Below are 1,026,968 nucleotides of genomic sequence, written 5' to 3' on the forward strand. Positions count from 1 at the left end.
GCCATTGTACTTCGTGGACCTCTGTTACTGGTTGCAGCCAATAAATTTGATCTTTGACGTCACCAAGAAGTTACCGCGTTTCTGTAGTTTTGGGACAGGTGAATCTGGAGACTTCGGGTGTGTCCCCTGGCACCGCTGGGTCTTAAATAACCCGGTTCTTCAGGACGGAATCTACAATGCTATCACCTTCTGCTCCTTCCCCTTTACAAGGTAGTCTAGACAAGCAATCAGCTACCAATTTTTTTGTGCCAGATACATATTTCACCTTAAGGTTTTAGCCCTATAAGCCAATGAGCCATCTGCCTATCCGGAGAGTGGTGTTTTTCCTGCCTTTAGTTGAAAATATATATACACAAGTGGTTTGTGAGCAGTACGAACAGTGAAAGGTAATCCCGTATACCCATGAGAAAAATCTGAAATGGGTAATGGCCCAAGAACAAGCTAGGGCTTCTCGCTCCACCATGAAATAATTACATTCAGCATCCTTTAATGCCCTGGAGGCGAAGGCCACAATAATTTCTTTGCCAATCTACTACTTGAGTAAGAGATGTCCCAATCACTTTACTGCTTGCATCAGTGGTTAACACTGTCTGGCGCTTTGAGTCAAAATTCCCTAATGATGGTACATCTATGATGGCTTTTTTAGTCAGCTTGAAAGATTTTTGGCATTCCAAATCCTATTCAAACTACGTACATTTCTTTAATATGTTTCTCAATGGGGCAGTGATATCAGCAAAGTTCCTCACAAACTTAGTCATGTATTCGAACAATCCAAGAAATGATTTGACTTCCCTTACAGTTTTTACTATATCTAACTTTGGTTTGACACAGTTTTTTTAAATTGTGTGCCCCAAATAATCCACAGAGTCTACATCAGTTTTGCACTTCTCTCTTCTGATAGTTAGACCAGCTTTCTTGAGTGCCTGTAACATCTGTCTAATAGTATCGTTGTGATGAATGCTTGATGCCCCATAAATTAGTATATCATCCTGAAAGCAGAGTACATTTTTTATCCCATGGAGAATTTGTTGCATGACTCTTTAGGATACTGCTGCTGGTGATGTGAGGCCAAATATCATTCTGCAGTGCCTAAAAGCACCAAAAGGAGTTAAGAGTATTGTAAGTAACTTAGAGTCAGGATGGCGCTCTCGTTGGTGCTACGCAGATGAAAGATCTATCACAGTAATGTGTTTAGCTTCCCCAATCAGACTAATCATTTAGCTAATTCTGGGGAGAGGGAATAAGTCTACCCAGATAGTTGCACTGAGGCCCCTTAAATCAACACAAAGACGTAAACCCCTCCCCCCTGATTTTTGAGTAACCACCAACGGGGCTAGCCATAAAGAACTCTAAATGGGTTCAATAATACCTTGATTCACCAATTTGTCGAGTGAGAGGCTCATGCATTAAAACGGGTATAGGTCTAACTTTATGTATTACTGGTACAGCCAGGGCTTTAAGTGGAATGAAAAAACTGGGGGGTCTCTCAAAGAGGTATGGCCAATGTAATTAAGGGCGTGGCTTAAAAACATGTAATTGTTTCATAAGAACAAGGGAAACCCAATTTGGCAATTGGCCTTGGGACCTTGGGTACTTATATTATTTCTAAAGACAGTGGTCCCTAGACAATCTAAAGGAAGACTATTTTCACCAAGCACAGACTTTGAGTGACAAACTCTGTACCAGAGGATACCCACGTAAATTGATTCGGAGCTCTTTAAAAAGGGCACGGTACTGCCCTAGGGATGTGCTTCTGGAACCAAAAGAAAAAAAGACAAAGAAGCGGCTGGTGTGTATCACGACTTTCTCACCTGCATCAAATGCAGTCAAGAAAAGCATTAAAAAACATTGGGATACCATTAACGCAGGCACCCTGAATTTAGAGCGCCCATTATTTGCCTTCAAAAAGTCCAAAAACATAAAAGACCATCTGGTAGGACTGCGTTGCCCACCCCAGAAACCAAGGGCACTCTGAACGAACTTTGGGGGCTCCCGCGGTTAACTGGACATGCTAAGTGTGGCGCATGCATTATTTGTGACTCCACCTTAGAAGGGAAAGACTTTACCTATGAGCAAATAACGTTTGAGAGAAAACAATTCACAAATTGTAACACTTTAAATTTCATTTATACAATTTTTTGTCCTTGCAATAAAATATATTTAGGACAGACGGCACAGAAAGCACGCATCCATATCTGCCAATATCGGAGCAGGATTCGATGTAAAACCCCAAATGCGCCTCTGGTGGATCATTTCAACGAAACTGGCCATACTGAACTTGATTTGAAATGGACAATAATCGATGCCATAAAAATTCCCCCAAGAGGCAGAAATGTTCATCAACTCCTCAAAAAAGAGGAACTTAAATGGATACTAAAGACCAGAAGTATTCATAATGGCTTGAACCGCCTTGAGGACTGGACTTCCTTACTGTGAACTATGTAATTTCTTCTGTAAATGGAAACTTCAGGATGATATTATAACATCAGTCCACTCGCTATTTTTGGAACCTGCTAAATGTGTTTAAACTGTTTTTCACTGTTTGTAGCAAATTGTCACTTGTATTCCATTGATGCCCCAAGCACTTGTATTACCAAGAACCAAACCCCTATGTTTTCTATCCTCCTTCACACCTGTACAAAATGGCCGCCTTATTAGCTCACCCTTGTTGCACTAGCATTAAGCCTATTCACTGTCACATGATCTGCACCACATGACTCGTAGAGACATAATGATGGCTCACTACCCCCGAGAGCACAGTTATTCTGAGCATCGCCTCAACTGTCCTCAAGGAACCCATGCACGTCTCCTAGACCTTCAAGTACACGGTAAGAACCTGTGATTATCAGCAGTTTCGCATCGAGAGCGATTTGTTATGAGCGCACCACAAGCTCATTCCTATGCTCTTTACCCCGTAGGCTGGGATTTGCCGCCGCTCTACCCTTAAGCAGCACTTTCTTCGTAAATTCTAGGTAAGCGCTTTACTGGTTATTCCTCTCGCTAATTTATTTATTTATTTAATTAAATTTATGTGGCAGCGCAACAGCTACCCAAAAAGGGTTTCCCGGCGCCGTGAGGGAACAGCAGAGAGAAGAGAGAGACCTACTGGCTAAAAAGCCAAGTCTTAAGAGACTTACGGAACAAGAGGAGATTGGATTGCGTGCGTAGAGGGAAAGGCAGAGCATTCCATAAGACTGGACCCAAAAAGGAGAAAGAGCGCCCTCCCATACGGGAAAGTCTGAACTTTAGGACTAGGAATTTAGCTTGTGAGGAAGACCGGAGGGTGCCAGAGGGAATTTAAGGACAGGCTAAGTGTTGCAAGAAGCGGGGAGACTGTGCATGCTTAATACGAAATATGTGGGTGAGGGCCTTAAACATGACCCGTTTCTCCACCGAGAGCCAGTGAAGGTTCCCCAACAGCCTGGAGGTCGATGCGGTTGTGGGGGCTCGGCACAGTAATCTGGCAGCAGAGTTTTGCACTTGCTACAGCTTACGCGTTACCTCTTTGTTAACTCCCAGATAAAGGACGTTCCCATAATCCAGCCTAGATGTAACAAGGGCCTGGACTATGGTACGCTGGGTATGGCCAGGTAACATCCACACAATCTTCCTCAACCACTTCAAAATGGTGAAACAGGTAGCTGCAACCTTGGTGACTTGTTGACGCAATGATAGGGAGTCGTCAATGATAAAGCCAAGGTTGCACGCCTCGAGATTCGGAACCCCAGTGCGTTATCAACATGGTAAGAATAATGTATGCACTCAAGCTCACCCGGCGGTCATGACATAGCACTTCTTATGACTTCAATAATTTATTTCACAGGAAAATAGTCACCGACTATTTTTTAGTCGTCCGTGACGCCTCATTCGCCGACAACGGCCCTTTCCTAATCCCCTTCAGCCGTAGGTAAGAAGGTTCGGTCACCGGCCAGGCATTGCTATTTAGCCCAATGCAAGACAGCTCACTCTTGTGAACTTGTCTGCACGGAACCACACCCGCCAGCCAAAATATCTTAGGCACAGACAAAAGCCTATTACCATGATTCTGTCTGCACAGTACCGCACTCGCTTGACACGCATGCCACTCCGCCGCTACCCTCCGCCACTCCTTTCCCATGATTGAGTCACTCCTCTTATTTAAACTCAAGTAATTATCACTTACTCCTCTAGTATTATTACTACCATTGCGTTTTGAAATATGTTTTAAAATATGTTCCTCTTTGTAAGAACTTTAGAAAAACCAGGGTTTCAAAATGAACATACAATGTGAGCCATAAATGATACTACTCGGACCAAACTTAGGCTGACACTGATCTTAATGCCTGATAACCTTTATATTCGACACATACAAAACTGGTGGTCTAATGAAGGATAAAAACTACAGAGGCTTAAGAAAAAGGAGAATCAAACCAGATCACTCGTCAAAGCTAAGGACCATGATCGCTATAGTTACTGACACATGTGCAACTCTATGACAGAAGAAAACCCTGAGGAGGGGAGAAAACAATAAGCATTTCCATCAACTGCCCTTAGTGGCCAGTGTCATCATTTGGAACTCCCAGAGTGCCCCTGTCACCTCAGCTCTTCTGGCAACAAGCCAAAAAATAATAGACTGGGCATAAGGAGGGACCAATGTAACAGGCCACTGACCAAATCAATCCATTAATGCAGTGCAAAAGTAAACAGTGAGTGAAAGTGATGTTAAAAAAGTTTCAGCAGCAATCCAGACAACTTTATTAATGATTGCCGATGAGCTTATTAAAAAACAGTATGTCGGCAATAAACAAATCTGCCGGGTGTAGTGGTCTACTAGTTTCAGCCGTAATGGGTCACAGGACCCCGGCTTTCTTCAGGACCTATAAGATAGAAGCTACTGCATTCAGTGCAATTTGACCAACACAAGACAAAAGTGCATAAAAAATGAAAAGACATAAAATTATCACAATACCGCTGGTTGTGAGCTTTTACAGTAGCTCTACACAGGTCGGATGGTTATTCAAACCTGTAGGGATAAAGACAGCATGCCCAAAGTCAATGCTCTAAATATAGCCGAACAGACAGTATCTGACTGCATGATCTGTAGTTACAATAGGTTTGATAAAAGTGATGATCAACTCACCTATCCCGTGTGAGGTATCAACCTCACCTCACCTGGCTCAGACTCAGGTATAGGGAGGCACCGCCCTAGAATAAAACGAACAACCCACAGAAACAACCATCTAATTCTATATGCACATAGAACATTGTAGATGTTATTCATATAACTGGCTGAGCTGAAGGCGATAACCTGCCTTGAAAAGACTCCAATTTGATGTTTTGTTCTATTAAAAAAGATACTGTGAATACCGAGGGCTAGAAGACCCTCTGAAAGCATTCGCTATGTGCTGATCACGAAAGAGCTCGACTCTTATCAAAAAAGATCCACACGAAACACTGCACCTTTTCAGATAACTTTTAGCAAGTGGAAGTATGGAATATGATGATGTCATTCTAATACAGCTATCATTCTGGTGCAACTGGAAGCAAAGACCTAAACCAAGCCTGTGCAAGATGTCAAATGTACTCTCGTGATGCCCCGATAGTATAAAATAAAATAATGGCCGCATTTGCTTCATGATGAGTGGTCCCCGTGTACCTAAATCGAATTAGGATGTCTACAGGGATAAAGCAAGCGATAAAAATCCATGTTTCGCCAGACCCCCACTACAAAGAACAGGAAGGAAAGAAGGGGTACCCCGCTTACCTCTCCGTCGGTACCTCAGATAAGACTACTGAGGCTGGGGGAGGTAGCGTGTACCCGCCTAACGGCGCCATTAGAGTCCTGCCGGCCGGAAACACGTGGTCCATGACGTCAACCACTGTGTCCAATCGCCGGCAAGGACTACAATATGACGCAAAGCATATGGTGTGAGTAGTTCGTTAACGCGATGTTGAACGCAATGAACTTTATTGACGAAAGCCTATCTGTCTCTTACCCTACGGTGTGTGGGGTCCAGAGTAGACACATACATAATAAATGTGTCCTGTGGATGGCATATCATAACGGTAAGAGTCAATCAGTAAAACATGATATAGGTGATAATACTGCCAAAACAAGCCTTGAGTATTGTAACCGAGGTATATAAGTACCTCACGTTTACAAACCTCCCTGAAAAACAGTGAGCTTGTACCCATGTATACTGCGGTTATAAAAGAATGAGAAATTCACCTTTGTAAACAAAGAGCTAATCAGTAAAGAGTGCAAAAGTCAACTCATACTAAGTTCCAAGAGTGATTTCGGAAAATATATTATCAACATCAAATAGAGTCAAACCCACATAAGGTCTACAGGAACAGAAGCAAAGAGGGGCCCTAAAGTCCTCTAAATTTGTTATAAATGTACTGGATGTACACAGCGTAGAAGTCAAAAAACATTTAGAGCATGGTCCAGGGAATATCATCGTTTAAACCCTGTGTATCACTTTTAAGTTTAAACACCCACCTTTGCTCTTTGAGAAAAAGGAACTTGGTCTTATCTCTCACGTGAGGTGGTATAGGAGGTTTATCCAGAACAGTCCAGAAAAAATCTTCTGGCTTATGATTCATTTCTGCAAAGTGTCTGGTGAGCTTGGTGTTAGTTTTTCCACACCGGAAGGTGCTCTTATGCTCCAGCATCCGCTGGGGTACCTTCCTAGTTGTCATACCATTGTAGCGTTCACCACAGAGACATCCAATTAGATACACTAAATGATCGCTATTGCAGTTGGAGAAGGGTGTCTGAATCCATGGTTTTTGTGTGCCAATGTCCACCGTTTTGGAGTGCTTTGTTTGTGGACACACGGAGCAATTTCCGCAGGGGAAATGCCCTTGAACAGGAGGCAAATCCCAAAGGGTATTGATCGCACTGCGTTTAGTGATCGGTCTAGTATGTATCAAGGCATCGCGTAAATTGCGCCTCTCTTAAAGGCGAATAGAGGCATAGGAATTTGTTCTTTCTTAGTATTAAGAAACCGCCAGTTCTTTCTAATACATTTCTGTAAGCCATTACTCAGGGTGCTGAAGGTAATCAAACAAGTCATACGCCCCAGAGGAGGTTTCTCTATTTTAGGCTCGAGCAAAGCTTCCCCGTGATTGTTTGAAGCCCTCTTGCAGGCTCTTTTCACCAGTCGTCGAGGATACATTTTATCACTCAGTTGTTTTGACAAATTGTCAGAGTGACGTTTGTAAGAGTCTAGGGTAGAGCAATTGCGCCTCAGTCGCAAATACTGGCCAAAAGGAAGATTTTCCCTAAGGGCTCTTGGGTGCTGGCTGTCAAACCTCAGTAGGGAATTGCACGCCATTGGTTTGCGGTATAGTTCACTAGCTAGGCCCATCGGGGTCACAAAGATTGAAAGATCCAGGAAAGACAATCGGGACCTGCTCATTTCTAGAGTGAATCTAAGATAATTATTCTGTGTGTTAAGCCAAGTGTGGAAGGATCTAACTGAATCTTCATCCTCTCGCCACACTACAAAAATGTCGTCTGTATACCGCTTCCAAAGTCTAATTGACTTATGGAAGGGATTGGTGGCGGTCAGAACAACGGTTTCTTCAAATTTATGTACATACAAATTTGCTAGGCTCAGCGCATAAACACTGCCCATGCTCGTGCCGGACACCTGCAGGTAGTAAGTCTCCTCAAACTGAAAAAAGTTTTCCTTCATGGCCAAATAGGCCAGGGTCATGATGAAATTCACAGGGGTGATAGAGTCCAGTTCAGTATGCTGCAGAATGTCAGAGATGGTCTCCAATGTCTCATCCTGAGGGATCGAAGTGTACAAAGATTCGACATCTAGGGATACTAGGATGTCAAGATCGGGGTTGAAATCCACTGTAGGGAGGAGTCTTAATACATCTTTAGTATCTTGTAGATAGGTCGGCATTCTTTGTACAATTGGTCGTAGAAAAAAGTCTACAAAGGTGGATAATGGTTCAAGACATGAACCAATCCCCGATATTATCGGTCTCCCTGGTGGAGGCCTCTGGACTTTATGTATCTTCGGGAGCAAATAGAAATAGGGCATGACAGGGTGGGTAGTCTGCAGGTAGACCGATTCCTGACTTGTAATCCATCCCTCTGTCAATGCTTCCTCCACTGCATCTTTTATGATAGCACTCGCTCTGGATGTAGGATCCTCCTTCAACGGGCGGTAGCATTTCCTGTCACTCAGCTGGCGGGCACACTCAGCCCGGTACATCTCGGTGTCCATCAGGACTGTGGCACCGCCTTTGTCAGCCGGCTTTATAGTGATGGACTGATCATTAGAAAGTGCTGTAAGAGCCTTCAATTCCTTCGTGGGGATGTTACCGTATGAATGTGTTTTGTTTTCAATACATAAAACCTTCACTTCCTCAAGCACAGCTCTTTCAAAGGCGAGTACCTGTGGGGGTACTGAGTGCAGTGGTGGGTTGAAAGTAGACCTATTTTTGAGGCCTGTATTAGTGTTGTCAGTTTGGTTATCAGGTGGTGTCTTATCCTTAAAGAAATGGTGCAGCCGCACCTTCCGAAAGAATTGGGCTAACTCCCGGTGTACAGAAAAATCATCACCCTTGTTGGTGGTGACAAACCCTAGGCCTCTCTTGAAGGAGGATCCTACATCCAGAGTGAGTGCTATCATAAAAGATGCAGTGGAGGAAGCATTGACAGAGGGGTGGATTACAAGTCAGGAATCGGTCTACCTACAGACTACCCACCCTGTCATGCCCTATTTCTATATCCTCCCGAAGATACATAAAGTCCAGAGGCCTCCACCAGGGAGACCGATAATATCGGGGATTGGTTCATGTCTTGAACCATTATCCACATTTGTAGACTTTTTTCTACGACCAATTGTACAAAGAATGCCGACCTATCTACAAGATACTAAAGATGTATTAAGACTCCTCCCTACAGAGGATTTCAACCCCGATCTTGACATCCTAGTATCCCTAGATGTCGAATCTTTATACACTTCGATCCCTCAGGATGAGACATTGGAGACCATCTCTGACATTCTGCAGCATACTGAACTGGACTCTATCACCCCTGTGAATTTCATCATGACCCTGGCCTATTTGGCCATGAAGGAAAACTTTTTTCAGTTTGAGGAGACTTACTACCTGCAGGTGTCCGGCACGAGCATGGGCAGTGTTTATGCGCCGAGCCTAGCAAATTTGCATGTACATAAGTTTGAAGAAACTGTTGTTCTGACCACCACCAATCCCTTCCATAAGTCAATTAGACTTTGGAAGCGGTATATAGACGACATTTTTGTAGTGGGGCGAGGGGATGAAGATTCAGTTAGATCCTTCCACACTTGGCTTAACACACAGAATAATTATCTCAGATTCACTCTAGAAATGAGCAGGTCCCGATTGTCTTTCCTGGATCTTTCAATCTTTGTGACCCCGATGGGCCTAGCTAGTGAACTATACCGCAAACCAATGGCGTGCAATTCCCTACTGAGGTTTGACAGCCAGCACACAAGAGCCCTTAGGGAAAATCTTCCTTTTGGCCAGTTTTTGCGACTGAGGCGCAATTGCTCTACCCTAGACTCTTACAAACGTCACTCTGACAATTTGTCAAAACAACTGAGTGATAAAATGTATCCTCGACGACTGATGAAAAGAGCCTGCAAGAGGGCTTCAAACAATCACAGGGAAGCTTTGCTCGAGCCTAAAATAGAGAAACCTCCTCTGGGGCGTATGACTTGTGTGAATACCTTCAGCACCCTGAGTAATGGCGTACAGAAATGTATTCGGAAGAACTGGCGGTTTCTTAATACTAAGAAAGAACAAATTCCTATGCCTCTGTTCGCCTTTAAGAGAGGGCGCAATTTACGCAATGCCTTGATACATACTAGACCGATCACCAAACGCAGTGCGATCAATACCCTTTGGGATTTGCCTCCTGTTCAAGGGCATTTCCCCTGCGGAAATTGCTCCGTGTGTCCACAAACAAAGTATTCCAAAACGGTGGACATTGGCACACAAAAACCATGGATTCAGACACACTTCTCCAACTGCAATAGCGATCATTTAGTGTATCTAATTGGATGTCCCTGTGGTGAACGCTACGTTGGTATGACAACTAGGAAGGTACGCCAGCGGATGCTGGAGCATAAGAGCACCTTCCGGTGTGGAAATACTAACACCAAGCTCACCAGACACTTTGCAGAAATGAATCATAAGCCAGAAGATTTTTTCTGGACTGTTCTGGATAAACCTCCTATACCACCTCATGTGAGAGATAAGACCAAGTTTCTTTTTCTCAAAGAGCAAAGGTGGGTGTTTAAACTTAAAAGTGATTCACAGGGTTTAAACGATGATATTCCCTGGACCATGCTCTAAATGTTTTTTTACTTCTACGCTGTGTACATCCAGTACATTTATAACAAATTTAGAGGACTTTAGGGCCCCTATTTGCTTCTGTTCCTGTAGACCTTATGTGGGTTTCACTCTATTTGATGTTGATAATATGTTTTCCGAAATCACTCTTGGAACTGAGTATGAGTTGACTTTTGCACTCTTTACTGATTAGCTCTTTGTTTACAACGGTGAATTTCTCGTTCTTTTCTAACCGCAGTATACATGGGTACAAGCTCACTTTTTTTCAGCGAGGTTTGTAAACGTGAGGTACTTATATACCTCGGTTACAATACTCAAGCCTTGTTTTGGCAGTATTATCACCTATACCATGTTTTACTGATTGACTCTTACCATTATGATATGCCATCCACAGGACACATTTATTATGTATGTGTCTACTCTGGACCCCACACACCGTAGGGTAAGAGGCAGATAGGCTTTCGTCAATAAAGTTCATCGCGTTCAACATCGCGTTAACGAACTACTCACACCATATGCTTTGCGTCATATTGTAGTCCTTGCCGGCGATTGGACACAGTGGTTGACGTCATGGACCACGTGTTTCCGGCCGGCAGGACTCTAATGGCGCCGCTCGGCGGGTACACGCTACCTCTCCCAGCCTCAGTAGTCTTATCTGAGGTACCGACGGAGAGGTAAGCGGGGTACCTCTTCTTTCCTTCCTGTTCTTTGTAGTGGGGGTCTGGCGTAACATGGATTTTTATCGTTAGCTTTATCTCTGTAGACATCCTAATTCGATTTAGGTACACAGGGACCTCTCATCATGAAGCAAATGCGGCCAGTGTTGTATACTAGCTTTAGCTCTGTAAACACCCTAATTCGATTTAGGTACACGGGGACCTCTCATCATGAAGCTAATGCAGCCAATATTTTATTTTATACTATCAGGGTATCACGAGAGTACATTTGACAACTTGCACAGGCTTGGTTTAGGTCTTTGCTTCCAGTTGCACCAGAATGATAGCTGCATTATAGGAATGACATCATCATATTCCATACTTCCACTTGCTAAAAGTTATCTGAAAAGGTGCAGTGTTTCAAGTGGATCTTTTTTTATATGACTCGTGCTCTTTCGTGATCAGCAAGTAGCGAATGCTTTCAGAGGGTCTTCTAGCCCTCGTTATTCACAGTATCTTTTTTACTAGAACAAAACATCAAATTGGAGTCTTTTCAAGGCAGGGTATTTCCTACAGCTCAGCCAGTTATATGAATAACATCTACAATGTTCTATGTGTATATAGAATTAAATGGTTGTTTCTGAGGGTTGTTCGTTTCATTCAAGGGCGGTGCCTCCCTTATACCTGAGTCTGAGCCAGGTGAAGTGAGGTTGATACCTCACACGGGATAGGTGAGTTGATCATCACTTTTATCAAACCTATTGTAACTACAGAGCATGCAGTCAGATACTGTCTGTTCGGCTATATTTAGAGCATTGACTTTTGGCATGCTGTCTTTATCCCTACAGGTTTGAATAATCATCCGACCTGTGTAGTGGTACTGTCAAAGCTCACAACCAGCGGTATTGTGATAATTTTATGTCTTTCATTTTTTATGCACTTTTGTCTCGTGTTGGTCAAATTGCACTGAATGCAGTAGCTTCTATCTTATAGGTCCTGAAGAAAGCCGGGGTCCTGTGACCCATTACGGCTGAAACTAGTAGACCACTACACCCGGCAGATTTGTTTATTGCCGACATACTGTTTTTTAATAAGCTCATCGGCACTTATTAATAAAGTTGTCTGGATTGCTGCTGAAACTTTTTTAACATCACTTTCACTCACTGTTTACTTTTGCACTGCATTAATGGATTGATTTGGTCAATGGCCTGTTACATTGGTCCCTCCTTATGCCCAGTCTATTATTTTTTGGCTTGTTGCCAGAAGAGCTAAGGTGACAGGGGCACTCTGGGAGTTCCAAATGATGACACTGGCCACTAAGGGCAGTTGATGGAAATCCTTATTGTTTTTTCCCCTCCTCAGGGTTTTCTTCTGTCATAGAGTTGCACATGTGTCAGTAACTATAGCGATCATGGTCTTTAGCTTTGACGAGTGATCTGGTTTGATTTTCCTTTTTCTTAAGGCTCTGTATTTTTTATCCTTCATTAGACCACCAGTTTTGTATGTGTTGAATAAATTAGGATTTGGGGATTGAATCTGGTTAGGTCTCTAAACATTTCCCTGTGACCCTTGCTCCCCTTCGGGGGTGTTGTGTTGAAATGATAACCTTTATACCCATGCCTCCTTAACCCTGTTATTTTATTTTATTACTCCCTCCTTCTCCCCATTGTGTTTGTTCCTTTAATCTACACTGTATGCGTTTAATTTGTTCCGTGGCTTAAAGCGACTATCTTAATAATGCAATGTTAAACAGGCATGAATTAAGGGCCAGATGTAGGAAGCCTAATACCGGTCAGTAACGGGCGAAATTACCGAATTTCGGCCGTCACCGACCGGTATTAGGCTTTTCAGATTTAGGAGGCCACATTTCAGGATTCGGTAATTTACCGAATCTGTAATTTAAGAAATCGGTAAATTACCGAATTCTTAAAATACCGATTCAGTAAATTACCGAATCTGTAATGTAGGGAGCACTCAAGTGAGTGCTTCTTACATTTGAGGATTCGTTATTTACCACCAACTATTAGTTGGTGGTAAATAACGAATTTCTTTTAAAAAGCAATTTTTTGCTTTTTATTCAGTGCCATGTGGCAGACATACATGCCCTTAGGGTATGTATGTGTGCCACATGTGCACCCATGCACTATTGAGGGGTGCAACAGGGTGTCTATGTGACACCCTGCCACCCTTGAAAGGGTTCCCCCTATTACCGATTCGGTATTTACCGAATCGGTATTTACCGAATCAGTAATTCCCATTGATTCCTATGAGCCTCCAGGCCTATAGGAATGAATGGGAATTACTGAATCGGCAAATACCGATTCTTAATTACCGAATCTTACAGATTCAGTAATTTTTACCGAAAAATTATCTACATCCCATTGCCTATTCTTAAATACCGAATCAGTAAAATTCGGTATTTAAGAATAGGTAAATTGAGATTACCTACATCTGGCCCTAAATGTCCTGAGGATGATCCCTTTATCCCCACACAGGGATCGAAACGCCATCGACACTGTATACACTATATGCCTATGACAGTATTGTATAACATGTCGCAATAGTGTATTTTTGTTTTATCAGTCTGCAATATTATATTGTACGCAGACCTTTTTCCTTGCCTGAACGCCCCTTCTGTATGTCAAACTGTTCTAATGTGGTAGTAGGACGCAGGTTGTGTCCCACTTGAATTTGTACGGATATTGACTACTAATCTATATATTATATATTAAAATTCTGTCCAGTTGGACAAAGAATATAGAAACGATTTAGTCTATATTTACTTCCACGCTTATATCTCATTGTCTAGGGACCACTGTCTTTAGAAATATTAAAAACACGTAAGCTAAAAATCTGTGCTTAGCATAGTGTGCCGCATGACTTGTATTTTGCTGTTTCTCTCATTGCATCCTACTATATGATACAACAAGTAATATCATACCTACAACAAGTTAGGACTACCGGCTTTGTCAATTGTCGTTAGTTGCAGAAGATAAATAAGCAGCAACTATGGCTTGTATATAATATTGAATAGCTTCCACTTAAAGCCCTGGTGACACCACAACGATGTTGCTGCTCCTGCGTTTCAAAAAGAAAAGGGAAATCCAGAGATAAAATGACTCTCTTTAAGGGATTTCTCTTCCCCTACAATGCTCACCTGGCATGACATCACGCCATAACTTCTCCACTGGTGAGAAGTGAGCAGTGTGAGCACATGAATATTGATGTTCCTGCTGTCACTGCAGGCTGGAAAAAACGGACCTCCTGTGCCAGGGCAAAAAACAGCCCAATAGAGACCTGTGTCGAGGCCCCTTTTAAAAAATTGCCGGTGCTCAGCACTGGTGAGACCCGGCCCACTTAAAGGCCTGGGTACTGCATTATCTTTTACCTTAACCCCTTCGCTGCTAGGCCTTTTCCCCTCCTATGCTAAGCCTTTTTTGGCGATTTGGGGTAGTGCGCGCTTAGGCCCCTGTAACGTTTTGACCACATAAGTTATTCATGCCAAATTTGCGTCCTTTTCTTCCAACATCGTGGATTCTAAAGGTGCCCAGGGTTTGTGGATTCCCTTGGAGGGGTCCCAGAAATTAAGCAAAATACAGTAAAAATTTTGTTTTTTTCAGAAAAATGGGAAAAACGGGTTGCAAATGAAAGCCTATGGGTTTTTCCCTGCTAATGGTATCAAAAAAGGGTTTGTGGGGCTGAAATCAGCATTTTCCCAGCTTTTAGGGAATGGCAGTCTTTTGTCAGAGAACCAACATTTTTCACACAGTTTTGGCATTTTTTTGGGACATAGCCTATTTTTGCTTTTTTTAGTGCTTTCAACCTCCTTTCAGTTAATGGTAGAAATGAGTTTGAAAGCAATAATGGATCCTGGAAAGCTATACATTTCCTGAAAGTAGACACAATTCTGAATTCAGATAGGGGTCATTTGTCTAAATCCATGAAGGTTTCTTTATAGAAACTAACAGTGAAATATTGAAAAAATTGTTACAGGACAGGCTGAGGTCCTGCGTACATTCAGGGACTTCTATTCTGACTTATACACCACAACGCAGCAGACTATCCCGGAACATCTGCAGGACTTTTTGGATTCCATTTCCCTAGTTTGGTTCAATGACAACCACCGTAAATACATGGACCTACTGTCTCAGATATCACCCAGGTGATAAATGGGTTGCCTTTGAATAAGGCCCCTGGACCGGATGGTCTAACGACAGCATTCTATAAGGCGTACACAGAGGAACTGGCCCCACGACTACACGCTGTGTATGCGGAGGCGCTGGAGACGGGTATTTTGCCACCTTCGATGCGCGAGGCACTGATAATAACTCTTCTAAAACCAGATAAAATAGATACAGCGCTGGATTCATACAGGCCCCTTTCCCTAATAAATGTGGACGTGAAAATTTATGGCAAACTCATAGCAAACCGCCTCCAACCCCTCCTAACAATGGTGGCCCACCCTGACCAATCGGGGTTTATTCCCGGTAGAGCCACGTCGCATAACCTGAGAACGCTGTTCTCGGTCCTATACTACCTCCACCCTACGGTGCACGCCGCTGCCATTTTTCTGGACGCAACTAAAGCGTTTGACTCCCTAGAGTGGCCGTATCTGTTTCGGATATTGACCCGTATGGGTTTCAGTCCTTTATTCATAACACAAATCAAGCTGTTATACACGGCACCACTGGCTAGGGTCAGAGTGAATGTTATGATTTCAGAACCGATCGATGTGACCCGCGGCACCAGACAGGGCTGTCCGCTATCGCCTCTCCTTTTTGCTATAGCTATGGAGCCCCTCGCGGCCAGGATACGTCAACACCATACGGCCAGAGGAATTGGCTTCAGCACCAGAAGTCTTCTGATCTCTATGTACGTGGACAACGTGACTCTATATGTCCTAAATCCAACAGAGTTCATTAAATTTGGCGGCCTCTCAGGCGTAACAATAAATTGGCAGAAATCTGTGATTTTCCTGCTCAGGGACGGCATGCCTGAAGTTCATTCAGAATTCCCTTTACGATGGGAAGCTGACGAGGTTAAATATCTAGGGATATGGATCAGCCGCAATATGCAAGAGATTTGGAACCTGAATTTTGGCCGTGCTGTGGACTGGCTGGAGGGTAAGGTGGCGATCTGGTCAGCCCTTCCGCTGTCCATTGCAGGTAGGGTGGCACTGTCAAAGATGGTGGTGCTACCCAAATTCTTATATTTATTTACGAATGTGCCAATCCCCCTAACGAAGCACTTTTTCCAGCGGCTTCGCTCACTGCTACTGTCCCTTGTATGGGCAGGAGGCCAGGCCAGGGTGTCATGGGACCACCTGACGCTGCCATTGAGACAGGGAGGCCTTGGTGCCCCGGATATGCAGCTGTACGCCTTGTGTGCACAAGCCCAGTTTTTGCACTTTTGGATCTACCAGACCCCGTACCAGCCACATGTTGCGGTGGAGCTGGATTTTGTGAAGCCCACGCCACTGGCAGTGGCGGTTTACAAAAATTCCCCTCGGCCTACACTAGACGTGAACACTGCCGATACTTTGCGTTGGGCGTGGCGGGAGTTGCAGCGACGTGCGCGGCTTCCGCTGCTCTACGCACCAGCTGTCATTTTGCGGGGGAACCCTATGCTACCATGTTTGGAAGAGAGTAGCGGGGGGTGATGATGGGAGAGACGCAGCTACACACATTCGCAGATTTGTACCCAGATGGCGCATTTAGAACCCAGCCGATGGGAGAAGAGGGACGTGAAGTCTCCTTCCGAGAGAACTTCACTTATAATAATAATAATAATAATAATCCACATTTGTAAAGCGCACAATCACCCGTTAGGGTCTCTAGGCGCTGGGGGCCGTTGGGAAGATTAAACTTATCATAAACTAAAGACTGCATGTCGCTCGATGTGGGAAGGATTCCCCGACGCACCCCCCACTTTACAAGCATTGCAGAATGTACTTGCTAGGGCGTCACCGCGCAGACTGGTAACTCGCCTCTATACAGCTATGCAAGACCAGGCTCCAATTGTAAAGCCGAAATCGATGTTGATCTGGAATACAGAACTTGATCCCCAGCTTACGGACGAGCAATGGTCCTTCTGCTGCAAACGACTGTTGGAATTATCCCCAACTACAGACTAAGACTTATACACTTTAAATTCCTCCACAGGTTTTACTGGACTCCGATCAGCCTACACCGGATGCATCTGAGAGATGATGCGAGGTGCTGGAGATGTGGGTTTGAGACGGCTTCGTTCCTACAGATGGCATGGGGCTGTCCGAGGTTGTCGGAGTTCTGGGGGAAGATCTTCGAAGCTGTAAACCAAATAACTGGGCGACATGACCCCCCCATCCCCGCACTTAGGCTTATTAGGACTAGTGTGTGAAACTGTGCCCCAGAGCAGGAAACTACATGCCCTTTTGCTGCTATATGCACGTAGACAAATTGCGGTCTGTTGGGGTAGATCAAGGGTACCTACCTTTGATGCGTGGCTCACAGACATCACATATTGACATACCCAACTAAGGGTATACTGGAAATTTATGCCGTCGGCATCCAGACCACGAGATATCTGGGAACCATTTTTGCAATGGGAAAGGGCCAGGGCGAGCTCCCCTACACTTACTGTCACAGAGGATACTCAATTAGATGATTAGAGAACATGCTGGATATATGTGGTTAATGGTCGATTGTGGCTGATTGTAGCAGCTCTGTGTTTGCTTAATAGCTGACATCTATTGTATGATACGAACGACGCTGACAATCCCGGACCTCTAAACAACCAAGCCCTCGTGAGCTACCCACACGACCCACGAGATTATGTATAATTTACTAACCCTCACTCATTCCCCAACGATGTAGAAAATGTTCGGATGAAACTATGTATAAAAAAAAGCGCTTAAGCAAAACTGTGCAAATGGACAGATGTCATGTAGACAGATAACTGGTAAATGTTATGTTTAGTTAGTAATTGATTTCATTTTTGTTCTTTTTCTTTTTTCATCTGATTTATGTACGCTTTGATAACTCCGACAAAGAAGATGTAACACTTTATTGACATTGGTTGTCTTTGTTTTGGTGAAAATCTTAATTTAAAAAAAATATATATATATTGGAAAAATTGAAAATGAGTTGAAAAAAACAGCCTTTTGTCTCAACGTTTTCACCTGTAACTTCTTGCACTTTTGACAGCTCTTTGAAAGCAATATACCGTTACATCCATTAGACCTGCCTGGTTGTGGGGATATACAGGACTTGTAGTTTCGCCAAGAACCCGACGAACCCAGAGCCAAAAACTGAGCAGCAACTTGCAATGGTATTTTATTATGTACCGGGTATAGAGCAATTATTCTGGGAAAATGTATACATGGAAAAATCGGTATGAAAGACACCTATGTATTTTTGGATTGGGTACAAATTATAGAGTTTAGAAACAGTATATATTTCCACATTTTCAAAATTGGGAATACTCATACTAGCATTAGAATTATTGGTCATTTTTCAAAATGATTTTTTTTTTACACAATGTCTTTTATTTTGAAGGGAGAAATGCGTGAAAACTCAATAGGTAATAACAGTTCATTTACAAATCTGAATTACCCTAAGTCTCCCAATATAAACGGTACCTCACTTGTGTGGGTCGGCCTTGTGCCTGCGACAGGAAACGGGGCAAAATGCAACATGGTCATACCTCAATTTCGCAGTTAAAAATGTACCCTTTTTTGGCAAAGTGCCTAGCTGTAGTTTTTGCACCCTAGCTCTGCCGGCACCTAGGGAAACCTAGCAAACCTATACATGTTTGAAAAGTAGACACCCTGGGGAATCCATGATGGGGTGACTTGACTGCCTCCCACCAGGTTCTGTTACCCAGAATCCCTTGTAAACCTAAACAATTAACAAAAAAACTGCATTTTCCTCACATTTCTGTGGTGGAAAGTTCTGGAATCTGCGTGGATTAACAAATTTCCTCCCACCCCGCGTTCCCCAAAGTCTTCTGAGAAAAATGGTACCTCACTTGCGTGGGTCTGCCTAGTGCCTCCGTCAGGAAACAGAGCAAAACGCAACATGGTCGCACCTCAATTTCGCAGTGAAAAATGGGCCTTTTTTGGCAAAGTGCCTACCTGTCGTTTTTGAACCCTAGCTCTGCCGGCACCTAGGGAAACCTAGCAAACCTATACATGTTTGAAAAGTAGACACCCAGGGGAATTCAGGATGGGATGACTCGACTGCCTCCCACCAGGTTCTGTTACCCAGAATCCCTTGCAAAGCAAAAGAATTGTCCAAAAAAACGCATTTTCCTCACATTTCTGTGGTGGAAAGTTCTGGAATCTGCGTGGATCAACAAATATCTACCCACTCCGCGTTCCCCAAAGTCTTCTGAGAAAAATGGTACCTCACTTGCGTGGGTCTGCCTAGTGTCTGCGTCAGGAAACAGCGCAAAACGCAACATGGTCGCACCTCAATTTCGCAGTGAAAAATGGGCCTTTTTTGGCAAAGTGCCTACCTGTCGTTTTTTTAACCCTAGCTCTGCCTACACCTAGGGAAGCCTAGCAAACCTATACATTTTTGAAAACTAGACACCCTGGGGAATTCAGGATGGGGTGACTCGACTGCCTCCCACCAGGTTCTGTTACCCAGAATCCCTTGCAAAGCTAAAAAATTGGGGAAAAAACGCATTTTCCTCACATTTCTGTGGTGGAAAGTTCTGGAATCTGCGTGGATCAACAAATTTCCACCCACCCAGCGTTCCCCCAGGTCTCCCGATAAAAATGGTACCTCACATTCGTGGGTGGCTTAAGGACCCGCAACAGGCAAGGGCCCAAAACCTAATGAGGCGACATCAAAATTAACTATCACAAACCAACCTGGTTTTGCAAGGGGGTTCCCATGAGTTTTTGGCCCGGGGCTCGGCGGCCATGTAGAGAAACCTACCTAACCCATACATTTGTGGAAACTAGCCACCCTCATCATTCTCCTACCCAGAATCTACTGCAAAGCTCAAATTTCGCAAAAGAAATCGCTTTTTTCTCACATATCTGTGTGGTAAAGTTTTCGAATCTGCGTGGATCCTCAAATTTCCTTCCACCCAGCGTTCCCCCAAGTCTCCCGATAAAATGGTACCTCACTTGCGTGGGTAGGCATAGTGGCTGCAACTGGAAAAGGCCGAAATCATACGGTGGAGACTTAAAAATTACCTATAGCAAAACTACCTTATTTTGGGGGGGGGCCTGTGTTTTTTGCCCCGTGCTCAGCGGCCATCTTGGGAAACTACCAAACCCAAACAGTTCTGAAAACTAGTCACCCGGGGGAGTCCAGCAAGGTATGGCATGCGTGGGCCACCCAACGTTTTCCTACCCAGAATTCCCTGCAAACCTTAAAATTAGGTTAAAAAAACACTTTTCCCTACATTTTTGCGTGGGACTCCGTGCCGGCACAAATGTCCTACCAACCAGCGTTCCCCTTGTTCTCCCGAGTAAAATGAAAAACCCATGTGACCCCCCTAGGTAAACCAATTAGTTTTGTCAAAATTAGTTGTTTACTTGTGCAGCGTGACAATTTGGGCACAATATTGCAAGAAAAATATGACGGACATTGTGAGTTTTGCAGGATATTGTGGATAAAATTAATTGTTAGATTTCACCAGAGAGACATCACCATGTACTCCCATGGGTTTTCAACAATATCTACAATTGGTAGGTTATTCTTAGGTGGAATGTACACCTTGGAAGAGAGACTAAAAAGACCAAGATCCCTGCACAGCCATCTATTCCTCAAACACACACACATACTGGTTGGATTTGGCACGAGGGTGAGTGATGGTTCAGTATATATAATTTTATTAACAAGACTCGCAGCTCGTGAGCTGTAAAGCCACTTCAAGGCACCAACCGCTTTACAGGCCATTCACACACCTTTCATACCTGACACACAGAAGACCATTCACACCACCAGGCACAAAAGCAACTCATCACAACATTTACAAAAAAGTGACAAGGTGCGCCCTGCTTAAAAAAAAACCAAAAAAACAATTACTACACAAACATCAAGTCCTCAAACACACACACATACTGGTTGGATTTGGCACCAGGGTGAGTGATGGTTCAGTATATACAATTGTATTAGCAAGTGATTTCACAAAAAATGAAATGCACTGTTAATAATGGAAAGGACGAGAAACTGAACCATTGACTCACAGCTCGTGAGCGGTAAAGCCACGACAAGGCACCAACCTCTTTACGGGCCATTCATACACCTTTCATACGTGTGACACATACAAAACATTCACACCGCCAGCCGCCGACCCATCACATTACTACACTTCCACCAGCAGACAACGCCATTCAAGGGCCCATCACTTTCACACGTCCACATTCCTGACACAGCAACTACACAAACTCATGGATTGCATGGAGTGGCGCTCAGCTAGCACTGTGTGTAGTAACCAGCATTAAGTCACTTCCCACACACCGCCAGCCGAGCACCAGTCCACACACACCACCAGCCAAGCACCAGACCACACACACCGCCAGTCAAGCACCAGACCACGCACACCGCCAGCCAAGCACCAGTCCACACACACCACCGGGCAAGCGCCACTCCACACACACCACCAGCCAAGCACCAGTCCAGGCACACCACCAGCCAAGCACCAATCCAAACACACCACCAGGCAAGCGCAAGACCACGCACACCGCCAACCAAACACCAGACCACGCACACTGCCAGCCAAGCACCAGTCCACACACACCACCAGCCAAGCACCAGTCCACAGACACCGCCAGCCAAGCACCAGTCCAGGCACACCACCAGTCAAGCACCAATCCAAACACACCACCAGGCAAGCGCAAGACCACGCACACCGCCAACCAAGCACCAGACCACGCACACCGCCAGCCAAGCACCAGTCCACACACACTGCCAGCCAAGCACCAGTCCAGGCACACCACCAGCCAAGCACCAATCCAAACACACCACCAGGCAAGCGCAAGACCACGCACACCGCCAACCAAGCACCAGACCACGCACACCGCCAGCCAAGCACCAGTCCACACACACTGCCAGCCAAGCACCAGTCCACAGATAGCGCCAGCCAAGCTCCAGTCCACAGACACCGCCAGCCAAGCGCCAGACCATGCACACCGTCAGACAATCGACACTACACGCAAACCAACATCATACTTTAGTTTTTTTCAATATAAATTAAAAAAAATTGCAAATTGATACAAATCTACTAACACAACAACTAAAACTAAATACACTACACAAATGCCAACTTTGAAACTGAACAATAAGTTTTAAAGAATAGAGACCAGGCAGTTCACTTTACCACTCATGGATGCTCCCAAAAATTATTTTGCGTGTGGTACATTCTAAAACAAGCAGGTACGCACAGCCCAGGGTTAGAAGGACAGTAGGGGCAGTACATACAAATCTCCTTCCGCAAACCTCTTTGCCAACAGACTCTACATCTCCGACTGGGAAAGTCTTTTGAGGATGTAGGAGGAATTTGATCGGGAAAGTGGCGATCTTTCAATCTGGCAACATCCTCCACCACTCCAACTCTAGGAACACTTGCCTGTTCCACTAAAACAAGGCTGCCTATTACAGACTCCTGAAACTTTACAAAAGTCATCTTTGGCTGAGGACAAGATTGATGGAACACAACAAAAGCATTAAAGGTTGCCAAGTGGAAAAGATGGGTAGCCAACTTCTTGTACCAAATGTAAGCCTTACGAAGAGCAGCATACGGTTCCAACCTCTGATCTACTCTGTCAACACCACCCATGTGCCTATTATAGTCTAAAATGCACACAGGTTTGCGCGCTTCTGCAACCTGACCCCAAACAGTCACCGGTTCAGTGCTTTCATCATGTATGGAAGTCAACATGTAGACATCTCGCCTGTCTGAAAACTTCACAGCTAGAAGCTCCTCACAACGCAATGCACTGCACTGTCCCAGAGCAAGCTTTTGACAAACAAGTTCTTTTGGGAAACCTTTACGGTTAGAGCGGATTGTGCCACAAGCAACAGTGTCCACTTTGGCCAATTCCCTGAACAACCGCACACCAGTATAGAAGTTATCTACATATAAATGATGGCCTTTGTTAAAAAATCCTCTACCAAGTTCCCACACAATTTTCTCAGTCACTCTAAAAGTGGACGGACAACCAGGGGGGTTAATCCTGGATTCCTTACCGGTGTACACCCTGAAATTAGAGACATATCCAGTCCGACTGTCACACTGCATATAAAGCTTAATTCCATAGCGTGCCCTCTTACTAGGAATGTATTGCCTAAATACCAAGCGGCCCTTGAACAACACCTAAGACTCATCCACTGCAATTTCTTTCCCAGGAGCAAAGATCTCAGGAAATCGATCAACAAAGTGATCAATGACAGGCCGAATCTTGAAAAGACGGTCACAATCAGGGTGATCTCGTGGCAAAGCTAAACCATTATCAACAAAATGCATCATCCGAAGCAGAAGCAAATACCTATCACGACTCATGACTGCCAGAAAAATAGCAGTTGCCATCAAGGGACTAGTAGACCAATATGAAGCCATTGATGGTTTCCTAAGCAAGCCCATCGAAAAAGTTAAACCCAAAAACTTTTTCATCTCTTCCAAATTTGTGGGAGTCCACCGGGTAGCTCTAGCGTGGGGCTTAAGGCTGGCACTATTCTCCCTCAAAAACTGTTCTGCATACAAATTAGTCTGCTCAACAATCTCTGCCAAACACATCATCCATAAACAACTGAAAAAAATCAATCGGCAAAAAGTTTTCAGTGTTCACCCTACACCCTGGAACACCATTAAAGTCTGGCAATGCCAGCTGCACCATGCCTGGGGCAACCCAGAGGTCAGAACTTTCAACTGGAAGACTTGCAACCCCCTGCTGCCCCCCAGCTGCCTCTTGCCTCACTATACCAACGTGAAGTCTAGCAGCCCCAGGCTGCACCCCAGATGCCCCTTGCCGCACTATCGGCACAGCAATGTCCTCCTCTAACACAGGCACTTCATCCACACCAAAAGTAGCTTCATCAGCACTCAGAGTATCTTCATCATCTGACGATGCCATGTGGAGAGAAAACTCACTACCAGAATCTTCACCACCCACCTCTGCCTCAGAATCAGAGTCAGTCTCTGCACCATGGTCAGAGGAAGAATCAAAAAGCATTCCAACAACTTGCTGAGCAGTACTCCGGCGACTAGCCATTATCCGTATATAAGGAGACTGCACAAACAACTCAACAACCAACACTGTGCAAAGTAGGTAAAAAATGTAAGCCTTTATCACAAAGATCTATATACTGAAAAACTATAAAATTCACTTACAAAATACAGCCACACTCACCATCACCTACTCTGCAAAGACACAGCAAATAGTCAACGATATCCCACTAGAAAGAAGAAAAAAAACTTACATCTACAGAAAGCAAAATACACATCAAGCACAAATGCAAAACATGTTTCACAATCACAAAAAACAGAAACCAAACATACTCGTATTATTACACACTTTGCAAAAAAAAGTACATAAAAATTGTACAAAAAAGTCTCTTACCAAACACATGCAACTACACAAACAGCAGAGACACCAGTAACGAAACCGCACACTGCAACAGTCTAAAAAGAAAATAAAACATTACACTTTACAAGAAAAAAACAATACACATTACAACAGGCTATGCCACAGGGTATGTCACAAATGGGGTGTCTGTCCCCATGGGGGCAGAATATAATTCTTTTTAAATTTGGGCCCCCTGGAAGCAACCCTTGCCCAAGCGGTCGCTTCCATTTAAAAAAAAAAAAAGATTTCCCTGGTGTCTAGTGGTGTTTTTTGCTCCCTCCTGAGGGCAGAAAGGCCAAATTAAGACACTGATCTGCCCCCAGCAGAATATATTCAATAAAAATTATGGGCCCAAGGAAGCGACCCTTGGCCAAGGGGTCACTTCCATTTTGAAGAGCAACAAAATCCCTGGTGTCTAGTGGGCTTTTCTACCCCCCCTGGGTCCAGAATCGGAAAAAAAACAGCCGATTTGCCCCAAGGCAGAAAAGTCTAAAATATTTACATTGCCCCCTGGAAGCGACCCTTCTCCAAGGGGTCACTTCCTTTACCAAAAATAAACAATCCCTGGTGTCTAGTGGGCTTTTCTGCCCCCCCTGAGTCCAGAATCGTGAAAAATCGCCCGATCTGCCCCCATGGGAGGCAGAAAAGTCTAAATTAATGTATGCCCAAGAGAAAGCGACCGCTACCCAAGGGGTCGCTTCCTTTTTATAAAAAAAGACATCCCTGGTGTCTAGTGGGGGCATTCCTGGTGCAGGATCGCGACGCTGTGCGCGATCCTACACCAGGAATGCCCTGCATTGGGACATCAGGGGAGTGGAAACAGTGTTTCCTTCCCCCCGCAAATAACCTGCAATAACCTAAATCTCTTTTAGACAAAAATTCAATAACATCACAATGATTCATTCACATATTCATATTTCGCAGATAACAACATCATAATCATGTCATGCTTCTGATAATCCTCAGTGAGCTTAGAACTGCATAAGAATTGAATTCAAAAGATACCACATAATTGGAACCCATGTTGCCAAACAATAATAAAATAGAACATTTTAACTACATTCATACATGAACATACATAGAGACAAAATAACAGTACACGGGTTCATTTTTAGCTCAAGAGCCCAGCTTCCTCCACCAGTTCTCAAAAGTGGATCAAAACACGAGTGTTTCCATTCGAACCTTAGTGAAAAAACTGTACTTAGTCAAAGCCTCGAGGGGACAGGGCCATCATTTCAAATTTAGTAAAATACCCACCTCAGCTTATGCACACCATCGGAGGCATAAATTCAAGCAGATTTCTAAGATAAGAATCTGTAAAGTAGGTCAGAATCAGATGGCATAGGGGGATGTTCTATATTTCAACAAATACTTACCACACAAAGTGGATCGGTAGATCTAAAAAAGATAACTGTATATAAGGTACAATGACACAATATGTGGCGAGAGATCAAACATCCGACATAAGGTGATAGAGCACTCCCATCCAAAAAGAAAATAAGTTCAAATGGATCCAATTCTGTGGGGGGTACAAGCACAGAAAGAGGAAACCATAATTCAAACAACGCTGTTAGGAAACATACCAGTACGATCAACACAATTTGCACACAACAGATAGTCCAATTATGTGCACAGAATCCTACATATGTCAAAAGAGTCAGTGGAGAGGACCGCGTCTGTCTATAGCTCCAGATTTACAATAAATGAATTCTGTGGCAAGACAAATTTTAGATGATAGAAATCGGCACATTTGTGTTTGGGATACTCTCAGGACCCAACTCATCGTTTAAGATCTGGCAACTGTAGTCTGATATGTATTTGGTGAATGAAGGATTTATGAGTGTGTTTGAATCTTTCTGATGTATTGAATGACTGTGGAGTATATGGGGATATCTGAGTTTTTTTGAAAGTGTGAAGGGATGAATGGGTGTTTGATTTAATGATACAACCGTTTTTGTACTGCCATGTGTATGTTGTGCTATTCATGCTACTATTATTATTTTTTGTAAAAGAATATATATTTATATAAAAGAAATAAAATAAAGAATGAATTCTGTTTCATAATCTGGTGTTGGACAGTCTGATTTGCTTCTGGTCTTAGTGAGCTCACTACTGCAAATTGAATGTAAGGACCCTAGTCGGGCCTTTTATATCAGAGAGGGCATTCTGTTTTGTTTTTCTTTATAGAAATTATTTTTTAGGCATATGTAAATCATTTTCAGCAGCATTTTGTTATGTTCATGTAATTTGATGTCACGTTGAGATAAATAGTATTTGACACCTCCCAAACCTTGTTCATGATCAATGCTGGTATATAACGTACATATGTCCATAACAATAAAACAGAAGTTTTCACACCAAGTCATTTTGTTTAATTGTTTAAGGAAATGGCCCGTATCTTTAATGTATGAGTCAAGAGACTCTGATAAAAAAAATCTACATATTTAGATATGGGTTCCATTAAGCCTCCCTGTGCTGATATAATGGGGCGTCCTGGTAGTGGATGAATTTGCTTATGGACTTTGGATATAAAATATAGTGTAGGAGTAATCGGGTATTCTGTTTTAAAAAAATTGTATTCCTCCTTATTAATTAAACCCACCCTTTTCCATTGAGCCAACTCTTTAAATACCAGTTCCTTGACTATTTTTAACTCCTTAAAGGAAACTTTTTTATAACACAAAACATCATTCAAGTGTCTATTTGCTTCTTCTATATAAGTTGCTCGAGGCCACAGGACAATATTGCCTCCCTTATCCGCATTTTTCACAATGATGTTGTCACTTTCCTTAATCTTTTTCATGAGATTGGTGTATTGCTGTTCATTATAGCTTCTGTTTGGTTTCTTGTTAATAATGTCTCTATTCAGTTGTTTTAAATCATCAATGACGACCTCACTGAAAACATCTATAGCATCATGTGGCATGACAGGAATGAATGAGGATGCAGGTTTGAATGGGCTTATAACAGTACTAGTACTTGTAATGCCCATTCCTCCAAGTTCTTGTTAGGTATTGGCAAATTCATTATCATCTGTTAGATCTGCCAGCGAGTGAGCTGCTCTTAAGGTAGGAATGTCTGACACCTGAAATTGCATTCTGGGTGCACTCTCCCTAGAGATAGTAGTGACCAATTTGTTAGCTTTATTAAGTTTATGGAATTTCATCAACTTGAGTTTGCGTATGAATTTAAAAACATCAATTCTAGACTGTGTATATTTGAAGCCTGATTTTGGACAAAAAGAGAGACCTAAAGACAACAACTTGGTTTCTGCAGCGTCCAGGTCAAGGTCACTCAGGTTGATGACAGTGTTATTCTTGGCATCCTTGTCTTCATTTATTGATTTGGCAGAATTTTCCCTTTCCCTCCTTTCCCTCTCCAATTGCCTCTTGCGTTTCCGCCTCTGGTTGCGGCGCCTGTTCCGTTTGGATCGTGTTTTTTCAGCGGTACCCTCGGTCTTAGAGTTTGTCTCCGATCTTCCACAATAAACCCCAACACTTCTGATGGGGTGAAATTGGCAGAATATGCACCTCCTACATTTATACTTGAAAAAAAATATATATATATATCTTCTATACAGTACAAGAAAAATAAGCGCTCCCTCAGGGGATATCCCTTTAAGCAGTTGCTTACTCCAGTTACGTGTTTCGGCTGCTCTGCAGTCTTGATCACATACCGGATTCGTTACAAACCGCACAATACATACAGGAAATAAGAAATAGAGAAGGGGCCACAAGGTGTGTTGTACCTTCCCCTCTATCAGTACAAATGGCATCCATTTTGAAATGGCTAAATATGCATTGCAATGCTTACTGTCTTACCTATGTGCTCTCACAGCAAGTTCTCATTTCAATACATGTGTACATAGAAATAAATCTTCTTTTATATATCTATACAGTTGTACATCTCTGCCAATTGGCACAATTATGAACAATCCCTTGAACACAGTATTCATGGCAGCCATTGCTTAAGTATTGCTTAAGTATGTAAGAAACAATTGTAACCAAAGCTTATCAATGATGCATCTCTGTATTTCCACGATATTTCTGTAGTGGGTACAAGATTGATTATACTAGTAAGGCTTACAGAACCATCAGTGACATAGTGTCAAAAGGCATGTGTCATGTTGCATCTTCGGTAAATACCCATGGCTCCCAATAATCTCTTAACGGCCTGTGAAAGTGGCCAAATATACCAGGACGAATCGAAGGAATGAACATAGGAGTAACCTTTACGACCTCAGCCACAACAAACCTCGACGGAGGCAGCTTCGCTCTGACCCCCGGGCGCTCGCCTTGGAACGCTGGTCGCGGTGACATTCGAAATGATGTCACCGCGAGCAGCACCATTACATGCGGAGGCGCCGGGGGGCGTGAAGATGGGAGATACCACACATCCCCCTCCCCTGCGGAATAAAACATATGAATGTAACAGAGGAACACTAGTATTGCAAATAATCACATCATCACATATTGTTCAAAATGTCTGGGGGGTCTGGTCACTCTCCGGATAGGCCTACCACCCGGGTGGGGGACCGGCAACGGCTTCTTGGCGTCTGGATCTTTTTTCCCCACCACGTTGCCCTCGCCCACCTTTCCACTACAGGGATCCTGCCCGGGTGGGTGAAATCTCACTACTCTTCCCAGATTCCAGATCTTCCCCTCCTGAGTCTTCACATCATTTCTGAACAATTTAGTGATCTTGGTGGGACTACTATATCCTGACCAACTTGCTCTACAAGTAGGGGTCCTGATCTTAATGTCGTCCCCTACTTTGAACCCGGCCTCCCGTGTAGAGTTGAGCCTGTCGTATCTTTCTTTTCTCCCCACCATGGCTCCCTCTTGTTTCACCAAACTTTTTGCTTCTTTGGAGTGGTCCGACCATCCCTTGTGCCACCCCATCCACCCTGGGGATAGCTTGGTGTTAGGTATCCTTGCACGGAGCAACTCGAACGGGGTGACTCCCGTCGTTTGGTGCGGTGTGAACCTGTATGCTTCTATCCGCTTCCATGCTTCTTCTTTCCAGCTTATGCCACTGGCCTTGGCTAATTGGATACTCTCCTTGAGGGTTTTGTTAAAACGCTCGACCATGCCATTGGTTTCGGGGTGATACAAAGCGCAACGTTTGTGTGTGATGCCTCTCTCCCCAAGGAAGTCTTCCATTTCTTTTGAACATAATTGCACTCCATTGTCCGTGAGTATGCTGCTGGGTAACCCTTCCCTGACGAACACCTCTTCCAGGAACCCAATGACTGCCTTAGTTGTGACTTCACTTACTAACTTCATTTCGGGCCACCTAGAGTACAAATCCATTAGCACCAGGATATACGGCGTGCGCACTTCTCCAGACAATGGACCCACAATGTCCAGCGCCAACTCCTCCCAGGGTCCTGACGGTGGCGGCCTGCACACCATTGGAGGCGTCAGTTGCTTCAAGACTTTGTCGCTGTTGCTGCATGGAATGCAGTCTCTTATTTTCCTTTCAGTGGCAAGGTCCATGCTTGGCCACCAATAGTTCTCTCTGAGTCTTTGTTTTGTCTTGGTCATACCCATGTGGCCTTCGTGGGCTATCTCAACAAGGTTATTTCTCACCGACGCGGGTGGCACTAGTCTCGTCCCACTGAACAGGCATTGATCGACTATGGACAGCTCGTCTTTGACAACCCAGTATGGCCGCAGATTTTCCTCCCGTTTATCTTCGTGTTTCCACCTGTCTTTTATTCTTTTGCACACCTCCTCCAAGATTTCGTCTCCCTTCAATGCATTTTTCCATGTTTCCTCTCCTAATGCTCTCTGTATTGCGCAGACATTTTCCATCTGATGTTCATCCGCTTCGTCTTCCACCTTTCCATGCGTCTCCTTCGCCTCTTTTTCATTTACAAGTCTTGATAAGCAGTCTGCTGCAAAATTACGCGTTCCCGGGACGTACTCGACACAGAAGGTGTATTCTTGGAGGCCGACCACCCAACGCCTGATCCTGCTGGAGATGGCATCCAGGCCCTTCTTGCTGAAGACTTCCACCAACGGCTTGTGGTCAGTACGAAGAGTGAACTGTGTGCCCCAAAGGAAGTCTCTGAATTTTCCCAATGCCCAGGATACTGCCAGGGCCTCTTTTTCGATCACCGAGTAGTTGTTTTCAGACTTCTGGAGTGACCTTGAGGCGAAAGCTATAGTTTCTTCTCTGTCTTTGCCTACTTGAGTGAGGACTGCTCCCAGCCCTTTAGCGCTTGCGTCGGTGGTGACCACCGTTGCCCGGTTGGGTATGTAAGACTTTAGGCTGGGGGCTTCTGCAAGTGCCCTCCTTACATCTTCAAACTCCCTCTGACACTCCTGACTCCAGTTGAACTCCGTCTCGTTCTTTAGCAGCAGCCTGATGGCGTATGTCCTTCCTGCAAGGTTCCTTATGAATTTTCCGTAGAATTCCAGCATTCCCATAAATGACTTGATTTCGTCCTTGCTAGTGGGGGGGCACCAAATTTACGATTGTGTTCTGTAGCTCGGCTTTGGGACATATTCCTTCAGCTGTCACCTTGTGTCCCAAAAAATCCAGTTCTGCGCAGCCAAACACACACTTTTCTTTTTTCACCGTTAGTCCTTGCGACCTGAACCTTCCCAGCACGCGTCTCAGCCTCTCATCATGCTCTTCATGGTTTTTAGCAAATATGAGCACGTGGTCCTGGTAACACACGACACCTGGGATGTCTTTCAAGATGTTCCCCATGAGTCTCTGAAACACGGCGGCCTCCGAGACTAACCCGAAGGGCATCCTTTTGAACTTGTACGCGCCCATGGGTGTCACAAACGCTGTGAGTTCTTGCGACTCTTCGTGTAGTTTGATCTGAAAGTAAGCCGAGGTGAGATCAAGTGTGGAAAACACCTTTGCCCCCTCTAGCATGCTCATCATCTGGGTGATGTTCGGTAGAGGAAATTGATCGACCACGACCTCTTTGTTCAACGCTCTCAGATCGATGCAGAGCCGAACCGACCCATCCTTTTTCTTGGCGGCCACGATGGGTGCCAACCACTCCGTCGCTTCCACCGGTTCGATGACTCCAGCATTGCACCGTTTCTCTAGTTCAGACTTCACCTCTTCTTGGATGGCGATGGGAAGCTTCCTGACCTTGGCCACGACCGGCTTTGTGTTCTCTTTCAATTTTATCTTGTGACTTTAGTTCTTTAAGCATCCTACCTCTTCTCTGAATACTTCTTTGAACTCAGTCACTACGTCTTCCTTTTGTTCCTGTATCTCCTGTATCAGGATCTGGGGATTACTATTAGGATTGAGATAGACCCCCAACTCCTTCTGTGCTTGCCACCCCAAAATGTTATCCCCGACTGTAGACACGTACACCTTGGACACTGTTGTCCTGTTCCTGTATGCAATTTTGTCCAAAAAGTAACCTTTCATTGATATAGGGCGACCAGCATACCCTCCAGGCCTCACATCCATTTTCCTCAAAATTATCCTCCCCTTGGACACACGAGAGAATTCTTTTGCACTAATAATTGTTATCCTAGAACAGGAATCAAACAATGCTTCTAACTCAGTGCTCCCCACTTTTATGGTGTCTTTAGGGCTGCTGACCTGTCCCTCATCAACCTGCACTACAATTTCTTCACACGTGGTGTCATTAAGGCTTTGGACTTGACTTTCATTAACTTGCACTACAATTTCGTCACAAACTACATTCGTCCTCTCTCTACTCTGTCTACTGAACCCTTGCCCACTCTTGCAATACTGCTTGAAGTGTCCTTTCTTTCCGCACTTGTTACATGTAAACCTGAGGGCGGGACACTCTTTGTCATTGGCTAGATGCCCCAGCTTGCCACATCTATAGCAGGTGCCCTTGAATGATCCTCCCAATTTGCTCTCCTTCTGCTCTCTACTCGCTACCTTCTGGCCTTTGATCACCGACACAGCCTCGCACTCGGTCACCACTTCACTGACATTGGGTTTATCTTCGCTTCTTTTCTCCCCAGTGTCTTGCTTTATTTCCTTGACGCACTGTAACATGTGCTCAACCTGTTTTGCTATAATTAAAACCTCCCTCAAAGGTGGATCATCCTTAAGCCATAACTCTTCACGTACACGCTCCATTCTGCAAGCTAATACAAACTGATCCCTGATCCTTTCCTCACTTGCCCCACCGAACTTGCACGTCGCTGCTAGTTTCCTTAAATCAGAGACAAAATCTTCAATAGATCCCCCTTCCTTCTGTGCTCTTTTCCCAAAGTGATACCTCTCCATTATGGTGCTCGTCTTAGGGAGGTAGTGTAAATCCAATTTCTTCAGACTTACTTCTAGCTCTTTAAGACCCCTCGCTTCCTGCGTCCCTAAATCTGGGAGGTGATCTAAAACTTCTTCTCTTCTGCACCTAGGTAATACGCTAATAATGCTACCTTCCTTTCTAGTCTAAGGTTTGGCCCACACACAGTAGCATAATTCAAAAACACTTTCTTCCATTTTTTCCATTGGATACTAGGATCACCGGGGTTAGTCAGGAAAAAGGGTGGGGGTGTCACACTCTGCATGGTAAAATATCACTGAGCGATATGGCAAAACTTAAATCAAGAGAACAATGTGTACATTCAGCTAGTCTGCAGTGTACACGTAGGGCACAGTACTATTTTCAGTCACCAAATATAACAAAAATGCATTGAATACATTAGCACTCGACCTCTATTTTTGCATTTAAATCATTTGTAAGGACAGTAGTGAGTGCGCCAGTTCAAGTGGATACCAAATTTGTACACAAGAGGACAGCTTTTCCTTTGAAATTGCACAGTACGCTCTCAAACCACAGTTATTATTCTTAGTCTCGCCAACAGTGTAAAACTCAGCCAGCACCCCTTAGGACAGAATGCCACAGGCTAGTTTAAAAAATGTACACAACTTGAAATTCAAGATGCCATGCCCCAAAACGAAATTCAAAACGGGGTGGGCGCAACCGTTTTCCTTTTAAGTCGAGCAAGAGCACCAGGGGGTGGAGCGCTGCTAGTCTGCCAGTCACATCAATGTGTAATTACCGAATAAGGTGATGACCATGAAGAGATCGTCCTGGCGCTCTGACAGCTTGCTGGTGAGAGCAACGACCGCTGATGATGGATCGGAGGTAGTTAGGCAACCATCGCGCCGCTACTGTCACTCATTCAAGTAATGTACCCACTCTGCAGAAATCTCAGGCCATCCTGTGCATCTCCTGCTTTATGACGTTGGCGCTACACTGCATGTAAGTTGGACATGGGTGAAAAATACGCTCACCACGCTTCCGTGACTGACTGTCACGAGCTCACACCAGTCTTCCCTTGTGGGTATTGTCACAGCGCGCCTGGCTCTACGTGCCCACTGACAGTTACACGCTGGTTGGAGGACCTATCAAGCCGGCGCTTCACAGAAATGTCAGTCAGACTCAGACACCCACTGCAGCAGCCGCCTCGCTCGCGCATGTAATCCCTGTCACAAGTTCACCTCAGACAGTTCGCTACTCGCGTGTTCTCCACAGCGCGATAAAGGACAGCTGGCAGGCGTTCCTTTCCTTCTTCTTTTGACTGGGACAGATGCCTTTAACCCCTCAGACTCGCTGCCGCTCCTCCTCACGATCCTTACTCGCGCTTCCCAGTTAAGTTCATCAGCCACCCGCTAGAATAGTCACTGCAAACGTTTCTTTTCCCCAGTGGCAGTTCACCAAAGTCAGCCAGTCGCTAGTGTGTAAACACAACGCGCCCAAGGACAGCTGGCGGGCGCTACCTTACTTCCATTAGGCGGGGACTGGTACCTTTCAACTGTCAGAAACGCAGTTGCTCCTTTCACAATTCTCCCTCTGCACTTCTGTCTGTAATGAGAGCGTGGAGATGCTCTATACTTCCAACTGCACCTTCCGTTCTTCTTTGCGTGTTGAGGTCGTAGATCTCAAAAGACCCTCGTCGCCAGTGTGAACGTGGCCAAATATACCAGGACGAATCGAAGGAATGAACATAGGAGTAACCTTTACGACCTCAGCCACAACAAACCTCGACGGAGGCAGCTTCGCTCTGACCCCCGGGCGCTCGCCTTGGAACGCTGGTCGCGGTGACATTCGAAATGATGTCACCGCGAGCAGCACCATTACATGCGGAGGCGCCGGGGGGCGTGAAGATGGGAGATACCACACGGCCATTTCACAGAAATTAGCATTCTTCCATGACATGGTGTCATATGGTAATAATGTAAAAGTGTGACTAGCCTCAAGGTACTGCTCTGTGAATATCAACATAATACTGAGCATATTAATAGCATAGTGCTCAATAATAAGCATATTAACATCAAAGTGCTCAATATTAGGCATATTAACAGCATATTGCTCAATTACAACACATGATATCATCGTTATTAGGTGTATCCTGTTTCCCTGTATATGTTCTGTATTTGCGGTCTGAACTTTCGCCAGCTGAGAGTTCTATATTAATATCCAACATGTGATTCACAATAAGAACCAAAAGAATGTGATTTTAACAAAGAAGCTAGTGATGAAAAATAATCAAGAATATATTCTCTTATCTGTACAGTTCCCTCCACCACGATGATGTGATATTGAAGAAAAGGGTAAGGGACTATGTTGACAGCTCCATTCCTAGATTATGCCACTTCCTTTTCTCCTGTGATATAACCAAAATACAAATTAATGACAAATGTCAGGTTAAAACCATCAATTTACAGCATACTGTATGAACATACTTTCCTGATTTCTATACTTAAAAACATATATAGGAGCATGGTAGTATTCTAGAGGGATGACAGCCCTTATCTTAGAACTAATCCGCATGTAGGTGAATTCCTAGCTCCTCATCTATATATGCCCCCCAGGGTTTCTGGTTTGTGCCAGGATTCCCTTTTCCTCAAGTGGAGAACTCTATTGCCAACCGCCCCCCCAGAAATTCTGTTGTGCTTGTTCTATCGCAAAGTATCTGGTGGAAATTGCCCTTTTTGCATGGTTATCCCCAAACTTTTTGCTTCTTCCTCCTATTTTTTACTGACCTGTTTATGTGGGTTTTAGGACTCTGGGCCCTTTACCACTGCTAATCAGTGCTAAAGTGCATATGCTCTCTGTGTAAATTGTGTTATGGATTGGTGTTTCCATGATTGGATATTTGATTTACTTGTTAGTCCCTAGTAAAGTGCACTGAGTGTGCCAGGGCCTGTAAATTAAATGCTAATAATGGGCCTGCAGCACTGATTGTGCCACCCAGGTGAGTAGCCCTGAAAAAGTAACTCAGACCTGGCATTGCAGAGTCTGCGCGTAGGTTGTAACTGCCATGTCAACTCGGTCAGTGCACACACTTGCCAGTCCCTAACCTTCCCTTTTCTTACATGTCAGGCACCTCTAGGGGAGGCCCAAGGTACCCCTGTGGGCAGGGTGCAGTGTATGTGAAAGGTAGGACATGCCCTGGTGTGTGTGGCATGTCCTGATAGTGAATTACGGCCAATTCCGTTTTTCACTATTGCAAGGTTACCTGTTCCCCATAGGACAAAATGGGTAGTTTGTTTATAACATCTTATAAACATAACTGGCTCAGGGAATTAGGTAGGGAAATAAAGTTTAGTATGCCTGAACTCAGAATCTAAGGATGCATCTTTTAGTAAAGATGATTTTTACATTCTGTGTTTGAAAATACCACTTTTAGAAAGTAGATATTTTCTTGCTCAGCCATCCTGTGTGCCTCTGTTGGAACGTGGATTGCCTGTCTGGGTTTTGGATGAAATGAAATGAAATGATTACGCACTTATATAGCGCACGACTACCCGTAGGCATCTCGGCGCTTGTACGAATACCGCCGAGGAACCCTTCCTGGCCTTTCCCTGTGAGGAGTCCACTCCTGGGCACCCCCAAGGTGAAGTCAGGCATCCTCAGCGGTGTTGTGGCCGTTGTAGAGATTAAGCAAGCTATTGCCCAGAGGTGCAGAGTGGGACTCATGATTAGAATAGGCACCGAAGCGAGAATTATCAGGTCCGAGGAAATTGAGCCCGAGACCCGCCGAGGCGGTAATTGAACCCCGTCCCGGGCCAGACTACTGCATCAGGGTCTGCCGCTCTAACCATTGAGCCACACTTCTCTACAGCCACACTTCTCTACAGAAGGCTGGGGAGCAGGAGTGGCTCCAGATAGTCTAGGGGGGGCAGGAAAGGGCTGAATAGACCTGGGCTGCAATTGGGGAGATTCCCTTGCACCTCAAGGGCCTGGTCTGCCTCTGACAATGCCGTCTCCACCTCCTGCCAGAAAGTCACACCAGAGAAGGCAGAACTGGTTCTGGCTGGGCACAGACACTCTCTGCCTAAGAGATCAAAGGAGTTTGGGATATAAATATTGGGGCCCAGACCCCTGAATGTTAGAACTCTTTTGGGCCAAGAGGACTGCCAAGAAGAAGAGCCAGAGAAGCTGTGAGTAGGAACTACCACTTTACTGTGTGCTTTGCCGTGTTGGACTGCAGTGGCTGCTTCTGTCTTGGGCAGTGAAAGGACTGGACTGAACTTTCTGCAATCTACTTTGTGAGTTTCTCCAAGGGCTTGAGGTAGAGCTTGCCCCCTGTTCAAGAAGACTCAGGAACAGCAAATACTTCAAGCTCTTCTGCCCTCAGCACTGGGGACTTTGTGTTTTGTGCTGCAACAGAAGAAAAGCAACCCGATGCCGTCTAATACACCGCTGACGACTCCATGTCCTGCAGGCACCGCAGAGGGCACTGCTGCAACACAATCCTGGTCTCACCAACGACACCTGCTGACGCCGCCACCGAGCCGCTGCTCACACCGCGACCTGTGGGCGGCGCACTCTGCACTGCCTCGCTTCACGACAACCCCTTGGTATCCCCAATGACGCCGCTCCACGATGAAATCTACGCCGCTGCTTGCACCGTGGTTCGAGGGCACCACTCGTTAAGTTACATGACGCACCGCTCTCATCCTGCACCATAGCCTTGGCCTACCGACGCCGGCGCCATCGACTCCAGTTCTTCAGCCAACAACAGCGCTTGAGCAACGACGACGCCTCTGCTTGCACCGCGACCTGCCAGCACCGCGACGAGCACCGCATACACTTCGCACACCGTGATCCAGGCCTCACCGACGACACCATCTGACGCCGCCACCGAGCCACTGCTCGCACCGCAACCTGAGGGCACCGCACGCAGGGCCTGACTGGTAACAGCCCTGGCAAATGTTTCCGGACCAGCCCTCATCCAGCGTATAGCGAGCGAGCATAGCGAGTGAGCCAGAGGACTACTAGGGGAGTTTGAGGGGGGGGGGTTCTCCCCCAAGAAAATTTTGGGAAAAGACATACCAAAATGGTGCAATTTACAGCACATTTTTCATTACATATTTAATTATTTATTTGTTTTTACTTTCAAAGCACAGTAAATAGTAGATGATGACCTTAAAGAGCACCAGGTTGCCCAGTCATTCTTACAGAGAGCACAAAAATAGACACAAATGTAGTGAATAAGAGAGCACAAATTATAAGTGAAACCAGCCCCATTCGTTGTGTAGTGAGCAAGCGCAGTGAGTAACCACTACTATGGGGAGTTTTGGGAGGTTCTCCCACCAAGACGTTTTTGGGGCCAGAAATGCCAAAACAATGCATTTTTCAACACAGACATTTTTCATTACAAATTTAATTGTATTAACTTTTAAAGCATAGTAAATGATGACCTTATTGTGCCCAGGATACCCAGTCAAAACAGTCATTAATTTATTTATTTTATGCGATTTATTTATTTATTTATTTTATTTTTGTGATTTTTATTGCGCAAACAAATACCCTGGGGTGTCTCGGCGCATGTGTGAGCTAACAGGACCATAATAATAGAATTCACTGGTCAAATAACCATGTCTTTACGAGCCTCCGGAAGCTCATCAGGTTGGGGGCATTTTTAATATTTAATGGAAGAAGGTTCCAGAGTTTTGGTGTGGCCACTAAAAAGCGACGGTCTCCCCAAGTTGCCGTTCTGGTGCGAGGTACAGGAAGAAGGCAAGTGTTGGCAGATCTCAACAGTCTTTTGGGGGTGTACAGCTGGAGTGCCTCAGTCAGGAATTTGGGTCCTGTTCCATGCACTGCCTTGTAGGCAATGCAGAGGGCCTTAAACTTAATACGGCTCTCTACTCTGAGCCAGTGAAGCTGGCGGATGGCAAGAGTAGTAGGCTGGCGGCGAGGGATGTTTAAAAGAGTTCTAGCAGCCGCATTCTGTACCGACTGTAACTTTGACAGCACAGATTTCTGGGTATTAAGGAAGAGGGCGTTTCCATAATCCATTTTGGAAAATACCAGAGTGGTAACTAAGGTCTTCCCGGCGGAGGAGGGGAGATAAGGCAGCAGTTTCTTTATTTTCTTTAGCATGAAGAAGGCAGAGGAGACAACCTTGTTAACATGAAGGTTGAAGGTTAGTTTGCTATCGAAGATGACTCCCAAGTTCCTCGCTTTTGCCACTGGGACAGGTGGGGAGCCCAATTGTTTGGGCCACCAGATGGAGGACCATTCTGGGGCGAGGTTGCCAAAGGTCATAACCTCGGTTTTATCCGAGTTGAGCCGTAGGCAATTGGAGGACATCCACGTACTGACAGCAAGCATTGCTTCCTGAAAATTGGCTGCCACTGCTGTGCCATTCTTGTGGATCGCCAGCACCAGTTGGGTATCATCTGCGTAGGAGGTTAATCGCACCCCATAGGCCTTTATTACCCTCGCTAAGTCCGCTACGTAGATGTTAAATAACGTGGGACTTAGCGAGGAGCCCTGTGGTACTCCACATGGTAGTGCAGAGACGGGAGAGTAGAAATTACCCAACTTAACTGTCTGAGTGCGGTCGGCCAGAAAAGATGAGATAAGGTCTCTAGCCGAACCGTCAATCCCCAGGGCTGTGACACGGTCGACCAAAATAGCATGGTCGACCGTGTCAAATGCAGCGGATAGATCCAGAAGAATTAAAATGGCCGTTCCTCCCTGGTCCATGATGGTTCTGATTTCATCAGAGGCTTTTATTAAAGCAGTCTCCGTCCCGTGTCCCTTCCTAAAGCCAAACTGCGTTTCGTCTAAGAGTTGGTACGTGTCGACGAACTCTGAGAGCTGTATATTCATCAGAGCTTCGCAAATTTTGGCCGGGAAGGGAAGACAGGCAATTGGTCTATAGCTGACCGGGGCGGAGGGGTCCAGGGAGGGCTTCTTCAGAAGAGGCTTAATCACTGCCTTCTTCCACGGAGCTGGATAACATCCGGTTTGAAAGGCAGTGTTACAGATTTCCATGAGTGGGTGGGAAATCACCTGACTTAAATTAGCCATCACTGAGGGAGGGCATGGGTCCAGAGGAGATCCAGACTTGGTGGTGGAAATAAGTCGGCTAATTTGATCTTCAGAGGTGTCAGCAAAAGAGGAGAGATGGTCATGGTTATTATGGGGAAGTTCCTTATTGCTAGCAGTGGATCTAGCCCCTGTATCACCACCAAAGGATGCATAGATATCTGCCACTTTAGTAGTAAAAAAGGTGGACAGTGCGTTGCAGAACAGTTGGGAGGGTTCTACTCCGAGACCCGATGGAGGTGTAGATAAGGAGTTGACCACTGAGAACAGTTCTCTGGCGGAATTCCTGGCATTGTTTATTTGACTCGAGAAAAAAATCATTTTCCGAGTAGTGATGGCCTTTTTATATATAGTTAAGGCATCTTTGTAAGATTGCTTAGCAGTGGGGCAATAGGATTTCCTCCAGTGTCTTTCTAAATTCCGACAATGTTGTCGGTGAAGTCTAAGCTCTTCTGTATACCATGCCGCCGAAGGCGACCTTCTATTAGGTTGGATGGACTTTTCTGGAGCAACCTGATCAGCAGCATTCCTGATCCAATCTTGGAAATCAGAAGCTGAGGGGACAGGATTGGACCCTATAATAGGGGAGGATTGTGTCAAGATATTTGCCATTTGAGGGATGTCAGCATTCTTCCAGGCACGAATTGCTGCCCTGGTAGGAGGTCTAGAAGCGGGGGGGATGACTAGGCGAGTATCAATACCAAATATAATGGCCCTGTGGTCAGTCCAGGTAAGAGGTAAGGTATCTAATATTGTAATAAGAGAGTTGTTCGTAAACACGCCATCTAGAGTATGTCCCGCCTGGTGAGTAGGACCGTTTACCAATTGTTGGAGTCCTAGAGTAAGGAAATCAGCAGTCAGTTGGGCAGTGTCGTGATTTCCCTGTTCTTCCAAAGGGAAATTAAAATCTCCCAATACTGTGTAATCAGCAGAGCTTATTGTGTAGTCATTTAGCTCAGAAAGGGACCCAAGAAAGGAGTTCCGAGGTCCAGGAGGTCGGTAGAGCAAAATGCCTTTAAAAGTTTGTTTGCAGTTAATGTTAATTGCAAAAGTTGCAGCTTCACAGTAGGTGGATGTAATGGGGTCGAGCGTGGTATAATACTGATTCTTATAGATTATAGCAAGTCCTCCACCTCTTCCTATTTGTCTGTCATGTCTCACCACGCTATAACCATCCGGGGTGGCCTGACAAAAGTCAGGTCCTGAGCCCGCATCTCCCCAAGTTTCGGTAGCAAAGAGAAAGTCGAGGTCGTGATTAATTATAAACTCACTAATATCTAGACTGTGACAAGGTAGAGAGCGTGTGTTAATTAACGCCGCTCGACATCCCTGGAATGGGGCGAAGGGCGAACAGGAGAGGGCATCAGGAACTAATGAATGGGGTAACAGTGGGGGTGGTAGTTGAAAATTACAGCCAGGACACGGGGCGGGATTAATATTCACATCCGTTGGGGGAGGTAAGGGAATACAGTGGTGGCTAAGGAGGCACGGCTTGAGCAGTCTAAGTTGGTTCGAGGAATAGCGCACAAAAAGGCCAGGGGTCATGGCCCTGGGCCGTGTCCGGCCGCTGACGGGCGCAGACGGGCTTGGCTTTGGCGCGGCTTCGGCGCGCGCCCGCTGCGCCAGCCCGCTGCGCCGTCTATAATTGGTGCTCATTTATAGGCCGTGAGGAGGGTGGGAGGCCAGCGCGACTAGAGCGCAGCCCCAGCCCAACCCAAGATGGCGCCCGCCGCCGCCTGCAAACAATGAAAGCGGTAAGGCGAAAGAAAGGAGATGTAGCGTGGGAAGGGGTGTTAGAGTGCCTCTAAACTAATTCCCAGTTAATGTAAGCTAGTAAAAAGCCCCCAGAAGATTTTCAGCACGATTTTAAAACAATGTAAAAACGAAGTGCAATGACAGTTTAAAAACACAGTAAATACAAATAATGGTCTCAGGTAGCTCGCAGCCCTAGTGCCCACACAGGGAGAGCATAGAAAGGCAGCGAGCGACTGAAAACAGGAAGCTAAATAGTCTGGGAGGGCGGGAGGCCAGCGCGACTAGAGCGCAGCCCCAGCCCAACCCAAGATGGCGCCCGCCGCCGCCTGCAAACAATGAAAGCGGTAAGGCGAAAGAAAGGAGATGTAGCGTGGGAAGGGGTGTTAGAGTGCCTCTAAACTAATTCCCAGTTAATGTAAGCTAGTAAAAAGCCCCCAGAAGATTTTCAGCACGATTTTAAAACAATGTAAAAACGAAGTGCAATGACAGTTTAAAAACACAGTAAATACAAATAATGGTCTCAGGTAGCTCGCAGCCCTAGTGCCCACACAGGGAGAGCATAGAAAGGCAGCGAGCGACTGAAAACAGGAAGCTAAATAGTCTGGGAGGGCGGGAGGCCAGCGCGACTAGAGCGCAGCCCCAGCCCAACCCAAGATGGCGCCCGCCGCCGCCTGCAAACAATGAAAGCGGTAAGGCGAAAGAAAGGAGATGTAGCGTGGGAAGGGGTGTTAGAGTGCCTCTAAACTAATTCCCAGTTAATGTAAGCTAGTAAAAAGCCCCCAGAAGATTTTCAGCACGATTTTAAAACAATGTAAAAACGAAGTGCAATGACAGTTTAAAAACACAGTAAATACAAATAATGGTCTCAGGTAGCTCGCAGCCCTAGTGCCCACACAGGGAGAGCATAGAAAGGCAGCGAGCGACTGAAAACAGGAAGCTAAATAGTCTGGGAGGGCGGGAGGCCAGCGCGACTAGAGCGCAGCCCCAGCCCAACCCAAGATGGCGCCCGCCGCCGCCTGCAAACAATGAAAGCGGTAAGGCGAAAGAAAGGAGATGTAGCGTGGGAAGGGGTGTTAGAGTGCCTCTAAACTAATTCCCAGTTAATGTAAGCTAGTAAAAAGCCCCCAGAAGATTTTCAGCACGATTTTAAAACAATGTAAAAACGAAGTGCAATGACAGTTTAGAAACACAGTAAATACAAATAATGGTCTCAGGTAGCTCGCAGCCCTAGTGCCCACACAGGGAGAGCATAGAAAGGCAGCGAGCGACTGAAAACAGGAAGCTAAATAGTCTGGGAGGGCGGGAGGCCAGCGCGACTAGAGCGCAGCCCCAGCCCAACCCAAGATGGCGCCCGCCGCCGCCTGCAAACAATGAAAGCGGTAAGGCGAAAGAAAGGAGATGTAGCGTGGGAAGGGGTGTTAGAGTGCCTCTAAACTAATTCCCAGTTAATGTAAGCTAGTAAAAAGCCCCCAGAAGATTTTCAGCACGATTTTAAAACAATGTAAAAACGAAGTGCAATGACAGTTTAAAAACACAGTAAATACAAATAATGGTCTCAGGTAGCTCGCAGCCCTAGTGCCCACACAGGGAGAGCATAGAAAGGCAGCGAGCGACTGAAAACAGGAAGCTAAATAGTCTGGGAGGGCGGGAGGCCAGCGCGACTAGAGCGCAGCCCCAGCCCAACCCAAGATGGCGCCCGCCGCCGCCTGCAAACAATGAAAGCGGTAAGGCGAAAGAAAGGAGATGTAGCGTGGGAAGGGGTGTTAGAGTGCCTCTAAACTAATTCCCAGTTAATGTAAGCTAGTAAAAAGCCCCCAGAAGATTTTCAGCACGATTTTAAAACAATGTAAAAACGAAGTGCAATGACAGTTTAAAAACACAGTAAATACAAATAATGGTCTCAGGTAGCTCGCAGCCCTAGTGCCCACACAGGGAGAGCATAGAAAGGCCTCCCTTTATAGAGCGCGCAAATACCCAAGGGTGTCTCGGCGCTATCATAGCAGAACTCTCATAGTGGAGGAAAGTGATTTATGCTGAGAACAACCAGGTTTTGAGTTTTTTTCTGAAATTGAGGAGTGTAGGAGCAGTTTTGATGTGGAGGGGCAGCGTGTTCCAGAGTTTGGCTGTCGAGATGGAGAAACACCTGTCACCCCAGTTTGTTCTTCTTGTACGTAGAACCTTCAATAAATGTGCTGATGATGAGCGTAGAGTTCTTGAATGCTCAAGCGGACAGAAGGCTTGTTTTAAGAATAGAGGGCCTTGGTTGTGGATGGCTTTGTAAGCTATGCATAGAGCCTTGAATTTGATTCGACTCCTCACTGGGAGCCAGTGCAAGTGACGGATGTAAAGAGAGATAGATGAGAACTTGGGGATGGTTAGCAGAGTCCTGGCCGCCACATTTTGCACCGTCTGCAGTTTGTTGAGGACCTTTTCTTGAGCATTTAATAAAAGGGCATTGCAGTAATCTGTTTATTAATTATATAATTATATAATTAATATTATTAATCACAGACATTCCTACAGAAAACACCAAAAAATGAAATGTCGAGCACGAAACACTAATTTAAATATAGCTGATTTATTCTTAATATAAAATAGTATAAAGACATTTAAAAATGCACTTAAACTCAAACAATTGTGCAAAGGTTTAGAGGAAAAATATACAAGACAATGTGCAAACGTAAAATGAGTTTTGTAAACAGTGCTAAAATAAAGCATCCTATGTAAAGTGCAACAGTGCACAACATTATGATTGTGGGCATTTTGACATTTTAAACAGTTAACATGGCCTGCAGCAATTTCCCTAATATGAAATACTGTAAAAACATCTAATCTCAAACAAGTGTTATATTCAATCGCACTTCACACTACTTTGCATTAATTTGTGTCAAGAGTGTGTTTCAAGGGTGACATGTTGGATTTCCCAAGCAACCACCAGTGGGTTTTGATACCTAACAATGGTACACCTATATTTTAGCCCAAAACTGACGCCTTCTTGAGGCCAGAAAGCACGGAAACGTCACACATGGCACCAAGGCCAGAAAAGCATGAAAAGTTCACACAAAGGCACCTAGGCCAGTGGCACGGGAACACTTTTCAGAGTATGGGTGCTGCCCTCAATGTTACATCACTGAAGTCATGGGATTGTGAAAAATTCTAATAATCACACAAAGAACAAGGATAGCAAATGAGCCTTGCCTTTTATAAGACATATAAAACTTAAAGTATATGCCAAACCATTTAAATACACGGCACCCAGCATACTGCACCCTGCCTTATGGAAGGTTTAGGAAGGGCTTGCCCTAGTGGTGACATTTGCATTAAAAGGTAATATTTAAAGGCCTAGCAAAAGATTCATTTTGCCAGGTCAAAATGGCAGTTTTACAACTGCACACACAGACTGCAATGGCAGGCCTTGATACATGTTTAATTAGGCTACTTAAGTGGGTGGCACAATAAGTGTTTCAGGCCCACTAGCAGCATTTAATTTACAGGCCCTGGGTACATGTAGAACCAAATTTCGAGGGACTTACAAGTCAATTAAAGCCTTCCAATAGAGCATAAGCCAATTTGATCATGTTTAAAGGCAAGAATGCAAACACTTTAGCACTGGTTAGCGGTGGGTACGTGCACAGCTCCCTAAGAGCCAACAAAAATGGCTTCAGAAAACAGGAGTGGGGGGGCGTGGCCAGGCACCAGCGAAGATGGTCGCCTACACCGAGAGCTCCGCCTGAGCCGAGCCTTTAACCCCTATTATCCGCCCAAAATCCGGCATAGTATACGTTCCCTAGAGTTGGGAACTCTGGTCTGACCCGGCGACATCCAGCGACGCTGCGTGTGGGGCCCTGCATTCGACCCCGGAGCTGTGCGGCGACGAAGACCTCCCTGGCCGGCTGCTGCTGTCTGGAGAAGAGGTGCCGCTCACGCAAGTGCCCGGCTTTGCGGCCTGTGCGGAGGACTTGAGAGTGGGCGCCGCGGTCGGAGCCGGGGCCCCCTGGACTCCCGCGAAGCCTGGAGGAAGGGAAAAACGCCTGCCACCAATGGATCCACGGAGGGGGTGAGCCAGGGATCCGGCCTGGTATCTGCACGGGGGCTTGGCCTGTGTAAGAGGATTGGAGCGGGCGCCGCGGTCGGCGGTAGGCCCCGCCTGACATCGCCCAAACTGGTGAGGAGGCGCGCGGCGGCTCACAAGTACCACCAGGGCATTGAATTGTCTACGGGCCTGCTGCGGAGGTAGAAATACGGAGGCCGGCCCTAGCTGGGGCCCATATCTTGCCATTCTGAGAGCCTGCGCCACGAGAACTCTGAAGGTGAGCACGCCTGACTGCAGCTTTTGGACTTGGGCGGGAGACTTACGTGAGGGGCCTGCTGCAGTACTATTGATTGAAGGAGGCACTGAGACCGCGATTGCAGACGCAAATATTAGGAGCGCTCTCACATAGGGTAGGGCGCATATGCGGCTGGAGCCCCCGACCTGGAGGCCAGCCCTGGGGGCCTGAGGGTGACAACGTGGGAAGCATACGAAAGGGAACAGGGAGCCATTTGTTACTGCATGCTCTCCACCGGGAGGGCTCTGGAGGAATCGCTGTAGTGGAACCCAAGGCTACTTCCGGCCAGTGCTGTCAGGACCTGACTTTGCGCCTACCTGACTTTGAGCTATCCAAACTACATCCCCCATGATGCTTAGTCCCAAAACTACATTTCCCATGATTCCTTGCGGCGCAGTGTTATAGCGCGCCTTGGACATGGCGCGGGTGTACTTGATTCTTTCTGCCTTTCCCGCGGAAGCGCTGGCGGGTCTCTTGCTGTGTCCTGCCAAGATCGGGAAGAACCCTGACTGCGATACCAACGTTCTGGTATAGTACCGCGCCAATTCCTTGTGGCGCTCGTTGCATTATTAGCGTGTGAGCCCCTGCTCGCAGGAGTCAGACTTAGCGTATTGACTGGGGCGTTTTTGGATGCAGAACTTTGGAAAAAGTGAGTGGCTACTCACGTTTCATTTGTTTTCTGAGTGTGCTTTGATCTCGTCTAGTGGCAGAATGTAGAGGGAGGCTTTCCTTCACATTGCCGACATGAAATCATTGACTTTTGGATTGTACTAACGTTTGTGGAATACAGGTACCAAAGCGGAGGGCGGTAGTGCGGAAACTACGCCTTGCCGTGTTTGGGGTTACTGACTATTTTTGTGTTAAAGGTTTATAGGTACCAAAGCGGAGGGTGGTGGTGCAGGAACTACGCCCTGCCGTGTTTGGGGTTAATGGATTACAACCACTGCTATCAGGAACTGGCCAGGGTCTGTGGATGATGGAATCCGCTTTGCTGGTCTGCTGTGAAATAGGATATTGATTGGAGCGGGTGGTTATTCCCCCTGGGGTAGGTTTCATCCCTTACCGAAGTATACACTATTTAGCGCTGTTTTATGCACACATACTAATGCTGGCATTTCCTGTTGTACAGGGAAGGAGAGAAGAAGGAGTAGAGGTTGGCTGGACGTTCAAAGGGCAGCAACAGGCAGGTGGCTTTTAGACTATTGTTTCAGCGAGAATTGAAAGAGAGTAGGGTTTTGTTATCTGTATTAACCTGTGCACCTTTCTTTTCACAGCTTCCCTTTCCCAGCTGCTCCCTTCCTTTCCTTTCCCGGGGTTTTCCCCCTTTTAGGGGTTTTTTCCCTCGCCGTATCACTTGAACACCCTGTGATTATATATTCAGGGTGTTTGGGAGGTCCGGAGGTGGAGCTTTATTACGTCACAACGATCCTGCGGAGTGCAAACCTTGACAAGTGCTGCAATAACGCGACGAGGTGACCCGCCACGTCATGGATGCTCCTGTGACGAGAAAGATGTCATCCGTAGAGCTCACCTGGTAGACGGCCAACTGGGGAGACCCTGATCGGAGCTGTAGAAGAGGTGCAAGGTAAGGTGCGCTGTGAGTTGCGGTCATTGGTGGGGGCAGGAGGCCCAAGCACTATCCACTGTGTGGCTCCTAATAGGGCCTAACGATCCAAGCGGGGCCTGCTCTTGGAAGTGCAGGCCGACGCCCGAAGCCGAAGGTCGGGACGGCAGAACAGACTAACAAACTTGATAAATATGCGGTCCCAATGGGTGCCCCCCAGACGGGGGGCACACCGGGAGACCAGACTGCGTCCAAGGAACCGTCTCTGGCCTCGATTATGTCGGCAGTACAAACGCTGGGTACCACCCTAGAGACTAAGATCGACAAAATGTCCATCGAGATTAAACTTCATCACGCGGATCTTGGTAAAACATCTGAGAAGGCCAATGCCAATGAGACTGATATAAGGGAACTCCAAGCTTCCACTAAGAGCTTAGAAAAGCGGATAAGCAAACTAGTGCACCAGCACCGCCAGGTGGCCCTCAAGCTGGAGGATCAGGAAGGGAGGGCCCGGAGGAACAAAATTAGGGAGGTGGGAGTTCTGGAGGATTCAGAGGGGCCTAGTATGGAACTCTTCCTAGAGCACTTGATCCTTAACCACTTAAAACCTAAGCGCCTCTCTAAAATCTTTACAGTTGAGCGTGCACATCGAGCGCCTATCCCCAAGCCCAAGCCGGGCGCTCCACCCAGAACGATTATCGCGAAAATCTTGAATTATAGAGATAGAGACGCTATTCTTCAGGCGGCCAGACAATCGGGAGATCTGCACTATGAGAACGCCACTATCAGATTCTTTCCGGACTTCACCCTACAGGTGCAACGGGAAAGGAGATCCTTTGATGGAGTGAAGGCGGCACTACGGGCTAAGGGAATCAAGTACATGATGTTCTTTCCCGCCTAACTCAAAGTGATCACAGGGGGTAAGTCAATGTTCTTCATGGCACCATCAGAGGTGCAGGACTCGCTGGACAGAGACTCGACAAGATCGTCAGGCCGAGTAGAGGGCGAATGGCGGGAGGTGCGGATTGCCTCGCCGGGGTCCCCGGAGGATAGATCGGAGGGGGACAGAACGAGTCAGCGATCCTGGCGGTCAAGATCGGCTAGCCCCAAATGGGGTACTCCCAGAGTTGCTCCGGGTCATTAAAGGAGGAGACATTTCCTGATTCGGACCTCTCCGCGTTGTAATGTAATGTATGCTTTGCTCTTTGATGTTGGAGTCCATTTATCCGAATGTAACCTTGAGATGTGTGGTACGGTGGCCTTGCTCTGTGTTATGGGTGGCTGGGATGGGCCGGGAAGAGACTACGAACGCTTTCCCTATATTCCCCCTCCTACAGACTGGTGGCCAGCGATGATCCGAAAAGAGCCGTAGTAACAATCTCCATGGGTGAAATCGTATTGTTTGGGACATTGCATTGATTTTGAAGGAACGTATGCATGTTTGAAAAAGTACCATGGAATGTGGGGTGGGGCGCTGTGAGGAAACTACCTTGAGGAGAGAGCCACTTACCGGTCTAACGCCAAGGGGGGACCCACAATCACGGGTGCTGACTCCGCAACAAACGGCAGAACTACGCCATCCAGACTCATCTACTCTATTTCCACAGGAACACAGTCACAGTCATACCCCGGAAGTACCGCCCACGCAAACCGGAAGGAGAATCCATGGGCCAATGAAAGGCGAGCAGGTTCAAACAGAAGGCGCGGAAGACGGAGAGGAAGGACGCCGAAGTGGAGAGTTCGTGAGAGAAGACGCGGGACCCGAGAGAGAAGACGCGGGACCCGAGAGAGAAGACGCGGGACCCGAGAGAGAAGACGCTGGACCCGAGAGATGCAGAGAAGCTGCGGGAACCAAGGAAGAAGACGCGGGACCCGACTTGCAGGACTCCAGGATACCAGGGAACCCCGAGGACGGCGAGGAAAGCTGGTACGAGGACTGGTGGTGTCCGGACGAGGCTGGGGAGCGGCCGTAACTCAGGAGAGTTACGGCGGAGCCGTGAGTGTTGACGGCTTGGGGCTTTCAGGGAGAGGGGAGGGAGAAGAAGCGGGTGGGAGTACAGGGGAGGAAGTTTGAACTGGAGGGTACTACGGGCTATTTGCAACCCCCCCCCCCTTCTGTGGAGTTAAACGCCATTCCATAATCCAGGATACTGAATGACTGCTATAGGGTTGTGCACCTTTCTTATTTTCATTTTCCTAGGCACTTAATATTCGTACAAAGTTCTTTCCGTTACCCCCCTCTTATTTCCCTCATCCTAAGAATTGCTTCTCCTTGGCTTTTGCTCGCAATCTATTACCAGACTGGGCTCCAACTAAGTATACAGAGCACAAAGGTGTGGTGAAGGGAGCTTACACCCCATCATATAAAAACATCATTCTGACGGCTCCTTTATTTTCTTTATCCTCCTATGAGCCTCCGGGGAGACCACCTCGGTCAAGGGGAACCCGGAAGCAGGACAACCCCTCCAGCTCACTGGACACATCAGGGGAAGAAGAAGAAGAAGACCGCCAAGGACACCCATCCCAACAGTCTACAGCCCCACCTATTATCAATAAACCACTTTTGTTAAACCCATACTTCAGCCTCCAAGCCTGTTTATCAAACCCGCCCTCCCACAGGCGCGTAGCGGCTGGAGGTGGTGTTGGCGCATCTCCCTTTAAAGTAGGTTTTTCGGGAGGGGGGAGGTCTCCTCACTCCTGGGTTGGGTTGGGCAAAAGGCGCCCTGCTAATTGGGGATGTGGGTAGTTCGGAGCCTATGGAGCAGGGTAGCAGGGAGGGGAGGGGGGGGAGGTCACCAGGTTCAGGGTGGTGGTTGGGAAGGGGCAGGGATCTGGCGTTGGGGGGGGTGTTTGCAGTGGTCACACCAGAGGTATGTAGAGGTCTTGGGACGGCATGACGGTCTTCTCAGGAGCAATATGTCAGTTTACTATACACATGGCTATGAAGTGGGATAAAAGTCTTAAGGTACTTAGTTGGAATGTCAATGGGCTGGGGGACAAACTCAGGAGGAGTGTGGTGCTACAGTATGTTAAGCGGCATTTTCCGGATGTGGTCCTCCTACAGGAGACCCATCAGATGGGTAATACATGTCACGCACTGAACAGATGGGGTTACTCGCTAGTGCTTCATGCTGGCTTTAGGTCCGGCTCTCGGGGGTGGGGATCCTAACGCGCCGTAGCTTTCCATTTGTTATTGATCACACGGACACGGATCCAATGGGGCGTTTTGCCGCCATCTCATGCAAGTGGGAGGGATATCGGCTTAACTTAGTAACGGTCTACATTTCACCGGGCCTCCAAACACAGTCCTATCACGATCTGGGGAAGCTGCTCCTCTCCCTCCCAGAGGGCCGGCTTCTGCTGGGAGGAGATTTTAATGCCGTGGTGTCGGGCGCATTAGATAGGCCCCCGGCGAGAGACATAGCAAGGGGGCATATGTGGCATCCTAATCTTCTTGAGGCGTTTGGACTTCTTGATCTATGGCGCCTACGTCACCCGACGCACAAGCAATATACCTTCTTTTCAGGACCGCACCACACGTTCTCACGTATAGATTACCTCCTAGCACGAATGTACCACGACACTACCATCCGCAAGATCACACACATGGCAAGAGGCATATAGGATCATTCCCCACTGTGGGCTCACAATACCATGGGGGACCGTAGGGTGGGGTGTATAGCTCCGATTAATGCCTGGTACCTCCGCAATGAGGAGACGAGTAAGAAACTAACTTCCTCAATTGATCACTACTTTGGGGAAAACGAAGTCAGTGGTACTGTGGGAGGCTTTCAAGACGGTGTTCAGGGGGGAAGCCCCCTATCGGCAATAGCTGGACGCCGTAAGGAACAGGAGGCACAGATTGTGACTCTAGAGGGCGACCTTCTCGCCTTAGAGAGTGAGGCAAACAGAGACAACGACCCAGACACTATCCACCGCATGCAGATTAAAGGGACTGAATACAAAGATTTGGCCATAAATGCGGCTAAGACCCTGGCGAGAGACAGGGATGGTAGACTATACGACCAGGGGGACAAAGCTGGCAAATTGATCGCCTGGTTACACAAGAAGCAGCAGGCAAGAGGGTGGTGGCTGAGTTGAGGGTGGAATCGGGGGAGATTCTCGCGGAACCCCTGGCAATCGTACAAGAGTTTGCGGAGCACTTTAAAAAGGTGTACACCAAGGGGTCTGACCGGACAGAGGAGGACTCTGCTGCCCTGCTGGTCAACATTACGCTACCTACCCTCTCAGAGGAAGAGCGTGAAGCTCTGGAGGCGCCGCTCGGCGCGGAAGAACTGGTCAAAGCCATCCGTGACCTTCGGCCGGGCAAGGCCATGGGGCTGAATGGCCTTCCAATTGAGCTCTACAAGCTCAAGCCTGATAGCCTCAGCCCACATTTGAAACACATGTTTGAGGAGAGTAGGGAGCAAGGCATGCTACCGAGAGATCAGCGTATAGCCACAATTGTGGCCATCCCAAAGGAGGGCAAACCAAAAGAGAGGAGCGCCTCTTATAGGCCAATCTCACTGTTAAATGCCGAGCCGAAGATCCTTGCTAAAGTGCTTGCCAACAGACTCAAGCCGGTCCTAGCCACACTAATTCAACCGGACCAATCAGGCTTTATGCCACACCGTAATACGGCACTTAACTTGCGCCGCCTCCACGGGGTATTGGGACGCTGGCATACGATCAAGGAAGATACAGTGGTGGTATCATTAGACGCAGCAATGGCGTTTGACACGCTGGAATGGCCCTACATGATGGCAGTTCTTCGGAAACTGGAATTTGGCCCGAATTTTATTAGCTGGGTACGCCTCCAATATACCGACCCCTTAGCCCAGGTGGTAGTTAACAACAAAATCTCGGAAGTCTTCACGTTAGGAAGAGGAACACGGCAGGGATGCCCCCTCTCCCCTCTGCTTTTTGCTCTCTCTCTAGAGCCGCTGGCGGCTTGGATCAGACAAGATAGCTCCCTGAAGGGACTCCGATGGGCTGATGGTTGGGAGGATAGGATCTCATTGTATGCAGATGACATTCTTCTGTATCTTACAAATCCCAGTAGGTCCCTCGCAGTGGCGATGGACATCTTCACCAGCTTCGGTGAAAGCTCTGGATACAGCATTAATTGGAGGAAGTCACTCATTTATGTCCTGCACGGAGCCCCCCGGTAATCCCGAACACATGCCCAATTAAGATAGTTCAGGATGGGTTCACGTACCTGGGAATATTCATCTCCAAAAACAGTGCTATTCGATATGAGAAGAACCTCCTGCCACCTTTGCAGAAGTTGAAAAGAGACACAGCCACCTGGAAAAATCTCCCGCTGTCCCTACTGGGCCGGGCTGCACTGTTCAAAATGATGGCGCTGCAGAGATTTCTGTATGGAGAAGTGTGGCTCAATGGTTAGAGCGGCAGACCCTGATGGAGAGGTCTAGCCCGGGACCAGGGTTCAATTCCCCGCCTCGGCGGGTCTTGGGCTCAAAATTCCACGGACCTGATAATTCTCGCCTCGGTACCTATTCCAATCATGGAGTCCCACTCTGCAACTGTGGGCAATAGCTTGCTTAATCTCCACAACGGCTCCCACAACGCTAAGGATGCCTGGCCTCCACCTTGGGGGTGCCCAGGAGTGGACGCCTCACAGGGAAAGCCAGGATGGGTTCCACAGCGGTATTCGTACAAGCGCCTTGAGACCCTTGCGGGTGAGTAGGCGCTATACAAGTATCAATTTACAATTTTATAATTTTTATGCCCAGCAAAACTATCCGGACCTAGTTCCACAGCGATATTTTGCTGCTGTAGAGGCCACACAGAGAGACCTTCTATGGAAGGGAATGCCACGTATATCCCTACAAAAACTCACATTAGGATGGTTTGATGGGGGGATAGCACTCCCGGACATTCGGAAATACTATTGGGCGGCACATTACATAGCCATTAACCATGGTACATATAGTGCTGAGAACGACCCGGGATACGGGATGGACAGATGGATCCTCCCGGGCGGTAACTTTGAGGCCGCACTCTATTCTAGACCAGGCAGGTACCGCCTCACGGGGCCTACAAAACACTCGGTGCAGTTGTGGCATGTCGTCCAACGTAAATTGGGGTGGGCTGACAAACTCACAATAGCTACCCCGCTATGGGCCTCGGAAAAGCTAGGCACACTAAGTCCTACGAAAGTATTCCATAACTGGGATCTGATTGTCATTTCTCAGATCAAAGATTTGTGGGGACCTGATGGGGTTATTTCATTCGCATCGCTCAAACGTACATATGACCTGGCTCAGACAGAACACTTCCGCTACCTGCAGGTCAGACACTCCCTTCAGGCCAACATTCCCCCTGGGACCCAACTCCCGGAGTCCTCCCCTTTGGAGGACAGACTGCTGGACGGCCACCTTTAGGAGCGAGCTATCTCTCTTACTTACAAAAAACTCATCAACCATACCCCTGACCCACTGCTAGCACTTAGGGGGAAATGGGCGGCAGATGGACTTGAAATTGACGATGAGGAGTGGAGAGAGGCACTTGCCTCCCCCAAGGAAATTGCGATCTCAGCCAAACTTCGATTGATTCAACTGAAAATTCTGCACCGGGTGTATGTGTCTGGGACGAGGCTGGTTCTTATGGGGCGGAGTGAAGACGGACACTGTCGGCGGGAGTGTGGGGATGTGGGCACTTTCTTCCATATTTTGTGGGAATGTCCGGTGCTACAGAACTACTGGAGACGAGTGCTTGCCTGTATGCGGGAGGTGTGGGAGGTGGAGCTAGGCATGGAGGTCAAACGATGCCTTCTGAACATCTGGGAATCCACAGATTTACCATCAAAGGGCAGGATATGGGCAACGTTGGGATTGGCTATTGGGAAGAGGAATATAGCAAGATTATGGGGGGCAACAACACCCCCAACGCTCAGATCATGGAAAAAGGACATGGACTGGTGTATAGTCCAAGAGAAAACGGTCTATGTTGCCCGAGGCTGCCCCCGGAAGTGGGTGGCGGTGTGGTCCAATTGGAATGAATATCGTGGTAATATATGTAAGCCCCCCAGAATAACCCCATTGATAAACCAATAACAGTGTGATCTGTTGTACAACAATGCCTTTTGACTCATAATATGTAAGATAGACCTGGGTTTGACACGTCCCTCTGAAAAGACTTCTGTAATAATTGTACTGTGATATGTGACGACCACTGATTTGTTATCTTTGTAATAAAAAGAATTTAAAAAAAAGGGAACAGGAGTGAAGGCAAAGATGTTTTAGTGGTGACCCCGCTAAGAGCCCCAGGTCCACTGTTACTGATGTGGGTTCCTATTTTTTTTTTTTTTTAGTTTAAGGGCATCACTATGGTGGAGGGGAGGTGCAGCTGAAGACGATGTCACCCCCCTCTCCCACTCCTGAGGATCGTATACAACTTTCCTCCAAGGCTACATAAAAAGAGCCATTCAGACATTGTGGCCTGATTATGTGCCAGAAAACCCTTTACTCGTGGCCGAGTAACCAGCAAAGTCACCGATGTTACATCTCGTTATTTAATTTGCTGTATCTACAGCCAGGAAACACATGCACTAACTAGGGCCCCACCCGGGCTGTGGCACAGAGTTCAGTTTGAAGATTCAGAAGAACCCGTGCGGCTGCCGCAGGAGTGATGGTGTGTAATCAGCAGCCTGGCCCGCAAATGTAGGCGATAGGATGTGGAATTGTTACATGTGTGTAGTGGCCCTTCCATAGCTGACACTTTTAATCTCTTTTGGGCAATCCTGGAAATTTAAGAACACCTGTGGCATGCTTTGCCCTCTGAATATATGTGTCAACCTAGGCAGGATGGTAGTCATACACTGACAGACTGTCATTTGTATTGGAAATGTTGCTCATAATTACTCTAAATAAAAATGCCACACATGGCAACCTGAAACCTTGGCAGCTATGCTGTTGGTGAAAATCTGATATGGCTACCTGCAGGTACAATTGTCATGTGAGAAACAAACAAACTAACTTTCTTCTCCCCCAGCCAGGGTCGTACTGGGACAGAAAATAGGTCCTGCGACAAAATAAATGTTGCCTCCCTCTGTGGAATCAGGCAGCTAAAAGTATGCCACATTTGCAAATCCGGGCGGTTTTGAACTTGTAGAGAATACTGTAGAGGGGTTTGGCAAGTTTTTGTGACGCATGCATTTAGCACTGGTGGCGCCCCGTGGAACAATGTTTGTTGGCGCCCCCAAGGACACATCTACCACGGATTCCCTTACTACCCCCATTTAACAGTGCTCCTCAAGTCTCTATAACCTCTCTCTCTGATTACGTTTTATAGCGCCACTGCGCCACTCATGCTAGTGTAGGGAGTCAGAGCACTTTAAATCACACACATTGGCACAGAGACAATCATACACGTGTAAATCAGTGTACAGGAATATTACATAAGACAGGGGTAGGAGTCACCTGTCATCTTTACTGGTATAATGAAAGACAGGGCAAAAAGACATTTAGCTCTAATATATATCTTGGAGATTGCATGCCGCTCTCTGATGACAGTTAATAGCTCACTATGCTATATTAGGATGTTAACGTATAGACTGCAAGTAACTAAAGGATCCCTGGGACACAAGTAGTAACCCACTAGCCTATTTACATTATATGCACTTTGTGATCCGCTTGGGACACATTATTTGCAACAGGCATATTGACTATCTTAACTACCTTACAATGAGTTAAACCTTCCACTAGACAAACCTCTGATCTCTCTCCAGCAGGAACATTAATCACTAGAGTGAACTTGACGTTTTTATTGATAGCTGAAAATTGCTGGTGCTTTTAAAATGAAAATATACCTGCAAAAAGGGCTCCAGGCACCGATCGCACTGCCCTAGATCCGACCCTTTATGCTTGCTACAGTCAATGCTTGTGATAATATCAGTGAAATCGGTAGTAAAAAGCGGCCTACCAGATCATACAAGAGGCCCACTATCAGACAAAAAGCTGACTAACACACTGAGCTGTCGGTCCAGCCCTTCTTGCACTGTCAGATTGCCTTTCTGATAATCCCGACCCTGTTGCCAGTGGATTCCGTTGGTAGTGCCAGCAGTCGGTAACTACAGCGGTAAGGGCATGTCCTAGCTTAGGCATAGGTTCAATTGGTACAGCAGGTGCGAATGCACAGGGTCTAGAGGTCCACTGAACTCTGATATGTGCCGAATTTCCATTTCAAACAGCTGCCAGTGGGGGGCGGGGGGGGGGGGCACTTCTTTCATTTCACTAAGGCCCGTGAACTGGTACACACACACACATATGTCACTGCCTAGTATATCTTTTTTGCACATGATTAAGCACAGTTTTACTTTGGCGGTTTCAACCATCACTTTACCTTTAAATCAGTCAAGAAATGCCTCCAATCTTAAACGGGAACCACAAAAGCAAGCACCCAAATTTCTGACGCATGTCAGTGTAAAGTTCAAACTCAGCCAGGTCTGTGTCAAGGCTACCCTCTTACAAGTGCTTTGAGCGACAACCCTGAACTGACTCGTGTGAAAAACCTTACCTACACTGATAGTGTATGTAACTTTTTTAACACTAATGTCCAAAGATGTACTGCTTTTTACTTACCTTATGTTGCCAGTTGCGTTGTGAAGTGCAGTCGGAGGCCCAGGGATCTCACTTCTCTGCAGTGAAGGCGGTCAAACTTGGGGATGAGGCACAGATCATTGGTCAGACTCGCGTTGCACCAATGAATGAACTGTGTCCCCTCCTATGTCACTGCCTACATTATGTCAGGTTAGGTACCTCAGTGCACCTGGTCACGAGTGGTGGTGGCCACGTGGTGCCGAAAGTGTACGCCGGCATGGCCTACGCGCACTTTGTCCCTGCGCAGTGTGCTCGCAGTTGCCATCATTTGAGAGGCTTGAAAAAGAAACCTGTTTTATATGGCCAATCCTAAATTATTATTTCTTTAAAACTAATATATTCTGGCTAAAATGTGTGTATTCTAAATGAATCTGAACCAAAAGTTGTATTAGGTTGTATGGATTAAAATGCTAATTAATTCATATTGGTTAAGTCAAAGAATGCTTACTGATGTTTCTACTTCAGTGCAGGGATGACAGCAGCTGTATAACATTTTTAATAACTATAGCGCTGCACTACTTTCTTCCCCTTGCACAATTCAGCACATGAATTTAGTAGGTCATGTGTGACGCACACGTACTCCTAAATTCAACCCAACTACTGCACCTCTGCCTGTGCGGGTAAAAAGCACTCCTGTCATTCCTGAGATGAGATCACCTCACGAACGGAAGTTGTGCTTTCTCTCCGGCAGAGCAGAGGTCAGAGATCAGAGCATAGAGACAGGGTCTCTTTCTCTCAGGTACTTCGGACCCAGGCCTGGTCCTCGCAGGACGGCCTTCTGATGTTGTTGCTGGCAGGGTGCTGATTTAAAAAATAATCTACACCAGTAACAAAACCGCCCCCCTGTGAAGAAACCGGCCCCCACCCCTTCTGGCCTACCGGGGGATTGCCCGGTGCCTGTCATCACCAGTCCGGCCCTGACTGCTCGCCGCACCGCTGCCCTTTGCACCACAGCACCCAACGCCTGCCGACACCAGCGCTCCTGACTTTAACAGAGAGGAGATCGACCTGCAACGCATGTGACTACGAGGGCTTCGACGACTCCTGCACCGACCTCCGGAACTAATGCTTGCAGGCGCCGTGCTTTTGGAAGCTCAATGAGAGGTCGCCGACGCCCTGCATTTCTAAAAGGTACTGTTTGTGGGTCTTCCCGACACCGTAGCTGGCCCGCGACGCTGCGGTCAGCCAAAACTGTGTGGATTTGTTTGCTCACCATGCCGTGACAGCCCCGGATGGAGCTATCGACATCAAGGAACTATTTTTCAAGCCTGTTTTGATAACCTAAGATTCTTACGTACTGGTTTGTGGATTTTTTTATCGTTTTTGGTCTTGTTTTAAGTATATAAAAATATTGGGTATTTTCTAAACTGGTGTGGTGTCCTTTTGTAGTGCGTACACTGTATTACTCTTGGTTATGTGCAAATGCTTTACACACTGCCTCTAAGCCTGACTGCTTGTGCCAAGCTACCAAGGGAGTGAGCAGGGTTTATTTTAGTAGTGTAGCTCCCTTATCCTGACTAGAGTGGTGGTTTCTGTCCGACTTTGGCACATGCCCTAGCAGACCAAAAATCCCATTTCTAACATTGGTTGTCAGCGGTGAGGAAAGGACTTGCGTTTGCACTTGACTTACAGTGATTGGTGTGCACTACTACCATATTGCAGACCATTACGTGCCACATACTGGTTGTTTTTCTGTTTGGCCTATTTTTGATCTTGCCAGTTTGAGCTTGCTACTTCACAGGCCTGAATCAAGAGCATCATCTGTTGCATCCCTGGAAATTACCTTTGAGGAGGATAGGTTGGAATCCTACAATGTTAGGGAATTGAAATCAGTTTGCAAAAACCTAAAAATCCAAGTCATAGCACTTACAAGGAAGGAGGAGCTACAAAAGGCGCTGAGGGCCTGGGTAGCAGCCAGACATGCCAGCAAGCAGTCTGGTGATCTCAGTGGAGAGGCGGAGGAGCCTATTCCTAGGGTGGATGGGCTTTATGGAGGGGGGAACCCTCCAGGCCAGGCAGCAGTAGCTGTTCCCCAGAGGAGCTGGAGGACAGGCGGGAAGCAAGGAAGTTCGAATTGGAGAAACTCAGGATAGAAAGTGAGAGGGAAGACAAAAGAATAGCCATGGCGGAAAGGAAGATGATGTTAGACCATGACATTAAAACGAGAGAGCTGGACTGGGAAGCTAGTAGGGCTAAGCCCACTCAGATGGTGGCATTGAAAATGTAGAGTCCAGTACTGAGGGTGGGGTACACTCTCACACAGATTTGGGGCCCTGCTTCAAGGAGGGGGGTGACATACACAAGGGGGTTCAGGATTGTGAAGTTACTCCAGTGGGGTACAGTGTCCTTGAGGTGGATTGGGGAACTGGCCCAGGGGATCATATTCCTGGTAGTGGGAGGGGCACTCTACTGACTCTAGATGAGAGGTGCAGGAAGAAGGGTTTCCCCATGATAGAAGCCCTAGTAAGAGGGTATGGAGACCACCCAGAAGAGTATGGGTTCAGAGACAGCAACAGTCAGACACTGTCTCGCCAGTCCTGTAAGAATGATGTGGGGTACTTTTCTGAGGTACTGGATGGTTGGGTGAAGGGTAGTTTGGTTAACATCTGTGTGGGGCTGTGTGATTCAATTGTTGGAGAGCATATTTTAAGTCCGTGTTTTCCAGAGCTATGCCAATACCTGGTGGATTGTGAGTTCTCTGACCCCAGGGAGCTTGCACTGGAAGCATACCTTTTGGTGGATTCCAGAGGGTCTGGAGAAGCATCTGGGGGTGACCCGGAAGGTAGTGGCTTAGGTATTTCCCAACCAAGGGTGGTGGAAAAGGTTTGTCGTAGCCCAGATAGGTCCCAGTGTCGTGGGAAGGGTGTAGGGACTCACCTCCTGTCTCCAGGAGAAGGCCTGGGAATGGGCTGCGGCCCAAGGTGCCCAAAACCTGGTAACAGCAACAAAAGAACTTGAAGGTCTGTCAGGGTGAAGGAGAAATAACCACGAGAAGATGACACACACCACTGTCACGACTAACGGTGAGGGACCATCAGTTATGAAGAAGTCCTATCAGCCCACCCATCTGGCGGAACATCGTCATCTAGGACCTTATCAACAGGTTCTCTTGTGGCCAAGCTCACAAGTACTTGCTTGGTATTGGTACCAATTGATCCTGTACTGAAGGAAGATGAGTCCTCACTGAGAGTGGTACTGATAGGGTGCAGTGCTCAAGAAAAAAGTGCCTGATTAAAATGGCGGTCAGGGTAGAAAAAATTGTTTATTGGTATCTCCCTGGACGTCAGGTTAAGAGAAATGTGATGACAGTGTAACAATATCACTGTACAGTAAGCATCTACGATCTAGGCCTAGATGTTATATGGTTCATTGGGGGTGTGAACTTGATAGGTCGGTAAAGATTGTCCCCTAGACCCTTCTATAAGAGTTGTTTTCTCCGCCCAAAACCTGGTCCCAGAGCCAGGGTGGTTCCAGGAGGGAACACCAGGTGGGAACCCTAGGCTGTACTGGTAGGCCGTCCGTTGAGGGGGATCTCCTACTTTAAAGAGAACGTGAAGTATCTTTAAAGAGAGCTCCCGCGGTTCTGGTGTCTGGTGGTGCCGCTCGTAAGTGAAGGGTGCAGAAGTTAAGGTGGAGAAGTGAGAGGGTGATGCGTTCTCCAGTGGGAGAACCAGTGGGTCAAGGGCCAGCAGAAGGGCTGAGCCTCCTAGGAGTGAGCATGGTGACACCACTTCTGTCCTGGGGATCTACGCACACTGTCAGATGTCCTGGGACCGGGAGATCTGCGCCAGGCAGACTGTCACACAACACATGAGTCATGTGTTACCCTCTGGCGGGGCATGCATGCTCCCAAGGAAGTCCTGGTGCGCCGGGCAGGTGCTCAGCCACAGGGTTTAGTCCCTGGGTTGGGAGGTCAGGTTCAGGTCCTGCCTGACCTGGAGGGAAGGACGACTGTAAGCAGTGTCCAGACCGGTTTATCTTTTAGGGGTACCACTACAGGTGGGATGGGTGCAGAACTCGGGAAGGGGGTGGAGAGGGAGGGAGTCCTCGCCTCTGACCCCGGTGCAACACGGGGGTTTAGATCCTAGGGTGGTGGATCAGTTGCAGGGTCAAGGCCCTGAACTGGTGGAAGAATTGTGTAGGAGGACCGGTTCCAGCGTACTGACAGTTTTTGGTTCTGGGGCTGCTTCTCCTGGGAGGAGATAGCAGGACACCAGAAGGAGAGGTGAGGGGGGGAGCACCTCGCCCAAGTACTCTGGTCAGCCGGAGGGTACAGACCCTGGGCTGGAAGACCAGGTTCAGGGTGTCCCCCCTGACCTGGGGAAGGGGCGACTGCTAACAGTGCCCCCACAAGTTTGTCTTCTGGGGTGCCGCTCCAGGTGGGAGGGTAGAGAGGCACAGGGAGCAGCACTGGGTGTGGGAGAGACCACCCAAGTCCCTTGTCCAGCCTCAGGGTACAAACCCTGGACTGGGGTACCAGTTGCAGGACAACACCCCTGAATTGGTGGGCGAATTGTGCCGGACACTTACCACAGGTGCCCTGACAAATTTGGAAGGGGGTGCCGCTCCAGGTGGGAAGGCACAGAGCCCCAGGGAGAAGGAGAGGGTGTGGGAGAGTCCAACCCAGTCTCCTATCCAGCCGCAGGGTACAGACCCTGGGCTGGTGGGCCAGTGTCAGGCTGCCATACCTGACTTGGCAGGGGGAGAGTGGAGAAAGGGTGCCAGGCACCTGGGGCTACTACCCCCACTCTCTGACGCTGCAACGGTTGGAGTGGCCTGAAAGGCATAAGGCCTGGATCTCATTACTGACAGTTGTCAGTGGCCACTGTGGCTAGCTATCCAGATGGACAGAGTTGCCTCTGGGAGGGCAAAAAGAATCACACCCCGGGGGTGGACTGGGCCACAGCTTTGTGTTGGCCATGTGGGTACTGCCTGCCTGTTGGGACACATCTGTGAGCAAAGTTAGTTTAGGTGCTGCACAGATGTGGTCCACAGGTGAGGAGAAGGGTTCCCCATGGGTCAGCTTAGTGGGCCCTGAGAGTATGGTTAGAGAGATCCAACTAGGTTCAGGAAGGCATAGAACGGGAAGAAAACCCTGCTGCTATGGGCCAGGTCCCAGGTCCCATGTTCTATCGCCCCAAGCTGTCAGGATTTGCGATGCGCAACCACCTGCCTAGCTCTTTAACTACATATCCCAGAAGGCTAAGGGAGGAGGAGCCAGCGTCTACAAGATAAAGCGATGCACGATCTTCAAGCGTGCATAATTCTGTTTGGTAATTCGGAAGCTCTGGTTCCCGCGACTGGAGGATTTCCGCAGAAGTTCTTGGTGCTCGGCTGAGCACGTCCTGATTCGAGTGTACTCTTCCTGGTGGCCGGACTTCGTTTGCAGAGGGTGAGTTGTGCCAAAATCTGAGAAGGCGGAAGGCGGTGAGGTAACCGCGCACGCCTTACAAGTGGAGTACATTGATCTAGAGTGGGCGGCGGTGAATTGAACTGCGCTCGCTTGTTACTTTCATTTCTCATAAAGCATGTCAGGGCGGCGGTATGACATCGCGGAATGCCCACTGGATATATACATTCGACTATAGAAACCTTTCGGGTGGTGCTGAGGAAACTGCGGAAGCCCGTATTTACACATTTGGAGTTTTTCAAAGGAAACTTTGTGGACGTTGGTGAGGAAACAACGTCCGCTTGTACTAAGAGCAGCTGGGTTCTTTATTTTTCCATGGTAAAGGAAGTCGAAGAGGGTGTCTTCATTAACCCTCCATTTAAGACCACCGATTATTTATTTCCCTTGGGACTGAGCTCAACTTGTTCAGGGATTATTGCCCGATAGAGAACCGGTGAGCATTAGAGAGTTTACTATGGGGAGTGCTAGGCACAAAGTCATTGTGTGGGCAATATATTGGATATGCATGAGTGTGTACATAACGTATATCATTGTTATTATAGGTTTATCCAGCAAAGAGGAACTGGTTGTTTTTCTGTTAATACTGGCTTGATGTATCCATTGATGGATAAGGTACATATATCCCATTAGTGAGACAGTATGAGAGTAGAGTTAATTTAGTATGTATGTTTAATTCCTGTTTTGTCTTATAGTTTCTCATCCCTCCTGTTCCAAACCTTACCTTTCCCTCACTTGATCGCCCTTATACTCCGTACCTTTTCAGTTGGAGTCTGGGGATGTCAAGGGGTGGACCCATTATTACATCATCCGGATCCTGAGAAGTACATAAATCTGACACCAGCAGGGAAGTCCATCGAGGTATGGATTGGTCTACCCTGGCTTTAGGTTGGAAGGGGGTTGTGTTGGAGATGGCCCTTTTTGCAGGGTTATCCCTGTAAAGAAATCCATAGGACACAATAAATATAATTAATTAATATATCTTTAATGGAGCATGTAAATCAGCTTCCATGTCTGTTCTGGTATATCTCATGAATGTCCCTTCAACATTCTTTATCCTTGACATTCTTTTACATCTCACATTATGATGTCATTTATACATCATTACATTCTCCCCCCTCCCCCCTAAAATAAGTGAAATAATTTAAATAAATAAATAGATTAACATTGTTCAAAATTAACATTGTTCAATTAGTCTCCCGGGTCTTTTTGAAATTCTTTCTGGTCTCCTTTGTATCCATTTGGTTGTATGTTTCTCTGTACATTGCCTGTTGCAACTTTCCTAAAGAAAGACTTGTTTCTTGTAATTGTTCTGCTATCATTTTCTGCAGTCATTGCTGTGCCATGTATTTTTGTAACTTCCAAAGGCATTTGGGTGAAATCTAGTTTGTGATTTCTTAACTTGCTGTTGTTTAACTAAAACTAAATCACCAATTTGATAATCTTTGCCTTGATAAGTTTTTCCTTTTTCTGCATAGTACTTCATGTTCTCTTTGGCCTCTTTGTCTTGTTTTAAGACTTCATCATGTACTTTTGGTGGACTTGCAGGTAATTGTAGTAATCGAGTTCTCCTTGATTGCCCAAACATTAATTCTGAAGGGCACTTCCCAGTTGATGGATGAGGGGTATTTCTATAGTCTCTTAAAATTTGACACAAAGCTTGATTTACTGAAATCTGTGAAAGTTTTGCTCTTTGTACTCCTTTTTTAATTGTTGCCATCAATCTTTCTACCATTCCATTTGCTCTAGGCCACATTGGAGTTATCTTCCTATGTACTATTCCCAAATAGTTCATACATTTTCCAAAATCCTCTCCACTAAATGGTGGTCCATTGTCTGTTTTTAATATACTAGGTATTCCCCATGTTGAGAATATTTCATCTAATATTGGAAGTACTGTTGACGTAGACGTAGATGATATCAATTTTACAATTGGAAAACGAGAATATTCATCTACCACTGCTAGTAGGTAATGCCCAGAATCCAAAGGCCCATAAAAATCTGCTGCCACGTTTGACCAAACAGCATTTGGAAGATCTGACATGTGCAACTCTTCAATTCCTTTCTCCTTTATGGTGCATTGGCAGATATAACAAGACTGAACAATTTCTTCCACTCGTTTGTCCAGCCTTGGAAACCATAGTTTCTCTCTTAGAAAATGCTTTGTTGCTGATACACCGCGATGACTTTCATGAGCCAAATCAATTACACGACGTTGAAGACTGTCTTTTATTATTATTTTTGTTCCTCTGAGTAGTATTACTGAGGAGGTTATAGATAATTCCGAATTTATATTTTTAAACGCCAACATATCATTTTTTCTAATATTTCTTTGAAATTGACTTCCTTTATTTATCAATCTCCACTTATTTTCTTGTATGATTTTCTTCACCTCTTGAAGAGTATAATCTTTCTTCGTTTCTTCAATTAATTCATTTTCTTTCACAACTCTTGGCATTGCTGATTTCACTATAAAGTGTATGTATTCTTCTGCCTCTAATTGTTGTACATCGGTTGTTGAAGATGGGTGTCTAGACAGATTATCTGCTGGATTATGTTCTTTACCTGGTTTATGAATTATTTTGAAATCATAATCCATGAGCCTCATACCCCATCTTTCAATTCTCGGTGGCATCTTTGTCTTTGGATTCCCAAAAATGGAAACTAATGCTTGATGGTCAGTAATAATTACAAAGGGTTTACCATAAATGAAATCATGAAAATGCTCACATGCCCAAACAACAGCTAAACTTTCTTTTTAGGCTGTGAATATCTTTGCTCTATTTCAGATAGACTTTTACTGGCATGTGAGATTACATATCTTTGACTTTCTCTTCCCGGCTTATGTTGTACCAGCATTGCCCCTAGACCTACAGGGCTAGCATCCACTATTAATTCTGTGCATAGATGTGGGTCAAAATATTTTAGGTTTGCTGCATTCGTAATTTCCATTTTTATATTTTTTAATGCTTGTTCACAGTCAATATTCCATTGAAATTTCCTTCCTTTTTTTGTTAACTCTCTTAGAGGTGAGCTTGTAGTTGCAAAGCGTTTTATGTATCTTGAACAACAACTTGCCATCCCAAGGAAGGAACATACTTCTGCTATGTCTTTTGGTCTCTGCATTGCATTCATTCTACTATTTTGACAGGATCTGGTCTCATTCCTCTTTCTGAAAATATATGTCCAAAAAATGTTAACTCATTTTTATTAACTTCACATTTTAGTGCATTTAACCCCTTCGATGCTCATGACGAGCTGGGCTCGTCATGAGGTAGCCTCCTGCTACGCTCATGACGAGCCCAGCTCGTCATGAATAATGGGTTTTTGTAAAGAAGAGCACAGGAGGGGAATTTCGCTAGCGCTCATGTGGTTAAAGTTAACCCAGCTTCTTCCAGCTGTTGACACACTTTTTCCCATGTTTGATTATGTTCTTCCTGCGTTTTTCCAAAAACTAAGATGTCATCATTGTAATTCATACAATTTTGTATTGCTCTTATTATGCTTTTTATAATTTCTTGAAACATTTCTGCTGCTGAACAAATTCCAAAGTTTAATCTTTTATATCTAAATAACCCCAGGTGTGTTGAAAACGTTGTAATATATCTTGATTGGTTATCAATGACCAGTTGGTGATATCCTTTGCATAAATCAAGTTTTGAGAACACTGTTGCTCCACTTATAGTACTAATCATGTAATTTAAGTGAGGACCTGGATAACGTTCCCTTTCAATAGCAGTGTTAGGAATTCTCATATCTACACATATCCTGATATCATCAGTATCTTTTTTGGGAACTATGACAATTGGACTTACCCAGGGCGTTGGGCCTGTTACTTCCTCTATTATGTCTTGTTCAAGTAAGGATTTAATTTCCTTTTCAACTTTTCCTTGCATATGAATTGGTACTCTTCTGTGTGTTTGTGCTGATGGCTTTATTCCTTCATTTATATGTAATGTAATTTCCTTTCCTTTAAATTTTCCTAGTCCTTCAAATAATTTAGGATATTTTTTAAAAACTGGGTGATCAGTTGAAATATTGCAGATCTTTGCCAACAAACCCATCCCATCCTCGTCGCCAATGTAAAGAAATCCATAGGACACAATAAATATAATTAATTAATATATCTTTAATGGAGCATGTAAATCAGCTTTCATATCTGTTCTGATATATCTCATGAATGTCCCTTCAACATTCTTTATCCTTGACATTCTTTTACATCTCACATTATGATGTCATTTATACATCATTACAATCCCCAAACTGTTTGCTTCTTCCTCCTGTTTTTTCCTGACCTGTTTGTGTTGGTTTTAGGACTCTGGGCACTTTACCACGGCTAATCAGTGCTAAAGTGCATATGCTCTTTGTGTAAATTGTGTATGGATTGGTGTTTCCATTTGATTTACTTGTTAGTCCCTAGTAAAGTGCACTGAGTATGCCAAGGCCTGTAAATCAAATGCTACTAGTGGGCCTGTAGCCCTTTTTGTGCCACCCACTTGAGTAGCCCTGAAAAGGTAACTCAGACCTGCCATTGCAGAGTCTGTGCGCAATTTGTAACTGCCATGTCGACTTGGCCAGTGCACACACTTGCCAGTCCCTAACCTTCCCTTTTCTTACATGTCAGGCACCCCTAAGGTAGGCCCAAGGTACCCCTGTGCGCAGGGTGCAGTGTATGTGAAAGTTAGGACATGCCCTGGTGTGTGTGGTTTGTCCTGATAGTGAATTACGGACAATTTCGTTTTTCACTATTGCAAGGCTACCCATTCCCCATAGGACCAAATGGGGAGTTTGTTTATAACATCTTATGAACATAACTGGCCCGGGGAATTAGGTAGGGAAATAAAGTTTAGTATGCCTGAACTCATAATCTAAGGATGCACCTTTTAGTGAAGGTGATTTTTACATTCTGTGTTTGAAAATACCACTTTTAGAAAGTAGGTATTTTCTTGCTCAATCATCCCGTGTGCCTCTGCTGGAATGTTGATTGCCTGTCTGGGTTTTGGATGACAGAAGGCTGGGGAGCAGGAGTGGCTCCAGATAGTCTTGAGGAGTCAGGAAAGGGTTGAATGGACCTGGGCTGCAATTGGGAAGTGGGAGAGATTTCCTTGCACCTCAAAGGGCCTGGTCTGCCTCTGACAATGCCGTCTCCACCCCCTGTCAGGAAGTCACACCAGAGAAGGCAGAACTGGTTCTGGCTGGGCACAGACACTCTCTACCTAAGAGATCAAAGGATTTTGGGATATAACTATTGGGGCCCGGATCCCTGAACGTTAGAACTCTTTTGGACCAAGAAGACTGCCAAGAAGAAGAGCCGGAGAAGCTGTGAGGAGGAACTACCACTTTGCTGTGTGCTTTGCTGTGTTGGCCTGCAGTGGCTGCTTCTGTCTTGGGCAGTGAAAGGACTGGACTAAACTCCTGCAATCAACTTTGTGAGTTTCTCCAAGGGCTTGAGGTAGAGCTTGCCCCCTGTTCAATAATTCTCAGGAACAGCAAAGACTTCACGCTCTTCTGCCCTCAGCACTGGGGACTGTGTGTTTTGAGCTGCAACAGAAGAAGAGCAACCGGACGACGTCTACAACACCACTGCCTCTGTCCTGAAAGCACCGCAGAGGGCACTGCCGCACCGCGAACCTAATCTCACCGACGACGCCTGCTGACGCCGCCACCGAGCCGCTGCTTGCACCGCATTCCGTACCGCTTCATGGTTGACACCTTGGTATCCCAGATGATGACGCTCCACGCCAGAATCTACTACGCTGCTTGCACCATGGTTCGAGGGCACCGCTCGTAAAATTACACAATGCACCGCCCTCATCCCGCACCGCAGCCTTGGTCTACCGACACCGGCGCCATTGACTCCAGCCGACGACAGTGCTTCAGCAACCACGACGCCGCTGCCTGCACCGCGACCTGCCAGCACCGCAACGAGCACTGCATTCACTTCGCACCGTGACCCTGGTCTCACCGATGACACCATCTGACACCGCCATCGAGCCGCTGCTCGCACCGCGACCTGAGGACACCGCACGCCGCTGCATTTCTCACCGCAGCACCTGACGCCTGCCGACGCCAGTATTCCGACTTCAACAGAGAGAAGATCAATCTGAAAGGCATGTGCCTTCGAGGACCTCGACAACTCCTGCACCGACCTCCGGAACCGACGCCTGCGGATGCCGCGTTTTCGGAAGCTCAACGAAAGGTCGCTGAATCCCTGCATTTCTAAAAGGTACTGTTTGCTGGTCTTCCCAACACTGTAGCTGGCCCGCGACACCGCGGTCAGCCAGAACTGTTTGGATTTGTTTGCTCACCATGCCGTGATAGCCCCGGATGGAGCTATTGCCATCAAGGAACTATTTTTCAAGCCTATTTTGATAACCGAAGATTTTTAAGTACTGATTTGTGGATTTTTATTGTTTTTGGTCTTGCCTTAAGTATATTAAAATATTGGATATTTTTCTAAACTGATGTGGTGTCCTTTTGTAGTGCTTACACTGTTTTACTGTTGGTTATGTGCAAATGCTTTAAAAACTGCCTCTAAGATAAGCCTGACTGCTCATGCCAAGCTACCAAGGGGGTGAGCAGGAGTTATTTTAGGAGTGTAACTCCCTTATTCTGACTAGAGTGGTGGTTTATGCCCGACTTTGGCACATGCCCTAGCCGACCAAAAATCCCATTTCTAACATTACCCATTTCTAACAGTATCTGAGGAGCGAGCTTTTGGATACATGCTATCTGCAAAGTGTCTTGCTACAGGGTAGTGTGTATCTCTATTATTGAGTGCCCTCATCTATTCCAACACTCTTTTCTTTACTGTAAGTGTTGTGCTTCCTACATACCGCAAATTACACGGACATTCTAATACGTAGATTACAAAAGTGGAGCTGCACGTCAAAAATTGACTAATGGTTTTCTCATTGGTAGGTGTATTGTATGTCTTTTTCATAGAGCTGCTTCGACATGCCTTGTAGTGGCCACAAGGGGAAAACCCATGCAGACAGTGTTGGGTACTCAAATGTTTACTAGTGATGTTTCCTTTAACTAAGATGTTTTTGAGGCTCCTCCCTTTTCTGTATGTGATCATAAGACATTCAGATAGATTGCCTTCTAAGATAGGGGTAAGATGTTCCAATTCTGTATGAGAAGTTTGGAGATTTTTTTGAATCAGTGGTAAATGTAAGTATCACTCTTATGTTGTTTTCTTCCAATATTTCTTGTTTCTCCTTAAGTGTATGTTCCCTGCTCATCCTACTTGCTTTTTCCTTAGCTCTCTCAAAAACCCTCATAGGGTAGCCTTGTTCTCTGAATCTGTTAATCATGTTACATGGTTCAATGAGAAAGTCTTTCTGATTGCTGCAGTTTCTCCTTGCTCTCAACAGTCCCCCATACGGGATAATCCACTTAAGGGTATCCGGGTGACTGCTGAGGGCATGGAGTAAGCTGTTGCCTGCTGTTGTCTTGTGGTGTAGTTTGGTGCGGAGCCTGTTGTCCTCTATCTCGACTAGGACATCTAGGAATTCACTAGATTCCCTGTTCATCCAGTAAGAGAGTTCCAAGTTATTTAGATTTTTGATGACTTTCTTGGCACTGTCCTCAACCGCCCCTCCATATGACAAATACATCTTCTATGTAGTGGATCCACTTAATTTCTTTTCCTCCCTCACAGTGCAATTCATGCTCTTTTTGGATTTTCTCCTCACACACTCCTAGGAACAAATCTGCAAAACTAGGAGCAAAACACGTTCCCATGGCTGTCCCAAGGATTTGTTTGTACAGTGTTCCATTGAACATGAACATGTTGTTGTACAGGCAACATTTCATCATTTCTAACAGCATGTTGGTATGTTCAAGGAAACAAATTTCCCTGTTCTTTAGGAAATGTTGACAAGATTATTGCCCACATGCATCAAACTGAATTGCATTCGCAAACGGTGCGAATCGCAAAATTCGGCCGTTTGTGAATGCAATTCATAGATTTGGGATGCATTAACCTTATTTGCATTTTTCGTAATTTAAGAAATCGCAATTTATTTGCGATTTCTTAAATTGCGATTGCATTTAAGAAATCGCAATTTTGCGATTTCTTAAATGCAATGCCTGATTTTTTTAAAGGTAAAAAATCGCAATTTGGAAGTGGTAAATTAACATGAAGTTAAACTTCATGCTAATTTGGGAAAACTTTCAAAAATGCACAAAAGTGCATTTTTGAAAGTTTCATTTTAAACACACACATACCCTTAGGGCATGTGTGTGTGAAAAATGTACTTAAAGTTTAATTTCAGGGGTGCAGGGGGGGGTCCTTTGGACCCCCCCCTGCACCCATGAAATTGCATTCTCATTTTGCGATTCCTTAATTGCGAATCGCAAATGAGAATGCCTTCCAATTGATTCCTATGGACCTCTAGGCCCATAGGAATCAATGTAAAGGGATTCCTTATTTGCGATTCTCAAAATTGGGAATCGCAAATAAGGAAAAATAAGGAATCGCAAAATAAATTATGAATTTTTGATGCATTGCCGTTTGCGATTCCTTAATTGCGATTCCTTATTTTTCGCAATTAAGGAATCGCAAACGGCAACAATGATGCATGTGGCCCTTTATGTCCAAAGTGTGATCAAAAATCAAGTATAATGAATTCACATCCATTGTAATCAGAAAAAAGTCTTCCTCCCACTTTACATTTTCCAATTTTATCAAAAAATCTTTGGTGTCTTTTATGTAAGATGGTAAGGCCATGACATATTGTCGAAGGAAATGATCCACATATTTAGAGATATGTTCTGATACACTTCCTATTGGGGAGACAATTGGTCTCCCTGGCGGTCTAGTGTTTTTTTTTTGTGGATTTAGGAGAGGAGATAAAAGATAGACAGTTTTGGATAATCACGTTTGAGATAACAATACTCCTCGCACTGTAAAACACCACTGTCTTTCCAACCTTTCAACATATTCCATATGCAAATGATACTTTCATTATATTGTTGCATGTTGATTTTTACATAGAACTTGGTGTCCGCCAATTGTCTTAGAGCTCCCTGAATATACACCTTTTTGTCTCACAACACAATGTTACTCCCCTTATCTGCTGGGCGTAATATAATATTCTCTCGTCTTCAAATAGGGATTTGACAACTCTTCTTTGTGCAGCTGAAAATTTCTGTTGTGCGTTTATCATCCTTTTCTGTTTGCAGAATTTCATGAGGTCACTGATAACAGTGTTATGAAATGTGTCACTATTGTCATGGGACATACTGGGGAAGAAAGTGGAGTTAGGTTTGAAATTTGTTGCAGCTGGTTGATCAGTGATTACACTTAAGGAGTCTCCTACAGGGTCAAAGCCAGGGTCTGTGTAAAGTTCATGTATGGCCAGAAGGGGGTCTATATCACCTACATTCCTATATGGACTCTTATTCCTACCAGTGTCATTTTTAATCGAACTTGGGGCTCTAGTGCTGACTAAATCAGGAGGTCTTGTGGTTCTGAGAAGATGCAATTCTCTATGTTTAAGTTTCCTTTAATATGCTCAGTATTATGTTGATATTCACAGAGCAGTACCTTGAGGCTAGCAACACTTTTACATAATTCCAATATGACACCATGTCGTAGAAGAATGCTAATGTCTGTGAAATGGCCATTGAGCAATTATTGGGAGCCATGGGTATTACCGAAGATGCAACATGACACATGCCACATGACACTATGTCACTGATGGGACTGTAAACCTTACTAGTATAATCACACTCATACCCACTACAAAAATATTGTGGAAATACAGAGATGCATGATTGATAAGCTTTGGTTGCAATAGTTTCTTACCTACTTAAGCAATGGCTGCCATGATTACTGTGTTCAAGGGTATTTTCAGAATTGTGCCAATTGGCAGAGATGTACAACTGTATAGATACATAAAATAATATTTATTTCTATATGCACATGTATTAAAATGAGAAATTGCTGTGAGACTACATCGGTAAAACAGTAAGCATTGCAATGCATATTTAGCCATTTCAAAATGGATGCCCTTCTTAGTGACAGAGGGGAAGGAACAACACACCTATGTGTCCTTCTCTATTTCTTATTTCCTGTATGTATTTTACGCTTTGTAACAAATCCGGTGTGTGATCAAGGCTGCGGGGCAGTCGAAATGCGTAACTGGAATAAACAACTTCTTGAAGGCTATTTCTCCTGAGTGAGCGTTTATTTTCCTGAAACTGTATAGAATAATATGTATATATGATCATTTCAGTTTTGGCCATTCTTTCAACCTTTGTCCAAACCCCCTCTCTGATAGATCTCAAACCTTTCTGACTACTATGAACCCCCAAACATTCTTCTCAAACTTTCACCTCCTTACTATTTTCCCATTCAAATCCATTCCTATTATCTTATCCCAGCTCTAAACTCTACTAAACACAAAAGAATTTCAAGAGTACAAACCTAACAAATAATGCAAACAAAACATCTTTTTACTAATCTACTAACTATTAACCTCTTATCTTGGCTTCCGGAGTAGTGTGTGACTCGCTGCATGTCCTTAAACTTTGTAAGCACTCGATAAATACCAATTGCAATTACAATTAATTTTCTAGGTGTCTGAGTAAGAAACAAGTTAGTGTAGCTTTAGTAATTCAGACCATTAGATCATGACAAGCTATGTAGAGGTAGCTATCCAAAACTCTGTAGGTGTTACCCTCATACAGGTCTAGGCCTCTGTTAGACCTGGCACCATTAGCGTGGGTCTCCCTTCCATTTTTTGCTATTGCCTCCTGTGTTTTTGCTTTGGCACTTGGCTACTGCTGTTCAATGCAAAAGTGCAAGTTCTCCCTATTGTAAATTGTTGTAATGGATTAGTGACTCCATTATTGGCTTATTTGATTTACTTGCTAGACCCTAGTACAGTGCACTATGTGTGCCCAGGGCCTGTAAATCAAATGCTGCTGGTGGATTTGCAGCACTCATTGTGCCACCCACAGAAGTCACTTGTAAAATGTGGCTCATGCCTGCCATTGCAGAGCCTGTCTGTAGTCTGGGACTGCCATGTTGACTTGGCAAGTGCATACACTTGCCAGTCCCTAAATCTTCCCTTTTCTACATGTTAGTCACCCCTAAGGTAGGCCCAAGGTACCCCATTGGGCAGGATGCATTGCATGTAAAAGGTAGGACATACCCTGATGTGTGTGGCATGTCCTGATAGTGAATTACAGCCAATTTAGTTTTTCTCTATTGCAAGGCTACCTGTTCCCGTAGGCCAGAATGGCCAGTTTGATTATAACATCTTATAATCCTAACTGACTCAGGGAACTAGGTAGAAATTTGAGTTTAGTATGCCTGAACTCAGAATGTTAAAATACATATTTTAGTGAAGGTGAGAGGAGTTGGCCTAACGGCTAGGGCGGTCGACCTCGAATCTGGGGAACTGGGTTCGAGTCTCGGCAATGACGCTGAACATCCTGTGATTCTGGGCAAATCACTTAATCTCCCCGTGCCTAACAAAAATGAATGTGTCCTCATGTAATGCAACTGGTGCTATGTAAAGCGCTCTGATACCCGATTCGGGTCAAGTTCGCGCTATATAAAACTGCAACAAAAATTAAAACGAACCTTTGCCAAGGAGAAGAACCAAGGAAGCTGAAGGAAGAGACTGCCCCTGTGCTGTTTGTTATTTCTGGGGTTGGCCTGCAGTGGTTACTTTATGTGCCAAGGAAAGGGGAAAAATACTTTTGTGAGCTTTTCATAATCAAAGAAGAATCTCCAAGGTCTTGAAGTGTGCTTGCCTCCTGCCTGAAGTCTCAGGGATACAAGACTTCACCACCAGCTCCCCTGAATTCCCTTGCTGGGAATTCTACCTGCAGGGACGTGCCTACTGTTTTTTGGGCCCTCTGAGAAGACTGCGTATCGCTGGGAGCTGAAAGCGCTACTCAATAAGGAGAAGCGTGTCGCCGCCGCGGCTGTTTGCCGTCGCATCACCGACGAATCGTGTCGCATCACTGGAGAAGCGTGTCACCACAGCAGAAGTCGCCATCGCATCACCAGAGAAGCGTGTGACAGGGCCTGTCGCAGCTCAGAAGTTACAGAGTTCGCTACGCGGCCATCGGGCGTGCACACATCGTATCCAACACTGTTGCATTGCATCAAGGACACCATTTTGTCAAATCGCTCCGGATCGTCGCATTGCATCGAGGCGCCATCTTGTCGCATCATCACAGGGCCGCAGTAAGAAACGATGCATCAACTCCCCACACTGTAAGGAAGCAGCACTTCGCCTCCACTGCCCAGCAGTAAGGAACCGACGTATCCACTCCCCTGAGTGTAAGGAATGGCACATCAACTTCCCTGCGACTCTTTTGTTTGCATTGCGTGGCGCATCTAAGGTACTTTGAGAGAAAAGTGTAGCATTTACCATCTACATTGAACTAAGCCATTTTCTTCCATTTTAAAGACTTATTTTTGATTACAGTATTGGAAATTTTTGTCGTTTGGTCTTGTGTTAAGTCTAGCAAAGATTACTTATTTTTCTAAACTAGTGTGGTATCCATTTGTAGTGTTTTCAATATAGTACTGTATGTGTTCACAAATGCTTTACACACTGCCTCTGAGATAAGCCTGCCTGCTTGTGCCAAGCTACCAAGGGGGTGAGCAGGGCTTATTTAGGAGTGTAGCCCCCTTACCATGACTAGAAACAAGGGTCCCTATTTGGACAAAGGTACCTACCTCTGCCAACTAGAGACTCCCAATTCTAACATTGGTGGGCAGCGGTGAGGATTTGGACTTGCATTTGTGACTCATATACAGTGACTGGTGTACACTACTAGTGAGTGCAGACCATAACGCAACCACATACTTTTTGGTCGAATTTTCCTAGGTACTTCTTTTTGCTTTTTAGGTCTCGGCCTGCGTAGGCTGCGCTTGCGCAGTCTCGCTGGCGGGATTTTATGTTTTAGAGTATGGGGCTTAAACCCGCCCCTCTTCTCCATTGGCAGGCTTCCTAAATGGAGGCCAGCCATTGGAGAAGAGGGGCGTCTGTCCATTTAAGCTCAGCCTTTTTGGGATTCGGGGGTGTGTTTTTTTGTTTTTTTCCCTCCTCTTCCCATTGGCTGGAATTTTACATTCCAGCCAATGGGAAGAGGGGAGAAAGAAAAACACGCCCCCCTAGTCAGAAAATGACTGGGCGTTTCTTCGAGGCATTTCTGCTTGACCTAGGAGAAACATGGTGGTGTGCATGGTGTAGTCCGCTTTCCAGCCGGAGCTCGCTTGTTTTCTTATGAAAACAATCCAGCTCGAACCTCACTGACTCGACCGAGCTCAAATTACTTGTGGGCAAGATGGGTCACGTCAAATGTAATTGGCTGCGCTGGCAACTCCGGGGTTCACGATGTGAGCCGCAGCTCTCTTTAGTATTACTTCGTCTGTGTGCTGTGCCTTCAAAGCGCTCGCGCTCGTGTCTGTTAGCCCCCTTGGAGTGGCTGTGTGACGAAAGAAGAGACCCGCCCCTTCGGAAGTTTGTTCTGTCGCCCAGATAGATGCACTGAAGGATGGTGTGTGCAGATGTGTTTTGATGCCCTGCCCCTGCAGCTGCTTGCGGCCATGCCCCGGATCTGCCCGCTACCCCTGGGGCCATCCTTCTAGGCTTCCTCGTACCCAGTTAGTCCCGCCCGACAAACAGGTTTGCTTCGGTTCCTCGGCCCCTCCCAGGTCTGGTTAGGTTCCACCCAGGAGCCGGTCCCATACGCTCCTGCCGCGGTTAGACCCGTCCCGTAGGAGGGCCCAGGTAAGTTTCGGACACCCGACCTTTCCTAGTGCCGCCTTTGGGGAGGGCTTTCGCCTTCCTATCTGTGAAGAGGGCCGTCCCGCCGAATAATACTCGGGAAGTAACAGAGGGAGCTGCCCTAAGAGAGAAGGAAGCCAGCAGTCATGGCGGGGGCCGGAGGTACCCCGGAAAACAGCACCCAGGTAAGATGTAAGCTTGTGCGGGCACTGTGCAGCCGCGGGTGGGCGGCAGGGTGCACCCTGGGGTCGTCCAGTGTGTGGCGGGGGAGGGGCAGCCTTCCGTGGCCATGGTGGCGGTTGTTTGTGGTGAATAGGGCAGTTTCCACTCTGTCAAGATTTAGAGGCTGTGCAGTTTGACTGGGCTGTTTACAGCCTTTATGCAGCTTTGGGAGCAGTTTGTACTCCTTGTCAGACAAGGTGGCTGTCTACAGTCTGTCGGAACAGAGGCAGCTTGTTCCCTGACGAAAGGAGGGGCAGTTTGCAGTCTGCTTGCGGAGTGACTTCAGAGTGCTGCGAGGGGGCAGTGCACAGCCTACTTGGGACTTTGTGCATCTCTATGGAAGGACCGCTGGGGAGGGGTGCTGTGCGGCCTGTGCAGTAGATGTGAGACTGGCTATGTGCAGGTAGATAATCCGCACTGTGTGGGGGGGGGGGATTTGCACTGGATAATGGGCAAGGTTGCATTGTACGGAGGCAAGCTGGAGTCAGAGGACAAGACGAGCTTGCAGTCTGTTTAGGAAGTCGTATTCAACCTGTGTTACTATAATTTGCTTTGTTACCGAGGGGCGCTTGGCAGCTTTGTTATGCAACACAGTTCAGCTTGCCATCGGAAAACGGGCTGGTTTGTGGCTAGGATTTGGGACACGAGGGCAGCCTGTTACAGAGGCATTGTTTAAAGACTAATCTTGGATGCAGGGTAGTTTTGAAGTCTGTTGTTGGGAGGGGAGCAGTTTGCACCATGGTCTTGGGAGCAATTGGAATCACTGTTGTTGGATAATAGAAATGTTTACAGCCTGTGTGCGGTGGATAGTTTATCTGGGTGTGTGGTGTGCTGGAGTTGGCAGCCTTCGTATGGTAAGGATGCATTTTGCAATCTATACCGTGTTTGCATCATTATTGGAGATGGGGCAGTTCTAGTATCTATGTGAAAATCCCACACAAGATCAGCACAGTAAACAGTCACAAACAGGAAAGAGAGAAACTTCTGCAAAGGCCCAGGAATGTGTTATGTTTTGTAACACAGATTTGTATAGCGTTTTACTGGTGGTTGAAAGCTTTTATTCGATATGCAAGATATCTTGAAAGCATACATACACATGAGACATATTTATAAAACAATGCTATGTACGTTAGACATTTAAATGTTAAGACAGATAAAAGTGGGAATGATCCATAATAAATTAGCTAAAACATGAATTAAATTGAAACTGAGAGTCTCTTGCAACGAATCAACCATGAATGTTTTAAAAACTTGGAAACACCGCAAACTATTAGAGGGGCGGAATCGGTCATTAAAATCCGTAGTGCAACCAAATGCCTACGTGTTCCCAGGCGTTTAAAAAGGGGTTTGAGCTAATGTCTCCTGGGTTTAATATAGTCTGGGCACTCAAAAAGTATATGTGCTACAGTTTCTGGCCTAGATGGGCAGAGAGCACAGAAGGACGTTCGGTGTGCCCCCTTCCATTTTGATACAAAGGTCCCAATCGGAAGGGTGCCTACCCTAAATTTGTAGTACAGGGACCTGTCAACTGGCAGGGAGATTAGGTCCAGAAAGGGTTCAAAAACAGCCACGTCCTTTAGTTCCAAAAAAGATGTAGTCAATTTGCAGTGATGATGGTTCCTGATGAGGTTGCCAGAAACCCACTCCCAATATAACTTTTTGAGGTCAGCCTTTGGTGGAGCAGATTTTGAGATCCAACAGTCCCCCAAGCCCAACTCCCCCAAAAGACTTTTTATATCCCTCAGCCACTTGATCTTGGCCCAACCTCCCATGTTCATTATCTCTGCCAGGCCGTCAGCATAGGACTTCAGCTCCGGGACCCTCCAAATGCGGGACCAAAGAAGCAGTGGACGGAGGCGAGCCTGATCTTTAATACTCTTGCAGCCAACGTCCAGAAGCACCGGGACTGTCGGTGTGCTTAAAGGGAGGGCTAGGAGATCCTTCAGAAGTTTGTTCTCGGCCTTAGTGAGAGAGTCCATATTGCAATGACCCCATAACTCTGCCCCGTACAATGCTGATGTTACGCCTCTTGCCTTATAGATCTCAATTGCAGGGCTCACCGCTTGTCTCGGAGATGCTCGAAATTCTCTGAGCAAAGCACCTCCTACCTTTTTATGGTTAAGAACCATCTTATCAATGTGGGCGGACCAGTTCATATTGTCAGTAATACGTAGCCCTAGGTAGTCGAATTCTGAGACTTTCTCCAGGGGGGCGGAGTTCAAGACAGGCGGCTTGCCTAATTTCCTAACTTCCCCTTTCCATGAATCCGGTACAGGACCACCCTTTAAGATGTCATTTAAAAGGGCAGCGATTACAATGCCCCAGTCAGATGGGTAAGCACGTAGGAGGTCGCCCGGAAGACCATCCGGTCCTGGAGCTTTCCGTGGTGCCACCCATTTTATGACATCCTCGACCTCCCTACCTGTAAACAGATCTAAAGTGACGTCTCCTAGCGAGGCTGGGGCAGGGGCAGGATCATTTAGGGGGCGTAGGCTGCGCTTGCGCAGTCTCGCTGGCGGGATTTTATGTTTTAGAGTATGGGGCTTAAACCCGCCCCTCTTCTCCATTGGCAGGCTTCCTAAATGGAGGCCAGCCATTGGAGAAGAGGGGCGTCTGTCCATTTAAGCTCAGCCTTTTTGGGATTCGGGGGGGTGTTTTTTAGTTTTTTTCCCTCCTCTTACCATTGGCTGGAATTTTACATTCCAGCCAATGGGAAGAGGGGAGAAAGAAAAACACGCCCCCCCCAGTCAGAAAATTACTGGGCGTTTCTTCGAGGCATTTCTGCTTGACCTAGGAGAAACATGGTGGTGTGCATGGCGTAGTCCGCTTTCCAGCCGGAGCTCGCTTGTTTTCTTATGAAAACAATCCAGCTCGAACCTCACTGACTCGACCGAGCTCAAATTACTTGTGGGCAAGATGGGTCACGTCAAATGTAATTGGCTGCGCTGGCAGCTCCGGGGTTCACGCTGTGAGCCGCAGCTCTCTTTAGTATTACTTCGTCTGTGTGCTGTGCCTTCGAAGCGCTCGCGCTCGTGTCTGTTAGCCCCTTTGGAGTGGCTGTGTGACGAAAGAAGAGACCCGCCCCTTCGGAAGTTTGTTCTGTCGCCCAGATAGATGCACTGAAGGATGGTGTGTGCAGATGTGTTTTGATGCCCTGCCCCCGCAGCTGCTTGCGGCCATGCCCTGGATCTGCCCCCTACCCCTTGGGCCATCCTTCTAGGCTTCCTCGTACCCAGTTAGTCCCGCCCGACAAACAGGTTTGCTTCGGTTCCTCGGCCCCTCCCAGGTCTGGTTAGGTTCCTCCCAGGAGCCGGTCCCATACGCTCCTGCCGCGGTTAGACCCGTCCCGTAGGAGGGCCTAGGTAAGTTTCGGACACCCAACCTTTCCTAGTGCCGCCTTTGGGGAGGGCTTTCGCCTTCCTATCTGTGAAGAGGGCCGTCCCGCCGAATAATACTCGGGAAGTAACAGAGGGAGCTGCCCTAAGAGAGAAGGAAGCCAGCAGTCATGGCGGGGGCCGGAGGTACCGCGGAAAACAGCACCCAGGTAAGATGTAAGCTTGTGCGGGCACTGTGCAGCCGCGGGTGGGCGGCAGGGTGCACCCTGGGGTCGTCCAGTGTGTGGCGGGGGAGGGGCAGCCTTCCGTGGCCATGGTGGCGGTTGTTTGTGGTGAATAGGGCAGTTTCCACTCTGTCAAGATTTAGAGGCTGTGCAGTTTGACTGGGCTGTTTACAGCCTTTATGCAGCTTTGGGAGCAGTTTGTACTCCTTGTCAGACAAGGTGGCTGTCTACAGTCTGTCGGAACAGAGGCAGCTTGTTCCCTGACGAAAGGAGGGGCAGTTTGCAGTATGCTTGCGGAGTGGCTTCAGAGTGCTGCGAGGGGGCAGTGCACAGCCTACTTGGGACTTTGTGCATCTCTATGGAAGGACCGCAGGGGAGGGGTGCTGTGCGGCCTGTGCAGTAGATGTGAGACTGGCTATGTGCAGGTAGATAATCCGCACTGTGTGGGGGGGGGGGGGGGATTTGCACTGGATAATGGGCAAGGTTGCATTGTACGGAGGCAAGCTGGAGTCAGAGGACAAGACGAGCTTGCAGCCTGTTTAGGAAGTCGTATTCAACCTGTGTTACTATAATTTGCTTTGTTACCGAGGGGCGCTTGGCAGCTTTGTTATGCAACACAGTTCAGCTTGCCATCGGAAAACGGGCTGGTTTGTGGCTAGGATTTGGGACACGAGGGCAGCCTGTTACAGAGGCATTGTTTAAAGACTAATCTTGGATGCAGGGTAGTTTTGAAGTCTGTTGTTGGGAGGGGAGCAGTTTGCACCATGGTCTTGGGAGCAATTGGAATCACTGTTGTTGGATAATAGAAATGTTTACAGCCTGTGTGCGGTGGATAGTTTATCTGGGTGTGTGGTGTGCTGGAGTTGGCAGCCTTCGTATGGTACGGATGCATTTTGCAATCTATACCGTGTTTGCATCATTATTGGAGATGGGGGCAGTTCTAGTATCTATGTGAAAATCCCACACAAGATCAGCACAGTAAACAGTCACAAACAGGAAAGAGAGAAACTTCTGCAAAGGCCCAGGAATGTGTTATGTTTTGTAACACAGATTTGTATAGCGTTTTACTGGTGGTTGAAAGCTTTTATTCGATATGCAAGATATCTTGAAAGCATACATACACATGAGACATATTTATAAAACAATGCTATGCACGTTAGACATTTAAATGTTAAGACAGATAAAAGTGGGACTAATCCATAATAAATTAGCTAAAACATGAATTAAATTGAAACTGAGAGTCTCTTGCAACGAATCAACCATGAATGTTTTAAAAACTTGGAAACACCGCAAACTATTAGAGGGGCGGAATCGGTCATTAAAATCCGTAGTGCAACCAAATGCCTATGTGTTCCCAGGCGTTTAAAAAGGGGTTTGAGCCAATGTCTCCTGGGTTTAATATAGTCTGGGCACTCAAAAAGTATATGTGCTACAGTTTCTGGCCTAGATGGGCAGAGAGCACAGAAGGACGTTCGGTGTGCTCCCTTCCATTTTGATACAAAGGTCCCAATCGGAAGGGTGCCTACCCTAAATTTGTAGTACAGGGACCTGTCAACTGGCAGGGAGATTAGGTCCAGAAAGGGTTCAAAAACAGCCACATCCTTTAGTTCCAAAAAAGATGTAGTCAATTTGCAGTGATGATGGTTCCTGATGAGGTTGCCAGAAACCCACTCCCAATATAACTTTTTGAGGTCAGCCTTTGGTGGAGCAGATTTTGAGATCCAACAGTCCCCCAAGCCCAACTCCCCCAAAAGACTTTTTATGTCCCTCAGCCACTTGATCTTGGCCCAACCTCCCATGTTCATTATCTCTGCCAGGCCGTCAGCATAGGACTTCAGCTCCGGGACCCTCCAAATGCGGGACCAAAGAAGCAGTGGACGGAGGCGAGCCTGATCTTTAATACTCTTGCAGCCAACGTCCAGAAGCACCGGGACTGTCGGGGTGCTTAAAGGGAGGGCTAGGAGATCCTTCAGAAGTTTGTTCTCGGCCTTAGTGAGAGAGTCCATATTGCAATGACCCCATAATTCTGCCCCGTACAATGCTGTTGTTACGCCTCTTGCCTTATAGATCTCAATTGCAGGGCTCACCGCTTGTCTCGGAGATGCTTGAAATTCTCAGAGCAAAGCACCTCCTACCTTTTTATGGTTAAGAACCATCTTATCAATGTGGGCGGACCAGTTCATATTGTCAGTAATACGTAGCCCTAGGTAGTCGAATTCTGAGACTTTCTCCAGGGGGGCGGAGTTCAAGACAGGCGGCTTGCCTAATTTCCTTGGGGGGTGCAAAATCAGATATTTGGTTTTTGCCACGTTTATAACCAAACTCCTAGATACACAGAAGTCCTGGGAGCGGGTCGATAGCTTCTGTAGGCCCTGGGGAGTTTTTGAAATAAGCAGAGTATCGTCTGCGAAGAGCAGAGTGGGGATCCTTACTCCCCCCAGACAGGGTGCGTCCGCTGGTTCTTGCTGGAGATGCTCAACCACACCGTTTACGTATAGCGAAAAGAGTGTGGGAGCTAACACGCAACCCTGTCTGACTCCCCGACAGACCGGTATCCTGTCCGTTGTTTCCCCATTTTGCCCCCATCGGACCTGGGCATAATTACTGGTGTGGAGTTTGATGAGTAGGGATAGAATGTAGGGGGGCAGTCCCAGTCCCTGAAGCACCCTCCAGAGTTCCTCCCTAGGAACCAGGTCAAAAGCAGTCTTCAGGTCAATGAAGGCCAAGTAAAGACTGCCCTTGCCTAGTTCCACAATTTTCCAATTTAAGAGTGCTAATCTGAAGACCTGCTCGATGGTCCCCGTTCCTGAGCGGAACCCAGCCTGAAAGTCAGATAGCACTCTATTTACTTCCACCCAGTTAAGAATCCTGCCCAGAATTACCTTTCCTGCCACCTTTTGAGTAGAATCGATCAGGCTTATTGGCATATAGTTCCCAGGGCTGTTCCTACAGCCCTTTTTATAGATGGGGACGACCACCGCCCCTTTCCATGAATCCGGTACAGGACCACCCTTTAAGATGTCATTTAAAAGGGCAGCGATTACAATGCCCCAGTCAGATGGGTAAGCACGTAGGAGGTCGCCCGGAAGACCATCCGGTCCTGGAGCTTTCCGTGGTGCCACCCATTTTATGACATCCTCGACCTCCCTACCTGTAAACAGATCTAAAGTGACATCTCCTAGCGAGGCTGGGGCAGGGGCAGGGGCAGGATCATTTAGGGGGCCATCTACAGGGGCATATAGGGATCCAAAGTGTTTCGACCAACTCTGAGGAGGGATATTACAGGTCCTCAAAGTATCGTCGGGTCTGTTGCGGGCACCCACCAGTTTCCAGTATAGCGTTTTACTGTCATTAGTATGCCTTTCAGCACTGAGGGGGTGGAGGCTGTGGCGCTCTTTTCTTGACAATTCTAACACAGACCGCAGCCTCGTCTCTGTTTTGAGTGGGATTATCCATAGTGTGGTGGTGGTTAATGAAAGAGCGGAGAAGTGGAACTCTAAACAGGGCAGGCTTGTTTTGTTGATCAAATTCTTTTGATCTAAGATTTTTTTTACCATTCTGGGTTACTTCCCGGGAATTCTCTTCCTCTAGACCCCAGTCAGACTTGAAAAATACTTTCATTAATCTGTTGTCTCGATAGTCCAGTTCTGAGGACATTGATTTAATTAACGTAGGCTTTTACACACCTTGATGTTAGAAAAAGTAGCAGGAGACACAATCCCTTCACTGGCTGTTGAGTTCCTTTACCCTCAGAACCTGAACCTCCAGCATTCTTAGTTGAAGCGTGCAGAGAATACAGCATACTGACAAACTTCCTGTAACAAAAGTCCCAGATAAAAGAAACCTACTCATCCTCCCCAGGCTTTGAAATATCTTAAAAATCACACCAGACCTACAGGTAAATATCTACTTCACAAGGGAACTGATCTCAACAATATGTTTTAACATGTGATATTTCCATTTATTGAGCTGTATGTTCCAAATTGGGTCAATAAATAGTTGAACACTAAGCATTTTTCATTTCATGCTAAAATAGCAGAGAAGGACATATTAATCCACTGGAGAAATAGCACTATTTATAACCAGAAAAACTAGCTTCAAAGCAAAACTCCCCAACTTGACCAAATCTTTTGATCCAATGCACAGACTTTATCTCACTGTGTCTCATTTCAATCGAGAATCAAGGTGAGGCGGGCAGGCAGACAGTGGAAGGCGGCAGGCCTAAAGCTGCCCTAAACTGAGCAGCAGCCTAACTGGCAGTGCAGTGAGTGAGAGCGTTTGGACTATCTGCACTGCAGTCAGTGTGTGTGTACCGGCCCAGCACAAACGCAAAGTCGCAAACCACTAAGTTTACTTTAAGTTAATAACTGCAGTAGTGTTAAGCAGGGAACTCAGTTAAGTAACTTAAATAGTAATCATGATTCATGATGTGTGTGTGTGGGGGGGGACTGTGTGTGTGTGTGTGTGTGTGTGTGTGTCTGTGTGTCGCATTTGCGAGAGATTAAATGACAATGCCATTTATTTATCTGTTTTAAAAACCAATACATAAATAAAAATGTTGTCATTTACAATGCCAATAGCTCTAACTTTTGCAAAGGCGAGACCGTTGCATTGTAAATGCTTGTTGAGAATTGCCAACTGTTTTTCAACATGAGCAAATTGCATCCATTGCATCTGTTGACATTTGATTTTGAAGAAGATAGGATTGACACTTACTCTGTGTCTTACCTCAAAGCTGCTTGCAGGAAATTTAAAATCTCTATGAAAGGCCTCACCAGGAAAGAGGAATACCAAAAGGCGCTGAAGACCTGGGTAGAATTTAGGAATGCGAGTGAGCATCCTGAAGAGTCTAGGGAGGAGGCAGAGAATTTAGATGGGCAGCTAGAGGGGTGAGTGGGCCTGGGGGGGGGGGGGAGTGCCTTTCAGAGCAGGCAACAGTGTTTCTTCAAAGGATCTGTCCCCAAGAGAGTTGGAGGACAGGGATAGAGATAGAGTGCATAAGAAGGAGCTGGCCAAGCTCCAACTAGGTGGTCATATGGAGTTAGAGAATAAGAAGTTGGCCTTGGAGGAAAAAAGAATATATTTGGAGCATGAGAGGATGTTGAGGGAATTGGAATTGAAAGCTAAAAGTTGAGAAATGTCTCCCTCTGGTGACAGCGCACTATCCATGCCTGTAGAAACAAGAGTGTTTATTCCCAAGGATGTCATTAAGGAGTTTCATAAGAATGAAGATATTGGGCAATGGTTTAAGGCCTTTTAGGTAGCTATGACCGCCCACCGGGTCCCTGAGAAGGATTGGGGAGCGGGGTTGTGGGTGCGGTTCCTCAGCGATGGGCGGGATATCCTATTGGATTTGCCTTCTGAGGATCAGTATACTTATGTGCACATGAAGGAAGCCTTAATGACCAGGTATGGGTTGACCCCTGAGCTTTATAGACAAAGATTTTGGAATTGCAAGAAACTGGAGTCTAGCACTTGGGTAGAATATGTGACTTTTTTTTGCAGCGCATTGGATAGCTGGGTGAAGGGTCGCAAAGTAAATGATTATCAAGGGCTCTATGATTTGTTTGCGTGGGAGCACTTGTTTAGTCATTGTTTTCCAGAGCTATGCCAGCACCTTATTGATAGCAAGCTGACTAACCCTAGGAAGCTTGCTGAGGAGGCGGACCTCTGAGTGAGTACCAGGGTCCACAAGGGTCATGTGGGAGACTTTGCCAAAGGTGGGCAGGGTCCCCAGCAGAAGAGTACGGGGGACACGGGTAAACAGGGATTTCTAGAAAGGGCGCCAAAGTAATCCCCAAGGGAACCAAGGGAAGGGTACCCAGCCTCCCCCTGAGAAGAAGCCAGGGGCCCCAACAGGTAAACCTGTTCATAAGGGACCCCCAAAATGTTTTAAGTGTGGTGAGGTGGGCCACTGTTTCTATGATCCCAAGTGCCCCCTGAGAGAAAAACAGTACCCATTTTTTTTTTTTTTTTAAACAATTTTTATTGTAAGCATACCTGTACAGGCCTTTACATATAGAAACAGCGTCAGAAAAGCGAGCAGGTATACAGTGCGACACGTCAACCAATACACAGCCGTTATGCCCACAACCCGGGGGTTGGGCGGCGATGATGTCTCTGCTCTTTCATGCCTGACGTTCTAGATAGAGGAGGGGCTGTCAAACGGATCACGGGCATGCTTACGTTTATAGTCCTACCCAACTGTGCGCTAATACCCCCAACTCCCACCCCCTGCGCCATTCCTACAACTCCCCCCCCCCCATGCCCCCCCCCCCCCCACCACCTCCCAACTAAGGCTTCTCTAACGGACATGTCTGGGGTACTGGTAAGAGCCCCCCTGCATAACTGCTGCTACTGGGCGCTCAACTGGCCTCTGCCACCCTGTCTACGTCGGGGGCCTCCTCCTCTTCGTTAGCCTCATTATCCCTGAGTGCTTGAACCATCACTTCCCATGAGGTCGCAGTGTCTGCTGCAGTTTGGGTAGGGGTCCTGCGCGCCAGCTGGTACCTATGTGTGCTGTCAGCCGCAGCCCATTTTAGAAATTCCTGCCGCCACCTCCTTGGAGTTGGCCCCACCCTCGCCTTCCAGTTCCTAGTGATCTCCCTCTTAGCCACCATCAACCCCATATCGATGAATTTGCTCGTGAGTTTGGTCTTGGGGGTATGGGGGAACCAATGCAAGAGACATTCCGCCGGTCCATAGTCTATGGTCCTATCTGTCACCACATTCAATCCTTCCCCTATTTCCTGCCAGTAATCCCGAAGGGCCGGGCACGCCCATAGCATATGCACTAATTCCGCCCCTTCCTCCGGGCACCGGGGACAAGTTGCTGTCACCGCCCCGAAATACCGCCTGATCCTCCCCGGGGTCATGTACGCCCTGTGTAATGTGTAATAGTGGATTAATTGGAAGCGAGCGTTTCTCGTGCTGTTGCGAGCCCTACGGATCAGCTGTGCCCACGTCGCGTCGGGTATGTCCCTACCCAGGTCCGCCTCCCACTTGGCTTTTAGGGCTGGAAGGGGGGGAGCAGCCTCTCTAACCATTCGGTTGTATAGGCACGTTACCGCCTTGATCGTGCCCGCCGCCATCATAGTGTACTGGCATGCTGCCGCCGTCCCAGGTTCCTCAAGGCCTGCCCCCCAGTGGGCCTGTATTGCTCTGGTCACCGCCGCATGAAGCAAGAATCCCCCTCTCGGGACACCAAAGCGGTCCATGAACTCCTGGAACGGGAGCAGCGCGCCATTTTCGTAGAGGTCCCCGACCACCTGTACTCCCGCCTCTTCCCACCCCTGAAGCTGCGACCAGTCGCCCCCATGTGGCAAAGCCGTGAGCATGCCCAGAGGGATCTCCGGTGCGTATGGGCGCCGAACCCCTGCCCTCCTCTGCACTCTGTTCCAGCATTGTCGGTACGTGCGCTGTTCCAGCGATAAATCCCGACTGTCCAGCCTCTGCTGGAGGGTAATATACGCTAGGATGTGTCTGGGTGTTCCCCGCAAGCTGTCGTCCTCCGGGCCCCGATATACTCTCGCCACCTCTTGCGTGAAGATCTGTAGTTGGGCTGCAAGATAATAAAGTTCAAAGTCTGGCACCGCCAGTCCCCCCTCATCCTTTGGGCGAGAAAGCGTGGCGAGCGCCACTCTGCAGCGCCCCGCTCCCCAAATAAACGTTGTTACCAGAGATTTAAGCAGCCGAAAGAAGGAGCCGGGTAGCCAAATCGGGAGCGTCCGGAAGTAATATAACAGTCTCGGCAGGGCAACCATCTTTAGCAAAGAGATTCGGCCCGCCACCGATAGTGGCAGCGTGGCCCAAAAGGCCATACAGCCCCGCAGTCCTCGCACGCATCTTCCCAGGTTGCCCTCAAACAGGGCCTCCGCCGTGTGGTAAATGTGGACCCCCAGGTACTTGATGCAGGCGGGTTCCCAGGCCGCCTCCGACCGGTGTCGTGGCCGGGCCGCGCCCTCCTGCAGCGGGAAAAGACACGTCTTGGGCCAGTTGACCCTCAGGCCCGACAGTTCTCCAAAGCCTTCTAGCAACGCTTCCGCTCCCTGCAGGTCCTCATCGCCGTCGCGGAGGAATAGCAGTAAATCGTCGGCATACAGCGAAATAAAATGCTGTCCGTCTCTAGCTCGCACTCCACGGAAATGCCGCCCCGTCCGGGCCTCAGCCGCCAATGGCTCTATGGCCAACGCAAACAAAAGCGGCGATAGGGAACAGCCCTGCCGAGTACCGCGTTCCACCGGGTAGCGGAGGGACACCGTCGCCCCTACTCTCACCCTCGCTAATGCCTCCGCATACAGGACTTTCGTCCAATGAATATAGCCCGGACCCAGCCCAAACCGCTCCATCACAGCATAGAGGTAGTCCCACTCCAGGCTGTCGAAGGCTTTCTCAATGTCGACCGAGAGGACCAGCTCCGTCCCAGCCCCGCCGACCAGCCCGTCCATGAGGCGGACAAGCCTCCTGATGTTTATGGTGGTGTTGCGCGTCGGTATAAAACCGTTCTGGTCTTCATGTACCAGGCTCGTCATGTGAGGTAGGAGCCTCGCCGCTAGTATGGAGCTCAGGATCTTATAATCTGCGGTGAGCATGGAAAGTGGGCGATAGGACGCGGGGTCGCCACCCTCTCTGCCAGGCTTCAGCAGTGGGACCACTAACGCCTCCCGCATTGACTGAGGCAGCCGGCCCGCGTCCTTGGCCTCTTTATACACGGTCAGTAGTCGTGGTGCCAGAACGTCTAGGTACTTACTATAGAACTCTATGGGGAGCCCGTCGATACCCGGCGATTTATTCCGTGCCATGCGCCGCACCGCCGCCTTGATCTCTGCCAGCGCGACGTCCGAGCCCAGATCCTTTGCCTGTTCCGCCTCCAGCCGTGGGAGGGGCAATCCAGACAAGAAGGGTCCCGCCAGCTCCATCCTGTCGCCTGGGGAGCTCTTGTAGAGGCCCTCGTAATACGTCTGGAAGCCATCGACTATGCCCAGCTGAGTATGTTGCACCGCGCCCGCCGCATTCCTCAGTTGGAGTATGGGGGAGCATCTTCGAGTGGGGTTCGAGAGCCATGCTAGGAGGGTGCCCGCCTTATCGCCCTCCACGTGGGAGCGCAGTACATAGCGCTTATGGTCGAAGGCTCGGAGCCGCTCCACTTCAACGGCTACTGCCTCCCTGGCCGTGCAGAGCGTCTCCTGGAGCTCAGGGCGCCCTGGCCGCTCCTTCTCCACCTCCCTCAGCCTGGTATCCGCCTTGGCCAAATCGCCCAACAACACCTTCCTCACGCCCACATAATCCCTAATGCAGATGCCCCTGACTACTACTTTAAAGGCGTCCCACTCCGTCGCCCTAGTGGATGCCGTTCCTTCATTCTCCGCGAAGTATTGAGCCACCCCCTCCGCTAGGGCCGCTCCGAAGAGGGGGTCCTCTAGGGTCTCAGGCCGCAGTTTCCAGGTAGGGACCCTGGGTGGTTCTGCCACCCACGCTAGCCGGATCAATAGCGGATTATGGTCTGAAATCGTTCTCGTCAGGTACTCAGACCCCGTAACGTGCGGCAACACCCCTCTGGAGCAGAGTATCGTGTCCAGCCGGACATGTAAGTCGTGGAGCCCGGAGAAAAAGGAATAGTCCCGGTCAGTCGGGTGCTGTCCGCGCCAGACATCCACAAGTTCCCAACTTTCCTGCCACTCCCTTCTGCCCTTAGATAGCCTGTGGACCGGGGAATCGTGCAAGGGGGGGTGGGACCTATCCAAAGAGGGGTCCGCAATGGAGTTAAAGTCGCCCCCCAGAAGGATCGGGCCCACCAGGGAGTGAGCCAGTCGCCCCGAAAGCGATGTGAGGAAGGCCAGCTGGTCCACATTTGGGGCATATATACTAGCCAGGGTAACCTCCCTACCTTCCAGCTTCCCTTCCACCACCACATACCTCCCTTCCTGGTCTATCCACTGGCGCGTGAGTTGGAAAGGTGTGCCTGCTCTAATCCATATTAGTACCCCCCTAGCATAGGCCGAATAGCTGGTGTGGTAAACCTGCCCCCGCCATCTCTTCTGTAGCGCCGCCCCCTCCTGCCGTGTAAGATGTGTCTCCTGACGCATCGCGATGTGCACTCCCCTTCGTACTAAATAGGCATGTATCTTGTGTCTGCGCTGCATAGTATGTAGGCCCCGCACATTCCAGGTAATACAGTTCAACTTTTGTACATTAGCCATTGTCCCAGTGATCTGGTCGAAATCCTCCCTCCAGTTCTCGCCCGTCGGTGGTGGTGGTGCCCCCCCTGAACAAAACAAAACATCCCAACAGTCCTACCCACGGTGTACCCAGGGTCAACACCTGCAAGAAGAACAAACAATCCCCAACGGTGGAACCCCCCCCCACCCCCAGAATAGGCCCCAATATCATGATACTAGTTCCCATCCAAACTCCCACACCTGAGTGACCCAGGTCTCGACTACACAGCCGCAGCCGTGGGTGCCTTAAGGGCCTACGGAGCGCGGACTCGGCCCGAGGGGTGCTGCGCCACCCAACTCCCTGCCCCCTCCCCAATTCCACATGTCCTCCCCGCTTTGAGCCCTCTGGTGTGCCCCGGTCCCCGCTATACTCGTGGGCACGGGTCCACTTCCCAGCATCCAAACTTTACCCATCGTGTCCTGCCAGTGTTTCAGACATTCAGGATCTCGTCCGCCGTCTGCGGTGTCACCAGCGGCCCTCCAGTCCGAAGAATCCCAGAAAGGTCCGATTCTGAGCCCGAGGCCGATGCATGAGTGTCCGAGTCCGTGGCCCCTCTGGAGTCGGGGCCCTCTGCCCGAGCCTGCTTCTCCACTTCCTGTAACGCGGCCCGCCGTTCCGTTGCAGTCTGGGAGGCCGTCGGTCCTAGCTTCCCCCTCCCTTGCCTCCTCAGCCTCTGTGATTTCCGCAGCCGTGCCGGTGAGCGTTCTCGCTCCTTCTCCCGTTCCTCTCGCGCCTTGGCTCCGTCGGTGCCAGCTTTGTATGTCTCCCACCAGTCCCAGGCCTCCGCCGACGTGCTAAAGAAGACCGCCTTGTCGTCCACCACGACTCGCAGCCTGGCAGGGAAAAGTAAGGAGTAGGCAATCCCTTCAGTCCGCAGCTCTTTTTTGATTGTGAGGAAGGAGGCCCGCTGTTTCTGTGTCTCAAAAGTGAAATCCGGAAAAAGTGTAACTCTGCTGTTCGCAATCTGAAAGGGGCCATCCTCCCGAGCCCTCCGCAGGAGAAGATCTCTGTCCCTGTGGTGGAGCACCTTGGCTATTATCGGTCTAGGCGGAAGCCCGGGCTTGGGAGGACCCGAGGGGACCCTGTGGGCCCGCTCCAGAGTGAAAAATGGCGAAAGTCCTTCCGGTGCCACCACTGTTTTTAGCCATTCCTCCATGTAGGCAACCATGTCCATTGCTCCCTCCGTCTCCGGCACACCTACGACTCGCACATTGCCGCGCCGGCTCCTATTTTCAGCGCCTTCCGCCCGCCGTTCCAGGGTGCGTATGCGATCCAGGGCCTCCATTAGCTGTCTCTCGGTCACCTTATGGGCCGGCGCTAGCTCCTTGATCACCGTCTCGGCCTCCTTGACCCTGTCTTTTAGCTTGTCGTGGTCCGCCCGGAGCAAGCCCAGCCCCGATGCCACCTGCGCTATATCATTGTGGAGTGCTTCTCGGGTGGCCGTTATGGCCTCCAGTATTCGATCTTGCAACCGCTGCAGGTCTGTCTGCTCGGTGGGGCCCCCCTCCGCCGCCCCAGAAGTTGCCGCCTCCTCCGCCTTGGTTTTTGGCTTCCCCATCGCAGTAGGCCTCGCCGCTACCGACCTCCCCTGCAGTCCGCGGTGCTCCGGGCCCCTGCCACGTGGCCCTCTCCTGTGCGCTATGGGGTGGCTCTGCGCTGAGGTCGTGCACCAGAGGATCGTCCGCTTCGTGGCTCGTCCCCCGGGGCCTGTGGCCTGTGGCTGCCCGCTCCCACCCCCCTGGGCTAGTGCGCTTGGTGCATATCGCCACAGGGGACCGGCGCCGCCGAGGATCCTCCACTAGGTTTTGGGCTCCCCCGCTATGCCCCTGCACACCTCCACAGCATCCGCAGCAAGGCGAGGGGGGGGGGGAGGGGGCCCCCAGTAATACGTTCTGTGCACCGTTTCTCGTGGTGCGCTGCTCAATGTAGCCTCCCCTCACCTGCTGACGTGTCCTGGGCCCAGAGCCGGGGCGCCGGTCTACTGCTCGTCTTTGCCGCGGTGGGGGCCGTCTGCTCGCACCACCCGCTCCGGCTTCCTCGGGCGGATCTCCGCCTCCCGCGGTCGCGGTCTCCGCGCTCAGCTGCCGAGGGTGAAGGATCGGCCGCCACAGCAGGGGGATCGCCGCCCGGGGCCCCGAGCCGGCGATCGCGCTCAGCGCTCCAGCTCCGGCAGCGCGGATCCCCGCTTGTCCCCCGGAGTCCTAGATCTGCACCGCGGCCGCCATCTTTTGCGACGCTCTCGGTCACTCCGCTCAGGTGGTCGCCGCAATCGGCGGTCGTTCTGCCCACCGTGTAGCCGTTAGTCGGTCAGATGCCGCCCAGCCAGTCTCCGTGAAGGGTCAGTGCGGCGCCGGGGCACACCTTGGCTCTGCGGCCCCTCTTACAGGATGAATGTAGGGAATAGGCACGGAGCTCCGGGCTCACGCCGCCATTTCCCTCGGCGCTCAAGCCACGCCCCCGAGAGAAAAACAGTACCCATTGGTGCACAGGCCCCCGCAGATGACTAGTGTAGCCCTGGGTGAGCAGATGGGTGCCCAAGCTGGGTGGGGTCCCACACCGATGTCCCTAGTCTCTTTAGGAGACTGTTAGGTGGTCCCCAGGACCCAGCTGCCTGATAACACTAAAAAGTACAGGCAGTGGGTGACCATCAATGGCAATAGAGTGAAGGCTCTTAGAGACACCAGGGCCAGTGTGACAGTTGTCAGTTGTCGGCTGGTGTCTGAAGAGCAGGTGATCTCCAGTGCATTTTTCCCAGTTGTTGTCGCTGACAACACAGAGAGCCACTGCAAGGAGGCTCAGGTTCCCTTTGAGTGGGGGGTCGCAGGTACTCTTCAAGTAGCTGTGAGTCCAGCCATGCCTGTTGACTGTCTGTTGGGTAACGATTTGGAGAGCTCCTTTTGGGCTAAGGTGGAGCAAAGTGCTCCTTTGGAGATGTTGGGTCTGCCTGAGTGGGCGCGTGTGACCACTCGGTCCATGGTAGCCAGTAACGGTGTTCAAGATGACTTGGAGCCTGAAAGAGTGGCCCAGGTGCCTGCCTTAAAGAGAAGAGGCCGGGGGTGCTGGAAATCCAACCCCACCATTCCCACGCTCCAGGAGGAGGCAGACCTTGAGGGAGATGCCCTGGAACCTACAGGGGAGCAGGTAGCTGAACTGGGGGACCTGCCTGAGCTGACCCATTCGCAGCAGGAAGGAGGACCCTCCAGTGAAGAGTTCTGTGAGGAGCAGAAGAAGTGCCTTTCTCTTGTGGGTTTGCGGCAATAGGCTGCAAACCAGGCAGCAGGTGATCAGTCTGGATCACATTGGATCTACTGGGGGAATGGTCTGCTGAATAGCGAGTATAAGGTTGTTGAGCCTGGTTCAACCCGTGTGCTGGTCTTACCCCAGCGCTTCAGAGCCTTCCTACTGGGATTGGCTCATGATGTACCTCTAGCAGGACATTTGGGGCAAGACAAGACCTTTGAAAGGCTTGTCACCCACTTTTATTGGCCCCGAATGTGCAAAAGTTTAGATACTCATTGTAGGACCTGTCAGACTTGCCAGGCAAGTATTAAGAGTGGGAGGAAGCACAAGGCTCCTCTCCAGCCTTTCCCTGTGGTGAGCACCCCCTTTGAAAGGGTGGGCATTGACATTGTGGGGCCTTTGGATCCCTAGACAGCCATGGGCAACAGGTTCATCCTGGTCTTGGTGGACCATGCCACCCTGTACCTGGAAGCCATCCCTCTCTGGTCGGTGATGGCCCCCGTGGTGGGTGTGCGTAGATGGGGATTTTCTCCCGTGTGCAATTCCCCAGAGAGGTGGTGTCAGACCGTGATACCAACTTCATATCCAAGTATATGAAGTCCCTGTGGCAGGAGTGTGGTGTCATTTATAAGTTCACCACTCCTTACCACCCCCAATGTAATGGGCTGGTTGAGAGATTCAACCTGACCCTCAAAGGCATGATTATGCGGCATAAGTGGGACGTTCTCTTGCCATGCCTTCTCTTTGCTTACATAGAGGTGCTACAGAAGTCCTTAGGGTTAAGCCCCTTTGAACTGCTGTATAGTCACCCTGTAAGAGGACCTCTGAGTTTGGTAAAGGAAGGCTGGGAGAAAGCTCCCAGGATGTATACAGCTGCATGCTGGCCTTCAGAAACCTAACCAGGCATTTCAGGCAACTCGCTCAGGCGAATCTGGAAGCCAGCCAGGAGGAGCTGAAGTGGTGGTATGATCAGAATGCCACTCTGATTGAGCTTCAGCCTGGTCAGAAAGTTTGGTTCATGGACCCCGTGGAGCCCTGTGCACTCCAGGATAAGTGGAACGGACCATTTGAGGTAGTGGAGCGCAAGAGTGATGTCACCTACTTGGTGGACTTGCGGTCTCCCAGGAACCCTTTGCGGGTCCTGCATGTCAACCGCCTGAAGCCCCACTTAGAGTGGTCCGAAGTGGGCATGCTGGAATGGAGGAGGAGACTGAGCCTTTTCCTGACCTCCTATCTGCAACAGAGCAAGATGGGTCAGGGAATGGTGTAAACCTCTCTTCCACCCTGACCCCTGAGCAGCAGAATGACTGTCGCCAGTTGTTACAATTTTCTGATCTGGTCTCCCTGACTCCCAGTGTCACTGATTGCTGTGTCCATGATATAGACACTGGGGACAGTGCTCCTGTTAAGCACAACACTTACAGAGTGACTGACAGGGTGAGAGCTTGCATCAAGGAGGAGGTATCCAATATGCTTGCATTAGGGGTGATTGAGTCCTCTAACAGTCCTTGGGCCAGCCCAGTGGGCTTGATCCCAAAGGCTGCCGCACCGGGTGCCACACCAGAACTCCGGTTCTGTGTGGCCTATAGAGGGCTCAATTCAGTCACCAGGACTGACGCGCACCCCATCCCCAGAGCTGATGAGCTCATTGATCGGTTAGGGGCTGCCTTGTACGTCAGCACGTTTGATCTAACGTCTTGGTACTGGCAGATCGCCTTAACTGATGGGGCAAAAAAGAGGTCAGCGTTCTCCACACCAGCTTGGCACTACCAATTCCGGGTTATGCCCTTTGGGATGAAGAATGACCCTGCCACCTTTCAGAGGTTGGTCAACCAGGTGTTGGCTGGACTGGAAGATTTCAGTGCCGCCTACCTGGATGACATTGCAGTGTTCAGCGCCAGTTCGGAGGAACATTTGCGCCACCTCTCGGAAGTGTTGATGGCGCTGCAGAGAGTAGGCCTCACGATCAAGGCGAGTAAATGCCAGATCGGGCAGGCTTCTGTGGTGTACTTGGGACCCCAGGTTGGTAGCGGCCAGATGGTGCCCCTACAGCCCAAGAATGATACCATCCTGGCTTGGGAACCCCCCAAGACTCAGACAGAAGTGAGAGCCTTTTTAGGACTCACCGGGTAGGCATCATTGTTGCACCCTTGACAGAACTGACTTCCAGGAAGCAGCCAAAGAAAGTGAACTGGACTGACACCTGTCAGAAAGCTTTTGATACCCTGAAGACTGCCATGTGCACAGCGCCCGTGCTTCTGGCACCCAACTTCTCTAAAGAGTTTATTGTACAGACAGACTCTTCAGAGCATGGTGTGGGGGCTGTTCTTTTACAGATTAGGAGGGTCTAGACCAACCTGTAGCCTTCATCAGCAAGAGGTTACTTTCCCAAGAACAGAGGAGGAGTGCAATTGAGCGTGAGGTATTTGATGTGGTTTGGGCACTGAAGAAGTTGAGATCATACTTGTTTGGGACTCACTTCCGGGTTCAGACAGACTACAGGCCCCTCAGATGATTGATGCAGATGAGGGGTGAGAATCCAAAGCTATTGAGGTGGTCCATTTCCCTACAGGGGATGGACTTCACGGTGGAACATCGCCCTGGTACAGAACACGCCAATGCTGATGGTCTGTCCAGATTTTTCCACCTTAGTGAAGAGAGCTCCCAAGACGTGGGTAGTTCTCCCCACATTTCAGCTGGAGGGGACACGTGTTAGACCTGGCACCATGGCATGGGTCTCCCTTCCATTTTTTGCTGTTGCCTCCTGTGTTTTTGCTATGTTTTTGCTGGTCTGGATGCTTTGGGCACTTTGCCACTGCTGTTCAGTGCCAAGTGCAAGTGCTCCCTATTGTAAATTGTTGTCATGGATTAGTGACTCCATGATTGGCTTATTTGATTAACTTGTCAGACCCTAGTACAGTGCACCATGTGTGCTCAGGGCCTGTAAATCAAATGTTGCTGATGGGCTTGCAGCACTGATTGTGCCACCCACAGAAGCAGCTTGTAAAATGTGTCTCAGGCCTGCCATTTCAGAACCTGTGTGCAGTCTGGGACTGCCATGTAGACTTGGCAAGTACACACACTTGCCAGTCCCTAAATATTCCCTTTTCTACATGTTAGTCACCCCTAAGGTAGGCCCATGGTACCCCCATGGGCAGGGTGCATTGTATGTAAAAGGTAGGACATGCCCTGATGTGTGTGGCATGCCCTGATAGTGAATTACAGCCAATGTTGTTTTTCACTATTTCAAGACTACCTTTTTCCATAGGCCAGAATGGGCAGCTTGATTATAACATCTTATCATCCTAACTGACTCAGGGAACTAGGTAGAAATTTGAGTTTAGTATGCCTGAACAGAATGTTATAATACATCTTTTAGTGAAGGTGGTTTTTACATTCTGTGTTTGAAAATACCACTTTTAGAAAGTAGGTATTTTCTTGCCTAACCATACAGCATACCTCTAGGTCTGTGTATTCCATGTCTGGTTTGTGAGTGACAGGGGGCTGGAGAGGGCTTTGGCTCCAGCACTGATGGGTCAGGGCTGGGCTGAATAGGACCTGCATTGAATAGAGAGTGGGGGGCAGAGATTTCCTTTCACTGACCTGAGCCCTCATAGAATAGAGAGTAGGGGGAAGAGATTTCCTGTCAGCTCCCTCGGGCAGGTCTGCTTTCAACAATGCTGTCTCCACCTCCAGCCAGGAAGCTGCACCGAACTGGTTTCGGCTGGGCACAGGCACCCTCTGCCTTCAGAAAATAAAGGATTTACTGGTATAAATATTAGGGCCCAGACCCCAGAATTTTAGATCACTTCTGGGAATCAAGACGAACCTTTGCCAAGGAGAAAAACCAAGGAGGCTGAAGGAGGAGATTGCCCCTGTGCTGTTTGCTATTTCTGGGGTTGGCCTGCAGTGGTTACTTTATTTGCCAAGGAAAGGGAAAAAGGACTTTTGTGAACTTTTCATAATCTTGAAGAAGAATCTCCAAGGGCTTGAAGTGTGCTTGCCTCCTGCCTGAAGTCTCAGGAATACAAGACTTCACCACCAGCTCCCCTGAATTCTCTTGCTGGGATTTCTACCTGCAGAGAGGTGCCTACTGCTGTTTGGGCCCTCTGAGAAGACTGGGTGTCGCTGAAAGCTGGAAGCGCGACGCAATGAGGAGAAGCGTGTCCCCGCCACAGCAGTTGCCGTCACATCGCCAAAGAAGCGTGCTGCCTCCGCAGCTGTTCGCCATCGCATCACCGACGAAGCGTGTTGCATCACCGGAGAAGCGTGACGCCACCGCAGAAGTTGCCTTCGCATCAGCGGAAAAGCATGTTGCAGGGCCTGTCGCGGCTCAGAAGTTAGAGTTCGCCGCATGGCCGTCGGGCATGCACACATCGCATCCAACGTTGTCGCATTGCATCAAGGACGCCATTTTGTCGCACCGATCTTCGCATCGCATCGAGGCGCCATCTTGTCGCATCATCACAGGGCAGCAGTACGAAATGACGCATCAACTCTCCACACAGTAAGTAAGCGGCGCCTCGCCTCCCCTGCACAGCAGTAAGGAAGCGACGCATCCACTCCCCTGAGTGTAAGGAACAGCGCATCAACTTCCCTGCGAACCTTTTGTTTGCATTGAGTGGCGCATCTAAGGTACTTTGAGAGTAAAGTGTCGCATTTACCATCTACATTGAACTAAGCCATTTTCTACCTTTTTAAAGACTTATTTTTTATTACAGTATTGGAGAATTTTGTCGTTTGGTCTTGTGTTAAGTCTAGTAAAGATTACTTCTTTTTCTAAACTAGTGTGGTATCCATTTGTAGTGTTTTCACTGTATTACTGTATGTGTTCGCAAATGCTTTACACACTGCCTCTGAGATAAGCCTGCCTGCTTGTGCCAAGCTAACAAGGAGGTGAGCAGGGGTTATTTAGGATTGTAGCCCCCTTACCCTGCCTAGAAGCAAGGGACCCTATTTGGACAAAGGTACCTACCTCTGCCAACTAGAGACCCCCAAATCTTACAGTCTCCAAATCTTTTGAGAAGTTGCTTACGTGTATCAAAACTTTGCCAGATTGCTGGAGAGCTTACTGGCCTATGGCAATATTCTGCCCGACTGCTGTAGGCATGCCTAATGTAATCATATTTCGAAAGGCTGTTAGAGAGGTTGTATACCAGTACTAGAGTTCTTTACTTAATTCTAGTAATAGTACTCTAGGCTGCTGAAGAAGTTACTTACATAGCGTAATCGTTTTCCAGACTTTTGGAGACGTTCTTTACCTGTATAAATATTCAGACTTTAGGAAAAGCTACATACTTAGACCAATAGCTCCCCTGACTGATAGGACGAATTAGCTCATGTGTTTGTAGCAATAGTTTAAGGATTACTTGACCTTTCTAAATGTTGTCTACTCTGCTTGAGCAGTTACTGGCAGAGGCAACTATACTCAGGTCAAGCCCCCAACACTTTCCCAAAGCTCTACACATAGCTGGAACTGACTCAGTCAAGGCAATAGAGCTGAGATGAAACGAGAGAAAGCTGGAAGATAAACCACAGCACGCTGGGTGCTATCTTTCAATAGATATATGTCTCCCTGTCTCCACCTCTTGAATTCGGTGTCCCACCAATCGAGTCCCTCGAGTATCGTGTGATAACCAGCACTGGGAAGTACAACGAAAACAAAACAGGACCCAGAGGGGATCAGATAAAAAACAAGACTTCAAAAGGTTACTAGGATATTGTTCACTGGGAGGCATACTGAAGACTGAACACCGTGGAGACCAAAAGGTTGAAAACGAGGTGTGGGAACAGAAAGACAGTGTGCAAAGTAACTAGCACCGACCTATCAACCTGCAAAGTTGTAAGGCAATGTGTAACTGTCAGTCAGTCAGTCAGTCAATCCACTTTATTCGATTACTTAAAATCATAAAAGTACAAAAAAACAATACATAAACATAGACACTACTACAAATCTTTAAACATAACATTAAAAATACATAGGCTATATTAAAATTCATAATGGAACCTAACACAATGTGTAACTGGCTGAAATGTCCTTTCATACCGTCTCCTGCACATGACGTGAACTTGCTAGTGAAAGAAAGATGATGTAAGAGGTCAGGAGATGATCATAGTGGCCTGCATCCTTCAGATATCCTTCCTTTCCTCGTGGTAATCCAGAAGAGCCTGGGTTGCCCTAGTCGCCTCCTGGAGCCGGGAGACCTCTTTGGAATGGTCCATCACTGAGAAGGTGGCTCCTGGGAACTGCGACACCCCTTCACTTCTAAGTATCTTGTGAATACCCCAGAGAGTCCTGGAAGTTACTTGCTTGCAGCAGTAGTTATTAAGACTACTGGAGAGAACTGTTGACAAAGTTCTCTACTTTTCTCCAGAAGCTAATTGTGAGACTGCTCTCCAGAGTAGTTACTGATTTATAGCAGGAGCTTCCTCGACTGCTGGAGTAGTAACTTACTACTTTTCTAATATTTTTCTTGGCATTTTCAACAATCAAGGATTTGCAAATTGGCATACAGATACATGCTTATTGGGTGTGTTCCATTCTGCATTTCAACGCATTGGATTTGCATATTTAGTGCTGTCATTCCCCTTTGGCTTCGTGGTAAAAGAGAATAACCGGTTTGTTGAATTAATACATGTAAAGGGAGGGAAAGTTATGTAGTAATTAGTTACGCCATGAGCCAAGCATCTGTTTTTCTAATTATCACTGTCAGGCAAGGGAGAGGAGTTGCAGTTACACCTGCGCCTTGTATCTGGCTTTGCTAGGGACAATGTGGTTCACTAAGAGGGCGGGATACCTGTCCAGGTAGGTAATCATAATTGGGGCTGGATCATAAATATATGAATACTAAATAAGATGGTAAGAGTCATCTAGGAGCTTTATCAATGTCTTCACTGCATATTGTTTGAGTGTGCTTGAAAAGATCAGAGGAGAGGGAGTCGTCTTTGACCTGAAGAATTAACTTGTATCAATGAAACTTTAGACCGTGGGAGGGGGTAACAACACCGTCTAGATACCGGAGATGTTAGATCTAAAGTGTTAGTTAAAGAACATGTACATTTCCTGTAGAGATAGTTAGCCAGACTGCTGGAGCTGTCTGCATCTTTTCCAGCCTACTGGAGCATCCTGAGTTGTAACAAACATCCTGAAGACAGTTGGAGAATGTGAAGTTAATAACCTTTGGAAATAGTTTTCTAGAATGCTAGAAAATGTATTCGCCTGTAGTGATAGTTCTCTAGAGAATTTTCTCACCTTTACTGGCAGTCTGTCTCTGAATATATAGTCACATCTACATGTTAAGGCTTGATTTAACATGGCTTGTATTGGAGCAATAGCCTATACCTGCCAGCACTGGTAAATTGATTGCCCAGTTACAACTAGTTGCAAGTGTTGCTGCGAGAGCAATATGAGGTGTTCTCCAGTATTATCACATTATGCGTAGGTCTTGATTATAAACTATGGGTTAAATTCAAATCCATATGGAAAAAGGAGTTTGGGCAAGGATCAGAATTGTGAGCTGTGTGAATATTATCTCACCCTGCTGTTTTCCGTAGGCAGATTTTGGCATGACAAACCTGCTGAACAGTATGGGAGAAGTGCTTAAAAAAACAAAAAAATCCATAATTTGGTGCTTTAAATATCACTTTCACCTGCTATGACCCTGATTCTGAGTTTGCCGGAATCAAAGTTTCATTTAGCGTACTTGATAACTAACGATAGGCTGGGGTACATTATTTATTGGGTGCGATAGTGTCTATTCCGAGTTTTTGGGCAATAACATGCAACTTGTGCTGCTTAACACACCATAATCCAAATGTGCACTCTTCCCTGTTAAATTCTATCAGGCTTGATCTGTCAAAATTTCACAAAGGATGAGATATTTAATGCACCCCGTAATGCAATTTGCCAGGTGTGGTAAATAACTTTCCCCTCTCTGGCCCTTTTATAATTGGGGTCTTACTATCATACTACTAGACAATATATGTTGACTGATTGTTCGATAGAAACACAAAATCAGGATATAAAACGTAACATAGTGATTGCATTGTCTGTATTAACAAGACTTTTGTTTTAATTCCCAGAGGTACCCACTTTTTAAATTTTTTAAATAAAAACAGATTGAGAAAAAAAAATTAAGGATCTAAACCCATGACTTACAGTCTGCCAGCAGCTCCTTGATTCTGATAAATAGGTACCTATGCTATATTAGAATGATTGCAACTTATGACCTGAAAGTAACACAATCATCTCAGTAAATCCTACTTACCTAGCTAGATAAAACAGAAGTGTGTGATGTTCAGGTTATGCGCTTTGCAGCATGTACATTAACCTTCTATGCTACTTTTTGAGCCAAAACTGTGATTGGACAAAACACAGAACTCTCCTAGAATGGCATTTGCCACCTGAGTTATCTTATCAATTTTAAAATGTAAGATATTTTTAAATTGCAGCCTCTTAGTAGCCAATTAAGTAAATTAGAATAGATTACCTGTCACGTTTGACCTTGTTGCCAATTTCTTTGCAACCGATTTTTTAAATATAAATAAACGTACACGTTGACTGTCAGACTCTGCTTGACTTCCTGACTCCACCCCCTTTCCACTGCCTCGCCTTGACACCCCATTTATGGGTTCCAGGAGTAAATCTTTTCCAGTTCCAGCACGGCGTATATATTTCGTACGACCTTGCCCGTGAAAAGCAAAAAGCCAACCGCAAAGTAGAAAATTGCAGTTGCTAACGTTTAATAAGTATGATCAACAATTCATTTAATGTAAGAATAGTAATTAGTGACTTAGTGTTGTGCGATGATTATACGGTCTGTGTTGCAGAATCTGTGCCTTCTTAACAAATAATGCGTGCATATAACCACTAGATGGCGCCCCAATCTAAGAGACCCTGTACTTCCCCTGCCGCTGAAATGTCAAAATAAAGGCGAAGAGTAGGAGGTAAAGGCAATAAAAAAAGAGCTGAGAGATAGAGGGCCTGAAAACAACTAGTCCATTTAGGTAGGGTTTGCAATTATTTGCTGAGCCATGTTTATATTTGATGTTCCTCGACTCCTCTGCCTATATGTTGTTATAATGGGTCAAGCCCTGAAGCACTGTTCCTTAATTATTTGACTCACCAAGCATAGTTAAGAGGACTAACTCAGGGGCGGCTCCTCCGCTATGGCTGAGGGTCATCTCCCCACTGCTTTAGAGTTACTGTCATTTTATGTTTCCTTTCCTGCTGCTTTGCGGTAGGCGGGGCTGGTAGGGGGAGGCTGTGGGGGTAGCGGGGCTACTCTGCTCTCCGAGCAAGGCAGGGGAAGGGGAACATCCGGAACAATGAGGCCCGAAGCCACGACTTCCGGAACACCGCTAGCGGAAAAACGACTTGCCTGAATAACGACTTTGCGCATGTGCGTGGTTAAGGCAAGTCGATCTACTGTTTAAGATGGGCGGGGAGAGAGGAGCGTCGGGAAGAATATGACAGGTAAGATGGGGTTGGGGGTTCGGGGTAGTTTTAGGGGATGGGGAATCAGGCTAGGTTTTAGGGAGTGGAGGGGATCGGGCTAGTTTTTTTTAGGGGGTGGGGGTTTGGGGTAGGTTTTAGGGGGTGGGGGTTTAGAAGCAGTTTTTAGGGGAAGTGGGGGTAGTTTTTAGGGCGTAGGAAGGGATCTGATCGTTTTTAAGGGGTGGGGGTTCGGGATAGTTTTTAGGGGGTGGGGTGTTCGGGGTAGTTTTTAGGGGGTGGGAAGGTTCGGCTTAGTTTTTAGGGGTGGGGTTTCGGGGTAGTTTTTTGGGGTGAGGGTTAGGAGTAGTTTTTAGGGAGTGTGGGAGGTTAGGGGTAGCATGGGGGTGTATTTAGGGCTCAGGTGGAGAGGGAGGAGTGGTAAGCTTAGCCACGGATAGCTGTTTACCATGCATGCCTTTACCAGAAAATGTGTGGTAAAGGAATGCGTGGTAAAGCAATTCATGGTTAAAATGCGGTAGTTGTAGAGACTACATTGTTAAGCAAGTCATTGTATAGGAACTCGTTGTTCCAACACACAACCCAGAGGAGGAGTGGTGTGCCCACTCCAAAGTGCTCAATCACTGCTTGGTCAGCCACAACCAGTCATGCGTACTTTCCTGTTCTCCATGCAGGCTGCACTACAGCCTGCATATCACGGCACTCGGACCAATCACAAAGCTGCAATTTCTGCGTTGGAATTGGCTTTGTGGAGGGAGCCTGGCTGTCTGCTTCCTGTTGCTGTCGGAGGCAGGAGAGCAGGTGAGCGGGAGGGGAGAAGACGCGGGACCCGGGCTCGAGGTGAGTTTTTTAAAAATGATTTGATTAATTCCGATCTCCCCTCCCCCAAGCGTCACCCGTGGCCCCCCACACCCGCATAACTCTGAAGGCACTAATAGCGTTTTCATACTTAGGGGCCGATTATGATTGCGGATAATCCGCATCCTCCGGGCCGGCGGAATCCACCGCCGGCCCGGAGGATGCGGATTATCCTCTGCGGACTGGAAAAAGTCCCCCCACCAGATTAGGATGGCTGGGGGATCTATTTTCCGTCCGCCGCTTTTCCACCACGGTCGCCTTCCGACCGCGGTGGAAAAGCACTAACATGGCTGGCGGTGTCTATCAGACACCGCCAGCCATATTAGGATGGCTGCGGTCATATGCCTTTCCACGGCGGTATTTACGCCGTGGAAAGGCATACGGTGTTGTCTTCGGGGGCCCGTTGCGGGCCCCCAGGGGTGAAGGGGGGGTGGGGGGTGCACATGGGGGGTACCTCTGATACCCCCCTGCCTTTGCGTGCACGAAGTGGCAGGCACCACGCAGTGCCTGCAGCTTCGTGTATGCAAAGGTAAACATGCATTTTTTTAACATTGTGGCGTGTGCTGCTTCAAGCAGCACCCGCCGCAATGTTAAGAATACAGGATGTGACCGCCAGGGTGGCGGGCACATCCTAATTGGCACGGAGGGACCGCCGCTGCCCCTGCGGACGGTCCCTCCTCCTCTGGAGTGGCGGACGGACGCAGGTCCGTCCGCCATCCTAATAGGCCCCATAATCTGGTAAAATACGCTTTTAGTTCCAACTGCTTCATAATGCAGCCTGTGGAGCTGTGAAGCACGTGTTGGCTGACTTTACTTCAAATCTGCATTTTATTACGTATGTAGTGACGTGTTAGATTTTAATTTTATGTCTCTAAAATATAGAGTGATTAATATATTGAATAAACATACATACATACTCCAATTAACAGTGGTGTTTTAATTCAGTGCAGTGGTTAAATTGTAAAAAAAACAGTGCCGGGGCTTTCGTAAGGCGGCAGCTTGCACCAGCCCATTTCTCCTGTTAGCGCCAGCTAATACAGGACCAAATACTTACCATGAAAGTGGGGAGAGGATGTGGTGTAATGACTAGAGCTGCTGATTTCGGAGCTAGGGAGCCAGGTTTGAGTCTGGTGTCAGGTCAATATCCTGTTATTCTGGGCAAATCACTTAATTTCCCTGTAAATGAATGTGTCCTTAACTGGTTCTCATGAAATACGCCAGTGTTGATGAGTAAGTGTCTGTTCTGAGCACCAGAAATCACCTGGTCGAATCAAGCACTGATTCAGTGACTCTTAAATATGTTAAATCCGTTCATTATCACATTCTGTGTCAGATTATATTGGTGTGATTTAGAGGAAACCATATTTATTTGTAGGGGTGTATTATAATCACAAGTGTAGAGCGCCCCCGCATTCATGTTTCCGTGTAATAACATGAAGTGTTAGAATTTTGAACAGTATTAACATGAAACGTGATATGCCTAGGCTTTGAAAAGTAGCATGAAGAAGTAACGTAGAAAGTGAATGTAATTAGTTGCAAACATTAACATCTCGTGTTGTGAAATTAACATCTATTCATGGACTACATTTTTTTATTAATCATGTCATTTTACATGTAGGGAAATGTATTCATTGAATGTGCCTTATTTTCCTCTGCAAATTCGTAAAGTTCATATGCTGGTTTCTTACGTTAGCTGAATCTTGTAGGCCTGAAATACATTTCCCTGAAAACCCTTGCTTTAGAATTAATAGCTGCATTTCATGTGTGTTGTGGAATTTGTTCTTTCTCATGTTTTGTGTTGCAGGTGAATGAAGCGCTTTTGTTACCAAGAATAATGTCTTAGTTTTATTGGCAAGGAGAGAAGTTACATCGTCAACTCAAGTCGATAAGGGAAGGCTGATGTGCTTCACATGGGAGAAGACCTGGGAACCAAGGCCAACTTGTTGCAAATCAAGAACACTGTTATCCCATGGCAAGCTACCTTTAAGATCGTACTCGGAGCAGATGGCGTGACCCGCAAAGACTCTTGGGAAGGATACCTGAAATAATGTACTGTTGGGAGCAGGGAAAGTGCCCACTACTTCTTCTATTGCCTATGTAGAGGGAGCATCTTAGAGCAAGCTCTGTTTCAGTAGCTTTATGCTACATGATCCATCAACTGTGGAGAGACGTCTTAGGGAGACTCCACAGATTGACACCTTTTAACTTTCCTGTCTGAAGATGCTGAAGTAGGGATGTCACTTAGCGTTAGAGTAGGGATATATTAATGCTTTTTACTCACCAACCCTCAATGCAGGGAAATCCGGACTTATGCTTTCTGACCCTCTGCATCCTGTTTCTTGAACTAATTGTCTTGTTTATGCTACAACTCCTCAATTGGATACACAGATTTGGCTTCCGATGTATTTCAATATGCTCATCTTGAGGTGTCTCTATATTCAGTTGTTTCTGGCACTGTAATAAATTAACTAACCTTACGTAGGTGTCTGTGGTTACTATGTGTCCAGAGAATTTCTTGTTGATTTGATTGGCAATAATAGCAAATTTTCTCCCTTCTACGCGTTCATGCCGCTAAAAAGAAGCATAGCATTGTAATTCTAGGACAGGTCTAGAAACATATGGGCCCGGCCCTTTCTGGTGCAATCATTTTTGCATCTGACTTGAGCGTCTCCTAATCATGTCCTGTTGTTTGAAGTATCCCTATATCCTCTGACCTCATCTGAGTCCTTACTTGCGGAGCAAACCCTGCCTCATGTTAAGAAAATGTACTGGAAATATGATGGAAGCTGTAAGAAACTGGATTAGTCTTTCGGCTGGGTGACTGCTCAGCTCGAGGAACAATCACAAAAAAGCACAAAGCATTAATGATAGTTAATGGTTGCGGTAGAACACGATCTAGGTGCAATTTAAAGCCTGCTGTGAAAGAGTGCTGATCAGATACATCAACCAAGTTCACCCTTGTCAAAGACTTTGCCTTTTGTCTTAGTCTTTTAAATCCCAACCAACCACATATGTACACTTATTTGGGCCCCTCAGGACCTCTAGTTAAGCGCTTGAAAGCTTGCAGGATGTCAGGCAGAGGCCAACAGCAGAGTCCAGTGTCCAGGTCGAGTTGCCACTGGTCAGATGATTACTTTCAGGAAAAACCTCCTGCAGTTTGGTGTCTCCCTGTAGCCACACAAGGTCACCCAACTGACCATCGGAATCCACTTCTTTGTCCTGGGTACAAACAGTAGCAGGTCCAGCCCCTTTCATGCCACAGACAGCAAGTCCAGTCCATTTCTGATCTTCCGTTGGTCACAAAAGTGTTCTAAAGAGGGTGTCTGGGGCTGTCACAATTATGCCCTGTGCAAGCTAGTGGGTGGTGTGATTGTACCATCCTGAAATATAAGAAACACTACAAAATCAAACATGCTTAATTGAAAGAAGAACTATATATGGGAAATTAAGGTAGCATGGGAAGACTAAGGGGAGGAAAGAAGGCAGGCTCAACAGATATAAACATGGAGAAAGGACCAATGGATTTCTAACAGAAGGAGACATGGAGGAGCGGGAAAATAGTAGTGGGAATGACACCAACACAGAAAAGCACAACTTTCTTCACCTCACTCAGTACAGATGATTACTGGGAACACTGAAGGAGTAAATAGCAAGCTGCTGCCATAATCCCAGTATGACTCGCAGATGCATGGATGTGGAGTGAGGACGAGAAAGAGGAAGACAAGCGAGAAGAGATTTGGTCAGAGGATTTGTGGTACCTGCCTGTCCATAGGTGTAACTAATTGTACCAGCCACAGTTACAACGTTTCTGTGGCTGTTCTTGATGGTGTTAGTTGTGCAAAAAGTTAAAATCATCAGAACAACAGAGGGAAAGTAGAAAGAGGGATGGGAAAAACAAAGCAGGATAGAAAGCAAGACACCAGAAACATTTCGAAAATAGTATAGCTTATCTTGTTCCTATGGCCACATTCCTACAGGTTAAGCTGGGAACCATGAACAAAGGAAAGTGACTGTCCTTCTGTATGTTGTTTTTCTTTATTAGAATAGAAATACCAAAAGGAAGATATCTAGAGAAAGGAAACAATATAAAGTCCGACAGTTGAAGGTACAAAAATAGTACTTGGCAAAGACTAAGAAGATAAGAGCTTTACAAGAGAGAGAGAGAGAGATGGAGGGAGAAAAGAGGAAGAAAACAAGGAAGCTAAAATAAGGAACGGAGGTGATACTAGGACAACAGAAAGAATGAGAAAAAGACTTGGATTTCCTTTTTATATATTTTTTGTTGTTGCATTTTTTACATTGTATATCTAAGTTTAGACATTGTAATACTTACCTCATTGCTTTTCCGAGGCAGGCCTACCAGTGGATAGCTAAGCGGGGCGAATATTCCGCTTACAGAAAGACAGAGGAAGAAAGTGACCTATGAGGTATTTATAGTTGCTCTGGGACAAGTAAAAAGTGTTCATTTTATATGTGACTGGCGATCACATTGTCTTTGTTTAGAGCAACTATAAATACTTCACAGGTCACTTTCTTTGTCTGTCTTTCTTGGTTTGCTGGAAAATGTGTAATACATAGTACAAAATTGAAGGGTTAATGAAAGTGACGTTCATCCACCCACTAAAGAGTAAGCCTATTCCTATTCACAAACTTAGCTTCTAAAGTTACTACAGCCAAAAAGGACCCAAACAGTTGTAAATGTACTCCAGCTCAGAGCTGGAGTAAGCCCAGCACCAAACATGGCCAAACACCGGCACTGCCTCCATTATTTTCTATAGGAAGGTTTTCCAGTATCAGTGGTTGGCCAAATATGGTACAGGACTTACTACTGCTCATTTTTAGCTGTAGTAAATTTACACCCACGAGTTTGGCTCCATCCTGGTGTATACATAAATTAAATTTTACAAAATAAATATTTGTTTTAAATAAATATAATTTAATGAGAAGATATTTTCATAACCTTTTAATTTAAAAATAATTTAAAATCACTTCTATATACAACATTTTGTAATTTTTAATACATGGTAAGTCAACACAAACTACTGTGGGTGGGAGTTTTATTAATTCCTCTTTATCAAATAAATTTTTATGTAATGTAAATAATTATTTAAAACATATATACTAATAGTTTAAAGTTACAACTAGTAACTTTCACATCTGAGTGGAGCCCTCTGCTCCCAGGACAGAGATCTAGGTACAGTAAAGCATAGGTAAAAATGTAAAAGTTCATCAGCCTAAGCATTAAATAATTTTTTTCTCTAAAGTTTAAATTATAAAATAAAATTCCGACTAAAGTAAAAACATATAAATGTTATATGCATAAACCTTATTAAAAGTAATGTATAAAACTAATTAAATATAATTTAAATATATTTCTAATAAAAAATGATGGTACATTAATTTTAAAGTTTAAAAAAGGTTGTTAAGCTATGTTAAATTTAATTAAATATACATTTTATATTCAGATATTAATTTAAGTTAAATGCTAAACTGCTAACAAATTTGGGGTTTATTGATAAAAAGCAAAAAATTCAAAATAGATTTTCCTAAAGTTACTCCTTTTATGTAAATGTAAATGTAAATGTAGTTGAGCTTATATAGCGCACAGCTACCCGCAGTGGGTTTCCCGGCGCTTGCTTAGGGAACCAGTCCTGGTATTCCCCTGTGAGATAGCAGGGTATCCACAAGGTGAAAGTCAGGCATCCCGCCGCGAGGGGCCGTTGTGGAGATTAAGCAAGCTATTGCCCAGAGTCGCACAGTGTGAACCCGTGAGTCGAGGAGGCACCGGGGCGAGAATTATCGAGTCTGTGGAATTTTTAGCCCAAGACCCGCCGAGGCGGGGAATTGAACCCTGGTCCAGGACCGATCTCAGCTTCCGGGTCTGCTGCCTCTAACCCCTGAGCCACACTTCTCCACAAATATGGATTCCCAAACCCAAGGGCATACATACTCCTAAGTTTACAGAAAAAACTATATTTTTCCTTGAATGCCTAAACTAAATTAATGGGTTTTCTGCTTGCATAAAATCCACAGGTTTATCTTTAGGACCAAGTAGCTAATACAGATTAACCTTTTTTCTACACCTAGAAAATATATCCCTTAGTTTCAAAATCTTTTTGTTCACACCAGAGGAAATATGGGGGTATTTTTCACACCTATGGTGCACAATATTTCCATCCTGTGGCTTTGATGACAAATACCCACAGCATTACAAATGTGTAGATTTTACAAACACTCTCAATTGGCCTCTTGTTTTTCCCCTTCCATGGGAAGATCCTTAGCCTTGCCCTTCAACTGTAGATATGCCTTACTGTAAGGTTTTAAAAGGTTATAGCTTCCATCTGTCAGTGTAAAGGTCTGAAAATCCTGATTCTGTGAAGAAGGACCTGACATTTCCACCCCACATTACACTTTTTTTGGCTATTTTAATGACCTAACGTGGCCAACATGTTTTATGAATTGGGCTCCTAGCCACTAGCTTTTATCCTCTCCAATGCGCAGAAGTAGGGGGAGGGTACTCAACATATTCTAACCAAACAAAAGATGAGGGTAGTTTGAAAAATGGTGGAAGGAGACCTGCCTTGAAGAAGAGCTCTGCAAATGAGGAAAGAAACTTACAAAACAGGGTCCTAAGAAAAGGAACACAGGTGGTTAGCAAGCACAAAAAATGGGATGTACATAGCAAAAACTTGCATGATGCTACAAAGACACAGGCCTCCAGTCGGCCCCTTCAACCTATGCAGTATTAGAAGTGTGATTTAGGAGAGCTCCTCTTGGCCATTGAATACCTGTAATGCGATCTCAAAGAGAGTTGGTGCTGAGTAATGGGCAATTGCACCACAAGGTAGGGAACTCTTCGGGTACTTCACCACGTTTTGCATATTAGGGTATAACTTTGTGTTACGGCAAAGAGGCAAGGCAAAATACGATGGTTGCTTGGATGGTAATCTCCGTTCATGGAACCCACTCCATACTATCCTACATGATCCTAGCTTTGACTGCTTGTCTTTAATAACTCTTGCCCAAAGGTCAGCACTCAGACTTCAGCCACTTCATTTTGTCCCTTAAATTTGACATGCAGGCTTGGAACCATTGAGTCATCATATATATACAAGCTGTGTGGAGGATTTACACTTTACACAGTTTCAATACTTATCGTATTGTCCACTGTGGGAGCAAAACCGTTTCCAAAATTTGGATACCCCAAAATGTACCTCAGTTCAGTTGGTACTCCCACAGTTTACTGGATCAGAGATGGTGTTAAATCTCAAACTGATTAGGCAGTCCCTTTGTTAAGGTACCTCCCCAAGCATCAATTAGCAGAGTAAAACAGTTAATTAAATAATGGGGTCCACTCAATAATTAAATTCCAGATCAATGAAAAGTTAAAGTTTTCTTACAAAAATTCATAAGCAGTATAGAGTTTATGGGCCTGATTAAAATGTTGGCTAACTGATTACCCTCTCACAACGGTGATGGATATCCCATACACCAAAATATAAATCTGATAGGATATAATGGGATTTATATTTTGGCAGATGGAATATCCGTCACCATTGTGAAGGAGTAACCTGTCCACCAAGATCTAAATCAGGCCTTGGAGCATGAAGGCTCTCAGATGTAAAGATATACAGAGTATATCAAAATTAGAAAATCTTCTAACTATCAGTGAGCAGCAAAGTCAGAATGAATTTGGGCAGCATCCCAATTAGAATAGGAAAGTCTTCCTCTGGCTCATCCCTAAACACGGAGGTTCTTATTTACATTCCTGCATAGTAAATTAGAAAAGCTGCAGAATCATAGTACTGTGAGCAAGTGTATCACTTATTTAGCAAATTGGAACACAAGATTAACGCACATCATTACCTTAACATATAAGCATTAATATATAAGCATTTTTTTAAAACCCATTCAACGCTCCCTATGCTGATGTTACAGAGAGAAGTTCAAACAAATATGAAACATTTAGACAGTAATATTTTCTTTCAATGAATTGAAGAAACAAACAAGATAGAGACTAGTTGCAATCTTACATTCGCATCATACCAAGTTTAATACTAGCAAAGCAACTACTGCAATGGAAATAAACCATTATGTCATCAACTTACTGTTTTCTGTGATGCATGTAGGTTGAGGACGTGTGCAGGATGAGAAACAGGAGAGAGTGACAAAGATGGCATCCATCTTGTTTAAAATGGAGATTTATACAGATGTGGCCTAACTAAAACACATTAATAAATTCACCTCCTTATATCATGTGAACATTGTTTCAATTGCTTCTATACTAATCCAGTCTGTTTAAGCAGACTCATGTGCAAAATTGCATATCACACATTATTATTAGTGCTAGAAATATAAAGTTAAAACAATTCCACATCTCCCAGGGCAAAATGATTGCATTATTGATTTTTCTGATGGCTACAAAAATGGGAGGCTTCCACAACCCCGCCACCTCTCTGACTATGGCCACCACCTTTCATACTACTTGAGGCTATCATTACAAAAAAAAGACTGTCTTCTAGTGATCTCCGGGAGTGTAACCATTTAGGTCACACCGAGAATGCCAGGAAGGGGTTAGCTTCTCCTGCCTACGGGAGGACCTTCTTTGAGAGTGCCAGTGGCAACCCCCTGTGAAGGTGTCAGGAGCAGATGTTTCTCTTTATCGGAGTATCCCGGATAGGCATCTCTAAGTTAGGGATGCTTGGGTTTGGCATCAGTAGGGCTCTCTTGGAGGGTGAGGGTGATCTTCTCTAGAATGTATGAGGCATCACCCTCTGACCAGCACTTTGTGAGGGTGCTCTGGCCAGAACTTTCGGACAATGACAGTGATAGGGGTGAGCTTTCTTAGGAGGCCCCTTTATTGGTGTCTAGGACATGGCTCTCTGTCTATGGAAGAGACAGGGCCATCACTCTCCGAAAGAGTCAGGGCAGAAATCTCAGAGAGTCCCTGAGAGTACCAGGTGTACTAGGCAAATAAACATACCCTGACTCTTGACATCATGCAAACAATCCTTAACTTTATTAACTATTTATTGGCTTCTGTTAGGGTTGTGGTCAAAGCATGCTTCATCTCCACTGGTGCTAAGTTGCATTATGTCTTCTATGTGTACCCCACCAATCTGCTGCTGTCTGTCTTCGTCCATGCCCTCACATCTGACGTATGCGTCTATGAGCATGGGTACCAGATGTGGAAGCAAGGAAACCGGATGCAGGTGTAGAGGTGGGATTTTTACCTCACCTACACACTTAACCTACGGAGTCTCCCCTCCTTACTCTCCTTTGGGGCAAGTAGGTCCAATCTGTTAGGGCGTTTAATTGTATCGCATATGCGGAGGCAAGCAATATTTCCTCACCACCAAGTGGAACCCTCACCTGTATACCACGGTAATGGCGGAGCCCATTTAAATAGTATAGGCCCTGACGAATGCCACGGACCCCTATTGGTGCCAACAGGCAGAAACATGATGACCATGTATAGTACGGTGGAGGGACAGTAACAATCCCCATTACACCGACCTTTGTTTTTAAACACCATACAGATGCTAGTTACATTAAAACAAGTATGACATCTGTAATGGCTTTTTAACTTCAACTCACTTTCTTGCAAGGGCCCCCACTTAGTTTTAGAAGTGCATCCCTGTCTCCAGATGTATGCCCGCCCTCTATCAAACCAAGTTTTTAGAGGGCGAGGACTGGTCAATGATGAAGCATGACACCAGGTGGTGTGTGAGACCAGTCTTTCACTTTTTGTGAGATGCCTACACTCACAAATTAACACTATTTCACTCTAGCATTTAGGTCATTTTACTAGGAGCGGCTCATTTGTGGTAAAGATATTTGCCTGGAGGCTGCCTCTCCTAACACCCCTTGGCTCTAGTTCCCCCCCTCGGACAACTTCTGAGGTCTTGTGATTAGAAACCAGATGTGCATTGCCAGGCTTCACAGGCTTTGAGCACATTGCCATGGCATTCTTACTTCCTCGCCTGGCTTCACTGACAAATCAGGATAATCAGTCCATGGCTATGATGACACTCTAAGAAGTCTGACTTGATACTATGATAGATTTGACCCCAATTCTGAAACAGAGACAGGCACAGTGGATAATACAGTGTAAGAAGAGTAAGTTCCTGTAGTGGAAAATGGTCTCCTAGTGAGAGAGGACATTTCTCTTGACGAAAGTTCAATTTGGATATTTTCTATGGGCAGATGATCCTCAGGCATCTTCCAGAGTAGTTTCCACTTCATCTTCTTCTGATCATGCAATTCAAGCATCACCATTAAGAGCATGGAAATATGAAATGATCTCTTTATAGTGTGACCACCTCTCCACACTGTGATCATAACTCTCTTGACAGGAGTTATGATAGAGGGTCATCCTTGAGAAAGCTTTTTGATTTGTCTAGCACAGTGTCTCCTTGACAGATATAATAAGGTCGTGTTGGCCTCCTCCTACTGTCACCATACTCAGTCATGTGTCTATTTTTCTTTTGTCTGGGTTTCTTTCTGGCTGAATGGACTGGCAGACTTTTCTTATGAAAGCAGGTAAGTAATTTTCTCCCATACAGCAGTTCCGTAGCAGACCTTCTAGTGGTGTCATAGGTTGCATCTTGACAGAATAGGACAGGCATTATCCATAACTGATCATATTACGGACAACGTTTCTCCTTAATTTTAAAGCCACTGAGCTGAGAGCAGCTTGCTAATGGCCAGTCAGTGCAGGACAACTTAGGGATTCAGTACTGCTTCTGAAATATGCTGAATAGACTCAGCAGCACCCAAATGTTGTCTGCTGTCCGTTTGGTGTAGCAACCTACCGGAGGTGAGGGAAGGTTTTATTTTCACTCTCATCTGGGCCCGGTAAAAACGACTCCTACTGAACTGGTTCAATCTTTTCTTTCTATTGGATCTGGACCTTTTTGCAGGGTTATCCCTAAACATTTTGCTTTCTTCCTACTATTTTTTTCTGACCTGTTTCTGATGGCTCCAGGACTCTGGGCACTTTACCCCTACTAATCAGTGCCAAAGTGCATATGCTCTCTGTGTAAATTGTATTGGTGATTGGTTCATCCATGATTGGCATATTCGTTTTACTAGTAAGTCCCTAGTAAAGTGCACCAGGTGTGCCCAGGGCCTGTAAACAAATGCTACTAGTGGGTGGGCTCTGCAGCAATGTTTCTGCCGCCCACATGAGTAGCCCTGCAAACATATCTCAGATCTGCCACTGCAGTGTCTGTGTATGCAGTTTTGAACTGACATTTCGACTGCCAGGCCCGAACCTTCCCTTTTAATACATGAAAGGCACCCCTAAGGTAGGCCCAAGGCAGCCTCATGGGCAGGGTGCAGTGTATTTAAAAGGTAGTACATGTACTGTTGTATTTTACATGTCCTAACAGGAAAATACTGCTAATTTTGTTTTTCACTATTACAAGGACTATCTCTTCCATAGAGTAACATGGGGAGTGCCTTGAATTATCTTTTAAGTGTAATTTACGAATAGAAGCTGATAGAGATTTGAGTTTGGGGTGCCTGACCTCAACATTTAAAAGTAAATCTTTCGGTGAGGTTAGTTTTTAAATTGCATGTTTGAAATTGCCACTTTTAGAAAGTGAAACTCAAACAACACCATACATGCCAGTACTGACACATTTACAAACTCACTTTTATTCATGAGAACACAACTGAATCACTGTGATCACCATTTATCCAATTTTATTTGAAGTCAGTGTATACAATCAAAAAACAATTTCACATGTTTTTACATATACAGCACAAACATAGATGAAAAACAATTATACAAGTGCATAGTCATTACAATCCATGTAAAGCAAAAACACAATCAGATATGCACAAAAAGACACAATATTATAAAACACTTCAAGGTTTAAGGTGCCCATGTATTTCATGTTTTTATTGTGGCCCTTTAGGAGCTTAGCATACGTTTATCTTGTTACATCATTCGTGGCTCCTAACTAAGGGGCTCATTAGGATGAACGGAGAACGGGACCGCCCGCCATAAGGGCGGGGGTGCCGTAGGGGAAACTAGGATGTGCCCGCCACTGTGGCGGGCACGTCCTCCATGTTTTGCATTGTGGTGGGCGGTACACTCTGCACCGCCCGCCACAATGCAAAACAATCGTGCACGCATTTGCATGTGCAAACCGGCAGGCACCGCGCGGTGCCTGCCGCTTTGCATATGCAAATGTGGGAGGGGTAGCATAGGTACCCCCCCTTCCTCCCCCTACACCAGCATCACTTGGGGGCCCCGCAGGGGGCCCCCGCAGCACACACCGACTGCCTTTCCGTGGCAGCATTGTCGCCGTGGAAAGGCACCTCTCAGTGGCCATTGTAATATGGCTGGCGGTGTCCATTGGACACCGCCACCATATTATTCCATTACCGCCGCGGTCGCCTAGCGACCGCGGCGGCAAAGCGGCGGACGGCCTTTCCGTCCGCCGCGCTCCCCCCCACCATCCTAATACGGCGGGGGGGAATCCGGGCATAGGTGTTGGGCGGATTGCCTCCACCAGGCCGGCGGTGGCTACCGCCAGCCTGGCGGAGGCAATCCGCCCGACATCATAATGGGCCCCAAAATGGGTTGAAACTAAACAGTGCCTGTAACTCAGAGAGAATTTACTGCTCTTGTAGCATTAAACCCACTAGCATCACTGAGCTCCAGTATTAATGATTTATAATGCATTTAGTTGGTGAAACAACTGTTGACGCGTTTTGAACCCTTTTTCTTTCAGGTTCTCCTCAGGACTCAGACCTTATGAGCACTTCAAAATAAAAGTAAATTGGGAAAAGAAAACCATGTAAACACCTCATAGACATTTTATGGACATACCATTACATGATGCACCACCAACTGAAATCCCACACACCTCTTGTGATTTACTTCATTCGCATGCCGTAATCATGTCTTCAACACAGACGCTTTGTCCGATACAGATTTTGTAGTAAGTAAAAATATATATCTAGTTTAAACATAACCAGTTGACATTTTAAATTACTCTTCATTCTGGTTCTTTTGATAGGTTACGGACCCAAAACTTACTTTTCTTAAAAAATCTTTCTAAACTATATTTTTTAAAATTTAATTGTGTCACTCCTGAGTTTAACCGTCTCTCACCCCTATTTTTAACCTGGTTATTCTTCCTTGATTCCTTTCTTGTCACTCTCTGACCAAAAAACAACTAATGTAGGAAAAAATCAGTGTCCTAGATGTGAGAAGTTGGCCTGATATGCAGTGCTCACTATTCTAGTGATCACTATGTATCAGTCCAGACAACCCTTATTGATGATTGGTTGTAAGTCAACCTTACAGACCAGCTATCCTAGTAGCATGGATACGAGCAGTCTAAGGCTAAGACTCTAGAGGGCGTGTTAAGCCAGCTGTTTTACCATCACATTACCCCTTGAACACCAAGTGAAAGGACACCACACAAGTTGTTATGAAAAATAAACGTGTATTTATTTCTAACAAGACTACCCTGAACTCTTTATGAGTCAGGGAGCTAAGCACACAACAAAACTCTTATAAAAATACTTTAAGTCGCACAATTTACACAGATGCCCGAGGGGCACGAAAAACCATATACACAAGAAGTGGAATGCGAACTTGCTAGCAGGTAAGTAATACTTTTCTAGACTGTAGAAACGCTAGGCCTACAATGCTGAACCCTTGGATTAGAAGCAGGAGGCCTAGGGACGCCGTGTGCAGAGTGGGAACTCTCACGCGTAATGCGGGAACAAGTCTATGGATGCTTAGCAGTTGCAAAGTTACTGTTCTCGGGCGAACCCGACTAGGTGGGTCGAAAACGGGAGTGGATCCGAACACTTAGGGTGTTGGACTATGCTGGAGCACCGGGGTACTCAGTTTACCTAGCCCAGGGGCTGCGGCTGCATAGGGTTGAAGTTGCGTCGGAAACCCTCGTTGAAGAACCAGGAGCCTGAAGAAAGAAGTTGCTGGCAGGCGACCAGTGAAGAAAGTTCGTGGAGATCCAAGCCTGGATCAGGGAAGAAGAAGACCTGAAAGCAGAGGGGACCAAGTTCTGAATCACTAGCCAGTGATTTAGGTGGGCACCAGGGTGGCACCGGACGAAGTCACCTCGACCAGGTGAGTGGGCGCTGCTGGGCTCTGCAGTCTCTCGGACCAGGAGGCGTTGTCGGCGACCAGGATGGAGGTGCGAGCTGTCCCACGAAGATATCTGCTTCTGACGTCGCTGGACCCAGGATTGGGCAACAAGTCTTGGCAAATGCAAGGCCCACGCGGTGGACCTAAAATGGCGTCTTGAGTGGACCAGGAGGGTCCAGGGTGCTCCTCTTTTGGAGGGGAGCAAGGGCTAGTCTGGAGCAACCAGACCAGCAGTGTTTGTCGTCGTGGAGCGTCGTGAGGGGGCCACTAGCCAACGGGCAAGCGACCTGGACAACGCGGTGAGCAGCAAAGAGCAGAAGGGCCCCAGGCAGATCTCGTGGATGCAGGGGGGCTGAACTTCGGTGCTGGAGCTGCTCAGGGTCGGGGCTTCTCTTACCCCAAAGCACTCAGTCGAGGGTCACTCGGTGGTCGTGCTGGACAAGCGTCGTGCAGTTCTGAAGATGGCCGGTCCCTCGAGGTCTCGTCGCACCCACGGATCACAGCTGGGCTGATGATGTAGGTTGGGTCAGAGGTGCCAGGGAAGCCGGTTCTCGTCGTGCTGGAGCAGTCTTGATCCGAAGGAGAGACTGGCAACAAACCGCGATGCTTGGTTGGTGCCTGCTGCTGCAGGGTGACTACTCCTTAGTCACAAGGGAGAAATCTTGAGAAGAGTCTTGAGTTCTTCGTGTAGAAGGTCGGTTCAGGCTTCAAAGATTGATCTAATTTGGAAGGGGGCCTGCTCCTACCTTTATCCTGCAAAAGGGGGCTGGCACGCGACTAAGTCCTGCCCTATGGGTGGGACTAGGAGGGGGGTGGTTACACCCCTCTCCTTTGGCGGGCTTTTCCCCAGCTCAGGGTCTGGAGTGCCCCTGGAACTGGTTCAAGCCGGCCCATGCATAGTGAGCACCGGGGTGCCACTTGCAGTCACCTTCCTCCAAAGCCCTGCCTACCTAGGATACACAAAATCCTGTCTGGGACGGTGCTGGCACCGCCCCTGACAGGAAACCCTTTGTCCTTGCCTCCTGCGCTGGGAGGACTCCCAGCAACAGGAGGGCAGACTTGTGTCTCGGTGGCAGCATCCATTTTGTGGAGCTAAGGCTATGTCTGACTTTAACCGGGGTTACAGGTTACCAACATGTCGTGTCCCTCTAGAAGGGTGGAATGCTAACCCCGTCGCCAGAATTGGAGAGGGGTTAGTATTCCAATTCGTATGACACCTTACTCGACATGTTTTGATAAAGCGATACCAGAGTTGGCATATAACCGCGAGGATTATAATGCACTTAAGAGTATATGGTATGCGTTATCATGGAAACGGCTAAGGGATAGATCCCGAAAGCCGCAGACAGGCTCAGCTCATGCCAGAGCACCATCTCACACGATTCCAAGCACTCTGCCTTCAGGATTGTTAAGGCCTGCCATAGGAGTGACTGATAGGAGATCTGTGTGTCCATTTTAGGGTTAGATATAGGTATACTATATCTAAAGCAAAGGGTGATTACACCACCTTGCCCCAGCTGTCAAGCAGCCAGTTGTGTCAGATTTGGATGGCCAGCCAGGGGTTGCATAATACATGCTGCAGCCCCTGGTAGGCCCTGGGTACACCTATGCCCTGGGTACCTAAGGTACACTGTACAGGGACTGATACGGTGACTCAGTATCCAATTGGATATGTACCTAGGGTACATGGAATCCATTTTAACAGAGAGAGCAGTGGGCCTGAGGTCCTGAATAGCAGGGCCTCAGGTCAACTAAGTCAGAAAACCAGCACAACACCAGGCAAAAAGTTGGGGGCAACCATAGTCAGGGATCTACCTTCCTACATAACCCCCCCAAACGAAAGGAGATAAGGCTATCCTTGCCAGGTAAGCCTATATTGCCTGAGTGGCCATATAAGGAAGTACCAGCACTGGCATGGTTACCCCCTATCTCATGGTCCACTAAGCAATCCCTCACCCTAAGGGTATCTGAGGGTCTCCACCATAGGGAATCTCTACCTGTGGTGTGTTTTGGCAAAGGAAAAGGCTGGTGCTGAAATGGAGTACTGAAGTGAGGCTCCACTAATTTTGGGCTCAGCTTCCTCCAATCATTTTTCACCATAGAGGCCTTTCTTTCCAAGACTGAGTTGTTTTGGGCTCTCAGGGTCAACCTCTGGCTACCTACAGCTGGAGGTTGGGTCCCTCTGTTTGGCTTACTGGAGGGACAGGTCAGGTTTGGGGCCCTTAGGTCCCAGGTCTGGCTGTGCCCAACAGTGTCCATCTGTGGGAGGTCCCTAACTAAATTTAAGGGGGCTCCCTCAGGAGTTTGTTTTATTTTCACTTGGCTAGGACTGCTAGCTTCAGTGCCCTTAATCTGCTGATTGGGGGATTCTTTTGGACAGGGGGCCCTTTGGGGTCCAACACTGGCCTCCCAGACCTCTACAGCCCTGGGCTGCCTGAGGCAGGGTAGAGAGGGGCAGGTTACCTGCTCCAGACTGGGTCCCACCTTGGAAGGGTCCACTGACATCAGGGGTTCTGCCAGGCTAGGCCTGACTACCTCTGTGGCAGTTTCTTCACAAGGGGTCATATCAGTTCCCTGAGGAGGCTGACCCTTTCCTAAAGTCTGGTGGGAGGGAGATTTCTCTTCCTCCTCAATGCTCTCTGTCTGAGTGGAGTGATCCATAGTTTCAGGATTCACAACACTATCATCTGTCTGAGTTTGAGCTGTGGCCATCACAACTCTCCCAACCTTTTCAGGAGGGGGCTCAGTTTGGGTGTGGGCTGTGACCATCACAGCCTTGACAACCTGTTCTGGGAAGGAAGTTGTCTGAGATTGGGCTGTGACTGGCACAGCCCTCCTGACCTGTTCAGGGAGGACATCTTGGACTGGGTCTGTGGCTATCACTGCCCCACTAACCTTACCATGGATGTTTACCATTTTAGAATGGGTTTCTTGTTCTACTTCAGCCCAGGCTGAGAACTCTAAATCATTCCCCAGTAAGCAATCTACAGGCAAGATTGGTGACACTGCCACTCTCTTGTGGCCAGTGACACCTCCCCAGCTGAGATTGACCACTGCCATGGGATGATCTCTCTGTACTCCATCAATATTGGTCACCTGGTATGTGGCACCAGGTAAAAGTTGCCTTGAGGGGACTAGACTCTCAGTCACCATAGTGATGCTAGCCCCTGTATCTCTATAGGCCTCAACTTTTATACCATTGATGAGGGGCTCCTGTCTGTACTTGCCCAAAGTGTTGGGACAAGTTGTGAAGTTGGCAAACCCCATGCCAGTCTCACAGACAAGAGGATCTAAGTTTGGGGACCTGGTTAGGCCAGAGTCTCCAGGAACTCCCAAAGTAAATGCACCCAAATTCTTGGGGGCACTCCCACCACCTGGGGGATTACTACTAGTAGTAACAGGAGGTTTGGGAATGTTACTTGGGGGTATGTTCTCCTTATTGTTATTCTTGGGGCAACTGCTGTCAGTTTTCAAATGACCCACCTGTTTACAGGGATAACAATAAGGTTTCTTCTGGTTATTAGAAGGATTCTGGGACCCACCCCCCTCAGAGGATTTTTGGGGCCCTGATGTGGTTTGATCTGGAGATTTATTCCCACCCTTCTCTTGAGGCTTGGTTGATTCCTTTTTCTGGTCACCACCTTGGTTCTTGGGCCTAATCCTGGTTCTGACCCATTTGTCTGCCCTCTTACCCAATTCTTGTGGAGAGGTCAGATCAGAGTCTACCAGGTGCTGGTGTAATAACTGGTTCTGACAATTATTTAAGACTTGCTCTCTCATAATAAGATTATACAATCCTGTGAAGTCAGTAACCTTGCTACCCAGTAGCCAGCCTTCCAAAGCCTTAGTGGCACAATCAACAAAGTCAGACCAGTCCTGAGACTGAGTTTTCTGGGTGTCTCTGAACAGCAACCTGTACTGCTCAGTGGTTAAGCCAAACCCATCAACCAGTGCATTTTTCAAGACCTGGTAATTGTTAGCATCCTCAACTCTAGTAGTGAGGAGCTTATCTCTACCTTTGCCATCAAAGGAGAGCCACAGTATAGCTGCCCACTGACTTTGGGGGATGCACTGGACAGTGCAGGCCCTCTCCAAAGCAGCCATCCATTTCTGGATGTCATCCCCTTGTCTAAAGGGGGGCACTATCGTTGTCAGGTGTTTAGTATCTAAACCCTTCTTTTTATCTCTTGGGAGATTGCTGCCACCAGTGGGAACTAACCCACTCATCTGCTGCTCTCTAGCAAAGGCAAGCTTCTCTTTGGCGAGGGCAAGTTCTTCCCTTTCAATCCTCAGTTTAGCTTGTCTCATCCTTGCTTCATGCTCTCTTCTCTGAGGGGAAGTCAATCTCCTCTGGGGAGAGTTCCTTCTCCTCTGAGAAGAGGCATTAGAGTGCAGAGATCTAATGGAGTCCCTAGAAAGAGATCTATCTCTTCTAACTCCAATGTTAGGCCTAATTAGGGTCAGTACTGGGGGTCCCCCAGATCCTTGCCCAAGTAGGTCTAAGTTGGCCCTAGTGAGTCTGCTGACTAACTCAGGACCCTTGTTTGCCTCACCCTCAGAGAGTTCCTCTTGATCCTCCTCCCCAACTGCATTGTCAGTGTCAAGGAGGTCTGGATCCCCAGAGGTACCCTCTAAGGCTGGCATATTCCCATCTAGCTGAGAAATCTTTCTCGCATCATATGTCTCTAAGAGACCTATCAGAAAGGGAATGGTGGGGTTAGACCCCTGTTTCAGTTTCCTGGAGGTACACACTTGTCTCATCTCCTGGAAACTGAGAGCTGCATATCTTGATTTGACCTGTGGAGGGTCAATAACCACAAGGGGGGTCTCAGTAGACTCTCCCTGGGTAGACATGCTTTTCTAGTGAGGTGTAAGTGGTGCACTTACCTACACTATATGTTTACCTACTGATCCCTTGCTAGAGTTGTAGTTTAGGGTGTGCTAGGCCCTAGGAGCTACAACAGCTGGTTCAGTAGAACTCAGAGTATTCTAAGCTAAGTTATATGTACCTCAGTACTTATGTGATCTTTCAACTGATATTCTTAGGATATGCGTGGTAAAACAACAGCAAGCTCAAATCCCAACCGCTGCTCACCAATGTGAGAAGTTGGCCTGATATGCAGTGGTCACTATTCTAGTGATCACTATGTATCAGTCCAGACAACCCTTATTGATGATTGGTTGTAAGTCAACCTTATAGACCAGCTATCCTAGTAGCATGGATACGAGCAGTCTAAGGCTAAGACTCTAGAGGGCGTGTTAAGCCAGCTGTTTTACCATCACATTACCCCTTGAACACCAAGTGAAAGGACACCACACAAGTTGTTATGAAAAATAAACGTGTATTTATTTCTAACAAGACTACCCTGAACTCTTTATGAGTCAGGGAGCTAAGCACACAACAAAACTCTTATAAAAATACTTTAAGTCGCACAATTTACACAGATGCCCGAGGGGCACGAAAAACCATATACACAAGAAGTGGAATGCGAACTTGCTAGCAAGTAAGTAATACTTTTCTAGACTGTAGAAACGCTAGGCCTACAATGCTGAACCCTTGGATTAGAAGCAGGAGGCCTAGGGACGCCGTGTGCAGAGTGGGAACTCTCACGCGTAATGCGGGAACAAGTCTATGGATGCTTAGCAGTTGCAAAGTTACTGTTCTCGGGCGAACCCGACTAGGTGGGTCGAAAACGGGAGTGGATCCGAACACTTAGGGTGTTGGACTATGCTGGAGCACCGGGGTACTCAGTTTACCTAGCCCAGGGGCTGCGGCTGCATAGGGTTGAAGTTGCGTCGGAAACCCTCGTTGAAGAACCAGGAGCCTGAAGAAAGAAGTTGCTGGCAGGCGACCAGTGAAGAAAGTTCGTGGAGATCCAAGCCTGGATCAGGGAAGAAGAAGACCTGAAAGCAGAGGGGACCAAGTTCTGAATCACTAGCCAGTGATTTAGGTGGGCACCAGGGTGGCACCGGACGAAGTCACCTCGACCAGGTGAGTGGGCGCTGCTGGGCTCTGCAGTCTCTCGGACCAGGAGGCGTTGTCGGCGACCAGGATGGAGGTGCGAGCTGTCCCACGAAGATATCTGCTTCTGACGTCGCTGGACCCAGGATTGGGCAACAAGTCTTGGCAAATGCAAGGCCCACGCGGTGGACCTAAAATGGCGTCTTGAGTGGACCAGGAGGGTCCAGGGTGCTCCTCTTTTGGAGGGGAGCAAGGGCTAGTCTGGAGCAACCAGACCAGCAGTGTTTGTCGTCGTGGAGCGTAGTGAGGGGGCCACTAGCCAACGGGCAAGCGACCTGGACACCGCGGTGAGCAGCAAAGAGCAGAAGGGCCCCACGCAGATCTCGTGGATGCAGGGGGGCTGAACTTTGGTGCTGGAGCTGCTCAGGGTCGGGGCTTCTCTTATCCCAAAGCACTCAGTCGAGGGTCACTCGGTGGTCGTGCTGGACAAGCGTCGTGCAGTTCTGAAGATGGCCGGTCCCTCGAGGTCTCGTCGCACCCACGGATCACAGCTGGGCTGATGATGTAGGTTGAGGTCAGAGGTGCCAGGGAAGCCGGTTCTCGTCGTGCTGGAGCAGTCTTGATCCGAAGGAGAGACTGGCAACAAACCGCGATGCTTGGTTGGTGCCTGCTGCTGCAGGGTGACTACTCCTTAGTCACAAGGGAGAAATCTTGAAAAGAGTCTTGAGTTCTTCGTGTAGAAGGTCGGTTCAGGCTTCAAAGATTGATCTAATTTGGAAGGGGGCCTGCTCCTACCTTTATCCTGCAAAAGGGGGCTGGCACGCGACTAAGTCCTGCCCTATGGGTGGGACTAGGAGGGGGGTGGTTACACCCCTCTCCTTTGGCGGGCTTTTCCCCAGCTCAGGGTCTGGAGTGCCCCTGGAACTGGTTCAAGCCGGCCCATGCATAGTGAGCACCGGGGTGCCACTTGCAGTCACCTTCCTCCAAAGCCCTGCCTACCTAGGATACACAAAATCCTGTCTGGGACGGTGCTGGCACCGCCCCTGACAGGAAACCCTTTGTCCTTGCCTCCTGCGCTGGGAGGACTCCCAGCAACAGGAGGGCAGACTTGTGTCTCGGTGGCAGCATCCATTTTGTGGAGCTAAGGCTATGTCTGACTTTAACCGGGGTTACAGGTTACAGGTTACCAACATGTCGCGTCCCTCTAGAAGGGTGGAATGCTAACCCCGTCGCCAGAATTGGAGAGAGGTTAGTATTCCAATATGACACCTTACTCGACATGTTTTGATAAAGCGATACCAGAGTTGGCATATAACCGCGAGGATTGTAATGCACTTAAGAGTATATGGTATGCGTTATCATGGAAACGGCTAAGGGATAGATCCCGAAAGCCGCAGACAGGCTCAGCTCATGCCAGAGTACCATCTCACACGATTCCAAGCACTCTGCCTTCAGGATTGTTAAGGCCTGCCATAGGAGTGACTGATAGGAGATCTGTGTGTCCATTTTAGGGTTAGATATAGGTATACTATATCTAAAGCAAAGGGTGATTACACCACCTTGCCCCAGCTGTCAAGCAGCCAGTTGTGTCAGATTTGGATGGCCAGCCAGGGGTGGCATAATACATGCTGCAGCCCCTGGTAGGCCCTGGGTACACCTATGCCCTGGGTACCTAAGGTACACTGTACAGGGACTGATAAGGTGACTCAGTATCCAATTGGATATGTACCTAGGGTACATGGAATCCATTTTAACAGAGAGAGCAGTGGGCCTGAGGTCCTGAATAGCAGGGCCTCAGGTCAACTAAGTCAGAAAACCAGCAAAACACCAGGCAAAAAGTTGGGGGCAACCATAGTCAGGGATCTACCTTCCTACACTAGATATCGAGTTAAGTTTGATATTGACATGTTTCCGCGTCTGAAGATGTCCATGTATTTTCAGATATATAGCCATGTGTAATCTATATAGATGATTCTCTGTTTTTTAGATTAAAAGATACACAATGAACATGAAAATATGTCCATTTAAAATATAGGATTTTTGATAACTATCACCCATTAACTATAGATTAGATAAATATTTAGCTGCCTGATAATGAAGAAAAAACTGTATCTATTGGTATGTTTTTAATAGAAGTGACCACGGAGGAGCTACGACACCAACCAAGATGGCCGCATAGTCTCCCGGCTCCGCTGACTTCCGTCCAACGCTCGCTTATCCTGTCGAATATCCTGATCTCCTGCTCCGGATTCGTGTGGGTGAACTAGTCGGCACCCCGATGGTGTGACCACGGAATTTTTCTGATGTTATGGGGTGAAGTAACATCGAAACTGTTTTGAGGCCTAACCCAGACTGGAAGCCGGGGACTCGATTGCTGGTCTACCCGGGTCCAAAGTGAACAACAACGGACTGAGGAGAGTGGTTGGGTCCGGTCCTTGGAACTTTTGAAAATTTCTCTGGACTACTTTGCAACCATCTACTGCCTGGTGCTGTACCTGAGGTGAGGTGGCGGGTGGCGCGCGGTGCTGCGTCGCGGGGGGCCCCGGCCCGGAGGCCCGGCACTAGCACCGCTGGTGCCCCGGGGTGGGGGTCCCGCCGCGCGTTGCTGCATGCTGCTGGCCCGTCCCTCACGGCTTGTTTCTGCTCCGGCGTATCCTGCCCCGGAGAAGGCGCCTCTCTGTGGGGATCGTTATGTCTGCGGACGTATGGAACTTGGCGGAACGGACCCAATGTGGCCCTTCCTTGCGGATGGTAATGGCGGAACTTGCGGCGCTTCACGCGACGGTGAGGGCCCAGGTCAATCATTTACTGTCAGCAGCAGATGGGATCATAGGACCGAGAGCAAGCCCTGACTTGATTTTTGAGACCTGGCAGCCGACCTGCCTCCTGTTGGGCGCCCTAGTGGCGCGTTTGGACCCGGTGCTGGAAGCTGTACCTGCCCCCAAAGAAATGGAACTCATCGTGTGTGCTGAGATTGGTGACTCTCTTACGTTCTCGGAAACATCGGTCCTACAGTTATCGGAACATTTCACTGCTTCCCTCATCCTGGACACTATTGGCCCACACTATAATCTGTATCGGAACGAGTCGCACCCTCTCCCCAATCGGTCTCCCAACATGGCGGATGTAGCGATGCTTGGCTTCGGAGACTGGGAGGGACATCGTTTGTGCAAGCCGTGTGCGTTGGGATCTGCTATTCCTCTCCCATTTGCTGGCCCAAGCTCCGGCTGCTTCTGTGTGACTTTTGACTTCCCGGGGATGGGGCTTTACTTATCCAAGGGACTCGGCAACTTTGATAGACGGGGCCAAGGCTGAGATTGTGGGTTGAATTGTTTACGATGGATCTATTGGTAACGGGACTGCTTCATTAACAGACGGATTCCGAGGCGGGGGGTTTGTGGTTTGCCCCGGGGCATTTTTGTATGGTGGACAACTTTATTCGTGCTGGCTTAGGGGGGCCCCCTTTGTTAGGGCGGGGGGGAGAGACCGGGAGCGCATAGACTATTGCCCTCCTCCACTTCCCCATTGGGTGGGGTTTCCTTTCTTTCTCCTTTTTCTCTGTTTCTTCTATATTTCGGGTTTGGTTCTCAGGCGACAGGCACACTGCTGGGGGGGGGGGGGCCGTAGTCATCTGCAGGGGTGCAGGGTGGGGGGTTAGGGGAGGGGATTTTTCGTTTTTATTTTTGTTTCTATGGCCTTTTTCCTCTTCTCTTATCTTTCTTTGTCTTTTTCTTTTTCTGGGTCAGTGCAGTGGGTTTCCTTTGGTATCAATCACTGCTTTTTCATCTGTGCCTCAATTTTCGTGATGTTCTCTGGGTCTTAGGGCAGGTGACTAGCAGGCGCGAGTTGACGTAATATTCCCTCACATCCCGAACCGCCTGTTCCAGCGCAATTGATTTGACCGATTACTGTTTACTGTTGACACGTTTACTATTCTGCCTGCCGTTTTTCGCTGCTGGGAAATTGTTCGGCACCTGATCCTTCCATCCTATATTATAAAATGAAAACCTTTTACATCCTGTTTTTCTAATTGTGCTGTCCAGTGACCAAGAGTACTGCATGTGATTAAAAATTGCTCTCTGTTAATCTAACTGCTTAGCGGCCAGCCCCGGAGGTTGTAGGCCCATACTTGTATTTGGTTGAAATGTCAATAAAGGTTTTCAAAAAAAAAAAAAAAAAGAAGTGACCGTGCCTAAGGGTATAATATAATTTTGTATAGCAGTACAATTTATATGTGTTTCTGATACCAAATTTTGTACTTTTTTCAGTGTCTATATTATTTTGTTGCAAATGACGGTCTCCTGATGAAGGCAATGGCCGAAACGCGCGTGGTGTTCCAACCCACCGCATTGCCAACTTCAATGATCTTTTGAACATCTAGTCATTTGAAGTGTTTTTGTTTATAGTTTTGTTGTTTCTCAATATTATCCAATACATGTCAAATTGATTTAAAATTATATAAATGTTTTTTATGAATTGAGTGTTTATAAAAAAAAAAAAACTATGAAAAAAGAAATCAAAGAAAAAAATATAAATAAATTAATATCATTTTTATAAAAATTGGTTATTTATTGATTCTTTATCACTTTGCCACATTTACTGCTTTATTATAAAGATTTACCCTATAGGAAATGGCACTAAAACTATAAAGTGTTTGCTACAATTTCTCTCCTTTTTCTAATGAGTAATCCTTGGCAGGACCAACCAACACTCTGGACCTCCTACAGCCAAACGTGACTCTTGGTTATTCCTACAATGACATGAATGCAGCTCGATTAATCAAAAACCTGATTTTCACTTGACCATTTAAAACTAACCTTGAATAGTAAATCTGAAAAAACTCACTTGGTTCAATAGAGACTATAACTTACTTTTTCAAGACGTTTCTTTTGGGACCCTCGTGGGGGTCCACCCTTCCGTGCAGCTGTCCTGCTTGCAGAGTCAAAGACCAGCACTTTTCAATGTTGTTGGATCTCATTGGCTGATAGGTAGAGAGAAGGGCATGGGGTCTCCTCAACTGAATGGATTGTTCCAAGGAATGTATTACCAACTAAACGTTATGTCGGCCTGAAAGGCACTACAAACCCGACGTTGATGTTCACCCAATGCACGCTGTCATTTAGTTGAAGCAGCCACCTAGTTTTTAGGGCTCGGCTGAACGCGCGGAAGCGCGTCTCCGCCGAGAACTTATTGTGGCCGTGTCTCTTTTCCAGGAGACATTCCTGGCCGCGCGCATCGCCTTGGAGGCGATTCGAAACGATCACGCGCACGCGAACGCACTCGCAGCACTCCTGTGTGTGATAAACAAGCGCCAGCTGTGTTTTCCCTCCCAGCTCGCTCGGTCCTCCTAAATATGACTCGGTGCAAGGCTGGGTCTTTTAGGCAGGGTGCGTGTAGCTGCTGAAGGAAGTGGGCGGGTTTTTTTTGCAGCTAGTGCTGTTTTTTAAACACTTGCTGTGTATGTTTGTGCCACTTGGGTTTTAATTGTTCTACGTTTTGTAAGGTTTTGAATACCCAGGCAGACTTTCGAGCACTCGACCCGCCATAAACGTAGAATCTGCTGTCAATTAAGTGGAGTAATGTGGAAGGAAAAAGCTGTAGTTGCGATATTTTGGTGCACACGTTGTAACAAGTAGATCTTTAGCCTTTTTTTCAGAACAGTTGATATACAGAGTATTTTCTTTTCTTTCTTTAATTCAGGACTGAGCAATTCAGTAAAACGGGGGTTAAGCAAATTAGACCGCTGTGACTGAATAAAGATTCCCCAATCAGCTAACACTAGAGCGGGCTTATCCGGATAAGGGTTTATCTTTGGCAGCGTAGTCTTTCCAGGCCGTCCACAGACAATGACGGTTGCACGAATGGAACTACGTCCGATATTGTTGTTCTGGTGTTTTTATGAGTTGCTCTTTTTTTCGCTTCTTTTTTTCGTGCCCAGAGAGAAATTTACCTAATATGATGGACCCCGTTAGGAGGAAACCGCATAAGGGACAAGATATGGTAATGGAAAATAAGCTCTTTCAAAGAACCCTTAATTGTCATTGAAAATTGTTCTTAATGAAATGCAGAAACAGTCACAGAACATATGGTGGTGTGGCTGGTTCTTATAAAGCACATGTACGTCGCAATATACTCTCTTCAGAGGGGTAATCTCTTTTCAAATGTTTCATCAAACTCTCCTCATTACATAAAAGATTTCTGTATTTTGACCTTGCTAAGGAGAAAAGGTTAATTGTTTCTGCTGGCAACTTGTTGCATTCAGATTGTCAATTCCGTGCCAGACACAATAACCTCTGCTAACCATTCTTTGGAAAACTCAACCAAAGTCCTTTTTTAGGCCTCGCCTGGCAATAGTAGCGCATGCGGTGCGCTCGCCATGCGAGTGCCTTTTGCAATCTATTCAGTGAAACCTTACATGCAGCGTAGGGATGGAGAAAGATGGCTGTTATCGCCATTTGTCCAAACCTACCAGCATGGGCGTGTACGGATAGTGGGCAGTCCACCATCTTGTGGCAATAGCTTTCTATTGTCATGGCAACCAAGCTTCTTATCAGAAGCTTTATCACGCTGCCTTGTTTTTATAGCGCAAACTTCACCCGAAGGTATCGCCTATCAGAGCGCTTCTATTTCTTCTTGCCTCACCGAATATTTCTCTTTGTCATCTCTTCTCTGCGTTTCTCTTTCTTTCTATTATCTTTCATTTGGTCTGTGTTTACCTCTTTGCTCCCCCTTCTCCCTACCTCTATCTGCTGGCTTACTCCCTGGCTTCCTCTCTATTAATTATTTTTTCACTTTGTGTTCGCCCAGCTTTCTTCTTCATCTCTCTCTCTCTCTCGAGTGTTTTTTGCTCCACACCTTCATGCCTACTTTCGGGGACCCTCTTCCTTTCTCCTCAACAGAACCAACCGCAGCTGCGAACAAGGTGCATGCGAACAACACCAACTGCACATGCAGTTCCCGTGAGCACTAAAAGATGCACCTGGGGTATATGTGCACCAACTGCCCCTGCAGTGCATGTAAACATCCATAACTGCAACCGTGAGCCCCTAAGACACCAGTGTCCCATCTTAGGACCGGTTTCTGGCTATCAGCCGTCTTCAGCCAGGATAGCTTGACTCCAGTGGCTTAGTGAGCATGGGACCCACATCTGGGCATACTTTTCCCACATAGGGTGAACAGCAAAACACACAAGATGATGGACGGAATGTTGCACAATGGCAAAACATTCACCCCCAGTCACTTATCTGGGTTTAATCCATCATTATTTTCCTCACCAAGCCACCCAAGTTCAGACATGGCCATATGCAAATCAGTCTTGACCCTGTGCCTCATGGGAACCGTCCAGCCCGAACTGCCAAGCCATGTCTTCCCTGGACCGGAATCAAGCATCCTAGGACCGGTTTCTGGCTATCAGCCTTCTTCAGCCAGGATAGCTTGACTCCAGTAGCTTAGTGAGCAGCAGACACAGCACACAAAGGTAATCTGCCGGTAATAAAGTCCTTGATTATCTAGCGCACGCAGTAATGAGGACGATACGGGTGCCTGGCCGGTTATCTCACCACCGGCACAAGCACACTCTGTAAAACCAGCCTCTTCATTTTATGCCTTTAAGGCCCATTGTGAAATAATGCCATCCAGAGGAGGCCATGCTGATTTATTGGCGATTAAAGCTGCAGGCTCACTGCCCTCCCTTCAAAGCGAGCGTCCCTGGGACTCGGCCCAGAAGATTGCACCGTGGCCTATCTCAAAGAGGGCGACACCCAGCCTTCAAGCGGGAAACGATTGACTTGCGACCAGTGGGGAAGGGACTGCTGTTTGCTGTTCGGTTGATCGTTTGCCGACCGTCTGAACCCAGGCGGTGTTACCTCACGTCAGTTTTTACAGAATGCCTATTTTTCTCAGGCTGTGAGGAATGATGAGTCTGAAAGTAAGTGATCCCTTATCTCTCAGTTTGCAGATCTGTCGGATCAATATGTGACTCAGGAAGTCGTAGTAAAGGACCGTCTGTTGTGTTTGCAGGACTTCCGTTTACGTTTCTGTGTTCATCTTCGCTTTAGGCAGCCGTTAATGCCCGACTAGGCCTGTTTGTAAGCGCTCCCGCGATAGGAAGATGTTCGGAGAGAAAAACAAACACTTAAACGGAGGTGCCCAGGATCCCACAATTTGCAGATATGGGGTTGGACGGATTACAACTCTGGTTACTGAGCTGATAGACGATGTCTACACTTCACTTGTCCTTGTGGTTAGTCTGTGGTGCACCAGTGTTACCTGCATGCACCAATGAGTCAGAGTGCAGGCAGTACACGGTAAAACGTACGTAAAAAGAACGGATATTGTTAAGAGTGCACCAGTCACTAACTCGATAAGCCCATCATACCAAGTTTCAGTCAAACCCACAAAGTCAAGTATTTTTAGACCTCTGCCTGATTTTGAGTCTGCTTGACTAGGGGCGGCCGGGGAACTTACTGCAAATGCATGCATTTATCCCCCTGTCTTGCCATGCGATTAATTGGGCTAGCAGGATCTCACAGTGGACAGCCATATAACATCGACCCCCCCCCCCCCACAGCTGACACTGACCTGCTCATTGCCTAGATAGACTGTAAGTAATAAAATGATCATTGCCGCTACCTTGGAAACAGAAGGTTGCTACAATTCTTGGCTTTGTTACGGGAGAGGAGTTGGCCTAACGGCCAGGTCGCTTAACCTCGGACCTGGGGAACCTGGTTGGAGTCGCGGTAATGTCGCTAAACCTCCTGTGATTCTGGGCAAATCACTTAATCTTCCCGTGCCTAACAAAAATGCCTTCGTAGTACATCCTTCCTTCTGCGCTTGCGTAGCTGAAGCCCGCACACATTTTGAAAATGGTAGACAGGAAGAAAAGAGAGCGAGATGCAAGCTCGGAGTCTCATACAGGTACGGGGCCGGGAGTGGGAAAGAACCACTAAGATTAAGGGGAGGATTTTGCAGATACCGGTGCGAAGGCTGGGGATGTTCTGGGCAGAGACCTTAGAGTGGGGGCACCACGGGACCGAAATTAACACAAACACTTTACATAGTATTACATTGGTAAAATATATTTTAAAATTTTCTTTTATAGTGCAAAAGATAAAAACACATACAGACGCCTAAATAGTCTTCTAACGTTCTGTGTGTGTGTGTGGCTCTGTGTGTGGGTGCAAATGTAATAGGTCTCGCATTTGCAAGAGATTAAGCTATTGGCATTGTAAATTTATGTATCTGTTTTCAATACCAACACACAAATAAAAAATTTGTCATTTACAATGCCAATAGCTCTAACTTTTGCAAAGGCGAGCCCGTTGCATTGTAAATGCTTGTTCTGTTTTGTATTTAGGCCTGTTCAGGCCATTCGGAGAAAGGTAGTTTTTTTTTTTAGCTATCTAGGTTGCTGAAGAAAGCTTATCAATATCATAATGCTGTCAACTAATTGTATGGAAGACATAATTTCTTCCCAAATAGAGAATTCCAGTGCTGGGCACTGTGAACCTAAATAATGTGCCTATGAATGAGACTCTTCTCATGCAGGCGGTCTTTATAGCTGGTGCAACAGCAACAGTTGTTAAAGCAATTCCATAGCCATCTAGGAGTGATAGTAATCCATTTCTCAGTTTCAACTGATGTTCTACCTGTCTGAATGCCATTGTGCATGATTATAAATTTTGCAACTCAGCCATTTCATTTAACCCATCTATTGCTGTATTGAAGCAGATAATTAAATTAGCTTATCTTTAAGTAACCGTCTTTCCAAATCTCCACCATGAGGGTCAGGACAAATTACTGAAAGAACAGTTCAACATAATTCATTCTATTGGCGTTGTTGAGTGATCCAATGAGTAACCAATGGAGCTGTGGTCATGTATTTGCTTATCATAGATTTATGTTGGATTATCCTTTGGCTCACTTCTTGATTCTTTTTTCCAATGTACAATTTGTTGCAAGGACAAAGCACACCATACACTACATGTTTTGTTTTACAATTAGTGATGGCCTTATGTTTCCAAACTACATTTGTATGCATGAACTCAGATTCCTCAATTGTCTGATTACAACGACTGAAGAAAGGTTTCAAACTTGTCTCAAAGTATTTTTTACTGAAGGTGGCTGAGTGTATTTATTTTATTTATTTGTCAGATTTGTAACAGCAACGGGGCGTCCCAGCGCAACCACAGAATCCAAGACGGGAACCAGAAAGAAGATAAAGGTTACACAGGGAAAAGCCAGGTCTTTATGGCTTTTTGGAAAGCAAGGGGGTTCTGGCTCTGATGGAAACAGGGAGCGAATTCCAGAGTTGTGCAGCCAAACTGAGAAAGGAACGACCACCCGCTCTGGCTTTCAAAACACGAGGAGTACAGACCAGCGCTAGATCGGCTGATCTCAGAGGACGCCGCGGCACATAGAACTCTAACAGATTGGCCATCCCCAAGGGTGCCTGTAGCGTCAGGATCCTATGCGACACACAAAGCGACTTGAATTGAATGCACTTCTCAACAGGCAACCAATGAAGTTTGCGAAGCACATGAGAAACTGAGCAGGATTTCAGGAGAGCCACCAGAATGCGTGCTGCTGCATTCTGTACTCTCTGTAAACACTTAACACTGGCCTTGTTGGCACCCAAATAGAGGCAATTACCATAATCCAGTCTGGATAGAATTGCAGCCTGGACAATGGTTTGACGCACTTTTGGAGGAAAGAAACCCAACAATGGCTTCAGGCTTCACAGAAGCCCAAAACACGCCCCAGCCACTATCTTCGATTGGGAGTCAAATGTCAGGCCATTGTCAAACCACAAGCTTAGGTTTTTCACAGTCTCCTTGGGCAGGGGGCAGGTTTGAGGCGATCCGGCCAACATTGCTCGGACCACAACCCCGATCCTTCCCGAACAGTAAGATCTCTGACTTACTGGCGTTCAACTGCAGGCAGTTTAGCGCCATCTAGTCCGCAATCGCTGAAAGATCCTCTTTAAACGTGTCCAGATTGGTACAACATTTTTGGGAGAAAGCGATCACCAATTGGGTGTCGTCAGCATACGACACCAGTGACAAGCCCCTTCCTTTGGCTAGCGCAGCCAAGGGCCGGACATAGATGTTAAACAGTAAGGGGCTCAACACTGAGCCCTGTGACACCCCCTGATGCAAAGCGAACTCCTGGGAATGAAAAGGAGGCACGGGGACTTGGAAAGACCTCCCCTCCAAAAAAGATCGGAACCAGTTCAGAGCCACATCCCTGATAATAATTTCCTGTAGGCGTCTTAGAAGTATCGCATGGGAGATGGTATCAAAAGCGGCACTTAAGTCCAAAAGGACCAAGGGCGCTGAATCACCGACATCCAGATTCGCCCGGATGGCCTCCGTAACTACCAACAGAGCAGACTCAGCGCTATGGCGAGTTCGGAAGCCATGCTGTGATGGATCAAGGATGGAATTCTGCTCAATAAACTTAGAGAGAATGGAATTCAGGTGGAATTCAGCCAGCTTCGCCAAGAAAGGCATTTGGGAGATAGGGCGGTAATTGCCAGACTCCACAAGGTCCAGGGAGGGTTTTTTGAGCAATGGGATGACCTTAGCGTGTTTCCATGCCCCCGGTACCGAGGTTGACGCCAAAGAAAGATTGACCAAGTCAATATTCAGCGGGGAGAGGAGAGTATGAAACTGACGGAAGTGAGCATGTGTCAAAGGGTCGGCCGGCGAGCCCGATTTAATCTTCAAACAGAGGGCCTCGAACTCCATATGTGTCAGCGGAGGAAAGGATGACAAGGTATTTTCCCCGATGGAACAAGTAGCCCCCGAAACCGCCACCTCACCGGACGAGGCCAGGGTAGGTAGCCCAAGATAGATCTTTTTGACTTTGTTCACTAAGTACCGAACCAACTCATTGCGCTGCTGATTTGAGGAGATCGATGAGGCCCCCGTAACACCACCAATCTTCATGTCCTTCAGCAAGGAAAAGATCTTCTTGGCGGGATTGTTACTAGCCAGGATTTTATCGGCCACGTACTCCGCTCGACCTCTCCGAATGAGCTTATGGTACTGTTTAATGGCTGCTCGATATTCACTTTTGTTACCTCATCATCAGAGTGTCTCCAAGCACGTTCTAGCTGCTTGCAGCCCTTTTTGGCTGTGATTAGCGAATCATTAAACCAGGGGTTGGATGGCCTGCGAGTCTTCCCCCCCAGTTTAGCCGGGATGCAACTATCCAAGCCTAACGTTACCCATTCATCAAAGCAAGAGTTTGCCGCCTCCACGTCCGGTGGCAACTGGGGCCTATGACTAGACAACCAAGCTGAAAAAAGACCCATGTCTAACTTATGGGAGGGGCATTTTAAGACTGGAGCAGGACGGATCAGGTCGACTTTCCCCAGCAGCCGCAGCGAGAATGGGACCAAAAAGTGGTCAGTCCAAGCCTGCGTTAGGGAACTTAAGTTAGAGAATATGGGGTCTAGCAAGTGGCCAGCCACATGCGTACATACCCTGACCTGCTGGGCCAACTGATAGGCCTCTAGGTCAGCCAGGAAGCTGGTGATCTCAGCCTTCCCGCTATTCTCAAGATGGAGGTTAAGGTTCCCTAGAATTGTAAAATTTGCTGCCCTGCTCGTATATAGCGCGACTTTATTCAATAAGTCTTCCCTGAAAGGACTAGAAGGGCCCGGAGGGCGGTAGATGAGAAAGCCGGTCACAGTTAAATAAAAATTCAGTGTGATTTTAAACAATGCACTTTCGCAGCCTACAATATTCTTCTTGCTAAAGCTGCAGTTCTAAACATCCTTAGCAATGATTGCAATACTGTCCCCTCTGATTATGCTTTTTAACATGTAGCCTTGGGGAAGAGCCAGCCAGGGCTCTGCCACCGAATCCGTCGTGAGCCAGGTCTCTGTCAAGAATAAAACATCCAGAGCCTCCTCCGTTAGAAGATCAAAGACCTCGGCATGATGTTTCACAAGTGACCTGCAATTGAGACTAAGAAACTTGGGAGTTGGAAAGCACAGCACTTACATTTAAAAGAGACATCCTGAGGGGCCCAAGCTAGGGATGAACAATTAATTTCCAAGGTCAGGAGCTCATCACGCAAGTACGTGATGGGATCTGCAATAAAATGGGCAGGGGTCTTGGCCTTTGGCGCGCCCGTTGCACGCATCCGCTGTACAGTCGCAGCGGTGCCGTCATTTAAAGCGTCGGGGGAAAAAACAGCTGCCCCGCTAACCTGTACACCCCCTCCAGACGGCGGTCTCACTCTGACCGTCCTGGGAGAGAAACAACCTATCCCCCCGTCAAGCCGCCTCACAGCCCCTCTGAGCCCTCCCTGCAGCAACCAAGGACACAGTAGCAAGTAGGTGCTTACAATGGAGGTAAATACGGCGCTTGATTAAAATGTTTTAAAACAAAATAAAGCAGCATAAACGTTAGAAGCAAAACAAACAAAATCTAGCTCCTGGCTCACGCCTCAGGAGTCTGGGGAGTCTGCACAAGCAACTTGACTTCTTATGCTATGCTCCTTCTTTTTGAGTGCAAATAGTAGTTTTGTGAAAGACTGATCCAATTTAGAAATCAAATGCCAATTCTGGGTGATAATATTTTTGAGATGGTTGGTTTTAGTGCAAAAAGTTGACACAAACAAAAGTCGTTACGGATTTTGGCCGATCTTTTTTGGTCAAAAGTTCTTCCCGTGGAGTCCACCACACTCTCCTCATTGAATGGTTAACACTTTTTTAGGGTATCCACAACCTTTTAACTTCTGTACCAGATTATTGTCCGGCAAAAAAAAATTAGATTTATTAGAACAGTTGCACATTATCCTTAAAACTTGACCAAATTGCAAATTATCAAGGGGGCTTCGAGGGTGATGACTTGAATAATGTAAAGCTTTTTTTCTGTCAGTTGGCTTACAGTATGATGTGGTCCTCAACTGTTAATTTATTGCAATAATTTCAACATCCAAGAATGTAATCTTAGAGGAGTCATGATGCTAACTGCACTTGATATCTGGTGTCCTTTCATTCAGCCAGAAGAAAAATTGATTTAGTAATTCTGCTTGTCCTGTCTAAATGCAAACTATGTTGTCGATAAATCATACCCATTTAGAAATATGCTGTTTAAGGGTATTATTTTGAAAAATAAAACGTTCTTCAAATTTAGCCATGTACAGTATGGCTAGCTAATGTGCAAATTAACAGCCCATTGCGTCCCTTTTACCTGGAAGGCATCGCCAAATTCAAAATTATTTTTTTTAAGCAAATCTGGCAAAATCTATGATGAACTTAGTTCTTAGACTGTGGTCTGGGTCTAGTATCCAAAAAGGATTGTATTGCCTCCAGTCCATCCTCTTAAGGTATCTGAGTACACAATGAAACCACGTCAATTGTGACAAGTCTCTGCTTTTGGGAACAAAGTCTAGGCCCTCAGCCTTGTTGATGAAGTCCATATTATCTTTCAAATAAGAAGGGACTTGTTCTAGAAAAGGTTTTAGAGAAACATCTGCACACTTTGCTGTAGGTTCAAGCACGGAATCACATTCAGAAACTATGGGGCGTCCAGAAAATTGGCATTTTCCTGTTTAACCATTCTGTACTCCTGCCTGTCTGTAGAATCCACATCTGGATTAGGATGACAGCTGGGCTCTTGTGCATTCACTCTAGACTGTCACACAAAGGGTGCTGAGGTGTGCCTTTCATATCCAGATGGACCATCACCAGGCTGATATGCCTTCCTGAGCTGGAGTGGTGGGAGGGGTTGTCACTTGACACCTGAATAAGGCTGTGCCTGTCCTCACACAAAGCTGTTTCCTCCCCCTGTAGTGTGTCTGGAGCCAGGTCAGGGAAAGGCAGGGTTGTGTGCACTACAAAGACTTTCCTTTGACCTTTGTGTACTTTAAAAGCAGAAAGGGGTATAAGCATTGGCCCTCTGACACTTTCAAATCAGAAAGAATCTGGACTAAAGGACATTCTGCAAGGAAGTAGAGCTGGACGGTGTAGGAGAAACTGCCACTCTGCTTGTTGGTTTGTTGTGCTGGTCTGCTGCTTGCAGCTTTTGTCATGGGAGTGAAAGGACTGGACTTTACTTTCTGTATCTGCGTCCAAGGTTCTCTAAGTGTGCTGACCTCCTGTTAAGAAGGCTCAGGGTCATCAAAGACTTCTCCTAGCAGTGCCTGGGCTCTTCTGTTGAGAGTACTGACTTGCCAAGTGGTGCCAAATCCAGTTCCTGGGCCCTTGGAAGTAGAATCTGGTTAACTTAAGGAGAAAATCCATGCAACAACTCCCAGCGTCTGTTTTTATCGAGACATCACTACAAACTTTGGCGCATTGCTGCTGCCAGGACCGGAGCGTGGTTCCCGATCGGTGCATTGACCATGGCTTTCACCGAAGGCCCCAGCTTTCCTTTGCAGCACATCAGAAGAACTGCTACAGTGTGAGTTTTGAGCACCGCATCACCAAAGTCTGTGACGCATTGCTCCAAGTTCGCCGCAGCACCTGCTTTGCAGCAGTGGAATCGATGCAGCACATTCGGGGGCATTACGCTGCCTTGTAAATAAGGCACCCTTTAATGCTGCACTTAGCGTAAAAGAGGGGGCAATGGGTGTTGCGGTACACATTACACCGCAACACCCTTTGGATTTTGACGCTGCCCCCTATTTACAAGGGTGGCGTAAATATGAGGCAGTGTCACATTAAGGCCAGGGAAAACCTGGTCTTAAACAAGCGAAATGAGGAGAAATGCTTTATTTCTCCTAGTTTTTGCTGATTCCATGTGTGCTGCGTTGTGCCTCACACATAGAAACAGCAAATTGCCATTGATTGTTTATGTGCAGGAAAGTGACTCTTCCTACACATAAACAATTTACAAAAAGATGTTTTGCAACTTCTGTGTGTGCTGCATTAAGCAGCACACATAAAAGTTACAAAACATAATTTAAAGATTGTTTATGTGCAGGAAGGAAGACCTTCCTGCACATAAACAATCTTCCCCTCAACACAGACACCCTTACACTATGGTGCAAGGGTGCCTGCTTTGGGCTAGGCTGCTAAGTTTTGTGTCAGAGCAAGGGAAAAAGCAGGGCTGCACCATATTGTTCTAAATATGGTGCAGCCCTGCATTTCTTAAGTGGCGGTGTGCGGCATTAAGCCAGGAAGGCTAACACCGCACTCCATCACTTCATTGAAAATATGCCCCTTGGATTTTTGCTGCATCTTGCCTAAGCATCGATTTCTTCATCGACGTTGATGAAAAGTGATATCTATACTTGTATATGTTGGATTTTTGTTTTTTTGTTCTTGTTTTATTCAGATAAATATTGGCTATTTTTCTAAAGTGGTGTGGACTCATTTTATAATGTTTTCACTGTGTTACTGTGTGTGTATGTACAAATGCTTTAAACAGTGCCTCTGAGATAAACCTGACTGCTCGTACCAAGCTACCAAGGGGATGAGCAGGGGTTATCTTAGCCATGTGGCTCCCTTACCCTGACTAGAGTGAGGCTCCTACTTGGACAGGGTGCAAACCAATGCTAACTAGAGAGCCAATTTCTGACAGTTTACATACTACAGGAGGCTTTGCGGACTAACATTTGATTTAGGCGAGGAGTCCCAAAGACACGCAGATATTTCAAGCTTACTGAATGGTTTAACTTTATATCTCTATTTCCCTCACACCCCAATTACTTCAGTGTATACTGCCATCTGCAATTGTCTTGTACAATATATTAATAAAATAAAGAATCCACCCCATCTGACTTCATGAGGTCTTCATGCTCCTTGTTTAATATTAAGTTGAGCTAATCAATCTTTTCATTTGGTCTTGCACTTTGGAATTCAAGCTTTTCCTCTAAATTCTCTTCTCTTGTTTGTCTTTCACTGGAGTGGTGGTGAAGTCTGATAACAGGGAGCGTGGGTGAAATAGCTCTTGTACAGTGGAAGTGATCTAGAGGGTGACTAGGCAATAGCTAAATGATTGAAACACTGGCATGGCATGGCTGTGTGCACTGCATCTCTTCACTATGTTCCTGGAGCTGTGATGGGAAAGATGGCTCAGAAAACACATTTAGGCATTTTGTCCAAGGATGAGATTCTTTACTTTGGTGAGAGGTTGTGAACATTGCTGCAAGGTGGTCATGTTTGCTGCATGGTGATTGTCTTTGTTGTGTGGTGCATGCCATTGTTGTGAGATAGCTGGTCTTGTACTGAGGTCATTTGCCTTGTTGCATGGTGATCAGCTTTGTCGTGAGGTTTTCAGCATTGTAGAGGGGGTGGGGAATTACTTGATTACAAGGTGATTGGCTTGGTTACATGGGGGTTGACCTTACTGAAGAATGGATGTAATTGTTGCAGGGTGGGTAGCTTTGCAATGAGGTTGTTGACATTATGGAATATGTTAATTTAGAGTGTATTTCTGCTGTGGGTTCATGGGGCCTGGAGAAGACTTGTCAAAGAAGTGTATGGCGAATCCAGGGTTGTTAAATCATAGGGGACACTGTTCCGAATTGAGGGTGGAAAGTGTCACCCAATCAACAAAGAGAAAGAGAGAGAATAGAGTAGATGGTGAGAGGAGGAGGAAAGAGAGAGAGAGGCAAAGGTTAATCCCCAGTATCAAGGATCCAATCCGGAAGGGGAGGGCTGAGTTTTGCCTCTTAGTTGCCCTCACACACCCCGAGGGATGGTATGCTTCATCATTGGGCTGTTGCTCCTCCTCGGGCCGGCGCTGCAAGGCCCGACATGTCCCCGAAGGGTCACTTTCACGGAGATCTTTTAAGAGAAAAGCCGATAGGTGAGTGCGGGTGTGTGGGGTGTATCCAGTAGTAAAAGTGGTGAAGTGCGTGCAGTGAAAGATGTTCAAAAATATATAGATAAAACTACCTAGAAGTATCACGCCTGGTTTGTCTAGATGATCAATGGCGTTTCTTCGGGACCTAACTGATGTGATAGTAGTGCACGCAAGAATGGGGTTCCGGAGTGAAAATGGTAACCCACATAAGTGAGAGGTGGCTTGGGGGTAACCACAGGGCTATGTTTCTTATTTTGTGGTGTAAATCTCGACTCATAGATATACCCAAGCAAAAGAGGTACCCTCACGTAAACAGGAGGAGCCTCCCAAGGCTAGTGTCCGCTGGATGCCTGCACCCTATTAGGTTTGCATCGGGTGCCGGCTCATTAGCACCTACCCTCTACAGCGACTGCCTGCATCCAGGGTTGTAGCACTGTAATATGTTGTTGGGCTATTTTTTAGATGGATTAGGGATTAAGTAGGGAGCTAGAGCAAAAATGTCAGCCTCGGTGAGATGGCGTCTTAGTGCTGTTTTTCTGTGACTACTCCTGTAGCAGTGTTCTGGATCCAGTGGTGCTGGAACAATTTTCACAGTGGGGGTGGTTGGGGGGATACTGTTATATCACTCAAGTCATGTGGATTGTGAAAAATCCAAGTGCCACAGAAACAAGTGTAGCAAATAAAACACACCCATTCAGCAGGAGAGTCGTATGAGCATAGTATGTAGCCGGGGTGCATTTTGGAGTGCACTGTTACAAATATATAAGCAAAGCAAGGTCTGGCAGCACACTCATTTAAAGGCAATGCATTGAGAGGTGGTTGATTGCCTGTCCAAAGTTGAGTGCAGTGATTTGAGCTGGTTGGAGAGTGGTGGTGTGCTTGGTTTCAAGCAGCAGAAGTTCCAGTATGCTTTCAGTGGCTTTCAAGAAACTACTTGCCAAGCAGGGGTCAGTGCCAATCAGGCAGGTTTCCCTATCATGTGATTGGATTTGCTTGCTTGTGACCATCTAGAATTGGACACTATCAGCGCTATTGTGGATGAGTGAATCTGTGGATAAACAAGAGGGGCCTGTTACAATGAGCTCCACTGCAAAGGTTATATCTAGAGATCGCAAGAAGGCCTTAACCCTCCTCCCTCAAAGGTATCAAGGAAGTAGAGGGGAGTAAACTGGAGGGAACCTTTACTTGAATGAAACGAACAGCCAGTCAAAGAAGTCTTCATCACAACATCTGTTCTGTATGTCCCTCCTCTGAGAAAACAAGTCATGATGCTCTGATTCTAAGCAGCACAGTTATGAATTACATTTTGATGTATTTGAGCTTCACTCTGATGAGTTCACCAGGGTATGTTTCCACATTGGTGGTTTGCAGGACGTGGTTCCACATTAGTAGGTGACCTGGAGTGCATTTTCTCATTTGACTATACCTGTACATGTGTCCTTGTTGTTTTCCTTTGGGATTTGCAGGACATGGTTCTACATTTGTGGGTGACTTGGAGCACCTTTTCTTATGGCATTTTACCTGGTGCATGTTTACCTGTTGTTCAGCTTTTGGTGGAATTTTCTGCTTACATTTTAACATCGGCTGAGAAGTCAACCCCACCTCCAAGATACAAGTGATTACTGGAATCGAGAGACATCAACCCTCCAAAAATTGGCAGACCTCCAACCTACCTCATCAAGGTCCCCCTGGCATCACACCCTCAGAAGTCCAAAATCAGCAGTAAAATCAACAGCATGCTCATAAACTGCAGATAGGCAACTAAACATGCAACCAACCTAGCTGAAACATCATGAACCATGACATTAAAATCGCATTCATCACATCCTTGACCTACTAGTCCCTCGCTGCGTCTTAATCACCAAGACACACAGGGAGAATCGCACTGGGGTGGCATAGCCATTATCCACAGGAACAACATCCACATAGCATAAACAGACATCTATACGTATCCCACATTTGAACATATCAGCAACGAAGAACAATAAAACAATTAAATTCCACCTCCTTTACCACCCACCAGGCAACACGCTTGACTTCAGAGTACACCTATTGGAAATAATAATGCATTGCTTACTCTCCAACTAAATAACTTATTCCTCAGAGATTTCATTCTGCGCTGGAATGATGAGAAAGACTCTCTTATTCAATCCCTAAATGATCTTCTCAGCAAAGACCTTATCCAGCACTACAAAGGTTAAACTCAATTAAAGATGCAACCCTACACACCATCATAGCCCGCAGTGAAATGGTATGCATTGACAACATCCTTCCAGTCGACAGGTCGGGCCACCACACCATTCTGTTCCCCTTCAACCAAACTAAAATACTTCCTATTTGCACCCATAAAACCGTACAATGGGCCTGAAGCATAAACCAGATTCTCTTGGACAGTCTAGAAGACAGAATGATGATGACCCCCCCCCGACTGATAACCTCTCAACAGACGATCTTACATCCCACTATAACTCTACAATGTCATCCATCCTAGGCCATCTAGCTCTGTGGTAACTTAAAACAAACTTGAGCTACTCCCTGCAGAGTCTGGTTCAACAAAGACCTCAACGCAGAATGAAGACAACTGAGAGCAGCAGAAAGACTCTGGAGAACAAAACACTCCTCGGCCCACCTTGAAAAACTCAGAGTATTATGCAGAAAGTATAAAAATCATATTGTTAAAGAAAAAGCCACATTCTTCCACAAAGCATTCGGCAAAGCAAAACTCCCAAAGAACTGTTCAACATCATTAAGCAACAAACTTCAAATCCACTAAAACAAAATCCCTATGATTCCGAAGAGCACTGTGACAATTTACCAAAATTCTTCAATGAAACAATCAGGAAGATCGAACTTTCCCTGGACCACCAAACTCTGACATCCACCGGAAACCGTCCGATCAGTATGGATGAAACCAACACACCTGCATCCTCGCCAAACTCACAAGAGGCGTACCCCCACCCAGAGCCTGATGGAGATAATACCAGCCCAGGATTTCCCCTAACTCACAGGAGCTGGAAGACATTCAACTTGCTCTCGAAGGAAGACATCTCAAGGATGATCGCAAATTCCAAGCCCTCCTCTCATCTAGCAGACCCTCTTCTTGCCTCTGGCTAAGAGCTTCAGCCACGCGCTATCCCCAGTCTGGTCCAAGATAATAAACAGCTCCCTGAGCAATGGGTCGAAGTCCGATTGCCTCAAACTAGGAGAAGTCACTCCCTTGCTTAAGAAACCAGGTGCTGACCCAAACGAACTTGATGAAGCAAGGTGGCAAAACAAAATTTTGTGTACCCCTTGTGAAGTCAATGTTCCATTACATTAACATTTTATTAATGGTGTGTTGTGTTGAATTAATCCACAATAGTATAAGATGCACATACATGAACACGTGGGAATACTAATTTTGCCTGCATGAAGCAATATAATTAATTAATTTGTACTTGTTATTGTATTGTGAACTAATGCACAGCTTAAATATAAATAAACGCAATATAAATGTGCTTATTGTACATGTTATTGTGCTAAAAAGTCGTCGGATATGTAAGTATGAAACGCATTTATGTGGCTTACCCGCTAGGTAATAACTAATAGGGAAACATTAGTATGGTGGGAGGTAAAAAGAAGGGTTTTAGTTCCATATTTAACATGAATTTGTGTTTGTTTCTATGATAGTTCCAAAAGTGGCTTCTGAGGCCTACAAAATCTGGTTACTATTGTTACTCTGGATAACTGCGAGCAAGTGCTGGACTGCGCATGCGTGCCCAAAGCCTGCCAGCAAGAGTGAACTCGGATGGGAGGTTCAAGGCTGCTTTGCCCTGGAAGTCAGGATGATTGCCAAAACATGGACTGTCAAGTGTTTTGAACGTGGGAATATAGTGCAACGTTACGAGTCAAGGAAGTGACCAGGCCAAAGACTGTCCTAAACTATACCCCTTTATAATTTTGCTGATTCGCCGTGAATATGATGTTGTAATGGTGAGGAGACGGTCACCCATCCCAAATTGTCCAATCAGAACCCGAATTGGTGATGTTAGATACTTTTTAGATAGATTAAGTTAGGAAATTAGTGTATAAAAACCCCTGATTTTGCTTAGAGGGAGTCGCTTTTTCGATTTCCTCTCGAAATGCTGTCGGATTGCAGATGCTTTGATTTATTTTCTTGTTTGCTTTGCAGTATTGAAGGATAAAATGAGGGCGTTAGTTAGGGATGTTAGGAGAGAATGAATTTGGAACTATCTATTCTTTGCTAAACTTTAAACTGACTTCTAAATAAACGACTGTTTTCTGAGCTCTAAATAAAAAATGATCTTTTTGAAATAAAGTTTAAGATTTTTACTGAATAAAGAATTAATCAATGTCTAAATGTCAGACATATTAAAGTTTGCTTTTAATACAATTGGGAAAATGGGATAATAAAGCTGGTCTTGTGATTTTCCTACGCCTAATTTTCTTTCTAGCAGATCCATTGCCACTATGGTGGTGTGTCTGAATAAAATTCATGTTTGATTAAAACGTATAAAATTGTAGGTGTAAATAGTAACTGACTAAATACGTTTAGACACTCCGCCAAATGTTACAGCATTACTCCTTTGTAGTTTCCCCAAAGCCAAATTAAGTGAACAGAGTAAATGTGCAGTGTTATGGGCCCCACTGACAAATGAGTTAATGTTCAGAGGTTTCGGGGAAATGGTAAGTGCTGAGTAGAAAATGATTTTTGGAGTTCCGTTGTAGCAAACTCACCAACTTCGAACCCACTTCCAACCTTCCCTTCCTGGCCAAAATACTTGAAAAATGTGTTCTTTCTAAACTCAACCATCATTTTGACTCCAAACAATCTTCTTGACTCACTACAGTCAGGCTTCAGAAAAGGAGGTAGCACAGAATCAGCTCTTCTGAACATAACCAATGACATTCAGCAGACACAGGAAACGAACAAATACTGCTTACTCATCCTTCTAGAACTATCACTGGCCTTTGACACAGTCAATCATAAGCTACTTCCAGTATTGCTCCAAAAAAGGATCAGAGCTGACGGCCTGGTCCTGAAATGGTTCACCTCCTACCTTCACAATCGATCCCAACAAATAAAAATTATCAACTTGGCCTCAGACACATTCACCCTAACCAGAGGTGTTCCCCCAAGGCTCCAACCTCTCTCCTACACTCTTCAATATATACATGGAACCCCTCACATCCATTCTCAAACAGTCAAACATCCTCTACCACCTCTATGCAGACGACACCCAGATTTACCTAGAAACATCCTCTCTTGAAGACATACGAAGACTAAACTCCACTCTCATAATAATCCAAATCTGGCTCTGGTGCAACCAGCTGAACCTCAACCAAGAGAAGACGGAAATGCTACTCTCATCCAAGAATGGTCAAGCCACCCAGGTCCAAGAATGGCTAAACACTATTGACGCTCTGAACTGCAAGCTGGCGTTATCTAAGTCTTCTTAATTTCTTTATTGATTTTAGATACAAGATGGCATTAAAATTCACTTATTTGTCACGTTCATCCTCCCCTCCACCCCTACCCCCAAAACATGAAGAGAGAATTGAGCCACACCATATATAAATAAATATAAGTCCATGCATTACATTTGGATTATTTAGGCAGCACAATTAGTATCATCACTTCATAGTACAACAAATCAGCACATTATCTAAATCCATCAAATCCTTGGGGATCTCCCTTGACTCAAGCTCGAGCATGAGTCGACACATAAAGAACTCAGCCAAGAGTGCATCTACACCCTAAAACTCCTGCACAAAATCAAGCCCTTCCTCCCCCCCCGAACGACCTAAAAACCGCCACCCAAATGAGGGTACTGTCTAGACTGGACTAAGGGAATTCCACCCTCACTGGCACTGCAAAATCACACCTAGCCCCTTTAAGAGCTGCACCAAATACAGCAGAAATGATGGTTACTGGAGTAAAATGACATGACCACATCTTGCCCTCCCTGAAAAATCTCAAATGGCTCCAGATCGAAGCCTGTTGTTGCTTCAAATGGCATGCCTCACTCACAAAGTCCTACACACTGGTAAACCAACGTACCGTATGTCCAAATTAGTAGTGGCTGGCCAGGCAATAACTCTAAAGAGCACCAACACTCTGCTTCTCATCCACCAAAAAACACAAACTTAAAGCCCTTTCGCGCTCCTTTTCAGCAATGCCCCTGAAATCTGGAATACCCTCCCAGTTCATAGGAGAACAAACCCCTCCTTCGTGAGCTTCAAAAGACATTTAAAGAATCTTCTCCTTAACCAACACTTTAACCATTCAACACCTAGCTCTCAACGTGACTCCTTTCCACATATTATTTACTATATGTATTCACCCTCCCATGTACTACTGTGACCCGACCCTCAACTAATCTGTACTTTACAATCTATGCTCTCCAACTTATATATTTATGTAAATAATTTCATACTACTGTAACTCGTCCCATCATCAAGCATGTACTTCATAATCTATGGCATCCAACGCGACCTTGTTTATATCTATGTCTGTAAAGCGGTCTGATACCCACTGGTCTTGCCAGAGCTATAGTAAACTCTTTAAATAAAAATAACATAAATAACATTCCTATTGGCTATGACCAGGACCACTGGTATTAAGCAGCAGAGGGAGACTAAATTATGAGGCAGGGTTTACTAAATTACACTGCAAGAAAAGGCAAATTATGCTGTATAATGCAGCAAATATTTTACATTATGACCTTATTCTTTTGGCAATTTTAGGTCTTGCCTAGACACCACATGCGCTGGCTCTTCGAGATCTTTTGTTTTCTAACAGTGAGCTTAGAGGCTGCCTGTTGTTTAACATTCCTTGACTTCATTATCACTCATTTGCTTGCTTCTTATTGGTCAGCTGATATAGGCTTCCTTCCTCTGTGTGTGTTCGTCCCTCACCTGGAGAAGGGATACCTTACTTATGTCCTTCCATTGCACAGCTGTCTGGTTGCAAAGACATGTTGGGGACATGCTGAAAGCTTACCTAGGTATGCTTCTGCCCAATGCTTACAATTGGCTTTGTGTTTTGTAACTCACATATGCTGTCTTTCTATTTGCTGGCTTTATTTATTTTAGGATGTTCAGCATGTCTTTGCCCCCTTATGGAGCATAACCTGTTTACCACCTCTTTGACTGGCTCCTTGTATTCTTCCACGTCTGCCCACTTTCTGGAAACTCTTTTTTTTCTTTTTCATGAGGCACTCAATGAGAGTATATTTGTTTTCAGTTGTCTCTCTTGTATGCTGGTTCAAGAAACAGTGAATGTGCTGTGGTACTATGAAAAGGTCTCCTTCCTCCTATCTTTCTGCTTGACTGATTCTCCTATCTCTACCACTACTAGTTTTATAATGTTGCATGCCTGTGAAGAACAATGTTCTGTCTATGAGCTTGCTGAAGCACCCCGAAAATACCCATTCTGGAGTTCAGAAGTGAATGAGCAACAAAAAGGCCTTTAAATATTGTTTTTACCTTGGGGCATGGCCTGACTGCCTAACAGGGCGAATGCGAGATAGTGGAGGTCCCAGACTCCATGGCCATTCAGCTGAATCCTCCTGTTTTCCTCGAACCATTTAGGCTCTCATACTACGGGTCTGCTCCCTATGGCTCTGGCCTGTCTAGCTAGGACAAATAGACTGAGTAGCACTGTGACACCCTTTGCTGATGCCATTCCCCTGTTGGGTCCACCAACCAAAGCAGGAGGTCTGAGGGTGGGACACAGCAACTCTGGCATGCAGCAGGACCATCTCTCTACAACTGGTGATTTAATAACGAGTTCATGGATTTTCACACCCTGGTAGCGGATTTTGATCTCTCTCCCGTGTAATTTCTCTACACTCTTTTCACACCCTTGTTCATACTCGCCATGAAGTACCCTTGGCACACGAAGTCTATTAGACACTTCAAGTAGCGGGCTCATGGTGTAGACGGTAAGCTGCTAAAATGGGTGTTCCTGCAACTGATTGATGGGTCCCGGGTACCCCTCAGAAACACCTGGGAGGCAAATCTAGCTAAGTCATTTCATGACACAGACTGGAATAAAATAATGGAATATCCTCATAAATTGTCTAGAGTGTTCCGATTTAAATACTTCAATTTAATATTCTAAACTGGGCTTATTTCAAACCAGCCCATACAAACAAAATCTTTCCCGGCTGTGGTGCAGGATGCCCCCGCGTTTCTCTATTGATGCAGATCTTCATATGCTATTGTCCTGCCCCCTGCTTCTATCCTACTGGCCTTGAATGCTACAAGTAGATAAAAAGATTTGGTAACCAGGTATAGAAACAATAAAGGGCACTCTACAGTTCGTCCGGGGAAGTGTAAGAAGCAATAGTAATGTTGGTGCTACTAGGAAAGGCAGGGTTGGTTACCAATTCAACCCTAATTGGCCAGTCAGAAATATCTGACCGTTAATACGGGTGGAATACTCCGTGGGTCCCTAGCGATTAATTACAGACAGGAGACCATTACTACGCCTCAAAACAGGACCATACTGGTCGCATTTTAACGTTTATATATATATTGTTACAGTTACCGATATCGCCAGAGCCCTGAAGAATTGGAGGTATGAATTACCATACGACAAAACACGTGTTGGCTATGTCGAGCTGTATGACTGAATAAAGCTACACTGATTACGTGGAATGGATTAATTGGATCATTGGCTATATTGAGAACTCAGATCGAACATTGGTTGGGAACAAACTGGATTTCGCATGACCTGAACTGATTTTTATGGATTAAAAGTGGACAAAGAAAATACTTGTGCTCTCAAGATTATCATTGACAGTGAACTACTCTATATGTGCTCGGATGGGAATTTTGCTGTTTGAATGCTACAAGTTCTAACTAAGACTCAGTGGCGGCTCCTCAAGGGAGTGCTGTGGGGTGGTGGGGCGGAGCGGGGGAAGGGCAGCGTGGGGGGGGGTAGTAAACTCCGGCATATGGTCGAACGGTGCTAAGTAAATAAATAAATGAATAAAACGAATTACATTGCGCGTGCTGCATCGCCATTTGGCCTTGCAGCGCGTGCAATTTAATTTGTTTTATTTATTTATTTATTTCGTTAACCCGCCGCCTGCAGCACTCCCTCGAGGAGCCGCCACTGCCAAGACTATCGTACGGTTCTGTGCGTCTGGGCAACATAAACATCAGAACATGGTAACTGTGTCCATCCATACCATCAGAGTATGCTGCCCAGATTCCCGGTTAGCTCACAGTGCCCCATCCAGACCCCTAACCAGGACAGGGTACCAGATGGTATCAATAACCTCAGAAAATGACCACTCTGATTCTCCAAGGAAATCTTGGAACAGATTGTTACAGAACAAGAGATACAAGGCTACACCAATTAGTTGTAGTATGTCATTTATTTTATTTATTCTATTGTAACCAAAATAGATAAGTATAAACACAGTTCAGTTCACACAGTCTCTTGTCTTATAGGCTTCCTCCTTAGGATTTTCTCAGTTCTTGTACCTCACTGGCGATACAACACCCATGGCGAAACAAAAGCACAAGGCTATTAGCATCTAATTATGTCTTACTCCATGAGCCTATCACCATTAGACACCTCAGTGTAGATCACAAAGCATATCCATACCACTGCGACACTTCATACATCTTCAATATCACTTATCAGTATCTCAAGAAACAAAGGAAAGATCCCTCAACCTCTCGCTGTCCATGTAAAGACATGCAAATATAAGTGCCCCAACGGATTTCTCTCAAGATGTCCCTGTCGAGTACCACAGAAGTGCACTACAACCCCACCAAGTAAGTGTGCACAGCAAGCCAGTAACTAAGAGAGTGTGTGCTTGTTCTCACTACTTGCCTGAAGCTGTGACCCTTTGATGGAGGCAAGGCAACCTCGTCCAGCACGCCTTCCCTCGGGTGCCCTTGAACGATGCTGGTGGGGTAGCGCCTCTCTCCACCATCCATGGATCTGGACGATGGGACTCCGCACGATCGTCCACATCCTCCACCTGATTGATCCAGTGTACGGATACTTTGGCCATTGTACCCTGCTGATTCAGGCTGAGGTTTCTAGCCATCAAATCAGGACAGTCTCGCAATCCAATCAACATACCCATACTTCTGTCTTGAGGATGACCCGCCGTGACCACCTATTGGGGCAACATAGGGTCGAAACGTCGACGCTTGTTATAGGTCCAGTACCACCAGGATTCCAATAGGAAGAATAGGAATCTTTGGATTTAAATCATTATCTGGCCATTTGAAACACCTGTATATATGTGTATATATTGAATTGTGTTCACTGTATATATTTTTCACCACCTGAGCACCATGCACAAATGTCACTCAATTGCACTACAACATTGATTCCGACAGTCTACCCATGTAATGTATGTATCATTGAATGAAGTAATTCTGATATACATAGTACAATCATTTGATCTTACGACCTATTCATTAAGTGCTAGGCCTCAGAGCTGTGATTATTGGAGAGCGTACTTCTCTGTTTCCATTAATAGCACTGCCAAATCACTTTTGTCTTACCTGACAGAACCATTCTTTGTTTAACCATTAATTACCCAGGTTCTAAGGGACCCAGGATTTCTTCCTTTCCTTTAAACTGTCTCTCCACCATCCAGCCACACACGCAACACTATTGCTCCTCCAGGTCCGATCGCACCACTTATCGCCACTCTCATCCAATATTTTTTGTCCTCATCTTGCTTCTGACTCTTCTGGCCATCAGTTTTCTGCATTGACGCTGCCGGCCTTCCTTCAATGTTGCATGTGCCCATCACTCCAAACTCAGACCTATCAGAAGTCTGTTGCATAGAAAGGGGCAGATCCCACACAACTAGAATGCTAGTCAATGCATCCGTAGGGTTACTAGGGTTCACGCCATCAGCCAGCACATGAGAAACAGCACAATATCTCCCATCCAGGCATGGACCATCAAGCCATGAAGCAACAGCCAAAGAAGAAATAAAGTCTGCATTACCCTACAACTTTCCCAGCAAATGCTGTATCCGGAGCCAGAAGGGTCGTAGAACTAAGAGTCACAGCAAAACACGGTAATTGGAATCCTTGTGTCTCTGCAGCCAAACCAGAGTTGCATGGTCATTCAACAGTACAAAAGAGCAACCGAACAAATAATTTGGAAAGGCCTCCATGCCCCACTTGATTGCTAAAAACTATTTTTCAATGGTAGGTTAATAGGTTTCACGAGGCAATAATTTCCTAATAAGGAAAGCCACTGGATGTAACGAACCCAACCTATCTGATTGAGAGAGGACCGCTCCCAAACCTCTACTGGAGGCATCAGTTTGTAGGGCAAATTGTTGGGAAAAGTCCAGACAAGCTAACACCGGCTCCTCACATAGTAGCTCCTTAAGCTGATCAAAACACTTTTGATGACTGGGTAACCTTTCCTTAAGTTGGTTAGGTTGAGTCTTTAATAGGAAATACAACAAAGGGACTGCCACTTCTGAAAAGGTGGAAACAAAACTCTGGTAGTATCCTACCAGTCCCAAGAATGACCTGATTCCTTTCTTATTGGTGGGCCGAGGTAGATCCTTGATGGCTCTGACTTTATCAACCTGAGGCCGAATCATACCATCCTGTATATGATAACCCAGATATCGTATGAGTTGGTGGCAAGGGTACATTTCTCAGGATTGGCTTCAGACCCTTCTCAAACTGTCCAGAACAGCCTTCAGGGGACTGACATGTTGTTTCCAATTCTGGCTATACACAACAATGTCATCCAGATACGCTGCTGCATAGCCATGATGTCCCCTCAAAATCAAGTCCATCAAATGTTGGAATGTGGCTGGAGCTCCGAGCAGGCCAAAGGGCAAAATCCTAAACTGATATTACCCAGAGGGGTTGAAAAAAGCTGTTTTCTCCTGAGCAATAGGGATCAACAGGATCTGCCAATAGCCTTTTGTTCGGTCTAAAGTGGTCAGATATTGTGCAGTACCTAGGTTCTCAATCATTTCATCAACTCTGGACATCAGATAAGTGTCAAACTGAGACACCCCATTCAATTGCTTCGGTGCAAAATCAAATGGATGCATTAGGCTTTGGAATCAAAGCCACTGGAGAACACCAAGCACTATCATATGCAGGGCCGGACTGACCATAGCGGGCACCGGGCAATCCCCCGGTGCGCCGCACAGGTGGGGGGCGGTTTTGGCCCCCTGAGGGCCGTTTTGGTTACAGGGCCGTTTTTGCAGCATAGCTGCAAATTTGGCCCTATACCAAAATCGGCCGAAAACCGGCCCCTCAAAGAGCTCGGCAGGACCTCCAACCTCCTCGAGTGAGGGGGGGGGAGGGGCTTGGGGCGACCGAGCACTTTGCCAAGGCCGGTTGTGGTTCCCAGTCCGGCCCTGACCATATGGTTCAATAACTCCCTCCAGCAACATCTCCTCCACTTCTATTTCCATAGCTTTACTTCTAGCCTCGGGTATCCAATAAGGATGAAGCTTAATCGGCCTTACCACCTTAGTCATTATATCATGTTGTATTAAGTGAGTTCTTCCTGTAGGTTTTGAGAAGACATCACTATACCTCCCTACCATGTCAGTGAGGCGTGGTCATTGAGAGGAGGAAGTTGTGAGACCCAATGGAACCGACTCCCCATCCTCAGGTATACCCCTGACGGGAAAAGAAAGTTCCTGGGGTTGGTATCCAGTCACTAAAAGATTAGAATGTACGTCTTCCTCAAGGTCTTTTTTTTGTAGGTTAATATGATAAACCTGTCCTGTTCTTCCGGCAAGGGGTACTGCTATCCTATACGTCACTGGGGTAACCTGAGCTGTCGCTGCAATGGGCCCTGCCTTTTAGCCAACAATTTATTATCTGAGAAAAGAAGGAGTATCAGGTTTTTATCTTCAACATGTAACTCCCTAAGTTTGGTGCTACGATCATAACTGTACTTTTGTTTGTCATGGGCCTTTTCTAGGTTTTTGCGTACATCCTCCCAGAGAGTAATTACCCTTTGCTTCAAGTTAGCTGCACATTCAGGGAGATCCAGTCCCTCATCCTCCCACCATTCTGCTGCCATGTCCAAAGGGGTCATAGGTTTCCTAACAGAAATGAACTCAAAAGGGCTATACTCAGTAGATGATGGAGTATGGGTTTGAATGGCAACAATACTAAAGGAAGCTGTCTGTCCCAGTGCCTCCTACTGTCTGTCACAAGTTGTTTCAAAATAGTTTTGATTTTTATACCGTTTGACAAGACCATCCATTTGCGAGGTGCGAATTTGCTTACCTATAGTACTTTGCAAACCTGGGCCATTAATCGTGACATGAATGGTGTGCCTTGGTCCGTCAGGATCTCCCTTAGAAACACAATCCTGCAAAAAAAACAAATATCATAGCTTGGGCAACCATATTATTTGTCATACTAGTCAAAGGTATCGCCTCCAGATAACTGGTTACAAAGTCAACCAGTACGGGAATGTACTGATAGCCACGTGCTGACGCAACAAAAGGCCCCACTTAATCCACATCAACCCTAGAAAAGGGAACTTCAATACTCCACTCTATGCCACTCCACTCTAAGAAACTCTACTTCACATCACTCCACTCTACAACACTCCATGCTACTCCAGGCTACTCCACTCCACTCTAAGCTACTCTACACTATGACATGCTACTCTACACCAATCCACTCAGTGCCACTCTACACCACTTCACTCTGCACCACTCTACCCACAACACTCTACTCCACTCTATGCAACTCCATTCTACTCCACTCTATGACACTTCACACCACTTTACTCCACTCTGCGACACTCCACTCTACACCACTCCACTGTATGACCCTGTGCTGCACCCTATGCCACTCTACATCAAGCCACTCCATGCCACTCCACCCACAACACTCCACTGTACAACACTCCACACCACTTTATGCCACTCTACGTCACTCCACTCTACTCCATAACATTCTACGGCACTCTACTCCACTCTGTGACCCTCCACTCTACGCCACTCCATCTGCGTCACTCTACTCTACAACACGCCACTCTATGACACACTACTCTAAGACACTCTACACCACTCCATTTAGCGACACTTTATGCCACTTTACTGTACTCTGTGCCAGTCCACTCTTCACCACTCCAATCTTCGACACTCTACTCCACTCTACTTTGTTCAATTGCACTCTATGACAGTCTAAGCCACTGCACTCTATGCCACTCCACTCTATGCCACTCTACTCCACTCTACCCTAAGACATTCCACTTTGTAACACTTTACTCTACGCCACTCCAAGCCACTTTACTCCACTCCACACTACTCCACAACACTCTATTCCAATCGATGACATTCTATGACACTCCATAACACTCCACTCTATGGCACTCAGCTCTATGGCACTCTACTCCAATCAACAACCTTCCATGCTACTCCACTTTGCAATACTCTATACTCAATACTCCACTCTATGCCACTCTACTCTTCACCACTACATTCTAAACCACGCCCTGCCATTTCACTCCAATCTATGCCACTCTATGCCATTCTACTGTACAACACTCCGTTCCACTTTGCAACACTCTACTCAGCTCTGCACAACTCCACTCTATGAAACTCCACTCCACCCTACTACTCTCCACTCTACACCAGTCCACTGTACTCCACTCTACTACACTCTGCGCCACGCCACTCCACTCCATACCACCCAACTGTGCGCCACTCTAGGGCACTCCACTTCACTCTATGCCAGTCATTGCCCCTCCACTTTAAGCTACTGTATGCCCCTCCACTATATGCCACTTCACTGTGCTCCACACCTGTCTACTCCACTCTACACCACTCTACTCCACTCTACACCACTCCACTCTTCTCCACTCTGCTCCACTCTGCTTCACTCTACACCACTCCACGACACTCTACTTCCCTCTATGCCACTTCACTCCACAAGACTTTACTTCTCAATATGCAACACCACTCTATGCCAATCTCCGCCACTCTACTCCACTATGTGCCACTCCACAACACCCTAAACCACTCCACTCTACACCACTTAATTCCATCCATGACACCAGGGCCGGACTGGCTACCGGGCATTTTGGAATGCTGCCGAGCTGCTGGAAGATTTTACTGTAGTTGGGGGTGATTTCGTACATGGAGACCTGCGTGTACTTCGAAATAATAAAAACAAAATGAATTTTGTTTAGTACACGCAGGTCCCCATCAACGAAATTACCCTCCAGCTAAGCAGCATTCCAAACTGCCCGGTAGCCAGTCCGGCCCTGCATGACACTCTACTCCACTCTGTGCCACTCTTCACCAATCCATTTTAAGACACTCTTCTCAACTCCACTCTACGACACTTTATGCTACACTCTATGGAATTCCACTCTACACAACTCCACTCTATGCCATTCCACTATACGACACTCTACTCTATTCTACATCATTCTACTCTATGCTACTCCACTCTATGCCACCATACTCCACAACACTTTAGTCCACTCTAGGTCACTCAGCTGTACGCCACTCCACTCTATGACACTCTATGCCACTCTACTCAATGACACTCCTCTCTACAACACTCCACTCTATGCCGCTCACATCATTTTACTTCACTCTACACCACTGCACTCAACTGTACAACACTCTGTTCCACTCTTTACTGCACTCTCCTCCACTTCATTCTGTGCCACTCCACTCTATGAAATTCTGCTCTATGACACTCTACTCCACTCTATGCCACTTTACTTCACTCTACGCCACTCCACTCTATGCCACTCACTCTACAACACTCTACTCTGTGCCACTCCACTCTATGCCACTCTACACCATGTCACTCCACTCTACGACCCTCTACCCCACTCTATGGCAACCCACTCTACGACACTCTATGCCACTCCACTTTGCGACACTCTATACCATTCCACTCTACACTACTCCACTCTACGACACTCCATGCCACTTTACTTCACTCTATGCCACTCCACTCTACACCACTCCACTCTACGCCACTCCAATCTACTCCACAAAACTCTACTCCTCTCTAGGGCACCTACTCCACTCTATGACACTCCACTCTGCGCCACTCCATTCTTTGCCACTCCACTCTATGACATACCACTCTATGACACAATACTCCACTCTATGCAACTCCACTTTGCGACACTCTATGCCACACCCCTCTATGACAGTCCACTCCATGATGCTCTACTCCATGCTATGCCACTCCGCTCTGCGACACTCTACTGCACTTTATTTCTCTCCTTTCTATGCCACTCCACTCTACAACACTCAACTGTGCATCTATTCCGCTCTATACTATTTCAATCTACGCCCTTCTACTTCACCATATGCACTCTATTCCACTCTAAAACACTCTAAAACACTCTCTGCTACTCCACTGTACATGACTCTACGTAACTCTTCACCCCTGCACTCTATGGCTCTCTATGTAACCTCTATGCCACTCTATGCCCCTCCACTCTACGCAACTCCACTCTACTCAATGCACTCCACTCTATGCCACTTCATTGTATGCCACTCTACGCCACTTCAACACTACTCCGCCCTATGCTCCTCCACTCTACAACACTCTACTTCACTCTACACCACTTCAGTTGGCAACATGATATTGAAGGAAATGTAAAATATGAACCTGCTGTAGAAAATATGAAACATGAAAATAACATAAACTAAATGAAGCAAGACAGAGTTGTCGCAAAGTGACCAAATTAGTTTTAGTCACACCAAAACACATGGGCACCACTTTACAGTGTTTGTCAGTGAAGGGCTACTTTCGTTTCCTCGTCTTTCTGTGAACAACATTGTTTTCCCCGGGTGGGGAGTGCACCATTCCTGGTGATCCTGCAATACCTGGTTGATGTATGGCTTAGAAAAAGTTCAATGTGATCCTCTTTAGCTTTTTTCCTTATTTTAGTTTATAAAGTGTGTACCGCAGCTCTGTGTTCAGGGATGTGGTCTTTTTAAACCATACTGCTTACGTTTTGTAAGGATATAAGCAATGGATATTGAAACTGGTCCCTTCCCGGCCCTGTAGTCATGTCCTTAACTTTTCAGGCAAAAACACTCAAATGATTTCTGAATAATGTGTGTAAAAGCGGTAAAGTAACCATGTTGTTCCTGCTTACATTTCACACGCGTTACTTAATCTTGCACTCCCTATGAGTGTTTGCTTTTTCCAGGATATTACTTCTTTTTTAGGCAGTATATTCCTCCTGTCTAGTGCATAATTTGAATTAAGTTGCATCCAGGTGTTTATAGCGTTGTACAATTGAGTTGTAGCTGAAGGCAGTGGACGTTTCTCTCAGTGGGGCAGTATGGTGTTTAGTGGGGGAGAGGATGTGGCACTATGTCCAAAGCTGGCGAATTTGTAACTGGGGAACCAGGTTCAGCCTTAATGACCAGTCCACCAGACCAATCTCCTTAGGGAGCACATTCCCATGCTAGACCTTAGAAAGCCTTGCTAGACCTTAGAAGCCCTGGTGTATTAGCACCAACAGGTGGACCCCTGTGGTGGCAAGTGTGGGTTAACATTGAAGGCCTGTCCACCACAATCCATACTGAAGTTCACCTCCGGTCCAGCTGGCAGGCATATGAAGCAGCACACCCTACAGCCACAGTGACTCTGTCACTGAGATCACAGGACCCTTGAGGCCAGTCCTCCTCACTCATTGGTACCTCCATGGGCCTTGTTTCAGCAGTAGTAGTGCAACTCACCAGGGATCGGCAATGCAGGATGTGCATGCACACCAAACTAAGGGGCCTATTACGATTGCGGTTTCCCCGCATCCTCCGGGCCGGCGGAAGCCACCGCCGGCCCGGAGGATGCGGGAAAACCGCCGCAGAGCCTAGAAAGACCCACCGCCATATTAGGATGGCTGGTGGGTCTTGCATTCAGTCCGCAGCTTTTCCGCCGCGGTCGTCTTCCGACCGCGGCGGAAAAGCTTTAACATGGCTGGCGGTGTCTATGAGACACCGCCAGCCATATTAGGATGGTGTGAAATGTATGCTTTTCCGTGGCGGCATTTCCGCCATGGAAACGCATACGGACCTTCACTTCGGGGGCCCGTTGCGGGCCCCCTGGGTGAAGGGGGGTGGGTGTGCACATGGGGGGTACCTATGGTACCCCCCTGCATTTGCGTGAACAAAGCAGCAGGCACCGCGCGGTGCCTGACGCTTTGTGCACGCAAATGCGGTGCATGCATTTTTAACATTGCGGCGGGTGCAGCTTGAAGCTGCACCCGCCGCAATGTTAAAGATAGAGGATGTGACCGCCACCCTGGCGGTCACATCCTACTCTGCACGGAGGAAACGCCGCAGCCCATGCGGACGTTCCCTCCTACTCTGGGGTCGCGGACGGACTCAAGTCCGTCTGCGATCCTAATCGACCCCTAAGTTTGCAAACTTCACAGTCTCTCTGCTTCATGCACAGCACTTTTTTAAATGTGCCTGCTTTGGGGCCACTGGAATTATGCAGCAATGGAGGACAACATTATGTCACAGTGTTGACTGAATTATCCAGCTAAAAAATGCTGCAGCGCAATGCAGTACTTTTTCTGCTACTTTATTATTTTGACGTTTTTACACATTTTATAAGTCTCTTCAAAGATTTTGCCCCATTAGTACCAGTGTAACATACAAATGCAGCAGGGAGAAAGGTGACCAGTCATCCTTTGCAATGGGCCCTCTGCTTTGCAGCAGCATAAGTCACATTTTTTTGTAACTTTTGATCCATTCAGCTACAATTTTTTTGTTAAAATCGTCAGATTCTGCAGCAGATGATGTATTATGTGGCAAATACGGCAGAGCTATAATTATATGGAAAACATTTGCAAACTAGGATATTTTGCCATTCATGCTTCAACTGCTCTTGTGGAAAAAGGGAGGAGAAGTGCTGATGAAAGAAACAGCATGGCTCGGAGACAAACTTTGTGTCGCATCAGAGCCACACCACCTCCTCACCAACTCAGCACCAGCTCAGCACCAGTCAGTTCCACCCAGCACTACTTCTACATCACTCAGCAGCACCACTGCAGCATCACCGGAGCATCACTCAGCAGCACCTGTGCACCACCACAGCACCACCTCAGCATCACTCAGCCCCAGTGCAGCACCATCTCAGCACCAGCGTAGCATCACCTCAGTACCAGTACAGCACCACCTCAGCACCAGTGCAGCACCAGTTCTGCATAAGTGCAGCTCCACCTCACTACCAGCGCTGTTTATGGTCGACCACACCCACTGCCCGATAACAAAACACATTTTTTTTAATAAAAAAACAAGCCTTAGAACAGGCAGGAAGAATTTGCCAGCATTGCAAGAACAAAAAACTAGAAGACATTTTTGTTATTTAATAGGGTCGTTCAGTTCTACTTAGCATCTTCTTGATTATATATAAAATAACAAAAATGCTTACAACACTTTTTTTATTGTAACTTTTCAACATGCTGCATTGCAGCCTCACTCCTCGACACCATAGCTTAAAGACATTGTCAAAGCCAATAGCTCTGGCTAAACACTGATAAGCTCCCAAAAGCGAGACCTATTGGCTATGCCAGTGCTTGTTAATCTTTAAGTAGGCCCATTTACAGGTGAATATTTGCTCAGTACGGCTGTTATCTAACCCGAAGAAAAAAAAACTTCAACTTGTATCTGTGTCAGCAATTTATATAGTTTTATATACTTGCTTGGCCTCAGCGTATAAATCTGTAAAATGTCACTTTTGTCGTTAATTTTTTTCCAAAAATCAGACCGTTTGTTTAACATTTTTACAATCACTGCCCAGGAGCTGCCTCCATGCCAGGTGGTAAGGTAACTTTACTAATTGCTTGTTTATATTGCTGGTTTCATGGGCTGGGCTAGTTATGACGTTAGAATGGGTGATACCCAACGTGCGTGTCAGTTTCAGCTGACTACTATGCCTGACAAGGGCGCGGCCTCGCTGTCAATAGCAGTGAATGACCGCGTGAAAGTAGAGACAGAAAGGCGGAGCTTCGCAGGGGTTAGGGGCAGGTTATGAGTGGCAGCTGTTGCCAAGGGGAGGGGATTGGATGGACTAGCCAAGAATGGAGTACGCCTATGAGTGTCTAGAGGCACTGACAGGGGAGGGGCTGTCATTAGGCAGACGCATAGGGGGCAGAGCTTGGAAATGACTAGAGGCGGGGTCTCCTCGCTCACCGGCTGGGAAAGCATGTTGAACCCGGTACGGAGTAGGGAGCCGACTGAGGGCGGGGCGGGTCATATCCGTGAGTGGCAGGAGGAGGTTCCGGGTGCTGCCAGTGGGCGGGGTCTGTTTTGAGGAGCGTGGGGCGTGTTTTGCGCTGACAGCAGGCGGAGCTTTCCGTTGAGTGGCAGGGGGCGGGGGAGTTGGCCGCGCGCTTGGACGGGTCACTCGGCGGCTGCGGCGCGAGCCTCGGGCTCTGGCACGAGATGGCGGGGCCGCGCCTGCGGTGACCGGGACACGGAGAGGGGGCCGCAGGACCTGCGGAGGCGGACACCGGAGAGGGCAATGGCCCACGAGTCCGTGCTGGTGAGACGCTAATGCCCTTCTGAGCGGGAGAGGGAGGGTCCCCAGCGGAGGAACTGTCCCCAGTGAGCCAGAGGCAGGAAGCTTCCCAGCACCCTTATGGAGACGGAACCTACCTCCGACAAACAGGGGTTGAAACTGTTCTCCCAAAGCTTGAAACTCCATCCCCTGAGAAAGGAAAAGCACCTTCTCCCCACAGAGCATAGAGGTTGTGGGAAAACACTTCGGACAGAGAGATACTTCCTGCAGAGGGAACGCAGTTACCCCCCAGAAAGATAGACGGCGAGAGACTGCCCCCCCCCTTCCCGGGGGAGAAACTGCTCTGAGAGCGAGAGGCATGAGCTGCCCACAGATGAGCAGGCGTGCATAGCGCCACTGTCTTATAGAGACATAAACTGCCCTAGAGAGAGACAAAGTATCTTCCAGAGAGCAACACTACCCCATTGCGAGGCTGAGACTGCCCTTCAGAGAAACAGCTTCCCAATAGAATATGTTACCAGAGAGAAACTGATCCCACAGTGAAAGGCGTCTCTTGCATAGAGAGAGCAAAGCTGCCAGCACCCTGGCTTAGACTGCAGTTATACCCTGGGAGACAGTGCAGTGCCAGACCACAGAGCAGACTCGGTGTCCTCCCATCGTCCCCTTAGTAAGATTGCTCTACTCATACCCTCCAAATAATTTCCCATTGCGTCTACTTCTCTAGAGTGAGATTACTCTCATCGAATGAGAGAAGTGAGGCTGAGCCTGGACAGAGTGAGGCTGTTATCCTTAAAGTGCTACATGCTGTGCTAAAAGCTGCTCGTCTTTCGCAGACTAGTGGGAATATGATTTATGATTATTCGGCTTTTAGTCGTCTAGCCGACCCTTTAATTAGGTTTATATTTTGATGTTAAGACCCATGAAGTGTCATGTATTGTTTTGTTGTATGCGCCCTGACGCTGTACGATTGTTTGATTTTGCTTTATGAAAAATAGACTCAACTCGGAGAACACATATCAACATATCACCTTCGAGACAGACCATTGAGGGAGGGAGAGAAAGAAGCCTTATCTCCCATCCCACCACCACCCGTCCCCATAGATAAACCAAGAATTTGCCTAAAAAAACGTGAATTGTAAACATACTCCCTCTCCCAAATATACAGTCCCCCCCCCCCCCCCCCCCATCTGTCCCAACGCCGCCATGAAGGGGCTGTGCCTTCCCCTGCCCCTTCGAGAGGGACTACCCACAGAGAAACTCCCTTCCCTCAGACTGGAAATGCTACACCGGAGGGGCTGTGTCTGTAGAAAGACTGGCCCTATTTCCATCTCATGCCCGTGATTGAAGGCTGTCCCCAAAGGGAGGACTGCCATGCTGTGGCGAGACAATCGTCCACACAGGGACTGTCACTAGAGAGGAGACTGTCTTCCCAATAGAGAGCCCGAGTGCCGAGAGACCGGCTGCTCCATTGGACAGAGGTTGACCCATAGAGGGATAACACATCTGCATGATGGTGACTACAGCCAGAAGTTACCACATGATTCAGCACCCAGAAAGCTGCTGCCACCGTCACACAAGTCGTGTTTCATCTCATTCTTTTTTCAAAGAGACTGGTGCCACATCCGCTTCAATTTGATACACGTCGTTGATCCAAACCAACTGAGATGGCTCCTCGTTTTCCCACACGCAACTGTACCCCTACAGCAGGCCACTCACCTGCAGACAACCACAGCTCTCCCCCCTCCAGAGGCTCACCACATGCAGACAAACAGCTGTGCCCCTCCAGGCAACACTACCTCACCAGGGGCCCCATTTCCTTAAGATATTTAGTTCCCTGCCCTCTTCCAGTGCACTAAAGTCAGGACTTTAATAACACCTGCTCCTTACTTCCAAAAACATCACTTTTTAGAATGATAGCCGTTACTTACTCATTCTGGCCCCTCTCCTACGGTGTGTCTTGATGACTTATTTTGGCCAGACTCTGGTGTCAATGTTTTGAAAAGATTCTTTAGTGTCTCATTTAATAAACCTCTGTGGGGTTATTGTATGGTGGACATGTGTATCCCTATGCCTCATCTGTGCACAAATGAAACATTGCATGGCATTTGCTGCTCTGTTTTGTGTCTCACTCAACTTCACACAGCTGTATAACTTTGGCAGTTGCCGCTTCTTTACAGGCCAAGGTTGATCAGGGCAGCGTGTTTCAACTCACTTAGGATGACATCCTATTCTCTGTCAATGGAAGTGCTATGTCCGATGCTATGGGATGCCAGATACACTTCATGTAAAATTTGCACCAAGGGTTGTCTGGTTAATAACTGATGGGAGTTGAATTTCTGACTTTTATAGTATATTTAAGTGTTATTGCTTGAATCTTTTCCTTGTTTCAGTTCAAATTTTGGTTTTGATGGGAATAGGACTGATTGCTAGCCTACAAAGTCTACAGCTAAGGTGGCTTGGTTGACAATAAGTTGAAGGTGATATTTCTTGAAACGTCTCCTGTATTAACATATGCTTTGCGTTTATTAACTGCCCTTCAGAATTCTATGTCTGAGGTTTCTTCGTTGAGTTGTCCATGACTTTGCTTGAATCGTTCACAGTTTTGCTTCAGTCTTTGTTTTGGATGTGCCAGAAACCCATTGCTGTTGTTCTGAAGGCCACGTGTGACTTGGTGACAAGGAGTTGATGGTGGTATTGCTAAACTCTTTTTTAATTGTTTTAGCTCATGCATTACTTCTGATAGGAGCCAGGCACATTCGTGGTCTGGTGAAGTAGGCCGCTAAGGGGTTTGCTTGACAGTGAGTTCATGGCAGTATTGCTTGGATCTTTTCTCTGTTTCAGTTCACTCGTTGTGTCTGTTATGATGGGGCCATTACCACCCTTGTGTAGTTAACATATAACTTGCTTGACCGTGAGGTGAAATCTTGTTGCTTTCTTTTAAGGAGGCAGTTTCTGATGGTGAATCGCTATGTGGTACAACATCTTAGAGTAAATCAAGCTGCTTATAATGCAGTGTACTGGGACTCCATGTGGGCCACATTTTCCTTATCAGCTGAATTGAGGTGGAAGCTACCCATCTACTAGGGCTTGGTGTCACGTTGACCAGGGAAGATGTTTGAGTGACTTTCGCCTCAAAGACTGCATCTTTGTGCTACCCATTTTTTCTGAGGAGTGTTATTGAGAGTTAGCAGAAACTCCAGAGTCAAATTCTAGATACCCCGACTTGTGGCTTTCTATGCCTTTGCTTACTATTTCTTCTTTGTGTAACACCTTTTCTGCAATCCAACTCATGCTTGTATTTCTACTCATCTTTTTTTATGCAGTAAACACACATAAAACTGAAGCAAATTCCCCTTCCCCCGACAGCTCAATTAGTCTATTGTACGCAGGTGCTATATGCTTGAGTTTTATATTTAATCATTTGACTGTTTCAGTTCTAGGACCCAGTCATCACTTATGATGCACTCAATTCGAAATTATCTTACCAAGACTCCCATATTGTATTAGGTTTGGGAATCCTCTGGACAAATACATAGGCTCTTTTATTCTTTAGCACAAGTCCATGCTCCTGAACTATGGTGAATGTGTGAGGGCCGTCTCCAGTTTCCACTGTCTGGCGATGTCTCTCTTTGCCAATAATGTGCCCAAACCGACCAGGGCCTGTTGAGCTCTTGGCCCATATTTCTTTCCAAGATTTACAACAAAGCAGTCTTGGGTGTAAAGTCAATGTGTGTAAAGTTCAACCTGTGTCTTTTTAAGATCCTGTCGTGCTCCACAACAGAGTATTCAATGGCTCTGACCACCCTGCACAAGCCAGCTTAAGGTCTTCATTTTATTGCTCTGTCACTCCAATATCCAGTTTTTGTATATCACTTTGTATTGATTATTAGTCGTTTCTGAGTAGGCATAGTTTTGGGAAACATCGTAACTAAATAAGAGGGAGATGTTTTAATCTTCGTAGGTTACACTGTTCAGTCAGGTTGACAAGGTTGTTCTGTATTCGATAGCTCAACCACTTAAAGCAAATCTTCCTCATAATTGTTTGTGGGCAGTGAACAGTGCCGGTTTTTGTTAAAGACACTTTGTTAAATTGAAGGTGGTCTTCCTAGACCCGAGAGTTATTCTGTGAGAACTACACTTCCCAGTAGGCTACATAAATGCACCAGCATAAATAAGCCTATCCCACAAACCCTCACACCTGTAAAAAGAAGCTACTAGCTTGACTTCCATCATGGTCAGTAACTGTAAAGTGGTTATTTTTGTTGTGCCATAATTCTGAGTGTCACTTTGTGGCCACAATTACTCTGTTCTTGGCTTCTCCCTAGTAAATGTCGTAATTATGTGACTGTGCGTCATGAAGGACTAGGCAAGCAGCATCACCAACTAGGAGGTAGCTTCATCTCCATGCCATTTATACACACTTTGTCTTCCATTCACAAGACCATCGCTAATATATCCTTTAACTCTGGTGGTTTGGTGGTATACAAGTTTAAATCTCAACTTCTGTTCTTCTCTTTTTGAACTGACTACTTTCTTGGTTGTAGACGTTTTCTACTAGTATCGAAGTCGTATTGTGTCTCTATAAATTCACCTATATTGTGGTTCCAGTGCTACTGAGTTCTTCAAAGCAGTGCCCTGTCTAGTAAATATGACTGGAACTAATTGGTGTAAGTGACATGTCTTATGACACTAGCTCAGTTGTGCTCTTTTAATCGACGTCTTAAGGATGCAAAAACTGGGTCCGTCCTTAACCACACCTGTGACTTGAAGGTTACCCATATGTAGCAGTAGCAGTTCCTCCACTAACCAAGCAATCTGTCTGACTCCCAACACTTTCCTGCCAACGTCTGTGAATTCCAACAGAGTTGAAAGACAACAAACGGTTCATAAAGTTCCCCTTTCACCTACTTGCCTTAAACTTGGCACTGACCTAGAGCTGATCCCTTGCAAAGTAAAAAATTGCATGCTTTTTAAAATGTGATTAAAAAAAACGTGCACAATTGTTATTTATGGTTGGCAGATCATGTTTTCTGTGGGTTCACTATTGAGTCTTCGGAATATCTGAGTGGAGTACTCACCAATACTGCATCCTTTGAAGATCTTACCCGACCTCAATGTTAGGCCTTGTTTATTGTCAAACATGCACTTAGATGCAGAATCCTTACTAACCACTGCAGTTAAATCTCAACCTTCAGCCTCACTAGATTTCTCCTCATTATCTCTGTGGTTCTGTAATTGAATGGGGTCTCGATGAAAGCTAATAAACCATGGCCTATGTGTATAGTGTTATTGGCTATGTCAATCTATTGCCAGCCTCCCTTTCTACCAAGAAAACAAGCACTGCTGTTTGAGGAACTTTTGTACTGCTTGCTTTCTTTTTAGGTTTCCCCTGGACAGTGAATGCGGTGTCTCTGCAAGACATGTTTACATACTGTGGCCTTACTTCCTGCCCATGCCTTACCATTTGTTGGCTTAAACTTCGCTCTCATTTCTTTTGTCTCCATTTGTCGCAACATGCAGGCGTCGTATCCTCTTCCTGTGTTGAGCCCTGCCCTGGAGCAGGGACCAAGTACTTGTGTCCATCCACTGCTGCCGTTTTTGCAGCTACTTTTTAGGTCTCGCCTGTCCATGCGCATCGAGCTTGCGAGACTATGGGGGCTTAAACAGTCTTTAACCAACTTGCAAGGAATCGTGGCGATTCCTTGCAGTGCCCGTGAAATTCAAGCTCAATGCGCATGCGCATTGAGCTTAAAAGCGCGTGCACATGCCCCCAGCCGCCTGCCTTGCATGTATTTTCCCTCAGGCGCACTCCTCCCACACCCCCGCTCCGCCCCCTCCCCTGCCTGCCGTGTTTCATTTCTTCAGTTCCCTCAGCCGCACTCCAGGCCCCTGCTGCTTTCACACCCTCTCCCCGCTCCGCCCCCTCCCCTGCCCGCCGTGTCGCATTTCTCCTCCCCCCTCCCCTGCCTTCCCTCCGTCTTGTCTCTTTTGGTCTTATTCTTGTTTTAACTTTTTTTTCATCTTGGTTTGCCTTTCTTCACTTTCTACTGCAGTAACACACTCAGTTTGTCCCTTCACGCGACAGCATCTCTCAAATTGCAGTAAGTCTACAGCGGGTTCTTTCTGATGCTCTACTTCGTTGCAGTTTGTATTTTAAATTTGCACACTTTTGATGCGGCCGCTGCTTTAACTTTCGCGTGCACAGGGACGAGTCCTCTTCACATCCACCCCCTACAAGTGGTGCCTCCCGCTCACGTGCTGCTGGGTGGCTCTTGTTTACCCCACACTACCCAACCCCCCATCTTCGGGCCACTGCACTGTCTCGCCCGCCAGATTTGCATTTTGCCTAGCACCCTCGCCTTCAGTTCTCGTTGACAGTAAATAATAAAGCGTTTCCGCTATGCCGGCTCTGCAGTGCAGGGCCATGAACCATGTATGATAACATCACCCAAAGTCGCCATTCACATACCGTCTATACTACCGACTTTCAAAGGCCCTCATGCTTGTCTGGCTCCTCCCTAAGTAAAGCAATCCAGAAGTACAACTCTGAATCAAAGACTCTCTGCCTCATCACCATTTGCCAGCATGCGGAGACTTCAAAGACTTCAAGCTGTGGCCATAATCAGGCCCCCTGCTTGCCATAACCCCTCCCTTTTCCCCCTCCCTCCTGGACAGCCTCGCTCCCCCAAGCACCTCGCTTAGGCACATACATACACCACTCACGTGCTCCCCACCCCCCTCCTCCCCCGATCACTTTCACGTCCGTCCGTCTCCCTAGATATAACACAATTACACGCAAAACTGAAAATGTACAGCTCAGCTGTTGATCTCCCAACTCAATGCAGTATGTGCGACATCAAAGAGTTTAAATACCTATATTCCAAGTGCTACTGTTAATGCAGGTTAAGTGAAACTACTAGTTGTTTTGAAACTGGCATAATAAAATCATGTTTTAAAAATATTATTTTAATCTGTGCCAATTGATTGTAGTTTGCACTCGCCACAGGCAGCACAGTCACACACCCAATGCCACTCACACACCCAATGCCACTCACACACCCAATGCCACTCACACACGCAACGCCAGTCACACACGCAACTCATCCACGCAACGCCACTCACACACGCAACGCCACTCACACACGCAACGCCACTCACACACGCAACGCCACTCACACACGCAACGCCACTCACACACGCAACGCCACTCACACACGCAACGCCACTCACACACGCAACGCCACTCACACACGCAACGCCACTCACACACGCAACGCCACTCACACACGCAACGCCACTCACACACGCAACGCCACTCACACACGCAACGCCACTCACACACGCAACGCCACTCATCCACTTGCAAAACCAAAAGGTCAAACTCTTCTATTGCGAGACCTATTGCATTTTCAATGCTTGTTTAAATTGCGTTTAAGCACTCAATATGAGTGCTTGTGTTTACAGTCCGTCTCACTTATCCCTGTCCACTCCACCCCTCTGTACAACATGGCTAAAAGGCACTGGCCAAATCAATAGCTCTCGGATAGGTGAAACCTTTTGGTGTTGCCAATGCTAGTTTTAATTTCGGCTCGCAATCTCTTCCAGTGCTACTACCATCCGTAATCCGGCTTTAAACCAGCTTTGATTGAACTACGGACACTTTCTAGAAGAGGTGATGTTATCAGAGCTCTTTCTCCAAACGCTGTGCCTGTATTTCTGCTACGTGTGACATGTCTAATTGATTTTTTTTTTAAAATATTAATTTTAGGCGTCTGAAAAAAAGTATGTTTAAACCGCAAGCTTTTTTTACCATCTTGTAATTTGTTACAAAGGTGCACGAATTTTGCAATGTGCCAGAGTTCCTTAACGTTACAGATTAATCTCCAAATACCGCATTCCCCAATTGAAAATAAATTATCCTACTTCTCTGCAGCTTTATCATTTGTGGCACAAGCAGGAATGTTTTTTTTAGAGCAGTGGGCTCTTGTTGAAGGTATGGATCTCCCGAGGAGAGCAGGCAAATGCGGGAGGGGTCAGGGATAACAGTTAATCACTTGTATTATAAAAGTCTTTGTAACTGATAGTTAAATAAATTAAATGTGCACCGCAATCTATTATTTTTGTTGTTTCTATTCTGTTTTTGGATATGGGATTCTTTGACAAGTGAATGACCATTAGCGAAGAGTCGAACTCTACGAAAGATTGTGTGAGCACCTATTGGGAAGCATGATTTGCAACTACGCTTTTCCAGAACATGCGGTATTAAGAAATGTGGAAGCGACAGAGCATGCGGTATTAAGAAATGTGGAAGCGAGCAGTGTAAAATGACACTAGTATTCTCGTGTGTTTACAGTAATGCTGTGGCGTGTTTTCCCCTCTTGCAAGGGTGTGTTGATTAATGGGAGTGAGTTTGCTTATTCATCTGAACTTTTTATTTCTTGTTCCCAGCTCACACCTGCCTGTTTGAGTGTAACGTCAGTTAAGTGAACCTTGTCGTACGGGTGACTGATGACAGATTTGAGATGAGCTTTGATAATACCCAGGGATCTTGCAGAACTAAACATTGCACCATGTAATTAGGGCTGCCCTCCTATTTACGCATGGTAGATTGTAGGGTTGGGCACAGTTGGATATCCAGGATATACACAATGAATTTACATGGCTTTCAGTGGAACTTGCGTGCAGGATTGTCAGTCACTCTGAAAGCCCAACTTGATTTTCCTATTCACTGGCGTGAATAGCCCAGGCAAAGAATATTGCTAAAATTCTCTAGGAATCTGGGTTTTGTTATCAAATAGTTTGGCTTGCCTATAGACTGTATTGTTCGAGGTCAAATTTCATCATTGTATGTGTGCTGATTGCAAACGTCTCTACGTTGCTGTCATTCCCTGCCACCCATCTGGTCTCTGTGGCGGGCACAGATTGTCGTACCCTTATGTATTTTTGCTTGTGATTTTCAACGCCTACCGTTTTGCATTTGGCATGTTGATACCTTAACCCTACAATGTAATGTAATAAACAGTTACAGCTTGCAAAAACGAATCTGATCAGAAACTGCACCTGAAAATATGAGCTAAATTTGACATACAAAACATGTCCTGTTTTTTCAAAATATTTAGGTATTGTTATTGTTTTTAGATAGAGGTATTAATACAAAATCTTTCTGAAAATTGGCCTAATGTTCCATTTACACATCTTCAACTCGATTCCAGTTGCCTTATACATTGGACATGATGACATGAAGTATCTCCTGGTTATTATGACTTATTGTGTGCACCTGTTGCACTTTTTCAGATTTTGTGCTTAATAAAGGAGGTTCTGTCCACTTTCTTTTTAATAACCGCAACCTTCTTAGCCAAACCATTCCCGAAGAGAGTAGCTAAGGAGCCATCTCTTGGTCATACATTGTATAACTTGTTCAGGATGCAAAAAGACTCAAAATATACTGCGCCTGAATCCCAAGCAGAACTTTTTTCCTTTATTAGTCACCCACGGGTCCTTATAGATCAGGAGTTTTGTGACTGAAGAAACGATTTAAATACCCACGTGTGATTTTGCCATCTAAAAGGCCCTTGTAGCTATTTCTATTTACTGTCGTTTCCTAGTAGACCTTTCTTCCTTTTTGTTTTCAGCTTTGTTGGCCCTTATGTGAAACCTTTTTGAGTGTTGCTAAAGTCTCAGCCAGGGTTGGGAGCCAAAGGCTTTTCGTTCCTATTGGCCAGAAGCTGCTTAACAGGCTGACACTACTCAGGGTCGTAACCTACAGTTTGTATATGGAAGACTTTTTTAAGCCGCTATGGCTTTGAACATATACATGGTCTCCTGTTAAAGAGTCCCACTTGCAACGCATGTTGCAGCCTTCGGCTAGGATAACTCCTCAGACTTTAGATCAGACACCACAAAATTGGCTGCTTCCAGGATACGTTAAGACCTCAGGTGAATCCTCCAGCCTTTTGGCTGAAATATGTCCCGTTGCAAGTGTGTCTTTCACTTGCAACAATATTTCTACAACTGTTGAGCAACCACACATCAACGTGAATAGACTCCTCGGGACAAATCATTTAGTGCGAGGCAAACCAATCACCAAGGAGATGCTTGCTATTTTAAACAGTTGAATACTCAGTGGGCAGCGAAGAGTCTCCACCTCCACCCACTTACCTTGCAGGTCAAAGGATGGAGCTGCAGAGGTCCTGAGGCGAGAGGGCCCTCCCCGTGCCGGTGTGTTGTGAGAAGAAAGTGTTGATTGCAATTGATGCATGATGTGCTTGCTTTGTTTTCCTTGTTTTTCTTGCATACACACTGTAAAAGTGCACATACTCTTGCTCAGTGTTGCATTATTTCTCTGGTGCTTTCCTTATTATTAGGCTTCATTGAAATTGCCACCTCTCTGCGTGCATGCTCAATGTGGGCCATGATGGGAGCATTTAACTCAATTCGAGTTTAACGAAAGAGACTGATTTTTAGACACTCGTTGGTCAGCTTTCATTTAAAGGTCAGACTTTTGGCCATTTTCTTTTCCCTTTGCATGCTCTGATCTGAGAGGGTTGGGAAAATAATGGCTCTCCCAGGGAGCCAAATCCGCTTTCAGCGAAAATCCGTAGCTTTGCCTGTCTGAGACTGCACATGATTACATGTAGCGTGAAACATGGAGGCCAGCCTGCACAGCTGGAAATAAGGCAGATTGGTTTTGTCAGTTTGAATCTGGAGTCCAGCAGCAGGAGAGGAGTCAGACAGTGGCTGCTGTGTTTCCAGTAGATAGCGCGTTTGCACCAGTCATTTCGCATGCTCCTCAAAACCTCCTGTATTTCCTGACATTCTCTTGGGAAAATGGTGGCAATGAGCGCAGACTATGTTTTGCTTGAATTATAGAGGTGATGAAAACTCCCACCAGTGACATTGTTTGACCCAAGGCTGCAGCTTTGTGTCATGCCAGTTTGTCGCAGTGCCATCCTGTGCCTTGATCAAGTGCAACAAAAATTCCTATCGCAGCATTTGAGAAATGTGGCGTTTGTAACACTTGTATTGTCTTGTCTGTGGTGACCATAAATTCTCTGTTAACCTCATTCTCCTCTGATTCTGTCTTCTTCCTGTTTCCTCCCCTGTGCTTTTGTCTCTCCTCTTCCAATCCCGATACCATTTTCCTCCTTGCCTCCATCGGATGTTCCGTGATTGCTCTGCTCTGTGCCTGCTTGTCCTCTAGGTAGGAGGGTGGCCGGACTGCTCGCTGCTCGGCTGATGGCAGGGCAGATCTGCGGACTGACTGGCATTGGGTGCTGCAGAGTGTACAAGGTATAGCTGCTTCTTTCAAATCTATTTTCATCATTCGCGGCCAGTCATGGACCATTAAAACAAATCCAAATTTGTGTTAGATGGTGTGTGTGTTGTTGAAGGCCGGAGGGGTGTCGTTTTATGGGAACAATCTTTGAACCACTTGGGTACATTGTAAGGCCAAGCGCCAACTGGAATTGACTCCTGTTTGTGCCAAGAGCACAACCCTGCCTATGATTTTTGATCTGCCGGGAACTGAAAGTCTATTTGTGTGTTTCATTAGTTGAATACTATGTGCAGCCTTTTACCTCGGCTGGACATTTGCGTTTTTTGGCATCTGATGGTTCGGGGTCTGTTTTATTTTCATAGATGATTTGACTGAACTGAATTGCTTGCGTTTGTGTGTCTTAATGGACCTGATGTGGGCATGGACGCAAGGATAAGTCTGTTGAAGTCACCACACTGGTTCACAGTGACCTTGCAGAGCACTCAGCCTTCCTCTTAGATTGTTTGCAAGTGGCAATTGAAAAAACCTTTATACTGACTTGAGCTGAAACCCAACAAGCGTTATTAAACCCTAGTATCACCATTCTGGTTTGGGATAGTGGGGCAAACCAGTAGAATTTTGGTTGGTCAGTGGGAATTGAAACATGCAAATGCAAATAGAGGTGTGTTATCTCTGCATGTCTAGGATAGTCTGATCTGTAGCTTTTCCTCCATTTATGGAGGCCAAATCTCGAACAAGATGCATATCCTCCCTCTGACCTGCCTGGTTTCACTAATCAAACGCAATAAGATGATGGATGGATTGCTGAAACTTTTCAACCACTCACTCCAGTCAAGAGATCTGGGTTTAATCCATCTTTCTTTTGTGCACTATGCCACCCTAGTTTTGATTCAGCTATATGCAAATCAGTCTTGGCCCTGCTCCTCATGGGAATCGTCCAGCTTGAAGCCAGGCCAAGTCCTCCCTGGACCGGAAACAAGCATCCTGGGACCGGTATCGGGGTATCACCTCACATCAGCCAGGCTAGCTTGACTGGGGGTAAGTGGGTGAAAAGTTTCAGCACTCTGTCCATCATCTTGTGTTTGCTCTGTTTGCCCTTAGTGGCCATGAGTATGCCCAGACGTGGTTCCCTTGCTCGATGTGCCACTGGATTCAATGTAGTCTGGCTGGTATGGCGTGTTACCCCAAAACCAGTCACAGTATGATTTTTCCTGTCTAGGGAGGAACTAGCCTGGCAGTTCGGGCTGGACTGTTCCCATGAGGAGCAGGGTCAATACAGATTTGCATGTGAATGGGTCCAAACTGGGGTGGCATAGCGAGCAAAAGAACAACGGATTCAACCTAGATCTCTTGACTTGGGGTGAGTGATTGATAAGTTTCAGCACTCCTGGATCTTGGTGCTTTGTGGTAAATAGCAATTGATAAAGTGTAAATGATGGACGTTCTGAAAATGAATGCTTTGTGTGTTGAAGAAGTGAGCCTGGCTGCTTATGGCTCATCTTATCTAGTTTCCTCCAACATGTTGTGTGTCATTTTTAGGTCTGGCCTAGACAGAGTTGCAGTTGTCTCACTAGCTTAGGGTTTTCCCAAAAAATGAAAAAGAAAAATAGATGCATATATAAATACATATTGGCAGTGACTTTCAGTCAGCCCTCTTCATCTGTTGTCTGTTCACTTGTCATTCACATGTCATTCACATTTTGCTTTCGGCCATGACTGTATAGATCCTGACTGTCTTGCACTGTGAGTGTTGGTATTTTCCGTCATCACATGGTTTGTGTGTCTTCTGCTGGGGTTACTCATGTATTTTTATATGTTGCCAATATTTTTGCATGTTTACCAAAAAGTAACAAACATTCATGTTTGCTTAGGCCAGACACAGGCTTTGTTTATTTATTTATAAAGTTTTTTATAGCGCGAACGTGATCCCGAAGGATATCAGAGTGCTCTACAATTTGAGGCAAAGGTAACAAATCAGAACATTAGTCTAACATGGGGAATCTAACATACACCTGGGTGAACAAAGTATGTGCTAGACGATGGAGCACAATTACTCAAGGGGAGCAAAACTCAACAATCATGTACAGGAACAACAACAAAAACCATGATCATATACAAGAACAACAATTGACACCATAAGTAGTCTTGCAAGTTGTACAATGGCTATGCAAGAGGCCATCATGCCTTAGTTAATGCTTGTTCTATTTTGTCGTAGCTTGCAACATTTTATAGCTTTCACGTGCATTGCAGAGGCCATTACTATGAGCTAATTGCCCACCACACTAAGGTGGCATAATGAGAATTAAAACAATATAATGTCAAGACAATACCCTTTAAGATGTTCAGTAATTATTTTGCCTCACAATTCAAGTGCTATGGAGTTTTGACCACTTGGTTCCTCTGACAGAAGATATACACTGTTTCGGCTTTTTACAATATTTAGGCCAATGTTTTTCTATTTATCCTCTGATCTATTATCAGCTTCTTAAGAGTAGTTGCCACTCACCTGAAGCACACACTCCACAACCTTATGCCGCCCAAAAATCTTCATGTGTTGCGTGAAATCTTATGTAATCTAGCATTCCGTACAGTACATCAGAATACAGGTGCTACATATCCACTCTCACCGTTTAAGAATACTGAGGAAATGTGCACATTTTTCTATAATTAAATGTGTGATGTGTTGTATATTGCAAACTTTGTATTGTGCTGTGATACACCTGCTTATAATTGAGCTTCGTAAAGTGTAATCACTACAGTGTGTAAAACCTATACACCATTTGAAGAGAAATTTCTGATTTTGTGGGAAAGCAATGCCAACTGGTTAAACACTGTTTTAAACATTGTTCTTAAATATTCAAGGGCTCCATTCAAACTCAAAGGACAAGACCTTGAGCCTGGTTGCAAATTCCATAAAGTAGTCGATGAAGTAGCTCATTCAGATCTGTATGTAACCTGCCTCTCATGGGTTGCTATCCTGCCAAGTGATTTTAATAAATCATTTGTATTTAAGATGCCTGAGATTCTGCTATATATAATACATGGTGGCCATTTTAACTTAAAACCTAAAATATCAGCACTTGCAAGCTTTAGATTGGTGGGCTGGTTTTGTCTTTCTCTGTTGCTTCATTCACTTTTAGGTCTGGCTTAGAGACTGCTTTAACTGTTTAGCTTTCCAAATACAATCAAACGTATTCTGAAAATAAAAAAATGTATGCATACATACATATATTGAGGAGCTTACGAGTCCGCTTGCCTCATCCATTGGTCTCTAAGGCTGTCATTCAAATTTTGTTTCAGCCCACCGCAGCATGGGACTTTGAGTCGTCCCACTTGAACTATCTGCCCACACATTGTGAGTGATAGCATTTGCCTAATCACATGTGCACATCCACTTCAGTGCCCAGGCTCGAGGGCCAATACTTTACGCTGCCAATACATTTTTCTTTCAATTCTTTATCCTTTTTTTTAATATAAATTGACTCATTCAGGTGTGTTTGCAATACATAACTGCAGGTTACAGTAATTCAAAGCTAATAGCACTTTTTCATGTGTGTCTATAAGAATTATATTTTCCTGTGCTGTGCATTAAAGCTAATAAGGGTTTCCGTACCTATTCTAAGTACACCTGCTATGAGGAAGCACCCACACTGTTCTACTCCTATACATATTCAATGGTTATTTTTTAAAATATATTTATTTTTTATTCGTTTTCAAACATAAAACGGTGCAAGTACAGGCAGTGTACATACAATCACAGCATTATACTGAACCATTATTTTGCTGATCTCAACTCCATAATCAGTAGGGTATTAGACCTATTACGTCATAGAATCAGAGCCGGACTGGTTGTACCGGGCAACAGGCCAGTTTTGTTACTGGGGGCCGGTTTTGCAGCAGTTCTGCCATCGTTAACAAAAGCAGCAAGCAAACATAATCCACTTACTTTCGTTTCCAGCCTCCTGGGGCGAGCCAGTGCTTCACACTTGCACATCGACCCCCACCCCCTCCAATCCCCAAACTCCCCTTGCAGTAGTCCGGCTCGCTCACTATGCACTGTGTGGGGGCTGGTCCGACAAAATTGCCTGGGCTGCTTTGACTTCCCAGCACGGCCCTGCATAGAAAGTTATGTTGCAGTATTTGAGTGTTCCCACCAATGGCTCCATATTCAGGTATGCTTTTTTTGGATGCCTCTTGGCTTGTACACCAGTTCATCATTCCTTTGCACACAAGTCCTTGCCCCAAGTCCATTCATCTAATGTGGGGGTGTCTTCATCTTGCCACTGGCATGGCAGGCCTCTTTTCCTGCCAGTAAGCCGATAGCGCTAAAGGAACAGGTTTAGCGTGAGCTGTCCCATCCCTGCATGATTCCCAACAACATACTTTTAAGACCTAGTTCTGCAGCTCTACCCACAACTCTTTGCAGCGTATTGCTTATCTTGTGACAGTCTCTGACCAGTTGCAGGACACTCCCAAATCGTATGGCAGTAGGATTTGCATGTCTGGCCGTTGGACCTCTTGCTGTCCCCATCTCCCAAAGCAGTGTAGGATTATAGTCATATCTATAGAAATATTTAAATTGGATAAGTTGGAGTCAGGACGATATTGCCAAGGGGCCTCAGTTCCATGTTGGCCTCAAACCATTCTTCATCACAGAGTTGTCCCAGCTTTAGCTTCCAATTGTGTCTCGGAATCAATACGCGGTCAGGTAAATAGATCAATAATGATGTATACAACTGTGATATGCTCTTCTTACCCAATCCTCCTATGACTAGTTTTGCCTTTAAGGGGTTATATCCAGGCCCTGCTACTAGCTTGTTGCCAGAACATTCCAGGGTGTCTGAACTGCAGATAGCAAAAAAAATTGTTTTGTCGAGGTGGCATTCCGCTGTCAGTTCATTGAACGACTTGATGTGGTTGCCATGCCAAACATCCCCAAAACTAAACTTTACTATTAGAGACTATTGGTGAAACCTAGGTAGTGCCGCCGTGTGACTAAGCCATTAACTGTGCCAAAGGGGAATTACTGCTGTAGGCATGCCGTTCCATTTGATGTGTTTGAGGGCGTCTTGCCAGCTGAGTATGGGCAATGAGGAGACCGCTGGCAGTGTGAATGTAATTCTCTTAATTTTATTTTGTGCAAACATATGTCTACTAATTTGAGTGACAGCATATTTTAGCTTTTTTTTAATGTTTGTTTGTGGCAGATGATGGGGATAAAAATAAACAAAATAAATAACCAATTCAACATCTTGCCAAGCCAGGACTTTCTAGCTTTGTCAATGCTTGTTTTTATTCTATTTCACTCAGTGTGTCTTCACTTACTCCTCTGATCCAGTTGGCATTGCACCATGTTTGGTCTTTTGGGCTGAATATCATTGCCCCATATTCAAACCTGCTTGCAACCATTGCTCCCGAGTCAGCAGATTCAGGAAGAACTTAGCCTGGCCCTTGAGCACTCGTCACATGCTTGGTTGAAATTCCCAAATTTCTTGTTAGACAGAATTCACAAATTTGCTCAAAATTTTGCAAACACTATTTTGTTTCTTTTAGTACTTTTTTTTATCCATGTAATAATATTCGCAATATACAAGCAGAAAAAGTTTCACCTCTAGGCGTTTTCTGCTCAAAATGGCCTCGTGTTAGTATCTGGAGAGACTTTTAAAGGGAGGTTCAAACTTGGATTAAAGAAAAAAAGTGAAGCAAGATACCAGCAAAAATAAATTTTGCTACGAAAGCATAGAATGTCTTGATGGAAAAAAATAGTAAATTTACACACCCCTATGACTGTCCCATAGTGGCCTTTAGACAGTTTGTCATTGTCTCTCTGCTAGGCAGAACCACTTTGAAAGTGTACTAAGAAAGCTGGTTCGTTTGCTTGTCGTTTTTTTTTTTTTTTAATTGTCGGTCTGAACTTAGACTTAGGGCTTGATTTAGATATTGGCACATGGGTTACTCTATCCACAAAGGTGATGGATATCCTGTCTTCTGAAATATAAATACCATTAGATATCCTATGGGATTTATATTTTAGCAGACGGGATATCGATCACTGTTGTGACGGAGTAACCCGTCCGCCAATATCCAAAGGCTCTTCGATTTTTAGTGCAATACAAGACGCATGTGAATATGTCCGCTGCCTTACAGATGCATGTCATTTTCTGCCCCTTGAATGCGTCACTGCTTGGTTTGCGATGTGTGATCCTCCTGAAAAGAATGCATTGTTTAACGTGCAGGTTGTGAAAAGGAAAATAATAAAGGATGCAGGCAGCAGCTGGCATGAAAGGGAAAATGATGAAGGCAGTTTTTAGGTTCTGGCAGCATGTCAGGCATGATATCTTTTGTAGGTTTTGAGATGTTCCAAAAAGCTCATTTGTTGGCAGACTTATAGAAGGTAGTTTTATTATGTTCTACTACCTAGCTAAATAGACCCTAGGACTGAGCAACTGTAGCCAGGTTGCCCTTTTACTTGCCTGCCTTAAGTACTCATCTGGTCTCAAGCTTTTTACAACCGTGCAGTAAATACGGTGACTGAGATTCTCATAGCGATATTAAATCTCTTTTAACGCAGTTTCTAACTAGAGACATACACCTACAGCTGTCTGGTTTTCAAAAGACATCTTGGGCACATTCAGAAAGTTGACCTAGTAAGGCAAGGCAATCCGCCCATTGCTTACCATTGGCTTTGTGGTTTGTAACTTTACTTTTTTGGCTTTCTATGTACTGGCTTTATTTGCTTCAGGCTGACCAGCTCGAGTTTGTTCCTCCCGTTGCCCAAACCTTGTTTACTGTATTCTTCCACAAACTCACTTTCTGTAAACAGGCCCTTAAATGTTGTTCTTATCTTGTCACATTTGCTGTGCATTCAGAGACAGAGGTCAAATGTCAGGCTGGGTCTTCCTCTGAAGCCTGTGTTTTTTTTCTTCTCTCACTTCAAATAAATGTTCTTATCTTGTCACATTTGCTGTGCATTTAGAGACAGAGGTCAAATGTGAGGCTGGGTCTTCCATGGGAGCTTGGTTTTTTTTTCTTCTGTCACTACAAAGAGAGAGAGTTTATCTCGACAACCATGCTGGCCAGTGGGGGTCTGCTTGAGGAAGGCTGTACATATGTTATTTTATTTCTAGCACACAGCATAATTTAAATGGTTTTTAATCTTTCCACGTGAGACACAAGACTACTCCAGGATCTGCAGGCTGATATACGCTACCCTTACTATTGAGAACGCACGTCCGGCCTGTACAGATTACTATGCTGAACCGTATTGTACTTTGAATCTTTTTTTCTTCGGAGTCTCAAGTTTATTATTCATCGCCCTGACGAAGTTCCAAAAGGCAAAGAGTGGAACGAAACGCGTTGGCTGTGCCTATGATGTTTGAAAGAATTTCTAAATAAAGAAGAATTTACACACAAAAACAATTCCTGATACTGACTTTTCTTAGAGTGCACCTTCTATTCTGTCTCGATAGCATAATTTAAATGTCTGTAAATTAACTGTGCTGATGATCAAATCAATACATTGGGTGATGACATTTCCACATATTAACGTTTGTGCACGGTACACCTTTAACAGTAAAACTGTGTGAGTGCAAATGTAATGGTCATTTCAATTGAAGGTGTGTTGTCTTTAATGGCAGTACGCTACCATACCATGCATACTCCACGTCGCCCCACTCTACTCTGCACCACTACATGCCACTTTTCTCTACCCTGCATCACGTTGCTCTATGCCACTCCACTGCACTCCACACTGCGTCACTGTACGCTTCTTTACACCACTCTGCGCCTCTCTACTCAATACCACTCTACTCTATTCCAGCACATTGTACCACATACTACTCTACTATGCACCACTACACTCTTCACCACTGCACTCTACACCACTCCGCGCCACTCCACTCTATGCCATCCTACTGTGCAACTTCTCACTCTATTCCACTGCACTCTACACCACTTTACTCAAAACCAATGCAGTCTAAGCCGGTCTACTCGGTACCAAATCACTCTACTCCACTACACGCTAATCCACTGCACTCTTAGCCACTCTATTCGGCTCTGTGCCACTGTACTCTATGCCACTGCTATCTATGCCACTCTATTTTGCGCCACTGCACTCTACACCTATGCACTCCATGCAACTCTATTATACACTACTGCACTCTACAACAGTATACTCTGCCACACTGCACTCCCTGACACTCTACTTAATGCCTCTATATGCCACTGGACTCGACACCAATCCACTCTACCGTAATCCACTCTAATCTACTCGGCACCACTTCACTCTACACCTCTCTTCTCTACATCATTCTACTCTGCCAGTGCTCTCTGCCCACTCTCCTATGCACCACTGCACTCTTTGCCACGGCACTTGAAAACACTCCACACTGCACTCTACGCTAATGCACTCTACTCCACTACTCTATACTACTCCACTCTACCCTGCACCACTCCACTCTACACCGCCTCACTCTACACTGAAACAATCCACACTCTGAGCCACTCTACTCTATGCCAGTGCGCTCTCTATGCCGGTGCACTCTACCCTGCACCAGTATACTCTACCCTACATCACTTAACGTCACTCTACTCTGAACCAGTCTACCCTACGCCACTGCACTCTATGCCACTCTACGTCACTACACTCTATGCTGTGCCACTCTGACACAGCAATCTACACTACACCACTCTACTCTAAAACACTGCACTCTATACCAATTCACTCTACACCACTTTACTCCAAACCAATGCACCCTACGCCACTGTACTTATGCCAACTACTTTGCACCACTGCACTTTACGACCCTATACTCTACAACATTCTACGCCACGTCATGCTACATTACTCTACACCATTGCTCTCTGTCTCTGCGCCACTCTATTCTACTCTGCACCACTGTACTCTGTCACTGCTCTCCTCTCCTTTACATCACTCTACGACACTGCAACACTCTACTCTATCCCAATGCACTCTAAGTCACTCTACTCTACAACACTTCTCTCTCCTTCACTGAACACTCCGCCACCCTACTCTGCATCGCTCCACACCACTGTACTCTACGCTAATCCACTCTAATCTACTCTGCACCACTGCACTGACACTTTACGCCACTTCACTCTACTCTGAAACAATCTACTCTGTGAATGCAGTCTAAGCCACTCTATCCCAGTCTGCGCCAATCCACTCTACGCCACTTTATTCTATGCCTCTGTTTTATGCCGCTGCACTCTGCTACTGCACTCTACACTAATGCTCTCTACATCACTTTACTCAGAACCAATACACTCTACACCACTGCACTATATACCAATCTACTCTACACCACTGCACTGTATACCAATCTACTCTGCACTGTATACCACTATACTCTGACACTGCACTCTCCGCCACTCTACACTATTGCACTGTCACTTTACTCTGCATCACTGTATGCCACTGCACTCTACACCAATGCCCTCTACTGCACTCTGACGCTCTACTCTGCAGCACTCTCTGCCACTGAACTCTGCCACTCTACTCTATGCCACTGTACTCTGTGCCACTTTACCTTATGTCACTGCACTCTACTCTGCACCACTGTACGCGACACTACTGCACTCTATGCAATGCACTTCACGCCACTCTAACCTACTGTGCAGCACTGCACTCTACACCACGGCAGTCCACTCCACTTTACACCACTCCACACCACTCTGCAACACGGAAATCTAAGCCAGTGCACTCTAAGCCACTACTCCATAACACCCTACTCTACCCTGCCCCACTCTACACCACTTCACTCTACTCTAAAATAATGAACTCTATGCCACTGCACTCTACCCCACTCTACGCCATGCCAGTCTACTCTGCACCCGTCCACGCCACTGCAATCAATACTGTGCCGCTCTACTCTACACTGCTCTACGCCATTGCCCTCTACCTTGCACCACTCCACTCTAATCTGAAACAATCTGCTCTACGCGACTGCAATCTATGCCACTCTCTGCCACTGCAGTCTACACTGTGCCTCTGACTGTAAACCACTGCACTCTACACCATTTTACTCAAAGTCCCAATGCACCCTATGCCACTGCACCTACGCCAACTATTTTGCACCATTTTACTTTACTCCACTATACTCTACAACATTCAACTCTATGCCACTGCACTCTACACCAGTGTTTCCCAAACTGTGGTCCGCGGACCCCCAGGGGTCCGTGACACATTCCCAGGGGGTCCGTAGGCATGAGTTTTAAAAGCACAGAAACGTTTCTTGTATAATTAGCAGATTTCCAGCAACAATAGAAGTGTCAAGAGAATGCCAGTGATTAATGTACCTGCTAGAGCATGAGGAGAGTTTTGTTCAGCGGCAGCTTTGATTTAACTAATGTAGCACAGAGGGTTAATGTGCCTACAGCAAAGAACGTCTAACATGCATCTTAAAAAGCAATATTTTATGTGCCTAGGTTCGTGGTTACTGCTTTTGTCACAGAGAGTCTTTTGTTACTGTGCACTTCATAAGTGACAATCGTAAACTAGCAGAGGAACCTATAAACTGTCATCAAAGAGCTGCTTGCAAACTGCATGGTACCAGTTAGTAACTTATATTTTGTCCCAGTTATTCATTATCCTGATGCTGCTAAAAAGATATATTTGGGTGGAAATACATTTTTAATGTTAAAGTCAATGCTAGCCACTGTGTTATGTTCTGAATCCTGAGTTTGTGATTTTCCAGACCAGGCACTCTTTAAACATTTTATATACACACTGATTTACATGTATTATTCAATGTCTCAATATGTGTGTGAAGTAAAGTGCTCTGACATCCTAAAATGGTATGAGAGATGCTATAAAATAAATGAAATACATGTGACAGAGGGGCTATTACTTCAATATAAAATACTAAGGGCCAGATGTACAATCTGTTTTTATATGCGCCAACCGGTTCGCGAACCCGTTTGTGCATGCAAAAACCTATTGGGCCATGTACATAGCCTATTTCGCGTGTCGCAATTTGTTTGCGACTCTCTAAATAGGTTTTGCAACTTCCTATTTGGAAGGGACATTCCCTTCCAAATAGCGAGTCTCAAAACCATGTACAAATGTTTTGCGGTCGCAAAACAGTCACAATTACCACCTACTTCAAGTAGATGGTAATGCATTTGCAAATGGGAAGGGGTCCCCAGGGGACCCCTTCCCCTTTGCAAATGCACGCAAAATTATTTTTTTAAGGGCAGGCAGTGGTCCCAGGGACCTCTGCCTGCTCTTAGAAAATGAAACGAAAACGTTTATTTTATTTTTATTTTTTAAATGCATGGTAAACAGGCTGCATTTTTTTTTTAAACTGCTTTATTTAAGAACAGTTTGATACATGGTGGCCTGCAGAGCCCAGCAGGCCACCATCGCTGGGAGGGCTGGCATTCCCAGTGGGCTCGCAAATTGCGAGAGGCTCATTAATATTAATGAACCTCGCAATTTGCGACCCCACTGGGAATCCCAAACAGTGTTAAACACACTGTTGTACATTTCGTTTAGCAACTCGCAATTTGCCACTCGCAATGTGTTGCCAATTGCGAGGCGCTAAATGAAATGGTCGTACATCTGGCCCCATAATCCTTAAAACTTTGAGTACTTGTTTTGTGTGCACACGTGTGTATTTTTTTCGAATTACTGTTTTAATGTTTGAAATTTAACTCATACAAATTGCTTGGGGGTCCCCGGGTTCCAGTGGTGACTCAATGGGGGTCCTCAGGAGTCAAAAGTTTGGGAACCACTGCTCTACACCACTCTATTCTACACCACTGTACTCTACGTTCCTGCTCTCTGCACCACTCCAACCTGCACCACTCTACAACCCTGCACTCTGCTTTGCATGAGTGTAATCTATTTCACTGCACTCCACACCACTGTAATCTATTCTGAAACACTCTACCCTATGCCGCTGCTCTACGTCACTGCACTCTACACCACTTTACTCAAAACCAATGCACTCTACGCCACTGCACTCTATGTCCATCTACTCTGCAACACTGTACTTTACGCCACTTCACTCTAGGCCACTCTACTCCACTCCACGATGGTCTACTCTGTTCAACTCTACTCCCCTGACACTATATTCCAGTCTATGCCACTCCACTCGACAGCACTCTACTCCACTCTGCCATTCTTCAACACTACTCTACTCCACTCCCTCTATGCCACTGAATGCAACTTTACTCCACTCTATTCTATGATACACTACTCCACTCAACTCTATGCCACTCCATCCTGAGTCTCCTCCACTGTACACCACTCTACTCTACACCACTCTGCTCCACTCAGCACCCTTAACACCACTCCTGTCTGCTCTACGCCACTCCACGACACTCTATACCACTCCATTCTAGGATACTCAACTCAGTTCAAACACTGTGCTCAACTCTACGCCCTTCCACTCTACTCTCTTCGGGACACTCCATAACACTGTACGCTACTCCATGACACAAAACTTCACTCCTTTCCTCGCCACTTAACCCTCCTACTGTATGTCACTCCACACCACAACTCCATAACACTCCACTCTATTCCACTATGACACTTCACGACACTCTCCTTTACCCTCCCAATGTTTAGCCATGCTGAACAGCAGCCACTCTGGTATACAAAATTGCTAAAACATATTGGTAAAGCCAATAGCTCTTGGTTAGGCGAGACCTATTGGCTTTGCCAGTGCTTGTTCTGTTGCTAAACTCTGCCAATATTATCCCGTACAGACAATTTCTTTCTCATGCCTTATCATCATCATTCTCTGCACACGACAGATTATTGTTCGAATCGCTAGCCTGGGCCGTGGCTATGTGCTCGTAGCATGTCTAACTGGGGAGCACTTTTGCGGGATATGGAGATGGGGCAGCTGTGCTTTCCTCAGCGTCACAGAGAATGGTTAAGTGCATTGAAACCACGTTTAGAAGCCAGTCAGAAATCGTGGTTCCACAGTTAAGAAACACAATAACCATTACGCCTAACTTTCGCGAACGTCCGCATGTTTTTGCCCGGGCTGCACAGAGCCCGCCTTGGCCTCGGTCTGGCACGGCCCCGCCATCCCTGGTGCACAATTAGCACGCGGCTGCAGCCCGCGCCGCAGAGTCTATAATTCATGCGCTGGGGCCTGGGAGTGCGCTCTCTAGCGCGCCGGCTGCATAACCAAGCCCAAAATGAATTCATTCTGCATAACCCGTCTATTGCTGTTTGCGAGCGCTCGTTTAATTAATCTCTGAAGCGTACAAATCACACGGCTGTATTTAAATGTCGGCTTTCAGGCGAGTGTCTGAGTAACGGCCCCGGGGATTACGTTAATGGTTGGTTCGGTGTTGCTTGGCACGTCCTTCGCTGCTGAGCAGAACGTCTCGGTCCAGCGTGCTGTCCTCGCGCAGTGTTTACTCCCTAACCCGGAAACAACGTACAGAGCTTGCACCTTCCGCTGCTTAGAGATCCCAACGGGGTTTACTCTTCTGTACGACCGGGACGCCTTCCTGGTGTGTCAAAAGAAACCTTCCTGATTCGCCAATGCCCTACTGGTTCACAGCCACCCTCCTACCACATTGGCGCTTATTACAAGGCCGATAGAAGTGACCCTAGTCACGCGCCATGTGCACGTTGCAAATGGAGCTGTAGTAATATTGTCGCATATTCCCACCTACGTCACTCATGCCCTCTCGCAGCTACCACAGCATCTCCTTTCAATGTCCACGTTATCCTGCTGCACACAAGCCGGCGCCTGCGGGAAACGGCCTTTACAACGAGGCCGTTTCCATGAAATCTTTAACCACGCATGCAGTACAACGCATGCGTGGTTACCACTAATGCCTTTACCACGCATGCCTTTACTACGATGTTTGTAGTAAAGGCATATGTGGTAAAGGTAAAAAAAAAAAAAGGGGGGCTTGGGGGGGGTCTCCCCCCCAAATAAAACAACTCACCAGAAGTCACGTCGGCATCAGAGTCGTTTAAGAGAAATCGGGAAAAAATGCCGTTTTCTCTTAACGACGTATGACGTCACCACGCAAATAGTCGAGGAAATGTTTATGCGTGGTAAACGAATTCCGTTGTAACGCATGCGTGGTAAAGGCATGCGTTGCAACGGAATTCGTTGTATCGTCATATATTCGGCGCCTGCCGGTAGGAGTCTACCGTTTAGTTATTACCAGGGCTCTGAGTGGGTCGAGTCCCTCCGAGTCTAATACCCGGTAGTAATTAAAAACTGACATTGAAACGAGTCCCTTTCTTGACCTATAATCATGTCCTCAATTTTACTGGCTAATAACAGTGACCCAGCTTCTGTATAATACATATAAAACGTTAAAGTAGTCCATGGCAGCGATTTTAGTTTCGGTTTACATTTCAAGTTTTACTTAATTTTGCATGCTATAAGATCATTAGCTATTTCCAGGATGTTGTGTTTCTTTAACTTTTTTCGTGTAGCATATTTTACTCTAGTACAGCGCTTACTTTATACTGTCACCTCCAGGAATTTAAAACAGGCGACGATTGAGAGCTCTGAAGTTGAGGATGAAGACAGTGCAAGTTTCTCACAGTGCCTGTGAATAGGGGAAAAATGTGTGCTGAATACATGGTCATCCAATCCTTGGCCTCTTTGCTGAGTGCACAGAGCAATGGTCACATATTCAAGTTGCAATTGTGATTCTTTGCAAGTGCTTATGAAGGAGGTATACGGTTGTCAAAATATTCAAAGGGTGAAAGTAACAAAATGACGTGCTTTCAGGTGAGCGAGTGCATTAAGTGTTGGGGTGCTGAAGTGACGTAGATGTATTAATTAGAGAGCGAAAATCGGGTGCTGAAGAGGCAACAGACCAGGTGTAACATACGTAAATGTATAAGATGTGGAGAAAAAAGGGCATACGTGTATAACATCGATCGAACATAACAGGTGCTATTGAGGCACTCTGACGATTTTCCCCAGGCCTCACTAATATTTAATTCAGTGTCAAAGTCTCAGAACTGAAACATTTTCAACATTATTTACAACTAAGTCTTTGTTGCTCATTTGTCGATCTAACACCCATTGACAAAGGCAATAGCCCTTACTGGTTTTAGATGTATGCCACACATTTCTGGATAGCAATAACAGAAAACTCAGAGAGGAACTAAGACTATGAGACTTCTAGTTTTACGAATTGCAGAAGTTCTTTTTGCATGTTTAAGCCACACCCTTAAATAAAATGGCCGAGCCCCTTTTTAGGGACCTCACACTTTTTCATCCCATTGAAAGAACTGGTTATTACTGGAATATGACTTGCTGTGACTTCATGTAAAGTGCTCCCTTTAGCTCACAAACTCTGTTTCCTCCCCAGGGTATACAACAGAATAGAGACCATCCAAAACAAACAAAAAAACATAAATACTTCTTATAAGAAATGCACTGTTTGGATGGGTGAAACAGAGGAGTTATACTTATCCTTTCAGAAGCATTAGGCTCAATTTTGAGGCAGGGGTTCTTGTGGAAGGACATTGCTAGGGACCCTTGTCAATGTGGTTAGAAAGGAGAAAGATTAAGTGCAGAGTCATTGAGTTTCTAGGGGCAGAACACCATGGCTATCTAAAACCAACTGAGTGACTTGTTCATTACTTTTTTCAGAGGCCTGTTTCCCATCAGCTAGTTGACGTCTGTCCATGATCCTGTTACCGCTTGGAGACTTGAGGACTGCCCGGGATCCCGTCTCCTGTCAGTGGCTTGAGAACTGTCAAAGACCTTGACTTCTCTAAGTTGCTTGAGGGTTGTCCTAGATACAGTGTTGTCTTAGTGACTTGCTCAGGACTGTTAAAAAACCTGTCTTGCGTCAAGTATATGAGGACTGTTCAGACAGCAGCATCATGCATGTCCGAGACCCTTTTGTCTCCCAGAGATGATGTCTGCAGGGCTACCCAGGCCCCCTTCTCGTTTCGGCAACTTGAGAACATGTTCTGGACTCATGAAAACCCTGACTCCTGCCAGTGACTTGAGGACGGTCCAAGACACTATCTCTTGCCAGTGATGTTAGCGCTCTCCAAGACCCTGACTCCTACCAGAGGACTCTTGAAGACCCCATTGCCTATTAGAAACTTAAGGACTGTCCAAGACCCTCTCTCTTTCCAGTGCTACCATTGACTTGAGAATGGCCCAAGGGTCTGTCTCCTTCTAGTGACTCTCCAAGACCCTAACTTCTAGCAGAGGGCTCTTCAAAACTCTGTTTACTATCTGCACATTTGGGGCTGTCCAGGACTCTGTCTGCTCCTATATACTAGCTCATGATTTTCTTAAATACTGTCACTTGCCAGCAGCTTAAAGACTATCCAAGACCCGGACTCCAGGTAGTGACTTTAAGACCCTCCAAGACCCTGACTTCTACAAGGAACTTTCAGACTGTTTAAGACCCTGTTCGCGCCAGCGGTTCAGGGCTGACAAAGACCTTTTTTCTCCCAGAGACTTGTTCAGGAATGTCTAAGAGTGTCTCCTACCAGTGAATTTCAGACTCTCCAAGAACCTGCTTCATACCAAAGATGTGTTCAAGGCTCTCCATGGTGTTCCTCTTACTAGTGGCTTGAGGACTGTCCAAAATCCTGTTCCTGCAAGTGGCTTCAGTACAATCCAAGGTCTAGTGCGTAATTTGAGACATTGGTTGCAGGTGGGCACTCATTTTTGGGAACCAGCACTTATGTTTTATCAACAATATTTGATCTAAAGCAACAGAGATAACAAGCATTGAAAATGCAATAGGTCTCGCAATAGAAGAGTTTGACCTTTTTCGTTTTGCAAATGGATGAGTGGCGTTGCGTGGATGAGTGGCGTTGCGTGGATGAGTGGCGTTGCGTGGATGAGTGGCGTTGCGTGGATGAGTGGCGTTGCGTGGATGAGTGGCGTTGCGTGGATGAGTGGCGTTGCGTGGATGAGTGGCGTTGCGTGGATGAGTGGCGTTGCGTGGATGAGTGGCGTTGCGTGTGTGAGTGGCGTTGCGTGTGTGAGTGGTGGATGTGGTGGTGGATGTGGTGGTGGATGTGGTGGTGGATGTGGTGGTGGATGCGGTGGTGGATGCGGTGGTGGATGCGGTGGTGGATGCGGTGGTGGATGCGGTGGTGGATGCGGTGGTGGATGCGGTGGTGGATGCGGTGGTGGATGCGGTGGTGGATGCGGTGGTGGATGTGGTGGTGGATGTGGTGGTGATGGATGCGGTGGTGGTGGATGCGGTGGATGTGGTGGTGGTGGATGTGGTGGATGCGGCGGTGGTGGTGGATGGGGTGGTGGTGGTAGTGGTGGATGGGGTGGTGGTGGTAGTGGTGGATGGGGTGGTGGTGGTAGTGGTGGATGGGGTGGTGGTTGTAGTGGATGTGGTGGTGGATGTAGTGGTGGTGGGTGTGGTGGTGGTGGTGGATGCGGTGGTGGTGGATGCGGTGGTGGTGGATGTGGTGGTGGTGGATGTGGTGGTGGTGGATGTGGAGGTGATGGTGGATGTGTTGGTGAAAGCACAAGGAGGCAATAAGGCCTCAAAGGGTGCCTGGCATAACACCCTCTTCCCCTATTTCCACCCCCAAAAAGATTCCGCTGACCACATAAACCCATTACTGACGTGCCAAAGTCTAACCCAGTATAAGTATACCCTACGTGGTTTTCAAACAGTTGGTGTGCAGGGGTATAGAAGCTGAAATTAAGAACAGAAGAGGACTGGGATGGATAAGCAAGGTCGGAGGTCAAACATGCCATCTCAAATTCTTTCGGGGTGGGGGCAAGGAACGCACGGCAGGAAGTGTCGGCCTGCGTCAAAGCAGCAGCCAGCTGGGAGATGAGCACGTGCCTTTTGGGGGTGGGCTGTTGCAGAGGGTGCTCACGTGACCTTCCTCAACACAAACAATGCGCATTCAAACCCTCCAGGGGAGGGGTGGGCGTACTTGGACCAGGAGGTTAATTGCGGCTGGCAAGTGGCACGCTATTTTAATACAATATGGAGTTTTGCGCAACGTGTGAGTTTGGGCTGCGGGGGACTGTGGGAGTAGGCAGCAAAAATGCTTGTTAGTATGGAGTGCTAAAAGGTAATATGCGAGAAAGTTATTTCAAAAGTATTGTGTGTGTGAAGGAAGATTGTATGGGTGAATGGCAGAGTATGGATAAGGAAGAGTGGGGGGCAAAAGATATAAGAGCAGCAACTTGTTGATAGTAAAGTTATGGAAGGCAAAAGGAATGTGAGCATATTTGTAGAGGCGAACTACATTGTTTTTGTGTGTTGTCGTGTTATTTAACAGAAATAACTAACAATTGTAGCATTGTAATAACATATAAAAACAAGTAAACAATAATGAGAAGTAGTAGAAATACAAAAGTTGCAGTACAGCTCCAAATTATTATATTAAAATGGATGCTGTAGTAGGTAGAGACAGGGAGGGAGAGAAGAAGATAGTAGCAGTTGCGTAAGAGTAAGGTAGTATTGTGTGCAAATGGTATGATGTATTATAAAAAAATAATAAGGGCTTAATGGAGAAAGGGAGGGTTAAGAGCACGAAAGATGGCAAGCAAATAGTAGTGGCATGTAGCTAAAGCAGAAGGGACTCAAGAAAAAGGGAGGTAGGGAGGGAGAAAGCAGGAAGTGCAGTATGGTAAAGTGTTAGTTTGTGTTAAAGCAAATAGTAGCAGATGCACTGAAGGCGCCTTGCAGTCTGTATTTTTTTTTTTTTTTGCAAGTAAATGGTCCGGTATTTAATTAAAATAAAAGAAGGGACTTGTAGGACACAGGATGAGAGGAGCGCGCAGGACGTCAAGCAAATAGTAGCAGATGCATCGAAGGTGCCTTCCAGTCTGACAACACAGAATAGATGGTGAGGTAGATTAGGTTAAGGAGAGGCCGCGCATGAAGTAATGAAGCGGACGCGCTTTGTGGTGGGGGAGGGGGGTGCATCTGTTCTGTTAAAGTGTTCATGAGTCTGTATGAAGGGGCTTATATGTTTGTGTGTGAATTTTATAGTTGTCAAATTCTTTGTAGTTGAGAGAGGCAAACAGAAAATACAGAATGACAGAAAAGAGACGGGTGAAAAGGAAAGCAAAAAAGAGACGGAACCAGCTTTGCAAAGGGGCAGATGGAAATGATCTAGACAAAAGACGAGAGGGAAACCTGAGCAATGCAGGCAGAGAGAGAGTGAGGGTTCGAGAAAAGAATGAGGCGTTGCGGTTCTCTTTCTCCCTCTGGTCCCTCCTACCTGGGATGATCCCTCGCTTGTGAAAAAGGGAGAAGAAACGGTTTTCACGTGAAAGGGCATGTTTTGGGATCAACTTCAACTACACACGTGCAAATTGTGAGATCGGGAAATGCATTGTGTCATTCCTTCAGAGGAATAAATGGAAAAAATGCTTCCGTGCGGCAGCGCTGATTGAGCCGAGTATGTAAGAGGAAAACAGCTTAGGGAGCCACTAGAAGCTTTGCCTTCATCCAGAGCGATTCTGGCGGGCTGAGATTGGGAGGGTTTCAGCGCTGCTAACTTTTCGCTGGGATTTCACGTGGTGCGTGCGCACACAAAGAAGGGAGGGGTAGTGAGAGAGAGGAAGGGGGAGAAGTGAGGGGGTAGTGGTACACGAGTGCAAATTGTGAGATTGTTAAAAGCATTGTCATTTCTTCAGAGGAATAAGTGACTCCGGGGAAAAGGGAGGGGGCGGAGCGGGTAAAAAAAAAAAAACAAGACGGAGGGAAGGCAGAGAAGGGGAGGGGGGAGGAGAAATGCGACACGGCGGGCAGGGGAGGGGGCGGAGCGGGGAGAGGGTGTGAAAGCAGCAGGGGTCTGGAGTGCGGCTGAGGGAACTTAAGAAATGCGATACGGCAGGCAGGGGAGGGGGCGGAGCGGGGGTGTGGGAGGAGTGCGCCTGAGGGAAAATACATGCAAGGCAGGCGGCTGGGGGCATGTGCACGCGCTTTTAAGCTCGATGCGCATGCGCATTGAGCTTGAATTTCACGGGCACTGCAAGGAATCGCCACGATTCCTTGCAAGTTGGTTAAAGACTGTTTAAGCCCCCATAGTCTCGCAAGCTCGATGCGCATGCGCATCGACAGGCGAGACCTAAAAATGGAAAAGTTAGAAAGGAGGAAGAGAAAGATGGAGAAACAGAGAGAAAGGTAGAAAGGGCAGGGATGAAAAAGAGCCTGAGAAAGTAAAATAAAAAGGCAGGGAGTGTCTAATGGCAAATTAAAGAGGCATGAGGTCAAGACAATGATTCTTTGTTTTTTGGCAATCCAGCCTTTGATAGAGCCAGGTTTGTGCTTCTGATCAAAACTTTGGGCCCTGGCACATATTCTTTTGCTGGATAGGCATTGCAAGACCTGTCCTCTCCCAGAAACCTGTCCTGGAGACTCCATCACTGGTTTAGGGCTCACCTAGACTTGTCTTCTTCAGGTAGCACGTTCAGAACTGCCCAATGCTCTCATCTACCAGCAACTTCTGGACTCTCTAGGACCCTGTCCCTTTGCCAGAGATTTGTAAGGACTGGCCTACCTGGTCTCCTTCCTGAGACTTATTTACGACTGTCCAACATACTCTCCCCTGCCAGAGCCTCCCAGGACCACTAGCCATTGTCCTCCCAGAGATGGGTTCACGACTGTCCTAAACAATGGCTCCTCTTGCTAACCTGTTCACAGCTTCAAGGCCTTAACTCCTGCATGTGACTTCAAGTTTGTCTTAGAGCCTTCCTTCCAGCGGGTTGCTGTGAATTGTCCAAGTCCCTGTCTCCCCCCAGAGATGTGTTGTCGAACTCCGATTCCTAAGTGGCAACATGCTCTGAGAATCCCCTCTTTCAGCAGCACTGACTCTGAAGTATGGAAGCACATAGAATAAGTGTGCCTAAATTAGATAATGAGGTATATAGAAGGTGCAGCAAGGAGAGAGACCTGGAATGAGATAAAGAGGTAATATATTCTTGGTTCCTAGGAATCCCAATGTATCACTGCACCACTACATTTGGAGTACTAATTGGGAGTGCCCACATGAACCCTCGACAACTGGAAGACCAGAATGGCCAAGGGTGAACTAGGCTGCAGTGGTGGACCCCTTGACACTTGTCCATGAACAGACCCGGTCTCCTCCCTCGGAATTTGAGGACTGCCCAGTACCCTGTCTACTGCCATTGACTTCTTCAGGTTTTCCCCAAACCCTCTTTTGTCCCAGTGACCTAAGGATTGTCTAAGAGCCTTTCTCCTGAACACCGATTTGAACAATATTACCCCTTCTCAACACCTGCTAAGTGTAACTAAAGCTGTTAGATAACGAAGGGTTCTGTGAGAGAAGGATACTATGAAGTATACAAAAAGGGATTTGTGGAAGTCTCGAATTAACCTCAGCCACGGGTAATTACTCTGGCTGTATCCCACCCAAGCTATTGTTTTTGTTTGTTGCACACCATTCCACTTTAGTTTGTACCCAGCCATATTCAAATCAGTCTTGACCCTGCTTCAATGGTAACAGTCCAGTCTGAACTAGCAGACCGGGTCCTCCCTGAACTGGAACACAAGTAGATTTGGACTTTTGCTGTTATTGGGGCTCATCATCCAGGTATAGCTTGGTTTCAGTGAGACAGTGTGCACACAAACCACTTCTGGGCATATCCATCCCACTTAGGGCGACACCCGGAAGTATACAAAGTCCTAGATGGAGTCCTTGAATTTATCTCAGCTACTGGTAATTACTTGGAGCTCTCATTATTTTTCACACCATGCCACTGGAGATACTGCTTTTCGTTTTTAGATTCACATACCATTTTAAGTCAACAACATACACCGCTTTTTGCATTTTCACAACAAAGCTCTCTATTTGTGTCTACGACCATCATTGGATAACTCTCCTGCTACCCGTTAAACACCTTAGAAATTGAGGTACTACATTTTCCCTCCTCTTCTCCTTCCACCTCACTATCTGACCAAATCTACTTTTCCCTGATACCCTGAAATGCACCCCCTGGGCCAGAAACCTTGGTGTTCTTTTCAACCCATACGTGAAAATGGAATCCTACTTAACAAACACACCAATAACAGTAAGACACCAACTACTGAGCATGGGCGAGACCCACTCTCACATTCCTTTCAGCACAGCAACAGTACTCCTTAACTCACTTGTAGTCATCAAGACTGGACTACAGCAGTAGTTTCTCAATGGGCCTACCCAAGTACCTCTTTTCGCCGCTCAACACGGTCGTAAACTTCGCTGCCGGTACTTTGTTCAGTCTTCTTCAGCATACTACCACCAAATTATATTGTTACCAGGAAGGGTGGCTGGCTGGCTGGCTGACAGAAATAGGACTTTATGTAAGCTACTTACCCTTGTTTTCACAGCAATAAATGGCATGGCCCTGTACTGTCTCTCTGCCCTCCCATCTTGGCACAACCTTCTAGCCACTCTCAAATCGCCCTGCTTCCAAGTTCTGTTTCTTCAAATTAATGAGTCTGCTCCACTGGAACTCCCTACCACCAAGCATTTACACATTCCACTCTCTGATAGTGTTCAAAACTGCACTGAAAAGTCCTCTTATGCAACTTTAGAATGCAAGCGAGTTCGTCACCGTTTTGATGTTAATATGTATGTACCATAACTGTATACCAAGGTCATTGTATATGTGTTTGTGTCTTTGCTAGTATTATCGATCCTATGACTTAATTTTCTCAAGCTTTAACGATGCCCTGCTTTCTTCAGAAATAAAAACCACAATCCACGTAAAATTAAAAAAAGAACTGCTTAATTTTAGTGAGCAGTCCTTTTTCAAAACGGGCGGGCTACTGACAGCCATTACTAAACTTATGTATATACTGAACTCCCTTTAAAGAAAATCTGAATCATGGAATAAGGATAATGGCGACCCAAATAGGAGACATGTATTTCCTGCCAATTTGAGCGGGTGTTTGCAAGTGAGGCCTATTCGCACTGATATTTGGGATGCTGTACTTATTTTTCCTCAGCAAACTTTTATCCAGGGCAAGAAAAAGAAAAACATAAAAGAGGGGATGACCTAAAAATGAAGAGACAATGGAAAAACCATGATAAAGGGAGAAGGCAGGGATGGTAAAGAACTTGAAAAAGTTAGATAAAGAGACAGGGATTGTCTGGTGGTGGAAGCAAGAGGCATGAGATGGAATTAAGATTATGCAGCGTTAGTATTTAGTACCCTGCATTAAATGGCTCCAGACTTGTGAACACAACTTTAGACCCCGGAATGGACTTTTTTTTAAGTCACAAATAAAGCACTGTTTTATCGAGAGATTATTATGGTGAGGAAGCTTACAAAAAGAAAATCCTATATGGTTTAGGCCTCTCAACGGCCTTCAAAACGGTGTTGTATGGCTCTTGAATCTCTCACCTTTTATGATATCGGAATCAGTGCAAAGGCATTTAAATGGATAATCTCCTTTCTCACTGGCCATGGTTAAGCTATAATATTGCTTTTTTCAGTAATCTTTCCTGCTCCTCTTTTGTGGAGATAGATCCTCTGTGGCTCATGCTTGAGCCATGCTCAGTTTATTCTTTTATCGACCACGACTGGCCGATCTAATACGTTCTTTTTGATTCTCTTTCAAGACATATGCAAATGACCTCCAAATTGTCTTGCATCCAGAAAGAACAAGCATTTGCAATGCAATAGGTCCCAGATTTGCAATAGTTTAAGCTATTGGCATTGAAGATGACAATGCCTTTTATTTATCTATTTCACTTAAAAGAAGCGGCCGCCATTGTCTCGAGCTGCTTGGAAAGTGAATAAGTGGGTATGGCGCGCTTAATGTTGCAGGAAAGCATGTCGTGCCTGCAGTAGGAGAAACTCATTAAAGAAAATAGTGCTTACAGATTAAATATGACATACCGTGTAACAGAAATAACAAGCATTTGCAATGCAATAGGTCTCGCATTAGGAAAGTGTGAGCTATTGGTATTGTAAATGACATTTTTTTTAATGTGTTGGCTTTGAAAATATATTAATTAATAGCATTGTTATTCACAAAGCCAATAGCTTACACTTTCCTAATGCGAGTCCTATTGGCTATGGCAATGCTTGTTGGTAGCAAGCTAGGACAGTGCTGTTGTGGTGCTGAGTGATGATGTGGTTGGGCTGAGTGATGTGGTGGTGTATTCGAGTGATGTGGTGGTGTATTCGAGTGATGTGGTGGTGTCCCAGAGTGATGTGGTGGTGTCCCAGAGTGATGTGGTGGTGTCCCAGAGTGATGTGGTGGTGTCCCAGAGTGATGTGGTGGTGTCCCCGAGTGATGTGGTGGTGTCCCCGAGTGATGTGGTGGTGTCCCCGAGTGATGTGGTGGTGTCCCCGAGTGATGTGGTGGTGTCCCCGAGTGATGTGGTGATGTCCCCGAGTGATGTGGTGATGTCCCCGAGTGATGTGGTGATGTCCCCGAGAGATTGTGGTGATGTCCCCGAGAGATGTGGTGGTGTTTCCGAGTGATGTGGTGGTGTGATGGTGTCCCCGAGTGATGTGGTGGTGTGATGGTGTCCCCGAGTGATGTGGTGGTGTGATGGTGTCCCCGAGTGGTGTGGTGGTGTCCCCGAGTGATGTGGTGGTGTGGTGGTGTCCCCGAGTGATGTGGTGGTGCCCTTGAGTGATGGAGGGTGGAGTTGGAGGGTGGACTTAACACCACAATGATTCAGCTGCAGCTGACAGAGCTCAGAAATGGTGCAGTACGGCTAGTGCAGTGCAGCCCCTGTGTGACACTGAAGAGTGAAAGAAAAGTCAACAGTGAAATAAGGAAGTAACCCGTAGAGGGCAAGCTGCTTGCCTCAAAAAGTGAATGTGGATGTTTGCAGACCCACTGAATTTGCTTTACTTAACTTATTTTCACGAATGGTGACGGCTGCGTGTTTCCATCAAAATGCAACTACCAGGCTGTGCGCATGTGACATTTGTCTGCTTCTGTGGAGTATTTAGTTGCAGTGAGGCAGTTTGCTTCTATTACAGCAGACTTACTTAGCAGCCCCCCCGAGCGCCATCGTGAGAGAGGGGGCTGTGATTTGAGAATGTCAGCTGGGTTAAAGAACGCACTGCACATAGCTTGCATTTTTGTGTGAACTGAATTGAACACTGACTTTCTGTACTTGCGTATCGGACCTGCTTAACTTGGCCTTTTTAGAAGTTTTACTTACCTGGCTATTGTTCTGGGCATGGTAGGGCTGGCTCTCCCAACAAAAAGCATCTGCAGGCTTGCAGAGAGGCATCTCGGAACTAGTATGAGGACGCCATGCTACAGTTTTGGAGCTCGGAGGCAGTAAGCAGAAAATGGAAGAAAGGAAGTGGACAGAAACTGAGGCAAGGTTCACAGTAGGATTGTTGACAAACAGGCTCACTCCGTGTGTGCTGAGAGTTCAGCGCGTCACAACACAGCATTTGTGTTGGGGCCTATCTAATAAGTGAAACGTTGTGTTTATGTAGGAGGGTGGTGGCCGGGCGGAAGCAGCGACGGTGGGAAGCAACCAGGGAAATGCTGCTATTGTGTGGGAGGGCAATATTAAACAAGAAAGCAAGAGAGGAAACAGGGAGCTAGGAAGACATTTTAGGGAGGGAAGTGGGCAGGGTGGGCAGAGGAGGTGGGTGGGGCAGGGCAGAGGAAGGGGTGAGGTGAAGCTCAGCTAAGGATGTGACAGAGTGTGAAGGAAAGGGATGTAGCGTGTAAGAACATCTGATGGGGGGGGGAGCGGTGGAGCGGCAGATCACATGAACTGTGGCTAATCCGCCGTTTTGGCAGCCTTATCGGACCGCTTACTAGAAATCTCAACAAACATGCATTGCTAAAGCAATGCTTTAGGTCGAGACCTAAAAAGGCCAATCGTCATGGGAGGTTACAAATGAAGGCAAGGCAGTACTAAGGAGAAACTAACAAGCCTATTAACGAATTAGAAGCACACATTTACGAAGGACATTGACACAAGCCAAAGACACATATGGGCGGAGAGTGGGCGGGGCTTCAAGTCTATACTTGAATACAGCATGCCTTGCAGAGCAGCGTATGCGCTGCCCAGGCTCAACCTAAAAATCCAATCCATCAAAACTAAACTTTCGGTATTGTTCTTCCTCTGTTTCTGTGTCTCCTCTAACAGTCAGCTCCGACTCTTCTAACTTTGGTGTCCTAACCATCCCTGTAAACACAGTTCTGAAACTGAAATTTAAGCCTGGTCAATCTTGCTCTACAGATTAATAAAGTCACCCCCACATTGCTTGTTAAGTCATCAAGGGTTCAACATAAAGCCTTCCCATGCTACCTTCTTGCTGATTCACAGTGGTCTTGGCAATAATAGCATCGTTCTACACCTCAAATCTCAGACTTCCAAAGTAGTGTCAGTCATCATTTATTGTGTAATTAATTAAAATCATTACAATGTATGTGCAAAAGTCAAATACAGTTTTAAAAAAAGATTAACGGAGAAAAGCTGTTATCAAAAACATGCTCAAGAAGAATAAAATGCCTAATGAAAGCCTTTAAAGGAGAGATTATAAATGTTGCCTTTAGAGCTCAAGATAGAACCTAAGGCTGGGAACAAGCCAGTTGAATACTCCACAGAGGCTGATATAACTGGAAAGTGCATATGTTCCAAGAAGAGTGTGAGATCCTGGCAGCGGGCATGTGACTTGCAGAGAAAGAAAGTGCCTGGTGGTGACTAAAATACATGCAGAAAACAATTTGACTGGTTGTGTGCTTAAAGATTTAGTAATAATAAGCATTAAAAGACAATGGATAAAAATTGCGTTGATGGCCACCATTAATATGAATGCAAAAAGAACAATTGATGGACAGAATGCAGAACAATGTCATACATTCACCCCAGTACAGAGATCGGGGCCTAAATCCATTGTTTTTTTTGTTCACCATGCAATTCCATTTTGGACCCAGCCATATGCAAATCAGATTTGACGCTGCACCCAATGGGAACAGTCCAGCCCGAACTGCCAGGCTAGGCCAGGTCCTTCCTGGACTGGAAACAAGCATCCTAGGACTGGTTTCGGTCTTTCAGCCCTCATCAGCCAGGTTAGCTTGACTCCAGTGGCATGGAGAGCACGGGACCCACATCTAGGCATAGCCGTCCCACTTGGGCTGTCAAATGCAAAAAGAACAATTGATGGACGGAATACAGAACAATGTCATACATTCACCCCAGTAAAGAGATCTGGGCCTAAATCCATTGTTTTTTTGCTCACCATGCCATTCCAGTTTGGACCCAGCCATATGCAAATCAGATTTGACCCTGCACCCAATGGGAACAGTCCAGCCCGAACTGCCAGGCCAGGCCAGGCCAGGTTCTTCCTGGACTGGAAACAAGCATCCTAGGACCGGTTTCAGGCTTTCAGCCCTCATCAGCCAGGATAGCTTGACTCCAGTGGCATGGAGAGCACGGGACCAACGTCTAGGCATACCTGTCCCACTTGGGCTGTCAAATGCAAAAAGAACAATTGATGGACGGAATGCAGAACAATGTCATACATTCACCCCAGTAAAGAGATCTGGGCCTAAATCCATTGTTTTTTTGCTCACCATGCCATTCCAGTTTGGACCCAGCCATATGCAAATCAGTCTTGACCCTGCACACAATGAGAACAGTCCAGCCCGAACTGCCAGGCCATGTCCTCCCTGGACTGGTAACAAGCATCCTAGGACCAATTTGGGACTTTCAGCCCTCATCAGCCGGGATAGCTTGACTCCAGTGGCATGGAGAGAACGGGACCCACGTCTAGGCATACCTGTTCTACTCGGGGTGACAAATGCAAAAAGAACAATTGATGGACAGAATTCAGAACAATGTCATACATTCACCCCAGTACAGAGATCTGGGCCTAAATCAATCGTTTTTTTGCTCACCATGCCATTCCAGTTTGGACCCAGCCATATGCAAATCAGTCTTGACCCCTCGCCCAATGGGAACAGTCCATTAATATGAGACACATAGCAGCTTCGTTAAAATGGGGTTTTGTCTTTCAAACTGCGCCTAGCCACCCAGTCTTCCAAATACTTGCTCTACTGTCTACAACTTGTGCAGTGTTCCAACTCGACTCTTACTGGGATTTCCCTTTAAGGCACCCATTGTAGTCCGTTTTGCCAAATGTAAAATGTTCACATATCTCTGTATATACCCCACAGAGCCACAAATGGTAAAACGTCTATTTGTTCTTTAAGATCTTTATCTTGTATGTTCTTTCTATAGTCTGTCGCTCTTCCCCGGCTAGATTTCTCGATTTGCTTATGATTAATAGAATCTGTGGAGGTGGATGTGCTTTCACCTACCTACCTACCTACCTACAAAAGATTGGAATTCTTGACCTTTTGCTATCTGGTAAGGATCCAGGCCCTTTGCCTTCTGGACATCCATGAGAACTAGGCTCTGTGTACTGTAAGAATAGCTCTTGATTATGACCACCAAGACTCCTCAACCAGCATTTGCATGCTGTATACCTATAAAACAAAATAAATGAGCATAAGTGCATGAGCATCATGGAGACTGGTATGGAAGGCTCTTTATTTGTGCTTTCTGAAGCTTAACTTGATTATAGCGAAAGAGTGATTAAGCAAACCTCAGTGCATCCCATACTTTTTAGAACCACAATCCAATTTTTAGATTGATAAAGTTTCACTACCCACCTAGCTTTATTGGGCATGAGGCGGGGGCAATTGTTTTGCTGTAATAAGAGTAATTGGTGGTAAACTTCATGATCTTGACCATGCCATTTGATAGGGGACTCTGGCTAAGATACTGATCTGCTCATAAAATTGGCAGATGGTGAACTGTACTAGAGTCTTGAGCTGGAACACTTTTCAGAGTGGGGTGCTGGCCTATGGAAGCCATTCCCTAAAATACCAAGACTTCTGAAAATATTGGTTTTGATACCAGTTAATTTTGCACATTTATGAACCGCTTTTTACAGCAGAATATGGGCTATGGCCTCATATCCATTTTTCTAAATTTCCAAATCTTCATAAAACTTTTTCTAAAAATGTTCATCCACCTCCGCTCCTTCCTGTAAAGTTTTGGGGTGATCCGTCAAGCAGGGGACAAGCAAAAAAAGGGGGGGGAAGGGTACCAAAATGCAAAATCCCAATGTATTTTCCATAGACTTCTTCAAGACTGTCTACAGCAAAAGCTACTAAACAGAATTACACCAACATTTCGCAGGAAGATAGATCTTGGTCTGCATATTTTTGTGATTTTTGAGGAATTTAGGGTAATAAATAGTTGTATATTTAGGCCATTGGGTCTGCGAGAGTCTCTCGAGACACTTGCGCGAGCGTCAGCTTAAAAACGGAGTGTTCTGATTGGCCCAGGGCACTTTATTTCCTTTGGGCCATCTCGCTCCCTTAGGAGTCCGACTCCTGCAAGCATTCTGATAGGCTGCCAGCAACATGAGAAAAATGTTACAGGACTTAGTCCCCAGTCCTGAAGTTATTAAAAAAAAAAAAAAAAGGCTATATGGGAGCAGGGTAGGGATACCCTTGCCTCTCAGGTCCTATGTGCGAGACCCAGAGGAACCCCGCTGGCCTAAAAAAAGGGGTAAAATAAAAACAGCAAAGTGTTGCAATCCCACAAGACTCTTGGGGGTGGGGGTTAGCGTCTGGGCCGCATTTATAAAGTGATCCCTGGGAGACTCACCCCAGGCGGTATTCATAATCGTGGAGGGGGCTGCGTGGCTCTTGAGCCTCCAGAGGCACCAGGTAACCCACCTCCAGGGCTGGACATGTTCTGTATGGGTAGGGGGGACGCGTGGCCCAACTCCCGAGCCTCGAGAGTCCCCAGGAAGCCCACCCCAGGACCTAATATACTTTGGATGGGGACGGGGGGCTGGGTGACTCCCCTCCCTGAGCCTAGAGAGTCCCTCTGGAGCACACTCCAGTGGCTGAAAGTTTTTAAAATGGGGAGGGGGTGCAGAGCCACCCTCCCAAAACCTCTTAGGGCCCTTGGGAGCAAAACATTTTCAAAATGGCAGAGACGCCGCGCGCCTCCCTTCCTCGAGCTGTACAGCATAGCTAAAACTCATTGACAAAGTCAATACTCTCATAGGCAAGACCTATTGACTTTGCCAGTGTTTGTTTTAGAAGGGGAGTGTAGATTTCTGAAGTCCATTTGCATCCCCGATGAACGGTAACGTCTATTACAAACCAAGATTGGCTCCATTTTGTTTACAGGACTCGGAGAAGAACATCACTTCCATTTAGTGCTGCAAAGCTCGCTGGTTGGTGCCATTGTTGTACTGTGCTTCACTAGCTTGGTCTTCAATTAAGCAAGTGCAGAACAGAGATGTTCCGGTCCCACTCCTCTTCTAGACATCCAAGTCCAATAATGGTCTCCCAAAACCCAAACTTCTGTGTTTGGGAGACTAAAATCGGTTGAGACCTATGTGAGAAAATAAGAACTCTGGCAAAGCTGTACAGCAATAATGTGGTTTTGGTTGTAGATTTTGATTGAGCTGTTGTGTGCAGTAGTTGGAAGTCTTGAGCTTTTAAGTTTAGTTGTGCAGTTCTGCCTTTGCTCTGACTTAGTAATAGGCCCATCAGCACTGACCCCTTTGGGGAATCAGAAAAATCAATTTCCTCTAGTGTGAAGTAGAGTTGCAGGGCATCAGCAGCACTAAAAGGTTCCCCTAAATTGATAACTGCTTCCAAACCCCATTATTTGAATGGGTTGTTGCCCTAGAAACTGTTAAAAGATGTACGATTCAAGGGGTGTTGATAACTTTATCCTAGTGCCTTTAATGCAAGTGATCATCCTAAGTTGCATGTTCCACTCGAGTGTAATACCAGATCAAGTGGAACATGCCCTTCTGAACCTCCATACAAGTCCTATCTTGGTGGATGTTTGAATGAAAAAGTCCCTTGCATGATAACAGACCTTCACCTTAGCCCAGAGTGCCCCAGCTGCATGTAGATCTGGAAACCTGGTTACGAAATTAGTCATGTGACATGCACGGATCATGCGTGGGTGTAGTGACCGAGGCCTACCTTGTTAGACTGCGGTCTACCATAGATGGGGAGGGGTGCCAAAAGTGCTTAACTCTCAGAATGGGTTGGCCCACTGCCCTCACCCAGAGTTGGGAAATACAAGTGCAGTGGTGGCAGCATACCCATTTGGTGAACAGTAGAATGGCCGCGCCGCAGAGTCTAATTTGAGCTGGTAGGCGTGACTAGCTCTTAGTTTTGGGAACTGGCGCTTAGTTTTTACTCGTGAGTTATTTACAGAGAGCAAGAGGGGGTAAACACACAAATCTGAAAGTTGAAGAAAGATGGAAACAATGTCATAAAGAGAGAAAGCAGGAACCCGCAAGAGTAAGATAAAGGGAAAGGGAGTATTAGGCAGTGGATTAAAGAGACATGAGGTGCACCTAAGACTACCAGCCTTGTTAGTCCACTCACCGACATTTAATATCACTAGTCGCGGGCTTCTGATGTAGAGCTTCGGGCACTGGCACTTTCTTTCACAAAATAATCACTGCTGGGTGTCTCCCATGCGTTCAAAGTATAGTCTACCGGCCCACGCGGTTAACCTTCCGCAGCTGTATTCACAACTTGCTTGGCCTACATGAGAGGAATGTAATGCTGTGAAGCGTGAGTGTGTTCCTGTGTGCTAAAGACTACATCCATATGTGCCTCTGAGCGTACATAACCGAGAGGACTGTGGGTTCCATTTTGGGAATCCTAGGGCCTAGAAATTTCTAAAATGGAGTTGTGGATTGCAGACCCAGATTGGAGATGCGGATTGCTGACATTCCTGGGGCTGTGGAGAGGGCTACACTTGGAAGGGAGCAGAGCATTACCTGTGTGCATCAAAGGCATATTATGAATAAGGCTCCCTGTTTTCCATTTTTACTGATTTTTACGGATAAATACAGACAGAAAACATTCATTTTCTTGTCTATATTTGTTTTTACATGTGGATAAAAACGGGAATTGGGTTGCTTTTTGAGTACTTCTAAGTTACTGACTGCCAGGCCAATATATGTGTGGATTGATAGATAAGGGGGTTAAAAAACAGAAAGGAATTTTAGTAAAGAGGCTTTAACAGCAGTAGATATGCACAAGGGTTGATCCAGAAATTTGCATATTTTCATATAAGTGCACTGATTTATCTTCTACAGGTGTTCACAGCACTGAAATCGGGTAGACATTCAAGCATTTGTGCATCTTCATCGGTTAAAATGAATGTGGAAATATACTAATTTCAGCTTAATTTTTCCACAAAACCCAAAATAAATATGGATAAATACAGATAAAATTAGCAAAAAATATGGATTAATACAGATAGAAATTGCAAAAAAAATAAATACCATAAACCGGGAGCCCTAATTATGATTCAGGAAAGGTGCCGGGCAAGGATTCAGAGCTCAGAGTTAATTTAATGGTAGATGATGGGACTGATAAGGTACATACTGCTGGAAGGGAGGCCTAAACCTTTGAATGTTTGAATGCATATGTCACTGGAGTTTGACACCCAGGTGTAATCTTAGCAGCATCCATGACCTGGGTTAGGGTTCCATCAGTTCTGGTGCCACCCCTGCTGGGGCGGTTTCGCCCCTGGACAAGGAACTGAATAGAGGTGTAGGCACTACAAAGAGTGCAACATCTAAAACACAAATTTCAAAGGGCAGGGCACAAAATCACATTCGTGTCTGGAGAGACTGTATAAAAGTGAAAGCTGAAAACCTACTTGTTCAGAGCTGCAGCAAAATCACCACGACTTGAGCTACTGCAACCAAGACCAGGGATCAAGGTCTGCCTGTCTTACAGATGGGCTGGGGGACACTCCCCCGCCCCCCGATGCCAACAACATTTGCCTTCAGTCTGCATTACTTGCCCTGTGAGGAGGAAAAGACCCTAAAGAGAACGAGGCCCAGCAGTGATCCAGAGATGAGGATTTCAGTCAATGAGGTGTGAGGCTGAAGGTACATCAGGATCACCTATGCTGTAGAACCACTGCAGTGCACAGAGAGCCGTTTGCTTATGTGCTGCGGCCAATCGCCCAGGGATAGCGTTGGGACTGTCTTCAATCAGCATCGATTGGGGCTGGTTCCCAAGTGCTTCAAGGCTCGAGGAACCAAGTGAACTTGTGGGGACCCCTCTATCTTCTAGGAAAGAGGGCCCACTCAACTGCGACCCCGAGTGTCCTCCACCAAGCCCAAGGATGCCGGGAGCTGCTTGTCTGCCATTCACTGCTGGACCTGTCCACTGCAGAGGATTCTGCAAGATCAGGGGGCTACCACTGGACCGTTGTCTCCTTCCGAAGCAGTCCTTCACTGCCAGAAAAGGGTCCTGTGTCACGGAAGGTACGCTGCCAATGCCATGCCACAGTACTTCCGTCCCGTACTGAAATCACCAGAACATGTACTGGAGCACAGAAGGGGGCTGTTAGATTGTTGCTGGTGCGTGGGTAAGACACATCTAGCAGGGTCTCATAAGGATTTGGGGGATCAAAGCAGGGTGCTCCGCATGTGAGAACTGTGTATGAGACTTGTAGGTACTTGCCATGCACTTCATGAACAGAAGCCTAGAGCAGTGGGGGTTGCACCTGTGGGAGAGTTGCCTCATATATGACCTAGACACTTAAGAACAGGGGAGTGGGCCTAGACAAGACACTTGAGTGAACATGTCTGACGCAATAGACAAAGCTCTGCAAGTGATTGTTGATTATTTTACTGTGATAGATTTGAAGAAGTGTGTGTAATAAATGCTGGTTTTTAAATAAAACTCAGTACTGGGCTTGTGGTTGCTTGAGGATACATTAGGCTGTATGTTTACACCTACATTAAGCCTGTAACTCCCCCTCAGAAGCCTTGGACTGCTTGACCCGCGTTACCACTGAGAATCCAATGCTTAAGGGGTAGTACTTGGTTCAATTGCGCAGAGCTCATAATAGGCTGGGACCCAGGACAGCAGGCGGAAATGGCCCCAACCACCACACAGTGGCAAGCTTCTTATATTGGCTGTGAAGTTGCAGTGTTTCTCCCTGTTACGATTTGATAAAACAAATTCTGATGGGACTCTGCTGTGACAGCAAAGGTGTTTTTTGCTTCTTTCTGTTAAGCTCCTTCTGTTGGAGAAGGTTTGAAAGTATCTATGGGTTTGGATCTAGCCTAAGATGGACTTATGCCAAGTCTTTTCTCCTTGAGCCTTCAGCGTTTGAGCATCTAGTCTCTCAGGGACAGCATACATAAACAGCCCACTTGACTGATTTGACATCAGCTTGTTTTCGATAGGCAACCCATGATTCGTCTGTGCATGGCAATCATGCACCCTTCTGCAGTAGCCATTTTCTTGGTATCTTGGAAATATTTTTTGATGGTGTATCATTCATTGCACAAGTTTCGCCAGCAACATTGGCATGGCTACTTACTGTTGGGTCACCTGCTGGCCAGGCTTGAACTGTTTTTTATTCTCTTCCACGAAGCACTTTTGCTTCTTGGTTCCATGACCAGTCCAAAATCTTTTTGAGAGAAACTGTTCAGCGAAGAACATAATCCCTTGTGTGGCGGAACAATCTGAGTGGAAGGGCTACAAGCTAGTTTTCGGGTATTCACCGGAGACTACGATGAAGTGGGCCAACAGAATAAAATGCTGTTCATGCTATCGACTGATCTTACAACTGTTTCCGCCTCTGGTCCTGTAGACTGACAAAAAACAGGCGGGAAATGACAATATTACGTTTTATTTCATGTCACTGAACAACCGATTAGCTGACATGGATTTGATTTTTACGTACATATAGATATTGTACAAGTGTGCTCTATGTCTGGCATTCGAGGGAGGCTCAGTGTTTTGAATGAGTAGTGTTTGTGGCTAAAGTGCTGTATACAGTAATCATTGGCTCATGTAAATGTAGACCGTTTTGATGGTTTTGCTTTACTGTGAGTGAGGGAGATGATCGCAGCTGAGTGAGAAAATATTCACACAGTAAACTATAGATTTACATAGGACCCTTAACTGACCTTATTTCTGGAACAATGTGGCAGAGGCAAATATGAGTACTGACAAACGCATGAAACAAACAAGCATCGGCAAAGTCAATAAGTCTTGCCTATGGAGCTATTAACTTTGCCAATATATTTTAGTCATGTTGCACACAGGGGTGGCTGCTATTTAGCATGGCTAAAACTTAGTGGGGTAAAGGAAACTGGTGTAGACTGGAGTGGCTTAGAGTTGAGTGGACTGAAGTGGCTTGGACCGGTGTGGAAGGAGCAGATTGTTATAAAGTGGTAGGCATAGAGTGGAGTAGAGTTGAGCGTTGTAGATCGTCAGAGTAGAGTATAGTGTTGTGGAATGGCATAGAGTGTTAAGGAGATGTGTAGAGCAGATTGGAGTGGCGTAGATTGTGTTGTGTGGAGAGGAGTGTTGTAGAGTGGTGTAGAGCAGAGTAGATTGTTTTAGGTTGGAATGCCATAGAGTGAAGTAGAGTGTTGTAGAATCGAGTAGCGTAGTGTGGAGTGGCATAGAGTGGAGTAGAATATCATAAAATAGAGTGGAGTAAAGTGGCATGGAGCAGCTTAGAGGGAGTTGCGTAGACCATCGTAGAGTGGCATAGAGTGGAGTAGATGGTCATAGAGTGGAGTAGAGTTTAATAGAGTAGGACATCATAGAGTGGAGTATTGTAGAGTGGCCTAGAGTGAAGTGGTGTAAGGTGCAGAGTAGATTGGCATAGAGTGCATTGGTTTTGAGTAAAGTGGTATAGAGTTCATTGATATAGAGTGCAGTTTTGTGGAGTGCAGTGGTGCAGAATAAATTAGAGTGCTGTAGAGTGATGCAGAGTGTAGTGACATATAGCGCAATGGTTTAGAGTAGTGTTGCATACAGTAGCATAAAGTACAGTGGTGCAGAATAGAGTGGTGTTGAGTTCAGTGGCATAGATTGGCACAGAGAGCAGTGACAAGAGTGCAATGGTATACAATGTTGTGTGAAGTGGTGTATCGTGTAGTGGTGCAGAGTGCAGTGTAACAGAGTAGAATGGCGTTGAGTTCAGGGGCCGAGTGCAGTCTTGCAGAGTTGAGTGGCACAGAGTAGAATAGAGTGGCATAGTCTGCAGTGGTGTAGTGTGCAGTTGCGTAGAGTTGCAGCATAGAGTATTTCTGCATAGAGTGCAGTGATGCAGAGCAGTTGACGTAGAGTGCAGTGGCATCGAGTAAAGTGTGTTGAGTGCATTGGTGTACAGGGCAGTGGTTTAGAGTAGAGTGATGTAGAGTGCAGTAACGTAGAGTAGATTGTTTCAGTGGAGTGGTGTAGGGCAGTGGCATGGAGTGTGTTGGCATGGAGTTCAGTGGCATATAGTGCAGTTTTTCAGAGTAGAGTGGTATAGACATTTTGGTGTATAGTGCATTGGTGAAGAGTGTAGTGGTGCATAGTAGAGTAGAGAGGCATAGGGAGAAGTGACAGTGTTGCACCAGATACCAGCAGTGCGAAAGCTGGCTCTGGTTGTAGGCCATTGTTGTTTCAGTGGAACATGTTCACCTATTTCATTGTTGCCAACACACGTATCCACCAAATAGTATAAAAACCATGTTTTGACACAGGCAGGATGTTTAAGACGGTAGTGCAAATCCTATAGTGGGTTTCCGGGCTCCTGTTGGTAGTTTTCAGGAATGTAGTAATCTGTGTTGTCTAGGTATTTATGGCTGAGTGCTACTGCACATGTCGCACATACTGAGGCTATTGATCATTCAGTGTAGTTGTGCAGGCTGCACCTTTTGGGTTGACAATGTGAGCTATTATTAAAAGGGTTTGGTACTCGGACTCGCTGACTGTAAACAGAAAGCTCATTAGACATTCACTAGAAGGCCACATTAAGCAAAAGTCAACAGTGCTTTGATAGAAGAACCTTGACATGAATGTTTGCTTAGTGCGTGCACCTTCTCCCTGTAGGCCTGTTTTAAGGGTTATGTTACAGCCTCATAAACTGGAGCATAGCAAAAGATGAGCGGGCTCCATGGAGAGAGTAATTTGCTATCCTCCTGATTTCCTATAAACGCTCTCGCCTTGAAGTCACAGAAAGAAAAGTAAACACCAAGCTCCCTATGAAGATTGAGCCTGACATTTGACCTTTGTGTTTAATTGCAGAGCAAATGTGACAACATAAGAAGAAGATTTAAGACATGTTGACAGAAAGTGTGATCTCGGAAGGATACAGTAAACAAGGTTTGGGCATGGGAAGGGGGAAACTCAAGCTGGACAGCTTAAAACAAATAGAGCCAGCAAATAGAAAGAAGGAAATGTGAGTTACAAACCACAAAGCCAATGGGAAGCAATGGGTGAAATGCATTACCAGGGAAACTTTCTGAATATCCCCAAGAAGCCTTCTGCAAACTAGACAGCTCTGCCGTCTGGTAGGCTTCGACCTAAAGAGTTTTTTTCCCCCTCAAACTGTTCCCATTTTAAATGTACACAATTTAACGTTTACACCTATGTGTTAACTTTTTGACACCAGCACGACTCCAGAAATTTACACCTACCAAGCGTCATCAGACAGAAGTTGATTTTATTAACGTAGTGTAGACTTGTTGGTAACCGCTATGCATACCAAATGACTAAAGGATTCAATTGCTGGAAACCTTCCTTCCCACTGTGTTAGCCCCCTCTGCATTTCCATGGCATAGACAATAAGCAGTTAGCTATCACTACAGAAGTCGATTGTAGAAGTATATAACCGGGCTACTGCTGAACATTCATTACTGAGTCAAATCTTGGGGGGAGCACAGCAATAATGCAGGGAGCCCTCCTCATTGGAGGATGGAGCACAATGAATGCTTGATTTTTGGAATATGGGAAATGCCATAACATCAACACGTAACAGTGTTCAGGTGTGTCCAGGTCTGTAGTGTATATCTGATGCACAATGCTACATGGTTATCAGTGGAGTAAGGTGCATCCATCACCAAGCACTAATGCCAACAGCATTCTGAATCATAATAAAGTACCTACCGACACTCGCCTCTCAATTGATATGATATGACCGAAAGGCACTTTGAACAATTAAGGCTTTGGAAGATGGTGGTGGGAGGGGAGGGACAGGAGCAGTACCTAATCTGTAAAATAATATGTGCAGGGGCGTAAAGTTCTGCTCAGACTGTGGAAAACACGATTGAATGTTGGAGGTGGCAAATATCAACACTATGAAGTCTTGATTCCGCCTCATGCCTCTTTCTTCCACCTGCAGACATTTCTTGACCTTATATCTTACTCTTATGGATTCTTTTTCATCGCTGCTTTATCCTTTTGTCGCTGTTTTTACATCTTTTCCTTCCTCCTCCTTTCTCCTATTTGTGTTTTTCTGCTCTCTTGTTTGGGGTCCACAAAAATCTGTGCTGGTGGACCCCACCTGCAACTACATTCCACCTACAACCACCGGCTCAAAGTAAGCAATGGGGCTTTCTTTTGTTATTTGCAATGCAAATATCTATGTTAGTGATATACTTTTGAAAAAGTAATTATTTGCATATAATGTACAGTATTTTGTAAAAACAAGTTGAGGAAAGATAATAGATTTACATATTTGCTGGTCATGTAGTGTCATGTGAAATGCAGGGTTGAGGGAATAAGTGCGCTGGATGTTAGCCCCTTTTAGGAGCCTCTTGACTGCCTTGAAGGGAGACAAACTAGAACCAACAGCCAGGACAGAGTCAAGTGGTCGCTAACCAGCTGAAGAGTTGAAACCTGCTGAGGCATGGGTTTTTAGGGGCAGCAAGGTGTAGTAGACTGGGCGTCCACAGATCCCTACCCCCAAGGCCACAAAGATATTGCTCTGACTGGGTATTCCTGTCTGGATTCCAGCAGTAAATCAGGAAGAGTCCAAACTAACTCCTGGAGTTCAGAAAACAGCTAGGGTTACTAAGAGATTAAGTCAAACCTACTCGGAGCAAAGTGTTTATGACTCGTGGCCACATTTGTTTTTTGGAATGCCCCCACCCCCCCTCTCCCATGTAATGTACGTGAGTCCTTAGTGATCACTACTCACGGTTGCCAGTGTGCATAATCACCACTAGGTACTGTTCGTGCAATATAAGCGCCATTTCTATTGCTCCCAATGAAGACCACCAGAAGAATTGGTTCATTTGTAGCTAAGCAGCTTGTCCCCCTTCCGCCCTCCATACAACAGAGGTATGCTTATAATTTAATCACATCTATAACCTGATTGTGCTAATTTAATCGTTTTATCTTATTTTGACTTTAATACACCATTTAAATGGCACAACAGTTCGTAGTTACATTACCTCCTCAGTTTTTACCCGAACCTGGTGTTCCTGAGATACCATGGGAAGACTGGTATATAATGTTCGATAATTATCTTGAAGCGCTAGACGGACAGGAATTTTCACCAAAAAGAAAAAAGGCTATCCTTTTAAGCACTCTTGGCAAGGAAGGGCAGAGAATCTTCAGATTCTTACCGATCACACTAGGAGCTAATCCACAAGATATTGATGAATTTAAGGAAGCGGTTGATCGTCTCGAGATCAGATTTGCCAAAGAAGAGAACCTGATAATGAACCGCTACAAATTCTACACACAACGCCAAAAAGACTCAGAGACAATAGATGACTTTGTAGCTAGACTTAGAGAGTTATCTATAAAGTGCAAGTTCGGCGCTATGAACGACGAACTTATTAGAGATCAACTGGTAGTACAGTGCTCAAGCAGAAAGATCCAGGAGAGGTTATGGGCTGCTAAGAACCCGACCTTGAAAGATGCAATTGACACCCCCGCGCCGCACGGCCACCAGCTGCTGCGTGTGCCCCTGCCTGCCCTCTGCCTCGCGCTGCCTCGTTTGCCGGCTGCCGCCGCTGCGAGTGTTTTTTCCCTTGTTTTGCCTGTTTTTTGTGCTTGCTTTGTGGAATCTCTGTGTAACTCTCTTTTTCCCCGTTTTTGCGGTAATTTGTGCCTGTTTTAGCATTTATTTCCATGTTAGCTCTCCTTCCTTGTTCTCCGCCTACCGCGCCGCCCCCCGCCCTCCCTTCCCGCCACCGCCGCTTGTCCCCGCCCCTTTTGTCTTCTGTATCCCTCCCCGCTCCCGCCTCCCAGCTGCCCCGCCCACCCGCGCACTTCGCCTTAAATGGCGACCGTGCGAACGCGCAGCGGTCACGCGCAGCGGTCACGCGCAGCGGGCGCGCCGATTGTGCGCCGAAGGCGCGCCAAAGGTAAGCCCGTCTGCGCCCGTCCGCGACCGGTTCGCGACCAGCGCCAGGACCCCTGGCCCCCGAAGACCCCGGCCGACCCGCCTGACGTACTCCGCCGCCACCCTCATCGCTCTCAACACCGGCCGACTCCCAGAATGCCATCAAGCCACCCCACGGCGCACCCACGGACCCTTCAGCTGCCACGCCTGCAAGTTCACCTGCATCCGGACCTGCCTAGCACCAGCACCCACCAAGTCGAACGCCAGCAGCACCCACCTCAAGTGCATCCTGCTCAACACCCGCTCCGTCCACAGACACGCCATCGAACTCTGGAACCTTCTAGACGCCACAGCCCCTGACGTCGCCTTCCTCACGGAGACCTGGATGAACGCCTCTTCAGCCCCCGACATCGCCATCGCTATCCCAGAGGGCTACAAGATCGTCCGGAGGGACCGCAACGCCAACCAGATGGGAGGAGGCATCGCCATCATCCACAGGAACACCATCCGTCTCACGACCAGCACCGACAACACCCTGACCAGCGCCGAACACCTGCATTTCCAGATCCACACCAACCCGAACACCACCCTCAGAGGCACCCTGATCTACCGACCCCCTGGACCACGCACGCAATTCAGCGAGGACATCGCCGACTTCATCAGCCCGCATGCCCTCCCCTCCGCTGACTACATCCTCCTGGGAGACCTCAACTTCCATCTGGAGAACAACAACGACCGCAACACCAGCACCCTGCTCGACAACCTCGCCAACCTGGGACTCAAGCAACTGGTGTCCACCCCCACCCACCTCGCCGGACACACACTCGACGCCGTCTTCTCATCCAGCACAGACATCGACTTCAGCCACGCCACAGAGCTTCAATGGACGGACCACAGCTGCGTCCACTTCACCTTCAAGAGAACGACGACCCACCAACACCAGCAACACACCGCCCGCAGAAGCTGGAACAAGATCACAGCAGACCAGCTCGCCACCTCCTTGAGCCAACACCCTCCTGCCAGCTCGGCGAACCCTAGCCAGGCCGCCGATAACATCACGAAGTGGATCAGCAACTGCGCGGACGAACTCGCCCCGCTGAGGACCCCGCCTAGCAGACCCGGCAGCAAGAAGGCCCCATGGTTCACCGACGAACTCAAGAGCTCCAAGAAGACCTGCCGAGCCCTCGAGAAAGTCTGGAAAAGGGAACCGACACCGGACAACAGGACCTCCTACAAACTTGCCACCCGGAAACACCACCAGCTAATCCGCGCCGCCAAGAGAACAGCATTCAAGGACCGGTTGGACAACAACGCACACAACAGCAAGGAACTCTTCAACATCGTGAAAGAGCTCTCCAACCCCAGCGCAGGAAACAACGACATCACCCCATCGCAAGACCTCTGCAACTCCCTCGCCTCATACTTCCACAACAAGATCACGGACATACACAGCAGTTTCAACAACCAACCAACGCACACCACGACCGACCAGCCACCCCCCCCCACCACCACCCTCCACGCCTGGACCCCGATCAGCACCGAAGACACCATCCGCACGATGAACTCCATCCACTCCGGATCACCAACCGACCCCTGCCCTCACCACGTCTTCAACAAGGCCGACGCTGTCATCGCACCCCACCTGCGAGACATCATCAACACATCCTTCGACACCGCCATCTTCCCTGAAAGCTGGAAACACGCCGAACTCAGCGCTCTACTCAAGAAACCAACAGCGGACCCCACCGACCTCAAGAATTACCGCCCCATCTCGCTTCTCCCGTTTCCAGCCAAAGTCATCGAGAAGACCGTCAACAAGCAGATGGCCGCCTTCCTCGAGACGAACGGATCCCTCGACCCCTCACAGTCCGGCTTCCGAGCCAAACACAGCACCGAGACCGCCCTCATCGCCGCCACCGATGACATCCGAGCCCTGATGGACAATGGAGAAACAGCGGCCCTCATCCTCCTAGACCTCTCCGCGGCATTCGACACGGTCTGCCACCGCACCCTAATACAGCGCCTCAGCAACATCGGAATCCAGGACAAGGCGCTGGAATGGATCATCTCCTTCCTCGACGGAAGAACACAGCGAGTCCGCCTACCACCGTACAAGTCAGAGGCCTCCAAAGTCATCTGCGGCGTCCCCCAAGGATCATCCCTGAGCCCCACCCTCTTCAACGTCTACATGAGCCCCCTCGCGGCCATCGTACGCAAACACCACCTCAGCATCATCTCCTACGCCGACGACACCCAGCTGATCCTCTCCCTGACCAACGACCCCGCCGCCGCCAGAGCCAATCTGCACGAAGGGATGAAAGAGGTAGCCGAGTGGATGACGACCAGCCGCCTGAAACTGAACTCGGACAAGACGGAGGTCCTCATCCTGGGCTCCTCACCCTCCGCCTGGGACGACTCCTGGTGGCCTCCCGCCCTGGGCACCGCACCCAAACCGACAGACCATGCACGAAACCTGGGCTTCATCCTGGACTCCTCCCTCTCCATGACCAGGCAAGTCAACAGCGTCTCCTCGGCGTGCTTCAACATCCTACGCATGCTACGGAAGATCTTCTGGTGGATCCCCACAGAGACCAGGAAGACCGTCACCCAGGCCCTCGTCACCAGCCGACTGGACTACGGCAACGCCCTCTACGCCGGGACCACCGCCAAGCTCCAGAAGAGACTCCAGCGGATCCAAAACGCCTCAGCCAGACTCATCCTCGACATCCCACGATCCAGCCACATCTCCGGACATCTGAGAGACCTTCACTGGCTCCCCATCAACAAGAGAATCACCTTCCGCCTCCTCACCCACGCACACAAAGCCCTACACGACCAAGGCCCGAGCTACCTCAACAGCCGAGTCAACTTCTACGCTCCCAAACGCCACCTCCGATCAGCCAACCACGCCCTCGCCGCCGTCCCCCGCATCCGAAGAGCGACTACAGGAGGAAGGTCCTTCTCCTACCTGGCCGCCAAGACCTGGAACTCCCTCCCGTCCGACCTGCGCCTGACCCAAGACCACCTCTCCTTCCGGAAGAAGCTGAAGACCTGGCTGTTCGAGCAGTAGCGGCACCCCCCCCCCCCCAAGCGCCTTGAGACCCTACGGGTATGTAGCGCGCTTTACAAGTGTCACTGATTGATTGATTGATTGATTGATTGATTGACTTGGCTAAAGTAATTGAGGAGTCCAGCAAATGCATGAAAGTACTAGACTCACATAAGTCTTCTCCTCATCAAGAGGTCTCTGTTGTTTCCGACAAAGGTAATATGGCGGAGTGTGAACATTGCTGCGGAGACAATGTTGCTGTAGTAAAAAACAGACCCAAACCTCCAGCGAAGAAACAACCAACAAGTAGATTTTGCAATAGGTGTGGCAGTAGTAGCCATTCTTCTGAAGCTAGGTTTTGTTTTGCCGCAAATAAAGAATGTTTGAAGTGCGGCAAGGTTGGACATTTCTCCAAAATGTGCAAGACAAAAGCTAGGCAGAGGGTTGCCATCGTTGATGACTACGTCGATGACTCTGTAACTGAACCTGATAGACTCCTGATTATTGATGATGTTGATGTAATCTGTGATGATCCAAGACAAAACAGACCCAAAGCCATTTTTAAGATCAATTCCCATGAGGTGCTGCTAATGGTTGACACTGGTTCTCGCCAGAAATGTTTTGCACAGAATTTGGGACACTGGCCTTACTTTACGTAAGGAGAAGTGCTCGTTTCTCGTCCAGAACATTGAGTACTTGGGACATGAGATCTCAGTCAACGGAGTAAAACCTAAAAAGAATCTTCTTGACGCAATACGCCTAGCCCCTTGCCCATCTGACAAGGACCAGTTACGGTCATTCATGGGTTTAATCGAATACTACTCCAAATTTGTGGAGAGATTCTCAGAGAAGACCTTACCTCTGAGGGCTTTAATGAAGAAAGGTTGCAAATTTACTTGGGGCCCAGAACTAGAAAAGTGTTTCAAGCAGATCAAAGAAGCTATTTGCAGTGCGAAGGTGCTGGCACCCTTCGATACCTCAAAGGCTTCAACTCTCTTGGTGGATGCCAGTGCTCATGGCCTAGGCGCTGTTTTGTTGCAGTCTCATAAAGATGGTGACAAGCCTGTTGCTTTCGCTTCACGCACTCTTTCCAAATGTGAACAGAATTATTCTGTTATAGAGAAAGAGGCTCTCGCTGCTGCCTGGGGTGTTCACCATTTTCGACCCTATTTATGGGGCATTCGTTTCAACCTCAAAACGGATCACAAACCCCTTATCCGCATCCTTTCTCCTGGCGGGGGGGCTTTTGGTTCTCCAAGGTTGGCGAGGTTGGCTTCTAGACTCCAGGAGTACCACTTTGACATTTCCCACATCTCTGGTTGGAGGAACTTCCAGGCTGATTGTCTGTCTAGGTTGGCTGTTCCTTCTGGTACTGATGTTGGCTTTAGTCTGGAGAGTCTTGATGAGAATGTTGCATGGATTGATGATATTCTTCTACTAACTGAAAGCTCCTTCTCTCGTTCTGAGTGGGTGGATGCCATGTCTCAGGATAATGTCTTACAGGAAGTCATCCAACTGATAAAACTTGGTTCCCACAGGGAGAGCTGTGTCCATGTTTCAGTTCGGCCCTTCCTAAAAGTTATTGATGATTTGTCTGTATGCAGTGACAATGTTGTGATGCGAGGTGATAAGTTCGTGCCTCCTGTTGATTTGAGACCTAAACTCATTTCTTTAGCACATGAGGGTCATCTTGGCCAAACCCTGACACAACAACGTCTCAAATTAAATTTCTGGTGGCCCGGTATGGACTCTATGGTGTCTTCTTGGGTTGAGGACTGTCATATCTGTAAGGATGGTGAAAAGAGACTAAAAGTCGCTGTAGGGTCCCAGATGGGTGCGTTGCAGTTTCCTGAAATCCCGTGGCATACCATCTGTTTGGATTTCATAGGTCCTATGGCCGAGTTACCTCTTTCACAGAGGTTTGCCGCAGTCATTGTGGATTGCCATTCAAAATGGTTATCCGTAGAGTTCATGAAGGATATTACCACGGAAAATACCATCAAACACCTGAAGTCCCTATTCTTTGTAGAGGGTTTTCCAAGTGTTATTATAACTGACAATGGTACTCAGTTGGTCTCACATACCATGCAAGCCTTTTTAGCCGATTGCGGTATATCTCACCATAGGACTTCCCTCTACAATCCCCAAGCCAATGGCCTTTGTGAGCGCCTTAATAGATTGGTGAAGGGCACCATTCAGATGGCTCTCTCCAGCAGTTCTTCTGTCTCTTCCCTTGTTCGTGAGATGGTGTATGCGTATTGTACCACTCTTCATACCTCTCAGTCCAAGTCCCCTTTTGAAATGATGAGGGGTAGAGTCCCCAATACCAAGCTTATTCCTTCTTGGCTCAAGAACATGATTTGTCAATCAGCCTTAGATAAGCTGCCAAATGTACCAAGACATCCTGGTAAAAGTTCTGTGGGTCTGCCTACTAAGTATTCTCCTGGTGGGAGTTCTGTGAACCTATCTACTATTAAAGGAGTTTCTGCTGGTCGTTCTATACGGGCCCAAAGTGTTCCTAAGTCCTCTGGTGAGAATTCAGTGTGTTTGCCTTCTGGTAAGGATTCTGGGAAGCTTGCTAAAGGTGATCTAGTCAAGATAAAGTCCGGTCGTCTTTCGGGTGGTTTGTCCAAATTCCGTGGTCCCTTTCTTGTCAAGATGGTATATCCTCAATATGTAGTCCTCTCTAATGGTGAAAAATGGAATTTAAGGAGAGTCGCTCTCTACCAGAAAGCTAGCACTGGTCCTGTTTCTGTCTCAACTTCCTCCTCTGTTCCTACCCAGGATTCTACATCTTCCGGGTTTTTATTCATTCCCTCTCAGGTTTCAGCTCCGGTTGTGTCTGCTCCTCCGGATGTTTTGGTGCGGGGTGATGGGGGTGGGGATGCACCTGATCCTGTCCTCTCTTCTCCCAACCCTGTTCCCGATTCCAACCCTCCTGTGTCTGCCTCCAGACCTCAGAGGTGCCGTAGGCCTCCTGCACATCTTAATGATTTCTGTTGTGATAAATTTTTTTAGAGGGGTGACGTGTGTCCATTTCAATGCTTAGTTTCACTGGTGATTCTTAATTGTTTGATTGCTTAAACTACTTTGCTGACATTGCTAGCTTTCTTTAGTTCAGCTAGCTCTCTTTAGTTTTGGCTAAGTTTCCTTTTCATGACTGTTTCCTAAATGCGTTAAGTTTCCTTTTATTGTGACATATTTTCTTTTTTATTCTACGGAAGGAGATGTGTTGTATATTACCTTTCTTTTATTTCTATGCTGTACCACTATCCTTACCTGTGTTCTCAATTCCAGAATGTAGTTGGCTCTGTTCCCTCCTAGCGTTCTAGGTAGCGACAGTTTGTGCCTGGCCAGCTTGTGTCGTGGTTGCTTCTTGCTGTTCTTCTACAATAAACCAACTGAACCTCTACGTGGTTTCCAGCTTCATTTACCACATTCTCCTCCATCGTTGTGATTCGATTCGTTCTGCTCTTTCCATTATGGCTGCTGTCAACAGCGGCAGAAGAGTACACATCCTGCCGGTATCCTGCTACTTGGTTTGATTGGTATGACCTTTCATCTCTTTTTCTGGACTTTACTTTAGCACGGCGTCATAGTAAAAAACTCATTTAAACATTTATATTCGGTGTGTAAATACATGTCACCTAGTTTACATTGTTGATTATCCTCTTGTTTGTACCACCAGAACAGGATGCTAAGTAAAATCGGGACGTTTTGTTATTTTACACCTTGCTTCTCCCAAGTCACTTCTGTTTGCTGGCAAGCAAATGAAAAACTAACCATAACGCTGCAGGCAGCTGGTCGAGTTTGTTTACTCCAAAAGCTAATGTTTGCATTATTGAGGACTGCACATTCAGAGATGTTGGTCTTAGGCTGACAAAGGGACGTTTAAAGCGACATCGCGTTATCATTGTAATTATAATCAGTTTTTGCTTGAAAACTACTGTTTTATAATTGGCTTCGATCAATTAAACCCTGATGATTGCTTCATTCTGGGCCAAATGTGTGTATAGGGCTGTGGTGTGTAGATATTATTGGGAATGGTCGATTTGAAGGTTTAGTCGTACTCGATTGTAAACGAATAACATTTATTTTTAGGCAATTACATTCGACATCACTTTTTTTCTCAAATGCTTACTTTTCTTGCGGGTAATAAATAAAGCACGTCGGAACCAAAACATAAAACACCAGAGTGACGGGCTATTGGTACAGCTCTGCCATCTACCACGCCACTTGACGACAACATGGCGCTCGTTTGCGTAAACCGATGAAATAACCACGTAATGCTCGTCTACGTAAACCGCGGGCACCAGAATGCTCTATTTAAGTAAATGTATGACGTCACAAGCCCTCGGTGTGTTCGCATGCGTCCCGGGCCTAGCATTTCTCTCGCTAGGTGGATCAACAGAGCGAAGCTGAGGCGCACACCTTGCTGCTAGCTCGCGCCAACGCTCGGTATTTCGAGGATGAGGTTCTGTAAAATTCAGGCACGCGCTTGTTAGCTGATTAATTACACGTACTGACCTGTGAAAACATAAGCGTGTTTTCTCAAAAACAAACTGTGATGCGATGTGTGCGTGCACGCGTTTGTGTTCTTCTTCTGTGTCTGGTATTATACAAGAGACAGTACTTTGGACTGCAGGATGTCTGGATGTGTCCGGTATCTCGGGGAAGAGGGGGAGGACGAGTTAGTGGTGTCATTCCGTCTGTGGCCCGGTTTAATGTCACGTTGTGGAAGTCTTCGTCAGCGCTATCCCTCCAGTTACTTGACAGGACTGGTACTTTTATCCTGTCTGCATTTGTGCACAAGAGGTAAAATCGTGAGGAGGATTTGCAACGGCAGCACAGTCCTTGTACTAAATGCGTTTGTAAATAATTTGTAAGGGTACTTGCAGGGATGGCTTTTAATCAGTGCTTCAGTGGGATGAAAAAGGAGGGGGCTCTGAAAGGGCCGTCGTCAGAGAAGCGTGGTTAGGACGCCTTTGTAATGAAGTGCGTACCTTAAACCGTGCCCTAGAATCCTGTGCTTGGCACAGCATATCACATGACCAGTATTTGGGCAATTCTCCGAGTTTTCTGCTTCTGCATCCAGACGAGGGTGAACAGATTTTAAAAACCAAAAGCAAATCCATAGCCCTCAATATCACCCTTTCCCCGCACACTCTCACCAATCTGCAAGAGGAACATCCGGTGGTATGGGCCTCAAACGCGGTTCCCTACCTGGGAATCCACCAGGCTCCCACTATACCGGCTACCACGGATATCAACTACTCCAACCTTCGTGCACGTATCCGTACGGCACTCAAAAGCTGGAAACACTGCACGATGTCTTGGCTAGGATGGATTGCGGCTGTCAAGATGACTGTCCTCTCTCAGATCCTGTACCTCTTTCAGACCCTTCCCCTCTGGCCCCCTTGCGGCTGGATCCAACAAACACAGACCTGTTGCGCTTTATATGGCATGGGCGTAAGCCGCGTTTCCGACATCAAATTGCGGCTCTACCGCCAGAGAAAGGGGGGTAGGAGTCCCCGACATTCAGCTTTATTTCCACGCTGCCCAACTCAGATACTTGGTAGAGTGGCACCGCCTGGAATCAGAAAAGCATTGACTGTTCCATGACCAGGCGGTAGCAGGCAGGCCATTACAGGGGGTGCCCTTTCTTAATAGAACCCACAGACCTCCAAACTTATACGCCTCGTATATCACAAGCACAATAATGGACTCCTGGGACCATACAAACGTCTCCAATGAGCTGACCACCTTCCCGTCACCCCTCACACCGCTATTTAATAATCCTGAGTTTCATCCTGGCATAGTTGCTTCTGCCTTTGGGGCATGGCGCTCCTCTCCCTGTAGATCACTGGGTCATCTCTTTGACATGAATGGCATCATCCCCTTCTCGCAGCTCAGGGAGGATTATGGCTTCTCCAAGCTGGAGCGGTTACCATATTTACAAGTCGGGCACTGCATCCAACAGTTAGGCCACAAGCACAGCGTCTATTGACACCATACGAAAAGTGGCTAGTAACGTGCACCTCTGATAAGAAAATTGTCTCTGACATCTACAAAATGCTGCTGGCCACTACCACACACACATACAATGCAGGCCGCTCCAGGTGGGAAAGGGACCTGGGGAGAATGCTGAGCCATAAAGAATAGGAGGGCATTTACCACCGGGCGAGGCACTCAGCGTACCATATGGGCCTCACAGAGACCCTAACCAAGGTTGCCACTTACTGGTATTACACACCTGAGCGCATCCACCACTTTGATCGGCACCGGAGCGACCGGTGATGGAGGGAGTGCGGGGAGGAGGGCACCCTGGAACACATCGTCTGGAGCTGTCCAGCCATACAACCATACTGGACCCAAGTCCTCGATGAAGTAAACCTACATCTAGACACACAACTCCCGCGTTTTCCCTCATACATTCTCCTGGGCCTGCCCAATCTGCTCACATATCCTCTTAAGTCGAGGAAGGGCCGATTGATTGCTATTGCTTTAGGAGCGGCGATACAAAACATCCTGATTCATTGGCGCTCTACCCAGCTCCCGACACACGCCGGTTGGCTCCAGAGATTATGGTCAGTGCTGGGCATGGAGAAACTTACTCTGACGTTAGCTAGCAGGGGGACTGAATTCCCTGAGTTGTGGCGACCTTTCCTCACTCTGCTGGTGTCGGAATTCTGAGAACTAACATGTCCGCGATACCTACGACTCCTTCGCCTTCCAGATACACAAATTCCAGACGCTGCTCCTAAAGGGACACGTAAACCCAGATGATAAGCATTAGCCTACACTCCCTGCCTCCCGTTTCCCCCTTACCTTTTTTCGCCTTTTCCCTTTCCTTTTATTGTTTAAGGTGGATGAGGTGTGGAGGGGTTTTTTGTGAATGTTCTTGTTTTTATTCAGTTTGAGGGCCCACTCCATGCTTATTACCTTTGGTAACGATACTTATTGCGACCCGGTGGTCTCACATGCACAGACTTTACGGAGCAGAGAGCCTTGTGTTTCTCTATCTGTCTGTTTTCAAATCAATAAAAAATATTTAAACCATAAAAACCAAAAGCAAGGACATTTCCCAAAAATAGAAGGGCTACAATTTTGCGTTATCCAAGTGCCTGAGAATGCCAGTGCTGCTCATCAACATAGAAATGCAGAACAGGTACTAGGAAAATGCATTAAATGACATTTTTAAACCCAGTATCATACCTGTTAATTAAATAGCTTTCTTATAACATTTGTAACTACCCGTGCTTTGGAACACATACACATCAGCATTCCACTGTTTTCAGTTACTCTCTCCAAAAACCGCGACACAAGCCAAATTTGCTGAAATCTGCTGGGACAGCTGATGAAACTGGGACTGTCCCGGCAAAATGCAGGACCCCTGGTCACCATAATCCAGACATATCACACAACAAGTAACAGAAACTCCTAAATGAAGCCAGACCTATTCGCTATGCTTGTGCATATTAGCAGTATCAGACAAATGAGTTATTGTAATATTGTTGTGAATAGTTAAAACTGGAAATGTTTCCATTTAAAAAATATAAAACTGAATCACACACTACTGTCTGTGGACTATATAGTACATAATTGTAAATGCTGCAAAATCCAAGTTCTCCAAACTCAATTGCAAATACAAGAAGTTTCGCATGTGAAACCTTTTGGTTTTGCCACTGCTTGTTTTTTGTCCTACATGGCAACAGTGAATATTCACAGCCGTCATTGGATGCAGTTTCTAAAAAATATAACAAAAAACATAAAAATGGTTGTTATTGATGCACACACGTCCACGGTTGCCATAATTGAATGGCTTTTTTAAAAGTATAAGGAACCCCATTCAAAGATGGCCACCTCTTATGTGCACGTATTGACAACAGCCTTCTTTAAATAGAGTTTCTTGTATTTTTCTAAAAATGTAATTCAAAGATAAATGCTATGCATGAGCCCAATTCTGTAGCTGCCATATTGGAATCTATTTTATTGTATTTTAGGAACCCTCATTCAAAAATGGCCACTGAGGATGTGCATGCATCCATGGTGGCCATCTTAGAGTGGGATTAAATGTTATTATTATTTTTTTTTTTACGAAGGCTACCTGCCAAAAGGGTGACGGTGAAAGTACAAGGCGGCTCGGGGCAAGAAGCCACATAGGGGCTTTAATAAAGAAAGGGGGTGGTGGCGAAGTGAGGAGCAGGGGGAGTTAAAGAGGGAATGAAAACAGTCCCTTGTAAGTACTGCTAAGCAAGGTCTGACGTCAACAGTGGAGGGACACATGCCACCCAGTCAAAACTATGGGGAGGAGATCCATCAAATCAGGAGCTGGGAAGTGAGATAGACAAGAAAGCCATCCTGTCATGAGTATGTGGCCACCTCAAAGCACACCCTGTGTATTGTATTGTTTGCAGTTGGTATTTGACAACTAAAATTGACTGTAGGTGGAGCCTAAATAAGTACTAGGTCGATATTTGTATTCACAATGGCTAAAATCTTTAAGAGAATATCCTGAGCAGTTCACTCATAGAGGGTAGGAATTGCACAAAAGCACTGTGTGGACGATAGTTGTCCTGCCTCTCTCTTCAACATGTATGTGTATATTTTAGTAGGTTACACTCAAGTTAATTGTTGGGTGACGTGTTGTTTCTCATTGAGGGCATGTTCTGTTTTGCCTGGGTTCTTAGGCACGTGGATTAATACAGCCCAGCTTGAGTGGATTTCATCTTTAATCTAAAAGCATCACTGTTAAGTGGCCTGTTGGCAGGAAATTCTGTTGTGGGGAGAGAATGTCCTTCCTGTAGTTTTTGTTTTGCTTATTTTTCATTGTGAACGTTTCTCAGTCCCAGTTAGTCCGCTAAAGAGAAACTTACTTCAGTGCAGGATCTCTGGTTTGAAGAGTGAGCCTCAGGTGATAAGGATTTGGCCAAGGGTTAGATATTTCTGTTGGCAGAAACCAAGACTAGAGCACTTATCTCCTGGTTCCACCACCTCACATCTACTTCCTGTAACCACACTTCAGCCATGCTTATCCATGCCAGGGTGCTGTAAAGCAGGCCTGTTGAGTTAGCACCCTGCTGCTGGACTTCAATGTTAACCTTTCAGGCAGGCCGCATACTAGATGTGGAAGGATTGTCTCCCATGATAAAGTCATTCCTTTACAGCGAATCTTAATTCTTGGTAACAAGAACTAATCATAGCTGATTGATAATGTATTGCACTTGACATTATTTCTAACCATACAGTGACTTACCATGTGAGCTAAACTGGGCCCAATTCTTTGAAAACGTAGACATTCCAAAAACATTTAAGAAACTCGTTGAATTGTCAATTTGTTTGAACTATGGCTACAGGTGAAAGTCCTGTAAATATAGGAGCTGGATGGATACTAGCATCGATTGAACTCGTGGGGCTAGTTGGCCATCGCTTATCTTTGCAGATCTCAAGTTACAGCTCAGTACCAGCTCATTAATATGCAGCCATTAGGCATAAACAGCACCTTCGTTTGACTGGTACCCATCCCAGGCGTCCCTAACTGACTGGTGAAGGATATAGGACCAGGCAAAGTCTCTCTACAATCAGCCACGGCTCACTGTGTAAAAGTGGAGCACAGATGGTTTGATACAGAGCTAGCAGTCCTCTCTTCAGAGTCACAAAAATGCATAAATGTGTGCCCTTCATGAGAATACTGTCTGCATTTGCGCGCCTCTTGCCTGAAGCAATGCAGAAGAATAGATGGCCAGTTTTGATGAGGGAGTTGCGGGATGGGGGGACTAAAGTTAATGCCACCTCCTGCCCACACTAAAACCAGTCTTGTATGCCAGTCTTGTGTTCGGGTTCAACTTCAGCGTAGTGACTGCCAAGAAAAAGAGACTGATTTGTGACATTGACTCTCCAGCATAGGTACCTTGCCTGCACTCATTTTCTAGAACCCACAGCTGCCAAATAGTTCAGCATGCAGGAACTCTTTCATGCAGGAAATCTTCGGAAGATGCAATGCTGGGAAAGAATCGTTCGTGATCTGTAGCACAGGCTCTTCAGCAAACCCTTTGCATGGACTGCATTTCAAATCCCTTCGTTGACACACAGATAATGTTAGTTCAATATGTAAGTGAATCTTTTATAGATACAGTACCTGGTTAGATGGCTACCAACTTCTTACAGAAGATCTTCATTAGAGGTACTTTGCGCATTCTGCTGTTGTAGGACCTTCCTGGTCATCAGCAGAACTGTCAACAGGCAGGTGTACCTATCAAATATCCAAATGCTAGGGCAGAACCTGTAACCTATGGTCCCCAACAGAGGTGCCTTCTATACAGTGATGTTTTGAGACCCTTGCAGGCTGAAAATAGTTCAGTAAGCAGATAAATTAATGCAAGGTCCATTGCTGATGAATACAGGTATTGGCATGCAATATTAGATTTCAAGTCTAGGTAATTGTCATACATTAGTGTTCTGGGACTCTCGCTACCACTGGGCAGACAGTCACACAAGCAGGTGAAGGTCTGGAAGGTCCAGTGCCAGGGAAGATAGTTACTGGCCTGTAACATGTAACACAGGTGCTTCAACTTAGATATCTTGTATGCTTCGCTCTTGAGATCTTCACTGATACAGGTTGGTTCCTCTTAACTTTAAATTTACAAATAAAAAGCCAGATTAACAACATTTTGGAACTAAAACTAAAAGTAAAACAAAAAAGCTAGAAAAAACAGAAAAACAAAAACATAAAAAAATGCAATATTTTTAATGAATGTGTACTAGGTTTAGGTGTAGGCTTTGTGTAAGTGTAATGTAAAGGTTGGAGATAAAGTTAGGGTTGTATATTGTTCGATCCTATAAAATTTGAGAAAAGGAAAAACAAATCAAACAAATTGCCAGATAGAATGCATTAAACATCAATAGGATGGGTTCTTGCTTTTATTTTTTGGTAAATTTGGGGTTTCTCACTTAATACTTTTTTTTTTATTTTAAAAAAAAATATGACAACCTACATTTGGAAAATGTGTTCAAAAAGCAGATAAATAAAATATCTAAAGTCCTTGCATCCAGAGCTGTTCTGGGATTCTCAGTGATACAAATAGTTAGTTAAAGAAGCACATGCATCTTTGAAACATTCTGAGACATCCAGTGCCAGTTTGTAAATGTTGGTCTTCTGCATGGGTAACGTCTAATCAATGGTGTTCTTGGACCTACATGGCCATCTCTTGAATACCTAGTTCAAGGAACTGGAGAATCAATGGAAGAGCCACCGAAGTATTATGTATTTTTATGCCACTGTAGTGAAATTAAATGTACCAGAAAAACAAATTATTTAGAGCAACTGTACTGTTAAACGCACTTTGACATATTTATTAATATAGCGCAAAGGTAAAATTAGAGATTATCACAGTACAGTAAAATTGGCATTAGAAAAAACGTGTTTAATGACGCACAGATTGACTGTAGCCTGACGTTAAACAGGAAAAACTCTCCTAATCGCCAGGATGCCTCTTCAAAGTGATTATACCATTCTGCACAAATTTAACCTATTTGATTCTGGTTAAATATATTTTGTTAAGTCTCTGTTTTGGGTGATTGTTTTGATCTGATTGCACTGTCATATTACGGCTATGTGTTGCAGTGTGTTTACACGACGCCGCTGGTCCTGCCCATTATGTGTATCTTTTTTCTGAATGCCCACTCCTGTACTTAGCTCACAGCCTCAAGCCGGGTCACTTCGGATCGTGAGTTGGAATGTCAGGGGGACACTTGATAAAGTCAGGGGGGGGGGGGGCGATACTCCACCAAGCTAAGCTTTACCAGGCTGATTTTCTTATGCTGCAGGAGACACACCTACTGGGGACCAAGGCCTTTGTTTGCAGAGGTATAAGTATTCCCAAATGTTCCACTCTGGGTTCACGAGAGGTTCTCAGTGGTGGCACTTCTCATCCATCGTAGGGTATGTTCATTCTAAAACGTGGGCAAACACACTAGGGAGGTATGTTTTTATTCAAGGATCTATCTATGAGGAACGGGTGGTGCTGGGTAGTGTCTACGCCCCTCCCCCTCTGTCCTAGACATTGGCTGAACACATTATGACTGTGGGCGGATGTTCTGGTTGGGGTGGCGGTAGTGGGCGGCGATTGGAACGATGTGATGGGTGGGGTTCGGGATAGATGGCGCCGAGGTGGTACGCCAACCGGGGGCCCCCCAACTAAATTGTCCTCTCTGGCGTCGGGTCTGGGTTGGCTGGACTCCTGGCGACGACAGCGTGTGGAGGAGCAGGGATACACTTATTTTTCAGCGGTCCATGAATCGTTCTCACGGCTAGACTATGTCTTCATACCGGCTGCAGCAGCTGGGAGCGTGTCGGATGCGGAAATCCTCCCCAGAGGTCTGTCAGACCACTCCTCGGTCGCTCTTCGGTTACGGCTTGGCCCAGTGAGGTCACCCTTTTGCTGGCGTCTTTCCCCCTGGCATCTGCAGGATGACCAGTACAGGGGCCATTTGGGGCAGGCCATTACACGCTATCTAGACATCAATGTGGGCTCGGTGACGACCGCTGCACAGCTGTGGGAAGCAATGAAGTCGACCATTCAGGGTGAGGATATTTCCTATTGTTCCGCGGCGCGGCGTTCCAAAAAAGAGTCCCTGGTACGCTCGGAGGCTAGTTTGCTGGAATTGGAACGCGCAGGTAGAGAGGAGGGTGGAGCACTGGCGTGTCGTCCACTGCTAGTAGCAAGTCAATCACACGCAGACTTGTTGCTGGAGGAGGCAGATTGGCATGGCTCGTGTCCTGCAGTAGGATGTATCAGTGGGGCGATAAGTCCAGTAAATTGCTCCATCAACTATGACAGGGGGCGGTGAGTTCCCTGGTTCTGCCTGGGCTTCTAGGGCCGGATGGTGGGACATTGGTTGACCCCCCGACTCTTGCTGAGAGCTTCTCACACTATTAGGCCAATTTGTATGCCCCACGGGAGTTCCTGTCAGAGGACATGGGCCGCCGCTTCCTCTCGGATCTTCCGCCCCGGTCTCTCTCTGCTGAGGCTCGAGGGGCCTTAGATCTCCGGCTTACGGTGAAGGAACCAGGTACGGCATTGAGTGACCCGAGCTCCGGGAAGGCCCCAGGGCCCAACAGATTCCCCTGTGAGTTTTTTAAGAGATACTTCCCGCAACTGGGACCCCATCTCTTACAGGTGGTGGAGGAGGCACGTGAAAGTGGGTGCCTGCCGCGGGACTGGAGACACGCCGAGGTGGTTGTTTTTCAAAAACCCTGCAACAGCATTCCTCATACCGCCCTATTTCGCTGCTGAATATCAAAGCCAAGATCTTGGCCAAGGTGCTGGCCACTCCTCCGCTCCCGTATCACTTCACTGGTCCATATTGACCAGGCGGGCTTCATTTCCCAACGGGCTACACGAAACAACATTCGGCAGGCGCACATTGCCATAGACATGATTCGGAGACTGGATGTCCCAGCGGCACTCTTGCTAGCTGATATGGATAGGGCTTTTGATTCCCATAGCTGGTCATATGTTTTTGAGCTCCTAGACAATTTGAATCTGGGCCGGCGCCTTCTGACCTATCTAAAACTTCTTTTATACGAACTTCACGGCGTCGGTCCGTGTAGTGGGAGCTGTATCCTTCACTGTTCCGATTGTGCAGGGCACCAGGCAGGGGTGCCCGCTGTCGCCCTTTCTGTTTGCCCTCGCAATGGAGCCATTGGCTGCCTGGGTGCGAATTAATGCACACGTGACGGGCTTTGAGTGGGCGATGGAACTATCGGACCATACCGCGCTTTACACGGACGATGTCCTTTTCTTTCTGACTGAGGTCGGCCATCTTTAAAATGGTATTGTTGCTGTATCAGCTGCAAAATCATCCCTTCCCTATTAAGCAATAGTGCACACGCTCTGGTTATGGCCTGGACTTCACCTGCACACAGTTTATCCCTATTATTACCATTTGTGCTCATCTCTTTGGGTCAACCAAAAAAAAAAACTTTAAACGTAGGATAACAAAGGTTTGAGGAGCACAGTAAGATTTCTTTACAACACTTAGGCAATTTGTTTGTGAGTTTACAACTTCTAGAATGACAGTAAAAAACCCCATACAACACAAGTCAATCTCTAGAGCATGTTATTTTTCATCTTGTTTTAGTTTTCAATTTCTTTGCATCATAAATAGACAATTGCAAAATTGTGCAACAGCCAAATATGCAACAGCCTGTTGCAAATATGTCAATTCAAGGCACTCCTGATGGCCCGGGAGAGGTGTTAGGCATATGCTGAAATAAATGCAATATTTTTCACATGCATTTTTATTTATTATTGTGTTAATGCTAATAACATAAAAATCATTGTCAATCACTCCTGATTTTTTAAATCGTCAAAATATACACTATGTCCCGTTATTCTAAAGTCTTCTCTGAGTTCAACTTCTTGCATCTGGCTTCCTCCAACTGCTTCATTCCCTCGTACTCACCAACGTTGGTAGTTTCCATCTTGTGTTCCCTTTATCTTTAGTTTCTTCCGCTTATTGCTGACAGCTTCTTTTTCCACCCACAATTAAATCCCAAACATATTCATCGAGGTCTGGTTAATGCTATTTTCAGGTGAGGCCTACCCAATGAAGTGCTCAATTCCATCTAATGAATCTACATAATGAGAAGTACATTAGGCTCTACAAGGAAGACAGGGAATGATTAAGTTTTTAAATCATAAATGTTTATTAAAGAGTAAAATGTTTACAGAAGGCAAGCTCATCATGTTCGTGTCAATCAATAATCAATATATGAATAAATTAATTGGTATGAAGTTCAAATCAATCAGTTATACAAGTAACAGGACGAACCAACAAAGAGTCACCTCAAATGTAAAGCTAAGTAAAATCAGTTCTCCCAAAAAGAGAGTACCCTATGCTGCTCTAACCTGCATCGTAAAATGGACCAAGCATTTCTAAACTGTAACCTGTGTATCGCATAAAGACACTCACAGAGGGGATGAGAATAAAAATGATGATCCCAACAGATGGGCCCATTTATCTCTCCCTTCAACCATGCCACCTCAGGACTCCACTATACACAAAATCTCAGATTGGATAACCCAGCGCAGTAACACGCTAAGCAGACTATATCATAACTCCCATAAAGGGACCTGCAGAGCTGTTCAAAGCTACCAGCATGCTGAAAACCATAAAACTGCGGGTCTGTCTCACACTTCACCAGCCAACACACAGTTACGCGCTGCCTAACCGCACTTCGGTGGTCATCACGCACGACATTGAAACACTTCACACAGGTTTAAAACAAAAACAGCATCCTTCCAACCACACACTGTACACGGTGTAGCGTGCTACTCATGTAAGCAAGCACTTCAGCGCCTCACTTAAGTATAGTAACTGCTATATAAATACTGCAATACAGTACAATGATGCTGCACACTCAGAAAACTGCATCAAATCCTTTAGTTGAGAGGTAACAAGAACGCATAAGCCCAATGTGTTTCTGCAGGACTAGTTTGTCACCTTGCGAAGGTATCCTGCCAAATTTTGTGCGTTTCCGCTACCCCGCAATAAAGGGATTGGATGCAGTTTTTTGAGTGCGCAGCATCATTGACTTTCTCAGAGTAAAGCTAATGGTGAGTCTCGCCCAGATGCCGTGTATGGGTCAAGAGAGAGGATGTTTCTGAAGAAGAAAAAAAAAGTGTGTGAGTGTGTATGTGTGTGTGTGTGTGTGTGTGCGTGTGTGTATATATATATATATATATATATATATATATATATATATATATATATATATATATATATATATATATATATATAATATATTATATATCATATATATATATAGATGGATGGATGGATGGATATATATAGATATATATAGATATATATAGATATATATATAGATAGATATAGATAGATATACAAGTATAGATATAGATATATAGATATATATGTGTGTCTATATATAGATATATATCTATATATCTATATATATATATATATATATATGTATATGTGTATATATATAGATATATGTAGATATAGATATAGCTATAGATATAGATCTATATATATATATATATATATATAATACAGGTCGTAGGCGGCTTCTGAAATGCGCAGGAGAACAATACATTCATAAGTTTGAAAAGGCATGGTGTTAAATGAAGACAGCTGTGAGCAGGTCCTAACCCCGCCCCTGATCCGGGTGGTTTCAACTCTTGCTAATAGGAGCACCGCCTCGTTTGCCTGGAGCCCGCTGTTCCACAACAGCGATTTGTAGCACGGATTCTGGAGCCATGACCCGTTGAAGCCCCCGGGGTGTCTGGCATCTCCACGCCTCGCTCGCTGAAGACACATGTATACTTGCTGCCCGGACGCAGGTGTCATTACCTCCGCGCGCCCGAGGGTTTTCCTTGTGATCCTGAGCACAAGCTGACGGATGATGTCAAACCCTTATCTCGCGTTGGCCATCGCTATGTAGGGAATTCCACCTCTCCTTCCTGGTGTGCGCCGGCTGGGTGGAGCCAGACTTGCAGTCTGGGAGCATGCTGAACGCTCCCAGGCTGCAGACAGAGCAGTAGATTTACAAGACGCCTGCAGAGTTTGTAGACAGCCCGTCAGTCGAGGTTTTTGTAAAATTGAGAGACATTTACCTGTGGGAATTGAAGCGCCCGACCCAATAGTTGTTTTCGGTCATATTTTTATTTTCACTCTTGCAAACTGTTGTGTTTGCACCATGAGCAGCGTAGGTTATTCACTTTAACCATTTATATAGCGCACTTGGCCCGAATAGTTTTTGGGCGCTTTACAGGGAAACTTATTCAAACCGTAAGAATTACATCTCAGTTTAAGAAGGGATAAACAGTTGGGAGAAACATCATGGTGTGAATAGTTCTGAGAGCAATGCTCGGAGGAGAGGTACCACGGCCATCCACGGACGTTAGAGCCACTTAAAGATGGATCCAGGTGCTAAGTCTCAGCACGAGGGTTAAAATAATAAATAAATAACATGTATTACTTTTTTTGCAGTGGTACATAGCAAGTAGGTATTCATCACGGTAAATCTACAGCATGTCGGTGTGATGCTCGTATCTTAGAGAGCAATAGAAAAGACAGAGTAAGTAAATTGCGCTGTCGTTTATAGTGTGTAGAGTGAATGGTCCTGGTGGGTTTGTTGGGTGTTGCAATGCTGGCAGCGAGGCGGAGGAGGCCTCAGCAGATGAAATATGGAGACGATCCATCTAGGAGTCCCAATTCCCCCAATGTTTATCTGGGCATGTCCGTGCTTGATGCATCTTTTTTCGATGCACACACATCTATCCTTTGTTGATTTGAAGCTCTTAAGGGCAATTAAGTTGGTGCGGTAGGGCTCCAATGCATGTCTAATTTGCAAGTATAAATTTCATTTATGTACCTCAAAGTCTTTGCTCAATTGTTCATAAAACGTCCTATGCCCAGTGTCCAATATGTCGCCCAGTTTGTGTGTCCCTATATGATCCCAGGATTTGAAGCTGGGCAGCTGTGTCAGGTGAAATGACTATGCTTTGTGCTGCATTGGCGTTTCCCATGTTAGTTCGCCTGAGCACGTAAAGCGCTTTAACGCAATGCTCCAGCAGTAGTATCCAATCTTCGTGGCAGTAAAGCGGGAGTACGGTATTGGAGAACCACATGTATTAATTGAGTGCATTTGTAAAATGCATTTCGGGGCAACTTGTATCGCAAAGCAAAGCACAAGTCATATCTTGGACATCAACAGAGAAACGTGGAGAGACTTTAAGTGGAAAATTCTGTGAGACGTAAAGGAGTCTTGGTAATGCCATCATTTTCAATAAAAACTACTCTGCTCATTAAGTTAATATGTAAGCTGTTCCAACACCCTAGATCTCTTCTTTTAATTTTTCAATATGGGACAGGATTAGAAGTTTCCAGCAGAGCATGGGGTCAGTCGTGATATGTATGCCTCGATGTTTACATTTATGGAGCTGAAACCTCAGTTTGAACTGTCCCATCTTTTACCCGAGATCCACCCTAGATCGGGACAGTGGTGGATTTGTCCAGATTGAACATGAGATTTGATGCCTCACCGTAAAGATCTAATATTAGCAGCTCCTTTTTGTGATGAGTGTTGCAGAAACAGCAATATATCTTCGACGTACAAGGCCACACGGTCCTTAATGTGTGCTATGTTGGTGATGGCTTGATTCAGTCTTTGCCAGTTGTTTGGTGAAAATTTTGGAATATGTAATTGTGAGGAAAACCTAGAGGAGCGATGCACAGATGTCCGCAGGTTTCCCTGGCTTTGGATGGACTGGTATAGTGCCCATTTGAAGGTCATCAGAAAATGATATTTCCTATTGTGCCTCATTGAAGATACTTAATAGATATGGTGCTAGGCAGATGATAGTCAGTTATAAAGCCTCAATGGTAGGCTATTGGGCTCAGGTGCCTTCCAATCACTGTAGGTCTATGATGGTCTCTGGAACCCCGGTCAGCGGAATAGCTACTTGGCAGACTTCATTGTTGCTGATTGTGGGAGGTCAGCAGCCCTGAAATCAGAGGGGTTCCTAGTTCATGTTCTGACAAGGGGCATAGTGTCTATAAAAGTGCATAATATTCAGGAAGGGGATACCTGAAGAGGGCAAGCCTCCGACGAAGTGTAGGTCGTATAGACCAATATCCCTCCTAAATTTCGAGGTTATGGTCCTGGCAAAGATGCTCGCCTTGCACCTAAGGATGGCGATTCACTCCCTAATACACCCAGATCAATCAGGCTTCATGCAACATAGGGGTACAAGGCTTAATCTGTGTAAATTGTTTGGGGTCTTACATGTCACCGAGCCGGACCACTCGCTGCCTTCGGCTCTCCTGTCCCTGGAGGGCTTTGGAAGGTGTAGAATTGAATTACTTGTGGGCGACCATGGCGGCATTGGGGATTGGACCAAAGTTTATTAGTTGGATAAACTTATTATATGAGCAGCCATTGGCGAGAGTAGTGGTCAACGCAACTGTATCCCGCAAGTTTACCCTGCAGAAGGGAACAAGACAAAGGTGCCCTTTATCTCTGATTGTGTTCGCCCTGGAGCCTCTGGCGGCATGGGTTCATCAGGAGCCACTGATGTAGGGCATCCCAGTGGGTGACGAGTAGGATGAGTGCATCTCCCTATATGCTGATGACATTCCGTTATATGTTCAGCACCCCAGGCCGTCCATGGACAGAGTTCTGCAAATCTTCCGTATATTCAGGGATTACTGGGGCTATCGTATTAACTGGGATAAGTCCCTGTTGTATCCATTGGTGGGGGGGACTCCTAAACTGACGTTGAGGTGTACAATCCCACTGGAATTGGACAGGTTTAAATTCTTGGGGATCAATATAACAAGGAATCATCGGACGTTTTATGAAAGAAACCTATTGCCCCAATTGGATAGATTTAAGAGAGATGCCCAGCGTTGGATGCCGTTGCCTTTAACGTTGTCTGGCCGTGCTGCCCTATTTAAAATGATGAAACTTCCTCGCCAACTTTGTCCTGCAAAATGCTGCATATCCGATTCCGACACCGTTCTGAGGCAGAGTTGCGAACACTGGTATGGAATGGAGGAGCAGCACGTATAGCCTTGCATAAACTACAGTGGGGTATTTCTGATGGTGGACTGGCAGTCCCATATGTGAAGTTGTATTACTGGGCCGCCAAGTTGGTCACTGTGAATGACTGGACATTTGGGAACAGGACAGAACCAGTCTGTAGGGTAGACCGATCACATATGGGAGCCAGGGGCTATGCACACCTAATCTATGATAGGCGGGTGAGTCGGTGCTGCCGACACACACCCAGGTAGTAATTAAATCCTGGTGATGTCTGGAGGAACCAGGCATTCATGAAGTTTGTGACCCTCCAACAAGAGTACAAAGTGGATTCGGGGGAATGGCTGTGATACCTGCAACTAAGCAAAACCCTCTGGGGTAACATGCGAGTATGAAGACCTGGCTGAGGATTCCCAATGGAGGATAGAGACAGACCCCTTGGAGGAGAAGCCAATATCATTAATGTACAAAAAATTCTTAAATAACACACCAGACCCTCTGGGACCGCTGAGAGCCGCGTGGGCAGGAGATATCGGTCCAATAGAGGATGAAGACTGGATAAAGGCCCTACAGGGAGCGAGGGAGGTGGTGGTCAGTTCCCGTTTCTGTATAATCCAGTTGAAGATTTTTCACCGCACATATTGTTTTAGGAGGCTACTGCATCACTTAGGCAGGGTGGAATCATCACAGTGTCACACGGGTTGTGGCCAGGAGGGAACGTTTTACCATCTTATATGGAAATGCCCAAAGAGACAGACATACTGCGTTAAAATTGGAAGAATTATGGCGCAGGTGATGGTAGTGGAGGTCCCCTTGGAGCCGAAAAGATTCCTGTTAGTGGTTCCAGGGGAAGAAGTATGGCCCAGTTATACTAAGATCTAGCTGACATTGGGGGCGGTCGTGGCAAAATGCAATCTAGCCAGGTGCTGGGGAGCCCGGGCTTTACCATAGGTTGAAGATTGGCAGACTGATCTAGATTGTTGTTGGTTGGCGGAACATACTATTTTCCAAAGCAGAGGCTGCGCGAAGAAATGGGAAAGGATTTGGGGCAGTGGTAAGCGTATCAAGGGCTGTGACCCTGATATTAGACATACTATTAGGCTCCCTTATCATTGGCGTTGTATCCTTTCCAATGGATAAAAGACAGCTGTAAACACACTGATCAGATTATATGTAAGACAGTGGTATCACTGATGTACTGCTGTGGTTTTTTCCCCACGTAGAGCAGTGCACCGAAAAAAAAGAGAAATGCAAGTCTCTTGATGTTTTCTTTTAAATTTTTTCTTTTTTATATTTCTTTTTATTAAAAAATTCGACAAATTTAAAGCAAATCAAATACTAGCAGGCTGTTACTTCCATCACAGAAATAAATCAAATATGCGAAACAGGTCACTATTGTACATGAGACAATTCAAGGGGTATCAAGAGCATTCGAGTCCATCTGACCGGTTGGTGGGAGACAGATGTGGCCTCTATATCGATTCCACGCTCCCCAGATCTTGCTCCACTTTCCAGGACAACCTATCGCTATGAAGACTGACTTTTCTCTATACATACACCAATCTAGATCTTCCTCCCACTTCTTCATTTGGGGCGGTTGACCGGCTCCCCACAATTGTGCGATATTTCGTTTTGCTATCATGAATGCAAGCGTAGCCCACTGTGTGGTGTAAGCGTTAAGATCTGAGGGCTCCCGGACGTTCAATATACATCTTCGAGCCTCCGGCTGCAGATCCACTCCCAAATCATACCGCAATATAGAATGGATGTCTGCCCAATACCGCTTTATCTGTTGACAATGCCACAATATGTGCATGAACGTTCCAACCTCCCCGCACCCCCTTCTGCACTCATCGCTCTACACCCTCCCCATGCAAACCATGCCCGGACCTGTGACATACACCCTATGCAAGATTTTAAGCTGCACTAGCCTCAGCCTGGTCGGGATCGCAACCACTCGTGGGGAGGAGACCGCCTCCTGCCAGTCTTCATCATCAAGTTCCAGTCCGTCACTGGACCACTTCCCTCTTAAAGCCTGCAATGGATCCTCCATATTGTTGATCAGTTTCCTATATATCAGGGATATGGTTTTCTCTGGGAGATGCCCATCAAGCACCCTATCCTCAAGGGGGGAGGCTTCCGGGAGCGACGTGCCACTGGGCACCTGAGTTAATAATGCATGGCAGACTTGTAGATATCGAAAACGTTCGGCTTCCGACAACTTATATTGTGCTTTCATGGTCGTGAACGGGAGTACCGTTCCTTCCCCCAGATGTCCTTGATCTGGGATATACCTATAATGTCCCATTTATCGAACCCCTTGGACTTGCAGAGGTTACCCAGTCTCTCCGAACCCCACAGTGGCGTGGCGAGCTTAAGCTTATTCTCCCATTGTAGGTGCTTGGTAGCTGCATGCCAAACATGGACGGTCTGTGCGGTCGGCCCATTCAACGGATATTTATGAGGTTTCGCGTACAGAGCCCTACTGTAGTCCCGCCCCCCCCCACCCCCGGGAGCATCCATCTGTCCATGGCATACCCTGCGTCATCCGGCCGCCCATAGACCCCGTGATTGATAGCAGCCAGTTGGGACGCCCAGTCTGGCAGGCTAATTCCCCCATCATACCAGTTTAGGGACAGTTTGGAGAATGCGATATGTGGTCCACCCTCCCATAAGAGTTGTCTCTGGAGACTCTCGATTTCCTTGAAATAGGACGGGGGAACCGGGTCCATCGTGTTTTGAAGTGCATGAAGAAAACGTGGGAGCGCCATCATTTTAAATAGGACAGCCCTGCCCAACATGGACAGAGGAAGAGCCCTCCAGCGCGTGACATAGTTCTTAAGTCTCTGCAGGGGTGGATCCAAATTTCTCACATGCCGGAACGCTGAATCCAAGGTCACATATATTCCCAGGTAGTGGAACTCAGTCAACACCACTCGGATGGGGCAGCCGCTAGGCATTACTGGCGGGTCCCCACTTACAGCGAAGACCACCGACATGAGCCAATTTATGGTAAATCCCGAATATCTGCCATGAATCGCCAGCACGTCAAGGAGGCAGATCAATGAACCCCTAGGATTAGTGAGATACAGCAGAACGTCGTCCGCATATAGCTATACCTTGTCCTCCCAGTCCGGCGACCATTGCAGTCCGCGGATAGATCGATTCTGCCTGATCCAAGCCACCAGCGGCTCCACTGCTAAGGCAAACCGAAGTGGGGACAGGGGGCACCCTTGCCGGGTACCCCTACTAAGCCGAAAGTCCTGAGACTTGCAGTTGTTGACCACCACCCGGGCCATCGGGCCGGAGTACAGGAGTCTAATCCAGCTACAATATTCCTCTCCAAAACCCAACTTGGCTAAGACCACAAATAAATATGGCCACTCCACCATAGCAAAGGCCATTGTGGCGTCCAACGAGACTATTACTGCCGGTTCCAATATGGTGGACACACTACCCTATACTCCATGCAATCGTCTCCGGTTGAGGGCAGTATTGCGGTGGGGCATAAAGCCCGATTGATCCGGGTGTGTCAGAGTGGTGATGACCTTGATCAGCGGCGTCGCCAATAATTTGGCGAGGACCTTAGGCTCCACATTCAAGAGTGATATCGGCCGATGCGAGGCACAGCTAGTTCACTACTGCCTCTTCCGCTTTTTCCAGTTCAGCCAACCTCTCATTTTTCCCCGCTATCAGGGAGAGTGTCTCTCCCCGGACTACCGTTTTGTAGGCCTCCCAGAGTGTCTGGGCAGATTCCACTGAATCTTTATTTTCTTGAAAATAATGGTCAGTGACCTTGACCAAGCTTCTGCGGGTATGTGGGTCTTTCAAATACCAAGGGTTAATGGGGGCTACTCTACCCACGTTTGCATATTCCCATTCCATTTGGAGCCACACGGGAGTAGTCCGAGACCCCCCGCCCCAGGTGGCGTATGTCACTAATGGTATGAGCCTAAGCCCCGAGGACCAGAATATTATCAATTCTAGACAAACTATGGTGGGCACCCGACGCGTGTATACTGAGCTTTCCCAGGGTTCTGCATCCTCCAGCTATCAACCAACCGCAAATCCAGGAACCACTTCAGGTCCGTCCTAAGCGCCCTAGGGGATGTCGATCCAACTCCCCAGACATAACCGCATTAAAGTTGCCTCCCAGCACCAGGATACCCACTGGAAATGTGAGAAAAACCGCCCCCCAAATCTTCAAATGTGTCTGCCTGCAGGCCGGGAGGAACATATATCGAGACAAAAGTGGCAACTTTCCCTTCCCAAAGACACGAAATTCCAACATATCTCCCCCGTTTATCCACCCATGTATTCTGAATTGTAAAGGAAAATTAATTTCTAACCAGTACCCCAACTCCCCTGGATCCAGAGGTGAAATCTGCGTGTGCCACCAGTCTGTACCCTCCCCTGTGCAATGCCATACAGTTTTTCCCAATCAGATGGGTTTCCTGTAAAAGGATAATATCTGGGGCATGCTGTCTGATAAATTGGTTGACCATGCCCCGCTGCAGTTTATCCCCCAGCCCGATCACATTCCAGCTGAGCACCTTGACCCCTGATCTCCTCCTATCAAGTGACATATCGACTCCGCGTATGAGTGTCCAGCCCTGCTCTGCTGCTCATTAGTGTCGAAAAAACAAATAACCAAACAAAACGAGCATAAACACAAAAATCAATACAACCCCTATCCCCTTCACCCCTGCACACGGCATACGCCCATCCCCAACTAGCAGAGTGACTGTCGCCTTACACACAAAAACTACAAAGCTACTAAAGGTAGTAAATAAGGAGGAGGCGACATCCTGTTCCTAGCCCCTCAACCTGGTACCCAATAAACACAATTGTCCCTCTGAGCTCCCATGGCTAGATACTATTTCGAACACCCCGGGAGGAGCCCGCCAGTCTAGCGGTAGTGCGAACACCCAATACCTGACAATGTCCATACAGTCCATGAAGATAAACACCAAAGCTAGTCCTACTTTCCGGATGCTTGCTCACCACCTCCGTCTCGAGACTCAGAGCCATCGGGGGGACGGCTGTCGATCCAGTTAGTCGCGATATCCGGGTTATCAAAGAACCATGCCCGTCCCTCGGCCTCTACCCTTAGACGTGCCGGGAACATCATGGTATATTTGTACCCCCTGTCTCGCAGTTTTTTCTTGACCGCAAGAAAGTTCAAGCGTTACTTCTGCACCAGTTGTGTGAAGTCAGGAAAGAAGGAGAGGGTGGCATTCTCGTACCGTAGGGGTCCGTCCTGTCGGGCAGCCTGCAGGATAGCATCTCTGTCTCTAAAATTCAGGACCCTGGCGATCATCGGACGCGGGGGCGCTCCGGGCCTCGGTCTTACCCCTGGGACCCTATGCGCGCGCTCAATCGTAAAAAAAATTCCAATCCCTTTGGGCTTGAGATGCTGGAGGATGAGGTCTTCATCAAACAGGTCGAGGGCCGGGCCTTCCGATTTTTCGGAAACGCCTAAGATGCGGATATTGTTGCGCCGAGCCCTCCCTTCATACTCATCCAGCTTACGCTCCGCTAAATCTTGAGAAGATTTGAGCTTGCGCACTTCCTGCTGGAGCTGCGCCACATCATTCACCAAACTGGCTGTCTTGATATCCAGAGATTTGACCTTTTCATTAACTTTAGTAAGGTCCGCTCGTATAAGGTTGACTGCTATCGATCAGTGTCCAGTTTAGTTTCTAGCACCTCCATTTGTTGCCCAAGGGAGGATTCGACCCCTTCTATGGCCGCCATGATCTCGAGTAGCGTCAATCCCGCCGTATGGCCCGAGGACTCTCCTCCCACTGTAGTGGATTGTCTCAATTCAGATGGGGAACCTTTATGCATCGTATATCGGTCCAACCTAATGGTGTGTACTTGCTTTAGCCCCTTCGATACCCTAGAAGAGTGTCTCTCACTATCTGGTTTAGTCGCCATCGCTAGATCCGTTCTCGGCGCACACCAACCTCAGTCCAAGGATTAGTCACAGGATACATCGGTCCGTCTCACTTGGGGCCCTGCCCGTCTGCCTGGCCACTAAGGATACGCTGTGCGGGGGCCCACGGGGGATCAAGGGCAGGCAACTGCATCAATTTGGATCCTAGGCGGCCGCTGAAGTGTGCCCAGGTGTCCCTCGGCAACCAAACACGCATCCCCAGCGCCGCATACTCACAGGAGAGAGACCCGAAGACTAGCCACTACCGTGCTGGATGAGTGGAATGGCCGCAAGCTTGAAGGCCAGGATGGTCCCCAGCGCAATGAGTCGTGTGTTGTCAGTGCTGCACAAACCCTTGTGATCAGGAGACACTCGCACAACATGGGGCCCCAGCGGCTAGGTCCACAATCACCACAACACTGCTCCGCAATAGTAGAGCACACAGGGTGCCCTGATCGTAACAGGTATGTGCTCTCTCTCTCTGCAGCTGCCAAAACAGTGGGCTTGCACCAATGCTCATCACGAGAGGGAGCCTCTCCAAGCAATCAGTCCCCCTGCGGAGTCCTGCAGCTCGATGGCCGATATTGTAGGGAGGTTCAGCGGGACACACACAGCCGGGGGGGTCCCGATGGAGTCCCCACCAGAGCCGCCGATAATCACGTGCTGAGGAAGGGGGTCAATAAGAGGCTCAGCGCGGCGTACCCTTGCAGTCGGGAGCCGCCTCGCCCAGATGCAGCAGCGCCCACCGACCTCAATGTCCTCCGCTGACCGGCGACTTCTGGTCCGAGGTGGCCACATCCACCATGCACCATGCCGGCCTGCAGGCACAATACAGTGCCAGACTTCAGAGACGCTCCAAGGCCTCAAATGACGGGACCCTTTTCAGCACAACGCGGCCAGCGACTGAGCTCGGAGAAACAGGGACAGGCTCCGCTCACTCCCAGCAGTACGAATCAGGAGTCGAAGGTCAGGATAATTTACAGGATATACGCCGGGGAGAAGGTGTTGACGGAGACGAAGACTTACGCGGACATTTTGCCGCAAAGCTAGGCCATGCCCCCTTTTCAATTCTTTATTTGAAAACTCAAAATGGTATTTCACTTAAACAGCAGCCAATGCATTTCGTTCTAAAGCGGCAAACAAGCCAAGAGAACTTCTTCAGGGCTTTTATGGAAATAAAGGGACTCAGGAACAAATGTCCCCAATCTGGTTGATTAGTAGAAAGATACGCAAAATTATAAGATGGTCTAGTTCATGTACAGTATCTTCTTCCGTAATCACGATTTCTAATTGGATATAGTCCACCTATATGGCGATATAACTCCTATACAGCATCAAATATAAAAATCCATTCAGCATGTTACAAAAAGATATGTATACGGACGCACTTCGGAAGAAATAGGGGGGATGGTACCCCTATTCCGTAACCGCAATCCTGAATAGGATACAATCCACCGTGATAAGTGGTCTAGCACGCTTTACGAGCAGCCTCCAAGGCCCACAGTTAACTGTTGACTATCGTGATTATGAAAGAAGATACTGTACATGAACTAGACCATCTTATAATTTTGCGTATCTTTCTACTAATTAACCAAATTTGGAACATTTGTTACTGAGTCCCTTTATTTACATATAAGCCCTGAAGAAGTTCTCTTGTTTGCTGCTTTAGAACGAAACGCGTTGGCTGCTGTTTGAAGTGAAATACCATTTGGATTTTTCAAATAAAGAATTGAAAAGAAAACATCAAGACAATTCTCTTTTTTTCGGTGCACTGCTCTATGTGAAAAATAACTTTGGAATCTGTAAACAGTGGCACCAAAGGGCAACGTGTGCTGAGAAGTGTGCACGTTTTATGTCCATAATAGGATTTCAGCAGATGTTGTGAGGTGCTTTGTTACAAGTCCGTTGCCTAGGTCTCTTTTGTGTAATTTCTTACTGCTGTGGTGGTGTTAGCAATAAAAGAATTACAAACAAAAAAATATTCAGGAAGGCCTGCTGTTCATCAAGTAGTCTGGATATTGGATGTCCGTTCAGGATCTTCAGAGATTAAAACACTCTAGGGGCTTTATCTCGATTAGTAAATCAGTAGAGCAGTTTGCCCAGTTTGTCACCTGTCTCATATATTCATTTTTGCGAAGCCCTACAGATTATGTTGGTTATGTCCATTGTGACTTGATACAGTGTTAGTCTAGTTGCTTGTATTAGTTGAATTTGGATCTATTGTAGATATGTCTTGGTTCAAGTGTCATAAGTTTAAATCCTAGGTCTGCTCTTTCAGATGCTCTTTCCTTATGTCTTTGATGTGGTTATGTTACTGCCCTTCTTCAGATTTCTGCCTAGTATGCATGCCGCAGGACTCCATTCTGATGTTATGCACTACTACAGTTGTTGCCACCTACAAATAGACTAATCTCGATCAGGGAACGATCTGAAAGACCTCTCAGAAGGATATCTGCAGTGGAAACTCGGGTCTCGACTTTTGCTGGGAGGAGAAAGTAGGTGATGTTTAGAGAATGGTTTGTGGGCTGGAGAGTAGCATATGAAGGCTTGTTTGTTCTTCTGCCAGTGGCATTATACATTGCAGAGACCGGTTGAGGTTTCCCAGTCTGAGAGAATAGTAATTCTAAGTGGCCTTGGAGTGCCTGCTTCTTAGGTATCCAGTGTGTTGTTCATCGTGAAAGATAAGTTGCCTCCTATGAGGAAAAGTCCTGTGAGAGTGTCAGCCAGCAAGATGCCCACTTGCTCCAGTGTTTTACATATTCATCTGCAGGGTGTGTGCACACTGACAAGCAACCATGGACACACATCCAATGTGCCTGTGATCAGGACCTATTGTCCATGTTAAGATTGATAGTAACTGTTGGCAGAGTGGAGGATCTACGTAATAGTATAGCTACCCCTCTGGACTGTAGTGAAGCCGGCATGGTAAACTGTTATAACCGTATTGACACAGGAAGGCACAGTTTGTGTCCTGTAAGAGGAGTACAAAAACTCATGGTTTTACCACGGGGGCCTTCTGGAGTTCCAAAAAGCCAAAGGACTGTGAAGTGACAACTGACTTCATGGGTGGGGGTTTTGAGCTGCTTGTGGAATTTTCCAAGAGCTCTCTCCTGCATAAGACCTATTGGAGCCAGTCCTCGGACCCGAATGTTCAAAACCCCCACCCGGACCCATGACGTGAAGTCAGTTGTTACTTCACAGTCCTTTGGCTTTTTGGAACTCCAGAAGGCCCCCGTGGTAAAACCGTGAGTTTTACCATTTGTACTCCTCCACAGGTTAGATTGCGCCTTAGAGTGCGCACACTCCCGTGGAGGCTTGGACCTGATGAATGCTTAGCAAATCGCACATCACAAGCAGAAACATGTCGACCAACAATCACACTTAGACCAATTTGGATGCGCCTGGTCAATCTAGCCAGACAGCCAGCGTCCGTCTCACTTGTTTTTAATGATATCTGGTTTTCCACCATTAAAATTACTTTGGGATTAAACCAGGCATCTTTTAAACCTGCACTGTCTTCACTGACACTATCTCACCAATACCCGCTCCGCTGTAATTCAGGCGTCGTAGCACACCAGGGAGGCACTCTGCCTCTCTGGTGGGAAACCGATGAGGAAGCAACTAGGTTGGTGACTGAGGGTTCTTTTAAATAAGAGGTATTCCTCGTGCTGTTTTGCCCTCTCTACTCACTCTTTTGTTGTTATTGAAAATCAACTCCACTCTGCACCACTGTAGTCTACACCACTGCTCTCTATGCTGCTGCAATCTACGCCAATGCAGTCCACACCACTGCAATCTACACCACTCTGCTCTGCAACACTTCAATCTGCAGCATGCCACTCTACTCCACTTTACTCTACTCCACACTACATCACTGCACTCTACGTCATTCAACTCTTCACCACTCTATGCCACGTTACTCTGCACCACTATGTTCTACGCCACTGTATTATACGCCAATGCACTCTATGCCACTCTATTCGGCACCGCTCCACTCTGCACCACTGCACTGTATGGCAATGCACTCTTATGTGCACCTCTCTAATGTACCCCACTGAATGCTATGCCGCTGCACTCTACACTTCTATACTCTACAATCCTCTACCGCAATGCACTGTACACCAGTCCACTCTACTCTGCTATTCCTACGCCACTGCACTCTACATGACTGCACTCTTCATCACTACACTGTACCCCACTTTACTCTACCCTACTACACTACACTCTACTCTGAACCACTGTACTCTGTGCCTCTCCACTCAGCACCACTGCACTCTGCGCCTATGCACACTGCTCCAATCTACACCTCAGTGCTCCATGGCACTCTACTTGACACTCTCTGCCATTGAACTCTACTCAACTCTACCTCACTCTACTCTTCACTACTGCACTCTACGCACCTGCACTCTTCAGCACTCCAAAATATGGCACTATACTCTACTTTGCACCACTCTTCGGTACTGAACTATATGCCACTCTACTCTGCATTGCTGCACTCCATGCCCATGTACTCTGCCACTCTACTTTACTCTGCACTCTGTGCCACTACACTCTACTATGCAACTCTAATCTACTCTACTGCATTCGCTATACTCTGCAACACTCTCAGCCAATGTACTCTACACCAGTCGCTCTACACTGACACTCCACTGTACGCGACTCCTCTCTATGCCACTCCAATACATGACACTCAATGCCACTCCACTCTACAACATTCTGCTCCTCTCTTCGCCACTCTTTGTGATTTCACTCTAAGAGACACCACACCGCTCTCTTCTATTCCACTAACTATTAGCCAAGCTGGACAGCAATTACACTGGTGTACTACAGGGCTAAACACATTTGCAAAGCCAATAGCTCTTGCACAGGCGAGGCCTATTGGCTTTGCCAATGCTTGTTCTGTCCTTGAACTGGACACAAACTGGGCCTTAAAGTGAGCCTTCTGCCCAGCGCTCTTATCTGGGAAGAGAGCCGTGTCGGTTTGAACAGGCTGTTTATATAGAGGCCTTGAAGTGATGTGAAACTGCTTGGAAACCCATGTTAAGATAGTTATTTTTCAAACAGTATTACATCACTTTACAAACACTTTCACAGCACTCACCAGCATCCTTTCAATCCGCTCATTGGTACTGAATCGCTGCCCAGTGCCCCTGCCCCTCCCCCTCAAACCCCCATCCCACAAAATCTAACAAGCACTTATACTGCAATAGGTCTCACATTCGCGAGAGTTTGAGCCATTGGCATTGTAAATTATACTGCCTCTGATTTGTGCGTTTATAAAACCTGCAAGTTACATTTATTTTAGGTTTTGTAAACATAAATAAAAGGCATTGATATTTACAATGCCACTATAATAAAAGCGTGACAATGGGAGGGAGAGGAGGAGCAAAGAAGGCACCAAAGCATGTTGTGCCTGCAGTAGGAGAACCTCATTAAAGAAAAGTATTCTCACAGTCTAAAGTTCACATACCGTGTAACAACCGAAGTAAATGGAGCAGTCGCCATGGGAGGTGAGAAATGAAGAGGAGGCAGTACTTAGGAGGGACTAACAAACCTATTGACGAATCAGAAGCCAGCATTTAGGGTGGACAATGACAACAAGCCAATGGCAAATATGGGCCAACAGTGGGCGGGGCTTCTATGCCCTATTTCTCTACAATAAGTCTCGCAGAACAGCGCAGGCTCTAGGGTTGACCTAAAAAATAAGGCAGAGAAAAAGTAAGTATATTTCAAGGTCAATTTTTCATGCATGATTAATAGGTGCTTTTTTTTCTTATAGCTTGCAATCTGTGGATGTAAACTTGTAGAAATACATTTTAAATTCTGCTCGAAAGGAATGTGGCTTTTAATAGTCTTTTTAAAGACACTTAACTTTCAGAGGTCACAAATACTTGACTCACTGCAAAACCAAGCCCAGTGCTTTGAAGACCCCTTTATGAGCGACTGTCAAGCAGCACATTTAAGCATATCCTAATATTCCTGATTACAATTTGGCACCATCACACCATTGTACCAATAGCAATACTTTCAAACCCAGAAAGACTCCTATGTGTGCTTATTGCAGCAGTATTATCAATGCCATAAAGTATTTAACATTTCATGCAATTCATTGTATACCATATTTAAAAAAAACACTTAGAATAGAACCAGGCAGCTTATAAAAACATTGCAGAAGTTATTAATAAATTCAGTCTATGTTTTTGACTCATTCAGTACCTGGTTCGGGGGGACTTGTCTTTTGTGTCACTCGTGGTATTTTTGTCAATGTTTGAGTCTGGCTGTATACTAATTTTTCCTATGTTCTTGTTTAGAAACTATAATTTATAATAATTGGTCCTAAATCTAGTGATATCTTATACATTAAAGTGAAACGTTTCCACGTGTTAAAGGTAGATAATGTATTTGTATTCTGAAGTTTTAATCAAATTTGTACAGGATATTTGCACAATGTATATGCCAAATAGTTTGCTGGCTCAGATTTTCGTTTGGTTCTTGGGGGCAACCCAGATCTTTGATTCAGCTCTCCCTGTTAATTTGCTGGCTTGCACAACCGCTTAGTTCATGGTTCCTGCTGGAAGTGTCTGAAGATATGGGCCTTGAGTAGCTTCCTGACAGTAACGTTCGGAGTCCGTTTTCTCACTTCAGAGGAAAGAGAGCTCCTTGTTCTGGTGACTGCTCTGGAGAAGGCCTCGCATGCTTCGCATATATCCTGTCATCTGATGATTGATGACGTCTGCTTAGCTTCAGTGTTGCCTCTCCATCCTTTACATACTCTTGTGGCTTATTGTATGCAAGAGCTGTCGGGTACCCAGCAACCTCCTGTCTGCAGTGAGGGCAAGAATAACCTCGTTGGGGGCACTGCCCCTTTAGCCTATGCGTCTTGGAGGGTGTAGAATTCAGTCAGCAGAGAAATAAAGGGAACGCAGAACTGTTCTAGGTCTTTATCTCGACCCCCCTAAATCAGTGATCTACAGAAACTGGACTCAAACTATTACCATGGACTAACTGTTCTGCACTGCTCATGACACATTTGGGCACGAGGGCAGATTGATATTTTGCTATACAGATACTTTGTAGGTCTTCGTTGCAGTTACAATAGGGGTTACAGTCTTGACTGGATGGTGTGTGCAACCACACATTTCCGATGTATGGTATTTACTTTCCTTTAGAAAGCAGCGCTCCCCGTGGGCTCATCTGTCTGAATCCACAAAAGACGACGGGGGCACCCAGAAAATATTGGTTGGGGTGTTTTTGTATTGTAGCATTTATATGGAGCTTCATTCCCTGTGATGGGATGCTGGAGGGCATTTTTGAAAATGTAGAAGTCGAACGCATCGTTTGCTGAGTCTTGTATTTGCTGCACTCCTGTGAGGGAATCCTTTTGTTGTTGTTTAATAATGACCAAACAATTGCTCTGATCTTGGGGCACAGGCCTTAGAAGTGTGACTGAGACGTGAAAGGTAATCATGCAAAATAGGATTGTGTTTGACAAAGCCAATCGATCTCACATTGGCGAGATGTGTTGGTTTTACCAATACTTGTTAGGTCTGGCTTCTGAGACTGCTTTAATTGTTTAGTCTGGCTATTGTTTTTCTCCTAAAAAAACAACATAGTATACGTATTAAGAGGGGCTTTTGGTCAGTGGGCTATATCCAGTTTTTAGGTCTCGCCTGTCGATGCGCATGCGCATCGAGCAAGCGAGACTATAGGGGCTCATCCACACTTTATCTAACTTGCAAGGAATCGTGGCGATTCCTTGCAGTGCCCGTGACTTTTAAGCTCAATGCGCATGTGCATTGAGCTTAAAAGCGCGTGCACAGCCGCCCGCATTCCTCCGACACCTTTGAAGTGAAGCTTAGCTTCACTTCAAAGGCCCGGCTTGTTCACACCCACATGCCGCTCTGCCCCGCTCCGCCCCCTCCCCTGAGTCATCCTGCCTGCCCTCGACGTTCCCCCCGCCCCCTCCCGCCACGCAATGCCGAGAGCTTGTTGTCACTTTGATTCCGGCTTAATGCTGAGGCTGCTGCCCAACGCGTGACGCATTTGTTAAATGAACCTTGATTGAATGCGAGTTATATTTAATTTAATTTGCAGTGTATTGGTTTAATTAAAGTGACTGTCAGAAGAGAAGGGCGCACACACACGGTGTGCCTAAACTGGTCTCTGCCCTCGCGGCCCTGGCGTCTCTTTTAGGATGTTACCTCGCTGGATTAGTCTTTACACTGATCATGCTTCGAGGCGCCCCTCTCTACCTCATGTCTTAAATTTGGCGCCAGTCCTCGTCCTGTTCTACAAATATTATGACTGCTGCAATTTATACCACACTCTACTGTCTTTACTTTATTTATATGTAGGAACATTTTAGGAATATGTAATATGTATGTCTTCTGTAAAGCGCTTTGGAACCTTTGGCTAATGTCCGCGCTATATAAAAATGCTGTGCGGTTGACTCTCCACCATCCCCGCCATTTCTTTTATGAGAGGCGTACTTGGCCCGCCCCGGGGTCCATTCTCTGCTGGAAGAGGCCCACCTTCTTCAAGTATGGCAGCGCGCCTTTCTTTTGTCATGGACATCGAGGCTTGCCTTCAAACACACTTTTACTCTCAGCGCGGTGCTCAGCAACGTTTATGTGACACTTAATACACTTGAGGAGTTATTGTAGCAATTTACATCCGGCAGTATACTTAACTACATGCAGCCCTTCAGCATCAAGAAATGTGACTGGCTCTGCGGCAGAGCCTCTGCCCCAGTCCATTAAGCCTCATAGAGACACCAACCTGACCCGTGACTGTTTATGCTCCAGGCCAGAACCTCCATTGAGATGTCAGTCATGAGACTACCTTCCCCACAGCCCCTCAAGCCCCATGGAGACATGAGACTGACGTGACTTACTCTGTCCGGGCCCTAACGCAACAAACTAACATACAAGTCTTGAAGCGTTCCCGTTTTCCGGACTATACTGCAGTTCAGCTGCTCAGCAAACCGAAGGATCCTATCTTGCACACTTGTATTTTGCAGGTTTTTTTTTTGTTGCAGTTTTGATATAGCGCAAATTCAACTCTAAGCTATTGATTGGAACGGTTAACATGGTACCCGTTACATTGCACAAGGACAAATTTGGTTTTTGTAGGTACGGATAATGATGCGATTTCCCCAGGATCACTGGATGTCGAGCCAACCCCAAGATTAGAACCTGGTTCCCCCGCTCAGAAGTGGTTAGCCCAGACTGATGTCACATTCTCTCCCCATGGCCTAATCTTCACAAACCCGTGTGAAATCTCGAGGGGAGCTGCGAGGTTTAAAGGACCCGCTTTATCTTTCTGTAAAACGCGCTCATTCATCTTCTGTTTGAGCTGTAATTGTTTTGTACGATTCTTTCCTTTTAATAGTAGCTTCTCCTCTTTCTTAGTGACCTTTGGAATTGTAAATGTATGCCAAGGTATCTATTGCTGTTAGCGTGGGTAATACAAGCAATCTCATTTATTCATTCATTCAAATATAATATTGCGCATCCCCAACTTGCTGACCCGTCCTGTGTTTAATGGCTGTAGAGCATCCCCAACCGGCTGAACACGTCCTGTGTTTAATGGCTGTGGAACTATTGATCTCTGTGTTACACATATAGCCCCTGCATCCAGGTACATGGTACATTCTACAAATATTATGACTGCTGCAATTTATACCACACTCTACTGTCTTTACTTTATTTATATGTAGGAACATTTTAGGAATATGTAATATGTATGTCTTCTGTAAAGCGCTTTGGAACCTTTGGCTAATGTCCGCGCTATATAAAAATGCATACATGCATAAACTTATAAACAACTCGCACTATGTATTAATGCCTAAATAAACATACTCCATGTCGGACAAACTGGTACATGACAGAAGAACGGAGAAAAGCAAGGCAAAGCCCGGACTAGCACCCTGACACCGCCCGGAGTGTATCGTACGCTACAAGTGCCTTAAAGAAGAACAACCATTCGTAATAGTATTGTAATTCAACCCAGCGCACCGATGACAGCGCTCCTCAGCAGAGAATTACAGAAGAGACAGTAAGAACATTCATAAAAAGCCATAAACACAGCAGCTTGCCTGTTAATTAGATTGCTTTCTTATAACAGCTGCTAACTATCCATGCTTTGCAAAACATTAAAAGGTACCTCCCACTGTTAGTTCAGCCGACCGTCTCTAAAAACCGGGACATGACCTTAATTTCCTGAAATCTGCAGGGAAGGCTGGAGAAAAACCGGGACTGTCCGGGCAAATCCGCGACGCCTGGTCACCCTATGCTATTGAACGAGGCTATTCTTTGTAAATTGCATAAAACTGAGCTTTCTCTTTCAGTGCGTGCGTTTACTCCACATAGGTATCAGTAGGTGCCACTGTGGAGGAACTGTGCATAGATGCCTGTCAGACCCCGTCCGTGTACATTGTGTGTGCTTGTCAGTTTTTGACTCGAATGGTGTGTTCTGGGTGTGCATTAAGTGCACTTGTACATGTTGGCTGTGCCCCAATCTGTGCGTGCGCTCCTTATGCGCGGGCGTCTCAATATACTTTATTTGTGAGTGCGCATTTTGCATTTGAACGTAAGCACGTGTTTGTGACTGACGCTCGCAATCATCTAGCCCTGGAAGTGCCCCTGCGTGACTGGTGTCAGCACAAGCCCTTCCCGAATCCGTCTGTTTCTGTGTTTATATCTCCTGCGTGTGTGGTGTTACTAGGCCCTGGCGGCTGCGTGTACTTCAAGCTACCTGCGCCCTGGCACATCTGAGGTATGCAAGTACAATTTCTTGATTGAATTTAGGGCAACCCTTCTTGACCGTCACACCAATGGCGAATCCATCCTCACCCTCCACTCCTCACCCTCCACTCCTCACCCTCCACTCCTCACCCTCCACTCCTCACCCTCCACTCCTCACCCTCCACTCCTCACCCTCCACTCCTCACCCTCCACTCCTCTCCTCACCCTCACTCATCCTCACCCTCCACTCCTCACCCTCCACTCCTCACCCTCCACTCCTCACCCTCCACTCCTCACCCTCCACTCCTCTCCTCACCCTCACTCATCCTCACCCTCACTCATCCTCACCCTCACTCATCCTCACCCTCAACTCCTCATCCTCACCCTCACTCATCATCCTCACCCTCACTCATCCTCACCCACCCTCACTCATCCTCACCCTCACTCATCCTCACCCTCAACTCCTCATCCTCACCCTCACTCATCCTCACCCACCCTCACTCACCCTCACTCACCCTCACCCTCACTCATCCTCACCCTCACTCATCCTCACCCTCACTCATCCTCACCCTCACTCATCCTCACCCTCAACTCCTCATCCTCACCCTCACTCATCCTCACCCTCACTCATCCTCACCCTCAACTCCTCACCCTCACCCTCACTCATCCTCACCCTCACTCATCCTCACCCTCAACTCATCCTCACCCTCAACTCATCCTCACCCTCAACTCATCCTCACCCTCAACTCATCCTCACCCTCAACTCCTCATCCTCACCCTCACTCATCCTCACCCTCACTCATCCTCACCCACCCTCACCCACCCTCACTCACCCTCACACAGTGCAATAGGTCTCGGAGCATTTGAGTTAGAGCTTTTAGAATTGTTTATGGCTTTTTTTATTTGTAATTCTTTAGCATTGGCTACAGGAAACAAAAATGCTAAAGATTTACAAAAAAAACCCATAAACAATTCTAAAAGCACTAACTCTAATGCTGCGAGACCTATTGCATTTCCAATGCTTGTTTTTGTATCTCATGTTTTGTTTCTGCCCATGGGACAATGGGTCAACGGGTCAACACCACCCATTGGCTCCCCTCGTTCTGTATGACTACGCAAAGTCTGTGCATGTTGATCACATCCAACCTAAATAGAGTTCCATTCTCTTCAGTTGCAAAGTGGGTTCAACATGCATTTTTCCAATTGTTTTTATTTTGTATATTAACTTACAATGTTGCGTATTTTGGTTGCACTCCTTGAAGTTTGTTATAAAGTATTTAAGTGGCATAATAACATTACAGCTGCCGTGATTTGAGTACTTAAGTTCAGTGGTGGTTTATTTTTGTCTCCTTAACAAATAACAATAACATACATGGCGTAACCGAAAGGTTTGTGGTTTAAAAAACAACCTCACTGGTGATACAGTTGCATCAGTGAATGTTTTTCAAATGTTCACTTTTGATCAGAAGCCTTAGGCAGTCAAGGTTAGGTGACGTCATGTTCATGTTTTCATTTTTTTCTTTTTTTTTATGGCATAACAAATAACCACATGCCAAGGTCTGAACTATTGGCTTTGCCAGTGCCTGCTTTAATACATTGCAAACCTCGGAGCTGCTCTTCAGGCCCTGCCAGCAGCAGATCCTAATGGTGTGGTGCAGCGGTGAGGTGGGGGCCCTCTTCCTTGGCGCCTCTCCCAGCAGCCGCGGCCTGTGGTTTACGCTGTCGGTGCCCAGGTGTGCCTCAGGCCTGTCAGGAGCTGACAGGTGTTTGCAGAGCGCGCCGGCGACACCTTTGTTAGGCTGAACCTGTTTTTCAATTGTGTGAGCGGCGGGCGTGCTGTGTGCTCCTGTGCAGGTGACTGAGGGTTCAGTGTACAAGTCCTGCACCGTGCAGTTAGCACTGGTAGCAATTACGCAGCATGCGCACGTAGACCCGCTGGTCCTAATTAGGCCTTGATTGCTGTTTTCTGCAGCTTTTTTATTAGAAATGCGTACACGGCGGCCCAGATGTGATTTAATACTCGGTGCACGGCTGTGACAAGCGGTGGCCTGCAGCTCCCGAAGGCCGGATTACTCGATGGGCCCGGGTTTCACAAGGCAAAGTGCAGGAGCGCATAGCTTTCATCGCCCTTCCACCTCCTCTCCATAATTGGATGTTGGTGGCCACAGAACGGGGCTTTTACTTGAGATAATTGCTTGTAACCGCAGATAGAAACTCGAGCCGGCGCAAAGAGGATTATATAGGTTAAATAAGCCCCTTCCAAGCAGTAATCGGAGGGTTTTAAGATGAGTTTCTCATATGGGGGATACACACATGGCGATTGCTACACTAGCCCTTGTAATAAAAATAATAAACATTTATAAAGCCCACTTCACAAACTAAATACCAGACGTTACTGTTACCGCTTGGAAGTGGGGAAAAGGATGTATGTCCAGCTGTACCAGCGAATAGGCCCTGCTGTGCCAGCTACTGTGCCTGCATGTATCAGGGATCCTGGCTAACTGTGGCAGAGAATGATGCCCAATAACGTAGACAAATCTGTCGATCCATGACCACGAATAAGTCTGTGACTGTTGTAATTGTATTGCCTTGTAATTGCATTTATATAGTGCTTACTACCCCTGACGAGGCGTCGAAGCGCTTTTTCGGCGAGTAGCACGCTACTCCGGGACCCACAGAGGATTAGTGTTGAATTACTGTAGTGAAATTGCACAGAGTATGTATATCCTTGTACTGTAAAGTGTGACTATGATTCTGAATGCCATTAAAGAAAGCTACATAATTGTTTCTTGTCCCTGAAATACAGGGCTCTAGTCGGGGTACCACGCGGGTGGACGGCGTCCCCCCACTTATTTTCCAGGGAGCTCGATAACTATAAACTGCAACTAAGTGCAAGCCACCTTTGGTGACGTCGCTTCCTGTCATAACGTCAGCGTCCCCCCACTTCTTTTTTTAGGACTCGTGCCCTGCTGAAATATTATTTACTAAGTAAAACATCGTTTTTGTTCTGTTTTTCCTGTTTGCAATGCCGGCTGCAGCCTAGCTAAAGTAATAGGGTGGCGCTGGGGGCGGCAGGGGTCAATGGGGGCATTGAGTAATAAAATAAGGCCACGTCATTGCTCCGCACATCTGCTCGGAAAGTGGATGAGCCTCAAAGCGTAGACTCCCCACCCAATCCAGACGCTGCTCTCATGCTTTCACTAGCATCAGAGCAGTGCCAGGATTGGTCTGAGCTGCCTCATTTGCAGCTCACAGTGCCTGGGAGCCTGTGGCTTTTCTCCAATTCGGTTGTGCAACACAGCTGGGTTGGAGAAACATAAGTGCTTATGACTGACATGCACACTTATAAGTGCGCACTACTCCTCACTGCCATGCCCGGCCCCCCTATACTCATTGCTTGGACTCCATCATAGCTCAGACAGTGATAAACAAAATGATATCTTTGTTTTATTATGATTTTATCATTTGCTGGCTCTGGGCAGTGGGGCGACGGTCCTTCACCATTACGGGGGATCGACTCTTGCCAGTTTGTCCAAAATATAGTGCCCACCATTGAGGCGTCTATCTGAAAGTCATCCTACCTGAGTTTGAAACATTTACAAGGGTAGCATCTCTCCAGAGAATAAGGACCCCATAGCACTAGAGTTGATGCTCTGACATAGGCATTTGACTGCATTGCATTCTCTAGACCAAATTTTGCTCTGCTGGTCTTTTGGCTGTTGTAAATTTTAAAACACTCTGCACTGTTCAGTTTTTAAAAAAAAACTCTACTGCACAGGGCAAACCAGGCCATTCTGCTGCCTTGCCATTTACCCGCTATGCTGCAGATTAGGGGCATTCTCAGGTTTGCCGTTAGTAGTAATGTGTCAAAATGCAACACCTCCCCAGGTGAGGCGTAACGAGGAAAAATATCTTTGTTTAGCCTCGTTTTTTTCCTCTTTCTAAATGTGCTGCATTGCGCAGCACACATAAAAAGAGGAAAATACCTCTCAGGGTTGTATTTGTAGGTGTTCCTTCCCGCACAAAAAGAATCCTGCCTACAACACAGGCAACCTTGCACCATAACGCAAGGGTGCGTGCATTGGTGCTAGGCAGCAAGTACTGCACCAGCGCCAGAAAAGGACAAGAATGTGCCATGTAATGGATGGCAAATATGGCACATTCCTTGCCTTCCCTTTCACGCAGTACAGCAAGGCAGCTTGCTGCGTTGTGCTGCGTGAAAGAATAATAAATCTAGCCCCTAGTGCGTTGGGTAATAGTGGTGTTGGTACTGTCACAGGAAGCGCTGCTAGGAGAAATGTGTGGTGCAAGCTGCAGTGGCCTCGTGGGAAGGGCCCTAGCGCTTATTTATTTTATTTTTTTTACAAATTAAGCACTGATAATATGACATAGGTGGCACATGGTCATCAAATGGAATAGGAGCAGATGACGGCATGAGTATGTGCTTCAAGAAATTTCTGGTAGTAACTGCAGTTTGGCTGTTAGAGCACTGTCCTTATTTGAGGGGTAAGACAAAAGCTTAGGCTAAGAGTTCTGCGTAGTGGTAGGTTTTTTTGAGTTTTAGAAATGCGGCGGGCATGATTTTGAACAAGTCTAAGAGTTCAAGCTTTTAGGATGTTTACACTATTGCCATTCAGCCACGCATCACTGGCTTCACATCGTTTCTGGAAACTCTCATTTTCATATTTGAGTCTTAAGAAACGAATAATGACTGGCAGAGGAGAGTGTATAGTTGAGTCATTTTTCTTGAGCCACCTTAATTTGTGCCTGGAGTTTAGCCAGCCAGTGCACCTTTTTTAGGTCTCGCCAAGGCAGCGCTTGAACTGTTTCTTCGAGACATGCTGTGTTCAGTATGTGGGCTTTCATTCTGCCCCTCGCTGCTGATTTGTTAAAGTGAGTCGTTCTGAAAAGCTTGCTTCTGTGGGGTTTGTTTTTCTGTATGTCCCTCGTTCTTATGGCTAGTTCTCGCCCCTGGTGTATTGGCCTATTATTAGTCTCCTTTCTCTGTAGTCTTTTTCCATTTGTGTTTGGCACTCTTTTTAAAATGTTGTTTTAGTCAAGTTTGAGTGCGATATGTTTTTGTTAAGGTGTTTTGACTAGCTAGTTTGATTTGAAATGCCGCCATGTCCTCCGCAGTATAGCCGCAGTGCCCGCTGTCCCGCTGACATATCTCTTGGGTGAATCATACAGCCGAACATGGGCTTCACCCGGCAATAGGCTTTTCTATGTTGTTTTCATTAAGTTTGAGTGCAATGCATTTTTGTTAAGCTTTCGTGTTTTGACTAGCTTGTTTGATTTGAAATGGCGCAGCCGCCTCCACAGTGCAGCCGCAGCGTCCTGCTTCTGCTGTTCTGCCGACATGTCTCATGAGGGAATCTTACCATCGGTCACTGGCTTTGCCTGCAAATAGGTTTTGACATTCTCCTCCCCCACAGTTGAATACATCATAAGAGCCCAAAATGGCGGAACCGCATAGTCCCGTCTTTACAGTGCTGGCCGGACTACCCAACGCCGTCTTGGCAGTAGCTTAGATCACGCCTGCCGGTTCATATTCCCGCCAGCTGTAGCCACATCAGTCTCTCCCCCAGGAGCCGTCGCATCCCCAGTTACAGCAGCCTCACCCCCACTCTCGGGAGCTGCAACCCCATTTCGGCAACATGTGGCTCTTTGAGACCAAGGGCAACAAGCCCAAGCATGTGAAAGGCAAGGGAGCATATTGGCAAAGCACGGCATTGCAGCCAAGCAGTTTCCATGTTGTTGTGAAATACCCTGAGCCTGTCCGGGCTGTGGGCTTGCACGGTGTAGCAGCTAAAAACCTACAAATCTGCTCACTTGCTCTAACCAATGCTTACAGTTTGTTAGGGTTCCCCCACGTAGACTTGATATTTTATGTGTGTATGTTGGGGGTATGGGGAGGGTAATGGATTTTAATGTATCAAGTTTAGGTGTTGTGTAGCCTGTTGACCAATTCCTAGAGGCTCTAAGTCATAAGAAATGCAGTGTTGCCGCTTTAACTATATGCCCCATCCCGAACCCTAGTACTTATGAGGTTGTGGACTACTGGTGGGTCGTATGACTGCAACCATCCTATATGCAAGTAAGTTTACTTCTTGACTGCTCCACAAAGCTCCGACCGTACCATTATTCTGGCTCGGAGTCGTCCTGGTTAAATTTGTTTAATATTTTGGTTCGCACATAAAGTGAATCTTTTTTTTTTTTTAAAACACATTCGGAACATACTTGGGACCACTGAATCACTTCAACCAGTGTTCCCACCATATTCACTTGACTCACATAGCGGCCAACGTGCTCCATGCATGGTTTTCACAATAGCGGACTTGCATGTCTCGTCCCTATAATCCTGTGAGGTTTAATCCTGTGAGGTTTGGTGCACGCAGAATACAAGTGTACCCTCATGGTGGCTCGTTTGTGGAACGCTCAGCCTGCCAGTTGTTCTTTTGCTTTAACTTTTGGATATCACTATGGGTGATTATCACTTTTGAAACGTGCACTGGACCATATAATCTCTTAACTAGTGTTCACATTATATTTACATAGCAGCTGACATGCCCCATACACCAGATCTGACAATCAACGCGCTTCCTTTAGATTAATTGTAAAACACAATTGCCATCACATACATCCTCCCCACTCCAAAACTCATAAGTGAAAATCATTTACATTTACAACGCCAATAGCTCTAGCTCTAAAGAATGTGATAACTTTTGCATTGCATATGCTTTTATTTTGTTGTATTCTTAACGTCACAGCAATGATAATGGGGGGTTTATGGGCGTCTTCCATCTTGTTAGGTGTCTGTCCAGTGTCAATTTATCAGGGCTCGAGTTGGGGTACCATGCGGGTGGATGGCGTCCCCCCACTTATTTTACCGGGTGGACGCCGTTCCCCCCTGCCAAACAGCTGGACTTCACTCTTTGCCCTTTCTGGGACGAGATCGGAGCTCACAGGACGCTGCACTCGCGCTGGCTTCGCAGATGCAATCGCATCTAAGGGGTGAGCGAGGGGAGGCCATGAGTCCGATGGTGCAAACCACCTTTCGTGACGTCACTTCCGGTGACAGCGTCCCCCCCACTTCTTTTTTTAGGACTTGTGCCCGGCGAGTCATCAATGTTTTCATTGCCACAGAGGATATCTGCCCCAGTCCTTTTAGACGAGGAACGACGAACATGTGTAGTTTTACATCCTTTCAACTTAAGCTGCCGGAGTCTGGCACGTGATCTCTGGGTCCTAAGCCACAGTGGACGCGCTGTCTGGGGCAGCCATGTTTAAGTCACCACGTGACGGCGGCTTCCCGCTCTCTTTGTTTTTAAGCGGAATGAACCAACGGAGCTGCTGCCTTTGTCTTCCTGCAGGTCACCGCCAGCTGGCTGCGTGGGAGGGGTGCTTGCTGGGGCTGTCCTCCAGCCCAGGGCTCTTTTGTGCTGTGTTTTCATTTCCTGAAAAGAGCGGCGATGTGAGTCACTCGCAAACAATGCCTCCCCTCCAGAGTCTGGGCACTGAGTCATGACACCGGGATGATCTTGCTGGCAGGCGCGCTACCCCTGTAAGTGGGTCGAAACAGGGAGGGGCAAGGGCTCAAGTGCAGGGTACGCCTCGAGAGCCTGCCTGGGAGTCTATACCAGAGGTCTTCAAACTTTTGGGTGGCGAGACCCCCCTGTCAACATTTTCAGTCGTAAGGACCCCCTCCTGACAAACATTTCTAAACCTGTAGGCAGGGCTTCTGGAATTACGAGGCAGGTGAGGACCAAATTACACGAAATGCTTGACTAAATTGTGTGAGAGGAAAATGTCAATAATGTTATGTGATGCCATGTTATTTTGGGATAGAATTGCTTCATTATTTTGACATTTTTTGCACACAATAACACAGAGGAAAGATTTCACCCCATCAGTACCAGTTTATAACCAAAATACAGCAATGAACATCAGAAAGATGTCTTGTCAACCATTGTGATGAGCCTTCCACTCCGCAGGAATACGTGCTTCCACATTAGAAGCTCCCCCGGCCGGGAGCTGCAGGGGAGATGAGCAATTTACCCATGCTGCTCTCACCCCCTCCCTTCCATCCCTCTCTCCTCTCCCAACCCCGTATCCCTCTCTCATATTGCCAGTATTTTATTTCACCCCTTTTACAACTTCTGAACTCTCCCCATTCAACTTCTCACTTCACCCTTAATCACCTCTTGCCATTCTGTCTTTTCACTGCCCTCCTCTCTAACAGTTTCTCGCATTTATCTCATGGCCTCCCTGGCCCCGTCACCTCCCGTGCCCATCTGCACTTCTCATTCACCTCAAGTCTCTCCATTCAAATTGTTGTCTATTTGTATCTTATACCTCTCCAGTCCCCCTATTCATCTTTCACATCTCTACTTTGTTCTCTCACACCTTCTTGAACTAATGTCCCTATCCCCTGTTACCTCAGCACCAGTGCTTAATTAGAGCAGGTGGTTTCCGGTGCCCCGCACTGGCACCTAATTGTGCACACAGGCACTATGACCGTCTGCCACATGGTGGCTCTGTCTGTGTAATTTAGAGATGAGCAGAACAGCTGTTTATTAATTCAATATACATTAAAAACGATAAACTCCTGACATCCACGCCATTCTTATAGCTTTGGGGGCTTGAAATAGTCACACTACAGTGTTATGGTTGGTAGTTGCATAGGTATTGTCATTGGCCGCACAGGCAAGGCAATGGGTGGGTGGTTAAAGTTGCAGTGGCACCAACAATGCACGTCATCTCTCTGTAGCACCTTTCTGACAAATATTTTTTTTTATAGTGCTACGCATAGTTTACTCACACTCAGTTCTGTGATCTGCATAGTACATATTCTTTGTAGCAGGCACATCAACCCTCTGCACTCTGTGGATGAGAAGAGTGCCCATGTGAGTGCACGGTGAGTGATGCAACAGTATGAGAGTAGGGAAAGAGGAGTGACTGCAGGGTGAGTGAGGTGGCCATATGAATTTGGGTGTGGATATAAGTGCAGAGTGGATGAATGAATGCATGGTTAATGATGGGCTTGTTTGAGCGAGTTGCAAATTGAGCAGGGAGGGGGCAGGTGAATGAGGTGTCACATGAGTGCAGGATGAGTGCAGATGACTAGTGTGACTGCAGGCTGAGGTACAGGGTGAACAACGCAAGTGCATTGTGATTGCAGAGTGATCACTGTGAGTGCAGGGTGAGAGGGTGAATGATGTGAGTGCATGGTGATCAGTGCGAGTGCATTGTGATCGCTGTGAGTGCAGGGTGGACATGAAAGTGAAGTGCGAGAATGAGAAGTGAGTTCTCTGAATGCAGGGTGCATTTCCAGACACTTGAAGTAACTCAACATATTGAGGGCGGCGTAGGGTTTAAGATATAAGTTAAACTATTGCTATTATGACATCAATCAGGGATCGAGGGTGGAGGAAATAAATAATATGCTGATCTTGCAACATACTTCCAGTCCTATGGTTAGGGTTGCCTGCTCATTATTTTGATGTCCCAGACGGTACAAAAATAAGCAGCTGTATATTTCAGCACTCATCTGTGCATGCTTGGAACAGCAAATCTAAATAGAAAGCACTTTTAATTGTGTTCTAGGGCTGCCTCTATGATCCATGACTGATAATTAAAGGGAACAAAGACAGAAAAGTCACATTACGAATGTATTTATTTATGCGTTTTTATATAGCGCGGACTTTACCTGAAGGTGTCGGAGCGCTTCACAATAGGAACAGTAATGTTACATGAGGAGAAAATTACAAGTGAACAAATTACAAAAGCAAACGTTAAGTTACATGAGGCGAAAGTGACAATAGTGAGCAACCAAAATACAAGTGGTAGCAAACGGTACATTACAGGAGGAAAAAGTGATATGTGTGCAGATTACAAAAGCGTACAAAGTACAAGTAGAGGTATAATACTGCAATAAATGGCAGACACTCAAACACAAGAACAAACGTTACGTAGGCAATGGTGGCACTTGTGCAAGTATATAAAGCAAACAAAATGTGAGAGGTAGCAAACAGTGTGTTACAAGAGAAATGGCTGGTATTTTTTTTTCTTCTGGCAACCCTACTTTTTATTTCTTTTCCTGAAATGTATTCTCACACTATTGCAGTAAATGTAAAATACAAATGTACGGAAAAGGCTGAGTTGGGGCCCAGGAGGCACTGGAACTAAAAAAAAAAAAACTAAGCCTCAGTAACCAGTTTTCTAAAGGTATGTAAATATGCAAATGGTTGTTAACGACCTGTGAAAAACTCAGGGGTGCCGGGCTGTGCTGGAGATAAGACTGCAGACACAGCCCAGCGGAGCTCACAGCAGCTCGAGATGACACACTACGGGGGAGGAGGGGGGCTGAATCCCTGTGCTGTAATCAGATGGGCCTGGGCAGAAGTGTGATCGGGAATGCGCGACCCCCTTTCCATCACTCCACGGCCCCCCTGGGGGTCGCGCCCCACACTTTGAAGACCCCTGGTCTATACCCACTAAAAGAGTTGAGAGTGGCGAGCAATTTACACCTCAGTAGAATAGCTAATGGGTGTGTAAATTAGGGTTGTAAGAGTTGACATACTTGAGTGGATGTTATTCACATGTGCTATAGACGTGCAACTTTTTTTTACCAGCAATATGTGTTCATACCCATAACCCATTGCATATAGCACATGATTGGAGAGCCCCTTCTAGTCTCGCACATAACATATAATCCTCCAAAGTTTAACAGTAAAATCCGACCTCCACTAACTACGTTTACTGTCTGATTTAACAACTTTGTCAACCTTTTAGTAAGTGCTTTAAGGTCTCCTAAGGGGCATGGCATCCCTCTACAAACAGCACAGTACATTGTTAGCCATCAAGGGTCCAGAATTGTTACAAACCCCAGCACTGCACCCAAGGTACATTCAAACATACCAACAATCTCAGGTCCAAAGCTGTATGCTCAGCAAATCACAGATCTCCCACCACAACTCTATGCTACTGATGACCGGTGAGAATTTTACAGACTAGTTTCCCTCCTCTCCTTGCCAGCAAGAGTGGACACATTATGCGCTCAACAGAACAGGGCTAAACCCCTCAACCCTCTTCATAGACCAGGGATTGAAATATTCCCGGCTCTGTGCACGCTGATGTCATTCAACAGTAGTTGGACTCAAGAATTATAAAGGTTGCTCAGCCCCCACCAGATGCAGAGCTAACTAAGAATGTCAAAAGGGAGTAATCACACCCTGCAACCATGGGATTTTGCAGCCCTCCTCAGAATGGGGACACAGGAAATGCAACACCGGGTTCAAGGACAGGGAGCAACGGGGCTCGTCCACAAAGGATAGGGACTTCCAGGCACTATAGATCCCTTGTAAGCAGCTTGCGCTCCGGCGCCAAAACTTCCTAAAAGTTGGGGTGGGCTTTCTCTCTTTTCACACATTTTTATTAAAGGAATACAACAACCAAGCCGCCCACAATGAGGTTCATCAAAACTCAACTCGCCTCATGTATGAAGTGCCTGACAGATTAAACCGCAGTCATCAAGATGCGAGCCACCAGGCAGATACAATCCACCGGCACTGGACATTCATACAGATTAGTTTAGAAGGCTGACAAACCCAGTACTGCATGGAAGACCAGGAATGGGGATCACTCACTCCCTCCAAGCCACACACCCATGCAAAACGTGGCACAGATTGAACCCGCTTGTGGTGAACCTTCCCTGCGGAGACTGAGCTCTGCATAAAGTATCAGCAGACCAAGTAACCGGTGAAGGTTGTGGTATAGAAACATGCCATAACAAATTGCATATAACAGTTGCATATCACATAGCTGCCAATTATTAAAATGTGGATGGCTTTTCTTGATTTTCTTTTATTACCAATTAAAGTATTTTCCAGTTAGTGTATGCTCTTCTCATACAATACCCTTCAACAAGATATTATAAACAGTTCAATACAAGTCAGTTACAAAAAAAAGCTGCAGTAGCTGTGAATGTGTAGAAACATGCAGAAAGATTCTAACTTTTCTATAACTATCTAAGACGTGAAAAAATACACATTCTTTTTGCTTGGCACTGTAAGCCAGAAAGCTAGAGCAGAAGAATGAAAGGCAATGTTTCATTTTCGTTGCTTTAAACAACTGCTCCATGACCTGCCTTTCACCTCCACTGTTTGATTTGGCATTTGATCAGGCATTGTGACGTCAGAATTTGACTGTAATAACTTATTAAGTTGAGATTTGAAGTTTTTTATTTATATTCAGCACCTGGCTGCTTCACATGTTGCCAGTTATATAGGGGATAATGTGCCCCTGGTTGTACTTTATAAGGATATTGCAAGTCACCAAGAAGATCCATAGCCATATAAAGGAACAAGGTTGAAGGACCAGTTTCTTTTTAAGGGTATGGAATTCTGAGAGGACTAGCAGTATCCTCATCATGTACTCCAGGGGGTATTTTATCCCATATAATACATGATCACACCATCACCTTGTCCACAAACCACGTAAAACCTTGGTGCATAGCTCTTTCATATGAAAGAGCAAATATGTTTGCAAACATGAAGAATAAAATCAAAACCTCTAGGGCAAAATTGAACACCTTAAAAACCACCTGTTAGATATTTGTTGCATACAGCTATTACAATCAGTCCAATACAAGTGAGTTTTTTAAAAATGCTGCAGTAGCTTGAAATTTGTAGAAACATGCAGAAAGTTTCTAGCTTTTCTCTATCTAAGGAGTACAAAAGATAAACATGTTCTCTCAGCTTTTCATTATAAGCTATTCAAATAGAGCAGAAGAAAGAAAAACATTTTGTTTTCCTTGCTTTAAACAGCAGCTTTAATTATGCTCCGTGGCCTGACCTGCCTTTGACCTGGCTGCTGACAGCAGGTTTTGTGACATTAGAACTCAACTGTGCTAACTTATAATAGTTGATGTCTGTGACTTTTTTTATAATCGGCGACTGGGTGCATCACAAGTCGCCGCTTATAACGAAATTAGAGACTGTCTTTTTTACTGGGATTACAGAATCCAATGTACTATAAATAAAGTTAATCATGCTTTTATACGGGGATTGCAGAAACTCATGTATTATATTAAACCTACTTTGAGATAGGTGTGACTTTAGAGCAGTGTGAGGTAGTGCCTGTGACCCCATAAAAATATAACATGCACACAATCTTTCATCCCACTTTTAAACCGAGATGTCCCAGAACTAAACAATTCTTATTTGGCTAAAATGTAAAGGAGAGCTCCTTATTGTCTCTATAAAGTAAAGTCCATTGTGCTTTTGGAATTTTGGCAGAATAATAGCGGGAGAGAGAGTCTTCTTGGGTCACTGGCTAGAACTCTCTCTCTCCTCACCTTGATCAAGCAGTGCTAGCTCAGCACCAGGTATCGCGGGAGATGGGTGCAGTTGGAGCAGGATCTCGAATCAGTAAGGAAATTCCACTTAGATACTAATCTTTGGTTCTGTAGTAGCGTGCTATTTGCCGGAAAAACGCTTCAATGCTCGTCAGGGGTTGTAAGTGCTATATAAATACATTTACAATTACAACTAAAGCAAGCAATGCTGGCCTGTCCCAGGGATAGCCTGGAGAGGAGGGAAGTTAGAAGGGGTTTCTGCCTAGAAAGAGTCATCCCCACTGAGCCCTCATCCTGCCACACGCAACCCTGAAGGGGGAAGTGTAAGGGGGTGGGGTTCATATCAGTTTTTTGCTAACCACTGATCCTCAAAGTCTCCTAGACTAGAAAAAGCAGCGCTCGCCCTGAGCCCTTGCACCCCAGTAAAGGGGATGGGAGTGTGAGGTTGGAACAGTTTACTTGATTACAGCTGGCTCTCTGTCTCCGGAAGCAAGCATGGAGAGGGGTGCAGCCTGACCCTTGTGGCGAGCAAGGATCTCCTCCCTACTTTAGGTGTAGGCAGAGCTCATCCTTTCATATGCATTGCTTAGAGAGTGGTCAGGGTCTTGGTGGAGCAGGGATCAAACCCCGCCCAAGCCTCCTAGAGCTTGAAAAACGTGCCCTGCCCTAGGTATAGCTTGAAGACTTGGTTGGACCGGAGTCTCTGCTTAACAAGGTTGCTCCTGCATCTGAAAGAGGTGGGAAGAGAGATGAGGTTGTAGGATAGAGATGTGGGGGAGAATGCTGCTTCCGTGCCTAGTAAAGAACCCACTATCTGGGGCAAGCAGAGCTCACCCTACCCCATGTTTCACTTGGAGAGGAAAGGATCTGAGCAACCTACTGCTTTGGGTCACTAAGCCTTACTGGCCACCCACCTCTGCCAAGTCTTTCTCTCAACATGTTTGGCCTTCTCCAGACTTGCCTATCAAAGGTGCATTGTGTCTACAAACTAGTCTTTCTAGTTGACACAGGTGGTGGCCCTCATCATTTCTTAACAGTTGCAACTCCAAGGGATTGTACACCACCTGATGTGTTCCTATTCAAACCTTTTTGAAGAGGTTGGTCTCTGTGCCTGTTTAGGGCAGGGTTTCTTAATCTGTGAATCTGAAAGAGACACGTTAGTGATAGATTCCTTACCTTAGAATATCCCCAGGCGTCAGACTGGATCCGGAAACTTTTGCGTAGCAGTACCCTTGCGCGTCGGTAGGTGTCGTTTGCGGCTCCGCGTCCGTCGTCGGCGTTGTTGGCGCCGGGATGACTTCGCCGGAGTACTTAGACGCTGCCCTCGCGCACTGACGTCAGTTCTTCTTTTTTCCGCGCCAGCAAGCGCTGATCTGGAAAAAGTGGCACCCTTAGTCAATTTTTGACTAACTTTTTCGATCCTTTTTGATCATTTTTCGAAGTCTCTCGACTCCGACGGTGCCGGTAGGGATGCCCGGGTTCAAACCCTGCGTCGACTGCAACCGACTGATGTCGGTTACCGACCCCCATCGCCGGTGCCTTCACTGTCTGGGCACCGACCACGATGACAAGTCCTGCTCCGACTGCCGTGCCCTGACGTCCAAAGCTAGACGGGAGCAGTCCTGCAAGCGACTCGAGCTCCGGCAGTCCCGCGCCGCTCGAGGTCCCGGTCCGTGAGGAGGTCGAGGGACCGGTCGCAGGGTCGGAGGCATCATAGCTCCGGGAGTCGTCACCAGTCTTCGGGCTTGAAGTCCTCAGGTAAGAGACACAAGAAGTCGAAGAGGCGTCGTCGCGCTTCCGACTCCCCCCGACGCTCGCGCGACACAGCCGGGGGTTCGGGCGACACCGCCCTCGTGGCTCCGCCGGAGCCACAGGCGTCGCGGCCTGCTCCACACCCGCCGGTCCCTGGGCAGGACGCGACGCCGGAGGAGATCGAGGCCTTCCTCATGACCATGAGGTCGCTCACCCCTCCATCGGGTTCCGCGGCGCCTTCGTGCCCAGCGCTTTCGACTGGGTCCCCACGGGGGCCGGGTGCTTCGGCCCCAGCGCCGTTGGCGACTTCGGTCCCGACGCCGCAGGATCCCGCCGGGTCCGGACCCGGGTCGTCGCCGGTCGACCTTACGACCTCGCCGGTGCCGGCCCCCAGCGTGTCGCCCCCGGCGCTGTCCCAGGACGACGCCGTCCCTGGTCCTACCCTCGATTCGGGTCCGGCGTCGGAGCGGCACTGCTCGGCGCCGCATTCAACGCCGATGGGAGATTTCTATTTCTACGACCCGGCCCCATCCTTTGCACCTGAATACCAGGCGATGGGTGACGAGGGGGATTGGGAGGGGTCCGAGGACCCTCTGGCACGTGAGTGCCAGTTTTCTCAGGACTGGACAGGTGAGCTTGGGGATGCCAGTGGTCTGGACACTTCGCCCGACACTGGTTTTGTCTACCCTCCTACCGTGGCTACGGAGGAGGGGGCTGCCTATAGTGTGGTGCTGACGCGGGCTGCCAAGGCCTTGGGCCTTGAGCTCCCCGTCGCGGCCGTAAGGACTAACCTCCTCACTGAGGTCCTTAAGCCGCAGGCAAGCTCGGCCGAGCCTCTGCTGCCGTTTAATGAGGCCTTGTCGGTCGTTCTTCTGGGCACTTGGTCCAAGCCCGCTACAGGTCCGCCTGTAGACAGGAACGTGGCCAGGTGCCACCGTCCGGCTCCGGGCGACCCTTGCTTCCTGTCCACCCACCCCACTCCCGAGAGTCTGGTCATCCAGGCCTCTAACTCCCAGACCGCATTCCCGGAGGCTCCCCCCGATCGGGAATCCAAGGGGTATGAGCAATACGGAAAGAAGGTATTCGCCCGGAGTTTGGGATTGTGGTCAGTCAACACCGCATGCCTCTTGGGCCGTTACACCCACTCTCTGTGGGACACGGTCGCGGACGTGCTGCCAGAATGCCCGGTGGAGGTCCGGGCTAAACTCGGCCAAGCCCTTGTGGAGGGTCGAGATGCAGCGCGGTATTCCATCCGGTGATGGGCTGGATACCACGGACTCACTGGGCAGAGCGATGGCAACGATGGTGGCAATTCGTCGCCACGCCTGGTTGAGGTCCGCCAACTTTTCGGCTGATGTCCAAAACACACTTATGGACATGCCGTTTGATGGCAGTCGCCGCTTTGGCGACAAGGCAGACCATGCGCTTGAGCGCTTTAAGGACTCCAGGGCTACGGCCAAGTACTTGGGCCTCTCGGCCCCGCGCCAGCAATCGGCTGCCTTTCGCCGCTTTAGTGGCCAAGGAAGGGGCGCCTGCACACGTCCTGCCAGCCACGGGCCACAGACTTCCATCCAGTGCGGTGGTGGGCGTGGAAACCGCCATGGCGGCGGTCGGGGACAACGGCGAGGCCAGTCCACATCTGCCCCTGCAACATCCGCCTCAAAACCTTCCTAGTCCGTGCTTTCAGGCCCATGTCACGCCAGTGGGAGGCAGGGTCCGCCATCACCACCACCACTGGCGCACTGTCACTTCGGACAGGTGGGTGTTGCAAATCGTCTGAAGGGGCTACTCCCTCCCCTTCGAGGCGTCCCCTCCAGCCATGCCACCTCAATAACACCGCGTGTCGGGGGATCACTTGAAACTTTTGCAAGAGGAAGTTACGGCCCTCTTGGCCAAGGGGGCCATCGAGCGCGTTCCTGGGCCGGAAGTAGGGTGTGGTTGTTACTCCCACTACTTTCTGGTACCCAAGAAGGGCAAAGGGGGCCTACGTCCTATCTTGGACCTACGGAACGTCAACGGCTTCCTCCGGAAGGAGAAGTTCAAGATGCTGAATTTGGCTCAGGTCTTAGCTGCCCTAGACCCAGGAGACTGGATGGTAGCGTTGGGCTTGCAGGACGCCTATTTCCACATTGCCGTCCTGCCGGCCCACCGGCATTACCTGCGGTTCACGGTAGGCCACGAGCACTTTCAGTTTACCGTGCTCCCCTTCGGCCTTACCAGAGCCCCACGGGTGTTCACGAAAGTGATGGCGGTGGTCGCAGCTCATCTGCGCAGGTTAGGGGTTTCAGTCTTCCCCTACCTCGACGACTGGTTGTTGAAGGTGGGCTCGCCCCAGACAGTCGTCAGCCACCTCCAGACTACGGCCGACCTCCTGCACCTGCTGGGGTTCTTCATCAATGTGCCGAAGTCACACCTGTGTCCCTCTCAGAAGCTCCTCTTCATTGGAGCGGTTCTAGACTCTGCGCAGTTTCGGGTTTATCCTCCCGAACAGTGGGTTCGGGATATTCAGGCTCTGACTCCGATCTTTAAGCCTTTATCCCGAGTCTCGGTCAGGTTGACGCTGTGGCTTCTGGGGCAGATGGCCTCCTGCATCCTTCTGGTGCATCACGCCCGGTGGCGGATGCGGGCTATGCAGTGGGACCTGAAGTTTCAGTGGGCCCAGCATCAGGGCAACTTGTCCGACCATGTCTTGATCTCGGAGGGCACTGCAAGACTGTTGCAGGGGTGGCTCATGGACCGCGATTGGGTCAGCAGCAGATCCCTCTCCCTACCCCAACCGGAGCACGTAGTTCTGACGGACGCGTCCCTCCACAGCTGGGGGACACATGGGAGAGGCGGAGATCAGAGACGTCTGGTCTCCGGCGGAGTCCCGGCTCCACATCAACTTTCTGGAGCTGCGGGCGATCCGGCTTGCACTGAAGGCATTCCTCCCTTCTGTCCGAGGGAGTGTAGTGCAGGTGTTCACGGACAACACCGCCGCCATGTGGTACTGCAACAAACAGGGCGGGGTGGGGTCATGGACCCTTTGCCAGGAGGCTCTGCGCCTCTGGCAGTGGCTGGAACATCAGGGCGTGACCCTGGTGGTTCAACACCTGGAAGGTTCCCTGAACGCCAGGGCGGACAAACTCAGCCCGTCGGTGCATGATGGATCACGAATGGCGTCTGAAATCGGACGTGGCGCAAGGCCTCTTTCAGCAGTGGGGAGAGCCTTGGTTAGATCTATTTGCCACAGAAGAAAACGCGCAATGTCATCAGTTCTACGCGTTGGAATTTCCAAGGCGGCACTCGCTCGGAGACGCTTTTTGTCGCGAGTGGAGTTGCGGTCTATTGTACGCCCTTCTGCCTATACCACTTCTGCCCAGAGTGCTGAAGAAGATCAGGCGCGACCGGGCCGAGGTTATCCTTGTGGCTCCAGACTGGGCACGAAGATATTGGTATCCAGAGCTACTCAGCATGTCTGTCGATCCCCCGATTCGTCTACCTCTTCAGGAGGACCTTCTGTCGCAGCAGCAGGGGACGGTCCTCCAGCCGAACCTGTCCAGTCTCCACCTCCATGCTTGGAGATTGAGCGGCGACAGTTGAGGCCATTTGACTTGCCTCCTGAAGTTTGTAATGTGATTCTGGCCACCAGGCGTCCCTCCACAAAGTCGGTATACGCCTGCAGGTGGAACAGATTTGTGGCATGGTGCACAGCAAAGGCTGTGGATCCACTCTCTGCCCCCCTTTCTGAGGTTCTCCTCTTCCTTCTTGCTCTTGCCCAGCAGGGCTCTGCTCTGGGCACTGTTAAGGGCTACCTTTCTGCCCTTTCCGCCTTCTTGAGGCTACCTGATCAGCCTTCTTTGTTCAAGTCCCCGATTGTTAACAGATTCTTGAAGGGCATCACTCATATGTTCCCCCCTGTTACTTTCGTGATGCCCCAGTGGGACTTGAACCTGGTTCTAACTCACCTGATGTGCGCTCCTTTTGAGCCGCTTCATAACTGTCCTCTCCGTCTTCTTACACTTAAGACTGCTTTCCTGGTTGCCATCACCTCTGCCAGGAGAGTGAGTGAGCTCCAGGCTCTTTCCTCTAAACCTCCTTTCCTTTCTGTCCACCCTGACACGGTTGTGTTGCGGACAAGACCCTCTTTCCTGCCCAAGGTAGTCCCAGCCTTCCACATTGGGCAGTCCATCACCTTGCCCACCTTCTTTCCGCCTCCGCATTCCTCGAAAGAGGAAGAGAGGCTCCACCGTCTGGACCCAAAACGTGCGCTCTCATACTATCTGGATCGCACACGCCAGTTCCGGGTGGATAACCAACTCTTTGTTGGTTACGTAGGTGCTAAAAAGGGACGGTCAGTGGGTCGTGTTGTGCATCAAGACGTGCTACTCTTTGGCTAAGAAGTAACCTCCTGTTGGCCTGAGGGCCCATTCCACTCGGGCCACGGCGGCTACTACTGCCCTGGGCCGGGGAGTCCCCTTGCAGGACATATGTCAGGCAGCTACGTGGGCCTCGCTGCACACGTTTGCAAGACACTACTGCCTGGACAGCCAAGTCCAGAGGGATGGCTTCTTTGGCCGTTCCGTCCTCCAGGACTTTCTGGTGTAATTATTGGTTCGCAGACCCACCACCGGGGTTGGTATTGCTGGGGTATCTATTCTAAGGTAAGGAATCTATAACTAACGTGTCTCTTTCAGATGCACAAGTTACTACTTGTGTAACGATATATCTGTAAGAGACATAAGTTAGTGATAGATTCCTTACCGCCCCACCCATCCTCCCCGTTCTGCGAACCCATATCTAAGGTTAAGGTCATCCTCTTTCAGGGCCCTAGTTTCATGGCACCAGTGTTGGTTTTTATCATGCCTATGCGTTTCTGGCCCGGAAAAGCTATGTATAAGAACTAATGTCAGCGCGCGAGGGCGGCGTCTAAGTACTCCGGCGACGTCATCCCGGCGCCGACGACGGACGTGGAGCCGCAGACGACGCCTACCGACGCGCAAGGGTACTGCTACGCAAAAGTTTCTGGATCCAGTCTGACGCCTGGGGATATTCTAAGGTAAGGAATCTATCACTAACTGTCTTTTACAGATATATCGTTACACAAGTAGTAACTTGTGCGACGGGGATCCCTGCGGGTCCGTGATGCCTACTCATCGGGTCTGTGACTGCTTAGAAAATAAAATAATAACAACAGAATAATAAAGTGTATGTAAATGAAGAAGCAAATTGTAAAATTGAAATTGTTAAAACGTGAAGTAAATGTGAAGGAATTTTCAATTGGAGCCTGGAAATTACATTGGTGTCCTTCGATTGATTTGTGGGAGGCGTGCGAATGGATCAGACAGAATATAGTATGGACGAAAGGTGGCCTCAGTTGAATTTTGAAAAGCTCCAACCTTACAACCTCCCACTTCACATCAAAGCCTTCTCCTCTATTCTTGAACGCTGCCAGAAACCTGACTTTTCAATTATCCAACCTTCCATAGGAAGGACTAGGCACACGCTATGATACCCTTGCGCTAGTGATTTTTCAAATTCACAAAACAAGACATTACATAACAATTGTGTTTTTGTTTGATAAATGCTTTTTTCTGTATGTATTTTTGTGTATAGTTTTGAAGTTCTGATGATCCAAATTGTTTAAGGCTGGGTTCTTGGCTTCCAGTAATGACTCAGTGGGTCCTCGGATTCCAATAATGATTCAGTAAGAGTCCCCGGATTCCAGTAATGTTAAGCAAGGGTCCACAGAAGTGACAAGGTTAAGAAACACTGGCCTAGAGTATAGTAGTCTAGGCGGGCCTGCTCCATAAGACAATGACAACCTGGTTACGGCTCCTTCTCAAAATGTGGAAAACCAAAGAATCAACACAAATTTCAGATTATTTGCTAACGGCCCTATACCTTCATTGGGGTTTATTTCACAACTAAATATCCATGTTGCGTCTTGAAATCATCACTGCATGACTTAAATCTGTAATCCTTTATAGGTTTTTCTCTTGAGGCCTAATAAGCAGGACCCGCAAATCGATATTGCCCATTTGTGAAAAATAGCATTGTTTTCACAAGCATTATTTAAAAAAAATTACCATTGAACATACACGCTGCTGGTAGGGAGCATATAGATCAAATTCATTCTGAAGTGTGCGTGCCTTTTTCAAGGAGAGAGGGGAAAAGTGACAGTCTTTATCAGAAATAGGTGATAAAGAGATGAATATGAGCAAGAGAAGGCACAGTCGAATGGATTTTAAAAATGCGAGAATTGCAAGTAAGTTAAGTTTGCAAAGGAAATGGTGATTTAAAGCTGGATGGTAATGTGTACGTGTGTGTGTGTGTGTGTGTGTGTGTGTGTGTGTGTGAGAGAAGCATTTAATTGAGAGGTCAGTGTATGAAACTGCATACGAGTTAGAATAGGATGGTAAGAGGAGTGTGTGGGACAGAAAAGATGATCTTTGAGAGAAGTGTGAGAAGACGGTGAGATTAGAAGAGATGTAAAAAGATGTGATAAAAGAAGGTGTGATAAAAGAAGGTGTGATAAATGACTGGAAGATGGAAGAAAAGTGTGTGCTGAGCTTGACGGAAGAGAGAATGATAGAGAGAGTAGGGTACCGATATGGACAGAAATGGATGTGCAAATGTAGACTGTGAGAGAGAATGGTATGTGAGATGGAGAAAGAGTGGTGACGGAAAGAGGAGCAAAACTGAAGAAGTGGAGGGAAGATGAATTATGAGAAAGAATTCAAGAATTGCTTTGAGAAGAGAGGACAGTGTGAGACACAGGAGAAAGCAGGGGATATTTTTGGGGAAGAGAATGCTTGGTAATAGGCTTAGGCTGCAGCCAGCAGGGGGTGTCATATTCACAGCACAAGCAGTAAATGTAGATACCGTTGCTAGAGTGCGTGCAACTGAAAAAAGTAACTTGAGCTAGGATGTCAAATATCCTTGTGCTGGTCCTAGGTAGTGCACAGGAGGGATGGAAGGAGTAGAGAGTAGAACCTGAAATAGGGGGTATGTGAGAGAAAGGGGGGCGGGGATGGGAGTGGGAAAAATGAGTAAGGTGTGACAAAAGGTATGTATTAATTGATATAGTTGGATTGGGAGAAGGTAAAAGAGGCAGGTATGAATGAAAGAGTGAGAGGGAGTAGAGAACAAGAGAAAATGGTTAAAAGACAAATGAAGGTGAACCCGTAGGTAAACGAGAAGAGCACGAGAAGAAAGAACTGTAAGCTGAAGAGGTGAGCATGAGAGAGAGGGGCAGGTATAGAGAGGGAAGGGGAGAAGATGAATAGAGATCGAAATTAGATAGAGCGCAAGAGAGAAAGAGGATATATTTAATAGAATGAGGGGAAATAGAGACTGGAGGGGGGAGAACAAAAGAGAAGCATGTTAAGTATGGTTTCTGCATTTTCTCTTTAAATGGCTCTAGTTGGTACATGCCTCTCCCTCCATCCCCCATTTCACCACGACTAGGGAATGTCTGTGTCTAGGTATAGCAAGAGCTGGGCCTTTGAGATCTATGGTTCATTAGCACTGTATATGTAAGGCAACAAATGGATCTACAGGAAGTGACAGCAGAGAGACTGCAGGATATGACAACAGGATGTCCCAGAATGACAGCAGCAGTACTTTCAGAATGCTGTTGCAGCATTTCACCTAGTGAAAATGGTGTCAGAACTCGCAAATTCACCAACTTATCCTCCTATAAATTCCTGTCAGTAAGTTAACCGCATGCGTGCGGCATGATTTCCGCCCGTACGCTGGATTTTGCGGATTCGCATGTTACGTGACGAGCTGGGCTCGTCATGAGCGTGCGAGGAGGCTACCTCATGACGAGCCCAGCTCGTCATGAGCGTCGAAGGGGTTAAGCACCTGCTCCAGAGATCTGTCTGTAGTCTACATATCACTCATGCCTTACCTGTACGTGTTCTGTCTGCGATGAAAGCTTGTACTAGTCTGCGTTGGTTAGTTTGTCCTGTGAGGAATGGAAGATTGCACTTAATACCTTCTGTGAGAGAGGGAAGCTTGCTTATCTACTGCCAACGTTTACCCTGTTCTGTAAGGAAGGAAGGAAGGAAGAAAAGCGTGTGCTTTTTCACCCATAGCTGTACTTGACCTTTGCATGAGATTTCTGCCCATGTTGTAAGTGTTTCATGAAGAAGATGTGTCTCCAGTGCTTTGCCTCATTTTATGATAACCTACTTATATACTGAATGGACTTCAACAACATGCTGTATGAACCAGAGACTTTTTAAATGTATTTGATATCATATTCCAGGACTTTTTGTCCTGAGGCCTGACCCCTCAGGGCATTATTTGAGTGTTGAAACATTTCAAGGCAAAAGAGATGCAGGATCTGTTGCTCGGCCCTCCTGTATATGCCTGATATTAGTCAAAACCTTTTAATTTGTGTACAATTATGTATAATATACTTATCGGGCATATCAGCCAGCCCTCTTCACGATTTTGACTGTTGTGGTGTCATCACATTTTTCTTCCACCCTTAACAGTTTAGGACCATGGATCAGTCCAATGTAAACATTGTGAGTGACTACATTCTGCTATTTCACAAGGCCAGACTGATTGTTTTAGGTCTGGGCTTAGCAAAGTCCTTTTGAATTTACTAACTTTATTAAATGGGTAAGCATTCTTGTTTAATTTTTGACAGTGGTTGCAAAGCTTGTATTTCTAGTCAATTAGTTCACATAATTCCCACTTCCAAATGAATTTGAAGGACATTTTGTGCCCTTAAACAGAAAACGTTTTATGGATTTTTAATGCAGCATTTAATATTTCTTTCAGTGCTGATAAAAATAAATACAGTGACGATGCTGCTCTCAGAGCATTGATTAGCACACCTAACAAGCTCATTCTTGCAGGCCCATTTTTGACACACGCATTTACAAATGATGCCTCTCTACTTTGTGAAAATAAATATTGTATACACAGAACCATGTCAGCTAAAAGTTACACTCCCTCACCTTTCACTTTGTTAACCCTTTAAAGGTTCTTTTAATCGTCGCTGTAGTGTCAATATATTGCAAAAAAAGCACTTTTAGAAAGTATGTTTTTAATTTCTTTGCAATGTGCTTTGCATATAAATTATTTTGGCTTATAATAATACATACTATTGCATTAAATGCATTTTAAATATTAAAATATTATCCCCAACAAAAACCCATGTTTTTCTCAAAACCTATATCTTCAATTTCAGGCTGACAATGAATACTAAATTAAGGATGCTCCAACCTTTCTTAAAAGTGCTAAATTCAGTCAATAAATCATATAATAAAAAAGGCCATAATGAGTAATGTCTAATTTGGTCCTACATTGCCATCTCTGGGTTCAGATAACATTTATAGACCACTTAGCCATCTGCCTCAAGGTTTATAAATGTCACCTGAATACCTTGATGCCAAAATTGGCCCATGTTACACAGTTACCAGTTTTCTATAATGTAATATTCTAGTAGTGACTTCCAGCCAGTCGTGTTCATCCATTGGTCTGTTGTGCTGTTGGCTTTTTTCCACCCCTTCTAGCACACAGCAAGGGGCGTGGGTCAGCCCACTTCAGCCATTAATTAGCTGCACTGTGTGCGTTGACATTCTGCTCTTTCACAAGGTGCATATCTGCTAACAGAAAAGCTCCCTTCAGTGCAGAGACTACTGTGACAATGTGTGCTTTAGAGACCAAAAAAGGTGTCACTTTTTACCAACTGTGGTTTATTCTGGAGAGGGCCAAGTGTAAGAAAGTGCCCTCTTTTTGCACGGTTGCCCCCACATTTTGCTGAACTGCTGATGTGCTTTGACTGAGTGTGCCCTGGGTTCCTGTCAAACATGTACTTTCCCTAAACTGCATTGCAAACAGACCCAATTGGCACTCTTGGTCAGGCCCCTGTAAATGGTACCACAGGTACCAAAGGCAACTGTGGCCAGGGAAGGCCTCTAAGGGCTGCAGCACTTATTGTGCCACCCTTAGAGATCCTGTACCTTTACACACACACACTGCTTTTGCAGGCTGCGTGTTTTGGTGCAGAACAAAGTCAAGAGTCGACATGGGACACATCCCTGTGTGCCATGCCTACAACCCACTGCCCTGGCATAGGTCAGCCACACCTCTAGCTGGGTACACTATAACAGTGGTGAGGGTACAGGTGCATGAGCCCTGTACCCCTACAGTGTCTAGGACAATTCTTAAACATTGTAAGTGCAGTAATGCCATTAAGAGTATATGATACTGGGAGTTTGTCATTACGAACTCCACAGCACCATAAAGGCATTACTGAAAACTGGGATGTTTGGTATCAAACTTCTCAGTAAATTAAACCCACTCTGATGCCAGTGTGGGATTTAATGAAAAATGCACCCAGAGGGCATCTTAGCGATGCCCCCTGAAAAAACAACCTAACGCTAGTGTCCAGGCTGAGTGGCTGCTCACCAGCTGCCACCATCAGACATGTTTCTAGACCCCTGGGTCGGGAGCCTGCTGCTCTTGGGGGTCTGAAACAATGCACATCCTGGGACCAGGTGCAAAGCCTCCTCCCCCAGGATGGGCAGGGTCCACGAAGGGGAAGCTTCAAAGGCTTGCCGCCTTTGTGAGCTACCCCAGCCCTTTGCTGATTCCAGCAACTGGCCCCCACCAGTTCTGACCCCACTTTGGGCCGGAGAATTGGCGGGAAAACAAAGTGAGGAAGGGAGGTGTGTCCACCTTTGCCAACCCCACCCCTCAGGTGGGGGAGGTGATGTGAAGCATAACTTTCAGTCCCTGCCATTTTGCAGATGGGGGTAACCAACCAACGAGAGCAAGACATATGCCCCCCTCCCACTGGAGGGTGGCATAATAGGGGGTGTACCCACCCCAAGGAAGGAACCTATTGGTCCCGACCTTTTACTTACCTGTACCGCCTTTAAATCTAGTATTAAGGGGGACCCCTGAACCTTGCCACCTCAGACAAGAACCGATAAGAAGAAAAGAAGGACCGAAGAAGCCTTGATAAAGCTAAGAAGAGGAGGACACCCACTGACTTCGCCCCAGCCCTACTGGCCTGTCTCCACCCCGAACCTGCTGAAGCGAAATCCCAGTGTGTCCTGCAGCCAGCGGCCTCAAGAACCCAGAGGACCTGCCCTGCCTTCCACGGAAAAGACTTTATCTCCCGTGAACACCGGATGTGTTCACCCACATACTCTGGATCTCTTATCTGCCTCGACCCTCTCCACGATGCCTGCAGTCCCTTCCTGGAGGATCCCCCTGACCGCGACCTGAGCTGGTAAGAAAACCCAACGCCTAAAGACACCCCCGAAGTCACCCTGTCTTGGGTGGCATAACCGACAGTGTCCCAGTATCCCCAGGCATCCCAACTTGCCTCTCCAACCGGTGGTCACCTCCAGGGGATCTTCGTCCACGAACCTGCATTTTTTTTGTCGAAACCACAGAATCCCCATTGAATTCAACAGGGTACCCAATGCCAAAACAGCACCCTGCACTCAGCCGTCCTTGTGCCGCTGCGGGTGTACTTTGGGTGCTAACTCGGATCGCCCTTTGCCCTGAGCCTAACACCAGGAGCTTTGCTCCCACAACCCTGTGGCCTGCTTGTGAGCAGCCACCAACAGGAGGCCCTCTATCCCCCATTGGATAACATTGGGCCTCAGCACTCTGCACTTCACCACCCTAGTGCCGCTGTAGGTGCTTTGAGAGTGCATCCTCGACCCTGGGGGAACCCTTGTTCTAACCCCAGAAACTCAAACCCAAAGAGTAATTCTGCCCCATCTAAGTGCGGGTCGGTCTGCCATGTAGTGATCACTCAGTCTCATACTGGTGACCACGGCAATTATATGAGTACTGGTGACTGCACAGAGACAATTCAGTTTCAAAACAGTTACCCGCTGATGGTAGTTTTCTGCTGTGGGCATGTTGTGGTAGCACGATGGGACCCTTGATGGACAGTTGTGTAATACATTGAGAGTTTTGCGTGGTGCAGTGATGAGCATTTTGCATGACAGTTAAAAATGGGTTCAGTCCAGGTTTTCTATAATACTAGACCACCAATGGCTGGACATGGGACGGTCGATAACTTAATTTCTCTCCATATGAATACATTGACTGTTTTCCCTTAAAAATTGTTGTGTGTGGAGTTGATTTTATATGAAAACCGGAAAAACAAGTGTACAAGACTGATTTTACTTACCTTTTCTCTAGGAAATGTCCCGGTGTGATATCTAGGCATATTACACAGAGTAGAAAAAGTAACTTACAAAAGTGATCTGAAGAGTAACTGAAAAGTAATCTGAAAAGTAATTTCGATAGTTTGACTTATCTGTATTTCAACCAATTGCATTTGAACTTGCATTCAATTGTAAAACACTGCATAAGATTTTGCAAAGCATTTATTTCACTTACCTGTGCCAGGCTTGGCTTGGTTCTAGAAATAAAATAACTTATTAATATTTTTATACAAACAAAATTGGTCTGAGTTCAGTCTTTGAGTGTGTGACATCATTTGTTGATTGAGTGTGTACAACAAATGCTTAACACTACCCTCTGATAAAATCTTACTGCTAGCCCACACTACCACAAATAGAGAGTAAGGTGCTATCAACTTTTATCTCTGCCTACCTTTGGGGTTCCACTGGACTCTGTGCACACTATACCTCATTTTTTTATAGTATATACAGAGCCAGCTTTCTACACCCAGCAGGTTCCCCCAACAATAAAGTTTTACCAGAACTGTGGCAAACCAGTACAAGCATTGACAAAGCAAGAAAGCTGGCACCCAGTCCTATTAGCTTTGCTAATGATTTTTAGGTCTCGCCTGTCGATGCGCATGCGCATCGAGCAAGCGAGACTATAGGGGCTCATCGACTCTTTATCTAACTTGCAAGGAATCGTGGCGATTCCTTGCAGTGCCCGTGACTTTTAAGCTCAATGCGCATGTGCATTGAGCTTAAAAGCGCGTGCACAGCCGCCCGCATTCCTCCGACACCTTTGAAGTGAAGCTTAGCTTCACTTCAAAGGCCCGGCTTGTTCACACCCACATGCCGCTCTGCCCCGCTCCGCCCCCTCCCCTGAGTCATCCTGCCTGCACGTGCGTCTTGTTTTACCCGCTCCGCCCCCTCCCCTTCCCGCCGTGTCGCATTTCTCCTCCCCCCTCCCCTCTCTTCCCTCCGTCTTGTTTTGCATTCTGAGCTCATTACTCTGAGAATTGCAGCCTCTACCTATTTCTTTAGAGTGAGTTTATATTTCCGGACACTCTTATTTAAACAGCATTTGCCTCACTGCCAAAGTAACCTGCAGCTCGGCTTCCGTTAATAACCTTCTAGATTTCCTCCATTTCATGCTACCTCATTCCCTCATGTTACTCATGGTAACCTCCTACGTGCTTCACTTAAAATCCACCCTCTAAGAAGAAATGCACTCAGGCCCTCGGCTGCGTCTTGTGGTCTCCGCATCAATTTGTGCTACTTGCTGGTCTTGCTCATGTTATGTGATCCACGGCATGTCCTGATTGCACGAGCGGGACCCGAGGGCTCAGGAAGAGCTCGGCCGACTTCATCCAGAGCGCGCGCATCCCACCCCCGCCCCCTCTGACATCTACCCGCGAGCGGGACTCTGCTTGATTTCCTCCATTTCATGCTACCTCATTCCCTCATGTTACCCATGGTAACCTCCTACGTGCTTCACTTAAAATCCACCCTCTAAGAAGAAATGCACTCAGGCCCTCGGCTGCGTCTTGTGGTCTCCGCATCAATTTGTGCTACTTGCTGGTCTTGCTCATGTTATGTGATCCACGGCATGTCCTGATTGCACGAGCGGGACCCGAGGGCTCAGGAAGAGCTCGGCCGACTTCATCCAGAGCGCGCGCATCCCACCCCCGCCCGCTCTGACATCTGCCCGCGAGCGGGACTCTGCTTGATTTCCTCCATTTCATGCTACCTCATTCCCTCATGTTACCCATGGTAACCTCCTATGTGCTTCACTTAAAATCCACCCTCTAAGAAGAAATGCACTCAGGCCCTCGGCTGCGTCTTGTGGTCTCCGCATCAATTTGTGCTACTTGCTGGTCTTGCTCATGTTATGTGATCCACGGCATGTCCTGATTGCACGAGCGGGACCCGAGGGCTCAGGAAGAGCTCGGCCGACTTCATCCAGAGCGCGCGCATCCCACCCCCGCCCCCTCTGACATCTGCCCGCGAGCGGGACTCTGCTTGAATAATCCCCGCCGCACGAGGCATGGATCCCATTACCGTTTTATGGGTAGTTTAGTAAATTGAGATTTTTTGTCTAGTTGGCAGACTCAGCTGAGAGGCCAACAACTGAATGGGTGCGTGCGAAGAGTCCGGTAGCCTGTACTTCTGCCACGCACTTTTGTTTCTAATGCTTACAGAGCAGGCAGCGCTAGTATCTCACTCGCCTCTCGGCATTCATGCTTAGCTCCCTTTGTTAGTTTTTGGAGGGCAGTGTGATGACCCACTGTGAGAAGTTGGCCTGATTTGCAGTGCTCACTATTCTAGTGATCACTATATATCAGTCCAAACAACCCTTATTGATGATTGGTTGTAAGTCAACCTTATAGACCAGCTATCCTAGTAGCATGGATACGAGCAGTCTAAGGCTAAGACTCTAGAGGGCGTGTTAAGCCAGCTGTTTCACCATCACATTACCCCTTGAACACCCAGTGAAAGGACACCACACAAGTGTTATGAAAATAAACAATGTATTTATTAGAATCACAACAACCCTGTACTCTTTATGAGGACAGGGTGCTAAGCACACAACAAAACTCTTACGAGAATACTTTTAAGTTAGCACGTTACACAAATGCCCGAGGGGCACGAAAAACCATATACGTTAAAAGTGGAATGCGAATTACTAGCAGGTAAGTAACAGTTCTAATAGGCTTTGGAATCGCTAGGACTGGACTAGGGAATCGTTAGATTACTACTAGGAGGCCCAGGGGACTCGGGTGCAGAGTGTGCACTCTCACGCGGGATGCGGGACAAAGTCTATGGAAGCTAGAATTCACAAAGTTAGTGTTCACGGACGAACCCGACCTGGTGGGAAGAAAACGACAGTGGATCCTGACCCTAGGATAGTGAGGCTATGCTGGGACACCGAAGTGCCGAAGTTACCTAGCCCAGGGGCTGCAGCTGCATAGGTCTGAAAAGACGTCGGGGATCTCGTTGCCGGACCAGGAGCCTGGAAGGAAGAAGTTGCTGGCAGGCGACCAGTGAAGGAAAGTTCGATGGATCCAAGCCTGGATCAAGGAAGAAGAAAACCTGAAAGCAGAGGGGACCAAGTTCTTGAATCACTAGCCAGTGATTAAGTGGGCACCAGGATGGCACCGGGCGAAGTCACCGCAGTCAGGTGAGTGGGCGCTGCTGGGCTCTGCAGTCTCTCGGACCAGGAGGCGTTGTCGGCGACCAGGATGGAGGTGCGAGCTGTCCCACGAAGGATGAAGTCGTTGGCGTCGAAGTTACCCAGGATTGGGCAACAAGCCTTGGCTAATTCAAGCCCACGCGGTGGACTCAAAATGGCGTCTTGAGTGGACCAGGAGGGTCCGGGGTGCTCCTCTTCTGGAAGGGAGCAAGGGCCAGTCTGGAGCAACCAGACCAGCAGCAGAAATGTCGTCGGGCGTCGTCAGGAAGGCCACAAGCCAACGGGCTAGTAGCCAAACAACGCGGTGAGCAGCGGAAAGCAGAAGGGCCCCACGCAGATCGTGGAGATGCTGGGGGGCTGCACTTCGGAGCTGGAACTGCTCAGAGTCGGGGCTTCTCGGACCCCAAAGCACTCACCAGTAGATTACTCGGCGGGCTTGCTGGAAAGAAGTCGTGCAGTCTTGCAGATGGCCGGTCCCTTGAGGTCTCGTCGCACCCACGATTCTCAGCTGGGCTGTAGAGGTGGGTAGAGGTCAGAGGTGCCAGGGAAGCCGGTTCTCGTCGAGCTGGGCAGTCGGATTCCGGAGGAAGGACTTACAGCAGACCGCAGTGTTCTTAGATGGTGCCTGCGGATGCAGGGTGACTACTCCTTAGTCACAAGGGAGAAATCTTTAGGAAGAAGTCTTGAGTTCCTTTCGCAGAAAGTAGTTTCAGGATTCAAAGATGATCTGATTTGGAAGGGGGCCAGTCTCTACCTTTATCCTGTAAAAAGGGGCTGGCACGCGACTAAGTCCTGCCCTATGGGTGGGACTAGGAGGGGGGTGGTTACACCCACTTCCTTGGCGGGCTTTTCCCCAGCACAGGGTCTGGAATGACCCTGGAACTGGTTCAAGCCGGCCTATGCATAGTGAGCACCGGGGTGCTACTTGCAGTCACCTTCCTCTAAAGCCCTGCCTACCTACAATACACAAAACCCTGTCTGGGACGGTGCTGGCACCGCCCCTGGCAGGAAACCCTTTGTCCTTATCTCCTGCTCTGGGAGGACTCCCAGCAGCAGGAGGGCAGACTTGTGTCTCGGTGGCAGCATCCATTTTGTGGATGCTAAGGCTCTGTCTGACTTTTAACCGGGTTATAGGTTACAGGCATGTCGTGTCCCTCTAGAAGGGTGGAATGCTAACCCCGTCGCCAGAATTGGCGAGGGGTTAGTATTCCAATTCGTATGACACCTTACTCGACATGTTTTGATAAAGCGATACCAGAGTTGGCACATAACCGCGAGGATTATAATGCACTTAAGAGTATATGGTATGCGATATCATGGAAACGGCTAAGGGATGGATCCCGAAAGCCGCAGACAGGCTCAGCTCATGCTAGAGCACCATCTCACACGATTCCAAGCACTCTGCCTTCAGGATTGTTAAGGCCTGCCATAGGAGTGACTGATAGGAGATCTGTGTGTCCATTTTTAGGGTTAGATATAGGTGTACTATATCTAAAGCAAAGGGTGATTACACCACCTTGCCCCAGCTGTCAAGCAGCCAGTTGTGTCAGATTTGGATGGCCATCCAGGGGTGGCATAATACATGCTGCAGCCCCTGGTAGGCCCTGGGTACACCTAGGCCCTGGGTACCTAAGGTACACAGTACAGGGACTGATAAGGTGACTCAGTATCCAATTTAGATATGTACCTAAGGTACATGGAATCCATTTTACAGAGAGAGCAGTGGGCCTGAGGTCCTGAACAGCAGGGCCTCAGGTCAACTAAGTCAGAAAACCAGCAAAACACCAGGCAAAAAGTTGGGGGCAACCATAGTCAGGGATCAACCTTCCTACATAACCCCCCCCCAAACGAAAGGAGATAAGGCTATCCTTGTCCAGGTAAGCCTATATTGCCTAAGTGGCCATTTAAGGAAGTACCAGCACTGGCATGGTTACCCCCTATGTCATGGTCCACTAAGCAATCCCTCACCCTAAGGGTGTCTGAGGGTCTCCACCATAGGGAATCTCTACCTGTGGTGTGTTTTGTCAAAGAAAAAGGCTGGTGCTGAAATGGAGTACTGAAGTGAGGCTCCACTAATTTTGGGCTCAGCTTCCTCCAATCATTTTCCACCATATAGGCCTTTCTTTCCAAGACTGAGTTGTTTTGGGCTCTCAGGGTCAACCTCTGGCTACCTACAGCTGGAGGTTGGGTCCCTCTGTTTGGCTTACTGGAGGGACGGTTCAGGTCTGGGGCCCTCAGGTCCCAAGTTTGGCTGTGCCCAACAGTGTCCATCTGTGGGAGGTCCCTAACTAATTTTAAGGGGGATCCCTCAGGAGTGTGTCTTATTTTCACTTGGCTAGGTCTACTAGCTTCAGTGCCCTTAATCTGCTGATTGGGAAATTCTTTTGGACAGGGGGCCCCTTGGGGTCCAACCCTGGCCTCCCTGACCTCTACAGCCCTGGGCTGACTGAGGCAGGGTAGAGAGGGGCAGGTTACCTGCTCCAGACTGGGTCCCACCTTGGAAGGGTCCACTGACATCAGGGGTTCTGCCAGGCTAGGCCTGACTACCTCTGTGGCAGTTTCTTCACAAGGGGTCAGATCAGTTCCCTGAGGAGGCTGATCCTTTCCTAAAGTCTGGTGGGAGGGAGATTTCTCTTCCTCCTCAATACTCTCTGTCTGAGTGGAGTGATCCATAGTTTCAGGCTTCACAACACTATCATCTGTCTGAGTTTGAGCTGTGGCCATCACAACTCTCCCAACCTTTTCAGGAGGGGGCTCAGTTTGGGTGTGGGCTGTTACCATGACAGCCTTGACAACCTGTTCTGGGAAGGAAGTTGTCTGAGATTGGGTTGTGACTGGCACAACCCTCCTGACCTGTTCAGGGAGGATATCTTGGACTGGGGCTGTGGCTACCACTGCCCCACTAACCTTACCATGGATGTTTACCATTCTAGAATGGGTTTCTTGCTCTACTTCAGCCCAGGCTGAGAGCTCTAAATCATTCCCCAGTAGGCAATCTACAGGCAAGTTTGGTGACACTGCCACTCTCTTGTGGCCAGTGACACCTCCCCAGCTGAGATTGACCACTGCCATGGGATGATCTCTCTGCACTCCATCAATATTGGTCACCTGGTATGTGGCCCCAGGTAAAAGTTGCCTTGAGGGGACTAGACTCTCAGTCACCATAGTGATGCTAGCCCCTGTATCTCTATAGGCCTCAACTTTTATACCATTGATGAGGGGCTCCTGTCTGTACTTGCCCAAAGTGTTGGGACAAGTTGTGAAGTTGGCAAACCCCATGCCAGTCTCACAGACAAGAGTGTCTAAGTTTGGGGACCTGGTTAGGCCAGAGTCCCCAGGAACTCCCAAAGTAAATGCACCCAAATTCTTGGGGGCACTCCCACCACCTGGGGGATTACTACTAGTAGTAACAGGAGGTTTGGGAATGTTACTTGGGGGTATGTTTTCCTTATTGTTATTCTTTGGGCAACTGCTGTCAGTTTTTAAATGACCCACCTGTTTACAGGGATAACAATAAGGTTTCTTCTGGTTGTTGGAAGGATTCTGGGACCCACCCCCCTCAGAGGATTTTTGGGGCCCTGATGTGGTTTGATCTGTAGATTTATTCCCACCCTTCTCTTGAGGCTTGGTTGATTCCTTTTTCTGGTCACCACCTTGGTTCTTGGGCCTAATCCTGGTTCTGACCCATTTGTCTGCCCTCTTACCCAATTCTTGTGGAGAGGTCAGATCAGAGTCTACCAGGTGCTGGTGCAATAACTGGTTCTGACAATTATTTAAGACTTGCTCTCTCATAATTAGATTATACAATCCCTTGAAATCAGTAACCTTACTACCCAGTAGCCAGCCTTCCAAAGCCTTAGTGGCACAATCAACAAAGTCAGACCAGTCCTGAGACTGAGTTTTCTGGGTGTCTCTGAACAGCAACCTGTACTGCTCAGTGGTTAAACCAAACCCATCAACCAGTGCATTTTTCAGGACCTGGTAATTGTTAGCATCCTCAACTCTAGTAGTGAGGAGCTTATCTCTACCTTTGCCATCAAAGGAGAGCCACAGTATAGCTGCCCACTGACTCTGGGGAATGCCCTGCACAGTGCAGGCCCTCTCCAGAGCAGCCATCCATTTCTGGATGTCATCCCCTTGCTTAAAGGGGGGCACTATTTTAGTCAGGTGTTTAGTATCTAAACCCTTCTCTCTATCTCTTGGGAGATTGCTGCCACCAGTGGGAGCTAGCCCACTCATCTGCTGCTCTCTTGCCAGGGCAAGCTTCTCTTTGGCCAGGGCAATTTCTTCCCTTTCAATCCTCAGTTCAGCTTGTCTCATCCTAGCTTCATGCTCCTTTCTCTGAGGGGAAGTAAATCTCCTCTGTGGAGGATTCCTTCTCCCCTGAGAAGAGGCATTAGAGTGCAGAGATCTATTGGAGTCCCTAGAAAGAGATCTATCTCTCCTAACTCCAAGGTTAGGCCCACTTCGGGTTAGTACTGGGGGGCCCCCAGATCCTAGCCCAAGTAAGTCTAAGTTGGTCCTAGTTAGCCTTCTGACTACCTCAAGACCTTTGTCTACCTCATCCCCAGAGAGTACCTCCTGATCCTCCTCCTCAACTGCTGAATCAGTGTTGGGGAGGTCTGGATCCCCAGAGGTTCCCTCTAAGGCTGGCATGCTCCCATGTAACTGAGAGAGCTTTCTGGCATCATATGTCTCTAAGAGACCTATCAGAAAGGGAAGGGTGGGGTTAGACCCCTGCTTCAGTTTCCTGGAGACACAGATTTGTCTCATCTCCTGAAAATTGAGAGCTGCATATCTCGAAGTGACCTGTGGAGGGTCAACACTGACCAGGGGAGTCTCAGTAGAGTCCCCCTGAGTCGACATGCTTTTCTAGTGAGGTGTAAGTGGTGCACTTACCTACACTATATGTTTGCCTACTGATCCCTTGCTAGAGTTGTAGTTTAGGGTGTGCTAGGCCCTAGGAGCTACAACAGCTGGTTCAGTAGAACTCAGAGTATTCTAAGCTAAGTTATATGTACCTTTAGTACTTATGTGATCTTTCACAAGATATTCTTAGGGCATGTGTGGTAAAACAACAGCAAGCTCAAATCCCAACCGCTGCTCACCAATGTGAGAAGTTGGCCTGATTTGCAGTGCTCACTATTCTAGTGATCACTATATATCAGTCCAAACAACCCTTATTGATGATTGGTTGTAAGTCAACCTTATAGACCAGCTATCCTAGTAGCATGGATACGAGCAGTCTAAGGCTAAGACTCTAGAGGGCGTGTTAAGCCAGCTGTTTCACCATCACATTACCCCTTGAACACCCAGTGAAAGGACACCACACAAGTGTTATGAAAATAAACAATGTATTTATTAGAATCACAACAACCCTGTACTCTTTATGAGGACAGGGTGCTAAGCACACAACAAAACTCTTACGAGAATACTTTTAAGTTAGCACGTTACACAAATGCCCGAGGGGCACGAAAAACCATATACGTTAAAAGTGGAATGCGAATTACTAGCAGGTAAGTAACAGTTCTAATAGGCTTTGGAATCGCTAGGACTGGACTAGGGAATCGTTAGATTACTACTAGGAGGCCCAGGGGACTCGGGTGCAGAGTGTGCACTCTCACGCGGGATGCGGGACAAAGTCTATGGAAGCTAGAATTCACAAAGTTAGTGTTCACGGACGAACCCGACCTGGTGGGAAGAAAACGACAGTGGATCCTGACCCTAGGATAGTGAGGCTATGCTGGGACACCGAAGTGCCGAAGTTACCTAGCCCAGGGGCTGCAGCTGCATAGGTCTGAAAAGACGTCGGGGATCTCGTTGCCGGACCAGGAGCCTGGAAGGAAGAAGTTGCTGGCAGGCGACCAGTGAAGGAAAGTTCGATGGATCCAAGCCTGGATCAAGGAAGAAGAAAACCTGAAAGCAGAGGGGACCAAGTTCTTGAATCACTAGCCAGTGATTAAGTGGGCACCAGGATGGCACCGGGCGAAGTCACCGCAGTCAGGTGAGTGGGCGCTGCTGGGCTCTGCAGTCTCTCGGACCAGGAGGCGTTGTCGGCGACCAGGATGGAGGTGCGAGCTGTCCCACGAAGGATGAAGTCGTTGGCGTCGAAGTTACCCAGGATTGGGCAACAAGCCTTGGCTAATTCAAGCCCACGCGGTGGACTCAAAATGGCGTCTTGAGTGGACCAGGAGGGTCCGGGGTGCTCCTCTTCTGGAAGGGAGCAAGGGCCAGTCTGGAGCAACCAGACCAGCAGCAGAAATGTCGTCGGGCGTCGTCAGGAAGGCCACAAGCCAACGGGCTAGTAGCCAAACAACGCGGTGAGCAGCGGAAAGCAGAAGGGCCCCACGCAGATCGTGGAGATGCTGGGGGGCTGCACTTCGGAGCTGGAACTGCTCAGAGTCGGGGCTTCTCGGACCCCAAAGCACTCACCAGTAGATTACTCGGCGGGCTTGCTGGAAAGAAGTCGTGCAGTCTTGCAGATGGCCGGTCCCTTGAGGTCTCGTCGCACCCACGATTCTCAGCTGGGCTGTAGAGGTGGGTAGAGGTCAGAGGTGCCAGGGAAGCCGGTTCTCGTCGAGCTGGGCAGTCGGATTCCGGAGGAAGGACTTACAGCAGACCGCAGTGTTCTTAGATGGTGCCTGCGGATGCAGGGTGACTACTCCTTAGTCACAAGGGAGAAATCTTTAGGAAGAAGTCTTGAGTTCCTTTCGCAGAAAGTAGTTTCAGGATTCAAAGATGATCTGATTTGGAAGGGGGCCAGTCTCTACCTTTATCCTGTAAAAAGGGGCTGGCACGCGACTAAGTCCTGCCCTATGGGTGGGACTAGGCGGGGGGTGGTTACACCCACTTCCTTGGCGGGCTTTTCCCCAGCACAGGGTCTGGAATGACCCTGGAACTGGTTCAAGCCGGCCTATGCATAGTGAGCACCGGGGTGCTACTTGCAGTCACCTTCCTCTAAAGCCCTGCCTACCTACAATACACAAAACCCTGTCTGGGACGGTGCTGGCACCGCCCCTGGCAGGAAACCCTTTGTCCTTATCTCCTGCTCTGGGAGGACTCCCAGCAGCAGGAGGGCAGACTTGTGTCTCGGTGGCAGCATCCATTTTGTGGATGCTAAGGCTCTGTCTGACTTTTAACCGGGTTATAGGTTACAGGCATGTCGTGTCCCTCTAGAAGGGTGGAATGCTAACCCCGTCGCCAGAATTGGCGAGGGGTTAGTATTCCAATTCGTATGACACCTTACTCGACATGTTTTGATAAAGCGATACCAGAGTTGGCACATAACCGCGAGGATTATAATGCACTTAAGAGTATATGGTATGCGATATCATGGAAACGGCTAAGGGATGGATCCCGAAAGCCGCAGACAGGCTCAGCTCATGCTAGAGCACCATCTCACACGATTCCAAGCACTCTGCCTTCAGGATTGTTAAGGCCTGCCATAGGAGTGACTGATAGGAGATCTGTGTGTCCATTTTTAGGGTTAGATATAGGTGTACTATATCTAAAGCAAAGGGTGATTACACCACCTTGCCCCAGCTGTCAAGCAGCCAGTTGTGTCAGATTTGGATGGCCATCCAGGGGTGGCATAATACATGCTGCAGCCCCTGGTAGGCCCTGGGTACACCTAGGCCCTGGGTACCTAAGGTACACAGTACAGGGACTGATAAGGTGACTCAGTATCCAATTTAGATATGTACCTAAGGTACATGGAATCCATTTTACAGAGAGAGCAGTGGGCCTGAGGTCCTGAACAGCAGGGCCTCAGGTCAACTAAGTCAGAAAACCAGCAAAACACCAGGCAAAAAGTTGGGGGCAACCATAGTCAGGGATCAACCTTCCTACACCCACTTTGTGGGATAGTTCAGAGTCAGGTAGCCTGCACTTCTGCCACGGTCTCACTAATTCAGAACGCATTTTTTTTTACTGCCTCATTAGTTAACCGCTCCACCTCCACTTTTTTGTCTAGTTGGCAGACTCAGCTGAGAGGCCAACAACTGAATGGGTGCATGCGAAGAGTCAGGTAGCCTGCACTTCTGCCACGGTCTCACTAATTCAGAACGCACTTTTTTTTTTACTGCCTCATTAGTTAACCGCCCCACCTCCACTTTGTTGTCTAGTTGGCAGACTCAGCTGAGAGGCCAACAACTGAATGGGTGCATGCGAAGAGTCAGGTAAGCCTGTACTTCTACCACTCTACCGCCCTCACTCTACCACCCTCACTCTACCACTTTACCGCCCTCACTCTACCACTCTACCACCCTCATGCTACAGCCCTCACTCTACCGCCCTCACACCCTCACTCTACCGCCCTCACTCTACCACCCTCACTCTACCGCCCTCACTCGTTGCCACCACAACATCACTCAGCGCCACCACAGCATCAATCTGTGCAACCATTCAACAACAACTGGTTCAAATATGTTCTGTCAATGTTTCAAGCTTTATTACAAAATGTCATAAAAAGATGTTACATTTTTTCACTTCTGTTCTTGGATTTTTGTCACAATAAAATACACTGAACATAATCTTCACAAAAGTTATTTACAAAAGTTTAAGCTATTGCCATTATAAATTACAATACCTTTTATTTAAGTATTAATTATTTAAAAAATTAAAAGCCATTGTTATTTGTAATATCAATACATCTAAGTCACGTAAATACAACACATATTGCATTACAAATGCTATAGGTGTCACATTTGCGAAAGTTAAAACTATTGGCATTGTAAATGACAAAGCTATTAATTTTGCTATTTTCAAAACCAACACATAAATACAAAATGTGTCATTTACAATACCAATAGGTCAAACTTTCCTAATGCGAGACCTATTGCATTCACCCTCAACCCCTCACCCTCACACAGTGCAATAGGTCTTGGAGCATTTGAGTTAGAGCTTTTAGATTTGTTTATGGCTTTTTTTCTTTGTAATTCTTTAGCATTGCCTACAGGAAACAAAAATGCTAAAGATTTAAAAAAAAAAACCATAAACAATTCTAAAAGCACAAACTCTAATGCTGCGAGACCTATTGCATTTCCAATGCTTGTTTAATCTTGTGGGAAGGAGGTACCCATAGTTTTAGCTCACACACACACCCAGTTTTAATATAAGTTTGATAGTTTAGGAAATGTAGACAATAAACATAGACATAAGAGACTGAACCTCACCCGAATTAGGGAGCCCATAACCAGGAGAGACTGTACAAACTAGTGAAATGTAGTACTTACTGACGTTTCCCAAAGGTAGGTGTGGAACCCAGTGATTAACCATATCACACTGGTAGGTGAGGGTCAATTGTCCTATACGAGTACACAAATATATACTAATTCCTTAAGTGGCTTGACTGTTTCTTCTAGGGGTGTAGTACTTCTTTAATGTTTATTTACAAAGAACGTACAACAGTTATTTTACTCTATTTAATCCCTCTTTGGTGTATTAGCTAATTGTGTTTTACCTGCTCTGTAAACGTAGGGGAACATTGCGCTGTGCTGCCAACATTGTCCCTTTGTTGTGAATCTGTACACAAAAGGAAAGATAATTCACATGACCAAACTTTGTTTTAATGCACAATGTAAATGAAAGAGTGAACCATCACAAAATATGTTAGCATAATTTACTTCGGGTTTTCACGTATGAAACCAGCAGTTTTTGAACTAAACTGAACGTCTTTGTAAAATATTAAAACTTGGCTCACAGGTGGCTCCATATGTTATATAAGTCATTTAGCCAATTTTGCCATTTTAGCCAACAGCCATTTGCATGCTGTGATTTTGAGATCATATCAACAGTGTCCACAATAAAACTGAAGTCCGACAATGCAGCATGCTGTTGACTGAAAACCCAGTAATGGCTGATGTTATCACATGCCTCAGTGCCCTTTGGCAGACCTGTGAAATTAAAAATACATTTTAGCTGCTTGCTTTCTGCCTTTTTTCTTGTAGGGAATAGAAGGTTAATCAGCTTAGAGAGTGAGAGGGTAGAGGGCATCAAATGCCGATGTTAGCATCTCGCTGTTAATGAGCGAAAAATAACACTAATTGGGAAAACAAAACGCATGCTAAAAAGACTTATTTATAATACACCAGAAAAGGCGAGCAGCAGCTGAACTTGTCTGAAGAGACATTGAGAAAATAAAGCACAGTGTTGACACCCCTCTTCCTAAACCCATCCTTGGCTTAGATGTTGGGGTGATGTCGGTGGAGCTCCCACAGCACCACTGCTCATCCTTTAACAGATGGAGTACCGGCTGGTCTGAGAGGGCCACCATTGAGTGAGCCCATTTAGGTCCCTGGGTAGCACTGTGGTACACTGTGCCTACAGGACCATGTGTGCTCTGACCTCATCGTACCCAAAGATGAGGCTGACCAATTAGAGGGTAAACCTGGTGACAATGGGGGGAGGGGCCATACCTTCTCCACGCGCCCAAACGATTCTGAGCTACCATCTCCAATCTTGAAATAGAACCCTTGTGTAGAACAATATAAAGCCACAGTTTTCCCTACTCAATCAATCGGGGTTTTGTACAGCTCGGGTACTCACCCGTGAGGGTCTCAAGGCGCAGACTGCCCTGGGAACGTTTTTTTCATTGCATGAGCATCCCTAATGATCAGGGCGACCAGGAACAAGTATGTAGAGCCCAGATTTTTCTTTAAATCGCTGCTCAGTCGGCTTTCTATAGCGCTAGTCTGTTGGCCTCAATGTGGAAATTCTGTCCCATTCAAGTGCGGGTCGGTCTGCCATGTAGTGGTCACTCAGCCTCACACTGGTGGCCACGGCAATTATATGAGTACTGGTGACTGCACAGAGACAATTCAGTTTCAAAACAGTTACCCGCTGATGGTAGTTTTCTGCAGTGGGCATGTTGTGGTAGTATGATGGGACCCTTGATGGACAGTTGTGTAATACATTGAGAGTTTTGCATGGTGCAGTGATGAGCATTTTGCATGACAGTTAAAAATGGGTTCAGTCCAGGTTTTCTATAATACTAGATGACCACCAATGGCTGTACATGGGAGGGTCCTTTCAAGCTTTGTTTTAAGTAAAATTTTATAGCACAACTCTTTATCACCCAGTGCTTTAAATGGGCCGATACTCGCCGGTACTCTTTTTATTTTTACCCAGTCGAGTACTGGCACTTCTCCACTGTCAAGGAGAGTACCGGTACTCAGGTTCTGACTGATAACGTGGGCACTGACTGGTGTCCGAGGGCCAGCTGAGTGACGGTTTTTGGCAGCATGTTGGCCGTAAAGTTTGTATTATTGTGTTGTGACAACTGGCAGGCTGCTTGGTGGGGCCTGAACGGCCAATTGGAGGCCTGCCCGCTGGGTGGTGTTGTTAGTGCCTTAGAAGAACGTTGGTACATAGGGCCATTTTCACCAATTGGCCTGCAAGTGGGGTCTGATTATCTTTCTCCTCTCTGTTTCCCCTGTAAATCCACCTCACGCCGCCCACCTGCTGGGACATTGAGTCCAGGATGGGCGGGAATGTGGCGGTGGGCTCCCTGGCACCCAGGTGAGGTGGGATGTCCAATGACTTCCCCATGGGAGGCCAGTATTGTTCTTCACCCTGAGCTCTACCCTGCTGGACTCTGCACACGCTCTGGACCCTGCAGTGTTCACTGTCTGCCACTGCAAGCTCTCCGGCCCTGGGGCTTTCTGCCGAGGGGAGAGGAGGGAACATGGGAGTGAGTGAAGGTGAAGAGTGAGGGGGGAAGGAGAAGAGTTTAAAGTAGAAAAAGGTAGAGGCAGAAGAAGCAAGCGCAAAGATATGTAAGAGATGCAGACGGTTCTCGAAAGAGGTAGAGAGACGTGGAGAGTGCAGATTAGAAATAGGAGTAAAATATTTTGAACACAAAAAAAAGAAATAGGAGTGATGGCAGAGAGTGATAGGATACAATAGGGGACAGAATTAGCTACAACCGAGAGAGAGGCGAGTGTGGGAGGGATCGCTAGGTATGAGCTGTGAAGACCGATAGTGTGTGTTCAAGAGGAACAGAATCGGGATGTATTTTTATTTTTATTCTTTTTAATTTTTATTAAAACAAACATACAAAAGAAAACCAAAACTCACAAGGCAAAAGTACAGTGATACATGATCATGAGTCCATGCGGGCAGAGCTCCAGAGTTAGATACATACATTGCAATCAATTAGCGTGGAGTAAGAGGGGCGGACAAGGAAACAAGCAAAAAATATTAGCGATAAATGAATGCTGGATGCCAATTAGGGGGACGTAGAAACGTCAGGGTTTACATCCTGTGGGGGAGTACATATATTCCCACGATAAGCGTTCCATTGGGACCAGATCCTACCCTATTTCCTGGGCCGGCCCTGGGAAAGGTACACAGTCTTCTCCCGGAACATGCACCAGTCCATGTTCTCCTTCCACTTGGATATGGTGGGCGGTCTGTGAGATCCCCAAAGCTGAGCAATGTCCCTTTTCGCGACCATATTTCCAAGGGTCGCCCATGCGATCTGTGCAGTGCTGTAGTCATTGGGTTCCCAAACATTCAACAGACAACGCCTGGCCTCGGGCAGCAGCGACACTCCCGTGACATTCTCCATCACAACATGTATTCGAGACCAAAACTAAACCACCTCCGGGCATTCCCACAATATGTGGAGGAAGGTGCCAGACATTCCACAGCCACGCTTTCACAACCCATCCAAGGTATAACCCATTCGAACCAGACACAGCCCGGTAACATACACTCGATGGAGTATCTTAAGCTGGACGAACCTCAGGCGAGCAGGAATAGCAACTTCCTTGGGCGAGGACAAAGCAGATTGCCAGTCCTCATCATCCAGTTCTAGTCCGTCAGCGCTCCACGAGGCCCTAAGGCGCACCAGCAAGTCAGCTCTATTATTAATAAGTTTCTTGTAGATCAATGAAATCGTGCTGTTGGGCACATGACCATCCAGAATGCGGTCCTCCATGGGGGACGATTCAGGAATATCATCACCCGCAGCAAACACAGATAATAGAGCGTGACGGACCTGGGCATATCTGAAGAATTCCGTGTCACCAAGCTCGTACTCCACTTTCAACACGTCGAAGGACTTGACGGTACCCTTCGACCACAGATCACCCACCTTGCTTATACCAATCATATCCCATTTATCGAAGCCTTTCGTTCTCCACAGATGTCCCAAACATTCAGAATCATACAAAGGGGTAGCCCGAGTAAATCTACCACACCAACCCAATGCCACATTCGCATCCCGCCACACCCTCACAGCAATTTTAGTGGGACCAGTCAGTGTTCCATGGAGTCCCCCGGAGTACAACGCTCTGTTAAAGGTCCCCCCTGGCAAAAGAAATGTATCCATGGAGAAAGCCGGGGTAGGGCCCGGTGCGTAGGTCGCATGGTTAATCGCACTCAACTGAGATGCCCAGTAATAACGCCTGATGTCCGGGAGGGCAATACCGCCATCATACCACGGAAGCGTGAGTTTAGCAAGAGCGATAGGGGCACGCCCATCCCAGACCAGTTGTCTCTGCAGGCTCTCCACTTCACGAAAATAGCCCGAGGCGATCGGGTCAAAGGAGTTCTGAAGTGCGTATAAAAATCGAGGCAGCGACATCATTTTAAAAAGCGCCGCTCTACCGAGGGGCGATAACGGCAACCTACACCAGCGCGCAACATCCAGATTGAGCCGCTGAAGAGGGGGTAGCAAATTACGCTCATATCGCCTAGAAGGGTCCAAGGAAACGTAGATCCCCAGGTACTTAAAACCGGTCTCAGTTACTTGAATCGGAAATCTACGAGGCAGTGGAGGGAGATCTCCAGCCAATACGTAGACGCAGGATTTAGCCCAATTAATAATGAGACCCGAGTTCTTTCCGAAGGAGGTCAGAACATCAAAAAGTACATTCAGGGACTTCCGAGGGGAGGTGAGATAGAGAAGGATGTCATCTGCATATAGCGAAACTCGATCCTCAAAGTCGGGAGTCCATCGGATACCCCGCATAGAAGGCTCCCAACGGAGCCACTCCGCCAGAGGTTCCAGAGCGAGAGCGAAAAGCAATGGAGACAGCGGACAGCCCTGCCAGGTACCACGCCCAAGCGTAAAAACGCAAGACACTTTCCCATTAACTACCACCTGAGCCAGGGGCATCTCGTAAAGAAGTTTCACCCAGGCGATGAATCCCGGCCCAAACCCGAACTTCGAGAGGGCCGCCCAAAGGTAAGGCCACTCGATGGTATCGAAGGCCATGGTAGCGCCAAGGGAAGCCAAAATGGCCGGTTCAGTGAGCGTCCCGGCTCTCGAGAGAACTCCATGGTGTCTGCGAAGATTCAGAGCAGTATTGCGGTGCGGGATAAAACCGGATTGATCTGGATGAATCAAGTCCCCGATCACAGTGATCAAGCGATTAGCCAATAATTTAGCCAAAATTTTGGGTTCGGCATTGAGCAAAGAAATGGGTCTGTACGAAGTACAACAATCCCGCGGCTTACCCTCCTTATGGATAATTACAATGGTAGCAAGTCGTTGGTCCGCGGGGAGGGAACCAGACTCCAAAGCCTCAAGGAATGCCCCTGGAAGCCCCTGGATCCTCCCAATTGGAATACGACATGGGAATTTTACAACTGAAGCAGTGGATAGTGGGCCCTACACATTCAGCTGGCCATACCTTAGACCTACTATTCACCAACATTGAGTCGACCGATATTAAAGAAATCCTACCCGTATCCTGGTCCGACCACCTCCATGGTATCCTTCTCATTTAAACTCCCCGGGAAACATCCGAAGCCCAGAACTACCCCGCACATGTCCAGCAGAGCCTGGAGGCTAATTAATGAATCAAACTTTCAAAACTATTTTCTTGAGACAGCCACCACACCGGCGGATGATTCTCCCGTCTGTAAAGACGTCGCTCTATTAGATGCCGGAATCCGGCAAACGCTAGACAAACTAGCCCCCATGCGGGAATCGAGGAAAAAAACCACAAACGAGAAATGGTACACCCCTCACCTCAAGAAACTCAAAAAGGAATGCCAAAAAAATTAACATCTATGGAGACAGATGAAAGATAGTGAAGCGAGAGCAAACTATATTACCAAACGGAAACAATACATCTCGGCCATTAAAGATGCAAAAAAGGCGTATTTTACTCAACGTATTCATGAGAACAGCAACTCAGCAAAAGAACTGTTCAGAATAGTGAAGGAGCTTAGCAAACCATCCAGCACCTCACAAACCCTCACCCCCTCAACCGAGGCCTGTGAGCACATCAGCACTTTCTTTTCCGATAAAATCAATAGAATATACTCCACCTTCACTCCCCTAAATACCCCTAGCAAGCCGGATAACCCTGGCGAGCACATAATGACATCAGAGAGACGCAACGACCAATTAGACTTAGGCAATACACCTCGTCTAACCAGTTTTCAACTACTCTCTGAAGAGGAGGTATTAGCGTTACTGAGCACAGTCAAATCCGGATCCCCCTCTGACCCCTGCCCCCACTTCGTGTTTTCCAAAATCGCACCCACGCTCTGCCCCCTTGTCACCCAACTCTTCAACAAGTCGCTAACCACCGCTACCTTCCCGGAGGCCTGGAAACACGCCTCCATTTCTAATCCAGAGAACTACAGACCTATCTCCCAGCTTCCCTATCTCTCCAAAGCCTTGGAGAAGTCGGTCAATACACAACTGACCCGGTATCTGGAAGATAACTCTCTCCTGGATCCATCTCAAACCGGCTTTAGAGCTAACAATAGCACCGAGGCAACGTTGCTGGCAGTGTCGGACAGTATCAGATGCTCCACTGATCAAGGGGGATCGGTGGCACTGATACTGCTTGACCTGTCAGCGGCGTTTGATACGGTTTCCCACGACTGTCTGCTAAACACACTCCTGAGTAAAGGAGTGCAATCAACAGCACTGAACTGGATTCGATCCTTCCTGAGCAATCGTACCCAGGCAGTGCATATGGGTCAGTTCCACTCAAAACCCGACACCATCAGCTGTGGGGTCCCCCAGGGGGCCTCATTGAGCCCCACTCTTTTCAATGTCTATATCTCATCACTGGCCGACATTGGAAGGAAGTGGGGCATTGGCATATGTTCTTATGCTGATGATACACAGCTGATGGTGGCAATGGATGAAGGGCCTGAGACAACAAAGAAAAAGCTTCACGACTGTCTCTCTGAGATGGCCCAATGGATGCACAACCACTGCCTAAAATTAAACGCCGGCAAATCGGAGATTCTCTTGTTCGGGGGAGCCAAACTTATTTGGGACGCCACATGGTGGCCACCCACACTAGGACTGGCCCCCGCTCCAAAACAACATGCGAGAAACTTGGAGATCATCATGGACGATGCCCTGTCCATGAAGGACCACGTCCGATCACTCTGGGGCAAGGGTTTTGCCATACTCAAACTTCTCTCAAAGATATTCCCCTGGATACCCCTGGATTGCAGACGCTCAGTCACCCAAGCCCTACTGGTTAGCCGCCTGGACTATGGCAAAGCATTATTTGAAGGGATGAACGAACAACTCTTCTCCCGCCTTCAGGTCTTGCAAAACCAGGCGGCCAAACTGCTCTGTAATAAAGGCAAGCGAGACTCGGCATCGGAATGCCTAAAGAAAGTTCATTGGCTACCGATGCGCCAGAGAGCTGCCTTTAAACTACTAAGCCACACGCACAGAGCTCTTCACAAAACTGGCCCTACAATTCTCCAAGGGAGGATCGACTTCTACGTTCCCAACAGAAATCTACGTTCAAGTCAATCAGCTCTGGCCAAACCGAAGTGTATTTACAAAGTCAGAACAGGTGGCCGCGCCTTTTCCTACCTGGCAGCTAGAAGATGGAATGACCTACCTTCCGACCTTAGACACACCACAAACTATCTTCAGTTTCGACAAAAACTGAAAACCCACCTTTTCCCTAAAATGTAACCCTTCCCTAAAACACAACCCCCCAGCAATGCCTCAGTAGTCTCTCTTGGTTCATAGCGCCGTGATATCCCTTGGGATGAGTGTCGCGCTTTATAAATACCGAAAATAAATAAATAAATAAAATTTCCCTTAGGTAGGGCGCCATTTTGTCGGGTCGCAGCTTGTACAATTCAATGGGCAAACCATTGGGGCCCATTGCCTTACCGGAACGGAGGGAACGTATAGCCACAGCGACTTCGTCCACTGTGAGCGGATTCTCCATGAGGTCCCTGTCAGCGTCAGAAAGGCAAGGCAAAGCGATATCCCGCAACAGCAAACGAGAGTCCTCCTCATCCCTACCACAAACCGAGGTGTACACAGTCCTAAAGTGGTCCACGAAACACTGAACGATCCCAACTGGGTCAATAACACACTCTCCATCAGGCCGTTCAATCACGGGAACAACACGATTCACTCTCTCTTTCTTGTCCAACCACGCAAGCAATTTACCCGCCTTGTCTCCCACATCATACAACCTGCCTTGCTGCTCCCTATACATCATTCTCGCCGCATCAGTCACAAGAGCCCTGTAATCAGCTTGTTTCAAGGCAAGGGAATGCAACTTTGCACTGGAGACGCCTGTTCCAAGATCGTCTTCAAGTGCAGTTATCTCAGACTCCAATCGCACAACCTCCACCTTTGCAGCCTTCTTAGCGGCGGCAATCAAGGACAGGGACTGCCCACGTACAACTGTCTTGAAAGCCTCCCACAATGAAACAGCAGAAGAAACAGACCCCACATTTTCGTCAAAATAATGTTCAATAGCTTTCACAAGTTCGGAGCGGGTTTTAGGATTGCGGAAGTACCAGGGGTTGATAGGGGCGACCCTACCCTCACTGCCCGCCCTGACCTCATAACGAAGCCACAAGGGGGAATGATCGGAAATACCGCTAGGGAGGTGACGGATCTCGCTAATGGAGGAGGATTGGACCGATGGCATTAAAAAGTAATCCAATCTTGAGAGACTACCATGTGCCCCAGAGTGGAAAGTGTACTGCAGTTGTGTGGGGTGCAGTAATCTCCAGCCGTCTACCAGGCCAAGGGTTTCAAGCAAATCACTCAGCCACATTTGAGCGCTGGGCAACTCCCTAGGAGGATGACTATCAGAGGTGCCGGAGACAACCGAATTAAAATCTCCACCCAGGATCAGAAGGCCCTCAGGAAGTTCCAAAATGACCCTGCAGAGATCAGCGTAGGACAAGGTCTGTAGGCCCGGGGGGACATACACAGAGAGTATGGGCAATGTCTTCCCCTCCCATCTACCAGTGAGCGCCGCATAGCGCCCCCTGTCATCAAGCTTTACTTCATCAACTTCGAAAGGGAGAGAGGACCGGATAAGAATACCAGCCCCCCTGGAACCAGAAGTAAACCCAGAGTGGGCCACCAGACGATATCCGCACCTATTCATGGCCTGACATGCATTACCTATTAGATGCGTCTCCTGCTGAAAAACAATGTCGGGAGAATGACGCCTAAGGAACCGCAACACGATCCCTCGCTTTATCCTGTCACCCAATCCATTGACATTCCAGGATAGCAGTCTCAACTCGCCACCCCCCATCCCCAAGAAGTAGGCAGAGCAGCACCCACGCAGGACCCAATGATCAGAGCAAAGGAAGAAAACAATACGATGCCTCGTGAATAAAAGGAAACACACACCCCCACCACCCCCCAACTTGAACCTGTTACAACACCCCCCACCCTGCACCCCTGCGTACGACTCATAAGCCACCCCAACTTGCAGTGTGCCTATCGCCCCATTATTAAACTAAGCTACGCAAAGAACCCAGGAGGAGGAAGAGTCCCCAGTTACCCCCGCCACCCCCAGGCTAATCTAGGCTTAAAAAAGATCAAAGTCCAGACTCAGCTGAAAAAGCAGAAAAGTTCAGACGCCAGGATCCACGGTGCAACCTTCACTCTGGCGCGCCCCCGTCGGCGCCTCCGGGGTGCCCAGTACGTTCGTCTCTTCTAGGCAGGGAGTCAAGCCAGTCACTAACATTTTCTGGGCGATCAAAGAAAAATGTACGTTCTCCAGATTCAATCCGAAGCCTGGTCGGGAACAACATGGCGTACTTGAGGCCCAAGTCCCGCAATCGTCTTTTCACTCCCTGAAATCCAAGTCTTTGTCTCTGAACAAGCGGTGAAAAGTCAGGATAAAAAGAAACAGAGGCATTTTCAAATTTCACTGGGCCCTTATCCCGTGAGGCCTGAAGAATAGCATCACGATCCCTAAAGTGGAATAATCCGGCAATAATGGGCCTCGGGGGAGCACCCGACTTCGCCTTCCCGCCTGGGACTCGATGAGCGCGTTCAACAGCAAAGAATTTGCTAAGTCCGGCGGGAGCAAGATAATTCGTAACCAGATCCTCCACCAAAAGGTCAACCGCCAACATCTCGGGATTCTCCGGGACACCAATAAGGCGTACGTTATTGCGGCGGGTCCTGTTTTCGTAATCCTCGAGACGACGAGCCATCAGGTCGTGTGAGGAACGCAGATTACCAATCTCAGTCTGGGCCTCCGGAACATCCGTAGTAAGACTAGAAGTCTTCAAATCCAATGACTTGACCCTCTCGTTGGTCTTCGCAAGATCCGCTCTAATCAGCGTGATGTCGACGGCCACCGTGTCGATCTTGGAGGCAAGGGCCTCGTACTGTTGTCCCATGGAGGCCTGCAGGTTGGAAATGGCGCCCATGACGTCCTGCAAGGATATATCCGAAGGCGCTGAAGAGACAGTCTTAGGATCGTCCGTAGTGCGACCAGAACCGCCAGGGGACCCCTTTATCTGCGAATAGTGGTCCATAATGTTCGTCTGGGTTTGGCCCCCACGGAGAGGTGTTTTGATCTTGCGCCTCTCGGGAGCAGGTCCGGTGGCCATATTGGAGAAGGGACCCCGAAGGGGTCCTCGCGACCTGGTGAAAATGGCCGGTCGTGAAGTGGCCAGACAGACAACAAGACCAGATCAGATGTGCATAGGCACCAAAGAAGCTGGAGTTTAGGCACTCAGTAAGGGCAACACTAAACAGCAGAGAGACACCAGGCCAGCCGAAGGTAGAACAGGGCTGCGCTTCCATCAATCCGAGCCGGGAGTAGAAAACGAAACCGAAAGTCAGGAGGGGGTCGACCAGAGGGAGACCTCCTCATCCGTTGTTGTTCAACTACTCCCCCCGCCTGCCAAGCAACTGAGCCCCCGGTCTGCTTCGGGGCGGGCCGCAAAAAAGGATAGGGAGATCAGCGAGGGTGCGCGAACAAAAGCCCGTCCTTAAAATCAGGATGTAGTCGGGATATCCGTGAAGGGCGGCGCGGGTCCGGAGAGCTCTGTGCTCACGCGACCATCTTGGATGCCCGCGAAGCTCCTCCCCAATCGGGATGTATTTGAAATGAAATGCGAGGAATGCTGGTTTGTGTGTGCGCACTCTTGTGTGTGTGTATATATAAGGATTACGCCAGATGCAAACAAGTAGGAACATTAGAATTGTTATTTTAAGACGCTGTAAATATTCCATAACCAGGAAATATGAACATTTGGCGTTTGGCCTTCATTTTGTGAAATGAGTTAACACAGTTTGTTTAGATTTATACATTTCTCATATTTTGCTCTGTCCCACAACAAATGTAAGTGCCAGAGTCTCTCTCGCCCTATTGCACATTGATTATTAGCCTGAAAGTGCTAAAAGTACTGTTTGATGGCTTGGCACATTCAGGGTTTTAGCTATTAATCTGCACATATGGAAAGTTTGAGACCACTGTCCAGGAAATGAAAGGGCAAAATGAGTACTCAATAGAATTGTTTTTGTATCATGTCTTGCTCCGCCTCTAACCCTGCTCACTAGCCACGCCCCTAGCTCAATTTAATGAGTACCTGCACTTACTTTTTCCCATTTAAAGCACTGTTATCACCCATCTGTTTTGTTGTGTTCTGAAGGCCTGCTTCGGTCCATATGCATTTTAAGTTTCAGCCATTTTTTAAATTCCATATGACCACAGCCTCTGGATTTATGTGATTCTGTGGCTACTGCTTTTTTTTGCATGATTATAGATTTGGCGCATTTGCCACATAATCTATCACCTGCTGCACAAACTGCAGATTTTAACAAAAAATGTTTGTGTCTAGATCAAACGGATCAAAAGTTACTAAAAAAAGTGGAAAGCCCTTCACAACGATTATCTAGTCAGCTTTAATTTGCTTATTTATGTATTTAGTTGTTAAACCGATACTAATGAGGTGAAATCTTTGCCCAGAGAGGATTAGCATGTTTAAAAATGGCAAAATAATGACTATCAAAAAATGTCCCGAAATATGCTGCATAATTTGCCATTTCTTGCCGCATAATTTAGTCAACCCAGCCGCATAATTTGATGCTCCTCTAATGCATAATTACAGTGGCCCTGCATATGGCCGAACACCGAGGTGCGTTGAGACCATCCTACACAGAAATATTAGAGGCCTTTGACTAGAGGAGGGGTAAGCCACTAAAAACTCGTGCTGGGCTGAAGCCTGGCTCCGACATACAGCTCGAGGTTCTGTTGGAAGACTGAGCCCATGCCGAGCTTTCATGTGTCTTCTTCCTGCCTTGCTCCCTGTGATCAAGATGTGGTGTTACGGCCAGAGCTGCGGACTGTGATATTGGGAGCCAGGTTCAAATCTGCATTGGATCAACATCTTATGATTCTGGAAAAATTACTAAATCTCCCCATGGCTATCAACCATGCATGTGACCTTGAGTAATGTAACTGGTGCTCATGTAAAGCGCCCAAATACCTTTGGGTTGAGTTTGCACTATATTTCAAAAACTGCAGAAAAATGCATAAAGAGGTAAATGCACAAAGAGGTACAGCCTTGACATAAGGTAACACAAATCCGTACCAATTTACGGGCTGATCTGAGCAGAATGAAACCAGAAATACTGGATAAATCGCAGCTTACCCCTTAAATTGTGTGATCTTAAGCAAATATTTCATTTCACCAAAACTTTTTTTTTTCATTATCACATATGAAAGCAGTCTCAAATATGTGAGTTCAGACTACCATATATACAAAACTATCACTTTTAATAAGCACTTCTCACTGCAGTGCTATAATGTGCCCTGCTGATGTCAAAGCCTCCACGTGTTAAAGAAATACACTTTTTAAGAATTTTGAAGAGTCTTTATCATATTTGATGTGATGTCTGTTGTATAATTTACATAGCATATATTTTCAAGACTGCTCATGCACTGGCTCTAACATCTGAGCCAGACCCTTGGCTCGGCTCTGGCTTGGCTCTCCCTATTAAGCTACTTACTTGCCCACCTCTAACTTGAAAATCCCCCCCACGACCGCTAGAAGCGAGTTTCCCATTCAAGCCTTCTGTGCTTGGTCCATGTTTTCACATGTGTTCTAGTTATTTAAGTATGCGCTGGCATACCAAAATAACTAGAAAATGTAAATGAATCCTTATGGTACAATTGCTCTTTGCGTGGCGGGCGTTGTGATGCACCATGTATTGTTCTGCACTATATATGGTATTAAAAGAAAAGCAATCCTAATTTGTTTCTGTAGCGTTATGAGTTTTTTTAGAGTGGGGTGCCCACAAATTAGATAACCCCCTCTGCCTTCTTTATTTCTTTTATTTGATCACATGACCTATATTTCAAAGGCCCCATGTCCTAGATGCACAAAGATGCGATGTAGCATTGCTTGTTGTGGTTGGGTCACAACTGGACTCGGTGGGTGGGGATCATATGTGTATATGAGGTTCTCCACTAATGTAGTGTTACTTTATTGAGCTACAGAAACTGTGCCAATGTTTATTGGCAGGGGTTTGTGATCTTCCCAACTCTGATGTTTCCAAGCTGCCAAGTGTCAGCCGCAATGAGGCTAGCACAGCTGGTTTGTGTACAAGGGTTGGGTGGCAGCTGAAGGAAAGTACTTATTATTGTGCTGAGATGGAGGAGTGAGTTCTGAAGTGCCAAATTATACCCAAGGTATGAGACACCAGGACGCTTAGAGGTGCATTGCGAGTAACCACAAACGGGCGGCAGAACCAGTCTCCCATATCTACTCTTATCAGAGTCGGTGCTGCCTAAGGATGCAGCTGGCTCCCTGGGTTTGACAAGAGTTGGTGCTCTGCATGTCACCCCTATCAGCATCTGTGCAAGTAGCCATTCCCTCCCCACTTTGTACAAATGTCACCATGACAGAAACATCTTTTGGAAGTGACAAGTGTGTAGCTAAAGCCAACTTGGATAGCTACCCTCCCGGCCAGTCACCCTTCGAGGAGGATGTACATGTGTCGCTCTTGATCCTACCCACTTGTGAAAGAGGCCATAAACTTAGTACGTTCTCTCTCTCAAAGGTCTTATGTAGCTCACTCTAAATGTTGAGACTGACCATAGTTGAACCGCCCATTGTATCTGTAGACCCTTCTCTGTGGTACAGGCCCTAATGTAAAGTGATTCAGTCTCAGGGTCATTCTCCCCTCTAGCAGCTGACCGTCATCAAATTAACTTTAAGAAGTTAAGCAATGTTTGACCCACTGTTCCCTTATTTTGCATTGTAATTAACCCCCCCTACCTTGGTTCACATCCTTCAATATTTACAAAGGGCCTTCTCCATCATGGACCATAATTTCTGTAATGCTTAACTCCTCCCACCTGAAGTTTCTCAGACTGAGGGGGCGGGAGTCGCACTTGACTAGTCTCACCGAGAGCATTGTATGAATTCCATTCGTTCCAGGTTGTGGACTCGCCCTTGGTTCTTCTTCATTCAGCCAAAACCATATGTTTTGGAAGAGTGCACTCTGTTAAAGAACCACCTGTCACTGCAGTGGGAAATTACACCTTCCTCATGCGTTGTGTTTGTACGCAGTGTCAACAAGGTGGTCACTGGCATTGGTACTTTGAAGAAGTTCAGGGCCTGTGTTGGAGTTAGGTTTCTATACTAATTTTAACTAGTTTGTGGGCAAGTTCACCCTTCTTTTGTTTGAGGGTTTTAGATAGCTCTTCATATCCCATATGTGCTGACTAACAGAAACGTCTAGTCCCAAGGGTTATCCAGTGAGATTGATGGAGCGTTGCAGAATGTTTTTGCTGCCAGGTTGGAAGAGCCAGTTAGATGGAAAGAAAGGTTAAGGGCCACATCGACCAGCTTTTGGAATATGGCTAGGAAGATGATACAGAAAAAATTAAAAATTAATATGTGAGGAGCCCTGGAGAACTCTCACTGTTGGTGACATAGGTTTGCATTTCTTTAGACCAACTGTGACATTTGGGGGGCAAGAGGAACAGACGACATTGTGGTTGCAGAAGTGTAACCTAGTCTTGAGAGCAAAAATGGGAACCAGCAATTTGAGCTTTTGTGGCGCGATAGTACTAAACTAATGAGCCCCTTCCACAAGGCTTCCCGCTTCTTACTGGTGTCAGTAGAGGAATCAAGCTTTTCGGATGATGGTGAAAGAAGGCACTGTGTTTCTTCAGAGACCCATGCCTGACGGTCATTGCAGTGCCGCAGCCCATGGAGTGACTGGAACATTGTATTAGCAGAGACTGTTCTTTCGTATGTTGCGCCATTCCTTGAGCGTGATGGAGTAGGCCTTTAGCAGTTCGATTGGCATTCGAACCAGCAGTGAAGATAAAATGGCCGCACCACTGTGTTCTTTCTCTCTATGTGAACACTGTGCCACGAAGTAATCGTGAAGCTTCCGTGATGGTTTTTTTGTTGCTGAAAAATAATTTGGGAAATGTAAGCGGGATGTTTAAGCAGCCGCCGGCTTATATTCAAAGCTCATTCTTGGACAAATATGTTTATGAACTCAAGGCCGCCAAATAAGACTGTGTTTAGAAAATGCACACTAATCATTTAACCTTCAGAACCGACACCTATGTATATACATTGCCTTGTTGCATACGCTTATTCAGGAATAGACGGATAGAATGAAAAGGGGGGGCCCTCGTCCCCCCCGCACGCATGGCGGCGCGGCGACCGTTCCCCCCCCTTTCTCCTTGTGTGTCTCTCGGTGGTGGGGGCGGGCCCCGGCGGGCGCGACCCACCACCGATTGGCCGGCGGCCCCCCTGGCCCGGATATCAGGTAGAAGGTCCGGGTCAGGGGGGGCGGGCTGCAGGAGGGGCGGGCCGGGGGGGCGTTGCCCCCCCCGCCTGGCCCCTGGAGAATAAAGAGGTGGGGAGCGCCCAGGAGACCCCTTCTTCCTGGACGCTCCCTCACAACACGAAGATAAGGTCACCCTGCAGCAATTACAGGAGGTGGTAGGGCAGTTGAACTTCGCACTGAGGATCATCCCCATGGCTCGCCCCTTCTCTCGCTCCATTGCCCAAGCAATGAAGGGTCTGAAGGAGAAGCACCACCGCACTCGGCTATCGTCTGAAATTCGCCAGGATATGCTTATATGGTTGGCATTCCTGGAGGATTTTAATGGCAGGGTGGTCTGGCCCGGCCCGCCCACAACATCAGCAGAGTTGGGCCTGTGGACTGATGCCGCCGGTAGTGTGGGCTTTGGCGCCATCCTAGGGAACATGTGGGTCGCTCAACAGTGGCCGGAGGTATGGAGAACATGGGGTCTGACCACCAATATTGGCTTCCTGGAACTCTTCCCAATATGGGTGGCATTGATGGTCTGGCCCAAACATCTATGTAATCAATCAGTGGTGTTTTGGTCAGACAACATGACAGTGGTGGAATGTATAAACCAGCAGGGAGCACGATGTCCTTTCATACTTCGTCTGATAAAAGAAATTGTTTTACAGTGCCTTAAATGGAATGTCGTTTTTAAGGCCAAACATGTCCCTGGTGTTCTGAACAATGCAGCTGACTCCCTCTCTCGCTTCAAAATGCAGGTTTTCAGGGAGCATCTTCCTACAGCCGACCCCTCGCCAGCGCACTTCCCAGCAGTACTTTGGCAGATTGGTGCCCCAGATCACAGGACCTCGTGGTCGCTAGCCTAGCCCCCAGGACCAAGACGGCTTATGAAGGGGCGTTTTTGTCTTACTGTACTTTTTTGGGGCAGCAATGGGAAGGGCTATGGGCGCAGGAGGATGGCTTTGCGGCCTATTTAGAATGGATGCATAGGGAGGGACGCTCGGTGGCAGCTGCAAACAGGCATAGGGCAGCGGTATCATTCTTTGCTCAAGCTAGGGGCTTGCGTGATCCCACTAATACCTTTATGGTGCGTAAGGCTTTGAGGGGTTGGCGCCGTATTCAGGGCCATCATAAAGATAAGAGAAAGCCCATAGGGTTAGCGCGGCTGACAGCTTTACTGGGCGCGCTGGACACGGTTTGTAGCTCGGAGTGGGAGGTGCTTCTTTTTAAAGCAGCATTCTCCTTGGCATTCTATGGGGCACTGAGAATTAGCGAACTTGTGGCAGGTTCCAAGTCAGACCTACTGGGCGGCTTGCAAAGGGCTGGTGTAAGGATAAGGGATGACACCATGTGGGTGACTATTCAGAAGTCAAAGACCGACCAGGAGTCAAGGGGTCACACTATAATCCTCCAACGGGCCCCCGCCAACCCTTGCTGCCCAGTGAAACACGTGGAATTATTGCACGGGCTGCTGGGAGGCACAGCGGGCAGGGCACTGCTCTGTCACGCCGACGGTACCCCCTTGACCAAGTATCAGTTCAGGAGGGTATTGGAGATGGTGGTCAGAAAAACAGGTCTTGACCCTAAAGAGTTTGGCTCTCATTCCTTTAGAATTGGGGCAGCAACTGAGGCGGTGGCGGGGGGCCTCCCAGTGGAGAGAGTGAAGACAATTGGGAGATGGTCCTCAGAATGCTACAAACGTTATGTACGAATTGACATGTTGTGATTACATGGCGCTCACGCTTGGTTTGTTTCCGCTCTCTTACAGTTTCTCAGACCTGTTACGCAGGGGAGGAATTTGTCGTCGGGCACCAACAACATACATCAGCGCGGAGCTACAGCCAGGAAACAATGAAGAAAAGTGTTTGGATTGTGGGTCACTCCTATGTGAGACGAGCAGAATATGTCTTTATTTCAGGTGACAGGGGGAAAAGGGCTGCACAACTGGGGTTGGACATCACGTTCTTCGGGAGAGGGGGGTTATGTCTCAACCAGTTTAGGGGCTTCTTCCAAGGGCTGTTAGCGCGCCGGCAATCTCCCCCGTCAGTGGTGATACTTCACCTGGGGGAGAATGATTTGGCCACACTGGGGAGGCGCATTCTGATCGAGGAGATTATCTCAACGGCGGGGTGGATGGCCAGGACCTGCCCGGGTTGCACGGTAGTATGGTCGCAACTCATACCCCGATTACAGTGGCGGGGGTGGGGATTCGGTCAGGGCGTTGAATCACTCGGTAAAGAGGATCAACACACGGTTGGATAAGTTGTTTCGAGCCCCCCTGTTGCAGTCAATACCTCATGGGTGTATCTGGGGCGACAGGTATTACTTGAGGGATGGAGTTCACTTAAATGAAGCAGGGAATGTCTTGTGGTCTGACAATATCTGGGCCTGGTTGGAGGGATTTGCAAATAGGAGCGTTCCTTAGGTAGGGGCTAGAGGGGGGAGGCCAGATCGTCGGTTAACAATGCTGGCCTGTGGCGGTAAGGTCATTATCGGTGAGCACATATTTGAGGTCTGAGGGGGCGGGCATCATCCTATGGAGGTTCCTGCCCAGGGGGAGGGGCCTGCGGGCCACTCCTAGAACTCCAGGGGCAAGGTAATTGATGCTGCAAAGGAGCGCGGGTAGGAGTAGTTCACGCTTTCCTTAGGCTGGTAGCCACCCCGCGCGCGTATACTCATGACGTCACCGGATGGCGCAGAGTAAGGGGCCTCCTTTAGTGGGTAAATGGAGTTCAGGGCGTAGACCGGGCAATTCCCGGGGTACCACTGCGCATGCGCACGTCTCTAGGGGAGGCGCAGCTTGTAGGACCTGACACCGGTAGTGACCTTGCCATATGGCCAGAAATGTACAAAAATCAAGATGAGGATGTTAGACTCGGTTAGGAAACAACATGTATTAGAGTTTTTGTTAAGGTCAGGCTCTCAAACTTGTTGACAAAATCTGTATCTAATGTCCTGCTGATTTTTGTATAATTGTTGACCATGCAATTAAAACCTTTTTTAATTTCATATCTTAATAAATACGGCCGGGCGACTAGCGCCCGCCTTCCAAAAAGTAAAGAAGTCTCGTGTCCACGTTTCTGGGTGTTGGGTGCCGGTTTGGGGGGGGGGGGCGGCAGCTAGTCGCTGACCATGTGAAAAGGGGGGGCCCTCGGCCCCCCCGCACGCATGGCGGCGCGGCGACCGTTCCCCCCCCCCTTTCTCCTTGTGTGTCTCTCGGTGGTGGGGGCGGGCCCCGGCGGGCGCGACCCACCACCGATTGGCCGGCGGCCCCCCTGGCCCGGATATCAGGTAGAAGGTCCGGGTCAGGGGGGGCGGGCTGCAGGAGGGGCGGGCCGGGGGGGCGTTGCCCCCCCCCGCCTGGCCCCTGTAGAATAAAGAGGTGGGGAGCGCCTAGGAGACCCCTTCTTCCTGGACGCTCCCTCACAACACGGTGTGCCCCGCGCTCGGGGCTTCTTTGTTTTCCCACCCACCATCCCTTGGAACAATAGTCTTGTGGCATTCATTATGTCTGGTTTAATTGTAATTGTGCAAAGTACTGTCCACATGTCTTACATGGTAGTAGAACTGGATCTGTCAGTATAATTTGATGATGCGTTGTTTTGTTTTAGGAATTTTTTCCCTTTTAGCAAACTGTGTGTGAGGTACTTTTCTTTGATGCCAAGTGTCTTTAGCCTTTTTTCCCTTTGTAGCTGTACGGTGATGCTGTTATTTATTAGCCAGTGTAGCTGTCCTTTTAGAATTTTTTCCATAGGTCGTCGTGTTTATTAGGTATGGGGCATGCGGTAAGGTCATTATCGGTGAGCACATATTTGAGGTCTGAGGGGGCGGGCATCATCCTATGGAGGTTCCCGCCCAGGGGGAGGGGCCTGCGGGCCACTCCTAGAACTCCAGGGGCAAGGTAATTGATGCTGCAAAGGAGCGCGGGTAGGAGTAGTTCACGCTTTCCTTAGGCTGGTAGCCACCCCGCGCGCGTATACTCATGACGTCACCGGATGGCGCAGAGTAAGGGCCCTCCTTTAGTGGGTAAATGGAGTTCAGGGCGTAGACCGGGCAATTCCCGGGGTACCACTGCGCATGCGCACGTCTCTAGGGGAGGCGCAGCTTGTAGGACCTGACACCGGTAGTGACCTTGCCATATGGCCAGAAATGTACAAAAATCAAGATGAGGATGTTAGACTCGGTTAGGAAACAACATGTATTAGAGTTTTTGTTAAGGTCAGGCTCTCAAACTTGTTGACAAAATCTGTATCTAATGTCCTGCTGATTTTTGTATAATTGTTGACCATGCAATTAAAACCTTTTTTAATTTCATATCTTAATAAATACGGCCGGGCGACTAGCGCCCGCCTTCCAAAAAGTAAAGAAGTCTCGTGTCCACGTTTCTGGGTGTTGGGTGCCGGTTTGGGGGGGGGGGGGCGGCAGCTAGTCGCTGACCATGCTCGCCCAGCTTTCTGGTTGAAATACCTGTTTCCCAGCGACCCCGACATCCGGTGCACGGTCTCCCGTGGCCCGCTATCAGTGCAACGGTGGCTAATGGCGTTGGTTCTGTCGCTTGTAAACATCAGTAGATGCGCAGGACGTGGCCAGTGTGTAATCCTCCAAGAGCTGAGCAATGTTTGATTAGTCCTCTGGTAGATACGGTTTATTGTTCGTTATGCAAATGTACAGTCGACAGAGACGTTTTCAGGCATGGGCTCTGGGCCAGGACCCCAGCCTGTTCTGCAGAGAGGCATGCCCTGGTGACCTTGAATAATTCTCAATTGTTTTAAATACCATGAAAGTCTGCTACAGACAGTTTTCAGAGAAATGTCGTGTTTACGTTTAATGCAACATCCATAAAAACAATCTTTTCCATCAAAACAGGACCTCACATATGAGGAATGTGAAGGTGTCTCAGAGATTGTTTTCAGTAATATTAGTGAGCTACTGCTGTGTTACAATATCGAAAATAGACCTCACCCACTCTGAATATTAGATGTAAGAAGATTTAGAATTTGGAGGTGCGAGTCTGTTCACGGTCAGTGACCTGGCCAAAGAGGGCATGAAAGAGGTGAGATTGGATCATAAATTCAAAGCTATTCCGAACAGCAGCTCCCAAAATATGTTTGGCCCAGGGCCCCCAAAACCCTTAAGATGTCCCTGAGCCTCTGTGCACTCGTTCCGTGTGTGGGTCTCCTATACTTATGCTGCTCTTCCACAGAGGGTGAATCTTTGAGAACAGCCACTGCATACCTTGTTTATAACAAATATCTGGTTGATTACCTGTGCAAAGAAATGGGACTGGTATGCAGCACACAAACCGCTCCAGCAGCTCGGATCAATGACAGTGTAGTGACGTTTGCCTTTGGTCTACAGAGAGGTGCTGTGTGTTACTTCCTGGTCGAGGAGAGCGTGGCGTTCAGCGGGGCTGCTTTTCTCTGGATTTAGGCCAGCCCAGATTGGACAGTAGGGTAAGGAAATAAAGTGAAGGCATCTGGCGTTAGGGGCGATCAAAGGTGGGTAGGACTCCCTTTATGAAAATGACCAATCTCTATCGCTTCGGTCTCTTCCAGGTGAGATTAGGCAGAAACAGTTCATTTCTGAAGGATGCATGTATGTCTGGGGGTCAATGACCGATTCCTCCCTCCATTCTTTGTCTCCTCTTCAGGAACTGGAACTTTTCCTTCTGTGTTTGTTTACAACCCACAGCCACCCACAAAAAGCATAGTGGAAAGGAAAGGGACATCAAGTACCCACGGCGAGCACGTTGGGAGGCGAACCTGTGTGGGAGTAATGAGAAATAATCCTCCAGCATTGAGTCTTGTTTTTTGAAGCATGTCCTTTCAATATCACGCTTCACTGCGAGGGCAATTCAAAGCTTGCAGTTGAGGATAGCTGTGCTGGGGTAAACTTTCCAGGTAAAGTACCTTTCTCATCTCCAAAATATGCCCCTGACGGCTTTTCATCCTAAACTCAAGGTTTGATAGCTCCTTTATTGAAATATGCCTAAATCATGCATGTTCGCAGAAGGTGCACACGCTCCCCCATGTGCCGACCTTCTTCTCCTGAAGGTGATTGGCTTGCCTTCTGTCCTACATAAGTACCTCACTTGCTCCGTGCCAAAGTGGTTTCATGATTGCTCAGGTTGTCGATCGTATATGTCCCTTCTGGGACTCCGCAGATATTTTTGGATCCTGCACAGCACGTTGGCAGAAGGTTGACCCTGAGCTAATTGTCTGTGCTTGTAACAAGGGCAGTGCTTGCTGTTTCTGGAGCACCACCTCTCTCAGTGCAGAGTGTTTTGGCAAGGTCAGTTTTTGTCCCTCCTGTACTATATTTGTATCTCATTTGTATCGCCTTGGTACTTTTGCTGCTGTCCTGGTGACATTGTGCTCTCCTGTTGTTTACAGTGCGATCAGCGAAAGCATTTGGCTGCTTTCCTTCTGCCGTCACCTGCTCTGTTTGCCTAAACATCTAATTTCCATAATTACCATTGAGCTGCGTAAATGATTGGCACAGAGGTCTTGCCGCCACAATTTTTATTAATGTTCCACCATTTACATATTATGGATTTTGCTGGACTTCCTATTGATGGGCTGTGAGAAAGTGCCATCGTTCTTGCCTTGGTATGCCCCCACTTTTTTCTGAACTGCTGATGTGCTTTGACTGAGTGTGCCCTGGGTCCCTTCCAATCAGGGACCCAGGGCCTGTGTTACTTCCCTAAAGTGAAAAGCTATGCTGAAACAAAATACCCAATTGGCACCTCTGGCCACCTGTCAGTCCCTAGTAAATGGTACCCTACGTACCCAGGGCATGGTGACCAGAGGAGACCCCTGAGGGCTGCAGTGCTTATTGTGCCACCCTCGGGGGCCCTGCACCCTGGCACCCACACACTGCCTTTGCAGGCTGAGTGCCTAAGTACAGAACTAAAACAAGAGTCGACATGGCACTCATCCCTGTGTGCCATGCCCACAGAACCCACTGCCTGGCATACTTCAGTCACCCCTCTACCTGGGTACCCTATGCCAGAGGTGAGGGCACAGGGGCATGAGCCCTGTGCCCCTACAGTACCCAGGGCCATTCCTGGGCACTGTAAGTGCAGTGATGCCATTTAAGAGTATATGGTGCTGGGAGGTCGTCATTACGAACTCCACAGCACTATAATGGCTACACTGAAGACTAACAAGTTTGGCACCAAACTTCTCAGCACATTAAACCCGCACTGATGCCAGTGTGGGATTTAATGTAAAATGCACGAGAAGGCATCTTAGAGATGCCCTCCGGAACCTACAATCCACATCTGGGCTGAGTGGCTGCAGAGGCTGCCACACAGCAGACATGTTGCTGGACCCCTGGGTGGAGAGCCCCCCGCTCTCCTGGGCCTGCAACAGTGCACATCCTGGGCGAGGTGATATGTCTCCTCCCCCAGGGTGGACAGGGGGAAGCTTCAAAGGCATACCGCCTCTGAGAGCTTCTCCAGATCATTTGCTGTCCCAGCAACTGGCCCCCACCCGTTCTACCCCCACTCTGGCGGGAAGACTGGCGGGAAAAACTACGTCAGGAAGAAGGGTGTGCCAACCTTTGCCAACCCCACCCCTCAGGTGGAGGAGGCGAGGTGAAGCACGACCCCGGGCTCCGGCCATCTTGTAGATGGGGAGCCCTGTCCAATCCCAGCTAGGCTCCTGCCCCCCTCCCACAGGAGAGGAGCAGGCTAGGGGGTGTCCTCACCCCAGGACAGAGACCCATTGGTCCCTGCCCTTGCCCTACCTATAACGCCCCTAAATTTAGTATAACCTTCCTTCCTCAGATCCCGATATCAAAAGAAGATCAAGAAGAAGAAGACCCACTGCGCAGCTTCTAACAACAGGACAATAACAACTGACTTGGCCCCAGCCCAACTGGCCTGTTGATCCTGGAACCTGCTCCTGCCTAATCCCGGCGACCTCCGTGGACCGCAACCTTACAACACCCAGAGGACCTGCCTGCCTTGACCCTCTCGAAGATTGGGACTCCCATCAGCAGAGGCTCTGCTGCAACAACCCACCTGGTGCCCACCAGGAAGCTCCGGACCAGCTCACTCTGCACCAGCCGAGCCCGGGCCGGGCCAACCCGAACCAAGACCACGAGAATGTCCCCCCGGCGACTGGGACCCGAAGTCCAGTGCCCAAAGACCCTCCTCGACGAACCAGATGACGCCTGCAGACTCAGAACCAGGGGCCACCCCAACCGCGACCAGCCGAGGGTAAGCTTTTCCGACCCCCAAAGACACCCCTGCACCCGGCTCCCTGTGCCTCCCTTTGGGGTACCTACCTGTGCTCCAAGATCCCAACTTACCTCCCGCAGTGCTGGTCGCCCCTGGAGAATCACTGTCCCCGAACCTGCAGCCTTTGTTTCTTTTTCAAGATCCTCATTGGATAACATTGAGCGCCCGACGTCTCAAAATCACCCTGCACCAGCCGCCCGAGTGCCGCTGGATGGGACCTCTCTGTCCTATCTTACTTCCCCCCCCCTGCCCTGAGCAAGTGAACAGGAGCCCAGCTCCCAGAACCACGTGGCCTGCTAGCCAGCCGCCACCAACCGAAGGCCCCCCTTCCCTCATTGGATAGCATTGGGCCTACCTACCTCTGCACCCGGCCGCCCCTGTGCTGCTGGGACTGAACTAACTGTACTCACCTGACCCTGGGGGACCCCTGAGTCTACGCCCAGAACCCTTACTTGACCAACCAAGTACTCACCTGGAAACCGGTAATTCACTTACCTGCCATTGGATAACATTGACCCATTTTGACTCAAAAATGTTTTAAGTGTGAAGTTTTGAAAACTGAAAATATTCCTATAAAAACAGCCAAAGTCCGAACTCCAAAATACTCATCTGTGATCAGGAGAGAAGTCAGTACTGTACCTTTCAGCCCAGCACTGAACCGCAAAAGTAATCCCTAGCGGGTTTACTAGTAACCTGTATTTTCTCCATAGGGACCCATTGTCTGCTTTTCTATGAAATTTCTTCTAAGTGACTACTTTTTAAAACTGCAAATATTCTTTAAAAATAGTACGAAATACTGAAACTCAATTACCTACCTGTTTTGAGTTAAGCCCCCAGTGCTAGCCCTAGGAGACTAGTGCTGGGTTACAAAAGTAACGCCATCGTACTTTACCTGTAACCTGAATTTCCTCCCATTTGATAACATTGTCAGAATCACCTTGAAAAGTTTCTAAGTGTGAACTTTTAAAACCGCTTTATATTCAGGAAAATTCATCACAGTAACTAAAACGTTTTTGTTAATCGGGTTTCAGCTTAGACCCCAGGACTGAATCTAAGATCTAGTCCTGGAACTACCAAAGTAATCCATAAAGTAATTAACTGTACTTTCCTATGAAAAACCCATTGAGCTCAATGCTAGAGTGTGTTTCAGAACTGTGTTGCTTATTATCTATCCTGTAATTATTGTGTGTACAAACTTATTGCTCCTCTGAAAAGTATTACATGAGAGTACTCGTACCTTGAAAAGTATATTTCTATAACTGTTGGTTCTAAAAAACAATTGGCCTGGAGTTCAGTCCTTGAGTGTGTGAAACCTTTTGCTGGGTGTATACATCAAATGCTTTAGACTGTCCTCTGGTACTGCCTTACTGCTTGACCAAGCTACCACTTTGGAGAGTAAGGTCAGTTCTGACTTTAACCTCGGTCATACCTCTGGGTTGGTGGACTCTATACACACTGTACTTCCTTCTAGTCCAGTATATATATAGAGCCACTTTCTCACATGGGCCCTCAAACAAGTTTACAAGTAGATTTAAGCCCTATTTGGTGGTCTCAGTTTCCTTTGCTTCCTCGGGCTCCTGTGCCGCTTTGATTTTGAAAGTGCCTCTATGCAATAATGTCAGTGCTGTGTTCTTTTTTGTGGAAGGTGGTCATATCTGCTGTGGATTGGGATGCTGTCTGTAAACCCCACATTTGTTGACCCCTTTCACCTCCTTTTGAAGATCTGTTCTCTTATTCTGCAACTGAACAGAGCACTGTCTGGTTTTAGGCACACATTGGGCCCAGTTTTCTAGACTGTTGTCTGTCGAAAAAATGAGCATCTGTGGAGAGACACTTCCATTGAGTGTTTGCAGGTGGAAAGGCTCAAAGTTGGATACTGGTAGAAGGCGTCAAAGGCCCCTGAAGGGGTATCTTGGGGCATTATCTCTAAGTTTACATAGTATGGTTAGACACAGGTGGTAAAGCTGACAAACCTATAAATCAGTCGTGCTGGGCCTTAACTAAAAAAATTATACAGTATGCTTCGGTAAGGGGAGAATAGGCTAAACTCTCGAAATAAGTCAATCTTAGTGTAATTTAAAGATGACATGTTATTGTTGGATCTTTCATTCATGAAGCGTGGACGGAGTAATACTGTCCTCTCGAAAACACGAATCACGCCAATTTATTGGGCGCAGAATCAAGTGGATTCTTGATATCAATTATTGATTTGACCCCTTTCTACGGATGTGCAGTACCTAATCTGGATTTTGTTTCCAAGTCTGAACTGAACCACCAACTACTGACCGTTAATTTTAATTACAAGCAATGCTATTTTCAAGCAAATTCAAGTCCTGATGATGACCGTACATTAACACAGCGGTCGAAACGCCGTCGACGCTCCTTGTGGCCATAATTTGTTTGAAGGGCACACTATTTTTGTTTTGTGCTGTTTCTGTTATATGTAATGTTTTTTCTGTTAAGCCACTGGTTTGGTTTATGATATGTCTGTCTTTTATATGCCAACCTTTTTGTCTTGAGCATAATTGTTCTTTTAAATATTTAAATATTTCTCCTAAAATGTAATAAATTACGATATTCTTTAGAAATTTGTATAAATTTATTTTGAATATATGATTGCATAGGCTTCTTTGCTCCTTTTCTCTCTTTCTGCTCTCTTTTTCTTTCTCTGGTTCTTTGTCATTTTTATACATTAAGTTGCAATATTTCTGTGACTTTTCTACCTGAACCTCCTGTTGGGTATATAGTGTGTTTGTCCCTGGTTCAGGGTTGTTGGACTGCCCCTGTAGCTTTATACTGATTGTTGGATCTTTGGCATTCAACTTTCTCCTTACTTGCTGTTATGTACGACGTTTTCTTTTGATTTAAATGTAAATGCCCATCATATATATCGTGTCTGGTATTTTTTAATTTTATAAAGTGTAGATTTAACGCAATGCACAGAGAGGTGGAATAGAAAATCCCAGGACCACTCTATGTGATCAAGCGGATAGGCTAAGATTAGAACTCTGGTTTCCCGGGTTTCAAAAGCATTTGTTAAGACAAATGAGAAAACATGCTGCCGCCCTCTGAAGTCAGACCAAGCAAACCCTTTGAGTCTTTGGGCCCTCTTGCAATTGTATGCCAAAGAAACCTTCATTGCTGGTCCCATTTATCACTATCCGAGAACGCGTGGTGTTTGCCCTTCTTAGTATTTCTTTAAATCCCATCACCAACCAGAGGCAAGCCTCTGTTGTTGCTTCCGTACAAAAGACGAGACCATGAAAATCCGATCTAGAGGGTCATGTCTGTCACACAGACCAATGTCAAGGTTGGAACGCTCAGTTCATCCTGGTTTCATATCCAACAGAACATCACATTCCAATGATTTTTTTACCCTTATAAGTGTAGCCTTAGAATCCCCAGCATGCATTGGGTAGAAGCTTGGACTGGCAGTAGGTTTCAAACATAACTTGTCAGAAATGCAGCAAGTCTGTCCTAATTGAGTAAGATTACGTCCCTCCCGAAAAGAAGCATGGAACTCCGGTGTGCCCAATTGGGGTTGTGTTGAAATCATATACACCCAGGTGCCCAAGGTCAAGAGCTGGAAAATGTAAATTTGCAGACATTTTTTTTAACACTATTTTTTATATGGACTCATTTAAGTCAACCTATATCTGGCTCTTTCTGAAGCCGATTAAAAGTAGACTATCTGTGCAAAAAGTTTGTTCTCTAAATGGCCCTGTATAACCCTTTAATTGTGTAGTCTACTCTTGGCTGCATATTCTCTCCATGCTCTTTAGACAAGGCTTCTCCTTGGGCCCATTGGGCTTTACTGCCAAGGGTGATCTTCACCTTCTGATCGACTGCCTAAGCTAGCCTGTACACTGTCATTCGCTGTCTAGGCCTGTCTTTTTCCCGCAATCAAAGCGTGTCGTCTCCGTGGCCAAATCCTTAACCCATACTTCTCTTGTGATAAAATCCTTATGATGCTCTTCTCATTGTGATCACAAAGTTAGGTTGGTGGTCCCTCTGTGATGACTGGCCTTTTATCAGTGATTGACTAACTAAGCAGGTGTTCTTTCTCTGCAATCAACTTCTTAAGGTGTTCTCTGTGATCAACCCTGTAGGTCGGTCTTTTCTGATAAAATCTGATTCAGATCAAATCTTCTGATTGACTCCCAAAGCCGTTCTTCTCCTTGTGTTTAACTCTTTTGGCCAGTCTTCAGTCTGTGATGGCTGGTGTGCTTCCTAAGCCAGTTATCTTTCGTTAGCTGACTCCATAGATCGGTCGTCACTCTTTTATTGACTCCCTAGGCTGTTCTTCTCTTTTGTCGACTCCTTAAGCTGTTCTTCTCTTTGATCAACTCCTTATACCGTTCTTCTCCCTATGATTCACTTTGTCTGCCATTTGCCTCAGTCATGCCCTCTGTTAAGTTCCTTCGCGGTACAAAAGGGGGTGGTGATGGACGGAGCATCTGAATCAATCAAACACTCACACCCAGTCAAAAGATCTGGGTTTAATCCATCACCGTTCTTTAGCCCACTCTGCCACCCCAGTTCAGACATGGCTATATGCAAATCAGTCTGACCCTGTGCCTCATGGGAACAGTCCAGCCCTAACTGCCAAGCCATGTCTTCCCTGGACCGGAAACAAGCTTCCGAGGACCGGTTTCTGGCATTACAGTCGTCTTCAGCCCGGCTTGCTTGAATCCAGTGGCAAAGTGAGCAAGGGACTCACGTCTGAGCATACCCTGCCACACTTATGGCGGCCAAAAGCGGTACAAAAGGGGGTGGTGATGGACGGAGCATCTGAATCAATCAAACACTCACACCCAGTCAAAAGATCTGGGTTTAATCCATCACCGTTCTTTAGCCCACTCTGCCACCCCAGTTCAGACATGGCTATATGCAAATCAGTCTGACCCTGTGCCTCATGGGGTGGCGAAGTGGGCTAGAGAACGGTGATGGATTAAACCCAGATCTTTTGACTGGGTGTGAGTGTTTGATTGGTTCAGATGCTCCGTCCATCACCACCCCCTTTTGTACCACTCTGTTAAGTTCCTTAACATGCCTCTACCTTCTTCCTACTCTGCCCCCTGCCCGTCGTACTGTTGATGATCTTCTTAACCTCTCTGTGCTCACCTACCTAAGTAGTGCCTTCCACTGGAGCTGGGGCGTCAATGGCTGCTGTGGTTAGCACATTGAGGAAGTGTGACAACCACTTCCCTGCTTGGGACTCAAGCACTGCTGATGGTCCATTCCTGTATAAGAATGTTTACTTCTAAAACTTTAAACTCAGCCGGATGCAGAGCCCTCTTGAAATATTCATGTGAAGCAGATCACGTTGCTTGCACTTCCTCGTATTCTATAAATGCACCTAAGGATCGATTTCATTCTGTCGGCGCATCAAGCCGCTAACCTCTTTTACTCCAAGATCAAAAAGCTGCCATCGAGTCTGATGAGTGAAAGGCTTTCTCTTTGCAGGTTGAAAGGACTCGTGTGCCATCCTCTCCCAGCATGCAGCTGCCCAGGGGCGGATGAGCCAGATAGTCTCATACATCTGTAGGCTATGACCCATTTTTCCCACCTCAGCCTCAGAGATGACCTTTTCCTAGTCCCTGACCATAGTCAGATGCAAGCTTTGTAAGGCAGTGGTTGTTCTCCACTCTGCTTCAGAAGGTGATGTTGCGATCACCTGGTCGAGTGGACAGGTGAAGAATGCCTCCATGTCACCTTTGAAAAGTTGTGGGAATGCCTGCGATTGATCGTTGACTTGAGCAATCTTGAGATATTTGTATAGTTTCCAGTTGGTTTCACAGACTTTAAGTAGTGTCAGTGTTTCCAGTATTGTCAGCTGACAAGGAGGAAAGGGCAGAGTTCAGCCTGGCTCAGTGCGGACAATCCGCTTTTGTGACTTGTTTTCTGATACTTAATTGTACATGACTGTTTTGGAATTCTTAACATGAGCTGATTAAATTGTATGCATCGCTACTCTCACTGAATCTCCCTGGTGTTGGGTACCTTTGTTTGTTCTCCTATCCGTTTATGGTCCTGTTCTTTTAGTTTGAAGTACATTTATAGAGTGGAATACAAGTGATTTCCTTGTCCTCGATGCAGTGATACTGGTGAGTAACAGTTCTTTTGCCCTGTCTTTTGAGAACATTTGTCTAGATGCCGAGTCTGGTGCGTTAGTGGACTAATGCATCCACTGTAGGAGCACATGTCTGACCTCGTGGTCACAGGTTCAAATCCCTGCTGGTCCACCCAGCCTTTCATCCTTCTGAGGTCGATAAAATGAGTATCATTGTGTTGGGTAACAATAAACAACGGCTATTCAGCACCAAGATGCCCACGGGTAAACGTGCACTTTACAAATACACAGGTTATGTTAGAGCTGTGAGAAACACACCTTTGTGGCTACTGTCTTCATGAACAAAGTTTTTGAACCGTTACTGAATGTATTAAACATTGACAAATAATTTGTAGATCTTCATAGAGTTATAACAGTTGCTTAATAATATCTTCAGATTGAAACCGGTGCTATCTGCCTCAAAGGCTGTCTAGAATATGTATCCACTTATAACTGGTGCAAATTTACTGTGGTCAAAACTTTGTGATGACTAAGCACCCGTTCCAGCACTGCTATCACTGTCTGCTGAAGGAAGTGGGTTCTGCGATTAAGTTACTTACAGGCCTGTCTTGTGCCTCTCTCCTGAAATCAGTTTTAATTAGGTGTGTAAGAAGAATATTGTTTCTGTTTCATAGACTAGGAGCTTACTGGCTGGGCATGTCGACCGGAACAATGTGACCATATAACGTAACAGACGTAGTGGACCGCAGGTGTGTTCATGGGGTTGTCAACACATTGATGTCCACTTCATAAATCTATAGGAGGACACTGGCTCATACATTAAACTAGGAATATCTCGAGATTATTTGTTTAGAAGGTGTGTTGTAGTTTTTTTAATTAAATAACTTGGAGCTTTGTTGAAATGAGTGGTGGTTGAGAGTAGGTTGACAGGATGTTATGTTATGTTAATATGCCTTTATAGAGCGCGCAACACATAGCGTCTAATACTGCTAGACAGTCAATGCTGAGTCGAAATTGTTAATTAATTCGCAACCAAGGAAAGGCTAGCATGTACCGGAGGTTGAGTGGAGGAATTTCCTGGGCCATAGCACGATAGTTGTTATTGAATGTAGAAAAGGGCCTTGCTCTGACGTGCTTTATACACTTATCAAAGCAATTTTAATTTGGTCCTATCCTCACTGCGAATCAGTGAAGCTTATGCTACAGGGGTCTGTCATTGTTGAATCTAGGTGCGCCAGAAGCTAGTTGGGGTGGCAGTGTTGTTTGGACCACCTGTAAGTTCCTCAGGAGATGGCAGGATGTCCAGGTACTGACTGCAGCGATCTAAACAAAATGGCTGTTTCCACCCGTCAGTGGAAGGGAAGGAGAGAATGCTGACAAAAGTCGGAGTTGGACGATACAAGCTGAAATTACTGCATTTACTAGCAATGACGGCCATGTCAAGTAAAATCTAGACCGTTGTGTTCTGCTTAGGGGACCATCAGTTGAAAGAGGCCGTTCTCTCATTTGTAGGGGTTCCTAGTTCTACACCCCAGGACCCTTTAACTTATGGCGTGGAGACTGTTTTGCGAATGCCGCGTGCACAGGCCCAGGAAGTTCCACCGTCGCTGGAAGCTGTTCAAGAATTCCAGATGGAGGGCTTGCCAGAGTGTGTGGTCGATAAGGCCGTGCCTGCTGGTATCAGGATCCCAAAATAAAAGGTCAGCTAGGAAACTGTTCCCACGATAAGGAGCCTTTGCAGAGCAGCTCAGTGCATCGTAAAAATAAGAGCTAATACTGTATAAAATACAGTCACCACAAACCGTTGTGCATGGATGGTGTAGCTAAGAGCGCGCCCTTACTCGTGTTGCAGGAACCCCCAGTGTGCGTAGACTTTGAGAAAGTGACAGCATCTGTTCTGTTTACCCAGTTAACCATTTAGCTAAGATGTCTTCCAGATCCATCTGGTGGCATATGGTTTTCTGGCCATCTAATAAACTACTATGAGGTACATTCTAGTTGCATCTTGTAACTGGTTATTTTCTAATGGTTTCTTTTGGCTCAATCTGCTATTTTTATTTAACCAAAAGAACATTTTGCTAGCCTTTCAAGTCCCACTGATCAAAGCCTTATTTAACCCTTTTTGTAGAAGTGTTTTACGCAATTTTTGAGCGAAAAAAAGGTGAAATTTGGCACTTCCTAGAGTGGGAGTCAATGCTGTTGTTTAGCTGTCAGTCAAGGCCCCGCGGAGCTCGATTAGCTTCTGGCCAAATCATCTTATAGATGGGACTGTTCAGGTCACCAGTAGATCCAAACAGATTGTCTAACTGCCAAATCCCTAAAAAATCCTCTAGCTTAGCAACATTTGAGTCCCCTAAACTTTATGAAGGTTTGCAAGCGTTCCCTAGAAGGGCCACGGTTCTCTCGGAGAAAGGCCAGACCCATAGCATGATAAAAGTCTGGTCAAGTCTCCCTGGAAAACTTCCTTGCCATCTGTTCATAAGAAGCACAATGATGTTATGAAATTCAGAGCTGCCCATTGGGTAAGGATTTCTAACTGCAGACTCTAGGGGCTGCATTGCTTCTTTGAGTGCTAAGCATTCCCCAGGCTTTTTATTTAACTTGAAATGTGTATTATTGCCTAAAGGCCTTAGTGATGTTAGTAAGACTCTTAACTTTAGAGATAAAAGCAAGATTCAGACAAACCGGTGCAACAATGGAATAAATAAAAGACCGTCTTAAAAACAAGACTTAGGCAGGTATCCTGAAAAAGACCCATCAAGGATACAAGTACTAGAACGCCCAACAATAAACAAAACATATCTTCAGTGCCTATGGAAATGCTCATTATCTTCAGTGCCTATGGAAATGCTCATTATTTTACTGGGGTTTGAGCTCCGTAGGAAGCAAGGTTCAAAGCCTGGGGACTATATGATGTTAATGTTAATGGGAGTTTTATAGAGCGCACAGCTACTCTACTGAGTGTCCCGGCGCTAGGTGAGTGAAAACTAACCAAACAGGGGAAAAGAAAAAAGGAAATGCAAAGGGCTCAGTTTTTGCTGAAATAACTGTCTTGAGAGCCTTCCGGAAGGGAAGCAGATCCCATAAGAATCTCAGAGCAGGTGGTAAATTGTTCCCTAGCTTAGCCACTTGGAACTGAAAAGAGCGTCCTATTCGGGAGCGCTTGACCGCCGGAGTGCACACTAGTGCCGATGAGGCGGAGCGAAGAGAGCGGCGAGGGTAATAGAATTTAACTCTCTTCCTTAGATAAGGGGCCCCCAAGCCATGCACAGTCTTAAAAGCCAGAACAAGGGCATTAAACTGTATCCGCTTGCGGATCGGCAGCCAGTAAAGAGAGCTCAGATGTTCCCACATCCGGGTCCTCGGGCCAAGTAAAAAAATAGCCTTGGCCGCCGCATTTTACACCACCTGAAGGCGGCTGAGCAGGTATTCTGGGAGGCCAAGATATAGTATATTTACATAATCCAGCCTGGAGCCAATCAGGGCCTGGACCACAGCTTTCCTGTGTGGGATCTGAAGTAGAGGCAGGAATTGTTTGAGCATTTTCTGGAATCCAAAACCCTGGCCAGCTACCGCCTGGACCTGTAGCTTCATACTCAAAGAGTTGTCCAATTTTACGCCTAGATTTTTTACGGATAAAACCGCGTTGGCCGGAGGGTGCATATCCAAAGGCCACCAACTCTGCCACAAGTTGTTTGGTGGGCCACCAAAGAAAATGATTTCAGACTTGTTGGAGTTGCATTTAAGTTCATTCTGTTGAAACCAAGAAAACACTGCCGAAAGACATGTCTTAATAGCTTCTCCCTCAAACTCAGAGTCTTTGTCACATGTAAAGAGTAGTTGAGTATCGTCAGCATACAATACTATTTTAGCCCCATGTGACTCGACTCGACTAGGCTCGCGAGGGGAGACATGTACAAATTGAATAAAGTAGGGCTGAGGATTGAGCCCTGAGGAACCCCCACCTCCAGAGGGGGAATGAGGGCCGAAAAAAAGGGGGGGCCCAGACAATCTGTTTGCGCCCTGACAGAAAAGAGGCACACCATTTGAGTACTGTCCCTCCAAAGCCGGACTCCCGGAGTCTCAGTAGGAATCTGCTATGAGGGACGGTATCAAAGGCTGCAGAGAGATCCAGCAATATCAACATAGCCTTTCCGCCTCTATCCAAAACGTCCTTAAAGGACTCTGACATTTCCAGGAGTGCCGTTTCGGTGCTAAAGTTTGGGCAGAACCCTGATTGACTCTAGTGCAGAACATTGTTAGTCTCTAAAAAGGAAGAGGAAATTGAATGGACATATTTTTCCAATACTTTGGAGATGGCAGGTAAAAGAGATATGGGCCTATAGTTAGCAGGCGTCCCGGGATCCATGTTCGATTTTTTTCAGAAGGGGGAGTATATGTGCTTCCTTCCACTTACAGGGAACACACCCCTACTGCAAAGAGGAGTTCAATACCTGATTCACATAGGAATTTATAGGCATAGCTCTAGCTGCCAAAATAGACGCAGGGCAAGGATCAGACGGGGCACCTGATTTCAGGTTTTTCAGAATGCTTAATGAGGTGGCCAGCGGCATTGGGGAGAACTCTGCAAGGAGAGGAGCAGATAAGAGGGAGGATGTGGGGAGTCCCTGTCTATATTATTTACCTCATCGGAGGTAGAAAAGGTGTCCTGAATATCCCTGATCTTCTCAGCAAAAAAGTGGTCATCTGATCCCCCCCAAGGTGCAGAGGGGGAGAAGGTCCTGGTAATTGCCTTGGGGGAAGTGAATAAAAAGAATAACCTCCTGAGCATACTTTCCTTACCAGAGTGCTGCTTGACGGTTGCAGATTTTCAGAGTGCTGGGACTGGCATTTTGTTTATAGCTTTAGTACATCAGCTGCATCAAATGTATTCAGGCCATAAAACAAAGGCCCATGAAGTGGACCCTATGCTTCACTGCCAGCCAGTCCAGTTCTATCTGGATCTCAAAACTATGGTAAAGTTTGTGACTATTCTTCTCTACCCTAACTGCAAAATGTAGTACCGGGTAAGTGGAAAGATGAAGTGATGGGAGGTTGAAGTATGAGCTGCTAAAGGTGTAGATTATAGAAAGTACAAAGGCGGTGACTATCAAAGAATATGTTTCCCGCACAGGGAGGCTTTTCTCAATAGGCAAAGAGTATGGAAGCACTCCTAATCCACAGGTTTAACGTGTAGTTTGAGTAAAACCTCCTAATATAGAAGTTAGCACAGTTGACCAGTAAAGGAGGCAGCCACAAGCATGAGACCACAAACTACTGACCTATTGTGTCAGGCAATTAACAATTACCATCAGTCTAGTTTTAACATTGTTGGTTGGGAATTTTTGGCTCATCAATTGATTTATTTGAGTTTTGAGCCTAATGATCAACTGCCTAATGGTAACAGAGTCTTCGGCATAAGATGAAGCTTGCCTCTCGAAAGAAAGGTATGGACCGAGAAAGGCTGGATGTAATGTTAAAAAGGTCGAGTTATAACTATGATCTCTGCGTATTCCAAGTTACAGCAGATCTCCTTGAACTATAAGGAGAAACCAACCTGCTTGAAACCACCCAGTCAAAAAAGAGACAAACGAGTTCACTACCAGGCCTTTATTGCCTATTTCCTGTAGCTGCTACTCCTGGCATATGGAGAGTCCTCTGCTAAGATGATTTTTCCTCACGGGCAATTGACTTTTGCCTGTATGAATGCTTTCACAGAACTTTTATATTGTGACTTACTTAAAGGTTATTATGCCTTTTTTCAAGTAATGAGGCCCATTCCACTTGTCTGGTTTTTTTTTACTACAGTGGCCCTCGAAGCATTAGAAAACCAAGTGTTCTTGGTTTAGCATCAGGGGCTGATAATTGAAACTCAAGGTGATGATCCATCCAACACAGCGAGTTAACGCTGCCTCTTGTCTCAATAAAACGGTCCAGCCTAATGCTGCCAATGTGTGCAGAGCTTGTAATTTGATGAACGTTGCCTCTGAGCTTTAGGGAGAAGAGCCGGGACCGTCCCAACACTCAAAAAATGTAGTTGTTTGGTCTGAATACATTTGGCTGTTAGGAAGATACCAGAAAGCTGACTAACGTGCAAGTAATACATAACTCAATGCAAGTGAAGAAGATGCAGACACGCTACAGCAGGTCAACACACCAAAATCTTTTAAATTACGGACCCACTTGTGTTGTAGAACTTGATTAGTCCTTCATCTGTTATGAATCCAAGCATCAAAGTATTTGTAGTTTTAATGCACTTCAATTCGTTTTTTTGATGATCAGTGAAGTTTACAGAAGCCTCAGTTCAACATTTAATTATTTACATAGATTCTGGGTCATGCTTCATTAGACTGGAAATACCAAAACAATCAGACAACTAGCAAATGGGGCAATGGTCAGGAGATCTGATTCGATATTCTAACATGGGAAGGGGACAAAATCGCCTCATCAGCTGCTTTTGTTTTGGAACTTTGTAAGGGGCATTTTCAGCACAGCCCGACTGCACAAGAGCTGTCGGTTTTACTACCCGTACACTTGACTGCGGGTAACGTACAGCTCCTGCTTTATGAGGGGATTCACAAGGAGACAGGAGTGGTTGGCGATGCATCTTATGAAGGTTGTTGACTAGCGGATGGCGAGGATCTTGGTGTAGTTTAGGGGTCTTAAGAATTTGACTAAGTCCAGAACTACGTTTTAAAATCTTTAGTTTGAGCTGTGAGCACTTGCTTTCGCTACTCAAGTAACTTTTACTGAAGCACAAGAGTGCAGACGCGAGTTTGTAGTCGGTAATGTGAGTAGTTCTGGGAGCACTATGTACTACACCTTGAAATTCTCTCTTACAGTAATGTCCAGACTTTCAGTAATAAGTTTAAGTTTTGAAGCCTTCAAATCCCACTACTAAAATAAAATTTAACCATAGCTGACTCGCACACTGCTCACATGTCAATCTTACAAAACACAACGAAAGCACTTTTGCACTCGTAAACCTGACAATATTGTGGAGACATTGAGACCCAATAACTAAGTTGGTTAATATGTTGATGATACATTTATGTATGTATATTAATTTGACATGAATGGCTTGTATTATTTTGAAAGCCGAGTAACTTTAAGAGGGCATCAGCAGTCAATCCCTCTTACTTGTTATCAAACCATCAATAGAGCATATATTAACGAAGAGATTAGCCATCTTCAGAAAACTTAGAAGTCGTTTTTTGTATTTATCGGCAATTCAGACATCAAAATTATCCTGACTGCTAAGCTTGTGAAAGGAGGTTAGAGTAGCAGGCAATCAGATTGTCCAATTTAATAGCGAGTCTGAAATTGTTTTCAATAAAACAGAACTCTAAATATCCCTCAATAAGAACTTTAGCCCCATTATAATCTGTAAAAACTTCCCGTTTGAGAGGATTTGAATCTCATTAACTCACCCCAGTGAAATAAGGGGTCGAAAGAAGGCCACTTTTTAAAATATTAGATCACACGTTTTTGGATAGGCTTCGAAATATTCCAAGTCTGCCACGCCACACTGCATTCGGTTATTATGCAGTGGCTAGCCATTTCTAAGACCCTTTACAAAATCTTGTCCAGAAGACTCATATGTGGCACCAGGTCTCTTGGCACTCGTAAGCACAGCTAGATGCCCTTTTTGTGACTGAAATCGTAAACCAGATTTTTCTGGGTGTTGCAGGTATCAGCGGACCAAATCTGCCAAAGTGTCATATTCAAGTGCAGGTGTAGTATTTAATTTCGAGAAGTGAATTTCAGGGTGGCACAAATTAGAAAATTTTGAAGAATATCACATTTTTAAAGACAAACGTTTTGTTAGTACATTTATCAAACTGATGATAATCTGTTTGGTCGCAGTAACATATGAGTATTAATTACATTAAGTACTGTAAGATCTAAGGAGTTCGGTAACAAGGTTCAATTTTGAAAAGCAAAACCTTTGGCAGGCACAATTGCTAGTTGATCTGAATATGTACTCAATAGTGCTTAAACTCTGATGGAGACACGTCATCGGCAGGCCTGATGTGTGAGCGCTCCCCAGCCTAGGATGCAGATGTCTGTCACCACTTCTGCTAGCTACACTGTGACTGAACAGGATTTCCTGCTCGCCCAGCACGTCGAGATCGAATCTACCACAAAGAGCTTATGATCAGAAATTCCCAAAGTGCAAGTCCCCGGAGAGTCCAGGCACATTTAAAACATATTGTCCTTTGTAATGCCCGTTGGATGTGAAGGGTGCAGGGGGCATTACAACCAGAAGCAATTGTATCTTTTTTCAGTGCTGAAATTAAAACTTTCTCATAGAGAGTGAAGCTTGCTCTTTGTGGGGAAAAGAGGTTGTGTTCAGAAGTACAGCAATAATTTTCTGTGAGTGAACCAGCAAATAGGTTTGCTTCATTCTTTGTCAAGTGTGTTGCCTAAAGCAGTTGTGTTGTTATTTGTTGGGTAATTAATTGACCGTATGGTCTAACGCTCCAGTCATAGAGAAACTAACCACTTTACCTTAATAATGATCAAACTCTACTACAGAGCATTTTGTGAATAGTTTTTCTCTGACCATGGAATATCCTAAGTTCTCTAAGACCATGAGCTGGCAGTCTGTACCTTTAAGCTCTTGAACCCACAAAGGCCACCTGATCTAGGAAAGAACCTAGAAGTAAAAAAAGTCCTTTGAATTTTCTAAACTAGTATTTTATTGACCTAAATTCTGTACAAGGTTTTTGTGAACTTTTTCAGTAGAAGAAGCTCCTTCATATTTTGACCAGGCCGGTGCAGCTCTTTGGCACCCAAAATTCCCCTGTGGTTTGCACAGAGATGGTGACAATAGAGTGCTGTAGTCCAACAGTATTATTTTTTTTTTTTTTTTTTTTTTTTTTTTAAAAAACCTTTATTTGAGCAAGCAGAAATGTACAAGGATGGGCCTACAACCACACGGGCCAGCCGCTAAAAAGGAGTAGATACATATCACATATGCCCGCAGAGGTAACCGTCAATCAACAATGCAATACTCCACATTATATACAGGACCAAAACAGGTTTTATATATATAAAAGAACAAACATATAGAAAGGCGAGAGTGTGTCACTGAAGGTCAGCCCAAGGGACGCGAGGGGGGGACAGCAGCGGAGGTGCAGTAGTAATAACCTAAGCACTAAGGAGTATGGAGTGGGGGGGGGGGAAGGGGGGCAGAGATCAGGAAGAAGAAGGGGGGAAGAGCCGGAGACACCAGCTCAGTCCCCATATGAAGTCTCCGGGAACGCTAGCCTAAGGAGATAGGGTAACCTCGATAGTGTCCACAAGGGGAGGAGTACAAATGTCGCCACGGTGTTCGTTCCATTGACCCCACACCTGCACCCAAGCCCTGGGTCTACCCCTGGCCACATAGACAGTTTTCTCACGGAACATGGACCAATCCATATTATCCTCCCATTGCGAGAGGGCAGGGGGCCTGGAGGCCCCCCAGAGTTGCGCCACATCTCGCTTCGCAATCATATAGCCCAGGGTGGCCCATCTAGTCTGTGCCACCGAATAGTCCGTGGGCTCCCAAACATTCAAAAGACAGCGACGGGGTTCCGGTCGCAAGGAAATCCCCGTCACCACAGTCATCAGATCAAGCACGGCTACCCAATAAGCAGCCACCATCGGGCACTCCCAAAGAATATGCAGGAAAGTAGCACGCAAACCACACCCACGCTTACACAGTCCATCGGAGGAAAAGCCCATCACCAGCAGTCGCGGTCCCGTCACGTACACCCGATGAAGGATCTTCAATTGGACCAGACGGAGTCGAGCCGGTATAGCCACCTCCTTCGGAGAGGAGAGGGCCGATTGCCAATCCTCGTCATCAAGTTCCAACCCATCTCCCAGCCACTGTTCCCGAAGTCGGGCCAATAAGTCAGTCCGATTGTTAATCAACTTTTTATAGATCAGGGAGATAGTGCTATCAGGAAGATGTTCGTCAAGGATACGGTCCTCAAGTGGGGAAGAATCAGGCGGAATCTCACCAGGAGCAAACACCGAAACCAAAGCGTGCCTGACCTGTAAATAACGAAAGAATTCCCGACTACTCAGGCCGTAATCAGCCTGGAGGGCCTGAAACGGGCGCACAGAACCCTTAGAATATACATCCCCCACTTTAGAGATCCCAATCAAGTCCCAACGGTCAAAACCTTTGGAAGACCAAAGACCGCCCAGACGTTCCGAAGCATAAAGCGGCGTCGCCAACGTCAAGCGATCCTCCCAGCCCAGGCTCACATTCGCAGCACGCCACACTGTCAAGGCAGTCAAAGTAGGTCCCACAAGATGGCGTCCAGCGGAGCGAGAATAGAGCACTCTATTAAAGTCCCCTCCCGGAAGCTGAAGTTTATCCATCTCAAACGCCGGATTACGACCCGGCGAGAACATAGCGTGATTAATAGCGGACAGATGGGAAGCCCAGTAGTATCTCTTAATATCGGGGAGCGCCATGCCCCCATCGTACCACGGGATGGAAAGTTTCGCGAGAGCAATGCGCGGTCGCCCATCCCAAATAAGTTGCCTCTGAAGGCTCTCAATCTCCCGAAAATAAGTCTTGGGGACAGGATCATAATAATTCTGGAGAGCATAGAGAAACCGCGGTAGTGACATCATCTTAAACAGGGCCGCCCGACCCAGTGGAGACAGGGGAAGTTTGCGCCAGCGGGCAACGTCCAAACGGAGCCTAAGCAACGGGGGAAGGAGATTACGATCAAAACGAAGGGACGGATCCAAGGTAACGAAAACCCCCAAGTACCTGAAACCATCCCGGACCACCTGAAGAGGAAGTCTACTCGGCAACGGAGGCAAGCTACCAGATAAAACGTAGACACAGGATTTAGACCAGTTGATGACGAGACCTGAGTTCGCGCCAAAGGACGCAAGAACGTCAAATAAAACAGATAAAGACTTGCGAGGAGAAGTAAGATACAAGAGGATGTCGTCCGCATAAAGCGAGACGCGGTCTTCGAAGTCCGGGGCCCAACGAATACCTTTAAGGGACGGTTCCCAACGGAGCCAGGCCGCCAACGGTTCAAGAGCGAGCGCGAACAAAAGAGGGGACAAGGGGCAACCCTGACGGGTACCCCTGCCCAAGGAGAAGGGGGCCGACACTCTACCGTTCACAACAACTTGCGCCAGAGGTTCCGCGTACAACAGCCTAACCCAGCTAATAAACTCGCACCCGAATCCAAATTTCTCAAGTGTTGCCCATAAATAGGGCCACTCCACAGTATCAAAGGCCATCGAGGCATCCAGGGACGCCAAGATGGCCGGTTCAGTCAAAAGCTCCGCCCTCGCCAGCGCGCCGTGAAGGCGACGTAAATTCAGAGCAGTGTTGCGATGCGGGATAAAGCCAGATTGATCCGGATGGACCAACTCCCCAAGAACCGAAAGGAGACGGGTCGCCAAAAGTTTAGCCAACACCTTAGGTTCAACATTCAATAGGGATATGGGCCTATACGAGGAACAGAGGTCACGCGGTTTACCCTCTTTGGGAATGACGACGATTGTCGCCAGACGCTGATCATAAGGAAGTATGTTCCGCTCACGAGATTCTAGAAACATGGCGCGGAGATACGGCGCCACCTTATCGGGGCGTAATTTGTACAACTCAATAGGCAAACCGTTCGGGCCCAGTGCTTTGCCCGAACGGAGCGATCGAAGTGCATTGGCTATCTCATCATTCGTAAAAGGGGAGTCCAAAGCAATACGGTCCAAGTCGGTGACACAGGGCAAAGAGATATCACGCAGAAGAAGGCGGGAGTCAGCAACATCCCTCACAGACACGGGAGCATATACCACACGGAAATATTCCGCGAAACGATCAACAATGGCGGTCGGATCAATCACATTCTCACCACTCGCAGACTGAATCACGGGCACTACACGATTAACTCTTTCTTTCTTGTCCAACCACGCCAGGAGTTTGCCCGCTTTGTCACCCACATCGTACAGTCTGCCCTGCTGTTCACGAAACATCACCTTTGCAGCATCAGTGACCAGAGATTTATATGCAAACTGTTTTAGACCCAGGGCATGGAGTTTCTCAGGCGTGACACCAGATTCCAACTCGTCCTCCAAGGCAGAGATCTCCCCCTCAAGGTCCACCACCTCCTTCCTCCCTGCCCTCTTAGCTTCAACAATCAAGGAAAGGGCCTGACCACGGATCACAGTTTTAAAGGCTTCCCACAGGGACACAGCCGAAGAGACCGACCCCTCATTTTCCAGGAAATATGCATCCATAGACTTGAGCAAGAGGGTACGAGTCCCAGGGGAGGAAAGATACCAAGGGTTAATGGGAGCCACTCGGCCCGCCGCCTCTACCCCAACCTCAAAACGAAGCCAGAGCGGCGAGTGATCAGAAATACCCCTCGGCAAATGTAAGATCTCGCGAACCGCCGATGATTGGGCTGCGGGCATCAGGAAATAATCCAGCCGGGACAGACTGCCATGGGCCCCAGAATGGAAGGTGTATTGGAGCTGAGTAGGATGCAACAGTCGCCAGCAGTCCACAAGGCCAAAGGTATCTAAAAACCCACCCAACCACTGCTGAGCCTGCGGGGTAACTCTAGGGGGATGGCGATCGTGAAGGCCAGAAAGCACCGAATTAAAATCACCGGCAATGAAGAGAGTGCTATCAGGGAGATCTAACAAAACACGGCCCAAGTCAGTAAAAGTAGAGGCTTGCAAACCCGGGGGAACATAAACATTGAAGAGAGATAGGGTGCGGCCTTCATATCTACCCACCAGGACAGTATATCTCCCACGGTCATCATGAATCACCTCATCGATAGCTAGGGGGAGGGAGGTTCGAGCAAGAATACCCACACCCCTAGATCCGGAGGTAAACCCCGAGTGCGCCACAAGGCGGTAGCCCCATCTGTTCATTGCATAACAAACATTACCAATCAAATGGGTTTCTTGCATGAAAACAATGTCCGGTGACAAACGTCGTATACATTTTAAGACCACACTGCGCTTAATACGATCTCCTAGGCCATTAACGTTCCAGGAAAGAAATTTCAACCCTCTACCCCCCATCCCAACCGCCCGAGCCAAGATCCCTCGTCCATGAGCTAGACATCAGAAACAGCAGCAAACACAGAAGCAACTCGCCTTGAAAACAACACACAGAAAAGAAAAAACTTCCCAGCCCCCCACCCCCAAACTGAAGAGAAACACCCCCCACCCTGCACCCCTGCAAAAAGCTAAAGAGCCACCCCAACCTGCAGTGTGCCTGTCGCCCAAGAACCCCTATTCTACACAAAGACCCCGGAGGAGGAAAGGTCTCCGTTCCATCCACCCCCCGACCTCAGCAAGAACAAAAAATAACAAACGAAGACAGTGCGATCACATTGTAGAGGGACGCCGGCCAACACTCCTGAGAATGTATTCAAAAGAAGACGTAAGAGCCGAACAGTTAGACCTCCACACCACCTTCGGCACCACCAGGGTGAGCGGCGGAGTCTGTCTCAGGAGGACGATCAGGCAATGAGTCCAGCCAGTCATTAACAGCATCTGGCCGATCAAAGAAAAGGGTACGTTCATTGTATTCAACCCGGAGTCTAGTGGGAAAGAGCATGGCGTAACGTAGACCCCGATCCCGGAGACGTTTCTTGGCACCACGAAACTCCATGCGTTGTCTCTGAACCTGTTGGGAAAAGTCCGGGTAAAAGTTCACCGTAGCATTCTCAAAGGCCACCGGGCCCTTCACCCGCGAGGCCTGCAGGATAGCGTCCCGGTCTCTATAATGAAAAAGCTTCGCTACAATGGGTCTCGGCGGGGCTCCCGGCTTGACTTTGCCCCCTGGAACACGATGTGCACGTTCCACCGTGAAAAATTTTGTGAGACCAGAAGGGGCCAAGTGATTCAAGACCAGATCCTCGACCAGGAGATCCACCGAGTGGGGTTCAGGGTTTTCCGGTACACCAACCAGGCGAACATTGCAGCGACGCGCCCTATTTTCAAAGTCCTCCAGGCGACGGGTCATGAAGTCGTTCCCCCGACGGAGATTTCCAATCTCTGTTTGGAGCTCTGAGACATCAGTCGTAAGGCTAGAGGATTTAATATCCAGTGATTGTACCCTCTCATTCATCTTGCCAAGATCAGCACGAATCAGATTCACCTCAATAGCCACGGTGTCAAGTTTGTGGGCCAAGGCCTCGTACTGCAGGCCGATGGATTCCCTCACGCCCGAGATGGCGCCCATGATATCCTGTAGGGAGGGCTCCGCCGACTCTTCCAAAATTCGTTCGGACGCTATACTAGAACCAGGCAGGGCAGCTCCGGGGGACCCCTTAGAATGGGTATAACGGTCCATGACATTTGATTGAACTGGAGCTCCGCGCAGAGGTGTTTTTGTCTTGCGCGTCTCTCTGTCCCCTCTGCCCGCCATTTTGAAGATGCGTCACGGGACAAGCCACCAGGGTCGACGGGCCCGACACCCAAAGCACAGGATCAAAAGTACATAAAAAGGGGGCACAACTCGGGTAGAGGTCGCCAGGCCAGCAAATAGGTCACACGAAAGCCCAACAGCCGATCTGCCTCCAAGTCTCAGTCGCAACACGACATCCACGTCCGTGGCCCAAGTCGGAACAGAATCGAAACCGAAACTTAGGAAGGGGGGACCCACAAGGCCAGATCTCCTGCCGTTGTTGTTCAATTGCAGGACGGCTACAGTACCGCACCCCGTCCCGGGCGCACCTCAAGGGCGGAGCCCAAAAGTTCAGAGCACCATATCTCAGGAATACGAGATCCAAATCGATTTCAGAAAAGTGCCAGGGTAATCAGCCAAACGTCCCCTACACGAATTCTTGCAAGAAATCAGGATTCAGCCAGGATAAAATGTCGGGAGCGGCGAGGGTCCGGAGAGCGCTGTGCTCAAGCGGCCATCTCGGATGCCCGCCAAGCTCCTCCAACAGTATTATTTTTGGCACCCACTCACCCAGACTTTTTCTTCCGAGAAGGCAGACACTGCAGCCCACAGAGCGACCCTTGACTATGACAATTACTCAGATGTAATCTTCTTTCCTCACTTTTTGCTGGCATTTGTGTGTAGATGTAGCTGCTGTGAAGCTTGTTGCCCTATTTAGTGAAGTGTAATCAAATTGTTCTCAGTCTGGATTAGAACAAATTTGCATTGAGTGGCTCAAGTGAATGTATGTTTTGCATCTCAGTGCCAATGTTTCTTAAAAAAAAAAAATGATGAACGACCAGAGTGTACTGAGTATTTGTTTTTAAAGTGTAAGTGAAGGAAGGAATAAATAGTGAGCCACGGTGGATGACTCGATGTGTGGCCGATTTCATCCATGAGAGTTGTCTTCTCAAAATGATCAGCCCCAAGGTGATCAGCCACAGAAGTGGCACTTGTCCTGGTTTGCAACCGAGATGCTGCTGCTTTTTGACTGGTTTTGTAAGAGGTTTTAGGTGGGGTTGGAAATGAGACGCTAGCCCACTATATGAGTTTCCGATTGTTCAGTACTGGAAGAAAGCCAGGCCGACATCCTTCTTTAGATTTAAAGAGATCAAAGCATTGCCATTTGTTTAAATTTGATTAAGCAAGATTCAAATGAGATGGTTAGGCAAGTACCGCCTCTTTAAGAACTCTACCTGCCCTCTTTCTAAACCGTTCTGTCCATTGTCCCGTAGAACAGGGGCGTAGGACTGCCAGTGTCACTATGCCAGGAAATGACCTTCTTGGCAAGGGTGGGAATGAGAGGCCTCCTCTGCAAGGGTCACCTAGGGAAGAGAAGTGTGATTGCTCATTGCCCTGTCACAAAAGTACCTTCACAAAGGCAATGTTCAGTATGGTGTGCCCCTTCTGCCCAAAATGTAAACAGGAGCCAACACAAGGCATTTGGGCTGAAGCGCAAAGTTAATTTGGGCACAAGGCTTCCTTCACTCTAAGCAGCCCTGGCGAGTTAACAGCACTGCTGCACACGGGCTTGTGCTCTGGCATTTGAATGTCACACCTGGCATACTGAGCTGACACAATGAAGCATTTTCGAAGAGTTCAAGCATATTTGAGGAAGAGCACCCGTTGTCATTTCAAAAGCACACTGCAATATTGAGCAACACCCTGCTATTAGGAGAACTCAAAACTATTTTAGCACCGCCCCAAAAATATTGGGCAACATACTTGGCATATCAGGCTGCACCCTGATATTGATGCCAGCCATTCTTATGGTATTTTATTGTATGGTAAGTGTATTGTCATAGCTTATTCAGTTTCACTGATACTCTAAAAGGTATTTCGTTCACAGCACAGTATTTGCATCAGTGTGGAATTCATTATGGAAATTCTCTCCTGAAAACAGTATTATATGTTATTTCTTTTGTTGCACAATCCTGTGCTGTACATCCAGCACATGTATTTCTGAAGAGCACATAAATGTGTTTGCTGTCACAGTGGAGGAATGCTCTGTGGTACCGGGACAGACCTGCAAGTATTTGTATTTTCTCCGCACTCGATGTATCTTTGATGTTCAATCTCATTAATGGCCGGCACTGCAGATTTTAACAAGTTGCTTCTAGTTGCTAGTCCAACCGGGTTCTTTCTTGCTGTTCTCCTAATTGGCCCTGTTTTTAAAGCCTCTTTCATGGCTTTCTTCTTTGCCCTAATAGTGTGTGTGTCCAAGATGTAGAAAACTTTTATTGTTTCAGTTAGTTAAAACCACAACAATACATTTAAAAAGAGTCGACTAATGTGTTTAACATTTCTTAATATATAAGTGCGATCTCTGTTGGTATGTTCTAGAGCATTCCAGTCTAATACCAAATTTGTTATTTAAATAGAATAAAACGTAATTAAAATACAATCTGTCTGATTCAGTGCAGAAGGTCTTGGTTTTTATCACTTTTAATGTTCCAGAGAGCTCTCTCCCCGAGCTACCACAGTTATGTTATCCTTTTATTGACTGGGTGCCAGGGAGTACTTTAGCGCTTGGGTGTGGGCTGCAAGGAACTTTAGTAGTAGGCAGTTCAATCGCGTGTCTACTGGGTTCAAAGTTGCCATAATTGCAGATCTGCACGTTCTTATGCCCCGCTCGTTCATAGACTTTTTTAAAAGAGATATTCGAGCTTGAGCAAGATTCGGGCAGATACAGACAAGATGGATGAAGTCCTCATTACTCCTCCCACATAATCTACAGATTTTGGGTCCGTCGTGCACCCAGATTGGTTGGTCCATAGTCGATGGAAATTTCCCCAAGCGGAGTTCCATCAATTTCTGTTTTCTGTGAGCTGGGAATGTGATTGTTAGATATGGGGCTGCCACGAGTGTTTTGTAGTTTGATATGACCATCCATGCGTGTTTCCTGGTGCTAAACGTGGCTTTATCGAGTAAGAGGGAGTGAAATTTTGTCGACTTGTTTATAGCTTGTTTGAACGCCGGGTAGGGCAGGTTGAGTTCCCAAAGTTTTCTTGTTCCGGTCTCAGTTATAGCCTTTTCGAGATACTGATTGTATGGGGAGTTAACATCAGATCTTATTTCTTCCCATAATGCTTGGTGCAATTCCAAGGCTGACGTGTTGTGTTTCAGTGTATACCAGTACTTAATGCTTGCGTACTTTCTTCCCAGTGTCTCGTTTATTATTCCGAATTCTAACCTCGTCTGAGCTGGTGAGGCTCCCTGATGTATGTGGAAGGTGGATTTGAAGATGGCTGTCTGCATTTTGTTGAGCAGATCTGCGTCTTTCCCATGCAATCCTACACTGCCATATGACAGGGTTGGAAGGACTTTTGCTTTTATTGTTGCCAGTAAAGGTTTATATGATGGCCCCGAGAGCTTTTTAGCCAAAGATCTAAAAGCAAATGAGAGTGAGTTTGATCTCTGAGAGATGTAGGACATTTGCTGCTGGTGGCTTTGTCGGTTATCAAAGTGGAAGCCCAAGTACTTGAAGTTGGACACGGCCTCTAGCTTTGTCCCATCCAGGTAGATGTATGCGCTGGCTGTCCGCCGCCTGGTGATCAGCATTGTTTTTGTTTTTGTTGTGTTTATCTCCAGGTTGTTGTTTTTTATGAATTCTGCCAGCCCTGCTAATAACCTTTGAATGCCAATCTTTGTTAGATTCAACAGTACCACATCGTCCGCATAAGATAGATGAGTTAGCGGAAAGGAGCCAAGTTTAGGTGGATGGGATGGGATCTTATTCAGACTTGATGTTAGTCTGCCATAAAAAGATTAAAGAGGTGGGGGGCTAGGACACAGCCCTGCTTTAGACCTTTACTGGTGTTAATTTTCCTTGAGAGCCGTGTTCCATTCCCCAATTTAACTACCATCCAAGTGTTGGAATAAAGGAGTAGGATCCCTCTCAGGATTTTATCCGGGATGTTCCAACTGCGCAATATCCTCCATAAGATATTCCGATCTACACTGTCGAATGCTGCCTTTAGGTCAATAAAACACAGGTGAAGGGGCTGTTTTCTTCGAAGATATTTATCGGCTAGCACTGAGAGAGACATAATATTTGTCAGTGTCCCGGTTCCTTTCCTGAAGCCTGTTTGGTTCAACGGAATTCTCTTTGTGTCGTCGGACCAGTTTATTAGATCTTCCAAGATGAGGGATGCAAAGTACTTCGCCTCTACGTCTAGGAGTGCGATCAGTCTATAGTTGGCTGGGGATGTTCTGTCTCCTCCTTTAAAAATTGGTGATATTATGGAGCCCTGCCAGCTTGACGGTATTTTATTTACAGTTGTTATCTCTTCAAATAATTGTTTTAATTTCGTACTCCAAAAGTCCTGATCAGTTTTGTAGACTATTGGGGGGATCCCATTCGGCCCTGGAGCACCGTTGCCACGTGACTTCCTTATGATTCTACTTATGTCCTCTTCGCTGTACCTTGCTTGTTTGACCTTGTTTGATACATCCTTCTTCTCCTGTGGGCTAGCCACGTCACAGTAAAGCCTGGTTACCAAGAGATCCCCGTCTGGTGATGGATTTTCTCTGCGTTCATCCTTATTGTTTGATGTTTGCATACAAGCGGTTCTAATTCCACCGCTGGGAGTGATACTCCCTTTTCTTTTTTGGGCCACTTTGTTGGTAGTTTGTTGGATTGCCCCCGAGTTAGACTGATCTGGTGTTATCTCTGCGAACCTCTCTGTTAAAAACGCGGCCCAGTCTGCTTCTTGGACATTCGATGATGTTGGATTTGAAGGGTGATTTAAGCTGTTGATAATCCTCCAAAATGCGTTTGAGTTGGTGTTCTTGGCGGTGCAGAGTAGTTTTGCCCAGAAGTCATCTTTCAGAGATCTTTTGTGTTCCCACATTTTCTTTTTATATTCTTTCTTGAGGTTTTGTCTTTGGACCCAGTCTTTGGATGACGTAGTTGTCTTTTTTAATGCTCTGGCATTTCTCCTTATCTCTATTTTGAGTTTTGCCAGGTTCTTTGGCAAAGTAATTTTCTTATTCCGAGGTTGTGCTTTATTTGGGACGGACGTACTTGCTGGTAAATTTTCTGTAAAACTCTCCCATTTTTGTATTTGGGTACCTGTTGTTCCCTCACCCTCTATTTTTAGTCTCTGCACATTTGCCTGCAGCTCATCAATGTTGGCCGTTGTCCAGTTAAGTCGTTTTAAGTTAGTGGTCGTGAGGTTATCTCCCACTGTATTACAACTGTGATATTTGGTCAGTTTTAAGTTGAAATAAATATGTTGATATGAATGATCACTTTTTGAGGTGTGTTCTATTGAAAATTGCTGGACGAATGGCAATAGTGAAAGAGAGACTGCTGTGTAATCGAGCCTTGATGCCGACGAGGTTCCTAGATGGGTGTACTGTGGTGGATTGTCACCTTTGGTTCTTCCGTTAAGGAATCGCAGCCCTAGGAATTCCAAGCTAGTTACCAGTTTTCGACCAATTGGGTCGAATCGCTCTGTTTGCAACTGAGTTTGAGGTTTGACATTCCAAAATTCGTTGTCAGCTGCTATAATCTCATCATCCTCAGGCGTGTAGATTTGATTTGAATTAAAGTCGCCTGTTACAATGATGTCCCAGGGTGGATTATTATTTCGAGTATCCCTGATTATGGATACTAGCTGATCCAATGTGGCTTGTTTCTCTTTTGCCTTTGGAGGCGCATAAAGGTTAACCATAATAGTGTGTGTGTCCAGTTAATGCAGTCACTACCTACACCATTCAGAATTCCTCATTTTCATTAACCACCTGTGGTTAAAGGGGCAGTGAAGCAATAAAGCCAATATTGTGCAGCAGATCCACCAAGTGAAAAGGCCAGCTAACGAGCACACATGACCACTGCTCACAAACGCAACTTACTACTTCACTTTTTCAAATCCATTTCTATAATTCTTTCCCTACTCCAAACTCTCCTTTTAAAATATATTGTTATCATTCTATCCCTACTCCAAACACTACTAAACACACAAGAAATCAAGAGTACAAACCTAACAGAACTAATGTTTTCCTGCCCCATTGTCTCCCGCAGAAGTGAGAGCTGTAGTGCCCTTTAAAGACACAGAACTGCTGATTATGTTGCCAGAGTCGTCTGGGTGTTTCCAGAAATGAAATCGAAACAAAGCTGCTTTGAACTGTTCTGACAGAAGGGTGCCAGCAGTGTTTCTAAAAACAGTACGATCCAGCCTTATGCGCTGCCAGACTTTGAGAAGGCAGGGTTTAGGTCCAAAAAACAGACAAAAAGACAATCTGGATCATGTAAGTGTGTATAATCAGCGGCAGCACTAAAATGATCATGACCATCCAGCTGGAGGGTTCCAAAGCTCTCTACATTTCTTTTGTAATGGCGGAGGAGCGTCACCCCACTGGTCATAGTTAGTCACAGAAAAATAAAATATTAAAACAATAATACCATTTTACTTTTCTGTGAAGGGCTCTGGCTGAGGATTGCGTGTGTGCGGGGCGGGGAGCAAACCATAACAGAGAGGAGTGGTGGGGACTTCCAAGTGCACATGAAAGTTTGATCGGCTGTCTTAGGCCGGGCCAAACAGACATGCGCACTTCTATTTCTCCAACCCAGCTATGTTGCAGAACCGGGTTTGAGAAAAGCTGCAGGTTCCCACTCACTGTCTGAGCGGAAGACCATGCCACTCAGACCAATCATGGCATGCTCTCATAGCATGAGATCAGCATCGGAATTTGGTGGGATGCCTGTGTTTTCCCAGAGACTGCTGGTAGTGACGCACCGAGTTGGCCGTCTGAGTCGGGCTGCAGGTTTTACCCTCAATTCCCCATCCCGTCCTCCCCCTCCGCACCCCCACACTTACATTGTGCAGCGGCCGCCACTGCATTTCTTTGTACACGGCTTCTGTTTTCTGAATGGATTCTGGCATCATGTTTGTCAAACCTATTTTGGATGGAACTGGTTCCACGTTGGACGAATGATGTCCAGTATTGTTTTCACTCAGTTGCCTTATGGGGTCTTGCAGGAGCAGTTCTGAATTTGAGGCAGCGGTTGCAGTGTGGCCCATCGGCACACATTTTTTGGCACCAGCATTTATTTTTCCTTATCTCACTTTGACCCAGAGCAATATTGAGAACAATACGAAAGAGGAATTAAAAGATGGAAAAGCTGTGACAAAGGGAAAAATTGGGGATGAAAAAGAACTTGCAAGAGTAAGATAAACAGGCAGGGAGTGTCTGGTCCTGGATGAAAGAGGTGAAATAAAGACTAAGCAGCCTTGGCATTAGGTACCCACGACACTCAGTTGTGCAAGCTCTGGGCTTCTATGCAAAAGTTTGGGCACTGGCACTCATTCTTTTCCAAATTAAGCTCTGCCTTCGAGGAAGGTACACCTTGGACATTATCACAAAACGAGTTGCTGGCAGGTAGTTAACCCATGAGTTTGTATATTTACAGGGACTGGGATTACATTGTATTTGCACTCCTTGTTCACCATTTTCCAAATACTGGTAGAGCGGGACTCTAGTGAATCCCATAGAGGCATTGAAGCTAGAGATGTGAGGTGTCTCCCAAGGTGCGAGGGTGGCACCGAGTGGCAACACTTGGTGACTGCACAAAGACCGAGGTTACTAAACACCAGGCCACACTAGCTGGCTCAGTGACGCATCTTTTTATTACCCCTCTTGTCAGCCTGGTGCCTGAAAACACTCCCTCTCCCGTCCATTTCTTCGTCCGTGCAGTGACGCCTCAGCCCTGCCGATGGACTCGTCCCAGGTCCTCGAGGCGACCATCGCGCCTCAGACACAGCGGGCCCTGTTCCTGGCCCGGCCTGATGCTTGGACAAAGCCAGCTCTGTGGGGACATTGTCTGCGACCTCTCAAGGGCATGCGGGCCAGACTCTGCGGCGCACACTGGCCGCTCCAGCGGCCTCTCACAAGAGCTACATTAACTGTTACCAGCGGGCAGCGTTTCAAAGGACTACACTCCGAGCCCTCCATGGCCCCGGGAATAGAGAGCTCGAACCACAACGCCGCTTCCTGTTCGCCATTGTGAGGAAATGAGAGTCTGTGGGACGTGTCTGTCCGAGGACAGACGGACGAGAAGTGCCCATCTAGGGACTGCAGAGCAGGCCCGTGGGGCTCCTGCACCCATCACTAGGCTAAAAGGCCGCTGGCAGCGAGCACTGCCGGCAGCAGCAGCATTCCGAGCAAAGACAAGGGGCGACGTATCCGGAATCTCTGGCTTGAAAGGGGAGGGCACTCTGCTGCATTTTGTAGGAGGGTGTGGTGGACACATGGGAACACTTCAGAGCTATTCGTGGGAAGAGGGGCAGATACGCGAGTGGGCTAATTCTAGAGTAGAGGGTTGAGAGGGAAGCCACGTGTGCATGTAATAGACGAGCTCTGGGGAGCAGCTGTACGCTAGAAAAAAAGTGCAGTGAAGGACACGTCATCGAACAGGCCCTTTAAATCAAGTCCCAGATTCAGCTGGACTGCATCTGGAAGTGCATGCAAGGAAGGGAATTTCAGTGGCTGCCTTCCAGGATAGAGCCTTCATGGCACTCAGCTACTTGTCACCTGACACATATATAAGCAGGTGGAGAGGAGGTGGCCCTCAGAGAAACTGCGATTGATGTCACTTCGTTAGAAATGCTCTTTGGAGAAGTCCAAAGATCTCTTCATTGGGCAGGCCCTTTGTAGAAACGTGTGACACCATGGGCTGGGAGAGACCCAGTAAGCATCACGTGGACGAGAGACACTTTAAACGTTGAAAAAACTAGGAAGAGCCTGGCAGAGGTAATGTTGTCATCAGGACAGAGATCACACCCCGTAGTGAGAGAGAATAAACATCAGAAGGACGGATGAAGACACAAACTAGCTATCGTCGTGTAAGCTGCAGCACACTCAGTAGCCGCCCAAAGGACTGGCAAAGACCCTCAGATAATCTTGTGGACTTAGAGACACCTTAACCGATTTTGGACTACAGGGCCAAAATCATCTGGTGAACTTTGAGACACTGTAACGAGTGTGTAGACAGAAAAGTGCACTATGCCAGGATGTGCTGATCACTAACGGCAACGCCATCAGTTCCACAGGGATTGAGCGATGTGCCCATCCAGGGAAAACAGGAATTGCAATTACCCCAAGGGTTGAGACACTAACCATCACGGGAACCTTAAGGTGACAATGTCACCACCAAATGTATGATGGACATTTTACCCACCTCTTGGGCTGAGACACTGGAACCACTTCATAGACCAAGAGGCACTTTAACGTTTGTTCCCAAGGCTTGTAGGAGGAGAGACTGTCCCAAGCTACAAAACTGTTCTAAAGCCATTACAGCATGAGACGTTGTAATCATCCCAGGACGAGAACATCTTATCCATCCCAAAAGTAGGGAGAGATGTTCTAGCCATCCCAAAACCTGATCGAGATAGAGTGGGGTAAAGACAGAGAGATGTAACAGCCTGAGAGAGAAATAACTAATAGTGCGAACGTCCACAAAAGATGTTATACCAAGCACCGGCCAGACACTGACATTTTACACATCCCAATGCCTGAGCCAGTGACGTTGTAACCATCACAGGCTTGAAAAATATGTTTAACCATCCCAATGCCTGAGAGAGATGGTAACACCTAAAATGCTGACTCGCTGTATCTTCCCAAGGCCCGGTAAAGACAGTGTAACTGTCCCAATGCCAGGCAAAATGATTATTCAAATTCCAAGACCTCAGATGTTATATCTAATGCCTATCCCAGTGCCCAAGAGACATGACTCTAGAAAAATGTAAGCCTGGAAAGATGATAGCATCCGAAATACCGAGACACACTAGCCATTCCAAGGTCTGAGATAGATTTGACTATTTTAAGGCTTCAGAGAGAGCCGTAGCTATCATAAGGCCAGAGAGAGAGATTTTACCTATTCCAAGGCTTAAGAGGCCTAGTTACCTCAGGTCTGAGAGAAATATTTTTACCCTCCACAGTGCCTGAGAGAGGCTTTGCAGCCATGCTATACTTAAGAAAGACATTGGAACATCCCAAAGCCTTGGAGAGATGTTACCTTCCAGAGTAGCAAGACATGCTTTACCCAGCCTGAGTCCTGCAAGAGATGTTACTGCCAAGGCCCGAGCAAGGCATATAGCCGCTGTGACATCTTAAGCCCTGATAGAGAGTGGGGACTTGTTTCGGGAATTGTTCTCTACAAAAGGCTTCATGTGAGAGAAGTATAATCATCCTGAATTGTCATTTATCGTTGCATTATTTTGCTGACTGTACTAATCTACAGTCGAACTTGATTGCCAATAAAAATTGTTTTTACAAAAAAAAAAGCCCTGATAGAGAGTGTTATAACTGTCTCAAGGTCCGAGTGAGGCATTTTTTTACCCCTCCTGAGCCTAAGTGAGAAGTTGAAACCACCCTAAAGGTAAAGAATTGTAATCATTCGAGGTATTGGGAGGAATATAAAATCCGAAGGCGTGAGAAAGAGAGATGGACAGACTAACCATCCTAGTCCTAAAAGTGATTTTACTCTCGAATGGCCAGAGAAAGACATTTATCCAAAGACCTAATATGTTGTAATCAATTGACTTGTCTTTCCAAGTTCAGTGAAAAGATCCAACCTTTTGACTACAACACTAAATAAGCATTGGCCAATGGTCTAGCTTTAATGTGCCAGCACGTGCAAAGACAGGCAATCACAAATGATTTTCACATATGTTACCTGCACAAATGATGTTTATCCTTTTAAAGCCTGCTCTACTTGGGCAAAGTAGCAAACAATAATTCCATATTGATAGAATGCATACAGGACATAACGAATTGAATGTGACCGAGAGGATTTAGTGTAGTTTTTAGAAGCGAAATATCCTCTTATGCATTCCAGTGGAAACGCACATTAGAAGGCGGAGTGATAAACTAAATAGTCAACAAAATAAGCTAAGGCTCTGTTACAATTTTCATTATAAATAGTCATCAGCTCCTTAGCTTAAGATCATCAACAAAGAATGCGCTGTTGCACTAAATTAAAACTGGGCTTAACATGCTACACTCATTAAGCAACATTGTTCTCATTAATTACATCTGCAATTGTAACCCTGCTCCAGAAGGTTTCTTAAACAAATTAACCTCATCAGAAATGAGTGCTACCAACTCAAACTATCCAGGTTTAACGGGAAGAAAGATTGTTTCTTTGATTACCAAGCACGACTTACCTGATCTTTTATTTGTTATTCAAACATAATAGGATGAGACGTAAAGAAATGAACTTCTTACTTCAATGACTTAGTGCTATCCTCTTCATAAAGACGTGTATTTGATCCAAGATTCTTAGAACCAGTGCTTTAAGTGGGATGCAAAAAGTGGCGGGTCTCTGCCTTAAGTAATTAAGGGTGTGGCTTAAACAAGTAATCTACATTCTTGTGATCCCTATAGTGCGCTATCTGACCGGTATTTTGGTGCAAGGTTAAGTTGAACGTGAAATATAAAAAGGAACTAAGTCGCTTATATGAATTAACTTTACTTTTGTTTTTTACATTCATTGATCAGAAAGCAGTCCGTTATTTGCCAGTAAAGTTAAGGACTTGAATATATGGCTTGATCAAGACTTGTTTTAATGTCAGTTTTTAATTATATCCCGTCTGAGACCTGGAGGGACCTGACCCACTTAAAGCCGTGCTTATAACAACTGACTGTAGTATTTGGACTCCAATCTTGAGGCAAACGTAAAGAATACTTTAACTGCGTCGCGAGAGTAATATGGCCCCGATTACGAGCTGGTCGTAAATCCCTGTTTACACAGAGGTTGGAATTACAAGTTTGTAATATTTAACGCATCCGATAATTATAGGATACATTATATACCTCAACCTTTGTTAAATTTTGGCAGGTCAAACCTGCCAAAATTTAACAGGTAAAAGTATATGGCATTTACTGTATGGATTTTGGTACATTAAACCGCAAAATCCATGTGTTATTCCCCACACAACTTGTTATTTATTGCGCCCGATAAATAACGTACCCTGTGGTATTGTTTATCAGGTGTGATAAATAGCAGCTTAACTTGTAATCAGGGCCTTTATGTACCTATTCTACAAATAGAGTGCAGTTGGATACATTCAGACTTTGTAACAAGATGCAAGAGACCTTAAAACACATTATCTGCATATGTCCTAAACTCCTCAAAATTCGTACTTATTATTTTTTAAAAGCTGCAAATATAACAAATGTCACAAACACCATTTTATATTGCTTTCAAGATCACGTCAATTGTTTGTTGCTGGTCTAGTTACCTAGCAATGTCACACAAATAAAGACTAATGTTCTAACCACTTTTAACTACCTTTTATTTATTAACTATTCAATTAAATGTCATTTTTTATTTCCTTCCTGCGATAAGTGTACTGTGATTGATTACATTTAAATATATACAATAAACGTGTACTACAACTTTTCCGGTTGAAGCCAAAGTCAATTCTATGTATATTTTAAGAAACTGCTTACAGTATATCTTGCAGACAGCTGCGCAATCGAGCCAGACCTAAAAACCACACTGAGTGTCGTACCCCGTACTGGGGCTGTTGGGGCCCAGTTATGGTAGTTGAGGTCATTTGCCAGTGTTTTGCTGGAGTTCACCCTGCTTGTTCTGGATTAGTCTTATGCAACTCACACTGAAAGTGTGCAGACCAAATGGGGGTGCCCACTACTAAACGGGTCACTCCAGGGTTCACTCTCATGGATCTGCTTTCTCTGAGTGCCCCTCTCATTGGGAACATGCTAGATTTGTCTTCCTGGCAGTCTCTCCTCCAGCAGGGCCAGGCACATTCTTTCCCTCTCTCATCTACCAGGAAGGCCTCTAGGCACTATAGCCAGACCTTATACTCCTACAGAGAAATTACGGACGTATGTGATGTCCTCACCTCTGGCAGTCTACCTATCCAGGAGACACCAGCGCTGGTTGCACAGCAACTCTTTGAGTATAATGTAGAGCGCTCTCTTCCTTGGTCAAGAAGAACTTCGGGCAGGAACAAAGTGGGGGAGAGGGGGTTGGATTCCACTTTTATACACATTTGCTAACAGAGGAAGTGAATAGACCGCTGAGGCTTCAGAACCAGTTTGGATTGGTTTGGTTCTCTTTCAAATGTCATTCTAACCCTTTACCCAACACAAACTTTATGCAAAGGGATAGCTACCTCCGCTGGTAGCAATGGGGCTACTTCCAAGCAAGAGTATCTAAAACATGGGTGCAATGAAGTATGGGATCTTAGCACCTGGTTGTCATCAGCCTTCTTGAAACAGTAATCTGGGGCAGAAAAAAGTAGATGGCTCTGCATAGCCATCTACGAAATGGCAGTGCACAGTAAGAACTCATCAGCAGCCCTTTGCTAATGAGTTCTGAATTGAATTTCTAAAGGTAGACCATTCTATGTGTGCCCTCTCTTCCATGTCTGGATGTCCACCCTCCACTTACAGCAAAGAAGGCAATGCACTCCATTGTCTGGCTGAAGCTGTCCTCTTCTTCCATCTTGCGCCATGCTCATACCAGGGCCATCCAAAATAGATCACACTGGTCCCAGTACTCACACAACACACAGAGACATACTGTCATACATATGCTACACACTTACTGTATCTACACGCTCTTGACATGCACACATGTTGCCAGTGCAAGATTCAGTGTCTCAAATGACAGCAGAACTTTATGCAAAAGGGTTCTCTGTGGCTTGCCTCTCCTTAAAACAGAGAACACGGTTTTGTCAAATTACAGATTCAAGGACATGGTATGCTTCCACCACCACTCTATGAAATGCACCCTGGGCATGTACAGCAGGCCAGTGCCCGCTACTGGAGCTTGCTTGGTGCTCCCTCCAGGTCACAGATAAGTTTATAGACCTTGCATTACCAGGGATGGAGCTAGGCCTCTGACCACGTGCTAGATAAATGTGATTCAATGTACAAAATAAAAGTCAGGATCCCAGGCACACATGCAGCTGGGCACTCAGGGCAAGGCTATGTGCTCATTCACTGTGCAGGGGAGTTGTCTGTTCCAACAGAGTGAGAAACACTAAAACCTGGAGACGAATAGAACCATAGGAGACACATTCTATAGCGGTATATTCTCTGACCCAGCAAGTCTCTGCATTTGTACTTTAATCAGGTGAGAGAAGACAGCGTAGCCTGAGATTGACTACGACTGTAAGAGGCCCAATGTCCAGGGGACTGCGACATGCTGTGACCATCCTCAGTAGGGGGCACTACGATTGTTATCTTGTTGACTGTTTCACTTCAGCCTGCGAGCAACTACAAGAGGCTCACTGCCCAGTGATCTTAGACATACCATGACTGTCCTCAGACATTTCTGACATAGTGAGCATCCTGAGAAGTGTTTCTACCCCCCTATTGAGTGAGCTCAGTTTCACTCAGGGGTTTCTCTCCTTTATTTCGCAGTAATGCTCTCTGGTGCAAGACCGGGAGAGCAGTCACCAGCTGTCCTGCAGGTGTTCTGAACACGAGCATTATAGAAGTCAACAAATAAGACTCTGTACCGATTGTTAACCCTTGTAATATCCACAACAGTGGCAGTAGTCGGCTCCTAAGCATATCGCGTTAATTGCAGGTTCTTATCACCAAAGCTAACATTGTACTGTTTGGGGTTCCATGGCCATCAGATAGGCATGCAAACACTAGGTCCAGGTTTGAAAGAAACTGGCAGCCATTTGTTTGTGTGATAACCCATTCCGTGTGTGCACTTTTCGTCGGAAGGCAATTTTTTCGAATTTCAGAAAGTTCTCTTTTTGCATAAGTTCCTCGGTTTTCAAAAAGGTCATCATCACACCAAGACCAGTTTAATGATGCATTCCAACATGTCCACATGCGGGCTGGTGTAGACTGTCTCACAGTTATCTATCACTGCCAATAATAGATGTTGTCATCACCCAGTTCTGGGGCACTCATTGTATCCCCCTGGGATGAATTAAATATTCGTCACTCTCAGACTTATGCAGCAGGTGCCAGGACTGGACTGGAGAACCAAAAGCGGCCCTGGCAAAAATACTCAAACCAGCCCTTCTCCCTTCGTATCCTTGCGCAATCTCTCTTTTCATCCACCCGTTCTCACACCTTCTCTCCTTCTAATCTATTTTCCTCTACCTCCTCCCCCATCCCACTCTCATTTTCTCTTTCTCTTGGACCTTCCCCGTGCCTTTTGCAGTTGGCCTAGGCCTTTCAAAATCGTGCTCCAGCCCACCAGGATAATGCCCAGTAGAGTAAAAGGCCTGGTGGGTGCATGAGTCTACCATGTCATCTAAGCAACCTTTGTCCAAAAGAATCCTCATTTTAGTGTGATCATTATGACTTTTCTTTCTGAGCCGCCACTGGTTGTGATTATGTTTTTTTGTTAACCATAAATGGTTGTGATTCTTCAGGTACAAAAGAAAATACTCCCAGCCAGTGCTTAGTTTGTTATTAAAAAGTAAATGCTTTGGCACTTTTCAGATGGCCACGGCAGCCTGCACTACCTAATCCCCCTCCAGTGCTGCCAATAACACTACCAGCACAACTACTAACATTCACACTCCTACAAGTGTGACAATTCAAACTATTCCAGACTGCCCTAAGTTATAATAATGGCGATAGGTGCAGGTACCATTCATTTTTAATGTATATTGACTTAATAAACACAGTTGTGCTCATCTAAAAACTAGGCAGACATCGCCACCATGTGGTGGTCTGTTACTAATGCCGGTGCTGACAATTAAGTGCCAGTGCCCAGCACAGAAACCACTGGCTCAAATTAAGCACTGGTCCCAGCGCTCTCACAAAAAAAACTGTGCATCATATAGTGGGGGGAAAAAAAGCACATTGTCTGAGGCACCACAAACTGGTATCCACAGTAATCCATTTGTCCAGTAAATATTAGCATTGGCATTTATTTATTTTTTTAAAATAGGTGTACTGACATATAATCATCAATGATTCCATAATGCATAAACAGTCTAAAATCAGTTTTTCAAAGTTGTGGACCTCTTTGTTAAGGCTGGAAAACAAACCAAAACAGAATATATATAAACTGTATTTTACTAGACTAATTACTAGTGACATGATTTTGTTACAAAATGCAAACCTGATAAGCACTTGACAATAGATACAAGGTATTGTATAGGCAATTCACGTACCCATTTAAAAAAGTGAGGAAATAATTGGCAAACAATAATTGTAAAAAGCCCAGTCCAGAGATGTCGAACCGATTAAGAAACAGTAAAAGGTACATCTTAAAGATATATTAGGATTAGAGAAAGAGTGCCCTAGCACAAATTAAGGAAGCCTGCCGTCCTCCAGCATTCTGCAGCTGTCAGACTCTTCTAAATAAATAAATGCAAATATTTAAAGAACGGTAGGAGAGTAAAAAAAGGGAGTCCACATGAAGGGGTGGTGCATGGAAAGAAGTGAAAGATAGAGCAATGCAACACATTAACTCCAATACAGTGCTAAATGTAAAATAAAAAACGAGTCCATTAAGTCTGTAGGGAAAGGATACATAACTCACCCAACCAGAATCCTGTGGGACCGAAATGTTGCTTGGCAGGACAAACAGAACAATAGGGTGAAAAGCATTGTCTCAAAAGCAGACATCTGAGATTAGTGCTTTAAATGGGCCGGTACTGTCTGGTACGGAGTAACGTCACTTTTTTATTTTGAAAGGGATAGTACCGGCACTTTTCAAGAGAAATGCAATACTTTGAATTGGAGAGTAATGACACTTCTTGGAAACAAGCAGGTACTCTGGTACACAGTACCAGCACTTCTATTTTTCCATTTGAAGTACTTCCTGAGATAGAAACAAAAGCATCCAATCGACAAACGTAGTCTCCAAGTATAAGGTCTGTACTGGAGTCAGTAGGTCTTGCGTAAACCTGGCAGATACCCGAGGCCTAAAAAAAAAAGCAATAAAAGTTATTTGCCCTGAACCTGCCATGTGGTTGGAGTGTTCTCACCATTCCCCCACTCACCAGTAATTTTGTTTCTGCAATAAGGGGTTCATTAACCTCATGTAATGAAAGCTGGAATTACATTTTCAGATGTCAACAGTCGATCTGTTTTGAGAAGTTTGCAAAGTTGTAATGGCTGTTGGATGGGGAAAATATTTGCTAAAACTACATGAATCCAATGAATTAATTTTTTGAAATGTTGTTTGGAAACCTTGTGGTCTGGTTGTATGGCCAGATATGTGTGAAACTAACACACCTTAAAATATTCTTGGCATTTTTTTTGTTTAAAAATGTCAGTAAAAACTACTGATTGCATTTTATATTTCGAAATGTAACAATGGAATGCCTGCCTGCATCTGAATTTTGGTGTCATTTTTGTCTGTAAATATTCCTTTGTGTTAAAGAGGCTAGTTAGAACGATGATTTTTATATGAACGTTTTTAAATCAATTCTACTCTATGAATTTTTCCTCCGTTCCATACCAATAGTACGCAAAACTTTAATGACGAGATCAGAACTGATTTTAGCGTTTTTGGGAGTTGTGGAAGGGTGCAAATTAGTCAAACAATGTCCAAGGTATTGGTAAACCGCTGCTTTTTGAGTAGCAGAGGGTGTATTTACATATTCATATGTGCTTTGGTGGCGTTTCTATTAAATACTTGTGTATTAACATAACTTGCTTGGCGATATGTTAAGGGCCCAGCCAGGGCTTTAAGTGGGATGAAAAAACTGGAGGGGGGGTGGGAGGGGCTGGGAGGGGGGAGTCTCAAATGGCGTGGTCAATGTAATTAAGGGCGTGGCTTAACCCATCCGCTGTGCTGAACGTTCTATGCTGGTGAGGAACGTTCTATTGCGCGGGCGGGGCCGGAACGTTCAGCGGATGTGTGCAGCACTACAGAGGTAGTGCACGCGACGTCCGCTGAACGTGCGCCGCACTGAAGGGGTTAACGTAAGCTAAAAATCTGTGTTTAGCACAGTGAGCCACCCGACTTGTAATTTGCTGTTTCTGTCATTGCATCCCGATAAATGCTACAACAAGCAACATCATAGCTACAACAAGGCAGAACTATTGGCTTTGTCTATGGTTGTTAATTGCATAAGATAAATAAGCAGCAACTATGGCTTGTATATAATATTGAAAAAACTGCCACTTCAAGCTTTGGTGACATTTCAATAAGAGAAGGGAAATCCAAAGAGAAAATGACTCTCTTTAAAGGATTTCCCTTCCTCTACAACGCTCATCACGCGCACATCGATGTGCCTGCTGTCACTGCAGTCCGGAAAATAAAAAACAGACAGCCTGTGCCAGGGCACAAAACAGAGCCCGATAGAGACCCGTTTCGAGGCCCCCTTAAAAAAACTGCCAGGGCTCAGACCCTGTGAGACCCAGCCCATTTAAAGCCCTGGGCCCAGCTATTCAAAAGTCATAAATTGACCAGTGGAAGATAACTGGAAAGCCCTCATTTTACATTTTTGGCAGACATTTACACCTAATTCTAGGGGTGTTATGGTGTGAAAACTAGGTGGTGTCCCCTGCCCACGCGGGCTGTAGTTTAAAAGTGTCTCGGATTTTATTTTTTATTTATTTATTTAATGCGATTTTTCTATAGCGCGAACATTACCCGAAGGTGTTGGAGCGCTTTACAAAAGAACCAGTTGCGATACATAAGGATTTAGGATTACATGAGTTACATAAAAGATACAAACAGGAAAAAAAAATGCAAATGTACAAGTTGTAAAGTCACTCGGAAGAGATACAAATGGATAAACTCTAAGAATCACATAGGAATGGTAGTGAGTACAAAGGTCTACTACATATACTAGTGGTCAGAGTTATCTCTATATACATATATATATATACAAATATTAGATTTCCTCAGGATTCCATTTTACCAGCGATTCGGCTTGTACAAGTATATATCACATATTTACAGAGTGAAAAGAGAAATAAAAATAAAAAGGTGTAGAGAGCGGTATTTGGGGAGAAGAGTTATGTTCAACTAATTACATTGGGGGGGGGGCAAGATGATGTGCATACATGGGAGTGGTACTAGACCCCACCCCCCTGCGGGAGGTGTGGAGATGTTTGCAATGTCACCAAGTAATTCCATCAGCTTATGCATATTTGTAAATTGGTGCATAGTATTGAGTAATGTGAGTGTTTAATAAATGCACTCTTACTTTTATAAAACAAAGTACAGACTGGACAATCAATTATTGAGTGTTATGTTTGCGCACGTGCAAATGGCGATTACTAGCCTCAGCCTGCTCTGCAATGCTACCCTCAGAGTCAGGCGCTACAATTGGGTGTTTGGTTCCCAGTGAAGGACAAATCTAGTCATGTTATTTGTGCAGGACTCAGATGCTGCCTCGTTTTCCAACATACAGTAAAAGATGCGCGTGGGCTGCGGTGGTGTAATCTCTTAAAGTTACAAATTAAGTCCTGGGGTGTGTGGTAACTATTGAGGTCTGTGAAGTGATGTTGAAATGCCGTGTCTTTTGCATTGTTGTACCGAGTGTAGGGGCAGTTGTAAGGCATGCTATAACTGGTCACATGCCTACGACACGACACGAGCAGAAAGGATACCAAAATGCCCGTATAAATTATAATAAGCATGACATTTTCTTCTGGGCATGAAGTATATGAACACACATATGAGTTTGCCGAGAGAGACATATACCCGGCCTGACTGCGTGATACGGTCGGTGTGTACTCTCTGAAGTCGAGCAATGATTCGACATCTGAGCCTCGCGACGTGACCCCTGCGTGCCCCCTGCGTGGCTGTCACCGTCGGGCCACGGAGCTGGCTCGCGCGGTGCTGGACGCAGACCGTGACCCGCAGCGTGGCGCAGAGCAGGCCTCTGCAAACGGAAGGAGGAAGTGGTTGCGCGCACATGGTGGCGGCAACTGTCAGCGGGGCGGGGGTGCAGCGGGACAGGAAGGAGGGGTGTTGTCCAGCATTGTTGTAGGAGCTGCTGCACCGACTGGCAGCCGCGCCACGGAGCTGGTGGACGTCCTCAACATCATGTCTTTCCGCGAGCCTGATGCCTCCTCCGAAACCGAGGTACGTGGAGGCGGCGAGGAGGCCTTTGTGCTTCCGGGCCTCAGATCGCACAGCATACGATGCAAACTTTCACTTTCAGCCCGGAGCCGTCATCCTTCGGGTGCCTTCTCAGTGTAGGGCCGTTCCTTGTAGTCACCGGGGGCCGTGTAAGGGTACACATGGGCCGCGCTGCTGTCTGCCCCCGGGAGTGGGCTGGGGTGGCCTGGCTGGGCTTGGACTAGCTAACTGTAGAAGGAAATGCTGTGTCTAAAGAACTCGTCCGAGCCGTCTGAGGGCTGTGCAGAACAGGGCTATGTGAGAGGTGCACGCCAGAAACCGAGGGAGTGCTGCAGGAAGCGCATACCCCGAGCCAGGCAGGGTTCATGTCTGGGGAGGAAGAGGGCCAGCTGTGTGATTGCCTACACAGCACCTGTTAGGCGATGATAAGCTCTACGTCACCACTGATGTGATTTGAAATTAGAAACCGGACACAACTGTAATCTGCCGATCAGGGATCAAGGGGGGAATCAGGGATGTCAGAAGCGATTGTGGACTCGTTGATATCTAAACACAGGCTGGGTTTCGTACCTCCATCGGGGAAGTTTGTGGTGTTCAACAAACACCAATGTCACGAAGTTCAGAGCTTATTTAAGGTCCGCTACACCAGAGGGGTTCATAAATGCGGGCCCTTTGTAGTCTATCCTCTCTGAAGCCTAGACGCGCATACTACTACGGTAGTGATGCTGGAGCGATTTTCTGATTGGAGGTGGGTCGCCACGATCCTGAGCTCATTCAAATTATAGAGGTTCAGGTTCTTAAAAAAAAAAAATCATGGTGTTACTGAACAAGTGAGAGTGATACAAAAAACCCTCAAATAGCATTAGCTTGAGGCAAGGAGGTAGATGCCTTGGGAAACCTCCTTAACTACGAAGTCTTAACAGCGAAATTCATTAACCCCGAAGTGTTAACGACAACGTCTTAACAACGAATGCCTTCACAATTAAAGTCTTTACCACGCCTATGCCTTTAGAACGAAAATGTAAGTATTTTGCAGGTAAATAACACACACACACACACAACCACACACACACACACACAACCACACACACACACACACAACCACACACACACACACACACAACCACACACACACACACACACACACACACACACACACACACACACACACACACACACAACCACACAACCACACAACCACACACACACACATCCACACAACCACACACACACACATCCACACAACCACACACACACACACACACTCTTTCTCTCTCTCTCTTTCTCGGGTGGTAAGGGTATTTTTAGGATTTAGGGTCGTATGGGTTTTGGGGTGGAAAGGGTATATTTAGGTTTTAGGGTGGGTATGGGTTTTTGGGTAGTTAGGGTAATTATTTTAGGTTTTAGGCTGAGTATGGGTTGTTGGGTGGCACGGACATGACTTTAGGGCGGGTATGGGTTTTTGAGCACAGATATTTTTGGGGGTTAGGCCGGATATGGGTTTTGGGTGGCAAAGGAATTTTTAGGGTTTAAGTTGGGTGTGGGTTTTTGAGTGGCAATGGTATTTTTAGTGTTTAGGGTGGGTCAAGGTTTTTGGGTGGCAAGGGTATTTTTAGGGTGAGTAAGGCTTTATACTTACCTGTGAAATACTTACTTTTTCATGGTAAATGCATATGCTTGGTAAAGACTTTTATTGATAGGACATAGTCATTAAGACTTTGTGGTTAAGGCATTTAGTTGATTAGGCAATCGTTCTTCCGACATACAACCAGATGAGGTGGTAGTCTGAGACATTTTTTGGGACATTGTGGTTCAACGTTATGTTATGCATGTTTGTAGAGTATACAATCGCCCAGGAGCAGTGCTTAATTGGGGGGTGGGGCAGGAGGAGTAAGTACCAGGGCCCTCATTAAGAAGTCACTACAGCTTGCGCCACACTTTGCCGCTGCCAGGGCTGCCAATGACTGTACCAAGACAACTACTAACCATCACACTCTACCATTGTAACAATTTAGATTATTCCTGGCCCCCACTGTTATAAAAACAGCTTAGGCAGCAGGCTTTAGTCCTTTCTAATGAATATTGAATTAATGGCTATTGTGCTTTTTTCTAAATTAGGAAAACAGTGCTACAAGTGGCAGACCGTCATTAGTGCTGGTGTTGGAAATTAGATACTGTTACCGAGCACTGGAAACTACTGGCTCAAACTAAGCATTGCCCAGTAGGATATCCTGGCACTGAGCAGGTGTGAGTCTAGGCACACCAGCGTCCTAGGGGAACTACTTTAAGTCCGGTTTTCATCTTCTTGCAGAATTCAAGAAGTGAAGAGGCGGCTCCTGTGTGTAGCGGCAGATCGTTCCACGCTTTAGGAGCAATGTAGGAGAAGGCTCGACCGTCAGATCTGGTATTCCATATGCATGGGATTTGGGCATGTAGAAGTCTGGAAGGTTTCACAATGCAGATGCGATTGTTGAGGTATGCTGGACCAGTGTTATGTAGTGCCTTGAAAGTGTAATGAGGAGTTTGAATTGTGCTAGTTTGTGAACGGGGAGCCAGCAGAGCTCCTTCAGGTGTGTTGTGATGGGAGTAAGGTGTGGGAGGTTAATAGTGATTCTGGATGCCAAGTTTCCTCAGGTGGTTTTTTATATTTTTTATCTCAGCATATTGGGTGTTCTTGTAGTCCAGCTTGCTTGTGACAAGGCTTTTGTGACAGTTTTCTGCATGTTGACTGGCAGCCTTTTGAAAATCATCCATAGCATCTTCAGAGTATGGATCAATAGTGCATTATAATGCAGTATTCCCAAATATATGAATACTGTGAGAAAGTGGCTCTATATATACTGGACTAGAAGGAAGTACAGTGTGTATAGAGTCCACCAACCCCAGAGGTATAACAAAGGTTAAAGTCAGAACTGACCTTACTCTCCAAAGTAGTAGCTTTGTCGAGCAGTAAGGCAGTACCAGAGGACAGTGTAAAGCATTTGATGTACACACTCAGTCAGCAAAAGGTTTCACACACTCAAGGACTGAACTCCAGGCCAATTATTTGTATAGCCAGAGATATGGTTGTTTTATTTTTAGAACCAACAGTTATAAAAATATACTTTTCACATTACGAGTACTCTCATGTAAATTCTTTGCAGAGGGGCAATAAGTTTGTATACACATTAATCACAGCTTAGCTAATAAGCAATACAGTTATGAAACACACTCTAGCATTGAGCTCAATGGGTTTTCATAGGAAAGTACAGTTGATTACTTTATGGATTACTTTGGTAGTCCCAGGACTAGATCTTGGATTCAGTCCTGGGGTCTATGCTGAAACCAGATTAGCAAAAACATTTTAGTTACAGTGATGATTTTTCCTGAATATAAAGCTGTTTTAAAAGTTCACACTTAGAAACTTTTCGAGGTGATTCTCACAATATTATTCAATGGGAGGAAATTCAGGTTGCAGGTAAAGTACGATCACGTTACTTTTGTAACCCAGCACTAGTCTCCTAGGGCCAGCACTGGGGGCTTAACTCAAAACAGGTAGGTAATTGCGTTTCAGTATTTCGTACGATTTTTAAAGAATATTTGCAGTTTTCAAAAGTAGACACTTGAAAGAATTCTCATAGAAAAGCGGACAATGGGTTCCTATGGATAAAACACAGGTTACTAGTAAACCCGCTAGGGATTACTTCTGCGGTTCAGTACTGGGCTGAAAGGTACAGTACTAGCTTCTCTCCTGATCACAGGTGAGTATTTTCAAATTCGGACTTTGGCTGATTTTATAAGAATATTTTCAGTTTTCAAAACTTCACACTTAGAACATTTTCGAGTCAAAAATGGGTCAATGTTATCCAATGGCAGGTAAGTGAATTACCGGTTTCCAGGTGAGTACTTGGTTGGTGAAGTTAGGGTTCTGGGCATAGACTCAGGGGTCCCCCAGGGTCAGGTGATTACAGTTGGTTCGGTCCCAGCGGCGCAGGGGCGGCCGGGTGCAGAGGTAGGTAGGCCCAATGTTATCCAATGAGGGAAAGGGGGCCTTCGGTTGGTGGCTGCTGGCTAGCAGGCCACGCGGCTCTGAGAGCTGGGCTCCTGGTAACTTGATCTGGGCAAGGGGGGAAGTAGGATAGGGCAAAGAGGTTCCAGCCAGCGGCACTCGGACGGCTGGGTGCAGGGTGCTTTCGAGCCGTCGGGCGCTCAATGTTATCCAATGAGGATCTTGAAAAAGGAACAAAGGCTGCAGGCTCAGGGACGATGGCTCTCCAGGGGCGACCAGCACTTCGAGAGGTAAGTTAGGATGTTGTAGCACAGGTAGGTACCCCAAAGGGAGGCACAGGGGGCTGTAGGGCGCCAGGTGCAGGGGTGTCTTTGGGTGTCGGAAAAGCTTACCCTCGGCTGGTCATGGTTGGGGTGGCCCCTGGTTCTAAGTCTGCAGGCGTTAGCTGGTTCGTCGAGGAGGGTCTTTAAGCACTGGACTTCGGGTCCCAGTCGCCGGGGGACGTCCTCGTGGTCTTGGTTCAGCTTGGTCGGCCTGGGCTCGGCTGGTGCAGAGTGGGCTGGTCCGGAGCTTCCTGGTGGGCACCAGGTGGGTTGTTGCAGCAGAGCCTCTGCTGATGGGAGTCCCAATCGTCGAGAGGGTCAAGGCAGGCAGGTCCTCTGGGTGTCCCAAGGTTGCTGTCTTCGGAGGTCGCCGGGTTTAGCCAGGAGCAGGTTCCAGGATCAACAGGCCAGTAGGGCTGGGGCCAAGTCAGTTGTTGTTGTCCTGTTGTTAGCAGCTGCACGGCGGGTCGTCTTCTTGATCTTCTTTCTTCTTTTTGATATTGGGATCTGAGGAAGGAAGGTTCAGGAAGCCCCTAAATACTAAATTTAGGGGTGTTATAGGTAGGGCAAGGGCAGGGACCAATGGGTCCCTGTCCTGGGGTGAGTACACTATCTAGCCTGCTCCTCTCCTGTGGGAGGGGGGCAGGAGCCTAGCTGGGAATGGGCAGGACTCCCTATCTACAAGATGGCCGGAGCCCGGGGTCGTGCTTCACCTCGCCTCCTTCACCTGAGGGGTGGAGTTGGCACAGGTTGGCACCCCCCCTTCCTGACGTAGTTTTTCCCGCCAGAGTGGGGGTAGGACTGGTGGGGGGCTGGTTGCTGGGTACAGCAAATGGTCTGGGGAAGTTCTCAGAGGCGGTATGCCTTTAAAGCTTCCTCCTGTCCATCCTGGTGGAGGAGACATAGCACCTCGCCCAGGATATGTTTTGTTGCAGACCCAGGAGAGCGGGGGGGTTCTCCACCCAGGGGTCCAGCAACATGTCTGCTGGGTGGCAGCCTCTGCAACCACTCAGCCCAGACGTGGATTGTAGGTTCGGGTTTTTGGAGGGCATCTCTAAGATGCCCTCTCGTGCATGTTACATTAAATCCCAGACTGGCATCAGTGCGGGTTTAATGTGCAGAGAAGTTTGGTACCAAACGTGTCAGTCTTCAGTGAAGCCATTATGGTGCTGTGGAGTTCGTGAATCACAACCTCCCAGCACCATATACTCTTAAATGGCAACACTGCACTTACAGTACCCAGGTATGGCCCTGGGTACTGTAGGGGCACAGGGCTCATGCACCTGGGCTCTCACCTCTGGCATGGGGCACCCAGCTAGAGGGGTGACTGAAGTATGCCAGGGCAGTGGGTTCTGTGGGCATGGCACCCAGGGATGTGCACCATGTCGACTCTTGCTTTAGTTTTGTACTTAGGCACTCAGCCTGCAAAGGCAGTGTGTGGGAGCCAGGGTACAGGGCCCCTGAGGGTGGCACAATAAGTGCTGCAGCCCTCAGGGGTCTTTTTCTGATCACCATGCCCTGGGTATCTAGGGTACCATTTATTAGGGGCTGACAGGGGCCAGAGATGCCAATTGGGTATTTTGTTTCAGCATAGCTTTTCTTTGTAAGGAAGGAAGGAACACAGGCCCTGGGTACCTTATTGGCAGGGACCCAGGGCACACTCAGTCAAAGTACATCAACAGTTCAGAAACAAGTGGGGGCATACCAAGGCAAGAAAGATGGCACTTTCTCACAAATACATTGTGCCAAGTTTTATTTAAAACGAAAGGCTATTTAAAAGAGACCATTAATAAATCAGAGTGGTTTTAGCCTTGATTGCACTCAGTGTAAAATAAATATGCATTGGTTTGCTTTCTCAAACTACTTTGAAAATTGCCTGCCACCACATTCCACAATTAAAAGGCCCGCCCACATAAGCCGAATTTTTATTCATATTTTTTAACTTTAAAAGAGAGCTATTTCTTATATTGGTGCTTTTGATGTGCCTCTTTCTTTCTTCTGACACGTTCTACTGATGGAGATCTTTTAGGCAACAATATGCTATTCTGTGCCTGCATTGGCCTTAAGAAAGCACTAATGACCCAACGATGGCTGTTTTTTTTATGTGACAGTCTTGCAGAATCAATTAATTTTGATGGCAGGCTGTTTAATGTTAACCTCACTTTCCCTTGTAGATGCTGCTTTGATACTTTATTCAAGAAACGATGGGTTTGGGACTTAGTGAGAATAAGTCACAATCACTTTCATAACGTTCAATGCACATAACATGTCTACACCCTGCTAAACACAGAGCTGGTCTGTGTTGCCCTACTCAGTGGGTGGTGCATTTAAATGTAAAATGCTTTAGAGAAGCGAATGTAAGGTTGAGACACTCGCACAACAGATAATCTGTTAAGGTTATGTCCCCCCCATTTTAAAGGTAAAGGAAACATACATGCTATAATCTTTTTATCATAGCTTTAAAGAGTCAGAATTAAACACAGAAACATCTGTTCACCAAAATGGCAAGGGTAGCGGTTGCAACATCACTTACCGTTGGACCCCTGATAACACCACGGGGTGGACCCCTTGTCCCACCTGTAGACCTTTGACACCTTTCATTTCCCTGCTCCGGGTTAAGGCACGGCGTGGGAAATACAGAAAGTAAACGTGTCTCACAGAGAGCCCCGTTTGCCCTTTGTTTCTTTAGCTCCTGCAACCAGAGGTGGAAAGAGCTGTGTCAGAAGTACCAAAGAGCAGGTGAGGGGGTGCTCCTCTGCAAAGAAGTCCATGAGTAAATAGTGCAGTCATTGAGAGTGCATAAATGCACACCTTTGGCTACAGCCACTTACTCTTTTACATTTGCACCTATCAAGCAGAACCGTATGTTTTAATGTGGGGTGCAAATACTGTAATATAGTAACCCCATTTAGAAAGGAGATCTGAATTATGTATCAATTCTTCCTCACTAGAGGTCGACGGTGTATTCTGACAGGCCATGCTCGCGCATAGTGCAGAAGAACAGGCATGAGGGTGGAGTGGTTACGTGGACGGCGCCGGGCAGTGTCGTCTATGGATGGCTGGCCTCGGAGGAGAGGGCGGGACGGTGCTTTCTCCTTACTCGGGATTATGTTTCCGCATTTTGATCATCTGGGAACAGTGCAGAGGGGGCCTTACTCTCCGAGGGGTTGTAGCCGAGGTGAAAGGTTTTATTCAGCCCGTTAGCTTTCCCTCCCACTGCGACTCCCTGGAGACGCCAACAACGTGTCATGGTGGGTGGACCGTGGCAGCGCTCCATTACCGGAAACTCGAAGCCCCGCCCCAAACTTGTAAATATAGATGGCATTACCTCATTTGTTTAAGGGAGCCCGAGTCATGACAACAAGAAAAAGAAACACGATCGTGGTCGTTGATAACTAATTGCCGTTGTATTCCATTGTATGAAAGATTAAGTGGACCCAAAAAAGAAGTATTTTTCAACTGCGCTTGCTTTAGAGTGCGTTCAGCTTTGAGATAACTTTTATGAATCTCTTCATTTCTGTGTCATACGCAGTAGCGCAGCAAGTGAGTTATAGACCCTAGTGCAAGACATTTACTTTCATTTTTCACTGTACTAATTCACCACTGACACTGTCTGGGTTCCAGGGTAGCATCCTACTTTCTGAAAAAGCACTTCAACACCCCAGCAGGCGTAGCAAGAGTGACATCAATGCAAACCTTTTTTCCCTTCTCTATCTCTCCAGTATCCTTCTCAATCCAAATAACTGACTAACAACATATCCACCGCTCAAATTACTTTAATATTTTCACTATACTAATTCACCACTAATCCAAGTTTATGGGTTCCGAAGTAGCGAGCTACTCGCCGAAAAAGCGTTTCAACGCCTCGCCAGGGCTAGTAAGCACTATATAAATGCAAATCCAATACAATACAAAGGAAATGGGCCTCTGACTGCTGTTTGAGCTGTGAAAACAGCAATATTATTCCAGGTTCAGTAGACCGGTAGGCCTCTGGGCCCGGTACCGATGCACCAATTGAAGCTACGCCCCTAGTTACACATGCACAAAAGATGAATTCAGTAGTTGACCGAGAATGGAATATATGATTATACCACGATTTCAAATACCACGCATGGCTTTACCACGCGAATTTTACATCGCAAGTGGCTTTACCACGCTGGTATTTACAACGTAGGATTTTACTACGCCTAGAAACGTCTTACCTGCACGTCTTTCTCTACGAGCCCTTACTTCCATCCTCCATTGAAACAAGCGTCAAAACACGTATACCAAAATAAAAAAAAGACTGCTTTTTTGACGTGCACGTCTTTGGGGGAGGCTCTTTCCTTTTTCTTTTAAATTTATGTTCGTTTTTTTTTTAAAGTAACCTGCTTGTTATTTTTGGGGGGGGAGACCCCCCCCAGCCCCCCCCCCGAGTCCCCCCCCCCCTGCCCCCCAAGCCCACGCAGAACGACTTGAAAGAATACCACGTCTCCCCCCCAGCCCGTGGTAAAGACGTCGTGGAAGGCACCCTGCGTGGAAGGCACCCTGCGTGGTAAGTCTCACGTGGTAAAAGTTAATAGTGGTAATGCCTTCGTGGTAAATGATGTTTCCCCCGAGAATGCAGTAGAAAGGAATCCTTTTGTGACCATCGCCAACCCATTGCTCTTCTTTTAAAAGGTATTGCACCCCAAAAAGTAGGTGATGGCAGTGAGTGAGAGAGGTGGATGATCGTGATTCATGTCTTGACAAGGGGAAGTAAAAAGTGGGTGTTGTGGCCGGCTCCTGGTTGAGTTTCTGAAAATGTGCATAATTTCCACTCAGACGGTACCAACCAGATAGTCTCACTATCAGTGGCCATCCGTCTGCTTCCGTGAGAGTGGTTCCATGCGCCTGCGACTTTTTTTATAAGGAGTGCTTCAATTAGTGAGCACATGGTGCGAAAAGTGCCGCCTCTCAGATCTACTTTGAATGCACGAATGTTTGAAAATCACCCTCCATCAGGGAAGTATCTTGGACGTAGGACAATCAGTTAGATCAGATCAAGAACCCAATACTGAAAATCTAGCTAACTGCCTTCTAGAACACAGAATGATGTTAAGCCCATCCCCATTTTTGAACCATATTTGGATATGCCCAATCAACCCCCCCTCCCGCCCCCCCAAAAAAAAGGTCCTTGTATATTAATTGAAGACTAGGTACCTTGCAGGTGAAGCAGCACACTCGTTCATGGAAAAATGGAAAAAGGGTGAAAGTTGTTCACTAACCTGCGGGTGCGAGTTGAGGGGGGGGGGGGGAGAATAGAGTCTGTAATGCACTTTATGCTGTTTTATACGTTTGCCCTGAAAGCCAAAGGAGAATACCTCATCCGCTTTTTATTGCTCATGCGATAAGAAACTGCAGGGATGTTTTGGCTTTGTGCATGTGCACCGATTTCGAACAAATTCCTGATCAGATCTCCTCATATATGTATCTGTGTCTTGAAGACTAACTAGGCAACTGCATTAACTATGATATTTTAGGAGTTTAATGACATTAATTTATATATTTTAACTATATAAATTGTTCTTATTACATTCGCAGTATTAGTCTGTGGCAAGTTGAGTGGCATGTCGAAATGTACGTTATTTGATTTATTTTGGATGATTTTTGACTAATGTTGTGGCTCCTTAATCAGATATCTTTTAAGTTATTTGTAACTAATGCATTTGTATAAATAGTTACACTTTAGAGCCGGTTGATGAGGCACTTTTGTATATTGGTGATCATTTCAAGATGCGCTTTATTAGTGATTTAATTTGTATTGGATGATTTTTTAATTATCTCTGTTGTCCTTAATCAGATTTTTTGTTGGCTAGCTATATCTAATGCATTCTTACACTTAGAGCTGGTCAATGGCTATGCACTAGCTATCTTCCATAGTGGTGGGATATTTGAAGGTGCACCTTATTAGTGATTATTTTGTTTTGGATGATTCTTAACCCCTTCGCTGCTAGGCCTTTCCCCCCTGTGCTAAGCCTTTTTTTGGCTATTTGGGGTAGTTCACGCTAGCACACTTTTTCAGCAGTTTCTTTGCTGACTCCAGCTGCTGATCTGGATCGACATTGGCAGAGAATTCTTCGGTTGTGCTTCCTTTGCCTGTTCGAGGTGCTGTTTTGTTGACCAGACTGTATGGAACCAGCGTACTGTGGGCAGAGCACACAATAGACAGTTTGTTTGCGACATTCATGGAACGCAAGGAGGGTCCAGCGTTTCACCGCTGACACCAATGTGAGGATAATGTTAATCAAAAAAAGACTAGCTTATACATTTAGAAATAGAAGTGACTCAGGTATGTTTTGTCATGGGAGCATCTGGTTGGTATGCTCATGAAGCCCTCACCCACCAACCTAGTTGGTGGCATGCTTCATCATTGGGCCCACCCAGTGACACCTAGCGTGTCTCTGGTGTGCTTCGACGCCTGATTACAGCGGAGCTGGTATGTCGCTGAGTGTGCGGTGATGAATGTTGTGACTGTGATGTTAAAACGGCTTGGCGATGGTCCCAGTACCCGTGGGTAAATTAGACTTTAATACCTGGGCCACCGTCAGCGGTTAAAAATAAGGCTGTTGGATGTTGGTGGCAAGTTACGACCTCCTACATCCGTGTATGTGAATTAAACTAGTGGGTGTGTTATTCAGACTTCGCATACCGGAGGCACAACAGGTCCAGAGCTGATCCTGACCAGAAAAGCTGGTCATCCCCCTGCCTCTTCACAACCATGAAGCACAATGCTGCTTAAACTAGCGTGTCCAGAGAAGGGAATCCCCCCTCTCACACGTAGATAAACACTTTAGGGCGTGTATACACATAGTCTGAATAACACACCCACTAGTTTAATTCACATACACTTTATTTTATTTAGTCCTGAAGAAAGCCAGCTTATTCATAAGGCACTGGCTGAAACATGTTGACTTACCACGGATGTAGGAGGTCGTAACTTGCCTCCAACAGCCTTATTTTTAACCGCTGACGGTGGCCCAGGTATTAAAGTCTAATTTACCCACGGGTACTGGGACCATCGCCAAGCCGTTTTAACATCACAGTCACAACATTCATCACCGCACACTCAGCGACATACCAGCTCCGCTGTAATCAGGCGTCGAAGCACACCCGGGACACGCTAGGTGTCACTGGGTGGGCCCAATGATGAAGCATGCCACCAACTAGGTTGGTGGGTGAGGGCTTCATGAGCATACCAACCAGATGCTCCCATGACAAAACATACCTGAGTCACTTCTATTTCTAAATGTATAAGCTAGTCTTTTTTTGATTAACATTATATAAACCCCGGGGATAAGGACTAGCTTTCTGGTCCTCTCTCTCTCTCTTGATACGTAACCAATGTGAGGATGACATCACGTCAGCATATTGACCTGCTGACGGAGAGTGTCTTGAAGCAAGGCTGGAACGCACGCCTTGCGGTTCAGCACAACTTTATCGTGTGTTTCTACGGTGTTACGGTGCGTGTTTACTTTGTTCTCTTGATCGTGGAACACAGTGTATACAGTGAGTTGCGAACAACGGAGGTGTGAAACAGCAGGAGATTTCACTTGTTACAAAGCTAATTCGTGGAGTTTCCCTTCTATTTCCTCAGTACAGCTGCCTCACGTTGTGCATCCAGTGTGTGGTACCGATGTTCAGGAGACTGATCGTTGTGTTGGTAGGACGTGCAGTTGGGTAAGCGCATTGTCCTTTAGATACAACGTTTTTCTTTTCATGCCCTGTGTCTAATTTTGGAAGTGTGCATAGCGCAGTGGAGCACCAAAGTCCTGACACAGTTTTGGTTTGAGGTGAAGATGCACGCCATACCTTCTCTAGCACCTGGCTTCTCCCTGTCAAGGCCGTTGTCCACAAATTTTGTACAACTTCGTAGTTTTTTTTTGGGCAGGCTTTTTTCTGCATCTTCCTTGTGTTGTATACTATACAGGTATGCAAGGTGTAACACCACCACCCCCATTTTTGGAAACACCTGGTGATCCTCCCATCTAAAGGAAACAGTGCTTTGATGGGTTTGAGACATATTTAGGTGCAATTGGGGCTAATCGCTTCAGGTCTGAGCAAAGAAAAGACCTTTTACTTCATTCCTTAGGTTTTGAAAGCAGAGCGATTTCGAAACATTTGCCTCCACCAGTCATTGAAGGAGAAGACATTCTTTTTTAAACTATTTTTTATTAACATTTCGTTCAACGTTACAATGACAGTATGTTTCTCATGGTGTACAGACATGGATATAGTATTGTACATCGATCATTCCCATTGGTGTTATCTATCACAGACTTATCCGCCTAAACCAGTGGGTCTAATAAAATCGTCAAAATGCATCTAATAAGCATCAAATGCTACAGTGGGGTTATTCACTAATGTCCGACTCAGACTCATCCAATGGGGGGGCTCACAAATATTTCCCCGGTAGTTGTTCCACCTCCCCCAAACCTTTGTCCATTTTTTGGGGCACCCTCGGTGAACATACACAGACTTTTTCCGCCACCCTCGCCATGTCCATATCTTTGCATCACAGATTAAGGGTAGGGCTAAGTCTGGACCCCCAATGTTGTGCATTGTTTTGTTTTGCTACTGTCATACCTAAAGTAACTCAGTCTTGAGCAATAGCGTTTAAATCCGTAGGTTCCTAGATGTTGAGGAGACAGCACCTCGGGTCTGGAAGAATCGTGATACTCGTGACCTGTGAGAGCGTACGCATCACCGCCCTCTAGTAGCGCGCTATCTCTGGGCAGAGCCATATAGTGTGGTAGAATGTACCTGTTTCTCCACATATTCTAAGACAAAGCTGCGTGTCTGCTCGGTGTATAGTGTGTAATAGAGTCCTGGTATAGTACGTGCGGTGTAGAATTTTTACTTGCACTAAGCCTCAATGGTATTGCAGCCTCTCTAGGGGACGCTAGCCCCTCCTGCCAGTCAGCATAATCTATGTCCCCTATGTCCCGTTCCCATCTGGCCTTTAATGCTTCGTGGGGTCTGAGCGGTTATTTACTATTTTACGATAGGTTGCGAAATTGCCTTTTTTTGGAGATGGTTTGTTAAAAACCTGTCTTCTAACAGGAAGGATTCTTCAGGTCGTGTTCCTGGTGGCATCAGGGACTGAAGTGCGTGTCTGACCTACATGTAGCGAAATATTTCTGTCTGCGCTAATCCGTAGGTGGCCTGCAAATGGGCGAACGTGACCACTTCCCCTTTCTTCCACAGATCCCGACTTTTGATATCCCTATCAAATCCCAATTGTTAAAGCCTTTGGTGTTGTGCAGCATGCCTAGCCTCTTTGTGTCCCATATAGGCATAGCTTGTGTAATCATTCCTTCCCATCCCAATGCTCTCTGTGCCTCAAACCATACCAGGGGCCTGTGAGGTTGTGTTTTCTCATCTTGTTGTAAAGCGCCCCCATGATCCCTGACGGGTCTAATAGGTGTCTCTCCATTCGATATGCTGGGCTCTCTAGGGGAACATGGAGCCATTGATTGACAGCCACCAGCTGGGAAGCCAAAGAGTTTGTCCTGATATCGGGATGGGCGATACCGCCATCGTACCAGCTTCTAGTGAGTTTCTGCACAGCTATACCGGGAGTTTTCCCATCCCAGAGCAATGTCGTCACTTCTTCATTTATCGCTGTGAAGTATGTTGAGGGGACAGGGAACAGTGTATTCTGTAGCTCATAGAGAAATCTGGGAAGTGCCATCATTTTAAAGGGGGCAGCCCTGCCAGGTAATGTCAATGGCAGTGCGCGCCAGTGCCTGACGTCTCTTTTGAATCTCGTCAAGGGCTGTGTCAAGTTTCGCGCAGTGAATTGTGCTTGGTCATGTGTTATGAGTATCCCTAGGTACTTAAAGCCATTATTTGCTACCTGAAGTGTACAACCCAGTGGAAGCCGTGGCAGGGAACCGTGCAGGATATAAAGAAGCGACTTTGCCCAGTTAATAGTGTATCATGAAACTCGCCCATAAGCCGTGCATATATCTAAGAGGCAGTTAATGGAGCGTGCTGGGGACGTGGACATGGTTGTGGTGGTACAGAATAAGGAAGTCAAAGTAGGCAATCCAGAGCTGTGTGGATCCCTATGTTGAGGTTCATGTTGGGGGGAAGGTTGTGAGACTTCTGGTAGACTCTGGTGCTCGCATCTCCATGATCACTCAAGAACTTTTTGACAAAACTTGGCCCTCTAGACCTCTTTTACCCCTGATCGTAAAGCCGTTTCCTATGAAGGGCGTGAAATCAATTAGTCTGAGTACATCGAAGATCTCACGGAGTTTAGAGGAAGGAAAATTGCTGGGAAAGTGTATGTTGCCCATAAAGGTTTAAATATTTTGGGTTGGTTGGGAGGCGCTAGGGGGCGCACCGCGGAATGGCTGGTTAGCATCGCAGCCCCGCCGGACAGCTGTAAACAAAAAGGGTTTTCACCAACTAAATGCCCTCTAAATGACCATCGAAGCATAGCAAATCGAATGGGAAGGTGTCGCGGGACCAACGCAACGCTTTTCCACTAACAGGATTGCCGATTTCACTTGATTGCGGCAAATTTGCTCTACCGTAGCCAGCAAGCATCTAAGATGGCGATGCCGTAACGGACACCTCCTGGGTCGCGGAACAAACGGTGGGTGCGCTGACATATCCGTTATATGCTGCTCTGCTCGCCCGCGCCCATAGCGATGACCCTAGCACCACGTTACTCATCAAGGCAGAGTCATGACACAAGACAGAGCGGAGCGAGGTGCCTATAACAATCACGGTATGCTCTCACAAAATGGCGGCGCCTGTTTTATCGGAACTGCGAGAGCCGCCAATAATCACCGCAGTTAGCTCCAAGTTTGTACTGCAGCGTGTGGAGCACCATTTATAAGCGCCCCAGCCACTGAGCCTGATGCAGGGTAACTACTGCGGAACTGCGCGAATCCTGGTGACACCGAACCTGCAACACAGCGCAAAGCACGGGTGCGAATGGCGCGAACACAGCGCTCAATGTTGCACGTTAAGCGTAAAGTGTGCCACTAATCTGCAGTTCTTCTGAGTCAATGCATCCTGATTAACTTGAAGCAGATCATCACCTCGCAACTACGTAAAGCGCGCTCGGCTGATATACTACTTCAACACACAGTGCTCACTGCAGGACTAACCAGTAGGGTGATCCAAGGCAGAATAACATCAGAGGGACTTGACAGGTTTGCACAAAGTGGGCACTCAAAACCTATCATCTACTGCAACTACGACAGGTGCGGAGCTTCTTCAACACACGGACGATCGCTTTGAGGCAATTAGCTGCCGTAATACCACTGTATAGACGGCGACAAGTACGCACAAGACCAAGGTCACGACCACAATCACCGGTTCAGCGTCAGCACCCTTAGCAGAAATGGTACGTCCAGACAGGCAACAACCGAAGCTAAATTTCGAAAACAAAAAGGCACCTAAAAGCACTGAAGAAATGGCGTGCACCGCCACAGGGGCCGAACAAGCACCAACCAACAATATGGCAAAGATACTACTAGCTATTCAATCAAACTTACAGGACATCAATGGCAAGCTAGACAACCTAACATGCCGCGTGGATAACATGGCGGCCAAGTTGGAGAAACATGGCGAACGGTTGGAAACAGCCGAAACGCGCATATCTGCAGTTGAGGACGAATCCCATACTACCACGAACAGATGTGCCGGCATGGAGCGAGTATTGGATGTCATCAAAGCGAAAGCAGAAGAGTTGGAAGCGCGTTCAAGGCGCAATAACGTACGCATCGCAGGTTTGCCAGAAACGACAAACACTGGTCGTATGGAATTGTTCGTGGAACAATTATGTAAAGAAATATTCGGAGCTGAAGCGCTGTCGCCTATATTCGTCGTATAAAGAGCCCATCGATCACTTGCGCCCGGTCCACCAACTGGAGCCCCGCTGCGACCCATAGTCGCCAGAATATTGAATTATCGGGATCGTGACACTCTTCTGCGACTAGCGCGTGAAAAAGGCACAATCACTCATCAAGGGAACCACCTTGAGTTCTACCCGGACCACACCGTAGCCGTCCAACAAGCGCGGAGGGAATTCTCGGCTGTGAAGGCGAAGCTTTGTGATCTGCACATAACTTATTCAATGTTGTACCCGGCCTGACTTCGGGTGATGTGGGATGGAAAGGCGGTCATACTGTCTAATCCGAAAGCTGCGCAGGAGTTCGTTAAAAAAGTGGCGAAGCAGAACAAAGAAACGTCGCGCAGAGAACAACAACAAGACTCTGAATGAACACGAGCTACTGAGCTGGCAGGAGTGATGCCTGCACGGCGGTAAGGTCTTCTTATCTTTATTGTTTGAATAAGGTGCTGAGGCATAATAACCTCCAACTTCGCGCCATTCTGACTATCTGCGCCCTATGCTACTGGCAAAGGAACGTGCTTAACTCAATACAACGTCCCTAACTTTTTTGTTTCTGATCACGTATCCGCATGCCAGTGGTTGATATGGGTGCGATGTGGCGCAGCTGAGACTCACTCCCGAACTTTATGAGTGGTCTTGACACGTCTGTGCCGCATAGCCACAGGCTGTGCCCTCCGCGCTGATGACCACAATGTGTCCCCAACGTTAACTACATAAGTAAGACTGATACTATATCTGTTGGGCTGGCACATGTTAACCATGTTCCAAGGACATAGCACGTCATAGCGCCCTTAGTTGCGATGAATAGGCTTTTACCTTGCAGTTCATGGTTGCTTCCATAGCTTCATCGTCTCTGTTTGACTGTATAGCTTATATTATCTTCGGCGACTGTCAAAGCCAATTAGTTTTTGGGGCACGTGATTCAAAGGTGGTTAACTATGAATGTTATGAGTATATATGATATTATGGTTATCCCTTCAATGTACGATCAATGATGCTGATCTTTAGAGCTGTCCACATCCATTCAGTTGGATGGCGAGATGTGCCCCAAGCGGACCTCCACAAGGGTGATCCCCAACCTAGTTATGTTATTGGGAGTTGTTCTGATGGGTATCAGGCTTCAGCAAGTCCACCACAGAGTTATGGTTATCGAAGGAGTTTTTTGGGGAATATGGCTTCGGCATAGTTGGGTTGCTGAAGTGGGTGGGTTTGGGACAAGTTCGGGTTTTGTTCAACAGTTACTGCCACGGCATTTAAGATGCATTGCTAATTCCCAATTTGAGTATCCAGTACAGAATATTTATACATGCAGGCTATTTGTGACGAGTGCTGTGTCAATTGATCCTTTGGTGCAGCTATTACAATTATATTACCTACAGTCCCAAAGATATGGCTAGCACTAGAAATTTAAACTTATTGTCTTAGAATGTACGCAGCATCCCTAATCCAAAAAAAACCAGACAGATTTTTGCGGGGTTTGACAGACATCACATAGACATCGCTCTATTACAAGAAACCCATATAGCCCCAACGATGTACAGGAAGATTGGAACGAAATGGGCCGAATCCTGTTACTCCTCCACATACTCCTCTTATTCCAGGGGGGTAATGACGTTAGTCAGAAGAGGTACTAACTACAAAATTAATAGAATCATTCCTAGATCCTAATGGCAGATATGTGATCGTCTCTGGTGTGCTGAGAGGCCAACGCTTGACGTTAGTAAATGTGTATGGCCCAAATACAGATACCCCTGACTTTTTTCAAGAGATTTGGAATCATATGCTGGAATTTGCTGGGACGAACATTATATGGGGGGGAGATTTTAACGTGGCATTAAGCGACTCACTAGACCGTTCTGAACCCTCCGTTGAACCACACAAACGTGCAAGAGGGAAAATATGGGACATAATGGATAACGCTCCCCTCAAGGACATCTGGAGAGTTAGGAATCCTGTAGAAACTGTTGCCACTCATGTTAATGTGAAACACGGTAGTTGGTCCAGGATAGACTATTAGTTGGGGTCTGATAATGTACTCTTATGGACGAAAACACTGATGACACTACGAGGACTATCTCTGACCATAACCCGATCACATTGCAATTACAGATATCACATTACACGCCACCACCATTTAGCTGGAGATTTAATGCTAAAGCACTTTTAGACCCACTATATGCAGACACCATTGCCACCGCAATCAAGGAATACTTCCAGTTGAATGTAGCCTCAGTGGATGACCCAGGTATACTTTGGGAGGCGTTTAAAGTGACTTTGCGTGGGGTTTGTATCAGCACCACAGTTGGGATACTGAAGGATATAAGAAACCAGATATCGAAATGCGAAGCCAAAATGAGAACGCTTGAGAAGGAATATGAAAGGACACAGAATACTACTATCATGGGTGACCTTAGACGGATATACACCGAATATCAGGCATATGCCACTGATGAATTAAAATATATCACTAAACGACCTCTAGCTAGGCAGTTTGGGGAGAGTGGTAGGCCGGGTAGGGTACTTGCATTGAAAATCTGTGAGGGAAAGAAACCACAAGCTATCACACAAATACGGGATGCTGGGGGCACACTATTGACACAACCGGAGGACATACTCCGCTGTTTTGTAGACCACTATAGCGCACTATATGAATCCAAACACACACCACCCCCCGAAGAAACATTCGAATATCTGCGTGATGTTGCCATTGCTTGGCTCTCAGATCAGCAATGTGAATATTTAGCGATGCCCATAACAGTAGAGGATATCATTAAGTCCCTTCCCAATGGCAAAGCGCCTGGCCCAGATGGGTATACATGTGAATTTTACAAGATATACGTAGACATGTTAACTCCGCATCTAGTCGCCATATATGGCAACGCCTTCGATCAGGATACATTGCCCCCGTCGCTGCGTGAGGCCATGCTGATAACGCTCTTAAAGCCTAATAAAGACCCAGATCTCTGTGTCCTATCGACCTCTATCCTTACTCAATGTCGACTCCAAAATACTAGCCAAACTACTAGCGGTCAGATTACAACCTCTAATGACTAATCTTTGGATGTCCCTTGGAACCGGACTGGCATGGTTGGTGGCCTGCCGACAAGTTCCCTCCAGCTCAGGCTTCTAATTGGGCTAAGAACCTGGGAATCAAAATCGACAATGGGCTTACGCTCAATTCCCAGGTGGCAACTCTTACAGGAACCTGTTTCGGCATCCTCCGGATGCTTCGAAAGTTTTTCCCTTTGTTGTCCCAGGAACACCGGAGAATAATTGTACAGGCCCTCATTGGATCCAGATTGGATTATGCTAACATTCTGTATCTGGGTCTCCCAGAATACCTTTTACAGCGTATGCAGGTGACCCAGAATGCTGCAGCACAAGCTATTTTCGGCCTGCATCGTCGAGCCAGTGCCTCAAACCTGCTGCAATCCCTCCATTGGCTTCCTATACGGAAGAGGATAATGTTTAAGGCCTTGACATTAGCCCACAAAGCACTGCATGCCACGGGTGCAAAATATCTACAGAAGAGGCTGGCTTTTTACCGGCCGACGCGATCCTTAAGATCGGAGTCCCTTGCACTGGCTGCAGTTCCACGTATAAAGAGGGTGCGCCTGGGAGGGCGGTCCTTTAGATTCCTGGCCCCTCAGTTGTGGAATTCCTTACCCCTGTCCTTACGGTCCACATCCAATCTGCTGGCCTTTAGGAAGGGTCTTAAGACTTGGTTATTCTCTGATTAGAGCTCTGCTATCCTCATCCTCTGTTTTATTCTCATGTGTTATGTTTTCTTTCAGTCTCCTTTCTGGGTCTGGAGCACAAAAGCGCCGGGACACTCCTTTGGAGTAGCCGTTGCGCTATACAAGACCCATAAATAACATAACATAACATCTCATTCTGCCGGACCAGGCGGGGTTCATACCCACAAGGGCAACGTCCCACAACACCAGGACGCTGTTTGCTGTCTCCCATTACTTAACAACTAACACTAAGGCGGTGGCTGTCATGCTTGATGCCGCCAAGGCATTCGATTAGATAGAATGGTCCTATTTGCTCACAATGCTCAAACGTATGGGTTTCCCCTCTAGATTCATATCATGGGTTACTCTCCTCTACACCAATCCAATGGCCAGGGTGCGTGTAAATGGCTACATTTCCGACTCCTTCCACATCGAGCGTGGCACTAGGCAAGGGTGCCCTTTATCTCCCTTATTATTTGCCCTTGCGCTGGAACCACTTGCATGTATCATTAGGCAGACGCACAATCATTCAGCGCTTCACTTCCCTGGCCGGCCATTGCACATATCCACGTACGCAGATGATATGCTTTTATATATCAGAGACCCCGAGCAGAACATGAATCCATTACTCCGTGAATACATTAAATTCGGCAGACACTCGGGCTTACAGATTAATTGGGATAAATCTTCCATAATCCCACTCACCGACACCACGACACGACACGCCACGATACAGACTTCCCACTGGATTGGCAAACCGACCCTATCAGATATTTGGGAGTGTGGTACAGTAGAAACCCCGAGGAGATTATCCGAACCAATTATGGTAAGGTATTAGATAAGATGGCAGAGAAAATTGATAGGTGGATACAATTGCCACTGTCATTGGCAGATCGCATTGCCATAGTAAAAATGAATATCCTGCCCAAACTACTGTATCTCTTCAACAATATACCGATCACACCTCCGAAGGCAGTGTTCAACAACATAACCACATTGGTTCTAAAACTCATTTGGGCGGGTAAACAAGCGCGCATAGACCTACGCACACTGACGTTACCGTATGAAAAAGGCGGCTTTTGTGTCCCTGACTTCTACTTGTACTATCTTTGTGCACAGGCGCAGTATGCAACATACTGGTACCACAAGGTCCCTTATTTGACGCATACAGCGGTCGAGGAGGGGGACGCCTCTCCGATACCACCAACAGCTATAATTACACATAAACGCCCGCCACTACATGCGGCAGATATTAACACGGTTGATACAACTACTGCCGCCTGGAGATCACTGGCCAGGTTGACACACAAATCGCCACTTTATGCACCTGCACCATCACCCCCAGATCTCAGTCACTGCTGAACAAGTAGGTATGGATCTCCTGAAGCAGGCGGGTATAGACACATTTGGAGATCTTTACTGTGATGGCACCTTCAGACACATAGACGATTTGTCCTACATCAGCAATCAAACCACACTGTTCCGTTTCACCTACTATAGGTTGCAAAGAGCCATTCGTGATCTCTACCCGAACTACCCAACGGACCCCCCTGCTTAGAAGCACTACAGTGCATCATTACATCCCCCAACACGTCACATCTGGTTTCGCGTCTGTATAAAAAAGCCCAGAGCGGGATTCCGTTCACTTCCATTAAAGCGTAGACACGCTGGAATGAGGCATTACCAGACCCGCTATCTGAGAAAGAATGGTACACGACCTGCGCACTAATTAGATTGCTCACTCCCAATGGGAATTTGCGCATCCTTCATTTAAAATATCTACATCAAACATACCACACCCCATCGTGCCTTCATAGATTTGGGTTACGAGAGGATGCCAGATGTAAACGCTGTGGGGAACAGGAAGCAGACTTTGTGCATCTGGCATGGTTATGTCCGAAAATACGGGAATACTGGGGGAAAGTTACTACGATACTTCAGAAAATGGTGGGGGTGGAAGTCGAATCCTCTATAAAGTTGTGCATACTAGGTCTTCTACCCACGATCAAAGCAGGGAAGCGTACGTTTTGTGTTATTTCACTGCTTCTGGCCAAAAGGCAAGTATCGCTATGTTGGGGAGGTACAAGGGTACCAAGCCCGAGACAATGGCTACAGGATTTGGCATACTGCAAAACTCAGCTGCTGACATACGAGGAGGAACTACCGGCCAGATCTCGGCCAAAAGACTATTGGATTTATTTAACAACTTATTTGCAAGACAATGATGTCACTGACACACTGTGAATTCAAATACGCCAAGCATTACACTGTAAGGATTCAATACCTGACACAGGTACTATGTTATACTCCCTATATATGAACTGTACTGACCATAACGATTTTATTTTTGTTCTTTTCCACTATATCATACAAAATGGGATGAAGAATGCAGAAATGTACTGGTATTTGTTGTATTTCCATTTTTCAAATGGTTGTATTTTATTTGTTTCTGAAACTCAATAAAAAGAATTAAAAATATATATATTTTGGGTTGGTTTCACCAGGAGTTATTCGGTATGGTACTCAGGCCTGGGACCAGTGAGCAAGTTCTCGTTGAAAGGGACAATTTGGATCTCGACGGCATCATTAACATATTTCTCCTCGTATTTTCTGGTGAGCTTGGGAAGATCAAAGACTACCAGCATAAAATTATTGTGAAAGATGGTGCAAGACCCATTAAGCACAAGCATAGGAACGTTCCTTTTAGCATAAGGCAAGATTTGGAGAAAGAGCTTAATTCCCTATGCATGAAGGGAATAATAGAACCTGTTGACTCCTCCCTGTGGCTTTCTCCCTTGGTAGTTGACCGTAAACAGAATGGGGAGCTGAGAGTCTGTGTTGATCTCCACTGCTTAAACAAGACTTTTGGGTGGATTCCCATCCCCTCCCCAATACCAACAAACTTTTAGCAGGGTTGAAGGATGCTAAGGTATTTTGAAAGTTTGATTTAGCCACTGCTTACCACCAGGTAGAGTTAACTTCTGAATCTAGGCATCTTACTGCCTTCGTTTCCCCTTTTGGTACTTACCAGTATGTGCGCATGCCGTTTGTCCTTGCGTCAGCGGCATCCGTCTTCCAGCGTTTGATGAACAACATGCTTAAGGGGATCGAAGGATTGTTTGTTTTTCAGGATGACGTTTTGGTATTCGCTCCCAATAGAGCTGCCCATGATGCCACACTTCAAGAGGTGCTTTCTAGGTATAAATCTAATTGGTGTGGTGCTACATAGGGACAAGTGTGTCTTTTTGACAAAGGAGATTGAGTACTTGGGGCATTTGGTCACTGGCTAAGGTATTTTTCCTAAGTCAAGTCTTGTGGATTCCATTACTAAGTCTAAGGCCCCTTCGGATAAGGCTAGCCTCAAGTCCTTTTTAGGGCTTTGTGAATTTTATTCACATTTTGGTTAAGATTTTGCCACCAAGTTTAGTCCCCTATCACAAATGCTCATGGGGTTGCGTTCAAGTGGAGTGTTGAGTGTCAGGATGTGTTTGATTGGGTCAAGCAACAGCTGATTTCATCCAAAGTGTTAAAGCATTATGATCCTGAACTTCTATGCACATTGACTGTTGATGCAAGTAATGTAGGTGCGGGGGCTGTGCTGAGCCAAACCACAGGTGGGGAGGTTAGGACCTTTGGCTTTGCTTCAAGAGTGTTGTCTCCCATAGAGAAGAAGTATTCTGTTATCGAGATGGAGTTGTTGGCTTCTTGGTGGGCTGCGCTGAAATTTCAACATTTTATTTGGGGCAGGAGATTTTGTCTCCAAACTGACCACAGGCCTTTAGTGTTCATTTTGAGTTGGAAAAATGTAAGAGGTTTTACCCTTCGTATTGCTCGCTTGTCCTTGAAATTGTTGCAGTTAGATTTTTTTGCCTGAGTACCATCCTGGGAGTAAGAATGACTGTCCGGATTACATTTCACGTTCTTCTGACATTGTGGCGGTTGAGTCTGTCATGGGTGAGGAGGACAAGGAAGAGTTCATTGTGGCGATTGTTGATCTCCCACAGTTGTGTGCGATTTCTGAGAGTGAAAGGCGTCAAGCCATCAGTAATGATGTCTCTATGTTGACAGTCATGAAATATGTGGAGATGGGTTGGCCAAGGGAGAGGAACCTTAGTTTTGAATTTCAAACTTACGTTTAAATGGCAGATGGTTTGTTGATGAGAGCTGACAAGTTGGTTTCTCCTGTGTATTTGAGAGCTGGTATCATTTTTCATGCTCATGAGGGGCATTTCGAAGCCACTATGACGAAAAAGGGTAAGACTATCTTTTTGGTGGCCTTCCATGGATAGGTATGTTGATGAAATGGTAAAGGTGTGTGTTATTTGCTGTAGCTGTGATAAAACGGTGAAATTGCGCACTCCTCTCCTTTCTCCTATTGAGTAGTCGTCTGCACCTTGGGTGAAGTTGGGGCTTTATATTATTGGTCCCTTTCACGCGATTGATGCATCCTCAAGGTTTGCGTTGTTCATGATGGACTATTACTCTAAATGGCCTGAGGTGAGGTTTGTGAGGGAGGTGACCTTAAAGACTGTTATTGAATTCTTGAAAGATGTATATTTGAAGGAGGGTTTCCCCAAAATTCTCGTGACTGAAAATGGTACTCTGTTTGTGGCCAGTGAGGTTGAAAAGTTTCTTCAGACCAGTAGAATTAAGCATCTCAACAGTTCACTGTATCACTCCCAAACCAATGGTTTAGTAGAACGGATGTTGGGGCAATGCTTACAGTGGGCTCTTGCTAATAATGGTGTGGTTGCTAACTCAGTCCAGAGCATGCTTTGGTTCTATTGCACCACTCCTCATTCGACCACTGGTGTCTCACCCTTTGAGCTGTTACGAGGTTGTAGGGCTACCACCTTCTTCTGTCTCAGTTGGATGAGTAAATGGGTCAAAGGTGGGCAATTGTCTGATATGAGGATTGATGAGTTTGACCCAAGAGAAACAGAAGAAATACTTTGATTCCAGGAAGAATGTCAAGGAGATTAAGTTGGTTGTGGGGGATTCTGTTCGTGTGAAAAAAACTGTCCATGTGAGGAAGGGTTCTTCCAAGTTTGGGCCATTCACCGAGGTTGTGGAGGCTAGGGGTGATTCCGTAAAGCTTGTAAATGGTCAGTGGTGGAACAAGTGCTGGGTAGTTAAGTCTGGTGTTCTTGATGAAGGTTTGGGTGGTTGTAGTGTTGATGGGGAAAGGAGTTTTTCACGGTTGAGTCAATCTGGTTCGAGACACAGTTCTAAGGTTAGGAATCTTCCTTCTCGTTACAGGGACTGATCTTTTTCACCTTAATGTTCTTTTCATTTCACAGGTACTGTGTGTTTACTTTGTAACTTGCCTTTTTATTGTGGTATGTTCTACTTTAATTTTCTTTTGATTCCACAGTTACTGTTGTGCTTAACTTGTAATTTGCCTATTTACTATGGAATTTTTCTTGTTGTGCTTTATTGCTTGTTTTTATATTCCCTTTTTATGCTCTCTTTCTTTTAGGCTTTTCTTCTCTTGTTTTGTTTTTGTATTTTAAGGAAAGACCCATGTAGTAGTTTATTCTTATGCTAGTTAGAATGTTCCTCTGTTCGGAACCTCACTGCATGAGGGTTCCATACCGAGCATTGGTGGCGGATTCAGTTGGTGTGGTGGTTGACGCCTCTGCACTGACTGTGATGGTCTAGTGATACATTAAAGCTACGAAGTCTACCCTACCCGTCTCCGCGTTACCACAAGTATCCACACCAAATTTGCGTCCCTTTCTTCCAACATCAGGGGAATTTTTCAAAGGTACCCATGGTTTCTTGATTCCCCTGGAGGGGACCCAGATATTAGCCAAAATACAGCTTAATTTTGTTTTTTGGGAAAAAAAGTGCTGTGGATGAAAGTGTCTGGTTTTTCCACCTGCAAATGGTATCAACAAAGGGGTTGTGGTGCTGAAATCACCATCTTCCAAGCTTTCAGGGACTGACAGACTTTTTCAGAAAACCAACATTTTTTACACCGTTTTGGCATTTCACTGGGACATAGCTTATTTTTGCTTTTTTTTGTGATTTCAACCTCCATCTAGTTAGTGGTAGAAATGGGTATGAAAGCAATAATGGATCCTGGAAAGATATACATTTTAGAAAAGTAGACAACATTCTGAATTCAGCAAGGGGTAATTTGTGTGATCCTTCAGGTTTTTTTTTATAGAATCTAACAATTGAAAATAGGAAAAATTGAGTTGAAAGAAAACAGCCATTTGTGCCAACATTTTCACCTGTAACTTCTTCTAAGTATGGCAGATTTTTGAAAGCACAAAACAAACAGAGCTGCACCACATTTAGAATGAAGAGACAATGTATATGCAAATAAAGTTTAGAACTTCCGGCAAGGTCCAATGGTATTTCTTCACTTTATTTTGGATTTATTTCAAATTCATAAAAAACATCAGCCAACGCGTTTCGTCCAGTTAGAGATTGGACTTCTTCAGGGCGTGGTAAGTAGATGCATTAATGGCCGATGACATTAAGGCGGTGGATGAAAAGTCCTTGGCCGAGATACGTAAAGCATTGATATCTGCCTGTATAAAATAAGAAAGGTCATTGATGATTTCACCAATTCAAGGTCCGGCAGAAACCTCTACTCCCAATTTCAGGGTTGTACAAGTCACTGTAGAGAGTATGCACCTGGTATAGAGCAAAAAGTGCTTCTTATGTGGTTCCCAAGGCGCAATAGCAAATGAGAAAACGTGGAGTGAATAAGCCACCCTAGCATGGACACGCTGTCCACCAGAACGCAAGGCCGGCAAGATGGCACAGCGTCCTCCTAGTTGTCTCCAGCCTACATACGAAGCACTTTTTGCTCCATACCAGGAGCATACTCTCTAGAGGGACTTAACAAACCCTGAAATTAGTAGTAGTGGTTTATGCCTGCCCTTGAATTAGTGAGATCATCAATGACCTTTGTTAAGTTAGATACATGCAGATATCAATCCTTTACGTATCTCGGCCAAGGACTTTTTATCTGATGCCTTAATGTCATCGACCATTAATTCATCTACACACCACGTCTTGAAGAAGTCCAATCTCTAACTGGACGAAATGCGTATGCTGATGTTTTTTATGAATTTCAAATAAATCAACACTAAAGTTAAGAAATACCATTGGACCTTGCCGGAAGTTGAATTTGTCAAATTGTTCTAAACTTTGTTTGCATATACATTGTCTCTTCATTCTACGTGTGGTGCAGCTCTGTTTCTGTTTTGTGTATATCATATCTTTTTGGAGAGGAAGGCACTATCGGGCAGGTGGTGCATACAGAGAAGTGCACTCAAGGATAAGTGAAATATTATCCTGCAACAGAATACAATAGGGTGATTAGCGGTGTGGCCGCTCAGGTAGCTTTTTAGGTCCACTGCCCATCTCTCAGGTTTAGATTTTTTAAAGCAATATACCGTTACATCCACTGGACCCTTCTGGTTGTGGGGATATATAGGATTTGTAGGTTCACCAGGAACCCAAAGCCAATAACTGAGCAGCATCTTGCAATGTTTTTTTTTATTGTGTACTGGTTATGTAGCAATACATTATGGAAAATATAAACAGTGAAAAATCGGTATTAAAGACACTTATGCATTTCTGAAATGGGAACAAAATATAGAGTTTAGAAATAGTCGCTATTTGCACATCTCTGAAATTGTGGGTATCCATACTAGCATGTGAATTATAGGACATTTTTCAAAGTCACTTCTTTTTTACACATTGTCTTAGATTTGGATGGCAGAAATGCATTGAAAGTCAATTGGTGATAACAGTTGCTCTACAATTCTGTGTTCCCCTAAGTCTCCTGATAAAAAGATACTTCACTTGTGTGGGTAGGCCTAGTGCCCGCGACGGGAAACGGCCCAAAATGCAACGTGGACACTTCACAATTTTACAGTGAAAACAGACCCTTTTTTGCAAAATGCCTAGCTTGGATTTTGAACCCTAGCCCTGGCAAGTTCTTAGTGGCCCGGTGCGTTTTTCAAAAAGAAACCAAGCACCGTTACGCGACCTGTCTGCCACCTTGGTAAAGGGCTAGGGACATTGGTCAACAGAGAAGGTAGACGTTGCGAGGGATGTGTAGTAATAGAATCGTACCTCGTTGTGCTTGCTTTCCTGCCCCCTGTTCCCTCGTTCTGCTTGCTTTCCTGCCCCCTGTTCCCTCGTTCTGCTTGCTTTCCTGCCTCCTGTTCCCTCGTTCTGCTTGCTTTCCTGCCCCCTGTTCCCTTGTTCTGCTTGCTTTCCTGCCTCCTGTTCCCTCATTGTGCTTGCTTTCCTGCCCCCTGTTCCCTCGTTGTGCTTGCTTTCCTGCCCCCTGTTCCCTCGTTCTGATAGTTTTTTCTGCCCTCTGTTCCCTCGTTGTGATCGTTTTTCTGGCTTCTGCTCTCTGTGTGTGTGGCTCTGTGTGTGTGTGTGTGTGTGTGTGTGCCTCTGTGTGTGGCTCTGTGTGTGTGTGTGTGGGGGGGGCTCTGTGTGTGTGTGGGGGGGGCTCTGTGTGTGTGTGGGGGGGGCTCTGTGTGTGTGTGGGGGGGGCTTTGTGTGTGCGCGTGTGGGGGGGCTCTCTGTATGTGTGTGTGGGGGGGGCTCTGTGTGTGTGTGTGTGGCTCTGTGTGTGTGGCTCTGTGTGTTTGGGGGGCTCTGTGTGTGTGTGGGGGGCTCTGTGTGTGTGTGTGGCTCTGTGTGTGTGGGGGGGGGCTCTGTGTGTGGGGGGCTCTGTGTGTGTGTGGCTCTCTGTGTGTGTGGCTCTGTGTGTGTGGGGGGGCTCTGTGTGTGTGTGGGGGGGGGCTCTGTGTGTGGGGGGGCTCTCTGTGTCTGTGTGTGGGTGGGGCTCTCTGTGTCTGTGTGTGGGTGGGGCTCTCTGTGTCTGTGTGTGGGGGGGCTCTCTGTTTCTGTGTGGGGCTCTGTGTGTGTGTGGGGGGCTCTGTGTGTGTGTGGGGGGGGGGCTCTCTGTGTGTGGGGGAGCTCTGTGTGTGTGTGGCTCTCTGTGTGTGTGTGTGTGTGGGGGGGGGGGGGAGGCTCTGTGTGTGTGGGGGGGCTCTGTGTGTGTGTGTGGGGGGGCTCTCTGTGTGTGGGGGAGCTCTGTGTGTGTGTGTGTGTGGGGGGGAGGCTCTGTGTGTGTGGGGGGGCTCTGTGTGTGTGTGTGTATGTGGCTGTGTGTGTGTGTGTGTGTGTGTGTCTCTGTGTGTTGCTCTGTGTGTGTGTGTGTGTGTGTGGGGGGGGCTCTGTGTGTGTGTGGGGGGGGCTCTGTGTGTGTGTGGGGCTTTGTGTGTGCGCGTGTGGGGGGGGCTCTCTGTATGTGTGTGTGGGGGGGGCTCTGTGTGTGTGTGTGTGGCTCTGTGTGTGTGTGGGGCTCTATGTGTGTGGCTCTGTGTGTTTGGGGGGCTCTGTGTGTGTGTGGGGGGCTGTGTGTGTGTGTGGCTCTGTGTGTGTGGGGGGGGCTCTGTGTGTGGGGGGGCTCTGTGTGTGGGGGGGCTCTGTGTGTGGGGGGGCTCTGTGTGTGTGTGGCTCTCTGTGTGTGTGGCTCTGTGTGTGTGGGGGGGCTCTGTGTGTGTGTGGGGGGGCTCTGTGTGTGGGGGGGCTCTCTGTGTCTGTGTGTGGGTGGGGCTCTCTGTGTCTGTGTGTGGGGGGGCTCTCTGTATCTGTGTGGGGCTCTGTGTGTGTGGGGGGGCTCTCTCTGTGTGTGTGGGGGGGGCTCTCTGTGTGTGGGGGAGCTCTGTGTGTGTGTGGCTCTGTGTGTGTGTGTGTGTGTGGGGGGGGGAGGCTCTGTGTGTGTGGGGGGGGCTCTGTGTGTGTGTGTGTGTGTGTGTGTGTGTGTGTGTGGCTCTGTGTGTGTGTGTGTGTGTGTCTGTGTGTGGGTGCAAATGCAATAGGTCTCGCATTTGCGAGAGATTAAGCTATTGGCATTGTAAATGACTGCCATTTATGTATATGTTTTAAAAACAAAAACATAAATAAAAATAATGTCATGAGCAATGCCAATAGCTCTAATTTTAACAATGCCGAGACCATTGCATTGTAAATGCTTGTTTGCATTCTTGCCACTACGAGGAAATGTTTGTTAGGCATGAGTCACTGCGACTTGGTGTATATTTACCTCATAAGAGTGAGATCAAAATGTTTCTGCCTCTGTGTTTTCAGTTTGATATCTATCTAGATGTTTTCCCTAGTTCATCTCTCCTACGCTCGGTCACAGGCTGTCCACAGCTGGTACTTTGTGTCAGCCTCGCCCACATCAACTTTACCCAAGGATACCATCAGTGGTTTCTTTGGGAACTCGATAAACCTTTCTCTCCTTTAATCTCATCGTGTCTTTATTTTTATTTCACATGCGTCTGGCAGTTTTGTTTTCCAGGTTAACAACACAACACACCACATTAGTGTGGATTGGTGGCAGGAGAGTGTTTCTGTAGTAGCCTGTGAGGGGCGAGGGAGTCTGTATGTTGTTTTTTTATATTTTTATATAGAGTACGCGTCTTTTGGAGAGATCCTTTATTTGTGTTCTAGCTCCCAGCAGTTCTCTGTGTAGGTTTACATGCAGGTCAGTTAGGGGTCGCAGCTGCCTCTCCTGGCTTTCCCTTTGGTCACCCTGGACATTGCACTTGGTGCTTGTGGTTTCAGGGGTCATATAGACAGCAGCAGCAGAAAGTGAACAGGCTACCAATAGCCCTATTTACTCCCTACATTTTCCACACGTTGTCCTTTCCCAAGCCACTCAAGAGTGCATAGGAGGCTTTTGAAAAGCGAAGTACATTCGGTGATGCCCTGTGATGTAATCAGCGATCAAATGGTGTGTTATGTCACTTTTGCTAAAGGGCTGCCAGCTGGCACGATGCCACAGTATGACACCGGGCGGGCCGGCCTTTGCGCAGATAGTGCCGCGGGTGAGAGCAAATATGGCGCCCTTCCCGATCTTCTGTGCCAACCAGTAGGTGAGACAACCTGTAGGTGAGAGGACAGTGGAAGGTAGCGGGGAAAGGAAGAGAAGGAAGAGAAATAGAAACCAAGGGAAAGAAGCGACTGAGGGAAAGAAACAATCATGTTTATGATAAGGACTGAAGGTCTTGAACAGGCCTGAGACCTGGAGTTAAAAAAAAAATTTATTATAAGCAAATTGCTGGGTAAAATTAGTGCACTCTGGCCATACTTCGACTCGCGGTACTCTGATACAGTGACCATATTTTTTGGTTGGCGTTCATGCTGCTATTTTGGAGAATCGACTCCATGCATTTTAAATTGTTTTGTAGCCTAGTGCTATAAGAAGTCTGTTTTTTCTTTCTTTATCATAGGCCCATGTCTTATTTATTTATAAAGATTTATATAGTGGGAACATGACCCGTGAGGGTATCTGAGCACTTTAAAGGTTATATGAAATAAAAAACAAGTGAACAAACAAGAACATAATCAAGAGAGGTACAGACTATGTAAATTCATACATTGAGTAAAGTTACCTCCACACGAAGCTGTCGATTATTGTAATGTTTCCCCTTTTACAACATGAAAAGGCCTTGACTTTCCTCGAGAATAGTGCCTCAATCTTGGGGAACGTGATACCTGACCACACCCAACAGTCTATTTCTGTTGATTTATCAAATATAATGTTATTTGCTCAAGTGAAAATGTTCTTTGAAAGTCCACAAGGTAAAGGATGCATGGTAAACGTTGGTCTCCTGCCTTGTCCTGAGCATTATAGTAGTTGCTTGTGCTGTGAAAAAACATTGTGGGTTTCTGTTGCAACCAAATGACTATTAATTGGGCAATGGGCCTGTTTTGTTTCATTGCTGCCTTTGCTTAGTTGGCCATCCTGCAATGTTTTGTGCGGTCAGTGGGAGTGTATGGCAGATTTGAGTGTGCGGCTAAGCAAGCCTCTTTTGTTTCCCTCGTTACATAATTTTCTTTGAAACCTGTCGAGCTTTCATTCACTATAGTCCGGGCCACTGGAATAATGCAATTCTGTGGCCCCAGCGACTTTAGCCTAGTTATGGATTTGCCACATACTCTATCATCTGCCACATAATCGGCAGATTAAAAAAATTGTTTCTAGCTCAAACGGATTAAAAGTTACAAAAAATATGTTCGCTCAGGTTTCTGTGCATCTTAAGGCTTTTCTCAAGGATTGGCTGGTCATCTTTCAGTTGCTAATTGCTGTATTTGGGTGTTAAATTGGTACTAATTTAGGCGATCTCTGTTACCAGGTGTAAAAATGACAAAAAGATGAAGTAATACTATCACAAAATGTGCCGCATTATTTCGCAATAACTTGCCTTTTCTTCCTGGATAATATAGTCAACCCTACCGCATAATTTAGTCCTCCTGTGCAGCATAATTCCAGTGGGCCGACTGTAGTGTGGTATATGGTTGGAATGTTGAGGCATAATTAAAATATCTGGGAGTTCTATGGATGGCAGTTGAGGCTTGCGGTGGGAGGCTGTTGGAGTGAAGGATGTAAGCTGGCAATGCTCCTTTCCTGGCACATACTTGTTCGCCAGTAAAATACACGTGTAGAAGACTTTTGCGATGCCGGTTCTTTATTGTGACCTTCTCGGCAAAGGGGATGGGAAGGAGTGGTTTGACAGCTGGTTACGTGGTTCCAGTCGGTGGTGGTCCTCAATGGTTCCTGTTACAATGCTTCCCGATGTTGTTAATTTGCTTCTAGTACATTAGCGTGTGGAGTTCTGCCAGCTGATGTGACGTCCCGCGACTTTTCATTTAAACATTGCTGCCAACAGGTCTCCCTAACTGGGCGTCTCACAGCAACGTGTGCCGTAAACTACGGCAGCAATTTTTATGAAAGATAGTGTGTAAGCCTCCATCACCGTACGTCGCTGCGACGTGTGATCTTCATGAATGTGAAACGCACAATGCGCACATCTGAACCGCTGGGAACCAGGGCGCATCGTGTAGACTTGTGGAATTGAACTTCGGCAGCCATTTTGCTTTGGGATTTTCACATCCTGGTACGTGATTTTTGACTTTTTTCAGGCTGTTCCAATTTTTATCTCTACAGGCAACTGGTATTTCTGTGTACTGGGGCAGGAGAACTCTGACTCAAGGAGATGGTATCCGATGATTGGCACACTGTATGTATTGTGAAGGTCATTGGTATTGGTGACAGTCACACCCTTATGTCATAATTGAACAATATTACCACTAATTGAGTGCATTGTATTACTTGCCAGTACCTGATAATAAGCCTGGGGTTATTATATAGTTGGGAATTATTGTTTCCTGGTTAATTTATTTGTGTCCTTGTTCCTTTATATTAGCACTGACACCGTGTAGAGGTGTGATATAGCTAACATCCAACCACCACAGTTTGTTTTTATCTGAACCAGGAAAACCTCCAATACAATGGGAGTTATAGCTTGATTTGTTCAAAGCTTATTTCTGGGTTTTGGAGGAAGGTGAACGTTCTCATGAAAGGCGGTTATACCTACTCGAGCACAGGTTACGTGCTATCGAGTTAAGGTAATTTAAGAATTTGCCCCTTGAGAAAACCCTTGTAATGTAGCTGTATATCAAGGCGCCATTAAACAAATGCATAGGAGAAATGGTAGAAAAATCAATGTGGTCATGGAAAGGTTTACATTTTATTCCAGAGCATAGAAAAAAGAAGTAACAATTCACTAATTTGTGGCGGCTTTAAGAGACCTAGCTGTAACTTGTGCTTTTAAGCATATGTCCTATGATCAAGTCTCGAGAGACTAAATACTAATAAAGACTAAATCTAAGAAAATATAAGAGAAGTTATGGTTATGTGGTGAAATCTCCGCGAAAGCCGCTGTGGATGTTGCGAGAAGTATAGAAATTTCCGAAAAGTGCATGCAAGTTGTAAGGAAGAAGAATGAGAGTTCAGGGAGCATCGGTGCAGTAGGTACTAATAGTAAGGATAGGAAGGACAAAGGGAAAATTATGATGCCATAAGAACTAGTGGTAATGCCGAGGGGTTGTCATGCTATAGACGTGGATTAAATGGTCATTTAGCCAATTCTAAACAGTGTCCTGCTGTAAGCAAGATATGTAGTGTAGTATTTGCAGAAAGAAGGGACATTTCAGAGTTTTGCAAGAGTGCAGGAAGGATAAATATATTGCTGGTAATGATAAGTACTACCAAACACCACTGGGTATGGGCTCCCAAGCAGCAAGGCCAAGCCACAGCCTTATGTATTATGAACAAAAGAAACGCCAATGCTGCCTATCTAAATTTGTTATTTCTTATACATCTCACCTCAGAACTAAAACATAAAGTGAGGAGACCTTGGTTTCTTGAATCAATCCTTTGTTTTGTTTTTATTTTACTTCATTAGAATTCTTTGGTCATTTTTTATCAAATTTTTCACATTTCAAAATACAATACATCACATAAATAACATATAAGACATTCTGTACAATAAGTCCAAAAGCACACTCCTCCTATCAAACACACTTAGTATCAAACCAAATCACTGTTCAAACATACTCATACATACTCCCTTACATACAGTTCTTATTTACAATTTTTATTAAAAAAATACAACTTTGTTTTATACACATAGCCATAGGTTCTAAATTAAGCGCGAATTTACAATCCCAAGCAAATCCTTTTTGTTGGTTGACTCCTTATGGCTTAAGAAACTTTTTAAGCATACAATAATTATTTGTGAAAATGTACTTCCATAAAGACAAAAATTAAGAAATGTACCTTTAAATTATAGACAAAAATTAAAGAAAATACTTAATGATCTGTGTGATAAGGACATAGTAGAACCTATTGAAAGTTCATATTGGGTGTCTCCAGTTGTGATTTCGCTCAAACACAATGGAGACCTGAGACTATGTGTAGACTTGGGATGCTTAAATGAAGGTATTTGGGTGTATACATTTCCACCACTGAACTTGTAGGAGTTGGTATCGTTGATTGGTGATGCTGTTATTTTTTTTGTTGCAATATATCTTACATGTGCTTGTCATCAGATTGAATTGGATGGTGATTTGAGCCACTATGAGCCACTATGTATCATTAATAACACCAGAAGGAATGTTCAGTTTAAGAGGATGCTTTTTGGTCTTGCTAGTGCTTCTGCTGTACTCAAAGGGAATTGTCCAGGATTTTACAGTGTGTGAAGCGAGCAAGATATTTTAATATTCAGAAGAAATAAATTAAATAATGATAAAAAAATTAAGGGAAGTGTTAACTGCACTTATAAAGAATGGATGAACAGTAAAAAGTGAGAAATGTAATTTAGGAAAGCATCAAGTAAGAATACTTGAGTCATGTAATATAAAAAGAAGGTATTTAACCAAAGATTAGTCCTGTTGAGGTAATTTTGAATGCTTCTGAACCAACATGTAGAGAACAATTGTTAACCTTTTTAGGATGAACAATTTCTTGTTTTGTTGAAAATTATGTTACCAAACTAAAGCTTTTGCGATCATGTTAAAAATAAAAATGTGAAGTATTTTTGGGCCCAAGAACACTCCTAAAGTTTTACTGCTAATCAAGAATGAAATGTTGCATGCTCCCTGTTTAACCCCTTGCACGCTCATGACGAGCTCAGCTCGTCATGAAGTACACCTCTTGTACGCTAATGACGAGCTCAGCTCGTCATGAACCGCGGGGTTTTAAAATCTTTAGCGCACCGCGGGAAAATGAGCCGCACGGATGCGGTTAAAATAGTTTGTGATGGGAGTGGATTGCTTAATCTCGGTGGATGCCGGTGGTATGGTTTGGAGCGGTCTTCTCTCAAAGAAAGAATGGTGCTGAATGGATTGTAGCCTATCTTTCGAACACGTTAACGAAGGCTGAAAGAAGTTATTCAGTCATCGAAAAAGTTATTTGCGGCAGCATGGGCTGTAGAACGATTTAGATAATACGTATGGGGAAGGAAATTAAAAATGTTTACAGACCACAAACTATTAGTAAACATTTTGAAACCTGTTGGTGGGGAAAATCTGACACCGAGATTGGCACGATTGCTGTCCAAGAAATCATGCACATTCAAGGAAGGGAAAGCAATGTAGTAGATGGGTTGTCATGTCTACGGAGGAATAGTCGTAATGAATCTTAGGTTGGTGAATGTGAATTTGAAATGGTCTTCACATATGATGATGTACTTTTAGGCAAGAGTGTGAAATGTGGGTATTGGAATGAATAGTCTGAAATGGCAGATGCATGAAATGAAGAAGGGCATGGAATTGAAGATGATCAAAAAAATATATATCTGAAGACTGGTCCAAAGAACATCAGTTATGAGGGCATTGTTATGTATTTTGGAAAGTGAAGGAGAAACATACTGTCTGCAATGATATTGTCCTGAGGGTAGACCGAATGGTGCCTCTAAACTGAGTGCATGAAATTGTATTTAAATTGGTTCATGATGAGCATGGAGGTATGTTAAGTACTCAGAGGAAAATAAAAGAATATGTTTGGTGACCAGGAATGGATGCTATGGAGTATCAATGGGGGAGGAATTGCATAGCATGTAATGCTAGTGATAAAGTAGCTAAACCCTCTCTCGTGCCATTAGGAACAGTTGAATTAGTGGATAGACCATAGCCGAAGTTAACTATTAATTGCATGGGGCCATTTTCGTTCGTTCGTTTGTTCGATAACTTTATTTCGGCCACATCAGACCATAAAAGTACAGAATAAAATACATACATTGCAAAAGTAAGATAATAAATACATACTACATTTAAAATATACAGGTTTACAGATTAAAACTAAGACTCTGTAAAAAAACTAAAAGTAAATTAAACATTGGTACATTATCGAACAGGGACATCATATTAAAACAGGATGGCGCCTATTAGTCAATGGCTACATTTGTCAGTTTCCTGCGTCTATGCCACATACCATTCAAGAAACGCGAAACAGCAAAAATGATGGGCGGATGGGTATCATACTTAAGCACTCTAAGTGCTTGGGCACACTGACGAAAATCTAAGTTCCTGCAAATTGGTATCACCCAGTATTTTCGAACAGCCTGATATGCTGGACAGAAAAAGAAAACGTGAATTTCATTTTCCAAGTGGGATTCACAAGCTGGGCAATCCATGCTCTTATTGCTATCCCATTTGCTGGTAAATACTCTAAGTGGAAGAGGACCCATTCTGAATTGCATATATAATTTTCTGGCTGATGCAGGATATATCAGGTCTAAGAATTCTTCCTTTTTGTAGTCTGTTTTGACTTGGAAGAATTCAGTGGTGAGTCTTCTCCCCCCAGAGCTCGCATGTAGGGATGCTAAGTTATATTTCCTGTAGTGGGAGACCAAATCAGCTTTGGTTAACTCCAGACAGGCTACATCAGGAGTTTCCCAAAGCTTCGGTAGGCCAATCCGTAAGCTAGTGGCCTTAATATGGGTCAACCACCGGATGTTCTTACTTTTTAATGCATCCCAGATATCCCTAAATTCGTTTTTATAGCACACAAGTTCAGACACGGACCATAATCTCTTCCAGTATGTTAAGGGGCGTAGTGTCATGACCTCCTCAATAGGGAGTAGCCCGAGGTCCAGGCGGAGGGGTACGAGAGGGGTACTCACAGGAAGACCCAATATATTCCTCATAAATGCGTGTTCTACCTTGACTAGGCTGAAGGATTTTTGGTGGCCCCATAGGTCGGCCCCATATAATGCTGCCGATCTAGCCTGGGCATTATAGATTTCAATGACTGGAGCCGCCGGCTTGAACTCAGACTCTCTGTGCACTCTCTGGATCCCCCCCACCACTTTTGTTAGCTTAAATGCAGCTTTTGCCAGCTGCGAATCCCAGTCTAGGTGTTCACCCAAAGTGATACCCAGGTATTCAAAGATCTTAACTCTCTCCAATGGGGTTCCACCCAGAAGGGGATTCGGGCGTGTCTGCCTCGGGGGGGGGGGAGGGGGTTAAAAACCATAAACTTGGTTTTATCCAGATTTATCTCCAGACCCCTGGATGCACAGAAGTCGGCAAAGCCGTCCAAGGTTTGTTGGATGCCCATTGATGTCTTGGACAACAACAAAGTGTCGTCCGCGAACATCAGAGTGGGCACCCGTCCTGTAGCTAACCTCGGGGCATCTATATCTTTCGCTCCAAGGAGATGATTAACTAGTCCATTGATGTACAAACAAAGCAAAGTTGGGGCCAGGACACATCCCTGGCGCACCCCTTGGTTCACCAGGAAGCAAGCTGACAAGTCGCCAAGCTTCCCACACCTAACCTGCGCATAGGTACCAGTATAGAGCCTCATTAAAACATTCAGAAGGTAGCGTGGGAGACCAAGTTCAAGTAATACCCTCCACAGTTTATTCCTAGGTACCAGGTCAAATGCTGACCGCAGGTCAACGAAGATCATGTAGAGGCTGCCACCCTCTACAATCACCATTTTCCAATATAAGACCTGGAGTCTAAATAGCTGGTCCACAGTTGATGTACCCAGCCTGAAACCAGCCTGGAAAGGAGATAAAATCTCTTTTTCTTCCATCCAGCTCTGTATTCTGTCTAGAATAATCCGGCCCATCAATTTTTGAGTAACGTCTATCAGGCTGATAGGCCTGTGGTTAGACGGTTTGAGAGGGCAGCCTTTTTTGTAAATAGGGACTATTTCGGCGCCCCGCCAAGTGTCCGGAGGATTCATGCCCTTTAATATGGCATTGTAAAGAACACATTAATAAGGGGTCACAATTTTCGGTTGGGACCGAAATAAATCCCCCGGTAACTTATCTAAACCGGGCGCCTTGTTAGGAACTAGTTTGGAAATAGCACCTTCCACCTACAGGAAAGTAATCTCCCAGGCCCCCTCCCGTCGATACTCGTGGAGGAGGCAGGGGAGAGGAACTGCGGGGCCATCGCCGATCGGAGAAGCATACAGCGCCTCAGTGTGCTTCCCAGGCAGACACGGCTATATTGGGTTCATTTGCCAAGTTGCCCACCCTACTCTCACAACTGACAATTGTCCAAAAGGATTTCGAATCCTTTGACTTTAGAGCAATTCTAAGATCTTCCCAGTTGTCTGCCTCCTACTCTTTCCTTTCCTTCTGAATGACCCGCTTATACAGGTGCCGGTGATGCTTGATCCTTATTTTCTCATGTGATTTAACCGCTTGGATCAAATCCCTTTTGGCTTTCCTACAATTGGCGTTGTACCAGGGGTGGGCCGAGATTGTTTTTATCTTAAAACTTCCTACCGTATGGAATACCTCAGATAGATTCTGGAGGAGCCCCCTGGTGTATATTCAAAGGCTCATCCTCAGGCCCTAGATCTGGAAAATTGACCTCCACCTCGCCCATGTCACTTAAGTACGGCAAAGCCCTTTGATATAAATCGGCAAGCTTATTAGGGGATCCTAATATCTGTGGCCATTTGACTCTCCGTCTGTTGTTAGTTAATGTGAGCGGAGGATCTATTAAATTGGAGTCCGCGTCTGGATTAGACAGACCCAGACTCCCTGGTTTCAGTGTTAGGACCAAGGGGTTATGATCACTATCCTTCCTGGAATAAATCTGGAAATCCAGAACCAGCCCCCAAGTTCTGGATTCCACCATGATATAGTCAAGAATGGAGTTATGACCTTCTCTATTAAATGTCATTCGGCCAGGTCTATCTGAGTTTGTTCTTCCATTGCAGGCTTTAAGAGACGATGAAAGGCTAAGGGAGTTTATTTGAAGTACCAACGGGGTCCAAGCTCTAACTGCCGGGAACTGCGGTTCTGGGATATACCAGTGCTGGTCCTCATCATCAGTGCCGTCTTCGGTTACATTAGTGAGTGGCTCGAATTGGCAATTGAAGTCGCACCAACTATTAAGGTGATGGCGGGGTCAAGGGTTAGAATAAACTGCCTGAGCTGGTCGATAACTCCAGACTCCTTCCCACTAGGAGTTGGTCAGGAGTAGATGTTTATTAGGGCCGTTTGTCTACTGTCCGGAAGTGTGAGAAGAACGCACTGCAGATATGAGTCGATAGGGATCAGGACTGCCTGCGCCCTCAAATGGGTGCCTACCCAGATGCTAAGTCCCCTGGAGGGTCTACCCCTACCCTTCGTGATTGCTGGTATGTTAAAGGTGGAAAACCCTCTCCTCTGAATGTCTCCCAGCGCCCAAGTCTCCTGGAATAGGCAAACATCATTTCTTCCCACAAATGTACCCCACTCCGGGCACGGCAGTTTATTTTTAATCCCGGCCACATTCCAAGAGAGCCGATTCTAATAAGTTCCTTTAGCTCCCCCACCCCAGTTTCTGATTGCACTAAGTTGGAGCAGTCCTCTGTGTTATCCCCACTCCGTATTTGACCCATCTCCTCTGACTCTCCTTCGTGGATCCCTCCCACAACCGCCAGGGAGGCTGGACAGCTAACATCCACCTGAGTTATTAATTTTGGAGTTCTAATAGAATCCTTTAGCTCCCCCACCCCACTTTCAAATTGCTCTGGGTTGGAATGGTCACCTCGGGCAAACAGATCCTCAGCATTATTCTCTCTCAAGGTTTGGCCCATCTCCTCTATCTCTTCTTCGCTAGTCCCACCCACATCCACCAATGAAACTGGACGGCTGGCATTCACCAAAGTTGTTGATTAAGGAGTTCCAAGCACTACACCTACCCTGTGGATCTCACTAATTCCCCCCCTGCCCACACGCCTTAGGGCCTTAGTGTCTATCTGGCCCCCCTGAAGACTAGCCACCTTGGTAGGACGCACAGAACTCTCAGGGCCGACGCGGACGGCAAGTATGCCCTGCGCGTCAGCCGGGGGAGGTTGAGATAAGCAGGGGGTTGGTCGTCAGTCTAACTGATCCAAGACACTAAATCTATTGCTCATGGGAAGCAAATCGCTTCTGGGGGTATTGATATTGTTTCCTATCCGGGCACCTTGTGAGACCTGAACCCTGGAACCCCAAAGATCACAACCTCCCCAGGATGGTAACCCTCTAGAACCACTGGAGGTAGGGTAAAAATAAGTCAAAGGGAGAGATTGAATCTGCGTACCAGGACTGGCCGAGACCCAATTACATATATAGTCCACCACCCGACTGTTCCTGAAGTTGATGACTACGCAGTCTCCCCTTATATCTTTCGCCCTTGTCCCTACCCAGTCCACGCGTCGAGCAAAAAGAATTTCACTAGAAGCTTGCGAGGGTAGTGGCCTGTTGGAATTCAACCAATGGATACACTTATTCCTAAGGTCTCCATAATCCTCCCTTTTTCCCGGCCCAAGGATGGAACCCCAGCAAGTACTATTACGTACGGGGCAGACTCAGGGGGAAGATCTAGGCATTTTTGTACAGTAGCTAGAGGGTCACAGGTATTGCTCCTGGTTGATAGAACTTGGAAATTAAGTAACCCTCTACCCCCCCCCCCCCTCATTCACATTGGATCTTTTCCCTTCTCGAATGTTATCTACAGTGTTCTCCCTAGACTGAGCCACGTGTCCCCCACCCGGCACACTTTGGAAAATCGGGCCGGCTAGGTTGTTTATTGGGGGTAACACCGGATGGTGGCAGGGTGCATTGTCACACCCTTGAGGCCTCTCTATAGTAACATTAGCATCAATTGCTCGAGGGCCAACCCCCTCCCCCGCAGCAACAGGATAGTGTTGTTCTAGGCATAAGAGTCTCCTTTCGATAGCATTGAGTCTATCATAAAGAGGAAGACAAGACTTGGTAAAAATGTTTTCCATTTTAACCCAGAACTCTTCTCCACGATCCGTGGGGCACACAACTTCGGCGCCTAATAGAGTCATAGGCACTTGTTCAGATCGCTGGTCGGTGACTGGACTGCCAATGGTTGGTGACATTTGTCCATCCCCTGCGATGTTACATTTCTGGATTTTGGCTTTCCTCTTGTTTATGGGGATACCTCCGCGCTTCCTTTTAGCAGCTAGCGTAGGAGCTTCCACAACAGTCTTTAAGCTAGTAGCAGAGCGAGTTTGCAATTTCAAAGAAGACGCTCCCAAAGAGTCTTCATTTTGGGCGGAGGCAGACTGGGCAATAGGTATACCATCCACGCAAGCTGGTGAATCCGGGGGTCTAATTTCTATTTGGGCCTGATGAGAGCCCTCATTCCCAGCCCCCAGGGGAGTAATGTCAGGAGGACCATGCTGGGTAGGCGATGATACATGTGCCAAACGGCCCAGGGATGAACGTTTGTCAAAAATGGGTTCCAAAGAGAGCCTCCTTTCGGTAATGTCTATTTGGTGTGCCAGCATGGAAGATGCCCTGGTAAGAAATTGATCCAGGGTTCTTACAAACGACCCCCCTGGGATCGACTTTCTCCCTTTTCCCACTTTGGAGGACGCCATTACAAAAGTTCGATTACAGCAATAGTTCCGCAGAGCAAATATAGTATGCTTAGTAATGGGGAAGTCAATCAACAGGGGCGATCAGGTTATCTTTGCACTGACCTTGGCTTGTCCTTGGGTTACAGGCGAAAGGGAGAGGCCCCGTCCTGTCCTCGTTCAGCCTCGAACGGGCTCAAACGGGCCAGCCCTTGGCCCGGGCTTCGCGTGCCCGCGCGCGTCCGCGAAGCGGGGGCCGTGAGGAGTTAAGTGGCGGCGGCAGTGTGGGCGTATCGGCACAGGTGTGCTGTCAGTAAAGGCTCCTGGACGCTGTAGTCCCCGGTCAGCAAACAGCCCAAGTTCTTTCTCCTTCGAGCGGCTCCCGCAAAGCGGGGGCCGCGAGAAGTTAAGTGGCGGCGGCAGTGTGGGCGTATCAGCACAGGTGTGCTGTCAGTAAAGGCTCCTGGACGCTGTAGTCCCCGGTCAGCAAACAGCCCAAGTTCTTTCTCCTTTGAGCGGCATTTTCTATATTATCTTCTAGAGAAGCGTATGCCATAATATTGATTACTTTTATAAATGGCCGGAAGTGTGTATGGTGAGTAATGTTACGAATGACGTAGTCATTGATTTTCTGAAAGATGTTTTATTCAAGGTAAATAATTTCTGAAGTTCTAGTTTCTGATAATAGTGTACAGTTGATATCTGAAAAGATGCAGTCAGTTTTGAAGGATTATGGCATTAAGCATGTAAAAGGAGCCTTGTACCACCCTGAAGGAAATGGCCAGATTGAACGATTTAGCAGGGTCATAAAGGAGGCCATTCAGTTGGCTTTAAAGTCTGACTTACCATGGAGGAAGTCTCTTATAAAATGTTATCTTACAGGATTACTTCCCCATTCGATCACTGGTAGAATGCAATTTTATTTGTTAAGTGGGAGGAAGCATTCTCCCAAATTGGTTGGTGGTTACAAGTCAGGAATGGGTAATGTTTGGAACGGATGTGGATCCTGAAATGTGAAGGAGGGCAGAATCTTATAAAATACAGACCAAGGGTTTACAGATTACTGATGACAAAATGGCCAACATAAGTGTGAGACAGTATGTGCGAGTTCAAAAACCCAAGTTTTGTGGAGAGGGGTGTGTCCCGTTGGTCAGAATCCTTGAAGGTTTGGGATTGGCTGTTAAACTTGAAGATGGTAAAGTGTGGCATTTACGTTGTGCAAGTCATTATAGGGTGATTGGGCTTGACAGTGTGATGTTACTGGCTATGTGGGTGAGGGTGTGACTGAATACATGGTGGGTGATGATATGTGCCAAGACTTAGAAGAGGAGGAACCAGGTTCTGTGGTTGGGGAGAGAAGGAATGATGTTCCTGGTAGTAGAGTAAAGGTGTTGGTTGAGAAGGTCAAATAAGTAAAGAATGTTTGATGCTTTTGTTGTGCGAGAGAAAAGAAATTAATTGCCTGCTGCTTAAGTGACTGTTTTTCACTTTTGTTATTTTTTGAGCCATGTTCAAGGCGTGAGCATGATCCTTGTGTCAAGAATTCATTTTGATGGAAAAATTATGGTTTCCATGTAGTTGGCGTGTGTTCTTTTTGAATAAGTACAAATTAATGAATGATAGTACTTACATAGTACACTAAACAAATGCAATTGGCCCTCAACATTGTGGGATCAGTCAGATGTGAGTCAGCCTGAACAAATACATTTGAAGGATTTCCAGGGAACCTTTTCTTAAAGGGGTAGTATATGTCGGACCCTTATGTATTGTCTCTGTTTTGCCGGCTCGCGAAATTTTCCTAAATATCTGCTAGGATCGAGCTTGTCACTTAACTTTATCGATGAAAACTTGAACCTTAGTTTAATTACCCTTCACTGTTACGTTATCAGTTGCTCGTTCTTCTAGTTGTCCCACTTTTTTGTGTGTTTCCATTATTAAAGCAGAAATCATATTTTTCCTCTTTAATGTTTGCATTTGTTGTCTTGTGATTTCTGGTTCACACACCCACCCACCCACCCACTCAGATGGTTGGTAGATTTCACTTGGTCTTTTTTAGCAGGTGTTTTGCAATGCCTGGCATTTCCTAGGGCCTCAGTTGTTGCTGCTGACATGCTTTGCTTGGCTATTGGCCTCAGCCCCCTCTGTAGATCAGACTATGCCGAGTTATGAGTGCCCTGGAGGAAAGTTTGATATTTGTCACATCTGATAAAATCCGACCCTGCACGGATTGATATGTATCAGGTTTGATGTTTCACACATGCTACAAATGTTGCCTTTAAAATGGAACATACCATTCCGCTTTGGTGCTTTCTGCACCATAACCAGCACGTCTGTATTTACTCGGCATTTGCCTCTGGTAAATGTTGGCAGTTTGACCTGCCGACATTTCCCTTCAGATAACTGCTGAGGTAATAAAACCTTAAAAAAACATAAAACCTGCCACTCTTATATGTGCAGTAGCCGAAGTTACTGCTCGTGTGTGATTTGAAGGGGCACGAGTAATCGGCGATCGAGTCCCTTCGGGAGGGCCAGTGATGAGCTGTTATTTAACTTCCTCCGTCTTGCATTTGCAAAGGCCCACAGAGGGTGTGGTGACTTAAGGTGTCCAGATCTTTCATGATCCGTCTCTTCCATAGTATGAATTTTTACAACCTCTCAGCTAACACCACCATCCTTAAGGTTTGCATTCTCGAGTCTGTTAAAGCAGCTGTCACTGCAGGTGGCACCGTTTTCGCTGCCATCCATTAAAAAAAAATTCAGAATGGGTACCTCTTTGAGTGTTTTCTGTTTCTATTCTACAACTCAACATCTGTTTTGATGCCGTCCAAACGGGGCTACTGCGTCCACGCCGCATAGGTATTTTTTCTGCAGTGCGCTACGCTGCAGGCAATTAGCCATTTATTCTGTTATCATGTTCGCGAGATCTTCTGTGGCAATGAAGGTTTTACTTTGTATTTTGTTATTGCTTTGATAAACCCACTGTTTAGCATGGTGTGAAAGGAAAACCTTGAGGTACAAAATCAAACGGTCAGCATAGACGTGCATTGGCACAAACAGGAATCACAGTTAACAATTTAAAGACCAAATACATTACTATAACACGTAAAACTAAAGAACCAATGTTTGCGAGAGATGAGTAAAAGAGCCTCCTTTCGAGACTGCAGAGCTGCTGTCATTTTGAATTTTAGCTAGGCGGCTCCGTGGAAGAGCAGAGCAAGGGCGAGGCCGCAGCATGTCACAGTGCAGGCTGGCAGCAGGTTTTAAACAGTCCTGGTTAAAAATAGCAGCTGAGAAGCCTTAAAAGGACATTCATAGGAAACCAGTATTCCAAATAAGCCCCGCTGCTTAGGAACAGTAATGATGTTCTGCTCGTTTATGCAAATACGCAGACATAAATGGATTGTACGAAATAGTAAACATTGTGCCTGAATCCGAGAAGGGTTACTGGCCAGGAGCTGTTGATTGCTTAGTTACAGTAGAAGGTTTCGCAGTCCAACGAAACGGAGCATCCTCCGATACCGTGACCGTCCTTTTACCCAGAGAACAGCATACATAGACTACTGCACCGTCTAAATTAGAACATTATTTTCCACTGTTTCAAAATTTAAAAAATGTATGGTTGTGGGTGCAGTTTGACAGATTCCATGCCAAGGAAGGAGCACTCGCCGCTCCCACTCTAAATCGTGATATGGTAAGGGTACTTTGGTTTGCAAGAATTCAGCCGCTCGCAATCTCTTGACAGTAACTGTAAAGTTTAAATATATATCTGGACGGTATGACCACTATTCAGTAAGGATTGACGGGTGCATCACAATGCCAGATTCCTTTACAAAGGTGCTGCCTCAAGCCTCACTTTCTAGCTTCTCTTGACCCTCAGACCTTTACCGTTTAACTTGCTGTGCCTGTGACTGGGTTTCCTAAACTCTCTTCGTCTGGGCTGCAGTGTGGTAAACAGAAGTTCAAACGGGACTGCTTGGTGGGGCCAGATGAATCAATTATAAGTTGTAAGATTAAGTAACAAGGGCGTAGTTTAGTCGGGAGATTCATGGGGGTGTGAAGCTCAGAATCCACAACTAACACAGTTGGAAAACACATACATAGCAGATCCGACTCGGGGCCAGGAATACATCTATTTGGGATGGTGTCACACCACAAACGACCCCCCAATCCCTCCCCGCCTCCAAGCTACGTCTCTAGTGACACCCTCAGTTGAGCTAATGCTACCTAAATTTTTTCAGCCAGCAGGACCTGAAGAGTAAAATCGTGCTTGGATCCCTACACCTGGGAAGCTGACTCATGCAAGCACAAATTCACAAAGCGCTTGCATGTTTTGATCTGAGTTGCGTTACAATGTAAATGTGTAGATTTGGCACATTCGCTTCTGCAGATGGCTCGGTTCCTCCTCTTTGTTCACTCTCTTCCCTCCTCCAAGGTGCATGGATTATCATATGAGACTGAAAAAATAACATGACGTCGCACACTTCAGTGTTCTCTGGTTTAGTTCATTAGTACTTCCTTTGTTTTGACTATCTGTACAAATGTAAACATATGTACTGATTGCTGCAGTTCATACATTTTTGTCCACAAATCATTTCCACTTCTTGTTTCAAAACTCCCAAATCACTTACAAAGCACATTCATTGGTAGGTTTGCAAAGCAGCGTTATACTAGACTTTCGAATAAATTATTAGTGGAGCTCAGATCCCACAGATTGTGACTTGTTTTGTTTCTAAAACTGGGATTGCTTAATGCTCGTTTCCTGTTCACTTCCTAATATTTTCCTTCTGCTTTCCTATTCAGAGTGACCCCGGCAGCCTGTCTGTCCTGGAGCAGCTGGGCTTGGACCAGAGCTCAGACTTCTCGGACACCGGAGTTCAGCAGAAGCTCGATGAAGAGAAGGAGAAGATCCGTAAGGAGATCCGCAAGGAGCTGAAATTTAAGGAAGGAGCTGAGAACCTCCGGAAGGCGACTACGGATAGGAAGAACTTGTCAAATGTTGAGAACCTGCTGAAAAACTCAAACCGCAAGCTAGAGAAGCTACACCAGCAGCTGCAAGACCTGGATGCACATATCATGGTGAAGGAACCGGATGAAGCTGGAGGTAACAGCGCTCTCGATGATATCTCTCCTTTTTTGCAGTGCTCCTATTTTTGCTGGTACGAAAATCTGGCGAGGAATGAAGGTTGAGAGCCTCTGTCTTGTTGTGCAATGTCTCACTGCCTATACTGCAACAAAGACATTTTTATTGACTCCAAGATTTCAGTTTTTTGCCACCCGCTGGCGAGAGAGAGGAAAGCCTTTGGATAGCTGAAATGCTGCGTGTGCTAATGTTGATTTTGTATCTGATTGGGTGGATCCAAGAAGTGTAGAACACCACTGCTCAAAATAATACTATAGTATATGTGGGTCAGCTACAACCGTCTGTGGTGGAGTCTTCATTGTCAAGGTAGCCAGTAGTGTAACCAAACTTGAGGAGGCCCCCCTTTAAAGTACATGGAGGGGGCTCCCCACGCTCCTGCCCCAGTCAGGAGCTCTTAAGGCTAGGAGCTTCCTGCTAATGCACAGTGCCGGAAGGGGCCCGTGTGGCTCAAGGGCCTCCCGCACTGCGGGGTCTAATGTTACGCCACTGAAGGTAGCCTGTAATGCATTTTATAAAACCAGTCGTCTAGTTGCAGTTTTTGCTGGTACCCCAGTACGTCATTAACAGTAATCCAAGATCCACATAGGGCATGCACTGGATTAACCCAGAGTTTACATTGAGTGAGATGAGCTTTCTCTTGTGTGATTTTGGAGTTGTCAAACTCTGTTCACCGGGCTTCTGATATCTTCCAGCCTCTCCGGGCTGGCTGTACGTCTTGTGTCTTTGTGCCCCTCTTTAATCTCTGATTTTAGTGAGTATGGTTGTTTCCAAGCATTGCCCCTCATGCAAGCCCACGCTGGGTATGTAAGGCCGTCTACAGGTGAACCTGTTTTTACACCTTCTTATTCAATCAAGTCGTCCAATTATTGTCCTCTCCATACAGGAAATTCTCCCAAGGAGGCTGCATGTTGGCACTGCCAAGCACCCAGCGAATGAACAACCTTAACTTTCTAGCAAGAAGTTCAATCTCTTCTTGCATTCTGTGAAAGCAATAAAAAAACTTCTTCACCAAGGTTTTGGTTTCTATAACCCCCTTGGCACATAACAAGAAAGCTTGATTCCATGTAGCTTTGCTTACATAGTTCATATTTTTCATTGAATTTTATTCTTATTTTTATTTATGTATTGTGATAATAATGTAGCTCTCTGACCATCTTTTTCTATCAAGCGAACGTCTTAGTTTATATCCTAAAAAAATGCATGGATGACCATAAAAAGACATCTGTGCATGTGGATATTTCAGTACAAGCATATTAAGAAGAGCTGTCCTTGTGGGAGGATGAAGATATCTTTACTCCCTCCTTACCAGCAGTCAAAAGGAACACTGGAACAAATAGTCTGTTAAAGAATGTTGTTACTTTTAAAAGTTTACATTCAGGCTCTCTTCCTACTCAGGCATCAGTAACTATCTTCATCCATTTTCTGTGTTTTCCTTGCATCAGGCAGAATGCAGTGATTGCTGCACTGGAGCTTCCTCCCTTTTGGGAAGTGCTCTGTTTTTTAGGTTTCGCCTGGCGATCCGCTGCGCAGCAGCGTTCGCGCAGGCGAAATCTCTTTGAGAATAGTATGTGGCTTGTGTCCCGCCTCTGTCTTCCATTGGCTAGCTCCATAAATGGAGGCTAGCCATTGGAAGAGAGAGGCGTCCGTCATTGTGCGAGGCGATTCGTGGGCGTTCTGTCGAATTTTTCTCATCCCGCCCCTTTGTGACGTCATTCCGGCGGTGGGCGGATGTTATTTTTTTATTTTTGTCTGGGCATGTTTGTTTCATTTCCAACGTGTGCTTTGCAGGGCTGGGCTGCACGATTTCACTTTCCTTGAGTTGCTAGCAGGTAAGCGGCATATTTTAATACTTTTTTATCCCGTTCCCGCCCCCCTCCCGCTGTCCGTGAGCCCGTTCCCGCCCCCCTCCCGCTGTCCGTGTGCCCGTTAACCTGCCCCCCTCCCGCTGTCCGTGTGCCCGTTAACCCGTCCCACTCCCGCTGTCCGTGTGCCCGTTAACCCGCCCCCTCTCCTGCTGTCCGTGTGCCCGTTAACCCGCCCCCCTCCCGCTGTCCGTGTTTTCATGACTCCTGCTGACTTTGATGCTCTGTGGATTGTTGTAGGCTGAACAGTGGAAGTGCTTCGACAGAGTTAGCCTTTTTTCCCTCTGACAAACCACATATTCTTCACAATCCTGGCACGGCAGCGGTCCTGGGTACCTGCCCAGGTGTGCTGATTGGCTGCCATGCTGGACCCCCGCCATCCCTCGCCTTCCCACCCTTACCTTCAAAGTAACCGTGTGCACCCCAGATCCCTCCGCCATCTTGTGCTCTGTCAGTCAGCATACCTGTCTGGCTGTGTTCAGGCAGGATTCCTAGAGGTGGGTGCCAGGGAGGGGGCAGGCAGACCCTTTCTTTATACTTGACTTTGAAACATTGACTTGGAAAATACTTTCCTGAGCGACACAGCCCTTGCTTGGGCTGCAGGAAAGAGGAGCTCGAAGCCTGAAAACGACTTGAGTAGAACAGTAAGTTTATTGTTTTCTTTTTGCTCCTGCAAGGCCAGTTTGCTTTGACACAGCCTTTAGTATTGTTCATTCTCTCATGTAGTTTCATCGCTCATGTGATTGGTTTCTGAAGGGCCGTGCTGTGCAAGAGGGCGCTCTGGATGTGAGTGTGCGGTTCTCTGTTGTTGCTTTTCCCTCCCTTGTACTCTGTTCATTGTTGGTGGGTTTTTGTGTTTTTATGCTCCATGCACTGGGCTGGAAGTCGCGCCAGGCACCAGAGCTGTGCTCAGGCTCCTGAGATCCATAGCGCCTCACACATCTGGGAGCAATACGAGGGGGGTGTGACTGGCCTGTGCAGGATTTCACAACATATTCTGATATCCCTGGATGTGCAGGGGTTCACCAGTGTGGGGAAACTCCCCTGAAACACTGTGAATCAATTGCTATGATGCTTTTTCTACTCGGGTACAATAAGTGTAAACAGGCCGCCAGGCAATGGTAGGAAATCTGCTGTTGAGTCTGTATTTTCTGTGCGGTCACCCCAGATTTTTCACCTTTATCGTGCTCCTATGGGTGCTGATCTAATCACTGTGTCCATTTTGCGACACTGTTGTTCATTGCCACTGTGCGCGTGCTCTGGTTCTAAAATGGGTGTGTGTGTGTGGCTAAGGGTGTGTGTGTGTGGCTCTGGGTGTGTGTGTGTTGCTCTGTGTGTGTGTGTGTGGCTCTGTGTGTGTGGCTCTTGGTGTGCGTGTGTGGCTCTGGGTGTGTGTGTGTGTGTGGCTCTGGGTGTGTGTGTGTGTGTGGCTCTGGGTGTGTGTGTGTGTGTGGCTCTGGGTGTGTGTGTGTGTGTGGCTCTAGGTGTGCGTGTGTGTGTGTGGCTCTGGGTGTGTGTGTGTGTGTGTGTGTGTGTGTGGCTCTGGGTGTGTGTGGCTCTGGGTGTGTGTGTGTGTGTGTGTGTGTGTGTGGCTCTGGGTGTGTGTGTGGCTCTGGGTGTGTGGCTCTGGGTGTGTGGCTCTGGGTGTGTGTGTGTGTGTGTGTGGCTCTGGGTGTGTGTGTGTGGCTGGCTCTGGGTGTGTTTGTGTGGCTCTGGGTGTGTGTGTGTGGTAGTAATTGCTGTCTGCTAAGCTTGTCCGTAGGGTACAATAGGTCTCACATTTGCAAGAGATTAAGCTAATGGCAATGTAAATGACAATGCCATTTATTTATCTGTTTTCAAAACCAACACATAAATACACATTTTGTCATTTACAATGCCAATAGCTCAAACTTTTCCAAAGGCGAAACCATTGCATTGTAAATGCTTGTTCTTCCTTGTTGTCTACAAGTTCAAGCGGACATTTGAAGAAAAAAAAAACGTTTGTTGGTTTAATAGTCCAAAAAAAGTGAAAAAGAAGGAAGGCAATGTAGGGCATGATTATGGTGGCAAGAAATCAGTTGGGAAACAATCCTTAATTGTAGTTTCAGCAAGATAGTTTTCTTGAAGATTGCTTTGCTGATAAAGTATTTGTCATTTCTCGCTGATCCGTCATCTACACCCTCCTAGACCGGTCATGCTAATGGATGCCCTTTACCTTCTGCCTCCATCAGTACCTATACAACTGACCTTTTTTCGAAACGGGACCCTTACACTTTGATCGAAGTAGCATCTTGTTTGAAAAATCTTTTTGACAATTGTTAGAAATGAGTGTCTCAAGTTGGTAGAAGTATGCACCTTTGTCAAAGTAGGGACTCACGCTTCTAGTTACGGTAAGGGGCATACACACTTTAAATAACCCCTGCTCACCCCCTTGGTAGCTTGGCAGGATCAGACAGGCTTATCCCAAAGGCAATTTGTAAAGTATTTGTACTCAAAGCACACATTAGTACAGTAAAAACACCACAAATGGACACCACACCAGTTTAAATAAAGTATCTTAATCTAAACCCAAAAAGACCAAACAACAAAAATCCAACATGCACAATTCAAAGTATGACTTTAAAAAGGTTTCGAGCAACTTGGTTCATAGTAAACTATGGATGCCTGATTTTACACCAAAGTACCTGTAGATGTTTCAAAGTTCACAAGGCCAAATAGCCGCAGAGACAGGATGCATTGGAAAACACAGCAATGCTTCGGGTCCTGAGTCCTTGGGTAGGCGAGGCGACAGTTCTACTGCGTGCAGAAGTGGTGAGTCGATTCTAGACTGTAGGGAGAAGTGAGGCGTTGAAATCCTAGATGATTCTAGCTTGCGGGTGATACGTGGAAATTCTGCACACAGATGCGATGCTTGACACACCAGAGGTAATGCATCACTTTGCAGGGCTTTGTGCCTTTCGGTGTTGGTGCTGGGGGCAGCACGGTGAGACATTGTGTCGCCCGGCAGGACTTAGCGAGGCTTTGTGTTGCCTGGCTTCGGTTCCGAGAGTTTGGCATCTGTTCAGTGGGAATCAGCGAGGCTTCGTGTTGTCTGGCGTTGGTTCCGAGAGGCTTTCAGCTGTTTCAGCAGGACCCGTTGAGGCTTTGTGTCATCCGGTGTCAGTTCTGAGAGGCTTCGCACCGTTTTGTGATGCTTCGAGCAGAGATTAGCTGCAAAACCCACCTCTGAGGCCCTGTAACTGGAAAGAGTCACCTCAGGCAAGCTCACAGATGGCAGAGTCCAGCAGCACCAGCATAGTTGCAGGACGTCTTTTGTGTCCCTGAGACTCCTTAACAGGAGGCAAGCACACACAAGCCCTTGGAGATTCTTCTTCAAGCAGGTTTACAGCAAAGTTCCAGTCATTGTAATCTTTGGTAGAAGCTGCAACTGCAGGCCAACCCAGCAAAGCACACTCAGCAAAGGGGCAGTACTCCTTCTTACAGCTCTCCAGCTCTTCTCCCTGATTCCAGAAGTAATCTAAATCTCTGGGGTTTAAGGTCCAATACTTATACCCCATTTTCTGCTTTGTTCCCCCTAAGTTGGCAGGGTATTCCAAGATGTGGGTCCCTTGCTCACTTTGCCATTAGATTCAAGCTAGCTTGGCTGATTAGGGGTATTACCCCAAAACCTGCCCCAGAATGCTTGTTTCTGGTCCAGGGAAGACTTGGCAGTTCGGGCTGGACTATTCCCATGAGGAATAGGGTCAAGACCGATTTGCATATGGCTGGGTCTGAACTGGGGTGGCATAGTGAGCTCAAAAACAATGATGGATTCAACCCAGATCTGTAATTTGGAGTGAATGTCTGAAAAGTTTCAGCGCACCGTCCATCGTTTCCTTCTGTTTGCTTTGTTCACCCTAAGTTGGCAGGGTATGCCCAGACGTGAATCCCTTGCTCACTTTGCCACTGGATACAAGCTAGCCTGGCTGATATGGGGTGCTTCTCTGAAACTGGTCCCAGGATGCTTGTTTCTGGTCCAGGTGGCAGTTCGGGCTGGACTGTTCCCATGAGGCACAGGGTCAATTTGATTTACATATGTCTGGGTCTGAACTGGAATGGCGAAGTGAGCTAAAGAATAATGATAGATTCAACTCAGATCTGTGACTGGGGGTGAGCGTCTCCTTTGTGTTAGCTACTTTCTAAAAGTGCCATTTTCAAACACACAATTAAACAAGCATTTACAATGCAATGGTCTCGGCATTATTAAAGGTAGAGCTATTGGCATTGCTCATGACATTTTTTTTTTTAATCCTAAATAAATGGCATTGTCATTTACATTGCCAATAGCTTAATCATTAAATAAATGGCATTGTCATTTACAATGCAAATAGCTTAATCGCTCGCAAATGCATGACCTATTGCATTTACACCCACACAGAGACACACACACACACATACACACAGAGCCACCCACACAGTCATTCACATAGAGCCACCTACACAGAGCCACCCTCACACAGACAGCCCAACAACTAAAGCAGCAAAACAATAGTCAGGTGAGCACTAAAACACAGTATGCTACCACTAGAAGTTATTAACCAGTAATATAATATATTATACCTCCTTCGCCACCCCTGCCCATAAATATAATCTTTTTCGAGTCAGGGGCCCTGTGCTGTACGGTGCGTGAGGCCCGTTAATCTTTCATGTAAGCATCTACGCCGTTTGACTTGCTGGACAAGCTACATATAGTTTTATTCATTCAAGGTTGCCCCCAATCTACAGCTGGGACGGGGATCGATTCTTCGTGAACTTCGCCCTCAGTGGGGACCAGGTCATTGGGTCGCACTGGTACGCTTTACATGCATAGTACTGTTATCCGTGATGTGGGGACCATTGATTTTTTAAATTATTTTCAAACGCATAGTTAGTAGAACCCGAACATCCACTCATTATAAACTAGATGCAAATCCACCCACCCCCTGCCGAAACTATTCAGTGTTTGTTTGTTTTTAGTGTCGGAGGACATTGAATCACACGAGCGTCAATTAGCATCTGGGATCCTTCCGTGTACTCTCTGTTTCAAATCAGTACCGCATTTCTGAGAAGAAGAACAGGGCAAAATCCCAGAGCGCTCTATAAAGTAACCGGGAATGTAATCCTTTTACAGAGACGTGTTTGGTACCAGGGAGGTACGTAGTAGAACTCCAGCTGTCCTGTTCGGAAGGGACCTCTCCCTCTACATGTGCCCATGGGGGTAAAGTGTGTGTGTGTGTTTGTGTGTGTGTGTGTGGGAGGTTTTCTTGAGTAGCCATAGGGTAGCAGCATGGTTTAAGCGTGTCTCTTACCTTGTACACGTCCTAAACTCGCCCGGGTGCCTTCGCTCAGTGCTGCTGCAGAGCACGGGGATCGGCTCGGTGTCTGTGGCTGACGCCGTCTGGTTACTGTCGTTGCGGATCCCGGCACCACAGCAGACAGTGTGGTTTGCTCCGCAGTGGCTGGTGCTGCTGCTTCCCCAGTTGAACTTTGCCGCCGTCCCAGTGTCGGCGTCCCTCGGTGTCCTGTATCTAAGACTACCTTTTGGCCTTTCCCACTTCTTGCTGTGAACGCCGACTCTGATTGGCCTTTATAGCCCACAACCCCCTCAGAGCGGCCAATCGCCGATCAGAATGGGACACTCCTCCAGCACCCCCGCCCTCTGATGCAACTCCCCTGCAAGCGAGCTGCTAGCAGTGCTAGGTGATAGCAGCAGCGCGAGCTGCAGATCAACAAAAATAAATGGCATCAGAGGCATGGCAGTGCCTCCAGCCAGACCGGTACGGGGCAGCCTGCTGACATGGCACAAGACGGCCCCATCTCCCGTAAAACATGTTTTCCTGAAAGTGAACGTTCCAATCAAACTGTGCCCATAAACGTCATCACCAAGTACAAACGCTTCTCTATCCCCTAGCCAGCAGGTTAACAAATGGATATGAACAACACGTGCATCCCATCCTGTGGAGTGTCCCCCCAAAAGCATAGCGGTCTCAAGTGCGAACGCGCCCCTCCGAAATAGACGACACGAGCTAATGTGTGACCCTCGAGCACAACCCCCACCCCTCCAGCGAAAATACCGCCCTCTAAACATATCTATTCGTAAGTACAAACATGATCATCTTATACAAACATGGCCCCCTTTCTGTAAAAAAAACTTCTAACATATTGTTCTCCAGAGCAAACATGCCCCTCTCTGCAAAAGAAACGACCCGCGCTAACATGTGACCTCAAGTCACACCTCTCGAATCTCCAACTCCTCTTCCAGTTCCTCAAAGCTGCGGGCCCCGAGCTCCCGAAAACGGCAGAGACGAGATGGCCGGCGGGCAGAAATGGCTGCCGCAAAGCTCCGAAATTTTCGGAATCGGGGGTGTGTTTTTTGGTGAGTGACAGATGACGTCACAGATAGAAAGAACCTAAAAAACACGCCCCCGAATCAGAAAAAGATGGGGCTTAAAGGGAGTGACGCCCCTCTCCTTCAATGGCTGGCCAGCCTTTACGTATGCACACTTCGAAAGGGTACCCTGACCCTGAGCCTGACTAAAGCGATCCCAGCTCCCAAATGGAAGAGGCTGCGCAGGAAGCAGAGTTTCACAGCATCCCGTCCTCTGCTGCAGCACGTCTCCTTCAGGACAGCCTGCTGCAGCACCCTCCCTACCCCTTGAAGAGAGGCTGCTGCAGCCCCAACCCCCCTCATCCCCGTCTCCATGACCCGTCCCGCAGAGCAGCCCGCTGCATCACCTCTAATCTCACAGTCCCAGGGACTTGCTGCCGTAGACCCTTCCCTCACCATCCCCTCAAGGAAGGCTGCTCTGGGGGGACCCAGCGTCTCCTGCGCACCCTCAGCCTGCCCTTCAGCCTGCCCTTCAGCCCACCTTCGCTCCAGGGCAGGCTGCAGGCAGCCGCCTCGCCCTCACCTTCCACATGGCCGTCGGGCAGCCCCTCCTTGGCAGACATGACTCGTGCGTTTGTTGTGGCCGCCGCTCCTCGGGCTCCTCAGCTCAGGCGGCAGCAGCGTGCATGGCAGGCAGCAGGGACGGGGCTGATACCTCTGACGCCCTGCCGCGGTTCCTCTCCCCCTCCTACACTTCCTCCCTCGCTGCGGCTCCTCTCCTCAAGCGGCACACCCGCCCCCCTCGCTGCAGATTGTCCGTGACCCCTAAGTGTGGAGCGTTCCTCCCACTCTTCCTCCTCCCACTGCTGCAGACTGCGCGCTGCTAACCAGACTTTCCCCCACTGTCCCGCGAGGTGGGAGAGGCCGCAGTGTCGGAGCTGCTGCTGGGCCCCTCCCTCGCTAACACTTTTCGTCTCAACCACCACCTGCAGTGCGCTCCTCCCACACGCCTTCCCACTCCCTCCCTCCTACAGACAGGGGAGCCACCAGCCTTGAGAAGTCGGGCGGTGGCACGGGGGAGCCCGGGAGCAATAAACCTAGGTAACGGCAGCCGGAACAATGGAACCTCCTCCACAAAGACGCAAACTACATCTGCTGTGGGCTAGAGCTCTCGCGGATAAGATGCGTGTCCCCACGGGTACTCCTTTCAACGCCACTAAAGTAGAGAAAGGGATCATGCACACCCTGCACAGATGCTTCTATGACCAGTCTCAATGCAGGGTTGGATTGGAATTAAAAATCGGCCCGGGCAGAAATGGCTGCCGCAAAGCTCCGAAATTTTCGGAATCTGGGGTGTGTTTTTTGGTGAGTGATGGATGACGTCACAGATAGAAAGAACCTAAAAAACACGTCCCCGAATCCGAAAAAGACGGGGCTTAAAGGGAGTGACGCCCCTCTCCTCCAATGGCTGACCAGCATTTACGAGGCCAGCCATTGGAGAAGGGGGGGGGGTTCAAGCCCCCTACACTAAGAAACATAAAATATCGGAGCTCCGCCCACTGCTTACGCAGTGCGACGGAGTCCTCGACCTAAAAACCATCCACCTAAAAGATGTTATTAAATTCTGAGTCCAGAGAGCCTAAGCTCCATTTCTCCATCTTTTCCCATGGGAAAGTTACACTTGTAAGATGTTACAAAGTAACTCCCATGTTACGCTATGGGTCAGATAACCCTTAAATAATGAAAAACGAAATGGGCAGTATTTCACTATCAGGACATGTAAAACACACCGGTATATGTCCCACCTTTCACATACACTGCACCCTGACTATGGGGTACCTTGGGCCTACCTGTGGGGTGCCTTACATGTTGGACATGAGAAGGTAGGGGGGCAGGCAACTGCGTGCTCTAGCCAGGTCGAGATGGCAGTTAAAACTGCGCTTTCAGACACTGCAGTGGCAGGTTTAGTTACATTTAAAGGGTTACTGATGTGGGTCAGTGCTGCAAGCCCACTAGTAGCATTTGATTTACAAGCCATGGCACACTCAGTGCACTTTACTAGGGGCTTACCAGTGAAGCAAATATGGCAATCAGGGATGTGGGATTCCTATAGCCCGATGCCCAGGACATATTGTTTAGGGTCAAGGGCAACAAGTTTTCATGTACGTTTTGTCCTTAGGACAAGTAGGCCCAAGCCCCTGCAGCACAAACCGTTGGCTGCCAGTTTGTTGTACCACATTATGGATCAGGGAAGGGCACTGTCTGCAGTTCAGGTAGTATTGTTTTCCATATGTTAATGCTGTTCAAACTTGTATTTATGGTTCATTAATTGAAAGCCTTTATTATTAGGGTGAGTGATCTAAGTACATGTTGTAAGCACTGACTGTACTACTGACAGTGTATCCAGTATAAAAATGTGTGTACACGTTTTCAAAGTTTAGCAGTATGAGGCTATGTATAACACTCCCAGAATGCTCTCTGATTTGATGCAAATATTTGCAGAAGTTTGAAAGCAAGATTGATGATTCTTTGCTTTCAAAATAAAATGTTCATAAGAAAATGAAAGCAAGAAAAAAAACATTTAGCTAAACTGCTGGAAAATTTCAGGTACTATTTCTTTGCAGCATCAATCTGAAAGAGACATGTTAGTGAAATATTCCTTACCTTAGAATATCCCCAGGCGTCAGACTGGATCCGGAATTTTTTTGCGTAGCCGTACCCATGCGCGTCGGTAGGCGTCGTCCGCGTCAGTCGTCCGCGTCAGTCGTCGGCGGCGTGTGCGCTTTGATGACGTCGTCTGGGTACTTAGACGCCGCCTCCGCGTGCTGACGTCAGTTCTTCTTTTTTCCGCGCCAGCAAGCGCTGATCCGGAAAAAGTGGTACCCTTAGTCTATTTTTGACTAAACTTTTTCGATCATTTTTGATCTACTTCGAAGTCTGTACGACTCCGACGGTGCCGGTAGGGATGCCGGGGTTCAAACCCTGCGCCAACTGCGACCGACTGATGTCGGTTACCGACCCCCATCGCCGGTGTCTTCATTGCCTAGGCCTCGACCACGACGACAAGGCCTGCTCCGACTGTCGAGCCCTGACGTCTAAGGCTAGGCGGGAGCGGTCCCGCAAGCGACTCGAGCTCAGGCAGTCGGCCCCACGCCGCTCGAGGTCCAGGTCCGCGAGGAGGTCGGGGACTGGTCGCGGGGTCGGAGCCACCATGGCTCCGGGAGTCCTCCACGGTCTTCGGGCTCCTCAGGTAAGCACAAGAAGTCGAAGAGACGTCATCGCTCTTCAGACTCCTCCTGACGCTCCCGCAATGCGGCCGGGGGTGCGGCCGGAGGTTCGGGCCCACGCGGCTCCGCTGGAGCCGCAGGTGTCACGGCCTGCTCCATACCCGCCGGTCCCTGGGCAGAACGCGATGCCGGGGGAGATTGATGACTTCCTCATGGCCATGAGGTCGCTCGCTCCTCCGTCGGGTTCCGCGGTGCCTTTGGGCCAAGCGGTCCGACTGGGTCCCCACGCGGGCCGGGTGCCCCAGCCCCAGCGCCGTCGGCGACTTCGGTCCCGAAGCCGCAGGGCCCCACTGGATCCGGTTCCGGATCCGGGTCGCCGCCGGTCGACCTCACGACCTCGCCGGCCCCAAGGACAACGCCGTCCCTGGTCCTGCCCTCGGTTCGGGCCCGACGTCGGAGCGGCGCTGCTCGGCGCCGCTCTCGACGCCGATGGGAGATTTCTATTTCTATGACCCGGCCCCATCCTTTGAGCCTGAGTACCAGGCGATGGGTGACGAGGGTGACTGGGAGGGGTCTGAGGACCCTCTGGCACGTGAGTGTCAGTATTCTGCGGACTGGACAGGAGAGCTTGGGGATGCCAGTGGTCTGGACATTTCGCCCAACACTGGTTTTGTCTCCCCTCCTAGCGTGGCTACGGAGGAGGGGGCTGCCTATAGCGTGGTGCTGATGAGGGCGGCCAAGGCCTTGGGCCTTGAGCTCCCCGTCGCGGCCGTGAGGACTAACCTCCTCACTGAGGTCCTTAAACCGCAGGCAAGCTCGGCTGAGCCTCTGCACCTGTTTAATGAGGCCCTATCAGACGTTCTTCTGGGCACTTGGTCCAAGCCCCGCCACAGGTCAGCCTGTGGATAGGAACGTGGTCAGGCGCCACCGCCCGGCTCCGGGCGACCCTTGCTTTCTGTCTACCCACCCCACTCCCGAGAGCCTGGTCATCCAGGCCTCTAATTCCCAGACCGCATTCCCGTCGGCTCCCCCCGACCGGGAATCCAAGAGGTACGAGCAATACGGAAAGAAAGTATTCTCCTCCCTGAGTTTAGGATTGCGGTCAGTCTATACCGCATGCCTCTTGGGCCGCTACACCCACTCTGTGTGGGATACGGTCGCGGACGTGCTGCCAGAATGCCCGGTGGAGGTCCGGGCTAAACTCGGCCAAGCCCTTGTGGAGGGTCGAGATGTGGCGCGTTATTCCATCCGGTGTGTGCTGGACACTACTGACTCACTAGGCAGAGCGATGGCAACGACGGCGGCGATTTGTCGCCACGCCTGGTTGAGGTCTGCCAACTTCTCGGCTGATGTCCAAAACACACTTATGGACATGCCGTTCGATGGCTGTCGCCTCTTTGGCGACAAGGCAGACCATGCGCTTGAGCGCTTTAAGGACTCCAGGGCTACGGGCAAGTCCTTGGGCATCTCGTCCCGGCGCCATCAAACGGCTGCCTTTCGCTCCTTTCGTGGCCAAGGAAGGGGCGCCCCCACACGTCCTGCCAGCCACGGGCCGCAGACTACCATCCAGCGCGGTGGCGGACGTGGAAACTGCCGTGGCGGCGGTCGGGGACAACAGCGAGGCCAGTCCACACCCACCCCTGCCGCATCCGCCTCAAAACCCTCCTAGTCCGTGCTTTCAGGCCCATGTGACGCCAGTAGAGGGCAGGGTTCGCCATCACCACCACCACTTCGGACAGGTGGGTGCTGCAAATCATCGGAAAGGGCTACTCCCTCCCCTTCGAGGCGTCCCCTCCATCCATGCCACCGCAGTACCACCGCGTGTCGTGGGATCACTTGAGACTTCAGCAAGAGGAAGTTACGGCCCTCTTGGCCAAGGGGTGCATCGAGCGCGTTCCTGGGCCAGAAGTAGGGTGTGGTTGTTTCTCCACTACTTTCTGGTACCCAAGAAGGGCAAAGGGGGCCTACGCCCTATCTTGGACCTACGGAACGTCAACGGCTTCCTCCGGAAGGAGAAGTTCAAGATGCTGACATTGGCTCAGGTCTTAGCTGCCCTAGACCATGGAGACTGGATGGTAGCAATGGACTTGCAGGACGCTTATTTTCACATCCCCGTCCTGCCAGCCCACCGGTGTTACCTGCGGTTCACGGTAGGCTGCGAGCACTTTCCGTTTACCGTGCTCCCCTTCGGCCTTACCAGCGCCCCACGGGTGTTCACGAAAGTGATGGCGGTGGTCGCAGCTCATCTGCGCAGGTTAGAGGTTTCAGTCTTCGCCCTACCTCGACGACTGGTTGTTGAAGGCGAGCTCGCCCCAGACAGTCGTCAGCCACCTCCAGACCACGGCTGACCTCCTGCACCTGCTGGGGTTCTCCATCAATGTGCCGAAGTCACACCTGTGTCCCTCTCAGAAGCTCCTCGTCATCGGAGCGGTTCTAGACTCTGCGCAGTTTCGGGTTTATCCTCCCGAACAGCGGGTTCGGGATATTCAGGCTCTGATTCCGATCTTTCAGCCTTTGTCCCGAGTCTCGGTCAGGTTGACGCTGCGGCTTCTGGGGCTGATGGCCTCCTGCATCCTTCTGGTGCATCACGCCCGGTGGCGGATGCGGGCTCTGCAGTGGGACCTGAAGTTTCAGTGGGCCCAGCATCAGGGCAACTTGTCCGACCATGTCTTGATCCAGGAGGGCACTGCAAGACAGTTGCAGTGGTGGCTCACGGACTGCGATTGGGTCAGCGGCAGATCCCTCTCCCTACCCCAACTGGAGCACTTAGTTGTGACGGACGCGTCCCTCCAGGGCTGGGGGGGGCCACATGGGAGAGGCGTAGATCAGAGGCCTCTGGTCTCCGGCGGAGTCCCGGCTCCACATATACCTTCTGGAGCTGCCGGGGGAGTGTAGTGCAGGTGTTCACGGACAACACCACCGCCATGTGGTACTGCAACAAACAGGGCGGGGTGGGGTCGTGGACCCTATGCCAGGAGGCTCTGCGCCTCTGGCAGTGGCTGGAACATCAGGGCGTGACCCTGGTGGTTCAACACCTGGCAGGTTCCCTGAACGCCAGGGCGGACGAACTCGGCCGTCGGTGCATGATGGATCACAAATGGCCTCTGAACTCGGACGTGACGCAAGGCCTCTTTCAGCAGTGGGGAGAGCCTTGGTTAGATCTATTCGCCACAGAAGAGAACGCGCAAAGTCATCAGTTCTGCGCATTGGAATTTCCAAAGCGGCACTCGCTCGGAGACGCTTTTTGTCGCGAGTGGAGTTGCGGTCTATTGTACGCCTTTTCCGCCTATACCACTTCTGCCCAGAGTGCTGAAGAAGATCAGGCACGACCGGGCCCAGGTTATCCTTGTGGCTCCGGACTGGGCACGAAGATACTGGTATCCAGAGCTACTCAGCATGTCTGTCAATCCCCCGGTTCGTCTGCCTCTTCAGGAGGACCTTCTGTCGCAGCAGCAGGGGACGGTCCTCCACCCGAACCTGTCCAGTCTCCACCTCCATGCTTGGAGATTGAGCGGCGACAGTTGAGGCCATTTGACTTGCCTCCTGAAGTTTGTAATGTGATTCTGGCAGCCAGGCGTCCCTCCACAAAGTCGGTATACGTCTGCAGGTGGAACAGATTTGCGGCATGGTGCACAGCAAAGGCTGTTGATCCACTCTCTGCCCCCCTTTCTGAGGTTCTCCTCTTCCTTCTTTCACTTGCCCAGCAGGGCTCTGCTCTGGGCACTATCAAGGGCTACCTTTCTGCCCTTTCCGCCTTCTTAAGGCTACCTGATCAGCCTTCTTTGTTCAAGTCCCCGATTGTTAACAGATTCTTAAAGGGCATCACTCGTATGTTCCCTCCTGTTCCTTTCGTGATGCCCCAGTGGGACTTGAACCTGGTTCTAACCTACCTGATGTGCGCTCCTTTCGAGCCGCTTTATAACTGTCCTCTCCGTCTTCTTACACTTAAGACTGCTTTCCTGGTTGCCATCACCTTTGCCAGGAGAGTGAGTGAGCTCCAGGCTCTTTCCTCTAAACCTCCTTTCCTTTAAACCTCCTTTCCTTTCTGTCCATCCGGACAAGGTTGTGTTGCGGACAAGACCCTCTTTCCTGCCCAAGGTAGTCACAGCCTTCCACATCGGGCAGTCCATCACCTTGCCCACCTTCTTTCCGACTCCGCATCCCTCGAAAGAGGAAGAGAGGCTCCACCGTCTGGACCCAAAACGTGAGTTCTCCTACTGTCTGAATCGCACACGCCAGTTCCGGGTGGTTGACCAACTCTTTGTTGGTTACGTGGGCGCTAAGAAGGGACGGGCGGTGCACAAGCGGACCATCTCTTGCTGGATCGTGTTGTGCATCCAGGCGTGCTACCTCCTGTTGGGCTGAGGGCCCATTCCACTTGGGCCACGGCGACTACTACTGCCCTGGGCCGGGGAGTCCCCTTGCAGGACATTTGTCAGGCAGCTACGTGGACCTCGCTGCACACGTTTGCAAGACACTACTGCCTGGACAGCCAAGTCCGGAGGGATGGCTTCTTTGGCCGTTCCGTCCTCCAGGAGTTTCTGGTGTGATTATTGGTTTGCAGACCCACCACCGGGGATGGTATTGCTGCGGTATCCCTTCTAAGGTAAGGAATCTATCACTAATGTGTCTCTTTCAGATGCACAAGTTACTTCTTGTGTAACGATATATCTGTAAGAGACATTAGTTAGTGATAGATTCCTTACCGACCCACCCATCCTCCCAGTTCTGCGAACCGATATCTAGGGTTAAGGTCATCCCTTTTCAGGGCCCTAGTTTCATGGCCCCAGTGTTGGTTTTTATCATGGCTCTGTGTTTCTGGCGCGGAAAAGCTGTGTATAAGAACTGACGTCAGCACGCGGAGGCGGCGTCTAAGTACTCCGACGCCGTCATCACGCGCCCACAACGCCGACGACGGACGCGGATCCGCGGACGACGCCTACCGACGCAAATGGGTACTGCTACGCAAAAAAATTCCTGATCCAGTCTGATGCCTGGGGATATTCTAAGGTAAGGAATCTATCACTAACTAATGTCTCTTACAGATATATCGTTACACAAGTAGTAACTTGTGCTTTAGTAACATGTGATGATGCATGCTAATATTTCCCAAGAATATTCATAATGGAAAATCAGTGTAACCAGTTTCAATAAGATTATGGGGAAACGAAAATAAACAAGCATTGGAGAAGCTAGTAGGTCCGAAATTGGTGGTCAGCTTATTAGTTTTGTCAAAAGTGTGACTTATTTTGGCATGGCTTTGTAAAACCTTGTTGGTGTGGGAGCTGCAGAGCCCTCACCATTATAACAAACATTGGCAAAAGTAAAAATTGGTTTTGGTCGCAAAAAGCACACGTTGCCACAGTGGTTACTGGCACTGAACAAAACTAATTTGTGTGCCATTACACTCCTTGCGAAAGAGTATAATGCCGTCACTCACAGTGAGGCCAGCCGATACAGCGAGAGAGACAGAAATTTTATAAACACAAAAGGTCACTGTCAACGCCAGATCAAATTAGGGGGTCCAATTATTAAAGAAAGTCTCAAAAGTGCACCCATGTTATGTGTCCTTGCATTGAGTGCAGCTATACGGCTTTCGAGAACCCCTAAGAACTTACAGAAGTAGGACAACAAATGGTACTTCTACAAAATATTTGTGAACTGCATTATAGCATGAGCAAGTATGCATGTGTAGATTTGCACATGCGTGTTTACAAGTTCACTTTCCCTCCAACCACTTTTTTCCCAACTGTGGAAGAAGGTTTACTTTTGCCATTGTCAGGAGTAAATTTCCAACATTTCTCAGTATAGGAAAAGATTTAAGAAGAGTTGTTGAAAACCTTAAAACACGCAAGTTAGTAGGTTTGCACAGCCTTCTGCAGAGACTTCAACCCTTCACAGAGGTGTTGCAAGGGTATGGCACGTTTACTCCGAATCTTTTTTCCTGTGGGCTTTCAGTCCGCATACCATTACTCCGCGAGGTCTTTGACCTCGCATACCATCACTCCGCATTTTTTCACAATGCTTGTGCATTTACCACGCATACCTTTACAACGAATTACGTTGTAAAGGCATGTATGGTAAATGCACATGCGTTGTGAAAAAAAATAGACTTTAAGAAGATGGAACCATGACGACGAGAGAGGTAAGGGGGTTTGGGTTAATTTTTTAGGGGTGGGGAGTCGTGCTGGAGTAGTGATTGTGTAGTGTTAGTGTAGTGTAGCGTATTGTTAGTGTAGTGTAGTGTAGAGTTGTGGTGGCTGTGTAATATAGGGTCGTGCTGGGGGTAGTGTTATGGGGTTTAGGGTAGTGTTGTAGTGTTTGTGTAGTGGAGGGTCATGCAGAGGTAGTGTTCTAAGGTTTAGGGAAGTGTTGTAGTGTTTGAGTACTGTAGGGTCATGCTGTGGGTAGTGTTTTAGGGTTGTGGTGTAGTGTTTGTGTAGTGTAGGGTCATGGGGGGGTAGTGTTTTAGGGTTTAGGGTAGTGTTAGTGTAGGGTAGTGGGTAGTGTTTTGGTGGTGTGGTGTAGGGTAGTGTTTGTGTAGTGTAGGTTAGTGTTTTTTGCAGGGTACTCACTTACCTTTAAAACTTTTACAATGAGTATACCTTTAACATGCATACTTTTGCGTTGTAAAGTCATGCGTGATAAAGGCATATTCGTTGTAAAATTTTGCGTTGTGTTAATTTGCAGAGTGATAGTATTTGCGGAATCATTTTTGCGGGGTATTTGTATGCGGAAAAACGTTACATATTCGTTGCAAGTGTTCCTTCCAGTTGGATCTGAACACATCAATGTTATCCAGGTAGGCGGCGCTGAATTCCTCCAGCTCAGATGGTAAATGGTTGACCTGTCCCTGGGATGTGGCAGGGGCGTTCTTCAGCCCAAAGGGCATGACACGGAACTGGTAGTGCCTTTTTGGTGTTGAGAATGCAGACCTCTTTTGCCCCATCAGTTAAGGAAATCTGCCTGTACCCAGATGTTAGATCAAACGTGCTGAGGTACGGGGCAGCTCCAACCGATCAATGATCTCATCAGCTCGGGGGATGGGGGTGCACGTCAGTCCTGGTGTCGGCATTGAGCCAACAGTAGTCCACACAGAACCGTAGTTCAGTAGTGGCACCGAGTGCAGCATTTTTTTGAACCAAGACCACTGGACTAGCCCAGGGGCTGCTGGAGGGCTCTATCACCCCAACGCCAACATCTTAGAAACTTCTTCCTTATTTATTTATTTATTTATTTATTTTTAACATTTATTAAGCGCGAACAATTGCCCGCAGGCGTCTCGGCGCTGTACTTTTATTACTCTCCTGTGTAATCTTACAGTTTTCAGAGGTCAAATAGCCATGTCTTCAGTTTCTTCCTAAAGGACATGAGATTTGGGCTGGATCTTATGGCTTGCGGGAGTGTGTTCCACAGTTTTGGGGCGGCAACTAGGAAACGTCTGTCTCCCCAGTTGACGAGCCTGGTCCGTGGCACTACCAAATCATTCTGTCTTGCTGATCGTAGTGTCCGAGTAGGAATGTATGGGGCGAGATGGTCACTCAAAAATTGAGGCGTTTGCTGGTGTAATGACTTGTAGACGATGCACAGTGTCTTAAATTTAATTCTGTTCCTGACAGGGAGCCAATGAAGACTTCTTAGGGTCTCGGTTATTGGTTTGAATTTAGGGATGTTGAGTAGAATTCTAGCTGCTGCATTCTGGATTGTCTGCATTTTCTTGATAATCCTGACTTGAGCATTTGCGAGCAAGCCGTTGCAGTAATCCAGTGCCGATAGGACCAGAGCACTGACCAGTGTCTTGCCAACATGTTTGGGAAGAAAAGGAAGAATCTTCCTAACCAGTCGTAATTTATAAAAGGCTGTCGAGGCCATTTGATTGGCGTGTGCCATGAAGTTTAGATTGTCATCAAAGATGACACCCAGATTTCTCACCTTCGTGGCCGGTTTAGGCACGGCTCCAAAAGAAGACGGCCACCACATTGAGGACCAGCTAGGACTGAGATGGCCAAAAGTGACCACCTCGGTTTTTTCGGAGTTTAATTTCAAACAATTTGCAGACATCCATTGTCCAATGGCTAGCATGCCTGTTTTGAAATTCTCCGCCACTGTTTCCCCATTGTTTCTAACAGCCAGTATCAGTTGTGTATCATCTGCATATGAGGTAAGGTTCATCCCGTGCGCTTTGATGGTTTTTGCGAGGTCCGACACATATATATTAAATAGTGTCGGACTCAGGGATGAACCTTGAGGTACCCCACATGGCAGTGATAACTCTGCAGATTTAAACTGGCCGAGTGTAACGGCCTGAGATCTTTCTGCCAGAAACGATGCCAATAGATTTTTTGCCAGGCCTTGCACGCCCATTTTTTCGACACGGTTGATTAAGATCTTATGGTCAACCGTGTCGAAGGCGGCCGACAGATCTAAAAGGACCAGTAGTGCTGTGCCACCCTGGTCTCTGATTAGTCGAATATCATCCGCCGCTTTGATGAGTGCTGTTTCTGTTCCATGAAACTTGCGGAATCCAAATTGTGTTTCGTCGAGCAGATGATATTGCTCAATGAACTCCGAAAGTTGGACATTCATGGCTTTTTCAACTATTTTAGCAAAGAAGGGTAGGTTCGCTATAGGCCTATAGTTTTTCCATTCAGTTTTATCTAAGCCAGGTTTCTTCAGGAGAGGTTTTAGTAAGGTTTTTTTTAGATGATTAGGGAAGATACCTGTGCGAAACATTAGATTACATATTTGGGTGATGACTGGGATCATAGTGTCCATTAGCAAACGAAGGGTACTCAGAGGACAGGGATCCAGGGCCGATCCGGATTTGATTGTTTTGACAATATCCTGGATTTGATCTTCTGTTACCTCTGAAAAGCAAGAAAGCTTATTGCTTGTCGTTGGTGTATTTATTTTTTCATTGCTATAGTTGACCCCACGGTTAAATGCTGAGAAGATGTCATTCACCTTGGTGAAAAAAAAGAATGCCAATGAGTCACAGAAATTTTGTGAGCAAGGGGGATTAAGGTCTGGAGTGCTACCCGCCAGATGTTTAGTTATTTCAAAGAGCTTTTTATTTGAGTTTTTTGCGTTTTCAATTTGCTCAGTATAGTACTTTTTTTTTGTCTCTGTGATCAAAAGTTTATATTGGGATAAGGATTCCTTATACGCTTTCCTGTTTTCATTATTGTATTTTTTCCTCCAATTTCTTTCTTTATTTCTACATTGCTGTTTTAGTTTTTTAAGTTCCTCGGTATACCATGGTGCTGAAGGGGTACTTCTATTCCTGGATAATCTTTTTACTGGTACCAGCCTATTAGCTGCCTGGCCCACCCATGTATGGTATTGCTCAATAGCAGTGTCTGGGTCATTAACCCAGATAGGTAGTGAGTCATGTAACGCATCCTTAAGGCTGGGGATATTGATATCTTTCCAGACTTTAAACGATTCTCGTTTGGGGAATAGTGTTGTTACAGTGGGTGTTTTATTAATTTGTATAGTAGCCGATATCAGGTGATGATCGGACCAAGTCAGTGGTAGGACTTCTGTCACTAACATATTGTCCAGATTGGTAAATATACCGTCTAGGGTATGACCTGCAGTGTGAGCCTTGATGCTAGCTCTGACCTCGTAAGCCAACCTGTAAATCTTGTGTTTTACAGGTAAACAGTCTCCAGTGTCCACATCATGGACACACCAATTGGTGATTTCTGGGGTCAGGGAGAACAGGGAGGCAAACTATTCCAGCACCGAGCGACAGTCCCTCTGCTGCTCTGGTGTCAGGGTGGGAGACCGGTTCAAACCATCCACTAACCCATCATGTTCTTTGGCAGACAGGAGGTCAGGAAGAGGTTCACTCTCTTCTTCCATTCTATCATCTGTAGCCAGGAGCATAGTCACTTCAGATTTCTCAAAGTGAGGTTTGACGTGGTTCACGTGCAGGACCCTCAAACGGTTCCTAGGAGTCTGCATGTTCACCAAGTAGGTTACTTCACTCTTGCGCTCCACCACCTCAAATGGCCCAGACCACTTTTCTTAAAGCACACAAGGCTCCACTGGTGCCATCACCCACACTTTTTGGCCAAGCTGAAACTCTACCAGAGTGGCATTCTGGTCGTACCATTGTTTCAACTCCTCCTGGCTGGCTTCCAGGTTCACCTGGGCGAGCCTCCTGAAGCATTAAGTCTGAACACTTAAGGCAGCATGAAGGGGAACACATCCTGGGGAATCTTACCAGGAGTTTTCTATCAGCCCTCCTTCACCAGACTGAGAGGCCCTCTCAAAGGGTGTCCATATAGCAATTGAAAGGGACTGAACCCTAAGGATATCTGGGGTACCTCCCTGTAGTCAAACAACCGGCATGGCAAGAAGACGTCCCACCAATGTCTCATGGGTTCTGTAAGACCCTTTACCATGCCTTTCAGGGTTTGGTTGAATCTCTCAACCAACCCATTTCATTGGGGATGGTAAGGAGTGTTTAATGTGTATATTCATAAATAAGTCATATACCTTGATATGAAGTTTATACCTCGGTCAAATACCACCTCTCTGGGAAACCCCACATGGGAAAGGATCCCCATCAATGCACAGCTCACCACAGGGGCTGTGATTGTCCTGAGAGGGACAGCTTCCGGGTACCGGGTGGCGTGGTCCACCAAGATATACTAGTTGCCTAAGGCTGTCTTGGGTTCCAGTGGCCCCACAATATCAATTACCACCAGCTCGGAAGGGATGCTCACCACAGAAAAAGTCTGGAGGGGAGTCTTACACTTCCCTCCACTCTTGCTGCTTGCCTGGCAAGTCTGGCAAAACCTACAAATAGTGTCAGTGTGCCATCGCATTTGGGGCCAAAAGAAGTGGATGGCAAGCCTGTTAAAGGTCTTGTCGCACCCTAAATGTCCTGCCAAAGGCACATCAGGAGCTATACCCAGTAGGAAGGTTCTAAAGGGCTCGGGTACCACCAGCACACTGGCTGACCCTGGCTCAGCCACATTAAGCCTACTATATAGGAGACCATTCTCCCAATAAATCCAATGTAATCCAGTCTGATCACCTGTTGCCTGGTCTGCAGCCTGCTGCCGCACACCATCTGTGTCTTGCAGAATACCTCCCTGTTGGGACCTCCTTCCTGCAGCGATGGGATAGCTCAGGCAAGTCTCCCAGTTCGGCCACTTTCTCTCCTGTAGGTTCGGGGGCATCCCCCTTAAGGTCTGCCTCCTCCGGGGCTGTGGGAACTTCTGGGGTGGGTTTCCTGCGCCCCCTGCTCCTCCTCTTTCTGACTGGCATCGGGCCACTGTTTCAGGCTCCAGGTCCTCTTGATTACCCTTACTGGCTGCCATTGACCGAGTGGTCACACCTGCCCACTCAGGCAAACCCAGCATCTCCAAATGAGCCCGGGGTTCCTCCTCCTTCCAAGGGGGAACTCTCCAGGGCATTGCCAAGCGCACATGAACAGGTATGAATAGACTCACAATGACCTTCAAGGGACCTGAGACATCCCACCACCCACCCACCACAAAGAGAACCTGCACCAGCTTACAGAGGCACCCATAGTTGTCTGCAGCAACTCCAGGGTGAAGTACATTGGGGATTACCTGCTCCTCAGACAGCCACTGACACCTCACATATGTCACACTGGCTCCTGTGTCTCTGAGTTTCTACCCTCCTCCCATTGATGGTCACTCACTACAGGTACTTCTTAGTGTTATCTGACAGACACATTTCCTGGACCTTCTCTCTACCTCCTAATGAGTTAATGGTCATCACAGCTGGCTCCCCCCCTTCACTTGGAACCAAATCCTCCCCCAGCACTACACTAACCCCGGTGACGGTGCACCAGTGGGTGCCGGAGTTGCCTTGTGGCACCTGTGATCCTCCTGTATGTGACCCTCCTGACCACATGCATAACACTTGCGGGGACCCCTGTTGTCTGGCCTACCCCCGGGGGGAGGGAGGGTATGGTTTCTTACCACTGGGTGGCTGGGAATCTTTACTAGGGATCTATTTTGGGGCCCTTTAGAGAATTCATTTTGGTTACCCTAGTCTCCCCCCTCCTCTTCTGCTGGGGACCCTTCTCAAAGTCAGGGGAAACCACACCAAGGATGCCAAGTCTAACAGCCATCAAATAGGTCTAAATCACAGGCTTTAGAATCTTAGGTTAGGCATTCATTATAGAAGCCCTCTTTCGTGATCTTAAATCTTGTAATGTAGTGAGTTGTGACAGATGGAAAAATCAGAAGGACAACCTGGTCAACTCCATCTACGGTCCAAATAATTTGGGCTCAGAAATACATTTTTGCAGACTGGAGGGATAAGGGCTAAATTAGTAGAAACACCAAAATATCCACATCTGCTTAAGCATAAGCAACAATACCCTAAACCACTGTTTTCGCAGTCGCTGGCTATCCCAAATTACAAAGGTTCAGACTCCAATATAATGCTCTTAAACTTAAAAATTACAGCTAATGGCTCTTCATCGAAGGAGCGTGAAATCTCATGGCCAATGACCCCTTCATACAGGTTGAACCATTAAATCCAGCAATCAGCCACTGTACCTAAGGGTTGCAGAAGTTTGAATTACTCCCCCAATGAACTGTCCATAATCTCCTGAAACATGGCAGGTCTTCACAGGCAATTAAACTCTTCAGGGGATAACATACTAGTGTTCTTCAACGATAACTGTGTAGTGTGTATACAAGAAACATAGAAATTATCAAGTTATCTGATTCATAATTTAACTATCCGTGGAATACTGGCTAAGACTAATGACGTGGGGAGACCTAGGTTTTTTTTTGACAATGACCAGTAACAAATTTCTTATCACAAGTATTAAAGTTAAAACAACTACTGATTATTTATTAGCAGTATTAATAAAGCATAACAATATATCAGTAGGTTTGATAATCAACATCTACTTTCCTCCGCGTCACTTAAAAAATTAACACAATAATTATGCCACATTAGCCAAGCTTGAGTTCCTCATTGGGAAATACGACCTGTTATTTATAATCTTAAGTGGGACTTTAATCAAAATCTTTAGAATTCGGCTGGTCATGCTCTTGGCCCTGAGGAACCGGTTTTAAGCTACAGTATTCCCCTTCTCAATGTTACATTGTCAGGGAACAATATGTACTCCAGTCCATTGACCAGATATACCTATAATCTTTTGTTTGATTCAGGATATAGGTCACTTAATGGTAGGCTAACAGATGATCAGCGGGTGAAACCTACCTTCTGTTGCCCTAAAGCACGTACCATAATTGATAATACTTTTATTCATTATTCCCTCTTCCATACCTGTAAGGAATTTGCAGTAATACAGAGGGCCGAAAATGATCACGACCCACAAAAGATGTTGTTCAATATCAGAATCGATCAGTTAGAATAAAGGAAAGCAGGTAATGGCAATCGTATTAAACTGGTTAACTTAAAGAAGCTCAGATGGAATGCGGAGCTCAAGAACAAAGCTGGATAGTTAGGCAGTGAGCCCTGTTTGTTGATTACTTTTGGAATGAGAACGGTCCAACAACATGTTTAGCAAGAGCTGAATTACAATTTTGCAACACATACTAGAGAACGTCTTGAATCTTCTAATGGTAAAATTACACAAACAGAACACTACTTCTTATACATCTATCATCAAGGAAATAAGTAATGAAAAATGGATTCATCGCATGTCATACATTAAAACTAGCCCCCTCGAAGTATTGTCACATCGAAATTAGGAATCTGAAGACGGCATGTGAAAGAAAATGAGAGGAAATCTAGTATGACAACCAAGAAAAAGTCTGAGCCAAATTAATGTATGCAATTTCAACCCGTAACAAAAAGGCGTTCCGTACATTGATTGGTGAGGGTTCTGGGACATATCTACAGCCATATTGATGTGTTTACATCAAATGATAAATTGGAACCTCGTATCAAAATGCTGTATAAATAAATGATTATTACTTAATTCAAATGCCAAACAGACTTTGAACCTCTCGCATTCATCTCCAAAGAAGAAATAGTAAACCTAATTAAGAGCTCTTGTGCATCAAATACGGCAGGGCTAAATGACATCTCTATTGACTTGGGTTAATTATATATGCCATTTTGGAGCTCATTATTGTATCAGCTATTTTTCAATGTAATTCCGATCGGCATGGTTCCTACAACAGTGGCACATCCACTATTTAAAACAGGTCCTAAACAAGATCCCTCAAGTTATCACTTAATATCCCCTTTGGACCTCAAAGAAAAACTCTTTGCAAAAAAACTCTACTAAACATTCTGGCCGATTGGGTAACAAAAAGACGCTTAACCCCTTCAGCGCTGATGACAAAGCCAGCTCGTCATGGGCGTTACCTGCGCTACGCGCATGACGAGCTGGCTTTGTCACGTAACGCGGGTTTTTCAAATTTTCAGCGCACAGCGGGAAAACCTGCTAGCGCGCATCCGGTTAATACCGCTGACTCAAACAGGCTTCCGCTTGGGCTGTTCGACATTGTAACACTGACTCTACTTGCAAAAAAATCTTAAAAATAAAACTGTTCAGAATGCCTGTTATGTAGACTATTCCACTGCTTTCAACAAGGTGAACCATCAAAAATTGTGGTCCAAACGTAGAAGCTGGAGGATTGATTCTTCACTGGTACACTTCCTTGTTGACTTACACACAGACACTTGTCTGCAAGTAAGACTCTCCACAGATAATACCCTGTCATCTAAATGTCATAACCGAGAACGGCCTGAAACAAGGTTGCATCATGGCTCCTTTATTATTTTCTTTATATAATGTGGATTTGCCGGAGTTTCTTAATTCAGAACACGGATTATCACCCAAGTTGGAAAAGGAAGGGTGACTCATTTGGCCTACGCTGACGACTTGGTAATATTGTCACAAACTCACAAATGGCTACAACATTTTTTAAACCAGCTACATTATTTTAACTCTGAGAATGGTTTAATTTCTAATCAATCAAAAACTAATATCATTATAATTTGGAAGAAAATAAAGATTGCATCCTGGGTACTTGGTGATGCCTCAATTTAAATTGTTAACCACTATGAATACCTCGGAGTCATGATTGGCAATAAGCTTTTCTGTACGAATCATCTGTTGATTAGGAAGATTAAATCTAATACGATTACTAAATCCATGAGGAGATTTTCAAAGTTATTAGGAGGCGGGCGATGAAATCATCTCTAAAAGTATTAAGAGTCTTAATCTGAGTGTGGCAGTCCTGGGACTACCGTACTCCCAGTGGCGGTCCACCACTGCAGGTCAGCCGGCCGCATTTTGAGTGTGGCGGTCGGACCGCCAAAGGACCGCCGCCTCAGCCTAGATCCAGGATCCCTCGGTGGTGGCAGAGTGAAAAGGACAGGAATATGCTGGTGGTGCGAATGCCATGAAAAGGGTGGCGGACATGCAGGTAAGGGGCCTCTGGGTTTGGGGTTGCTTGCGGGGGTGCACATGTGCTCCCCTGGAATTGCACCCCTGTTTCTGCATGGTGTGGCTTGCACAACATGGTGCATGCCACACCCTACATGAACGTGCTGCAGGCGCTGTCATGGCTACAATCTCCTGTTATGGCTCTCCTATGAGCCTAACACAGCCGCGGCCGTGAGACTGCCGGAGCACTGCCCACCCATGCTGAATTCAAGTCTTAATCCGGTGGGCTGGTTCACCATGGGCTTGGCGGTCCTCCTAAGGGCGAATTGGTGGTGGTCCTACAGGTTGACCAGTATACTCTTAAGCAGGTACTAAGTATGAAACTTGATCTATTTTTACTTTATGCATCACCTGTTCTAACTAGTATGTCTATATCTATCCTTGACAAAATCCACATACAGTGTGGACAAAATCTTTTGCATCTTTGCACAGCCATTCCTCACTATGCCATCAGGCTTGTGTTAAACCTAAAATCTCTAACATCACTTGACTATGAGGCTTAGCAGGGGTGGAAACCTCCACCTTAAAATCCTTAATGTACTCAGAACTGAAAAGAACTTCTTACAAAGACATAGCTCTGACTGTGCCATTATCAAACAAGGTCCTAGATATTCTCAGCAAAGTTAAGCCTAGTGTCTCGTAAATGTACCCTAGAAAGGGCTGTACTTGGCAGTCAGAGGGAGAATGACCTGGCAATGTTAATGAAATACAAACATATGGATCTAGTTATATAAACATTTGGCCTTTTGGATTAAGATTACATCAAGTCCACTTTACCGGGTCATCTCAAATTGAAATATTTACGATTCAGACAGTTTTATATTCCTAGCTATAAATTTGAGAAACTTGGAATCGAGTGTTCAAAGGAAAAACTGCATGTCGACTCAGTGGATATAAAATGGAAACCCTCATGCATGTACAGTGTACTTGCCCAAAACGTTTGTATGCAAGAAAACTATATTTACGTTCAATTTTTAAGGATCTAAAAATCAGGTGTACCCCCACGGTTGTCGCGTACTGTTTTATACTTCAAGGTAATTGTTTTACTATACAATTACTGACATTTTTAGACCATGCCTATAAAATATTAGGGTCTTGTGCCAGCTAATCTTAATCATATTTCTTATCTTATATTTATGACCCATACAGCATATTTTATTTATTTTATAACTTCTATTCATGATGACAGTAAATATATTTCACCCTTTTACTTATTATTATTGTAATCCATGTAATTAATACAATAAAATTAATTAAATAGTTAGTTGTGATTCTTTGTCGTATCTTTGCTGATATTCATAAACAGTGAATATCACTGTCACCATGTGGCCTCTCATAAAACGATTGTCAAGGTAAATATTTCTTGTAGAACTCTTAAAATATCAAAACCTTAACCATATCTATCTACCTGTTGAGTGCGTTCTTTATATTCATTAGATAACAAAATACTTAGAGAAGGGTACCTGCGTTTTGATTTTTAATAACACACGGAATATCAAAGACAAATGGACTAGATATGCATAAATAGCCTTTATGCCTTTAAGACATTATGATGACCCAGGTATCCCAAAAAGCACAACCTCAGCTAGTTGAGCCCCAGGTAATCTTTTTCACACTCCACTCTGAGGATCCCTGAACAGGGGGCGCTGACCATTTTTCAGATTGTATCGGTGTTTGTCAATGTTTCTTCCTAAAACACTATAGGGAATTCTTTATGTTGACTTTATGTTGACTTCAACTGTTATCCTGATTTGTTTGGTCACTTTTCTGCAGCAATACATTATTTCCTGAGTAGAAATGCTCTTTCTGTGTCGAGTTTCCACGGTATGAGGAAAAGAAGTCCGAAAAAGACCCTATACACTCTTTTGCAGGCACTGTTTGCTACCTTTAACAGTATCAAACTATTCCGTGTTGAAAGTTAAGATCATCATCACAGAGATCGTCATTATACTGTCTGGATAGATGTGCCATCATACCCCTTGACACTTAGTAGATCAACATTGAGGTACAGGGGTTCATTGTTAAAGTCCATGATATCGGGATGTTCAGTGTTGAGGCATATAACATTGAAACATAGATCTTGCTCAAAGTCAAAATCATTGACCTTGAAACAGTCTGATTACCCAGTGTTGCTGTCTAGCATTAGATCCTACACGCAATTCTGGCTACAGAGGAGTCAACTTCCCAGACACTAGTGAGAGAGACTCTGAGGAAAGGTGCACCTCTTCCTTTTTCACAAAGACCCCCTTGAAAAGAGAGGAGATTGTCAAAAGTGAAGATTTATTGCAACCAGGACCATCTCCCTCCTTAGGGGTTCACGCAATCATAACTCCATGATCACATATTACCATTACCATTTGTGCCACAATAGACTCAGTCAGCTCTTCAGCTGGTCCCACGGGTGATGTCAGTGCTGCAGCCTGTATCTCAATTTATACCTATGGCAATCCCATAGGAGTTTCTAAAACCACCTGTGCCATTGCTAAGCCATCTTTCCCAAGGAGATGTTATAGACGTACTGCACATATGGAAAATTAAACAGCAAAATGACAAAGGTTCAAGACTCTGAAAGGATCTAGGCTCCTTTAACAGTCAAATACCATAAGAGGTATCCGCTCTTCTTCAAACTTTGTCAATGACAGCATTGTCTGTAGCCTTGGCAAGGGCTGCGAGTAGACCTATTATTCATATAGAGCTATCCAGACAAGTTCACTTTTTAATTTCCAAAACTCTACTGCAGTGAACTCTGGACAAGGCCATGGATGCTGTTTTTGTCAGAGCCTATATAAAATCAATTATGGTGATTTTCCTGAATCCCACTGCTTCTAAAGTAGCCTCCTAGAGCGCTCAATAAGAAGCATCGAGCACCTGAACAAGATCGATTCAAGGTAATTGTAACTGATAACTAATACAGCCCCTGATTATGTAATTGTGGTGACAGTCAAAAAGTAGTTCTAAAAAATGTCTTCATCTTCCCCTGTTAAAACGTGAGCCAATGAATAGATGCTCTGGGTGAGAACATCTGTGGTATTTGGTCACAACGGTAAAAGCTGCAAATCTGTTGGTTGGGCACTGCAGGTATGATCGATCCCTATGGGAGACCTGGAACAGTTTTTTAGATCTTCCAGCAAAAGATAGGCACAGGCTACTTTCTGGAGGTGGTTAGTGATAGAAAGATAATAAAAAATCTAGCAACAAGTGCTTCAGTTCCATGTAGGTGATCTTAGCGCCAATGGCTGCTGCAATGGTCTCTACTTGAGCGGTAAAAAAGGGGGTGGTGATGGACGGAGCATCTGAATCAATCAAACACTCACACCCGGTCAAAAGATCTGGGTTTATTCCATCACCGTTCTTTAGCCCACTCTGCCACCCCAGTTCAGACATGGCTATATTCAAATCAGTCTGACCCTGTGCCTCATGGGAACAGTCTAGCCCGAACTGCCAAGCCATGTCTTTCCTGGACCGGAAACAAGCTTCCGAGGACCGGTTTCTGGCATACCAGCCTTCTTCAGCCCGGCTTGCTTGAATCCAGTGGCAAAGTGAGCAAGGGACTTACGTCTGAGCATACCCTGCCACACTTATGGCGGCCAAAAGCGGTACAAAAGGGGGTGGCGATATACGGAGCATCTGAATCATGGATGGATTAAACCCAGATCTTTTGACTGGGTGTGAGTGTTTGATTGATTCAGATGCTCCGTCCATCACCACCCCCTTTTGTACCACTTTTGGCCCCCATAAGTGTGGCAGGGTATGCTCAGACGTGAGTCCCTTGCTCACTTTGCCACTGGATTCAAGTAAGCCGGGCTGAAGACGACTGGAATGCCAAAAACCGGTCCTCGGAAGCTTGTTTCCGGTCCAGGGAAGACATGGCTTGGCAGTTCGGGCTGGACTGTTCCCATGAGGCACAGGGTCAGACTGATTTGCATATAGCCATGTCTGAACTGGGGTGGCAGAGTGGGCTAAAGAACGGTGATGGATTAAACCCAGATCTTTTGACTGGGTGTGAGTGTTTGATTGATTCAGATGCTTCGTCCATCACCACCCCCTTTTGTACCGCTTTTGGCCGCAATAAGTGTGGCAGGGTATGCTCAGACGTGAGTCCCTTGCTCACTTTGCCACTGGATTCAAGCAAGCTGGGCTGAAGACGGCTGGAATGCCAGAAACCGGTCCTCGGAAGCTTGTTTCCGGTCCAGGGAAGACATGGCTTGGCAGTTCGGGCTGGACTGTTCCCTTGATGCACAGGGTCAGACTGATTTGCATATAGCCATGTCTGAACTGGGGTGGCAGAGTGGGCTAAAGAACGGTGATGGAATGAACCCAGATCTTTTGACTGGGTGTGAGTGTTTGATTGATTCAGATGCTCCGTCCATCACCACCCCCTTTTGTACCGCTTTTGGCCGCCATAAGTGTGGCAGGGTATGCTCAGACGGGAGTCCCTTGCTCACTTTGCCACTGGATTCAAGCAAGCTGGGCTGAAGACGGCTGGAATGCCAGAAACCGGTCCTCGGAAGCTTGTTTCCGGTCCAGGGAAGACATGGCTTGGTAGTTCGGGCTGGACTGTTCCCATGAGGCACAGGGTCAGAATGATTTGCTTATAGCCATGTCTGAACTGGGGTGGCAGAGTGGGCTAAAGAACGGTGATGGATTAAACCCAGATCTTTTGACTGGGTGTGAGTGTTTGATTGATTCAGATGCTCTGTCCATCACCACCCCCTTTTGTAATGGTCTCTACTTGAGGCATTTTTGGGTGCAGCTCACTTGTTTAATAACATGATCCCCAACAGAAATTCATCAGTCTTCCATTTTAAGGCACATCTCTCCTTGTGTTTCAGGTGAACAGTGAGATTCACAAAATGAAGACACAGGCTAAACCTTTAAGAGCAGTTGGCTTGGACAATCTTGGGGCATGTTCTGGTCCAATCCATAGACACTCAGGAGGTACAAGCAAGTTAAGCTCCGTACCAGCAATAAGACACCCAACAATAACAGTAAGGTCATCACTATCAGCAGACATTCCAGAGAACATCTTCAAGGGAGGTAAAGGTGTCCAGTCCATGGCAGAGCAGGCAAATAAGCACTATGTATCAACAAATGATTCCTCCCCCTCACCATGCCATTCTCATCATCCTCACTCACTACTACTCACTCTTGCAAGAGGCAGTACAGCAGAGTGGTACAGCATCATTAACAACTGGGTGCCTTCTGGTATGAATAATGGCAATGCTTCAAGGCTTAACCCTGCTTCACCTATTGTGAAACCAATGAGAACCACTATCAATATCTGGAACCCCTCAGAAAGAAAGTAAGAGCTCTTCAGATAAAAAGAGCTGTAGATAGGGTACCAAGCACCTAAATCAGCAAAGGCAGATACTGAAGGTGGTTTGTAAGAGAAGCAGAACAAGAATTCTGGTCCATGTTTGATATGTGAACAACGAGCACTTTAAAAAACAAGGAATCAAATCCGGATGCTAGCATTAAACCAGATATTTCCACAGATCTATCGTAAGGACTGGATGTATTCCATACCTCTCACAAATGCTAACTTCAAGGTTTCTGTTGCTCAGAACATTCTTAAAGTTTGTGGTACACACTCAACATTTTCAATTTAAGATTCTATTGTTCAACCAGAAATCGACAAGAAGAGTGCTCTCGAAATGCATGGCAGTATTAGCAAAGAACGTCAGAGAGAAACAATTTATGTGTATCCATATCTTGGCTACTGGCTCCTGGAGGCCAGCTTGTAGCTGAGGGTTCTGAAGATAATTGGACCACTATGCCAATGACGGCTCAAAAAAGGTTTTTGCCAGGGTCATCCTTGAATCAACTCCCTTTGCATCAACAGATTGCGCAGAATGCCAAGACTTTGCATCCAGGCTCCAGAAGCCAGTGGCATCAGCTGGTCCTTAGCATTTCTCTACGCTTTTCATCTAAATCCTCGTATCAAGAGTGATGAAAAAGTTGAAGTAGATTAAAGCCAAGATCTTTCTTGTAGCTCATCAATAGCGAAGACCGTGGTGGTACACAGATCTAATTAACCTGTAAAACCATAAATGAGACAGCAGTTCCGACCATACCTGCTAACCAGAGCCAGGGGCATGATTCTACATTATGAGCTAACATTGCTGAAATGAACCACTAGGCTCATGCATTCATCAAGGGTAGCGATTTAAACTTCACTGCTGAAGGAATGAATCGTATGAGGGATGCAGAGAGGTAATCTACAATATCATCCCATGTTTTTAAACAAAAGTAGTTCTGCCTGTGGTGTATTGAAAAGTGTATTGGTTTAATTATGTCATTATATATTGTATTACCTTATAATTCATACTATGTGTAGCCTTGCATTTTCTGCCCAGTTAGCAGCTGTGATTGCATACAAAACATTTTGTCCATTGCAGACATGATTCTATGGGATATCGGTACAAAACAAATTGTGAAAGACATAGGAAAAGTATGTCTATTAGTAAGATAACCATCTCTCCCTTGTGAGATAAATATAGGCTTTGCTAAGGTGATTGGTGGGCTCCATTCGAATGCATGTTTCAGTCTTCTTTGCAAGATGTGGCATGGTTGCTAGACTTATTGTTGACTATTTACCTCTGCTTGTGAAGCGAGTATTGTGTAGTGAAGAGCTGTCTTTTATAACTGTAAGGTAGTTCTTCGAACCCAATCATATTTTTGTGCTAACATGGTTTTGGGCTTGCACATGAATCAATCTTTAATACACGGGATTCTGTAATCCCTGTATAAAGGACATTCATTAATTTCTTTATAATCAGTGACTTGTGACACACCATGTTTTTTAACTGTATAATTGTCGAGGTTTATTTTTTATTTTTCATGTTTGCTAGTGTTCTCGCTCTTTCATATGAAAGAGCTATGCACAAAGTTTTTAAGTGGTTTGTTGTGAAGGTGATGGTGTGATCATGTATTATATGGGATGAAGTACCTCATGGCATACATGATGAGGATTTTGCAAGTACCCTTGGAGTTCCATAACCTTATAAAAGGACTCCGCCTTGGACCTCATTCCTCTATATGGTTATGGAACTCGTTGGTGAATTGCAATATTCTTATAATGTACTACAAGGGGTACTTTGTCCCTTATATTTGTCCTTTTGCAACTAGATATTAAGAGAGATTTGCAATATTATTTCAAAAAGGCAAAGTATTGGATGGCCAGCCTCTAGTCAGCTTTTCATCAACTATAACCTTTACATAGAGGAAAACCTACTTCCAAGCAGTCTTCCTCTATGTGTACTTTTATGCTAACAGAAAGCATATACGTCACTAGAGACTAAGCCTAAAGCCCGTTTGTCCGGATAAAAGATATAAACTCTAGTATGAATTATAAATGGACCTGTAGCTGAGATATGTAATGTAGCAACCTGGATATCAATGGATACTTTTGCAAAGCATTATTGGTTAGACTCTGGTCAAAAATGAATGTGCGAATAGGGCAAGCATCCTTGCATAATCTGCTTGCTTAAGGTGGTAACTTGGATCTGTATTTTGACATCACTCTATCTCTTGAAATGGCCATATCTAAGACGAGAGCTTGCTATTCTTTCCTTTTTATACAAATATCCACTAAGATCCTACTCTGGAGAAGAAAAATCTAATTGTAATCCTACCTCTCAGTCTAAATCTTTGCTGGATTGAAGAACTACATCCCTTCCTCCCAGACTGGATATCGAATAGACCTAGTCAGACAGCAGCTGTTAAGCTAAAACTAATGTTCACTGTAGAGAGCTTCAAGGTGAACTGGCACTCATCTAGCAGCCCTTTGCCTTCGGGGATACCTAGTCAGCCTGCAGCTTTATAGACACAGTGATGTTTTTGACTCGTGTCAGCCCAAGGATTTTCATGTTTTTTGCGGAATTTCTCTTTCATTTTCTTTCAGTGTAGAAATAAAATAAAGTATTTCCAAAAGTGAGATTTCTCTTGTAAAAAGCGTTCGGGGATTCCGTGCAGCAGCAGAGATATTTAGCGATTTTACATTTTTTAAGAGCTTCTTAAACCAAGCCAGGCTATAGGAAGTGATTTTGGTCGGGCTTCACCTTCGTGGTGGATACACAGGCAAACAGCAAGATTTTGGGCAATAGTGCAATGTTCAGAAGGCAACAATCCCCGAAAAAAAGTCAACTCCACCGCAAACTACCCATCATTACAATCGATTGGAATCACATGGAGGAAGGTTGGTACTGGCATCCTCCTCATTTTCTGCCTTAACTGCCACAAACCCACTCAATTCTTTTTATAAGTTGGAGCATCTAACATTTGTTGGGAAGCAGATGTAAATAAAAATGGCAAAAGATTACTTCAGATCTGTGGGTCTTGTGGATACTAGAAAGCCTAATATTTTTACTGAATAACTGGTAGTGACTAGTTAGCCCTCCCACACTACTCTCCCCTCTTTCCACACGCGTCATCTTGGTGATGGAAATGACAGCAGTATTAGTGAAGAGGGAACAGAGTTACTGCCAACCTACCAAGAGGAGAGGAGTTGTTACTCCAGATATTTTCTCCCAAGAAAGAAATGAATGATGTTTACTTTACATTGGCTACTCCAGGCTCTATTGCAGCTGCACCAGAATGTGCCCCGTAGTTCTAGTATGTTTATGTTTACATTTTCATAATTCCCTCATGAACAATGTCTCAGGATTGCTGTGGATACCAACATTTTCAGTTCACAGGTCATGGCATCAGTGGCAGCTCATTTGCCAACAGGTTTAGTTGTGGCTTCTTTCTGCCAACACTGGCCAATCAGCTGAGTCATGCTTGAACTTGGATGCCCCTACCACGCTTTTGCACAACTTGCTGCTTTCTGTGAATTGAGAAAAGTAGTGTCTGACTCTTACTCAGAACATTCGTTATAAAGGTCCACCTTACGCCCTATGAATGTTTCCTTGGTAGTCGCAGACGAGTGGTAGATACAGTGCCTTGTACTGAAGCTTCAGAGCAGGGATTTGTTTCTGGGTATAATCTTCTCGTACCCCGCTTTCACAAAATCCATACAACATCTTTTATTCCCTACTTGAGTTAAGGGCTGGGAGGAACAGGGTCACTGATTACCTTGGGTATTCTTTAGGAGACTTCTTAATAAGAAATGGCTTCTTGAATAAAAAGACAATAAAAGGCTTTCGTCAGGAATCTGTTTGAAACTTCTGCAATCCCCCCCCCCCCCCAGTGTTCCATACTTACCTGAAAAGGAGAAGAAATTGTTTGTCAAGGAACTCTCAGCAAGTCCCACATTCCTCCATGGACCCTCTACTTGTTCAGGCTTGAATATTGTAAAAGGAGCCCCTTTCTTCCTGGGTAGACCAGTGCCGTGATAGGCCTAAGAGTTCAGGTATTTTATCCACTTTATCTGTGCCCTTTCTGGATTGGGTTTCAAGGTATAAAGTTCCACCCTGCCTCCTTCCTCTTTGTCGTAGCCCCACTTTGTTTCTTTCGGTATAATCTGTCTACTGATGGGTACTTCTAACAGCAGTTTCATAGACTTCAGAATATCCCCAGGTGCCAGATTGGATGTGGAGAATTCTTCAACAATGCTCCTTTAAACTGGCAGCTCGTGCTTTGTGGCTCCTTGGGGACTCCTTACCACCATGGAATTGACAGAGCAGACCTGCATATAAGCTCCACTTCTGCATGCTGGTGTAATTTCCTTTCCTTGTGAGCACTTTGATTGAGATAGTTCCACTCACAATTTTATCAGTCTTCCAAATTTCTTTCAGGGAAGCTGTCTCTCCGAAGGCAACAGGGATTCAATCTGTGATGCTGATGTCAGTTGTGGATCCGTCCCTCATGTGTATCTGGTGCTTGGGCTCCAGTCATGACTTGAAAATAAATGTGACCTTGTTCTTCGAAGGACATCTAGAAGCTGGAGTTTGAACTCTATGCCACCAGAAGAAGTGGTTGTGGTCAAAACATAAGTCTTGCACCCCTTCAAGTGTCTAAAATGCTTGCAACCTTGTTCAAGAGACTGGACCTGCATTAAGTCTCATTCCTGCTTAAAGCCTTCCAGTAAGTTGAAGTGATAAACGCTCCATAAGCGAAAGAAAGCTGAACGGGACCCTACACCCTCCTGCCACTTAAAATCCTATGAGAAGTCGCATGGCCATCAACTGAAAGTTTATTCCCAGCAAGCATTTTCTGACTCCGATCCGATCCCGCAATGGGTCCCGGTACACCCCGAACTCCCCAGTCTGTCATCATCCCCTCAACAAATAGGAGACTTAAAGAAGGCTACGCTGCAAATCTCTTGCTTATGGGCCTCACAGAGCCAAAATAATCCTATTTGGACTTCAGCCAGTGGGCACTCACCCACATCAACTGCCCCCCTAGGACCCATTTTCAGGCCCATACCGGCGCCGGTTCAGACTTCTACCACAACTCCTGGATCTGTGCAAGTACCCTCTGTGCCATTGCCCACTCGACCAACATCAGCCCTGGATTCAGCTGCATTACCAGACTCTGAGCTGATGTTTGCCAGCACCAGGCCTATGTTGCGTGACATGATTACAAAAGCACAGACCGTCGTTATGCAATTAGATGCTAATTCTCGGCCAGTGGTGTCGGAAGCTAGAGGTCTTAAGTTCAGACTGTGCCTCAGTTCAGAGTATACAGCATGTTCCCCATAAAACATATGCGGAGGAAGAAGATGACAAAACTGCTTTCCCTCAGGGTACTGATGATGGGCTTTATCTGGATACATAGAATGCCAGTGGTTTAGATACAGCTCCAGAAACTGAGTTGAACTCTTCACCTGGGCCACCAATGGAAGAAAGTGCCTCTCTCACATTTGTGTGAAGGGCAGCAAAATTAAAAGACTTCCATTTACCTATTGTTGAACCTAAGATAGATTTATTCATTAAAATCCTGGGCCATCTTCGTCTAAGCCACTATTGCTATTCAAGGAGGCTCTCACAGTAACATGGGCTAAGCCATGGTTGGGTTTTCCAGTCAGTCAACATGTGGCTAGGCAATATAGACCAGCCTCTGTTGATCTGGATTGTTTGACAAAGCATCCTATACCTAAAAGCCTGGTGATACAGGCGTAAATAAGCGTTTCCACTCATAATGCTTTTCAGCGAACACTTTGGCTTGAGAGTTGAACCGTATTGATGCCTCCTGAAAGAGAATTTTCTGTTAGGGTAGTTTAGACTTAAGATCCTTCCCCAGAGTTTTATTTAGCGCAAACTTGACCTGAAGGTTTCAGAGCACTTTACATGACCACCAGTTGTGTCACAGACGGGCACATTAATTTTCTGTTAGGCACGGGGAGATTCAGTGATTTGCCCAGAATCACAGGATGTTGAATGACCCTGCCAAGACTCAAACCCGGTTCCCGGGCGTCGAGGTTGACCACTCTAGCCCTAAGGCCACATCCTCTTCCCCAATCCTATTCTTGAACACAGAGTGCTTTCCGTGCGCATGCGCCTGTGCTTTATGGAAAATGGCAGCAAGATCTTGCTGGCTGTATCAGAAAACCTTAGAGCCTTGCTGGATCAAATGATATATGATAGACCGGTTGTGGCGAGGTATATAATACAGGGTGTTTTGACCATCAATGACTGTATTGGTAGAGGTATTGGCACCCATGTTGTGCTTAAAAGCAATGCCTGACTGAAATCAACCCGATTTTCAGGAGATGACCAACCTCTTTTTTTTAATTGTTTTTATTGTTGCATTCATATAATCACATTTGCAGACGTATATATTCGTCGGTGCAGCGTCAACATTCAGCTACAACCGACCGCTATCGCAACTTTTATTTTCATTTTTATAACTCTCAACTTAAAAGGTCACTGATTGGATAGTTGGCATTGAGCAATCTAGACATTACCATATTAGTTAGAAGCAGTATAGCAATGAAGGCTTTATATTCTACGGCACGTGCGCTCCGTATCTCAGCCAGGAGAGCACGGAGAATCATGGGGCCTTCCCTGCCTTTGCACCGTCCCACCTCCCATCCTACCCCTACTCCATGTCATCATCTTCCCCTGAACTATCTATGTCTTCCTCCTCCGGCAGAGGCTCGCACAGATCCCCCCCTATATGCGTTCCAAGGTGACCATATTTTGTTCCATTTACGTGGGTTGGCTCTATGCTGATCCACCGCCCTCTCCACCACCATCAGCATGTCCATGTTCCTGCACCATTGAGCTAGGGTAGGTGTTTCGGATGCCCCCCATTTCTGCGCTATGTCGCGCTTTGCCAACATCATTCCGATAACCACCCATTGTCTCCCATGTGGTGTCAAGTTGTTTGGGCCCCACACATTCAGTAGACAAACCCTGGGGTCAGGTGTGATGGGGATTTGTAAAGTCTGGGCTACAGTGCGTGTTATTCTCCGCCAGTAGTCCACGATTGTGGGGCATGACCAAAGGGTATGGAACAATGTACCCTGTTCTCCGCATTGTCTCAGGCAGTATGGGTGATCAGCTCTGTGGATTTTGTGTAGCATAGTGCGTGTATAGTAGACTCGGTGTAATATTTTAAATTGTACTAGCCTCAATCTCGCCGATACACCGGCTTCCCTGGGTGACGCCAGAGCAGCATTCCAATTCGTCTCATCTAACTCCCCTATCTCGTCCTCCCAGGTCTCTTTCAGTTTTTGCAACGGGTCGGGTAGGTTGTTTATTAATTTACGGTAAGTGAGGGAAGTAGCGCTAGCCTCCATGTAGTCCGTGAGCAGTCGGTCTTCCAAAGGAGCCGACTCCGGGACATTAGTACCAGGCTCTAATGCTGTCATTAAGGCGTGTCGGATCTGTATGTATCTGTATGTTTCATTCACACCTAATTCGTATTGTTCCCTGAGGGTCTCAAATGACACCACCCCGTCCTTCGTCCACATATCCCCCACCGTGGAGATCCCGATGGTGTCCCATTGATCAAAGCCCTTGCTGTGCCTCAGATTACCCAGGGCCTTGGAGTCCCACAAGGGTGTCAGGCGTGTAATCACACCCTCCCATTTCAATCGTGTCTGGGCTTTATGCCATAGTGTTACAGTGTGCTTAGTTGGGCCGCTCAGTTTTGTCATCAGTCCTCTGTTGTAGAGTGGGGCCAAAAGGGTGGCAGTGCCTAGCTGGTGTCTGTCTGCCAGAAACGCCGGGTCATCATGCGGTCCATGTATCCACTGGTTGATCACCTTGAGGTGAGCTGCCCAGTAGTATAGTTCCAAGTTTGGGAGTGCTATCCCCCCACTGTACCAGTCTCTAATCAGTTTCAAGTGCGCTACCCTCGCTGGTCTGCTTCCCCATAGTAGGCCAGACAGTTGAGTCGATATCTGTGGGAAGAACGATGATGGGACCGTCGCTGGCGTATTTTCCAAGACATATAGGAAACGGGGTAGCGCCATCATCTTGAAAAGCGCTGCTCTGCCTAGTAATGTTAATGGGAGGGTTTTCCAGTGTCGCACGTCCGTTTTCAGCCTCTCGAGCAGTGGCCGTAGATTCAGGTCCTGAAAGGTCGTGTGATCACGTGTAATTCGGATCCCTAAATACCTGAAGGAGACGGTCTCCACTATTAATGGGCAGTCTGCCCTCAGAATCGGCGGCGTGCCGTATAGCACGTAAAGCACCGATTTCGTCCAGTTGATTTTATACCCTGAGGCCATCCCATGCCTCTCACACAACGCCAGTAATGCCGGTATACCCACCGTTAAGTCCGTTAGGTAAATTAACATGTCGGCATATAATGACACCCTGTCCTCCCAGTCGCCGCCCCACTGTATGCCCCGCAGCAACCGGGTAGTCCTAATAATAGTAGCTAAAGGTTCCAGCACTAGGGCGAACAGTAGCGGTGAGAGTGGGCATCCTTGTCTCGTACCCCTCGCCAATGACATTTCTCTCGAGATACGGCCATTTGCCGTCACTCGCGCCACTGGGTTTTTGTATAGCAGCTTAATCCATGTTATGAATTTCGGGCCGAAACCCATATGTTCTAGAACCGCAAAAAGGTAGCGCCATTTTACCAGATCAAACGCCATTTTGGCGTCCAGCGAGAGGATCGCTGCCGGTTCCGACAGTAGCGTGGCCCGTGCCATCACCCCATGCAATCGTCTGAGATTCATCGCCGTGCTTCTGTGCGGCATAAATCCTGACTGATCAGGATGTATTAGGTGCACCAGATGAGGCAGTAGTCTGTTGGCCAGTAGTTTTGCCAAGATTTTGCTCTCAGCATTAAGGAGGGATATTGGGCGGTATGACCCGCAATCCTCAGGTGGTTTGCCGGGTTTCGGTATCGTTACTATAGTCGCCGCACGTTGGTCGGGCGGTAATTGTCCCCGTTCCAGACTGTCCTTAAACATGTTAAGTAGGGGTGTAGAAAGCGTCTCCGACATGGTTTTGTACCACTCAATCGGTATCCCATTGGGACCTAACGCTTTCCCTGAGTGTAGTGCTGCGATAGCTATCTGAATCTCCTCAGCGGTCAGGTCTGCTTCTAGCTAGTCTATTTTGTCCTGTGACAAGGTGCGAGTGGGTACTCCCATGAGAGATGCCTCTGCCATCTCCCAGGTAACATCGTGTGACCAACCTCTTTGATGGCTGCAGATTGTATGGAAAGAATGCTGATTTAGCGTGCTAACAATTTGAAGGCCACAGCATGATCCTTGGGGCTGTTGTCTCCCCCAAGCAGTTCCCCAAACAGTACAGAACATTCTGGGACTACTCTAGGGGCCTAGCTCGTAGACGATGCCAGCACTCCCAAGCTGTAAAGCAGGAGCATACACAGTCCTTTTGGGGCAGAGGTTGTGGCTGCAGCAGAGACCTTTCGCACCAGCAGGAACACATTTCCTCTAAATCTTCCTCCCCTGCTGAACTGGCTGCCTAGCTGCTTTCATTTCCAGCCCCCCACACAGTCAGTTAGAGGCAGGGTAAAAACATTTCCTCCCTGGATGGAGATACATCACATTGGACAGGTGGGTCTTGTGAATTATTCAAAGGGGCTACACTCTGGCTTTCATTTACTCTCCACCCCATTTTCCCCCATGTCTGATCCAATCTGAGCATACCATTCTACAAATCTTGCTACACGAAGTCAACCTTCTACTAGTCAAAGGTGGCATTGATCCAGTGTGGGATTGGAGAAAGGAGAGGGATGCTGTTCCTGCTACTTCTTTATACTGAAGGACGGAGACCACAGGCCTATGTTTGACGTTCGCCCACTGAATTCCATTCTGAGGAAACCCAAATTCAAAATGCTCAGCTTGTGTTAGAATCATTCTGCTCTGGATCCAAGAGGCTGCATGGTATCCCTGGATACGCAGGACACATTTTTCCATATACCCATTTTTCAGTCCCAAAGGCATTTCTGTGGTTTATGGTGGGGGTCAGAACACTTCCAATTTGCTGTGCTCCAGTTCTTCCTTACCTCAGCCCTTTCGGTGATCATGAAAGTGATAGCTGTTCACTTTTGAAGGCTGGGGCATATATATGTTCCCGTACATCAGCGACTAGCTGCTCAAGGTGCCCTCGCCACAGCCTTTTCAAGGTTTTCAAGGAGTAACCTGAAGTCACTCCTGAGCCCCTCGCACAGGATTCACTTCATTGTTGCAATTCTAGCCACATTGGGCTTCAATCAAGGCTTTGCCTCTGTTGCAGTGCGTCTGGGGCATTCAGGATATGATCACACTGTTTCAAGCTCAATCCTGGGTCATGGTGATGACTCAGAGAGTTTTTGAACATCTGCCTTGTGCATCATTCACATTCTTAACACCAGATGACATGTATGGGTCAATCACTGTAACATCAAGTTCTAGTGGGCTCAGCTTTGGGGCTGCATTTCCGGCTCTATTCAGTTATTGTAGGAGATGGAGCAGGATCTTCAGTGATGGCCGACAAACACCTACCTGACCAGCGGCAGGGCGCTCTCCTTGCCCCTTCCTGCCCTTCCCAGCCTCTACTGTTGCGACAGATGCTTCACTGTTAGTTTGGGTTGTAGCCTGTGGAGGTGTAGGTCAGCGGCCTCTGATCTCTTGTGAGGACCAGCACATTATACATTTTCTGGAGCTTTGAGCAATCCACCTGGCCTGGAAAGCTTCCCTCCATCCATTAAGGGGACACTGGTGTAGGCCCTCATGAACAGCACAACCACGATGTGGCACTGAATCATGCAGGGTGAAGTAAAGTCCAAGTTCCTTCCCGGGAGGCCCTAAATCTCTCGTGGTGGATGGAGCAGTAGAATGTCTATCTAGTTGCCAACCATTTGGCAGGATCCCTGCCAGCACTGATGAGCTCTACAGATGTTGACCGGTGGACCAAGAGTGTCATCTACTTCCTATGGTGGCCGAGGGTATCGTCAGTCAGTGTGATATGCCCTGGCTAGATCGATTTGCTACTGTCGAGAATGCACAGTGTCAAAACTGTTGTGCCCTGGGGGTTTCCTCTATGGTTGTCCCTGGAGGACACATTGTCTGCAATGAGACACATAGCTCCTGTAAGCATTTCCACAGCTACTTTTATTGCCTCACGTTGGAGGAAATTTTGGTCAGACGAGTTCTGTTAATCATTCCAAACTGGGCACTAAGTGCATAGTATCCAAAGACCCTAAGTATGAGCATGTTCCCCCACCATCTGGCTTCAGCTATAGGGGGGCCTCCTGTCTTAGCAACAGGGGACGTCTGCACCCACGTCTCCACAACCTACAACACCTCAATGTGGGGAGATTGACTGTCGGCAGTTAAATGTGTTAGATCTGCTGGCTGAAGTGGTCGATGTTATCCTTGCAGCCAGACTCCTGTCGATAAAGTCCATCTGTGGGGTGCGCTGGGAGAAATTTGTTGTCTGTTGTGGCACTCATCATGCCAAATCTCTGCAGGCCAAACATTCTGACTTACTATCGTTTGTTCTATCGTTGGCCGACACAACCCTGAAGAAGGCACAGTTAAGGGGTATCTGTTGCCCTTTTAGTCTTTTTGTTTTTACTTGATCAACCTTCTCTATACTACATCACATGTTGTGATGAGTTTGATCAAGGGTCTGTTTCCCCCCCAAAGCTGATTGACATGCCACAATGGGATGTGAACTTAGCATTTACAGTTCTTATATGCAAGACTTTTTGCTGATGCACAGCTGCTCAATGTGACTACTTACACTCAAAACTGATTTCTCAATTGGCATTACCACTACATGAGTGAACTGCAGGTGTTCTTAGTGCTACTGTTCTACACCACCTTCTTCCCAGACAAATTAGTACTAAGGACCCGGGCAGACTTTTAACCCAATGTAGTGATACTTTTTCATATCCACCCACATATCATTCTGCCAATTTTTTTTTACTTCTGCTCATCCTTCAAAAGAGGAGCATTGACTCCATCAGCTCGACCCTAAAAGGACTTCAAGGTTTTACAATGACCACACAGAAAACAAATTGTGGCTGATCAGCTCGTTATGCAGTTCTCTGCTGCAAAGAATAGCGAGGCATTGCAGGAAAGGATTCTTTTAACATGGATATTCCTTTGCATCAAAATCTGCTACGCGCTGGCCAAGAAGTAACCCCCTGAAGTCTTGTGGGCTCTTTCCAATGGGGCCAAGACCACTATGACCACATTGGCGAGGGAGAGGTTGCCAATGCTAGACCTGTCACGGTGTGACATGAGCATCTGTGCACACAATCACAAATCACTACTGCCTTGACAAGGCAGGCCACTGTGACTCTCAGTCATGCAAGGCATTCTGGTTGGAGTCCATTCTCCAGAGCTTCCACTTTTCAGGAGGCAGTGCTGTGGTATCTGTTTATTTATTTATTTAATTTCTTATATAGCGCAAGAATAGACTCCTTACGGGGTATCTCCGCGCTTTGCTCGTTTAGATGTATAAGAGGAGGAGGTATGATGAATGAGCTGTGATCTGGTGAGTAGAACGGTCCAATTATTCTTCTAGGAATAGTAAGGTTTTTAACTTTTTCCTGAAGGCGAGGTGGTTAGAGATTTGCCTTATGCTGAAGGGCAGGTTGTTCCAGTAGGTGGGTCCTACCAAGGAGAAGGCACGTCCACCTTGTCTGGTCTTTTTTACAAGAGGGATTTTCACCAGCAATTGGTTACTTGAGCGCAAGGATCTTTCAGGTTTGTATGGGTGAAGTGTTTGACTCAGATATTTGGGGCCATTTCCGAACAAGCATTTATGGACGGTACAACAGGTTTTAAATTTGACACGTTGCCGTATTGGCAGCCAGTGGAGTTCTCTTAGTAGAGGCTTGGAGGGGGTTCGCGGAGGGGCATTCAGAATCAGTCTTGCCGCCGTATTCTGTACCACCTGTAGACGATTTATGGCATCCTCGTTAGCTTGTATCAGGAGCCCGTTACAGTAGTCGAGGCGACTTATTACCATAGTTTGTACAAGGGTCTTTCTGTAGTTGTCCGGGAGATAAGGAAAGACTCGCCTCAACAGTCCGATGGTGTGGAAACATGCCCCCGCGATTGCGTTCGCATGCTCTTTTAAAGTTAGATTTTGGTCTAGCTTAACTCCCAAGTTTTTTACTGTTGATTTCGGGGAGGGTACAGGACCTAGGTCCAGGGGCCACCAGTCAGGAGACCACAGTATGGAGGCTTTTCCAAAAAGCATTACTTCCGTCTTACCGACGTTACATTGAAGACGGTTAGACGCCATCCAATTAGAGATGGCCCTCATTCCTTCGGCGAAATTTTCCCTCACATTAGCACTGAGAGAATGGAAAGGGTAGAGGAGTTGGGTGTCGTCAGCATAAGACACCGGAGTGAATCCATATTTCCTCACAATCTCAGCAAGGGGGGCCACGTACACATTAAACAATGTGGGGCTTAGGCATGAGCCCTGTGGCACCCCCTTCGTGATCACCCTTGAAGAGGAACGATAGGGTCCCAAGCTGACAGATTGTGAGCGCCCGGACAGAAAACTCTCCAACCAAGATAAGGCCTGTCCTCCAATGCCCACTCCCTTTAGACGGCTCATGAGAATCTTGTGGGACACAGTGTCAAAGGCTGCCGACAGGTCCAACAGCACCAGAATCATTGAGCCTCCTCTATCCTGTGCCATCTTGATGTTGTCGGTCACGGAGAGGAGTGCTGATTCGGTGCTGTAGTTGGGCCTGAACCCAGATTGTGAATGGTCCAGGCCCCCTGTCGCCTCTATGAAACTGGACATGTGGGTGTTAACATGTTTCTCTGCCAGTTTACTAAGGAGGGGCAGAAGAGAGATAGGGCGGAGATTGGAGAGCTCTGTCCACGGGTAGGTGGAATTTTTTCGGATGGGATTCACTACTGCCTCTTTCCATTGCTGGGGGAGTTTGCCTTCTTTGAAAGAGAGGTTCAAGACTTTTTGAATAACAGGGCAAGGTTGGAAAACAATCATTAGAATCATCTATCGGAAGAACAAGTTACTTACCTTCAATAACGTTCTTTCTAGTGGATACTGTGCCTAAAGGCGCTTATATGCTGTTCTGCTCAGTCTTGGGGCGGTACTGAGTTGCTGTGGCGCCACATGTCTGCATGTGGGTGTCTTGCTGTAGAATTCTCTGGCTCCTAGGCATATTCTAAAGGTGATGGATGTGCAGTGCAAGCCAGCGAAATTCTTGAGATCTGGTGTAATGTAGGAATGTTTCTTTAGGTTGTAACAGTCTGGCTCCTCGATTTTTGCTATCTCTTCAGTTTATATGTCTCTTAATTCTGGGCTGTGGTGTAAACAATTTTACATAACACCAAGGTTTGATCAGTTTACAGCTGTGAAGCAGCTGATACTGCGGGAGGGTTCTTTCTCAGCAACATTAGGTGAGAACTGATGTGTTTGGTTACTGCTGTGATATGGTGGACAAATGACAGACCTGAATTGCTCTTTACTCAAAGGTTCTTTATTACATTGGTTGGAGATGGCGGGGCACTTGCTGCTCTGGCCAAGTAAACTAGTGTGCAGGATATCTCTTACTTCAAAGATTTGCAATTTTGCCCTCATTTTGTTAGAGAACGTTCTCTTTCATCCAACAATGAACGTGTTTAAAGCATGCCTTGATGTTTTAGCAGATGCCATGTGACTACCCACTTATGCAGGAAGCGGAATGTGGTTGGCATGTGGAATTGTGGATGTGAGATGAGTTTGGCCAATGGTCTTGTGTGTGTATCGTGAATAAAAGGGAAATTAGAGGGGATACCTGCGGTGCATACAGTATATGGTCCTCACAGTAAATGAAGTGCCAATCTTGACCTGCTTGCTAGAGTATGACAAGGAGAGACACCACTCGAGTTATTCCAAGTATGGCTGCCTATTTCTACAAACCTCCGTGATGTTTTGTCAGTCGCTGATAGGTCAAGAAGGATTAAGATTTCAGATCGATCCACATTCAAAGCTGATAGCACTTCCTTCTGGATTCCAATGATTGCAATGTTTGTCGACTTACCCAGTCTTAAATCAGAATATGTATTATGCAATTTTTAGATGCTAAAAAGTAGTTTTCATGTAAACTCCCCTACCAGATATTGCTAATAAAGGATCGGAAGAAAGGCTTTAGTCGTTTGCAAGTTCCATTGCCCTTTGATTTACCAGTAATTTCTTCGATAGCAGAGTGATTGTAGAATATTTAAGGGTTCTGGGAACTGCTAATTGCTGCAGAGACGCATTTATGATACTGGTTATCTCTGTGGTAAGTGTAGAGAATTTAGACTTTAGTTTGATAATTTTGCCTGCTACATTTAGGATCTTAATAATTTGTTTGCCAGCTGCTTCCACATATAATCTAGGATTAATTACATCTGCAAATAAAAAGAAAGGAGATAGGATTGTGGGTGTACCAGTGGGCCTATGAGTTTGTGTCCCACTATTCTCTGATATTTCCTTCAGGACCTTAATGTTTAATTCTAAAAGAGCATCAGGTTTTCAGTGTTGATCAGTGGCAACAAGGATAATCCTTACCTCCTCTTTTTCCATAACTTCCTCTTCCTGGAAAATCTCAAACAATTGTCTGGTTTAGTTAGAGGCCTGTTTAGCTCGTGTAAAGTGTTAGATTATTTTTGGGGGCGAATGACTAGTAACCCCAAGGGAAAACAAGCATTTACAATGCAACGGTTTTGCCTTTGCCAAAGTTAGAGCTATTAGCATTGTAAATGACAAATTGTTTATTTATGTGTTGGTTTTGAAAACAGATAAATAAATGGCATTGTCATTTACAATGTCAATAGCTTAATCTAATAGTCCCTCATACAGAAGATGAAACAAAAATACTCCTGTGGCTGATCCAAGATGTGACTGACAATATTTCAAGCCAATGTCTGAAGGTTCTTGAACCAAAGAAGCCACAAGCAGAAGGAGGCTGAACCAAAGCCATAGGGAGTATGTATAGAATATATGTTCATTTTAAATACAAATGGGACACATTCATGCCCCAGCCAAATGCACAGCTTAGTGCCGTCCTTGCGACATTCAAAACTCTGTCAGTTATCTCCAATTTTTTCATTTTCAAACTTTTTGATTTTCTCATCTTTTTCAAGTTTTCTCAATCTCTTATTTTAGAATCCACGTGGGGTATGTGTGCCTATTTTCAATTTTCTTATATTTACTCTGTGCCCCTCCGGACCTCTTGAATAAATACGATTAATGCCAGGCTCATCTCAGGCAGTGTTTAATCCATAAAAACCCAATGCATTTCGGGCGACGCAGCGCCCTTCTTCGGGGGTCACTAGAAATAATAGAACATGTGCCAATTAATCATCCATTGTCAAATGTGCATTTAAAAAAAGGCAAATGAACAACTGCACGCAGATTATCAGAATATTGATTATGTACCCAGATGACACCTATACATAACGGTTCATGTCAATCCTATATCATTCTTATAGGTCGTGGTTGATTAAATCCGTGAGTTTTCTCACCCCACAGTGTTCCACCCTCATTAATCAGCAGTTTGTATTCATGTCACTCCGTTACCCAAGAATGTCTTCTCCCACTTTTTTCTACAACCCTTATTCATGTCTAAACATTTAAATCCCCGCTTCTATGTAAAGTCATGCAAACCCTCCAACCCGTAATTTTACAAAATATTTGTTAAACATCATCACAGTTTCTCACTAATGCTCAAACAATCTCAAACATGCACGTTCTTGTGGTGCGCACTTTCGCTGCCTTTACTGCTGTTAACCTTCAAGCACTATCTCTCCTGTGCGCTCATATTCCCAGTCTAAACATTATTTCCGTGTCCTTTGCTAAATATCTTGTTTCCCAAAATTCTCTGAGTTCACATACCTGCCGTCTGAGTTGTAAAATCCTCTCTTCTAAACGAACGTTTGCAACATAACACTAAACTGTTTCACCTGCCTGTTTTCAACCAACGAAGCCCGCCCTCCTTAGTCCCTATTGGCCCAATATCCTCTTTCTCAGGATTGGTCATAAAATAACTTTAACCTCCTTGCTGTGTACTTAAACCAAAAGACAATAAACTCTATTCCCCATAATGCAATTTCCCTGCTATGTCCGTTTCCTATTCTACTTTGCAAGGCGGTTAAAGTTATTTTATGACCAATCCTGAGAAAGAGGATATTGGGCCAATAGGGACTAAGGAGGGCGGGCTTCGTTGGTTGAAAACAGGCAGGTGAAACAGTTTAGTGTTATGTTGCAAACGTTCGTTTAGAAGAGAGGATTTTACAACTCAGACGGCAGGTATGTGAACTCAGAGAATTTTGGGAAACAAGATATTTAGCAAAGGACACGGAAATAATGTTTAGACTGGGAATATGAGCGCACAGGAGAGATAGTGCTTGAAGGTTAACAGCAGTAAAGGCAGCGAAAGTGCGCACCACAAGAACGTGCATGTTTGAGATTGTTTGAGCATTAGTGAGAAACTGTGATGATGTTTAACAAATATTTTGTAAAATTACGGGTTGGAGGGTTTGCATGACTTTACATAAAAGCGGGGATTTAAATGTTTAGACATGAATAAGGGTTGTAGAAAAAAGTGGGAGAAGACATTCTTGGGTAACGGAGTGACATGAATACAAACTGCTGATTAATGAGGGTGGAACACTGTGGGGTGAGAAAACTCACGGATTTAATCAACCACGACCTATAAGAATGATATAGGATTGACATGAACTGTTATGTATAGGTGTCATCTGGGTACATAATCAATATTCTGATAATAATCTGCGTGCAGTTGTTCATTTGCCTTTTTTTAAATGCACATTTGACAATGGATGATTAATTGGCACATGTTCTATTATTTCTAGTGACCCCCGAAGAAGGGCGCTGCGTCGCCCGAAATGCATTGGGTTTTTATGGATTAAACACTGCCTGAGATGAGCCTGGCATTAATCGTATTTATTCAAGAGGTCCGGAGGGGCACAGAGTAAATATAAGAAAATTGAAAATAGGCACACATACCCCACGTGGATTCTAAAATAAGAGATTGAGAAAACTTGAAAAAGATGAGAAAATCAAAAAGTTTGAAAATGAAAAAATTGGAGATAACTGACAGAGTTTTGAATGTCGCAAGGACGGCACTAAGCTGTGCATTTGGCTGGGGCATGAATGTGTCCCATTTGTATTTAAAATGGTCGTACCTGGTGGCATTTGGGCATGCCACATTACCAATCTGCACGCTAACACGAATTAAACCGAGAAAGTTGGATGAAATATTGAAAGAATCAGGTGTGCATCCCTCATCTTCATAGAATATATGTTCAGCATGAATGATAGAAGTGCCACTACACGTCATGCCCAATTAAAGTGTATTCTGTATGTCAGTAGAACTTAATGGCCATGTACACCCCACTTGCTTTAGAGGAATCCGGACTACCTTTTCTACTGAAGTTACCACACCCATACAAAATCCTGTAAGACTTTCCGAATAGTCTATTGCGCGTTTTAAACAGCACCATGAGTTTTAATTGTTTTTTGAAGCAAGATATTCCCTATGATACTTCGGTCTGTTTCTTAGGACCAATCGACCACTTTTCTTACTTTACAGGCGCCCTGGAAGGCTGCCTGCTGCACATTCTGTTCACAAATTCTCACCACAGTGAAATCTTAAAGCTCTCTTTTCAATGACCTCAAAAACATTTAAATGAAAACATGCCTGAGAGAAAGTTTGCAGGGGATAGAGGGTGCTAAAATGATGACAAACAGATTTAGAGCCTTAATCCCCTGCGCACTTTAAATTGTTCGAAGGTGTGCCTAACACATCAATAATTAATCTGTTCCCTTCCAGCTGGCAGCAACAGACCAAAAGAGGGGCACGTGCGGCGCACTCAGGAAAAGCATACAGCAGAACAGACTTGTATGACGCAAAAAATGTAAACACGCGAATAAAGACTAATTTTGGTTCCAAGAAGAAGCTTACCCTCATTAAATGTGACGGCCTCGTGAAATGTAGTTTTCTTTATAAACAGGCACCGCTGGGAGGGTGGCATACATTCCTACACAGCTAAGTACCCAAGGGTTGTAGTTATTTCGTGGCTGCTGCTGGGTTATCTCTTCTAGACGATCACACACAGAGACAAGTACCTCACCCATTAAACAATTTAATTAAAAAACGGTTGCTCAGTGAGATTAATGCTCGCTGCTTCCACATTCACACTCGACAGGTCACGAGTTCGAATGCCGACAAGGCCGCCTCACCTGTAGGAGGTGGGAACAGCGCGTCCTTGCTTCTAGGTCCGTTTTGCATGTGCCACATTATGCATTACAGGACGCCTGCCCACGTGCAGTGACCTTGTTTGTTAACAGCATCTGATCGGGTAACGTTTGAAAGGTGTGTGGGAGGGGAAATACAGAATGGCGGTCAGTGGCAGTGAAGTTTCGGTGAAGTGAATCCTCCGAGATTGTGATAAAGTAGTTTGCTTATACAACAGTGCAGGTAAGTGCAGCAGTGAGACACATAAGAAAGCATCACTTGTAGTCTTGGCCATAGAATCTTCACTGTAATGTTGAACACTAAAAAGCTCCACTTGCACAAGGCTAGGTCACATCACAAAAGCGGATGAAACAGGTCAGTTTATATATTGAGTGAACATTCTCTAGGCAGAAAGAAATGAAACAGTAGATGGTCACAGGGGACATATACATGATAGCACAGGGCACCCGCGCCTCAAGGTAAGGATCCAGGGGAGAGATGAGAGCTGCACTAGGAAGGACAGGCTAGGTGGGGGACACAAGACAGGTCAAAGGTCAACTACAACAGTTCACAGCAAACCCCAACCCCCTCCACTGATGTACAAGTAAAAAGGGTGCCCATGTCAAGCAATGGAGCTGCAGTGCTAAGCGCTAGCACAATTTCAGTGCCACGACGACTGCAAAAAGGGCTGATATGGGGTGGGGAGTACAGGGTGAGGAACCATCCCCACCAGGCCCGGTTCTAGCGGGTGGGCCGGGTGGGCCAGGCCCACCCAAACATGAGCCTGGCCCACCCAAAGAGGAGCCTTGGCCCTAGCAGTGAGGGCTTGAAGGCAGGCGCGCAACACACAGGTCGTGTGTGTGCGCCCGGGCCGAGATAGCTTACCGGGCAAACACACACAGAGACCGTTTTAGAGATGATCGCAGCCGCACCCGAGTACTTCTCAGGTCTTTAAAGACCATTTAAATGTTAACAAGGCTTTGTTTGTTTTTTCACACCTTCATCTCTGCATGGTGATAGGCCACAAATCCTTTCTCTGACAATAGTAACCTTTTGTAACCTTTGCCTACTGTCCTGCTGCGTTGATATTTCTTTTTCTATGCAGTGCAGGAGAAAATAAGTTTGTTTATTCCTAGTCACCTTTCCTGACCCCTGTAGCGGCTTATCACATCAGGCTGTGACACAAAGGTGCGTAATTTAGTAGGTAGGAGAATGTGACTAAATTATTTTCTTTTTAAAATCTGCACAGGCCCAGCAGGACACATACTTCATGTGTGCTTAATTTAAACAGTCTTTATCATTATCATGGCCGATGCAGGACAGCAATAAGACAATACAAAATGCCCAGATAACCCTGGTGATTAATGATCCTGCTGGAGAGCAATCATTTGTCTGTTAATAGTTTTTAAATGCAGATGAACTGTATTTTATGTGGATAACTCAGTGGGTTACTGCCTTTGTCACAGAGATCCTTGTGTTACTTGCAGTTCAGAAGTTACAATCGTATCATAGGACAGTGACCAATGAACTGTCAGCAAAGAGCTGCATACAAACATTAATGCTATAGTTAGAACTTTGCTTTTTTTGTTTTGTGATATAGTTGGAACTTCCACAGTCATTCATCATTCTAATGTTGCTAAAATGAGTATGTTTGGGCAGATATACATTTTTATCAGTAAAGCTGACCCACCATGGAATACTCTTTAAATCCTAAGGTTGTGTTCCAACCAGACCTAACCCTCTTAATATATACTGCCCACCAGTATGGTTGACATGTGATTCCCACACCTTGTAATCCTTATTGGTTTTTGTGACATTCCCTGCAGACTGATTTACATACTTGTATGATTCATTGTCTCTGTATAATGTGTGTGTGGTGTAAAGTACTGACACACACTACACTGATATGAGTAGCGCTATGCAACAAATGAAATGCATATGAGAGAGGAGCTACGTAAAGATGAGGGGCGCTGGTGGAGGGTGGCAGTGAGGGAATCCGAGGAGGAGGTAGTGGGAGGGGCTATGGAGCGATGAGGGGCACTGTTGGAGGGTGGCAGTGAGGGAATCCGAGGAAGAGGTCATGGGGGAGGGAGGAGCTAGGGAGAGATGAGGGGCACTGATGGAGGGTGGTAGTGAGGGAGTTTGAGGAGGAGGTCATGTGGGGGGCTGCAGAGAGATGAGGGGCACTGATGGAGGGTAGTAGTGGGAGAATCCAAGGAAGAGGTCATGGGGTAGAGGGAGGAGCTAGGTAGAGATGAGGGGCAGTAATGGAGGTGGTAGTGAGGGAAATCCAAGGAAGAGGTCATGGGGGAGGGTGGAGCTAGGGAGAGACGAGGGGCACTGATGGAGGGTGGTAGTGAGGGAGTCTGAGGAGAAGGTCATGAGGGCGAGGGGCTACAGAGAGATGAGGTACACTGGTGGAGGGTGGCACTGAGGGAATCCGAGGAGGAGGTCATAAGGGGGAGGGGCTATGGGGAGATGGGGGGGCCATGGAGGGATGAGGGGCACTGTTGGAAGGTGGTAGTAAAGGTATTTGCTGGGAAAGAGGTTATTGGTGCGACGCCAAAAAAGACTTTCGCATCAGCGCTAAAGCCGGCCCTGTCATGGCCTTTCTGTTTTTGTTTATTTAATTAGCAGTCGGGCCATAAGGGCTACTGTGGAACATACTTTAAAGTGCCTGCTAATTATATTTACTGCTATATTCAATGTTTTAAGTATGAAGGTGATTTTACTAATGTTTTACCGGGAAAAATGAAAGTGGAGCAAGAAGGTGCCTGATATGGGGCTGGGCCCCAAGGTCATCTGCGAGAGAAGGTGCACTGGGGAGCAGTAGTGTATAATCAAGCCTGTAAGGGAGTGTGTTGCAGAGTCCATGGTCAGGTGGAGGTAGTAATGAAGAGGAATTCTCCCTGAAGGCTCGCACAGAGGGAGTCCGAGGAGTGTCACTTGCCTGATATTCCCACATCAGAAACCTCCTCTTCCCATCAAAGTAACATTACATGGAAAAAATACTTTTTGAGAGTGATAACATTAAAAAGAGATTTGGAAAAGAGTGAATTTTACTGGGCTTTGTAAGACTAAGAAGAGATAAAGGAGGGCCCTGAAGCAGGCCTGCCTAGACATATATGCAACAAATCAAGCCCGCAGTGGCCCACCCAAATGCACCCGTGGCCCACCCAAATAAAAATTCCTGGAGCCGGGCCTGATCCCCACCCCCCAACGTTTCTCCCTGGACCCCTAGAAAACTATAGTTTGAATTGGAAATGGTTTGCATTAGATAAGGTGAAGGTTGTGGGAGGCCGAGGTGTAAAAATGGGGAACAACATTAGAACAGGTTTCAGAAAGCACGTCTGAGCAATGGGGAATTATGAGCGCAATAACACCTCAGCCCAATTTTTCACCTATAACAAATTTTTGGGAGAATAACTTTCCACGTAACCTCTGCTGTGGATTGCTGTGCAAGCTGTATCTAAAGCAGCATTTTCCCCAGACTAGCACCATAGAGGCATCCAGCGCCCAGTGCTGGGGTACGTCCACATGCTGCAAATGCGCCAACCTTCTCCTTCCCGTCCACTGTGGGCACCATACACAGACTGCCATTTAGGCCAGACGTTCCAGGCACTCAAAGTCAGAAAATGGTCTAAACAGGAAGGCATGAGGATGACCAAAGCAGACTGCTCCTGCAGCCACCTTATCGTTTGCAACCTCCAATTTTCCTTTGAGAATTGTAGATAGGACCACGCATTCAGGTTGAAAGATATTTGTTTTAGATGCACCTCCTTATGTCAATTAGAGAATAGAGAATTGCGCAAACACATTTCCAAATATTTCCGACAGCAGATGGGGAAAAAAACATGTGATCACCAGGCAGAAGCAGAGTTAGATGAGGCCATTTCATAACATGTAGAAACGTTGTGAGCTAAATGTAAATCTTGCTTCCAAGAGATTACATATCTGGAGATTACATTACACAAGTTAAAAATGAACAAATGCAGCTTGCACGACGACAGCACAAAACAGGTGGGTTGGCTCAGATGGCAAATTTTTTCATTTGATATGGGCAGGGGGAAAACAGGGCTACAAGGAAGGTGAACACATGCACCACATTAGAACCGTGCAGAATGTACTTTTACCAATTGAATTCGTTTTTCTACTCTTATCCTAAAGCAAAACCTAAAAACGGGATTGTCACTGTGGATCCGTGACTCACAGTCAAACAGCAATTCTCCGTTTGTGGAGATGTTCCAAACCTCTTAAAGTGCTTGGGCTTTTGCAGCGCCTTAAAACTACGTGTTGTATTGTGTTTTGATGCGTTTTGTCCGCGCTCCACAAAGAAGATCGCATCGACAGACTTACCACAGAGAAGGTATGAAATTAATAATAATGCCTTGTATTAATCAGCGCGTCAATCATACTGCCCTCCTGAAGTCTTTGAGATCTTCAAATAGTATTATTTAAAAAGTTCCCTCATTTTCGTAACCCAGGTTTATATTGCGAATGTATGCAGAGGACACACACTCAGACACCCAACAACCACAGGTGTTCGGAACTGAGTTATCCGAAATGGTGAAAACGGTGTTGTCGGAGGTTTAATCTGTCTAAAGTGTGAGTTTGGTAAGAGGCGGGGTTAATGGAGGCTGGAGAAAATCTGAACAATGTGCTAATACAGCCTTCAAGGAAACGCGCTTTGGCAAGTGTGAAACGGTCGTCCAATGGCGAGGAGGCCGCGGGGTGCCAAAGCAGCGCCACAGGCAGGTGCCAAGTACTCAGAGAGGTGCGCGCCGGAGGCCGCAGATAAGTGCGTGTGTGCACAGGCAGATAGTGCTCATGCTAATGAGCCGCTGCTCAGCCGGGGGAGTGCGAGCCCAGCTCCTCGGGTGATTTATCGTCTGCCTCTCCTGTCTGCGGGCACAATGAGAGCCCCGGCCGGCGCCCTGGAGGACGGCAGCGGAGCCCAGCATCCCCCAGAGACCGCTGGTGGCGGCGGCAACATGAGTGCAGAGGACGCGCCTCATGGCCCCGGGGACAGCGGGCAGGAGCGAGGCCGCCCACCGAGCCCCCTCTGCCCGGGCTCCGATCCCCCCGCCGGGCACCTGCTGCTGGAGGAGGAGCGCTTCAGGGTGGACAGGAAGATGCTCGAGACGATGTTGCAAAGTAAGTTCATGTTCGTGCTTCACTGCGTATAAAGCGCCTAGACTGCCCCGGCTCAGTGCTCATCATCTCTGAGCATTGACTACTCTGTGTGGTCTAGAAGCGCCGAGGCTACACATCCCCCTCGCCAAATTTGTGCCTAAACGGCAACCACCAGCAGCCGGGCTCAGCATCTCTAAATAAACCAAACCTGCACGGCGCCTAGAATCCAGCACTCCCCCTAACACCGGTGCTATCCTGCACCAGTTCCTGGTTCCATCACCAACTGCACAGTGCTAACTCTGCTCCTCAGCTTCACTCAGCACTGCTTAAACTGTTACACTGCACGTCCCCGCGGCTTTCACAGCACACCGGAGGGGTCCTATCATGCTGCACATCACAGGGGCTTGTACTATGGCCGTACTGCTCCCTGGCTTCGGCACTACCAGAACGCTCCTGCACCCTCAAGTGTTCGCAGGAGTACCCGACATGGGCCACACCAAAATCTTCTATAGTCGACTTTTCCGTCGTGTGTCGAACTCCACTACAACCCCTGCCTCACCGCCCACCGCGTTAACCGTGCGAGCCGCCACCGCGCCTCACGCTAATACGCACTCAATAACCCACCAGTGGAGCATTCACTAACTTTTTTGGAGATGAGCACTCACCTCGACTTCCTCCAGCGGCGGTCGGCCGCGTAATGGGAAAAACAAACAAATTTAAAAAAAACGAAACTCCGCCCACCGCCGCGATGACGACATCGCAGAGGCAGAGAGGGAAAAAATGTCGGGAACGCCCCCGAATCTGGTCCGGCCTTGACGGACAGATCCGGCTCCCAATGGCTAGCCTCCATTTATGGAGCTAGCCAATGGGAGGAGGGGGCGGATACCCGACCCCACAGAGCAAAACATAAGATGTTGCTAGCGCATGCGTACTTCGTACGCATTGCCAAGCAAAACCTAAAAATGACAACCCTTGTCAGGGTGAACCCTTAAACCAACAAACTATCCAGAGCTCAAAACCCTAGTGGTTATAGCACAGAGCATACAGGCTTAACTTAGCGCAATGTGTAAAGTATGTATGCAGGACCAAAACAGTAATAAAGTCAAAGTGCAAAACAATAAAAATCCCAATCCAAATTAAAAAATAGATAAAATGTAATCAACAGAATGAGAAAAATCTAGTAAGGAGAACCAGAGGTATGAATTTCTAAAGTGTTAAGCAAGTCATAAAGTGCCAATAACAGTGAGTGGTCGTGGAAAACCAGGACATAGGCACAATTTGATGCTGACTGTGATGGGGCCAGATCGGACACACCAACCATGTTGTCCTGGTCAAAGATTATACCTTCCGACTTTAGCCATATGAGTCCCAATTCACCACAAGAGTACACTTCTAAAGTCCCCAGGACCTCAGGGGATATACTAAGAGACTCACAGGATGTCAGGCAGGGTCCAGTATGGGCCCAGTTGCCAATGGTCAGCTTGGCTGTTGCAGAGAAATGACTCTTGTAGTGCCCAACCTCTGAGTTTGTGGCTGTTGAATCCATGGTGCACTCAGTGGATGCCCATGGATATTAAAGCCAAATCAGTCAACCACTGTACCGGAGGTGGACAGGCAAGACAGAGGTACTTTTCTTTTCTTTCTCTGCACTTTAACTGTATTTGCACATGGACTCTGGGTATCTCCCCCAAAGGACTTCAATTCTGATACCAGAGTGCGAGTTGTTTTGTTTTCACCATGGGCAGGAAGAACATACTTTAACAACTCATTTAGAGACATTCTCAGAGAAGCTATGTGCAACACTTAGAATAGCTCTTTCCCCCGGCTCTCACATTTGGACTACATCGAACCCAAATTAGTCTCTCTTTCACCTTGTTGTGGCCATTTAGCCGCTCACACAAGCATAATTAATAATGAACCCACTAAGTTGGGAGGTATTACCAAACAAAACGATGCACTCTTGGTGGCCGGTAGTCACTCCATACATGTGCCACCTGCTTTCTTTTCCAACACTTTAGACCTCCATGACCCTCAAGACTCATTACACAATAAACGCACAGCGCTTAGGGCGGATTCAGACTCTCTACACACCTCAACCACCAACGTTACACACTCATCGAAGGGCCCCGGGTATAGAGTTCCACTGACTCAATCACTAACTAAAGTACCTGTTATTAACCTCCCCCTGGCTGCTTGCCCTTATGTGGCAGTGCTGTTGAGTGTTCCCCTTCTAAAAACTGATCAGTGTGAGTCATACGAGGAGTTGTTTAATAAAACCCTAGACTGGCTGGTTTGCTACAGAGGTATGTCTCTTCTCCATGCAGGAGACATCCTGCATGTAAGGAGGTGTGCATTGATAGGGCCGAACCAACCGGATCTCCCAGGAGATTGTATTGTGGTAAATTTTAGATTTCCAAGGCTGGCTTATCAGTTGTTATTCACCCCTAGGGGTAATATCTCGGCAAGTAGTTCTATCACCCAGGTGCTGCTCTGCTATTTTTACAGACTCCCAATGAACGAGCAATCCTTCTCTGGCCCACCGGCATGGCGTTTTGGGCAGCCATCTCCCAACGCACTGTGGCCCCTTCTAACCCACTAGGCATGGTTAGTATTTCTCCTAGTGATGTAACAACTAGTTCCCTGGTCTTGCCGCCTACCTTTCATGATCATTGCACAGTCCCCACTGTCAATAGGTACAAACTCCTTTCAGATTTAGATTGACAGCTGAGTGGAAATGCTCCCACAGTACCCACTGCCTCGAGTGTTATCCAATTTTCGGCCAACACTTCCGATTCCAGAACCACAAACTAAAGGTCTAGTTCTATACTTAGTTGGAATGTAGCAGGCCTAAATGGGAAGATTGATAATTTGGACTGGCAGTCACTTGTGTTAAAGCATGATATAATTGCCCCACAGGTAACCTGGCTTACGGTCCCACCACGTCTTGAAGGCTATGCCGGCTGTTCCTGCCCTGCAATTCCATCGCCCGAGGCTGAGCCATGGGTGGGCTAGTTGTATGGGTCAGTTTAAGCCTTCAGGTAGAGGTTTTGCAACTTAAACCTGTGTCCTCGTCACTCTTAGTGCTAAAATCCGCATTCCCAAATCAAATAATATGTTATTTGACACATTTTTATAATAATGATTTTATTAACGTCATCAAACCGTTATTTGAAATTCTAATTGTCTCTCTTCAAACCTTAACTTGACCTTACATAATCATGACAACCCTACAGATAACTGTCATCGCCCAGGATGAAAGGGGGGGTAGAGCTTCTTAACACTCGACGGAGGGCCTAAGACTAGTATGGCTTCTGAATAACCAATGGAATCATTGTCCACTTTACTCCATTTAGGCTTGTTCCTTAATTGCCTAGCAGATAATGGACACGAGCTGATAGCTTGGCATTATAATAGGCTTTCATGCAGCATTAGAGACTCTATGCTCAAACCATCTCACACTTAATACAGATCCCAGGCGGTTTGATGTGGCTTGCTCCAAGGCTAATCGTGATCTGAGACTGGCATTAAACGCCCAGCCGGGGGATAGATCTAAGATCCTTCAAGCACACTGCGAATATAAAGCAACACTCTCACACAGAAAGAGGGAAGTATACATTGGGAATCGCTGGAATGCACAGCCCGGGCAAAGGACAGCTAGTCCTTTTGGGCTTTAATAAATCAAATTAGAACTACGAATTCCCCTGCGACCTTCCCATCTACAAAATAATATCCCTAGTTAAGACTGGGTCTCACATTTTGCCTCAGTTTACAAAATAGAGGACAACCTGAGCTTGCTAGCCTTGTTAAGCAATAGACTGCAAAACATATCGCCCCTTTTGATGTTCTTACAGGAAGTGGAATCGGCTAATCAACATAGCTCAAGCAGCAAAACGCCAGGTCAAGATGGGGTGCCGATGGACCTGTTGAAATGCATGCCCAAGATATGGGGCCCCTGTACTACTAATACATTCAATTCTTGCTTAACAGTTAACATACCTCACTCCTGGTCCACTGCAACTATAGTGCCACTATTTAAAAAACGTGATCGCTTGTCTCCCAAATGCGATCGCCCTCTTTCACTTATTGATAACACATCAAACTGATTGGCAGAGTTATATACGACAGTCTACTTAATTGGCTGCTGATAAGGGCATTCTGTCGCCCCTTCAATTTGGTTTTCGACCAGATTTAGAGACCAAAAGCAATGCCTGAACCTGGCTCTGATAATTTCTAAGTACATCCATGCCAGACATTGTCCTATCCATCTCGCCTTTTTAGATCAGTCCACCCCCTTTGATTCAGTTAGCAAAGTCAAGTTATGGCTAATGTTGCTGGACCTTGGAGTGGATCCCCCACTGGTAAACATTGTATGCTCTTTACACACTGATCTTTCAGCCAGAGTCTGCCAAACGCTCGGGGTGAGCTTTCATCTGAATTTATGTTGAAGAGTAGAGTCCGGCAGGGGTGCATATTGGCCCCCATGCTTTTTATCATTTATATAAAGGGTCTAGTGGCTTATTTAACTTCCGTTCAAGCAGATGCACCTAGAATAGCTGGCACTTCGGTGCCCGCCCTTTTTTACACAGACAACACAGTTCTTCTAGCTCTTACCCCTAACGCACTGAGACAACAGGGGGATAGTTGTGCTTCGCTAGAGTGATAGTTCCTCAGGCTTGTTGACCACTCATCTCACCCATGCCAGCCGTAAGCTCTGTCGAACTGCAGGTGAGTTTGTAACCATATTACACCTGGTGGTAGAGGGACTCTTTTGACAGCACTGAAGGTGTATAATTCTCAATGCATTAGCGCAGGTACCTATTGGTGATGGAGTGTGGAGTTTCAATAAATGTAGCTCCCTGCAGGCTGAGGAATAACAGGTATTCTGTTGGATGTTAACCCTACCTCCCACTACCTCTAATTATGTTATCCATTCCGAATCAAAACAGGGTTTTATCTCCTATAAGGTCCTATTGGCTCCTCTTTTACTATGGACCAGCGTGTAGACGAACCCTACCGCAACGCTATGTAGGGATATTATCCTTGATTGTCTCAGTCTGGATAAGGCTTTTCATATTCCATAGCTGAGATATATTTGTGACACTTTTACAAACCTGGGTCTTTCTATTTTCATGACTGAACCTAGTAGTTTAACCAAAGCTGACAAAACAAAGGTCAAACCAATATTTCTTGAGCGCTGTGAAGACTTAAGAACGAAAAACAAGTTAGCAAAACCGCTCATTATTCTAGATCATTAGCCATAGGCGAACTCCCTATGTATTTATCTTTAGATCTCACAAAGCGGGAGTGATCGCTCCTTTTTCGTTTTAGGGCTGGCACATTTTATTGTTCTCTGTGTTTCAAAAGCTTTCAAGACCCAGAGGGAAACATAGTATCTTCCTGCTCCTGCGGTATTCAATCTGTAAAATCCCTTCTGCATTTTATATTCTTTTTCAATTACCACGTAAGCAACTTTTAAAGCCCCTGCTACGCAAATTAGGGATCCAGCAGTGCAAAGTAGCTTTGCTCCACTTACAGCACCTTTGCTCACCTGAAACCTGCTTTCGTGTATGTGCCTTCTTCAAAGCAGCCATTTCGGCCAGAAATGGTATGATAGGATCATTTGTGCAGTGCTTTATTGCATTGTTTTGCTTTGTTTTATACTCAATATATGTAATTATCTGCTAGATGTATGTCATAAACCCCTAGACGACTGAACGCATGCTAGTATATATTAGAGGAGATTAACTCCTTGGCACTATACGCCCAGGTAGACATGACTCATATTTAATTTATTCTTAATTAAAGGTAGAGGTGCCCCCTTAACTGTTGCACCAAGAGGAGTACATAGCGGACCCTTTTATGAGTTTTTTGTTCTCTTTTGTCTGGTTTGGATCAAATGAGTCACAACTGTTTTGGCACCTGGAATACTTGAGTATGAACTTGTGACCAAGAGAGCCCGACACCCACCCAAGACTGCCACGATAAGGAATGGGGGACCACCTCATGTCGATTATCCTCTTTTGTCCGTTTTCCACAGGACGAGTGGAGCTGGGATAACATGCTGTTATACCCAGCCACGAAGGAAGAAAAACCAGACGGTGCCTTTAACTGGGCTTTGCCAGGGCCGGTTTTGTTTCCCAGTACGGCCCTGAGACCACCTCATGTCGATTATCCTCTTGTGTCTGTTTTCCACAGGACGAGTGGAGCTGGGATAACATGCCGTTATACCCAGCCACGAAGGAAGAAAAACTCGACGGTGCCTTTAACTGGGCTTTCCAGTACGAGGAAACCCCGCCACTTCACAACGTCAACACAATCCTACTGGATAAAGAACAGGAAGGGGAACAGTTGGCGTGTGACGACACCGGAGGAGTACAGAAGGAAGGCGTCTCAGCAACGTTCGGAGAGGAGTATCGAGGACAAGAAGCAGTCGATAGCAGATGGGAGAGAAGACCAGTTCTCGAGGGACCCACGACAGAGCCTGGAGGCCAACGATACCACGCGCCGCCGAGCCACGTTCCTGGAGGAGCATGGCTGAACCAGGTTAAGGAGAGGTTCTCGGGTTGGGTAGGGAGGCGGGGAAGCCCGGCGGTATAGCGCCGACTCTAGGGCATCTCCCTCCCGAGTCTAAACCCCGTAAGACCGACTCCCCAACCCCTCACTTGAATTCATCACCATTGCACTAGTGAGAAGTGAAGTAACAATTGTAAATAGTGCACATCAACACAGCTGTGACCCTTGCACGTCCCTGGTTCCTTGGGTAGTTAATAGAGAATTGAGGACGGCATTCCTGAAACCCTGTTTCTTTCTCCTCCACATATAGCCTGGGCTGGATTTGACTGGCGAGATTTACAAGGATCCTGAAGAGGAGCTGGGAAGAGGAGAATTGACACCAACACCCTCTTGCAGCCACAGAGCCGGCTCACTCAATGCGAGAGAGACTCAGTACCCGTCCTAAAAAGATCTTTAAGAAAATAAAGCCCTACTTACCAAGACCTGGTGTCTTTCCCTTACTTCCACCCGCCACAGAACTGTATCCCTGAATGTCCATTAACCTGGATATTCGCTGACTGCATTTTTAAAAGCATGCTTCTGCTTCAGGTTTTTTTTAATATCATTTTAGCATTTACTTAAAAGCTTTATTTTGTTGCATGATAAATTTGTACTGTACTTCCTGTACTTTTATGGTCTATTTGCAAATAGACAGATTTTTTTTTTATTGATTTCATTGACTCTTGTAGCTTGTTTTGTCCCAGTAGCTTGGTAAGCCTATGACCCTCCACATCCATTTCCTTGTCCTGGCTACAAGAGAGGGAGCAAGTCCAGTCTTCTTGGCTCTTCTCACGTCTTAGACAGCAGGTTCAGTCCTCTTATCTTCCTTTTTTCCAGGTGTAGGAAAGAAGGATCTGCTTCTTATGGTTATTCCCACTTTTTGCTTGATGTGATGTTGTTTTGACTAGTCTGACTTTGATCCTGCTAATCATGACCCCACTGTATCTGCTTTCTCCCTACATTGTTGTATTCAGTACTTGGGTAGATCCCAGATTGGAAACTGGGGTACCCTATTCAGTCCCTAGTATATGACACCCATGTACCCAGGGCATAGGTACCCCAGAGGTCTCCCATGGGCTGCAGCATGTATTGTGGCACCCATGAGATACCATTCAAAATGGAACTACAGGCCTGCCATTGCAGCCTGTGTACGTTGATGCATGTACCACTTACTAAAGATATAGGTTTACTATATCTAAAGGTCACTACACTTAAAACCTATAAGTCACCCCTATAGCAGACCTTTGCAGTCCTGAATGCAGGGTGCTTGGTTCTAAGTGAGAGAATGCCCCTGCATGAGCAGGAGACCCCTGCAGCCTACGGATTCCATTCTCCCGGGTTGTCAGTGAAGCAGCCATATACTATAAAGAGGGGCATCGCTTAATTACGCAATGACCATCTCGAAGCCGTCTGCAACGAACCCCATCATGTTTGGTATCGAACATCTTGCAATCATACACCCACATCATAACCAGTATGGGAGGTATGATTCCAGGCACTGGCAGAGCCCTCCGTTAGACTCTTAGTGTTTCCGGTGCCAACCTTCTAGCCCCGGACAGCACAACATTGTTGCTGCCGACCAGAGACACATTTCTACCCTCTTGCTGCTGAGCCAAGCTCGAGCAGAGGAAGGTGGAACAATAGGCATCCTGTCACAGGGAGTTGTGACCACCTCCCAGATCAGATTTAGTGTATTGGGACCGGGTAGGTGCTCTTGCCAGCGCCAGAAAGTCTGAATGAGGGGCTCATTTGGTGTCCCTGAGCATAGTTCAGTTCAAACCAGTTGTAGCCGTTGGCTTCCGCTCAAGCCCGAAAGTGGACAAAAGACATAAGAGTAACCTCCCCTCTGTCCCGACCCACCCTTGGGAAGGTCCCCTGAATCTTCCCAACCCTTTTCCTATTGTACTTAATTGCTTACCTGGGTGTAGGTGCCTAGATTCGTTGTGGGATAAGATTCAGAACTGACACCACTACACTTCTATCGTCTGGGCACTCTGGACTTCGTTTGGGCCTGACTTCGTCTTCCTTCCAGTCTGCTGCATCGTCTGTGCCTGTGCACTGTACAGGATCCGTGCAGGACCTGTATAGCATCTAAGACACTTGAAGGAATCTCTCTTGAAGTGAAGGAGTCACTTCCCTGCGTTTGCAGGCACCTCAACACTGCTGACCGGTCTACTAATTCCGAACTCCTGCAGACTCTGAAGGGTTCAACAACACAGGCGATGGTTTCCTACGTCCCTCGAGGCCCGAGCTGTCCTCTCACCAAGTTTGAGGCCAGTATCCCTCGTGGTGGCTGCAATAACCGAACCCCTGTGCACTGCGTTCTTTTGCAAGTGCAAAGGCTTGTTGGTAACTTTGCAATGGGCTCGAAGTAGCCCCAATGTCCGGAAACTTCTTCCACTAAGATCTTCAGCCACACCACCTCGTGGGCACTGTGGCCTGCTCCTTTTGGTGAGCTGCACGAGGTCCTCTCACGACTCCTGTGCCTCCAGACTGTGGGTCCATTTGAGGATGTGGTGAGTCCCATGGACCTTGCTGGTCCCAACTTTCTACCTTCTTGACTTCCTGTGTGGGTTGCTTTTTCCAAGGACTGTTGGTGCTCCTGCCAGACACCGACCCCTCAGCACTCAACATCCTTCGTGGAACAGCTTGTATGCGGGTCCTGCTCAACCTCAGCGTCACCTGGTCCTCGCAGTTGCAGAATTTAGGTCATTGTCATCTTTCCTGAAGCACCCGACATCGGAGGGCATTCATCTTTTAGGTCTCCTAGTCACTCTCGACTGACATAGACTCTGTCCCCTCTGCTTTCAGGTACTCCTCTCCAAGAATCCACTTTGGATTCCCATGTACACTTGACTCCTCTTCCAGCAGCTGCACTTTCTTTGCAGTCCTCCATTTGTTTTGACTGTGGTTTCCGACACAACTTCACCCCTATGCACCCGGCGTCCCTGGTGTAGGTAACGTGGGTACTAGGGTATCCACGGGTGGGTGGCTCTCCAACCTTCTGACCCCCAAGAGGTTTCTTCAGGGTCCGTTGGGAAGGGGCCCTAATCTTTAAAAATCCAACCACGACTTGCACATAGAATTGTACGGAGCAAGCGGTTCTGTACTCACCTTGCACACGATCTCTGTGGGGCCCCTATCTACTTACCTTGGATGGTTCTGTGGGTCCCCAGCTATTCTACGTCCTCTCGACATCGTCCTGACTAGAGTAGTGGTTCTGATACCACATTCTTAATATATGGTTTGTTCCCCCCCCATGGTCCACTGTGTATATCATGCTATTTACTTCATTTCTAATTGAAGTATTGTGTGCATTGTGTTTATCTCCGTGTTGGAGATACTTGAACATTATAGAAAGTATTATATAATAAATAAATATTTTTATAAATACTTGGTGTAGTTCTTTTTCACTTAACCTCTACTATAAGATTGCATTCTGGTAAAACAAGCTGCTTTACACTCCTGCTAGGACTAAGCCTGAAGGCCGCTCTCCACAGCTACACCTTGGAGAGCTTTTTTAAGGTTGTCTAAGACCTCTTAAATCACCATAAGGGTTGTCTGGACTGGTGCAAGGTGTCCACTTACATAAGTGTACTTCATATACCAGGCCAGTTTCTTACACCAGGAGTATTCTGAAGTGGGTGGCTGGAGGTGCCACATTATGCTTGGCATGAGGTAGTGGGTGTGAAGGACTCCTGAGCCATCCCTAACCAATGGGGTCAAAGTTCCCATGCCAATCGTACCCATGGGTGTTTTCAAGAAGGCAGAAGTCTTCGGACAACTCTACACTTGGGGTTCGGGGGCTTGGGGATGCGTATGGTGTGTATTATGGTAATCATAGTGTTCTCCCACATCTAGCACTCTACATACAATAAACCCAGAGATAGAAGTTAAATAGAACAAAGCAGGATATCCAGCAACCAGACGGAGGATATATTAGAATTTTTGGAAATCCTGTGGGATGCCCTTTGAGGTGCATTCCAATTGTTACATATATAAAACCCCAGTAGATCTACCACGCAGGATTCGACATTCAAGCAAGATTTGACATTTTAATATTAAAATGAGGCCTCCGTGATTGTGAGAAGTTAACTAATACTTGCCTGTGAAATGGGAAACCACTTTGAAGTGCACCCCAAGTGAAGTGCACCGCAAGTGTTCTATGTCAAACCAAGCAGACCTGTTGAGGTGGATTTGGAAGGCTTTGACACTGTAGTATCAAAAAGTATGCTGTCAGCGCCACCCTGCATATTCTGTCAGGCTCAGATGAGTCCTCTCTGCCTATTTAGGTCAGCCTATTGTTTGCTCCTGGGTAGCATTTCAAACCAATTCACACCTTTCAAATGCTAATTACTGGCTGGCAGAAGAGGGAGAGCAAATGCAGTGGGCCTCTAGAAGATTTAGGCAGGGGAAAGGTAACTTTTTGAAGTACCTTTTCCCTAATAGTTATCAAAAATCTAACTTTACTGTTGAATTGGATTTCTGATAACTATTTAAAAAGTGTTTTTTATTATTCTAGATGTTTCCTAGCCAATATTAGCATCAGTAAATGTAATAATGTAACCCCGTCTTTTCCCATTCAACAGCCAGCCAATGAACATAGCTTTTGTTGCTTTGTCACTGTAAGGGCATGTTTAATTTTAAATTCCGAAATGTACTACTTTTAAATACATGCACTCTGCCTTATGGGCAATAAGGCCTGCATATGGATGAGTTATAAATAATTAAAAGGAAGGCTTTGCCCTATCAAAAGGGAGTATATTTTCAGGACAAATTCACTGTTGAAAACTGCAACAATCAGGCTACAAATGTGAAGCTTGAAGTCCTGTTTGTACTATCACTGTAGTGAGTGGCACAATTGGTACTTCTGTTCATTATTGACACTTGACTTACAGGCCGTGGTAAACTTATTACCATATACTAGTGACAAATTGGTAAGCTAAAAATGTGAATTAAGGATATGCTATTTTCACCATGATAAAAGGGGGAGCAAAGGTTACCAGAGATGACGTGCACATAGTTCTAGAGCCAGCAAAAGGTGACTAATCCATGGAGACATGTAGGAAAAGCGTGTTTCCTATTGCTTGGGTGACAACATCATCTTTCTCAGTTTTTTCGATTGCTGTGTTATGGAATTTGCATAGATCTCTGTCAGACACCTCTTGGTTTTTGTTTTCTGAATTGAACGATTTGTTAGCCATCTTCTCGGTTTGTCTTTATTTTTTAAGATGAAGAGCAGTAGAAGGTCAGTGCTACCATAATCTAACCAGACAAAAGCCCTTTCAGTAAATGCTGTTCTTAATTCAAGCTAGCCTGGCCGATGACGGCTGATTAGCCAGAAACCGGTCCCAGGATGCTTGTTTCCGGTCCAGGGAAGACATGACTTGGCAGTTCGGGCTGGACTGTTCGCGTGAGGCACAGGGTCAGACTGATTTGCATATGGCCATGTCTGAACTGGGGTGGTGGACAGGGCCGGACTGGCCGTAGCGGGCACCGGGCAATCCCCCGGTGCGCCGCTCGGGTGGGGGCTGGTTTTGGGCTGCAAAATCGGCCCTGGCAAAGAGCGTGGGGGGGGGGAGCACTTTGACAGGGCCGGTTTTGGTTCCCAGTCCGGCCTTGGTGGTTGAGTGAGCTAAAGAATGATGGTGGATTAAACCCAGATTAGTTAACTGGAGTGAGTGTTTGATTTGTTCCAGCGCTCCGTCCATCGTCCCCTTTGGTATTGCTTTGTTTGCCCTAAGTTGGCAAGGTATGCCCAGATGTGGGTCCCTTGCTCACTTTGCCACTGGATTCTAGCTAGCCCGGCTGATGATGACTGATTATCCAGAAACCGGTCCCAGGATGCTTGTTTCCGGTCCAGGGAAGACATTGCTTGGCAGTTCAGGCTGGACTGTTCCCATGAGGCACAGGGACAGACTGATTTGCATATGCCATGTCTGAACTGGGGAGGTGGAGTGAGCTAAAGAATGATGATGGATTAAACCCAGATCAGTTGACTGAGGGTGAGTGTTTGATTTGTTCCAGCGCTCTGTCCATCATCCCCTTTGGTATCGCTTTGTTCTTCATTTTAGGTTATTCTGAATATCGAATAAGCTTGGCAAAGGTTCTTTTTCCCGTTTCCTAAGGATTATGTGATTTATTTTTCCTCCTACGTATATCAGTGTGATTTGCGATACCCTTATAAAATATTTTGTTTAGCAAATGGACCCGTGTCGTCATCACTTACAATTGTATATGTTTGTTTTTAATTACTTTTACAAGACCTTCTGTTCCGACCTTCTCAGCTGTACATCAGTACAAAGTTGCTGTTTTGCCCCAAGGAGAGTTTACTCTCCTTCTTAACCAATCTGTAATCATTTAAAATGTTGCTTTTCTACCGAGGAAACTAGTGTTTTTAGTGCTTGTTTGTATTTTTATTGAATTTTCAGCGTGCTTTTGACTTGACTCTAGGTGCTTGGTAAAGTCTCTTACCACAGAATGCAAGCCTTTAATAATAGTTCATACAGTTGCCAAATCTCCAGGCACTGGGGCGCTTTCATTTAATTCCATCCAAGCCTCCTTTGCTTTTATGAGATATCTTTGGGGTGTCAAAGTACCTTGTGCTCCCCAAGACTTGCTTGAGGATGAGTGTGGGCCTATTGCTATTAAAATCCCCCTTTCTTACCAAGTTTTGAACTCTAAAGTAGGCAAAACTAAAGAACGGTGTGTTTAAATTGCTGCACTTGTTCTCGACTCTTCCAAATTTTGGAAAACTTTTTATTTTGCATCAAAACTTATTGGAAATGTGTTTAATATGACACGTGGCAATTTGGCCCAACAAGGTGGGAGTCCGAAGGCTTTCATCCAGCTCATCAGCCTTCCCGAATGGCCTGCTTACTTTCCTTTCACATTTGCTCATTTGTTCTGTGAAACTTTGTAGACGTGCTCGTTAACACCCCCTCTCTAGGTGCCCCTTGGGTTCTTATGTGTTTATGCTCCACGCTTTTTCTATTGCAATGAATGGCATAGGACAGCTACCTACGTCCCACTCCTTACAGGAGTGTACCCTTCCCTTGACCCCTCCCATCGCACTTCACGCTCCTTCCTCCTCGTGATGTGTGCACGCTTCGTGGCCTAGTGCGGCCCATGCGCGCGCGCCTCTCTCTCTCGGGTGTTGCACTGTCTCCTAATGCAGCACTCTATCTTGCTGCCAGCACTTAAAATTCCCCTCACTCAGCAGGCAGCGGACGGATGAGGGAGATGCACGGGCTGCCGTCATCCTGCAGCACAGCGGGCCGGAGAGGGGTGCTGCATCATAGCCCAGGCCTCAGACGCTGGGTGCAGTCGGCGCGGGTGCTGTGACGGCGCAGCTGCCCTCCGGTGAGCTCTCCATGCAGATTCTTATTGATTTCACCTTCTGTGTTGCTGAGAGGGTCGCACATCCATTTATTGTCCTGCAGTTTTTATCACCGACCTCTAGCCGGAAGCGGACACTGCCTGCGTACCCTGGGATTGCCCTGCAGTGAAGGCTGTTTCAGCTACTTTTTTCCTTTGAGTAAAATTGGTGGCCGGTGACGTGCTCTGCTTGTCTCGTGGCTTTGAGTGGTGTCTCGCATCTGATGTCATGGTGGTTTGGGAGGAGTAGCCTTTAAACTGTTGTGATCCACGGTTGCTGAAAGCATCATGCAGTGCAATGCAGCAGCTTGTTTTTTAATCCAGGACCTGTGCGGGTAGACTAGTTATTAACTGTGTGGGTGGGGGCACCGGCTGGGTGACATCAGTACTCTTGGTTGTTTAGACTGGGTTCCTTGAAGGTGGAGGTACAGGATGTAAGCCAGGTGGGGGAAGGCTGCACAGCACACAGAAAATAAGTGGAGTTAGGAGTATGACACGTAATCTCGGCGAAATTGGGTTTGTACGAGTTTTACTAGATGAGCTGGGATTGTGCAAAGCTAACTGAAGAGGCGAGCTTGTAGGATTTATATTGCATGAGATGTGGTTATGGGATTCAAGTGGTTGCAGGGGGAGTCTTTGCTGAGACACTTATTACAGTGGGGCTGTGCAATGCAGGTTATTTACTATTAGATTACATGATAGACTCTGGATTTTGAGAGTTTGTGGTGCAGAGTGGGTGAGGTGGGACTTTGTGGTGCCGACTGGTGAAAGGGTGTATGAGTCAGACTAGGTGACGTCAGGTTGTGTGATATCTACAGGTTCAAAGGCGCAGTGTCCATTGATAGAGCTGTCGGATTACACAACACTACTAGTGCAACTGTGGTGGATGCACCTATTGTCTCAGGTGGATCTGTGTGATACAGATTGGTTCTCGTGGGTGTGTTTGAGGCCTAATTGGTTCAAGGGGCGATGGATGTGGTCTGTATTTATGAAGGTTGTTTGAAGCGTCCTGCATCTTGTGGTTTGTGTGGTGTCCATAGGTTCTTGTGGTGGTTTATGATGCCCTCGGGGAAAAAGTAGGTTTGCTGGATGCCTATGATCGCCACTCTTAAATTGGGGTTGAATGACGTGGGTTAAGTTCATTTGGCACTCCATTTATGACATTTTTTCAGGTGCTACTCACCGGTCAATATAGTATTGTGGCATACTAGTTGTTATATATGGTTGTATTAAGATCATTCTGTTTGTGGCTTGTTCAAAGCTCTTTGGGCTTATTGGTTGTATAATGCCCATAGGTTCAGGCAGGGTTGCATGATACTCATTCATTCATGTGTTGTATGATGCCCACTGGTTCATATGGGATTGCATTTAAACCAACTGGGTTTTGTGCAATTATATTTATATTTTGCTGTTTGAGGCAGGGTTGTTGCTTGTCAGTTGTTTGAGGCGGGATTGAATGATTCGGATTGGTTCATGTGGGTCTCTGTTTTTCACATTCTTTGAGATTTGGTTGTGTTTAACCCTGTGGTTGTGGCAGGGTGGTATCTGATGCCTAGTGGTAGGGTTCATATGATATATACCCAACAATTTAGTGGAAGCGAATGAAATATATATTGATAGTGCGGTTGTATGTCTGTATGTATGTCAGTTTTTTCATGTGGCTTAGGCGATGCACAGTGTTTGAGATGGTGGTTGAAAAGGGGCGGGGTGCTGTTGTGTGGTTAAGGTAGAGCTGTGTGATGCATACTGATTGATATGGGGTTGCATAATGCCCAGTGGTATTGTCAGGAATATGTGGTAGTCACTAGTGGAGTTATGGTTGAATGACGCAGATGGATTGATAGGATGTTGTAGGATGCCCTCTGGTTGAGATGGGGTAGGGTGATGCCTCCTAGCTGTGGGCGCTTTATGAAGGTCTGTAGTAGATGTGGGCAGCTTGGACAGGTAAATGGTTGTATAATGTCCAGTGGTTTAGGTTTTGATGCATGATAACTCATGGTTAGGATAAGGATTCATTTGCTCTCTTGATAAGTTGCAGTTTTTGTTTAGTGCAAAAATAAAGGATTTTGAAGGAATGCATGTATACCATGTTATTAGTGACTTGTGTCAATACAATAGGCTGATCAGGATTACGTGCTTCCAGGCATTATTCCTTGTTAATGAAATAGAAGGCTAAATGAGCATGTCACATAGTTAAAGTGTTTTTGCTAAATTGCTCATCAATATTTATCCAATATCATGTCCAATTGCATTCTGTTCTAGCTAGTCCAAGTATACATATTCTCGCATTGAAAACGAGGCTGTGTGCCATCCACTAACTCATATGGGTTGCATGATGTCCATTATGGGGGTTGAAGTAGTGTGACCTACTGTGTTCACTTGGATTATGTGATGCTCATTAGGAGAGTTGATATTATTAGGTTATTTGAAAGACTCTGGGTTCATATGGGTTGTATGAGGCCTGTTCGCTCAGGCAAAGTTGTACATGCTCCCTGGCGTTTAAACTACCCACTGGAAGAGGTAGGTTTGTGTGATGTACATTTTGTTTCTAAATTTAAGGTGTGTGTGATGGAGGGGCCGGGGAAGGAAGGACTCGACCAAAAAGTGCAGTCCAAACAAGGTCTTTATTGGTAACAGAAGGGGCTTGCCCTGTGGCAAAGACACGGTCTACTGAAGGGTTCCTTCTGTCTATTGAGGCGTCTTGACGTGGGAAGAGGCACAGCAGGGTCCCGTCGTCCTTTTCCTCGGGGTTTCAAGGCTCCGGATACAACCAGGGAGAAAAGAGACACAGGAGAGCCTCGTTAGTGAGGTGACCAGGGGACGAGTATGAGAGGGGGGAAGGGGGAAGTGAGGGATCACCAGGTTCCACCACCTTGTGTTCAGCGTCGCTAGGAGCATGTGCGTGCGGGGCTCCGTGGCCACCCTCGTCCTACCCTGTCCCACCCCGTGCAGTGAACAACCCCTGTACACGCCCTCGTACCTTGGCTAGCCACACTTCTCCCCTGGAAGTGTGGCAGGGCGGCACGTGGGTCCGTGGGCCTCCTGGCTTGTCGCGTCTCTCCTTCTGTGAATCCGGCGTTGATTCTTCTCTCCGTCCGTTACCCTCGGCGTCGGCGTTCTCCTCGCGGGTCGGCGTCTTCCCGTCAGGTATCGCGTCTGTGGACGTCTCCAGCACTTCCTTATTCTCCTCCGGCTCTGCTGATAGGGCCGTCGGCGATGACGTGGACGCACCGGATAGGTTGACCGGTGGAAGCGTCAGGGGACTCCCCCCTGACGTCAGAGATGGGAGGGACCACAGCGGAGGCAGCGAAGGCAGCTCGGACCCGCTCCACGCCACATCAAGGGGATCCTGCGGACGGGGCGGAAACGGACAGAAGTTAGAAGGTAAGCCCCGTCCGTCCAGGACAGGGATCCCGTCCTCGTGACAGTGTGTTTAATACCAGTGCTTTGGAAAAGGCTTGGGTGATGACCTCTGAGAGATACTGGGTTTTATAGTAAAAAGAACAATTGATGGACAGGATGCAGAACAGTGTCATACATTCACCCCAGTACAGAGATCTGGGCCTAAATCCATATTTTCTTCGCTCCCCATGCCAATCCAGTTTGAACCCAGCCATATGCAAATCAGTCTAGACCCTGTGCTCAGTGGGAACAGTCCAGCCTGAACTGCCAAGCCAGGTCCTCCCTGGACTGGAAGCAAGCATCCTAGGACCACTGTCAGGGTTTCACCCCTCATCAGCCAGGATAGCTTGACTCCAGTGGCATGGAGAGCACGGAACCCATGTCAGGGCATACCCATCCCACTCGGGTGACAAATGCAAAAAGAAAAATTGCTGGACAGAATGCAGAACAATGTCATACATTCACCCCAGTACAGAGATCTGGGCCAAAATCCATCTTTATTTTGCTCCCCATGCCAATCCAGTTTGAACCCAGCCATATGCAAATCAGTCTAGACCCTGTGCCTAATGGGAACAGTCAAACCCGAACTGTTCGGTCTGGACTGTTCCCTTAGGCACAGAGTCAAGACTGGCATTTGGCCGGGCCCAAACTGGGGTGGCGTAGTGGGCAAAAGAACGATGGATTTTAACCAGATATCCTGACTAAGGGAGAGTGTTTGAATCAGTCAGCATTCCGTCCATCATTTGTTGAAGTTGCACTTTTTGCCCTAAGTGGGACGGGAATGCCCAGAAGTGGGTCCCTTGCTTTCTGTGCCACTGGGTTCAAGTTAGCCTGGCTGATGAAGAGTGACATACCCTGAAACCGGTCCCAGGATGCTTGTTTCTGGTCCATGGAGGACCTGGCTTGGTTGTCCGGTCTGGACTGTTCCCATGAGGCACAGGGTCAAGACTCATTTGCATATGGCTGGGTCCAAACTGGGGTGGCGTAGGTGGCAAAAGAACAATGGATTTAACCCTGATCTCTTGACTGGGGGATAATGTTTGAATCATTAAGCATTCCGTCCATCATTTGTTGCAGTTACACTTTTTGCCCTAAGTGGGACGGGTATGCCCAAACGTTGGTTCCTTGCTCATTATGCCACTGGATTCAAGCTACCCTGGCTGATGAAGGGTGACATACCCTGAAACCGGTCCCAGGATGCTGGTTTCCGGTACAGGGAAGACTTGGCTTGGCTGTTAGTTCTCGACTGATCCCATGAGGAACAGAGTCAAGACTGATTTGCATATGGCTGGTTCCAAACTGGGGTGGCTTAGTGGGCAAAATAACAATGGATTTAACCCAGATCTCTTGATTGGGGGAGAATGTTTGAATCATTCAGCATTCCGTCCATCATTTGTTGTAGTTACGGGCTTTATAGTAGTCATATATCTACATGAGATGTGTGCTGACTGGTTCTGGAGAAGTTCTGTTAAGCACTTTGTGTGATGGTGTTTTGTATGGTGACCACTGCTTCATGTAGGGTTTTATAATAAACATTGATTTATGTGGGGTTGTGTGATGCTCACTAGGAGTTGTAACATGCCAACTGGTTCATGTGGTTAGTAAGTAGAGGATTTTGATTTTGAAGGCATTTCACTTTCTTTCTCGGACTGTTGGATGTCCCGTACTGTTTTCACATAATGTTGTCTCGCGTATCAGACACAGCTCCTCTCTAGGTTTTCCCAAATATTAGAGGTTACTTCTTTTTTGTGTTGAAAATTGGGGGTGTACATCGCCTTCCTTCTGGATTAGAGAAGGCATTTAATTTTCAGATTGTAGGTGCCCTTAGTTTTTGAGATTGGAAGTGGGTCCCCTGTTAAGGCATCGTCCAGCAGTCCCTCCATATCAAATAACTTAGAATTGCTTGTTCAAGGGTGGAAGTGTGTAAAAAGTGTCTCTAAAAAGTTCAGTCTCTATAAAAACCTTGGACTGTTCCATGCCGTGCTTGCATGAGCAACACCGATTATCCATGCTACACTAGTCACCACACCCCATTCCTTCATCTTTTAAGCAGGATTTGGTGGCTGGCTTTCTCACAGTTTCTCCCTTTTTGCGAATTACTGTAGTTCTTTGCCGACTATGCTTCCTGAAAGGAAGGGTAATACTATTTTGTATTCCAGTTTGCTAAAATAAAAAAATTAACAAAGACTTACTTTCCTGTACTGTGCGTGCTATGCACAATGTGCTTCAGCTGAACATGGGATGTGATAATCAGATGGTGGGACTAACCCACACAAAGCCTATGTTTGGTGCCTGAGGGGCTTGCATCCTGTGAGTACGTTTGTTTCCGCTAATGAAATTAATTTGAGGTAACTGAGGATCCATCCCTTGATGAGGTGCAGCATGAGAACTTTAAGAAAGGTGACCTTAAACTTAAGGCCCAAATATCAAACTTAATGTATGTACGGCTCCAGAACCTTCCAGAACCTATTCCATTACATTTGTTCCGAAACCGCTCATCCGCCCAATACCATAAGATATTCTATTGCCATAAAGTGTAACAAGTTCCTTGCCACATCACTAAAAAAACTGATAAGGGCACGTCTTCAACAAAAAAATGCAGCATTTCTACCTGAAAGCAACCACACCTGGAACTGTCGGAGTCAAACTGTAATAGACCATAACCCCATCAGTTGGTACCCTGACATTCTCCAAACCTACTCTGTCAAAAGCAATTTGCCCCTGTTCGAGCAAGAATAGCAAAATCGCCACAATTCTGAAAATGTGCAACCATGACCCCAATCTCCTCTGCAGATTCAGAACTATCTCAAACAAGATGTGGACAAGGCAAAGAGAGAGGGGTTTACTTCCAAATAGTTGGTATACTACATCAACAAAGTACATCTGGCTGAATACCAAGGTGATGTTCAAGCCAGATAAAGTGCCAAAACTGCATTGTTTAAAATACTAGAGATTTGCACTACTTATTGGGCAGTGGGTACCCCTGCCTGCCTGTTATCCCAGCACTTTATGTAGTCTTCGTTACAAGTGATCAGTCTAGCTAAATCCTAAACATGGAGCTGGGCTTGGGCTTTGTGGACAAGTCTTGAGCAGAGTCACCTTTTGGTCATCAACTTGTAAAAAATTAGTGAACACAGCTTTGACAAGGCAACTGTGTTTCTGGGTGTATCCAGAGCTCTATATTGGCTTCCACTCTTTTCAGTTTGTAGCTTGAGCCTCAGATCTTGGTATTTGAGTGAGACATTGGTGCCAATTCCCCTGAAAGCAGAGGGCCTTCAACTTCAGCTCAAAACAACTTCCATTCATGATTTATCCCACAGCCTAAACTTCAAACCTGGAAGTCTGACAATGTTTTATGTTTGAATTTATTGAAAACAAACTTTTACAAATAGAAGCAATTTCACCCCACCGATTGATGAACTCAAGTTGGACAGATGGGCTTGCTCACTCTATGTAAGAAATAGTGTTAGGATCCACCTTCGATACCACATAGTCTCTTTCCTCCACACATTAATAGAATTACCATGTCTGTCAGTTTCCTGTACACATCCTCCAAAAGAAAAAATACCATCTTTCATGTGCACAAATGAAAGCCACAGTCCATAAACTAGCAAAACACCCACCTCAGTTTTGGCAACAGAATTGTTCGACAGCCTCTTTTGCCCCCATTAAAGAAGTCTTCCATTCAGTGGTCAGAATTCTGTCAACCCCCCAAAAACCTGGTAACATCCAAGAACTAGCCTGGGTGACCTCTGAAGTGAGGATTACGTTGAAGATCATGTATCTTGCTTATAAAATGATCAATTTAAATCAATATAATTTTTTAGTAACCTTGTCGAACATCTCAGGTGGTTTAAGGTCTCTAGAGCTGAACACTCTGTATGTCTTGAAACTTCTAGGTTTAAGACCTCCCAGGCCTTAACAAAAAACAAAACAATTCTTCTGAGGGTCAGTGACTTCCTTTTGGAATTTCCTCCCATCAGACGTAAGAACTGAACCCTCACTTCTGTAATTCATAATATTAATATAAGTTCAATAAAGTCTTTATTTCGTTATACATCATAAAAGACAAAATCATCCAAATTTAAAACAAATACTCCTTCACATAACATCTTAACTTAAAATGCATCGTATAAATGGAAAGATGTAAATCACACTTGCAGCTCCAATTCATCAAAAATTAATAAATAAATATATGTACATATTAAAACAGGATCTTAAAGGATAAAAAAATTGATATATAAAAACAACAATGCAAATGAATACAAACCCACCACTCCCATATATCTGAATAAAAACATCTCCAGCTAAACGCAGAGGTTTCTCACACAGTCATCTGTCCCATTGCGTTTACTGTGTTTTCAACGTTACCTTTTTTTATCATCTCCTCAGCTTTTTGTAGTGCACACAAGTCCCACGTGGGGCATGGGCACCCATGTAAAACTGTTAAATTAGTAATTAGCAGTACTGGAGATATCTATTCTTGGTAAGAGAGCCTTTCCACAATCAGTATTTCCAGCTTCACCTACCTGTGAATATCTCTAAAAGAGAAGTTCAGAGTTGCAACCTAGAGAGTCCTATGGCACTGATCAGCCTTTTCAACCCAGACCTAATATGAAAGTTACTCATCGGAATGATTTCCCTTGGAACACCTCTAAACGGGCTCAGGGCATCCAGATGGTGATAAGCCTCATAGAGCCAAATATCCTAAAAAGATTAATAAACTTTTGGCCAAATTCTGGATTTTAAATGTTCCTTTCGACTCATTTCAGGGTCCCGATATCAGTGTATTGGTAATGGAGGTTACTTGGGAGTGGAGATGATTTTCAGGATTAATAATGCTGAAAACTCCGCCCTTGCTTCTGGGTCACTTTACATTCACCACAAACTGGTTAAGAACTAGGATTCTAAAGCGGCACCAGTTTCGTTCCTTCAGTCTTGAAATTCCCCATTACAGAAAGTTGGCGGGGTGGGCGTCTCTACTTATAGTGCACCCCATGTAAGAGTTGGTGTATATTTTAGACTCATCTTGATTCTTTCCTCTGCTACCGGAATAATTATTTGATACCCCCACTGTGAGAAGACCATATTCCTTCAGTTCACATTTCTCCTTAGGATTTGGATTCCTTTCTACATTGGACATAGAGCTCCCAAACCTTTAATCAGATTACTTGTCATTTTACCTCCAATATTATTCAAGGTTGCTTTTTGTTTCTGCTAATGTTAAGGAAGCCATGTGTGCAGCTTTTTACGTATACCACAATACAGTACTGCACCCCTGCCAAATTGCTTGTTAGGAAGGACATTGCTTCATCATTAATTGCTTCAAGGAAATACCAAGAAATCTAGTCTCAATATGGAGCTAATTTCTTTGGCAAGATGTGTCATAGACTTTGTTAAGGCATCTATTTTGTTGCTTTTTGATAATTTCTTTAAGGGCTTGATTCCTCTGCCTAGACCACAATTCTTGTTCGTTACTTAAAGATTATAAATATCTTTAGCACCATAGTCATCTGTTCTGTATTGATAACAGTCTGCCCTGTCTTTCCACCCAAAAAGAAAAGGTGAACACAGACAGTCTCTCTAGACACAGATTTTTGAATTAGCGCCACTGCATCATACTGGTCTTTTCACTCTATTAGGTCTGAGGTAATGGAAGCCTTGAACCTGCTTCGGCCTGCAGAACATACTACTTCTGTAATCGGTATTAGCTCCATCAGATTCTGTGAAAACGTTACTCCATATCATGTAATCTTTGATGGAACAGTCCATTGCCACTTAATCATTCAGTGCAGTCCACATCAATTTCTTTGGATGTTAAGTACAAAACACCAAACCTCTGCTGTACAACTATATGTTCTTAAAAATCATTCAATAAAAAGATTTTTAAAGAAAAACAAAACTCTTAAAGTGGACCGATTTATGTTTATGTGAAGCTTGCCAGTTCGTTCAGCTGTGGTTAACTTATAAAAGATTAGGCACCACCTTTACAATAAAGTGAGGATAAAATAACATCAAAGACACCATACACCTCAGATACATGCATACACCTAATCATTGTGCAGTGGGTAGCTCTACCTCTGTCTCAGTATCTTTAGTATATCCAGTGGACAGTCTCAATGTCCAGACCACATTGAAATCATTCAATCAGTGTAAATAATAAACCCGAAGTTTGTAATTTGTTGTAAAACAAGTACTACAGCATTTACTCTAGGGCTTGATTGATAAACAACCATACAAAGTATTTTGTAACTTTACGTTAATGTCTAAAGGAGAATTATGGGTTAGAAGGAAAAGAATATCCAACTTGCATATTATCCTAGTCCAGTCTCTTAGCACAACTGTCGAGACTGTAGAATATAGCGTACTGTTCAGGATAACCCTTGCTCAGATCATCCTGGGAAAGAAGAGTGGCTGTCACCCTTAGACCCTCCCTCTCTGTTTCTCCCACCCTTGCCCACAAACCAATCCTATGCCTTATAAATCCACCCTCTATCTCATTAAACACTTGCCTGAAAAGAAATAGAATAGAGGATCGTTGACCCTTTGGTTCTCCAGTCTGCTTATCTTTTAAAGTTCTTACCCTTTTCTCCTTGTATACCCTTTCTCAAGTAGGGCCCCTCTCTCTGCTTTACCATCCTAGGTGTTACTGGCGGGATTGTTTTCACTTTGGTATAAGTAATTGATGTCTCCAGGACCCTCCCCTTGGTAGCTCATTCTCCTGTGTATAGTGACATTGTCCCACTATAAGATGGTGGCACACTTTTCTTTCTGAACTCAACTCCCTAGTGATAGATAAGCGACTGCACACAACCCCCTCCCAGCTGTGTGGTCCTCATGGCATCACCCTGCTATGCCTTCTTGTACGGTGTCCCTCGTGCTTGGTACCACATCCAAAGGGAAGATGAAGGGCTCATCAGGCACAGGTAGCCCCCAGTACTGCAGTTGCCTGCTGCAAACTGGCCTATGCTGTCCAAGCATGCCACAGTGCTTCTTGGTTGGAGAGGACCTCCCTGACATCAGACACCAGCTAAAGTACCCTCCAGTTCTGGGATTGTGCTAGGTCGTTGTAGGTGACCAGAGCCTCCGGACACTCAAGCACGTCAGATTTTCTGTAAGACATGCCGAAACCTGTTCTATTAATGATCAAAAGGTTTTGGGTTGTGTTTCCTGTTTTTTTGTACCCAAAATACCAGTGCTTTCATTCCAGTATTACAACCTTATGACCAGAATCCGCTTCTCTTAAGGTTATGTTCTCCTCAGGAACTGAGTGCTGCCTGTTGCTGCCCATTATGTGTACATCCACATTCCAATCAAGAAATAGTATTATCGGTATTTGTGATTTTGCATTGGAGATCAGCACTATCAATATTGTTTGGGTATAAATTCACCTCCTGAGTTGTTCAATGAAGGTTTCTCAGTGGTGACGGCCCATTGCCATCTACTTCCTCTATTTTAATAACTTGCATTACATCTCCGTCTTCTAGAATATGTCCTGAGAACCTGACTTAGTTTGCATCACTTTTCCATCTGGGATTTTCCATCATCAAGAAAAGGTCTTGCCTGAGGTATCCCATAGATTTCAGGCTCCTGGAGAGTTGATGGACCTACTGGTCCAATCATCCTGTTGCTTCCATAGATTTGTTTAAAAGAAGTGTGGGTCTGATGGCTCCCTGCATTTACATATTGTTCTATTGGTTTTGTCAGTACTCCACATATTTCACTATTTCACCTAGGTCACAAGCAGGTCCAATCGGATGAGCTACAATCAAAGAAGATTGTGATCCCCAGCCTTGCGTTGGAGACTCTTCACTAGTGAACACAACAAGATGATGGACGGAATACTGAATCAAACAATCACCCCCCATTCACAAAACTGGGTTTAATCCATTGTTCTCTTTCTCACTATGCCACCCCAGTTTGGACCCAGCCATAAGCAAATCAGTCTTGACCCTGATCATCATGGGAACAGTCCAGCCTGAACTGCTAGGCAGATCCTCCCAGGACCGGAAACAAGCATACGGTGACTGGTTTTGGGGTATTACCCCTCTCCACCAGGCTAGCTTGAATCCAGGGGCGCAGTGAGCAAGGGACCCATGTCTGGGCATACCCTTGCCACTTAGGACGAACATAGCAACCACAATAAGGTGATGGACGGAGTGCTGACATTTTTCAACCACTCACCCCCAGTCACAGATTTGGGTTTAATCCATTTTTTCACTATGCCATCCCCAGTCCAGCCCAAACTGTCAGGGTGTGTCCTCCCAGTTCCAGAAACAAGCATCCTTGGAACTGTTTTGGGGTAATATCCCTCATCAGCCAGGCTAGCTTGAATCCAGTGGTACATTGAGTAAGAGACCTGCGTGGGGACACTTTGTTATTACTTTGTTATTACAGAAGGGGATTGCAGACACTTGTGCAGCCCCTTCTGTAATACAGATGACGCTGGTGCATATGTAGCGCCAGTGTGATCATGAGAGGACTCCCCTTAAATTGCATCGGGACGTGGCCCCTTGCAAACAAGGGACTCTCTTTGCCTCTCTGCCCACGCCGTATTATGGACATGGGCGCAGAGGCTAACATGCCTTAGAAGGCACACTGAAAGTGCTCTACAAAAAGGTGGCGCACTTTCAGTGGACCTCCTAAAGGCAGCCCTCTGAAGGGGAGAAAGGAGGTCACATGGACTCCCCCCCCCAGACCTCCCACTGCAGGTGGAGACAGTCAATTAGTGCACCTGCCTGCACGGGGATCCCTCTACCATCTTGAAAGTGCAGGCAGGTTTCCACCTGCACTGTAAAACACAACACTGCTTTGAAACAGCTGCTCTGTATTTCACTTGAATGTCCTGCCCTCAGGGTAGGGCAGCTTTGCAGCTGTCTTAAGGGCAGCACATTCACCATATTTGGGTGCACTTTCCCTGTTTGCGCCCAGTGCACCTGTTATAAGGTATGCCGTGGCACAAACAGGAAAAGTGCGCTCTTTTGGTAATACAGGCCAGTTAAGTAGGAGCGAGTGCAAAACAACAGTGTATGGAAAAAATATATACATGGTGATTCTGTTGTCCTGGGTCCTTGCTCACCCTCTTTCACTACACCCGCTCAGCCTTCCACATGCCACGCACAAGTCCTGCTTATCGGAAAAAACATCAAGAAACTGACGGAGTGTTGGTTGGAAGCAAGGATTGTGGGTAGTAGGCAAGGGGGCAATTCCCCAGGGAGTGCTTCATAACTTCTAAAATGAGAACATTCTTTCAACAGAGGCTTTTTACTGATAAGTCTGTCATACAAGTAAATTCCCACAAATTGGGAAGACAGGTCATCAAGAACACTCCGGGTAATGCATCACCGTAAAGACAATTCTTGCAGTTTCTCATTTTAGTAGTGTGGTACCCCTATCCTACATGTCAGAGATTTATCGTATGTTCATTTTTCACATATTGGAGATGCTTGTACGGGTATCGGTTGTTTTAATGTGATCCCACGTAGTCTGCAGATCCTCCCTGGGACTATACAAGTGTTTTATAGGTCATATGTTTCTTTATGCATGACATGCCTTTTGCAACTAGAGATATTTAGACTTTAACCTATAGATCCTTAGCGCAGCAGGGACTGGGTTAGAAATTTGCATTAACTTAATTTGTTGCACTGGAAGGCAAATGGTATTTAATTGACTGGCACGTGGCAGAAATGGTTTGTGGAACTTTTGTTTTCAAAGAGGCTTTACACAGCAATTCGGCAAGAAAATTTAGTTGTCGTTTTTACCTACTCCTTCCTTTCTCACACCTCACTCCTCCCTCATTCCATCCCCACTCTACCACATTTAAACTAGACATTGTAATTATGGTCTCAAGAAAGCTGGAAAATGTCTAGCAGGCTAGCAAAATCTCAAGTTAATTCTGAATAATGAAAAAAGTAGAGTACTGCCAGACGAGTATAACTGCAGAGGGAGCCCTGAATGTTCAAAAAGTATTTCTGTCCATACTTAAGTAACTCTGTTGACACTGACAAGTGATATAATATATATTGAAGAGGTGTAACAGTTGCTTTTGAGAAAAGTTAGCAAACATGTTGAATGAATTAAATATGACCCAGACCGAAATTACCCAACATTCTTGCAGAGGTCAGTGCTGCTTTACCAAGATCAGTGTACTTATTTTCACTTAATTATTCAAGGCTCCATCAAATTTGTTCTAACATCTGATGTCAATAAAAAAAGTGTAGCAAATTCACAAACTGTCAACTGTTGCTCAGTATGTTTAGCATTCGTTGTTGGATCAAGTCTTGAGGTCCTTCTTGATATGTATTTGGAAGAGCATCAGTCAACATAATTTACTTCTGTTTGAATCTGGATGGATTTGGGGAAAACGGAAAAAGGCCTTGTCACACACCTAAGCCTAGTTTTATGAGATGGTAAGCTGAAATATATTGTTCTGATCGACACCTTGAAACCGCTTCAGATACAGTGCCATAGGAAAGGTTACTTTTTAAGCAGACAACATTTGCAAATTAATTGCGAAATTGGCGATTGAAAGGCAGGATTCAGGGAGAACTAATTAGTGGCGCCATCCAAGTGTTCTCATTCCAACATATAACAGTGGTTATATGTTTGAACAAATCATTTATTTATGAAAAAAATGCGTTTGAGTGATCAACCTTGATATCTGTGGATTTTACTGGTTATTTGTTTGAACAAACAATCTGTTTATGAAAAAATGCATTTGAGAATGATCAACCTTGATATCTGTGGATTTTACCTACTGAATGCCAAACAATTTAATATTTTGTAAAACTCTTCTGTAGTACACCACGATCAATTGTTTCATTCTTCAGGTGACTTTAGTTTGGGAATTGAGATGTCCAGCTAGTTCAGGCTGAAGTTTCTTTACTGTGTTGCGAACATCCCAAGATGAGAAGTTGTGTGTTCTTGTAGACATCTTGTCTGATATAATGGCACAATGCCAAGGCGCTGCTCAAAACACAGAGCTTGTATTCTCTACTAATAACATTGACATGGGATGCAAGTACAAATTACCTTTTCACCTCTTTCCAGGGCTGGCAGATTCCTACAATATTTAGATCATGCTGTAAACCTTTAGGGAGTGTAAATAAAAAGGATTTCAGATCATTTGAGATGTTATGACTAGATCTCAAATTCAGTAATATTATAATGGCTGTCCATCAAATGAATAAGAGATCAATTCGATGAATACTGTAACCAATGACAGTTTATTTAGTGAAATGCTTTTCTATATTGTTTTGTGTATGGATGTCTATATTTTTCACATGGAGTGTGTGATGGAAATTCTGTGTTCTATTTACAGTACAATTGTTGATGAGTGGAGACTAGTCATGTTTCCTACTCCAGCACTGGATTTTTCACAAGTTCCCATGCCTGAATCACTCACCTTCATAGAGTTGGAAATGCTGAGAAATCTGAAAACACTGTCGCTTTAGTAACCCTATAAGCTCCATCACTCTGAAAATCACTCCCTGTAGAGGTCACCATGACTCAGGGTTTCAACAAAATACCATGCTCTGTCTTGTTCTTCAAGGGGATTTTCTGATTTCGCTCCATATTTTCATCTCTGCTGGCACTTTTCCTTCAGGGATTGCTGCCTTCAGACTTTGATGTCTTAGTACTTAGTAGTAATATCCAAAGGAAGCCCACTTCGGTGCCTACAACTTATGTATGTGGAAGACCACACAAGGAGTGCATTTACTGCATCTACCCTAACCCTAATTCAAAAGACTACTCAATTTGCAGGATCTTGTCTGCCAAAACCTGGGATGATCAAAAAGGTCATCTTGTAGACCGAAGCCTACGTAGGTCGAAGCCTACTGTTTGAAAAGAAATATTGGGGAAATGCTGAAAGCTCACTTAGAAATCCATTCTGCCCAGTTCTTACCATTGTTTTTTTGTTTGTGCCTCACTTTCTTTCTGTTTATTGACTCTATATATTTAAGCTTGCCTAGCATGTCTTTTTCCCTCATGTGGAGATTAGTTTCTTTGTCTCCTCTAAGAGTACTCGCATTTCAGGAACTTTTTTTTCTCTTTTCCTGAAGCATTCCATGAGAGTGCATGTTTTATCCAGCTGTCTCTTGTATGCTTCTCTGGCCCACCCCCTGATATATTGTTAAAACACAACACCTGCAGCAGATGTGGTACATCTGTCTGCACTACATCTACAGCAGAGATGGTACACTTCCAGACAACATATTTAGAAGATGTGGTGCATTTGTCACATAGCAATTATGGGAAAGGTGGTGCACTGAGCGAATAAACCTGTCCTCAACAAAGTGCAGTGGAGTCGATGCACCTATCCACAAAGTACGTGCACAGAGGTGGTACATCTGTTCACACCACTTCTGCAGCAGATATGGTACACACTTTACCTCTACAGCACCTATAAAGTCTATACATTGGTGCACTTTGCAACTACAGCAGTGGTGAAACGTGTCTTTGCAGCACCTGTAGCCGCACCTACAAAATAAGTGGTACATATGCTCACACCCCACCACAATGATTGTTTCTGGTCCAGGGAGGACCTGGCTTGGCAGTTCGGGCTCGACTGTTCCCATGAGGAGCAGGGTCACGATTGATTTGCATATGGCAGGGTCTAAACTGGGGTGGCATGGTGAGCAAAAGAACAATGGATTTAACCCAGATCTCATGACTGTGGGTGAATGTTTGATTTGTTCCGCATTCTGTTCCATAATTTGTGTCTTTTGCACACACCGTCTACAGCAGAGATGGTACACCTGTCCACACATCTGCGGCAGAAGTGGTACAATTGTCAACACATCATCTACAGCGGGGTTGGTACACTTGCTAAAACAGCACCTACAACAGAAATGGTACATGCGTCCACACATCCCCCTAAAGCAGAGGTAGTACTCCTGTCCATACATCCCCTACATCAGGGGTGATGCACCTGTCCAGACTTCCCCTGTGGCAGAGGTGGTGCAGCTGTCCACTCCTCCACTGTGGCAGAGGTAGTGCACCTTCCCAAACAACACCTACCACAGAAGTGCTACACCTGTCCACACATCCCCTACAGTAGAGGCAGAACTCGTCGACACATCTCGACAGCAGAGGTTGTACACCTGTCCACACAGCATCTACAACAGAAGTGACACTTCTACTCACGCATCCCTAACAGCAGAGGTGGTACACCTGCCCACACAGATTCTGCAGCAGTTTAACAATATTCACATAGTTACCTAAACAACCAGTGTTGAAAATGGAAGAAAAGAAAAAGGGAAATAAAACTGCTAAAACATTCATGAAGAAGATGTCTTGCAAAATATCAACATAGGCCTCATTTTGTTCGAACATTTAACATCAGAAAAAGGGCATTTGTTTTGGCTGATGTCCACTGCAGGGAATGGCTGAATATTCCCTGTTTGAGTTATTGCAGAGTCACATTATTTCTGCTGAATCAGTTCTGATGTTTGGTTCAGGGTGCACGTAGTGTTCTACGTAATAGCTAGAAACCTGCAATAATGAACACCTCGGGTCCCTGTTACTTTGTAGATAAGAATGCATCTGCTAAAAAGACAGAGGAGACTGGCTATTGTAAGCTAAGCATAGTAAAATGTTCCTTCCCAACCTCCTCCATTGCTCGCTCTGCACCGTGGAATCCCTCCATTTCGTACCCTGATTTTTGGTTGCTCCCCCCTCCCCCCCCCCCCCCCCCCCCGCCCTCCCTGTTGCATTCTTTTTTCTAACTTTTTTGGAGGGCCCGTGAGCTGCCGCTTACTTCAGGACCTATGAAGATAATGTACATGGTTCACTTTTTTCCCCATCCTAGATTGGTGTTATCAATCTTGTAATGGTAATAAACAATACATGTAAAAAAAGAAAAGAATGGCCGCACCGTCATCAATCAATCAATCAATCAATGCATTTTAAAGCGCACTACTGAGTCTGCTGTTCAGGTAGGCTGGTCCCGCGTTGTGCAGTGCTTTGTGTGCGTGGGTGAGGAGCTTGAATGTAATCCTCTTGTCGACTGGGAGCCAGTGTAGGTCTCTCAGGTGGGGGGGTGATGTGGCTGCGGCGGGGGACGTTGAGGATCAGTCGTGCGTAGGCGTTTTATATGCGTTGTAGTCGATGCAGGTGTTTGGCTGGGATTCCTGCGTACAGTGCGTTGTCGTAGTCCAGCCTGCTGCTGACGAGGGCCTGTGTTACCGTCCTTCTGGTTTCGGTTGGGATCCACTTGTAGACCCTGCGGAACATGCGGAGGGTTTTGTAGCAGGAGGAAGCGACGGCGCTGACGTGCTTCACCATGGAGTGGGAGGAGTCGAGGACGAATCCTAGATTGCGTGGGTGGTCGGTGGGTGTCGGTGCTGTTCCCAGCGTGTTCGGCCACCACGAGTCGTCCCATGCTGAGGGGGTGGGTCCGAGGAGGATGAGCTGGGTGTCGTCGGCGTAGGAGATGATGTTGAGGTCGTGCTGGCAGGCCAGTTGTGCGAGGGGGCCATGTAGATGTTGAACAGCTGAGGGCTGAGGGATGAGCCCTGGGGTACGCCGCAGATGATGTTGGTGGCTTCGGATCGGAAGGGTGGGAGGCGGACGCTCTGGGTCCTGCCGGCGAGGAAGGATGTGGTCCAGTCGAGGGCCTTTTCTTGGATTCCTGCTTCTTGAAGGCGGGTCTTTAGTGTGCGATGGCAGACCGTGTCAAAGGTGGCTGACAGGTCCAGGAGGATGAGGGCAGCTGTTTCGCCGTTGTCCAGTTGGCGTCTGATGTCGTCTGTGGTGGCGATGATGGCTGTCTCGGTGCTGTGGTTCTGCCTGAATCTGGACTGGGATGGGTCTAGGATGTTGTCCTCGAGGTGGTGGGCCAGTTGTATGTTGACGACTTTCTCGATGACCTTCGCCGGGAACGGGAGCAGGGAGATGGGCCGGAAGTTCTTGAGGTCTTTGGGGTCCGCTTTGGGCTTCTTGAGGAGGGCGTTGATTTCGGAGTGTTTCCAGCTGTCCGGGAATATCGCTGTCTCGAAGGAGGTGTTGATGACCCTCTGTAGCTGGGGTGCGATGGCTGCGTCTGCTTTGTTGAACATGTGGTGTGGGCAGGGGTCTGCGGGGGATCCTGAGTGGAAAGAATTCATTACTTTGCGGGTCTCCTCGTCGGTGACGTTGGTCCAGGCGGTCAGCAGGCGGATGGTGCGGGAGATGTTCGTAGGGATGGTGGGGTCTGGAGTCGTCTGGCCGGTCATGGTATTGAAGCTGTCGTGGATGTCAGCGATCTTGCGGTGGAAGAAGGTGGCCAGAGAGTCGCACAGTTCTTGTGAGGGCGGGATGTCATTGGTGTTGGCGCTTGGTTTGGATAGTTCTTTCACGATGCTGAAGAGCTCTTTGCTGTCGTGTGCGTGGTTGTCCAGGCGGTCTTTGAAGAAGGATCTCTTGGCTAGCCTGATGAGGTGGTGGTGTCGGCAGGTGGCGTCTTTGTGGGCTGTGTGACTGTCTGTGGAGCCAATTCTTTTTCAGTTTCCGACATGTGCGTTTGGAGGTCAGGAGCTCATTGGTGAACCGGGTGGCTCTCTTGCTGGCGTGGCTGTTGAAGGGTTTCTTGAGCCGGGCGAGGGTGTTGGCACAGTCGTTGATCCATTGTCGCAGGTTGTCGGCGGCGGTTTCTGGGTTGGTGGAGTCGGTGGGTGGGTTCTGGGCGAGGGTGGTGGTCAGCTGGTCCTTGGTGATTTTGCTCCAGCAGCGGCGGGGCAGCTGTTGGGTGTGGTGGTGTGTTGTTGGTTTCTTGAAGGTGAAGTGGATGCAGCGGTGGTCGGTCCAGTGGAGTTCGGTGGTGTGATTGAAGGCGACATGGGCGCTGGTGGAAAAGATGGGGTCCAGCGTGTGTCCGGCTGCGTGGGTGGGTGTGGTGACGAGTTGTCTGAGGCCGAGGTTGGCGAGGTTGTCGATCAGGGTGGCGGAGTTGGCGTCGTTGTTGTTCTCGAGGTGGAAGCTCAGGTCCCCGAGGATGATGTAGTCTGTGGAGGCGAGTGCGTGGGTGCTGGCGAGGTCGGCGATGGAGTCGCTGAACTGAGCTCAGGATCCGGGGGTCTGTAGATGAGTGTTCCTCTGAGGGTGGTGTTGGGGTCGGTGTGGATCCGGAAGTGCAGGTGTTCGGCGGTGTTGAGGGTGTCGTCCACGTGTGCGGAGACCTTGAGGGAGGACTTGTGGACGACGGCTATTCCTCCTCCGATTCCGTTGTTGTGGTCCTTGCGGGTGACCTTGTAGCCGTCTGGGATGGCTATGGCGATGTCGGGTGCCGAGGAGTCGTTCCACCAGGTCTCGGTCAGGAAGGCTACGTCTGGAGCGGCGGTGTCGAGCAGGTCCCAGAGCTCGGCGGTGTGTTTGCGTGCGGAGCGGACGTTGATGAGTATGCAACGGAGGTGGTTGGGTCCGGTCCTTGGTGGTTTGGTGGTTCTGTCGCAGGTGAGTCTGCAGGTGCGGAAGGAGAAGGGTCCGTGGGTGCACTTAGGGGCGGTCTGGAAGCAGGTGTGGTCTAGTCCGGGGTTGAGTGCGAGGAGAGTGCAGGCGTTGTAGCGGAGTCTGGCGTCGTGGCGGGCGTGGGGTTCGGGGGGGCTGGCGCTGGGCGCGGTCCAGGCGTGGGCGGGCACAGACGGGCTTGCCTCTGGCGCGCCTCCGCCGCGCCAGCGGCGTGCCCGCTGTGTGCGTCATTACGTATGTACTCCAATTCATGGCAATGCACATGCTTCTTCACAAAGTGAAAGTTTTGACTTTTCTTTGCCCAAACTGTTCAGCTGCGTCAACCCACTTTTTTTCTTTTTTTCGATGCTGAACAGCATGTGCAAAGTCAAAAGGTTTGCTAATTCCTTTCAACGGTGAGACCTATTAGCTTTGCCAATGTTTGTTTTGAGCTGGTACCAAAAGAAAGTTAGAGCTGATGACCCTCGGTTATCGGGGCGTGAGTCCTATTATTCTTCTTCAGTGAAAAAGCCTTGTTACCTTGGCTAGGTTGCCGTGTCTAAAGCAGAAGGATCAGCACAGGAATTGCCCTTTCCATCTGGGATCCCTCTTGTAAGCCTTAAACATGCCTGACAAGAAGCCGGACAGGTCACTAAAACCACTAGATGAGGTAATATCTTAAAGTACCAGCTAGCTTGCTGTGCCATCTAAGTTTCCACCTTCGACACCCTCTCTGCCGCCTAATCTTGTGTCACTGTCAGCTTCTCAATCGTTTATTACCTCTTCACAGTCAAAAATTACTACAACTACAGCAACATTGTCAACCATGCTGGTGACAATGATAAACAAGATTGATTAAAACATCTTTCAACATCGAACATGCCGTTGCCAACCACCCTTTTACTGACATCAATTCCTCCATCAACCTCAATGGCGACTACACCATCAGTGACAATTCCCTCATCGAGACCTCAAGCCAAGGTATTACAAAAAAACATTGACCTTTTTGTAGACAAAGGGCCATCAGGTGAAGGGTTCTCTGATTCTTATATCAGAATAGTGGTCATTGCTTCCTTCAGGTCCCTTTCTGTGTAAGGTATCCTTTTTCTCCTAACATTCTTGACACATGAATGATTCTGCATTTGAGGGTAACTTTGACAGCAACAAGTCCAAAGCATCTCTGAGTAAAATGTCTAGACCCCCATGATGAGGGAGACTGTATGAGGCTTTGAACCTCCAGGTTGTCAATTTAACATGGAAGAATATATCTGGATGATAAGAAATATTGTAGATGGCCATCCTAGAGTAACAGAGTAACAGTAACAGAACATCCTTCTCCACGTCACACAAGTTTGCCCCAAAGTGTTATTGGTGGATTTCACTTCTTAGTTAATAGATCTTCAAAACACCGTAAACTACTAGTTGCAGCAAGTGAAAAAGACTGTTGTGTATATGTTTTTTTAAAAACCAGAAAAAATGAAGCAAAGTAATACCAATTATTGACACATTTGTTAGGGGGTGTCAAACAATCATGTAAGCACTGGCTTCCACTTCTTCAATTGTGCTACTTTTGGACAAATCCTTGGCTTGCGTGTCCAAACTGTCCAGTGGAGGTCCCACAATCCGACATCACTCTGTACTCTTCTCCACCCAATCATTTGTGGTGTTTTTCTAAGGATATTCATCCAACGACATCAAATTGTGCTTAAATTATTGAATCTAGCTCAGTCAGGCTTAAATACAGTTCTGTTGGAGTGCATGTATCAGCCATTTCAAAGGAAGGTGGGTATCCCTTTTTTGATTTCAGAAAGGATCACCAGACAGTTCCTCAAAGGGCTATTTGGGGCATTCCTACTTGTTTGACTTCTGGTGACCAAATGGGAGATCCGCAAATTCTAAGTCAACCGATGAAAAACCCTTTGGACACCTTCATAAGAAAGACATTTAGTTTTTATACTGCAAAAATCCTACTCTGTTTGGTTTAACAGCTGCCCAGAAGGTAAGTGTAATGCAGGCTTTTATAATTTAAGGACGTTTTGTTAAATTTTATAAGAATAAATCAGTTCTCTGCACTAATCTGTGCTTTTATATCAAAGGTGCCGTTAATTTTTTTGATCTCAGTTAACCAGTAGTACATAAGAATTTTTTTCAGAGTCCAACAAATGCCGCAGAAAGGGCCTTACGTTCTCTTGATATACGATGATGTCTCAAGTATTACATTGACAAAACTGAAAGTTTTGGAAACACTGTCCAAATAGCTGTTTCTGTAGGACATCCTCAAAGGGCTTTAGCCCTATCAAAACAAGGAATAATCAGATGGATTTCAGCGATGATTACCTCCTGCCATAATAAAGCTCTTTGTGGACCATGGAGAAAAGTCAGCCTTGCTTCTTTCTCTACCCATTTTAATCCACCAATTTTGGAAGATCAAGATAGCAGAGATCTTGCACTCAATGAGATGGAGAAAGCCATCATTCAGACCCTTGACATAATTGCACCGATATTAATGGTCATCAGCAAAGCAAACGGTAAGGCCAAAACTTCACCCTGGTTCACTGACTTACTGAAAATAGACACGCAGGTAACCAGAAGAGCTGAACATAAGTGGCAGGCAACAAAAACCACAGAGGACAAAATAGCCTATAAACTTACTCACAGGCATTATATAAACAACATCAAGGAAGCTAGAAAATCCTATATTGTCAACTGAATTTACAGAGCAGCCAACTCCCAAAAGGAACTACATAGAATCATAAATGAATTTACTAATCCATCTCCTTGTCACTGTATCGGCTCCTCTTCACAAATCTGGGTAGATGAACTCTTTATCTTTTTTGTTGAAAATATTGACAACATTTATAACACCTTCTCTAATCTGAAGATAGCTAATCCTAAAGTTGAGGACGACTGCACGAACACATTCTGGACAGCGTGTTTTGATCTGTTTACAGAACTAACTCAGGAGGAGGTTGGAGTTGCTCTTAACAGAATCAAATCAGGTTGTCCTGATGATTTAGGTTGGCCTCACATTTTGCCTACTCGGTCTCCTGCAATACTTAATAGTCTCACCAAGCTTTTAAATATATCTTTATATCTAGAGACTGCCGTCATCAATTGGAAATCAGCAAGGGTTAAACCAATGTTAAAGAAACAATCTGCCGTTCCGAAAGAACTTAGTAAATATTGACCAATCTCCTTGCTGCCATACTTTGGGAAAATAATTGAATCTCTGCTCAACTAACAACTAAGGGCCTATCTCGAACAACACCAACTGTTTGATCTTTCCCAATAAGGATTCAGGGCTGGTGTCAGTACTGAAACAGCCCTGCTGGAGGTAGTAGACAACCTAATACTCCCTTTAGATGACGGCAGTCCTATTGGTCTTCTCAGTGTTTTTTGACAGCATCTCTCATGCAATCTTAATACAGAGGCTTGAAGAGATTGGAGTAGGAGGCAAAGTTCTTAACTGACTGAAAAACTTTCTAAAAGATCGCACCAGCGTTGTCCAAATTGAATCCTTAGTATCCAGCAGTTCATAGGTTGACAAAGGGGTCTCCCAGGATCAACGCTTAGTCCTATCCTATTTAATGTTTATGTAGCACCTCTGGCAAGGGTAATCAGAATGTATGGTTTCGATGTAATCTCATAGGCAGATGATACTCCGCTAATAGTCACCCTGGGACCCAACCTTAATGACACAAGGACCAGATTTATTAACTGTATGTCTCACATAACTAGTTGGATTCAAAGAAATTACCTACAGCTCAATGCGTACAAAACCCAAAATGATTTTATTTGGTAAAGCACAAGCACTCTAGTCAACAGACTGGTGGCCCATTAGCATGGACCCTAGTTCTACACCTAAATCCACAGTGTGAAACCTAGGGATAATAATAGATGAAAAGTTATCCATGAAGGACCATGTACATCACACCCTGGCCACATGCTATGGCATTATGCAAATGCTACAAAACATCTTCCAATGGACTCATCCGGAAGCCCAGAAAACGCTGGTTCAGGGTCTAATAATTAGCCGTTTAGACTATGGCAATTCACTCATAGCCTCCATTAATGAAGACCTATATACTAGAGTCCAGGTAATGCAGACCTCCGCTGCCAGGCTAGTCCTAAATCTTCTATCCCGGTCCTCACTGGTACCAATCTTGAGATCATTGCACTGACTTCCGCTTAGGAAGCGTACTTGTTTCAAACTTATGTGTATTGCACATAAGTCCCTTTACAGAGTTAGGCCAAGTTATCTGTCTAAGAAACTCAAGTGGTATTCACCAAGAAAGAACCTCACATCTGTAGGAAAACACCTACTGACCCCTCTGAGAGTTTGAACCGCTAGAAATGGTAGCAGATCTTTCTCCTACCTGGCTCCTCAACAATGGAACAAGCTTCCAACTTATATTCACGCTATAGCAGATCTTAAATTGTTTAAAAAGCAGCTGAAAACCTGGTTATTCTAAACTCATCTTCTTATGTTATGGGACCCATTCCTCAGATGGCCCCGCTCAGTGCCATCGGGCCGCTTGGGTGTTATGTGCACTTAACAAATGGTCATAACATAGGCCGGGGCAGAATTCACGGAGTTGTGCTACGCGGATCTCCACAAAGTGCCAAAAAAACTCTGCTGTGCTACATGGACTTCTAGGAACAGCATAGTCCAGTATGTCGCACTGTTCGTGCAGATTTTGTGTGCCAAGAGTTTCTCCCGTGCTGTGAAATCACCGCGAACGGCATCACGCAGAGTGCCAGAGGGCGCTGCTTCTTTTTGCTCCTCAAGTAGATTTCTACAAGTGGCAGCAGCTTCCTCAACGTGAGCGGCAGCTTATCTCAGTGCGAGCGGCAGCGACCTGCTGCGACCGCCCGTGTTTACAAATCTTTCTGGGAGGTAATCTAGCTTGCGATTTCTCTTGCTCGTGCTTTTCTGAGTTTGTCAGAATGGGCAAAACTCCACGAACTCCGCCGGTGGAGCGGAATTCGCCTTCCCCAGCTCTTTGTCCTCTCAATTGTTCTATAACAGCATGTTCAATTAGAGGAATAATAGTAACAGCAGCTCTTTATGCCTTTATCAGAAATAGTTACTCCGACAACATGGTGATATCACCACAGCTTCACAGCAAATTGCTGCCTAGATGCCAAAATGTCCAGAGCCTGTGGTTGGACTAGACATTTATGACATTGGTTACAATAGGTGAGCCTTTTCCGCTGTACATTAATGAGAAATGTTATACATATTATATTCTTCGTACGTAGATTGCAGATTGTTCCATTACCATTTGCCTACTGCTTACTACTGTAATTCAAGCATGTGCATCCTACGAAACATTCAGTGCTGTAGATGAAACTGGTTCCTTTCACATTTTTGCTGCAAAATATGAGGTATGGTGGTCACTAGCTGGAGTGCTGTTCAGAGTTTTGCAAGATGATTGTCTGAAGTTCAGGTCTTTCTTTTTGAAGCCATTTGATTACTAATGTGTCAATTTTGGCAGTCCTCTGAGCCATTTGTTAAGAGATACTGCTTTTAGAAGGTTAATGTAGGGCTCCAAACTCAATGACGTGAAATGGTTCATGTATGTGAATCTATGAAAGATACCAATGCTGGAGAACCATTGTCACAAGTAAGTAACTTGTTTCTTCTTGGCCATTGATTAACAGACATGTAGTTTCTATGCTTGATTGAGGATAGAAGACTTCAAATAACTGAAGTAAAGGGTTTATGTGGGTAAATTTAGAAATGTCATGCATCGAGATTGAACAAAACAAGATGCAGTGTCGAACCAAACGACACTGTGCCCTTGGTGGCACTCCTGTGGAGACGTTGTCTCTTATAACATTGGTTTAAATTTCGTATCAATGAGTGATAAATCCGTATTTGTTGAAGTTCATCAAATGATTTATTCAATTATGTTAATTCAAGATTGATTTCATCTGGATATGATCAAAATCACAATATCATTAATTCATTGGCGATTCATCCGATTTTGAAAGATGTACAGTGTCGTTTGGTTCGACACTGCATCTTGTTTTGTTCAAATTTGGTTCCCCCCAAGGTCAGGAGGGGTCTACCTAGTGGCACCCAGAAGATAACAATATTTAAACAGATTAAACCATTGTTTTCATGCTTCAAATAAGGAGTGCTGCACATTGCACCGACATGCATCGAGATTAGCCCTGGAAACAAACCTATTCTAAATGTGCCCCTTCTTTTCCAGAAGCCCCTCTATCTCCAGGAAGTATCAGCCGTTCTGCTGCTACCAAGAATCGGATTGCTGGACTTGAGAAGCAGCTGAACATCGAATTGAAGGTCAAGCAGGGGGAAGAAAATATGATCCAGATGTACTCCAATGGATCCACCAAAGTAAGGAACCGAATCTCAGCCCTATGCTGTCTGGACTCAACCTCCTACACTCTATGGTCTTTTCTCTCTCTTCTTTATGGGGTACCATTTTCGAACATATTTAATTGTTCGTACCTTATAGCTTTTTACTAGTTAAATGTTTCTTTGCCTTGTAGTGCTCTTTAAGATTATTAAGTGTAATTTTTTCTATACATTTAACCCAGTGTATTTTGATATTTTGGTCTATGCTTTTTCATTCTCCCACTTGTTAAGAGGTGAGATTTTTCTGCTCCAATGCAGCAATTATTTCCAGCTGCAGCCTTTTTAACATGTAATTCTTATATTCTGTCCGAAGATCCCAGTATTTTATTCTTAATGTAGTGTTGGATTGGCAAACTTATTCTTCAGAGCAAAAATCGAATACAAAGTAAATATTGCGGGCTAAATTGGGATGGATGAGCAGGGAACCCTTCCACAGTGTCCCTTGCGCACTCTAGAACAAAGCAATAATCTCAGAAGGTTTTTTGGCAATCTAAGGTGGATTTTTAACTAGGGGCATTAGCGCTTCTACACATTGGTTATTTATGAACAGATTGATTGTTATTGATCAGAGGTTATGTAGCACACCTCGCATCCAAGTCCCCATCACCCAAAGTACAAGATCCACCCATCTGCTTCCCCTCCTTCTATGTATCATGTTCGTTAGGTAATCCCTTTCTTTTAATGCTTAGAGATTTATTTGTTTTTGTCTGAATAAAGTTAGAGTGTGGGAAATTAGTTATTTTCAATATTTGTTACTACATTGAAATACACTAATACCAACATGAATGAAAAACAAATATGTATGTCCAGTTGGGCAACTCTGTGGTTAACAGTCAGTCTTTAGCTCCCTTTTAATTTGAAATTTAGGGTACCTTTTAACTTTGGATCCTTTGAGTAATCTTTACGAAATTCCCCAAAGAAATCTCCCAACTATGAACGATTATGCACAGTTTGGTGAAGAGTGGAGGCACAAGAAGCTGCAGGCATATCTAAATTAAAAATACGTACACATATACATTGATGGCCAAAGATGACTTATTTTGGTGTATGCTTTTTTCATTCTCCCACTTGTTAAGAGGTGAGATTATTCTGCTCCAATGCAGCAATTATTTCCAGCTGCAGCCTTTTTAACATGTAATTCTTATATTCTGTCCTAAGATTCCAGTAATTTATTCTTAATTTAGTGTTGGATTGGCACACTTATTCTTCAGAGCAAAAATCAAATACAAAGTAAATATTGCGGGCTAAATTGAGATGGATGAGCAGGGAATCCTTCCACAGTGTCCCTTGCGCACTCTAGAACAAAGCAATAATTTCAGAAGGTTTTTTGGCAATCTAAGGTGGATTTTTAACTAGGGGCATTAGCGCTTCTACACATTGGTTATTTATGAACAGATTGATTGTTATTGATCACAGAGGTTATGTAACACCCCTCGCATCCAAGTCCCCATCACCCAAAGTACAAGATCCACCCATCTGCTTCCCCTCCTTCTATGTATCATGTTCGTTAGGTAATCACTTTCTTTTAATGCTTAGAGATTCGTTATTTGTTTTTGTCTGAATAAAGTTAGAGTGTGGGAAATTAGTTATTTTCAATATTTGTTACTACATTGAAATACACTAATACCAACATTAATGAAAAACAAATATGTATGTCCAGTTGGACAACTCTGTGGTTAACAGTCAGTCTTTAGCTCCCTTTTAATTTGAAATTTAGGGTACCTTTTAACTTTGGATCCTTTGAGTAATCTTTAAGAATTTCCCCAAAGAAATCTCCCAACTATGAACGATTATGCACAGTTTGGTGAAGAGTGGAGGCACAAGAAGCTGCAGGCATATCTAAATTAAAAATACGTACATGATGGCCAAAGATGGCTTATTGTGTTAAGCAATGCAGTTCCAAACAATATTGGTGGCAGTTAACAATCATGAAGACAAGGCCCATCCAGGCGAAACATGAAGCACTGGCAAAAGACAAAAAAGATGATCTGTCTGGCTCAAAAAGTGGTGGTTAAGCTTTGATATGCTTGAACACATAATCTTTATTTATAACTTATCTATTTTTGTTCTATAGATGAATATGTTCCCTGTTAAACAAGTTGATACATATGTGAATAAATGTACAGCAAACCAGCATTAAACAATATGTTTATAAACTCCAGGCTCTCCGGTATATTTTGAAAATATTTCAGTCATTTTTCACCAAAAATCAGCACCACAGAGGCAGATGTTTAACACATATGCCTGTAAATGTGATGGAACAGAGGACAGAGGTAGTCGTTCATTGCCGTGATATTACACTTGTCAGAGCAATTTTAACAGCAGCTACTAGCTTCAGTGGTATCGGTGGCACTGACCCCATTGAAATTCCCTTTTAAATATCACAGGTTCTCAACTGCATGGGTCTGCCATAATGTTGGAGGACATTTGTGATGTCATCCTCTGTGTCTTTTATTGGTCCCGATACCAGTATGCACGTCTGTAGCAATTCCTATCCCTATCTGCTGGTTGGTAATGACCAACATATCTTTGTTATCCGGTTGTGGTTAACCCAATATCACTGGGTTCTGATTCTTTTAGTGTCACTCATATGCAATCAATCAACTGTGCTAGCACCATAAGCTTGAAAAGGGGTTCACAGATTTCAAACACTAATTTACCTTTCATTTTGTTACCCTAGTGCCCCACCTGGGTAAGGGAAATGTGTTGGTGCCATAAAGAACCTCTCTCCTATTCTCAACCTCCAGTATTCTTTTAAGAAACGTTGTCACTATTTCTTCAAAGGTTAATTGTGAAGCGTTAATTGACTATTGAGAATTGGTATACACCTGCGTGCCGGACGCTCCCTTTATGTGCTCACTCCATGTACCCATTCCAGTTATCTGTTTTCTGCCTTTTGTTGTAGACTGGATCCAGGTTCATAGTCTGACAGCTCTGGGCCTCACTGTGGCTTACATTTTATTTTCACTGTTGGCTTGCGCTGGGACCACCTTGTTTTTTCTCTGGTTAAGGAACTAAACTAAATACAATGGACACCTGCCGCTAAGACAACTGGCGCTTTGAGAGCTAGCAGAGAGACCTTCTTCTTGTCCCAGGGTCTATATTGAGATACTTCTTTTGTGCTCTACTCATCAGCAAGATTACCACGTGTAGTATTTTTAGGTCTCAGCTAGTGTAGGCTGCGCTTGCGCAGTCTCGCTGGCGAGATTTTATGTTTTCTAGTAGTGGGGCTTAAACTAGCCCCTCTTCTCCATTGGCTGGCTTCCTAAACGGCTTTTTCGGATTGGGAGGCGTGTTTTTTTGCTTCTTTCTTTCCTCTTCCCATTGGGTGAAATGTAAACAACAACAAGTCAAAACACGCCCGTTGTTTACATTCCAGCCAATGGGAAGAGGAGAGAAAGTACCCCCCCCCCCCCCCCAGTCTGAAAATGACTGGGCGTTTCTCCGATCCATTTCTGCTTGACCTCGGAGAAACATGGTGGTGTTCATGGCGTGGTCCACTGCGTATGTGATTGTTTTTATTGCGCGGGTCGCATTATATTTTTAATTCCTAAGCGGGTACCCACCCCACTGTTTATTTTCGATTCGGAGGGAGCCTACCCCTCATCTGCCCCGTTTTCACAGCCGCAGCGCGGGACTGCAGGGAAGTACCGCCGCGACTGCGGGCCCAGCTGCCAGGGCCCTGTTTATTGGGCCGGGCGGCCCGTTCTGCCTGTCTCGCATGCGGGTGGGGGGGGGCTGAGGCCTATCTTGCGCCCTGCGCTCGCCTGCGGCTGCGGTCCCGGTCGCCAGTGGCGCCTGGTTCCTTGGCTATGTCCGTCTGTCTGTCTGTTGGTCCTGGGGTGTCCCACCAAGGCCTGTGTTGAGTGAGACGGAGCCCTCATTACCCTCCGCAGTGACACGTCTCCCGGCGGGGTTTACATAGAGTGAGGTCCTACAGCCCCCCTCACCTCTCCTCTCGCACCCCCCCGTCAGCGCCCACACACATCTGTCCATTCTTTCCCCCTTCGGGTATTTTTAGCCTGTAAACAACTGCTGCTACCTACAAATTGCGAGTCCTTGGGCCGGGGCGGGCCATTTGTGTGGCCGGGGGCTGTGCACAGTATGGGGGCCAGGCTGGGCTCGGCCTATTGTTGTGCTGGCATTGTGTGCGGCTCGGGGGTCTCTGAGACCCATCCCTGGCCCCCCTCACAGCCAGGAGCGCAGAGACTTGCAGGGTGGCCGTCACTCCCTCTGTCGGATTTGTCCCATGAGTGTCAGAGACGGTGAGGGACTGCTGGAGCCTAGTGAGTGACTGTACCCAGGAGGCAGGGAGTGAGCCTGTCACATGCACCTGTGTGCCTGTTCCTGCAGTGCATTGAGTGCCTGTCACATGCACCTGTGTGCCTGTTCATGCAGCGCACTGAGTTCCTGTCACATGCACCTATGTGCCTGTTCCTGCAGCGTGGCTGTCCCATGACATTGTGTGAGTGTGTTTCCTGCACCTCAGTGAGTGTGTCTCATACAGCTCTGTGAGTGCATGTCACATGACACCAAGTGGGTTGTGTTTCCTGCATCTCAGTGAGTGCCTATTACTACAGCTCACTGAATGTTTGTAACATGTAGCTAAGTGTGCACCTGTTACTACAGCTCAGTGAGTGCCTGTCACGTGTAGCTAAGTGTGTGTCTTTTACTACAGTGAGTGTGTGTCTCCTGCACCCTTCACTTCCCCTTGAGTGTCTGTATGCTGAGAATTAGTAACCCCCTGAGTGCCTGCCCCCTGAGTGTCTGCCCCCTGAGTGCCAGTCTCTGGCCGTCAGACCCCTGAGAGTTGGTCACTTGATTATCTGCCCCGAGTGCCTGTACCCTGAGGGTCAATCCCTTGATTGTCAGTGACTGAGCTCCCGAGTGTCAGTCACTCGCGTGCCTGTCAGTGATGCTATAAGAGAGGCGCTCTCTGCCCACCCTTGACTGTCAGTCCCTTGACGCCAGGCGAGGCTGTCTACTTCGAATCCCTTGAGTATTTGCCCACTGAGTGTTAGCAGAGTGCCTGTCCCCTGAGTGCCCACTCCCTGAGTGCCTGTCCCTTGAGTGTCTACTCTCTGAATTTCTGCCCCTGTGTGTCCACTCCCAGAGTGTCTGTCTACTTCTTGAGTGTCTGTCTGTCCACTCCCTGAGTGCCTGTCCCCTGAGTGCCCACTCTGAGTTTCTGCCCCTTGAGTGCCCGCTCCCTGAGTGTGGGTCCCTACAATGGGTGCCATGCTGTGCCCGGGGCGCCTTCTGATGGCACTGCTCCTCCTGCCAGCGCTCTGCCGGGCAGAGGACGGTCTGGACTTCCCGACCTACAACGGCAAGGACCGGGTGCTGGAGCTGACGGAGCGTGGCTTGAAGCCGGCCTTGAAGCGCCATGAGGTGCTGTGCGTCTACTACCACCAACCCCCCCCCCCCATAGGTGAGCTGTGTCTCATGACGTGTGCTGAATACCAGGATCTGTGTCTTATGACGTGTTCTGAATATCGCTCTCTTAAGCGCTGTCCTCGTTTGTGTTGTATGCTACACCCCTGTCATGTTTAATCTCTTATTTGCTTATGTTACATAGTACGTGTTGCTATGTTGTGTTACGTTTTTGGCATTCCTATAGCACGCAGTCTGAGAGTAGGGGCTCCAGGCGCTTTACCCTGGAAGGTTTCGTCCTCTGCATCCGTCTGCTGTTCCCTTGCACTAGGCCTGGCTGGTGTTTGGCGTGGTGCTTCTGGTGTGGTTCTCGGTTTCGCACCGGTGGCTTGTTCACGGAGCTGCAGTGTGTGATGTTGGTGTTGGGAAGGTGTGGCCCTGGGCTTTGCTGGTTGTGTAGACACACCCCACACCGGTGAGATGTCCGTCCCTGGCAGGTGGCGGTACTCTGGGTGCACTGCCGGTGTCTGCGTGCAGTGGATGAGGTGTGTTACGTGTGTGTGTGTGTGTGGTTCTGTGTCTTTGAGATGGATGTGTGTGGTGTTGTGCCTAATGAGTTCATGTTTGTGAGTCACTTGCCTCCACAGCGGTTGCTGAGGTGGGCGTGCCTTAATGACGTGTTGAATTTATATTGAATAAGATTCAGAATGTTTTGTCAAGAATTGTTCTCTGGCTTTAAGTTATAGAGAGAGAGTGTGTCACGTTGTGTTTCTGTGTTGCTTAATTTAGTACAGGACTTCACAACTGTTCCTATAGAGTTGTGCTTGGTATGCGGCATGCTGGCTAGTGTGTGTGTGGCTCTGTCTCTGTGTGTGTGTGTGTGAGGCTCTGTCTGTGTGTATGGCTCTGTCTGTGTGTGTGTGGCTCTGTCTGTCTGTGTGTGTGTGGCTCTGTCTGTGTGTGTGTGGCTCTGTCTGTGTGTGTGTGTGGCTCTGTCTGTGTGGCTCTGCCTGTGTGTGTGTTTCTGGCTCTGTCTGTGTGCGTGTGTGTGGCTCTGTCTGTGTGTGTGTGGCTGTGTGTGTATGGCTCTGTGTGTGTGTGTGTGGCTCTGTGTGTTGCTCTGTGTGTATGGGTGCGTGTGGCTCTGTGTGTGTGTGTGGGTGCAAATGCAATAGGTCACGCATTTGCGAGAGATTAAGCTATTGGCATTGTAAATGACAATGCCATTAATTTATGTTTTAAAAACAAAAATAATGTCATGAGCAATGCCGATAGCTCTAACTTTAACAAAGACGAGACCATTGCATTGTAAATGCTTTTTTGTTAATTAGAATGTTATTTGCCCTGAATCAAACGTGTCCGAGATATTTCCCCTAACCTTGGTTAACTCCGTTAATCCTAAGCTCAACAGTACCTCTCTTCTCGTTAGGCTTCCCAACCACTCGGCTGTACCTTAAGAGACTTTATAGCTGCATGGTAAGGCATGGCCATCTCCATTCTCATGGAGATACAATTGGTTGGTGTTTTTAAGACGGATTACTATTCAAGCTCCTCATCTGCAAATGGTTCCATCTCAGCTTTCCAGTCACACTGAAATACAGCAGCAAATCTTGCATTAGCACTACGAGATCCTCTCGTTGTACAAATCCCAACAGCAGCATCTGCAGCAGACATTTACACTGTCACAATCCTTTTCCCATTTCCCCAAGAAATGAGTGATCCCACTAGCACCCTACCACCAAAGCGCATGACCCTTCTTTATGCCGCCACCTGCAGCATGCCGCACCAATAAAGCACTCAACGACTCCTGCAGTGCCCATGTGAAAGTGTCTACTACGATGTTAACCTCCACTCTGTACCACAGACAGAAATGCATGACCACGCTTTGGTATTAATTCATGTATGTCTCTCTATATAAAATAAATGCTTGAGGCAAGCCCTCAAGCCTTTCAGAGAGGTCATGATTTAACTGTCACCCCAGCTAGTTACTCTTTATCACGTCTCTGGGTTGGGCAATTTTTTCAAGTCCTTAATAAACTCTACATGTGACAGTGTATATGTTCGTGTCTCTAACTGCCAGTCCCCATTTTCTGTCCCTTGTCTTTAAACACTAAAATTCCTTCTTATAGGTGAAGGTTCAAGCTGTGCTAAAGGTGGTTTCTTCATAGCAGACAAAGGGGCTGCCAGTCTCATGATTTCCTCAGGCAGAAAAAAACCTACTCTAAATCTAATAGTTTTAAATGAGTTCCTGAAAGAAAACAATTCGAGCTTGTTCCCCTTCTTTAGTCTAAGAATACAGTACTGAGTGCCTTCACTCAACCTTCAGGATGAAGGGGAGTAGCTTCATGGGGTATTTGAGGTGTTACACTCCCTAAAAAATGTATTCTGTTGTAAATAGTTGGGTACAAGTGCTTTCAGTCGGGTATAGTGAAATGTCTTTTGGTTTTCAAATAGGATTTTTACATGGCCACATTGACAAAAACACACACACACACACTCTCTCCCATCTGTTTTGAAGGCCTTAAAAAGGTTGATTGGTTTGAAAAATGTTATGTTTTAAGTGCCCCTAACAATACACCCTCCTCTCTCTTTCCAATGCCCCTTAAGCCCCCCTCATGTCATGCTTCTCATATATTGTGTTTTAAGATGATATGCCCAGCATGATTGTTAGGAAATCTGAAGCTCACACTATTCGCCCCCCCCCCCCCGCACCCTCTCAACCTTATTGACCAAGCTACGCCACCGGGAGATCTGTGCATTTCTGTGAAGAAATAAGCCATTTGGGGCCATTGTGGTCTTTTAGGGAAGGTCTAAGTGTAAAACAATAATGATAAAAGTTGTGGATACAGCAGAGGTGCTGAAATTGTGAAGCTGCTGCTTTGGGGAATGTGTGCATTTACCTAGCCAGAATTGTCAGTCTTGCAAAACATTTTGTTGTAACTCAATGTAAGCTTGAGATTATATTGGATAATATATTTTGTAAACCCTCTGTGCAGAAATATTTTTCCCGTCCACCACAAATGGATTTAACGAATTTTCTGTGTGATTGACTTGACTTTAATTACTAAACATATGTTAAACTAGCTACGTTTGTTAACGATTTGTGTACATGACCGAGAGGAAAGGATATCAATTTGAGTGCTACTTGTGCATACTGTGCTGGGAATATTGAGAGTGGTGAACCTCTTGTATTCTTCTGTAAATGGTATAAAAGAATTGTCAGTCAATTCTCGTTCTAAATAAAAGGCAGGTCTCCATAATGTTACAATTGTTTTGGTGTTACTTTTAACATCAAAAGGACAAGACCTTTTTTGGTTTGGTGGTTTCGCAAATGAACACGTGCAATCTTATGTAGTTTATTTTGAAGATGGTCCTATGTATTGGCCAACTTCCATGAGGTCATGGATGGTCTGTGTGGGTTTGTTACATGCCGCAGTGGTACCTTGGAATGGAATAGATAGATACAATCCTTTGGCCAGTGTAGAAAATGTAATATTTTGGTTCGAGTTGTATGATAAAATCTTCTCTCATCGTGGAACATATTTTTTAATTTGTCACTTCGACAAATTGTTTTTATGTATTGTAAATACTATCCTTTATAAAATATTGGTAAAGTATGATGGTACTTTTTTATCGCTAAATGTTTTTAAATGTTTTCTTTGAAACAAAAAATCAACAAAATTGATCTTGAAAACTTTTAAAGATTTTGACCTGTTTGCTTTCTCTATTCCCTTGGTCTCCCTCTAGGACAGAAAGCTTCTCCAGACAGCGCAGCAGATGTTGCAGGACAGTAAGACCAAAATTGACATTATCCGGATGCAAATCCGTAAAGCCATGCAAGCAGACGAGCTGCAGCCTGACATGGAAGATGGACAAGGTGTGTTGGGGGTAAAGGGTGGCAGCTGGAAGAGAGGGGAGAGGCTACCGGAGAGTACTGTGAATACTCAGAATGGACTAACGTCATTCAAGAACTAACAGTGGGACTGAAGGGAAGTGGGCTAGTCGATTAGAGGGCACAGAGATGTGAAGACTCCATTATGGCTACCTCTCTTCACTATTCGGTGATAGACCAAGTAGCTTCCTATTGGTTGTTACCTGGAAGCTTTAAGAGTAGAGTCTTCTGTAAATATGCATGTTTATGAAAGCTTGATTGAAATGTTGGGGATAATGTCAAGTGAGACTGTGAGAGGCGCTTTAAATATTCATGGAGAGTAGCAGCACCTGCGCCTTTTGGCACCCCGAGTATTTGTGGATATATGTTCGAGGCATATGAGCTGCAGATACTACACTTTTTCAGTAGATCGCCACCTGGTGTTGGGCTCGGATGATTGCATGTTGTTGTCGTCTTGAAAGAAGTCTTTTGTAGTCACGAGATAGGTGACTCATCCCTTGGACGATAGTGCGCATGGACATCGACTCCATCCTTAGATTGTTTTTCGCCATGATGGGAAATGATGGAGTTAGTAGAAGTAAAGAAAAAGGATGTCCATGCTTGTGCATCTAAGTAAGATAAAACTGGAACAGACACAAGTCCCGGGGAGGCGGGGGGGGGGGGGGGGGCGTGTAGTGATCTGCAGCTCTACGTGCCAAGAACAGATGCATACTGGTAAGTAGCATTTTCCGTTCGAGGCATATGAGCTGCAGATACTACACTTTTGCATCGATTGTGCAGCAGTGTCTCCCCTAGCGGTGGTCACCTGTATCTGTTGTAGTAGTTTGAAAGAGAGTTTTAAGGACAGCTTGGCCTACTGCAGCTTGCTGCTTGGTTTGCACATCACATCAACACAGTAGTGTTTAGTGAAGGTGTGTGTTGTAGACCATGTTGTCTTCTAGGGGGATGTTCCCTAAGAAAGCCATAGAGGCTCCAAGCTTGCGTGTGGAATGTGCTCTAGGAGAAACTGTTAATGTACGTTTTGCTTTTTGATAGCATATTTGTATACATTTTACAATACACCTTGCAATTCCACCCTTAGAGATGGGGTTGCCTTTATGTGGTGGAGAGAAAGATACAAACAGTTGTTTTGTCTTTCGAAACGATTTAGTCCTGTCTATATAGTAGAGAAGAGCTCTTTTAACATCTAGTGTGTGTAGAGCTCTTTCTGCTACAGAGTCCGGGTTTTGGAAAAACACAGGTAACTCTACAGATTGGTTTAAATGAAAAGGACTAATGACTTTCGGAAGGAATTTAGGATTAGTTCTTAGAACTACCTTGTTACGATGTAGTTGTAAAAATGGTTCTTGTATTGTGAAAGCTTGTATCTCACTTACTCTTCTAAGAGAAGTAATAGCAACAAGGAAAGCTGTTTTCCATGTGAGGAATTGCAGTTCACATTTGTGTAAAGGTTCAAAAGGGGGACCCATGAGTCTTGTAAGAACAACGTTTAGGTTCTATACTGGAGAAGGTGGTAACCTGGGTGGAATGATTCTTTTTAATCCTTCCATAAATGCTTTAATAGCAAGTACTCTAAAAAGAGACAGATGTCGTCTGTTTTGTAAATATGCTGCAATTGCTGCAAGGTGCAGGCGTATGAATGAATATGCCAAGTTACATCTTTGTAAATGTAAAAGGTAGCAAATTATATTTTGAATAGAAGCATCCAGGGGATCAATTTGGTCATTGTTGCAATAAATGGCAAATCTCTTCCATTTAGCAGCATAACAAGCTCTGGTAGAAGGTGTCCTGGCTTCTTTAATGATTTTCATACAGTCTGGTGGTAGGTTAAGATAACCAAACTCTAAGACTTCAGGAGCCAGATCGCCAGATTCAGTTGATTTTGGTCTGGATGTCTGATGTCTCCATGGTTCTGCGTTAGCAGGGAAGGTGTCAGTTGTAATTGCAAAGGTGTAGTGATCTGCAGCTCTACATGCCAAGAACAGATGCATACTGGTAAGTAGCATTTTCCTTCTTTACTTATAAGATACCCAAGAAGCATTGTTTTGCCCACAATCACTGATGCTGATGTTCATTTGGTCTCAATGTTCTATGTGTGGGTTCACGTCCTTTTTTTTAATATCCCGCTAATTCAGTTGGGCTGACTCTTTTATATACAATTCCATTCATGATGATGGTTCTCTTCCCCTTGCGACGGATGTCTATGCAACCTGCTAAGTGTTTACAATAAGCCAGCGAGGAACTTCTTATTGATTCAAACAATTAGCACTGGAGAATTTGTTCAGCTGTGTATCTCCAGTCAGTTACATGAAGCCTGCATTTCCTGTGACACACACTCCTGCATACTTAATGCCTGAATGGTCATCCTTCTAACCCTTGTTTCTCGCAGACCTAGCCAACATCCTCCTCTTCCTAAAACTCACCTCCTAAAAAGATGATGTCTTACCATCATCAAAGCTCTTTCTAGAGATGCTCTCACAACCTTACTCACCATTGTCAACACCTCCCTCATAGAACACATTTTCCCAGACACTCTCATGACAGCCAATCCGCACACTCTAGAAGAAGACCACACTAGAGCCTGAAGCCCTCTCCAACTTCTGGCCTTTCACTCACCTACCATTTATCAGCTAGTTCACTAAACAAGCATTTGCAAAGCAATAGGTCTCGCATTAGGAAAGTTTGAGCTATTGGTATTGTAAATGGCAAAGTTTTTATTTATGTTTTTTTTTTTAAATAGCTAAATTAATAGCTTTGTCATTTACAATGCCAATAGTTATAACTTTCGCAAATGTGATACCTATAGCATTTGTAATGCAATATGTTTTGTATTTACATGACTTAGATGTATTGATATTACAAATAATAATGGCAATGAGTTGTCTCTATGTAGAAGACACTGAGTAAGTTGTCTACTGGTTTGTGGTCAATGCTCTTAGCTCACGAAATAGACTCTGTAGAGCAGTCTTTGGCCTTGTATTTGTTCGCTGATGTTTACTGTAAGTATATGATTAAATCTATAAAAAAAAAAATCTATAAAAAAATAAAAATGACCACCAGCCAAGACAAAGTATTGTTCCAAAATAGGGAGCGGTAGCTAGCATTTGCCATGTGTGAACATGTGCCTGCAAAAACGGCAATGAGGATTAAGTATGACAGGCGCAGAATGGAGTTCAAAGTCTCTCACAACTCTCTGGTTTCGCGTAGCACAGGCCGTCTTAAATGAGGACTGAGTGTGTCGGGTGCTGAATGCCGTGAAAAGTCGCTCTCTACTCTATTGATTTCGCGTAGAACGGATAATTTAAGATTATGGCAGCCTGTATGCATGCATTCTTATCGGCTACCCACCCATGCCCAGCCGCCATCAGCTCTCACCAGTATTGAAAACGCAGCACGGGCCCGGTGTAGAGAGGCACGGCAGGCTGCCTCCGTAGCTCGCTCGGTTCCTCTCTTTCTGGCGTGACCACATTTTCTTTGGCCATATACATGTCGCGTAGGGTCAAGGCGCTGAACAGAAGCACAGACAGCAGGGCTTTAAGTGGTCAGATAAAAAGTCAAAACGAAACCTAAGAGCCGCGCGCGTGAGCTTCTACCGTAGACAGCTCACGTCGCGCGGCTCTTAGGTTTCGTTTTCCAAAGCGCATGGCAGAGTCGCGCTCGCACAAATGCGCGCTCACGAGGTCAGATCCGAGACGGAAAGCGCGTGCACCTCCCCTGTCCCATTTACAAAGTATACTAAAGTATACTAGAGGTCCCTTCGCTACGCTCGACCTAAAAAGCAATCTACACATAACTTCAAGATCACAAAAATTCAAACCATCTCCTGCATCTACCTTACAACTCATAAATGATGCCCACCTGCCACAGATACATTTACCCACTGCCTCCTGATTTAGCTGGACCTCTAAACCTCCGTTGACACTGTCTTTCATCCAGACCTTATCCACATCCTAAATTCTCAAATGGGATTCACTTGCATTGTTCTTTAATGGTTCTCCTCCTCCCTAACCGACTGGCACAAGTTAATTTACATGGGCAATTCTAGGTCCCGGAAGATCCCTATCACCTGCCACATCACTAGTTTTCCACCTTGTTTCCGTCATCTTCAACATCTACATGGAGCCCATTTGGATGCTGCTAGCTGATAATAGCTTCAACGTTTATAAGTATGCCAACAACACACAACTCTACTTGAAAACACTGCCTGCACCTCATCTAGTCTTGGGTTTCCAGAACCAATCTAAATTTCAGCCAAATTCAACAACATGCTTCTGTTAGACAAAAGTCAAAACATGGCTCAATTATATCAACCTGAATGCTTTCAAACCACTGCTTTCGCGCACTGGCAAATCACTCTGAATCATCCTGGACACAGGCCTCTTAAACCAGTGACTCTTGGAAGGTTTCCAGTAAATTGGGAAAGGAAGAGCTGGGAAAGGAAGAGCTGCAAAAGGAGATGGAGTGTTTGTAGAAAGTTTACCAAAATTGGGTGTGAAGCATTTTTCAATAACTGGCTAATGCAAAGAATAAGAATGGCACCCCATTACCACCTCCTCGAACATTCCTGGGTGTGGGAAGAACATCAAGTAGAAAAAATATCCTTCCTATCTGCTGGTGAAATTAGAGTGAAATACTCCCGCTGACAACCAGGGACTGGAACCATTATCTAAGAGTCAAGTGGTAGTTCTCTTATTGCTGCTACATGGGCACAAAGGCAGATGGGTGCCATTCTTTGAAGAAGGCTCAGTTGAGCACTTACCACTGGACCCTGACCTAGCCCTGACTGGATAGAAACCTAGGACCAGATGTACGAAAGCTCTTTGCAATTCTTAATAAGCTGAATCTCATTTTCGGCCCCTTTAGAAATGCAAAACAGCCTTTTTATATGTACAAAGGGCAAAAAGCTGTCACAATTTGCGATTTCTTTCCGGTAGATATCGCAGATTGCAGCAGCCATTTAGGAAATACAAATAGGGATTACCTATTTGCGATTCCTAAAGCACAAGTACAAAGCATTTCCTAAATGCGAATTGAGCATTTAAGAAATGCTATTACCATCAACTCAAAGTCGATAGTAACCATGTGGCAAATAAAAAAAATTTTTTTTTTAATGTGACATGAAGTGCACATATGCCCCTAGGGCGCATGGGTACTCACAAACTTTCTTTCAGGGGCCAAATTTACAGTGTGGTTTGTGTCCGAGGGCCGCACCGGTGGAGGTGGGGTCAGTGGGGGAGGGGGCGGGGCTAGAGCAACAAAAAAAACTGTGACCATGAGGTTGAACACAGGTCCCTGCAGCAGACGCCTTCGTCCACTGAGCTACCAGACCAGGCATCTATCTATCTATATATCTATCTATCTATCTATCTATCTAATATATATATATATAACACCCAGTCCTGCTCCCAAGGAAGAAGGCACGCACACAAAGCTGTCAGGATATGGCTTATTTATTGCACGGGTCTCCCTCGACCCAGAACTCAGAGAGACTCGTTTCGCCTTCGCAGAAGGCTTTCTCAATATATATATATATATATACAACCATATGGCTCCCTTTCCTCTCCCGGTAGGCGCTGCTATCGTGGCCGCGTTACTCCTGCGGTTGAGCCCAACCGCTATTAATCCAAACAACAATCCTCTGGCAGAGAAAGCTGGAGTCGCAAAAACAAATGGTCGCAATCCACACAGGAAACTGTTCTTGTTAATTTATTCTTTAATCCATTGGGGTATTATAACAAAGCAGTAAACCAACGCGTTTCGACAGCCTCCGCTGTCTTGATCACGGTTAGTTTGTGACAAGCATGCTCACAACTTATAAAGAATAATAAAGTTTCGTACAAAAGGTCACTCCCCCAAAGGGTGTATCCTGACCTGCAGGTCATTTCTATTAGCCACACCCACTTATTTGCAAACATTCTGGGCAATGTAGTCATTACCTGTTGTTGTAACATTATCTAAACAAAGTACAATGTTTATAAGTTTCTTAAACATTATTTCGAAATTTTCAATCCTTTGGAGTCATTTGAAAACGATATCATTGGCTCCCCATTGTATGTACGATGTTTCGGTGTTTTAAGTTGTATATGTGTTTGTTGTCGCCCTCCACTGGGCAAACCCATGACAGGCCCAGTAAAGACTATCATGTCTTGAGTATTTCACGTTGTAGTGGGTGGGTGGATGTTGGGGGTTGTTCCCAATGTAAGGTGCACAATTGTTACAAAAAAGTGTGGGTTATAAGTGATGGGAAATATTGAAATTAAAATTAGAAATTAAAATGCATAGCATTATGTGCAAAACGGGATTGTCTATGGGAAGTTCATAGTTTTAAGAGTCTCCTCTTATCGTTATAGATGTATGTATAGTTCTTCAGATTGGTTCAGGCCATAAGGGGTCATTGTCCTGAAGTTGAGGATATGCCTGGACTCTTTCTGCCGCAGGAGTTTCTCTTTGGGACCTCCCCTGTCTGAAAGGGATATTGTCTCTAATCCCCAAAATCGCAATTGTTTCCAGTCTCCATTGTTGTGGGCCTCCATATGTTTTGCAACAGCGTTACTTCTGTCTTTGTGTACTGTCGCACGAATGTGTTCTAAAATGCGTTTCTTAAGTTCGCAGATGGTGCTCCCAATGTATCTTAATTTGCAGGGACATTCGATCATGTACACTGTGTATTGGCTGTTGCATGTTATACATTCTCTGATATATATCTGCCTCCATCCCTCTATCCCCCTCTGTCTCACTCCCTCTCCCTCTCTTTTTCCCTCTCCTTCCCTCTTCCTCCCTCTCCTTCCCTCTCCTTTCCTCCCCTCACCCTCACTCCCCTTCCCTCTCTCCCTCCCCTTCCCTCTGTCCCTCAATCCCCTTCCCTCACTCCCTCACCCCCCTTCCTTCACTCCCCTTCCTTCACTCCCCTTCCCTCACTCCCCTTCCCTCACTCACTCCCTCACTCCCTCCCTCACTCCCCTTCCATCTCCCCTTTTCTCTCTCCCTCCCCTCTCTCCCTCACTCCCCTTCCCTCACTCCCTCACTCCCTCACCCCCTTCCCTCACTCTCCTACCCCCTTCCCTCACTCCCCTTCCCCCTTCCCTCACTCCCCTTCCCCCTTCCCTCACTCCCCTTCCCCCTTCCCTCACTCCCCTTCCCTCACCCCCCTTCCCTCACTCCCCTTCCCTCACTCCCCTTCCCTCACACCCCTACCCTCACTCCCCTTCCCTCACTCCTTCTCTTACTCCCCTTCCCTCACTCCTTCCCTCACTCCCCTCCCTCCCTCCCTCCCTCACTCCCTTCCCTCACTCCCTTCCCTCACTCCCTTCCCTCACTCCCCTTCCCTCACTCCCCTTCCCTCACTCCCCTTCCCTCACTCCCCTTCCCTCACTCCCCTTCCCTCACTCCCCTTCCCTCACTCCCTCCCTTCCCTCACTCCCTCCCTTCCCTCACTCCCTCCCTTCCCTCACTCCCTCCCTTCCCTCCTCACTCCCTCCCTTCCCTCACTCCCTCCCTTCCCTCACTCCCTCACTCCCTCCCTTCCCTCACTCCCTCCCTTCCCTCACTCACTCCCTCCCTTCCCTCACTCCCTCACTCCCTCCCTTCCCTCACCGCCTCCCTTCGTCTCCCTCCCTCCCTCCGTCTCCCTCCCTCCCTCCGTCTCCCTCCCTCCGTCTCCCTCCCTCCGTCTCCCTCCCTCCGGCTCCCTCACTCCGTCTCCCTCACTCCGTCTCCCTCCTCCCTCTGTTGCCCTCCTCCCTCTCTGTCTGTCTCCCTTTCTCTGTCTCCATGTCTCGGTCTCCCTTTCCCTCCCTCTCCCTCTGTCTCAGTCTCCCTCCCTCTGTCTCTGTCCCTCTACCTCCCTCTGTCTCTGTCCCTCTACCTCCCTCTGTCTCTGTCCCTCTACCTCCCTCTGTCACCCTCTGGCATCTCACCCTGCCTGTGTGTCACCCGGGTTTAAACAGCTTCCCCAGCCAGCTTGCCCAGCGCGCACAGACACACAGCCCCACCCAAGCACTTCACAGGTCTTTAAAAAGACCATCTGCATGTGAATGGGGCCACCTCCTCTTAGCGCCCCTGCAGCTCCACTCTGGCCTCCCTGAAATTAATTGCTCGGCCCCCACAGAGCAGCAGAGTCTCTCAGAGTGTCTCTGCAACCGGCAGTGTTTGCAGACACATTTTGAAAATGTTTTCTTAAAACACGGTACGGTGATGTCTCATGGTCTGCGGGCCGCCACGGAAGGCTTGCCGGGCCGCTGCCGGCCCGCGGGCCGTACTATGAGTACCCGTGCCCTAGGGCATATGTGCACTTAATGTGCATGACCAATTTCGGGGAGCCTCCAGGTGGCCCTTAAGTCCAGCAGCACAGTTGGGTTTGGATTTCCTGAATTGCGAATTCCTAGAAAAATGCAAGCCATTACTATTTGGCCCATAGGTGGGAATACAATATCATTTCCTATTTGCGATTTTCTAGTAGAGGTTCCAACTCTATAATAATTGCTATTAGGAAATCACTAATTTTGTACATGCCATTTGTATTTTCTAAATAGCGATTCCTACGGATTCGCTATTTAGGAAATGAAAATTGGAATTTTGTACATCTGCCCCCTAGAGCCTATTAGCCCGCTCTAAGGACCTGGGGTTGTAGGAATGACCAGGACTGTATTTCCCAGTATCAAGAGACTTATTGGAGATTGAGCCTTATTTAGAGTTTGGTGGATGGAATACTCTGGCACAAACATGGCCGATGTACAGCCTGCCATATTACAGATTCATTTTACCATTTGGCATTTGTAATACAACAAATGGGATAATTGTCACATTTTGAAAGAGTAGCCAATTTGCCAATCTCTTAATAAGGCTCTTATTCTTTTTTTTCCTCTGGAGGACTGGGACAAGGTAATGAGTTTTTTCCAGGGATGGTGCACTCTTGCAGACAAGACTTACAGGTTCGTCCTGTTTTGAGTTGTTCTCCAATAAGAAAAAAGCTTCAGTTGGGCCACTCAGTAAAGGTATCTGGCCTCATGGTGTCCTGCCTGATTCCAGCATTAACATGTGTCCCACTGGAGGATTTTGAGAGCTAAAAAAGTAGCTGCGGCCTAGATGTACTAACAAACGTGTTGCAAAAGTAGTCACAAATTGCAACTCAACTATAATTTTTTGGTGTGAACCGACCTATGCATTATTAGGTCAGTTAATAAATACTGAATAATGGTGGGTCACAGACTCATCATCCTAAAGAATATGATCATGCTGTTTGCAATGTCTGATCCACTACGGTAGGCTACAATCACACTGATAATGGCATCCAAGGGTAGCTGACCACCACCACCCTGTTATTGATTTTTAAAATTAAAACCTTTTATTTTATTTTTTTTAAGCAGACAATTTTTTTCAATAACCTTTTTGCAAACTGCAAAAAAGGTTACTACATCTGACCTTATGTCCAAAGGTAGAAGTAGAAGTTGGTGCTTGGGACAAGGTGTAAAGGTTACCCCAACAGTTAAGTGAACTCAGTGGCTACAAAGTCCTGCTGTGCCCCACTCAGTGCTTTTGGAACCCTAGCTGAAGGCTTTAAGGTGTGTTGGACACCAAGTCGAACTTTGAATGACTGTTGTAGGCTTCAACATCCTGCCTGTCCCTGGTGGAGGAGAATAACAACAAAGTTCCATGGTAAAAACTTTGACCATTGTAACATGATAGGCGTATACTACCCCACTCCCTCACAGTCCGCCAAAAATTGCTTTCCAGACTACTGAGATCATTGACTGTGATTGGTCCTATGTGATTTTGTTTTGCTATAACATGTTTAAAAACCCATATCTCTGGTTCCCCGATCCAATCTTAATTATTTTTATGTTTCTTTTTATTGATTAGTTTTTCTTGAGTTTTCCTAATTGGTTTGGGAATTTTATTGAGTAGTATTCTTAACCTTCATGTTGGTGGTACTAGCTGAACTTGGCATTTATTTCTCTGAGGACTTGCCTGCTGCTAGGAGTGCCATTGTTGCCAGGTGTTGAGCAAAGAGTCACTTAGTATTATGTTGTATCCTAATCAGAGTGAGTTAGGAGAGGTATCATCTACTATATTAATAATCCTCTTTCTGCCAGCAGTTTTACAAGGGATATCTTGACACAAGCTGAGCAGAAACCATTCTTGTACAAGTGATATTTTGGCATTAGTCGCACTTAGAGCTTTCTTCTCTGTAGGATGTCTTGAGAGAAACATAGTAGAAAACACTCTTGCACAAGAGGTATCTTGATATAGACTGAGTTGAGAGTGTTCTTGTGCAAAATCACGCTTAATTCAAGCTGAACAAGGAAAGAGTGTTCCTGTGCAAGGCATATCTTCATACAAGATGTGTGGAAAGCAATCTCGCACAAAGGAATTGTGGCACAAAGTGACCGGGTATTGTTGTTGTGCTAGGGATTCTGTGATATGAGTTCTGGGAAGCGTAATTGTGTAGAAGAAATATCTTGAAACTCAGTGGAGAGCGCTCTTGTACAAGATTAAACTTGACAAAAGCTGAACTGACCCCAGCTTTGGAAAAGGAATATCTAAGAGTGCAGTGTGCAGGATATAGCTTGAGAATAGTGTTATCTGAACATGTCTCAATGCTGTAACATGTAGTATGATGGGAGTTCAGGGATCTACATGAGAAGTAGCACCCCTGCCCCGTGTGAGACAAGATCTCTGGGAACAAGGATTCCTTTCCTTGACGTGAGCCAGTCATATGATGCAGCGCTAAAAAAAAAAACCCTATAGTTTGTTCTGAGAGTGCTCCTGCTGCATTGCCACCACCTGTGTGGACCGGGTTCTACAACTGATTTAAGTTGTCCTGCATATTGTGTCCCCAGAACCTACGTACATGATAATGGCCCACATCGGATGTGAGCCAAGCACTCTTTTCAACCGTTCCTACCGCTGCATGGTCTGAGTGAGAGGTCTTCCATTGCATTCTTACCTCAAATCTATGTAAGTGAGGGATCTTCTAAAGCAGTCATATACACGTAGTGAAAAGTTTGAGTTCTTCTGGTACCATTCATGTTGTTTTACCATAATCAATCATGTAACTGACTTCACATGCCCCGAGGTCCCATTGCCCAGTGACATCACAGGAAGTGACATGCCTCTACCCATGGCCCCAAGTAAGGGCCACTGTTTTTAACAATCTTATTTCAATGTGTCTGATGCAGAATGGTAATAACATTTAACAGGTTTATCAGCATACTGCTAAGATTCGCTAAAGCCAAATGCATGCTTATTTTAAAAGATCAGTGATTGGATAGTTTACATCGCAGTAGTCTCACGCCAATCTGCTGATCTGACAAGTAGCAACTAAGGCTCGAAGAACACCTTACATTTCATACAACCATGCCTGATCTGCTGACCGCTAATCCTTGTATTAAGTCCATCTCAAAGAAAGTGGTTGGGCTTACATAATGCAAAGGGACGCAAGCTCTTCAATCTCTCAGATAAGTGCCCCACTCACCTTGTGTAAGTGAGGAGATCTCCAAAACCAGGAAGCCTTTGGTGCATTTTGTTAGCCAAGAGCTCCCCAAAACCAGGAAGCCTTTGGTGCCGTTTAAGTAGACTGCTTTCCTGTGAGCAATGATGTCTTTGCATAGCTTCGTGTGGGATCACTGTTGAACAGTGCTGCTACAGCATGGGTTGAGTTGTGAGCTTTCTTGGGGTACTGATAGCATGGCATGGTTTGAACTACTGTGGCATGGTATGAGTGTAGATCTTTTGAGGAACTGTGATTCATTGGCATGGTTTGGGCTAATCTCTCCACATGCATCACTCATTTAATAATTATACTGCGAGAATCTAGCTATTTTCATCCATTATTGATATGAATGTTATTTTATTTCCAGGTAACACTGACCTCAGCCATATCGAGCTTCGCATTGAGGAGCTCAGGCATCATTTCCGCGTCGAGCATGCCATCTCCGAAGGGGCCAAGAACGTCCTTCGCCTTCTTGGGTCCTCAAAGGTGCAAGACCGAAAAGCCATCACTGAGGTAAAGTGCAGACGTAAATTTCCCTCCGTGAGTAAAAGCATAAGGGTAGTCTTTCCAACAATAAGTCAGTGATTATGGAGTGTCTTGGTCCTATAGATTCATGTTCATTTTTCCCCTATCCATGCCATTGATAATATGTATTATCTCTGACCACTTTTAGTTTTTCCTTTTTGATTCCTGCTCAGATGTTGCTTCTTCCAGGTTGGAAGCCTCTTGTAAAGCATTCTTGTTGGAATTTGTGAGAGCTTCTCATTTGCCTCCTCTTCCTGGTTCTACATAATCTTGGTGTGCTGTCTGTTTTATTTAGTAAATGCAAATATTCTGCAAATCCCCAATAAAATACATCTTCCTGGCATTGCAGGGGCCGAAGTTGGCTTCACAGTGTGACAAACACAACATAGTTACATTCAAAAAGAAAATATTTTCGCTACGGGGTTCAACAGTATGCCCACAGTTGAAACCAGAGTACCTTGCACATTTTTCCATGAATGCTTTTTTGTCCCCAGGTCTCTTATTAATTTGGATTTAGTGGGTTTTGGCCTCACAAGAAGTTGGGAGTTGGTGACAATGGGTATTCTCTCTACTGACTTAAATATGGAAAGTGTCTCTCACAGAGAGGTTTTTGAAGTTGGAACTCTGTGAGGACTAAGTAAAAGCTGTTTTCCATCAATATGCCAAGAGATGAGGTGTTTCAGTTCACTTAAATAAACATACAACAAACCAAATCAACCCACGCTGCTATTTAATGGTAGTTCTGTGACAGTGCAGAGTGTGTGATAGCTGGTCTTCCTTAGAGACACTGTTAAATATAATGGTAGCAGGTTGACGGTAAGTGCGAAGTTAATGTCTTGGTTTTTCTGACACTGAGAAACTGTTGATATAGTTTTGACATTGAACAATGGATTAATGAAAGTGTGCCCTTCACTGGGTGTTAAAGAATGCACTTCTGTTTATATGACTACGCAGATGGTTGATCCACAGGAGAGCGATTATAGATAAAATGTGCCTTTTGCACCAAGACCCTAACTTTCATATTTCATATGGAAATATTTGAATATTTGTGCGTCTAGCCAACTAAGTTAAGGACAGCACTTCTGTCAGGAACAGGGTAATGCTTGTGTCTCTCTAGCAGACAGTGCTTCTAGAGGCATTGGGTTAGTGCAACTATGTCTATGACACAGCAGTAAGGGGTGGTGCTTCCTCTATGTAGGAATGTATGTAGAAGTTGTATAGTGTGAATCTAGCTGGAAGGCAATGGAGAACTGTAAATTGTCAGAGGCAAATATAGAGTCGGGCGCTATTAAGAGTGTTACCAATTTCCAAGAGTGGAACTCTACTTCTGACAGCTTCCTGATGTAGTTTGTTAAAGAGATGTCTTCAGCTCTTTTCTAAATTGGAGCATGTTTTGGGTAGCCTGGATGGATACGGGAACGTCATTCCAGCTCCTGAGTGCATAGATGGAAAAGGCTTGATGCCTCTTTTTTTGCAAATTGTCTCCAGTCCAATAGGCAGTGTGAGACCAAAGGCGGCGGTTCTCTGGCAGCAATCTTCTAATGGGGATTTGTCTATGGAAGAGGGGCCAGAGAGCATGCCTCACGTTTGGCCAGTATGGTGAGAAAATGCAGTAATGGGTCTATTGTAGTGAAAAGTAAAAATGTTGAGTCTGCGGTAGTGATAGATAATGATGTTGGGTTTTGGTGGGAGTATTACTGTAAACCTCTCCAGATCCAGTCGGGTGCCTGGGGATAGTCTAAAGGTGTGAAATCTGCAGGTCCACCACAAACTGTATACCAAAGGTAAGTACCGTATTAGTAAGATCTACACTGGTAAATGGAGTAATGTTTGGTCTATGGTCGCAATTAGTAATGAAGGTGAGTCTGTCGTAGTAAGTTTTTAATTACCTTACCGCCTTCTTCCAGGCTCAGACCCGGTTAAGCGAGTCCAGCCAGAAGTTAGATCTCTTGAAGCATTCCCTGGAGCAGAGACTGAGCGAACTGCCCGAAGACCATCCTAAGTGTAGCATCATCAAGGAGGAGCTGGTCCTCGCCTCATCTCCTGCTTTCAGCTCACGGAACAACGCCTCCTACCAGCACAACCAGTACAACACACTGTCCAAACCCTCCCCTTTAACAGGTAACTGGTGTTCTGTTTTCAACATCATTCTCTCATTCTAAACAGCTGGACCAGCCCAATCCACGCTTTAATGATTTACAAATTGCTCTGCTTGTCCCGGCAACAGCACCTCTTGTTAGCTCAGGGATGTTAGTCCTCTGTTTTCACTGTGACATGGGAGAAAGAGTTCTGATGATATGTGCATGCATTTTCTTCTGTCACCATTTGTTGGATGTAAGCGCTTTCCGTGGCCATGATGTTGGTTAGTGCAAGTGCTCTGCTGTTACTGTTGTAGCTGTATAAGATGGCTCCTCTCTCACGAAGAAAAAGGATGTAATGGCACTCTGATCCCTTTCACATTTGGTATAAGAGTGCATCACTGCTATCATGTCACTGTAAATGTGGCTCATTCTGTTCTCTTTCAGGCACGCTGGAAGTTCGACTCCTGGGCTGCAGTGGCTTGCTGGACTCTGTGCCGGGGCGAAGTCGAGGAACAGTGGTCTCCTTGCCCTGTAATAGTCCTGGAGAGGGAAGAGCATCCTTTATGAGCCGAAGTGGGAGAGGACTTTACAACCGCAGCAGCAGTGTGAGCGGCCGCAGCACGATCAAATCAGATGACGTGTCCAGTTGAGTGCCCATACCTATCCACAATTGTTTTGATTTCTTCCAAGATTATATTTTATTATAAAAATGTGTGAACATTTGCTTGACACCCTTGTAACTTCACTGCCTTTCGCAGTCAAAGACATTGATTAATGCAGCTCTACAGGGTCCATATTTATTTCTTCCATTTTCTCAAGTGTCTTTATTAGATCTTTGTTCCCTTCTTTACATCATACCTGTCAGGCCCCTGGGTCTCAAATTCATCGTTGCTGTCCTTCATATCATTGCTTTGCCATCGGACAGCATGACATGATGGTCTTTGCTTATCTCTGATTTGTTTGAAAGATGTGTTAGAAAGCATATTTGTCAGATGTCACGGTGTCCCATTTGTGTTCTTTCCCATCACATCACTGTCTCTTCAATGTATTTGTTGTGTTCGGTGATGTGCATCAGTTTATGTTACTCACATATGCACACTTGCTGTGCTCTAAGCTTTTGTTCTTGCCTTTCTAGATGAGGTGTGTGCTGTGCTAAAGCTAGATAATGCAACAGTTGGGCAGACCACCTGGAAACCCATTAGTTTGCAGTCTTGGAACCAGACCTTCACTGTGGAGCTGGAGAGGGTAAGCATGTGTGTTTCATACCTTCTTGAAGCATGTGACTGTTATAGATAATTTTCTTACAGCACCCAGACCGCCATGGGTTTGTAGCTCCAACAAAGTTTCTTACTATGACTATGAGCGTTGGTAAATAAAATTATGAGGCTAGTTCTATAGCACCACTGCATAGTTTGCTCCTTGTTAATGTCTAGAGTGCTGGCCTAAGTGCAACTGATTTTTGTCACAGATCAGCATTTGTTTGAATAATTAGTTAGAGAAGATTTATTGAATGCTGGATGAAGGTAGGCTTGGGTGGAGTTTGAGGAGTTCCACTATGCAGAACTCCACGAAGGGACCAAAAAACTCTGCCTCGCTACGCATAGTTCCGCAAGCGGCTGAGTGCATTAGGTTGCAACGTCCGTGTTGATTTTTTGCGCCGGGTGAGTGTCCCGCGCTGGAAAATCAGTGAACAGCACCAGTCGCAGCGCAAGAGGGAGCTGCTTCTAACTGCCACTCGTGTAGAAGATGTGCTCGAGCGACAGCATCCTCAATGCGTACGGAAGGTTTCTCAACGCGAGTGATCACGACCATCCGTAACTACCTACATTGAGAATTTCGCTGAGAGGTCGTCTAGCGTTGGATTTTCTGCGCTCGCCAACTTAATATTAGTGAGCAAGGAAAATACTTGGCAAGAATTTTTCAGAACTCTGCGTGCTTCGCCGGGTGCAGAAAACTCCACGAACAGAGTGTAGTTCACCACCCAGGCCTAGAATAAGGGTCATTGTCAGACTTGATCTAGAGGTAAAACTGGGATTAGATATTTGGTAGTCATATTGATTTCATTATATTGTTATCTGAAACTTAGTTCCACGAGTCTTCCAACACTGACATTGCATTAACAGTCCAAATTGGCTTCAAAATTGCCCAAATAACTAATTTCTCAACTCTCTAGCTCACTTCATTTCTCTCATATTTTAAAAAGTACTGATTTCCCAGTTTTACGAGACCTCAAGTTGTTGTTCAATGACCTCAATAGGGCTGATAGCAAGGCAGCGACTGTCTCTATGGCTATTTCAGGCGTATCTCAAGTTATTCTTGCCCCCACACATGCAACAGGCCACACTCTTGACTTCCTTTTCTATTCTTTAAAGTCTTTATTAAATGTGTCATCCCTTTTCCAGTGAGTTGGGCTGACCATTTTGCTGTGCCGTTTCTTGTCCCTTTTGCAGAAGCCTCTCCTCCCATCAAGCTAACTTTTCCGCCATGGATAACAAAGTTAATCGTCCCTTATCTAAAATTACTTCTGATAATCTCTCTAAGGCTCTTAAAGATATTAAATATAGGTCTACATCTCTTGACTATAGAGTTAGGTGCTTCTTCCTTTAACCCTTGATTCATGCCCGCCCACAATACGGTTACCCCTAATAAAAAATGCCATTCCAAATGACGTGCCTCCTCCAGACCCTTGTTCTCTGAAGGACTGGCGTGGTGTCCATTAAAGATAGCAGTAGGGAAATGGCGGTGTGAATACTGTTTGAGACAATCCCTCTCACAGCCATAAACAACTTAAAAAAAGAAAACAAAAAAAAGTACCAGCCGACTACTTTGCGCTCAGAATAGCCTCTGCTTCTTACTCTTATGGGGAAGTCTTTTCCATTGTTAAAAATCTTTTTGACTCGCCACATTTAGCCTCCTGGGTTACTCCTTCCTTGGAGCTGTGCAGTCATCTTTCCTCATTTGAGGACACATTTCAATCTATTATCTCTGCTTTTCCCCAGCCTGACCCGACCTTAAATTTCCATCTACTACCTCTACCCATTTGCTTAATGCCTTTACTTACCTCTCTGTCCAGTACCACTGCTTCTCTATCCAAAACCAAAATCAGGCTTCCATTGCGCGACCTAGGACCGGCTTGTATTCTTTTAAAGGCATTGGATATCATTAGTCCGGTGATTACTTCTTTACACAACCTCTCCCGCTCATCTGCTTCGGCATTCTTCGAGTTAGAATGAGTGTCTTGCAGTATAGCTATAAAAAACACAGCCGACCCTACCTTACTGAGCCATCACAGGCCAATTTATGTATCCTCCCTTCCTGTGAAAAGTTTAGGAAAGGAGATCGGTCACCAGACGGCTGTCTGAATTTATGGAATCCTCCGACGTGCTAGACTGTTGCTAATCTGGCTTCAGACATATGAATGTATTGGACTGGCTTCGCTTTCTGTTTCTGAAGACCTTTTAAGCATTCATAATCAAGGAAGTGGAGATTATCCTAATGCACTCGACCTTAGTGCCGCATATGACACCGGTTCCAATTCTACCGTAGTTTGCTTTTCTTCCTCTTTAGGTATTCAAAATCTGGCCCTCAATTGGCGCTTGTCTTTCCTTTCCTTCTTTCCCATCACATACAAGCTGTAAACCTTTCTACTTTCCATTGTTTCACAAATCATTGAACTGTGGAGTTCCGCGGGGCTCATCTTTGAACCCTAAGCCTTTCAGTATCTGTTTCACCACTCGTCCATCTTATTTATTCAGTCTCTTATATTTCACTTCACGTCTTAATTTAAGTGACACCCAGATCATGATTTCCTCACATTGTGATTCCAAATGTGTTGCTGCCGCCTTTGGTTCCTATATAGCTGTCGTTGCCCGGCGGGGTTGTATTTTCTCCATTGGCTGATACTGCAGCAGAGAACATTGAAGGCTGCAGATACCTAAAATAACCTCATTAGTGGCTTCTAAAGTCGGGAGTCTCCCTCCTGAATCTAGTCTGTTGGCATGTATGCACATGCAGCCCGCCAGGACCTTTTTTGAGGCCCTTCTCGGGCTGTTACTTTAAGCGTGAACAAGGGAAAGCGGGTGTTTTCATTTCAGAGTGCTGCCCTGTTTTACCATGGAATGGTAACCAAAGTAGCAGTACGCAAGGGTGGTACAGAGGAAATGTGCAGAAAAGAAAACAAACTTTATTTAAGGTACTTGAGTTTGCCCTGTCACCGTTTTAAAAATGTAAATTATTTGTTAATGTCTGGATTGCTTTCCTAGATGTACATATGATGTATTTTCTTCTGTTTCCCATCCTAACCTTTTTTCGTTAACTTATTTTCTTTGTTTTGTGAGTAAAGTAAAAAACAGACTGAGAGACGATGAGGGAATAAAAAATATATAGAAGCGTTTTCAGGTAAGGCTGCCGTAAATCAGTATTACTTAAGCAGTACCTTAGTTCAAGATAATCAGGTGAGGCCATGCATTGGAGCAGCCTTAGGCACCACAGTTTCTTGCCTTCATTATTTTGAATAATGTTTCATATTTGAATTGGAGGTGAACACATGGATTTCTGATGCACGCGATTCCGACTTGTATTATTATTTTGCAGGCTACCTTTGGGATGATCTAGTTATTTTCATATGTGCAGAGATGGCAAGTGGTCCAATGTCTTCGACTGCAGTCGGCTGTGCATTTTAGCCAATAGCATGCTCGATTGTGGGACTGCAGCCGCTATGCGTTTTAGCCAATAGCATGCTCAATTCTGGTATGTGTAGGTTTGTTTTAAACTTACCTGTATATATATATTTTTTTTAAGTAAGTCGTTTCAGTGCTTCTGGTGAAGACTTGGCGTCATATGGGGCCATTTGGCAGCCATGTGCACCCTGGTGTATTTGCCCTCATGATCATGCCAGGAGTATAAACTTAGTCAGACCCGTGACAATCCTCTGCATCACCTATGTACACTGTCTGCGATGGGGTCAGAATGACATCCTTAGTTCTTCGTCTGATCTTTGGATTTATTTATTATTATGATTAATATCATTATTAGTATTGTTGTTGTTATTTTTATTAGAGGACACAAAGTGCTTCAGCTCATCATTTGTACCCAGTGCTTCAAATGGGCAGGGACAGAGAACCTGCACCTTTGTAGTTCGAAAATGAGAATACCAAACCTTCTTCGCAGGGGGGCATCACCTTTTAAGAGGAATGTACTGGTATTATTGAAATCGGCACTTCTGTATTTACATTTCAAGCATTGGTTGTACCATGATGCTGACAGCGGAGTGAAATCGGCTTCTACGCTGAACATCACTGTGCTGCCTGTATGTACTATGCACATGGGAAAGAGCATTTGATGGGTAGCTAAATTTGTGAGTTTGTTAGTCTTGTTCGACTGCCGTCTGTGGCCCGAAGATTGACTGAAGCTGCTGTGGGTGGATAATCTGTCCTCCGACCTGGCGTTAGCTGGATGTAGGCTGGCAACTATTTTCGAGGCTTCTGTTTCAGGTCAGGTGCCATTTAGGCCTGACTGTAGTGATCACCACCCAAGCTCTACTCTCATGAAACGATACATTACACTTAGCAGCTATGCAAGCTTTAATCATACAGACTGGGTACGGGCAAAGCATGATTACTAGGTAGCCAGTGTCCGCAACCGATTCAACCAGGCTAGTCATTTTCTTCACTAATGTTTTGCATTCTTAGACATGCTTTCAAACTGAATTCTGATAGAGACTTCTAACTGCAGATTCCTCACCGTATGAATTTCTCCTGGCACCAGAGTGGATCCAGAAACGTTTGATAGTAACTCCCTCACGTGTCAGTTAATGGTGTCATGCGGCTTCTTGTCGGATCTGTCCCTACTGGCTGCTGCCTGCTGTGGGTCCTGAGATGTAAATACTAGTGTGCTTAGTTTGGATCCCAATGGGGAAATTACAGCTTTTGCTGATGGGCCCTGCACTTATTAGATTTGCAGGGGGCTCATGAAGCTACTAGAGTCTGTGAGCACAGTTGAAGATGGGGGTGACTTCAAGGTGGGGAGGGTGGGGAAGTTTGGTGAAATAGTCTGGAGATCCCTTCCCCTGTAGCCCAGGACTGGTAGCATATCGGTGACTAGGCATGGCCAATGCATCACAGAGAGTGCTCGTCGGGGGCTGCAAGTGGTGCTTTAGATACACCGGACCCTTGATGAAAGTTTGGCTACAGGGTAGTGTCCCACTCCAGCCCCGAATTGAGAAGAATTCTAATGCAATTTGGGGCATAAAGAAGAGTGTGGTTACTCCATTTGGAACCAAGTAAGATGAAATTATCCTTTATTTAGGAATAATGCTGACTATAGCTTATGAAGTGGATGTATGAAGCTCTTCTAGAGGGATCAGAACCCTGAAGAAGACCAGAGATCCAGGAGGGTTAAAACAATTGGCTGAAACTTGTCGGTAGGAGCAAAATGGGTGTTGGAGTAGTAACCTCTCTCACACAACCATCAACCAATTTTAATCCTGTCAAGTGGGACCTAGAATAAAATGAATGCAAAGGTCATCACTTAGGCAGTTTTAAGCAACTTCTGTTTCGCTGCATTTTTGGGATCCCTCATTCAGGAGAACTGCCTCCTTTCTATTTTCTTTCTCTAAATAATCAGCGCTCCACCCTGAGCATTGGTCTGCACCATGGTGTATGTAGCGGCCCAGTGATGAAACACGCCACTATCTAGTGTGTTAGAGCAGTCTTCAACAAACCCATTGGTGTACTTCCAGACACTGATTGATAGAGAGAGTTTATGTACCTTTGTCTGTTCTTTTTTCTTTCTATTGTTTCTTGCTCTCCCCCTTATGTGGTAATGTTACTATCACAAAGGGGGCACTTCCGAGATTACCAGTTGTCTGTGTCTTCACAGAACTGGGCTTAGCTTCTTCTATGTGTGAGTTTAGGGCTTAGTTTAGATCCCAGGGGGGAAATTACAGGATTTGCTGATGGGCCCTGCATTTAGTAGATTTGCAGGGTGCTCATGAAACTGCTGGAGTCTGTGAGCACGGTTGAAGATGGGGATGACTTCAAGGTGCGGAGGGTAGTAAAGTTGGGTGCAATAGAGTCTGGAGCCCCTTTCCTCTGTAGCCCATTACCGGTAGCATATCAGTGACGAGGCACGGCCAATGCATCACAAAGAGGGCTTGTTGCCCTTCAGCCCAGGGAGTTAGGGATTTTCTAGCAGAAGAGTTAAACTCTTCTGCTGACTAGTGCCTGAACATCACTGGAGGAGGAAGGAGCGTCTCTACAGAAATGGGTGGTGCAATCCATTTAGACTTGCCTTGCACATGGATTCGGGGCATCTGGTTTCCCTTACCTAGGGATGTTTATATCTGAGGTGAGACCCACAAACCTAGGTCCCTTGGGAGAAATGTTACACGGGGTCTTTAGACTGAGGGCTCAGGATAGCTCCCTGGAATGAATCCCCCATTTATGAACGGAAGACTGTTGCACGGAATGTTCCTTAAAAATGTCTGTTATTTATAGTTTCTTGTGGTGAACCTCACACCATCTTTCTAAATGATATTTTAAACCTATATTGTTAGCAGCATGACTGGTTATATCTACTTAAAGTCACCATTTTGTTTTGTTTAAAAAAAATGCCCGTTGACTGTCATTTTCAAGCCTGGGTACTTTGAGCCATTGTGGCTGGTGACTTTTACTTAAAATGTCATTTGTTGCTAGTATATTAAAATATTCTGGGAATACCTCAAGTAACCCATTAAAATAATCTTCTAAGCCTATACACCACTGATTAGTCTCATTGGTACTTACAGAATGCATCATAGGGGTATTACATTTCCATCTTCCTTTATGTAGGTTTCGGAAGAGGACATGCATTTATTATTTTTTCAATCGTACCTTGCTTCTGTAATAACCTCCTCCGGCACCCAATCAAACTCTAAAACTTATTTTGGCCCCTTATGTAAATATTTGTGGGTACCTCTGTTCTAGTTGAATACGTGTGCCAGGAAATAGAGAGGTTACTGATCTAAATAAAGTATTTGACAGTACATCATGTTCCAGTATACTTTCGTCGAGGAGACAGAGAATTGTTACTCTATCAAAAGGAAGCAAAATGCATTTTAAAATTTCAAAGCTTGCTGCCTGCGTGATTTACCAAAGAGATGTGAATTTAGGTGTTTTTGTAATCTGGTAAATGTGTTTTTTCCCTTTAAAAAAAAGTTTATTGTGGTTGTGCACTTTACTTCCAGCAGATGGTGGTGTAGTCTAACGTTGCATGCTCAACACGCCATGTCTGAGTGCAGTGTGATACTTCTGTTATTGAAAAAGTCCCTGAGAATCGAAATGTAAGAATTTATTGACAAGAAAATGAATATGTTTTGGCATTGTTAATGGAGCTTGAAGACCCTAAATATTGCTCAGATGTGTGTGGAGAGCAGATTACTGCTGACAGTAAGTTGAGTTGGTTGGAGTTTTTGAAGCGGTAGTGTTTATCCGATCCTTAGGGGTTTCCATGGATTGTGTGTCTTGAACCTCCACACCATCCTCCATGGACATGCTTCAGCGCAGAAGCAGTTGGGGTTTGTAACTTTGTCACTTGCCAACCACTGTGAAATCTCACACAAACCCTACACTCAATTTTTTTAACAAGATTCTTTACTGAGCCCTTCCACTGTATGGTGAGAGGATCACACCCCGAGAATCTAGAGCCTGTAAAACTATGTTTACAGCTATGTAACATTTTCTGTCCCTAGAGCATGAACTGTTAAAAGATTTCTTAGACAATATCTAGGGTTTGGTGAGAATTCCAAGATATTTTATTTGCTTTAGAACCATTTTATTTGGGCATTAGATGGTCAAAGCATTTGGTCAACAGTAGCTTCAAATCAGTTTTGGATTTTCAGCAATGACTTAACCGTTTTGAACTCGGGACATGTAAGTTGTCTCTTTGCCTGAGCTAAGCGTTTACACTGCTGGTTTGCAGCAAGAGCACATGTATACAGGATAAAAGGTATCCAGGGCAATGGCCATGATACTTGCATTTGCTGCTTGTTGTCTCTCTGGGACCTCTTTGCATCTGACATCTACAGGCTTTTTTTGCCAAATGGTCTTAAGTTGTGCAAGTCTTATGTACTTCAGATTTTACAGAAATCAACACTCAAAAACCTAGGCATATAAAGGATGCGTCCAAGGTTTCCTCGTACTTCTGGGCTAGTTTTTGATATAACTTCTCATGCTGTCTCCTTTAAACCGGATTTGTGCAGTGTCTTTAGTTACTTGTAATGGAAGAGTCCCCACTTGTCTGCGTCAAAATAGGCAATGCTGCCAATGATGTAAAAGAAGGGGGTTCCCCGGGTTTTTTTTTTTTTATATAGGCAGGAGACGAAAAGGGGAATTAACACATGTAAATAGAAAAAGCGCAACCCTGCCAAGAATTCTTATAAAGGCCCCCTAGAGGATCCACATCATTATAATTGGGGTGACATTACCTATGTGTCAGAGCCTGTGACATCAAGAAGGAGAGTTCAGACCATATTCTGTAAAAATATATTTTTTATTTGTTTTTTTAGGTTTTGGTTATTTTTAGTTAATTAAATATTGATCAGTTTTAATACATTCAAATGATAACATATTTCCTTTAAAACCGGAGACGGGAAAGCTGTTTCAAATGATAATTTCAACAGAAAAGAATTTTCCAATCCCACATCCATGTTCCACACATTCCCAGAGACAGACACCAACAATTCATATACATTCACACAACTAAAGACTAGCTATCGTGTTCACTCACTCAAGCATATCATTCAATCATGTACAACCAGGCCTGCAACATGACGATGGAATAATAGTTGCATGGGCAAAAGTACCAATCAAGGAGGCAGGTAAGATGGAAAAAGCGTAGTCCGTTAGGCCTAGATATCTGCCTTCCTACAGTATCACGCCAACAGGCGTTTCGGTGTAGGGCCGGGTGGGCCGCACCTACGTCAGGGCTAGAGTGTACAGCTGGGGAGGGGAACATACAATCTGTGAACAAAAAAACATTTTTTAGTATTGTCTCCACATATAGATATATAGCATATGACAATTCCTACTCAATTGGACAAAGATAAAGTGTGTCACAAATTTACTTATTCTGGATATAAGGCATCTTTAACATCTCAATGCATAGGCTCTAACATCATAAGTTCACTCCCTGAAATGTCTTCCCAAAAGGTAAAGACAAAGATCAGCACATGATAAGCCGGGAGAAGGTGGATAAATCCACATGCTACATTCACACCCTTCATTCACTATCCTTTTACAGTAAATTTTGCAATTTCAGCATCCTCTTTGCGGAATCATAGATATGGGGCCGGGGCGCCACTCGTATCTAATGGGGTTAGGTCAGTATGGGAAGGCCTACATGAGAGAAGGGCCGGGTATTTGAGTTCAGTCCCCCCTCACAGTCTCATAATGCTGTTACCAGCAGGCTTTGAAATGATCATTAGCAGTACAAAAGATAAACGAGATACTTACTGGAGTTTATATAATTGAAGTAAGAGGAAAATAGACCATCAGGTAGGTCCAAACAGGCTAATGGTGTCCGGAATTTTGTTACTAGAGAAGGGACACATGTAAAAATACTCATTGTAAGTGGCTGACTACCCGGGTAGGACCTCAAAGGTCATTACTACAATAGACTTTATTAAAAGCAGTACCTGTTAAAAGGCACAATTTTCAGCCATGCTAGGTAGTGTTCCTTTCGGTGAATCACTTGAATAGCGGAGGCTCTCTTATTCTGTCTTCTCCTCTTGAATGCTGGAAACACTTTGTATTAATGGAAAGTGCAAGAAAGGGGGAAAAGGTCTATTTTTAGTGCAGATAAATCACTCTAGAAGTTCCGAGGACTCGACACGTAGGGGGAAGAGATAATCCCCTTATCAATAGCGGCTTACAACATTCAGGGTTGTGGGAACACTCACCTTACTTAAAGGCAAGCTGACCACAGATGTGGCACTTGTCACGCCTGTCCCCATGCTATTATTGGTGACAAAGTCACTACAAACGAACGCACCATATCAATTGCCCGCAATGAAACTATGACCAACTGCCGTACTACCAACATTGTGTATGTGATACTATGTCCTTGCGACCTCGCCCATGTAGGAGAAACTGGAAAAGAGTGTCGTACCAGAATAGGAGAACATAAATCTAATATCAGAAACAGAAAAATAGCGGCCCCTATTGTGGCTCATTGGATTGAAAAACAGCATACGGAAATAGACCTTAGATGGTTCATACTAGAAAAGATTAAGGCCAAACCTGGAACTGACCCCATTAGCCTCCGCAAGAAAAGGGAGGTATTTTGGATATTTATGATGAATTCGGTGACCAAGGGCCTAAATGAAGAATGTCCTTGGCACAATGCCTTCTCATAATTCCCATATACCTATAGGGTGATTGAGTCCCCTGTGATGACACATTAAGAAATCTTATTATGTAAATGAGTGGATTTCTTTCCTATATATATTGGGGTTAATCTGTCAGGTGAAAGATCTGCATTACCTGAGAATGATCGATTGTTAGAACTGCAGAAAATGGTGCCATACCTAAATGTATCCTGCAGACTAGAGGTATATCCAACTTATCCTAGGTGGTGTCCTATTTCATATTATTAGCCACGGATCGTCGATTATTCCGATTTTTCATTCCTATTGTGATGTTTCTACGCAGGTTACATAATTATTGGAGCTAACCTGGTGGTCCAGAGATCCTCATTTTTTCTGTGGACTATTGGTCCCTGGAATACGCGATAATATGCCTTAATACATATACATCGCAGACCCTCTTAAAATGGCGCTCTATTTCACAATCAGTAGAGTCTGCTCTTTATTTTTATGCCCTCAGTGATGCTCCAATGGGGGACATATGCATACTATTCACCTTTACAAGATGGCACCCATCATTGGGATTTTAGTCCGTCAGTCATGTTGACTGAGCTCAGTCACCTGAATCCTATTAGCTTGACTCTTTTTATCATTTAAAAACCGCAGCATTTTTTAATTACGGATTATACCCCCTTGGATGCGGCAGCCCGTTGGACCGTGAGCACCGCAGGACCGCTGCCTGGACATTTGCTGTTTCTGAAGCCTCCCGGTAGGTGTGGTGGTTATATATCGACCCCTGTCAGATACCGACCCCACTGGAAGGGAACCATTTTAATGCTCGTTCCCTACTCACTTTTGTCACAGGGAGAACCGGCAATTCAGACCGCCCCCGGCAGGGATCGACAACATTATTTTTGTTAAGTTACTTTGGCTCCAGGCGCGGAAGGTCAGCTTGCCTTTAAGTAAGGTGAGTGTTCCCACAACCCTGAATGTTGTAAGCCGCTATTGATAAGGGGATTATCTCTTCCCCCTACTTGTCGAGTCCTCGGAACTTCTAGAGTGATTTATCTGCACTAAAAATGGACCTTTTCTCCCTTTCTTGCCCTTTCCATTAATACACAGAGTTTCCAGCATTCAAGAGGAGAAGACAGAATACGTGAGCCTCCGCTATTCAAGTGATTCATCGAAAGGAACACTACCTAGCATGGCTGAAAATTGTGCCTTTTAACAGGCACTGCCTTTAATAAAGTCTATTGTAGTAATGACCTTTGAGGTCCTACCCGGGTAGTCAGCCACTTACAATGAGTATTTTTACATGTGTCCCTTCTCTAGTAACAAAATTCCGGACACCATTAGCCTGTTTGGACCTACCTGATGGTCTATTTTCCTCTTACTTCAATTATATAAACTCCAGTAAGTATCTCCTTTATCTTTTGTACTGCTAATGATCGTTTCAAAGCCTGCTGGTAACAGCAATATGAGACTGTGAGGGGGGACTGAACTCAAATACCCGGCCCTTCTCTCATGTAGGCCTTCCCATACTGACCTAACCCCATTAGATACGAGTGGCGCCCCAGACCCATATCTATGACTCCGCAAAGAGGATGCTGAAATTGCAAAATTTACTGTAAAAGGATAGTGAATGAAGGGTGTGAATGTAGCATGTGGATTTATCCACCTTCTCCCGGCTTATCATGTGCTGATCTTTGTCTTTACCTTTTGGGAAGACATTTCAGGGAGTGAACTTATGATGTCAGAGCCTATGCATTGAGATGTTAAAGATGCCTTATATCCAGAATAAGTAAATTTGTGACACACTTTATCTTTGTCCAATTGAGTAGGAATTGTCATATGCTATATATCTATATGTGGAGACAATACTAAAAAATGTTTTTTTGTTCACAGATTGTATGTTCCCCTCCCCAGCTGTACACCCTAGCCCTGACGAAGGTGCGGCCCACCCGGCCCTACACCGAAACGCGCGTTGGCGTGATACTGTAGGAAGGCAGTTATCTAGGCCTAACGGACTACGCTTTTTCCATCTTACCTGCCTCCTTGATTGGCACTTTTGCCCATGCAACTATTATTCCATCATCATGTTGCAGGCCTGGTTGTACATGATTGAGTGATATGCTTGAGTGAGTGAACACGATAGCTAGTCTTTAGTTGTGTGAATGTATATGAATTGTTGGTGTCTGTCTCTGGGAATGTGTGGAACATGGATGTGGGATTGGAAAATTCTTTTCTGTTGAAATTATCATTTGAAACAGCTTTCTCGTCTCCGGTTTTAAAGGAAATAGGTTATCATTTGAATGTATTAAAACTGATCAATATTTAATTAACTAAAAATAACCAAAACCTAAAAAAATATATATATATATATTTTTACAGAATATGGTATGAACTCTCCTTCTTGATGTCACAGGCTCTGACATATAGCTAATGTCACCCCAATTATAATGATGTGGATCCTCTAGGGGACCTTTATAAGAATTATTGGCAGGGTTGCGCTTTTTCTATTTACAAATGCTGCCAATGATGCCATTAGCACTGAGGAAGCGCTTGACATAAAGAGTGATCTTGAAGTCCAGAAACTCAAGGTGTCAAGGGTAAGAAGAGTCTGGAGTGTATGTATTGAAGCGGAGGACCTTTGTGTGGCTGTTGATGAGCTTAGATCTATATGGATGTCTTTGGCTACCAGGAATAGGTCACAACTTGATCTCTTTCCATTAAATGGGCTGATTTATTCAAGAAGACCTTCAGCATGACTGGTAAAATTATATATAGGAGCATGCAGGTCTGCAAAATTAAGAGATTGAACCAGGAGCTGATTAAGAGGCCTCCTCCCCATATGGTAAGAGATCACATGGAAGTTTGCCACTTCCTAAAAATGCGTCAGACCTTTCAATTCTAATATAAGAACAAGCTTTTTAAGTTTGTCATTGCAGAGAAGAATTTTACTGAAGATATGTTACTTTTTTCTAAACTTTCACCAAGGGCCTCAGCTGTCTTTAATATATTTTAAAGATGTCTTAATAGTGCCTCGAAGGCACCCTGTGCACCCCCGACTGCTCCTCTTTAACAAGACCGAAAGCATTTGGTTCTAGATTCCAATTATCATCACTTTGAAAACAGTGTCTCACAATACTACATTCATTTGTCCAGCTTCCCGAGTTGGGTTAAGCAGAATGCTTCTAGTGCGGTCTAGGTGCTGTGGTTGCTTCAGAAGCCGGATTGGGAGATGTCCAGGATTTGGTTCTCTTTGATGAACTCAGAGAGTTGGGCGTTGATGGCCTTTTCGATTACCTTGTCTGGGAAGTGCGGAGTTAAATACCTCGGTGCTTCAGTTCTTCCCCCGGTCATAAATCTGACTCCTGGCCCTGTTATCTGCAGAATGAAGATAATAATGTAAAATAAACACAGCCTTCCTTTAACCTTCAAAGAAAAAATGTGACCATTTTTTAAAGAATGATCTTAAGGCCGTGTGCTGCTCTGAAGGTGTCAGCAAGCTACTGGTAGCTTGCGATCGACTGGTTGGAGACACCTGGATTAAAGAATGCCGCAACTTATTCTCTTTATTTCAGCTTTGAAATTAAATATCTGCTACATGCATATTTGCAAAAGAATGAACATAGTATAATTCCGACCAGTTAGCAATGCCAAATAAAAGCTGAATGGGACACTCCAAATGAGTATATTCTTGTAAAAACCTGAATCAGTAAAGCAATTTGTCATTCCAGCTGTGGGACCTTTAGTACACTCAAAAACCTAACCTTGCTCTGGAGCCCTATACAACTCTTAACACTGCAGTTTTATTTGTCCGACACCCTGAAAATAGAACTTAAATATACATTTATGAGTTAGAATTTCCTGTGTCCGATACCAAAGCCAGCTGGGGAAGGTCTAAATGGTATGTGGATTAAGTGTAGATGTTGTCCCTGTCGAAGCAAACCTGATTCAATATCACACTTACTCTGTCTTTTCCCCACAATTAAGAGTCCAGATCAAACTCCTTAGGTTGATCTTTAGAAGTAAAATGTACACACAATTAAAACTATGTGCGATAAGTACTGTTGGTGCCTTATTGGAAGACCGGCAAAGTTTATAGACTTGACATTGATCAGTCTAGATAAGAAGCGGAGTACAAGATTTCTCCTGAACTTATTCAAAGTAAATGAGATATATTAACATACGTTTTTCTGGCAATATTCTTAATGCTTCCTTTTTAGTCCTACTTCCAGTTAGATTTTAAGTGCCAATTAATTAATTCTAACAGGGTGCTGCATAATGATATTTAAATCTATACACTAACGATATTTGAATATGTACATACTTTTAATACATATATTAATATATTTTTACTGAATTTAAGCAACAGGGCCACATCTTTCACATGTATGTAATATATTGATTTACCTAAATACACTTTTTGAAGCATTGATTGTAATGGTTTTAATTAAGCGTTATAAACTTACATGAAAAAGTGAATATCTGAATCCCTAAGCATTTGTTAATAGATACAAGCTACATTTTCTAAAAGGATATTACAATGAAAACATTCCCTTAGGAGGCACGTTTTCTGTATTTGCTGTTTATTTTTTTTTAAATGTCATTATTCATATTTCAACACTTAAAAACATTTGCCTGACCAACCCATTTTAATATCTTCAAAAGACCGGAATTGGGCCATAATATGTAGCACAATACTGGGTTTGCTCCATTAAATAGTCCCAGCCGGCCACATGAATTAGCGCACTTCAGATTTCTTCTCCATTGAATTGGAACACTTAATTACAGCTGTTCCTTACTCGGGCTGTTTGTTTATGTCACAAATGTAAATTTCCCTTCAAGGGGTTGTCTTTGATTGCAACAACATTTAAATAAAGTAACAAGCTTCTCTCTCAAACCTCAGAGGTGGGTAAGTCAGGAGAATAGAAACAGTATGATGAGGATTCAGTCACTCAAGCAAGTAGTAGTAAATGCACTTATATTAAGAAACAATATGGAATGACGTTCAGTTTCTGTGATTGGGATTTCGAATGAGAGCTGCAATGGCTGCTTTACTCTGCAGTGAACCCTGGGTATTATTCGTTTTACTTTCATGGTATGAAATAACCTTGCTGCTGGAAATGATTGGAAGAATCAGGATCAGGAAGAAAGATGCGTAAGGAAGTTCTGATTAATATTAAGGTCAGATAAGAATTCCTTCTTAAGTGCATAGAGTTTAGATCCTTCAGCCTTCTAGGTGACATAGGCTACTAAGAAATTCAGCTCCAGTGGCATGTGTTAAAGGTCTCACTTATGCAAGGACTTAAAGACCAGTCAGTATAGACCGGATTATATTTAAATTATTCAAATGTTGGGAAATGGGTGAGGAAGTATCTGGATAAAGCTACAGGCCTTTGAGGATGCCATTAATCACTGAGAAGCTGAAAAAAGATGTGGGAGGAAACAGTTATAGCTATTAGTTGCAGCCACAGTTCCTGAGTACAGCAATATGAAATACCAGATATAGCCAGATATGGAGTATAAGCTAGCATTTTCTCCCCTTGGCTCAATCTACTTCTCTAAGGACTGTTTCTTGAAAGGAAAGGAAGACAGAAAATGGGGGATCTTATATGCATGTTATCTTTGACCATTTTTTTTTAACAATGAAAATTGTATCTGATAAACTCTGCTCTGATATCTAGTGCAGGCGGGGCATGTAAATGGAGAACTAGTATTACTAGTAAGTAATCATTCCTTTTCAGCTACCATTGATCACAATAAAATGTAATATGCTTATTTACAAAAACACATATTTTCATTATCCCCTTTGAAACTGGAAGATATGCATTATGTGTGTATCACTCTAGTTACTATTGTACAACAAGATTTAAAAAAGCATATTGAAAAACACCATAGAACAGGGCTTTGCAATGCAGGTTAATAAGCCTTAACACTCAAGGGGTGTTGGAGTTGATAACTTGTTTTCAATCTTTTTCATTCAAGCTCACTATTGTACCTGAACCTGCCTAAATCATCTCCATTTTGTACCATAAAAACCTTTTGTTGAAAAGGTTAAAAACATATGTAAAGTGGTGAGGTGGTAAAGAGGCAGAACAAATAGTTAATGTGTTTTCTTGATGTTAAGGTTGTTTGTCTGATATCTGTCTTTCCAAGCAGGTAAAACATTTTTCTTTATTGAATTTAAGGCTCGGGAACTGGAGATTTCTGTGTACTGGCGAGATTATCGTTGTCTGTGTGCCTTAAAGTACCTGAAGCTGGAGGACTTCCTAGACAACCAGAGACACGAAATCCATCTTGATCTGGAGCCACAAGGAAGCCTTCTTTCTGAGGTATCAACCCTTTTTTTTCGGTTGTCTCCTGCTCCTTATGACCATATTTTATTGGTATTCATGAGGAACGTTTCAGAGTTGTTTCTATATGTTGAGTTTTAGTTATCAACTTTTAGAAACTAACAGCTTTTGACAAAGCGCCTAATACTATAGGTTAGCTCTTTTTCAGCACTCCCATTTTAAGTAAAGTTAGAGCTGAGGCACAGAGAGGTAGATTAAATCGCCCATGGTTCACTCAATTTAGTCACGTGGCATAAATTGGATTACAACTCAGGTCCACAGGTGTAACCTGTCCCAACGTTTCTGCTACACCCTGTTCTACTCTTGTAAATGCTGCTGTGATGAAATGCGTTGTCTACAGGTTTCTGATATTGTTAGACAGATTTAGTCCACCGAAAACCTTAACATTGCTAAATTATCAGGCATGGTTATATTGTGTGGTTGTTTTTTTAAGTGTATTCTTAATTCTCCACCATGAGGTGTTTCCTAAACCTTCTCAGGTGAACTCAGCTAAACCTTTCTTACATGCCAACATCATGTACCTGCCTAATATGAATTGCTTTTCGCAAACAGGCTTTTCCTTTGGATATGCTTTGTCTTGCGAGTCATATTTTGGGGTGTTTGTTTTAGATTTTAAGTGCTACTTGCGTTTTTAGAGTGAGTTTTCCGTATCCTCTTTGTATTTAGAATTTATGAAATTCTTTTCACTTTAACAATGTTTCTCTGGTGTTAGAAGGATCACAGCCATTGTGCAGACTATTGGTCCAATCTCTTGCCTATGTCCTGGCTGATTAATAACTAAAATATTGAGTAAATTATGGTCCAGAACTCACTTAAATGTGCCTGCAGTGACCCTCGTGCAGTATGATTCATATCACTGAATAGATGTAATACCTTCTGCTCAGATTTGATTATTTATCATTCAGGATTAGTGCATATGGCATCAACATGCAGATATATTTGTAAATTAGGGTCTGGTTTACCACCTGATGAATTAGTTAACGACCTGCACTCAGGCGGATTCATTTCTCAATATTGATTGGTCAATTGAAACTTCTCTAGTATCACATTCAAAATGTGAATGGCGTCCCTCACATGCTTGTTATTCTGCTACTTATACACTGTCCAATTCAGTGCTGATATGAGAGGTAATTAATGGATTGTGTGCTGGCTCTCAAGTTTTTATTCAAGGCTTGCGTGCTGGTTCTCAAGTTGTTTTATTCAAGGCCTGTGTGCTGGTTCCCTTGTGGATTCATTCATTACTTCTGTGTTGCATAGTGCGAGGCGCGGATGTCCTATTGCGTTGAAACCCATACATTTACTAACTGAAGGGCTGTGTTTTCTGATTAAAAGGTTGCATGCTGACCTGTTTGAGTGAATTCAGTACTCTTGCTGGCTTGTTCACATGTTCCTGGTTTTACTTATTGCATTACGTATTTGGTGATTCAGTACTTGCATCCTGTCTAATGATGGGCTGGCATGCTGTGTATACCAAGTGTGCATTCTGTTTATTTCATGTCTCACGTGCCGACTGATTCATGTCTTGCATGAAGTTTCCCATGCTGGCTGTTTCATGGCCCACATACTGGCTAGTGAATGGTTTTCATACTGTTTAATGCCGGCTCATTTATAGCTTTCAGTCAGTCTAATAGAAGGCTTGCTTGCAATCTTACATAATAGCTAATTCATTGTTGCTATGGCAACATTGGCCTGGCATGCCTACTTTGATACAGTCTAATTCATGGCTCCTATTCACGTCTTGCATGCTGCCTCTTTGAAAGCTCAAGCACTGGTTAATTCAAGGCTCTCATTCTGTCGTACTAGGCTAGCATGCTGTCTCACATGGTGGGTAATTCATGGCTCATAAGCAGTCTGATTATATTGCCACGTGCGTCTGGCTGGTGCACTGGCTTAATCACTGAAATATACTTACAAAAAATGTCTTATTGGTTTTTCGATGTCACTGATTTATGTTTATTAAATAATATCATTGTTACATCTGGAGTCAACAACTATTCATGTATTATAATGTATTATAATGTGTAGTGATCGTTGTTCCTAAAATCCGAAATGCACTGTCTGAGCAGTTGCCTCTTTACAGCCACTTTATTTCTGGCTCGAAATAGTGGAATTTAAGTTTCCCCATTTATTGGGTGCTTACCATCACTGTGATGCATTTACAAGCATTTTGTCAGTCCCAATGCCTTCAAATTTGTGACGAGCCCTTCATGTGGCATAAAAAAGGTAGCTTCTGATTCCCCATCAGTTCTGCATTGTCGGCCTTTTGAGTTCACATTCGACCACTAAATGTGAATTTTGGGTGAAAATGTTGAAAAGGTGAAGAGGGAATTAGACTGTGGCAGGCTAGAAGACATGAAGGCCAAGGAAAAAGCTAAAAGGGCCTCTAGAAGGGGCTCTAATCACTTCTGCATCTAATCCCTCACTCCCTATCAACGATAGAAGGGGAAGTCTAAGGTGAAAAGATCTATGATGGAATTAAAAGGGCACATTGCCATTCACACTGCTTTTGTTGACGTTGATCCCAGTGGATTTCAAAGTGATCGATCAGTCCACAGGTTCAACACAGACATTTTCACCCTCTGGAAATGGCTCTGTTTCAACATCTATGAACTGGTGTTCAGCTTCGGGAAAATCTTCATTGTAGAAGGACTCCCACTGTCTGATGTCCAAAACCTACTTCACAACACATCACTTAAAGTCGAGAAAGGCTTTGCTGCTGGTCTGAACAGTGATGGCAAGAAAAGTTTAACCATAACGACTATTGACATCAAGGCACTCGACATCGGAGCATTACACTGCTTCATTCACAACATTGAGATTGTCTTTGTCGTTTACATATTCCACAGCAGAAGTATTCTCACAAAGCAAACAACTTAGACTATGCCCTGGGCCCTTGTCTTTCAGCATACCAGTGGAGGATCCAGTTCCAACTCCATTGAAGATGTTGAACCTGGCTCCACCTGAAACTCCGTAGCTGATGGTCTTAAGTCCAGCATCTTTGGTTCTGATAAGAAAAAGGCCTCCTTCTCAGAGGAAATTACTCCAGCCACCACTTTTCACTTCCTCCGGCACAGGATGTCTTTCATCTGCAAAAGTACAGAAGAGAGAGGTTTCTTTTTGAGTTCATCTAAAAGGGATCCAGACACCTCAACATCATATAATTTGGCATATTTTGCTAGATCATCAGCTAGAGTTTCACCCATGGACGATGACACCACATTTCAAGACATCCTATCCGGTGGTACTGCAAAATTAAACTTCTTTTGAAACTCCTCATACGGCCATCTTGATATTTGAGACCTCACAACATTGCTTGGCACCCGGTGCATTAATTCTGCTACTACTTGGTCTTTTGGAGTTTGCAGAAGAAAATTGTTGACTTCTGCAACAACTAAGACCACGAAACACCTCCCCTCTGAAAGAAGTACAGATCTCCAGAAACAGGTCTATAACTATTTCTTAATCCTATATCGGACTAAGTAATAGTGTCAGCATTCAGGGAGCGAGTGTCCTCACGCCTCAGCCCCAGAAAAATCTGCTGCCCCTGTAAATGTCATGAATATTTCTCATAAGCAAAATCAATCAAAAGCACATTCAGTGATCATTTAGTAACTCTTTAGCTTAAACATTATTCCATGAATGTCATAAATCTAATGACTGTGTCCCTCAATAAGTCTATATATTTTAATCACTTGCTTTCAGGCTTATTTCTTTAAGTTTTAGGTGCTTAAATACATACAGAACGGGTTCCCTTTTAGTTAAAGTCTACATTTTAGTTAGCTTGACCTGCTTGATTACCTTTTTCCCTGAATGCATCCAATATAATCGAGGCTGCCATCTTTCACAATGGAGGCTGCCATTTTTCCTATAATTATACAAAGTCATTAACATGTCTGCCTTTGACACAGATGTTGTATGTTCCTATCTTTCCAAGAACTTTGAAAGTAGCAAGTCATTCAGGTATAGACATCAGCAAAACCTTTTCAAGGTCATATAACAACCATAACGCAAATAATGTAGTCTATATTGATGTATTTTTACCTTTTTATTACATCCACTGTTGCATATGATTATATCAAAACATTCTGAAGGTACAATATATAGGAACTACCCCTTGACCACTTAGTGAGAAGAGAATCTTCACCCAGGTCACAGACTCAGAATGCAAATGCAGATGAGCACGGCAACACAGATTCTATCTTGAACGAAGAAGCCTCAAACAAGACCTCCAAAGGCTCTAAAGCATTCCATTCTTCCTTCATGAACTGGTGCCAGGATTGTGTTCTCTCATAGACACAATCTCCTAGCTCTTGGCCTTGTGCTCAGTGTTGCTGACAAGCCATTCCAAAGAAGCAACAAACCCTGCTTTGCAGGTATGCGCACTACCTCCTAAACTCAGACATATTATTTATTCATCTGCTAGAACTAACATAATGCTTAGAGATAGCACAGTAAGGGATATAAATTGTGATGCTACAATTTTTCCCGGTTTTCAGTTATTGAAAATCTTAGCTGCTTTTTATTATCTTCTGTGATGTTACTAACATTATGTGCAGTAGATCCCGGCATTTTAAAATAACTATTTTAAAATAAATGTGTTGCAATACACATTCCTTTATTAGTGATCTTGAGTGTGTAAATCATCAATGAACGATTGTTTTGATTACCACTGCTCCTATTTAGTAACCCAAAAGCTTTGACATCACGTCATTTATATATTGGTTAGGGTACTGTGGAGCTACAATCAACTTTATTTCACATTCAGCGCTACTGCATTGGACTAAGCTCACTCATGTCACCCATGAATGTGAAAACAAACCTTGTAGCGCAGAGCCCAAGACTTGGTATACGCCACAAGGAAAAGCAAAAGTATGGATTCTGCAGGGGAAATAATCTATGGTACTACTGCCACAGCCCTCAAGGGTGCCAAGCTTGCTGTCCTAATTGGGGGATATATGATTGGGTGCTTTGGGAAACCTAGCAAACCTTCACTGAGGCACTCTCTAGAGAAAGACTGCAACACATCTGTAAGATTGTTTAGGAGGGTCTTCTTATTTCAGATCAGACAATCACTGCCTCAATAGATTCAGTGGAATTGGCACTACCAGAGTACTGCCATGGAATTACTCTGAGAAGACAGTCTTTAGAATCAGATGCCCAGCTGAAGATACTAAACGTTCGAGGCATATGAGCTGCAGATTCTACACTTTGCATTAGATCGCCACCTGGTGTTGGGCTCGGATGATTGCATGTTGTTGTCGTCTTGGAAGAAGTCTTTGCAGTCAAGAGATAGGTGACACCTCCCTTGGACAATAGTGCGCATGGGCATCGGCTCCATCCTTAGATTGTTTTTTCCGCCACTGGGTTCGGATGCAACTTTTCCACTCTGGTTCGAAATCTACTTTACAAGGACTTTGACGCGCAAAACTTTCTAAAAACAACTTCAACATCAATATCCGTAGACTTGACTTCATCAGTTCGATTCCGGTCGTCGACGCGGGCCGTTGGGCCTACCCACGTGGTGAGGCCTACAATTCATAGAAAGGAAACCATTCAAAAACTGCTCCGTGTGTGGAGCTAAATTTCCACGCAGCGACCATCAGGAGGTGTGTAACCTGTGTTTATCAGCTGAACACGACGAGTCGAGCTGCACAGCTTGTGCGTCCTTTCGATCCAAGAAGACCATTTGAGATCAGAGGGCCCGCCGACGCGACATGCAGAGATCATCTCCGGAACCGGTGGATATCTTCGTCGAAGGTCCATGTGTCCCCGAGTAAGATTTCGATGATCTCCAAATCGTATCTGAGGCAGACTCCGATGACTCCATACCATCAGGTCAACGCGTGAGTACGACTGCCCCTACCCCAGCCCCAGCCCCAACACCTAAACCAAAGGCTAAGGTCAAAACTCCGCCTTCGTGGCCCAGTCGAGACCGAGACATTGTTTCAAAAGCCCCGCCATCGAGCCCGGCTCCGAAGAAAATACTAAATCCTTCCGGTAGCTCCATACCGAGCAAACCGCACATGCCGATACTACCAGCTCCCTCGGCACCAAAACCGAAAGAAGTCCCGGTTCCGATAAACAATCAGAAACCGTCTAATCCTAAAGACAAGACGGCACCGAAACCAATGAAGCCTGTTTCCGATGCTTCCAAGCCCACTAAAACAGCTTCCAGCCCAAAATCTTCGGTGCCGAAAACTACAAAGCCTGCTTCCGATGCATCCAAGCCCTCGAACCAGGGCTCGACCCCGAAAACAAAAACTACGCCAAAGGACTATACAACATCACCTTCTATTAATTTTAACATTTCACCTCAAAGTTCACCTGCTCATTCACCACAAAATTCTCTACCTCAATCTTCACCTCCACAGACACCTCCTCAGAATGAAGATGAGTATAACATAGGGGATGAGGGAGACCCAGATGAGGCCTTTCCATACTCTAGTGATGTACCACACTGGGAATATCCAAATCCACAAGATGTACCAGATCTCCCTGACCCACATACATATCCATCCAAACCATCTCCTCCTGAAGATAATATTGGGTTTGGACATCTACTTAAGAGGGCTGCCATCTATCATAATGTAACAATGCACTCAGATGAGGCAGAGGAAGATTTTTTGTTAGCCACTTTTGAAGACTCACAAAAATCTATTCAAATATTACCCATAATTAAAGGGGTCATTAAGCATGCCCCAGAAGTGTTTAAAGATCCTGTACGAGCTAGGATCATAAACCCAAGAATAGAAAAAAAGTACAGGTCCGCTCCTGGGGATCCTGCTTACATTAAAGGACAGCTACCCTTAGATTCCCTAGTCGTTTCAAACGCTAGAAAAAGAGCAAATTCACAGACATCAGGTGAGGCACCACCTCCTAATAAGAAAAATCAAAAATAATAGATGCTTCAGGCAAAAGGAAAGCTGCACAAGCTAGCCATACATGGCGTATAGCTAACACACAAGCCCTCCTTGCAAGAAACGACAGGGCTCATTATGACCAGTTAGAAACCCTTTTACAACATCTATCTGACCAATATAAGGCACAGGCAAATGACTTTTTACAAGAGGGTAAGCTTATTTCAAATGCCTCAATCAAGTGCGCTCTTGATGTAGCAGACACTGCAACTAGAGCAATAAACACTGGTGTCCTTCTTAGAAGACATGCTTGGCTATGCATTTCAGGGTTTAAGCAAGAGGTGCAAACAACCATCTTAAATCAACCATTCAACCAACAACAATTGTTTGGTCTAGAGGTAGACGTAGCACTTGAGAAAATGAAAAAAGACACTGATACTGCAAAATCTATGGGACCTCTGCAGTCCACTCAACCAAGAGGCTCCTTTCTTTGCTCCTTTTACAGAGGAGGCTCCAAACAAACTGCTTCCTTTAAAAACAATACGCAAACATCCTCCAATAGAGGATATTTTAGAGGAGGCTACATTGGTAATAACAATAAGGGAAGAGGTTGAGGTAATAATAACAATCGATCCTCTTCCACCACTAAACAGTGACTTCCTACAGCTCCCCCAACAGCATACCACTCCGGTAGGGAGGAGATTAACACAGTTCCTACCTGTCTGGAATTCCATCACAACAGACAAGTGGGTAAGACAGATTATCCAGTATGGTTACTGCCTAAAGCTTACAGCTACCCCTCCAAATATACCACCCAGACAGCGTCCAATGTCCACAAAACATCTAACGCTGCTCCAAGAAGAGGTTCTCCCATTGCTGCAAAAAGATGCAATAGAGTGAGTTCCATTGCAACATCAAGGAACAGGGGTATACTCACTCTACTTCCTAATACCCAAAAAGGATGGGATACTAAGGCCAATTCTAGACTTAAGGCTTCTCAATCTGTATATACACTCGGATCATTTTCACATGATCACTTTACAACAAGTGCTCCCATTGTTGCAACAAGGCGATTTCCTCACTACACTAGACCTCAAAGATGCCTACTTTCACATTCCTATACATCCTTCTCACAGGACGTATCTCAAGTTTGTGCTAGAAGGACAACACTATCAATTCAAAGTCCTTCCCTTCGGGGTCACAACCGCACCACGAGTGTTCACAAAGTGCCTAGCAGTGGTAGCAGCACATCTCAGAAGACAACATATCCATGTCTTCCCATACTTAGACGATTGGCTCATAAAAGCCAAGTCATTCAACCAGTTTGTTCAACACACATCACAAACAATTCAGACACTGCACACATTAGGGTTTACAATAAACCACACAAAGTCACATCTACAGCCCTCTCATGTACATCAATACCTACGGACTACAATAAACACCAATACAGCTCTATCTTATCCCAGTCCAGCCAGGATACAGAGCATTCAAGCCTTAGTTACAAGGTTTCAAAACCAACACTCTCTCCCAGACAGAGTGTTCATGCAATTAATAGGCATGATGGCATCTTGCATTTTTATTGTACCATATGCAAGACTGCAAATGCGCCCATTGCAGGAATGTCTAGCACATCAGTGGAATCAGGCACAAGGACAACTGACAGACCTGGTGTTGGTGGACAGCCACACACATCGCTCTCTGCAGTGGTGGTACACCGAAAACTTGTCCAAAGAGCGGCCGTTCACAACTCAGGGAAGATGGACCGCTCAACAAAAGGTGCTTCACATCAATCACCTAGAGTTGCTGGCAATTTTCCTAGCACTAAAGTCCTTCCAAGTGCACATACGTAACAAAGCTGTCTTAATCCGGAAGGACAACATGACAGCCATGTACTACATACAAAAACAAGGAGGCACAAATTCCCTGCAGCTGTCCCAGCTCGCACAAAACATTTGGAAATGGGCCATTCCACAAAACATATATCTGCTTGCAGAACACCTTCAAGGAGTTCACAATCAGATAGCCGATCTGTTAAGTTGCCAGACACAACAGATTCACGAATGGGAACTACAGCTGCAAGTTCCTCAACCATTCTTTCACGAGTGTGGTCATCCAGACATAGACCTATTTGCCTCACACGAAAACGCAAAATGCCCAACCTTCGCCGCCAGGTTTCCACACCCGCTGTCCAAGGGCAATGCAATACGGATGAACTGGTTAGGTAGATTTGCGTACGCTTTTCCGACAATCCCACTAATACCACTAGTAGTACGCAAGCTCAGACAACAGTCTCTCAAACTAATCCTGGTAGCTCCCACATGGGCACGCCAACCGTGGTTCACCACACTGCTCGAACTCTCTTAGTTCCACACCAAAAACTGTCTGACACCATCCATGCGAACGCAGAACCATGGAGACTTCAGGCATCCAGATCCAGGTCAACTGAATCTGGCGATCTGACTCCTGAAGTCTTAGAGTTTGGTTACCTTAACCTGCCTCCAGACTGTATGAATATCATTAAAGAAACCAGAAGACCTGCTACTAGAGCTTGCTATGCTGCTAAATGGAAAAGATTTGCCATTTACTGCACTAATAATCAAATTAATCCTTAAGATGCTTCCATCCAAAATATTATCTGTTACCTTCTCCATTTACAGAGATGTAATCTGGCATATTCATCTATACGTTTACATCTTGCAGCCATTGCAGCATATCTACAAAACAGACCACATATGTTGTTGTTTAGAGTACCAGCAATAAAAGCTTTTATGGAAGGACTAAAAAGAATTATTCCTCCTAGATTACCACCCTCTCCAGTGTGGAACCTAAACATTGTTCTTACCAGGCTCATGGGGACCCCTTTTGAACCTTTGCATAAATGTGAACTGCAATTTCTCACATGGAAAACAGCTTTCCTCATTGCTATTACCTCTCTTAGGAGCGTTAGTGAGATTCAAGCTTTCACTATACAAGAACCATTTTTACAATTACACCTTAACAAAGTGGTTCTAAGGACTAATCCTCAATTCCTTCCTAAAGTAATTACTCCTTTTCATCTAAACCAATCTGTAGAGTTACCAGTGTTTTTTCAAATCCCAGACTCTGTCGCACAGAGAGCTCTACACACACTAGATGTCAAAAGAGCTCTTCTCTATTACATCGATAGGACCAAATCCTTTTGCAAAACAAAGCAACTATTTGTAGCTTTCTCTCCACCACATACAGGCAACCCCATTTCTAAATCAGGAATTGCAAGGTGGATTGTTAAATGTATACAAATATACTATCTCAAGGCAAAACGCACATTAACAGTTCCTCCTAGAGCGCACTCCACAGACAAACTAGGAGCCTCCATGGCTTTCTTAGGGAACATTCCCCTAGAAGACATCTGCAAGGCAGCAACATGGTCTACAACACACTTGTGCAAGCTAAGCAGCAAGCTGCAGTAGGCCAAGCTGTCCTCAAAACTCTCTTTCAAACTTCTGCAACGGATCAATCAATGCAAAGTGTAGAATCTGCAGTTCATATGCCTCGAACGGAAAATGCTACTTAACCGTATGCATCTGTTCTTGGCATGCAGAGCTGCAGATTTCTATACGCCCTCCCGCCTCCCCGGGACCTGCAGCTGTTCCAGTATTTATCTTAATTAGATATACACGCAAGGACATCCCTTCTTAATTTCTACTAACTCCATAATTTCTCATGATGGCGAAAAACAATCTAAGGATGGAGCCGATGCCCATGCGCACTATTGTCCAAGAGAGGAGTCACCTATCTCAAGACTACAAAGACTTCTTCCAAGACGACAACAACATGCAATCATCCGAGCCCAACACCGGGTGGCGATCTAAGGCAAAGTGTAGAAATCTGCAGCTCTACATGCCAAGAACAGATGCATACTGGTAAGTAGCATTTTCCTTTCCTTTTTCTTGGTCATCCCTATTTGGCCAAAACACAGAGGAGGAGATGGTACCCATGAAAAATGAAATGGAGACTGTGAAAGCAGAGGGCCTTGAAGAGTTAAAAACAATTTTACACCATCGCCACAAAGACCACAGTTATTATCCGTGGCAGAGGGGTCAGTCCCTTGGATTGACCTATCGGCCCCATCATAAAAAAAATTAAGCTAAGAACCACTTCATTGTCTACCAATTAGCAGCAGACCACTCTTGTTTCTAGAGGGCTGCCATCTAATACCAAACAATGGCTTGTTCAGCATGCCATCTCTGTAAGCGCCTCCGGGGGGGGAGTTGTATTTCTCAACACCTAAATGAGTGGCAAAGCACAATAAGTGACCTGGGGGTCATAACATTTGTTGCAAAACCATATTAGAATGGCTTCCAAAAACCACCACTGCTTCTATACCATCACAGCATCTTGTCGATTTGCATAAGGAAGCAGTTGCATTCTTGGAGAATAAAGTAGTAGAGTCTGGTCCTTGTCACCAAAGGAAAAAGCTTTCGCTCAAAGACACTTTTTATCAAAAAGAGAGTTGCAGGGGCGTGGCCAAGATGGCGAGCTGAGCGGTAGCCATTCCTCGAGGCTCTCCGCTCCTGGTCCCCTTAACCGACCTTAAAGTCGCCCTATCACCCCAGTGTGGTGAGTTTCGGAGTTGGGGGGCCCGTCCAGAGTGAGGTGCCCGCCACGGACTTGCTTGTACAGCGAAGGCGCCCTACAGCCTGAGGCGGGCGGTGATCGGCCCCAGCGCAGCGGCGGAAGTGTGGTCCGAGTGCTGGGAGGTGGATGTCTTGCGCTGTCGTTCCCTTCACGGGCTGGAGTCAACGGAGGTGCCGGCGGACCCGCGATGCAGAGGCAAGGAGGGCTGTGGTCCGGAGTGGCGGAGGAGGCGGCAGGGGACTTGGCGGTGGCCGTGAGACGTACCCGGTGACTGCTGCGGGCCTCCCGGGGGCTCGGCGGAAATGGAGTCCCCGGCATTTGGGCCTACTCTCCATCAAGGGCCGTGGTGAGGGCCGTGGTGAGGGCCTGGTGGGCGCGCTGCCGGCTGTCGTCACAGGTGGTCGCGGCCACAGCAGAGACTGACGGTGAGGAGCAGCCCCTGGCTGGGGGGGTGAAGGGAGGAGACACGCAGCGTGCGCCGCCGGGCTCCGGGCACTTGCATCCCCGGCGGTCGCGAAAAGCAAGGCCGAGGCTTTGCGGCCTACACTCGGGTCCCTAGAATGTAAAGGCCTGACTTCTGGGGGGGGGGGGGGGGGTAGCGGTCGGCAGTGGCCCACGGCCCCCAGGCGCCTTACGACAATGCGAGACCAGTGAGAAGCGCATACTCCTCAGACCACATATAGAGAGGAGGTGCGCCAGAAAGGACGCCATTTCAAAGCGGGCGCAGCTCCACAGACAAGAGACATGAGGCGTCGGCAAGGTGAAAGCATACGAGAAAACTGGGCTGGACACTGAAGACGCTGGTGATTGAGCCCTCTGGTTAGCCCTACTTGATAGGATAGCGTTCGCTTGACCCTTGTGAAGGTTGAGGGGGAATAGCTCAGTCCTGTGGAGCCCTACCGCGACGCTGATGAGAGGCGAGTCCGGGGGCCTCGGGGCCACCCAGAAGTCACTTCAGAAGTCCAGAGCGTCGGCCGGGGTCCCTGGGGGGTGGCTCCCTACCCCCGGTGTGCCAGCTGGGGGCTGCACCAGTTCCCACCTGTTGGGGGCCACCAGTGCAACAGGGGCCGCAATCAGACGGTCCTCGCAACAGCAGGTGGTGACCGGAGAGGGAAGCCTAAAGAAGTGGCTCTGCGACGACGACGGTTGCCGTACTCTTGGCTTTCTGGAACTCGAACGCGGAATGGCCATGGTCAGGAAGAAAGGAGAGAGATCCCTAAGGACATGCTTATCAAATCGCCCTCCGCGGGGGATAATGGCAGAGCGTCCCAAGTCAATGCACAACCCCAAAGAGACCTCACGTCTACGGATAACCCAGTCATGAGGGAATTCCTGGAGGCTCTGTTCAATACCCTTAGGGATGATTTTCGGTCCTTGCAACAGGAAGTGGCGGGTGAAGTCAAAGAAATCCGCCGAGAGGTTGATGGACTGGGGGAGAGTGTCGCTGCAGTAGAAGAGGGTGCGCACTCCAATAGCGAAGACATCGAGTCCCTGCAACAAGAAATTATTCGCCTCAAGGACCACCACCTGGACCTCCAAGTGCATGCCAAGGACCTAGAAAATAGGTCCCGGCCCAAAAATATCCGCGTTCGAGGGGTCCCATTAAAGGAGGAAGGAACGGACATGGTGGGCTACTACAAGGCCTCTTTAGAGACATCTTGGGCGAAAATGACGACTTAGATGTTCGCATTGACCGAGTGCATCGGGTTGGCCTGGGACGGCGAGCGCCGGCCCCACCACCGGATATTCTGGCATTTTTGCCGGATTTAGTGTTGAAGGAGCGAATTCTACGGGAGGCCAGAAAGAAAAAGCCTCTCCAGTACCGGGGCCACCCGGTTGCCCTGTACCTGGATCTTGCCTCCATTACACTCCAGAAAAGGAGATCTTTCAAGGACGTGACATCCTTCCTAAGGGACAAAGGGGTGCCTTACTCATGGGGGCACCCCTTCCGCATCATTTTCAAGTGGAATGGCAAGCTGCACCAACTGTGATCCCTTCAGGAGACGTGTGCTCTGCTGGGCATTGAGGTTCGGAGCCGTGAACCATCTCCTCCCTCGACCCAAAGATCACAGAGAGACGGCTGGCAGACTGTACACCGCGGTCGTTCTTCTAAAACTGTCCTGAAACCCGATTCTCTGGCATCATCCCAAGAACGAGAAGCGGCCCTGGAGGCGGTGAAGCGAGACACCTCCCCCACGGAGTGATCATGTGGAAGCAGCGGGGGTGTGCGTAGCACGTGGTCTTAGCTGGCCGGGGGGTGGGGGGAGCGGGGAGCCTGGACTCCACGTGGACCCTACATTAGTCTTGCTTTTTCCAGGTGTTTGCGAACATTTACAGCAGGCACTGGACAATGGGGAAGGGCTAGGGCAACACTGTTGGGGTTAGGGAGGGAGTTGGGGTAGGGGAGCTGGGGTTAGAGTGGCGGAGGGGGGGCTGGGTTGGGAGGGGGATGGGGTGGAGGAACAGGAGTTGGATGGGGGGAAGGGAGGTGGGGAGGGTGGAACCGGTGTGCTGTCTGGGGGGTGGGCGGGTGTTGGGGATTAAGTGCCATGGAGCTTTTGCTACGTAGAGACCCGCGAATGTGCAGCACGCTCCCTTTTCCCCTCACGGTGGGTCCCTGTAGGTCCGAACCTGATCCAGGTATCTTCTCATGACCCAAGTCTTATCACTTAAGGTTAAGGGGTTGAATAACCCCATTAAGAGGCGAGCGATTGTGAGCTATCTAGAGAACTCGGGGGGGCCCCTATCTGTTTATTACAGGAGACACACTTACTACCCAAGGACTGGCATAGAATGAGGTCCTGTGCCTTCCAGCAGCAGCTCTATTCCTCCATGCCGGATAAGAGAGGGGGGTGGCCATACTCCTGGCACGTCACTATCAGGGGAGGGTTGGTGGCGGAAGTGAAAGGAAGGCTTTTGGAGTACAGATTTTGGGTGGGGGACACTTCTGTGGTTATAGGTTCGATTTATGCCCCTAACTCTGGACAGGAGCCATTTCTCGTCGATTCCATTTCTGACACCCTCCGTCATCAAGATAGGCGGGTCTTATTGGGCGGGCCTCAATAAAGTTATGGACCCAGAGAAAGACCGATCGGGTCATAGGCACAGGGGCTCTTTCCAGGGGGGGCGGATGGGGGGGGGTGGACTGGCTCCGCGATAGAGGGATGGTAGATATCTGGAGGGTAGCCCATCCCCATAGCACGCAGTACTCCTTTTATTCCAACGTCCACCACACCTACGCTTGTCTTGATCACTTCATAGGGTCTTCCGAGCTAAATGCCCTGGTTAGCTCGGTTGATATTATCCCTGCAGCTCTGTCGGACAATGATGCAATACAGCTGACTATCGACTGGTGTTCCGCGAACCAAAGGAGAGAGAAGTGGCGTCTACGGCAATCTTTACTGCAGCGGCCCGACACCTGCCGGCAGGTGCAAAAATATGGGGGGCCCTTAAAGCAGTGGTAAGAGGCGAGTTTATCGCGATCTCCGCAGCTGATAACCGCGCGCGTAGGGAAAAGAGGGAGGAGTTGACGGCTAAGGTGCTGGAACTTGAGCGTGTTCATAGCAGGACTGGGGCCCTGCGTATGTGCCGACAACTCAAAGCAGCTAGAGCTCAGTTGGCCAGTCTGGATCTAGACCGGGCGGAGTATGCCTCCCTCCGGCTCAAACACTCCTACTACATAGGCGGTGATAGGACAGGGAAGCTCCTGGCCTGCAAATTCAGGGTGCGTACAGAGCGCTCCAGGATCGCGGCCGTCCATACCTCGGATGGGGTTAGGGTGGAAAGTGACGAGCAGATTGCAGATGCCTTCCGGGCTTTCTATGCTTCCCTGTTTAGCAGGAACCCCACCGTGGATGGAGCAGGGGAGGGATACCTCGATAGAGCCGCAACTACGGCTCTCAACGCTTCCGGGGCTGCAGCGCTGGATGCCCCCATTAGGGTTGAGGAGGTGATTAGTGCGATAGCGCGCCTCAAACCGTTGAAATCTCCGAGCCCAGATGGGTTTTCCGCGGGCTTTTATAAGATGTTTTGCCAAACTTTGGCGCCCGTTCTGACGCGCTTGTTCAATTCTTTCCAGGGTCGATCCCGGCAGATATGTTGGAAGCTGATGACGTTGTTCTTCCCAAACCCGGGAAGGATCCCTCTCAGTGCGCGGCATATAGGCCGATCTCCCTCCTTAACCTCTATTTGAAATTGTTCACAGGAGTTTTAGCAGCCAGGTTAGGCCCGCGCCTTCCAGGTATAATCGAGTCCGACCAGTCTGGCTTTATTCCCAACAGGCAAAGCAGTGACAACACCAAGAGAATCATGCATTTAATAGATAGGTCCACTATGCGGGCCTGGATGCCCTGTTGCTTTCGATCGAAGCCGAGAAAGCATTCGATCGGGTGGACTGGGGGTTCCTGGATAAAACACTTGCCCACTTCGGAATAGGGGAACGCTACCGGGCATGGATGGCAAGTTGCTACAACACGCCCAGGGCAACGATAAGGGTAAACGGGTTGTGCTCCAAACCTTTTGATATTCGACGGGGCACAAGACTGGGGTGTCCCCTTTCCCCCTGCTCTTTGCGCTATACGTCGAGCCCTCAGCGCAGCTTATCCGTGACAACCCCCAGATATCCGGTGTACCCTTTTGGGGGGGGAACAGCACACCATCAGTCTTTACGCCGATGACATCTTGGCGATGCTCACTTCTCCTTGCCGGTCTGTTCCTGCTTTCCTGGGAGAGCTTGAAGAATTTGGCATAGTATCGGGATTTAAGGTTAATGTGGGGAAATCTATGCTTTTGCCCCTGGGCCTCCACGAGGGTGCCCCGGCAGATGATTTCCAAGAGATTGGGGGATTGAGGGTCCAGGGCTAAATCCCATACCTGGGGATCACGTTAACCCTGGCTACTAGCTCCACACTCACCTGCAACTATTCTACTCTTACCTGTCAGGGTCTGCTGTTCTGCGGCGATGGAAAACATACCCTTTGTTGCTGTTGGGCAGAGTGGCTGCAGTAAAAATGTCCATATTGCCTAAAATCCTGTATGTTTTTCAGACGATACCAGTAACACCTCCCCTGCGGTACATCCGTCTCTTACAGTCTGAGATTCAACACTTCATATAAGCCGAGAGACGCCCGCGGCTCCGTCGCGACTTGGCCTTTTGCCCCCCAGATGAGGGCGGTCTGGGGATTCCCCATCTCATGACATACTACAAAGCCGCCCAGCTCCGCTACCTAGTAGAATGGAGCAGACCGGAATCTGGAAAACTGTGGCTATTCCAGGATAGAGCCATTACCCGCCTCTCCTTGTGGAAGGTTCCTTTCCTGAAACCAATAGACCGTCCCTCATATATGCAGAGATCTCCTATTACCCGATCAGTGATGTGGGTGTGGGACTCGGTCGCCGTGCACAGAAATCTCACGTCCTTCCCCTCGCCTCTAACTCCTCTTTTTGACAACCCTGAATTTCCTTTGGGCATTGATGCGCGAGCTTTCCCTCAGTGGCGTGAATCGCCTTGCAGGTCAGCGGGTCACCTTTTTGATCTTAAGGGTTTCCTCTCCTATTCAGATTTGTCTGATTGGCATGGAATTAAAGACCCCCGACGATTTCAATATTTTCAGCTTCGCCACTGGCTGCTCCATCCCGAGGTGTGTCCCGGGGTTAGCCGTAAACTTACCATCTACGAGAAATGGCTCCTCTCCAAGCACTCAGATCGTAAAATGATCTCAGAACTGTACCCTATGCTGCTCCCTCCAACGCTGCAGGAGAAGTCGGCTGGTCAGCGCCGTTGGGAAGCAGAACTAGGCAGTAGCCTTTCGATACGGGAATGGCAGCAGATTTATTACAGGGCTCACCATACGGCACGGAATGTAGGAAGTAGAGAAGCAGCAGTCAAGGTGGGCACCTATTGGCACTTGAAGCTGGCTCGTCTGCATCAAATTAACCCAGGCCGTAGTGCTGAGTGTTGGAGGGGATGTGGGAAAACAGGTACCTTGACTCACCTACTTTGGGAGTGTGGGGAGGTGCAAGGTTTCTGGGATGACGTTCTCACAGATGTTGACACCTTTTTTGAAACCGAGATTCCTCGCTTCCCTGCCTACACCCTCCTAGGGCTACCTAATGCACTCACCTTTCCACTTAAATCTATACGAGGGTAACAAATGGGGATAGCCTTAGGTGCAGCTGTACATCATATCTTATATCTCTGGGGCTCCAAGACTCGGCCCTCGCATACGGGGTTGCTGCATAAATTATGGTACGTCATTGGTATGGAGCGTCTGCAAGCCACCCGCATGGCCTCAACATCATCCTTCCAGGAGGCGTGGCGACCGATCATCTCGCTGCTGGCACAAGAGTTCAAGGAAGTGACCTGCCCTAAGCATTTGCGATTGCTTAGGCTTACAGAGGCTCCGACTCCTGTGGAAGGGTCACAGATTGGGTAACCTAATGGTATTTCCATGGCGCATGGCACACCGGTTCCGGGGTGGGGGGGGGGGGGGCAGTTGGGCTAGGGAGGGACGGTTGGGAGGGGTGTTTGGGAAGGTACGGCTCAGGGTAAGACATGTTTATTGTTGGCTACAGCACCACTGGTATGCAGAGACCGAGTCCAGAGACTCCTGTTTTGTCCTTGGCGTTTGCTGGTGGGATATCAAATACACACGCTGGGGCCCTCTGTTATGTTTTTTTTTAATATGCCTATTGAATCTCAGTGGAAGGTGGTGGGCGTCTTTCCCTGCTGTGATGTACCACTGTTTGCTTGAATTACTACAAAACGAATAAAATAAAGATATAAAAAAAGTTGCAATGAAGCATTACAGACTCATTGTAGACCTTCATCGACCCAACAAATGGATCAGGTAAGAGATATTCTGAATGCCTGCAATACATACACTGGATTTATGAGAGTGACCGCTGCTATCTGTAGTTCACATCCCAACTCTAAAGAAGCATAGGAAGTTCCTTAGAATTCTGGTCGGGGAAATGCATTTTTTTAGTATGTTGTTCTCCTATTTAGTTTAATGTCTAATCCTAAGACCTTCTCCAAATACCTGGCAGTGGTAGCCACTCAGCAAAAAATCTGTTTATCCATATCTAGAGAATAGTCTGCTTAAAGCCAGCAACACAATCAAACTAAAAGAGCTTCAAACCCCAGTCTCACTTCTTCATTGATTAGGTCTCTTTTTAGATACCAAAAGTCAGCTTTATATCCAGTTCAAACCCCGATGTCTTTGGGAAGGGATAAGGAAAAGCGGTTCCTTCACTGGACAAAGACACTTCCCTCCAAGGGAAAAATTTAAAATCCAACAACCCATCAGATGCCATCCCTCTTGGGATTGATGATTTCATGCATTGCCATTGTACCAAACACAAGACTTCATCACTTAATCTCCCCGTGCCTAAAAAAAAATGAAAAAGTAACTGGAAACGTAAAATGTAACGTAACTGGAAAAATATGTAAAGCGCTCTGATACCTGATTCGGTTCGGGTCTAGTTCGCGCTATATAAAAAAAATAAAAATAAAAAATAAAAATGCTATAGCAAAGTTTGGATGATCAGTGGACTCTGGGGAACAACTGGGAAAACGAGCTTGGTTTGTCAAAATCAAAAAGATAGCGCCTAGTCTGGTGGTGCAAAAAGAAGCCATCTTATGCTGGAAGTAAACAAAATCTAGCTACCCAGAGAATTGTAATGGGTGCCTCGCTACTGAAACAGGGTGTTCACCTAGGACAGCTGTCTGTTCAAGTGTTATAGACTTCGGAAGGAAAATCATACCACATTAACTTCTTCCAACTGAGAGCAGTCCGTATAACTCTCAAGGCATTCCAGCCACTTCTGACAGGGGATCAAATTTTAGTACAGACTGAAAATACCACCACAATACACTACTTAAACAAGCAAGATGACATCAGGCCAAGACCACGGTCACCGGAGGCTCAGAATATCTTGTAATGGTTGTTGGCCAGGAACCTTTCCAGTATGTGTTTTTGTATTGTGTATCAAAGTGCACATCCTATTTGTATGAAGAAGAAATCATTTTGCTGTACCTTCTACATCTGGCCAAAGATAAATTGCTATTCGCATCATAATGATCTTCATTGAAGCCGTAAACAATCCCCCACCTCCCTGGTATTTTCTCATCCATATGGCTGAATAGCCCTTCAACATTGCATTCTTGAGCTTAGTATCAGTCAGAAAGAACTGGTCAAGGTAACAGTTGGTAAAGTGCATTCTGGGATTGAAAGCATCAAGACTCCCAAGAGGCAGAGGTGACCTTTGTTTGCACTGTTATTGTAATGCCTGTCCAGCTTCCTTTTAGCAGTAGTCTAGGCTCAAGATGCTGCGGTGTAGTTTTGTATTTTTTTCTTCATACATAAATTTAAATTCAGGAAAAAACAAAATCCTGATTATTTAGTTAGAGGATGTATGTTTTCTACTGTACAGGCTAAATTAAAACTTCTTTTCAAATAATATTTGAGGAAAACATGTTTTGGGTCTCCCATACGCAGCAGGGAATCATTCTAAAATGTATGACTTCAATTAAGATGACCAGGAAGAGCCAGGACTACAAGTAAGTAATTATTTCTTTCCAACCAGACCGTCAGTGCAGCAGCAGACTTGGCATATCAACTGTGCTTTGTTATTGCCACAGCCTCGCCATTAGACTCCCATCAGCTCTTTTGTCTCTAACTCGAAGCTTGATGTTAAGTGTAACATCTTTTTTCAGACGACACAATGATTAATGGATGCATGCAATGAAATCCAAGTTGAGACTCTAAAGGCTATAAAGAAACGTGAATATTGACAAACACCATTACAATTGCCAGCTAAAGATCCCAGTTGCTTCAAGTGCAAAGATAACTGCAGAGGCAACGCAGACAGGTAAGAAAACAAGGCATCCATGTGCAGCCATAAGAAAGCTCCAGCCAGAGCCAAGCAGTAACTTTGCCTCACTCCTCTTTAGTCCACCTCTCCAGTAGAGCGATGCATCGTGAATCATCTGCGAGAGTAGTCACACATTTTTTTAAAAAGCGGATGAGTGCTGAATGTTGTGAAAATTGACTATGCCTTGAGGTTCAAGTAAACGTTTCTGCTTCAAATCTTCGTCATTCTCAGCTTAGTTCATGATTGGGACGTTCATCAAATTTACTCTCTGCTCCACTGAGGTGGTTGAATGTGCATTCACATTCCAAATGAATCATTACAAGTACAGAGTTCTCCCAGTTTACCTGAAATCAAGCATTCAGAATTTTACAAATGCATGGCTCTGGTAACAGAGCACCTGGGCAGGAACATAGTCTGTTTATGTTTATCCTTTAATCAGTGACTAGCGCAATAAAGCTTTAACCCAGACTACCCAGATTGTTGGAGTGGTCATGGACACTCAACAGGCAAGAGTGTATCCTTTAACCCCTTCCATGCTCATGACGAGCTCAGCGCGTCATGCAGTACAGTGCTCCTGTGCTCATGACGAGCTCAGCTCGTCATGACCACACCCGTTTTTATTGCTGTCCAGCACAGCAGGGGAATCGCTCTAGCAGCGATGCGGTTAAAGGAGAGAGTGTCTAGTGTGTCTTCTATGTATATTAAATGCCACTATCTTAATAAGACCAGGTGTCTAAAAGCCACCAGATTACATCTTTCCTCAGCTCCATGCCCACTTGCATTCCTCGTACCAAATGCACGCCTTAACATGAGGCTCTTTCAGCAGGGCTCGGAGGACCATTAAAGTCAATATTCTGGCAACTGAGAAGACTGACCCTAACTACATCAGCTGAGCAGTACGTCTCCTGGTATTTCAAGCAACTAATCTATTGCAAGGCGTTTCATTCTATCAAGACAGTCCCATCTTAGACGACCATGGCATATGTGTTTCCAATGGGCTGAAAAGCGCATGGAACCCTGGCTGAATTTGGTAATGGCTGAAAACCAGAAATGTACAGATCGCCATAGTCCATCTCCCATGGCTAGGCACTGTATAAGTGGATGCACTCTGCAGTTATGTTATGAAAATCATAAGTGGTTCCTAGCCAACAAAATGCATGGTATTATCTTTAATTGAAACTTCCACAAAGAGACCTTTTCAAATTTGCAGAAACTGTTGATTTCCAAAACTCACTTCAAAGTGTTTTCAGCTATGGATTAAACAGAAAGCTCCTTTGATTGGTCAATGCATTTCTCCGCATATTTTCCTTTGATAATGCTCAACTGTTAATACAAATAAACCAAATTTACTCAAGTCAGAAGTGGGCTCACCAACGGTGATTCAACTCTCTCCTCCATATTTCTGAGTATCCATTAAAGAGGCTCCCTCTCTGACTGGATCTCTATTGCAAGTTCTAGGATAAGATCTTGCACTCAGCCTACCGCTGAGTTAGGCAAGCTCACTGTTGGACACATCCGGTTTGGACATCCAAATCTGCCAATATATTGAATCGACATTCTAAAAGAGCCAAACCTTGTTTTACCAGATTCTGTGCATGCGAATGAACATCAATCCTAAGAAGTGCCAGGAAGAAAACAATTCTTCCAAACTTGTTTTGTCGTGGTTCTGCAGTTCTTATCAATTAAAGGTACACTTTGCAGCCATTACATTGCAAAGAAAGTGCCTTTTCACAAATCTCATTTTTCAGATTCCTGGTAAATCAAAATTTCCTAGAGGGAATGAAACTAGCGTTTTCTCAGGTCTGGAATCCTTATCCTCTTAGAGGGTGAATATAGTTCTGTCAAAGCTTATGAATCCATCCTTTGCAACTATCTATGAAGCTTTATTACAGCACCTATCTTATAAGACGGCCATTCCAGAAGATATTATTTTGTCCTTGAAATCCAATGAAATGTAAGCATTGTGCTTACATGAAACCTATATAGTGTTCCATAAGAAAAGGGTGCTCATGAAAATGAATCCAGATTTCCTTCTTTAGGTGGTACACATTTTCATGCAAAACAGTACATTTTCATGTCAGCCTTTTTTCAAAACCCATCTTCTCCTGCTGAAAGAGCTCTCCATACCTTGCAGAAAATACTTCCAATGTCAAACTATATCTCAATTAGTGTCATAGCTCTTGATTTGTAGCTGTAAAATGTAATTCTGTAAAGCCCAACAAACTAAGCAAGGGGAAAATGGAGGTGCCCATCTTCAAATACAACAGCCAATGAATTGATGCTTTTACGTCCAGGTCTTCAAAGTATATGGATCCACGTAATGGCCTTGACAGATCAGGAGAGGTCTTTGACTATTACAACAATTTTCTCTTCATAACCACTTTATTCCACTTATTCAATACATTCTTTCTCCACTACTCCTTTAGCACTTCAGTATGTTGATCCTCTGATTAGAATGTACAGCTAACGCAAACCATGTTTATGGGCCATATTTAATTCTATTTTTCTGCTAGGGCAACAGAGTAAAATATTCTGTTGCTCTGGTAGAGGTCCTGACTGCCAAATTTAGAAATGTCCACTGGCCCTACAGACTTTCTGGCATTCACATGAACCAGTGTCAAGGCGTTTCCAGTGAATGCACTGAAACTTTACCCTACGGCACTGTCAAGGCAAATATTTTTGAAAATAAAATATAAATGCACCTACTGCACCCACCATGGGAGTCATCTCTCATGGTGAGGGGGGCATTTGCTGTTTTTATTTATTTACTGCCCCTTACCACCAAGGTTTGCCTGGCGGTGACAGGCAGAAACAACTTCTGTATGTTCACCCATCCTAATTAGGCGGACGCAATTTTAGGCAGTTCTCTGATGGCCTTTAAACAGCCAGCCTGTGTGAACTTTAGCCATGGCGGAGACGGAGTATTCTCCGTCATGGTTAAAGAATGGTCCGACTGCTTTTACATTCAGATGGTGGACCATCATGTTGGCGGTGAGCACACACCGTCACCGGTAAGCGCACCCCGTTGCCGGTAAGCGCACCCCGTCGCCGGTAAGCGCACCCCGTCGCCGGTAAGCGCACCCCGTCACCGTTGTAACGGCGTATGCTGACTGCCAACATTTAAATCCGGCCTAGTGATTGCCAATGAGCCGCTGATGGGACCTGTGCAGATGACAGCTGTGGATGATTTTACACATTAAATTATTAATAGCACTCTCATTCTAAAATTATAGCAGAAGAGATGTATTTGATGATGCTCTCTGCTAAGCTTTGTTTGTTTTTTATGATGCTCCTCAGTTATTTATTTTGAGCACTTTGTTGCTTTCAGAAGTTTGCATGTTTTGCTATCCTGATAAGTTGTGTTAAGGACCGCACTGGAGTTAGGGTGAAGGTAGGACAGTTAAGTTAGTTAGGTATGTTTAATTACAACCACTTTGTTATGGCACCGAAACGCATTCTCTATCATGGCAATCTTTTGCATGGGTCTCAGACGGATTTGGGTGCATTCTTATGGGTTTGTCGAGATTGCTTTGCTGTACATCAGAAAGCAGTACACCGCTTGTGGTTTAAATCAGTTTAAAGGATTATTAATAAGGATTGGCTAGTTTCAAGTGGGATGGAGATGTGAAGTAGTGGCTCAGTTACTAACACTTGGACTCGGACCATTGCAGTCTAATGAACCTTTGGCATTGACTAGCATTGGTATGTACTTTATCTCCCCTGTTTCACATTGTAAATAGTTCTGTTGTATTGTAAAAGGTAAAAGAACACTATACTGTGGTGCCTGTCCAGCACTATTCCGGTTACGTCCTGTGCCACTCTCTTTCACATCTTGGTTTTTGTAATCTATTCTCAACCGTATCCCTCACTGTTCTGTTTAAAACGCCTCCCGATTGAGAAACTCCTGTTATAATAAAAATGTTCTTTGTTAAGTGCTCTGCTGGTTTTTGGTCCAAAGTGTGCTCAATGCCTAAAATTAAATAAAAATACACTTGTTTGAGGATTTTAGCCTGGTGAGGGTTGGCTGTGATGGGTTTCAATTGGATGTCTTAGAATTGTTAGGAAAAGAGGATGCCTTTCAGTTTGACCGGTCATAATAGAAAGTAATTTTTATGATAATCTGAATTTAAATTTTGTGATTGGGTAATGCTTTCTCACCCAATTCCTTGCTTGTTGTTTCAGGTTACATTTTTTAATCCCATCATAGAGCGAATTCCAAAGCTTCAGCGGCAGAAAAAGATCTTCTCAAAGCAGCAAGGTATGTATGCACCACAGCCGAAGGAAATGCAATGTTACAAAATACTCCTGCAGTGTGCTAAATGACATAATATGGCCAAGAGTATCTATTAAGCTCCCTTAAAAGACATATGGTGGCACATAAGAGGATTAACCACGCTCCCCACTTATAAGCTCTTCTTAAAAAGACCGCTTTTCCATGTCTCCTTTCTCTTTGCAACAAATTAGACTTGCCTAATATTCATAAAGTTTGGAAATGTTCCCCTGCCCTTTTGGGGTCTCTTAATGACAGAGAAGGATTTCTAGGAATAGTAGGAGTTGCAGCATTCCCCAGAATAGAATCTACTACACATCAAGTTTAGTAGAAGACCTAAAGTAATGAGAAGAGTTGATATTCTGAACACATCAAACAGTTTTTATCTTACCACATAATTTAGGCACCAACATAAGACAGAACGTCTTGACAGGGAAGCCATCTTAATTCTCCATCTTAGTAGTCAATTATGCATCATGTTTTGCTGATTGGGCATGTTTTCTAGTTCGGCCTAACTAAATTCCTGCTGGGAATAAAAGCATAGCGAAGTCCCCAAAATTATTTAATCGGGCAGGATCACTTTTTAAGTGTTAGCAATTTTCTGCATTTTTTAAAAAAATGTTTTTTTTATCGCAGTGGTGTTTTTAGTCAGATGTCAAAATATTGCCTACTTCTCTAGCATTGGGTCTATTAAAAATTCACATGGCTGAATATTTCCCATCGTCGGGTTGGGAATTCTCTGTAAACAATGTTGTGAAGCAGTGGCCTGTAAAGCAACTAAATATAATCGATAACAGCCATGCACCACACATATCCTATCCGCCTTCTTTCATCGCATAAAGTTTGACCAATCAAGTGGGTAAGCAAAGCCTCTACCTACCACATTTCCTACTGCATCTTAGTGCGAGGAACACACAAGTGTTAGGTCCAAGGTTTTTACGACAATTTAAATGTTCACAAGAAGACAACCAAACTTGAAGTTTGAAGTGAAAAACATTTAAATTGTCAAAAAAACCTTGGACCTAGCTTACCCACTTGAGTCTTTCCCTTAAGACACAGTCTTTAGGTCAGTCCCTGGTGCCTACAACAGGTTAAAAGTTCAGTTACCTTAGTCTCTGATCTAGCTACATTGAAGGGGCACACTTTTAAAACAAAAGACCGGATTCTCCTCATTTTTCAGAAATTTCTGTAAAAAATTGCATTAATCTCAGATACTTAGGAATGCTCCTCATTAATGAGCAGCATGTATCCATCAGCAGTTTCTTACTCAGCAGTGCTGACTAAATAAGGTTTGCTGTGCCTAAAAAACTGTGTACGATTCTTGCTCCATTGTCAATGGTACATTTGAAAACAAGCCTATCATCGTCGCTTACAGAGTAGAAAAAACAGCACAGTTGCTGAAGAAGTCATTGTTGACAACATTATTAGTTACAGCGCTATCATTTTCTGACATTTCGACAACAAGCTTGTCTACTACAGGGTTAGCTGCAGTATCATCAGTTGTAGTACTGTCAGCTCCTGCATACTAAATTGCGAAGACTGGTTGTAGCCTCGTCAGTTGCTGATAGATTTCTTTTGTAATGCAGTAAAGGCTATTTTGATAAGGACAGCTTTCTCGTTGCTGCCTTCAATATTGCCCCAGCCGCCAGAACGTATACTTCAGGAACTAGTTATTTTGGAGAAAGATGAGGAGTATGGGGATGATGGCAGAGCATAGATAACACTATTCTTCCGTCCTGGTGAAGGAGATGTCGATTGTTGACCCAAGTTACCTCCCAGTGCAACCCACAGTTCAAATGTATGCAAATGGAGTCCAGCTGCATATCCGAACAGGCAACCGAAAAAGTGTACATGAAAGCATTACTGTCTGCTTACAACATAATAATGGAAACGACCAGAGAAGCGTGCAGCCGACAGCAGACGGAGAGGGATTCATTACTCTCGTCCCTGTGGCAAGACTTAGGTGCCTCTGGTCACATTCAACGCGCCAGAATATAAAGCGTTGTATTTCAAAGAAGTCGGGCATCACCTTGTTTATTTACATAACAGGCTGACTCAATATCTTCACTAGAATAGCAGTCGCTTTTAATGAAGGCAGAAGGATCGCATTCTGATACCAAATTTGATCAACTTTGCTACAAGCTACAAACCCAACACAAGGGCTATTCACAAAAATCAAAGCCTGAAACCTAAGCAAGAACGTCCTTACAGTGGATGACCGTACTAATACTCTACACCATCATCCACATTATAGAGGAGAACTTGTAAAGTACAACAGAAATAGAATCTTTGTCTTGATAAAGGTGGATAAAATTGCAATCAACCACCGAAACGCGTCGACGCCCCAGTACAGTGTGATTCATGGTTCATACATCGCTGTTGACAGAATAATATTCAATCTGCACAACACCGTTGTTTAAAAAAAGAACATTAGAACACATACCGTGTATTGCATAATTTGTATGTCTCACTGTTGTTTCTGTCTTTCAGCAATATTGCTGGTCAATATTGAAACTGATTGTTATTTTTATCATGTTTTAATTTGTGTCTAGCAGTCAATCTTGTTTTCTGCTTTTTTTAACCATATTGTATACAATAAAATTCAACAATTTTTTTTTAACCTTTATTCAGTTGTTATAGTTACTGTTATTTCTTTAATATGATGATTATGTGAATGACCTTATTCAAGGGAACTGTTCTTTTATATTGCTTACAACATGTACAACATTGGTTAAAATACAGCTACGTATGCCTTTGACACAAAGACAGAAATCCTTAAAAAGGAAGCAAAAAGACTTTTGGGAAGCAAAGAGATCAACGCCTATACACCTAACACTGCAGCACCAATTGATTGACACCACAACCAACATCTTTGTCCAAGATGATCTGCTCTGTGCCGTAAAGGTAAAACTGGAGGCTGTAGAGTCCCAGGGAATGTCCTCCCGCCAGCCCAGCCTAGAGGTAGTCTCATTTGGCCATTCTGAACAGTAAGATGCTCCATCTGCTTCTTACACGGGGCCACAAATAAAATCCACTCCAAGGGTTTTGAGAATCGATGCACCTCGACTTAAAATCAGACACATTCTGAGACGGAGCACTGACCTTCCAGCGAACACACAAGCCACCTCTCAGGGCCTCACCACTCTTCAGGCTCCAGGCGGCACAGAATAAAAGCATAGGACCTGAAGCCCACTCAGACAAAAGGCCTCAATCCCCATCAGCCCTAAGGTACTGACAAACAAACAGCCATCGAATCCAAAAGACTCATTGGTGCCAACACACCACTCCAATTAAAAATAAAAGGTCTCATCTCCGAAACCGGCATGGAAGCCCACTTCCAAAATGCAGTTGGTGCAAAAATTATCCTACTGCTCATACCAAGGACACTCAAAAGTCTACATGAAGTGTTTGATGACTGGTAGTGTCAAATCCACATTCACCCACACATGGGGAAGATCTATCCCAAGGAAGCTAATTCCCTTGAACCTTGCCCAATCAAGTGAAGGCTTGCTATCCCTCCTCCTTATGCACTTGTTTCCCCACCAACTCCACTAGAAGTGGTCCAACATCACCTTCCTCACACTCCCCTCCAGGATCTCCACATTCTTGGTCTGACACATGAAGTCCGAGTATTTACGCCCCTCCTGATAACTATGAGTCATCCTCAGCCAACAGACAACCTTTGGGAGGATTATACTGTAGACCCTTCAGGGGACAAAGACTTGGAGCCTGTTCCACTTAGGGCCTCTCCCCCTGACGACACTGTTAACTTAGCATGGGGTCACACAGAGCGCTCGACCACAAGATGGATATAAGCACCATTCCTGAGTAGGAATAGTTCCTCGTGAATAAATTGTCTGACCAAGAGATTTTGAAAGAATCTGGCTGGGCCCAATGCGGTTGCCTCTAGGGTAGAAAAAAGTATAAAGCTTCTCCCTCAGACCCCATCAACATTATGGTTAATGTCTCTCCGGACTTCTTGCTAGTGCATACTGCTTGTAAATGAGCCTCTGTGCAAGCCATAGGAGATGCTTTGCCACCAGACGAGAGAAAAAAAAATTGTGCTGCTGGGAAAAGGGTTGCAGTGGGAGCCACCGGCAGATCACCAATGCAGTGGGCCTCCTCTTAAGGTATGACAGAGCCCACTGGAAGGAGAAGGAGAGACTGCTACAGCATCTCCCAGAACGAAGGGGTACTAGTACACTAATAGGAGCTCCTCCCACAAATCCTACTCATGTATTTTTGAAGGTGGGGGTTCCTACATCTAGACCTGCTTGCTGTAGGAAGTTGGCTCTGTATATACTATACCAAAGTAAGGTATAGTGTGCGCAGAGTCCAGTGGATCCCCAAAGGTAGGCAGAGGTAAAAGTAGATAATACCTTAGTCTCTATATGTGGTAGTGTGGGCGAGCAGTAAGGCTTTATCAGAAGGTAGTGTTAAGCATTTATTCTACACACTCAGGCAAGAAATGATTTTACACACTCAAAGACTGAACTCTGACCAATTGTTTTGTATAAAAATGTCATTGTTGTATTTTATTTTTAGAACCAAGCCAGACTTGGTGCAGGTAAGTAAAATAGTATTTTTCTGATATAATACAGTTGAATGCAGTTGAATTCAATTACAGGTAGGTCAGATGTTCAGAAACATCTGAAATTACTTCTAAGTTACTTTGTAATTACTTTGCGATTACTTTTTAAATTACTTTTCTGATTACGTTTTCTACTCTGTGATATGCCTAGATATCACACTGAGATATTTCCTGGATGAAAGGTAAGTGAGTCGCTTTTGATTAATACACAGTTTCTTAGGTTTTCATACAATTTCCAACTCTACACTTAGAACCTTTTTCATAGAAAAGCAGTCAATGCAATCCTATGGTTAAAAGGTAAGCACTTGGTTGTGGGAGTTGGGTTTATTGGGTTACAACAGGGTTTCCCGCTGGGTCGAGGATCATTTTCCTTACCAGCTCCGGTCGCAGTTGGGGAGGGGGGGGGGGGCGCTTTCTCCAGAAAGGGGCTGCAGGCGTTGTCAGGAGACTTCAGGTAGGTCCGGGATCACCAGATCCCAGGTCAGGATCGCCGGGGAGACCTCCTTGTGGTGTTGGGCCACTCTGGCTGTGGGCATTGGGTGCAGAGTGGTGCTGATTCTCAGAGTTTGCTGATGAACAAATACCGGTGCTCACGGGAGACAGTCTTTTTCGTGAAGGCAGGGCAGGTCCTCTGAGGGTTCTGGGGGGCTGCGGACTGCAGGACACACCGAGATTCCGCAGGAGCAGGTCAAGGCCAGGACAGGCCGGTAGGTCCAGGGGCCAAGTCAGTTGGTGTTCTCCTCTTCTTCCTTCAGCACAGCTCTTCGGTCCTTCTACTTCTTCTCTGAGGAGGCAAGGTTCAGGGTTGCCCCAAAATACTAAATTTAAGGGCCAATGGGTCCCTTCCTTGAGGTGGGTACACCCCTTATTATACCACCCTTCAGTGGGAAAGGGGCATAACCCTCACTCTGGTTGCCTGGGTCTCCCCATCTTCAAGATGACGGGGACTGAGAGTTGTGCTTCACTTCGCCTTCCCCACCTGAGGGATGGGGTTGGCAAAGGTGGCACACCTCTCTTCCTATCTTGGTTTTCCCGCCGATTCTCTCGCCCAAAGTGGGGGTCAAAACTGGTGGGGGCCAGTTGCTGGGAGCAGCAAATGGCTGGGTCAGCTTACAAAGGCAGCAAGCCTTTGAAGCTTCCCCTCCGTGGACCCATGCCCATCCTGGGGGAGGAGACTTGGCACCTCGACCCATGATGTGCTTTGTTTCAGGACGCAGAGAGCAGCAGGCTCTCGACCCAAGGGTCCAGAAACCTGTTTAGTGGTGGCAGCTAGCAGGCAGCCACTCAGCCACGACTCTGTTAGATTGTTTTTCAGGGGACATCTCTAAGATGCCCTCTGGGTACATGCGGTATTAAATCCCACACTTGATATCAAACTTCCCAGATTTCTGGGGGGTGGAGTTTGCCTGGCTCTAAAATAGTCGCAGCTTGAGTGTGCTCCCAAAACTGAGTTCTTAATTCTGCAGGAATTTGCCAATTCCTCTATTATATAAGGTGCAAAAACACGTGATCCAGATAAATTGATCTTCTGCTGCTAAACGCTACTTTTAGAGGGCTGGACGACTCATTTGGGACGAAGATATTCAGAGGTGTGCTGTTGCCAATAGCTCGGCCTACCTCACGGAGTGTGACGCCATCCCTGGGTGCGGAGGCCGCTAAACTTTTTCTGTGGGGGCCTGCTTGGAGCCTTTTGCTGACTTGGCTCGTGGCTGTGAGTGACCGCGGCTGAAGGGTGTGATCCTGTGGCCTGGAGTGGTGGCAGGACTGTCTCCGAGGCTGTGGTGCCAGCCTTGCCGGGCGTCGCGTGGGCCATGTGACTGAAGACTTCCGGAGCGTGGTCGTGTGAGCCGGTTGGGATCTTCCATCCACTTTGGCATGTGGCTGAGTATCATCTCGCCCTGAACGGTGGTCGCTCCTTCTGCGTCGCCCTCAGCGGGGGGACCTGCACTGCTGCTGCTGGCTGATTCTCGGCTCCCAGTGTGGACAGACCCAGGTAAGGGGGGCGCGACGCGAGGGCCACTGTGTTGGCACTGGTCTAAATCTCAATGCACATACCTCATTAAAGGGGGCAGAGGAGTATATAGAGCCTGCAAAAACGTACCAATTTGCTTGGCTGCATCAGATAACAGGAGACGTTCAGCAGAGTTGCCATCAGTGTGGGATACATCGGAGGACTAGCTCAAGCAAACCCGTAACACGCCGTTAAGCTCCTCCAGCACCCTGGGCCTCACAAAGTGCTCATTATTAGCCACATGATGTGGGAAAACAGATAAACACCAACCCAAATTGCAGTTTGAGTAGTGCAAATCCACTAGGGCAAGAGTTGATGGCACAGAGGCATTATCTGCGGTGCTGGGAGCCCTGAGAGCTGATCTAGGGGGAGCTATGCGGGCCATACTCACCATTATGCAGCAAAGTCTTACCACTATAGATGGTAAAATTGACTCCCTCACATACCGTATGAACCATTTGTCAGAGAGAATGGACAAGCAAGCAGGAAGAATTGAAATGGTACAGAGAAGGGTGTCTGAGGCCGATGATCAACAAGTTGAGACTACCGGGGCACAGAAGCGATTGGATACACTGATGGAGACGCTGCAAAATAATGCTGAGGACTTAGAAACACGCTCAGGGCACAATAGTCTGCGCGTCATTGGACTGCCCGAGTCCACAGCTAAAATGGCAATATGGAACAAATCATGGAACAGTTACTCATAACTCTATTGGGCCGCAACACATTCTCACCTGTATTTATAGTGGAGAGGGCACACCACTCGCTAGCCCCTCGACTGGCCCCTTTGCCCCTCCTTGCCCAATAATTGTTTGGCTCCTAAACTACAGAGATGCGTCGTTATTATAGGCAAGGGAGCTCCGAACACTTCGTTATGAGGGCTCTGAACTATCCATATACCTAGATTTCACATTACAGGTACAAGAAGCACGGAAACAATATGCTCCTCTGAAGCGAAAATTGAGAGAACTCAACATAAAATACACAGTTCTTTATTCTGCACGACTCCCAGTAACAATAGATGGCAAGGCCAAAATTTACACAGACCCAAATAGTCTGCACTAGATGCTTAAGAAGCATCATAATTCCAAATCCAAGCAATCTGGGCAGGGCTCGGAATTGGATGACAGCGCCCCCCGCAGGACCAGCAGGATTAAAGCTCACATTTTCTCGCACAATTTTATGCCACGTATGCGCACCTGAGAAGAGCTGTCGCTACTATTAGTTGTTAGTCAAAAGATGTGTTAAGTGTACCAGCCAAACACATAATAATTGGGATGTAAAATCCTGTACGTTCATTATATTCACTGAACAAAAAGACTTGCACCTACAATTTAACATGTTCAGTAGTTGTTAAGAAGTTGGAAGTATTATATATGATAACAATCGGTCGCACGACTACAACACTGGAGTACATCTTAGTGGGACTCACCGCCACGGCGTGTATTACAAACAGCACTGGACCTGTAAGGGGTGAGGCACAGAGGGAGGGATTCTGATGCCATTTAGCAGGGGGAAGACATGGCGTGGGAGGGGGAGCGGGTATTAGATTTAACAGCTTATATACCTTAAGTAGCCGAATGAAGATAACTGGATTGAAAACATGTCTTATGTTTGATATTATAACTCAAGAGAAGTACACTGAGTGAAAATACGGTTAATAGGGCCCCATCTAATTCGAGTGGCGCCACTATATAGGTTTTCTGACCTGGAATGTCAGAGGGTTAAATGACCAATGTAAAATCTGTACAATTGTTCTTTATTTGCATAAACATAATGTTAATGTTGCTATACTTCAAGAGACACATCCAGATTAGTATGAAGGGCACCTATGTAGCAACTGGATTCACATCACGTGCCCGGGGGTTCTGATACAGGCACGTGGCGGAGCGGATATACAAATCTAAGAGGTATGTGTAGATCCTGGAGGAAGATATGTTGTAGTGTGCTATTGTAAAGATAATCTTGATGTGCTTATAGTGGGTATTTATGGTCCAAACTACGACTGTCCCCAATTTTACAGATCTTTAAATAATAAGCTTGCCGCGTATAAGAATATTCCACAGTTATGGGGGGGGAAGGGTTATAACTGCGTCTTATCACCTGACCTATTTAGATCCAGGGGGCCACCGAGACGACCATGAGCTGCAACGAAAGCGATCACTGCGCTTGCAGAGACAAGCAAATTGATTGATGTCTGGTGCTACCTGTCACCACAAGGTAGGGAATATACCCATTATTCCTCGATGCATGACATACATACACGTATAGATTACTGGCTCCTCTCAAAGCCTACTCCCCTACATTCCAGAATGCACACATTTGCCACGCACATTTTCTGATCATACTCCTGTTAAGCTGATACTAGCCCCCCGATGGCATGGAATCTAGGTTCCTCACTTGGCAATTCCCACAATATTCACTGCTGGATGTAGGGTTCCGTGAGGAGCTTGCACAAGCAATAGGTAATTATTTCCAAAATAATATTGTGAGGGTACTTCGAATGGCCCATTTTGGGAGGCATTCAAGGTTTATTTTTGTAAGATGACAATTTCAAAACATCATGGGGTTCTTCAGTCCATACAGGACCGAATATTAAAAACCTGAAAACGAGCTAGCACTGCTTGAACGTGACACGCAGAGAACATCCGCGCCCAAATGATTGGCACAGATTAGAGGGAAAATTGACGAATACAATGGACTTGCACAATCAGAAATGGTTCACCTTGGGAAATATGCCATTGCTAAATTATACGGTGAAGGGGAGAGACGCAGCGCAACATTAGCTGTTTTGACCCGGCCGGCGACGGGAGACAGTGAAGTGTTGCCATTACAAGATGATGATGGCGCACAGGTATGGAGTGCCCCACAAATTGTTGAACGTTTCTGCGCTTACTATGCAGACCTTTATACCTCGCGTGAACTTAATGCTAATGAACCAACTGATGAGTATTTAGCGCACATATCCATGGAAGGGCTGACTAATGCCCATAAGGAACAACTAATGGCTCCTCTTCGCCCCACTGAAATCACTGCAGCCTTAAAAGATGTGCAAAGTAATAAGGTTCCGTGATTGGACAGCCTGACTGTGGCCTTTTACAAGGCCTACCAAAATGGACTAGTCCTCCATCTGGTTAATTTGTTTGAGGAAAGCACTAGGGATGGAATAATGCCCTCGACAATGCAGGAAGCTATTTTGGTTGCACTGTTGAAGCCTGAAAAGGCACCGACACGGTGTTCCTCATATAGACCATTGTCGCTATTCAACATCGGCCCGAAAATTTTTATGCAAGTTTTGGCTAATAGGATTTCCCCGCTGCTACTGGGACTGGTGGGCCCGGAGCTATTGGGATTTATTCCTGGTTGTTCCCTGGCAAGTAACTTACGCACTTTATTCAGCACAATCGCACAAGTGGATCCGGATGTCCATGCGGCATCAGTTTTCTTGGACGCAGAAAAGGCGTTCGATTTGGTTGAGTGGGGGGTTTTCATGACAGTGTTGAGACGTGTGGGAGTTGGGGAGGTATTAAAAAAATAAGTGGAAGTATTTTACACGTACCCAGTGGCATGAGTGTGAGTAAACAGCATTCTATCTGTCCCAGTAGCAATCACAAGGGGCACAAGAGGGTGCCCACTCTCCCCATGTTATATGCATTGGTGGCTGAGCCCTTGACAAGTGCAATGCGGGAATACCATGCTCACCGTGGCATACGATTCCCACAATACAATTTAATTATATCTGCATATGCAGATGACACTTTATCATATGTGAGAAACCCAGATCGAAACTTAACTCTGTTACAGGAAGTGGTGAGATTCTGCAGTCACTCTGGCCTATGCATTAATTGGAGCAAATCCCTTATATTCCTTCTGACTGCTTCCATCACTCTGGTGCATTTGAACTACGCTTTAACGTGGACCACAGAACCAGTGCATTTTCTTGGTGTCCAACTGCATACAGACCCAGGGTTAGGTATTTGTGAAAATTATGGTAGGGCAGTGCAGCATCTCACAGATACTATAGAAAGGTGGATTAAGCTACCACTATCATTGTTAGGGTGCATCGCACTCATGAAGATGATAGTGTTACTGCAGTTTTAATTTTTCTTCATTAACATCCCAATCTTATTACCAAAATCTCTATTTCGTACTCTCCGTACTTTACTAGCAAGCAACCCAGGGTGCAATTGGCTACACTGGTAAGACCCTACACTGCAGGCGGACTTAACACACCAGGCCTTGAAATATACTACAGCTCTGCACAACATATCCATTTGCATGCCTGGCTACACAACCCACCCAATTTGCCACATTTATATCTCGAAAGAGAAGAAGTAAGTCGTACCAGTCTTTTACATTATTTGCTCCTCAAACCACAGAGGCGATACCACGTTATTGACCCTGTGGGGATTACTAGGAATCAATTGCATAAGACTGCAGATATGCAGGGAATGATATATCTTCACTCCCCCAAACTACTAGTAGAGGGGTGCAGTTGGTTCCCTCTGAGAGAAGACAAAGCAATAATACAGGCCCTTCACACACTAAACATAGACAATATGGGGGATCTATATATAAACAGGATGGTTCGCTCCTGGTAGCAGGTCCAGACGGAAGCTTCTGGTCGACCTCCACTTATTAGGTATCACTACTATTGAGTTAGACAGGCACTAGGGGCCAAGCTGGGAGAGAATATGACAGAACCTCAGGAATTTGTATAATTGACATATCTATTGCAGACCCACACAGCGAGGTATCTCAAATTTATATACACTTGCAAGATTGGATCGTAACCTCAGCCAGACAAAATCATGCCAAGAATGACAGGAATAATTAGGTTGTTATATTAGAGGAACAGTGGTTATACTGGTATTCGGTTACAAAGTCCATCTCGCAAAATGGTAAACACCGTTTAATACACTTCAAGTATCTTCACAGAGTATACTACACTCCAGGGCGTCTGCACAAATATGGGCCACGGGAGGACAATAACTGCGTGAGGTGTGGGATGGGGGGTGCCAACTTCACTCATCTGACCTGGTACTGTCCTGGGATCCAAGCATTTTGGGCAGCTGTGACCAAGGCACTTCAGGACATATCTGAAACGCAACTTTGTCTATCACTCCCTTGGTTGCCCTTCTAGGCTACGACAAAGAAGTGCCTCCCGCAGACTGGTCGCACTTGGTATACTACTCTCAAAGCGGAGAGTGGCCATGCGTTGGATGAAGGGGCCATTGCCTACATTAGCAGAGTGGTTCACAGATTTGACATATTGCATTACACAGTCTGAAAACTACAATGCTTTTAGGCCATTAAGCTGTAGGCCACAAGATATTTGGGAACTGTATCAGACATGCCTTAGACGTAGGGATGTAGAAGATGCGGAGAGGGAGGGAAGTGAAGACAGAGGGGAGGACTGACCCCATAAAAGGCTGCCGGTTGCATTCATACCCTCTGACTGGTTGGAATGATAAGAGAATTTGTATATGAAATATGCCAGTGCTAGAGGATGTCTACTAAGCAGGTCTGATTCAAAATTAAGTAGATCATGTTATGTGCACGATTACCTTACTGACATGTAATCATAATGTTTCGTTCAATGGCTCTCCAAATGTCTCCTTGTATATCCTCGTTTTTGTTCGTTGAATGTTTTCTCAAGCTATTTATTCCATGATACTACAATTTGGCTACTGTGAGGATAAAACTGCTTAAAATTAAAAATAAAGTAAAAAAAAAATCCCAGATTTCATTAAAGCCATTATGGTGCTGTCTCAAAGACCGTATACTCTTTATAGCTTTACTGCACTTACAGTGTCTAAGAATGGACTTAGACACTGTAGGGGTATCAAAAGCTGGCATAGCTAGATGGATTATTAGATGTATCCAAACATGTTAACTTAAAGCAAAAAGGGTTCTCCACACTCCCGTAGGCCACATTGTATTAGATAGAAGGGGGTAACTCTGGCATTTCTAGGGAATAGTCCCAAAGCTGAATATCTGTAAAGCAGCTACATGGTCAACACCACACTCCTTTACCAAACTTTACTGTGTGGATATTCTTGCTCCTCAACAGACTAGATTTGGCTGAACAGTTTTATTAACTCTGTTTCAGCCATCGGCATCATCCCCTAACGACCACTTAGAGGAGTACTGTTTACAGTCTATTTAGAGCATGTGGATCTACAGTCGCACATGCTATGAACACATGTTACTTACCATGTAAGCATCTTTTCATAGCTTGAAATGCTGTAGATTCATATATGCCCATCTTCCTCACTGGAGTCAGTGTCTTGTTTGCACATTCCTGTAACATGAAATATCTACTTTTCTTGTAAACACTCTTTGCATGGTCACCACCTTCTCGCTACTAACCTCTCCGTACTTAGACTCGCCTGCTGGGTGGAAAACAATCCAACAATGAAGTCAGTACCCATGCGCATTCTCTACTAATGGAGGAGTCACAGCATACCTTGTGACTTGAAAGGACATCTTTGAAGAAAAACAATTTGCAATGTCTGCACCCGTTACTAGATGCAGGAGTATGCATAGTATGTCAATTTACAGAATTACAAGCTACAAACAGACGGCTACAGGGTAAGTAACATATTCTGGATGGATGGATGGATGGATGGATGGACGGATGGATGGAACGCTGTATGGAATGAACTTCAACAAGGGCTCATATCATTATGACCTAAAAGTCTATTCAGACTTCCAAGTTGGACCCTGAAAACACATTTTAAATTTAAAATATAAACATTAAAAAGATCCTTTTCTGCTGTTTCCACTTTTTAAAATCATGTTTTTATTAAATCCAACCCTTCAGCAAAAGCCAGTTGTAAATCTGAGTCATCAGTAAATACATTTAGTGAGCAAAATTCAAAATCTTTAACCTAGAGCTAGTAGCTCCTTTCCTCATTATATGAGGTTAGTTGGTCATTTTAGATTGAGTCTCCTAGTTCAATATAGCAATAGCATACTGTCACTGTAAAACTTTTGTTTTACAGTTAGCTTGATGCACCAGTGGAAGCTTCCCTTCTGCTACATTGAGCTTCCATGATGTTCATGAAATGCCTGGTGGTGCACATGTTTGACGCCAAGGGTTACAGGTCTTTCTTTACTTAGATGATTGTCTATCCAGGGTCCCTTCTGCTTTGAATACTTCAGTTGCTCTTGAGATTACTGGGCTTTTTATTAACTTCAAATTGTGTTGTCTGTGTTATCTCAGGACAATGTTCAGCTCATGTGACCAGTCATAGACCTGAAACGGGAATTAATTTAGAAACATTTTCAGGGTGTGAAATTCCCCACAGATCGGCAGTGAACGAGAGCGACGTTCTGTAGAATGGAGAATAGGGTATGGAGATTGTGTGGTTGCTCTGCCCGGAACAAAGCCTGCCTGATCAGGGAGTACTAGCTTTTCCTTTAGGAGGGTTAGACGATCTGCAATAACCTTTGCCCACATTTTTGTATTAAAGTTAGTGAGATGATATCAGTTTATAGGAATCACAATGAAGAGGTGATTTTCCAGTTTTGAGTAGGGCTGTAATAAGTCCCTCTCTCATGGTAGGAGGAAGTGTGCTAGTCTCGACTGATTCTTCATATATATCCTTTAAGATCCGGCCATCAGATCTATATAGGATTTATAAAATTCAGCAGGTAGCCCGTCCAGGCCAGGAGCCTTTCCGGATTTCATCTGCATGATAGCTTCGCAAATTTCATCAAGTTCGAAGGGGTCGCTGAGGAATTCCCTCTGTGAGTCACCCAGCCACCCAAGTGCTATATCTCATAGAAAGCTGTCTAACTCGAAAGGATCCCTCCGCAGTGAGGTGTAAAGTGCTGAATAGTGGGTGGTGAAAGTAGTATGTATGTCAGTAGTGTCGCACTGCAGTGTCTTCCCGGGACCAGAGATCTCTAGTACATAGTTGGAGAAGCCCGCTCACCTTATGATTTCAGCTAGGGCCTTCCCAGGTCTCTCCCCTTCACCATTCCGCCGGGCCACCCAATATTTCCCTTTAAATTTTGTTTCCCGATCAGCAGTTGGAGTACATTCCGATAGTTTTTCCCGGATTGCATGCTGACTATCACTACCGCCTCCCATAGTCAGTTGCGTCTCTGGGGTCTTAAGTTCGGCGTCCAGTCTTCGGAGTGTTCCCTGTATGTCCCATAGTACTCCAGAGTTTTTAGAGATACAAAATCCTCGAATCGTCACCTTAAAGGCTTCCCATATGGTTTCCAGACTGTCTACAGAACCTCTATTTCTTTGGAAGAAGTCTTGAATTTCGTTCCCTAATTCACCATGAAATACTGTGTCCAGCAGCGTTAAGGGTTGTAACCTCCAATTGCTGCAGGGTTTGTTATATCCAGGTGGGGCAAGTGTAAGTTTAACCAGGGAGTGATCAGAATATGTCCTGGCCAGGTGCTTGACATCTTTTATCGAGGGACCCAGCCCACGATACAGCAGGCAATAATCTAAGTGTGCCCAGGAAGCGGCATGCATTGTAAAATGTGTGCCCTCCTGTGCAAGAGGATGGAGGTGCCGCCAGGTGTCAAGGAGAGACCAGTGTCCGTCTTAATACCCTGTATTACTTGATACGATCTATTATAATGATGTGGTGTGGGATTAAATCTGTCTACTGTTGGGTTAAGAGCAACATTAAAATCCCACCCCATATTATGTGGGTAGAGCCGGATGTATGACGGTACAACCCGTACCGTTACAACGCGTACCTTTACGACGCAGGTTTAACAACGCAAGTCGTTACAACGGCTTGCGTTGTGGGGTGCTGGATAGTGAGTAGTTTAATTTACTATTCCAACTCCAATCCCCGTGGATAGTAGGGAAGGTGTTGGATAGTAAATTAAACTATTACCTATCCTAGAGCGCCCTCCAGCGAAAGTTGTTTTAATGACTTTCGTTGTTAAACCTGCGTCGTAACGGTACTTCGTTGTAAAAGTTCCGTTGTAAAGGACGTTCCCCGTAGAGCCTATTTCCACAATCTTCCCCCACAGCACAGTGAAAAACTCAGGAGTGTCAACATTCGGGCTATAACAACTCACCAGGGTAACTGAGTCCGAGCCCAATCGTCTCCATGCAATGGAGTATCTCCCATTTTGATCGAGTAATGTACCAGCTAATGCAAAAGGAGTCTATTTTTTAATAAGTATAGCCGTGCCTCTGGCGTAGGAGGAGTATGTTGAGACTAACCTATGGTATGCTCACTTATTAGCAAAGGCGGTGGGGTGTAGTGGATTAGTATGTGTGTCTTGAAGAACTGGGATATGTATCTGATGTCTATCTAAGTACGCCAGAAGCTGGCGGCACTTACGTGGGTCCCCCAACCCTCTGACATTCCAGGTAATGATTTGTAAGCTCCGGGGAGTCTTCAAGTCAGCCAACGGTGCCATTGGTGTGTGATAGATGGCAGTGTATCCCTTGTTCCCTGCGTGAAGTAAGCAGTGGAGCACCATACGTTTGTCTGTCTCGCTGCCGCAAATGGATAACAATGAACATTGAAACAACCCCCCTTCATACCCCTCCCACTGAAACATCCCAATCATGCCAGACTCAACAACCCCACCGCTGCCCTTAGGTGTCCATTAAACAGGTCGCACATAACAGTGCGAAATGGATTGGTAGGGAAATGCCCTTGTGGGGGAACCTTCTAGGGTCATGCACGTTCACACCTCACCCTCACAGTGCCAGCAAGATGATATCAGCTACCTCCGAAAGGGCGAGGGTTCTTGGTGTACATTATCATATTCACCCAGTGTATCGTTACTTTAGTTCGCAGGAGATATAGTTCCTCCTCAGCTAGTGCATAGATCGGTTCCCCTGAGGCATTATGTTACCTCAATACCGTGGGTCATTTGGCTATAATGTTCCTTCTTCTGCATCTTGTAGGTCATTCAGTAATCAGTGAGGCTGATCTTGATGAGTCATCCGATGCGTTGGAATTATGATTCTGACCTTTCAGGCTTTTCAGGAACTCCTCCGCTGTGGTTTGGTGTAGAACATCTGCTTGTCTTGATGCGTAATCCTCAGGCGGGCCGGATATTAAAGTGCATAGTCAATTCGGGCTTGCCTCAGCTTTTGTTTGGCAGGAAGAAACTTGCACCTATCTTCCTGCACAGTTGTAGTGAAGTCAGGATATATTGTAAATTAATTTTCTTCGAAGCTGATCTGCTGCTTCTCCTGGGCTACCTGCAGGGCAACGTCCCTATGCCTGTAATTCAGGAGTCGCGTGATGATGGGTCTGGGCATGGTCCCGGGTGGAGGCACGGGGCCTAATGAGCGTTGTGCCCGTTTGACTATGAAATGCGAAGAGAGGGCCCCCGCACCGATTATCGCTAGCAACATTTTCTCCACATAGTCTTCCATTTTGCCAGTGTTTGTGCTTTCCGGGATGCCAAGAACACGTCAATATCTTCATTTTTTGCAGCAATGATTTTTAGTAATTTGTCCATTTGCGCCACATTGGCTTGTATGTGAGATGTAGCGTCTTCGGCATCTGAAATCCTACATTCCGTCTCCTTGATACGTTCATCGTGGGGGTCTAACTTGTGGACTATGGTATCCATGCGTGTTGTCATGGCATCCATTTTGTCCCCAATCGTGGTGAGTCCTTGTCTGACCTCTAGCAGTATAGTCTTCATGTCTTCGTTTGTAGATAATGATTCCTGTAGGGCTGACAGTTCCGTGTCAAATGTCAGCCGTGTCTGTTTTGTGTCAGTCTTCCCCATATTTGTGATGTATCCCTACTTGGCTCACTATTGGCAGCAGCAGGGCTCCGGGTAAACACAGGCAGAAATCCTGAAACCGTTAGGCGCAGATGCGTACGCTGACAGCAGGGCTGACAATCGTTAGCATGAGTCATTAGCAATCACACACTACTGCTTTTTCCCCCGGATATTCACTCCAGCCCTTCAGCTTCAGCCACGCACTGGGCCAACGCGGTAAAAAACACGTGACAGTTCAGACACACACCAGCCCCCCCCCACCCCCGAATGAGGAACAACCAGTAAACCTATATTGTCGCAGCCAAGTATTTAAAAGATTTAGTGCATGTAACCAACACTATGACGAACAGTGCACCAGCTTCATCATCATGATATACAGCAGTACTCCAGCCCTCATCTGCCACCAGTTGCTGCCGCAATTTCCTGTGCCTGGGAGAGAGTTGGGCACACAGAATTCAGTGTTCAAATCATTACCTGAATTCAGTATTTGCGGCAGCCTCAGAGGAGTCTTTTAGCTGTAATTATCAGGAATTGTTGTCCAAGGAGTCTCTATGGGTCCGCTGCAGCAGCAGTCTGCCGTGTATGATTTGGGGCAATGATTGCAAAAATTGCCGATTTTACTAGCCAGCATGCCTCGGTCCAGCACGATATTACTTGGGAAATGGTTCGTTTGTGCACCGCCCGTCCCTTCTTAGCACCCACGTAACCAACAAAGAGTTGGTCATCCACCCGGAACTGGGGTGTGCGATCCAGATAGAATGAGAGCGGACAGTTGTGTCACGCTTCCCTGGGTTCATGGCATGCACTCCTGTCTTAGGGCCTCGTTGGTAGTGCATTGGACGGTACACTTTCTATGTGCCCAATGCCTGTGGTCGTTCCGCCACCCGAGCAATCATAAAATGAATGCACCACAAAGCTAATTCAGGGCAGAGTGTGTAGGAATTGCAGCTTTGCGTCCGTGATGTCTCTATGTAATGCTGGCGATTTCCTTAGCTGGTCTGCGCCGTGTTAGCGGGCGCCAGTGACAGCGGACCTCTGGTACGGCCTGGACACCTCGTGGTCAGCCCGGCAGTGCGCGTAGCGTGGTCAGCCCAGTATCAGTTCCATGCAAACTGGGACCTCCCATTGGTGCAGAAAGAATCACTTGGCAGCAGCTCAGCGCGTTACAGTGGAGGCGCTGCTTTCACGCCATCTATTCTCAGATCATTGGCCTCTGCAGCACCACGTTCCTTGCATCTGGATTTTCAACTGGGCAGGATAATTGATAGGATTAATACGCCGTGCAGCAGGGCCTCACTTCAGTGCGGCCATCTTGCCAGTGCGCCACCTAGTGCCCCCCTCTGTCCTCTTTTATTGCTAATGAATTTTACTCCAATAAGACCAGCCTTATTGTATTTACAATTTTAATCTACTCTGAATGTTTTTTATTTATTTATCTTGGTTGTTAACTTGTGTGTTTCATTCCAATGCTTTAGATGCTTTAATTTTGATGGATTATTTGTATTGTTAATCATGTAGCTCTAATGAATTTTCTGTTTTTATGTACGTTTATGATTCGCATTGTCCAAATCGAATAAAGAGATTACTGACTGACTGTTTGGACCTGAAAGAGACACGTTAGTGATAGATTCCTTACCTTAGAATATCCCCAGGCGTCAGACTGGATCTGGAAAATTTTGCGTAGCAATACCCCTGCGCGCCGGCAGGCGTCGTCCGCGGCTCCGCGTCCGGCGTCGGCGTCGTTAGCGCCGGAATGATGTCGTCGGAGTACTTAGACGCCGCCCATGCGCGCTGACGTCAGTTCTTCTTTTTTCCGCACCAGCTAGCGCAGATCCGGAGAAGCTCTACCCCGTAGTCATTTTTTGACTAAACTTTTTTGATCTTTTGATCATTTCTCTACTCGAGTCTACGACTCCGACGGTGCCGGTAGGGATGCCCGGGTTTAAACCCTGCTCCAAGTGCGACCGACTGATGTCGGTTACCGACCCCATCGCCGGTGCCTCAAGTGTTTAGGCCTCGACCACGACGACCGCACCTGCTCCGACTGCCAGGCCCTGATGTCTAAAGCTAGGCGGGAGCAAGCAAGCGACTCTAGCTCCGGCAGTCGGCCCGCGCCTCTCCAGGTCCCAGTCCCACAGGAGGTCGAGGGACCGGTCGCGGGGTCGGGGTCCTCGCAGCTCCGGGAGTGGACATCGGTCGTCAGGATCCAAGTCCTCAGGTAAGAGGCATGAGAGGTCGGAGAGACGTCATCGTTTCTCCGACCCACCCCGACGCTCGCACGATGCGGCCGGGGGTTCGGGAGACACCACCCACGCGGCTCCGACGGAGTCGCAGGCGTCGCCACCTGCCCCACACCTTCGGGTCCCTGGGCATGATGCGACGCCAGAGGAGGTCGAGCGGTACCTCATGGTCATGAGGTCCCTCCCTTCTCAGCCGGGTCCCATGGCGCCTCCGGGCCCAACGATCCCGGCTGGAGGGCCTAGCGGGTCGGGTGCTTCAGCTCCGACGCCGTCGGGTTCTTCGGCCTCGGCACCGCCGGCGACTTCGGTCCCGGCGCCGCAGGCCCTCACTGGATCCACTTCCACTTCCGGATCCGGGTCATCGCCTGTCGACCTCACGACCTTACCTGCGCCGGCAATGCGGGTGTCGCCCCCGGCGCCCACTGTGGACGCCGTCCCCAATCCTCCCTTCGGTCCGGATCTGTCGCCGGAGCGGCGCCGCTTCCGACGGCCTTTGGTGATTTCTATTTCCATGAACCGGCCCCGTCTGTTGACCCTGCTCTGCAGGAGATGGGTGACGAGGGTGATTGGGAGGAGTCTGTGGACCCTCTGGCACAAGAGTGCCAGTCTCAACAGGACTGGACATATGAGCTTGGGGAGGCCAGTGGAATTGACACTTCAGTCCACACCTCCCCCCCCCCACCCCCCCCCCCCCGCATCATCTGCCTCAAAACCTTCTTAGTCCATGTTTTCAGGCCCATGTGACGCCAGTGGGGGGGGGCAGGGTTCGCCATCACCTCTTCCACTGGCGCACTGTCACGTCGGACAGGTGGGTGCTGCAAATCGTCCGAAGGGACTACTCCCTCCCCTTCGAGGCGACCCCTCCAGCCATGCCACCGCAATTCCACTGCGTGTCGGCGATCACTTGCAACTTCTGCTAGAGGAAGTCACGGCCCTCTTGGCCAAGGTGGCCATCGAGCGCGTTCCTGGGCCAGAAGTAGGGTGTGGTTGTTACTCCCATTACTTTCTGGTACCCAAGAAGGGCAAAGGGGGCCTACGCCCTATCTTGGACCTACGGAACGTCAACGGCTTCCTCCGGAAGGAGAAGTTCAAGATGCTGACTTTGGCTCAGGTCTTGGCTGCCCTGGACCCTGGAGACTGGATGGTAGCGTTGGACTTGCAGGACGCTCATTTTCACATCCTTGTCCTGCCGGCCCACCGGCGTTACCTGCGGTTCACGGTAGGCCACGAGCACTTTCAGTTTACCGTGCTCCCCTTCGGCCTTACCAGCGCCCCACAGGTGTTCACGAAAGTGATGGCGGTGGTCCCAGCTCATCTGCGCAGGTTAGGGGTGTCAGTCTTCCCCTACCTCGACGACTGGTTGTTGAAGGCGGGCTCGCCCCAGACAGTCGTCAGCCACCTCCAGACTACTGCCGACCTCCTACACTTGCTGGGGTTCTCCATCAACGTGCCGAAGTCGCACCTGTGCCCCTCTCAGAAGCTCCTCTTCATCGGAGCGGTTCTAGACTCTGCGCAGTTTCGGGTCTATCCTCCTGAAAAGCGGGTTCGGGATATTCAGGCTCTGATTCCGATCTTTCAACCTTTATCCCGAGTCTCGGTCAGGTTGACGCTGCGGCTTCTGGGGCTGATGGCCTCCTGCATCCTTCTGGTGCATCACGCCCGGTGGCGGATGTGGGCTCTGCAGTGGGACCTGAAGTTTCAGTGGGCCCAGCATCAGGGCAACTTGTCCGATCATGTCTTGATCTCGGAGGGCACTGCAAGACAGTTGCAGTGGTGGCTTACGAACCGCGATTGGGTCAGTGGCAGATCTCTCTCCCTACCCCACCCGGAGCACGTGGTTGTGACGGACGCGTCCCTCAGGGCTGGGGAGGCCACATGGGAGAGGCGGAGATCAGAGGCCTCTGGTTTCCGGCGGAGTCCCGGCTCCATATCACCTGGCAGGTTCTCTGAACGCCAGTGCGGACGAGCTCAGCCGTCGGTGCATGATGGATCACGAATGGCGTCTGAACTCGGACGTGGCGCAAGGCCTCTTTCAGCAGTGGGGAGAGCCTTGGTTAGATCTATTCGCCACAGAAGAGAACGCGCAATGTCATCAGTTCTGCGCGTTGGGAATTTCCAAGGTGGCACTCGCTCGTAAACGCTTTTCGTCGCGAGTGGAGTTGCGGTCTATTGTACGCCTTTCCGCCTATACCACTTCTGCCCAGAGTGCTGAAGAAGATCAGGCGCGACCGGGCCCAGGTTATCCTTGTGGCTCTGGACTGGGCACGAAGATACTGGTATCCCGAGCTACTCAGCATGTCAGTCGATCCCCCGATTCGTCTGCCTCTTCGGGAGGACCTTCTGTCGCAGCAGCAGGGGACAGTCCTCCACCCGAACCTGTCCAGTCTCCACCTACAAGCTTGGAGATTGAGCGGCGACAGTTGAGGCCATTTGACTTGCCTCCTGAAGTCTTTAATGTCATTCTGGCAGCCGTGCGTCCCTCCAAAAAAATGGTATACGCCTGCAGGTGGAACAGATTTGTGGCATGGTGCACAGCAAAGGCTGTGGATCCACTCTCTGCACCCCTTTCTGAGGTTCTCCTCTTCCTTCTTTCTTTTGCCCAGCAGGGCTCTGCTCTGGGCACTATCAAGGGGTACCTTTCTGCCCTTTCCGCCTTCTTAAGGCTACCTGATCAGCCTTCATTGTTCAAGTCCCCAATTGTAAATAGGTTTTTGAAGGGCATCACACACATGTTCCCTCCTGTTCCTTTCGTGATGCCCCAGTGGGACCTGAACCTTGTTCTTACTTACCTAATGTGTGCTCCCTTTGAGCCGCTCTATAACTGTCCTCTCCATCTTCTTACTCTGAAGACTGCTTTCCTGGTTGCCATCACCTCTGCCAGGAGAGTGAGTGAGCTCCAGGCTCTTTCTTCCACACCTCCTTTCCTCTCTGTCCATCCGGACAAGGTTGTGTTGCGGACAAGACCCTCTTTTCTGCCCAAGGTTGTCACGGCCTTCCACATCGGGCAGTCCATTACCTTGCCCACCTTCTTTCTGCCTCCGCATCCCCGAAAGAGGAAGAGAGGCTCCACCGCCTGGGCCCAAAACGTGTGCTCTCTTACTATCTGGATCGCACACGCCAGTTCCGGGTGGATGACCAACTCTTCGTTGGTTCCGTGGGCGCTAAGAAGGGAAAGGTGGTGCACAAGCAGACCATCTCTCGGTGGATCATCTTCTGTATCCAGGCGTGTTACTCCTTGGCTAAGAAGGAGCCCCCTGTTGGATTGAGGGCTCATTCCACTCGGGCCATGGCGACTACCACTGCCCTGGGCCGAGGAGTGCCCTTGCAGGACATTTGCCAGGCAGCTACGTGGGCCTCGCTGCACACGTTTGCACAACACTACTGCCTGGACAGCCAAGTCCGGAGGAATGGCTTCTTTGGCCGTTCCGTCCTTCAGGACTTTCTGGTGTGATTATTGGTTCGCAGACCCACCACCGGGGTTGGTATTGCTGGGGTATCTATTCTAAGGTAAGGAATCTATCACTAACGTGTCTCTTTCAGATGCACAAGTTACTACTTGTGTAACGATATATCTGTAAGAGAGATTAGTTAGTGATAGATTCCTTACCGACCCACCCATCCTCCCCGTTCTGCGAACCGATATCTAGGGTTGAGGTCATCCCCTTTCAGGGCCCTAGTTTCATGGCACCAGTGTTGGTTCTATCATGGCTCTGCGTATCTGGCGCGGAAAAGCTGTGTATCAGAACTGACGTCAGCGCGCATGGGCGGCGTCTAAGTACTCCGACAAAGTCATTCCGGCGCTAACGACGCCGACGACGGACGCGGAGCCACGGATGACGCCTGCCGGCGCGCAGGGGTATTGCTACGCAAAATTTTCCGGATCCAGTCTGACGCCTGGGGATATTCTAAGGTAAGGAATCTATCACTAACTAATGTCTCTTACAGATATATCGTTACACAAGTCGTAACTTGTGCTTTATTCTTATAGTAGGTATCTTTTGGGATTCTATCACCCTGTCAGATCCATCATCCATACCTTCTTCCTTTGAACAGGGGCAAGTTTGTCCCAGTTCAAACCACACTGACAAATGTTCTCATTGCACTGTCTTGCTGTGTGTAAACTCATCCTCATTGGGGTAGCATACTGAAAACAATGCCCCACATGTTTCCTATTATATATGTGAAATATCAAGTATAAATGCTTTCCTGGCTACCGTGCTGTGCAGTTTATCTGGCTTGAGTGTGCATGAATAAAATTACTGTTGCATATTCATTTGTAGGTAAAGCCTTCCTGCGTGCTCGCCAGATGAACATCGACATTGCTACATGGGTGCGGCTCCTTCGAAGAGCTTTTCCCACTGCCAGTACTACAGGAACATACAGCCCTTCTGCTCAGATGCACCCTGGATTTATTTCTGATGGCCAGAACAGCATTTCGTCTTTCGCTTCAGGGTAAGATTCCTCTTAAATGTGTATGTGGTCTGCCCTGGGGCCACAGAGAAGGCTGAATCAAGGAGGTGCCTTTGTGACTATATTGTAGAAAGGCTGTGTAGGAAAGTAAGATCTGCTTCTATGGTTACCCCCACATTTTTCTTGATGTGATGCTGCGTTTTGACAAGTCTGACAGGGAGCCTGCTAATCAGGACGACAGTCTATCTGCTTTCTCCCTAAACTGTTATGTTAGTACCTAGGTACAGTGCCAGATTGGATACTGGAGTACCCTTATCAGTCCCTAGTATACAGTACCCATGTACCCATGACATAGGAACCGCAGAGGTCTCCCATGGACTGAGGCATGCATTATGCCAACCATGGTAGACCATGCAAAATGGAACTACAGGCCTGCCATTGTACATTTGTAAGTTGGTGCTTGCACCACTTACTTAAGATATAGGTTTACTATATCTAAAGGTCACTGCACTTAAAACCTATAAGTCAACCTTATAGCAGGCCTTTGCAATCCTGAAGGCAGGTTGCGTGATTCTAAGTGAGAGGGTGCCCAACTGCATGAGCAGGACACCCCTGCTGGCTATGGAGTCCATTCTCCTGGGTTGTCAGTGAAGCAGCCATACACTACAACGATATCACGGCATCTGTGCGTGTCTCCGGGGAGGTCTCCGAGAGGTTCTCAATCGGCCGGGGGACCCGACAGGGGTGCCCGCTCTCCAAGTATTTATTTGCACTAGCTATGGAGCCCCTGGCCTCTTGGGTGCGCATTGACGCACAGATGCGGGGATTTGAATGGGGCGGTAAACTCACCGATAGAATTGCACTCTATGCAGACGATGTCCTCTTCTTCCTTACAGATTTAAACAGATCGGGCCCCCGAGTCTTGGAGATTATGCGTATCTTCGGGGAGGTATCGGGCTTTTGTCTAAACCCGCGTAAGTCCACCTTATAGGTGTTGGGGGGCGGGGTAGTGGCGGACTCCTGGGCATCAGAGTTGCAGGTAGCTGCCGGGGGATTAAAGTACTTGGGAGTGTTCCTCTCCGAATCCGCAGATATTGTGTGGGAACGTAACGTGGTACCAGTGTGGGAGAGGGTCCAGACAGATGTTAAAACGTGGTTCCGGATGCCTCTTACTATCTCCGGTAGATCTGCGATCTTTAAAATGGTCGCACTTCCGCGCCTCTTATACCAGCTGCAAAACCACCCACACCTTATCGCTCCCCAGTGGTTTCGGCGGGTTAACTCTATCCTGGGCCGTTTCCTGTGGGCTGGAGGTGCTGCCAGGGTGGCGCTGCGGACCTGCTTCCTGTCCACGTATTGTGGTGGCCTGCCCACGTCAGACCTATTGTCTTATTATCAGGCCTCCCACTTGCTTGTACTTAACGAATGGTGGTATGGGGACAGAGGAGACCCAGCTTATGCCCTGGAGCGCTCACTGATGGGTGACAACACGCTACACACGATCCTATACTCAGCCAAGCTACGGAGAAAGTTGCCATGTGCCACGCGAGTGGTCTTTGTTATATGGCGACAGGCGCTGCGTCGCATGGGCTGGTTGGGCAGATTAACAGAGAGAGACCCCGTTGTAGAAGAATGGGCGGCTCCCCAGGCTGGCCTCGTTGACGGGGTTTGGTGGGTGGGATGCCATCGGGATCTCGTCACTAGGACGCGTACTGTCCGGGGTCACCCTCAAATCATTCCAGGAGCTCAGGACCGAGTTCCATATGCCCCAAACCCAATTCTTTCGGTACCTACAGTTTCGTCATGCGCTAGCACCTAGCATTGCTGACTTGGAGTCGTTACCGGAATTCAGCCCAGTGGAGGCGAAAGTCTTCATGGGAGACCTCGGTGATAAGGTGTCCCGAATCTATCAAACGCTAGTCACTCACTGCTCCTCCTCCCTACTTCCCCTCAAAGATGCCTGGGAGAAAGATATTGGACCCTTAGACGACGATGATTGGAGGGAGGCTCTGGAGTCCCCAAGAGGGACTGCCATTGCGATACGACTCAGGCTAATCCAATTCAAATATCTACACAGGGCCTATTACACCCGGGAGCGGTTGTGGAAGGCGGGCCTGATTGTGTCCCCGGAGTGCCTGCGCTGTGGAGTTGAGAGGGGTACGCTGTTGCACACTGTGTGGTCTTGTGCTGGCCTAACCAGATTTTGGAGGGGTGTCTGGAGTTGTTTGTCAGAGGTATTGGGGTGGGATCTTCCCCGCACCCCTTGTTTAGGGATTCTCCATGTATTGGAGGGAGTAGGGGGAAATATATACAAGCGCCATCTCTTGTTACTGGGACTGGTCGTTGCCAAAAGGGACCTGGCACGAGCATGGAAGGGAGTGCGAGCCCCCCCACTGTGTGCATGGAAGGCTGGACTGGACTACTTTATGGGGCTGGAGCGCCCGGTGTTTGAGGCCAGAGGATGCCCCCGTAAGCATTATAAAATCTGGAAAAGGTGGGCGGAGTATAGGGGGTTGCTTCTGGACCCTCCAGCAGAACAGGAAGATGAACTACAGGTGGAGAGTGACCCGCAGGCCTAGGGAGGTGCGCCGTACCGGGCACACTAAGACCGAGTACTGAAGGCTAAATATGATCACGTGCAAAGGGCTAGGGAGGGATAAGGGGTGGGTAGACGGGAAGTTGGGTGGTTGGGGACAGGGGGTGGAGGAGGGGGGGTTCTTGTTTTACTCTTTTCATTGATTGGGCTTTGCAATAATACTGAAACGTGTCATGATACTCGGTGGTAATCTCCTGATTGTGGAGAGCCACATTTATGCTTTTACATGATCAATCAATAAAAATTTTGTTGTGAAAAACATGTTGGAATCATACCCCCAAACCATAAACTGTGTGGGAAGTATGATTCCAAGCACTGGAAGAGCCCTCCCTTAAGGTTCTCAGTGTTCCCGTTGCCGACCTTCTAGACCCGGACAGCAAAAAATGGTTGCTGCCGACCAGAGACACAATTCTGCCCTCCTGCTGCTGAGTTAAACTTGAGCAGAGGAAGGTGGAAAAATAGGCCTCCTGTCACAGGGAGGTGTGACCACCTCCCAGACAGGATTTTGTGTATTGGGACTGGGTGTGTGCGCTGGCCAGCTCCACAAAGTCTGCATGAGAGGCACACTTGGTATCCCCGTGCATAGTCCAGTTCAAACCAGTTGTGGGAGCCGTCGGACCCCGCTCTGGTGCGAAACTGGGCAAAGGACATGGGTGTAACCTCCCCACTGTCCAGACCCTCCCCTGAGATGGTCACCTGAATCTTCCCAATCCTTTCCTTAGGGTACCTAAGGGCTTATCTGGGTGTAGGTCCCGAGATTCGTTGTGGGATAAGATTCAGATCAGACACCACTTCTACTTCTACCGTCTGGGCACTCTGGACTTCGTTTGGGCCTGACTTCATCTCCCTTCCAGTCTGCTGCTTTTTCTGTGCATCATACAGGAACCTTCAAAGGCCTGTAAAGCATCATGGACACCTGACGACATCTCCCTTGGAGTGAAGGAGTCACTCCCCTGCATTCGCAGGCACTGCAACTAAATCGGCCGGTTTGCAGAACCTGAGCCCCTCTGGACTCCGTGGACAACATGGGTGGTGGTTTTCCACAGCTCCCGATGCCTGCCCTACCCTCTCACCAAGTTTAAGGCCAGTATCCCTTGTGGGGGTTGCAATAACCGAACCCCTGTGCAACGCATCCAACTTGCAGTTGCAAAGGCTTGTTGGCTTCCTTCCAATAAGTTCTTCGGGATCCAAGTAGCCCCAACCTCGAGCATCTCCAGTGGCCACAATCTTCAGCCACACTGCATCTTGTGCACTGTGGCATGCATCTTTTGGTGAGCTGCTTGAGGTCCTCTTGCGACTCCAGTGCCTCCGGCCTGTGGGTCGACTTGAGGGTCCCACTTGTTTCTTTTGGGCTCCCCTGATTGCTCGGAGCCTGCCCTGACTCCACTGCTTTTGGTGAGTCCCCTGGACCTTGGTGGTCCCGATGTTGCTCCTTCTTTGATTCCTGCATTGGTTGCATTTGCCAAGGATTGTTTGTGCTCCCGCCAAGCACCGACCCCTCAGCACTCGACATACTTCATGGGACAGCTCGTGCAGGGGTCCTGGTCCTCCTCCGTGTCGCCTGGTCCTCACAGCTGCAGAGTCAGGGTCCTCATCATCCATCCTGCAACACCGACATCGGAGTGCATTCGTCTTCCAAGTCTCCTTGTCACTCCTGAGTGACATGGACTCTGTCCCCTCTGCTTGCAGGTACCTCTCATCAAGAATCTATCCTCTGATTCCACCAGATACTTCTTTCTTCTTGTTATGTTATATGCACTTGTACCGCGCACAGATACTCCGAGGAATGTCCCGGCGTGAGCCTGAAAAAGGTCAGAAACGGAGTCGAATAATAGAGCTAGAACAGAAGAGTTTTCAGCTTTTTCTTAAAGATCGTAGGGTCTTTGACGCCCCTCAAGGCCAATGGCAGAGCATTCCATGCCTGCCCCAGCCGGGCAAAAGCGCTCCTGCCAAGCCTTTGGCGATTAAATCGAGGAATCAGTGCCAAAAGTTGAGAAGAAGAATGCAGCTGGCTCGCCGGAATATAGAAAGCAAATCTCTTCTGTAAATAAATGGGACCCAGACCATGGAGGGCTTTGTGAGCAATGGATGATATTTTAAATTTTATCCGAGCCTCCGCCGGGAGCCAATGCAGAGATCGCAGTTGAGAGCGCACACTGCACCTGCCGGAAAGACCAAGCAGGAGTCTGGCAGCCGAATTTTGGATCACCTGCAACTTATTCAGAATATAGCTTCCACAGCGGCACCTGAAGTCCTCCATTGGGTTCGACTGCGGTTTGAGACACCAATTCACGCATATGCACCCAGCTTCCCTGCTGTGGGTAACGTGGGAACTAGGGTATCCACAAGTGGGCTGGCTCTCCAACCTTCTGTCTTTCACGGGGTTTCTTCAGGGTCTACTGGGAAGAGTCCTTAATCTTTAAAAATCCAACCGCAACTTGCACGTAGAGTTGTACGGAGCACGCGGTTGTGTTTCCATACTGCACACGCTCTCTGTGGGGTCCCTGTCTACTCACCTTGGGTTGTTCCTTGGGGTCCCAGCACTTCTACGTCCTCTCGACCCTGCCTTGATCCGAGTCGTGGTTCTTATACCACTTTCTTATTATATGGTTTCATCCCCCCTGGGGTCCACTGTGTATTTCGTGCCATTTACTATGTTTCTTTGATAAAGTTTTGTGTGCATTGTGTTTATCTCCGTGTTGGACATATTGAATCATACTAGAGAGTAATTTATAATAAATACATATTTTTATAAATACTTGATGTGGTTCTTTTTCACTTGGTCTATACTATAAGATTTTATTCTGGTAAAACAAGCTGCTTTACACCTCTTCTGGACTAAGCCTGAAGACTGCTCTCCACAGCTACCACTTAAAGAGCTTTCTAAGGTTGTCTAATACCTCTTAAATCATAATAAGGGTTGTATGGACTGGTGCAAGGTGCCCACTTACATTAGTGGACATCATATACCAGGCCTGCTTCTCACAGGCTGTTTGAGTGTGTGGCCATGTGTGGATTCCTTTTTGGGGGTTCTGTGTGGGACCAGATATCCTCAGCTGTAAGCAGCTGATTAAGATGCTACTGAAAAAGTTTCCATCCACCAGGATGGCAGTTGTCGATCCTTCGCCATACTGGCAGTAAAAGATTCACTATAATGTCTGAAAAGCTGAGGTTTCTCCATCAAAGTGGTAATGTTTGAGGGGATTCTTTTGTGGAAATTCTGCTTATGCCCATGTATGATGGTTGAAGTTTTGACATGGGAAACGGATTCCTGAATTTCAGGTACATTATCTGCACCCACATGATGAGGCTGCTAACATGCCTGAGAGCTGTTTCCAGGCATGCTAAAGACACTTTACAAAACTTTTTATGAAAGTGGGTCTTCTTCATAGTGGTAACTCAAACATGGTGGTGAATTTGCCACTTTAGATGGTTGAGCTGTTAAAATAGTTATTCCAAATATTATTGTGCTGAAATTTCTTTTTAAGACTTCTTTTGCAGTAACTGTGCTTTACTGCGTATTCTATTGTTTTGACGTAGCCATCTTTTTATAAAGTCCGACCTGTCCATAACATTTTATTTACAAAGTAAAAAAAAATATTTTAAGTTTTTTAAAATGTTTCTCATTTATATATAATGCATAGTTTTGTTAGTGATTGCAAGCCCTTATGTGTCTATTTCCAATAGCACACCTATTATTTCAACATTCTTTCCAATACATATTGTAAGCAACCTATTGCAAAAGATATTTTGTTTTGCTTTCCTTTTTTATTTACTATTCACTTTTAAAATGATAATGATCTAAAATCAGATATTAAAAATCTTAAAATATTTTCAGTTTACGGTTAGTTAATAAATCTAACAAAACGTAGTTATCCGATTTGGAAAAGAATATTTTTGACAAAAGTTTTTTTTTTATGTCCTACTGGTCAAGACTCAAATTTGCGTAAGATTGTATGAAGGTTGAGGTTATTGTGAACGATGTTTTGCTGAATATTTTTTTTACAAAATGTATATAGGAAAATGATTTTATCACATGCTAATCACCCACCATTTTAACCAAACCTTGGTGGAGCTGGAGATGTCTCATTGGACAGGGCACACACTAAATAAGGATATCTAAATTGGCTGGCAAACCAACAGGAGCAGGAGATGGAGGATGCAAAAGTAGGATGCCGTTTTTTTCAGCGAATCCCCCGTTACTGCCTTCCTCTACTTGGTGCTATTTGAACGTCAGCCCAGATACCAAAGGTTATGTTAATTTCACCTTACCTCGCACGCTAACGTCCTATTTCAGTGGAGTGTGAAGAGAAACTGTTGCCTTAAGGGATGGCATGTCAAATGTACCCTCTCGTCAGAAAAGATTTAGGCACTGATGCAAAAAAAAAATATCTGTTGCATTTCTTCACCCCATTTAATGTGCTGTTGTAAACATAGCTTATTTCTAAAATTTCCCTGAGCATCCCTGTGCTGCCATATGAACGTTTATTTTTGCCTGCTAATTTCTGCCTTCCTCTTCGTAAGGCCAAGCCTGTACTCATGTATACTCTAGACCTGTGAATTTGTTAAAAGAGATAATCTAAAGCATAGCAATCGTTCTGTGTGCCTAGATGTCAACTTCTAGGTTCTACCTAAGGATTTGGGCTTTCCCCTTTAAGGCTTGTGGAGTAAATCCCTCTGACCTTTGATTGGCTTAGGTTATTCTCATGTTAGTCCGTCTGTGCCCCGATTGGCCCTGTAAGAAGCTCTCTGTCCATCTGGGCACTCGCAATTGTTCTGTCTAACAGGGATAGGTGCAAAGATTAAGTTTGGGCCTAAGATGCCCAACACTTTTATAGGCTGCTTGGGCAAAAGTAAGATTGAGGGGCCTGTCTGTGTTTTCAATGTTAAATTAATTGTAACTCTCAGCTCTTTAGAAAAGGCTCACTATAGCATCTCTTACTGGGGTTTCTTCTGTCTCTCAAGGAAAACAAGGTCAAAACCCAAAGAAGAGGTCAAAAGACTGCAACAATCCTACTGCCCGACTTCACTAAGCTCATGTGCAAACTGCTTGAGCACTCCTATTAAACAACCAAGGCCTTGCATATTGCTCAGATGACCACCTGTGAACCTCCAGGGCGGTTCAGTGACCATTGCCTATGGCCACAGTGGACCTTTAGGCTATGAGACATGCTACGAGGTGCAGCTGTTCTTCTGGTTGGGAAAAATAGCCTAATCTTTAATTGGTAAAGTGGGAGTCCAGTCAATCTTCCCTGAAAACAATGAGTAGAAAATGCAGAAAGCAGACTAGATTGCTCTTTGTCATGGCTTACCGAGGTATGTCCTAGACAGTCATATCCATCCAGATTTTTCAGGCAACCTCAAACTTTGTAAAATAATTTCCTTTCAAATACACTGTGTGTACATTTGTGTTATGTGAAATACTTAATCTGGGATTGAGAGTCCTCACTTATCTTTCTCCATAGTGCTAGCTGGAAAAAAGCAATCCCAGATAGAAGTAAGCCAGATTGAGACATTAAGAATTGTCGTCAACATGATTTATAATAGCAAAGATGACCACCAGGCTTAGTGTGGAATTAGCATGTATCTTTTCCCAGGCACTTAGTTGTTTTGATGGATGAACCACATGCTCAAACCAGCATGCCTTTTATTTTAAATCTCTTGTTCACAGCGATATTGCAATTGAGAAATTGAACCTGGATGCTGAGACAACACCACAGAAACAAGATCAAGAGCACAGAAATGAAGAGGGAAACATCGACACACCCGGGAGGCTTTCATGGGTGAGACTGTAGACAGGACTCTGATTGCAGCTTTTCCATTGGGCAGTTTGAGAGGTTGTCGTATGTGTGGGCAGACAGGCTGGGTGGATGGCAGCATCGGTAGAGCGTATGATGGTACACAAAAAAGCTGGATTGTATGCAAGTATCTTGATAACGAGATTGAGCAGTGTTTCTTCAAGAATACATGACGTTTTTGAACACGCAGGCTCATTATCATGGCACTGTGCATATGGGATGATTTAAGATTCCCAGTATATTCTCAGCATTGGGCACACATGTAATGAATTCACTTGATTGACCATCCAGCTCAATATGATACTAATCGGTGGTATGCTATCATGCATCAACATCCACTGGCTGTTTTTGATTGTGGTGTATGTTTTGTGATTTAATCTCATGTAATAAAATCAGCCTCTTCCAGTGGTATGAGCCTGTATGTGGACAGTTGCAGTGTTTCGCCTTGAGATTTTCACAGCCAGGAGCATGAGTAGTAGTTGTAGTAGAGGGGGAGGAGGAGTACCCTTGCAGGGGATCTGGCATTCCTCTCCCTTGTTCTTCATGCTGCTAAGTCTGATGTGATTACCATGTGTACAACAGTAATTTGAGTTTTATGCGTTGTGAAAGATCTGTGCGAATGTTTATCCAGAGACCAAGGAAGGATTGTGAGGTAAGTGAGAGTTGGAGACAATGTAGGATCTTCCTAGTTTGTTCATGTGCTATGTTTACATATGTGGTGCGTTGCAGAATCGCAGCTGACATTTGTCTAGTGTACTGCAGGTGGGTTGAAAGGCCAACAGTACAGAATAGGGAATAGAAGTCTGTCACAATGAATGAGAATGAGGAAGGGGCTTGTAGCTACCGGCTTATTTAAACTGATCTATATCTCTTTCAGAACGACAAAGTGGTGGGACTTGAGCCATTTACCCAAGTGGAATTGGTGTCGGGGCATGACAACAAAGGGTCTGCTAGTAACTCTTTGCAAAGGTAAGGCTGCCTCAAGTGACCTGCGTTCCCCCTCTGCCCTTACAATCAGTGCAATGGCTACTAATATGTTAGTGGAAGCATGGATGTTACAAGACCAGGCATTTTCCTGTGCCATTCTACAACCTCTTTAACCATATCTCTCATCCTTAATGTTCCCCTCGAGATTAGATTGGTCACCATTCCTTCCCTCTTTCAGAAAAAAGCAAACTAGTCTGAAACGGCACTCGACTCCCCCAGCCTATTTTCCCCCTCTCTTGCTTTAGTTTCGATATACAAGTTCTGCCCCATCCTCCTCCCATCTTCCCCATTACCTATTTCATGAAGTTTTGATGATCTATGTTATTTTAGGATCGTAATTGATAGCCTCTTAAATAGTCACACCTGTTTCTGGATTCATTAACTATATATATATATATATATATATAGATAGATAGATAGATAGATAGATAGATAGATAGATATATCTTTCAACGCTATAAGAAAAGATACAAGAATCTTAAAATGAGAAAAGAGGAAAAACAACAACAAAGCCGAAAAACACTTAACATGAGATTGGATGAACTTGCTACAAAGCAACAGAGAAAGAATAATGACAGAATCTGGGAAAGGATTAAAAAAGAAACAATGTAACCTCTTTAAAAAGTATTTAAAGAAATAACTGAACCAATAAAGCTACCCAAAAGGAAATAATAATAATGGAGAGTATAAGACCATGACATGTAAATGACCATCTAAGAATATTCATGAATTTATTTCATGTGGACCCCATATCCTACAATGCCTCATTATGGGCCAAGTGGGCAATTGCATAAAAGTTAGAAATGGAAGATGGACCAAACTAACCGTGATCAAGACCGTGATGGTCAAAACTTTTTGGTTGGTGGTGATGTGATAAGAAAATAAATCAGCCTTAATATATATCCCTGGAGTGCAATTCACTTTTTGTAAAAAAAAAATATATATATATATATATATATATATATATATATATATATATATATATATATATATATATATATATATATATATATATATATTTATATATATAATGTTTTTTGGGGAGAATGGGTAATTTAAAACACACATAAAACACTGCAGCATATCACAAATGTTTGATTTGCATTTTTCTTTTACAAATTATATCTAAATCCGCATCAATTTGAAACTAGTTTGCAGCATAAAACATAACTTAGCAGTCTAAATGTAAAGGAAAATGTTCAGGAACCAGAGCGAAATAAGAACAGACTTTAATGAAGATTCCAATGATGCAGAACGATGATTTCAAGAAAGATGCATTTCCCCTTCTATTATGATAACTTCGTCACTATTTACAAAGGTATGGATTATGCTACAGTGTTTTTTAATGCAATTTTCAGGTTTATTTGGACTATTTCAAAAATAAAACCAAAGTTCCGAAAATGTAACCTTAGATAGGGCGTAGTGTTGTATCTGCATTTAAAATGCCAGTGTTTGTGTTTTTATACATTTAAAAGGTGTTCCAAGGTCAAGCACACAAACTTGACAATGCAAGTGTTTTTGACTTAATTGAGAACTACCACGAGGCACAAAGAGGACTGTTAAATCAGAGCACTCTGTGCCCCTGCAGCTATGTGGGCTCAAGGCAGAATGTAGATGCCAACTACAGCAACCACTCGACTCAGTATAAGAGCTCTCAAGTGTTAGAGTACGCAGGGCATCAGTTACACCAGGACCATCGATACTGCATGACTTTCCTAGTTGAAGCAATATGTGAATATTTATCTTGCTCTTGAAAGAGGATGAACATGATTGGAGATTGGGCATAAACTCTGAAGATCCAACAAGACAGGCTCATGTAGCAAAACTCCCAAAGAGAAGCTGCTATTAAAATGGTTCAATGGGATTAATCCCTGATCAGTTCTTGGTAGTTTAACTGACAGTGGAAGCCCGGAATCGGACCGACAGTACTTAAGTAGTCTGAACAAGACTCTACAGTCCTTTGGTATTTAGGTGCGATCTTACTAAATCGGAACATTGCTGTACACCACATCCCTAACTTTTAACTGTTAATCTTTCCCGGTTCTCTTTAAAGGAATGTCTTTAATATTCCTTAGCATTCGAGTATTTTTGGTGCATTTTTACATGAGTGTAATACTTTTCAGAAAGATTCATATCTCTGATTAACAATGTCGTACTTTCAGCCTTTTAACTGATAAGCCTTTGTGCGCCTCTGTGCCCTAGGGTAGTTTACACTGTGTTGCCCCTAGATCAATAAAACATGTTAATGATACATTTTAGCATATTCAAAAAATATAAAAACTTTTATATTTTACTGATTTTGCATAATGTTTGATTTAATTTTTTTTATTTAAAAAAAAAAACTCCTGGAAAGCTAATCAAGCATTTTTTACCTTAATGTATTGAGTCTGGCAATACAAAAATATGTATAGGTTTCCATAATGATGGTATCTGTGCAGACTATTGTGTACTATTTGTGTATATCAGTAAATTGAGTCCATCAATGGACAATGTTCACTTCTTTTCGATTATAGATAATAGCTCTCAGGTCTCCAAGAAAAACAATAAGAACTAAGTATTCCTATTAATCTACCACCAAAACATCTGTTGGCGGGAAGCACCTGGCACGTGCCTTGATTTTTCTGGTGTATATCGTTTGGTATCCATTATGGAGATACTGGAACATTACATGACTTCCAAAGAGTGCCACCTTTAGCTGGAAACCTTGAGGAGTGGGGAGAATGTGAGTCCCCTGTGTCCTGCAACACAGCTGAAATATCAGAGTAGGCAAATAATAGGCAAATATTGAAGACATAGAGTGTTGCATTCTGGAAATAATCATGGCTGCGAATGTCAGGAAAGTACCTTCTTTACAGGTATTATTTTCAGATCAAATGGTCATTCATTGCCCGATCGTTGTCTCTGCTGATGGTTACTAATATAGCTTTTCTACAGGACAGCACCAGGAGTTCATTATCCAGTCATTCTTTAAAAATCCAACTATCACCATGACCAGTGACCTGTCCTGCTCAAGAGAGATCTTTAAAATTACTCCAGTATTGGAACTTTCATAGATTCCCATAGCTTGTATCATTCCCCGTCGTCGGAATGGGAGCCTCGGTAATAAAATATATATATATCGGATGGACATTTGTCCTTTATTTTCTTGAAAAATAAATCATTATTCTTCTACACTCTTGAGGATTTGAACTTTCTTTTGGATTGGCTGTATCGTAATACAGAGGTTTGCGCGAGGTCCGCACCTGAAGGAACTCCGACTTCCAGTGTTCCAGTGTCGGAACAGGACTGTTGGTTATATATATATATATATATATATATATATATACACACTCCATACCTTCACCGAAGAAAAAGTGAAGAGGCCACAGCAGGGGAGCAATGGAAAAACGGCTTTTATTTCATCACATGGGTAAGTGTCAGTCCTCCTTCACCCACATTCGGCGAATGCATTTCGGTGTATTCTCTGCCTTCCTCAGCGCCATGGGTGTAAATGAATCAGGAAGGTTTGTGTTTCTCGGATATATTATCCAGCCCTTCCTGATAGGTTGCACCAAGTCCCGCTCCTTAAAGGTATATGCCTAGCGCATACAGCCCTGGTAGTCCGTTAATGTAGCTACGCCTACCAGTCCCAGGATGCATTGTCCATTGTTCGTGTCTGGAGGCTGTTGCGTGGGGCGGGTACACAGAGTTGCTGAGGGGAACCTTCCTTAATCCCATGCTTGCGGAACACGCCATCTCCTCATCTCCCCAACCGCTTTACCCTGCCGTCACCGGGAGCACTTTAGACGGGGGCAAGGCTGAAATCGAACCTAGCCCATCGTGAGGTTGAATGACCTCAACACCGCCGTATCACGTCCCGAACTTGCAGGGGAGCTCTGGTGATTCCGGTAACCCGGATAAAATCCTCCACAAAAGCGGAACCCAGCTGTCCAGAGCCTACTTGTCAAAGCGGGGGCCTCTTGGCGCGTAACTGGAACCCGCGCTGAAATATCCACACTCCACACCTTCACCGAAGAAAAAGTGAAGAGGCCACAGCAGGGAGCAATGGGAAAACGGCTTTTATTCCATCACATGGGTAAGTGTCAGTCCTCCTTCACCCACATTCGGCGAATGCATTTCGGCGTATTCTCTGCCTTCCTCAGCGCCATGGGTGTAAATGAATCGGGAAGGTTCGTGTTTCTCGGATATAATATCCAGCCCTTCCTGATAGGTTGCACAAAGTCCCGCTCCTTAAAGGTATATGTCTAGCGCATACAGCCCTGGTAGTCCGTTAATGTAGCTACGCCTGCCAGTCCCAGGATGCATTGTCCATGAGTAGGCAAATAAAAGGCAAATATTGAAGACATAGAGTTGCATTCTGGAAATAATCATGGCTGCGAATGTCAGGAAAGTACCTTCTTTACAGGTATTATTTTCAGATCAAATGGTCATTCATTGCCCGATCGTTGTCTCTGCTGATGGTTACTAATAAAGCTTTTCTACAGGACAGCACCAGGAGTTCATTATCCAGCCATTCTTTAAAAATCCAACTATCACCATGACCAGTGACCTGTCCTGCTCAAGAGAGATCTTGAAAATTACTCCAGTATTGGAACTTTCATAGATTCCCATAGCTTGTATCATTCCCCGTCGTCGGAATGGGAGCCTCGGTAATAAAATATATATATATATATATATATATATATATATATATATATATATATATATATATATATATACACACACAGGTAGTAAACCAAAAGAGGTACAAAAGAGGAAAAATTAGGCCTAGGCCTTATACTATTTTGTAGCCTATAGGTGTCCTTTTGTAAAAAGGACCCAAATGTAGAGCACCAACCAATCAGAACCGCCTCACCCTGTGGAACCTTCCTGAGAAAGCTCAGAGCCTCAGATTTTCTACCGCACGTTGGTGATGGGGAGTCTCCATAGTGCTCTGCTCTACTTTTCTTTTGAGGTACTGTTTTCTACTAAATCTTTACAGGATTTCTTAACATCTTTATATAATGGCGGAGAAGGAGAAGAAAAGCCTGTTCAGGCCTTGTGCCATGTTCTAAAAAACGACTTTTTGCTGAGGATAAGCACAAGGATTGTATATACTGCTTATACCCAGATCATAAGGTGGCAGACTGTAAGATCTGCAGAACCTTTTCAACCAAGACCCTACGTGACCGTGAGGGGCGTCTGCTGACGTGGTTACAGAAGATGAAGTCGAGAGATAATATGATTTCCAGTGATGAAGAGGATGCTGGTTCAACTACGTCTTCGAAGAGGTCACTGAAGGTCATCTGCTTCAGTTTCTTTGGAACCCCCCTCGAAGGCTGTGCGTGGGACCTCTGACAGGTCTGGCAAGCCTGGGCCTGGCGAATCTCCTCACGGAAGTGAAAAGGAGAGGGAGAGGCCGGTACCTGAGGTACCAAGATCAAAGAAAGATGATGGCTCGGCTGGGCCATCCCATCAGGCTGATGGATCTAAAACTTTGAGGAAGACCGCTGTAGAGGTTTCCTCAGTGGCTAAAGTTAAAGAAGCAAAGACTTCGCCGACGACATAGTCGTCGAGTTTACCACCGACGACGACATCTTCTTTACCATCGACGAAGAAGAAACTTCCGTCGACGGCGACGACGAGAACTACACCGTCGACGAAGGCGACGGCGACTATCCCGTCGACGATGACTTTGACGACGGCAAAGCCAATTCTGTCGTCGACGACCTCGACGACGCCACCGTCGACGATGGAAGGGTCGACGTTAGTGAGGACTGAGCACCCTAGAAAAAGACGTATTACGCCGGATATGACTTCGCCGAGGAAGGTAGATCCATTACCTCCAGCCTTATTGTTTGACGAGGAAGAATATTCGGATGAGGAAGATGGTGAATTTGGGGATGCATATAGTCCATCACAATTGCACCTAAAGTTTCATGACTCTGAGCCAGAGAATGAATATTTTTATAATCAACAACAACAACAGCAGCAGGATCGCGTACAATATCAGGATGTCCCGAACCAGCAGGGTTTGGTCTCAATGCCGTTGACTCTGCTTACGGACTTACGAGCTATGTTGGAGGAATATCGTAGCAGGCAAGCGCCGCGTCCAGTGCAGGAACAGGCGCAGGAGCAATCTCAATTGTCGGCTGCTTGTTCTTCACGGCCCCAGCATGTAGAGGAGGCTGTAGAAGTTCCTCAGCGGGTAGAGCTTACCCAGGTTGACACTTCAGAGGACGATGAAGGTGATAATCAGGCTCAAGATCCTGATGTGGAATGGAATCAATATGTTATTCCAGATCCTGCATCCCCAATACCGGACCCAATTGACTCGCCTCCGGCGGACGTGGGAGGATTTCATAACTTAATGGATAGAGCCACAGCACGTTTTAAGCTCACCATGCCGTCAACTTCCACGGATTGTTTTTTATATGATTTCAAGGAGTCATATCGCAAGGCTGTATGCTCCATTCCCATTGTGGAACATATATGGGAAGAGGGAAAGAAGGTGATGCAGGCGCCTGCTACGGCCAGTCCTTCCGCGCTTGGAAAAGAAATATAAGGCGCCGGATGACAGTCCAGCTTGCTTTGTTTGCCAACCAAGACCGGATTCGGTGATATCGCAAGCAGCTCAGCGAAAGTCACGCAATCCATCGGCTCCTCTAACAGCTCCACCGGACAGAGAAGGTAGACGATTGGATAACGCAGGGAAGCGTTTTTCGTCTATTGCTAGTTTGCTGGTCAGGGCTTCCAATGCCCTAGCGATCTTGGCACGATACGACCGTCGGATGTGGAGTGACGTCTCGCCATACTTAAACCAGCTCCCTGACGATCCTAAGGCTGAGGCCCAGAAACTCCTGGAGAAGGGACAACGTTCCTCATCGGAAATAGATTGCGCGATGGACATCGCTACCACTGCTTTCCGTGCTCTTGGTGGAGCAGCTGTTCTTAGACGACAGGGTTGGTTGCAGGCGACCTGGTTTCGTCCCGAAGTCCAGAATAAAATCTTGGACTTACCCTTTGACGGTGACATGTTGTTTGGGAAACATGTTGATGATACTCTACAGGGGATAAAGAAAGACACGGAGCCGGTTCGGTCCTTGAGCACATTACAATATAGGAAGACACCTTTCCGTGGAGCAAGAGGAAGAGGCTTCACATCGACAAGAGGTGGTTACCAACAACAACGTTATACTCGACAATCACAATCGCACAGGCCTCAGTACGGTAATCAGTACTATCAGCGTCAATCGCAAACGCAATCTTTCTCTCGCCAAAGCTCACGTGGACGACAGGGTCGTCAGGGCAGGGACGCCTCCAAGCGTCAATAGCGGCATCCTGACTCTGCCGACTGTTCCTCCGCCCCATGTATCACCGGTGGACGGCAGGATCTCTCAACATCTGAGCAGCTGGGAACAGATAACATCGGATCAATGGGTATTGAACATCATCCGTCAGGGACACACATTGGAGTTCCAGGATTTTCCACAGAGCTCCCCACGCCACAAATACGAAACACCTACGCCTTCTGCAATTAGAAGTTCAACAATTGCTTCAGAAAGGGGCGATCTAGCATGTCCCTCTATCGCAAAGAGGCGACGGCTTCTATTCCAGGTTTTTCCTGATTCAGAAGACCAAAGACAAGTGGCGTCCGATCCTGGACTTAAGGGAGCTCAACACCTATCTCGTGAAACTCCCATTTCGGATGATCTCACTCCAGGATATTTTGCGCCTCCTGAATCCAGGTGACTTTATGGCTACGTTAGACCTGGAAGATGCCTATTTCCATATCCTGATCCACCCAGCTCACAGACGTTTCCTTAGCTTCACAGTGGGCAAGAGTCACTTCCAGTTCATGGTGCTCCCATTCCGGCGAGATCAGCGCCGCGGATATTCACAAAGGTGCTGGCCCCGGTGGCAGCTTTTCTGAGAAGGCAGTCGCTAGAGGTTTTCCCGTACTTGGACGACTGGCTGCTAAAGGCACCAAGTTATCAAGCGGCTGCAGGAGCAGTAGGGACATGTTTGCGTCTCTTCGATCAGCTAGGCTTTCAGCTCAACCGAGAGAAATCTGTCCTTCGGCCGGCCAATTCGGTGAAATTCCTGGGCGCTCTTATCGATGCGCAGGCTTGCAAAGCTTACCCATCGGAAGAAAGAAAAGCAAAACTCATTTCTTCGGCCAGTCGACTGCGAAAGAGGCAGTCAGTGTCAGTCAGGATGTACAAGTCTCTTCTAGGGTCGATTTCCTCCTGTATTCAATTGATTCCGCACTGCAGGCTGCGGATGCGTCCCTTGCAAGAGCAACTAGACCTTCAGTGGAGGTAAGTGGACGGTTCTTTCAACGACAAAGTCAAGGTCACCCTACAGATGAAGCAGGCAGCGGCCTGGTGTATAGAAGGTTCTCACCTTTCGGTGGGTCTCAGTTTCAGAATGCCTCCGGCCCCACACATCATTACAACAGATGCCTCCCTTAAGGGATGGGGAGCGGTCATGCAAGACCTCCAAGTCAGTGGGCATTGGACGCCGGTGGAAGGTCGTCTGCATATAAATATTCTGGAGCTGAGAGCCATTCGGTTGGCTCTGTTAGCTTTCCTCCCAAGGATAAGGAACTCATCCATCCTAGTGCATACGGACAACACCACGGCCATGCACTATGTCAACAAGCAGGGAGGCACAAGATCGTCACAACTGTCCAAGGAAGCTCAACTACTGTGGGAATGGGCGATTTCGCAGGACATCTCGCTGGTGGCAGAGCATCTGCCAGGCATAGACAACACAAAGGCGGATACTCTTAAGTCGCCTAAGAGCGATTTCTCATGAGTGGGAATTGGACAATTCAGTGATCAAGGAGATCTTCGCCCAATGGGGGACACCAGCGATCGACCTGTTCGCCACGCCGGCAAACAAGAAATGCCGGTATTATGCAAGCAGGGAACACCATCGGGGATCGCTGGGGAATGCGCTTTTGATGTCCTGGTCCGGCGCATTTGTTTACGCCTTTCCTCCGTTTCCCCTAATTCCTCGAGTCCTCGGAAAACTCAAGATGAACCGATGCAAGATGATTCTGATTGCTCCCGCCTGGGCTCGCCAGTTTTGGTTCACGGAGCTTCTCCTTCTGTCTCAAGACAATCCCATACATCTACGACCCAGCCAGTCTCTTCTGTCAATGTCCAACGGGCAAGTTCTCCACCCGAACCCGAACTCGCTTCAATTGGCAACATGGCTCCTGAGCACAGAGAGTTCAGAGATCTAGACATTTCTGACAAATGCAGAAACATCTTGGCTCAGGCACGGGCGCCTAGCACAAATAGGACGTATAGAGCAAAGTGGAAGCGTTTCTACATATGGTGCCAGCGAGAAGGAGTGCACCCTTTTTCATCTGCTCCACATCAACTCTTGCCATATATCCTGCCATTAGCTCATGCAGGTCTTGCCCATTCTTCCATCAAGGTCCACTTGGCGGCAATCTCCAGATACAGAAGAACAAGATCAGGTCCTTCTCTTTTATCAACAAGAGTCATAAAGCAATTCTTAAAAGGACTGTTTAGAGTGTTTCCACCAATCCGGTGGCCACCTCCTGTATGGCATCTAAATGTGGTCCTGGCCCAACTAATGAGGCCCCCGTTTGAACCAATTCATAAGTCTGACTTGAAATTCTTGTCATGGAAGGTGGCTCTTCTCCTCGCTCTCACCTCTGCAAGGAGGGTGGGAGAGCTACAGGCTCTGACCATTAAAGAGCCCTTCTTGAAGTTCAAAAATGACACCTTGATCCTTAGAATGAACCCAAAGTTTATTCCTAAGGTTCCTACGGACTTTCACCTGAATGAACCGGTTGTTCTGAATTCCTTTTTCCCTCGGCCTTCTACTCCGGCTGAAAGGGCACTTCATTCTCTAGACGTCCAGAGATGTCTAAAATTCTATCTTCAACGCACGGCTGGGTTTAGGAAATCACCTCAGCTGTTTGTGGCTTTTGGAGCCCCTCGTAAGGGGTTCCCGTTATCAAAACAAGGGATCTCCAGATGGATATCTAGTGCAATCCGTTTCTGCCACCAGGCGGCGGGGAAGCCCCTGGAAGGACAGGTTAAAGCGCACTCCACAAGGTCTATCTCATCTTCAACGGCGCTGTTTGCAGGAGTATCGATTAAGGACATCTGCAGAGCGGCCACCTGGAGCAGTACTCATTCCTTCACAAGGCACTACTGCTTGGACTCATCTGCTAAAGGGGATGCGGCTGTTGGTCAAGCGGTCCTGAGAAATCTCTTCCTGTGAGCGGTGAGCTTTCCTCTCTACCCTTCTTCCTTTCTTTCACATTTCGTTATTTATGCTGTTGGTTAACTGTATTGTGATATTATGGTGAATTCATAACATATATGAGATTATTAAGACTTTATACACGAAATGTGCTAAGTATGCTACTGCTATCTATTCTGATACAAGCTATGGGAATCTATGAAAGTTCCAATACTGGAGTAAGAAACAAGTTACTTACCTGTAACTTTAGTTCTCCAGTATTGGTAACTTTCATAGATTCCCATGCGCCCACCCACCTCCCCTGGGAAAGCTCACCCTTTTTGGCATATGTCATTAGGGCTATACAACGGCTACGAAAATCTGAGGCTCTGAGCTTTCTCAGGAAGGTTCCACAGGGTGAGGCGGTTCACTTCAGCCCTTACAGCACGAGAGTGTTAGAGAACAAAGCGGATAACATGCACAGGGGCCCACTGGAGGGATTGAAAGTGTGCAGAAAATCGGCTGTTTGGCAAAACACTGGCTGTACTGGAACAGTGGAATCGGGACTTCTACTCCTGGCGGTTTATTTACTGGAAAATGAACGCCAATAAGGGAATGAATGCAGAGGTCCGTTCCAGGTTTTGTCATATGCCGCCCCATGATTAAGGTGCTTGTTAGCATTGAAACGCGTTGGGACACAAGAGAGACCAGGTGCAATCATGCCGCTTCTTAAATAAAAGTTTTTGTTAAACTCACCTTCGTGGAGTGCTACCTCAAGCCTGGGGGTTTGTGAAGAAAAGTACACGCGGCATCCTCTGCCGTAGGAGGCGAGCACCGCTTTTGAAACCGGACTCATTTCTGAAGGGCTGAGAAACAAACTTCAGCCCTTACAGCACGAGTGTTAGAGAACAAAGCGGATGACATGCACAGGGGCCCAATGGAGGGATTGAAAGTGTGCAGAAAATCGGCTGTTTGGCAAAACACTGGCTTTACTGGAACAGTGGAATCGGGACTTCTACTCCTGGCGGTTTATTTACTGGAAAATGAACGCCAATAAGGGAATGAATGCAGAGGTCCGTTCCAGGTTTCGTCATATGCCGCCCCATGATTAAGGTGCTTGTTAGCATTGAAACGCGTTGGGACACAAGAGAGACCAGGTGCAATCATGCCGCTTCTTAAATAAAAGTTTTTGTTAAACTCACCTTCGTGGAGTGCTGCCTCAAGCCTGGGGGTTTGTGAAGAAAAGTACACGCGGCATCCTCTGCCGTAGGAGGCGAGCACCGCTTTTGAAACCGGACTCATTTCTGAAGGGCTGAGAAACAAACTTCAGCCCTTACAGCACGAGTGTTAGAGAACAAAGCGGATGACATGCACAGGGGCCCAATGGAGGGATTGAAAGTGTGCAGAAAATCGGCTGTTTGGCAAAACACTGGCTTTACTGGAACAGTGGAATCGGGACTTCTACTCCTGGCGGTTTATTTACTGGAAAATGAACGCCAATAAGGGAATGAATGCAGAGGTCCGTTCCAGGTTTCGTCCTATGCCGCCCCATGATTAAGGTGCTTGTTAGCATTGAAACGCGTTGGGACACAAGAGAGACCAGGTGCAATCATGACGCTTCTTAAATAAAAGTTTTTGTTAAACTCACCTTCGTGGAGTGCTGCCTCAAGCCTGGGGGTTTATGAAGGAAAAAATATATATATATATATATATATATATATATATATATATATATATATTTTATTACCGAGGCTCCCATTCCGTCGACGGGGAATGATACAAGCTATGGGAATCTATGAAAGTTACCAATACTGGAGAACTAAAGTTACAGGTAAGTAACTTGTTTCTTGCCAGACCTGAACCTGTTGTTAGCTCCAAGATGAGTCTACTGACAGGCGGCACGGGTGTCCATCACAAGGATCCCTCTTGATTCATCCAGAATTGAGAAGGATCAGAAATCACACCGACCAGTAGGTTATACTAGGCATGGGAAGTGAATGTGCTCTGTAGATTCTTCAGTTTCTTCTAAGAAGAAAAGTACTGTCACACTGGCCTGTTATAGCACCAGACAGACTGCTTCCAATACAGGCATTCCTTGATTTCTTGACCCTTATCAAGATAGCTCACAAGACCTGCTTAGTTGTTCCACTGGAGAAAATGGCATTAGAATTGAGAGATTAAGTAGCTTGATAATTAAGTCTTCCTAGCTTCCACTGATGTGGTCGCAGATCTGTCATGGGCTGGACGCTGAGTCTTCTCTGATGACTTGGTCTTGGTAACTCCAAGATTGGGGTGATACCATTTGGTAGATACCTTGATGCATCCCCGATTAGAACTTGAATCGAATAAGGTGTCTACAGTAAGGGGTCACAGTAAGGCAGAAGGAAAAAAAACATAAGACTTAAAAAAAGCATTCATAAATGATTGCAAGGAAAATGATTGAACCTGGATGTTAACAGACTTAAGAAGGACTGGCACGACAGTTCTTAAACCAGGGCTGAAGTACTAGATCAACTAGAGCTAGATCAGGCATGAACTAATGAAGAAACTCTCAACTGTGTTGCGGTGCAGTATTTGAACTTCTCTACAGTCTTAATATACCTCAAAGATTAGGAAATTACCTTAAAAGAAAGGAAGGGAAAATTGCACCAGGATGGATAGGTACATATATCTTCTTGACATTGGTAATATCTGCCCTTAAACTTATTGAGGCCCAGTAAACTCTCTGGCAAACTGCCATTGCCCAGGTGATCGTCCGCATCCTCCAGGAATTATGCCAACCAAGGAGTGACGATCACTGGCCAAGCTATGCAGCAGTAACTCTAAAATCAGTCCAAGGCCTCCATGCCACCAGGTACCCAGGCACTGCCAGCAACGAGAGACAGCACAACTGGAAGCCAAGAAGTGAGAGAATGTTCACTGGGTGCACAGACCAGTGGAAAACAGTGGCAGTGCTGGGCTTGATTCCAGGCACCTTCTCAAGGTAATCCAGCACCTCCCCTACTGCTAACTGGCGATGGAATAGTTTCTCAGACCCCATCACAGGTATCTGGCGACAGACTTTCATATATATGGTTCGGATACATTATAAGGGAACCTCAACTTCAAAGCCCTGCAAAGATTTCTATTCTCAGTATCAACATCTTGGGCTCAGTGCTATTCACTGGACTCTTTACACATTCCTCCCTTTGATTGAAAATGAGAATGCCCTGAGGTGAAAGACCACAACCATGATTAGCAGGGGTCCCCTCAAGGTTTCCTTGCGCCACTGGGTTCTGCGCTGGTTGTCACACTACTCCTAGATTTGCACCTGAATACCCACTAAGCAGGTGTAATGACGAAGTCAAGTATCTGGGTATCAACATTACTAGGGACCCTGCGGAGACCATAAGAGCAAACTACGGAGCTGCGATTGAAAAAATTGGCACGTGGATAGATCGCTGGATCATCCTCCCTCTCTCTGGCCGGCAGGATAGCCCTGATGAAAATGAAAATCCTTCCTAAACTTCTCTACTTATTTATCAATATACCTTACTACCCAGGGCATCGTTTTTTTTAACACTCTTCGCTCCTTACTCATTAAACTAGCCTGGGGCGGAAAGCAACCCTGATTAAGCTGGATACTCCTGACTCAGCCTTTCTCTAAAGGAGGCTTTGAGGCTCCACACGTGGAACTCTACTACCTCAGTGCTCAGACCCACTATGCAGTCTACTGGCTTAACCGACACCTTTCATGCCCCATCTGGCCATTGAACAAGGCTACATGGCACCTACACCGCTCACCTCCTTGCTGGGAGCGCAAGTTCCAGGTGAAAAGGTAACGCACCACACAGTCTCATGCACCAATAATGCTTGGAAGCGCCTAACCAGGATTATGGGTAAGGATCTACTCTACTCGCGCCTTATGCCGCTGCCACATCTCTCATACGCTCCAGTCACGCAGGGAGCAGTATGCAGAGACATGTTGCGTAAAAGAGGGCTGCACACATGGGGCGCTCTGTATCGCGAGGAGCGATTCAGAGATCAGAAGGACATACTGACCAGAGTGGGGGTTACACCTTGTGGATATGTTCCTGTACATACGTTTGAAGCATGATAAGCGAGCCAGCACACCTAGCTTCCCGCAGGAGCCTGACCCGCTAGAGGTCCAGCAGGTCACGCTTAAAATGTCTGGACCCTCACATGCAGTGTCTCGCATTTATCATGCGGCACTGCTGGATAGACCGTACACCCGGCCGAGGACCAGAGTCACCTGGAATCCCCGGTAACACGTGAGCAGTGGAAGTTCTGCTGCGAGCAGACCACAGAAATCAAAGCCAGCAGCAGGCTGCGTATCATACACTTCAAGTTTCTCCACAGAACGTACTATACACCCACACTACTCTGCAAATACAAACTACAAGAGGATGACAGATGTGAAAGATGTCACCAAGAAGGGGCTGACTATTGCATTTAGCATGGGCATGCGCCCAGGGTCAAAAGTATTGGCTGGAGGTATTTGCAGCACTACCCGAGAGGATTGCAATCCCACTCCCGTGCTCTCCCCTGCTTACGCTACTAGGCTACACAGCAGACATCCCCAAGACATACAGAAAAGTCTCCGCCATGGGGCTACTCCTGGCTAAGCAAAAAGCGGCTTGTAGATGGGTTAGGGGGCGAGTGGCTGCAAGATCTGATATATGGCAAAGACCAAGTAACAGCACATGCAGAACTGTTTCAGATCATATCCGGACCCAGGGATATTGGGGAACCATGATTGCATATCTTCAGGCACATGACGAGCATACTTGGGGTTCCCCCTCGGAGTGGACACATGGGGATGCCCCCGACGTGTAGTATTGTATTTTGTTGTATGTGAGCTCAGTTCTGCGAGCAATACGACCTGATGGAATGTGCAAAATATGTGAGACACAAGACACTATTCTCTCTGTCAAGCTCCCCATAGATCTTGGAGGAACTATATGTGGCAGGGTATAAGCACGTCAATTTAAAGAGTCATACGACTTTGATTGCTCATTGAGTGCTGCTACATGTAACATTTCTCTAATGTGTAACTGTTTTATTTGCTTTCCTGCTGTAACATGCAAGTCTGATATACGATGAAGCTATTGGTTTACGTGATGTTTGATAAAACATGATAAATAAAGTTTTAAAAAAAGAAAATTATTTTCAGTTAATTCAGTTTTCCTGATCTGCATATAGTCTGACTGGTTTCACTGTCATTGAATGTGCCTATTTACAATGGTATGTTAACATTGTTTACAGAGGGTTCTAGCAGAAAATAATTCAAGTAAATCAAATCATGAAAGAGGCTGAAGAACTGTTTTTCCTCTAAACTGTTGCCCTCTGAAGCCAGGTTGCATTGTGTTTTTGGGCAAGCAGCTTCATTAATGTTGTATGGATCTAGGATATAACCTTTGGTTGTGCTTTTGATCTGTAATAACCTCTCCCTTTTTCTGCCTCTATACAGTAGCCAGTTAAAAACAGCGCTGACTCTGCAAGACTTCAAACTACTTGCAGTTTTGGGCCGTGGACACTTTGGCAAAGTACGTCTAAAATTTTTGTTTTTGTGGAACAACTTGATCTATCCTCCCTATTACTACTCTCGCTTTATCTTTTCTCATTTCACTCCAGTAGCTTAGGAAAGGTATTCCACACCTGAGTTATATGAAGAAATGATTGCAAACCTCATCTCATTCCTTCACTTAGGTTTGCGTATAGTCAGTAACGGCTCAACACAGATAAGAGTGGTGAGGTTGGGTGGTGGAAGTCGACAGACGGCTGAATGAGTATTATTAAATAAATAAATAAAACCACTCTTCACTCGCCATGTCGGCGAGCGCAAAGGAAGAGGTTTTTTCTGATAAATACATCTGCCAGTGGATTCCTCACCTTGTGAATATCCCCCTTGCGTCAGCAACATTCGGAAATTCTTTTTGTAGCTTCGCGCCGACGTGGACGACGTCATAGAGGAACGGCATCGGGCGCGACTCTGCTCACGTCACCGACACCATAATAGGCCCACGCCGGTGTGATGACATCAGTTCCCTTTTTTCCGCGTCTTCGCCACTAACGGTTTTGGGGAATCTCTGTAGCTGTTGATAACTTTGTTACTGTTTTCTCGATTTTCCTGCTTCTTTGTGTCTCTAGCGATGTCGACTAAGAAGACCGGGTTCAAGCCTTGTAGGAAGTGCGGCAAGATGATGTCTATCACGGACCCGCACGAGGATTGTATCTGGTGCCTGAGTTAGGACCATAATGTCGACGGCTGCTCTTTGTGTAGAGAAATGAACCCAAAGGCGCTTCGTGAGAGGGAGACCAAGCTTCTGATGGCGAAGTTGAGAGGTAGTAGAGAAAAGAAGACTTCGAGATCACGTTCGAGAAGGGCGAGGTCGCGGTCAAGATCCCGTACGGCGTCGCCTTCGAGCTCTTCATCTGATCATGCTTCGAAGTCGAAGAAAAAACATAAGAAACGAAGGCATGGGTCTCAACATCACTCCGGTAAGGATTCAGACTCGAGACCAAAGTCGCCTAAGAAGAAGCATGGGAAGGATTTTGTGTCTCCATCGCCGGAAGTCTTGGATCCAGAAGGTGAGGCTTCGCCTTTGGAATCGCGAGCTCATTCACCGACTCCGGTTCCGAATCCATCTCCGGTGCCGTCCCCGGCTCGAGAGGATGAAGAGTCCCTTTGGATGAGGGTTCAGTACCTGTGGAAGAAGAGGCGAATCCGGAGTCTAAAAAGGGTCAGTCTGAGGGTTCTCACCCTCCTTTCCCGACCCCAGGTCAAGACCCTTCGGCATTTTTAAATGCTATGTATGGTGTCTTTTCCAGAGCATGGTACCCCTCTGGTGCACCTTCGGGTCCTATGGGTCCTCTGGCTTTTAATTTAGGAGTTCCCCACTCCTATGCTCCAGCTACCTTAAAGCCTTTCATGCCGGCTCCGATGCCGCCTTGGCAGTACTCTGCTCCGCCGATACCGACGTCGCCTGCTCCGAGTTGACCTCGTGAACAGCGCCCTGGGCCTTCGGAGTCGATCCCGACGTCGATCCTGGCTCCGTCGGAGTCGTTCACGGGTCCGACGGCGCGGCTGTTGAAGGAGAGATCTAGGAGGGATGCTCAGCGCCTCTTGGAAGAACAAAGGTATAGGGATGCTGAGGCTGAGATGGAGGAAAGTGAGCTTCAAGATGATTATTTTGAAGATCTAGCGGAGGCTAGTGGTCTGGAGCTTTCTCCTGAATGGGAGCAGCCATCTGTCTCTGATGCTCCTTCAAAGGATGTTAAGCCATACCACATGGTCATGAGGAAGGCTGCAGAACTTTTGAATTTAACCTTGCCTACGGTCGAATTTAAATCTAATCTTCTGACTGAGGTTCTCCATTCCCCAAGTTCTGTAATTGAGCCGTTGCTCCCTTTTAATGAGGCTTTAACTGAGCCTATTTTGGAGGTTTGGAACAAGCCTCTAACAGCTCCTGCAGTGTCTAAAAGTGTTGCGAGGAGCTATAGAGTTGCACCTGGGGACCCTGAATTTTTAACGTCACATCCTTCGCCTGAAAGTCTTGTTATTCAGGCAGCCTGTTCTAAAAAGACTGTGGGTCGCCTGAAAGTCTTGTTATTCAGGCAGCCTGTTCTAAAAAGACTGTGGGCGCTTTTCTTCAAGTGCCTGGGGATAAGGATGCCAAGAAACAGGACCAGACTGCTAAGAAGTACTTTTCTTCAGCAAGTATGGCTTTAAAGTCAACTAATGCCACTTGCCTTATGGGGAGATACATTCATGCCCTTATGGATTCGCTGCGTCTGTTTTCTCCTAAAATTCCTGATGACAACAGGAAGGATTTTGAGGAAGTGTTGACTGATGCACAGGCGGCTGCACGCCAGGTGATCCAGAGTGGGCTGGACACTGCTGATTCGGTTGCTCGCATCATGGGAACCGCTGTTGCCTCTAGGAGATCTGCCTGGCTGAAGTCATTGGACTTTTCGGCGGACTTTCAGGCCGCATTATTGGATCTGCCTTTTGACAGTGTTGGACTTTTTGGGGAAAAAGCTGACGCAGCCGTAGAGAGATTTAAGGACAGTAGGGCTACTGCCAAATCTTTGGGGCTGCAGACCAGGGGTTCATCTACCAAAAGGTATAGAGGTTTTGGACGTTCTTCCTTTCGTCCCTACCGGCAAGGTCAACAGTAGCAGCAGCAAAACCCCCTGTACAGGTCTTACAGGGGTAAGCAAAGAGCTCGTCCTCGAGGACATCAGGCCTCCTCCTCCTCCACCTCTTCCAACCCCCCCAGCCACAGAAAAGCAGCCCTAGATCCGCCATTCAGGATCATGCGGGTCCTTTAGGGGGTCGGCTTACCTATTTTCTACGGGATTGGGAATCGGTTACATCGGATATTTGGCTTCTCAATCTCGTAGAAAATGGATATGCTCTTCCCTTTCGGGAATTCCCTCCAAATTGCTCTCCTTGCCAAGGTTTTTGCACGGAGGTACGCCTGTTACTCCTGCAGGAGGAAGTCCAGACACTATTAAGAAAGGGTGCGATAGAGTTGGTTCCAGAGCAGGAAAGGGGTCAGGGATGCTACTCCAGTATTTCCTGATACCCAAGAAGGATGGCAGGCTTCGTCCAATCCTGGATCTCAGGATCTTGAACCTTTACCTGAAACAGGAGAAGTTCAAGATGCTCACCCTTGCACAGGTTCTTCAGGCGCTGATGGAAGAAGACTGGATGGTGTCAATAGACTTGCAGGTTGCATATTTTCACTTTCCTATCCTGCAGTCTCACAGGAAGTATCTCAGTTTTACGGTGGGTTCACATCACTACCAGTTTGTGGTCCTACCGTTTGGTCTTACTACTGCGCCTCGAGTTTTCACCAAGGTGATGGCTGTGGTGGCGGCACTTCTCAGAAGATCGGGGATACCGGTATTCCCGTATCTGGACGATTGGCTGATCAAAGCCGAATCCCCAGAGATAGTGCTCCATCATTTGCAAGAAACAACTCAGTTGTTACACAGGTTGGGTTTTTCGATAAATGTACCCAAATCTCACCTGGTGCCCTCCCAGCGCAACCTGTTCATAGGTGCGGTACTGGACACAACTGTGTGTCGTGCATGCCCTCCACCTCAAAGGATTCGAGACATACATGAGTTGATTCCTTTATTTCACAATGGAGCGGTCGTTACAGTTCTGAAGGTCCTTCACCTGCTCGGTCTGATGGCTTCCTGCATTCTGTTAGTCAACCATGCACGCTGGCACATGAGGGCGCTCCAGTGGTGCCTCCGCAGGCAGTTGTATCAGCACAACTGAGATCTCAGGGAGTCTGTGAGGATCTCCAGAGAAACTGCAGCGGATCTGGCTTGGTGGGGAGTGGAAGGCAACCTGTCTCAAGGAAAGCCTTTTCAACTGCCTCCATCGGTGGCCACAGTGATAACGGATGCATCCACTCTAGGGTGGGGTGCTCATCTGTGGGATCTGGAGGTCAAGGGTCTTTGGTCTCCAGAGGAAAGGTTGTTTCACATCAACCTTCTGGAATTGCGGGCGATACGTTTGGCACTCAAGGCCTTCCTCCCTTCCCTTCGCGGTCGGTCGGTTCAAGTCCTGACGGACAAAACCACCGCAATGTGGTATGTCAACAAGCAGGGAGGTGTAGGGTCGCAGTGTCTCTGCAGAGAGGCTCTGCGTCTCTGGTCCTGGGTTCAGGACCATCAGATTTGTCTGATGACAAATCTGGCCGGGGTTCTGAACGTGCGTGCAGACAGTCTCAGTCGGCAGTTCTCGGCCGACCACTAGTGGAGGCTTTATCCAGAGGTGGTTCATCACGTCTTTCGGACGTGGGGGACTCCTCAGGTGGACCTGTTCGCCACTCGCGAGAATGCTCACTGCCTGTCATTCTGCAGCCTTCAGTATCCAATGCGGGAGCCTTGGGGGACGCATTTACGTTGAGTTGGGACTCACGGCTCCTTTACGCGTTTCCCCTCATACCCTTGATTGCTCGGGTTCTGAGGAAGATTTGCCAAGACCGGGCCCAAGTTATATTGATCGCCCCCGATTGGCCAAGAAGGGTGTGGTACACAGATCTTCTCCACCTCTCCTCGTGCCCACTGCTCCGTCTCCCTTTCAGGGCAAGTCTCCTCTCTCAGATGGAAGGGCAAGTTCTACACCCCTACCTCCAGACCTTACACCTTCATGCCTGGAGATTGAACGGGGCAGCCTGAATTCCTTTTCTCTCCCACACAATGTGGTGGATGTCATTCTTTCAGCCAGGTGTGACTCCACTAAATCTATCTATTCGTACAGATGGTCTAAATTTGTCTCTTGGTGTGGAGAGAGATCCGTTGACCCTTTGAAGGCTCGTTTGTCTGATATACTACAGTTTGCACTTTCTTTGGCGCAGCAAGGTTTTGCTGTGGCTACAGTCAAGGGTTATCTTTCGGCATCGTCTGCATTTCTCGCTTTGCCGGATCAGCCGTCTCTTTTCAAATCTCCTGTAGTTTTAAGGTTTCTTAAAGGTTTCACTAATAAATTCCCTCATACTCCCTTTATTGTGCCTCAATGGGACTTAAATCTTGTCTTAACCTACTTGATGGGTTCTCCCTTTGAACCTTTGCACAAGTGTCCCATGAGACTTTTGTCTTTTAAGACGGTCTTCCTGGTCGCAATTACCTCGGCAAGGGGGGTAAGTGAGCTTCAAGCTCTTAGTTCAAAGCCCCCATTCTTGACCATTCATGCTGAACGAATGGTTCTTAGGACCAGGGCTGCTTTTCTGCTTAAGGTGGTAACTCCCTTCCATCTAGGACAGTCTATTACCCTTCCTACCTTTTATTCTCCCCCTCACCCTTCCAAGGAGGAGGAGAGACTACACCGTCTGGACCCTAAGAGGGCGGTGAGCTTTTATCTTGATAGGACTAAAGACTATTGGGTGGATGACCAGCTCTTTGTGGGATTTGCTGTCAGCAAGAAAGGAAGAGCGGTGCACAAGCGCACTCTTTCAAGATGGATTATTCTATGCATCAAGATCTACTACACCTTGGCGGGTAAGGACCCTCCAGAGGTCTACTAGAGCAAAGTCATCAACATCTGCTTTGTCTAGAGGTGTACCTGTTGAGGACATGTGTAGGGCGGCTAGTTGGGCCTCCCTCCACACTTTTGCAAAGCATTACTGTTTGGATGCTGAGGTGAGGAGGGACGGTCGTTTTGCGCGCTCTGTCTTCCAGGATTTTCTGGTATAGGAGAGTGGACTCCCTCCTCCGGGAGTGGGGGACTGCTGTGGGACTTTATTCACAAGGTGAGGAATCCACTGGCAGATGTATCTTTCAGAAGAACAAGTTACTTAGCTTCGGTAACGCTTTTTCTGGTAGATACAGTATCTGCCTGTGGATTCCTCACTGACCCACCCGCCTCCCCATTGTCCACTCTTCTATACCTGAGTTGATGTAATGTATTTATATTTTATTGTCAAGGAAATGTTTTGTTTCAATTGCTTTCCTGCATTTGCTTCACACTGTGTGTGTTATCATGACATTTATGTACTGTGTATACTGTGTGTATATCTACTGTCATTGGTCTGTCCGTGTGCCTCGAAGGCAACGAAAAAAAAGGGCGGAACTGATGTCATCACGCCGGCGTGGGCCTATTATGGTATCGGTGATGTCAGCGGAGTCGCGCGCGATGCCGTGCCTCTATGACGTCGTCCACGTCGGCGCAAAGCTACAAAAAGAATTTCCGAATGTTGCTGACGCAAGAGGGATATTCACAAGGTGAGGAATCCACAGGCAGATACTGTATCTACCAGAAAAAGTGTTACCGAAGGTAAATAACTTGTTCATTTATTTAATATTACCTATCCCGTCATCTGTCGACTTCCACCACTCACACCTCCTCACCCCTCTAACCTGTGCGAGCCGCCACTACTTATAGTATTTTCAATATTTACCTCACATTGATGGTTTTGTTATGTGTGCATTCTCTGAGGAGTGCTTTCTGTGGTGTCTATGTGCTGTCTGTGTTGTCATTTTGCAAGATATATTTTATTAGCTCTGCAGTCCACACACACTGGCTATCTACAGTGTCTGTTTTAATATTGGACGAGGAAGCCCTGCCATTTAAGGGAAGGGTTTGGTTTTTCAGTGTGAAACTTTTTCCTAGATTCACATGATGCATTATTCTGCCATTTATTGATTGGGTGAAGAAAGTTTCCCGTAGGTAGATTTCTTAACAGAGAACCTGGCTTGAAAAAACAATCACCCTGATACACTCTTATTTTCATTCATCACTACTCACACATTTCAAGATACAGCCACATATAATAGGGAAGTCACTCTCCCACTTAGTAAAAGAATATGACCTATTTATTATTCGCAATACAAAATTGGTCAAGTTAAAAACATGCTAATGTCCCGTCAATCAATACAATTGGTTTCACAAAAGTTCATAAAATCACAAAACAATAAATTGTAAATCACAGTATGCACGAAGGTATTAAAAGAGTGTAAAAGCAATAGTAAGACAAAACAGCTCGGTCTTAACAGTTTACACATCCGTTATCATATCATATTAAGGGCATGGAGTTAAGCAATCCGTTATTAGCTTTTTTTACACCACGGCCCCGGACGGATTGTGCATAAAGATCTAGCGTCGACGCATTTCGATGGAGAAAACCTTATAGATCCATCTTTTTCAAGACTCTGGTATAAACACACTGTATCTTGTAAAACATTTTCATGCAGACACCTACAATAAAATACAGTCATTATTCTCATGTAGTTTGAGATGATCTATCAAGACATCTATAGGAACATATTCAATGCCAGTAGTAAGATATTGTAGAACATTCCTTTCTCCACACCCTTAACTAGAAAACATTATCTGTAATACAGTCCATGTTGTACTCCTGGTCCCTTCCGACCCCCTTATTTCCTATTATCAGTGGTACTATTTAAATTTTCAACATAAAAACAACTTAAAAACACTTATAATACTCTGGCTATTGATCAACTTCCCTATAAATGTGGCAAAGTCTTAACACCTTCTGTTTGCCTCTTCACATCTCATTATATCTCACATACATCCACATCTCCGGCATTCAACATGTTCACACCTCTACATATTCTTTAATGTCTCACCTGCTTATAAAAGAAAGGGGAGACTCCCTTAGATATACTATTTCATAGTCTTTTACAGTGGAAGTAGAAATAAAAGTCCCAGCTTGACGAAGGCCTCCGAACCGCTGTGGACAAAAGGCCATAGGCAGAAATTAATTCTGATCTTATATTTATGTGATCGTCCTTCTCAATTATATAAGCTGATTGGGACCAGTAGTGTTTATTTACAGCTTGTGCTGTCTGGTTACTAAAGACATATTGTGGGCATAGCAAGAACATACAGGGCCTGCACCCAACACGTTTTTTTACAATTGTTTTTCTTTATTATCACTCTTTTGCCTGCTTCTTATTCCATAGCTTTTCTAATAAAGCTGGTCAATCTTGTATCTGTCCCTCCCTTGTAGCATAGCCCTTTACCTTCTCTCTGATTGGCGTCCTTGCCTGCTTCCACTGCTCACTTCTAGGTGCTGTATTTCTTGTTTCATTTTTATTTTGCTTAAGCCCTCCATGAGAGTGCATGTGTTTTCCAGGTCTCCCCTCTCTCTCCCCCGCCACCAACAAATACTGGCTATGGCAACCTCCACGCTCTTTCTGTGCTTCATTCCCTTCCTTCTCATCTGTTTCTTCACCCACTCTGTCATATTCTTTTTTTTCTTTTCTGTGTTTGTCATTTACTACCCTCCACCGAACGGCTTTTACTGTGTCCTGAGGGCAGAGAAGCCTTTGTATGCAATTTCTTGCGGGGTGGGAGCATGCTCCGATAGTGTCACGTGTGGGTCAGGGCTTTCAACCTTTTAACAGCTGTCAAAGATATGATGGCATTCTTTCTCGCACAAAAAGTCGAATTGATCCTCTACTTATTTTTGCACACAAAAAATGCAGTACAAAAGGGGGTGGTGATGGACGGAGCATCTGAATCAATCAAACACTCACACCCAGTCAAAAGATCTGGGTTTAATCCATCACCGTTCTTTAGCCCACTCTGCCACCCCAGTTCAGACATGGCTATATGCAAATCAGTCTGACCCTGTGCCTCATGGGAACAGTCCAGCCCGAACTACCAAGCCATGTCTTCCCTGGACCGGAAACAAGCTTCCGAGGACCGGTTTCTGGCATTCCAGCCGTCTTCAGCCCGGCTTGCTTGAATGCAGTGGCAAAGTGAGCAAGGTACTCACGGCTGAGCATACCCTGCCACACTTATGGCGCCAAAAGCGGTACAAAAGGGGGTGGTGATGGACGGAGCATCTGAATCAATCAAACACTCACACCCAGTCAAAAGATCTTGGTTTATTCCATCACCGTTCTTTAGCCCACTCTGCCACCCCAGTTCAGACATGGCTATATGCAAATCAGTCTGACCCTGTGCCTCATGGGAACAGTCCAGCCCGAACTGCCAAGCCATGTCTTCCCTGGACCGGAAACAAGCTTCCGAGGACCGGTTTCTGGCATTCCAGCCGTCTTCAGCCCGGCTTGCTTGAATCCAGTGGCAATGTGAGCAAGGGACTCACGTCTGAGCATACCCTGCCACACTTATGGCAGCCAAAAGCCGTACAAAAGGGGGTGGTGATGGACGGAGCATCTGAATCAGGCCATGTCTGAACTGGGATGGTGTGGAGTGCAAAAAAACGATGGATTTAGGCCCACATCCCGGCACTGGGGTGAATGTATGACATTGTTCTGCATTCTGTCCATCAATTGTTTTTGAATTTGTCACCCCGAGTGGGATGGGTATGCTCAGACGTTAGTCCCATGATCTCCACACCACTGGAGTCAAGCTATCCAGGCTGATGACGGCTGATAGCCAGAAACCGGTCCTTGGATGCGTGATTCCGGTCCAGGAAAGACATGGCTTGGCAGTTCGGGCTGGACTGTTCCCATGAGGCACAGGGTCAAGGCTGATTTGCATATTGCCATGTCTGACCTGGGGTGGTGTGGAGTGCAAAAAAACGATGGATTTAGGCCCAGATCTCTGTACTGGGGTGAATGTATGACATTGTTCTGCATTCTGTCCATCAATTGTTGTTTTTGCACATAAAATGCAGTAATTTTTTCTAAGAGCCAGGTCGAGCCCTAAGCTCCAACAAACGCACACATTTTATAATTTGTAGATCTGGTTTACAAAATATTATCTTTCTTTCGGTGGCCCTTGTATAACCTCAAAACAACACAGTTTTCCAAGCTCACTTTAACCAATAGGCCAAAACAGAAGCCTTCAGAGAATGCCCTTCTGCACAGAAACTTCCCAGCATTTTATTCTACTTGTTTTCAACATTCTGCATTCGGGTTAAAAAAACTTGCATTATTTGCGAAGGTGCACTATTGCAAAAGGTCTATGCAACCAGTGCCCTTAAGTTGTTCACCTAAATAGTGTCCACCAGTCTGATGACCTTTTGGATGTGGGAGAATGCAACCATATTAAGGGAGTTGTTCATATATTTGTAATTTTCAGACATAAAAAGTAAAAACCTATTCATGTACAACATAAGACAATATTGTTTTGCATTAAAGTGCTGTATTCACTTTACCAACATGTGCAGTAACTAACACCACTGTAAGCTATCTCTGCTCCTGCGTTGAGAGACCTGCTGATGGTTGTGCTGCGATAAGACTTACTAAGTATTTTGGCTGTTGTGCCTTACTGCCCGTTTTTCACTGCACACAGCTATATTCATGCTGACTTTTCCTTTGGGTTAAAGGGAAATGTTCCGAAGATGATGATCTACTTTCCGGTGCTAATAAAGACCCAACTCCTTATAGAGGGCAAAGTTATAGTTGGGTTAGCTGTTCCAAGGGCCCCCTTTGACAAATCTCCATCAAACTTTCCAAAAAGGTGATACCTTTTGACTAGTTTGTGCACTGAACTTTTCAGGATGATCTGTCAAGCGGGGGCTGAGAAAAACGGGGGATGTCCCAAATGGCAAATTCCCATGCTTTTTCCATAGACTTCTTTAGGCAGAGCTACAGCAAAAACGGGCTGAACGGAATTGCACCATATCTGTCAGGAAGCCACATCTTGGTACGCTGATTATGCTTTCTGTGTTATGGTGTAAATTGGTTCAGTAGTCTTTGAAAAATAAAGATAAAAAAATTATTAGATGGATAATTGGTTCGAGGGACTCTCGCAAGAGTCCCTCAGACCTAATTAAAAAAAATAGGCCGTTCTGATTGGCCCACGGAGATTTTTTCCCCTTGGGCCCTCTTGCACCCGCAAGAGTTAAACTCCCGCTGCAGCGATCGCTTTTATTGGCTGCCAGCAACATGAGAAAAATGTTGCTGGCAGCCATTACCGGACTGAAGGACTTAGTCCCCTAACATTAACTTGTATAAAAGAATAATGTAACGGGCAGGGTAGGCATACCCTGCCCCTAGACCCCATGGAGGAGACCCAAAGGGACCTCTCCGGGGCCAAAAACAAAATGGCAATTTTTGCTGCATTGTTTAATTAAGGGGAGTGTGGGGTGCAGTCTCCCTCCTGAAGCCGTTTTCAGTCCCGGGGACCTCATCCTCTGAGACACCAGCCCCTGGGGCCTAGTTTAATAAATATAGGGAAGGGACTGTGGTGCCCCCCTCCCTGAGCCATTAAGGGCCCAGGAACCCTATCCCCCTGGGGCCGGCTCACATACTGTGTCCCAGGGAGCCCACCACCGGGACGCAGTGATTTCCTTGCCTAATGCTGGCGCTGGCAGGGAAACTAGTGTTGTGCTCCTGCCTGGCTGGAGCATTTTTAAAACTAGTGCCAAACTGGGAGCAAACACCCTCTTACTAATCCCTTTTGAAAACACGCAAGCAAAAAACTGCCGCATGTTCCTCCACAGGAAACGCACCCAAAATCTGGAACTCCATCCCGGTTGATATCAGGACTACGCCCTCCTTCTTAAAATTCAAAAGACTCTTAAAGACTTATACCTCAACAGTGCCTTCCTGAACTGAAATCCAAAACGCACAAGCCGGCACCCTGCAGCCACCAGGCAATTGCTCCAACACTCCCTACCTCATCCTCGTCCCCTAACCCCCTACTCTTCCCTCAACTCCCGGCGGAAGACTTCGCCCAAGACTTTGTCCATGCATCGAGACTACCTCGGAACCGCTCTACCTCAATGTGCTCCTCGGATGCACAGCACACTGGAACTTGTAAACACTTATGCTTACTTTTGCCTCTTATGTGTTTTTTTTTTGTTTGTTTTTTCCCCTATATGCTGTAAAGCGCTCCGATACCTTTGAGTCTGGCTAGCGCTATATAAAACCTCTTAAATAAACACAAAGCCTGCTCCCAACATACAGGAGCTTTCAAAATGCTCCCGCCAGCTGGGAGGGGATTTGTGACCGGTTTCCTGCCTGCATCACTGCAGTCAGGAAAACAGATGCTGCGCCCGCTCAGAGCGAGCAGCATCAATAGCTGCTACATTTGGACAGGGCAATGATGGCTCTGGCAGCATGCGGGGAGCCGGCAGGGCCAGGGCTCCCCTAACGTAATGCATGGTGGGTGTATTGGGTAGGCACAGGGGTACCCACCTTTAATTAATGCAGGCCAAAATAAGGTCGGGAGGCCCCTATGCCCTTTAAAAAGAAAACTATTTGGGGATGGAGTTTCTAGTTTCTAATGACGTTTGGGGAGGAGGGGGGCACATGTTCCCCATCCCCTTTAAAATACTTAAGGCCCTTGGGGGTCGGGGTCCCCAGGGCCTAAGGAGGCTCAAGGAAAGGGGTCATGCAAGGTCGACACTGGTCCTAGGGTGAGTGTGTTCCGGTTCAGGGAGGACCTTGCCAGGAATGTCGGCTGGACTATTCCCATGAGGAACAGGGTCAAGATTGGCTTGTATGTGGCTGGTTTCGAACGGAGGTGACCTAGTGGGCAAAAAACAATAGATAGCGGTTCCTCCAGGGCAATTGCCTGTGGCTGAGATTAATTGAACATTCCATCCATCACCTTGTTGTTGTTTTATTTGAATAATTAATGCCCTTAGTGTGCCTAGTATCCCAGACGTGAGTCCCTGGCTGATTATGACTCTAGAATCAAGCTAAACCTGTCTTAAGAGCACATAATAAGGGTGAAACCAGTCCTAGGTTGCTTGTATTCTGGTTCGGGGAGAACCTGGCTCGACTGTTCCCATTGGAACAGGTTCAATACTTATTTGCATATGGCTAGGTCCAAACTTAGGTCGCATGGTGGTCGAAAAATGATGGATTGGGATGGGGCCCGAATGATTGCCAGTGGCTGAGATTAATTCAAGCATTCCATCTATCACCTTGTTGTTGCTGGGAATTGGAGGCAGGGTCTGGCTGCAACACCAGTGCTGCGGCTAACCCCCATGCCACGTATGAGCAAATGCCATGCATGGCATGGGGTTGGCTGCCTTTGGGTGACTGCCTGCGGGGAGTTGGACACGAGGCTTGGGTGCCACGCCACTTGCAACAAAAGGCAATACGCAGTGTGAGGTTGGCTGCCTCCGGGTGGGTTGGCTGCAGGGCAGGCCCCGTTATGAATCCCCAGCTGTGCACAGCCAAAGGCCATTCGTAACGTAGGGTTGGCTGCCTGTGGAGTACTTGAGGCAGGACCTGCCTTTGGCGGTGTACAGGGAGGGATTGGATTTACATATGGTAATAAAATATTACTTTACGTTAAAAAAAATGTCATTCACTGAAAAGACAAAGCTTAAAGTAATATTATAGTTAGGTGTGATACAAATATCTGCTTGTGTTTAAAAACATTTTTAACTTAAAAATTACCTAAAAAGTGCACACATTACTCTATAAACTAGTAAGGCATTAGAGACCTGAAAGTAAGTAAGTACAAAATAGCTCAAAATTATATGAAGCATCATTAATTCCATCTCAGATACACCTCCCTTGGGTTCAGCAACCATGGGTCATGTGCAAGATTGACACTGTACCATACACTTCACAGGTAGCCTAGTTCACAATAACAATCAGCCACATTTATTTGGGAAACCCTCATTGCACACACTATACAACTGTTCAGAGAAGGCCAAGTTCCTCAAGACACTCAACTTCTGTTCCAAAATTAATGTCCTACTAAACACAGCTTTTATCTGTATCAAAGCCCTAACATTCATTGAACCAACATTGAGAAATGGAGTTGATATGAGTAGAAAAGTGCGTACTGTAAACGGTGTTTACTCTATGGAGAGAGTTCACTCTGTACTAAACTGTTTGCAGACAATGAAACTCTCATGAGTAATACACCACAGAGTATTAAAAAGTATCTACTAAGAACAGTGCTCTATGCAACACTTGTCATAAAAAGCACTACTCGCCTAAAATAACCAAGGTCTGAAAGTGCTAAAGATTACGCTACCTCCAGCCTTCATACAGTGGTAAAAACTTTTCAAAAAGTCCATCTTCTGAAGCAAAAGAAGCACATGTACATAGGTTAGTACCTGGTGCACACAGTCTTGTACGTTACATAAAAATGTTCATGCTAAGACAATTCTGTCTAATAACTACAGGCTACTTACAATACTTAGTATCTACTATCAAGAATGTTTGCCCTGTTGAAAATGTTTTCTGCAGAACGAAAAGATTTATAAAGTGTTTGTTACTTCTACACACCCATGATGCATTAGCAGCCCATACACTTTGTAATCACTTACACCCATTAGCTGGACACAGGGAGTACAAAAGTAGATAAGTAATATGGCAGTTACCCACCACTTTGTAAACTATAAAATAAACTAGCACACTCATTGGATGATGTTATCAGTTATGTCATCAGTGATGTCATCAATGATGCCATAGAACATGTCATGAGTGACGTAATATTTGAGGTCATCAGCAGTGCATGGCAGGGGCGCAAGTTATAGTTAGCACATCTGTTAGAAATGAGGGTCTCTAGTTGGCAGAGGTAGGCACCTTTGTCGAAGTAGGGACCCTTGCTTCTAGGCAGGGTAAGTGGGATACACAGTTTAGATAACCCCTGCTCAACCCCTTGGTAGCTTGGCACAAGCAGACAGGCTTGTCCCAAAGGCAATGTGTAAAGTATTTGTACTCAAAACACACAATAACACAGTGGTAACACCACAAATGGACACCAGACCAGTGTACGGAAAATGCCGCTGGCGTCCGCATGGGATGCGATACTGTCAGACTTTCGCGCCTCCTGCCAAAGCTACTCTGAAACACTAGATAGCACACCTGCTCGTGAAGTAGAAAAAGTATTGCCACCGGAGGTAGAGCATGGAGAGCATCGGAGCACTAGCAGGAACTAAGAGGCGATATGCGCAAGGCCCTAGTTGCATTGTGCCCCCTTACACCTTTCCAAGCTACAAGTGGACTATTCAGGAAACAAATGGGGTGACAAGCATGTGCAATAAATAGTAGATGGTAGTAATAAGAATGTGTAAGTAAAGACTGGGTGGGCGAATTACATTGGCGTTACACGATCACCGACATAGAGTACTCTCTCGATCACACAAATATTGGAGGAAGGGTACATGCACTGTTTTATTTATTTATTTATTTTTTTGTAGAGTTTTATATAGCGCGAACTAGACCCAAACCGAATCAGGTATCAGAGCGCTTTACATAGCATAAGTTGCGTTTTACATGAGGACACACACTTCCATTTTTTTTTTTAGGCACGGGGAGATTAACAGCCTGATTCATCAATCTCCCGTTTTGCGAGCCCCTAATCGCTATTAAGGACTTGCAAAACGGGATTCATGTAGGAATTGCATAAAGAAATGCGATTCCTACACATTCCTTATTTGCGATTAGCAAATTGCTAATGTGGAAAATTAGTACGGTTTGGTAAACATTATCTGCGCCATCTTGCCTTTTCCCTGATGCCACACTTTCTGTCGTGCGCTCCCGCCATTTTAGGTGCCTCGATCAGAACCGCCCTCTGCACACCACTGGCCCCCCCAGCATGGCCCTTCGTCCTCACAAAGCCCGCACGCTGACAAAACCCCCCCGCCCGCACATGCCTCGGGTCATAAACCCCTCTCCAGCGCAGCTCTGCCTCAGAACCCCATCCTGTTCCCAGCGCGACACCTCCCCTCATTCCTTTCATGGTCCCAGGTCCTTTGATACAAACCCCCTTTCCTGTGTGCCCGTTTGTCTTCCTCGTTCCCAGGCCGACACCTAGCTCTGCCGATACTGTTTATTGCCCCTCCCCGTACAGTAGAAAGCTTCCCTCATCAAAGGACCCCCGAGTTGACCAAAGCCCCCACCCTATGAGATCCGATCGAACCCCCACATTCCGTGAATCGGCGGAATGTCCAGCTGCGCGATAATCATCACCTGTTGTGACCGGGGTGGGGACTTCAACTGTAAATGTGTGTGGGAACGGGCCTGAAGGGGAGATTCGGAGGATATCCTTTCATACTTCAAAGCATTACAAAGATGTGTTACCTGCAATAAAGATGATGAAAATGTGTATAAAAGGCAGGCCTCAGAGATGCGGGTAGAGCACCTCGTGACGATACCTGCTGTCTGAACTGATGTGTTCTCCTCCGGAGAGAATAAACCTTGTTTCCTGCCTACCCGTCTCCAGCGCCTGCCTCTTCATTGATTAATATTTTGTGGGTTAAAGAGGCGATACCGCCGGGCAAATACTGATTGTCCCTGACCTAGTTTTAACAATTGGCGTCCCAAGCGTGGGGCCCATCAGCGACTCGTGGATCCAGTGGGAGAGGTCCTGACGACAGAGTGAACGACTGCAACGATCGGGAGAGCTCTTGCCCAATAGACCTTCGTCTGGCAGCCGATCATCCGAACTTCACTGGTTCCGAACAGACCTCTCTCGAGTGATCTACGGTCCTGACTGGGAACCATCAGGAGTGCCGCGAGGAATACGAGGAAAAGAGGACGATCGGGCGCTGGATTCGGAAGATAAACTGTCTATACGGTCCGGGTAAGGTCGTGTAGACACGACGAATTGCGAAATGATTGTTTAATTGTTCAGAAAATACTAGTATTACTCTTTGTTGACTTATTTGGAGATTCACTGTCTGCAAACGGAGAAACAGTAGGCTCTTTCTCCTTGCAAACAGTGAAGGATAGGTAACGCGGCCAGCGTGCCTATCTTTCTCCCCCACTGATTGTTCATTTGTTCACGAATTGTTTTCGGGAGATTTCCCTCTCCCACACTGATTAACGGTTTTTGACCTCGAACTACTGTTCGCGGATTGTTTTCTGGAGATTCTCTGTCTGCAAACAGGAAAGAACAGGTTCCCCTTTGCAGATAGTGAAAGGGTAGAGGACGCAGACCTTTGCGGGCCTACTTATTCTCCCCACTGGTTGTTTAGTAATTGTTTTGTTATTGGTTCATGAGATATTCACTGCCTGCAAACAACGTAGAATAGAAATATTCTGTCTAGTCTTTGCACGCAGTGATAAGATAGGCAGTGCTGACTTTTTGTCCTCGTCGCGAGCTGTCATGTCTGTCTTCTCCCCACTGGTTGGTAGTTGGTTCAGCCCGGACCGTTTATTAGAGGTGGATCATCTAGCTCCGCTGGAAGGCACCCCTAATAAAGACATGTTCGTAAACTATGGATTAGTTTCCATAGCCTATAGTAAACTGTGGCACAGGTATACCAAAGAAAATCAAGAGAAACAGTGGCCACTGATAGGATCCTTCGATCTTGATAAAATAGAAACGTTAGAAATAGCCCTTCGTAATAATAAGACAACGCCTATTATGCTCGACAGTCTCGGTATGTGGCGCAAAGAAGCAATGCAACGAAAGAAAAGAGACGAGGACAGAGCAGGTAAAGGAATATATCGACAGGACAACCCCAGGACACAACGACCCGAAAGTAATCCCCCGACACTACGCACAGGACGGCCAGACTTAGGGCAAAACCAATGTGCTTTTTGTAAATATGCCGGGCACTGGAAAGCCCAATGTCCGACTCTACTGAACGAGAGTAGGAACAGAGGGCCGACAGGAATAACGGGCCGGCAGAAAGGGAAAAGGCGCGAGACAAAGATGAATCAGACTGGCATGGACAAGCCAGATAGAACAACCACGTTTGATTATGCCCGATGGCACAGATTTCGCCAGACCGATTTCAGCGACATGTTCGAGTCTTCATAGATCGAACAATGTTAAGACGAGAAACCCAGTCTAGCTCTGAGTTACCCGGTGACGAACCCCGTACTACCGCTACTGTTCCCTAACACAAAAGAAAAAGGCCACCCTTTTCGGATAACTTGCAGAAACAATACACAGAGTAGTATCGGACAGATTAGTATACATTCCATTGATGAACTCAAACTTCGAGTGCAATGGGACTGATTACTCTCTGTTGCCCCCCCACTCTGTGAAAGGAAGCAATTACAGGCCTGCATAGACAACCCCCCATTACCCAGACATGCCTGTCCAAACAAAATACCTACCCCCACTCCGGAGCCGCAGGTCACCGGTCACGCCCATCCGGAAGGTGAAACACACAGCACGTGTGGGGCGGGGCCTGTTGACAACCGTCGATCGAATTGCCAGTGGGATGTCCAGGAGGCACCACGGCCAGGCATGGAAATGGCTGTCCCATCCTCTTCTTCGCGGAGTGGGCTGGGAGGGAGCGGCGACGCGGACGAGCCTCTCCCACCTCCACGGATGGGAGGCTTCCCAGCCCCAGTCCGGCCATCACAAATACCTCCGCTGAAATTGCTCCTGGTCGGGCTGGGAGGGAGGGGCGACGCGGACGAGCCTCTCCCACCTCCATGGATAGGAGGTTTCCCAGCCCCGGCCCGGCGCCGAAATCCTCCAGCCAGGCGGCGCCAATACTTGCGCAGCACGGAACATGCACTGTGGCGCCAATACTTGCGCAGCACGGAACATGCACTGTGGCGCCAATACTTGCGCAGCACCGAACATGCAACGGCTGCACCAATAATTGCGCAGCACCGAACATGCGCCGCAGGTGGCCATACTTCCGCAGCACTGGACATGGGACTTGTGGAGCACGGGATGTGGAGAGGCCATCGTGCATGCCCATGAAAGAGAGCAGCGTGGAGTGCACCGGGAGAGGGAGACGGCGCGAACGAGTCTCCCTCGCCCCCCAGGTGGGGGCGCCTCAGCTGCACCCTAGCCGAATGTCCTGCTCCCACGACACGAAGTTCCATTTTTTTTCACCCCAAAGGGTCTCTTCCACTCTTGCAGACTCGACAAAGGGCGGCTGCTGCAGGGCCGCAAAATGGCGTCTGGGCCCCCTGGAAGGCGGGTCTAGGCCGCTAGAGTAACTTTGACCAGCAATGTAACTCGGACGCTTGCCCTCCGGGGCACGAGCCCCCACCTCCGACAGCATCTCCACAGCCTTGAAGATTCTACAAAGGTCCCAGGAGCCCTCGGCCCCTACAGGCTCCCAGTGAGGAACAACTGCCTTGATCGCTAACGAAATAAGCATGACATAGCCACTCCTTCTGTTAGCATGAATTCTTGAACTGCCGAAAAGGACTCTGGTCCAACTGCCGGTTGTAGGAAACATTTCTTCCCTGATGCTACTTCCGGACTAACCCGGCCCCGCCCAAAATGGCGCCGGTATCAATAGGAACTTACGAACACCTCGTGGTGTTTTTTAGCTAAAAAGACTCGATGTTCCGAGATATGTTATGATCCTTTGTACACTTGACGGAAAAGAGGGAGGATTCACTCGACGAACATGTAAAAGGACCACGTGAAAAATGTTTTTTTCAATGTACGATTCATTATGATATTATCGTAACCGACACGTAACCTCGCTTATGACACACGCCCACGGTATACCTATAGGAAATTTGATTGCAACTAGTCCAACTGTGCTTCCAATTATGAAATGAATGCCCCTTGATCCCTCAACTATTGATAGACGTTTTTAGTTCCCTGCAAATGAATGAATAAACCTTCTTAACATGTTTTTAATCCTACAAAATAGCCCCCCCTACTGTACGCACTTTAGCCATTGCCGTGTCCGGCCAACCACGAGCGCACTGTCATATCAACATGCTGAACGATTGTGCAAATAAAGGTTTTCCAAACTATGAAATGGGTATTGCATGCTTTTTGTAAAATGTGGGATCAGCGGGAGAGATTTTCTGTGCACCCTGCTTTGTTCTCTTTTCAAGGTTATCGAAAGATGGGTGCCCAGCCCCGGATGAAGGATCGAATCTACGACACGATACCCTGCCTCCAAGTATGCGACTGGCTCAGGAACTAACGCACGGAGAAGGACCTCGACTTCTGAGGACGGGTAAAGTGAAGCGGTGTAAATGATAGAATGTTATAAAGGTACGGCACTCAAAGGTACTAGGGAACAGAGTTGGCCGAAGAGCCGATATGCCTTAGAACATCACAGCGTTGGAAAGGGATTTAAGGACCCCGATAGCTAGATACATCTACAAACTAGATACCTCGCTCTAAGCGCTTCTGATTTTCCTTAACGTTTCCCCTATACACGGCCTATGATGTCACATTCGGACCGTCTCCCTCACGAACTACCTATCGCTCGCCATTCTTGCCACACTACCCCGCCCCTCCCCCGACTTCGGAAACCAAGACCCCAGGGATTATATCCCGAGGAGATAAGACGAGTATGTGGTAAGTAAAGGATTTTCGTGCCCGTACATTTTGATATGCTCGAATGCTGTCCCCCCCTCCCTTCCCCTCTTTTCCTCCCTCTGCAGGTTACATTGGAATCACGACTGAGGTATGGTGAAGATCCGAAGCCTCGCCATGTCTGATACACGAAGCGGACTAACGTTGCCAGATGGCACCTAAGCACACCCACAAACTGCTCTTGTAACGAAAGAGCCAATAGGCTGTATAATATGATAAAACACGGTCACCCCTATGCCGTGTCGCATGAATGGGCACGTGTCACGTATGTCTGAAACTATGCCGTGTTGCGTGAATGGGCACGTGTCACGTATGTCTGAATCTATGAGAAAATGTTTTTGTGCGACTGAGACGTTGACTTGACTGATCGGAGGACCGAGAGTGCGAGAAGTGCGATACAATGGTGTCTTTTACTCAAAGCATGTCCCCTCTACCCTGCCTAATGTTCGCCCGTCCCGAACCGCATGCTTTCAAAATTCTAACACAGACCCGTGATGTCTCATGTTGATTAATGCGCTGAATAGCCTATCTTAATACACGGCCGCTCCCTATGTTGCACGTGTACTATTTAGCCTATTGTTGCACCTCTCTCTCTCTCTCTCTCTCTCTCTCTCTCTCTCTTCTCTCTCTCTCTCTCTCTCTCTCTCTCTCTCTCTCTCTCTCTCTCTCTCTCTCTCTCCCTCTCTCCCTCTCTCTCTCTCTCTCTCTCTCTCTCTCTCTCTCTCTCTCTCTCTCTCTCTCTCTCTCTCTCTCTCTCTCTCTCTCTCTCTCTCTCTCTCTCTCTCTCTCTCTCTCTCTCACTCACTCACTCACTCACTCACTCACTCACTCACTCACTCACTCACTCACTCACTCACTCACTCACTCACTCACTCACTCACTCACTCACTCACTCACTCACTCACTCACTCACTCACTCACTCACTCACTCTCTCTCTCACTCTCTCTCTCCCACACTCTCTCTCTCTCTCTCCCACACTCTCTCTCTCTCTCTCTCTCTCCCACACTCTCACTCTCCCTAACGACTGACTCCAAATTGGCAAACCACCACCCAATTGGCTCCAAATACCACAAGTATTTGCACAAATTTGTCTTAGATAAATTCACTTTGATGCCATGTTACTGCCTCTCCTTCCTACTAAATATTGATGAAACCTAAAAATTGACCAAAAGGGAAAGGACAGGTAAGACGACTGAGGTTCCCTAATCTGGCCCATATTAAGGGAACTACATGTCAGTGGCTACTATGATAAAAATGCCTCAGGTAACACGACCTTCCCCGTCCCGAACTATCTCAATGCCCAAACAAATAAAAGTGAATCAAATAGTTATCGCAAGCCCCCCCGTTTTTTATGAAGTAGTCAGGTTGTAAGAGACTATGTAGGAATTAGAATGATGTTCTGCAAAGGTTAAGATTAGACCGAAATGAAGGAATTGTTACGATGAACCCTGGTGAAGGAAAATGTTTAGCTAAAGGGTAGGATGCATTGATAGAAATGAAAAATGTTTAGCCTATGCTCGTTCCTCAGAAAGATACCTATCAGACCATGGTGATAGCACGTTGCACTTTTTGTAAAATATAAAGCCCTGGAGAACGGTATAGCTTCGTAAGGCTCGTACTAGGGAAATGGGTCTCTACCAGAAGAACTGACGTAACTGTAATAAGCAAAATGCAATGAATAGGTACCAGATCTCATACCACAACAATGAATGTAACCCCAACAAACACCGAAGAAATAGTTGCGAAGGAAAGTTGTAGCAAATCCGGCAAGCCCATCATCAATTGTTTATATGTTGGTTGTGAACCCCAATATAACGGATGTTTCTCATTTGCTTGGAGCTGGGAGAGAAATAGACTTATGTTATTACCTTCCTCTGCCAATTCTCTAAAGACTGTCTTCTCGAACTCATTTAAGGGTACCACTGTCGGAGGAAAGAAGGACCGGATGTGGGAGCACGTGGCCTGACTACAGATCATGGGACATCTGCGACATTGGCCAAGGCGAGACCGCGACAGTAAGGAGCTGCAGGACGAGGCACTGTTTTCGACAAAATGAGAGGAAAGGGCTGACCTGATGCCCCTGCTCGACGATCAACGTGTGCCGAAAAGTCCCCGCTCTCTGAACTCGGTCATGGGCCCGCCTACCTGAAATTTTCCGTCCCCCTGGTCTGTTCCCGATCTGGCCCTGCTCCATCCCCCTTTTTTTCTCCTCCGACCTACCCTAAGGACTATTCACACGCTCTCTTCCTCCACCTGAACTCTTTGACAATCGACTCGAAAGGACACAGGGCGAAAAGGACCTTTTTTTGACCAGGAAAGCGAGGAAAAGGTCATGCCCTGCAACGCGGAGCTCAGAAGAGAGCTGGACTCATCGCTCCACCGCCGGTGCTCCACCGTGCCAACAGAAGACGACAAAGAATGCTGAGAACTCACTAATAATGGTCCATGACAATAGGACCTCCCCTTCGAACAATGGCGCCCCTGATTATTGTTTTTACTACGTCTCATTTCTCTCCCAGCCACTATTGTATTGATTATGCTCCAACCAAATATGAACAGAACTACATATGTAACAACCTATCAGTTCACATTCTGAATGACTATAAGCCTCTATGAAATGTACTCAATGCTCTCACTACAGAATCGTTTTTGCCCGATATTGTATAACTATGACTTTACTGCAAACGAGTTTATCGATAGACCCGCCTCCTAAGACGAAAGATTTTAAATGTAATGTTTATAGCTCCTTCACCTGGGTTCCTACTTCTTTGCTTATGATCACCGCAGTAGACATGGATAGGAAATAGGCCAGCAAGATGTCTTGGATATGTTAAAGGGAGGACTGTGGAAAATTAGTACGGTTTGGTAAACATTATCTGCGCCATCTTGCCTTTTCCCTGATGCCACAGTTTCTGTCGTGCGCACCCGCCATTTTAGGTGCCTCGATCAGAACCGCCCTCTGCACACCACTGGCCCCCCCAGCATGGCCCTTCGTCCTCACAAAGCCCGCACGCTGGCAAAACCCCCCCGCCCGCACATGCCTCGGGTCATAAACCCCTCTCCAGCGCAGCTCTGCCTCAGAACCCCATCCTGTTCCCAGCGCGACACCTCCCCTCATTCCTTTCATGGTCCCAGGTCCTTTGATACAAACCCCCTTTCCTGTGTGCCCGTTTGTCTTCCTCGTTCCCAGGCCGACACCTAGCTCTGCCGATACTGTTTATTGCCCCTCCCCGTACAGTAGAAAGCTTCCCTCATCAAAGGACCCCCGAGTTGACCAAAGCCCCCACCCTATGAGATCCGATCGAACCCCCACATTCCGTGAATCGGCGGAATGTCCAGCTGCGCGATAATCATCACCTGTTGTGACCGGGGTGGGGACTTCAACTGTAAATGTGTGTGGGAACGGGCCTGAAGGGGAGATTCGGAGGATATCCTTTCATACTTCAAAGCCTTACAAAGATGTGTTACCTGCAATAAAGATGATGAAAATGTGTATAAAAGGCCAGGCCTCAGAGATGCGGGTAGAGCACCTCGTGACGATACCTGCTGTCTGAACTGATGTGTTCTCCTCCGGAGAGAATAAACCTTGTTTCCTGCCTTCCCGTCTCCAGCGCCTGCCTCTTCATTGATTAATATTTTGTGGGTTAAAGAGGCGATACCGCCGGGCAAATACTGATTGTCCCTGACCTAGTTTTAACACTAATCGCAAATAAGGAATACTCCCCATTCATTCCTATGGGCCAAAAGGCCCATAGGAATGAATGGGGAGTATTCCTTATTTGCGATTAGCAATTAGCTAATCGCAAATAAGATAGCGATTGAAAGGGTGCCAGGGGTGTCCAAAGGACACCCTGTAGCACCCCTTAAATGCAAATTGAAACAGGTGTTGCGCACACACATGTCCAAAGGACATGTGTGTGTGCAACAGGCAACTTAGAAAAATGCTTTTAAAAGCATTTTTCTAAGTTTTCGCTTTTTTACCACGAGGTTTGACCTCGCGGTAAATAGCGGGCCGAAATTGCGAATTCGCAATTTTTAAATGGATGATGAATTGCATTTAAGGAATCTCAAATAGAGATTCCTTAAATGTAATTCCTCGCAAAATAGCGAAATCGCTATTACCGATATTTGCATTTGGGATGATGAATCCCAAATGCAAAAATAGCGCTCGCAAAGGGCCAGATTCTCAGATTCTGGCCCTTTGCGAGCCGATTTCGGCTTGATGAATCAGGCTGTAAGTGATTTGCCCAGAATCACAGGAGGTTTTGGCGTCATTACCGAGACTCGAACCCAGATCCCCAGATCCCCAGGTCCGAGGTCGAGCGCCTTAGCCGTTAGGCTAACTCCTCTCCCCACTCCTTTATTGTAATATCAATGTTATGTTGTTCATGTTTAAAATCGGAGGTTATCACAGCTATTGTAAATGCACAAGTCAGGACTCTGGGGAGATTATCTGTAATATGGAGCAGTGTGCACAACCCCAGGGAAGTCCACATGTGTAATTTGTAACATGTCGATTGATGGATGACTATATATGTGGGGAAAAAACGAAATTCAATAAAATACATTTAAATTTAAAAACAATGGACACCACAGCAGTTTAGAAAAATAAAGTATCTTTATCAAAACTCAACAGGACCAAAATGTCCAACATACAGGTCATAAAATATGACTTTAGAACAGTTATTGCAAAAACCATGCTTGGAGGAAACAAATAGCTCCACCTGGGGCTATTGCGACGTGATAATAGCAATAAATTTAAAGTTCGGAGCTGACCCCAAGTAGCGCAGCGTCAGGCATGGAGTCACACGGACCCCAAACAAACAGTTCCTTGGAAACGAAGTCTCTGACAATGCACAGCGTTGTGGAGGTGAGGCGTTGATGCCGAAGTTGAGGCTGGCTCCCTGGCTGCCATGGGGGAGGCGAGGTGTCGTGTCCATGAGGAGGCAATGTGTTGAGTCCAGGACAGGGGAAGACAGTTGCGTCAGCTGTGAGGCGTTGGCTCCCGTGGCGATGTAAAGTCCGCGAGATTGTGGAGTCACCCTCTGCGGTTATTGGCACCACGATAACAGGCTGCAGGCGCTGGCGGTGACGGAGTTGGTGCGAGTGCTGGCATCGGGAATGCTGTTATCTGCAGGCATCAGAGCTGTGGTGCAAGCTGGGCGGTGCATCGTGCACTTCCCGAGCAGTGCACCCGGCCTCGGTGCAGGTAGCGGCTTCACTGAAGGCTTCGGAGAGGTTTTCTTACTTCTCTTAGGTTTCTTTCAGCTCCCAACAGCAGGGACATTCTCCAGAGGCCCAAAACTGGAATAGGCGCCTCCTGCCAGGTCAGAACTCAATAGAGTTCAGGTGAGCTGGGGGTGAAGTATTAATGTCCCTGAGACTTCAGAACAGGCGACCAACACACACAGACCCTTTGAGATTCTTCATCAAGCAGGTTCACAGCAAAGTTGTAGTCTTTGTCCTTTTCCTTGGCAGAAACAGCAACTGCAGTCCAACCCCACACAGCAAAGGGGCAGTACTCCGCCTCACAGCTCTCCAGCTCTTCTCCTTGGCAAAGGTTCCTCTTGAGTCCAGAAGTAGTCTAAAGTTCCGGGGTTTAAGGTCCTCTACTTATACCCCACTTTGCCTCTGTTCTTTTTGTGTAATGTTCTCTGAGCTCAGTCGAAACCAGTTCTGTCCTCACTAGTGCAGTATGACCACAGGGGGTGGAGATCGCATTGTGCAAGGGAGACAGGCCCTAGTCAGATGCAAGAAAACTCCTCCCACTACTCTAAATCCAGCCAAGCCCTATTCAGCTCAGCTCTGAGTCATCCAGGAAGGGGCAGGAACACCTCAACCCCCTCAGTGGCTGTCTACAGTGAATGCTCATCCCCAGCCCCTGTCACTCTAAAACCAGACAGTCAATCCACAAACAGGCAGAGGCACACTGAATGGTTAAACAAGAAAATGCCTACTCTCTAAAAGTGGCATTTTCAAACACATGAGTTCAAAACCATCTTTACTAAAAGATGTGTTATTAAATACAGAGTTCGGAGATCCTAAACTTTATTTCTCTATCTTATCCCAATGGGAATTTATACTTGTAAGATGTTACAAAGTATCTATCATGTTATACTATGTGGCAGATAGCCTTTCAATAGTGAACAATGAAATGCACTGTATTTCACTATCAGGATATGTCACACACACCAGTACATGTTCTACCTTTCACATACACTGCACCCTGCCCATGGGGGTACATTGGGCCTACCATAGGGGTGCCTTACTTTTATGAAAAGGGAAGGTTATGGCCTGGCAAGTGGGTGCACTTGTCAGGTCAACATGGCAGTACAAAACTGCACGCAGACACTGCAGTGGCAGGTCTGAGATACATTTACATGCTACTCATGTGAGAGGCACAATCAGTGCTGCAGGCCCACTAGTGGTACAAAAGGGGGGTGGTGATGGACGGAGCATCTGAATCAATCAAACACTCACACCCAGTCAAAAGATCTGGGTTTAATCCATCACCGTTCTTTAGCCCACTCTGCCACCCCAGTTCAGACATGGCTATATGCAAATCAGTCTGTCCCTGTGCCTCATGGGAACAGTCCAGCCTGAACTGCCAAGCCATGTCTTCCCTGGACCGGAAACAAGCTTCCGAGGACCGGTTTCTGCCATTCCAGCCCTCTTCAGCCCGGCTTGCTTGAATCCAGTGGTAAAGTGAGCAAGGGACTCACGTCTGAGCATACCCTGCCACACTTATGGCGGGCAAAAGCGGTGCAAAAGGGGGTGGTGATGGACGGAGCATCTGAATCAATCAATCAAACACTCACACCCAGTCAAAAGATCTGGGTTTAATCCATCACCGTTCTTTAGCCCACTCTGCCACCCCGGTTCAGACATGGCTATATGCAAATCAGTCTGACCCTTGGCAGTTCGGGCTGGACTGTTCCCATGAGGCACAGGGTCAGACTGATTTGCATATAATATTAATAATAATAATAATCCACATTTGTAAAGCGCACAATCACCCGTAAGGGTCTCTAGGCGCTGGGGGCCGTTGGGAAGATTAAGCGAGCTATTGCCCAAAGTCACATGGTGCTGGGCTAACCTGCCGCCGGAGCCGGGGATCGAACCCTGATCCCCAGATTCCAGCGTCAGTCGCCCTGGCCTGGAGTGAGTGTTTGATTTGTTCCAGCGCTCCGTCCATCGTCCCCTGTGGTATTGCTTTGTTTGCCCTAAGTTGGTATGCCCAGATGTGGGTCCCTTGCTCACTTTGCCACTGGATTCAAGCTAGCCTAGCTGATGACTGAGTAGCCATAAACCGGTTCCAGGATGCTTGTTTCCGGTCCAGGGAAGACATGGCTTGGCAGTTCGGGCTGGACTGTTCCCATGAGGCACAGGGTCAGACTGATTTGCATATAGCCATGTCTGAACTGGGGTGGCAGAGTGGGCTAAAGAACGGTGATGGATTAAACCCAGATCTTTTGACTGGGTGTGGGTGTTTGATTGATTCAGATGCTCCGTCCATCACCACCCCCTTTTGTACCGTTTTTGTCCCACTAGTATCATTTGATTTATAGGCCCTGGGCACAAACCGTGCACTGTACTGGGGACTTATTAGTAAATCAAATAGCCAATCATGGAAACACCAATCCATAAACACAATTTTCCCAGAGAGCATATAATCTTTAGTACTTATCAGCAGTGGTAAAGTGCCCAGAGTCCTATGGTCAACGAATACAGGCCGGGAAAAAATAGGAGGAGGAAGCAAAAAGATTGGGGATAATCCTGCAAGAAGGGCTAAGTCCAACAACATCTAACTATAACTGGTGAACTGCTATGCTTTTTAGTTAATATTGTTATGTGGTCACTGACCTATTCACCAACTATGTTACTGTAGCCTTTGTGTTTTTTCAGTGAATATATATATTTATATATAAATCTCTTTGGCACCGTTTGAAGAAAGTGCTCTTTTTCGGCGAAGTTTCCACATGGAAGGTTTCAGGGTAATTTGTCAAGAGGTGGTCGAGAAAAGTCCCAAAATGTATTTTCCCAATTAATGTTTTCATAGGAACTTTAGACACCTCTACAGCCCAAACTGCTGAACAGATACATAACATTTGGCAGAAATCTAGACCTTGGTCCATACAGATTGTATTTGGTGTACATCTGTTCAGTAGCTTTTTGAGCACTTAAGGATCAAAAACATAGCATATTTCACGCTACCAAAGATCCGCGGGGCTGACAATTCTCAAGCGGACATCTGATTGGCTGCTACCACATAAACATTGATGTGGCAGTGACAATCTTAGGACCTGGGACTCAGTCCAGAGTCCTAGAAAAAAGGTTTAAAAAAAAAAAGTCATGAGGGGCAGTGTAGGGAGACCCTGCCTCGGACCAAAGATGTTTTTTGCTTTTTTTAAATTTTGCTGCAGAGGATTCACAAATCCACAGTTAATATTTTTTTAAAAAGTGAGCATGCACCTGTGCCTATTAAAAATAAAATTAAAATAAAATCCCCCCCCTGGAGTGAGCCAGGGCCTTGAGGGCCAGTGCATCTATTATTTCGGGGTGGGCGTGTGTGCTCCCCTCACCAAGCCTCCAAGAGGCCCTGCAGACCAACATTTTAATAAAAGGGACGGGACGCATGGACTCCATCCCTGTACCTGAAATGGTCCCAGGACCCCATCCTCTGATCCTATAGTTTGATAAAGGGTCAGTCCTACAGTTTAATAAAGGGGAGGGCCACATCCCTGCCCCAAGCAATTTAATGGCCTGAGGCCCCAACCGGCTCAGGATGGTGTCCCGGGGTCCCCAACCCCCACAACACTGTCAATTTCCCTGCCTGAGAGCTTGAGTAGGAAATGTATAATCTGCTCCCTCTTACCAGTAGCACAAAACAGCTCTTGCTGGCTAGGAAAACAAAACTTCTCTCGGGCATTGAAAAACAGTGAGGTAGAAGCAAAAGAAAACTGCTACTGTGGGGTGGAAACAATACTGGCTCCCGCTGGGATGGGTGCAGGCATGAGGCTGTGGGGTTCCTGGGCCCTGCCCTGCAGCCCCAACGATAAACATGCTGTGGACTGCACTGGGTGAACACAGGCACACCCCACTGAAAACTAAAATAAAAAGGTGGCTACTGCAAGGGCAGGGAGACACAAAGGCACTAAGGCTGCACCCACCTCCACCAACAGAAATAATCGTCAAGTGCGCCCCAGGTTGGCAAACAGACACCCCTTAATGTAAAATTAGGCTGCTTGCAGGAGGCACCGGGCCTCCCCCTGCAGCCCCAAAGGAAACACAATGACTTGTGCCCCTGGTGGGAATGAGATGCCTAGAAAAGAAATTATGAAAAAATTGAATAATAAATGACCGGCCAGAGGCGTTAATTTATTATTCACTGTTCCTCTTAAGCAGTGCTCCATAATACCCTGTGAGGGCTATTTACTTTTTGTTTTAACTTGATGTCCATATAAGGGGTAGAGGCCCTACCAGAAATTTCTATTTTTATTCTGTGGGGGACTACAGGGAGTTCTGCAGCCCCCTAGCAACATTACAAAAAGAACATTGCCCTGCAGTTCATTGAATCAATGACCTCAGGAGAACTTACCATATTTTCTGTTTAAAAAGCACTTCTACCTGGAGCTCTGTGCTCCTCACCTGGAGTGCAAGGCCCTTTGTGGTTGTTCTTATGATTTCATTTTCTAGGCCAAAAAAAGATATATTTTTAAAAGACGTTTTTTCATTTATAAACAATGTATTTTTTTCACTTTTACGTTTTTTTACCCATGAAAGGTAATAATAAAGACCATGAAAATAAAGTCTCACAAACTTGTTTTTTAAACCTCTATTAAACATGTTCATACTAATCAATAATAAACAGTGCATTTTGTGAATTATTGAAGCATACATTTAATTTAAAATATTGATGATTTGTGGAGAAAGATGATTAAATATAAATATATAGATAGATAGATCTGTTCACCCTTGCTAAAGCTAAGGTCACTTTTTTATTTTAGTATTGCAGAAGACCATGCGTGATATAGGGCTGGCTGCTCAGAGGCCAGGCCTTGCAGCCAGCCCTATGCAGTGCACAGTGGTTTGGCTGCATGGTCTCGGGTCTGAGCAGCCAACCCTACGCCATGCTCTGCAGCCAAACCTCTGGCACACGCAGCCAGAGGCAGTGTGCCGTGGGGAAATGGTAGGATGCAGGGGCTGGCGGCATGCCAGGCCTTGCGCCCAACCGCACACGGCCAAAGGACATGCGCAGTGAGGGGTTAACTTTATGTATGTTAATACAATATTTCTTTACATATATTAATAAAATATTACTTTACTTAAAAAAACACACCTTAGAAATCCACTGAAACTAAAGGTTAAAGCGAAGTTATAGTTGGGTGTAAATTTCAGTGACAACTTAATATTTTAAGTTAAAGAAAGCACTGAAATTCACCAGTTACAGTTATCAGCTAGTAACTGTAACTCGTGCCCTAATGTAACTATAACTCGCAACCCTCACGATGCACAGCTAATTATCCCACATAATGTGCCACTTATGACATGTTCTATAACATCATTGAGAACATCACTGCAACATTTCAAATGAAATTACATTTTAGAACGTTACGTTGTCACTGAACTTTTCACCTGATTATATTGTTACTTTTTCGCATTGTATATATATTTACACACACAGCTACATACACGCAAACCACTACTAATTTTGTTTTAAATGTTGCCACCTTTTGTACCATGCTATTGTATGTTAGCTTCTTTTGAATGTGATGTCAATATGTTTGAGGGACAATGTTTGTATGCTCATTGTCATGCATAGCAGTTTGAAACACTTGACTGATCAAACAACACGGGCATAGCAGCAGGTTGTTGAAAAGATTCGATTTCTAAAACTCTATTTCCAGATCTGCAAGAGCAACAGGAAGACAAATGTATAGCCACACGATGGAAAGGCTAAGTACTTCACTAAGAACAATGTCCTCATCGAGCTGTTGATAAAGTGAAGCTCTGTGCTTTTGTTTACAATTAGTACTATTCTCTGTTAGTTGATTTTGTACACTAATCGGTGTCCTGGTAATTGAGAAAAAATCCCCCTCTACCGATAGAGCATCTGCTCAGAAAGCAGTGGCTTCATCTGAGCAACAAAGTGCCTTGTTTCTTGTATTGTGACAAGCCAAACCTTGCCTCCAATCCACGTCTGCAGTAGCACGATACTTTCATTTACTACGTTTAAAGTGCGGTTTCGATGATCGCTCCTCTGTAATGAAAATGAACTTACTGCTTTTCTCTCTGAAATCTTACCCTCCTTTTAGTGCTTGCTGACAGTTTGCCAATCACTGCTAGCAGGGTTTAATGCCATCTATTATTTCAGTGTGGTAATACATGCAAACAGCAGTTCTGCATTCTTGTCTTTGAATGCATTAGCACATGGCATCTAGACCACAACATGAAAGCTACATAATGTTGTATGTGTATACAGGAGCTGCTCGCAGAGGAGATTTGGACCTTGTGCTTTGCTTTGCCTGCCTGGAGCCCTGCTGGGTAACTGAAGCTGCGTTGGGGGAGAGAGTTGCTGCCACAGGAGGACTGGACTGCGAGGCCCACCAGGCTGTGCGTGAATCACCTAGCACACCTGCTGCCTCTTCCCGTGTCTCCGCCCCCCTGCTCTGTGCCTTTGAAAACTCCTCGCGGCCCCCGCTTCGCAGGAGCCGCTCGCAGAGGAGATTTGGACCTTGTGCTTTGCTTTGCCTGCCTGGAGCCCCGCTGGGTAACTGAAGCTGCGTTGGGGGAGAGAGTTGCTGCCACAGGAGGACGGGACTGCGAGGCCCACCAGGCTGTGCGTGAATCACCTAGCACACCTGCCGCCTCTTCCCGTGTCTCCGCCCCCCTGCTCTGTGCCTTTGAAAACTCCTCGCAGCCCCCGCATCGCGGGAGCCGCTCGCAGAGGAGATTTGGACCTTGTGCATTGCTTTGCCTGCCTGGAGCCCCGCTGGGTAACTGAAGCTGCGTTGGGGGAGAGAGTTGCTGCCACAGGAGGACGGGACTGCGAGGCCCACCAGGCTGTGCGTGAATCACCTAGCACACCTGCCGCCTCTTCCCGTGTCTCTGCCCCCCTGCTCTGTGCCTTTGAAAACTCCTCGCGGCCCCCGCTTTGCGGGAGCCGCTCGCAGAGGACATTTGGACCTTGTGCTTTGCTTTGCCTGCCTGGAGCCCCGCTGGGTAACTGAAGCTGCGTTGGGGGAGAGAGTTGCTGCCACAGGAGGACGGGACTGCGAGGCCCACCAGGCTGTGCGTGAATCACCTAGCACACCTGCCGCCTCTTCCCGTGTCTCCGCCCCCCTGCTCTGTGCCTTTGAAAACTCCTCGCGGCCCCCGCTTTGCGGGAGCCGCTCGCAGAGGACATTTGGACCTTGTGCTTTGCTTTGCCTGCCTGGAGCCCCGCTGGGTAACTGAAGCTGCGTTGGGGGAGAGAGTTGCTGCCACAGGAGGACGGGACTGCGAGGCCCACCAGGCTGTGCGTGAATCACCTAGCACACCTGCCGCCTCTTCCCGTGTCTCCGCCCCCATGCTCTGTGCCTTTGAAAACTCCTCGCGGCCCCCGCTTCGCGGGAGCCGCTCGCAGAGGAGATTTGGACCTTGTGCTTTGCTTTGCCTGCCTGGAGCCCCGCTGGGTAACTGAAGCTGCATTGGGGGAGAGAGTTGCTGCCACAGGAGGACGGGACTGCGAGGCCCACCAGGCTGTGCGTGAATCACCTAGCACACCTGCCGCCTCTTCCCGTGTCTCCGCCCCCTCATTAACGTCCCGTATAAGACCTGGAGTCACAACGCGTCAGCGGGACGCGTGTGCGGGACTCATTCCGGGACAAAGCCCGGACTAAGGGCGGACCCTCTGAGAACTGAGGAGACTGGACTGGGCTTGTCCCCTTGAGTGACAGGTACTGTTTATTATCGAAGCTGTTTACAACTAGGCTTCCCCTGTAGCTCTGTTGGACTAAGTATAAATAATGTCTATTACGAATCCTGATCAGCCGGCGTCAGACAAACAGGGTGTATTGTTAAATAGGACCCTTGACGACTATTTTGCCAAATCTTCCCCTGATATCTCCAGGGAAATTGTCATGGCGGAGCGGCGTGCGGATCGCCGCCGCTCCATAGAAAGTATAAAGAATAGGTCAGTTTCACTTACCTCGCTTCCTGTTTCCTGCTCTATTGATATTGACAATGATGTAATAGTTAATGAGCCGGTCAATAATTTGGACAGCGAGCATTTGGACGGGAGTGTGATAGCGCTTATATCAAATACTCCGCCAAAAACGGACTCGAATGGTTTATCACCAGTTCCTCATACCAGTAGCCAAAGTATGACGAAGGGAAATGCTCTGCCTTCTGTGAAATTACTGTGTAATAGGGCAAAAAAAAACACACCCCTGCAGAAAATTTACGGTCCGCCTCCGAACAAAAAAAGGCGAAAAAGGGGGGATTTGTTACAACCTAAGTTGAGCTGTTCTGATTTTGGGAAAAAAGTTATTATTAGCACTGTGAAGAAACCTAGTATTCCTCAAGTAGATATGGAGGGGTCCCTTGTTACATCTTCTCCCCTACCAAATTTGCTAGCAGACAATGAGGACAACATGGATGTTAATGTGGTTGTTAATGTGCCTACTGAGGATAAGGACCATGCTACATTACTCAATATAGAGAGTTTAATTAAATCTTATTCTGCATCTATTTTGGAGAGGTTGATGGAAGTAGAATGTAGATTGTGTAAAATTGAGTATGCATTGGGTAGTAAGGACGTTGTATCTAAAAATGTACCAAACAATGCTACTAGTTTACTAACAAACAATGTATCATCTAACATACTAGTACCAGTTCAATTACCCTTAACTATCCCTATTGCCATTCCTTCCCCATTGGCATCAACCTCCAATCCTATGGGGAATATACCTTCAGTATCTGCACAACCCAACATACCCCCTAAAATGAATCAAAAAAATCGTGAACAACTGTCGATTAACGTTGTAAATAAAACCACTGAGAATATCCTTAATAAACTCCCAGGGAATCCATCAAGGGAGGTGGGGGAAACCAGACATACTTGGGGGGAACCTAGAAAGACACCCTTGCCCGAACTTCCGCCAGAGGCAGTACCCTATGTGGTCGTCTTAACAGGGGTACCTGTGCTGGGACAAAACAAGAGAGAGGGTTTCATACAATTAAAGAATAAGATCATGCATTGGCTGAGGTTTTACAGGCCAATTGCAAATAACATAAATGGTGAGATCGTCCATGTTCGTCGGCTCCAATGGCTAGGGGGCAGACCCAAAGACATTAATGGCGATGTGGTAGTAGTGAATTTTAGGGATCCTTCTGCTGTCCAATTTATATTAAATTGGCAATTAGGTGGTTCAAAGAACACAATAATCCCTAAACCACTAACATACTTCTACCCAAGGTCAGTGGTATTCCCATCTCAGTACCACTCATCTCAGTACCATCCATCCCAGTATCAACCATTACAGCATACAACCCAAACTCAACCAATCAATAGTCCTACTGCACAGAATGTTGGTAGTAATCAATATGTCATGTATCCCCCTATATCACAGAATACAAGCAATTTGCACTATGTCCCTCGTCCTTTGGTAGTCCCAGATTCTTTGGGATGGAACTATGTACCGGCCAAAACACGCAATTTCCAGAATAGAAGGATGGACCACCTAAAACCTTTTACACCTCTAGAAACCTTTAATAGGTTTGACATTTTTAGTGGTCTAGATGATTGCGACTGATGTTTTTTGATTCGGGGTGGCGAGGGGCCAGAAACAATGAGTCTTGGTGATGTGGGTGTTGTCAATATACCTGATGTACTGGCGAACTCTGTGCCTTTTGGTTTGGATAAGATTGCTCTCCATGATGCAAATGTACCTCATGATGTAAATATTTTAGAAGAACAGGTATCACTCACAACCATTTTGAGTAACAAGACATCATTAGAGGCAACACCCTTGGTAATACAACCTGTGGTTTCCAATTGTTATGAAGAGATGCCAAGGGTTCTCCCCGAGAGGTTAGTTGCTCTCGAGTCGCCGGTTAGATTGGTCTGTTGGAATATAGCCGGAGTTGTGAAAAATCTGAGGGATCCGGAGTGGGCACTTTTAATAGAGTCTTTTGACCTCTGTTTACTTCAAGAAACCTGGGCAGTGGAGACGCCTCACAGGGTGGGCTATAAGACCTATGGTATAGGTGCGATACCCTCCAAAAGTGGAAGGCCGTCAGGGGGACTTCTGTTGTGGGTGAAAATAAGTTTAAGGGCAAAAGTTGAGAAGATAGATACAAACTCTGTAGATTTACTAGCTTTAAAAATTGTGCTTGGTAATGGGAAGAATTTATTTCTAGTAAATGTCTACAATAGGCCCTTACTCTCTTCAAGAGAATCACCAACCATCACAAAACTGGATTGCTTTCTGAGTGGATTAGATCCCAGAGAAGATTTTGTTATCCTGGCTGGTGACTTAAACTGTAATTTTGAGCCAGTTTTGGGCCTTAGTGAAATCTTCGAGGAAGAGGATCAGGCGAACAAAATCCCTACTCTTGAGAACGTTAAATCGGTCAAATGTTCAACACAGGGTCTCCAAATGATTAACTTATGTACGGATCATTCACTTAGGGCTTGTAACGGACGGCTACCATCCGATAGCTCTAAGAAACCAACATTTACCAGGAATAATTATAAAAATAACTTAGATTTTGTGATCGCCTCTATACCCCTCTGGACACACCTTTTGGACCTTGAAGTTATGGAACGGTTTGAAAGTGACCATTTCCCCCTAATATTGACTTTAGATGTCTCACTGTTTAGCGATACGGTTCGGCAATTTCCATTCGAGGAAAATAGTGCTGATAATCTTGAGATCCATATTAGTAACAACAGAAGATCTCTGAAATGGCCGTTTATACTGGATAACAGTGACATCCTTAGTGAAATATATTCACTTCTTGCTGGGATATTTGGACCCTATTTAGCTGCAAGGCCTGAGGACGAATCTAGAATGTCCTTTATGTTGTTACATCAGAAATTTTTTGTTGACCTAAGATTATTAGTCACCAAAATGCCCAAAAAATCCCAGCAAAAGACCCAGAATCTGTCCCATGGTAAGCCATGGTATGATAGATCCTGCAGAGAGTCAAAGAGGGAATTACTAATGGCAATAAAAAACCAAGTCTCCAAGAGACGTAAAAAGAGCCAGGAATAACTATAAGGCTATCCAAAGGGCCTCAAAGATAAAATGGGAGGAAGACAAATGGGCTGATTTGTTGCTAGCCGCCAGATCGCGTGATAACGTGGCTTTCTGGAGGCTGGTCGCAAATGGGAATCATGTAGGTACGGTGGTAAAAGATGTTTTTCTGGATGAGCAAACCTGGGTTACTCATTTTACGAATCTATATAAAAAATATGATGACTCACAGATGGACACGAATGTGGTAAACCATGACCTCTTAGCAGACCATTTGGTTTTTACCTTAGGGGAAACAGAGCTGGCAATAACCCAAATCAAATCTGGGAAAGCCCCAGATTTGGACAAGATCCCGGGGGACCTATACAAGCACGACCTAGAAGTATGGGCACATTATATTAATTTTTTGTGCAATACATTATCTTGCTCTTTAGAATTCCCTGAAAGTTGGAAGGGAGCGGAAATAGTTTTAATCTTTAAAAAAAGGCGATAGGATGGATCCTTGCAATTATCGGCCAATAAGTTTAATGGACATCCTACAGAAAATCTACTCACAACACATTTTATTACGTGTGAGTGACTGGCTGGATGAAAATAAAATTTTAACCAAATTCCAAGCGGGATTCAGATCAAAAGTTAGCACAATAGATCAGATCTTTAGATTTTGCTGCCTCTATTGGAAGTACGTAATGATCAAAGGGTGCCACTTATATGTTGCCTTTGTTGATTTAAGGGCAGCATTTGATCTGGTGCCTCGAAATCTTTTATGGAAAACCTTGAGTGCAGCGGGCATGCCAAATAACCTTGTCGTTCAGATTAAAGAGTTACATGAAGGGAATTTTGCGAGAATTAGATGGGGCCCAAATGGTGAACTAACTCAAAAAATACCCATTGAACGTGGAGTCCGCCAGGGCTGCGTTCTGGCTCCTACGCTCTTTTCCCTGTTTGTAAATGACATCCCCTCTTTTAAGAAGGATGTAAAAATGACTCTCCTAAACTGAACGGCGAAAAGGTAACATCCCTATTATTTGCTGACGATACAATTTTGATTTCTCAAACGAAAAATGGATTACAGACACTATTGGACACCTTTAGCGAATATTGTAGTCAAAAGGGGTTGGAGATTAATGGGAAAAAGACGAAATGTATGTCCCTAAATCCTATTAAACCGGACAAGGGCTGTTTAACATTAAAAGGAGTAAAGTTGGAATCAGTGCCCCATTTTTCATATTTAGGGGTGACACTAGATTCAAAGTTCAACTGGAAAGCGCAAATGGACAAAAGTAAACTAATCTTTGCTCAGAATGTTAAACCAATCCTCAGGGAACAAAGCCAGAGCACCAGCAAAGCGGTGTCCCCAGTGATGGAACTATTTAAATTTAAGGTCCAATCATCTGTCCTTTATGGAGCAGAAATATGGGGCCCTGGGGCCAAGGAGACTTTTAAAGCCCCAGATAATAATTTTATGCGAAGTCTGGTGAGGGTCCCGAGAGGCACCCCACTAGTACCCTTGGAATTGGACCTAAACTTCAAAACAACTGACCACCAAGTTCTGATTCGACCTCTAATGCTGTGGGTTAGATTATGGCATGTCCCCGAACTCCAAGATTACAGAGACGGGTTACAAGAAATTATGGCACTTGACAGCCAGACTGCTACCCCATGGCTAAGGCATGTTAAGACCTGGTTGAGTAGTATAGGATTGAAACACTTGTGGGAGAACCCTGAGCAATTACCAGCCAACCCCAAACAAATCCTAAAAAGGGCCTTTTGGACCTTTATAGCAAATAGGACTGTAAGCAATACAACTAGTGGGACCTTAGTCTCAAAGTTCCTAAACTTTAAGGACGAACCTCTTTATGAGATTTTTATGGATGAAATAGAGCCCCCACTTGCCAAAACTTTATTTTTAAAATTTAGATATGGAAACCTTTTAATTAAAACAACTTTGGCTCGTTGGGCTAGGAATCGCGATTTATCGTCCCCAGCAATGGACGAAACTTGTCCTATGTGTGAACTTGACCAGATCGAAAACGAGCAGCATATCCTTCTCTTTTGCCCTCTGTATGCTCAGGCAAGAAAGAGATGGATTAAACCAATATGCCTACTCTTAGGCCTGAGGTCATGTTCACAGGCTCTGAGAATCCTAACAACTAATACATCTCAACCGATAACATTTAGTGTCAGTAGATTTTTACTTTCTATTTTTTATCAAAGGAAAAAAATGGGGCATCAATTGTAACTGAACTGATTTGTTTGGAACCGATGTGGTGGTCCACCCAACGACATATGAATGTATTGTTTCCACTCAAATTATCTTCCAACATGAATTGTATTTTTAACTAATGCTTTTAAGTAGTGATATGTTGTTTTATCCAATGGAATGCAATGTAATGTGTGCACTGTTCTTTTATGGCATATATGCCGAAATAAAGATTTGAAATGTATACATGCTTGGTGGCGCATGTGCACACTTCATCATCATGCTGGGTCTCCATAGTGTTATGACCTGTACACACACATGCATGCTTACACATCATTGCACTATTTTCTTTATTTCTTTTTGTTTTCTGATGCTGCACAGCATCGGCAAAAACAATGGCAAAGCCAGTAGCTTGCAAAAGCAAGACCGGTTTACTTTGCCAATGCTTTTTCCTTTGGACAATAATGTTGGTAAAGTCTGTATGACTCATTTAAGATCAACCACTAGAGGGCACAATAATTGATATGCTGTGAATCTCATCGAACTTCAAGCAGCAAAACTATTTCTACTGGTATGGATGTGGTTATATATTTGGAGAGAGTGGTCTTTTCCTGTTGAAAGAGCTTTGTCTGTATTTTATGCAGTTAGCCTGTCAGGCAAAAAGAAGAACAGAATTCACCAGTGTGCATACAGGTTGTTGTGTTTGACCTTCTGCCTGTGGACTTGTGGCTTTGAAAGTGGAAGTGGTTGCTGTCGTGTGTGGTGTGCTCTTGTGAACACGGTAGCGAACGTTGCTGGAGTTACTGTTACATATCCACCCTTACAAAATGAAATATCAATTGTTTCAAATTTTCGTATATGTCACACACCCAATCTGTTTTGGCTTCTAGATCAGATAGCTAATTTCTTTAAGTAGTGTTTAATCGCTCTTCCAAATTTCTTTCCATTCAACCTTTAATCTTAGCAGAGTCCTTCCTCAAATACCACCGATCTCCTTTTACGTATCAATGTATGGGTGAGTTATGTTTCTCTGTCTATTTTCAGGTTTTGCTGTCTGAGTACAAAAAGACAGGAGGTCTGTATGCCATCAAAGCACTAAAAAAAGGTGACATCGTTGCTCGTGATGAAGTTGAAAGGTGAGAGCAGGAATATAGCCTCATTTTTTGTTTATTTTGTGTTCCTCCTCCAGAGTACCCACTTCACCTTCATTAGTCAATGCTGAAACCCTTCTCCATGTTTGCTCTGTTCTAGGTTGAGTACCAGCACAAATCCCTTTTTTAGTTTGTGTTCTATTGACAGTATCTCATTCCCTGAAGGTAGAACATTTGGCGAAACATCCTGCTTTTCCCATTAAGATAAGCAACAGTTCCCAAAAGAAAGGGAGGGGGATATGTGGCCTAACTGCTGGAGATGTTGACCTTTGAGTCCCTGTATTGGCTGAATATCCTTGATTCTGGGCAAATCACTTAATGTCCCTGTGCTTAAAAAACTGATTCTAACCTTGTGTAACGTAATCTGGTGTTTATGTCAAGCACTCTAATGTCCTTTGGCCAAGTTCATGCTATATCAATATTGGAAAAAAGTGAAGTTCTGTTACATCTGCACTATCATTATGTCCTTGAGAGAGTATTTCCAGAATGGAGTCCAATTCCATAGACAGTCCTTAATAACAAGTACTCCTCAGTGGGGGTCTCCATATATAAGTGGCTAGATTCAAACCCATACAATACATCAGATACCTAGGTCCTTAGTATACATTGTGGTATTTCACCCGTAGGGGTAACTCTCAGTGGAATTCTGCTATTGCCCTTTCTTTGATGTCCTGTGTGTCTAGCTCAGAATTACCAGATCCGCAAATTCTAGACCTGGTATCCCAAGTCCCAAAACGCTGGACTCGATAATTCCAGGCTAGGAGATACCTGAGCTGGTTTCACCTGAAGCTAATGTGCATTCAGTTAATCAAAGGCAGGCGAATCAACGGCATGGGCACAGCCTGGCCCATCTGAGCTCCAGAGGGCAGCAAAACATTATCATTCAAGTCAAGCCCAGACCTTTCCATTTTCCCTCATGACACAGCCCTCCTGAAGAAAAGCCCTGGGCCAATGCAAAAATCCTGGGCTGTGTGATCTTCACCGCCCTTTCCCCGCCCAGAGCTCAACACTAATAGAGCAAACTCCACACTCCCTATTCAGACCAGGAGCCCACTCCCTCTTGCCTCTCTATGTTCTCTAATCCAATCTGACTGAAAACAACTGCCTGAGTACATGGCTATGTGAACCTCCCCTTCCTCTCCACTTCCCCCAATTCAGGACTAGAGCTTCCTCCTCTTCCCCCTCCAAATTACCCCCGGCACCTGTCAGTTGCCTAATACCCTGGCCTCCTGTATTGAGAGAGTGGAAAATGGCACTGGATTTGTCCACTGAATCACTGAAAACCAAATGGTAAAAGACCCAATAATTTCAGTCCTGAAAACGGGTTCCCATTCTGCTCATGAACCCGAAAAGAAGGATCTGAAAGAAACGGGTTAGTGTTAGATTCCTTACCTTAGAATATCCCCAGGCGTCAGACAGGCTCCGGAAATTTTTGCGTAGCAGTACCCTTGCGCGTTGGTAGGCGTCGTCTGCGGCTCCGCGTCCGCCGTCGGCGTCGTGGGTGCCGTGATGACGTCGTCGGAGTACTTAGACGTCGCCTCCGCGTGCTGACGTCAGTTCTTTTTTTCTGCGCCAGCAAGCGCCGATCTGGAAAAAGTGGTACCCTTAGTCAATTTTTGACTAAACTTTTTCGGTCATTTTTGATCTATTTCGAAGTCTGTTCGACTCCAACGGTGCCGGAAGGGATGCCCGGGTTCAAACCCTGCGCCGACTGCGACCGACTGATGTCGGTCACCGACCGATGTCGGTCACCGACCCCCATCGCCGGTGTCTTCATTGCCTGGGCCTTGACCACTACGACAAGGCCTGTTCCGACTGTCGAGCCCTGACGTCCAAGGCTAGGCGGGAGCGGTCCCGCAAGCGGCTCGAGCTCCGGAAGTCGGCCCCGCGCCGCTCGAGGTCCCGGTCCGCGAGGAGGTCGAGGGACCAGTCGCGGGGTCGGAGCCACCCTGGCTCCGGGAGTCGTCCGCGGTCTTCAGGCTCCTCTGGTAAGCATAAGAAGTCGAAGAGACGTCATCGCTCTTCCGACTCCCCCCGACGCTCCCGGGACGCGGCCGGGGGTTCGGGCGTCGCGGTCTGCTCCATAGCCGACGGTCCCTGGGCAGCACACGACGCCGGAGGAGATCGAGGCCTTCCTCTCGGCCATGAGGTCGCTCACTCCTCCGTCGGGCTCCGCGGCGCCTTCGGGCTCTGCGGCCCCGACTGGGAGTCCCAGCAGGTCGGATGCTTCGGCTCCGACGCCTTCGGGTGCTTCGGTCCCGACGCCGCCGGTGACTTCGGTCCCGGCGCCACAAGCTCCCGCAGGATCCGGTTCCGGATCCGTGTAGTCGCCGGTCGACCTCGCCAGCGCCGGCCCCTAGGGTGTCGCCCCCGGCGCCGCCTTCGAGCGGCGCCGTCCCCGATCCCTCCCTCGATTCGGGTCCGCCGCCATATCCGACGCTGATGGGAGATTTCTACTTCTATGACCCGGCCCCATCCTTTGGTCCTGAGTATCAGAAGATGGGTGGTGAGGGGGATTGGGAGGGGTCTGAAGACCCTCTGGCATGGGAGTGTCAGTCTTACCAGGACTGGTCAGGAGAGCTAGGGGAAGCCAGTGGTCTGGATACCTCGCCGGACACTGGTTTTGTCTCCCCTCCCATCGTGGCTACGGAGGAGGGGGCTGCTTATAGTGTGGTGTTGACGCGGGCAGCCAAGGCCCTACATCTTGAGCTCCCCGTCGCGGCCGTGAGGACTAACCTCCTCACTGAGGTCCTTAAACCGCAGGCAAGCGCGGCCGAGCCTCTACTGCCGTTTAATGAGGCCTTTTCTGACGTTCTTTTGGGCACCAGGTCCAGGCCCGCTACAGGTCAGCCTGTAGATAGGAACGTGGCCAGACGCCACCGCCCGGCTCCGGGCGACCCTGCTTTCCTGTCCACCCACCCCATCCCCGAGAGCCTGGTCATCCAGGCCTCTAAATCCCAGACCGCATTCCCGACGGCCCCCCCGATCGGGAATCCAAGAAGTATGAGCAGTACGGGAAGAAGATATTCGCGTCCGTCAGTTTGGGATTCTGGTCCGTCAACACCGCATGCCTCTTGGGCCGCTATACCCACTCTCTGTGGGACACGGTTGAGGACGTGCTGCCACAATGTCCGGAGGAGGTCCGGATTAAAGTCGCCCAAGCCCTTGCGGAGGGTCAAGATGCGGCACGTTGTGGGCTGGACACCACGGACTCACTGGGCAGAGCGATGGCAACGGCGGTGGCGATTCGTCGCCACGCCTGGTTGAGGTCCGCCAACTTTTCGGCTGATGTCCAGAACACTCTTCTGGACATGCCGTTTGATGGCCGTCGCCTCTTTGGCGACAAGGCAGACCATGCGCTTGAGCGCTTTAAGGACTCCAGGGCTACAGCCAAGTCCTTGGGCCTCTCGGCTCCGCGCCAGCAAAAGGGTGCCTTTCGCTCCTTTCGTGGCCAAGGAAGGGGTGCCCCCACACGTGCTGCCAGCCACGCACCGCAGTCTAATATCCAACGCGGTGGCGGCCGTGGAATCCGCTGTGGTGTCGGTCGGGGACAACGGCGCGGTCAGTCCACACCAGGCCCTGCAGCATCCGCCTCGAAACCTTCCTAGTCCGAGCTTTCAGGCCCATGTGACGCCAGTGGGGGGCAGGGTTCGCCATCACCACATCCACTGGCGCACTATTACATCGGACAGGTGGGTGCTACAAATCGTCCGAAGGGTCTACTCCCTCCCCTTCGAGGTGACCCCTCCAGCCATGCCACCGCAGTACCACCGCGTGTCGAGGGATCACTTGACACATCTCAGAGAGGAAGTTATGGCCCTCTTGGCCAAGGGGGCCATCTAGCGCGTTCCTGGGCCTGAAGTAGGGTGTGGTTGTTACTCCCACTACTTTCTGGTACCCAAGAAGGGAAAAGGGGTCCTACGCCCTATCTTGGACCTAAGGAACGTCAACTGCTTCCTCCGGCAGGAGAAGTTCAAGATGCTGACACTAGCTCAGGTCCTAGCTGCCCTGGACCCGGGAGACTGGATGGTAGCGTTGGACTTACAGGACGCTTATTTTCACATCCCCGTCCTGCCGGCCCACCTGCGTTACCTGCGGTTGACGGTAGGCCACGAGCACTTTCAGTTTACCGTGCTCCCCTTCGGCCTTACCAGCGCCCCACGGGTGTTCACGAAAGTGATGGCTGTGGACGCAGCTCATCTGCGCAGGTTAGGGGTTTCAGTCTTCCACTACCTCGACGACTGGTTGTTGAAGGCGGGCTTGCCCCAGACAGTCGTCAGCCACCTCCAGACTACGGCCGACCTCCTGCACCTGCTGGTATTCTCCATCAATGTGCCGAAGTCACACCTGTGTCCTTATCAGAAGCTCCTCTTCATCGGAGCGGTTCTAGACTCTGCGCAGTTTCGGGTTTATCCTCCCGAACAGCGGGTTCGGGATATTCAGGCTCTGATTCCGATCTTTCAGCCTTTATCCCGAGTCTCGGTCAGGTTGACGCTGCGGCTTCTGGGGCTGATGGCCTCCTGCATCCTTCTGGTGCATCACGCCCGGTGGCGGATGCGGGCTCTGCAGTGGGACCTGAAGTTTTAGTGGGCCCAGCATCAGGGCAACTTGTCCGACCATGTCTTGATCTCGGAGGGCACTGCACAACAGTTGCAGTGGTGGCTCATGGACCGCGATTGGGTCAGCGGCAGATCCCTCTCCCTACCCCAACCGGAGCATGTAGTTGTGACGGACGCGTCCCTCCAGGGCTCGGGGCCCACATGGGAGAGGCGGAGATCAGAGGCCTCTGGTCTCCGGCGGAGTCCCGGCTCCACATCAACCTTCTGGAGCTGCCGGCGATCCGGCTTGCACTGAAGGCATTCCTCCCCTCTGTCCGGGGGAGTGTAGTGCAGGTGTTCATGGACAACACCTCCGCCATGTGGTACTGCAACAAACAGGGCGGGGTGGGGTCGTGGATCCTCTGCCAGGAGGCCCTGCGCCTCTGGCAGTGGCTGGAACATCAGGGCGTGACCCTGGTGGTTCAACACCTGGCAGGTTCTCTGAATGCCAGGGCGGACAAACTCAGCCGTTGGTGCATGATGGATCACGAATGGCGTCTGAACTTGGACGTGGTGCAAGACCTCTTTCAGCAGTGGGGAGAGCCTTTGTTAGATCTATTCACCACCGAAGAGAACGCGCAATGTCATCAGTTCTGCACGTTGGAATTTCCAAGGCGGCACTCGCTCGGCGACACTTTGCGTCACGAGTGGAGCTGCGGTCTGTTGTACGCCTTTCCGCCTATACCACTTCTGTCCAGAGTGATGAAGAAGATCAGGCGCGACCGGGCCCAAGTTATCCTTGTGGCTCCGGACTGGGCACGAAGGTACTGGTATCCTGAGCTACTCAGTATGTCTGTCGATCCCCCGATTAGTCTGCCTCTTCAGGAGGACCTTCTGTCGCAGCAGCAGGGGACGGTCCTCCACCCGAACCTTTCCAGTCCCCACCTCCATCCTTGGAGATTGAGCGGCGACAGTTGAGGCCATTTGACTTGCCTCCTGAAGTTTGTACTGTGATTCTGGCAGCCAGGCGTCCCTCCACAAAATCGGTATACGCCTGCAGGTGGAACAAATTTGTGGCATGGTGCACAGCAAAGGCTGTGGATCCTCTCTCTGCACCCCTTTCTGAGGTTCTCCTCTTCCTTCTTTCTCTTGCCCAGCAGGGCTCTGCTCTGGGCACTATCAAGGGCTAACTCTCTGCCCTTTCAGCCTTCTTGAGGCTACCTGATCAGCCATCTTTGTTCAAGTCCCCCATTGTAAATAGGTTTTTGAAGGGCATCACACACATGTTTCCTCCTGTTCCATTTGTGATGCCCCAGTGGGACTTGAACCGTGTACTTACTTTTTTGGTGTGCGCTCCTTTTGAGCCACTTCATAACTGTCCTCTTCTTACTCTGAAGACTGCTTTCCTGGTTGCCATCACCTCTGCCAGGAGGGTGAGTGAGCTCCAGGCTCTTTCCTCTAAACCTCCTTTCCTTTCTGTCCATCCGGACAAGGTTGTGTTGCGGACAAGACCCTCTTTCCTGCCCAAGGTTGTCACAGCCTTCCACATCGGGCAGTCCATCACTTTGCCCACCTTCTTTCCGCCTCCGCATCCCTCGAAAGAGGAAGAGAGGCTCCACCGTCTGGACCCAAAACGTGCGCTCTCCTTCTATCTGGATCGCACTCGCCAGTTCCGGGTGGATTACGTGGGCGCTAATAAAGGTCGGGCGGTGCACAAGCGGACCATCTCTCGGTGGGTCGTCTTGTGCATCAAAGTATGCTACTCCTTGGCTAAAAAGTAGCCTCCTGTTGGGCTGAGGGCCCATTCCACTCGGGCCACAGCGGTTTCTACTGCCCTGGGCCGGGGAGTCCTCTTACAGGACATATGTCAGGCGGCTACGGGGCCTCGCTGCACACGTTTGCACGGCACTACTGCCTGGACAGCCAAGTCCGGAGGGATGGCTTCTTTGGCCGTTCCGTCCTCCAGGACTTTCTGGTGTGATTATTGGTTCACAGACCCACCACCGGGGTTGGTATTGCTGGGGTATCTATTCTAAGGTAAGGAATCTAATACTAACCTGTTTCTTTCAGATGCACAAGTTACTTACCTTCTGTAACAATATATCTGTAAGAAACAGTAGTTCGTATTAGATTCCTTACCGACCCACCCATCCTCCCCGTTCTGCGAACCGATATCTAGGGTTAAGGTCATCCCCTTTCAGGGCCCTAGTTTCATGGCATAAGTGTTGGTTTTTATCATGGCTCTGCGTTTCTGGCACGGAAAAGCTGTGTATAAGAACTGACGTCAGCACGCGGAGGCGGCGTCTAAGTACTCCCACGACGTCATCACGGTGCCCACGACGGACGCGGAGCCGCAGACGACGCCTACCGACGTGCAAGGATACTGCTACGCAAAAATTTCCGGATCTAGTCTGACGCCTGGGGATATTCTAAGGTAAGGAATCTAATACTAACTACTGTTTCTTACAGATATATCGTTACCGAAGGTAAGTAACTTATGCATTTAATTTGCCCTCAGAGAGGGAGCGAGACCAACAGGCTGCTTTTTAGTTTCATTTCCAGACCATGGAGACATTAGTATTATTTATTGTATTCTATGCCTTCCTCATATCACTAAATTAGTTTAGTCCGTACGTCCTAATTGCCTGACATTGTAGATGATGGAGCGGAAATGTCATGTTAATCTCTCAATGCAAAACACCACTACTCTTGTTTTCCACTCAAAGGCGATGGACCTTTGCCACCGTGTGATGACCGAAAGGAGACTTTGCATAAACATGAGCAAATCAATGCAAATAAATATCTAAGTTAGGGCCAGATGTAGGTAATTCATATTTACCGACTCTTAAATACCGAATTTTATCGATTCGGTATTTAAGAGTCGGTAAATATGAAGGGGGGAGATGTAGGTATTACAGATTCTGTAAATACCGAATCGTTAAGATTCGGTATTTACCGAATCTGTAAATACCGAATCGGTATTGCCCATTGATTCCTATGGGCCTTGAAGCCCATAGGAATCAACGGGCAATACCGATTCTGTAATTACAGAATCGGTAAATACCGAATTTGGCAAGGGTGCAGGGGGTGTCACTTTGACACCCTCTGGCACCCCAAAAATAGGCATGTGCGCCATGTGGCACACAGACATGCCCTAAGGGCATGTCTGTCTGTCACATGGCTAGGTGTGCATGCACACCTGAATTCGGTATTTTAACACCCAATTGGATTGTGTGTTAAAATACCGAATTTGTAGGGCCTTTGGGACTCAGAAGAGTCCCACCTACATCTGGGAATTACCGAATCGGTAAAAATACCGATTTGGATTCTGTAAAAATATGCCCCTACATACCAATTCTTACATACCGGTCGGTAACGGCCGAAAATACCGATTTTCGGCCGTTACCGACCGACCTACATCTGGCCCATAATAATGAGTTGCGAGTAGTTTTAAAGGGATTTATTTTTCAATCAAAATGTAAGTTTCTCTGACTCTTCATTCATTAGTCAGATATCAATCAGGTTACAGAATTGAAAATAAGGAAAAAATAGAAATTAATACAGAACATATTATAAATTGCATACAAAGCCCTCCATAAAGGAAGGAATCCCTATTTTTATGGAAAATGAGGCATAAATGTCAGTCAAAACTCATAAAGAGTTCAAGAAATATAATGCAAGAGTAGCCTAGCATAAAGCTAAATCAATAATTAATAATTGCAAAATCTCCCATAAAGAGATATAAATGCATAGGTCAAATTTTTTTGTAAAGCCAGTACACCATAGACCTTAAAGTTACCAGGAATTTTAACATTGAAAGGGGGGTACGTCAGGGGTGTATACTGGCACCCTTCCTTTTCAATCTTTATATTAATGACCTGGAGGGATCACTGTTAGAAACTGGGGCCGATTATCTGTACGTGGGCAGGCGGGGCTTGCCCGTCTTGCTATATGCAGACGACGCAGTCCTCCTGGCACATACCCCTAAAGGGTTACAAACCCTACTTGATGCTTTCCATGGGTTTATGGCAAAAAGAGATCTGTCCATAAACAATTCCAAATCCTATGTGATGCAGGTAGGGTCGCGCCCGAAACGACAGTATCCTTTTATGGAAAATGGCGATAGAGTGCCTATATGCACTGCCTTTTCGTACCTGGGCGTTCTTTTAGACGACCGGCTTAATTGGGTCGCTCTCCATAACAAGAAAAGAGGAGAGGTCACCAGGGCTAATGCTGCGCTATTTGGCTTTGCAGCCAAAATGGGCAACCGACCAATGGCTGCAATGTTAAAAATGTATCGAGCCAGGAATATATCTATAGCCAGCTACGGGAGTGACCTATGGGGATATTCCGGACTTGAGGGTCTACAAGTGACGGAAAACAATTTTAAAAAAAAACTTATGAGTGTTTCAAAGGGGACTGCAAACATAATAGTACACGAAGAAACCGGTACGCCTTATTTAAGTGATATTTTGGCTTTGCGTCCCATAACTTTCTGGCTACAATGTTGGCTTAATAAACATCTTAATCTCACACATAAACTTCTTAAAGAGATCATGGGCCTAGATCATATGATTAACATTCCATGGATGAAATATTTAAAGATGTGTTTTAGCGAGCTGGGACGCTTGGACTTGATTTTAACACCTGATAGTATTACCAAAGAAGATGTAGCACTTGTAAAACACTCCTTCACCCTGCGTAAAATAATGGAAAGAGAGGAGAAAGAATTATTGAAGCCAAGTGTTCGTAAATATATGATGTTTAAAACATCAATAGGCTTGGAACCATATTTATCTTGGCCATTACCTGCCTAGGAAAGATTTTTACTTATCAGGTTTAGAATGGATCTCTTCCATCTTTTACTAGCTGTTCCTAGGGGATGTCATAAAGGGAATGTGCTAGCACCCTGTGGCTGTGACAACCTGTCTCCATAGGATCTGCTGCACTTCATGTTTTTCTGTAAATTTTATGAATTTCCCAGGAACTTTTATGTAAAAACTCTTTTAAAAAAGTTCAATTTTGTGCAAGTACGTCCCGCTCTCTATTATCTGCAATTGTTATATCCTGAATGTATCCCTTTTGTGGCCGGTTTTCTGACATGTTCTTTGAAGTATAGAAAATGTTTGGAACCCTAAATGAATTGGTTAAAGTATTTCATGATTTTATTAATTTATACTATTTATTTATGATGCCCTCACCATTTCGCTGACATGGAAGTTATATCATTACTAGTGTTTTAACAACCGGGATCGAGTATATTTATTGTGTCTGTATATTGTGTATTATAACCTGTGATTATAAAGTATTCTGTAATTTGTAACTTTTATGGTTTCGTATTAAGTAAACCAAATAAAGTGCATTGAATTGAATTGTATTGTAAAGCCAGTTAATCAAAGCACAAACTTGGGGTTCTTAGCAAAAAAAGTCTGCATCTAAATCTGCTCTAGTACAGCTGATTTCCTCTCCTCGCGCTGAGCTTCATCCCTGTCTGCCTGTGTTCTCTTCGTAGAAGCGGTCTCCCTTCTCTCTCTCTCTGCAGAACTTTTTTTTTTAAAGTGTGTGATTCTGCAAGCAGCCGGCTAAAAAGAATAAGCAAAGCCCCCCCACCCCCCAACACACACACCTGTCCGCTAGGAACCAGTATATATTTTAGCCAACACATGACTTTTGGTCTTTGTACTTTGTCCAGTTGAAGTTGCAGCAAGTTTCACGTCATCAATCTGGCGAGTTCTTGTGAAACATTTTAATTTTGCTCTAAATGATGTAATCTCCTCTTCCTGTTAAAGAAACAATTTATTTCGACTTAGTTAAACTAAACAGATAACTTTTACTCCAGCACGAAAGTATTTTCTAGGCGGAAACTGTGAATACATTTTTTTATAATGATGCCAAGAAAATGTGTGCTTTGCAGTTTCACTCTGTTATAAAATGAATGAATAAAGTTTTGTTTAAACAACTGCATACTGATAAAAGCAAGCCACAGCCGTAAATTATAAGAACGTCTTCATAGAAATAGAAACGGGGAGGCAGACATTCCATTCTTATCCCAAGGACTTTTGCTGAGCTTCCCAAAGCAAACAAAATCACAAGCTTTCTCTACACTTTGAAAGGCGTGTTAATTCAGCACAAATATATATATGCTACTTTGAAAGTCTTTAGAGACGCATGGTAATTCTGAGCCCATGTATGAGCACAGAGCTCAATGTTACCGGAAGAGAAGTAATGTTGGCGATCATGTGTAAGACTTTGATCAACTATAACTGCCTGCATCAGGCTTGTCCTTAAGGAGAGGGCAACGACCATCTGTATTTGGGTCTGATGCCTTTGGTGAATGCTTTGTTTACCCAGCACAGGGATTGCCTGGAGACCTATGTTATTAATCTGCGTACTTGATGTCTGATACCACAATTTCTCCCCCTTTTTTAGCCTCATGTGTGAGAAAAGGATTTTTGAAACTGTGAACAGTTCCCAGCACCCGTTCCTGGTAAACCTCTTGGCCTGCTTCCAAACGGTGGACCATGTGTGTTTTGTGATGGAGTACACAGCTGGTGGGGACCTGATGATGCATATCCACACGGACGTCTTCTCCGAACCTCGAGCCATGTGAGTCACAAAAATGTGGCTAAATGTTTTTTATTTATCCTTCGTTATTGTTGATCTTTTGTGGTATGATGCGTTCAAAGAACGGGCTGGATCTGCAGGGGTGTCCGCCTAAGAGCTCCATTTGAGTGCTTACTTCCACAAGAAGGGTGGAGTCATGCTGTGTTTTTGATGGGCCGTTCTTAAGGTAGTATTGTGAATCAACAGGTCATTTTTGATGGAGGTGTGATCTCTTTTTCATATTTAAACAGCTAATTGCCTAATCTACTTCATCACGAACGGAGCAGACTGCATAATTTAGATATAAGGAGGACCTGGCTGTTTTTTTCAGAAAACCTATCTATCTATTATGTTTTTGTGTTAATTGTTTTTCAGATTGAGACTTTAGAATACTCCCTCTACATCCCATACAACAGCTTCCTAAATGTGTTCTCTGCTGTGATTGCCTGAATGAAAGTAGACACAAATCAAGCTCTAATATGTATGGTATAGGTGAGTTCAAAGTGGGTTATTTGGAGATCCCGTTCTTCAGAGATCTAGAAAAACTTCCTGCATTCTCTTTTTCAATTTTTCCTGCCATCTCCTTCCTTCACTAATTTTTATGATGGACTGAGCTGTAGGCAGAACCAGAAAAAGCCTTTCCAATAGATGCTGCCATTTGCAATTTTTGCACTTGGGACCTCTGAAGGACCACCTCAGAGAGCATCTTCTCCTTAAGCACAGGGACTGCACTGTACCTGTGACCCAACAACTGTCCAAAGCCAAGTACAGTTTGTTTCACATAGCAGGATGCATAGAAGGGCTTCTCCTGATTTGGCACCTTTTTCGATGTCTCCTCATGGAGAGGGCGTTTTCAGGCTGGCTCTTGTCTCTTTACAATAACGCAGATGAGACTTCTGATGATGTCAAAGGAAGGATTTGTAGTTCAGAACCATACTTGGTCACTTTTTCAGCTCTGTCTATCTGAAGAAGTGTGAGGGCCACCTACCTTGTAACATAGCTTTCCTCCGCAAGACTACAGGTCAAGGGGCAGTGGATAGACTGTTCATTGTGGTATTGCAAAGGAAGAGGACCACCCCCAAAAGGCTCTGGTCATTTTAGAGCTTATGAACATTGCCAAGTCAAATCACCTGCAAGGTATGTCACACTACAACCAGAATAACTTATTTTCGTGGTTAGCTTCTTTAGCATTCTATAGAGTTGTTGCCTTTGTCTATTGTATCTGACCAGGTGAGTCCAAAGAAAGCCTTTAGGTGCTGCTTTGTGGCAGGTGTTTGAGCATTCACAGTTGTTTTCAGTTTCACTTGATGAGTCATTACCAGAATTTCGAAGGAAGAGTCAAACACCAAACTGTTGCTCATCAGTAGAAGTGGTAGATTCTCTGGAACATTTTTTCATGCCTCCTCCATTCCTTTTTTACTCATGTTCACATTCCTATATCTTTAGTTTATAGTGTCTACAATACTGTGGATACTTTAACATCTCTGTCTCCCTTACCAGATTGATCTATTACCACTAAATATTAATTTGCAACATCCCCCATGTTTGCTGAGGAGATTTTTCTATGCCCTGTTCGCACTGAATTCAACATGATGAAATAAATGATTATGAACTGCAGATGATCCGTTTCTGGTGTACTGATCAAACTGATCAAAACAAAACTACACTTTTCCTCGCTACTGTATAGTTCAAATCCTTACCCTCAGCTAGCAGGACAACCAATGGCCATAGGAAAGACTCAAAAGCAAGAGTACATACTGACGCTAGGTCAAAGGATGAACAAGGAAATATTGTACCCCAAAAATTGTGCCTTGCAGTCCTAGAAAGTTCATGGCTTAGTCTTCTGTCGGCACAGCATCTTAGGTTTGCTCAGTATTGGGCAAGGCAGTAAATATATCCCTGAGACAACTGGATTTCTCAACAGAAATCGGATGCTTACCGAAATATTGACTGAGATTCTTCCTCCAGACTCAGCAAAAAAAGGTATCCACTAGACATTGTAAGCTAAATAAGCTGCCCTTGAGTATCTTCAAATAAGTAAATACTTTGTGAACGCTACAGGCATAGCAATTGTTCAGACCACCCTGGCAAATGATATCTTATTTGCTTTTGAACATCCAAGACAAGAGCACCCAGTTGGACTTCAGTTGCAAAACTCTTTTCTGTCAGTTCCTCTTCACATGACTCTTCAGAGGGCAAGCTTTGCAGCAACCTGAACAACAGTTTCATAATCTAATTTAAAACGATACTGAAGTTTGAGACAGTTGATCAACATCCCATTGGTAAAATGTGTATAAGAGCGTGATCCAAACCACCCCACTTCACTTTGTTTTTGTCCTATGTTCTTCACCAATGAAAGGGGTGCTTCACAAAGTACTGGAAGAGATGTTGCATGACCAGGGCTACTGTCTGCCTGAGAGACAGCTTCCCACAGGTGAAGGACATCACCTGAAGTCTGCCCTTTCTGCTGAAGGAGCAGAGGGTCTGTCTAGTGCCCGCAGAGAGAGGGAAGGCCAACGTGTTCCTAACGAGTACCACCCAGAGAAAGAAGACTACAAGATACAGCAAAGCCAAGAGTGCCTGTATCGTGAGCGGGCCTCCTCGTCTCTCTACGTGGCTCCTGCTGAGAAATGCCTCACAGACTTCCTCAACAGTGTTGCCTCGTCTGCTGGCAGCTGCTGTGGGCTGTGAACTGGTGCTGCCTAAGCCAGATTGAAAGAAGACACATCACTCGTAAGGCTGAAACTACATGTCTCTGCTAAGTGGAGTCCAGTCAACTTGAGAAGAAGAAGCCGAAGAAGTTGTGCCATGCAGTTCAGGCCCACCATGCTGTTATTATTCATCTTTGCTGCTGCCGAGGAGATGCTGCTTTTCAACTTTTGTTTAAGTGGTTTACGTAGTGGAAATCACATTCCAAGAAATCAAAGGACTGCTTGCTCACAGTACATGAGCATCCAACAGAAAAGCATAACAATAGCAGAGTATCAGATTTCCCAAAGAAATTAAAAATGAATGCTAAAGTGGTTTCTTTTGTGCTAGATGAACACATTTCATTACCGGTGTTAAGAACTTTAAAAGCAGAAAGAAGTGGAAACAGAAAACACTGTTCAGCCCCTAGTCAAGTTTGCATTCTATAAAGATAATCCCACGCTTTCTTCCCCGGCTAATTGACCTACAAATCTTAGCAGTTGTAAAAATAAAATGACAGCTTCTGGCATCCCAGCGGAAGGCTTGCTATGGCAGCTAGTAAAGCACGCCCTTTCCTCTAAACAAAACATACACTTTCATGAATAAAAATGTGCCTCATAAACTGAGGCAAAAACTAAAACAGCTTCTCGTAGAATTGCCTGCAGAATCCGCAAAAAGCCTTACTGAAGCCATACAGAGAGTGGTGGGGAGGAGAAGCATGCAAGGACAGACAGCTTTAAAGCATGCATTCTCCTGAAGTGCTTCACAAACAAAAAAAGAGTTCCCAAAAAGCGATTAGTCATGGAAGAATGCAATGAGCCATGAGGGGGGGGTGGGGGGGGGAATGGATCTATGCTCCACGGGAGGGAATAACTCCAGCTGGACAACCTAAAGCAAATAAACCCAGTGAACAGAAAGCATGCAAATGTGAAAAACAATAAGCAAAGCCAATGGTAAGCATTGGACTGAATGCATTATCTGATAGAGACTACTAGCCGCAGATTCCTTCACGTAGAATTATCCCCAGGCGTGAGACTGGATCCGGAAACTTTTCTGCCACAGCATCCCTGCTCGCCTGGGGCGGGGCGTCATCACGCCACTCCGCCCAGGCGTTGTCGGCGTACATGACGTCAGCGAGGTCACATAAGACCCGCCCCGCCTTTGTCAGTTTTTTCCTTTCCCGCGTGTAACGCGGATCCGGGCCTTGCTACGGGCCTGTTTTGGGCCCCTTTTTCTCCATTCTTTTGGTGGAACAGTGTGTGAATGCCTTCGGGCTTCACAACTTGTACATTTTGTGGGCGTCTTATGTCGGCGACGGACCCGCACCTCATTTGTATGTGGTGTTTGGGGGAGGATCACGGCACTACCGACTGCGAGGCCTGTCAACAGTTGAAGCTGAAGTCGCGGCGGGAGTACCGCATGAAACTTCTTTCTGCGCGTCTCTCCAGGTCGATGTCATCCCCTCGGTCGGCAGACGGTTCAGGTTCAGCCTTGGTCGTCGTTGTCGCCCTTCTCTGATGACACGTGAGTGTCGCTCTCCGGTGGGTAAGTGTCGCAGTTAGTCCCTTGGGGCTGGTTTCCGGGCCTACCGGGGGCGTGGACTCTCCGTGGGTGATGCGGCCTCGTGTGTCGTCCTATCCACCTTTCCCCAGTGTGAGGGTGTCGAGAGTCCAAATGGAGACATACGCGGCGGCTTTGCAGGCCTCGCTGGCGTCTCCCCCTCCTTCCCCTTCTGGGGCATCGGCGTACCCCTTGGGCCCTCCGTGGCACCACCCACGGTTCCGGCGCCCACTGGTTCTGATCCAGGCTTGGAGGGTGTGGCTCTGTTGGGGTGCGGCTCCGCTGGGGCACCTCCTTCATGCCACGGCGTCTCTGCCTCGCCGCAAACGCCTGCGGGATTTCCTATGGTGTCGCAGGAGGTCGCATGGGCTCGGGTCGCATCCCCAAGCCCCTCTTGGTCCCTTGACCGGGTGGTCCTGTCTAAGGTCGAGGTGACGCCGCTACGGCGCCGGCAGCAGCTGGACCGTGCCGAGCCACAGGGGTCGGTGAACCCCCCTCGCCCTGCTCCGGGTCGAGGCCGGGTAAAGCCCCCTCGCCGGGCCCCTCTCGTCCTCCCCCGCAGGTCGCTGCATCAACGGAGGGCGAGTCCAAGGTGGAATCGTCCCTGGCACCGCCTCATGGGTTGCCGAGCGATCTACGCCTCATTCTGGGCTGCTGTTGGCAGAGAGCTTCGTGTCACTCCCCAGGACCATCTCGTTCCCCCCGCGTGGATGGCTACCTCGGTGGAGGTCGGGTCGGCGCCGTTCTGGGGCCAGTCCGGCTCCAGCCCCGCTCCGGTCTCCGCCCCGGTCCCCGGTGCGGGGCGCCTGGGAGGAACCTGGTCCGGCGACATCGGAGGGTGCCGGCCCTCCGCCTCAGGCAGCGGACTCTATGGCTCCACGCAGGGGTCATGTTGCGGATTAGTTTTCGGACACTCCTCCGGAGGCAGCCTGTATATTGGTGTCATCCTCCCTGGAGACGGGTCGCCGTGTGGTGTTTTTTTCACCGACGTCGAAGGGCGGCTCTCCGCCCTTCCTGAGGCAGAGGTGTTCGTCGGAAGAGCGGCAGGTCCCTCATTTGTTGGCTCCTTCTGACTTGCAGGCCTGGCCCTTGCCCGCCCCGCTTGGCCTCGGGGACGGCCGCCTTAGTTTGCAGCCATCACCCACAGAGGTGCTGCTTTCCCCACCACGGGGCCCTACGGAGGCGGGTGCGGCCTTCGCTCACGCGGTGTCCCCGGCTGTGGGCATCCTGCGTATGGGTGACCCGGTGGCTCACTTTCCGGCGGACCATCTACTGTAGGTCCTCCACCAGGGCTCTGGTGGGAGGGAACTAATGCTTCCATTTGAAGGTTTATTCTTTTCTTCCTTGACGGGGGCTTGGAGGCATCCTGCCTCAGGGGATCCGGTGCCTCAGCATCTTCTGCACCAGCATCGCCCGGCGCCACGTGACCCGGCATGCCTTTCCCTCCACCCTTCTGCCTCCAGTGCTCTTTGCGGACTGTTTTTCCCTCCCTCCCGCCACTGCTGTTTCCGCCGTCCCGAGAGGCCCGCTGGCTGGACTTTTGGGGGCGCAATATGTTCGCCTCGACCAGAGTAGCCCTGCGGGCCCTGAACACCTAGTGTGTGCTGGCTCGGGCCTCTTCCTGTTTGTGGGACTCGGCTGAGTCTCTGCGATCTGCAGCGTCCCAGGAGGGTGCTCAGGTGGACTTACGGCATCATGCTTTGGATGGCCGGGAGCTGACGGCGTTTATTCTCCACTCTGCCATCCAGAGGCTCCTGGCAGGGCTCCGTCCTCCTCCTCCGCCTTTTCATCCTCCTCCTCCGTCCCCTCCTCAGTGATTCCTGAGTCGAGTTGAGTCTAGGCCTTCTTAGGCCGGTTGTGCGTTTTCTGGCTATTGCGTCCTTCTTGGGACTTTGGCATTGTTAGCTGCTGGACGGCCCTTTGTTGATTGTGTTGGAATTGATGCGCAGACTTGGCCCTGAGATTAGGCCTTCTGCTTGATTGGGCTGCTTGTCAAGCCTTTCGGGGGGTGTTATTTTCCCAGTGGCTCTTTGGTTTGTTCCTCTGCTGTGGAAGTTCTTCCATAGAGGGTTCCCATGTTTGGGGCTTATCATACCCTAGGTCATATGGCTTGCGCTCTGCTAGGGGGTTCTGGTCGCCTTCGGGTGCCTGTTCTCCATGGCGGTTGGGTAGGTTGCTTTTGCTCCTTGAGGTCGTGTGTGCGGCTACTCGTAGTGGTGGCCCAGCCATTTCCTCCTTTCCCCGCTCCTGTCCTGAGGTCTGGGACACTTCTGTGTTCTCCCTTGCCAGGCACTGCTTACTTGGCCTTCCTGGGGCCTCGGTCCGTTCTTCTTCTTCTTCTTCTTCTTATCTTCTTCCTGCTTCTGGCAGCTTGACTGCCAGCGCTGTTCTGGCTAGCGGGTTGCTCTCGATCTGGAGTGGGTTAGCCTTCTTTTCCCTCGTTTCCTTGGGTCCTCTAGGCTTCTTCTTCTTCTTCTTCTTCCACTTTCCTGTCTTGGTCTTTAGCGGACGTTATGTTGCCTTGTGGGGAAATGGGATGCTTCGGCCTCTCCGCCCTTGCTTTTGGTTCCTCTGCTGTGAGTGTACGAGCCTCTTCAGCCTTCTTTCCTTCCTACAGCCCCTGGGGTCGGTGGGGTTCTGCTTGTGGAAGTTCCCCTTGCCTGGCAGGGACAAGGTTCTGCCTGGTCCACAGATCTGGTCCCCTGGGGGCCCTCTGTTCTGTATTGGCTGGTGGAGTCCTTTCGCAGACCCTCATTCCCAGGGGGCATTGCTAGGGTATCTATTTTACGTGAAGGAATCTGCGGCTAGTAGTCTCTATCAGATGTACGAGTTACTTACCTTCGTTAACAATGTATCTGGTAGAGACGGTTCTAGACGCAGATTCCTTCACGGCCCTCCCTTCCTCCCCTATTCTGTGAGGACCCTTGGGTTGGTCTTCGGTACTCGCCTCCCAGTGGGGGGCTGTGTCTCCTGTGAGTGCCTTTCTGTTCTTGACGGGTGACTCAGTCTGAGGGTGGTTCATTCCTCCTTGGTTCTTTGGAGGATGGGGTTCCGGTGCTCCGGTGCCCTGCTGCTCTGGCTACTCCGGGGTTTGTGGGGATTGCTCTCTATCCCTGTCCTTCCCTCCCCTCCCTTCCTTCCAGTGCTATCACCTGATCAAGGGTCATCTTGCCTTGCCGTGTCCCTTGTGGTGGTTGTCCTTTATGTTGGGGTGGCTTGGTGGAGGGTTGTTGTTCCTGTCTGTCTTGGGACTGGCCCCCTTTTCTCGGGATGGGGGTGGTAGGTTTACTACGGGTACCATGACTTTACACATGTTCCTTGCCTCTGGGGCACGGGAGTGGGATGCTGTCTATGTGCTGACAGGGTGGCTGCGCAGGGCTCTGCTTGCTCTTTCTTCTTTCCTGTCTTTGGGTTCTATGGTGTTGCCACTGTTCTGTGTGGTGTGGTTAGTCACCGCTTCTTTCCAATTTTTTCTGCTCTTCGCACACTGTTCCCATGCTTCCACAGTTTTTTACCTGATGATTCCGCGATGTGGTGCGGAAAAGTTCTCCGAAGAAAACTGACTTAGGCATGCCGGGGCGGGTCTTATGTGATCTCGCTGACGTCATATGCGCGGACCACGCCTAGGCGGACTCATGTGATGTCGCCCGGCGCGCAGCGATTCTGTTGCAAAAAGGTTTCCAGATCCAGTCTCACAGCTGGGGATAATTGTACGTGAAGGAATCTGCGGCTAGAATCGTCTCTGCCGGATACATCGTTACCGAAGGTAAGTAACTTGTATTCTAGGTCGGCTTCTAGCATTGCCCCAAATTGTCTTTGCTGTGCTGTCTGGTATGCTTCGACCTAAACAGTCTTTTTGAATGGAAATCCTTCAAAAGTCCTTATTTTGTGGAAGAGGGAGAGATCCTAGCCTCCTGAACCCAGATAATCTCTACTTTAATGTACCATACATCCAAACCAGAGGTACCTTAGGATTCTCAATGACAGGGCAGCACTATCAATTCAGAGCACTTCTTTTCAACCTGAAATCTGCTTCACGGATGTTTACAATGTGCTTGGCACCAGTGGTAGTCTTTCTTTTGAATCAGGACTACCAGGTATTTCGATACCTGGACAGTTGACTGTTGAATGTGTTCCATTGGCGGAGAAAACTTGTGCTTTCGTGAAGGCCGGCTGTGAAGTACAACTGTACTTCTGCAATGTCTGCAAGCAGCTCCAGCCTCCCGAGCAGTCATACCAGGTGGATGGCAGCAGTTGGTGGGCGTGAGTAGGCGGTGGGGATCATCACGACTGTCATGAGTCATCCCCTCATCAAGTCCACTGTGGTGGAAATTTCCCCAAAACTTGAAATCTGAAAGAAACAGGTTAGTATTAGATTCCTTACCTTAGAATAACCCCAGGCGTCAGTCTGGATCCGGAAACTTTTGCGTAGCAGTACCCCTGCGCGTCGGTAGGCGTCGTCTGCAGGCGTCCCCTGCGGCTCCGCGTCGTCGGTGTCGTGCGCCGTGATGACGTCGCTGGAGTATATAGACGCCGCCTCCGCGCGCTGACGTCAGTTCTTCTTTTTTCCGCGCCAGTTAGCGCAGATCCGAAGAGCAGTACTCCGGTCTTTTGACCAAGTGTTTGTTAACTTTAAATCTTTCTACGGTGCCGGTAGGATGCCTGGGTTTAAGAGTTGCGACGAGTGCGACCGCCTGATGTCGGTCACCGACCACCATCGACTCTGCCTCCGGTGTCTGGGCGCGGACCACGACGTGGAGTCCTGCGTCGACTGTCTGGCCTTGACTGGTAAAGCTAGGCGGGAGCGGTCCCGCAAGCTTCTCGAGCTCCGAGTGTCGGCCCCGCGTCGAGAGCGGTCCCGGTCCGGTCGAAGGTCGAGGGAGCGGTCGAGGGAACGATCGCGGAGCCGCCATGAGCGCTCCGGGAGTCGCCACCATTCCTCCGGTTCGTCAGGTAAGCATCACAAGAAGTCGGGGCGTCGTCATCGCACCCCCGACTCCCCCCGAAGCCCGCGTGATGCGGCCGGGGGCTCGGGTGGCCCCACCCCCGCGGCCCCGTGTGGGTCGCCGGCTACCCCATACCCGTCGGTCCCTGGGGAAGGCGCGTCGCGCGAGGAGATTGAGGAGTTCCTCATGGCTATGAGGGCGAGGTCTCCTCCGGCGGGGCCTACGGCGCCTGCGGGCCCGTCGGTCCCGTCTGGGGGCCCGAGCGGTTCGGGTGCTCCTGCCTCGATGCCGCCGGTGGCTCCGGCCCCGGCGCCGCTGGGCCCCTCAGGTTCGTCGCCGGCTGGTCTACCGGCCTCTCCGGCGTCAGTTCCTTTGGGCCAACCCGTGGTACCGCCTCTGCGCGGCGCGGTGACTCCGCCGTCGGTTCCGGCCGGCGCCGCGCGGCGCCACCCCCATTCCCTCTCTGACTCCTGACGCGGAGTCGGACCGGCGTCGGCCGACGCCGGATCCGGCGCCGATGGGGCCCATTGACCCCGAAGTCTATATCGTCGACCCAGACTACGGCGATGAGGACGAGTATGGAGAGGGTTGGGAGGGGTCTGAGGACCCTTTATCCCGTGCCTGCCAGTATGATGTGGACTGGGTAGGTGACTTGGGTGATGCCAGTGGTCTGGACGAGTCGCCCAACCCTGGGTTTGTCTCGCCGACCCCTGTGGCGTCTGAGGCGGGGGCTGCCTATTCGGTGGTCCTGCTGAGGGCTGCCAAGACCTTGGGCCTTGAGCTCCCCGTCGCTAAGGTCAAACCAAACATTCTGACCGAAGTGTTTAAACCGCAGTCATGCCCTCAGGAGCCTCTGCTGCCGTTTAATGAGGCCCTGACGGATGTCCTTTTGGGCACCTGGTCTAGGCCCGCTTCCGGTGCACCGGTTGACCGGAACGTTGCCAGGCGTCACCGTCCGTGCTCGGACGACCCTGCCTTCCTCTCCACCCATCCCTCCCTGGAGAGTCTGGTGATCCAGGCCTCCACTTCGCAGTCCGCATTTCCTTCGGCCCCGCCCGATCGGGAATCAAAGCGGTACGACCAATTTGGGAAAAAGGTATTTTCCTCTTTGAGCGCTGGACTGCGGTCTTGTAATACCGCATGCCTCTTGGGCCGCTACACCCACTCCCTGTGGGATACGGTCGCGGAGTGTTTGCCGCAATGCCCGCAGGAAGTGCGGGACAAGCTCAACCAGGCCTTGGTTGAGGGCCGGGATGCGGCGAGGTACTCGATCCGGTGTGGTCTTGACACGACCGACTCGCTGGGATGGGCTATGTCCACGACAGTGGCGATTCGGCGCCATGCTTGGCTGAGATCTACCAACTTCTCACCGGACGTCCAGAATGCCCTCATGGACATGCCATTTGATGGCAGTCGCCTGTTTGGTGACAAGGCGGACCACGCGCTGGAGCGCTTCAAGGACTCCAGGGTCACGGCCAAGTCCTTGGGTCTTTCGACCCAGCGCCAGCAGACGGGTTCGTTTCGCCCCTTTCGTGGCCAAGGAAGGGGCGGTCCCACACGTGCTGCCAGCCACGCACCGCAGAACGCTCCCCAGCGCGGTGGCGGCCGTGGATTCCGCCGTGGTGGCGGTAGAGGGCAGCGGCGAGGTCAGTCCACACCTCCCCCCGCTGCAGCCTCCAAGTCTTCCTAGTCCGAGCTTTCGGGCTCACGTGACGCCAGTGGGTGGCAGGGTTCGCCATCACCACTCCCGCTGGCGCGCGATTACATCGGACAGGTGGGTGCTGCAGCTCGTCCGAAGGGGCTACTCCCTCCCCTTCGAGTCCACTCCTCCAGCCATGCCACCGCAGAACCACCGTGTGTCGGGGGACCACTTGACACTTCTGCAGGAGGGAGTTACGGCCCTCTTGGCCAAGGGGGCCATCGAGCGCGTTCCTGGGCCAGAAGTAGGGTGTGGTTGCTACTCCCACTACTTTCTGGTGCCCAAGAAGGACAAAGGAGGCCTGCGTCCTATCTTGGACCTACGGAACGTCAACGGCTTCCTCCGGAAGGAGAAGTTCAAGATGTTGACTTTGGCTCAGGTCTTGGCTGCTCTAGACCCACAAGACTGGATGGTAGCGTTGGACTTGCAGGATGCGTATTTTCACATCCCCGTCCTGCCGGCCCACCGGCGTTACCTGCGGTTCACGGTAGGCCACGAGCACTTTCAGTTTATCGTGCTCCCATTCGGCCTTACCAGCGCCCCACGGGTGTTCACGAAAGTGATGGCGGTGGTCGCAGCTCATCTGCGCCGGTTAGGGGTCTCAGTCTTCCCCTACCTCGACGACTGGTTGTTGAAGGCGGGCTCGCCCCTAACAGTCGTCCACCACCTTCAGATGACGGCAGACCTCCTGCACGAGCTGGGGTTTTCCATCAATGTGCCGAAATCACACCTGTGTCCCTCTCAAAAGCTCCTTTTCATCGGAGCGGTTCTCGACTCGGCGCAGTTTCGGGTTTATCCTCCGGAACGGCGGGTCCGGGATATTCAGGCTCTGATTCCCATCTTTCAGCCGTTATCCCGGGTCTCGGTCAGGTTGACGCTGCGGCTTCTGGGGCTGATGGCCTCCTGCATCCTACTGGTGCATCACGCCAGATGGCGGATGCGGGCTCTGCAGTGGGACCTGAAGTTTCAGTGGGCCCAGCATCAGGGCAACCTATCCGACCAAGTCCTGATCTCGGAGGGCACTGCGAGACAGTTGCAGTGGTGGCTTATGGACCGCGACTGGGTCAGAGGCAGATCCCTCTCCCTTCCCCAGCCGGAGCACGTAGTTGTGACGGATGCGTCCCTCCAGGGCTGGGGTGGCCACTTGGGAGAGGCGGAGATCAGAGGCATCTGGTCTCCGGCGGAGTCCCGGCTCCATATCAACATGTTGGAGCTGCGGGCGATTCGCCTAGCACTGAAGGCATTCCTCCCCTTTGTCAACGGGAGTGTAGTGCAGGTGTTCACGGACAACACCACCGCCATGTGGTACTGCAACAAACAGGGCGGTGTGGGGTCGTGGACCCTTTGCCAGGAGGCTCTGCGTCTCTGGCAATGGCTGGAACGTCAGGGCGTGACTCTGACGGTTCAACACCTGGCAGGTTCTCTGAACGCCAGGGCGGACAAACTCAGCCGTCGGTGCTCGGTGGATCACGAATGGCGTCTGAACTCGGACGTGGCGAGAGGCCTCTTTCAGCAATGGGGAGAGCCTTGGTTAGATCTATTCGCCACAGAAGAGAACGCGCAATGTCATCAGTTCTGCGCGTTGGAGTTTCCAAGACGGCACTCGCTCGGCGACGCCTTTCGGCGCGAGTGGAGTTGCGGTCTGTTGTACGCCTTTCCGCCTATACCACTTCTGCCCAGAGTGCTGAAGAAGATCAGGCGCGACCGGGCCCAAGTTATCCTTGTGGCTCCGGACTGGGCTCGAAGATACTGGTATCCCGAGCTACTCAGCATGACAGTCGGTCCCTCGATCCGCCTGCCCCTTCAGGAGGACCTTCTGTCGCAGCAGCAGGGGACGGTCCTCCACCCGAACCTGTCCAGTCTCCACCTCCATGCTTGGAGATTGAGCGGCGACAGTTGAGGCCATTTGACTTGCCTCCTGAAGTCTGTGATGTAATTCTGGCAGCCAGGCGTCCCTCCACAAAGTCGGTATACGCCTGCCGGTGGAACAGATTTGTGGCATGGTGCACAGCAAAGGCTGTGGATCCCCTTTCTGCCCCTCTGTCTGAGGTTCTCCTCTTCCTTCTTTCCCTTGCCCAGCAGGGCTCTGCTCTGGGCACTATCAAGGGCTATCTTTCTGCCCTTTCCGCCTTCTTGAGGCTACCTGATCAGCCATCTTTATTCAAGTCCCCTATTGTGTTAAGATTCTTAAAGGGCATCACGCACATGTATCCACCTGCTCCGTTCGTGATGCCTCAGTGGGACTTGAACCTGGTTCTGACATTCCTGATGTGTGCTCCCTTTGAGCCCCTTCATTCCTGTCCTCTCCGTCTTCTCACTTTAAAGACGGCCTTCCTGGTTGCCATCACCTCTGCCAGGAGAGTGAGTGAGCTCCAGGCTCTTTCTGTTAAACCTCCTTTCTTGTCTGTTCATCCTGACAAGGTGGTTCTTCGGACTAGACCTTCTTTCCTGCCCAAGGTAGTCTCTGCTTTTCACATTGGGCAGTCCATCACCTTGCCCTCCTTCTTCCCGCCTCCGCATCCTTCAAAGGATGAAGAGCGGCTCCATCGTCTGGACACAAAACGTGCGCTTTCATTTTACATGGATCGCACACGCCAGTTCCGGGTGGATGACCAACTGTTTGTTGGCTACGTGGGTGAGAAGAAGGGAAGGGCGGTACAGAAACGAACCATCTCTCGGTGGGTCGTCCTGTGCATCAAAGCATGCTACTCTTTGGCTCGGAAGGAGCCTCCTGTTGGGCTGAGGGCCCATTCCACTCGGGCTACGGCGGCTTCTACTGCCCTGGGCCGGGGAGTCCCCTTGCAGGACATTTGCCAGGCGGCTACGTGGGCCTCGCTGCACACCTTTGCGAGGCACTACTGCCTGGACAGTCAAGTCCGGAGGGACGGCTTCTTTGGCCGTTCGGTCCTCCAGGACTTTCTGGTGTAGGTTGTATTGGTTCGCAGACCCACCTCCGGGGTTGGTATTGCTGGGGTATCTATTCTAAGGTAAGGAATCTAATACTAACCTGTTTCTTTCAGATGAACAAGTTACTTACCTTCGGTAACGATATATCTGTAAGAAACAGTAGTTAGTATTAGATTCCTTACCGCCCCGCCCATCCTCCCCGTTCTGCGAACTGATACCTAGGGTTAAGGACATCCCTTTCAGGGCCCTAGTTTCAAATGGCACCAGTGTTGGTTCTCACATGGCTCTGCGTGTTCTGGCGCGGAAAAGCTGTGTGCAAAGAACTGACGTCAGCGCGCGGAGGCGGCGTCTATATACTCCAGCGACGTCATCACGGCGCACGACGCCGACGACGCGGAGCCGCAGGGGACGCCTGCAGACGACGCCTACCGATGCGCAGGGGTACTGCTACGCAAAAGTTTCCGGATCCAGACTGACGCCTGGGGTTATTCTAAGGTAAGGAATCTAATACTAACTACTGTTTCTTACAGATATATCGTTACCGAAGGTAAGTAACTTGTTCAACAGGCTTCCCTTTTCAACCAACAACTGACAGGATCACCATGACAAACGCCTCCATGGAAGGCTGGGTTTCACATAGAGTAGGCACATACTATCCACAAGAGACCTGATTGGCGTGAGAAACACTACTGTTTCTAAAGTGGCTGACAAACAAAGGTGTTCTAATCTGAATCAACCACATTAATTCCATGTGTTACATTGCCAAACAGGCTGGTACGAGACCCTGGCTCTGAAGTTGTAACAACTATGAGCCTGGGCAACAGGAACCAGAGTAGCTATGTCTTGAGGGCATCTACCAAGGATTCAAAACATGAAGGTAGATGTCCTCAACCTCTCCTTATTTGATTGCCACAACTGGGAACTCCACAACCAACAACTTAAACAAGTTTTCAAGAAGCGCAGTCATTCCACCCTGAACTTGTTCATTATCCAGTAGAACAAAAAAAGACCCTATTTCGTAAGCAGGTTCTGAAATCAGCCTCTAGTAACAATGCCTTCTCTGACTGGTTTGACCATTTTCATCTTCCTTTCTGCCCCTTCATCTCGTTACCAAGGTTCTAAGGCAGGCTGTAACAGTCATGTTCGAGGCATATGAGCTGTAGATCATATACTTGTGCATAGATTGCAATCTGGTGTTGGGCTCGGATGTTTACACTTTGTTTTTGTTTTGGAAGAAATCGTTGTGGTCACAAGATAGGTGACTTCTCCTTAGGGGGAAAGTGCACATGGGCATCGACTCCATCTTCAGATTTTTTTTTTCCGCCATCGAGTTTGGATGTGATTTGCAGCGCTTCGAGTCGGTGTCGTTCTCGAATCCCCTTCGATGCACAATCCCTCTCCACTCGATGGTATTGTCTCAATCGCATTCCCCTTTCAATGCGCATCTTCAAAAATAAATTCCTCGACTTAGATCTTCACCGCAGACCATTGGGCCTTTCCGCGCCGACCACACCAGCAGTCAATGGCAAGGACTCCTATCAAAAAATGCCCCTGTGTGGTGCTAAGTTCCCACACACTGACTTACACGAGGTTTGTAATCTCTGCCTCTCCCCGGAGCACGAAGACCAGAACTGCGAATCCTGTGCATCTTTCAGGTCGAAGACAACCATCCGTGACCGCATGGCTCAACGTCACGAAATGTCTCGCGGAAGCAGCTCTATTCGGGACATCTTCGGAGCAGATCCCAATCTCCAGTTGGAGCAACAAGCTGATGAAGGAGACATCTCCGTCTCAGAAGCCGACGACTCTGACATCGTAGATGAGACAGTCACCCCGGCTCAGTGGTCCATGAGTACCGAGACCCCTCTCCCAACCAAACCTAAGGCTCCGGTAACACCTTCACCTTCGGGCTCAGGTCGACACCGGCACCATATTTCCGACGCCCCGCCATCCGGCCAGGCTATGAAACCAAAAGGAAAGCCCTCCGGCTCGAGCCAACCCTATTACCTTACGAAAAATCACCTTCGACACCGAAGTCCAAAACCAAAGATGTGTCATGCCCTTCTTCGTTTGCATCGAAAACAACCTCGATGCCGAAGACCCCGGCGTCTAAACAATCAAAGGACAAGCATTCAGAGCCAAAAAATCTTCGGAGCCGAAATAATCTTCGGAGCCGAAAAAGGTCTCCGAGCCAAAAACTCCTATACCAAAAGCTAAGGAATCCAAGACCCCACAGAAAGCTATAAAGACACGGTCTAAAGAACATTCTGACCCTAAGTGTTTGGCACCGAAAAAGGACACTGTACCAGATTTTTCGGATCCAAAACAAAAAACTCTCTACTTTGACCCAGAAACTGGCAAAGTTGTTGCCAAGCTTCCTCAAAAGAGAAAACTGGACAATTCAGAAGACTCTGCCAATGAAACGGAAGGAGATGGGCACTAATACTTCTCCACCTCTCCTTTTCCAGCTGATCCAAGTCTGCTAATTTCTCCAGCACACTCCCCACAACATACATTTTCACTTCAACCACAGGATGATAAAGATGATTATACTGATGAGGGTGGGGACGGAGGTCCAGATAGAGATGATGACGCACATACCATCCCACACAATATAGATCCTTGGGATGATAACAACACAGATCCCGACCCACACAATGACCCGGACCTCTATCCCTCTAGGCCATCACCGCCAGATGACAATATTGGGTTTGCGCAACTAATTAATAGAGCTGCTCAATACCACTGGGTACAATTACACTCTGATCCCTTAGAGAAAGACGTTTTATTGGAAACATTTACACCCACACAAAAGTCCGCACTCACCCTGCCAATGTTAAAAGGCATGCTAAAACATGCACCAGAAGTTTTTAAGCACCCCGTCAGAGCCAAGATTCTTAACACTAGGGTGGTCAAAAAAATATAAGGCCGCTCCCAATGGCCCAGTGTACATTAAAGGTCAGGTACCTTTAGATTCTCTTGTGCTGTCTAATGCACGCAAGAGGGCAAATTCACAGAGCACAGGCAACACCCCTCCTCCTGATAAGAAATCCAAACTCCTAGACGCATCTGGAAAACTTATTGCGTCACAGGCTGCAAATCATTGGCGGATTGCCAATGCCCAAGATTTCTTGGCCAGATGTGACAGAGCTCATTATGATGAGCTTGATAAGCTTAGGCAACATCTTCCTGACCAATATAAAGACAAAGTTAATGACCTTATACAGGAGGGAAAATTAATTACAAATACATCTATCAAATGTGCACTTGATGCGGCTGATACGGCATCACGTGCTATTAATACCAGCGTTTTGCTATGCAGACATGCTTGGCTCTGAATTTCCGGATTCAAGCAGTAGGTGCAATCGGCTACTCTTAATCAGTCTTTTGACCAAGAGAATCTTTTTGGGCCCACAGTTGATGCATCTTTAGAGAAGATGAAAAAGGATACAGACACTGCCAAGTCCATGGGGGCCTTGCAATTACCTTCCCCTAGAGGTTCATTTTGTTGCTCCTTTTACAGGGCTGCCTCCAAAACTATTGGCTCAGAACATCCCTCTTCTTCCTATAAAAGCCCCAATCAAACTAATTCCTCCAGAGGATACTTTCGTGGAGGGCACAGAGGCAACAACGTTAAAGGAAGAGGTCGAGGTAATAATTCCAGCAACTCCCCTACCACCAAGCAGTCCCTTCCCTCCACTTCCCCCCCGATCATCCCAGTCCTGTTGGGAGACGTCTCTCACAGTTCCTACCTGTCTGGAATTCTATCACAACAGACAAGTGGGTAAGACAAATTATCCAGTATGGTTATTGCCTAGAACTCACCTTCACTCCCCCAAATGTCCCTCCCAGACAACGTCCAATGTCCTCGGAACATCTGACTCATCTCAAACAAGAGGTTCTCTCTCTATTACAAAAACATGCAATAGAACCAGTCCCCTTACCTCATCAAGGCACAGAAGTTTACTCCCGCTACTTTCTAATCCCAAAAAGAACGTCTCTCTCAGGCCAATACTGGACCTCAGAACGTTAAACCTCTACATTCAGTCAGACCACTTCCACATGGTCACTCTCAAACAGGTGCTCCCACTACTTCATAAGGTGACTTTCTCTCCACTTTTGATCTAAAGGCCGCCTACTTTCATATTCCTATTCACCCCTCTCACATGAAATATCTCAGGTTCGTGGTGGACTCTCAACACTACCAATTCAAAGTCCTCCCGTTCGGGGTGGCTACAGCACCTGGAGTCTTCACCAAGTGCCTTGGAGTAGTGGCGGCTCACTTACGAAGACAACACAGTCATGTGTTCCCTTATCTGGATGACTGGCTCATAAAAGCCAAGTCACACAGCAGCTGTGTGCAACACACACACACACACAAAACAATCCAGCTGCTTCACAACTTGGGATTCACGGTGAACCTCACCAAATCCCACCTCCAACCGTCCAGCACACACCAATATCTAGGAGCTACGATAAACACTTCAAAAGCTTTAGCATACCCTAACCCTCTAAGGATAAGCACTATGCAAGCCCTAATATCAAACTTTCAGCCTCAACACTCTTTACCAGCTTCAGTGTTCATGCAGCTAATTGGGATGATGGCCTCTTGTATTCTCATCGTCCCTTATGCAAGACTTCAAATGCATCCATTACAGGAGTGTTTGGTACGTCAGTGGAACCAGGCTCAAGGTCAGCTAACCGATCTGGTGTTGGTGGACGGCTGCACATATCATTCTTTGCAGTGGTGGAACAGAATAAACCTTTTCAAAGAGCAGCCATTCCTCGACCCGGTTCCACAGACGGTGCTAACAACAGACACCTCGCTCTCCGGCTGGGGAGTTCATCTTCAGAACCATACCATTCAGTGCATGTGGACCCCTCAGCAAAAACAATTCCACATAAATGACCTGGAATTGTTGGCAATTTTCTAGCGTTAAAATCCTTTCACCTCCATCTGGTAGGCAAAGCTGTCCTGGTCCATACGGACAACATGACAGCAATGTACTACTGCATACAGAAACTGCACTCTCTGCAGCTTTCACATCTAGCTCAAAGCATAAGGAGATGGGCCATTCCACAAAACTTATATCTCCTTGCGGAACACCTCCCAGGAGTACCCAATCAAATTGCAGATCTGCTCAGTCGTTAAAGACAGCAGATCCACGAATGGGAACTTCGTCCTCAAGTTCTTCTTCCATTCTTTCACATGTGGGGCCACCCAAAAATAGAACTGTTCTCCACACACCAAAACGCAAAATGCCCAAGCTTCACGTCCAGGTATCCACACCCATTGTCCAAAAACAATGCGCTATGGATGAACTGGTCAGGCAAATTTGCTTACGCTTTTCTGCCTCTCCCGCTTATTTCGTTAGTGGTTCGGAAACTCAAACAGCATTCCCTCACGATGGTCCTGGTTGCTCCATGAGCCCGTTAACCATGGTTTACAGCCCTCTTGGAATTATCAGTAGTTCTGATCAAAAGCTATGCCTCTCACCCAAACATCTTACTCAGAACCATGAAGAGATAAGGCATCGAGATTTCAGTCAACTCAACCTTGCGATCTGGCACCGAGTTTGGCTACCTCAATCTCCCGCCAGACTGCATGCATATCATTAAAGAAGCTAGACGTTCTACCACCAGAGCATGCTATGCAGCAACGTGGAAACTATTTGTGATTTACTGCACAAATTACAAAATTAATCCATTAGATGCTTCTATTCAGAACATTATGTGTTATCTCTTGCATCTACAACAATGTAACCTAGCATATACATCTATAAGACTACATCCCGCTGCAATAGCAGCTTGCCTCCAAAACAGACAACACTTGTCTTTGTTTCGGGTGCCTGCTATCAAAGCATTTATGGAGGTACTTAAGAGAATGATTCCACCCAGAATTCCACCTTCTCCAGTGTGGAATCTAAATGTTGTCCTTACCAGACTGAGGGGTCTCCCATTTGAACGTCTACACAAATGCAAATTACAGTTCCTTACTTGGAAAGTAGCCTTCCTAGTCACTATCACATCTCTTAAAATAGTAAGTGAACTCCAAGCATTAACCATACAAGAACCATTTTTGCAAATACATCATAACAAAGTAGTTCTTAGAACTAACCCAAAATTTCTACCTAAAGTCGTTTCTGCCTTCCACCTTAACCAGTCTATTGAACTCCCAGTTTTTTTCCGTCTACCAGACTCGGTGGCAGAACGGGTTCTTCACACGCTAGACGTTAAAAGAGCAATACTCTACTATATTGAAAAAACAACATCTTTTAGAAAGACTAAACAACTCTTTGTGGCTTTCTCCCCACCTCATAAGGGCAATCCTGTTTCAAAAGCAGGGATTGCAAGGTGGATTGTTAAATGCATCCAAATATTCTATCTTAATGCCAAACGCACATTAACCATTCCGCCTAGAACTCATACCACAAGCAAACTAGGGGCTTCTATGGCATTCTTAGGGAACATTCCCTTGGATGACTTCTGCAAAGCAGCAACTTGGTCTACACCACACACTTTCACAAAACACTATTGTGTAGATTTTCAAGCAAAACAACAAGCTACTGTGGGCCAGGCTGTATTAAGAACACTTTTTTAAACCACTGCAACAGATACAGGTAGCCAATGCTGAGGAGATAACTTCTTTATACTCTATGCACAAGTATATGATCTACAGCTCATATGCCTCAAACGGAAAATGCTACTTACCAGTATGCATCTGTTCTAGGCATGTAGAGCTGTAGATTCATATACGCCCACCCGCCTCCCAGGATACCTCTATCTGTTGCAGTACTATCTAACTTAGATACATCACACATGGACATCTCTTTTCTATTTATTACTAACCCCATCATCACCCTTTATGGGGGAAAACAATCTGAAGATGGAATTGATGGCCATGAGCACTGTCATCCTAAGGAGGAGTCACCTATCTCGTGACCACAAAGACTTCTTCCAAGACCAAAACAAGTGCAAATATCCGACCCAACACCAGATGGCGATCTATGCACAAGTATATCAATCTACAGCTCTACATGCCAAGAACAGATGCATACTGGTAAGTAGCATTTTCCATTTGTTGATACTGATCATTTCAGAATGGCCATGACAATTTTGGTGCACATGCCTATCCCACTGCAGATTTACCCAACATTCTTGTCCAGGAGGAATGGACATGTCCTACATCACAATTTGAAGTTATAGAACTTGACAGCTTGGGTACCTAATCATCGAGAGCTCAACCATTTGGAGATCTCGTCAAAGTGCAGGGCTATACCAGCACAAGCAAGAGTGCCTGTGATGACCAAAAACTACAACACTAAGTGGAAACATTTCTACTTTTGGTGCAACTTTAAAGGGCTAAACCCTGTTTCAATACAACCACACCAAATACTTCCATATGGTCTTTCACTTAGCGAAGGAAGGTCTAAATTCACTTATCAGCAGTTTCACAGGTCAGAATATGTCATGATGCTGCATCTTTGTTTGCTGAAAGGAACATTAATTCATGGAGGGTCCCCGCCTCCCACTGGTTCCATCGGAGCTGAATACCAATCTTAATCAGCTTATGCTGCACCCCTTGGAGGCAATCAGCTGAGTGGATCTCAAATATTTCTTGTGGAAGATAAGACTTCTGCTCTGGCATTAGTAAGGTCTTAACACCTGTCCTATGCAATCAGAGCTATTGTGGCCTTTTGGGGGAGTAGACAGCTTAGAAGTTTCAACTCATTGGCTAAGTTTGGGGTATTTCAAATGAGGAGGATGTGCTACAAAATAAATACTGCTGTTGGACCTATGGCCGTTTTAACACCGTTTATTGCTCTTTTAAGAATACAGAAGATTCCCAGTTTGATTAAGGGATTGATTCAAGCATGTGAATCTGTAAAAGTCTCACATTGGAGAGCTAGAGTTATATGCAAATAACCAATTTCAAATCATTTAGGCCTCCTTAGATGATAACATTTATGGCACAACTGACTGATTCAGGAACTGAACTCCTGCAAACAAGATGACACACAAGTCGTTTGCTCTTTAACACAAAAATATTGTGAGAATAGGGCATCTCATGACATTAATGGATTGAAATTGAAAACAGACATCTTAGTCTTAAACATTTTGGCAAAAAAAAATAGATGAGTGTTGGAGCTTTCTTTGAAAGATCTGAATTTAATTTTCCTTTAAGATGAGTAATACTGCGAGGGACCCAGCGTTTATGCATATAGTTTTGACAATATTGCAACTTGATCAATTACAACAACCAGCTTCCTTGGTCCTGGAAACTTTAAACAATCTGAATATGTTTAGTATTCTTACATTCTACTTAGAAAGAATGTGAACTTAATCATGGCATTAGAATGACAAATGTTGCTATTGTGGGCTGGGTTGTCTTGTGCCTATCAAACGTCTGCAGATTATTCAGAAGAAGTTCAATTTTCAAAAGGTATGTACCAATTGTAGTCCTCTGTAGGGAGGGCAGCCACATGGATCACTCGTACTCCTTTTGCAATCATTGTCTGGATGCATCTGTGCTCCAAGGTGCAGCATTAGGCCAGGAAGCGCTGCACACCCTGGCACATGCGTTTTTATTTTGGAGGTTTTATGTGAGATGGTAGGAGAGCAGTATTAAAGAGTATGTATCACAATCTTTAGAGGGAATCAGGAATCTGCCTCTTAGCAACCATTTGTGAACAGTGTAAACAATCAGCAAGAAGAAATTTATACTCATTGTTGCACTCAGAACACAAAGTCAAGAGGTGTTCATTGACATCTCAATGTTTTCTCTTTACAGGTTCTATTCAGCCTGTGTGGTGCTTGGATTGCAGTTTCTGCATGATCACAAAATAGTCTACAGGTAAGAAAGCAGATTGAATTGTTGCACTTTATGAACGTTAAGTTGAAAGCCTGAGGGACACGCCAAAGCCACATTCAGGATCAGGAACAAATTGACATTGTTGGTAGTATCTTTGAGTGAGAGTATACTTTTGTATTGGTCTCTTTACAAAAAGAATAACAGATACGTTTAAGGGCAAATAGTGAGGTACATATAGTGTGAGCTTCTAGTTAGCACCTGCCAATAAACAATGTGAGCTCCAGGCAGCATCAGCCAATGAGCACAGTGAGTTCCAGGAAACTCCAGCCAAGGAGCAATTCTTGTCTCAGGCAGCACCAGCCAATGAGCATTAGAATCCCCATGCAGCATTCACCAAGAATCAGTGTGAGTTTCAGGCAGCATCACCATAGGAGCAGTGTGAGCTGAAGGCAACGCCTTCTCATGGGGAGATTCAATAAAAAAATCTCTATTAGTTGACGAGAGTGAGATACTTGATAATGCCTGATTACAAATAAAAGTGCTGTTGTTTTTTCTTTTCAGGGACCTTAAACTGGACAACTTATTACTCGACACCGAAGGTTATGTGAAAATAGCTGATTTTGGTTTATGTAAAGAAGGTGTGTTGGTTTTTGTTTCAATTGCTTGACATAGTGAGTAGTATATTTCCCAGCAAATTAAGACTGTTTACACCATACTGTTGACTTAGACTGATGCTTACCTGAGATTCAAAGGGAGTGTTGGGGAGTGGGGTGGGAGTTCATAGAGAGTTCTCGGCCTACTTACAGATGGAAGTGATTGGGAGAGCTCACTTAGTGAAGGCTAGCTTAACGACTGTTGATTGTTTGAGGGGAGTGTTGCTCTTTCAGTGTGAGCCAGCCTGAGCATAGTTGAACTGGTGACCAGCAGGGAAGGTCTCCCATTGAAATCTAGGTTATCTACAGTTGGAAATGTCATTTATTGGAGAGGTGTCTTTGTGACAATTAGCCTGGGTTTGGTTAGATTGTTTCCCTTGTGGTGGCTAGCCTAGGTATAGTAGAATTGTCACTTAATGCAGGAGTTTTGCTAATGAATTCAAGTTTCTCCAGCATTGGATTTTTCATAAATTCACATGCTTGAACTATTCCCTGGTAGACTATGTACAAATGCACTCAAATGACACTGGAACAACCACATACAACCCGTTGTTTTTCCGTCTTATTGTATGACCCAAACACGAGGTAGAAAGTTGGAGAAACCCAACTACCTTCACCAGAGGCTCAACTGTGCAGATTTTCTATGGTGTCTCCAGTGTAAGGAATTCATCTGCTGCTGCTCTCACTGTCTCTTCATTTTTGGCTTTTTTCCAAACTCGGTCCTTTTGCTTTGTAAGCCATCTCAATCTCAGCTTTATGTAGGGAAGGTGCAGCAACACCTTTTTCACTGTAGATAAGATGAGGAAGATCTTCTTCAGAATGTCTGAGCCCTTTTCAAAGGAGTCTCTCTCCAAAGCTTGCAGTACCTGTGCCAAAAAGAACTTAAATTATCCTTTCAACGTGTACATCTATTGTCTTGACCCTGGTCATAAACTTAAAGTATAGGACATCTGCCTTACATTTTCAGTAAAAACACTCAAAGACCATAAGAGACTTCTACCATAGTTCTTTAGAAATAAATGTCTGCTGCTACCTCAAGTTCTGCCCCTAAAAAAATAGAAACTAGATCTGGAACTAAAGCAAAGACTTGAACTGCACAGTTACCTACACACACAGAAGAAATCCCAGGAATAGACACCCACTAGACCTCTTTGAGAAGTTCAGTCTCTTCAATTTCTGCTGAAATTTCATTTACAAAAATCGTATCCCTCCCCCCCTAAAAAGAAATACTGCATACATCCTGCCAAGCAAAAGGAGTATTGCCTTTGAAGAGGAACCACTCTGCAAATCCCTTCACAGGCTGCACACATGAGGTCCAAGGATACAGCTACTAGCCCTCCTCCTCCTCTCAGTTTTCATTTACCTCCACACCGCCTCTTCTACTGCCTCACCCATCTCCCCCTCCCCTCCATAAGATTCCCCTCAGAAGTCTGCTCGGATGTAGGTCGTCAATGCATGACCAATGGGACGACTACAACCAATTAAATGACTACAACATTGATCCACCAAGGGACTCAGACCTAGATTATGTTGCAATAAGGACTTGCCCTTAGGACAATACTACTACCTATCAAGGGCAATATAATGAGTCTCTGTCTATCAAAAAAATGATATGCATGTCATGCCTAAGGAGGCAGATTTCCTATTTGATGTCCTCAAAATCAGATCACTCAGTGCAATTCCTCCCTATGCTAAAGGTAATTCTTAGGGCAGCTCCTGACATCTTTGCTCAACTGGTGAAGACCAGGGTTGTTACATTCCTCATAGAGCAGACATTTAAGCCCACCCCATCCAACCCAGTGTACATCAAGTGTCATGTTCCCCCTGACTCTGGTGGTGCACACTGCTCGTGAAAGAGCCTCTATGCAAGCCACCGGGATTGCGCTCCCCCAACATAGAGAGCAAGCACTTTTACACAACTGGGAAAAGGGTAGAGATGGGCCCACCACTAAGAGGCGGATTGCTAATTCCATCGGTTTCCTCTCATGGTATGACAGGGCTCAGTGGGGAAAGATGGAGGAACTCCTCAAACTTGTCCATCATCAGTTCAGGTAAAGGGTGGAGGAAATGGGGGCAGAAGGTATAACCACTTCCAACACCACTATTCACTGTGCTCCTAATGCTGCTGACACTACTGCTAGAGTAGTAAACATTCCATTTTACTCCACTGTCACTCTTGGCTGTGTGTATCCGGCTGCAAGCTAAAGGTCCAGAAACATCCCATCAGCATGTCTTTTGATGGAGAGCTTCTCTTCGGAACCCAGTTAGATGAGATGCTAGGCAGAATCAAAAAGGGCATCAAGCTCGCAAAGTCCATGAGTGCCTTGCAGATCCCAGCTGGCATTCTTTCTGAAGCAGCAGTTTAGTGATGTCCACTTCCTCTGAACAATCGCACACATACCAAAAGCAGCAGCAGTCACACCACAAGAGGCGCAGGGGCAACGGGCACGGGTCATAGAGCGGTAACAACCCCAACAAGGATAATGGCAAAAGTGTCTCTAGCAAGGAAGTCTTTACCTGCAATCATTGACTTGCCCTATATTACCCCCGATCACGCAACACTGGTTGGGGGTAGATTGCTGGTGTTCCTTCCACGCTGGGAGGGAATAAGACCAATGGGTTCTTGCAACCATGTGCCTTGGGTATTTCCTCTCAACCCCACTAAACATTCCAGCCCGCCCTCAGACCATGAACTCAGAGCACCTCCCTTTCTACACGAGATTGTCTAAGCCCTTTTCCTAAAACAAGCAATAGAGCAGGTGCCTCCTTATCACCAAGGCAAAGGGGGTTAATCCCAATATATCCTTATCCTTAAAAAGGCCGATCTCAGGCCTCTCAACAACACATCTTCTCAGAACATTTCCACATGACAACCGTACGGGATGTGATGCCTGTGCTACAGCAAGGTGACTTCATGATGGTGCTAGACATCAAGTTCTCTGCTTTCGTAAACCCATCCACCCTGCTCATCAGCACAATCTCTGGTATATGGTAAGTGGTCAACACTACCAATACAAAGTGCTTCCTTTCGGGGTCTTTTCCATCTCAAGAATCACAAAATGTCTAGCAGTGATAGTTCACTACCACAGAAGGGAGGGCACCCACACGTTACCCTACCTAGATGACTGAATGATCAAGACAGCGAGCAGGCAGCAGAGATGAGCCCACATTTAAGCTGACATCTCTCTTCTCCCCTCCATCGCTCCCAAGTGCAACTTTTTTTTGGTTCCATCCTAAATGCTGTCACCGCTAAGGCATAGCAAAACCAACAGAGTGCTAGCTTGCCAGCAGCTGCTGCCTCTACTTCAGCCAAATTGTCAACTCAGTCAGAATAGTAATGGGTCTGCTACCGAAGTTCCATTCAGCATAGTGGTCACAAGCAGAGGGTCACTGGGCAGATCTAGTGTTGTTGATGCCGATACTTATTGTTTTTTGGAGTGGTGGAACAGCAACAACTTGTTGCAGGGCATGCCCTATATAGACATCAGCCACAAGTGGCCATCACCACAGAAACCTTCCTTTCGGGGTGGGGGCGTATCTTCAAATCATGACATTTTAGGGACTGTGGTCCCCTTGCCAAAAAGGTCTCCAAATCAATCATCTCAAGCTTCTTTCCAGCCATTCACCTACGTCTAGAAGGAACTTCAGTGCAAGGTAGTCGTAGTCAAAAGAGACAATATGACTGCTGTGTTTTACCTACAGAAATGGGGGGGCTCACTTCATCTTTCAGCATTAGCGCAACATATATGGCAGTTGTTCATACACTATCAGATACACCTGTTAGCAGTGTATCTTCTCGGAGTGGACAACGACTTTGCAGACCTCCTCAGCAAGATGCATCAACAAGTCCATGAGTGGGCACTCCACACATACAAATCCTTCCTTACTTCCTCTGCTGCCCCACAAATAGACATGTTCACCACTCATGCTAATACAGAATGCCAAGCTTCACCTCAGGTTCCCACCCCGTCATTCCAGAGCCAATGCTTTGTGGATGAACTAGTCTAGGATATTTGCTTACTCTTTTCACCCTCTCCACTTCTTCCATATGTGGCGGGAAAGCCTTTCGCTCTCATTTTGGTAGCTCCAGACAACCCTGGTTCTCAACTCTCCTCAAGGACTCCTGACAAGAAGCTCGCCAGTGGCCCAACAGGCCTGTCCTTCGCACAAAAAGCAAAGACGGGCTCAGATTCTGACAGCTCAACCTAGCAAACTGGCACTTGAGGTCTTAGTTTGGTACCTCAGTTTGCCACAAGAGTGAATGGACTTCCTCGAAAAAGCTCACAGACCCACTAGCCATGCTTGTTATGCCACTAAGTTGAAAAGCGTTGTCCACTAAATCCTCTTAAACCCAAAAGAGACATTCCACCCAGGGTTTGTCCTGCTTCAGTGTGGACCCTAAATGTTGTTCTTAGAAGGCTAATGGGACCTCCATTTGAACCTTTATACCCTTGCCCTTTATAATCCCTCTCTTGGAAAGTGCCTTTTTTTAGTGGCGTTTACAATTTTTGAGAGCTCTTAATTTGATCCTAAACCAGATGGTACCCTGCTACGGGTAGGTTTTGAGACCCTATGCCAGGAATGGCTTCAGTACTGATAATAGTTCTTGTCATGAGGTTAGGTGACTCTTACACTGTGGATTCAGTCTGGGTATGGGCAGTGATGGTGGAGAGCTGTCTCTGCATGGCCACAGTGTAAGTGTAGTTGGAAGAATTAGCATAGGGCAGCTCACTCACTTTGGGGCCTTTTCATAGGTAGACAGGAATGGTAAGGGGAGTTTTCACTGTGGCTGTAGTGTAGGTAAATGTATTGCGACTTATATAGCGCACGTATCACCCGAAGGCATCAAGGCGCTTGCCTTGGGAACCCGTCCTGGTTTTTCCCTGTGAGATAACCCCTACTGGGTATCCCCAGGCTGAAAGCCAGGCATCCCGCAGCGGGTGGGCCGCCGTAGTGGAGATTAAGCAACTATTTCCCAGAGTTGCAGCGTGGGACCCCATGATTAGAATAGGCACCGAGGCGAGAATTATCGAGTCCGTGGACATTTTTGGGCTCAGGACCCTGCCGCGTCGGGAATTGAACCCTGGTCCCGGGCCAGACCTCTGCATCAGGGTCTGCCGCTCTAATCAGTGAGCCACACTCCTCCACTTGGAAATGTTTGTGCAGGTGTGTCCGGTATCCAAGGTGTATCTAGATGTAGTTAGAAGTATACGAAGGAGGAATCTCAATAAAAGTGCAGCTGGTAGAATTGAAATACCCCTTTGAGGTGGCTTTGGCTTAAATACAGATACACATATTGTAACTCTCAGTTTGGCCTTCCAGTTTAGGTTCTTCCGAAGCAGGTGTGATGGAGAGACTGGAGGAGACTCTCCTGTCCTGATGAAAGTTGCATTTCCTTGATGCATGATGAGGTGCAACTAAGAGGGTTTCTGAACGCCTTCTTACAATTACAGACTTATAACAGTGTAATGGTGTTTTTCCTACCTTGTTTTGATTAAACATTTGGGGGGTGCACAGTGGTCTACACCTAACATCATCCTAAATAGAGTTTGTCTGAAATTAGATAAGTGGTACAAAGTCCTATTTCTACCCAGTGACATGTGTTTGTATCTTGTTTAGGCATGGGATTTGGAGACCGCACCAGCACTTTCTGTGGTACCCCAGAATTTCTTGCACCAGAGGTACTAACGGATACATCTTACACAAGAGCAGTGGACTGGTGGGGATTCGGTGTCCTGGTGTATGAGATGATGGTGGGAGAGGTAAGCTTTCTAATAGCTGGAAACAAAAAGCTGGTCTCAGACTCTGGCTAAGGATATTTTTCACGGCTGTGATGGTTTTGTCTTCAAAGGCCATTCAATAGCCAGGCAATCATTTGTTATTCAAGGAATTTACCGTCTGATAGCACAGTCATATGTTCAATCTTAAATAAAAATATCCACTTCTTATTCCTTGCAGTTTAGAGTAATAATCTGCCAAACAATTCTTCTCAATTGAGACCTGTACAAACTTGAGTTAATTGAATGTACTTCCCCAAATGTTCCAGTGGGCATACAATTATAATACTTCATATCCAATCTCAGAGCACTTTGCATTTGTAATAAAGTTATTATAGGTACATTTGGTGGTGAGGAGCTTAAGGCCTTGACATCATTCAGTTGATCAGAACCCAGCCACATGGCAATAATTGTATTTTCCGTTTTCTGTCATAAGAGGATCGCAGGGTTTGAGACATTTCTCATTGTTAGCCCACTTGTTTTGAGCTGTAAATGAGGACCATGTTTAGTGAGTTTCAGCACCTGATCTTTTTGCTTATGTGTACTTATAGAATGGCAGAGGCTATGGGTAGTAGTATCCTACCTCTATATGTCGGAGTGGGTGTCAGCAGTACCGCCTATGCATCGAATACATTATTTGTTAGTTTAGAAGTTCGAGGCTTGTGTGGTTGTAGATACACATACTGTGCATAATCCTGCCATCTAGCGTTAGGCCCGGATGTGTGCAAGTTGTTTTTATTTGAAGAATTCTTTGGAGTCACCAGTGTCTTGCTGGTAATGAGGATAGTCATCGGCTCCATTGTTAGATTGTTTTATTTCCGCCGTTGGGCTCAGACGTGTGCTTCAGGTGACACCGCTACGGTGCTCTTTTTCGGTTCACACAGTTTCCTTCCCTCCATTTGTGCTATATATAGATTATGTCTCCCTTTTTGCCTATCTCTGGTTGGCTATTAGATACTTTGCTCAAGTTGGGTCCAGGTCGCATGAGATCCCTCACGGGCCTTGCCATTTGGGGCCTACTTTCCACTGGTGGTCGCGTCCTTTCCACCATGCCTCGACAGTGATGAAACTGACGCCATTCCAATATTGTCCTCACTGCCCTGCAAAATAACCTTGGACTGATCTCCATCAAGTCTGCAATTTGTGCCTTTCACCCGAGCACAACAAGACTGCCTTCGATGTCTGCCGCTCCTTCCGTTCCAAAAAGTCTCTTAATGACCAGTGGGCACGTTGACTCAAGATGTATTTATTTATATATTTATTGCACTTGTAAAGCGCGCTATCACCTCGAGAGGCATCCTGGCGCTGGCAGTAACAAAGACGGAGAGGAAGGGCGGTTGGAGGCGGCTGATGGTTAAGGCAAGCATGGAAAAAGCCAATTTTTTAGCTGCCTTCTAAAAGCAGGCAGGCAACCAATCTGCCTATGTTCCATGGGCAGAGAATTCCAAAGCTTGGCTGCAGCCACACTAAATGATCTGCCTCCAGCTCTAGATCTCTTAAACCTGGGTACAGCCACCACTCTGGCCAGGAAAGAGCGCAAATTGCGGGCCGGTACGTACCATGAAAACATCCTTTGGAGACAGACCGGGCCCAGCCCATGAAGGGCTTTGAAGGTCAGACACAAGGACTTAAAGGTCAACCTCTCCCTCACTGGGAGCCAGTGTAGCTGAGCCAGGGCCGTAGCAGAAGAGGATCTCGAAGGCCAACCTAAAGCCAGTTTGGCAGCTGCAGACTGGAGTCTCTGAAGCCTATCCATAAGGTAGCTTGGGGACTCCAGAAGTAGGGCGTTACAGTAATCTAACCTGCTTAGCACAGTGCAACGTACCACCTCTATCCGTGCAGTGGGCGGAAGCAGGGGCAAGATTTTTCTCAGGAGGCGAATGATAGCCATACAGCTAGCTACCACCTTAGAGACCTGCGCCTCCAAGGAGAGATCACTGTTGAACATAACACCCAGGTTCCGAACTACCTTCACCGGCTGGACCAATGAGGTGAAGTTCTTCGGCCAGAAGTTACCAGGTAAGGAGGAACTTATCCTAGGCCGAGGGCAGTAGAGCACCTTGGTCTTCCCAGAGTTAAATTGCAGCGAGTTGGCTTCCAGACATTCTGCAGTAGCTCGCATGCAGCTGTGGAATTCCTCCAAGGAGGTATGGTCATTCCCCTCAAAGGACAGAATCAGCTGTGTGTCATCAGCGTAGTTGACAATTTCGATCTTAAAATGTTTGATGACCGCTATTAAGGGCTTCATATAGATGTTAAAAATAACTGGGCTAACTGCCGAGCCCTGTGGAACGCCATGTGATACAGTAGAGAAGGCAGATTGAAAGGGGGAAGGGATACAGCTTGTTCCCTGCCTTGAAGAAAGGACTCAAACCATCGTAGGGCACTCCCCACAACTCCAACATCTCTCAGCCTGCCCAGCAAGATATCATGGTTCACCGTGTCGAAGGCGGCAGACAGGTCAAGCAGGATCAAAACCCCTACCTGTCCCCTGTCTGCCCGCCAACGAAGCTCGTCAAGTACGGTCACCAGGGCCGTCTCGGTGCCATGAGCTGGACGAAAGCCAAATTGAACTTCGTCCAAGAGCTTATGCTGTTTGAGATGTTTAGAGAGGGTACCTGCCACAACCCGCTCTACAATCTTAGCTGGATGGGGTAGGAGCGAAATAGGCCTAAAGTTCTTAAGATGTTGCTCAGGAGCAGCGGCGACACCCCAGACCTGTTTGGTTTAGAGGACATTGAGAGGGAACATCATCCACATCTGTCTGCTGCAGACGAAGAGCCTTTCTCATCCCAGGAAAGTTCTGGATCTGATCTGGAGATTGAGGATTTTCTGCCAGCCCAGCAGTCTGGGAGTAAGGCATCCTCTCCCCCTTGACAACACCCTTAATCCAAGAATACCTTTGCCAAAGGGCACATCACGCCACTCTGGAGCACCAGAGACAGCAAGCCACCACTGCCTTTGGGTCATGGTCGACACCGGCGAACCATGTCGGATGCTTCGCCCAGCTCGGGCCTCAGCGCCGACCATATCACCTCGGCACCCACGGTACTTCCGCGCCGAAACCAAAACCGCCTGAGGAGTCAAATATTTTGGCATTGACCAGAGGGGTCGACGGCGGGGGCGCAGTCGAATCGATTCTCCACAAACTGCAGGACATCAGTGCAAAGCAGAAGCACCTGATTATCCACCCCCATATGGACTGGGTCCTTATCCGTTCTCTGGGGTCTACTATAGCTCCACCCTCAAAATGTCAGCTGTCTCAGGAAGCCTTGGACATTCTGATTCCACAAAGCAACGCAAGAAGATGGTTAAGGCTACCAGCCCTTAGCCCACCCACAACCAACCCCTCACCTTGTTTCTCAGCCTTCATATCCCCACCTACTTCTCCATGGGCCGTAAGTGGTTGTGGGGAGGGAACAACACATTTGACACCCCCTCTGTAGGGGTGACCCATAGGACTCCTATGACACAGACCCACCAGGAGACACCAGACCCTGACTCGTACACTGCCTGTCCCACCTCTCCGGACGATTCCTCGCCCTATTGGTAATTCATTGGTAGGGCTGCTTTGTTCCATAAGGTGGATCTTCATACAGAGCCCCTAGAGGATGGCTTCCTTTTTGAAAGACCATCCACCATCCTACTCAGCACCTCTTCATGTTTATGCCACACACCCGACATCTTCAAGGCCACCGTCCGAGGCAGAGTCATGCTATGTAGGGTGGTTAAAAATTATAAAGCATCCCCTAATGACCCCCTTTACATTCTTGGCCAACTCCTACCCGACTCTCTTGGTGATTACTACTGCTTGTAAGTGAGCCAACTCCCAGGCCAGTAGGGATCCCTGCCACCGGAGAAGGGAATTAAGCACAAAGGTGTGGTTGGGCAAAAGGGTGGCCACGCAATCAGGCAACCAATGCTGTATTGCCAGCTCAATTGGCCTCCTTTCACATTATGATCATGCCTACTGGGACGAGATGGAGGAGCTCCTCCTGTACCTCCCAGAAGAGCACAGAAAGAGGAGACGTGAAATTGTTTCTGAGGACAAGCAGATATCAAACACTACTATTTGCTGTGCCTTATATGTCGCAGACACTGCTACTTGAAAAGTTAATGCCAGCGTCCTTCTACGCAGACACTCCTGGCTCCGTGTCTCTTCCTTCAAGACAGACGCTCGGCAGAACCTATTGGACATGCCTTTTGATGGGCAGCATCTATTTGGACCACAGTGGACAAAATGCTAGAAAAGATCAAAAAAGATTTGGATACAGCACTTCGGACACTTGCACCCCATGTCTCTTTTCACCACACACCCTATCATGGAGTCTCGAAGATCACCGCCCAAAGCCTCCACATTTTACCAGCGCACCCAGGGGCAGCAACCCTCTCCCAGGGGTTACTTTAGAGGGTCCTACTTGGGCAACAATTTGAGAGGTAGAGGCAAAGTTGGCTCCCTAAAAGTAGCTGCAACCACCACCAAACCCTGACTTGCCTCTTCTCACCAACAAGGCTTTTTATCGGCATGGCAAGAGTCGCTTCAGACCTATTAGTGTTAGATATTATGCAGCATGGTTACTACCTGGAGCTCACTTCTACGCCTCCCACCATTCTGCCTCACAAACACATACTCTCCCCAGAACACCAAAGGCTTCTTAGGGAGGAGGTGCAAGCGCTATTTCTGAAAGGGAATATAGAACCCGTCCCCTACCATCAGCAGGGTACACTCCTTTGTATCCTCTCTACTTCCTAATACCCAAAAAGGACTGGTCCCTCAGATGTATTCGGGACCTCAGGCCCATAAATGAATACATCCTTTCAGAGCACTTCCATATCGTCACTCTCAAGGATGTCATTTTGCATCTCCAGCAAGTTGACTTCATGACTGCGCTCGACCTGAAGGATGCCTATTTCCACATATCAATATGTCCATCCCATCGCCAATATCTCAGGTTTGTGGTCAACGGAAAACATTACCTATTCAAAGAGTTCCCCTTCAGGGTTACTACTGCTTCTTGTGTGTTCAACACTACAGGCATTAACCCTGGAAGAACTCTTCTTCCAAGTTCATAGGGATAGGGTTGTCCTTCACACTAACCCCAAATTACTCCCTGAGGTGGTCTATCACTTGCACCTTAACCCATCCATTGAACTTCCTGTTTTTTCCCACAGCCTGATTCAGTTGCAGAATGGCATCTCTAGACTTAGAATGTAACACGAGCCCTCATGTACTGTGTTGACAGAACCAAACCATGTAGGAAGACACAACAGCTCTTTGATGCTTTCTCCAAACCGCAGAAAGGGAAAGCTTTATCCAAGTCTGCATTGCCAGATAAATAGTTAGATGCAGCCAGACATGTTACCCTAAAGCTAAAAGGACTCTGCCCACTCCTCCTAGAGTCAACTCCACTTGTAAGAAAGGAGCCTCTATGGCCTTCCTGGGGAACATCCCAATAGCTGACATATGCAAAGCACCTACTTGGTCCACACCACACAGTTTCACAAAACATTACTGTGTGGATTTACTAACAAGCCAACAAGCTAATGTGGGTCATACACTCTTTCAATCTGCTACAATACCCACAAGCTAGCCATCACTTTTTGGGAGGGCTGCTTCACAGTCTATGCACTGCATGTGTATCTACAGCCACACATGCATCAAACAGAATATGTTACTTACCCTGTATACATCGCTTTACTTCACATTGCCTCCTCGCCCGCTGTGCCTGTAAACAATCTAACAATGAAGCCGATGACCATGCGCGTTACCAGCAAGAGGAGGAATCGCTATACCTCATGACTCAAAATACTTCTTTGAAGAAAGCCAACTTGCACACATCCAGCCCAACACTAGACAACAGGACAGTGCATGCCATGTGAATCTACAATTCTTCATGCCACGAACAGATGCTTACAGAGGTTAGTAACATTTTCCTTTTGTATAGGGGGGCACAATAGAAGAAAATGGAATAAATGTTTGAGCTCAAATAATGTTTAATTATGCATTGATCCAGATAACTAATAGACATCATACAGGTTTGTTGTCCATGTGACTTCTGAAAAGAAGGGTTGCAATAGAGCTACCAGCAGCCTCATCTAGGGCACGCGCCTACGCTGACCATCTTTATTTGTGATGCAAGTCATAGAAACATTTTCAGCGTCCGCACACTTCATTTAGATAATTAATGATAACTGCTTGGTATATCTGAAAGAGACAATTAGTTGTGGAATCCTCACCTTAGAATTACCCCAGGCGTCAGACTGTATCCAGAGAATTTCTTCCTCAGCAATACCCCTGCGCGTCTATAGGTGGCATTGTAAACCTTTTGCCATTTGTTCTCCTTTCCTTTTGTTTGGACTGTAAAAGTTGATCAAAGGCTAGAAATGAAAGGTATCATGGCTAGGTGTATATATATAAAAAAAAAAATCGCAAGGTAAACAACTTAACATTTTCTGTTCTTGTGACAGTGTATTCCTATGAGCTCGTACTTTATATGATACAGTAACTGAGGTCCTGAGAGATGAAGTGACTTGCGCAGGGTCACACAATATGGTTAAGTGGGTATACATGACTTCAGATAACACAAATAAAAAGTGTGGAGGGTAAGTAAGAATATATGTGCACTCAGGCAGTTAGCTATGGTTTTGAGCGGTTCACCTATATGTGTATGTTCGAGGCATATGAGCTGTAGATCATATACTGTGCATAGATCGCCATCTGGTGTTGGGCTCGGATGTTTTCACTTTGTTTTTGTCTTTAAAGAAGTCTTTGTAGTCACAAGATAGGTGACTCCTCCTTAGGGTGACAGTCTGCATGGGCATCGACTCCATCTTCAGTTTGTTTTTTTCTGCCATCGGGTTCGGATGTGATTTGCTGCGCTCGGGGTCGGTGTTCTCGAACCACCTTTGATGCGCAATCCCTCACCGCTCAACGGTATTGTCTCAATCGCGTTTCCCTTTTCACGCTTTTCTTCAGAAAAATATAAAATCCTCGATCTTCGACGCGAGCTGTTGTTCCTATCCGCGCCAACTACGCGGGTAGTCAATGGAAAGGACTCCCTTAAAAAAATACCCCATGTGTGGTGCTAAGTTCCCAAACACAGACTTGAACGAGGTTTGTAATCTCTGCCTCTCCCCGGAGCACTAGGACAAGAACTGCGAGGCCTGCTCATCTTTCAGGTTGAAGAAAACCATTCATGACAGTCGGGCGCGACGTCATGAAATGTCCTGCGGAAGCAGCTCGGTTCCGGACATCTGCGGAGCAGATCCCAATGTCCATCCAGAACAACAAGCTGATGAAGGAGAGATCTCAGTCTCCAAAGCTGACGACTTTGACATCGAAGAGGAGACAGTAACCCCGGCTCAACCGTCCGTGAGTACCGTGACCCCTCTCCTAACCAAACCCAATTAAAAGGCTCCGGTAACACCTTCACCCTTGGGCTCAAGTCGACACCGGCAACACCCTTCAGACACCCCGCCCACGGGCCCAGCTATGAAACCAAACGAAAAGCCTTCCAGCTCGGGCTCGAGCCAACCCCATTCCGGTGCCGAAAAGTCACCTTTGGCACCAAAGCCCAAAAGTAAACCTGTGCCACACCCTTCTTCGTCTGCACCAAAAACAGCCTTGACGCCGAAGCTTTCGGCGTCAAAACGAACAAAGGACAAGCCTTCGAAGTCGAAACAAATTAAATCGGAAATTTCAGAGCCAAAAAAGGTCTCGGACTCAGAAACTCCTACATCCAGAGCTAAAGATTACAAGACCCCGCAGAAGGCTTCGGACACAGTCAAAAGAACATTCTTACCCTAAGCCTTCAGCACCGAAAAAGGACATTGTAACCAAACAACAGTCTGTGCCAGATTTTTCAGGTCCAAAGCAGAAAACTTTACACATTGACCCAGAAACCGGTCATGTTACCACCAAACCTCCTAAAAAGAGGAAACTGGATCATTCAGAAGATTCTGAAATACCCATTGAACAGAAGGAAATAGGCATGAATACTTCTCTACCTTCCTCTCCTTCTCCACCTGATCCAAGTTTTTTAATTTCTCCAGCACTCTCAACATACATTTTCACCTCAACCACAAGAGGATGAAGATGATGATATGGGTGGGGATGGGACCACAGATACAGATAGGGATGATGACGCACATACAATCCCATACGATACAGATTCTTGGGATGATTATAATACCGATCCAGATCCACACAATGACCTGGACCTCTATCCCTCTGGGGCCATACTGCCAGATGATAACATTGAGTTTGCACAATTAATTAATAGGGCTGCACAATACCATGGGGTGCAATTACACTCTGATCCCTTAGAAGAAGACTTCTTATTAGAAACATTCGCACCCTCACAAAAGTCTACGCACACCCTGCCAATGTTAAAAGGCATGCTGAAATATGCATCAGAAGTGTTTAAAGACCCAGTCAGAGCCAGGATCCTCAACACCAGGGTGGACCAAAAATATAAGGCAGCTCCCAGTGACCCAATCTACATCAGAGATCAGGTCCCTTTAGATTGTCTTGTGGTGTTTAATGCACACAAGAGGGTTAATTCACAAAGCACAGGCGACGCCCCTCCTCCTGATAAGGAATCGGAACTAATAGACTCATCCGGGAAGCGTATTGCGTCACTAAGCGGCAAATCATTGGCGGATTGCCCATGCCCAAGCTTTGTTCACCAGATATGACAGAGCTCACTATGATGAGCTTGAAAAGCTTATGCAACATCTTCCTGACCAATATATGAACAAAGCTAACGACCTTATAGAGGAGGGTAAGTTAATAACCAACACATCTATCAAATGTGCCCTCTAAGCGGCGGCTACCGCATTTTGTGCTATTAATACCAGTGTTTTATTACGCAGGCACGACTGGCTCCGAATCTCCGGATTGATGCAGGAGGTGTAATCCGCTATTCTTAATCAGCCTTTTGACCAAGACATCTTTTTGGACCCCCAGTCTATACATCTTTAGAAAAGATGGAAAAGGATACGGATACTGCCAAATCCATTGGGACCTTGCAATTCCCTACCTCTAGAGGTTCATTTTGCCACTCCTTTTACAGGGCTGGCTTCAAAACTACTGGCTCGGAGCATCCCTCTTCATCATACAAAAGTCACAATCAAACTACCTCCTCCAGAGGATATTTTTGAGGAGGATACAGGGGTAACAACGGTAAGGGAAGAGGTTGCGGTAGCAACACCCGCAACTCCCCTACCACCAAGCAGTGACTTCCCTTCGCTTCCCCCGATCATTCCACTCCTGTCGGGGGACATCTCTCACAGTTACTACCTGTCTGGAATTCCATTCCAGCAGATAAGTGGGTAAGACAAATTATCCAGTATGGTTATTGCCTGGAACTCACCTCGTCTCCCCCAAATATCCCTCCCAGACAACGTCCAATGTCCTCGGAACATCTGACTCTTCTCAAACAAGAGGTTCTCTCTCTATTACAAAAAGATGCAATAGAACCAGTCCCCTTGCCTCATCAAGGCACAGGGGTTTACTCCCTCAATTTTCTAATTCCAAAAAAGGACGGCTCTCTCAAGCCAATACGGGACCTAAGACCGTTAAATCTCTACATTCAGTCAGACCACTTCCACATGGTTACTCTCCAAAAGGTGCTCCCACTGCTTCAACAAGATGACTTTCTCTCCACTCTGGATTTAAAGGATGCCTACTTTCATATTCCCATTCACCCCGCTCACAGGAAATATCTCAAGTTTGTGGCAGACGGTCCACACTACCAATTCAAAGTCCCCCTGTTCGGGGTGACTACAGCACCCAGAGTCTTCACCAAGTGCCTTGCAGTAGTGGCGGCTCACTTACGAAGACAACACATTCACGTGTTCCCTTATCTGGATGACTGGCTCATAAAAGCCAAGTCATACAGCAGCTGTGTGCAACACTCACACAAAGCAATCCAGCTGCATCACAACTTGGGATTCATGGTGAACCTCTCCAAATCCCACCTCCAACCGTCCAGCACACAACAATATCTAGGAGCTACAATAGACACTTCAAAATCTCTAGCATACCCTAACCCAGTCAGGATAAGCAACATGCAAGCCCTAATATCAAAATTTCAGCTTCAACACTCCTTACCAGCTCAAGTGTTCATGCAGCTAATCAGGATGATGGCCTCTTGCATTCTCATCGTCCCTTGTGCAAGACTCCAAATGCGTCCCTTACAGAAAGAAGTGTTTGGCACTTCAGTGGACCCCGGCTCAAGGCCAGCTAACAGATCTGGTGTTAGTTGACAGCCACACACATCGCTCTCTGCAGTGGTGGTACACACAAAATCTTTCCAAAGGGTGGCCGTTTCTCGACCCGGTTCCACAGATAGTACTAACAACAGACGTATCGCTCACCGGCTGGGGAGCTCATCTTCAGAACCATACCATTCAGGGCATGTGGACCCCTCAGCAAAAACAATTCCACATAAATTACCTGGAATTGTTGGCAATTTTCTAGCGTTAACATCCTTTCACCTCCATCTGGTAGGCAAAGCTGTCCTGGTCCATACGGACAACATGACAGCAATGTACTACTACATGCAGAAACTGCACTCTTTGCAACTTTCACACCTAGCTCAAAGCATGTGGAGATGGGCCATTCCACAAAACTTATATCTCCTTGCGGAACACCTCCCAGGAGTACCCAATCAAATTGCAGATCTGCTCAGTCGTCAAAGACAGCAGATCCATGAATGGGAACTTCGTTCTCAAGTTCTTCTTCCATTCTTTCACATCTGGGGCCACCCAGAAATAGAACTGTTCTCCACACACCAAAACGCAAAATGCCCAAGCTTCGCGTCCAGGTATCCACACCCATTGTCCAAAAACAATGCGCTATGGATGAACTGGTCAGGCAAATTTGCGTATGCTTTTCTGCCTCTCCCGCTCATTCCGTTAGTGGTTCGGAAACTCAAACAGCATTCCCTCACGATGATCCTGGTTGATCTAACATGAGCCTGACAACCATGGTTTACAGCCCTCTTGGAATAATCAGTAGTTCTAATCAAAAGCTATGCCTCTCACCCAAACATCTTACTCAGAACCATGGAGAGCTCAGGCATCCAGATTTCAGTCAACTCAACCTTGCGATCAGGCACCTGAAGTCTTGGAGTTTGGCTACCTCAATCTCCCGCCAGACTGCATGCATATCATTAAAGCAGCTAGACGTTCTACCACCAGAGCATGCTATGCAGCAAAGTGGAAACGATTTGTGATTTACTGCACTAATTACAAAATTAATCCATTAGATGCTTCTATTCAGAACATTGTGTTATCTCTTGCATCTACAACAATGTAACCTAGCATATACATCTATAAGACTACATCTCGCTGCAATAGCAGCTTACCTCCAAAACAGACAACACTTGTCTTTGTTTCAGGTGCCTGCTATCAAAGCATTTATGGAGGTACTTAAGAGAATAATTCCACCCAGAATTCCACCTTCTCCGGTGTGGAATCTAAATGTTGTCCTTACCAGACTCGGGGATCTCCCATTTGAACCTCTACACAAATGCGAATTACAGTTCCAAGTAGCCTTCCTAGTCACTATCACATCTCTTAAAGTAGTAAGTGAACTCCAAGCCTTAACCATACAAGAACCATTTTTGCAAATACATCATAACAAAGTAGTTCTTAGAACTAACCCAAAATGTCTACCTAAGGTTGTTTCTGCCTTCCACCTTAACCAGTCTATTGAACTCTCAGTTTTTTTCCATCTACCAGACTCAGTGGCAGAATGGGTTCTTCACACGCTAGACGTTAAAAGAGCAATACTCTACTATATTGAATAAACAACATCTTTTAGAAAGACTAAACAATTCTTTGTGGCTTTCTCCCCACCTCATAAGGGCAATCCCGTTTCAAAAGCACATTAACCATTCCGCCTAGAGCTCATACCACACGCAAACTAGGGGCTTCTATGGCATCCTTAGGGAACATTCCCTTGGATGACTTCTGCAAAGCAGCAACTTGGTCTACACCACACACTTTCACAAAACTCTATTGTGTAGATGTGCAAGCCAAACAACAAGCTAGTGTGGGCCAGGCTGTATTAAGAACACTTTTTCAAACCACTGCAACAGATCAGTTAGCCACCGCTAAGGGAGAACTGCTGTATAGTCTATGCACAGTATATGAACTACAGCTCATATGCCTCAAACGGAAAATGCTACTTACCAGTATGCATCTGTTCTTGGCATGTAGAGCTGTAAATTCATATACGCCCACCCGCCTCCCCGGATACCTCTATCTGTTGCAGTACTATCTTACTCGGATATATCACACATAAACATCTCTTTTCTATTTCTTAATAACTCCATCATCACCCTTTATGGCAGGAAACAATCTGAAGACTGAGTCGATGCCCATACGCACTGTCACCCTAAGTAGGTGTCACCTATTTCGTGATTACAAAGACTTCTTCGAAGACAAAAACAAAGTGCAAACATCCGAGCTCAACACCAGATGGCGATCTATGCACAGTATATGAATCTACAGGTCTACATGCCAAGAACAGATGCATACTGGTAAGTAGCATTTTCTTTTCATTTATATTTCTTTCCAATAGAGAGGAGATGCATGCTATTTACACTGCCTCGATGTATGTAAACAGAAAAAGAAGGAAATGGATAGAAGGAAGACTTACAATCCAAGAAATAAAGATAGAAACAGAAAAAAGGGAGTCAACTCTTTTCAAGCATAACGAGTTCGGACCACTGTAACTGGGCCAGTAGGCTTTTGAATGAACACATTTGAATCCATTTTAAAACTTTTGATGGAGAGAAAATCATCAAACTACCCTACAAGGTGTATCTTAAAATTATTTTAAATGTTGTCCAATGTTCATATCCCCATGTATTTTATTTGTAGATTTCAAAACAATAGAACCTCCTAAATAGGCCCTAATTACTGCCTATGAAGGAACCTCTTCAGAAATGACGGTTCCAATATGATTGTGACACAATCAATTCTTAAACTTTATATTAACTAAGCAACTGCCTAAGATTGTAAATCCTTATCCACGCTTCTAGTTACCTTTTTATGCAATATGAACATTTTGCATTTCTAAATTGAGAGAGTCAATATGTCTGCCAATATGTCCTTGCAAAGCCTTCTACATGTGCAGGGGAGATGGGGAGGGGTCTCCTTTCACTAAGTGGTTGGGCTCTTTTTTACAATTTCAGATAGTATGCTCTCTGCAGAGGGAGCGGGACATACATACATGCATGAAGAGGGAATCTGGACCTATCTTGCGTTGCGGCGCTAAACTTCCTTTTACATCAGGGTCGAGACTTCGCCTGACTCACTACTATTCCTGTCAATAGAGACAAAGCCAATACTCTCTGTATGAGCACAGCCATCACCAGGTCACTGTTTACAGACACCCAGTAGCATAAACGTGGCCTGACCACTTGTCATGCTGGTGGCTGTCTGCTATAAATGTTGCTGTACAGTCTTTGCTGCACTAACTGCTGAGCGTTTGAGCCAGTCATGCAGTTTGCACATAGCTATATCCCCCCAGAGATTTGAACTGCCTTAGAAACCTATTTAAATCCAGCTAAAAATCCATTGTTTGCCATGCATTTTGCTCAAAATTCCCAAAGACTGAAATTATGTCCCCTGTAAATTTACTTCTGTAGTAGGGGATCTCTGTGTATAGTCATAATCTAGTGAATAGTCCCGCCCATGTGCGAGGACCCCGGCAATCAAAAATAATCTCTTAAGTTGTCAGAAAATTGCAGAACTGCAAAGACACTTAAGAGAAAATTTAAAGACAAATAATGCAGCCTATATCCACAGGCTACACTGTCCAGTACTTCAACTAGAAATTCCACCAAAAATCCACAAACAGCAAAGCCTGTCCAGATTTTCCCTTGCTTCATTGCAAAACCTGTGGTAAATAAATAATTAATTACCGGATCTATTTTTGACTATAATCAATAAACGGGTAGCTCAATAAATAAGAGTCAAGATACGAGGTAGCTGGAGTATACAGGCTTTAATCAAGCATAAAAGGACAGGAACAGGACAGCCTGTACGGGAATAGGATGGCAGGGCCCGGCAGCTGCCGGGGCAGGATCTGGGAATGGTGCGAACAACTTTTAATAACAGAACATCAGTATATATATAGTTGTACAGAATACATTGCATTCAATACAGTAGGCGTAGCAGTAGGCGGAGTTTGTAGCAGTCGCGAAAGATAAGGCATAAAGTGGGTGTAACAAGAGGTGTGTACAGGGCGTATACATAGACATGTGATGTAAACGTAACAGAATATGTCATAAACGGGGCGGAAACATGGAGGGGGCTACCTGAGCAGCTGGGACCTCTAACCTAGTGGTGCGCGCAAACTGGCAATGACGTGTTACCAGGAGGAACTGGGGGCTATGACTTCTGCGCTAGAAGAGGAGACTAAAGTCTGGAGTGTCAGAGCGACATGTACCCAGGCATATCTAGTATCTGGTGTTTAGAGAACATGTTGATAGAATCCAAAAGTTATCAGGGCAAAGGCTAACAGACATTAAGACTGGTGCATGCATAATTCTACATGTAGCGCTTGTGTGAGGAATATTTTATGAATATTAATACAGTATTTCTCTTACATGGAGACATAAAGGCTAGACCATGACGGAAACTATTGATGCGATTCAGTAGCTTAGGAATGCAGAGAAGGAGGGCTGGACTGATAACTAGAATCATAACATTCTCTTGGCAGACTGGGAGGCAGAGCCAGGCCGAGCCGGGCACTGCGAGGCATGAAAGTAAGCTAAGGGTCAGGGATACAGGTGGGGGCTGTATCGCTCCTCGGAGAGGGTTCAGGAAACAGGAGCTGAATCTGAGTCCGGGCCCTTTTGAGGCCTAGAAACGGGGACAATTCAATGAATTAACGTGCACACTGTAAAACGTGGCAACATAGGTTTACATAGGCCTAATATTTGTTGTATTCACGAAGACTGGAAACTGGCATACTAGAGATGGACACAACTGTAATTGCGTCTTTAATCGATCAGAGGGGAATACATGCATATCGATCATGCACATATAGCATAAGATGGGGAACACGTAGGCACATACAACATGGCAAAATTTACTTTTCCACATTCCCTCCTTGTGCCCTACGTTTCCATCAGGAAACATCAATATTCATGATACCATCTATCATTTCATATAGCATCATTTGCTCGTCTCGAATTGTCTTGGAACGGGATTTAGGACTAGGAATACAAGAGGTAGCACAAATGCCGCAAATCGCAGGGCCACATTGTATACAGAGGCAGCAACTGAATATGATCATTACTGCAATACCTAGGAATGACAATACTTTCCATCCCCAAGCAGATATGATACTCCAGAGCCAACCGGACCATGTCCAGGTGCCTGGATTCTGGTGTAACTGATGGGCAATTTTATGAAGTCTGGTTATAGCTGAATAAACAGACGGCGCGTTATTAGGAATGAAAATGCAGCAACTAGATCCGATGACTCTACATGCTCCTCCTCTATCGGCCAGTATGACGTCAAGAACGAGACGATTTTGGAGCACGACAAATCTCATAGCAGATTGCTCTTCGGTTAAGTTACCTAGAGCAGACGTAGTCTCATTCACTACTGCTTCAAGGGTTCTGGTTAGTCTACGTATTAACTTACTATTCTGGATAGGTCCTATAAAGAAGAAGAAACCTCTATTGAAATCTGTATACTGTTCTAGAGCAGTTTCAGTTTGATCGACAATTGGGGACTCGATCTCCCTTCTAGGTCTGACGTGTACTAGATGTGTGTTTCTGTGATAATCAGATGGGGCTAGAAAAACTGGTGGCAGTAGGAAGGCAATGTAACATGTTCCATCCCAATCGAGGGGCAGACGAACATATGCGGTCTGACCACAAACAAAATAAGAATGACGTGAGGCTTTAAAAATAGATTTCCCACTGTCACTATACTCGACAGTAGTAGTACAATCACTATGTCCTACATGTGCGGAACCATTCTTTCTGACACATAATTCGCCTTTGACTGGTAGTACTGAAATAGCAGGTAAGTCTGGAGTAGTATCAGACTGAACATTCAGGACCATAAAATTCGAAGAATAATTACCTAAATTGTAAACTTCATTTTCTAGATCTAACCCTGTTCTATGGGAGAGACCTTGCTTGTCTGGAAAACATGTTCTATTCAGAAGGGACATATCATTGGAAGATGACGTTAACGTGGACCATGCTCCACACGAACCATTATGTGAAAACGGATAAGGAAAGAGTGGCAGAACTCCCTTCGGTGTCTGGAAAGGGGGGAGTCGACCACACACCCAACAATTAGTGGCATTGCTGGTCTGGTGTGAATAGTGTAACATTCTGATAAATGTGTTATTTCTCATAGCAAGACGATAGGATAGCTCGTGAGGAGGCAGATCACTAAATGTGTGCTCTACTGTAGCATTAGAAAACTTATTTACAAGAGAAATTGGAAAACATAAATGCAATGCATAACTTGTGCAGGTAACCATAAGACTTAGAAACAATATAAAACTTAGAAAAACGATACATCTGATAGAGTTTTGACTAACTCTCTCACTATGGGGGTCTATCTCATACATGTCAGATACCTGTCTAACCGTTTCACCCGAGGGGGACTTAGACAATTAAACTGGCTGACTTATTTTACTAGACCGGAGTTTTAACTTATACTCCTGTTGCGGAGTTGCCTCTAACAGGGGAGGCTTGAATTCAGAGTCAATTTTTAGGCAGTCCTTAGAAATGGAACAGTCTTTAGAAATGTCCTTTAAAAATGTCTTTTTTCGGACTCCATTGAATTTCTTGATATGCGACAGATGGACCCATCCCTTGCGGCCTTCCAACTTCACGGCCGTACGGGTGGTCAGAAGGACAAGTCTCGGCTCCTTCCAACGAGGCTCCAGCGGACTTGAACGATCAAAGTTCCTTACGAGAACAAGGTCCCCTGGAAGGACCTCGTGCGGTTTCACTTCAGTATTGTCTGGAAATGCGGCGGCAACCTGTGAACGACAAGAGTGTAGGGCAGACATCAAGGAAGCTAGGTAATCTGTCAACATATTACTGGAAACATCTGTAATACTGCGGGGTCTAGGTGTACCCCACATGTTTGGGGGGCGGCCGAATACGACCTCATAAGGGGACAGACCTGATCTGGAGTGTGCAACCATTCGCATAAAGAATAAAGCAACTGGCAGGGCAACTAGCCAGTCTACACCTTTCTCTTTACATATCTTGGCAATACGGATTTTCAGGGTCTGATTATGTCTCTCTACGAGACCGGCTGCTTCAGGATGGCGCACACAATGGAACTTCCACTGGTACCCTAACAAAAGGGAAACATGCTTCATTAACTCAGATGAGAATGGCTGGCCGTTATCTGAATACACGACCCTAGGGAGTCCATAGCGGGGAAAGAATTCACGAACCAACTGCTTGGCAGTGGTCGCGGCTGTGTAATCTGGAACTGGATATGCTTCTGTCCACCTGGACAAAGCGCATACAACTACAAGGACATACTTGAAACCTCGACATCGCTCCATCTGAATATAATCCATCTGAAGGACTTCAAAAGGGTGGTCAGGAGGTTGGAATCCACCTTGTTCCACCGGGACACTTTTACCTGGATTGAACTGACAACATATCATACAAGTACGGACTTTCTGCTTAGCTGCAGCTCGTAAATGCTTGTTGAACCAAAGGTTCTGGATACTGTCTAACATGGCTTTTTCTCCTAGATGTGCTGGACTATGTGCGGTATTGATAATGACTTGAACCATAGAGTCGGGGAGAAACCATGTGGCTTTTCCCTTCGTCACCCATCCCTGATCTGTCTGGACCCCTCCTTGTTCGGACCATTTCTTGATTTCTTCGGGAGTAGCATGTAACTGTATGTCTATGACATCTTGTGTAGGGTCCTTAACTGTCATACAAGTAGTCGGATCTGGAGTTAGTGTCTGTGTCGTGTTAGCTGGAATGTCGGGAGTCTGAGCTGTAAGCTTGGCTGTTCGATCGGCTAGATCGTTACCTTGGGAAATGATGTCAGTAACTTTCGTATGTGCCTTGCACTTCATGATAGCGATAGCTGTCGGTAAATGTATTGCGTCTAACAGAGCTTGAATGAGGAGACCATGCTGAATCTTGGTTCCATGAGAAGTCATGAAACCTCTCTCCTGCCAGAGCACTCCGAAGTCGTGTACAACTCCGAATGCGTAACGTGAATCTGTGTATATGTTTACTTTCAGGTTTTTGGCACGTATGCATGCTTTGGTCAGAGCAACTAGCTCTGCTGCTTGAGCAGACAGGGTGTCAATACGGTGAGTTTCTATAACGTCGTTTCAGTAGTCACTGCATACGCGGCTACTAGTTCTCCTGTACTAGTTCTCATACATGAACCATCCACATAAAGTGTCAGGTCGGGATTAGGTAATGGAATGTCTGTCAGGTCTTGTCTTGGCTTTGTCATAGTGTTAACAACTTCCACACAGTCATGTGTGGCAGGATTTGAAGTAACTGACGGTAACAGTGTAGCAGGATTTAGGATGTTGCAGCGTCTGATTTCTATGTGTGGCTGGAACAGTGTCAGTTCATAACCTGATAGAGAGGAAGGCCTGGACAGACAAGCCCCATAGGCTGCCATTATGTGGCTTTAAAAGGATACTGTGCCTTTAAGAGAACCTTCCAGAACTTTCTCTCAGTATCCCAGAATGCATAGCAGGTCCAACTTACTTTCAGTTCTTTTTTCCGGCTCCTGCTTACAGGACCCTGTGCATTGAGCTCTCCCTTATTCAAGGGTTTATTGGATTTTTTGGCACTTTTTGGTTTTAAAAGTGTTCTCATTTGCTTCTTGGTGTTACCTTTTCACTTCTGTGTGTTTGTCCAGGCTTTTAGGGATCTAAAATGCCTGCTTTATTCGACAAGTGCCCAGCATGTGGAAGGAAGAAGGCCAAGACTGATCCACACGACGTCTGCATTATTTGCCTCCCTGATGAACATGTCCCTGAAGATTGTGACATCTGCCAGGCCTTTTCTACAAGGACCCTGAGGGAAAGGCTGAAGATTAGGCTCCAAGGCCTGGAAGAGAGGCGTCTGCAGGCTGCAGGTGGGTCTGGGCAGGCTGGGAAGGCTCCCTCTGCCCCTGCTGAGGCCTCTGGGGGGCTCCCCAGAGGCAGGAAGACCAGCAAAAGGTCCTGGTCTCCGTCGACGTCGATAGCATCGACGACGACGTCGAGAGGGATGACGACGGTGTGTTCCCCTTCTCCCCGGGGCTCCGGGTCGAGACAGCGTGGAAGATCGACGTCGAGAGGCCTGGCCAGGCCGCCGTCGAAGTCATCGACGTCGAGGCATCGCCGTCGACGAAGACACCGGCGCTCGCCGTCGAAGCGACACTGCCGTCGACCAGTTCGACGTCGAGGGGCTCCTCGACGTCGCGGACCGTGAGGAATCGGTCATCGAGGAGGAAGAGTCGACGCTCGCCGTCGAGGTCTGACCGCTCGCCGTCGTGGGGGCGACGATCGGCGTCGAGGAAGAAGCAATCGACGTCGAGGAGATGGCGTTCGACGCCAGAGTCGAGGGATCGCCGCTCCACACCTGAAAAACGGCGCTCGACGTCTAGCAGGAAGAGATCAGCGTCACCAAGGATCTCACCCTCCTCTAAGAGGCGCAGGAGGTATTCTGGCGCCAAAAGTCACGCTGGATCTGGTGGAGGACGTAAGAGGCGTCGTTCACGCTCTGGAGGGTCTGGATCGAAGGCCCCTTCCTCGAAGAAGTCATCGGGCACTGGGTACTCGGTGGTATATACACCACCCAGGCCTGTGACCCCTCCTCCTCTACCGAAGGAGGCCCCTCCGGCTAAGCCGCCGCTCCCCTCCATGCCTCCGCCGTCTCCTGCGGGGCAGCCTCCGCCTCCGGTACCTCCTCATAGGCCACCGAGGTCGGTGTCTCTGCCTCTGCTTCCGACACCTCCTAAGGTTACGCCTACCCCGAAACCCCTGGAGAGACCACGGAAGACTCCTCCGCGGAAACCGGTGGAGCGCCCACGTGCTGGGAGGTCGCGCTCCCGCTCCAGGAGAAGGGAACGCTCGCGTCACAGGTCGTCCACACGATCTAGACGGCGCCACAGGAGACACAGGTCTCGTTCACGGACCAGGTCGTCTGGGACCAGGGACTACTCCCCGACATTGTCAGATTCACCGGACACGAGGGTTTCACCGGTCGACGATCTGGTGTCCTTCCAGGACGTGCTGTTACGGGGTGCGGCGAAATTGGGGATTACTTTGACGGTGCCCACCCCGAAGACCTCGGTCATCTTCGAGACGCTCCATCAGAAGCATTTGTCGCGGCCGTTACTGCCACTGGTGCCGGGCCTGGAAGAACCGGCCCTGGATCTTTTCCTCACTCCAGCGGTGACTAAGGCGGCGCCTTCCAGACTGCAGAAGAAGTACCGGGCTCCGGACTCGGACCTGGCCTTTCTGAGGCTGGAGCCCCCTCCAGACTCGGTGATTGTGACGGCGGCCCGCAAACAGCATGCCACCACGCCTTCCTCCACGGTTCCGCCAGATAAGGAATCTAGGTGGTTGGATTCATCTGGGAGAAGAGTTTGTGGGACCTCGGCGACCTCCATGAAGGCGGCTAGTGCCTCTGCCTTGTTGGGTCGGTATGACAGAGCCCTCTGGGAATCCCTTCAACAATTTGTGGAGCTCCTTCCGCCGGACAAGCGGGAAGACTTCCTGGAGGTGATTAACGAAGGGATGTTGGTGGCGAATCAAGTCATCAGCGCTGCGGCCGACTCTTCTCTTCTGGCGGCGCATGGTTTCTGCCACAGAATAAACCAGCGACGACATGCGTGGCTCCGCCTTACGTCTCTGAAACCGGACACTCAGCAGAGGGTTGCCAATCTGCCATTCTCTGGCGAAACCCTGTTCGGGAAGCACGCTGACGACGAAATGGCCCGCATGAAGGCGGAAGCTGAAACACTCACAGCGGTGGGTTTGGAGAAGCCCAAGGAGACCAAGAAGACGTACCGTCCGTTCTAACGTCGGTTCGGTGGTCACGGCAGAGGGCGTGGCCAGTCTTCTGGACAACAGCAGCAACAACAACAGCAGCAGTTCAGAAGACCATTCCAGAAACGCCAGAGGGGCAGAGGAGGCCATCAGTCGGCACCAGCGACTAAGGGCCAGGCCGGGTCTAGGCCCTGAGCACTTACTTCCCCTACAACTGTTACCCGCTCCGGTGGGGGGAAGCATTCAATCTTTTCTGGCAGAGTGGAGAAAAATTACTCAGGACAAGTGGGTGCTGAATATTGTTTGCAATGGATACAGTCTTCGGTTCACCAGCCCTCCTCCATCGATTCCTCCGGTCGGCTCGCAGTATCAGCTGCGCGAGCTCCAGGTGGAGGCCGATATCCTGTTAAGGAAAAGGGCGATAGAAGACGTACCTCTGTCTCAAAGGGGAAGAGGTCTGTACTCCCGGTTCTTTCTGGTTCGAAAAAAGGACAAGAACGAGTTCAGGCCCATTCTGGATTTGCGACAAGCAAACAAGTGGATTCGCAGAGAAAAGTTTTGCATGCTGTCGTTGCATCAGATTTATCCTCAGCTGCAACGGGGAGACTGGCTGTGTGCCATCGACCTCCAGGATGCCTACTTCCATGTGCCCATTGCACACAAACACAGGAAGTTCCTGCGGTTCCAAGTCGGCGCCAATCACTATCAATACACAGTACTGCCCTTCGGACTGAAGTCTGCGCCGAGAACATTCTCAAAGTGCATGGCGGTGGTAGCAGCACACCTGAGGAAAAACAAGGTGTTTGTCTACCCGTACCTGGACGACTGGTTGATCAAGGCCTCCTCCTTCACGGAAGCGCAAACACACTTCCAGAAGACGTGCGTTCTGTTGAACAAACTGGGGTTGCACATCAACATGTCCAAGTCGGTTCCGACTCCAGTCCAGTGTATTCAGTACTTGGGAGCCTCCATCGATACGCTGTCAGCAAGCGTGTCTCCTTCGGAGGAGCGACGATTATCACTGCTTCGGAAGGCTCGGGCTCTCATAGCCGCTCCATCCACGACAGTGAGGACGGTGTCTTCTCTACTGGGATCGATGGCCTCCTGTATCTTCCTGACGCCACATGCACGGCTGCACATGAGACCGTTGCAAGAGTGCTTGGAGGATCAGAGGAGAGGATCTTGGGACGACAAGATACGTCTATCTCTGCATGCTCTTCAGTCTCTGAAGTGGTGGTGTTCAGCGGAGAATCTCCTCAGAGGGGTTCCCTTCCACAAGGACATTCCCACTCAGACTATCGTGACGGATGCTTCTCTCCAGGGCTGGGGAGCGCATTCCGGAGACCTACAGATTCAAGGGACGTGGTCCCCAATGGAGTCCACGTACCACATCAATTTCCTGGAACTCAGAGCTGTTCACTTGGCACTGAAGGCCTTTCACCCGTCCTTCCGGACCGACTCTCTACTTGTGCAGACGGACAATACGACCACAATGTATTACCTCAACAAGCAGGGAGGATCGAGGTCACGCACCCTGTCGCAGGCGATCTGGCGCTGGCTTCTGGCTCGAGGACTGACGATAACGGCTACCCATCTGCCAGGTGTGCAGAATGTTCAGGCAGACGCACTGAGCAGACTGATTCAGGAAAACCACGAATGGGTCATAAACGACGAAGTACTAGGAGAAGTCTTCGCAAGGTGGGGAACTCCAGACGTAGATCTGTTCGCCACCGCCGAAAACAGCAAATGCCGAGGCTTCGCCTCCAGGTACTACCAGCCGGGGACGCTGGGGAACGCGTTATGGATCAACTGGTCGAACAGCTTTCTGTACGCCTTTCCACCCATCCCCCTGATTCCGACGGTTCTCATCAAGCTGTCCCAGTCCAGGGCGCGGATGATACTGATTGCCCCGGAAAGGCCCAGACAGTGGTGGTTCACGGACCTGCTTCACCGGTCTCTCCTTCCTCACATTCGGCTGCCGTGCAGGCCGGACCGTCTCACGAAGTTCGGGGGGCTGATGTTGCACCCTAACCTCTCGTCTTTGAGTTTGGCAGCATGGCTCCTGAGATAGTGCAATATGGCCATCTGAATCTCCCTGCGGATTGTATGGACATACTGAAGGAGTCTAAGAGACCTTCCACTAGGACTTCCTATGCTTACAAGTGGAAGAGATTTTGTATCTGGTGCCAGTCTAAGAACTATGATCCGACGACTTGTATGGAAGATGTCATCCTTCCTTATCTTCTACAATTGGCGCAGTCTGGCCTTAATGTCCACTCTATTAAGGTTCATCTTGCTGCTTTGACTGCCTACAGGAAATGCCCTTCACAGACTTCCTTCTTCCAGATCCCTGTGATCAAAGATTTTTTGGAAGGCTTGAAGAAAGTGTTCCCTCCTGTCAGGCTTCCTTTGCTTTCATGGGAATTGAATGTGGTGCTGTCCAGATTGATGAAGGAACCTTTTGAACCCATTCATAAGGCTTCGTTGCAGCACCTGTCCTGGAAGGCGGCGTTCCTCGTGGCCATTACATCGGCCCGCAGGGTGAGTGAAATTCAGGCGTTGTGTTGCCAAGAACCTTATACTGTGTTTCATGCTGCTAAGGTTGTTATGCGTACTCACCCTAAATTTCTTCCCAAGGTTATTTCTGATTTTCATGTTAACCAGACTATAACTTTGCCTACGTTTTTTCAGAATCCTTCGTCTCCAGCGGAAAGGTCTTTACATTCCCTGGATGTTAGGAGGGTGTTGAAATTTTATCTGGATAAGACCAAAGACATTCGTAGGTCTGACCAATTGTTTATCAATTATGGATCAGTCAGGACGGGTCTTGCCACCTCTAAGCAGTCTTTCTCTCGGTGGATTGTGTCCTGCATACAGCTGTGTTACCAAAAAGCTAATAAGACCTTAGGAGGTAAGCCTAAGGCTCATTCCACCAGGGGCAAAGCTGCCACGACAGCCTTGCTCCGTAATGTTCCGATTGCAGAAATCTGCAAGGCGGCCACTTGGAAGTCGGTTCATACCTTTGCTAAACATTACTGCCTGGACACTGATGCCAGGGCAGATGCTCAGGTTGGACAGGCTTCGCTGCGAAATCTGTTCGCACAGTAGTGGTGTTATTTCTCTTTTCTCCACCGCCGCTTTGGTGTGGGGATGGGCTTGCCATTCTATTCACTAGATTATGACTATACACAGAGATCCCCTACTACAGAAGGAGTAGTTTCTGTCCTGTAACTCCAGTTCTGTAGTAGGGGTATCTCTGTTATAGTCATAAGCGCCCTCCCGCCTCCCCGGTGGAGAGAAATGTTCCTTTAAGGAATGCGACAGGTCTGGCGTGTTACGCCTTCAAAAAGAACTGAAAGTAAGTTGGACCTGCTATGCATTCTGGGATACTGAGAGAAAGTTCTGGAAGGTTCTCTTAAAGGCACAGTATCCTATTTAAGCCACATAATGGCAGCCTATGGGGCTTGTCTGTCCAGGCCTTCCTCTCTATCATTTTTGAGGGGTTTTGCAATGAAGCAAGGGAAAATCTGGACAGGCTTTGCTGTTTGTGGATTTTTGGTGGAATTTCTAGTTGAAGTACTGGACAGTGTAGCCTGTAGATATAGGCTGCATTATTTGTCTTTAAATTTTCTCTTAAGTGTCTTTGCAGTTCTGCAGTTTTCTGACAACTTAAGAGATTATTTTTGATTGCCGGGGTCCTCGCACATGGGCGGGACTATTCACTAGATTATGACTATAACAGAGATACCCCTACTACAGAACGGGAGTTACAGGACAGAAACTACTCCAGTCTACCCACATAAAATCAATGTTTCCGGCTAAATGTACACTTCCTATTTCAAAAATAGTCTCAGAAGCAATGTCAATGCACGCTGTAAAAATGCATTTAAATATTCATTTTTTAGCACTGTCACTGACCACATATGCTTTAAAGTTTACCCAGTAGCGGCTGCTACAGGGCAGTAGTGGTAAGGCACGGGAGGATGAAACTTACCTGCCGGCCGCCGCTTCTCCAGTGTCCTCTTCTTTTTCCATCAACGCAGGAACAGGAAGTACCCAGGCTTCCACACTTCCATAGCCAATCACAACACTGTTAATCGCAGCCTCGTGATTGGTCGGAGCCCCGTGGTCCGTCACTCAGATGGGGACTTGGAGCCTGAGCATATTCTTCTCCCAGGCTGTGCACCACAGCCCGATGGAGAACATGCCAAGTGCCCATGACGGTTTGGCTGGCCCAAGATGGCCGGCCAAGACAACATGCGCGCTTAGAGACTGCCTACCCTGCTCTGTGGGCAGTCCAGCCCGTCCTGTCTCTACAGAGTACTGAAAAATAAAATGATAATAGCATGCTGTTATTATCATTTTATTTTTCCTCTGGGGCAACACTCCTCTACCTTGGCGGAGGGAGCCACCCCTGAGTTTACCCCTCATTTTCCCCAAAACTCCATCTGCAAGACCCCAGAAAGTCCCTGTTTGGTTCTTTTTTAAATATCATTACGTTTGACCAAAGGTTACTGTTCCTGTGTTCTTTGAATTGTATGCTTTCTCACATATATGCTAATGATGTCAGCCTCTCTCTAAAATTCCATCAAGCTTCCACCAGCATTCATATTCACTTTTCTTTAAAGAAAAGGGTACTAATAATGGAAACCAACACCAAAAGATACATCTGCTTTAAAAAATAATCATGATAATTACATCTTAATTCTGCACACTGCTAATCAAAGCAGATTCGCAAACATTTAGTTACCGCTCAAAGAGAAAAATAATTCGAGGGAACTTTGGTTAACAGTAGTGAGAAATTATGATGAGTAGCAAAGAGTCCTGTTTATAGTGGACATGAGTCCTTCAGGATGTAGTCTACATTTTCACGGATAGGTGATGATTTTTTCAGCTTTAAAAAAACATGATTGAAACGTGGGTCATGTCTGGTACTTGCAAGGTTGTTGTTTCAGATCTTAGGAGCAAAAGCCAAAAAGAGTTTTTTTTCCAAATTGTTTCCAATATAGATTGCTGATACCATGTAGGTGTTCCTATCGACCCTGCAGCCACAAGATTAGCCAATCTGACGCTTATCCTATCAAAGCAAACAGTCGCTTCCCAATGGAAGTCAAGAGTCACAGCCTCATTGACCATATGGTCCCTGGCCCTCCTTAAATGGGTGGTGTAAAAAGTTCCGCACTGCGCTGAGAAGAGGGCTCTAATTAGTCCCCTTGCAGCAGCTTGGGACACGCCCAGAGTGCCTAACAACTACAGTGGCCTAGAGTGCTTCGCCTTGAGACCACAACAACAGCATTCACCCCAAATAGACTACATACCCATCCACAGGTATACCCCACAATTGTGGACCTTTACACCCTAGCTTGATAGCTCAACACTGTCTGCACTAACAGTTCTCCTCGCAGCAAGAAGTTATACCCCCTGCCTCAATCGTACTGCCAGGCTTCCCTCTGGCTCGGACTATGCTCCCTGCTTCTCCCTTCCCCCATTCCCAGTTCATCAATCTTGTTGGACCCACCTAGTGCATCAAAATTATTCCCTCTTCAGTGCAGTCTGTCATGGATACTTGGGAAATGATACCGGGATTACTCACTTTCACACTACCACAGAAAGAGCAATCCAACTGGACGTACCATCATGGCATAACACATGCACATTGCTCTGATTGTTATGTTTACCCTTGAATGTGTGCATTTCTATAATGAGTTGTAATATTTCAAAAAGAAAAGAAACAATGCAAGTAAAACTTCATTAAAAAAAATATCTTCATAGTAATATGTGTGTTTTTCAGATAATTTGCCTGGGTTCGTTTCAGAGCTTTGAATACAATGCCGGGAGATTTAAAAGTGCAGAAGGCTTGGAGTGGGAGCCACTTCAGTTCAATCGATATTAGCATGATGTTGCCACATTCGAGGTGTATCTAATCACATTCGGGGTGTACAAAGGACAGCTTTCATTGGAGCTCTGGAAATAGCATGAGTGTGGGGAGGGGGGAAGCAGAGGGGGCAGTGAGAATGGTGAGCCCATATTCCACTCCCAATGTTACCATTGTCTATACAATCTAATTAAGATGTTTCTTTAGAGTGGGTCTCATAATTGATTTGATTAGTTTTAGCTGAGCTTGAGCAACTAGGTTTAGTTTCTTATCTAACGTGAAGACACTTACCATTCTGAATCATCTCGAGGCAATGATCTACTTATTTGATGTGAGGAAGCCATCTTTTTCCAGTGTTATTTTTGGAGACCGAGGTGATTAACATTGTAATGCACACGGCATGTTCATCATATGCACTACACATTGGATGACATTGAGTGCTGCCAATATGTCCGAAGAGGATATCCTTGACTTGCAGAGCAGTCCGATTTCCCTTCGTCCATATAATATCCTCCTGTTTTGTGTCTGTCTCCTTTAGTCTCCTTTCCCTGGTGACGATGAGGAGGAGGTGTTTGATAGCATTGTGAATGATGAAGTCCGATACCCCCGGTTCCTCTCCACCGAGGCCATAGGGATTATGAGACGGGTAAGTAGAAATAAACACTTTCTGCTTTTAATTGTTGCTGAATACGCTACAGAAACCTTTTCTGGGCCTGATTAAAATTTACAGGATAAAAGTGGTGTTAAGAAAGTCTGGCTTATGTTTCAGCTCCTGAGGAGGAATCCAGAGCGACGTTTGGGATCCAGTGAACGTGACGCAGAAGATGTAAAGAAACAGTCATTTTTCCGGGTCAGTTTGCTAGGATTGTCTATATTCTTCCACCTACCAAGGTTCTTGGTGCTGTTGTTTGGAACTGTTGGAGAAAGATGAAGCATGAAACCATTAATTGAAACTTAGCATTATTTTTAAAACTTATACTAAAATGAAAGCTTAATTTTAGTTTACACCAGCCTAGGATGTTATGCAGAGATACAGGCTTCTAATGTTTTCCTGAAGAGGGTTCTAGCAGCACTGGCTTTACATTTATTTGTGTAGCCTTACATGCTCTAGCATCCCAATGGGTGTGCTATGGACCAAACTGTGCAACACCAAATGCACACCCTGTTCCATTTTTTGTTGCTTTTCATGCATGTTTTAGCTTGTCCAGTGCCTATTCTTTTTTTTGTATAGTGCTCTAGTTCTTTCACTGTTTCCTATTCTGAAGTGGTGCAGTTATTCCAAGTCCCCCTTTTTCACTCACTTAAATAAACAATCATTTACAATACAACGGTCTCGCCTTTTCAAAAGTTAGAGCTATTGGCATTGTAAATGGCAAAATGTTTATTTATGTGTTGGTTTTGAAAACAGATAAATAAATGGCATTGTCATTTACAATGCCAATAGCTTAATCTCTCGCAAATGCCACACACAAACACACAGACCCACACACACACACACAGACCCACACACACACAGCCACACACACACACAGCCACACACACACACAGCCACACACACACACAGCCACACACACACACAGCCACACACACACACAGCCACACACACACAGCCACACACACACACAGCCACACACACACACACAGCCACACACACACACAGCCACACACACACACACAGCCACACACACACACACAGCCACACACACACACACACACAGCCACACACACACACACACATCCACACACATCCACACACACACACACATCCACACACACAGCCACACACACACACACACACACACACATGAAACTGTCACCTAAAATGTATACCAGGAACCTTTCCCATGCGCACAAGGAAAGGTCTGTCTCTCCCCTTTAAACCATAAACAGGCTGTCACTCTCCGTATTGCACAAAAAAATGATATGTAACTCTCCCAATTCATCAGCGCTTGCAGTATGAAACAAACCATTCTCAGCATCTAGGTAATAAGACTTTTTCTTACCTACAGCCCTCCGCAGGTCTTAATCCTGAAATCCTACAAAGTCTTTGGATATGCATCGAACTGCTTTAGCCTGTGCAGTTTGTCCATGACCAGTATCAGCCTCAGAAATGTACTCACTTCCTGGACTGAACAGCCAACCACGCTACCCTCAAACGCATGCGCCAAGCTTGCAGCCAATCCTCGTGCACCTTACACACCTCAGACACTATACCTCTCGTGGGCTTTGCTAATTGGGAATTCACGGCCTGGCCACAAGCCGTGTAAGTTGAAAAATGATAACCACCCTACTTTTCCTTGGCCCCACTAGACGAAGGTTACATCCACACCCAACATGGCCTCTGAGTGACTAGAGCGATTCACGCATGGGTGGTACTGCCAAGTGAATATACACAATACGGATAACCGATGCGACGGAGGCTAACGTGTTTATATTAAACAGCCGGAAAAAAATAAACATAAGCAAATATCATCAATTTGTTCTGGGGTATTCTTGAAAACATATTTCACATTAGACAAGTCTGTGATGATTTCAAATATGCACGGTAACAACGAGAATGTCACTTTCGTCCCCAAAATGCCGCATGCCTCACGATTTCGATAGGAATTACAATCTGATTAACAAAATAAAACGGTTGGTTTGAAGACGGTTGCTACGATGCAGCTGTAGCTCTGCTTTGTTGGAACACCCAGCTTCTCCCCCACCCCAGCTCTTTCCGAGGCACAGTCAGTCCTCGGAGTACTGAGGAAAAACTAGAGCGCTAACTTTCTGTCTGTGAGAAGTACTAAAGCCAGTAGGCTTTTTTCGCGTTATAAACCTCCCCCCACCCTCCGATCTTGTAGCAACATTAACGAAGCATACGGGGACGGGGCTTAGAAACATCAAAGAATGTAAACAAGTCAAAAACACGCTTTTTTCACGTTATAAACCTCCCCCCACCCTCCGAGCTTGTAGCAACATCAATGAAGCATACGGGGACGGGGCTTAGAAACATCAAAGAATGTAAACAAGTCAAAAACACGCCCCGAAAAGAAACAACAGTCAAAAAACACGTCCCCCAGTCTGAAAAGGACGGGGCTTTAAAAGAAAGGAATAAGTCATGGCGACCTCTTCTCCAATGGCTGGCCACCGTTTAGAAGGCCAGCCAATGGAGAAGAGGGGCGGGGCTTAACCCTCGCTAGAGAAACTCATCCTAAAACATAAAATCTCGCAAACTCGACTGCACAATACGCCACGCAAAACCTAAAAAGAAGGCAACTTGCCTCCCTCTGCTTTGGATCCTGTCCATTACTGGCTGTAATCAGTGTGTGGATTTGTAGCAAGCGGTTCTCAGTAACAGCCTGTATTTCGTGGCTAGAAAGCATGCACCCGGTGAGTTCCCATCTCTTCTGTGCTAGAATTCTTCCAAGGGTGCTGAGAACCACTGCCTAGCTATATCCTGAAAGAGGCACTAGGATGGACCCTGTAACACAAAAAGGTGTTGGACTAGGATGGACCCTGCCTTTTGTTTAGGTTCTGATTGGTTAAGAAGGATTTGGTTATGGGTCTGGTACCTGGAATGGTCACCACTGAGAGGCATGCTACCTCTGCCGGCACACACTAGTATGTTCCTTTTTGAGGATAAATACACAGTTACATGGGGGCGTGGCCAAGATAGCGGTGAGGTAGAACGTGTCTCGCTACCTCTCCGCCAACTGCCGGATATTAGCACTGGCTTTCGGCCACTTTCAGGACGGAGAACTCTGGGCGGCAGCTCCCACCCATCATGTATCGCCTGTGGAGCCCGGAGAGGCTGAAATCTTCTCGCCTACACCGTGGACGTGGCTCCCAGGCCAAATATGCCTCTTAACCTCGCATACCAATATCCCGCATGCTGTCACAACGCGGTCGTAACAATGACCGCATTGTGACAACGCATACCATTACTCCGCAAGTTGTTACAATGACTTGCGATGGGGGGGGGGCGCTCGATGTTGGAATAGTAAAATGTACTATTCCAACTCCAGTCTGTGCGGACTTTAGGGAAGGTGTTGGATTTTGAATTCAACACCTTCTCCCCCCCCTCCGCAAGTCATTGTAACGACTTACGGAGTAATGGTATGCGTTGTCATAACACGGTCGTTATAACGACCGCTTTGTGACAGAATGCGGGGTCACTAATGCGGAGTGAAGGTGCTTTACCTCCCAGGCCCGGCGCTGGAAGTCGGCAGTGCGGACCTGCGGCCTGAAAGAGCCTGGACGCCAACTGCGGCCTTGAGGACGATCCTGCCGCCGTCGGGGTGGCTTTGACTTGCTGGAGCCCCCACCCGCAATTGCAGCAGATACAGGCGCTCCTCACTGAGCTAGCGACACCTGCAACGCTGAGGCCCGTCAGGTTCGAGGCATGTGGGCTGCTGAATTCATATCTATAGCATAGATCGCCGCCTAGTGTTGGGTCCGGATGATTGCACATTGTTGTCCTGGAAGAGTCTTCGAAGTATCATGAGATAGGTGGCTCCTCCCCTGGACTACAGTGCGCATGGGCATCGACTTGATCCCCAGATTGTTTTTTTCGCCATTGGGTTCGGATGCATATTTGATCACTCAAGATCGGAATCGATAGAAACTTTCCTTTAGGCCTGGCTCTGTTCCGGCTCAGTTCCCGAGTCGGACATCCAGAGGAGTCACATGGCTCTTCGGTGCGCGAGGCCCAGTCAACGCAACCAGACTTATTCGACGACACATCATGGAACGGAGCCCGTTCAAAAGGTGCCCCGTGTGCAACTCGAAGTATCCCCACATCGACGTCCACCCGGCGTGCAACAAGTGCCTGTCGCCGGATCACGACGAAGCCAACTGTATGGCTTGTTCCCGTTTTCGCTCCAAGAAGACGATTCGACTTCGGCGCGTGGCGCACCAGGAGGCCCAGCAGACGGCCCCTGACCCGGTGAACATTTTCGAGGGGGAAGAAGCAGATGAGCAGGAGGATCGAGAGCCGATTTCAACTCCAGGGGCAGAGATCGACTCCAACTACGACGCAGACGTCGAAATGCTCGACACAGAAGACGTCGTCGACGAGATAGGAGACGACAATGAGGCCTATGGGGCCACGGAAGATAGCTCAGTTGAAGAGCTATGCCCCATTTGAACAATCACTAAGGCTCAGGTCGAGGGATCGCCACATGGCCTTACCCAAGATCTTACACCTGGATCCACGGTCTCGCCTCCGGGCCCGGCTACGGACACTTCTACGGAGCCGCCATTGGTCAAATCGAAAGTGAAAGCTTCGGTCTCGACAAAACCGAAAGTGATAGAGACGCCGTCGAAACAGAAGACGCCTCTCGTTTTGGTCGCCTCCTCGTCTTCAGACATGTTGGGGCAGCCGAAGCCGAAGAAGGTGGTCGATCCGGTGAAGTCGCTCCAGGGCGTCGAGTCGAAGTCGCTCAAGGGCGTCGAGCCGAAGACTGGGACACCGAAGCCAATTGTCAAGGCCGCCTACCCGAAACCGTCTGTGCCGAAGACCGTCGACACAGACGGGGGAATCGGAGCTCCAAAAGCTGTCGATCCAGCGCGTCGGCCAGAAAAGGCCAAAAGTACTGTTACACTCGAGTCAGCACATGCTGGTGGACCGAGAACACCTGTCGGGTCGACGAAACCGTCCGCATCCTTCACGAAGCAGGTGTCGGACTCGTTGCAACGCATCAGAAGCAAGGCTTCCGCGGTCGATCCGAAGGATACTTCCACCCAGAAGCCCGCTGCCAAACCGCCAAAGTCGACGGCGCCGATCCAGTTCACGCTGCCGCCAAAAGTGGCGCCGAAGGCCTTCGCGCCCAGGACGGTCGCCGAGACGTCGACAAAAGTGCCCTCGGGGCGGAAGCCAACCCCTGCAGTTGTAAGCACTAAACATCGACAACCCCTACTGGAGGAGCAGTCGGAACAATTTATCGACGCAGACACCGGTAAACTTTCCTTCTACAAGCGAAAGATTACGCCGACACAGCCTATGGAGTCATACACAATTCCTGTAAAGAGGAAAAAGGCTTCTACGGATTCACCAGTTCTGGTTGAACCAATTACTCCACGGCCTCAGGACATTGCTCCAACCTCACCCACTTACTCAGATGTGGAGGCTGGAGAAGGGGACGATGAGGAGTACAACTTCCCTGCCGACACTGATCCTGAGGATCACCATGACTCATGGGAAGATGCTGGGGACCCAGGGGATCCGCAAACTGCCCCGGACACTCCACTATATACTGTCAAAACCTCTCCTACTGAGGATTCTGCAGCATTTAATGCTCTAATTGAGAGGGCAACCAAAAATCACGACGTCCAGCTGCATGCTGACCCTATTGAAGTGGACTTTCTGTTTGATACCTTTTCCACCTCTGAAAAGACTGTCAAGACTCTGCCAATGCTGAAGGGTGTTTTAAAACATGCTGCAGACATTTTTAAAGAACCCACACGTGCCAGGGTTATAAACCCCAGGATTGAAAAGAAGTATAAGCCGGCTCCTGGCGACCCTACCTACATCAAGGGCCTGTTGCCGTTGGACTCTCTAGTTGTTTCTAATGCCCGGAAGAGGGAAAATTCACAAACTACTGGTGATGCTCCTCCCCCTGACAAGGAATCTAAAGTGCTAGAAGCATCAGGGAAGAGGGTGGCGGCTCAAGCGGCCAATATCTGGCGCATTTCAAACACTCAGGCACTTTTGGCCAGATATGACAGGGCACACTATGATACACTTGAGACCCTGTTACAACACTTGCCAGATGAGTATAAAGAGGCAGCGGAGATGCTCATTCAAGAAGGGAAGCTCATCTCAAATGCTTCTATTAAATGTGCACTGGACGCAGCGGACACCGCGGCCAGGGCCATTAGCACAAGTGTGATGTTGCGGCGTCAGGCCTGGCTCAGAATCTCCGGGTTCAAACCAGAGATACAAACCACCATCCTCAATCAGCCTGTAAACCCTGATCACTTATTTGGCCCTGAGGTGGATACCACCATGGAAAAAATAAAGAAAGACACAGAGACTGCAAAGTCCATGGGGGCTCTCCAGTCCCAGCAGTTCAGGGGTAGTACTTTTCGTCACTCAAGCAATAGAGGTGTTTCCAGAGGCCAGATGTCCCAGCAAACACAGTACACTAAAGGTGGGGCGCAGACCTCTTACAACAAGCAGAGTAGAGGAGGCTATCGTGGCAACAGCGCCAAGGGCAGAGGTCGTGGAAACAACAACTCCAGATCCTCCGCCACCAACAAACAGTGACACCTTGTCACTGCCCCCCGACCATACACCACCTGTCAGGGGGAAACTCCAGCAGTTCCTGCCAGTCTGGAAATCCATCACCACAGACAGGTGGGTCAAAAAATGTATCCAGTACGGTTATTGTCTGGAGTTAACGTCCACTCCACCCAACATCCCACCAAGGCACCGTCCTATGTCAACAGAGCATTTGCACTTATTGCAGCAAGAGGTGCTCGTCATGCTGCAAAAAGGGGCAATCGAGCTCGTGCCGGTGGAAGACAGAGGCACAGGAGTGTACTCCCTGTACTTCTTAATCCTGAAAAAGGACGGGTCCCTCAGACCCATACTGGACCTCTGGCCCCTAAACCAGTACATTCTCTCAGAACACTTTCACATGCTCACGCTGCAGCAGGTTCTTCCTTTGCTCAATCAAGGGGATTTCCTCGCAACGTTAGATCTCAAAGACGCGTATTTTCACATTCCACTACATCCATCACACAGAAAATACCTCAGATTCACCATTCAGAATCAGCATTACCAATTCAAGGTCCTCCCTTTCGGAGTGACCACAGCGCCCAGGGTGTTCACAAAATGCCTGGCGACGGTGGCTGCGCACCTCAGGAGACAAAAATGTTAGCGTCTACCCTTATCTGGACGACTGGCTTGTCCAAGCAAAGTCGGCCACACCATTCACCTTCTTCACAATCTGGGATTCTCACTAAATAATCCAAAGTCGCACCTTCAGCCAGCCCATGTGCGGCAGTATCTGGGCGCGACAATAGATACTCTGGCAGCCACAGCTCAGCCAAATTCTGTGAGGATCAACAACATTTAGTCGCTGATACAGAAATTCAGACCGCAACACTCGCTTCCAGCACAAGTGTTCATGCAGTTGATAGGCATGATGGCCTCCTGCATCTTCATACTCCCGCACGCGAGACTACATATGCGTCCACTTCAAGAGTGCTTGGCACATCAGTGGAATCAGGCTCAAGGACAGTTGAACGACCTAGTGTTGGTGACCGGTCGGGCATACAACTCTCTGCATTGGTGGAATCCACACAACCTTTGCAAGGGCCGACCGTTCCAGGACCCTGTTCCACAGATCATCCTAATGACGGACGCTTCTCTCAAGGGTTGGGGAGCTCATGTACTCCACTACACAGTGCAGGGACTATGGACAACGCAGCAAAAGAAGATGCACATCAACCTCCTAGAGCTGATGGCAATCTTCATGGCAATGAAAGCATTCAAGGTACATCTGTGCAACAAAGTCGTGTTGATCCGGACGGACAACATGACAGCCATGTACTATATTCAAAAGCAGGGAGGTACACACTCTCCACAGTTGTCTCATCTGGCTCAGAGCATGTGGAAGTGGGCCATTCAGAGGAACATCTTCCTCATGGCGGAACACCTCCCAGGCAAGGACAATCAGATGGCGGATCTGCTCAGCAGGTACAGCCACCAAATGCACGAGTGGGAGATACATCCATCAGTACTCCACCCGTACTTCCAGCAGTGGGGTCATCCAGAGATAGCCCTGTTCGCCACAAGGGAAAACGCTAAATGCCGAAGCTTTGCCGCCAGGTTCCCGCACCCACAGTCGCAGGGCAATGCGATATGGATGAACTGGTCCGGCAAATTTGTGTACGCTTTTCCCCCAGCACCTCTAATACCGCTGGTGGCGCGAAAGCTAAAGCAACACTCATCCTGGTTGCTCCAACGTGGGCACGCCAACCATGGTACACCACGTTTCTAGAACTCTCCGTGGTACCGCATCAAAGGCTGCACCTCACACCCAGACTTTTGACGCAGAGCCATGGCGACATTCAGCACCCAGATCCGCAACAGCTCAACCTGGCGATCTGGCTCCTGAGGTCTTAGAATTTGGCTACCTTAACTTGCCTCCCGACTGCATGGATATCATACGGGAGGCAAGAAAGCCCACCACCAGAGCATGCTATGCAGCAAAATGGAAGTGGTTTGTCATTTACTGTGCAGACCACAACATCAACCCGCTAGACGGATCTACTCACAACATCATTTGTTATTTGTTACATCTTTACAAATGTAATCTAACATATGCTTCCATTCGGATACACTTATCCGCCATAGCGGCTTATCTCCAAAACAGGCAGCATCTCTCCGTTTTCAGAGTGCCTGCCATTAAAGCCTTTCTAGAAGGACTGAAACGAGTCATTCCTCCCAGGACCCCGCCAGCTCCTGTATGGAACCTTAATGTGGTCCTCACCAGACTGATGGGTCCACCCTTTGAGCCTCTACATTCATGCGAGATTCAGTTCTTAACATGGAAAGTGGCTTTCCTGATAGCCATTACGTCACTGCGACGTGTTATTGAGCTCCAGGCGCTCACCGAACAAGAGCCATTCATACAGCTTCACTCCAACAGGGTGGTGCTGCGCACTAACCCTAAATTTCTTCCTAAGGTGGTTTCACAGTTCCATGTCAATCAGACTATTGAACTGCCTGTGTTCTTTCAAAATCCAGAGACAGTGGCTGAAAGAATGCTCCACACTCTTAACGTTACACCAGCTTTAATGTACTACATTGATAGGGCCAAAGATTTTAGGAAGACGAAACAACTTTGTTGCCTTAACTGCCCAACACAAAGACAACCCCATTTCCAAGGCAGGTATAGCCAGGTGGATCGTCAAGTGTATTCAAATTTGCTATCAAAAGGCTAAACGCACTTTAATAATCCCCCCGAGAGCCCACTCCACCCGCAAGTTGGGGGCCTCCATGGCTTTCCTTGGTAATATCCCTTTGGAGGACATTTGTAGAGCAGCCACATGGTCTACCCCACACACATTTACTAAACACTACTGTGTAGATGTGCACTCCAAGCAGCTGTAGGGCAGGCTGTTCTAAAAACACTTTTTCAAACGTCTGCAGCTGGCACAAGCGGCCGCCGATAATGGAGGGACTGCTATATATTCTATGCTATAGATATGAATTCAGCAGCCCACATGCCTCGAACTGAATATGCTACTTACCAGTATGCATCTGTTCTTGGCACGTAGGGCTGCTGACATTCATATCGCCCGCCCTCCTCCCCGGCGCCTGTAGCGGCTGCAGAATTTTACACTTACTCTTAGCATGGCCATCGCTCACACTGTTACACTGCATCTTCGCCACAATGGCTAAAAACAATCTGGGGATGGAGTCGATGCCCATGCGCACTGTAGTCCAGGGGAGGAGCCACCTATCTCATGATACTTCGAAGACTCTTCCAGGACAACAATGTGCAATCATCCGGACCCAACACTAGGCGGTGATCTATGCTATAGATATGAATGTCAGCAGCCCTACATGCCAAGAACAGATGCATACTGGTAAGTAGCATATTCATTATCGCGAACTGGGGACCCCGGCCCGCCATTTCGTTGGGGAGATTGGCCTGACGTTGCCGGAGCAAAGGAGGTGAGTGCACACACAAGCGGGTCTCGGAAGCCCTGTATTTACCCACCGGCACGGGGAAGGTCACATCGGAGGTGGGTTGCCCCCTGCTCAGCACTGGTGAGAAAAAAGGAGAGTGCATCTCGCCGGCCGTGCCCGTGGTAGATATGAAGCGAGGCGCCGGCTCGCCCGGGGACTTGTTCGCAGCGGCTACTGCCTGGAAGCAGCAGTGGCCCGTCCCGCTTTGGGGTGCCAGACTGATACCGCTCACTGCCTGCATCTGGGACCCATGTGGGCCAACACTTTATTGGGGGCAGCACACCTTTACGGACCTCTACAGCAATGAAGCCGGCTGACGGATGCGGGCTGAGGCGCCACCCCACCACCTTACTGAGCAGCGTTCGGGCCGACACGCCGCAAGCCTGCAGGTGGGCGCAAAAGGGAGCGAGTAGGGGGGCCCAACAGAATTTTGCACCAGGGCCTGCGGGATTGATGCAGGAGCGGCCACGCTCCGCTACGAGAGGTAGCCCGGCAAGAAGAAAGCGTGCCCAGTGGGGCCAAGCCACTTTTTGAGACCTATTGCAGAAGCGACAGGGGTTCTGCCTTGACCCCGGCCTGGCGCAACTGAGATATGAACTTGGTTTGTCCTGTCAGGGACTTTGATTTGATACCTGGGCACATGCTATCGTGCACACAGGACCTACGAGGTAGGCCCAGCATCTACCTGGGGACGACATATTGGGCAGACCCCCCACCCCATTAGACCACATCAGGCGCGGACGAGTGCCCAGCATTGCCAGGAGGGGGCACTGCAAGCGCCATATAAGGCTCTTCGAGGGATTCGAGCGTTGCTACCGTTAGAGGTGGTTGCCGAGGGTGGGACTCTGCGCCCTGCGGAGACGCCCGGGCTGCCGCTCGACCACTGAATCTACTTCCCCAGAGGTCCCCAGACACCCGGTGCTGTATGTGCTGCAACACCCAGAGGCACTAGCACGTTGGGATTATAATAGCAGTCAACGGCTGCAGTAATCATATTGGATGGGCCAGGTCCCTATTAGCCTGACTTGGCGGTCCCAAAGTACAGTACTCAACATGATCACCTCGGCCTGCGGCCTTTGGAGGGCTGAGCACTGGATGTGACGGGCCGGCTCCACCCGCTCCTCATCACGCTTAACCTAGGCTATAACCTCCACTCAGGGAAAGAAAGAGAAGACACTCAAGGAGCTCTTTGCACACGCTTCAGGGGCCACCTCTATGGACCCCCTCCTCTGGACGCTCCCGCCACGCGGCAGACAAAAGGTGCAAAGGAAGAACTGGTAACCTTCCTAGAATCACTCTTCACGATGCTTCATGAAAACCTGCAAACGGTAAAACGGGACCTCAACCCCGAAATCAAGAACATTCGCAGGGATGTCGACAGTATCGGCGAGTGGGTGGCCGCTCTAGAGGACAAAGGGGACGACAGGGACACAGAAATTTTGTCTCTACAGCAGGTCATCCACATTCCTGACCAGCAAGTGGACATGCAAACGCATCTAGAGGACCTTGAAAACCGTTCTCGCAGACACAACATCCGAATCCATGGAGTATGCGCTAATGAAGAAGCTGGCGAGATCTTTACTTATCACACAAGTGCACGGATGCACACCAATGTTTTCAGTGATCATCCATATTAATCCAAGAGTGCGTGCTGAACTGGTATGGCGCCTTGCCCTGGTGGCACGCAAATACTTGATCAAAATATGAGGGGTGACTTTTTCACCCCAAGCCAGTCGCACATCTGAATGCGCAGCGCTTTTAGTTACCCATGTTTCCTCTTATATTCACTGCTTTGATCCTCTTTCAACTGATCCATGCTCGATCCACACGTAGGGTATTATGCTATTTTTCAAGCTTCTAGTGTTCATGATGTGACCATCCGGACTTCATCCAAGGCATGTTTTTTATTCAAACCCAATGTATTTCGGACTGCACGAGTCCTTCCTCAGGGGTAACTACAAGTGAAACATTACATTATTACTATTTATTTATACATATCCCAAAATACATGTTATCATTTATTTTTATTTATTTTGAAAGTTTTATATAGCGCGAACAAGATCTTTGCAGATATCAGAGCGCTTTACAGAAGAAGGTTATAGCATGTGAGTACATATCAATTGGGGTGGGGAAGGTACATGTGGGAGCATAGTTGGACTCAACAGCATATTCAGGTCAGACAGATGCATCCAGATACAGATACATAATAATGATACAATTAGGAATATATACGTATAATAATACCACTGTAAGATGCAGACACCCTATCTTCGTCTGGTGTGTAAATATATGTGGTAGCAATCGGTGCATCCAGGTGAGGAAAAAGTGGAATGTGTAGGATACAATTAGGAATATATACCTATAATAATATCACTGTAAAATGCCGACACCCTATCTTCGTCTGGAGTGTAAATATATGATGTAAATATATGAGGTAACATCGGTGCATTACAGGTAATGAAGAGTGAAATGTGCAAGATCCAACTGGGAATATAATGCCCCTGTAAATAAAATACCCCTGTGAACATATAATATAATAGCATACGGTATAGCAACATATTATACCACTGTAGAAAGGCAGACACTCAGTCCTGAGGAACATTAAATTACAGAGAACAAGGTGTAAGTGTAGGTATAGTACTGATAGTATATAAGGGCAGGATACAAGTGCAGACAGCAATTACATGAATCAAAAATCACAGATCAAAGTGACATTAATTGGCAACCAAGAAATATGAGGTAGCAAACTGTGCATTACCAATGTTCAAAATACAGGTAGGAGTGACACTAGAGAGCAATCAAAATATATGGGGTAGCAGTCTGTGAATTACAAATGTTCAAAATACAGGTGGAGATGACCCTAGAGAGCAGCCAGACATATATGAGGTAGCAGTCGGTGCAATACAGGAGAGAAGAGTGAGAATGTGTGCAGGTTGCAGAACTGTGTAGAATAGTGCAGAATACAAAAGAAGAATGCGATATATGGGAGAGCAATCGGTGCATAACAGGAGAGGAAAGCGGGGATGGGTGCAGGTTGCGGAAATGTGCAGAATAGTGCAGAATACAGGTTCAAGTATACTGCTGATCGAATATAAGAGCAGAACACAGATGAAGCCAGTAGTGTACATGAATCATGAATCATGTTTACAAAGCTGCTGGAACACAATGTCACATCATCTTAATGTATTTATACATTTGCGTAAGGGAACCCCTTACAAGTCTTCTGTAGCTGCATTACTTCCCCCTTCTGCCACATGGAGCTAAAGTGCTAATTTCCTAACCCACTTTCAGCCTATGTTATTTCAATTACGCCTAACCCGAGCATTTTAAGCGGCGTGTCCCATATTACAACACACGCGCACTTCACGTCGCCCAACAATCACTCACTTTACGTCGCCATGCATTGCCTAACTCTTCAGCATTCATGAGCCATTTCAGTTTGCATACCTGTCGCACGTATTACACTCCGACCATATTTCTCACTGTCTGCATTCCCCCTAGATATATCACATCATTGGCTGACCTACTGTTAACCTTCTTGCCTCATTCTCTGGTCGCCAATACAGCTCATTGCTCCCCTCATTTAACTTCTCATTTCTACCTACCTAATCCTTCCCCACAATGTACTCAATTAAAGCTTCCCACTTTCGCCACATTCTGTCAACAAACACACATACCTGCCAGGACGATTTTTACAGCTCCGAGTTTGTCTCACGTTTACCAGAATTGTTACCTTCCCCAAAACGCCACTCGGTTTTCAACCAAATGCACTAATTGAAATCCCTCCCTCCTACGTTCTTAAAGGTCACCTGTTCTGAACCGCTCCTGCCTCGACGTTCCCAACAAGCCCCAAGACAACTACAGCTCCCATAATACATTGACCTACAGTCCCCCATTCATCACAAAAGCGGAATTTGAATTTAACGAACACGTTAATGCAGACTATCACGCTCACTGCAATAATAAACTTGTCTCTTAGCTCCTGCAATTTTCAACAATGAAGTAAATAGCTCCACCTTCAGATAATGCTACCCTTATCCCTAAACAAATTAGAAAGAACTAGATGTTATCGCCGTCAGTGTGGATCACCTAACCAAAACAATTTTAGTACGTTTTTAAGTCATTTTGGTTCTGGGTGCAAACCCTGGGTAGGGCAATAAATCATGGTAATGTTCACACAAGTGCAGGGATGCACACCAATGTTTTCAATGATCATCCATATTAATTCAAGAGTTCTTGCTGAACTGGTATGGCGCCTTGCCCTGGTGGCACGCAGATACTTGATCAAAATATGAGGGGTGACTTTTTCACCCCAAGCCAGTCGCACAGCTGAATGCGCAGCGCTTTTAGTTACTCCATGTTTCCTCTTGTAGTCAATTCTTTGATCCTCTTTTAACTCATCCATGCTCATACCTTAGCATTCAGCTGTGGGACTGGCTTGGGGTAAAAAAGTCACCCCTCATATTTTGATCAAGTATCTGCGTGCCACCAGGGCAAGGCGCCATACCAGTTCTCCAGTATTTGGGGTGTCTTTCATAGATTCACATGCCTGAATCATTCCCCGTCGTCGGAGTGGGAGTCCCACGGTATATAAAAAAGCAATAATATGCCTGTAATAACCAAAAAACCTTGGTAATAACCAACCAGGAAGTAAAGTAGCCCTAGCTACAGGAGCTAAAAGCTCCCACACTCATGACTATTCTAGTCATTATGTTAGACCAAACTGCAGCCAATCAGGCGACAGCACCCACCAGAATGTTCTCCCCAGAGGCTCAGGCTCTCAGATTTTCTACCGCACGTCGTGTGAAGGGAGTCTCCCTGAGCTCTGCTCAGTTTCTTCTTACTTGTTTGGTTTTTTAACCTTCAAAGGATGTCTACTTCTAAATCCCTTTTTAGGGTTTGTGATTCCTGTGGAAAGCTAAGGCTGTTCAAAGAGGACCCACATAAAAAATGTATATACTGTCTGTATCTGGATCATGAGGCGAAGGAATGTAAGATCTGCAGAACCTTTCCTCAAAAGACCCTCCGGGACAGAGAGGGTCGTCTGCTCCTGTGGCTTCAAAGGATAAAGGACAAGGATATCCCTCTTTCAGAGGTAGGGAGCATTGCCTCAGGGTCTTCTGTCTCTTCAAGGAAGAGAAAAACTGAGGTTGAGTTGGCTTCTCCTAGGGCTAAAACATGGATCAGTGTCCCCATCAGAACTGCTTTTTTCTTTCAATGAGGCACTTAATGACGTCCTGCGCAGGACTTGGTCCAAGCCCAGCACAGGGGCTCCTGTGAACAGGACGATTGCCTGCCTCCACCACTCACTCCAGGGGACCCAAATTTCCTCACCCCTCCCGAGAGAGCTTTGAGGTCCAAGCCTCCACGTCCGATGTAAATCCTGGTGCATTCCCTACCATACCCCTTGACAGGGAATCCAAGAGGCTAGACAATCTTGGGAAGAAGATTTTCCTTCCTCCAGCCTTGCACTGCGGTTTGTGAACGAATCTTTTGGGCCACTATTCCCGCACGGTGGGATAGAGTTGTACAGGTGCTACTAATGGTCCCAGAGGAGGCTCAGGCTGTGCTGTCCTATGCTGTTGCCGATGGAAGGGATGCAGCGAGGCTTACCATCCGCTGTGGACTAGACCCCACCAATTCACTAGGCATAACAGATTTGTTGACCGTGGCCCTGTGATGCCACGCCTGGTTGAGGATGACTGGCTTGTCTGGGGATGTCCAATCCTCACTCATGGGCATGCCCGTTGATGCCTTCTGTCGAAGACAAGGGAGATTCAGCACTGGATCACTTTAAGGGCAACAGGGCTTTGGCCAGGTCCTTGGGCCTTTCTATGTCCCCCCGTCACCTTCAAGGCACCTTTTGCTCCTTTTGTGACCACAGAAGAGTCATGCAACCGCATCTATACCTTCCAAGGCACTGTGACGTGCAAGCTATCCAGCCTAGTCAGTCCATCCACCCCCCCCCAAGCAGCTGCAGCCACCAAGCCCTTGTACTAGGAAGCTCCGTTTGCGCACCCCAAACCCACCCTCCGATAAGAAGCCTACAGCCCTTTTTAGGTTTATTTGTCTTTATTTCGTATACTCTTGTCACAGGGAATTTCCAGTACTCTTAGTATCCTTTTTAGGGAGTATGGTTAGTTCCAACTTATAGGGCCAAATATCCTTGTCTCAGGTCTCTTGTTCCTTTGGTCCTTGTCTTCGTCTGGGTGTGGTCCTCAGGAGGGATGCAGAAACCCAAAAGAAACAAACAAACAAAAAAGTTGTTCAGGCTGTTGCTTCCCTGATTTACGGGGGTTTGGGAATTAGTGCTCCTCCACCAGTGCCCTACCTGTGAAGTGCCTAGGTGTGGGTAGTAACGGTGCTCACGGCGATGTGGCCCTCAACCCTGCTCACCAACCCTTTAACGAAAAAGAACATGCACACTGCACTTGCCTGAGTCCACCCTCCTGGGCCGTGGTGATGGGAGATCCAGCCTCCTTGTCCCTCCTGGGGGCACAGGGCTCTACAGCGGTGCTCTGCGAGCGTGTCTCGACACTTGGGTCCTCTTCCTCCTCTCGCGGGTCGTCCACGACCTCCGGGGGCTCTTCTCCGGCTTCCTCGGCAGCTCCGATTCTTGTGTTCTCCTCTGGTCCGGTCCTCTTGCGACGCTCCTCCACTCCTTCATTCGCCGAGGACGATGCACCCCGTCTCATCCGTCTTACTCCTTCTTGAACCGAGACTCTCCCATGACGCATTTGGACGTCTAAACCGCATCCCTCCCTTCTGATTGGTTCATAGCTGCCGCCATGTTGGCTTCCTCGCGATGCTCGTGAGGGCCACGGCTGGGCTCCTCACCGCCCTCCTAGTCTGCCTGCTTGCCATCATGGGCACCCAGTAGGTGGCACGATTCGCCATCACCTGCCCAGCTGGCAGTCCATAACATCGGACAGGTGGGTTTTGCAGATTGTCCGAGAAAGCTATTCCCTCCCCTTTGAGACTACCCCCTCCCTCCATGCTACCTACTTATTACAGGCTGACAGAGGACCACCTATCCCTTCTCCACCAGGCAGTGATGGCTCTTTTAGCCAAAGGAGCCATAGAGAGTGTCAGCGCCAGAAGTAGGTTGTGGTTGCTATTCCTGCTTCTTTCTGCTGCCAAAGCAGGACGCAGGCCTACGTCCTAGCCTCGACCGGTGCTCTCTCAATTTTTTCCTCGAGAAGGAGAGATTCAAGACACTCAGTTTTGCTCATGTCCTGTCTGCCCTGGACCCTGGATTGTGGCACTGGACTTGCAGGATGCATCCTCCACATTCATGTCCTGCCGTCCCACAGGTGTTCCCTGCGGTTCATGGTGGGCTCTCACCATTTTCAGTTTGTTATGCTCCCTTTTGGCCTCACCAGCGCCCCATAGGTATTCACCAAGGTGATGCTGGTTGCAGCTCATCTGCTGAGATCAGTGGTGCCAGTCTTTCCCTATCCCGACGATTGGCTGTTGAAGGCAGGCTCACCTCAGGCTGTCCTCTCGCACATCCAGACTATGGTGGAACTCTTGCATTAACTGTGGTTCACTATAAACTTGCTGAAGTCACACCTGACTCCCTCTCAGATGCTCCCTTTCATCTGAACTGTTCTGGACACTGTATGGTTTTGAGCCAATTTCCCCGAATGACAAGTCCAGGATATTCAGGCTATGATACAGATGTTTAAGCTTTTATCCTGGATTTCGGTGAGAATGGCTCTGAGGATTCTGGACCTCATGGCCTCCTGTATCCTGCAGCATCAGGGGAACCACTCCGACATGGTCAAGTTCTCAGATGGAACTGAAAAGGACCTGCAGTGGTGGCTTACAAACTGCAATTGGGTCAGTGACAGACTCCTCTCTTTTCCACTACCAGATCGGATGGTAGTGACAGATGTATCACTCCTGGGATGGGATGGCCATCTGGGAGAGGTAGAGATCAGAGGACTCTGGTCTCCGGTGGAATACGGACCCCACATCAAACTGATGGCGCTCCGAGCAATCCGATTGGCAATTAAAGCCTTTCTACCCTCCATCCAGGGAAGGCTAGTGCAAGTGTTCACAGATAACACCACCGCCATGTGGTACTACAACAAGCAGGGCGGGGTGGGGTCATGGACCCTTTGTCAGGAGGCCCCACGTCTAATCATTCAGCATTCCGTTAATCATTTGTTGCAGTTACACTTTTCGCCCTAAGTGGGATGGGTATGCCCAGACATGGGTCCCTTGCTCACTGTGCCACTGGATTCAAGCTAGCCTGGCTGATGAAGGGTGGCATACCCCGAAACCGGTCCCAGGATGCTTGTTTCCGGTCCAGGCTTGGCAGTTCTGTCTGGACTGTTCCTTTGGGGCACAGGGTCAAGACTGATTTGCATATGGCTGGGTCCAAACTGGGGTGGCGCAGTGGGCAAAAGAACAATGGATTTAACCCAGATTTCTTGACTGGGGGATGTTTGAATCATTCAGCATTCCGTCCATCATTTGTTCAAGTGGCCCTGGGTCTCCGAACAAGGCTGGAACAATAGGTCATATCCCTAGTGGTTCAACATCTGACAGGCTCGCTGAACGCCAAAGCGGACAAACTCAGCCAACGATGCCTAACGGATCACGAATGGCTTCCCCATCCGAAGGTTTTCAAGGTCTCTTTCAGCAGTGGGGAGAGACTTTGTTAGATCTGTTAGCCACTGACGACTGAGAACGTGCAATGTAAGCAGTTCTGCGTGCTGGAGTTTCCAAGGAAGCTCTCACTCGAAGATGCTTTTTACTCGAGTGAAGCTTAGGCCTCCTGTTCGCCTTTCCGCACATACCACTCCTGCCCAGAGTTCTCAAGAACGGTGGGGCCCAAGTCATCCTTGTGGCTCCAGATTGGGCACGGAGAGTCTGGTATCCTGAGATGTTAAGCATAGCCATCAGCCCTCCAATCAGGCTGCCCCTTCAGGAGGATCTTCTGTCACTGCAACAGGGGAGCGTTTTCCACCCAAACCTGTCGAAACTCCGTCTTCTTGTGTGGAGATTGAGCGGCGACAGTTGACCGCTTTCAACCTCGTCCTCACTTTTCTTACGGGCACACTCGTTGAGCCTCTGCACAATTGTCCACAAAGGCTCCTTACCATCAAGACAGCCTTTCTCGTGGCAATAACTTCAGAGGGTCAGTGAGATTCAGGCCTTGTCCTCCAAGCCTCCTCATTTTAACATCTACCCAGACAAACTGGTGCTTTGTACAAGAGCTTCCTTTCTTCTGAGAGTGGTCACTCTGTTTCACATAGGCCAAACCATCACTCTGTTGACTTTTTACGTTCTTCCTCATCCCTCCAAGGAAAAGGAGCTCCTTCACTGTATGGACCCAAAAAGAGTGTTGTCGTTCTACTTTGATCGCACAAAAGAGTTCCGAGTGGATGACCAACTCTTTTTGGGTTATGTCGAAAGGAAGGCAGTCTTGCGAAGGTTCGCAGTCCGCATCAAAATCTGTTGAGCATTGGCTAAGAATCAACCCCCGGAGGGTTTGCATGCTCATTCAAACAGAGCTAAAGCTGCATTCACTGCATTAGCTCCCGGAGTTCTGGACCTGGACATCGGCCAGGCAACATGGGCTTCCCTGCACACATTTACCAAACACTGCTGTCTGGCCAGTCATGTCCGTAGGGATGGGCACTTTACCTGTTCGGTCCTGCAGGACTTATTCATATGAAATTGGTCCGCAGACCTACCTCCGGGGAGGTATAGTTTCAATCACGTGAACAAATACTTATTATCGGTAACGTCTTATCTGGTAGAGACTATCTAGCCGTAGATTCCTCAGCGACCCACCCATCCTCCCCTGTCTTTCTAGGGACAGGGCTTTCATGCCACAGGGAGTCAAATGATCCCACCTACTGTTGCGCAGGGGTACTGCTCACAAACAATTTCGAGATCCAGTCTGACGCCTGGGGATAATTGTAATGTAAGGAATGTGAAGCAAGATAGTCTCTACCAGATAAGGCGTTACCGAAGGTAAATAACTTGTGCGTTAGTTCCCTAGTAGTTGCGAACAGGGATTGAGAGTAAGGTACTCTGTGTGTGTGGTATTTGTTTCCTTTTTATGTGGCTGGAATTTGTGCAGCACTCAGAATGAGTATACTCCACACTAACTATTTGAATCCTTGATGCTGGTATATTCGTACGTACTATCTCAGTTTTAAATCTTTCTCTATTGTCCAGCAGCTTCTTATCTTTCATTTTAAGGAAACATTCTCCGCTTTAGGAGAGCCTATTCCGACTGGTTGAATGGCTGTATAGTGACACTGGTTTGACCTACTGGTTTCTTTAAACATCTGATATTTGAAATCCTAAGCAATTTAGGGCGATCAAAAAGGGAGAATTTTATTATGAAAGATTTTTTTAGGCATGGGTTCTGGACCAAATTTATTTGTTCAGAACAATTCCCTATCACTAGGCCGGAATCAGGAGGTGGCACAGAATATTTTACACCTAAATATGTTATTGCAGTTTTTTTTCTCATTCTAAAGGAATACCTTGTAACATTTCTTTGTTTTTGTTCCCACAGAACATGGACTGGGAAGCTCTCCTTAGCAAGCGTCTGAAGCCTCCGTTTGTCCCAGTGATTAAGTGGCGTGAAGACGTTAGTAACTTTGACGAGGAGTTCACAGCAGAACCTCCGAAGCTAACCCCCCCAAGGGAGCCCCGGATTCTCACTAAAAAGGATCAGGACATGTTCAAGGAGTTTGATTATGTCTCCGATTCTTGTTAGCTTCTAAGATTAACTTTGATGGTAATCATTGTCCAGCTCCGCATGAGAGCAACAGGCTGATACGCGGAGAAAAGACATGCCCCTGAGTGCGTAATAATCCGTGCAACAGCAGCCATGCACAGTGGACATGGCAAATCTCCACGGTGGCTTTGCATCTCCATAGTCTGGTTTTTATGCTCCTTGCCTCAGGACTGGGTGTTGTTAAACCAGCTCCCTTTTTTCGTTTTCTGTTCCGCATTGCTGGATCTGTACTAGCTGTTAAATAGGGACAAGCATCCATATGGATGGCAGTGGGTTAGAGAGAGCTGGTTAGCCAGGGTTTTAGATCAGCATTTCCTATTCCAAATGTGATTTGGGATTGGACCATTTTGCCTTATTTTCAAATCTGGTTTGGACCACTTTTATCATGTAGTTTTAATTATTTTATTACTAAAGTATGTATATTGTGGAACCTGGTGCCAGGTCCAGTCATGTCCTTCATGATGAGAGAAAGCATTCCTGCAAGTATGTGTTTTAGCTGATACTTGGCAAGAGAAAGTATTTTAAGTAGGGGTGAGTTCAGAGTTGGGTCTTCGAGTGATTCGTGTTGGAAGAGCAGATAGTGGTGGATGAGTGAAGTTTAGTTTTGGTCTCCTTGTGGAGGCAATGGAAGCTAACATAATAGAGTAATATGGGCTGGGGTCTGGGTGAGAAAAGTAGAGATGTCCGTCAAGGGGATGTGTGGATGGAATGTCTGGATAAGAAGTCGGTGTAGAAGAGAGATGAAATCAAAGTGTCCATCAGGGTTTAGAAAACTGGTAACGGATATGAACCACGTTTGAAGAAAGGTCACTAGCCCAACAGAGACGGATGCCTCTACTCTTTTCTAGGGAAGGTTTTGAAAAGTCCAGATATCTATTTAGGGTGAGCCTGGTTTTGGAGTGCCGTTCCCAAACGTTGATGGCTTGACAGAGGTGAATGCCATCCTTCGATGGTAAGTGTGATTTTGGAAGACTGGCTTGGGACAGTTATCTCTCGATTTCAAATTAGAGAGCATGGTTCAGGGTCTTTAATTTAGGTAGCTTATACAGCCCTCTATTTTTGGCCAAAGGTAATCCACCTTCTCCCAACATATGATTGGATGGCCTATCTGACTTAATAAAATATCATGGCTAAAATCATAATTATTATGCCCAAACGCTTTACCTAAATACAGGCTGAAGATACCGGCCTTTCCGGTATCCGAAAGCACGGTTTGGATTTCCTGGAGAAGCCTGAGATCAGCTAAAATGAAACGTCATAAGAAGAATGAAGCAAATTTATTTGGAACATTTCCAAGTGCTCTGTGTGTTATTGTTTACAAATGCAGTTATGTTTCCCACCTGCTTGTGAAGACTGAAGAGTATACTCCAGAGAACTCACGTGATGCCATTTTTATTTCCGACTCAGTTGGCATCTGCTATTAGGCATTATGACCTGACTGTGCCAATGGAGAAGTATTGTATGATTGTAGATTTTTCAATGAAGGACTTTTACTGTTATTGAACCCATAGCAGCACTAAGCCCCGTCTTGGTGTAGGGTTGGAGAATGTGATGTCCCAAAGCCAGGAGATGGTCTCCCTATTCCACTGGATGGCATCCCGTTTGAATGTGCTTTGGAAAACACAAAGTCTGAAAACAGAATCCCCCCTTGCTTCAAATAGGAGCTGTGGCAATGACGAGTTATCCCTTATGTAGTAAGGAATATAGAGATGTAACATGGATTTTACATCTGCACCCTTCTGTGAACTGTAGCATTTGACTGTTTCTGTGTGCCTTTCTCAACAGCAGGAAGTGAGAAGGCCCTCTCCTTCCCTATACCAATGCCCTAGTGCCGCTGTGGCTTTTCCTACCAACAAATGGCATCATACCAAAAGAGAAAACTGCAAAGAGATCAGAGGATGGTATTATGTTACACATTGAAATACAATAAAACACTGCCACCTTTTACTATTGTTTTGAGTATTTTTTGTTTTCACAGCGGCAAGATGATCCACTGTCTGAACAAGTTACTTCTGTAGCACCTGGCCATTCAGGGATTCTATCACAGCATTGTCTTGGTTGCTCATCTATGCCAGTAAATTCCAGGAGTACAAACACCGATGGCTTGATCCCAGGTGTACCGTATGTACACTCTAAGGACACAAACTCATCTATGGCTTGCTTTCTAATCAACATTTTGACCTTCCAAGAACGCAATCACATTTACGGCATGGTCTGTAGCTTACCATATTCACCCTCCAAAAACACAATCAAATCAAAGGTATGATATCTGATCTACCTTTTTAGGTCGAAGCACGACCTGCATTCAATGCGTAAGCATTGATTGCAGTGCTTCGACAACTATTGTGATCCGTTTTTGGGAATGTGGGACACGACTCAGACGCGCGCTTTTGCAGTCTCAGTTTTGACCGCGGGGAGCGCGCGTCTGAGCCGCGCTTGCGCAGACGAACTCCCAGCCCCTGCTTTCGCTTCGCTCCGCTCGCATGCATTAATGGCACACACACAGACACAGCCAGCCCCCACCCCTCTGCATGCACACACATACAGGCGCGCGCACACATAGACAGACAGACACACGCAGACAGACACACGCAGACAGACACACGCACACACACACGCACACAGACACATACACATACGCGCGCGCACCCCCTCCCCCCACACTTACCGGGGTCTTTTCGTGTGTCCCTGTCTCCCTCGGCAGCCTGCGGGTCAGTCTTGACAACAGGCGGGGCTCTCCACGACCACGGGAGCTCCACTAGTTCACAGGCAAATCTTCCGGCTGACTACAGGAGCGCGGGTTAGGCTCCCGTCCGCTTCCTGTTTGCGGCCCCGTCCCAAAACAAGTTGCCTGGCTTCCGTTCTAATCCGGGCTGCGGACATAAAGCCCGCAGGTAGGTGTATCCCAAAATATCTCACAATAAAAGCAATTTCAGTTTGTGGTGCTGCGGCTTAGCCAAGCATCAACCGCAGAATCATTTAGTCTGGAGAACAACTGCTGGGCCTACTTAAGCTTTTATCTTCGGAGGTCGTTATGTATTGCCACTGATTTGTAGAAAAGTAACCGCTGTTGTGGCAGAGCTCTCAGGCGCTATTTAGGCATCCCCCCCTATTACTGTTTGTATATTACAGCTCACATGTCACAAAGGCGCGGTGAATGGGTGTTTCCCACACGATTAGCGCCAATTAAGAACATTAATTTAATTACCCCACCCACGTGAACCTTAAAAGGGCAGCCTAGTTTTTTAAGGCACAGTCTGCACATAAAATAAGACTTTTGGGAAGTGGATAGGAGGTATTGTGGTGTGCTGTGGCCTCCCAGGGGGCGATCCTTTATCCAGCTTGGGCCATTAGCCTGGCTGCATCACTGTAAGCCGTACTGCCCACACACGGACAGCTTGCACCGCCACCCCTCCAGCAGAGGACAATCCACCTCCCCCCAGGGAAATTCAATTAAGAGTGTCTGTCTCCTTCCCCAGTCAATGAATGACACCATCAGGAGACAGCCCCCTCCCCGGAGACGTGTCCGCCAAGCCCTAAAAAAACTGTAATTTTTTTATTTACCGAGAGGAGGCAAAAAAAACGACCCTCGAGGATGCCCACGAGACTTGCAGAGACAGGCCCAGGTACGTCTAGTTCATTGTCACTCGTAATATATCTATCTATTTTTCGCTGTTTATGCCTGGTTGAATCTGTTATGTTGAGTCTGTGTGCAGAGAGGTCTGTGTGCAGAGAGAGGTCTATGTGCGGAGTGGGTCTGGGCACCTCCTGCAGAAATGCGTGTGCCCTGCTCGCTATGGCTTTTAGTCTTAGAAAGCTAGCTCGGTGGATCTGTGTGCCCACTGCAGAGAGCAGTGTACAGCTTCAAGGGGCCACTATGAGCTCATTTAACGAATCCATGCGCCGTCCTCGGAGCGCTGTGTGTAACCTTCCTGCTTCCAGGGGTTCCAGTACCTGCTCCAACGGCGCGCAGATTCCCAGCTGCAGTGCCTGTCCGATGGCTCCGCGGCCCTGCTGATCTGTTATGCACGGGTTCCGGTCTAACTATCCACGTGAAGGTGCCTGCTGCCGAGCTCTGTGTGTTCTGTGTGTCACAGAACCACATCCTGGCACGGACAACTCATACACTGGTGCTTCCGACTGACCTCTGTAGGAATATGGTCATTCGTGGCCCCTTGTGGCAGGAGCAGGTTATCCATTCTGGGATTGTTAGACCTCCTACAGCACTGTGTTTCTCGGAGTCTGTTTTTTAGGTCTCGCCTGTCAATGCGCATGCGCATTGAGCAGAGCGAGACTATAGGGCTTTAAACAAAGTTTACCGAACTGCGGCGATTTGGTGCTGTGCCCGTCACCAAATCGCCGTCTGTTCCCTCAGCCGCATTCCTCCCACACCTTTTGAAGTGAAGCTTAGCTTCACTTCAAAGGCCCCGGCTGCTTCACACCCACATGCCGCTCTACCCGCTCCGCCCCCTCCCCTGCCCGCCGTGTCGCATTTCTCCTCCCCCCTCCCCTTCTCTGCCTTCTCTCCGTCTTGTTTTTTTTTTACCCGCTCCGCCCCCTCCCCTGCCCGCCGTGTCGCATTTCTCCTCCCCCCTCCCCACAGCAATGCCCTCCGCCGTCTCTCGTGTTTCTTTTGACTCGTTTTCATTAGGGTTGGTGCTGTCTTTTCCTGCTGCTTCACACCACCTTTTGCAACAATACTTGTGTCTTGATTTGGGATTTTATCTTTTTACACCGAGTTGCAATAGGTTCGTGGTGAATTCACATGTTATATTGTTCAGCAAAGTGGATTATTATTATTCCAATCTGTAAAGTTGCAAAACAACCCCCAGTAAGAAACGTGAAACTGTAACTCGGGTCAAGAACTGCATCTCCGTCATTACCGCATGCGTTCATGCTTCACCGTGTCACTGATTAAGGTAAATCAGCAGTTAGCTGTATCTTTGAATTTGGAGCAAAATGTCATTGGCAAACCTCTATTTTTTTTATTAGACTGCATCATCTAAAGAGCTCCTATGCAGAGCGAATAATCATGTTATGCCGCCTCTCCCGATACTAATTTACTGGAAGTTTCTACTAGGCAGCTTTGACTATCTATCCCAGCTGATACAATGTCAATCAGAAAACTGAACATTTCATATAAAAAAATAGGAGAATAAATTCCTGCTGCTTCACACCCTCATCGTCTACACACACACCTACAAGCATTCCTCCAAGTTGTCTCTCTCTTCAATCATGTGTGTTGTATCCTGCACGAGCGCCGCGTCAGCTGTGACCCCGCTCTGTGCATGTGGACGCTGTGAATGTCCCTGCGTGTGCGCTCCACTCGTGTCTTTCTATGCAGGCTGCCTTCTGCTGTGTGCATGCGTCTGCTGTACTCGCAGACTGTATGGGTGCCTATTTGTGACTATGCCCGCAGGCGTGCGCCATGTTTTGTATACTCTGTGTGTTCTCTAAAGGAATGCATTTACTGTTGTAGGCACAGTTTGTGTGTACATTCACTTCGTCATCTGCTATGTAGGTATACCTTATGCACGCTGTGTGCGTGAGCCTTCTGCGATTGCCGTACGTGCAGCCTCCTGTCTGTGTTTGCGCCGTCTGCTCTGTCTGTCTCACCCTCAACCCCTCACCCTCACGCACCCTCAACCCCTCACCCTCACCCTCACTCACCCTCAACCCCTCACCCTCACTCACCCTCAACCCCTCACCCTCACTCACCCTCACCCTCCCTCAACCCCTCACCCTCACTCACCCTCAACCCCTCACCCTCACTCACCCTCAACCCCTCACCCTCACTCACCCTCAACCCCTCACCCTCACTCACCCTCAACCCCTCACCCTCACTCACCCTCAACCCCTCACCCTCACTCACCCTCAACCCCTCACCCTCACTCACCCTCACTCACCCTCACTCACCCTCAACCCCTCACCCTCACTCACCCTCACCCTCACTCACCCTCACCCTCACTCACCCTCAACCCCTCACCCTCACTCACCCTCAACCCCTCACCCTCACTCAGCCTCACCCTCACCCTCCCTCAACCCCTCACCCTCACTCACCCTCAACCCCTCACCCTCACTCACCCTCAACCCCTCACCCTCACTCACCCTCACTCACCCTCACTCACCCTCACTCACCCTCACTCACCCTCACTCACCCTCAACCCCTCACCCTCACTCACCCTCAACCCCTCACCCTCACTCACCCTCAACCCCTCACCCTCACTCACCCTCACTCACCCTCAACCCCTCACCCTCACTCACCCTCACTCACCCTCACCCTCACTCACCCTCACTCACCCTCAACCCCTCACCCTCACTCACCCTCAACCCCTCACCCTCACTCAGCCTCACCCTCACCCTCCCTCAACCCCTCACCCTCACTCACCCTCAACCCCTCACCCTCACTCACCCTCACTCACCCTCAACCCCTCACCCTCACTCACCCTCACTCACCCTCACTCACCCTCACCCTCACTCACCCTCAACCCCTCACCCTCAACCCCTCACCCTCACTCACCCTCACTCACCCTCAACCCCTCACCCACCCTCACTCACCCTCAACCCCTCACCCCCTCACCCTCACTCACCCTCACTCACCCTCAACCCCTCACCCTCACTCACCCTCACCCTCACTCACCCTCTCACCCTCACTCACCCTCACTCACCCACCCCCACCCTCACCCACCCTCACTCACCCTCACTCACCCTCACTCACCCTCACTCACCCTCACTCACCCTCACTCACCCTCTCACCCTCACTCACCCTCACTCACCCTCACCCACCCTCATTCACCCACCCTCATTCACCCACCCTCACTCACCCTCGCTCACCCTCACTCACCCTCACTCACCCTCACTCACCCTCAACCCCTCACCCTCCCTCACTCACCCTCACCCTCCCTCACCCTCAACCCCTCACCCTCACTCACCCTCAACCCCTCAACCCTCACCCTCACCCTCACTCACCCTCAACCCCTCACCCTCAACCCCTCACTCACTCACCCTCACTCACCCTCACTCACCCTCAACCCCTCACTCACCCTCACTCACCCTCACTCACCCTCACCCACCCTCACCCTCACTCACCCTCAACCCCTCACCCTCACTCACCCTCACCCTCACTCACCCTCAACCCCTCACCCTCACTCACCCTCAACCCCTCACCCACCCTCAACCCCTCACCCTCAACCCCTCACCCTCACTCACTCTCAACCCCTCACCCTCACTCACCCTCACCCTCACTCACCCTCAACCCCTCACCCTCACTCACCCTCAACCCCTCACTCACCCTCAACCCCTCACTCTCACTCACCCTCACTCACCCTCACCCACCCTCACCCACCCTCACTCACCCTCACCCACCCTCACCCACCCTCACCCACCCTCACCCACCCTCACCCACCCTCACCCACCCTCACCCACCCTCACCCACCCTCACCCACCCTCACTCACCCTCACTCACCCTCACTCACCCTCAACCTGACCCTCACTCACCCTCACTCACCCTCAACCCCTCACCCTCACTCACCCTCAACCCCTCACCCTCAACCCCTCACCCTCACTCACCCTCAACCCCCACTCACCCTCAACCCCCACTCACCCTCAACCCCCACTCACCCTCAACCCCTCACTCACCCTCACTCTCACTCACCCTCAACCCCTCACCCTCACTCACCCTCAACCCCTCACCCTCACTCACCCTCAACCCCTCACCCTCCCTCACCCTCAACCCCTCGCCCTCACTCACCCTCAACCCCTCACCCTCACCCTCACTCACCCTCAACCCCTCACCCTCACTCACCCTCAACCCCTCACCCTCAACCCCTCACCCTCACTCACCCTCACTCACCCTCAACCCCTCACCCTCACTCACCCTCAACCCCTCACCCTCACAACACATATTGTGTTACAATAGGTGTCACATTTGCGAAAGATAAAACTATTGGCATTGTAAATAGCAAAGCTATTAATTTCGCTATTTTCAAAACAAGCACATAAATAAAAAATGTGTCCTTTACAATACCAATAGCTCAAACTTTCCTAATGCGAGACCTATTGCATTGCTGTGCTTCTCTCCCCTGCTGCACTCTCCTGCTCTCTAGAGATGTGGCCTAACGACCAGAGCTGCCATCTAAGTGACGTAAATACAAAACATGTTGCATTCCAAATGCTATAGGTGTCACATTCGCGAAAGTTATAACTATTGGCATTGTAAATGACAAAGCCATCAATTTAGCAATTTTAAAAACCAACAAATAAATAAAATATGTCATTTACAAGACCAATAACTACAACTTTTCTAATGCGAGACCTATTGCATTTCCAATGCTTGTTCTTCTATCGAGTCCAACCCCGAGTAGCTCTGATTGTATCTATAGCAGCCACATCCAGTGCCTGGAGCGGGCAGTCCCTGCAGTAAGGCGCTAGCAGGAGATCTTGAGTGAAATGGTGTTCTCTGACACGCGTTTCTTAGTGATTAGTGGGCAGAGTCCTAAAGATGTGTAGGGCCGTGCGCAGGCTCTGCTGTTTTCGTTGTGGCAACGTCTGTGGGCATCTCTGTGTATTATGTTCATTCTAGTGATGTGTATTTTTGACTAAGATGTCTCGGCGGGGCCAGTTCCGCTTTTTATACTTCCAAGGTCGGTCAGCAACAAAAGTACCAGGTAGCTGGTTAATAGCACTGGCAGCTGTGCAAGTGGTCCACGGTTCCTGGCAGAAGATGGGGCTGGCGGACCCGGGCTGCCCAGGTTGCACCAGTGCTGGGCACTGTTGTGCAGTGGGGCGGTGGTACCGCTTGCCGTCACTGGCACAAGCAGGCCTCTCATCAACTCAGGGGGGCACTGGCTGGTTGAGCTGAGAGCCTACAACGACCTGTTCTTTCTACAGACCAACCACAGACCGTGTTGGTTAAAGAATGTTTTTAGGGTGTTAGAGTGGCTGCTAGAAGACGGGTGCCTGGCGGATCCATATTCTGTTTGGAGAGACGACTAGAGGTGAGTGTGGGGGCAAGGACCCGAGTAAGGCGAGGGCTTTTTCAGAGGGCCCCTGAGAATAAGCCAGCACCTAGAGAGGGTGTCTGGTGAAGGTAGCAGCGCTAGCCCACCCACGGGGTTTGTGTGAGGCAGTGCATGTCTCTGTGTCCGTTGTTAACTGCTTCTGTCGGTGCCCCACCCCGATTCACTTATACTGTGTGTATCTCTGTAGACCTCGGAATCCTGGGCCGGCACTAGGGCAGTGCGAAAGGTGCCACGGCACCGGGCACTGACTTCGGGTCGGCGCTGTGTTTCCACAATATATTGTGGATGTAAAAGCGCCTGCTGCAGATTCTTTGCCACCAGCGATTGCCAGGCAACAGTAAAAATGACAAGGTAAGTCTGTGATTAACATTAATAAGCAAGCCCCTCTTCCCTCCCCACCACTGTTGGGCTGGGGGGTCTCTGACGCGGAGGACCTACACACAGGGCTGAGGGACATACAATCTGATTTACACACAAGTGCCTTCAAGCTCTCGGTTAGTGTGGGGGAGCGGAGGGAGCTGCACTCGTGCCCCTCTGATTCACGCACCCACTTGCACTGATTCACTACCAGCTTCATCAAAGCATGCCAGGGGACCTTGGGGGTGCACACGTGTGAACCATTCGCCTGTGCGTGCACTCATCCCGGGACCCCGCACCAGGGTTGGATTGGAGTCACAATTCGGCCCAGGCAGCCAAAAAAAAAAAGCATTTGCAATGCAATAGGTTTCGCATTTACTCCAGTTTAGCTATTGGCATTGTAAATAACAATGCCTTTTATTTATGTTGTAAAAACAGAAACAAAAATAAAAGGCATTGTCATTTGCAATGTCAATAGCTCAAACTCACATACATGCGAGACCTATTGCATTGCAAATGCTTGTCATTTTCAAGCAGATACATGCATTTCATGTACATTTCAAGGAGACACACATCATTGCTTTACCTATCCACATTCAAACACACTGTCACACCTTCCTCATGATCATTAGTCTGCCTTATTCAAGCTTGAAGGTCATTCCAATGACGACATATACTCCCGTCTACCATATGCAAGTTCTAAGAACACAATCGTACCTAAATAATCATTAACAGTGGTTCCTGGGATTCACTGCTACAAGGATACCTACAATAATACACCTTAAATTGTCTAAGAGCGAATACTAACAAGTGTAGACTGATTGACTTACTACACATTGCTGACAATAAACTCAATGACGTGAACTCAGAAAGGTGACAATAATTTTCATAAATCACTATTTTGAGTCAATTCTTGATAACAAAATGTGCAATTAACAAGGTTGTATATATGCAGAATAAATGTGATTGCGGCTGATTCATATGCTCATAAATGTGTATATGTAAATGGACAATTTTACTTGAAACTTTTACCTGTTGTATGTACTGCACACTTTGTCTCACTCTCCACAATAATGCGTATATGGACTTGCTTTGATGTTCAGAATCAAACTTTGAAGAGTGTAATCCTTTGATCGACGATACTTACCATTATACCATTCAATCACTCTCACACAGTATGATTTGATCAATCTTTAGGCTGCCTGTGATCGCCAATGCACATAAATCTGATCTCTACTCAATGGAATGACACATTAGTTGCCCTTACATTCACAGAGTCGCGACATAAAATGGCACCATCCACTGCCAATCAGTGGTGTAACTGTTTGAATCAGAGGTCATGTTTGACTCTGTTTCTGTCGGAGCCCACTCATCCAGTTAGAGCTATTAGGACAGACAAGTGTACTCGAACCTGCTGTTTCCCCATTGCATCTATTTGTCATTTTTTTAAGTTAGCTTAGACACACTCACAAGTGATTCCTTGTAGGCCCCAATTGGTCCATTGGCACATTGTTAGTTCCTGGTGGAGTCGGCTAATTTGTTTTGACCGTTCTAATGCTTGCAGTGTGACTAACCAACCGTTTCCTTCTAGCACCTGATTATTTTGGGGTATAGCAACTCACACATTGTTACCAGACACCCCCAAACACAGCATCGTTGACTTTAAGCCTAGAGCCAGAAACTGTGGTTTGAACAAAATACTTTGGCTAGGGGCACTATAACAGGGCTTCCATGTGTGTCAGTGAGTGTGATATTTGGAGATGTATGAACATGTCTCGTATGAATAGGATATATTTGTATGGGTGACTGCGAGCCTGTGTCATATGTACTTGCAGCATAGCACATACCTTTAGCCATATGTGGCACCGTTACATGTATAACAGAAACATAGTCATTTTTCTTAATGGGTGAAATTTCAAGTGCAGAAGAATGTTCTGCAAAAATGTTCATAATATGCAACATTTTTCTGCACTTTACATTACTCATTTAAATCAATTACTATATTTTTCAGATATAAAAGTGGCACAGTATCTACTGGCCTGCTGTCTGTAAATGTGATACTTTGAAATGGGAGAAAATTTAAATGAAGAGATAACTTAATCATTAAAGTAACTTTTCATTTTAATTATCCTTCACTACTTTTTCTTGTAATTTCATTACCAATAAAAATCGTTTATGGTATTGGAACCCAGTTGCATGTCGAGGACCATGCAGTGTGGCTACATTCATTTGGCTATGTATTCTTGTGGGCGCGTTTTGCTAGTTATCAGTGAATTTTCACAATTGCATTAATGGGGGCCCTCACACTGTTTATTAATGCAGTAATCGCACAAGGCTGTCCATTTATCCTGATGATAGCCATTGACTTTAATGGGTCGAAATGCCGACATTTACTGACCAAAATTGCATATTGTTACAATATACTCAAGTAATGTGCAATACATCGACTGGTTGTGAACATTATTAATTGGCATTTCAGATTAGCTATATGTGTGATTTCTATTTTCTTTCAAGGCATCTGTGAGCTCCTCCCTTTCTAAATGGGGTGTACCAGATGCTAAAGATATTATTTAAATATGTATGATATGAGGTTGCACAGCAAGTAGTGGGTTTCTCTTTTCTTTCTGACTACATACAATAACAAATGTTTGTTTCAAATGAATTGATGTTAGTAATTGCACTTAGCCATTTTAAGTTGCATTATTGTAGAGGCATCTTTGTATCAATGAACCCCACATCCAGTATGATTATCAGTGTTATCCAGGTTCTGGTCAAGTGTAAGTTTAGTTTAGTTTAGTTTAGTTTATAAGTTTATAAAGCGCTCACCTCACCCTGGGGCATCGCGGCGCTATCCAGTTAAAACAACCTCCCTAGAGCTAAAAACGGGAATACTCTAAGTTAAAATAAGTAAGCTTTCAGCTGTTTTCTAAAACCGTTGTAGCTAGTCATAGTGCGCAGACCCAACGGGAGTTGATTCCAGTACTTGAGTGCTAGGTACGAGAAGGTTTTCCCTCCCGTCCTGACCAATCGGATGCTCGTGGGCTGTAGCAACTGTTGAGTTGTTGATCTCAGATGCCTACTAGGGATATATTTCCGTATCTTGTTACGTAGATACATCGGGCCAGTCTCATTGACTGCTTTAAAGGTCAGACAACAGATCTTGAAAAATGACCTCTTTTTTACTGATAGCCAATGGAGTTTTCTTAGCAGTGGCGCTGAGGGGGAGCCTGCCGGTTGATTGAGAATCATTCTAGCGGCAGTGTTCTGCACCACCTGTAACTTGGCCATAAGTGTCTCCCCGACTTTCGCCAATAGAGCATTCCCGTAGTCCAATCGTGAGGTGACCATTGCTTGGACTAGTGTTCTCCGATGGTGGAGCGGAATGTAGGGTAATATTTTCCTTACAAGTCGGAGGGCATAATAACATGAGCTTGTGATTGCCGAGACTTGGGCCTTCATATTTAAAGCTCGATCAAGCTTTAGTCCCAGACTTTTCACTATCTTTTTTGGTGATGGAGCGGTCCCTAACTCTTGTGGCCACCAATCCTCTGTCCAGACTTCAGTAGCTATACCTAGTAGCATCAGTTCGGTTTTATCCGGATTCAACTGGAGATAGTTTGCAGTCATCCAGTTTGCAATGGTAAGCATTCCTTTAGCAAAACGTATTTTGTCTAAAGCCGGGTTTGATCCGATATTAAAGATCAACTGTATATCGTCTGCATAAGAGACGATACCAAAACCTAATTGCTCCACCATCCTAGCTAGTGGGGCCATGTATAAATTAAAAAGTGTCGGGCTCAAACAAGAGCCCTGTGGCACTCCTCTGTTTAGGTGATATTTTTTTGATGATTAGGCGCCCAGTACCACCGTTTGAAATCTCTCTGAGAGAAAGTTGTTAAGCCACTTGAGTGCCATTCCATTTATCCATACTTCCATGAATCTCTCCGCCAGCCTACGGTGTGAGATGGTATCAAAAGCTGCGGAGAGATCCAATAGAACTAGGATTGCTGACCCCCCTGCATCGACAGTGCGTCTTAGCGAATCTGTTCCCTCTAGAGTCGCCATTTCGGTACTGAACCCAGGTCTAAAACCTGACTGCGAAGGGTCCAAGAGCTGGTTTGTCTCGAGATAGGCACTTAGCTGCCTGTTAATGATCCCTTCAAGGATTTTGCTGAGAAGAGGCAGGAGGGAGATAGGTCTATAGTTTCCTAGGGAGGTAGGATCCGCCGAGGGTTTTTTTTTTTAAATCGGGCGTACATGGGCTTCCTTCCATATGGGAGGGATCGTGCCCGTAAAGACTAACAGGTTGAAAATATCTGTGATTGATTGAACACAGCTGGAGGCCAGCAGCGTCATAATCCTTGGGGTGCAGATGTCACTCAAAGAGCCCGACTTAGCTGTCCTTAAGCCTTTCAAGACCTCCTCATTTGTAATTGGTGAGAAGCTACATAAAGAGCAGGCTGCAGTTTCAACCGTCCTTTCTAACAAATGTTGCACTCCCTCATGGGGGGGCACAGGCAAGGGGAAGTTTTCATAGATTTTAGAGATTTTATTGTGAAAGAAGTACCCTAGGGAGTCACATAGCTCCTGTGACTCCTCTGTGGCTCGACAACATTCTGTAGGGGCTACAAACTCCTTCACTATTCCAAATAGAGCTTTGGAGGTGTTGGGCGCGCTCTCTATCTGAGTCGTGATGAACATCCGCCTGGCCTCTTTCATTTTTAGGTGGTATTTGGCCAGCGCCTGTCTATGAGAATTTATTGTCATTGGACTTATTCGCTCTCCATCTTCTTTCCAGGTCTCTGCAACAAGCTCTATCATGTTTTAGTTCCATTGTGTACCAGGGGGCCGAGACCCTCCTAGTTAGGATCTTTTGCTTCTGTAAGGGAATAATAATATCCAGTGCCGATTCCATAGTCAGATTGAAGGCCTCCAATTTAGCCCCTACCTCACTAGCAGTGGGGGCAAGTTCAGTGGGAAAGACCTCCTCAAAGGCTTCTACCGTGAGTTTATGCCATTTCCTCCCCTGCCTGAAACTAGTTTTCATGGGGCGCTTAGCTGCATGTGGTTTCACAAGCGGCATCCTAATCTCGATTAGGGCATGATCAGTCCAGAGGAGGGATGTTGGAGTCTTACACACAAGCTGGTCAATGTTGGAAAAAACAAGGTCCAATTGATGGCCCGCTATATGTGTGGGCCCTTCTCCTCTTGGCGAAAGACCAATTATGTCTAATGCCGAAAAAAGTTTATTTACTTCTAAGTCGGACCGGTTTTCCCCATGGAAGTTAAAATCTCCCAACAAAATGAATCTGTTACTGGCTAACACGTGTAAGGCAATGTGTTCCGTCAGGCGATCAGTAAACTTGGCTTTCGGTCCCGGGGGCCGGTAGATTAAAGCACCATACCAGCCCTCGGAGACCGACACTGTAACCTTAAAGATTCCTAATTCTAAACAGTCATCATTCATTGTTGATATCCAGTTTACAGTTAGGTGATTTTTGAATGCAATCGCAATCCCTCCTCCCGTTTTTGTGACTATCAGAATGGATAAACTTATAGCTCTCCGGTATAGCTAGAGTAATGGCTGGTTGACTCGCCTGACTTAGCCAAGTCTCAGTAAAAAAGCACAGGTCGGGGTCATGAGTATCTAACATGTCCCAAATCTCACAGGAATGTTTCACCCGGGATCTAACATTACACAATAGGAGGCTCTGTGAATTCTCTCTCCTGCTGGGATGGTATGATGTTCCTTCCCCTCTTGTAAAACACTCGGCCGATGCGTTCATTTGAGGCCGGCAGGGGGTACAGACTACTCGTCCTTCCAGCCCTGGCGATATCTTCAAAATACCGTCTATCCTTCCCTTCCCCGTCTGGGTTTGTATAGCCCTCAGGGAGTCCAGGGAATAGGTACGAGTCTGCACTCCTCGAGGGGTCATTGTGCCATCGACATGGTCCCCGGGCGCGGTCTGGCGCGGTCTGGCTTGCCATTGGCGCGCCCGCTGCGCACGTCCGCTGCGCTTCTGTGCAACCATTTCTTTTAATCCTACCCCCTGTGTCTGCCACTAGAGCGCCAACCGCCCTGTGACCCCCAAGATGGCTGCCCGCGAGGTGTATGGGAGCCCTTCCGTGTTCATCCCCGGCTGTGGAGACGCCGCAATTAGGTTGCAATGCACCCCCCCGTGATGTCAGGCAACAGTAGAGAAAGATACCGGTAAAACAATCCTATTCTAATTTTAACAGGTTCTACTTATCAGTAATGTCAAGTAACAGCAGATAGTGATACAATCTAAAAATACAATCCTCGAGCGTAATTTAAAAAAGCTTTAGCTTAAAAGAAACCACTCCCGGCTTCCGCCTCAGGAGAGTTGTCTAAACTGGAAACCTGAACCTCAGTGCGTACACTCTTTTATCCAGCCCCCTGTGTCTGCCACTAGAGCACTAACCGCCCTGTGATCCCCAAGATGGCTGCCCGCGAGGTGTATGGGAGCCCTTCCACGCCGCGATTAGGTTGCAATGCACCCCACCGTGATGTCAGGCAACAGTAGAGAAAGATACCGGTAAAACAATCCTATTCTAATTTTAACAGTTTCTACTTATCAGTAATGTCAAGCAACAGCAGATAGTGATACAATCTAAAAATACAATCCTCGAGCATAATTTAAAAAAGCTTTAGCTTAAAAGAAACCACTCCCGGCTTCCGCCTCAGGAGAGTTGTCTAAACTGGAAACCTGAACCTCGGTGCATACACTCTTTTATCCTGCCCCCTGTGTCTGCCACTAGAGCGCTAACCGCCCTGTGACCCCCAAGATGGCTGCCCGCGAGGTGTATGGGAGCCCTTCCACGCCGCGATTAGGTTGCAATGCACCCCACCGTGATGTCAGGCAACAGTAGAGAAAGATACCGGTAAAACAATCCTATTCTAATTTTAACAGTTTCTACTTATCAGTAATGTCAAGTAACAGCAGATAGTGATACAATCTAAAAATACAATCCTCGAGCGTAATTTAAAAAAGCTTTAGCTTAAAAGAAACCACTCCAGGCTTCCGCCTCAGGAGAGTTGTCTAAACTGGGGGTAAGGGTGTGTCCCCTTAAATTTTCTCACGATGATACTTAAAACACAGGCAATGTTTCCTGTAAACATGAATAAGGTAGGCTAGAGACCATAGCAACACAAAAAGATGATGGACGGAATGTTGAACATTGTCAAACATTCACCTCCAGTCACAGATCTGGGTTTCCATAGTAAAAGTGTTATATGGTTTGCTAATAACTTTGGCGCTTTTAGATGAATCTTCACAAAACTGTCTATAAAAAAATTATTGATCTCGGCTCCTTCATGGAAAGTTTCGTGGTGAACCTGCCAAGCGAGGGGCGAGGAAAAAAAAGGGCAATCCCAAGACCAAATTTCCTATTTATTTTCCATAGACTTTTGGAAGGCTATGCTGCAAAAACTGCTGAACGGAATCAAACCAAATTTTCCAGGAAGCTAGATAGAAGTACAGGAAGCGTGCTTTTTGGGATTTGGTATAATTCAGTAAAGTAGTTTTTGAGATCATAAGGATAAAACACAATTGTGTATCTGGACAAAGGGATTCAAGGGTCTATTGCGTTACTGCAAAAGCGGAACTCCAAAAATAATTTCTAAATCAACATCACCGTTTCCCTGTAATATCCGGATACGCATTAATTCACCAGTGGGGGCCATAACACTGCACACTTGCTCTGTTTCATTTAATTCGACATCAGGGATTGGTGAAATAAAAAGGAGTACTGCTGTAACATTGGTAGAGTGTCTAAACCTATTCAACTAGTTATTATTTACACCTGCAGTTCTAGACGTTTTACCATGGTTTTCAACAAATGTTAATTTTATTCAGACACACCACCATAGTGGCAATGGATCTGCTAGAAAGAAAAATAGGCGTAGGAAAATCAAAAGACCAGATTTAATCTTCCATTTCCCAATTTTTATTAAAAGCAAACTTTTAGTATGTCTGACATTTATGCATTAATTAATTCTTTATTCAGTAAAAATCTTAAACTTTATTTCAGAATGATCATTTTATTTTAAAGCTCGGAAAATAGACATTTATTTTCTAGATCAGTTGAAAAGTTTAGCAAAGAACAGATAGTTCCAAATTCATTCTCTCCTAACATCCCTAGCTAACGCCATCATCTTATCCCTCAATCCTGCAAAGCAAACAAGAAATAAATCAAAGCATCTTACATCCAGGAATCGATCTGCAATTCGACAGCACTTCGAGATGAAATCGAAAAGAGCGATCCCCTCTAAGCAAAATCAGGGTTTTTTATACCCTAATTTCCTAACTTAATCTATCTAAAAAGTATCTAACATCACCAACTCGGGTTCTGAACGGACAAATTTGGGATGGGTGAGCATCTCCTCACCATTACAACATCATATTCATGGTGATTCAGCAGTTTAATAAAAGGCAATTGTTTAGGACAGTCTTTGGCCTAGCCACTTCCTTGACTGGTAACTTCACGTTTCTTTCCCACGTTCAGAACACTCGAATGTCCATGTTTTGGCAACCATCCTGACTTCCAGGGCACAGTAGCCTTGAACTTCTCATCCGAGCACAGGCAGTTCATTCTCACTTGCAGGCTTTGGGTGTGCATGCGCAGTTCAGCACTTGCTCGCAGTTTACCAGAGCAGCCATGTTTTCACTAGGCCTCAGAGGCCACTTTTGGAACTATCATAGAAACAAACACAAATTCATGTTAAATATGGAACTAAAGCCCTTCTGTTTACCTCCCACCGTACTAATGTTTCCCTATTAGTTATTACCTAGCAAGTAAGCCACATAAATGCGTTTCATACTTATATCCAACGACTTTCTGGCTCAATAACGTGTACAATAAGCACATTCATATTGCTTTTATTTATATTTAAGCTGGGCATTAGTTCACATCACAATAACAATACAAATTAGTTAATTATATTGCTTCATGCAAGCAAAATCAGTATTCCCATGTGTACATTTGTGTGCATCTTATACTATTGTTGGTTATTTCACCACAACACACCATTAGTAAACGTTAACGTTATGGAACATTGATTTCACAAGGGGTACACAATTTTGTTTTGCCACCTTGCTCCATCACCTCTGAACCCAATTGAGAAAAAAAGAGCTTTCCGAGTGGGCCAGGGGATTTTTTTCCCTTTGTGCCAACTGGCTCCTGCGGGAGTCATTCTCCCCTTGGGAGCGAGCGCTCTGATTGTCTGCCTGCAACATGAGAAAAATGTTGCAGGCATCCATTCCAGGCCTCAGGGGAATTAGTCTCCTGTCCAGAGATTATGAAACAATGTATTTATGAGGAGGCAGGGTAGGGATGTCCTGCCCCCAGCCCTTGTGGGTTGGGAGTGGGGTCCCAAAAGGCATATATATATATATATATATATATTAGTTTTATAAAAAAGCCGCAATCCAGCAAGATTCCCATGTGCTTTTAAAAAAAAAAAGAAAGCAGCAAAACAATGTCCGGCATTCTTTTTTTAATTAAACTACAATGGGCCAGGGCCCACAAGTCTTTAATGGCTAATATTTGTGGAGGGGCGCAAGTGGGGCACTACTTGCCGAACCAGTCCTGGCCTGCGGACCCCATCCCTTTGGCCAAATTCACAATAAAGGGGAAGGGACCAACAGGACCCCTCCCCAAGCCACTCTTGGATCCCGGGGAATCCATCTTTCAGCAGTGCGGACCCACGCCCCTCAAACAATAACAAAGGCCCTGGGAGGATGGATTCCCCTGGGCCACTATTGGTCCCGCCCCATAAAAAAAGAGGGGTCCCAGGGTATGGTGGTCGCTGGGGCCCAAAGTGGCTTAGAGAGGAAGGACTGCACACCCACTCCATAAAAATTAACAGAAGGCCTCAGTGGATGAGTTACCCGGCACCTAAAGTAGTTTGGGGAGGGGGCCCGCGCCCCCCTTCCCTCAAATAACAAAGGATGCAGGGGATATGGTCTCCCGGGCCCAAAGTGGTGAGGGGAAGGGCCTATGCTACCCCGCACCTTAAAAAAATATATAAGAAAGTCCCCACAGGATGGAGTCTCTGGGGCCACTAATGGCTTGGGGAGGAGGACCACGCATCCCCACCCCATTAAAAAAAATGCCTCGGGGAATGAGGTCTCTGGGGCCCAACGTGGCTTGGGGAGCTGTGTGCCCCACTCCCCTTAAAAAAACAATGGCCAGGGTAATGGGGCCAGATAGAGGCACAGGTGGGGGTCCGCATGCACCTTTCACTTTATTATGAATTAGGCCCCATAAAATGGGGTCTCCGGGCCCAATAGAGGCATTGGGAGGGGAGGCTTCACGCTCCCCTCCTCGCTATTGTGAATTAGGGCAGAGGGATGGGGTCCCTGGCAACAGGAGTGGCTTGGTAAGGTTTGTCGTGTGCCCCCTCTCCCCTTAAAAAAAATAAAGGCCCCAGGGGGGACTGCAAAGGTTCATGGGGCTCTGCCTGAACGATTTAAAAAAAAAATACTGCTCGAGGGAATGGGAACCCAGGAACCTGCAAAGGTTCTGAGAGGAGGGCAACACACCCTCTTTAACCCCTTCGACGCTCATGACGAGCTCAGCTCGTCATGAGGTGTACCTCTGGTACACTCATGACAAGGTGAACTCGTCATGTAAAGTGGGTTTTTGAATTTTCCAGCGCACAGCGGGAAAATGCCCCGCATGGATGCGGTTAAAAAGTGGCCCCGGGGAATGGATTCTGCATGATTGTGGTCAGGACATGAGAGACCAACTGCACGCTGCGCATGCCAAAAGGCTGTGAGTAGGGTAGAGTTGGCGGTCTGCGGGGATTGGCTGAAAACTAGACCCTGTGGCCAACCCCATACTATGCACGGGTAAAGGCAGTGCATAGCATGGGGTTGGCTACCTGCATCGGGTTCGATGCAGGCTGAAGGTTGTCCGCAGTTGGGGGGTTGCTTGTCTGCCAAGATTCATCAGTTATAGTTATCTCAAGTAACTATAACTTGTGCCCTCGCCACACATTAAAGAATTTCTGTGTTTTGAGTTAAAAAATGTATGTTGTCACCAACATTTTTACCTAACTATAAAGCCACTTTAACCATTGTTTTTTATTCAGGGTTTTTAAAAAACGTTAATATTTTATTACCATACCTAAAGCCAACCCACTGCTGCACACATCTGAAGGCAGTGAGGAGTTGAAAACAAGGTCTGCGGCCAAGCCTTCACGCAGAGCCATGAGTCGTGGTGGGGGTGAGGGGGGGGGGGGGGGGGAGTTTGGTCACAGGGCCTGACCTACGTGCACCCAACCCCACGCCATGCCCAACCTTCTGGCATGAGCAGCATGTGTGTGGTTGGTCTCATAGGTTCTGGCCCACTCAGGCAGACTTACTGGCTGCGTCAAACAGTCAAAACACCAAAATATAAAAGTGGGCCTATTTATTTGCTTAATGAAGGAATAAGCATATCAATATATGCAAAGCAGATCTATCATCTTCCTCGATACAGATTTGTAATCTAATGTGTATTTTAATTAAATTACACTTGGTCAGAGCCCTTTAATATAGGTCTTTCTGTCAACATAGTTCTTATTATTCCATTTTGTGGGTGAAAATGTTAAAATAAATAGTCGGAGACCCATTTTGTTAAAAAAAAATCAATGTCATTAAGTCTCTTTTAACATTGTTTTGCCCAGAAAATGCAGTCATAAAAACAACCACGAGTGGCTCTTGCACCCCAGCTGAAGAGCATAGAGCATATTGCTGGTGGGCTGCTAGACTCTTGCAGGCAAGGAAACTATTATGTCCTGGGGATCGGCTCCCCAGGACAGTCATTGAACCGCCCCTGGAGGATGGGTCCCTTGGGCATTCGCAGGCTTGGGAATGGGGTCTGCATGCCCCATCCTTTTTTATTATATTTGGCCCATGAGATGCTATCCCTGGTGCCAAAGAGAGGCTTGGTGAGAGGCGACCCCACTCACTCTAAACCCCCCCCCCCGTATTGAACAAGAACAAGAGCCCTGCACCCTGGCCCATCACAGAGATCTAATAATTAAATTTAAAAAGAACATAGGAACATAGGCCAGTGTGTAACTTTTTTACTTTTTTTTTTTTTAAATGCGGCATGAATAAAAATATTTCGGGGCGTGGCCAAGATGGCGACGGAGTAGGACGTCTTTCAAGTCCCTCCGGCGCCGAGCCCAGCTTAGCTTTGTCCAGCACGTTTTGCGGCATGCTCTACGGCCCCACGGGGACGGATTCGGCTCCCTGACGAGTGGGGGTCAGCTCCGGTGCCACGACCGAGACCTTTGGAGGGCTGGACGGGGTCTCTGGAGCGACGACGCCGCGCGGCCCTGCAATACCCGGCCTAGAGTGTTGGAGGGGCTGGACTTCCGGGTCCCAGACGCGGCTGCATAGAGCGGACTCTGAGGTGGAGCGAGGGAAGCTCCGGCGTTCGCGGCCTCAGCCTTATTGCCTACCTGGCCTGATAGTGAGGGGCGGGTGAGGAGAGGCGACGCTGGGGTCGGGGGCGGCGGCCACCGCGTGTCCGCCAGCGGTGCGGGCCGGCGGGGTCCGGCGGAGTGACGGCGCCTTGCCCCCCCCCCCCCCTACCCCCCGCTCTTTCCCGTTTGCTCCAGCGTGGCTGATATTCCGGGAGGCTATCCCCGTAGCGGTGCGATTGGACTCAGCAACGGGTCCGGACCCGGAGACGGCTGAACTGGGCCAGGGGCGCCTTGAGAACTGCAGGCCTGTGATCCCCGGCCTTGCGTCACTGGCGGGCCCGGTCTTCCTGCACTGCTGAGGAGAGAGCCGGGTGCGGAGAAGTGACTGGGGGGGGCTACGGACTTTGGGCCTCAGCTTAACAACTGCTGGGGGGGCTGTACTGCATTGGAAGGTGTGGGGAGATTACGCTGGAGCGAGGCCTGCTGGAGTTGAAGAGCGGGCGCTTCCAACCCAACCCTAAGAGCAAAGCGGACTCGGTGGCTGTAAGGACTCTTCCCCACCGCCCCAGCTTTGGCCTGCCTCGACGGCGGTGGCTGCCTGGCACGCCGGGGGGTCTCGCAAGAGGTTCGCCGCGCTCCCCCACTATGGTTGCATTTGAAGGTCTGCGGAGCCGCGCTGCCACGCCGGAGGGCCCACCCTGAGAGGGCTAGCACATGAGAATCGGTGGCGCTGCACTGTGGGGTGCACCTGCTTCGGCATCAACAGGAGGTGGTGGAACACTGGGGTGCCGATCGCGCCGCCTGCAGTTGGGGGGAGTGCCGCATCCGGTCTAGGTGGTGCCACGATGTCAGCCGCGTCTCGCAAAGGGAAGCTTGGGAAAGATGGCGCAGCGAAATCTACCCAGCAGCCGGCGTCCACTGGATCCAGCGCGTCGCCCAAGAGGTCGGACGATGAGGCCCCAGCGACCAAGGCCTTTATGACGGAGCTCTTCGCTTCCATCAAAGAAGATATTTCGGAACTTCGCGCCCAGCTCGCGTCGGACCTCCGTGAAGTGCGGAGGGATGTGGACGGTACTGGAGAGAGGGTGGCCACCTTGGAGGATCACGATTTAAGTATGGCGAACAATGTCCACCAGTTACAGCAAGACATCATTCGGCTTACAGAGCAAAACCTGGATCTCCAGTCCCACGCGGAGGATCTGGAGAACCGTTCCCGCCGGAACAACATCCGCATTCGCGCTGTACCGTGGGACGGAGAAGCGGGTGATCTGCGGGGATATGTCCAGGCCCTTTTCCTGCAGGTGTTGGACGACGAGGAGGTCCGGGAAATCAGAATGGACAGGGTGCATAGGGTTGGTCTTCCGAGGAGAGGGGGACCGCCCCCGGACATATTAGTTTGTGTTCACGATTTCCAGCTTAAAGAACGCATCCTTCGGAAGGCACGGACCATCACTTCTCTGCAGTTTAGGGAGCACCGACCGCAGCTCTATCAAGACCTAGCAGCTTCAACCCTTCAGAAAAGGCGGGAGTTCCGTCCAGTGACCGCCTTTCTCCGGGAACACGGAATCTCCTACTCGTGGGGTAATCCATTCCGCATCATCTTCAGGTGGGAGAACAGGCTGGTGCAGATTCGCTCTCTCCAAGTGGCAAAGGACCTTCTGGGGCTGGATCATGTGACCCCCTCACAAGGAGCTGGCGGCTCGCCGCCGCGGAGACGCAGGCGTTCCTCCTCATGGCAGAGAGTGGGCCCGGATCTGGACAGCAGGAGACCTGACCGTTCGGCTAGCTTGTTGGAGAGGGGGGATGCAGTAGCCTCGGTGGCCTCGGCGACTTTGGCATCTTCCCAGCAAAGCTCAGGAGCTGCCTGATCTATCAGCCGCCAGCTGGTGGGTGCCGGAGGGGCGCAGGACTTCAGGTACCGAGGGTTTGATTGTACTTTTGGAGAATACACCCCGGTTCGTAGTCTCTTGGGGTCCCAACTATGGTACCCCGGCCCCAGCCCAGGAGGATCTTCCCGAACTACCATCCACTGGGACTGCTAAGTACACTTGTTTGTTTTTGGTTCAGGTTCAGGTTTTGGTCTTGGGGGGGGGGGGGGAGGTAGGTGGGAGGGACGCTGGGGGTCTTTGCGGGGGGTTGGAGTTTGGGGGGAGGTTGGGCTGAACGGTGGTGGCGTCTGGAGTGGATGTGTAATATGCTTTTTTCTCTCTCCATCTGAGTTGATTGTGCTCTTGCTTGTCAGGCTTAGGGGAGGGATTGCTTGCTGGGTGGGAGCTGCCGCCGAGCTTGGGCGGCCGAGATCTGGGAGGGCTGCAGTGATCTATGGAGGTCCGGTGCTGGATGGAGCATGGGGGTCTGCTTGGCTGCCTTTGATAGGGGGTGGGAATAGGCAGGCTGTCGTGTTATGCATGCAGGGGTGGGGTTCTGATTAGTCCCCATGCCGCTTAGTATTGGGACATGGAATGTGAAGGGCCTCAACTCCCCTCAGAAGCGCCAGAAGATTTGGAAATATTTATCCGATCACCACTTAGATATTGTGGGGCTCCAAGAGACCCACCTGGCGCGTAAAGATGAGCTTCGATTACGCCATAGGCACTTCCCGCTCATTTATAGATCATCTGCATCTACAAAACATAGAGGGGTGGCACTCCTGTTCCGAGCATCTTTACACTTCCAACCTATGGGGATCAGCTGTGACAAGGAGGGGCGTTGGCTGATGGTCAAGGGGGTACTTCATGGCACGATCTGTTCATTTGTGGTGGTGTATGTTCCTAACTCGGGGCAGAATGCTTTTCTCAGAGATCTGCTGGACAGGGCGGGGTATTTTTTTGAAGGGCATGTGGTTCTAATGGGGGATTTCAACATGGTTTGGGACAAGGACTTGGACAGCTCCCGAGCTCAGAGAGCGGGCGCTGGGGTTTTTTCTACCGAAACTCGGAGTATGGTTGGTGAGCTTGGTTTGATTGACAGCTGGTGATTCCTGCACCCACAAATGCGAGATTACACGTTCTTCTCTCATGTTCATCATACCTACTCCCGACTCTATCATATTTTTGTAGGCCAGGCCCTCAGGGGAGATGTCCGGGATTCTAGCGTCTTCCCCCTTTCTGTGTCTGACCATAGCTTGCTGGAGCTAGGGCTCCACTGGCCGTCCGGAGGAGATGGGGTGAGGAAGTGGTACTTTCCACCGGCGCTTGTCTGGGATGACACCTCGTGCAAGGAACTGCGTAAAGCGTTAGGGGAGTTTTTGACCCTCAACCCGGCTTCGGACACCTCCATCTTTAATACTTGGGATGCGTGTAAGGCCTCCCTGCGGGGCACCTGCCTCAGTCTCAACGCCAACCTCAATAGGTTGAGGAGGAAGGAACGAGAAGACCTAGAGGCGGAACTGGCTGTTTTAGAACAAGCCCACAAAACCAACCCGTCTAGATTGACTCTTAGACCACTGACTGCAGTGCGGGGCAAATTGAAGGCCCACTATAACAACCGTGCAGAGTTTACCCTCCTTCGGCTACGGCGTGTCTCCTACTCGCAGGGGAATAAAATAGGCAGGCACTTGGCGCGTCAACTCCGGGACAGGAGGGAGAGGGATTATATCGGCGGCATCCTGGACCCCTCTGGGTCGTTACACCATAGAGATGTGGATAAGGCAAATATCTTTGGTCGTTTTTATGAGGCACTCTATAAGAGTGATTCCCTAGATCAAGCGGCTCAGGATCGCTTTTTGGCTGACCTTCCCATCCCGCGAGTGTCGAAGGAGTGGAATGAACATCTCGCTGCCCCCATCTCCAGATCGGAGGTGTTGGATGCTATTAGGGATCTGAAGCTCCACAAGGCGCCGGGGCCAGATGGCTACACGGCGTTGTTTTATAAATCTTTTGCATCAGAGCTCTGTGATTTTTTGGTACCCCTCTTCAACGAAATGGCAGCCACGAGACGAACCTCGGGCACCATGGCTGAGGCTGTGATCACCGTGATTCCCAAGCCGGGTAAAGACCTGTCTCGCTGTCCGTCGTACCGTCCGATAGCTCTTCTCAATGTTGATGCTAAACTATATTCCACCATCATAGCGCGCAGGCTCCAGGACCTGATGCCGGCCATCATACACCCGGATCAATCAGGGTTTATCAAGGGCCGTCAGACGCATGACAATCTGAGAAGGGTTATACACCTCATAGAGAAAGCCTCTCGGTTCCGTATCCCAGAGGTACTGGTGGGGTTAGATGCGGAAAAGGCCTTTGACCGGGTGGACTGGGGATTCTTGTTCCGCACCCGGGAGGCCTTTGGCTTCTCGCACCACTTTATCACCATGATCCGTGCGAACTATAGCAATCCCAACTCCAGGGTGGTGGTTAATGGGAATTGCTCCGCCAGCTTCGCTCACTCCAGGGGAACCAGACAGGGCTGCCCTCTTTCACCCCTCCTCTTTGCTTTAAGCATTGAACCTCTGGCCATTGCGGTGCGTGAGAGGGAGCAGATACAGGGAATCCCCTTTTCGGGCGAACAGCATAAAATCTCCCTTTTCGCGGACGATGTGTTGCTTTCGGTTGGGGACCCGGCTCAATCTCTGCCATACATTCAAACTCTGCTGACCAGCTATGAGGGAGTGGCTGGGTTTAAAGTTAATTTTGACAAATCGTATGTCTTAAATTTGACGCTCCCGCCAGCCGAGTTAGAGCGACTGCGCCCGCTTACGCCGTTGGCATGGGCGCCGGCCACCCTACTATATCTGGGTGTCCGGCTGACACCTTCTGTTGGATCCCTATTCACGGCAAACTTCCCTCCTATGCTGTCGGCTGTGCGCGGAGAACTGGACCGCTGGAAGCCGAAGTACATCTCTTGGCTGGGCAGGATCCATGCTATTAAGATGGTCCTCCTCCCTAGGTTTTTGTACCTCTTCCAGGCCCTTCCCATCCCTATAGAGATGGACTTCTTTCGGCGTCTTAAGACTCTATTGTTGAAGTTCATCTGGCAGGGAGGCCGGGCGCGCCTTTCCTTTGCGACTCTGCGGCGCCCGCGGGAGGAAGGGGGAGTTGGACTCCCGGATATGCACCTGTACTATAAAGCCGCACAGTTGCGGGTATTGGTGGAATGGTCGCAGCAAGAGTCCGAGAAACACTGGCTGCACATGGACAGGAGTGTGGCTGGAAGGTCGGTCTGGGACCTGGCCTGGAAGCCCAAAGTGGATAGGCCTAGAAACGCCTACATCAGCACGCCCACGGGCACTGTCTTGAAGGTGTGGGACACGGTAACGGGAGATGAACGCTGGACGACGTTCCCCTCCCCCTTCACTCCTTTGCATTTTAATCCGGCCTTTCCGCCGGCATTGCAGGAGGGACCGTTTCGACTTTGGAGAGAGGGAGGTTGTAGGGCCCTTACGCATTTATTTCATGGCACGGAGCCTCTCTCATTTCCTAACTGCATGCGTGACTATGGCCTTCCGCCCACGGAACACTTCCGATATACCCAGCTGCTCCACTGGGCGACCTCGACGGGACTGAGAGAAGCAGCTACTAGACCGGCCTCGCTCTTCGAGGCCTTTCTTTTACGAACCGACACGATGAAGGGGACGATTTCCTTCATATATAAACTTTTGCTTTGTATGGTAATTTCTCCTCGTCCCCGCTACATGGACCACTGGGAGGGCCTGGTTGGTAGGGACATAGCGGAAGGAGAATGGAAGGGTCTCTGGCGAGACATTAGGACTCACAATCACTCAGTGGACTTACGGGATGCCCATTTTAAAACTATGTTCGATTGGTACCTCTACCCCTCAAAATTACATCGCATATTTCCGGCGACCTCGGACCGCTTCTGGAGGGGCTGTGGCCTGTTGGGAGACTTTCACCACATTTGGTGGGATTGTCCGGTCATACGGCCCTTCTGGGCCGAGATTTTATCTCATATCAAAGACATACTGGGTTATCCGATCCCGGATTCCTTGTCCTTTGTCGTCTTGGGCCTGCGGGATCCGCTATTGGAGCATCAGACGAAGGCGGACAAACATATTTCGTGGCTCTGTCTGGGTAGAACTGAGGCACAAGATGGCTGCCAACACTTCCTGGTTTGGAGTGTTGACAGCCAATTAGCATTCAGCTCGTGCTCGGGAAGGTACGCGTACTGTAAGCTTACGGTACTTCGTCTATAGATATATCTATGATTTTACTTTTGATTTTCTCAGGAACTACTTAAGGGATTTACACCATTTAACAACAAGCATTTACAATGCAATGGTCTCTGCATTATTAAAGGTAGAGCTATTGGCATTGCTCATGACTTTTTTTTTTTTTTAAATCATAAATAAATGGCATTGTCATTTACATTGCCAAGAGCTTAATCGCTCACAAATGCATGACCTATTGCATTTACACCCACACAGAGCCACACACACAAAGCCACCCACACACATACAGAGCCACCCACACAGTCATTCACATAGAGCCACCTACACAGAGCCACCCTCACACAGACCGAGCCACCCACACATAGAGCCACCTACAAAAAAAAGCTATCCACACACACACACAGAGCCACACACACACACAGAGACACACACAGAGCCACACACACACACACACACACGAGACACACACACAGAGCCACACACACAGAGCCGCACACACAGAGCCACACACACACACAGAGCCAAACGACAGAGCCACACACACACACACAGACAGAGCCACACACAGACAGAGCCACACACAGACAGAGCCACACACAGACAGAGCCACACACAGACAGAGCCACACACAGACAGAGCCACACACAGACAGAGCCACACACAGACAGAGCCACACACAGACAGAGCCACACACAGACAGAGCCACACACAGACAGAGCCACACACAGACAGAGCCACACACAGACAGAGCCACACACAGACAGAGCCACACACAGACAGAGCCACACACAGACAGAGCCACACACAGACAGAGCCACACACACACACAGAGCCACACACACACACAGAGCCACACACACACACAGCCACACACACACACAGAGCCCCACACGCACAGACAGAGCCCCACACGCACAGACAGAGCCCCACACGCACAGACAGAGCCCCACACGCACAGACAGAGCCCCACACGCACAGACAGAGCCCCACACGCACAGACAGAGCCCCACACGCACAGACAGAGCCACACGCACAGACAGAGCCACACGCACAGAGCCACACACACACACACACAGACAGAGCCACACAAAACCGGATCACAAGCAGGAGGGAACAGAGGCACGAAAAAACCAGATCACAAGCGGGAGGGAACAGAGGCACAACAAAACCAGATCACAAGCAGAAGGGAACAGAGGCACGAAAAAAACAGATCACAAGCAGGAGGGAACAGAGGCACGAAAAACCGGATCACAAGCAGGAGGGAACAGAGGCACAAAAAACCAGATCACAAGCAGGAGGGAACAGAGGCACGAAAAACCAGATCACAAGCAGGAGTGAACAGAGGCACAGAAAACGGGTATAGGTGCGTCTACGGAGGGGAGTGAATTGAAGCAGGGAACAGAGGCACGAAAAAAACGGATCACAAGCAGGAGGGAACAGAGGCACGAAAAACTGGATCACAAGCAGGAGGGAACAGAGGCATGAAAACGTATCACAAGCAGGAGGGAACAGAGGCACGAAAAAACGGATCACAAGCAGGAGGGAACAGAGGCACAGAAAACGGGCATAGAGGCTGGATAAACTACTCACACACCACATACTGAATTTACATGTTGAAGAGTGCTATAGGGGATGTACAATTATAGTATACTGAGTGGAAGTGCCTTACAAGCCTCCTCTCGCACTGCACAGTACACGCACAAGGCCCCCTCACCTCAAACAATGGTGCCTTTTACCCCTAGTTTACGTTGACTGCACACGTGTTACCAATAATCAGATTTCCCTTTTTTCCTCATGCAAATATACCTGACAGCGTAGTTAAAATACAACATTACGTTAAATTCAAAGCACTAACATTGGAAGCCAACATGTAATCTGCAAAGTTAAGCGTCAGTGAACCAGGAGAGAGGTTAGTTTAGTCCAGAGACAGACATACCTGGTAGGGGCATTTTATTGGGAAACAGATCCCAGAGCCAGAAAGACGTTTAAGGATCAGATGGATTCCAGACATGTTGGATAGCGGGCATCTCTCTTAAAATGATCTCGAAGAAACCAACAAGCCACGCAGAGCTCGCAAAAGGAAGCAGAAAAGATTCCTGGAAAAAGTGGTAGAAAGCATAAGTCCCATATTCTGCCTTTTCCTTTCTTCTTCGCCCACTACTCCTTCTCGCAGCTTGACTGGGACGTGGCTATTTCCAGTTGGGCAGAAAATTATCAACCGGCAAAAGGCTGTCTGCTTCACACACCCTCTTTCCCGTAAGGTGACAGCAATCGTGCCCCCAGTGCCACCCGGAACAAAGACCCACTGAGCCGGTCAGACCGATTAGCATCGTCTCTTCCCTAGCCCAGAGGGCGCTGGCAGTTCAGCTGCCGGGCGGTTGTAAAACGCACGGCTATCAGGTCACCGGTGGCACAGACAGCGAGCCACCCGCCAATCCCTGCACAGAATCTGAGGCTGTCGCACATCAGGGAAGCGTCCGCAGCCCCCAAAATGCTTCACGCTTGGACGGACTAGCCCACGTTTTACAGACACTGGGGTAAAATTGAATTTTCCTGGTCTGTCACTTTAACATGAAGCATGCTGTCCAAGGAGTGTTAGTTTTAAAGATCAACTGTACCTCCTGCTAAACACCATAGAATCCGAAACCCAAACCGGGTGAGAAGTATAGACAAAAAAAGTGTCAGAATGTTTAACATAGGAAAGTAACAACTGACCATGATTTTAAAAGGCAGGGGTATCACAAAGTGCAATAAGGGGCACGACAATAGTTGGAGACTAATGTAATGGGCAGAAGTTGGGGTCTGGACATTGCCATTAAGCTGGTCTAATTAAATCGCCAATCTACTTTTTGGGGTGACCGCGGCGCTTTATGAATATATTTGCATTTCGATCCATTCCAGTGTGTGCACACCATCGGAGCACAGATAGGATTGTTGCATCGAGAATTACCATAGTATCAAGAGAGCTGCACTATGAACCACAGAGCAAGCTAAATGCATTACAGAGGATGCACAGGATATACAAAAGGGATTACAGCAAAACACACAACAAAATCCAAAACAGTACCACTGCAGTGTGCAACCTGCAAAAGCCTATATCCAACAAACCAGAGAGTTAATGCGGGATGCCATCTGACAAATGCTGTGAAACAGTTTATGGTAAAGAGCCTTTGCTTGTAAAAGAGTGAGGTCGACTCAAATAAAGATCAAAGCACCACTAGCAAATAACAATAACACAAACTGCTGAAGAGCTGATCGCACATAATGCAAGTGACACGTCAACCACGAAATAATAACATTACTATGGACAATGCAAAATAAGAGTGGAATGTGAGGGGGTTAGCTTGGTGCATGCCGGGGAGCACTCTGTGTACCGAACAGCGACAGATACTTCTAGTTTCTGCCCCGTAGCTCCGCAGGCCGGCGCGGGAGGCACTGGGTGATCACAGTGTCGCAGACAGCACTGCCGAGAATCATGTCTGCAGGAGGGAGTCTGTGAGCAATGAACGGGTGGAGAGGGGGCTTCGGCTCGGTGTACAGCCATCAGTAGGATTGCACAATGATAACGGGAGCTGCGGAGCCTGGGGCCGAGGGCCGCCGGAGAGGCAGCGCATGGTGGCGAACAGACAAGAGAAGGGCAGGAGGGGGAGGTACTTACCTTGTTGCTGCTGCCGCTTGCGACCCCGAGTACATATAGTAGGCGATGCCCAGCACCCAGAGCAGGGCGAAGCAGAGAAGGGCACGGGACTTCCTTCGCATGGTGCGGGCTGCGGACTCCTATACCCCGGCGTTGCCTTGTCCAGGCCGCGAGGAGGATCAGGAAGCGAGCGTGGGTGATGGCGCGGCTCCGATGGATAAAGAGATGACGTAAGCCCCGTCCTTTTCAGACTGGGGGGCGTGTTTTTTAGGTTTGAGTGACTGAAGACGTCACAGAGAGAAAGAACCTAAAAAACACACCCCCGAATCGGGAAAAGACAGGGCTTAAAGGGAGTGATTCCCCTCTCCTACAATGGCTGGCCAGCATTTACCAGGCCAGCCAATGGAGAAGAGGGGCGGGTTAATGCCCCGTACTAAGAAACATTAAATCTTCTGACCGAACTGCGCAAGCGCAGCCTACGGTCCTCGACCTACAAACGGTAATCTGCTAACCGAACTCTACCTTTTTGCCAAATTTGGTGTTTTGAGACCCATAATCCCCTTAAACTACTTTTCGTGTCCGTAATGAAGTAATTAATGTCCTTTGTGAAAGCTCCAAATTGCCGGTAATTCAAAAATTCACAATGTCATAAACTGGAGAAGAATTGCACAAAAGACTGAAAGCCCAGATTTCGAAATGATCGGACAGGAAGTATCGCAAATGTCAATGTTTGTTAAGCAGCACAAGATATGTCTTTGTCAAAGGCATACACCCGGGGTTGGAGGAGACCGATGCAAATAAATTAGGTATGCCCAACACACCTCACCGCTTATGCGTCAGCAGCCACGGTGCCCAGTCACCAAAGGGCGCCAGTATCCTGGGCAAGGCATTTCTTGCTGCGGGAATATATATATAGATATAGATGGTTGGCTTGCAAGAGTCTCTGAAACCCAACTTAAAAAACATAGGGTTTTGTACTGAGCGGATTCACACCAAATCACAAAAAGCATGCTTTCTGGACCGAGATCTAGCTTCCTGCCAAATTTAGAGTTATTTTGTTCAGCTGTTTTTGCGGTATCGCTTCCTAAAAAAGTCTTTTGAAAATACATGGAGAATTAGCATTTTGGGACGAACATTTTTCTCGCCCCTCCCCTTCTCCCCTTGACAGATCACCTCGAAACTTTCCATGAAGAACTAGTCTTTTTTAGAAAGGTTTCTGAATCGAACAGGGCCATGTTATTTTCAAACCAGAACAGGCTATTCCTATGGAAACGCAGGCCTAACTCAGTGGCGGCTGGTGTAAGCGGGAGGGAGGGCGTTGCCCTACTAGCAGCAGGAAACAAGAGAGAGAATTAAAACTTAAAAAATGTGCTTACTGCTTTGTATTCCAGTATAAAGCAATTTCGTTTTCTGGAGGATGTGGGTGACGTCAGAGTCCTCCTGCGCATGTGCTGCAGTGCTGGCCGGGCAAGGAATATTGCTCGCCCTCGAGGCCCGAGTGAGTGAAGTGATGTCATCTTAGTGGTGGGTGTGGCCACACAATGCCGCAGAGGCTAGATTTAATGGGGCGTTTAAGCTGTGGCCCAGGGCGGTGTCAGCAGAGCACTACATACATACAGGCAAGGGGCAGTTCAGTGGGTGGCAACACTTAAACCACTCCCTCCGCATCCGGACTACTCTTTACGATCCCTAATTGGATTATGGAAGCTGGAGGCATGGTCTGCGGAAGAGATCGGATGCGCAGCTCCAATTTCGGGGATAACCAGCGCACGCAGCCGGTATGCTGATAATTAGTTGGCTGTTTAATTATCAACCGGCACCTACAATCAAGACATCAGCTGCCAGAAGAGCCCTCCTTATGAGCACCCGATTGTTGCTTTGTGTTTTATCAAACTCTGGAAGAATTACTGTGTATGCAGCTTTTCAGTGTTTAATTTGTAAAATATGAAGTGCAGGTGCTCAAATGTTTGTCGGAGGCCATACCTACTTTTCTATGGGCCCCACCCACTTCCTCCACAGGCTCCACCCACTTACTCTATTAGCTCCACCCACATCTTCAACTGGCACTGCTAAAAGTCAGATGTAATACCTGATCTGAATTTCAGGAAGGGAGCCTTCCTCATAGTAAGGTTTTGATAGTAGGTTCCCCTGCCCTGTGAACATTTTGAAAAATATTCTTCACCTCACGGCCTCTTGCTACCATGCTAGTAGTAATAATAAAGTTAAGAAAGTAGTGGCATAAATAAACTTCATTAAGCCCCAGGTATTTCCTTAGTACATACATACTGCAGCTCTACCAGCCTCCGCCATAAATGAAAGCAAACAATTCTTTGGAAAAAATAAATCCACTCCACATGAGTCACTGAAGAAAGCAAGTGCCACGAAGAGTCCACTGGGATGCCAGTTTAATCAAAAACTCAGGTGGCGGCGGCGTATGTTATAGTTTGCTCGAAGTTCAAATTAATTTAATGGAGAACACTGCGAGGCTGACACTGACCTACTCCTGTCAGTTGTATTTGCACATCATCATCATCTCTTGAATACATATTAAGGCACAACACGATTACAGTCACAAATTCAAATTTGCAAGCACAAACCATGACACCCTGCATGCTTAAAGAGCCTTTAAGACTATGTCGGGCTCATTCATTATTAGGTGTGCAACTACTTACTGCCTGGTACAGTAAAGAAGGCAACCAATAGAGCTGTTTGCTTCTAAGCACTTTTTCTTAGGGCATGATTTTACTATGCTACTGTTGGTTTATCAAAGTGCCATAGAGGAATACGTAACAATCTAAAAAAAAAACCTTCATTAAAAACTGCACACAACTGAATGGATACTATTCTGTGTGCCTGCGTTTTTCAGTCTGATGCCTCCTTCTCTGTTTCTGGCAGAAAGCTGCTGGGACGCCCAAGACACTCTAATGGCTAAATGGCGGAATTAGGCCTGCCACTGCCACTCTGCCAGCCCAGCCTGGCTGTCTCACCTCGCTCCACCTGGTGCTTTTACCTTCGCTGCTGTTACTATCGTACTGGCTCCTGGCAGGCTACTACACAGGCAACCTCACTTGGCCAAAACCAAGATTTGCCAATAAGAGGAGTAGGAACTTAAAGGATATCCTGGTCCATACGAGACCAGCCCCGAGAGCACCTAGAGAACATACAAATCTTTGGGGCAATCCACAAGTGACGGGCCACTATCCGTGTGGCTCATGCTCTGTCTGTAGCCTCACCAAACCGACCAAAGAACTACAACTCCTACCGAACTTCAAATGGACTTTAAACAGTCACACAAACTGCAACACCACCCACGTGGTTTATATGATTACGTGTCCATGCAAAATGAATTACATTGGGATGACATGTAGGAAAGCAAAACAAAGACTATGTGAACACAGGAGTAATGTAAAATGCAGGAAGAGTACTACTAAGATGGCCACCCACTATCTAGAGAAAGGCCACACTGTACTTGATTTACAATGGGTCATCCTAGAAACTTTACCCAACAAAGACCACAATGCCGAAAAAAATTCTCTTTGAAAAAGAGCAAAGATGGGTACACAGACTTAGATCTGACACTGAAGGGCTGAATGATAATATACCCTGGCTCACTCTGGCAAGAAAATGAACATCCAGGTGTTAGCACTTGACCTTGAACCTTCAGATCATACCCAGTCAATAAACCATAGATATGAGACCCAACGAATAACTCTTTACCAGTACTATCTCAGACCCAACATTGTGGCACATAAAGACCTTTCACAGGGGCGCCCACCAATATTAGTTGAGGTCCTTTAAGGTAACATCTTTTACATGAAGATCAACTATAGTCGTACTCACACATACCCTCAGTGCGGTGAAGACTTAAATCTAACCCTAGAGAGATAAAAAAGCTTGGACTCACCATACAAATATCATATAACAAAAACTATCCTTGCAACTGAATGGGATGCGCTGCAAGAGAGGTTAAACAATTCTAATGGTATGACCACAGGAATATACCAACAGAAAATTACCAATAATTATACCCATCAAATAAGATATGCAGCCACACACCGTGTTCTTAATATCTGCAACACCGTCTAACGGAGCGAGAATGTCACCGATCAATTGTTTTGCATAAATGCAACTACTGAGTTTCAAGATGTTTAAAAAAACTTTGTAATCACTACCCCTCTAACTGATGACAACGCGCAATCACAGAGGATAAACAACTTTCATGGTCCCTATGACGACGTGAATAGACCAATAGGAAAATGCCTACAGCGTAAGCACCGCCCCTAAGACGACCTTAAAAAACGACCCGGAAACAACACGAACCACTTCCGGTTCGGTAAGAGCAGAGCAGCGCACTCACAAGAAAGCTGAGGATTGGGCGCAACAGGTAGCGAGGTGATAGACCCGAACGCGCCTTCCAAAACCGCAAGTATACAGCAGCGCCCGTCCTAACAATTCCATATTTCTTTTTCCCTCCCTTGCCTTACCTCCCCTCCCTCTCTAGCCCGCTCCAAGAGCACTACCATCCGAAGGGAGTGTGCATAACTAATGCGCGAGGTAATCGTTAAAGGAACCCGAAATTGATCGTTCTTTGTTTGTGTCACCGCGAACATCCATGTTCACTATGTGGCCTGAATGACTTGCACATCGCGACGAGAATAGATTAATGGGCACAATACGTCGAGTCTACCTCGGTCACTTAACACCAAGAGTGCCTAAAAGCGAATGATAGGTACAATCACTGCCAACAGTAGCGCTAGAAGTCTTAACATGAACCCACGATATTATACCAATACATGCATGTCCCTTCACCTGAAAGCATGCTATAGTTCGTTGCATGAGTAAAGAAAGTATAAGAGAGAGTTGACATTGCCATGATTGAAAGACGGTCTACTAAAGTATTGCCATTTTTTAGTTGTTGAATATCTATCAATGGATAGAAATGTGAAGCAGATTTCTGCTAGGTGTGTGTCCCCCCACATCCCCCTCCCTGTGTGTGTGTTGCAAACCTTGTGTTTACTCATTACAGGTACCATAAGACCTCCAAGACATAGGAACAGGTCAATAACCTTTTCTTTCACTTTTGAACACCTTTTTAATATACCTTTTCACATTATTTCACTAACGGTCCTGATGAATGCCCGTAAGTCCTAGAACGCAGGCTGCTGAGGCAGAAACATGTCGACCAATTTTTAACCACTACTATTAATTCTTGATACTCTGAGTGCAACTACTACTCATTACTCAGTTAATAAGATGCACTATTATAGAGTTTACCAGACCCGAAACCAGACAAAATAAATTTTCGATTTCCAGTTTTTTTTTTTTTTTTTATTCTCTATCTCTGGCTCACTACTGCACCAACCTTGGGTAAGAACCTCCTGGTGGAGGCTGCATAACCTAATAGACCTAATGATTATGCACACACGTGAATCATAAGCGGAGAACCAAGATATACCGCTTCAGACACCACCATACCCATCACGTGCCTGAGGGTCTTTCTATTGGGACATCCCCCGTCCATCCTGCATACCTAAGGTTGAGCAGGACAAGTGATCCTTTCTCCTTTGATTAGAATATACCTATTTGGAAAGTGAATGGATCAATATTCCATCTCCCCTACTTTTGATTAGAAGGCTACTACAACACACAGTACTAGCGTACTAGCTGCTGCCAGTCCTCAACTCGGCACGCCAACGTCGGGTGGCGCTGGTTGGCTGGCACTGGCAGTGAAGTTGTTGTTAAATGGACCCAAACAGTAAGATGGATCAGTCACATGACTCGGTGTGCTGGGGTGCAGCACTGCGGCCACCCTGGCTGGGGTGTGGCTAAACTAGTGCTGAACAAATGAAACTGCGCAGTGCGCACAGGCAGCCCCAACCGCCAACCCCCGCAGAACCAAAAAAATACATCCCAAATCAGTGTCACTCTCCTTCACGAGTCCCGACTCACCCACCGGGCCGGCAACACTCAACTCTAAACTAAGGGCCGCCACAGCCGTGACCGTCGCCAGCCCGCTACAGCTACTATGCCATCAACATTACCAAGATACCATCAGTTTCAGTTTCATTTAAAATTGAGGAGAAGTTAGAAGAACTTACTCAACTGAGTAGTCTGAGCCTAGATGAGATGATCGATGAGATTCATTCATCATGAATCTCTCCAGGCATTCTAGTCTTGGCAGTCATCATATCATGATCATGGAAAGGGGCGGGCCGCGGGCGCATGTTGGCTACAGACAGTACTACTATACTCTACGCTACTAGTTAAAGAAGAAGTTAAACAAAGTGGCCGTGCCCGGCCCGGGACTGCCGCGTCTGACTGCAGGCAGAGTCTGTAGTCTATCCACACCACAGCAGCACAGCACTGCCTTAAGCTGCTGGCCTTCTGCGCTGTAGTAGTAGCCAGTGTAGCCTGCTTTATTAACGAATTCGGATTGGCAAGCGGCGGGGCCTATGGTGCCATCTTACCTGTGGGCTGCAGCCTGCGGTGCGACGTGTTTGCCTCACCTGGGTCACGGGGTGCTATGTTGCCGGGCGGTACTGCCTACTAACTGCTCTGCTGCCACTGCCAGTCCCTTAACACCAATGTCGTCATCTGGTCGTGCTGGCTGTGACCGAGACGAGTTGCAAGGCGGTGAGCCGTTGTTTGAACCACGACGATGGGTGTTGTTGGTGGTGGGGTGCGACCGTGCGGGGGTATGCTGGGGCGTGGCAATGCGCAAGGGGGGCTTGGGGGGGGGGCAGCCGACCCCTGGGAGGTCCCCCCCCCCCCCCGGGCAGTTTGGGAGGGTCAGGCGGGGGGTGGGGTGGGTGTTCAGGCCCCGGGCGTTTTTTGATATTTTGGGCTTTCTTTTCCTACTAGGGGAGCCCAAGCATAAATGCTGTTGGCTCCTCCTCCCGGCCACCATTTTAGATTTGGTGACCTGGTGGCCGGGAGTTAGCTGAGAGAATTTTTTCTTGAGGAAATTTAGCGTTGCGTTTAATTAGTCTTTTTTCGACGTAATTAATTAAAATTATGGCGGTTGAAGACTACAGGGTTTTGGAAGCCATTCGGCATCTCATTGAGGCTGGGAGACTTGACCTGGTCATTGGTAATAGGGAGGGCCCTTCGCGGCCCCACCGTCAAGCTTCCGACGGTGTTGCCGCTGTGGTGGCGGCTTGTGTCACCCCCAAGCGCTCCTGCTCGGGGGCTCTGAGCGAGCGTGGCCGCTCTCGTACGAAGAAGACGGCCCAGTCGAGGACGAAGGAAGCGGCGAACGTTGAAGCCCAGCGGTCTCTGGTGCCGGTAAGACCTGCGTTGGTTGGGGCTTTGCCTGCCGGGATGCCTCAGGAGCTGCCTCTCGCTCCGGCAGCTTTAGTGCGGACGGGCTCTTTGCCGGCGCAGCGGGGGAAGGGATGTGCTTCGCGCGGCGGCCAGAAGCGCTCTGCTTCGGCCTCCGCGCTGGTATCTGAAGCGGTTACCCGGGGTGGGGGGAGGAGCGGGTGCGCGTTATGTGCTCCCCGTCTCTCCCGCAGCTGCATTCCTTTTCGTGTGAAGGAGAGGGACAGGTTTTTGCGGAGGGGGTGGGGACTGCCTCTGTGCCACTTTTTAGTGTGTCAGGGGAGGAAGTGAGATCATTTGCGCATGTCCGTTCGCCTTTGAGGGATCAGGAGGTGAGTGTGCAGCACAAGCAGTTGCCGGTGCAGGGGGCAGAGGACGTTTTGGATCAGGGTACGATGGGGCAATTCAGCCCTTTGTTGTTTTCCCCTGCAGTGTCAAATAGGGGTGAAGTACTTTCTGTTAGGAGTGGGTCTGTGGGGGAGGGAGAGTGGGCTCAGTCAGGGGGTTGGGTGGATATGTCTTTCGAGGCGCAGGGTCAAGAAACAGGCAGGTTATCTTCTCCAGTTTTTTCCTTAGGGTCCAGCAGGTTGACTCCTTGTAATTTGTTACAGGCAGGTTCTTTTTCTTCTAAGGAGGTGGTTAAAAAGGGCCTTGGTGTAGGAGCAGGGTCCTGGGAAGGGTTGGATATTTTTCCCTCATGGTCTGAGGGTGTTCGTGAATCTGGTAGGGGTAGAAGTGGGGTTAGTTTTGGTTTCAAGGATCAGTCAGGGCGTTTTCTTCAATTGGATAACCCTAAGTTGGGGAGTCGGGTGTTGGAGGCCCCTGATGTATTGGTGCAGAAACATGTGGTGTCTGGAGGACAATCTGTAGGCCCTGCGTCAGCTATATTACAGGCTGTACTAGATTGGAGCTGTGGGGAGGAGGTTGTGGAGCCTTCCCCTCCTCCTAGTAGAGTTTGTTTGCCGTCAGTTGATGTGGGAGTGCAGGATAAAGGGATTGTGCAGGGACGTGTTGTAAGGGGGTCAGTTGGTCCTAGTGTGGTTCGTAGTCAGGGTCCCGGCACATCAGTCCAGCCTTTTTCTTTTCAGGTTAGGGACCGGCGTGGGACAGCAGACTCGGTAGGGCGGAGTCCAGCCCATTTTCACCGAGGAGAAGGGAGGGTGGAGCCCGGCGCGGCACATTCCGTACCGTCGGGGGACCCCGGCGCGGTCAGCAGATGCAGGTCCAGCGCGACCTCGCTGGCCCCTACATATCTTCACACACGGAAGATGGATTGGTCTGCTGCAAATATTTACAGGAGTGGTAAACAGTCAGGGGAGTACCGGCGTGTACAGTCGGCTCCCCCTTTGAGTGTTAAACAAAGGGTTGGTAAGGCCCAATCTAGTGTGGAAGAGCATGGTAAAGCTCATAAAAGGTTGTTGGCGCCAAGCCCTCCCCGGTTGGAGGAGTCTTTACTCTTGGACTATGATGAGGACCCCCGAGGAAGGGGAACTGCGTGATACTGTGTCTGGGGGGGGGGCTTTTTCATGCTTCTCATAGTGTTTTACAGGCACCGGTGGAGGTGCAAGCAAAGAAAGTGATGGTGTCCGGACCAGCTCGAGAGCGCGGCCCCGCTGGAAGGGTTCCTCGGATGGTGGACAAAGTGGACCAAATGGCATGGCGGTCAAGGCCAGGGCAAGCCCCTGTATTAAACTCCGGTGAGCTTCGTGAACCACAGGCCAAACAAAAAATGGTGTCAGTGGGGATCGGGGGTGAGCCTTTAGAGGGTGAGTCAGGATGAAAACTGTTTAAGGGCCGCTATGTTAAAGATCAAGGGGTAAGTACAGGTGATGATGAGAAGGCGGCCGCTAAGGTTGACAGTGGCATGTGCACGGAGCCCGTAGGGAAAGGGAAAGATCCTTTGCATAGTAAGGAACTGAAAATTAAGAAATTACCCTACATGGGTGTCACTAAGCCTTTAGGGGCACATTTGATGCTTTCCACTAAAGAAAGGATTTGGAAAGGTGAGTATGTAGAGCTTTTGAAGCTGCTACATAGGGAGGTGCGTTCTAAGGAAGGCTCAAAGGAGGAAGAGTATGAGCTAGCTAAGCGCCCTAAGGTACCGCTGACCATTGAGAACTGGACGTCAGCCGTCTTAATCTATGCTAGTGTGTACTGCGAGAAGTTTCCAGAGCGCGGCGTTGCATTATTTAAATACATGGATGTTATCAGGAAAGCTCAGATTACTGGTAGTGGTTTTGCTTGGGCACAATATGATGAGGAGTTCAGGGCTCGTATGGCATGGGACCCTGACGCCAAGTGGGGCGAATTGGACACTGATCTTTGGCAACACACAATGGGTGTTTCAGCGGGTGGTAAGACCATTTTCACAGCTAGTGGCTTACCGTTAGTTTCCCGGCCCTTTCAAGGTAAACCCACCAGGGGAGGGGTGGGAAGCTCGGCAGGCACACAATCAGGAGGAGGCGCTTGTTGGGATTTTAACAAAGGGTTCTGTTCAAGGGAATTCTGCAGATTTCGACATGAATGCTTCCAATGTGGTAGGAAACACCCTTCAGTCAAATGCTGGGGGCCTAGACCGACAGGGGGGGCAACAGTGGTTGCAGCAGGGTGGTGGCACGTCCGGCCCCTCTCAACAATCCCAGGCAAACAGAGGGGGGACGAGTGCTTCTGGGGTTGGGCCCAAGGGCTCGTACTCCGGTTAGATTGATCCAGTTGGCTGACAGTCTGTCGGAGTATAGTGATGGGCGAGCTCAGGAAATTTTGTTAACTGGTTTTCGTGAAGGTTTCAGATTAGGATATACAGGCCCTCGTGTGCGGCGTTGGTCCAGGAATTTAAAATCGGCTGATGAGCTTCCAACAGTGGTACAGGACAAACTGAATAAAGAGGTTTTTGAAGGAAGAATGGCAGGCCCTTTTGACGATTGGCCTCTGGAAAATTTGATAATTTCACCTATAGGAGTTGTCCCTAAAAAGGAGCCTGGTCAATATAGGTTGATCAACACTTATCGTGGCCAGAAGGAGCATCAGTGAATGATTTTATTGATGAGGAGTCGGCTTCAGTGTCCTATTCTTCTGTTGATGTGGCCATGTCTTTGGTGGTAGCAGTGGGTCCCTTGGCCAAAATGGCAAAATGCTACATCAAATCTGCATTTAGACTGCTTCCAGTCCATCCTGAAGACTGGTGTCTTTTGGGTATCCATTTCCATGGTAAATGGTACGTGGACAAAGCACTGCCAATGGGTTGTTTGATCTCCTGTGCCCTTTTTGAAACTTTTAGCACCTTCCTGCAGTGGTTTTTCACTCACCAATCTGGTCATGAGCTTGTCACACACTATCTAGACGACTTCTTTTTTGTGGGGCCTCAGGGATCATCTGAGTGTCAGGCAGCATTGGACACATTTCAACAACTGATGGATTATTTAGGAGTGCCTTTGGCTCCGGAAAAGACCATGGGTCCATGCGCGACCATGTCTTTTTTGGGAATTGAGCTCGATTCAGGAGCCATGCAGGCTCGTTTGCCACAGGATAAGAAGGTGAAAATGCTGGATCTTCTACAGACAATGTTGGCGAAACCAAAGGTTACTGTGAAAGAGGTACAGGTGTTGTTGGGTCATTTGAATTTTGCCTGCAGGGTGGTGAGAGCTGGCAGAACTTTCTGCAGGCTTCTGGGCAGGGCTCTGTCAGGACATCATTTACCCCATCATCGTGTGCGATTGACTGCTGGAGTGAAAGTTCAAGTTCAAGAATTTGTATAGCGCACTACTCACCCAGAGGGTCTCAAGGCGCTTGGGGAGGAGGTTAGAGGAGGTTAGAGGAGTGAAAGAGGATTTGCGGATGTGGTCCACCTTTTTGCATGCCTTTAACGGGGTTCCTTTGGCTCGTGAGGAGGACTGGCTGTGGGAGGTTCACATTTTTTCAGACACGGCAGGCAGTGTTAGTTTTGGTGTGTATTGGCAAGGCAGATGGTGTGCGGAGAAGTTGCCGGAACTGTGGAAGAATGGTGGCAGAAGTATTGCTTTTTGGAACTGTTTCCAGTGGTTGTTGCCTTGACGCTGTGGGGGCAGGATTTTGCTCACAAGAAGGTGCTTTTTCGAATCGATAATCAGGCTGTGGTGGACATCATTAACAAGCAGTCTGCCAGGGATCCCCAGGTTCTGAAATTGCTGCGAGACTTTGTGTTGGGGTGCCTTAGGTATGACATCAGCTTTAGGGCTCTACACATTCCTGGTGTGGACAATGACATTGCGGATGCTTTGTCTCGTTCGCAGTGGGAGAGGTTCCATGGGCTTGCCTTGGAGGCGGACAGAGCACCGACACGCATGCCGGAGCACCTATGGGAGGTCGGCAACACAGGGTCCTACAGTTGGTGGTAGGTTCTTTGTCTTCATCTACTCAAGCCGCATATGACTTGGCTTGGAGAGAATTTTTGGCATCTGGAGCTATCATGCGTGAACCTGGCTGGAGGCGTTTGGATGATGTGGTTCAATTTATTCTGTACTTGATAGATAAGGGGTTATCTAGGGTTACTATTGCTGGTAAGTTAGCGGGCATCTCTTTCATGGGTAAACTCCTTTGGGGTTACTCTCCTTTGGCAGGTGAAGTCGGGAGGAGATTGTTGGAAGGGTGGGCCCGTGAACACAGTGCACAGCAGTCAGTCCGGAACCCCTTGTCTTGGCAGTCCCTGGCCCGGGTGGTGGAGGCACTTCCTTCTGTTTGTACTGATGATTTTGAGGAATGTCTGTTCTCCACAATTATGGTGTGGATGTTCTTTGGAGCATTCCGGGTTTCTGAGTTGCTGGGGTCTAAGTTTAATGTGGGTGTTGGGTGGGGGGATGTTCATATGTCCAAGAGAGGTGTTCATGTATGGCTGCATCGTTCAAAAACGGATCAAAGAGGTAAAGGAAAAGGGGTCTGGTTGGAAGCATCCTCCCCCCTTTTGACGTGTCCCCTGCAGTGGGCCAGAAGATGGTGTTCTGTTTCTGGGGGATCTATGGAAGCTGGCGTTTTTCAGCACGCTAATGGAGCCAGGGTTACTGATTGTCAATTGCGCATAGTGCTACGCAAAGCGTTAAGGAGCATTGGTTTGGATGAAAAGAAATATGGCACTCACTCCTTTCGAATTGGGGCGGCCACTGAGGCACATAATCGGGGCGGGTCTGGGCAAGATATAATGCGCTGAGGGCGTTAGTCATCCAAGTGTTTTCAGCGTTATGTTCGACCTGAAGCGGGCAAGGCGCTTGCGTCATCCTCTTTGTCTTAAAATTTGATGCTGCTTTTCTCATTCCAGGTTCGGTGGCTGGTCCCCGGTCAACGGCTCTGACCATTTGGATTGTTGGGCACTCATTCGTGAAGTGGGCACAGATTCAAGCACGAAATAGTTATTTTGGTCCATTGCTTGGTTTTAATGAACGTCTCTTCAATGTTATTTGGAGGGGTAAGGGGGGAATGTGTTGGAAGGAATTGATTCCTGCTCTGAATTCCTGGTTGGGTGCGGGCCATTGTCCTGATGTTTTGGTTATACACTTGGGGGAAAATGATCTGTGAAAAGTGAAGGGAGTTGTTCTTTTACGTGCTATAAAGAAGGATCTTTCTCTATTGAAGCAGCAGTGGGCGGGTTGTCACGTTTTTTGGACTGAATTAGTCCCGAGAAGATCTTGGAGAGGAGGTAATAAGCCCAAAGCAATTGATAAGGCTCGAAAAATGATTAACTCAGAGGTTTCCAAGTTTTGCAGGGAGTTGGGTTTTGACCGTGTGTCGCATGGTGACATTCGCTACGATACGGTGGAGTTTTTTCGTGATGATGGTGTTCACCTCTCTCATTTAGGTATGGATTTGTACCTTTTAGAATTGCGCGAAGTTTTGTCTCGTTCTTTGAAGGTTCAGGAGTTTTCTGGTTAATTTTCCTCCTCTTTTTTATTCCTTTAGTGCGTTTGCGATTTTTGGGGGGCAGAAAGGGGGGTGTATTTCTCCCCCCCCACTTTCTGGGTAGCGGGGTTTAGTTGTTTTTGTCAGGCTTGGTAAGTTTGTGGTTGGTTTTTACTTGGTTGGCACATTCGGCTGGGGGATTTGGGCATGTTTACGGTTTGGGATGGTTGCATACGTTGGGGGACCAAGAGGGGTTTGAGGGCAAACTGTGGGGTTTGTTTTATGGTTTGGAGGGTTTGATAAGTTGAAATGTTTATGCGGGGTTTTGCATTGTTGGATTTGTAATGATGTAATGCTTGGGTGGGGGCGGGGTCAACGACGTTTTAGGGGTGGGGTGGGATGGTGGAAATTAAGGAAGTTATTATTATTTAGTGAGGTTTAGTTTTGTAAGGCATTGGCCGAGGTTTTTAATTTGTTAATGTGCACCTGTTTCAATAAAGCGGCCTTTTTCACACACATATTCTTGTTCTGGTGGTCTGCTCACCCCCCCCCCTCGCCTCTCCCTCCCAATGAAATCTGCGCATGTTGCCTCCTGCCCCAACCCCCGCAGAACTAAAATCCAGCCCACCGGGCCAGGAACACAGTGCAGGGCCACCGTCGCGGCCTTCACTACGCCATCATCAACAACACACAGTATACACACACTGGCTGTTTGAGTTATGAAGATTGCGATTCATTCCTGAATCTCAATCTCCATTTATTTTTATCCACTGGGTGATTGAGCTCAGCGCCTCAGCCAGTGCAAGCCAACCAGCCAGGCAGGCTCCCAGATGCTGCCGGGCCGCCTGCAAGGCTGCAACACTAGCTCGCTGGCCGAGGTCGCCGCGACGCGATGCTACCACGCTGGAGTACTGAGTCTGTGACTCTGTGCTCCTGCCTCCTATCCTGTGGCCACCGTGCGATCAGTACGTGCGTGAGACAGACACCGACTCTGGAGAAACTGAGAAGCACTGAAGACACCGGACACGGTCGTCGGTCATGGACTCTCTGTCTGACACACAGTCACTGGACGCACCGCTATCTCCCGTTCCAGGCCATCCATCGCCCAGGTACCGGCAGCGCAGCGCAGCATGTGCAGACATACAAACTGCTTGTTGTTGTACTTGTACCTGACCTGACTGCCGTGATTTGGCGCCTTCCCAGACGTTTTGTTAAATTTCCCCAGTAGGTGTCGGTGACACACCTGTCCAGAGAACAACAGTACTACTTACGCAGCAGCACTTTTTCTGTTCCTGATGTAGTACAACAGTCAGTAACTGTAGACTAGTAGTGTAATATCCTCCTGAGTCCTGGCACTTCATCACAGTACCCCCCCCCCCACCCTAGCCACTTAGCAGTAGTAGCAGACAGTGCCACTGTGCCTGAGACGAACGATCGCAATCCGGACCGGTGTCCATCAACTCAAGGAGGAGTAGTACTGCTGCAGCACACAGTTTTTCCCGCCTCCCGAGTCACCATGACACTGATGACAGAGAGAGCTCAAGGCTGCCTTCCAAGTCGGGCTCTTGACCTGGTGTAATTAGCAGTTGACAGTTACAACAAAGTTGAGCAACGCGGTTCACCGTAACACACACTCTGTGCAGAAACTTAATTAAAATCAATGCAATGCAGCTTTGAGTGTAGACCCGGCCCTAATAATTAAGGGCCGGTTCTAAGCACCGGAAAGCACCGGCACAAATTAAGCACTGCAGCTTTTCTAGTTAAACTAAGCTTGTTTTTTCTAAAAACGTGACGTGGTCTTTCTTTAGAAACAGGCTTTTTGCATGAAGGTGAAGCTCTCGTGATGGGTCAAGCCCTGATCATTTGACTGGGTATGAGTGTTCTGTTTAATTCAGATGCTCTGTCCATCGCCACCCCCTTTTCTGAATCGTATATGATATATGGCTGCTTCACTTACAACCCAGGAGCATAGACTCCATAGGCTGTAGGGGTGTCCTGCTCATGCAGGGGCACCCTCACACTTAGAACCAAGCACCCTGCCTTCAGGATTGCTAAGGCCTGTGCTATAGGGGTGACCTATAGATTTTAAGTGCAGTGACCCTAGATATAGGAAACTTGTATCTTTAGTAAGCACCAACGGACACAGGCTGCAATGGCAGGCCTGTAGTTCCAGTTTGAATGGTCTCCACTGGGTGGTACATGCTTCAGCTCATGGGGGACCTCTGGGGTACCTATGCCCTGGGTACATTAGTACCATATACTAGGGACTTATAAGGGTTCCTCAGTGTCCACTCTGGGATGTACCTAAGTATTGAACATAACAATTTAAGGGAGAAAGCAGAGAGACTGGGGTCCTGACTAGCAGGCTCCCGGTCAGACTAGTTAAAAGCAGCTTGGCACCATGCGAAAGTGGGGGTAACCATAAAAGCAGATCCTACTTTCCCACAGGGTATGAGGAACCTTTTCACTGAAATTACTTCCCTGTAAGGGATAAAAAAGTATTTGTGAAATTCACAAGTACTCGAGTTCAAGGGCAGAATGTGCACAGTGCAAACAATCCACAGTCATCTGGCAAATTGACACAGACGTACTCTAGTTTTGGTATTAAATCCAGAACTGTTGGATGGAGTATGTCTTCGGTGTTTCGACAAACTGTGTTGGTGTTGTAAATATCAGCATGAGTAGTCAAACCTTCTGTGCTGAGATTTGTGATTTCTTTGTCAATAAGGCCCTAAAGAAAATCATCCCCCTTTCAGGAGTTACAAAAGTTATCATTTATTTATTTTTGATCAATTGTTGCGCTATCATTTGATTACACAATCTCTGGTATTTATTTATCTGTATCTCTGAGGTTTATGGGGTTTGTGCAGTAAGCCATACAATTAGTTAGAACTCCAGAACTGGTTTGAGTTGGGTCTGCTCCTGATCCGCTCACCCTGATTGGCTGACTACCAATGATATGGCACACTACTAAACAAGATCTCCTTATAGATGCCGGAGTTGATCTTATTAGTATTTCCAGAATTGTGTACATAAATTAGTCAGTTTTAGCAACTACAATTTAAATATATTAGTACATGTAATCTTAAATGTGGTTAGGAATGTTTAGAAATAAACTTTTAAAAACGTATGGTTTAAGATATCACTTGGTCACATGACAAGTGTTAAGTGGGTAAAGAAATCCATAAATTCATATTTAGTGCACAAGCCCAAGGGCAAGTGCCTCCCACACAATTGCCTAAAACAAAGAGTATAAAATGATCACAAGTAACTTACATTTGATTTTAGAAGGTGAATGGGAAGATGGGAGTGCTCCATTGGTAGGCAAGGGGTATGCCGAGTTTGCTTTTTCCAGGGACAGCTGCCTTTTGACTCACTTGCATAAGCAGGTACCAATCCAAGGGAGGGAGCAGACAGGCGTGGGCATAGCTTGGTGAGGCCTGTACTGTGCTCGGTGGCAAAAGCTTAGTCTGTGTTAGGGTGGGTTATGTTAAGCCCGTGCCTAGCTCTGAGGGCCACTGGGTATTCTCAAGCGCAGAACTGGAAATGATTGAACATTATCAAAAGAGAATGTTTGGTGTACATTGGGTATTGCTAAGACTAAAGTTTGAAGTCGGTCAGTATAATCTAAGGATAACCCTGTGCAAGACTGCTATTAACAAGAATAGAGCTTTTACCAGAACTCTGACTGATGTAAATTAAGAGTTCTAGCCACAGCCATGGAAAAAATGGCTATTAATTAACCCACCCTACATTTATGGGCCTGAGCCGCAAGTGAGGATGCACAACGAGGAGGTGAGTGGTTAACAAAAGTTATTACCTGGCGGATACGGGCAGTTCACTTATTAGCACGTGTTGCCCCTGCAGATCTCTTTTCCCCAAACACCAAAAAAAGGCTGTAGTTGGAAGAAACATGTAGTGTACTGAGTTGGTTGCAGCTTCTGATTGGTACGTTCCTGCACCAGCCTTAAGATGTGCTGAAATAGATAATACATTCATAGCCCCACCTCTACCTGTGTACATGCTGATCAACTTGGTGGGGAGAAGGGAAAAAAGCTTGTGTTGTCCAAAGCATGCACACCTCTGCCTCAATGCACAAGCTCTAACCACAAGCAGCATTCGCTGTGCAGCTCTCACCAATAGCTAATATGTTATAGCAACCCGACATCTGAGTTTAGTTACCATGCATTGGATCTTTCATAGATTTACATGCTTGAATAATCCCACGTTGTCAGGTTGAGAGGAATGTATGATGTTACAATGCAAACATTTACAACACATGCCTTTACAATGCAGTTTTTACACCGCAACATCCCTTTCAACGCATATATTTACATTGCATGCCATTACAACACATTTTTTAAAACTACTAACACAACGCATTCCAATACATTGCATTATACCTTTACAACGGACACCATTACATTGCACTTAAGGTAAGTGTTGGATAGTGTAGGGGTAAAAAATACTATTGTAACTCCAGGGGGTGCAACAGTAGGGTAAGTGTTGGAATAGTGTAGGGGTAAAAATTACTATTCTTACTCCAGGGGGTGCAACAGTAGGGTTAGTGTTGGATAGTGTAGGGGTGCTATGCATTGTAATATTATGCGTTGTAATGACATGAAATGTAATGCCTGCGTTGTAGTGACATGCAATGTAATGGCTGCGTTGCAGTGACATGCATTGTAAAGGATGTTGCGATGTAATGACTGCATTGTAAATGTAGTGCGATGTGATGACTGCGTTGTAAAGGTTGTTTCCCTGTTGGGAGCTCCCAGTAAACAATATTTATGTAACCGTGTACATAACACTCAATAACATTGAGCTTTAAACAGACCATTTTCATCCTATTCATTTAATTGTAAATGACGCAAACTCTAGCCAGAGGCCAGCACACCCTCCTCTCTCACTAAAAGGCCACATTTTGCAAAGCTTGTGGAAAAAAGAATATATATATATATATAGATTATCCACATACAAAATAACTCTACTGCCCACATCCTAATCATATTCCATCAAACTAAAATTTGTAAGATTTTTTTCTTAGAAATCCTTCAAAAACAGAGAAAGAAGGTTAGCACTGGCTATTCTATAGATCAGGCTTATACCTCCTAAAATAAAGGTAAGTCTTCAAAGAGCTAATCAGATAAGTATCATGTAAAGACTTCTAAGCAGTCTGTGGTACCCTCTGACCCTTGATCTAAGGGTCAGACAACTGGTCAGACACTAAAGAGCTTTTCAAGAAGTATGTCTTGAAAACAAACCCATGTCTTTTTAAACCATTTGAAATATTACGGAGAATTGTGCAACTACTAAAGCATACACTCAGGAAGAAGCTTTGGAGATTTATGGACTCATACAAGAAGCCAAAACTTTCAATGTACAGAGTGGCTCGATAACACAGCAGTTAAAACAATTAGAGTATTTAACACGTTGTGAACTTAACCAACGTTTGAACACTTCAACACTCATTTAATACCATAAGGTAAAGAGAATCTCCCTGAGACTAAGATTAGCGGTTAAACCAATGTTGTTCAGACTACAAGATGATCGTGCATTCATGTAGAAATGGTATGCAATCTTAAACAAGTGTTCATTAGATTTAATACGACTATTAATTGAAGAACTTTTGGAAACTATACATGACTTGGAGGAAGAAATTTAGTGTGTCATGCGCGATTTATCAAGCAGAATGGAACAAGAAAACTGGCAAAACACACTTGAGGACCTAAACCGCAAACTGAACACGTATGGGAAGGAGCTACAAGAAAGTAAGTTAAGGAAATTTAAACGTGACACTATTTATTAGAAAGTTGAACAAGACATCCGCCTGGGCAGAAGTATACTCCCAAAGGAGATTTACCAAAAAAGCAAATACGTCCTCAAAAGAAAGTGTAGTGTTGGGTAAAGAAACAGAAACGTCACAAGTTCCCTTTCAAACGGCAATATTAAGACCTGGCAACTTGTAAAGCACATCAACTGATATTGAGAATACATATAATAATTATTCCTCTCTTTTGTCCATAATCCCGGATTCGGGAAAACTGCCTGATCTAACGCAGGACAAACAACAAGAAACCGCAAAAAAATTCGCAGAGGACAAAGAAAAAAAAACAAGAAAAGCCTGAGGAGCCAGAACAAAGCCTTGTGATTAACATATGATCCATTCTGTTAACACCCACTCAAAGAGCAGTGCTCAACAGGGGCACTTCATGTGTTCCTGCCTATAACAGCAGAGTCCTGGAAAGTGAAATGGCTCTTTTTCAATTCATGTGAATCATTAGGTTAAGGAACTTTTTTGAAAATGTGGCACCCACACAAGCTACATCAAATGATCCAGACTCACTGGTTTTTAAGCCTAAAAGCACCTTTGAGGCACCCGTATCTCATAACATTTTAGACACATTTGAACTTCTAGTGAAAAAAGATTTGACAGCGTTGAACTTTAGAAACAAGAAGGCTAACTTAAGCAGAGCAGAATACAGCGCGCTGCAATCGCTTGCTCGTAATCGAAAGACTGTCTTACAAAAAGCTGACAAAGGTGGAGCTCTGGTGATGATGGACCTGTGTTTCTACCAGGCCAAAATTAAGGGGCATGTTGAAAATGAATCTATTTATCTACTCCTGGATAAAGATCCTACTGCAGAGATATCCACATTATTAAACAAAATACTGGATAAAGCCCTTGACTTTGATTGGATTGACGAAAACACCAAAAGCTTTTTATCAACTACATTTCCACACAGACTTAAACTATACATGATACCGAAGATCCACAAGACCATGGTGGATCCTCCGTTTGGACCCATAGTCTCTGGATGTGGTTCTTTATTTGAATCCCTTGGGTAATACCTTGATGGCTTTCTTCAACCTTTCGTAAAATCCTGGTGCACATATATTCAAGATACCTCAGATTTTTTTAAGACGTCTGGAATAACTTCTGCAAAGAGGGGAAGAAGAATAGTACCTCTGCACCATTGATGTTGTTTCCCTGTACACTTCAATCTCCCATTCAAAGGGGCTGGAGGCAATCGAGTGTACACTACTACATCAACCCAATATAAGATAAGGTTTTTCTTTTAGAACTCCTTCATTTATGCCTCCATCAAAGTAACTTTGAATGAAATAATAGATTTTTTTCTCCAAGTAAGCAGAACTTCTATGGGTTTTGCAGGTGCACTTATGTATGTAAATACTTACATGGTGAAGTTCAAATATGACTATATACTCACGCTTTCCCATTGGACAGATACATTTTTTTTTCTGTCGCTACATAGATGACATTTTCTTAATGTGAAAGAACACCAAGGCTTGCTTGGAAGACAGCATCAACACATTAAATACCAGGAATCCTAGATTTCAATTTACCCACACAATTAGCAGGACCAGTTTGGGGTTCCTTGACATGTGGATCGAGCTCCGCAAAACCAGATTTAACACAAGCCTCTACAAAAAACCAACAGATAAAAATAATGTCTTGTTCCACAGGAGAGAATTTCCTCAAATAAATGTAGGATCATGAGCACCAAGAACTCTCAATGAATCGCAGGAAACTTGCAAAAGTAAACAAATGACAAGTTGACAAGGGTAGTGTTTGTGTCTAAATTCTCCACAAAATCTAGAAAGATTAAAATATAATCAACAAGTGCTGGGTATTACTACAACATGAACCAGATTTCCATGGGTTCTTCGTACAAAAAACACTGTTGCATATACTAGATCAAGAAACAAAAAAGAAATTTTGTCGACAAAGACACCACCTCAAGATTGCCAGACGAACAGTACCCAAAAATGTTTGAATTGCATTCATTGCAACAATGTCACAACAGGTAATACCTTGGTGCTCCTAGGACGGGAGAAAAAATGTGTTTGACCCATTTTTGTTGATTGCAACACGAGCAATGTCATTTACTCTATCAAATGTCCATGCGACTTGCTCCATGTCAGGAAAACTGAGCGAAAAATAAAAATCAGATTAACAGAGCATAAGAGCAGAATTCGAAAGCACAATGTTAATTCCAACCTAGCGTTACATTGAACTGATCACAGACATTCTATTGCTCAAATCCGGTTCCACACCATAGAGGTACTTACAAATTATCCTGGCAGAGATAATTAAAAACTTCTGTCACAATATATACAATTAGGATGAGTTACAAACATATAATGTATTCTCCAGAGAGAGTCTGTCCTTTAACAATTTGTTTCTCAAGCTATCCCAAGAGACCTAGTGCCGGTTCTATTTCTGGTTTTTGGAGTAAGGGAGCTGTAGGACATAAACTAGGTACAGATTTTGACGTTTCAACCCAAATTGTGCGCTATTTGAACCAGCGACAGGACGGGTCTTCTTCAGGACAATCAAACCGACGAGGACAGCCAAAGATAGATATCGGTTTGTGATCCTCAGTGATTCTGGCAGGGAAATGCGCAGTGATACTTTTGTGGAATCCACCATTCGGTTAGATTCTTTGAATGGAAGAAGAATGCTCAATATTTAGTAAGTTCCACCCTCCTGGAATCTGTACTTCAGGTCTGTTGTGTAAAACTAATCAGGTGACTTCAAGTTTGCTTTACATAGATCCCCCCACGGGTTGGTATCTCCTTCAGCGTGTGGCAATGAGCGATTGCGGTTTAGGAAACAAGACCTTACTTATCAATGTACTGGAGTTGAGGGCAATCAGACAAGGTATGTAGTCTTCTGTCGTGTATACAACAGTCATCTCCGCTGATTCAAAAGGACAACATCCATGTTGTATGTAGGTAAACAAGGAGGGAGGAGGTCCCCAACGCTTTCTGAGCAGCTGTAATGGCACTGGGCCATACACCATCGCATCTCCCTAAGAGCAGAATATCTTCCGGACAATGATCAAGCGGATGTGCTAGGTCACACAATGTAGGACTGCAATGAATGGGAGGTCCTCACCTGTTTAACGTGTCTGAAGCATGGTGGAATGGTAATTTAACCTGTTTGCAACTCGAGCAAATAAAAAATGATACATTTATGCAAGCAGAAATGTTCAGGCAGAATCATGGGGGAAATGCATTTTCAGATTGCACAGTCAGGCATACATATGTGCTTTTCCTTCTCCTAACCAGATCCTGGAAGTCATTGTTAAAGTGAAACGGAACCATATTGGCTTATTCTAGTCACTCCAACGTAGCATAGACAATACCAGTTCATGGAAATCCACTTCTCAGAGATGGCTCCCAACCCTCCAAGGTCACAGACTGCTCTTCGCTCCAAGTGCCAGAGCCAGGTCCTGTATCACACCCGGGGTTCTCTAAAATATTAGTTTTGTTCCTGGATACAGTGGGTTTTCTCAACTGGATGCTCCTTCAGATTGCAGAGAAATTCAGGCCGAGGCAAGGGCAGAATATACTAATAACATATGTAAGGCAAAGTGGAAGGGATTCTGTCTATGGTGCTAATCTGAGGCTCTTCATCCTTTTTCCGTCCATCTTCACCAAGTCTTGCCCTAGTAGCTAGAGTTAGCACATTTGGGACACAAGCACAAATATGTTGGCCATATCAAGATTCCAACACTCTTCTGACCTTCCATCCTTGCGGACTGTGAGAGATTAGGTTAACGGGGAAGCTGCTAAATAACATAGCGGAGGCTATTCAGTTATTGCAAAGTGTTTTATTTGACTATGTTACAGAGAGTCTCCTCTTAAGCTCTGCCATAGGACTGGCGTTATTGCCTTCTTGGCGATGTCTTGCTTGGTGACGCTCGTCGGTTCCCTCGGTATAAGAGAGATAAGAGGGCAGATAAGTACTCAGTATCCAATTTGGTAGTATGTGGGACAGGGTTTTATGGTGTCTTGTTGGGGAATCTGTGCAAGGTGACATTCTAGGCTCTTCCTTTCGCTCGCATGGAGGTCTTCTCACTTGCTCTTCCTGTCCGTGGGATACTTCGGCTGTTCTCTCTCCTCCAGCCCTTGGGGATCCTCCTTTCCCAATTCAGGTCACCACCCCTCCTCCAAACGTACGGCAATGCTGGTCTCTCCCGGCATCTGTCTCTTCTCCCCTGTGACGCTCCAGTCTCTGCCTCTTGCCCACGCCCCTTGGACTACATCAACTTCCTGTTTAAGTGGACAGAGTCCATGATTAAGGGCGTCCTCATTTCTCAGGTGGTACATGTATTGCAGCAGGGTTCACAGGCTTTGCGGGAAACCAAGGTAGGACCTCATGTATGTCCTCTCCCCCGTGACACATCCCCTCCATAAGATTTACCCAATAGGGGAAAAGGGGATACCGCAAGAGAAAGTCTGCATTACCCTGATCCTTGCCCTTTCTGTGACGTACCTCAAACTGAAATGGTTGCAAGGACAGGAACCACTCCGGGACCCTGTAGTGTTTACCCTCATTCCTGCTAAGCCAGTTTAGGTAAGCATGCTCAGTATGTAGGAGAAAAGGCCTGCCATCCAAATATTAGTGGAGTTTTTCATTGGCCCGCTTAATTGCCAGACACTCCATTTCAATGACCAGGTAGGCCACTTCTCTGGGGAATAGCTTTCTACTGATGTAGACCACGGGTCTCTTGTTTCCCTCTTCGTCTTCCTGAGAGAATACCGCCCCCATGCCAACATTAAAAGCATCAGTCTGTGGAATGAATGGCTTTTGAAAGTTGGGACACCAAAACACTGGATTTGTAGTGAGTGATTTTTTTAACTGGTGAACATTTTCCAACACAGTAGGGGAAGGGTTTTTGAAGTTTTTCTGAGTAGTGTCCTTCTTTAGGAGATCCGTTAAGGGCGCTACCATGTGCAAATATCGAGGGATAAACCTTCTACAATATTCCAATAATCCCACGAAGGCTCTAACATCTCGTTTGTTTTTCGGAAAAGGGGCTCTGATTTTCTCCACCTGTGGTTCAATCATGCCTTCTCCCAATAGATAACCCAAATATTTCACTTTGCCCTAGAAAATTTTGGATTTCTTAGCATTGATATGTAACCAGGCTTTTTGAAGCTCTGACAGGATGGCTCGGAAATATTGAAAGTGGTCCTCCCTGGTTTTACTATACATCACTATTTCCTCTAATTAGGCAGATGAATACTCTTGGTGGCCCTGCAAGGCTGTCTTCATTAGTCTTTAGAAAGTGGCAGGGGCTCCATGGAGGCCGAAGTGAAGAACCGTGAAATTATATAAAGCATTGGTGTTAGCATACGTGTTCTTTTTCTGGTCTTTAGGATGTAAGGGGACTTGCCAATAGCCTTTTGTAAGGTCTATGGCTTTAATAGGGTGGACCTCCCCTAATTTTGTTACTAACTAGTTAACCCTAGGTCCCTAAAGTCGAAGAGCACTAGTATTTGTTGCTGATCTCCCACTTTCCCAATCGTATACAGAAGACCCTTAATTACGGTAAACCTAGGATAGGGAGGTTTGGGTTTACCATCTTTGAGTTTGGTGTCTTGCCAGGCGTTTTGTAATGACACATCATTCATCTGAGCCACCTTAAACCTATGTCATAGTCATAGTCAATAATCTTTATTTCAGCAATTTTTTTGCCATAAAAGAATACAAATAAAACATATATTTACACAGGTCATACAATACAGTACAATTCATCAGATTTTGTTTTAAAAATAGTGAATCAACCTAGCACTCATTTGCAATTAAGAATTGTCGCTTGGACCACATAGCTGATAAGTACTTCGAAAGTGCAAATACAATATGTCCAGACGTGTCTGTCTTTAGGATTCTAAAAGCATGTAAACATCGTACAAAACCCATATTTTTACATAACGGAACTAGCCAATACTTCCTGGGTCTGCTGTAGGCCGGGCAAAAGAAAAGTATATGAAGTTCATCCTCTGAGCTACAGCAACTACCAGGACAACTTTTCTTCGTAGAGGCAGAGCATTTGCATGTAAAAGCCCTTAAGGGTAGTGTAACGTATCTCCATTGTATATAGAGTTTCCTTTATCCAATGGGATAGATAACATCCATAAAATCCTCAAAACAGTAAGATATTTTAAGTGTAAGAAACAAATTAGTCAGGGTGCCAACATGAGTCATACAGTATCGTGTTCAGTTTATTTTCCATAAAAATCCTCGTAAGAGACTTGCCTGAAACCTCACGACACGCCCTTTCAGAATCATACCACAGGGCGTGTAGACCTATTTTGGCAAACTCCTGTTTGATAAAAACAAACCAGGGAATTTTTGCTGCACCATTGAAACTTAAAACTTCCTTAAACTCTAGCCTATAGTTCAGCAGTTCTGGCCTTGTCCAGAGCCTGCGCCAGAACCTAAGGGGTTTTAGTGCTAGCTCGTCCTCTATGGAACTCAAGCCCAGGTCTAGTCTCAGCGGAAGAAGCGGTGTGCTTTGGGGGAGCGCCAGTAGCTGCCGGATGAATTTGTTTTCAGTTTTTCCAGTTTCGGACCTACAAGAGTGCCCCAGAGCTCCCCACCGTAGAGTACTGCTGCCCTCGCCTGGGTTTTGTAAATCTGCAGCGCTGGGCTCACCGGTTTAAATGATGATGTATTAGACAGTTTGAGAATTCCCCCCACCAATTGGGACAGCTTCAGTTGGGATTTGACTTGTTGGGGGCCCCAAGACAAAATTTTCCTTTATTGTGACCCCTAGATACTGGAACGTCTGAACCCTCTCCAACCTTACCGATCCCAAAAATGGAGTGGGGCGGGTAGATACCGGCGGATTAAAAATCATAAATTTTGTCTTGTCCGCGTTGATCTCCAATCCGCGGCATTGACAGAAATCCACAAACCCATCCAATACACGTTGGATCCCCATTGGAGACTTGGAAAGCAGGAGCGTGTCGTCAGCGAACATAATCGCCGGCACCCTCCTGCCAGCCAGCCTAGGTGCATCATTATTGGGGACCGCATCCAGATGCGATATTACACCATTTACGTAGAGGCAAAACAGGGTCGGTGCGAGTACACACCTCTGCCTCACCCCCCTCGTAACTGGAAATCTGGAAGACAGCGCACCATTCCTCCCGCATCTGACCTGAGCAAAATTCCCTTCATGCAGCCTCATCAAGACCCTCAGTAATTCATGTGGGACGCCCAACTCCGGGAGCACCGCCCAAAGTTTTCCCCTAGGCACTACATCAAAGGCGGACCGGAGGTCCACAAACACCATGTAGAGGCTGCCACCCTCTATTTTCGCTGTTTTCCAGTAAAGTAAGGCGAAAGATCTGATCCATGGTGGATGTGTTCCTCCTGAACCCCGCCTGAAGCGGACTGAGGACATCATGTTCCTCCATCCACTCCTGCAAACGATCCAAAATAAGCTGTGAAGATTTTTTGGAGGACATCAATGAGGCTGATGGGCCTGTAGTTGGCTGGGAGGGGAGGAGAACCCTTCTTATATATTGGGACTATCTCTGCTCCCAGCCAAGTACAGGGTACCTCCATGCCTCTTAAGACTGCATTAAAGAGAATATGTAAATAAGGACCCCAAATCCTAGGTTGATTCATAAAAAAGTCACCAGGGAGTTTGTCAAAGCCAGGTGCTTTTACCGGGACAAGTTTCCCTATGGCATGACAAACCTCCTCTACGGTGAATTCCAGCTCATCTAGCTGGGCAGTTAAAATTACAGGTGCCGACATAGTTTCCAAGCCCCGTTCTATAGGCCTTTAAAGTGATCTTCCCAAACCCCAGATGCAATGTTAGGTTCTATAGCAGATTTTAATTCTCCAGACCCTGTGCTGACTATTGCCCAAAATCTTCGTGCATCCCTGGATTCCAGGGCGGAGGTTAAGTTGGTCCACCTATCCATGTCCCACTCTTTCTTTGCGTTGTTCATTATTTCCTTATAAAATGATCTCCGAGTGCGGATTTTATGTTTGTCACTCCCTTCCTTAAAAGCCGCAAGCAGCTCTGTTTTAGCCTTCCTGCAGGAGGCGTTGTACCAAGAAGATACAGGCGTCTCTTTCCTCCTGTTAGAGACTTGACGGTTGAAAACATCAGCTAGGCAGACTACCAATTCCTGATGCAGGGACTGTAATTTATCATTGAAATCTAGAACCGGTGGTTGAGTAGTTAACACGTCTAGCTCCATAAGCAAGGGTAAAATTGTTTTATAAATTTAAGAAATTCATCAGGCGAATCCACAATTTTCCCCCACTTAACCCTGCGTCTGTTATTGGATAAGATCTTCCCATCTCCTGGATCTACCGGGCCTTTACTTTCAATGACTTTAGGGCCTAAAAAATCCATCCTCAGACTAAGTGCATTATGATCGCTGTCGGCCCTACTAATTACCTCAAAATCGATAACCTTGGACCACTGCCGTGTCTCCATCATAATGTAATCAAGCCGTAATTCTTGGCCCCTTTTATTAAAAGTACACTTTTACGGGATGTCGGAAGGGGTCCGACCATGACAGGCTCTAATCGAGTTATTTAAAGTAAGGGCCATAATCTGAATCGCCAAAGGTGACCATGCCTTAGCACAGGGCGACTGACCTGGCGGAATTGCCCCAATATTCATCCTCACCCGTAAAGGCTCCCTCGTTCAGCCCCTGCAGGGGCTCATAGTGGCAATTTAGATCACCAGCAACCACAAGGTGGAGATCACTAGGGAGGGTGTTCAGGAAGTGTGATAACTCCTCAATGGTGACAGACTCATTAGCCGGACTTACCGGTCGTGAATAAACATTCACAATAGCGAGTTTTAAAGAGTTGGGCCACTTCAGGAGCACACACTGGATATCGTCGGAGTTAGTGGAGATAGACTCCCCCATACAGCCCAGGTGTAGACCAACCCAGGTGGTGAGGTCCCCTGATGGACGTCCCTTGCCTCCCCAGCGTGCGGAAATATGGAGAGCAGCAAATCCCACTCTGTAATGTTCCTCCCTGGCCCAAGTCGCCTGAAAGAGACATATGTCATTTCTATCCACGAAGGAACCCCATTCTTGGCAATTTAATTTCTGTGATAAACCTGCCACGTTCCATGACATTATTAGCATGGACCTTGAGTTTCTGGCATTGGAGCTGGTGATAACTCTCCCCAGATAGTCACCTTCTCTTGGGGATTCTTCAGGCAACTCCAGTGCGTTGGCCAGCTCTATATTCTCCGGGCCATCATTGCCGGGTCTCAGCTCGCTCCTCTGGTTACAAACCTGAGGCTCTGGCAGAGCGTCCAACAGTTGACTTCTGATTGGGACCACATCCCCCCAATGTTACCATTTCTCGTGCTGAATTCAAAACCTAATGCCTCCGTCCCACTACAGTGTAGTCAGTCCACTGTACCTATTATGGCACGGAATTTGGCTCTGTGCTGATAATAGTCGGGCATGCATGCCCTTCTCACCCCTTCCCACACCACCATGAGGTACTGTGGACCATCCACCTTCTGTGTCTAACAGATCATTGGAAGGATAAAAATAAGAGAGCGGCCTAGATTCAATAAGTGCCCCAGGGCTATAGTGCCTCCAGTTACAAATATATTCTACAGTGCTTGGGTCTTTGAAATTCACCAACACAGTCGCCAGCTACAGTTTTAGGGCTGTGACCCACCCAAGACACCCTTCGTACCATCAGTATTTCACTGGTGATACGATGGGGAAGTGGTCTGTTCTTGTTGAGCCAAAAGGTGACTTTATTTTTCAGGGTGGTATACGTTTCTGACTTAGGAGTGGTTAATTCAGGAACCCCTGTCAAAACAACCAAGTACAGGCTTGTTTCCGGGGGCAAATCAATCCTGAACTCCTTCTTAGGGCCCACCGTAAATGCAGCCCGCCCACCCTGTTTTACAATTGGTAAAAGTCCCACACCAACAATATTGGACGATATATTTGAAGCAGCAGTAGCTCTCACAGGCTGTGCAATAGAATTATCTGCTGGTGCTTGTGCCACAGTAGTTGGACATTTAGGCAGTACAGTGCCACCTGTTACAGTATTCAAGTGAGAATTACCCTGATCCAACACATTTGATACAATATTATCTAGAGTTCCCATTATACCATCTTCAAACTTGGAGAGTTGTTGCTCGATACGGGTTAATCTCTCTGCAAACGGTCGAAGAGAGTATCTCAATAGGGCGCTCAATTTCGCAAATAGGGGGTCCTCCCCTATCACTGATCCATTAATAGTTGTGTCCTCACATTGTGAATTTTCACCAGAGTTTATTACAGTTGGCAGTGATGGGTCAACAGTATCAGTAGGCCTCTGTTCCTCGCCCCCCCTTATTTCTAGCTGTTATGAGATTATCACCGGAACCTTTAGCGAGTTTAGCCTTTATGCCACTAACAGTATTGGCGGAAACCCGCTCCTCTTAGGTTTTGCACCCTCGCGTCTTTCCCGCAACTGGCGGGTGTTAGGTCTTTGAGGGGGGTTAGCCGCAGTGGAATCGAAGGCAATCTCAGTCTCAATACTATCCGGTAGTTGAGATTGCATAACAGGGGAGGTGGCGACCTGATCCTGGGGGATAGGTACTACAATCGCTAAAACAGTGTTCGTGTTTGCACCCCTAGCCCGCTCAGGGGTGCGAGCATTAGCAAAGTGGCCCATGGAGGATCTTTTGGCCATGGCTAAATCCTGGGAGACCCTACGTTCCATAAGTATAATGCCCTGGTCAATAACCGAATTGGCCCTTGTTATAAAATTGTCCAATGTTCCCGTTAGATGACTGACAGGACCCTTGCTCCTACTCTCACGTACTGCCATAGTACTGGTAATATCTTCACCACGAAAAGTACTTACAGTGTGTCCAGGGTGCGTGCCCGTTCTGTTGCAAAAGAAAGAGGGGTGGCCCGGTCTCCTACGGGCTACAACGGGCTTAAACGGGCCCGCCCTTTGCCCGGACTTCGCCCGGTGCGCGCCCGCGCGCATCCCGCGTAGCTGGAAGGAATGGTCAAATAAGTACGTGCAGCCAGAGGGCGGGAGCAATGAGGGAGAGGACACAGCTGTGGCGAAAGTGGGCTGCTGGTCCTGGCAGTCCCTGACGATACAAACTCCTCCAAACGGACAGGCAAGCAAAACTGCTGCGAGCGGCACCTATGGTCAAGGACCCATGGTTCTGGGGCGAGGAGGGCTTTCCTAGAGTTTGCTAAAGAAGGGGGAGGGATCTTCCTATTTTGTAGCGAGATGGGTGGGCTTTCTGTTTTTTTGGTTGTATCTAAGGTGGGCAGTAACTAATCCAAAAAATTGAGATTATCTGTTTCTAGTATTAGATTCTCAGGAAGAATGTGGATAACCCAGATTTCTACTAGGCATTCCAGACCCTGTTGATTTGTTACCGTTGATTCGAGCTACTGGATATACTTTTGTATCTCCATCGACACATCTGATTCCTACCTGCCTTTGAGGGAGAATCTGGGAGACCAGGACTAGCTCATTTTAATGACTCACGACACCCAAAGTCTAAAAGGCCCTTCACCCCCTACCATTGACTACAAGACTTACATAGAAAGTGGGCCCCATCTCCTGAGTGTAGTAAATGGACAAGGAACATAGCTGACATCCATAGGATCTTCATCAGGCTTCTTATTCTACAAAATCTTGCCACTTGCCACATGAGTCTCCGGTATCAAAGCGATCTGAGTGCACTTCCTAAGCTATTGTTGGACTGCATGCATCTTCCGTGTGGTGCCTATGCTGCAGACATTCCACGTGATTATGCTAACTTTAGCCATCTTATTATTACAGCATAAGGATACGTTTCTGGGGGAACCGCATGACAACTGTACCAATAGAACCCACAACTCTCTCCCCAGGCGACCTCAGAAGAGGTGATAGCCCAAACATGCACGAAACTTTCCCATGGATCGTATGCTCCAGAGTGTTCGTTGGCACGCACTAGTATCGTCCAGGTTGGCACGGCATGGTACCATCCGCATGTATCCCTCACTCTGGTTGTATGGCAAACTCAGTTTGTCCTACTGTGGAACCCGACTTTCCCCTATCTCCTCAAAATAGGAGGACATGAGCAGTCCCAGTGTTGCACCTACGGAAGCACTCTCGTTGCACCAATGGGGGCCCCAATGGGGGGTCCCCTCTTACTCCTCTCTTCCCCCGTGTTCCTCAACCAGACTCATCACATTACCTGTCTCAAGCCAGGCTTAGGCCGTCCTGGCTCTGTTAGGCCCCTGCCCGCACCTGCCGACACACACCAGGCTTCGCAGACACTGGTTGCTCCTCACGTGTCTGCACTCCTTTGTTGTAGTGGTAAAGTGAGTGTCCAGCCCACACGTTCCCCGGCACTCAGCCCAGTCTCAGGGAAAAGAAAGAAGAGGATGGGGGACCTTCTCCCCACCCTCAGTCACTCAAGCTATGGGCAGGCCTCAGGGAGCACTCCTAAAATCTCCACACATTGTATTAGCACCTACATCACCTTCCGCTCTGCCTCTCACGCCTCAGGGACCGGCCCCAGGCACACTTATGTGAGCCTAGTCTTAGCCAGCCCGGGGAAGAAGGACAAGATCACCGAGACCCCCTCTCCCAGCGGTACTCACACTAGACAGGTCCCAGAGTACACCACAGGATGCCTCTGCCTTACCCCACCCACTCCTGCCTGGCGCACCAGACACAGGCTGTGGAGTGGGGCACAGGTTATCCTGCAGCACCTCCACTCCAGCCAGGCAGCGCTGGAGTTGCTCACCGGCAACACACATTGCACGCCTGAGGCCTTCCTCGTGGTCGTCAGGGCAGAATAGGCTCAGCCCGCAAGGCGGCTTCCCCGTGCTCAGAGAATTCCGCAAAAGGAGCCCAATAGTGTCCCACCAGCTTCTGCACCCCAATTCATTCTGAGCAAGAGCTTCCCAGGCATGGATGGCGGCTGTCAATTATGGCTATTGGGTCTCCCGATGAGGCGATCCTAAAACCCGTCTGCCATCTTGCCTAGGCTGGCTACACCCCCACTTGCAATTCATAAGTTACAACTATAATATATCACATTGAGCTATGAAATGTCTTCAAAGAAATGCTTGCAAACTACATGGTATAAGTTGGAGTGTTATGTTTTTTTCCACATTCTTTCATTAGCCTAATGTTGCTTGTGTTCATTCGGGTAGAAATACATTCTTATTAGTTAAGCCAACCAATGTGGTACATTTTAAATCCAGAGTTTATACTTCTTCAGACCAAAGACTCTTAAAATATACTGCATACAAGTATCAGAGACTCCTACACCTTGTAATACTCATTGTCTTATGTAACATAAACCACAAAATGTCGCACTGGGCGCCACCATCGCTGAAGCTGGCCCTGACTGTTGTGATAGCAATGCACATTAAGCATATGGTAAGACATGTCCAGCTTTGAAGCATAAATGTTCCGTGTGTGGTACTGTGTGTCCTTTTTCCAAAGTTTGTAAGAAAAATACAAATATTAGTGTTCACTTGACAAGAATTCAAGTGAAGAGGAATTTATGCAATGCAAATCCCAACAAATTAATAACATAAGTGATGACTTGAAGTCTTGTATGCTGAACATTGATGACCAGATGTTAAAAAACCCTATTTGCACAATGTCTCTAGGAGAGGTTAGTTTGTAAATTTATGCCGATTCAGGTTCCCCCACATACCATCATAAATTAAGATGTTTGGAATAAGAAATTTGTACAAAAACTTGGTTTTAGACTGGACAACCCTGACATTAATTTGAAAGGGTATTCTGGTGAAACAATTGATTTAGAAGGGTTTAGAACACTAACCTTCAGGTTTAAGAACTGCAAGGCAGTAGGAAAACTATATGTAGCAAAAAGCTGTCCATCAGTGTTGGGATGCTTTGACCAAGGCAACCTGTATATACCGTTGGAAACCCAATAGTTGATGATGGGGAATGTGTTGTTAAAACGATGTTGGAAAAGTTGTGAAAAGCAAACTGCTCTGTTCCTGGCCAACACCACTCTGTTCATCTTCAATTGGAGTGCGGAGAGACTGAGGCGAGCTTAGTTCTTAAGCCATTTATTACACTTAAGTGGGTGCAATGTACAAAGCTCTCAGATGGCATGTATATACTGAACAACATTCAATATTCACTCTGCCATATTTATACACAACTCAAGGCAGTGCTTATATGACTTTATACAGAATTAGCTTTGCAGAGGAAATTCCTCGTATCAGCTCGAGGTCAGTTTGCATTACACCAGATAAGAATTGAGTGTCAGTAGAAAGACCTTCTAATTCTGTGGTCCATCAGCTACATGTCATAAACAGATCAGTAAATTAGAGGACAACGGTCTTCTTGCAAGCAGCTACATGTCATAAACAGATAAGTAAATTAGAGGACAACAGTCTTCTTCCAGCAAGTCAGGAGAGTTGCACAAGTGAGCAAAGTCTATCTGCTGACTAAAAGAAACTTAGGAACAAAACAAGTTTTTTTCTTGCAATAGGGAGTTTTTTAGTTGAACGACATTCCTAGGCCTATGAATATGAAATGATGCAGTTTTAGTTCACTCAATAATCAAATGCCTAAATTAATATTCTCAAACGGCCCATGAACTAATAAGTTCATTCATGAAATTTGAATATTCATTAAGTCTGATATTTCCTTTTGTTGCATGAACATGGCATTTGTCTTGTGAATAGATGCAGGTGCGGGTTTGCAAAATGATAGCCATGTTCTAAAACACATTGGTAGGCAATTTATACATAAACACAACCCCACAATAGCTCCTCCCACTATTAACACTATAGTGAAGAGTTTCCAGCCCCAAGTGGTTACTAGACCCCAAACCCATCCTGACCAAGTCCAGTCTCCATTGTCTTGGTGTATTTCAGCCGCTAAGCGATTAAGCTTTTGTATGGCTAAATTAACATTAGGAGCGTTATCCGGTATAAATACACAACAAGAGCTGCCAATCAAATGGCATACTCCCCCTTTATCTGCCAGCAATATGTCCAAAACAATTCGATTTTGCAGAGTCCTAAGGTGGTTAGCTTGCATCTCTACAGTAATATTGGCCAAGGCACTTTGGGTGGTATTTATGGTGGCTTCCAATATTCTGGTAAGGTGTCTTGTGTCTCTACTATTTATTACCGGACCCCAAAGCGGGATCAGACCTTTTATTGCATCCACAAACTGCTGTGCTGAAGTATCTGTATGATCTACAGTATCCTTTACCTGCCTTTTGGTCAAATGATGTGTTTAATGGTAATTTCCTGGAGCAATATAAGTAGGGGGTGTGAGAAATCCAATATAACATGTTCCAGACCATCCAACAGGGAGCCATACATATGCATTTTCTCCACACACAAAATAAGTATTTTTGGATGTTACCAGAGATGGAGTGGTGGAAAAAGGTGAACAGAAATAGCATGATGTTGTTATGTTCAAAGTAATCGTTTTACTGCGGGTGCTATTTCCTAAATCTATTGTTCCTATCCCTTTTACACAGAATGGTGCTGGTATTTGATATACATGGATAGGGCGCAATTCATCCTTTTCCACCTTTCATTGCTGGAATACTGAAACCCAATTGGGAGTATTAAATCTTTCATATTCTTCATTTTCTATCTTAGTACCACTAAACGTCAGCTTCCTTTCAAACGCATTAAAGGTGTCATATGCAAATGTGTGGTAGATATGGTCTGCAGGTGCATATTTATCTTTTTCACTGTAATGCAAGTATCGCCATGTGTTTTCCCATAATATTTCCGCCCCTGCCTTGGCTGACCCCCCAGATGAAAATGGATAATTAATAAGTGGCATTCCCCGATGTGTTATGGATGGTAACATTCCACAAACCCAGCAATTAGTGATATTTGTACCATTGTGGGTATTTTGTAACGTTTGAAAAATGTATTCCGCTTATACGTTTGGCAGTGCAAATATTTAAGAGGAGACAAGGTGAAGTGCTCATGTTCAGATGTGGTAGGAGTAGGAGGCACTAGGCTATGAATAGGGTGGTATGTTTCAAGCCACCAAAATAGGCCCAGCAATGCCAATACCAGTAATGGAGAACAAACAAGCACCACTATTTTCCTCTTTTTGGTCCAAAATTGCCGGCTTTGAGCAGGGGCATTAGGAGTAAGTACTTCTGTTTCTCCTAATTGGTCAGAAGATATCTTTCCAAAGGGCCTTAATGGCAGGTCCACAATTTTTCAACCTAATCTATATATACATACCTGTTTTAGATGAATCAAGGAACAGCGTAGCAATCAGCCAGAAACAAAGCTATATAAAAAAAATCACCAAAATTCCCTTCTACACTATTCTAGGGCATTAAGTCCCCAGTGTCCATTACTTCAAAAGCTTCACTGGCAAGCTTTATGTTCAGGTGACAGGTCCTGTCATTGGCGGTCTTGACCACCGGCATGGGTTGCTACCTCTCCAGAGATAGTTTCTTCAAAGTCTATAGTTCCTTTCGGCCCTTGGCCGCAAATTGTATCTGGGATGAACAACGTCAGGATGCTCAAACAGAGTCATATCTGAGTAGGGTATTATGGCAGCAAGTTCCTGTTCCAGTGGCCCCACCTCACCATCCCCAAATAGCACTTGCTGAGGGATCTGTTTGCATACTCCTCTTCTCACCCACTGATCAGATGGCAAAGGAAGTGGCGCTTTCTTTACATGGCTGGCGTGGATCCAGTGCTTTCTCCCTGTGCACTTAACAGCAGTCTGAGTGGTGAGGAGAACCTGCACAAGGCCCCTCCAGCATGGCTCAAGGCTGGTTTTCCTCTGAAAATGCCAGGTCTCCAGGCCTCAGATTATGACCTGAGTCTTCAAGACGAGGAGGGAGACTGGCCATCACCTGTGAATGAATCAAACGCAGTTTTTTAGTCAAGTGGTCATAATAATCAACAAGCAGAGGATATTCAATTTCGGAAAATTTCCTATGTTTAGGTACACCCCACACATTTGCAGGCCTTCCCATGATTACCTGAAAGGGAGATAAACCCATTTTCCAGAGTTCAGTATTGCGCATTGAAAACAGAGCTATGGGCAAAGCATCATGCAATTTTAATTTTGGCTCTGCACATATCTTTCCCAGTTTCCCTTTCAGTATTCCGTTATACCTCTCCACGAGGCCTGCTGCCTGAGGATGGTGGGCAGCATGGAACTTTTGCTTTATCTACAAGCCTCTGCAGACCAGGTCCATCACTTTTGCAATGAAGTGTGGCCCATTGTCGCTCCAGAGAACTCGTGGCAAACCAAATCTTGGGAAGTACTCTTTCAGAAGTACCTTTGCAGTACTTAGGGCTGTGTTATCCCGTAGAGGGTAAGCCTCCACCCATCTACTAAAAGCACAAACCACTACCAGAACGTACTTGAGCGTGCCTACTCGTTCCAGCTCTATGAAATCCATTTGCAAGACTTCAAAGGGCAAATCTGGGGGTGCAAAATGGCCTGTTGGAACAGGGGTACCTTTTCCTGGGTTATAAGTAGCGCATATCGTGCATCTTTTGGCATGGGACTCTGCCACCCTGGGAATCAAACCATAGAACCATACATGATCTATTGTTGCCACTATTCCTTTAGCACTGATATGAGCTGGACTGTGGGCCATGGTAACAAAAGCATTAACATAACAATTTGGAAGCATCCATCTTTGCTTTTCTGACAGATCTATCCAACATCCTCTTGCAGCCTGACGCCCATATTGCTTCCACTGTTCCTTTTCCTCTTCTGTAGCTTCTTCCTGTATTTCCCTAACATAATCCAGAGTCTGGTTAAACATAGGCACTTCTGATATCCCTCTAGCCGTCTCTACAACATACATTAGACTATACTCTGATTTGGCTGTTCGTTTAGCTGTTTCATCAGCAAAAGTATTTCCCTGTCCTATCTCATCTACAATTTTCTTGTGGGCACTACATTTAACAATAGCAACTCTTTTTGGTAACATTAAGGCATTTAATAATGCTACTATTAGTTCCCCCATGCTGTATCTTTCTACCATGTGAATTAAAAAAAGCCCTCTCTTTCCAGAGTTGTCCAAATGAGTGGGCGACACCGAAAGCATATTGGCTGTCTGTATAGATATTTACAGTCAAATCTTTACTTAATTCACAGGCTCTGGTGAGAGCCGTCGGCTCTGCAGCTTGGGATGACCTTTGTTGTATTTTACATGACTCAACCACAGTTTTCAAGGTAGTAACTGCATGGGCCGCTGTACTAGTGCCATCGGGTAGTTTGAAGCATGAACCATCCACAAACAGTTCCCCTTGGGGGTCAGATATAGGGGTGTCTGTCAGGTCTACCCGTCCCTTAGTCTCCTCTTCAGTAATTAATATGCAATCATGCTTCTGATCTTGTTAGGACTCGGGGAGGGGTAGTACTGTGGCTGGATTCAAAACATTACAGCGTTTTAGAGTGATGTTTGGAGCAAAAAGTGTCAACTCATACCCAGTTAATTTTGCACTGGTCAGGTGCTGGGCCTGAGTTTTGTTTATTAATATGTCTACTGCATGTGGTACCATAACTGTCAAATTGTGACCCAAAACATACATTTCAGATTGCATTACTGCAGTGGATGCAGCAGCTAAAGAGCGCAAGCAATTTGGCAAAGCTCTCGCCACTGGGTCCAATGTGGAGGAGAAATACGCACATGGCCTAGTCCTTCCCCCATGTGACTGGGTTAATACCGACAAACTGCAGCCATCTTTTTCATTCACATATAAACAGAAATGTTTGTTATAATCAGGGTTACCCAAAGCAGGGGCATTACATAAAGCATTTTTCAATTGCAAAAAGGCAGATTCACACTCATTAGTCCAAGGAAGTGGCATGCATACATCCTTTAATGTTAAAGCAATCAGAGGTTTTGCAATTAGTGAAAAATTAGGTATTCATTGGCGACAAAAAGAAGTAATTCCAATAAATGCACAGACATCAGATTGGGTGCGTGGTCTTGGCATGTTCTGCACCAATTGTATCCTATGTGGGTGCAGTTTCCTACCCCCCTTTGACAGGAGATGACCGAAGTAGGTAACTTCCTGTTGACAATACTGTAATTTGGAAAGAGAGACTTTATGCCCCAAGGAGGCTAAGTGCTGCAGTAATTTCACTGTTGTCTGTTTGCAGCCCTCCTCTGTGTCAGAAGCAATGAGGAGGTCATCAATGTATTGTAATAACAGTGAGTCCTTAGATGGAGTGAAGAGGTCCAATTGTTTCTTAAGAGCTTGGCTATAAATACTAGGACTTTCTGTATACCCTTGAGCGGCTAGATTGAAAGAAAAGGAGCGGCCACAGAATGTAAAAGAGAAGAGATACTGGCTTTCTGGGGCAATAGGAACACTGAAAAATGCATTTTTTAAATCTAAAACAGTGAAATATTTAGCTGTGGGTGGGATCATAGTAAATATTGCATTCATTTCAGGTACAACAGTGTACTGGGGAACCACAATTTTGTTAATAGCACGAAGATCAATTACTAGCCGATAAATATCTGGCATACCTTCAGCACCCTTCTTCAAAACAGCAAGAATTGGACTATTACATAGGCTACCATTTATTTCTTTAATAATGCCTTTATGTATCAAATCTGAGATGAGCTCTTTCAATCCCTCTTCTCCTTCCTTGGATATTTTATACTGGGGAATGCGCGGTAAGGGGACACCCTTTTTAACTGTTATCACAATGGGCTCTATCTCCATTCTCCCTACATCATTGTCCCCAGAAGCCCAAACCTGTGCATTCACTTACTGTAACTCAGGAGGCAGCTGCATAAGATACATTGCAACAAAACATTTACTAAAATTGCCAGCACCCATTGTGATAAAGACACCATCAGGAGAACAATAAATGGTTGCATGCAATTCTTTCAACAAATCTAATCCCAACAGATTTTCAGCACAATTTTCTGTAAGCTCAAGCGGGATAGTAGTTGTTAGAGGTCTAATAGTAACATGAAAGTGGTTGAGAAATAGGGCTCTGAATGGGGATGCCAGGAAATCCCACAGAGGTATTAAATTTACCGGAGACGGGAGCCCTAGGAAAGCGATTATGAACCAGAGAGGTGAGAGTAGCACCAGTGTCTACCAAGAGCTCATGTTCCTCCCCCCCTACCTGTGCAGTAACGTAGGGGCAAACTTGATTGACTGGTATCATGAACCTCCTTCCACCCTTTCCTTGGCTGCCCTATTGAGGGTGTTCAAAAGTATTGTAGTCAGTGTCAGTATAATCATCTTTGTAAAAGGTTTTGTCTGTTTGTATGTTATCAAAATAATTCTGGCGTCTGTTGTCATTAAATCGTTGGATAAAATGTTGTCTATTTGTACCACTTCTGCTTGCACTCCATGTCAATGAATTACTCCTTCCAAGCACCACTGTTTGGCCCTGTAAATTAGGGTATTCTTCCTTCCAATGACCCTCCTGAAAGCAATAGGCACACTGATTTTGGCCTAATGCTGACCTACATTGCTGCACTCGAGCCGATGCGGCTCGACTTGCCCCTCTTCCACGTCCGCTTCCTCTCATATTTCCCATTCCCCTTTTTCTTCCTCGATCTGGAAAAGCCTGTTGCAATAACACTTTAGTTTTTAAGTCTTTAATTTTTTTATCTGAATTTTCCTAGTTTAATTTGAAATAATTTTCATAATAAGTAGCGGTCATGAGAAAATCTCCTGGGTCTTTGATAGGTCAACTACTCTCAGACTTGGTAATAAGGTCCTTCAGCTGCTTTTGCAAATTATTAATACATTTATCTGCAAATATCCTTTTGCCAGTGACTGTAGACATGTCTTGTCCACTGTGACTTTTAAACACTTCCTCTAATCTGGTGAAGAAATCCGAGACTTCCTCACTCTGTTTCTGTTTGCATGCCGTCAATTTGTCCCAATCTATTTTCTCTGGGGGTATTGTGTTTTGTAACTTAGTAAGCACCAATCCAGGGATAGCAAGTATGCGTTGGTCAGGTGGCGCACCTGGGGCTCTTCGTGTGTCAATGCCATCAAGATTCTGCCAGGTGTCCCCAAAATGAGCTACATCATCTACTCTACGTATCCCATTCCACACTCCGCGTAGAAGAAGCGTGTCAAAGAATATGTCTACATCTTTCAAAGTCATGGTGCACAGAGTAATAGCAGACTGGAGATCTTCATAGAAACTTTTTGGATCTTTGTGATAGTCAGGCAGATCTTTCTTTATATCTAAAAGTTCTTTACTGTGCCAGGGGGCATAAACATACTGAGGTCTCGCAGGCTGGGCCTGTGCAGCTCCAGCTGCAGGCACAGGTGGTAGGGGATATATTTCCCTCATAGGATAACCTCTGTCAGACCCGTGGTATCTTTTCCTAACCTGTCCTGCCCACATTAAGCAGTGTTCTATTGCTGTTGGAATATCAGTGAAGGAAATCTTATGATCCCTCGCATCTCTTCACATTGCTACAACATCTCGGGGGGATTCTTCATAACGCCAATCCCACCATTCACAAATCCGAACTGTCACATATTGTATGAGGGTATTCTGATCATAGATAGGCATATCCTTAATGGTGGCCAGAACAGATTGTAGATTCACATTATCATATTCATTATCAATCCATCCCTTTGCCATGTTCTTAAATACTTCAGTTTCCTCAAATGAATCCCAACTTCTAGTATGATATTGAGATTTCCTGTTCTGTTTTCTAAACACTGGAGGGGTGTTTGGTGTATGTTGTTTTAGGATAGGAGTTGGATTTGGTGTAGTACTGCTAGAGTGGGACCCCAAAGGCTGTGATCCAAGAGAGGAATGCATTGGTACTGAAACAGGGGATCCAATTGGGTGGGCTGGAATTTGGACATTTCCACGTTGAGGCACAATGTTTTGGACATTCTGGGTAAAGGGTGTATTAGGCTGGCGACCAGCTGGACCTTTGGGTGCTTGGCCCAGTAAAGGTTGGGCAGGCAGAACAGCAGGGACTGGCGCTTAAGGGGCATAGGGTGGTGGACTATTTAATAATGATTCTAATACTTAATCTTCACCCTCTGTTTGAGATACAAAGCTTTTGGTAGTAGACATGCAAAACTCTCTATCCATACAGTCTAGTGATTCCTGTTGCTTGTGTTGGTCATATGACTTTGCCTTTTGCATGACCGTCTTCCCTTGCTCCTTTTCTCTATCTTTCTGTTGTTTAAAAGCTAATGTAGTGGGACGTTTTTCCCACTTCTGAAAGCTTTCCCACATTGCCTGTCTCACATTTTTCTTAAAAAGACATTCCTGCAAATACTGTATCTTATTTAAATCAAAAGAGCCGTCCAGCGGCCATCTCAAATCCTCATTCTCTTTTGTATATTTATGCCAAATATTATTCCAAAGGTTCACCCCAACTCCAAATTTCACCATTATTCTCCAAGCTGGGCTCCCTTCCATAGGGGTGGGGAGTGACTCATCCAAAAAAGGACGTCCAAAACAACAAGAAATTAATTTCCTTAGTTTGCTCATTGTCCCGTAAAGTTTGAGACCCTCACTAAATGAGAAAACTAATAACTCCAATCTCCCAAAATAACAATTGTCTATTCAATTCAATCAAATTCACAAACATGCATTCAGAACAACCTCACCAGGTTAATGCAGGGGCGTCCGTCTATCCGTACTTGGACAAATTTGTCAATCTGCAATCATCCCGGTTCGGGACCTCTGCCGGGTAAATCCTGTTGCTGAGGGACACCGGTTCGAAACGTCAGATGGCAGCTGTGAGAAACTGGTCTCTTGTTTTATTGGGGCCCCCGCAATTGTTCAGTCTCAGGTCAGTTACCTCAGCCACAGACTCAAGAACTGTTGGATGTCCCACGTAGAGGTCCTATCTGGGGTGCCATCTGTGAAAAGCAAACTGCTCTGTTCCTGGTCAACAACACTCTGTTCATCTTCAATTGGAGTGCGGAGAGACGGAGGCGAGCTTAGTTCTTAAGCCATTTATTACACTTAAGTGGGTGCAATGTACACAGATCTCAGGTGGCATGTGTAGACTGAACAACATTCAATATTCACTCTGCCATATTTATACACAACTCAAGGCAGTGCTTACGTGACTTCATACAGAATTTGCTTAGCAGAGGAAATTCCTCGTATCAGCTCGAGGTCAGTTTGCTTTACACCAGGTAAGAATTGAGTATCAGTAGAAAGACCTTCTAATTCTGTTGTCCATCAGCTACATGTCATAAACAGATAAGTAGATTAGAGGACAATGGTCTTCTTGAAAGCAGCTACATGTCTTAAACAGATAAGTAAATTAGAGGACAACCGTCTTCTTCCAGCAAGTCAGGAGAGTTGCACAAGTGAGCAAAGTCTATCTGCTGACTAAAAGAAACTTAGGGGCAAAACAAGTTTTTTTCTTGCAATGGGGAGTTTTTTTAGTTGACCGACATTTCTAGGCCTATGAATATGAAATGAATGCAGTTTTAGTTCACTCAATAATCAAATGCCTAAAATTAATATTCTCAAAGTGTCTTGGAGTTTTTAGTGGCAGGATTGATAATAAGTCTGTTTTTAAACAGCAAATTGTGTTAAAGCAAGGTGCTTGTCCTAAAATACATAAAGTGAGGAACGTTTCAATCCTTCTTTGAGATGAAGTGGAGAAAGAGTTGGAGAAATTATTGGACGCTGGAGTCCTAGAAGCAGTGGAATCATCGGAATTGATTTATCTGATTGTCTTAGCGAGACGCAGCACTGGCAAAATTAGACTGTTCATTGACCTACACCACTTGAATAATATCATCCTTATTGACAAGTTTTCACTACCTAAGATATCTGACATGTTAGCCCTTGTCAAAAATGCTAAATATTTATCTACAACAGACTTATCCGCTGCATACCAAAAGGTTAACTGCCATCATAACCCCTATAGGATGCTATAAATATAGCAGGATGTCTTTTGGTCTGGCTTCAGCGGCAGCTCTTTTCAGAGTCTAATGTACCAATTGTCTAGAAAATGTCCAATGTGAAGTATTTCCAGGATGACATATTCACTTATGGGAAAGACAAGAACAAACATAACTAAGTATTAGAAAAGGTTTTACGAGTTTTGAATAAAAAGGGCCTGACAGGGGAATACACCAAATGCACATTTTTTGTGGAATCAGTTAACTATTTAGGCCACGTTTTGATAGGGGAAGGAGTGTCACTAAGCCATTCATTGGTTGAAACCGTTAAAATGGCTTCAGCACCTATGAATAAGGAAGAAGTGAGGTCCTTTTAAGGGCTGGTGGAGTATTATGTGAAGTATGTAAAAATGTTTACCTGCAAAGCATCTAACAGCGCTAATTGTTGAAGAATAAGTATAGATTTGTGTGGAGTGGAGAATGCCCAAAGAATGTTTGTAGAGAGAAGATGCAATAATGAATGTGCCAGTGCTGAGTGGTTTTGATCTCAATTTGTTTAGCATAATAACTACTGATGCGTGTTGTAAAGGTTTGGGTGCTGTGTTGTCACAGGAAACAGGAGATGGCAAGAAAGTAATTATTATGTAAGCAGTATCACCTCCTGAGGAAACGTTTGGTGATAGAAAAATAAACTCTAGCTTGTGTGTGGGAGTTAGAACATTTTAGGACATTTGTGTGGGGAAATATTGTGTGCTAAAGGAGTGATCATAAATCATTGGTCAAGTTACTTACAACGGAAAGGGATGTATAATGCTTCTGCACACATTGCTCGAATGTCAATGATCTTGCAGGATTTTATAAACAAAATCATTCATGTTCCAAGAAAAACAAGCATTTGCAATGCAATCGGTCTCGCCTTTGGGACCTTATATGTATTTACCTATGCAGCACATTAGCCTGGGTGCTGAAATATCTACTGTTCTTTAACATGGAGGGAAAGTAAGCACCAAACTGTGGAACATGCCAGGTATGGGAACACATGGAGAGAAATATTGCCTATCAGCGGGAAATGGTAAGGTCCAAAGCTCTGTTTTTAATATAAACTCAGGGCCTTCGGTGGTTGATAAACTATTATTATCTACGGTGCTCGTGCAAGTTTCTATGGCCTGGAATCTAGGTAATGCTAAAGTGATTCTGTTTTTTTTTACTGTACTTTGCTTGTCGTTTTCTGTCAAGCAAGTTAAATAGAGCCAGTTACCAGAAACATAAAAAAGAAGTCCCTAAGCAGAAAGCAATTCTGGTATTTTACTGACCTCTACTGTTTGTTGTCTATCAAGACAGTTAAATAGAGGCAATTGAACAGAAAAAAAGAGTCCCTAACCAAAAGTGGAAGCAGACAAGTCCTGGGGCTCATCTCCAGAGCCCACAAAGTACATACAACAGATATTCCAGACAGCGAAAGCGCTGTCTAGGCTCGACCTAAAAATGTGACTGCATATTTTTTATCTAGAATGTCTTTGCAGATTAAGTAGGACTTTCATGTAGCTCTCATTCATGATCAGGGGATAACCACAATTGAAGAAAATGTATGGTTGGAGGACTATGAGAAAGATAGTAATCTAGAAAGAGTCATGCATTGCATACGGATTTGAGGAGTTTTGGGGAGGTAAGGAATGAGTTGTCATTATGTAAAAGTAGAGTTATGAGAGGGAGTAGAGTTGTCCCTCTGATTTTCTTGAGAAGAGTCATTGCTGAACAATGGCATGAAGGTTCTAAACCGGTAGTTAAAAAAATAAATGGCTCTGGTGGGCAGGTATGGACATTTGTGTAGAAAGAACAGTTAGAAATAGTGTAGGATGTGCCAATGCTGATCAAACTTTGAAACCTCTAAGACCTAATATTTGTGAACCATTGATTCTCAAGAAACATTGGGAAACTGTTGCTGTTTATATTATGGGTCCCATTGGTGTTCAGCCCAAATACGTGATTGCCGTGATTGAAGTATTTTCAAGATGGCAGGTCATTAAAGTGGTCGACAAGGTGGATACAGGTGTGGTGCTATGTTTTATGGACAGACTTTTTTTTATAAATTAAGGATTACCAGAACATTTTATCACCGAAAATGAGGTACAAATTATTTCTGTCAAGGAAAATACTTGTTTCCAAAGGGTGGTATTAAACATCACACTACTTACCTATACAATCCTAGTGGAAATGGAATGTTCGAGAGATTTAACAGAATATTGAAGGGAGTCCTTCAGTTAGAATTGAATATGAGGATAAATAGATCTTTTTGATCATGTCTTCTATGCTTTTCGCAATAAACATATTTAAAAAAAAAAAAGGAATTATGTCCGGTAATACAACAATTCTGGGGGGGGACTGTTCGAAAGATGAGAAGCTCCCTGGGGAAGCCAGTCCCGTTGTCTCCGAGGGAATGTGTCCTTAATATATGGGGAGCCACGGACTTGAACGAACTTGAATTACAATGGGCGGCGCTGGGTTTCCTGCTTACTAAACTCTCAATAGCTATGAAATGGGGCTCTGTTGAAAAGCCACTGGTGGTGGGTTGGATGGCAGAGATGGACCGCTGTATGCTCGCGGAAAAAACAGTGTACAAACTCAGAGGTTGCCCTGCCAAGTGGGATAAGAAGTGGGGACATTGGAACAAATACCGTGGCGAATTATGTGACTCTCCGACGGTGGAATTAGCCATGGACAGAGCTGGACCCTTATCTCGAATTGCGCGCTGATGTACCAGTATATTCATTTTGTACCTTTATTCTATTGTACCATTCCACATGTGACTGATTTAATGACTGTTTTCTTTTCAATAAAATGTTATGTTAAAAATAAATAAATAAATAAATAAAATGGGGTCTTTAAAAGATCCTGTTGTCGATGTTGTGGTTAAAGTGAAGAAAAAATAGAAGGTAAAGAAGGGTGAGAACCAATTTGCAGAACCTCTTCAGGTTGTGAAGATCTTGAAGAATGTGTTTCTATTAAGTGATGGCAAAGTCTGGAATTGAAAAAAGGATAGCTGTGCTGAAAGGTGACAAAGAGCTGTATGAGAACTGCAGAGGATCAGATAATACATTTTAGGTGGATTTTGATTGGAAATGAGCCGATATCTAGACAGAATGGTCAGGCTGATGCTAATGGAAAGAGTGCAGAGGGAGGACAATGACGAGGTAGAGGGTGATTGTATGGCGGAGAATGCATTTGAAAGTAGTGTGGTTGAGTGGAGTGCGAATGCAGAGGATGTGGCAATAGCTCCTGGGAGGTGTGTACCAGAGGTGAACAACAACAAGGAGGTTGTGGAGATGCTTCTGGGAGGCGTACACCAAATATACCAGATGTGAACAGCAACACAAGAATAAGGAAAAAACATAAATGGTTGTCGGATTTTGTTTGTGACGAGGAAGATGAGGCTAATGGGTGATAATGGCTTATGGTGAGATGCTGGAGTTTCTTTTTTAGTTATTTTTTTATACTTTCATTTTATTTCAGTATTTGCTTGACACTATGTTTTTTCTGCATTGGCTACAGAGCGAGATGTGCTGTCTCTTGTTACTTTAAGTTGTTGCTAGGTTACTTAAATGGTAAACAGCTGATTCTGGTTCCAGAATGTGCAATGAGCTGGATTCAGGACAGTTTCCAAGGAGTTGGAAGAAGCTGTGCGTTTCTCATTACCCTGATGTTTTGGTATGGAATAAGCTTCATGTTAAAGATGTTCGTGTGTCTGCATACGTCTTTACAGTAATTGTTCCTCGATAAATCAAATCTGAGTGACTAAGAAGTTTCAGACTCCTGTAATATTAACCCGTGGCCAAGGTAAGCGTTCTTCCTTTCACACGAGAACCCCTGCAGTATTTTTCTCACTGGTTACTCCAAAGTGGCAGCGTCAGGGTGTGAGACTCGCATGGGAATTCACCACAAAACGGGAAATGTGCAACTTTGACCCAAAGAAACGTACACCTTTTCAATGTTACTCCAATATGGTCTAGTGATTAGAAAAGTAAGCTATGGGGATTGTGACACCTCACACCTGTGATAAATGCTTACACTACCCTTTGCGTAGGGTATATTTGTGAAGATAAGGAGAACAGTGACGAAAATATTAATTAAAATTATTTTCCTCATTTTCTTAAACTGATTTGTCAATGCTCCCTTTGGCTACGCTGACGACTATATTGCTTTGTATTTAACCTTAGTGTCGCATTTAGCACCTGCCCAGGCTCCTCATTCTTTGGAATAAAGTTCACTCTGCAACTTTAGAGTTAGTTATTCAACAATATCCTAGCGATGAGGTATCTGGACTCTATGGCGCTCCTTCAAAATGTCAAAACCCATGGAAACTGCAGGTGTTGGGTGGGACTTCCCCATAGACAATCAGCTCTTTCAATTAAGGAAGAGAAAAATGCAGTTTTCTTGAAGATTCGTGGCTAGAGTCCTTTAGCTATAGAGGTGGTGGAAAAAAAGCAGCCCTTCAGCCTTATATTGCCTGTCTCGAGATAATCCAAATACATTGTGTTCGCTTTTACAGTGTAACGGCTATCACGCGTCCTTTACTAGTACTGATTAAATGTTCCTAAGGTTTTTCTTTTAAATTCGTCGACCTTCTCATTCCATCTTGCGTTCAAATATTAATTGGGGAAATGTAGCCTCCCTTTTAGATTTATATTGCTACTGCTTTATTGTGCTTTAACATATTTTCCATTCAGATTCAACGCACTTTAATTGCATTTCGTTTCTTTAAAAGAGAATATCATTTTCCAAGCTTAGTGAGAATGTTGGTGAAAGTTGAAAATGTAAAAATAACCCCAGGGGGCATTTATGCAGCAATAAAAAAATATTTTTGAAAAAAAAATATTTGTAGTCTGACAGCTAGCGACTGCAAGTGGTAATACTGTAGAAAAGTGAACACAATCTTCTAGGCTTAATGACCACCACCTCGTGCGAGGGCACCACACCACACCACTGCACCCGGACAGGGTATTACAGAAAACCTATTAATTCGACAGTACCTACAAGAAACAGTGAGTAGTGGTAGCACATGAGTGAATAAGAAACTCCGAGAGTGCCTCAGACGTCAAGATTTTAGGGTGCAACCTCTGCTTTCCTGAGCTAACTCACTTGGGGCCCGATGTACCACCATTCAATTTTCAGAGTCACAAATTACAACGTTTTGCGACTCTCAAAATGGAATGTGCAACAGTGTCTCTGACACTGTTTGTGATTCCTAATGGAGTTGCAAATGACCTGCCTCAGGGCCGATGCTAGGCATGGGCAGTGTGGGCAGCTGCCCAGGGCCTCGTGCTAAGCTAAAACACAGGGGGGCCCCCGCTTCCGTGTGAAAGGCCACACTTCCACAGTTAGCCCCCTGCTCCTCTGAGGCCCCTGATCCAGCGGGCTATAGAAAATATATCATAAACTACGCTACCCAATTTCATAACCTATAAACAAAATTCTAAACTATACATGGACCCATTTATGAACCTGATATATTTTTGGGCCTACTGAATCAGGTGGTCAAATAAATCTATATACACATTATTTACAAACTATAAACATTTTATACATTTGCAGAAAGAATATTGTCATTAGAATAAAACCCAATCATTTAAATGACCACTATAGGCGACGTGATCTAGCTAAAGGTAACCTATACTTCTAAATAACCAAGACCAGCTTGTTTGTCAAAAGTAAGATTTTATTTTCTAAATTATGGTATATAAGTTGTAAGTTTTATAAATGAATTTTATTAGCAATAAAGCAAGCATGATGGTATGAAATGTGAGAAAAATACAATTTAAGCAATGGAATCAATTTTAAAGAAATTATATAAAGTTTAGCATTTCTAAAACCTATTTCCCTAACTGAGCTAAATAGACAGAAATTAAAGTAAAGTTCTTTGAGGATTCTTACGTGCTCCACGCAAAGTCCAGCAGCACATCACCCTCATCGGAAAGTCAGAAAGCAGCAGCCAGCCCAACCCTAAGGGCATGACTTTTTATACCTTTCTACGCTAACTAAACTAGCGAAGGAAAATTTTCAGAAATACTCGACGTCCCATTGGCTGAGAGTGACAAGTGACATGTCACCCGATTCTTAAAAAGTTCCACAAAATCATGTCTTACAAAGACCATTGTCTCTTCCATGTGAAGCCAGAGGCTTCCTGCGATTGCAACTTTGTTTTAAGTCATCCTCGCAGCTTCCATAGTCTTACAGTACAACTTCCGCGGATGCCAAGTTAAGGACTGACAAAAAGTTCACTTTCGACCTTGGCCATGTCCGACAGAATGATGTCAGCTCATCAGTTTTTGCTTTGTGAATGCAGCTTCAATAAACGTTTTAATTCAGAATGGGCGTCTCGTGACTTTCTGCAGAAATATGGATTAGCTCTTTTTGTGCGGCTCAAATAGTTAGGCCTCAAAAGCAGGCAACTTATGATTTCTAGTATAAAACAAACACAAGAAAAGTATTAATGTAAGAAATAAAGTATATTCTGTATCCACCCCATGGTTTACTAAATAATTAACCCACCCGATTAATCAAAATGTTACCTAGCCATTGCAAACAAATAAAGCAGCGTTTATATTTACCAGTCTCCGTTTTTCTATGAGACCCATATGCACCTAGAATAGTAGAAATGACATCACACAGACAAGAAAAAGCAAAACAAGCACATGCTTATTTTAAATATGCAGCAGTTAGTAATGACAAAAACGAAAACAATAAATTATTTTATTATTTTGCACGAACAAAAAGATGCAACATTTATGCACGTTTATGAGTACACATGTTAGTCCCCCCACGTGTAAAGTTTAATCTAGGTTGTATTAGCACGACATATCACAAATCATTAATAATTTTATTCATGTTATGGAAATGTGACTTTGCGAGTTTAAACAAAATTTTGTTTTCTATCTCGCTCCATCAACTCCCTCATCTGGTGATTAACAAATCACCACACCAGCACTCAAAATTTTGGTAAATTTATTTTATAAGAAATCGATTCAAATTCATTGTATTAGTAAACCTAAAAGTCTGTTTCAGCATAATCCTTGCAATTAACATGACGCTCTCTATGTAACTCCTGCAACTCAATCTCCCTTTCCTCTTCTTTTCTGAGTTTATAAATTCTCTTCTTTTCTCTTAAATGCTTCTTTCTTTTATGCAACAGACAACCTACTTTAGTCAAAATAAAAATGAATATAATTATAATCAAAGGTGCCAGAATCTTGCCAAGAATTGAACTTCCGATATTATGAAACCAGTTTTTAATTGCTTGAAACCTATTTGAAAGTTTCCCAGTAAAATCTTCTTCTTCTAAAGGAATTATTTCAGAATGCATTTGTGTAATATTCTTAATATACATTTCAATATTTTTACTTTCATCCGGTATATATGTACAGCAATGTTGGACATGTAAAATGCCACAGACTCCTCCCTCCTTTGCTAGGAGTATATCTAAAGCAAGACGGTCTTGAATTACCATGGATCTAATTGCAATAACTTCAACATTCACTAATTGAAATCCATCAGCAGTGTCAGTTGATAATCTATCAACTATAGTGGACAATTTTCTGATTCTCCCTGCATTTAGGGTTATACCAACAAAAGGTATTACAGCTTGGAAAATATCTCCCAGAACTTCAGTAAAAGTTTCTCTTTTAGCTCTATTTACATAATTATGGATTTTAAATAATCCTTCTGAATCTCTGTCAACATGAAACACTTTAGGAAAAACAATTCCCACATAACAAGTTCCATACCAATGGTCTGGAAGGTTGTAGTAGGCTTTGTCACCACAGACAAAATAAATTCCAGGAAAGATAGGATCTTTTCCACCTTTAAATCCCCAACCTCCCAAAATCTGATAAGTATCTTCACAGTTGCTTGCACCTACAAAATAATTATCAAAAAGTGTGTTATCTCTTCTAATGCAAAGCTTTCCACTAACAGGTTTGTCTATGTGAATTGCAATATTTTCAAGCATTTTGCCATTTAGTTTCTCATCCTCTTTTTGCCAGAATGATGACTTAGTCTGCTTGACTAATTCATTTCTCTTATAAATTGCTCTTCTCTCCTCAACCATATTCAGAAATTTCTTCCCTTCAGCACTTAATTTACATGTTAGATTATTCTTGTAAGCATACTCATAAGTGAGTTCATTAGTAACAAGGAAATATTCTCTCAATTGTTTAGCTTTCTTATGCTTATTTAAAGCATTATCAATCTTGACATTAGCAAAAATCTCATCATAATTTGAATAGTAATATTCTAAACGACCAGTTTGATAAAATAAACTAGTTAATACACTACATGTAACAGCATAAGTGAGAGGAAGCATATTATATGTTACTCCCTCAGAAACAGAAGCGGGCAACTTAACGCATACATAACAATCCTTTGCATCCATTACCTTTACATATTCACTCAAAAGCTTTGTGAAAGTATTGCTTGAAAAATCACCTATTGATTTATCTTGATGAATGTTAGGCTGATGATCAATTACTTTTGCAGATGCACTATGTTTAGTTTGGCTAACCAGAGCTTTGCTTGTTATGTTAACTTTGTGTAATTCTCTATTCATTTCTAAAGGTATAATCACAGCTAGTACCAACCAGAGCAGAACTAAAATGAGCAGACATACCAGAGTCATCTTACAGCATCTTTTAAAAACAGAGCATTTTGAAGTGCTCTCCTTAATGTAAGGCATTTTTAGGTTAGTTTTAGCCTTTAAAAAATAAAAATAAATTTTAAATTTTATATACACCCCCCTTTTAAAATATATTTTTCTTTTATAACCCTAAACAAGATTTCTTCGACCTTATGTCATACATAAGTTTTCTTCTACTAGACAGATTTTCTTCGACCTTGTGTCAACTAACAGGATTTCTTCAGCCTTATGCCAATTTAATAATTTTGTACTTCAATCATTGTCACTAATTTCTTGGATTTCGTTTTCTTCTTCACTACTATCATATATGTCTATAACAGGTGGAATTACTAAGTAAGTCCACTCAGGAGACTTGTATTTCTGGTTTGGTCTAATTATTCTCTTCCCTTTTCTTGATATCACTTCTATTTTCCTCCCAACTCCAACTTCTGTTCCAGGACTCTTTTGACTACTTATTTCTTCAACTTGTTCTATTGGCTTTTTGATTAATCTCACTCTCAACCTTCCACCAGGCCAGAAGTCTGCTTTTCTCACGTACTTTTTCTTTGGTTCAGAATTATTTGATTCTGATTTCCAAGTCCTTTTCTTTCTGTTTTCACTTCCACCTTCCACGTCACTTTCCTCAGTTTCGTAGTCTGAAATTTCAATTGACTCAGGAACTTCTCTATACGGCAATTTTACTCCTTCAGGAACTTCGCTTTGTCTTCCATCACTGGTACTCGGTAATTCGTTCTCTTCCTCTTCCTCAATTACCTCTAGCTTCCCAGATTTCGGATTTTTGTTCCTTACTTCAGAGCTTGTTCTCTGCCTTTCGATACTCTCCTGGTCTGAAACTTCTTTTGGTTCAGCTTCTTTGTCTTCAATATAGACAACCGAATCCTCAGTTATCTTTCCTTTTAACAGATTCTCTTCACCTTCAGAATCTATTTCAATTATTTCTAAGTCTTTTCTTGTCAGATTTCCATTCACTGGCACAGTTTCCAGATGTCGACTTTCTTGTCGATCTTCAGAATCTGGAATTACTTCACCTTCTGTTCTGTCTTCTGCTTCAGAATCAGAGTCATCTGTGGTATCACTTTCAACATCAGAATTCTCAGGAGTTGGTATTGGAATAGTATGACTTGGATGAATCCAGCGCTTCAATCCTCTGCACTTTACAGCATTAGTAGTGATCAAGATTACCTGCCTAGGTTTCTGCCATCTAGGAGATAGACAATTCCTCCTCCGATGTACTTTCGTTCTGACCCAGTCTCCAGGTCTCAAATCATGTGTCAAAACTTTGTCATTTGATTGTGCTTCAGTTCCCACCTGATTAGACACAGAAGTTACCATATCAGATAACCTTTTACAGTAATCCAAAATTGCACTGTCATTTATGCTCAACAGTTTACCTACAGGTACAAAAGCTTGCCTCATAACTCTTCCCATCAAAATTTCATGAGGACTCAAACCTGTCTTTTTATCTGGTGTACTTCTTATTGACATCAAAACGAGTGGAAGAGCATCAGTCCACTTAACTCCTGTCTCTAGACACATTTTTCCAATTCTGTTTTTGATAGTTCCATTTATTTGTTCAACTACACCTGATGCCTCTGGTCTGTATGCACAGTGTATTTTCTGCTCAATACTCATAGCTTCGCAAATTAATTTCAACAGTTTGTTATCAAAATGACTTCCTCCATCACTCTCAATAGTGACTGGAAAACCGTACCTTGGGATGATTTCTCTGAGCATTAGTTTTGCTACTGTAATTGAATCACAATGTCTTGTAGGAAAAGCCTCTACCCACCTCGAGAACAAGCATACAATTACAAGTACATATTTCAAACAGTTGTGTAAGGGCATTTCAATGAAATCTATTTGTAACCTGGTGAAGGGACCACCCTCTCGACCAATTATTCCTGTCCCCACCACTGATTTTCTGTTTGGATTCATTTGTTGGCATGACAAACACCTTTGACAAAAAGATTCTGCAATGGTTCTAAATTTGGTATTGAACCATGTTTCTTTAAACAGTCTGACCATAGAATCTCTTCCTAAATGTGCAGGACCATGATATAATCTGGCCATGTCAGAAATCATGCAATTTGGTAAAACTACTCTCCCATCTTTGTAAACCCACACTCCATCTTCATCACGTTGTCTACAATCTGATCTTAACCACTGGTCTTTTTCTTCATCATCTGCTTCGTTTTGTAAATCTCTAATCTCATTCCATGTTTCTACAATAGTTGTTAGCATTAATGAATTTGAATCAGTTTCTGTACTTCTATTCCGATTGTAAGAATAATTTTTCCTTGCGCAGTACTTTGCTGTTTCATCTGCGAAGGCATTTCCTTTGGAAATATAATCAGTTCCTCTAGTGTGCGCTGCACACTTAACTATGGCAATTTCTTTTGGCAATTGTATTGCTTCAATTAATCTTCTAATGAAAACTGCATTTTTAATTGGTGACCCTGTTGATGTCATGTATCCTCTCTGTGACCAGAGTTGTCCATAATCATGCACAACTCCGTACCCATACTGACTATCAGTAATGATGGTAACTCTTATATCCTTTGATACTTCACATGCACGAATTAAAGCAATCAATTCAGCTACTTGAGCTGAACGAACTCCTTCAAGACATGATGCTTCTTTAATGTTTTCGACTGTACAAACTGAGTATGAAGCTTTCAAGACACCACCTTCGGATCTTAAGCATGAGCCATCTACAAAGTAGACAAAATCCGATTCAGGCAAAGGTCTGTCTTTGATGTCTTTTCTTGGTTTTGTGCAGAATTCCATGACATCTAAACATTCATGTTCTGTCTCAATGTCATTAACGATTTCTGAATCAGGCAGTAATGTAGAAGGATTTAGATTCAAACATCTTGAAATCGAAACATTATCTGCTCCTAGTATGATTTTCTCATACTTTGTCAATCTGCTACTTGTTAAATGTTGAGTCTTACCTCTTGTCAGTAATATTTCAACTGAATGAGGCACAAAAACTTTCACAGGAAATCCCATAATGATTCCTTCACTTTGTTCAAGACTGATACTTGTAGCTGCAACTGCTTTCAAACAACCTGGTAATGCTTTTGCAATTGGATCAAGAACTGCAGAGAAATATGCAATAGGTTTCTTTAGGTTTCCATGTCTCTGAATTAACACAGATAATGCACATCCTTCTCTCTCACTGCAATACAGTTCAAAATCTTTCTCATAATTTGGCATACCCAAAGCAGGAGCTTGGCATAAGCTCTTTTTCAAGTTTTCAAAAGATTCCATCTCAACATCACTGAGAATAATTGGATCTTTTACATCTGATTTGGTCAGTCTTTGTAGTGGTTTCGCAATTACTGAAAATCCACTTATCCATTGTCGACAGTAACCTACCATTCCCAGGAACATTCTGACCTGTCTTTGTGTTCTTGGCGGTAACATTGCCTGAATCATTTTTATTCTCTCTATTGTTACTTGTCTTTTTCCCTTTGCAATTCTGTGACCAAGATATTTCACTTCCTGTTTGCAAAACTGTAATTTTGCTGGGGACACTTTATGTCCTTCTTCTGCAAGGCGATTTAACAGAATTATTGTGTCTGTTACACAATTTTCTCTTGTCTTTGCAGCTATTAACAAATCATCAATATACTGCACCAACGTAGACCTACCTGGTAAGTCTAAATCTTCTAATGATCTTTTTAACAGTTCGTTAAAGATTGAAGGACTTTCTGTATAGCCCTGAGGGATTCTTGTCCATCCAAGGGTCTTACCTTGGAATCTGAAAGCAAAGATTTCATAACTGTCTGGGTGTAGAGGAACAGTAAAGAATGCATTGCAAAGGTCAATGACTGTGTACCATTCAGCATCATATGGAATCTGAAATAGAATTACTGCTGGATTTGGAACCACAGGACAACATGGAATAACAATTTGATTAACCTTTCTCAGATCTTGTACGATCCTAAATGTTCCGTTAGCCTTTTTAACTCCCATAATTGGTGAATTACAAGAGCTACTCTTCATTTCTTCCAATACACCTTGCTTGATTAATTTTTCAATTACAGGTGTAATACCTTCAATTGTCTCTGTTTTCATTTTATACTGTGGAGTGTTTGGAAATTCTATTCCCTGCTTCAATGCAATTTTAACAGGATCTACGTTTTTCATCAGACCCATCTCATTCCCAGTAAAATCCCATATTTCAGATTTCACTGTTTCTTTTAGCTCTTCAGGTAAATCTTTTTCTTCAAATGCAGGAAACAATTTTGTTTCTTCTGCTTCCATCATCATCATTGTCATTCTGTACAAACCATCTTCTTCCATTGTTTGTAATTCAACTCCTTCAGGAGAACAATATATTCTGCAATTCATTTTACATAGTATGTCTCTACCTAATAGATTTACTGGACTACTATTACAAACCACAAATCTGTGTTTGTCTCTGTAATTTCCAATTTCAACTGGTACTGGATCAGTTAAATCTGTTTTAATTTGCTGATTACTTACTCCGACAACTTGGATAGTATCCCCAGAGAGAGGTAGGTTTTCAATTTCCACTGATCTAACAGTAGAACGGGTAGCACCAGTGTCCACTAGAAAAGTGATGTCTACATCATTAACTTTCCCGTTTACATAAGGACCAGACTGGTCAACCTCAAGAGTGGCTCCAACAACACACTCTTCCTCCTCTCTCGGGCACCGTCAGCAATAATCATCAGAATCACTGTCTTGGCTTTCTGTTAATAAAAATTGTTGTGAAGCATTTTGCATTTGAACCCTTTGCTGCTTTTGCTGTTTTTGTGGTTTTATTACCTGTTCACATCCCTGAAATCCCACGTTTGGATTATATTTTTGAACTCCCCCACAATTCGGAAAAGGTGGTTGTGGCAACTGGTCCTGACGATTATTCACCTGTTGTTGTTGCTGTTGTTGTAATTGTCGCTGAATATTAAATTCATTTAACCCCTGTTGCATCTGTAGCTGTTGCTGCACGTTAACACCATTCTGCATCTGTGGATTCAATAAGGGATTCTTTAAATTTCTAGGAGGATGAGGACACTCGTCCCTCCAATGTCCAATTTCGCCACAATTAAAACAAGGTAATCTTTGTTTCAGCTCTTCTATCTTTGGGCTAAATTTCTTTTGGAAATTATTACCTTTAAACTTTCCTTGTATCTGGTTCGTATTTCCAGTTTGAACAAAATTAGTGTTCTTATTTCCCATGCTGGCAATCTGTTGCTCAGCCACCTTTACCTGTGCCCACATGGCTTTCTCCTTCAGCTTCTTCTGTTTTACTTCTAATTCATCGCTACAATATTTTGCCTTTCTCAGAATATCATCTATAGATAGTGCTTGCCATCCGACAATACTAGTTCTGATCATTTCTCCAATTTCAGGTTTTAGTCCATAAACAAATCTATAGATAAAATGACTCATGTCTTTCTCATCTAATTTTTCATAACCACTGTATTGTTTAAAGATTAACAGTAGTCTTTCATAAAAAGAATGAACTGATTCTTTTGTTTCCTGCTCTGTTCTTTCTATTTTAACCCAATCAACTTCTTTGGGTGGAATTTTGTTTTTCATCCAAACAATTACTTTCTCATAAAAATCCATTACAAGTGGATTTGGGGCACCTGTTTCTTTAATTCGTTCAGGTTCTGTTTTTGGCCAACTAATAGAAATTTTACATTCTGTCCAAAGATCAGATGGAACAACAATGTCAAAAAATCCATCCAAATCAATCCACAGAACTTTTGACACTTTGATAAATCTATCGACTTGCCTGTACCACTCAACAGGTTTCTCTCTTAATTTAGGAAAGTCATTTGTGAATAACAGAATGTCCTGTCTCGACCATGGGACATGAACATATCCTCCACCTGCAACTTCTCTCATTGGAAATTGTTTTGACATTCTTTCTAATCTTTCATCTTCCTTCCTTTTAGTCCATTTCACTCTCCATTTGTTCAGTTCTCCTAGCTTTTTGATATAGACAATTAAATCTTTAATGTGAACTATTCTTCCCATTGAGTTCAAACTCTCAATGTCGCTTTCTGAGAAATCTAATCTGTAATGTTTTGCAAAATTCTTTTGTTTACTCACATCGATTTCAAGTTCTGCAGCTAGATCCTCTAATTGATCATATTTATTTTTCGTTTTCCATTGAATACTTTTGCAAATGAATAATAGTTCATCATCCCGATAGTAATTTAAACTATCTGGGCCAATTGTTCCAATTATTAATTCTTCAATATTTGCTTTTAATTTGGCCACATCAAGCTTTGGTGTGGTTACCCTAACTTCAGGACTTCCTACATCTGACATAGCACTCATTGGTGTTTTTGGAGATAAATCCTCATTAAAGGTTAAATCAGGCATTCTCGATCTAGAAGTGTTTAATTCAGTCAAGTCTGAATAAAATTTTTCAGCAGGCTTTTGAATTTCTGTATTTAAAGGAATAGTTAATCCAGTTTTGTTTGTATTTCTTTGATCAAATACAGGTTGAACAGGACCTATTGTTACTGGAACTGTGACAGCTTCCATGCTTTTTGTCATTCTTTTGATTAATTCTTCTTTAGACCTTAAGTATTCATTATAATCGACCTCATCAACATTTCTTGTCTCTCTTGCATAATCTTTTGGAGGTTCCCTTGCTCTTGGAGTCATTGAAAAATGTCTACCCTCATTTCGAGCATTCTCAAATTCTGGTCTTCTAGGAGTTTCAGTGATTTCACAATTATTTGGATAAAGTTTAGGAGCTTCATTAATTGGAGGTGCACTCGGTGAAGTTTCAGTAGAAACCACCGGAGTAGACCATGATCTAGAAGGTCTCAAAGGCTGATTAGGCTGTTTATTTTTAGCAGTTGTATATATTTCTTCCATAATTGCATCCTCAGATTCACTTTCCATAGATTTTCCTGTAGGAGAACCCATTACCATTTCATGAATTAAATACAATCCTTCACTCATGTTTCCCTGTCTCCACATTCGTAATCTATCTTCATGAGTTTCTCTTTTCCATGATGGATTTTTAGAAGGTCTTTTAATTCCACTAGCTTCTCTTTGTAACTGATACATCTCATCTTCCCACTCAACTAAAGCTTCAAATTGAGTTGGTCTCGGTTTTGGAACAAGAGCATTCATTTTTTCTCGTAAGTTTCTTAAAACTCTTACATTAAATGAACCATCATCAGGCCAAGCCAAAACACCATCGTTTTTAGTATAATGTTTCCAACTGTCGAACCATAAGACAGTATGATATCCGTATTCACCTTCCATGTACGCTGCAGGTGTTTTATACTTATGAAGTAGTTTACCACCTCGCGTTTCGATTTTCTTGTCAGGTGAAAATAAATTCTTAAATTTCTGAAATAATGTTGTCTTTTTCTCAACATGTTTAAAATGATAACTCATTTTTAAAAGTTAAATTTAATTCACAAAATCGTTCGTAAAATATTTCCGGGATGTTCCGCAAAACAACCAATCCGTGCGCGAAACACACCAACAAGCCAACGGCAGTTGAGCTGCGTCACTTTCCAGCTCGACCAATAATTTTGGAGATTTTCCTAAGGACCAATCAGCTCACAGGCCGTCAGAGACTCAGGAGCCAATCAGAATACAGCTTGTGACGTAGGTCACCCAATCCCAGCGCGGCTCTGTGACGTACACAGCAGCTGCGGTTTCTCGCTTCTCACTCCTGGCGCTTACCCCTCCTTCACAAAATCTTTTCACAGCGCCATTTTAAGAACACTTTTCAGTGTAAATTAATTCTTAACAATGACTTATAAAGACAACATCTGTTCGTTTCACTAATTAGGATAGTTTACATACATTCAAGTATCCACACTTCGGAATAGACGGCGCTATTCACACTAAGGATAATATTCAATTGTCAGTAGAGTAACCTTACCCCACCCTTCTAGCACGTATAATTATGAACTCGCTTTGCTCTGAACCCACCGCGAAGTGAAAGTTCTAAGAGTTCCACTTGAACATAAAATACAATTCAAACTCGCACTTTTACACGGAAAATTCCCTAAATTCAAACACACACGAAATCCGTACAGGACTCTCACCTGTTTATAGAAATCATGCACCGTTAGCAAAATAACGACGTTATCCGTACAGGGCTCTCACCTGTTTATAGATATGAAACATGTACCCGTACAGGACTCTAACCTGTTTATAGATAATCATGCACCGACGTTAAATTTTACCCTTCTCTCAAGCTCGGATATAACTAATACTCTCATCACAGTGAGTTTTATGGAAGGCGCTTTGTCCCTATTCTCATGCTGCTTTGATTTCTTAGAAAATCCTCACTATACAAGAATCAGACCTAGCCCTAAAACTGTGCTGCTCGGCGACAACACTATGGTACACGGCGATACCTCTTGTGATACTCGGCGATATCACTACAAACGAACAGATGGCTTGCGTGACTAATTTCTCGCCACACAATCTATACCGGTATAGCTTACAGATAGGCACGAAAAACGAACTTAACGAGTGTTAAAACATTGATCCTATTTTCATACCATGACGCAATCCTTAGCAACCAACATGTTACCTTGGTTACCGCTTAGCAACCATCAATTTCTGCTACCAGATAATTGATCCAGCGGGCTATAGAAAATATATCATAAACTACGCTACCCAATTTCATAACCTATAAACAAAATTCTAAACTATACATGGACCCATTTATGAACCTGATATATTTTTGGGCCTACTGAATCAGGTGGTCAAATAAATCTATATACACATTATTTACAAACTATAAACATTTTATACATTTGCAGAAAGAATATTGTCATTAGAATAAAACCCAATCATTTAAATGACCACTATAGGCGACGTGATCTAGCTAAAGGTAACCTATACTTCTAAATAACCAAGACCAGCTTGTTTGTCAAAAGTAAGATTTTATTTTCTAAATTATGGTATATAAGTTGTAAGTTTTATAAATGAATTTTATTAGCAATAAAGCAAGCATGATGGTATGAAATGTGAGAAAAATACAATTTAAGCAATGGAATCAATTTTAAAGAAATTATATAAAGTTTAGCATTTCTAAAACCTATTTCCCTAACTGAGCTAAATAGACAGAAATTAAAGTAAAGTTCTTTGAGGATTCTTACGTGCTCCACGCAAAGTCCAGCAGCACATCACCCTCATCGGAAAGTCAGAAAGCAGCAGCCAGCCCAACCCTAAGGGCATGACTTTTTATACCTTTCTACGCTAACTAAACTAGCGAAGGAAAATTTTCAGAAATACTCGACGTCCCATTGGCTGAGAGTGACAAGTGACATGTCACCCGATTCTTAAAAAGTTCCACAAAATCATGTCTTACAAAGACCATTGTCTCTTCCATGTGAAGCCAGAGGCTTCCTGCGATTGCAACTTTGTTTTAAGTCATCCTCGCAGCTTCCATAGTCTTACAGTACAACTTCCGCGGATGCCAAGTTAAGGACTGACAAAAAGTTCACTTTCGACCTTGGCCATGTCCGACAGAATGATGTCAGCTCATCAGTTTTTGCTTTGTGAATGCAGCTTCAATAAACGTTTTAATTCAGAATGGGCGTCTCGTGACTTTCTGCAGAAATATGGATTAGCTCTTTTTGTGCGGCTCAAATAGTTAGGCCTCAAAAGCAGGCAACTTATGATTTCTAGTATAAAACAAACACAAGAAAAGTATTAATGTAAGAAATAAAGTATATTCTGTATCCACCCCATGGTTTACTAAATAATTAACCCACCCGATTAATCAAAATGTTACCTAGCCATTGCAAACAAATAAAGCAGCGTTTATATTTACCAGTCTCCGTTTTTCTATGAGACCCATATGCACCTAGAATAGTAGAAATGACATCACACAGACAAGAAAAAGCAAAACAAGCACATGCTTATTTTAAATATGCAGCAGTTAGTAATGACAAAAACGAAAACAATAAATTATTTTATTATTTTGCACGAACAAAAAGATGCAACATTTATGCACGTTTATGAGTACACATGTTAGTCCCCCCACGTGTAAAGTTTAATCTAGGTTGTATTAGCACGACATATCACAAATCATTAATAATTTTATTCATGTTATGGAAATGTGACTTTGCGAGTTTAAACAAAATTTTGTTTTCTATCTCGCTCCATCACCCCCTGCCCCACATTATCATATTACAATTACAAAAAGAGGTGCCTTGATCTTGCTGGTGAGGTAGTGGTGGCATTCCAGGGGGTGCAGTGGGGGAAGAGACAAACATAATGGGAAGGGGCCAGCAATTATGTAAACTCACAGTGCGGGGACGGCGCACTGTGTTAAGTACCGGCCATTCTAGGTGACAGATAAGAAGAGGTGGGTGAGGGGAGGAGGGAGCAGCCAGATCAACTGGCTTTTGTTAACCTTCACATCACTGATACCGACGTTTTTTGTTAATGGAAATGTGCCTGCTCGTTACTGCTCCGAGGCTCAGGGGAGAAGGGGCCCCCTTCCCTGGGTCTCAAAACACTGAAGTAAACTGTAAGGTCCAGGTGTAAGGGGGCCCCGTTCCCTGGGCCTCTAAGCGCCGGAGAAGCTGCAAGACCCAGGTGTGGGGGGGCCCCTTCCCTGGGCCTTGTATCCATTTTGTAGTGCTGCTATGCTAAGAGCAGATGAGCCCCAGGCATGTCAAGATGGCCTATAGATTTACTTCGAAGTATTTTGCCTGTCTTTAGGTCTTATGTCTAGAGCCTTGGGGGCATGCCCCTACTTCTTTAATGTAATATATTTAGTTCCCCTACTTTTTCATTTTAAACACGCCTCCCAGGATGGCAGAAATAGCCAAAGCCTATAGATAAGGTTTGGCTATTTGGGGCAGGGAGGTCAGACTCTGTCATTTTCCTTCTTGACCAGAGAGGACAAGGACAGTGCCCACTTCTGCTCTGCCGCTGGCAGCTGCCCCCCCCTCTTACTCTTACTCTTTTTCTGTCTTTTGCTCCTTTGTACTGTAAAAGTCTTTGGGGTGTCAATGTCCATCCCCATATCATAGTCCCGAAACCTGGAGGGTCTCACCACCAATCGCCCCCCTCTCGTGCATCTTACCGGGGTGGATACCGCCTCTTTTCCTCCTAGCATCATGGACTCCCCCGCTTTACCTTCTTGGACATACGACCTCTCACTGTCCACTGACTCTCTCCTTTCTCGCCTTATTGTCTCTGTCTGAGGGGTTTCTCTGCCTCCTTGCTCCGACACCGGATCCACACCTTCCATGCCTCCTTCCTGGTTGCCTAGCTCATCCTCTGATGTGCTCTGGTCTGTTACTCCTAGTTCTCGATCTTCAGGAGCCCATTGTAATATCTTATTGCATCGAACCATGCGATCCTGGGACCACAGGTTCCCATCACTCAATCGTGCTGCTCGACCAAAAACCTCTTTGACTTGGAGCGGTCTGCTGTATTTACTGTCCCCCTTTTTCTGTAGTATGGCCAGCTTGACTCTCACCCATTCTCCTTCTCCCAACAACGTGTCCTTTACATTCCTTCTCTTGTTGTAGTGTTCTGAGTATATTGTTTGCGCCTTTTCCAAATTGGCTCGTACAATCGAAGGAGACCATTTGCTGGTTACCGTCTTCTCCTTCCATGCCAAATTATCTTTGGTGAACGGATCTCTGCCTCTAAGAATCTGGAAAGGACTGTACCCCGTACCTGTGGGGGTGATGTGATACGCCCAAATCATGTGTAAGATTTCCTTTTCCCAGTCCTTTCCAAACATGATGGCTGCCTGAATGGACCCCATTAGGACTCTATTGAATCGTTCTACTTGTCCATTCCCCGCGGGGTGATATATGGACGTGTGTTTAGAGATGATTCCGTTCCTTTCCATGTATTTGAGCCATTTGTCTGAAGTAAAATGCCTTCCCTTTGAAAGGTAGCCGTAAGGAACCTAAGTATAGTCTCCGTGTCCATCTCCTCCTGGATGTGCACTTCTGGCCATTTTGAGTATCTGTCTACCAGGACACACAGATATTTCGGAGTCCCTTGTTCATCCACAATTGGTCCCAATATATCAATGGAGAGTTCCTCCCAAGGATTCTTCGGGTTGTCGAATTTTCCTAAGGCTGGCCTCAATGGTGCCATTGTCTTGTCTGCTCGTTGACGTTGGTCGCACTCCCTTACATGCCGTTCCGTTTGTATGTCACCAGTATCCCTGTTTGGCCCTCAGTTTAGTTTTATCCAATGTCGAGATGGCCCTCGTGCAATATTGCTAGTAGCCTCGGGATTAGGCCTTCTAGGGGTACCACCTTGTCCCCTCTGTACACAAACACTCCTTTGTCACCCAGTGATAGTTCCTCTCTTACTTCAAAGTACTTCCTCATGTCTCCACTCTAGTGCCTTTTTTCAGGCCACCCCCCAATAATGTGTTGTATCACCTCTTGGATGTTCCTGTCCGCTTGGTACGCGTCCTTCCATTCTTGGTTGCTTATCACCTTCTCCGGGTCTTCCATCAATGCCACCATTTCGTCCCCCTCTTCTTTCTCTTCATCTGCGTTTTCCATCGCTGCAGCCCTGCTCAAGTAATCAGCCACCTTTTTCTTGCTGCCCAGGATGTATTCCACATCATGGTGAAATTCCAATAGTTTCAGGGTCATTTTTGCTATTCTGGGAGTGGCACTCGCATGCCCGCAGGACGTGAGAACTCTCACCAAGGGTTGTGGTCCGTTCTGAGCTGAAACCTCGTGCCCCACAAGAACTGACGAAATCTACCCATGGCCCATACTACTGCTAGCATCTCCTTTTCGATGACACTAAACTTCTTCTCAGTGTCTGTCAGGGCTCTGGATGCAAAGCTTAATGTCTCCATTATTCCTCCTCCTCTGTCTTGCATTAGGACTGCTCCCAGTCCTTTGTCACTGGCATCCGTTGTTACCACCGTTCGGCCATGCGGATCGTATCCCTGGAGGGGTATGGCTTGGACAACATCCCTCTTGACACCTTCAAACTCCTTCTGTGTCTCTTCCGTCCATGCAAATGCCGTTTTCTCCCTCGTCAGCTGCCGCATGTGGTGGGTCTTGGTGGCAAAGTGTTGTACGAACTTGCTATAATACTCAGCCATCCCTAGAAAGGACCTTACATCTTCCTTGCTGGCGGGGGTGGAGCATCACATATTGCTTTTACGTTCTCCTTCTTTGGTGTGATCCCCTGTTCACTAATTTCATGTCCCAGATAGGTGACAGAAGCCATTCCTAGGCGGCACTTCTCCCATTCTGCAGTCAGACCTTTATCTTTCAGCACCATAAGCACCTTGGACAACTTGATGTCGTGGTCTCGTTGATCTCCACCCATAACCAGCATGTCGTCTTGGAAGTATTGGATCCCTTCCATGTCCTTAAAGAGGCGATGCATGAGTTTCTGAAAGACCGCCGCTGCTGACGCGAGGCCAAAAGGCATCCTGCAGAATTGGTAACACCCAAAGGGAGTTATGAACGACGTCAGCTTCCTGCTCTCTGGGTGTAACGCTATCTGATGGTACGCAGACGTCAAATCAATGGTGGAGTACCATTTTTTTCCTTTGGTTTTCTCCAGCATTTCCTCAATCCGGGGTAACGGGAACTTCTCCACCACAATACTTTTGTTTAGTTCGCGCAGGTCTACACACAGCCGGACCTTGCCGTTAGGTTTCATCACCACCACCAGGGGCGCCAGCCACTCCGCACATGTGATTGGTTCAATTATTCCATTCCTATCCAACTCACGCAGTTCCTGTTGCACCGCTTCCCTCACAGCAATCGGCACGTTCCTCAATTTGTGTGATACCGGTGTGGCATCCGTCTTGAGGGCGATCTTGTGTGAAAATTTTTCCAATTTCCCGACCTTTCCGCTGAAGGCCTTAGGGAAGTCTCTCTTCCACTTTTCTATGTCTGGCCATTTTTCTGGCTCCGTCATCAGTACCTGTACTGTTCCGCCAGGGTCCAGCTTGATGCCCAGGTCTCCTTGGTCCATCCAGCCTAGTACCGACGGGCCTTTTTCCGCTACATATAATTTGCAGTCGGCACTGCGTCCTCTGAATTCAAATTTCAACGGTCTAAATCCCACTATGGGGATGCGGTCCCCAGGTACGGGACCGGTCTGATGTCTGGTGGTTCCAACTGCGGACCTAATTGGGGCATTAATTTCTCAGTCCATACTGCTCTCTGTACTATCGGGTATGGCGATCCTGAGTCCACCACGATGCTTATCATCACGCCTCCTATTAACATGTCCAGCACCGGTTTGTTCGATCTCCTGGTGCCCACGCTCAGAACTTGCTCCTCTATGCATAGCACTTCGTCCTCTTCCTCTTGGTATCTTCCTTCCCCGTCATCTTGGTCTAGGTCTACATACTTCACTGTGTTGCGGCCCGCTTTTCTCCGGCATACCTTTTCGTAATGTCCCATCACACCGAAAAACATGCATTTGGCCCGGACCGCCAGGCACTTTTTGTCATGTGCTTCATGGGACCAACTGCCGCAACGGTAGCAGGAATTCTTACTTCCTTTCATCTGCTTCCCGGGCGGTCCCAGCTTCCCCTGCCACTTGTTGGGTCCTTTGTAGGACGCACCCGTGTTTTTGTTTCCTCCTTTGGGTTCTTCTTCTATTCTGTTAACCATAGGCTTCGCCGCTGTTTCTCTTTTTGCTGCGTCCGCCCATCTCCGCGCCAATTCCGCCTTCTTCACTATCGCAATCACATCTTTCAACGTGGTATATCCGCATGCCCACAGTTTGTCCTGCACTGATTTCATTGTTGTGGGCATCACTATTTGGTCCATGGTGAAATCATCATGGAGGGCGCCATATTGACACGTGGACGCTAACCTTTTTAACGCTGCCACATACTCATCGATCGATTCGCCAGTTTCTTGCTTCCGCTGTTGAAAGTTGTAGCGGTCTATCGACACACACACACTGCCAGTCGGTAGTGTTCGTTAAGCTCCTCTATGGCATGGGCGTAAACATCATCATCTCCAGCTTGCCGCGTTTTGGGGACTAGGTTCTTGAATACTCTGATCCCTTCCGGGCCTAGATTATGTAGTAAAATCCTTTTTTTCCTTTTACTCGAGAATACCTCTTCGTTTTCATCCTCCAGGACCTCAATGTAATTCGAGATGTATTCTCTCCAGTCCTCCCACTTCATTAGGGCCTCTCCTGGTTTTGGGAAGAATGGTATTGGCGCCGTTACCGAGGATGTCTGTGCGCACATGGTTTCACGCTTCCCTGGCGCTATACTTTGGTTCTTGGGGCTGCCTGGTGCACTGCTCTCCTCTCCTTGTTCTGGCTGGAGCTGGGGACCTCCTGCGTCTCCACTATCTCTGCCCCCTGATTCCGCCAGTGCTCCTGCCCAGTCGGGGTCTTCCCACGCAGCGTAGCCCCCTTTCGCTCCCTTCCGGCACGTGGTTGGCCTAGGATGTCAGTCTCCCTACTGCTTCACCTTCCTAGGGGCGCTCCTACCTCCTTGCAGCCCTGGGTGGTGTGGTTTGCCCCTTGTACCTGGACTCCTCGAGCTGTTCTGGTTGAATTCGGAGCACAGCCACTTCTGCCACGCTCCCTGTGCCTTTCTGGCCCCTTCCTGTGGCCCAGCTTGTGGTGCAGACCCTCTGCTTTCTTCCTGTGCTGTGGGTCTTTTCTTCTTTTTGGAGTTCGTTTTTTTTTTTCCTTTTTTGTGTCCCACCTCGTCGCCATTGTAAAGATGCTGCTGTAGCCAATGAAGACAGTACACTTTGCTGTCTTAATTAGGGGTTTATTGAGGTTATTTAGCGCATTAAATGGGAGCGCCGAGCGTGCTGCCACTAGCGCTGCTCCCGCGCCCGACTGCTCGCGCTCAGCGCGCGCTACCCAAAATGGCCGCCGTTCACGCTACATGGTGACGTAGCGTGAACACTAGAGCGGCGACTCTACACGTACTTACGGAAAACCGTAACTTCAAGAAATGGGTATTACTCCCTCTTATCTCTTTTCCTTTATTTGTTCTTCTGTGAAATTAATCCAAAAAGAAAAACACTTTTGCTAGAAATTTCGTCTTTTTTAGACATTTTTCTATTCCAAAGTGCAGTCTCAGGACGGGGGGAAACAAGTTTCTAGATGGGAAATATAACCAAATAAAGCAAGACACAGTGCGCTGCAAAGTGGCCTGATTGATTTTATTCAAATCCAAACACATTAGCACCACATTACAGAGTTTACCAGAGAAGCGCTACTTTTGTTTTCTAGTCTTTCTTTGAAAAACATTGTTTTCCCCGGTAGAGAAGTGCACCACTCCTGGAGGTACTGAAATGCCTGCTTGAAGGGTGGATTGGATAACAAAATGTTCCTTCTGGGACTTGTAGTCACAACCTTAACTTTTCAGGCAAAAGCACTCACTGATTTCTGAATAATAAGTGCAAAAGTGTTAAGGTAACTAACTATGTTGTTCCTTCTTACATTTCGCATGTGTTTATTAATCTTGCTTTCCCTTGAGTGTTTGCTTTTTCCAGGATGTTGTAACTTGTTTTTTTTCAGCAGCATATTACTCTTGTCTAGTGCATAATTTCAATTGAGTCACAACCAGGTGTTCATAGCGGAGCACAATTGGGTTGTAGCTGAAAGCAGTGCGAGTTTCTCTCAGTGGGGCAATATGGTGTTCAGTGGGGGAGAAGATGTGGCACTATGGTCAGAGCTGCTGAATTTGTAACTGGGGAACCAGGTTCAGCCTTCATAACCTGTTTGCTAGACAACTCTCCTGAGGGAGCACATTCCCGTGCTAGACTGTCGAAGGCCCTGCAAGACCTTGGAAACCCTGGTGTCTTAGCACCAGCAGGTGAGCCCTAACAGTGGCAAGCGTGGGTTAACCTTGAAAGTCTGGCAACCACAATACATACTGAAGTTCACCTCCAGTTTTGCACGGAGGCCTACGAAACAGCACACCATAGTGCGACTATGACTTACTAAGGAGAACCCTCAACCATGGTGTTTCATTCTAAATTCAAAGTTTGTGTTTCTCCTGACCAATCACTATTAAACTATACTTCCTACTAGTATGGTTGTCATGTGAGTCCTTTGCCGTACGTAACATTTCCTATAGGGTGATTTACACACGTATGATTGATTGTCTCTGTGTAATGTATGGTATATTAAGTGGGGGAGAGGAGTTGGCCTAACGGCTAGGGCGCTCGACCTCGGACCTGGGGATCTGGGTTCCAGTCTCGGTAACAACGCCAAACATCCTGTGATTTCGGGCATATCACTTAATCTCCCCGTGCCTAACAAAAATGAATGTGTGTCCTCATGTAACGTATCTGGTGCTATGTAAAGCGCTCTGATACCCGATTCGGTTCGGGTCAAGTTCGCGCTATATAAAACTCTGCAACAACAACAAAAAAAGTGCTCTGACACTCTACACTGGTATCAGTGGCACTGTAAATCAAATTAAATGCATCTGAGCGAGAGTGTGGTTATGGAGACTTGAGAGTCACTGCTAAAGGGTGTTAGTGAGGGAATCTGTAGCGGAGGGCGTCATTGGAGGGCACCAACAAACATTGTCGCACAGGGCTTCACCAGCGCTAAAGCCGGCCAGTACCACTACCTACAGTTAAATTACAAATCAAAAACATTGATTTGAAAACACCTTGAATCTTCACAGCATACCTTTACTTTAAACACACCCAGATACTAGACATTCCCTATTGAATCAATACCAGGGAGCCACTCAACAAGAATAATCTAGAATGTTGGAGTTACTCTCTCTTCATTGTTTGATTGCACTCTTTCCTTTTATCTGCTTTTTATAAGAAATGTGGATTTGCTCACCTGTTTCCCATGCTCTCATCCCCTCAAGCCTTGTAAGGAAAAGTGAATAATTCTGTACTCTAAATCCAAAAGCACTGGTTCTTGGTTCTCAGCTGCCCTTTTGTGTTATGGTCAGGGAGTTACATAGCTTTCAAAGTAAAATGAAAAATGCATGTATCTGAACTCTAATTAATCTTGCTATATATTCCCTTTTGCAAAAATTTTCCCAGTGATGCCATTCAATTTATTTTCCACAATGCTGTGGGATTTTTATCATGCGCTCATCTGGAAACAGTCAGTTAACATGGAGTAAAAAATATTCATTCTTTTGAGACCTGCACCTAGCGTTTCCATCCAATGTGACAAATGTAATCCATTTTATACAGTTTTAAAATATATGGGCTTATTGCATTTGTATATTTATCTTTTTGTCCATGTTACTGATGTCCACATTAGGTCTTTTCAGTGACGTCAAATAAGATCAATAGTCCTGCGATGTCACTTTCTGTGATGTCAATCCTTGTGATGTTACATGCAAATTAGAGGGGCCTCACATCCTCCCTTTCGCCCGGGGCCCCAGAAGTCCTAGGACCGGCCCTGACCTGCCTCATCACTATTCATGAGGCAGGTTGCAATTTGCGACCCATTGGGAATGGCCAGCCCTCTCCGGGATGGTGGCCTGCTGGGGTCAGCAGGCCACCATTTCCGTGATTGCTTTTCCAATAAAGCAGATATATTTTTTTAATGCAGGCCTTTTTCCTTAAAGGAAAACGGGATGCATTTAAAAAAGAAAAATTAAATGTTTCAGTTTCATTCTTTGTAGAGTAGTCAGTGGTCTGTGGGACCACTGCCTGCTCCTAAAAAATGTTTTCGTATCCATTCACAAAGGGGAAGGGGTCCCCTTACCATTTACAGGTGGCTTACCATCTACTTGAAGTAGGTAGTAAACTGCGAGTGTTTTGTGAACGCAAAAAACAGTTGTACATCTGGCTCTTGGTTGTGCAAATCAAGGTATTAATGTGAATTAGCACCCTCTTCCGAATACTTAGATGGATTGTTGATGGCTTATGGAACGCAGGCATCAAATCCAACCCATATGTAGCAGGTAGTTCATAGCTTGTATAACTGCTTGGCATCTTCACCTTAGGCACGTAATTGTAGGGTAGCCCAATAAGAGCGTTCGGGAAAGGGTGGTAACACTTAACAAAATTGTTGACTTTGTTCACAGGGTGAATGTTTATGCTGGCTAAAGCGAGGAAGCTTTTCTCACGGTGGGGGCAATGATGAATAACCAGGGTCCCATCAACAGTGCCTCTAGGGCATTGGGAAGCGCTCCCTCCAGCTGTGCCGAAGGTCCAGACCCAAACCATCCTCTTCCCACCACAGAAGAGCCATCAACCAAATGCCACGTACTGCAGCCCGCTGACGCCAAGGGCGAGCAGGCCATGTCGCTGGAGGAGATGCTGCTTCCTCTCACAGAGAAGCTGCAATACTTGGTGAAGAAGGCAGAGGAGTTCCAGACGTATCTGTTGTACAGGTGAGGCTCAACACGCCAGCTGAACAGGGGCTGAGGAGAGTGAAACCTGAGGTGCAGAGAAGGCTGAGGCCAGCTGAACAGGGGCTAAGGAGAGTGAAACCTGAGGTGCAGAGGGAGGCTGAGGCCAGCTGAATAGAGGCTGAGGAGAGTGAAACCTGAGGTGCAGAGGGAGGCTGAGGCCAGCTGAACAGGGGCTGAGGAGAGTGAAGCCTGAGGTGAAGAGGGAGGCTGAGGCCAGCTGAACAGAGGCTGAGGAGAGTAAAACCTGAGGTGCAGAGGGAGGCTGAGGCCAGCTGAACAGGGGCTGAGGAGAGTGAAACCTGAGGTGCAGAGGGAGGCTGAGGCCAGCTGAACAGAGGCTGAGGAGAGTGAAACCTGAGGTGCAGAGGGAGGCTGAGGCCAGCTGAACAGGGGCTGAGGAGAGTGAAACCTGAGGTGCAGAGGGAGGCTGAGGCCAGCTGAACAGGGGCTGAGGAGAGTAAAACCTGAGGTGCAGAGAAGGCTGAGCCCAGCTGAACAGGGGCTGAGGAGAGTGAAACCTGAGGTGCAGAGAAGGCTGAGGCCAGCTGAACAGGGGCTAAGGAGAGTGAAACCTGAGGTGCAGAGGGAGGCTGAGGCCAGCTGAACAGGGGCTGAGGAGAGTAAAACCTGAGGTGCAGAGAAGGCTGAGCCCAGCTGAACAGGGGCTGAGGAGAGTGAAACCTGAGGTGCAGAGGGAGGCTGAGGCCAGCTGAACAGAGGCTGAGGAGAGTGAAACCTGAGGTGCAGAGGGAGGCTGAGGCCAGCTGAACAGAGGCTGAGGGGAGTGAAACCTGAGGTGCAGAGGGAGGCTGAGGCCAGCTGAACAGGGGCTGAGGAGAGTGAAACCTGAGGTGCAGAGAAGGCTGAGCCCAGCTGAACAGGGGCTGAGGAGAGTGAAACCTGAGGTGCAGAGGGAGGCTGAGGCCAGCTGAACAGGGGCTGAGGAGAGTGAAACCTGAGGTGCAGAGGGAGGCTGAGGCCAGCTGAACAGGGGCTGAGGAGAGTGAAACCTGAGGTGCAGAGGGAGGCTGAGGCCAGCTGAACAGGGGCTGAGGAGAGTGAAACCTGAGGTGCAGAGGGAGGCTGAGGCCAGCTGAACAGGGGCTGAGGAGAGTGAAACCTGAGGTGCAGAGGGAGGCTGAGGCCAGCTGAACAGGGGCTGAGGAGAGTGAAACCTGAGGTGCAGAGGGAGGCTGAGGCCAGCTGAACAGGGGCTAAGGAGAGTGAAACCTGAGGTGCAGAGGGGGGCGGAGGCCAGCTGAACAGGGGCTGAGGAGAGTGAAACCTGAGGTGCAGAGGGAGGCTGAGGCCAGCTGAACAGGGGCTAAGGAGAGTGAAACCTGAGGTGCAGAGGGAGGCTGAGGCCAGCTGAACAGAGGCTGAGGAGAGTGAAACCTGAGGTACTGAGGGGGGCGGAGGCCAGCTGAACAGGGACTGAGGAGAGTGAAACCTGAGGTGCAGAGGGAGGCTGAGGCCAGCTGAACAGGGGCTAAGGAGAGTGAAACCTGAGGTGCAGAGGGGGGCGGAGGCCAGCTGAACAGGGGCTGAGGAGAGTGAAACCTGAGGTGCAGAGGGAGGCTGAGGCCAGCTGAACAGGGGCTGAGGAGAGTGAAACCTGAGGTGCAGAGGGAGGCTGAGGCCAGCTGAACAGAGGCTGAGGAGAGTGGAACCTGAGGTGCAGAGAAGGCTGAGGCCAGCTGAAGAGGGGCTGAGGAGAGTGAAACCTGAGGTGCAGAGGGAGGCTGAGGCCAGCTGAACAGGGGCTGAGGAGAGTAAAACCTGAGGTGCAGAGAAGGCTGAGGCCAGCTGAACAGGGGCTAAGGAGAGTGAAACCTGAGGTGCAGAGGGAGGCTGAGGCCAGCTGAACAGGGGCTGAGGAGAGTAAAACCTGAGGTGCAGAGAAGGCTGAGCCCAGCTGAACAGGGGCTGAGGAGAGTGAAACCTGAGGTGCAGAGGGAGGCTGAGGCCAGCTGAACAGAGGCTGAGGAGAGTGAAACCTGAGGTGCAGAGGGAGGCTGAGGCCAGCTGAACAGAGGCTGAGGAGAGTGAAACCTGAGGTGCAGAGGGAGGCTGAGGCCAGCTGAACAGGGGCTGAGGAGAGTGAAACCTGAGGTGCAGAGAAGGCTGAGCCCAGCTGAACAGGGGCTGAGGAGAGTGAAACCTGAGGTGCAGAGGGAGGCTGAGGCCAGCTGAACTGGGGCTGAGGAGAGTGAAACCTGAGGTGCAGAGGGAGGCTGAGGCCAGCTGAACAGAGGCTGAGGAGAGTGAAACCTGAGGTGCAGAAGGAGGCTGAGGCCAGCTGAACAGGGGCTGAGGAGAGTGAAACCTGAGGTGCAGAGGGAGGCTGAGGCCAGCTGAACAGAGGCTGAGGAGAGTGAAACCTGAGGTGCAGAGGGAGGCTGAGGCCAGCTGAACAGGGGCTGAGGAGAGTGAAACCTGAGGTGCAGAGGGAGGCTGAGGCCAGCTGAACAGGGGCTGAGGAGAGTAAAACCTGAGGTGCAGAGAAGGCTGAGCCCAGCTGAACAGGGGCTGAGGAGAGTGAAACCTGAGGTGCAGAGAAGGCTGAGGCCAGCTGAACAGGGGCTAAGGAGAGTGAAACCTGAGGTGCAGAGGGAGGCTGAGGCCAGCTGAACAGGGGCTGAGGAGAGTAAAACCTGAGGTGCAGAGAAGGCTGAGCCCAGCTGAACAGGGGCTGAGGAGAGTGAAACCTGAGGTGCAGAGGGAGGCTGAGGCCAGCTGAACAGAGGCTGAGGAGAGTGAAACCTGAGGTGCAGAGGGAGGCTGAGGCCAGCTGAACAGAGGCTGAGGAGAGTGAAACCTGAGGTGCAGAGGGAGGCTGAGGCCAGCTGAACAGGGGCTGAGGAGAGTGAAACCTGAGGTGCAGAGAAGGCTGAGCCCAGCTGAACAGGGGCTGAGGAGAGTGAAACCTGAGGTGCAGAGGGAGGCTGAGGCCAGCTGAACAGGGGCTGAGGAGAGTGAAACCTGAGGTGCAGAGGGAGGCTGAGGCCAGCTGAACAGAGGCTGAGGAGAGTGAAACCTGAGGTGCAGAGGGAGGCTGAGGCCAGCTGAACAGGGGCTGAGGAGAGTGAAACCTGAGGTGCAGAGGGAGGCTGAGGCCAGCTGAACAGAGGCTGAGGAGAGTGAAACCTGAGGTGCAGAGGGAGGCTGAGGCCAGCTGAACAGGGGCTGAGGAGAGTGAAACCTGAGGTGCAGAGGGAGGCTGAGGCCAGCTGAACAGGGGCTGAGGAGAGTAAAGCCTGAGGTGCAGAGAAGGCTGAGCCCAGCTGAACAGGGGCTGAGGAGAGTGAAACCTGAGGTGCAGAGGGAGGCTGAGGCCAGCTGAACAGAGGCTGAGGAGAGTGAAACCTGAGGTGCAGAGGGAGGCTGAGGCCAGCTGAACAGAGGCTGAGGAGAGTGAAACCTGAGGTGCAGAGAAGGCTGAGCCCAGCTGAACAGGGGCTGAGGAGAGTGAAACCTGAGGTGCAGAGGGAGGCTGAGGCCAGCTGAACAGGGGCTGAGGAGAGTGAAACCTGAGGTGCAGAGGGAGGCTGAGGCCAGCTGAACAGAGGCTGAGGAGAGTGAAACCTGAGGTGCAGAGGGAGGCTGAGGCCAGCTGAACAGGGGCTGAGGAGAGTGAAACCTGAGGTGCAGAGGGAGGCTGAGGCCAGCTGAACAGGGGCTGAGGAGAGTGAAACCTGAGGTGCAGAGGGAGGCTGAGGCCAGCTGAACAGGGGCTGAGGAGAGTGAAACCTGAGGTGCAGAGGGAGGCTGAGGCCAGCTGAACAGAGGCTGAGGAGAGTGAAACCTGAGGTGCAGAGGGAGGCTGAGGCCAGCTGAACAGGGGCTGAGGAGAGTGAAACCTGAGGTGCAGAGGGAGGCTGAGGCCAGCTGAACAGGGGCTGAGGAGAGTGAAACCTGAGGTGCAGAGGGAGGCTGAGGCCAGCTGAAGAGAGGCTGAGGAGAGTGAAACCTGAGGTGCAGAGGGAGGCTGAGGCCAGCTGAACAGAAGCTGAGGAGAGTGAAACCTGAGGTGCAGAGGTAGGCTGAGGCCAGCTGAACAGGGGCTGAGGAGAGTAAAACCTGAGGTGCAGAGAAGGCTTAGCCCAGCTGAACAGGGGCTGAGGAGAGTGAAACCTGAGGTGCAGAGGGAGGCTGAGGCCAGCTGAACAGGGGCTGAGGAGAGTGAAACCTGAGGTGCAGAGGGAGGCTGAGGCCAGCTGAACAGAGGCTGAGGAGAGTGAAACCTGAGGTGCAGAGGGAGGCTGAGGCCAGCTGAACAGAAGCTGAGGAGAGTGAAACCTGAGGTGCAGAGGGAGGCTGAAGCTAGCTGAACAGGGGCTGAGGAGAGTGAAACCTGAGGTGCAGAGGGAGGCTGAGGCCAGCTGAACAGGGGCTGAGGAGAGTGAAACATGAGGTGCAGAGGGAGACTGAGGACAGCTGAACAGGGGTGGAGGAGAGTGAAACCGAAGTTACAGAGGGAGGCTGAGGCCAGCTGAACTGAGACTGAGGAGTGTGAAAGCTGAGGTGCAGAGGGAGGCTAAGGCCAGGTGAACATGGTTGGAGGAAAGTGAAACCTGAGATGCAGAGGGAGGATGAGGCCAGTCAAACCGAGGCTGAGGAGAGTGAAACTTGAGATGCAGAGGGAGTCTGAAGCCAGCTGAACAGGGGCTGAGGAGAGTGAAACCTGAGGTGCAGAAAGAGGCTGAGGCCAGCTGAATGGGGGCTGAGGAGAGTGAAACCTGCAATGCAGAGGGAGGCTGAGGCCAGCCGAACGGGGGATGAGGGGAGTGAAACCTGAGATGCAGAGGGAGGCCGAGGCCAGCTGAACGGGGGCTGAGGAGAGTGAAACCTGAGGTACAGAGGGAGGCCGAGGCCAGCTGAACAGGGGCTGAGGAGAGTGAAACCTGAGGTACAGAGGGATGCTGAGGCCAGCCGAACAGGGGATGAGGAGAGTGAAACCTGAGGTACAGAGGGAGGCTGAGGCCAACAGAACAGGGAATGAGGAGAGTGAAACCTGAGGTACAGAGGGAGGCTGAGGCCAACAGAACAGGGAATGGGGAGAGTGAAACCTGAGGTACAGAGGGATGCTGAGGCCAGCCGAACAGGGGATGAGGAGATTGAAATGTGAGGTGCAGAGGGAGTCTGAGGCCAGCTGCACATGGTGGGCGCAAAGACACCAGATAGATGGGTGCAGAGAATGAGAGACGACTACCTGCTTTAGCACTTAGGACAATGATTGTCTTTACCATGGGGGAAAATATACGTCCTGTTGAAGCGAGTAACGCAAGACCGGAAAGGCTGCCTAGGAGGCTGATAAGACCTTTTCATCGCGGCCCTATGGTTGTTAGAGGTTACTGGGCATCTTGCACCTCTGGTGTGTGAGACCACGCACTGTTGTATGCAAACAAATGTCCAAGTTCTCCCTTTCAGCTCTTGATGATCTCAAGGCAGTGGTGTCAGGCAGTCAGTTGTCACTCCAGCAGGTTCAGATTACTTGGGTTTAGACACTCAGGCACAGTGTAACATCATAGATCACAGTTTATAACTTGAATGTCTCCATGGTTGTTAGTTTATCAAATAAATAGTGTACTATAAATGAGTAAATTGTTGTATAGTTGAGATTAGAAAATCACTCCCCCTTTCAGCTGCCCCACAACTTGCCTGATTTTTCATTTTTGCTACCTTTCTATCCATCCCCTGTCTTCCGACCTCTAAATCATACCCTTTGTATAGGAACGGACAAGGGGTTATATTATATACAGTGCCCATGAGGCACATGGGCCTGTGTGCCCATTTTCTGTGGCCCTGGGGCACATACAGAAAGGTTGCAGATGCTGGCGTGGCCCTTTCTGTAACCGTGATAGCACCAGTGCTACCTTACAGGGTGTTTCTTTATTAGCAGGTTGACATGGCTAATAAAGGAAACACTTTGCCTCTGAACTTATGCTTTACTATGGATGCAAGCACAGAGATAAAAGACCACCAGGAGACACAATGACTGTGCAGCACAAAGATGTGGCACACAATACCTGCACCCCCTGTAGGCAGCCCTCTGGAGGGAGTGAAGGGGGTCTCATGTCCCCCGGATCTCGGTCACCCTGTAAAGGATAAGGCTGGTGCTGCTTGCAATGTGAACAAGCATTGGCATAGCCAATAGGTCTCGCCTTTGTGACCTTATAAGTGTTTAGCTATGCAACAGTTAATGTTGTTGCAGTAAGAATATTGTGCTGCATAACTAAATACTTATAAGGTCCCAAAGGCGAGAGCTATTGGCTATGCCAATGCTTGTTCACATTGCAAGCAGCACCAGCCTTGCTATGCCAATGCTTGTTTCATTCCAGGTTCTTGTATTAGGTGATCAGGAAGTTCAGACATAAAGATGATTCTCCTAAGTCTCCTTAGCACTAAATTGAGTTATGTATGCAGTAGCCCATGCTAACACTACGTTTAGATGCCACATGTATATTGTGCAGCAGTGTAATGTATACAACAGTATAGTCTGAACAATATTAGTAGACATATCTTTACTAATAAAATCTGAAAATACGGGCAAAATCCAAAATTACAGACTAAAGATCGTATTTGTAGCCAAAAGTACATATTCTGTGCCACTACAAAACGAATTTAAGGATGAATAGTCATCTGAAAAGTTGTGATGTGAGCAAGAATACCCCAGCCATGACATTGTTCAACTATCAGCAATTTTGTTTATTGACTGAAAACCCGCTGCTAGCAATACTGCTTCAAGGCTAGAACTCTGAACCCTGAGTATGTAACATAGAGGAACTACCCAGGTAAAAACAATGATGACCCCAATATGCTCAGGTAAAGCTCTCCAGCACTGTTTCAATAAAACCCCCCTCAGAGTAGGTCCTTGCATTTCAAGGTCGAAGCGCCTGCTATGATCTCTTACGAAGACGCACATCACAGTGCCACATTTTATGAATGGGAGCCATCTGACAGCGTGAACTAGCCTGAAACCGTTGTGTTTTTCTTAAAGCATAGATGTGCTTAATGTAATTGTTACAATTGTAAGTTAAATGCATTGTTGATGCTTTCTGCCACCGCAAAACACAGTTGTTAGAAGACAACTAAAGGAGAAAAAAACAAATGAAAACACCCGTTAGAACACATGTGCAAGGCAACACATGACTTACACAGAAAAGGAAATCACGGAGAGTCACTGCTGCAGAAAGGGAAGTCACTTTGGGGGCCACTGAGAGAGGCCTAGCCTCGCATTTCCCCAAGGTGTTTGTGGTAGGAACGAGGGGTCGAGAGAACACGGAACAAAAGCGCTCCAGAGATGTTAGACACGACTAGGGAAAAGGGTTGTCAAAAACGTCAGGCATTCACCAAACCGGAACCAGCCTATACAGGAAAATCTGAGTATGCAGACACACAATGTGCATGTAAAGCAAAGTTATTTCACACCCAGTGTGCATATGCTTTAAATAAACAAGCATTGGCCGCGCGGCCGTGAAAGTGACGCAGCCGCGAACGTGAAAGTGATCACGATTGCCATCAAGCGTGGCGTTGTGATGGAGGAAAGACAGATGGCGGCTGTGCACGCAAGCTTGAGGCCACCAAAAGCCTGTGGTGGCACTTTCAAAAGCCACTTACTAAATGTCTCGCAGAGTAGCGCATTCATGCACTGGCTCAGCGAGACCTAAAAATGGACTGGCTGCTTCAAACAGCCAGTCGATCTTTCACTAATGTGCTGCCCACAGATCATTACAAGGTTGTGGCTGCCATGGAGGCAGTGCAATCTATGTAATAGGGCACACTCGCTGTTTGCGCCAATGTACCTAGGTAAAGATTCACCACAGAACAAGCAGGGACAGTGCACCCTTGCTGTAATACGCCAGATGCTCTTTCCTGTAGGGTAACGTGTCCTGTGCTCTGATTCTACAGGAGCTGGTTCTGTGGGTTCAGGTGTAAACAGCTAGCGGAACCCTCAGACGCCTGTAATAGCACACGCTTGAGAGTGATGACGCTTGTCGCTCTTTCTCATTAGCACAATGTTTACCAATATGTCCTAGAGGAGGGTGTTGATATACTGTTGTAGAGAAATGTTCGGCATCTGTGGGAATTAATCGTTTGTCTCTGTGTGTGAAGTTTTGTCCCGTAGGGACTGTGTCTGAAGCAGGATAAGGGAGTGCCACATGTGCACTGACCAAACCAAGCTGCAAAGTGCACTTTAGCGACTTCAAATTTCTCTCGGCTGCATTCCAATTGTTGTGTTTTTGGCTCACTGGGCCACTACAGAGACCAACGATGGGCAAATTATCTTCTGTTCTGCTTCAATAGGAGCTGTCCATCCCTAAATACTAGGGCAGATTTCTTCCCAAAATCAACATAAGCAACCACAGACCTTTATCAACTATTTTGGGCCTCATCAGTGAGTTGCATTTTGAGTGTTATGGCACAGGGAGCAGCAGAATCAATGTCCGCGCAAACACGTTGCAAAAAACTGATGGGTGGGACTCTTGAATCCACTCATCCACTGGTTACAATTTTAGTAATCTGAAGACCCATGCAGGGGAACTGCTACTATCGGAGGCCACTTAATGGAGGCTGCCACAATATTGAAAGGAATTCCAGAACCTCCACTCTTTGGAAGTCACATTCAGTGAGTTTGTGCAGGTGGAGTTCATTTGGTCTGTTGATGCATTGGTGGTTATGATGATCCCAAGACTAGATTTCCTCTGCTAATCCAAAGATCTGTGCTCTGTCTTTGAATGGAATAATACTCTTTCTATCCAGTGAGAATGCTTGCCTGTACAGATTGTTTGTTGTGACTTCAACTTTTTTTCTCCAGCAGGGAAAGAATGCGCAAGGAGCAATTTGCCAAAGCGATGCCTACGTTCCTGCAGGTGTGCCAGCCATACCTCCTCTACATAGAGTCTGTGTCCCGCGATGCAACACCTGGCAGGAAGGTGCTGCAAGATGGTGTGCAGAAACGGGTAACTTTGTTACTGCTGGCAGACGCGCGTATCCTCGCAGGAGGATCCAGCGAGTTGTGACCTCAGTAGAAGGGGAAAATAAATAAAGTCTACAGATGGGTAACCTCACAGGAGACCCCAGAGATGGGTAACCTCACAGGATAGTCCAAGTATTGGTAATCTCTTTTGAGAGCTCAAGATGAATAGCTTTCATAAAGAAAGCATAGGCTCTAAGATGAGAGAAAGTCGCGACTTCAGGGGAGCGTAAAGTCAATAAGACCTAACAAAGGGACGGGTAAATCTTAGTCGAATGTATGAACAAGAATGGAGAATTTTAGAAGAGGGCATAGAGACAAGTGGGGACCTTACAGGAACATGGGAGCTTGGATGACTTTTGGTAAATGATAGGGAAGCACAAGTGATGGTAATCCTAATGGGTCAAATGGATCAAGGGGATTCTTATTGGAGCACAAGAGGCATAGGAACAGCAATAAAGAACAATGGACTGGGGGACAATGTAACACAGAGAAATGGGAACCTTAGAGTGGGGAATTTTACTGGAACACAAGAGACCTCTGGAGAACCTTAGTGGAACACAGAGAGAGAGAGGCAGAAATCCTTGTGAAAGACAAGGAGTGAGGAATTATAATGACACGCATGGCGACCTGTAAACTTTAGTGGAATGCAATGCGAGAGAGTGGGGAACCTTATAAATGCACACAGGCTAGAAAACCTTTATGGACTCTAAGAGACTGAGGAATGAAGCACGCGACTGGGGAACCTTAGAGAAGCACATAAAGAGAGTAACCTCAGTGTGGTTAACAGAGACTCTTGATCTTTAGAAGAATGCTCAGGTAAGGGAGATATGCACGACTACCCACGGGCTATGGTCCTTCTCATTACATAGCAGAGACAGCGTATCCTTTTGAGCAAAGAGGCCCTTTCAGTGGTACAGAGAGGAGAACGCCTTTCAGTGGCACATAGAAAATCATTTTAGGGTTTTATTCACAGGGTATCCATTCGTTGATATAGGTGCAATTTTCAGAGGTGCAAATACAGGATCATTTTAGGATTGCAGAGGTGAGGTATTTTTTTTACATTGAAAAGTTCCAGAACATGTTTCTTCTTCTCTCTTTGCTCAGCTCCTGGAGCTTTCTCAGCAACTGACAAACCGGCTGGAGCAGTTAGCACTGATGTATGCCTCCTTCGGATTCATCTCCCTGGATGACACCGACCCATGCAGGTACAGATGAGGGCTAGATCCCATGTATTAAGGTGAGGTGAGGACTCAAGCATCCAGGAAATGGAGGGGCCATGGCATTGGGCTTAGCATGAGGAAATTGCAAGAAAAGAACAGCACACCTTTTCACCAGGCAAGTCAGAAATTACTCAGCACTTGGTAGGTACCGTCATATACCACTGGAGTGCCAAGTCAGTTGGTAGTGATCCAATGCAGTTTAATTAATACAATATTTATATGTCTCCTTTGGAAACTATTAAAGGGCCCTTCCTCCTTAGGACCAGTGCCAGTCCCACCCGGGAATACCCTTAAATCAAAAAATGAACGATCAGAGAAGCTAAAGAAAAGAAATTCTACACACAATTCCATGGGCATCTTATGACCCGGTATCTACAATCTAATACCATTCATGTTGGTCTGCAAGTTAAAAATGAACCTGCAGTCTTTATAGATGACCCTAGACTTAAAAAGTCTTATAAAGCAACATTCCCCAACAGGAGGAATTTAGGGTTGTCAGACAAACACTTGACAAGAGGAAACAACCATGTCCTGTACATTCATTTCTACGCTTACAGAAATAGCCATTATCCAGAACAAATTTCAAAATTTCGAATACATTTTATTATCCGACTAAAAGTATCGCTATGAGGGTAGGCTTTACCCCATAATTTTGTGGTGGTACATACCTATTGTGATCAAAAACCCTTCCCCAAAAATATCACAACCTGGCTCAGGTATTTTGATGACGTTTTAGTGATTTGAAATGGTACCAAACTATCGCTTGACCAATTCTACACTTTGATTAAATTGCAACAAACTCCACAAGTCACTTTTTCAAAAAATGACAGAACGTAATTCACTGTTGGGATGCAACAGTTATAACCCAAGCAGCCTAAGAGCCAAAATTGCCTTTCGGCCAATTTCTTCGCAATAAATGTAATTGCACCAAGAAGGACGATTAATCAATGAATAAGATACTCTGAAAACTAGGTTATTGGAAAGGGGTTACCCTACTGGATTATTGAAACAGGCAAGAAATAAGCATGGGCTTACCCAAGAGAAAATCTGCTTTAAACTAAAGTAAGAAACCCTAAAGATGAGAAATTGATTTTCATCAGGACCGTCAACACAGCCAGCAAAGACATTAGAAAAATTATCAAGTAAGTATTAGGACATAATACAAAATGTTCTACAACAATCAGAGAAACCTTTTTCTGATCCAAAAAGGTGCTAATTTTAGAGATTTTGTGGTTAGAGCTGTAAGTCCTAGTTGCAGACAACCAACTCTCAATTATAAGTGGGTGTTGCTGGCAATGATGGGTCATTATAAATTTGGTCAATTTAGTGCATTCAAATATTGTTTTGAGAATTAGGGGCTGATTACGTTAGCGGTGAACCCGCAACCGGCAGTCGGCTGGTGGCGGCTTCACCGTGATCTTGTGGCCATTTCCCGCTCACCGTATCATGATTTTGGTAAAAGAGGGTTCTGGCCCATAATCAGCAAGGCTAGGCCAATTCTATACTATAACAACAACACAATTGCCAATACTGATGCTTACTTTGCTGATTACTTTTACAATCACACGTGACACTCATAGTGACTGAAAAAAAGGTTGATTTTTCTCTTTCTCTTTTTTTATATATAAAGATTTCATTCCATCAAAAAAACTTTATAAATTCATGTTATTATTTCAGTTAACAATTCCAATGATTTTGCTTGAACCACATCAAATTACACACATATAGAACATTAATCCTGAATCACATATATGACGAGACATTAACTATCACATTTAGACAAAAACCTTTAGTTCAGGAACAAGCTCAAGTTCCAAATGTTTTTTTAAGAAAATACATAATGAATAGACAAACAGAAAGAAAAAGCAGACAAAGACCCAAGGGGGAGTTTGAAAGATTATTTGGAAAAGACAGTCTTCAAATTGTTAAAAGACAACACAACCCCTATAGGGACATTAGCCAAAAAGTATTGTACTCAGGTAACCAAAATTAAGCATATACTTCTGTATTTTATGATTTATTCAGGGATTTCATAGAGCACAAAGTGGACCTGATACTCAAATTTAAAGTTCACTTGTTTGGTCAAATAGAGAAAAGTCGACGCGTTTCGAACCCCTAATGCGCCTTGGGTGGGGTTCTCCTCAGGACCTGGAACAAGAAAGAGCTTATGGGAAATAAACAAAAAGGGTGCTTGTGTTACTACTTATTTAAACAAATCACCAGGCACTAAAACCCAAAAGAACCAATGTTTTTAATTTACCTTGTGTAGACTTTCTTTAAACAACACAGACTATGCCATTTCAAACAACTGTAGTAAATAAAACTGTTGAAGTGAAAAAAAGGGAAAAGCCAGGGAAAGGATATAGTCAGTGGTACTATAAGGATAATGAAAAACAGTTCTTGTCCCGGGGAATAATTTTGAGCACTTACTTCAATTTAATTGGAGATGCAGGGCAGTTGCTTGCATCAAGATAACTTCAATATCTTTGTTTTGAGCTGGTAGAGACGGTGCTTTAAAGATGATACGTCTTTTGATGACAGAAAGAGTCACGGAAAAAGAAAGGTCATGAATCACTATGAGTGTCACGTGTGATTGGTAAAAGTAATCAGCATAGTAAGCATCAGTATTGGCAATTGTGTTGTTGTTACACCATATTATGATGGAGGGTGGGATCGTGGTGGTCGGGAACTCTGACAACAGACTCAGGAACTCCAACCACCAGCAATCAGATAGGCACGTAGAGCCCGCTGGGGCAGCAGAGGCCCTCTGCACACAATGCATGCCGGCGGTTCACAGGTACCGCCGGTGTAATTATGATGCTGGACGTCCACCAGCCTTTCTGTGGTGGTTCACTTGCATGGAAAGGCTGGTGGGGTTGGACAACGGGGGCCCGTTGTGGGTCCCCCTTGACTAGGGGCAGTTAGTTTTTGCACTTGGGGGCACACTTGGTGCCCCCCTACATTTTCCTGCACCATGTGGCAGGCATTCAGTGGTGCCTGCCATGTAGGGCAGGGAAATGTAAACAGTGCTTTTTTAACATAGTGGAGGGTGCTGCAGCTGGCAGCACCCACCACAATGTTAAATATAGCACATGCAACCGCCACCGTGGCGGTTGCTTTGTAATACCCACGTGGGACCGCAGCTTTGTAGGTGCGCAGTCCCACTGCCTGACCCGATGGCGGAAGGACTGCAGTTCGTCCACAATTGTAATGACCCCCTTAATGTTTTGAATATAATAATGTAAAATATAATTTAAAATTGTTCATGAACTGCAACATAAGCAGTTTGATATATATATTTGCTATGATTTCCCTACAATCTCATTACATTGGGCAGAAGACCCCACGATCAAAGCACTAATCTTACAGCTGTGGAGAAGGATTAAATGTGGAATCATTGGAGCACCTTTGGTCAAGCATTACCATAGAAATGACATTCTATTGAGGACATATAATGGCAGGTTGTTGAACCTGTTATCTCTAACCAAGAGGAGGAAACTAGGCAGCTATCCTAACCCTTTGTAAACTCAAATGGATTGACATTGTGAAATTCTTTGACCATGGCTTGGATGAACTGTATGAGTGGGTACAAGCAACAACACTGTGAGATGATCAAATCTTGAAGATGAGTTGTTTCCTTTGTTTCATGCTTTAATGTATATTGTAAATCATGTTATGTTTTGCAATGACTTAACATGTAGGGGGGTAGCTCACTCTCAATGGGCAACTAATATGTATTAGTGTGTGCGTGCGTATATGCATTTATATATATATATATATATATATATATATATATATATATATATATATATATTCCTGCTCAGATTTTCCCCATTACAGGGAGAAAAACGACAGCACTCGCGGGATGCTTTCAGCAAGCAGTGTTCTTTATTCCACTGACAAAAACAAAAACAGACGCGTTTCGGTGATTCCCTTCTTCTACACAGAAGAAGGGAATCACCGAAACGCGTCTGTTTTTGTTTTTGTCAGTGGAATAAAGAACACTGCTTGCTGAAAGCATCCCGCGAGTGCTGTCGTTTTTCTCCCTGTAATGGGGAAAATCTGAGCAGGAATATTACGCGTATGCACCAACGCGTGACGGCACCCGTCCTAAGAGTGACTCGGTATCTGGTGCTCTGGGAGCAGTAATATATATATATATATATATATATATATATATATATATATTTGAAACAGCAACTCCGGTTATGAAAGAGGCCGTCAGATAGGGCGGTCCGTGACCAGGGCACCGGTAGCCCTGTAAACTATTGCGAACAGCAATTTCCAATCAGGAAAAATCTCACGGACGCCTTGGTTGGGTTTGCAGGTTATTTATTCATACAAAGACTGCACAGCAACGCCTTTTGACTTGCGTCTTGATCACACTGAGAAGCAGAATAGTTAATGCATTCTTATACATGTCTTTACTAAACATAAACAAAGGACTGATAACACCCCGTGAAAAACAATACATACATTGAATTAAAGGTGAGGAACGGCGTCGCCATTTTGTCATGGTCAAATTATCATGGGGTGTACATTTAATACATTTTAGTAAGGAACGCCCAGCGCATTATAAACAATTTCAAAATTTTGTGGCTATTTAATACTCATAGTAGCGTCTTACTGGGTTATGTCACCGAGTTAGAACAATTCAAATCATACTGGGATAATACTGTACAATTTGTCGTAATAAAGACTAATTTGCTCAAAATTCAGGTTGAGAGCCCATTTCAATGAAGGAACGCCCCAAACTCTTAAGTACAATACCATATTGCATTTAAACAAAGTTCGAGTTGAAAACTTGTTCCATTCAAAAGACCCCAAACTTTAGTGAGTGGGACCTAGATCAATAATCACAAGTGCTGGAGTTGCATGCATTGGTACATTGCGTCTGCCTCCATAGTTGAAAACCAACACCCCACACTAACGCCCCAGTGGGCTGAAACACCTGCTATGACATGGAATCACGCCCAAGTGGGCAAATTATATATTGTGCCTCATTCCTAATAGTAGAGGTCGTTCCATAGGATCTAGTTGCAGGTATATTCATCCAAAGACACCGACCGCCTACACCAAAAAATGTGCCATAACCTAAGAGATAAAAAACATAGCAGTAAAAATATTTTTAACTATTTATAAGAGACAGCAGATCAGTACATGATGTTTTTTTTTTTTAAATGTGAACTGCACTTTATATGCCTACACATTAACAAACTTTCATTTGATTGCACATAGTTAATACTACCTACTTAATGGAGGTGTACAGAGAGTTCTTCATTGGAATTTAATCCAAGCGGAATATTTGTTTCCAAGTCGATGATGTATTTCGACTCCAGTTTACTCAGTAGGAGTTTCCTATTACCACCCCGTACATTTTCCGGAACATCATCAATAACTGCCATCCGTAGTTGTTTTTCATCCTGATGATGATGTTCAAAGAAATGCCTGGCAACTGGGTATTATCTATTGTTGTGCCGGATGGCCCTTACATGTTCTAAGACACGTTTCTTGGCACAATGAATAGTACTGCCAATATAGGCCTTATTGCACGGACACATCAATGTATACACACAGTAGTTGGTATTACAGCTCAAGTTCTTCTTAATAGTTAACTCCGTCTTGGTGCCAGCAATGGACAAGATGGTGCAATCCACACTGTTACTGCAAGCCTTGCATTTTCTGCATCTTTTAAATCCCCCACGCGTGGTTCTACTGGTCCCACCCGCTACAGTTACCAAGTTTGGACTTAGTTCATCTCTTAGTGATTTACACCTTTGGAATGTGATCTGGGGGTTAGTATTCAGATGTTTTTCAAGATTGTTGTCTGTGAGCAGGACATGCCAGTGTTTGCGCAGTATTTTGCGTACCTGCGGTGCTTGTCCAGAATAACTCGTGATAAAACGTAAAGTACTGGTTTCAGGATCTTTTTTGTTATTGGGATGCAGTAGTTGAGTACGGGTCACCGCATCTACCTTCGTACAAGCCTCAATGATAGTTTTACTGCTGTATCCTCTTTCCTGAAATCGTCCTATCATAGTTTCCTTTTCTTGTAAGTAACTCATCTGAACTACAGTTACGTCTTGCCCGTAACAGTTCACCGTACGGGATACTGTAGACTAATTGTCTAGGGTGAGCTCTCGCGGCATTTAAAATACTATTGCCCGCGGTGCTTTTACGAAACAGTTTGGTCTGCATTGAGTTGTCTACAATTTCTACTAGCACATCCAATAATTCTATTTTTGTTGAACTCGTATGTTCTGTAAACTGTAAATTATATACGTTGTCATTCAGCCGTTTAACAAAAGTTTGAGCAGATTCCATGTCTCCATTCCAAATCAAAAAAATGTTGTCTATAAAACGCAACCACAGGACACAGCAGTCGTATATATATATATATATATATTACCTACTGGCGGTCGCCAGTAGGTATATATAGTTAGAACCTAGTTACCATAGGAAATTCCGAACATTCTATTGGGAATAACTTTGGCGCCGATTGAGGGATCTGCTTGTAATTTTCCTTAAATTTGCCTCGCTGCGCTCTGCTCTTTCCCTGGAAGTTTCGGGGGGATTCGTCAAGCGGGGGCCGAGAAAAAAGGGGGGTCCCAAAACGTGTTTTCCCCATGTTAATTTCCATAGGGAATTTCTGACAATGCTACAGCTCGAACGGCTGAACGGAATTACACCAAACTTGGCAACATGGTAGGGCCTGGTATGCAGATGTGCCTTTGCTATGTTTGGTGAAAATCCCTCCAGTATTTCTTGAGAAAATTGAATTTGAAATTTTTAAAATGGCATTTTCTATGGGACCTTTAGACACGGCTACAGCCCGAACGGCTGAACGGAATTACACCAAACTTGGCAAAATGGTAGAGACAGGTATGCAGTAGTGCCTTTTCTATATTTGGTGAACGCACCGGACGCGTACCCTTACGTGCGCGAGCGAGTATCTGATTGGCTGGCAGTCGACTGTCAACATTCCAAACTGACCAAACCAGGAAGTGTTGGCCACCATCTTGTTTTTCAGGAGAACTGAGGCACAAGAGAGCCCAAAACAAGAGTGGAAAACACGAAAAGGGGGCAGGGTAGAGACCCCCCAACCCTCTAGCCCTTCTCAGGGGGTCCCAAAAGGACCCCCAAGGGCAAAAAAAAAAAACTTCAAAAGAATCGCGGGGTACGCGTACCGTACGCGTACCGTGCGCGTACCCCATGATTTGCACTTGGTGGTCCTTCTGGGACCCCCTGAGAAGGGCTAGGGGGTCAGGGGGTCTCAACCCTGCCCCCTTTTCGCGTTTTCCACTCTTGTTTTGTGCGCTCTTGTGCCTCACTTCTCCTGAGAAACAAGATGGCTGCTCAGGTGGTCCCAGAAGGATAATAACATATATAAACGTTATCCGCTAATAGAATTAGCATTTACAAAACCTTTGAAATTTATTGAAAAAAAATATAGGTTTCACGCCTCATATAGTTAGGAATTAGCATTTAAAAAACCTTGCAAATTCACTGAAAAAACCATAGGTTTCAAGCCTTATATAGTTAGGAATTAGCATTTAAAAAACCTTGCAAATTCACTTAAAAAACCATAGGTTTCAGGCGTTATATAGTTAGGAATTAGCATTTAAAAAACCTTGCAAATTCACTTAAAAAAACCATAGGTTTCAGGCCTTATATAGTTAGGAATGAGCATTTTAAAAACCTTGCAAATTCACTTAAAAAACCATAGGTTTCAGGCCTTATATAGTTAGGAATTAGCATGAATGAATGTGTGTGTAGACCTAGGAATCAGTGAGTGCGTATGTAGTAACTGGTATTGGTGTGTCAATGGTTTCAAGAATGGTTGTCTGTATTTAACACTGGGTGTATCAAAGGCTATATTAGAGTGTGAGGAGGTGCATCGTATTATCACATGAATGATATCATCAGTGATGTCAAATGAGATGTCATCAGTGATGTCACTGACCATGTCATAAATGATGTAATATGTGACATAATCATCAGTGGATTGCGGGTGCGCGAAATATAGTTAGTACAACTAATTATATAGGAGCAATTTCAATGGTTTTTTAAATGCTAATTCCTAACTATATAAGGCCTGAAACCTATGGTTTTTTAAGTGAATATATATATATATATATATATATATATATGAGACGCTCGAACTTTTTCAATCGAAAAGAAAAGAAGCAGCACTCAAGGAGTTTAAAGATTTCACGGTGATTTAATGTGGGAAAAAAGCACAAGACGCGTTTCGGCGTGAGCCTTCGTCTGTGTGTCACTCGTGACATGCAAACAGCAAGTTAATAAAGTTATTTTGCATTCATTGACAGTGACATAGGACTCAACCCTTGTGCACCACTATGGGCGCCATTTTGGAATGGTGTTATATCCATTGAAAGGGTATGATGATTATACAATATCATTAAATTATGACGTTCAATAAAGCCGTGGATCGGCTAGTGTCCTATGTACAAGGTGTCAAATCATGATTCTTAGACATATACTGAGAGTAACAATGCAGTTCACCAAAGAATATGTTGTACTATAGATCATCAAAATTATCAAAGTTCATCAGGCTTGACTGCGATTAATGCCTAAATAGCAAAGTATATTATACGAACTATTAACATTGAATCTATTGGTCAATTCCAGTCTAATCTAACAAAGAAAGTAATTTAAACTTATATAACACTGTCTTTCTTATTTTCATGGATATTGGATATAGTTCATAAACATAGTCGCCTTCCCTTTATCTCAAGTTCTCTATATATACATATAAACATATCAAGAGCCCTGCAATAACTGCATAGATGGTAAATAAATGCAGGGCACAAGAAAGAAAATTCCAGACTAAGCAAAGAGAAATGTAAAATTCATACATGGCAATCATACAGTTCGTGGTTCATAAAAGACAGCGTGGAAATAGACCATTCCCCGGAGGTAGTGTAGTTGTTGCAATATCATTTACCTAAATGGAATGACAATTCCTCTCCGCTATTGGGTCCTCTCGGGTACTTGGTGGAAAGATCTATAATATACCTCGATTCCAACCTGCGGAGTCTTCTCAGCCGATCGCCTCCTCTAACGTTGGATGGAACAATATCCAACCCAAAGAATTGAAGTTTATTGCGATCTTTGCCATGTTCTTCGGCAAAGTGCCGGGCAACCAGGTATGCGGTGTCTACTTTCTCGATTGCCCGAAGGTGTTCCAATATCCTCAGTTTGAGTTCCTTGATTGTACTGCCGAAGTAGCGAAGGCCACATGGGCAGAGCAAACAGTATACTACAAACTGGGAGCTGCAAGTTATGAATTGCTTGATGGGCACTGTATTTCCAGTGTCAGGTATGGTGTATGATAACACTCTTCTACTCCTGGCACAGGCCTTGCAGTGCCCACAAGGAAAAAACCCCGACATTTGTTTCAATCAATCAATCAATCAATCAATCATAGCATTTATATAGCGCACTACTCACCCGGAGGGTCTCAAGGCGCTGGGGGGGGGTCCGCTACTGCTCGAACAGCCAGGTCTTGAGCTGCTTCCTGAAGGCGAGGTGGTCCTGGGTCAGGCGGAGGTGGGTCGGAAGGGAGTTCCAAGTCTTGGCAGCCAGGTAGGAGAAGGACCTTCCTCCTGTGGTGGCTCTTCGGATGCGGGGGACGGTGGCGAGGGCGTGGCTGGTCGATCGAAGCTGGCGTTTGGGAGCGTAGAAGTTGAGGCGGCTGTTGAGGTATCCTGGTCCTTGGTTGTGTAGGGCTTTGTGTGCGTGGGTGAGGAGCCGGAAGGTGATTCTCTTGTTGACCGGGAGCCAGTGCAGGTGTCTCAGGTGTCCGGAGATGTGGCTGCGGCGGGGGATGTCCAGGATGAGTCGTGCTGAGGTGTTCTGGATCCGCTGGAGTCTTTTCTGGAGTTTGGCGGTGGTTCCAGCGTAGAGGGAGTTGCCGTAGTCGAGACGGCTGGTGACGAGGGCCTGGGTGACCGTCTTCCTGGTCTCGGTGGGGATCCATCAGAAGATCTTTCGTAGCATGCGCAGGATGTTGAAGCATGACGAGGAGACGGCGTTGACTTGTCTGGTCATGGAGAGGGAGGAGTCCAGGATGAAGCCCAGGTTGCGTGCGTGGTCTGTTGGTTTGGGTGCGCTGCCCAGGGCGGGGGGCCACCAGGAGTCGTCCCAGGCGGAGGGTGAGGATCCCAGGATGAGGATTTCCGTCTTGTCCGAGTTCAGTTTCAGGCGGCTTTTCGACATCCATTTGGCTACGTCGGTCATCCCTTCGTGCAGGTTGGCTCTGGCGGTGGCGGGGTCGTTAGTGAGGGAGAGGATCAGCTGGGTGTCGTCGGCGTAGGAGATGATGTTCAGGTTGTGTTGGCGTGCGATGGCTGCGAGGGGGCTCATGTAGACGTTGAAGAGTGTTGGGCTGAGCGAGGAGCCTTGAGGAACGCCGCAGATGACTTTGGTGGCTTCCGATCTGAACGGGGGGAGGCGGACTCTCTGTGTCCTTCCGGTGAGGAAGGAGGTGATCCACTCCAGTGCCTTCTCCTGGATTCCGATGTTGCTGAGGCGCTGTACTAGGGTACGGTGGCAGACAGTGTCGAAGGCCGCGGAGAGGTCCAGGAGGATGAGGGCCGCTGTTTCTCCGTTGTCGAGCAGGGCTCGGATGTCATCGGTGGCTGCGATCAGGGCGGTCTCGGTGCTGTGGTTGGCCCGGAAGCCAGACTGCGAGAGGTCGAGGGATCCGTTCGTCTCGAGGAAGGCGGCCAGTGGCTTGTTGACGGTCTTCTCGATGACTTTGGCTGGGAACGGGAGCAGCGAGATGGGGCGCTAGTTCTTGAGGTCGGTTGGGTCTGCTGATGGTTTCTTGAGTAGAGCGCTGAGTTCGGCGTGCTTCCAGCTCTCCGGGAAGGTGGCGGTGTCGAAGGAGGTGTTGATGATTTCCCGCAGGTGGGGTGCAATGACAGCGTCGGCCTTGTTGAAGACGTGGTGAGGGCAGGGGTCTGTCGGAGATCCGGAGTGGATGGAGTTCATCGTGCGGATGGTGACTTCGGTGCTGATCGGGGTCCAGGCGCGGAGGGTGGTGGTGGGGGGCGGTGGTTCGGTCGTGGCGTGCGTCAGTTGAGTGCTGAAGCTGTTGTGTATGTCCTCGATCTTGTTGTGGAAGTAGGAGGCGAGGGAGTTGCAGAGGTCTTGCGAAGGGGTGATGTCGTTGTTTCCGGCGTTGGGGTTGGAGAGCTCTTTCACGATGTTGAAGAGTTCCTTGCTGTTGTGTGCATTGTTGTCCAGTCGTTCCTTGAAGGCTGTTTTCTTGGTGGCGTGGATCAGCTGGTGGTGTTTTCGGGTGGCGAGCTTGAGGGCAGTCATGTTGTCCGGTGTTGGGTCTCTGCGCCAGGTTTTCTCGAGTGCTCTGCAGTTCTTCTTGGAGCTCTTGAGGTCGTCGTTAAACCATGGGGCTTTCTTGCTGCCGGGTCTGCTCGGCGGGGTCTTCAGCGGGGCAAGGTCGTCTGCGCAGTCGCTGATCCATTTCGTGAGGTTGGTGGCAGCTTGGCTGGGGTTTGTTGTGCTGGTGGGAGGGTTCTTGTTCAGGGAAGTAGCGAGCTGGTCTGCAGTGATCTTGTTCCAGCTTCTGCGGGGAGCCTGTTGCTGGTGATGGTGGAGCATGGTCCTTCTGAAGCTGAAGTGGACGCAGCTGTGGTCCGTCCAGTGGAGCCCCGTGGCGTGGCTGAAGGCGATGTCCTTGCTGGAAGCGAAGATCGGGTCGAGAGTGTGTCCGGCATAGTGGGTGGGGGTGGTCACCAGTTGCTTGAGTCCGAGGTTGGCGAGGTTGTCCAGCAGGGTGGTGGTGTTGCGGTCGTTGTTGTTCTCCAGGTGGAAGTTGAGGTCCCCGAGGAGGATGTAGTCGGGGGAGGGGAGGGCGTGTGGGCTGATGAAGTCGGCGATGTCCTCGCTGAATTGTGTGCGTGGTCCCGGGGGTCTGTAGATGAGGGTGCCTCTGAGGGTGGTCTTGGGGTTGACGTGGATCTGGAAGTGCAGGTGTTCGGCGGGTGCGAGGGTGTCGTCGGTGTTGGTCATGATGCGGATGGTGTTCCTGTGGATGATGGCGATGCCTCCTCCTGTGTTGTTGATGCGGTCCCTTCGGATGATCTTGTAGCCGTCTGGGATGGCGATGTCGGGCGCTGAGGAGGCGTTCATCCAGGTTTCCGTGAGGAAGGCGACGTCTGGGTCTGTGGTGTCGAGCAGGTTCCAGAGCTCGACGGCGTGTCTGTGGACGGATCGGGTGTTGAGCAGGATGCACTTCAGGTGGGTGCTGCTGGAGGTCGGCTTGGTGGGTGCTGGTGTGGCGTGGGTCCGGTTGCAGGTGAACTTGCAGGTGTGGCAGCTGAAGGGTCCGTGGGTGCGTCTCGGTGTGGCTCGGTAGCAGCTCGGGGTTCGGCCGGTGTTGAGTGCGTTGAGTTCGGTGGCGTCGTAGGTCCGTCGGGTCGGCTTCCGTCGGTGGGGGCCAGGGGTCCTGGCACTGGGCGCGGTCCAGGCGCGGACGGGCGCAGACGGGCTTACCTTTGGCACACCTTCGGCGCTCATTCGGTGCTCCCGCTGCGCGCGTCCGCTGCGCGGTCGCTCTGAGGGCGTCATAAGTAAGGAGCCGGGTGGGCGGGTCAGCTGGGTGGCGGGAGCGGGGCGGCCAATGGGCTGGTGGTGGGCGGGGCCGCAGGGAGGCAGCGGCGGGAACCTCTGGGCGTCCGGCGGCGGTTCTGTGTCCCTGGGTCCAGCGAGGGGGGCAGGGGGAGATCCGGGCGGCCCAGCGGCGGCTGGGGCGTTCAGCAGCGGAGAAGCAGGAGGCAGGCAGCGGCAGCGGCAGGAAGCAAGGGGGTGACCCGGCCTGTTTCAAGGTATTTGTTTTTGGTGCTGGTTTCTCCAGGTGACTGGAGACCAACATATCACCCAATGATCTGGCTCTGCTAAACGTTATTTGAGGATGAGCTGGTAAATCCTCTTTTAGTATGCTGTCTGTCTGTAATATGTGCCAGTTCCTGTTGAGCATAGTTCTTAAATCATTGGCACCTGATGAATATGGGGTGATCAGCCTGAACTTCCCTTCATTCATGGCAGCTTTCTTCTCTCTGCCTGCAGCTTGGTTATCTGTAGCCAAGAGTGTTGCCCTTTGTACCCTTCTAACCTTCTTTAGTGTGTTCTTCAATAATTTCTCACCATATCCCCTAATAGAAAAGCGCGCTAGACACTCTGAGGCAGCCGCCTCAAAGTCAGAGTCCTTTGAGCAGTTCCTTCGGAGCCTTAATAGTTCTCCGTAGGGAATGCTGTTTTTTAGCTGGGGAGGGTGGCTGCTGCTGGCAAAGAGTGTCGAATTGCCAGCAGTTTCTTTCCTATAGAGGGTAGTATGAAGATGGTCCCCCTCAATGTACACTCTCAGATCCAAGTAATCCGCTGCCCCCGGACTAACCGAACCCGAGAAGTGCATGTTGAGGTCATTGGTGTTTAGTACTCTGATAAATTCCTCTGCTGTATTGATCCCACCGTTCCAGACAATAAACAAATCGTCAATGTAACGATGCCAGCATATGACCTCCCCTGTGTCTTGACCCACTGTACAGCTCCATGGCACCCGCTCCTCCCACCAGCCAACGAACAAGTTCGCATAGCTGGGAGCGAAGCAGGTGCCCATCGCTGTCCCGGACCTTTGGATGTGTAACTGGTCCTCAAAAAGAAAGATATTGTGAGTCAGACGGAACTCTATGAATTCAATGATCATTTCATTGTGTCAAGCAAATCTCATCTGGCGCTGTTCAAGGAAATATTTTACGGCCTCCAGGCCTTGCCCATGTTCTATACATGTGTATAGGCTGGTGATATCCAGGACCATCAGCAGATATCCCGGGCTCCATGTTAATTCCTGGATTTTGATTAAAAAGTCTTTGGTGTCCCGTATGTAAGATTTTAATTTCAACACCAAAGGAAACAGGACATTGTCTACAAAGCGTGACATATTCTCTGTTAAACTGCCAATGGATGAGATAATTGGGCGACCAGGAGGACAGTCCATGTTCTTATGTAATTTAGGGAGGTGGTAGAAGGTGGCTGTCATAGGGGTGTTGTTCCTTAAGAAGAGATGTTCATCTTTTCCCAGCATCTTGAGGCTATACCACTTCTGTATTAGTGTCTCATATTGTGCGATACTCTGTTGGTATACTGCAGTTGTACATTCCATATAGAAATTTTTATCTGCGAGTTGCCTCAGTGCTTCTTCTTTATATTGGTCTCTACTCATTAAGACCACGTTCCCCCCTTTGTCGGAGGGCTTGATCACCAGAGTTTTATCGTTAATCAGGTCCGTCAACTCCGATCGCTGGCGTTCAGTGATGTTCTTTGTTGAAGTGCGATGTTCCGCTTTCCTGTACTGCAAGAGGTCATTCTTCATTGCCTCTGTGAATACATCCACAGCGTCCCATGGCGATTGTGGCACAAAAGTAGAGATGGGTTTTAACGTGCTTTCATCCCTTTCTTGCGCGACTCCTTGTAGGATGGCTCGTTGTGCGATGTTTAAGTTGCCAACATCGTGTTCTTGTTCTAATCGCAGATCCTCAAGGGTCTCGATAGCTGGTAAATCTCTACTTCTAAGAGAATCCGTTGCCGTTATTCTTGTGCCCTTTTTATTATGATCTTTCAAATGGGGACATAGTTTAAAATGTTTGTGGAGTTTGAGCTTACTGGTGAAGCGGAACAAATCTATTCTTGTTTGTGTGTACTCGAGATCATCGGTGGGGCAAAAAGTAAGGCACAGGCTCAAAACTTCCGTTTCTGCATCAGTCAATTTTTTCTTTGTCAGATTGACTACTGTCAGATTAGCTTGATTGCCAGGGTCATGGTCGTCAGTACTTATTGTTTCTTGTTCGCATTGCGGTTGGACCAACGGGAGGTTCTTGCATTGCTTCTGCCTCCTCTTCCCGCCGCCTGCCCTCCTCGTCCTCCTTCTTTTCTTGCTGTCGATGTTGTATCTGCATCTGGCGGTTTGTTCTTGCCATCGCGCAGCCAGGACTTTCTGATGATTTCGAACTCCTCCTGAAAAGGAGTTCTCTTTGGTCGGGCACCTTGTGTGGCATAGACTGTATTCTGATTGCCCGGGCCACCAAGCCCTTGTTGTTCATCCCCGGACTCATTCTCGGTGAGATCAGACTCTGAAGTGGCAGGCTCTGTTTCCAGTGTTGCACTGGCACTGGCAGTCTCGGTTCCTTTCTGGAGAGCCTTACGAGGAGCATCGTATTTCTTGGCGTACGTCAGTACGCGTCCCGTATGGTAATCATTGGCGTCGCGCTCATATTTCTCTTGTTTGCGCATTCTTATTTTCTGCTCATATTTAATGAGCCTCGCCTTCATTTGATCTCTCATCTGGGATATCAATGTTCTCTGCCCAGGATCCACTTCTTTCTCCAGTTCTTCATTAATCAGTAAAATTTCGGCCAACGCCTTCTCCCTGTCACTCCAGGCGTATTTGATCAGAATTTTAAGGGTACCTTCGCAATAAGATGCAGTGTGCTCAAACCAGTCCGTAAGAAGTTGTGGATCAGGATGTTCATAGGAGGGTACTGTATGAACCCTTATACCTCTTGGGACCCTCTGTTCTTCCACATAGTTAGTTAGACTTGTGGCTTCCCACCATTTGCGCACTTCACGCTCGTGAAGTCTCTCCAACTTCGTGAGTGTTTCTTTCAGTTTACAGTTCTGTGGCGCTGCCTTCGGCGTCGTTGTTGCTGCCTGTGAAGGCGTTTCTCTTCGCTTAAACATATCTTTGGCTGCATTGTTCCGTTCAGTGTCAGAAAACATGCTGTTCATTGCAATAGCTGCACTGTTACTATCCCGGCAACATTAAATGCGTATTCCCACTTCCGTGAAATCTCTCACTCCTTGGTCGTTCTGCCTTAATTACCCGCTGTGTCTTACACGCATGTGTAGAAAGAAGAATGGGCTTACCGGTAAAGGCGTCTCTCGTCAGGGGCCCAGGAAAAGCTCTCCAGCGCTCTCCTCACGGCGATGTCCTTTTTCCCGGTTTGGTTGGATTACTTGAATCTCAGCCCAGCGGTTGCGGCGGTGCACAGCGTAACTCCTCCTCGGAAACGCTCGTCTCCCACGTGGGTCTGTGCACCCACGAACGGGTGCTGCTAGCGGCTCGCGGGACGCCACATTACATGACACTCGAACTTTTCTCAATCGATAAGAAAAGAAGCAGCACTCAAGGAGTTTAAAGATTTCACGGTGATTTAATGTGGGAAAAAAGCACAAGACGCGTTTCGGCGTGAGCCTTCGTCAGTGTGTCACTCGTGACATGCAAACAGCAAGTTAATAAAGTTATTTTGCATTCATTGACAGTGACATAGGACTCAACCCTTGTGCACCACTATGGGCGCCATCTTGGAATGGTGTTATATCCATTGAAAGGGTATGATGATTATACAATATCATTAAATTATGACTATATATACACACCAGTTATTAATATATTACAATTTATATTTCAGAAACCATATTCCAAGTCCCTCCAACACACCGCATGGTTGTCTTTAATTGCTCCATGAATACCAACAATATTGTAATAGACATTTTCTCCTCTTGGCCATAGATAGTACATAAGCTGTGACAGGCGATTTAGTACCTACTCTAAGTGCCCATGTTTTCTTGGACATGGACAGAACTATTCATTTTGTACTGTTCTGTATATCAGGATAAATCCCTGCACTCTTTCACTCCTTTGATTTGTTCTTTTGATTGAAAAAACAGCTGACAGTTCCCTATCAGCGAATTGAGATCTTGGACAACTCTGCTTCAATTCTCTGAGAGACAAGTGCTACAATGAGGTATTTGGTTCTCAAAAACAAGATAATTGCTAACTTATTTCTTGTGAAGGGCTCACTTCCTTTGCAACTAATAACCCAATTTCTTACAGTCACCCTGCAGAAAATCCTTATGGTGTTTCAAGAAGGGGACTTCTTTACCTCCCTAGCTACTTCAATGTCCCAATATACCCTAATCACAGGCAGTATCTCTGATTCTCCATGGCAAGGCAGCACTACCAATTCAAACTTCCTTTCAGACAAAATAAATCTCCATGGATATTTACAAACTGCCTGGCCCTCTTACTTAGACAAGGGCACCAGATGTACCCACACATATACCCCCACAGTCTCTTGTATCAACCTTTTCCATCAGTTGGACCTATTATTGAATGAACATAAATTGTCCATCCGTATGAAACAAAGCTTCATTTCCTAGAGCTATCTTGGCCACGCAGCTCGAAAAAGCATTTCACTCAGAAGCACGAGCGGCAAATTTCAAGCACCGATGAACACCTTTGATTCCAAAGAGGAGGTCTCTGTCAGTACCTATATATCATTGTTTGGCCTAATTTCATCATCGGTTTAGTGCTTTTCTGAGGATGTGGATAATGGTGATGCCTCGAGAGGTCGATAAGCAATGGGGACTAGTGACACAATCTTAGAATGATAAGGTGATGGTGTTAGATGCCTCAAGCAGGCTCTGCTATTGTGAATATTCCCAAGCATTTAAAATAAGGACCCTCAGTTCTAACCTACCACAGACAGAATGAATGTGACCACAGATGCATCAATGAAAGGACACCTAAAACAACTTAACACTCTATTAGTTTGAAAATTACCCCTATTATGCATTTGAACAGCACAAACAGAGGTGTCATTAGCATTCTTGTTTTCATTAGCAGCAATAACCCTAGATGACTCAATTGATCTCTCAATCCCTTTAGCCAAATCAATTACTTCTGCTAGAGTAGGATTACGACAAGCTAAGAGTCGTTCTTGCACTTTTTTAGCTGCACAATTAAACACAAATTGATCCCTTATAGCTGTATCAACATAGGCACCAAAATCGCAGTTTGCAGCTAAAACTCTTAGAGCTGCTACATAATCCTCAACAGATTCATCAGCGGACTGTTTCCTTTTATGAAAAGAATGCCTTTCAATCATGGCATTAGGTTCATCTTCAAACTGTTTTTCAAGTCTAGCAACAGCTTCAACAAAAACATTCCATCCATCACCTCCTTCAACTGGTGGCGCAATAGGTATAAGATTCTTATAAATTTCTATAGCAGCTGTGCCTAAATAACTGAAAAGAATTGCTTTTTTCCTTGCAGCAGAAAACTCAGTACCATCAATGGCAACAATGTAATTTTCAAAAGTCTCAAACCATTTTTTCCATCTTAATTTCGGTTTTCCTGGAATTTCCAAAAAGATGGAGGGTTGATTACAAATCTGAGATGTAGCCATTTTAATCACCTAAAACAATAAATCTCTAATAACTTTTAAAATGTGTGCAGATTACAGTTAAATCAAAATGTGACATGCACTTCAAAATAAACAGTGTGCATATCACTGTAGAAAGCAGAATGTTCGCAAGTCGAGTAGAACACAAAAGGAAAATGCTTACAATAAATTTTAAAAATGTGAATGTCAATGAAGCAAGTAAACTTCAAATTGTGTGCAGATCACAGTTGTAATAAAACCGCAACATGCACTTCCCAAAATAAGTAAGTGTGCACATCACTGAAGTAAACAGAAAATTGAAGAAGATCTCCAGCTTACCAAACCTTAACTTCGAAACTTGCCGATATATTTATTTTAAGCACAAGTGAGCGAATCACTGAATTCGCGGGTAATACTCCGTGAAAATGACACTTAAATCAGCCTGGAGCCAATCGCGGCTTGAAAGACGTTGTTTATTAAACGCCGTCACACCGCTCAACAATCGCCAACACTGTCATTACAGAAAAGCTGGCCGCCTCATAAGCACTCCCAAAATGGCTGCGACGTTGCGTCCTACCAAACGCTGCGTTCCAGATCAGCGATGCGTTTCAGGAGGCTGTTGCAAATCACAGACGTCACCGCACTGGAAACGCGCAAGTGCGCGAGCAGACCAACTGCCTTAGAGACGCTTCAATGACTTGCGACTTGAAATCCTTATTAAATTATGGGAACCACAGTACCTTAGAAGTCATAAGAAAGCACCGTCAACAGCTCCCATCAGACTCCACGAGAAGAGGATTACACCGTAGGTCCCTTTTAAAAAAAATATGAAGTCGATTAAAATTGAAAGAATCTCAGCAACACAGTGGGTCCATAAATTATTAAATAAACCTCGTCGCCAATGTAAAGAGCGGAGGAGGCAGTAAAAGGTTTAAATAAGGATTTATTTAAGTTAAATCCAAGGACCCACTGGAGCACATACCAAAGCGTCTAGATCAGATCAGCTCCAACCGCTTCTCTGATCTAGAACTCAGGTTCACTACAACATTCCCCATTACATGCGTAACATTCTACAATACATATGACAGTTCCATTAATGACATCAGTAACAATGCTAGAAAGAAAAGAAGGATATTACCACACTCACATGCAGGAATTGTCTACAAGAGGCTTATGGTCGGAAGAGGAAACATCACTCCATTTAAACATGTAGCTGTGGGTGATTAGACTAGGCCTCCAAGCATTCCTGCCGAGACTGATAGGCTAAGTTATGTTGATCATGACAGACACCATGACAATATTCCTCAATATACTACATAACCAAATAGGGATGCAAGAGGTCTCATACCCTTTCAGAGGAGGCACAGATTTTGTGGGACTGGGCCTTTGTGAATGAGGAGAATATTGCAGTGGAACATCTACTTTGAGTTCAGAAACAATAGTTAGACATATCCAGTCGCAGCAGGTCTCCCAAAAATGGAGTCTCCCATCTCTAGACCTACTTGCCACCCAGCAGAACAAGAAAAGCTTGTCGTAAACCAGCAGGTAATGCCTTCTCAATGACATGGTCAAACGTGTTTGCTTACGCCTTTCCACCATTTTTCTTTATTCACGTTGTGCTGAGGAAGGTGAAAGCAGACGCCTGTTCTGATTCTGATTGTCCTCGTTTACCCACACCAATGTTGGCAGAGCAACCTATTGTGACAGTTACAATTCCCACGGGTACAATTAACAATCCATCCCAAGCTCCTCTGCACACACAAGGGACAAGTCCCCCTCCATAACCTGAAGTCACGCAACCCTACAGCTTAGATCCTGACCACTCAGAATTTGGTCATCTCTGCATCGCATCTGATTGTAGATAGATATTGGAGCAACCACAAGCACCTCTTGCAACACTAAATGGAAGCACTTCTGCATGTGGTGCAAGGACAAAGGACTGAATTTTATACTGATACCCTATCCAGTACAGTTGCACTTACTGCACCTTGCCCGAGTTCTCTTTGCCGCAATCACAAGATTTAGGAGTCCAAAGAATCATCAAACAATTTATGAAGGGCCCTTTTTAGAGCTTTCTCTGCCGTGAGATGCCCTCTGGTGCCATGGGAGTTAAATACAGTGCTTAGTCAGTTGATGCTGCCTACCTCTGAAGCAATCCATACAGCACTTCAAAATTTCTTTTTTCTTGGAAGACTGCTCTGTTGCTGGCTCTCACTTCAGCAAGGAGAATAAGTGAGATAGAAGCACTCACCATAAAAGAGCCATACCTTGGTTTTACAAAAGACAAGGTCACATTGCACATCAGACATAAGTTCATTACCAAGGTCTCATCTGATTTTCAACTAAAAGAACCTGTCATTCTTTGTTGCTTCTTTCCCAATCCATTCACATCAAAGTAAATGTCTTTGCCTTTACTAGAATCCTCCATATGTATCATGTTCCACATGGACAAGACTAAACAATGGGGTACTTTATTTGTTTCCTTTGTCCTCCCAGGCAAGGGCCGTCCAATGACTAAACAAGCAATTGCCTGCTAGCCTGCATACTTTTAGCCATAGAAGCCCTAAGTGTCGACTTCAATGCAGAGTGAGGGAGCCTTCCACACAAAACATGGGAACAACAGCTGCGCTGCACGCTGGTGTTCCATTACAAAATAATTTGCCACACAGCCCCACGGAAAAGCAGCTTACTTTTACAAAGCCCTAATTCCTAGATGTTAATGCGGCAGTCGACTTTTCAATGGGTCAAGCAGTTCCACGTAAACTGTTCAGTAAAAGTGGGCCGTTTGTTGCTTTATCCACATTGAATGTGTTGCTTGCTGTTCTGATTCAAACATGTGACTCAAGGGCAAATTTACAAGCCCCTTGTGCCTCTTTTACTCTGCCGTTGCGTCACTTTTGTGACGCAGTGGCGGCGCAAAGCCAGCGCCATGCTGCGTGGTATTTACAATGTGACGCATCTGGGAGATGCGTCATGTTGTAAAGCCCTGCGCCACATGTGGGCGTTCTGGCACGGGGAGGGGCGTTCCGGCACAGGAACTCCTCCTAAAAGTGGCTGAGTGAAATCTACAAGATTTCACTCAGCCACTTTTAAGGCCATGCTGCGTGAAAACCCTGTGCCTGCTTGAAGCAGGCTTAAGGATTGACACAGCATTTTAAGGATAGGGCACCCCTGAGCCTTGCTGGAGCTGCGTCGCAACTCCAGCAATGCGTCGCCTTTACGGCAGCAGATGCGTCACGCATCTGTCCATTTTTTGCCCCATAGTGCGGCGCATTGTACATGCAGCGCATCTATGGTGGCGGAGCCGTGATGCACAATAACTGGCGCATCCCTGCTGATAGGCAGAGATGCCCCAGTTATTGTAAATCTGCCCCCAAATGTTGCAGAAGGAATTAGTAACTTATCTGTAGTTCTTTAGCATTGCTAGCTTTCATAGCATCACACCCCTCCCCTGTTAAGAGGCTCAATTTTTTATTTTATGTGTCTTGAACACTTGTGCTGTGTAATCTGAACTATGGTGGCCTGTAGGGGGAGTAGAGATCTTAGCAACTCCATCTCATTGGCTGATATTTGAGTTGTTTCAAATGAGATGGGTGTGGTACTAAACAAACCCCCTTATGGGACCAGTGGCCATTTTAACACTGTTACCTGCTGTTTTATGTTACCTTGGAATCCCAAACTGTCGGCGGGGAATCACACAAGCATACAAATCTTTGAAAGGTACCAACACTGGAGAACTGAAGTTATAAGTAACTCCTTTCTTCCGTATACCACACCTGCATCAGCTGAGAATGCTGTGTTCTAAACAAGAAGTATGTTGGTATTTTGAATGGCTGTTATGCTGTACTGTGTATTCCACTACAGCATGGTATATTCAAATTCTGCTGTAGTGCTTCAATGTAGAACACGTCTGCATGTTGTTTGTTGTCTGTGTTCCTCCTTGGTGAGTTATATTGTTTTCGTACTACAGTGTGCTCTAGTTGATGTATAGCTTTTCCTGTACTTAGCATTTATGATGCTCAGTCTGATGCTGTATCTTGCTTCCTTTCTCAGTATGGCCTGCTTCTTTTGTGGGAAGTTCACCTTGGGATTTACTTGCCGTGTTTCCGTATTCCGTTATTGTATGGCAGTTCCTTACACAGCAGCGCGCAGCCCTCGCCACCTCTTTAAGAAGATGCGCTGGAATGTTGAACCCTTGGAAGAGAAGAACCGAGAGACTCGCACAGAATAGTGAGTATCCTGATGTGACTGAACACTGATAGCTCAACTATGAAGGTGAACCTTCTTGGCAACCTGGTGAGTGACCTCATCTCAGGTCACACTTTATACAAACATCTCAAAATGTTGCTGATTCATACAGGAACTCAATATAGGGTCCATTGAGGTCAGGAGGTATTGTGTGATTCTTTGCTGATGGCACTCCCTGAAAAGAGGCTCTTAAACATCCACTAGCAGGTTTCCAAACTTCACACTCAGAAACATTCACAGGCAGGTTGTTGTACTTTACTCCCTAAAACATCCACTGGCAGCTTGTCAAACATTGTGCTATAAAACATCCATCATTTGTACCCACAGTATGTCACTATTGTTTGGATTTGCAAACTGACATCTTTAGATTTTTTTCATAAAATCAGGCTACATGCCTGTTTTTTGGATAACCTATGTACCCCCGACAAATGCATATACCAGCTTTCGTCCTCCATCCACTTTCCCACCACCCAATGCCGCCTTGCCCCCAGAGATGCATACTTTTGAGAAATTGGTGCTTAGGGATATTTCCAACCTTGATCAGCAAAGAGCCTTTATCACCTACAATATACTCCTATCTGAAAAACATATACCCCTTCTGAACTTAAAACTAATACCTCACTGGTTATTAAGCCAGTGGACAAAGGGGGTGGAAAGTCATAAAAGACACTGACCAATACAAAAATGAGATTATGAGGTTCCTTTCTAATAATGAACATCACGTGAGGCTGGCGACTGCTCCCACTAAAGAACTTCAGACTAAGATCCCCATCATAAACAGAAGAGGACATGAGTCAGATTTCATTAGCTAAAATGAACACCTATTTCTGAATATAAAAAACCCCGGAACACTGGTAATTTACATATTAACCAATATGCATAAAAATCAAACATCATTTCCAGGGAGACCAGTCATCCCTGGATGTGGTTCATTTATTTTTTTCATTAGGGACTGTCACAGAATGTTATGTTGGAGATAGCATGCACCTGATTAACCAGATAGAACATATTGCTTTTGAATGCAATACGTGTCTTATCTGCACACTAGATATAGCATCCCTATATATGAATATCCCTCAAAGTGATGGGATAGAGGTCATTCGACAAACTCTTAAAAAACGTCCACGTCCACATTTGACCCTCACAATAATTTTTTTCAGTTTGATGGTGATATACATATATATATATATATATCGTAACTCGGAATCCCGGTAAAAGCCAGTACCTGCTCACGAGTGGGTCGTTTTCAGGGTCCCGGAAGCCCAATGTAATTAACCAACACTTCTCCCGTCAGGGAAATACGTAAACGACACACCAGGAGTTGCTGTGCTCAAAGGTTTATTTTGGCAGCAAAACAAACAACGCGTTTCACCTCACGGCTTGCTCACGTTTGTTGTGAACTCCAAACCATAGTCCTTTTACATTCTCAATTGTTAAACATAAACATAGGACTTAATAGTGCACACCCATAAGTGAAAATAACACGGACATATTGGAACTAGAATCACCATCGTTCTTCTAATTATGATATTCATGGTTGTGACTGCATAATTGATGCCAAAATTCATGTAAAACATTGTACTTGAATCACAAAATGTATTTCATATTCTTTTCAATAAAGGATGGTTCTTTAAATTTATCAAGTAGTCAAAATGGAAAAGCGTGCGCACAAAATTGCCCCAGTGGGCGTGAAAAACTTTGTTTAAATGGGCACATCCCTATCTCAGCAGTGACACTAAATGAAATGTCATAGTTATTGTCTTAACCAACAGTATCATTCAGTTCATGTTTGTTAGCATAATGTGATTTTTTCTGTTCTTCTTTTAAAAATAAAAATAAAATATAAATCTACATTCTCCCCCTAGTGGGCATTCGAAATCTGTCTTACAGAAACACACTATAGTTAAGAACAGTAACATTGAACATATCAAGCCCAAGTGGGCGTAAGCACGTGTCACATTCTGATTAAATTATGTAACCACTTGATTTATCAAATCTTTTCATATTATTGACATATATCTTATTCTTTACAGCTGGTTTCATACGTGTGATTCCTTCTCATTATTGGATTTTGTTAAAGTCACAAAAAAGTTTCTCCCTTATCATACACAATTTTTGAACTGGCGTTCCCGTGTGTAATTGTCCCAGGCGTCCATAATTGTAGAAATAGATTCTGAAAAATTAAAAAACATATATACAAAGGTTTTAAAAAAGACGACTAAGCTGTCCAGCTACTTCTGTTATCAGTTGTTTGACTATATCCAATATATAAATGCGTTACATTTTCAACATTCTTATTTTTCCAAATGAACAGAAAGCTCCTCATGATTATTCAGACCCTGAGGAAATGTGGTTTCGAAGTCAATGATATATTTGGATTCCATTTTGCGAAGGCATGTGGTTCTGTCACCACCACGTATTCCCAAATCAACTTTGTCAAGTACCACCATTCTCAACAGACTTTCATCTTGGAAATGATACTTAAAGAAATGTCTGGCCACTGGATATTGGATGTTATGGTTCCTAATGGCTCTAAGGTGCTGCAGCACCCTTTCTTTTGCTTTTAGGGTAGTACTTCCTATATACCATTTATCACATGGACAGATGAGTAAATAGACACAGTACATAGTGTTGCATGTTACTGATTTCTGTATAGAGAACACTCTCCCTGTTCCAGGCAACACCACCTCTCTACAGTTAATGCTGTTTCTACAGGCCTTGCACGATCTACAGCATCTAAAACCTGGGATATCTTTGGGTGTGGTGTTACTAGTCACGGAGTTGGGACTGAGTTCATCTCTTAAGGATTTACTCCTTCTAAACGTAACTTGAGGGTTACTGTTTAGATGCGATTTCAGATGTTGATCAGTTAGCAACACATGCCAGTGTCTATTCAAAATTTTCTTTACTGCCGTTGCTTGACCTGAGAATGTTGTAATGAATCTAATATTGGATGTAGTGTCACTGACTCTGTTTGTGTCCAACAGTTCATTCCTCTCTTTGGTTTCTACTCTTTTTATGGCCCCTTGTATGGTTTTGTTATTGTACCCACGTTCTTTGAAGCGTTTGATCATTGTTACTTGTTCATCCGCAAACGCTTCCTTGGTGCTACAATTCTGTTTGGCACGGAGCAGTTCCCCATACGGGATGCTGTTAATGAGATTTCTGGGATGTGCACTTCTTGCATTCAGTAAACTGTTGCCAGCAGTTGTTTTTCTGTAGAGACTAGTCATCATCACTGTCCCTCTAATTTCAACTTTTGTGTCTAAAAATTCAATTTCCGATCTGTGTATGTGTTCAGAGAATTTAAGATTCATTTCATTGATATTTAGTTGGCACACAAATCTTTTTACTGACTCTTCTGTGCCATTCCAGATCAGAAAGATATCATCGATATACCTCAGCCACAGGACAACTTTGCTGTTAAATTCGACTGATGTCACTGACCATGTCATGAGTGATGTAATATGTGACGTATGCAGCAGTGCATTGCACGCGCAAGTTATAGTGAGTCCAACTAACTATAACGTGGGAATTTCATTGGTTTTATGCGAGTAAAATTTCCAGCTAACTATAACTGGTGTCAAACCTATGGGTTTTTCAGTTAATTTCATAGGTTTTGTAAATGCTATTTCCTAACTATAACGTGTGTAAAACCTATGGTTTTTTCAGTGAATATATATATATATATATATATATATATATATATATATATATATATATATATATATATCCTGATTAATACAAATCATCAGCAACTGATTTTTCACAATGCACATAGAAAGACTATTTGAAAAGTTGAATACATAAAATACCTCAATTAAACATAAAGGATAATTTAGCCCAACCCAAAAAGAACCAAACAGAATCCATAAAAGTGCTGAGTACATGAAACAGAGAACACACAATTATTCCTAAATTCTCTTTACAAAAATATTGAGCCACATAAAAATTAATGCTATTGGCAAGAACCTTACAGACTTTAACCCGCTGCATGCGCCCTGGCCGTCCGATGTCACAGTGGGCGTGTGCAGAGGACGGCCGGGGGCCATCCAAAACACGCCCACTCATTAATTCCTCAGCAGCGCGGCGGAATTCACGCCGCGATCAAGGCGTTAAAGTGCCACGAGCTTGTTTGGTCAAGATAGACTCACAAAGTAAAATTTTTGTTTCAATACTTCAATGTGCCACATGTTTAAGGACAGATAGTCTGCTTAGTTTTAGATCAAATAAAAACACAATAAAATGTTGTTTTACATTACACACAGAAGGGTATATGCAATACAAATAAAACCTATAGTCACAAAAAATACTATAATTCCGGGCATAAAAATGCATTAGTCCTAAAAAGGTGCCATGTGACTTGGTACAATATAGAACCGTAAATATCTGGTCATATAATTTATTCAGGCAATGGCCAGCAAAGTGCCAAGTGCATAGACTTAAAAGAATAAAATAAGTTTAAATCCCATAGTAAAACAATAAACACTCATTAAAGAAAAACAACATTTTAACAGCAGATTAGGGGAAACATCCATAGGAGCAGTTTGTTATCAATTTTGCCATTTTGTTCATGTATAACTTAGAGACTTTAAATGTTGTCTGATAAGCCAATTCATGACAACATAGTAACTTGAAAACTGTATATTTATGACTTTTTTGTATTTGGAAAGGGAGTGCTCATCTCATTTGTTACATGGTTAAATACTAACTGTAAAGGTTTGAAGTTCACCTTCCAATACAGCAGAGAGGGGATTTATTTTTTGGATCTGATAATTAAAGCCCATGAGAGGGAATTCTACATGCACTGCATCGGAAAGCAACAGAAAGGAACACCTTGTTAGCATATTCTAGTCATCATCCCAGGGCATTACGTGATTACATTACAAGACCGGAGGCTACGATTATGCATATACTTTTATTTGCTGCCCATACATGCAGCCCTTTAAAGAACATTGAGAACATCACAAAGTAATTAAATGTTCAGACAAGCACTATAAGTATCCTGTGCACTGCATCATCTTCCTCCTTTAGCTGCGCGATCCAAGTGGTAAATCGCTTCTTTCTTGGTGAATGAAGGCTTTTATGCATTAGGATCTAAAAAGAGAAACAATTCTCACAGTAAGGAAGTACTGGAAGGAGTGAGGAAGGCAGAGGAAAAAACATGAGCATTATGCGTAATGAGTGTAAACATTAATAAATATCAAAAGAATACTAAACGGCGGCGTGGCTGGCAGCCAAACATGGCGGCTGTGTTGCGGAGGAGCTCTGCTCTGTAAGCGAAGCGGCCCCATCCCATAACTCCGCACATTAATCCGGCACCAGTTTGCCTCTGGAGGCAGATCCCGAGATCGGAGACCGAGCGGCACCGTCCGGCGCAACCCTGGTGAAAATCCCCTGCTGGGAACCAGAGAAAACATACAGTATTTGATTGAGGCCTACCCGCGGTCCGGCAGCACCGGTCCCAGGTGGCCGTCAGCCCGAGCGGAAGTGAAAGAAAGGCGGGGGTATCGACCGGAAGCCAGCCGGACTCCAGTGGCGAGGAAGATCTTCTAAGAGACCCGACCTGAAGCGGAATAACAGCAGGGGCACAGTATAAGCGCAAACTGCACCGAAAGAAATCGAGGCATCCAGCGGACGCTGGAACATTGGGAGGCGGCAGAGGCGGAAATCGAGCCCAGCCGTCGCGACTTAGACCCACGGACCTCCCAGCGGAGCGTGGCACAGCAACTGATCCCTCGTCACGGGACAACCGCCACGCACATCGATCTCTCCCTCCCCCTCAGAAGACAGCCGGTAAGCGGACGCAGCATGGCCGCTGACTGGAAGCATCCAGGAGGCCCGGTGGTACAGGGGGCCCACAGAGTGGAAGAAGTACCCATCTGGCTAATAGTGCTGGGCTGTTCGGGCCCGCACTCCACAGCCAGGTCTCAAGGAGGGTGCGAGGCGCCCGGGAGGGGCACCGGTTCATGCAGCAATTCGAAGAGACCAACAGAGGGGCTCAGGGACTACACCGGATTGCGGGCTCTTAGCAAGACAGTGCACGAGGCTCAGTGAACCACGTGGCATATACGCTGAATCAGGCACAATAGACATAACGTAACCGGTGACAGAGACAATAAAAAGAGAGAGCCTCCCTGCGGCGAGCATATAGCAGCAACCCCTGAAGGTGGCGGGGTGGGGACCCGGAATACAGCGGCAGTGTGCTATATACGGAGGTAACAGCACTTCATTGAAGGGCGCCCCTACGCAGTGAAAGTCGCAGCGACTCGAAGAAAGGAGTGCCGAGAACAATACAAGTGCTGGGGAGGAATTGCCTGCGCCCTACGACTCCGTAAAGACGAACACCATGGCGGGCAGGGGGCCGAGAAACAATGCAACACAAGCCAAGCTAGATAAATACGCCTATGATAAAAACAGTCAGCCGCAGTCAGAGGGACGCACCCCCACGGGGAAAAGCCTGGATGGAGAAGGGTCCAAGAAAGTAACGTTGGAGGACATAATGAAAACACTGTCCAATGTCCAGACGACGGTGGGATCGATGTCCACGGATGTGAACCTATTACGAGCAGACTTTCACAAAATGACGGAACGGGTTGCACAAGTGGAGGTGGTCATGAAGTCCCTGGTGGTGGACACCTCAGAACTGCAGCTGGCAATGGAGCGTGTGGAAGCCGTGAACAAACAACTTCAAGAGAAACTGGATGATCAGGAAGGGCGCTCAAGACGAAACAACATACGAATTTTAGGAGTGCCAGAGACAGAGGGCAAACGAGCGATGGACCTCTATGTCGAAGAACTAATTAAGACCAAGTTGCAACCCAAGGGACTGTCGCATTTTTTCTCCGTAGAAAGAGCACATAGGGTGCCCGGCGGTACACCAAAGTGTACCGCCGGCGACCGGTACTAGCCAGATTGTTCAATTTCAGAGATAAGGATGCAATACTCCAAGCAGCAAGAGTTTCGCCGCCAATCAGGATTCAAAACTCGACACTTGCCTTTTTCCTGGATTACACGGCGGGAGTGGCCCGTCGTCGGAAAACTTTCACAGAGGTCAAAAAAGCGTTGAGAGTAAAAGAACTGCCCTACTCGATGCTACACGCCAGAGGCCACACAGGACTGTTTAGAGGGTTGGCGACAGGTGGGAGCGCCTCGCTGCACCGACAGAAGCCAACGGAACCAGCAGAACAAAGTCCTCACAGAGACACAGACGTCGGGACGGGGCAATCTGGAAAAACCATCGGAGGTGGGTTCCAAAGACGGCGAACGGCGGCCGGAGTACTGAGGGACCGACTCTGGCGGACATAGCAGCTGTCATCTTATAAAAACAGGCGTGCTGCCCTTGAACTCTAGAACGGGAGAAGCTAAGGAGGGCAGATGGGACCGCTGCCACCAAGAGACTCCTTACCCCCGCAAGCAAGTACAATGATTTGGGACTGGGAAGAGCACTCTGCTACGTTGGGGAGGCGGGCGGTTTTATGTCCATGGTGCAGGGAGGCAGGGAGGTGGGTGGGAGGGGGGGTTCAATAATTATAGTTTGGTTTCCACACTTTGCGGCCAATCACGACGATAAGTACAGGCACACCACTCAACAGACCAGCAGATATATCACACTGGTGAAAGAGAAATGGAAGGGCACATTCAAAGCACCTCACTATGTCACAACACTCACAATCAACTGCCCATAGTGGCATAATGCAACAAACAGCGGTTACACCCCTACGGATACTCACGTGGAACGTGAGAGGATTGGGGACAAAATCAAGAGGGGGCTAGTACTGCAAGCTTTCAAGCGTCAAGGCCCACTGCTGGTTTTATTACAAGAGACGCATCTCACAGGGAGGGCCTGCCAAGCACTAGATAGGCGAGGCTACAGAATGGCTACGCACTCGGAGTTTACCTCGAGATCAAGGGGGACAGGCATCCTGGTGAAGAAGACCTCACCGTTCATTGTTATACAACACAGTGTGGATGACCAGGGACGTTTTGCGGCGGTCCATGGACAGTGGGAGGGCCGGCTTCTAAACGCAGTAACAGTTTACATACCACCAGCCCTTCAAACGGTTGCACTGCTGGCACTGGGAGAATTTCTATTGAATCTCCCAACAGGAAATACCATCATTGGGGGCGACTTTAACTCAGTTATAGATCCATCATTAGACAAGTTCCCGATACGGACACACACACAGCGGGTCCTTCCGGTTTCCAGGGTTTCCTGGAAGCGATGGGCCTCACCAGTACACAACAGCCTATCCCGTATAGACTATTTCTTGACCATTGGCAATGGAATGAACGGCGTAAATACCATAGATATTCTTCCCAGGGGAATATCAGACCATTCTCCGATGGTCTTAACTCTCTCCAGCAGGGGAAAGACTCGTAAAAGGATATACCCTAATTATTTGAAGATCCCCAAAATTAAGACAGATCTCAAAAAAGCAACTAAATACTACTTTGATGAAAACGTACAGTCAGTGTCCTCTCCCTCGGTTCTATGGGAAGCATACAAGACGGTCCTTCGAGGACAAGCAATGGCTTCCATCACTGGGCACAAGCAGTCACGCCAACGGGAGCTTTCTGAGTTGGAACTATCATTACACACGGCGAACGTGGCCCATATGGCGAATCCCACGGCAGAATCTGCACACACACTACAGGTGCGCCAGCAGCAATATAAGGAACATCTCAGACTACAGGTAGCCGACAATATCTAGGCTACAGCCCATAGAGTTTACGATGTGGGGGACAAGGCCGGGAAAATGCTAGCCTGGTTGGACAAGAGGGGGAGGTATCAGAGGCATACAGCAGTTGCACACAAGAGAGGGTGTACTACAGACACGCCCAGAGGAAATTGTGACCACACTAGCGGATCACTTCCAAACAGTTTATACCCCAGAGAGAAAAGTCACAGAAAGTGAAGCATTAGACTCCCTCAGCCACATAATAACCAGCACACTTCCACCGGAAGCAGTCCGAGACCTTGAAGCAGATCTTACGGTCGATGAAATACAACTGGCGATACATGCGATACAATCTGGAAAAGCCCTGGGCCCAAACGGGATCCCTGTGGAATGGTACAAGCTCATGTCGGATACGCTTAGTCCGCCACTGCTGGCAATGTACACGGAGAGCTTGGTGAACGCAGAACTCCCGCTGGATCAGCGTACCGCTATGATAGTAGCGATCCCAAAGCCCGGTAAACCACCGGTAGACTGCTCATCTTACCGCCCGATCTCCCTTCTCAATGCAGAAGCGAAAATTCTCGCCAAATTGTTGGCAAATAGGCTAATGACCCATCTCCCGCTGTTGATACACCCAGACCAATTGGGCTTTATGCCTAATAGGAGCACTGCTCTCAATCTGCGGCGTGTGCATGGGGTCCTGGCACGAGCTTCGTCATTATCTGAACCGGCAGTGATCCTTTCCTTGGACGCTAGAATGGCGTTCGACATGGTAGAGTGGGGGTACCTATTCGCAGTCTGTCCCATATGGGATTTGGTCCCAAGTACATGGCCTGGATACGCCTCCTATACGCCAATCCGGTTGCCCAGATTACAGCTAACGGCCACATCTCCCACACGATCCAGTTGGCACGGGGGACCCGTCAGGGCTGTCCCCTATCACCCTTACTATTTGCCCTGGTCTTGGAGCCATTGGCGACACTGATTAGAGCAACACCATGGCTAAAAGGGATTGGCTGGAAGGAGGGATGGGAGGATCGTGTAGCTCTCTACGCCGATGATATGTTGGTGTATTTAATGGAGCCGGATAGGAGCATTCCAGCACTCCTCGCACTCTGTGATACCCACGGGAAAACGTCAGGCTACACTCTAAATTGGTCAAAATCTGTAATATACGTTCTGAGGGGGCCGGAACCCTCGCTGGCTGCGGATTGCCCGCTGATGCTGGCCTTGGGCTCTTTCAGATACCTTGGCATACATATCACCGACAACTTGGCGGAGTTCTTTGATAAAAATCTGAAACCTCCCCTGGAACGTCTGCGAAATTATGTGAGGCACTGGGCGTCCTTGCCACTAACGCTCCTCGGTAGAGCAAAACACTACAAAATGATGGCTCTTCCAAGGTTTCTGTACGCCCGGGAAAACACCCCATACTCGGTCTCACCTCGCTACTTTCAATAGGTAACAACACTGGTTTCCAATCTGTTGTGGAGTAACCGTCCGGCGCGCATTGCCCAAATCAAACTAAACAGAAGTTGGTACGAGGGGGGGATTGCGCTGCCGAACCTGCAGATGTACTACTGGGCGGCGCAACTCAAAGTTGTGAACCAGTGGATTCATACACCTCGGGATGACCCGGCCTTCAGAACCAACAGGGCGCAGTTAGGCACAGACAGCATGCTATCAGTGCTCTATAACAGAAGCCAGGCGACAAAATTGGTGGGACCCACGAGACATAAGGTCATGTTATGGCACGCGGCACAGGCGAAATTGGGGTGGAAGGGAACGATCACTAAGCTCACCCCACTCTGGGACACTAAGACACTGGGACACCTGAGACAGAGCAAGGGGTTTACACAATGGGATAACATTGGAATATCCACGGTGGGAGACTTATGGGATAAGGGGACCGTAATCCCATTCACCCTGCTCCAACAGCAATATGACCTAGGGACGAATGAAACTTACAGGTACGTGCAAATCAGGCATGCATTATTACAGGCAATACCGACAGGCACCGACGTCCCAGAATCCTCACCGTTAGAAGATAGATTACTCACTGACTACATGCAGCATAGTGCAACCTCGCTTACCTACCGTAAACTGATAAATAACCTATTGGACCCTACACTGAAATTACGGGAGAGGTGGGTGGAGGAACAGGGTGACATGGATGATACGGAATGGAATGATTCAGAAAAGGGGGTGGTGATTAACAGAGTGTCTGAATTAAGCAGACCACTCTTACCCAGTCCAAAGATCAGGGCTTGATCCATCACCGTTATTTAGCTCACTGCCCCATCCCAGCTCAGAACCTGGCTATATGCAAATTAGTCTGTCCCTGGCCCAGTGCATCATGGGAACAGGGCAGACCAAACTACCAAGCCAATTCTTCACCAGAAAGGAGACAAGCTACCGGGGACCGGTTTCTGGCATTTCAGCCTCGTCGGCCCGGCTTGCTTGAATCCCGATGGAGCAGTGAGCAAGGGACTCATGTCTGAGTATACTCTTCCACGCTTATGGTGGACAAAATGATTCAGAAAAGGGGGTGGTGATGAACAGAGTGTCTGAATTAAGCATACCACTCTTACCCAGTCCAAAGATCAGGGCTTGATCCATCACCGTTATTTAGCTCACTGCCCCATCCCAGCTCAGAACCTGGCTATATGCAAATTAGTCTGTCCCTGGCCCAGTGCATCATGGGAACAGGGCAGACCAAACTACCAAGCCAATTCTTCACCAGAAAAGAGACAAGCTACCGGGGACCGGTTTCTGGCATTTCAGCCTCGTCGGCCCGGCTTGCTTGAATCCTGATGGAGCATTACCCACCTTAGCACTGTGGAGTAGAAACATGGACCTCCTAATGTTGAGAGAACGGGCGGTGTATGTCACTAGGGCTTGCCCTCGCAAATGGAACAAGAAATGGTCTTCTTGGAATGTATATAGAGGGGAAATATGCGACCCATTACCTGAGGACGACGTCACAAACTCCGACGAGGAGGAAGAGGGAGAACGGGACAGAAACTAAGGGACTAGTGACCCAGGTGCAATGAACAGTGATATATCATGCATGGTAATGTAATCCGAAACTTGGTATATAGGTGCCTGTGAATCTAAATCTGTATAGTACTGCGGTCGTATTAAATGTCAACGTGTATGTTTGTTACAATGGAAAATAATAAAAATTGTTTAAAAAAAAAAAAAAAAAAAAGAATACTAAACAGTATAAGCACAACATGAAATACAATAACCTAAATTCCCGGGAGAGGAGAGGGGGATAATGTTAGCCTCTGTTGTCTTTAATGAAATCAAGATTCTCTCTGCATAGTAATTAGAGAATCGTCATTTCATTGCAAGACTGGAGGCTACCATTATGCATGTTTAAAGACACTCAAGGCTACATTACTAACATGCTCCCCTGGTCTTAAATAAAACTAAGCGAAAGTTAGACCAGTCAGCTGCTTCAAGAATTTCTGGGAGGGAACCCCCTGCGCAGAAGACCTTACTAGCCATAGCTGCGCTTGAAGAGTGAGCACTGAACCGAGAGAGATCAATACCTGCTTTGTTCATAATTGAGCAAATCCACCTTGCTAAAGTAGCAGTAGAAACTGGTTTATGTGGTATAACATATGATAGGATGAATTGAGCAATGCCATCCTCTCTATGACTACTAAGTTTTATGTCATACTCTTTCATGCAATTAACCACACACAGTTTCTGGCAATCATTGAAGAAAGGGTAAAAAATGGATTCCGACATAGTCTTAGTTCTCCTCCAAATGTAGAAATGAACACCTTCTGAAGAAGAGAACCTGTTAAAAATTTCAAGGGCATTTATGTCGGAAACCCTCCCAAAGGAGATAAGGCATAGTAAAGTAGCAAGTTTCTGGAAAATTTGCTTGAGAGAACGGTATTGTCTTGCCAATTACAGAAAAAATCAAAAAATCAAATAAACATCCCAAAGAGAATAATAGTGTGATTTAGGGGGTGTTTTTAAACCAACCCATTTCATGACTCTTTTAACCCCTTGCGCGCCTAGAGTGCCACCGCGGCTCGGGTTCCGTCACGAGCATGGCGGTGTCGCGCGGCCCACCCTACCACAGTCAAGGGGGTAATTAAGTCTTTAATACCAGTAGCAGCTAAATCAACAACATTCTAAGATGCTTTGAAGAAGCAATTTTACATGCTTAAAAGAATATAACCAATTCATAAAAGTGAATGAACTTTTACAAAGAAAACATTGGGCAATGAGAGAGCTGATGATTTTAGGGTCCCCACTAACCTAGGGGGAGGACCAAGCAGATGCCTTGAACACAAAGAACATAAACAAAAAACACATTTTGTTGAACTTCAGTGGTGGTCCCATCCTCTTAGGACCACCCCAAGCACAGTTATTGGCAAAAAATAATCCCAACCAAAGGCCCTGCAAAGCATTATGGGACGAGATTAGCAGTGGGCAGTGAATATTATAGTATCCAATATCAAAATAATTCTACAAAGAACTGCAGTTCACCTAGTCGTTACTAGATGTCCCTCACGAGTCAAATGCAAAACCATTGAAACCCTTTCATCAAGCATTTGCATTTGACTAGTGAGGGACATCTAGTAACCACCAGTTGAACTGCAGCTCTTTGTAGAATTATTTTGATATTGCATACAATATAATATTCACTGCCCACTGCTAATCTCATCCCATAATGCTTTGCAGGGCTGGGAATGTTTTTTGCCAATAACTGTGCTTGGGGTGGTCCTAAGAGGATGGGACCACACCAAATCGTTCAATATGATGTGCTGTTTTGTTTTCAAGGCATCTGTTTGGTACTCCCCCCTAGGTTAGGGAGGATCCCAAAATCATCACCTCTCTCACTGTTTGCCAATTTTCAGTTTCACTTTTGTGAAAGTACTATATGCACTTTAGCATATAAAGATAGAGATACGTATTTTATCATAAATGGCACTGTGCAGGATGCCATTTGCAATTATTTAGCATTTTTTTCACAGTGCAGACAAGTACAGTGTCCTCAGCTACTAGTTGAACAGGGGCTTCCACTGGGACCAAGTTCCTCTCCAAGCACCAACTACACCACTTCTTCCAAATACCCAAGTATCTTTTCCTAGTGCCTGGTGCCCAAGATTCCTCTAGTAAGCTTTTAGCCTCTCCTAAAAGGCCAGGATATCTCTCTGAACCCCTGGGATACTCCAAGCAAGAGGGTTCATGGTCCCTTCTAGTATAAGAGGATGTTTCTCTCCGTCTGGGCCCAGAAGTAGACCCAAGGTTCCGGGATAAAGCGTAGAATGTCTATTGAGAGTTCCATTACCCCAGGAAATCACATTTGAGGTTTCCAAAAAGGAGTTATTAGAATGATATTGCTCGTTTCTTGTCTAACTTTACATAGGACACTATGTATTTTGGAGAAGGGGGGAAAGGCATAAGCCCCCGTCTTCCCCCAATCTTGTAGGAACGGCGTAAGATTGATTAAAAGATCCATTAAAAGGGTGTGGTACAGCCCACAAGAGGCACTTGTGACCCCCAGAGCTTGTGACGATACAGGAAAGATGGTCTCTGTCACCACGTTTTCACCAGTCTTCAATCAAATAAAGAAAACGCCTTTATGCCACTGGCATATTGTAAATGCAGGAGAGTTATCCATAGAATGCCCTATTTTTGCATTTCACAAAATAAGAACACCACCGCCCTCTTAGTGAAAGCATAACTACCACCCGCTAGAGTGACCCGGACTTTGCATGATATTTGGGGTATAAACCTTGGAGTGTATGATACTATTTGTCATTGCCTCCGGGTGCCCTATTGGCTAATGGTGCCAAACAAATTGCAGATCTGTTCCTGAGGCTTGAGCCGGGAACCTCGCACACACTTTCCGACATTGTGTATACTTTTAGACTCGCGCTGCTTTTGCGCTGACACCTAGGATTTTTAAACTTGTACAGGGTGATTTACTACCACTGTCTAATTTTTAATTTTGGGGTCTGTGCGTTTCACTTAATATTTGTTTAGTTGTGTCACTTAGCGTGTTGAAGCTTTCCCACTACCATTACATTGCTCCTCGATGGTTTCTGGGCGCGGATTGTAGCACGACCGCCATCTTGGGGTTAGGAGTTTCTGCATGCTAGTGGTTGGAGTCAGGTGAGCATAAAAACCCTGTTCTCCTCTTCCCATTCAGATCTGTTCCTGAGGCTTGAGCCGGGAACCTCGCACACACTTTCCGACATTGTGTATACTTTTAGACTTGCGCTGCTTTCGCGCTGACACCTAGGATTTTTAAACTTGTACAGGGTGATTTACTACCACTGTCTAATTTTTAATTTTGGGGTCTGTGCGTTTCACTTAATATTTGTTTAGTTGTGTCACTTAGCGTGTTGAAGCTTTCCCACTACCATTACCTTGCTCCTCGATGGTTTCTGGGCGCGGATTGTAGCGCGACCGCCATCTTGGGGGTAGGAGTTTCTGCATGCTAGTGGTTGGAGTCAGGTGAGCATAAAAACCCTGTTCTCCTCTTCCCATTCAGATCTGTTCCTGAGGCTTGAGCCGGGAACCTCGCACACACTTTCCGACATTGTGTATACTTTTAGACTTGCGCTGCTTTCGCTCTGACACCTAGGATTTTTAAACTTGTATAGGGTGATTTACTACCACTGTCTAATTTTTAATTTTGGGGTCTGTGCGTTTCACTTAATATTTGTTTAGTTGTGTCACTTAGCGTGTTGAAGCTTTCCCACAACCATTACCTTGCTCCTCGATGGTTTCTGGGCGCGGATTGTAGCGCGACCGCCATCTTGGGGGTAGGAGTTTCTGCATGCTAGTGGTTGGAGTCAGGTGATCTACCTCCTCCTATTTCTGTAACATGGCACAGAGGACGTGCAGCGGACGAGTGCAGCGGACGCACCTGGGACGCGCCGAAGGTGCGCCTAAGGTAAGCCCGTCTGCGCCCGTCCGCGTCCCGGAGGCGCCCGGCCCTGCAGAAGACCTGGTTCACTTAGGTCGTACTGCAGAGAGGGTGATTAACTACGACCGCACCACTCTATTCAGGCTTAGGGACATTGCTAGCCGTGTGTGTGTCAAACATCTATGTGACCCCGCTACTGTTAGTCATATTTGTGAGGTTTGTGGATGGTCGTCTACCACTACGTCTCCTTTACAAGATACCTCCGACGCAATTAATACTGCTGGGGGGACCTCTGCGTAGGCCTATGTTCACCCATGCCTGCTTCCAAACACTCGGTCATTTGGCAAGCATGCCCTTGACCTCTTTAATTTACTCTCAGAACAAAATCCGTCATGTCTGTTTCTTACGGAGACCTGGCTATGTGACTCCTCCAGTCCTGACATCTCCACTGCCCTACCCCCTAATTACTACATTGTGAGGAAGGACCGAGAGCTAGGAAGGGGAGGAGGAGTGGCCATAGTGGTGGATAAGCGTTATACCTGCTCAGCTCTTGAAAGTGACACCATTCCTGGGGCTGAATCACTTGGTTTCTGCTTATCCTTTTCCCCGCATCACTCTTGTGCCGGCTTATTGGTCTATCGACCACCTGGCCATCTTGGCCCTTTTTGTGACAAACTCCATCAGGCCTTGTCCCCACTTGCAATGAAATATAAGCATCTATTACTTCTTGGAGATTTTAACATCCATATGGACGAACCTGAGTCAGCTGACTCTGTTAAATTAAGTGATGTTACCAGCCCGTTTGATCTCCTTCCTTATTTTTCCGCAGCAACCCATAATAAAGGCCATTTGTTAGATCAAGTCTTTTCTTCTATGCCTATTCAATCTTATCCACCACTTCCCGTGGTCTGGTCAGACCATTGTTTGCTGAACTTTGATATCCTGGGTCTTTCTAAACCCTCTAGTACTGAGAATGGCCCTCAATCTATGGTTTTTCGTCCGTTCCACCGTGTTACCACCGATATGCTGGAGCAGTCCCTGGCATCCCACCCCTGTCAACTGACCGGCAATCTTGAGCAGGATCTTTCTAGCTTTCAGTCCTGGCTCGTGCAACGCTTTGACGAATTAGCGGCCATTCCTGTCAGACCTAAAACAGTCCAACGTACTTCAGCCCCTTGGTTTACCGTCGAACTTCACAAGATTAGGAAAAGCTGCAAGAAAGCTGAACGAATGTGGCGAAAAAACTACGAAGCCCCCCTGAAAATGAGGTTTAAAAATCTTACTAAGACCTATCATAAAGCCATCATAACGGCGAAGAAGTCTTTCTTTGCCAAAAGAATTGACTCAGCCTGTAACATCAGCAAGGACATTTTTTAAATCGTCAGGGAATTCACTTCTCCCCCTTCTTCAAGCCCTAAATTTTCTCCCTCAGAATCTTGGGTCAATCAGCTGGCCAGCTTTTTCTTCAACAAAATTCTTAACATCCAGGCGTCCTTCCCGCCCATCGCCCCTACCATAGACCTAGGTACCCTACCATCTGCAATGAATATCTCTCAAGATACTTATACTCTTTCAGAGTTTCCACCCCTGTCTTTTCAGGCCTCGCTTGATCTGTTACAAAAACTGAAATCCGATTCCCCTTCTGATCCATGCCCTGCTAAAATCCTCTCCAAAATGGCTCATGCTCTCAATCCTCTGATTAACCCTCTTCTTAATGCCTCCTTCACCTCTGACGAGGTTCCGAAGGCCTGGAAAAAGGCTCATTATTATTATTATTATTACTGAGTTTATACAGCGCCTGGTTACACTAGCCAGTGTGTCCCCGCGCTAATCAGTGACAAAAGAAACCCTACTCTGTACAGCTCACAATCTAGTACGGTTAATTTTTTGGGAACAAATATGTCTTGAGTTCCATGTGGAAGATTTTCTCGGAAGGCTCTGTCCGGAGTCTGAGAGGAAGCGCATTCCAGCTTCGAGCCGCCAACAGGCGGAAAGATCTGCCACCCATCCTAGCCCTAGTAATCTTAGGGATACACATTAATCCTGCACCCTCAGACCGCAAGAGTCGTGTGGGTTTGTACAATGTAAGCAGTTTCCACAAGAACCTGGAGCCAGTTCCATGGGCGATCCGGTGACCCATACAAAGGGTTTTAAACAGAATACGGTCCTTGATTGGCAGCCAATGTAGCGTCTTCAAGGCCTTCATAGAGGAGGATCTTTTCGGCAGTGCCAACACTAGGCGAGCAGCGGCGTTTTGAATACGCTGCAAACGTTGAAGGCATCTCACATTGGCTCCCAGATATAGGGCATTCCCGTAGTCCAGCCTGGAAGTCACCAGGGCATGGACCAGGGCTCTCCTAGCTGACACCGGGAGTAGATCAAGAGTCTTCCTCAAACAACGGAGGATGCCAAAGCACGTTCCAGCTACTCGTCTAGTATGACACTCGAAAGATAAATTCGAATCCAGCCAGATGCCAATATTCTTTTTTTTTTTTTCTTTTTTTGAAAACCTTTATTGTGTAATAAAGCATATACAAATACAGGCCTACAACCAGTCAGGCCGGCCACGACACAATACGAGCAGCCGATGACTCCGAAACTATAGTCTGGAAGAAACCAACAGTACAGAAGCAATCAAGTCAGGCTAGAAAGGATAGGTACGGCCATCGAACAGGAGCAAATAAGGTTATTTTTATAATAAGGAGTATCACAGGATCAAATGAAGTATACGTATATCCAGGGTCCCATAGCGGGCCACAGAGCAACAACAAAAAGCATCAGGGCATCGATACGGATAATTATCAGCAACAACTTACACCATTCAGAAAACAGATGCCATAGACCAAAGCAACACCCACCGTGGCTCGTCTCTTGTCTACATATCACCCAGTCACATATTAGAGACAGAACATAGGAACCGGAATAGCGACAATAAAAATAATCACCTGCCATACTAACCTAATAGAGAAAAAGAGGGGAAAAGGAAGAGGGAAAGGAAGACGTAACATAAGCAGGAAAGAGAGAACGCCGCGCCAATGCGAGCGCCCCACAGCAATAAGCGCGCAAACAAGTAAGGATACATCCAGCAAGGTGGGCATGCGAGTTGTAATCAAAGTGCGGCAAAACCGCTAGAAAAAGAACAACGCATCTCTAGTCCCCACCCTCAATAACACCATGGGGGACAGGGACAGACGCGGAGCCCCTATAAAGGGATACAAAAGAGCCATAGAACCAAGGAAAAAAAACAACATGGAAGCCCCAACCCACCCACCCCACCCTGCACCCCTGCAGAAGGCTACGGCCTACCCCCCCCCAGCAGCGTGCCTGTCGCCCTAAACAGAACCCGAAATATAGAGAAGGCAAGAAGAAAGAGAGGAATAAGAGGCGAAAAAAGGGGGGAAGAAAAAAAAATCAAGTGGGAGGGGCAAGGGGAACATCAAACGAAGCATTCGGCCCCAGCCTCCCGTCCACCCACACAATCATACAACATCTGAACGAGATCGGTATCATAAACTCACAAGGGGATAGTCCATATTATCAGGAGTGGGGGTTATCTGCATCACAATCCAGTCACCGGTAGTCCTCAGGGTTCCGTTCGGCTCATCCCTGGCCTTTCTTAGACATCACTACCGCACATAAAGTAGCAATGGGAAGCAAACACATCAAAATGGAGAGGCCATACGATCTGAACAAAGCAAGGCAAGGGTGCAGACCAGGGGGCCCCGGCAACCAGCAACAAAACAAGAGGCTAACTCTGCAGTCCAGGTCTCTCAACAGTAACAGCAAGAGCAACAAAAACCAAGGGTTCAGTCTCGACGTGTAAGAAAGCAGAGGTCCCCCCGCAGGACAACAGCACGACCTCCCCAAAGTAGATCGGAGCAGCAATCCACAACGCTCCCAGGGCACTCGGGCAGGATCGGGTCCCAACACGGAGCACCCGTCCCCACACTCCACACTCAAAACCGCCAGAAGAGTCGGGCCGCAGATTTGCAAACTTGTCGATGGACAGCAGTAGCACACCTCGCAGCGATCGACGGGGACGAAGCAACTTCACCACGAAGCCGAGCTGCATCCATGAAGAACGGTCTATCAAAGATGGCGGCGGATCGCATACCGTCCAAGGGAGCACTGGGGGCCAGGGCCGCGTGCAAGGAGTGCAGGGCGTCAAGAACATCACCAATCGTGGGCTCACGCTCACATGTCCAGGCCCCCGCGCGATCCAGCCACACAAGTCCGCCGTCCAGAGGCAATCCGTGTCCCAGGTCGCCGGCCGCCATTTTACGGGATCAGCCGCGTCGCCACCCTCCACGACTCCCGGAGCGGGCTCTTAGGCGAGGACCCCCCTGGAGTCCACACAGGAACCGCTAATGGCAATCTTGGTGCAAAAAGGTTCACCACAAAATTCGGGGGGTCCGTCTGCCCCACCACACGCAGGCAAGCCAACTCCGGGCACAGGGCTTCAGGATGGCCGAACGAGGCAACAATGGGGGGCACACCCCAGCACAGTCATCCCCCGTCCGCGGTGCACCGCCGTCCCACACCAGGCCTCGCGGCCGCCGGAAAAGGCCCGATCAGTAACCACCGGAGCAATCGCACAACGGCCTCACACAGCCGGTCCTCTCTCCTGCCGGGGGCCGCCGCTGGTACCTTCACCCCGGCTGATCTACGTAGGCGAGATCCCGGTCTCCACACCGCGAAGGCCCCGGATGGAGCAGGAGCACAACTTCGGAACCACAACACACAGGAGTCCCCAGGTCAGACGGTGAGTATGGGCGAGGCTTTACGTTTCCGTTTCGTCCCGAGTGTGTCGTCTCGGGGCAGGATATTCGACAGGATTTGCGTGTTGGGCAGGAAGGATGACGGAGCCGAACTACAGAGCGGCCATTACGGTCACGAGCTTGGCTCCTCCCCGATGCCAATATTCTTGACCTGTTCTTTAGGTTGGGGAAGAGGACCCAAAGTCTGGGGCCAACAAGCAGATGTCCATACAGACAGAGATTTGCCTACAATTAGCACCTCCGTCTTGTCCCCATTTAACCTAAGACCGTTGTTAGACATCCAACTGGCCAAATCCTGAAGACAAGAGGCAAAGCAACTGGCCGCCTGCAATCAGCTGAGTGTCGTCAGCGTATGTCACCACATCAACCCCATGTTTCTCCGTGACTAATGCCACTGGAGCAACATAGAGGTTGAATAAGGTGGGGCTCAGACTGGAACCCTGTGGGACACCCTGGGTCAGGGCAATAGCCCTAGACCTATGGGGGCCCTGCTCCATGCAGAAACTGCGCCCCTGGAGAAAGGATTGCAGCCATTGCCATGCCCTCCCACCAACTCCACCCTCTCGCAGGCGCTGAAGCAGAGTGTGATGTGCCACAGTGTCAAACGCGGCACTGAGATCAAGAAGGATCAGTGACGCTGTTTGACCTTCATCCACATGCTTCCGCAGCATCTCCGTGGAGTAGAGTAGTGCTGACTCCGTAGAATGGAGAGCGCGGAAGCCTGCCTGAGTGGGGTGTAATAGTTGATGGGTTTCGATATGAGCCGAGAGGCATTGGTTGACTAATTTTTCGGCCATTTTCGAAATGTAGGGAAGGAGTGAGATAGGCCGTAAATTACTTAATTGGGTTAAGCTAATCTGTGGTTTCTTCTTGATTGGGAGTACCACTGCTTGTTTCCAGGTTGTTGGTACTCTACCCGATTCAAAAGATAAGGTCAGAAGATATTTCACATACGGCGCTAGCGCCTCCATATTGCCTCGCATAATTTTGGCTGGGGCAGGATCTCTGGGAGAGCCAGATTTTATGCCTCCAGCCAGTTTGACCAATTGGTCAATGTCTGGGACATTAAGAGCGCACAAACTATTCATGACCAAGGGTCCCTCTTCCTTCAGTATATTTTCACAGGCCGGGGCCCTGGCCGTACTGGGAAAAGCAGTGTAGATATCCCTTACTTTATTGTGGAAGTAATCGGCTATCTGATTGCATGATTGCACAGAAGTCACTGCAGATTCTTCCAGAGAGGCCAGTGAGGATAATTCCTTATATACTACAAATAGTTCTTTCGTGGAACAAACCGCTTTATCAATGCGCTCCGTGTAATAGGCAGCACGATTTTTCCTTATTAAGGCGTGATACCCTCTAAGGCTCACTTTATATGCCTTCTCATGATCCGGCAAATAACCTTGTCTCCAAATTCTTTCCTGACACTTACAAGCTGTTTTAGCCCTTTTTAGGTCATCATTAAACCATGCTGCAGATTTCATGCGCCGCATGGGTCCCCTATTGGACCAAGGGGCGGTCTCATCCAAGGCAGCCTGGATGCTTGCATCAAATGTTTCACAGGCCTCATCAATAGATGACCCGAGGCTTTCTGGAGATCCCCCCCTCAGCAAGCAAGCCTTGAAGTCTACCGGGGAAAATCTAGCCCATTTCCTCTGTTTTTTACAAATACCATCTACTTTCCCTGGGACCCTTCTCGCGGAACAGTGGATCTGAAATGGGACTAAAAAATGGTCAGTCCAGATCATGGGTTACGGAGAATCCACTTTAAGGGTATCCCAGTTGCAAAAAATAGGATCTAACATGTGCCCTAGTCGATGAGTAGGTAATTCAGATTTTAATGGTAGTCGCAAGGTTAACAGTTCATTACGAGCCTCTTGAGCTGGAATGTTCGAAATATCGTCGAAGTGTATGTTAAAATCACCCAACAACAAGAATTTCTCATAACGCAAAGCGGGTGAGAGAATATTTTGCATCAAACTTGCAACAAACGAGCTACTATTTCCAGGGGGCCTGTACACTAAAATACCTTTAAATATGTAGTTTTTACCAACAGTTATAGAAAAGGTACCCGTCTCACTGTCAGATACTGAGGTGGTCTCCATAGTGCACTCAATCTCATCCTTATAAATGACTGCTATCCCCCCCCCTTCCGCATGGTCTGTCAACTCTGCATATACTGTAATGTGGAGGGAGAGCTTCCAGCACTTCGGGGGCCGATTCCTCGTCTAACCATGTTTCGGTGGCGAAAAGAATATCTAGCTTACTATCCTCTAGCAGTTCTCGCACTTCCATACTATGTTTCCTAAGCGATCTGCAATTAATTAATGCGCACTTAAGCATTATGTTAGAACCTCTCGGAGACTTCCAGTGGCTAAACGAGTAACCGCAGGAACTGCATGCGCTCCCCAGGCAGACGGCATGAAGATCCGTAATAGGCGTGCAATTGGGGTTGATGTCCATGCATACCAAGTAGGTCCTCACGAGAGTAACACATATCTGCCTGGGAACGACCAGGGGTCCTGGCCCCAGGCCCCAGACGGCCGCGGACGGGCACAGACGGGCTTGACTTTGGCGCGCCTTCGGCGCGCCCGCTGCGCGGTCGCTGGGGCATGTGAAAATTATGGCTGAGTCAGCCCCTGCAGCTAGAAGGCTGACCGCCCAAACCGGAAGTGCCCGACTCTACCCACCACGCCCTCCGCGCAACGGTACTAGTTACCGCGTCGGACCGGGGCGGGTGGGACAGGTCACCGAGTACAGGCAAGCCCTTCAGGTAGGCGAGCGCTTGAGAGCACAAATACAGTCGTATTCACCGCAAATACACACACACGCTTTAAGAATCACTCTAAAATGTTTTAAAATCAGGTAGTTCAGACAGTTTTAAAAGCGCATTAAATTAGTGAGCGAGTGTAGAAATCACCTCTGCCACCAAGCGAGCTCAGGAGGAAGCTGCCACCGACCCCCTTTGCTCACAGCGCCGCCGCAGGTCCAAGCGATATTTATGGCCGAGTCAGCCTCTGCAGCTAGAACGCTGACCGCCCAAACCGGAAGTGCCCGACTCTACCCACCACGCCCTCCGCGCAACGGTACTAGTTACCGCGTCGGACCAGGGCGGGTGGGACAGGTCACCGAGTACAGGCAAACCCTTCAGGTAGGCGAGCGCTAGAGAGCGCAAATACAGTTGTATTCACCGCAAATGCACACACACGCTTTAAGAATCACTCTAAAATGTTTTAAAATCAGGTAGTTCAGACAGTTTTAAAAGCGCATTAAATTAGTGAGCGAGTGTAGAAATCACCTCTGCCACCAAGCGAGCTCAGGAGGAAGCTGCCACCGACCCCCTTTGCTCACAGCGCCGCCGCAGGTCCAAGCGATATTTATGGCCGAGTCAGCCCCTGCAGCTAGAACGCTGACCGCCCAAACCGGAAGTGCCCGACTCTACCCACCACGCCCTCCGCGCAACGGTACTAGTTACCGCGTCGGACCAGGGCGGGTGGGACAGGTCACCGAGTACAGGCAAACCCTTCAGGTAGGCGAGCGCTAGAGAGCGCAAATACAGTCGTATTCACCGCAAATGCACACACACGCTTTAAGAATCACTCTAAAATGTTTTAAAATCAGGTAGTCATCCCTCTCATAAAAAAATCCAATTTAGATCCCTTAGAGCACTCTAATTACAGGCCGATATCTTTGCTTCCTGCTCTTGCCAAACTTGCAGAAAAACATGTGCATGCCATCTTGTCTAATTTCTTAGAAGCTCATGACATTCTGCACCAGACACAGTCAGGATTTCGCTCCAACCTTAGTACAGAAACTGCACTGTTGGAGGTAACCGAGTTTATAAAGGAAGTGACAGATCACGGTGGGAAGGCAATGCTGGTATTACTCGATCTCTCAGCGGCCTTTGACACCGTCCCTCACAACCGGCTCCTTTTAAGACTCCAGGAGATCGGAATTAGAGGGACGGTGTTCAATTGGCTCAAGTCCTTCCTCTCCGAGCGCCAACAAATGATCTGGTCACCACCTTTTTCAGCAACTGGTCCATCACTGGATGTGGGAGTGCCACAGGGATCAGTTTTAAGCCCTACCTTATTTAATGTTTATCTTTCCCCTTTGGCTGAACTGGTGGAGTCTTATGGCGCTCGTATTGTGTCCTATGCTGACGATACGCAGCTGCTTTTCACCTGCGATAAGTACTTCGATTTTGCAGGTGATTCCATCAAAAGCTGCCTGGAGGCAGTCTTTTCCTGGTTTCAGCAGAACCAGCTCAAATGTAATTCAGACAAGTCTGAAATTATATTTTTGGGCTGTTCTCCTGATACTCAATGGAAATCCTGGTGGCCGGCAGATATGCATCCTCCTTCGTCACCTACTGCGGTCGCCAAAAATCTGGGTGTCAAAATTGACAATGGTCTTACCTTTAAACCCCAGATCCTTACTTTAGTCGGCCAATGTTTTGGTCTACTACGCACTCTTAGGAAATTCCTTCCTCTATTGTCACACTGTCATAGGCGAATTACTGTGCAAGCAATGATTGGATCCAGGCTCGATTACGCCAATGTACTCTATTTAGGACTCCCAGAGTACCTCTTGGCTCGCCTACAGACTGTACAGAATTCTGCCGCGAGGGCCATTTTTGGCCTGAGCCGTAGAACCCATACCTCGACCCTTCTTGATTCACTCCACTGGCTTCCGGTGAGGAAGCGTATCATATTCAAGATTCTGACCATGACTTTCAAATCTCTGCATGGTATTGGTGCAGTCTATCTTAGGAAACATGTCCAGTTCTATCATCCTTCTAGATCTCTACGCTCGGCCACACAAGCCCTGGCTGTTGTCCCAGCAGTAAAGCGTGCACGTATCGGAGGCCGCTCTTACAGGGCTCGCGCTCCGCAGCTCTGGAACCAGCTCCCCATTTCTCGGAGAAGAACAGACAATCTCCTGTCCTTCAGGAAAGGCCTTAAGACCTGGCTTTTTGGCCTTTAGTGTGCTATGATGTGTTCTGACTCCCTCTACAGATCTGTACAGCGCCGGGACACTCTGCCCGAGTAGCCGTGCGCTATATAAATCATCATCATATCATATCATATATCATATTTTAAAATACTCTGGCCTGAAAATACCTATTAGGCGCTACTTCAACATGTCCTTGGGGAAATGTAATCCGGCGAACTCCTGTCTGATCTTCCTGCTCGCACACACACATCATTTACTGATTCTCCCTCACTCTGGCCTCAAGTGGAAAGTTGACCGAAGGTTCTCAGTATTCAGGCTGTGACACTGGAACCCTCTGCCTCCGGAGGTTAGGGCAAAACTAAACACTTCTTAAATTTAGAAAAGGCTTAAGAGCACTTTTGTTGCTATGGTCTTGCTCATAAGCTTTTCAGATTCTGTCACTCATTCAACACAGGATTGTAGTTTTCACAGAATTCGCTTTTACTCATGCCAGTCGAAATGGCACACACTGCTAATTAGGTCTGTGGAGCTTATTGTACAAATAATGAAAATGAAACATATATTTTTTTTTAATTGGCTTCCCTCCACCCAATTGCCAGGCTCAGGATGTGGGTCTGTGTTAGTAAAGTATGGGACAAAGTTACTGTCTTTAAAGGTACACGTTACAGTAGGTCTAGCTTTCCCTGCCCTGTGTGGGTCATGTAAAGATGGACGTGGACACATGCGAAGTCTTTGTCTTTAAGTTTAATTGAACACAAGGTAACAATGTTCTGAGGGCCCAGGAAATCACCAGTAACTGTCATACAGAACAAATACAAACAGAGATAAAGCTACTGTGACATAGGTCATAGAACAAATGAGATTCTAAGTTCTAACCTCAAACATATAATAGAGGGAACAATATGAAATACAAAAGAAGTGAAGAAGTAAGAGAATGCACAACAAAACATATCTCCTCTTCTTAAAAAAAAAACTACATAGTCACAAAATCATTACATTTCTTGGGTAACACTTTTGTTCGAACAATCCGTCGAACCACTGGCAGGCACACATTATTATTTTTTTTGTGTTGGTAGAACAGTGACTCATGGATTTGGCCAAACGAGACATGTCCCACCACTGTCCATTACTCAATCTTACAGCATGGCCTTTAATCTCATCAATACAGACACTATCCCTGTATTTTGAAGATCCTTTTTGCAACAACAGAGGTTCTTTGACATGCACCCATTCACCAACAGAAAAAGTCACAATACTTCTTCTTTCACACTAATCAGAGACTTTTTCACATCTTTTGCGATTAAGTAGATTGCTGACAGACTTTGCTCTACAAGACTCTTCTAAGACATTGCAACTATCACCCAACACTTTGTTTTTCCAAAAAGGATTCAAAGTAGAACTTACTTTCCTGCCTCTCATTAACTCAAATGGACCAGAACCAGAGGTTAAATGAGGTGTGGTCCTATACGCCCAAACAACATCTCTTACAGCAATTTCACAATCTATTCTGGACTTAACAGCACTCTTGATACACTCAATTAGAACAGGGTTGAATCTTTCAACCTTTCCATTGGCCTGAGGATGATAAAGTGGGGTACGCAAATGTCTCACACCCGTTGTGGCTAAGAATTACTGCATGCTAGTTGAGGTAAATTGTACACCATTATACGATAACAATTCTTCAGGAGACCCTTCCCTACTGAAAACATCTTGCAAAAAATGAATAACGGATCTAGTATTGGGCTCAGACACACCCCTAACTTCCACCCATCTGGAGAGATGATCCAGCAAAATAATGAAATATTTAATGTTATTAGGTAACACATGAAAAGGCCCAAGAAAATCAATGGCTACTCTTTGCCACACCTTGTCCAGACATGAAACAGGACTAGGCACAGGGGAAACAGTAGTGAGATGTTTATCACTATAAGAGCATTGTACACATTCTCTGACTAAAACCTCTACTTCACAATCAATACTGGGCCATCAAAAATCATTGTGAATTTTTTGCTTAGTGACAGTCATACCTAAATAACCCAAATGAGCGGTTTCAAGAAATTTGAGTCTAAAACATTTTGGAGGAATTAACCTCCCACCCCTGACCAGTAAATTATTCTCAATTGAAAGTTCATCAGCGATTGTGTAATATGGCTGTAAATTCACATCAATGGATTTTTCTTTGGGCCATCCTGTAACAATTAATTCCATGACATGTTTCAGTACATCAGATTTTAATGCATTCAACCACTCATTCATGTTGGCACAGATCACAGTGTCCTCGACACTGGCAATAATGCACTCTTCAACTTCCTCCTGTACTTTGGATTGTTCAATGTGTTCCTCTACAGGGAGTCTAGACAAGAAATCTGCTTTAAAATTCTTACTTCCAGCGATATGGAATACAGAGAAATTGAACTCAAGCAATTTGGTGGACAGATGAGACAATCTGGCAGTGGAATTCTAGATTGTGTTGCCAGATAGTATGTTCACCAATGGCTTGTGAACAGTCCTTAAAAAGAAATTCCTACCCCCTAAGTAGGGTTTGAACTTCTCAATCCCCTACACACACGCAAGCATCTCTTTTTTAATAACCGATTATCTAAGTTCATCATCTTTCATCCTTCTTGAAGCATAACCAATTGTAACTTCTTTGAGACCCACCATTTGAGACAGAATAGCACCCATGCCGTACAAACTGGCATCAACAGTAATATAGGTATTGCAACCTTCAACATATGCCTGAAGTGCAGGAGCAGACAAAATGCTATCTTTAATTATTTATAAATGCTCCTAACAAGTAGAAGTCCAAACAAAATCAGCATTCTTTTTAAGCAGACTTCTGAAACATTCTGTTAAACTAGCATAGTTTTTTAATAAACTTTGCATAAAACTCACACAAACCCATGAAAGACTTGAGTTGTTCCTTATTGTTGGGATGAGGAGCATTGACAATACAGTCTACAATGCTGGGTTTAGGTTTAACACCTTCGTGTGAAAGGATGTGGCATAAATAATTAATTTCATTGACCGCAAAAATACATTTCTCATCCCTTAAAGTGATACCATTCTTTTGTAAAATAGTGAGAACCTGTTCAATAACCATATTATGATCTTTGAGTGAAACAGTGTGTACCAGAATATCATCTTGAAAGATAACAACATTAGGTATGTCTTTGAACATGGAGGTCATCACTTTTTGAAAAACGGAGGCCGCAGAGGCAAATCCGAATGGCATGCGGCAAAATTGAAATGTGCCATCAGGAGCGGCAAAGGCAGTGAGATGTCGGGACTGCTCATCTAAAATAACCTTATGGTAAGCCGCTCTTAAGTCAAATTTAGAAAACCATTTGGATTCACCAACTGCAGAAATAAGATCATCAATTCGTGGGATAGGAAAACTCTCAACTCAAATTGCGTTATTAAGGGACCTTAAATCCACACAAAGGTGCAATTTGCCAGACTTCTTTTTGGCAAGAACAATTGGAGACAACCATAATATGGCAATGATTCCATCTTTTTGCATTTTTGATAACATAACAGATCATTCATTTCTGATGCTGTGAGGTACATTGCGTAATTTGTGCTTAATAGGAACCACATCTTCTTTGAGATAAATTCTCAATGCACCTAATATTGTCCTGAAACACATCTCCAAACTTAGTTTTCCAAGGTACCTGAACCTCTACAGCATTGATCAAAGTGACAGGATTTTTCTATCCTGGTTTGATGATCATGCCAAACTCGGCTTCATGCCACCAAACCAACACATTAATACCTTTAAAGGCTACATACACTTTACCGTGTATAGTTTTGCGCTCAAATTTTATATCAGCCCAGAAAAACCCACTCAATTCAATTCTGTTCCCTTCAAACGCAGTAGTGATGACATCAGGAGGTAATAAAACTTTGTGAGACCAAAACTCTTTGTATTTGTTGATAGAGATAATGGTAATTATAGCCCCTGAATCAATAAGTAGTGGAATACCACAACCATCAATTTCTATATGTACCAAAGGATCACTTATCTTTTCACTGGAATGAACGTTGTTGACTTCAACACATAACCTACGTTTTTCAACTTTCTTCTCAACAATAGCTTGATCATCTTGCTTAGTGCACTCTTGAACATACCTTATAGGAAATCGTTTGCCACCTCCGCAAACTTTGCCAAAATGTCCAATTTTTTTACATTTAAAACATTCTTGTGACACTGCAGGACAACGTGCCATACAACAGGAAGTAGAACGATGTAGTCCAGTTCCAGAGGAAGCTAAGTCGTCAGGAAGAAAGTGGGGTGTACAGTGCTTCAAGGGGAGGAATGCAGGAGGTAATAAATCCACAGAGTATGGAGCAATCAGTCGACGATGAAGCAGGTAAGCAAAAATGTGGAACAGTGGAACGCATGAAGAGGAACGTAATGTCTTGAAGAACAAGAGTCTTTTTAAATTAGTCTCTGATGAAGAGAGTGGAAATGCTCGATGACGCAGGAGGAAGGGGCACTTCAAACGAAATGGCCACTAGAGTTAAAATCGATGGCACCACGAGCAAATAAACACTCCAGCGGATGCAGATGAGAAGGCACTTGAGACGTGACAGATGGCACCGCGAGCGGGCGTACGCTCGAGCGTGTGCTCTAATGGAGGACGTCCGAGCCAGGCCAGAAGGAACTACGAGAAAGAAAGCGCTCAAGCGGATGCAGCTTGCGAGGTAGCTTGCTCAACAATAAGTAAATGAACCTCTTATTACTTTATGAAATGGAAACGGATCGAAAATCCGAACACAAACCCTGGGCCCTCAATAAAAGAAATAAATGAACACCTGAGTCATTAAAAGAAAGCTCCTGTAATCGCAACGTTCAGAAGACAGGATGAGCAGCTTGGACGATTCAAACATGAAGGAGCGATTCCATGTAGCTGTCAAGACGAAATAAACGATCCCAAGCTTGTCGCCAATTGTAAAGATAGACGTGGACACATGCAAAGTCTTTGTCTTGAAGTTTAATTGAACACGAAGTAGCAATGTCCTGAGGGCCCAGGATATCACCAGCAACTGTCATACCTAACAAATAGAGATAGAGCTACTACGACATAGGTCATAGAACAAATAAGATACTAGGTTCTAACCTGAAACATATAATAGAGGGAACAATAAGAAATACAAAAGAAGTGAAGAAGTAAGAGAATGCACAACACCAAAGGTCATTTGGCACTCCAGTGTTTGTTGAATAGATGTTCACATCCAGGCCTCAGATAAGACAATACATTCTGAAAGACGATTTGAATGAGAAAATAAATTACATGCAAAGGCACGTACAAAAATGCAGGTCTGAATGAAAAGTCCAACTGAAAAGTGGATGGATAAAACATTGTGCCTTCTTGCTATCGTGAAGCTTACCAAAGACTGGCTCTCTGCTGATGGTTATGCTGCAACAGCTCCACATATCCGACTCCAGTTCCACATATGGGACACCAACCTTTCTGCATCATGTGCATTTTACTAAGCCTCCATTTCCCTCCGCCATTTCTTTTAGTTGCTAACTGTGCCCTTAAGTGTCGCAATGTTCTATTTCATTACCAACAATTGATTACGGAAGTAACTGTCACAGTGATCAAATGTTGTGTGGTAAGGGGACAGAGTTGCACTTCAGTCTGTTCTTTGTTAAGACTGGTCCCCACATCACCGTTATAATAGGTGGGCATCAAAGGTAACTCAGAATATGAAAGTCTCTGTCTATTGGTGCTATGAAAATGGTTGGTGTCAGAATCGTGAGACCCATCTTTGATGCATGGAGAACTTTGTCTTCAGTAGCGCTCTCCCCTGATTTGTAGGTGCGCATAGGTATTCTAAAATCGGAGAGTTCAGCCTCCCTCAGTAGCCTACGTGAGTCCAGGCCAGCCTTGGAAGGCTCCCTCGCCCATTTTAGGAGACTCATTAACCTCCCACTTTCTGCGACGACCAGACTGGGATTTAAGATACCCTGGCTAAAAAATATTAAAACCAGGAGTCCTGCCTCTCTTTTTCTATGCATTACACTATCTCTCTCCTTCACTCCTGCCCCCCTCTCTATCTTGCTCTCTCTCTCTAATTTCTCGTCATCCTTTCTCTCTCAATCTCTTCCTGTCTTCTCTCCTTCTCTCACCTCTATTTTTCTTTCTGCTCGCCCTCTTTCACTCTTTGTTTATGTCCCCGTTGTACCTGATGCAAAAAATCCTGGAGACCTGGAGAAGAGTGATAGAGGCCCTAAAGGCTGCCCTGGGCATTCACAAATTGGCCTAACATGGTTTCACACACCTAGGGAAATGCCCAATTAAACAAAATGTCAAGTCTGGCCGTACTTGCTGCTCATTCCCTTTGCTTGTTCGGGACAACACTTACCTTAATTCACCATTGTTGTCACCAGTCCTCTCCTCCCAAGCTGGGACGCCCACTAAATTAGATTTTCAATATTTCACTATATAACATCATTTAGCATTGGGGCTCCTCTGCGCAAAGTGCCAATTAGTGTTATAGAGTCTATTTCATCTTCTAGCATCTGAATAGGATGCATATGGCCGGGCACTACAACTATTACATAGTAGGATACACACTGATAGCCATAAACATAGAATAATTCCTGCCAGCATGCAGCGACCTCTGAACACTTCTCACCATTAAGTCCAAAGATGTATCTTTAATGGAGGTTGATATTTGCAGAAAGTTCAATTGCAAGTGTGATCTCCGTAGATCAAAGCAGTTCAGAATTTACTCACCTTTTCTCTCCCTGTGAAATCAATTTCAACCTTGCATTACACCAAACAGATGAAAAAATGCAATTCTTCAACATGATGAGTTTAAACCTTTAACTTACAGACGAGACAAATTAAGGAAAGGATACCTTCTAGGCCAAGAGTGCATTAGTTAAAAAAATACACTGTTCCTTTAAAGAGCTAGCTTCCAGCTCCCAGCAGGACTGTACTGGCAGCTAGCTTCGCAGTCCTCATTTCTCTTTTTTCGGCTCGCGCTGACTGGACCACTGGAACACTTTGAGTCTTCAAGTTCTCTAACTTTATACTTCATTCGCCATCTAGTTAACCTTTCCATCAAAATTAACCCTTTTTTGGGGATGTTTTTTCTGTCAAAATGCCTTCACACCATCTACCTATTTTGTATCCAATTGCAAATTCTGACCGTAAATGAAATGACGGGCGCCAAATTGGGGGGTACCTGAGAGAGGAGATGGAACATCAGAAGGTCCAGAAGGAATATAAAAATACACAAAAGCAGGACAGAGACGTGGCTCTTTCTACTGTACCCTTGCATTCTCCAAGGAGGGACTCCAGAGAGGGAGAGCCAAGGAGAAAAGGCGAAACATACATCATCACCACCGTTTCAGACACTCCTGCAGGTTGCAGGAGCAAAGATCAATGGTGAGACAGCCTTCAGTACATCAAGACCTTTTCCAGTGATACTATCATCGATATCTGGGAGGAAGCCGGTGATACTGACGATGAAAAGATCGATGTTGAGACTTTGCAGATCAATGCCGAAATAGACACCATCAGCCTAATTGACACTGAGACATGCTGTAGCCACTCCTTTGTGTGACTCTCCCGCTGAACAATTGTCTTCTTCCCCACCATTGTGACCATTGCAGGAAAAAAATATGGAGAACCACTATCCCAGCTTCTGACTTTTTCCAGAAACTTCTGCCTTTATTAGAAATTGCATCAAGATAAGTAACAGTGAAGTGGAATACTTCCATGTCTCCACAAGACATATCGGTACTTACACCTATTGTCCCATTACCTCGTCCTTTTGAGACATCACCAGAGAGATGGCTCCGAAGGACACCTCCCAGGGCCCAGCTTCAGATTTCTTCTTCTCACAGTCCTTCTACATGTACATCAACTTTATGCGCGACCCCCTTTTGCCCCCGACTTCTCCATTGCACACTTAACAGCATTCCATGATATGCTTATTAGAGGGATAAACAAACTACATATTCAGCTTTAGGTGTGAGAAACTACTGTTTCCATCATTATTGCATATAAAAGGCAACATGCATAAACTTTGCCTCAAGACTACAGGAACCAGTCATTGGCCAAGGACCTGTGGTTGATTGGTCCTACAAATATCTCTATAGTTTTTCACCAATACAGTTGATTCTATCAGTATTAATGAAAATGAAACAGTCCAACACCATGATGATTCTCATTGCTCCAGAATGTCTGAGGCAGTGGTGGTTTCCAGATCGCCTTCAGCTTTCCGTAAAACCACACCGGAAGCTGCCTTGCAGACTGAAGGCCTGATTTAAATAATGGTGGATGGGTTACTTCCTCACAACGGGGATGGATATCCCATCCGCCGAAATACAAATCCTTATATATCCTATTGGGATTGAAGATTTTGGTGGGCAGGATATCCGTCCCCGTTGTGACGGAGTAACCAGTCCACCAATATCTAAATCAGGCCCGCGACTGCTGTAAAGGTTGCAGGAGAGGATACATCACCCTAACGAACATTTGAATTTGGCTGCATTGCTTAGGAGGGCGTGCAGTATGAACACCTAAATCTCCCTCAAGATTCTTTAAACATTCTAAAAGAATCCATACTTCCTTCCACTAGCACAGTGTACAATTTCAAGTGAAAAACAATTTGATTTTGTGTTTGGAAAATAAACAGGTTCCAATTTAATTTAATTTAATTGTGGGTTTATATAGCGCTAGGAATCGACTCCCGGAGGAGTATCTCCACGCTTCGACTGCTGGGGAACCCGTCCTGGCTCACCCTGAGAGATGGTCCCTGATGGGTATCTCTAAGGTGCGACCAAGCATCCCCGGCGGTCTGGGGGGGCCATTGTGAAGATGAGGCAAGCTGATGCCCAGAGTTGCCGATTGTGGTTTCTGACTAGAGTAGGCACCGAGGCGAGAATTATCGGGTCCGCTGACCCTGGTCCACGACCCTGCCGCGTCGGGAATCGAACCCTGGTCCCGGGCCGTTCTCTGCTTACGGGTCTGCCGCCTCTAACCAGTGAGCCACACTTCTCCACTCGATGTCAAGAAGATGTTCTACCTTTGGCAAAATGAAGCCTACAGTATTCTTCCATAAATGTACATTTGGCTACCTTTACGTCAGATAGGAAAAACCCAAACCAAAGTCCTTTTTAACAATGGTTGCAATAAAGGAGTTTCTATAAGCATTAAAGACAACCTTTCAACCTAGTTGGTAGTCTTCTTGTTTAATTTAGTTCTCGCTCTTTCTATATTAACGGCTCCTTCCTTTGAGCCGATCCATAAGGCCCCATTGCAGAATCTAAACAGGAAAGTGTCTTTCCTAATAGCAGTCACATTTGCTAGGAGGGTCTGTAAGTTCCATGCCCTACCTGCTGTAGAGCCTTACACATGTTCCCATCACAACAGGGTAACGTTACGAACACATCCTTAATTTTAACCAAGGTAGTTTGGGATTTTCATAATAACCAGTCTATTTCCCTGTCAGTTTCGTTTTCTAATCCTTCCACTGCCACAGAGTGATCACTCCATTCTTTAGATATTACAAGGTTTTTTTAATTTTACTTGGATAAGACGAAAGACATAAGGAAAACAAGTCGCTTTTGATCAACTATGGACCCCTACGCACAGGTACTGTGTCCCCAAAACTAACCACTGCTAGATGGAGAATTTGCAGCATTAGTTGCTCCTATTAGCAAATGGGGGCAAACATATATAAACTAAATTCATTCTGACATGCATTACATTTTTGTTTTCAAGTTTAAATGTTTAACTTTAAAACTGTAATGTAATGCATGTCGGCAATTAAGGTCAATTATAAACATGAAAGACTTTAAAAAAAAAAAAATTAAACACACTTGCCTTGCTGCACTCCTCGGTGTTCTTCTTTCCTTAGTCCCACCAACTCCCCAAACCAACCCTGCCGCTGCTCTCAACCGGCATGAGAGCAGTGCCAGGACTGGATGGAGCAGGCTCTCTCAGTGCTCCAAAGAGCACTGGAGGCCTTTGGTGAGTCTCAACCCAGCTGTCTGGCCGGCCAAAGAGACATGCGCACTTTAAATTTCCCAGACATCATTCTTCTCTGCTGCTGCTTGTCAGCAGCAGCCCATCCCCTGTCCTGGGACATGGCTCTGGATGGAGGTTTGAAGAGTCAATGAACAATAAAATGTTAATAATGTCTATACCATTTTATTTTTCATCTGGGGGAATTTAACCCCTTCGACGCGCATGACAAAGCCAGCTCGTCATCGGCGTTACCTGCGCTACGCGCATGACGAGCTGACTTTGTCACGTAACGCGCGATTTTCAAAATCTCAGCGCGCAGCGGGAAAACCCGCTAGCGCGCATGCGGTTACACTAGTGGGGCAACGCTCCTCTTCCGTAACGGAGGAGCCGCCCCTTATCAGCAAGCCAACAAACCACTCTAGGTAGACCAAACACTTATTTCACATGTGGAAAGGCAGCTACTCCTGCTTGGTTGAGAAATGTTCCTCTAATGGATATTTGTAGAGTAGCCACATGGAAACCAATACATACATTCACTAAACATTACATTTGGGAAGACAGCAGAGTTGACAGTTGTTAAAGCAGTGTTAAGAAATCTATTTGCGTAAACATGTTTTGCTCTGGAATTAATTGTTATATTTTTTCTTGTCTTAAAGAGTTGCTGGGTATTATTGAAATCCACTTTGAGAGATAAGCTTTCTATTATGTTCTATGTTTATGACTACCAGTGAGGATCCTACTATGCCGAAGGAAATGTTACTTGTAATCCTGGTTCTGCATCATAGGATTCGTCACTGATGTCATGAACAACTCTCTCTCCTTCCCAGGTGTCAATAATTCTCTATACAATAGTCTATTGATCAGTCATTAAAAGCCTTCAAGGCTGCCAGTGTAGTGCATGCTGGGAACTGGAAACTGCTGGCTCCAGAAAGAAGATACAAATACAGCATCCTTTCCTTCATTTTTAGGTCTTGGCCTGGCGTTGGAGCGCATGCGCTCCTCACCTGCGAGAGCTTTAGCGAACAGTATGAAGAAGGGGACTTCAATCCACGCCCCTGTGTTCGAATCGTTTTTGATTTGCTTGCGTCATGATTTATGTTATTTTTTCACTTTCGGTTTGCTGGGCGTCATTTGTGTTACCGCCTGTTATGAAGTTAGCAGGCTAGTGGTTGTGGGTGGAGCCTAGGGGTGGACAGGAAGAGGAGGGGACGGACAAGGGAAGAGGCAGTTAGAGTAGGGACAGGGAAGGTGATAGAAGTATACAATAAAGCTCCAGTGAAACAGTAACCGGAGTCTGTATTTCTTTGTAGCACGATGCTACAACTGGCGACGAGGATGGGATGCTAAACCCACTATCTGCAACACCCTGAAGAAACACCCTGTCCCTAGCAGCGTAGAGGAAAACGCTGCCGAGTAGAGCCACGCTGCCGCCAGAAGGACGAGGCCAGCAGCTGTTGAATCTGCCCCTCCAGAGGCTGCGAGGGAGCCGAGAGGGGCCGCAGAAACGAGCACTGAATCGCTCGATAGCCAAGAAGTTAATCGCGGTAAAACGCGTCTCACGCGGGAAGCGTGTGCCTGGGGTGAGTGGTCCGTGTACAGAGATCGGGAGCCCACTCCGACCCTGTGTTGTGCCCAAAAGCAAAGAAGAAGTGCCCCCAGAGCAGCGGACAGCGTCCGTGACGGACTGCCAGCAAGCGCCGCTGAGCGCGCCACAATCAGAGCCCGGGGGCCGTCGGAGGTTGAAAACCTCACGCCCGATGCGTGAGGTTTGGCGCGCTGTCGGCGCAAAAGAGCGGGAACCAAGAAAGCGGGATGGGAGCCCATCCCAACCTCACCTGGTGCCAGCAGTGACCAAGAGAAGATATCCTGGCCGGCGCTGTGGCCTGAAGTTGACTGCCGGTGAGTCCAGAGCAAGTGGGAACCGAATGAGCAGAGAGAGAGAAAGCCTTGTGTGTGCCTGCAGTGACGGCGGCCATCTTGAAGTCAGGCATCGGGGAAGGACACCACTGTGTAGTGTGAAGGCGGCCATTTTGGAGTCAGGCACTGAGCAAAGAAACAAGCATTGGCACCAGAAGTTAACAAGCATTGGCAAACAAACAAGCATTGGCAAACAAACAAGCATTGGCAAACAAACAAGCATTGGCAAACAAACAAGCAGTGGCCAAGAAACAAGCATTGGCACCAGAAACTAAGCAAGCATTGGCAAATAAACGAGCAGTGACAAATAAACAAGCATCGACGACTAAATAAGCATTGGCAAACAAACATCCCATTGAGGCAAATAGGAAGCGGGGCACACATCGGACAACATGGTGTCTGATGATGAAGTCAATCCACCGCAACCAGGCGATGTCAAGCCCAAGGTTGCAGGTGGGTCGCACCTGCGAGCACCCGAGCCTCTCAAAGTGACCACTGGGGGAAGCATGGGTCCCAGATGGCAAGAATGGCTGGAAGAATTTGAAGACTACATCGAAGGATCGGAAGTGACTGTGGACAAGAAGAAGTTGATCGCCCTGCGCAACCTGGCGGGGCGGGAAATAGTCAAAATAATCAAAGACCTTCCTGCTGCTGAGGCAGACACCTATGACAAAGTGCGTGACGCATTGAACAAAAGATTTCTTCACAAGAAAAACGTAGACTACGAACGCCATACATTCCACTCGGCTCGTCAAGGGAAAGAAGAACCCATGAGTGCCTTCATGATGCGCCTGTGGATACTAGCCAAGCATTGTGAATTCGATAACTTCTCAACAGGTGCTGCAATTAAGTCACAAATAATAGATGGATGTCACTCCGATCAACTGAGGAGGCGACTATTGAGAAAAGAACATAGCCTAGACGACATAGAGGAGATGACACGAGTCTATGACCAGGCGGAGGAGTATGCCGCTGATATCGAAACGGGGCACAAAGGGAGTCACGAACAAGTGCGACGAGTCCATGCCAAAAGTGACAGTCGAAGGAGTTCTTGGATCGTGGGTTTCCGTAAATGGTGACAAGGGCCTGATGGTCTGTGATTAAAGTGAAATGTTTGCCGTATATGAAGACAATGGAGGTCACGCCCGCCCTCTCGTCAAGACCAGTCAAGATACCAGCGGCGAGAGCCGTGGAAGAAAGAGCGAAAACCAGAGAGAGTGAGGAAATGTTACAGATGTGGGTATGATTACCCCCATGTGGATAGTTGCCCTGCCATGGGCCAGAGATGTCGAAAGTGCGGTCGAACTAATCACTTCGAAGCGATGTGTGGGGAATACAACAAGGAGAGACGAAGTAGTGCAACAAGAACATCTCAGTCTGACACACGAAACAGCACTTCGAGATTATCCCGGTCCGACACTCGAAGACACCATGCGCGAGCTGTCCAAGAACAGACTGAGCAGTCCTCTGGGTCGTCACATTCCAGCAGAGAGTCACGGCGGTCCAGGTGGGAACGGAGGTCACCATCCAAGGAATCGAGACCAACTGAAAACATATCCTCGTTTGGACATCACAGTTGGCAATCATGACACAAAAATCGTATTGGACTCCGGTGCATCCTTGAACTAAATTCCGGCCACCGAATATGAAAGAATGAGTCCACATCCTCCTCTGACATTTGCACCAGTGAGAGTCTTCACGTGGATGGCAAAAAGCCACTTCCCTGCCTTGGGAAGTTTTCGACGACCCTCAAGCATGAGGACACAACCATATCAGCGGTCATCCATGTCATCAAGGGCCCAGAAGCAGACTGCCTGCTGAGCCTTCCGACAGCTGAACGTCTTCACCTAGTGGAAATCCTTTTCAAAGTTAGCGGCAACCAAGATGTGACCCATCAATTTCCCAGACTATTTCGAGGACTAGGCAAATTGAAAGACTGCCAAGTGCGATTACATATCAATGAACAAGTCAGACCCATCGCTCAACATCCTCGAAGGGTACCGTTCCATCTTCAGACTGCTGTCGAGGAAGAACTCCAGGATCTGTTAGCTGCTGACATCATCGAGCGCACGGATGGTCCAACACCGTGGGTGTCCCCAGTAGTTATAGTACCCAAGAAGGGCACGGCCAACAAAGTCAGACTCTGTGTGGACATGCGCTTGCCCAATACTGCAATCGAAAGAGAACGACATCCGGGACCCCATTTGAGCGATATGATCTCCGCCCTCAATGGTGCAACAGTGTTTTCCATGTTGGATTTAAATAAAGGTTACCATCAGCTAGAACTAGATGTCAGGTCAAGATACATCACCACATTCGTAACCCATCTGGGGTTGTTCAGATATAAGAGACTGAGTTTTGGAGTTTCCTCCGCGGCCGAAATATTTCAGGAAGCAATTCGGCAAGTCATCCAAAACATTCCCAACACGCTTAACTATAGCGATGACATCCTTGTATATGGTTCTGATCTACGAGAACACGATATCGCACTCAATCGTGTTTGTCATGCGTTATTGGAGGCAAACCTGACTCTAAACAAAGAGAAATGCGAATTTCACCAGAACACACTGAAATTCTTTGGCCATATTTTCTCAGGCGCTGGCATGAAACCTGATCCTGACAAGATTATGACCCTGAACAACACCAAGAGTCCCCAGGACGTCAGTGAACTCAGATCGTTCTTAGGCATGGCTAGTTACTGTGCTCGCTACATCAGGGACTATGCGACGATCAGTCATCCCCTCCGCATCTTGACCAAACAAGGTCAACCGTTTGAGTGGACTCCTCAATGTGAGCAATCCTTCAAGGAAATCAAGAAGGCGGTGGAGTCTGCGGATCACTTGTCATATTTCAACCCGCAAAGAAAGACTGAGATAACTGTGGATGCCAGCCCTGTTGGGCTCGGAGCCATCCTGGCCCAGTATAACAATGACTCAGATCAACGTCGTATCATTGCATATGCGAGCCGCAGCCTGACGGACCCGGAGAGGGCTTACTCGCAGCCCGAGAAGGAAAGTCTTGCCGTTGTGTGGGCATGTGAACATTTTCATGTCTTCATATACGGCAAACATTTCACTTTAATCACAGACCATCAGGCCCTTGTCACCATTTACGGAAACCCACGATCCAAGATGCCCCCAAGGATTGAAAGGTGGGGCCTAAGGCTACAGGAGTACACATTCACCATTATCCACAAGCCTGGCAAGTCGGAAAACCTGGCTGATTATATGTCCCGGCACCCACTTGTATCGTCAGTCTCCAAGGCATCTATCGCGGAAGAGTACATACAGTTTGTGACTGACCAAGCCCTACCCCCAGCTATCCCCATGGATACCATCCGGGAGAGTACGGCTCACGACATCGTCCTTCGCAGGGTTCGAAACAACAGATGGAGACATGATCCCCAGGATGAAGAGACTGATCCCATTATCAAACGAGAAATGCAAGCCTTCCGGCATGTCTGTGGTGAACTGTCAGCCACCACTGATGGCATACTACTGCGAGACCAGCGGATCGTGATCCCCACTCAACTAAGGCAAGGAGTGGTTGCCATTGCACATGAAGGGCATCGGGGGATTGTGTCGACTAAACGTGCGCTACGGGAACGAGTATGGTTTCCGTATCTCGATCAACTGGTAGAAGCTACCTTGAAGGACTGTCACCTCTGTCAGCTCACCAGCAAGAGTGATCCTCCAGCACCGCTGCACATGACTACGTTGCCACCTGGAGTATGGCAAGAGATCGCCATTGATTTCTATGGACCCCTGTCATCTGGCAAATATGTGCTAGCCATCATTGATGAGCATTCTCGCTATCCCATGGCATACTTTGTACCATCCACAAACGCCTCTAGTACCATCAAAGTACTTGATGAAGTCTTTGCCACATGGGGTGTTCCCACGAAGGTGAAAACGGACAACGGACCCCCTTTCAATGGGCAAGACTTCGCAGCATTTGCGAAACACCTGGATTTTCATCATCGCAGGATCACACCCCTCTGGCCACAAGCTAATGGAACGATCGAGAGATTCATGGCCACACTCAAAAAGACTTTTCAACATGCTACCGCAGAGGGTAAAGATCTGCAAGCAGCTCTCAACGAGGTCCTCCGAGCTTACAGGACAACTCCTCACGCAACGACTGGGCAGTCCCCGGCGACACTCATGCTAGGACGTCCCATGAGGAATCGCATTCCAACGTGGGAAGGGGTCTTGCGAGCATCATCGCCCGCACGAGATCATCAAGAGATGATGATAACGGACAAACGCAATAAGGACAGAATGAAGTCATATGTAGACCGCCGGAGAAGAGCGAGGTCACTGTCCTTGCATGAAGGGGACCATGTTCTCACCAAGCAAGAACAGCAGAGGAAGACCGACTGCCTGTTCAAGGATGAACCTCTGCTAATCACGAGAAAGAAAGGAACGATGCTGACTGCGGAATCGGAACATCGGCGAGTCACGAGAAACATCTCGCATTTCAAGAAGTTATCAGGAGACACCACGGGAACCGTGGTGAGTGAAATGGACACTCCCAGTTCGGAAGAACCACATTCAGATGGTCGCGATAACACTGGTCCAGCCAAAGAGACACTGAACAATACTAGTCCGAGAGCCAGGTCGCCACGACCTCATCGCGACACACGTCCACCCAAAAGACTCATTGAAGAAATGGACTGAGAAGTCAGTATGTTTGTTTGTTTTGTTACAAAGGGGGGAGATGTTATGAAGTTAGCAGGCTAGTGGTTGTGGGTGGAGCCTAGGTGTGGACAGGAAGAGGAGGGGACGGACAAGGGAAGAGGCAGTTAGAGTAGGGACAGAGAAGGTGATAGAAGTATACAATAAAGCTCCAGTAAAACAGTAACCGGAGTCTGTATTTCTTTGTAGCACGATGCTACACCGCCCTTGCAGTTTTTTAAGCCCGCCCTTCGTGACAAGCACATCTGTATTCACTCAGCCCAGACGCAAAGACAAGTGGCTGAATGAAAACAGATGGTCTCTTTGTGCTTCACGGCTGTTGTGAAGACTTTTCTTATGTGCTTGTTTATTTAACAAGCAGATAAGAAAAGTCTTCACAAGGGCTGTGATGCAGAGAGGCACGGCACACAGACATTCCGAGGGCGCATGTTGCTGCTCCTGTGTTCTCTAACCATTGCAACTTTAAAAAAATTAATTTAAGTTCCCATACTCCACTGCGCTTTAAACTGTATGTACAAAAGATAAAATTATATTTATGGGCATACAAATTGAAGTAATATGCCACACAAGCAGTGATTGTTCGCTTTGCATTTGTTAGATAACCTGATTGAAAAAAAAACCCTGCTCTTGAAAGATGCCATATAATGTCACGCATATGAAACGTTAGGTAGAAAAATGCATAAGTATGAGAAACCCATTTTCCCCAGCATATGTTTATTTACACTGTTCTGCAGATGGACTGAGAAAAAGTTGAAATTAGAATGTTTTGTAAAAACAAATGTCATTCCCCTTTGAGAAGGGCTTTTAAAATGTGCCAGGATTTTCTGAAGGTTATTTCGTTCAGGTGTTATCAGATACAGAAGCACCGCCATAATTCGCTCGCTGCTCACCGACTGTAGTTTCAATTTTACACCCAGTCATGAGGGCTGCTCCTCCTACCACGGGGACTAAGAAGCCATAAAACTCTTCCCCGTGACCCTAAACCCTCGACTCAGACATCAACTGTTCAGCAGCAATCCCTCCCTGGGGCTGCCATGACAACCTAGAAACCTCCCATGCCCCCCTCCCCCCACTGTCAGGCTGGTGACCTCCCACTCAATCTTTCAAACAATCCAAGGCTCACCTCTCGACAAATCCTGGACGAGGAGCTGTAAACAAAACTTTGGACTTAAAGCTAACCTGTTCCTGCCAAGGCGAGTTTCAAAGTGATCCGACTCCCCCCCCCTCCCCCCCCCCTCCCCCCCCCCCCCCCCCTCAATGTGACTGGTCCCTTGACAACACTGATGTGATGTAAAGCGCCTGGTGACAGCCGGTGCAGGGGCGCTATATCAATGGATGAATCGATAATGAACAATAAATACATGCACCCAGCTCAGTTGGCGCTACATACTTTCCTAAAGATATATATGCATCATCAATAATGGTGTCGATGATCTAATATGTGATGTCATGAGCTGTGTGCGCACTGCAGGGGAAAAGATACAATGGTGAATATATCAACTTTTACCTTTGATGTCGTTTTAGGTTTTGAGTTGTAAACGGACGGACAGATAAATAGATAGACAGCAAGATAGATAGACAGACTTACATACATACATGTTGGATGGATAGATGGATGGGTATGTAGATAGGTGGACGGACAGAGGCCCACACACGCTACAGGAGTTAAGGGATTTACTGGTAACCATGTCCAGTGCCCTGAGACTGCCAGGAGTGAACCCCGAGAGGGCCAACCCCCAATATTGGACTCTGGCCCCCCAAGGTCTCTGAGAGGCCTGTGGTTTGCAGCTCAGCTCAGCTGCAGACACAAGCTCAGAATAACCGGTTTATTATGGTCTGGATGGACAGTGGAGCGGTCACCAGACGATTATGTGAGCATCACTAGAGAGGGGCTCTGGCGCCGCCCACATGTTGGTAAAAGAAGTACATGTTCGGATTGGGCAGAAGTTGTGTGCTTCCACTAAACAAGCATTTGCAATGCAATAGGTCTCGCATTTGCTAACGTTTGCGCTATTAGTATTGTAAATAACAATGCCTTTTATTTATATGTTTTGAAAACCTGCAAGCGGTGCGTAAACATGCACATTTCCTACTAGTTCTTGCTTACAAGACGCAATGATGGCAGTAAAAGAGGCGCTGTTACTGCCAGCTTTGCTTCTCGTAAGCAAGGACCATAAGTAGAAAGTGCGTGTTTACGCACCGCTTGTAGGTTTTCAAACATAATTAATAAGCATTGCCATTTACAATGCCAATAGCTCAAAATCTCGCAAATGCGAGACCTATTGCATTGCAAATGCTTGTTCTTTTCTGTGAGGTAACGGCTTAAAGTTGGTTACGTTGAAGGAATACATTTTTAGGTCGAGCATACAAGACCTATTGTATATACCTTAGTATATACTTATAGGTGTATGTACTTTGTGGGCTCTGGAGATCAGCCTTAGGACTTGTCTACTTCCGCTTAGGGACTTTTTTTTCTGTTCAACTGCCTCTATTTAACTTTCTTGATAGAAAACGGCCATTAGAGGTCAGTAAAATACCAGAATCGCTTTCTGCTGAGGGACCTTTTTATTTTTCTGGCAACTGCCTCTATTTAACTTTCTTGATAGAAAACGACCAGCAGAGGTAAAATACCAGAATCACTTTAGCATTCTCTAGATTCTAGTCAATAGAAATTGTCTTCCACGAGCACCCGTAGACAATAATATTTTTTTCAAATCTTGTATTTTCAGTGATATGACCACCGAAGGCCCTGATCTTATATTAAAAACAGAGCTTGAGACTATACCATTTCCTGCTGAAATATTTCTCTCCATGTGTTCCCATACCTGGTGTGTCATGCAGTTTGGTGCTTACTTTCCCTCCATGTTAAAGAACAGTGGATGTTTCAGCACCCGGGCTAATGTGCTGCACAGCTAAGTACATATAAGGTCCCAAAGGCGAGACTGATTGCATTGCAAATGCTTGTTCAAAAAGGTGGCTGAAATGTAGGTTTAAGCCGGCTTCCTCAGAGATCGAAAAATCCAGTAAATGTGGACCTTACTTAACTTGTGGCGTTACACATGCAACAAAACCTTTTGAAAGAGTCTATCTTATGATGAGAGGTGTTGAGAAATATTCTGTTTATGACCATCAGTGAGGATCCTACGAGGCAAAACCAGGATTACAAAGAAGCTACATTTCGTTTCCCTGAATGTTGTGTAACTGTACTGCACTCTCTCATATATTGCCTTTCCCTTAATTTGGATTCCTTCCAATGTGCTTTTGCCTCGAATATTAAAGATGTATTTAGCGGGGGCGTGGCTTACGCGCTGACCGGGTTAGCGGCGTAGCTCCGGTGGCGACCTCCGCTCTCCTTGCTAATTCGGAGGTTTTATCCAGTTCTCGGACTGCCCGCGGACCAGGTATCATCGTCGGAATGTGAGGCGAGCCTAGCGCCCTCACTGTTTCACCTCCAGCAGCCGTCCAGCAAGACTAATTTGCCGTGACGCGATTCTCCTCACTGCGGCCGCCATTTTGTGCGCTCAATGCGCTATTTCGCCTCAGCATGACTCCGATGCCCGTAAGTCTCCGAGTGACTGCACAAACTTTGCCCCACATGTTTCTCATGTTTCTCATATTTTTCTTTTTCTGCTCAACCAGCGCTCCTCCTCCTCAATTCTTATTACATCGTATCCTGCTCACTCCTCGATGTATAACTCGTTCTGGAATTTTTTCAGCCGCCATTTTGTGCATTCCTGTGATGTTAGAGATTTTCCTTCAACGTTTTGTCTGCTATTTCTTCCATGGTTTGCTTAACTGTTGCACCTCCTGCCCACGCTGTTTGTGTTGTGAGTCTGATGGAGCTATGCTGTCAGCGCTTCAACCATATTAACTGATTATTATGGGGTCTTATCACCACTGTGGCTAGTGTCATTTCACCTACCATTGTGCCTAGCTCCTTAGTGTTTTGTGGCACGATTAGAGAACTGCAGTTTTTCTTTCACTTTGTGAGCCGCACTACCCTGATTTGTATGCTGTGGTGTTACCCATTCGTTTGCTCCTCCGATTCAACTACTTTTCCTCACAGTGTGGCGGTACTTTCCTCTTCATTGCTTCATCACAGGAAGGTTTACTTCTGAATTTGAGTGTCATTTTTCAGCATCTTTCAGGATATTTCACTCTTGGCGCTTCTCACTGTCTCTGTTGGGACTCTTACATGGGAAAGCTTCGCAACTTAAAGCTTTCCTCCACCTCAAAGGTTCCTGTCTGTTCTGACTCAGATTCGCTCACCCAAGATATGGAGGAAGGTGCTTCTCTTAAGCCTGCTACAATGCCTGGGGCCATTCCTAAATCTCATAACGGTGGTAAGACTCCTTCAACGCTGGTCTCCTCAAAACGTCTCAAAAAGGATCCTCCTTCTCCAGAGGCTACTTCATCCTCCTCCTCCTCTTCCTCTTCCATCGATCTTATTCTAGAGGAACTGCGTGCTCTTAAGCCGTTTATGGACACCACTACTAAGACTCTTCAAGCCATGCAAGACAAATAGTCCTCTCTAGACTCATGTGTCCTCCTCCTAGAACAATCTGCGGACTCTCTTCACTCTTCTTGTTCTCAACTTTCATCCATGGCGGCCGAGATATCTCTGCTAAAGAAACAGACGGAGGACTTGGAAAACAGGAATCGAAGGAACAACCTTCGCTTGTACGGACTTCCTGAACTTACAGAGGGGTCTAACCCACCCTTTTCTTTCAGTCTATTCTTGCAAAGATCCTGGATGCTCCTGCTTTGACGTCGGTCAACATACAAAGAGCTCATCGCCTTGGTCCCAAAGTTTCTAATAGACCTAGAGGAGTCATTATGTTGTTTCTTCAATACACTGATCTTCTACAGGTTCTTTCAGCCGCAAAACTCAAAAAGCAAATTACTTCGGAGGGCCATCGTCTCTTTCTCTCACAGGATGTGTCCAAGGCCGCGGCGGATCGACGGAAGAAATTTCTGGACTTGCGTCCTCAATTAAGAGCCCTAAATGCTAGGTATGGCCTCCTTCATCCTTGTCTTTTCAAGGTTACTTACAAAGACAGAACCACTACATATGATGATCCAGCAGTCCTGCAATCTTTTCTTCGACAACATGGAGCTGACGCTATGGAAACATCTGGACATATCTGATTTGAATTGAGTTAAAGGCACCATGGTTTGCTGATGTTGTTCTCTCTTTTGTTTGTTTCATTGTTATTGTTACTCATCCATTTCTTTCCTCCCTATCTCTAGGTTCGGTATCTTCCTCTAGCTGTTCGTCTCCTGATAACCCTCCCTTTTCTCCTTCATCCATACAGATGTTTCCTCCCTCCCTGCCACCTTGACTATCCTCTTGTTTCCATCCCATTGCCACGTGGAGTTCTTATGCTGGAGGTCGCTGCCCGCTCTTGCTGTTTGCGTCGCCGTCTTGCGGCGCCACCACCCTCGTTTCGTTTGTCTCTTCGTAAGTACGTTTTTCAGTCGTCTGCTTGTAGACCTGTACTGTCTTCTTGTTCTTTATCTGTTTCCTATCCTTTCTTTTCTTTTGACTTTCTTTTCACATTTCTCATTCTTTCTACATTTTTCCTTTTCTTTCCTTGCATTACTTATGTATTTTCCTCATTCATATTTTCCTACTTATTTGCATTGGATGAGCATGTTGTTGCTAGTTGTTTTCTTTGACTGTTCCATTCCGTGTTACGTCATGGAACATTAAGGGATTAAATAATCCCATCAAAAGGCAAAGGGTGTTGTCACATATAGCCAGACTCAAAACTGATGTTGCTCTCCTTCAGGAGTCTCATCTCTTGGAGGCAGAAGCTTTAAAGCTTAAACGTTGTTGGGTGGGCCATGTATTTTGCTCCCCTGCTGTTGATAAGAAAAATGGTGTCGTGATTTTGTTGCACAAAAAATTGAATGTTTCTTCTATTTCTCATGAATGTGATATTAATGGTCGTTGGGTCATTGTTAACCTGCTTATTGACAATATTCCTCTTACTCTCTTTAATGTGTATGCCCCTACTGGAATTGATAGATCTTTCTGGCTCTCTATTTCAAACAAATTAACCTCCCTCCCTGGGGATTACATTCTTTTTGGTGGGGATTGTAATCAAATTATGGATCCCTTCCTTGATCGTCAATCAAAAGTCAAATTTGTACCGTCCAAGATGCATACCCAATTTGTCAATTCAACTCAGAACACCGCTTTGGTTGACATATGGAGATTATGTAATCCCGACCTTAGAGAGTACAGTTTTTTCTCCCCTCCTCACCAATCCCAATCCCGAGTAGATCATATTTTCCTTAGTGAACCCTTGTCCCAACATGCTATCCGTTCTGAAATAGGTTCCATTCTTCTCTCCGACCATGCCCCTGCTTTTGTGGATTTAGACCTTCTCCCATTTTCCCCTCATTCTAGCAGATGGCGATTCAATAATGTTTTACTTTTAGATCCCACTTTTTGTTCTGACTTTACTAGTTTTGCTACTGAATTTTTTCTTCTTAATCAAACCCCTGATTCCCCTTTTGTTATGGTTTGGAACTCCTTCAAAGCAGCCTCTAGGGGTTTTATTATCAATTTTGTATCACGACGAAAGAAACTCAGAGAGGCTAAATCGGCTCAAATTTTGGCTGACATCAAACGCTTAGAACTTGATTACCACTCTTCCAATTCAGAATCTTCCCTTAAAAAACTAATTGAAGCGGAAGTTTCCTTCAACAAATTTACAACTGATGCCGCCTCTAACCTCTTATTGAAATGCAATTCCCGTTACTATGGTGTTAAGAATAAGATGGGGAAACATCTTGCCAATTATTTAAAGATTAGAAAGGAACGCACTAAGATTGAATTTATTAGAACTTCTTCCGGTGACTCCAGAATTAAGGATCAGGACATTCTTGCTGAGTTTATCAAACTCTATAATAATCTCTATACTCCAGAACAGATTCCTACCTCTTTAGATCTTCTTTCTTATTTCCAGTCTCTTCCATCTCCACCGGCATCCCATGTTAATTTCAACTCTCTGGAACTGGACATTTCGCTTTCTGAAATCTCTCATGCTGTTTCTAAACTGCGTCACGGGAAAGCTCCTGGCCCTGACAGTTTTACTATCGAATTTTATAGTCACTTTGCTTCCCTCCTTCTTCCAAAACGTCTTCTCTTATTTCATTCCTTTCTTGCAGCGGGTTCTTCAAGCGGTTCCTTTCAACAGGCTTTAATATGCTTAATCCCTAAGGATGATAAAGACCATTCCCTTTGCAAGAACTATCGCCCGATCTCTTTGGTAAATACAGATTATAAAATCTTAGCCAAGATTCTAGCCTTGCGATTGGATCCCCTCTTACCTGATTTAATCGGTCCTAAACAATCGGGTTTTATCAAGGGTCGTCTTTCTTCCGATAATTCAAGAGTCTTCCTTAATATTCTCAGTAAAGCTTCGTCATTAGATCTACCCTTCGCAGCTATCTCCTTAGATGCGGAGAAAGCTTTTGACAGGATTGGATGGGATTTTATGTTCCAGGCTCTCCGTTGGATTGGCATCCCGCCCAATTTTATTTCTATTATCTCCTTGCTTTACTCTAATCCCCAAGCTTCCATTTTCGTAAATGGTTAGACCTCGGATTACTTTTCTTTACATAGAGATGTTCGGCAGGGTTGCCCTTTATCCCCTTTATTATTTGTTTCAGCCCTAGAACCCTTCCTTACTAAAATCCGTCAAGACGATAACATTTCTGGTTTTCATTTTGGTTCTCTTCAGGTTAAGCTGTCGGTTTATGCGGACGACATCCTTTTTTATTGCTCTGATCCTCTCTCTTCTTTACCTTCTTTTCTTCAACAAGTTTCTTCCTTTTCTGCGGTATCTGGATATCGCCTAAACGCTGATAAATGTGAAATCCTCCCCTTAAACTCTCTCTGCCAGAAACATCTTCTCTCTCAGTCTGGCTTCTCATGGCAACCTTCTAAAATTAAATACTTAGGTATTTGGTTCGCTCCTCTCCTACCTGACACTCTTAAATTGAATTTTGACTATCCGCCATATGTATCATCATACAATTTTGCATTTCCTAAATAGCGAATTATAAGGAATCGCTATTTAGGAAATGCAAAACGGTATGTATGTACAAAATCGCTATTAAATAGCGATTCTTTACCATTCCTAATTTGTGATTAGCAAATTGCTAATTGCAAATTACCCATTCATTTCCATGGGCCAGGAGGCCCATAGGAATGAAGGTGCAATTTGGATTAGCAATTAGCTAATCGCAAAATAGGAATTTTTCCAAGGGTGCAGGGGTGTTTCAAGAACACCCTGCTGCACCCCTGAAAAAGAAATTTGGGGACATGTGGTGCACATACATGCCCTAAGGGCATGTATGGGCGTCATATAGCACCTTTTGTTTTTTTGAAAAAAGCTTTTTGAAAAGAATTTGCAAATTACTTCCAACTAGAAGTTGGTGGTAATTTGCTAATCCTTAATGGCATTTTTTGCATATTTTTTGTTTGATACATTGCATTTAAGGAATCGCAAAATTTGCAATTCCTTAAGTGCAATCGCAAAATAAGGAATAGCAAATTTTGCTATTCCTTATTTTGCATGAAACATGTTTGATACATACCTTTTGTCTAATTAGCATTCGCAAAGGCCGAAATTCGCAGAATTTCGGCCTTTGCGAATGATAATTAGCTTGATACATATGGCCCTATATCTCTAAGAACTTGGAAGCAGCTATCACACGTTGGCACCCGCTCTTCTTGTCCTGGTGGGGTCGGCTTGATTCTATTAAGATGATGCTTTCTCCTCTTCTTCTTTATACTCTTTCTATGCTCCCCTTGCGTATTCCGGTTTCCTTTTTCAAAAAGATTGACTCATTACTATTGAAATTCTTATGGAATGGCAAACGCCCTCGGATAGCACTTGCCTCCTTACGGAAGGATAAGGCTCAGGCCAGTGTTCGCTTTCCAGATTTCAGAGAATATCATTGAGCTTTCTCTCTGAAACAGTCTACTCGTTGGTTCTCTTCTGATCTTCCCTTTTACCCTCCTGTTTAGTTGACCATGGAATCCTCATTTCTCTCACCCTTTAAAGTCCGTGAATTTTTGTCCTTTACGTCCTATCCGGTCCGCCTTCATACTCCTATTATTTCTCATTCTCGTACTCTTCTTCTACCTTTCTTATCTTCTTCATTTCCTTCCCTTCTTTCCTTTCACAAACAACCTATCTGGTATAACTCTCAACTCAAAATACGTAATCGCACTATTTATTGGAAAGTCTGGCACTCTCGAGGAATATGTTGGATTTCTCAATTGATTTCACATGGCGTCCCTCTTTCCTTTTCGGAACTTCAGTCCTCTTTCTCATTACCTTCCAGTGCTCGTCCGCAATATGCTTTGCTTTATCCTGCTCTTACCCTCTACCTCCAATCATTACCATCCTCCAATGATATTCCTCCAGACCGTAAATATACTTCCTTATTATTAGATTCCTCTCCCTCTGCTTCTTCCCTTTATAATTCTTTCCGCTTTACGATTGATAGAGTAAAATCCAAGGTTGAACTCTCATGGGAATCTGATCTCTCTCAAGATTGGTCTACTATTCTCTGGGATAAACTTTGGACAAAGCTTCATAAAACCTCTAGAGCTGCAAACAATACCCAAACATTATATTTTATTTATAACAGGATTTTATTCACTCCACTTGCTCTATCGCATTTTTCATTAGATACCCCTTTTACTTGTTGGTCCTGCCCCTGTACTTCTGCTGACTTGAAACACATGTTTTATAATTGTCCACCCATTTCCCAGTTTTGGAACTCAGTTTGGACCCAAATACAAAAGATTTTCCAATTTCAAATTCCCTTCTCCCCCTCCCATGTCTTTCTAGGATCTCTCTCACCTGCCCTCCCTCAGTCTCCACGACACTACCTGCTGCTTGCCCTTCTAGTAGCTGCTTTTCACATTATCACTTCTAATTGGAAGCAAGCTGCTAATGTCTCCTACCGTTCCTGGTGGAATGCTGTCTGTTTTCATCATCGCCTAGACACCAATTATGTATCCCCATCTCCCTGGCGATAAAACGAGATCTGGTCTGGCTCCCTTTGGTAACATATCTTTCCTCCTCTGCTCCTGTACGCTCCTCATTAGATTCTGATTCAGCTGAGGTACGCAAACCACCATGACTCCCTTATTGCTTTTCCCTCCATTATTCACTTCTAATGTTATTTTTGTGCATTTGCTTTATTCATAGTCACCTTTTTTCGTGTAATTTTCCTGCTCGTTATACATGCCTTTTATTAGAAATCTTCATTTACTGCTTATTTTCTTTTATGTACTTTATGCCATTTATAATACCTAATGTTCTTCTTTAAGCTGTATTTTATTGTTATATCCATTTTTCTGTTTTTTCTTTCTCCTTCCCCCTTTTTCCTCTCAATAAAATCAAATAAATAATTAAAAAAAATATGTATTTAGCAATCATGTTTCTTTTGGACAATGCTGAAAAAACATTGTCACGGTTAAGCATCTGTATTGTGTAGTGTGATCTCACTCCAACAAACAGCTTTGATTACGGTCTCATGTATTTCTTGGCTTTAATAACCCCATGTCTCTTTCGAGTCTGTTATTGCTCTGTGGACCTTGTAGTCAAAGGTTCTGAAATGGTGTCAGTCATTGCTAACCAGGCAATCAGCTGCTGTGACTTTCCACTGTTATTTCATCCTTTGTATAACTAACATGGAGGGTGTGTGAAGATTAACTTCAACCACCTCTATTTTTTTTATGACTTCTGTTGATTACTTTAGCTCATTTTCTTTTTTCTACTATTACACCAGTTACACCGTTGGCAATCGGCTCCTACTCAGTATGTTTACCTCCATGACCGAGATTGTTAAACTAGCTGAAACTAGTCAAATCTAAACCAAAAGTCATACATGCTAATGATGTTGTAACAATATGATACATTTTTAGCAACTGCAGTAAAAATAAATAAATCACACTCTAACTAGCAGTGAGAGCTTCAATAACTGAATGTGTGTAAATAAACGTTGACTCAACCCAAGAAAATCAGTTTTGGTGGCTGGATCTGAACCTAATCTTTGTCCTCCTTCTATGCCACCACGGGATCTAGGCCGATTTGAAACCCTGGTACACAGGTTCACAACCTTGGTGACCTGTGTGATGGAGTGCTGACTGTGGAATGTTAGGGGCTGTGGGAATTTGGAATACTTTTCCCATATCTACCCCACTGTCAGAGAGTGCACGCAGTGGTATCCATGTTAATATTGTGCACTGTCTAATTAAAGTGGTGTGCGTCAGTATTATGAAATACGTTGACTGTACAACTTGACTTCAGGTTTCTTGATGGACCTTGAGATCGGAGACAACCACTATCCTTTCTCTCCATTTGCATCAAGCGGTCCAACAGATGGGGGTTCAAAATACTGAGTAGAGGTCTGTCTCACTCCTGAAACATGTTAGACTAGGATAATCTATTGAATTTTCGAGGCTCATCAACTCTTCTACTGAAGGGTCCCAGGCCAGAGACCAAGTGACCAGTGGCCGCGCCATATGCAGTTTCAGCTTCAGCCTTGTTGAGGTCCCTTCCTTGTGTGTTACATGTATCAAAACACAACACATTTTAGGACCTAATTTAAGACTTTTCTATTCCCTCCTTAATTCACATAATTTATATCTGTTGTTTACCAGCACCAGGATGCCTGATTGTGAATTGGTGCATTCAACAAATCCAATAAATTGACACAAGAAGACATACAATAAGCTGAAATGCTCTAAGAGTGTCCATTTTGTTATTGCTTCATTGGTGAGTCGGGGATTAGTGCACGCCGTTTGTTAATTTCCCTTGTTTTTTCAGTTATTTTCTGTGCTACAGAGACACGGGTGAGGACCTGAGCAGAATCAGCCAGGGGTCCGGTGTTGTCAAGATGCAGAAGCTGTGGTCGATAGGTCGCTGGATGCCAGATCTGAGCTGCAGTGATCTCTATTGTTGGTAAGGGTGAAAAGGGCGGACCCTTCAAGAGGGCTAGTATGAGGTCTTGCTGTTGACAGTCAGAGTGTGCCTGGTTCTGTCTGAGAAAAAAGAAAACAGACTTCAGCAACACGGGTTCTTTTACTAAATTCAGATCGAATTGGTGCCTCTCACAAGTCCTTTTTCTAAAACTTAGGTGTGTGGGTGTTTGCCATGGGAGCATGGGAGTCTTATTTATGTATATATATAATATATATAAATATAAATAAAAAATATATATGTATATATGTATGTGTATATATATATATATATGACACCATGTCTTTTTATTTCATCTGTGTGAAATAAATATTTACTTTCAATGGACAACATCGTTGCTGCTTTTTTCTGCTTAATTTAAAGAAAAAGTCGCGTTAAGAGGTCCTTGCCTGGTCTATTTCATCGTGGATTGGTGAAACAGGAACATTCACCTAGATTCATCAAAGTCCCGTTTTGCGAGTCTGTAATAGCGATTCATAAGGAATCGCTATTAAGGACTTGCAAAACGGGATTCATGTAGGAATTGCAAAAAATATTGCGATTCCTACATCTTCCTTATTTGCGATTAGCAAATTGCTAATCGCAAATAAGGAATAACTCCCCATTCATTCCTATGGGCAAAGGCCCATAGGAATGAATGGGGAGTTATTCCTTATTTGCGATTAGCAATTTGCTAATCGCAAATAAGGATGCGATTTCAAGGGTGCCAGGGGTGTCCAAAGGACACCCTGTAGCACCCCTGAAAAGCAAATGTAGCCAGATGTTGCGCACACACATGTCCAAAGGACATGTGTGTGTGTAACATACCACTCAGAAAAATGCACTAAAGTGCATTTTTCTGAGTTTTCGCTATTTACCACGAAGTCTGACTTCGTGGTAAATAGCGGCCAGAAATAGCGAATTCGCTATTAGAAAATGGTTAATGAATTGGATTTAAGGAATCTCAAATAGAGATTCCTTAAATGCAATTCCTCGCAAATATGCGATTTCGCAATTAGCGAATTTTGCATTTGGGATGATGAATCCCAAATGCAAAAATTGCACTTGCAAAGGGCCAGTTTCTCAGAATCTGGCCCTTTGCGAGCCGTTTTCGGTTTGATGAATCTAGCTGAAAGTTATATATATATATATATATATATATATATATATATATATATATATATATATATATATATATATATATATATATATATATATATATATATATATATGTGTATATTTACTTTTGGTTAGTGGTTGTCAGCCACATGAGTCTTCTTTATAGGCTTCTAGCTTGAGCTTGTATGCTAAATGAGTCCTTTTTATATGCTTGTTGCTATTGGCTGTCTTTTATATGTGTATCATTTATGTACCCCAAGCTGATGACAGATGTCAGTAGTTGATTTCTATTACCTAAAATCCGGAAGGCTGCGTTTAGCCCATGAGTCCAATCTCTGTGTCTTTGACAGGTTGCCTGTCACACGAGCCTTCCTATATTCATATACTACAGGTTGGTCGGCTTGTGAGCACTGCGGCCCTCAATACTTGTGCCATGAAGAATTTATGAAGAGATTTACACGCTGTACATGGCCAATTCTATACAGATGTCTAGTTACATGTCAAGGCTGTGGTGAACAATACCTGGCAATACCAAGCTCGCTTTTGGGTTCAAGACCCCAAATTAGCCTACTTCATGAACTAGTCATTTTGGAAATCTGCTGGTTATCCTAAACACCAATTCACTAATGGTAGTTATTTTTCTAACACTGCTTCTCTGCTTCTCCTCAGGATCCTATGTCCACAGCCAGTGGGTGATTATCAGCAGCTTTTGACCATCGGCTTTGAAGAACCTTCGCAGACCTTGGCTACTGATCTCCTTGTGCAGATCCTAACCAACCACGGATCTGTTCCCAGCCCAGAGGGACTTTCCAAAGCCAGAGGAGAGCCCTGTCGCTTGTCCTGCCAGTCAGGACCAGCTCACTAATTTCAGGACCTACCACGCATGTTCGATTTCGGCACCTGCTGATTTTCCAACTCAACCAACTGGAAGGATAGAAGGCATTCTAAGAGGACCAGACCTGATGGGCAACAGCACAGGAGCCTCGCCCAGCAGACCCCAAGACAGAACTCACTCTCTCTAAAAAAAATGACATGTATAAATTGTCTTTTTTTGCAAACAGTGGTGGAGAAAGATAATAAAAATGATCTGATCTAGTATTTTAATGACAGCCACGTGTTTTCAATTTCTCAGGTACCCTAAAATTATGGGAAAAATATAAAGACTAAGCAAAGCCAGGGAAACGCCTCTAAAGGGCTAAAAGGTAACTGAGCAGGAAAAGCTCTGTCAAATGTCCATTCTAAATCAGCCAGCATGTGACAACAACCCTTATCACGAGGGCCACCACCAAGACGTTTCTGATGCTCTGCAGGCATAAACTCAGCAGTTCCTCTAAATCTAAATGAGGTAGAGGAACCGTGGGTATGCCAGATGGGATATTTGGAGATTTTTGGCTGATTTCTCGCATTTGTCTAAACCGAAATCAGTGCCATTGTGTTGCAATTGCTTTAAATGGGCAAATGTATTATTCTATCTCCAGTGCTCGCCAATTTAGGCTCTGAGGATAAGTCAAAATGATGAGTAGTCGTCATGGGCGAAGTTGTAATTTAAACCTGTTTTCTCATTAAATGCTTTTTCAAGCCAAAAGTTCTGAACTCGTTACTTTACAATGAAAATGTTTCAGATTTTTTGCCAATTAACCATAAAAGCATACGAGGATAAATTCTTTCTAAGAACCCAGGCAGGTAACACAACCATTGCCAGTAGGGTACCACATTATTCCATTCACATACTTTTAGCCAGACAGAACCATAACAATACCTGGCAAGGTTCTGAATTGACATTCGGAGTCACGCCTAACATCAAACTATAATATTACTCATTGACACGCTACTGATTACAATACTTAAACGAAAAACAGCCTCCCGCCAGTGAGTAACCAAACCCAAAAACGCTGCATGGAAATACCAATGGCAATACAGCGCTTTACTAATCTCTCTTGACGTATCATAATGCACCAGATATATCAATCTATTTCTCCTTTTATTGACATTTATATTAAACACAAAGTTTACACGTATCTCTTTTGCCTCTGAGAGACACAGCCTACCACAGGTATGATGAAGCCCCCTCTTCCGCTAGTAAAATCAAAGAGTAGCGCAATGCCCAAAGTAAACTGGAGTCGCTTTTTTGCTTCATGATGGGGAAAGCCAGGGTTGCCCCCATGGACTCGCCCCACCGCAGGGATTAGCCCAGAGACAGATCAACCCATCGGCATTAGATGTCTCTGTGCCAAAGCACTGGGCTTCCCAAGCTCTGTTGCCCTCATGTTTTCCCCTGTGGTGTGTGGATGGTCTCAGTTACAGAAGCAGTCTGTGCAGCATGGCTGCTTCTACCTGAGCTACAGAAACATCGACCACTGTTTCTTATATAAACAATTCTGATTAGCGTAGCTCAGCATCCACAAAGATCGGCAGATCAGTTGTTTTACAAAATAACTAGACAATAAATATGATGCATTCGTCGCCCAGTTACTACACCATCAATGTACACATTGATTTGAATTTTTGTTTTTTCCTTTTAACTATGTCAGTAAAGTCTTCTAAAATAAACCTTATGCAACAACTTCACCCCTCTCTTCCCCTTTACTAACGACCTCCGCAAACTACCCGTTTACTACCAACACGGCATTCAGAAGCATATCATACATTTATTTTTTATTTATTTCCAAAGTTAGCTCTGGCTAGACCAAAAGGTATCGCAGCGCTTTACGTGAGGATCAGCGAGTTACAGGTTACATAATTACATCAATTACAGGAGCCAAGTATAGTTAATAGGAGAAAACAAAATACATGAGATTACTAAGCATGGGCGGATTTTGCGGATCCACGATTCACGAATTTGCGTATTCACGGATCGTGGATCCGCAAAATCCGCGGATTTAGCGGATCGGCGGATTTGGGGGCGGGGCTTCCATGGCGGAAACACGTGTGCATAATACGCAAAGCAAACTCTAAATGGCATCAGCACTCTCAGCTAAAATTATTAAGATTCGTAACAGGTTGCTCGTGACTCATTGGTTGGTATCAGTTGCACCCTGCGAGCCCACATGTACTTCTCACTCTTACACCGGAGCAGTGTTATCACAGAAAAGACAAGTAACACTTATTCCAAGTGTGTTTGGCAGAAATGTTCCATGTTGAAGTATGGGTCCACACACAAAGCATACGCTCTGCACTCGCTCTTGAACCCCTGGTGCGCAGTGACAAAGAGATATATGTTGGAGGGATAGAGACAGACAGATGTGAGAGAAAGAGAGACAAGAGAGTAGTTCACGACAGAGTGGAAAAAAAGAGACAGCTGACAGACAGAGGGAAAGACAACGATGTGACAGACATATAGGTGAGAAAGACGCAATAGAGATATAGAAGGCAGACATGTGTAAGAACGGGGATAGTAAAGCGAAAGGTCAGAAAACACTTCAGAGAGTGAACCGGATGAAAAAGAGGCATATAAGAGATAGGTGAGAGAAAGGTGATTAGGAAGCAGTTTAAAGACACAGAGATTAGTATAGAAATACTGGTGTGAGAGAGCTCAGAGAGAGATGGCGGGAAAGAGGGGTAGATGTAAGTGAGAGGGGATACAAACAACTGAGAGGAGACGTAATGGAAAGGTGAGAAATTATTTATAAAGAGACCACTGAGAGAGAAGAAATTATCTAGAGATGTGATAAAGAGGTAACAGGGAGGAGAGAGAGAAGAGAATAAAGGGACTGGTGAAAGGTAGATAATATAGAGAGAAGGGTGAGAAAGGGAAAGAGATGGGTGGGTGAGGTGAGGTGAGAGGTGTGAGAAAGGTGGGAGAAGTAGTAAGGAATCAGGTGCGAGAGACAGGTGAAAAATACAAATTAGAGAGGGGGTGAAAGGGAGACAAGTGGGACAGACTTTGTTAAGAGAGATATTATGAGATGCGTGAAGGAGAAACTGAAGCGATACCTTAGAGAGAAAGAGAGACAGGTGAGAGTTAGGGCTAATAAAGACATAGCAGCTTAGATACAAAGAGCTGAGAGAGGATTAACAGGTGAGATGTAGACGACAGACAGCTGCAAGAGAGGGGCGAAAGCAGGGAGGAGAGAGTACAAAAAGAGAAATAGAATGAGTCGAGTGAGAGCTGATGGAAAGACGTGGGTGCTTTGATAAGCAGATGGATGAGAAAGAAACAGGGGGCAGTAAGTAAGAGGGAGATCATAAAGGCAGTGTCTAACCTCTTTATTGCATGATTTGTAACTGCAGTGATGTCCCTTTTCACGGTGTCAGCAGAATCAAATGTCATGTGACATAATTTCCTAGGATATTAGGTGAAAGTACATATGATGTCACTTACTGTGATGTCAGTAGGGGTGGTCAAAGGGCAAGTCATGTTCACTCCCGTGGGATTTTGGTGAATCGAGGTCCCTGAAGAGAGGCCAGTAAGAAACTCTCTCTGAAGGAGACAGGTGAAAGGGGCTTGCCACGTCCACTCTCATCAGTTGCTGTCATCATTACCATACCTTTCAGCCCGGCATCAAGGTGATAATAATCAGCCTCAGAAGGAAGGAAGGAGGGACTTTGGTGGACCGTCCGACGTGAGAGCCATGCTGTGTGGAGTCTCACAAGGTCACATGGGAAACGCCAGCCATGCGCTTGCGCATATTTGCTTGTCATGTGCGGTGAAAGTTAAAAGAAATAAACCGAGAGCATGCAGAGACTTGTTAACGTTCAACACAAGGCAGGGAGGGGAGCGCATTCCCCAGGATTAATTTTTGTGCCAGGACCGTCGTGCCAGAATGAACCCTGCCCTTCATGTTTATTCAAGAAGACACCACCGTTTTGTGCTGGGCTGTAACTAATTTACGATGGCGCCGGCAAGCTGCCAGCGCCATCCTAAAGTTACTTAATTAGCTTCAACAGGAAGCTCTAATTGGTAAAATAAAGCAGGCGCTCGAGCCCCTGCTTTATCTTATCTATTACAGCTTCCTGCTGAAGCTAATTAAGTAACTTTAGGATGGCGCTGGCAGCTTGCCGGCGCCATCGTAAATTAGTTACAGCCCAGCAAGGCGTGAACTTTTGACCGAGGAATCCGCCGCTCGCGAATTGCGAATTTTCGGTAAATTCGCGAGAGTTCGCGGATCGCGGATTTACCGAAAATTCGCAAAATCCGCGATCGGAGCGGATTTTGCGCTCATGCTTAGAGATTACACAGTAATATGAGGTATTTGCGCGAAGAATAGCCAAGACGCACATCTTATGGGGAAAAGGAAGGTAAGGTAGAGGTGGAATGGTAAACCGGTAAGGAATTCAGAGAAGTCAGGCAGACCCGCAAGGGGGAACAGTACAATAGGGGGAACAAAGCGGTCAGGGCGAAAGACAGTATATGAGGGGAGGTGCGTGGGAGGCCAAAAAGGAGGGGGGTAGTAGACTAGAAGGGAAGGATAAACAGGCGATAAGTCAAAACCGCCAAGTTGGAGGACCCACAGACGCCAATAGCAATTATCCCAAAATGACGGGATCTACAAACACAAATCAAAGATAGCTGAACTCCACGGCTACAAGCAGGGCTGGAAAAGGGGAGGCAACCAAAGAATCATGGAGGGAGGAGGCAGGGGAGGGAGGGAAACACAACGGGGAGACGCGGAATAACAATGTCAGATGTCCGGCTGGGTAGGTGACGACTGTGGCAGTGAACCAGAGCCAGACTCCTCTATAGCTGCATGGGACAGCTCCACCGGGCATCGGCTAAGGTTGTTCAGGCTCATGCATAAGGGTGAAGAACTGAAATCTTCATTCTCAGGGGTCTCACTAATACAAAACAACTTGGCACAGAAGCTGAAATATTAAAAGACATCTTTATTAAACTTAATAAGTGAGGTCACGTCACACAGAAGCCGTAGCAATTGAATGAGGTAGTCTAAAGAATACAGAACACAGAGGTCTTTTATATGCTTAGGATTTACAAACTCAGCATAAAAGAAAGGGGCAGTCCTAGCTTCTGCAAGCATACGAAATACCTAATATGGACATACAAGATCTGCAAAATATTAGCCAATAGAAAAACATCATGTAACCAGAATGTCCCCCTTACGTCGTGTTTCTGCCCAACCCATAAGTCAATCAATTACAGCACTTATAAGTCAATCAGTAATGGCAGAACATTTCTGTATGCAGTTAGGCTAGCTAGTGTCTGAGATTGCTTTCAAAGCAAGGACAGAGAGGGGTTTTCTACACGTTGCAGTCCAAAGGGCAGAAACACTTCGTGAATAGAGCAGTCTGTGTAAAGGCAACACAAATTGAAGACAAATGTAAGATGGAGTCAAAATTAAAGAACCTCAGACCCCCATTTTGCCATTACACAGGCAAATCCTAAAATTATTTTGCAAACATTATGTATTTCAGTGACTATTGACAATGCCAATAAAACAATAAGAATCAGTCTCCAAACACACTATACAATCGCACGGGAAATACCCAGAGTCCATCAAAGCCTCTTCTGGCAGGCTTCTATTGTCCATCAAATCCTGTTTCTGTTGTTTTCTTCCGCATGGGCCTCTTCATTCAAGCCTTTCATGAAAATGATGTTACTCAGTATCCGTTGGAGTACCTTCCTGGCAAACACTCACAGCTCACTTGAAAGTCTCAATGTCTCAATGCAGTGCACCAATATCTCTCCTCTGCGGCAGGCACTACAGATAGTGTGCTCTTCATTGATCAAGGGCACAGATCATCTCATGCAGACCCAAGTACTATTAATCGGGGAAGAGCAACAGACAGTCACTCTCAGCAACACTTTCAGGCTCCAACATTCTCTATTCAGTGTCAGAGGATGCTCGGGCTGCTCTTTCATGGGCACCATAATGTAGTGCCTTTTGCCAATCTCAAATCCTCCGGTGCACTGCACTTCCGTTGGAGCAAAGGAAAAGGGGTTGTGTGGCCAAAACTCAGGCCAAGGGGCTCAAGGGACTGCACACTGTCAGAGGTTAACCAGCACATGACAGGTGGGTGGAAAACTGAAGCCTCAAACAACAAGAATCCTTCTCTTTCGCTCTTTTGCACTGAAATTCTGGTTCTGTGGCAAAACCAGATCCTCCTTCTTTGATGTTCAACGCCTTCTGATGAAGCAAGCACAATACGTTGGAGATATCACTGATGAAGCACTTTCTGGGTGTTGGGACTGTTCATCTGTTAGCTGTCACTGATGAGAATTAGAACTCATCTTTATCACCGTTCTGCAGGGTATCATTCTCCCTTTGACTCTGGAAGATCCCGCAGAACCTAGTGACGTAGAAAATGTGACACAGTTGTTTCCTTCAATTAAGTACAAAAACAGTTCATTGTATAACAAGGGACTGCAAGCAAGTGGCCTGCAATCTTTAAAGGAGTGGCCATACGTCATGGGACATTTCTGGTCTAGAACGCACTGTCATTCTCAAAGGCAATACAAAGACAAAGGCAGTAGGCAAAACAGTGCCTCTAGCCTCTTTAATTGGGTTTCCATGTGAGAGCATATCCTCTACCATCTAAGGGTAGATAGTGACATGGGAATTCTATCTGAATGGATGTCCTCACACATAGTGACATTGTCTAATGGGGCAAACACATTTTTTCTCAATGATTACATATAGGTGTTCCTAAATTCCTTATCTAGAGCACCTCAAAAGAGAGATCACATCATACATATTATCAGGGACATGTAGATACCTCCCTTTAGTAATTGTGCATCAGATGGACTATACAATACAAAAGCTAATGATCAAAATGTGGAAACAAAAGACAAGAACTAGAGAGTCCTGGTATTTCCATTATTTAAAATACATCTGGTCCATCAAAAATTAAAGCAGCAGAAAAAAGGAACTAAAAACCAAATTAGAATAGGCATTGAATTTGTCATATTCAAAAAAACGTAAGGTGTCTCCTATTGAGGTGGAAAACTTGTCTTACTATAGTATTGAGTCAGTTAACCAGTCCCTCACTACCCTAACAGTCGGACTAAAAAAACATCAGAGTAGGCCTAAAGAACATTTTTGAAAACCAGACTGGTCATACAAAAGGGAATTATACATAATATGGGGTCTCTGGTACATTACTGCAGTCTGGAAGTGTGAACCTGAGCAATACACCAACTGGTGAAAGGGACTTGGAAAAAGGGAAATGGGACTAGGTAAAAAGATGAAGCCTTGTTTCCTTTATGGTACAAAGCCATACACTACTTAGGAAGCAGAACAAAACTGACTACGGTAATATAGAAATTAGGTCACCATGTACAAGCGTCACAAATCTATAATTTATCCTTACGTCCAATCAAGGATACATAATTTTAGGGCTGACTGTTACTTAAAGGAAGAGGACAGTATCGTGACTAATTGCAGATGACACACTTTAATTCTGTATATCTTTTTTATTTTCCTTCAAATACCAGTAAAGCCAAATTTGACATACACTTGTGAAGTGTTGTCTTGTTTTGTTCACAGCATGAAAAACCATATCTGTGAAATTTAGTATCAGCGCAAAAAAACCAACAAAAAACACACATATGCCAAGCCATCAGATATACGCGCTGTATATCAAGCACGAAAAGCATAGACAAAACAATAGCATATGTAAATAAGCGGTAACACCCAACACTATTGCATGCACTTTTATGCACTGTGAACCTGCAGCTCAAAACAGAATATTCAGGCCTGCTTAATTTGTCAGATTTAAAATCCACACCTCTCCTTTTGACAGTAGATCACCAGTTAGTGGACATTTGGCTGTCAAAACACAACTAACTGTGTCGCTTCTGACACACAGGACCAGCAGGTACAATTCATAAAAGGATAAAATGCAAAAATATGTAAAACGCACGAACATTTGTGCACATAACACACAAGATATCAACTGTAACAACCATCTTTTGAAAACATGCTAAACCTTTTTAACTTTCCAAAAACTTTTTCACAGACACTCTGCGTGTCCCCTGCGCCAACACCCTTTGAGGGCCTGCTTTTCCAAGCAATAATTTCTCCATCTCTTTATACTTACTCCTATCCTACCTCACGGACCTTAAGGTCAAAATCTGCCTTGCGGGCTCCTCAGCCCTCTATCTCTTCTCCACTCTAAGGCTGAAAAAAAGACAAAAAACCTTCCCAACTCTTTCTAACCTGCAATAACCAACCCTATTTAAAAACACATGATATATATATTACTCCTGTTAGGGGCTACAATTTATTTCTATACTTAGATTATTAATCTACAGTTACTGTGAATATTTTGCAGAACATAATAACACACAAACCAGTTTTTAGAACAAATGCTTGTTTGCAATCGTACTCATTTCATCTACCTTAAATGGATGAAGGTCTCAGTTAGGTCCAGCAAAAGTTAAAACCTTCCACCCTGATATTAAACTCAAACCTCTGCACCAGGCACATTGGCTCACTGACCTATTTAAAAGGAAACCCAAATGGGAATAACCTGCAAATTTGTATTATACCTAAATGTATGCATTTACTGAAGCCTAAAGCACTTTTAAAGCTATTGTAAATGGCAAAAATGCCCAAATTTTACCCAAATTCGACTTTGAAATTTGGGGCACTTAAAAATAAATATCCTATAATAATGTTACATATTAATGATCCTCAGAATGTTCTTTACAAATTGCAGAGATTAGGCATTAAACATATTTCCTGCAAATCCTGAGAAAAATGAGTTTTCACGCCTGGTCAAGTAAAAATCTATATGCTAATGGCCTCATTATGCAGTATACCATACCTTAAATTAAATTATAATGCTAGGAGGTCACAGTATAAGTATTAAGCTTCATGAATAGTAAAAAACGAATTTTGTAGCACTTATTTTTATAACCCAATCAGTTTTGATGATTCCACATATTAAGGCTCTGTAATTCCTTGAATCTGACTTCATTTTTTTATTTTTTATTTTCTCTGTGCCACATAGGCCTGCAAAGAACAAAGTGGCCCGGCCTCCCCAGGTCATTTACACGTTAACCAGTTTAAACTGTAAGAAACTAACTTTCGTCACCCGAAACTGACCTGCAAAGCCAATTTCCCTGATTGATCTTTATCTGAGATTGCCAATCAATGTTCAAGACATCGTTAACTTTTTAGTTTCCTTGGACTTGCTCTATCTTGTTTCAGCATCTGTTACGGTTTCTTTCTTTTTAAATGTTTCTTCACTACATGGGTTAATTATTACTTAGCAACTGAGCCAAGAATTTGCTTAGAGAAATGCTTAAAGAAAGGAAAACCCTTAATTGAAATGTCTTCCTATAATACAAAATAATGAACCTTATTTTTGTAACCTTTTTAAAACACTATTCTGAAATGCAAAGGTTCACCTGTGTTTAACTGGGAAAGTCCTGACTGAGGAAACATTCCTGTCTATTCGTGATTGCTTCGTGTTGCTTGCTTAGCGGCAGCAACAGCTGTTTCCTAGTGTTGAAAACGTGGGCACGGTGGCTGTCTATTTAAGACTAAAACTAAGACATTTCAAGTTTCAAAATGCGTGTGCAATACAGCAAAATCCAATGTATTCAGATGATGTGTTTGCCTGTTAATATCTAATACAATGTATCTAAGGAAAATGCTGTAAGTTTATTTTTTGTAAAACACACAATTTCGTTTTTGAGGGCTTTTTTATTCCTAGTGAATGTGAATTTTAATTTTATCTTTAAAGCATTGTACATGTGCATAATTGCTTACTCTATAAATAAAATTGCAACATATAGCTATTTTAGCATATCACATGGTTCATTTCTGGATTTTTATTTCATTTCTGATTAATATTAATTAACTAACATTTTGCATAACAGACTGAAAACATCAAGAAAAAACCACAAACACACATTGAGCTCATTTCAGACAAACATAAAGGGGTCAAACGCTCAGGACACACAATACGGCGCGCTTTTAGCCATGCATTTCGTGAATAGCGCCAACGCCATTCACTTACAGAAATTGCACTAATGGGAAAACCACATAGACATTTAAACACACATTTAACCCACATATCAATACTCAGGACAGAAATAAAGGACAGCCCACAGACTGTACTTAAACCAAACGATTTGTAAATACTAGTTGTAAGTCATATTTACAAGAAACGCTTCTCAATTGTGTTCCAAAAGACTGCAAAAACAGCCCAACAGACTGATGTATGTCCAAGAAGCGAAAATACACTCAATTCACTAGCTTTGACTAGCAGAACACCAAAAATCGCTCTGCATATCTTCATTCATAAAATTGCACAGAACAAAGGATCCTTGTATGTATTATGTCCATATTTTAATTCCCTGGGGATACAAAATCACCAAGGAAGAAATATGTTTATAAATCTAAACCTATTTAGATATTCCCTCTAGGGAAGCCGGCTAATTTACTTCACATCACAACATGGTACCTTCCAAAATAAAGCAACACATTCTTCTTATGTGAGCTTTCAAACAGGCATGCCCAAAAATATTGCAAAATATACAATATTATAATCAAAATAGTGCTTAATGTACTTTTCGTACGTGCACCGTTCAACTAAACCAAATAGAGAAAATTCTCCTCATTACCTGTCTACACAAATTGCAATTTGCATATACAAACCTATACAAATCCAAAGTTGGCCAACACAAATTCCAAAGTTCCAAAGCTACAGTAAGCATTACTAAATCACCTTACTCTTCCAAAGCTACAGTAAGGGTTACTAAACTACCTTACTCTTACCAATCAAAAAGGTTATCCAAATTCTAACTGTCAAGTTCTAAATGACCTAATGGTCTCTTTGTTTTTTTTTTTTAATACTCACGCCAAAAAGGTTCTCAGTCAGGAGTGACATCATGTGGAGGATCAAAATCAGGAAGAGCAGAAATACACTGGGCTGCAGAGACAAAGAATCCCCAGAATCCCTGTGCACAGAGTACCTTCTAAGTAGAATCCTGTCTTGTCCTCCTCAGTAGCTTTCTGTCTCCTGACAAGATCACTCCCACAGAAAGTCACTTCTCTGATGAAGCCCGCGTTGGCCGCGCCATCTGAAGAACTGAAATCTTCATTCTCAGGGGTCTCACTAATACAAAAGAACTTAGCACAGAAGTTGAAATATTAAAAGACATCTTTATTAAACTTAATAAGTGAGGCCACGTCACACAGAACCCGTAGCAATTGAATGAGGTAGTCTAAAGAATACAGAACACAGAGGTCTTTTATATGCTTAGGATTTACAAACTCAGCATAAAAGAAAGGGGCAGTCCTAGCTTCTGCAAGCATACAAAATACCTAATATGGACATACAAGATCTGCAAAATATGAGCCAATAGAAAAACATCATGTAACCAAAATGTCCCCCTTACGTCGTGTTTCTGCCCAACCCATAAGTCAATCAATTACAGCACTTATAAGTCAATCAGTAATGGCAGAACATTTCTGTATGCAGTTAGGCCAGCTAGTGTCTGAGATTGCTTTCAAAGCAAGGACAGAGGGAGGTTTTCTACACGTTGCAGTCCAAAGGGCAGAAACACTTCATGAATAGAGCAGTCTGTGTAAAGGCAACACAAATTGAAGACAAATGTAAGATGGAGTCAAAATTAAAGAACCTCAAGGGGTTATGAATGCAGTTAACCCTTTGCTATCTTTGTGCAAGGAACTCTGATGGTATGCAGTGGATAAGTCTGTTGTAGAGAAATATTTAGCATTTTTGATAAGGGCTAACATGTCGGATATCTTAGGTAGCGGAAACTTGTCAATAAGGATGATATTATTCAAATGTCGTCGGTCAACGAACAGTCTAATTTTGCCAGTGCTGCATCTCTCTCCTACAATCGGATAAATCAATTCTGATTATTCCACTGCTTCTAGGACTCCAACGTCCACTAATTTCTCCAACTCCTTCTCCACCTCATCTCAAAAAAGGATGGGGATGTTCCTCACTTTTAGGACAAGCACCTTGCTATAACACAATTTGCTGTTTAAAACAAGTCTTATTACCAATCTTGCCACTAAAAACTCCAGAAAACTTCTCCAACATAATTTTAACATACATGTGTATCAACCTCTTTATAACCATAACAAATCCCTTTCTGAATACCTGAAAAAGCCTTTTCAATAAATATGTAACAACTTCACCCCTCCCTTCCCCTGTACTAACGACCACAGTAAGCAACCAGTTTACTCTTTTCACGTCATTCAGGAGCATATCATACACATCTTCAGTACCCTCATCATAACCATAACAAATCCCCTTCTGAATGGTGTAAAAAGTATTTTCAATAAATATGCAACAACTAGCATTCAATAGACACCAAAGTAATGAACGTGTACATTAGTAAATCGGAGGAATCTACGGAGGGTGCTGATCATGTTTAGAAGGGACGTTCAAAATTTAAAGCATTACATCCCATCTACGTGCAATTAAAAGTTTCCACATTGTGAGCGAAGTTTGACCTGTGTCATATCTATATGGTGTAGATGCGCCCTGTAGAGCCAGCCATCTTACTAACCTCTAAATGCTGCCCATTGTGTTTGAATGACTTTGCCTGCAATTGGTTCCGCTGTTCCACTTTGCCACAGCTCCTGCAGAGCGGTTTTAATCACTCCATAAGTAAGGAACTACCGCCTAGGGATATTTCGTTTTTCTACGAATGCTTCAAAGTCCAGTAAAGCGCCATTTGCAAATAAATACCCAACCGTAACACCTCCACTCTCTGTCTACAGCCGGAGCTGGTGTTCCCTAAGCCATCCTGTGTACATGAGGAAACTAATCACATAAGTAGCGGGGCATAAGGGAGTATATGTTTGGTAAGTGTACAGATACATTTCAGGCAGCCCAACGACATCCGCAGAAGGATGTGTTTCTTAGGAAACGGTGGACTCTGCAAGGTACCATCATCATATCTCTCTTCTGGGAAGCCTGTCTCACCCTGCGAAAAATTAGATGGTCAATTGGAAACTCACTGGTATGATTTTTACAAGTCTGGGTTTCCGAGTCCCCTGCTCCTGTGGGTAACTTTAGGACCGAGATAACAACTTAACGTTAGCCGCCAACCCATACTAGTTCACCAAGAATCCAATACAATTCATTGAAAAAGTATCAGGATAGGGTAAGAAGAAGTTCCCAACGTAATATAGGGAGCACCAACATTTTGACAAGCACCACTCCTTCTGTGACAAAAACTACATACTGCTTTACCCAAGTTACCCCCATGAATATCATACATAATGTGTTGGATATTAATTCCCAAATATCTAAATATTGAGGTCTCCCATCGTAGCTGACCCTCCAGCATAGTCTGCGCTGGTGGGATAAACCCTGGGTTGAACGGGAAAATGCAGGATTTTGTCCAATTGACACAAAGACCTGAAATAAACACAAATGCAAGTGTCTGCTTTATGCATGTGCGGTCCACTGGAGCACCCCTAACTTAAATCAGGATATCATCAGTATAAATGTAAACCACATTTACATTATCATGCAGTGGTGCCCCCTCCCCCCAGTAAACACACAAATGTCAAAGTTAGGCAGCCAACGGTTCAATGGCCGTGGCAAACAATAAAGGCAATGAGGACAGCCTTGCCGGGTACCCCAGCCAGTGGTATAGGAGTTTGAGATACTCTGCCCAGTTTTAATTCTAGCAGTCAGGCAGTTATAACGAGTCTGTATCCAACTGGCATGTATGCTCCCATACCAAATATTTCAAACCTATATCCCCAATTTAAGGAATCAAATACCTTTTCTAGGCCAAGAGCTTCAGAGGCTGCTAGTTGCCATGGCACTGAAGAGCCGCTCATTATGTCCCATACTCTAAGACTATTAAGAGACCCATTGCGGCCCAACACAAAACTGGTCGCTCAGGTTGAATTAATTTGGGAAGCTCCAGGACAAGGTGGCATGCAATGATCTTGGCTAAAATGTTATAGTCTGAGTTTAAAGTAGCAGCATGTAAGAGGCCATATCTTGAGGGTCCTTGGTGGTTTGGGTATCAAAGTAATCAGTAGTTCCCTGGTAGGGGGAAGTAGCTTGCCAATCTCAAATGACTTACTGTAGACCTTTGCCCATTCAGGAGTCTGTGTGTCAGAGAACATTGCATAAAACCCAGACAGACGACCATCCGAACCTGGACCTTACCATGAAGCAGGTCACGCAGAACCCCTTTTATTTCCTGCTCTGTAATTGGCAGCTTCATAGCCTCGGCCTCCTCAGAGTTGCTAGGCAGAGTAATCCCTTCCAGAAATCTGATCAACAGGATCTACTGTTCCCCTAGATTGTTTATATAGAACATAAAAAAGGATTCATGAATGTCATTCTGTGTTTACACATCTACCCTAGAGGATCTCGTTATTAACAAGGGAGCAGCATAAGATGCCCTGCCCATGACGATGGGGGTCAAAAGACGACTAGATTTCTCTTGTTTAAAGTGTATTCTAGCTTGGTATGCTGAATAGTCATGGCCAGTATAATTTCAAATTGATCATAGTATTTGATTTTCAGTTGAGCTGCGTTTCCAGAGTATGCATAGTGGCTTTCCAATTTTAGGATATCCCTAGTGATCGCATGTCTAACCCCAGCTGTGGTTTAGCTCCAGAGCCCCTTAACAGTGATATTAAGTGGTGACGACAGTGTCCCATCATTTTCACGGAACAAATTGGTAATATGTTCTGTTAGTGTATGGCGAAATACAGCATCCTCAACCATTGTAACCTTCATCCCCCATGTTGCGATAGGTGTCTGTCTTTCATTGGGTAATCACCGCTAGGAGCGGGGTGTAGTCAGAAAGCGGTTTTGGTTAATATGTTATAGAAGAACTGGGTGGGTGTATTCTAGTATTTCTATTATTGTACCTCTGCTCTAAGATTATAATAACACATGACAATATGCCATTGTTGTTACACATGCTTGATGATGTATTCTATCATGTTAATGTCTTATCTTATATACTGTATATCAGAGTGTTTTTACGTTTTACATGCACCCGCAGAACTCATTATGCTAGCATGTTATATCTACTGTGTCAAAAGCTTAAATGACAATATATATTTTTTAAAGTACACAACTGAAGTCTCCCCCAGTAATCACAGGCAAGTGCACCCAGTTGGCTAGGCAGACAGATGATCTGGGCTAGAAGTAGACTGATCAGTATATGGGACGTAAATGCATCCCAATACCAGTGGCATCCCATCCAACCTGCCCTTGAGCAGCACATATCGGTCCTCATCATCAGTACTGGGATCTCCTCTTCAAATGGGAGATTTGCTTTAAGCCAAATCAAGGACCTCCTCGCAAACACCGAGTACCCTGTGCTGAATATTGGTGCTGCATTCTGGGTATCTCCTTGCATACAAGTGAGTCTCCTGCGAATGTATGACACAACCAAGCATGTCTAAACTAGGCGTTTCTTAACAACGTGGTCAGTACAACGAATGTGTCTTATCCGCGCATTCCTTTACCACACAAGTCTTTACAATGACTTGCTTTAGGGAAAACACTGGACTTTGGAACAGTATAATTTACTATTCCAAATCCAGTCTGTGCAGCAGTAAGGAAAGTGTTGGACTTTAAAATCCAACGCCGCTTTACCTTATGCTTGTCGTTATAATGACATGTGTGGTAAAGGAATGCGTGGTTAAGACGCATTCATTGTTCCGACTGCATTACAAATGGAACGCCCACATATATTGATTCTTTTGTGTAACAAACTCTCTGCAACACTCGAGCAAGTAGTTGTGATCTGTTAGTGAAAAAAATCAGGTTACAACCCCATCCATGATCAGTACAAACAACCACCATCCATGGGACAGATTCCTAAAGTAAACATCTGTTCAAAATAAACTTCTTAAGAAAACTCTATTGAATCCCCTATTTAGTACAAGCCGAGGCATGAGGGGAAGGAGCAGGAAAGGCAAACCACCATGTTCGGACCCACTTATGTGCAGACATTGTGAGAAGAGACTCAATCTAGTAAGAGGGAGGGACAAATACAGCTCAAGGCACGGGAGGCGAGGGGGGGGGGGGTCTGCAGTATAGTTGAGATAATCACCGTCACTGCCTCAATTCAGGAAGGACCTCAAGACCTGGCTCTTTGACTAAATTGCAGACACCGCCCCCATCCCTCGCCCAGTGCCTGGGTGGATTTCAACTTTAAATACAAACACAGAGAGGCCATGTGATGTGTAAGGACAGTGAGAACCGCATCATGTAAACATTAATACAGCTTTCAAAATCAACCTCAATACATTTATATATGTAGTATATAAAAAAGGATATGAGTACTTTAGATTAGTTTATCTGCCTTATGTGGTGTAACCAATGGTGAGGGAGTCACACTCCAGTCCTCTGTGTCTGGAGGGGGTATCATCACCCGTCGTACTGGAGTCTGATAGCAATAGCGGTGGAGCTCGAGTCAGTCCACTCAAGGCTGCTACAGTGGCAACTGCATTTTGTTGCCCCTTTCGTACTTGATAGATGGAAGGGTCCTTACGACTCATCTGGCATGATAGGGTATCACATCTATCTGATGGGGTAGGTTGGGGTAGGTTGAGGCTCTGGAGTGTCACTTGGCTATGCCGGAGGTGGTGAACCCTCGGTTTAGCTAAAAGCCTCTGCCCAGTCCCACCCCGCTTCCGGTTCTGTAAATAAATAAATACGGTGATCATCAATATCAAGGAATAGTAGTGCATATTTCTGGACAAGATACTGCAGTTTTTTTCTTCACTTGCATGAATGAAGATGCTAATATTGTACAGTGATGTGTATTCAGGGAAAACCATCACTTGGGCATTTTCAAATTTAATGCAGCCCACTTTCCTAGCAGCCAACATAATTGCATCTCTGTTGCGGTAAGTTGGGGTCTGAGTCGCTATTGGTCTTGGAGACAATTGTCGAGTTGGGTGTCTTACTGATACTAAGCACAAAGAGGGCGAAGACTGGGGGCTGCTATATTAGTCTTCAAGCATTCTTTTATGTATGAGTAGTATCATTGCACTTAAGCCTTTCAAACAGCTCAATGATGCGTAAGTTGTTATGGCTGGGGCAGCCCTCTGCATCATCAAGCCTGGCTTCCATGAATCTCACTTTTTCAGTAAGATACTGGGCTGGTAAGCCAAGAATTTCTCTGACAGTTTGTGATGGTTTTCATGTGAAATAGTAGAATCAATTGTTAGTGTGCAGACCTTTGCCTCCAAAGCCATGCGAGTCCTGGCAACAGCCTCCAGTATTATATCCAGTTTGACTGGTAAGCCAAAGGAACCATCCATAGAACTCAGTAGAGACACAGACTTTAGCGCATGTCTTTATTAGTTGAAAGAAGAGCTTGTGGGCCATCGTCTTCTTGCACTGGTCTGCACAAGCTGTGTAGCCTGTCCATCAGGGAAATAGTTGTGCTAGTGCTGCAGGATCAGTTTTGCATAAATTAAGGTGAAGAGCCAGGCAGTTTTTCTCCCTACTTTCACCTCCTCCTCTAAACCTTTAGAATGTGGTGTGCCACAGAGCTAGGTGCCTTTTTTAATATCTATCTGAAGCCGCTAGCAAAGCTAGTTGAATCCTCAGGCATGTGTGTGGTCTCTTATGCCGACAACACCCAGCAGTTTCTGGTGGCAGAGGTATATCAGTTGGTATGAATGTATATGCCAGTTTGGCTAATTTCCCCCAAAGTGTTCACATGCACACAACCATCTACGGTCTTGTGAAGCCAAAAGAGACCAAAATAGACCCATTCATTGGACTCACTGCAAATCCTAGAAAAAAAGTATGTCCTCCAAATCAAGGGGTCAAACCGATTAACCAATTGGGCCACACCACCTCAGTGCTCCTCAAACCCCTCATCTCTCTTTCTGGCCCACACATTGTTTGCCTGCAGTGTAGACTGGGAGGGGGTGGTCCATAGTTGTGATTTGGTGGAACCTGGCTCCGATGCTGCTGTTCATATCAGCCTGCAATTATGCTCAATATATACTCGGCATCCCTCCTCAGACACTTAGTGGTCATGCACTGTTAGCAGTGAAGAAAGTTTGTCACCAACAATGGAGCAAGTCTGATAACTAAAAACCAGAGCAATAACAGTATAAGGTGGTTCACAAAGGGAAGGCATCTTTAAAGGAGAACACATAATTCAAAAGATACCTTATTAACTACTAGTATGTAAGTATGCCACAAACCATTGTTTTTTATACCCCAAGGTGAACCATCAGTGAAGAAATCGCCAATGCTCTGTGGCATTAGGAGGGCCTTATGCATGCTAGTGCCGTCACATACCTTTACAGGGGTGTGGGCCTTACCACACCAGGCCAGAAGCGCAGGGTCTCAGTACCACAAGCAATCCTCAATATGCTCCGGTCATCCCACTCGGCCCCTCAGACCTCCAATAGTGTGCATCTTCCTAGGTAAGGCCCAATTGTAGTGTGAAGGGGCATACATCTGTGCACGTGGTGGCTTTTGTCTGTAGCTGCAGGCATCCCCAGATCTTCTCCCCATGTCTCTGCCCTCCTGGTGGACGCAGTAGTGTACCCACAGCTGTGCAGTGCCAGGAGGCTCAATCCCTCTGTGGATCATGGCAGATGATATGGGCCCAGCACAGAGACCTTTCAAGTGGTGGCTGCCATGTTTGGCTGCTAGCCACCAACCACCAAGCACATGTTCAAATCTCAAATCAAGATAGTTGGAATGATTTAGTTGTATTTGTCAGTTCAACACACTGGTCACAGTTCCAATGTAGTTAACCTTATTCACTCCTAGTAAAACAATCCGCTGAAACACTTCTTCAACTTGACAAAAGTTTATCATGAATTGTGAGGGTTCACTCTGGTGCTCCTGCTTACCAGACATCTCTGTTCATATGGAACTCATCTTTTGCGCTATTGCTCCTGTTTGTTTTGATACTGCGCCTGTTCCTAAAACGTGATCATTGTTTTGCTGGCTATCCAGATTTTCCTGCAGGGGATCTCCATTGATCATCATAAGCACTGAATGGTCCCTCTCCTATGTGGGGTTCCGGAGTAATTATTCCAAAGTATACATTTCCATGTTAAATCTTCACCTTGCTTCAGCCAGGCTTGGACATTGTATGTGCTGCATAATAATGTCTCTGTCTTCATTGTCTGCTATATTGTCCAATTCCATTAATTTACTTTAAAAATATATATTTTAAAATAGAAATGTCAATGGTTGTAGACAAGAGTGTGACTCAACAATTCAATAAAAATAATTATTTCTAAAACAGAAATGTCCCTGGAACAATGGGTGACTTTTATGGTTGCATTTGGTTCTGAATAAAGAAAGAATTATCATTAATAGGTGACATTTAAAAAAAACTCTTTTACAAAAAGTAAATTAGGGGAAAGCAAAAAGGTCAATTAGCCAAATGGGCTGCAGTTATGTTACGCTGAAAAGTGGCACTGCTTTCTTAACGGCTCCAAGCCCTCTATCCCATCAAGCCCTGTAGCTGACAGTTGTCTATGTTCTTTTTCAATTAATCCACTCCGGTATGGAATTACTCATCCTCTTCCCTTTCACTGGGGGGGAGGGTGGAGGGTGAGTTTCTTATGAATTCAATTCAGATTGCCCTGAATGAGAAAAATGATTACAGGTAAGAAACTAAAATGTTGCTTTTCATTGAGGAAATCTCCACTGATAACCATAAGCACTAAATGACGTATGTCAGTACCTTTTACCAACTTTCCCTCTCCGATTACTCCATTTCTGGAATGGGGATTTGTGGGTGGATGTTGGCATTCTGGCGGTCCTCCAGCACGCCTGTTGGTAAGCCTTGAACGCTGCATACAGAGTATAATAATGTACAATGATGTAGTATCTCTCCTTGGTTTTCGGACACATAAATCTGAAATCTGCACAAACAATAATACACCCTAAAACAGACTAACACTGCACGGATGTTCGCTGCACATGATCTATGTCGATTAACATGTTACTGGTGAAGCATTAGATGAACCTTACTTGACACTCTAGGGAAATCAGTAACATACGAACATATGCACTGATGCTATTGCACCTCTCACTTATGTCAGTCTTGTGTGGCCACTCAAAAGAGTATTGAGGAATAATGGCCTAGTTGTATCCAACCTATCAGAAGAGTTCCTTGTAAAAGCCTATGTGCCTATGCATACAGAACTTTAGTTATTATAGTTGTATATTATGTTGAATTATAATTAAATTAATTCATTATACTCTACTCTTCCTGCTTGCCACATTGGAAAATTGTTATATGCAAATGATTCTTATATAAGGAGTGTGACAACACAGTTGTCATTTTTTGGGATCAAAACCTTTTTACTTTTGCTTTAATTCTCTTTTGTTATACAATCGTTATAGATATAATCACAAAAAAATCCCATCTTGGTTTCAAACAGTGAAAATTAATTTGACGTGTTTGGGGCTGATCTCTCCCCTTCATCAGGATTATTTAAATGAGGCTGAAAACACATATATTACAAAAAATACAAGCGTGTTTTCTAATTTTATATCTATTCTGTATTGTAGCATATTCATTGATAGTCAGAAAGGTTTGAATAATTCCCTGCAGTATGCGGGGACTCTGAAACCCTTAATCTACAATTAACTTTAAAGAGGGTGCAAAAAGATAACATTTTGTAATAATGGCAACATCAAAGTACCGTTTCTAGGTTAAAAATGTTCCCGCATTCATCCTCCTCCACTTCAAAAATGGCATTACAAAACAACATAATTATAGCACCCTACCCTAACTGGTACCAAATGTGTGTTGAATGAGGGGAAAATAAGGCCTGATACTAATTACATTAGCACAGTGAAAAAAGATTGCTTGTACTTTTGAGAAACTAGGGTGCTTCCGATCCCAGAATGCATTGCACTCGCAGTTGCCTCTCCAAGCCACTTCATTTTTCCAGCTCAGGAAAGTGGGGACTAGGAATGCTGTAGGTGTTGTAGATGCTCATTCTTCACTGATTTTATTTAGGCCATTTTTTTTACATCTTTCGAAATTTATAACAATGACCGATATTTCCAAGACTTGTTTGGTTTCCTAGCTATATTTTTTTTATCTCAATGCCTTCACTGTTTGTGAAGTACTATTCATGTGGTAGGAAACGTTTTGTGTCAGCCTCACCATGTGTGCGTAGTCGCTCTTTCTAGTTCATATTTCACAATTGTATGTGAACTGGGTGAAACAATGTTGAAAAGGACACTTATTTTTATTAATTTTATTTTGTTATATTTTTTTTAAAATATATTTATTTGATTTTGTCAGAGTAAATAAATAAGCACCCCCCCCCCCCCCCCCCTCTCCTGGTCAGGCAAGTAAACAGCATGAAAAATAACAACCAAGGCACTTGAACCACAGACTTTTTCTGTTTCAATGAAATAAATATAAAAAGAAAGGCAAGTAAACATACATGAAACTTCATACATAATTATAAATATCCACAATTCACACTTTACAGTTCACAATTACCAAAACAACGGATAGAGTAAGATCTTTGTTCTTCATAAATCATAAATTATTACTTTGAGCTTGACACCAATCCAGTAACGGGACCCAGATTCTTATACCCTGTTTACGTCTTCTCTTACCCTTACCCTTAAAGATAGCAATTTCAAGTTTATAAATAGCCAATAACCTCGCAAGCCATTGCTGGAATGAAGGGGCAATCGGATCCAACCTTGCTGAAGTTATACAAATCCTTAAAACAGCCATGGCAATAAAAATAAATTCTGCTCCTGCCCTAGAAAAGCTAGGATGTAGGGCCCCTAATAGGATTATTTCATTAAACAAAATAATAGGAAAAGGGCACTTAAAGGTCATGAGGACATCAGACTGAGGGGCAAGCTTTTAGACCTGAGAGCAAGGAGAAGAAAAAGTCTAAAAGGGGCTTCATACCAGGTCTTTCCTTTGCTAAGCTCTCATCCTCTAAGAACTTCAGAAAAGGTGGGTCCAGGAAAGAAGATCCTAAAGAGAATTAAAAACAATAAAACATTATCAGCATCAGCATTATCATCAAGCAGGATTGACAGCAGCAGGCTGTCAATCCTGCTTGTTGTTAAGGAAATCAAAGCTGGTTAAAAGTAGGGCACCAACACGTTTACCATGAGGAGTGGGGTCTTTGGCAGTGCTTCATCCCTTCCTCTGGATCTCTTTCTACAGGCTCAGAGGCTCTATGGCACTTACTTGCTTGCACTTGACGGCAGTGTTAGTCATAAGCATCTGGAAAGGTCCTTTCAAGGTTGAAGAACTGACTTTTTTGTTTGGACCTTGATGTACACCCAATCTCCAGGTTGCAAATCATGACAGACTTCCATGGGTGGTTGTGGGAAAGCTTCAGAAGACTGTGAATGGAAGACTATGAAAGTTTTGATTAATGTTCGTCAGAAGTCCAGAATCAAATCATCAGCCAAATGTACATTAGGAAAAACAGACGTTGCTGGAAGTATCATATGTATTCCCAGCAAAATATCATGGGGGCTCAGGATTGTATGTTTGAAGTGATTCACATACTCATAAGGGTAAGCGGCAAGGCGTCTGGCTACTTCAGCTGTGTCTCAGTGCAGATTTTCAAAATCTTCATCTTTAAAATCCCATTCTGTCCCTCAACAGCTCCCAGGGATTGCAGGCAGTAGGGTTGATGGAACTGCTGTTAAATATTAATTTGGATAATGGTAGGGTTTCCCAGGAAATGAGTGCTCCTAGTCAAGTCTAACTCCATTAGGATTCCGTAGCAAGGAATACGTTATTTTAACAAATATTTAGCATCTGTTCTTTCATGTGTGTGCAAGGTTAAGCCTCTATCCATCCTGATAACAAACATACAATGACCAATGCATACTCTTATGTTTGGCATTTGGCATCTGTACAAAGCCGATCTGGACTTCTACAAATGGGTCACACGATGTGGGTTCTGCTCCCCGTTCCGTTTAAGCTGTCTTTCCTACTTTTAATTCTTGGCAGATGGCCCAGAAATTACGGTACTGTGCAGCCAAGGATGAGAACATGGATGAAAAACAATTATGCTGAAAAGAGGAAAGTATCCCCTCTTTGCTCAAATAGGCCACTTGACGGTGTACACAAGCAAGTGATGGCAGCAAAGAAGATGGTTCCACTACCTGACCTACAGGGGATATCTGAATACCACGTGGTGATTTGGAGCACCCATATTTAACCCATTTGTCTTTGTCTTCTTTGGGACAGTTATCTTGAAAGTTTACAAAATTAACAGGAGGCCATGAGAGAAAAAGTAGCTGGTGAAGTGTCAACACAACTGTCTTTGATGCCTCCGCATAGGCATTTAATTTCATGACATCATCCAAAACCTTTTCATAGGCAAAATAATTAGCTTAGAAGGTATTTGAGGAGCAGTGAGCAAATCAGATACCCATATTCCATTTTCATAGAGTGCCAGCTGATATAAAGAAATAGTGAATGACAAAAATATCAAAGCAAAAAATAGTTTTACATATTGTGGCAGACATATTGTCACTATAAAAATATCAAGGAACAGAATATAAAGTAGGAGTCTTCAAGCTGGGGTCGAGTAATCCCAGGGGGGCTCCAGGCTCTACCAAAAGAAGCATCATGCTAATAACAGCGCTTTGTTTTCGGTGGGGGAATAATGAGCGGCCATCAGCCACTCTGTAATGGACCATCCCTAACATCTTATGTCATTTTCTATCCTGGCTGGAAGAAGGTGTCAAAAGGGAAGGGGCACCAAATATTGTTCTAACCCCCGTCCCAATTTCTAATAATCACATTGTGGAGACTTTTACAAGTTAGTAAGGTCTACCTGATCAGAATAGTATGTTTGGCAAATATGTATTTGAATGCATTTTTGATACCGTATAGAACTTAACTGCAGTGTTTAAATAAGTTTACAAGTATTTAAACATTGCCAGATTAACAGAATTATTGTGAAAATGTTTGGTGGGGCCCAATGATTTTTACCCCCCACAAGGGACGTGGTGGACACCACTGATATAGAGGGTAAGAATATTGTTTTTTTTGTATGTAATATAATTGAATAAAATTATATATAATAACAAAAAACACTAGAGCACGTCCTGTTGAAGTTACGCTCATCCTCCGTGCAGTCTGCACTCTTCTTCAATCAATGTTCTTGTATTAGAGAATTCACAAACAATACAAATCACGTAGTGTAGATCAATCTGATTTTATTCCTTTATATATCACAGTGTTCCACAGCTGACGCTCGTTTCGCCCTAACAGGGCTTCCTCAAGGCTGCAAATCATATATAAAAAAATATATCTTGTAATCTTCATGTTCATATGATATGCACATAGACTTATTCACATCCATACAGATATCGACATCGCTTGTTACACCAAGTGTACTGCAAAACTCTTAATCACCAGACATGCATATACAACATATATGTGCCATGTCTGTGCTTCAATTCATAGGACAATCATTTCATCTAAGTGCAAATAGTGATGCACACAAAGAAGGCGGATAAGACAGCCACCATGTGCCAAAGCCAAGACCCAAGATTCCAGGTGTTTGTCTTAAAAAGACAAGAAGACATACGTGTGTCAAGAGCAATCGAAGGTGAGCCCACCTGCAGCCATGTGATGAATCAAATTATTAATTACACTTAAATCATCTCACCTCACCAGCGAAATGCTGTCCACCCTGTTTGTCTCTGAAAACATATGTTTCAAAAAGTCAAATGTCCAATATCCAAAATACAGCAAGAGAAATGCTTTTATATAGCTATAACTATTTCCCCTTAAACCTGTTTAAACACTAGAGGACAGTCGAGGTTCCTAAATCTTACCTTAGTGTAAGATTCATGTTGAAATCTCCGCACTGAATTTCACACTTATAGTATCCTTTTAAGATCCCGTGTGTTCATCCTTGAAGTGGAGCCATAATAAGTTCCATCTATCATAAGAAATGTTACATTAAAACCCGATATTACTAAGTTACTTGTCATTCAATCGTAAATACTCATCGTCAAATCTAAAAATACTTTGACCCCAATACAAGAGAAAACAAATATGCACACTTTCTCGCTACCAGCTTCAGATACCAAGGCAGGAACGTTAATAAAACATGTCTTGACTATGCGCCCCCTTACTTTAGCGATTCTACAGGCACCACGAGACTCCATAATATAAAACTTGTAATTGTCCTCTCGATAGTCAAAACTCCATACTTCTAGTTTGCGGCTTCCATTAAGATGCCATATAGCCCAAAACTATCATTAACCCAAGCACCGGAAGACTCCCCAATCGTAACCTTCAGCCGTTAAGATCAAGCACGGAATGTTATTCATATTTGTATTACTCACCGCGCGGTGAACATGTATTTAGCAACCATGCATGTCCAAAACCAAGTTGTTAGACGCCAGTCTTTCCCCGCGCTCTTTTGAAAGTCTCACGTTACTGCTGAAACTAAAGAGGGACATATCCTTCTATGTCGACTTTGCCGCATACTATAATGGCGGCCATCTTGTAATTCTACTTCCAATGCAAATTTCCGTTCTACTAGTACATATCTGTAAAGTCTATAAACTATATCACCTGAATCAAACCGACTTGCCCATGACAGAGTGACTGTCCTCCTTTCTCCTGTGCATCACTCATTCAATATAAAATTATAAAAACAACGCGAGTCATTATCATGATTTAACCCCTTGCGTGCGGCCGCGATTCTGCGCCTGTGCGGCGTTTTTCGAAGTGGGCGGGTTCATGACGGCACCCAGCCGTCATCAGCACACGAGCACCGTAGTGCATGACGGCTGGGGGCCGTCATCAGCACGCAAGGGGTTAAATTCGCAATGTAAACATACCCAAACGAACAACAAATATTCAATCATTTTTCTACATTCCACATAAGTTATACGCGAATTATTGTCATACCTTTAAATTTGCCATGTAAACATACCCAGACAACCAACAGATATTTGAACATTTCTCTGCATTATCCTCTATTTAGCTCAATACAGTCTTATTAAAAAAACTATATATCTTTATCATTGATTGTTGGAGGATCCCTTCTGTACGTGAGACCCGGAATCTGTAAAAAAACCATGACCGCTACAAGTTATTTATAAAAGCCATTTGTTCATCCTGTTATGATATCATCTTACTAGTCATTATCCTAGTATATTACTGTCTAACCGGTCTTGAATGATGTATCAAGGCATAGGTGCACCCCTTTATAAGCTCTTTATACTCTCTGTTTTCTGCCCATCGCCAGTAACTATGCTCTCTATTGCAGCTAAATTGGAATATTAGTCCAATATATCACTGACATGGGTAGATGTTAAAACCCTCCTTTTTTAGCACTTTACATTCTTTGTTTGCTGCCAATCCCCAGCTAGTGTACTTTTTGTTACTGTTATAATGGAATACATTAATCCAGTCCAACATATCACAGGAATTCAAAGAGTTCTTTGTCTATGTTGATTCCCTGTTCCACAGCTCGCAGAGAAATGATCCACTTGCTTTCAATCTGACGCAGTTTAGAGATTCTGTTGCCACCTCTTTGGCCCGGTTGTACAACATCTATGCCATGAAAGCCTATATTAAGGATCTCAGTATTTGCATGTGTGGTGTTGAAATGTACTGCAAATGGATATTGTGTGTTGTTATTCCGGATAGCCCTTATATATGTTCTTCTATTCTCTCCTTTAAGGGCCTTATAGTACTGCCGATATAGATTTTATTACAGATACATTTCATACAGTAAACTACATATGTTTTATTGCAGTTTATAAAATGATTAACAGTGTGTGTTTTTGCGCTATTGTATTGAAATTTGATGGTTATATTCATGGCAAAACAACACACGCATTCCACATTTGTAGAATCCCTTGGGGGCATTGGGTAGCCATGTGCTAGTTCACTTAAGTGGGATGTAGCTTGGACACAGCTCTTGCCTTAATGTTTTACCCTTCTTGAATGTAATTGAGGGCTTGGTACCTATCTTCTCAAGTAAATTCCCATCCTCTAATAACAAGTGCCAGTGTTGGTTTAAGATTCTATACAAATCCGTACTTATTGATGTATAAGATGTGATTTTTCTGGTATTTAAGGGCTTTTTATTGCCTCTATGTTTGAGAAGTATGTTCCTGTCCCTCTTGTTGACCTTTGATCGAGCCTTGTCAATTACATCTTTACCATATCCTCTGGCCATAAATCTTTTTCCCACTTGTAAAAGTTCTTCATTCAGTCTAGTACCATCACTACAGTCTCTCTTCATTGTCACCATTTCCCCATAAGGGATTGAATTAGTCTGTGAGATTGGATGTGCACTTTCTGCATGCAATAAGGCATTACAGGCAGTGGGTTTTCTATAAGGAACTGAGAGTAGCTTACCATTATCCACCACGATGGTAATATCTAGAAAGTTTATACTGGAGATGCTTTGTTCCTTTGTGAAACTCAAATTAAAAGGATTATCATTCATGTAGGCAAAAAACTGGTATAACTCATCCTTAGTACCTGGCCAGAACATTAGAATATCATCAATGTATCTGCCCAGGTACAGGATGTTGTTCAATAGGTTTACTGGACCTTTGCGCTATATATGTATCAGCTCAAAATACCCCATATAGAGGATTGGCCAGGGACAGGGAAAATGTTGCCCCCATGGCCACCCCTTTAATCTGGCGGAACCAACTTCCATTATGCAAGAAGATGTTGTTGTGGAGGACCAGTTCTATCATTGCCAATAACATTATGGAGTGCTCGTACGTTTCTAATCTCTGATAATGATTCCCTTTGTTTTTATCATTTTATATTGAATGAGTGATGCACAGGACAAAGGAGGACAGTCACTCTGTCATGGGCAAGTCGGTTTGATTCAGGTGATATAGTTGATAGACTTTACAGATATGTGCTAGTAGAATAGAAATTTGCTTTGGAAGTAGAATTACAAGATGGCCGCCATTATAGTATGGGGCAAAGTCGAAATAGAAGGATATGTCCCTCTTTAGTTTCAGCAGTAACGGGAGACTTTCAAAAGAGCGCGGGGAAAGACTGGAGTCTAGCAACTCGGTTTTGGACATGCATGGTTGCTAAATACAAGTTCACCGTGCGGTGAGTAATACGAATATGAATAACATTCCGTGCTTGGGTAGTTAACCTGATGGGATTAATACCACTTTGTGACGAGATCTCCGTAGATCATAACGGCTGAAGGTTACGATTGGGGAGTCTTCGGGTGCTTGGGTTAATGATAGTTTTGGGCTATATATCATCTTAATGGAAGCCGCAAACTAGAAGTATGAAGTTTTGATTATAGAGAGGGCAATTACAAGTTTTATATTATGGAGTCTTGTGGTGGCTGTAGAATCGCTATAGTAAGGGGACGCATAGTCGAGACATGTTTTTATTAACGTTCCTTCCTTGGTATCTGAAGCTGGCAGCGAGAAAGTTGGCATATTTGTTTTTTCTTGTATTGGGGTCAAAGTATTTTTAGATTTGACGATGAGTATTTATGATTGAATGACAAGTAACTTAGTAATATCGGGTTTTAATGTAACATTTCTTATGATAGATGGAACTTATTATGGCTCCACTACAAGGATGAACACATGGGATCTTAAAAGGATACTATAAGTGCGCAATTTGGTGCAGGGATGTCAATGTGAATCTTACACTAACGTACGATTTAGGAACCCTGACTGTCCTCTAGTGTTTAAACAGGATCAAAGGGAAATAGTTATATCTATATAAAAGCATTTCTCTTGCACTATTTTGGATATTGGACATTTGACTTTTTGAAACATATATCTTCAGAGACAAACAGGGAGTACAGCATATCGCTAGTGAGGTGAGATGATTTAAGTGTAATTAATAATTTGATTCATCACATGGTTGCAGGTGGGCTCACCTTCGACTGCTCTTAACGCACGTATGTCTTCTTAAGACAAACACCTGGAATCTTGGGTCTTGGCTTTGACACATGGTGGCTGTCTTATCAACCTTCTTTGTGTGCATCACTATTTGCACTTAGATGAAATGATTGTCCTATGAATTGAAGCACAGACAAGGCACATATATGTTGTATATGCATGTCTGGTGATTAAGAGTTTTGCAGTACACTTGGTGAATAAGCAATGTCTATATCTGTATGGATGTGAATAAGTCTATGTGCATATCATATGAACATGTAGATTACAAGATAAACTTTTTTATATATGATTTGCAGCCTTGAGGAAGCCCTGTTAGGGCGAAACGCGCGTCGGCTGTGGAACACTGTGATATATAAAGGAATAAAATCAGATTGATCTACACTACGTGATTTTTATTGTTTGTGAATTCTCTAATACAAGAACATTGATTGAAGAAGAGTGCAGACTGCACGGAGAGTGAGAGTAACTTCAACATGATGTGCTCTAGTGTTTTTTGTTAAAGTGATATCTGTTTCACTTTTTTGTGGATGCAGAGCTTGACGCCTTAGGTGGATGGGCGTTGGACACTAAAGTTGCACTCAACATTCGATTTATGTCTACTGTTGCTAACTAATATATTAAGGAGACTCTCTGATGTGCAGGTCATCAATAGCAAATCCACATTGTCTTATATGTTAAAAAACATTATATATGATGTTTACTTTAATAATGTTGCAGTAAATATTGTTTTGACGTTAATTTAATATATATTAGTTATAATAATTGTAGGTGTTAATATTATTATTGCAATTGCTTTGCATTTTTTAAGTATCTTTTGTAATTTTTAATGTGCAATTAATGCCTTCTTTACATTTAATCATTAATTTAGTAGCAGATTGTTGGGTTCTAGGGGAAAAGGGTGGGAAATTATTGAATATATATCTTTTTTGTTTTCAATGTAATTTAATGTTAATTAAATACTTAGTGATTACTTGAAAATTTAATAATTGTTATTTTAATTATTTAAGTGTATTTTGTGACTTTTAATGTATATTATATTTTTCATAGTGAATTTAGTTATTTATGTTTTAGTTGTGGGTTATAGGGTTTGTAGGAGAACAAGTTGAGGTTATTATTTTTTTTACCAATTGTGTTGTATTAACTATTTAATTTTTTGTTGATGATCTGTTATGTAAATTGCTTGTTGTATTTTAATTATTTTGTTAATTCATTATTGAGTTCATTAATAAACTTTGAAACGCGTGTTCTGTGTTTATTATTGCTTTTAATATTTGTTTTATTAAGTTATTATTTTATTGTGATTATTTTATTTAAAATGTATTATAATACTTTTGGGTGTTGATTTTTTTGGGTAGTAGGGAGGGAAATGTATTTGTTTAGAAATGATTGGGTATATATAATGCTTCTTAAGTAAAGCACTTTCCATGTTTTCTCTTACGTTGGAGTGGGAATAGTAAAGGTAACCCTACTAAACTCCAAAACCTTTTCTATTGTTGCTTAGGGTTTGTTGGAAATCCGGTCTCTAGTTGGCAGAGGTATGCACCCTGTCTAAGCAGGGACCACAATCCTAGTCAGGGTAGGTCACAACACAATCTTAAATTATCCTGTGCTCACCCTCTGGTAGCTTGGCATAGAGCTAGCTTAACTAAGACGGCAATGTGCAAAGTATTTGTGTAATAACATACAATGACACAGTAAATACACCACAAAAAGTCTCCACAACAGTTTAGAAAACTAAAGAATATTTATCTGAGTAAAACAAGACCAAAATGATTAAAATCCATCAAGTACAAGTAAAGATCTTGAATTTTGTAGAAATAAATGCAATGAAGCGCTTAGATGAAGGTAACGCTAAAAAGGTTACCTCTGGTCATGAGGGACCAGTGCAAATTCAAAGTTCAGACTGCCAATGATGGAGCCCAGGCCGGCGACAAGGACCCACTTGGGCTCACGAAACACAGTACCTTGGATCCTGTGGCGCAGTCTGGGTGGCGAGGCTTTTTGTCATCCAGCGTTGGTTCAGAGAGGCTGTGCGGCGATGTTTTGCGTCATCCGGCATTGGTTACTTTGCGCTGCTTTTTGCAACTTTGTGTTGGATTTGGCAGAAACTCAGCTACAGAACCCCCTTCTGAGGCCCAGAACTTGGAGGGGGCACCTCAGGAATGGGTAGGACTCACAGAAGGCATGGTTCAGCAGCATCAGCAGAAATGCAGGAAGTCCTTTGTGTCCCTGTGACTTCAGAAACAGAAGTGAAGCTAACAAGACCTTGGAGATCACTTCAGAGGGACGGCAGATTCCAGCCCTCCCTCCAGCACAGCCAGGGAGCAGCAGGGTAACAGGCAAGAAAGCAGTCCTTCCAGAAAAGCTGTCCAGTTGAGTCCGTTGAGCAGCACCGCAATCCTCCGACAGAGCTGTGTTGTAGGTCCAGAACTGTCTGATTTGATGGGGTCAGAGACCCAGTACTTATACCCAAATGTGCCTTTGATGTGAGGGAAACTTCACAGAGTTGTTTTGAGGTGCACCAGTATCCCTTTTCAACCCAGACCTCGCTCCAGACTACCAGCATAGGGGTATCAGTCATTGTATGGGGTAAGGCCACTACCCTTTAAAGGGTAAGGGTTAGCCCTTCGTCCCATCTGCCCAGGGAAAGCATTTGAAATGCAATAGGTGCTAAATCACACCCAGCCCTTTCCTGTGCCTGTGGCTGTCTAGAAGGAATGCCCAAAGGGAACCGTCACCTAGCCCAGACTTGTATTACAGGCAGGCTGTAGGGCACACATTGCAGTAAGAGCAGTGAAATGTCCATGTTCTAATAGTGACATTTCTAAAATAGTAATGTTAAATCTGACTTAACCAGTAAAAACGATTTATCATTACCATTCCAATGATACGAAATATGAAAAAGCTACTCCTTTCTGATTATGAATTACAGCTTATGGGTATTTTAAGAAATTCCCAATTCTAGCCGTTGATAGGAGTAGGCCTCACAGCAGTGAAAACAAATTTAGCAGTTTGTCACTACCATGACATGTAAAATATAGAATTAGAGGGCCTACCTTTTACGTACCTGGCACCCTGCCCTTTGGGTTACCAAGGAGCTTCCCTCGGAGTGCCATATGTAATAAAAGGGGAGTTTAAGGCTTGATAAGTAGTTTTAAATGCGATGTCGAAGTGGCAGTAAACTGCACACATAAACCCTGAAATGACGGCTTGAGACATGGTCAAGGGGCTACTTATGTGGGTGGCGCAATCCGTGCTGCAGGCCCACTACTAGCATTTAATTTATAGGCTCTGGGCACATGTAGTGAACTTTACTAGGGACTTATAAGTAAATTAAATATGCCAATTGGGTATGAGCCAATGTTTACATGTTTAGGGAGAGAGCACAAGCACTTTAGCACTGGTTAGCAGTGGTAAAGTGCGCAGAGTCCTAAAGCCAGCAACAATGTGAACAGAAAAATGGAGGGAGGCAGGCAAAAATTTGGGGGAAGACCATGCTAAGGTTGTTGGGTCTAACAGGGTTGAAGTAGAACAGTAAATCTAACCCATCCAAAGCCTGCCACTCTGATTTTGGTTACGTTGAAGTATAAATAGTAAATGTAACCCTCCCAAAGTCGAACACTTTCCCTACTGTTATTTAGAATGGAGTGGGAATAGATACTATAACCCCTTCAAAGCTCAACACCTTCCCTCCTGCTGGTTAAGTCAGAGCGGGAATAGTAAATCTAACCCCTCCAAAATTAAAAACTTTTCCTACTATTGTGTGATTGGAGTGGGAATAGAAATCTAGCCCCTCAAAAGTCCAACACTTTCCCTGCTTCTGCTTACATCGGAATGGAAATCATAAATGTAACTTCTCCAAAGTCCAATTGTTTCCAAGCTTTTGATTATGTTGGATTCAGGATAGGAAATCTAACCTTCCCAAAGTCCTACACTTTTCCTACTTTTGCTTAAATTAGAGTTAGATTACTTAATCTAACTTCTGATGAAGTCCAAAACCATTACCATTTTTTAAATATTTTGTATTTTAATTTTTTTATGTTCATTTTATTTTTAATTTCCTTTAATATATGTTACAATATTTAATTTCAAATCTTGAATTATTGGTAATAGCAATGTAATCATTTTAAAATGCTTAAAATATTTGATCATATACATGTATTATTCATTTATTTTACAGTATTAAAACAGTTATATTAATTTCAATATTTAAATTGGGGTACATAAATGATTGAGTCATGTATATGTTACTTTAGTTTTAAGTTATAGTTAGTGTATTTAATTTAATTTATCTTAAAAATTGTTTAAATACAGTTATTATATTGCTTAAATATAAATGTATGTGTATATATTTTATTTATATTACTTATTTAAACTATTTTAATTATTTTCTAGTTTAGCACTTTGAATAATTGCTTACTCTATAAATAAAATTGCAACATATAGCTATTTTAGCATATCACATGGTTCATTTCTGGATTTTTATTTCATTTCTGATTAATATTAATTAACTAACATTTTGCATAACAGACTGAAAACATCAAGAAAAAACCACAAACACACATTGAGCTCATTTCAGACAAACATAAAGGGGTCAAACGCTCAGGACACACAATACGGCGCGCTTTTAGCCATGCATTTCGTGAATAGCGCCAACGCCATTCACTTACAGAAATTGCACTAATGGGAAAACCACATAGACATTTAAACACACATTTAACCCACATATCAATACTCAGGACAGAAATAAAGGACAGCCCACAGACTGTACTTAAACCAAACGATTTGTAAATACTAGTTGTAAGTCATATTTACAAGAAACGCTTCTCAATTGTGTTCCAAAAGACTGCAAAAACAGCCCAACAGACTGATGTATGTCCAAGAAGCGAAAATACACTCAATTCACTAGCTTTGACTAGCAGAACACCAAAAATCGCTCTGCATATCTTCATTCATAAAATTGCACAGAACAAAGGATCCTTGTATGTATTATGTCCATATTTTAATTCCCTGGGGATACAAAATCACCAAGGAAGAAATATGTTTATAAATCTAAACCTATTTAGATATTCCCTCTAGGGAAGCCGGCTAATTTACTTCACATCACAACATGGTACCTTCCAAAATAAAGCAACACATTCTTCTTATGTGAGCTTTCAAACAGGCATGCCCAAAAATATTGCAAAATATACAATATTATAATCAAAATAGTGCTTAATGTACTTTTCGTACGTGCACCGTTCAACTAAACCAAATAGAGAAAATTCTCCTCATTACCTGTCTACACAAATTGCAATTTGCATATACAAACCTATACAAATCCAAAGTTGGCCAACACAAATTCCAAAGTTCCAAAGCTACAGTAAGCATTACTAAATCACCTTACTCTTCCAAAGCTACAGTAAGGGTTACTAAACTACCTTACTCTTACCAATCAAAAAGGTTATCCAAATTCTAACTGTCAAGTTCTAAATGACCTAATGGTCTCTTTGTTTTTTTTTTTTAATACTCACGCCAAAAAGGTTCTCAGTCAGGAGTGACATCATGTGGAGGATCAAAATCAGGAAGAGCAGAAATACACTGGGCTGCAGAGACAAAGAATCCCCAGAATCCCTGTGCACAGAGTACCTTCTAAGTAGAATCCTGTCTTGTCCTCCTCAGTAGCTTTCTGTCTCCTGACAAGATCACTCCCACAGAAAGTCACTTCTCTGATGAAGCCCGCGTTGGCCGCGCCATCTGAAGAACTGAAATCTTCATTCTCAGGGGTCTCACTAATACAAAAGAACTTAGCACAGAAGTTGAAATATTAAAAGACATCTTTATTAAACTTAATAAGTGAGGCCACGTCACACAGAACCCGTAGCAATTGAATGAGGTAGTCTAAAGAATACAGAACACAGAGGTCTTTTATATGCTTAGGATTTACAAACTCAGCATAAAAGAAAGGGGCAGTCCTAGCTTCTGCAAGCATACAAAATACCTAATATGGACATACAAGATCTGCAAAATATGAGCCAATAGAAAAACATCATGTAACCAAAATGTCCCCCTTACGTCGTGTTTCTGCCCAACCCATAAGTCAATCAATTACAGCACTTATAAGTCAATCAGTAATGGCAGAACATTTCTGTATGCAGTTAGGCCAGCTAGTGTCTGAGATTGCTTTCAAAGCAAGGACAGAGGGAGGTTTTCTACACGTTGCAGTCCAAAGGGCAGAAACACTTCATGAATAGAGCAGTCTGTGTAAAGGCAACACAAATTGAAGACAAATGTAAGATGGAGTCAAAATTAAAGAACCTCAAGGGGTTATGAATGCAGTTAACCCTTTGCTATCTTTGTGCAAGGAACTCTGATGGTATGCAGTGGATAAGTCTGTTGTAGAGACATATTTAGCATTTTTGATAAGGGCTAACATGTCGGATATCTTAGGTAGCGGAAACTTGTCAATAAGGATGATATTATTCAAATGTCGTCGGTCAACGAACAGTCTAATTTTGCCAGTGCTGCATCTCTCTCCTACAATCGGATAAATCAATTCTGATTATTCCACTGCTTCTAGGACTCCAACGTCCACTAATTTCTCCAACTCCTTCTCCACCTCATCTCAAAAAAGGATGGGGATGTTCCTCACTTTTAGGACAAGCACCTTGCTATAACACAATTTGCTGTTTAAAACAAGTCTTATTACCAATCTTGCCACTAAAAACTCCAGAAAACTTCTCCAACATAATTTTAACATACATGTGTATCAACCTCTTTATAACCATAACAAATCCCTTTCTGAATACCTGAAAAAGCCTTTTCAATAAATATGTAACAACTTCACCCCTCCCTTCCCCTGTACTAACGACCACAGTAAGCAACCAGTTTACTCTTTTCACGTCATTCAGGAGCATATCATACACATCTTCAGTACCCTCATCATAACCATAACAAATCCCCTTCTGAATGGTGTAAAAAGTATTTTCAATAAATATGCAACAACTAGCATTCAATAGACACCAAAGTAATGAACGTGTACATTAGTAAATCGGAGGAATCTACGGAGGGTGCTGAACATGTTTAGAAGGGACGTTCAAAATTTAAAGCATTACATCCCATCTACGTGCAATTAAAAGTTTCCACATTGTGAGCGAAGTTTGACCTGTGTCATATCTATATGGTGTAGATGCGCCCTGTAGAGCCAGCCATCTTACTAACCTCTAAATGCTGCCCATTGTGTTTGAATGACTTTGCCTGCAATTGGTTCCGCTGTTCCACTTTGCCACAGCTCCTGCAGAGCGGTTTTAATCACTCCATAAGTAAGGAACTACCGCCTAGGGATATTTCGTTTTTCTACGAATGCTTCAAAGTCCAGTAAAGCGCCATTTGCAAATAAATACCCAACCGTAACACCTCCACTCTCTGTCTACAGCCGGAGCTGGTGTTCCCTAAGCCATCCTGTGTACATGAGGAAACTAATCACATAAGTAGCGGGGCATAAGGGAGTATATGTTTGGTAAGTGTACAGATACATTTCAGGCAGCCCAACGACATCCGCAGAAGGATGTGTTTCTTAGGAAACGGTGGACTCTGCAAGGTACCATCATCATATCTCTCTTCTGGGAAGCCTGTCTCACCCTGCGAAAAATTAGATGGTCAATTGGAAACTCACTGGTATGATTTTTACAAGTCTGGGTTTCCGAGTCCCCTGCTCCTGTGGGTAACTTTAGGACCGAGATAACAACTTAACGTTAGCCGCCAACCCATACTAGTTCACCAAGAATCCAATACAATTCATTGAAAAAGTATCAGGATAGGGTAAGAAGAAGTTCCCAACGTAATATAGGGAGCACCAACATTTTGACAAGCACCACTCCTTCTGTGACAAAAACTACATACTGCTTTACCCAAGTTACCCCCATGAATATCATACATAATGTGTTGGATATTAATTCCCAAATATCTAAATATTGAGGTCTCCCATCGTAGCTGACCCTCCAGCATAGTCTGCGCTGGTGGGATAAACCCTGGGTTGAACGGGAAAATGCAGGATTTTGTCCAATTGACACAAAGACCTGAAATAAACACAAATGCAAGTGTCTGCTTTATGCATGTGCGGTCCACTGGAGCACCCCTAACTTAAATCAGGATATCATCAGTATAAATGTAAACCACATTTACATTATCATGCAGTGGTGCCCCCTCCCCCCAGTAAACACACAAATGTCAAAGTTAGGCAGCCAACGGTTCAATGGCCGTGGCAAACAATAAAGGCAATGAGGACAGCCTTGCCGGGTACCCCAGCCAGTGGTATAGGAGTTTGAGATACTCTGCCCAGTTTTAATTCTAGCAGTCAGGCAGTTATAACGAGTCTGTATCCAACTGGCATGTATGCTCCCATACCAAATATTTCAAACCTATATCCCCAATTTAAGGAATCAAATACCTTTTCTAGGCCAAGAGCTTCAGAGGCTGCTAGTTGCCATGGGACTGAAGAGCCGCTCATTATGTCCCATACTCTAAGACTATTAAGAGACCCATTGCGGCCCAACACAAAACTGGTCGCTCAGGTTGAATTAATTTGGGAAGCTCCAGGACAAGGTGGCATGCAATGATCTTGGCTAAAATGTTATAGTCTGAGTTTAAAGTAGCAGCATGTAAGAGGCCATATCTTGAGGGTCCTTGGTGGTTTGGGTATCAAAGTAATCAGTAGTTCCCTGGTAGGGGGAAGTAGCTTGCCAATCTCAAATGACTTACTGTAGACCTTTGCCCATTCAGGAGTCTGTGTGTCAGAGAACATTGCATAAAACCCAGACAGACGACCATCCGAACCTGGACCTTACCATGAAGCAGGTCACGCAGAACCCCTTTTATTTCCTGCTCTGTAATTGGCAGCTTCATAGCCTCGGCCTCCTCAGAGTTGCTAGGCAGAGTAATCCCTTCCAGAAATCTGATCAACAGGATCTACTGTTCCCCTAGATTGTTTATATAGAACATAAAAAAGGATTCATGAATGTCATTCTGTGTTTACACATCTACCCTAGAGGATCTCGTTATTAACAAGGGAGCAGCATAAGATGCCCTGCCCATGACGATGGGGGTCAAAAGACGACTAGATTTCTCTTGTTTAAAGTGTATTCTAGCTTGGTATGCTGAATAGTCATGGCCAGTATAATTTCAAATTGATCATAGTATTTGATTTTCAGTTGAGCTGCGTTTCCAGAGTATGCATAGTGGCTTTCCAATTTTAGGATATCCCTAGTGATCGCATGTCTAACCCCAGCTGTGGTTTAGCTCCAGAGCCCCTTAACAGTGATATTAAGTGGTGACGACAGTGTCCCATCATTTTCACGGAACAAATTGGTAATATGTTCTGTTAGTGTATGGCGAAATACAGCATCCTCAACCATTGTAACCTTCATCCCCCATGTTGCGATAGGTGTCTGTCTTTCATTGGGTAATCACCGCTAGGAGCGGGGTGTAGTCAGAAAGCGGTTTTGGTTAATATGTTATAGAAGAACTGGGTGGGTGTATTCTAGTATTTCTATTATTGTACCTCTGCTCTAAGATTATAATAACACATGACAATATGCCATTGTTGTTACACATGCTTGATGATGTATTCTATCATGTTAATGTCTTATCTTATATACTGTATATCAGAGTGTTTTTACGTTTTACATGCACCCGCAGAACTCATTATGCTAGCATGTTATATCTACTGTGTCAAAAGCTTAAATGACAATATATATTTTTTAAAGTACACAACTGAAGTCTCCCCCAGTAATCACAGGCAAGTGCACCCAGTTGGCTAGGCAGACAGATGATCTGGGCTAGAAGTAGACTGATCAGTATATGGGACGTAAATGCATCCCAATACCAGTGGCATCCCATCCAACCTGCCCTTGAGCAGCACATATCGGTCCTCATCATCAGTACTGGGATCTCCTCTTCAAATGGGAGATTTGCTTTAAGCCAAATCAAGGACCTCCTCGCAAACACCGAGTACCCTGTGCTGAATATTGGTGCTGCATTCTGGGTATCTCCTTGCATACAAGTGAGTCTCCTGCGAATGTATGACACAACCAAGCATGTCTAAACTAGGCGTTTCTTAACAACGTGGTCAGTACAACGAATGTGTCTTATCCGCGCATTCCTTTACCACACAAGTCTTTACAATGACTTGCTTTAGGGAAAACACTGGACTTTGGAACAGTATAATTTACTATTCCAAATCCAGTCTGTGCAGCAGTAAGGAAAGTGTTGGACTTTAAAATCCAACGCCGCTTTACCTTATGCTTGTCGTTATAATGACATGTGTGGTAAAGGAATGCGTGGTTAAGACGCATTCATTGTTCCGACTGCATTACAAATGGAACGCCCACATATATTGATTCTTTTGTGTAACAAACTCTCTGCAACACTCGAGCAAGTAGTTGTGATCTGTTAGTGAAAAAAATCAGGTTACAACCCCATCCATGATCAGTACAAACAACCACCATCCATGGGACAGATTCCTAAAGTAAACATCTGTTCAAAATAAACTTCTTAAGAAAACTCTATTGAATCCCCTATTTAGTACAAGCCGAGGCATGAGGGGAAGGAGCAGGAAAGGCAAACCACCATGTTCGGACCCACTTATGTGCAGACATTGTGAGAAGAGACTCAATCTAGTAAGAGGGAGGGACAAATACAGCTGCAGGCAGCCGCAGTCTTCATGGAAGTGACCTTCAATGTGTCAATCAATCAGGGCATTTGTAATGCGCAATTAATCACCCGTTAGGGTCTCAAGGCACGGGAGGCGAGGGGGGGGGGGGGGTTCTGCAGTATAGTTGAGATAATCACCGTCACTGCCTCAATTCAGGAAGGACCTCAAGACCTGGCTCTTTGACTAAATTGCAGACACCGCCCCCATCCCTCGCCCAGTGCCTGGGTGGATTTCAACTTTAAATACAAACACAGAGAGGCCATGTGATGTGTAAGGACAGTGAGAACCGCATCATGTAAACATTAATACAGCTTTCAAAATCAACCTCAATACATTTATATATGTAGTATATAAAAAAGGATATGAGTACTTTAGATTAGTTTATCTGCCTTATGTGGTGTAACCAATGGTGAGGGAGTCACACTCCAGTCCTCTGTGTCTGGAGGGGGTATCATCACCCGTCGTACTGGAGTCTGATAGCAATAGCGGTGGAGCTCGAGTCAGTCCACTCAAAGCTGCTACAGTGGCAACTGCATTTTGTTGCCCCTTTCGTACTTGATAGATGGAAGGGTCCTTACGACTCATCTGGCATGATAGGGTATCACATCTATCTGATGGGGTAGGTTGGGGTAGGTTGAGGCTCTGGAGTGTCACTTGGCTATGCCAGAGGTGGTGAACCCTCGGTTTAGCTAAAAGCCTCTGCCCAGTCCCACCCCGCTTCCGGTTCTGTAAATAAATAAATACGGTGATCATCAATATCAAGGAATAGTAGTGCATATTTCTGGACAAGATACTGCAGTTTTTTTCTTCACTTGCATGAATGAAGATGCTAATATTGTACAGTGATGTGTATTCAGGGAAAACCATCACTTGGGCATTTTCAAATTTAATGCAGCCCACTTTCCTAGCAGCCAACATAATTGCATCTCTGTTGCGGTAAGTTGGGGTCTGAGTCGCTATTGGTCTTGGAGACAATTGTCGAGTTGGGTGTCTTACTGATACTAAGCACAAAGAGGGCGAAGACTGGGGGCTGCTATATTAGTCTTCAAGCATTCTTTTATGTATGAGTAGTATCATTGCACTTAAGCCTTTCAAACAGCTCAATGATGCGTAAGTTGTTATGGCTGGGGCAGCCCTCTGCATCATCAAGCCTGGCTTCCATGAATCTCACTTTTTCAGTAAGATACTGGGCTGGTAAGCCAAGAATTTCTCTGACAGTTTGTGATGGTTTTCATGTGAAATAGTAGAATCAATTGTTAGTGTGCAGACCTTTGCCTCCAAAGCCATGCGAGTCCTGGCAACAGCCTCCAGTATTATATCCAGTTTGACTGGTAAGCCAAAGGAACCATCCATAGAACTCAGTAGAGACACAGACTTTAGCGCATGTCTTTATTAGTTGAAAGAAGAGCTTGTGGGCCATCGTCTTCTTGCACTGGTCTGCACAAGCTGTGTAGCCTGTCCATCAGGGAAATAGTTGTGCTAGTGCTGCAGGATCAGTTTTGCATAAATTAAGGTGAAGAGCCAGGCAGTTTTTCTCCCTACTTTCACCTCCTCCTCTAAACCTTTAGAATGTGGTGTGCCACAGAGCTAGGTGCCTTTTTTAATATCTATCTGAAGCCGCTAGCAAAGCTAGTTGAATCCTCAGGCATGTGTGTGGTCTCTTATGCCGACAACACCCAGCAGTTTCTGGTGGCAGAGGTATATCAGTTGGTATGAATGTATATGCCAGTTTGGCTAATTTCCCCCAAAGTGTTCACATGCACACAACCATCTACGGTCTTGTGAAGCCAAAAGAGACCAAAATAGACCCATTCATTGGACTCACTGCAAATCCTAGAAAAAAAGTATGTCCTCCAAATCAAGGGGTCAAACCGATTAACCAATTGGGCCACACCACCTCAGTGCTCCTCAAACCCCTCATCTCTCTTTCTGGCCCACACATTGTTTGCCTGCAGTGTAGACTGGGAGGGGGTGGTCCATAGTTGTGATTTGGTGGAACCTGGCTCCGATGCTGCTGTTCATATCAGCCTGCAATTATGCTCAATATATACTCGGCATCCCTCCTCAGACACTTAGTGGTCATGCACTGTTAGCAGTGAAGAAAGTTTGTCACCAACAATGGAGCAAGTCTGATAACTAAAAACCAGAGCAATAACAGTATAAGGTGGTTCACAAAGGGAAGGCATCTTTAAAGGAGAACACATAATTCAAAAGATACCTTATTAACTACTAGTATGTAAGTATGCCACAAACCATTGTTTTTTATACCCCAAGGTGAACCATCAGTGAAGAAATCGCCAATGCTCTGTGGCATTAGGAGGGCCTTATGCATGCTAGTGCCGTCACATACCTTTACAGGGGTGTGGGCCTTACCACACCAGGCCAGAAGCGCAGGGTCTCAGTACCACAAGCAATCCTCAATATGCTCCGGTCATCCCACTCGGCCCCTCAGACCTCCAATAGTGTGCATCTTCCTAGGTAAGGCCCAATTGTAGTGTGAAGGGGCATACATCTGTGCACGTGGTGGCTTTTGTCTGTAGCTGCAGGTATCCCCAGATCTTCTCCCCATGTCTCTGCCCTCCTGGTGGACGCAGTAGTGTACCCACAGCTGTGCAGTGCCAGGAGGCTCAATCCCTCTGTGGATCATGGCAGATGATATGGGCCCAGCACAGAGACCTTTCAAGTGGTGGCTGCCATGTTTGGCTGCTAGCCACCAACCACCAAGCACATGTTCAAATCTCAAATCAAGATAGTTGGAATGATTTAGTTGTATTTGTCAGTTCAACACACTGGTCACAGTTCCAATGTAGTTAACCTTATTCACTCCTAGTAAAACAATCCGCTGAAACACTTCTTCAACTTGACAAAAGTTTATCATGAATTGTGAGGGTTCACTCTGGTGCTCCTGCTTACCAGACATCTCTGTTCATATGGAACTCATCTTTTGCGCTATTGCTCCTGTTTGTTTTGATACTGCGCCTGTTCCTAAAACGTGATCATTGTTTTGCTGGCTATCCAGATTTTCCTGCAGGGGATCTCCATTGATCATCATAAGCACTGAATGGTCCCTCTCCTATGTGGGGTTCCGGAGTAATTATTCCAAAGTATACATTTCCATGTTAAATCTTCACCTTGCTTCAGCCAGGCTTGGACATTGTATGTGCTGCATAATAATGTCTCTGTCTTCATTGTCTGCTATATTGTCCAATTCCATTAATTTACTTTAAAAATATATATTTTAAAATAGAAATGTCAATGGTTGTAGACAAGAGTGTGACTCAACAATTCAATAAAAATAATTATTTCTAAAACAGAAATGTCCCTGGAACAATGGGTGACTTTTATGGTTGCATTTGGTTCTGAATAAAGAAAGAATTATCATTAATAGGTGACATTTAAAAAAAACTCTTTTACAAAAAGTAAATTAGGGGAAAGCAAAAAGGTCAATTAGCCAAATGGGCTGCAGTTATGTTACGCTGAAAAGTGGCACTGCTTTCTTAACGGCTCCAAGCCCTCTATCCCATCAAGCCCTGTAGCTGACAGTTGTCTATGTTCTTTTTCAATTAATCCACTCCGGTATGGAATTACTCATCCTCTTCCCTTTCACTGGGGGGGAGGGTGGAGGGTGAGTTTCTTATGAATTCAATTCAGATTGCCCTGAATGAGAAAAATGATTACAGGTAAGAAACTAAAATGTTGCTTTTCATTGAGGAAATCTCCACTGATAACCATAAGCACTAAATGACGTATGTCAGTACCTTTTACCAACTTTCCCTCTCCGATTACTCCATTTCTGGAATGGGGATTTGTGGGTGGATGTTGGCATTCTGGCGGTCCTCCAGCACGCCTGTTGGTAAGCCTTGAACGCTGCATACAGAGTATAATAATGTACAATGATGTAGTATCTCTCCTTGGTTTTCGGACACATAAATCTGAAATCTGCACAAACAATAATACACCCTAAAACAGACTAACACTGCACGGATGTTCGCTGCACATGATCTATGTCGATTAACATGTTACTGGTGAAGCATTAGATGAACCTTACTTGACACTCTAGGGAAATCAGTAACATACGAACATATGCACTGATGCTATTGCACCTCTCACTTATGTCAGTCTTGTGTGGCCACTCAAAAGAGTATTGAGGAATAATGGCCTAGTTGTATCCAACCTATCAGAAGAGTTCCTTGTAAAAGCCTATGTGCCTATGCATACAGAACTTTAGTTATTATAGTTGTATATTATGTTGAATTATAATTAAATTAATTCATTATACTCTACTCTTCCTGCTTGCCACATTGGAAAATTGTTATATGCAAATGATTCTTATATAAGGAGTGTGACAACACAGTTGTCATTTTTTGGGATCAAAACCTTTTTACTTTTGCTTTAATTCTCTTTTGTTATACAATCGTTATAGATATAATCACAAAAAAATCCCATCTTGGTTTCAAACAGTGAAAATTAATTTGACGTGTTTGGGGCTGATCTCTCCCCTTCATCAGGATTATTTAAATGAGGCTGAAAACACATATATTACAAAAAATACAAGCGTGTTTTCTAATTTTATATCTATTCTGTATTGTAGCATATTCATTGATAGTCAGAAAGGTTTGAATAATTCCCTGCAGTATGCGGGGACTCTGAAACCCTTAATCTACAATTAACTTTAAAGAGGGTGCAAAAAGATAACATTTTGTAATAATGGCAACATCAAAGTACCGTTTCTAGGTTAAAAATGTTCCCGCATTCATCCTCCTCCACTTCAAAAATGGCATTACAAAACAACATAATTATAGCACCCTACCCTAACTGGTACCAAATGTGTGTTGAATGAGGGGAAAATAAGGCCTGATACTAATTACATTAGCACAGTGAAAAAAGATTGCTTGTACTTTTGAGAAACTAGGGTGCTTCCGATCCCAGAATGCATTGCACTCGCAGTTGCCTCTCCAAGCCACTTCATTTTTCCAGCTCAGGAAAGTGGGGACTAGGAATGCTGTAGGTGTTGTAGATGCTCATTCTTCACTGATTTTATTTAGGCCATTTTTTTTACATCTTTCGAAATTTATAACAATGACCGATATTTCCAAGACTTGTTTGGTTTCCTAGCTATATTTTTTTTATCTCAATGCCTTCACTGTTTGTGAAGTACTATTCATGTGGTAGGAAACGTTTTGTGTCAGCCTCACCATGTGTGCGTAGTCGCTCTTTCTAGTTCATATTTCACAATTGTATGTGAACTGGGTGAAACAATGTTGAAAAGGACACTTATTTTTATTAATTTTATTTTGTTATATTTTTTTTAAAATATATTTATTTGATTTTGTCAGAGTAAATAAATAAGCACCCCCCCCCCCCCCCTCTCCTGGTCAGGCAAGTAAACAGCATGAAAAATAACAACCAAGGCACTTGAACCACAGACTTTTTCTGTTTCAATGAAATAAATATAAAAAGAAAGGCAAGTAAACATACATGAAACTTCATACATAATTATAAATATCCACAATTCACACTTTACAGTTCACAATTACCAAAACAACGGATAGAGTAAGATCTTTGTTCTTCATAAATCATAAGTTATTACTTTGAGCTTGACACCAATCCAGTAACGGGACCCAGATTCTTATACCCTGTTTACGTCTTCTCTTACCCTTACCCTTAAAGATAGCAATTTCAAGTTTATAAATAGCCAATAACCTCGCAAGCCATTGCTGGAATGAAGGGGCAATCGGATCCAACCTTGCTGAAGTTATACAAATCCTTAAAACAGCCATGGCAATAAAAATAAATTCTGCTCCTGCCCTAGAAAAGCTAGGATGTAGGGCCCCTAATAGGATTATTTCATTAAACAAAATAATAGGAAAAGGGCACTTAAAGGTCATGAGGACATCAGACTGAGGGGCAAGCTTTTAGACCTGAGAGCAAGGAGAAGAAAAAGTCTAAAAGGGGCTTCATACCAGGTCTTTCCTTTGCTAAGCTCTCATCCTCTAAGAACTTCAGAAAAGGTGGGTCCAGGAAAGAAGATCCTAAAGAGAATTAAAAACAATAAAACATTATCAGCATCAGCATTATCATCAAGCAGGATTGACAGCAGCAGGCTGTCAATCCTGCTTGTTGTTAAGGAAATCAAAGCTGGTTAAAAGTAGGGCACCAACACGTTTACCATGAGGAGTGGGGTCTTTGGCAGTGCTTCATCCCTTCCTCTGGATCTCTTTCTACAGGCTCAGAGGCTCTATGGCACTTACTTGCTTGCACTTGACGGCAGTGTTAGTCATAAGCATCTGGAAAGGTCCTTTCAAGGTTGAAGAACTGACTTTTTTGTTTGGACCTTGATGTACACCCAATCTCCAGGTTGCAAATCATGACAGACTTCCATGGGTGGTTGTGGGAAAGCTTCAGAAGACTGTGAATGGAAGACTATGAAAGTTTTGATTAATGTTCGTCAGAAGTCCAGAATCAAATCATCAGCCAAATGTACATTAGGAAAAACAGACGTTGCTGGAAGTATCATATGTATTCCCAGCAAAATATCATGGGGGCTCAGGATTGTATGTTTGAAGTGATTCACATACTCATAAGGGTAAGCGGCAAGGCGTCTGGCTACTTCAGCTGTGTCTCAGTGCAGATTTTCAAAATCTTCATCTTTAAAATCCCATTCTGTCCCTCAACAGCTCCCAGGGATTGCAGGCAGTAGGGTTGATGGAACTGCTGTTAAATATTAATTTGGATAATGGTAGGGTTTCCCAGGAAATGAGTGCTCCTAGTCAAGTCTAACTCCATTAGGATTCCGTAGCAAGGAATACGTTATTTTAACAAATATTTAGCATCTGTTCTTTCATGTGTGTGCAAGGTTAAGCCTCTATCCATCCTGATAACAAACATACAATGACCAATGCATACTCTTATGTTTGGCATTTGGCATCTGTACAAAGCCGATCTGGACTTCTACAAATGGGTCACACGATGTGGGTTCTGCTCCCCGTTCCGTTTAAGCTGTCTTTCCTACTTTTAATTCTTGGCAGATGGCCCAGAAATTACGGTACTGTGCAGCCAAGGATGAGAACATGGATGAAAAACAATTATGCTGAAAAGAGGAAAGTATCCCCTCTTTGCTCAAATAGGCCACTTGACGGTGTACACAAGCAAGTGATGGCAGCAAAGAAGATGGTTCCACTACCTGACCTACAGGGGATATCTGAATACCACGTGGTGATTTGGAGCACCCATATTTAACCCATTTGTCTTTGTCTTCTTTGGGACAGTTATCTTGAAAGTTTACAAAATTAACAGGAGGCCATGAGAGAAAAAGTAGCTGGTGAAGTGTCAACACAACTGTCTTTGATGCCTCCGCATAGGCATTTAATTTCATGACATCATCCAAAACCTTTTCATAGGCAAAATAATTAGCTTAGAAGGTATTTGAGGAGCAGTGAGCAAATCAGATACCCATATTCCATTTTCATAGAGTGCCAGCTGATATAAAGAAATAGTGAATGACAAAAATATCAAAGCAAAAAATAGTTTTACATATTGTGGCAGACATATTGTCACTATAAAAATATCAAGGAACAGAATATAAAGTAGGAGTCTTCAAGCTGGGGTCGAGTAATCCCAGGGGGGCTCCAGGCTCAACCAAAAGAAGCATCATGCTAATAACAGCGCTTTGTTTTCGGTGGGGGAATAATGAGCGGCCATCAGCCACTCTGTAATGGACCATCCCTAACATCTTATGTCATTTTCTATCCTGGCTGGAAGAAGGTGTCAAAAGGGAAGGGGCACCAAATATTGTTCTAACCCCCGTCCCAATTTCTAATAATCACATTGTGGAGACTTTTACAAGTTAGTAAGGTCTACCTGATCAGAATAGTATGTTTGGCAAATATGTATTTGAATGCATTTTTGATACCGTATAGAACTTAACTGCAGTGTTTAAATAAGTTTACAAGTATTTAAACATTGCCAGATTAACAGAATTATTGTGAAAATGTTTGGTGGGGCCCAATGATTTTTACCCCCCACAAGGGACGTGGTGGACACCACTGATATAGAGGGTAAGAATATTGTTTTTTTTGTATGTAATATAATTGAATAAAATTATATATAATAACAAAAAACACTAGAGCACGTCCTGTTGAAGTTACGCTCATCCTCCGTGCAGTCTGCACTCTTCTTCAATCAATGTTCTTGTATTAGAGAATTCACAAACAATACAAATCACGTAGTGTAGATCAATCTGATTTTATTCCTTTATATATCACAGTGTTCCACAGCTGACGCTCGTTTCGCCCTAACAGGGCTTCCTCAAGGCTGCAAATCATATATAAAAAAATATATCTTGTAATCTTCATGTTCATATGATATGCACATAGACTTATTCACATCCATACAGATATCGACATCGCTTGTTACACCAAGTGTACTGCAAAACTCTTAATCACCAGACATGCATATACAACATATATGTGCCATGTCTGTGCTTCAATTCATAGGACAATCATTTCATCTAAGTGCAAATAGTGATGCACACAAAGAAGGCGGATAAGACAGCCACCATGTGCCAAAGCCAAGACCCAAGATTCCAGGTGTTTGTCTTAAAAAGACAAGAAGACATACGTGTGTCAAGAGCAATCGAAGGTGAGCCCACCTGCAGCCATGTGATGAATCAAATTATTAATTACACTTAAATCATCTCACCTCACCAGCGAAATGCTGTCCACCCTGTTTGTCTCTGAAAACATATGTTTCAAAAAGTCAAATGTCCAATATCCAAAATACAGCAAGAGAAATGCTTTTATATAGCTATAACTATTTCCCCTTAAACCTGTTTAAACACTAGAGGACAGTCGAGGTTCCTAAATCTTACCTTAGTGTAAGATTCATGTTGAAATCTCCGCACTGAATTTCACACTTATAGTATCCTTTTAAGATCCCGTGTGTTCATCCTTGAAGTGGAGCCATAATAAGTTCCATCTATCATAAGAAATGTTACATTAAAACCCGATATTACTAAGTTACTTGTCATTCAATCGTAAATACTCATCGTCAAATCTAAAAATACTTTGACCCCAATACAAGAGAAAACAAATATGCACACTTTCTCGCTACCAGCTTCAGATACCAAGGCAGGAACGTTAATAAAACATGTCTTGACTATGCGCCCCCTTACTTTAGCGATTCTACAGGCACCACGAGACTCCATAATATAAAACTTGTAATTGTCCTCTCGATAGTCAAAACTCCATACTTCTAGTTTGCGGCTTCCATTAAGATGCCATATAGCCCAAAACTATCATTAACCCAAGCACCGGAAGACTCCCCAATCGTAACCTTCAGCCGTTAAGATCAAGCACGGAATGTTATTCATATTTGTATTACTCACCGCGCGGTGAACATGTATTTAGCAACCATGCATGTCCAAAACCAAGTTGTTAGACGCCAGTCTTTCCCCGCGCTCTTTTGAAAGTCTCACGTTACTGCTGAAACTAAAGAGGGACATATCCTTCTATGTCGACTTTGCCGCATACTATAATGGCGGCCATCTTGTAATTCTACTTCCAATGCAAATTTCCGTTCTACTAGTACATATCTGTAAAGTCTATAAACTATATCACCTGAATCAAACCGACTTGCCCATGACAGAGTGACTGTCCTCCTTTCTCCTGTGCATCACTCATTCAATATAAAATTATAAAAACAACGCGAGTCATTATCATGATTTAACCCCTTGCGTGCGGCCGCGATTCTGCGCCTGTGCGGCGTTTTTCGAAGTGGGCGGGTTCATGACGGCACCCAGCCGTCATCAGCACACGAGCACCGTAGTGCATGACGGCTGGGGGCCGTCATCAGCACGCAAGGGGTTAAATTCGCAATGTAAACATACCCAAACGAACAACAAATATTCAATCATTTTTCTACATTCCACATAAGTTATACGCGAATTATTGTCATACCTTTAAATTTGCCATGTAAACATACCCAGACAACCAACAGATATTTGAACATTTCTCTGCATTATCCTCTATTTAGCTCAATACAGTCTTATTAAAAAAACTATATATCTTTATCATTGATTGTTGGAGGATCCCTTCTGTACGTGAGACCCGGAATCTGTAAAAAAACCATGACCGCTACAAGTTATTTATAAAAGCCATTTGTTCATCCTGTTATGATATCATCTTACTAGTCATTATCCTAGTATATTACTGTCTAACCGGTCTTGAATGATGTATCAAGGCATAGGTGCACCCCTTTATAAGCTCTTTATACTCTCTGTTTTCTGCCCATCGCCAGTAACTATGCTCTCTATTGCAGCTAAATTGGAATATTAGTCCAATATATCACTGACATGGGTAGATGTTAAAACCCTCCTTTTTTAGCACTTTACATTCTTTGTTTGCTGCCAATCCCCAGCTAGTGTACTTTTTGTTACTGTTATAATGGAATACATTAATCCAGTCCAACATATCACAGGAATTCAAAGAGTTCTTTGTCTATGTTGATTCCCTGTTCCACAGCTCGCAGAGAAATGATCCACTTGCTTTCAATCTGACGCAGTTTAGAGATTCTGTTGCCACCTCTTTGGCCCGGTTGTACAACATCTATGCCATGAAAGCCTATATTAAGGATCTCAGTATTTGCATGTGTGGTGTTGAAATGTACTGCAAATGGATATTGTGTGTTGTTATTCCGGATAGCCCTTATATATGTTCTTCTATTCTCTCCTTTAAGGGCCTTATAGTACTGCCGATATAGATTTTATTACAGATACATTTCATACAGTAAACTACATATGTTTTATTGCAGTTTATAAAATGATTAACAGTGTGTGTTTTTGCGCTATTGTATTGAAATTTGATGGTTATATTCATGGCAAAACAACACACGCATTCCACATTTGTAGAATCCCTTGGGGGCATTGGGTAGCCATGTGCTAGTTCACTTAAGTGGGATGTAGCTTGGACACAGCTCTTGCCTTAATGTTTTACCCTTCTTGAATGTAATTGAGGGCTTGGTACCTATCTTCTCAAGTAAATTCCCATCCTCTAATAACAAGTGCCAGTGTTGGTTTAAGATTCTATACAAATCCGTACTTATTGATGTATAAGATGTGATTTTTCTGGTATTTAAGGGCTTTTTATTGCCTCTATGTTTGAGAAGTATGTTCCTGTCCCTCTTGTTGACCTTTGATCGAGCCTTGTCAATTACATCTTTACCATATCCTCTGGCCATAAATCTTTTTTCCACTTGTAAAAGTTCTTCATTCAGTCTAGTACCATCACTACAGTCTCTCTTCATTGTCACCATTTCCCCATAAGGGATTGAATTAGTCTGTGAGATTGGATGTGCACTTTCTGCATGCAATAAGGCATTACAGGCAGTGGGTTTTCTATAAGGAACTGAGAGTAGCTTACCATTATCCACCACGATGGTAATATCTAGAAAGTTTATACTGGAGATGCTTTGTTCCTTTGTGAAACTCAAATTAAAAGGATTATCATTCATGTAGGCAAAAAACTGGTATAACTCATCCTTAGTACCTGGCCAGAACATTAGAATATCATCAATGTATCTGCCCAGGTACAGGATGTTGTTCAATAGGTTTACTGGACCTTTGCGCTATATATGTATCAGCTCAAAATACCCCATATAGAGGATTGGCCAGGGACAGGGAAAATGTTGCCCCCATGGCCACCCCTTTAATCTGGCGGAACCAACTTCCATTATGCAAGAAGATGTTGTTGTGGAGGACCAGTTCTATCATTGCCAATAACATTATGGAGTGCTCGTACGTTTCTAATCTCTGATAATGATTCCCTTTGTTTTTATCATTTTATATTGAATGAGTGATGCACAGGACAAAGGAGGACAGTCACTCTGTCATGGGCAAGTCGGTTTGATTCAGGTGATATAGTTGATAGACTTTACAGATATGTGCTAGTAGAATAGAAATTTGCTTTGGAAGTAGAATTACAAGATGGCCGCCATTATAGTATGGGGCAAAGTCGAAATAGAAGGATATGTCCCTCTTTAGTTTCAGCAGTAACGGGAGACTTTCAAAAGAGCGCGGGGAAAGACTGGAGTCTAGCAACTCGGTTTTGGACATGCATGGTTGCTAAATACAAGTTCACCGTGCGGTGAGTAATACGAATATGAATAACATTCCGTGCTTGGGTAGTTAACCTGATGGGATTAATACCACTTTGTGACGAGATCTCCGTAGATCATAACGGCTGAAGGTTACGATTGGGGAGTCTTCGGGTGCTTGGGTTAATGATAGTTTTGGGCTATATATCATCTTAATGGAAGCCGCAAACTAGAAGTATGGAGTTTTGATTATAGAGAGGGCAATTACAAGTTTTATATTATGGAGTCTTGTGGTGGCTGTAGAATCGCTATAGTAAGGGGACGCATAGTCGAGACATGTTTTTATTAACGTTCCTTCCTTGGTATCTGAAGCTGGCAGCGAGAAAGTTGGCATATTTGTTTTTTCTTGTATTGGGGTCAAAGTATTTTTAGATTTGACGATGAGTATTTATGATTGAATGACAAGTAACTTAGTAATATCGGGTTTTAATGTAACATTTCTTATGATAGATGGAACTTATTATGGCTCCACTACAAGGATGAACACATGGGATCTTAAAAGGATACTATAAGTGCGCAATTTGGTGCAGGGATGTCAATGTGAATCTTACACTAACGTACGATTTAGGAACCCTGACTGTCCTCTAGTGTTTAAACAGGATCAAAGGGAAATAGTTATATCTATATAAAAGCATTTCTCTTGCACTATTTTGGATATTGGACATTTGACTTTTTGAAACATATATCTTCAGAGACAAACAGGGAGTACAGCATATCGCTAGTGAGGTGAGATGATTTAAGTGTAATTAATAATTTGATTCATCACATGGTTGCAGGTGGGCTCACCTTCGACTGCTCTTAACGCACGTATGTCTTCTTAAGACAAACACCTGGAATCTTGGGTCTTGGCTTTGACACATGGTGGCTGTCTTATCAACCTTCTTTGTGTGCATCACTATTTGCACTTAGATGAAATGATTGTCCTATGAATTGAAGCACAGACAAGGCACATATATGTTGTATATGCATGTCTGGTGATTAAGAGTTTTGCAGTACACTTGGTGAATAAGCAATGTCTATATCTGTATGGATGTGAATAAGTCTATGTGCATATCATATGAACATGTAGATTACAAGATAAACTTTTTTATATATGATTTGCAGCCTTGAGGAAGCCCTGTTAGGGCGAAACGCGCGTCGGCTGTGGAACACTGTGATATATAAAGGAATAAAATCAGATTGATCTACACTACGTGATTTTTATTGTTTGTGAATTCTCTAATACAAGAACATTGATTGAAGAAGAGTGCAGACTGCACGGAGAGTGAGAGTAACTTCAACATGATGTGCTCTAGTGTTTTTTGTTAAAGTGATATCTGTTTCACTTTTTTGTGGATGCAGAGCTTGACGCCTTAGGTGGATGGGCGTTGGACACTAAAGTTGCACTCAACATTCGATTTATGTCTACTGTTGCTAACTAATATATCAAGGAGACTCTCTGATGTGCAGGTCATCAATAGCAAATCCACATTGTCTTATATGTTAAAAAACATTATATATGATGTTTACTTTAATAATGTTGCAGTAAATATTGTTTTGACGTTAATTTAATATATATTAGTTATAATAATTGTAGGTGTTAATATTATTATTGCAATTGCTTTGCATTTTTTAAGTATCTTTTGTAATTTTTAATGTGCAATTAATGCCTTCTTTACATTTAATCATTAATTTAGTAGCAGATTGTTGGGTTCTAGGGGAAAAGGGTGGGAAATTATTGAATATATATCTTTTTTGTTTTCAATGTAATTTAATGTTAATTAAATACTTAGTGATTACTTGAAAATTTAATAATTGTTATTTTAATTATTTAAGTGTATTTTGTGACTTTTAATGTATATTATATTTTTCATAGTGAATTTAGTTATTTATGTTTTAGTTGTGGGTTATAGGGTTTGTAGGAGAACAAGTTGAGGTTATTATTTTTTTTACCAATTGTGTTGTATTAACTATTTAATTTTTTGTTGATGATCTGTTATGTAAATTGCTTGTTGTATTTTAATTATTTTGTTAATTCATTATTGAGTTCATTAATAAACTTTGAAACGCGTGTTCTGTGTTTATTATTGCTTTTAATATTTGTTTTATTAAGTTATTATTTTATTGTGATTATTTTATTTAAAATGTATTATAATACTTTTGGGTGTTGATTTTTTTGGGTAGTAGGGAGGGAAATGTATTTGTTTAGAAATGATTGGGTATATATAATGCTTCTTAAGTAAAGCACTTTCCATGTTTTCTCTTACGTTGGAGTGGGAATAGTAAAGGTAACCCTACTAAACTCCAAAACCTTTTCTATTGTTGCTTAGGGTTTGTTGGAAATCCGGTCTCTAGTTGGCAGAGGTATGCACCCTGTCTAAGCAGGGACCACAATCCTAGTCAGGGTAGGTCACAACACAATCTTAAATTATCCTGTGCTCACCCTCTGGTAGCTTGGCATAGAGCTAGCTTAACTAAGACGGCAATGTGCAAAGTATTTGTGTAATAACATACAATGACACAGTAAATACACCACAAAAAGTCTCCACAACAGTTTAGAAAACTAAAGAATATTTATCTGAGTAAAACAAGACCAAAATGATTAAAATCCATCAAGTACAAGTAAAGATCTTGAATTTTGTAGAAATAAATGCAATGAAGCGCTTAGATGAAGGTAACGCTAAAAAGGTTACCTCTGGTCATGAGGGACCAGTGCAAATCCAAAGTTCAGACTGCCAATGATGGAGCCCAGGCCGGCGACAAGGACCCACTTGGGCTCACGAAACACAGTACCTTGGATCCTGTGGCGCAGTCTGGGTGGCGAGGCTTTTTGTCATCCAGCGTTGGTTCAGAGAGGCTGTGCGGCGATGTTTTGCGTCATCCGGCATTGGTTACTTTGCGCTGCTTTTTGCAACTTTGTGTTGGATTTGGCAGAAACTCAGCTACAGAACCCCCTTCTGAGGCCCAGAACTTGGAGGGGGCACCTCAGGAATGGGTAGGACTCACAGAAGGCATGGTTCAGCAGCATCAGCAGAAATGCAGGAAGTCCTTTGTGTCCCTGTGACTTCAGAAACAGAAGTGAAGCTAACAAGACCTTGGAGATCACTTCAGAGGGACGGCAGATTCCAGCCCTCCCTCCAGCACAGCCAGGGAGCAGCAGGGTAACAGGCAAGAAAGCAGTCCTTCCAGAAAAGCTGTCCAGTTGAGTCCGTTGAGCAGCACCGCAATCCTCCGACAGAGCTGTGTTGTAGGTCCAGAACTGTCTGATTTGATGGGGTCAGAGACCCAGTACTTATACCCAAATGTGCCTTTGATGTGAGGGAAACTTCACAGAGTTGTTTTGAGGTGCACCAGTATCCCTTTTCAACCCAGACCTCGCTCCAGACTACCAGCATAGGGGTATCAGTCATTGTATGGGGTAAGGCCACTACCCTTTAAAGGGTAAGGGTTAGCCCTTCGTCCCATCTGCCCAGGGAAAGCATTTGAAATGCAATAGGTGCTAAATCACACCCAGCCCTTTCCTGTGCCTGTGGCTGTCTAGAAGGAATGCCCAAAGGGAACCGTCACCTAGCCCAGACTTGTATTACAGGCAGGCTGTAGGGCACACATTGCAGTAAGAGCAGTGAAATGTCCATGTTCTAATAGTGACATTTCTAAAATAGTAATGTTAAATCTGACTTAACCAGTAAAAACGATTTATCATTACCATTCCAATGATACGAAATATGAAAAAGCTACTCCTTTCTGATTATGAATTACAGCTTATGGGTATTTTAAGAAATTCCCAATTCTAGCCGTTGATAGGAGTAGGCCTCACAGCAGTGAAAACAAATTTAGCAGTTTGTCACTACCATGACATGTAAAATATAGAATTAGAGGGCCTACCTTTTACGTACCTGGCACCCTGCCCTTTGGGTTACCAAGGAGCTTCCCTCGGAGTGCCATATGTAATAAAAGGGGAGTTTAAGGCTTGATAAGTAGTTTTAAATGCGATGTCGAAGTGGCAGTAAACTGCACACATAAACCCTGAAATGACGGCTTGAGACATGGTCAAGGGGCTACTTATGTGGGTGGCGCAATCCGTGCTGCAGGCCCACTACTAGCATTTAATTTATAGGCTCTGGGCACATGTAGTGAACTTTACTAGGGACTTATAAGTAAATTAAATATGCCAATTGGGTATGAGCCAATGTTTACATGTTTAGGGAGAGAGCACAAGCACTTTAGCACTGGTTAGCAGTGGTAAAGTGCGCAGAGTCCTAAAGCCAGCAACAATGTGAACAGAAAAATGGAGGGAGGCAGGCAAAAATTTGGGGGAAGACCATGCTAAGGTTGTTGGGTCTAACAGGGTTGAAGTAGAACAGTAAATCTAACCCATCCAAAGCCTGCCACTCTGATTTTGGTTACGTTGAAGTATAAATAGTAAATGTAACCCTCCCAAAGTCGAACACTTTCCCTACTGTTATTTAGAATGGAGTGGGAATAGATACTATAACCCCTTCAAAGCTCAACACCTTCCCTCCTGCTGGTTAAGTCAGAGCGGGAATAGTAAATCTAACCCCTCCAAAATTAAAAACTTTTCCTACTATTGTGTGATTGGAGTGGGAATAGAAATCTAGCCCCTCAAAAGTCCAACACTTTCCCTGCTTCTGCTTACATCGGAATGGAAATCATAAATGTAACTTCTCCAAAGTCCAATTGTTTCCAAGCTTTTGATTATGTTGGATTCAGGATAGGAAATCTAACCTTCCCAAAGTCCTACACTTTTCCTACTTTTGCTTAAATTAGAGTTAGATTACTTAATCTAACTTCTGATGAAGTCCAAAACCATTACCATTTTTTAAATATTTTGTATTTTAATTTTTTTATGTTCATTTTATTTTTAATTTCCTTTAATATATGTTACAATATTTAATTTCAAATCTTGAATTATTGGTAATAGCAATGTAATCATTTTAAAATGCTTAAAATATTTGATCATATACATGTATTATTCATTTATTTTACAGTATTAAAACAGTTATATTAATTTCAATATTTAAATTGGGGTACATAAATGATTGAGTCATGTATATGTTACTTTAGTTTTAAGTTATAGTTAGTGTATTTAATTTAATTTATCTTAAAAATTGTTTAAATACAGTTATTATATTGCTTAAATATAAATGTATGTGTATATATTTTATTTATATTACTTATTTAAACTATTTTAATTATTTTCTAGTTTAGCACTTTGAATAAATTACAATGCTATATATATTAAAATGCCAACATAACTTCGTTGATTTCTGTTCCACAATAGTTCTGCTGACAGTATTTTATAGCACAATATATTGGGAAGTCGATATTATCCGTCGATAATCTGTCATACAATGGTAGAAACCTCTGTAAACCAACGATTTTCCTAAACCAAGGACTACTACAAACCATACATTGAGTCTGTACAATAGTTTGGCACCAGAATAGCAGAATGGATCCTTTCAGTGCATTACACTCTACAACATAAGACAGAGTGCATACTGTGTTGGATGCTACTAAGTAGCCTTGTTGGCTGCTTACAAAAGATTCATCAACAATGAAAACACAATCCATATTAGGGATTTGTATATTAAATAGATCAACATGGGGATTGGTAACATTGGCAAATATATTGATATAGTCATGAAATTCGCTATAGTAAGAGATTGGTAATAATAAAGCAGGATTCTGAGGCGTTGACCATACTAGAGTAATGTAGGAAGGTGTAGGAAGAATCAACTCATTCATTATTAGTCTGGTATTTGTGAGATTGCGCTTCAGTAATTAAGATGCTACAGCATGGGGAACATCCCCAGCCAGAGGAGCGCCAAGAGCAATATTTCTTGCAGCCTACATCAACAATGTTACTTTTGTGGCAACTCTCAAATTTGGAGGTAAAGTGGCTGTAACAGGGGCTAAAGTAGTTGAGTAATATACAACTGAGCGGCTTTGATATTAGTTTCTGGGTAAGGACTTCAACTGCAACCTAATCGTTTTCATGACAAAAGAAGGTAAATGGCTTTGAGTAATCTGGGAGCCCCAAAGCAGGGGAAGATGTTAAGGCGTGTTTAAGAGCAATAAAATATTATGTGACCAGCACTGGAAGTATCCTATTGCTTATTTGTATTGCTGGGTGGGGGTAAGGCATCATTGGAGGCGACATGGAGGGAGGGTTAAGGCAACACAAGGGCAGGTATGGGGTCAACACAGGTAACCATGGGGGTGGGGAAAATCACTATGATGGTGCCAGCATACATTGGATACATTATACCCTTAGCCGTTACCTGCTTTCAGCCTCTCAGTGTATTTCCTCTGTCTCCTGCCGTCTGTTCGATCTTCTGTTTTGTCACCGCTGCCCCCTTTTCCTGTTGTTTAGCCTGTTCTCTCCCGCCAGCTTCCCATCTCCCGGAGCCCCTCCCACCTCCCAGGACCTATTTAATGGGGGTCGCAGTGACACCCCATTGAGCAGGTCCTCGTGCCAACTCCCCTCTGCTTCTGCTTCTCACTTGCCTCCTGCTGCCTGTTTCCCCACTGTTTTCTCTGTGATACCGCTTGGGTATCAGATGTTTCCTTAGCCCCTTTCACTGATACATTGTATCCTTAGCCATTAAATGCTTTCAGTCTGTCGGTGTATTTCCTCTGTCTCGAGCCGTTTGTTCTGTTTTCTCAGCACCGCCTGCTTTTCCAGCCATTTAGCCCGTTCCTTCCCACCTGTTGCCTGCCTCCGAGAGCTCCTTCCAGGACCTACTAAATGGAAACTGTGCCATCAGCACACCAAAGACAAGTCCGTCTGCACCTGGATTGTGCCCAGCGCCAGGCACCCTGGCTTTTTCGCTCTGCGCAACTACACTGCGGCAGATCCCATGCCCTGGATTTCAGGTACATCAACAACTGCTGCTGCACAACTACATGCACCGCCAGAGGACCATTCTCTTGCCAGCACTGCCACTTCACCTGCAACACTGAAGCTAGCAACAAAGCTGGAGACACCGCAAACATGACTTCATCCACTATGCAGACCAAGACCGCCATGGCACAACTCCAGTGCATTCTACTCAATGCACGATTGCTCTGAAAACATGCCACAGAGATCTGGCACACAGTCTCATCCCTCACCAAGAACGTCATCTTCATCACAGAGAACTGGCTGAACACCTGCCTCCACACTGGACATCGCCATTGGCACTTCTGAAGGCTACAAGATAACACACTGGGACCACAACTGCCCCGGCCAAGCCAGGCAAATCCAAAGGAACTGCCAGAGACCCAGCTGGTTCACCGCAGAGTTGAAATCCTCCAAATGCAACTGTCAGCAACTAGGAAGGAAGTGGCGTGTCTGCAAAGAGACAATAGACCATACCACTTTCAATACATTACTCAATCAGTACCACTGCCTCCTGAAAGAAAGCCTAGCACCCTAACCCCACTTCTTGATGTGAAACTGCTTAAGTTGATGGCTTGAAGAGAGTAACACCATGATTGAGAATCAGCACACTAAGGGAGCAAGTACCTTTACTCTGCCACATCAACCTGAGTCAGCCCCAGGGACGCTTGCCTGGCCCCATCCCCAGAGGCTGTCTATGAACTACGTCCAAATCCCCCCGCACCTTCCAGTCCTGATGAAGACCCGCTATGACACTCTAAGAGTGCTATCTCAGGGTTGAAACGTCAACTTTAGAACCATCTGGACCAATAATTGGAATTCTGCGATGAAACTAACAATCATGGTCCGCAGAATTATCTGAGAAAGGGTTTTTCTTTGGCCGTTTTTCCTCCTGTTTCCCCTTTTTCCCCCAAAAGCACTGTATATTAGTACACTTTCACCACTCTCACTGAGCACCTTATATCACAAATTCACAAATGATGCGCCACTATGTATCTCTGACAGCTATGTATATACTAGGATAAGGGTATTGTGAGAAGTTGGCCTGATGTATGATGTTCACTATTCTAGTGAGCACCTTGTATCAGTCCAAACAATCCCTTCTGGTGGTGGTTGTAAAGTCAACCTTATAGACAAGCTATCCTAATGGTAGCATGGACTAAGCAGTCTTAGGCTTAACTGAGGAGGGCATGTGAATGCCAGCTGTTTTACCATATGCAGTCCTGTAATATCAAATGAAAGGACACCACACAAGTTATATATTATAAAAATATATGTATTTATTACTAGAATAATCCTCTGTACTCTTTATGAGTCCAGAGGCACAAGCGTTTAAACAAAAGCCCAGTTAAACATACAAAAGTTGCACAATTATGGATAGGGCCGGTGGCCACTCAAACCATATACTAAATAAGTGGTATAAGAACCACTTCTCGAACAATTGTAAGGCCTAGGGCCCTGGGAATCGCTGGGACTACACTGGACTAACAGAAGTTAGGACGGGAGTAGCTCGCGGGATTCGGGTGCAGCGCTAAAAGCACACGCATGCACCAATGCAAAGTCAATGGTGCGTAAAAGTTATAAAGTTACTGTTTTGGAAGTCTTCCGACTGGAATAGAATTAAGCCACTTTAAACTAGGACACTAGAGGTGTAAATCGATACAGGAGCACCGGTGTTAGATCGTTACCTCACCCACAGGAAGCGGGTGCATAGGTGCCCAAAGTGTGTCGGGTTTCGTCATGGAGTTCTATGGAGCCTGGAGATGAAGATGCAGCAGGCGGCCAGGAGAGAAGAGTCCGTTGGATCGAAGATGTAGAGTAACTGAAAGCAGAGGGGACAGAGTCTGGGTCACTAGCCAGTGACCAGGATGGAACCAGGAAGGAACAAGGCGATGTCGGGCGCAATCAGGTGGTTGTCGAGAAGCTTGACTCCGCTGCCACGTGGACTCTGGGGCATTGAGGATGACCAGGAGTGGATCCGAGCTTTCCCATGAAGGTTCTCGCTGTCGGCGGTGTTGGCTTCCAGATCGGAGTCAACAGGCCTTGGCAAAGGCAACCCACGCAGGATTTGAAGATCGCTTCTTACTCGGACCAGCAAGGTCAGAGAGGTGGCTCCTTTTTAGGGGAGCGAGGGCCAGTCTGGAGCAACCAGACTAGCAGAGTAGTTTTGTAGTTTCGTTTTCATAGAGGCCACTAGCCAACGTGCAAGTTACCGGACAGACGCGTCGAGCAGGAAAATGCAAAAGGGCCCCACGCAGCACTCGGTGAGTGTGGAAGGGTGGTCTTTGGTGCACGAGCTGCTCGGGGCTGGGGCTTCTCAAACCTCAAAGCACAGCTTCGAGGGTGCATCGGGAGCTGCATGTTCAGCACTTCGCAGTCTTTTCAAGATGGCCGGTCCTACGTCTCACGTCGCCTCCACGGGTCTCAGCTTTGCTGTGGCTGTGGATCGGGCTGTTGGATGTCTGGGAATCCGGTTCTTGTTGATCTCTGTCACTCGAGCTCCGGCGGGAGCTGCAACAAAGCAAACCTTTGGGCGCTGGATGGTGCCTGTTTGCACAGGGTGGTCACTCCTTGACCACAAGGGAGATTCTTCAGTCTTCCACGTCGAGTGGGATGTCGAAGGTTCCAGAGTTCTGTATCAAAGTTTCAGTCAGGATAAATCTAATGTCTATGGACACAGCTCCTACCTTTATTCCAATTCAAGGGGCTGGATTACCTGCTAGGTCCCTCCTATGGGTGGGACCCAGGAAGGGGGTGGTTACACCCGTTTCCCTTTGTCCAGTTTCGCACCAGAGCTGGGGCTGGAATGCCCCAGGACCGGTTTGAACTGGGCTATGCATGGGACACCTTGTGTGCCCCAGGCAGTGTCTAGTTTCACTCGCCCTGCCTGCCTCAATCCACTATCTCCTGTCTGGGGTGGTGTGACACCTCCCTGTGACAAGAAACCCTTTGTCCAAGCCTCCCCTGCCAAGTTTCGGTCAGCAGCAGGAGGCCAGACTTGTGTCGGTGGCAGCAGCATCCATTTTGTGATGCTGGGGCTCTGGTTAGTTTTAACCGCGTTTACTGTTACCCACATGTCTTAGCCCTCTAGAAGGGTGGAATGCTACCTCCGTCACCAGAACTGGCGAGGGGGTAGTATTCCAAAGTGTATGACACCTTACACAACATGTTTTGATAACGCCATACCAAAGTTAGCAATAACCGCGAGGATTATAATGCGCTTAAGAGTATATGGTATGGCAGTATCCCAGAACAGCTATAAGGAAATGGTTCCGAAAGCTGCAGACAGGCTCAGCTCATGCTAGAGCACCACCTCACATAAAACCAAGCACTCTGCCTCCAGGATTGTTAAGGCCTGCCATAGGAGTGACTTATAGGTATATATGTGTCCAGATATAGGGTTAGATATAGGTATACTATATCTAAGCAAGGGGTGATTACACGACCTTGCCCCAGCTGAGTGATCAGCCAGTTGTGTCTGTTTGGATGGCCAGCCAGGGGTGGCAAAAGATATGCTGCAGCCCCTGGTAGGCCTTGGTGCACCTATGCCCTGGGTACCTATAGTACACTGTACAGGGGCTCATAAGGTGATCCAATACCCAAATGGTGGTGTACCTAAAGTACATGGTGATGAATTTAGTGAGAGAACAGCAGGCTGTGGGTCTGATTAGCCGGCCCACAGCCTCATTAAGTCGAAAACCAGTGAAGCAAAAATTGGGGTGACCATAGGAAAGCAGACCCTACTCTCCTACAGGTATTTATAAATGAAGTAATTTATATAAAAATATCACTTTTTCATACCCTAGCAGGTTTGGACTAGCATTTCTTATAATTTAATCGTTGAAGAGATTTGTTTGAGAATGAAAGATTGGCTGGATAGCCAGCAACAATTAAAGAAATAAGACAAACCCGACAGAACCATTGTTACATTTTGAGACCATAAAAGACAGCACAAACTGCAGCAAGAAGCCATCATGAAGAAGTTCCCCAACTCCGCAGCCATTGAGAACGATATCACCCCATCCCAAGAACTATGTGACACCCTGGCAAACTTCTTCAAAAATATCTCAGTCATCTACGAAAACTTCAAACCCCGACCCCCCATTGCCAACAGCATCAGCCTACTCACAACCACGAACACAAACCATAAACACCAGCTCACCCATTGATTGAGACATTCTCACAACCTCCTGGACCCCTCTCATTCCGGTTGCCGAGCCAACCACGGCACAGAGACAGACCTGACTGCAGCCACCGATGACATCAGGTCCCTCCTAGACTGCGGTGAAATGGCAGTCATCCTTCTGGACCTGTCAGCCATCTTCAACACTGTCTCCAACCACATCTTGATCAACAGACTCTACCATATCAGAATTCAGAGAGATGCCATCAAATGGATTGCCTCATATCTCACCGGAAGAGCCCAGAGAATCCGCCTCCCACCATTCACCTTGGTTCCCCCGAAGATTTTCTGAGGCGTTCCTCAAGGATCGCCCCCAGCCCCACCCTCTTCAAAGTGTATATGACTCCCCTAGCAAACACTGTCAGATCGCAGATACTCAGTACCATATACTATGCTGAGGATACCCTGCTACCCACTATCAGAAGCCCCTCCACCATCAGAGTCAACTTCCACAGATGTATGATGAACGACGCCAAAGGACAACTGTCTCAAGCTCAACTCGAACAAGACAGCAGCCCTCATCTTTGGGAACAACACCTCATCATGGAACGACTCATGGTGGCCTGTTGAACCTAGCCCATCTCCTGCCCGCAAACTGTGCATCATATTGGACAGCAAGCTATCTATGAAGAAACAGGTAAATGCAGTCTTATCTGCCCGCTTCCACACCTTAAGCATGCTCCGCAAGATCTTCATATGGCTCCCAGTCAACATCAGGACTGTCACAGAGACCATTGTCACCAGCAGGCTGAACTACGGGAATACACTCTGTGTAGGAATCACCACATGCCTCCTGAAGAGACTACAGAGAATACAAAACTCAGCAGCAAGTCTCATCCTAGACCTTCCCCTGATAGACACATAGATGGACTCAAGAAGCTACACTGGCTCCCGATCCAGAAGAGATGCTAATTCAAGATGCTTACCCACGCATGCAAAGCCATGCACAAAGGAGGACCAGCCTACATCAACAAACGTATGATCTTCCACCAACCGACCAGAAACCTACAATCTGCCTCACTCTTCCTCGCAGACACCCCCTGGATCTGTCGAAGCAGCAGTGGAGGAGGCTTCTTCTCACACATGGTGGGCAAACTTGGAACAACCTTCCCTTGCACCTTAGGACCAGCTCATCACTCCAGGAATTCAGGAAAAGACTCAAGACCTGGCTGTTTGAATGAACAGAGCACCACGAAGCAGCCGGCAATCCACCGCCTTGTGACCCTCACAGGTGATTTGCCACGCTTTACAAATCCAATTGATTGATTGATTTATTGGGCCAGCAGTGTCTGTATCATAAAACATTTTTTGTTAGGGCTTGTGGGGGCCCTGCAATGAGGCATACAACAGAAGGAGGTAGATGAGAGTGAGGTCAAACAATGACCGAGACAACCGATGGAGGGTTGTAAGGGAAGCAATGACAGACACATAGAGAGGGAGGGCACGTGGGGGCAAACAATGACACAGACAACTGTGTGAGGGAAGGTGGGTACAGGCAACAATACAGATAGAGGGAGGGAGGGAGCGTGAGGGCAAGCAATGACAGACAATGGAGGGAAGGGGGCCTGGCCGGCAAGCAACAACAGACAATGGAGGGAGGGCGGGCAGGTGGGGGTAAGTAACGACATAGACAATAGAGGGAGGGCAGGTGGGGGAAGCAGCGAAACAGACAACAGAGGGAGAGTGCTCGGTTGATGGCAAGTAATGACAAATGCAAGGAGGTAGGACAGGCAGGGGTGAGGAAAAGTCAACTAAAGGAGGGAGGGTGGACGGGTAGGGGAAATCAACAACACTGAAAACCCTAAGATTGGTAAGAAACATAGACGAGGAAGATAGGGAGGGATGGCAGGTGGGGTAAACAACATGGACGAGGAAGGGAGGGCGGATGGGGCAAACAATACAGACAAGGGAGGTTGGGCTGAGGCAAGCAAAATGGACAAGGGAGGGAGAGCTCTTGGGAGCTCTTGGGAGCAACCAACACAGACATTTGTGGGTCCTGAGGCAGGAAAAGTAAACGAGGGAGCTGTGAGAAGTTGGCCTGACTATTCTAGTGGGCACCTTGCACCAGTCCAAACGACCCTTATTGATGGTAGGTTTAAAGACAACCTATATAGAAAGCTATCCTAGTGGTAGCTGTGGAGAGCAGCCTTCAGGCTAAGTCTGGAAGGAATGTAAAGCAGCTTGTTTTACCAGTCTATAATCTCATGTAATGACCAAATGAAAGGAGAACCACACCAGGGATATATATTAAATATATGTATTTAATATAAACACATCCCTATAGTCTGTTTATGAGGCTAGAAGCAAAAGTACATACAGTAAATTAGCAGAGTATACGTTTAGCCCTAAGGGTGTCACAAACCATATACTAAGTAAGTGGTATAAGAACCACAAGGGACATAGAGACAAGGCCTAGGGCTGTAGAACCGGTGAGGCAACCAGGAACCACCCAAGGTAGGGAAGCAGGAGACCCACGGGGGACACGTGCAGTGTCTAAAAACAGCCGCAAATCACCATTGACTTCTATAGAGAAAGTTGCGATTAGAAATTTAAAGATTAGGGAAACTTAGGAGTGGACTAGGAGCAAACCCCTTGAGAACTGGACAGTTCGAGAGTCAAGACCCATGGGAGCACCAAAGTACTCGTGTTACCTCACCCAGGGAAGCCGGGTGCATAGGTATCTTTTCGTGTCTGGTTTCGTCGTCGTTTCCTATGGAGAGCTGCAAAGAAGTGCTGCAGGCGACCAGGAGAAAAGTGTCCGGATGGATCCAAGGATGGATCGGAGATCTGAAGAACATGAAAGCAGAGGGGACAGAGTCTGGGTCACTTGCCAGTGACCAGGGAGGCAAGAAGAAGATGCTCACCGATGTCGGGTGATTTCAGGTGCAGGAGGTGAAGCTTGACTCTTCAGCCATGAGGACCAGGAGGCATCGATGACAGGACACCTATTGTCCAGGCCTACCCTGCTGGAGTTTCATCCAACAGCAGGAGGTCAGACTTGTGTCTTTGGCAGCAGCATCCATTTTGTGATGCTGGGGCTCTTTTAAACTATTACCGGTTAAGTAAAAGTGTACATGTCTTCTCCCTGTAGAAGGGTGGGGTAGGATTCCAAAGTGTTTGACACCAAACACTACATGTTTTGATGCAGCCATTCCAAAGTTAGCATTTACCGCAAGGTTATAATGCACTTAAGAGTATATGGTATGGCTGTATCACAGAACAGCTACAGAGAAGTGATTCCAAAAGCTGTAGAGGGGCTCAGCTCATGCTTGTGCACCCTCACACAAAACCAAGCACTCTGCCTTCAGGATAGTTAAAGGAGGAGTCCCAGTGGGAAGTATCAAAAGTACACAATAAATATTAGAAAAAGACTAACAAAGGAAACCAATCAATTCATTCAACACACTGTTATTTAATCGCAATGTGTTATTCATGCTGTATACATTATTCTGGCAACTTAATTTTTAAAGTGCCCCAGGGAAAGGAGGGTGGGGTGGGGTGTATATGTGAGGAGAGATGGATGTGCAGAATTGGTCATAGTGCAAACAGTATCAACACATAAGAACGCATAAGCAAAACATCACACTGGCTTCAAACCACTGAGCCAGTATCCACAAATGGAGCAACTAATGCTCTACAATTTCGTATACACCATGCTACCGCCGCTAATATTTAATAATTGCAGTATTGATTGCGTCGGCTGGTGTGTAGTTGTAGCCGTCGACGTTTCGACCCCTAGACATACAGGTAGGTATACGTCAACCTTAAAATGTGGTCTTCATCAGGACAAAGGGGACTCGAGGGGCGAGTGGTTCTGTGAAAATGAGGCGAGATAAGTTTTACTGATAAAACAACAACTAAAAACGCACTAGGGCACCACAAGACATAAAAAACTAAGGGTTAGTTATTCACCATGGGAATTTGGGCCGTCCGGCTCTCAATGTGGGACAGGGGCCCCTTTGGTAGATCACTGTAAAAGGCATGGACATACTCCTGATGTTCTGAAATGGCTAGTCCTGGAGAAAAGTATGAAGGGGTTGTACTGTGCACTCAAAACTGTTTCAAAATTATCTCCAATAATTAATATTTATGTAGTTTTTTACTGGGCGTGCGGAAAGGGAAGAGGATGCGTCTCCCCTGGAAATTGAAGGACGAGATAGGTGATGAACTTATCACCGGACCCTTTCTGCACTGCAAATGCTAACCCTTGAGGTTCGCTACTTAATTTTGACTTGCATGTAACCTTGAATCAAACAGTGAATATGTTGTAACAGTTATTTACTTCTCATTTTCACCATTTATTTGGTTAAACAGAAAACATTTTTGACTTTGCAATTATTGGTAATGGCATGACAATTAATACATGTCTTCTTTACAAAAAACGCAACATATAAGTACAACATATAATTTCATTTAACACTGATAACATCATCTTGTTGTGAATCCCAATGCATTTCGAGATCACAAGGATCTCTTCTTCAGGGGAGCTGAAATATAAAAAATTAATATCAATACCTTTTACAGTTTTTGATATGAAACAAACAAAAGAGGATCGAAAATCTGAATGTGTCAATGTAAGTGAAAAAAGAGTACTACAAATGTGAACCAGGATAATGCCGTACGTGACTCTAAACACAATTATTAGTTGTAAGTGGAAGTAAATGGACCAAACAAATAGAAGCGGGAAGCTTACCAAAAATTCAAGATGAGGTTCTACTGCACTAGGTGTAGTCGACAGAAATATGATTTTTTTGGCCAAAAACGGAGAAATAAAAATACGCAAATTATGACTTGCTCCTTAGTGATTAATTCACTAGAACACTCCATAAGCTCCAAAAAACATACATTCTGAATGCCAAGCGTAATTCGATGACTAGTCAACGTTTAAACCAATGAAGATTCTAAAATAGATAAAAGCAGACACTCCGAATGTCATTCTGCTTCCTAAAAAACGCTCGTGACAGTTTATAATCATGTGAGAAATAATTACATGAGAAATAATGCCGTGAAATACCTGAAGTTTTCACCAGAGTCTGTCGACGAACAACAAACTAATTCGATAGCAGAAATGGATATTCTGTAATCAAGCAACATAAATACAACGTACCGTCAAAAAACTAGCTAGTCAAAAACAAGACAGAATAAACTGTTGTAAACTCGCGAAAACAACAATTACCTGAAGGATATTCTACGCGTCTACATAGTAGCGGTTCTGGTACCGGAACACGGAAGTGTTTGTACCATTGATATTTGATAATGAGCTGAGCTAGAAACAAGACTGCACGTAACGGTGCGTGTGTCGGCCATCTTAGTCAAAAAGAGTTCTCAATCAAAAACTCCACGCATCAACACTAATACAATACCACAAAGTCCAACGAATACCACGTGGATTACGGCTACCAATTAAACCCATGCTCTTCAAATTCCAATACAATAAACATTTTATGGAAAAGTGGCACGCAATCCTTAATAAGTGTTCATTGGATTTAATCCTACTACTAGTAGAGGAACTTGCAAAAATCATTAAGGATTTGGAAGAAGAACTTGAATTATTAGCTAACGAATTATCAAGACAAATACAATCAGAAGAATGGAGCGTAATCTTAAAAGAGCTGCAGGATAAATTGGACAAATATGGAAAGGACACACAAGATAGAAAACTTTGCAAATTCAAGCGCGATACTATCGACTATAAGTTAAATGAGGTCTACACCTGGGCAGAGGTGTATGCCCAACGGAGAGCACCAACAAGACCAGTAACATCATCACAAGAGAGCGTAGTATCGGATCAGGAGTTAACTTTATCACGCCAACCGCCAACCAAAGTAACACCACAACTACCCAGTGAAGGCAGTCTAACACAAGCGACAGGAAACCAAGAGCAGGCACAGCAGAGTTTTTTAGAGAAGGGTCCAGCAGCCGGCAAACCTCCAGAAACAGCGGGTTTACGAAAACAAGACGCAGCCAAAGAACAGGTCAGTTCAAATCTAAGGAGCAAGGCGAAACCTTAGTGATAAACATCTCAAGCAAGGAACTCAACAAACAACAAATACAAGTATTACAAAAAGGCACAAGTTTTGTACCGACATTTTCTAGCAACTATTTCAATACTGAAATCAGTCTTTTTAAATTCATGCGGTCATTACGCTTGAGACATTTTTTCACCAATGTTGTGCCTACATTGCCTGAGTCATCTTCAGTTACCACAAGTGAATACAAGGAATTTAGACCACCGAGCACGTTTATGCCACCTACATCACATAAACTGCTAGACACCTTTGAAATTTTGGTCAAACAGGATTTACAGCAAATTGACTGGAACAAAAAGCCAAGAAGAAACATCAATAAACATGAAGAGACCATCATCCAAAAATTGGCTCAGGACTCGTCTATTACAATTCAAACAGCAGATAAAGGAGGAGCCCTAGTTATTATGGATACCTCTTTATATGAAGCAAAAGTGTTTGAACATCTCAAAGATGAAACTACATATTTGCAATTAACTGAAGATCCTCTCAATGACATTTCTAAGACACTTGATTCCATCTTACAGAACGCAGTTGAAATGGGCTGGATCAATGATCATACCAAAAGATTCCTCACAATTTCAACACCTAGACGTCCTCGGATCTATATGTTGCCCAAGATCCATAAAAATTTAAAAGACCCACCTTTCAGACCCATAGTAAGTGGATGTGGATCTATCTTTGAGCCCTTAGGGCAATACATTGACAAATTTCTCCAACCATTTGTTCAAAATTGGACAACCTATCTCAAGGACACTACACATTTCTTACAACTACTTCAAAATGTTAAGACAGACCTGAAAGAGTTAATCCTGTGTAAAATAGATGTGACATCTATATATACATCGATACCTATCAATGAAGGTCTAGAATCCTGTGAAAGGGCTCTCTTACAAACTCTTGACTTACCAGCAAACAAAGTTTTCTTGTTAGAACTGCTACAATTTTGTTTACGCCACTCCTACTTCTCATGGAAATCTAACTGGTATTTACAGATTAGCGGAACTTCAATGGGCTTTTCTGGAGCTCCAGTCTTTGCCAACATTTTTATGGCTAAATTTGAAAACGACTTCATACTGTCAGATGTTTTCTGGAAAAAACACTTAGTGTTTTACAAAAGATTCATAGACGACATTTTCCTGTTATGGAATGGTCCAGAAGAATTGTTGCAGAAACAAATCAATGTTCTCAATACCAGAAACTGTCGGATTCAATTCACATCCAAAATAGATCATTCAGAAATTCCTTTCTTGGACGTTTTGGTCCAGAACAACAAACAACAATTAGAGACAAAGGTTTTTCATAAACCCACTGACCGGAACAATACTTTACTATTCACCAGCTTTCACCCTAAAGCATTGCTTCAAAATTTACCACTATCACAGTTCATGAGAGCCAGACGCATTGCATCCACGGATCAAGCATTTAACCAAGAATTGTCATTGCAAAAACAAAGATTCACAGACCATGGATATCCACTGCAAATCTTACAATCAGCAGAATCCAAAATACAAACAATAGCAAGAAGCCATTTGTTACAAACAAAAATTAAAACCAAACAACAACGGATGGTATTTGTAACTAAATTTTCAATACAATCGCCACAAATCAAAACCATTATCAATAAACATTGGGATTTATTGGAGACAGAGCAAGAATTTCAAGGAATCTTCAAAGACAAACCGTTGTTTGCCTATAACAGAAGTAGAAACCTTAAGGAGATGGTAACCAAACCTAAAACATTTCCCATTCAACTGAGCCCAGCACAACTGGGAATGAAAAGATGTGCTAATTGCGTTCATTGCAATAATGTTATCGTAAGTAACAGTGTCCAACATCCACAAACTGGCAACATCCTCAAAATGCGCCATAGAGCAGACTGCAATTCAACTCACGTTGTTTACAGTATAAAATGTCCTTGTGGCAAATTATATATAGGTAAAACAGACAGGAAAATTAAGACCGCATATCTGAGCATAAGAGTCGCATTCGCAACCAATCTACAACCTCAAGCCTCATTGGAATGAAAAGAATCACACCATACCACAACTCAGATTCCAGGTATTGGAAGTAATTGACCAAAAACCTGACCGGGATAATATTCACTTATTATCTCAAAGAGAGATTTAGTGGATAAAACACATGGAAACCATGATGCCTAAAGGACTTAATGACAAGCTAGATATGATCTGCTTCCTGTAATCAAGCAATAATTCCCATTCCCCCCCAAAAAAATTCTAATGTTAGTTCCAGGCCTTCGCAGAACTCATAAACACAGTGATAGGACCACACAGCATCCATTTCTTAAACCAAGATGAAGAAAAAAAAATTCTGATTAAATATGAGAGGTTCACCGATATTGCATTTTCAGTACTGTACTATTCCCCAAATAAGTGTTGTTTAGCAGAAATTTTGCACATACTTATTGTTGACTGTTTTCTGTTACTAATGGTAATTCTTGCACATAGATTGCATGTTTATTATGTGGTTTAATTGTGAGTTGTTACGTCACACAAAATAAATTCCTTTCCATACACATGATTCCCCATTGATGAATCACTAAATTCACACACTGTCATGGTGTACTAATAACACTTTATGTTTCTCTTTTACTCACAGCTCTTTTAGAGTGCTTCTTGTATACTTCTTTTTTAACATTGGATTATGTCAGGATATTGGATGTCTAGATTTGCGTCTCCCTTGGACTCCGTAGTTGGAAACGGTTATTTTTTATTAATGAGTCATTATTTACCATTACGGACGTCATGTGTTCGTTATTCATAACATTCTATCATGGCCGCCTTAGGCTATTCGGTATTCTAGCACTTCTTTAAAGATGGCCGACACATGCACCGTTATGTGCAGTCTTGTTTCTAGCTCAGCTCATTATCAAATATCAATGGTACAAACACTTCCGTGTTCCAGTACCAGAACCGCTACTATGTAGACGCGTAGAATATCCTTCAGGTAATTGTTTATTTCGCGAGTTTACAACAGTTTATTCTGTCTTGTTTTTGACTAGCTAGTTTTTTGACGGTACGTTGTATTTATGTTGCTTGATTACAGAATATCCATTTCTGCTATCGAATTAGTTTGTTGTTCGTCGACAGACTCTGGTGAAAACTTCAGGTATTTCACGGCATTATTTCTCATGTTATTATTTCTCACATGATTATAAACTGTCACTAGTGTTTTTTAGGAAGTAGAATGACATTCGGAGTGTCTGCTTTTATCTATTTTAGAATCTTCATTGGTTTAAACGTTGACTAGTCATCGAATTACGCTTGGCATTCAGAAGGTATGTTTTTTGGAGCTTATAGAGTGTTCTAGTGAATTAATCACTAAGGAGCAAGTCATAATTTGCGTATTTTTATTTCTCAGTTTTTGGCCAAAAAAAATCATATTTCTGTCGACTACACCTAGTGCAGTAGAACCTCATCTTGAATTTTTGGTAAGCTTCCCGCTTCTATTTGTTTGGTCCATTTACTTCCACTTACAACTAATAATTGTGTTTAGAGTCACGTACGGCAATATCCTGGTTCACATTTGTAGTACTCTTTTTTCACTTACATTGACACATTCAGAGTTTCGATCCTCTTTTGTTTGTTTCATATCAAAAACTGTAACAGGTATTGATATTAATTTTTTATATTTCAGCTCCCCTGAAGAAGAGATCCTTGTGATCTCGAAATGCATTGGGATTCACAACAAGATGATGTTATCAGTGTTAAATGAAATTATATATTGTACTTATATGTTGCGTTTTTTGTAAAGAAGACATGTATTAATTGTCATGCCATTACCAATAATTGCAAAGTCAAAAATGTTTTCTGTTTAACCAAATAAATGGTGAAAATGAGAAGTAAATAACTGTTACAACATATTCACTGTTTGATTAAAGGTTACATGTAAGTCAAAATTAAGTAGCGAACCTCAAGGGTTAGCATTTGCAGTGCAGAAAGGGTCCGGTGATAAGTTCATCACCTATCTCATCCTAGTCCTGGAGAAAGTCACGCTAGGTCCAAGGGGAGGGGATATATCTTTGCTCTTAAACATACGTGAGTCTAAATGACTGGCTACTTTGGATTCAATCAATAATGGCCTAAATGAGGCGGACAGTAGTCACGCTCAACTGGCCAGGTTGGGTCAATGAATCTCATACCCAGGCTGATTTTCCCTAATGATTCTGTATAGGTTTTGGACTAACATCAGGTACTGGGCTATAAACATTGGTTTGACAAAGGCTTCCTCACCCTCCTGTGTGAGAGGTGCGCAGTGATTATAATTTGAGCTATGGTATAACCATGATTGACCACAACATGCCCAGCACTGTTTCTAATACTACTTGAGACGAATGCATTGATAGGAACAATAATTGTCCTGTCTACTTGAGTCGCCTTCACCCTCTTGTATGAGAGGTGCGCGGCAATCATTATGTGCACTATGAATTACACATCCATCTAAATTCCCAAATATACGTATCAATGATTTAATATCCGCAGTACTAACAATATGTAAAGAATACCTGTGCTGAGTTTTGGCACACTTCCTTTTAAATATGACAACTGTTTAGACCGTGTCTTGATCTATGTGGCAATTTAGAAATTGGAGTGTCCATATCGGCCTGTGGACACGTTTGATAACGTTTTTACAAAGTTTGAGAAAAGTTCCAATCGGATAGTCTGACTTTGATTGCCCTCTTGTGGTGTGTCGTCAGAGTACACGTGCACGCGGCAGCCTTAATACGCTGTACGCGGTTGCTATCCTCACAGAGAGACAGGAAGGAGTAGCGTGCAGGCCGCAGTGAATTCCCCATCTTCTATGGAGGTAAGAACCGTGGCGGTTCCCACGTATTTAGATATAGTGAATACTGGTTGGTAAGGGAGTGGTTGCTAACCGCCCCTTTCTCGTCTATTTTGTCTTTGAAATGCAGCATCGAAGATCGTGAACGCGGCCTGGTTGTACTGAAGCACGGATGCGAGTATCTTGCCCGTGCATGTAAGTTTACCTTTTCTACGAGTGCATCCTTAGTTACTGGGTAAAGCGCTTGCAAAGGTACTATTTACAGCCATTGTTTCTATATTTTTGTCTGTAGTATCACAAAGAGTAGGATGGAATTTGATCAACTTGAATAGCAGGGATTGATTTACTGCGCTTGAACTCCAGTGACAAGTGAGTGACTACGCACACCATGTTGAGCTATGTCTAATTTGACTCGTGCAAATTGACGGTGCAAATCATACGCCCTTGTGTTTGTTTTTTTATCCTCTGTAGTATTAAGATGACCGTGCCGGCATCTGTTTGAACTTTACTTCTAGGATCTTGAAAGACTCTACTTAACAAGTGAGTTTTTCGTTCATGATCCTGTGTTTACGGATCTTGAGTAATTCAATTCATTGAGCCTGAAGTACTCTTCTCCCCTGTCTTACAGGTTTTTCACGTTCTCCTGTCCCACGTTGAGAGCCGGACGGCCCAACTTCCCATGGTGAATAAGTAACCCTTAGTTTTTTATATGTCTTGTGGCGCCCTAGTACGTTTTTAGTTGCTGTTTTATCAGTAAAACTTATCTCACCTCATTTTCACTGAACCACTCGCCCACACGGGTCCCCTTTGTCCTGATGAAGACCCCATTTTAAGGTTGACGTATACCTACCTGTATGTCTAGGGGTCGAAACGTTGACGGCTACAACTACACACCAGCCGACGCAACCACCACTGCAATTATTAAATATTAGCAGCGGTAGCATGGTGTTTACGAAATTGTAGAGCATTAGTTGCTTCATTTGTGGATACTGGCTCAGTGGTTTGAAGCCAGTTTGATGTTTTGCTTATGCGTTCTTATGTGTTGATACTGTTTGCACTATGACCAATTTTGCACATCTATCTCTCCTCACATATACACCCCACCCCACCCTCCTTTCCCTGGGGCACTTTAAAAATTGAGTTGCCAGAATAATGTATACAGCATGAATAACACATTGTGATTTAATAACAGTGTGTTGAATTAATTGATTGGTTTCCTTTGTTAGTCTTTTTCTAATATTTATTGTGCACTTTTGATACTTCCCACTGGGACCCCTCTTTTATGTATCATATAGCACCCAGGTCCCAGTGACTTTATTGGGTAAACCCCCCCTTTTATAACGTATCCTGAGCAGGTGCATATCTGCGAGGTTGTCAGAAGCTTGATTTGAGCAAGCACTACCATGGTGGAGAACGAATTGCTTTCATATACAGAGGATTACATAAATCAATTGATACAGAATCCATCTAATAATTTTCTCTCTACTACAGCCCCTAATATAGACTTTACCCTTAACCATAAAATCTCTCGGCTTGAAAGGTTAGAGAAAGAGCTGGTCCGGACTCGCCTCCATGGCCATTTGTTAACAAGGTACCTCCTAGAAAACATCATCCCTGTGGGTCTGCAAATTAAGATTGAACCGGGCATCTTTGTGGACGTCCCCAAATTTAAGGAGGGGTTTCGTTTATTGGCAAATAACTGCTCCCGGCACTGGATGGTGCTGGGAGTAGAGACAGCCGCAGAGCAGGTGCAGGTCCTCACAAGGGAGATTGCGGCACTGAGAGCAGAGATTAGCGGTGACAGCACGCTTACCAATGCTAAGGATGCTTTAGATACCTTGGATGCTACCCTAAAGGATTTTGACGTGACAACCCAAACCAAGAAATTGGAGAAACTGGCTAGGGATCTATGCCAATTTGATAAAAAGAACGTGTACCCGTATATACAACCTGATTATTACAAACAATACAACAAAGGCCGATTCACCAACCGCGGACGCGGTGGGTACAGAGGGAGGAGGAATTTTACCACATTTTCCAATTCATCCTACAGCTCTGGTAGCGAATCCGAAGCAGCGGGCCCCAGCTCTGCATATAACTACCAGTACCAAGATTTTGGGTACTAACAGCAGCCTTTTTTAGGCCAGGGTCAGGGATAATGGAGACCGCTCCGGGGCCTAGACAACAACTGGTCCCATGGCCAACAGCGGGGACAACAGCTGAATGCTGCCGACTGGGACGGAGGAAGAGGCAGGGCACAGAAACAGGTCACCTTCCGACCAGAGAACCATGGCAAAATTTCAACGAGGAGGAAAGTCTACCGTTGGTAATCAACCCAAATGGCATCCAGGCAGTAAAACAGAATCAGGAGATGACAACCAATCCTGTCACAACAAGGACATCTAGTCCAGTGGTTAATATCTCCAAATATCAATTAAAAGACCATGAAATCAAGGTCTTGAGTAGAGGCCTTTCGAATGTTCCCACGACTCCACCCAATAAGTTCCAACGTAAAACCGAATTGTACAGGTTTTTCAGAAAGATCCGCCTATGATACTACTTTAGGAACTCCACCTCAGAACAAAAGACTTCAGTCACTGGACTGAAAGAGCCATCGACTTTTTTCCCCCCAACTTATGCTATGAGTAACAAGATCTTAGCATTTGAGGATGTGGTGACACGAGATGTGGATAAGCTCCTGAACCAACCGAAATATACTAAATTCAATCTGAGTAGAGTGGAAAAAACTGCATTGACCGCCCTGAAAAACAACAAGGAAGTGGTGATTAAACCAGCGGATAAGGGTGGAGCCATTGTGGTGCAGGATGTCTGTAAGTATAAAAAGTCCACATTTGTAAAGCGCACAATCACCCGTAAGGGTCTCTAGGCGCTGGGGGCCGTCGGGAAGATTAAGCGAGCTATTGCCCAGAGTCACATGGTGCTGGGCTATTCTGCCGCCGGAGCCGGGGATCGAACCGTGGTCCCCAGATTCCAGCGTCAGTCGCCCTGGCCGCGGCGCCACACCTCTTCCGCTATAAAGAGGAAGTATACAGACAACTGATGGATGGAATAAGTTACCGGAAACTTGGGAGGGATCCATCGAAAGACCTGGCCTTAGAGATCCTACGAGTCACTCAGAGGGGAGTGGATGAAGGTTTATTTCAGATCAGGAATTCAAATTCCTCAACCAAAGTCATCCATGCCTGGCAACGATTTATACCCTACCAAAGGTTCATATGAACATGGAAAATCCACCGGGACGACCAATCGTGTCCGGGTGTGGGTCAATGCTTGAACCCCTGTGCCAATACATCGATTGTTTCTTGAAGCCATTGGCCAATAAGACCAGAGCCTACCTCCGGGACACCACACAAACAATTAATCTGGTCGATCAACGACCGTTTGATCCCACTCAACAACTTTTGGTGACGTGTGATATAGTGTCCCTGTACACTAGTATTCCGCAATTGGAGGCACTTGAAGTCATCGAGAGGGCATTGAATCAAAGGACCGCACCGGTTCCGGTGCCGACTGATTTAATTCTAGAGCTGCTTCAAATTGCCATGATGAAGAATTTCTTTATGTTTCAAGAGGAGTACTTCCTTCAAATAAAGGGAGTGGCGATGGGGGTCACTTTTGCCCCAACTTTGGCTATAATCTTTATGGATGACTTTGAGAACAGATTCATCTTCAATGACTGCAATCCCTTTAGCACCAATCTGGACCTATGGGTCCGTTACATCGATGATGTGCTATGTATTTGGACTGGAAATCTCGCAGATTTAACACGCTTCCATGTATGGTTGAACCAGAGAAGTAGTGATAATAAATTTGCACTACAATCTAGTAAGGAACGAATTGACTTCCTAGATATTACGATCTTTGTAGACAATAATATGCTACAAACAACACTATACAGGAAACTGGTGGAACGAAACACCCTTCTGCAATATGGAAGTCACCATCCCAGAGGTTTAAAAGATAATTTACCGGTGGGGCAGTTCCTAAGGATTCGGAGGAACTGCTCAAGGAAAGACGACTATATGACAGTATCACAGAACCTCTCCAATCGTCTTATTGAACGAGGATATCCTGGAAGACTAGTGAAGCGGGCTCGGAAGAGAGCCTGGTACAACCCTCGTGCGACCCTTCTTGAACCTGGTGAGAAAAAAAAACAAGCCCTTGAGCGTATGATCTGTGTGACCACCTTCTCCACTAGGAGCAATGATATTAAGAAAATCATTAACAAGCACTGGGCTTTGGTATCAGATGATATTAAGCAGAATGCTTTGCCTCTACATTCATTTAAGAGAGCCAAAAATATCAGAGACTTGGTAGTCCACTCATTCTTGGACTCTATGAAACCCCAAACCATCTTATCGCTGTGGAACCTTCCACCCAGTCTGGTGCACAACAGATGTGGATCATGCGCAGCATGCACAGCCACAATCCAATCGAAAGAGTCTTTACATCAAACGCGAACTTTCACATTGAAGTCACATACCAATTGCAATACGATGAATGTAATTTGTGTGATAAAATGCCCATGTGACCAGGTGTATGTGGGACAGACGCAGCAGAAAGTTAAAGCAAGAATCTTACAACATGGGAGCCGAATCCGATGTAATGTACCTGGGCCCCTTTGGTAGATCACTGTAAAAGGCATGGACATACTCCTGATGTTCTAAAATGGCTAGTCCTGGAGAAAGTCACGCTAGGTCCAAGGGGAGGGGATATATATTTGCTCTTAAGCATACGTGAGTCTAAATGGATGTCTACTTTGGATTCAATCAATAATGGCCTAAATGAGGCGGACAGTAGTCACGCTCAACTGGCCAGGTTGGGTCGATGAATCTCATACCCAGGCTGATTTTCCCTAATGATTCTGTATAGGTTTTGGACTAACATCAGGTACTGGGCTATAAACATTGGTATGACAAAGGCCGCCTCACCCTCCTGTGTGAGAGGTGCGCGGTGATTATAATTTGAGCTATGGTATAACCATGATTGACCACAACATGCCCAGCACTGTTTCTAATACTACTTGAGACGAATGCATTGATAGGAACAATAAATGTCCTGTCTACTAGAGTCGCCTTCACCCTTAAGTATGAGAGGTGAGCGGCAATCATTATGTGCACTATGAATTACACATCCATCTAAATTCCCAAATATACGTATCAATGATTTAATATCCTCAGTACTAACAATATGTAAAGAATACCTGTGCTGAGTTTTGGCACACTTTCTTTTAAATATGACAACTGTTTAGACCGTGTCTTGATCTATGTGGCAATTTAGAAATTGGGGTGTCCATATCGGCCTGTGGACACGTTTGATAAAGTTTTTACAAAGCTTGAGAAAAGTTCCAATCGGATAGTCTGTCTTTGATTTCCCTCTTGTGGCGTGTCGTCAGAGTACACGTGCACGCGGCAGCCTTAATACGCTGTGCGCGGTTGCTATCCTCACAGAGAGACAGGAAGGAGTAGCGTGCAGGCCGCGGTGAATTCCCCATCTTCTATGGAGGTAAGAATCGTGGCGGTTCCCACTTTTTTTGATATAGTGAATACTGGTTGGTAAGGGAGTGGTTGCTAACCGCCCCTTTCTCGTCTATTTTATCTTTGAAATGCAATGCACGAAGATCGTGAACGCGGCCTGGTTGTACTGAAGCATGGATGCGAGTATCTTGCCCGTGCATGTAAGTTTACCTTATCTACGAGTGCATCCTTAGTTACTGGGCAAAGCGCTTGCAAAGGTACTATTTACAGCCATTGTTTCTATACTTTTGTCTGTAGTATCACAAAGAGTAGGATGGAATTTGATCAACTTGAATAGCAGGGATTGATTTACTGCGCTTGAACTCCGGTGACAAGTGAGTGACTACGCACACCATGTTGAGCCATGTCTAATTTGACTCGTGCAAATTGAAGGTGCGAATCATACGCCCTTGTGTTTGTTTTTTTATCCTCTGCAGTATTAAGATGACTGTGCCGGCATCTGTTTGAACTTTACTTCTAGGATCTTGAAAGACTCTAATTGACGAGTGAGTTTTTCGTTCATGATCCTGTGTGTACGGATCTTGAGTAATTCAATTCATTGAGCCTGAAGTACTCTTCCCCCCTGTCTTACAGGTTTTTTCACGTTCTCCTGTCCCACGTTGAAAACCAGACGGCCCAACTTCCCATGGTGAATAACTAACCCTTAGTTTTTTATAAGTCTTGTGGCCCCCTAGTGCGTTTTTAGTTGTTGTTTTATCAGTAAAACTTATCTCACCTCATTTTCACAGAACCACTCGCCCCTCGGGTCCCCTTTGTCCTGATGAAGACCCCATTTTAAGGTTGACGTATACCTACCTGTATGTCTAGGGGTTGAAACGTCGACGGCTACAACTACACACCAGCCGACGCAACCAACACTGCAATTATTAAATATTAGCGGCGGTAGCATGGTGTATACGAAATTGTAGAGCATTAGTTGCTCCATTTGTGGATACTGGCTCAGTGGTTTGAAGCCAGTGTGATATTTTGCTTATGCGTTCTTATGTGTTGATACTGTTTGCACTATGACCAATTCTGCACATCCATCTCTCCTCACATATAACCCCACCCCACCCTCCTTTCCCTGGGGTACTTTAAAAATGTAGTTGCCAGAATAATGTATACAGCATGAATAACACATTGTGATTAAATAACAGTGTGTTGAATGAATTGATTGGTTTCCTTTGTTAGTCTTTTTCTAATATTTATTGTGTACTTTTGATACTTTCCACTGGGACCCCTCCTTTATGTATCATATAGCACCCAGGTCCCAGTGACTTTATTGGGTAACCCCCCCCCCCCCCTGTATAACATTCAGGATAGTTAAGGCCTGCCATAGGAGTGACTTATAGGTTTATATGTATATATAGGTAGATATAGGTAGCCTATATTTTAGTAAGGGGTGCAAGCACCGCCTTACCCAGGCTGCAGTAGCAGACCTGTTGTGCCATTTTGGAAGGCTTCCCAGGGGTGGCATAATACATGCTTCAGCCCCTGGTAGGCCTCTTGGGTACCTATGCCCTTGGTACCTAAGGTGCCATATACTAGGGACTCACAAAGGTAACCCAGTTACCAATCTGGAGTGTACCTAAAGTACATGCAATCAGTTTTGAGAGGAAGCAGCTAGGCTGGGGTCCTGGTTAGCAGGGCCCCAGCCAGACTAAAGTCGACAAATCAGTGGAACACCAGCAAAAAGTGGGGGTAACCATAGTAAGCAGAGCCTACTCTCCTACTGGAGCCAGTTGAAAAAGACGCATTCTGATGGAGTACTTAAACACAAAAAGCAGTACCTAAAAATAATTAGCAGCTGAAGGACACAAGTCTATGCTCTAGGGGAGCGACAGATACACAAAGAAGAGAAGCTTATGGCAGCTAACCAAAAAGGAGTAGGCAAATGAGCATAAAAATGAAGGCAACCAAAGGTATGCAATGGGCGACTTATAATCCCACTGTTAGGAAACAAAAGGTCTTGAAGTGGCATTGCTAACAGATGCTTCCAAACTAATGTATCACAGAAAGGTGCCAAAATCTCAATTTATCCTCTTTCAGCTTCAACTGAATATAGGTTATCCAGTGCTCTTTGTGGAGCAGTTGCATGTTTTCCGCCATTATGCTGTGTTCCCAATCAATCACAAAAAGGATTTTGAAGCTATCCACATACATAAGGGCAGTAAGACCAAATTATTGTACCAGATATGCAAGAGGGACCATGATAGGTTGAAGAGCAAAGGTAAAAGTACTATGCCCTTTTGTATTTCAGAATTCCGTGGTTTTTTTCTTAGTGCTGGAAGGAGCATGGCGACTTGGGAAGACTGGTTGATGAGAAAGCTCTTTTCTCAAGTATAGACCATGCCTCTCCTCCCGAGAACATCAAAATGGTGAAGCAGCAACTGTTGGCCAAGTTCGTTTTACCCCATCGATGCTATGCATTTTCCCCTCCTGTGCTGAGATTTACTTATTCCCATGTTTCATGACGAGCTGGGCTCGTCATGAGCGTGCGAGGAGGCTACCTCATGACGAGCCCAGCTCGTCATGAGCGTGGAAGGGGTTAAAAGGCAAGCATTATCAAGGCCACTGGAATATTGTTGTCTACATTTATCCTCACTATTTCCAGCTCTGTTATGACTACGGCATTAGTTTTGCACCCAGCATCAAAACCTGGATATGATGCACCAGGTTTTGTGATATCACAAAAGACATCTGGTAAAAAAAAGCATGCTCCACAGCTTTAGCCATATAAGAGAGTTGGGGCATACTTTTTCACTTTGTCTGGGTTTGGTGACACCTTTTTTTGGTACGGACCTGTTGGAAATTTGACCTATCTGTAGGGCCACCCTGTTTTTGCCTTTTAGCTGAACCCTATTTTATCTAGCTATAGAACTGAGTGCGCTTTAACATGGTAACCAGTGGCACAGTGCTTGTGCTCCTGCTTTCATTATGGTCATATTGGGATACTAATGATGTGCATATTTAACTTACTACGGTGTACCTAGGGCGTGCAAGTTAAATGTCACAAGTGGACTGCAGAATCCAGTGTGACAATTGTGTCAATGTAAGTATGACTACAGGCTTCCCACCAGTGGCCTGGTTTTGCAGGGTTGAACTGCAAATTCGACATATCAATATAATCCTTTGTTACAGGCCTATACCTTTTTTTTAAAAAAATTGTCAGTCACTACTCAGTAGACCTAATTGCCCTTAACAGGCAGGATGTTTAGTACTTAAAAGTAGGACATCTAAAAGTTTAATGTTCATGTCCATATAGTGAAAATGCCCTCAAATTTTCTCTTAAACAAGGTTTGGCTGTTTCATAGAAAACACTGGGATGCAATAGTAAATGCTAATCCTGTATCTGTATTTTCTTATCTGGAAAAATAATTAAACAACTATTTTTAAGTTGTTGAAAATCCAATTCAATGGTGAAGTTGGATTTGTTCTAAATATTAAGGAAAAGCTACTTTTGCCCTGCCTAAAGCCTCTAGAAGCAAAATCTGCATTTTGTTCTCTCACTTCAGCCAGGCAGTAAATAGCATTTAAATTAGTGTGAATGAGGTGTTGACTCCCCGACCCCACCTGTGTATGACCCCCCCTGCACTCGACAGAATATGGAAGAGGGGATGGAAGGATCCTTTTTGACATTAAAGTGTCAAGTTCTCCTTGAATGTTACATCCTGCTTAACATGCCGGCTCAGGCTTTTCCAGTCAGTCCCCAATCAGAGGGTCTCTTTTGACATTAGTGTCACAGCCTGGTTGACAGGTCTGCTAGGTTCACATATAACGTTTGGGATGCGCTTTACAGGAGGCAAACAGAATGCGAAAACAGTTTGTGTATATTCACTGTATGGCTGCTGAAAGCTCAGGTTTGTTAAACCAGACTTCTATCTCTGAGGTCACTGTGGGTACAGGGACTGCATCAAACTTCATTTTGGTGTTAGATGTAGGAGGCCACTGAGATGACCATATTAGACTCCAGACCCGCCAAGGCCAATAGAGCACAGGTTTAGAGGAGCCAAAGACACCGGCCATCTTGAAAATGGCCAAAGTGGGTAGGGTTAGCATATTGGTTATTGTTTCCCCAAGCATTACTTTCACTCATTCGCTTAAGCCAGGAATAAATGTAGCTCTTCATGTTACATTTGTATTTTTAATTTAATAGAGCTACAACTCCACTTGTTTCATCTCTTTAGATAATTCTTTAATGAATAAAATTATGAAGTCCAGTTAAAATGCATTTAAAACTGTGTACTATTTCCAAATTAAATCCTGATTGTCCTGGGATAACATGGGTTTTAAGGGTATATATAATCCCTTTCATATACGCGGGACTTTATAATATTCAGCTCATGTGACAGTGTAATTTTTGTTAGGTGTAGCCTCTTAATAAATGGTTGAATTATGATCCAGATGATTTTTTTAAAGGAGAGACCACATCGGTTTCTTCGATAGTTAGCAACTTGTGTTTGACTTCCTCATCACTAAATTCCACGATTTCTGCACATTTTGAATTTGATGTGATACTTCATATTTCTTTCTATGACAATATGGATGATTTAGAGTTTGGTGAAGCGTGATGGCCACCATATATCGGCTGTGCTCCTGCTCTGCCAACCTCACAGTTTTGCTGCTCTATTTGCAGTCTGGGAAAGTTCTGGGATTCTAATTGTGGAGCCTCTGCTGGCTCTGCAGTCGGAAGCCTCTGACCTGAAAGGACATTCACCACAGGACCATCACAGTGACAATTAAAGCCACAGAGATCACACGTACTTGGTGGGGGTCTGGGTCAAGTATGGGTGGTGGTATTAAGTTTGAAAAAAGACATTGGCCCCTACCGACCTAGAGGGACGCTGGACATACTGTAATTACTTGACTATGTTAAATGAACGTGTAAAGCGCTGTAGCTCAGAAAAAATCATCCTGGCACTACACCATGCAATCATGGTGTGGAGGATAGCCAAGTCTTCAGGTTTTTGTTTTTTTCTTTGCTTGCTGGAAGTTGGGTTCACAGCAGCTTGATAGAGGGAGTTCATTCCAGTTTTTATGGGCAAGATGAAAAAAAGTGCACCCTCCACAAGGACCACTGTGAATACACAGAACAGAGAGAAATCCAGCTCTGAATGAATGTGACAGCCTCTTAGGTACACAGGGCAGGATACAAGTTAAATTTGTATACACATTGTTAAAAGTACTGACAGTGTTTAAATTCAACAAAGACCAATATGAGTCTTTAATGTTGACAGTGGGTTGATGATAGCAAGAGTCATCATATCCAATGGTGGCACAACCCCCTGATGGTAAAAAGAATCAAGGCAAGTTACAGGGGTTCAAATGATGTGACACAGCTGCATAGTAGTTCCAGAATCTCTGTGATGGTGTCAGAGTCCATGAGATAGCCCTGGTGATGATGTTAGGGACAAACTGATGGTTTTTAGACTCCCAGAGATGGCCCAGTGAACAAATCATTCCAGGTCAAGGTGTAAGGCCCCCTGGAAAGTTGATCTGCCCAACTGACTGTGTCAGGACTACGTTGGTGTCACAAGAGATGGTGCCAGGCCCTAGTGAAGGTCTCAGACTCTCAGTGAGGGTTCAGGCCCAGTGAGATTGGAGGCCTCTGATGATGGTTTTGTCAGCCCCCAGGTGATGGCCCAGGCGAATGGATAAGTTCCCCTAACACAAATTCAGGTTACGCAGTATGCCCTAGTGATAGTTGTAGGGCCTGGGTGACATTTACAAGACCCCTATAATTGTTAAATGGCATGTTATAGTCCAGTGACTGTTCAAGACCTCTGGTGACTGAGTCAGGCCACCTTGATTGCGTTATGTTCCCTACGACAGTGTCAATGCAAAGTTTTTTATGTAGATTACTTAAAACCATGACAATAGAAAAGATTTAAAAAGTAACATAATTATACAGAAGCAAAATAGAATGCTAGTTACATGTCAAAACCGTATAATATGAATGTATTTTGTGCCCGAGGAAAGGAGGCACTTGGTGAACAGGCTTTCTCTCTACCATCTTCCTTTTGTCTATTATGAAGATAATGAATAAAAGTAAGTTAAAAAACCTTCCATAAAATGAATAAAAAAGTTTCAACTAAGAGAAGACTCAATTATGGCATAAGCTAACTCTATTGTGCATCAATATCCGTTATCAATGGGCAGAGGGTTAATACTTAATAATCATCTCAGTGCTTTGTATATAGTGCTTTAGGAAGTCCTGCGCTGCTTTAAAAAATGTACCTATTCTTGCCAGTTCGAGGGGGACCATTGTACTAAAAATCCAGTTCATTGCTTGGTTACATGTTCTTATGCCGTGAATTAAAAAGAGTGGCTTGAGTAATGTTCGATGGCAGTCAAGCAAGATCGGACAGCTGCACAGTAAATGTAGAAAATATTCTGATTTGTAGCCGCAGAGTCAACACTTGACTACTTTAGAAAGCAGGGCCAGTTGGGATTAAAATCTTTGATTTGTAGTGCCTCATACAGGAATTTACCTTTGCCACGAGGGTTGCTAAAGACTTCTGCTGCCTGTCGTCCAGTTCGTCCGCTACCTTTCGCGACACCCGCTTCGCGGGTGCCGCTCAGCTGCTACCTGAGGCCACTCCTCCCTGGTGTGAGCGGCTCTGCAGTCGGCGGAGAGCACACGCGCTCCCAGTAGAGGACGGCCCAGGTCGAGCCCTCAGGCCAGAGTTCAGTGCGTGGAGCCTACCGGGGGACTGCGAGGACCAGCATCCTCAGCTTCACACAGCTGGTGCCTCTTCCCCCGGCGGCCACGCCCCCAGCCTCCAGCAATATCAGCGCTTGGGAACACCGGCTGAGTGGGTGCCTCATACAGGAATTTACCTTTGCCACGAGGGTTGCTAAAGACTTCTGCTGCCTGTCGTCCAGTTCGTCCGCTACCTTTCGCGACACCCGCTTCGCGGGTGCCGCTCAGCTGCTCCCTGAGGCCACTCCTCCCTGGTGTGAGCGGCTCGGCAGTCGGCAGAGAGCACACGCGCTCCCAGTAGAGGACGGCCCAGGTCGAGCCCTCAGGCCAGAGTTCAGTGCGTGGAGCCTACCGGGGGACTGCGAGGACCAGCATCCTCAGCTTCACACAGCTGGTGCCTCTTCCCCCGGCGGCCACGCCCCCAGCCTCCAGCAATATCAGCGCTTGGGAACACCGGCTGAGTGGGTGCCTCATACAGGAATTTACCTTTGCCACGAGGGTTGCTAAAGACTTCTGCTGCCTGTCGTCCAGTTCGTCCGCTACCTTTCGCGACACCCGCTTCGCGGGTGCCGCTCAGCTGCTCCCTGAGGCCACTCCTCCCTGGTGTGAGCGGCTCCGCAGTCGGCGGAGAGCCCACGCGCTCCCAGTAGAGGACGGCCCAGGTCGAGCCCTCAGGCCAGAGTTCAGTGCGTGGAGACTACCGGGGGACTGCGAGGACCAGCATCCTCAGCTTCACACAGCTGGTGCCTCTTCCCCCGGCGGCCACGCCCCCAGCCTCCTCGTACTTCACTGGCCTAATTACTACCGCGACGCGGGACGCGCGCGGGTCGAAGAACGGGGCGAAGACCGGGCAAAGAGCGGGCCGTTTGAGGCCGTTCGAGTACGTGAGAGCCCGGCCCGGGCCCCCCCTCTTTAACTGCCATTTCTGCTCCTCTGCCCACACGGAACAATGTGTACCAGAGAAACTAGAAGTAAATCTACACTAGCTGCGGCAGGAGGTGTTAAGGGCCCCATTGACAATTATTTTGTTAAAGCCGGATCTCTACTAATTGAAGAAATTGAGGTCCTCGAAAGAAGACTTTCCCAAGAAATAGATTGGGTCAGAAGATCTTCAATTGGGCCGATGGCCCAAGCTAGAACACCGGAGGGGAGGACCGGACTCATTACAAAAGAAAAGACCAACCAGGTAATACTTCACCCACCTAACCCAGATATCACTGACCCCGATTCAACGATCGAGGTCCCTAGTGATTTTGATGACTTGAGTATAATGGCCCTTCCAAACTCACAACTGCCACATACATCTCCTGAAATTTTACCCCTACTTCCTGATCCGAAAATCATGGTAGTCAACGCCCAAGAGCCGTGTCCCGATAGAGATAGGGGGACTAGGGAAGGTGCCATACAAAAGAGGGGGGGGTCACACCAAAGAAGTCAATAAGACAAAATCTCCAAAATCTAAACCTTCCAGGGGAAAAGGGGCAAAGGGAGGCATCACTGTTCCTAACCCAGAAAATCAGGGTATAAGAACTACCTCCACAACCCATACAATAAAGGTACCAGCAGTGGCCACAACCGCTACCCCAGCCGATAACTCCAGTGATGATATCACACTGGAGGATATTGGTGTACTTCTCAGATCATTATTGAGCCCTCTCGAAGCTCGACTGATCAAGATTGAGGCCAGGCTAGTCAATATCGAAAAATCCACAGTGCAATTAGCTGACTCAAAGAAACTCGACACTAATACAGCTAAAACATCAAAAGGGGGCCCTGATCCAAAGCCTATAAAGGGTAACGTAGCCACAGTTGCAAAGAAAAACTTACCCTCCATCGACGCACAAAATCCAGCGCCCATTTTGGTCAAAACTCCTTTACCCCAGCCCAACCAAAATTCCAACAAAGCACCGCCATCAATGCCACAAACATTAACTACCCTACCGATTACTACCCCAACATCCAAAGATACTGCTCCTACTCAGTCTAAATCCAAGGGCGACCAAACATTTACGGGAGAGAAACTTAACTACAACCGCAAACCTAAACCTGTTAATCTCCCACCAGAGGCTGCCCCTTACACGCTAGTTTTGGCAGGGGTTCCAGAATTAAAACTCACAACAATAGAAACAATTTCATCACTCAGAAATAAAGTTATCAGCTGGTTATCCACATACAGACCACTCCTGAGAGGAATAACCAGCGATATCTCCATGGTTAGGCGGGTCACATGGGTGGGATACTCCAGGAAATCAGTAAGGGGGGACTGCATTTTGGTCACCTTCAGAGAACCTGGCACTGCTGCTTACATTTGTGCCTGGGACCCTGACGACCAAGCCAGCAATATCCAATCTCTCCTTCTCTCATTCTTCTATCCTTCAAGTCCATATAACTTGGATGATGAAAGATGGGGGCACCACCAAGATCTTCTGGATGATTGGGTAAGTGGTTGAAGAGAGAGAAGAGGTCCTCCAAATTATAGGGGAAGACCCACTGATCATTTCATGCAGTTTGAGGAGGATGAAGGCTGGGAAAAAATCCCAAGGAGAAGGGGTTGGGGGGGAGGATTTACAAGAGGTATCCAAGGGCCCCATAGAATGCATTATCCAGCCCAATTCCCTGTCTATAACAGATACAGCAGTCTGGAAATGGTGGACTGACGCATGGACAATGGGGGGTGTGAATGGATAGTCTTAGAAGGGACGGGGAACAACTCACTTCCACTATCCACTCTGCTCAGAGGGACACAAAACTCTATGGAATTAAATCTAGCTCCAGAGTCCTCTCCAGAGGTTCCAAATGTGACACATACTAACCTAAGAGTGGCACAGGTCCACTCATCCCCAATACAGGTGGTTACTCCAGAGAACAGGGAAGTTAATAATAACACCATTACGGACTTATCCTCTACCAAACCATGCCCCTTAACCCTGGTTTCGTGGAACGTAGCGGGATTAGCCAGTAAGATTGACTCTCCTGACTGGGCCTCCTTTATCAATTCTAAAAACATTTTACTTTTTCAGGAGACCTGGGCACGTGAGGAAATCTTGCTTCAGGGTTTTGCAGCCTTCTCTAAACCTGCTAAGTGGGGGGGAAGGGGAAGGCCATCGGGAGGACTCGCGATATGGATAGCAACTGATTTAGGATGCTAGGCTAACTACCTGGAAACAGATTCAGATGATCTTTTGGCCGTCTTATTGGAGTGGCCAAATTCGTCGAAATTGGTGGTTATCAACATATATTCCAGGCCGGTACAAATGTCTAAGGAATCCAGCACCATAGAGCAACTCTCTGTGTTCCTTGATGGTATTCCCTGGGAACTTGCATGCCTGGTGGGAGGTGATTTAAATTCACAGTATGAACCACTATCAGGTTTACGTGATGGCCCCTCTTTTGAGGAAGACTTACGTTGGCGCGTACCGATGACGGTGGCACCCCCCCGAGAGCTTGGACCCCCTTGGCCTTGCAGATTACTGCCCTCACCCTAAACCAAGGATTAAGGGCCTGCAATGGCCGCTGTAAATCAGACATACCTAGCACCTGTACTTATAATAAAACTGGCAGAGAATCGAGAATAGATTATATTCTCGTTAAACTATCCATGTGGCCACAAGTAGTCGATCTTAAAATCATCGAGAGAAGGGATAGTGACCATAATGCCCTGGAACTTTCCTACATCTTACCAGGGAACGAATCTACTATGCCCAGTACGGATAATGACAAGTCTGGGCTCCTATTAGAAAACAATCGGAGGAAAGTCAAATGGGAGAAATTAATCACTAGGGGAGACGGATTACCGAAACTATATGCTAGGATCATTCCGCACTTGGAGAAGGCTTTCCGGATAGGGAAAGAGGTAGAAGGGCCAGCTAATAGAGAAAAGCTCGCTCATACATATGCTGAGCTAATCAACACCCTAGAGATAGATCTGTTCTCAAAGTCGGGAAAAAGATCAGGACCCCCAGCCAAAACGACCTGGTACAATGCTACTTGTAGGGAATCTAAGACTAAACTGCTACTCGCCATCAAGAGTGGCACCAATAGGGAGGAAATCCAAGCCAGGAGAAGATCCTACAGGAAGCTCCTGATAGATGCAAGGGCCGAATGGGACCAGGAATACTGGGAAAACCTCTCGAGGTCATTAACCAGTCGAGACTAGCGTAAATTCTGGCGCCTGGTCACAAACGGCACAGAGGATCTACCATCGGCTATCAAGCCTAATATCGCTCCCAGCTTATGGCAGAGCCATTTTAAGGCACTGTACTCAGCAGAAGATAGGTCACCCAGCATCTCAAATAGCACCCCAGGCCTAGGTACATGTGGCTACCGTTTCACAGAAAAAGAGGTGATGCCGGCCATAGCTGGGCTTTCTGCTGGAAAAGCCCCCGGTCTTGATGGGGTACCGGGGGATTTATTCAAGCAAGAACCAGGGATATGGGCCCCATACCTCACACTGATATTTAACGCCATCCTCGGGGGTATGGAGGTTCCGGACACTTGGCTGGGCGCAGATGTAGTCCCAATTTACAAAAAGGGGTCCCCTCTGCTCCCAGCCAACTACCGACCAATTAGTCTTATTGACATATCCCAGAAGCTCTTTGGGAGACTGGTCCTGAATCGACTACAAGACTGGGTAGACGAGATAAGCATTCTGACTCCATATCAGGTTGGATTCAGACAGGGAGTTTCAACAACAGACAAATCTTTAGGTTGAACCTGCTTTATTGGAGGACAGCTATAATCGAGGGCGGCACCCTGTATACAGTTTTTGTAGACTTGCGTGCCGCCTTTGATTTGGTACCAAGGCGGAAGTTATGGAAAGTCTTGGAGGAGTTGAATGTCCCTGGGGATATTTTGGGTATCCTGATGAGATTGCACCATAACAACTATGCCCGCGTTAGGTGTGGCAGAGGAGGCAAACTAACCGAAAGGTTTCCCGTTCGCAGAGGGGTAAGACAGGGTTGTGTGCTTGCACCGACCCTGTTTTGCCTCTTTGTGAACGGGATAGTGGACCATCTAACCAGGATTCCCAACACCGATGCTCCTAAGCTGACTGGCAGCAGGGTGCCTGCAATCATGTTTGCGGATGACACCCTGCTGCTGTCCAAATCCCCCATGGGCATCCAACGTGTCTTGGACGGGTTTCTACAGTTCTGCTTAGATCGAGGACTGGAAATCAACCCCCAAAAGACCAAATATATGATCCTTAACCCGAAGCCGCATAATCGCTCCCCACCAAGGTTAGGAGAAGTCCAACTGGAACGGGTGTACACAATCGAATACCATGGGATCACTCTTAATGAACACCTAACGTGGTCATCCCACCAGTCGAAAGTGAACATCAAACTGGCACAGTTGGCGGGAGGTACTATCAGACTTGCGAATAAATCCCCCTTCCGTCCACTTAGCCCCATAATACACATTTACAAAGCTCAAGCCCGGGGCGGTGTCACGTATGGGGGTGAGTTGTGGGGGCACACTCCATCATCCAAATTATTATTAACAGAAAACAAATTCCTGAGACAGATTGTTGCTCTCCCTCAGAGTACACCATTACTCCCGCTCAGACTGGACTTGGACATTCGACCCATAACGGAGGAGCTGGGCCTAAAGCCCCTGACATTTTGGCGGCGTCTATGGAGTAGTCCAGACCTCTCAAATTATAGAGCTGAGCTTCAGGAATTTCTGGAGCTACCTAATGCCAAAATAATGCCATGGCTGACCTACATCAGGAGAACGCTGGAGGCAATCGGACTCCATGAACTGTGGACAGACC

General features: G+C 45.9%; 2 protein-coding genes and 2 long non-coding RNA genes across 8 annotated transcripts; 2 read left to right on the plus strand and 2 right to left on the minus strand.

Moving 5' to 3' along the window:
* Nucleotides 1-102,956: 102,956 nt before the first annotated feature.
* On the plus strand, nt 102,957-746,163 carry LOC144823203 (serine/threonine-protein kinase N2-like). 4 transcript variants are annotated; one of them, XM_078681534.1, is made up of 23 exons: nt 102,957-103,034; nt 103,688-103,853; nt 404,127-404,427; nt 501,000-501,145; nt 510,287-510,416; nt 522,290-522,435; nt 524,355-524,568; nt 524,973-525,173; nt 525,664-525,773; nt 542,064-542,207; nt 566,762-566,837; nt 590,712-590,883; nt 599,109-599,220; nt 600,113-600,204; nt 615,902-615,977; nt 655,563-655,654; nt 666,637-666,813; nt 689,402-689,464; nt 689,984-690,060; nt 695,695-695,837; nt 723,300-723,407; nt 723,531-723,611; nt 743,992-746,163. In XM_078681534.1, exons 3-23 carry the CDS (start codon nt 404,400-404,402, stop codon nt 744,193-744,195), a joined length of 2,592 nt encoding a protein of 863 aa, XP_078537660.1. In that variant the 5' UTR covers nt 102,957-103,034; nt 103,688-103,853; nt 404,127-404,399; the 3' UTR covers nt 744,196-746,163. The 4 variants fall into 4 exon arrangements, with proteins under 4 accessions (XP_078537660.1, XP_078537654.1, XP_078537669.1 ...); XM_078681528.1 differs by lacking the exons at nt 102,957-103,034; nt 103,688-103,853 and adding an exon at nt 162,073-162,267; XM_078681543.1 differs by lacking the exons at nt 102,957-103,034; nt 103,688-103,853 and adding an exon at nt 356,905-357,160.
* On the minus strand, nt 542,222-723,285 carry LOC144823232 (uncharacterized). Its single transcript, XR_013608755.1, has 3 exons — nt 723,053-723,285; nt 702,090-702,230; nt 542,222-545,314 (listed from the first exon to the last, which is right to left on the minus strand). It is a non-coding gene; the product is annotated as an uncharacterized LOC144823232 (long non-coding RNA).
* LOC144823223 (uncharacterized) lies at nt 723,541-817,774 on the minus strand. Of its 2 annotated transcripts, XR_013608754.1 has the most exons (4): nt 817,386-817,774; nt 796,815-796,930; nt 735,215-735,403; nt 723,541-723,675 (listed from the first exon to the last, which is right to left on the minus strand). It is a non-coding gene; the product is annotated as an uncharacterized LOC144823223 (long non-coding RNA). The 2 variants fall into 2 exon arrangements; XR_013608753.1 differs by lacking the exons at nt 723,541-723,675; nt 735,215-735,403 and adding an exon at nt 761,551-762,307.
* A 28,603-nt stretch (nt 817,775-846,377) lies between these two features.
* C1_1H19orf67 (chromosome 1_1 C19orf67 homolog) lies at nt 846,378-935,277 on the plus strand. Its single transcript, XM_078650006.1, has 6 exons — nt 846,378-846,631; nt 855,471-855,615; nt 856,737-856,837; nt 879,175-879,351; nt 933,162-933,296; nt 935,082-935,277. The coding sequence occupies exons 1-6, from the start codon at nt 846,378-846,380 to the stop codon at nt 935,275-935,277; spliced, it is 1,008 nt and encodes a 335-aa protein (XP_078506132.1).
* Nucleotides 935,278-1,026,968: the final 91,691 nt, after the last annotated feature.

The sequence above is a fragment of the Lissotriton helveticus genome, chromosome 1_1, assembly GCF_964261635.1.
Source record: "Lissotriton helveticus chromosome 1_1, aLisHel1.1, whole genome shotgun sequence".
NCBI lineage: Eukaryota > Metazoa > Chordata > Amphibia > Caudata > Salamandridae > Lissotriton > Lissotriton helveticus.

Bases quoted from the DNA above. Each gene is read 5' to 3' on its own strand.
- LOC144823203 (XM_078681543.1), top strand. From the start codon at position 357,122: ATGTCTTTCCGCGAGCCTGATGCCTCCTCCGAAACCGAG. The intron at 501,146-510,286 runs GTAAGGAACCGA...GTCTCCCTCTAG, and splicing joins ACTCCAATGGATCCACCAAA to GACAGAAAGCTTCTCCAGAC. The intron at 723,612-743,991 runs GTCAGTTTGCTA...TTGTTCCCACAG, and splicing joins AGAAACAGTCATTTTTCCGG to AACATGGACTGGGAAGCTCT.
- C1_1H19orf67 (XM_078650006.1), top strand. From the start codon at position 846,378: ATGAATAACCAGGGTCCCATCAACAGTGCCTCTAGGGCATTGGGAAGC. The intron at 879,352-933,161 runs GTGAGTATCCTG...TTGTTTTTTCAG, and splicing joins CGAGAGACTCGCACAGAATA to TTATTTTCTGTGCTACAGAG. The intron at 933,297-935,081 runs GTAAGGGTGAAA...GCTTCTCCTCAG, and splicing joins TGCAGTGATCTCTATTGTTG to GATCCTATGTCCACAGCCAG.